Raw genomic sequence first — 1153433 nt, 5'->3', positions numbered from 1 at the left:
GTGTAGCACTTATTCTGCTTACAAGGGTAAGTGCCAGGAGGGAGATCGGTGGGAAGGGATAGGGGGGACAAATGGATAAGGGAGTCGCATAGGGAGCGATCCCTGCGGAAAGCAGAAAGGGGGGGAAGGAAAGATGTGCTTGGTGGTGGGATCCCGTTGGAGGTGGCGGAAGTACGGAGAATTATATGTTGGATCTGGAGGCTGGTGGGGTGGTAGGTGAGGACAAGGGGAACCCTATCCCTAGTGGGGTGGTGGGAGGATGGGGTGAGAGCAGATGTGCGTGAAATGGGAGAGATGCATTTGAGAGCAGAGTTGATGGTGGAGGAAGGGAAGACCCTTTCTTGAAAAAAGGAAGACATCTCCTTTGTCCTGGAATGAAAAGCCTCATCCTGAGAGCAGATGCGGCAGAGACGGAGGATCCAGGTAGCTGTGAGAGTCCGTAGGCTTATAGTATATAAGCTGTCTCCAGAGACAGAGACAGAAAGATCAAGAAAGAGGAGGGAGGTGTCAGAAATGGACCAGGTAAATTTTAGGGCAGAGTGAAAGTTGGAGGCAAAGTTAATGAAGTCAACGAGCTCAGCATGCATGCAAGAAGCAGCGCCAATGCAGTCGTCAATGTAGTGAAGGAAAAGTGACGGATACCAGTATAGGCTTGGAACATGGACCGTTCCACAAAGCCAACCAAAAGGCAGGCTTAGCTGGGACCCATACGGGTGACCATGGCTACACCTTTAGTTTGGAGGAAGTGGGAGGAGCCAAAGGAGAAATTATTAAGAGTAAGGACTAATTCCGCTAGACGGAGGAGCGTGGTGGTAGAGGGGAACTGGTTAGGTCTGGAATCCAAAAAGAAGCGTAGAGCTTTGAGACCTTCCTGGTGGGCATTGGAAGTATATAGGGACTGGACATCCATGGTGAAAATAAGGTGGTGAGGGCCATGGAACTTAAAATCATCGAAAAAATTCATAGCGTGAGAAGTGTCATGAACATAGGTGGGAAGGGATTGAACAAGGGGGGATAAAACAGTGTCGAGGTATGCAGAAATGAGTTCGGTGGGGCAGGAGCATGCCGAGACAATAGGTCTGCCAGGACAGGCAGGTTTGTGGATCTTGGGTAGGAGGTAGAAACGGGAAGTGTGCGGTGTGGGAACTATGAGGTTGGTGGCAGTGGACGGGAGATCCCCTGAGCGGATAAAGTCAGTGATGGTGTGGGAGACAATTGCCTGGTGCTCCTTAGTGAGGTCATGATCGAGGGGTAAATAAGAGGAGGTATCCGCGAGTTGTCGCTGTGCCTCGGCAAGGTAGAGGTCAGTACGCCAGACTACAACAGCCCTCCCCTTATCGGCAGGTTTAATAGTAAGGTTAGGGTTAGTGCGGAGGGAGTCTAGAGCAGAGCGTTCAGAAGGAGTGAGGTTGGAGTGGGAACAAGGTGTGGTAAAGTCGAGATGGTTGATGTCCCATTGGCAGTTAGCAATAAAGAGATCCAGAGCAGGCAGATGACCAGAGCAGGGTGTCCATGAAGAGGAGGAGGGTTGAAGACAGGAGAAGGGATCATCGGTGGGGGTGGGAGAGTCCTTGCCGAAGAAGTAGGCTCGAAGACGGAGCCGGCGGAAGAAGAGTTCAGCGTCATGGCGCACGCAGAACTCGCTGAGGTATGGGCGAAGGGGGACAAAGGTAAGGCTGGTTACTGGGGACAGAGTGCTCTGCCTCAGAGTTGAAGGTCAGAGGGGATGGTAAAGACCGGGCACAGAGGCGGGAGGGGGAGGCTGGGGGTGTCAGTGGAGAGGAGAGGGTTGGGGTGAGAGGAAGATGGAGCCTCTGAGGGCCCAGGAGTTGACAGTGGGATCTGAGGGAGACGGGGTTGCAGAATGGTGGTGGGGAAGGGGAGATGGGAGTCACAATAGCAGCACGTGAAGACCCGGCCTGAAGTCACACTCGGAGGTTGAGCAATCGCTTTGAAGGTGTCCATGGTCGTTGGAATCTGCATCAGGCTTAGGGAGTCTTGTTCTTCAAAAGATGTTGAAGTCCTGGTTATAAAGAAGGAGGCGCATAGCAGGTATAGGCAGCAAGAAGCATGAATTGGGGGGTGGGTTGGTTATGGAGGACTACGATCCACATGCAGGTTGATGGGTCTAGGCAGAATAACAGTTTGGCATGGACTAGTTGGACCAAGGGATCTGTTTCTGTGCTGTAGTTCTCCAATTCTATGACCATGTCTACTTTCACCCATCTTAGTCTGACACCATTCCCCTCCTTTTGTAAAATATTGAGATAAATAAAATAGTTTAATCCCCATTTCTATTGTAGATCTATACAAATTACACTGAAAATGGAAAGCTTAAATGTGAAAACTATAATGGTGATTTTTGACTGAAGTCAAAACTTGAGAACATGCATTTTAAAACCATGTAGCATTGAGTACTTTGACATATGTCAGCAGATGCATTTCAGTGGTGTATTGTTTTGCAAATATCACGGGGATGAATTTTTAACCAAACCAGGTGAAGCAGTATATTTTATAACATTCAGAGTTATTTAAAAATTGCCTTGGATTCTGTTTCTTTTTCCTCTTGTAGGATGTGTAACTCTGTTTTTACCTCAATACAACTTATTTCATTTTAGACATTCTAAATAGAATAAGAACCTTTTAAATGTACACTGCACTTGACATTATTTTACTTGCAGATTAGTACTAAGCATGGGATTACAATAAACAGAAAGACAATTCCGTTTGGAACTCCCAGGGTGTTTGTTGAGTCGAGGTCCCAAAAGTATTGTCTTGTAAAACTCTATAATCCTTAGCACTGTGGTCTTGACAGTTTTATAAACAGTAGTGTCCCTTTGGGATTCTAAATCTTTTTGCAAGTTCAATCAGTCACGAGTCACTCAGCTCATATATAAAAGAGGGAGGTAATCCAAATTAATTCTGGAAATTGGGTCTATATTTTTTCTCTGAAATGATTAAAAGATCTTTATTGGTAATAATTGTATGGATTTCTCAAGATTGAATACAAAAACTCACCCTGTTGTTGCTTTACAAAAAAGATATTTTCACCTAGGTTGTATAAAACTCTGTGTTGACTTTCCTTGTGCAGAAAGTAGTGGGCATTGCATTGTTAAAACTGCTAACTTTGAGGCCAAATCTGAGAAAAATGCGGCCAGATTTGGGAACAGCTTCTTTCCATCTGTGATAAGACTGCTGAACAGATCCTGACCTGGATCTGGGCTGTACCCTCCAAATATCCGGACCTGCCTCTCGGTTTTTTTTTATACTACCTTACTTTGCATTTTTCTATTTTCTATTTATGATTTATAATTTAAATTTTTAATATTTACTATTGATTTGTAATCCAGGGAGTGGGAAGTGCAGAATCAAATATCACTGTGATTGTACGTTCTAGTATCAATTGTTTGGAGACAATAAAGTATAAAGAACTATGCTATGGCATTATTTCAAAGAAGAGAGGGGAGTTTTTGCCTAGTTTCTGATAACTTTTAAATATCATTAAAACAAATTATGTTATGAGGTTATTGCCATTTATGTGACTTTGTTGCATGCTAGTTAGCATTTCCTTTATCACAACAGTATGGACACTTAAGAGTTCTTTGTAAAGTGCTTCAAGATACCCTAAATCATGAAAGGCATTATATGAATATAAATTGTTCTGTTCTTTCTTCCTGAGGCACAGCTTTCTGATACCAATCAAGAATTTAACCACAGTTCAAAATGTGGACATCTGCTGCTTAACATTTTTCTAATATTTAACAGATCTAAAGCAACCCCAATGGATTGAAGGGTATAATGACCCTAAAGGGTATTTCTTAAAACTTTGCACTTTTGTTAACTGATTTATTTCATTTTAAGTGTGAAGCCAGAAAATTTTCTCTTCAATTTACTGTTTTAACAGTGACCAGACAAGGAAGGCAGTGTGTAGAATTTATTTAAAGAGGACTAATCACGGTGAAATACAGTTTAAAAACAAAGGGAAATAGTATTCCTGAAACTTACGGAAACTTCCATAACAGCAAACAATTTGGTGTAAACAGCCAGGAAAAGAAAGGGAACTCATCATTCCTATGCAAGACGTGGGTTGGAGTCTCGGGAGATGCAACGGGAAAGGTAGGTAACATCAGTCTCCTGTTGCAGGTTATATATGACTGGGAGAATGGCTCAGGTCCCGTTCTGTTACTGATTCCGCCACAATTTAGTCCCACAGATTTCCTTTGTCATTATTGATGGCAAGTATGTATTACATATGCAGCATTAATGGACATCTCTTTAAGAGTCAGAACTCAGAGAAGGTTTAAGTGCTGAGCGCCTTACTTGAAAACAATGATTTTCTATTTGGACTGATCAGAATCTTGTTATTGTTCAATTCCAAATTTGGAAATTGTGTGCGCTTATCATAAAATGTTTACTTTCATGGAAAAGTTGTCCTCATCTTTGTAATAGTTGAAAAAAAAGATATGATGCAGAAATGCACACCTGTAACCTGACGGACAGGAATTATGTGCTGGTTGTTGTGGGTAAAATGTCACGTTATGAGGAACTGGTGCGTAAACTAGTTTTGTACTATCTTGAGTGTCAAGCATTAAGGGGCCATCCCACTGAGGTGTTTATGATGATTGAAGTATCTCATAGGGCAGATGGTGAGTAACAATTTCCTCTAGCGGTGAAATCCAGAACAAAGGAGCGTAGCTTTAATATTAATGCAGGAATGAAACAAGGAAGCATTCATTCACACAGATGATAGAAAATCTCTAACTCTCTTCGCCATAAAGCTATTGAGGCTTTGGGATCAATTCGTGAACAGTTTGGGAGCTTTTGTTGGGTAATAAATATCAAGCGATCTTAACTAAACTCAACTGGTTGAATTAAATTGAATGGACTAAGGGAGCTGGCCTTACATTTTGTTTTAAATTCTGAGGATATTATCTGATCCAAGTCGCATGAGTTCACAATACAAAGCTGACGGAATGTTGCCTATCTCATCTAAAGTGGCCATGAATGATATAAACATAATGGAAGAAATAATGCCTATTAGCACTATAAAAGTAGGGTTGTGGGTTCATCAAGGAAAAAGAACTATACATTAGGCCCACATTAAAATCTGGTCAGGTTTTATATTAATAGCCTTCAAAAGTGAAAAAATATCCACATGAACACTAATAATCTTAGTCTTTAGTATTAGACAAGGTTGTGGAAATTTGAATATCTTGCCTTTTTTTGTTCATTGTTTTTTTCTGGAATGAAACACAAGTTTCCATTTTCCAGGATGAATCATGACACTACTGAAATCCAGGCAGATGCTTTTGGCTGAGACTCATCCTTGCATGTCAGAAGCGATTCACTGATCTATTCCCAATACTGTGCTCCTTTCAGGGGGTGAACATCACTGGGCACTATAGGGAAACCTTCCACTTCACAATAGGTTGCTGGATTGGCTCCCTTGCAAAGTAACTGCAATAATTACCTTTGGACCTTGACGCCTCATGAAATTCCCAAGAGAACCAAACAATTAATTCCCCCACTTCAATCAATCTTGCTCTCTCATTCTCCAGGTCCTAATCCTCAGCCTACTGCCACTCATCTCTAACCCGAGACGCATCCTCAGTCCAGGTGCCACATGTAAGCGTATGGTAGAGTTTTACGCCCATTCAGAAGTGCCTGAAAAAAAAACCCATGACAAGATTGCTCACTGGAGAGTTGCTACTTGCCCAGTCATCAGGTATCTTGCAAATGTCAAGGCATTTTATAATCTGCATAAGAATCTTTATGCCTTTTTTTCATATTATTTCTCTTCCCCCAGTGTTTCAACCTCTGTAAAATACAAATGGAGAAAGACATTGATGTGATTGAATGTTTATTCAATGATGTTAGCTTTCAGGTAACCCATTGATCTGTGGCAGGTCTCACCATGGACTGCTGAAAGAAGCTGGAGTCAATTGGAAGTTGCAATTGCACTTCCAACAACCAAGCCATTGGCGAATGAGCTTGAAACAATAAGCTTTAAACAATTCAACACTGATTCACTTTCCCTGCTTACTTCAGAAGAATTCGTGGACCAGATGTCCTTGACTAGGCATCCAATCAGATTGTCCAGTCAGGGTCTGGCAAGTTGTGGGAAGAGTGATTGGGATTGTGACAGTAAAAAAACCTTCTTGTGTTTTTGTCTTGCCTACTATACCTTGATGGCCTGCACCTCAAGATCCAAGATTCAAGATTGTTTATTACCATTCTTCAGTACACAGATGTAAAGGAGAATGAAATGATTGTTACTTCAGATCCAAAGCACTATAAACATAAGAAACACAATAAACATCAATATAAAAAGAATCCTGTTTAAAACAAAAGTATCACACACAAAATACTGGAGGAACACAACAGGACAGGTAGCATCTATGGAAGAGAGTTTCCAGTATCTATGGAAGAGAGTTTCCAGCATCTATGGAAAAGAGTTTCCAGCATCTATGGAAAAGTTTCCAGCATCTATGGAAAAGAGTTTCCTGCATCTATGGAAAAGTTTCCAGCATCTGTGGAAAAGAGTTTCCAGCATCTATGGAAAAGAGTTTCCAGCATCTATGGAAAAGAGTTTCCAGCATCTATGGAAAAGTTTCCAGCATCTATGGAAAAGAGTTTCCAGCTTCACAGATTTTCTCATGAATGTAGAAGTAACTTGAGTGTGGCTGTACATAGATAAGATTAGTGTCTATACATAGACCTATTGTATGCACATAAAATGACACAAGGCATAAGAGTATTTGTACATAAGTTGACTTTGACAGGAAAGGATAAAGTGACAAAGAGCCTCTTGACAAGTGGAACTCTTCTATATGCATATGAAAATGCAGTAGGACAGTGACTGTGTCAGTGCAGGTGGGTAGGTGTGGCGTGTAAGCGCCAAGTTGATTTTCTCCCAACAGAAGGGAGAAAATACCTTGTATTGGAAGACCCAGACGCCTGTGGTGTTGGGATCTGGCCATGGGCCAGTGGTGATAGTGTCTTCAGCTGTCTGGACTCATGGCTGAAGCAGTCAAGCAGTATACCATTGCAACAACAGACCTTCCGAAACAAGTACGCTTCATGTAGGAACTCCTTTTCCACCTCTTTAGATTTCTCCTTTTGTCTGAATGTCTCTTATTTTGACCCAGCATAATTTCATTACATCTCCGTTTTGTGTCCGCGATGTATCTCCATTAAAACTACAATAATAAGCTTCCCTTCTTCCGATTATTATGTAAGACTTAAGGAGTTGAAATCAGAGAAAACTCAAGGAATATAAAGGAAACAGGAAATAACTTAAAGAAGGAAGTAGGAGAACTAACAGGGGCCTTGAAATGTCCTTGGCAAGTAGCATTAGGGAAAATCTCAAGGGATGTTAGATGTATTATAGGAGCAAGAAGGTAGTTCGAGAAAGGTTTGGTTCACTCAAGGGACTGCAGGAACCAGATGAAATGGACAAGGTTACGAATGAGCACTTTGCACCAGTGTTCAACAGAAGAAGACCATAAGACACAAGAGCAGAATTAGGCCATTCACTCCACTGAGAAGGAAGATTAGGGGTGGGTGTTGATATTCTACGGTATGTTGATATTAAAGAGGAGGAGATACTGTGTGTATTGAGAAGTATTAAGGTGGATAAATCCACAGGGCCTGATGGAACGTATCCCAGGTTACTGAGGGATAGAAGCAAGGAAATTGCTGTGGCAATTGTTCGGACCGCATTTGGAGTATTATGAGCAATTTTGGGCCCCTTATCTAAAAAAACTATGTATTAGCATTAGGGAGGGCCCAGAGGAGGTTCACAAGAATAATTCTGGGAGTGAAAGAATTAACATTGAGGATCGTTTGATGGCTCTGGGCCTGTACTTGCTGGAGTTTAGAAGAATGGGGGTGGGGATGGGGAATCTCATTGTAACCTGTCGAATATTGAAGGACCTAGATAGAGTGGATGTAGAGAGGATGTTTCCAGTAGTGGGAGAGTCTAGGACCAGAGGGCACAGCTTCAGAAAACAAGAAAGTCCCTTTAGAACAGAGATGAGGAGGAATTTCTTTCATCAGATGGTGGAATTTGTTGCCACAGATGGCTGTAGACGCCAAGTGATTGGTTTATTTAAAGTGGAGTTTGGTATGTTCTTGATTAGTAAGGGCGTCAGCGGTTATGGGGAGAAGGTAGGAGAATGGGATGAGAGGGATAATGAATCAGCCATGATCAAATGCTTGCAGCAGACTTGATGGCCTAATTCTGCTCCTATGTCTTATGGTCTTATAGTGGTCTTTACAAAGATCTTTTTATCCTGTTTAGTCCCAGGTGAGGTCCCAAAATACTGGAGAATAGCGAATGTATTCCCCTTGTTTGAGAAGGGTAGCAGAGAGAAACCAGGATATTTTAGGCAGATCAGTTCTAGGGAAATGATTGGAGAATATTATTAGGGAGATGATTTAATTGTATTCAGAAAAGCATGGACTTATGAAGACTATCCCTAATTAGTCTCATAAATTTGTCTGAGTTTGTTGAGGTGGTGATGAAGATGATTGATGAGGGTAAGGCACTGGATGCTGTCTAATGTACTTTAGTACAGCCCTTAACAAGATCTTTCGTGATAGGCTGGTCCAGAACACTAGGTCACAGGGTGATTCTCAGTCAGTTGGTAAGCTGGGTATAACATTGGCCTGGTCATAAAAGACAAAGGGAAGTGGTACAGGGGTGTTCCTCTGACTGGAGGTTTGTGATGAGTGCTGGGGTTTCCATTGTCTGTGATATATAAATGAACTGACCGGATGAAAATGTAAGTGGTTTGATTAGTGAGTTTGAAGATGACACAAAAACTGGTGGAACTGTGGATAGTCAGGAAGGTTGTCAAATGATACAGCAGGATATAGACCAGTTGATACAATAAATGGCAGGATCTTTGGAAACACTGATGTACGGAGGGACCTTGGGGTGCAAGTCCCTAGGTGCCTGAAAGTGACACACAAGTAGATATAGTGTTAAAGAAGGCATGTAGCGTGCTTGTCTTCCTCAGTCCGTATAAAAATTGTGAGGTCGTGTTGTAGCTGTATAAAACTTGGGTTAGGCCACATTTATGGAATGTGCAAGGTTTTGTCACCACCCTGTAGGAAGGATGAGGTGGCTTTGGAGAGATTGCAGAAGAGGCTCGGCATGGATTGGAGTGTACTGGAGACAAGGAGAGGATTTGCATGGATTGGAGTGTACTGGAGACAAGGAGAGGATTTGCATGGATTGGAGTGTACTGGAGACAAGGAGAGGATTTGCATGGATTGGAGTGTACTGGATACAAGGAGAGTTTGGACAAACTTGGTTTGTTTTTCTCTGGAGGGTCAGAGGCTGAGGGCCAATCGCTGGAATTGTGAGAGGCATCGATAGAGTCGATGGCCAGAGTCTCTTCCCCAGAATGGAGGGGTCAATACTAGACGGGATAGGCTTCAGGAGAGAGGGGAAGTTTTAAAGAGGATGTGCGAGACATGTTTTATGACTAAATGGAGATGGTAGAAACAGATATGATAGCTACAGACAGAAGAACCAGTTGAAATATGGACCATATACAAAGTAAAAAGGAATATTATAGATTACTACCAACAGCATTGCAGACATAGTGAGCCAGAGGACCTGCCCCTATGCTTTACATTTCTATACTTTATATAATATAAAGCAAAAATGTAGAGATAAAGGTAAATAGTTCCCTTGGAATGGAATTGAAAAGAATAGCATCTCAGATTATAAACTGAGAGCATTAAAGATTTGTACAGAAACACATCCTGCAGTCCAACTTGTCCCTGTCTGTCTATGCTAATTTGTTTTGCCTGCATTAGCTTGGTACTGAACTGCTTCTTTCCTATCCGAGGTCCTGTCCAAATGCTTTTAAATATTGCAGTTGTATCTAATCTTACTTGCCTGTATTAATTCCATATCCCTTTACAGTATTTCCTGTTCATTCAGGTACCTGCCCCGATGTCTCTTAATTGTTGTTACTGTTCTTGCCTCCAATTCCTTCCCTGGAAGTCCATTCGAGATTCTAACTGCTCTTAGTGTGAAAATTTTACCCCTCCGATCCCTTTAAACATTCTCCCTCAAGAAATGCACACAGTATTCCAAGTCAGGCCTAACCAATATTCTGTAAAACTGCCATCCCAACACTTTTAATCAATGTATTGGCCAGTGAAGTCAAACATACCAAATCCTTCTCACCATCTGTGTTCCCATTTTCAGGGAACTATGTACTTGTATGCCTGAAACCTTCCCCATTCTCCTACTCTACCACTTGCTCTGGCATTTACTCACCGCCCTCTGTGTGGAAGAACTTGCCCCTCAGATTCTATCGTACTTCTCCCCTCTCACTTTAATCCAATGCCCTCTGCCCCCTCTCCAAACTCTTATACTTAATGCCCCAGCCTAGTAAAGAATGTTTGCCAAATTCCTTCTTCATTACACTGTCCATCTGTGTTGTTATTTTCATGGAGCTGCACCCGGAAGTCTCTCCGTACATCAACACCCTCGAGGTTCTACCACCTGATATGTGTCCCTTTGGCATTTGACTCCCCAGATTGCATTGTCTCACACTCATCTGGATTAAGTTCCATCTGCCACCACGTCTACAACTTTCCAACTGATTTATGTCCCTCTATATCCATAGGCAACCTTCTTCACTTCATACTACCCCACCAGTTCTGTGTCATTGACAGACTTGCCTATTAGTCCACCTGCATTCTTATCAAAGCTGTTTATATAAACGAGAAACTGCAATAGCCACAACACTGATCCCTGCAGTACACTACTGTTTGGAGATTTATGGTCAGAACAACACCCTTCAACCACTACTTTCTAATTCCTGTCAACACAACTTGGACGCCACGTGCCCTAATCTTTTGGATGAGCTTAACATCAGGACTTTGTGAAAAGCCTTGCCAAAGTTAATATGGACCAAATCTACCATGCTACCTTTATCAATTTTCTTAGTCGCCTCCTCAAAATCTCAGATTTGTGAGATAGGATTTCCTCATTTGCCCCTGATAATTAAAGATTTCCCAAAGTGCTAGAATCCACCAGAACATCATTTGATCAAGCCAATTTTTTATTAATAATTATTAGAGGAATGGATGAAAATAGATTTTGGGGGTTCCTTAGTTAACTTTGATGGTCTGTATGGTGTTTTCTTGCCCAAATGAAATGGATGGAAGTTTGTGCTGGAGTTGTTATTACCAATTTTGTTGATGGTTTGAGAAAGTTTGATGGAAGCATGCATGAAATATGGAAACAGATGAAAATGGGGACAGAGTATTGACAAGTACTTAAAATGAAGGGTATGAACATTATTATGGACCATTTGAGTTGAAGGCTAACTTCTGCTCTGTTGGTAACATTCTCTCATAGTTGCACAAAGCCTGAAATGAACAGACAACTTGTTAGTAAATCTCTATCAACTCTCTGAATAAATATTGATTACAATGATTAGTCAATGATTACAATGATCATAAGATTATTCAATAGTAAAGAGACTGGAGAGACCTTGGTGTTTTTTATCTTGCAATTTCTGTTCAATCATCAATTCCTTCTGCTTACCTTGTCTCTATTTATTATAACATGCACTATATTTGATTGAGATCCTCTTCAAAAGCCTATTCACTTGTTCTTATTTTTATTTTGCTTAAAACACCTAATTCACCCCCATTATACTTTGTCAGATTTTTATTCATTTGCTAAACAAAATAATCATGTTTTGATATCTGTCATCGTAAAAAATGTCACAGACAATTTCAGTGTGATCCAGAAATTTACAAGAAGGAGACCTATAGCATATTAATATCATTGGAGGGTATTGAGAAACTTTAATGCGATAATGCACTCTAGATGTGCAAGCACTCATTTGGGTGTACTGACAGACAATTGTACAATGATTGGGCCTCATGATTAGGACTGCAGTTTTCATCTGGGCTGGCATTGCAGTATATTGATCAAGTAATTAAGAAGACACTACATAGAGCTGGAGACCCCTGCTGAATTACTCCCACTGGATCATCTGGCTAACACACTGCACTGTTGAAATGAACCAAAGTCCTGGATTTGAACTCCAGTCTATGTGGGAAGGAGAGGTGGGAAGCTTAGCTAGTGATCTAATAGCATCAGCCATTTCACAAAAATGAGGGTTTGTGGAGTCAGGTAAGGACTTCGCTGTGATGTTCCACAGATGAACAATCATTGCGTTCCCACATGAATAACTAAGTGAAATATCCAGTGGGCATTTAATGCCATTAAAATGTTTCCTGGGTATTATTTTCAGGGAGGGTGAAATTAATTAAAATAACATTTTCTCAGTTTAGAATTATAAATAAAAAAGAAGAATTTGCATTTCCATAGAATTTTTATGACTAAAGTTCAAAATTCAATGTAAGTTTATTATCAAAGTACATATACAACTCTGAGAATCATTTGCTTGTGGACATACTCAGTAAATCTATAGAATAATAGGCATTACAATATCGATGGAAGACCACACCAACTTGGGTGTTCCACCAGTGTGCAAAAGACAACAAACTGCAAATACATAAAGAGAGAAATAATAATAATAAATAAATAATCAGCAACTATCAAGAACATGAGATGAAGTGGCAGACTTGAAAGTGAGTCCATTGGTTGTGGGATCGTACTTCCTTGGTTACCAGACCTGAATGCCTCTGACCTGGTTCCCAGCAGATTGCCGATCTCGTGGTTCATCCGTGGCTTCTGATAGTGAAATACACAGAATATTCATTGAAAACTGATGAAATGTAGACATTCTTCAAACACAAGAGACTCTGCAGATGCTGGAAATCCAGTGCAACACCAGCAAATTGTTGGAAGAATTCTGTTTTTGTATTGTAGTAAATATTGCAACCAATGTGAGGTTTAATAAAAATATCCCGATAATAATCTGAAAGGCTGTTTTATTAATGTTGGTTTAAATATTGACCATGATACAACACTGAGTTTCAGTGCTCATCGTTAAATGGAATGTTACCTCTACCTGACAGGAACTCATTTTTTTACGTTTCGTCTGAGAGATAGCACTGGTAATACTGCATACTCTTTCAGTACTGCACTGGAGCATGGGCTGCAACTGCATGCCCAAATATCTGAAGTGAAATCTGAACCATATCCTTCCAGTGAAAGGTGAGAGTACTACACAACCAAGGCTGATCCATTCATTCTGTTATCTTTATAAGCAAGGGTTAATACATGTTACTTTTGTAGCCTGTGAAGCATTGAGCAAGGTTAATTGAAGAGAAAATATATGGCCAACTAATTGTCTGATAAGTGCTCAAGCAACATTATTCCACAAAACCCTTCAGTATGACAGCACCAGGCGACTCTAATTAATTAGCAGAATACTATTAGCACATCGCAGGTGTACAGTACCTTCTGCACGACAAGTCAATAAATCTAGCAGAGTTCACACTTTCAGTTTATTCAGGGGATGTATTTGGCGAATGCTATTAATCAAGGCCTTTGCAGTATGTTATGTTTAAATTCCCCATCCATCTGCAGGATATTAACCATAACACGTCTATAAACTGCAACGACAGTATGACAGGTGGGGCCAAGTTATCCTGTAAAGCATTTGTTCAGCCGATAATAACACAAGGTGTTGAATGCCCTTGAGTGTAGGAAAGGGTTGCTTCAGCTGTCCGGGGAGAGGGCCAGATACAATTTACTGTGTTTACTTAATATAAGGAAACTCGCTTCTATATGTATGTATAGGAGAGGAGAAGATGGCGGCGCGACGCAGCGCAGGCGGCCTCTCCAGTGATGAATATCTGTTATTTGTCAAGTAGGATGCCGTGCACAATTCTGATTTGATGGAGGCAGACGTGAGAGCACGGAGGAACATCTGGTGAAACTTCTGAAATGCCTGTTTCGCTGCCGCTGCTACTGTGTGATCTGAAATCTCTGGAGGGGAAGGCCCTGAGCCCTTGGCTTTGCTTGTTGCTCGGTGGCCAGGGTCAAAACGCCGGCAGAGATGGTGCTCGGTGTCAGAGGGCTGGTCGGAGGCTCAAAGTTTTCAGACGGACTCAGAGTCGGCTGTGGTCAGGTGCTTCCAGGATGCTGCATCGGCAAGTTTGCTGCACTGGAGGCTCATGGCAGGGAGAGTTTCTCCCTTCTACCGTCTGCGTGAGATGTTGGGGCTATTGGGACTTTGAGACTTTTTTTTGACTGTACCCATGGTCTACTCTTTATCAAATTACTGTATTGCTTTGCGCTGTTGTAACTATATGTTATAATTATGTGGTTTTTGTCAGTTTTAGTTTTGGTCTGTTCTGTGTTTCTGTGATATCATACTGGAGGAACATTGTATCATTTCTTAATGCATGCATTTCTAAATGACAATAAATGTGTCCTCATAATCTAATCTAATTTAACATGTAACCTCAGGGTATCCCAGAGCACTTTACACCCAAAATAATTCTGAATTTCTAGTCATTGTTATCATCAACAAGACTTAAAATACTGGGCAAAATGATGAGATGGACAGAATAGACAAAGGCATTATATCAGAGAAATAAGTTATAAACTTTTATACAGCCTGAAGAGAGTAGGGACAAGTTTAATAGTAACTTTTGAAAAGGAATTGGATAATTACTTAGTAAAAGAGAAGTGGATTAGCTTTATTTGTCACATGTACATCAATACATACAGTGAAATCTGTCATTTGTATCAAATCAAATCAGCAGTGATTGTGCTAGGGGCAGCCTGCAAGTATTACCATGCTTCTGGTACCAACATAGCCTACCCACAACTCACTCATTCTAACCCTAACGTCTTTGGAATGTGCAAGAAAGCAGAGGGCCCAGAGGAAACCTACAGGGCTGGAGGGAGAACGTACAAACTCCTGACAGACAGTGGCTGGAATCAAATCCTGATTGGTTACAGACTCCTTACAGACGGTGGCTGGAATCAAATCCTGATTGGTTACAGACTCCTTACAGACGGTGGCTGGAATCAAATCCTGATTGGTTCTCGCTGGCACTGCAGGAGCCGCCAAGAAATCTCTCAGGAAGTCACCTTGCAACCAAAAACAGCGCAGATCAGATGTGCCTGGTCGTGCACAGCATTATTCTACGATGGAGACACAAGAAACTGCAGATACTGGAATCTGGAGCAACAAGCAATCTGCTGGAGGAGATCAGTGCCCAAGCAGTATCTTTGGGTAGAAAGCAATTGTTGGCACTTAAGGTCAAACCCCTGCGTCATATGGTCCTGATACATGGCTTCGACCTACTGATGCTGTGCTTGTAGTCATTCTGCAACTGGAGTGCTTTCCAAAGTATCACAAGGGAGCAGATTGTTCTTGGGTTTGTTGAATTATGTTGAGATCCACTTGATGACTGAAAAAGTTTTATCAATGGCAAATCATTTTTCTGAAATAAACTGTGCTTGGTTTTGTGGAAGGAATAGATTTGATGAAGACTGAATGGCATTTTACTGATATTCGTAAATATAAACTTTAGACAAACAATTGGAAAAGCATCTTGGCTTTTTCAAGTAATGGGGGTGAGGTTTTCCTTGAATAGATCTGATGGAAAGGATGTGTGTTGAGGAAATGGTGTCAGCAGACTTGGGTGGGAGACTTGTAAGCACAACTAAGAAATTCAGATCTGGCAGTGACCGTCAGGGATGACCAAAGATTACTGGATAAGAAGAAGAAAACCAAGTAGCTGTCTGCAGCAAATCATGATCATAACCTAGAGGAATGGAGAACATCAAACTTGGTAACCTGTTACGACAATGCTTTTGATCACTCTGAGCAGAGATAAATCCTTATTAATGTCCTGCAATGCTGTTTGTCATCAAGTTTGGTGAAAATCACAAGAATGGGCATAAATATCCATGACCCCATGGCCTCAGTGACATAATTACAGATAGATTAATGGATGATTTAGTGTTTGGTTATGGATGGGTTAGTGTTTGGTTAATGGATGGGTTAGTGTTTGGTTACGGGTGAGTTAGTGCTTGGTTATGGATGGGTTAGTGTTTGGTTAATGGATGGGTTAGTGTTTGGTTAATAGATGGGTTAGTGTTTGGTTACGGGTGAGTTAGTGCTTGGTTATGGATGGGTTAGTGTTTGGTTAATGGATGGGTTAGTGTTTGGTTAATGGATGGGTTAGCACTTGGTTATGGATGTGGTGCTCGCACACTCCACGGGTCCCAGCAAACAATGGGATTGATACATGCCTGAAGTTCAACAACTTCTGTCCAACACAATTTTATTTTATCTATTTTTTAGAGACACAGCGGGGAAAAGGCCTTCAGGGTCAACGAGACTTGCTGCCCAGCAACCCACCTATTTAACACTAGGCTAATCACAAGACAATTTGCAGTGACCAATTAACCTGCTAACGGTTTTTTTTTGGACTGCTGGAGGAAACTGGAGCACACAGAGGAAATCCTTACGGTTCATGGGGAGAATAGACAAACTCCTTACTGACAGCGCTGGAATTGAACCCCAAGTTCCGGAACACCCTGAGCTGTGAGAACGTCATGATAACCGCTACGCTACAGTGGCACCCTTGTATCAAAACCTCCCCCACTTAACCCCGCCCCTTAATTAATATTCATGAGGATTGGGCAATTCGCCAGAAGGAGTAATTAAAACTAATGGCAGCATTTTGCAATGGCAGAGTGACATAAAAACCAAATACTGACATAACAATCCAAGCAAAAGGGGCCACAGCTCAGAAACAGTCCCATATAAGAGCATCGAGTAAAATGACACCTACTTCAGAATGAACGGGAAAGAGGAAAATCAAATGTGTCACTGCACCTCTCAGATGGAGAATTGTTGGCTTTCATTAATGTTCAATCCCAGGACCGAATTGTACTCCCCATCCCCAAATAGCAATACGTTTTGAAAATCCAAAATTAAAATTAGCCAATAGTGGAAATAATAAATAAGGATTATTAAGAATTAAATATTAATAATTATTTATTAATAATTCAGAAAAATGGGACAAGAGTGATTAAAGGTTATTGAACATTGATCGAATCTGATATGATTTAGCCAAATCTCATTACTACACTTCAGTGCTGCTGATCACTCCTCGAAGTGTTAAACCAACATGACAGCCGAATGCCCATTCTTAGTGGAAGGTCCAGTCTGTAGATCTCTGTGAATATTCTCCGCAGACTTTACGTGGCTACCCTGCGTTAACAGAGAAAGGTCAACGTCAGGCCAACCACTCTGACATTCATTGCATTATTTATTTCCATAGTACCGTGCCTCATAACTTGCAAGGTGGCTTACAGGCCAGATGCCAATGGCACTGATCATTAATCACAATACAGGTACAATTCCTCTATCGTGGCTTCAACCATAAAACAACCAGGATTTTTAATCATTCTAACAGATATTTATGCAAAATGGTTACTGGCAGAACACAAAAAATTATATATTTTTTATTCATTAAAAATCTATTAGTGCAGGATTTATTTTAATTATTCATTAGCACACCACATCACCTTCCTATACCATTATGAATGTCTTACCTTTGAGCCTGAGCGTGAAGCTACACCCCTAGTGAACGGGTGCTTTGGCACTTTATTCAAGTGACGTCTTATCAGAGTCTACAAGTGAATGTTCAAAGTAAATTTATTATCAAGGTATATATACGTCACCATATACAACCCTGAAATCCATTTTCTTGCAGGCAAAATCAATACATCCGTAATAGAATAACAACCAGAATAGAATCAGAGTAAGACCGCACAACTGGGCATTCCAATGATAACAAACTGTGCAAATATAAGAAAGAAAGAATAAATAAATAAATGAATAGATAATAAATATTGGGAACATGAGATGAAGAGTCCTCAAAATTGAGTCCAGAGGTTGTGGGAACATTTCAATGAAGGGTGAGTGAAGTTATCGCCTTTGAAGAGCCTGATGTTTGAGGGGTAATAACTGTTCCTGAACCTAGTGGTGTGAGTCCTGAGGCTCCCCTACCTTCTTCCTGCTGGCAGCAACGTGAAGAGTGCATGACTTGGGTCGTGGAGGGTCCCTGATGATGAATGCTGCTTTCCTGCGACAATGCTCTATGTAGATGTGCTCAATGGCTGGGAGGGCTTTACCAGTGATGGACTGGGCCACATCCATTACTTTTTGTAGGATTTTCTGTTCAAGGGCAATAGTGTTTCAATACTAAGCTGATGTGTAGCAGTCAATATACTTGCCACCCCACATCTATAGAAGTTTGTCAAAGTTTTAGATGTCATGTCAAACCTTCTCAAACTCCGAAGAACTAGAGGCACTGCCGTACTTTCTTCATAATTGCACTTAAGTGCTGGGCCCAGGAGAGGTCCCCTGAAATGATAACACCGAGGAAGTTAACCTTGCTGACCCTCTCTACCTCTGATCCTCTGATGAAGACTAGCTCATGGAACTTTGATTACTTCCTCCTGAAGTCAATAATCAGCTCCTTGGTTTTGCTGACACTGAGTAAGTGGTTGCTGCCTACCTGACCATAAAGATATCAGTGTCACTTCACATCCCATCCACAATCCAATATCCAAATTGACATCTTGACTGGTTTCGGACTGCTTAGCTGCCTGCTGATTTGCTCAACACCACTCCATTTGATGTAGCTCCCCCTGTCACTGCTCGTGCCTACTTGGACAACACTCTTTATACATTTAGCAGTTAATAATGCAGCACTACTGACACATTTTGACAGATATTTGCAATCAAAATATTATACACATGTAGAACAAAGAAGATATGTAAAGAACAAAAAAAGGACCATTTGTGACGAGGTGGTATTGATTTGGTATGGAAATGAAAACTACGAGTTTGGAAGGTTAATGGAGATGTGATGGGATAGATCACCAAGGACTATTCCATGCCTTCTGATTGTTTTCCGCAGTAACTTCATGTAGTCAGACAGCTCCCAATGACCTGGTATTTTGCTGTCCCATCCTACTCACCATGCACATAACAGCTATTTGAAAGTGATGTCTAATTCTTTCCCAGTTTGCACTCCACCACCGCCAACCCCCCATGAGCCCAATCTTCTCCCCTCAGGCAGTTATCCAAATTCCTTTTTGGAAATTGGTCTACCACCCTTCCAGGCAGCATGCTTCAGATCACAGCATTACCTTTGCTTTTGATACAAGTTGGGTGTGGGACTGATTGGATTGTTCTGGGAGCTGACACAGACTCAGTGGGGCAGTCGGACTTTTTCGAAGTCATGAGAAATACGACATGTGGATAAAAATGTTTCCTCATTCCGCTCTTAGCAACTCTTGCAGAAATGTCTTAATTCTGTGTACTCTATTGGCTTACGATTCAGTTGCCACCCCCAGCATACTGGGCCAGAGCACACTGGCCAACTTGGTCTGAAAGTTTGGAATATGCTAGAGTCCCATTCCGAGCACATATGACCGGCTCGTTCTCTGGACTGACCGTTGAGTTAATGGACAATATGTAAGCTGCTCATCTGGGGAGGGGACTGGGGAGAGGACGATCAGATCTACTTCATACTTGGCCCCTCAGCTTTCCTTCAGTTATAGCTGGTACATTGGGGTATTGAGCTCTATGAGAGGTGGGGAAGGGTCACCAACCTTAACTGAAGAGCAAATTTAGGAAAGGTATTTTCCCTTATATGATTTTATGTAGCCCCCCACCCCCGCATTGGTAAGACCCATCGTAAATTGGAGGACTGTTTTGGCGAGCACCTCCGCCACAAGCAGGACCTCCCAGTGGCCAAACACTTAAATTCTGCTTCCCATTCCATTCCAATGTGCCAGTTCATGGCCGCCTCTTGTGCCAAGATAAGGTCACCCTCAGGCTGGAGGAGCAACACCTTGTATTCCATTTGGGTACCCTATAACCAGATGGCATGAATGTTGATTTCTTCTTCCAGTAAACAAATTCCACCCCCCGTTTCCTATATCCTCCACTCTGACCTTTTACTTTTTCTCACCTGCCTATCTGTTCCCCTGGGTCCCCTCCTCCTTCCCTTTCTCCTATGGTCCACTCTCCTGTCAGATTCCTTCTTCTCCAGCCCTTGACCTGGCTTCACCTATCACCTTCCAGTTAGCCCCCTCCCCTCCCCTCCCACCACCTTTTTATTCCAGCATCTTTCCCCTTCCTTCTCAGTCCAGAAGAAAGGTCTCCGCCTGTTTATTCTTTTCCACAGATGCTGCCTGACCTGCTGAGTTCCTTCAGCATTTTGTGTGTGTTGCTTTGGATTTCCAGTGTCTTCATACATCCTCATGTTTATTGTATACTTCATTTAAAATTAATTAGCAACATTTCAATGTATTTTAAACAAGACTATTTTAAAAATAATAATAATTTTCTATGTGTTCTTCGAGACATTTGGAAAAGTGCTACCGGGGACATCAAGGCCATCTCCTGACAATGTCTCAGGTTGGTCTGCCTGAGGCATTCTCAACATTTGTGACCTGCACTGTTTCGCTAAATAGGTGGAGCAGCAAAATCCAAGGTCATTGGGACCAGTGTGGCTGCAAGATGATATTCGTGGGAAACAATCCCAAGAAATAGAATGGTCCCCAGCGATCTACTCTATCACATCTCCATTCATCTTCGAACTCGGGAGTCCTTCACTGAATTTTCACTTCCATGCTAAATTAATACCACTTTGTCACAAATAGTCCCTTCTTGTTTTTTACACACTTTCTTTGGTCTACATGTGTGTAATATCTTAATAAGACCATAAGACAAAGGAGCAGAAGTCAGGCATTCAGCCCATCAAGTTTTATTTTGATTGCCAATGTCGGTCAAGGTGTGCCAATGACCTATAAAGAAAAAAAAATAGAAGTATGCAGTATATGAAAGATAAATATTTCTGGTCATTTCTTTGACCTTGAGATAATTGCACCTCTCCCCATTCAGTTGCAACGTCAGACACCAGGACCAATTAGTGTGTAAATATTTGTCTGCTTATTTACAGAACTTCAGCCTACAATCATCAGGCCAAGCTAACAGCCGTACATCACAACTGCATGGAGGAACAACAGAGGTGACTCAGCAGAGAGTCGGGATAAATGCGTCATTTTCTGTTGGCTTCAGTATCCACTGAGGTGTCACAGGGATGAGTGCTGGTGCTTCAATTATTTTGATTCCGTGTTGATGGCTTGGATGAAAGGATTGAATGTACTGAAGCCAAGTTTACAGGTGATAGATGGGGGGGGGGGGTTAGGAAGGTGTGAGGATTAGAACTAAGTTTGGCAGATGGCAGACGTGGTATAATGTGAGAAAATATGAGGTAATCCACTTTGGAAGGAGGAATGAAAAGAGAAATTATCATTTTGAATAAGATCACAAAATTCTTAGTACAAAGTGATTTGGAGGCCCTAGAACGGGAGTTCCCAACCTTTCAAATGCCATGGACCCCTACTATTAACTAAAGGATCCGTGGACACCAGGTTGGAAACCCTGCACTGGAATGTGAAACATTAAGGGTTATCATGCAGACGCAGCAAGTAATTAGGAAGGCTTAAAGAATGTGTGCCTTCTTACACTAGGGGCATAGAGTACAGACGAAGGAATGCTTTGTAGTTTTATAGAGCCTGACAAGACTGGCCCTGAATAGTTCTGGTCTCAACACACTCTGATTGATATACTTACATTAGAAACAACACAGAGAAGGTTCAATCGCAAACAAGAGGAAATCTGCAGGTGCTGGAAATCCAAGCAACACACACAAAATGCTGGAGGAACTCAGCAGGCCAGGCAGCATTTATAGGAAAAGAGTATAGTCAACGTTTCGGGCCGTGTCAGAGTTGGAGGTTGCGCAATCAGCACTTTGAGGATTCACAGAGAAGGTTCGTTAGCTTGATCCTATGATGAAGGTTTAATGTGTGAAAAGAGTTTGTGCAGCTTGGATCAAAAATCAAGGGCAACTAGAGTGATAAAAGGTGGAGAGTATACCTGAATTTTCTGAAAGTGTTTGACAGTGTCCCAGATAAAAGATTAGTGCGTAAGATTATAGTGTTTTGGGGTAATAATCAGTATGAACTGTAAATTGATTGTCATGCAGGACGTAGAGAGGCAAAATAAATGAGTCTTTGCAACATGGTCAGTAATAACTAGTGAGCACCAACAGTGGTCAGCATCGTGGCCTCAGTTATTCATATATCAATAATTTGAATGAGAGGCAGAATAATATTAGAAGTTTAATGACAGGGCTAAACTAGATAGAATTATAAATGCAAACAACAGGAATTCTGCAGATGCTGGAAATTCAAGCAACGCACATCAAAGTTGCTGGTGAATGCAGCAGGCCAGGCAGCATCTCTAGGAAGAGGTACAGTCGACGTTTCAGGCCGAGACCCTTCGTCAGGAGGGAAAAGATGTTTTGCTGAGAAATTACAGGGCCTTGGTGAGATCATACCTAAAATGTCATACTCATAGAAGAAGAACAATGAAGACTCAACAAACTGATTTATTGGGTAGAAGGACTGATGTATGAACACAAGAGCATAAGACGATAGGAGGAGCAGTAATACACAGCCCCTCGAGCCTGCCCTGCCATTCAATATCTTCACTGATGATATACACTGGCGTCAAGTCTTCTGTGCCAATTTCCTATAACACCCAGTTCATTTGCCTTTCATATGAGAAGAGAATGGGCCAACAAGGTTTGCATTCACTGGGGTCTAGAGAATGGGCAGATTCTAACTGTAATTTACACTATCCTGACAGGGATGGTCAGAGAATATGCAGTAAGGATGTTTCCCCTGGCTGAGGGCGTGGGGTCTAGAGCAAAATGTCACAGTCCTCAGGTTATTGGGTGAGATTTATAACTGAGGTGAGAATGTTCTTCACCTTAAGACAGTGATCCTGTGGAATTCACCAGCACACAGGGCTATGGAGGTCAAGTTGCTGACTGTATTTAAGAAGGAAATTCCTTTCGCTAACATATCAAAGGGTCTGGAGAGAGATCAAGAATGTGCTATTGAAATGGTTTATCCGGTATGATCATTGATGATAGATCTTCCATGGTATTGCCATTATTTCCTTATTTCTCCGCCTTATTAAGACATTTAAGATTCAGAGAGGGATTTACAGGATGGATGCTGAGAGGGCGATTCCCTGGTAGGGGCATCTAGGACCTGGGGGCATCTTTTCAGCATAAGGGGTCACCCATTTCAGAGGAGATGAGAAGGCATTTCTTCTCCCAGAGAGTCATGAACCTGTGGAATTTTCTACCCCAGTATGTTGTGGAGGCAGAATCTTTGAATAATGACAGACCATAAAATACAAGGAAGTCCAGAAGAATGGAAGTGGAATTGAGGCCAGGACCGGATCGGCGATGATCTTATTTAATGGTGGATCAGTTTTGCTGCCCCTAATCCTGCTCCTGTTTCTTGTGCTCTTGTGTTCCAAATGATTGTTGGATGTAGGGTGGTATAATGGATGGGGAGAACTGCAGTCTAGTAGGAACAATGAATGGAAAATAGATTACATGGACAAGAAGAGCTTGGAGAGGATATGAAGGATGGTGGGAGATAAAAGTGGAGAAAGATTCAGGATTAATGTCAATGAGGTTGAGTAACAAAAGCAACAAGGGAGGAAAAGGAGCAGGTGAAGTTAAACAATCTTAACAAATTCATCTGCTCCTCAGTTGTTAGTAGTGAAGAAAAGAGGCAGTAGGCAATGGGAATGACAACAAATAGTAAAAAACTTTGAAAGATCATATCATAATCTCCTTTTCAATTTTTATTTTTTTGCCTCCCAAACTCTTGTGCTTTAGCTGCTCTTGCAAAAATGTGGATCGCTTCATAACAATACCCAGCTGTCAGAGCTCATTGTAGGCAGGTTCACCTCGGGTTTTTGAGGTAACCAGCTAAGTTGAATATCAAATTCCTCTGTGATACTGCTGCCCCAGAATATAACTTATACCACTTCAAAATGCTGATGGCTTTACAATTGACTTTATCATAGAAAGACCCCAAGTTTGCGAAGGACTTCAAAATACTGCCATTCTGTTATCTACTTTTAATCCATGCATCAAAATCAATGTCAAAGTTGAGCTTATTGTCATATACACAGGTGCAATGTAAAACATCACGAACAGAAGCATCGGATAAGACCATAAGGTTTTTGACTCCCTGGTTAATCTAGAACCTATCAACCTCCTCCTTTAAATATACCTGACGACTTGGCCTGTACAGCCGACTATGGCAAAGAATTCCACAGATTCACCACCCTCCGGCTAAAGAAATTTTCCCTCATTTCTGTTCTAAATGGACGTCCCTCAGTCAGAAGCTGTGTCCTCTGGTCCTAAGACTCCCCCATTACAGGATACAGACATTCACAACTAAAACATAAACTCAACGTAAATTATACATAGTTTTACAAGGAAACACACATTTAGAATGAAAACAAACCAAATCCGTTTCAGTGGAAAGGGTTTTGCTAAACTTCAGTGTAAGGAGTTTGCTGGTTGGTTCAAGAACTGAATCACTGAAGGCAAGTAGCTGTTTTTGGACCTAGTGGTATGGGACTTCGGGCTTCTGTACCTTTTACCCGATGATAGTTATGCAAAATTGGTATAACCCAGGTGGTGGAGATCTTTGATGATGGATATTGCCCACATGAGGTAGCATCCTCTGTAGGTACTACCGGTGGTGGGAAGGAAGGTGCCTGTGATGTACTGGGCAGAATCCACTCCTTACATTCCTGCACGTTCAAATTGCCATACCAGAGCCTGATGCAGCCAGTCAGGATCCTCGCAACAGTACATCTGTAGGTGTCTGTTAGAGTGTTTTATGACAAGTTAAACCCCCGACGCAGATTGGGGGACCACTTTGTCAAGCACCTCCCAGACAGGACAGACAGACAGGATCTCCGAGTAGCCACCCACTTCAACTTTGATATGTCCATACATGGCCTCCTCTGCTGCCATGATGAGGCTAAACTCAGGTTGGAGGAGCAACACCTCATATACCGTCTAGGTAGTCTCCAGCCCCTTGGTGTGAACATAGAATTCTCCACCTTCCGCTAATTCCCTCCCCCTTCCTCTATCCCTATGTCAGTCTGCCCCCTCCCCCAGCTGTCTATCACCTCCCTCATGGTTCCACCTCCTTCCACTACCCATTGTGTTTTCCCCTATTCCTTCTTCACCTTTCCTGCCTATCCCCTCCCTGCCCTCCCCTCCCCCACCCCTTTATCTTTCCCCTTACTGGTTTTTCACCTGGAACCTACCAGCCTTTTCCTTCCCACCCTCCCCCACCTTCTTTATAGGGCCTCTGCCCCTTCCCTCTACAGTCCTGACGAAGGGTTCCGGCCCGAAACGTCGACTCATCGTTTCCACGGATGCTGCCCGACCTGCTGAGTTCCTCCAGTGCGTTGAGAGTGTTGCTTAAACCCCCTAAACCTCCTAAACCTGTTGGTGTGTTTTCCTTTTGATTGCATCTACGCGGTAAGCCAGGGCACGTCACCTGATCTGTTAGCACCCAGAAATTTAAAGCTTTCTCCTCTGCCAATCCCTCCAACGTGGACTGATGCCTGTTCGTCCTCTTTCCTCTACCTGAAGTCAACAATGAGCTCTTTAGTTTTGTTGATGTTAGCGAGAGGTTGTTGTTGCTGCACCACTTAGCCAGGTGTCATACCTCACAGTTGACTCGTGGGAGTGGGCGGTAGCGGAGAATCACACAACACCTAGACAAGCACTAGAATTGCTATGCTGGAGAAGGCTATGGACCAGGTATGGATAAAAAGGATTCATGTAGATGGGGCAATGATGTCAGCATTGCCGTGGCAACCTGGAGTGGTTGTTTCTGTGTTGTATAATACAATAACTCCATCGTAACGTTTCACAATAGCAGCTTTAGTGATGGAATTTCTGTCAAATCTGAGTTAGCACTGCCTCTTATCAATAACTAATCATCTTTTGACCACGTGAGTTTAAAGAAAAGAGAATATCTTCAAGAATGTAGAAAATACAGTTTAATTGAGATGGCTGTAGGGTTCTTGTAAGATCAATTTTGCATTAAAATAATATTTAGACATCTGGCAACATATATAAACCAGAATAGCAAACATAACCAAATTGTACAATAGTTTGAGGTTAAATGCAAGTGTCATAACATTCTTAGACTTTTGTTCAAAGGTTGAGTGTCTTTCTGGTTCCTCCTAATCTCAATTGCTGCTGATCTAAAGTCACTGCTCCTCTCTCCTTCCTTCTGCAAGTCACTACAGTGGAATTAAAAAGTAGGAGGGGTGCAAACAGGGCTGGGAACTCGCACTTGCATCGCAAGACTGTACAAAATTCAGATTATTGTGGTTGCAAAATAAAAGATACATTTACTGCTCAGAGACTGATTGAAAATCTAGAGTAACATAAACAGACCAAATAACATGATGCTCTTATTAAAGAAAATCCAAAATATTGAGGTTGTTGATAAAATGTACGAATATACCCAGCACTATTAATATTCTAAAATTGATTGACAGTATAAATGATATTATTCATAGCTGTCAGGCACAGTACATTGTCAGGCATATGTTTATGAGAAAAATGAAGGACAGCTCTTGATGCTATTTCAATATATTGAGATTTTCCATCAGCCGGATTGGAGAGGGATAAAAATAGGAGAGACTGCACTGAGCAAGGCACTTGACGGCTCTGTAATGACATCTCCAAATTTCTGTTCACCTGCTGTACAGGAATGAAACCATGCCATTCATACTTCATACTTTGTTTGATAATGACCACCATTGGAGTTCAGTTGCCACCCATCTTGCAATTCACCCTAGTAACCAGTTGCTCTGCTTCAGTGGGCTACTGGAAAATGGAGGGTAGCAGCCTTGTCTTCTCAAGTAACTACTGCGAACACTTTTAGCCAGGATCCGTAGGGAACAGTGAAAATATTGAGGAAATACCACTAATTATTTTTCTTCCTTCAATAAATCAGAAATATTATTACAAGTGTAGTGCCTATATAATTTTGATGGGTGGCAGGTGTGGAGATACGTCTCCACCAAAGGAAGTGTAAGGCGCTCCTTCCCTCCGCTAGCCTGCAGGTCACCTTTGGCCAAGGTGAGCGCCTGCATACCCTTCCCCCTACCAGATCAGGGTCACGTGAAGCCATGTGAGCAGGTGGTGGATGGTCGTATCAGTAGCTGGTGCATATCACAAGTCCTGGTTTTGCGACCACTGATTCCAAGCAGACAATTGCTGAAGAGCACTGAAAACGGCTGGGGTCACAGTCTTGTAAAGACACTGCCCAAAAGAAACCACTTCTGTAGAAGAAAATTTGCCAAGAACAATCATGATCATGAATAGACCGTGATCACTTATGACATATGACACGGCACAGAATTATGGTGATGATGACATAATTTTGGTCATCTTAAAAAACAGCAGTGTGAGTTTCTAATTCTGAATTATCAGCCTCAGTTATAATCAGGGGTTAATCTTTATTGCTTGACATTTAGCTGTATGGTATCATGAAGGGGGATTAGAACAGAGAACTCTCTCTCTAACTCATCTGAGTACAGAAATCATTGCACTTGATTCCTATTGCGAGCAAAACAATCTTACTACATCGGGGCTGGAAATTTATATAGAATGTCTGTGTGTTTGAAGGGGTGGGTGGGTGGGAAAGGAGCTTGTTTTGATGTTGTTTTATTCTGTTGTAACACGCACAAAATGCTGGAGGAACTCAGCTGGTCAGGCAGCATCTATGGAGAGGAATAAAGAGTCAACGTTTCAGGCCAAGACCCTTCATCATGATCGAAACGTTGACTCTTTATTCCTATTCCGTAGATCCTGCCTGACCTGCTGAGTTCCTCCAGCATTTTGTGTGTGGTGCTCTGGATTTCCAGCATCTGCAGAATCCCTTTTGTGTTTTGTTTTGATGTTGCTGCTGCTTGTGTTGTTGTACTCAGCAATATGGGCATGCTACGTGGCACTGGAATGTGAGGTCACACTAGCAGGGAGACCCTAACACATCCTTGGGTGTGTTCATTGTAATGCAAAGGACACATTTCACTGTATGTTTTGATGTGCATGAGATAAATTAATCTGAATCTGAATTGAAACATGTTGCCTCATAGTATAGTCAAAATAGATTCAACAGTATCTTCCAAAAAGGATATAGAAAAGAATTTAAAGGGAAAGGATGTAGGAGTGTGGGAAATGGGGAGTAGGCAACCGTTGAAGTGTTTGAAAGAGTGAGACGTATGCACAGTCTCTCTTTGCTGTTACACTTCCGTAATTTTTCAGGCCCATCGTATTCAAAGTCTAGACCTCCTGTCCTTTCCATCAGCTGCTCTGGGATAATTTTTATACAACAAACACAACACAGTGTTTAACTAACATTCATGTTATGCCTCTGCTACCTGAGCCTTATAGATGACGATAGTGTCGGAGATGCTATTAAACAAGATTTGGCAGATCATTATAGTACCCTTTCTAAATGGCTTAGGTAGCACCAAAGACACTCATGTTGGAGAGGAGAAATGCTTGGAATAAAAGAGGGGGATGCCAGTGGATGGTTTGCTTTGCTCTAGGTAATATCAAGCTTTTTTAGGATTGTTGGAATTCTAGATTTGTACCTGATGAGTGGGGGAACAGCTTTAGACTTGTGGTACGCAACGTTTTGGAACTAAGAGCCAGACTGACAGGTTGAAACTGTTACACAATTATGAACGTCTCGAACATTCATTGAGGTGCTTGCCACTGCCATTCTAACTATACTGCATTGTAGAACGGAGTCAGTGGTTCCTCTGTAGTTCCTTACCAAGCCTGCACTTGGAAGCCCAATGATCCCATTGATTTTAATGGAGATAAGGAAGGTTTGACAGAAAAGACTGAAAGATTCAGGTCAGTGATAGACTTCCTCACTCCTGTATCTCCTATATTATACACTCAGTGTTCACTTTTATTAGATGGTTCCTGTACCTAATAAAGTGGCCACTGAGTACAGAAGCGATTCACCAAGAAGTTGCATAGACAGGAGGGCTGTAGCTATAAGGAGAGATTAGATAGTCTGTATTTATTCTCATTGGAATGTAGGAAGCAAAGGGGGATAGACAAAATAGACCAGGACTTCCCAACCTTTTTTATACCATGGACCCCTACCATGTGGAGACCAGATTGGAAACCCCTGGAATAGACGGTCAGAATGATTTTCTCAGAACTAGAGGCACAGGTTTAAGATGAGAGGTGAGACATGTAATGGACATCAGAAAGGTGAGCTTATCACGTGGAAGGTGGTGAAAACTTGAAATGAACTTCCAGAGAAATTGGCAGAGGTAGATATGATGCCATCATGAAGAAGGCACACGAGTGGCTATACCTTATCAAGAGTTTGAGGAGATGCTGTAGGACACCAGTGACTGTGGTAAAATTCTACAGATGTTCTGTGGAGAGCATTCGGACTGGTCGCATCACAGCCTGGCATGGTGGTGCCAATGCGCACGACTGAAAGAGAATGCAGAGTTGCCCACTCATTGAGCTCCATAATGGACACAACCCTTCTCAACATCGAGGACATCTTCAAAAGGAGGTGCCTCAAGAAATTGGCATCCATCATTAAAGACCCTCGCCACCTGGGACATGCCCTCTTCTCATCACCACCATGAGCCTGAAGACCCACACTCAACTGACAAAAGCAATGTGGTGAACAGGATTATCTGTGGAGGCTGCAACAAGAACTACGTTGACTAGACAGGACGTAAACTCCCAAATTTTTTACGGGAACACAAATTGGTGCACAGAGACATGATCTGCTGTTGCTGATCTTGGTATATGAAAACCAAGAAGGATACCAGACAGGTTCTGGCACAGGCAAACATGAAGCATGCATAAGAATTTTTAAAAGCGTGGTCTTCTTCTGATAATTCCATAAACAAACATATTGAAATAGGCACGATCTACGAACCACTAAGAGCCATAGAAATACGAGCCACTAGAGTTCAAAAGGCCAACTGAAGGGGTATCCCAGCAGGATGAAGGCAATTGAACAAGGTAGGGGTATAAATGTGAGCACAACCAGAGAGAATCACCAACAACTGTGCACTGAGAGTGTCACCTCAACTGGTGATGAAACGTTTGCAAGCTAATTTCCAAGCTCAGTGAGCACCACAACACCAAACACTCAATGTTTCAGGAACAGCTTCTTCCCCTATGCCATCAGATCCTGAACAATCCTTGAACCCATCAATTCTAACTTATTAATATTCTTTTACACTATTTCTTCATTTTTTAAAATTGTTACTTATAGTGATTTTTTGTCTTGCCCTGTATTGCTGCCACAAAACAACAAATTTCTGATTCCGATTCTGATTCTCACTTGGGGTAGAAAGGTGAGAGAGGTATGGGTCTAATGCTGGCAGATGGGATTAGCATCACAGTCAATGTAGACAAGGTTGTTGAGAGAGTCTGTTTTTGTGCTGAATGTTTCTGTGAATCTGTAAATCTATTAAACCACATGAGAATGCCTGCAGGATTGGTCTGAACCGTTTCCCCGAAACAGCTGCACTTAGCCATGCCATGTCCCAGATTGTTCTTGCACGTCCCAAAGTGTTATTTCCTCAAAGTAATCTACCTCATTTGCATTTTAATGACTCAATAGCTGGGGCCATAAATACAAGCTGGGTTGCAATGAGTCCAGCAGGGAGAAATGGTTTAAAGCTTTTCCTCAGTGATTTTGAATGTGGAACTACTGCAGGTAGAGGCTGAGGCAAACAGATTAGATCCTCCCAAATGGAAACTCGCTGACCAGATGAGGTGGATGGAAAGTGAAAAGATCTGTGCGGAGTGTTAACACCACCACAGACTGGATAGGTTCTATTACTATTATGTAATATGTGATTCAATATTAACCGTTTTCTCCATCTTCCCAGGGAGTACGGTTAATAGATTTGCACCTGCTACCAAAAGGCAAGTCTGTAGGCTTTATTACCTCAACCCAATATGGTCTTATCGGTAGGAATGGATCACAGAAATAGAAGGGGGCCCTAAGGCCCTCTGACCTATTGACCATTTAATGATGCAACAACTGGTCTGTATTTTAACTTTTTGGATTCTTATCCTTTAATAACATTATTCAAGACGAACCTATTCATAAACATGAGAAAGTCTGCAGATGCTGGAAATCCAAAGCAACACACACAAAATGCTGGAGGAACTCAGCAGGTCAGGTAGCATTTATGGAAATGAACAAACAGTTGACCGTTTTGGGCCGAGACCTTTCTCCAGGACTGAGGATGAAGGGGGAAGATGCCAGAATTAAAAGGTGGGGGGGGGGAGGAGGCTAGCTGGAAGGTGATAGGTGAAGCCAGGTGGGTGGAAACGGTAAAGGGAAAGAAGAATCTGATAGGAGAGGAGAGTGGACCATAGGAGAAAGCGAAGGAGGAGGAAAGTGGCTCAGGTTTGAAATTTCCACTTGATCCAAGGCAGGATTTATTTTCATCAACTTACTGGTCACTTTGATTCCTTTATGAGAGCGAAGCCTAATATTACATCTTATTTAATTTTATTTAGAGATACAGCAGAGTATCAGGCCCTTCTGGCCAATGAGCTCATGTCACCCGGTTACACCCTGGTGACAAATTAACCATGATCAAGGATCAACTTTATTCACCATATGCACTTACCTGTATTAGGAATTTGCTGTGTTGTATTGGCACAACATACAACATCCAACAATTATAAGAATAAAGAATTATATAAAAATAAACTTATGGACCTACTAACCTTTTGTTACACAATAAAATACATATAAAAGAGGAAGGTGTGTACTAAGTGAATTGAGGAGCAGGCTGAGAAACAAACAGTAAACTTAACCTTAACCCTTGGATTGAAATAGAAGGCTGGGAAAAAAATGCTGCAAAATTACTGAAAATATTGTAAAATTAAGCAATGCTTGACAGAATGGATAGATAACAAATGTTTAGTGGGTAAGACTAACATATTAATCATACATCAATGGCATGATTCCTGTGCAGAAAAACTCAAGTGCTGCATGGACCACATTAGAAAAAAGTTCAAAGTAAAATTTATTATCTGAGTACATACACGCCACCACATGCAACCCTGAGATTCTTTCTCTGCAGGCGTACTTAGTACATCTATAGAATAGTAACTGTAAACAGGATCTTTTAACTGTAAACAAACTGTGCAAATGCAGATAATAACTAAATAGCAATCAATAACGCACATGAAATAACAAGATGAAAGAGTCCTTAAATGAGTGTAGTTATCCCCTTTTGTTCAAGAGCCTGTTAGTTGAGGGGTAGTAACTGTTCTTGAACCTGGTGATGTGAGTCCTGATGCTCTCAGGACCATCTCGTGGAGTGAGTGAGGGCCCTGGTCCAGGTACGATTGTCTCCTACAGTCAGTTGGCCCCCCCCCCAGTAATAATTTGCTGCCTCACATTTAAAAACAAGTGGGGATAGCTAGTGTTTGTGAAGCTGCAGCCAGGCGGCGTCCAAGTTATTGGCCGAGTAAAGAAACGCAAAGAGGAAACGAACCCAAATCATTATATCAGCAGTGGGTCTCCACCACCTTACAGAGAATTACACCGCACATACCAGGAGGAGGGAAAGTTCAGGAGAGCACAGCTGGCAGACTGCGTGCAATTTTCACCTCCTTGTTAATGACCTTGTGGAAGATTAGAGTGGCCTTGTTCATATGCCAATAGATTACACTCCCAGGCAGCTGGTATTGGTGCCTGAAACCGGGGATGTTTTCATTAGAGGCTGACATGCGTTTGCCCTGCCTGTCGTCAATTCTCCACTGTCAAGCGCTTGCGAAGGGGAAGACTTGCAGTGATTTATTGAAGGACCATCAATTTTTTGATGCTGAAAAATAAAGCGAAGGCCTGGAAAGATTATTGCAGAACTATAGCTCAATTATGTGAATGCTCAACACTCTGTCTGTCAAATCTTCATTTAAAAAATACTATTATATAGAAAAATGGGAGAAAGAGTAAACATGAGAGGAGTACAACTTGCTGCACCTCCCTCAGTTTCCAAACCCTTCCCCTTTGGAAACTGATGCTGAAAGTCACCAATTCTCTCTGGAAATTAAAGATTGCTGCAAGAAATGTATAGGAGATGATTGTGGTCGTTTTGTATCCCCACTTTGCTTCATTGCATTTCTGTGTGCTTTAAAAGCATTGAACCAAGTTGATTTGGTTAATGGCAGGATACTTGGTAGTGTGGAGGAGCAGAGGGATCTGGGGGTACATGTCCACAGATCCCTGAAAGTTGCCTCACAGGTGGATAGGGTAGTTAAGAAAGCTTATGGTGTGTTAGCTTTCATAAGTCGAGGGATAGAGTTTAAGAGTTGTGAGGTAATGATGCAGCTCTACAAAACTCTGGTTAGGCCACACTTGGAGTACTGTGTCCAGTTCTGGTCGACTCACTATAGGAAGGATGTAGAAGCATTGGAAAGGGTACAGAGGAGATTTACCAGGATGTTGCCTGGTTTAGAGAGTATGCATTATGATCAGAGATTAAGGGAGCTAGGGCTTTACTCTTTGGAGAGAAGGAGGATGAGAGGAGACATGATAGAGGTGTACAAGATATTAAGAGGAATAGATAGAGTGGACAGCCAGCGCCTCTTCCCCGGGGCACCACTGTTCAATACAAGAGGACATGGCTTTAAGGTAAGGGGTGGGAAGTTCAAGGGGGATATTACAGGAAGGTTTTTTACTCAGAGAGTGGTTGGTGCATGGAATACACTGCCTGAGTCAGTGGTGGAGGCAGATACACTAGTGAAATTTAAGAGACTACTAGACAGGTATACAGAGGAATTTAAGGTGGGGGGTTATATGGGAGGCAGGGTTTAAGGGTCGGCACAATATTGTGGGCCGAAGGGCCTGTACTGTGCTGTACTATTCTATGTTCTATGTTCTATGTTTTGAATGGGTGGGCCTTTGAGGCAGGAGGGCATTTATAAAAGTTCCAGGAACCAACCAGAGTTAGTGACTCTCGGTGGGTAACCAGTTACTTGCTGACACAAACAAATGAATGGGAAAGTCCAGATGCTCCATTTTTCCAGTCAGCAATGACAAGAGCTGATGCCTCAGATTCAAAATGATTCGGATAATCTCAGTACACAGAAACTGTGTTTCTGTGACAGAGAAAGGAGGGGGACAAAGTTTGTGTTTGTGCTTGTGCAAAGCTTGGTTGGATCTGGCTGGTCTGGTCATTTTGCAGTACACAGAGTTCAATCACAGAATGAATTGTCAACAAAAATTTATTGTGAGCAGTTTGGGTCGCCTTATCTAAGAAAGAATTGCTGCCATTGGAGAGGGTTCCAGAGGAGGTTCACGAGAATGATTCCAGCAATGAAAGGGTTAATGTATGAGGGCTGTTTGATGGCTCTGGGCCTGTACTCACTGAAGTTTAGAAGAATGAGGTGGGATCTCATATATTGAAAGGCCTAAATATAGTGGATGTGGAGAGATGTTTCTTATAATGGGATAGTCTAGGATCAGAGGGCACAGCCTCAGAATAGAGGGATATCTATTTGGAACAGAGATGAGGAGGAATTTCCTTAGCCATAGAGTAGTGAATCTGTGGAATCTAAAGCAAAGGTTGATAGTTTCTTGATTGGTAAGGGTGTCAAAGATTTCAGGGAGAAGGCAGTGTCTCTTTTGTCTCTTTATCTGAGGAAGGATGTTCTTGCCGTGAAGTGGTTGCTGGGATGGCGGGACTGATGTATGAGGACAGATTCCCCTGCCCAGGCCTCCATTCACTGAAGTTTAGAAGAGTGAGAGGAGATCTCTTCCAACAGCACCAGACAAGCTCGACACAGTGAGCATGTTCCTGATGGCTGGGGAGTCCGGAACCAAGGGTTAAAGCTTCAGGATACAGGACGTGCTATTTAGAATCATGATCAGGAGAAATGTCTTCAGCTGGAGAATGATGAACATATGGAAATTTCTCCTGGAAAAACGAATGGAGAATCAATTATTAACTGTATTCAAGGGGGTAGATACATTTCTTAACGTTAAAGCAATCCAAGGATGTGGGAAGGGATCTGTGACAGGTAGTGAAGTGGGTGAACAGCCGTGGTCAGATTGAAAGTCAAATAGCCTGATCCTGTTCTCATCTCTGTGCCAAATGTAAACGTTCTCATCTCACTTCCAGAATTCAGCTCTTTGGCCCCATGTTTGGACTAAGATCGTTGTAACTGTCTCAGGGACGTGTTTCATTGAGATGTTTATTTTATATGTTTTTGTCATAAATTCCTGATTAATTTATCACCTTAAAATATTTTATGTAAGGTTTATTTAATGTAGAGTTTAATGGGTCACATGACCAGAGTTTAATGGGTCACATGACTGTGGTATTATGGGACAGAACCAACATGGAGGCAGAGGAAGACATATGGCCCTAAAATAACCTCATTCTGCATGTGGTCCAAGAGGCGCACACGGTAATTGTTTTTCTTAATTTGTTTTATATAATGTTGTTATATGCACAGTGTGATACGTTTTAGTGATTTATTTGATTTCAGCACACTTCTGATGTGTTTGGGCCTGCTTATCGGCGGACACTAGCTTGAGGGACTTTAAAAGACTAAGAGATGTATGTTTCAAACTTTTATGTCCTTTATTTTCTTGTAGTTTTCATAATGTCTACTGAAGAAAGAAAGAGAGAAATAAAAACAAATCTTCAAGGACATCTGTATGTTGCGTGGCCATTATTTCATTGGACCGGTGCAGTTACAATCGTGATCAGCTCTGGAGCCCAGTGGTCCTGCCAAATCCAAAACTTGCTATCAGTGAGCAGATTATTGAGAAATAAATGCTGCTTGACTGCACATTCAATGGCACGTTCTATCACTCTACTGATGATTGAAAGTAGGCTAATTGAATGGCTATCAACCAGATTGAATTGGTCTTTTTTTTTATGAACAAGGCATAGCAGAGCAACGTTCCATATTGCCAGGTAGAGACAGTGTAATGACTGTACTGGAGTGGCTTTAGAGCAGAGAATAGAACAGGATTCACATCTGACCAAGGATATCATCTGTTCCCTTAGCCTCTGGTGTAGTTCAGTCTTTTCTTGATATTGGGTAGAGTGAATTGAATTGACTGAAGATCGGTTGGTACATTGGCAGAACATCAGGTGGAAGCCAACGTGTATCATTCACTTGACATGTTGGTGAATACTTCAGCTCTTTTTTGACACTCAGTTGCTGGGCTCCACTGGCTTTGATGATGGAGAATGTTCTTGGAGCTTCTGTTGGCTGTCTAGTTGTTCAATATTCATGATTAGATATAGAAGATGTTGATACATGGGCTGCGAGATTCTTCAGCTCTGCTCAATGCATGGTGTTCGAGCTGTTTAGCATGGTCATAGTCCAAAAGTTGCAACTTCACCTTTTACCACTAACCCTATGATATGTCTGGTACTCATCCTGCACTCCTCATTGAATCAGTGTTGATGATAGTGATGAAGTGACAGATTTGCATGTTGTTACGGGTTGGTGTATATTTCTGTCACTGCTCATGGATCTCTAGTTCTGAGCTGGAGGATGTGTTCTGAGCCTGTTGCACGTTGAGTGATTTTTTTGCCACACATCATCGAGTGTGCCCCCACGTGAATGTGCAGTGATCAGTTCCTCTGAAGCTGGGCAGATGCATCTGCCAAGGTAGTGGGGACATGAGAGGAAACTGGTGCCTGCAGGGAAACCCTTGCAGGCACAGAAGGAACATTAAAACTCCACACAGACAGCAAGGGGGTTAGGAGTGAGCCTGGGTCACTGGCTTTGTAAGGCAGCAGCTCTGCTACCTGGGCACTTCACCACTCCGATCTAAGCGAATGCAGGAAGGACTCCAAGAGCTAAAGAGCCTGCTTGTAACCCAGGAGTGGCAGGTCGAGTCTACACACTTCCTGTGTGGCCCTTTCAGGGATTTAAAGAAAGAACTCTAGCACAACAGGAAAAACAGTCAGCCATCCCTTGAGAGAGATGACCTAGTACAGTGGCTTTAGCCAGTGAGGGTACATAATAAGATGAGGAAAAGATGAAAGCAGGAACAAAACTAACATGCAGGAACCATTTAAAACCAAGATGGCAATAACAGCATTTGGGCAGCCCTGAGAAAGACTGCCTTGAAACCAGATATGGAAAGAAGGGTCATTCAAGAATAGTGGGTAAGCACTCTCTTCATGGAATCGGTATACTGTTTTAAAACCAATACTTGTGACGTTATTGTTTTTTAAGGGGGTAATGTCCCTGAGGTGGTAAACAAAATGAGAAATAGCTTATGTTGGTTGTTTACTGAAGGGTAAACGACTATTTGATAAGGAAAGTATCATTTGGCTTAGAAACAAGAATCCATCGAGAAAGCACATCTGTTGAGATCCAACACGAGAACTTTTAGACTTCCATGCTTTTCTCAAGTCTACAAGAGAAATCCCATGCCCTCCACTCCAGTCCCAAAGCACTGAGATTTTTTTCCTTTTCAAGTAAACATTCACTTTCCTTTTTGAACGTTCTTCCCCTCAATCTGCTTCTACAGGACTGTCAGTTAATGTGTTTCAGATTGTAATTATTCATTGTGTAAAAATGTATACCACTCTCCACTCTGAAGTTCTAAAGGCTATGCTCTCTGCTTCTTGATTCTCCAGTCAATGGAAGTTTATTTGTTCTAGTGAGACCCTTTGTAATTTTCTGCACTTAAACCTCTTCTGAAATATCCCCACTTAAAGAGAAAAAAGGATGATTATCCCTTAGCAAACCTAGAAAATGGACATTTTGCATTCAAATTGAAATCTGTGCTCTCCTTATACTTCAGATTTCTAGTATTTTCAGGTTGTTCCTGCCTCCAGTGCTGGGGAGTGCTGGGAGTGTTTGGTGACATGGGGATTTTAATATTATTTTCTTTCTTTTCCGATCCCTTTGTATGTTCAGCCATCCCTTTCTGTACAATCTCATTCCTACTGTAACCCTCTGAGATATCTACATTTATCCAATGCTGTCCCTTCTCTTCCTAAAAGAAGATAATATTGACTATTTATGTTCGAGCTTGAAGATCTGGAATCCCTTTCCTAATCTACTACTCACTTCTCTCTGCCCTAGAAGGCAATGATGAAGTAATGGCCCTCACGTCTGACCTCAAAGAGGACACTTCAGAATGATCTATGGATCTTTGGGGCACAGATTTTCCTTTTACTGACTTCTGTTGTTGGCAAGGGTCCATTGTAGTGACCCTTGGTAACAGGAAGCTGAACAGCCAATCACATTTAAAGATTCTCAGGTTGCAAATCCTAACCTGTAACTATCACAGTTTATCAAAATGAAGGCAGAGGCTGAAATTAGCATTACCAACCCTTTTTTAACATATAAATGGATTTTAATGCCTACTTTTTATTTTAAAATACCTGGTTGAGGGAATTACAATGTACTGTACACATGCATTTTTGTACCAGCAGTGGTTAAACAGGGTATGCTGAATATGTCACTTGTGCCTTATACCTTAACAGGAATGTTTTCAAGATATCTTTTGGAGAGAATAGTCCAAGAACACCTGAACTACTGGGTCAGTACACAGAATGTTTTGTGAGAACCTGCAATGCAGGGGCAGAATAAGAGATAAGAGACAACAATTTCTAGATTATCCCATTTAACTACCTACAGTGCCTGTAAAAAGTATTCACCCCCACCCCCAGAAGTTTTCATGTTTTATTGTTTTACAACATTGAATCACAGTGGATTTAATTTGGCTTTTTTGACAATGATCAACAGAAAACGACTCTTTCATGTCAAAGTGAAAACAGATCTCTACAAAGTGATCTAAATTAATTACAAATATAAAACACAAAATAATTGATGCATAAGTATTCACCCCCTTTTAATATGACACACCAAATCATCACTGGTGCAGCAAATTGGTTTTAGAAGTCACGTAATTAGATAAATGGAGATCACCTGTGTGCAGTCAAGGTGTTTCAATTGATTGTGGTAAAAATACACCTGTAGCTTGAGGGGCTAACTGCTGGCCAGTCAGTATCCTGGCAAAAACAACCCCATGAAGACAAATGAACACTCTGAGCAACTCTGCGAAAAGGTTATTGAAAAGCACAAGTCAGGAGATGGATACAAGAAAATTTCCAAGTCACTGAATATCCATTGGAGTACAGTTAAGTCAATCATCAAGAAATGGAAAGGATATGGCACAGCCGTAAATCTGCTTAGAGCAGGCCGTCCTCAAAAACTGAGTGACTGTGCAAGAAGGGGACTAGAGAGGGAGGCCACCAAGAGACCCATGATAACTCTGGAAGAGATACGAGCTTCAGAGACTGAGATGGGAGAGACTGCGCATACAACAACTGTTGCCCAGGTGCTTCACCAATTGCAGCCTTATTATGGGAGAGTGGCGAAGAGAAAGCCACTGTTGGAAAAAGAACTTGTATGAAATCTTGGATAGAGTTTGCCAGAATGTATATGGGAGACTCTGAAGTCAGCTGGAAGGAGGTTCTATAGTCTGATGAAACAAAAATAAAGCTTTTTGGCCATCAGACTAAATGCTATGTTTGACATAAATCAAACATCACATATTATCAAAAACACACCATCCCTACCATGATGAAGCATGATGGTGGCTGCATTATACTGTGGTGATGCTTCACAGCAGCAGGCCCTGGAAGGCTTGTGAAGGCAGAGGGTGAAATGAATTACAACAAAATACAGGGAAATTCTGGAGGGAAAACCTAATGCAACCTGCAAGAGAACTGTGACTTGGGAGAAATTTGTTTTCCAGCAAGACAATGACCTGAGGCATAAAGCCAAAACTACACAGGAATGGCTTAAAAACAACAAAGTTAATGCCCTGGAGTGGCCAAGTCAGAGTCCAGATCTCAATCCAACTGAGAGTTTGTGGCTGGACTTGAACAGGGCTGTTCACTCACGATCCCTGCGTAATCTGACAGAGCTTCAGCAGCTTTGTAAAGAAGAATGAGGAAAAATTGCAGTGTCAGATGTATGAAGCTGATAGAGACCTATCCACACAGACTCAAGGCTGTAATTGCTGCCAAAGGTGCATCTGCTAAATACTGACTTGAAGGGGGTGGGTAATTATGCAATGAATTATTTTGTGTTTAATAATGGTAATGAATTTAGACTAATTCATAGAAATTTGATTTTACTTTGACACAAGAGTCTCTTCTGTTCATCAATGTCAAAAAAAGCCAAATTAAATCTACTGTGATTCAAAGTTGTAAAGCAATAAAACGTGAAAACTTCCAAGGGGGGTGAATACTTCTTACAAGCTCTGTATGTCAGTTTCATGCTGTAATGATCACTGCTGCTGATTTCACCATTATTACAAACACAAGATCTGGGCCACTGTCCCTCTGTATGACTTGTTGAAGTTTCATAAGACTCCCTTGAGTGGCTTGAGAAGTTTCATTCTGTTAAAGGTGCTATATAAATGCAAGTTAGTCCCACCATTAATTCAAGTCTGGGATTAAACTTAACAAGACGGATACTGTTCAAATTCTACAGCTGTGATTGTTAAGCTTTTTTTTAGGTTAGGGATAATCCACTAATGCAATAATTAAAATATTAAAATATGCTTTTTCAAACTGTGTCAAGCCATGACCTGTTTCACCAGCTGAAGAAAGAATGACAACTTGTCATGAAGACATGAGGGGATTAGGATAATCACACTGACCTAAATAAAGAATCCTACAGGACATTGCATTTGGTTTATCAGTTTAATAAGTATTTACATGAATTTATTATAATGCCTTGGGCTTTATTTTCTGAATACATTGGTATATGTATTTTATTAATGCACTTGCTTATGTACCACAATTGCCGGTGGATCTTGTTAAGCAATCTAGCATGGTTTTAAACTGCTTGCCTGCTCTGATTGAAAGAGCACGGTTTGATTCCACTGGTGAGTTCACCGGATTGATTGTAGATTAAAGAAGTATATCAGGAGTCTAATCTGGAAGCTGAAGGCTATAATTTGCTGTGCTTTGTCCAGGGGGCAGGCTATTTGTGTATTACAGAAAAGTTATTGTTTTATAACTGGCTTACAGCTTTAAATGGGAAAATCATTTCTTTTATTTTTAATTTTATACAGTTGTACAGTTTCAGATTATCTGAGATGCCGAGGTCAGGAAAGCATGACAACAGGATTTGTGTTGTGATCTATTTGTTCCTGAACTTGAAAGCAAACCATTTAGAGATTTTTAAAATGGGAAGTCAAAAACAAAAAGAATCCGGCTGCAGTAGCAAAAATGAAATCTGGATTTTCCTGAAACACCCTTCCAACTCAATCACCCTAATACCCAATTTCCTCAGCCTGAGCCATTTGATATACCGTATAGGCCGGAGGATGTAGAGGTGGGCAGGTAAAACTCTAAAACATGAGAAAATCTGCAGATGCTGGAAATCCAAGGCAAAACACATGAAATGCTGGAGGAACTCAGCAGGTCTGGTAGCATCTGTGGAAAAGAGTAAACAGTGGACGTTTCAGGCCGAGACCCTTCATCAGGACTGGGGCGAAAAGGATGAGAAGTCAGAACAAGAAAGTGGGGGGGAGGGGAGGAAAAAGCGCAAGGTGGCAGGTGATAGGTGAAACCGGGAGAGGCGCGGGGTGAAGTAAAGGGCTCTGTGGTTGGTTGGTGAGAGATAAAGGGCTGAAGGAGAGGGAATCTGATTGGAGAGTGTAGAAGATCATGGAAGAAAGGAAAGGGCGAGGAGCACTAGAGGGATTGATGGGTAGGTAAGGGGACAGGAGAGAGAGGGGAAACTGGAATGGGAAATGGTGAAGGGGGAGCAATTACTGGAAGTTTGAGAAAATTGATGTTCATGCCATCAGATTGCAGGTGACCCAGTTTAAATGGTTTATGCCTCAATGTTAGTTAGCAACAAAAAGATCCAGAGCAGGCAGAAGACCAGAGCAGGTGTCCAGGAATAGCAGGAGGATTGAAGATAGGAGAAGGGGTCACCAGTGAGGGTTGGAGAGTCCTTGCCAAAGAAGGAGGCACGGTGACGGAGGCGGCAGAAGAAGAGCTGAGCGTCATGATGGGTGCGGAACTCACTGAGGTGCAGGCACAGGGGAACAAAGGTGAGGCCCTTACTGAGGACAGAGCGTTCTGCCTCAGAGAGGGGAAGGTCAGAAGGGATAGTGAAGCCCCTGCATGGATGAGAACTAGGATAAGAAGGGGCAAGAAGGCTGGTAGTGTCAAAACTCTCACTGATATTTGCGCTTATCTTCTTATTCATCAACCTCGTTGAGCAGATTTATATAGAGCATTGTCGCAGGGAAGCTGCATCCATCATTGGGAATCCAGACCACCCAGATCTCACTGCTGACATCAGGAAGAAGGTACAGGAGCCTCAGGACTCACATTGCCAAGCTCAGCAACAGCTATTACTCCTCAACCAGCTGGCTCATGCACCAGAGGGGATAATCTCACTTGCTCCGTCACTGAACTGTTCCCACTCCTACAGACTTACTTTCAAGGACTCTTCATCTCATATTCTTGTTATTTATTGCTTATTTTAATTTATTATTAACATTTTTTCTTTTGCATTTGCACAGATCGTGGACTTTTATTATGGTTATTAGATTTATTGAGTATGCCCACAAGAAAACAAATCTCAGGGTGACACGTGTACTTTAATAAGTTTGCTTTGAATTTTGAAGTTTTTGAACTACTTGTATTCCAGTGGGCTTAGTTGATGACCTTCTGACGATGGGAAAAGTGTTTAAATGAGGTGGGAAGGAAGTGGGAGTTCTTGCTCAGTCGTGTTGTTTCCTTATTGCTCCATTAGACTTCAAAACAACTTCACTCCAAACTCAAGTTCTCCCTGTATCACTCAAGTGGCGTAAGGCACAAGGGAGGCATCCAGCTGATGCCTTTCGAGTGGCAGTCCATTCCAGGCAGAGTTGGCAAAGCAAGGAATGTCTGCTGATGTAGGCAGAGGAACCTTCCTGGTCATCCAGGTGTTGGATATTATCCCACTGTCTACACCTGCGTTCAGTGCTCTCCTGACATCCCTTTTAAAAGCATAAACAGTGAGATCTGGGTTTGTTCCAAGAGCTGTCCTTGGACATTTCCTCCTCCCTGTGGTTGGAAGACATGCTTGCTCCTTCGACTTTAAGATCCATTTTATTGGCCATATAGATCCTGCTACAGCCAACCATGTAAGATTAGTCTGAAAATAGGAAGCATGAGATTAAATGGACTCCTTCAATTCTCCTGGATGTGAGAACCTACCCAGATACAAGTAACTTGTGATCATAGCAATTAAGTGAGGTTAATTTCTGCTTGTGCGAAAATGAGTTGGGAGTCCATTGAGTTCAACAGAAGTAAAAACATGCCCATGTTGTCAAGCGAAGGATATTTAGAAGGTGCAAATCATGACGGTGTGGTGTTTCACAGCTACCTATAGCCAAGTAAATACTTGCTGCGTTTGCCGTTGGTTATGGGAAGTCCAGCAATTTGTCTGTGCCCTTGATTGCCAACCTAGCTCAAATTCAGATACCTCAGTGCAGACCTAGGGATTAAACCTGCAACCTTTCTCATGTGCAGTTCATCATTGGCCTAAGTTAGATAGTTATTATGTGGGTCAGTGGTATGGGGATGTATGGGTTAAATCAAATGGTTAATGAGCATCTATCACAGCAAGGAATAAAATTTGTAGCAGTCCGGGAGATCCAGACTACATCAATAGAGATTAGAGAGATTAGCTTTATTTGTCACATGTGCATTGAAACATAGAGTGAAATGCATCATTTGTGCCAAATCAAATTAACAAGGATTGTCGCTACGCTTCTGGCACAAGCATAGCATGCCCACAACTCACTAACCCTAAATGTACATGTTTTGGAATGTAGGAGGGAATCCGGAGCACTTCAAGGAAATCCCTGCTGTCACGGGGTGAATGTACAAACTCCTTACTGACAGCGATGGGATTTGATCCCTGATCATACAGCTGGCCCTGTTATAGTGTTATACTATCTGCTACACTACTGTGCACCCCCATATTTGATCAAACCAATATTTGATTCTATTTACACATATACGTCCAACTATGTCTATGCAACTTTAATCATTTCACTGGACCATAGACCGAAGGAACTCGATAACTGTACTCTTGAATTTTTATTATTCCTTTTGAAGGAGGCTTGGATAGTAATTTGCAAAGTTACATTTCTTTGCTGCTTTAAGCAGTTAATACACTGTCCAGCATTTACAGAGCCTTGTAAAAGTATTCAGCCCCCAACCGTTTGTTACAATCAGGGAATTTGATCAATTTATCTGAGAGTTTTTTATTTGTTTCACATTGTTCCTTTTTTCACATTAGAACCCAAAAAAGAGGGAAACTTGTAAAGCATGACAAACTAAAAATGCAAAAACTGGTATGTCGGTAGTTCAAAACTAGTCCTCCCCCTTTGCTCAGTGCTTAGTTGAATCACTTCTTACAGTAATTACAGCTAGCAGACTTTTTGGACAATCTCTAATAGCTTGTGATGGAGCAAAATTGCTCAAGCTGTGCCAGGTTAGTTGGGGAGCGACCGTGGACAGCAATCTTGATGTCTTGCCAGAGATGTTCGATCGGTTTAAGGTCAGGACTCTGACTGGGCCACTCAAGGACTTCAATTTTCTTCCTTTAAAGCCACTCCATGGTTGCTTTGGCAGTGCGCCTTGCATTGATGTCTGTTGAAAGATGAACCTACTCCCCAATTTAAGCTTTCTGGCAGAGGCTAACAGGTTTTTATCCAGGATCTCTCTGTATTTAGCAGTATTAATCTTCCCATGGAGGTGATCTGGCATCTACACATGTAAACATGTAGGCCCAGCAGTGTGTGGACATGCCCTGGTGCTCGTGAACCAGATCCTCAGCTATGGTTAAGTAGCCCCAATGCCTTGTGGACAGCCTCGGGAGAGACGAAGGCTGCGGGAATAAACCCAGACCGCAGATCTGGAGTGGAGCCCCTTAGGCAGCTGGACATCATTGAACATCCTTCTGGCAGCTCCTGCAGCCAAGATTCATAAGTTTTGTATTGCTTCATAAGCTTTCCTTTGAACTACACTGGTGAGGCCGAGAGGGGGATCTTGACGACTGGGCATCTCAGGATCTCCATACCTTCTGCCCAGGCTTGTGATGGTTATCATCACCCATTGTCCTTCAAGACAGACAGATGCCAATAACAGCAAAATCTTCCCTTCAAATCTGACCAGATTTCCAGTCCCTACTGCTGAAAAGAATCCCCATGGCATGATGCTACCTCCACCATACTTTACAGGGGATGGTGTTTCCTGGCAAATGTGCAGTATTCGATTTACACCATATGTTACCACTTAGTGTTGAGGCCAAGAAGTTCCACTTTAGACTCATCTGACCCCAAGACCATCTTCCACATCTTTACAGTATCTTCTCAGTGACATTTTGCAAAGTCTTTATGGGCAAGGATATGCTTTTTTTTAAAGTTAGGTCTCCTTCCTTGCCACTCTTCTATAAATACCCTTTTTGTGCAAGGCCTTAGAGATTGTGGAGCCATAAGTATCATCTCCAGCTGCAGCTCAGTCAGAAAGAGGGTTGGCATCACGGTAGTCTCTCTTGCCTATGCCACTATTCTCCGGCGACCAAGTTTACAGGGGCGGTCTGACCTAGGCAGTATGGCTGTGGTTTCATATTTTTGCCTCTTTTTTATCGCAATGGACTGCACTGAACTCCGTGATATATTCAATGCCTTTGAGCTGGTCTTGTATCCTTCTCCGGTCTTGTATCCTTCTCCAGACTTGTGCTCTTCTGTTATTATTTTTCTGACTTGTCTTGAATGCTGTTTTGTCTTCATTTTGGTTTGGTCTGTTGAAAATCTACCATACTATTGAACCTTACAGAAAGAGGGGATATTTATTCAGGGGTTCCTCCAATTTTCTATATCAACAAATTGGTTGAGTTGGTAAGGTAATGTATTGCACCTGAGGAAAATTAGCTCAGTAGTTACAAAGGGGATGAATACTTTTTCACCCTCACAATTCTGGTTTTTAATTTTTGGAAAATTGTTGACAGGTTTTCGAATTTATATTTTAATTTGACATGATGCACAATGTTTTGTCGATGAGCTCAAAAACTCCTACTTCAATATATTTAAATTATTTAAAATGTGAAAATAGTTGTAAAGGCTGAATACTATTTCAAGGCACTGTATCTGCAGATTATTATTTTGTCCAAAAAGTAGATTAAGTGAATTGCAAGGTCTCTGTAAGAGGCTCACAAGAGATTTTTAGGTCAGTGAAAGAGATCCCTGTAGACCTTTCTCTCTCACCAGGATTTGACATGCAATTGAATGTTAGGAATAATAACAGATTCATAATTATTTGCATCTCGCTGAGAAATATTTTGCACCATCAAAAGAGTATTCTACATAGCTAGTTCATATATGGTTCATTGTGTCAGTGCCAAGTGTGACAGAGAGATGCTAGTCAAAAGGGAAGCAACCCCAAAGCCCTTAGCTAGGGTGAGAGAATGTGACATTGGAACTGTCCCAAGACCAGGAAGGAAGAGGTACAAGACTGTTTGAGGGACAGGGGTAGGCCACTTGCCCATGTCCCGATATAGACTGAGATCCTCCCTAAATATCTTTAATACCCTTGTCCAGAGAAATTGCATTGACCTGAATAATTATTCACTAAGTGAGCATCTACTGTGTTTGTGGGAGAGAGTTTCACACTTTCCTTTTCTCTTTTGCACTGATCTGTACTTGTTTGGGAATACCACCTCAGGATGACATCATCGCATAAAGCAGTGGAAAGGAGGAAGATGGAGACGGTGTGGGCTAATTAATCCTAGATGGAAAACTCAGACATACAGACATTGGGGACACAATGGAAATTGCAACAAAATAACATGAAAGGAAATGCTGATGAAGGGCCTCAGCCCGAAATGTCATCTGTTTATTTCCCTCCATAGATGCTGTCTGACTTGCTGAGTTCCTCCAGCTTCGTGTGTGTGTTGCTCTGGAAATGAGTGTGATCTTTAGATGATCTCTCATACCACAGCTGCCCTGTGATCTGATTGCTCAACCACCATTTGAGGCTTTGGTCCTTATGAACCATGTGTAACTGAGTTCTAACCTATAAACGTTAATTCATTATGAGCTTTCATCCTCTCTTTGAGTTGCATCCTTCTGTGAATTATGAACTCCAGATACAACATGCCATATATTCTCCCTATTCTCACTACGGAAGTGGAGACGCATCACTCCATATCAGAACATCTAAAGTTAAAGTAAGATTTATTATCATGTGCACAAATACATGTATGTATATGTGCAAGGAAAAACTTACTTAGTCATAGAGCACTACAGCTCAAAAACAGGCCCTTCAGCCCATCTAATTTGTGCCGAAATATTATTCTGTCTGGTGGCTTCACTTGCAGCACCATCACAGATACATTGCATCATATAAGCAGTGTTCACAACAAACTATTAACTTAACATAAATTATACACAATTTTTTCAAGTAAAAGAAAAAAAAATAAAAAAACTTCACCAGTATAAAGTGAAAAGAGTCTTCAGAGTGTTTCTAAACTGTAGTGGTGATTCAGGCTTTGCTGGTTAGTTCACAAATTAAATGATTCTCCACTCTTCATCTGACAATTGGCAGAATCGACTTCTGCTGCTGAAACCTTTGCAGCACCCTCGTTTCCTCTACACCCGGCCATTGAAAAGCTTTCCCGGCCAGTCTCCTTTCACTTATTAAACTTTATGCTCATCTGAAACTCTGCTGCCTGTATCTTACCCCGCCCCAAGATTTCTTCACCCATTAAGCCTGTGTTTGCTAAGTTATGCTGTCTCTTTTTCCAAGGACGCCTCAGTTTTGAAATCCTCAAGCTTGCTTTCAAACACTTCGAACCTACTCTACACCAACTGCAAAGTCTTCCAGCTCTCATTCTGAATCATGGCTGTGCTGTCAGTCATGCCTTTTAAGGACAAGATCTTAACCGGACCATCACTGATAGAAATCAGTGCATATTCCAGCAAGCCAAGCTGTAAAGAGCAAAATGGAATATTGACATCAGTTTAATGGCAAGACGAAACGAAGAAAGAATAAAGGGGAAGAAAAACATAAAAAGCCACATAACTAATTTGAATGCAGGGGCACACATACAAAGTGCTGGAGGAATTCTGCAGGAGTTTATGGAGAAGAATAAAGTAAGGGCATCCGTTAGTCTTGCGAGACCATGGATCTGCGCCTGAAAAGTCTTCACTCTCCAGGGCGCAGGCCTGGGCAAGGTTGTATGGAAGACCAGCAGTTGCCCATGCTGCAAGTCTCCCCTCTCTACGACACCAATGTTGTCCAAGGGAAGGGCATTAGGACCCATACAGCTTGGCACCAGTGTCGTCGCAGAGCAATGGGTGATTAAGTGCCTTGCTCAAGGACACAACACGTTGCCTCGACTGGGGCTCGAACTCATGACCTTCAGGTCGCTAGTCCGATGCCTTAACCACTTGGCCACGTGCCCACGGAGAAGAATAAAGAATAAATATTCAGCCCAGGATCCTTCACCAGGACTGGAAAGCAAGGGGGAACAAGCCAGAATAGAAGGTGGGGGGGGGGGGAGGAGGTTGTTCAAAAGCAGCAGAGATCACAGAAGGGGAGCAGTGAGAGAGGGTTTCACTGAACTTCTGTCGTAGAGAAGAATTAAATAGGTATGGCTAATATTTTGCAATGTCATGCCTCTGGCTCTGAAGACTGTGTTTTTACGCCACAGTTGTGACTTGTGCAGTGAATCCAAGCTACTGCTCCAAGGGAGATTAGCATAATTGGAGATGCTAGAAAGCTAATGAAATGTTATACAAGGAGGTACTATCTGCCCTTTCAGAAAGAGGCAGTAGAAACTATCTCATTCTGACGGACAGTGGGGTTTTTCCTGTGGTCCCACTAATCAACAGCACAATGATGTGCTAGCAATTTCATGATTTATCACCTTGTTTGTGCTGCCGTCCTATGCTCAAACTGACATCCGCACTTTCCTCTTCTACGTACAGAATGAAATGGTTGTACTGTGCTTTAGGACATTGTATTACTGAAAGTTTCCAGTTTACACGTTCTGCCCAAAGCAAACTAGGAAATAGGTCAATTGTTACAACATGTGAACCGATCTCACTAGTTAGGATATCCAGAGGACTAGTAATATTAGAGTTTACATTAAAACGAAGCCTGTTTGAAGGGTTAGCATTTAAATTTTCAGCTGAAATGGGGAAAAATTGAGGATAATATTTACCCATAGAAAAGAAAGCCTGTAACATTTGGAGTGTTTAGAGCCCAGGGAACACTAGAGGGCAATGGGGCTGAAGGAAATGACAAGACAGGGCCTGATGAAACAAGATGGCCAATTATCCAGAGCTCAGTCCAAAAAAAACAGCAGTTGGTCTTGGCTTTGACACCATAAAACACAGCCAAGCTATTCTGTTATCTGCTTGTATCTCCTGCCAAACAAGACAGTGATGACAACCTTGTTCTTCATCTATCACTGTCAGGTAGTACTCTAGGGGGTTCATAGTAATTCTAGGCACATTGCATATCTAATCATTTAGGCCATTGCATATCTAATCATTTAGGCCATACAACAGAAGCCAGAGTTGCTAACTTTAATTGAATCTCTTGCTGGAGTTCTTAATCATACAGCTATGGATTGAATGTTCTTATACAGTACTATAAATTTCTAGGATTCAATGGATATTATTTTTTTAAATTCTCCTGGCTAGTACCTGACAAAATTTATTAGCTCTCAAATATGAAGAACTAAGACATTAAATTGAAACTAATTATCTTTAAGCTCAAAATGATTTTCTAAGCATATTGCACAGGGCTCTTAAGTCAGTAGATACAAAGCATGCTCCCAGCAATTAATTTCAAAAACAAATGGACTTCATTGCCTATTTTGTACTTTGGCCTTTGAACTTTCCTTTCATGTTTTTTTCAGCTACAATTATTAAAATGGTTTGTGCATGTAATAAATATAATGTTAATTTACATGTCTACGTACCCAAAATTTTAATATTCCTTTGCCTATCTCCATAAAGAAATTGCATGCAAGGTCATTGAGTATGTGCAGATGCTTTTCATAAACTAATGGAATTACTGCTCCAACCTGGAGAGATTAGTCTGGGCAAAAAGTGCATCTCTGTCAGGGTAAGAGAGCAAAGTTCAAGGTTCAAACCTCATACATATTATTCATCTGCCTAATAACATGATAGCATGCATATATTACATGGCCATGACCTTGATCTTGAAGAATAAGAGACAGAACCCTATAATGACAGAGAAGACACGTTTCAGAGCAGATATTCAGTCCTGTTCTAATTTAGAATGTTTCATTAACAATAATAATAGGTAGTTAATACAAAACAATGCTGGCAGCTAGATAGAATGTGTGCTGCAATTAAATGAGCAGTCACATTCTCTCTGCTTATCTACTGATACAGAGAAATGTGTGTTTGTGTAGAAGAACGAAAGAGTTGGCATCTATAAGAGTTCAAAGGTATACAACTCTGAAATTCTTCTTCTCCAGGTTGCCATGAAACCAAGAATGAAAAGAAAAAGAAAGGCAGCACGATCCTCAACCCTCATTTCCCCCCACACACACAAAAAAAGTGAACAAAAACAGAACAAGCACATCAACCCCCCCAAATCTATCTGCCCTTGCACAAAAAAATGAGAAAGACCAAACACAATACAAAAAAGCTACTGTATATAAGAGCAGTAAAAATCTATATAGCACCCTTTTAACAGCTGTGTGGCATCCCAGAAGCTTAAAGACAATTGCAAAGGAATTGGATTGCCTGACGATGTTTTGATTTCATTGCTACGCAATCCAAATTGGTTTAACCTGGAGTATACCACATTGGCATTGTTTCAGAGTGAAAACATGCCATTTGCAAAACTGGACCAGGTACTTCTGGTCAAGTCTATGAAGTTTTATTACACACTTGTTTGGGAGCCACTTTGATAAGGGTACCACACACAATAATGGTTCAGTGCACAAAAATGGGTGAACTCAAGATACTTGGCCCAGGATTTCAGTCATTACACTACTGGTGATCACGCTGCCTCAATGCCAAATTATGGAATTTCTTCTCTAAACCTTTTTGTCTTCCTCACACTTACTTCAGATATAACTCTTTGAAGCTTTTCATTTCTTGTGCTGAATATAACTCTGATTTTAAGCACTGTTAATAGCAGTTAAAAAATTTTAAAAATGTGTCTGCTGGAAATCAAAAATAAAAGCATTAAATGCTCAGCTGGTGAGATGAGTCTGTGAAGAGATAAACAGAGTTGCTATTTCAACTCAATGTTGCATCCATCACTTCAGGAAACTGTGGAGCGATAATTCTGCTTCACAAACTTCCCTGGTTTCCTGCTGAATGGATTCCTTTCACCATGGTAACGTGAGCCAGGGGTGGGTATGGGAGGAATGGTGGGGTAACAGATGAATGGTTAGGTGGGGAAGTGTCTTATGATAGACAAGTGAATGACCGGGTCAGCCAATGATGATCAAAGTTCAAAGTAAGTTTTATTATCAAAGTATGTATGTGTCACCGTATACAGATTCATTTGCCTGTGGGCATACTCAGCAACTCTACAGAAAAGTAACTATAACAGGATCAATGAAAGATCAGCCAGAGTGCAGAAGACAACAAATTGTGCAAACACGAATATAAATAATAATAGGCATCCGTTAGTCTCATGAGACCATGGATTTGCCAGGGCGCAGGCCTGGGCAAGATTGTATGGAAGACCAGCAATTGCCCATGCTGCAAGTCTCCCCTCTCCATTGCCACCGATGTTGTCCAGGGGAAGGGCACTGGGGCCAATACAGCTTGGCACCGGTGTCGTCGCAGAGCAATGTGTGGTTAAGTGCCTTGCTCAAGGACACAACACGCTGCCTCAGATGAGGCTCGAACTAGCAACCTTCAGATCACTAGCCCAATGCCTTAACCACTTGGCCCCACGCCAGCAAATATAAATAAATGGCAATATATAATGAAGACATGAGATAACATGATAATGGGTCCTTAAAGTGAGATCATTGGTTGTGGGAACATCTCAATGGATGGGTATGTGAGTTTAATCATCTCCCTTTGTTCAGGAGCCTGCTGGTTGTGGGTAGTAACTGTTCCTGAACTTGGTGGTGTGAGTCCTGAGGCACTTGTACCTTCTACCTGATGGCAGCAGTGAGAAAAGAGCATGGCCTGGGTGGTGGTGATTTCTGAAGATGGATGCTACTTTTCTACCACAGTATTTCATGTAGGTGTGCTCAATGGTTGGGAGGGCTTTACCAATGATGTACTGTGTGAAATCCACTACCTTTTCAAGGATTTTCTGTCCAAAGGTACTGGTGTTTCCATACCAAGCTGTGATGTCGCTAGTCAATATGCTTGTTTAATAAGTGGTCAATATCATGATGTGAGGTTAGAGTGTTACATGCTCAAGGAAATCTGGTTTTTTTTTTGTGAGAATGATGTAATGGTCTTTTGGAGGTCACCTGATGTGATTTTCCCACCGATGTGAGGTCACGTGATGACATGTGCCCCGTGACTATATAAGGGTCGACCCAGGTGACGCAGTTAGATTTTGAGTTTGTAGATTTCCAGGTAGAACGTGTTGTGCCTCCGTTTCTGTTGCGTGTTTGTTTTTGTGACGCAGTTTCATTTTTAAAACGGTTGTACGTTCTGTTGAAAGATTCCATATTACTTGGACTGGAAATTTGTGGCTGGAAGTGCCAATTCACTCAATTCCGACAGTTTTGACGGCACAGTGAACAATTCATCGAAGTGAAGGATCGAGAGAAGTCGGCATCGTTTGGCAGTTTAATAAAGAATTGACCTTATTGAGTCTTCGTTGGAGAGAACCTGCATTGAGATAACTCTTGCAATAGGGCAATGAGGTCATGCAAAAAGGTGCTCTGTCTCTAAAGGAATTTAAGGTCAGTTGATTTAAACTGTTTATTTTCAGCATCGGGAATCCTGTGGACAGAACCAGCAGTAAAGGTGTGTCGGTGAAGAAATCTTTCTCCAGAGAAGTCTCTCCCAATTGAATGTGTAAAACTGTTGGACTTTCGAAGTTATCGCTTTAAGAACTATATCTGACTGTTTCGCTTTAAGAACTGTTTTCGCATTTAACATTCTAAGAACCAGAGCCGAGTGGCGAGTTGGTGAATGGCTGCGTACCTGTTAATCTCCGGTTAAAGTTTTCCTTTGTTTTTTTTTCCTTATCGTTTATACCTGTTTAATAAATGTTTGGTGGTTTTTATATAACCTGTCTCGATTAATATTCATTGTTGCCGGTTACGTAACAAAAGGAACAAGGAATCAAATTCCTGCTGCTTCAGGAAGCACAGTCCTTTTCCCCACAATTAAAATAGCAAATGTCAGAAATACCCAGAAGGTCAAGCAGCGTCTGTGGAAAAGGACACCATGCTAACATTTCAGATGACTTTTCATCAGAGCCGATCAGTAGTGTTTGTTGTGTTTACATTTTTCATGGAGCTAGTCAGCACAAAATTTCTATAGGAATGCTTTGTAGAATTAATTAATGTGTTATCTCATGTGGATTAAAATTATGAAGCAAATCAAGGATAATTCCTCTGTGGAGATGGACACACTGTTAATGTTTCAGATGACGTTTAGTCAGAGCTGATCCATAGTGCTTGTTGTGTTTACTTTGTTGATGAGGCTAAGCAAACACAAAAGTTAGAGCGAAACGTGTTGGAGGATTTATTATCAAATAGTCTAATGTGGATTAAAATAATGATAGAAATAAAGGCTAATTGTTATTTTTCTGATAAATAAAAACAGTAAAATACCTATAAAAAGTCTAATACCTATGACATCCTGATACTAAGAGAAGCAATCCCATTTAAAGAAATCAAGTGTAGTGCAGTTAGGACTGGGAAGTACAGTGAGGTAAAAAGTCTTCTATGATCTAATTGAATTGAATATGACATTTTCCTGCATCTTCATCCAATATTCTTACAAAACTTCTGCATTAAAGTAAAATGGGCATGTAACTGGTTTAATTACTTGGTGTCTCAATGGGGGTTCTTCTATAAATAGATGGTTTCATTCTCCTCATTCCCACTGCAACCTCAAACTTACTTAAGAAAAGCCAGCAAGAGAAATCTGCAGTCTACCACCACAGCTGTATGCGTACGTGTCCAGGGCAGGCAAGTGGGCAGAAACAATCGTTGCAGACATTACCCAACCTGCAAACTGTCTTTTCCAAAAGCTCACTTCTGGAAAGCGCTATAGGGCTGTTAAAACAAAAACTTCATGCCATCTCCTAGCTGGGTAATCTGATTAACCATCCTAGTTAGCCCTCGCACCTACTCTCTATCTAATAACCTCGTCACTCCACTGAAACTGTAAACATTTTAAACCAGTTTTTATAATGCTGTTTACATTGTAAATACATGTTGGGATTCGTGTACTTATGCACATTTTATTCCATATCTGTATTTAACCTTGAAGTTTATTTTATATAATTCTTTATTCTTTATAATTGTTCAATGTTAAACAGAAGAGATTCTGCAGATAAGAGAAAATCTGCAGATGCTGGAAATCGAAGCATCGCACACAAAATTGTGGAGGAACTCAGCAGGCCAGGCAGCATCTATGGAAAAGAGTTCAGTAGCTCCTGCAGAAGGGTTTCGGTCTGAAACGTCCACTGTACTCTTTTCCATAGATGCTGCCTGGCCTGCTGAGTTCCTCCGGCATTTTGTGTGAGATTCGGCAGATGGTGGAAATTCAGAGTAACACACACAAAATGCTGGAGGAACTCAGCAAGTCAGGCAGCATCATTGGAAAGGAATAAAGAGTCGACATTTCGGGCTGAGACCCTTCAGCAGTGTTGTTGCTTTTTGTTGCTTGTCACACGCTGACCAACACACCACAGCAAGTTCCTGATACATGGAAATGTATACGGTGAATAATAGTCATAGTCATACTTTATATAGTTGATCCTTGATAGGGAAAGCCTCGTAAACAGCCTCAATCTTGTGTGTTTGACTGCATTTGTGTTTCAGTGTGCCTGCTTCTGCAAGTGCACGCTAACTCATGCAGCAGAGAGTTCACACTCTCAGCTCAGCTTTCACTTCCCAGTCGCCAGTTAGCAGCAGTCCCTGTTTTTTTTTATCGTATTTATGACCACTTAATCCATGCCACCAGCCAAGGATCAAATATATCTCCAAATATTGATCAGGTTTGGCCTCTGGGAAGTTCAGACTAAAGAGGCCCTGGACTTTGACCCTTAAATAGGAAATGAATTTCAATCCAATAGACTGACAAGGAGAGACTGGCTGCCTAGGCTGTTGGCAGCACAAAAAAAATCAATGGACTGTGTTAATAATGCACAATTTATTGGGCTGTGGCCATTTTAATATTGTAATGAATGCTGGCGGTGATGGGGATGCACCATGCTGTAAGCACAGGTTGCTGCAGTATATCAAAGATGCAGCATCTGTCTCGATGTGTTCGTTTTCCATTTTAAATGATCACCTGCATGCTGTGAGGTTTATAAACCTGGGATGCGGCGGGGGGTGGGGGGTCTGTGCAACAACGCATCCTTTAGTGAGTAGAGAGAACCCTTCACCCCAAATCAACGCTTGCACACGCTCTGGCACAGCTCGTCTGCCTGAAAAGGGAAGCTGGAGGGGGTTGACCTGATCAAGCAGGTTATGAAGGGGTTTGATAAGGACAAATGTAGAGAAGACTGGGTGGAAATTAGGCCTCTGCTGCATGTATTAAATGAGTGATAGGGCAAAGTATACATGCTGAACCCTGACATTATAGTTATATGTATACTTTGACATCTTTTAGGGAGGTGAAATTCATCAACAGATTTCAACGCGAATGCATTACAATGCTGCAGAGATGGCACTGACAAGAGAGGAGACATTTCTACCTCAGAGATTCTACCTGAGGGGGAATGGGAATTACAGGCTGTAAGGGGCAGCACAGCGGTTAGCACAATGCTTTACAGTGCAAGTGATCCAGGTTCAACTCCGGCTACCGCCAATAAGGAGTTTGTATGTTCTCCCCACGGGTCTCCTCCGGGTGCTGCAGTTTGCTCCCACAGTCCAATGACATACCGGCTGATAGGTTAATTGGTCCTTGTAAATTATCCCATGATTGGGCTATGATTAAATTGGGGATTGCTGATGATGTGGCTTGAAGGGCCGCATTTCAATAAATTGTATCATTTTGATGGTTACTGATAAATCGAGCAAAGGGTTTGGGAGATGCCTGTTTTTCCATGTGGAAGAAAGGAAGGGAAGGGTTCGTTGATGAAGAGGACTGTGGAAATGTACTGTATAAGGGGTATAAACACTGGGATATACTGCAGCATCCTGTGTGCACAGCCTGGTGCATCCTCGTCACTGGGGCACCAGCAGTCACTCGAGGGGCTTCAGGCTAATAAGTTGTGCATCACTAACAGAGACCACTGTTGGGTCAAATGGTCTCATCCTGCAAGTGCTTTGCAGGTGTTTGCTGATGATGTGAATATAGAGCTGAACTGTATGCCTGCCCCAGGGTGTGGGTGTAGTAGATGCTATCTATATTTGATTAAATAAATAGCAAAGTTTATTTTTTGCAAAAATTATATCCTTTGGCATGGGGTCTGTTGGTTCAGCAGTGCAGCAGCTCACTTGTACTGTGTCTTAAATCAGTAATTGCAGGACTACAGGGAAGAGTGGGACTAATTGGGCAGCCCTAACAAAGAGCTAGCACAGGTACAATGGGTTGAATAGTCTCCTTCTGCTATAGGATTTTAGGAAAAGCACATTATTTTCTTGGACACGGCAACGATAAACTCTCAAAAGACTAATCAATAAGAATAATTGATATTGCTCAGTGGGCCTATCCGATGATGTCATTCCTTAAATTAAATTGTTCGAAACGAAAACTCTGAGCAGGGATGGCCAAAGATGGATATACCGAGGAGAAGGTTTGCAGCTCAAATCGTCTGAAATTGCACTCAAAAGACCTGTAAATATTTCAAATTTTTTATAACATTAGACCAAAAGGCTTGTATCCATGCTGTATTCCTCTGTAACGGTATTTTTTTTGGAAAACACACATGCCGCCAAAGAGGGAAATGATATAAGACATAGGAGGAGAATTAGGCCATTCAACCCATCAACTCTGCCCTGACATTCCATCATGGCTGGTTCCAGATCCCACTCAACCCCATACACCTGCCTTCTTGCCATATCCTTTGATCAGGAAATAATCACCTTCTGCCTTAAATATACTTATGGATTTAGCTTCTGCTGCAGTCTGTGGCAGAGCACTCCACATATCTACTGCTCTCTGGCTAAAACAAATTCCTCCTTACCTCTGTTCTAAAGGGTCGCCCCTCCATTTTGAGGCTGTGCCCTCTAGTTCTGGATACCCCCATCACAGGAATCATCCTCCCCACATCCACCCTATCTAGTCCTTTCAACATTTGGTAGGTTTCAATGAGAAACCTTCTAAATTTCAGTCAGCGCAGGCCCAAAACTGCCAAGCGCTCCTCATATGTTAACCCTTTCGTTCCCGGATCATCCTTGTGAACCTCCTCTGGACTTTCTCCAATGACAACAGGTCCTTTCTAAGATATGGGGCCCAAAACTGTTGACAATACTCCAAGTGCCTGATTAGTGCTGTAACATCATAGGATTCTTTCTTGTTAAGCAGCTTCATGTGTGGCACCTTATCAAAAGCCTTTTGAAAATCCAAGTAAATGACACCCACTGCCTCTCCTTTGTCCACCCTGCTTGTTACCTCCTCGAAGAACAACAGATTTGTCAGGCAAGATTTCCCTTTAAAGAAACCATGCTGACTTTGACTTATTTATCATTAGACTCCCAAGTACCTCAAAGCCTCATCCTTAATAATAGACTTCAACACTTTCCTAACCACTGATGTTAGGCTAACTGGCCTACAATTTCCTTTCTTTTGCCTTCCTCCCTTCTTAAAAGAGTGGAGTGACATTTGCAATCTTCCAGTTCTCCGGGATCATGCCAGAATCAAGTGATTCTTGAAAGAAGGCAATGCATCTGTTGTCTCTTCAGCAACCTCTCTCAGGACTCTGGGATGTAGTCCATCTGGCCCAGGTGACTTATCCACCTTAAGACCTTTGAGTTTGCCTCGCACCTTTTCCTTTGTAATAGCAATGGCACTCACTCCTGCTCCCTGACACTCATAGACCTCTGGCACACTGCTAATGTCTTCCACAGTGAAGACAGATGAAAAGTACCCACTACAACAGTACTTCAAACATGCCCTGTGCACCACTTCAGGTGTAGTTTAAGATTAGACCATAAGACATAGGAACAGAATTAGGCTGCTCAGCCCATTGAGTCTGCTCTGCCATTCTATCATGGCTGATTTATCCCAACCCCATTCTCCCTCTCCTCTGTAACCTTTGCTGACCTGAATAATCAAGAACGTATCAATCTCTTCTTTAAAAATACACAATAACCTGGCCTCCGTAGCCATCCATGGCAATGAATTCCACAGATTCAGCTCCCTCTGGCTAAAGAAATTTCTTCTCATCTCTGTTCTAAAGGGATGTCTTACTATTCTGAGGCTGTGCCCTCCGGTCCTAGACAGCTCCACAATAGGAAACATATCTCCAAGTCTACTCTATCTAAACCTTTAATTATTCAATAGGTTTCAATAAGATCCCCCCTCATTCTCCTAAACTCCAATGAGTGCAGACCAGAGCCATCAAATGCTCCTCATAAATTAACCCTTCCACTCCCGAATCTTTCTCATGAACCTCCTCTTCAATGTCAGCACAACCTTTCCTAGATAAAGGAACCAAAAGTTGGCACGTTATGAGAACTGACCTGCTTACTGGAACATTAAGCCGAGAGATTGTTCGGTCTACAAGTTAGAGAAAGAAAGCAGCGCGACAGGTTCTCCATGCCTGACCCAGGACACAAGCAGCCTCGCTGTTCCACGAAGGAGCTGATAATCAACACTGGCACAGCTCAAGCATGTGTGTTTAACCCACTGCTCTACCCTTTCTGAACCCATGACTGCGTGTCTAGGCACAGCTCAAGCACCATCTATTAGTTTGTTGATGACACCAGTGTTGGCTGAATCTCAGACAGCAACGGGGAGATGTACAGGAATGAGATACGTCAGCTGGTTGAGTGGTGTCATAACAAGAACTTTGCACCCATTGTCAGTAAGACCAAGGAATTAGTTGTGGACTTCAGAAAGAACAAACACCAGTCCTCATCGAAGAGTCAGCAGTGGAAAGAGTAAGCAGCTTCAAGTTCATGGGTGTCAGTATCTCAGAGGATCTACCCTGGGCCCAAAAACTTGATGCAATCACGAAGAAGCACACCAACAATTGTACTTCGTTAGGAGTTTGAGGAGATCTGGTATGTCTCGAGCAAATCTTTACAGATGGACTATGGAGAACATTCTGACTGATTGCTTCACCTCTCGGTGTGGCGGCTCCAGTGTACAAAATGGAAAGAGGCTGCCAGAGGGTTGTATAGTCAGGCAGCTCCATCAAGGCACAGGCACAACCCTCACCACCTGTGAGGTCAGCTTTGAAAGGCAGTGCCTAAAGGAAGCAGCATCCATCATTAAGGGCCCTCATCATTTGGGACATGCCCCTTTCTCATTGTTACTGTCGGGAAAGAGCTACAGGAGCCTGAAGGCCCACACTCAAAGTTTTAGGAACAACTTCCTCCCCACCACCATCAGGTTTCTGAATGGCCTATGAATTACGTCATAGTTCCTCTTTCCCACTATTTATTTATTTATTTTCATTTTTATTGGAGCTTATAGTATTCTTTAATACCTTGCTCTATACTGTTGCCACAATTAATACACTTCATGAACTCAAGAAATTCTGCAGATGCTGGAAGTCCAAAGCAACACACACACAATGCTGGAGGAACTCAGCAGGTCAGGCAGCATCCATGAAAGTGATGTTTTTCCTGAGACCCTCCTTCAGAACTGGAAAGTAAGGGGGAAGAAGACAACATAAAAAGGTGGGGGAGGGAAGGAGCATAGCTAGAAGGTGATAGGCGAAGCCAGGTGGGCAGGGAAGGTAAAGGGCTGGAGAGAAAGGAATCTGATATGGAGAGGAGTGGACCACAGGAGAAAGGGAAGGAGGAGGAGCACCTGGGAGAGGTGATAGGCAGGTGAGAAGAGGTAAGAGACCGAAGTGAGAAATAGATTAGGAGTTGGAGGGGGAGGGAATTATTTTTACCATAGTGAGAAATCAATATTCATGCCATCAGGTTGGGGTCTACCCAGACAGAATATAATGTGTTACTCCTCCACCCTGAGGGAGGCCTCATTGTGGCACAAGAGGAGGCCGTGGACCGACATGCCGGAACGGGAATGGGAACCGGAATTAAAATGTTGGGCCACCGGAAAGTTCCGCTTTTGGCGGATGGAGCAGAGGTGCTCGACGAAGTGGGCCTCCAACTCATGATGGGTCTCACCAATATGGAGGAGGCCGCGCCGGGAACACCGGATACGATAGTCGACCCCAGCAGATTTGCCTCACCTGGAAGTACTGATGAAATACATTGAATTCATAAATGTTATTCTGATTCAGATTAAAGGATTGCAAAGGATGGGTAAAGCCATGAGACTGCAGAATGCACCATCCAGTTAGGCAGGGATGCATCACATGTTCCTGTGAAAAAGGGAACATATTTTGATATGTTTATCAGGCAGTGAGATGCATGGAACGGAAAAGAATGATAGTGGATCCCGGCGGATAGTCCTGTCAAAGGCACTCTTGATAGTGAGCCATTCCGCCAACCTTCACGTAGACACCAGGGTGATGAGGAAGATCTTTCTGTATGATCCTTCATGCATAGCCAGAGTCCCAGCGTCTCTCCACACTGCCTGAGATGAGCCTGTCATTCATCTCCTGCAAAGAAATGTCTAGAAATAGAGGCAGTGATCAATGTCAAAGTTCTTCTGAGGGAATTCAATAACAAAGACCTTGTGGGTTGTTCCCAGAAATATTCCTGAGACAAGCATTAACTACTGCTTGGTGAGACACATACTCATCTCCTTGAAGCCTGCTGCTCTTCCGGGAAAGGAGCTGTGCACACCAAGGCCTGGCACAGTCCAAGTATTTGATGCTGAGACACAATACACCCTCTCCCAAGGTTCAAGGGCAAAAGGTCATACTCCCACTGTGCTCCATGGGGTTATAACCACTGCAAAATTAACTCTTTCACTGCTTGGACCAGAAGCCAATGAAAGGGAAATAATGTACAATGTTAGTATAAGGGGAATCTTGTTGAAATGGGGAATGAGATCCTCAGAGTAAGAAATTATCTACATCACAGAAATGTATTACAGTGTATGAACAATGTGCATGCAAATTCTATTCATACAGATACTTCATCATAAAAAGAAGAGGCTGAATCAATGCCATGGTTGGTGTATGATTGGAGGGAATGGACTTTATGGATGCTGGCTGAGAAGATAATGTTTTGCTGAGTTTTTGAAGAAGTATTTTGTCCTCCCTCCATTTTCTCCAATGATTTTTTTCTCTACTTAAAAATATGGTTTTGAAGTTGGAACAGCCCCTTAAGACATTTGTGTTCTTAACACACAGGCATTTCACAAAATGAATTTTCACAAAAGTGGAGGTAGCTTCCTTAAGTAGAAGAGGAACAAGTCCTGGTTAGATTGCCAGTGTGCCTGCTCTCCCTCACATTGTCTCACTGTGTGACTTTCACTAATTCCTGCTTGTTTGACCAATTTGCCCTCCTTTCAGGGGGAGCAGGTAATAATAGACAGTCTCCAGGTTTTAGTTCCTTCTCCCAAAACACACACTTCGGATTTGTGATCTGACCTTAATTTAACTTCAAGATGGCTAGTCAGAGTCACAAAGCTGGAAAATAAAATGTGATTAATATGTACTGGACTCTTATGCTTCTTGTTAATGAAGCTGGAGGTTTATGGGAATAATTAAGGTATGTCTGCATTACCATATAATCCAAGCTAAATGATGTTTAAAGATTATTCACTTGCTGTTTTGTTAAGAGTGCAATTACAATAATGATTTATAGGAAGCAAAGTGGGAAATTTAAATATATACTTGGAATTAGAGTTACCCAATTACCTCAGTGGTTGGCTTTATTATATTACTTAAAAATTAGTTATTTCAACAATTTTCTTTCAAATATTAATTGACTCATCTTATATTTTTGATATTTATTGCCTATTTATTTATTATGATTATTTCTTTCTTTTTGTACCTGCACAGTTTGTTGTCTTTGGCACACTGGTTGAATGCCCTATCTTTCATTGATTCTTTTATACTTTTAATTCTATAGATTTACTGAGTGTGCTCACAAGAAAATGAATCTCAGGGTTGTATGTGATGAACTGTATGTTCTTTGATAATAAATTTACTTTGAACTTTGAACTTATTTTAACTAATGTTGATTGATATGATGGACTTGTAACCATGAGTGACATAGAAATGAAGGTCATCTTTTTATGGTTTCTGAGAACTTTTCAGAATACAAGTGACAGGAGACTGCAGATGCTGGGGTTTGACACAGCCAACGGTCTGCTGGAGGGTCGAGCAGCATCTGTAAGGGGCTGGGGGAAGGGGAAGGAATTCTGCAGGGCTTGCTGAATTCCTGCTGGAGATTGTTTATTGGACAGTGGTTCTGGGTTGCCCCTCAGTGTCCAGTGCTCTGCTACACATACATCTCTGATGCATCAGACATGATACATCTCTGCAAGTTAACAAGCTTCATGTCAAACGGAGGCGATATTAACTTGATTCTGATGGGACGCCGCCAGTCACGATTTCACAAGGCATGAATTTGTACAACTCATTCTAACCCCAGGTTAATTCAGAATTGTCTTTCAGTCTTCAGTGTTTAACACTCTATTTGTTATCATGATCCGTTGGGCTAACATTGGCCAGTGAAAGAAATGGAAAAGTATTTGACAGATGTACTAATAAAATGCTGGAGGAACTCAGCAGGCCAGAAAAGAGTAACCAGTCAACATTTCGGGTGAGACCCTTCATCAGGTACCGAAACGTCGACTGTTTACTCTTTTCCATAGGTGCTGTCTGGAAATCAGACACTGATTCTGATTCTTTCTGATTCTGATTCTGATTGTGATGTGTTGGTGTTTTTTTTAAGATGGGAGTCTCTACTTTGGTGTGTTCCATAGCTCATATCAGCCAAGGCCAGTGTTCCTAATCTCAAAGCCTTTCCATCATTACCAGTCCAAGGAGCAGGCACACAATAACAGAAGACAAAGCAAAAATTCTGGTTCTCCTAAATAGAGTGGAAGGCACTGCATTAATTCTTTGATGAGATCATTACATGGTCTTGGAGAAAATAATCTAAAGAACACTGCAAATGATGATGTAAAGAAAAGTTAACTCTTTCAATAATTTGCTTATAAAATCTATAAAATGCTTGATAGCTTTCCCACAGTCGATGGGATAAAAAGGACCCTCAGCTTCTCAATAAGAGACCGTCCATTACAATGGGTTGTATTGTGAGAATTAAATATCAGATTCCTATTGAACCGCTTACACAAACGAAAGATTCACAAGGGATTGCTCATAACATATTCAGCAAAAAGCAGGAGCATCCTTGTTTTTGGAATAGACATTCAAATACTAATTCATGAACTGAGAAAGAACTGTGCAATCAAGTATTGTGTATTTAATATTTCAGATATATTTAAGTAAGCTTGAGTATGTGTATGTGTATATAATATATCATTCTTGTTGTTTAAATAATTCATTACTGGTTATACATATAAATACATGAATTACGTATGTCATCACATGATACATACACACCTTGCTTAAAGTAAACTCAGAGTTAGACCCACATTCCCAGACTCTCGTGTCTTGCTTTCAATTAGTTTAATGTTTTGAAGTTACAAAACATAAAACCAACTATGTTGTTTTAGTTTGAGATATTAATCCAAGGTTATGTACATCCTTTCCAATGAATGTACACAAAATATTACTGAAGGAGAACATGTAACTTTGTTCCAATATCCTGGCCTACATTCCTCCTGCAACTAAGATTATTTGATTACCAATCGGGCACCGTTCGCAGGATCACAGAGGCACAGCCAGTAGAGCTGCTGTCTACCCATGCTAGAGTAACGGGTTCAATTCTATGATGCAGGCTTGTGTGGAGTTCGCACGTTCTCCCTGTGAATGTATGTGTTTCCACTGGGTGCTCTGGTCTCTTTCCACATCCTAAAGACATGCGCCAGTGGGTTAACTAGCAGCAGCAAACTGCCACCCCGCCCCCCATGTGAAGAGAAGTGGTAGAACCTGGGGATGTTGATGGAGAATAAGCAAAAATGGGATTGGTGCAGGCTTAGTGCAGTGACCGGTCAATGGTCAGTGTGGATTTGGTGGGACAGAGGGCCTGACTCTGGGCCACTTCACTCTATGACCAAGTATTACAATTCAGGAATACTTAGAAGGGTGGGAAGAGCTTTAGTACCTCCTGGGATCAGAATCAGAATAAGGTTTATTACCCTTGATATATGTATGTCATGAAATGTGTTGTTTTGCCGTAGCAGTACAATGCAATACACAAATCATGACTATAAGGTAATATAAATAAATATATAGTGCAAAAAGAGAGGGAAATAGTGAGGTAGTGTTCATGAGTTCATAGACTGTTCATAAATCTGATGGAAGATGGTCCTAAGTTGTTGAGTGTGCGTCTTCAGGCCCTCATACCTCCTCCCTGATGGTAGAAATGAGAAAAGGACATGTCCTGGATTCTGAAGGTCCTTAATGATGGATGCAGCCTTCTCAAGCAATTGCCTTTTGAAGGTGTCCTCGATGGTGGGGAGATCTGTGACCATGATGGAGGTGGATAAGTCTACAACCCTCAGCGGACTTCTTTTGATCCCGTGCATTGGAGCCTCTATACCAGGTGGTGCTGCAACCAGTCAGAATACTCTCCACCGTACATCTGTAGAAATCTGAAAGAGCCTTTGGTAACATGCTGAATCTCCTCAAGCTCATGCTAGGATATATTGCTAGAGGAATGGAATATAAAAGTAAGGAGGTTACTATTCTCATCAAATAGTCTATTTGCTGAGGCCACTTCTGGAGGAGTGCGTCCTCCAGTGATCTTCAAATTTAGAGGGTTGGAACTCATCTCTGGAATGGGCACATTATCCTATGAAGAAAGGACTTGCTGGGTTTCTATACACTGGAGGTTAGATGAAGGAGAGGTGACTTGATTGATTCCTGAGGGGTGTGGGCAATCTTGATGTGGAGAGGATGTTTCTTGTGAGAAGTAGGTGTCAATGTTCAAGATAAACTGTTGCCCATTTAAGACACAGAAGAAGCAAAATCCTTTTTTTTGGACATGAGCCTTTGGGACTTCTTCCCTCAAAGAGTGATGGAAGCAGCTTCTTTGACTAGTTTCAAGTAGATAGATATTTGAAAAGTAAAGGGTAAAAGTTTATTGTGTTGGACTAGAATGCAGAGAAGAGGTTTGTAGTCCGATCAGCCATTGTTTTTTTTAAACAGCAAAGCAGGTTTAAAGAGCTTGATGGCGTACTCCTGATCCTAACTTGTAAGTTTGCATCCCTATGCTCACATGAAAGGTATGTTTCAAACAAAAGTCAGTCTTTTTAATGCCAAGGGAATTTGACTTGATATACAATGTGGCAATCTTAATGTGAATTCATTGCTTGACTTGGCTTAAAAGTCAAATAAAGCCCCAATTTCAATTATTTATATACAGTTTATTCCAGCCTCTCTGACACAAATATCCAGCAACCAGAGAATATGGGTGTCAGGTGAGAACACGTCTTATTCATGGACAATGGACCTGTCCACACCGATCTATGAAATTAAGTCCAGCTGATTATGTATGTAGAATACTGTTTCAGTCTTGTGGGTTTTCAGTCTACAAAATGGAGAGCAAACAATTTTAGTACTTTGACTTAGTATAGACACTAGAATAAGTGCAGAGGGAATTCACTACCTCACTACTTTTTTTTCTTTTTGCACTGCTTATTTAATTGAACTTTTACACTGTAATTTGCGGTTTTTACATTGTAATATACTGCTGCCGCATAACAACAAATTTCACAACATATGCCAGTGAAAGTAAACCTGACTCTGATTCTGTTATGTCGAAGATGGAAGGCTTCAATGTTGAGGAAAGACCACAGGAGCCTGGCTGCATTTGACAAGCAATCAACGATGATAAGACCTGACAGGACTGCCCAAACTGTTCCTTCAGAGAACTTACACCACTCCCCTCCGCATTTCCATCAATGTAACAGCAAGTTGCAATGTTGTAAAAAATTAGACAAGGTAAACTGGAGATGTTGTAAATTCTACCCCACCTCCTAGTATATCTTCTACAACTTGTCTTTTTCTCTATTGTAATCTTAACTTGCAAACGTAAATGTGCCCACGCATTGCATTTAGTCTGATCATCAAGAGTATAAGTAGAAGCATGAGGTAGCCAAGTAATACGATCATGACTGATCTTTCACCTTGGTGTCATGTTCCTGTGCTAATCTCATTTCCTTCAATCCCCGCAATATGTAAAAATCTATCAGCCTCTGTCTTAAAAATACTCAGTGATTAAATCTTTACAACCATCACGCTTGAGGAAATTCAAAGCTCCACTATGCTCGAGCTGAAGATATTTCATCTTGTCTCTGCTCTGAAAGATGGTCCTGCAGTTTGAGACTCTGGCCAATGGTTTGAGATGCCAAGCAGCAACATTCCTGTCAGGGGAGGTTGGTATTGGCAGTAGCTGGATTTTGTCATTGAACCTGCAGACTGGCTTTGGGAGATTTGTACTATACAGGCCTAGATGATTAAAAACATCTACAAATGGTTCACAACAGGAATTCTGCAGATGCTGGAAATTAAAGCAACACACATCAAAGTTGCTGGTGAACGCAGCAAGCCAGGCAGCATCTCTAGGAAGAGGTGCAGTCGACGTTTCAGGCCAAGACCCTTCGTCAGGACTAACTGAAGGAAGAGTGAGTAAGGGATTTGAAAGTTGGAGGGGGAGGGGGAGATCCAAAATGAGAGGAGAAGACAGAAGGGGGAGGGATGGAGCCAAGAGCTGGACAGGTGATTGGCAAAAGGGATACGAGAGGATCAGGGGACAGGAGGTCCGGGAAGAAAGACAAGGGGGGGGACCCAGAAGATGGGCAAGGGGTATATTCAGAGGGACAGAGGGAGAAAAAGAGTGAGAGAAAGAATGTGTGTATAAAAATAAGTAACAGATGGGGTACGAGGGGGAGGTGGGGCCTTAGCGGAAGTTAGAGAAGTCGATGTTCATGCCATCAGGTTGGAGGCTACCCAGACGGAATATAAGGTGTTGTTCCTCCAACCTGAGTGTGGCTTCATCTTTACAGTAGAGGAGGCTGTGGATAGACATGTCGGAATGGGATGTGGAATTAAAATGTGTGGCCACTGGGAGATCCTGCTTTCTCTGGCGGACAGAGCTTAGGTGTTCAGCAAAGCAGTCTCCCAGTCTGCGTCGGGTCTCGCCAATATATAAAAGGCCACATCGGGAGCACCGGACGCAGTATATCACCCCAGTCGACTCACAGGTGAAGTGTTGCCTCACCTGGAAGGACTGTTTGGGGCCCTGAATGGTGGTAAGGGAGGAAGTGTAAGGGCCTGTGTAGCACTTGTTCCGCTTACATGGATAAGTGCCAGGAGGGAGATCAGTGGGGAGGGATGGGGGTTCAAATGGTTTCATTTTAATATCAGTTACAGTATACAACCTGAAAATCTTACTCTTTGCAGACATCCATGAAAAACTGAAGAGAACTCTAAAGAACGTAACATGTCTGTGTAGAGCGCCTGTGGCGTTCAGAATGTTCTCAGTTACAACAAGTAGGGGTTGAATTAAAATTTGACTGAACTTTTTAAATTCAGTTGTTTTCTATCTCCATCCCCACAGATCAAACACAGATATCAAGGGATTTGTGATGAGTTGTAATCCCTCTGGTTATATGAAACAGTAGGTTAAATAAGATCACAAACACAAGAAAATCTTCAGATGCTGGAAATCCAAGCAACGCGCACAAAATGCTGGGGAGAGCTCAGCAGGCTAGGCAGCATCTATGGAAAAGAGTAAACAGTCAGTGTTTTGGACTGAGACCCTTCAGGCGGACCAGTGAAGAATCTCCTGATGACGGGTCTCAGTCCAAAACGTCGACTGTTTACTCTTTTCCATAGATTCTGTCCGGCCTGCTGAGTTCCTCCAGCATTTTGCGGGTAAAATAAGATGATAGGCAAGGAAGTGTCAGGTAACGACAGCACAGGGATTCAGGTTGCATCCAGTCTGCTGGGGGCTCTGGCCCCAGTGGGCCGTGTGACTTTCTCAAACACTTTACTGGCTGAAGCAGTACCAAGAAAAATCCCATCAGACTTTCATCATAAAAAAAGTCACTTGGAAGAGTTGATCCCCTTTTTTCTCTCTTCCCCCACACCACCTGCATGTGAAACACTCTGAAACCAGGCCTGAGTTGCTGCCTTGTACATTACTGCAATGCCCATAAGAATGAAAGTAATCAAATATGTCAGAAGGGGAGACTCGTAAAACTGCTGAGCCTTCCGCACGCACATTTTTAAAATGTCACCGGCATCTTTGACTTTTATTTAGTGCATTTCGCCATTTAAAACCATAAACATAAGAGAGGTGGCTTAAAGCCCATAACTAGTCTCTTTATGTAATGGACTGAATGGAACTCTCATGTTATCATATGCAACCGAGAGTTATGGCAGAACATTGTGTGCATTTAACATAAAATTCAGATTGCAGGCTGATGCTTGCATATTTACATTTCCAAATGTATTAAAGAAATGAAGGGCATGCTTCAAAGGTCGCTGAGCCCATGCAGTCAATTTACATTCTGCAAGGCTGTAAATTTTATTGCCCAGTGATTTGTTACACTTCAACGTCTATAAATTCAAGACTTCTTGATAAAAAGGGTGGTCGTGGAATCAATCTTTGGATAGGTCAGGCTAACATGGAGAGACGTGCAGTCCAGCTTGTGGGTGGGGACTGGTTATGCAGATTACACACAGATTTAAATGAAGGGTTTGAGACAATGAAGGATAGGAACCACTTCCAGTAGGAGGGTGTGTAGAATTAACATAATTGTCTAAGGGGAGAGAATTACCTTATTTTCAGTTAGTGAGTTATTGTGATCTGGATTTCAATCACTGAAAACGTGGCAGGACTGGGCACTGGTGCAATTTTAATAAGAGAATTGATAAATACCTGGAGAAAATTAAAAATATTGGAGGGTTATGGGAAAAGGCAGAAGACTCGGTGTAAAGGGCTAGGGAGACATGTTGGGCTGAATAGCCCCCCACACACTGCAGAACATTCTGATTCTAAGAAACATAAGTGCTAATCCTGGAGTTTGATTGAAAATGAGAATTGTTTTGGGGGGGTCTTCCTCTTGTGTTCACACTAAAGACCTACGGGGTACGTCACCCCATTGCAGGCAGCCCCACTCTGTGCTAACTCCAAAATTTATTCTGAATGGAGGGAGATCATTCAACTTCCATGCTGAGGCTGCAGTGCGAATACATTCCATATTGCTCAAAGTAGAATTCAACTTATAAACGGAGGCACCAATTATAATCACAGATGTATCCCGTGCGGCAGTGATAACAGGAGTGTGGGAGAGCAGATCAGACTGATCCCTGCTCCTACATTGTTTGTGAGTTTCTTCTCCAGATTAAAGAGTTTCCATTCACGTCTATCACACTCAGAGGCCACTTTATTAGGTACCTCCTATACTGAACGAAGAGTCTCTGAGTATATGTTCATGCTCATCTGTTGCTGTTTCCCATCCACTTCAAGGCTTGGCGTGTTGTGTGTTCAGAGATGCTCTTCCGCACACATGTGGTTATTTGAGCTACTGCCACTTTCCTGTCAGCCTGAACCATTCTGACCATTCTCCTCTGACCTCTCTCATTAACAAGGCATTTTCGCCCATGGAACTGCCACTCTCACTGGATGTTTTTCATTCTTGCACCATTCTCTGTAAACACTGGAGACTGTTGTGTGTGAATATCCCAGGAGAGCTTCTGAGATACTCAAATCACCCCATCTGACACCAACAGTCATTTCATAGTCAAAGTCACTTTCAGACCATTTCTTCCCCATTCCCCATTCCGCTGTTCGGTCTGAGCAACAACTGAACTTCATGACCATGTCTGTATGATTTTGTGCTTTTGAGTTGCCGCTACATGATTGGCTAATTAGATATTTGCATAACGAGCAAGCGTACCTAATAGAGTGGTCACTGAGCGTATGTGACCTTATGGGAATATCACTGGGATCCTGGTATAGATCACTTCACTATTCAGTAAAGGATTGACGATGTGCTTTAAACTATGCACAGACCAAGCCAGCCAGAATTTTAAATTGGAACTGAAAACTAGTGGTCCAAGAATGGAGAAGTGAATGGAATCAGATCATTAGAATAGTTAAAAGATAAGTTTCAAGCAAATATTTGTTCTTTTAATCCTCCTCTAGCACTTTTTGCCTCTCTGATATTAATTGTGGTAATGTCAGGGATAGTTCATTTTGGTTTGCTATAGTTATTAATGACCAGGAAACATGTCAAGTGCTTGGGGGATTGAGATAAATAATCTCCACCATCAGTGTCTGATCTTGGACTTTAAACATAGGGCAAGAACCCTCTGTAAATGGATTCTATTGCAGGCTGAGTTCATTTGCAATGTACTTAATAATCTTCATATATCCACCAGCTAAGCAAATTATTTATTACTGATGCCTTCTGGAATGTACTTTGCAGAAGAATAGGAATTATTACAAGGTATCTATGTGATGCATTAATTTAACTCCAAGTGCAGAAATGGATGAGATAGAACCCACCTGCTGACCAAGGACCAGAATCGTGCAAATTAAAAGGGAGGTTATTCTACACACTGGCTGTGGTGTCCTTAAAACTGACTTTGCCATTTGGCCTGCTATTTTGCCACTACATATCTAATTTGTTTTCAAATAATCTCAGGGTGACATATACGTACTTTGATAATTAATTTACTTTGAACTTTGAAATGTGGTCACAATGTCCAATGCTGCCAAGGCATTCTATATTTAGATGCCCGCTTTAGCGGTGTGGATGGGACTGGGAAGGGTGGCGTTTGTCACCCGCCCCTAAATGATGCAGGCAAGTGGCAGTAGGCCTCCGTGAACTGCTATAGGATGCAGGTTAAAGCTGCTCCTAGCCACGCTCCAGCAGCGACGTTTCCAGTTTTCCTGGGATAGCAGCTAACCAGGTCCCAGGCTGTAACCTCTGATTCAAGCTGTTGTACAAGTTGAATGTTATCAGACATTGAGAAACCTGGCAGATGAACAGAGTACAGGGAAGTACATTTTGTTAGGTAAAGCAGAGGTTCTCAATAGTTGGTCTTGTGCCTCTTTTCAGAGAGATTTTCTTCTCTCAATTCACCAAACTAATTGTAACAGTTGAATTAAAGGCACTTGTTTTTATAATTACTCCACCCCATCACAGGGGGCCTAACCCCACATTTGAAAATCCAGGGTCAAAGCAGAAGTCATTCTTTCCAAGCTCCCAAATTCCCCCAGTATCCAATGCCCTGTTGCATTCCTGTCCATTGAAAAGTCCAAGTGTAGGGGATGGTTATTTAGCCCCTCCGCTCAATATTCCGGCTCCCTCTTGGCATCAGATTCATTCTTGGGAATTGGACACCTTCCATTGGGGCCAGGGTTTGGGCATTTTAGTCATGGGGCCATTGACAACGCCTTTGTTGGATTAGAGTGTAAAATTGTTATTTTTCTTGCAGTTTAACTTTTCTTATGCTTGCTTATAATTTTCATATAATCACCTATATGTGTGTAATTGTAGTGTAATTGTTAAGTGAATTTTCAGGAATTGTAATATGGGTGATTCTGTTATTTTCTAGAAAGTCCTCTGCAGCCCGTGTCATGTCTCTGAATTTGACTATCGCTTAGGTTACCTCTTAGCAATGGAATGTCTTGCTACCTGTCTAGCTTCTTGGTTTATTGTTCTTGTTTTTTCTGTTTTTCTTTGTTCTTTCGCTCTCTCCCTTCTTTAAGTTGGTTACCATTGTTTCTTTTTTATGAACACCTAATAAAACAGCCATAACTACAGGTACCTCATTCTTGACTTCAGAAGAACCTCTGGATCAAAACACCTCCAGATCCACCACCTTCCTGCCTGACTGGCAGCCAAGCCTCCCCGTGACTGAAGAAGCTCACTTGCAAGTAAAATGTGACTGAAAGAAAAGCGGGCTGAAATCCCTATCCAAAGCTCTGCGTCCATTCACACGACCCAATTCATATCTATGCTGTTATACTTTGGTATCCTGAGGATACCTAAAATACAAGTTTTTTAACCAGTTCAGTCTAAACCTTCCCTGCCCCATGGCCCTCCATTTTTACTTCATCCATGTGTTTATTTAAGAGCATCTTAAATGTCCCTAATGTATCTGCCTCTACCACCACCCCTGGCAAGATGTTCTATGACCCTATCACTCTCTGTGTAAAATAACAACACACATACCTCTGACATCCCCCTTATACTTTCCTCCAAAAACCTTAATATTTTGCCCTCTCATATTAACCATTTCCATACTGGGGAGAAAGAAAAAATCTCTGGCTGCCCACTCGATCTAAACTTCTTATCATCTTGTACAGCTCTATCAATATTTGGTTCGATTCCATCACCAGAACTTGGCACAGCACTCCTGCCAAAGGGAGAGCATGTTACCTAGTCACGAAGCTTAAATGGTGTGCTGCAAAGAGCCAGCCATCTGTGATAGGATGAAGGCCTTCCGCTCTCTACCTTTCCTAGAACTAGGAGACATAGCCTCAAGATTCAGGGGCGGTGATTTAGGATGGAGATGAGGAGAAGCTATTTTTCCCAGAGAGCGGTGAATCTGTGGAATTCTCTGCAGTGGAGGCTACCTCAGTAAATATACTTAAGACAAGGTTGGATGGATTTTTGCATCGTAGAGGAATTAGGGGTTATGGGGAAAAGGCTGGTAGGTGGAGATGAGTCCATGGCCAGATCAGCCATGGTCTTATTGAATGGTGGAGCAGGCTCGACGGGCCAGATGGCCTACTCCTGCTCCTATTTCTTATGTTCTTATATACCCCACTGAACAACACACGCAAAATGCTGGAGGAACTCAGCAAGTCAGGCAGCATCTATTGAAAAGAGTAAACAGACGATGTTTCGGGCCGAGATCCTTCATCCAGTCTCTTCCAGGGATGCCTACCATGAAGAATTTCAAATCTTGCCTTTATGAAGTCTCTACCCCACTGATATGGTTTTACTCTGGTAATAAGACCTTATATACAATGGTATTAAATTAAATTACACAGTTCAGCAGAAATGAATAGCCATGTGGAGCAACTAAACACAACAATGAAATGGCTGTCCTTTTTTTTTCCCCTTTGCCACCTGGAATTGTGAGGATTTTAGCAGGTGACACAAGAGGTTTAACGTCCAATAATTTCACTGTTCTACTGACTTTGAAACAATGTGTCTGTATTAACCTTTCTACTGATTTACACAGAGGGATTTCCAAACTCATTACATTGGGATTAGTCGCGTTGCGTTGCTTATCTTCTGTAAGTGAATTCACTGCAAAAAAATTTGCAGACGTTCAAAGGTGAACTCAGTGCTGTGTAAGCCAGTGACTTTATTCTGTGGGTGAAAGTGCACAATGGAAAACTTAACAAATTGGCCTTCTGTTTACTCGTTAAGGTGAAAGTCATTCCATTCATTCCATTATGAATTAGATGCCACACAGTGAGCACGAAACTTGCACCCCTCATTATGCGTATCTGATCTTGGAAACTTATCGCCTTACTGTCTAGCTGCTTTCTTCGTCTACGTGGCCCTCCTCTTGATTGTACTCTGGCAGCTGAAGCCTTCATACCAGCCCTGAAAATCGGCAAAATCGGGTTTCCCGGACTCAAAGCATAATTAAGTAAAGTTGGCATTGTCTGACACTCAATTAAACACCATCTCTGAGAGGAAGCTTGACAATGCGTTGTGTTCAAGCTCGGGTCCCAGCAGAGGTGGGAAAAGACTTAGAAGTAAAAGGAGGGATTAACCACTATTGTTCCTTTGGAACCCATATTTAAGCAAAACAGAAAACACAGGATTGTTTTTTAAATCAGGTGCTTAGAATCAGAGTCAGGTTTAAAATCTCTGGCATATATTGTGGAATTTATTAACTCTGCAGCAACAGTACAATGCAATACGTAATAATAGAGAGAAAAAACTGTGAATTACAGTAAGTATATACATATTAAATAGTTAAATTCAATAAGTAGTACAAAAAATAGAAATAAAAAAGTGAGGTAATGTTCATTGGTCGGTGTCCATTCAGAAATCAGATGGCAGAGGTGAAGAAGCTCTTCCTCAATCGCTGAGTGTGTGCCTTCAAGCTTCTGTACCTCCTTCTTCCTAATGGTAGCAATGAGAAGAGGGCTCGTCCTGGGTAGTGAAGTCCTTTGTGATGGCCGCCACCTTTTTGAGGCATCGCTCCTCGAAGATGACCTGGATACTACAGAGGTTATTGCCCATGATGGAGCTGGCTAATTTTACACCTCTCTGCCGCTTGCTTCGATCCTGGGCAGTAAACCCCCCCACACCCACTCCACCATACCAGATGGTGATGCAGCCAGTGCATCTGTAGAAATCTGCGAGTGTTTTAGGATACAGATCAAATCTGTCGTGCCTTCTTTGTAGCTGCATTGATATGTTAGGTCCAGGTTTGATCCTCAGAGATATTGACGCCCAGGAACTCGAACTTGTCCTGATTACTCAGAGGATCCCTCTATGAGGACTGGTGTGGATTCCCTTGTCTTCCCCTTTCTGAAGACCGTTGGCCTTACTGACGTTGAGTGCAAGGTTGGTACTGTGCACCACACAACTTACTTACATATTACATAACAATTGCACCTTCACGGTCTAAAGACACAACTCAATGCAAAATGTATTTAACACCTTTTGTGAAATACCCAATTTGAAGTATCACAAAAGCTGTTCTATTGTACAGCAAGATGTGAGAGAACAGTACGTTACGTGTGCGCACAGGTGCTAGTAATTTTCTTCAGCCGATGGTGTGAGGTGAAAAATTCTTTCTTCACTGCTGGAAGATGTGTGCTGTTAGATTGGTACATGCTGGTCATTACTGAATAAATTTTGTGATGGTTTGTTTGGGCAATTACTGTAAATAATTGAGCTGATGACACTATTTTATAGTGAAATGATTTGACAACATTGAATTGACTTTATTTCTTACATCCTTCACGTACATGAGGAGTAAAAATCTTTACGTTATGTCTCCATCTAAATGTGCAACATGCAATTTATAGTAATTTATGATAAATAGAATGTAATAAACAGCCATTCTGGCATAGAAAGACAATTGTATCATTGTGAATTAATCAGTTTGATGACCTGGTGGAAGAAGCTGTCCCGGAGCCTGTTGGGCCTGGCTTTTATGCTGCGGTACCGTTTCCCGGATGGTAGCAGCTGGAACAGTTTGTGATTGGGGTGACTCGGGTCCCCAATGATCCTTCAGGCCCTTTTTACGCACCTGTCTCTGTAAATGTCCTGAATAGTGGGAGGTTCACATCTACAGATGCTCTGGGCTGTCCGCACCACTCTCTGCAGAGTCCTGTGATTGAGGGAAGTACAGTTCCCATATCAGGCAGTGATGCAGCCAGTCAGGATGCTCTCAATTGTGCCCCTGTAGAAAGTTCTTAGGATTTGGGGACTCATACCAAACTTCTTCAACTGTCTGAGGTGAAATACAAAATGAGTGCTATGTTTAAGCTAGATAATATATATGGTATTATATTCTAATGGTTTGTATGAATAACGTATGTGGAATTAGTGAGTTAATCTGCCTAATAGTGGAAACGTGGTATATGTTACATTGCTAGTGTCTGCTCGGGGATGTTTAACTGAATACTCAGCTTCGCATGAGAGCTGATACATGAGAACAGGTTAACCTGTGTTGATGATTTGAAGAATCAGTATTTAGTGGTGTAGAATCTCAAGAGGAACCATGTAAACAGAATAAATTGTCCTTACGTACAATCAGTCAGCTCCTGCAGTAAGTGGTCACTTTATAAGACCAGAAGTGACCACGAAGTATATTGGGTGGTGGGGTGGAGATAGGTCTCTACCGAAGGAGGTGTAAGGTGTTCCCTCCCTCCGCTGGCCTACAGGTGACCCTTGGGCAAGGTGTAGCACCTGCTTTGCCCCCCCAATCAGGGTCATGTGAAACCATGGGGGCAGGTAGTGGATGGTCATATGAGCACATAACACAAGTCCTGGCAATGGCAAGCTGCTTCTGTGGAAAAGTTTGCCCAAAGCAATCATGGTCATGGAAAGACCACGATCGCCCACACCATAAGACATGGCGCATAATGAACGGACAAACTGAGTGTATGCTTATGGTCCTCTGCTGCTGTAGCCAATCCACTTCAAAGCTTGTGCATTCAGAGATACTCCTCTGCACACTACTGTTGTAACGCGTGGTTATTTGAGTTACTGTCGCCTTCCCGTCAGCTTGAACCAGTCTGGCCATTCTCCTCTGACCTCTCTCATTAACAAGACATTTTCACCCACAGAACTGTCACTCATTGGATGTTTTATTTTGTAAATTCTCTGTAAACTCTAGAGACTGTTGTGCGCGAAAACCCCAGGAGATCAGAAGTTTCTGAGGTACTTAAACAATGCCATCTGGCACTAACAATTGTTTCCTAGTCAAAGTCACTTTGATCACATTTCTTCCCCATTTCTGGTGCTTGGTCTGAACAATAACTTAACGTCTTGACCATGCGTACATGCTATTCTGCATTGAGTTGCTGCCAAGTGTTTGGCTGATAAGGTGTTTGCATTAATAAGCGGGTGTACAGGTGTACCTAATAAAGTGACAACTGAGTGTATAAACTAATCTTGTGTATATACAACCACACTCAAACAGTTACTTGTACATTGTGTTTTATAGGATTGCGTTTATATTTATATTGTGTTTTTTATGCTCCACTGGATCTGTAGCAACAATACTTTCACTCTCCCTAACACTTGTACACTGAAAAATGCCAATAAACAATCTTGAATCTTAGAATTTTCCTCCATACAGGACTAGTCCCATTTTATGGTTCTGTTTGCAAATGCGCCTTCAGCATTGCTGTGACAGCTCTGTCTATCTTGCAAACAGTGCGCCTGATAATAGTGAACAAATTTATCTTAAAATTTGCAACTCCCAGAAAATAGCAAACTAAATAAGTGAAGATCAGAAAGAGAAGCTTAACTGTAAATAAATGAGTACACAGAAAGGGTAATCTAATGCTTGAAGGTGGTAAAACAGGTCAGGAGGCAATCAATAATACAAATGGGAAATTGGACTTTAAGAATGGGACTGTCAATTGTTTTAAAAAGAGGTTAGATGTTTTGTTAATCTATATAAACACTAGATCAACTGTATTGAAATATTGTGCTTACTTCTGGGCACTACTCTTCAGGAAGGTCTATAGGGTTTGGAATAGATATGGAAGATATTTCATTGAATAATGAAATCAGGGATGAGGGAATGGATTGATAATGATTACTGGAGAAAGCAGTATTGTCCACAGAACAGAGAAAGCCATGAGGAGGCTGAATATATGATTTGCTGCTCCACTATGAAGTAACTTCGAGGCATAGTACCCTGAAGATGTTTAAATCTTCTCTTCAACGGGAGTTCAGTGAGACCCTCTCTCACTGCTCCCCGTCAGTGATTAATACTGCCCTCTGGCTCTTCAACCATGACCTTTTCCACCTACCTGGCTTCACCAATCACCTTCTAGATATTCCTCTTCCCCTCCCACCACCTTTTTATTCTGGCGTCTTACCCCTTCCTTTCCAACCCTGGAGAAGGGTCTGAGCCCAAAACGTTGACTGTTTATTCGCCTCCATAAATGCTGCCTGACCCGCTGAGTTCCTCCAGCATTTCATGTGTGTTCCTTTGGATTTCTAGCATCTGCAGAACCTCTTGTGCTTACAATAACTAAAGATTTTGACAGTTAATCAGGAGTAATTATTTCCAATGTTTGAAGGATTGATGATCAGATTAAAAGTATATGATTGGAAAAAGAAGAGTGGCATAAAAAATTTATAGTTGAATTGGTAAATGGCTAAGACTTGGAACGTTCTGTTCTGAGAGGTGGTGGAAACAGATTTAATGTTAGTTTTCAAAAACGAGTTGCACAAATCAATAATTGGATAAAAAAAAGTGAGTGGGGGAAATGCACCAGTTAGGTTGATCTTCTAAAGAAAAGATGTAGAATCTATGGACCAGATGGGGTATTCTAAGAGTATGATCAATGCCCATTTCCAGTCAGTAATACAAACTCTCAAATGAACAATGTTTGGAAAACATCCCTGAATTTGCAGTTTGTAAATAGGGATTATGATTAAATGCTTTTTTTTCTTAGTGATATTGACGTAGATGGGGGAGAAAAGAAATTGAACACCAGGAAATCTGCGGATGCTGGAATTTCAAGCAACACATAAAAATTGCTGGTGAACGCAGCAGGACAGGCAGCATCTCTAGGCAGAGGTACAGTCGATGTTTCGGGCCGAGACCCTTCGTCAGAACTAACTGAAAGAAGAGCTAGTAAGAGATTTGAAAGTGGGAGGGGGAGGGGGAGATCCAAAATAATAGGAGAAGACAGGAGGGGGAGGGATGGAGCCAAGAGCTGGACAGGTGATTGGCAAAAGGGATATGAGAGGATCATGGGACAGGAGGCCTAGGGAGAAAGAAAGAGGGAGGGGGAAAGCTCAGAGGATGGGCAAGGAGTATAGTGAGAGGGACACTCTGTCTCCCTCTGTCCTCTCTGTCCTTTTTCTCCCTCTGTCCCTCTCACTATACTACTTGCCCATCCTCTGGGCTTCCCCCCCCCCCTTTCTTTCTCCCTAGACCTCCCGTTCCATGATCCTCTCATATCACTTTTGCCAATGAACTGTCCAGCTCTTGGCTCCATCCCTCCCCCTCCTGTCTTCTCCTATCATTTCGGATCTCCCCCTCCCCCTCCCACTTTCAAATCTCTTACTATCTCTTCTTTCAGTTAGTCCTGACGAAGGGTCTCAGCCCAAAACGTCGACTGTCCCTCTTCCTATAGATGCTGCCTGGCCTGCTGCGTTCAAAGAAATTGAACTACAGGTTATCTTAAATTTGTGTTCTTTATTTATCATCGTCTGCTAGTGGAAGCATCTTGGCCTAACCCAATCCCAACTCTTCATAATAGATCTAATCTCCTCTGTTACACTTCCTCTTAACTTACTCTGCTCTTTGGAAAATGATCCCCGCATCTCCTAGTCTTTCCACAGAACTAAAGTCCTGGTACTGTCCGGGTATTTATTTATCACAGGTACATCGAAGCAATTGCTTTTACAACCAGTGCACCCAAGAATGTGCTGAGGGAGGCTCACAAGTATCGGACAACATAGAATACTCACAATGCTCAGCAGAACAACACAAACACCACCAACAACAACAGCAAAACAAGCCCCTTTCCCACCCTACCCTCACACAGAGACAGGCCTTCAACCTCATTACAGGCTGCCTCCACACCCCCAGTCCTAGGCCCTTGACTCTCATACTCACAGATATTGAGCTTCCAACTTAGTCGATCATGGGCCTTGATCTCCAGACTCAGATGGACCTCCAACCCCAAAGACCTGGGCCCTCATGATTCCTTTCGGCCTCTACCTTCGACTTTTTTGGTCTTCAGGCTTCAGCTCCTCATCACCCTCTCCAGTACTTTGCCATCCCTATCTATAGGTGACTGAAGGAGACCACTGAACAGAAACCAACTCTACTCCCCAATTTACCCCCTTATATTATTTGTGTTTTGTATTTCATTCTGTAATTCATTGATGATATTTTAATATATACGCCTTCACTGAGATGATAACCTGTTTAGTAGATTAAACATCACTAAACCTCTCTCTCCCTGATGGTAGTAGGTACGGCATTTCTCCATTTTAAAATCTTAAGGAGGAGCTTGCTTTTTTAGATTAGATTAGATTAGATTTTCCTCTGGTTTTCAGCTCCAGTGGAAGAATATGCCCATAAATTAACATGACTTTATCTTTTGTTGTTCATTCTCCAAAAACAGACAGAGCTTGGCAAGCCACACTGTAATTTAATATTGCCTGACTCGTTGGGCCACTTCAGTTAAAGGTCAACACTATAAGATGCAGGACAGGTTCTGCGTAAGAACTGGATAAAGCAGGCAGGACGTATTCCCTTTCCAAAGAACCCATAGTGAACCAGCTAGGTTTTTATCAGAAAGGGTTGACTTTGTGATCACAGTTACTGGTACCACACTTTTGAAAGGTTTGTTTTAAAGATAAGAGGCATAGATCAAGTGGATGACCAGAGACTTTTTCCCCAGGGTTAAATAGAGGGCATGATTTTAAGATGATTGGAGGATGATATAGGGGGATGTCAGAGGTAATTTTTTTTTACACAGAGTAGTAGATGCATGATATGCCCTGCCAGGATTGTTGGTAGAATCATATATGTTAGGAATGTTTAAGAAACTATTAGATAGGCATATAGATGATAGAAAAACAGAGGGCTATGTAGAGGGGAAAGGTGAGATTGACCTTAGAGTGGGTGAAAAGTTTGGCATAACTTTGTGGCCGAAAGGCCTGTACTGTGCTGTAGTGTTCTATGTTCTAAAACATAATTGACAATACGAGACTGAGGTTTAAGCTGACATTCTGGTAGATTGTAAATCACTCCACTGCGGTATTAGACAAGTAACTTCACTCCTGTATTACCACACTCAATTTCTTTCCAAATAATGTTTGAGCTGCAGCATTTTCTAAGCATTTCTTACAGTGAAAGATTGTAGGAAGCTGACAAGTAGTTCAAATCTGTTGTCTCAAAGTGAAGATATACCTCAAAACCCAAGGTTTCTCTCCCCGAGACACCACTGCCCTCTGCTGTCAGCCTGGTAACATTGCCGTGTAGTTAAAGGCTGGGCAACAATATAAGTCCTGACTACAATTTGACAGTTCTCCAGCCTCCTCACTAAGACTATAGATGTTAGGCCAAGTCTTATTGATCAGACCATAAATTACCCATGAATACTCCATTCTCAGACCCAAACCCAGGGATTTTAAAACAGGTTCACCAAATTGTCAATTAAGTGCAAATCAATCCTTAGCCATTTATCACCAGTGTTAATCTGGCCATGCAGTCCAAGGCAAAAAATCAATAGCACTTGTCACAAGGGAGCAATTGAGGAGAGCGATCGGACCAACATCTGCTGCATAAGGGCAATGACTGAAATTTATATTTGCTGAAAATGGCACAAGGGCAACAGGGGAAAAAAACTGCAAAACTTTAAGCACCTAGATATTCAGGAAAATTAGTTTCTTTTCTTTCCTAGCATCTAAAAGGCATCGCCCCTTTATCCGATACCAAATGCTCCCTCGCCACCCCCTACCCCATGCCTCTAACCCCTCCAACTCCACAATGCAACTCAAAAGGAATATTTCAACAAAGTGTCTTTCATAGACGCCTTCGGGGAAAACAAAACACACCACAATATGTAAACAGCGTGATTGTAAAGTCAATTAACATCGTTTAAAAATGGCTCTCACCTCTAATTTTCCCTCTTTTTCCCCCTCTCTGCCACCTCAGCCTAGAAGGAGTAACTGGAGTACAAGACCTTGCATTTAGACCGTAAGACACAGGAGCAGAATTGGGCAATTCGGCGCACTGGGTCAGCTTGCCATTCCATCACGGCTGATTTATTATCCCTCTCATCCATGTTCTTCTTCCTTCTCCCGTAGTCTGATTAATTGAGAACCTATCAACCTCTACGTGGCCGGCATAGCAGCCGGTGGCAATGAGTTCCTCAAATTCACCACCCTCCAGATAAAGAAATTCCTCCTCGTCTCTGTTCTGAATGGATGTCTCTCTATTCTGAGGTTGTGCCCTCTGCTCCTAGTTTCCCCCACTACAGAAAACATCCTCTTCACATCCATTCTATCCAGGCCTCTAAATATTTGATAGGTTTCAATGAGATTCCCCCCTCATTCTTTTTAACTCCAGTTAATACAGGCCCAGAGCCATCAAATGCTCCTCATGAGTTAACTTTTACATTCCTGGAATCATTCTCATGAACCTTCTCTGGATCCTCTCCAACGCCAGCACTCCTCATCTTAGATAAGAGGCCGAAAACTGCTCACAATACTCTGGTCTGCCCAATGCCTTATAAAGCCTCAGCATCACATCCTTGCATTTGCTTTCGACCTCTTCTGCGCACACCCTGCTTCCTCAAGACTACCTGCCCCTCCACTTGTCTTCCTATCAATCATTGGCATATTACATAGAAAGAAGCGGTCCCAATACCAGCCCCTGCGGCTCAACACTAGTCACCGGTAGCCAGCCAGAAAAGACTCTTATTTATTCCCATTCTTTGACCCATGTCCCAATTTTCTATCCGTGCTTTCCGCTAAAACCATGGGCTTTTATCTTGTTAAGTGGCTTCGTCTGCGACACCTTGTCAAAGACCTTCTAAAAATCCAAGCAAACAACATCCACTAATTCTTCTTTGTCTATCCTGCCTGTATTTTCTGCAAAGAGTTCCAACAGATTTGTCAGGTAAATATTCCTCTCAAGGAAGCTATGCTGAATTTGGCCTATTTTTTTCATGTGCCTCCAAGTACCCCAAAACCTCATCCTTGATAATTGACTCCAACATCTTTCCAATCACTGAAGTCAGACTAACTGACCTATAATTTCAAGCAACATGCATAAAAGTTGCAAGCCAGGCAGCATCTCTAGGAAGAGGTACAGTCGACGTTTCGGGCCGAGACCCTTTGTCATAATTTCCTTTCTTCCCTCTGATATTTCCAATTTCCCAGTCCTGCAGAACCATTCCAAAATCGAATGATTCATGAAAGATCATTATTAATGCCTCCACAATCTCTTCAACTACACCCCGGGGTTCTGATTGATACAAAGATAGGTGGAGGGGCAGGTAGTGTTGAGGAAGTAAGGTGTGTGCAGAAGGTCCAGCTGACTCATCTATCATCAGATTTTTCAAGTTCAAGTTTAATTGATACTCATCCATACATGAATACCCATGAATACTGCATTACTCTGGGGCCAGGGTGCAAAACACAGTGCCAACAGTCAAACACAGCACAAGGCACATATAACACATAAAAGATAGCAGTAAAATACAGTCACGCACAAAAGAAATATGGTCCAAGTCCCTGAGTCCATGAATGTTGCAGCAGTCTGCAGTCAAACACAATAGAGCTTGTCCTCTGCTGAACAAACAATGGGGGGCAGCACCAACTCCAGCACAGACGCCATGCCACACTGCCTCCATCACTCCAGTGGAGTGCCCGACGCAACGCCTCCCCCTGGGCAACTGCAAACATACAACACCGCAGCTTGCAGCCTAGCCCTTGCTATGGCTGAGGTCACACAGCTCCCCCGGCTGTCTGTTCCCCCCCACCACCATTTGCAAATAATTGGACTTGCAGCATTCCACATTAACAATATCCAACAGGGTCCCGCGATCACAGGAAAAATGACTGAGATGATCACTTGCTGTTAGACTGCACACGTCCTTCACGCATCGACTCTGACACCTCTCTGTCTCAGGCAGCATCATGGTCCACACCAAGTCCAGCTCCTTCAGTTTCTCCACTGATGAACAACTCGCTGATGTACTTTAAGTTCTCAATATCCAGCAGGGTCTTGCAATCGTAAAAAAATGTTTAAAAAAAGGCAATAACACCTTTGGTTGGCCCCCTTAGAAGCTAAGTGCACCACAATCTTACCAGATACTTCTCAAGCACCTTCTCCTTCTTAGTAATAGCGATGACACTCAGAGCGTATCAGCATTCTGCTGTCTCCGAGAGGATTTCGGGAGGCAGAGGCACTGAGCGCGAACCTTGTGGCGAGAAGGTTGCGGTACAGCTGCAGGGCACGAGCCGATATTTGACTCCATTTCACCAATCAAAGCTTCTATTGTTTGCCGATTAAAGCAACGAAGGAGATTGAAACCTCAAGGCAAAAGGAGAAGGTGAGTGCTGGTGCCCTGTCTTTTGATCGCTGGTGAGATCGCTCTGCTGCCAGAGAGGGAGGGCTTGTTGCTGTGCCCGGAGAAAGTTACCCAGGCTTTCTGCATTTTGGATATGGACTTGGACTATAGACTTTTTTTCAGTCTTATAGTTTTTTATACTCTGTGTTTTTCGCCTGATCGTTCTAATTTTTTTTGTGTATGGGAGAGGGAAATTTGGGGATTGATGTGTTTATTCCATTTTTTTTGTGTGGGGAGGAGGGATTTTGGGATTTATGACATGCTGCTGTTCTTTTCTTGGTCTCATGGCTAGCAGGAAAAGAAGAATTACAGAGTTTTATACTCTGATTATAAATGAACCTTTGAACTTTTGACATTCACTTCTGTCCCTTGACACTCTCGGATTTCTGGCATTCTGCTAATGTCTTCCACAATAAAGAATGATGCAAAATACATATTAAGTTGATCCGTCATTTCTTTGTCCCCCATTACTACCTCTAGTGTCATTTCCCAGTGGTCCCATATCCACTCTCGTCTCCCTTTTACTCCTTATATATCTGAAAAAAACTTTTGTATCCTCTTTTATATTTGGTACCTTATGTTCATATTTAATCTTTTCTCTCTTAATGGTTTTAGTTGCCTGATGTTGGTTTTTAAAAGCTTCGCAATCTTCCACTTTTCCACTCCAGTTTTAGCTTCTCCTTCTCAAACTGCAGGGTGAATTCTATCATATTATGATCACTGCTTCCTAAGGGTTCCTTTACCTTAAGCTCCCTAATCAAATCTGGGTAATTACATAACACCCAATCCAGAGCTGACATTCTCCTAGTGGGCTCAACCAAAAGCTGCTCTAAAGCTATCTTATAGGCATTCTACAAATCTCCTCTCTTGGGATCCAGCAACCTGGTTTTCCCAATCTACAGGAATATTACCGTTTTTACAGACCTTTTCTATTTCATATTGTAATTTTTTGACCACATCCTGGCTACTATTCTGAGGTCTGTATAATTCCCATCAAGGTCTTTTTATCCTTGCGTTTTCTTAACTCTACCTGCAAGAATTCTGCATCCTCTGATCACGTCACCTCTTTTTAAGGATTTGATTTCATTATCTACCAACAAAGCCACCCCACCCCTCTGCCTACCTGCCTGCCCTTTTAATACAGGGTGTACCTCTGAATGCTAAGCTCCCAACTATGATCGATGATCCAATGAATGATCTGATCTATGAACTGGTAGACTGCACAGAAGCGATGTCAGCAAGTACTTTTTCACACAGGGGCAGTGTAAAATCAGAAACCTTGGGGCTTCAGGTGATAGATTTTCTTAAGAAAACAAGATTAAAGGAAATACTGTATAGAACAAAAACTAGAGGGCACAGCCTCAAAATTGAGGAGCGATCTTTTAGAACAGAGGTAAGGAAGAATTTATTTTTAGCCAGAGAGCAGTGAATCTGTGGAATGCTCTGCCACAGACTGCAGTGGAGGCCAAGTCCATGGGTATATTTAAGGTGGAAGTTGATTGTTTCCTGATCAGTCAGGGTATCAAAGGACATGGCGAGAAGACAGGTGTATGGGGTTGAGTGGGATCTGAGATCAGCCATGATGGAATGTCAGAGCAGACTCGATGGGCTGAATGGCCTAATTCTGCTCCTATGTCTTAACTCCTAAGTCTAAACTGCTGGAGGGATTTAGCAACTCAAGCAGCAGCTATAGAGACAAGAAATGATTGATGTTTCAGGACTGATTCAGGCCCTTGACTGGAAACACTAAACATTCCTTTGCCTCCACAGATGTTGCCCAACCTGTTGAGTTCTTTCAGCAGTTTATTTTTTCACTCTGAGCTCCAGCATCTGCAGTTACTCATGTCTCTTTATAGGAAATGCAACAGAAGTCAGGTATTCAGAACTTCACCTATTTGTCAGCTATCGTGGAATAGGACGGGCTGAATAGCCTACTCTTGTCCATAAATTGCCCACTTTCTTCATCTAATGACACAGCCATGCGATCTCCAGGAGTGCAAAGGAAGGCGGATGTAGTTATCATCTGAAAACCACACAGTGACACTCTGCGGCCAGATCTTATTGGCAACACTGGCGATACTTTCTCCCCTTACACAGGCAATTGTCACCCCGATCAATGACTCGACAACTCACCTTCTCGGTATTTTTTCAATATTTGCATATTTTGTCTTCTTTTGTACTTTGGATGTTTGTCAGGTCTTCATACACAGTATTGTGCAAAAGTCTTAGGTGCATATATATAGCTGAGTTTCTTACAGCACTGTAGTAATTTTATGTATTGCACTGTACTGCTGCCGCAAAAAAACCCACAAACTTCATGACATATATGAGTGATGATAAATCTGATTCTGATACAGGTCTCTCTTGTGGACTGAGAGTGGGAAGGGGGTAGGGAGAGGGCAATCATGGTTGGGAAAAGGAGGCAGGAGAGGGGAGGGAGTGGGAAGCACAGAGAGACATTCTGTAATGATCAATAAATCAGTTGTTTGGAATCAAATAACCTTGCCTGGTGTCTCGGGGCTGGGTGTGTCTGTACCTGCGCCACCCCTACCCTGGCACTCCTTACCTACCACCTGTCCCACACCCCTCCCACAGTGCTCCACCCTCGCCATTCCCAACATCCTTTGCTTCCTGCAGATATACAAACTCGCTCTCCACTCCATATTGACAAGTACAGTACTGTGCAAAATTCTTAGGCACCCCATAGATAGATACGGTACTGTATGTATAGTTTTTTTCATAAATTCTATTGCATTTCTTCATTTTCCTGTAAATGCCTGCAAGAAATGGATCTCAATGTAGTACAATATGTGATAATCGGAACATACAAATTTACTTTGATAGCACTTTCTTTCATTCCCTGGCTTAGAATGAGCAATTCAGCTAACACAATTAAAACAACAGCCTGCATTTAAAGAACCTTTAATTTTGTACCTTGAACTTTGAACTCGTGTACCAAGATTCCTCAGCAGCATCTTCAAAACAAAATTAATACATGGGTTCAATAAGAGTTGGATAAAGGGTAACTTTTTGGGAGCCTTTCAATGGTGTGGATGGGGTAAGAGTTTGCAGAGGGCTCTTACTCCTGATCCAGTCACTGGCTTCTGCAGACACTTGTAGTACTTTCCCAGCCCTTCAGGGACTATGGGGGGGACGTGATTAAGCTGGTGAGCTTGCAGAACGATTTACAAGGATCGGAAGGCTTGTGTTAAAAGGAGATTGGTTGGGCCTGTTTTCCTGGGAGTGATGCAAGGCTGAGGAGTACTCCCACAGAAGTAAATGAAATCATGGATAGTCACAGTCATTTTTCCAGCGTAGGGGAAATGTTTAAGGTGAGTGGAGAAAGATTTAAAGGGGACCTTGGGGACAAATTTTGCACACAGAGGGTGGTGGGTATATTGACCGAGCTGCCAGAGGAAGCACAATTACAGTGTTTAAAAGACGTATGGACAGGTTTGCAGATCAGAAAAACCTTTGGGGCAAACAGCCTAGCTTAGAATGTTGCTTTAGTCGGCATGGACATGTTAGGCCAGTGGCCTGTTTCCATGTTCTATGACCCTATGGCTACATGCCCTTGCCTGGAGCTGAATAATAAGGTGAAGCTGCACCTACCTGACCTTGCGCAGGGCTGCTGTCCAACTACAGAGGCTCACCGATGGCCCCACTGACCATGCCCAGAAAACAATTCTTGGGAGTCAGCACAACTGAAAACCCTGTTGAGTTTTTCCCTGCTTCACAGCAAAAAATCAGCCATCGATTTTTCTAGGAGAGAAAAAAGATGCTTATCACCCAGAGAGATCCAAAATGTGGTTTGACAGCATTACTGGAAGAAGAGGCCCAATCCTACATTTTTGGTAGCTGCCCAGGGTTCAGGGTCATTTTGTTATTAGGCACAGAGTATTCTTACAAAATATGCTCTCTTATTCCTAGATACCCCTGAAACCTATAGTCTCTGTCTGTCTATTTATTGAGATACAGCACAGAACAGGCCCTTCGAGCCGTACTAGTCAGCAACCTCCGATTTCACCGTAGCCTAATCGCAGGACAAATTACAATGGCCAATTAACCTAATATCGGGTATACTTTTGGGCTGTGGGAGTCACGGAGAGAACATACAAACTCCTTATAGGCTGTGGTGGAAATATGCCCAGGTTGCTGGTTCAGTAAAGCGCTGTGCTACCACTGTACTGCTGCACTGTAGGTATAGCAAAAAAAATCATGTTCCAGCCCAACAGACTTTATAATGATAAAACATTTATATTTTTGTTATAAGTTGTCATAGAGGGATACTGTATAGAACAGGCCCTCCTGTCACCAAATCCATACCAACTATCATATGTCCATTTATACTAATCTTAACTTCCCAAAGTTTCTCTCCCTCTCTGTCTCTCTTTGCCCCTTCTCTTCTTAATACCCAACCGTCACCTCCCGCTGATGCCCCTCCTCCTTCCCTTCCTCCCATGGTCCACATTGCTCTCCTCTCAGATTCCTCCTTCTTCAGCCCTTTTCCTCTCCCACCTATCACCTCACAGCCTCCCACTTCAGCCCTCCCCCACCCACCTACCATCCCCCTCACCTGGCTTCACCTGCCATCTTGTTCTCCTTCTCCGCCACCCACACCTTCTTACTCTGGCCTCTTCACCCTTCCTTTCCAATCCCGATGAGCGTTCCCGGCCCGAGCTATCAACTGTTTATTCCTCTCCATAGATGTTGCCTGACCTGCTGAGTCCCTCCAGCATATTGTCCATGTTGTGTTTGATGTCGAGCCAGAGCAATGGAGAATGTACTGTTCAAAGATCCCAGCTGCATCTTCTGTGTCAGCCTAACAGAGCTAGGGGCATTCCTTAATTTACTTTACATCCTAAGCTCTGTCTATCATACGTGTGTTGAATTACTTGTAAAACCCCTGCTGTTTGATGTATCTTAGAAATATGGAGTGTCATCCTTCCCTCTGAGGATACTTGCAAGGTGTTTTAAAAGAAAAAAAATCCATAAGCCCAGTTCTGTAAATCAGAACACAATCAGCTAACATCACCTTGTTTTCTGTGCACAAATCCCAGAATCTTTCAGCAAATGAGAATCTTACTCGGATACAAATAAATCTTCCTGTTTCTGACAAATCCTAAAAATGGAATCCCTTGGTGATTTCTTCTAGCTGCTGTTTATTGAAAATAGTCAGTGGGGATAAACGGCAGGGCGATCAATAATTATCTGTCCAATATAATCAGGAGGGTTTTCAAAGGGAGATTGGCCTGGGATACACCTCCAGCCTTTGCGATGCGGCAGAGATTGAGCAGTTACAGGGCCCTGATGGAATGCTAATGAGGTGGAGGGGAGAATATTCAGTATCTGACTATCTGCAGAACGACCGCTGTACAATTTAGAACTTCATCCGCCACAACGTGCAGAACAAATAAACAAAATGCCCCCATCCGATTCCATTGTTACCACTTTGATGGGCTTACAATGATGAACTTGAAATCTGAGATTTTGGCCTTGGTAAACTTCTAGTGACTTGTAGGGACTTGCCTGCAGTCTGATTACCGGACTAGTAGTAGTAATGCGCTCATGCAAGTCGAGTATGATGTTCTCCTTGGACAGGGGTTCCCAGCCTGGGCTCCATGGACCTCTTGGCTAATGGTCAGGCATAAAAAGATTGGGAGCCCCTGAACTAAGGGGTTGTCTATCTGCAGGCCCTCAGGAGGCTACACAGGCTGATCTGGGATCTGCAAATTCTGGAGTAGCGTGGGCAACAGTCAGTGTGGCTGTGGTTAATGGTTGGGTCTTTTGTAAACCAGACTAATACCAGAAAGACAGAGGCAAAAATCCAACGTTGCAGCTGAGGAATTTAAATTCATTTTAAATTAAGAGAACCTAGAAGAAGTATTTTTCCCAAGAAATGTCCATAAGCGAAGCAGCCACTGAAAACTTCACTAGTTCACTGATGCATATTCTGGATGGAAAATTGCCATCCTTCATCTGGGCGTATCCCCATGAATTGTATAAAACTCCTGCCTAGAGAGGCTAGATGTGGAGTTGGTGTTTTTACTCGCTGAAGTTCTCTTAGATTTAGATTATTTAGATATGAGGACACGCAGTCCTCTTTTATTGTCATTTAGTAATGCATGCATTAAGAAATGATACAATGTTCCTCCAGAATGATATCACAGAAACACAAGACAAACCAAGACTGAAAAACTGACAAAAACCACATAATTATAACATATAATTACAACAGTGCAAAACAATACCGTAATTTGATAAAGAACAGACCAAAGGCACGGTAAAAAAAAGTCTCAAAGGCTCTTGAAAGTCCCATCATTTCACGCAGATGGTAGAAGGAAGAAAAACTCTCCCTGCCATGATCTTCCAGCGCTGCAAACATGCAGCACCCTGGAAGCACCCGACCACAGCCGACTCTTGAAAACTTCGTCGAAAAACTTCGAGCCTCCGACCAGCCCTCTGACACCGAGCACCATCTCTGCCGAGCACTTCAACCCTGGCCCCAGCAATAGACAAAGCCGAGGATTTGGGGCCTTCCCCTCTGGAGATTCTCGATCACACAGTAGCAACGGCAGTGAAGCAGGCATTTCAGAATGTTTCTCCAGATGTTCCTCCATGCCTCTCATGTCCGTCTCCATCAAATCAGGATCGTGCACAGTACCTACTTACAAATACGATATCATTTCGGAGCAGCTGCGCGCGCTGCATCGCACCGCCATCTTCTCCTCCCCTTACAGACAGAACTCTTCGTCTTAAAGTGTGTGTGGGGTGGGGGGTGGTTGATTATTCAGGACAAGCAGAAAATTCTTCCCCCAGCGAGTGACTGTGGACGCTCAGTCACAAAGAATATTCAAAACAAAGAAAACAATAGACCTATAAGCATCAAGGAGCTCCAACGAATATGGGGTTAGTACATAGAACATAGAATAGTACAGCACAGTACAGGCCCTTCGACCCACAATGTTGTGCTGACCCTCAAACCCTGCCTCCCATATAAACCCCCACCTTAATAAAACAAAATAGAACATGAAATTATTAAATAGCAACGCAGCAAAGGGGACCTACTCTTATTTCCTGTGCCTCAAAAGTTCAAAGTAAATTTATTATCAAAGTGCATAAGTTCTCTTTTACATTTTTTCACAGGCATTCACAGTAGAACAAAGAAACACAACAGAATCAATGGAAAACTACACGCAAAGACTGACAAACAACCGATGTGAAAAGAAAGACAAACTGCACAAATACAATAAATAAATAATTAATACTATGAACATAAGTTGTTGAGTCCCTTGAAACTGAGTCCTTAGGTTGTGGAATCAGTTCATTCTCAAGGTGAGTGAAGTTACTGGTTCAGGATCCTGATGGTTGAAGGATAATTTTGGTTGGGAGGAGAGAAAGCAGCGCACCCTCCGGTGAAAAATGATATCATATCTGTTAAATAGGGGCCGTGGACAATTCTGATTTGATGGAGGCGGACACGAAAGCGCAGAGGAACATCTGGAAAAGTTTCTGAAACGCTCGTTCGCTGCTGTCGTTACTGCGTGGTTGGGAATCTTTCGGAGGGTAGGCCTCAAAATCCTCGGCTTTGCCTGCTGCTGGCGACCGAGATGGAGGTCGCATGGCTCGGATAGAGATGGCGCTCGGTACTCGGTGTCGGAGAGCTGATCGGACCTTGAAGTTTTCGGATGATTCAGGGTTAGACCATGGTCGGGTATGGCAGGGAGAGTTTTTCTTCCTTCTCCCGTCTGCGTGAGATGTGGGACATTAGAGAGACCTTGAACTTTTACTGTGCTCATGGACTTCTTCATCAAGTTATGGTATTGTTGCACTGTTGTAACTATATGTTATAATTATGTAGTTTTGTTAGTTTTTTTTCAGTCTTGGTCTCTCTTGTGTTTTGTAATATCACACTGGAGGAAATATTCTATCATTTCTTAATGCATGCATTACTAAATGACAATAAAAGAGGACTACGTGTCTTCATAATCTAATAACCATTCCTGAACTCACTGGCATGAGACCGCAGGCTCCTGTACCTCCTTCCTGATGGCAGCAGCGAGAAGAGAGCATGGCCTGAAAGTGACTCCAGCCACATCACAATAAGGTTGATGGTTAACTGTCATGTGTTGTGAAACACTTCAGTTTACCAAAACCAACTCCTAACCAATTCAGGGTGAATACTCTGTGCTACTCTTGCCAGACATTCCCACGTGCCAGGACTGAAAAGGGCCACTGTAGTCCCAACGGGGGTAACTCACCACTTGAATGGCCGGTGTACATCGTTTACGGGTAACAGTTCTACGTGCACGCTCTCCTGTTTAAACAGCAGCTGGTCAAGAATGGGTGCTTCAGAGTTCCCCCTCTGAGGATCATCACCTTGTTGTGGTGGAGAGACTTGTCAGTTCCAGAGATCCCAAGAGCAAAGCTGTCTGGAGCTTAGCTCCTGGTAGGGTCACCCATGGCAGTAAGGTCAAGGGGGAGAGGTTCCAGACAAAAGAGTGATCCAACCAGGACCTCAGAGGAAGATGATGACACATCACAATGGCAGTAAGGATGGAGGAAGGCAGCAGCAGTGGCGGGTCCCCAGTTGTCTTGAATGCCAAGCCATTGGACTCTGACCCCGATCTGTCAAGGACCGTGTGGTGGCTGCCCAGGCTTCAGCCTCCCCGTGTTATACAAAGTCACGCACCGGTGTTCTCCACGAAGGGAATAACCCCTTGGGAGAACATCATACCCGACTCAAGTGACTGCATGACTTCAGAATTCAGAGAAGATGGAGCATTCACCTGTGGATAAGGAGGATATCTTCCTGAACACTGTCTATTCCTGGATCAGCATTTCAGAATGTGTACGTGATTCTAACCTATTGCCATGTGGTCACTGTTACAGTGTAGGGAAGTGAAGCAGACAAAAGTGCCTCATAAACAACAGCAACTGATCAGGTAATCTGTTAAAAAGGAATTAGGACAAAATGTTGGACAGGATGTGAAGGAGAACTTCCATGTTCTTCAAGTACTTCTAAAATACATTGAAAATCTATCTGATATGACATATAAGATCTTAGTTTAAAGTTTAATTTGTAAAGTATCACTAATATCTTTGCTAGGACTGACAGCCCAGCTAATGCGCTCAGATCTTTAGGGTGAAGCTTAGCCGCTGGCCTTGTGACCCCCAAGATGAACGGGGAACAGGTCACCTACTGAGCCAACACAGTAGGTGATGCAACAAGCATTTCAGTCCATTCCTGCCATCACTGTGCAAGGAGCACAAGCACGTTAATTGCCACAAGGTATGAAATTGTACAGAGAAGGAGACAACATGGCTGCTGCAGTTTGGTTTGATGACTGTTTTTGTCAGCCAGAGATAACTACAATCTACAAATCAGTGAACAGGAATGAGGCAAGGGTGGTGGAAACAGATAAAACAGAAGTCTTTGTTTCTTGCTGTGTGGTGGCAGGAATGGAGGCAACTATTCTGTGAGACTGTCCTTGCAGCCACCATTTTGTGAATTGTTAGGTGAACTCCAGGACAACTAATCAGAGCAGTTAACCGTAGACAGGAGGAGCTTCTGCTAATGATCTGCTAAACCTGAGACCATTCTCAGGCAAGGAGCTGTATGTAATTTTAAAAGTCAGTTTGCAGAAGGAACAGCCTTTGATCTGGTCATTTGGGTCCAGTGTTTGACTGACCTGGTTAGATAGGCTTGAACCAGTCTGAGTTGGACAGAAGAAAAGACATCACCTAGGTCAAGAGGCTGAAGGGAGAGCCGTAAAGCAATACTGCTTGTAGCTTTGGGCAACATCAAGTGAGAAACTGGCACAGCTCAGTCAGACAACATTGCTCCAATGAAACTGAAACACCATAGGTTGATCTGATAAGGAAAAGAGTGAGAATTGAGAACTTTAGCAGCATAGGCAGTGACAACTCTGTGAAGATCAACCATCACAGAAATGAATGACTCCATGTCAGAGAGGTGGGGATTACATCCGGATCACAAAGAACGCCTAGCCAGTATAGACTCCTTTTCCTGGGTATTACCTTTCCTCTTCTTTGACTGTTCATGGGAGGGTCAGGAAACGCTGTAGATGTGCCCACAGGTATTCAGTTGTGTTCATTCACATGCTTGTGAACTGAGCCAAGGAAGGTACTTGTCAGTAATTCTCCCCGGGCCTAACTGATCATTATTATTGAGTGTTATATCCTTGTAACACTTTAAAAATAATTCAATCCATTACAAAAGCAAGACCTTGCAGATAATGGAAATCTAAAATAAGAACTGCAGAAACAAAACCGTGCCTTACACCACACAAGCAGGCTGTTCGGCCCATCACTCTGCACCAACCATGAAGCACTAATAAGAGCATGAAAGCATTAGAAATAGGGGCAGGAGTCAGTCATATGACCTGTCAAGCCTCTCGCCATTCAGTAAGTTATGACTGATCTGGCCATGGACTCAACTCCACCTACCTGCCTTTTCCTCATTACGCTTAATTCCCCAAATATTTCCTTTACTATTGTAAGGGGGTTTCATCTCTTATGTTACTGCGTAGGCTGATTAAAATGGCTTCTTTGTTATGTTAAATGCTGAGAAAGTCTCTAGCTGGACATTTGCTTGGGTTAATACAGATTGCAGGGTGCTATTAGCCAATGGGTATTAATGTTATCCTTTTTTTGGGTGATAATGCTGTCTCATATGACTGGGAACGGGGTTCTGGGGGGGAGTCAGAGGAGAGACGGGGAGGACTGTGGATGGGGTTTTTGGCGGGGAGTCGGAGGAGAGACGGGGAGTCAGAGGAGAGACGGGGAGTCGGAGGAGAGACGGGGAGGACGGCGGGCCTGCGAAAAGGCTCCGGTCGATCACTCCGGGTGGTCCTGAGCCCTGAGTCGACAGGATCCGGGTGGTCATCAGGAATTTACTGAGCTCCAATGGTTGTGCACGAAGAACTTGGACTTTGATAAGTCTGGCGCCTTTTTTTCCATTACTTCCTTTTCTGTGTCGAATTTATATTAATGTCATAGATTTAGTAATATCTATAAAGTGTACTTGGTAAAACGCACTGGGTGTGCTGGCTGATGATTGATGTTTGGGATTGATTCGGACGGCAGGGGTGCAGCCACCGACTCCGTGGGAAGCGTTCAGGCAGGTGCTGGGCGGGATTTCCCCCAGACATATACCAGCCAATATAACTGAGCGTTACACTATTTTAATTCCATTTCATTCTTCTTTCTTTCCCACAGATGAGATGCCACCACTCATCCACACGCTCGGGGTAAGTTGCAGTGGCCAGTTAGTCTACCAACTGGCAAGTCATCACAATTGAGGGAAAAAATTGGAGAAGCTGAAGGAACATCATGACAGGGAGGACATGCGAGCTCTGTACAGAGAGCACTCGGGATCAGTGTTGAACCTGGATCCCTGGAGCTGTGTCACTGTGTTACCAACAGATATAAAAATACTCAGCAGGTCTGTCAGCAAAGGCAGGGAAAGAAACAGCGTCAATGCTATGAGCCTAAGACCCTTCATCTGATTTCTCTGGTTAGATGATGGCTGCTTTGAGATCGTCGTGAGCAACGCACACAGAATGCAGGAGGAACACAGCAGGTCAGGCAGCGTCTATAGAGGAGAATAACCAGTTGGCTTTACAGGCCAAGACCCTTCATCAGGTCTGGAAAGGAAGGGAGCAGAAGTCAGAATAAGAACACGGGAGAGGAGGAGGAGGAGTACAAACTGGCAGGCGACAGGTGAGAGCAGGTGAGGGGGAAGGTGGTTCGGTGGATGGTGGATGCTGAAGATGAAGCTGAGAGGGGTAGGTGGAAGAAGTAAAGGTTGAGGAAGAAGGAATTTGATAGGAGAGGGCAGTGGAAGGAAAGAAGGGAGGTGAGATCCTCCAGAACTTTGTGTATGTGTGTTGCCCAAATTTCCAGCCAATCACAGAATCTCATGTGTGTCTGCGTTTCAGATCATCCCTCTCAGTTGGTTTTGCTTTGTAGCTGAGGTTTGCCACATCTAAAGATGCAATAGATAGCCCTGAGCATTGCTCTATCTGAGAATTAATCTGATTTTATCATCTGTAATAACTAACCAACTGGCTGCATTGTCCAGAAATGCACGCTCTTCTGTCAAAAGCATTCTGTTTGGATAGTTTATCTCATTCTGCAAATGGTGGAAAGCTCACAGTGTACTCTAGGGGTCACTTTGACTGAAAGATGTACTATAACACTCTATAGAAATGAATGCCATGTTAAAATGAGCTAGAATAATTCCACACTTCGCTCAGTGTCCACTTTAACGGGTAGACCTGTACATGAGCTCATTAATGCAAATATCTAATCAGCCAATCATGTGGCAGCAGCTCAATGCATAGAAGCAGGCAGACGTAGTCAAGATGTTCAGTTGTTGTTTAGACCAAACAGAAGAATAAGGAAGAAATGTGATCTAAGTGACTTTGACTGTGGAATGATTGTTGGTGCCAGATGGGGATGGTATGAGTATTTCAGAAGCTGCTGATCTCCTGGGACTTTCACACTCAACAGTCTCTAGATTTTACAGAGAATGGTGCAGAAAGCATCAGTGAGTGGCAGTTCCGTGGGTGCAATGCCTTGTTAATGAGAGAGGTCAGGGGAGAATGGCCAGACTGATTCGAGCCGACAGGAAATTGACAGTAACTCAAATAACCATGTGTTACAACAGTGGTGTGAGGCCCCATGTGCTGCCTAGGCACTAAGGGTTCAGACGACGACAACGACAACAGTGGTGTGCGGAAGGGCATCGAACCTTGAAGTGGATGGGCTACAGCAAAGACAGCCATGAACATAAACTCAGTGGCTGCTTTATTAGGTACAGGAGGTACCTAATAGGGTGACCAACGAGTGTATGTAACCAAGTTTGAGGAATAGGCAAATTGTATGCAGTAAAGACAGTGAGCCATGTAAAGCACTTGCCATATGAAGAATGCCTCTTAACCTTGCCTCTAGTTGCTACCTTAAGTTTCTAATGTGATTAATCATTGCTTTGTACCACATTCCTTTTTATTCTTTATTTTAGACTTCCCTAGTATTGGATCGGCAACACAGGAAGGACATGCTGGAGATACAAGATCAGCCATGCAGCATCTATGCAGAGAGAAATGGTTAACACACTGATGAGGGTCAGCAACCAGCAGAGTTAACCCAGTTTCCCTCGCCACGTTCAAAATAGGAGAAAATAATCTATGATCTGAAAAAGGAGCTGAGGCTTTATAAAAGGAAGAGAAGGAAACAATTTTTTAAAAAAATCAAATGAAAACTCAATATTACCAGTTTGAGACAAAACATTTTAAAATACTTTATATAACCTAGAATGGAGGTTTTATTTTGCTGCCTAGTGTACATCTTGTTCTTCCCAATGTGAATCACCCTTCGTGAAAGGAAAATTGGTTTCACTCTTCGGCCAATCTGTCTGGAAGGGGAGGTGTGTTAGTGATCAGGATCAGTACAGATCATTCTGTCCAGTCGGAATAACGGGAATAATCGCAGAACAAGTAATGATACCATTCCAGCATAATTTCTATTATTGTGTCACTGAGCTGTATTGCCTTTCTTCAACTCTCACATCTTCTATCTCTTTAGTCATGCACCATATGGATCTATTTTACCTTTCCTCCAATCCCCTCTCTCCATCCGCCTCCACCTTAGTGAACACCCCATGAGGATGCGCTGTGCTAGGGTTAAAGGAATCATGCTGGAACCAGCAATCCTAATTCACAGTAATCAAAGGGTTAAACTCACAGAAAGCCTCAAGGATTCTAATTTTCAAAACCTGAAGTGGGAAATGTTTAAGGGACCTCCTTTGAAACGTGGGGCAAATAGTGGGGGTGTGGGAAGACCTTGCTCCTTTCTTTAAAAACAAATGAAGAGAAATTTTTTAAAAAAAGCTTTTGAGCAATGAAAAATAAATTATTCCTCTAGAGTGCAGAGGCATGTAGATATTGAGCATTTTTCACTAGCGAACAAAAACATTTTCTACCAGATCAATTTAGTCTGCCGTAGTCTACTCATTCTAACCAACAATCCATCATATTTTACAATCTGCAATTTCCCCAAGTCTTTCCATGTTAAGTGGCTCATGAATTGTCTTTCTTTCTTTTAGTTCTTCTTATAAAGTGAAAAGCCTTTTCCTCCTCATAATGAGGGAATTGCCGTTCTGCCCTTTCTGGTCAGAATCCATTAGATTCTTCGGTGAGGTAATCCACCCCTTGATGCCCCCATATTGGCAGGCACCTTAGCAGCTCATCTGTCAAACGGATCCAGTAATCAATCACCGAGACGATCAATATGCAGCATAGGCATTCATCATGAGTTTAAAAGGACTATTAGGATGCAGTTGTCAGTAAAATGGAACAGAAAGGGGAAAAGAAAAGCAAAGCAAAGCCAGCTGATGGAGACTGTATGCTGTTTGTATTCAAAAATAACTCCCACGTTTGCAGAGATTTACTCAAAAGCACAAAACACGCTCTTGCAGTGAATCATTGCTCACAACTCTTAAGGTTTTATAAAATTTTGGCCCCTAGTGATTGGGTTGTCACAATGATTTGTGTTCACAGGTACCTGAGAAAATGGAAAAGCAGAAGGTTATGGATTGCAGCAAAGGCCAAGAACACTTCACCAAGCAGTGGAGAACTGTGGCGTATTTATTCTGTGTGTGTTTATATATGCGTTTGTTATGTCCCATCACAGCTACTGAAGTCAATGCACGGCCAACGGAGACTCATTAGTAACTCTGGAACTTCTGTCTCACAACTCTGGCTACTGAGGGGACTTGTACTGACAATATAAAGTGGGGATTATTGAATTAGCCACCATGCCTAAATGTCCTTTCTAATCATGTGAATGGATGGGGAAACACAGCTGGGTATGAAATGGACCACCAATAAAATATTGGGCCACCAATTAAATATCAGCCTACGGTTAGAATCACTTCACTCCTCACAGTATGGGGGGTTATTTAAACAGGGCAAAGTTAACTGTTAAGCCTCTTTGCCAACATGAAAATTCACACCTCCCTTTCTATCCTTCTTCATTTTGTTGATTTTTTTCGAAGTTCTCACCTATTACCAACTTGTATGCACATTTCCCCTCACTTTAGCTGGTTAAGGAGCTAATGACATGGGTTCATGAAGAGGAAGGTGATGATAACATCGTGCATTCAGAAGGTGTGTTTAATGAAGCAAAACGTTGCAAAGGATCTTCATGTCACCAAAGATGAGGGAGAGTGAGGAATCTGAGTTTTCATCCCTCACATCTTTCTTCCCACACTCACCTATGGAACAGCCAGTAGTTTGTTCAGTGGACTTTGTAGAGAGCTGAGCACAAAATTTTAGCTTTATGTTCTGGCGTAGTCCTGAGTGTAGTCTCACCGTGAGATGTTAAATGATCCCCCTCATGTGTATCCCCTGAACATTGGCCTGTTTCTATCCCCCATTACTAAAACAAGTAACCTTGTCACTATCACAACTGTTGTTTATGGGAGCTTGCTGTGCGCAAATTGGTTGATGCATTTTCCAAGGAACGGAATGGAAAAGCCTACAAAGAGTGATGGACACAGCTCGGTCCACCTTAGGCAAAGCCCTCCCCCACTATTGAGCACGTCAACAACGAACGCTGCCATGTGAAAGCAGCAGCCATCATCGAGGACCCCCACCCTCCAGGAGATGCCCTCTTCTCACTGCTGCCATTAGGAAGGAGGTACAGGAGCCTTGGGTACAACAGCACCAGGTTCAACAACAGTTGAACCATCGGTCTCATTCATCTCAGCACCGAAGTGATTCCACAACCTATGGACTCACTTTCCAGGAGCCTACGTCTCCTGCCCTCTATATTGTTTATTTATTCACTTCAACACTATGTCTTCTTTTGCTCATTGGTTTTTCGTCATTCTTTGTGCGTAGTTTTTCATCCATTCTATTGTATTTCTCCGTTTCACTGTGAAAGCCTCGAGCTCATTGATGTAAATAATTTGGAACGTACGTGGCATGATTAGCAAGTTTGATGACGCTAACTTAGGAGGTCTTGTTGATCGTGAGGCAGGTTACAGTGAATTGCAAAGAGATCTTGATCAGTTCGAATGGCAGATAGATTTTAACATGGGTAAGTGTGAGGCGATGCATTTTGAACATTCAGACAGTGAATGGCAGGGCACTGATTAGCGTTGTGGAACAGAGAGAGCTGGGAGAATGAGTGCACAGTTCACTGAAAGTGGCCGCGCGGGTAGATAAGGTGTGAAGGAGGTGTTTTGCCGGCCTTTGTCGTCAGGGCATTGGGTCTAGCAGCAGGGTCATTATGTTGTAATGTTGAATAGGTTGAGTGAACTTGGCCTTTTCTCCTTGGAAAGCGATGGAGAATGAGAGGTGACCTGATAGAGGTGTATAAGATGATAAGAGGCATTGATCGTGTGGATAGCCAGAGGCTTTGTCCCAGGGCTGAAATGGCTAACATGAGAAGGCATAGTTTTAAGGTGCGTGGAAGTAGGTACAAGGGGGATGTCAGGGGTAAGTTTTTCACACAGAGAGTGGTGGGTGTGTGGAATGCACTGCCAGCGATGGTGGTAGAGGCAGATACAATAGGGTAGAAACATGGAAACATAGAAAACCTATAGCACAATACAGGCCCTTCGGCCCACAAAGCTGTGCTGAACATGTCCTTACCTTAGAAATTACCTAGGGTTACCCATAGCCCTCTATTTTTCTAAGTCTTTTAAGAGACTCTTAGATAGGTGCATGGAGCTTAAAAAAAAAACAGGGCTAAGTGTTAGGGAAATTCTAGGCAGTTTCTAGAGTAGGTTACATGGTCGGCACGACATTGTGGTCTGTAATGTGCTGTAGGTTTCTATGTTCTATGTTTCTATGTTATATAAGGCATTAGCGAGCACACACGGTGCAGTTTTGGGCATCCTGTTAAAGAAAAGGCATTGTCAAGTTAGAGAGATGAGGGGAGGAGATTTGTTGGGATGCTGCTTGGACTAGAGGGCCTGAGTTATAGGGAGAGCTTGGTCTTGCTGGATCTTTATCAGTGTAGGGGAGTGAAGTGTGACTCATAAAATCATGAGGGATATGGATAAGGTGGACAGTCATTGTCTTTTTCCCAGAGTTAGAGAGTCTGAAACTAGAAGGAACAGATACAAGATAAGAGGGTAGAGATTTAAGAGGGACGTGAGAGGTAGCTTCTATACAGAGTTGTCAGAGCAAGTGGTCGAGGCAGGTACAATTACAACATTTAGGAGGCACTTGGATAGGTACATGGAGGTGAGGGGCTTGGTGTGTTATAGGCCAAATGTGGACCACTGGGATTAGCAGGGAGGATGACGTAATTGGGCCGAAGGACCTTTTCCATGCTGTATTACTCATTGACTCTATGACCACCTTATATGGCAAAAGGAAATATATGAACATAATTCTCAATCCTTGACAATCCAGCCACAAGCACAGCTCATACATAAAGCCATTGGCCTTTAAGGCTCTTTCAGGATAATCCATGGGACTTTGCAAGTTGATTTGCTGTACATGATGAAGATTTTAAATACCAGGATGAAAGAGTTTAAAAATGAGGAGTAAAAGGGAAATTTAAGTGGAGCTGTTTCAGCCAAGTGATGCTAGTGTGGAGGAAGCCTCCGGGGAAGGAGATTGAAGAGAGGAGCGTAAATGGGCTCGAACCACAATGAGATTTGTCTGGAGAGAACAGCAATTGAGGGATGTGATGAGCCAATGGGATTGAGATGAATTGTAAAGGCTTGTCAGCTTAATGACTAGTTTCTCGTTGCCAGGTCTGTGTTTGGAGGCTTATCTTTTCCCATTCCTAATATTAGCCTCAAAGCCACAAATAAGTGATGGCATTAGGGAAATGTACACTATAAACTCGCAGCTAACACGAGGAAGGTTGAGTGAAATATTTTAATGTCAATACTGGCTAGTCTCAAATCACAATTCATTCCAGTAAGGTCCCATTATGTCCACCAAAGTGACTTTCTCCCCCATTGTTTCATCACGTCTTTCCATTCTGCTTCCTTTTGCTCTTGGGGAAACCTGGGATGAATCTGTTGGTGGCAGAAATGATGAGGCCTCTCCCTCTGAAGATTGTGTTTCAGCTGCAAGTCTCTGGCTGTTCTAGAGTTGGGGGGATGTCAAAGTAATTTTTTTATCCAAGTACATAAACAGAATGTCAACATATCCTACTTTGAGATTCATTTTCTTGCAGGCATTCACAGGAAAATAAAGAAATACAACAGAACCAATGGAAAACTATACATAAACAAAGACTGACAACCAATGTGCAAAAGAAGAAAAAAACTATGCATAAATTGATTAAATAGATAAATAGAAAGACAGGTAGGTAATGTAGAGAGTATAACTTGTAGAGTCCTTAAAAGTGAGCCCATAGGTTGTGGAATCGGTTCAGAGTTGAGGTGAGTGAAGTTATCCGCGCTGGTTTAGAAGCCTGATGGTTATAGGGTAATAACTGTTCCCGAGCCTGGTGGTGTGGAATTTAAAGCTCCTGTACCTCCTTCCAGATGGTGAGAGCGAGAAGTGGGGAAGGCTTTGCCTGTGACGGACTGGGCCATCATGTTGAGGGATCACCCTTAGTTTCTTCAAACCACCACCACCACGGCTTTAGCTGCCAACACCAGTAGAGCGGTGGAATAAACAGCATATTTACTGCCTGATTGAATGGATTAAGGGCAAGCACATCAGCAGGTGAGGTGGATGGCAATTAATCAATTTCCTGAGTTTGAGGTGCAGCGTGCAGAGCGAGATTATCCAGCATCAGTAATCTATCAATATTCAAAGGGTTAACTCTAGGATCTTTGTCTCTCTGGAGTGCGCACCCTCTTAAATAACTAGCTCATGTAACAACCACCAGTGCCATCTGTTAGGCAGACTCTAGTCCCTATGCATTATTCAGCAGTGAAGCCTCTTCAGCTTCTGGGTGATTATTCATGAAGAAGTTTCCTTGGAGGCACAGATCAGGTGTTGAGTAATTTGACACTTCTGCATAGGTTGCAATATTTTCTCTACATTTCCGACACCCGAGCAAACCCCACCCCTCACGCCCAATCCTCCAACTCTCCGATATTACAAAGACGAGGAAATCTGCAGATGCTGAAAATCCAAAGAAACACGCGCAAAATGTTGGAGGAATTCAGCGGGTCAGGCAGCATCTATTGAAAAGAGTAAACAGTCGACGTTTCGAGCTGAGACCCTTCATCAGGACTGGAAAAAAAGCTGAGAAGTTAGAGTAAGAAGGTGGGGAGAGGGGAGTAAGTACAAGGTAGTGGGTGATAGGTGAAACCGGGAGGGGGGAGAGGTGGGAATGGGAAGTAGAATTGAAGTGGGTGGCCATTGGGAGATCCCGCTCAGTGAAGCGGTCTCCCAATCTACATTGGGTCTCCTGGTGTGGCCTCCTCTATATCGGTGAGACCCGACGTGGATTGGGAGACCGCTTCGCTGAGCACCCACTCTCCATCCACCTGAAAAACCGAGATCTCCCGGTGGCCACCCACTTCAATTCTACTTCGCATTCCCATTCCAACACGGCCTCCTCTTCTGCTGCGATGAGGCCACACTCAGGTTGGAAGAGCAGCACCTTATATTCTGTCCGGGTAGCCTCCAACCTGATGGCATGAACATCAATTTCTCAAACTTCCAGTAAGTCCCCCCTCTCCCTTCACCATTCCCATTTCCGTTTCCCTCTCTCACCCTGTCTCCTTACCTGCCCATCAGCTCCCTCTGGTGCTCCTCCCCCTCTGCTTTCTTCCATGGTCTTCTACCCTCTCCTATCAGACTCCCCCTTCTCCAGCCCTGTATCTCTTGCAGCTATCAGCTTCCCAGCTCTTTACTTCACTCTCCCCCTCTCCTGGTTTCACCTATCACCTATCACCCTGACCTTCTTCCTCCCCTCCCCCCACCTTCTTGCTCTAACTTCTTATCTTTTTTTCCTAGTCCTAATGAAGGGCCTTGGTCTGAAATGGCAACTGTTCACTCTCTTCCATAGATGCTGCCTGATCTGCTGAGTTCCTCCAGCATTTTATATGTGTAACTCTCCAAAATTGTTTTATTACTGACACCTTCAACCATTACAACATTTCCCACTTCATTCAACCTCCCCCTTCCACGTTCTTTCTTCTCCCTGTCCTTCCCCTCCTCAAACCCCACTTTACCCTTCTCAGAATCAGGTTTATCATCACTGACATATGTTGCAAAATTTGTTGTTTTGCAACAGCATTACAGTGCAATATATAAAAATTACCCTCATTAAAAAAATATGGTAAAATAAATAAATAATGGAACTTGAGAGTGAAATAGTGAGATACTGTTCGTGGATTGTTCAGAAATCTGATGGTGGAGGGGAAGAAGGCGTTCCCTAAAACGTTTGTAGCGACTATGCCCCACTTAACTCCCGTTCGTCTAGGGTGAACTGGCGTTGACCCCACCAACTCTGTAATCGCGTTGGTGTGGATACTGTGTGATTGCACCCCGGTACACGCCCATGACGTAAAATATCAGACAATACAGAATAGGCAAGTAAATGATTGCACTTTATAATTATTGGTGATGGGTTAGTAGAAACAAGTAAAATAAAAGTGCCAAATCAGTAAATTTATCAGTTCTGTGCACAAATAACTCGTTGGAGCTCACGAAATCCGGTATCTGTTCCTCCCCTCAATCTCCTCCAAACTCCGTCAATCTCCTCCGAACTCCCGGTGATCTACCAGAGTGCTCGACTCACGTCCGACCTCTTCTCTTCTCCTCCACCAAAAGCCTGCGCTTCTCCTCCGGTTCCTGCACATACAGATAGAATAACATGACTTCCATTGGCTTGCAAATGAATACAAGTCCCGTTATCACTAATTATAACCCAAACACGCTGCTACGGAGAACCCCTTATTCAGCAGTTAACGTTGCAGAGAAGCCATTTTGTCAGCCTTAACAACTAACCTTACAATTAGTATTACTGAGAACCCTACACGTTGAAATTGTGTCTTCATTCTTCTGTACTTCCTTCCTGATGGTAGTAATGAGAAGAGGGCATATCCTGGATCCTTAATGATGGATGCTGCCCTTCTTCAAAAGGTGGTGCCTCAAGATGTCTTTGATGGAGAGGAGGCTAGATCCCGTATTGGAGATGGCTGAGTCTATAACCCTGCAGTATTCTCCACTATGTACAGCTCTCCCTCCTCTCTGTTATCACCATGCTCTCCTCCATCCCCAGTACTCTTTCTCCCATATTCACATGAACACCAGAAAGTAGGAGCAGGAGTTGGCCACCAGTCCTTCAGGCCTGTCCCAACATTCAATATGATCACGACTGATACACAGGTTCCACAACTCCACAAATGTACAAGTTCCCTAATGCCCACAGTTCCTTGATCTTTCAACAACTTACCCAGCTCCGCTGTAAATAACCCAGTCTACACGACTCGCTGGGGTAAAGAATTCCAGAGTTTCCCCACTCCCTCTGAAAAGAAACTCCTATGCACATGTTTTAAGTAACCAACCCAACCCCTTATAACCATGTTGCCTTGGTCAACATTATCCATGAGTACTCAGTATCTACCCAGACATGCTCCCTTGGGAGCATACTGTGTATATATATATATATACTGTATATGTCTTAGTAAGTTCATTTAATTCCTCAATATTGGCCCCAAACTCTCACGTTCTTCATCCTTCCCCACAGAGCTAACCACCACCAAAATATAATTTTGTCTGCCCCAATTACTCATCCTACACTTCCTAGATCCGAGTGCGTTGTTCCATTGTTGGCCTTTTGTTCATCCCAGGCTTCATCAATAGCTTCAGTCCTTGACTTCCAAGATTTGGAATATCTTCCCATAACCCTCTGAATCCCCTCCCCGCTCCCACTTTTGATACTGCTTAAAACCAACCTCTTTGACTCAAGTATTAGTTACAGAGTCATGGGGAAACAGAGCAAGGAAACAGGCCATTCAGCCCATCAAGAACATCAACTACCCACTTACACTAATTGTTGTAAAAAGTAAATGTAGTCACAGTGCAGAGAGGGTGAAAAGTGCTATAAGATGTTCAGCAGGAAATGGTCAGGAACTACAGTCCAAATTTCTCCTTCGATAAAATGTGCTATAATGTGATTCACCTTTCTCTCTTACATCTCTGTGGTTTATTTGTTCTTACCTATTAAACTGAACAACTTCAGAAATCACCTGGCTGCCTTGAGATCAAAAGGGAATAAAAGGTGTTGTTCCTCCAACCTAAGTGTGGCCTCATCACAACAGTGGAGGAGGCCATGGATGAACATATGGGAAGTGGAATTAAAATGAGTGGCCACTGGGAGATCCCACTTGTTCTGGTGGACGGAGTGTAGGTGCCTGTCTAAGCAGTCTCGCAATCTACGTCAGGTCCTTGTATTCCATTTGGGTAGCCTCCAACCTGATGGCATGAACATCGATTTTCTCTTGTTTGGAAGTGAAGAGGCAGTGGCCTTATCTCCATTAAGAGTCTCCCTGCCATTTTAGGACCACTCAGAGGACTTTGGGGCAAACTCGTGGAATGTTCTAAAAGGAAGACAGTGCTGAAAAGCCCACAGCTATTTAAAAAAAATTCTGATCGTCTTTTAGAACATGTTAAATGTTGGTTGGCAGCTGTCTATCTTGAAGGACAATGGGTGATGATCATCATCACAAGCCTGGGCAGGATATGGAGATCCTGAGATGCCCAGTCGTCAAGATCCCCCTCCCAGCCTCACCATCGTAGTCCAAATGAAAGTTTATGAAGCAATACGTTTGGCACCAGCTTGGCTGCAGGAGCTGCCGGGAGGATGTTCAATGACGTCCAGCTGCCTCAGGGGGCTCCCCTCCGGATTTGCTGTCTGCGTTTACTCCCGTAGCCATCATCTCTCCCGAGGCTGCCCACAAGGCAGTGGGGCTATTTACCCGTGGCTGGGGATCTGGTTCACGAGCACCAGGGTGTGTCCACAGGCCGGTGGGCCAGCGTGCTACCTGTGCAGGGGCCAGACCTCCTCCTCAACCTCTGTAGTTCAGCCTGAGTCCACAAGGAGTTCAGTTTCCGTGTGTCGCCCGCGAGGAAGCACTACATGAGGCTTGCGGTGGGAGAGGCAGGGAGAGACTTACACACTCAGCTCTCCTTTTCGCAATACTGCTAGCTAGCAGTGGGAGCTGAAAGTGAGAGTGACAAGCACTACCCACTACACTACCACACTAGACACATCACAACAAATAAATAGATAAATAAATAAATGTTTTTGAAAGACAGCAAATTACTGAGACCGTGTTCAAGCGTTTCTGGACCATTCAGAAAAATGATGGCAGAGGGGAAAAAGCTGTTCCTAAAACATTGAGTGTGCGTCCCCAGACTCCCGTAGCTCCTCCCCGATTGTAGTGATAAGAAATGGGCACTCCTGGATGGTGAGGGTCTTTAATGATGGATGCTGCCTGTTGAGGCATCACTTTCTGAAAATACCCTCCAAAAATGTGTCAACATGATGAAGCTGAAGCAGAGGCATTTGCCTTTGACTTTAACAATGACAGTAGACCAAGCTGAGTGATCTCCCAACAACAGACCATGTCAAAGCTCTGGAGGCCAAAGCTGTCCAGTCATGAACGATGAATGATTAAACAACGAGTGAAGAAGAAGAAGAAAAGTCCAAGAGCGTCAATGATAGAGGGTCCCTGTTTATGTTTGACACAATGCTGGAGCAGTCAGAGTCTTTATCCCTCAGCTCCAGGAGCCTGGGTTCAATGCTGACCTCTGCCATTGTCTGGGTATACTTTGCACGTTTCCTCTTCCTGAGCATATGGGTTTCCTCCCACATCCCAAAAGTGTGCTGGGACATTACAGGCTATAATAAACAAGCCCATGCGAGAGGGATCAAGTTGCAGGGGGACGGGGAATGGACTGGTGGGATTGCTCGACTGGGAGCAGGTGTGGGCCAAGCGGCCTCCTGCGTTGAGGTGAATAAGGACGAGGCTGAAACATCGACAGCCAAGTATCACTGAGTGAGTGAAACATCCTGAGATCCCTGCCAGCACACACCACAGCTTCCAGGTAACTTGATTCACTCCACATTGTCTCAAGAAACCGATGAGCATTTGTAAATAAATAAAATGAAGTAAGTACTGCCCTTCAAAATTTTTCTGTGTTTTGCTTACAGCTGTACTCTGGAGGCAACCTGCAATTTGTGTGTTTGCTGCTCAGACCAAGCAGTTTGGCGACTTTAAGCTTTGGATCCTCAATGAATACTTAGCATCAGAATGATGCAATATTTACTTTGCATAATGCTAAGCAATAGTTAAATACCTTGCAAGTGTGTGGACCTCAGACAAGGACTCCTTCTCTGATATAATAATTCATGGACACTCAGTGATCTTAGCTCACAACCAAAGAATGGGATCCCAAGCAAGGTGTCAGTCCTGTGGAATCTTACACCAAATCGGTCACGCCCGTGGGTGCAAAAATGAAGCAACACATATTCCACAACCTCTACGTAGGAAGATTCTCTGAAAAAAAAGACCATAGATGCGTGAAGCAGACAAAAAATAATTAATCAGAATCAAGTTTATTATCACTGACGTATGTTGTGAAGTTTCTTGTTCTGCGGCAGCAGTACAGTGCAATACATTACAAAAAAATATAAATTGTAGTCACAACGGAGAGGTAGGGAGGCAGAGATGCTTTTGAAGGGAATTTCAGGATTTTAAGCTAAGCAGCTGAAGACACATCCACCAGTAGCTAACCAATTAAAAACAGGGATGTTCAAGTCCCGAGTCAGCACAGTACAGATACTGGAACAGATGAAGTGCAGGAAGAGATTAAGAAAATAGGAGGATCAGCAAATCCATGAAGGGATTTGAAAGCAAGGATGAATTTTTTAAAAAAATCTTGGTGTTACCTTACTGGGAGTCAACATGAGACAGAGATGGTGGATGAATGGTTTCAGGTCATGACCAAGCAGTTGGATTTAGGATGAGATTGTTTACAAAAAGTAAGGCCAGGCAGCCAGCCAGGAGTGTGTTGGAACAGTCAAGTCTGGAAGTCCCAAAATTGCAGATGAGGATTTCACAGCTGAGCACGTTCGAAGGGAGTGGAAGCTAAAAGTGTTAAATACAATTGTGTCATGTTTTAACAAGGAAAAAGTTGTTTCTAAGTATTTGGGCAACTTGTAGATTATAAATACTCCCTCACATAGACAATGCTTAAGTGAAATTATTTTTGTTCATAGGGAACTAATCTCATTCTGTGTTTTCCCGTCTTTGCCTTAATATTTATGGAAAGAGAAAGCTCAGAATATAATATCCTTCAAACACTTATTCCATTTTACTTCCTGACAATCTGGGTCTGAAATCTTCTCATCCTTTTTCTTCACTAACTCAGTGGCAGAAGTTCCTGCTGTTGTTAGAGCACAATGAAAAATGTATTCATTCAGACCAATTGCCTGGATCCAGTTCTCCAACTGGATTTGGATCACACTGCAACTGGAAGGGAGTTCCCTCTCTAGTGACGTGCCTTTGTCCCAGGAGCGCATGGCCTGGTAGGTTGGGGGTGTCTCCTGAAGTGGGAATGTTACAGACAACTTGCATTGCATTGTAAAAAAACAGCACAGAAAAAGGCCACTAGGCCCATCTGATACATGTCAGTGCTAGTGCACCGCTTTCATCTCCTTCCAGCCCTCTCACTGAACCCCATCAGAATGCCCTCTATTCCCTCGCTATCTCATTACTATAACCCAAAAATACATCGTTGTTGCTCTCCTCAGCTTGTCCTGCTCCAGTTCCAGCAGGGACCATGTTCCATTTAACATTTATACAGCAGCTTTTGTATTAAAACATCCTAAAATCCTGCCCGACTGCTTAACTGGAAACAAATCTGTCATCCAGCCATTGTGTGGGCAGGTGATAGGTTTGAAAAGGCATCTTAAAGGAGGGGAAAGATAGAAAGTGGAAAGGTTCAGAGTGGAAATTTCATGCTTGGGGGCCAAGGCGACCTGAGGCACAGTTGCAACCAAATTGGGAATGAGTCGGAGGAGCACAGAGATCCCCAAGGATTCGAGGGACAGAGGGTGCATGGGGCATTTGGAAACAATGAGGAGAGTTTTAAAATCAAGGGACTGCAGAGCATTTCCGACTCTGAGTAAATGTGATTATTCTGAAATAGTTCTCTCTGCCAGGATATTGCTGTAGTATTATGCACATACACAAGAGATTCTGCAGATGCTGGAAATCTTGAGCAAAACTCACAAAATTGCTGGAAGAACTCAGCAAGATAGGCGGCATCTCTGGAGGGGAGTCAACAGCCAATGGTTTAGGCCAAGTCCTGCTGAAGGGCTTCAGCCCAAAACGTCGATTTGTTTATTCCCCTCTGTAGATGCGCCTGACTGTCGAGTTTCTTCAGCATTTTGTGTGTGTGTGCTGAAGTATTGTGTGTTTTTCTTTGTCAGATTTCTAGTATTTGTGGTTTTAATGACAAACAATAGTTTTAGTGTAATCCATTACTTTAATGACAGGAGGAATATCAGGTTGATAAGAGAAACCAGTAGCACTGTCAGAGATTTAGTTCTTTACTCCGACACTGACCGCTGCTGGGGCATTTGTGTTTGGTATGAGCGGGGGACGGGCCAGACCTGCGCCAAGTACAGCAGCCCTGAGAGCACCTCACACCTGATGACCAGGTTCTTGCCCGTTATCGACAGGGAGCGCCCTCCCCACAGTCCCAGTTTCTGTTTCACCTTGGCAGTCCGCTCCTGCCAGTTCTTGTTGCACGCCTCAGCCCCTCCGAACCAGATCCCCAACACTTTCACGTGGTCAGACCTGATGGTGAAGGAGACGCTGGATCGGTCGGGCCAGTTGCCGAAGAGCATGGCTTCGCTCTTCGTGCGGTTGACCCTGGCCCCCGACGCTAGCTCGAACTGTTCGCAGGTGCCAATCAACCTGCGAACTGACCTCGGATCAGAGCAGAAGACGGTGACGTCGTCCATGTACAGGGAGGTTTTCACTTGGGTCCCTCCACTGCCTGGCAGCGTCACCCCTCTTATGCCCTCATCCCTCCTGATGGCTTCCGCAAAGGGTTCTATGCAGCAGACAAACAAGACAGGGGGGAGGGGACAGCCCTGCCTGATTCCAGACCTGATGGGGAAGCTGTCTGTTTCCCACCCGTTGACCTGCACTGCACTACGGATGTCTGTGTAGAGCAGTCTAATCCAATTCCGGATTCCCTCCCCAAATCCCATTTTGGAAAGCACGTCCGCCATGTACGTGTGCGATATCCTGTCGAAGGCTTTCTCCTGGTCCAAGCTGACCAGGCAGGCGTCCACCCCCCTGCCCTGCACGTAGGCGATGGTGTTCCTCAGCAGCGCGAGGCTGGCTGAGATCTTCCTGCCCGGTACAGCACAGGTTTGGTCCGGGTGGATCACCTGTCCCAGAGCAGACTTGACCCTGTTGGTGATAGCCTTGGACAGGATCTTGTAGTCCACATTCAGGAAAGAGATGGGTCTCCAATTTCTAATGTCCTCCCTTTCCCCCTTCTGCTTGTAGATGAGGGTGATGATGCCCTTCCTCATGGACTCAGACATACTGCCGGCCAGAAGCATAGCGTTGTACACTTGCAGCAGGTCTGGGCCCATCCAGTTCCACAGAGCCGAGTACAACTCAGCCGGTAAGCCGTCGCTTCCGGGAGTCTTACCCGACCCAAAGGAACGGATGGAGCCTGTCAGCTCCCGGGCTGTCTTCAGATTCGTCTGGGGATCCAAGATGGAGCGGGTGAGACGGACCGTCATGCACAAGTCCCTGGACAACGGGGGCAAGAACGTCCCCAATGTCGCCCTCACCCTGATGGCCAGCTTCGTGTGTGGCTGCATCAGGTTGTGTGTAGTGCCCAGGTATGTGGGCAAGGATGTGATGGACACAGTGGGGTGGTTCCCTGAGCAGACTGTCCAGTTCATCTGGCAAAATGCCTCATCGCCAGATCTCACCAACAGGCACCAAGACCTCGCCTGGCTGGCGGTGAGAGGGGCCCTCCCAGTCAGAGCCCTCCTGTACGCCCGGAATGTCGTCTCCGCACCCCACTGCCCACGGGAGGACTGCAGTGAGGAGGAGTCTGTGACCCACCTCTTTGCACACTGCCAGTTCGCAAAGAGGGTGTGGAGGAGGATGGACGGGCTAGTGTCACGTTTTATCCCCAGCAGCTGCGAAACAGAGGACTCTCTGATCTACGGGCTGTTCCCGGGGATGCACACGGAGACCAACATCCGGCGCTGCTGGCAGATCATCAACTTGGTGAAAGACACTCTTTGGTCAGCCCGAAACTTGATGATCTACCAGCACATGGAGATGTCCGTGGGAGAATGCTGCCGACTGGCACATTCTCGGCTGCAGGAGTACGTGCTGAGCGACACACTGAAACTCGGTGCAGCCACCGCAAGGGCCCGGTGGGGAAGGACCACAGTGTAGGTTTCTCCACCCGTGGGAGCGGGAGGGGTGGGGGGGCGGGGAGTATACCCCTCAACAATGATATGCTAAGCTGAACTACTGGAGTGCCACGTGGGTGGCTATAAATACGGATATTTACTGAGTATAATGGAAACGTATGTAAAGGATGAAAAGTTATTGAATGGTTTATTGTATATATTTATTTTTGAATAAAGTATATTTTGAAATAAAAAAATAAAATTTGTGTTTGGTATGCTGAAACTGAGACGTTGGCTCCTTGGCATCCATTTTTAGGCACTGTTTATGCAGGGGTAGATATAATGAAATAGAGTTTGAGGTCTGGCAAGTCATCCATATCAGGAAGAATACAGAACTGCAATCCCTTCACTCGAATGGAGCAAGTGCAACTCCTTTCCATTTCAAATGCGTCTTACTTATATTGACAGCAACTTGCATAACCAAATGTCCCAAAGCACTTCACCGGAACCTACTCAGACAAGTGGAGCTCGAGAAGAAAGATAATTGAGCCAGTGGCCAAGCTATTCATCAGAAGTAGGGTTTGAAAGCTCTTTTAGAATGGTTTTGGTGGAGAAGTGAGAAGCAATGGGAATAGACAGAAACATAGGTCTTGAGATGAGAAGTTCTGAGTTCAGGGTCCACGTGGTTGAAAACTCATTGGCCAAAGCTGGGGTGAAGAAACTTTGTGACACTAAGAGACAAAGGCAGGACTCTCAGAAGACCGTGGGTTGGATGGGCTGGGGCAGGCTGCAACTTAAGGATAGGGTGAGGCCATGGAGGGGGTGGCAAACCAACAGTAAATGAGCTGTACAGGGCATTGGTGAGACCACAAACATGAGGAAGTCTGCAGATGCTGGAAATCCAAGGCTAACACACACGAAGTGCTGGAGGTACTCAGCCAGTCAGCAGCATCTGCGGAAAAGATCAACAGTCGACATTTCGGGCCAAGACCCTTCTTCAGGACTGAGGAGGAAGGGGGAAGGTGCCTGATTAAAAAGGTGGGAGAGGTGGTGATTGGGTAAAAGGCTAGCTGGAAGGTGATAGGTGAAGCCAGCTGGGTGGGAAAGGTCAAGGGCTGGAGGAGAAAGATTGGAGAGGAGTGTGGACCATAGGAGAAAGGGAAGGAGGAGGGGACCCAGAGGGAAGTAATAGGCAGATGAGAAGAAGTAAAAGGGGGAATAGAGGAAGGGAGAGAGGGAATATGTTCACCAGAAGGAGAAATCAATATTCGTGCTATCAGGTTGGAGGTTACCCATATGGAATATGAGGTGTTGATTCTCCACCATGAAGGTGGCCTTATTTTGGCACAAGAGGAGGCCACGGATCAACATGCTGGAACGAGGATGAGAATTGGAGTTAAAATGTTTGGCCAGCAGGAAGTCCCACTTGTGGTGGATGGTGCGGAGGTGCTTGGCGAAGTGGTCTGCCAACTTACGTCAGGTTTCGCCAATGTAGAGGAGGCCACATCGGGAGCACTGGTGAGACTGCACTTGGAATATTGTGTGCACTTCTGGTTGCCTGGACATAGGAATGATCTCACTGAGCTGAAAAGAGTGGGGAAAAAATACATTAGGATGTTACCAGGATTGGAAGCCTTGAGTTGTATGGGTGGGGCCTCCATTAGTCAGGGTTGACCATGTCTAGTTATGCAACCCCGGGCAGTTCGATATGGAGAGCAATCTGTTGCCCATGTAGCAAGCTCCCCCTCTCCACGCATCTGATGAACCCAAAGGAACAGCAGAGACCGATACAGTTCGGTACCAGCCACGTAACAGGAGTTGCCAGTCAGTGTTGAACTCAACATCAGACTGCCTTAGGGACTCCAGCTCCAGATTTTCTCCTTGGGGTTTACCCCCGAAGCCTTTCCCGTGAGCGGGTGTAGCCTCAAGGCAGCGGAGGTTTGAGATCAGAGTTTTCCTTCTCCTAGCTGAGCTGCCAGCCACAGCTGACGAGCCCCACTTTCCCAAAGCGACTGGTTTTAAGGCACCAGTAACCCGCCTTTGCCCTTTCTCCTGTCAGTAACCCTAGTAGCTCAGCCACACCTGAAGGCCAGGACCTGGACTTGGTTGTCAGAGGCTACTTGAGGCACATGCTTGTCCCCATTACCAACCCCAGCTATATACCAACCCTAAGGAACCATGAGGGGAGTAGATAAGGTGAACGGTCACAGTCTTTTTCTCGGGGTACAGGAATCTAAAACTGGAGGACTTGGGTTTAAGCCCTGTGGGCATGTGGCCAAGTGGTTAAGGCATTAGACTAGCTACCTGTAGGTCGTGAGTTTGAACCCCAGCCGAGGGAACGTGTTGTGTCCTTGAGCAAGACATTTAATCACACATTGCTCTGCGATGACACTGATGCCAAGCCAAATGGGTCCTAATGCCCTTCCCTTGGACAACATCGGTGTCGTGGAGAGGGGAGACTTTCAGCATGGGCAACTGCTGGTCTTCCATACAACCTTGCCCAGGCCTTTGCCCTGGAGAGTGAAGACTTTCCAGGCACAGATCCATGGCCTCGCAAGACTAATGGATGCCTTCTAGCTTTAAGCCAATAGGGGAAAGATTTAAAGGGAACCTGAGAAGCAAATTTCAGACACCGAGGGTGACGGATATATGGAATGAACTGCCAGATGAAGCTGTAGCGGCAGGTGCATTTGCAGTGTTTAAAAGACATTTAGACAGGTACGTACACTGGATAGGACAGGTTTAGAAGAATATGGGCCAAATGTGGGGAAACCAGACTTGCTCAAGTAGAAACGTTGGTTGCCTTGGGCATGTTGGGCTTCCATGCTCTGAAGGTCAATGGTTTTAAGGAGTTCAACACATCTTGTGCAATTTTCAGTAGCATTTCCGCAAAATCACTGTTCCTGCTACTTGGGTGCAGCTATAAGACTTCAAGTTAAGGCTGATTTATACTTGTGCGTACCAGCTTATGCCGTATACGCCGTTGTGAGCATTTATACTTGTGCATTGGTGTGTCTGTGCCGCTCTGCAATTCGCGCACGTCACGCATGCGCGCACACCTGCCCGCGCAAGGCTTTATGGTCATGGTAGTCATTCTCGAAGTAAACAAGTTTAAAGCGAGCGCCTTTTCTCGTAAAAGCGAAATGTGTCCTCCATAATTTCGGAGGTCTGTAAAGCTTTATGGAAAGCATTGCAGCCAGAGTTCCTTCCCTGCCCTTCAGTCGCCCAATGGAAAGCTATTGCAGCGTAGGAGGAAATGTGATGCTACCAAGCAGCTCAATCACAGTTGTTCGGTCTGCGTTGCCGCGACGTGTAGTTACATTTTGGCGGAGGTGCGCGTCAGGCTACGGCATATGGATCCACGTAGGCACTGCATAGGGTTCGCGGCTATGCTGCACCTACGGCGTTGATTTGTGCACATGTATAAATCAGCCTTTAGTCTCAACACCTCTAAATGAATGGGAGTTAAAACCAATCAGCTTGCCTGAACTTAACTTCTGATACCTGTTGTTTAAGAACAGGGTCAGCATATTTGAAACACAAAAATTCTACAGGTGCTGAACATCCAGAGCAACACACACACACAATGCTGGAGGAACTCAACAGGTCAGACAGCATCGTTGGAAATGAGTAAACGGTCGACACTTCGGGCTCAGACCCTACAGCAGGACTCCTGATGAAAGATCTCAGCCTGAAATGTTGACTGTTTATTCAGCAGATCCTATGTTATCTCTTGTCATTAAGTAGCTTTGTGGTTGATATTCCTGAGTGAGGAGAATTGAGGTAGGATAGGGAGTAGACAGTAGTTTAAGAGCGTTAGGGAAAGGTTGCTTTTGGAAAGTGCAGATGGACAAGGCCGGAGTCGGCCAAGGAATGATTTCACCTGACCTTTGCCCTTTCCCGTACTAATTACTACTTTATGAAGCAATTCTTCTTTTGATGTCAAAAGTAGCCTGGAAAGGGCAGGGGGTTAATTAACCAATATCCCAATGTTAGTAATGATTAACTAATTAAAAGATACTGTAATCATTGAAGCCGATTGCCATGGAGTTTGAGGAGGTATCTAATTAACAAGCCAAGGCCAAATTATAAATTGCAGGAAGAGAAACTGGTCTCTTGGTAATTTATCTGCCAGAGACCCTGCTCAACATGAAGCCGTTTTCCTACAACAGTGTCCAGTTTAGAGCTTCAATTTTTCCTCTACTGATGGAGGAAGTATTGAAGTTCCAAAATGGGCACTAATTAGAATTTGCAAAATGATCCCAATGTCCCACTTAATAGCCAGTTGTTCAGCTCCTCTGAACTCCCTGCAAAAGCCACAGTGAGGGAAACAGGTGACCCTAATCCCCCCCCGCCCCCCCCACACACACACACATACACACACACACACACACACACACACACACACACATACACACGCACACACACACACACACACACACACACACACAGAAATTCTGCCTTCTGTCCTCAGTGTTAGCATCACACTTCAGACATCTTCTTGGTCTCAATCCATGGACCTGCTTCATCCATGGATACTGCAGGGGGTTATTTCACAGCAAAGCCCCAGACTTTAATCATTCTACCACTGGTGGCCATACTCCAGCATCATGGGTCTTAAGCTTTGGAATCTTCTCCCTGAACTCCTCCCCCGTGCTCTCCTTGTCTCCTCAGTTAAGGTAGTCCCGAATACCTACCTGTTCAACCATGTTGCTGGTCACCTGCCTTAACATTTCTTGATGCAGCTTCACAGGAGAGCTTTGGGTCTTTTCACAGTTAAATGTGCTCTATTAAAAATGCTGTTGCATGATGAAGAGGCGAGGTATATTACAACTTAACACTGTCATGAGCTGATATATAATGGAACTTATAACTGAGAGCTTGAATTGAGATTTGGTGTTCAGTAGCCTGGCCAAGTTGTTGGCAAGGTTAAGTGTAATACATCCTTAACAAGGGCCTGTGGAAGGTTACCCAGGACCAACAGTGACCCTGACACTTTTTCAATAAAAGGGAGTTCTCCTTGCTCCTTTATGTGCCTGCCGTCCTCTTTTACCTTACTTGGTTATCTCACCATGTGCTGACTTGTGAAATCTGCATGGATTTGTCAGGTTAGTGTGGGGATGACAGAGGCACATTTTTTACAGAGACTGGTGAGTGCCCGGAACGCTCCGCCCGATGTGGTGGTAGAGGCAGGTACATTAATGGCTTTTAAGAAACTCTTAGATGGACCCCGCGTATGATAGAAAAATGGAGGGCTATGTAGGAGGGAAAGGTTACATTGATCTTTGAGTAGGTTAAAAGGTCAGTGTAATGTGACAGGCTGAAGGATCTGCACCATGCTGGAGTGTTCTATGTGCTCTGTCCAATGTTCTCTCCGGTGGGAGAGCAAGACATCGCTATAAAAAAAAATGCTGCAAATACCCAAAAGGACAGTTTGTGGAGAGAGGGAGAAACCCAGTTAATGTTTCTGGTCATTTCTGACTTCTCAGCAAAGCTGCAAAGCAAATGTTAAGTTGCAGAGTACGTGGGGAGGATTGGAGAGAATGAAAGGGAGGATTTATGTAATTACCGTAAAGATTGAGCTTTAGAACTATTAGCAGCTCAGAAGCTGCCATTGCAGTCAATGGTAATCACTCACGTTTCTGTATTAACTCTGAGAAAAAAATCATGTGATTTCACAGTTTTCCTCAACTCGAACACCTAAGGAATCTTCTAACAGCCTTTGCCTGTGTATTTGACATTGTGCTTTCCAAGTACTTTTATTTTGTAACTAATAAGAAGCATATTAGATCTGAGAAATGGATATGCTGGAGAGGGAAGGACACTGTGAGCAATGCACACAAAACGCTGGAGGAACTCAGCAGCTCAGGCAGCATCTACGAATGGCAATAAGCAGAAGATGCTTTGGGCCGCGTCCCTCCATCAGGACTGGAAAGGAAGGGGGAAGAAGCCAGAATGAGAAGGTGGGGGAGGGGGAGCAGTTCAAGCTGGCAGGTGATAGGTGAGACGAGGTGAGGGGGAAGATGGGTGGGAAGGGGAAGGAGGATGAAGTAAGGAGCTGGTAGGGGATAGGTGAAAAAGGTAAAGGGGTGAAGAAGAAGAAATCTCACAGGAGAGGACAGTGGATCAAGGAAGAAAAGTAAGGAGGAGGGTGTAACGAACAGGATGGATAAAGGGGAAACAGTAAACGTAGCATATTAGCATTTTTAGATGGTAATTGATTAGGTGCCACATTAAAAAGTTGCGACATAGAGGGGTGGGCAGCATGGTAGCATAGTGGTTGGTGCAAGGATTTACAGTGCCAGCTTTAAGGTCAAGGTTCAACTCCCACTGTGGTTGGTAAGGAATTTGTGCGTTCTCCCCGTGACCACATGTGTTTCCTCTGGGTGCCACAGTCTCCTCCCACAGTCCAAAGATGGATGGTTAGGTGATGCCACTGGACAAGTGGAGATCCTAGTGGAATGCTCCTTTCCTCTGCTAGCCTGTAAGTCACCCTAGGGCACCTGCTTAGACCCCCCTCCCGCCACATTCCCCCCCCCCAGTGAAGCCATGGGAGCATGGCGGATGGTCATATGAGCATCTGGTGCATATCACAATTCCTGCTTATGCGACCACTGACGCCAGGCAGACTGTCTCTGAAGAGTACTGATAATGGCTGGGGGTCACCCGTCTTGCAACAACTCTTCCCAGAAGAGGGCAATGGCAAACCACTTCTGCGGAAAAGCTTACCAAGGGCAATCGTGGTCAAGGAAAGACCACGGTCACCCATGTCATATGACATGGCGCATAATGAACAGGTCTACTTTGGAAGGAACAATGAAACGGCAAACAGTAAGACTGCAAAATGTTAGAGTACAAAGGGGGTCCTTGTGCATGAAACACAAAGGGTTGGCATTCAGGTAAATCAAGTAATTAAGAAGGCCAATGAAATCTTGGCATTTATTAGAATGGGCAATATAACATCTGAATATTAATATTCTGTGTCCCAGACAACAAGGGTAAGTATACCATATCCCTTCTTCACCAATCTACTGTGTGGCCACGTTTAGGGAACTATTGATTTGAACCCCAAGTTCCCTCTGTTCATCAACATTCCTTAGCACTCTGCATTTACTATATATGTCCTGTTCTTTCTAGATTTCCCAAATTGCATCACCTTACACTGCCAAGACTAAATTCCATCTGCCGTTGCTCTGTCCAACTTTCATTGGATCTTTAAGCTATTATAGCATTAGACAGCCTCATAGAGTCACGCGCTGAAGTCAGTGGAGGAATTTCCCTTCCCTGAAAATTGTGAATCTTTGGAACTCTCTACTGTAGGCAGTTACATAGAATATAGAACAGTACAGCACAGAAAGGCCCTTCAGCCCACAATGTTGTGCTAACCTTTTAACCTATGCTAAGATCAACCTAACCCTTCCCTCCCACATAGCCACAAACAAGAGAAAATCTGCAGATGCTGGAAGTCCCAGCAACGCACACACAGTGCAGGAGGAACTCAGCAGGCCAGGCAGCATCTATGGAAAAACGTACAGTCGACGTTTCGGGCCGAAACCCTTCAGCAGGACTGGAGAAAATAAGCTGAGGAGTAGATTTGAAAGATGGGGGGAGGGAATGAAACCGGGAGGGGGAGGGATGAAGTAAAGAGCTGGGAAGTTGATTGGTGAGATGAGGTGAGAGAGGGAAAATCTCTCACATCGCCCTCCAGTTTCCTTTCATCCACGTGCCTTTTTAAGAGTCTCTTAGATGCCCCAGTGAATCCACCCTTATCACCATCCCGAGCTGTGGGTTCCATGTACTCACCACTCTCTGAGCAAAAAAACCTACCTCTGGCATCTCCTCCCAAACTTTCCTCCAGTTGCCTTAAAATTATGCCCTCTTGAATTAGTTATTTCCGCCCTAGATTAGATTAGATTATGAGGACACGTAGTCCTCTTTTATTGTCATTTAGTAATGCATGCATTAAGAAATGATACAATGTTTTTCCAGAATATCACAGAAACACATGACAAACCGACTTAAAAACTAACAAAAACCACATAATTATATCACATAGCTACAACAGTGCAAAGCAATACCGTAATTTGATAAGAACAGACCATGGTCATGGTAAAAGTCTCAAAGTCTCTCAAAAGTCCCATCATCTCACGCAGACGGTGAACCTCCAGCGCCGCCAACTTGCCGATGCAGCATCCTGGAAGCACCCGACCACAGTCCAACTCCGAGTCTGTCCGAAAACTCTGAGCCTCCGACCAGCTCTCCGACACTGAGCACTGAGCACCATCTCTGCTGAGCGCTTCGATCCCGGCCCCGGTAACAGGCAATAGGCAAAGCCGAGGATTTGGGGCCTTCCCCTCCGGAGATTCTCGATCGCACAGTAGCAGCGGCAGCAAAGCGGGCATTTCAGAAGTTTCTCCAGATGTTCCTCTGTGCTTCTCAAGTCTGCCTTCATCAAATCCGGATTGTGCACGGCATCCTACTTCACAAATACGATATTCATTCAGAACGGCTGTGCGCGCTGCGTCGCGCCGCCATCTTCTCCTCCTCTAGGAAAAAGTCTCTGTTTATCCACTCTTGTCGATGCCTCTTATCATCTTGTCACTCTCACCCTGGTTACGGAGGAGAAGTATATTGACAATTATTGATAGGAAATAAAGGGGTGTATGGAGAGAGCAGGTAAGTGGCGACAAGGCCACGATCTTACTGAATGGAAGAGTAGGTACAGAGGCTTGTTCAGTCTAGGATTGTTCCAGGTTCTTCTATCTCACATCCTGCTCCCAGTCCTCTTACAATTCCTCAGATATTCAAGACAGTGTTAAGGCAGCTGGTGACGTAGTGGTGTCTGCACCGGACTTCAAAGGGAGTGGTCCTGGATTCAATTCTGGCTGGCTTTCACGCTTTCCATTTTTTCTGGGTTGAGCTTTGAGCTAGCAACTTGAGAAAAGATGGGTGTGCTTTAATCTTGAGGACAAAAAGGTTTCCCCCTTGTCTCTGTCATGCGATGTGGAGAAAAATATAAGGTTTTTCTCAGATTCTATACCAGGAGTTCCCAACATGGATTCCATGGTCCCCTCGGTTAATGGTAAGGTTCCATGGCATAAAGAAATTTGGGAACCCCTGCCCTAGACTTTGACAGTGAGTTTGTCAGGGCAATAAGTGTTGGACATCTGTGGTCCTTCAACCAGCGATGAGCAATGCTCACAGGATTAAGTTTAACAATGGTATTGAGTATTGATACTGGACAAGCTAGAGTCCGGTCTGTAAGACCCCGGATTTGTGGTCTCGAGGATGGCATTGCAGGCTTTCAGAGTCAGACGGCAAAGTTGCAGTGTGAACTGCGAACTTAGGCTCCAGCAGCTCTTGGCTTTCGAGCTGAAGAGTAGAAACTCCTGTCAGTGCTGACTGCTGGATTCCCGGTGCACTGCCAGTGTCGAGAGCCTAAAGCAACTCGTAAACAATTGGACAGGGAGGCCAAGGGTTCACTTCAGGAAAGAAATAACAGACTTCACAGTTTCTGACTTAAAAACAGGGCCCTGACGAGGGTGACCCTTGTAAATCTTTATCCGTTTAAGTAAATATTGGCAGTCCTCATCAGCCCAGAATTTGCAGTCCCCAGGGGAGCGATGATTTCACAGTCAGGGCCGCTCAAAAATCCCTCAGCCCCAGACCCAGTCCATTCCTGAAGATGAAAATTGACATTTCAGCTTGAACTTAGCAACCCCCAGCAATCACACTAATAGCCACAGCTTAAAGGTTCTACATGGATCCTGAAGGTCTCTATATTCTATACTAACTGCCTGTGTCATGACTGGGCATTGTGATACAGTGAAAGCAATCCAAGGTCCTGGACTAACTGGAAACCTCCCCCCCACGGCAGCGCAGCGTTAGGAGTCTCAATCCTTTTGTGAAGCTGTAAAAAACTTGAACAGTCGCGTAGACCATTGTGATTAACACATCTGGCCTCAGCCTTTGGGCTTCACGCTTCCGCCTGCTCCCACCGGGTGGAATGGGACATAATTATGCAGAGCGTAGTGAAGTCACGGTCATGTTCTTCAATGCACAGACAGTGAATTCCACTACAGTGATTAGATCGTAGAAAGTGTCACATGGAATAGCTGAGCCTATTTTAGGAAGGCACTTGATCATGGAGAAAGGGATTAGAAGAAACTGTTGGTAGAGAAAACTCACATGAGCACAGACCTGCTCAGCTGAAACTTTTGTTTCTGTGCATTGTGGTAGACGGAATCCGAATCTTTTAGAAATATTGGATTGCTGTAAAAGCCCAATGGGCTGGCTTGTATCCTTTAGGGAAGGAAATCTGCCACTTTCACGCATCTGACTCTGTAAGGCTTTTCCAAAGGGAGTGCATTCCGGAACACGATTGTCCCTCGTTTTGAGCACTCTCCTCATTGTTAAATGCAATTCCTCTTTGACCTGCTGTCAGAAGCTGAACATGTAAGGTCACATGCTGCCAAATCAAGATGGCTGCCTCGTCAGGGTGACCTGGCTAAAGTCCAGCCTCATTCCAACGTGTTACTGTCAATAGGAAGTTAGTCTGTCTGACCATAATTGTTACTGTCAGCCAAATGATCGGCTTGTTTCTTGACCTCTCCAAGGTCTTGTTCTCTCTGTCACTGTGAGCACTCCAGGTCTGTAGGATTCCTTTGCCTCCCAATTCCAACACAACCATTGGAAGGTCATCTAGACTGGTGGTTATACATCCAGCCAGCTACCTGGGTCCTAAGCTCTGCAATCTCTCTCAACACCTCTTGACCTCTATTAATACAATTTAAAACTGATCTATTCAATCAAGTATCTCTTGAGGAGGTTTGAAGTCAATTTCTGTTTGCCATCTGCACCTGTGAAGCAGCTGGTGATGTTCTTCTAAATTTCAACTTCTTGATGTTGGTTTGGCGGTTGAGGTCAGTCCTGATGAAGGGTCTCAGCTCGAAACTTCGACTGTTTGATCTTCTCCAAGCTTGGCTTCCTGAGGTCTTCCAGCAGTTTGTGTGCGTTGCTCAAGACTTCCATCATCTGCAGAATCTCCTGTGCTTAATGTCAGCACTTATGTCCTAAATTGAACTTATGTATAATTGAAAGGAATACATAGTTTGGAAATTGTCATGACCGTTGAGGAAGATGGAGGACACTTGCCCCATACCACAAGATGGTGTCAGAATGGCACACTGGGTGGAGCTGCCTCCTTGTAACTTCAGCAACGTAGATCCAATCCAGACCTCCATGGAGTCTGCACGTTCTCCCTGTGACCACATGGGCTTTCCCTGGATGCTCCCGTTTCTTGCTGTGCCTCCCAATGACATGCAGGTTAACTGACCACTGCAAGTTGTCCCTAATGTAATTAGGGGGCAGCTAATAATGATAGACTACAGGGAAAATCAGTGTGAAACTGGGACTACTCTAAGAACGAGCATTCAATTGATTGGTCAAATGGTTCCATTCTGTGAAATACGGCAAATACTATTATCTATTCAGAAAGAAGGAGAATGCCTGTGTCATACAATTCAGCAATACTTTCCCTGACCAAAGAATTTTGATGGTGCCATTCCAAGCAGCCATCGGTGTGATGCCCTGCCTGTAGTAAGATCAGAATCAGGTTTAATATCACCGGCATATGTTGTGAAATCTGTTAACTTTGCAGCATCAGTACAATGCAATACATGATAAATATAGAAAAATAGCAAATTACAGTAAGTATATACATGTATATTTAAAAAGTTCAGTCAAAATAAGCAGAGCAAAAATAGAAATAAAAAAGCAGTGAGGTAGTGTTCGTGGGTTCAATGTCCATTTCGAAAATGGATGACAGAGGGGAGGAAGCTGTTCCTGAATCATTGGGTATGTGCCTTCAGGCTCCTGTACCTCCTTCCTGATGGTAACAATGAGAAGAGGGCATGTCCTGGGTGGTGGGGATCCTTAATGACAGACACCACCTTCCTAAGGCACCGCTCCCTGAAGATTTCTGAGATACTAGGGAGGCTATCACCCATGATGGAGCTGACTAATTTTATAATTTTCTGCAACTTACATGATCCTTTGCAGTAGCACCCCCACCCCAATACCAGACGATGATGCAGCCAGTCAGAATGCTCTCCACGGTACGTCTGTAGAAGTTTGAGTGTTTTAGGTGACAAACCAAATCTCCTCAAACTCCTAATGAAATATAGCTGCTGTTTTGCCTTTATAGCTGCATCAATGTGTTGTGACCAGGTAAAGTTATGAGCTCATTCTGCTCGTTGGTGGCTAGGAACAGAGTTTCAATACGTCCAGGGTGTGAGAATAGTGCTTAGTGTTGGCTACACTTCTCTAAGGCTGGTGCCAACAAATGGAAATACTTTGTGCATCCGATTCAGCAAGCCAACCATTCACCCCAAACACAGACCGAGAATTTGTCTGCTCCTTCCTCCTCTTGTTTGTTTGTTTGTCTCCTCCTTCTCCGACTGAAAATGGACAAACAAGGTGCCTCCACGTTGTCAAACAGTGGTAATGAAACGTGTGTCAAAAGTCAGGCAATTCTTTTCCCCTTAAACTCAGCCAGAGCAGTGTGTGCAGCTGGTGTGTTGAGGCTTGCAGAATTGACCAGTTCATAACGTCTCATATTGCCAGTGATTAATTCCGTCTTTGTAAATTACGCCAAAGAGTCACGAGCCCCCTGGGTAAACTGCAGCATGTCATCATATAAAGCTGGCTTAGTTTTAATTAAATTTCTTTTAATTAAAGTCCTTGGAAGTCTTATTAGACAGAGTAATTGATTCCACCTGAGTTTGCAGTTAGACACATGCTGAGCTATTTTGGCTGTTTTCTGCTTTGGGAGGTTGGAGTGATGGGGAGAGATGAGAGTGTTTCCTGAGGGAAGGTTCCCCGGTCTGTGGTCTGTAGTTGAGAGGACAAGTCAATGTGGCAAAGAAACAGCAAATTGGCTGTTTTCTGTGCTCAAATTTGCCAGGTCAGGATGCGGAAAGGGCTACCAGATTTACAACCAGTTATGGTACTCCATGGTCACGCTCCATATCTTGTCATCGTATCCCTGATGTTTCACTCGGGACAAAAGTCTTAGAGACCACTCTCTAGGAAACTGCACTCCAGGCACCTGTTAACAAATGCCATGCACAGGAATTCGCACAGCAATATCGTGCATCAGGTGATGCATTTCTGATGTCACTCTACAAATCCAACTCCCGCATGTGATCCTCCAGATGTCAGTCAGGAGACACATCCAGATGTCATGGTCCAAAGTCACAACTGAGATACCACATAAAATGTTTAAAGATTTCAGCTATAACAGAAGGTGAGCATGGAAAAACTGGAGGAGATCGTCTAATCTTTTAAGAGATGAATGAACCACAGGAACTTAATCTCAGGTTTATTGTTCAAAATTGGCATTCTTGGCAAACTTTCAGATTTCCAGTAAACTGGATCTGTCTGTAGACATTGGAAGAATCAGGTTCATATTCAGGTTTGGAAGAGTGAGAGAAAAACTCACTGTAACTTAAGGCATCATGGTGGAATTGGACGGACTAGATGTTTCCGGTGGTGGGGAAGTCCAGAAACAAGGATTCAGAACCTAAGGATCAGGAAATTAATAACTGAAATGAGAAGGAATATCTTCCGCCAGCAAGTGGAAAACCCATGGAATTTGCTACAGTTGAAGTCAAAGCATTGAATAAACTGTATTCCAGAAGGAGTTAGGTGCAGAGCTAAAGGAGAAAGTTAGAACAGGCACTGAATACTTTTGAAAAGCAGAACATCTTGAAAGGCTTGGCTTCTCCTTATTTTTGCCTTTTGATAACAGTGTTAACAATTGACACAGCAACCTTCTTTGATCTTTTGTGTGTAGAAATGACGCTGACATTCAATGGTTAATGATGAGGTTCCTGAAGAAAAGGCAGAGAAGTAATGAGGTGTGTGTTTTAGAAGGAGGTTCAAAAGGACAGGAAGACATGTAAAGACAAAAGAGAATGCAAATGTTGCTATCTAGAGCAGGAACAGAATTGAGCAGGTTACCCAGCAACTGTGAGACAAAAGCTGGAAGTGGACATTTTGGGTTCACACTTTGCATGAGGACTGAGATGGAAGAAGAAGGATTGCCAATATGTAGCAGTGTGGTGGGGAGGGTGGTGGAAGAGAGGTTGGTAGGTGAGAAGAGGAACTAGATGGACAAATGGATTATTGTGGACCAGGGTGATGCCCAGGGGAAAGCTTTGGAATCAAGCGCTCCATTGGAATGCTGGAGGATGTGTGGCATGGTGTCCCTGTTGGAGTCAGTGCTGCCTCCTAGTGTTCATTTGTCAGAAGACAATCTATATTGTGTTCAATGCAGACTGCTGCAACATTCATGGCCACAGGAACTTGGACTGTATATTTTTTGTGTGACGGTATTTTACTGCTATCTTATATGTGCTATACTTGCCTTGTTCTGTGTTTGACTGTTGGTATAGTGTTTTGCACCCTGGCCTCGGAGTAACGCTGTTACACTTGGTGGTATTCCTGGGTATTGATGCATGGTTGAATGACAATTAAACTTGAACTTGAACCAGCTGGTGGGAAGGAGGATAATGGGAATAAGGATCAAAGAGAGAATGAAACAAGGTAGACAGGTGAGTGTGTGAGGGTGAAGATCTCCAAGCGTGCAGCTTACTTAAAAATGGAAAACTTGATGTTCCCACCATTCCGTTGTAATCTACCCAAATGGAATGTGAGAAGTTCTTACTCCAATCTGTATATGAAGAAGGCTGAGGGCACACAGATCAATGTGGGAGTGGGGAGAAGAGTTAAAATGACATGCAACTCAAAGCTCCAGCTGGCCATGGTTGACAGAATATAGACCCTCTGAGAAACAGTAACTGGTTCACCATTCTGAGTATGGAATTCAATAGACCAGGTTGGAAGAGGTGAACCTCTGTCTCACCTGGCAGAGCTGTTTGTATCCCTGGGATAATTGGTGATGGGGAAGGTGAAGAGTCAGGTGATACCTCTCCTAGAGTCGGAGGGGTAGATGGGGAGGGATTAATAGACCAGAAGAGAGTATCCCTGCAGGAAGCAGAATGTGGGGGAGAGGAGAAGATGTTCCTGGTGGTGGTGGGATCATGCTGCAACTGGCTTAAACAGTAAAGGATGACATGTTGCATGCAGAGGACGGTGGGGTGAAAGGTGACAGTTTTATCTGAGGAACGACTTGAGAATAAGCGTACACGAAATGGTGGAAATCAGTGTGGGGGCTCCATCTACAATGACAGAGTGAAAGCCACATCTCGGGAAGGAGGAGGACATGTCAGAAGCCCTGTTGCAGGGGGGCGGATGCAGCGGAGACAGAGAAAATGAGAAGAGTAGGATGGCATCCTCACAGGTGTAGAGAAAATGTCGGCGGCAAGTCAGTGTCCTGAGATGGAAGCTGACAGATCCAGGAAAGGAAGAGGGGAGCCAGCGACGGTCCAGGTGAACCTGAGGACAGGGACGTTGGTGGCAAGGTGATGAAATTGATGAGTGCAGGAGGCACTGTGTACCAATGCAGTCATCAATGCAATGGAGGAAGGATTGGGTGGATGGAAGAGGAGAGAAGAGGGAATGTCCAGGGAGTGTTGGGGCCTTTGATTATGCTGGCTGCTTTACTGAGGCAGCGAGAAGTATAGATTATGGAGGGGAAGCTGGTTTCCGTGATCTGAGCTGTGTCCACAACTGTCTGCAGTTTCTTGCAGTCACTTGCAGAGCAATTGCCGTACCAAGCCATTGTTGCAATATGAAACACAGCAGCAGCGTCCACAGGTTTTATAAAGTTGTTATGATGCGCGTTGCGGTACCCACCTGTTGGAGGGTGCTAGCACAATGTGAACTGAGGTCGGGGCAGTTCACCCACTCCATCTGCATTCACTGGTCATGACATAAATTCCGGCAGAAGTTCATTGCTGCAGATTCCAGCTTCTGCTGTCTCTTGTGCCTCCATTGTATATTTCAGGCAGTTCATCACTAAAAGAGCTTGGAGAATATTTTCAACAAGAATGCCCTGACACTGAGAAACATTCACCAGCAGTCAAAGTTTGAGATCTGCAGTTCTTGCTCTGCCGCTTCAGTTGTGGCTTTTCAGTGCCCCCTGCTGACATTCAGCTGTCATTGAACACTTACAATCCATTCCCCCATTGACTGTCAAAAGGCAAAAACGGCAGATTGGTGTGTAAGAAAAAATCTAGATGCTAAAAATCTAAAATCAGAACAAAAATTAGTGGGAATCTTCTTCAGGTCAGTGTGCATTTCTGGAGTTAAGATGCTGATAAAATATAATCGACCTGAAACATTAGCACTGCCTCTTTCTCGGCAGCGACTGCCTGACCCATTGAATATCAACAACATTTTTCATTTTTATTTCTTTCATCTCTTATGGTCTGTTTGTTGAGAGATTTTAATATACCAGTTTGCCAGTTTTCTTCTAGCTTCCCAATGCCATGACTGATTTATCCCCAAGAAAGAATGCATTTCACCAAGGAAGGCATTCTTTGTATGTTAACATCACATATATGAACGTAAGAAAATAAGAGCAGGAGAAGGCCACTCAGTCCCCTAGACAGGGCCTGCCATTCAATAAGGTCGTGGTTGATCTGCCCTTTCTGTGCCAAATTAACAGCAAACAAATCTCTTCCTCTTCTCAGCAAGACAGAGTGAGGCACACACTGGCAGTTAAATCTCCCTCCCAGCAAATACACACACACACACACACACACACACACACACACACACACACAAACTCACACACACACACACACACACACACACTCACACACAAACTCTCACACACACACACTCACACACACAAACTCTCTCACACACACTCACACACACAAACACTCTCTCTCACACACACACACAAACTCTCTCACACACACACTCACATACACACAAACACTCTCACACACACACTCTCTCTCTCACACACACACACACACACACACACTCACACACACAAACTCTCTCACACACACTCACACACACAAACACTCTCTCTCACACACACACACAAACTCTCTCACACACACACTCACATACACACAAACACTCTCTCTCTCTCTCTCACACACACACACACACACACACACACACACACACACCCTGACAAATACAGTACTGTGCAAAGGTCTAAGGCAAATATATATATAGCTCGGGTGCCTAATAATTTTGATTAGTACTGTATGTCTTAACGTGGAGTGGACAGCGAGTTTGTAAATCTGTCAGGAACAAAGGATGTTGGGAATGGCGAGGGTGGGGCACCATGGGAGGGTTGTGTGATAGGTGGCAGAGAAGGAGTGCCGGGTGGGAGGTGGCGTAGGTGCAGACACACCCAGTCCTGAGACACCAGGTAAGGTCATCTGATTCTAAACAATTGGAATTCCACATCCCATTCCCATTCTGACATGTCTATCTACGGCCTCCTCTACTGTAAAGATGAAGCCACACTCAGGTTGGAGGAACACCACCTTATATTCCGTCTGGGTAGCCTCCAACCTGATGGCATGAACATCGACTTCTCTAACTTCCGCTAATGCCCCACCTCCCCCTCGTACCCCATCCGTTATTTATTTATATACACACATTCTTTCTCTCACTCTCCTTTTTCTCCCTCTGTCCTTCTGACTATACCCCTTGCCCATCCTCTGGGTTCCCCCCCTCCCCCTTTTTCTTCTCCCTGGGCCTCCTGTCCCATGATCCTCTCATATCCCTTTTGCCAATCACCTGTCCAGCTCTTGGCTCCATCCCTCCCCCTCCTGTCTTCCCCTATCATTTTGGATCTCCCCCTCCTCCTCCCACTTTCAAATCTCTTACTCACTCTTCCTTCAGTTAGTCCTGACGAAGGGTCTCGGCCTGAAATGTCGACTGTACCTCTTCCTAGAGATGCTGCCTGGCCTGCTGCGTTCACCAGCAACTTTGATGCGTGTTGCTTGAATTTCCAGCATCTGCAGAATTCCTTGTGTTTGGTTTATTGATCATTGCAGAATGTCTCTCTGGTGCTTCCTGCTCCCTCCCCTTTTCCCATGATTCCTCTCTCTGCCTCCTTCCCACTCTCAGTGCACAATACAGGCCCATTTTACAATCAGATTTATCAGCACTCACATATATCATGAATTTGTTTTGTTTTTTGGCAGTACAGTGCAAACTCACAGACATACGCACTCAAAATTGTACACGCACACATGTACACACCCATGCATTACACATATACATTCTTACAAATATACCCATGAACACAAACACACACACAATCCTGATTCATACAGGACTGTTTATCCTGCTTGAGTTCCTCCATTTACATTTTGACCCAATACAGTAATACTTTTTCCCAGGGGAGGGGAGGAGAAGATGGCGACGCGACGCAGCATGCACGGCCGCTCCAAAATGATATCGTATTTGTTAAGTAGGTACCATGCATAATCCTGATTTGATGGATACAGACATGAGAAGCACAGAGGAACATCTGGAGAAACTTCTGAAATGCCTGCTTTGCTGCCGCTGCTACTGTGCGATCGAGAATCTCCGGAGGGGAAGGCCCCAAATCCTCAGCTTTGCCTATTGCCTATTGCCATGGCTGGGGTCAAAGCGCTCGGCAGAGATGGTACTCGGTGCTCGGTGTCGGAGGGCTGGTCACAGGCTCGAAGTTTTCGGACGGACTCAAGATTCGGCTGTGGTCAGGTGTTTCCAGGATGCTGCACCGGCAAGTTTGCGCCGCTGGAAGCTCATGGCAGGGAGAGTTTTTCTTCCTTCTACCGTCTGCATGAAATGATGGGACTTTTGAGAGACTTTGAGACTTCTGTTTACCACGCCCATGGTCTGTTCTTTATCAAATTACTGTATTGCTTTGCACTGTTGTAACTATATGTTATAATTATGTGGTTTTTGTCAGTTTTTTTAGCCTTGGTCTGTCTTGTGTTTCTGTGATATCACACTGGAGGAATATTGTATTATTTCTTAATGCATGCATTACTAAATGACAATAAAAGAGGACTGCATGTCCTCATAATCTAATCTAATCTAATCTAATCTAATGAGACAACTGTTATCAACGTCACTCCTGACTTTCGATGTGATGTGATATGCCTGTTGTCTTTGCCGTGACACATTTTCCCCTCCACCTTCAGATTTCTGAATGCACAATAAACCAACCCACGAACATTACCTCACTGTTTTTGCTCTCTTATTTACATTACTTTTCAAATTGTATGTATTATTGTAATTTGTAGGATTTTTATGTATTGAACTCTACCGCTGACGCAAAACAACAAATTCAACGACATACCGTTTGTACATCAGTGATAATAAACCTGATTCTGTTTCCCATCTATGTTGCATATCATCTTCCCACAGCACATTTCCATTTTCATCATTCAGTCCTGCCTCACCGCTAACTCTCTTGACCCGCCCCCCCCCCATGCTGTTTGTCTCAATCTACTTGTGCAGCATTTCATGTTAAAAAGACAGAACTTTTGGGGAGACATAAATTGCTTTTTCTGTCACCACTGCTTCCATTTCTTTAGCCACTAACTCCATCCATCCCTCTATCTGGAAGCCACTGACCACAAGATGGACTTCAGATTAATGTCTTCATTAACATAGAAAGCATACAGCACAACACAGGCCCTTCGGCCCGCAAAGCTGTGCCGAACATGTCGAAAGGTTGAATATTATTTATTTCTGTTACCATTTGATCACCTCTCTCCACCCCTGCTTCAGCTCATTCTCACCTTTGCTTTATTTACCTATTTTTTTTTACCTATTTCAGCCCAATTCTCCCTTCATCCATAAACCTAAAGCTACCCAAAGCCTAGTGTCTAACCTATACTGCCCTTGCTCTGATTACTTGTTGCCAGCTAAGAACACCCAACTTTAACATTCTCACCATTGCTTTCAAACCAGCCATTGTCTCTCTCCATTTCTCCTCCATCCCTCTGATCTGACAATGCTGCTCTCCTCCATTCTGTTGGGGGCTCATGATTTTAATCATTCCATGATTGGCTGCCAAACCGTCATTCCTGAGCTCAGGAATGAATTCCCAAAATCCATCCAGCTCCTTGTTCTTTCCAGCCTCCCTCAAGTTACTCCATAAAACTTGTGCCTGATCCAGAAATGCTTTCGGTTGTTCTGACCTATTCTCTCCTGCTCTGCCACACACACAAAATGTTAGAACCTCTGATCCGAACAGCCACACCATTTTGGTAACTGCATCAGTTTTGCCCAGTGGTGTTGCTGTGAAGACTTTTAAGTCATGTTGCTCCACTCGTAGAATGTATATATAGATAAAACTTGTTCTTAGACAAATTGATGGTTTCAGTTCTTAAATTCACATTCCCAGCTGTCAGAACACAATGTCCTTCCTTTAGTTTCTAGCACGGCTCATAGTGAAAATGACTCCAGAATGACAAGGCGTGTCAGTTGCCACAATTATATTCAATAACCTACAATTTGACAGAGCCTTTAATGAAGAAATGCATTCCAAGGTTCTTCAAAGGAGTGTTGTACATGAAAGAGACACCTTACTCCATAATATGACACAAGGCCCTTCAGGTTATCAATGACCTGACTTGCATATTCACCCTTGTATTTTTCAAGCTGGTAATAACAATAATAGCATGCTTCATGAGATTCATTAATGACCGGATATTATCATTAATCCCCTCCCGCCACCTTCTTACTCTGACTTCCTATCTTTTTTCTCCAGCCCGAAACGTCGACTGTTTACTCTTTTCCATAGACGCTGCCTGACCTGCTGAGTTTCTCCAGCATTTTGTGTGTGTTGCTGAGAATCTAACCTTTTAATATTAATGTTAATATTACAGTTTCATTGCCTCATGATTGGCATCATTTTACCTTCACTGCACAGGAACGGGGCAAGAAAGGTGTCCATGGTAATAAGTTAGGGTATTATGTTTACATGTTTGAGGTACTTTATCCAAATATTTTTTTGCACCAGCCAGTGGAGGGCAATAGTCCATTGTGTGATTTCAGTTTATTTATTTTATTTTATTTACAGACTGTAACTGTGGAGATTCAAGTTAAAGTTTCAGGTGGATGAACTTTCATCAGAACTGGTTGGCCTGCTGAGTATTTCCAGCATTTGCTGCTCTTATTAAAGAGGCAGGGATTTTCGCAGGCTTTAGCACTGGCAGGCTCATGGGAATCAGTCATATGTAACCCTGTGGAAAAGGAGGTGTGCAGAGATCAGAGTTGTTGGGCTGGAAATGTCAGGGAGACAAAACAACGGAGAGCTCTGAAAATAAAAAAAAGAAATGAGAATTTAACCTACTTCCTTGTACTTCTTCCTCCTCTCCCGCCACTTTCTTACTCTGACTTCCTATCTTTTTTCTCCAGCCCGAAACGTCGACTGTTTACTCTTTTCCATAGACGCTGCCTGACCTACTGAGTTTCTCCAGCATTTTGTGTGTGTTGCTGAGAATCTAACCTTTTAATATTAATGTTAATATTACAGTTTCATTGCCTCATGATTGGCATCATTTTACCTTCACTGCACAGGAACGGGGCAAGAAAGGTGTCCATGGTAATAAGTTAGGGTATTATGTTTACATGTTTGAGGTACTTTATCCAAATATTTTTTTGCACCAGCCAGTGGAGGGCAATACTGAGCACAGAGCCTCAACAATCTCTTGTCCATTTTAAAAAGGTCTGTTTGCCATATACATTTACAGGTATTGGGAATTCTCTGTCGTGTGTTGCTGCTACATGTAGCAAAAACAAGAACATTCAACAATTATATAGAATGGAGAATTATATAAAGTTCAAAGTACAGATGGAATAAGACGTGCATGAATGCACAAATACCAGAATGTATTTACAGTGTAAACAACATTCTAAGAAGTCTTTTAAAGTGTTTACAGTGCAGTAAAGGATTGACGTAATGGGGGGGGGGTGGGGTTGGTGGTCACGGAGGGGTATAACTAGAAGGGTTGATCAGATTAACTGCCTGGGGGAAGAAACTTTTAAGATGACGTGAAGTGTTTGTTTTAAGAGCCTAAAATATCAGAATTACAGTACTTAATTTATCTTCCTCTCTGCATCCCTCTGGTGCTGCTCATACACTTCATGTCCCACAGACAAGGTAATACTCATATTTCATAGGGCCATGTTGGTTAGATCTTGGAATGCCAGGTCCTGCAGGCTTAGTCACTCAACAGATTGAAGAAAACCGTGGCTCGCCCTCAGCTTCGCAGAAGGAACAGGGATGAGCAAAAAATGATGGCCTCGCTGGACAGGTTCACTTCAATCAGTAGAGAAAAAAATAAACTGAGAGTCTTGCAGAGTGACTTCTATGACCTGCACAGAAATGACAGACAAAATCATTTAATCTCCAACCACACACTCTGCTGTGCACAAGTTAGGTGTTTCTGCATTTAGTGCCACACCTATTCATCTCTGTCAAATTGCCTTCCTTTCCTTCTATGCATTTTTCAGGATAACTATTGTTCCCACTCAGTTAAAGACAGACCTTGGTGTGATACCTTCTCAGACGCAACAACAAGGTTACTATGTGATTTAGGACAAGGCGTAAATTCACAAAGCTGTGCGTCAGAGCTGACAGTGACACGGCAGAGCTAGGCTTTTGTACCGCCTACGCAAACAGTACTTCAACATAGCTGTATGGATATGCTCAGAGGAGCCAGCTTTCAGAAGAGACAATGAAACAAGGACTTGCCTATCTTCAGATGCACTTATAAAATGCCATGTCAATATTGTGAACCAGAGAGAAATTCCAATGTTTTAACCAATATTTAACCCTCAGACAGTATCACCAAAGCAGATACGAGGAAATCTGCAGATGCTGGAAATTCAAGCAACACACACAAAACATGCTGGTGAACGCAGCAGGCCAGGCAGCACCTATAGGAAGAGGTACAGTCACCGTTTCGGGCCGGGACCCTTCGTCAGGTCCTGAAGGGTCTCAGTCCAAAACGTCGATTGTACCTCTTCCTATAGGTGCTGCCTGGCCTGCTGCGTTCACCAGCATTTTTTGTGTGTGTCACCAAAGCAGATGATTTGGATAGATGTTGTTAGGATTGCTGTTCACATAATGGCTCCAGAAATTTGCTTATTAGACCGTAGAATACACATAAAACATTTTCCATCCACTATAGGCTGTTTTGGGACACTCTGCCAATGAAGGAAATGCAAGTCTTTCTTCATAATTTTCTTTTTATTTTCCCTTCCCCTTCTTTATCTCTCCCCAAACTCATCTGGCTAGTTTCCTGTTCTATTGAATGATTGCATTTGGCTGGATGTTGTCCCAGGGTTTGTGCAGTCTCTCAAGCTGAGATAAATCATCAGCAGATCACATACTGAGTCTCAAGCAACCTTGTTCCACTCCTTGCATCAGCACAGTCTTACAACGGCTCTGAGTCTGCCGTATCTGCCATCTATCATCACACAGTCCCGGAATTATTCCAGTATAGATTAAATTAGTAGGAGCAATCACAATCTCAAGCAAGTTAATTGAGAAGATGTATTTAGGCTTTGACGTTTTAACACATGCTTGATTAAGTGTTATAAGGTTTGTTTTTGATTTTGCATAATTTAACTTTAAATCCTGTTGGTAGAGCCAATCAGGGCATTTAACGACAGGCGTAAACCCTTTTAATATGCACACACATCTGATTTATTCTGTCGTGTAATGTCCTTTTATTTTTTTATATTCCTTTTTTTATTAGTATTTGCGTTTCTGCCAGTGACAAATTTGCTCACAGCAATATTTCGTGCTCTTGCAATCATTTCATAAATCTTTCAAAGTGGTTATAACTCATTTAAATTGTAAAAACAAGCAACAATTGACCATCTACATCGCAAGCTGAGAAACAATGGCTATTCCTTATTTTCTCCGCAGTCTTTACTAAACACCAGTAGGTGTTTCTGAATGAAGACTCAATGCGGTGAAGTTGGCAGATGAGTTTAGACAAACATCATAGATAACCAATAGTTAAAATATACTGGTAACAAATTTTAAAGCCCCTAAAACACATTAGATTTGGAATTAAATGTTTTCCCAGAGAAATGGAATATGATCAGACTTGCAGAGAAGAACATGTGATGAGTCACATCTTGGGACTCTCAAATCTCTGAACAATGAACTGTGATCGATGTGAGCACGTGGGAAGGTGTTTGTTGATCTGTGATCAGCTACACGATCAGAAGAAGACATATATTATGTCTGCACATAATAGATGGATAAAGCTAGTTGGTTAGTTACTTCCTGTTACCTTGCTAGCGTTAAGGGCAGTAATCTCTGTCTGTCCTTGGCCATCTTCTCTATTGTGCCCCACGCGTGATTCAGGGTCCTCATTTCTGCCTCGACGGTATGGCGCCAAGTTGTCTTTGGTCTCCCACATTTCCTCTGCCCTTCAGGGGTCCCATGAAGTGCTGTCTTGATGATGGAGTTGGCCTCTTTTCTCATCATATGCCCAGTCCATCTCCAACCTTTCCTCGTGATGTTTGTGGCCATTTCCTCCTGGTGACACTGAAGGATTAGGACATGGTTGGAGATCTTTCTTGGCCAGAAAATACAGAGGATTTCCCGGAGGTTACAGCAAAGCTAATCGTCAGGCTTGCTATTTTCAGCCGAGGAAGGTATTGCTCACAGTTTCTACATGAGAAACTATTTCTAGTTTAATGAATGGAGAAAGAAGGCAACAATTTCTGTGCAAACATGCCTTTCGCAACTCAGGTCTTCCTGAGCCAGTTTTAGCCGAAGAAGCACTTCAGAAGCATTGTCAGCTTTGGGAAGTGGACATTACTGCGGTGCCTAGTGCACAGCAAGATCCCGCAAAAGACACTGCAGGTGCGGTCGTTTGGAGTGGTAAGAAAACAAACAGCTGGAGGAATTCAGTGTGTCGAGCAGCATCTGTGGAGGCAGAAGGGTGGTCGGTGATTCGGGTAGTGACCCTGCATCCGGACTGAGAGCACAGATGGAAGATGGCCACCAGTGTAAAGAGTTGAGAGGGAGGGGTGAGGAAGGGGCTGATGGGCGATAGGTGGAACCCAGTGAGGAGAGGGATGGTGGGCAGATGGAGACAGACAGGGGGAGGGGAGGCTGAGAGGCAGAGATTGGCGGGCGGTCAGTAGGGAAATGGAGATGGAAAGAGAAGGCCACCATTCCTCCCAGTCCCCCGTCACTTTCCCTCAGGAGGAGTTCCCTGCACCTCCAGCCTCACCATCACTGTGGGACCTAAAGGTCTCTCCAAGTCAGACAAAGTTTCACCTGCACCTCCTTCAGCCTTGGCTATTATATACCGTGCTCTCAATGTGACCTCCTGCACTTTAGCAAGACCAAGCATAGACTCAGCAACCTGCACATTGTCTGCATTTTCCTTCCTGCACTCCTGGTTGCAAGCCGTTTCACCTCCCCTTCCCATTCCCACACCCACTTGACTGCCCTCGGCCTTTCCCCACTGCCAGGGTGACACCAGATGCAAGCTGAACTAGTGTAATGAATGATACTTCATTTTCTGCCTGGATGGCATACAACTCAATGGTATGAGCTTTGGATTCCCCAACGGCAGGTCACCTGCTCTCCCTAAGACAGGTCTCGTACCACCAGTTTCAGGAACAGTTATTACCCTTCAACAACTAGGCTCCTGAACCAATGTGGATAACTTCACTCACCTCAACTCTGAACTGAGTCCACAACCTTGAATCTTGGTCTAACGGGTGGAAGCATGGGGACACTGAGAAAAGCAACGGGTGTTTTTGAGCGCAAACAACAGGAATTCTGCAGATGCTGGAAATTCAAGCAACACACATCAAAGTTGCTGGTGAACGCAGCAGGCCAGGCAGCATCTGTAGGAAGAGGTGCAGTCGACGTTTCAGGCCAATCTCGGCCTGAAACGTCGACTGCACCTCTTCCTACAGATGCTGCCTGGCCTGCTACGTTCACCAGCAACTTTGATGTGTGTTGGGTGTTTTTGAGACCTTGTCTGAATTCCACCACATTTTAGAGTTTAAAACCACTAGGAATTAGAGATAACTCAGTAGAATTTGTTACTTTACACCATGCGTCCCTTTAAATGGCTCTCATTCTTGAAAATGTGTGTGTATTTATTTTTACAAGGGGATAATAAGACAAGGGTATATCAAAGTGGCTTTTGTGTGAGTATCTATAAGCCTTTTGACAACAAAAAGATACTGTAAAGCTGAGCAAGGGCTGTGCTACTGGAGATGTTGTCATTCAGTTTACTCTTTAAGTCAGGGGTTCCCAATATTTATTATGCCATGGACCCCCGCATTAACCGAAGGGTGTGTTGGTCCCAGGTTTGGAACCCCTGCTCTAAGAGAAGGGAAAGAGATCTCATGTCAGTATTTTTGAAGAACAGCAGGGGAATTTTCCTTTGTCTCTTGTTGAGATTTAATCTCTCAGTCTACATTATAGAAACTGATTATTTTAAGTTGCAATTTGTGGGATCTGTGGAAGCAAAGGGATGGGTGACATTTCAGGTCAAGACGTGGCATCAGGAGCGCGGAGGGGAGATGGCCAGCATAAAGCAGTGTAGGGGGGGAGGCTGTGGAGGGAATTAGATGAGGAGGGGGGTTGATAGGAAGATAGAGCCAGGTGGGGAGGTGGGGAGGGAAGGGTGGGGTTGGGGGATAGCAGTTGGCAGGTGATAAGTCGAAACAGGTAACGAGAGAGAGAGAGAGAGAAAAGATGGAGTTGGGTAGGGGGAGTGGAGGGTGCAGGTAGAGACAGAGGCTGGAAGATGATGGGATCTGATGAGAAAGGAAGGTGATGAGTGAAGCCAGATAAGGAAAGGCTGACCCACTTGTAAGAACAGGTAGTTGATCCAACAGGTGGCGTCTGAAAATGAGACAAAGTGGTGGAGTGGAGACCTACATAACCCAGAAGGAAAGAGAAGGAACTTGAGGAGTTCAAAGCTCAAAATAAATTAGTTATCACAATATGTCTGATGGTCTGCATCCCAGGGTGCTTAAGGAAGTAGCCCAAGAAATAGTGGATGCATTAATGATAATTTTTCAAAACTCGTTCGATTCTGGACTCGTTCCTGAGGATTGGAGGGTGGCTAATGTAACTCCACTTTTTAAAAAAGGAGGGAGAGAGAAACCGGGGAATTATAGACCGGTTAGCCTAACGTCGGTGGTGGGGAAACTGCTGGAGTCAGTTATCAAGGATGTGATAACAGCACATTTGGAAAGTGGTGAAATGATCGGACAAAGTCAGCATGGATTTGTGAAAGGAAAATCATGTCTGACGAATCTCATAGAATTTTTTGAGGATGTAACTAGTAGAGTGGATAGGGGAGAACCAGTGGATGTGGTATATTTGGATTTTCAGAAGGCTTTTGACAAGGTCCCACACAGGAGATTAGTGTGCAAACTTAAAGCACACGGTATTGGGGGTAAGGTATTGGTGTGGGTGGAGAGTTGGATAGCAGACAGGAAGCAAAGAGTGGGAATAAACGGGACCTTTTCAGAATGGCAGGCGGTGACTAGTGGGGTACCGCAAGGCTCAGTGCTGGGACCCCAGTTGTTTACAATATATATTAATGACTTGGATGAGGGAATTAAATGCAGCATCTCCAAGTTTGCGGATGACACGAAGCTGGGTGGCAGTGTTAGCTGTGAGGAGGATGCTAAGAGGATGCAGGGTGACTTGGATAGGTTGGGTGAGTGGGCAAATTCATGGCAGATGCAATTTAATGTGGATAAATGTGAAGTTATCCACTTTGGTGGCAAAAATAGGAAAACAGATTATTATCTGAATGGTGGCCGATTAGGAAAAGGGGAGGTGCAACGTGACCTGGGTGTCATTATACACCAGTCATTGAAAGTGGGCATGCAGGTACAGCAGGCGGTGAAAAAGGCAAATGGTATGCTGGCATTTATAGCGAGAGGATTTGAGTACAGGAGCAGGGAGGTACTACTACAGTTGTACAAGGCCTTGGTGAGACCGCACCTGGAGTATTGTGTGCAGTTTTGGTCCCCTAATCTGAGGAAAGACATCCTTGCCATAGAGGGAGTACAGAGAAGGTTCACCAGATTGATTCCTGGGATGGCAGGACTTTCATATGAAGAAAGAATGGAAGAACTGGGCTTGTACTCATTGGAATTTAGAAGATTGAGGGGGGATCCTAAAGGGATTGGACAGGCTAGATGCAGGAAGATTGTTCCCGATGTTGGGGAAGTCCAGAACGAGGGGTCACAGTTTTAGGACTGAGATTAGGAAAAACTTCTTCACACAGTGAGTGGTGAATCTGTGGAATTCTCTGCCACAGGAAACAGTTGAGGCCAGTTCATTGGCTATATTTAAGAGGGAGTTAGATATGGCCCTTGTGGCTATGGGGGTCAGGGGGTATGGAGGGAAGGCTGGGGCGGTGGTCTGAGTTGGATGATCAGCCATGATCATAATAAATGGCGGTGCAGGCTCGAAGGGCCGAATGGCCTACTCCTGCACCTATTTTCTATGTTTCTATGTTTCTATGTCATGGTCCGGTCCTTGAAGTCTGCATTCCAGTTCACGGTCTGGTCCATGGACTCCAGACTCTGGGTCTTCCGGCTGTCCCTTGTTTCAGTTGGGCTTAATCATAGGCACCTGATGCTTGTCTTGGGGCTGGGAATATAAGCGGCCCTGGGATCGAGTGTGGGTGCTGGTTTGTCTTGTCAGTATCCCCTTGGAGTAACCCGCCGGTGGAAAGCTAGAGCAGCCATTCGTGACCTCTAGGCCTGGTTGGAGGACCACTGCTTCATGGAGCCTTGTTGTCTCTCGTTGGAGCAGTCATCGTGGTATGGATCCGGCCGTTTCCATGGCCAGCTGAGTGGCCGTCTGCTACTCCGAGCTAGATACGGGTTCGGCTGTTTCTGTGGCCAGCAAAGGTTGCTGGCCGCCCCGAGACTGGGAGCCACCCCGGATTGAGCTCCCTTCCTGTCCTTGCCTCTGTGGAGTAAGTCAGGCCGTCCTTGCTGTTACCCTGAGGTTGGACTGTTCCCTTCTTCTCTCCATCTGAATCCCTGACAGTTTCCTCGGTGGTTTACCTTGGCACTTGGGTCCATCTTCAGCGCCCACCGTATGACAAAATATGTATATGCCACCATATACTGTCTTGAGGTTCATTTTCTTGCCAGGCATTTACAGGAAAATAAAGAAATGTAACGGAATTTATGAAAAATTATACGTAAAGTCTGACAACTAACCAATGTGCAAAAGAAGACAAATTGTGCAAATAAATGAATAATACTAAGAATGTGAGTTGCAGAATGCTTGAGCATGAGTCTATAGGTTGTGGATCTGTTCAAGTAAGACATTGCCATGTGCAATTGGTAGTTACTATTTATAAATTATTGAAGATGAAGCTTTAAGATTAGCTTTATTTGGCAGATCTACATCGAAATATACAGTGAAACATGTTGTTTTGTGTCAACATCCGACACAGTCTGAGAGACAAGTGTCGGCATGCTTCCAGCGCCAACGTAGCTTACTAACGTTAACACATCTATTTTTCGAATGTGGGAGGAAACCAGAGCACCCAGAGGAAATCCACAGGGTCACGGACAAACTCTGTACAGACACAGATGGGAATTGAACCCTGATCTTTCAACTGGCACTGTAAAGCATTATGCTAACCACTATGCTATCGTGCTATCTCGCACTAAGTTATTAGCTGCAAGGTGTTCTGTGAAAGATGCTACTTAAAATTAAGTCTGTATGGTTCCTTTGAAAGAGTTCCAACTTAAATGATAAAAAATATTGCCTTCTAAGTAGTTTGTATGCAATAACGTGAACAACAAACTGGAGCAAAACTAGCTATGAACTCATTCCATTTAAGACCTTTACGATCACAAACTGGTTTACAATGTATTGATCAATGACTTGCCTTTGCCTCAGCTGATATCAGGCAACAGAAAAAGCATTGTCGACAGGTTTAGCGATATAGTGGGACTTAGGTCAGTGACTCCGTGGAGCACTTGCCATCGATAGATGATGCAACATTAGTTCCCAATTGCCAAGATGTGATGTTACTTTTACTTCTTGACAACAGTCAATACCAAGGCCAGACCTCAGACACTCAAAGTTGCAAATGGCCCTAAATGTGATAAGTGTTGGTTTGTTGGCACACATCACGAAATCTTTTATTGATGTGTGTATGTTAGTATTGTTCTTGCTTTACTGCTGCACATAAACAACCTGGACAGGTGCAAGATGTCGGAAGAGTTCTTGATGACATTCTGTTGACCTTATGTAAATCGAACACCCTGAATACTGACTTGAGATATGCCTCTAAAAGACTACTATTTACAACATGGAATTAGATTGGTCTTCCACGACCTTATTATGGGCATTATCCCATGCTCTGAATCTCCTGAAGGGAATTTATTTATAAGTAATTATTTCTTTGTCTAACGTATCTCCAAAAATATACATTTTCCTCAGACTTTTAAACCCTAGTAACATTGGTTCTGGAGACAAATCTTTTTTAGGATTTGCCCTTCTGCCAACATCTGAACCAAGGAGTACTTAGTTATTCCTTGGCTTGCTGAGTTCCAGCATTTTGTGTGGGTGTTGCTCAGATTTCCAGCATCTGCTGATTTTTCTCTTGTTTGTAATTATTTCACACATTCCCCACATGAAGCAGTTCCATAGCTGATTCCCATCCCTGCAAAAATCATGGATGATGGAAATATGAAATGAGAGCTGAGGATGCCAATGAGAGTTATCAGCTCCTCATTGTATGGTAATTATTTAAGAGATTGGAATGCGCAGGGGAGTTTTTTTTAAGCATCGCGCCCATTCCATAGAAGTTGCGCGACCGCAGAAGAATGTTAAGTATTTCAAACAAAAACATTCTCTTCTTTTGCAGAGTGAAGGCATGTGCTGCTTTCTCCAGTGACGTCATCAAGGAGTGTTCCAGAGTGACCCTGTCAGAAACTGATAGGTTCCACAAGCTTTAGTGTGGGAATCTAAGGCCAATGTTTCTGGACAACAAAAAGTAGTTTAGACAAACTTTCCTTGCCTTTTAAGGTACCTCTTTATATTCTAATGCAGAACTAAATAAGGCTATAAAGATTAATTCTAATCCCTTCTTGAATATGCAACTACTGTGATTAGTCGTAGATTATACCTGATACTGTATTGGCATTGGAGAAATCTTTGCACTTTCCTGGTTCAGTCCTGAGATTGCTTGAATCTCTTGACTTTAATTTAACCTCTGCATCAATATAATCAGTAACTTGGAAGTATGACATAGTACTATAACTACTGAAACTAATGTATAGAACTATAAATCCCCAGGATCTATATAATGACCAATAATAAGGGAGGAGAAGATGGTGGCACGACGCCTCTCCGGTGAAATGATATCGTATTTGTTAAATAGGAGCCGTGCACAATCCTGATTTGATGGAGACGGATGTGAGAAGCACGGAGGAACATCTGGTGAAACTTCCGAACGCCCGGTTCGCTGCCACTGCTACTGTGCGATTGAGAATCTCCGGAGGGGAAGGCCCCAAATCCTCGGCTTTGCCTGTTGCTGGCGGCTGGGGCCGGGGTCGAAGCGCTCGGCAGAGATGGTGCTCAGTGCTCTGTATCGGAGGGCTGGTCGGAGGCTCGAAGTTTTCAGATGGACTGAGGGTAGAACTGTGGTCGGGTGCTTCCAGGATGCTGCATCGGCAAGTTTGCGGCGCTGGAAGCTCATGGCAGGGAGAGTTTTCTTCCTTCTACCATCTGCATGAGATGTTGGGACTTTCGAGAGACTTTGAGACTTTTTTTTTACCATACCCATGGTCTGTTCTTCCATCAAATTATGGTATTGCTTGCACTGTTGTAATTATATGTTATAATTATGTGGTTTTTGTTAGTTTTTCAGTCTTGGTCTGTCTTGTGTTTCCGTGATATCACACTGGAGGAACATTGTATCATTTCTTAATGCATGCATTACTAAATGACAATAAAAGAAGACTGCGTGTCCTCATAATCTAATCTAATAGTTCACTACATCTGCCGCACTCAAAGTGGAACAGAATAAAAATCAGAAGGTCCATTAACTGCAAGGTGTTTATTACAAAAATATAAAATAATTGACAGCTTATTCAATGAAGAGATTTGCTCTCCCTAAGGATATGCTGATATTGAGTAAGCTACTAAAAATCGCCTTCAGTACATTGCGGAATGCAGTTATGTGCTGTTCTAATATTACATGAGCCTAAAACTCAAGTGTTGAATTTTTCTAACCCAGTTTGTCATGAGCATGTGAAATTGTATCCAGTTATTGACCAGAGAGACACAAGGGTGTGTCTTCCCGTCTACTCCTAAGGATGGCCGCGGCAATCACGTCAGATGCGTCCACCTTTACCCCAAAAGGCCCGGAAGGGTTCGGATGGCAGAGAATGGGAGTGGTGGCGAAGCGTCTCTCAAGCTCCTCGAAATCATAGTCGTAGCAGGCCAAGTTATCCGTGAGGCAGGTGATTTGGTGAGGGAGGTGAGAGGAGTGGCAATTTGGCTGTAGTTTCTGATGAAACGGTGGTAAAAGTTGGAGACACAGAAGAAGCGCTGTCGCTGTTTGAGGGAGCGGGGTCAGGGCCATTCAATGACGGCGCGCACTTTCTTCGACCATGGCCCTGGCCTTCTGGTGAAAGGACGTAACCCAAGAAAGAAATGACTGGGTGGAGCCGGCATTTTTCTAAATTGCGGTACATTTGGTTTCTGATGAGACGCCGGAGGACTGAACGGACGTGGCAGGTGTGCTCTTGAGGTTTAATTTTGGATAAGATGAGGCTATCTCCGAGGCAGATGAACTTACCTGCATAGCATATCTCAGAGGAACTCGTTAATAAAGGCTTGGGAAACAGCTGGACTGTTTGAAAGACCGAAAGACATCACCAAGTATTCGCAGTGGCCAGTGAGTGTTAAGAATGTCGTCTTCCACTCATCCCCCTGGCAGATGCAGATCCAGATGTTCGCACTCCGTAGATCCATTTTGGTGAAGATCCGGGTCCCGCAGAGTGTTTCAAATGCGCTATCCATTAAGGGGAGAGGGTTGCGGTTCTTAATGCTGTTTCTGTTGAATCCACAGTAGTCAATGCAGAGGCAAAGACTCCATCTTGTTTACAAAGAAGAATTCTGATGAAGCCGTGCTGTAGTGCTTTGGTGATGTAGTCATTAGTGGCTTGGGTCTCTCTCAGAAGGCGATTGTTTATATTCCTGTGGGAGTTTGGTGAGGTCGAGTCTCCTCCGTCTCCCCAGATTTGCAGAGTGAAGTCGACTGAGTTTGCTGGGAAGTGCCCCCAACCAAACAGTGCATTGGGTGACCGGGTGAAGTGAGGGCCGTGAGTGGAGAGCCAGGAGCAGCGTAGGATGGGAGGAGTGTTGGGTGAGTCGATCAGGAGGAATTGGTGTTCTCTGACGCTCAGGCGCATGGGCTGTGTGAGCGCTCTGACAAGCCCAGAGCCCAACGACTATGACGTTGAAAGAGTGGGAGATGGGTTCGGTAGGAATTCCAAGCAGCACACACAGAGTCTAATCCGAATACTTGTCTGCTTTGTCTAAATTCACCAGAGCCTCCTTTGCATGTAGAGCCGACGGAGTGTAGGGGAGGAGAGTGAAACGGCCTATGGTGCTGGAACGGGGGTCCGGAGAGAGCTTGTCAGATAGGAGGCCCCTGGTATCTACCCAGAGGTGCCGTTTCCCCGAACGCCATGGGCATTTGATGCGTCAGTGGCCGCACAAGTTGTTTCTCCACTGACACTTCTGCTTTTGCAGGGTTAAGGAAACTCTCCCTAACTGCATGGGTTGGTGATGGGGGATCTGCAGCCTGAAGTTGTTGTGGGAACGGAACTGACATCTGGCTGATGTTCTGGAAGGTCATTCCATAGATGCTTGTCAATACAGAGCCAACGTGGTGGAGCTTGAGAGGTTCGTGGACATCTTCTAGGTAGACAGCTCCTCCTTGAAGTGCTCCCAGAGGCTGTGATGGTAATGGGCCAGCAGAACTTCCACATTCCACTGCGAGGGTCCTGAATTCCACTGTGTAAGCTGTTAGGGAGCATGATGCAGGCAAGGTATTGGACTCACCGCCTACCTTCCTCTTCCGGGATGGTCGAAAGCCTGGCACCTCTCAGTGGTGAAATCCTCATATTTGTTGCAAATAGGGGTTTGCAGTTAGCGGTGTGGCCCAGGTCAGAGCTCGCCCAGTCGAGAGAGAGAGATGAGGAAGGTAATCTTGGCCCATGAGCTGGCGCCCAGTTGCTGCACCAAGATGGAGAGTTGGGAGAGAGTAGCAGGCAGATGGTCAGCGGGTTCCTGCTGTGTCTGGATCCTGCACTCATGTTGCCGATGGACTTCCTTCAGGTGAGCATACTCTTCTGGGTCAATTGGTTGTTCACTCACCCTGTCAGGAATTGTAAAGGAGACTTGACCCAGGTCAGCAGAGATGATTTGGTGATGAACGATAACTTTAATAATAGACAGCAAAATAACAAGACAGGAAGGGCCACAAAACAAGAGAACAGAAACAAAACACTACAGGCAACAAGGTAAACATCAGGCAGGGAAAGAGGAAACTAGGAGTGACTGGTTGAGGCTGGCTGGTTGAATGAACAATGACTGTGGATGAGAGCTGGGTTTAAATAGGCTGCAGGCGATGAGTTTGGAAGTAGCAGCAGGTGCCTCCTGTTAGCTGGGTGGAGACTGAAAGGTGCCTGGATGTGTAGGCCTGGCATCAGCAAGCCCTGGTAGGCAAAGGAAATGTTTCAAAGATAACATCAAAATCAGCCTGAAGAAATTCAACATTACATCTAAAAATTGGGAAGAATTTGCACTTAATAGATACACCTGGAGGAAATCTGCTCAAGAGGGAGAGTGACCTCCTGAGCGACAGAACAAGCAGCTGCTGTAAAAGGAGAGACTATGACTAGAAGACTCAACCACAAACCACAGCCACCGTTTAATCTTACCCACCCTACTCCAGAATATGTGGACCCCAGATCATGGTGACGATGTTCAACTTTAAGTTTATTGTCATCAGACTACATATATATACGACCAAACTAAACAATGCTCCCCCAGACATGGGGTGGCCACAAACCAAATGTCACACACAGCACAGAAAACAAAATATTACCACAAATAATCTTTGAAGTTCGAAGTAACTTTATTATCAAAGTACATGTATGTCACCATATATAACCCTGAGATTCACTTTCTTGTGGGCACAATCAATAAATCCATAATGTACCAAATTGGTCATTCAAACAGTGTGCAAAAGAAACAAAACTGTGCAAATACGAAAAGAAATATCAATAATAAATAAATAAGCAATAAATATCAAGAACATGAGTTGAAGAGTCCCTGAAAGTTGTGGAAACATTTCAGTAGTGAAGTGAAGTTGAGTGACGTTATCCCATTTGATTCAAGAGTCTGATGGTTGAGGGGTAATAACTGTTCCTGAACCTGGTGGTGTGAGTTCTGAGGCTCCTATACCTTCTACCTGATGGCAGCAGTGAGAAGAGAGCATGTCCTGCTGGAGGGGCGTTCTTGATGATGGATGCTGCTTTCCTGCAACAACATTTTACTGTATGTGGATGTGCTCAGTGGTGAGGAGGGCTTTCCCTCTGATGGACTGAGCCATATCCACTACTTCTTTTGTCAGATTTTCCATTGGAGCTAGTCAATATACTCTGCACCACACATCCATTGAAGTTTATCAAAGTTTTGGATGTCATGCAAAATCTTCGCAAGCTCCTAAGGAAACAGAGGTGCTTCTGGGCTTTCTTTGTATTTACATGCTGGGCTCAGGTCAGGTCCTCTGAAATAACACAGAGGAATTTAATGCTGCTGACCCACTCCACCTCTGATCCTCTGAGGACTAACTCATGGACCTCTGGTTTCCTCCTCCTGAAGTCAATAGTCATTTCATAAGTTTTGCTGACATTGAGTGAGCGGTTGTTGTTATGGCGCCACTCATCCGGATTTTCAATTTCCCTCCCATTTGCTAGTTCATCACCACCTTTGATTTGACCTACAACTGTGGTGTCATCAGCAAACTTGGCATTTGAGCTGTGTATAGCCACACGGTCACAAGTGTAAAGCGAGTAGAACAGGGGGCTAAGCACATAGACCATGGTGGAGATGTTGTTGCTGCCAATCTCAACTGACTGGGGTCTGCAAGTGAGGAAATTAAGGATCCAAATGCACAAAGAGGTATTGAGGCCAATGTCTTGAAGCTTATTCGTTAGTTTTGAGGGGATGATGGTATTAAATACGAATCTGTAGTCAGAAAGGCAGCATTTTGCGGTCTAGTTGCTCCAGTGTTGAGTGAAGAGCCAGTGAAATGTCTCCTGCTGTGGATCTGTATGTCTGGTAGGCAAATTGGAGCAGAAGTTGATATGTTCCATCACAAACCTCTCAAAACACTTTATCACTTTAGACGTAAGTGCGACCGGATGATAGTCATTGAGGCAGGTTACCATGTTCTTAGGCACTGGTATAATTGAAGCCTGCTTGAAGTAGGTGGGGGAGGTAAATGATCTCAGTGAACACTCCAGCCAGTCTATTAGCATAGGCCTTTAGTACTTGGCCAGGTGTCCCATCTGGGCCGGATGCTTTTTGTGGTTTCACCCTCCTGCAGGCTGCTCACACATCGGCCTCAGAGACTGAAATTACAGGATCATCGGGGGCTGTGAGAGTTGACAGTTCCTCCATATTTTGATGGTCAAAGCGTGCATAGAAGGCATCAAGCACATCTGGAAGCAAAGCCCTGTTTTCGCCCACGTCACTTGATTTAACTTTATAGTGTTCAAGCCCTGCCACACCTGTCGAGCATCCTTCATTGATTCAAGTTTAGTCCGGAATTGCCACCTTGGCCATATATAACCATATAATCATATAACAATTACAGCACGGAAATAGGCCATCTCGGCCCTTCTAGTCTGTGCCGAACTCTTACCCTATCCTAGTCCCACCAACCTGCACTCAGCCCACAAACCTCCATTCCTTTCCTGTCCATATATCTATCCAATTTAACTTTAAACAACAACATAGAACCTGCCTCAACTACTTCTGCTGGAAGCTCATTCCACACAGCTACAACTCTCTGAGTAAAGAAGTTCCCCCTCATGTTACCCCTAAACTTTTGTCCTCTAATTCTCAACCCATGTCCTCTTGTTTGAATCTTCCCCACTCTCAATGGACAAAGTCTAACCACGTCAACTCTATCAATCCCCCTCATAATTTTAAACACCTCTATCAAATCCCCCCTCAACCTTCTATGCTCCAAAGAATAAAGACCTAACTTGTTCAACCTTTCTCTGTAACTTAGGAGATAAAACCCATGCAACATTTTAGTAAACTTCCTCTGTAGTCTCTCAATTTTATTGACATGAGGTGGCTTTCTGGAGATCGCACCTGGAGCTCTTTGTTAACTTTCAAGTCACCAGATTTGAATGCCTCTGATCTGGCCCTCAGCAGATTGCAGATCTCATAGTTCATGCAGAGCTTCTGGCTGGGGAAGACTGAATGATTTTTGTGGGGCGCACTCATCTACAACTGTTTTAATGAAGTCCATGACAACCATTCAGATCCACCGAGGAGTCCTTCAACGTGGCCCAGTCCACCAACTCGAAGCCACTTCTCTGCCTCCCATGACCACCTCTTTGTTGTCCTAATCTCTGGAGCCTTGTTCTTTAGTGTCCACCCATATGCTGATAGGAAAAAGAGAGCCAAGATACCCGATTTACTGAAATACTGTCTGAGCATAGAATGGTAGGCATTCCTTAACTTAGTATAACAGTGGTCTAGTGTGTTGGGACCTCTGGTGCTACAGATTATACGCTGATAGTAACCGGTTCAGGGTTTTCTTCAAACAAACCCAGTTGAAGTCCCAGATTGTGATTTGAAGTTTGTCAGGATGGACTGTTTCTTGTTTGGAGACGGTATCATGCAGTATCTCAAGCACTTGATTATAGTCGGCCGCTGATGGTACATAATCTTCAGACAGGATTATGGAGGAGAGCTACACACATAAAAGTTGCTGGTGAACGCAGCAGGCCAGGCAGCATCGCTAGGAAGAGGTGCAGTCGACGTTTCAGGCCGAGGCCCTTCGTCAAGTCTAAATGAAGGAAGAGTGAGTAAGGGATTTGAAAGTTGGAGGGGGAGGGGGAGATCCAAACTGATAGGAGAAGACAGGAGGGGGAGGGATGGAGCCAAGAGCTGGACAGGTGATTGGCAAAAGGGATACGAGAGGGTCATGGGACAGGAGGTCCGGGAAGAAAGACAAGGAGGCGGGGGGGGGGGAACCCAGAGGATGGACAAGGGGTATATTCAGAGGGACAGAGGGAGGAAAAGGAGAGTGAGAGAAAGAATGTGTGTATAAAAATAAGTAACAGATGGGGTACGAGGGGGAGGTGGGGCATTAGCGGAAGTTAGAGAAGTCGATGTTCATGCCATCAGGTTGGAGGCTACCCAGACAGAAAATAAGGTGTTGTTCCTCCAACCTGAGTGTGGCTTCATCTTTACAGTAGAGGAGGCCGTGGATAGACATGTCAGAATGGGAATGGGATGTGGAATTAAAATGTGTGGCCACTGGGAGATCCTGCTTTCTCTGGCGGACAGAGCGTAGGTGTTCAGCAAAGCGGTCTCCCAGTCTCTCAGTTTTCGCAGACTGGGAGACCGCTTTGCTGAACACCTACGCTCTGTCCGCCAGAGAAAGCAGGATCTCCCAGTGGCCACACATTTTAATTCCACATCCCATTCCCATTCTGACATGTCTATCCACGGCCTCCTCTACTGTAAAGATGAAGCCACACTCAGGTTGGAGGAACAACACCTTATTTTCTGTCTGGGTAGCCTCCAACCTGATGGCATGTACATCGACTTCTCTAACTTCCGCTAATGCCCCACCTCCCCCTCGTACCCCATCTGTTACTTATTTTTATACACACATTCTTTCTCTCACTCTCCTTTTCCTCCCTCTGTCCCTCTGAATATACCCCTTGTCCATCCTCTGGGTTTCCCCCCCCCCCCCCCGCCTCCTTGTCTTTCTTCCCGGACCTCCTGTCCCATGATCCTCTCGTATCCCTTTTGCCTATCACCTGTCCAGCTCTTGGCTCCATCCCTCCCCCTCCTGTCTTCTCCTATCATTTTGGATCTCCCCCTCCCCCTCCAACTTTCAAATCCCTTACTCACTGTTACATACCCCGTAACTGGGTTGCCAAACCAGCAGAAATGGATCACTCAGTTGGATTAATAGAACTAAGAAAGTTTTATTAAAGTAACAAGCAACACAGTACTCTAATCAAAAGGATAATAAATGCAACAGTTCAGCAATGATAAACACACATGTACACAGAATTAGGATAACAGGATCAATCAAGCTCATTCGTCGTCTAGGGGTAAATGACCAGTTTCAAAGTGACGCAAAGTTCAGTTCAATTGAATTCAGTTCAGTTCGCAGTATTCACTGCCGTGGGAGATGGACGGTGGGGGGAAGGAGAGAGAGAGCAAAACGAATGAATATTCAAACGGCTTCCACACAGACCTTCGATATTCTTCGCAGTCAGCTTTCGGGCGAGCCCTTTGTGATGTCTTCTGAGGTCACCGACCGTGACCCCTCCGTTTCCAGACACGATCATTTCTCTGCGGTGAACCTGGCACCCAGGCAAGGGCGGACACACACACCAGGTTCCCGCCGATCGTGCCTTTCCACCCTGTGCGTCTATGGCTTGGTCCCACGATCAGCCCTCCAAAACTTCCCACCGACTTATGGGAGGCGCACTGCTTCCAGGGTCTCGTTACCTCGTGGTGTCATGTGTGTCTTGCCTTAGCGAACCTGTCCCTTTTTATCCCCCTGCTGGGGTATCGCCTATCCATCACTTCAAACAGTTCAGGGTTCAAAGGGGGAGCCGATCTTGACAGCTCTCCTTCCGTTAAACTCTCCCGTCCCTTCATTAACATCTCCAAATGCTGCTACATTGTTTTCCTTATCTCTCTTTCTCCTGAAGACAGGTGGCAGACCAACTGCTGATCCCACTGGTGCCAGCACAGGACAGCTAATATCTTAATCTATGTGTATTCTCGTCACATCACTCTTCCTTCAGTTAGTCCTGACGAAGGGTCTCGGCCTGAAACGTCGACTGCACCTCTTCCTAGTGATGCTGCCTGGCCTGCTGCGTTCACCAGCAACTTTTATGTGTGTTGCTTGAATTTCCAGCATCTGCAGAATTCCTGTTGTTTATGGAGGAGAGCTCCCTAGGTAAATAGAACGGATGGCATTTGACCATTAGTGGTCAAGGTCGAGGGACCACAAGTTTGACTGAACCGCCACATTGGAGCACAACTGAAGATTTCTCATGAAATACACACTTCCACCTTTTGCTTTTCCCGAGTCAGCAGTTCAATCCGTTCTGTAAAGTGAGAAGCCTTCTGGTCTGATCACTGTATCTGGCGTGCTGGGCAGAAAGCCAAGTCTCACTCAGACATTGAACACAACACAAATAAGTTAATAAATATAATTCAAAATGTATGCAGTGCACATCACAGGTAAACAATAAGCAGTACAGTTAATAGTAAACAGCTTGCTATCCTAGTGACAGGACCTCAGTTATGGCAAGGTATTCACTAGTCTCACCGCCTGAGGGTAGAAGTTGTTACCCAGTCTGGTAATCCTAGTCAGGGTGCTCCTGTACCTTCTTTATGATGATAGTGGGTCAAAGGGATTGTGGAATGGGTGGTAGGGATCCTCAACAATGCTTCAGGTCCTTCGTACACACTGCTCTCAGTAAATGTCACAAATACAGGTGAGGGAGACCCTGGTGATTCTTTCAGTGGTTTTCACTACCCTTTGTAGGATCTTGTGGTCCGATGCCTTGTCGTTTCCATACCACACAATGGTGCAGCCAGGCAGGACCCTCTCAATGGTGCTCCTATAGAAAGTTGTTAGAATAGGGGCGGGGAGCCTTGCAGGCCTCAATCTCCTCAGAAAGTGTAGACATTGCCATGCTTTCTTGATTGATGAGGAGGTGTTGTCAGTCCAGGTTAGATTGTCCGTTATGTGCACATCAAGGAACTTTGTGGTCTTCACTCTCTCCATGGCAGAGCGATTGATGTGCAGCGGAAAGTGGTGGATCTGCACCTTCATGAAGTTGACAATCATTCCTTTTGACTTGTCCACGTTGAGACTCAGGTCATTGTTCTCACACCATTTGACAAGCCTCTCCTCCTCCTCTCTGTATGCTGATTCATCATTGCTGCTGACAAGGCAGAACATTGTATCAGCAGTGAACTTGACGATGCAGTTTGGGCTGGATCTGGTATGAGTCAGCAGTGAGGACAGCAGTGGACTGAGCACACAGCCCTAGGGGCATCAGTGATGGAGTGATGGAGTTTGAGATGTTGCTGACAACTCGGACTGACTGGGTTCTTTCTATCAAAAAGTCCAATTATCCAGTTACAGAAAGGGGTGTCGAGTGACAACAAGGACAGTGTACCCACCAGCCTCTGAGGGATGATTGTGTTAAATGCTGAGCTAAAGTCAATGAATAATGTCCTGGCATATGAGGCATTGTTTTCTAGTTGGGAAAGGACAGAGTGGAGAACCGAGATTATGGCATCAGTGGATCAGTTTGTACGGTAGGCGAACTAGAAAAGGTCCAATGTGGGATCTTATACGATGCATTACCAGATGCTTAAAGCACTTCATGATTGCTGAAGTCAGTGCCACTGGACAGTAATCATTTAGGTCAGTTACCGTCGTTCTCTTGGCTACCGGAATGATGGTGGCTGACTTGAAGCCTGCAGGGACAGAGGACTGCTGCAAAGAGATATTAAAGGTGACTGTAAAATCCTTTGTTAGCTGGGCCACACAATCCCTCACTCAGCACCTGACCCCCAGGTATGTTGTCCAGCCTCACTGATGGCCCACCAATAGCCAAACCCTTCAGAGAACATCGTACTTGAATCTGCTAATTTGAACCACAGTCCTCCTGCAAGGTTAATGGTCACGGTCCTGCAAATGTGTATCCCATCTAATTTCTACAGGCCCCAAAGCCTCAGAAATTTAAAGCTCTCTCTCTCCTGCGCCTTCTCTACCCCACACATTCATCCACTTTATCAGGATGGCACTGGGAGTAATCCTGAGGTCCTGCTTGCTAACCTCTTTCATCGTTACCTAAACTCTGTCTCAAGGACCTCATCCCTTTAGTTACCCAGTAGTTCTAATATGAACTAGGACTTTTGACATTTCATCTAATCATTTCAAGATGCTTTGCAGGCATTCTCTGGCATCCTTGGCCTGGCAAGAGAGGGGAGGACATACAATCTTGGAGTCACGATCACAGCCACAGAAATATCTCTGTATCCCTCTAACTGTTGGATTCCCGATCACAATTGCTCTTTCACTCTGCCTGCCCCTCTATGGAGCTGAGCCATCTGTAGTGCTATACCCCTAACTCTCACTGCATTTCCATAAGGAATCATCACTCCCAACTGTACTCAGAAAGGAAAATCTGTTCACAAGTGAGACCAACTCAGAAGGCTCTTGGACTATCTATCTGCTCTCTCAAGTCTGACAGGTAGTCACCATGGCCTCTTTCCTGGCTAGAAGTTGCAGTGAAGCACATTTTTGATGTTTCATTTTATTCTTGATAAATCAGCAAATTTGTAAAAGCACTAGGTTTATAAACAATACACACTCTAAGTCTAGCAAAACATAATTTTGATGAAACTTCACAAAATGCTTACTTCAGTATTCAAACTTTAAACCTGTTTCCCAGATCATGAAGTTTTGTTTGGTGAACGGAGACAAAACAAAGTATTTTCAAGGGGGGAGAAAAGATAATACAGGGTATAGCCAACAGATCAGGCAGCATTAATGGTGAGTCAAAGGTACCCTTTCTTGTATCAGACCTTTGGATCTAGTGCTTTCTCGGTGTCTATGATGAATAAGCTCTTCTCGGGCTTCCAGCCGGGTATGAGTATTGACCTTAACCAATGTTTCAATGACTACCTCTGCCATCTTCGTCAGGGAAACATCGGGTAAAGTCGATAACTGTACCCAGCTGGAAGCCCGAGAAAAGTTTATTCGTTAGACCTTTGGCTTTTTCTCATTAAGTTCCCATCTGACATGATGAGTATTTCCAACATTTACTGGTTTCATTCAACATCTGCAGTGCTTTGCTTTTGTAATAAAAGCTTGATATATTAATTTTTTAAAAACAAAAACATTTCTGAGATTTGCTTTAATAAATCAAGGTTGTGCAAATCGTGATGACAAAAGAATGGAATTGTTGATTGTCATAGTGACCACCTTAGGAGTTAAGGAGGTTTAAACAACAAAATTTGTCAAGAATCCTTTACCAAAAAACTGAATGTTGAATGTTTCTCTGCTGTGGTTTTATTTATTTATTTATTGAGGTACAGAGCAGAACAGGCCCTTCCAGCCCTTCAAGCCATGCTGCCCAGCATCCCCTGATTTAACCCTAGCCTAGCCACAGGGGGGTGCATGGGGTGTCTAGGGAGGGGTAGCACCTCTGGTGGGGGGCCTGCCGTGCCCTTTTCAGGGCTGTCCACCTTTGGTCCCCACCTGGCACTTAGGTCTCACCTGTGGCTCCAAGTAGCTGTAGCATGAGCAGTGGCCACACCCCGGTAAACCGTCTCGGCAGATGGGCCAAACCAGATGAGGGTAGCCAACAGGTATTCGAACCTCGGTGAGGTTGGGGATTTGTCTATCCCAGCATGTGAAGTCTGACCCTGGCAGATGGAGCAGAGGAGACTGATTAATGGTCCAGCGGTCGAGAAGGCAGGCCAGCAGGCATTGGTGGAGTGCTAAGAGCACGGAAACGCACTTAGATGTCCTGGTCATCCATCGCAAGAGGTGGTGACCTCTTTAAACTCACCCGGCAGTAGGCAAAGGCAAACCACCTGCTGTAACTTGCCAGTACATGATTTCCCAGTATGTCAGAGTAGCGTGGAGGGAAATTATCCGCCAACTGGAATTTCCAGATGCGACCTAAAGCGAGCTAATCACAGGACAATTTACAATGACCAATTAACCTACTAACCAGTAGCTCTTTGGACTGTGGGCGGAAACCAGAACTCCTGGAGGAAACCCACATGGTCATGGGGAGAACTACAAACTCCTTACAGAAAGCATTGGGAACTGAACCTGGGTCACCTGAACTTTAAAGCATTGTGCCAACCCCTACGCTACTGGACCGCCCAATTTTATGTTAGGCTGGAGGAACACAACTAGATTAAATATTATTCCAGCCTCGCTAATCCACAGTGTCATGAGGGCATTGCCTTATTTCAAGTTGCTCTCATTAAAATCGCATGATGAAATGTCTATGAGTTCTGTTTGTCTCCACCAAGAAGGAGAAGCTGCATAAAGCACCTTCGAAGCAGAGATGCAGGGCCTTTTGCATACTTCACTCATTGTCATTTGACAAATTATTTCTTTGGACTTATCTTGAAACATTTCCTTCTCATGCAGTGTTCGCTGATAAAAGTAGAATCAGTCTTCTTTCCAGTATTGAAGTTACCATGGCAACTAATTTATAAGGCCATATTGTATACATTGAGCATCTGAGCCTGCATTTGAGAAGAAGACAGCATTGCTTCCAATTTAGATATCTGGATGTAAATCCTTATTTTTGTTTTGTTACTTATCCATTGATGTTTAAACTTCAAACGCATAAGGTTCTGTTAAAATGGCTTAGAACCTTTTTTTTTGGTTTCTGAGTAATTTGGGACTCCATATTTTCAGACTGACAGGAGAAACAGCAATAGAGGTTTGAAAGGAAAATGTCAGAAGAAGGGACAACTGTGAGGGAAGATGGGAAAAGAAAAGTCCAAGGGCAGACTCTCTAAAGGTATTAATAGATTTAGTAGGGTGGAAATAGGGAAAGGTTTTCTTTTAAACGTAGATCATAAATACAAAGATTAACATGACAAATATAATGTTAACTCTAAAATCTGTTGTTAGTCTGCCTCTTTACGTTTTTTTCTGTATCCTCTGGGGAATAGATCTTCACAGATTATTCAAATAAAAGATATGTGTGCTAGCAGTCTGAAACAAAACTTTCTAGTAATCTCGGAAACACTTAGCAGATCAAATTGCACTTATGCAGATGATAAACAAATACAACATTTAAAAATTTTGCTCTTTTGGAGGTATTTTTATGACCTAGCCTGGTGGAAACGAACAGTGGGGTCTACAGCCACTTCCAAGCAAAGAGTACATTAAAAGAAAACAGTGGAAGCATGTGTCTAAGTCAGGTAGGTTCTTTAGCTCAATATGTGGTAACCTTTCAGTCTGATATGAACCTGAGGTTAATTGGAGAGCCCAACAGCCCATGAAGTCCAATATTAAAGTTTCAGACAGCAAAATCAGCCAGCATAGTAGTGGAAGCCACACAGACAGAGGAGATTCAAGGTTGAAGTGCAACATACTGTTCAAGTTTATTGTCATTCAGCCATATCCAGGTATACGAAACAACGTTCCTCTGGACCAAGACATCAGTAATATCACCACAAATAAACTACAAATAATAGAATATATTCCAGAAGATTGACATTTAGGCATAAGGTACAGTTATGACATATTAAAAAGTGAACTGCATCATACTACTCCAATATCTTAGATTCCGTCTGGCGTGAACATTGATTTCTCAAACTTCCAGTAAAGCCCCCCTTCACTATTCCCCATTCCACTGCCCTCTCTCAGCTCATCTATTTACCTGCCCATCACCTCCCTCTGGTGCTCCTCCCCCTTCCCTTTCTTCCATGGCCTTTCGTCCACTCCTATCACATTTCCCTTCTCCAGCCCTGTATCTCTTTAACTAATCAAATTCCCAGCTCTTTATTTCACCAGTCCCCCCCCCAACTCCCAGTTTCACCTATTACCTTGTGTTTCTTCCTCCCCTCCCTGCACCTTCTGACAATGACTCCTCATCTTTCTTTTTCTCCAGTCCCGATGAAGGGTCTTGGCCTGAAACATCAACTGTACTCTTTTCCATAGATGCTGCCTGGCCTGCTGAGTTTCTCCAGCACTTTGTGTGTGTGTGTGTGTGTGTGTGTGTGTGTGTTGCTTGGATTTCCAGCATCTGCAGATTTTCTCTTGTTTGTGAGTGTGTAACACTACTGGTGCTCCACGTGTGATGAGACCTGGGTGTGGCAGGGAGTTCAATACTCACAGCCTGGGGGAAGAAGCTATTTCCCATCCTAACAGTTCTTGTCCTAATGCTATGGTACCTCCTGCCTGATGAGAGGAGTCAAAAAGATTGTTGGATGGATGGGAGGGATCCTTGACAAAGCTAAACACTCTGCTTATGCAGCTCTCCTGATAAATATCTCAGACAGGTGGGAGAGAGACCCCAATGATCCTGTCAGCGTTCCTTGCAATCTTTTGTAGGGTCTTGCGGTCAGATGCCTTGCAATTCCCGTATTCGATGGCGATGCAGGACACTCTCGATGGTGCTCCTGTAAAAACTGGTTAGAATGGGGGCGGGGGGACTCGTTGACCTTTATCTCCTCAAGAAGTGTAGGCATTTCCCCAGTGATTCCTGGGCACCTTTGTTCAAGGCTGCTGAAAATGGAGAAGGAGCATCCATTGAAAATCTCAAGGCCAAGCGTTGTTAACATACTGAAGGTCTGTGTAGATGGTGGAGGATGCATGCCACTCGCAGATTACCCACCTGCCTACACCATCGGCCATCTTTGACATGGCAGAGCCAAGGGTATAGAAAGGTTCTTTCAACCTGGCCATCTTACCATTTATATACAGTATTTTTTTCTGTATATTATGCAGTTAGCTGACACTGGGGTCTACCAATTGGCAAAATCCAGCCTCCAGTCTTCATTTTTCCTCAGATTTAGTCATGACATTGGCACAAATGGGCAAAATTTGGGTGGAATTGTGTCTTCTATCTGTCAATGAATCAGAGTTGCCATTTATCTGAACTTTTACACATACGTTGCTATAACCAGATTGCTTTCAGCTCTGAGGGGGTTAGCCTAGGAGGAGAGATTGACCTGGGATTATACTAACTAGAATTCCAAAGAATGAGAAGGGATCTTATAGAAACATTTAAATTTATGAAAGAGACAGATTAGAGGCAGGAAAATTCTTTCCACTTGTAGGTGAGACGAGAACGAGTGGGCCTTGCCTCAGGATTTGGGGGAGTAGATTTAAGATGAGGAGAAATTGCTTTTCCCAGAGAGAAGTGAATCTGTGGAATTCTCTGCCCAAGGAAACAGTGCAGGCTACCTCATGAAATATATTTAAGACACAGTTAGATATATAGATTTACATAGCAGAAGAATTAAGAGTTATGGGGAAAAGGCAGGTGGGTGTAGCTGAGTCCATTGGCCAGATCAGCTACGATCATATTGAATGGCGGAGCAGTCTCAACAAGCCAGATGGCCTACCCCTCATCCTTTGCTTATGTTCTTGTGTATTCAGTCAAAGAGTCATACAACTCAGAAATATGCCCTATGGCACACCGTGCCTATATTGATCCTTAACGTACTAATTTCATTTCCCAGCAGTTGGTCAGTACGTACTATTCTTTGGTGACTTAAGTACTTGATGTCCTGATTTAGTCCTGATGAAGGGTCTCGGCCCAAAACTTCAACTGTTCACTCTTTTCCATAGATGCTGCCTGACCTGCTGAGTTCCTCCAGCATTTTGTGTGTTTTGCTTTGGACTTCCAGCATCTGCAGATTTCCCTCATGTTTGTGACTTAAGTGCTTGTCTTAATGCTTCTTAGATGTGAGAGCACCAATGTGTCTACCATCTTCTCAAGGAATGGTTTTCAGCAACTCCCCAACCAATCATCTCTAATACATAGAAGCACAAGGACGGCAGGTCCACGCGAGTATTATCCATTCATGTTGCTCCCTTTCAAGGTTCTCTTGAAGAGCCTGACCTGGAGTTACTCTGAATTTGGTTCTTTGCAGGAATGGGACCCGCTCTCGGGGCCCCATGACCGGCCACTTTTTGATATGCCAAGGCTGCAGCCTGGAAAACTAGCGCACCTTCAAGGTGCTGGAGTTTCATGGCTCTGGAGACGGGCTGATTCAGGGCTGGTGCCCCCGACTAAGGCATTGCAGGAGAACATGGAAGATCAGAAGCAGTGGGCTAGCTGCCGTGGGCTGTGTTTCCAGAGAACTGAGTCTTTGGGCACAGAGCTCGGGAGAAGTGACACAACAGATTTTTAACACCATAAACCAGCGAGCTGTCTGTTAGGTCTTCCCTCTCGCTGTGAAACGGGGACATCTCTTTTTCCCTTATTAGGGAGAGAGAGAGCCTGTGGTTTGTCGAATTACCGGGTGAACAAACAGTCTTTGCAAGTGCAAGTCTGTATCTTTATTGATGCTTTGCTGCACACTTGAGTGCTCATTGGAGAGTGCCGATGCTTTTTTGCTGGTGGTGGGGTGGAGAACCGTTAGGGTTCTAACGTTTAACTGTCATTCATTCTTTGGGGCACTCCTTTGTTTTCGTGGATGTTTGCAAAGAAAAACGAATTCCGGTATGTATATTGTATATATTTCTCTGGCATTAAGTGTACCCAGGCTTTGAAACCTCCTCATTATCCTGGTTTGGAAATATATTGACATTTTTTCATGGTCATTGGGACAATCCTGGAACTCCCTCCTCAGTGACTTGATGGGAACATCTTCAGCAGATGGACTGAGGTTCAAAGAGGAGGGGCTCAGCTTCCAAAGGACTTTTACAGATGGACAATAAATGCTAATTTTGCTGATATTGCCCATGGTCCCCAAAATACACATTACTCATACGTGCATGAAAACATACTTACAGGTGTGTGAAAATGAATAGATGCAAATGTCTGCGTTTATATATCCGGACATATGAATGTCATCGTCCGTACATTTATATATAAAATACTCATATGCAATACATAAACTGAATGACACTTCGCAATTGGGGTTGCATGGATCTGTCGGGCTGCCGCCGCTGCTTGGCGACAATGCCGTAAAATGTGAGCGGTCGCTGAGGAGACGGGAAGAAGCCTCTTCTTCCGCGGTGCGGATGTTCTCAGTTATTGAGCGCAACATGTAAGTAAAAACGGGCCGTGGTAGCTGGTTTCTTTTCGTCATCCTCCCTCCGTCCTTTCTCACAGGGCGTGAAAACTGCGTAGTAATTGGCAGGCGGAATTCGGAGCGGGATGGGGGAGGTGGAAGAGCGGCCCGGCCCGGGTGGGCCCAGGGCTCCGCCAACCCTAGTCATTCCTTGGCTCCAGTTAGAATTATCCTTGCAAAATATCCTCATCTTCGGAGAAAGGCATCCCTTGTTTACGCGGTTGATTAGATTTAATTTTAGTTCTTTATTTAGAAGCAGCTTAATAATATATTTGATGTGAAGGCTGCTAGTCTTTGCCCTTTGAACATGCCTTTGAGGGCTGGCTCCCCCAGATAACAGGACAAATGTGAATTTTGTTTTTAAAGTAACACTTGTATGCGGTTTCTTCACCCCTCTCCCCCCACTGCCCTTGATGGCCTAATTGTATTTTGTGTCTGTGATGAGCTTGTGTTTTTGTATTAATGATTTTTTAAAATATTTCTTTGTATGATAGTGTTTTGTGAAGAATAAGAGATGTTAAAGAAATATTGTTAAAATTGTAAAATTTCAAGTGGAATGAAGAAGCCAAACCAGTGATGCTACTAGCAGATATGCCTGGCTATTAGGAAATGCAGGTACATATTTGGCTGACAAGTGTCATGTCACCCAAAGTGATCAAATTTGACTTCTGGTGCTATCTGTATGTTAACATGTTCTCCCTGTTAATGCTTGGACTTCTTCCCTCATCCCAAAAATCTGGTTGTTGTTAATTGACATGTTTAAGTTGCTTGTAGTATGATTGGGTGGTACAGGATTTGGGGATCTATATGTCCAAGAGAAAGGGTTACAAGGAGAATATGATTACTCTGAAAATTCAGTGGGCCAGATGGTCCTCAAAGCTGTTAGAAAATATAAGGGTAAAACTTAAGGTTGATTGCAAGAGCCGAGGAAAACAGAAAAATAATTGTCCATAAGAGATACCTTTCTCTGTTCCGGCCACCTCTTCTTAAGCTCCTGTCTTCTGGTCTCTCCACCTTTGCCTTCAGTGATGGGGACAAGAAGTTAGCAGACAGGAAGATTGAGCCATAAATTCAGCTGAGTCTGCTGCATTGCTGCTAAATATTTTTTCACCCCTCCAGCAAGCACAGGATAAACTGGAATCTTTCCTTCCCCCAATGTAACTTTGTGTACAGTATATCGGGGATAAGCTCAGAATTTTGCAAGGTGAAAGATGAAGTGGATTTTCAGGGAGGAGACACAAGAGACTGCAGATGCTGGAATTGGGAGCAATAGACAAAGTGCTGGAGGAACTCAGCAAGTCAGGTAGAATCTATGATGAGGAGTGGACCGTTGTGTTTGAGTCTAGACCCTTAATCTGGACTGGTTGTTCAAATAATGTTTCTCATGGCTTGGGGCATTTTTCAGTGTTCAAATTCAGGTTATCGTAGGAGATGATTGGATGTTCATACAATTCTGTAATCGGATTAACACTGTGTGGGAAATTGTCCTAAAAAGCAAACGATCTTCATTCAAACCAGCAGCAAATTTTCTGAGGTTTTTTATTTCACTGATACCACTCATCAATCCCAAATAATACAAACTTGATGGACCTATTATGTTTTGATATTTTTGTCTTTGTCCTTATCTAAATCATCATCATCAAGTGCCATGCCCAGTTTGAGCCTTGACTGCCATGGCCCACACACTCCTGTTTTGAGTCAAGTGGATCAATTCATTGGTATTCATTTCCAGTTCTCTGGCTGCTGTCTCCATCATCATTTGTCTTTGTCTTCTTGCTTCCTTCCCTTCAATCTTTCCCATAATTTTCTAAATACAGTTCATTATATGCAACATAAAACTGTTGTGATTGCAATTTCACAATATACTTTCTCTTGTCCTTTTTCATCTGGAAAGGGAGAACAAAGCAGCTAATGTAGAAGTGGGGGGTCAGGAAATTGCCTATTTAAATCATTTTCAAAATATACAGTAGGTTTAGAAATGTTGCTAAAAGCTAAGTTGGGCTGCAGTTTTATTTATGTTTATCCACAATTTTGTTTGTGCATTAACACAAATTATTATTTGAGTCTTGGCATACATTAGGAAAGCATTCTATATGATAATAGAGGTTCCTGTGGAGGACAGTTGGCTTCATCAGCATGGTTTTGGTTTAGACTTACATTCAAAACAATGTTGAAATATGCTTGAAATAATTGAGGTTTATTCTCTTGAGCATAATACCTAATATTTGATTCACTTAAGATTGGCCGGCTAGATAACAGAGAAGCTCACATCTAGAGCTCTGTTCAAGTGGAGTAAGTTAGTTCATTGCTCTCAGCATATCTTGAACCTGCTGTTCTCAAATGTATAAATGGATGTAGTTGTGGCTTATGTCCCACTTTTGTCTCCAAGTGCACTGCTGCCCCTGTCCCTTGTTAATAATATCAAGAATCAAGGGAAAGTGGAGGTTAGATAGTACAGGAAAAAAAAGTACTTGCAGTTAGGGCCTTGGTTTGATATGCAGGTACTGTACTTGCAAGGCAAATCCTATTGAAATTAGAGGTCTTTTTCTACTGTAGGTAGATTCTTGATATTGTTCCACACCAGGTGGCAACCTTGCCGTTTCTTTAGCATTTGTCTGTTTTTTACGAGGCCGAGTTGCCAGCTCAACGCTCAACCGAGCACAGATGGAAAGTGTGCAAGGAGCCGGCCAGATTCAAACCCAGGACCACTCACCTCAAAGTTTGATGCGGATGCCACTACTCTATCAGCCAACAATAGACCCTTGAAATATAGACTGTTATTCCAGACACGTTGAAGATACTGGAGATCCTCATTCATTGTGTACAGAGATTACACTGCCAGATTAGCTTCCATGTGTTTAGTTAGTTTTTTTTTGCAGCTTTTCATGAAATTCAGCACTTCCTATACTGTACAGATGCTAGAAATCCAAAGCAACACACACAAATTGCTGGTGGAACTCAGCAGGCCAGGCAGCATCTATGGAAAAGAGTAAACAGTTGATGTTTCGGACTGTGACCCTTTATCAGGACTGGAAAAAAGATGAGAAGTGAGAGCAAGATCGTGGAGGAATGGGAGGAAGAAGTACAAGGTGGTAGATGATAGGTGAAACCGGGGGGGGAGGGGGTGAACTAAAGAGGTGGGAAGCTGATAGGTAAAAAAGGTAAAGGACTAGGGAAGGGGGAATCAGATAGGAGAGGGTAGAAGACTTTTGGGGAAAAAGGGAAGGGGAAGGTGCATCAGAGGAAGGTGATGGGCAGGTAAGAAGATAAGGTGAGAGATGGAATAGAAGTCTGTTAGGAACAAAAGTGACATTTTTAAACAATTTTTAAATAAATCTAGAATAGAGCAAATAAAATCGTTGTTGCTATCACATTAAAATATTCAGAAACTGTTAATCTGGCTACAAGGATAACTTTACTTTCACGTTCTGCATATTGAAAATGCTCATTGAAGAAAATGGCCTGGAGAAGGATTGGAGAAGTATTTTTTTTAGAAGTATCTTTTCTTCTCTCCCTGTGCTCCTGTCCTCACCTAAGCACATTACTGAGGAATCCCAATTAGATCAGACAACGCAACTGTATCTAATCCAGTGATGGACACAGTAGCTATCATTCCGCAAGTTTTATCTTCAGAGATGCTGCCCGACCTACTGAAAATGTTTAGTATTTTTTATTGTTATTACTGCTTGTGGTTCCGTAGTGGTTGCCAATTTGTTACCACATTTTCCAGTGCAGAATGAAGATTAATGCATTTCAGAAATCTGGCTCAATACACAAAATGCTGGAAAAACTCGGCAGGTCAACAAGCATCAATAGGAAATAGAGTTGAGTCCTGATGAAGGATCTCAGCCTGGAGTGTTGACTGTTTATTCCTTTCCATGGATGATTCCTGACTTGCTGATTTCCTCCAGCATTTTGTGTCTGTTGTTGTGGATTTCCAGCATCTGCAGAGTCAGGCTCTTTCATTTTATTAACACATATTTACTTACCTTTAATAAAATAATAACTTTAGTGAGAAGTTATTTGTTAGAAACATGGAAAAACATACAGGCCCTTTGGCCCACAAAGCTCTGCCGAATATGTCCCTACCTTAGAACTACCTAGGCTTTACCCATAGCCTTCTATTTTCCAAAGCTCCATCCTGGAGTCTCTTAAAAGACCCTATCGTTTCCGCCTCCACCACTCACCACTCTCTGCATTAAAAAAAACTTGCCCCTGCCATCTCCTCTGTACCTACTTCCAAGCACCTTAAAACTATGCCCTCTCGTGCTAGCCAATTCAGCCTGGGGCAAAGCCTCTGACTATCCACACGATCAATGCCTCTCATTATCTTGTACCAAGTCACCTCTCATCCTCCGTTGCTCCAAAGAGAAAAGGCCGAGTTCACTCAACCTATTCTTATAAGGCGTGCTCCCCAGTCCAGGCAGCATCCTTGTAAATCTTCTCTGCACCCTTTCTATGGTTTCCACGTCCTTCCTGTAGTGAGGCAACCAGAACTGAGCACAGTACTCCAAGTGGGGTCTGACCAGGGTCCTGTATAGCTGTAACATTACCTCTCGGCTCTTAAACTCAATCCCACAATTGATGAAGGCCAATGCACCGTATGCCTTCTTAACCACAGAGTCAACCTGCGTAGCAGCTTTGAGAGTCCTATGGACTCGGACCCCAAGATCCCTCTGATCCTCTACACTGCCAAAAGTCTTACCATTAATACTATATTCTGCCATCATATTTGACCTACCAAAATGAACCACCTCACAGTTATCTGGGTTGAACTCCATCTGCCACTTCTCAGCTCAGTTTTGCATCCTATCAAGGTTCTGTTGTAACCTCTGACAGCTGTCCACACTATCCACAACACACCCAACCTTTGTGTCATCAGCAAATTTACTAACCCAACCCTTCACTTCCTCATCCAGGTCATTTATAAAAATCACAAAGAGCAGGGGTCCCAGAACAGATCCCTGAGGCACACAGTTGATAGATTCTGGCATGGTTCCGGAGGACTGGAAGATTGCAAATGTCACCCTGCTATTTAAGAAGGGGACAAGGAAGCAAAAAGGAAATTATAGACCTGTTAGCTTGACATCTGTGGTTGGGAAATTGTTGGAGTCGATTGTCAAGGATGAGGTTACAGAGTACCTGGAGGCATATGACAGGATAGGCAGAACTCAGCATGGATTCCTTAAAGGAAAATCCTGCCTGACAAACCTATTACAATTTTTTGAGGAAATTACCAGTAGGCTAGACAAGGGAGATGCAGTGGATGTTGTATATTTGGATTTTCAGAAGGCCTTTGACAAGGTGCCACACATAAGGCTACTTAACAAGATAAGAGCCCATGGAATTACGGGAAAGTTACATACGTGGATAGAGCATTGGCTGATTGGCAGGAAACAGAGAGTGGGAATAAAGGGATCCTATTCTGGTTGGCTGCCGGTTACCAGTGGTGTTCTGCAGGAAACAGTGTTGGGGCTGCTTCTTTTACATTGTACATCAACGATTTACATTATGGAATAGATGGCTTTGTGGCTAAATTTGCTGACGATACGAAGATAGGTGGAGGAGCCGGTAGTGCTGAGGAAACGGAGAGTCTGCAGAGAGACTTGGATAGATTGGAAGAATGGGCAGAGAAGTGGCAAATGAAGTACAATGTTGGAAAGTGTATGGTTATGCACTTTGGCAGAAAAAATAAACGGGCAGACTATTATTTAAATGGGGAAAGAATTCAAAGTTCTGAGATGCAACGGGACTTGGGAGTCCTCGTACAGGATACCCTTAAAGTTAACCTCCAGGTTGAGTCAGTAGTGAAGAAGGCGAATGCAATGTTGGCATTCATTTCTAGAGGAATAGAGTATAGGAGCAGGGATGTGATGTTGAGGCTCTATAAGGCGCTGGTGAGACCTCACTTGGGGTACTGTGGGCAGTTTTGGTCTCCTTATTTAAGAAAGGATGTGCTGACGTTGGAGAGGGTACAGAGAAGATTCACTAGAATGATTCCGGGAATGAGAGGGTTAACATATGAGGAACGTTTGTCCGCTCTTGGACTGTATTCCTTTGGAGTTTAGAAGAATGAGGGGAGACCTCATAGAAACATTTCAAATGTTAAAAGGCATGGACAGAGTGGATGTGGCAAAGTTGTTTCCCATGATGGGGGAGTCTAGTTCAAGAGGGCATGACTTAAGGATTGAAGGGTGTCCTTTCAGAACAGAAATGCGAAGAAATTTTTTTAGTCAGAGGGTGGTGGATCTATGGAATTTGTTGCCACGGGCAGCAGTGGAGGCCAAGTCATTGGGTGTATTTAAGGCAGAGATTGATAGGTATCTGAGTAGCCAGGGCATCAAAGGTTATGGTGAGAAGGCAGGGGAGTGGGACTAAATAGGAGAAAATGGATCAGCTCATGATAAAATGGCGGAGCAGACTCGATGGGCCGAATGGCCTACTTCTGCTCCTTTGTCTTATGGTCTTATGGATATATCCCAGAAGAAGTATTCTAAAGGGAGGATGACTTGACTGTGGCTAACTAGGGGATTCAAAGACTGAATAAAAGTGAAGGGGGGGGCATATAATATAACAAAAATTTGTGGGAAGTTAGAGGATTGGGAACTTTTTTAAAAAAAACCAGCTGAAGGCAACTAAATTGCCACAAGGAGAGAAAAGGTATGCTAGCCAATAATATAAAAGGTACTGCACGTGACATGCAGGATTGACAAAGGACGTCGTATACTTGGATTTACGAAAGGCCTTTGACAAGGTGCCATGCTGAGGTGCTTAACAAGCTAAGAGCCCATGGTCTTACAGGAAAGATGCTAGCATGGATAGAGGTTGGCTTACTGGCAGAAGGCAAAGAGTGGGGACAGATGGGGCTTTTTCTGGTTGGCTGCTGGTGACTAGTGGTGTTCTGCAGGGTCAATGTTGGGACCGCTTCTTTACACGTTATATGTGTATAATTCGGATGATGGAATTGACAGCTTTGTGACCAACTTTGCAGAACGATCCAAAGATAAATGGAGAGGCAAGTGGTGTTGAGGAAGCAGTGAGTCTGCGGAAGGACTTGGACAGATTGGGAAAATGGGCAAAAAAGTGGGAGATGGAATATAGTATACGAAGTATGTGCTCGTGCACATTGGTCGCAGGAAAGAGGGCATAGATTATTTTCTGAGCAGGAAATAAATCTTTAAAAATCAGAGCTGCAAAAGGACTTGGAAATCCTTGTGTAAGATTCCCTAACAGTTAATTTGCAAATTCATTTGGTGGTATGGAAAGCAAATGTAATGTTAGCATTTGTTTGAAGTGAACTAGAATACAGGTTTCCCAGCCATCCGAAGGTAGAGCGTTCCTATGAAAAGGTTCGTAAGCTGGAATGTCATAAAGCGAAGAAGCAATTACCATTTATTTATATGGGAAAATTTTGTGAGCATTCGCAGACCCAAAAATAACCTACCAAATCATGCCAAGTAACACATAAAACCTAAAATAACAGTAACATATAGTAAAAGCAGGAATGATATGATAAATACACAGCTTATATAAAGTAGAAATACTTTTCCACAATCATTGCCTGAACTGTTCTCCGTAGCGAAAATCTCACGCAAGCGCCATCAGCAAAAACAAGTACAAACGCTTTCCAGTAACCTTTAAGATATGAAGCTGCCAAATCATACCAAATAACACGTAAAAATACACAGCCGATATAAAGTAGAAATAATGTATGTACAGTGTAGTATCACTTACCGGAATTGGGAAAGCGCAGAGCACACTGATGATGGTGTGTTAGACTGAGTCGTCGGAGTTTGGGTGCTGCAGTGGTCCCCACCCTCCGGGCAGCGAACCGATACTGATCCGCGAAGCATGCAGTGGTAGCCGGGAGGCACACAGCACATCTTTAAGAAAAAAGCTGGAATAAACATGCTAATTAATTAGGTGCCGCCTGGCACGTAATTGTCGGCCCAGATCAGTGCTGATTGCCAATTGCATCATCTCTGATCTGGGCCGACGATTACGTGTCGGGCGGCGCCTAATTAATTAGCATGTTTATTCCAGCTTTTTTCTTAAAGATGTGCTGTGTGTCTCCCGGCTACTGCTGCATTCTCCGCGAATTGGTATCTGTCCGTGGCCTGGGTGTTGGGGTGGTGGGACACTGGGGTGGCATCTTGTCGTCTGTTTCCATTAGAGCAGGCAGCTCATCTCCTATGACTGCCTGCCTCGATGTCGAAGGTCGAGATTCATCGTCTGCTGTGGCTGATGTAGAAGGCTTGCTTGACTGCTGAGCCTCGTGCATTTTTCTATCACACAGTTCTTTGTAAGCACTCAAACCATCCTGCAAATATCCCCTAAACCGACGTACCCTTTCAAAATTAAAGTCGTACTTTATCATTACTCATTCGGTTTCGATTGTTATCCTTTCCTCTTCCAATTGCATCAGCTCTTCATCTATCAGTTCTTGGTCATGGGATACCAAAACTTGTTCAACATCAGCTTCCACAAGCCAAACTCACTTAGTCCTTACTTCGTTCACCACGATCAAAATGCTTAATTATGTCTAGTTTTACGCTAAGTGTAACATCCTTACAAGCTCTTTCAGGCTTTTCCGATACCTTAGAACTCATCTTGCAAACGGCTGTTCACAGGCACGTGTTTAAGCAATGCCGGCAAGAATGCAGTTCCAAATCCAGGGGAGAGCGGCTGCTTGGGGTGCGCGCTGCCTTTTATCGCGCGCTGATTTTTTTTGCGTGCTGCTTTTTTCGTAACAGTGAAAACGCCTTCTGTTAGTGAAAACAGGGTACTAATGTAGGTAACACACATCAAAGTTGCTGGTGAACGCAGCAGGCCAGGCAGCATCTCTTGAAGAGGTACAATTGACGTTTCAGGCCGAGACCCTTCGTCAGGACTAAGGGTCTCGGCCTGAAATGTCGACTGTACCTCTTTCTAGAGATGCTGCCTGGCCTGCTGCGTTCACCAGCAACTTTGTGTGTCGCTTGAATTTCCAGCATCTGCAGAATTCCTGTTGTTTACTAACGTAGGTCTTTCATAACAGTGAGGTTTTGTAAAGCGAACGTTCGAAAAGCCGGGGACACCTGTTCAAGACCAAGGATGTAATGCTGAAGCATTATAAGGCAATGGTCAGACCACACTTGGAGTATTGTCAGCAGTTTTGGACCCCTTTAAGAAAAAATGTGCTGACATTGGATAGGCCAAGAGGAGATTCACAAGATCGATTCCGGAAAGGAAAGGGTTAGTGTATAAAGAGTATTTGCTGGCTCTGGGCCTGTACTAACTGGAGTTTAAAGGAATGGATGGTGGGGTGGGGGAGAGGATCTTACTGAAAGGCATAAATCGAGTGGCTATAGAAAGGATGTTTCCTATAGTGGGGGCGTCCAGGACCAGACGGCACAGTTTTAGAATAGAGGGACATCAATTTAGAACAGAGGCGAGAAGGAATTTCTTTAACCAGAGGATGGTGAATCTGTGGAATTCATTGCCCCAGGCAGCTGTGGAAGCAGAGGTTGATAATTTATTGACTAGCCAGATTACAAGGAGAAGGCAGGAGAATAAGGTTGAGAGGGACAATAAGTCAGCCGTGAAGGAAACACTGAGCAGACCTGATGGGTGAATGACATAATTCTGTCTTTAGTCTTATGGAGAGGTGATAGTGAATTAGCAACTTTGCTTTATTAGCTATGACTTGAGATAAACATAGTGGTGAACTGGGATGCTCTACCTAAACTTGTGCTTGAAATTAAGATCCTAAAGGTGCATGCAGTTTGCTCCAGGTGCTAGGTAATTAAATATGAATAAAGGGTACAACAAAAATTACAGAAACAGATAACTTCCTTGCAATATTACTAGAAGCATGCACTCAATGGCGACTTTATTAGGTAGACTTGTACACCTGCTCGTTAATGCAAATATCTAATCAGCCAATCATGTGGCTGCCATTCAATGCATATAAACATGCAGACATGGTCAAAAGGTTCAGTTGTTGTTTAGACCAAATATCAGAATGGTGAAGAAATGTGATCTAAGTGACTTTGACCATGGAATGATAATTGGTGCCAGACATTGCTGTATCTCAGAAACTGCTGATCTGTGATTTTCACATACAATAATCTTTAGAGTTTACAGAGAATGGTGCGAAAAACAAAACATAAAATCAGTGAGTGGTAGTTCTGTAGGCAAAAACACCTTGTTAATGAGCAAGGTCAGAGGAGAATGGCCAGAGTGGTTCAAGCTGACAGGAAGCCAACAGTAACTCAGAAAGCCATGGGTTACAACAGTGGTGTGCAGAAGAGCATCTCCAAAATGCACAACACATTGAACTTTGAAATGGATGTCAACAGCAGCAGAAGTCCACACAGTGTTCCTTTCCTGTGGCCACTCTATTAGGTACACTCGTACAACTAATAAAATGGCCACTGAATGTATGCTCCAGTCATATTATTAACTGCCTTGTTCCAATATGATAACAACACTGGCGTGTATTCAATAAATATGGAAACATCATCAAAGTGATGAAAAGTGTGGCCCATCTCTTACTAATCCTGGAATTTCTTAGCTCCGAACTCATCAAAGAATTGAGTTTCAGAGGTCAGTTGAGATGAATCTGCCTGCCCTGTCAGCAAAGCATTATTTGACTGCATGAGGTAGCATCAAGGGTGTGGTGGCATCAGGGAGGCTCATTAAAACTGAAATCAGTGGGCATTAAAGAAAAGGTGATTGGAATCGTAACCACTGTCACTTAACGGTCTTTCCAAATGGAGCTTTAATCAATGTTCTGGTAATATTTTGTAATTTAATATGGCATGTTTTCTGCACTTCCTCCAAACTCTACTATGCAGTTCTCAGCACTGGTGAGCCTCTAATCTTAACTGTTATTAGGAGAGAATCAAAGTGAATGGCTAAGAACATGAGTTAGAAAGCGAGCATAACTGAGGATCAAATTCAGATAATTACACTTAATGTTTTAAAAAATGTAAAATCAAAATTATATGGTATCATGCAATAATTTGTGGTAGGTAAGAAAGAAATGGGCCAAAATATTATTAAAGTAGTACTGATGCTCTCACTGGCATCTGCAGACAAAACAGACTGCATCATGCTTCTTCCCCTCATCTCCTTCCTACCCATTTTAGACAATGTGTGATGTTTGAGTTTAACCTTAAAACTGAAATAAATCCAGACTGTTAATTTCAGGGGATGAGTGCATTCCCCTTTTCTGCCACCTTCATCACAATTAACAAATCTAATTGTTCACATTTTAATAAAAACAATGTAGCAATATGTGAGTAAACCATAAAATAAAATTATAAAACTTGTATTATGCAATCCAAGTTGTAGTAACCAAAAGGAGGTTATTCTTGATTGCAAACAGGAAGTTCAACAGATACTGGAAATCCAGAGCAACACACACACACAATGCTTGAGGAACTCAGTAAGTCAGACAGTGTCTATGGATATGAATAAACATTCAACGTTTTGGGCTGAAACCTTTCTCTCAGCCTGAAGCATTGACTATTTATTCATTTTAATAAATGTTGCTTGACACTACTGAGTGCGTCCGGCAATGTGTGTGTGTTATTCAGCCTGTTGAGTCTTTCATTTGTTCCTTGCACACTGATCCTTTCAGAGCCATTCTTCCACACTTCCCCAAAGCCCTGCAAATTAATCTGTCAAATCCCCTTTTGGAAGATCTGATTCTCTTTCCATTAGCCTTTTGGGTAATGACTTTCAGATCATAACTGCTTTTTATGTAATTTTTTTAAAAAATCACTTTTTATATCTTTTTTCAAAATTTTAAGCATGTGCCCCAGGTCCTTGTACTGAAACATTTTGTTCTTTCCCATATACTATTATCAAATCTTCTATCTCAACCTCCTTTGATTCAATGATAACCAGTCCAGTTCTCTAGTCGAACCATAGAGCCAAAGTAAGCATTGGTTTATGATAATGTCAACAGAAGTACTAAATTTCACATTATTGCACCAATGATTGAGAAACAAGTGAGCCATGTACAGAGATAATATAGCTCTGATTTATTTATAGTTATCAGTTTCATTTGTGAAGTAAAGTAAGATTTTTTGCAGATTTTTCTTTCCTTTTATGATATTAGAGACTCACTCCTGACGCGATGCATTTTTATAAGACTGGCAGAAGGAAAGATGGGTTATGGTGGATGAGTGGTGTACAAAAACAATCTCATCTTGATTTGAGAATATTGCAATTGTGAACAGTAATTTCCCTTGCTGAAATTTCTTTTTTTTTCCCTCATGTCCCAGCATAAACCAGAAAGATCAGGAAAAGAATAGAAATGATTGGAAATTAAGCTGTTACTTGTTTTGATGCATTTTAATTTTTTTACCTCTTCTTTTGCAGACCTTTGAACAGGAAACAGTGGGGAGCTGTTGACCATTAACAGACGATGATTTGTTTGTTGTTTGCGAAGCCACATTTTCTCGGACTCCTGTCACTGAGAGAACATTGCCGCAACCTGCCTTGATGCCTATATTCCCAATCCCCCGTCGGGTGCGTTCCTTCCATGGCCCCCATTCTACATGTCTACATTCGGCATGTGGCCCAGTTCGGACAACGCACCTCGTCCGGACCAAATACAGTAGCTTCGACCTTTACTTGAAATCACGGTGGCTGTTTTGTTTCATCCGCTTCCTGTTGTACTTCAGCTGCAGCCTCTTTACGTCCATACTCTGGGTGGCACTGTCCATCCTCTTCTGTATCCAGTACTTCTTCATACGTGTGTCCCTGCGCTTTCAATACAAGCTTTCCATAGTGCTTCTGTTGCTGGGGCGTAGGCGTGTTGACTTTAACACAATGAATGAACTCTTTATCTATGGAATCCATGTGACAATGCTGCTAGTTGGAGGACTGGGCTGGTGTTTTATGGTGTTTGTTGATATGTAAATAAGAGTGCATGTGAGAAATGGTTTTGTGCATTATAGTGTAAAATATATTGTTTACAATCATGCAAAAAGATTATTTGATTTTTATTGAAAACAAAATCTTGCTATGTTAAAATATATGAATCATCAATCATTGCTTTGTTTCTTTTCCCGCCTCTCACTCACTTTCTCCTCCCCGTCCATGGTATGTCTGCATCATTTTGATGAAGCAATACACAAGCCAACAGTAAAATTACAGGAGTAAAGAAGTCTTACTGCAGTTATACACATCCAAAGCACCATACATGTTTTGGAAATGGTGGAGCAGAAGTTCATTAATTAATTGGATTAATATATAATAGAGGGAGTTGCCAAGTGAATGAAGTCAGAATAAAATAGCCTATGTTGTTCAGAGGTTTGAAGAAAGAGAGGTAATTGTATCCCACAAGGTTCTGATCAGGCACGATGAGGTGGATACTGACAGCCAGTTTACTCTGGTGGGGAGTCTAAACTGGGGAATTTAGTCTAGGAGCAACAGGGTTGAGTATCTGAAACATACTTTCATCCAGAATTGTGAACATTTTGTATGTTAGGTGTCTACAGATGGTATATCAGGCTAGGTTGAAGGTTACAGAATTTTGGATTCTTGGAGAATCAGGGAATATAGGGTTTGTGCAGGAAAATGGAGTTGAAGTCATGGATTAGCTGTGACTATTGAACATTGGGCAACTTGAGGAAGCCAGGTAGTTGATTCCTATTTCTGTTTTTGTTTGGGTTGAAAACCCATCACTCTGTCTGGAGTTGAGCTCCATTGACGTAGGTGACACTTGTATCCTTAGCTCAAATTAAATGATCTGATCTTAAAGCCTGGGAGACCAGACAGCTCCAAATGCCCTTGATAATCTATGATTCAACAAAGAGAAGACGTAATGAATCAAAGCCTCCCAATCTAAATGCATTTCAGTAAATGACTGTGCATCGAGTGAAAATGGGAGGGATACTCTTCTAATTCAGATAGTCTTTTTAGCAGCCGTAGGCTAGGCCTGGTAAGGAAAGAAAGGCTATTTAGCAACGAGTTGTTATGAACACTGGAAGAAAAATATCTCCTTAGAAGTAATTGCTATAAATGCTATTTAGATTATAAGAGCTAAACTCTTAAAGGGATTGTGAAAATGAAAGTGGAATAAACCAGCTCCAAGTGAGAAGGATTCAAAGTAATATGTGATTTAGAGAAATGGGAAAATTTGAGGATGTAGAAAGGACTCCGGCAGAAGATTAAGTACTGTTACCAGAGTTTGCATTGGATGCATTTTAAAAATATTAAAGATGCTAGAAGGCACAGTCGGGAATATTTTGAAATGATAATATAGAAGTGCGAAACATGAATACAATTGTCTTATGGTTATGTTGTGACACTGGCATCAATGACAGCATTAATGACTGAGGAAAATATCAGTAAGTTGCTTGTTGGATTTTCTAACTGGTTATTGGTGCCTTTAGAGGAATCTGCTACTTTGGGGATTTTTTGGTACATTTGTCTTCTGGAGTCACAGATTCAATGGTTACTTTCAAATCAAAATTTAAATACTTGAAGCTAAATATGAACTATTGTGCTGATGGCCAATTGAATAGATTCTAGGGAAGTGTATGATCATGCACTTTGTTAGAAAGAATAAAGGCATAGACTATTTTCTAAAAGTCCAGTGAATTCAGAAATTTCAAGTGGAAAGGGACTTGGGAGTTCTTGTGCAGAATTCCCTGAAGGTTAAGTTGGTAGTAAAGAAAGCAAATGCATTTTGAGAGAATTAGAATATAAAAGCAAGGATGTAATGCTGAGGCTTTAGAAGGCATTGGTCAGACCATATTTAGATTATTGTGAACAGGTTTAGGCCCCATGCCTAAGAAAGAATATGCTGGCATAGGGCAGAGTCTAGAGGAGTCGAATAAGAATGATCCCAGCAATGAAAGGGTTGGTGTATGTGGAACATTTGATGGCACATGGCCTGTACTCAACTGTAGTTTAGAAGAATGTGGAGGATTTCATTGAAACTACCAAATATTGAAAGGCCTTGACGGAGTGAACAGGGAAGAGATGTTTCGAACAGTGGGAGAATGTAGGACATGAGGACACAGTCTCAGAATAAAAGAACATCCCTTTAACAAAGATGAGGAATTTGTTTAGCCAGAGTGTGGTGGATCAGTGGAATTTATTGCCCCAGACAGCTTTGGAGGCCAAACCATTTTGGTATATTTAAAGCAGAGTTTGATCGTTTCTTGATCAGTAGAATGTCAAAGGCTACGGAGCAAAGGTAGGCAAATGGCGTTGAGAGGGAAATAAATAAATCAGCCATGATTGAATGAGAGAATAACCTTGATGGGCCAATTAGTCTAATTCTGCTGCAATGTCTAATGGTCTCATAAAGTTTGCAAGAATTATGGTGAAAGTGTATGTCAGTGAAATTCATTGAAAATACTTTTTAAAAAGTTGTAAATGCATATGACTTATGTTGTATGATTTTTTTTACTAGTCCATTCATCTGTTAACTTTAGGCATCGCAAGACATTTTAAACAAACACTGGAAAACTCTCCAGTGCTACATTCTCTTGGAATGAAAACAAATATGATTGCTCTAGGTTAATCTATTTGCTGGTATTTTCTATACTGACCATATTCAAAAGGGTAACAATTATACCAATGTCCAAGAAGAGTAGTGTGAGCTACTTTAATGACTACTCCAGTAGCACTCACACCTACGGTGATGAAATGCTTTGAAAGGTTGGCGATGGCTGGAATCAACTCCCGCCTCAGCAAGGACCTGGACCCACTGCAATTTGCCTATTGCCACAATAGGTCTACGGCAGACACAAGCTCAATGGGGCTTCACGCAGCCTTTGATCATCTGGACAAAACAAGCACCTATGTCAGGATACTGTTCGTTGACTATAGCTCAGCGTTTAACACCATAATTCCTACAGTCCTGATCAAAAAGCTACAGAAAATGGGCCTCTGTATCTCCCTGTGCAATTAGATCATTGACTTCCTAACTGGAAGATCACAATCTGTGTGGATTGGTAATAACATTTTCTCCACGCTGACTATTAACACTGGTGTACCTCAGGGATGTGTGCTTAGCCCACTGCTCTGCTATCTATATACCCATGTCTGTGTGGCTAGGCATTGCTCAAACACCATCTCTTAATTTGCTGATGATACAACCATTGTTGGCAGAATCTCAGATGGAGACAAAAGGGCGTACTAGTTGAGTGGTGTTGCAGCAACAATTTTACACGGAACATAAGTAAGACCAAAGAGCTGATTGTGGACTTCAGAAAGGGTAGAATGAGGGAATACGAACCAATCCTCATAGAGGGATCAGAAGTGGAGAAACTTCAGGTTCCTGGGTGTCAATATTTCTGAAACTCTAACTGAGTCCAAATACAGATACAGCTATAAAGAAGGCAAAACAACAACTATATTTCATTATCAGTTTGAGGAGGTTTGATTTGCCACCTAAAACATTTGAAAACTTCTACAGATGTACCATGGAGAGCATTCTGACAGGCTGCATCAATGTCTGGTATGATGGGTGGGGTGGGGGGGGCAACTACATAGGATTGAAAGAAGCTATGGAAAGTTGTGAAATTACCTAGCCAGCCAGCTCCCTCATGGGTACTAGATATCCAAGACATCTTAAAGGGCAGTGCCTTAGAAAGGCTGTGTCCATTTTTAATGACACCCATCACCCAGGGCATGCCCTCTTTTCATTGTTACAGTCTGGAAGGAGGTACAGAAGTAATTCAGAAACAACTTCTTCCTCTCGGCCATCTGATTTCTAAATGGACATTGAACTCATGAACACTACTTCACTTTTTATGTCATTTGTTTTTTGCACTATTTTTAATTTAACTATTAGACATACAGTATAGACTTAATGAAATTCATTTATTCATTTTTTATATTTCTCATGTATTGTACTGCTGCCGCTATGTTAACAAATTTTGTGACATATGCTGGTGACATTAATTCTGATTCTGATTCAACCAATTTCTGAATGCATCATTGAGATAGTCATCAACTAAAGTCTTTCTTTTAATTTCATGCATGTACATTCAATTGCCTCACAGCTGAGTTTAAATACAAAATCAGAATCAGGTTTATTATCACTAATACTGTATATTGTGGAAATTGTTATTCTGCAGCAGCAGTAGAGTGTAATACATAAAATATACTACAAATTACAATAAGAGATATACGAGGGCTGGTGATAAGTTCGTGGCCTAAGGTAGAAGGAGTCAGTTTTAGAAAACCTAGCACATTTATTTTTCAACATAGTCCCCTCCTACATTTACACACTTAGTCCAGTGGTCGTGGAGCATACAGATCCCTTCTTTGTAGAAGTCGGCGTCTTGAACCTCCAGAAAGTGGTCCACAGCAGGAGTGATTGATATGTTTGTGGCCTAAGGTAGATGAAGATGAATTATACAGCTCTCGTTACATGCACATGCAGTTCAACTCCTTGAGTGATTATGCAGAAAGTTTGAAGTTAATAACTCATCTCCTACTACCTTAGGTCACGAACTTATCAATCACTCCTGCTGTGGACCACTTCTTAGTGATGGATGTCTCCATTTTGAGGCATCCCACTTTGAAGATGCCCACAAGAGTGAGGAGGCTAGCGTCCATGATGGAGCTGACTGAGTTTACAACCTTCTGCAGCTTTTTCCAATCCGGTATAGTGCTGGAATTCTGAATATATATATATAATTTTTTTTAAATAGTGATCAGCACTGGCATACATTAGGAATGCAGATATTTCATGCTAGCTCACCTTTTGTTAAATGAAAGTAATTTGAATGAATTCACATTGATATTAAGTGCTCATATTCAGGTAGTGTTGTCACTCAAATTGTCATTTCAGTGAACTCAACGTTTGCAGAATTTTTGGCGGAAAATTATAGGAAGTATCTAATAAAGTGGCCATCAAGAGTATGTAATTGAGTTTGAAATAAAAAGCTAATGTCACAATGATGTAAGGTTGATGTAACAATTTTGCCTAGTTTAATGAAGTTATTCAGTGAAGAAAGACTACCATCTTTAATCAGGTCTAACCTACAAATACCTCCAGTCACACCAATGTGATTCACCCTTAACTGTCCTGTGGAATAGCCTATAAAGTTACTCAGTTTAGGAGACAGGAAGGCATTGACGTTGCTACCAACCCAACAACAAAATGCTTCAAAAGCTGTAAATCTGAAAAAAAAATGCTGGAAATATTCTGGATCCCCATACAATAATCTTTCGTTAAACTCTTATAATATTCAGGCTGAAGTAAACTCCTGTTTCTCTTCACAGATGTTCTCTCACCTGCAGACAATGTGCAGCATTTTTCATGTTACACTGTCCTTGGCAGTGACATCAGCATGAAGGAATAATTAAAAAAATGTTTACAGTGTGGTGTGATCTATGTCACAGTTGATAGCTCTTTAATTTCTAAGTCAGAAGGATGTGGAACAGGCCCTTCAGTCCACGATGTTGAGCCAAACTACTTAAATTAGTAATCAAAATGCTCAAGTAAACAAATCCCTTTTTCCTACACAATCATCACATCCTTCAATTTCCTGCACATTCATGTGTACTTGCACCACCTCAGGCAGTGTACTCCAAGCACCCACCACTCTTGGGGGAAGAAACACTTGCCATGCACATCTCTTTTGAACATACCCCTTTTCATATGAAATGCATGCCCTCTGGTATTAGACATTTCACTCTGGGGAAAAGATACTAACTTTACTCTTTCTATGCCCCACATAATCTTATAAACTCTTATCAGATCTCCCCTCAACTTCTGCTACTCCAGAGAAACCAACCCAAGTTTGTCCAGCTTCTCCGAACACATGTCCTCTAATCCAGGTAAACTTCTAAAACATCCTCTCCAAAGCCTCAGCATCCTTCCTATAGGGGGGCAACCAGAACTGAACGCAATACTCCAGATGCGGCCTAACTAGATTTTTATATAATCGCATTGAGTATATAGTTAAATGGAACCATTGGAACCATTTGATTTGAATATTAGCTCTTAATTCTTGAACTCAGTTGCTCGACTATTAAAAGCAAGCATGTCATGTGCCTCCTCTACCCCCGTCTAGTTGCGTAGCCATTTTCAAGTTTGGGTTGTTCACTGCTAACCTCAAATTGTGAGCCACCAAACCAACAATCTGCTTAGAGGAGCATGAAAGCTTCCGTAGTGGTATTCTAGAAAAGTGCAGACAAGCCATCAATAAGGTTGAAAGACTACAAAGTTGTAGTCTTTTCAAGATTGAATAAATTAGGGCTTTATTCCCTGCAAAGTAGGGGATTGAGGGTAGAATTTATAGTGGTATACAAAATCATGAGGGGTACAGATGGGGTTAATGCAAGCAGGCTTTTTCCACTGAGGTTGGGTGAGACTAGATGTAGAGGTCATAGGCTGATGGTGAAAGGTGAAATATTTAAGGGGGAACTTCACTCAGAGAGTGGTGCAAATGTGGATCGAGCTGCCAGCAGAAGTAGTGGATACAAATTCAATTGCAACATTTAAGAGAAGCTTGGATAGAGTACGTGGATGAGAGGGGTATGGAGGGCTATGGCCCAGGTGTTGGTTGATAGGCAGAATAACATTTCAGCATGGACCAAAGTTGAGCACTTTCTGTGCTGTAGTGCTCTAGGACTCTTAAATTATACCTGGCATGCTCAACACCACCAAATTATCTGAACATCATCAAATTCCTGACTGTTGCTTTGTAGAAATTAGCAGTATAACAACCCACACGTTAAAACAATGACTGTATTCCGGAAGTACTTCACTGGTTGTAAAATACTTGACATATCTTGAAAGGAATGTGCACATTACTGTACAAGTCTAAGTGTTTTTAACTTATTGTTCTCCCCTTTCTAGTCACTAGTCAAATTTCTCATGGTTTTTTTCTTTCTGGAGCACCAAGAATGTCTCCTTTCCTCTCATCTTCCCATCAACTTCACCTTGATTTTACAACCAACTACCCAGCTTAAGGGTAATTTAAATTAACTCTACTACTCGGCGTGTCTTTGGAACTACATGGGGGAAATCTGGATGATCACAGGGAGAACGTGCAAACTCCACCCAGATATCAGGATTGAACCTGGGTCCCCAGAGCTGTGTGGCAGCAGCATTAACTGCAGTGCCACTTCACTGACCCCCTTTCTTATTCCCTTCGACATGGGAGGAGGCTATTGACCTCAGCAAGTCCAATGCTCTTAGAGGAACCTCCATCTGTGCTCATGCTTATGAACAGATAAAACATACCTCCATGTATGACCTTGACCTGAACTCTGAACTGATCCACACCTATGGGCTCACCTTTTAAGGACTTTACAACTCATTTTCTCAGTAATTTTCTTGTTTGTTTATTCGTTTTGCACTTTTGTCCTCTGCACATTGGTTGTCTATCTTTGTACGTAGTTTTTCATTTATTCGATTGTATTTCTTTCTTCCACTGTGAATTGCTGTTCCTCTCCACACCTTTTGGCATGTCGGTTGGCAACCCTGCTGTTTCTTTAGCATTTGTCTGTTTTTACAAGGCCGAGTTGCTAGCTCAAAGCTCGACCCAGCACAGATAACCCGGGACCACTTGCCTCAAGGTCAGGTGCGGATGCCATTCGCTATTGGCTGGCGTCTACTGTGAGTGCCTGCAAGAAACTGAGTCTTAGGGTAGTATATGGTGACATATACAGTACATTGATAATTCATCTACTTACTTCAAAATACTGATTATGCTTAACTTCTCTCACCTATGCTTTGTAGTTTTGCTGGCACAGTGCAGAATTTTATTGGCTTAGCTGCCATGCAATGTCCGGACCTGTTGAGTGCTGAATTTACTAATGTAAGGTTTCCTTTCATTCCAATAACAGCAACAACAGTTTTGTGATTTTGCAGGCCCTCATTCAGAACTCACAACATAAATATCAGCAAAATATCTTGTTATCGTAGAATACAGTGACAATAGATTGCAGACGCTGGAAATCTGGCAGCAGTCCAGATGAAGGGTCCCGACCTGAAACGTCGACTTTCCTTTTCCCTCCACAGATACTGAATGACCTGCTAGTTCCTCCAGTACTTTACGTATCATTCACAAACATGTTCTTTAGCCTGTCTGTGATTGGGACCTTTCAGTCAAACTAATTTTTAATTAATTATAGGAGATTTTAGGTTTCTATCATAACTAGTATTTTATGATCATCTTTCACTGGCCTTCTTGAAATCCTTTAAAGTTCAAGCATATTCAGTCTAGACATCCCTTCTCTGAATGCTGAATATTTGCTCTCATTAAACTTTATGGCAAGTTATGTTTATTTACTGCTCTTTAATCCTCTGAGGACCTTTCTAATATGTTGTGAATGTACCCCAGTGTAGCTCTCTCCAACAAGCAACCTTTGCCTTCATGGTTTCTATTGGTAATCTGCCGTTTCATTGCTTCTTTGTACATGATAAAAACAAGTATTACTCATGGGCATATAACTCCACCGCTAAGTGTTTAGGTGATTTCTTCCTCCCAGTCATGGTTCTGTTACATGTGATAGTTATACCATATGAAGTAATTGACTCTTGAGCAATTTGACTGGAGGGGTGGAAGGTACCTTTTCAACATGGCACAAAGTAACAGTTCATCAAGATGAATGCCAGATACTGTGTCCCACTAACTTTAATCTATGTGCAGTTGCCCTGTTCTATAAAAAAAACTGCAGATTCATAACTCATTGATATTGTTTGACGTGCTTCTTTGAATGCAATCTCTTTTCCTTCTTAGTGTATCTGTTTTGCTCAGCTCTCCTTAAAGTTCCTTCAGAAGGTGTGTGAGATGACCAGCTGCATTGCATTCATTTGCCTTTCTGCCTTCTTTATCTGACCTCAACTCAATCTTTTTCCTCTTAGGAGATCCCTTGGGATCAAAGATGGCTTGAATGATTTTCAGCAAAATTTCATTCCTTACTATAGTGTAACATAATACAACAATATGTGATTGATGATCTCAAGTGCAATTGTGGCTCACAATGTTTCGATCTGTACTGAGTCGAACCCTTGTAATTCATGGGTTGTAATCTTTTGTGTCTGTTCCATATATTGATGATCCAATCCAAAACCACTTTGTGTGCATAACACTGCATACCAAAATATACAATGTATGTGTGTAGTATTTGAATCATCTACAGACAGCTGATTTTAGCTGTTTGCTTTATGCATGTGGAGTCTACTTGGGTAGTGCAAGTTGATTTATGGCCCATTAGACTAATCTAATCTCATTGTTCAATATCAGTAGAGCTAATGATTGACTCCTTGATTGGTGACATTATTACTTAAAACAAGATTGTCTTACAATGTTTTAATGGCTTGAGACTGTATTTCATAAAATGGTGGTCCTATCCAGCTTCAAATGTTATATTTTATGATTTGTCTTTTAAACAGACATACATAGACAAGATGCAATATGTCATAATGAAGAGAAAAGAATGCACAAAATTTGAAATAAAAATGAAAATTTCTCTAAATATGCAGCAGATCAGGCAACATGCCTGGACAAAGGACAGGATTATACTATGTAAGGATACATTCTACCTGAAATACTTGCAAACTCAGTTGTTATTTTTATTTATTCAGTGATACAGCACGATGATAGGGTGATCTGGCCAACCTAGCCCACACCACCCAACCATGTGATCAATTATCCAACCAACAGGTACATCTTTGGAACGTGGGAGGAAGCTGGAGCACCCAAAGGAAACGTACTCAGGCACAGGGAGTAAATGCAAACTCCTTTCAAACAGCAGCAGGAATCGAACTCAGGTCACTGGCACTGTGACAGTGTTATGTTAACTGCTACTCTACCATGTTTATCATCTTTTTGCTAAACATATAATTTAGAGGTTTTATCTTTATAAGATGTGGAGTGAAAAGTTAGAAGGTTTTCCTTAGGGTAGATGTGATTGGGAATTGCCGGTAATAACTAATGGATTGTTACACAAAGTGTGAGATTAAGCATTAAGTGTATAATCAGTAGACATCGCAAATAGAATTCAGAGTACTTTTACCAGTTGTTGATTATGTCCCTCCTATTCATTAATGACACACCTAACCTTCTGCCAGATGTGATTAGAGGTGTTTTTTAAAAAAATATTTATTCACTAAGCACCTCACATTTCTAATTTTGTAACAGACACCCTTCTCAAGAAAATGGCAACCTTTTGTTGTTTGCCAAGTGTCATTCTGTCTTCTGCTTCACCTCATTTCAGAGGATCTCAAATGTGTCATAATCTGCAAAATTCATGTTACCTTATCCCTTTCTAAATCTCTATTTCTTAACCTTCTCAGCACCAAAGTTACTCTTTCACAGAGAACAGACGTATTGACATTGCAGAACTTGTCCTCCTCATTCAGACTCCTGTATCCTCCTGTACCTAATAATAGATATTTTGATTTTTGTTTTTCACATCATTCTCTGTAAACTCTAGAGACTGACATATGTGAAAATCCCACAAGATCAGCAGTTTCTGAAATACTCAAACCGCCCCTTCTGGCACCAACAATCATTCCATGGTCAAAGTCATTAAATCACATTTCTTCCCTGTTCTAATGTTTGGTCTGAAGAACAACTGAACCTCTTGAACATGTCTGCATGCTTTTATGCATTGAGTTGCTGCCACGTGATTGGCTGATTAGATATTTACCTTAACTAGCAGGTGTACAAGTATACTTAATAAAGTGGCCAGGATACGCTGGATCTCTAACGAACCTCCTCATTCACACTTAGTTCTTCTTTAAACTTAGTTTCCCTTCTTATTCCTCTTCGATCCTCCAAAAGCTGGGTTGAACCAAGTGGGTGTTGCTATTGTGTTCTAGTTTACCTCGGTTTTAACTTAAGCTGATGCCTCCTTAGCTCACTTAGCACCATGAATAGTAATTACTCTACTTTGCCAAATTTTGGAATAATGTGTCGAAAGGCACAACTGCCAATGAGCAAGTGATGAAAATCAAGAGTGTGTAAGTTGCCAAATCCGTTTTTGGGGCCACATAGAACAGTAACTACAGGAGAGCTTTCACGATGCAACCCGTCATTTTTTCTGTGTGTGTACCATACTCTGCCAGAGCCTCGGCGACCACTTTTCAAGTGGTTGTCTTGGAGGAAAGATTCTGTGAGTGGTCCCCCACGTCCTTCTCACAGCGCAGTTTTTTTTTACGAGGCCGAGTTGTGAGCTCGATGCTCAACCCGGCAGGGATGGAAAGCATACCCAGGAGCAGCTCCACTGGGTTCGAACTCGGGAACCTTCGCTCCGGAGTCTGGCGCTGATGTCACTGCACCACCAGCCGGACCCCTCATTATTTCCTCTTAATCTTTCATTTTGGGAAACGACATTTGCAAGGGAGAAAAAATTGTAATAATTATTCTTACTTGGATTAATTTCTTTATCATGTGTACATAAAAATATACAGTGAACTGTGTCATTTACAAATGCAACCCAAGGATGTGCTGAGAGCAGCCCAAAAAAGTCGCCCCACATATCGGCGCCAATATTTCGAGGGGTGATTGATAAGTTTGTGGCCTAAAGTAGAAGGAGTCAATTTTAGAAAACTTAGCATATTTTATTTTCCCTCATTTACACACTTAGTCCAGCGGTTGTGGGGCATACGGATCCCTTCTTTGTAGAAGTCGGCGTCTCGGACCTCCAGGAAGTGGTCCACAGCAGAAGTGATTGATAAGTTCGTGGCCTAAGGTAGAAGGAGATGAGTTATTAACTTCAAACCTTCTGCATTTTCACTCAAAGAGTTGAACTGCATGTGCATGTAACAAGAGCTGTATAACTCGTCTCCTTCTACCTAAGGCCACGAACTTATCAATCATCCTTGCTGTGGACCACCTGGAGGTCCAAGACGCTCTCGTTACATGCACGTGCAGTTCAACTCTTTGAGTGATAATGTAGAAAGCTTGAAGTTAATAACTCATCTCCTTCTACCTCAGGCCACAAACTTATCAATCACCCCTGCTGTAGACCACTTCTACCAAGAAGGGATCCGTTTGCTCCACGACCGCTGGACTAAGTGTGTACATGTAGAAGGGGACTATGTTGAGAAATAAATGTGCTCAGTTTTCTAAAATTGACTCCTTCTGCCTTAGGCCACAAACTTATCAATCACTCCTCGTATCATGCTTGGCAGAGCAACAGCAACAAAACAACAGTAAAGCAAGCCCCTTTCCTCCCTCCCTCGCACACAACCACCCACTCTCACAACAGATACTCCTCCAACCCCAGTGTAGGCCACCTCCAGCCTCCAGCCTCCAGCCTCCATTAGACTCGTAGACTTATAGATGTTGGGCCTCTGATTTTCCCCAGTGGACTCGCAGACTCACAGATCCAGGGGTTTAGCCATCAGACCTTGACATATGGACTTGTGTGTTATGTTGAGGTTATATTGAGACAGATTAATACCTTGGCCATTGAGCTAAAATCTGTTGAATTGCCTTCAACATTCTTAGAATCATTGAAACTTAAAAGTTGTCTTCAGTTTAGAAAGAATGCTAAAGGCAGAAAGGAGAAAGTATTTTTCTGCACAATGTCTTAAAAATAGAAAAACCTAAGTATTACTTGTATTTTTTTGTCTAATTCATGCAAAACTCATGGCAGGAATGTCCATTGTAATTGTACTTTCTGCATAGATTATACACATAGAAAAAAACCCTTGCTTTGCCAATATAGTTAAATCACACTTTCTGTCATAGGGAAATGGAACCTTAAATGTGTGTTGATAGGTGATGAATTCAAAGTAAATTTATTGTCAAAATATGATTAGGTCACCATATACTAACTACCTTGAGATTCATTGGAAAGAGCTTTACATTGGCTGAATGACTTGAGGTTTAAGGAATGATTAGTAATGTCTTTGGAGAGTCAGTGCCATGGTCCTAGACTTGAGTTCAGCAACAAAGTGATGGCAGCCATGTAGATCTTTAAGACAGCTGCCCACAATAAACTGGCGATGTCCTTGGCAAGGATTTCCAAGGATGTCAATTTTGTCCTGGCATCAGCAAAGAGGAGTTCCCATCATCCAGCAACAGTGATGTCATGTAGTAGAATGAGGGGCCAATCACATTAAAGAATTCCCACGTATCGCTAACCTGAAAATGAATTCCAGTCTTCAACAAACATTCTGCAGAAAGTGAGTTGTGAAGGTGAATATGAGATCAAGTAGAAAAACAAGTATATGAAGTATGAATAAATCAATGAATTTGGAAATAATTATTTTGAGGGAATAATGGTGCATTCGTAGTTGATTATTTTAAGGTCAGAAAACTTGTTCAACAGTAATTAGTATGTCAATTAATCTCATTTACATCTTGTACAATAACCTTACTGCCCATTACGCTACTGGTGTTTAGGGCAGCAATGAAGGACCTCCGTCCCTACTGATGTTCAGGACTTCCTCCATCATATCAGAAGCTTCCTCTCAGTCATGCAAGTCCCGGGTGGAGACTCAGGAATACCATCACGCTCAGATGTAGAAGGATTTTTCATTGATGTCTCCATAACAACTTTGCTTTACCAGTCAGTGTTGTTAGCCCTGAGCTGAACCCTGGAACCTGGAGGATCACTTGTAGCCTGTCCTCTACCCTTTGACCTGTTTGGCCTGGGTGACCCAACCAAGAGCCTTGACTCCACCCAACATAGCTCTCTGGGTCATTGCAGCACGCAAGCCTCCAAACCAAATGGCAAGGTTGTGGTCCTCTTGGAGGAGTCTGACAAAGCATGCCATTTTAACTAGCATTCTCGTTTAGCAGGAATAGTTCTGAAGTATTTGAAATATTTGCCTAACCAGTGAAATCCAAATTATTCCCTGTTGTGGTAGAGCAAGATATCACTGACAGCAGCTTCTGGGCTTTGTGGTTAACTGTGCATGCGCTGTTGCCAGAAATTACTGTCAGTTTCACAGAATATTAACAGCAATGTATGGTGGTTTTGTGATATTGCAGCCACAACTATAGGCTAATGTTCTTGATAAATGAGCTATTGTTTATTAAACACTGACTACATTTAGAAGTTGGTAATATGTCACTTTCATATTTCCCCCTGTATTGGTATTAAAATTAAAAATTAGTCCCTTGAAAGAATGGGGGGCTAAATCTGATCACGGCACCTATCAATCTGACTGAGCTGGCTATCATGGTGCAGAATTCTCTCTGCAAATCATGAAGGGGAAACGATTCTAAAACAATGGACTACAGTTAACTGGGACATTGGTTAATTGGTGCAGGTGCTTATTTGGGACTACACTTAAAGAACAAAAACTAATTGAGAAAGTAGCTGGGATCCCTTTTGTTTATTTGGGACACTATGCTTCTTAATTGGGACAGGAGACTGTTGCCAACTATTTTCTAATTAGTGTCAGTCACCTGCACTTGTGTGGTCGATAGACTCCACACCATGCTTAAAGAGACCAGTTTTTAAAGGGTGCCATTTGCATGTGTTTGTGATTTTTGTCACTTACACAGTAGTTACAAGAAATAATTAGTAGGACAATTCAGAACTGTTTTGCTCACAGCACTTTCAAATATTCAGGCTTGGTGATACCAAGAAATGGCTGGGAATGAAAATGTAATGATTTCACCTCTTCAACAAGTTAGAAACTATGAAGAACTTGAAGGTACTGACAATCATTTTGAATGTTACAATGAAAATGGAAATTTGGAGAATACAATCATCCAAAGTATTGTATGAAGGCAGTCTATTATCTGCAATAGATGTCTGCACTGATTTTGTTCACTTACAGTCAATCAATGAACACAGCAGTATACACTGGGTAAACTCCTCCATTGGAAGTAATACAATGTAGGTTTTACAGGATTGTGGTAGTAATGTTAGTGCTCTAATTTGTTCTGAATTTCTTTCAAGTACATAATTTATTACTCATTTAAATGGTAGTTGGTCTTTTTATATATGTTTTAAACTTTTCCATGAAACTTCGGCTAACCTGGACAGCTGCTTAATTGGGCCCAAAATGTACTGCCCCTGACATGTCCCAATTAATCAGAATCCACTGTATTTTAAACAATTCGCAGATTAAGACACATTTGTTGATCTTTCCATAAATGAACAGTGTTGGTGCTTTGGAATGCACAACATTGGGGATAGGATGTGACAGATACTACCTGGGGCATCTATAAAAAGTTCCAAACCAGGATGAAGAGACTTTCCCAATAACCACCAAGTAAATATGTAAATATGGTTATTTGCTTTAAAAAAAAGAGAACACTGGAAGAACTCAGCAGGAAAACAGCATCCGTGGAGGCAGAAGATGTATGTCCTCATTTTGGGTTGAGACCTTGCATCATGGCTGAATGGGAGGAGGAAATACTGCTAGTGTACAGCAGTAAGGAGAGAAAACTAGGTGTGTGGGAGAATAATCAGGAGTTTGGGTTATCTGAAAACGGAAAAAATTCAGCCTTCATACCATTGTGAAGTAAGGTATTCAAGTGGAATATGAACTGTTGTTCAGCTAGCTTGATTTGACTCAGCCTCATGAACCCTTCCCAATATTCACGTGAGCGTGCTTTATTCCTGAGCTGCTCAAGACAACTAAACCTGCCAGCAAGATGATTGTTTTATCACCATCCTCACTCTGAAAATTTATCGTGTTTCTCATCTTACTGATTTCATGTTGCTGTAGCTCACGTTCCTGAGACGGACCCTCCAACTAATAATGTGGTCAAAAGAACGGAAGCTTGGGGATAGATTGAAGCTTTTGCCATATCCATTTCATCTAATTACATTTCATAACACTCAGTGAGGAAAATGTGGGGAATTACATTTCTGATTCCATGAATAATGAATGGCACCTTTAACCAGTACTGACAAATCTGCACATTTACGGTATATATTAATGAAATTTCAAGATCTTCCTTTTGCATTTTGGAACAGAAATACAAAAATACTCACCATTCCAAATTGATATTTCATTGATTCTGTTATGGTTATTATACTATAGATTTATTGAGTATGCCCACAAGAAAATGAATCTCAGGGTTGTGTATGATGATATATATGTACTTTGATAATAAATTTACTTTGAACTTTGTTTAGATTTCAGTTAGTTCACATATAGGTTGAGGTAGAGGAGCCCATAGTGTGTAAGAAGCAGTTATGGAGAGGGTTCAAAGGAGGTTCACAAAAATGATCCTGAGATTGAACAGCTTGTCATATGAAGGGTGTTTGATGGCTTTGGATCTGTATCCACTAGAATTCAGAAGAATGAGGGCTGAACTTATTGAACCTATCAAATGGTGAAAGGCCTTGATAGAGTGGATGTGTAGAGAATGTTTCCTATAGTGGGAAAATTTAAGACCGGAGGACACAGCCTCAGAATAGAAGAGTGTCCTTTTAGAAAGGAGTTAAGGAGGAATTTCTTTAGCCAGAAAGTAGTGAACCTGTGAAATTCGTTGCCACGGGCAGTAGTGGAGGCCAAGCCGTTATGTATATATAGGGCAGAGGTTGATAGATTCTTGATTGGTCAGGGCATGAAGAGATATGGGGGGAAGGCAAGAGACCGGGGTTGAGAGGAAAAATAGATCAGTGGCGATGAAATGGCAGAGTAGACTCGATGGGCCAAATGGGCTAATTCTGCTCCTATATCTCATGGTCTAATGGTTATCTGCAGGATGGTGAAAACGTTTAGGTCAATAGTCATGCAGTTAGTTGAGTAATTGGACAAGTTCAGTCCAGATCTCAGATGCCGTTTGTATGGAACTTGCACATACTTGATCATATGGATTTCCTCTGGCACTCTGGTTTCTCCCACATCCTAAAATTCTGTAGGTTAGTAGATTAATTGGCCATTGTAAATTGCCCCTTCTATGTCGTTGAATGTTAACATCTTGGCGGGAGGAATGCGTGGTGAATAAACTAGGTTATGGTAGGATTGGTGTACAAGTGAGTGCTTGGTGGCCAGCATGAACTCATGGGCCAAACGGCCTGTTTCCCTACAGTATCTCTCCGTGACTCCAAGAGTCTTTTGATCTGCGAATCATGGGGCTGAAGTACGTGGGTTTAGCACTGAAAACTCTGAACTGGTCTGGCTCAAACTGCAGTTATGCTGCCCTCAGTAAAAGATTAAAACCTTAAAAGAAGGTTTTTTTGGAGATTTTCCAGGCATATTATGTGCTTAATGTCTTAAATATACAGTCCAAAGTGTTTTCTCTTGAAACTGAAACAAATAGCACGAGTTGGAATTCCAGTGTTTGCCAAACTGTCGTGGAAATAGATGATTTGGTTTACATAACCCCATCTGCACTTACACACCAGAACATTTATTGATCCCAATTAATAATAATTTGCTACATATAGACATAAAAAATAATTTCTAGAAACAATTTTTTAATCATGTATTGAGGTTGAAAATCCAACTAGTTAAGTTTAATTGAACTGTGTATCCTACGGTAATAATTTGTTCATAATCTATTACACTGATAATATTTTAATGCAGACTGCCTTGCTCTGGAGCCATGTTGTGGTTCAGCATGTTGGAGTTACCGAAAACCTCACAATTCAATTGCAGGATATGCTTGTGAATCTGTGTAGGGCATGTTCCTGATTCCATTTGGATCACTGTAACAGTGTGTGGAGTGAAGGGAAGCTGCTTTCTATAAGCGAAAGGGAAGAAAGTCAGAGGAAGCCACCCTATTCCGAATGGCCACACCAGCACAATAGTGAAGTCAGCCTTGGCATTGAGCACCAATGCTGAGAAGTTAAGATTCAAGATTCAAGGTTTACTGTCCTTCTTCAGTGCTCAAGTGTAAAGGAGGACAAAATGATTGTTACTCCAGATCTGGTGCTGCATAAAAAGAAACACAATATGTTCAAAGAACATAAAAATATAAATAATAAATGCAAGATACTGTACAAATGCTGGAAATCCAGAGCAACAAACACAAAATGCTGGAGGAATTCAGCAGGTCAGGCAGCATCTATGGAAATGAATAAACGGTCGATGTTTTGGACCAAGACACTCTGTCAGGGCTCATTTAAATATAAATATAGATACATAAGATTGACATGTACATAGAGTGAAAGTGATGTTAGGTACAGGAATATCTGTACATCAGGTAACTGACAGGGGATGAAAAGGGAGTGGTGGTGGGGTGGAGTAATGGGTGGAGGAGATGATCAGCCCGATGGCTCAGGGAAGTAACTATTTTTGAATCTGGTAGTTCTGGTGGGACCACTTCCCTGATGGGAATGGGACAAACAGTCCATGAGCAAGGTGGATAGGATCACTTATGATGTTGCTGACAACTTTCTGTATAGATGTCCTTGTTGGTGGATAGGTTGATTCCCTACAAGGGAAGGAATTTGCTATCTTGCCTGTTTTAAAAGAAAATCCATTTTTTCATACATACATTGTTGAAGGAAGTTCACTGAATCCTATTAATTCAAAGATCTAGATAAGTAACCACAATTGGAACATGAACATGACTACAATGATTTGAGTTAAATGAAAAGTTAACTTGACTCTGTTGCTTCACACTCCCCTAAGCCACAGAATATGCAGGAGGCTGACCATCTCCTTGTGTCCTTAGCCTCAATGTTACATTGAGTGGGAAAGGGGCTTGTCTTGCTGTTTTTGTTGTTGTTTGTGTTGTTCCGTTGAACATTTTGGGCATGCCATGTTGGCACCTGAATAGGTGATGACACTTGCACAGACTGCCCCAGCACATCCTTGGGTGTGTTGCTTGTAAACACAAATGATGCATTTCACTCTATGTTTCACTGTACATGTGATAAATAAATATGAATCCGAGTGCCAAATGCAGAATTGCTCTTTAATATCAAAGGAGAATATTTTACTTTTTTATATATGGGATGTACAAATTTCTTTCCCAAGGAAAGTATTGCGAATGATAGAAATTTGAGAATAAAAGTAGAAATACTGAGCTGGTTAAGCAACATCAGTGGAAAAAGAAACATTTAATAATTCAGATTGCTGAATTCCCATCAAAACTAGCTTAGCCTTCTGTTCCTGCTCATGAGCTCTCTGGAGCAGTTTCTTGATATCTCATTAAGAAAATTCGGCTGTGGCTTGTTTACACTGAACTGCTGCTGTTGAAAAAGTTTAAGGCATAAAATAAGACTGCTGAAGATATTGTATCAGTACTTGTGTTTTGTCTTATAACATGAGTGATTGCAAAAAATATACTTGTCTTTAATGATCACATCTGTACAAAAAGCTCCAGAGAAAATAAAGGTCTGATCTTCATTGGTGTGACAAATAGAATCAGAATCAGGTTAAATATCACTGGCATACTGTTAAGTATGTTGTGAGATTGTTGTTTTGCAGCAGCAGTACAGAGCAATACATAAAAAGCTATAAAAAGCAATAAAAATACTGTATATAAAAACAAATTAAATTATATAAACAGTGCAAAACTTACTTACTACCTGTTACATCTGCTGGCAGCAATGAAGGTCTTCTCTATCTGTCTGGTCTTGATCTTGGTAGGGTTCAGGGCATCCTTCATCGTGCCAGTAGCTTCCTCAGTTTTCACTACTGTCAACCATGCAAGACCAGGGTGGAGACTGTGGAATATTGTTGCACACAGATGTAGATGGATTCTACATTTTTGTTTCCATAAAAGTTTTGTTTGACCATTCAGGGTTGTTAGCTCTGAACTGAACCCTCCGAACCTGGAGGACCAGTGGACCACTCTTAGTCTGGCTTCTACCCTTTAATCTGTTTGGCATGGCTGATCTCACCAAAATCCAAAGCATGAAGACTTGATTCCAGCCAGCATGGCTCTGCAGGTCATTGAGGTACACCAGCCTCCAAACTACAACAAGGTTGAGGCCCTCTTGGAGGAATTAATGCAAAAAGAGAGCAAAAAACAATGAGGTAGTGTTCATGAGTTGGTTCATTGTCCACTCAGAAATATGATGGCAGATGGGAAGAAGCTGTTCCTAAAACATTGTGTGTGTGTGTCTTCAGACTCCTATACCTCCTCTTTGATGGTAGCAATGAGAAGGTGGCAATGTCCTGGGAGATGGGGCGTTTAATGATGAATGCTGCCTTTTTGAGGCATCACCTTTTAAAGATGTCCTCGATCCTGGGGAGGCTAGTGCCCACGATGGAGCTGGCCAAGCTTGCAACCTTCTGAGGCTTTCACCGATCCTGTGCAGGGACCTCTTCATAACAGATGGTGATGCAACCAGTTGAAATGCTCCACGTGGTACGTCTGTAGAAATTTTCTAGAGTCATTGGTAACCATCAGTTAGCATCATTTGATTTCTGTAGATGTGATACAGTACATGCTTGTTCAAAGTATATTTATTATCAAAGTATGTACACTATGTACAGCCTTGAAATTTGTCTCCTTACAGGCAGCCATAAAACAAAGGAAACCAATAGATCCCATTAAGAAAAGACTATTATACACCCAACGTGCAGATAAAAATTGGGCAAACAATGAAAGGAAGCAAACATCATTCAGAACTAAAGTTCATGAAAATGAGTTCACAGCCACAAAGCCAGTCACAGTTGATCCAGGAGTCAGTTACTTGCAGGCCACAGCCTCACTTCTGCACAGAGATGAGTAAACTTTGTGGAGTGGCAAGCTGAAGATGGGCCCATCCCTCACCTGTGACCCTGACACCATGACCTTTTCAATCTGGTCCAGCATCTAAATTGGTTAAACAATGGATCGTCCCTCACTCTCAGACCCAGACCCTGCTGCTTCGATATGCTCTCGGGCCCTTAACCTGTGGCTTGATTCGGCCCATACCTGACCTTTCCAATCTGGTCCAGTGCTCAAGTCAGTCAAAAATTGGCCCAATTCAATTCTCAGGCCTGGGCCCTGCCACTTGATTCAGCACATACGCACAACGCTGCAAAGGTCCTGCACCTTCTAGACTTCCAGTTCACACTGCAAAAATGCCAAGTCATACAAGCAGTTCAAAACCTCAACTCTGAATGGGAAGTTACAGGCAGTGATCATTTTTGAGAAAAAATGTGATTAGTAAAGTAATTCGTAGTTTTGTATGCTACCAGCAAGTCATTTCTGTGCTTCAGCAGCACCATCTTAAACTGGAGGATTTCATTAAAATAAAAACCAAGGGTAAATGTTCCAAGGCACTGCTGTCTGCTACATAACCAAACTGCCACCACATGAGTAATCATTAATTTTTTAAAAAAGTTATCATTATTTGAGCACGTCATTTATGCTCTTATTTACACATTGTATGAAGGTAAACATGAATCTCCTTCCCTATTTGTTGAAGTGGTAAGATATAAAGTGTTTTAAAAATGTCAGTATTTTGATTATTCTAGATCCAATTTTTGGTGGTGAATGTAATGTTTATAAGTTATTCGTTAACTTACATCATTTGGTGGTTGAAATAATACTTTATACTTATATAGGTGCACGTTGAGACAGCAATGCTTCTGGTTTGTTAACAATTTCTATTGGCTAACATTACTCTAAAAATAAAATGCCATCAGTATACAGAAGTAAATATAATTCACTTGCATATACGGTGCACTTTTAGCTGGACACAGAGTTCATTGATTCATACAGCACAGAAATGGGCGTTTCAGCCCACCATGCCCATGCTCGGAACTCAAGCTCTCACTTACATGAATCCTGTTTTAGCCCCACATTCCCATCAGCTTTGTCCAGATTCTACCACTCACTTGCTACACTAGGGGCAATTAACCCACCAATCTGCATGTTTTTGGGATGTGGGAAGAAAGCAGAGTGTCCAAAGAAAACCCGTACGATTACGGGGAGAACATACAAACACTCCAGGAGGTTAGGGTCACCGGTGCAGCTGTACAATCTACACCACTCTCTACTCTAACTCTGCAACTAGCTTAGAAGATAAATGAAATAGTTTTACAATCATAAACAAAAGAAAATCTGCAGATATTGGAAATCCAAGCAACACACACACAAAATGCTGGAGGAACTCAGCAGGCCAGGTAGCATCTATGGAAAAGAGTTCAGTCGACATTTCGGGCTGAGATGTTGCCTGGCCTGCCGAGTTCCTCCAGCTTTTTGTTTGTGTTGCTCAGTTTTACAATCATGACTTTTATCTGCTAGATTTTATAAAAACATTGTTGATTAAAGTGTAACAAATGTCCTCAAGTTATATTAGTGTGGCAAAACATGTCTCTTGATCTTAAGATCAGAGTACTGCTCTGATTGAAATTGCTAGTGATTGCATTGATGTAAGTTACATTAGCTTTCCTGAGTGTCTGATTAACTAATGGTGTTTCTATTGCGAATACTTAGAAATATATTTATCAACTAAAGACGACCAGCTAAAAAAGATATTTTATGCTTATTAAATGGAGGTAGTGTGAGCATGTGGCCAAGTGATAATGGCATCGGACTAGCTACCCCTGAAGGTTGTGAGTTCGAGCCCCAGCCGAGGGAACGTGTTGTGTCCTTGAGCAAGGAACTTAATCACATATTGCTCTGCGACGACACTGGTGCCAAGCTGTATGGGTCCTAATGCCCTTCTGTTGGACAACATCGGTATCATGGAGAGGGGAGATTTGCAGCATGGGCAACTGCTGGTCTTCCATACAACCTTGCCCAGGCCTGCGCCCTGGAGAGTGAAGACTTTCCAGGCGCAGATCCATGGTCTCGCAAGACTAACGGATGCCTTATATAGTGTGTTCAAGAAGTCAAATTGTTGTTGCAGCTTTTAAAAGTGCATAATCATAGAATTATCTCAGTACAGAAGGGGATCATACAGCTAATTAGGTCCATGCTGCATCCAAGATTAAAAATGTCATCTGTCTTATTCTCCTACTTACCTTCTCATTATCCTGAATAAGATGTACACTCAGTAGTCACTTTATGAGGTAAACCGGTACACCTGCTCGTTAATGCAAATATCTTATCAGCCAATCATGTGGCAGCAGCTTAATGCCTAAAAGCATGCAGACGTGGTCAAGGTATTCAGTTATTGTTCAGACCAAACATCAGAATGGGGAAGAAATGTGATTTAAGTGACTTTGACTGTGGAATGATTGATTGTGCCAGGTGGGATGGTTTATCTCAGAAACTACTGATCTCCTGGGATTTTCACACAGAGCTGTCTTTGGAGTTTACAGAGAATAGTGCAAAATGCAACGAAAAATAAAGCCCAGTGAGTGGCAGTCCTGTGGGTGCAAATGTCTTGCTAATGAGAGAGGTCAGAGGAGAATGGCCAGACTGGTTCAAGCTGAGAGGAAGGCAACAAATAACCATGTGTTACAACAGTGGTGTGCAGAAGAATATCTCTGAATGCACAACACGTTAAACCTTGAAGTAAATGTGCTACAGATGCAGAAGACCACTCCTGTACCTAATAAAGTAGCCTCTGAGTGTATTCTTAAACTGACTGGGAATTTCACTTAAGTGGTTGCTTGAAAACACCACGGAGGAAAAATATTGAAATTCTACTTATTTCAGACCTTGGAAGTTGACTTTTAACTGGTTGCTCGGTTAAAAAACCATTTACTTTATGTTAAAAATGATGGTGTTAGAAAGAGGCAAATCTTTTGGATCAGTTTCTTTGGCAACCAGTGATTTTTATGAAGTCCAAGAGTTTAATTCTGCTGATGCATTCTGACATGTAGCAAGTAATCCATTAGGGGTTTCTGAATTGTGTTTATATAGTGTCCATTATTACTTTGCTGAAGGATTTCTATTTGTGGCATTTAAAATACATTTTATTTAATGTAGTCCATCAGCCCATCAGAGATCATTTTAACCTTTGCCATTACAGAGCAGGTATGATAGTATAATACAAGGCACTTAATTCATTAAGTAGATTACTCTGTGTAAGTATTTGTGTATTCCTTGAGGAATGCAGTTTTGCAGTTTTCCTGATTAGATAAATATTTCTTTCTGCGATTCTAATGGAAGCAAGATTAGTTTTGTAAAATCAGAATTTTTCAAGGTTGGACCTGCATTTCAATCCTTCACCCTCTGAAATAAAAGGTTTCAAAGGTTTCAAAGATTTCAAAGGTACATTTAATGTCATAGAAATGTATACAATATACATCCTGAAATGCTTTTTCTTTGCAACCATCCACGAAAACAGAGGAGTGCCCCCAAACAATGAATGACAGTTAAATGTTAGAATCCTAAAGCCCCCCCAGCTCCCTCCCTCCGTGCGTAAGCAGCAGCATAGCAATGGCTCCCCCTCCCCCACCAGCAAAGAAAAAGCATCAGCACCCACCACCGAGCACCCAAGCGTTCAGCAAAGCAACAGCAAAGACACAGACTTGCAGTACCCCAAAGACTGCTCGTTCACCCGGTATTTGACATACCACAGGCTCTCTCTCTCTCCCTCCCTAATAAGGGAGAAAGAGGAGTCTCCGTTTCTCATTAAAATAATGGATCGACTGAGAGTACAGCAGCTAAATTAACAATCTCAATCTTAGGGCTCTGAAACAGCATTTGCCGCTAACATGTAGGGAATACATTTTATTTATTCAATCATTCGAGCTATCAGAATATCTAATAACTGCTAATTTATTCAGGAAATTGGATTTCTGTGTGGGAAACCATTGTTCAGAATCAGAATCAGGTTTATTAACACTGACTTGTGTTGCGAAATTTGTTGTTTTGTGGCAGCAGTACAGTGCAACACATTAAAATTACTCTTAAGTTTCAATAAGAAGTGTATTAAAAATAAATAGAAGTGCAAAAAGTGAACGAAATAGAGAGGTTCATGGACAGTTAAGAAATCTGATGGTGGAGGGGAAGAAGCGTTTTCTTAAAACATTGAGTGTGTTTCTTTAGGCTCCTGTACCTCCTCTTCGGTGGTAAGAAGGAACGTCGTGGATGTTGAAGGTCCTTAAAGACGGATGCTGCTTTGTTGAGTCATCATCTTTTGAAGATGTCCTCGACGGTGGGGAGACTAGTGTCCAGGATGTAGCTGGCGGAGTCTACAGCCCTCTGCAACTTTCATCAATCCCGTGCATTGGACCTCCACACCTGGTGGTGATGCAACCAGTCGGAATGCTCTCCAAGGTACATTTGTAGAAATTTGCTGGAGTCTTTTGTGACACACCAAATCACTTCAAATGACCATGAAATATAGCTACTGACGTGCCCTCTTTGAAATTGTATCAATATGTTAGGCCCAGGATAAATCCTCTGAGGTGCTCATGCCCAAGAATTTGAAGCTTCTCACCTTTTCCACTACAGACCCCTCAGTGAGGTATTATTTCATGATGCCATTTAGGATTTGAAGGCGTCTTCTGCCACAGGGGATCTTCTATATCTATATCCCCCTTGGTTGAGTGTAATTCCTATGATTAACAATGATGATGTCTGAAAATTACAGTGATCATACGCAAGGGTAGAGATATTATTTCACAAAGACAACTAAAGTATTTGTTACAATTTAATATCGGGTCCACTGTTGTTTGCCAGCTATATTGATGATTTAGATGACTAATTTGTTAACAAGATTGGTAAGTTCATAGATGACTCCAAAATTGATGGTGTAGTTGTAGTAAACCATGTATATAGGTTGTAACTGGGTTACCTGTCTGGACACGCCCCTCTGCTGACTGCTCCTGTGGCTCCTCCTGCAGACCCCTGAATAAAGGTGATTGTGTCACTGCTCCTCCCTCAGTCCAGGACAGATACTCAGCATGGATGTTGGTCCATTTACTGTTAATAAAAGCCTTTCAGTATTTACTCTACTTCCAGTCTTTTGGAGTAATTGATAGTGCATCAGTAGTGAACAGTGAAAAAGGTTATTTGGCTTCTAGCCAGATCTGGATGAACTGGGGAATTGAGCCAGGCAATGGTAGATGGAATTTCACTTGGACAATTATGAGCTTTTGTATTTTGTTGAGTTAAAACAGGGTAGGGCTTGAAGAGTAAGTGGTAGGGCTTGATGAGTGTGGCAGAGCAGAAAGACCTAGGACTTAGAGGTATCTGATTTCCTGAAAGTGGAGACACAGGTAGACAGGTTGGTGAAGAATGCATTGGCCAGCACTACCTTCATCAGTCAAGGCACTGAGTATGGGAGTTGGGACATCAGTACAAGTTGCTAGTGAGACAACGTGGAGTATTGTGTGCAGTTCTGGCTGCCAAGCTGTAGGGAGGATACAGTTAAGCTGGGAAAGCTGCAGAAAAGGTTCACAAGGAAGTTACTTGGAATGGAAAGCTTGTGTTATAAGGAGAGGCTGGATAGGCCAGGTCTTTTCTTTTACCTAGATCATAGGAGGTTGAGAAGTGACTTTACAGTGGTATATAAAAGCATGAGGGGCATATAAGGTGGAAGTATATAGTCTTTTTCCCATAGTAGAGGAGTCTAAAACTAGATTTGAGATGACAGGAGAAAGATTTAAAAGAAACCTGGCTGACAACTTTTTCATGCAGAGGAAGCTATGGAGGGATGTACAATCACAATGTCTAAGAGACCTCTGGTGCATAGATTGAAATGGCCAAGATGGACAGGGGCCAAATGCAGGCAAGTGGGATGAGCTCAGATGGATATCTTGGTCAGCACATTTATATCCTGTGAAACTCAATGTCTAAAAACACCATCAATCTGAACTTACAACCAATAAAAATTCTATAATTGGTCCATTCTATAATGGACCAATTGCTTTTCATTGATTCTGAAGAAATGTAAAAAATATTTTCAATTATTCATTCAAAGATGTCATTATTTCTGTGCAGCAAGTCAATAGATTTAATTATTTCACATCACTTTCAATTTCAATGTACATTCTTTCTGTGCACACAATTTTATTCAGGCAAACAGAGAGAAATTGTCCCCATAGGCAGGAGCATCAGCTTTAAGGTCCTTGCCAGAAGAACCACAAGGGAGATAAGAAGATGTATTTTTGTGCAATGATCTGACATGTAGTAGCTGAAAGGGTTGTGGAATTAGACATATACATGAAGGGAAAAGCTGCAAGGCAATGGGAAAAGAGCAAAGGAATGTAGAATTAATTGGATTGCTTTTAGATGAATTGGCACAAGTCTGAAGGATCAAATAGCCACCTCCAATACTGTATGATTTCATGAAACTAACTCGGAGGAAAAAATAAAGTACTCAGCTGAATCTACTACAAAAGAATGCCTGAACTGTCTGGTAGATTTCAATAAATAGAGATCCAATCACATTTTTATAAGACTGCTCATCAGAAAAGTCAATGAAATCACTTTTATCTTTGATTCGGAAGATATTGCTCCTACTTTAATTAGAAATGGAGTGAATAATGAAACTTTGTGTTTATGAAGCTTTTGGTTTACTAAGCATGTCAGTTAATGGGAATGCTCTGAAAACAGTGATGTCTACATCATCGTTATTCATCTGAATTAATATGTATTCTCATATCCTGCAAAGTCAAGCTACAGTATTTGCATAATTATTGACCGTAATTTAGATACATCAGTGTATGGGGTAAATTCAAACCTGTTAGAGTAGAGTAAAATCATTGACTTACATCTAATGGCTTTGGAATGCTTGTTTGATTTTGGAGTTAAGCAATTTTAAAAAAAAAATTAGGTAAAGGCATTGCAGAGGGTTGCAATCCTAGGAAACAGCCTTTATTGCATAAAATGAAGTGCATCATTTGCATACATGCCAAGATATGTGAGTTTAAAAAACGCTGTGTTTATTTATTTAGTTTTTATTTAACAGAAATTCCATGAGAGTGATTTTTTTCTGATTACGTTTTTTGGTTGTGATTTGTGAATTTTGAAAGAGTGAATTTCCATAACCCTAACAGCTGTAATGCGGGGATCAATGATTCTTGAAAGTATCTGTACTATCATACTTTAAATCATCATTTTAATATTAAAGTCCTAATCTGAACCAAGGTCTGTTCAGTCAATCTGTGTTTAATAATCTAATTCAATGATCTAAAAATTGTCATCCTTGTTTTAGAATTCCTCCATGATCCACTGTTTATTGTAACTTCCTCTGGGTTCTACGCACCTCAACCATCCTGATTTGACTCACACCTCTTTTGTTCATCAAGCCAACATTCACCTGGACTTAAGTTCCATCTCCAAATTTTTTCCACTGTCGACTTCTCTTTCTTTCTTTAAAATCATTACTAATTCTCCCTCTACCAAATATCTCTTTATCCATTACACAGAGACACAAGCTATTGGTTAACAATTCAGTGAAGATTTTGGGGCATCTCTGATTTTGTACACATTATTGTCTTGCTTACTGGAAAAGTTCAACAGAGATCCATAGCAGGTGCCCTCTACTTAAGGAATTCGATATTTGCACTGTAACTTTCACAATTATATTTGAAAGATGGATGCGGTCAAGTGTAATGTGTACCTATATATACTGATGATAATTATCATGTAAATTAGTAAACAGACATATTGTGTGATTAATTTGTACCTGCATTTATAGTGAAGACAGCAGATAACTTTCCGAGGAAGCTAAAATTGAATTGGGGATGTGGACTTGCCAATATTAACATAAACAAAATAACAACAATGAAGAAAAATATTGCCAGAAAACAGTGATAGTTGCCTTGGAGCAGGTGGTGTCCTTTCCAGCTTTTAAAGGAAGTAGGTTAAAACAATGGATGTGTTGCAACTATAATCTTCAAAACATTTTCTTGATTTGGAATGAGGCATTTCAGATTGGAAAAATGCACGTGATACTCCACAAATATGAAAGCGGAGGGAAACCCAGGACATTTATAGCCTACATCTTTTGCTAGGTAGTTACCCTCAGTGGCCACTTTATTAAGTACATCTGTACACCTGATCATTAACGTAACTGTCTAATCAGCCAATCACGTGGCAGCAGCTCAGTGCATAAAAGCATGCAGACATGGCCAAAAGGTTCAGTTGTTGTTCAGACCAAACATCAGAATGATGTTTGATCTAAATACTGTAATTTGACCATGGAATGATTGTTGGTCCCAGACAGAATCTCAGAAACTGCTGAACACCTGGCATTTTCATGTACAACAGTCTTACTGTTTACAGAGAATGAGCAGCTGCATCACTGCCTGGTTCGGAAATTGCACTGTCTCGGATCGCAAGACCCTGCAGCGGGTAGTGAGGTCAGCTGAGAAGATCATCGGAGTCTCTCTTCCCGCCATTACAGACATTTACACCACACGCTGCACCCGTAAAGCCAACAGCATTGTGAAGGATCCCACGCTCCCCTCATACAAACTCTCCTCCCTCCTGCCATCTGACAATAGGTACTGAAGCATTCGGGCTCTCACAACCAGACTGTGCAATTGTTTCTTCCCCCAAGCCATCAGACTCCTTAATACCCAGAGAATAGACTGACATCTACATCATTTATTATTATATTGTAATTTGTCCTCTACTGTGCCTGTTGTCTTGTTTATTAATTATTGTACTGCCCTGCACTGTTTTGTGCACTTTATGTAGTCCTGTGTAGGTCTGTAGTCTAGTTTAGTTTTGTGTTGTCTTACGTACTCTATTGCAGCCTTGTGTTGTCTCACTTAGTCTAGTGTAGTTATGTGTTGTTTCATGTAGCACCAGGGTCCTGGAGGAACATTGTTTTGTTTTTACTGTGTACTGTACCAGCAGTTTATGGTCGAAATGACAATAAAAAGCGACTTGACTTGACTTGGAACAAAAAACTAAAAGCAGCATCCACTGAATGGTAGTTCTGTGGGTGAAAGCACCTTGTTGATATGAGAGGTCAGAGGAGAATGGCTAGACAAGTTCAAGCTGATGGGAAGGCAACAGTAACTCAAATAACTACATATTACAGCAGTGGTGTGCAGAAGAGCATCTCTGAAAGCACAAAACGTCAAACCTTGAAGTGGATGGACTACAGCAGCAGAAGACCACAAACATACACTCAGTGGCCACTTTATTAGGTGCAGGAGGTAGCTAATAAAGTGGCCACGGAGTGTATTTGATGCATAATGAGGGATACTATAGCTAAACACCTTGAATATTTTTAGTTGAGTAAGAAGGAGCTACATCAGATCTTTAACCTAAACTTGATTGATTATTTTCAGCAGAGTTAATTAGGATCGTTCACATGGACTATCAAAAGCACTTGATGAAATACTACACAGAAGGCTTGTAGTTAAAGTTTAAACTTGTGGAATTGAAGACCAATTATTGGTCTGGTTATGAAATGTTCCCTCTGAGCATAGGGAGAAATGAACAGGTACTCAAACTGACAAGACATTTCACTTATATTGTCACTACTACCATTTTAAATAGGGCCTACATTACTCCTGGCCAATGTCTTCCTGAGAATAAAATTATGTAAGTACAATGCTCAACTCTTCGCCATCTGTTTTAAAGACTGTGATTAAGGGATAGATATCCAAATGTACAAGTTTTAAAATAATGCAGATAAGTGACATTTTGATATTTCTAGCTGGATTTTTTTAAAAAATGGAAATACTGAAAGAATACATAAGGTGACAAATGTAAAGGCATTAAATTTCAACACTAAAAATAGAATTGATGATAGTCTAAATATTGGTGTTGCATAGGGACCTAGTGGGGCCATGTACTTCGATCATTAATATTTGAAGGGTTGTGAGTGAGGGACCGTTCATTGCTACTTCTTCATTTGTCCCCTCCTTACTTTTACATAGTAAGCTCCACCTATGATTTAATCCCCTGATCATTTCAAAGCTTCCCGTGCCCTGCCCACGATTGAGACCACTCCTTGTCTGGACTTACTAAGCCCTTCATGTTTTCACTTATATCTATCTGAATCCTGTAACCTTCCCTCCACCAAATCTCTCTACCTTCAATCTTCTCCTTTCTGTTATCACCCTCATCCCATCAGTACCACTCTCTGATGCTCAGTTTTCTTCCATCAAAGTTCAAAGTGCATTTATTATCTAAGTATGCATACATTATACAACCTTGGGATTCATCTCCTAACAGGTAGCTGCAGAACAAAACCCCAAAAAAACCATAAAAAGACTGTCAAACATCCAACGTGCAGAGAAAATTAACTGAATCACGCAAACAATAAACGCGAGCAAAAAGCATTCCAAACTGGTCCAAAAAGACAGTCCTGCCCATAGAACCTTAGTTCAGTGCAGAGTGGAGCAGCGAACTGAAATGGCCTGTCCCTCACCATGAGCCTGAACACCCTGACCTTTTCAATTTGACTCGATGCTTAAATTGTGCAAACAATCATACTGCCTGCTAACCTTCACTTTCTCTGACAGTATCCTCCTTTCCTTTCTTGAACTCTCTAATGCTCCCATTCTCTGACACACCACTCTATGATTTTCCAACCTCTTCTGTTAAACTCCTCATTGCACTCAATTTCTTCTCTTCTCCTAGCATTCTCTTTGATCAACCCATAATCTTCCTGATCATCAATCCTCAAGTCAATAATGATTAGCTTCTGTCCCAGAGAGACAGGATTGATTTGATGAGAATGACTTGCTTATTAAGGAGCACCTCAAGGAAGTCCTCAATCAAGGATCTGCTCTAGATATTGGTATTTAAGCCACAACTAACGATTCATTCCAGTCTGACCAAAAGGCTAGACCCATGAGGTTTACAAGGCCTTACATTGAATGTAAAACAGGATTACGGGTGCACAGGGGTTCCCTAGAAGTTACAAAACTTGACATACTGGAACTTCTGATGCAAATTCACAGCCCTCCTCTGCCTTATGTAGGAAGAGGCAATATTCCAGGGGGTCTCAAAGAAATCATAACTGTAGCCATCTTCAAATAGAGAATCATTTGATTGCAATCACAGGGAGTTCTCCTGGGGAAGTCATATTAAGGGTCCTCTGTGTAGTCAAAGAGCTACATCCTGCCCCTAATCAATTCTATCCATAACATGATCTTCACACTGTGCATATTTAGAGCCACAGTTGTCTGATTACTGGATACAAGTACAGACCTTGCACAATACAGCTGCAAAGCAAGGTCCCCTGGCAACTGACTCCCACTGTGTAATATCACCTCCATAATCAGTATTCAGAATGAGAGCCAGCTCTCTGCAAATGAGATGCACCACAGTCTATAATGTGGCAACATTGTCTTTGTATGACTAAAGGAAAGGGTGTTTGAAGATCAAGGCCTCAGACTTGGCACAAAGGTCCTCGTATAGACAATAGACAATAGGTGCAGGAGTAGACCATTCAGACTTTTGAGCCAGCACCGCCATTCACTGTGATCATGGCTGATCATCATGGTATATTAGACAGTAGTGGCCTGGCTTCCGAAATGGGGTGCCACGGTGGTGTAGTGGTTAGCACAGTTGCTTTACACCACCAGGAATCACTGATCAGGGTCTGCCACTGCCTGTAAGAAACCTTTACATTCTCCCAGCAACTGTAAGGGACTCCTCTGAGTGCTCCAGATTCCTCCCACATTCCAAACACGTACAGTTATGGTTAGGATTAGTAAGTTGTTGGCACTGGAAGCGTGGCGACACTTGTGGGCTGCCCCCAGAACAATCCTCACTGATTTGATTTGACGCAAGTGACGGATTTCACTGCGTTCTGATGTTTCAATGTACATGTAACAAATAAAGCTCGTCCTTACCTGTAAAATCTTGAAACATGGACTACTCACAGTAGGCAGCAGAGAGGTAACTGAACAGTGTCCCTGTAAAGCCCTTCATATCCTCACGCAAAGCAACTCTGGATACCACATCTCTTGTGCATGAACCTTCTATATACTTGTGATTATGTACCATGAAAGCAGAATTCTCCTGAAGGTCAAAGTCAAAGTTGAGTTTATTGTTTTCCGTACAAGTACAAATGCAATGAAAAACTTGCTCGCAGCAACATCACAGGCATATATATCATATAAGCAGCATTCGAAAGAAAAAAGCATGAATTATACACAAACCTTACAAGAAAGAAATACAATTAGAACGAAAGAAGCTTGCTTGGAGCATCACAGGCATAAATATCATATAAGTAGCATTCACAAGAAAAAAACATAAATTATGCACAAACTTTACAAGAAAAAATACAGTTGGAACAAAAGAAAACTAAGTCCATTTTAGTGTAAAATAATCAGAGTGGTCATAGCCTACATAAACTGTAGTGATGATTAAGCTTTGGGCGGCTGGTTCAAGAACTGAAGAGTTGAAGAACAGGAGCTGTTCTTGAACCTGGTGATATGAGCCTCATGGCATGGCCTGGATAGTGGGGATCTTTGATGATGGACGTTGCCTTCTTGAGGTGCTGTCTGCTTTTAATTCTACCGTTGGTTGGGAAGAACGTGCATGTCTAGTATTGGGCAGAGTCCACTGCCCTTTGCAGCTTCTTGTGCTCCTGCACATCAAAATTGCTATACCAGACCGTGATGCAACTGGTCAGAATACTTTCAAAGGTACATCTGTGGATGTTTGTTAGAGTGTTCGATGACAAGCTTGAGCCTGCCTTAACCTCCTAAGGTGCCAACTCTGTCCACCATCGATTCTCCAACATAGACTGGGACGTCCTATCAGAAAGGAAGGAAGGAAGGAATGAACGTCGATTCAGACCATGAGAGGCCTGCGTCGGGCATTTTCATGCCTTACAAGGCGCAGATTGGAAGTCTGTGTGGGGCGCCACTTCTTGCACAGACATCTGAGCAATGTGTGACTAAGTGCCTTGCTCAAGGACACAAACATGCTGCCACAGCTGAGGCTCGAACTAGCGACCTTGAGATCACTAGACCACGTGCCACGTGCCTTAACCACGTGCCACGTGCCCACTATCAGAAAGAAAGGTTAAAACAATGCTTAAAACAGGCTAGTTGATCTTACGGGGAACATTTTCCATTTTGACATTATAGTAGGTGAGTTAGAATGCATTGTACAATCAATATTGAAACATTTCCGAACCGAGCAACCCATTTCTCATTAATACAGTGGTTGGATAAAAAAGGCCTTGTCTAGTGATTATCTTCTTTGGTGATTTCCGCTCTGTTGAATTTCATTTTAATTGCTTTTCTCTAAATTAAGAAAACCTGTTTTCAAACACGAATTATAAATAAATTCCCACTTCCCACTTGTAATTTCCTCAAGAATGTGTGAAAAAGTGATGTTCTGACAGTGGCTGATCACAAATACAAATTCTCTGCTCTTACTCAATTAACTGGCTTAAAATGGATGTGGCACTTAAAAGATGAATTCATGTGAAACTGTTTTGTGAGTTCATCATATGACTGTTCTTTGAGTTGTCAGTCCTCATAGATACTGAGCTCTATGGTGCAAAGTTGGAGAATGAAACATTTATATTGCACAAAGCAGCTCTGAAGTGACATGTTTTCCAATAGCTGCTATTTCTAAGGTTGCTAATAAGCACAGCAGTTTGCTCCCTGATTCTTTTTGTGTAATTAATATTAAGCAACTTATTAGCATGGCAGCTATTTTAAGATTGCTGGAGGTAAATACCAAGCAATGGGAGCAGTTCTGTTTCTAACAGGAACAAATGACTATCCCTTTACTTTTGTACATGAACTATGTATTGGCTGAAATAATGCCAACAGTGATGAAAGACAGTTGCAGCTTTATACAGACCTTTGACCAACTCCATACCAATAAAACCCAAGTGTTTTATGTACACATCCTTTTATGACCAGGGAAGGTAAATGTCTCCGTTTACAATTAAAGTCACTTCCTGGATAATTAAGATTTTAAAACCAGGAGAGGAAATGTCAGGGGTAAGGTTTTTACGCAGAGAGTGGTGAGTGTGTGGAATGGACTGCCGGTGACAGTGGTAGAGGCGGAAACAATAGGGTCTTTTAAGAGACTCCTGGACAGGTACATGGAGCTCAGAAAAATATAGGGCTATGGGTAACCCTGGGTAATTTCTCAGGTAAGGACATGTTCGGCACAACTTTGTGGGCCGAAGGGCCTGTATTATGCTGTAGGTTTTCTATGTTTCTATGTTTCATATATATAATAATTTGAAGATCAGTATTATATCCCCCTTCCCATTCATTCAATGGGCTAGTATATGATAGGAATGTCATGCATATGGAGAAAATCTTCAAATTGTATAAGGAGGGAAAAAATATTTTGATTCAAATTACGTAAAAGGAGTTTATCTTGCTCATAGTGAGGGTAGTGTCTGATGATAGGTTCCAAACAGTACTTTCCTTGATTTTTTTTTGGAGTGTTTTTTTTGCAACGTCAGGTGTATACCTTCCTCAGAAACAATGCACCTGGAGGCAGGTACAGCAGTTTGATTGCCATGATATTATATCTCAGTGGTAATTCTGAGAACTTGTATTTCATGAAATCTGTAAATATGAGAGCTGGTGTCACTAAAGGGCGGTAGAGTGGCCTTGAGTAAGGTGTAGCATCTGCTTAGCCCTCTGAACAGGGTCATGTAGCCATGGGAGCTGATGGTGCATGTCATAAGTCCTGGTTATCTGACCACTGACGCCAGGCAGGCAATCTCTGAAGAGTACTGATTATGGCTGAGCGTCACCCATCTTGTGAGGACCCTGCCCAGAAGAAGGCAATGGCAAGCCACTTCTGGAGAAAAATCTGCTGAGAACAATCATGGTCAAGACCACGATCACTCATGTCATACGACACTGCACACAATGATGATAATTGCTATCACTAAAAAGTAGACACGAAGCTGTCAGTTCACTCGTAAAAGCCCTAAGATCCACTAATGTCTTTGGAAATGAATATCTGCTATTCTTACCCGAGATGGGTTATGTGTCACTCTGGTCTCAAATCAGAATGTGTTCATAAAAAGCAAAGCGGTCTTTGGAGATGGACAATAACTGACAACCTTGGCAACAATGAATATTATTTTAACCATGTATAAATGCATGTAATGTTATTTATAAATACAGTGAATTACTGCATCTTAAACATGCATCCTTTGGCCTACTGCAGATCAAATGCATGGCAATTTGATTATCTGCCTATTATACATACTCTCTGCATCCTGCTGCTCAGCCAATTTTGCAGCTAAGTTGATACTTTTCCTTCAGTTCCATTAGTTTCAAGTGCAGTAAATATTCCTTAACAAGGTGCTTTATCAAATATCTGCTGGAAGTTCATATAAACAATGTTTACAAATATTACCCTGTTCAGTCAGTGAGGTTATTCATCTCTTCAGAAAAAATCACTTTGGTTTGTCACACGTGATCTGACCATTAAAAACTGGTTCATATTCTCCACGATTCACTCTAAATGTACCTGATGGTTGGTCTCCCTGTTATTAATAGTATAGCCTAATAAATTACTAAGGGTAAGCATTAAGCTAAGTTTTATATATTCCCTTGGTTTCTATCTCTCACTTTTCTTAATAAGTGGCGTGCAATGCAGTTTCACAATTTAGAAGAATATTTCTCAAATTGAAGGAACTTCAGAAAATTAGTTCCAACATTAGCAGTTTATTCATCTACTTTCTTTAAATCTTTGTTTGGAAATCATTGTCCAGATGTTTCTCTGTTTGTATTTTAGTCCAATGATTTCATTCTTTGGCCGATGAGGTGGTGGCATCCACACCAGCCTTCAAAGCAAATGGTCCCGGTTTCAAATCCGGCCAGCTCCTTGCATGCTTTCCATCCGTGCTGGGTTGAGGGTCGAGCTAGCAACTCGGCCTCGCAAAAAACAGACAAACGCTAAAGAAACGGCAAGGTTGGCGCCTGATACGGCACAAAGCATGAAGAGGAACAAAAACTTTATTCTTTATTTGTCTTGATTTGTTAATTGTGATGTGCAAATATTTCCTCTACTTTAATGCTAAGGTGTTCTGGACTCTCTTCTCTTCCTTTTCTTTTTAAGTACTGACACAAAGCAAGCCTTCAACAAGCCACCTATTTTCTTATTTGTATTTACAATATTCATTTTCGCATTAAGCTGACCACATTCTTTTTGATCAAATTTATTGTGTTGATTTTCATACCTTTAAAAATGTTTTTCATGTTTCTTCCCTGTAGCCCTGTCATGTTGTCACCTTTGTTGTTCCTTGTAGCCTTCTCATTCTTGCAGTCATCGAGGTTGCCTCTATCTTTAGCCATTGTGTACTGTATGCTTTCACTTCCTTGTTGGATCTTACCTTTTTAAAATTTGTTCTTTGGCCCTTGGACTATAAACAATTCAGCATCACAAATTTCTTTCAATTTTTACTATTAGGGCATTTGACAATTTCCTATTGAAAACCCTTGACACATCAGAAACCAAAATATTTTTGATAACTAGAATTTGAGGTGTTAAAAGAGACTTCCCTTTTGTTACACTTGATTTCTTCACTAATAATATTAAATATCTCGTTATCAATAACCTCTACCTTCTTTTGGCAGTGGAAGTCTTTGGCCTGGAAATGAATATCTGCTATTCTTACCCGAGATGGGTTATATGTCACTCTGGTCTCAAATCAGAATGTGTTCATAAAAAGCAAAGCAGTCTTTGGAGATGGACAATAACTGACGACCTTGGCAACAATGAATATTATTTTAACCATATATAAATGCATGTAATGTTATTTATAAATACAGTGAATCAATGCATCCTCTCTTTTTCTTCTCAGTCCAACATATCTTCTGTTTTCACCTATCTGAAGTCATTCATCCTTGGTTGCTTTATAGTAAATTTCTTTTTGTAAAGGGTGACATTCATAAATCTTAAGATGAAGCAAATTAAACCAAATCATAATTGCACAAACAAGAGAGAATCTGCAGATGCTGGAAATCCAAGCAACACACACAAAATGCTAGAGGAACTCAGCAGGCCAGGCTGCATCTGTCTACTCAGGCCTGCTGAAGGGTCTTGGCCCGAAATGTCGACTGTACTTCTTTCCATAGATGCTACCTGGCCTGCTGAGTTCCTCCGGCATTTTGTGTGTGTTGCTCATAATTGTACACCAGCTTTTGGCGAATGGAGAAGAGGTGCTCAACAAAGCAGTCCCCCAATCTACGTAAGGAATCACTAGAGAGGAGGAGGCCACATCGGGAGCACCGGATATAGTAGACGGCCCCAGCAGATTCACAGGTGAAGTGTTGCCTCACCTGGAAGGACTGTTTGTGGCCCTAAATGGAGGTGAAGGAAGAGGTGAATGAACCAGCGTGGCACTTCTGTTGCTTGCTGGGATAGGTGCCAGGATGGAGATTAGTGGGGAGGGACAAAATGGACAAGGAAATCACTGAGGGAGTGATCCCGGCAGAAAGCAGTGAGTGGGGCAGACGTAAAGATGTGTTTGGTGATTTGGTCCCACTGAAGATGGTGGAGGATGCAAACAATGGTGTAGGATGCAGAGCTTCGTGGGGTGGAAGGTGAATACAAGAGGAAATCCATCCCTGTTAAGGCGATGGGAAGATGGGGTGAGCATGAATATCAGGGAAATGGAGATGATGCAGGTGAAGGCAACATCAATGCAGGAGGAAAGGAAACCTTGCACTTTGAAGAAAGAGGACATCTCTGATGTCCTGGAGAGGAAAGCCTCAAACTGGGAACATATGTGGCAGAGACAGAGAAAAGAGAACAGCATTTTTACAGGAGAGTGTGGAAATAGGTATAGTCAAGGTAGCTGTGGGAATTGGTAGCTTTATAAAAGATATTGTACAGGAACGTACAGGAGCAAGATATATCAGCTAGTTGAGTGGTGCCACAGCAAGAACCATGCATTCAACATCACTAAGACCAAAGAATTGATTGTGGACTTCAGAAAGGGTAAGATGAGCGAACTCGCACCAGTCCTCATAGAGGGATCAGATGTGAAAAGGGTGAGCAATTTCAAGTTCCTGGGTGTCAACATCTCTGAGCATTTAGCCTCAGCCCAACATATCGATGCAGTTGCAAAGAAGGCACAACAGCAGCTATATTTCATTAGGAGTTTGAGGAGATTTGGTACGTCACCAACGACACTGGTAAATTTCTACAGATGTACCATGGAGAGCAGTGTAAGTAGTTGTATTACCACCTTGTACGGGATGGGGCACCGTGCAGTATCAAAATCAGCTGCAGAGAGTTGTAAACTCAGTCAACTCCATCATGGGCACTAGCCTCAGTAGTATCCAGGATATCATCAAGGAGCAATGCCTCAAAAAGGCAGCATCCATCATTAAGGTACCTCTTCACCCAGGTCTTGCCTTGTTCTCATTGCTACCATCAGGAAGGAGGTACAGGAGCTGAAGGCACACACTCAATGATTCAGGAACTGCTTCTTCCCCTCTGCCATCAGATCTCTGAATGGGCATTGAACCCATGAAAACTACCTCACCACACTTTTTCCTCTCTTTTTGCACTAATTATTTCATTTAAATTTTTAATATGCATATATATATATTTACTATAATTCAGTTTTTATTACTATATATTACAACATACTGTTGCTGCATAACGAGTTTCATGACATATGCCCGTGATACTAAAGCTGATTTTTGATTCAGATACCGGTAGACATTTTATCTCCAAGATGAAGACAGGGAGGTTGAGAAGGAGTGGGGGAGAGGTGTCAGAAATGAACCAAGTGAGTTTAAGGGCAGGATGGAAGTTGGAGGGACAGGTGATAAAAATTGATGAGTGCACAAAGCAGCATGAATGCAGTCGTCAAAGTAGTGCAGGAATGCACCGCCGTTTCATCTGCAAAAAGGGGGATTTTCCAGTAGCCAACCATTTTAATTACTATTCCCACTCCCCTTCTGACATGTTGGTCCATGACCTCCTCTTCTGCCATGAGGAGGCCACTCTCAGGCTGGAGGATTAACACCTCATATTCTGTCTTGGTAGCCTCCAACCAGATAGCATGAAGATTGATTTCTCCAACTTCCTCCTCCACTTTTTTTCCTCTTCTTTAATTCCCAACTTTGGCCAATCCTCACCTGCCTATCACTTCCTCCCCTCTTTCCCTTTCTCCCTTGGTCCACTGTCCTCTCCTGTCAGATTCCTACTTCGCCAGCCCTTTAACTTTTCCATCTATTACCTTCCAGCTTCTTACTTCATCACTCCCCTACCCACCTTGACTCACCTACCACTTCTCCTCCCCTTCTTTTTTATTCTGCGTTCTTCCCCCTTCCATTCCAGTCCCGATGAAAGGTCTCGCCTGAAGAGTTGACTATTTATTTCCGCAGATGCTGCCTGACCTGCTGAGATCCTCCAGCATTTTGTGTACATTGTTCTAGATTTCCAACATCCGTAAAATCTCTTGTGTTATGACTTACTCTGGCATCCTGTCATACACATTTGAAAACTCTTTAGAAACAAAGTTACTCCTCAGACAGTGAATTGTTATGCTGTGAAACCCATCAGCCAATCTATTCCAAACTTGACCTACAATTAGAGTCACATTTATAATTACTGACTTATTGACGTGTAATTTGTTGTTAAAGTAGTAGAGTACAAAGTCATAAATTTGCTATAAATGCCTGCTTCGCTGCCGCTGCTACTGTGCGATCGAGAATCTCCAGAGACAAAGGCCCCAAATCCTCGGCTTTGCCTATTGCCTGTTGCCAGGGCTGGGGTCGGGGCCGGGGTCGAAGTGCTCGGCAGAGATGGTGCTCGGTGCTTGGTGTCGAAGAGCTGGTCAGAGGCTTGGAGTTTTTCGGACGGACTCGGAGTCGGACTGTGGTCGGATGCTTCCACAATGCTGCATCGGCAAGTTGGCGGCGCTGGAGGTTTATCGTCTGCGTGGGATGATGGGACTTTCGAGAGACTTTTACTGTGCCATGGTCTGTTCTTATCAAATTACGGTATTGCTTTGCACTGTTGTAACTATATGTTATAATTATGTGGTTTTTGTTAGTTTTTAAGTCAGTTTGTCATGTGTTTCTGTGATATCATTCTGGAAAAACATTGTATCATTTCTTAATGCATGCATTAACAAATGACAATAAAAGAGGACTGTGTGTCATCATAATCATAATAATTACAAAATAAATATGCAAAAAGGGAATAATGAAGTAGTGCTCATGGGTTCATGGACTGTTTAGAAATTTGGTTCTTCAGCTAATTATGGACAGAGGTAAACAGTTCAAAGTGCTCAAGATGGTGCATAATAATTTCTATGTCCTTTAAGGTATTAACGTGGTTTTTAAATGTCCATAGATGATTGATGGAAAGCAAATGGAAATCTTTGACATAGACAACATTTATCATCCACAAAGATGCTTGTGATGGCCAGAAAGAACTACAATCTACAAATCTGTGAATTCAAATGAGTTGGGAACAGTGGAAGTTGACAACAAATTGTCTTTGTGCTTATCATGAGGTTGAAGAATTAAAGGCAGCCATTTGTGAAGCTGTTCTGTAACCTCAGTTTTGTGAGTTGTCTTGTGGACTGGTTTTGCTCAGGAATAGCTGTATTGAAGTACTTTAAAGTAGATGCAATGATGTTCCTGATAATCTGTTGGATCAGAGATCATTTATACTTTATACTTTATTGTCACCAAACAATTGATACTAGAACGTACAATCATCACAGCGATATTTGATTCTGCGCTTCCCGCTCCCTGGAGTACAAATCGATAGTAAATTTTAAAAATTTAAATTATAAATCATAAATAGAAAGTAGAAAATGGAAAGTAAGGTAGTGCTAAAAAACTGAGAGGCAGGTCCGGATATTTGGAGGGTACGGCCCAGATCCGGGTCAGGATCCGTTCAGCAGCCTTATCACAGTTGGAAAGAAGCTGTTCCCAAATCTGGCCGTACGGGTTTGTGGGCGTGGCCAGGGATAATCGGGATGTGCCTAGGGTTTGTGGGGGTGTGTGCCCCTTTGGACATTAGGATTAGGTTTGAGTGTTGGGTTGGTGGATGTATATGTGTGAGTGGGAGAGGTAAGGCTGCGGAGTTTTGAGTGGTGAGGTATGAGGTGCTACGGCAGATAGGCGAGTCTTCAAGCTCCTGAGCCTTCTCCCGGAGGGAAGAGGGAGGAAAGGTGTGTTGGCTGGGTGGGTCATGTCCTTGATTATCCTGGCAGCACTGCTCCGACAATTCTTATTTCCAAATAAGAAGTTACTTGTGAGGTGCTCTTTGGTACAATAGAGCACGCAGGTGTATGAATGGGAGGGTTTGTGACTGACCTGCGTAACTCAAGCCTAGCACCTGGCTGGTTTGCTCTGATCAGAACAAAGAGACATTAATTACCAGTTATCATTTGCCAGATAGGGCAATAAATTGGTGTTGGCTTGGACCCCAGCCAATGGGAAACTGACGCATGCTAGCCAGATAGGGCAGAGCCAACAAGATTGAAACACAACATTTGAGCTGATAAGGAGAACAAAAGTGAGTAGCTTCAACTCTCAACAAAGCAGTGACAGCTCTCTGAAGACCAACCAACGCAGATATGGTGGACCTCACACGGGAGGAGGAATTCCTGGCTAGTGTCGGCTCTTTTTCCCTGGTCCCTTTGACTGTACTGGAGGGGCAGGGAAAACTGTTGTGTGTGCACACAGGTGTTCAATTGTGCAATTTCAAGTGTTTGTGAACTGAGCTAATAAAGGAATTTGTCAGTAAATTGAGATTCTCTCTGTGCCTCACCACCTTTACTTAAATCTTACATCCGTCCCACAACGCAGAGGAATAAAAATGTTTGCGTTATGTCTCCGTTGCAATGTACAGACATGTGAATTTAAGAGTCTAATGGCTTGTAGAAAGAGGCTGTCCCGTAGCCTGTTGACCCTGACTTTTACACTGCGGTACCGTTTGCCAGACAGGAGCAGCTGGAACAGTTTGTGGTTGGGGTGAATGGTGTCCCCGACGATCTTCCAGGCTGCCTTTCTGCACCTGCTGCTGTAAACGTCCTCAACGGAGGGACATTCACATCCACAGATGTGCTGGTCAGTCCGTACCACTCTCTGCAGTGCCCAGCGATCAAGGTTGGTGCTGTTCCCCTACCAGGTGGTTCTACAGCCAGTCAGGATGCTCTCAATGTTGCCCCTGTAGAAGGTCTTGAGGTTTTGGGGGCTCATGCTGAACGTCTTCAGTCGCCCGAGGTGGACGAGACGCTGCTGTGCATTGTTTTTTTGCCACACAGCCGGTGTGCACAGTCCAGGTGAGATCTCCGGTGACGTGTATACCCAGGAACTTGAAACCACTCACCCTCTCAAATACAGACCCACTGATCTGGGCGAGCCTGTCTCTGTTCCTCTTGTAATCCACAATCAGCTTTTGGACGTTACGGGAGAAGTTGTTATCCTGGCACCGCTGTGTCAGGGTGTTAACCTCTCCTCTCTAGGCTGTCTCATCACTGCTAAAAATAATGTTGTGTCACCTGCGAATTTGATCAGCAGATTGGAGCTGTGTGTCGCAGCACAGTGGTGGGTGTAAAGGGAGTAGAGGAGGGGACTCGGGACACCACCCTGGGGGGGGGGGCGCCTGAGTTGAGGGTCAAAGGGGCAGAAAAGCATTACAAGGGTAATCCTTGTTACACTTGCCTTGATCATCTAGTTTATTATAAGAGATTTTACAATTCAGTTTCAGAAATTTCCTTTTGTTTTATTATAATAACTCTTTGTTCTTTTATCGGCTTTGCCTATTAATAGAAAGGTATATGTAAATTTGTCTCCTTGGCCTTGGACATGTTTCTGGAATTAAAAAAAAATCTCTGTAAAGTAGGGAAAGGTTATAATGTTTTACATTGGTACTTGGTCATCTTTTAGCTTTCAGTGTCAAGAGGAATGTAGTAATATAGAGGTAGTTTACTTGACCTTGAGCTGTTTCTCCCATTTGACGACGACCTGCATTTGACTGTTCTAAAATCTAAAAAAAACACAAATGCTGGAGATCTGAAATAAATGTAGAAAATGTAGGAAATCGTTAGCAGGTCAGGTATCATCCATGGAAAGAGAAGAATTGATGATTCAGGTTGAAATCCTGCTGTCAGAACTGGGTAAGAGAGAAATAAGCGTAGTTTTAAGCTGCAAAGAGGCTGAGTAGGAGTGGAGAGGACAAGAGGAACATCTCTGATAGGGTGAAGTTAAATTATAGAGCCATATTGGATTAAAAGTGACAGATAGAGAATGAGAATACAAAGTAGTGTGAAGTGTAGAATATGGAATGTATGTGGTATAGATTTCTAGATCAGTATTTTGAGGAAATGACAAAACAACAACTTGAGTACACAAGTAAAGATGTCTTTCTTTCTACAATTATATTGGGCTTTAGTGAGACAAGACCTGAGCATTTTGTAAAACTTTGGTCTGATTGTGTTGAGGAAACTTGCTACTGGGGGAATTCACTGAAGGTTCACTTGATTGGGTCCCTGGATGGCAGGTCTGTTGAAGAAATTGAGTAGGGTAGGTCACTCATGATTAGAATAAGGTAAATTTATTGAGGCATACAGGGTATATGTGGAAGGGACGTTTCCCGTGGCGAAGATTCTAGAAAAAAAATGGTTTCATTTATGATTGAAATGAAGAGAAATTTCTTTGCTGAACTGGTGGTGAATCTCATAATTCATGACCATGGATTGTAGTGATGGCCCAACCACTGAACACATTCCAACTAGAGACACAAGAGATTGCAGGCACTGGAATCTGGAATAATGCACAAAATGGTGGAGGAACTCAGTGATTCAGGCTGACTGATCTGCTGAATTCCTCTAGCATTTCAAAGTTAAGTTTATGGTCATATGCACAAGAACATACTGTATATACATAGGTATAATGAAAAAAACACTTGCCCCAGCAACAAAGGTACCTAGCATATTATACAAGTTAAGAAAAAGAATGAAAAAAGCATAAACCATTTACATTTTTACAGATATTCTGTGTATTGCTCCGCATTCCAGCCAGTTTGTTAAATTTAGGAGAAAAGTAGGGGCCTGGAAAACGGTAATGTGGTGAAAAATCGGCCATAATCAATCATACTACTGCCCCTATTTCTCATATTCTTGCGATACATTGACACCTCTTCCTCCCCTTTCCGACACCTCCCGTCCGCACCTGGCTGGAGATAATAACGAAGCAACGCAGAACACGTTCAGGTCTTTGTTTACCAATGGGCGGGGCCTGTTGCTGGGATACTCGCAGCACCCGCCGGTGGTGGTGACATCACGTCCGTTGTTAAGCGCATTGGTTTCCGGTGCGGTGCTAGCTGCGCTTGTTTCTCTAGCGCCCGGGCAGACAGTGAGAGGGAAGGAGGAAGGGCAAGAGGGACGGGCAGCGGCACTTTACGGGCGCAGAGAAGGTAAAGGAGGGTTCATGACTTGGCGGCGCTGGCCGCGGGGTGCTGGTCGAGGAGGAGGAGGTGAAGGGGTTGATGCTGTAGGCCGGGGGAGTTGCCGGGCAGTCACCTAGCGACGTGCAGACGGGACTTTTCTCCACCGATCGGACGCGCTCGGGTGTGGGCATTGCCACAACGAGCGAGCGCACCGTCCGACCAACAATTGGCGAACCCTGAAGTTTGTAATATGATGAACTTCAACAAAAGTTTTCTCCATAAATGCGCCCAACCTCCTGTTTTACAGACCCCGTTAGGGCTGCTGTAAATATTTCCGAATGCTGTAAATATTTCTGCTGTTGATCGAACTCTTCTCTCTTGCTATCACCTCCCACCCTGCCCTCGCTTCAGAAGTTACCCAAGTGCTTCCTGCTCTCTGAAGCGCACTTGTTCAAGATCTGGGCATTTGTACGTTCCTGAGCAATACTAATTTTGAGGCAAAATATTTATTATTGTCAGCTTTTAAAGTCCTTTATCTCGGGCTTCTTAAAAGTGGCAGTAATATTTGGCTTATGGATCGAGGTATTAATGATTTTTCATCGTGAAGGACCAACCATCATAACGCACGCTTACGGCGCCATACGGAGGAACTATTATTTCTTGTAATTATTATGATGGAGAAGATTTTAATTTTGTATCAAGCTCGAAAAGAATGCGCACGTTCCAGTGCACGTACTTTAGCCATTGAACCACGTTTTTCTGTAGTATCTGGTAAGGTCTCTTTTATAAATGACACTGATTTGATTTGTGCTAATGAAATACAGAGGAAAACTGACATCATTAACGTAAAAATGTTGGAATTTCCTTTTACCATTATACGGTATACCGTGGTGATCTGTTCATTCCTTTGTTGCTGACATTTAATTATCACTTTTGCGTTACGTTCCATTTGCTTAAAGTAAATTCATCAAGGTACTACTGTTGTAACATCATTTTAATTTGAGTTCTTTCTGTAATACCACCAGTAAATCACATGATGAGTGGGCCATGACGTTCTGCACTTCAAAGTCCAGACAACTTGGCTTTAGCTTCACTTAGATTTTCTGGCTTCTTCTGGTTTCCTTTAAATCACTTAAAACCAAAATGTGAGCACTAAGCTGGTTGTTACTCCCTGCCATCGCTTTCATTGTGTTTACTTTAACTAACCAATAAAAAGATAAACCTTGGGACATCTTTGCTATAAACTGGTATCAAAATTCGCTTGTGAATCATTCCTTTCAGTTTACTGATATTATCTCTTCAGTTTTGTACGTAATGCTGCTGTGGGCAGGTTGCCATAGAATTGGGTTCAATACTTCTAGTGGATCTAAAAGGTGCAACTGGAGGTCACAGTGAATTTCCTTGGCAGAATGGTAACTGAGCTGTCAATTTTTACAAAATAGTTTTGCAGTTCAGTTTTGATACTGCGGCTGCAGTTTTTTTTCCTGGAAAGGAAGGAAGTTGCATTGACTAGACAGATTGGTACCAAGACTATAAAACTGTTTAAAAGCATATGCCTTGGAGATACTGAATGGGACTGCCTGAAAGATGATAGTACCTTGAGTTATTATCAAATCTCAAGAATATAAGAAATCTTAAAGATAGTAAAAGGGCAGGTTTTAGCTCAAACTCCAGAGTTTTAATTGCAGTTTGAATAGCATTGGTATGCGAGTTATCTACATGTTGACATTTCTACGTTTTGAACATTTTAAAAGTCTCAGGTGTTAGCTGAGTATTTTAAATGAATTTTCTCTTCCGTGGATTAGTGACTTAAGAATTTGTACAATAACATTTTTATTAATAAGGAAGCTGCAGTTCCAAAAGCTGCTGATCGCAGGTGTTTCTGACTAAACAGTCTACACTAGAGATGGCTTTCCAATTTAAATATTTCTGCATGTGTTATAGCCGAGAATTGAAAATTAAAATCCTCCAAACTGTATTAACACAGTGCTTAGATATGATGGGAACTGTGGGTCTTCATTCTAGAATTCATGAAGCTCTTGAAGCCTTAAAATGAATTTATTTTAGGAATCATTAAAACATGCAAAAGACAGTATAATGTTAGAATTCAGTTCCTGGTGGAGGTGGTGTAGTTGGAAATGTGAAGTTTTAAAAATAATTTAATTTATTCAGTTAGTATTTTAACAGTGGGGAACATTGTTTTTCTAATATAAAAATTTGCATAAACTGCTGGCACCAACTTCAAGGCTTCTAGTTGAAAGTGTGTGCCTAAATATTTCCAAAAAAAAATTAGTATTCTTTTCGGCATTCCATTTATTTCCTCTATCAGGCTCTCTTTCAAATGTTACCATAGTTTTAAGTCTTTGTATTTGGGGTCATTCTTGCTGCTGTTTTTCCAATCAACGCACACTTTTTTAAGGTGTAGCAAGTATGTCTTGACATTTCCATCTGTGTACCACCAACTATTATTTTGCTGTTTTAATCACATCCCCATAGTTTTATGTTTAGCACTTCCAAGATTGTCTCCGTCTGTGAATAATTTGTCTTGCAGTTGTCTAGTTTACTGATCTTTAAGTCCTTCTGTAAGGGGTTATCTATATGCTGGAACCCTTCAGATTAAGCTATTCCTGATGTGTTGGGTTGAAATTTTGCAGGCACACTACATGTAAAACAGGTTACATTTCACAGAGCAATGTTACTTTCCTGCTCTTGTCAGGACTTCAAAGAAAAAACAGTGCAAATTATGTTGAACTCTTGACCTTATGAAAATTGATATGTAAATAATTTGAATGATATGAAATTTATCTTATTTCCTTATTAAATCCCACAAGTTCCCTGAAGTTTTTCAGAATTAATAGCAAGTTGTATTACATGAGATGATCCAAGTATTTTCTGTATTGTTTTCCACTTGGAAGTATAATATTTTTCATAAAATTTTGGCATGCATTTCAGTAAAATAGTTGTTTCAGCAGATCAGCTGCAGAAATTTAGTCATAATACTCCTATATTTAGAGAGCAAAGTGCTGATACAATGATCTACAGCTAATTCTGTTGCAAAGACTTTTTTTAATGTTTGAATCCTACAAAACATCTCTGAATGTTATGATAGATGGAACCCATTATCAGTAGGAAGAGTGGTTAACTGCACTATGTTCATGTGGCTGTGTCGCTGTATGGTTGCTGTACTCTGTACTAAGAGAGAAATTGCTGCACAATTCCAGAAACCAAGTTTAGTCAAATGTGTAACTGGCAAAAGCAAACACTCCAAAAGTGTCAAGTTTTGAGAAATGCTTCTTTCATTTTTCTCATTCATCTGCTTTCTGACCTAAGCTGTTAGAAATGCTGATGATTGGAGTTGTTTATTTTACATACAATATTTCATGTTAGTACAGAATTAGCATAGTTTAACTATAAAGAGCAGGTGTTGGGATGTTCTAAAGATTTTTATTGTCCTCTGCCTATACATGCTGCATAATTCTGGTGAACTTCTTGCATCAAGAAAAATTCAAGTGAAAAACTCTTTGAAAGGTGTTTGACCGTATAAAATATAATTCTGAGTGGTTACTTTGTAAGACTTGGGCCATACAGGAGAGGGAAGGAGAGCTGAAGTCTTGTTTGCTCGGGTTGGTAGAATGGGCTTTGTAAAACTTGATTTTAGATAAAAAGAGAAATCTACGTTTCAGGTTGTCTGGTGAAGTTTTATCTTTAAAGTACCAACTTTTTAGAAGAAAATTATTCTTTTACGGGATGTGGGCGTTGCCAGCTAAGCTAGCATTTACAGTATTGTCCACCCCTAGTTGCCCTTGATAAGGCGGTGATGAGCTGCATTCTTGAACCACTGCAGTCCCTGAGGTGTAGGTACACCCACAGTGCTGTTGGGGAGAGAATTCCATGATATGTGTATACTTAAGGCAGAGGGTGATAGATTCGTGATTGGTCAGGGCAGGAAAGGATACGTGGAGAAGGCAGGAGTTTGGAGCTGAAAGGAAAATTGGATCAGCCATGATGAAATGGCAGAGCAGACTTAATGGGCCAAATGGCCTAATTCTGCTTCTATATCTTATGGTCTTATTTTGACCCAGTGACAATGAAGGAACAGCGATCATGTTTCCATGTCGGGATGGTGGGTGACTTGGGATTTCCAAGGACTGGTGTTCCCAGATATCTGCTGTTCTTGTCCTTCTAAATGGTAGTGGTTGTGGGTCTAGAAGATGCTGCCTTAGGAACCTTCCAACTGTTGTTGCAGTGCATCTTGTTGATAGTACACACTGCTGCAACTGTTTGACGTTGATGGAGAATTGGATACTTGTGGAAGGGATACCAATCAAGTGTCTGCCTTGTACTGGATGGTGTCAAGCTTCTTGAGTGTTGATGGAGCTGCACTCATCCAGCCGTGAAAGTACTTGAATTCAGGGACAGATAAATTGTTTAGTTATCCAAATGTTGCTGCAGACTAAGGTTAGGGAAGGGTAGTCAAGTCATGCCTCATTTGATCATCAAACTATGACTCATGGGTGATTATGAAGCTTCAGCTTGTAGCCGAGAGGATAGAAAGAAAGGGAAACACAAGAAACAGCAGGTTTATGCCATCTAGGCTTCTGCATTCTCTGCCATTCAGTAAGAACAAAGCTGATCCATCCTTGCCCTCAATACCACTTAATGTGTGCCTACTTTGTATGTTCAGTATGTATCGATCTCAGCCTTAAATGTATTAATGACTCACTCCACAGCTCTCTGGAGTGAAGAATTCTAACAAATCATGAGCCTTTAAAATTGCCCTTCCTCCATCTGAAATGGGTAACTCCTATTTCTGAAACTTTGCCTATCTATTTTTAGATGGCCCATCTGGAGGAAGCATCCCCTCATTATCTATTATAAGTTCCCCTCTGAATCTTTGTCTAAACAATCACGTTCTCCTAAACACAAATGAACTTGGGCCTAATGTATTCAACCTCCTTTTGAATGTCAACCCTTAATCTGAGGAATCAGTTTACTGAAACTTCTCTCCATTGCCTTGAGTAGAAATATCTTTTCTGTGGAGTTTAATCTTTCTTTACTCCATACACATTGCAATAGAGGCCAGCATACTATTAGCCTTATAACTTGATACAGGAGCCTGTTAACTTTTTTGTTTGTGGTAAGGCCACCACATTCCTTTGTATAACAAGGTTCTGTGGTCTCACTCAGGGTAAATAATAACTGTATCCAAAGTGGATAACTTCATATTCTGCTGTCACTGCTTTGACGCTCGCTATATCTCTATTCCTTTTCACCTTTACATCCTCTTCACAGGATGCTAAACATCTATTTTGTTTCAGCAGCAAATTTGACAACGGGCAACTCTACATTATGTGGGTGAGGTGATATATTCCTAAGAAAATGCTTATTGTGATTATTGTCCATCCCCCCCCCCCCCCACCCCACCACCACCCGTGTGAAGCAGAGTTGTTTGAGCAAGTCTGGCTTAACCCGGTGTGTTTCTGTGAATTTTATTCTGAACTTAAAATGTGTCAAACTGTTGGGTACAGTAAGGTCAAATTTAGGTCGGGGATTTCCCAGTACCCCACATTAGTTACTAGATTTGATTTTGGTTTCAATGTTGGAATTCTATCAATCTTTTAATAATCTATGCATTGAATGGTATTTATTGTCAGCTGTTATATAAGGTTATGTAATCCAAAGTCTCAAGTAAAGGTATTTCATCATAAATTTAGGAATATTTGCCTTTAACAAAAATGTCCTATTCAGGAGCTGTAAAGTAGCCAGAAATTCTACTGTCCAGCAGTAGTCTTTGATGAATAAGCTGTATGTATTCTTCATTCTGCTGGCTTCTGGTAGAGATTTAAGATCCAATGTATTCAATGGGCAATTGTTGATTCTGTTGCGTCCTGGCTTGTACTCACAGCAATCATTAACAGTCCTCATGAAAGTGTATTTTTGTATCATATGCAGAAACAACACAATGCACTCTGGAAAGTATTTTTGTGATATATTTTGAATTAGCCTCTGATAGCCTGTGATAAGTTTATAAAGTCTTAAATTACCATAGAGTAAAAGAATGCTTTAGTGATTGTGGATCTTTATTAAAGAAGTACAAATCTTCCCTGATCCTGGTGTGTGAGAATGTTAGGCAGTATTGATTTAATGTGTATATTTTTAGTAGAGCCAGGTCTAATGTTTTTATGTGAGATTGAGCTTGATAGTATGGCAGTTTCTATTTCCTTATACTGGTTGTGTCCTTGTGAAAAAAGATTAGTTTAGGTAATGGGGATTATTCTGGCTACTTGGTTGCAATATCAGGTATTTGGTGGTTGTCTTTCATATTCTCAGGCAATTACTGGGTGACTTGCTTGGTTACCTCTCTGCATTGGCATTTCAGCACTGCATTGCACACCTTTTAGAAGAGCTGTTAGTGTGACCTCTTATGTGGATATAATAAGTCCTTTGCCATTTTTTTGAAGAAAAGTTGTCTTCCTAGTGACAAGGCTAATATTCATCCTCTGACATACTAAACATGATTTCTTTTGTTTGCGTGGACAGTCAGAAATGTAGGAGTCTTAGAATAATGTACACATTGACATCAGAGCACTGCCATAATTGGATGTGCAGGTTGTGATTTTGTTAAACCATTATAATTCAAAATTTATTAAAAATTTATGCCCTACTTCAGCTGATTTAGATATGAGCATACAGATTAAGATCCAGGTTTTAGCAAGAAGTTGCTTTCAAGTTTTATAGAGAAATTAAAATGACGGAATTCCAAGAAAATCAGCTGAGGTAAATCTCTTTAAAGTTCAAAGTAAAATTTGTTATTAGAATACATACATACAACCCTGAGATTTTTTTCCCTGCAGGCATACTCAGCAAATCTATAGAACAGTAGCTGTAAACAGGATCAATGAACAACAAATTGTGCAAATACAATTATAAGTAAATAGCATGAAATAACAAGATAACGTGTCCTTAAAATGAGGTCATTGGTTCAAACACCAGAAATAGTGTAGTTATCCTCTTGTTCAAGAGCCTGATGGTTGAGGAGTAGTGACTGTTCTTGAACCTGGTGATGTGAGTCCTGAGCCTCTTGGACTTTAAAAGAGCATGGTCTGGGTGGTGAGGATCTTTGATAGATGCTGAACAGGGTGTTTGGGAAGGCTTTTCTAGTGATATACTGGGCTGAATCCACTACCTTTTGTAAGATTTTTCCACTCAAAGGCATTGGTGTTCCCATACCAGGCCGTAATGCACACTGTTGTCCACACAACTGTAGAAGTTTGTGAATTTGTCAAGGTTATTGATGACGTGCCGAATCTCTGCAGACTCTGAAGAAGAGGCTTTACATCATTGTAATCACAGGCTAATTGGAATGAATGGCTTTAAATTTAATGTTATCACTAGAAGGTTACTTTATAGTCAGAGTTAGAGAAGCTAAAAATGGCATGTTTTTCTTGTGTGACTGTTCTATTTGGTCTTGTCTATAAATTGCTGTTCATTCTGAACAGTATGGGAATCATCTGAATCTCTTGAAGTGACAGTCTGTTTTGCTGCAGATTAAACGTGCAGTCTTTTATTTGACTTCCCTGGAATAAAAGGTTAAGTAAAATCTATAGATCCAGGAAGCTACCACAATTGGCGAGGATAATTTAAAAAGACGACAATGTCTGCCCTCCTGAATCGGTTTGCAACTTCTCAAATCAATGAAAAGTAACAGGATGGTTTTAGTTTGAGCTGAAAATATCTTGTGCTGCTGGTTCTGTTATTTTTTTAAAAGCACACTGTGATCTGTTTAGATCTTTTGTAAGCACTTCCAACTTCCATCATGCAGCATAGCAAAAGTAGGGTTCATTGTTGACTATTAATTAACAGGAATTTGTATTTAAGATGCACACAAACTGATAGAGGGACTTAAGAGGTCAGGCAGCATCTGTGGAGGAAAATGAACAGTCAATGTTTTGAGTCGTATTTGACATGTCCTTTTCATAAATAGTCCTTTCAAAACAAAAATTGCATCTCTTTTAACTTCTTGTCATTACTTGTTTCAATTCATGTTGATTATTGGACATATGCTGCCCAAAAATCTTAATGTTTTTGAAGAAGAGGTAATAAAGCAGTCACGGTGTACAAGATCATCCATGGGTGATGGTCTAGGAATATGTTTTTCAACTGAGATGCTGATCAGTACCATGTTGAAATAGTGTGTGGGAAAGAACAGCCAGTAAAGCAACTCTCAGCAGTTTTAAAATTTTTATTTAGAGATACAGTATGGTACAGGTCCTTCCAGCTCAAGGAGCCGCAAGGCCAAGCACCCACCTATTTAACCTTGGCCTAAACAGACCTGTTAGCCTACTAACTGGTATGTCTTTGGACTGTGGGAGGAAATCGGAGCACCCGAGGAATCCCATGTACACACGGGAAGGATGTATACTGCAGTAATGAAAGTATCTATTTAGTAAAATGGCTGAAGAGCCATGATGTGGATTTTATATATGAAGATGTTTCCAGGTAATCAGTTTTCCAGAGAATATGCAGCACAGTATTTGACCATTCTGCCTAGTTGGTCCATGCCAGAGTTTATGTTCCACACAAGCACCCCCCCCACTACTTTATCTGCTGCTTCTTTCAGCATATCTGTGTAACCCAGTTTCTTTTGAATGTTAAATTAACAGCCCTTAATTGCATCTGTTTTTCAGCATGTCCATTCTGGAAGTTAAGTGCTATTTTAAAAAAATTTCCTTCAACATTTAAAAAAATTTCGTAAGTATCCTCTTGCTGGCAATTTATTTTATCCATCCAAGTTTCAGATGTTCATTTATTATCAAAGCACTACTCTGACACCATGAAAGTCATCCAGAAAGAAACATCAACTCTCCCCCCCCGCACTAAAAAGAACGGCATCTCAATTATCAACTTCCAAAATTCCCCTCCCCCTGCAAAAATGGAACAGAAAACATCAACCCAAAAAACAACTCCTCCCCCACACAAAGAATCTAATGGAACACAACAAAACACCAACTAACAAACAGCCTCCCCTCATGCAACAAAACAGAAAAGGAATGGGTGATTTAAAAAAAACACAATATTAAAACCGTAAGTCTGAAAAATTCCACAGTCCATAAACTCAGTCGTCCAATCCATAAACACAGAACTGCAGTATTCATCGAAAGAGAGATACCACACGAGGCAGTGAGCCACATGGCGATTGGCTGCTAGCAGACTCATTCTCTAGCAGTGCTCAAAAGGAAGACAGTCGTCTCGATGTCTCAATCTTCCTTGATGCTTTAATCAGTGTTTATTGGATGCTTTTAATTGGCAAAATGGAGTCGAACATTGGGTTGCACCCTGTTTCAAAGTCTCTTCGCACTGAGGGTAGTCCGAATTTCACACTGGTTTCCAGAGACGACAAGGCGCTGGATGGCTCAGTCAATCTCTAAATTGTAAATCACAGGCTTTACCAGTCTCAGAAACACATTTAAGGTGAAAACAAATGTAAAAGAAGTTTTTAAAAAAAGATATTTTTTGTGGGCTATCTGGAAGATGTCAACTGAGGGAGCGTTGTTCACTAGTGCTATCTTGACCGGAAGTTCCCCAGTTGTCTTCCCCATAAAATCCCCTGTAATTATTAAGGACTTCAGTAGTATCATCCTTTAACTAAAAGATCAAAGCAAATTTATTAGCTACATATCTATATGTCACCATATACTACCCTGAAATTCATTTTATTGCAAGTATTCACAGTAGAACAAAGTAATACAATAGAATCAGTGAAAAACTGCACACAAAGACTGACACGCAAGCTGTGTGCAAAAGAAGATAAACTCAAATTACAAAAGAAATAATATTACAGAGAGCATGAGTTATATAGTTCTTGAATGTAAGTCTGTAGGTTGTGAAATCAATTCATTGTTGAGGTGAGTGAAGTTATCCACACTGGTTCAGCAGCCTGATGGTTGAAGTTTGTTTTTAAGAGACGTCTTGACCTATCCAATTTTCTGATGATCTTAAAGTTCTGACATCTTTTTGAATGTTGTTGCATTTCCTATGTTTCTGTATCACTTTTACAGTTTAATAACTAGTATTAAGCTCAGTACTCCAGGCATTGCCTAAACACATGATGTGTGCTCCCCTTTCAAGATGGCACCAGTGATCAATGGCAGTGTGTTGCAGAAAGCTCACGAACCACTAAATACTGTATTTCTAGATATACTTCTGATCTGCAATTGATTGCAGCCTGTAATTACCCTTTTAAGAATGTACTTTTGATCCAACTAAAAGATCTGGTGCTTTTGTGATCTCCAGGGGGATTTGGTGAGCTCGAATCTCAGGAGTGCAAGTACAGACGGCGGGGGGTATATGCTGTATTGATGCCCGATGGTTGAACACGGATCCATGGTTGGCTCCATTACTCCATGGCGATTAAAGTGTTGAGCACAATTAAAATAGTCAAGGATGAGAGCAAAAACGAATGTGTTCAATGCCGTCTGCCTGTGTTTACCGGTCTCCCTCTTTTCTGTCTACTGCTATCTGGTAGAAAGTGCAGAAGTCTTGGATCCCACACTACCAGGTTTGGCAGTAGGTGTTGCCCTGTCACCATTAGGCTCCCGGGTAGGCCTCACTCGCCTCAGCACTGAATGGGCTCCGCAGCTGTGGGCTCACTTTCGGAGATTCTGCAGTTCACATTCTGTGCGTTTTTGTTATTTTTTAACTATTTGCATGATTTGATCAAGGTGAATGGACTCTGCAACTATCGGCACTTACTTCAGTGCTGACCTGTCTCCTGGACTAGCTTCACTTGCCTTAACACTGAACTAGCTCTGTGGCTGCCAACTCACTTTTGAGGACTCTGCAGTTAATGTTCTGTGTTATTTGTTTACGTACTGTTTGCACAATTTGCTTTTTTCCCCCCCACACATTTGATGGTTGACGGTCTTTGTGCTATTTTTGAAAATGGGTTCTGTTGTGTTTTTTTTTGTTGCTGTGTTCAAGAAGACACATCTCAAAGACGAATATATACTTGATAATGTACTTTGAACTTTTCAGTTCTAGTTAGTAATTTTCTGGCTCTTGCCACCAACTTCCAATAAATATTCATGCAAAATCAGTTCATATTTTCCTTGGGTTTTAATTTTTGAAAATTTGTGTTACAAAATAACCCTCCAGGACGTTTGTGAAAAGGATCCTGTAATGTGATGAAACCAGTCAAGTTTGCTCTTCCCAGTACCTGTTATGGAAAATGCATCCAATTGCTCTAATTTATACTTAAATCTAGAACAGTTAATGCCAAAGTAAAACTTTCACAGGCCATCTTGGCCATCCTTTTATCTGGGATATTTTTTCACCAACCTGTTCCCACCCTAATCTTATCTCTACTTCTTTACAATGCTGTAGTTTCGGTTTTATATATTTTTAAAAAATGGCTATTCTGCAAAGATTACCACTGGCCTCACTGACAGGTAATTACTGCAGCATGAATACTTTCATAAGTTAACTATATATTTATACTCACCCCATCACACAATTAATATCAATATAATCTGTATATATGAGATTCCCACAACATAGAAAAGTTCTTGCACAGTTCAGAGCTAAATTAGGAGAAATTGTCATGGCTACATGAATTCTAGCTTCCATTCAGTATTCTGCCTCAGAAGCACTTTCTTAATGTTAATCAGTGTTCTTTGACTGAGGTAAAATCAACTTAATATCCATACATTTTCTCATTGCCTCAATTATTTGAATGCTTGGAGCAAGGAGAAGGCACCTGCTATATTTTTTGGGAATCTTCAATCCATTCACTCAACTGTTTTGCCTAAAACAAGTTTTTTAAAAAAATGCAGGGAAGTTAATAAATAGGGAACATTTTGTTATTTGCTGGAAGTATTAGAGTTGAGTGCAAAAGAAAAGATACCACCCAGAAGACTACCTGACATTTGTTGCCTGGAGGAGTAGTGATGATAGAGACCTTCCTTATAGTTTAAGGTATCCGTTCAAGTACCTTTTAGGGACTACAAACCAAGATGAGTAAGTGAAATTAACCTAGAGTAGTCCACGTTTTAAAAAAAAACTGAATTGAGACTGGACAGACTGGCTTCTGATAGAGGATACCATGTTTTCGATTTAGCAACTGAAATTTAGTTTTAATGGATTGTCAAAAACGGGTCCTAGAATCATTGGATTATTAAGATGATTTAAAGAACTCACAGAAATAAAGGCTTTTGCAGATGATCAAATTAGAATAGACTGCTTTCAAGCCAAAAGTGTGAAATTTAAAACATTTGAGCCAATTTAAATTGAGATGAAAATGAGCTGTTGTGTACATGTTGTTGACTTTTAAAGCCCTCAAAATGGACACTAAATTCTTGGAGTGAAGAGTCATACAGTATAGAAACAGACCTTTTGGCCCGCCATGACCATGCTGCCCATATGGGTCAACAAAATCTGTGAAATTTTATTCCTGCTCTTCCAAGAAAGGAATTTGTTTTTCTATTATTAAAGCAAATGCTCAGTGAGCAACTTCCAACAATAATTCTAGCTTCCATCCAGTATTCTGCCTAAGGGACATTTTCTTAAGTCTATTCAGTGTTGTATGACTGAGGCATGGTCCTGGCAGTCTTCTCTTATGAATTTTCAATCTTTTGGTTATAGGCTATATATTTTAAAAACCTTTCTGCATGAGATCCACTGCAGCTTTAGTTTAAAATATTGCATGGCTCATAAAATCTGTGCTACTTGTTGACCCGTTCTTTTTTCCCCTACACAGTGTTCTCTTTTAAGATAAAATTTATAATCTTAGTTTACACTGGGGAAATATATGATATTAAAAATGGAGCTTAGTTACAGGTATTTGACATGTACACGGTGAGCAAGAGGGTTTTTTAGCTATACGTATATCTCCAAAACTAAATTTTCAAATATATTAGATGTAACGATTCCATTTCTCAATTTAGAAGTGATAAAAGTTGTAAACTTCAAATGTGGTTCTTTTTGGTCTAGAAATGCTGCTTTATGTGTGGGGATGTGGCAGTGGTAAGACTGTCCTGAATAATACTCTTAAAGATAATGCTCTGCTAAAAGATAATGTCTGAAGAGTTAATGTTAATCACGTGATTAAGCCACTGCCTCGTATAATTTTAAGACTTCTCATGTTAAGCAGTAATTTGGCTTATGGCTATCACAGTAAGTACTTTAAATTACATTTTCTGTCAAGATTGAGCAGGAAATGACATTTTCTATAATCTTGAGAAACCTGCATTGTTCTTTTTACGCGATTTTGTAATTTATATGCTGTACACTTCACGTGGGGTGAAAGTGTGGTGAATGTCTGTCTCAGTAAGTTCTTTGGCACCAGTGTTTATGACGAGGGGCTTTTGCTTCTGCTTTTTTTTCCAGTAAATGTCAAAAAGTTTCAAAGTTTTGCTTTTATTTGCAAAGCATCATTCTAATTCTGATTCATTGCTGAAATTAATTGCTCCACCATTGATAAACTTGCCATCAGCTGCAAGGTTTTAAGTGTTGGAATTCCCTTTCTAAACTTCTCCACCTTTTTCTTGTCTAGTAATTTTTAAAAGTAACCTTTTTGATCAAGCTTTTGGTGATCTGCCGTAGTATTTCCCTGTATGATTCGGCATCCTTGGGTTTGGGATGCACTGCTGTAAATTGCTGTCTGGGTTTTGCTATCTTGAAGTTGTATTTAAAATTTTTGTTAATGTTTTGCTCTGGTATTCAAATGTAACACTTAGTTGGAGCAATGTTTTCCCCTTGTTAAGCTGGAGGTGTAGTTTCAGAGAATAGTTTGTGTTTTTAAGAAAAGATCAGCCCTTCCTCAAGGGTTTAAGTATCTTTCCAGTTGTCCAACCAATTCAAGGCCGAGACTTTTGTCCCATAGTGTAGTTGAGGGTTATGCAAAATGGTAGGAAAGTAGAATTGAGGTCCAAGTCAGACTGCATACTAAGAAGTAGAACAAGCTTCAGGGGTTGTGCAACTACTGCTTCCATTTATTTTGTAGAATGGGGAATTTGACACTGAAATAACTATTAATCTGTGAATGAAATAACATTGGAAATTTCATACCTGTACTAAAGTTTTAAAATCCTTAATGTTCTACTCCTGTACTATCTTTGCCTCAATCCCAACCCTCACCAAGCAATTGATTCTTATTGTTAGGTGGCCACTTAAGTTCAGGAGTGTTTCAGTATCTTGATATGCACACACACACAAAATATAACATGCCTACAGATTCCGTAAATTAGCGTATTGCTTTACAGTGCCAGTGATCACCGGCATGTTCTTGTCATGAGTTTCCTCCCACATTCCAAAAGACCTTCTGAAAGGGGTAGTGGGTTATGAGCCTGTTTATGTTGATTGTGGAAGGGTGTTGGCACTAGCAGGCTGTCCTGCACAATCCTCACTGATTTGATTGGATGCAAATGCTGCATTTCACTATGTTTTGACGTAGATGTGACACATAAAGCTAATCTTTAATATAAACACCTTTTCTGGTTATTTTTCTGGTATTTCTATCAAAGAATACAGTAAAATTAAGGAGTTCTACAGTATTTTTTTCTCCACAATGAACCTACAAACATGTCATATCAATTTTAAATTACAAATCTATATGAGTTGTTCAATGGCTCTGTATCCCAAGTTTAGAATATGTGGTAAATTGGAAGGAACTTTCCTATTGGATCCTGCATTTCCCTTGATTATGAGAATAAAATTGTGCCATAATTTTGTTGCTCTGTTTACCCTCTTACAAATTAAACACACTCAGTGACCACTTTATTAAGTACACCTCATTAATGCAAATATCTAATCAGCCAATCATGTGGCAGCAACTCAATGCATAAAAGCCTGCAGACAGAATCAACGGGTTCAGTTGTTTTTCAGACCAAACATCAGAATGGGGAAGAAATGTGATCTAAATGACTTTGACCGTGAAATAATTTATTGTGTCAGGTGGGGTGGTTTGAGTGTCTCAGAAACCGCTGACTGTTGGGATTTTCATGCACAGCAGTCTCTAGAGTTTGCCGAGAACAACAAGAAGAACATCCAGTGAGTGGCAGTTCTGTGGGTGAAAAAGTCTTGTTAATGAGGGAGATCAGAGAATGTCCAGACTGGTTCAAGCTGACAGGAGACAACAGTAACTCAACCATACTTTACAACATAATGTATGCATGTGGTCTGCAGAAGAGCGTCTCTGAACACACAACACATTGAACTTTTGAAGCCGATGGGCTACAACAGCAGGTGACCACATTAGGTTCTACTCCATAACCTAATAAAATGTCTATTGAATGTACAATAGCCTTTTTTGATTCACACTCTTCAGAACATGAACCATATGGGTTGTACAAACTGCTTTCTAATTAATTAGGAAGCTAGTTGTTTGTTGTGCAGTGTTACTTTCACCACAAGTGATGAGGGAATCTAGTTCTAATGACCTTTGAATGTGTATAACATTTACAGAATAAAAGACATTAGTTTGCAGAACCTCTGAAGGAATAGTATGATTCCATTTGATAGTATTTAATCCAACATAACCTTGTGTCGCTAAAAACTCTGGCAACTCCTCCATAACATACTTTTAGGCAATGCCTAAATAACTAATTTGAAATTGCCATAGAATGGAACTATTCATTTACCAGCCTCTAAGAAATCTGATTTAGTCGTTACACTTTAAAATTTGATTTCACATTGATAATTATGAAAAATTTAACTATTGTTAGTAGGACACAATTTCTAACTCCCCTATTTCCTTCCTAAAGCAGCCTGCACATTTAAAACTTCATCTCTATGTCACCAAAGCTCTGTGCTTTGATTTATTTCCTCAACTCCTTTTAGTTGTGGTGTTTTGGATCTTTGCCCAAGTTTATAATTTAGAAAAAATGCCCAGTTCATGAATAATTCTGTGACTTGAGAATTTTTTTCTTGCCTGCATTGAATGCTGGTTGAGAAGGGAATCTGATGGCATGGTGTCAACTGCTCTATCCATTCTATTGCAGGAAAAAACTGCATACTATATATCTGATTTTTTTTTTAGTAATCAAAACATTTACAAAATGTATGCATGTAGGCTATTACATCTAATGTATGTTGCACATTTTTCTCAATTTCTGTTTGCAGCTATAAAACACTTAAATTATGTTGACATGTATCTTGGTCTGACTGTATTGGTAGAGCATAACATTCATTTAGGAGTATCTCCGTATGCATTAGTGTTTTCTGAATAAAGTCAGTTCCCTTCACACTGTAGATGGGCTGGAAAACTGCAATCTGTGCCAGGAACCCCGTAAAATCGATTTGCCTAATTCAACAATAAAAGCGTAACCAATCAAATACTGCAGTATCGCCGCCATTAAACTTGCTTTCAGCCATTTGACTATCCTTATAAACTAAACCAGTTTGAGATTAATCTTTACCAATTTTTAAAAGACTGCATTTTTAAGTTCCTGAACTTTGCATGGCTTATTTCTCTACCTATGATTTAGTTGTTAAGTTCCCTTCTCACAAATGCTTTGTTGCACTTTATTAAATTTTCTCCCTCACTTGGAGTTTGACGACTAGCTATTCTATTACTGTGACTTTTTAAAAATTGTAGTCTATTTTCATTTGCACTGTACTTTTGACAGTATTTGCATTCCTTAAGAGCTTTTAGTTTGACAGGCTGATTTTGTGACTACGACCTGAATTATAATTTTTTTGATTTTTTTTGTTAACATTTGAAATTGCATAGTTCAGTGATTGTGCTATTGGACTTGGGTTTGGTATTCATTCACAAACACAAACTAGAGATTTTTAACTAATGGAATTATATGGAGTGTATTTTTTAAAATCATTTTTGACCCTGGAGGAGGAAATACAAGTTTATTTATCATTGGAAGATAACATATGCAATGTCACTATTTAAGAAAGGACAGAGAGCAAAGTGGGTATTACTGACCAGTTATTAGTAGTAGGAAACACTAGAATCTGCTATTCAGTATACAGTAATAGGTACATAAAGGATTGTGCAATGGTAGCAGGGATTTACAAAGGGAAATCTTTGAGCAATTTATAATTTTTAAAGATTGTGAATGAAAGCATAGTTCTCTGGCTAAATTGGAAACAAAAAACAAAGCAGTTTGTTTAAATGCTTAGAGATTGAAGAGTTGGTGTCTACGTGTTTTGTGAGTATTAACATGCTGTGGAGCAAGCAAATAAGCAGCCAAAAACTGAAAGTGCAGACTCTTCAATTGTAGTGAAATAGTTTCCTGTTCTTTCAGCACCCTGGGACATGCTTGATTTTTAGCCATCTTTGGGATCAATTCCATGTGGTTTGGAAAACCCTGTGCATTGTACGTTTGTATATCTGAGACAATATTTTTGCAGTGGACATGGTGGCATTATTTAATAACTAATAAATGTCTTGCTCTTTCTCTTATTTTAACTATCATGGTATATTGTAAGAGAATTTAAGAACAGGGATAAATTACTTTAGGCCTTTGCAAGATTGTACCTGGAATATTGCATTACATATCTACCTCAGCAAGGACCTGGACCCACTGCAATTTGCCTATTGCCACAATAGGTCAATGGCAGACGCAATCTCACCACAGTTCTGATTGATAAGTTACAGAGCCTCTGTACCTTTCTCTGCAATTGGATCCTCAACTTCCTGACCAGAAGAGCACAATCTGTGCAGATTGGTGATAATATCTCCACCTTGCTTACGACCAACACTGGTGCACCTTGGGTGTGTGCTTAGCTCACTGCTCTGCTCTCTCTATAACTACGCCTGTGTGGCTAGGTATAGCTCAAATGCCATCTATGAATTTGGTGATGATGCAAGCATTGGGGGTAGAATCTCAGAAGGAGATGAGAGGGCGTACAGGAGAGAGATGTACCAGCTAGTCAAGTGGTATCGCAGCAACAACCTTGCACTCAGTAAGACAAAAGAGCTGATTGTGGACTTGAGGATGGATAAGACAAGCGAACACAAACCAGTCCTTATAGAGGAATCAGAAGTGGAGAGAGTGAGCAATTTCAAGTTTCTTGGTGTCAAGAGCTCCTCTTGGTGGGCCATCTCATCATTGATGATGAGCCCCACCACTATGGTGTCATCGGCAAACTTGACAATGTGAGTACTTGTGTTTGGTTGTGCAGTCATGTGTGAGGAGAGTGTACAGCAATGGGCTTAGTACACAGCCCTGGGGAGCACCCATGTTGAAAGTGTTGGGGAGGGAGGAGCAGTTGTACTAAATATCTGAAGTCTGTTGGTTAGGAAGTTCAGCACCCAGTTGCACAGTGGTGTATTTAGACCAATGAGTAGGAATTGGTTCACCAAAGTCCATGGGGCAATAGTGTTAAATGCTGAATTGAAATCCAGGAACAGCATCCTGATACAAGTGTCCTTGTCTTTGAAATGTATCAGGGTCAGCTGCATGACAGATACTATGTCATCTTCTGTTGTAGAGCAATTCTGTCGGTAAGCAGAATGGTAAGTGTGCATTGTGGCAGGAATGGAGTTTTTGGTATGTGCGTTACCAGCGCTTACAGCACTTGATTGGCGACAGTACCACCTGGCATTGGTTGTTTAGTTCTTTGGTACAGAGATGATGGTGGCTGATTTGAAGTATGTGTGGTCAGCAGCCTGGATAAGTAAAGTGTTGAAGTTGTCCGAAAAGACGTCAGTAAACTGGTGTGCATACTTCCTGAATGCTCAGTCTAGGATTGTTATCTAGCCCAGCTGCCTTATGGGGGTGTTTCTGCAGAGTCTGTTGCTCTTTGGGATGGGTGGGGGGGAGGGGGTTAGCTCTCATAGCCACAGTTTGATGGGGCCCCGGTTGGACTTCCTCGTCATCCAGAATAAGTTTTTTTTTTAGGAAATATAATACCAGGTGAAGTTTCCTTGATCTATTTTTTTTCTATCCCATTAACATTAGAAATTTCTTTTGATCTCCATGTGACTTTAGAAGTCAATGCTGTTACTTCACAACTCCAGTGTCTCAGATTCAGTCCAGACCTTGGCAGCTCTTCGTAGTTTCCTCTGTTTTCCTCCAGTATCCTAAATAGTTGTTTGTAGTTCAGTTGGCCTTTGTAAGTTAACATTGGATGTTGGTAAGTGATGAGATGAATCAAGGAGTCGTTGATGACAAAATAAAAGGGCGGAGGGAGGGTGGAATAGGAGTTGATTGCTGTCCTGGGAGCCAACACAGACCTTTGTCTTCCTGTGTCATTTGTAAACATGAAAAATAAGAGCATTTTCACTTCTGTTCAAAATTTATCTCAATGTACAATGAGAATTGGTCATTTTGAAAAAGACTAAAAGTACAAGGTTTATAGAATAGTGAAGTTTTTGCTTGGTAAGTAGTTTGAATTTAGGAATCTAAATATTTCTCGATGGCTATGGAAGAGAATCCCATTTTCCATTTGAAACACAAATATGAAAAGTACTATGTAGTTCAGAGCTTTTATAGGCTCCAATTTCAAAGCGAGATGAATGGTAATTTAAAATGGGATTTTGCTCAGTTGATCAGCAAAATGTTTGAATTTTATTAAGGTATTTCTGTTAGTCGGGTGGACTGTATGCAATTTATTTGCTGTAACCTACTTTCTCAGTTTGAGTGTTTTCGATTAAGTACAAGTTTAGATCTTAATACACTTTTTCATAAGCCTTGTGGGCTTCTTCCAAACCAGTTTCAGACAGAAGCAGAAAGCACTTGAAATACAAACAGGAGAAAATCTGCAGATGCTTAAAATCAAAGTACAGTCAGCCCTCCGTATTCGCGGGTTCCGCATCTGCGGATCGAAAATATTCAGAAAAAAAATTTCAGAAAGTTCCAAAAAGCAAAACTTGAATTTGCCGCACGCCAAGCACTTCACTGAATCCAAGCGAGTGAAGTGATGTGTAGGCATACCCTGCTGTAGCCTCCCACCATTTCACAGATCCTCAGTCTCTCTCCAGCACTTGTTTGAGCATTTTTCACCTCGCATCTCGTTTGTTTGCTACTTGTGTTGTGAGCGAGAGGAAGGAGTTTAAGGCTAGTAAAGGATGGATGGCTAGCTTTGTAAAGTGTTACAGCCTCAAGAACTTAAAGACCACGGGAGAATCGGCATCAGCTGATGCAGAGGCAGCATCAGCGTTCCCAGAGGAGCTACGATGGTTGCATCTGTACTGAACATGTACAGACTTTTTTTTCTTGTCATTATTCCCTAAACAATCCAGTATAACAACTATTTACCTAGCATTTACATTGTTTTGGGTATTATAAGAAACCTAGAGATGGTTTAAAGTATACGAGAGGATGTATGTAGGTTATATGCAAATACTACGCCATTAAATATAATAGACTCGAGCATCCGCGGATTTTGGTATCCGCGGGGGGTCCTGGAACCATCCCCCGCGGATACTGAGGGACGACTGTAATACACACAAAATGTTGGAGGAACTTAGCAGGCTAGGCAGTACCTATGGAAAAGAGTAAACAGTAGACGTTTCCGGCTGAGATCCTTCATCAGGACTGGAAAAAAGAGATGCTGGAGTTAGGTGGGAAGAGGGGAGGAAGTAGTACAACTTAGTAGGTGATAGGTGAAACCGGGAGAGGAGGAGGGGTGAAGTAAAGAGCTGGGTAGTCGATTAGTGAAAGAGATAAAGGACTAGAGAAGGGTGAATTTGATTTGGGAACACAGAAGGCCATGGAAGAAAGGGAAGGGGGAGGAGTACCAGAGGGAAGTGATGCGCAGGTAAGGAGATAAAGTGAGAGAGGGAAATGGGAATGATGGAGAGGGTGGAGCAATTACCGGAAGTTTGAGAAATTGATGTTCAGGCCAACAGGTTGGAGACTACCCAGATGGAACATAAGGTAGTTCTCCTCCAACCTGACTGTGACTTCATCGCAGCAGTACAGGAGCCCATAAGCTGACATGTCGAAATGAGATTGGGAAGTAGAATTGAAATGGATGGCCACCAGGTGATCCCACTTTTTCTGGTGCAGGTGCTCAGCGAAGTAGCCTCCCAATCTACATCGGATCTCACCGATATACAGGAAGCCACACCGGGAGCACTGGCTACAGTAGATGACGCCAGCAGACACGCAGGTGAAGTGTTGTCTCACCTGGAAGGACTCTGGGAACCTGAATTATAGTGAGGGAGGAGGTTAAGGGCAGATGCAGCACTTGTTCCACTTGCAAGGATAAGTACCAGAAGGGAGATCAGTGGGGATAGACAGATGGACAAGGGAGTCGTGTAGAGGGTGATTCATGCGGAAAGCAGACCAGCCCTTGATCTCTTTCACTTTGCAGCACTTTACTTCACCCCTCCCCCTCTCCCAGTTTCACCTATCACCCTACTACATTGTACTACTTCCTTCCCTCCCCCCCCCCCCACCTTAGTGATTTCTCATCTTTTTTCCCAGTCCTGATGAAAGGTTTTGGCCCAAAATGTTGACTGTTTACTCTTTTCCATAGATGTTGTCTGGTCTGCTGAGTTCCTCTAGCATTTTGTGTGAAGTACTTGAAATACCCCGTCCAGGCATCACATGTAGACAATGTTGATGGATCACTTGAGAACGTCAAAAGAAGAGATGAGGAATTGAAGTGTGCATCATGCAGGAATTAGCAAAAATAATAGAAAATCATCTACCATTTTGGAGGCAGTGATTCAAGGTAGACACTGAGGCAAAACTGGGCAGCGTAGGCATCCACTACAGAGAAATCCTTAGCTGTGGGGGAAAGAGAATGTGGATTTGAAATAGGAAAGGAAAACGGGTTGTCAAGTCTAGTTTATTGTGATTTCACTCTATACACACACACATATATATATACACACACACACACCATTAAACATGACAATGTTTCTCCAAACTAAGGTGTAAAGCAGAGAAGTACACAGAGCACACAATAACTTATGAAATTAAGGATAAATCTACAAATGAATCTCACATAAATAACAAACCAAAGTGCATAAATTAAATACTATAGAGTACAAAACAGATTGACCATGGCATTTCTAATGCAATGCAGCAGGGAGTTTTGAAGCCGAATGGCCTGTTCTTGTTTTTATGCATTGGAGCCTCCTGTCTGATGGTAAAAAATCAGAGGATGCTGGCTGGATGGATAGGATCCTGAATAATACTAAGGGCGTTGCATACACAACTTTCCTGATAAGTGTCCCTGATGGATGTTAGGGAGACTCCTATGATCCCCTCAGCCATTCTCACAGGCCTTTTTAGGGACTTCTGATCCGATGCTTGGCTGCTCCTAAACCAGTTGGAAGTGCAACTTGTCAGGACGCTTTCAAAAGTGCTCCTGCAAAACACAGTGCAGGTGGGTGGTGGGGCTCACTTGCCTCAGTCACCTCAGGAAGTGCGGTGCTGCTCTGCCTTGTACAGGGAGGTGATATTAAAGGACCAGGTGAGGTCATTGAGATGTGAACTCCCGGAAACTCGGTGCACTTATCTCTCTACAGAGGAGCCATGTATTTGCAGAGGGGGTGGTTCATCTGCACTTCCCTGGAGTCCATGATGATTTCCTCATCTTCTCCACGTTCAGACTTGTGTTGTTCTTTCTTCTCAGACCAATTTGCCATCCACTCCACTTCCTCACTGTACTCTGTCTCATCATCGTTGTTGATGAGGTCAACCACTATTGTGTCATCCGCAAACTTAATGACAGGGTTTGAGATGAATCCTGCGACACAGTCATGCGTCAGCAGTGTGAACAGCAGCGGGCTGAGCACGTGGCACTAGGGAGCTCCAGTGCTCCGCGTAATGGAACTAGAGACGTTGCTGGCCACATAGACTGACTGTAGCATATCTGTTAAGTCCAGTATTCAGTTGCAGATGGAGGTGTTGAGACCCAGCGAAGACCATTTCCCCCCCAGTTTCTGGGGTATGATGGTGTTGCACACCACAGGAGTCTAGAAACAGCACACTGTCATATGAGACTGCATTTTCCAGGTGGGACAGGACAGATTGGAGGAAATATAGATCTGTAGCCTTGCATCCAGGTTCACTAAAACACAGCTGTGTTCCTGGTGCTTGTCTTGGTTTCTCTGTGGAGAAGAATGGGTCAAGCTTATCAGGCCATCCTAGCTTGAGAGGGTTTTGGTCTGCATTAAAAAGTTGGAAAAGTCCATTTTGGAAGGTCAGTTAATTTTGGAGCTGAATGTCATTGCAGATGGTTGACTTTTTAGGTGCTCCATGATTTGCATAGTGACTTTGCTTAAAATTGCTTCTGGCAGCTTATTAAAGTGTCATTTCCAACAGAAAACAAGGTAAAGGTGTCAGTGTTGCTGTTCCACTTAACTCATTGGCATGTACAAGTATACACTAATTGGTTTCTCTCTTTCCTCCCCTTTCCTGCTTTCCTCTGCATTCAGAAGCATGCCTTTTATTTGTTTAGGTGGCTAGACCGGTAAAGTTGCAAATGAGATAGTTGATACTGGGGACAATTTATTCTGCTGCATTTAACTAGTATTAATTTTAAATTAAGTTTAGAAGTATGGAGCTCCTCATTTGTTTTGGCTTAGCATTGAATATGTTTCAGCCTGCTCTTTCCTTTCTTATTGACTTGCTGCAATTCGCAGCTTCTGGGATTTCTGTTGGAATACCTCAAATTTTTAACAAATTCAGCATCTTATCCTGGTTAACAATATGATCTATGATTAGTAATTACTAGGTCCAGCTAATCTTTCTTTTTAAACATGTCCTAAAGCCTTGTAGAGTTTCCTTAATAGATTAAAGCCTAGGTTGGATCGGACCTGAGTGATGCTGTGTGATCTTTGTGAGATTTACCCTAACATAATTGTTGCAAAATCCAAGTTATTATAAAGACTGCTTTGTGGTCTTGTGTGATGAATTGCAAGATATTTTTTCCAACATGTTATGATGGAAGCTGGTTTATTATTGTTACATATATCAAGATACAGTGAGCTTGTTTTGCATACTGTTCATAAAGCTCAAATCATTTCCACAAGACCTACTGTGGAGCAGAATTAGGCCATTTGGCCCTTTGAGTCTGCTCTGCCTTGTGATCATGACTAATTTATTTTACCTCTCAATCCCATTCTCTCTCTCTCTTACTAAATGATGATCTTACTAATTAAATATTTTCCAACCTCCACTTTAAATATACTGTGACTTGGTTTTCATAGCTGTCCGTCGCAGTGAATTCCACAGATTCACCACCCTCTGGCTAAAGAAATTCCTTGTCATCTATCCTAAAGAGGACATCCTTTTATTGAGGCTGTGCCCTCTGGTCCTAGACTCTCCCGCTATTGGAAACATCCTCTGCATGACTACACTATCTAGTGGACCTTTCTGTATTTGGTAGGTTTCAGTGAAATCATCTTTCATTCTTCTAAACTTCAGTGAGTACAAGCCCAGAGCCATCAAGCACTTCAAATATGTTATCCTTTTCATTCCTGGGATCATTCTTGTAAACCTCTGGGTGCACTTCAGTGCCAACAGATTCATTCTTAAATATGGGGTCTAAAACTGCTCACAATACTCCAAATTTGGTCTGATTAATTCCTTATGAAGTTCAGAATTACATCCTTTTATATTCTAGTCCTCTCAAAATGAATGCTAACATTGCATTTGCCTTTCTTACTACCAACTCAACTTGTCAGTTAACCTCCAGGGAAGCGTGCAATAGGACTCCCAAGTTCCTTTACACTTTTGGTTTCAGAATTTGCCCCCTGCTTAGAAAATAGTCTACACTTTTATTCCTTTTACCTTACTCTTTCCTACACTGTATTTCATCTGTCAATGCACCCATTCTCTTAACCTGTCCAAGTGCTTCTGCAAACTTGCTGCTTCCTTAGTTCTACCTGTCATTGCATTATCTGGAGGCTTGGCCACAAATGCATCAATTTTGTCATCCAGATCATTAACATATAATATGAAAAGTAGTGGCCCCACACTGATCCCTGTGGAGTACCAATAGATACCAGTAACCAATCAGAAAAGACTCCCTTTATTCCCACTCATTGCTTGCTGCCGGTCAACCAATCTTCTGTCCATTCCCATTCTGATATGTCTATCCATGGCTTCCTCTACCGTCAAGATGAAGCCACACTCAGTTTGGAGGAGCAACACCTTATATTCCTTCTGGGTAGCCTCCAACCTGATGGCATGAACATTGACTTCTCTAACTTCCGTTAATGCCCCTCCTCCTGTTCTTACCCAATCCTTATTTATTATTTTTTATTTTTTCCTTTTTTTCTCTCTCTTTTCCCTCTCTCTCCCTCTCACAATTACTCCTTGCCTGCTCTCCATCTTCCTCTGGTGCTCCCCTCCCCCTTTCTTTCTCCCTAGGCCACTCATCCCATGATCCTCTCGCTTCTCCAGCCTTGTATCCCTTTTGCCAATCAACTTTCCAGCTCTTAGCTCTATCCCTCCCCTTCCTGTTTTCTCCTATCATTTTGGATCTCCCCCTCTCCCTCCCATTTTCAAATCTCTTACTATTCCTTCTTTCAGTTAGTCCTGACGAAGGGTCTCGGCCTGAAACGTTGACTGTGCTTCTTCCTGTGGATGCTGTCTGGCCTGCTGTGTTCTACCAGCATTTTGTGTGTGTTGCTTCTGTCCATTCTAATCTTTCTTAGTAGCTTCTTGTGTGGCACCGTGACAAAGGTCTTCTGAAAATTCAAGTAATAACATCTTTTGTCTATCCTGCCTGTTGTTTCCTTAATGAACTCCAATAGATTTGACAGGCAAGATTTCCCATTAGACCTGACTGACTTTGGCCTATTTTTATCATGTGCCTCCACTGAGCTCAAGCTAACTGACCTATAATTTCATGTCTTTTGCCACCTGCCCTTCTTAGAGTGGAGTGAAATTCTAGTCCTCCAGAAACATTCCAGAATCTTATAATTTTTGAAAGATAACTGCTAATGTCTCCACAGTCTCTTCAACTACAAATTTCAGAATCCTGAGATATAGTCCATCTGATCCAGGTGACTTACCTACCTTCAGATCTTTCAACTTCACAAAGCACCTTCTCTTCACTGCATTGAGGTCGTGCAAAGTAAAGTAATAACAGAATGCAGAATAAAGTTTTAACAGCTGCAGAGAAAGTGCAGTGCTGGTAAACTCATAATTTCAATCATCCTTAACAATTAAGAGAATATTTCATTAACAGCTGCTAAAATCTAATTTCTCAGGACTTTAGGTAAATTTATACCTTTTTGTTTCTGGCATTAATGTTTTGATGCAATTTGAGTTTTTATAAGCCCCATGTATTGCTATAAGGCTATGTATTGTATTAAATTTTGTAAAGCATTGGATGAATAAATAATTTAACTCTTTCTGAACCCCTAGCGTGTGGGTCTGTTGGTGAATAATGTTTGCAGAATGTCTGGACAAGGTAAACACTTAATGTCTGTAGAATGTTTGCTGTTAGCAGCTGGATTCTTTCTTGGTCTCGTACCATTAACACGAGGATATCTATTAATGACTATATGTCTGGTCGGTTTGAAACTAGGTTGATAGATTCTTTCTTGGTGTCAGTCAAGTTGGCTTGATGGATTCTTTTTTGGATTCAGGCTTATTGTTTATGTAACATCCTTTTGTGAGTCTGAGGAATGTTGTGTCTAAAACATTGGACTTGTGGATGAGGAGTGATCATTAAAGTGTCTAATTGATTTATAAGGGAATGTGGAACACTGTGATTGACGTGTTTGAATGAAATAAACCAGGCTGAGTTAATGGTATGAGCACAGAAGATCAAATTGTCTGTTTCTGGGTCTCTCTGCTTTGTGACGCTTATAAATATGTTGAGCTGCCTTTCCTAGTTTATTGGGCTTTGCATGGACCAGGGATCGCAATCAATGCCTGGGACCCATGTGTGGTTTCATGAGTGAGTCGGAATTTGAAGTTCTCAATTAAGTGGTGACTAAAAAATCATGAGCCCGGAAATCTTTTTGGCTTGCTACGTAGTATTTAGTGTAGTTTATTTGTGCTCTCTATTTTATGATAAATTAGGTTTAAGTTACTTATTACCACATCTCCATCTTGGGCACTCACCTCCATGACATCTTCAAGGAGCGGTGCCTCAGAAAGTTGATGTCCATTATTAAGGACCCCATCACCCAGGATGTGCCCTTTTCTTATTGTGCCTTCAGGAAGAAGGTACAGAAGCCTGAAGGTGCACACTGAGCAATTCAGGGACATCATCTTCCTTTCTGTCATCTGAATCCTAAGTGGACATTGAACCCATGAACACTACCTCACTTTGTTTGTTTTTTATATTATTTCTGTTTTGCACTATTTTTAATCTATTCTCTATATTGATATAGATTTATTTGTTTATTTAGATATTATCATGTATTGCATTGAACTACTGCTGCAAAGTTAACAAATTTCATGGCACATGTTGGTGATGATAAACCTGATTTTGATTTTCTGGACACTCAAGTAGCTTGGGTCTGATCAACCCAACCCATTACAGGCTAATGAAGATTATAATGCATTGCATTCAATTGGATTTCTTGCAACATTTGTAGAATACCGTAGGTCGTCTGATATTCATGAAAGCTGCTGCCTAAAATTCCTCAGCGCATTTGGCCATATTGCCAACGAATTTTTTCATCAATAAGTGTCCAGTTCCCTTTGAAAGTACTTATCAATTTTACCCTCCCCCCCCCCCCAGGAAAGTGCATTCCAGATAATAGCTTGCCTTTGCCCTCTGATTCTTCAGTTATTTGGAAAGCTTTTTCTGTTAAACCTGCAGTAGAAAACATAGAATCTTGATCTACTTAATTTCTTAATATTTTTCTTGGCAAGACTTTATTCACCATGTACTTACTTGTTCCCTGCTATGCATTTCTTCAAACAAATTTATCCCTCGTGTTTCACTATAAAAGTATTAGTGTACCCTGATGTGATGGTTGTAACTCTGGACTAGCAATTATTGTAATCCTGGTAATTTATGATTTAACCAAGTTGCCAGATAACCAGAGTCATAAACCCAATTGATTCACTCTTATTCCTCCACCCAGTTCATACCCAGTTTGTACAATGTTTAAATCTTACTGCCCTTGGCAAGACTGCTGTTTGCATTTTGAGAATAAGTGTCTTTAAAAAAAATCAATAGATACTATGAGTAGAATATTCAATGAAAAGGAAAAAAAATCAACCATTGTGAAGACAAGTGGATGCAGAAATAAAGTACGTTACTTCTTCCCTTTCAAAAGATTAAAGACCTTGCTAAACCTACAAGACTGCAAAATTCACATCAGATAAACAACGTATAAATTGAGTAAAATAGAAAAATGATTGGCTTGACATCAACTCTGAAATATTTGCTTACCTAGCATTCTTAAAATTTGGAGAGGGTTTCCTGTAGCTTCTACAGAATATTCCTAGAAACACCATAATGATTTGTCTGGAAAAATCCAAAGTTAGTTGAAGGACATTGGATAGCTTTTGAGCATTGATGTCGGCTTGTTCTTTTGGGAAAGAGTTGCTCATCCATGTAACTTGCCCTTGTTTGAAAGGTGCTGTTGCAGAGGTCTGGATTTGTGGTAAAAGTGGCCATCAACAACAAACCTAATATACTGCTTCACTGGAAGCCTATAGCTGAACAACCTTGCTTATGTTGACTTGAAGTAGTGGTTCAAGAAATGTATTGGCATGAATGTGCTTCCCTGCCCCAACCTTCTTACTCTGACTCCTCACTTTTTTTCTACAGTCCTGATGAACTGTCTCAGCCTGAAATGTCAACTGTACTCTTCCATAGATGCAGCCTGCCCTGCTAAGTTCTCCAACATTTTGTGTATGTTGCTTGGCATGAATGTATTGAATTATTGTCATATGTTTTTCTGTTAACCAGGTTAATATACTCAGTTTCAAAGTAAATGTTCCTCTTGTTTATGTAATCCTGAGGTTTACAAAATGACTATCACATTTTGGCAGCCAAAATTAAGGGCCTTCATAGAGGATCTTAGTCTTGTTGAGTGCAAGACCTATCATCTTGTACTTTAACAAATCAAAGATGTCTTGGAGCTCTCCACTCAAGTATGCACAATTATCTGCATTTTGAGTGCTGAGGTTGGAATTGCCTTCGTTCTGGTGGTAGGTTGTGCAGCTTCCTCTTCGTCCTGAAGAATTCTTTCCACTTGGGTGGAAAGTTTGTGGAGACAAGATTGATAAAGCATTTTAAAAATGTATTAAGATAATTGGATTGTGTGGATGGTCAGAGGCCTTTTCCCAGGGCTGAAATGGCAAGCATGAGAGGGCACAGTTTTAAGATGCTTAGAAGTAGGTACAGAGGAGATGTCAGGAGTAAGTTTTTTATGCAGTGTGTGGTGAGTGCGTGAAATGGGCTGACGGCAATGGAGGTGGAGGCGGATATGATAGGGTCTTTTAAGAGTCTCCTGGATAGGAACATGGAGCTTAGAAGAATAGAGGGCTATGGGTAACCCTAGGTAATTTCTAAGGTTAAGGACATGTTCAGCACAGCTTTGTGGGCTGAAGGGCCTTTATTGTGCTGTAGGTTTTCTATCTTTCTACAATGATGCCGCTTTATTGGTCTTCATAAAGATTTTGATGCATTACTGACCCATTGGTTAGTATTATGGCTTGCCTTCTGTTGTGGAAAAATGCAAAGTGGAGGCAAATTTCTGTGGACAACCTATTTTAGGTTGTCCAGTTCTTCCCACCCCCTACCCCTCTCTTGTCCAATGAAATCAAAGACTTCAGTGAGGTTAGGGGAAGTAATGCATAATGGGTTATGAAATATCATTTAGTGAAATTTATTCCAGATAAATCATCTAGCAGAAGTAGTCATCTGCTGGTGGTGATGAGTTTAGAAAAGGGCTCTGCCATAAACCCACCAAGTAGTATTCTCAAAATAGTTTTGTTTAGGATCTGCTCAGGATATGGAACTTGTTGTGACCATCTTTTATCAATGGGATCTGTTTCAACTGGATGCTGTTATGGCACTGCTCAGGAATCACTAGATGGAGTTATATGAAAATCATCTCCTTTTAGGTCTTTTAAAAGTTGCCCATTCTTTTATCCCTGCGTATTTTTACTGAGTTACACAAGTCTTTTTTCACAAGTCTTTAGAATGGAACTTAAAGTTGTTGAGCTATGATTTAAATTGTGATTGTTATGGACCAATTCAGCTTTCATTGTCAGGATACATCCAGCAATCTAGGTTGGATTAAAGCAGAATTATCAAATTATAAGCATGTGGCTGCTGAACAGGGCACACGTTTTAACTAAATTTGGGTTTGCATTGTAGTGCTGCTGATCACTGTTTATTACTTGGATGTTAAAGATATTCTTTGACAGCCAGTGAAGTTAGTTCTCCCCCCCCCCCCACACTGAATTGAGACTTTCCCTTGTAAGAAATACAGAGCACTTAAAAGAGGAGGATTATTCAGCTTGATTTCATCCTTGTCTTAAAAACACCCAAATGTGACGATGTGCTGAGCAAATGGAAATACGCCTGTTAAATATCCTGCACATAATTAACAGTCTTTGTGCTTCATGAATGACTCTCATTTTTCTTTTATGAATCAACAATAATTACAGTACATCTCTTGATGTTGCAATGAATGTCAGAGGAAATTCTGGTTTTGTGGTTGAATGTGTTACCATGTGTGTTGCATTTGATTTGCAGAATGGTTGAATATGGAAACTTTTTTCCCTCTTTGCACTATTGGGTTTCCTAGTACAAACAAGTGGTTTAGTTAAACCTCATTGATGCCTTGAAGCAGACACATTTTAGCCCTTGTTAAGAGCGTGAGTGTCTTCAGGTTTCTGCAGCAGCTCCATGACTGGAACATTGATTAAGGTGTGATGCTTTAATTGACGAATAGATTTTAAAGTATTATAGTAACTCGATATCACTGGAGTAGCTTAGTTAATTTTCCTCCCCATATTGAAGTGTTTTGCAAGAGTTCTGTCAAAATCATTCCGAAACCACAGGTACACAATGCCTGAGCTTGTCTTCATCGCCCTGGTTAGCTGTAACATTATAATCTAAGATGAAGCATTACTTATCAAAGTTCTTTTGTGTCTAGCTGCTTTGTTTGCTTCCTGCCCGGACAATGGTTTACTTTATTTTTTTAGTGATCTTCCCGTGTGAGCTGGAAAAATATTAATTTCAAGTCGACAAGGATACTGCTATTGACACAAGACGACTGAATTAGCTGGTAAGGGGTGGGGGAGGGGGGGAAACTGTACTGTGTGAAGTTGTACATTGCTGAGCCAGTCCGATTGGAACACAGACTTCACTAAAGGAAGCCCAGTAATGATCAAAATGACAGTTAATCCTGTTGTCATCCTATGATTTTTCATGCCAGATTTGTCTGTGGTGGTGCAAATTCAGCATGAAAATGGCTGAATTGCATTCTAACTCAGCTGCACATCTTTTAAAAAGACCCACTGAATAGGCACTTGCATTAGTGGAGTATTGAGTATAGAGTCGACAGGAATCATCCATTGACAAAAATCATTTTGGGCTGTGATGGACTGTAATGTTGCTGCTTTAAGACTATTTATCATTATCTAGTCTTTCCTCTGAGTAAACCTTATTATTATCTTATTTGGGTTGCAATTTTGCTATTTTCAATGTCTTTTAAAAATTCAAATTTATAGTACTTACTCAAGCTACATCAATGTCCTTGTTAATGTGCTTTTTGGAATAGTGACCAGTTCAGGTAAGTACAACAGCTACGAATTGAGAATTAGTGGAATACCTACAAAAAAAAACAAAGTGTTTATTGGATTTTGGTGACCTTGATATTTTATTAGCAGGTAGATCTACCTTAACATACTTTAAAAATGAAGTAGAATTCAACTTTTAAGTGTTGATTTTGGTTGCGCCTTTCTTGAATATAACAGTTGGGATTCAAAACTATTTTTAGTTCATTATTTTACACAAGATAGGTGTAGCAAAAGAAAAGAGGACTGAATGCTGATATGTTGTACTAGTAAAACTCCATTGTAGTGTAAAACATTAAGAATGAAGTGTGAGCTTTTTGCTTTATGGCATATACTTTCCCCAGAAATGTCTCCAACTCCTGAATGATTGAATAGAAGGCAACACCATACAATTTTATTTCATTTGTAGATGCTTTCATTTCATGTAGATCATACTTGGCTGAAGTTTCTGCTTGCCCGCAATTACTGATCCAGACCAAGTTGTGCCAAAATGATGCTGGTATTTTTGACTCCCACGCCTCCCTCCCCATTTTTATGCTCATTTATTTTCAGATTGACAGGTATAAATTCAAATACACTGTGCAACAAATAGACAGTGTATTATTACATTGAGTTTTTTTTAAAACTTCTGTACGTGGTATGGGTTTCCCCCGCCAACCGAAGGTAGAGCGTTCCAATGAGACGGTTCGTAAGCCGGAATGTCGTAAAGTGAAGAAGCAATTACCATTTATTTATATGGGGAAAATTTGTGAACGTTCGCAGACCCAAAAAATAACCTACCAAATCATGCCAAATAACACACAAAACCTAAAATAATAGTAGCATATAGTAAAAGCAGGAACGATATGATAAGTACACTGCCTGTATAAAGTAGAAATACTTTTCCACAATCATTGCCTGCACTGTCCATCATAGCAAAAATCTCACGCAAGCGCTCTGGGCAGAAACATGGCGCAAGTGCTCTCGGCAGAAACACTGTCTCCAGTAACCTTTAAGCTATGAAGCTGCCAAATCATAACAAATAACACATAAAAATACACTGCCTATATTAAGTAGAAATAGTGTATGTACAGTGTAGTATCACTTACCGGAATCGGGAAGACAGCGCCAAGCACGCTGATGATGGTATGTTAGGCTGAGTTGTTGGAGGTTGGGGTGGTGCAGTGGTCCCCAACCTCCAGGCCGCCGATTGATACCGATGCGCGAAGAATGCAGCGGTAGCCAGGACGCACCCAACACATCTTTAAGAAAAAAGCCGAAATAAGCAAGCTAATTAATTACGTGCCAGACGGCACCTAATTGATTAGCTTGTTTATTTCGGCTTTTTTCTTAAAGATGTGCTGGGTGCGTCCCGGTTACCGCTGCATTCTTCGCGGATCGGTATCTGTCCGGGGGTTGGGGTTGTGGGACACTGGGGTGTCATCTCATCATTGTCTGTTTCCATCAGGGCAGGCAGGTCATCATCTTCTATATCTGCCTGCCTTGATGTCGAAGGTTGAGGTTCGTGGTCTGCTATGGTTGATGAAAAACAACAGTATGCTTGACTGCTTAGCCTTGCACATTTTTCTATCATACAGTTCTTTGTAAGCACTCAAACCATCCTGCAAATATGCCCTAAACCTACATACCCTTTCAAAATTAAAATCGTACTTTTCTGCAATCATTGCAGTGAAAATCTCACGCAGTTGCTTCACGTTCAGTTCCTGGACGACTTCACTTTTGGTCTGTTCACTACTGCATTCGGTTTTGATTGTTATCCTTTCCTCTTCCAATTGCATCAGCTCTTCATCTGTCAGTTCTTGGTCATGGGATGCGAAAACCTCTTCAACATCTTCATCAACTTCCACAAGCCAAACTCACTTTGTCCTTACTTCGTTCACCATGATCGAAACGCTTAATTATGTCTAGTCTTACGCTAAGTGTAACACCCTTACAAGCTCTTTTAGGCTTTTCTGATACCTTAGAACTCATCTTGCTAACAGGTGCTCAAAATAAATGGAGATAAAGCACAGATGCTCACAGGCGCGTGTTTAAGCAGTGCTGGCTAGAATACAGTTCCGGGGGGAGGAGCTTGGGTGCTCGGGGCGCGCGCTGCCTGCTTTTGTAACAGTGAAAAGACCTTCTGTTAGCGAAAACAGGTAACTAATGTAGGTCTTACATAACAGCGAGGTTTCGTAAAGCGAACGTTCGAAAAGCGGGGAACACCTGTACATGTTACAGCAGTACATGTAGCTGAAATGGGTTTATTGTCAAAAGCATTTTAAATGGTGGCAAGTTCGCCATCTTCATGTAATGCAATTTTAGTATAGGATCCTTGTAGGAGGCTTTTAAAAGTGAGATGGGGAGAATTCAAGACCAATATGTTCCTGGCGTTGTGAAGTGTAAGGCTGGCTGGATTAGAGAACCCTAGTTCATGAGGGATATTGAGGCTCTGGAGAAAAAAAATTCAGTTATATGCTAGATATATGCAGCTGGGATTGGCAAATCCCATGAGTAAAAGGGTTCTAGGACTACAGGAGGGAAATGAAGTGGATAAAATGAGGACACGATAGCTATGGCAGATAAGGTAAAGGAGAATCCCAAAAGATTCTGTAAATGTATTAATAGCAAAAGGCTAACTAGGGAGAGATCAATATGAAGCTGTGTGCAGGGTGATGTCTTAAATGTCTATTTACCGTGGAGAATGTCATAGAACCTTGGGTATTCAGGGAGGTGAATTGTGATTGGCTTTTTGTCCAGTGTGGGTAGTACATTTCAGAATTTGCCTGGAATATTTATTGGGATGCCTCAGAAAATCAGCAAAACATGAAAGCTATTCCTCACCTGGCCCTTGCTCCTTTGCTGTCACTGCTGTCAGCTACCAAGAATCTGCCAATATGCCAAAACCTTAATGAAAATCTTCCATTATATCATCTTTCACAACCCATTCTGCATTATTGGCTATTAGTGTGAACTAGCTCCTTTATCACCCCTCACAGAACTACTACAGGATGTTCAAAAAGTTCAAAGTAAATGTATTATCATAGTACGTATATGTCACCATATTTACTCAAAGTTTCATTTTCTTGCAGGCATTCTCAGTAAAACAAGGAAGCTTGCTGTTTTTGAAGTCAAGTAATTGCCTTCAAAAAGACCAAAACATACAAGGAGGATTTAAGAATTGAAATGTTTTGTGATTGGATGGTGCAGGAGCTTTAACAAATGTTTGTGCTGAGTATATAAGACAGGGGTTCTCAGCCTGCGGCTAGCGGTAGGGGTACACAGCATTAAAAAAAGGTTGGGATCCCCCTGATATAAGGAAATAATAGAGCAGTTGACCAGAGGTTTCAGAGTCAGGTTTGTTATCACTGGCATGTGACGTGAAATTTGTTAACTTAGCAGCAGCAGTTCAATGCAATACATGATATAGAAGAGAAAAAAATACATAAAATAATAAATAAGCAAATCAATTACTGTATACGTATATAGAATAGATTAAAAATGAAAAAACAGAAATAGTATATATTTTAAAAAAGTGAGGTAGTGTCCAAGGGTTCAATGTCCGTTTAGGAATCAGGTGGCAAAGGGGAAGAAACTGTTCCTGAATCATTGAGTGTGTGCCTTCAGGCTTCTCCTACCTGATGGTAACAGTGGAAAAAAGGGCATGCCCTGGGTGCTGGAGGTCCTTAATAATGGACGATGCCTTTCTGAGACACCGCTCCCTGAAGATGTCCTGAGTACTTTGCAGCTTTCTTCGGGCCTGTGTGGTAGCTTCCCCATACCAGACAGTAATGCACCCTGTCAGAATGCTCTCCACGGTACATCTGTAGAAGTTTTTGAGTTTCCTCAACTTGCAGCAGGGGATGAAAATATTATATTCCATTACTTTAGATCAGTATCTTCAACATCCCATTAATGAAAAAGTTATCCATTTGGTAATATATAATTTAGGTTGCTCTTCTAAAGCTATCTTTTAATATTGAACTTGATGTTAGATTTCATGCCCTCTGTTTTCTGTACTTCATTTGATTTGGAACAGTTTCAATAAAGTGCCCTGAACTGCTCACTTGGGTAATTGCAAGCTAATTTAGCATCATAAAGACACTGCTCTTGCTGGTTTTAGGTTATGAAATGTTATTGTTCAACTGGTAGAAATTGTTTTTCATTCACAGATTCAGTAGAATTTACCTCTACCCAAGTACAATTTTTGATGTTACTTACCCAGAACTCAGTCGTATCAGTTGATCACCCTCCCCCAGTTACTTTAAGGAACTCAACGTTCTAACTATATGTGCTGCTAGATAGGATAACTATTATGAATTACTTGAAGAATTTAAGCTCACAAAATGAATGACATTCGCTAAATCCTGATTGTAAGTTTCTGCCTGACTATAAATTTCTCTGTGAGTGTAATATAATTTGGACAACTGGAAAACTCATAAATGTCTTAATACAGCATAATGAAGTTTTTTTTAGGCTGCTTTGTATTCTTATTGTTAATTACAACTTAACCTTAGTTCGGAGAGCTCGTTCCCAGCATTGCTGACCACTGCATAGTTTGAGAAAAGAAAAGGCATTGAAGGGGAAATGTTTTTTGCAACATGTCTTGAGTAGTAATTGTGCAAACTGGCAGATAAAAACGATCTGCAATGGAGCACAAAGGGGGAAATGTGTACATGGCACATGTCCCAGCCAAGCTCTGTTTTCACAACATTCAATGCAGGATAAATGGGTACTCTGTCCTGATGTTCTCATGTCCAGTAATGCTGACTCAGGCTGATTTGCTTATAAAGTACCAGGCTGTGTTGCCATAAATGGTAATGAAGCAATGAAAGTGACAAAATCTGATTCACTGATACTAGTTGCTCATTGACTCATTTTAAAGCTAAGTTTAAGAAATCAGTCTCCTGAGTAATACAAGATGTACTGTATTAAGTTGAGGAAGCATTGATTTTTTTTAAACCGATGGACTAGTGATTTTTTTCACTAGTCTGTACCACATGATTGGATTGAATACGTTAATGGGTTGGAGAGTTTTCAAAAATGTAAAACACTGAGCAAGGGAAGGTGTATGAACAACTTATTCATTGGTTTTTAAAGTTGACTGAGAGTTGGCTTTAGTTGCTATATGTATGATGTATTACAATAATTTTCCCATCTGGAAATATTAATATAACTAGATGAAAATTAAACAGACAATACATGATTTCCAGTCCTCAAAATTGTATGAAGTCACTCAATCCATTGTTTATCAGGACTTTTGCATAATATAGGCAGAAATCATGAAGAAATTAGGCCAAAATAATCGCTGATGCTTCAAATCTATTTCTTTCCAGGCTACACATGAATCTGAAGCCTTACATATGGCTTTATTTCCATTTATTGATTCATTATGTTGATAAGTAGCATGGGTTTCCACCTAACTTTTTTAAAAAAGCTAATATAGAGCTGCTTTACTATTAAGATTAGATTGCCTACTTGCTCTAAATCATTCTATTTAAAAGTAAAGCTAAACTGATCTCTATATTGCAGAGCAGTTGTGCAATATCTAACAGACAATTACAATAACTAATCACTTTCATCAGTTTTGGACTTGGAATGCAAGAGGTCATAGATAATTAGGAAAATAAATCAAAATTTAATTTTGAGTACTGAAAGGAAAAATTACTACATTCAACTAAATATTTTTGAAAGGTAGTGTATCCTCCAAGATTCTTGCTTCAGTTTCAACACTTACTTTGCAGTTGGATACCAAAAGCATGTAACCTATGTCTTATTTATTTACTGAAGGTTTTGTGATCTAACACAGTGCTGGTGAATTAACTTTTTCTTCTATTTACAGTGTGTTTTTGCCCCCTTTTTAAAGATGAAGTGAAGGTATTTGTTTTCTCATTTCAGCCCTCTGTCTTCATAGTCATACTTTATTGATCCCGGGGGAAATTGGTTTTCGTTACAGTTGCACCATAAATAATAGATAGTAATAGAAATACTACTATTAGTAAATAGTAATAGTCATGGAAATAATAAATAGTAATGGAATAGTAATTTTTATGGTCATATAAACAAAACTCTTTCCATATCTACAGTTATTTAATCAAGAATTTTAAAAATTGCCCTTGTATACAGCTAATGTTAAGTTTCCTCTATTAAATTAGTTTGGAGAAATAGTGTAACAGTGGTGGTTAGATTTACATTGAAAGGAATGCTGGTTTGAAACCTCCATCTTCAGAATCAGATTTATTTACAGCCTTTGTAGATTTGGAGAACCAAAGAAACCTGTACTGTACATCAAGTAGAAGAAAACCTTTCTATACCACACAGCAGTTGGCTCCAGAGTATAGATTAATAGAAGTTGATCATTATTTTGGACAGAAGACCAGAATGCAACGTAATATGTGATTAAACAAATCGTAATGGAGACAAATCTATTTCTAACCTCCTGCAAAGTATTTGGCTATTCACAAGATCATTTCATGACTGCCAAGTATTAGAAGCCTCTCTCCATGAAGAAGATCAAAATACATTAAGCCATATTTAAGTTTTCAGTAAAATTGCAAAACTTCTAAATGTAGTGTCATGGCATGTTCCCAGAAGCTGCAGACATAATGTAATCTCCTATCTTCAGATGACAAAACAATCTAACTTGCCAGAGTTTAGAAAGCTACCCTTGGATGCCTTGCTGTTGTCTGAAGCAGCTACTCTAATGCAGCACCATAACATGGAAATGATGTTGTGTGGAAGAGGCATTTTTGGATGAAGCATTACTGTACTATTATTTCTATTTTCCCCATGAGCCTTTCTGTGTAATAATTTTTGAAAATACTTTTCATTAGTGCTTGATACTAGGTTAATGCCATCCGAACTACATTCAGCTTTCACAAACCAGGAGTTGTTCTGTAAATAATTCTCCAGTGCATCTCATGTTCAGTAAATATAGTAGAATCATTAAATGTTATAGCTCAGTACCAATTTATTCAATATAGTGGATTCCAATTGATCCCTCGGTTAATTGGGGCAGCTGCTTATTTGGGCCAACTCTTAAGAACAGAAACTAATCAAGAAAATAGCTGGATTCCCTTCATTTACTTGGGATGCAATGCCACTTAATTTTGGCAGCTTCTAACTAGTGTCAGTTGCATGCACTTGTGTGATACTACGCAGTGCTTAGAGTGAACAGTTGTTAAATAGCGTCGGTTGTGTGTGTTTGTATTCAAAAAGCGCTGATTTTTGTCGCTGATGGTTGCTGAGAAATGAGCAGTATGATAATTCTGAACTGTTTTGCTCACAGCGTTTTCACGCATTCAGGCATAGAGACGCCAGAAACAGCTGGGAGTGAAAATGAAACCATTTCACTGCTAAAAGTTGGAAACCAAGAAGAATTTGAAGGTATTAACAATCATCTTGAATGTTAAGTGAAAATCAAGATTTGGAGGATATAGTCATTGAAAGAGGTCAATCCAAAGAAGACGGCAGCATACACTGGATTAAACACTAATAGTTTTATAGTACTCTAGTAATATTGATAGTGCTGTTATTTGTTCTATTTGTCATTTAAATACATACTTTATTACTCAGTAAAGTGGTAGTTTCTCTTTTTTGTACCTTTTTTATGTTTTAAGTTTCCATTAAACTTTGGCTAATTGGGCCAAAATGTACTGGTCCTGATATGTCCCAATTAACCAGAATCCACTGTATTCCAAATTTGTGCAACCATCCAGTCTAGCCACACTCTTTAGTACATTTGTCCATGTCAAACTAGGGTGGCCTACTTTCTAGGAAGCGGTTTTTGCTGTGCTATTTGTTTAAAGAAGAGTTCCTACTTCTAATTGTACTCTTGTGTAAAATTCTCTTTCACTTTTATTAAATCTTTTTGCTCTATTAATATGCCTTTTCAACTGACAAAGTCCATCACTATTTATTACCCTTCATCCTTTTTCTTAAACTTCTCTATCTCATCCCTCAACATTTTATTCTCTACTGAAAAACATCTTTAACTTCTAAGGTCTCTCTTTGACCTTTTATGCTTCAAGTTTCCATTGAGCTTGTACCATTTTGCAGTGGGCCACACAGTATTTCCTATGTGTTCTTGCTAAAACCTTATACCATTTCAAGATTGTCCTGATTTTTATATTCAGTGTTGCTATTTTTAAAATCTAAACCATACAACATGGCAATTCATATTTCCTTCAACTGTCTTTGATAAATTTCAAAAAGGGGATTCCTTGAAGGTGCCATCCCTCACCAAAGACCCTCTCCACCCAGAACATACCATCGTATTACTACCATTGAGGAGGTAGTACAGGAACCAGAACACCTGCACTTAATGATTCAGAAACAACTTTTTCCCTTCCACCAACAGATTTTTGAGAGGTCCATGAATACTATCTCATTTATCCACCTTTTAGCACTATTTATTTAGGGGTGTTTATAATTTTTGTCTTTGCACTGTACTGTTGCCACAGAACAAGCTTTGTCATTTAACTAACTGGTAATCTAATTCTGATCTGCACAAAAAGTGTGCATTCAATTTAAAATCTTTCTTTGGATAATTTAGGAAGTATTGGACCAATTTCAAGTTTTCACATTTTTCACTAATCATACATATAGAAACATAGAAACCTACAGCACAATACAGGCCATTTGGCCCACAAAGCTGTGCCGAACATTTCCTTGCCTTAGAACTACCTAGGCTTACCCACAGCCCTCTGAGGCATTATTGGATCTGAGTTAGAGACATAAGCTTTCATTTATGGTTGATTTATTATTTCACTCAACCCCATTCTCCTTCCTTTTCCCTATAACCTTTGACGCCCTTACTAATCAAGAACCCATCAAGCACTGCTTTAAATATATCCAATGACTTAGCCTGTACAGTCATCTGTGACAATGAATTCTCAGCATTGCCACCGTCTGGCTAAAGAAATTCCTAATCTGTTTTAAAGGGAAGTCCTTGTATTCTGAGACTGTACCCTCTGTAGGTGGTTTTCTGATGGCATAAGAAGACATACAGCTTATCAGGTCCGTGCCAGCGCTCAAATCAGCCCCATTTATTGCACCCTCAATTTTTAATTCTTCTTTGCCATCAATTTGACCCTGAAATTTTCCTGCCACCTACCTACTTAGAGGCAAATCTCAGAAGCCAATTAAGCTAACAGTTAACCCCTTTGAGATCTGAGAGGAAACTGGACAAGCTTGGGACAACTTGCACAATCATCTGAAAGAAGTGAAAACTACATGCAGCACAGAATTGGGATCAAATCTGGGTCACTGGAGTTGTAAAGCAACTTCACTAGCTGTTCAGACATGAGGAAATCTGCAGATGCTGGAAATCTTGTGTGCGTTCACTAACTGTTGATCTGTTTGCTTTTGGATACTCTGTCTCTGCAATTATCCTAACCATGAAAGTTACTATTTAAATGCAGAAAGCAAAGTGCTGGAAGTACACTGCATTTCGTGAGGTGAGAAGTTGTCGTTTTGGGTCAGTGATCCGTATCTAGAACAAGAGAAATGAGGGGCGCAGATAAGTGTTTTAAATTGCAGACGTGGAAAGTACAAAGGGAATGATTGTGATTGGATAGAGATCAAGTTTGTCCCATACCTTTAGCGCTATCCAGTTGATTAGTGAAAGCAAAGAAAGAATTAAAGTAATAACCAAGAATATGCTGGAATTGAGAGGCAGGGCACTGCAGTTGCTGGAAATGCCCAGCAGATCTGGCAGCATCTACAGTGAGTGCATGACCAACTTTAGTCAAACAGCAAAAGCTAGTTATCTGAAATACTGTAATTACACACACAAAATGCTGAGGAATAGTTGCAGAAAATTGTGAAATTATTCAGCTCCATCATGGGCATCAGCCTCTGTAGTATCCAAGGCATCTTCAAGGAGTAGTGCCTCAAAAAGGTGACATCCATAATCAAGGTCCTCCACCACCGAGATACTGCTGCCAGACATAAAACAAATTTCACAACATATGCTGGTGATATTAAGCCTGATTCTGAATTCACTGTTAACCTCTGATCTTCAATGTGAATGAATGGAAGAGGGTCTTTGGCTAGAAAGTGTTGGAGCCCAAAAGTGCAAGAATGACAGTGGGATAGAGTATTAATGACAGGTGATTGACACCCCTTGCAGACTGAACAGAATTACTCTGCAAAACAGACAGTCTGCTTGATTTTTTTAAAGAAAAGACCACATGATCACATGCCATATACTAGATTAAAAATGATGCAATCACTGACATAATCCAATCTGAATTTGAAATTACTTCCGTATTTGACTCGACCCGGTGGATTTTGTAAAGTAGAGAAATAACTTGCAATGCTGTACCAATGTTGGTCTTCACAAATATTGGGGCACCTTCAATGCCCTGATAGGACCCAGTCAGGCCAGCAAGATCCAAGCTGGCCCAATCCCTAAATGTTATTGTAAAAAGTACATGGAGCTTAGAAAACAAGAAAAAAAATTAGGAAAATAGAGGGCTATGGGTAACCCTAGTAATTTCTAAGGTAAGGACATGTTTGGCACAACTTTGTGGGCCGAAGAGCCTGTATGGTGTGTAGGTTTTCTATTTTATGGCAGAATGTACACTCAAAGTTGTAAAATTGGTCGTCTCCATCTTGGGTACTAGCCTCAAGTAGTATCCAAGATATCTTCAAGGAACAGTACCTCAGAAAGGTGGTGTCCATTATTAAGGACCCCCCCCTGCCCCCAAATCACCCAGGGCATGCCTCTTCTCACTGTTACCATTGGGAAGGAGGTGCAGAAGCCTGAAGGCACATACTCAACAGTTCAGGAACAACTTCTTCCTCTCTGCCAAATGGTTCATAAATGGACATTGAACTTGTGAACTCTGTCTCACTATTTTTAATATATTATTTCTGTTTTGCACTATTTTTGATCTAAGTATTTAATATACATGTTTATACTTAAATTGATTTACTTATTTTTTCTTTATATTATGTATTGCGCTGTACTGCCTCTGCTATGTTAACAAATTTCACAACACGTGCTGTTGATAATAAACCTGATTCTGTTTCTGATTCAGCCCAAACCAGGCAATCGTTGTCAAGTCCAAATAAGCTAGCCATTGAATTTGCACCGCATTGTCTGTATTTTATAGTTGTTTGTTTCTCCCAGTAATGTACTGTGTATTAGAATCAAGTTAATTATCACTGACATGTGTTGTGAAATTTGTTGTTTTGTGGCAGCGATAGAGTGCAAGACATAAAAAAAATTTACGACATTTCAAAAAAATAAATAGTGCCAAACAGTAGTGAGGTAGTGTTTGAAGTGTTGAGGAATCTGATGGCTGAGGGGAGGAAGCTGTTCCTAACAGAATGTGGGTCTTCGGGCTCCTGTACCTCTTCCCTGATGGTGGTAATGAAAGAGACATGCCCCAGGTGGTGTGGGTCTGCAATGATAGATGCCACCTTTTGAAGATCTCCATTGTGGGTACATTAGTGCTCGTGATGGATCCGACTGAATCTAGAGCCCTCTGCAGCCTGTGCATTGGAACCCCCATACTTGGTGGTGGTGACGCAGCCAGTCTGAATGTTTTCCGTTGTACATTTGTAGAAATTTGTTAGTTTTCGTGACATACCAAATCTCTTCAAACTCCAAAATTAATTTGTGACAACTTAATCATAGTGAACTATTTCAGAATAATTCACTGTATTTAGTTTTATTGCATATCAATCTTGATTGTAATGAGATGATGCTGATATCTGTCCTTTGGTCCATTTCAATTTAATGATGTGGTGATACATGCAAATTAAAACAGTGTGATATGTTAAAGCTATCTTTCTTTTTAAGAAAATTGAGAGGTATTGAACTTCCAAAGTTATACATTCTGATAAAGTGAATGCAGTGAAAATGTTTGTGCACCAGCAAACAGTTTAACATAAATGACAAAAATAAGAAGAGCAATGAGAATTTTAATGGTAAAACCTATCTTGAATATTTTTCAAAAGCATGCTGGAGCATATTAAAAACTTACTTGGATATATACTTGGAAAAGAGGGGCAGGGGAGAGAAGTGTGATTGGATATCTTTACAAGAACTGCTGAGTTAAAGTTCCTAATACTGTGAATTATTTGAGATAAAGCTAACATCTCAAAATTCCTATACTGCCTTTTCAACAATTGCAATACAGTTTAAATTATTCATTAATGTTATTGTACTGCATAGTTATTGAATAATTTGAATTATTGCTGCATTTCTTTGACAGCTTGCTGTCCGGCAAGACATGTGATACCTGTAGACATGCATGTGTTTAGATATTTAGCTAGGTCACCTACTGTCTGTTAATACCAAAAAAGTTCAGTAAGTAATCTTTGATTCATCTATAGATGAATTGCTGAATTATTGTTAGTTGTCGTTCTGTTAGCAGTTACATTTAATGCTATTAAAGATAAAAAGCCTGTTGGTCTAATATTTATCAATATATTGGAAAAAAATTGTGAATGGCTCTGTTGACCGTACTGTGGTGGAAGCGCTAGGATGCACGCATAATTCAAAGCTATCTCTTTCTAGGCATGGTATACTGTGCCTATTGCCATCCATTGCAATGAGTCATCAGACTACAGCTTGTACCAATGCAAAACTTCACATCCGCAACAAGTTAACAGTACTGTGATTAGAAGACTCATTTCTAATCTGGTTGGCATTTAGCTGCATCAGTCAAAAGGTTCATTCATTCAAGTGTACAGCCTGAATGTTAATAGCTATCCTGCTCATTTGTATTCGGTGCACAGCAGTACAGGGTCTTGACTTGTATAGATTGAGCTGGCTAAGAAGGGACTTTATCTGTTTTAAATAAAATTATAGGTAATTTGTGGTGTCAAGTTTTAAAATATTGAAACAACTATGCAAGATTTTGAAATTTTTGCTTTTCTGTCTTAAATTGTGGTGTAGTGTCAGCACTGACCTGTTGGTTTTCTTTCTTCCTTTGCCACTTTCTCTTTCCCCACCCTGTCTTCCCAACTCTTTTATTTGCAGTTTTGTTTTGATGCTGTCGTTGTGAGTCTTGCAAGGACCAGAACTTCACCTTTACCATGGCTCAGATCCTCCATCTTGAAATTCCAAATTTTGGGAACAATGTTCTGGGATGCCTGAATGAGCAGCGGTTAATGGGGTTATTTTGTGACGTCTCCATTGTGGTCAAAGGTCAAGCCTTCAAGGCACACAGAGCTGTGCTGGCTGCAAACAGCCTCTATTTTCGGGACTTGTTCAGTGGCAACAGTAAAAATGCATTTGAGCTACCTGCCACTGTGCCGCCTGCCTGCTTTCAGCAGATCCTTTCCTTCTGTTACACCGGCAAACTTACCATGGCAGCCAGTGAGCAGCTGGTGGTGATGTACACAGCTGGTTTCTTGCAAATACAGCGTATTGTTGAGAAAGGGACCGAGCTGATGTTCAAAGTGAGCTCCCCACATTGTGACTCTCAGACAGCCTCCACTGAAGATACTGGCTCTGAGCCGCAAAGCCCTTGCCCCCTCCAGCCGCCTGCTACCTTAACCGTTGTGTCCCCGGCTTTACCCATTCCACTGCTTTCCCGGGTGAAGAGCGAGCACTGTGAGCCAGATCTGATGGCACCTGGTATTCATGCTCTCTCAACAAAACGTTCACTGGAGACTAGCCAGCGTGAGAGTTCCAGTAACCAAAACTGTGCCACTCCTTTGAAGTTACCCAGAGTTTCCTATCCTGGAACATGGGGTGCTACAACTTTTGTACAACCAGTAAACTATGCTCCAGCAGAGCGCACAAGCCCAGGTGGAAGCAGTAATCAGACAACAGATAGTCCAACCTCTTACCATAATGAAGAAGAGGATGAAGAGGATGAAGCATATGATACGATGGCAGAAGATCAGTATGGACAGATGTACATCAAGGCATCAACAGCATACCATGGTAAGAAACGCTGTCTGGAACTAACTACGTTTGTTGCTAATTTGTTCATTTAAACTTTCTAGTGCTTTCCCGTATTTAGCAATTTCCTAATATTGCTGGGCTAAGAATGGAGTACTAGGCACATATCTGAGGAATACAAATAAGAAACAAAATGAAGAACATTTTTCAGTAAAAAGATTGTTATATGTGGAGTATAGAATATTAGTTTTCTGTAGAATATGAAACATTTTTCCTGCTTTCAAGCATTCAAAATTATTTGTGAATGACAGGATGTGACTCAATGGAACATAAAGTTGAATGCCATCATCAAACTGAGAACAGCTTATACCTAATCATTAATCTCAAATGGATTTAACTACAAATTTTCATTAAGATTTCTTCAAGAATATCTTTTTTCCAGTTTGTTTAACATTCTTGTATTTCAAGGTGATTGAAAAATAAACTTAAATATGCTCCTGCATCCATTCCACTTGTGGAACAAATTGAATGTCCTATCTGCTTTATTATCATGTATTGTAGTTTTAACCCTGCAGCTTATTTCTATTTCTTTTAGCGCAAGAGAAAGTTGGGCAGTTAACAAACCACATGACGGTAGAAAATCGCTCTTGTGTGCTTGTTCGTCGTGATTTAGTTGCACTTCCTGCTAGCCTCATCAGTCAGATTGGTTACAGATGTCACCCAAAGCTTTACTCAGAGGGTGACCCTGGTGAGAAATTAGAACTCGTCTCAGGTAAGAATGTAAAACTTTGATTGGTCAATTGTGAAGAAGGTACAGGGCTCAGTAAATTATTGAAAAATAAGCTATCATTAGACTGCTAATTAAGTTTTGGGAAGTTTGTTTATGCTATAGCCATTTCTGTAATCAGTTAGCTTTATCAAATGAGCCCTTTTTTTTTTGTTTTTGTTCCTAACTGCTATAAACTTATGTGAGTTCCAAATGAGGAAGAGATCCAAGAAATGGAACTGCTGAGAATGGTGATTGCAAGGTCCACATTGATCAGAAATTTATCCTAGATTTATTTTTCCCTTAACGTGAATGCAGTGATTTTCAATCCAATCCAGAGTTGAGTTGGTCATTTATGTGGCCTAAACTAGAGCTTGGTTCAACATCTCAGTCCTACTTGCAGTTCTCTTTGGCTGCAGAAGGCTGATTTCATTCCATTTGAATCCACACAGGTCTCCATTGCCCATCAAAGTCTTTCCCTAAAAGAGCACAATGATTCTAAATTCTCGTTACTCTTTCAACTTTGTCCTTTGTTCTTTTTCTTCAATTTACTTTGACAACCATGCCTTCTGTTGCCAAAAAGTGTGGTTCAAAAATGCTTTAGAACTCTCTTCAGAAATCTACTTATTTTTCTGCCTGCCCTGCATAAGCTGCACCTAGCTTGACCTGAATTTCAATTGCCCATACTTAGTCTCCTAACGGCGTAGGGTCTAAATCTGAGTTTCCATAGGATAATCTTTTCCATATCAAAAATATGATATGAATGCAAGTTATTCTTTCAAGCCTTTTATCCAGACTCATGAGGCTGTTTCTGAATATTTTGTGGAGTTTCTCCTGCAAATTTTATCATTGTAGTTTCAGCACAAGGTTCCTAGAACTAAAAATAACTATTTTGTGTTTACACAAAGAATATAAAGTTCTAATAATCCTGGGCAACTCTTTGACTTTTGTATACTGGGTGGTTAACTTTTTTTTATTCATAACTTTCTTTTACCAATGATTATTTCAAGGGACAGGTGTTTCTACCAAGTGGAGATGAGAATCCTAGTCTGTATTCCACTCAAGATAAGAGGAATTAAGAAATTATCATTTATGTGCAATACAAGTATAGGTCTGCATCACCCTAGTGTGATATTTGTGCTATTCTTTTCTGGTTTCAGTGGATTAAATTATGATCCATCAGAGGTTAAAAAAGCAAATGAAAATGTACTTGACTTTGTTTTGAGTTTAAAAGGTTCCAAGAGCAAAGTGAACATTTGAAAGCTGGAATAATTGCTATTATTATCTTTTCATACTAATTAGCAAGCACCTGCAAGTTCATGGGCGATATCTTTAGGCCGTGTTTGTCTAGATCTCTTGTACCTCTTGATTCCAGGCAAGCTTAGTGCATCAAAACACTTCAGACTAGAGTGTGTTGTACGAAAATCATTTTCATAATTATTTTTAAACATGTTGTAGAAGTTTGTTGGAATAATTATTTTTAATTATTATACGGTAATCTGATTTTGTCATTTAAATCAGTTGCTTGAGCACAGAGTACAGTAAGTTTTAAATCCCCTTGTATTTTAGCTAGTTGTAAGGTGCAACAGACATCACATTGTTAGATTTTAAAAAGTGCTAAATACTGAGCATCTCTACTGAATAGATGTAGTAGATGTTTATTAAATATCCAGTTGATGAGATTTTACTTAATTCAAGGAATTTCTGGGGTAGCACACTTACAATTGCCTGCAAATCTTTCACCTTACTCCTCGTAACTTTTTTCTTGCTTTTCTTGCATGGATATAGATTTCAATAGTGAAATTTCTAACCTTAAAGGAGGCTTTACATTTGTTTTCTCTGTTGGCTCCCTCAACAGTAATGGAATTTATGACCTGGTGGATGTTAAACATTCCACATAAAGGAAAAATACTACAAAGCATACATACCAAGCCATAAAAACTAATTTAAAAAAATGCTTTTCTGACACATGAAGTTGAGGAACACTTCTTGAAATATTGCAATTTTAAACAAAGTTTTTTTTGGGGGGGGGAAGAAAATGTGCAGTGAATAGGTTATTAATTTAATCTAAATTGCAATGTTGTGTTATCTTGTTTACATTTTTAAATGGTTGTAAAGCCTGTTAGCATATTTTAAATTAACAAACCAAGTCACACCAATACATTTTTACATTTGCATATAAATAACAAATATGTCAACTCATGATTCAACTGACCCACCCACCAGTACCATGTAAAGGACTCACTAAATGGAATGTTTTCTAGTTGTCGCGACTGTGCAATTGCATCCATTCTCTTTCATTTATTCCAGGTCTCAACATTTCTCTTGATTGAAAGATAATTTAAGGCGTTCACATTGAAGGAAGCCAATTGACTCTCACTGATGTGGTGTATATTATATGCAGAATGTAATGGTTGCTTTGATAACTTACCAAACCACACCCCACCCATAAGAAGGGAAAAGTTAGTGAGAGCATGGGAGCACCAACTTCTAAAAGTCACAAATAATCTCAATTTTAAATGCTGACTCCAATTGCTTCGTAGTTATTGATTCACAAATCTTCAACACTTCTTGCTAAGAGCACTTTTGGAATTCCTTTAAAGGAACGCCATTGTTACTTGAGCAGTGGTGTGCAGTGAATGTCTTCAAGTCCTCAGGAAAAGGTGATAGGTCCTAGAGCAGAGTAAGCCATTTGACGTAATGCTTCACTGAGACAAACACCAAATCTATTTGGCCTTCCCTGCCTGGTCCCTCATACATGCTGAATTCTCATTACTGCAATCTGGTCTTAAGGTGGAAGGAAATGTTGCAAATGAGACCATCCACCTTTTTCTGGAATATACATTTGCTAAGTTATTCAGGAAACATGTACAATAGTCTCTGTCAAGATTCATCCTGAGCAGATGTTTAACACTGGGCCCTTGCTGCTGTAGATTTTTCAAGGTGAAATCCCATCCAATTACTGACTAGGTCTTTGTCTACTCAAATGAATACCTACAGGGAACATAATGAGAACACTTGAATCATGGCTCCTGACCTTTAAAATCTACTCCTCAGCTTTTTTTCTCTAGTCCTGCCAAAGGGTTTCGACCCGAAACACCGATTGTACTCTTTTCCATAGATGCAGTCTGGCCTGTTGAGTTCCTCCAGCATTTTCTGTGTGTTTCTTGGATTTCCAGCATCCGCAGAATATTTCTTGTTTATTGATAACCTTTACTTATTTATACCTTGTCTTTCTAAAATCAAATAGTAACAGGTTTAGAATGACTCCTATTGTAATTATTTGTAGTTAATGTCTGAGCCACATTTAAGTGATCTCTTGGGTTAAGGTGAACAATATTGCATCAAAAGCACTGGCAGTCAGCTTCTGTGCCAACCCTGCTGATTCTCCTGTGTCTGCTCCCTGTTGTCTCTAGTTCCCAGTGTTGGCTCTGCAAACCTTCGTGAGACCCTGTTCATGATGAAAAGGATTGGAGGGTGAGAGAAATGTGTTCCTGCAGAAGGGACTAGTTTCCATGTGCCATACCTCCTATAACGGGAGGTTATTTATCTTGTGTGGCACATCCCTGCTTGTTTCTGGAGAACAGCCTGTTAATGTGCAGCATCTGTTTGCTCCAAGACAACCACAAGTTACTCTTGTGACATCCACATTTCCATTTAGTTATGACTGGCATTGAACTGCTATCTTATGACATATTGCTGTTACTTCAAAGCTTTAAACCTTTCCCTTGCAGATTAGGCAGATATCCAGCTGTGTTAGAGCAAGAATGCACAGAAACAAAGATTTGATATGGCCTCTGAGCCAGTAAGTGCTGAGTGAAGGGAATGACACTCGCTGGTCCCTACCACAATATGTATCGCATCCAGAACGGAGCTCTGTGTCCTTGCTCAGCATACCAACTGCCAGAGCTTGGATACCGTCCAAATGGATGTGTGTTTTTTGACGCCAGCCTTAACAATGAACTATCTTGTGCATTCCTATCTGCTTTTTTTTTTAACAAGTGCATCCAAATTGTGGCCCTTATTTGAGTCTGGTCCACAACAGATATTTGCATCTTGCATTCTCCCCCTTTCTTCTAACACCAAGACCAGTCCCCATCCCAGCTTCCTGATGCCAGTCTGCCAGCTATTTTGCTCATTACTTGTTATGTTAGTCTGTGGGGTGTTGGATGTGGTGCTGCATTGTACTTTTCTTCAGTTGTTTCTTACACCTCCATTCTCTTCTTTATCCCTTGCTACTCCACCCCCTCTGTATTTTATGGGGAGAGAAATAGTTGAGCTATCCTTTAAGAATGAACTAAGAGTTAGTTCAAAGTTAAAAGTAAAATTTTTATCAGAGCACCACATACAACCCTGAGATTCTTTTTTCCTGCAGGCATACTTATCAAATTTATAAAACAAGATCAATGAACAACAAACAGTGCAAATGCAAATATAAATAAATAGCAATAAATACTGAGACAATGAAATAAGATAAAATGTCCTTAAAGTGAGATCATTGGTTGTGGGAATGAGTATAGTTTTCCTCTTTTGGTCAAGGGCCTGATGGTTGAGGGGTAGTGATTGTTCTTGAGCCTGGTGGTGAGAGTCCTGAGGCATCTATACCTTCTACCTAATGGCAGCAGCGATAAAAGAGCATGGCCTGGGTGGTGAGGATCTTTGAAGCAAGCTGCTTTTCATGTAGATGTGCATAATGGTTTGGAGGACTTTTTAATTATATAATTATAGTGATGCAAGTTCAGATAGTAATAAGGGGCACTTGCTGTTGATTTTAAGTTAGCGAGGTAGCAATCACAATGAAACATTATTAATGACTGTATTTCATAGATTACGGGTGACTGGCCTTCAGTAATCATTGGGTGCAGGATATTGATTTGGATGGTTGTGGTATTCATGAGGCGCTCCCGACTCCTGCCTCCTTGCCTCCTATGTAGCTAACTTTACCTGAGGCAAGTAATGATGGATATTGGGTAAACTTATCATTATCTATTTTGAGGCTTGACCTCATAGAGCAGATTCTGAAGGGGATTAAATTCAAGGTTGGATGAAGGTGGAGCGTATTCTGCCTTATTACTTTGGGAATACCACTCCTAGCTCTCATTATCCCAGTTATTGTATTTCAAGGGAATTGTATGGTGTGTTATCTGACTGTGTACAACTTAGAGGTGCCTAAGTGAGTTTTTTTGCTCTTTTTAAAGAAAACGAGAAATTTTAGTTCATTTGAGGTAATTAGTTCTCCTATAGAATACCATGAAACATCCTGATAATCTTTCATTTCAGTAGAATATTATCTGTGTCAGTTGTTTCTGGAACAATTCAACCACAAGTAAAGCTATGGACTACAGTGATTTAATGCATTTCTGCTTTGGCAGGTTCTGGAGTTTATATCACCCGAGGTCAACTGATGAACTGTCACCTGTGTGCTGGGGTCAAACACAAGGTTCTCCTCCGCCGCCTACTTGCTTCATTCTTTGATCGGTGAGTAACAGATTCCTGACCACACCATCTGGTTTAACCTTTCCATGTTTGCTTAGCCAGCAAACTTTAGGTTTTCTAAGGGTAATCAGTTGGTTTTGATTATTTTGCAGCAACACACTGGCAAATAGCTGTGGGACTGGAATTCGCTCCTCCACTAGTGACCCCAGTAGAAAGCCTTTGGATAGCAGGGTCTTGAATGCAGTAAAATGTAAGTAGCAGTCAATAAATTATTCTTAAAATGAAATGAATATTCTTAAAAATGAAGGCAGGAAATGTACTCAAAGCTGTAGGGTTTTATTTATATATTTACATGATATATTTACATTTTAATATAATATGTATTTACAATATTTACATTAATATTGACTTAAAGAACGAGAATTAGATAATTTTGTTGTACATGCTTCAATTTCCCCACCCCATGTTCTTTTACTACTACTTGTAAGGTCTGTAGGTTTGACTATAGTAACACGAGGACTCCCATGTCTCTTTGCACCTCTGATTTCTAAATTTTCTCCGCATTTAGAAAATAGTCTTCACCTTTATTCCTGCCATCAAAGTGTGTGACAATATACTCCGACACTGTATCCTTTGCTAGTTCTCCCAGTCTGACGAAGTTCTCTGCAGACTCCCTGCTTCCTCAACACTACCTGACCTTCCACGTTGTCTCATCCACAAACTGTCACACAGCCATCGATTCCACCATCCAGGTCATTGACATGTGAAAAGTGGTAGCCCCAATGTCAATCCCAGAACATCAGCAGCCAACCAAAAAAGGCCCCCTTTATTCACACTCTGTGTTTTTTGCCAGTCAGTCAATCTTCTATCTATGCTAATACCGTTCCTGCAAAACCACGATCTCCCGTCTATTTTAGTAGCTTCATATGTGGCAACCTTGTCAGAGGCCTTATGAAAATCCAAGTAAACTACATCCACTGACTCCTTTGTTTACCTTGCCTGTTATTTTCTCAAATAATTCAGACAGATTTGTCAGCCAAGACCTCCCCTTAAGGAAATGATATAACTTCTGCCTACTTTATCGTGTGGCTCCACGTACCACAAAACTTCATCCTTAATAATGGACTTTAAAATCTTACCAATCACTGAAGTCTGGCTAACCAGCTTACAGTTCCTGTATTTCGCCTTCCTTAAAGAGTGGATACTTTTCTATCTATGGAATGCCTGTCGAATGATACTATTAAGTTTGTGGATAAGATGCAGTCTAATGAGCTGAGTAAACGTGATTTTTATGCACCAGAAAGCCATCTTTTGACTTGGAACCCATTAGCAAGCATTAAGGAGTGTCCTTCATGTTATAGTATGGGTTCAGAGTTCGCAAACAAATGAATTCTGTATTTAAAACAATTTTTATTTTTCTAGTGCTAAATTGTTTCCTTAATCATACCTTTTAAATCCTGTAAGTTTTGGTATTTCATGTTAAACTAAACTGCTGATTCTCTGCAGACAGAATGTTTTTAGTGAATAATATTTTGCATTTTTATTCACTATTTCTTTACTATTTTAACAGTATACTGTCAGAATTTTGCTCCCAATTTCAAAGAAAGCGAGATGAATGTGATTGCTGCCGATATGTGCACTAATGCTCGAAGAGTTCGCAAGCGCTGGTTGCCCAAGATTAAATCGATGCTGCCTGATGGGATGGAAGTGTACCGCACCGTTATTGGAGATGCTGGTGGCGGAGACAGCTTGGACCCAGAGCTGTATGGAACTGGACTGGCATTTGAGCAAAGTAGTCAAGCTGAAAAACGTAGTGATCCTGGGACTGGACTCAGTGAAAGAACAAACCCTGTAAGCATAGATGTGGAGTCCCCCAGCTCGAACCAGTCCTGTGAACAGACTGAAATGGCGGAGTCAGTAATAAGAGAAGCCACTGGCACTAATAATTTGGCCTCTGACACACCCAACACAGGTTCCACTTTCGATGAAGATGAAGCTTCTTCTAATAATAGATCTGAAACAGCAATGCGAAAACTGGATGGAGCATACGCAGGGACCGTGTGATGTTTTCACTGTCAAAAGAAAGCGCATCATGTTAATTGAAATGGCTTGCATGCATACTAACCCTCTCAACATTTGGCAGTGTTATTAAGCCACTGACCTGTACCTGTTGCCTGAACACATGACTTTTACCTTACCTGTATACAAGTTGCCATGAAGGAATGAAGACACCTTTTTAACAGTGAAATGGATGTTTCTAATTCAACTCGTCGGGGTGACACGAGTATGTAATCTCTCCCCACTGAAGACCATAATTATGGAACAGCAGGGTGGTTTGAAAATTACCCTTATTGCTGATATATATATCTGATCCTGATTGTTTTAGCACTGTTAGTCCATTAACAAACTCTTACATGGAACTGACCTCCTAAAAACACACTAACTTTGATGGGATTGAAAAGTAGAATTTGAAAGAAAATAATGTTGTCATCCATGTATCAATATCTGCTCTTTCAAAACGATGATGGCCAAGGTTACTACCACAGTGTGCACTAGCTTAGCTAGCTGGAGTTCAAATATTTAGTATAATCTGACTGATTATATTTTTTTCAGACACACACACACATATATATAATATTGCTGTAAGAAGAGTGACTGAATGACATTTGGCTCTGAATGAATCTTGAAGATTCCACTGATTGCTGGTAATGTTATGGTCATTTTTACCCTCTCAGAGGGCAGCTGTTTCAGGAACACGGGTTGGGCTTTAATCCTTCACTCATTCCTTGAAGTCAGGAGGTACTTGCTTTTGGGGTTGATTGTGGGAGATGGGGAAGAAGGCCAAACAGAACCTTAAAAAGAGCATACGAATACGTATTGCATAGGGTGTTTGCATGATGTGATAAGACTGAACATTGATCATGCTTAAGACATAGATTGTCATAAAATGTTACTTAGATTGTAAACATGTGGAACCATGTGCCTTAGACATTTGATTTACTTTTTCTCCCAAGAAAGAATGATCTCATCATATTTTGCTGATTGTTTTGTTAATTGTAAAAGAGCACCCATAGTATTTAAGTGACTTAACAGTATTTACGTATAAATACAGATTTGTTCACCAATGTGTGAATTTTCCAAATAGCTCCTCACTTTGTTTAAGTAGCACTGGCATGAACAATGCCGTTAATATGACTGTTGGCTAAATGCACTTAGTGGAAAATATTTTTGTTTTTCTTTTGATGAAATTGATCATTCCCCGAACAAAAGATTGCAGAAGTGCCATTTGAAAGTTTGGCTACATAACCCTTACAGCTTGAATACTGTATGTTGGGTTACACTGTTTTGATGCACTTTATTGTACATGGTAAATTATCAAAAGTTCTCATCAATCCAATATCTTCTTAAAATAGTAATATTTCATAGCCTGTCTACTTTTACTTCTGAAAAGCAAGTTGATTAATTCATAGCTTTTGTTTGCATTACTAAAACAAGACTTTGTCATTTGTCCATAAGGGGATAGCAATGATATCACTGCTTGAGGTCTCTTCCGAATACAGGTTTTCTTGCTTGTGGTTCATTGACATGTAATAAGATCTTTCTCCCTCCAGGTTCATGTTGTTAGATCACTCAAAGTCATGGGGCAGGCCAGTACATTTTCTTCACTTCTCTGCTCCTTTCCTGTAAAATACTTAAAATCACTGCATATGATCATCTGTTACTTTAAAAGCTGTTGCCCTTTTCAGTGTCATTCAGCCTATCTTATTGAGCACTTCCAGTCAGTTGCTGCTACAACACTGCTCCAAAAATGTCATACTTTTAATGCCACTGTTTTTGAGAGGAAAGACTGAGATAGGGTTTCATCCTTCCATTTTGAACTGTCAGAATCTGCTACAGCCTCCACTTCTTCTCTTCTCCCTTCTCTTTTGCCCCACCACACCCCTCCCCCACCCTTAGGAGTAGAGATTGAAGAAGGGACGTATATCTTCCTGCTCTTGTCATTTCAATTGCTTGGAGTGATTAAGCTATCCAGTCCTCTGTTCTGGTGTTCATCTTTCAAAATGACACTATTTCTACTTGGGATAGCGCCATGAATGCACTGTTGATTCGGTGATTGTGAATGTACAGTAAGTCTGAATTAAATGAGCTGCTGAGAAGCCCTGAAGGTTCCATTTGGAAAGTCTGTGGGTAAACAATTCAACTATACACCCTTCTATTTGAATAGGATAAGCACACAAGCTTGGAATTGAGAGATTTTTTTCCAGCCAAGTTGAATTTAATAGTCAAGTAGCAAATTGCTTTTGGAATAAACCATTTGCATATTTTTTTAAAAGTCTCAAAAGAGAGGAACTTGCACTCAGCAGTGTGGAACTTTTCCTTTGAGCTTGTTGGAATTGTCCGTTATCCACTTCACTTCAGCTTCCTCCCATCAATACAGTGGTTTAACAATCGCGGTTCCTTTTATAAGATGTTGATAACTCTAAAGCTGATGTAACTCATTTCTTTAAATTCTCCCCTTTCTCCTTGCCAACTGCAAACATCACCATAATCCCAGCATGAAAAATACATGTTTCAGACTAAATTGCTGATGTTGACCTTGAGCTGAATTGCCCAGCGCAATAACAAAATCTTAATCTCTGGAGATAAAATTTGTGGAACTTGCCATTTAAAAAAAAATGGGTAAATGATGAAACAGCATTGTCAGAAATATCACCAAGTATAGACACTGAAAATTTCAAAGTAAATGTTATGCCTTAATCCTTTGTGCTTGCATTCAGTTCAATGGAAAAGGAAGAGCTGTTTCATCTGGAGGAACAAGTTGTCTCCAAACTATAAAGTACGTGCTTTCCAGTTTCAAATTTGCACAGTGCCTGTGTTCAACCATTAGGATCAACAAGGCACCTTCACATTTCCAAAGGATAATTTGTTGGAATTGTTATTGCTTTGACTTTTGTTTTGACAATCTTGAACTTTTCTGTAATACTGAATAGCAATGAGATAATAGAAATCAAATCATAAAAGATGTATATCTGAAAAATACATGAACTGCTGAAGACAGTTAGTTTGTCATTTCTGGCTACACTGTTCAGGAAGGTGATTTGGCCCCATACTTTATCCTTTCGGGCTTAATAATCACATGTTCACTGGGGATTTTTTCAGAGAAGTGTGTTTTTCAAAGAAATTATTTTGTTATAAATGTGCCTCCTTTTACTGGCCTGAGGCAAGCAGTCTTGTATTACATTTTGAAAAGGGAGAGTGTCCTGGTTTGGATAGAGCTTTTATGTAGCTCGGTGGTTTACAAGCACCTTGTCTCCAAGAAATTCCTGTTGTCAAAAGTTTTGAATTTAAATGGTGCCTCACTATGTTGGGCCTGAATGGATATGATAATTTGATCCATAAACAGCAAGTAATTTGAAATATTAATTTAAAATGTCAAAACAAGTGCCACTTGGTAATCATGAATTGTGGTGCAGGTGGTTTAAAAATGTATCAGTATCACAATACATTTGATAGCGCTGAAGTATTTTGGTGGTTATGCTGAAATGTTTTAGAAAGACGTTAACTTACAGTCATTTCTTAAAGTTGATTATTGGGAATAGTATTAGCCTGATGATAAAAAGCAACAGTTGAAGTGGAATTAATGCAGCTCTAAATTTAGTGACCTGAGCTTTGACATGAGGGTTTTTGTATCCTTGAATCCCAAGTGTAAGAAAACTGATTTTTAACAAGAATTTTTCAGTTAACTGCAGAGAAACAATGAAATTACACTAATTAAACTACAGTAATCATGGATGAAAATTAAAACTGAACAGCTTCAAATTTCTGGCATTAAATACTAAGGATAAAATTTTGGAAGGAATGGAGGCAGAAGTGACATGGCAGATGAAGAATGAAGAAGCAAGGAGCATTCTGTGAACTTCAAAAAAATAACAAAAATTAGGAGAAAGTTTATTGTGAATCACCTGAACTAGCATTTTCTAACTGTCCTACTACTGACTAATGCTGCTGTCAGTACTCTGTTGAAAGACTTCTTTGATTCTGACATTTACAGGATCTAAAAATTGTCCCACTTAGTTTTCTGAATTCACCACTCAAATTTCACAAGTCTGATTCAGAAGAGAAGTATTTTCACGTGCTGTGAAAAAGGGTGCTTTTTTCTGCATGCACTTGTGAAGCATGTGAACCAACTAATATCTTTAAAGTTTATCAAATTTCACATGCTGGTTTGTCAGGAAGGTGAAAATGTTGTGCAGTTTTAGGCTTCTCTTTTTGCTCCACAATTTTTTTAAAAAGTAAAAATCATAGATGACATTTATGAAATTAAATGCATGTGTTAGATGATAACCCATGTATATACTGTATCTAAGGACTTTGTCTTCCAGGAATCTTTAACTTTAGTAGGATAGCAATTTTGCCTATATTAATTATCAAGCCTAGGTCTGTTTCCATCATTTGTCAGTAATTTCCATTAAGGAACCATTATATTCCTACAAGCAGTTGGGAACTTCTAGCCTTTTGAGAATATGTATGCATGATAGCATTTCATTCGGCATCAAGAAGCACTACTCACAAAGACTTTTTTAAATATTTTGAAACTACCTTTCATATTTTTGACAGCCCTAATGGGACCTTAAACTGGTCCAATTCCTTAACTGCTGGAACTCTGTACTGGGTGTTAGCAGGCATCAGACTGCAGTTAGCTTTCATTCACATCACGAATGTGTGAAACACAAACTTTTTAGTGATTCTTCTATCATTTCAAAAGTACAAGGTGCAGATGCTTTTGACTTAAGACTCTCAAATATTACTGATTTGAAAGTTTTAAATGTACTATAGATGTAAGGAAAAAAATGGTGTCCCAAGGAGTTGAATGGTCAGGATATGAAAGCTTGAAATTGTGACCGTAAATCTGTTCAATGTGGCTTTCAAATGCATTGGAACAGGGAAACTTCCAAGATGACAGACTTAAGATATCTCTAGATCTGCTGAATAAGAAGGACTTAAGAGAAGATATGCTGTGAAATCTAATCATTTAGATTAGTTTGCTGTTGAATTATTTGACAATTTTTTCTCCCTTTTGACCCTCTCTGGGCAGCTAGCATCTTCTCGCATGGCCAATATCCATGTGCAGAGTTGAATATCAAAAGCTTCAGGTGCATCCTTGTTACCACTTGACATCAATTCTCTGCTGAAGTGAGTTCAGCAGGAATCCTCACTAATCATTAACCTTGTTCCTCCCTGTCATGTGGACACAAGGCAAGCCTACTGTCATGGCTGAGTGAGCAATTGAACGCAGTCCATTAGCAAACATGCATCTCATTCCATGTTCCACAAAGAATAATTCGAAAAACTGCCCTATCATTAATATGAACAGGTTTAAGGAATAATTCAGGAAAGTAATGATCTCCAAGATCTTTAAAGTGCATGGGGTAGAGAAGTAGCCTGCGGGCTATTTTTATTTAATACTAAGCTTGTGTTTATACTGAGGCGCCTGTCACCACACCTCCAACCAAACCAGTTCTTTTATTTAATAACTGCCTCTTGTGAACTGAGTAATACTTTGTCCTTGTGCTGCAGTCAGTCCCTCTAATCAAAGTAAGTTTGATTTGAAAACTTGCCTTTTTCTTTTATTTAAATGACCCTAATAATACACCTGTATAAAAATGTGTCAGTATGAAAATGTTCATCATATCAGCAAAAATATAATTAACTTTTCTATTTGGGAGTCAATCATAAACCCTTCATGGTCTCAGAGCATGTCTTCTATAGGTATGTTTCAACAGACTGGTCCAAAACCTCTTCCCTGCCCATAGTGCAATATCTGACTGAGCAATGCCACGAGAGAGCAGTCAAACAAATACTTAAAAGACTGAGTGGTAACAAGATTATCGTCTGTTGTAACCTTCTGACACTCCAGTGCAATACTAAAGGACTATCAGAAGTACTGTTTTGCAGAAAAGGCTTTAAAACAAACCTTTGTTTAATGTAATATTCTGAAATTTTATTTCTATTTTGTGCTACTGTTTGGAAGAGGATTCAATTTTTATGGAACATTTCCCATGTCTTGAAAAACTTTCAAAAGCACTCATGCAAATCTGTTTTCATTTTGCTCACCCTGCCTCGAAGTTGTGAAGCAGATCTATCCAAATAGGAAATGCAGCTTTAATAGAAAGGTAATTAGAGAAACCCTGTTGCACCAAAGCAAACAATAAAGGCTTCAAGCTTGTGTTAACAAGCTTATCACGATGAAAGAAATGTTTTGTTTCTGTACACTCCTCTGGTTAAAGATGGGAAAGGTATTCATTGTGCACAAATGCAATTTGCCTGACCGGGTTTGTGAAAAATAGTTATTTTTAAATTACACTGTAAAATGTCTGAGCCATTTCAACACATTTGCACCTTTGAGTTCTAGGAAAGATTGTCTAGGTAGAGCTGCCTTACTGAAAATGGCACTGTTGGGACTGTTACTCCAGCAAGATGACTGTTAAATTCTGGGGCTGTTTCTAGATTTGGCCAAGATTTAACGTGTTCAATAAAAGTAACACACTTGAAAACTGTTTTTGTCACTGTCATACTTTTGGGCTGTTTGTTTTTATCTATATAGATTCAGCATGAGATTTCATTTTCAATTGCATGGATTTCAAAGGGGAAGAAGTCTTTGCAGTTTCATTGTGCTTTTGTAAATCTTTTTAAAATTGGAGGTGCTTTATTTCCACAAACTGCCTATAATTTTAGAACTGACTTGTGTTGACCTTGGATCAGTGGTAACACCATCCATGAATCAAAAAGTGCATGCCAGAGACATGGGTAGAATTCAGAATAATGTTCCACTGCACTATTAAGCACTGAACTGTTGTAAATTGAATGAGACTTCAGGCTAAATCCCTACTTCCAGGGAAGTTGAAGAGGAAAGCGCTACGAATCTTTGAACAAATATTTATTCTGTGATTTATTTATTTTGTGTTTATGCATATTTGCCACAACATTTTTCTACAATTCTTCACACAGCAACTTGTTATAATTTTGATTTTAGTGTGGTGAAGTATCCCAAAATGTATCATTGCAATATAACCAGAGGAAAATTAACCCCCAAGCCACATTTAGATATTCAGACAGATAATATTTCAGGGACACAGATTATGAAAGAAAATACTCTGCCTAAGTTCCTCTTCTGTTTCTGATAAAGTGTCAAGAGCTTGTCATTTTTAGAACTTCTATTTATGACTTATGATTTGTAGTCTCTACACTTAGAGTACTTTTTAAACTTCAAATTTATGAATAGTATACTGACTAGTCTGTTGAACACCCAATCTATACACCACACCATGATCAAGATGTAAACTCTTTCCCTCAATAGGTGTGGCACCTTCCCAGCATTTCATTCTCGATTGCCAGAATCCACCACTTTTTTTAAATGAAAAGCTGTATTTGGTCAGAAGAAGAGTGGGCATGCCTGTCAATCAGTCTTAATTATACTGTTCAGTGACTGCTCTTTAAATGGACTGCTATCAAAATAAATTTACTGGTTGCTGCATGTTACACACCCTGCCCCATCTCCAGTTTATGGCCTAGCATATGGAAAGAGGTACTCTCCCATGTTGGTTAAATGAAACTCGAAAGTGGCAACTCAGTAAGATGTGAAAGTGCCAGATTATATTTACAAAGATTAAAGGTTTTTAAAAAATATGAACAGTTCTTAAGGGATGCTGAGATTAGTACATGTTTTTATATGTAACTACAGGAGTTTTTGTGAATCAGGAGGCACCAGAGAAGTTCAGACCCAAGCCTGAACAAAAAATGCACATAACTGAAGAGCAATTGGGAGTGAGAGCTCTGACTGATCCTCGAACACTGAGAACAGTCTCGTTATGATTCTGCTGTTCTTTTAACAGGCCTTAAAGTTAGTTGTATTGCATGGACACAGCTCCTTCAGCTCAATTCATCCATGCCAAGTTGTCTGCCTGGGCTACTCCTGTTCGCCAATATCCCTCCAAGCATTTTCCATCCACATACCTGTCCAAATGTTTTTCAAACATTGTAATTGTACCCATCTCATGCCCGCTACACAGACCCCTTAAATCTTTCCCCAACCTTAAACCTGTCTCCTCTTTAGTCTCTCCTATCCTTGGGAAAAGAATGATTATTCACCTTAGCTATGCTACTCGTGATTTTGTATACTTGTGGTGGTTCTTGACCTGTTATCATTGCCTTTCACGTTGCACTATCATCCTGTTTGTCTCCTTTCATCTTTTGTCGCATTGTAAGTGTTTCTGTTTATTCTTTCCTCAGCCCCTTCCTCGTCTGAAATGTGTCTTATTTGTCATTTATTGTTCTGCTGAAAGGTTATTGACCTATAAAATTCATTAGTTTCTGTCTTCGCTGATGCTGCCTGACTTGCTGGATATTTTCACCATCAGATGTCTGTCACCTGCAGCATGTTGCTATTATATGGTTTATAAATATCTCTGCACCTGATAGCTATGCAAATCTTGTGTATAATGCAAATCAAGTGAGAGCTGTATGTGATGGGTTGTTTCAGTGATACAGACTGGCAAGTGTCCAGGTCACAGCACGAAGGAACAATGGTATGGCAGATTTAACATTAAAATTAGTTGAGTTCCAAGCCTACTTTTGCATTCAGTATCACCTTTCATGGTAGTTTAATCTCCTTTTCAATTGCTTTAGGAGTAAAGATTGTATATCAGATGGTTGGATTTGATCAGAGCAAGATCGTTATTTAAATAAAGCCCCAAAATTATAACTTCACTAAGTCAGTCTGTCAGGTCTGTACTTAAGGCACATTTGAGGGATATCTATTTGGATCTCCTCCTCTGCTTTGTAGTTAAAAGTGCTTTATCAGCGATGTGAAACCGCACTGCAGTGTTCGAGATGGATGTAATCTGCAAGTAAAATTCCCAGAGTAATAGAGCTGAAATGGTGTCAGCAATATTCAAAGAGTAAATCAGACCATAGTTTGAAATGAAGCTATGGAAATGAAGTTCTGCCCATGCTGAATTCTTAACCTGTTAATTAGTTTATATCAGTTAATGGAGTAGGAACTGTTAAACCTGCTTTCCAATAGGTGACTGCACTGGGGAGGGCAGGCTTTCAGAATCAGGTTAATTATCACAGACATGTCATGAAATTCATTGTTTTGTAGCAGCAGTGCAATACATAAAAATACAACAAGAAATGTGAAAAGTAGTGTCAAAGCAGAGCAAAATTGTGAGCAGCACACAATGCTGGAGGAACTCAGGCTAGGCAGAATTGTGATTTGGTGTTCGTGGATTCATGTAGAATGTTCAGAAATCTGATGGAGGAGTAGGAGCTGTTACTAAAAGGTTGAGTGTGTCAGGCTCCTGTACCACCACCTGAAGAGAACATATCCTAGATGGGGAGGGTCCTTAACGATGGATGCTGCCTTCCTGAGGCACTGCCTTTTGAAGATGTCCTCTATGATGGGGAGGTTAGTGCCCATGATGGAGGTGACTAAGTCCACAACCCTCCGTTTTATCTGATCCTATGCATTGGAGCCTCTGTCAGAATGCTCTCCACAGTACATCTGTAGAAATTTGGTAATGTATCAAATCTCCTCAAGCTCCTAATGAGTATAGCAGCTTTATCAATTTAAAAAAATGTGTACAGGATCTCCCAGTTGTTGCATGGGTTTACGAAATATTGGCCAGGATTTCGTCATCTGAATACACAATGACGTTGAATGGAAAATTGACGTGTGAATGTGGAGAAGTAGGGGTGGGGGCAAAATATCATTCCCCTGCGATATTACCATCTCCCATTATGTGATCTTGCTGACTTCAATTGTCCATGTTCTAAAGAATTCAGAGATAATAAATGCTGTTAGTGTAACTCAACACCTTAAAAATATAGTAAAACAAACTTTTTAAAGTGATGAAAGATGTGACATGTTATTTAAGTTTATAAGGGAAATAAATTATAGTCAAACCATTCAAAGCCACACAGCAATGCATTTCTTAAATAGATGCTTTTTATTAAAAGATGTGTTTTAACTGTTCATTGCAGGGATGCTTTAGCTCACAGCACAGATCGGTTGTTTGCACACACAGTGGCCACTTTAGTAGATATCTCCTGTGCCAAATAAAGTGGCCATTGAGTGTTTGTTCATGGTCTTCTGCAGCTGTAACCCATCCACTTCAAAGTTCAATGTGTTGTGCATTCAAAAATTCTCTTCTGCACACCATAAAACTGTAAGACCTGGGAGCAGAATTAGGCCACTTGGCCCTTGAGTTGCTCCACCATTCTATCATGGCTGATTTATTATCCCTCTCAATCTCATTCTCCTGCCTTTTCCCCTGTAACCTTTGACACCCTGGCTAAGCAAGAACCTATTCATCTCTGCTTTAAATATACTCAATGACCTGACCTCCACGGCTGTCCAAGGCAGTGAGTTCCACAGGTTCACATGTGCTAGCTAAAGAAATTCCTTCTGAAGTCTGATCTAAATGGACATCCCCATACTCTGAGGCTGTACCCTCTGGTCCTAGGCTCACCCACTATAGGAAACATCCTCTCCATGTCCACTCCATTGAGGCCTTTCAGTATTTGGCAATGAGCTCCCCTCTCATTCTTCTAAATTCCAATCAGTACAGGCCCAGAGGCATCAAACACTCCTCGCCCTTTTGTTCCTGGAATCATTCTAATGAACCTCTGGGCCCTCTCTAATGGCAGCACATCTTTTCATAGATAAGGGGCCCAAAGCTGCTCACAATACTCAAGTGTGGTCTGACCTAGGCTTTATAAAGCCTTGGCATCACATTCTTGCTCTTACTTTGTAGTCCTCTCAAAATGAATGCTAACACTGTATTTGCCGTCTTTATCACAAACTCAACTTGCAAGTTAACCTTTAGGGAAGCCTGCAAAAAGAGTCACAAGTCTCTTTGCTCCTCATTTTTGAATTTTCCTTCAGTATAGTAAACAGTATATGCCTTAATTCCACTTTCTACCAAAATGCATGACCAGATACTCCCCTACACTATATTTCATCTGCCATTTCTTGCCCGGGTTCCCAGTCTGGCCAAGTCCTCTGTTGACTGCCTGCTTCCTCAACACTATCTACCCCTCCTCTTATCTTCATATTGTCCACAAACTTCACCACAAAACCATCAATTCCTTCATCCAAATCATTGGCATTTAACATGAAAAGAAGTGGTCCCAATACTGATATCTGTGGCACACCACTAGACACCAGCAGCCAACCAGAATAGGGCTCCTTTATTCCAACTCTTTGCCTCCTGCTAGCCAATCTTCTATCCATGCAAGTATCTTTCCTGTAATACTATATGCTCTTATGATGTTTAGCAGCTTCATATGCAGCACCTTGTCAAAGGCCTTCTGAAAATCCAAGTAAACAACCTCCATTAACTCTGTCTATTCTGCCTATTATTTCTTCAAAGAATTCCAAGATTCCAAAGATCTGTCAGGGTAGATTTTCCCTTGTGAAAACCATGATGACTTTGGACTAGTTTATAATGTGCCTCCAAGTACCCCAAGACTGTATCCTTACCCACATCCTCCCAAGCACTGAAGTCAGGCTAACTGGCCTATAATTTCCATTGTTCTGCATCCCTCCCTTAAAGAATGGAGTAACATTTGCAATTTTCCACTCTTCTGGAGCCATTCTAGAAGCTCATGATTCTTGAAAGATCATTACTAATGCTTCCATGATCTCTTCAGCTACCTCTTTCAGACCCCTGGGGTGCAGTCCAACTAGTCCAAGTGATTTATCTACCGTAACTTCAGACCTTTCAGCTTCCTGTGGATCACCTCCTTAGTATTAGCAGCTACACTCATTTCTGCCTCTGGACGCTCACATTTCAGGTATCTTGCTGGTGTCTTCCACAGAGAAGACTGACACAAAGTTCATATGATATTTCTTTATCCCCATTACTACCTCTCCAGAGTCACTTTATAGTGGTCCAATGTCCACTCGTGCCTCTCTTTATTTTGTATGTCTGAAAAAGCTTTTGCTATCCTCTTGATATTATTAGCTAGCTTACCTTCATATTTCATCTTGTTTTTTTTTGTTCCCTCTGTTGATTTTTAAAAGCTTTCCAATCATCTAACCTGCCACTAATTTTTTGCTCTTATGCTGTCTTTGACTTCCTTTGTCAGCCACAGCTGCATCACCCTCCATTTAGAGTACTTCGTCATTTTTGGGATGTATCTTTACAACACCACCCAAATTGCCCCCAGAAACTTCGGCCTTTTCTGTTCTGCCGCCATCCCTGCTAATATCCCCTTCCAATCAACTTTGGCTAGTTCCTCTTTCATGCCTCTGTGAATCCCTTTAATTCACTGTAATACCGATACAACTGATTTTATCTTCTCCCTCTCAAACTGCAGGGTGATTTCCATTTTATTAGGATCACTGTCTCCCAAAGGTTCCTATGCCTTAAGCTCCCTAATCAAATCTGGTTCATTATACAATACCTAATCCAAAACACACAACCACAAGCTGCTCTAAAAAGCTATCTTGTAGGTATTCTACAATATCCCTATCTTGGGATCCAACACCAATCTGATTTTCCTAATCTACCCGCATTTTGAAATCTCTGTGACTATCATAACATTCCCCTTTATCACATCCCTTTTCTCTCTCCCATTGAAATTTATATCCCACATTCTGGCCAGTGTTCGGGGGTGGGGGGGGGGGGGTGGCTGTCCTGTATATAACTCCCAGGAGAATCCTATTTACCTTTGCAGTTTCTCAACCCTACCCACAAGGAACCTAAATCTTGTGATCCTATGTCACTTCATTTGATTTCATGTTTTTACCAACAGAGCCACCCCACCTCATCTACCAACTGCCTGCCCTTTCAATACAAGGTGTAGCCTTAGATGTTAAGCTCCCAGCTATGATCTTTTTTTCATTCATGACTCAGTGATGCCCACGATGTCATACCCGCCAATCTCAAACTGCACTACAAGGTCATCTACCTTATCCTGTACACTGTGAACATTCAGATATAACACCTTCAGTTCTGTTTTCATCACACTTTTTTGATTTTGTCCTCATGTTATACCACTGACAGCGCCCTATCATCTGGCTGTCTTTCTCCACAGTCTAACTAGACTCCACCCCTACTTATACCAACTGCCCACTCCTCAGCCCTAACAGTCTGTAACCACCACCAGTGTAACGCGCTGTTATGAGAGTTACTGTCATCTTCCTTACAGCTTCTCCCCTGACTTTTCTCGCTAGCGAGGTATTTCAACCACCGAACCACTGCTCATAGGATGTTTTGTTTTGTTTTTCACACCATACTCTGTAAACTCTGAAACTGTGTGGAAGTCCCAGGAGATCAGCAACATCTGAGATATTCAAACCACCGTATCTGGCACTAGTAATCATTCCACTCTGAAGTTACTTGGATCCCATTTCTTCCCCATTCTAAAGTTTGGTCTGAACAACAACTGAACCTCTTGACCATGCCTGCATGCTTTTATGTTGCTGCCATATGATTTGTTGATTAAATGTTTGCATTAATAAGCAGGTCTATGTGTATATCTAATAAAGTGGCCATTAGTGTATATATTCATCAGCAAGCCAGAGAATGACAGTGGTTTGACACCCTGACAGGCACCTTTCAGTACCATAGATCTCCACTCTCCATCAAGCTCCTTGACTTCATTGCAATGAGAATTTTGCTCATTTGGGCAAATGCTCGTTTGTGATATATCCACTTTGCTTCTTGGTCTATGAAAGTTTTCTTTTAACATAGTTAGTAATTTGATCAGAGATTTTGCCCTGAGGCCTGAAGGTATCAGTTCCTAGCTGATCGGGGAACAGGCGGAAGGCGGTTTGTAAATTACTGACGCCAGTATTGCCTGTTGGTGTAGTCAAGACAGCTTCAGACTCAGTCCAGAGAAAGAAGTAAACTGCTCAGTAGGTATGACTGGTGGAAAAAGACTTATTTCCAAAACAAAAGCATTTCTCTTGATCTGCAGCTGTCTGTGATTTATATCCGTTGTAGTGTTTTAACACTCAAAATGCTGGAGGAACTCAGCAGGTGAACCAACACCAATGGAAGGAAATGGACAGTTGATATTTCTGGTTGATTGTCCATTTCACTCCACAGACACTGCCTGGCCCTCTGACTCCTCCAGTACGTTGTGTTGCTTTGGACTCCAGCACCTGCAGTCTCTTGTGTCTCCAAGTAATTTTTAATTGGCGAAGCAAGACTGTCAGATCATGAGGTAATGACTCTGTGGTATTTTCAGCTAATGGATAAATTTTGGCCAAAACAGGATTGCTCCCCTCTTACTCATAATCTGTGGAGTTGGGATTTTATCTTCATTTGAGAGGAACCAAGACCTAGACGATGGAACTATTGCACTCTCATGTCAGCCACAGTGAAATCTGCCTTGAATCCACGACCTTCAGACAAGTGAGAATGCTTTTCACAGAGCAATGAGGACAGAAATTATCCAATGCACAGCTAGATCACTTTCTTATCATTGATCTCAATTAGGTGACCAGATGTGTGCTTGGTAAAGGTCTGTGAGAGGGGATGCTTTTGTTTCTTATGCAGTCAATTATCATGTTCCTTTACTGCGGAATTCTCACCAGCTCTGTGTCAACAACAGCTATTTTTATCAATTGTGCTTTGCAGAGAAGTGCTGTCTTTTGCTGACAGGATTAGTGTGTGGTGAATGGCATGTTCTGTTTCTGTGAATGCCCTCATTTCAGATCTGCACCTAATATTTTGCTTCTAATTTTTAAAAAGTTGCTTTTTCAAGCCGAGCGTTTACCTTTTTGGTCTAATAGCTTTGTTTCTTGCTGCTTGTAAAAGTGCCTCTGTTTTTATAGTTCTGCCTGAGATATGTGTGGTGTCACCTTTTTCAATTTTCATGCTGTTGCCCTTCTGTGGGGCACCGTCACACATGTCGCATGCGAGTCTTCCTTTGACCTCTCAGTGCAGTGTTAATCATGACCGTTGGAAACTGAATCGAGAGAGGCCTGCACGCCAACAAAATGATTGCGCTGGTCAATAGACCAAGGAGATTAACCTATGGGCTGACTTCGAGAAAAGACAGACTTCCTCTCTGCTTGTCACAGCTTAAGAACAGAAGTAAAGCAGGAGTGGACCATCTTTCTCTTGTCTCCCCTGCCAATTGATCTGTTTATAGCTCATCTTTTATCTCAGCGTCTTTTGTACACTAACTGCTTAGCCATTGATTAACTAAGTCTGTAATTATCTGGAATATATTGAGCTACTGAACCCCCTCTCACCATTCTTTTAGATCTCAAGTTCATTGATCCAAAGGTTCATTGCTTCCTGCTTGGAAATGTCATGTTTTGGAATTGACCCCCTGGTTCTTGGCTCCTCAGCCTCGGGATCCCTTCTGTATTTATCCCATTAAGCCACTATGATTTTGAACTTTTGAATGAGATCATTTTGAGGATATTTCAAAAAGAAAATCTTTGCAACCTATGAGATATTTGTGAAATTTGAGGACACTTGTATGTATGTAGGGATGTTGGCAGCTAATTTTCTCACAGCAGCCCTCTATGATATTATTGACCAGTTAATGCGCTTGTTTAGTGATGTAGAAACTGCTTGGATGTTGCGCTCAAAGCTCCAGATGGAGGTTTGAAACTGCAACTTTCTTATTTTTTTAAAAAAAGGTCACAATTCTAACAATTGGGCCAAGTCTGAGTGAGCTCCAAAGCAAGTAACAAGAACCATGGGAAAGAAAGTCCTATTTACTGGAAAGATGGAGGAACAACACCTTATATTCCGTCTGGGTAGCCTCCAACCTGATGGCATGAACATTGACTTCTCTAACTTCCGCTAATGCCCCACCTCCCCCTCGTACCCCATTCATTATTTATTTATATACACACATTCTTTCTCTCACTCTCCTTTTTCTCCCTCTGTCCCTCTGACTATACCCCTTGCCCATCCTCTGGGTTCCCCCCCTCCCCCTTTTCCTTCTCCCTGGGTCTCCTGTCCCATGATCCTCTCATATCCCTTTTGCCAATCACCCGTCCAGCTCTTGGCTCCATCCCTCCCCCTCCTGTCTTCTCCTATCATTTTGGATCTCCCCCTCCCCCTCCCACTTTCAAATCTCTTACTAGCTCTTTCTTCAGTTAGTCCTGACGAAGGGTCTTGGACTGAAACGTCGACTGTACCTCTTCCCAGAGATGCTGCCTGGCCTGTTGTGTTCACCAGCAACTTTGATGTGTGTTGCTTGAATTTCCAGCATCTGCAGAATTCCTCGTGTTTCCTATTTTTCTTTCCTCTGGCATTAATCTTTCATTATGTTTCCTCATTCGCAATGTAATGCTTCACCCTTATTTTTCCTTGATCTTTTAACCCTTCCCCAAGGATGGACCCCATGGACACAAGGCCTTCAGCCCACTGTCCATGCCAGACATTATGTATCTACCTGAACTGATCCATTCTTTTCAGCTCTTGGCCCTTGGGCTTCCAAGCCAGTGTTTCAGGTACTTGCGTGTTGTGACGGTATCTGCTTCCACAACACCCCCTCAACCAATGCATTCCAACTAACCCATGTGAAAAATATTCTTCCTCAAATCCGCCACCACCACCTCCTTCCCCTTGCCTTAGAGCTCAGCGCTTCTATTATGGCAGCCATTTTGTACAGCTCCCTCCATAGGATGAATTGCTTAATGAGATCACACATGCCCAATTGCCCTTATTTGTGTCATCATCAGATCTCGCCTGCATGTGGACCTTGGTGAGCTGAATGGGTCTAACAAGTGCTGGTGTAAGCTGACCTCTTCAGCAAAATCCCCTACACGGTCATGACGGCAGGTAGCAGTGCTATCGTGTACTTCCTGCACAGAATAATCACTACTGCACACTCATCATTTTTATTTTTAAAGAATTTACTATTACCCTTAGCAATCCATAAGAGAAAACGAGGCACAATATGTACAAGAAACAAAAACTGGAGAGTTCTTTAATCTATTACAAAATAGAGCTCACTGGGAAGGTTATGTACACGATTAAACTTCAAAAATATTTTGAATATATACACGCAAATTATTTACATATTCCACTGCCTCCTAGCATTTTGTCTTCATCTGTGTTGGTGGGCATGGATTCCTCCTCAAACTGGGCAGCACTGCGGCCACGTTCCATTGATTCTCATCGTGTACTTTCCCTCTCATGGTTTTGTCTCTGAAGAATGCGGACAATCTCAATGTGCACTGCCTCCAGGGGCCACCTTGCAGAAGCTAAAAGTTACTGGTCCATCCCATGTCTCCCTTTAGCTTGGGATGGATGCATAGCTCACAAAATAGAGTGGATTGCTCTGGCTTAACAAACTGCCTATTACAAATACATTAAAGTAACTGATTCTATGTAACATCACAGTACCCAGAGACTTACCTATTGAATTAAAACATAAATGAGGAGTTATTTTGTTACTGCCCACACACAGCTAACACATATATATATTTTTTAAAAAAGCTCCTCTTTAGTCAAGATGTTGGACTGTAAAACAATGAGACCAAGACCAAACCACATTTTACAGCATTGATCTCAAACTGGAACTTGAACCAGTTTTTCCCTGCGTTTGAGACTCCAGACTAGAGCAGAATCTGTTAATTCAAACATCCAAGTAAACAATTGTAAATGTTCCAGGTCAGTTATTTTCCTTCTACGTGTGTTAGATTCTCTCTTCCTGCAAAAGCTATAGCAATCCAAGTTTAAACTGTCCATCTGCTTTCAATGTGTCTGTGTGTGTGTATATACACACACGTTGACTATTTCTGGCTGCAATTTTTTTAGCATTCCGCTGTCTAAATTAAGATTTAAGTTTGTTATGAAATCTGATTAGCTCTTTAGGTTTTGGACCCTTTCTTCCATTTGACATTGATTATCCAGAGAAGCAGCTTGCGAAAACCACAACTGATGTCGCACGGATGTAGATAGGTGAGGATACACAACCACAATTCCACATGCAGGATCCTGATATTATCTGTGCCATCGAAAGAGGGGAATAAAATGGGATGGGTGGGAAATAGAGAGGAAAATCTGTAATACTGAGTAGAGGACAGTTCTTCGCCAGGAGAGGAAGATAGCTGCTGAGTTAGCCAGACAGGAGTCAGAAGATTGGAACATGAGAAGGTCTCTGAAGTGCGAGTCTTGGAGCAGAACTTTGTCAAGGAGACCAAAAGAATAAGAAAGCTCTCTACCAGTAGAGTATTTTATTTTTTTTAAAAAGGGCTACTACTTTTTTACTATAGTATTTTGCTTTACAAAAGTGTGAAATTTCTTTGTCTGTGGCTTCGGCCTTTTTTTACTTCAATGAACAGTTCAGTTCACCCAGATGAGTGTATGGAGCATTCAGGACAGCCCCATGCCTTTGCTCAGCGGTTCAAGGGAACTTTGTTCGTCCGTGTCACATCACTCCGTTTCCTCAATGTGTACTTTCGTTTCCCAGCTTTTGACTCTGAAGAACAGACACACAACAGTTAGTGGAAGGAAATGCACTTGTTCTGAGCAAAACCCTGCATTTCTCGCATTTCTAAGGGGTAAGTAATGCATGAACATTGAATTTCTCATGAGCACAGTGACTGTTTTGTGACATATCTGGGCTGTAGTTTTGTGCACAGTGGCTCTTGGACAGGGATAATATGAATGGACATTACACTGTGAGAGTTTCGCCTTTGTCCCTTGAACAGTCAGGCATGCAAATTCTCTCCACGCTGTGGAAAATAGTGTAACCCTTCCAGAATGTTAATGTCACAGCCGCCTTGGATACTGGTCAAAATCCTGGATCTCAAACAAGCGAAGACCTGGAGATGCTGGAGATCCAAGCAACCACACACAAAATGCTGGAGGAACTCAGCAGGACAGGCAGCATCTATAGAAAATGGAAAAGAGTAAACAGTTGGTGTTTCGAGCAGAGACCCTTCATCAGGACTGGAGAAAAAAGATGAGTCAGAGTAAGAAGGTGGGGGAGGGAGACGGGGAAGAAAAATATACAAGGTGGCAGGTGATAGGAGGAGGTGTGAAGTAAAGAGCTGGGAAGTTGATTGATGAAAGAGATAAAGGGCTGGAGAAGTGGGAATCTGATAGGAGAGGACAGAAGACCAAGGAAGAAAGGGAAGTGGGAGGCAAGGAGATAAGGTGAGAGAGGGAAATGGGAAGAGAAATGGTGAGGGGGAGAGAGGGCCACTGCAAGAAGTTCGAAAAATCGCTATACATGCCAACGGGTTGGAGGGTACCCAAACGGAATATAAGGTGTTCCTCCTCCAACCTGAGCATGGCCTCATTGCGGCAGTAGAGTATACCATGGGCTGACATGTCAGAATGGGAATGGGAAGTAAATTTAAAATGGGTGGCCACTGGGCACCTATGCAGAAAAAGCAGGATCTCCCTGTGGCCATCCATTTCAATTCCACTTCCCATTCCCACTCTGACATGTCAGTCCATGGCTTCCTCTACTGTTGTGATGAGGCCACACTTAGGTTGGAGGAGCAAAACCTTATATTTTGTGTGTGTTGCTTCAAAATCCTGGATCTCCTCCCTAAGAGCATTGGTGGAGTGGTTTCACTGCACTCACTGCCTGTTCATGAAGACAGTTCATCACCAGCTTCTCAAATAGGACCTGGGAAACACAAATTTCAAAATTGCCTGCAACATCCACATGAATAATAAATATACCCTGAATGAAATCTGGAAGGAATTCAGTGAAATGCACTGATCTAATTGGCTCTCATCAAAATTTTATTGCAGATCGTGGAAATTGAAGAACAAACTAATAAAGAAATAACAAATCTAGAGCTCTTATACTTGTGGTGTGGTCCTGTAAATTTTATCTTGTTTCTTCTGTTTTAGTGGCAGGCCCACAAGGCAATGCCTGCCACCCAATAATTGACAGCATTCTTGCAGGGATGACAATCAGAAGTATCACTCGGGGCCACAGGGAATGATGAATTCTGACTCTGTTCCAATGTTGTCACCCAACATCCTAAGGCTTTCTTGTAACTGCACTAGGAAACCTGGATGCCCAGTGGGTGCTGGAACATCTTCAGTAGGACAACCCACTTTAATAGACAGTAACAGCTTTGTGTAGGATGTGGGGAGGGGCAAGTTTTAGATCTTTAATTTTCAAATCTGTAAGATGTAGGAGCAAAAATAGGCCATTTGGCCCATCAGGTCTTCCCTGCCATTTGATTATGGCTGATTTATTTTCCCTCCCAACCTAATTCTCAAGCCTATAACCTTTGACAACCTTACTAATGAAATACCCGTCAACCCCTGCTTTAAACATACCCAAAGACGTTTAAACTTGGTCTCCACAGCCATCAATGGCAATGAATTCCACAGATTCAGCACCCTCTGGCTAAAGAAATTCCTCCTCATCTCTGTTGTAAAGCGATGCCCTTCTGGTCTGCGGCTGTGCCCTCTGGTCCTAGACTCTTCCACTATTGGAAATATCCTCTATACATCCACTCTATCTTGGCCTTTCAGTATTAGGTGGGTTTTAATGAGATCTCCCCTCACTCTTTCTAAACTCCAGCCAAGCACAGACCCAAAGACATCAAATGTTCCTCATATGTTAACCCTTCCATTTCTGGGATCATTCTCGTAAATCTCCTCTTAACCCTACCTAATGCCATCACATCCTTCCTTAGATGTAGGGTCCAAAATTGCACACACAACTCTAAATGCGATCGGCCCATGTTGAATAAAGTCTCAGAATGACATCCTGCTTTTATATTCTAGTCCATTTGAGTCCACAAATATAGTTAATTGCCTTCTATTCTTTTCATAACTTCAAACTCAATCTTTACATTTTGGTTTGTATGGTTAATTTTCAAGTATTTTGAACACTTGCAAATGCCAGTAATGTTGACAGAGTTAATGTTCTGAAGGCTTGTTTAACCTAGGATCATCTCTTAAGCACGTGGCGAAGTTGCATTGGACCAACATCGAGGGTCAGGTGGTGAATCAGAGTTCTTGTCCATCATCATTGTCTTCGTTTTTTGTCATCCCTGATGGAACCTCATCCATATGTTGGCTATTGAGATAGTTTGCTGTTACAGAGGTGGGCCAGGTGGCTTTATGCGTTGGACCAAAATCAGTCCGGAGGTCATATGTTCTGCACCACCGTCCTTTTAGAGAGGGAAGCCAAGGCTGGCAGAGCCCATGAGGGCAGCACAGATGCCACTTTACAGCTGTCACAAAGGACAGTGGTGCCAACTACTGACCACATTTGGATCCCACAGCTTGGGTCTGGAAACACCTGGATAATCTTCCTCCTAACACTACACTGAGTTTGCTCCTTTTGAAGATGATGAACTAATCCAGGAAGAAACCATTTGTAAGAAGCAGTGAGAGGGGACAATGGAAAGAATATCGATGACAACTGGATGAGCATAAAAGCTCAAAAGCACGTGGGATTCTGCAGATGCTGGAAATCTTGAGCAACACACAAAATGTTGAAGGAAATCAGCAGGTCAGGCAGCATCTATGGAAGGGAATAAACAGTCAACATTTAAGAGGCTTGGCCCAAGATGTCAACTGTTTCTTCCCCTTCAATGATGCTACCTGACCTGTTGAGTTCCTCCAGCATTTAGTGGGAGTGAAAGCTCTTCTGCTCTTCCCAACTGGTCATGGACTAGTTTTGTAGTCCTCTTTCTTCTCGGCTCCCACCCCTTTCCCCTTATCTTCAAATCTTCTTAGCCTTGACATTTTGTAGGTTCTAATATAAGTCATTGACCCAAAATATTAATTTCCTCGCTGTCGGACAGCTTCTGTTGAAGGAGAAATGGCTAACATTTTGGGTCAAAAACCTAACATTAGAACAGGAAAAGGTGAGTAACCAAGTTGGGTTTATGTTGCTGGGAGAGAGATGTGAGAGACCAACATTGCTGACAACTGAGATCTATGGCAAATAGATCAACGGTAGTTCGAGAGAAGGAACTGAAGCACCTTCAATTACTCCAAAAGACTGAGGTTGGGTAAAATACTGAAAGGCTTTTATTCGCTGTACAATACGACCTCCACAGTGAGTGTCTGCCCCCGGACTGAGGGGGAGGGGCAAGGCGAACACCTTTATACAGGACTCTGTGGGAGGAGCCACAGGGGCAGTCAGCAGAGGGGTGTGTCCAGACAGGTAACCGAGTTACAACATATATACATGGTTTACCACATTCACCCCTCCTTTTTTTTAAAAAGAGTCCCGCGGGGTGAAGTGACTGACAATATTTACAAGAAGTATATTTACAGGTTAAGTCTATCAGGCAGTTGGGTCCGTCACTGTGATCTACGTAGTACCGGCGATGGCGGTTGTGCTGGCTCCGGCCTGACTTCAGGTGCCAGCACGTTAGGCGTCGGTAATCCCTCGTGCGTGTGCGTCGCGCCCGGTATGGGAGTGTCGTGTGGTGTCTGTATAGGGTTTGGGGTGCACGGTGTCTCGTAGGTACATACATTGGTGGGTATGGGGTCAATAGTCACCACGGAGTGTTCAGGGTAGAGGCCCAGAGCTCCTGCGGGCGCCAGGTCACGGATGGAGACCGTGTCCTCCAGCCCATCAGGTAAAACCACGTAGGCATACTGGGGGTTCGCATGAAGTAAGTGAACCCTCTCGACTATCGGGGAGTATTTATTGCTCCTCGCATGTTTCCGAAGCAGCACTGGCCCCGGGGACGTCAGTCAAGTTGGTAGGGTGGTTCCAGTGGTCGATTTTCTGGGAAACGAAAAGAGCCGCTCATGAGGGGTGGCATTGGTGGCCGTGCATAACAGGGAGCGGATGGAGTGGAGTGCCTCGGGAAGGACCTCCTGCCAGCGGGAGGCCGGGAGGCCGGCAGTCCCTTTGACCTGAGGGCTAAGAGTGTGGCTTTCCACACTGTGCCATTCTCCTTCTCTACCTGTCCATTCCCCCGGGGATTATAGCTCATGGTCCTACTGGTTGCAATTTCCCCTAGCCAGTAGATATTGGCGCAGCTCGTCACTCATAAACGAGGACCCTCTGTCACTGTGGATATAGCATGGGTATCCGAACAGAGTGAAGAGCTTGCGCAGGGCTTTTATAACTGACGTGGTAGTGGTGTCGGGGCAGGGGATGGCGAAGGGGAACTGCGAGTCCTCGTCAATTACGTTAAGAAAGTACACATTGCGGTCGGTGGAGGGAAGGGGGCCCTTAAAGTCAACACTCAGTCGCTCAAAGGGGTGGGTGGCCTTGATGAGTGGTGCCTTTTTGGGTCAGTAGAAGTGCGGTTTGCACTCTGCGCAGACTTGGCAGTCCCTGGTCATCATCCTGATCTCCTCAAGGGAGTAAGGCAGGTTCCAGGCTTTCACGAAGTGGAAAAGCCGGGTGACTCCCGGGTGGCAAAGGTCTACATGTAGGGCGTATAGCTGGTCGATCTGCGCGCTGGCACATGTTCCCCGGGATAGGGCATCGGAGGGCTCGTTGAGCTTCCCAGGCCTGTACATGATGTCATAGTTGTAGGTGGAGAGTTCGATTCTCCACCTCAGAATTTTATCATTTTTGATTTTGCTCCGCTGCTGATTATTAAACATGAACGTGACTGCGCGCTGGTCAGTTAACAGGGTGAACCTTTTGCCGGCAAGATAGTGCCTCTAGTGCCTTATAGCTTCCACTATGGCCTGGGTCTCTTTCTCTACCGCAGAGTGCCGAATTTCAGGGCCTTGAAGGGTACGGGAGAAGAACGCCGCTGGTCTTCCTGCCTGGTTGAGAGTAGCAGCCAGCGCAAAGTCGGAGGCATCACTCTCTACTTGGAAGGGAATGGCCTCATCCACCGCATGCATTGCTGCTTTGGCAATGTCCCCTTTTATGCGGTTGAAGGCCGTGTGGGCCTCGGCAGAGAGGGGGAATGTGGTGGACTTGACCAGGGGGCGGGCCTTGTCTGCATAGTTAGAGACCCATTGGGCATAATATGAAAAGAAGCCCAGGCACCTTTTGAGGGCTCTGAGGGTATTGGGAAGAGGGAGTTCCAACAAGGGGCGCATACGGTTGGGGTCAGGGCCAATGACTCCATTCTCCACGACACACCCAAGGATAGCAAGTCGGGTGGTCCCAAATACACACTTGTCCTTGTTATAGGTGAGGTTGAAAGATTTGGCCACTTGGAGAAATTTTTGGAGGTTGTTGTCGTGATCCTGCTGGTCGTGACCACAGATGGTGATGTTATCCAGATATGGGAACGTGGCCTTCAGTTGGCACTGGTCCACCATCTGGTCCATTGCCCTCTGGAAGACAGATACACCATTCATGACACCGAAGGGGACACGCAGGAATTGATAAAGCCTGCCGTCCGCCTCGAAGGCAGTGTAAGGGCGGTCCTCCCGGCGGATGGGGAGCTGATGGTAAGCGGATTTTAGGTCTATGGTCGAGTACGCCTTGTACTGTGCTATCTGATTGACCATATCCGCGATGCGGGGTAGAGGCTACGCGTCGAGCTGCGTGAACCTATTGATGGTCTGGCCGTCCTATTCTTCTCCTCGTTCTGAACAATGACCACCTGCGCCCTCCAAGGACTTGTGCTTGCCTCAATGATCCTCTCCCTGAGCAGCCGCTGCACCTCCGACTTAATGGAAGCTCTGTCCCCCGCGCTGTACCTTCTGCTTTTAGTTGCCACAGGTTTACAGTCGGGGTCAGGTTGGCAAACAGCGGTGGGGGAGGGATCTTGAGGGTGGAGAGGCCGCAAGTGGTGTCGGTAGTGTGGCAGTTGGCATGATGTTGGGTGGGATGCGCAGGTCGGTGTGTGTGTGTGGTCAGTAGCGGGGTACGTGACATATCTCTACAAAACAGGGGATTTATGACAGTAATTGGCGGGAGGGGCCCATCATACTTCATTGTCACGCTTTTCAGGTGGCTCTGGAAGTCCAACACCAACAGCACAGGGGCACACAGTTGAGGCAAGACCAGTAACTTAAAGTCCCGATATTCTGTGCCCTGCACCACTAGCGTCGCTACACAACCCCCCCGGATGTCTGTTGTATGCGACCCGGAGGCCATGGTGACCCTCCGACTTACCGGCCCTATCATGAGTCCACAATGCTGCACCGTGGCCGGGTGGATAAAACTCTCTGTGCTGCCTGTGTCAAACAGGCAGCTTGTCTTGTGCCCCTCCACCAGGATGTCCATCATTGACCTTGTGAGCTGGTGGGGAGCACTTTGGTCGAGGGTCACGGAAGCCAGGGTGGGGTCGTTGTCTTGGTCCGGCGCGGTGGGGTGGCCCGTGATCACCCGTTGGTCGTAGGCGGTGGGAGGTGGCGCCGACCAAGATGGCCGCCCCCATGTCTCGCACGTGGTGGCGGCGTGCAGGGAAGATGGCGGCCCCCATGTCTCGCACGTGGTGGCAGTGTGCAGGGAAGATGGTGACCCCCACGTCTCGCACGCGGCGCTGCTCGATCCCGCTCGCGGTTTTGACTTACAGACCTTGGCGAAGTGGCCCTTCTTTCCGCAGCTGGAACAGGTAGCTTGTCGGGCCGCGCAACGTTTCCAGAGGTACTTCTCCAGTCCGCAGAAGTAGCACTTCGCGGACTCACGACTGGCTGCAGCCGAGGTCGACTCGCCGGCAGGTTGCGGGGTCTGCGGCGACCACGAGGCCATCGGGGGATCGCGTGCCTGGAGAGCCTCGGAGTTATGCAGAGCGGCCTCCAACGTATCAGCCAGCTCGATTGCCGAACTTAGGGTAAGATCGGCTTTTTCCAGCAGCCGCTGGTGCACGTACACTGACCTGGTCCCCGTAACGAAGGCGTCTCTCACTAGGAGTTCTGCATGCTGCGCCGCCGTCAGCTCCTGGCAATTGCAGACCCGCACGAGTGTCTGTAGGGCCCGGACAAACTCAGCACTCGATTCCCCGGACCGTTGTTGCCGTGTCGCTAAGCGATGCCGAGCATAGACGCTGTTTATCGGCCGCAGGTATTGTCTTTTGAGTGCGTTCATCACGCCGTCGTAGTTCGGCTGGTCTCTGATCAGCGAATAAACCCGTGGACTGACCCTGGAGAGTAGAACTCTGTGCTTCGCTACGGGGTCGGTCCCTTTAATCTCCTCTAGATACGCTTCGAAGCAGACCAGCCAGAGTTCGAAAGCGTTTCCAGCGTCAGGCATTTGCGGATCGAGGTCTAATTTGTCTGGTTTCAGGGACTGTTCCATGTTTTAAAATGTACAGTGAATAAAATTGAAGCACCTTCAATTACTTCAAAAGACTGAGGTTTGGTAAAATACTGAAAGGCTTTTATTCGCTGTACAATACGACCTCCACAGTGAGTGTCTGCCCCCGGACTGAGGGGAAGGGGCAAGGTGAACACCTTTATACAGGACTCTGTGGGAGGAGCCACAGGGGCAGTCAGCAGAGGGGTGTGTCCAGACAGGTAACCGAGTTACAACATATATACATGGTTTACCACAGGCACACACACAAAGGAAAGACTTTTTTTTTAAAAAAAGCCTTCTGAAATGCAGGTCGAAACTGTGGCTGAGATGTGAAATTGGAAAGAGAATGCCAAGATTATCCAGGACATCAGGGTATGCCCAAAGAGAGAGAGATAAATATTCCAGATAGCCATCCTTGGAGCAGAATTGGCCAACTCTGATACAAGCCAAAGAAACAAATTAGCTGAGATTGGTGTAGAGTTCTGAAGGCTGCAATTTGGCCCAGATGGAAGATGAAGTGTTGCCCTCTAGGCTGATATTGGGTCTTGTTGGAACAGTGTAGAGGACCACAGGCATTTGGGTCAAATTCAGAATTCTCTAATACAGAGGTGACCTCATTATAATCAGGGATACAATGCACTGGAACGGAAATGGTGCATTGAATTGCTCTTCACTGTAAGGAATGTTTTGTATCTCTCGGTGATGAGCAAAAGAGAAAGTGTTGTAAGTCCTGTGATTGATCGGAGAGGTGCCATACGAAGGAGAGTGCTTGATGGAGATGGAACAGTGAACACTGGGGTTACGAAGGAAAAAAAAAACACTTGGAATATTAGGAGAGGAGGGGAGGAGGAAGATCAGGGATTGACCCAATGAAGTTGAGAGGAGGATGAGAATCTGCGAAGGTGAGAGGCTGGCAAAACTGAGTTTTTCAATGTGATGATGGCAGTCAGTGTTGAATAGATCTGGAAGGGGTAAATGGCCAGATAAAAAGTTCTGGGGTGGGGGGGTGTCAGGAATTCTGACGGTAGGAGAGAGGGGCCACAGATAGGAGCGGGCAGGGAGCGGGTGGGGGGGTGGCAAGACCTCACCAAAGAAGTGGGTACAGGAGGCAGGGGAACAGCTCAATGTCACAACTGGCTTGGATTTCATTCGGGGGGGGGTGTTGCTGCTGAGAACCAGTGATGCAGGTCGGAGAGCATGAGATCGGAAGGGAAGGTGGAAGGGGGCAGAGCTGGCAATGTGGTGGGTGACATGAGCTCAGGGGAAAGTGAGGGAAGATCTGGACTGGAGAAGTGTTGAAATCATTGAGCTGAAGGGAAGGAAGTATTCTGTTGCAATAATGTGTGATCTACGGGATAAGGGGGGAACTGCCCAGTACGACTGTGAGTCAGTGTAATCACAGAGATGGGTGAGCCAATATGTGGCGTTAATAATAGATCTCAGTGTGCTGAAATCAGAAGCCTTAACTCCTTCTCTCCCCATAGACGCTGCCTGATCTGGAGAGCATTTCCAGCATTTCCCACTTCTATTTCAGATTCCAGCATCAGCAGTTTTTCTTTTTCATGTCTTGGTTGTTCTGCTCATGGACAAATTTGGGTACAGAGTAATTGGTGCACGACTGCAATGTGAGGGGGGTGCTGTTCATCATGCTCTCCTTGTCCAATGTCCTTACACCAGTCTTTGCAGAAGGCTTTACTGGACAGTGATTTGGATCAGGGACTTGAGCTGATTTTCCCGTGTTTCATTAACCAGAGGAATTTGAAGCCCTGTCTCATAAGAAGCAAACAGGGTGGCATTTAAAAATGTGCGGACCAACCTGTCCTAAAAGACCAAGTGACAGAACACAAACATTTAAAATGGAATATTCCTCTCGCAGCATTTCAAAATTGCTTCTGCAACTTTAAATACGATAACTATTTCAGTGTTGCCTGAGAGTGTGGGGAGTCCGACCATCTGAGAGACGGTCGGAGATGAGGATTCTTTTTTGCCAGAGGGAGGTGAATCTGTGCAATGCATTGCCACAGACATCTGTGGAGGCCAAGTCATTGGGTATATTTAAATCAGAGTTTGATAATGAGTTAATAAGGGAGTCAAAGTTTATGAGGAGAAGTCAGGAGAGTGGAGTTGAGAAGGAAAATGAATCAGTTGTGATCAAATGGCAGTGCAGACTCAATAGACTGAATGGGGAATGGCCTAATTCTGCTTCTATGTCTTATGATCATTGGCGAAGAAGGCCTTATCTAATTAACATAACTTACTTCCCCATGCATAATAATCAAGACCAAGTGGTTCCCTGGGCTTGTGTTGCCAGAAGTCTCATATTGAAACATTCCTTGCACAGCTTAACTTCCTGTCTCCCCTGTCGTTGCCTCTGCCACCACTTGACATCCTGGGTGAGGTCATAGACAATAAAAATAGAGGTCAACAGTGAGACTGAGATTGGTTGGGGGGGAGGTGTCAGGGGGGTGGAGGGGACTTGATCTCCGGGAAATTCTCTCCTGGCTTTGGTGATTGAAGGTGATCCCGGATGAAGCTGTGAACAGGACCTAACAGAGACAATCCAGCCCTTCTCAGTGGATCTGGTCTTCTGCCAGAATTAGTTTTGCTGTGTCTATTTTTCTTTCTGACTTCCAGATGTGACTATTCCAACATGCATTTTCTGGCAAGGCTCCTCCTTTATAAACAGCGTTTATTGCAGAATCCTACTGCATCCTCTTCACCCTTGTCCCTATATTTAGTCTAAATTGGCTTTATAGGGAGCAATGTCTTGATTTAAATCTCCTCACAGTGGCTTCCAAACCTTGCTTGCTCACTCTCCCTTTTCGACCCGTTCCTCCCAGTTATTACCCCAAGCCATCAGACTCCTGAGCCAGTGTGAGCAACTTCACTCGTCCCAACTCTGAACTGTCTCCACAACCTACGCACTCACTTTCATGTCCTCAGTATTGCTTAGTTGTTTGTGTTTGCAGAGTTTGCTGCCTTTTGCACTTCAGTTGTTTGTCAGATTTTGTGTGTAATTTTTCACTGATTCTTTCGTATTTCCATGTGAATGCCTGCAAGAAAGTAAATTTCAAGGTAGTACGTGGTGACACATGTACAATTTGATAATAAATTTACTTTGCGATGACTGCACTCCTCCCGTGCCGGTCATGTCCGGCGCTCTGTTACCGCCGGCCGTGCTGTAACCTTCTGGATCTCTACCTCAGCGACTTTCCTTCTCAGCCTCCACTGTCTCCCTTCCCTCAGCTTCCCGTCATCAGCAAGTCCGGCTTTCGAGGCCTGGAGTGCAGGGTGCTCGATCGTCCACATCGGCGATTCCTGGGTCACTCGATACCAAGGGCTGATCGAAAGTCCGGATTGAAGCCCGACGGTCAGTCGAGAGTCCAGAAGTCCAGGCCCGATGGTCAGAACCTCAGGTCTGTGAGTCCATGAGTCGGCTGGAGACTGGAGGCCAAAGAAGCCAGGCTATCCTGGGGTTAGAGAACTGTGTATATGGGTGGGTCGGCTTGTTTAACTTCTGTTCTGTAACTTGTTATACTCTGCCGAGCACACTAAATTTGCTCCAGAATGTGTGGTGACACTTGTAGGCTGCCCCAGCACATCCTTGGGTGTGTTGGCTTTTAGCACAAATGATGTATTTCACTGAGATGTACCTGTGAAAATTAAATCTGACTCTGAAGTCTACTTTTGCGGGGTGGGTGGAAGTTTGATTTGCTTACACTCTGCACACTAAGGATCAGTCTATGATCCATACCTTGCAAGTCACCTTTGTTTCACAACTGACCTGGATCTTTTAAAAGGGAAGTTGGTTTTCCGCTTGCTGCCTTTGACCTTTCCGCGATTTCTGACACCTTCCTGATCGTCCATCAGCAGCAGCAGAGTCGCCTGGTTGTCTCCGGTCAAGGGGATAATGGAAATGTCTCGGACCGCCCGGAACTGGCCGCAGTTGTTCAAATGTTCGTTTTCAAGCCGAAAGAAATTCCAGATGAAGCGTCTGTGGGGGGAAGTGAATAAATTTAGAAATCAGCAACTGCGTTAAACTTAAGCAAAACCAAACATATGCAAATGAGCTGCAGTGAAGGCGTTCTGGAATAAAAGTTTGTACTTCAAGTTAAAGCGCGAGCTCGATTTCAACATTTAAGCTGAGTTTGGATGGGTACATGAATAGTTGGGGTATGGAGGGCTTTGGTCCCAGTGCAGGTCAATTGGAGCAGGCAGTTTACGTGGTTTGGCACGGATGAGATGGGCCAAATGGCCTGTTTTGGTGCTGTACTTCACTATGACTCCGTGACTCTTAAATCTCACTCCCACCTCAACCACTCTGCATGTTATCACTAGCTCTCGATAAAAGTGCTGTTGATCAAAACAGAGATGAATGGAGTACTCTTCACACCTTTGAAACCTTGCTATGAAATAATGGGTCGGATTTGTACTAACTAACCGTCATTCTTTTGCTCTGATTCTTTGAAAGATAAACTGTAATAATTGGGAGATGAGGTTGTAGATTTGTCTTATTGTCTAAAGACTGATAGTCAATTTAAAACAGATCTGTAGTGCTGTGTCACAAACCCTTGGAAATATGCACACTGGGCAGAGGGAAGACGGTTTGAAACTCACACCTGACTCTTGCATCATTACAATAAGAGGTTCCTCACTTCCCTTTCCCTTCACTAGCCCAATCCCAATATTATCTCATCAATATTTCTAGGTTGTTCGTGTTTCATAACACACACAAAATGCTGAAGGAACTCAGCAGGTCAGGCAACATCTACGGAGAGGAATATACAGTCAACGATTCAGCTGAGACCCTTCCTCAGGACTGGAAGGGGAAGGGGGACAAAATCAGAATAAGGTGGGGGGAGGGGAAGGAGTACATCATTGCAGGTTGTAGGTGAAGGGGAAGGTAGGTGGGTGGGGAGAGGCGGAAGAGGTAAAGGATAAATTTCTCATTGCTACCATCAAGGAGGAGGTACAAGAGGCTGAAGACACATACTCAACGTTTCAGGAACAGCTTCTTCCCCTCCGCCATCTGATTTCCGAAAGAACAATGAACCCATGAGCAATACAACACTACCTCAGTATGTTTTTTCATCTCTTTTTTGCACTAATTTAATTTAGTTTTCTTTTTATGTTGTGTACATACATCTATTGATACTTCTGGACACATCTTCAATGATGTTCCTGGAATCATCGGGTGTTTCGGGTCTTTCAACGTCATACAACCTCCTCCAGGTGACCCAGCCGGGGCTGATCAGACCCCAGCTTGTGTCCAGATGGCTAGCTACTTATGACTCCATGGCTCCCCTCTTTTGAGCCACAGCCATCTTGAGGCCCTCTCTGCCGCATCGGTGGTACTGCGGATGGCTCTCCTCTTCCTTTCTCCCTCAATGCCCAAAATGCTGAAGGCTCTAACTAAAGAACGGGCCACGAATCCCCTACAACCAACCTCCACTGGGAGACACCTCGCTCTCCATCCAGCCTGCTGACAGTTGCTGACCAGTCCTGCGTACTTGGAGAGCTTTATGTAAATTCCTTAATGTAACTTACGGTTTTATTATTATGTAGTGGAATGTACTGCTGCCACAAAACACCGAATTTCAGAACATACTGTTTGCCAGTGACACTAAATCTGGTTCTGATTCTAATACTGAAATTGATGGTCATGCCATCCGGTTGGAGGCTACCTGGATGGAATATGAGGTTTTGTTCCTCCAGACTGAGAGTGCCCTCGAGGTGGCAGTCGAGGAGACCACTCACAGACATGTTGGAATGGGAATGGGGAGTGGAATTAAAATGGTTGGCCACCGGGAAATCCTGCCTCTTGCAGATAGAATCTTGCCACCCCTCAGTGCTGGTGACGTTTCCATAGCCCGCTGCGGTTGCCTCCTACGCAGTAAACACTGCGGGTCAGAGGGGCTGTCAAAAGATCCTGAAGGTGCAGTGTATTTTCTAGACACTGCAGCCATGATGTCTGAGCACGGGAGGGAGAGATGACTGAGGTGTTAATCAAGCAGGCCAGACCGGGCTGACATTTGAGTGTGTTGTTGGAGCTGAACTCAGCCAGTCACACAGAGAATACTTCAGCAAAACCCCTCACATTCCTGACATGCCTCGTAGCCGATGGAAAGGCTTTTGAGAGTGGGGAGCTTGGTCGTCGCCCACAGAATATACAGTCTCTGACTGCCTTCAACCACAGTGTTTGTAGAATTCCTGGTCAGCAGCAAAGCCTGGCGGGTCAGCAATGGAAGGTTCTGCAATGGAAATGCCATTCGACATTGAGAGTAGGTGGTGAGACTTGCACTTATCGGTAAAGGTCATTATCTGGTACTAATGTAAAACAATTATTATTTCCAACATCAGCCATACCAGAAGCTCGTCCGGCCTTGCTGTGTGCAAGTTTGGACTGCTATGAGACCTGAGGGGTTGTGAATGCAGCCATTTGGCGGTAAAGCACGAGATTCTGCAAACCCTAGACACCTCGAGCACCACGATCAAAATGCAGGAGGTGCTACAGAGGGAAAACAAGCAGCCAACATTCTGGGCCAAGTTGAGTTTCGGCCCAACGTTTTAACTGTTCGTTTCTTCCCAGAGTTGCTGCCTGACCTGCTGAGTTCCTCCAACATTTTGTGGGCATTTGTCAGTGAATATTGCCACAACTCACCTACTAGTTGACAGAAGGGCTTGGACAAAGATTTAGAAAACAGTTAGGCCTGAATGTCAGCGTAGGGTGGTGGCAGGGCACTGATGGCTCTGGGGACTGGGTATACTCCAGGTCAGGATGAAGGGATAGAGCAGCTACAACCACCTTTCCTGAGCCGCCAGGTTCCCGTATCCCTGTCTGAACTGTACGGCCTCTTACCTGAAGACCTCCAGTGAAGCCAGGGTGGTCGAGATGATTTCCGCCACCTCGGACTGCTTGGTCTGCGTGAACAGGATGTTCAGGGCCCAAGCAACGCGAAGCACCACGTCCTGAACTATGCCACAGTAGTAGTAAGCCTATGGAGCAGAGGGAGTTTGAGTTAGAATCCATGCCCGGAGAGGACGAGGCTCACCTGGGCTACACTGCGTACTGAGGCTGCACGGAAGCCTTTGGCCTAACTGGCCCTGTCAGTGATGGTTTACGCTCCACTCAGACCACCGCCAAATTCATCTAACGCTTTCTCCGGCTCTTTAGTATTAAGTGTTTTATTTATTGTAAAATAAACTTTATTCACAATAAATTACACAAATAAACACTTTCATTCTTACATTCACAGTCAATGCCATTAGTATTGTTACACTGCATTCCCTAACACCGATGGGGCTGTTGCCACTCACGTGCCCGCCCCCCCCCCGGGTGGTACACTATCACAATCAGCCGCCCCCTTGGATGCATCTAAGCTGGCGGTGTGCAACGCCCTTGCTTGAGAGCCACCTGGGCCACTGGCATCTTTTCTGAGGTCATTCCAGATGGGGCCTGCTGATTCCCAGTAATGCTGCGGGGAAGTCTACTCAAAACGTTAGCTCTATTTGTCATGTGCACATCGAGACGTCAGAGTAGACGGTGAAATGCGTCAGTCTGCATCGACGTCCAACACAGTCCGATAGCCGTGCTGGGGGACAGCCCTCAGGTGTCACCGTGCATCCAGTTCCAAGGTCGCGCGCCCGCAGCTCGCTGACCCTAACCGCATGTCGTTTGGAATGTGGGAGGAAACCGTAGCACCCAGAGGAAATCATGTGGTCGCAGAGAGGGCATTATAACCTTCCAGACAGTGACAGGAGCCGGAACACAACTGGCGATTGCTGGCGCAGTTAATAGTTTGAGCTAACTGCCGCGCTGCCATAACATGCTTCGGTCGAGTAGGACATGTCACTGGAAAGGAGACAAATTTCCATCTTTGAAATAATTGTTTGCTTAAATTTACTCAATTATTATGTAAATTTTCAAGTGTTCCAAGTGTTTTAATCATTTGAAATAAAGTACTTTTCAAAAACTCCCAGCTTTTAATCTTGTATTTTAAGACAAAGGAGTAGAATGATGCCATTCAGCCCATCGAGTCTGCTCCATCATTCCACCATGGCTGACTTATTTTCCCTCTCAACTCTATTCTTCTGTCTTTCCTCCATAACCTTTGACCCCTTACTAATGAAGGAAGCTATTAACCTTGACTTTATATCAAATCACTTTGTCTCCACAGCTGTCTGTGCAATGAATTCCACAGACTCACCGCCCTCTGGCTAAAGAAAATTCCTCCTTATCTCTGCTCTAAAGCGAAGTCCTTCTATTCTGAGTCTGTGCCCTCTGGTCTGAGACTCTCCCACTATAGGAAACATCCTCTCCACGTCCACTCTGTCTGGGCCTTTCAATATCTGGTAGCTTTCAGTGAGGTCCCCCTTCATACTTCTGAACTCCAGCAACGGACGAGCAAACGCATTCAGTTTTAATGGTGAGATGAAAAGCTTCTGAATAGATTTTTCAATATCTGAATGTCAGATAGTCAATGTTATTCCATAGCTGTGACACAGTAAGGCTGAGGCTGGGACTGCAGTTTAAGCAGCTATCAGAACAGTTGTGTAGATGGGGCTTGTCATTTTCCAAAGCTCTCATTCCTCACTTTGATGTGTGTTTCTTTGATGTACTTACTTACTGTCTGTTGTTTCTGAAACTCTGTGGAACTGAACACTTTGGGGCTGTTTGGAGCTGTTCCTTGGCTCCCCATGCTGAGGCTGGTTTATGGTTTGAAAATCAAACTGAAATTGGTTTGCAACTGTTACTAACGGGTATAAAGAAAATGAATGCATGGATTCAACATATTAATTTAAAAGGAAAAATGTATTTATGTGTTAAATATTTGAATCACAAAAGGTTAAATACCTTCCTGCTTCTTGGAAAAATTAGGAATTTGTGGCCTCTGGAATTTCTGGCAGTGAAAGTAGGCAGGGACGGGATATCACATGACAAAGTGCTCTCACTTCTGAATGAGGCCGGACGGGATGTGCAGCCCAACTGAGCTGCTCCTCACAGCACCCAGATCCATTCTCACCACCCTCTCAGTGAAGGGCTACCTGCCAGCTTCACCCAGACAAGAAAGCAGGAACTGAGTCCCAGGTCTGCCAGTCTTTTCAAACACACCATAAAGTAAGCTGAAACAACTAACATCAGTGGCCCTTGATGTTGCACACACAGAGATAAAACAGGAGTCTTTGTACATAAAACATAGAACACTACAGCACACTACTGTCCCTTCATGAGATATTAGATATAGGAGCAGAATTAGGCCATTTGGCCCATTGAGTCTGCTCCATCCATAGTGGTGCCTACCTTTTAAGCTACTCTAAGATCAATCTATCCCTTTCCTCCGTTTTTCTATCACCCATGTGCTCACCAAGGGACACAGTTTCTTAACTGCCCCTAATATATCTGCCTCCACCACCACCTCCAGCAGGGCACTCTATGCACCCACCACTCTCTGTGTAAAGAACTTACCTCTGACATCCCATCCATACCTTCCTCCAATCGCCTTAAAATTATGTCTCCTGGTATTAGCCATTTTTGCCTTGGGGGAAAAGTTTCTAGCTATCCACTCATCTATGCATCTTATCATTTTGCGCACCTCTATTTAGTCACCCCTCTTCGATTTATGTAGGTTTGGCAGCAAATATTATAAATAAATTTTAATTATTTTAGCCATGTGCATTGTGATCTGATACGTTAATATTGCAGATAGACATTAGGTGAAGACAATGTCCCATCTTCAATGCTTTCGACGAACTGAACCAAACGTGAGGTTGCAGCGCCCCCTGCTGGCAGAAAGGTGTTTATGTTGCTCATCCACCTCCTCATCCATACCTCGGCAGCGTCTGCTTGGCGATACTACAGCCCTGGGCTCAATCTGACCTCAAGTGTTGTCTGTGTGGAGCCTGCATGTTCTCCCTGTGACTGCATGGGTTTCCTCCCCATCCCAGTGCTTTGGTTAATCAGCCACTGTAAACTGTCAGTAGCACGTAAGTGAGAGGTGGAATGATTGGGGAGTTGATGGAAATGCAGGAAGAATGGAAAGTGGGATGAATATGTCCTGGGTGTTAACATCCCTGAAGATCTATTCTGGGTCGAACATATTGATGCAGTTACAAAGAAGGCAGACAGCAGCTGTATTTCATGAGGAGTTTGAGGAGGCTTGGTGAGTTTTCACAAATATCTACAGATGCACTGTGGAGAGCATTGCAACTGGTTGCATCACCATCTGGTATGGAGGGCGACTGCACAGGATCAGAAAAAGCTGCAGGAAGTTGTGAGCACAGCCGGCTGAGGCACGTGGACAGGGGCATTAGCCTCTCCAGCATCACAGACACCTTCAAAAAGGTGTCATCTATCATTGTGAATCCCCATCACCCAGGACATGCCCTCTTCTACCATCAAGGAGGAGGTACAGGAGTTTGAATCAACACACACTCAAATTTTTAGGAACAGCTTCTTCCCCTCCGCCATCAGATTTCTGAATGAACAGTGAACCCATGTATATTACCTCGAATTTTTACACTACTTATTTCAGCTCTTTAAATATATTTTATTGTAATTTATAGTTTTTTAAAATTATTCTGTTTTGCAATGCACTGCAGCACCCAAAACAACTAATTTCTCAACAAGTGCCATTGATATTCGATCTGATTCTGAGTGAATGTATGTAGGTGCTTAAGAGTCAGCATATGCCCAGCGGGCGGAAGGGTCTACGTCCATGCCCATCTCTACGACTCTAGGTGTAACTGCTAAAAATCTGGACTACTTTACTGACTGAGATGAGCCCAGCTAGTACAGCAGAATATTGCAAAATACTTCTAAAATCCTACTTTTTAAATTTGGTCTACTTATAGGATTGCTTAATGCCTGTGGGTGCTGATTATGTAATTTGTTATATTCAATTGCATTTTATCCTATATGTTTGTCTTTACTTTTGATTTTTAATTTTGTCTCATATTTTTATGACCATACTGATTTACCTTTAAAATCTATGTAAAGTACTTTGAGCCAGCATCTTAATGTTTGAAAGGTGTTATATAAATAAAGTTGTTGTTATTATTATTATTACTACTAATCCAGACCAACCTATTTGATCATTCGATGCTGGTACTTTCACAAAAAAGGAAGGATTTGGAAGAGAAGAATTCAATTTCAGCAGCGTTTAGCCAATTTCTCTGGTTGGAGAGAACGTACACATCTGAGGTTAGGTGTACACTTACTTTATATTGGTATACTGTCTCCTCTCGCAGAAACTTGTTCTCTTTAGTTTTCTTCTCTAACAGTCCCCAGTCCATCTTCAGGTCCCAGCCGATGGTGAAGATGGTGCTGACGCAGGTCGTCACGGCCCACAGGTAGAAGTAAACCTTCACACCGATCGTCAGCTGAGAGCGTTCTGATTGAGAGCGGGTTGCAGGAAGGAGCGTGTGAGAATTATGCTCAGCTTCACATCAGAATAATGCGGTGAGCTAAACTTGTGGGGGATTGGTAGTGACCTTTTTAATATTCAGTGGCATGCTACGGTAAGGCATGTAACCATGGCAACAGGAGGAAATTGTGGCAAATCGTCTAAGTTTTCTCCTGAATAAGGTAGCTCCCGCACGCAACACACTTTCAATTCTTGCACAGCCGTACGTCTGCTCCCTGGTTCTGACTAATTACTGTGAGAAGCACTTTGACCGGTAACATAAGCAACACACATCAAAGTTGCTGGTGAACGCAGCAGGCCAGGCAGCATCTATAGGAAGAGGTACAGACGATGTTTTGGGCCGAGACCCTTCGTCAGGACTAACTGAAGGAAGAGCTAGTAAGAGATTTGAAAGTGGGAAGGGGAGGGGGAGATCTGAAATGATAGAAGAAGACAGGAGGGGGAGGGATGGAGCCAAGAGCTGGACAGGTGATTGGCAAAAGGGATATGAGAGGATCATGGGACAGGAGGTCCTGGGAGAAGGAAAAGGGGGGAGGGGAAAAATCCAGAGGATGGGCAAGGGGTATAGTGAGAGGGACAGAGAGAGAAAAAGGAGAGAGAGAAAAAGAATGTGTGTATATAAATAAATAAATAACGGTTGGGGTATGAGGGGGATGTGGGGCATTAACGGAAGTTAGAGAAGTCGATGTTCATGCCATATGGTTGGAGGCTACCCAGACAGAATATAAGGTGTTGTTCCTCCAAATTGAGTGTGGTTTCATCTTTACAGTAGAGGAGGCCATGGATAGACATATCAGAATGGGAATGGGGCATGGAATTAAAATGTGTGGCCACTGGGAGATCCTGCTTTCTCTGGTGGACAGAGCGTAGACTGTACCTCTTCCTAGAGATGCTGCCTGGCCTGCTGCGTTCACCAGCAACTTTGATGTGTGTTGCTTGAATTTCCAGCATCTGCAGAATTCCTTGTGTTGGCCGGTAACATGGTGGCCCAGCACAGTGAGTGAGAATTGGACAATGAATGTGTCTGAGATACAGGGCTATCAACACTATGGTAACCACAGGGTGGGAACCACGCTGAGTGGTGGGATCCCGGTGCTCCCAATCCGACTGGATGCACTAGGAGTAACAATTATTCTGTCTTCCCTTGATACAAAATGGAGTAAAACTCCAGAGACAGTAAAGCTTTGACAATGTTGCACCCTTGGGACCTGGCCATTGTCCAGACCGATATTTATGGCCCCTCTTTGTTGATCTTCAACAACTGAAACTATCTCTGGTTACTCATATTGCTCCAAATTCTATTCTATCATCAAGCCATCCAATCTGTTCTGAATATTTAAAATTCGCCATGTGCCAAGTTGTATCTTTTTGAATCAGTGTAATACTAACCATATTAACCATATCCTAACTACATACAACTGGTGCTCCAACATGGAGCTCCCAACTATAATTTTAATAAGATTTTGGATAAATTCACAGTGGTATAATAAATGTTCCAGTGAACCTGGTGAGTTTAGACAGCTAAGGGAATATACAAACACTCAAGGCCTTGCTCCAATTGCAAGCCTTCCCACGTTCCTGAACCCTGGTGTTCCAGATCCCATCCCCGACCTTGGCTAGACTGATCGCAGACTGGACTCGCACCCCAGCTCACATTCCAGGTTAGGAGTGAGCCAGATGCTGGGTACCTGGATTTCCGAACAATCGGACACTGGATTACTGCAACCGGGCTTTACGAGGATAGTAGCAGATTAATTACACTTGCCTTTCTCGGTTGAGTACAGAGCTGCAAAGGTTACCATGATGAAAACTGTGGAGTACTTCCCAGCATTTGCTAAATGCGGGAACGCGTCCCTGCTGTCCCTGTATCGACGGAGGCACTGGGTGAACCGGATCCAGGGTGGAAGGCACTGAATGAAGCAGGTCACTCCGTAAGAGTTACCGTTGGTTATGAACTTATCTGTGCAGAGAAAAGGAAAGATGTGAGGTAAAAAAAAAATAGTTAAATAACATCTGGAGGACACGGATCATGAACGCCCATGGACAGCTGGTCTTTCTTTCAGACTCTGACCGAAGGTCATCGACCTGCAATGTGAACTCTCTGAGTATCTCCAGCATTCTGTTGGTTCAGAAGGCTCTTGTGTTCTGGGATTGGTGACATCTTGTCTGTCGTAACATTTATACCAACAGCTGCTAGTTACCTGCGATGGAAAAGTCTAGGACCAGAGGACACAGCCTCAGAATGGAGGCTGAGGAGACAGAGATGAGGAGGAATTTCTTCAATCTGGAACTTGTTGCCAAAGCAGCTGTCGAAGTTGAGTCTTTATGTATATTTAAGGGAGAGGTTGATAGATTCTTGATTGGTCAGGACATGAAGGGATATGGGCGGGGGAGAGGGCAGGAGATTGGGTCTAAAGGAAAATTGGATCAGCCATGATGAAGTGGCAGAGCAGACACGATGGGCCAAATGGCCTAATTCTGTTCCTATATCTTATGACCTAAAGACTACATTCAACAAGAAATCGTAAACACAAAATAATCTGCAGAAACTGGGATCAAAGCAAAACTTACAGTACGCTGGAGGAACTCAGCAGGTCGGGCAGCATCAGTGGAAACGATGAGTCGATATAACATAACTCAGGTTGGAGGAGCAACACCTCATATACCGTCTAGGTAGTCTCCAGCCCCTTGGTATGAACATAGAATTCTCCAACTTCTGGTAATTCCCTCCCCCTCCCTTCCCCTATCCCTATTTCATTCTGCCCCCTCCCCCAGCTGCTTATCACCTCCCTCATGGTTCCGCCTCCTCCTTCTACTACCCATTGTTTTCCTGCCAATGACGTCGATGCTTCCCCTCCCCCACCCCTTTGACTTTCTAATTACTGGTCTTTCAACTGAACCTACAAGCATTCTTCAAATCCTTCCCCCCCTTCATTCTTCAGTCCTGACAAAGGGTTCCGGCCCGAAACGTCGACTCATCGTTTCCACTGATGCTGCCCGACCTGCTGAGTTCCTCCAGCGTACTGAAAGTGTTACATTCAACAAGAAAAAACCCAGCTGCTTCCATCCTGACCTGCACGCACTGTGTATCCATCATTAATGTCTTGGGTCATTACTGGGATCATGAGGTTCTTAACTGGAAAAGCCACGTTAACCCCATGGGAACAGTATTAACGCAAGTCAAGGTATATAAACTTATGAGGGGTATAGAGAGGTTAAATGCAAACTGGTTCTTTCCGCTGAGGTTGGGCAAGACTAGAACTAGAGGCTATGGTCAAGGATAAAAGTTGAAATGTTTTTAAGGGGAACATGAGGGGGAGCTTCTTCACTCAGAGGGTGGTGAGAGTGTGGATTGAACTGCCTTTGGAAGTGGAGGATGCGGGTCTCATTTCAACATTTCAGAGAAGTTTGGATGACTACATAGATGGGAGAGTTATGGAGGACTATGGTCCAGGTGCAGGTTGATGGGACTAGGCAGATTAATAGTTCAGCATGGACTAGATGGGCTAAATGGCCTGTTTCTATGACTACAAGACTCTAAATGTCCCTGTATAAGGCTGAAGTTGGAAGAGCAATGGAGTGGAATACTCAGAATTCCTCTGGATGGTAGGAGCCACAGCTCTAGGCTTGGATCTGTTCTCCTGCCATCAGACCCCAACATCAGTTTCCGATCTACCATATTGCAATGTACACTATCTGCAGGATTCCCTGGAGCAGTAAGTGAGCTCTTCCCTTGTACTTCCTAGGAGCTAGATAATCTAATTGCCTAGATCATCCACGCTTCCTGAGTTCCTTTGCATTTCACACAATATGCCAAGTTGGACCTGTTTTAGCAAACCACCCCCTGCCCCGACTTTCCCTTGGTCATAATGGAGGATCTTACTAACATGCCATACTGTGATAACTTTGAAACCAAGAACACTGATGGTTCAGGGAAATGGGTGAAAAATACTGGTGTTTGTCCGAGAGCTCCATGTATTTTCGGCACTCTGTACTTCACAGCTACCTTACTGTTGTAACGCGTGGTGCTGCGGACTGACTATATCGGTTTTTGGCGTGGCTTCTCACCTGCAGGTGGGCTCAGGAGGCCCTGGTTACTCTCCCAGTTCATGTCAAACATGTAGAAGCAGATCAGGGACCAGAGGTCCAGGAAAACGGGCCCCATGCTGTTGAGTTGATCCGCCAGCCAGAAATCAGCAAAGCCAACTTTATGGAAGGGGGCTGTTATTACCCTGGACTGTTCGCAAAGAAACAAAGAAGAGAAAGGTCAAGTCTGAGGCATGGATCCAGTCACGGGAAACCAGCCCCTCTGTCCCCTTCACCCTAACAATCCAGAACCCTTTACCACAGGAAGTGCCCAATCAGTCTCAGTAAGAATAGCGGTTGGACCCACTCTCTACCGGCTGCTCAGGGTCGGTACATAAATGGGTGGTCCTTGACGGAAGGAGTCAGCCCTTTCTCTCATGGAGCAGAGTATTGACCTCAAGAGGATTGAGCGTTCTCTCACCCATACCTGCTCCTCCACCCAAATGGCGCTCCAGCTTCCTCAAGTCCACCTTGCCACCCTCCAATATCATCCTTGCTTCTAGACGCAACAGGAAAGCTGTCAGAGATGGGAATGGGAGCAGGATATTCAGTCTGCTCCACCATTTAGCAGGACTGTGGAAGATCAGTTCCACCCTCCCCCATGACCCATAACCCCATTACAGGTGAGAAAATTGACCTCTGCTTCAAAGATCCCACACCCGGCAGTTTCAAAGGCTCACAACCTATTAGAAGAGTTTCTTCCTCATCCAAGTGTGAAACTGCATCAAGAACCAGAGGACAGGGTCACTGCATAAAAGAGATGCCTATTTAAGACAAAAATAGAGGAGGAATTTCTTCTCTCGAGTTGGGAATGCTTGGAATTCCTTGCCTCAGATTGTTATTGAGGCTAAATATTGGAATATATCAAAGAATTAGATAATTAGACTTTTACTGATTGACGGAACCAAGGATTATATGGGGAGGGTGGAGAAAGTGGACTTGAGGATTAGAGACCATCCCTTTTGGTTCCGAATTCCCCCATCTACACATCCTAGCCCATTAAAATTGTATGTTTCAATAAAATTGCCTGTTGTTTTCCTAAAATCCAAAAAAGCTAAGCCTCAACCTAAGTGTTTTCATTAGGACAATCTCTCCATACACAGGACCATTTTACTGAACTCTCTCTGAACTGCCTCCAATATTTTCCATAAGTCGGGGGACCAAACCTGTCTGTAGTCGTCAAGAAGCTCTCATAGTCAGTTGGTATACTTTTTGCTAGTTTGCCCTCTGATTTACTTTCCTCTTGATTACTTTTACTCTTCTCCTGCAAGTTTCCAAATCTGTCTCAACTTCTGGGCCTATCATTAATTTTTACCACCATGATTTCTTCTTCAATGGAATGCACTCCTTCGTTAGCCAGGGCTTACACTACCCCCCCCCCCCCATCACCCTCACCTTGGGAGGCATTGTTCCTCATTTCAATATTTTTTGTTGGATAGATTTGACTTTCTCTTTAAATATCTACAGTATTTTCCCATTGCTTTACTTGCCTGGTCAACGTTATCCACCCCTACGCTCATTCATTGGTCATTGCCTTCTTAGTTTAAGGTGGTCATTTCAGACCAAAGTTACTCATTCTCTTGTTAAATTCAACCCGGCTGTGATTGCTACTTCCTGGGTGATGTTTCATTCTCGTTGCCACTGTAGCATGGTGACTAGTGCGCTGCTTTAAAGCTCAAGGCGTCAGAGTTCTGAGTTCAATTCCGGCATCCTCCGTAAGGAGTTTGTACGTTCTCCCCTCGGAACGCGGGGCATTCATCCGGGTGCTCCGGTTTCCTTCCCCCAGTCCAAAGACAAACCAGTTAGTAGGTTAATTGATCATTGTAAATTGTCCTGTGATTAGGCTAGGGTTAAATTTGGGGTTGCTAATGGTTCGGTTCAAAGGACTGGAAGGACCTGTATCTCTAAATAAAATAACATAATTTATGTAATCAGATTTTTTTTGGATTCAGATTTATTTATTTATCGATTACAAATGCAGTGAAGTAGGTTGTTAGTGTTGAGGCAGCCAACACAGCCTCAGGATGTGCTGGGGGCAGCCCTTAAGTGTCACCACACGGTGTGCCCACTATGTTCGGCACAGCAACACAACAACAACAGTAAAAACAAGCCTTTTTCCTCTCCCACCCACTCACCCACCCACATAGTCTCCAACCCCAGTACAGGCCTCTGAGCCTCCAGCGTCCGCTTTACCGGATCTAGCGTCACGGGCAGCACAGCACTGTACAGTACAGGTAACACGGGTTGACTTCCCACCGCGGCTCATGAGGAGTTTGTACATTCTCCCCGTGACCGCGTGGGTCTCCCCTGCGTGCTCCAGTTTCCCCTCACAGTCCAAAAGACAAACCGGTTAGTAGGTTAATTGGTCATTGTAAATTGTCCCATGATTAGGTTAGCATTAAATCGGGGCAGTGCAGCTCAAAGGGACAGAAGAGCCTATTCCACGTCGTATCTCAATAGATAAATAAACTGTTGTACACCACTTGCATCACAACGATTGTGTAGGCCTAAAGGTGGCATTCTTGTTCAAAGATCAAGGTATCGGAGGGAAGAGGATTGTTTTTATTCAGGGAGAATCTCAGCTGGATAATGGGACCCTGGACAGAGACTGAACAGACTGGGTCATATTCTCTGGAAGGAAGAGGCTGGGATGTCTTTAAGATTCCCAAGTCTGAAAGGAATGTTTCAGAGGAGACAGCCCCTCTTTGTGGATATCAAAAATTAGATGCTTAGACAAAAGCAATATGTCCAGCCCAGGAGATATTTCTTTACTAAGAGGATAGTCCAGGTCTTGAATCTCAGCAACAGTAAATCCCATGGATACTCTATGGGAAAGTCAGACGCACACGAGAAAGGCTTGAGAGGAACTATGGCAGGCTGATCTTTGTTGACCGGATAACTTCAGAAGTATTTCAGTGGCTGGAAAGGGCACTGGGTTGGTTTGAGGCTGTTTAAAGTAAGATACAATTAAATGCATATCATTCCTAGACCAGGCATCTCTGCTGATGTACTCACCAGGACCTTTAACAACCAGATACGGGACTTATAGTAGAAGGTCTTGGTTGGGTTCAGGAGAAGAAGCACCATGAACCCGTACAGGACCAGTGGACTGATTGACATCGGAGTGTGGATGTAAGCACTGAAAAGGCAGGCGAGTACACTCAGGCACCAGAGGACTCCCAGGAAACCAGCCAGCTGAAAGAGAGGGGGTGAGGAGCTGTTAGTGTTAGGGCCTACACTGGGCAGGACACACTGACAGAATTAGAGTGTCACCCAAGGCAATATATCCCCGAGGAAAATGTACTTTCAGATCTTTCTGTGGCAGGTAGTTTTCCCTCTTCTTAACTCCTCAGTGGATGCAAATCATCAGTTTGCTGGGTAACTTCAGAGTAGTTAATGGACACCTCACTGCTGTGGAACTGGAGTCATGTTAACTCCAGACCAGTTACCAAGACTAAGTTTCCCTCCCTTAATGAAAATCCATCAAATCTATGTTTCCTTTCACTGAATCTTGATGGCTGGGTTGAGCTGTTCTCTAATCTTGGCAATTTACTTGCAAACATGTTGTCACCATACGAGGAGACATCACCAGTGTGCTGTTATTCTTGACAAGTTTTCTAAATAATGAACTACTGTTCTCAAGCTGGCTCAGGGGCTTTAACCTTGCATCTTGGACAGACAGATTATCCCTAATGGTGTACTATTTTCTTACTGTTTCTCTGGCTAACTTGTCGGGTAATATAACCAGGTACACACCTGCAAAGAGAATAATGCAGCGCCTGTCACTCTGAGGTTTCCTTGTGGAGTAGCATTGGGCAGGTTTTTAAAGCAGTTTACGACCTGACCTTAACTTTGAGTTCTCATCAACTTTTATCTTCCCCTTCCAGCTGCAGCTAACTTGACTCCTTCCACTCCACCCTGTCTCAGACCCTCTCTAGGCCTTGAACTTGGTCAGGCTGTTACGTTCACTGACGTGTAGGAGCAAGGTTCCATCAGGCTCACCTCAAAAATTTCCTGATGGGAGAGGTGGTTCCTGGGATCAAGTTCAAAGATCAGACAATGGTTCACTCCTGCCTTCCTCCAGCCATAGACATTAATTCCCAGCAGGAAGACAAACTCAATAAAAATGAAGCCCGCTCTGTAAGCCCTCAGGAGGGGCCACACACTGGCTTCCCGAGATACGTAGATACCTAGAAAAAAAATATAATACCATAAGGCATAGGAGCAGAATTAGGCCATTCAGCCCATCGAGTCAGTCCCACTGGCCTATATCACTTTAGCCAGGTGGTTGTGGCAATAGGGCTATCATTTCCCTGAAGGCATGTAATGGTAATCATAGATACTGATTAAACAGAACTATCCGGAGCAGATCTAGTCTGCATATTAGAAAAAAGGCTGTAAAAGTTGCAGAGAAAGTGTAAAAAGATAGACAGGGGCTTTAGCAAAACTGTTCAGCTATATCTATTGGGCAAGACTGAACAAGCTGGGTGATATTCACTGGAAAGAGGTGGTTGAGTTATCTCTTAAAATTCCCAGGTTAGAAAGGAGTGGTTTAGAGTAGGGGTTCCCAACCTTCTTTAAGCCATGAACCCCTATCATTAGCCGATGAGTCTGCGGACCCCAGGTTGGGAACCCCTGGTTTAGACGGAAAGACAGTCAAATAGATCATAAACCCAAGCCGTTGTTAATTCTGCCTGATTCCATGCTATAAATTCTACATAAACCTGTCCCTCTCTATGGGCGTTGAAGCCAGATTCTGGTGCAATGATTTGTGCCACAATAACCGCTGTGGTATTATGTTATTTGGAAGCCAGTGTTGGTTTTTTTTAAATAACCGAAAACAGAAAATTCTAGAAACATTCAGCAGGTCAGACAGCATCTGTGAAGAGAGAAGCATTTAATGTTTCAGGTCTGACCTGAGCAATTCCAGCACCTTCTGTATTAACTCTTATTTCCAGCATCTGCAGTATTTTGTTTTGACTAAGATGCCTGGGTAAAATTCTAATTGTTGATAATGTATGCTTGCCAACTGATAGAGGCTGGTCACATGACATCAGCCACCTTGCCCAGTTAAGCAGCCTTTTGTCTTCCAACTCCAACATTTTTCCAACAAATAAAGATATGATCAAAGAAAATCACTCAGTGTTTTAAAAAAAATCTGTCTTTTTCCTCCCAGAATTGGCGCAGTCCTGTCCAGGAGACCCATCTTCACTTCCTGAAGGCTATATGTCAGTGATGGAGAGCTGACCACCCCATGCACCAACGTCCACATGAAATGGCCAATAGGCACCAGCTCACCCATATGATGGACCTATTCTCTTTCTGATTGGCTGGGAAGGGGCCTAGTCAGCAGTGGCCTATATGGGCACAATGACCAACCAATCGGGTTGTACCATCGCCGACCTCCTTTGGTGAAACAATCAGGGACCCTTCCACCCCTACTGGCAAGCTTCGAAAAAGACCATGATAGGTCTATGCTTCTTCAGTTACTGCCCCAAGCAAGCGACAAGGAAGAACATCTGGAAGATTTGTGTCTCCTTTGGTATAAAATATTTGATTGGCAGTATCTCTGCAGAGAGAGCTAAGAACTGAACTTCCAAACTGCTGCTTGAGATCGAATGTATACCATTCATTATCTGCCATTCTGGGGAAAGCGGGGTTACTCTGTTAAAATGTGGGCCTGCGAACATCTCGTTCTTCATTACACTTGGCAGTCGGAGTTATGCTGACCTGTGTCACCAGAGCCTCCCGTCTGTTCTGGGCATTTGATCCGTATACACTGTTGAATGATTCATGTCAGCCTGTCAGCAGTGTTGTTTACAAATACCTCCGGAATACGCAATGAGCCTGAGCTTTTTTCCCGTTGGCTGGCGCTGGGCGCTTACCTTTGATGATTATCAGCACGGAGAGTGCCATAATGAGTCCACACTGCACGCCCACACGGAAGGTTGTCCACACTGGGGGAGTCTGAGGGGACACAATGCAAAGCTTTATAGCCATTCATGAGATCTTCCCACAACACACGTGCTCTCTCTGACTAACACATACACAATAACATACTCAGGCACTGATTTCATCTTCTTCTGAGGCAGTTTCTCAGGATGAAGGATGACTTCTCTCACTCAGCTGTGGTGGTCTTTGACATGCTTTAGGATGCCAGTGAGGGGCTTTCATCTGCAGCGGGGAGGGTGGGGTGGGGAATGTCCAGGTGGGTAGTCTTTGAGATGTTGCAACACTTCCACTGTTTACGAAGAGCTTCTGTGTGCTCCTGATGCATGGTGCTGAGGTTCTCAGTGCAATCCCAACTCCCCTCCATTTCAAGTAGACATGGGCCAAGGGTTCTGAAAGTCAACGGGTAAGCTTTAAGCACATGTTGAATCTGTTGCCATGACAGAACCTTGAGCAGAATGTCTGCTTTAGGAGTGTGTTGCTGAATGTGTGAATGGATTGGCCTGCCCAATATCATCAACCTCTGCACAGGAGATGATGGCCCAGGAGAGGAGACATATTGTTTTGTTCATCTTTCCAACAAATCTGGAGATCTTACCAATTCTGGACTGGTGGTATCTTCCAGTGCCTTGAGGTGCCTGCAGTCAGATCTCAGAAGTATATCAGGCAGGAATCAAAACTGATCAGTAGACCCTGAGTGTTGTGCATGTCTGCAGTCCTGATCTTCAAATACCTTCCTCCTCAGTCAACTAAAGGCTTTGCTGGAACACTGGTGGTGATGTCTGCCTTTGCCCAGAGTTTCTCCTGAGATATGAAATGCGGTGAACGGTTTTGCTGTGAATCCCTGTTACTTGAACATAGTAGAGATAGGTTGGCAGAGGACCTATTGTCGTTTTGATGTTGAATGTAGACCCTTCTTCTCATAAACTTCCCATGACCACGATGCTTCTTGGCAACTTTTTCTGCAGAAGTGGTTTGCCATTGCTGCCTACTGGGCAGTGCCTTTACAAGATGGGTGACCCCAGGCATTATCAATATTCTTCAGAAATTGTCTGCCTGGTGTCAGTGGTCGCATAACCAGGACTTGTGAGATGCCCCAGCTGCTCATACGACCATCCACCACCTGCTCCCTTGGCTTCACGTAAATCTGATTGGGGGGCTAAATAGGTGCTGCACCTTGCCCAAGGGTGACCTGCAGTCTAGTGGAGGGAAGGAGTGCCTTAAACATCCTTTGGTAGAGATATATCTCCACCCCACCATCCCATGGATAAAGGAGTCAGTCGGACTCTTTTTCCCAGGGAAGGAATGTCAGGCATTAGAGGTGAGAGCAAAGAGGTTTCAGGGAGATGTGAGGGCACAGAGGGTGATAGATGCCTGGAGCAGACTGCTGGGAGGAGTGGTGGAAGCAGGTACAATAGTGGCATTTAAAAGGAGGGAATGAAAGGGTTAACATATGAGGGGTATTTGATGGCTCTGGGCCTGTATTCACTGGAGTTTAGAAGAATGAGGGGTGATCCCATTGAAACCTATGGAATATTGAAAGGCTGGACACGAAGAGGACGTCTCCAATAGTGGAGAAGTCTGGGACTTCAGAGCATTACCTCAGAATTGAAGAAGTCCACTTAGAACAGAGATGTGGAGGAATTTCTTTAGCCAGAGGGTGGTGAATCTGTGGAATTGCTGTGGAGGCTGTCATTGGGTATATTTAAAGCGGAGGCTGATAGGTTCTCGACTGGTAAGGACATCAAAGCTCATGGGGAGAAGGGAAAAGGACAGGGTTGAGAAGGATAATAAATCTACCATGATGGGATGGCAGAATAGACACGATGGGCCGAATGACCTAATTCTCCTCCTATGTCTTATGAATATATAGTTAGTGGGGGGGATATGGATCACATTTAGGCAGAAGAGAATAGGTTTAATTCACGATTGTGGTTGGTGTAGGCACTGTGGCAAAAGGGACTATATCTGTGTTCTCTGTTCAACGTTTTCATGTTAGATTTCCATTAGGTCTGAAAATGAGCTCTACCGCCAAGGGAGTGATGGAGGTGAGATGCAACATTGCAGTGAGATGGATTCAGAAAAGCAATGACACGGCCTTGTTGGACACCGGTCTCCACTCAGGTCTGCTCTGTTGTAGATCCAATACATAGTGTCACGGCTTGTAGACATGGAGTAATAACCTGGACACAGACTTGAGGAGGGTGTTCACTGTCCCTGCTGACTGATCATAGCAAAGGCTTGAGTAAAGTCAGAATAACCCATGTACAGTTTGTGGTGTTGGCCCTGTATTTTGTTGGTGTGGTCACACAGGGAAGATGATACCCACTGTGCCTCTGAAAGGACAGAGCCTACACTACAGTGCAGGAAGCAGCTTGTGTTCGTAACTCTAATATACCTGCTCTGACTGTACTACCCCTCGAGTGTGTAAACACACACACGCGCAAGCCCATACACAAGCGCAGACACAAAAATACACAAACACAGGCACACGGGTGCACACATACAGTCGACAGCACACCTACATATAAGATATACAAATTTCATTCACCAAACCTTCAACAAGCAACACAGACCGACACTGCTCTGTCTGTAATACACATCTACATTTACCATGGTTGAATTACGCGCACAAGTACACCCACTCTCTCACTCTCGTGTGGACGCAATTGCTCAAGCACCTCACTGAACTGTAAGTGACAGACCTGTGCTGTTCCTAGCGGTGGAACTCGAAGCCTCTTCATTGCCCGGGCTCTGTCTCCTCCTGCCAGCTGATTGGTGTAGAGTGACTGTGGGGGCACAATTTTGCATCTTTAAGTTTAATGAAATTCTTTGCTTTAGTTGCAAGTGTTGTCATTACCACCAGTATGAGTGTGTGCTTTTTGCGGGGGTTTCCACACTGGAACTCTTTCTGGACAGATAAGCACCCTGCTCTTCATTGCTACACTTCGTGGAGCATTCAGGGTGGGGTGCACGAAGAATTCTCAGAACTGGTGTGTCATTTGCCAGTATCCCTGTCTATAGTCAGTTCAGGGCAGGTTTCTCGTGCTCCTCATGTGTAGCTCTCTCTTGGTTTCTAACAGCTATAAAATTACAGAGGTTTGATGTTCGTGATTAAGAGGAATTGGCCTTTGCATAACGTTTACCAGATTATCCATGAATATCCTTCTCCTCTGCTCCACTGCACGTTCTGTAAATAGCCTCCATCCACATGTGCATTGTAGTGTCCATAACTACCCCTCTCCCTCTGCACTCTATAAACACCCCCTTTGCATTCTGCAAACACTCTGTTGTATTCACCTGTACCCTGTAATTTTGTTAAGTTCCCTTCTGCCTCTGCTTGTATGCTGCACTCTGCAACCATCTCTACGCCTCTGAGTGCCATGGTCTCTGTAAGTATTTCATTGCGTCCACCTGTGATAGCTTTCCTCTCACTGAAAGTTTTCGTATAGTCGTGTGATGCTGGATAAACACCCCTTGTTCAAGCTGTCTCTGAGCACCTCAATGTGTCTGCCTATGTTTGGAAGTCTCAATAAATGCCCCTGTCTGTCTCTGTAAACACCTCGTATTCTCTCCCTGTACACTGCAGACTCTAACTACTCACTCTCTGGTAGATTGCAGTCCAGGTAAGTATCTTTTGCCCCAGTAAGTAGCCTTGTCTCTCTTCCTTTTTGCTGCAGTTTCTCTAAGTACCCAGTCCGCCTGTATGCAGTAGTTTGTAAAGATCTGACTGTATCTGCCGCTACTCTCGCTCCCAGGATATGCCTTGCAGCTTTTGTAAGAACCTTCCCACTCTGCCTTCTCAGTCCTGTACCAATGGATGACAAGGCACTTATTCTGACAGGTTCCTCGATGTGCCTTATTAGCTATGTCCCACTGTCTGGCTCTACCCCACAACCTCTGTCAATATCACTGTGACACAGCTTGTTTACTGTGTTCTGTCTACACTCTGCATCCCCTGCAAATACATTCCACGTTTGCACTTTTTATTGATTTTGTAACTTGATGCCATTTTTATGTCTGCACTGTACTGCTGCAGCGACTTTCACAACGAATGTCCGTGAAAATAAACCCGATTCTGAAATTCTCCCGTCTGTATGTTGCAATCTCTGTAAATACCCTCTCAGTCTGTGTGAATGCCCCTCTCACTCTGCAGTCTCTACAAACACCTCTCATCTTCCGTCTATATGCTTCTCTACGCCTGTCTGCCAATACTCAACCTCTGCCTGTGATGATTATCAGTCATTGTAAAGATTTCGCCACTTTTTATTTTGTTCCCCTGTTTAAGACAATAAGACCATAAGACATAGAGCAGAATTAGGCCATTCAGCCCTTTGACTCTGCTCAGCCTGTCCATCATGGCTGATTTATTATCTCTCTCAACCCCATTCTCCTGCCTTTTCCCCGTAACTTTTGACATCCTTACTAATCATGAGCCTACCAGCCTCCACTTAAAGCACTACCCGTTCCAGCTAACAGGAGGTAAGTTCTGAGCAAACACCCAACACCCGGACATCCACACGTACAAGGTCGATTTTTAGCAAGTCTCATCCTGTAATGTACAGTGGAGCCCATCATATATCCCAGTGATGTAACCACATGTGTGGAATGGCTACTCCTGTAAAATCCTACAAGCCCAGCCTGTTGTGCAACCGTGAATTTATTTCCCAAAGCCCTGGAGAGCGAAGGCAAAGGCAGAGCTCAGATCACAACAGGGGTCTCTTGGCGGCTCCTGAACGAGTGAGAAGGAGCCCGATTCGGTCTCTCCCACACTCACCTCCACCTCGCTGATCAGCTGGTCCACCTTTTGGCTGGTGTACACTGCTGAGCTCTCCACCTGAGCTTCCTGCCACCCTGCGCCTTTCGACGTGTTGAACATTTTGTCGTATTTCTTCATGATTTTGGAAAGCCCAGTGAGGTTGAGATTCTGGAATGGAAGAACAGAGTTCTCTTGACATGATGGATGGGTGGGGGAGGTGGAAGGAATACAATCTTTCAGAACTTTTTAAAAGAACAGAACCTGGACTCAACATATTGATGCAGCTATAAAGAAGGCAAGACAGTAGCTATATTTCATTTGGAGTTTAAGGAGATCTTGGTTTGTCAACTAAAACACTCAAAAACTTCTACAAACGTACCGTGGCCAGCATTCAGTCTGGTATGGGAGGGGACGGGACTACTGCACAAGATCGAAGTAAGTTGCAGAAATTTGTAAAATTAGTCAGCCTCAACATGGGTACTAGCCTCTGCAGAGGATATCTTCAAGGAGCAGTGGCTTAGGAAGGCAGCATCCATCATTAAAGATCCCCACCACCCAGGACATGCCATCTTCTCATTGTTACCATTGGGAAGGAGGTACAGAAGCCTGAAGGCACACACTCATCAATTCAAGAATAGTTCTTCCCTACTGCCATCTGATTTCTGAATGGACATTAAACCCATGAACACTACCTCACTACTTCCTTGTTTTCGTTTTTCTTCTGCACTACTTGTTTTACCTTAACTATTTTATTTATATATATATATGTGTGTGTATATACTTAATGTAAACCAGTTTTTTCTCTATATTTATTTATCATGTGTTTCATTGAACTGCTGTAGTAAAGTTAACACATTTCATGACATATGCTGGTGATATTAAACCTGATTCTGATTCAGAATCCATGTTTTGTGTTCCTTATAGACAAATAGGCAAAGGTAAAGGTTGGTGGTGTTGTTAATAGCGTAGTCGGTTGTCGTAGGGTTGCAATGGGACAGAGACAGGATGCAGAGCTGGGCTGAGAAGAGGCAGATGCAGTTCAACCCGGAAAAGTGAGAGGTGATTCACTTTAGATGGTTGAATTTGATGGCAAAATACAAGGTTAACAGTAGGATTCTTAGCACTGTGGAGGAACTGAGGGATCTTGGAGTCCATGTCCATAGTTCCTTCAAAGCTGCCATGCAAGTTGATAAGTTTATTAAGAAGGTGTATGTTGTGTTGGCCTTCATTAGTCGAGGGACTGAGTTTAAGAGCCGCAAAGTAATGTTGCAGCCCCATATAACTCTGAATAGATCACACTTGGAACATAGTGTTCAGTTCTGGCCATCTCATTATAGGAAGGATGTGGAAGTTGAAGTTTTAGAGTGGGTGCAGAGGAGATTTATCAAGATGCTGCCTGATTGGAGAGCACATCTTATGAGCAAGCTAGGGCTCTTTTCTCTGGAGCAAAGGAGGATAAGAGATGACCCGATCGAGGTGTACAAGATGATAAGAGGCATAGATTGAATGAATAGCCAGAGACTAATATGAGAAGAATAATTTTAAGGTGCTTGGAGGGAAATATGAGTGGGGGGGGGGAGTTGCTGTCAGAGTTAAGTTTTTTTACACAGTGACTGGTGAGTGTGTAGAACACCCTGCCAGGGTGGTGGTGAAGGCAAGCACATTAGGGGCATTTAAGAAACTCTTAGATGGGCACATGGATGATAGAAAAATGGAGGGCCATGCAGAAGGGAAGGGTTAGATTGATCTTAGAGCAGGTTCATTGATTGGCACAACATCAGGAGCCAAAGGGTCTGTACCGTGCTGTAATGTTCTATGTAAATTGTCCAATGATTTTTAAGGGTTATAAAAGACACCATGTGGGTCACATATCACTAGGATAAGTGGTGTCCCATCTCCCACTCTCTGGACTATCATTAAAAATGTGTGTGTTAATTAACCGTTAAACTCCCTACAGGAAGTTTTGGCTGTTGATGAGCTGCTGGTTAACAAATACTCTGCTTAATTTATGGCCACTAATTTAATAGAGGCCAAGTGGTTAAGGCGTTCGTCTAGTGATCTGAAGGTCGCTAGTTCGAGCCTTGGCTGAGGCAGCGTGTGTGTCCTTCAGCAAGGCACTTAACCACACATTGCTCTGCGACGTCACCGGTGCCAAGCTGTATGGGTCCTAGTGCCCTTCTCTTGGACAACACTGGTGTCGTGGAGAGGGGAGACTTGCAGCATAGGCAACTGCTGGTCTTCCATACAACCTTGCCCAGGCCTGTGGCCCGAGGCACAAATCCATGGTCTCGTGAGACTAACGGATGCCTGTATATTATTATTAATTTAATAGATAAACACTGGTTGATAAGGGAATGAGGTGGAGCAGAAAAGGACGTTGAGGTGGTGTACAGATGACGGGGGCAATCTGGCAAGAACTGATGGGAATATGGCGAGAATAAACTGGGACTGAGTAGATTAATTCACACAGGTGGGTGGTTGATGGTCAGTTTGCACCCAACAGGCTGAAGGGCCGGTTTTGGTGCTGTATGACTCCATGACTATGTGTGTGGTCTTCACCAGGCAATATGGGGATCTGAAATGTCCCCAGAACTATCTTTATTTTATTACATGTATAAATCAGTCAAAGTCTACATTTCATTAACGGTGTTTCTGTCCCCACCCTCTCCCCTTTCCTATTTCTCTCCACTAAAGGTTGATGGAGGATAGGGCACATTGTTGCATTAAGTCAACCGTCATGGCATGACGCTGGTAATTAAAAGATAGATCAATGTAAAGACAAGCTCTAAGCTGCTTCAGTAAAAAAGTAGCTCTGAACCGCGGAGTCTCCGACTCCAGCTCTACCTGTTGTACCTTCTCTTGATTTTGGGGAGAGTAGCTACAGCAGAACTTAGACCTCACTGTTCCTCCTTTGTTTGATGTTCCCTGGTGAACTCCATTTGCTCTGCAGGGAGCACTACTCTCTGAGGGAGCGGGTGCTTTAGTGAGAGAGGAGTTGCGTTCATCCTCAGTGCAGACCAAACCATCCCACAAAGTCAACTTTTAAAGAATGGCCACTCCAGCCAGGGAGGAAAATGCAGCAGCCATTTTGTACACATCCCGTGATCGTCAATGAGGCGTGAATAGCTGTTGTAAGGCTAGGGAGGCCTGGCCCCTGCACGTGTAGCACGCAGGACATGCCCTGATGCTCGATCCCCAGCTATGGGTAAGTAGCCCCACTGCCTTGTGGGCAGCCTCGGGAGAGATGGAGGCTACAGGAGTAAATCCAGACAGAAAATCCGGAGTGGAGCCTCTAAGGGGGTTGGACGTCACTGAGCACCTTTCCAGCAGCTAAGCTGGTGCCAAACATATTGCTTCACTTTCCTTTGGACTACACTGGTGAGGCTGAGAGGGGGGTCCTTGACAACTCGGCATCCCAGGATCTCCATACCCTCTGCCCAGGTTTGTGCCCTGGAGAGGTCACTCCATTCACACATTGCCCTTCGAGACAGACGGATACCATCATCAGCAAGTAGATCGGGATATATTTAGTACCCTGTCCGACATCCAGCATCTCCAAGAGTGTTGCCTTCTTCCAATACCACACTGAAGATGTTTATGCACACAACTCTATTGAATGACCTTGACCCCACAACCTCCTGCCTCAGAGGTAGGAGTGGCTCTCTCCTTGACCCATGGTTAACACAGTGGATTAGAGACTGACAATGCATTCTGTTTCACAATTCTACTTAGATCATCAGCCAATGTTAGTAATGGCAGTGAAATCATTAAAATCACCACGTTTGGTCTGAAAGCTTCAATTAAGGGGCATTTTAAACACGAGATTCTGCAGATGCTGGAAATCTTGAGCAACACACACAAAATGCTGAAGGCACTCAGCTAGTCTCACTGCATCGATGGAACGGAATAAGCAATCGAGGTTTTAGGCCAAGACGTTTATTCCCCTCCAAGGTGCTGCCCGACTTTCTGAGATCCCAGGGATATTTTATTTCTTTTCTGCCGGACCTTGTCATCTTGTCGGGCTGAAGTGACCACCCACGTACCTGGTAATTCTGCAGTAGAACTAGATTAAGGTAAAGTTCACTGAAGGCCAGCTTCAGGTCGCACATCTTCTTGTGCCGTGCTTGGTGCCTGTGTGGTTTGAGAAGGATGCTCTTCCATTGTGCCATTGATCTTGTATCACTCCCTCTTTGGGCACTGAGAACTGCTTCCAGTTCCATCTGCAATGTCGCCAACCTTCTTTGGGCTTCTGCAATTTTCTCTGAAAACATGGGGGTAAGGTAGAAAGACATCTGTGTTTAATTAAGGGGAAATGTGAAATGATGACTGCCTCATCTGGATTCACATGATCAAATTGTTCTCATTCACTAGCCTTGTACTTCGCTATAGCAACATGAGTCAGAGAGTTAAAGATATAAAGGATCCACCACAAGGAAATGGAGTCAACAGGAAATTAGAGCACATTTGTATACAAGATGATAAGAGGCAAAGATTTAGTAGATAATGCAAATGAAATACAATGTTGTAAGGTGTATGGTCATGCACTTTGGTGGAAGAAATAAACGGGCAGACTATTACTTAGATAGGGAGAGAATTCAAAACGCAGAGATGCAAAGGGACTTGGGAGTCCTTGTGCAGGATACCCTAAAGGTTAACCTCCAAGTTGAGTCGGTGGCGAAGAAGGCGAATGCAATGTTGGCGTTCATTTCTAGAGATACAGAATATAAGAGCAGGGATGTGATGTTGGCACTCTATAAGGCACTTGTGAGACCACACGGAGTATTGTGTGCAGTTTTGGGCTCCCTATTTTAGAAAGGATATACTGATATTGGAGAGGGTTCAGAGAAGATTCACGAGAATGATTCCAGGAATGAAAGGGTTACCGTATGAGGAACGTCTGGCACCTCTTGGGCTGTATTCCCTGGTGCTCAGGAGAATGAGGGGGGGATCTCATAGAAACATTCCAAATGTTAAAAGGTTTGAACAGATTAGATATGGCAAAGTTATTTCCCATGGTAGGGGAGTCCAGGACAAGAGGGCACAACTTCAGGATTGAAGGACGCCCATTTAGAACAGAGATGCGGAGAAATTACTTTAGTCAGAGGGTGGAAAATCTGTGGAATTTGTTGCCACAAGCGGCTATGGAGGCCAAGTCATTGGGAGCATTCAAGACAGAGATAGATAGGTTCTTGATTAACCAGGGCATCAAAGGGTATGGGGAGAAGACAGGGAAGTGGGGATAACTGGAAAAATTGGATCGGCCATGATTGAATGACGGAACAGACTCAATGGGCCAAATGGCCTACTTCTGCTCCTATATCTTATGGTCTTATAACCAGAGACCTTTTCCCCAGGGTGGAAATGACTAATAAGAGAGGGCATAATTTTAAGGTGATTGAAGGAAAGTATAGTGGAGACGTCTGATGTGAGTTTTTTTACACAGAAAGTGGTGGTGCTTCGAACACCCCATCAGTAGAAGCAGGGATATTAAGAACATTTAAGAAACTCTTTAAGAAACACATGGATGACAGGAAATTGGAGGATCATGTAGGAGGGAAGCATTAGAATGATCTTAGAGTCAATTAAAAGGTCATAACAACATCATGGACCAAAGGGCCTGTACTCTACCGTTGTGTTCCATGGTCTATATTCTATAATTAATGACTTAACTTACAGGATTGCTTATTGCTAAACAAAACACTTCATTGTACTCATACCATGTCATCTAATTCTGTCTATTAAACAAGCTGTTGGGTAATTGATCATTACATTTGGCATCTGTTACTGTAGCAGGAAGCAGAGCATGGAATTCCTTTCCACCTGCCGTTCAAGGATGGCCCATGTATGATTTTTAAACATTGTCAAATCTGACTCATATTTTGCATCATGCCTTTCATTGTTGGTGACAGGCATGGGGAGAGGTGAATGCATGAAAGCTCTGGATGCCATTTGGTGGAACAACATTGTCGTCAGATTATGGCGAGCCGGTGTCCATTTTCACTGCAAGTGGATTATTACACCCTATTACACCCGTGTAACCAATCAGCCCACAGCTCGCGGTCTTTGGAATGCAGGAGGAAACCAGAGCACTGAGAGGAAACCCACGCGGTCATGGGGAGAATGCAAAAACTCCTTTCAGACTGTAGCAGAATTAAACCCGGGTGACTGGCGCTGTAATAGTACAATAGCATGACGATAACCACTGTGCTACCATGCTCTCAACACTGGCGATCTTTGTGCAAGACTTTGTATTGTTTAGACTGTTGCAAACATTGGCTCTGGACACTCCCCATAGCTATAGGAACACAAGGAAAAGAAGCAGAGGTACGTCTTACATTCCCTTGAACTTGTTCTGCCATTCAGTGAGATCATGGCTGACATGATTTCAGGAATGAAGGTGTTTGGCAGCTTTGGACCTGCGCTCACTGGAATTTAAGAATGCGGGGCGTGGGGGAGGTTCTCATAGAAACCTAACCAAATGTTGAATGGACTATATAGGAGGATGTGGAGAGGATGTTTCCTATGTTAAGGGTATCCAGAACTAGAGGGCACAGCCTCAAAATTAAGGAGCGACCCTTTAGTAAAGAGGTAAGAACCATAGAACCATAGAACACTGCAGCACAGAAAACAGGCCATTCGGCCCTTCTAGTCTGTGCCAAAACATTATTCCGCTAGTCCCATTGACCTGCACCCAGTCCATAACCCTCCAGACCTCTCCCATCCATGTACCTATCCAATTTATTCTTAAAACTTAAGAGTGAGCCCACATTTACCACGTCAGATGGCAGCTCATTCCACACTCCCACCACTCTCTGAGTGAAGAAGTTCCCCGTAATGTTCCCCCTAAATCTTTCCCCTTTCACCCTAAAGCCATGTCCTCTCGTATTTATCTCTCCTAATCTAAGTGGAAAGACCCTACTCACACTTACCCTGTCTATACCCCTCATAATTTTGTAAACCTCTATCAATCAAATCTCCCCTCATTCTTCTACGCTCCAAGGAATAAGGTCCTAACCTGTTCAATCTTTCCCTGTAACTCAACTCCTGAAGACCCAGCAACATCCCAGTAAATCTTCTCTGCATTCTTTCAATCTTACTGATATCCTTCCTATAGTTAGGTGACCAGAACTGCACACAATACTCCAAATTTGGCCTCACCAATGTCTTATACAGCCTCACCTTAACATCTCAACCCCTATACTTAATACTTTGATTTATGAATGCCAGGATGCCAAAAGCCTTCTTTACAAACCTGTCTACCTGTGATGCTACTCTCAGGGAATTATGTATCTGAACTCCCAGATCTCTTTGTTCCTCCACACTCCTCAGTGCCCTACCATTTACTGTTTATGTCCTACCTTGATTTGGCCTTCCAAAATGCAACACCTCACACTTCTCTGCATTAAATTCCATCTGCCATTTTCTGACCCATTTTTCCAGTTGGTCCAGAACCCTCTGCAAGCTTTGAAAGTCTTTCTCGCTGTCCACAACACCTCCAAACTTAGTGTCATCAGCAAACTTGCTGATCCAATTTATCACATTATCATCTAGATCATTGATATAGACCACAAACAACAATGGTCTCAGCACAGATCCCTGAGGCACACCACTAGTCACAAGCCTCCAGTCTGATAAGCAATCATCCACCACCACTCTCTGTCTTCTCCCACACAGCCAAATTCGAAACCAGTTTACAACCACTCCATGGATACCTAGAGTCTGAACCTTCTGAACTAACCTCCCATGTGGAACCTTGTCAAAGGCCTTACTAAAGTCCATGTAGACAACATCCACAGTCTTTCCTTCATCTACTTTCTTGGTAACCTCCTCGAAAAACTCTACAAGATTCGTTAAACACGATCTGCCATGCACAAAGCCATGCTGACTATCCTTAATCAGTCCTTGGCTGTCCAAATACTTGTATATCCAATCTTTCTTAGCCAGAGAGTAGGGGATCCGTGGAATGCTCTGCCACAGACTGCAGTGGAGGCCAAGTCCGTGGGTATACTTAAGGCGGAAGTTGATAGTTTCCTGATTGGTCAGGACACCAAAGGATATGGTGACAAGGCAGATGTATGAGGTTGAGTGAGATCTGGGATCAGCTATGATGGAATGGCAGAGCAGACTCGATGGGCTGAATGGCCTATTTCTGCCCCTAAGACCATAAGACATAGAAGCAGAATTAGGCCATTTGGCCCATCGAGCCTGCTCGCCATTCAATCATGGCTGATCCATTTTCCTCCTCCTCAACCCTATTCCCCCAGCCTTCTCCTCGTAACCTTTGATGCCACATCCAATTAAGAACTTATCAATCTCTGCCTTAAATATACCCAACAACCTGGCCTCTTACAGCTGCCTGTGGCAACAAATTCCACAAATTCAACACCCTCGGGCTAAAGAAATTCCTCCGCATATCTGTTTTAAATGGACACCCCTCTATCCTGAGGCTGTGCCCCCTTGTCCTACACTTCCCCACCATGGGAAACATCCTTTCCACATCTACTCTGTCTCGGCCTTTCAGCGTTGGAAAGGTTTCAATGAGATCCACCACCCTCAATCCCCCCCAGCCATCCCTGTCCTCTGTCTTATGGTCTTAAGAGCTTGGCCTCATCTTCACTTCACTCCCTGTTCCCTCTAACACTTCAGTCTCCAGTGCCTGGGAAGCATTCTATTTCTACCTCGAAACTACTTTATTGCTCAATTTTCTCATCCCTCTGGGATGGAATTGTTCTGAGATGATGAACTCCTTCTCTCCTCCGCTTTAATTAAACAATCCCTTATTCTGAAACGATGCCCCAAGTCCTAGATTTCTCATCAGGAGAAACACCCTCTCAGCAACCACATCGGAATACCAGTGAGTACAGAACCAACCAGCTCTGTTTTTCTTCCTCAGCTGATTTCAGTTCATAAATTAATAGGAGCTGCTTTCCAAGTCATTTTATTTTTAAATAGCTGGAAGCCTTAAAACAAACGTTTGTTCTTTCTGGTAAATTTTAGCAACAGGTTACTTCAAGGAAATTTTATGTTACCACATTCAGAGGGAGTGAAAGGTCAGGGAGCCCATTACCAATCTCAGTCTTTGAGCAGTCTCCCTGCAAGATTATCTTGGTGTTCCATCATATCAGCCTTGATTACATTAGTACCAATCTGTTGCTAAGCAGAGCTGTCCCTCTGAGAACTGCTTCATTTCATAACACAGAAGGCAAAGACTATAACTCTTTTTTTTTAAAAAAAAGAATCTTGAGTTTACCTGCATAAAATATATTTATTTTGGTTAGCTCTTTCTCACTTATCTGAAAAAATCTTTCTTCCAGTGATGCATTATATCGTTGGATAACTGCAGGTTCTGAAACTGCAGAGACAAAGATAAAACATTCAGCAAAAGAACTTGGGTAAAATCATCATGATTAAAGCATTTTAGAACCTTTATATTGAGAATTTTACATATGCCCATTGTCTATGACATCACTCACCTTGACTGAAAGGGTAAAATGGGACACATTTGTCAGAACTGACCTGAGATATTATCTCTGTCTCTTTCTCCACAGTTGCTGTCTGGCCGGTTGAGTATTTTCAGCATTTCGAGTCTTTTGAATATTTTCAGCATTTTGAGTTTTAATTCAGATTTCCTGTATCTGCTTATTTTTACTTCCTTCCTTCTTCATAATGGAGTTAATTGTATACACTATCTGTTGTGGACACTTACTGCATTCTAACTTCATCAGTCTCGATGAAAGGCCTCACCCCGAAGCATCAACTGTTTGTTCCTCTCCATAGATGCTGCCTGACCTGCTGAGTTCCCCCAGCATTTTGTGTGTGTAACTCTCTAATTCCAGCATCTGCAAGATCTCTTGTTTATGATTAACTGCACTCTAACTTTGGGCATATTTGGCAGCTCACCTAGGAGAAGGAAAACTCTTATCACAAACCTCCACTGCTTTGCGGTTCTACCCACTCATGGGGAAGGCTTCAGGAGCAAACTCTGAGGGGAAAACTTTGGAGCTGGAGTCCCTAAGGCAGTCACTGACTAGAAACTCCTGCGATGCTGCTGGTGCCAAACTATATTGGTCTCTGCGTTCCTTTGGGTTTATTGGATGCATAGAGAGGGAGCAGCTTACTACATGGGCAACAGCTTGCTCTCCATATTTTACCCCCCAGGCTAGCATATCTAGACAGCTAGCATGTGACATCCATGGTTAACCCTGACTGACAGAAGCCTCACTCTAACTTGGTTTTCTGGAAGAGGTTAATGTGGAAATATTTTATTTACTAGAAAGCTATGGATCCCTTGTTATCTTACTATATTGTGAAAGATACGTATCATTCTATACACCTCTGCCTCGTACAGTACAATGCAAAAGTCTTAAATATATATATATATATATATAATGTAAATCTGCCAGGAGCAAAGGATGTTGGGAATGCAAGGGCAGTACGCCACAGGACAGGTGGCAGACGAGTGCCTGAGGTGTGGCTGCAGACACGCCCAGTCCTGAGACACCAGGCAAGGTCACTTGATTCCAAACACTTGGTTTATTGATCACTACAGAATGTCTCTCTGGTGCTTCCCACTCCCTCCCTTCTCCCTTCCCCTCTTCCCAACCATGATTCCCTCTCCCCGCCCCTTTCCCACTTATGGTCCACAGTAGAGACTCAGATCAGAAGCAGGATTATCATCACTTACACATTCTCAGGAAATTTGTTCTTCTTTTAGCAGCAGCAGCTCAGCGCAATACATAAAATTACTACAGTACTGTGCAAAAGTCTTAGGCACCCTAGCTATACAGTATGTACTGTATGTGCCTAGGACTTTTGCACAACACTGTATCCTGTTTCCTCGATCAGTCAGAAAAGATTCCAAGTTGCATAACTAGATTCAGAGTTCCTGTAAGTGGAGTGATGTTGCCCGACTATTCAAACCCATTTAAAGGCCTTTTCCTTAATCTAGCATAAGTGATAGCAAACTACCTGTATGGAAAGGACTGATATTTCCTGTGTACTTCTATATTTAATTCCTAGGTTAACTTATTGCCTTAATGTTAGTTAAAGTCTGCTTTGAATACCCGTGGTCAGTCAATGACCCGCTTCTTAGTAATCTTGTAGTCAGATTGTTTTTAATTTCTGATTTTTATCCATGAAAATACTACATACAGCTTATTATATGAAATTTAAGTCAATTTTGATAGCTTGATAAGTCATAATTAATGTTTAATAATGTCACAAGCTCCAAAATACTATTTTAGTATACAGCAAAACAAATCTGCTAGAGGAACTCAGTTTGTCAGGTGCTATCTGTAGAAGGAAATAAACAATAAATGCTTCACATTGAAACTGTTCGTCTAGGCAATACTTTTCTACATTTGCAATGCAATTCTTTTAGTTAAGTTAATCACAGTCCTATCAAATCAATTCTACTTTCACTTATAAAATAGTTTGCTTATAACATTCATCTCTTTCCTTAATTTCATTTGTCTAGATGCCCGATGAAATTTCTTTGTGGACAAATCAACCAAGAAGTAAAGGTTTGCCTGCAAGGAGAGATCAGGGTGAACCCTCTGGCACCTGAAGTTAACTACAGCGTTGTTGGGACAGATTTCCTACAGTAGAGAACGGAGGATGAAAGTGTCATAGGGGATCATGTCCCATGTGAAAGCAGACAAGCACATATCGCGAAGAACACAAACAACAGCAGTGTAACTCTGTGGTAGACTTGAATTAACACCAATGATCCAGGTAATTAGTGGACAGCCATTAGAAAACTTGCTGTTAAAGCTGTTAACTTATTATGCCATTCAAACTTCTGAGTAAGAGGATCCACCATCTGTAAGTGGTTAGCCATGGCTCAATGGATGGTATCTGACTTCTGAAACAGGAAGTTTTGGATCCAGTTCCCTTTCATTGACCCTTACATAATATAGACTGACTCTTTCCAATGGGAAATGAGGAAGAACTGTTTTGTTGGACGTGCTGTGTTAAACCAAACCTGGTAGATGTGTTTTGCCAGATGGATGTCAATTATCAATGACTGTGTTAGCACTGCCTCTTACAGTTGTGCTGAACCCAAGAATTTCATCACCTTAATCAACAGCTTCCACCCTGCCCTCAAATTCACCTGGACCATCTCTGACTCATCTCTTCCTTTTCTGGATCTCTCTCTCAGGCAGGCTTGCCACTGACATTTTTTATGGACCAACTAACTCCCACAGCCACCTCAACCTTGCCTCCTCCCACCCTCCTTCCTGTGAGGATGCCATCCCTTTTTCTCAGTTTCTCCATCTCTACTGTGTCTGTTCTCAGGATGATGCTTTCTGAAGTCGGGCTTCTGAAATCTCCTCCTCTTGAGAATATTTATGTTTATTTAAGACTTGATGAAGACTGGCTTGATTAATTATTCCTAATTTCTCATTACCTGCCAAGGAATTGTACTCTGCAGTAAAACCAATTGTTATACACCGGAACAAAATATCAGTGTAGAAAGCAGAAGCTGATGCTTGATTTTCGTTCATAGATTGTTTCCCACTGATTTATTAGCATGAATTTACCACTTTCAGAAATACACAGGCTGTTGAAACTACAAGATAGACAAAAAAGGGGCAGGTGAGTTGAGAAGACAGCAATTTTCATGAAATGAGCTGCACAGACAAGTGGCTGTGTTTACTTTATAGATTATGATTCAACAACTAATGATATTAATTAGTGGATAAATATAGGGTAGGAAGTAATTTATTTTCTGGATATGTTTTTATGGGGATTTGAACTCCCCTTTCTCTGCCCGTCCTACGTTGAGAACTCATTTTATTCACCTAAGCTGCAGGTATTTTGTGAAAGTCCTCCTGCCACTGAAACAACCAGCGAGCTGGCCTTTAAACCTCCCCCGAGAGTGAGTGAGAGGTAGGAAATTGCTGTTTTCTGCATCTTTTGGAACTATCTTATTTTTGTCCCAAGTTGTATTCTGCCCACAGCTGAGAAAAGCCAACTTCTCACGGCCTAGTTTATGTGAGTCCTGAACACCGTCCACATTGAACCACTACTTTTCTTAAAATTTTGGCTCCAAACATGATAGCGTTCTGTATAACCCTGTCAAAAACTCTTTAGTTGTGACTACTTCCATCCTCTTCCTCTGCTAATCACACTCGTTGATTCTTTTCTCAGACTGGGCAGCACAACAACAAAAGTTTGTTTCATGCAGCCCCTTTAACACGGCTAAAATTCCAAAATGCTTTACAGGACAATTATCAAATAAACTTTGACACTGGGCCATGCCACGATATATTGAAGCAGAACAAAAGCTGCGTCAAAGAGGTAGGTTTTAAACAGCAACTCAGTGCAACCTACTGTGACGCGGACAATGGTGAAGAAACCGTCTATGGTTGAGGGTAGAATTAAAGGAAAATAGTTATCACAGTAGATTGTAGGTCTGGAGGATGTTGGGTTGCTCTGGTGTTCTAGGTGCTCCTGTGCTGAGTTTTAAACCTCAGGTCCTGTCTTTCCAACCTTCACATCACCTGACTTTCCACTTGCACCTTTGGTCTCCACAAGCAGAAACATCATCATCATCCTTTGCCCATTACACCTCTGACATTTAGGGCAGCAATGAAGGTCCTCCATCTCCAACTTCCTTCATCGTGTCAGTAGCTTCCTTGCGGTTTTCACTACTGCCAAACATGTAAGTACTGGGTGGAAACTCAGGAATACCGTCACACTCAGATGTAGAAGGATTCTTCATTGCAGCTTCTGTAACAGTTTTGTTTTGCCAGTCAGTGTTGTTGGCCCTGAGCTGAACCCTCGAATCTGGAGGACTGGTCGCCTCTGACCTCTACCCTTTGACCTGTTTGGCATGGGTGACCCTAGCAAGAGTCAAAGCATAAAGCCCTGACTCCAGCCAACATAGATCTCCGGGTTATTGAAGCACACAAGCCTCCAAGCCATGAAAAGGTTGTGGTCTTCTTGAAGGCCACAAATAAAATCGGAATTATAACAACTGACATACATTGTGAAAGTTGTGGTTTTGCGGCAGCAGTACAGTGCAATGTATAAAAAGACTATAAACTACATTAAGAAATATACATTCCTTGACAGCTAACTTCTCAAGTGCAAAAAGAGAGCAAAATGTTTAGTGTGTCTTCAGGCTCCTGTACCTCTTCCATGAGAAGAGGGCAATATTTGGGTCCATAATTATGGGTGCCTTTTGAAGATGTCCTCCTGCTGGGGAGGTTACTGCCTATGATGGGGCTGGCTGGGTTCTTGATGAGGCTAGCTGGGTTCCTGATGGAGCTGGTTGAGTTCCTGATGGAGCTGGCTGAGTTCCTGATGGAGCTGGCTGAGTTCCTGTTGGAGCTGGCTGGGTTCCTGATAGAGGTGGCTGAGTTCCTGATGGGGCTGGCTGTTTTTGATGGAGGTGGCTGAGTTCCTGATGGGGCTGGCTGAGTTTTGATGGAGCTGGATGAGTTCCTGATGGGGCTGGCTGAGTTTTTGATGGAGCTGGATGAGTCCTGGTCCCTGCTATAATTCCACTTAAATCTCATTTGTAACTTCCATAGCTGTAAGGTTCTTCTTAATGTGTGAAGCTCAGTATTGACAGTGTAAGTCACTGGTTATGCTTCATAATGTTTTAACCTCCTTGCCCATCTTTAGTTTCCTGTTCCTTATCTGAAGCACCTCCATCCAACTATTCTTTACCCAAATCATTCATCTCAGTTCCTGCTTCTTAAATATCTAGGGCTCAATAGATTTTCTTTAAACTGACAACACCAGGGGACTCATCAGTGGCCATTGGGCTACTAACATAATCACCTCCCAGTGCGCATTAACCACACTGAGTACCAGTTTAGGAATGCATCCTTGTCAAAACTATCTTGGTCCATCCCTCTGTGACCTTGCATCTTGTACCTTCTCCAGCCCCACTGTTTGTGCTCCTCTTGATCAGGTCTCATCCATGTCCCTTCTCATAGTTGTCCATTCAGCATTCTAGCCCCTCGGCTCTGTATTCCTTCCCTAAAATCGTTGTCCTCTTTAATCCTTAAATCTCTCTTAACAGCTTTCGTTGGACTTTTGGCCACCCACTCAAGTCCATCTTCTGTAGCTTACTGTCAAATGGAATCTAACTTAATAAGGGTTTTGTGGAGCATTTTCCCATGTTAAAGGCACTGTACAATTAAAAGTTGTGGTGCTTATAATCGTCCTGTTTCCCTCATTTAAGGTCTGTTACTCTCTGGGGAAAGTGAAGATGGTGACTAGGATTGCAAAGGCAGGTGTTCAGCAGCAGATTCTTTGTTCCAACCCCTAAAGTGGAGCATTGTCTTTAACTAGACAACTATTTGTTTCATGATAAATAAATACTGACAGCACAAATAAAACCGTGCCCCTTGTTAATAATATAAAAGGAAATCGATCCCTACACAGGCATCAATGCTTCAGTCAGTGTTTGAGGTTAAACGCGGCTGCTAATTCCGGTTAGCTCAATGCTCGGGAAAGGCAAGTGAACAATGGAAAGTGACCTCTTGTTGCTCGGGATCCCGGCACCACAATACGGGGCAGAGGGTGAGGTGGCAATGGGCTGGCATTGTTCTGCAGGACAGTCAAACAGCTGGAGCTTACAGCCTGCTGCAGCGGTCTCCATGGAAACACTCGTGTCCTGTAGCAGCTGCGTGCTATCATGTTTACAGTGGTGAAAGGAGTCAGAAGGAGAAGGATTAGTCTGGTGTTCGATAGATACAGTGCTTTAGGTCACCCTGAAGTGATAAATACTAAAAAAAAGTGGTTAGCGCACCACAGGTTCTCCCAAACACTATTTGATGTACACTCAGTGGCCACTTTATTAGGAATCTATATTCTTTCTTATAGCCTCCAACCTGATGGCATGAACCCGCGACTGCGCTGCAACACACAGCTCGAACCACATCATTAAGTTCGCCTATGACACGACCGTGGTGGGTCTCATCGGCAAGAACGATGAGTCAGTATACAGAGAGGAGGTGCAGCGGCTAACGGACTGGTGCAGAGCCAACAACCTGTCTGAATGTGAACAAAACAAAAGAGATGGTTGTTGACTTCAGGAGGACACGGAAGGACCTCTCTCCGCTGAACATCGACGACTCTTCATAGAGATCGTTAAGAGCACCAAATTTCTTGGTGTTCACCTGGCGGAGAATCTCACTTGGTCCCTCAACACCAGCTCCATAGCAAAGAAAGCCCAGCAGCATCTCTACTTTCAGCAAAGGCTGAGAAAAGTCCATCTCCCACCCCCCATCCTCACCACATTCTACAGAGGTTGTATTGAGAGCAACCTGAGCAGCTGCATCACGGCCTGGTTCGGAAATTGCACCGTCTCGGATCGCAAGACCCTGCAGCGGATAGTGAGGTCAGCTGAAAAGATCATATGGGTTTCTCTTCCCGCTATCACAGACATTTACACCACACGCTACATCCGTAAAGCAAACAGCATTACGAAGGGCCCCACACACCCCTCATACAAACTCTTCTCCCTCCTACCATTTGGCAAAAGTATCCAAAGCATTCGGGTTCTCACAACCAGACTATGTAACAGTTTCTTCCCCCAAGCCATCAGACTCCTCAATACCCAGAGCCTGGACTGACACCAACCTACTGCCCTCTACTGTGCCTATTGTCTTGTTTATTATTTATTGTAATGCCTGCACTGTTTTGGGCACTTTATGCCATCTCTCGGAAGAGGTGCTGCCTGGCCTGCTGTGTTCACCAGCATTTTTTGAGTGTGTTGCTTGAATTTCCAGCATCTGTAGATTTCCTCATGTTTGCTGTAGTCTAGTGTAGTTTTTGTTTTGTTTTACGTAGTTCAGTGTAGTTTTGTATTGTCTTATGTAGCACCATGATCCTGAAAAACGTTGACTTGTTTTTACTGTGTACTGTACTAGCAGTTATGGTCGAAATGAAAATAAAAAGTGACTTGAGTTGACTTGACTTGATTTCTCAAACTTCCAGTAATGCCTCCCCCTCTCCTTCACCATTCCAATTCCCATTTCTTTCTCACCAAATCTCCTTGCCTGTCCACCACCTCCCTCTGGTGCTCTTCCCCCCTTTTCTTTCTTCCACGGCCTTCTGTCCTCTCCTATCAGATTCCCCCATATCCAGCCTTGTATCTCTTACACCAGACAACTTCCCAGCTCTTTACTTCACCCCTACCCCCTGATTTCACCAATCACCTTGTGATCCTTCCTCCCCTCCTCCCACTTTCTTACTCTGATCCCTCATCTTTTTTCCCCAGTCCTGCCGAAGGGTATCAGCCCGAAGCTTTGACTGTACTCTTTTTCATAGATGCCTCCTGGCTTGCTGAGTTCCTCCAGGCATTTGTGTCTGGTTGCTTGGATTTCCAGCATCTGCAGATTTTCTCTTATTAGGTATCACCTGTGGTGACTGTGGTCATGGTCTTCTGCTGCTACAGCCCATCCCTTCAAGGTTCAACATGTTGTGCATTCAGAGGTGCTCTTCTGCACACCACTGTTGTAAAGTGCAGTTATTTGAGTTACTGTCAGCTTGAACCGGTCTGGTCATTCTCGTCTGACCTCTCTCATTAACAAGGCATTTTTGCCCACACAACCGCCACTCTTTGGATGTTTTGTTGTTTTTCATGCCATTCTCTGTAAACTCTTGAGACTGTTGTTCGTGAAAATCCAAGAAGACTAGCAGTTTCTGAACTACTCAGATCACCCCATCTGGCACCAACAATCATTCCATGGTCAAGGTCACTTAGATCACATTTGCTCCCCATTCTGATGTTTAGTTTGAGCAACAACTGAACCTCTTGACCATGTCTGCATGCTTTTATGCGTTGAGTTGCTGTCACATGATTGGCTGATTAGATATTTGCATTAACCAGCAGGTACATAGGTGTAAACACAAGGAAATCTGCAGATGCTGGAATTTCAAGCAACACACATAAAAAGTGCTGGTGAATGCAGCAGGTCAGGCAGCATCTATAGGAAGAGGTACAGTCGACGTTTCAGGCCGAGACGTCGACTGTACCTCTTCCTATAGATGCTGCCCAGCCTACTGCGTTCACCAGCATTTTTTTTTGGTGTATAGGCATGCCTAATAAAGTGATCACCAAGTGAAGATCAGATAAATATTGAATTGGGGATAAACATTGACCAGGACTCTGGGGGAGTAATTCCTCTGGACTTCTGTGAAATAATATCAGAGCAGGTCGGTTTAACAACACACCCAAATTGTGGCACCTCAGAGAGTACTGCTCTTCCTCAGCATTTAAATGGGGCGTCTATGCCAATATCTCGAAGGAGTCCCTAAAGCCAGACTTAACTCCTCAGCCGCCACATCCAAATCCCTGTTGACATGCTGGCTGGAATCAGAAACAGAGGATGTGGCCCAAACATGGTACAGGCCCGATGGGCTTTGGGAGCAGCCTTGTCGGGCACTGTGGAAAGGATGTTACTTTTAGCAACCGGCATTCCACAGGACCACGTCCACATTTACACAAAGGTTGACCTGTCAACAGGTGAACAGGAGGATGGACTTTTCTGCGAAACTGCACCTAATGATGGGGTTTAGATATTTTTAAGAGAATGAAATAGCAAGGATTTTAGACCAGCAGGATAACTTCACAATGAACTAGGGAGGTGATGGTGCAAACAGCCTCAAGCTTCGACTGATTGAGCTGGAGAGGAGGATTAGCCCAGGGGTTAGGGAGAAGAACAGGAAGTGGGACTGATAGCTTGAAAAGTTAACTGATGAGGGTAGGATGGTGGTTGAAGAGGACTGGTAAATAGGTATTGGGGGGTGTGGAGGGGGAGAAAAGGTTCTGAGGACAAGAGAGAACAGCAGCAGAAAATTATGAAGAATGGCTGTAGATTCCAAGGAAATGTGCATATCAAAGAAAAGTGACAGAGAGAGAGGCAGTTTGTAGTCTTCAGACATCAGAAGGCTATGTGGCAACTTTTTCTTGGAATGCTGTCCATAAATTGCTATGATTCTATCAAAGAGTGTTATTAAATGATTAGTTTTACTCCCGCTAACTCAGAACCAGAATCGGGTTTAATATCACCGGCATGTGGTGTGAAATTTGTTAACAGTTCAATGCAATACATGAAAATACAGAAAATAAATAAGTCAATTACATTAAGTACATATATATGTATATTAAATAGTTAAATTAAAAATAGTGCAAAACAAAAATAATATATATATAAAAGGGAGGTAGTGTTCATGGGTTCAATGTCAATTTAGGAATCATATGGTAGAAGGGAAGAAACTGTTCCTGAGTCACTGAGTGTGTGCCTTCAGGCTTCTGCACCTCCTTCCTGATGGTAACAATGAGAAGAGGGCATGCTCTGGGTGATGGGGATCCTTAATAATGGGCGCCACCTTTCTGAGGCACCACTCCTTGAAAATGTCTTGGATACCACAGAGGATAGTGCCCAAGATGGAGAGATGGAGATGACTATTTTTATAACTTTCTGTAGCTTCTTTCGATCCTGAACTTGTCCGTTACTGGACCAAAGGGAACTCCAAAGCAGGAAAATTATTCACTTTTCCTGCCTGTCTTTGTGACAACTTAAGCATTGGAAAGCACCATGCCAGCTATTCAATATTTCATAATGTTTAAAAAAAGAATATTGCAGCATGCAGATTATGTACATTAATTGCAAATAATGTGTAAATTGGCCTGGATACATATTCGTTCCTGATTACGGAAATACAGAAATCAGGTGTACAATGGCAGATTTCAAGAGTACACAGACTAATAAAGTGGAAAGTTCCAAGTTCAAAGTAAATTTATTATCAAAGTACATATCAAAATTCAAAAGTTCAACGTAAAATTCATTATCAATGTACATACGTGTCATCACTTAGAACCCTGAGATTCTTTTTCTGTGGGTATACTTAGCAAATTTACAGAGCAGTAGCTGCAAACAGGATCTGTAAATAGTAAACATTAGGAACTGTGAACTAAACAAACTGTGCAGATACAGATCATAAACAAATAGCAATAAATAACCAGCATGAAATAAGAAGATAAAAGAGAGCCTAAATGAGTGTAGTTAGCTCCTTTTGTTCAAGATGGTAGTAACTCTCTTGAATCTGGTGGTGTGAGTTCTGAAACACCAGTACCTTCTACCTGATGGCAGCAGTGAGAAAAGAGCATGGCCTGGATGATGAGGATCTTTGAATATGATTGCTGCTTTTCTACAGCAAGGTTTCACATAGATGTGCTCAATGGTTGGAAGGTTTTTACCCGTGATGTACTGGATCGAATCCACCACCTTCTGTAAGATTTTCCACTCAAAGGTGTTGCTACTCCCATACCAAGCCATAATGCAGCCATATACAACCCTGATACATACGTCACCATATACAACCCTGGTCACCATATACAACCCTGAGATTCATTTTCTTTCAGGCATTCACAGTAAATACAAGAGACACAATAGAATCAATGACAGTGATTTATTTATTTCAACAACATGGATAAAATGATACAATTTTTAAAACTTGCAGAACAGGTAATCTTTTTGGTGTTTTTTTGCAAATCCTTGAAGGCTCAAAGACGGAATTGGATTAAAAATAAATATGTTGCTCTAAACTGTATCAATCTGAGCAATGTAATGATGGACAATCTAGGATGGACAAGCAACACACATAAAAGCCAGCAACTTTTATGTGTGTTGCTTGAAATTCCAGCATATGCAGATTTCCTTGTGTTTGCAAATCTAGGATGGAGTCCTTTTTCAGGAATTTAGATCTCCTAGGCATTTCTTCTGAACAAGAGTCCCTCCTCAATGCTCCGTTATCTATACATGAGATACAGGAAGCTGTGAGACAGCTCCAAAGTGGGAAGGCCCCTGGTCCTGATGGACTCACAAGTGAATTCTGTAAAGAGTTCACAGGGTTATTATCAGAGCCTATGCTAAACATGTTCAATCATGCATTTAATTGTGGTCTCCTCCCACCATTATTGAGAGAAGCTAATATCTCCCTAATTCTTAAGAAAGGAAAGAGCCCTGAAGATTGTGCCTCCTACAGGCCTATTTCATTGTTAAATGTTGACTTCAAAATCTTAGCATTGCGATTAGAACCTTTTATCATAAAAGAGGATCAAATGGGTTTTGTAAAAGGCCGTAGATCATCTAACAATATCAGAAGATTACTTATTGTGATTCAGGCATGTCAGCAACAGGCAGAGGACGGCTTCGTGGTTTCCTTAGATGCAGAAAAGGTCTTTGATCGTGCCGAATGGCCGTATCTTTTTTTCACTTTAGAATGATTTGGTTTGGCAATAATTTTATTAAGTGGGTGAAGGTTCTTTATAATGACCCTCTGGCTGTGATTCTTACTAATGGTATTAGGTGGGATAATTTTAGTATTCTGAGGGGCAGCCAGCAGGGCTGCCCTTTATCACCACTACTTTTCACACTAGTGATCCAGCCATTGGCTGAGGCTATTCGGCAAGACCCCAAAATATCTGCTCCAGACATAGGACTAAAGTCACATCAAATTACTTTGTATGCGGATGATGTTCTAATTTTCTTATCAAACCCTGCTATATCAGTGCACCACCTTCTACAATGCAACAATTCATTTAGCGCCTTTTCAGGTTATAAAATCAACTTTACTAAATCAGAGGCTATGCCTCTAGGGAATCTGCAGCAGGTACCTAACACTCGGGGTGTTTTCCCCTTTAAATGGTCGCAGACAGGTTTTGTTTACTTCGGCATATTCATCACACCTACATTTGATCAATTGTTCCAATCTAATTTTACACAGTTATTTGACAAAATCAAACGGGATCTTGAGCGATGGAGCACTCTTCCCATTTCTTGACTTGGCCGAATAACCTTGCTCAAAATGAACATTCTTCCTCGTCTGCTCTACCCAATACGAATGATTCCAGTCATTTTTACCCAACAAATACTTTTAAAAAAATGGCTGGTTTATTTCTTTCAACTGGAACAAAAAAAGACCCTGTATTAAAATGTCTAAGTTACATCTTCCCAGTAGTCTAGGGGGTCTGGATTTTCCAGACATCAAAAAATATCAATTAAGTTCCTTTTTATCTTGTGTGGTTGACTGGGTTTGCAGGGACCCCTCCCCAATTTGGCTAGACATTGAAGCTTCACAAGCAAAATGCCCTCTTATTAATTTGCTTTTCCTCAATAAGATGAAACTAGTTAAGGAATATTGTCGCAATCCAATAACAATTAATACAGTCAGGGCTTGGAGGGTGGTGCAACAAATTGAGGGCAACGCAGCGAAAACATCACCCTTCACTCCAATAACCGGCAGTCCAGATTTTCAGCCTGGCATAATGGATTATGGATTTAAACTTTGGATTTCTAAGGGTATTTTCCATCTAGAAGATTTTTTTGATGAAGGAAGGATGCTGTCTTTTAGTCAAATAGTACAGATATTTAACATACCCAACAAGGATCTTTTTCGTTTCTTTCAGATAAGAGATTATATACAGAAAAAAAACATCATTGTTAACTGATTTCTATAGTTCTGACATAGAAAAGAGGATGTTTCGTTCTAAGGGTGAAGTCTCTTAGTACTTTTTACAGCATCCTGAGGGAATGTTCTTGTGGAGAGGCTGAGCAGCTGGGAAGGGTCTGGGAGGAAGAGCTGGGAGTAGAAATTACAGCTGAAACATGGGAAGGCATCTGTGATAATGCAAAGAAGATTTCAGTTTGTAATAGAACTAAAGCATTGCAACTCAAAATTCCTCATAGAGCCCATCTGACTCCAGATCATCTCTCGAAATTTAAGACAGGGGTTTCTCCAATGTGTTCTAAACGTAAAGTAAATACTGGAACTTTCACCCACTGTTTTTGGACTTGTCCCAAACTTCAGGTATACTGGAATGATATTTTGGGTGAAATGGAAAAGATTCTGAAAATGGAGCTTGAACTGGACCCAGTGTCTTTTCTCTTAGGCTTACCCAGCAGTCGTATTATTAATGCACATCAGAAAAAACTTCTTAGCATCCTGACTTTTTGTGTGAGGAAGAACATTTAACTTTGTTGGGTATCCTGGACTTTTTGCTTAGCGTAAATTAATCATAGAATACATTCCTTTAGACTTTTTGACATGTATGGTACACTCAAAAACAAATAGTTTTCATAAAACATGGCAACCTTTTCTGCAGTATGTAGATGTAAACCTGTCTGCTATACTAATAAGGATGTGGTGATGTCTATACTTTGATGGAAGTGTTCTGATACCTGATATCTGTGAGGGGAAGAAATGTAAATGTAAGTGTATCTGGAAATTGAAGGTTTTGTTATGCTGAGCAAAATAAAAACTCAAAAATTATTTTAAAAAAATAATAAATATGTTGCTAAAGAGTACAACCACCAATAAAGTTGTGCTATGTCTTTAATAAGTCCAAGGGACCAGAGAAAATTAGATGGGACACAAATTTAAAAACTGCTGATGCAGGAGAGTGGCATTGTTGAGATCACAGAATAGATTCAATAGAATGATTGGAATCAGATTTGCAAGTTGAATCTAAATGACAGCTTAATGCTCCTGGACTATTGGTTCGTTCAACTGGATTATTAACAGGGAGGTGTGATTTCAAGTGCTGGCTCAAATTCAAGTTTATTGGCATTCAACCATACACATGTATACAGCAAAATGAAACATCATTCCTCTGAGGCCGAGGTGCAAACTCCAGTGTGTATAGTCACACAGAGCACATATAGTTACGATCCAGCACATGCTGTCACCAAACAATATTAGCACATGGCCCGAAGGTTGAAAAGTTGACGTAAAGTTTGAGGTGCATGTTTACGTAAGACTGTATAATGTTACCGGCACTATTACAATAAAACAAGCAGTTGTATAAATATGTGAAAAGCAGCAATAAAAGATGAAAAGTGACCGGTGCAGGATGAGAGTGTGTCTGTGAAATGGGGGCAGCAGGGCATTCAGACAAGGTGTACATGTATAGGTGTACCAGTGTAATCCATTACAAAAGTATGGGTATTAGAAATCAGTTAATTTAATAAAGTGGTTGCAAATGGTGGTAATTTTTGTAAGGCCCATTCAGTTCTCACTGTTTTGTGACTGCAGTAACCCAATTGGCACTAACTCTCCTCTGACGTAACTCTGTAATCAATGCACATCCCTTACAGTTGCTCATCTTCACCTTCCCAACTATAACTTAGGATGTACAATAAACACTGGCCTTGACAGCTGCATTCACTTCCCATAAATGAATAGAAAATAAATCGACAGGGGGAAAAGTTAAAGCAACCGTAGATGCTGGAAATCTGCGGGAAAATTTGAAATATTCAACAGGCCAGGCACTTTATATAAAATGATTATTTCAGGCCATTGACATTGCTGAGTGTTCCAGTTTTTCATATCTCTATTTTTTCATAATGTTACAGAACATTATACAGAGAAGGGTAAGAAAGGTATTTTTCATAGAAGTATGCAAAAGTTGTCCAGATAGCTTAAAGAGAGGAATGAGGAACAGTAAGAGGAGACAGGTTTATCCAAAAAAATCTGAGATGACATCAGGAGCTACTGCAATAAGAATGCATCTGCAAAATAAGAGAAAATCTGCAGATGCTGGAAATCTGCAATCAGTGATGCTAAATATGCTATAGGACAGCAGTAGCTTGTACATACTGCCTCAGTTCACTTGACTCTAAAACATGGCTGTAGCACCTACTGCACTGTGTGAATCCCTCTGTCATCCTCTAAAACCCCCATGCATGCCCTGTTCCTTCCTTTGATGACCATAGAATTGTACAGCATGCAAACAGGCAATTGGCCCAACTCATCCACAATGACTAATGGGCATTCATTCATTCATTATGTGGCAGGTCAAATGACGTGGACAATCATGGTCTATGGACCATGATTGTTCTTGGCAGATCTTTCTACAGAAGTGGTTTGCCATTGCCTTCTTCTGGGCAGTGTCTTTACAAGGCAGGTGACCCCAGCCATTATCAGTACTCTTCAGAGAATGTCTGCCTGGCATCAGTGGTCGCGTAACCTGGACTTGTGACGTGCACCGGCTGCTCCTATGGCTTCACATGACCCTGATCGAGGGCAGGTGCTACACCTTGCCCAAGGGTGACCTGCAGGCTAGTAGAGGGAAGGAGCACCTTACACCTCCTTTGGTAGGGACATTACTCCACCCCACCACCCAATGGGCTCATGGGCACCCTTCTGCATTAACCCCATGAATCAGAAATCTAGTCATCTACTTTTTCAAAATGAGTGAAATTTATACAATCTACACACCTTTAACTCCAGAGCAATTACCTACTAAATCCTTATTCATCCATTAAAGGTTATCAAAAACATTTGTCTGTGTCCACTGTGCACACCACCCCATTCATCCTCAGAAGCAGTCCATAGCCTTTTGTGCCTACGCAATTCAAGGGTCCATCTCCACATTTAAACACTTTACAGATCTTGCTGCAACCCTGCCGTCAGGAAGTGCTTTCAGGTACATACCGTTCTCCGTGTGAAGAAGTTCCCCTCATATCCCCACTCAATCTCCTCCCCTTTATCCTAAATCCAAGTCCTCTAGTTTTACCTACTTTTGATATGAAGAAAGGTTTCCTGCAGTGCACTCTGTCTATACCTCACATAGTTATATATACCTCAGTCATGTCCCTCTTAATCTTCTCCTCTCAGGGGAGAATAGACTTTGGTTCTCTTTGTAACTGATCTGCTTCATCCCAGACAGCATCCTGGTGACTCCTTTCTGCACTCTCTCCAGTGCTGTCACATCCTGAGTGACCAGAACTGCAGGCAGTACTTCAGCTGAGGGCTGACTCAACTCTTTCGAATTTGGAGCGTCATCTCACTACTCTGTGTTTAATGTCACCATATTATAGAATTCCTGGCAGCCTTGCACTTTCCACGCTACACAAGCATTTGTTCATCCAAAGCATTACCACAAGTATCTCATTTCTCATCCCATCTTGTGAACCACGTTGGCTTCTGCAACATCTCAGTTTTAAAATTCAGAAGCAGGTTTAATATCACCGGCCAATGTCATGAAATTTGTTGACTTTATGGTGGTACTACAATGCAATACATAATAAAGGAAAAAAACTGCAAATTACAGTAAATACACACACACACACACACACACACACACACACATATATATATGTATAAGTATATATAACAGTTAAATTAAATTAGTAGTGCAAAAGTAGAAAAGTAGTGTGGTAGTGTTCATGGGTACAATGTCCATTCAGAAATCAGAGGCGGGGGAAAAAGCTGTTCCTGGATCATTGAGTGTGTGCCTTCAGACTTCTGTACCTCTTTCTTGATGGTCCCATCCTTTTCCTCAAATCTTTCTGTAGTCTTGCCTTTGTCTCTGCAGCCTCTTTCAGCACTACAACCCTTAATTACAACCATTTTTAATGCTCCTCTATTTTTGACCACTTCCACATCCCCAGTTTTTAAGTCACCCCACAGTCAGAGGTCCTGCTAAAGGTCTTAAATTCTCTCCCTAAACCTTTCTGCATCTTATCACATTACTTAAACCATAAATGGTTATCATAAATTGAATCATTTCTTAATGCATGCATTACTAAATGACAATAAAAGAGGACTGCGTGTCCTCATAATCTAATCTAAAAAAATCTGATCTATATTATTGATTCTAAGATCTCAGCAATGATTCCTTGATGTTGCAAGGCTTTACTATCTTTAAAGAGGTAAACATAATCCCAATGGGCCAAATGACCTCCTTATTTAAGTTATATGAATGCAAATTGCTTTGTGATGAATGTCAATATCATTGCAAAGCAGCTCTCCTTTTATTTTTATATATTTGAGTCAACGTCACTGTGCCACACCAGAACCCATCTGTCAAGGGTAGGTGAGTTACGCTGGCAGATGTGATCAATTTATCGTTAGTCACTAGTGTTAAACCTATAGTTGAGTAACAGTCACTCGGACTTGGCTCTTAAGGTTCCTTAAGCTTGTTACAGCCAGGGTGGTAATGGGGACAAGCTCCCACTACATATTAAATGCTCCCAATGGTGTGCGCCTCAAATAGCTTCTGACAACTAAGTCCAGCTCCTGGCCTTCATGTGCTGCTTAGCTACTAAGCCCAGAGGAACCCTTTCTACTAACAGGAAAAGGGGCAAAGGCGGGTTACTGGTGCCTTAAAACCAGTCGCTTCGGGCAGTTGGGAGCTGGTTAGCTCATCTAGCAGAAGGAAAACTCTGATCTCAAACCTCCGCTGCCTTGTGGCTGTACCCACTCATGGGGGAGGCTTCAGGAGTAAACCCATGGAGGAAAATCTGGAGCTGGAGTCCCTAAGGCAGTCCTACATTGTATTCAATACTGACTAGCAACTCTTGCAACGCTTCTGGTACCAAACTGTATCGGTCACTGCCATTCCTTTGGGTTCATCAGATGTGTGGAGAGAGGGCATGGGCAACAGCTAGGACCCAACGTCCATGGTCAACTCTGGCTGACGGAGGCCAACAACAACAACAACTTGTCTCTGCACATTCAGTAAGTGGTATACAGGGAAGTACAAATGTCAGTCAATACTCTCACACAGTATTTAGCATCAGCAGTGGTTGTCAACCTTGTACAGTGTCATGTCCCTGGGCACATATCAGCTTCTCCATTTGTGCTTTTTAGGGAAAGTCGGCATGTAATATTACATCTCATCTGTTTCCCTGCGTATCCATCATGGTGAACAATGATAAGATATTATACAACACAATGTGCAAGTTAGCGCTCCAAGAACTCAGACTGAAGACTACTGAATGAAATGCTGAAAATATGATGCAAAAAATTACATTAGAATGGTTAATGGTAAATCATGCACAGAAATTAAGAGGAAAATAGATGGGATGAAAAGGGAGAGAAAAGGGTCTGTTAAATGTTTCTTTAAAAACTATTTAATTTATATACATATATATATACTTTTAAGAGAAGTTTGGGAAAGTACTTGGATGTGAGGGATATGGAGGGCTATGGTCCAGGAACAAGTCGATGGGACTAGGCATTCACTAACCATTAAGCACATCTATATGAAAAATTGCCATAGAAAAGCAGCATCCTTCATCAAAGATACTCACCACCCAGGCCATGCTCTTTTCTTGCTGCTGCCATCAGGTAGAAGGTACAAGTTTCTCAGGACTTGCATGACCAGGTTCAAGAACAGTTATTACTCCTCAACCATCAGGCTCTTGAAAAAAAGGGAATAACTACACCCATTTTACTTCTGGTGTTCCCACACCCGATGGTCTCACTTTAAGGACTTTGTATCCTGTTACTTCAAGCACATCATTTATTGTCGTTTATTTACATTTGCATTTGCACAGTCTGTTGTCCATTGATCCTGTTTACAATTACTGTCCTATAGATTTGCTTAGTATGCCCACAGAAGAAGAATCTCAGGGTTGTATGTGGTGACATGTATATACTCAGTTAATAAATATTACTTTGAACTTTGAACAATAGTTTGGCACAGACTCTTTGAGCCTGTTTCTCTGCCGTAGTGCTCCATGACTCTAAACATCTACAAATTCTGAAGTAATGAGGTACCACATGTGAAAGTTGGCTCCAATGCCAAGGGGGTTGTTTGGAGTAATTAATACTTACCGTGGCTTTAACCATTTACTGGTATTGAAACAGGTGAGGCCTAATGAGTGGATGTGAGCGACTTCATGCCTCACTGTGCCCTTTGATGCTGAATCAGTGGGCAGGGTTCTGGAGTAGTGAAGCTTGTGTAGGATAGGGAATTCCATTGGCAATTTCCTGATGATTATGCTTAACCTCAGAGTAAAGGCACCAGAAGGTGCTGCCCAATTTACTGTGAGAGCTCTCCAATGTTTGTGCTGTAGGTCTGGGCTAAACCACACATCGGAGGCGTTTATGCACCAACATTTGTCAACAGTTATAAGCAGATCTGCAGCGGTAATCTAGTGTTTCATGCTAACATTTATCAAAGTGCGTAAATGAAAAGTGTTATAGGTAACAGTGTAACAGAAAAACATTCACCGTAAGCTTACTTAGTAGCTCTGAGGGGTTCAAATGTGCTTGATAAACTGATTTATTTGTCATATCATGTATGTAATAATGATGTTGATGGACACCACTGACATTGATCATTCTGCTTTTATTAATTTAGCGATGTAGTACGAAGTGGGCCCTGCCACCCCAGCAACCCCACAACCATGATTAGCCCAAACCTAATCACGGGACAGTTTACAATGACCAATTAACCTAGCCAGTATGTCTATGGACTGTGGGAAGAAACTGGAGCACCTGGGGAAAACCCAAGCATTTCATGGGAAGGATGTACACAGACTCCTTACAGGGGACGTCAGGACTGAACTCCAAATACGACACCCTGAGGTGTAATTGCGTCACGCTAACCGCAGCTCCACTGTGGCCTCCCGTTCTGTTCATAAGGAAAGGATTAGTAGCAGGATCAGGTCTTACACAGATGACCATTTGTCAACATTAATAGTAACACTGATTCAAAAGAGCACAGAGATCTCAACTGACTGTTAACTTGGAGGATACAGAGTTAAGATGGAGCAAGTCCGTGGAGTGATTTGGAAACAAGGATAAGAACTTCAAAGTTGCAGGCACTGCAGGACGAAGAGCCAATGTAAATCAAGCAGTCGCATGCATTATGCATGATTTGTTGCAAGGCATAATCATATCAGTCATCCTAGACATTAGTTATCATGATAAATGTCTGCTTGTTGGCTTGCTGCAAGATCTGACCCTGAGAAAAGCTTCTGGCCCCACATTAGGCCCATCAGCATTTTGGGTGAATTTGTTTACACTGGATGGATGTGTGAAGACAGCCAGTGGGTACAGTGGTAGTTAGATTCCAAGGTAGCAATGGTGTGAAGAGGACTTCAATGGAGCTGAGGCAGAAAAGAGTTCAAATAATAAAGTTAGAACTTGGTGATCTTACGAAAAGTCATATGTTGATATTTATCACTTGACTGACACCATTGGTCAGTGTACAGTATAAATAAGAATTTCTGATTTGTACCATTATTAACTGTAACGTGGAGTATATTCTGCATACTGTGCGCAGATGCAGAAAAGATTCATAAGGATGTTACCTGGATTGGAAGCTTGAGATACTAAGAGAGTTTGCAAAGGCTGGGTCTTTTTTCCCTGGAGCGAGGGAGATTGACAGGTGTTGTGAATGACATTTATAAATTTATGAAAGGCCTAGATAAGATATATAGTCAATGTTTTTGTTTAGGTGTGTCTAAAACGTATAGCTCATAGGTTTAGGGTGAGAGGGAGAAGGTTTAAGGGAGATATGACTTTTCGCACAGATTAAATTTTCCACACACAGCGGTATCTGGAATGAGCTGCCACAAGAATCACCCCACAGTCAGATGGTACAGAGGTTATCACAATGCTTTACAGTACCAGCGACGCAGGTTCAATTCCCACCGCTGTAAGAAGTTTGTACGTCCTCCCCGTGACCACATGGGTTTCCTCCGGGTGCTCTGGTTTCCTCTCACAGTCCAAAGATGTACCGATTGATAGGTTATTTGGTCATTGTAAATTGTCCCATAATTAGGCTCAGCTTAAACTGGGGGAGGGGGTGCTGGGCAGTGTGAGTTGAAGGGCTAGAGGGGCCTATTCTGCATTGTATCTCAAAAACTAAATAGAAGAGGCATCTTCACAGATATTTAAATAAGCAGGACATAGAAGATATGGAATTAATGCAGGTGTGGGATCTGTATACATGGGAAGGATAATAACTTATAGAATGGGAAACTAATAAATGCGGTGGGCTGAAGGACCTTTTTCTGTGCTGTACGACCTCCTCTGACACTAGAATAACAAACTGGCATTTATCATTCTTGATCAACAAGACAAGTAACTGATACCAGTATTACTGATTGACTCACTGTGTGAATAGGAAAGTAGATGCAAGAGAGTTTCCTAAATTGGCATTTATCATGTTGTCTGACTAGAATACAGGATTTGTACTGCTGCTTGTATTAGTGACAATAAACTCAACATAAGCATACAGAATTTTTCCACATTAAGTCATTCTGGGATGGTTCTGAGAAAGTTTTACCCAAAACCATCGAAGCAGATATTAAGACAGGTAACCAAACGACTGAAGAAACGGGGAGGAAGAACATTTCTATAGGAGGCAGGAGGGAGCAAGGGGAAGCCAGTCAGGTTTAGGGTGAGCATTTTAGACTTTAAGCCCAGCAAAGGCACAGCTGCTAGTGCAGTTTTCACTGGACAGCAGGAGAATGAAGGATGATCTTATAGAGGTGTAGAAAATTATGAGCAGCATTGATAAGTGGAAATCAAGACTAGAGAGCATAGGTTGAAGGTGAGAGGGGAGAGATTTAATGGTAAACTGAGGGGCAACCTTTTCACCGGAGAGTGGTTACTATATGGGATGAGCTGCCCGAGGAAGTGGTTGAAGCTGGTACTTTAACAACATTTGCAAGGTGATTGGACAGGTACCTGGATAGCAAAAGTTTAGATCGGGGTTCCCAACCTGGGGTCCACAAACTCATCAGTTAAGGGTGAGGGTCCAAGGCAAAAAAAGGTCGTAAACCCCTGGTTTAGAGGGACATGGGCCAAATATGTGAAAATGGGGCTAGCATAGATAGGAATCTTTGTCAGCAAGGACCAATTGAGCCAAAGCGGCTTTGTGTGCGAGTTTTTCATTGAGTCTATTGTATTTCTTTGCTCTGCTGTGAAAACCTGCAAGAATCTGAATCTCACAGTAGTATATAGTATATGATGTACCTATACTATCAGCACACATTCTTTGATTGTAAATTTACTTTGAGGTTAATTTCTGTGCTGTTTGACTCCGTGATTCTATGATTCTGTGAGCAACAGTCAGAATTGGAGATGCAGAGTAGTCCAGAATAGAAAAAAAGCAGAGACAGGGGATTTCCCTTATTGTTGGATTTGAGGAAGAGACCGCGAGGCAAATCCAGCGAGGGCTATGGAAATTAAGAGTATTGTTAACTTGTGATTTTGCAAGATGGGAGACAATGTAGGCCAGCGAGCACAGGCGTGATGGACAGTGGGTAAGATAATGGGTAAACTTATGTGGGAAGAAGGGAAGGGGCACCAGAGAGAATTGGAACTGCTTAAAGTGAAGACAATAAATGCATGGATGAAAGCTTGAGCAGCAGGGGAGGAGGGCTAGATAATGATGTGTGCTGCTAAAGGAGCTGGACACGTGTCAAGAGCTCAGCCCAGAGACACCAAAAGCATCAACTTTACAAACCAACTTTTATCACATTGCATCCAGTACACACTGATTTCCAATGCTCTGCGTAAATAGGAAATCTGATTTATCTCTGTGTTACAAACTGATTAGGATCACATTGTAGGTGTAGCAGTGCAGGAAACTGGCATTCAACATGCTATAAATAACTGTTGTCTTATAATATTAGCCAACCACATTCATCAAACTGATTCTATTAGCCGATTGATTGTGCCAGTTGTATTCACCTCAGTGAAAAATCAGAAAAACTGCAGGTGCTGGAAATTTGTAATAAATCAGAAAATGCAGGAAATACTCAGCAGGGCAGGCAGCATCTCAGTTTCTTTTTGAACTTTCTCCTCATTGTTCCTGTACAAGTTCAAAGGTACCAATGATACCCACTAATGTCTTTCAGATTAGACAAATAAGAGAGCTTGTATAGGCACTAATTTGCTGGCTCCAAATAGAACAACTAATGGTTTATCTGACATACAGATTTATCATATTGAAGGTATAGGACTTCTGCAGGCATCAGTTTTATAATAATGTTCATTATTCTTTGTAAGTAGGAGTCATTAATCACACGGTGCGAATAGAAGAGCTAATGGTTATTATTCCCAACGTTCTGGCATTATGCTTGCCCCATAACTAGGAGAGCTAATGGGTACCAAAGTCACATACTGACATAAATCATGCTTTAAAGAAGGGAAGCTGAAGGAATCAGTACTGTGTCGAAATTAATCACTGTATGAAGTGAAGGACCGAAAGATACTGGCGAAGTATTTTAAATTTTTTGATTAGCACTCTTTTGTCCTTGCTGGTGATGAGGATTTTCTGGAGGCAGGGAATACCTGCCTGCAGTCAAACCTGGTCAGTTCCCAACCTGGTATCTGCGCAGAAGAAAGGCCTGGCAGTCTACTTAGACCAGGGGTCCCCAACCTTTTTTACACCGCGGACCGGTTTAATATTGACAATATTCTTGCCGACCGGCCAACGGGGTTAGGGGTGGGGTTGTTCAAGTAAGGTTGCCAACTTTCTCACTCCCGGATAAGGGACAAAAGTAGCAGTCAAATACGGACACTAGTGCTTATCCTGAGAAAGACTACCATGACCATGAAGCCTTGCGCGGGCACCTGTGTGCGCATGCGTGACGTGTGCACACATGACATGCGCATGCATGTACGTGCTGATTTTTTTCTACGAATTGTTTTTGGGTAAATCTTCCCGATTCTGTTAAGTGAAACTACACTGTACATACATTATTTCTACTTTATATGGGCTGTGTATTTTTCATATCATTCCTGCTTTTACTATATGTTAGTGTTATTTTAGGTTTTATGTGTTATTTGGTATGATTTGGTAGGTTATTTCAGGTTCAACAGTGCGTGACAGGGAATGAGGAAAGGTGCAGCTGACTCATATCGTTTCATATCGCCAAATCATATCGTTTCCTCGCGGCCCGGTAGCATATGCTTTGCTGCCCGGTGGTTGGGGACCACTGACTTAGAGTATCATGCCACAAAAACCTTATGGTCAACTACAAACTCAACATCAACAAAATTTGCTAAGGGGAGGGACAAGCAGTCAGAGGAATCGCAACCTGGTATTGGTACTGGATTAGAAAACCTGAAAAGGGAGATGAGATTGCAGCAATTCAGGAGGAGTATTGAATCCTTCAAACAGGGGTAGTTAATGTCAAGCATCTGTATCGGAAGCTTTAATCAGACTGTCTTGTGGCCTGTTGATGTTATTGTGTTATTGATTTCTCTCTTTCCTCTAGTAATAGAAACATTTAGTTTTCGCCAGTTGGTGAGGGAATTAAAAACATCCCTGAACAACAAACGGGTGAATTAGGCATGATCTTAAAGCAATGTGGGTTGCTTTAGTAAAGCTCATTAAAAAAAAACATAGAAATGGATTTATAGATTGGTACAAAGTGGCACATGATGAAAGATGAATTTATTATTAAAAGTCCTATTTTGTTATGGGGGTACAGTAGTAATGTCAATTACATAATAACTTTAGTAAGATGTCCAGATAAACATAAATAGTTAAAATTAAATGTATTACTAAGGGACAGGCCCATTGAAATTTCCTATTCATGGGTTACATTTATCAAAGCAAAAATATTTGATCTGTCACTTAAAAGGGACAATAGAAGTATTCACAATTTGTGCGCTTTGATTTGCTAAGATACTGGATTACAGACTAAAATGCTTGTAATATGTGCAGTTATATTTCCCTTTAAATTGGTTTTGTGCATAGCACATACTGTATGCTCATTAATTCTGCAATGCATGATATTTAGTATCTTTACAGTTTAAAAACACTGCATTTTCAGTCCACTAAGATGGGAAGAGTAACTTGAATGCACAAAGCAAGACATCCATATTTTTGAGGAATGTGAGAGATGCGAATAGGTAAAGGCAGCTTTGTACTAAGTCAATAAAGAAAAAGAATGGGATGCAAAATTGAGCAGAAACAACAGTGGAACATCAGCTTAATTCAATGTTATAAAGCTGTTAGTAACTGCTGGAGAATGAAATCCAGAAACTTAAAGGTAAGGTCATTGAACAACAAATAGTCGGAATGGTTGGCTCAGGATCTCCACTTTGTCTGTCGAAAGGGCATCTCAGATTGAAAATAAGATGCTGAAACATCAAGTGACTAAGACATGAAGCATGAGAGATGTAAACATTGCTGAAAGGCATGTGAGATAAGAACTGCACAGGAGGGCTAACAGGACCAAGGCCAGGCATCTCAGCTGGTTCAGACAGCCCCTCCTCTACAAATTGCACCCACTTCCTCCACCAGAGTTGTGCAGGGGGAGAGACAGTAATATCTGTCCTTCCACAGCAGACAGATGCTGTAAACAAATTTTGAAAACATTCCTTGGTTAGACAGCACAACCATAATGAAGCCGTTAGAAAGATGAAGGAGAGATTGGGAATGCACAAATCCATTGTCCAGGCCCTTACTCCACCACCCCTGGATGTTGGAACTGGAGATGGCACTGTCTTCAGAATCAAGAATGAGGCACAAATCTTGTGGTTACAGCTGTTTCATTGGATGTTCAGTAGAGCACTGTGAGCAGTGTGAACACAGCAACAGGTTCTGCATTGTATACATTCTCTGATATTAAGTGGAACCACTGAACCATCGGAACAGGTAATGAACTCTAACAAAGAACCTGCCTCGTGCTCTGTCTTTATATTGCAAAAGGGTTCAAGCAGGACAGAAAGAATCTCTTCTGATGAGAACACCCTGTGAGACAACAAGGACAGTCTTGACCTATGTTGCCATGAGAGCTCAGGCTTACTGACAAAACAACTATTGAAGTACAGAACCAGTTATCCTACAAATTACTGAAAAACCACACAACAATTACCGAGAAGCAAGTGATTGTATAGACATACAAGCAAGTACAAAGAAAATTAAGACCCAGGAACAATAACAATTTCGATCCTAATCCAACGTAGATGATGAGACAGACTGTCAACTTGAACAGAGCTATGAGGCAAGCATCAAGAATTGAAAGCAGATATCATAGAACATTTATAAGAGTAAAAACTCCATGAGGTGCTTTTCTTTTTCAGTGTGCCGTTTCCTTAGTGAGTGTGAATGTACAATTCTTCAGTGCTTGGTGGTGCACATTATAGTTAGTCCTCGTGCATTCACCCTGTAATGTTTCTTTTGGCTAACATTGAAAATGTTGTGAAGATACCAATCCTTTTTAAAGCGAATATTGACATTGCATAGTCAATATACAAAAAAATTGATAATATTGAATATATATTAACCATAGCTAGTTATTCAGAACAGAATATGCAAAGCAAATAAAAACAAAAGGAAGATAGCCTACTGTATATTTTGAACATAGACTCACTGGTCACTTTATTAGCTAGCTCCTGTACCCAATAAAGTGGCCACTGGGTGAATGTTTGTAGTCTTCTACTGCTGTAGCTCATCCACTTCAAGATCCAACATGTTATGCATTCAGAGATGCTCTTCTGCACAACACTGTTGTAATGCATGGTTACCTGAGTTACTATTGCCTTCTTGTCAGCTTGAACCAGTCAGGCCTTGTTCCCTGGCCTCTCTCATTAACAAGGCATTTTCACCCACAGAACTGCTACTCACTGGACATTTTTTTTTTGTTTTTTGCACTATTCTCTGTAAACTCTAGAGACTGTTGTATGTGAAAATCCCAGATGATCAGCAATTTCTGAACTCAAACCACCCCATCTAGCACCAACAAAAACTCCATGGTCAAAGTCACTTAGATCGCATTTCTTCTCCGTTCTGATACCTGGCCTGAACAACAACTAATCCTCTTGACCATGTCTGTATGATTTTTTTCGATGAGTTGCTGCCACATGATTAGCTGATTAGATATTTGCATATCTAATCAGATATGTACCTAATAAAATAGCCACTGACTGTATGAGCTGTTCTGTAATTTAATTGTAATTTGAGCCTCTCAGATTTATAATCTGAACACAGGAGGTTCTGGTCAAAATTAATCTGAGTTTACTGAATGAGTTTCTGAACAAAGCATTAAACCGCTATATTGTAAAACTAACTGCACCTCATTGGAGGCTGCAGCACATCTTGATGACATAAGAAATACAGCTTTTAATTTTATTAGTCATCAATTGTAATTATGCTTAAATAATTATAGGCACAGTATCTGGCTCAGACATTGGGATTGACATTTCTGACTTTATCACCTGCAGCATGAAATCAATAATTTATGATTCACCTGGAGTTAATGTTGAGATAAATTAATGTTACTGGAGTCGCCATATTAAACATTGGTAAATGTGAGTGCACTTAATATCAAAAGAAGTTATGTAAAATGTGAAGCATTAACAATCATCCTATCTCCGGGGCAATTTGAGGCAGTGTTGTTTTGTCTCATTTGTTTAATCTCTTTTAAAATATTCAAAATAATTCAACCTAAATTGATCCATATTAAGTGGTAGCTCTCAAGTGTCCCTGCCCCTCTTTTGTTTCTCTGATCTTGATTGGAGTTATCAAAGTCACCACTGATGTTGGCACTGTCAGTGTCATTCCTGGCTTGAAATTTGATGGCAGACTCCTCAGCCTCCACGGCTTCAAATGCAGAAGGAAATCCCAACCATGTGGAATAATTAATCTCCTATAGGATGATAGCACAATGTTTGCTGCCCTTTTTTCAAACCTGCAGAGCTTACTGAATTTCTTTGCCCATTACTTCCCTTTGTGCACTTTGTACTTCTGTAAAAAAGAAGATCAAGTGATTTATAAATCATCCCTGGCAGAAAGAAAACCATTTCTGCGAAAATTCAGCTGCTTTGGCTGCCTGAAAAAAGAATATTTGTGGGTGTTGTTAACAAAAAGTAGCTGTAAAATTCAAAATTATTAATCTCCTGTATTGATTGGTGAAACACAAAAGCATTTGATAAAGTGAAACACAATAAGTTATTTGAAATATTACAGAAAACTCTAGATCTAGATTCGAAAGACCTCCGCCTAATCAGAAATCTGTACTGGGAACAAACTGCCGCTGTAAGAATAGATGGAGAAGTGAGTCAGTTTACGAAAATCAAGAGAGGCTTTAGACAAGGGTGTGTTTTCTCCCCTGATTTATTTAATGTGTACAGTGAAACAATATTATAAAAAATAAGAGACATCTTGGGAATCAAAGTTGGCAGTGAAAACATCAATAATTTCAGATATGCAGATGACTCTGTGTTAATTGCAAGTACGGAGGAAGAACTACAAAACTTAATTGATATAGTTGTTGAAGAAAGAGCAAAAATGGGTCTATCTAGAACGTATGGTGATATCCAAAAAGAAGGAGAATCCTATCTGCAGGCTGAGAACAAATGGGGAAGACATAAAGCAAGTACAGAACTTTTGCTAATTAGGAAGCTGGGTGACATCAGGGAGTGACATGGACATCAAAAGAAGTATAGGGATGGCAAAAGACACCTTTACAAGAATGAAGAATATACTGACCAACACTAAGCTAGGCATAACAACCTGCCTCAGAGTACTGAAATGTTACGGTTATCCAGTTATGTTATATGGCTTGGAATGTTGGACGATATCTAGTAACATGAGGAAATGAATTGAAGCAGCAGAGATGTGGTTTTTGAGGAGGATGCAAAGAATATCATGGATGAAATAAATATCTAACGAGGATGTCATGAACAGAGCAAACACAAAAAGAGAAATAATGTATGAGATCATGAAAAGGCAACGTAACTTCTTTGGACATGTGATTAGGAAAGAGGAGTTAGAATGCACAGTAATTATGGGAAAGATTGAAGGGAAGAAAGCAAAAGGAAGACAAAGACAAATGATGATGGAGACAGCAGTCAGAGAACTGGAAATGAATACCAATGAATTGATCCACTTGACCCGAAACAGGAGTGTGTGGGCCATGACAGTCAAAGCTCAAACCGGGCACAGCACCTGATGATGATGATTAATTGGTGACCTGTCTCTTTTATCAACAATATGCTGAGAACCCTAAACAATTGTACCTTTACAGTATAATGGTCTAAAAACATCAACAATGACAAAAATCTTCAACAAGCAGCTGTAGCAAGTGCAGAAACCATTCTAATGACTATGGCCCTCTATTTCATAGGTATGAACAGCAATCGACTGCCTAAGAAATCTATAAAGACTTATAGGAAGGTTGGCCATCCCAAACTTCACTACAAGTACAGCACAGATGGCACTTGCAGATATCATTGCCAATTACATGCACTCTGAAAACTCACACTTGTCCCTCTATCACATTTTATTTACTTGTGCACAAGGAGAATGGCGTGCATCCTGTCACCAAACTGTTTGGAAGTCTGAACAGAGAAATGCCAATTTTTATACACCTGTTACCACTATTGACCAATTGGTAACCTTGGGTATGTTCAAGTTCCTTATTTGCAAGATCAATTACCATTCACAATACAGGTGTTAAAGGTCAACAGACACTACAAGCTGACAACCAATGACACTTTGACATTAGTAATTATCCTTCATTTGGTGAGTGTGTACCTCGACTCCTTCTGTTACATTCTTCTCTCATCTTCATAAGCCAAAGTGGCCTGATTCCCCACTGTGCAAAGGGAAGCGACACGCTTCAAAAACTTTTCTTGCCTGGGCTGCTTGCACTCAATCTGCAATCTATCCTTGATTGGACATTCTGTTAACCCTTGTCTTACCAGAACTTCCACATAGGCACCACGCTGGGTGGACCCACAAACTGAGTGGATTTGGCAAGTTTGGCATTCCTCTTTCAAGGAAGAAGAATGAGCAACAGAAGTATTTTCCTAATGATGAGCGCACAATGTAGAAAACAATTCGTTCAGTCTCATCCTGCAACTGGAATTTGAACAATGAGAACAGTGCTTAAAACTTATCTACTTCCTAAAACATTGGGAACCATGCAGCAGAAGTTATGAGTAACGGTTTCTAACTTTACTTTAGCAAAGTCATTAATCTTTGCAATAAGTAACCTTTAACTGATGTTGTATGCATTAGGATCTGAAGATCACCTCTGTTTGTGCAGGTGTAGTAGGTTGTGTGGAATGCTCGATGAAGGTGGTCTGAAGATTGGATCTTAGACTTGTCACATTGACAACATTATTGCATTACAGAGTACATTTCAGAATACTGAGAGCATGCACTATATGACCAATAATTTATTTTTTCTTTTAATTGGACAGAACAACTCAATTTTTATATACAAGATTATTTCCAAGCATAAAAGAAAACCTCCGGGGGAATATCGCAATTTGTAATTCCAGTCTCAGTGATCTGCTTCCTAGTTGGATACCACTCACTTCATTGCAAAATAATTATACTTCCAATTTAATTCAATAACAGTAAAAGGATTTACGAGGGGTGATTGATAAGGTAGAAGGAAGATGAATTATACAGCTCTCGTTACATGCACGTGCAGTTCAACTCTTTGAGTGATCATGCAGAAAGTTTGAAGTTAATAACTCACCTCCTTCTACCTTAGGCCACAAACCTATCAATCACCCCTGCTGTGGACTACTTTCTGGAGGTCCAAGATGCCGACTTCTACAAAGAAGGGATCTGTATGCTTCACCACTGCTGGACGAAGTGTGTAAATGTAGGAAAAATAGATGTGCTAGGTTTTCTAAAATTGACTCCTTCTACCTTAGGCCATGAACTTATTAATCACCCCTCGTAATGTCCTGAAGTCGAGCTTTGAATGCAAGACTTTTTCTTATATTGTGATATGTAATAATGATGTATTGAAACTACACTACAACTAAACCTCTGGTTATGTTAACTAGAACAGAAAGTGAAGCAGGTGAATATGGCATGCCAGTGGTGCATGCTTACATTCAACCCACTTCATGAATGAAATAAGTGAAATAAATCATAGAACTATAGAAACAGGAGAAGGTCCACAGCTTCTCAAAGTTGCCCTGCCTTTCAACTAAATTATGCAAAAAAATCTGTATTTTAATTTAATTTATTTGCCTCTATAATCCTTAATAACTTACATACTATAATAAAAATCAATTAATATTGGTTCTGAAAAATTCAATTGACTCTGACTTTACAGGGTCTGGAAAGCATGATTCTAGATTTCCACATTTTGTGATACATTCATCAAATCTGTTAATCAGTCAGCTGATGGGTTACGCAGTGTCATTTAGCTATATGAGACTAGCTCGTTTGATGGCATTCTCATCTAAATCACAATGTTCAAGCTCCACTCCAAGATCCTGAATACAAAATACAGGCCGTCTGTCGAGTGTAGATCTGAGGAGCTGGTGAAGACAATAAACAATTTAGTAGAATTAACAGGGAAATTCCCATGTCGCTGTCTGTCTATACATTTTCCCTGTAATGGCATGGGTTTCCTCCGGGTGCTTCGGTTTCCTCCCACAGTCTAAAGATGTGCCAGTTGGTCGGTTAATTGATCATTGCAAGTTGGCCCATGATCAGGCTCAGGTCAAATCAGGGGTTGCTGGGCGTGCAGCTCAAAGGGCCAGAAGGACCTATTCTGCTTTATATCTCAATAAATAAATAAATCGTACCCTAAGCCAGATCACTAAATTACCCTTTCTCTTCTGCTCACTTGCCCATCGCCTCCTTCCCTTTCTTCCATAATCCTCTCTGATCAGATTCCTTCTTCTTCACCTATGATCTGTCAGTATCTTACTTCATCCCCCCCCCCCATCCCACCTACCAAACTTCCCACTCACCAAGCTTCACCTATCACCTGCCAGCTTGTACTCCTTCCCCTCCCCCCATCCTTTTATTCTGGTTTCTTCCCCCTTTCTTTCCCACCCTGATGAAGAGTCTCGGCCTATTTATTCTTCTTCATGGATGCTGCCTGGCCTGCTGAGTTCCTCCAGCATGTTGTGTGTGTTTCACTAAATAAAATGCCTGATTAGCTAATTGCTGTTTGTGTGGTCTGACTTTGCACAAATTGGCTGCTGTATTTGCTACTTTACTGCAGCGATTACCTCTCAGAAATATTTCATTAGCTGTAAAAGCACTTTCCATCTCCGTCTCTTTCTTTCTTTGCTTTTCTTTCTTTTTAACTTGTCAAGTCTGGATCAGTTAGAACTTCGTTCAGTACCATTTAATAAATTAAAGCAGATAGGAATACAAGAGTTTGAGGGCAAAATTTCACCCTTGAGAACTGTTGGATTAGTTTGATTGGCAACTCTACTTACCCTTACTGCAGCTGAGGACTATCCTGGAATGGGAAATGAGATATTGAAAGCTCAAGTAACAGGGGTCATGAAGAGTAAAATGTGGACAAGCCCAATTTTGTTCAGAAATTGACATATTTGTAATTCATAGTGAGTATTACTGATGGTGACAATGTGATCAATCAGCTAATGGTTTCTGGTTATCTTAACAAATTTACATTTATTAAGGATGCTAATTTATCAAACTTTGAAGCCCTTCTGTTTATCTGGTTCTACAATATACCTGGGGTACTGTTACTTTCAGTTACCCTGTTAACGATTGGGAAAGTCTTTGTGCCTTGAGAAACACACTATTGGAAAATGGTTCCATACTTTAAGAATGTTTCTTGGATGCATTCAAGATCACTTATTTGGATGAAGTCAAATGAATTTATTGAGAATCCCAATTTAAGACTTTAATTGTTCTGTGGCATTAGTCCTAGTTTATAAATGTACATGAAGCATTGTAATCCCGAATTACAAGGGATTTAAAGTACAGAAGTAGCTTCCAGCCCAATCTGTCTGTGTCAGTATTTAGGATGAACATGAGCTTCCTTCCACCCTACTTCATTTAATTTCACCGGCATATCCTTTTCCTTTCACTCATTTGCACTAAACTAATTTCACACTAAATCTGTCTTTGTCTCTTTTGCCTCATGAGGTCCATGTTGATCACTGAAAAGCAAAAATGAAAGGAGTTCAGTGAACTACATCCTATCTTCCATCTATATGGTTTCAGGACAAAATTAATTGTCTTATTTTCAGATCAAATCTGATATTTTGGACTGAAACCGATTTTACTTCAGTAAGCTTCATTGTCTTGAAGTCAACCAGTAATATTCCATATTGAATTTCACTTTATATTCTAGTAATATTAAGTCTTTAGACTCTGCCTACTATGTGGAGATGTTTTCCCATTTAGATGCAATAACCACAGAACTGTGGAAATGAAGCCTATTCTATAATCGATTGTGTGGCGTGGCCAAGTGGTTAGGGCGTTGGATCTAGCGATCTGAAGGTCATGGGTTCGAGCCCTGGCCAAGGCATCGTGAGTGTCCTTGAGCAAAGCACTTAACCACACAATGCTCCAGTTACACAGCTGAGAATGGGTACCGGCAAAAATGCTGGGGGTTAACCTCACGATAGACTGGCGTCCTATCCGAGGGGGAGTTTTTGTACTCTCAGTCGCTTCACACCACAGAAACTGGCATAAGCACTGGCCTGATAGGTCACAAGGCTCGTGACAGACTTTAATCTAATCTATAATCAACTGGTGTGCCAAAATTTGGGAGGTTAGAAAACATCTATTTTTTTAATCTTGAGAGGGAAATAGTTAGCACTTTCATCAGCACATTTTCTGTCTTTCTTTCCAGTTTCCAGCAACTGCAACGTAAGGGTCAAGGAGTTATAGAAAAATGCAGCTTCTCAAGGAAAGCTTCATTCAGTAAATGTAGTAATTGTATGTAACTAGGAGCACCAGACAAGCCAACAGGTACCAGTCTTAAATATTTTTACCCCTCCTCAGGGGTTCCCCAACCTTTTTTATGCCATGGACCCCTACCATTAACTGAGGAGTCCATGGACCCCAGGTTGGGAACCCCTGCTCTATATGAATGGAAAACATGTCAATTACAAATGACGCCAGTCAGACTCAGATGAGTAGGTGGCTCCAGTGTCCGATGCTTTTCTCACTGCATCACTTAGAGAGTTGATGGTCAATGGTCACATCTAGTTATGAATGCAAGAGCAGATACAGTAGGTACTTGCTACATGAGCATTTCTTATTCACACTGCACTTCTTGATAGCTTGTGTCATTGTAACCCAAAAGCAGCAATGATCCTGATCCTATACAGCAGGGGTCCCCAACATGGGCTCCACGGACCCCTTGTTTAATGCCATTGGTTTATGTCACAAAAAAAAGTTTGGGAACCCCTGCTATGTTAGGTAAGTCATGAAGCTATTTCTTATGCTGTATGCAGAAGGCAGAAAATTACAAATGTACCAAATGAATAATTCACAAATAATTATTTAAAAAATGATTAATTAAGAAAATGAAGAAAGGATTTCCTATCTACATCCCATTTGTTTAAATCCTGCTGATAGTTCAGATATCCTCCTTAATATTGCCAGTCAAACCAGCAACCTGATGTTCATGCTGCCTGATCATTCTTCATTCTCCTCTTCCCAATTCCATTTTTCTTCCCAATGCATACACTACTGTGTCTTCTATGCTTCCAGTCATTTGGACATTCTAGCTTCCAGCTCCATCCACCACCTCGCTTTAAATATGCAGCTACTTCAAGCAGTCCTGGTCTACAATACAGTTTCTGCTCTCCTAAGCCTTCCAAATTCTCTTGGCCCCTTCTCTCCAAACCTGGCTGTTTTGTGGTGACAGAAGTCATTTGCATCTAGTCAAATGACCACTGTCACCTTGCTGGATAGTTGCCACACACTGTAAAGCTTTATTTCAAACAAATTATTTATGTGCTCACTCTCTCTTTGTGCTATAATAGCTCTATAAACTTTACAATGATTCTTATATGTTTTGAAATGATATTATAAGAAGTTTCCAAAAACACGTACACAAAGAGCCCAGTCAGTAAACTTCAGTCCCCTAAATGCAATGCACATCCAACTTTCGTAATGCCTTTATTTCCTTTGTAATATGTGGTAGGAAAATTTTAGGCAGTTTCTAGAGTAGGTTATGTGGTCAGCACACAATGTGGACCAAAGGGCTTAAAATGTGCTGTAGATTTCTTGTGAAGTCCGGATTCCAGTTCACAGTCCGGTCCATCACTCCTTATTCCAGGTTTTCTGGTTTCCCTTTTTCTGTTGGGTGCTCTAATTGAGGCAGCTGATTCACATTTTGGGCTGGCTACATAAATATCTCCTTGGTTCAGCTTTAGTTGCTCTCTCCCCACCAAAGTGATTTTTGTAAAGGAAGAACTACAGTAGATTCAATACTTAGCTTGGAATCTGAAATTAGGAAGGCTCAAACAAATAAAGAAATGGTCCTGGTGTTATTTTTTGACATAGAAAAGGCATATGATATGCTCTGGAAAGAGGGAGTGTTAATTAAATTGAAAGAACTAGGGGTGGAAGGAGAATTATATAATTGGGTTCTACACTTTCTTTATGGTTGAACAATTCAAGTCAAGGTGGAAACAGAGTACTCCATGACATATTTGGTTGAAAATGGAACACCACAAGGTAGTGTCTGCAGACCATTACTATTTTCCATAGTAATAAATGACATAATTGCACAAGTTGAACATAGTGTGGGGAAATTCTTATATGCAGATAACGTTATGGGTGAGGGGAAGAAATTTAATTTATATACAAAGGAAAATGCAAGATGCAATAAATAAAGTGGAGGAGCGAGCAAATAAATGGGGTTTCAAATTGTCTACAAGTAAGTCACAAGTGATATGTTTCTCAAGAAGTCACAAACCAGTTTCTGTGAAATTATATGAACAAAAATTAGAGCCGGTAAAGGTAATTTGGTTCCTTGGTTTGTTATTTGATGAGAAACTTACATGGAAAAAGCAAATCGAGAAAATTACAAACAAATGTAAAAAAAAAATAACCTATTGAAGGGTCTTGTCAGACAGGACTGGGGTGCGAGCAGGATATCGCTATTAAATATTTATCAAGCTTTAATGAGGGCTACATTGGAATATGGAAATGTAGCTTACATGTCAGCTGCAGAAAGTAATTTAAAAATGTTGGATGTTGAGCAAGCTCAGGCCCTCAGGATATGTAGTGGTGCTTTCAGAACATCACCTATATCAGCTCTTCAAGTCAAAATGGGGGAAGTGCCATTAAGACTTAGAAGAATAAAGCTAATGCTAATTTACTGGGTTAACACCATGGGACATAACTACTCACATCCAGCTAAAGCTATATTAAAAGACTGCTGGGAACATAGTAAGTCAAGTTATAACAGCTTTGGATGGATCAGGGATGCTCAGCACTAAAATTTGGTCTACATGAAATGGAATATAGCCCTACAGTTCCAATATTTGATGTTCCTCCATGGCTCTTTACAATGCATACAGTAGATAAAAACTTGCAACAACTTTTAAAAAAGAAGTCGAACTATAGAATCAAACATAGTGCAAGAATCGCATTATAGAAATGTAATTTTTTTACGGATGGATCAAAAGACCCTAGGTCTGGCCACACAGGTATTGCAGTCTACATTCCTCAGTGCAAAACTAGTATCAGGAAAAGAACATCAAACCATTTATCAGAGTATACAACAGAATTAATGGCAATATTGAGTGCATTATCTTGGATAGAAGAAAATAATATCAAAAAGGCTGTAATCTGTTCAGATAGTTTACCTGCATTAACCTCGATCAAATCAAGAAAATCAGAAAGTAGGCAGGATATTTTATTGGCGGTTTTATGCAAGTTATATACACTGACCAAAAATGGGGTAGCTTTCTTTGGGTTCCTGTTCATTGTGGAATGGAGGGTAATGAAAAGGTGGATAGTATAGCTAAACAATCACTCAAGTTGTCTATAATAGAGGCCCAGATCCCTCTTAGCAAAGCGGAAGTCAAAAGCATTATTAAAACACGTATTGAGGAGACATGGCAGAAGCATTGGGATGAGAGTGAAACGGAGACAACTGTACAAAATACAGAGGCAAGTCAGATACAAAAGATTGTCAAGTGCATATAGAAGGACAGAAGTGATCATCAGTCATTTGAGAATTGGACACACTAATCTTAATTACACATTACACAAAATAGGGAAACCTCCAACTGGGTTGTGTGAATACTGTAATCAACCAGAAACTGTTGAACATGTATTGATAAAGTGTAAGAAGTATCAAAAAGAAAGAGTGAAGAGGATAGGAGCGCGTAAGATAAACAAAAAAACTGACGTGGGTATAGAAGACATTTTAAGTGGGAATTCAAGAGAAATACAGATCCGTATCATGAAGTATCTGAAAGACTCAGGTTTATTATATAGAATATAGGGAATGCAATTCTTTTCCCTTCTCCTGTTTATCCAATGATCCACAATCCAGTCTAGCAGGTGGCGGTAATGCACCTTAAAGCTGGTTTGCCAACCGCCATAAAACAACACAAGAAGAAGAAGAAGTTTCAGTTGCTCGATTTTTCCTGTCCAAACCCTCTGTCTAAATTCCTTCTCTGTCCCTTCCTCCTGAGGTCTTGCCCTGCAACCAGTCTCTGAAGCCTTGCCTCGCCTGGAGCCTTGCCTCACCTGTAACCCTTGCCTGCAACCTTCGCCTGCACTGCTGTCAAGTTCAACTGCTGGAGCAAGATAAGGAACTCTCTATCGTTGTTTTGAACTGTCTCTGTGTCCACGCCTTCGCTAGGTAGGTCCGGCTGTTTGCCGCTACCTAGTGCTGGGAATCATCTCGTCATGTTCGGCATTCTGTGTATGAGTCCCGGCCCTAAGTCCTGTTCCCAAGAAGGGGTCCCAGCTCCGTGTTCCATGTCCCTGTGTTCCTGTCTCTCCCTCAACCAAGTCAAGGCTTCCGGCTTTGTGTTCCGAGGTTCCTGTTTCCCAAGACCACGTCATGTCCTCGCCTCGAGGAACCCAAGCCTCGTCATGTCCTCACCTTGAGGAACCCAACCCTCGTCATGTCCTCGCCATCAGGAACCCAAACCATGTCCAGTCCTGTAGCCACGTCATGTCCTCGCCTAGTTCCAGGGTCCAAGCCCGAGTCAAGACCCAGGTTCTGGGTCCTTGTCCAGTCTCTGGCTCGGAGTCCAAGCCCAGTCTCCTAGTTCCCAGTTCCTAGTCCTGGTCCCACTTGCCTAGCCAATGTCCTAGACCAAGTCTGTGTTCTTGTCCCAACTCCTAGTCTGCATCCAGTCACATCCCTAACCCTAGTCTCTAGTCCTGTCCTGTTCCTAGTACTTCAGTGTCTGTGTCTTGCATTTGGGTTTGCTCCCAGTCGCTCCCATATGACATTTCTATGTTCTATGTTCAACATGTTAATTGCTATAGCAGAACAACCACATTAAATCTCTGGTCACTTATGGATTGAAAAGGCAACAAAAAAAGTGAGATAGATCCTGGAAAAACATCTTCATGATATTGAAATTTGTTGAAAGGTATCTCTCAAGAAGCTTACTGCTGCTTCTGAAGGACCACAAAACGATCAGCTAAACAATGTTGAGCAGAGTAGAATAAGGGAAAAATATTAGTGGAAATGATCATATGTCATTTTATCAATTCACCTCTTTGCAATGTCTAGCATACCGTCAAACACAATAAGATTTCTATAAAGCAGTTCTTCCCATTCAGTTATTTTGCAGCATTTACTCCTAGCAGTTCTTTACAGAATGTGCATCCAAGCTCAAGAAATATAGTGAATGTTAGTAATTCAGTTTTATTTCAATAAATGTTGCTTATACAAACTCCCTCATTGGTGTGTTGTACTGAACAATCACAATATACTGATAAGTAGCTTCTCTGTGCAGAGCTCTCGTTGAAAGTGTAAGCACAAACAGTGGAACAACATTTTGCCCTATTAAATTATTGATGAGCGAGAATGATTTCATATTTCAAGCAGTGTACAACGTGATTATTAATTAAATCCTTTGGCATCACCATTGCTTGATAGGAACACATTCAGAATGTTAATTATTCATCACTGACCTGTATTTTATCAACACAATTGAAAGTCAAGTTAAGAACAAGACAGCTAACATTATATAGCACCTTTAACATTGTAAAATATCCCAGTCCCTCTCACAAGAACAGAATTCAACCAAGTTTTCAAAGCACCAAGGCAGGTTTGAAGGTGAATCTTAAAAGGGCAGTGAGATACAGAGGTTTAGAGAAAGAATTCAGGAATACTTGAAGTGTGTAATGTCCTGTTCAACAAACCTTCTATAACAAATCTTGGAATAATATTGACCACTATTTCACTGTTGGAACAATATTGAAGCTAATGCCTCTTTCATTATATATAAATTAAATCATATTCCAGCATTAAATATTAATCTGCTGGATACTGGCTAAATTTGGCATAATTCCAAGTGCAAGTCATGATATTCTATTCAGAAGCAACATCTGTTATGGGAGATACTGCAGGGCCATCTCATAGCAAGGCCACTCACACCTTACCTTCTGTCTTTGGGGTTTGGTGCTGGGCCATATGCAGCATCTTCTTCAAAGCCTGATCAACAGGGAAAATAAAAAGTGTTAGAAAACACCCACATGCTGTTATTCCAAACTATGGGATAAGTGAGGTGGAACAGGAGGCGCATGAGGCTAAACCAGTTCTATCAACAGTACAGGAGACATAAGAGACTGCAGATGTTGGAATCTGGAGCAGCACATAGATGAAAGGTTTCATCCTAAAGTGTCAGCTATCCATTTCCCTCATAGATGCTGCTGAGTTCCTCCAGCGTTTTGTGTGTTGCTATCAGCTATATTGGTGGTTAATACTGCTCATGTCTCACAAGATGGAAAAACATGAATACAGCTGTACTAAATTAGCTATGCATGCTTGTGTTACTATTTGTGGTTCACTTCTCATAGACTCAGAGCACAATGGATTGTGTAAACATGTCAATGAAATCAATATCGTGGAATTTCCCAAAAAAAATCCTATCATATTTGTATCATCTAATAACACCTGAACCTGCAGAACTGCCAACAGTCTCAACGTTAGTCACTGGGTCTGGATTAGTGAACAGTCAACTGGTCGCCATGCAGAAAATCTAGTATCATCACAAATCATCTCAGATTTTCTGCATGATGATGAAATAACTATTGGACCTGATGAAGATCCAACTTTCTTTCCTCTTGCTTAAAATGATAGGCTGTATTTAGGCTGCATGTGATTGTAAAAAAAAATCTATAAAGATTTTGAGAACACAAATTTGGAAGCTATTATTTAGGGATCGTATTTGTCATTGATGTAACTCTAAATAACAGTTTGGGCTCTTTTTGAGAAAGAAGTGAAAGATAGAGATGATGCAGCTGAGAGTATAGGGCAAAACTTGAAGCCTTGAACCATAAAAAATGGCCACTACTTCCCAATAGGGAATTCACAAAAAAAAAGTCTTTCTTTATCCAGAGAGTGGGTAAACACTCAATGTCAGGGGAAGTGTTTGAGGTGAACATCATAATTGTCCCTTAAACCACATTATTTACATGAGAGAGGAAGAAATGTAGCTGCATTGACAGGATAAGTCAGGGTGAGGAGAGGCTCACGTGGAGCATATATGCTTCCACTTAGCAAACCATAATTTGCTTCTTTAATGTTCCGGGTAACTGCATGAGCAGGATGTGAGGCTCCTATTACCATAAAGAGTACAAAGGACTTGTTTTGCCGTTAAAGACCTTTCAGTTCAATTAGTGCAGAACTCTCGATATACACTGATTGCAATTTGACCGTTTCTGTTGCTAGCCAAGGAGGAAATGCACAGAACCAGAAGACTCCTTGGTGGAAAGAAAAGAATGAGTAGGCCTGTACACATGGCACCTCCTGCACATTTCTCCTTGCAATCGTCATACATTGCCTCACTCTAGAGAGATATCTCTGAGTTGCAATCAACAGGAAAAACTCAAACCCAGACAGGTCATGTCACCATTGTACATTGATCAAGTTCCAACTCTAAATGAGACCTTATGGATCGGATCACAAGCCTCATCTGCTGCACAAAAGTGTAAAGCTTTCAATGAATGTTTATGTGCAATGTCATGTAGCCAACAGCTCATCGTTCATTCTCTGTAAACTTGAACTGATATAAAATTTTGCTACTTATGCCTTTACTCGTACGGCCAGATTGGGAACAGCTTCTTTCCAACTGTGATAAGACTGCTGAACGAATCCTGACCCGGATCTGGGCCGTACCCTCCAAATATCCAGACCTGCCTCTCGGTTTTTTTGCACTACCTTACTTTCCATTTTTCTATTTTCTATTTATGATTTATAAATTAAATTTTTAATATTTACTATTGATTTGTAATCCAGGGAGCGGGAAGCACAAAATCAAATATCGCTGTGATGATTGTATGTTCTAGTATCAATTGTTTGGCAACAGTAAAGTATAAAGTACAGTATAAAGTACTTGCATGGTTCTATTCTTTCATCATCCTTATCCACAGTGATAGAAAATTCAATGTAATTTTACATAATAAAACTAAAATGCTGTGGCTTTAATAATAAAATGAAATGGGGATTTGTTGAAGGTGTATGTTAAACAGATCCATCAGCTTCTGCTAAGAGTAAAACTGGAAGTTTTTGCCTAAAGACTGCTCTAATCAATTTGAGAGTTTGTGAATTGCTATGTGCACATTTGAGAGAATACTTCAGAAATCAATACTTGGTAATATGCTGTTTCAAGGGAACAAGATTAGTTCATAGTTACACCGTGCTTTTGAAAAAGAAAAAGCAACATTCTGAGGTGCTTTATGTGAATTGGGTTTGGCAAATTTGGCAGTATAATCAGAGATTTGAACAAAATATTATGTTTTAAGGAGCATCTTAAGGGGAAAGAACTAGAAATACAAGAGGTTTAGGGAGGGATTTCCAAAGTTTATCATGTAGCTAGATTGTTAGGTGCTGACTGATTAAAATTGGGAGGTGTCAGATGTTACATATTGTAGACAGATTGGTATTCAAACCACCTGAAAGCCTCAGACAGCTTAACATGGTCCAAATAATTCTCATAATTGATGAAAGTGGAAACAGCGTTGACAGTGCTTATTCCTCAACATAAATGGCTGGTGATGGGGGTCTGTTCAACTAAAGCCATTGAATACGTGACTGTAAAGCCCCCCAACAGAACACACCTGCATTATCGTGGGTCAAGCTTTACGTATTTAATTTGTGCTTTGTGTTTGTTATTATGTGTTCTTTTAGTAATGTGGACTTCTATTCTTTGAAATGCAGGCGTGTCTATTTCAGGCTCAAGGTGCAGTGTGTGGACACAGCCCATCTTTGGAGAAGACTGGCATCTATCCATCTACCAGTTCCCTCCTTCCTCCCAACAGCTGCCTTTCTACAGGCAAGCATGGAAACCATTTTGCACATATCAGAATGCCTCACAGCCACACTGGATGGTCAGTTTAGCTATTTCCAGTGGAATTGATTGAAGGAGAAACGTTTGAGGAGTTGACCCCGGTCTGCTTTGCTTAATCAAAGTCTACTGTCATTGAGTAACATATAGAAAGTGCTGGAGGAACTCAGCAGTTCCGTCAGCATCTCTGGCAAGGAATAACCAGTGGACATTTTGGGCCGACACTCTTCATCAGGACTATGATGAGCTTCTCTGTCTCTGTGGTGCTGCGCCTCATACCATGCAGGAAACTAATCGGACAACGTGCTGAACACCCCGAATGGGGACAATAGTGGGAGATATAATCAGATTCTCACATCTTCGCTTTGGAACCCCTCAACAACTACCCCCAACTCAGTTCTATCTTTTTGCTCTATTCGCCTTAACACGCAGATTTATACCAATAATAATAGACTTGACAGACTGGTAAACATTGTCAACAAATCATTCTCCGACAAACCCATAGATGCTGCTGAGAGTTACCGATGATAATTTAACAAAGGTCCTGATAATAAATTTATTTTGAGTTTGAAGGGGACATTTGCAGGTCGCCAGCGCCCACTAACATTTTGGCACCCAACTTGAGCTAGATTCTCGCACGGGGGGTACCTTTCATCAGAATTTCGCCGCCCCCGCAATACCCCGTTAACGAAAATAGTTTTCGTTCCGATGTGAGACTAGTGTTAACCATAGTTCTCACCTCGTATTCGATGTACTGCTTCCTCCATTCTGGCGTTAGATGCGCCGACAGATGTTCCGCAAACTTCATTGCTGTCAAAAACTCCGAGCTTGAGGATGGTCCAGGGAAACATAACAGGAGCGAAAGAAAAAGAAGAAGCAACCGAACTCGCCCACTGCCTTAAGACTGCTTCGTGCTTAACCCGGCGACAGATACGGCAATAAAAGTTAACATGTACATTTTTTTGCACAACGCTTAATTATGGTGAAGTACGAGCAGATCCCTAACACCTTTCTCTGGCTTCAGGCGTCTCGATAACAGAAACTGTATCACTACCTATCAATAAATAATTGAGCGCTCCACTAACAGGAAGGGAGGGCGGTAGGGGTGAGATCGCAAATACAGCACTGTCAAAAAAAAACAACACGCTGTTTCAAAGTAACTTTCGCTTCTTTTAGTAAACTGCTATAGACAAGTGGGTTGTGCGTAATGATTTTGGTGCGTTGTCTGCCAGGGTTTTAGAGGGTTGATTTATGAGGCGAGGTGGGATTGATTTGGTTTTCATTCCATTCAGAAGATGAAGGCGAGAAATCCCTCTCACCAGCACACTACAAATGAGGCCACGACTGTTAAGGCGCACAGCTCTGATGACAATGGAGCTAAACGTACAACAGACAGCGCACACACCTCCAGAGTTGACAACCAATGTTGAGTATCTTCCCCTGGCTCTAAGGAGAACGGGTCTGATTTGATCTTGATGATCTTAATCTGGAGAACAGTTTCCTTTTCAGTTTTGACGAAAGGTCCCGGAACTGAAAGCCCCTGTCTCTCTTTACAACATTCTCTGTTCCTGTCCTAGTTTGGTGTAGGAATGTGGAAAAGGGGGATATTATCCTAAGATTAGAACAAGGGGCAATGAAATGTGTAGTATAAACCTACAATTCTCTTATGATGCATCTACAGTTGGAAACCTGTGTGATGGGAGCTGCTCTAAATGGGCTCACTATGGTGTCAGCCAATCTTCTACCAAAATTAAAGCGGGATCAAATTTCCAGCAGAAATCTGATTCCATTGTCTCCATGGGGACTAACTCCCCCGCCAGATATATTAATTCTTCTGTAATGGGAGAACCACTGGTGCTCCCCAGGACTACCAATAAATTAATTATCTAAGAAAAAGGTATAAGCATTTAGTTGTTAATCTTAGTACAGAAATAATATTGTTATTATTTACAATAAATATGGAAAATATTGCAAGATTCACAGACAAAACTAACAATACATTACAGTATACCCAGAAACATTGACTGTCCATAGATTCTGCCTAACCCGCAGAATCCCTCCAACATTAAGTCATTAGCCTTTTTTTGTTGTCTTTCTTGGGAACCTCTAGAAATTTCAGGTCAATCAAAAACTCCACCAGGCTGTTAACGTTGTCGACATGATGATGGTTATGCAGGTCAACATCAGAGATAGCTGGTTAGGTTTCTCTTGTCCACTGTTATTTTCTGTCCAGTATGTGGCATAGATGCGACTTGGTAGCTCACATCCCAAGCCTTAATGTTGTCCAAGTGTTGCTGCTTGCAGGCATTAGTCATCTCCTTTCTGGAGAAGTTACAAACAGAATATTTTGAAATCATTGGCAAAGATCCCCATTTTAACAGTCAGTGGGTTTGTCACAACTATTACAAACAAAACAATCCATGGCTGCAGGCAAGAACAGGAAGGAGTGGAGACAAATATGTTGTTCAGAGGGCTGTGAGCAACAACCAACCAAGTGGCCACCTGTCCTGCATGAATTTTTAGTTCATAATGACATGGTAATACAACAGTAAGTCAGAGACTGGCTGTCTTGTGGCAATCGACTCTCTACTTAATTCTCCAAAACATTTTCACTACAATTGTTGAGCATGTTGGAGTAGTCTCTCACCTACCCGGATAACTGGAGCTCCAAAACACTCAAAAGAAAATGCCATCGAGGCCAAGCTACTTGACGTGGAATCAATACTGGCCTTGCCAGATCTCGTAATTAAAAAAAAACTGTAGTGGATTTTCTCCCTTTTTCTTACAACAGAGGTGCTGACGATGATGATGTTGGAATCTAGAGAAAAACAATAAAATGCGAGAGGATCTCTGTGGGTCCTTTATCTGGACTGGAGAAGGCTGTTGACCCAAAGCATCAACTATCAATTTTCCTCTACAGATGCTGCCTGACCCATTGAAGTCTTCCAGCATCTTGGTCTTTGATGATGGTGAAGGTGATGTTGGGGCTGGGAAGACCTTCGGTAGCACAAGGTGAATTTTGGAAAGAGAGGCTGAGGCAAATTTTTGCACCTCATTTAACATGATTACAAGGCTGTACCCTGTCTTTTTACCTTTTGCAGTGCCACTTGTATAAGTATCACTATTTTCATGAAGCATCTCAGTAATGCTGTATAAACAGTTCTTGTCTCCTTTAGTCAGTTGATTCCAGACAGTTTAATTGTTGGTAGACCCATAATTTCTTAACACAGCTGAAGTTTGGATAGATACATGGATGAGAGGGATATAAGATATAGGAGCAGAATTAGGCCATTTGGCCCATCGAGTCTGCTCCACAACTTCACCATGGCTGATCCATTTCCCTCTCAGCCCCAGTCTCCTGCCTTCTCACCATATCCCTTCATACCCTGAATAATCAAGAATCTATCAACCCCTGCTTAAATATACCCAATGACTTTGCCTCCACAGCCACCTGTGACAATAAATTCCACAGATTCACTGCTCTCTGTCCAAAGAAATTCCATAGAAACCATAACCATAGAAACTACAGCACAGAAACAGGCCCTTTGGCCCTTCTTGGCTGTGCCAAACCATTTTCTGCCTAGTCCCACTGACCTGCACACGGACCATATCCCTCCATACACCTCCCATCCATGTATCTGTCCAATTTATTCTTAAATGTTAAAAAGGAACCCACATTTGCCACCTCGTCTGGCAGCTCATTCCATACTCCCACCACTCTCTGTGTGAAGAAGCCTCCCCTAATATTCCCTTTAAACTTTTCCCCCCTCACCCTTAACCCATATCCTCTGGTTTTTTTCTCCCCTTGCCTCAGTGGAAAAAGCCTGCTTGCATTCACTCTATCTATACCCATCATAATTTTATATACCTCTATCAAATCTCCCCTCATTCTCCTACGCTCCAGGGAATAAAGTCCTAACCTATTCAACCTTTCTCTGTAACTGAGTTTCTCAAGTTCCGGCAACATCCTTGTAAACCTTCTCTGCACTCTTTCAACCTTATTTATATCCTTCCTGTAATTTGGTGACCAAAACTGAACACAATACTCCAAATTCCTCCTCATCTTCGTTCTAAATGGAGATCCCTCAATTCTGAGGGCTTGTCCTGAGAATACAAAGCATTGACAGTTTTGTAGAATTTATAGGTGTGCTTAAATAAAGTTGATGTTAACATATGTTTGTCCTCATGATGTGCTGTGCAGCAGCTGCTGCAAGCGTTAAGTTTAATGGTATACACTTAATTTTAATTTTAATAGTATACACTGTGTACCTATGCCTATGACAACAATATACCTGACCCTGAATTCCTACAAAATTCTCCCACCCTATAGAATGCAAGTGGATGGAACTAGGCAGAAGATCAAGTTGGCATGGACTAGATGGGCCAAAGGGCCTGTTTCTGTGTTTTAGTGCTCTGTGACTGTATGACTCTAACATCGCTGTTATTGTCTCACCCTCTAACCCTTTCTTAATAGTTGTATCTTTATTCCTGCCCAATGTCTCCACCTTTGACTCTCCTTCCTCTTTTAATGTTTCCTTTGGCAATTGTGCTGCAAAGTGATTTGGCAAGCTACTCCATCTCACTGTCACCAGCATACATGAATTGCCCCATCATATCTTTGATGTACTTCTTAACTGAAAAAGAAAGCTCATTCTTGTGAGATTAGAGTAACATGTATCTTAAACCCAGCAGAATTCATTCTTAAATAACATTAATGAAACTCTTGGGATCTTACAAATCCAGAAACCTTCAGGATCGTCTATAATTTTTGGTTTTATCTTATAAATTACCAAGAAAATAAAAATAAAAGACTTGTATCCCACAGCACTATTCAAGTCATGAGAGAATCCTAGAACAGGTTATGTCAATTTCAAGTCTGGCTACAATTGTAACACCACTTTCTGTGCACACACAGAATTGACTCACAAGCCGCAATGAGACAATAATACATGGAGACACAGGCGGATGCTGGAGTGTGGAGCAACAAATGCGTGAACAGCATCTATGTTGATAATTCTGGTTGAAATCCTGCATCAGGACATTCTATGATGATAAACCTTGGTCAGGAAATCATGGAAGAATCCATTGTTGTTCCTTTGGATCATTCATGCCCACCTACGTGAGCTGATGAGTGAACTGGCTTACTGTTTTTATTAAATGAGAGCAGTGCATCAGTATACCAACCTACATCTAAACTCCTCTCTTGACTCTGGAGGCATAAGTTCAGATTTGAATTTATGGTGTACTCCAGTACCATAGTAATCAGATTACTGTAACTCGATCACACAAAATGTATTGCTCATGCAGCTCTACTTGTGCCTGGTATCAATATTCCTTCTGCACGCAGAATAATCAACACTGCCCGCTCTTCTTACTGCCATCAAGTAGAAGGCACAGGAGCTTCAGGACTCACAGCACCAGCTTCAGGAACAGTTATTACCCCTCAATCATCAGGCTCTTGAACCAGAGGGGATAACTCTACTCAACTTCACTTGCCCCATCATTGAAATGTTCCCACAACCTATGGACTCACTTTCAAGGACTCTTCATCTCATGTTCTCAATATTTATTCTTTAGTTATTTATTATTATTATTTCTTCCTTTTTTTATTTGCACAGTTTTTTGGCTTTGCACACTGCATGAATGCCCAAGTTAGTGCAGTCTTTCATTGATTCTATTATGGTTATTGTTCTATTATGGATTCATTGAGTACACCTGCAAGACAACGAATCTCACAGTTGTATATGGCAACATACATGTACTTTGATGATAAATTTACTTTGAAAGGGATCCCAACACAAATGTTTCTGCAGAGTGAACGGGATGGACTCCATTTTGTTTTCTTTGTTGTCAGGAGAATTTTGATGAATCCCTGAATTACGAAACACATCCTAAATTTGTTTTGCCCTTTCTCAGTTGAGGAGCTGCACTGACAACTTGGGCACTTATTCTCCTTGAGGAAGTGGCAGTGAATCACCTTCTTTTGAAGTGTTACAGTCCATCTCACATCGCTGTTGGCTGGGCTTCCAGGATCTCAAATCAAGAAACTATGGAAGAATAAAGGAATTTTTCCAGGCTGGGATGAAGTGTAATTTGGTGGGAAACTTAATGAGATTGTCTTTCCATGCACAGAACTGACTTTCTATCTTCTAGTGGAGGATGCTACAGGTTTGTGGAGAAGCTGTAGTGTATTTTAGTAGATAGAGGGCCAATATCATGCAATGGTTTATGAGAAATTTCGTTTCACATTCTTTTCTTCAAGTGCCTGCTCAGTTTCTACTTCAGCAGTACTATTTTTGTATTAGATATCGATTATGTTGCCTTGTGCAAATCTCGCTGGGAAGGTAAAACAAAAACAAAGATTTGTGTTGGTGCTGGTAGCCTGAGTAAAGATTGCTCTCTGCTGGCCTGGAAGACACTTGCATCAGGAGATATCTCGAAACCAGCCTTCCAATTACCTAAAATTGCACTTTTACATTGTCAGTTTCAGTGTTTGTCAAACTCACGCAGATGAGAAGCATGCACATATTCCTTTCACGAGCTCTGGAAATTTTAACTCTCTACGGTAGAACCCTCCACCTGATAATCGCTTGCCACAATGTAGCTTGAAAAAAGTCTGGTTTGGGAGCCTGGTGTTAGAAATAGAGAGGACATGTCCTGCCCATTGGAACCAAACAACTGCAGTTGGGGCCTCAGGGCTGGGGATGTTGGCCTGGGAGAGGATGCTGCAACTGAAGAGCCCATCCTGCCAGTTGAATCAGGGGATTTTTTGGACTAGATTGCCCAGTACTTTGAGGTGCCACTGAGGGTAGTCCATGCTTCAACAGCACAGGGGAGCCAGGGATTATTGTAGCTCAGCAGTATGAGATTTGTGTCATTTCTGAAGGCTGTATTGCCCTTATCCTAATGACTAGCTTAGTGTGTGGCTACATCAAGCTGTAGAACTGAAGTACTCAGGTGATCCTACCTGTTCTCAGTGTTGTGACGGGTAGACCTGGACTCTTTGCTTCACAATATTCCATACAGTTGGACGTTGCCACACCACCTATCATTGCAGTATTGTGGATTCTGAGTTGTTTTGATAGAGAAATGATAAACCGTTTCCTGTGGCATGCACAGATTTCAGGTGATTTAAAAAACACAAGAAAATTACAAGAGATGGTCGGGATGAAGGATCCATAGATTTCCCTCACTGGTGCAGCCTAATCATCTGAGTTCCTCCAACACTTTTTGTGTTGCTTTGGATAGGCATGCATTGGCTAGATGGTAGTTAGATGGAATTTGAACAAATATTTGCAGGGGAAATATTCAGGAGTCTAAGGAAAATGCTTCCTCTATATGTGCCAATCATAAGCTAATACAATTTAAAGTAGTGCATAGGGCCCATATGTCTAAAGATAAACTAGCTCGTTTTATTCCCATATAAACCCTATCTGTGACAGATGTCACTCTGAGGTGGCTTCCTTGACTCATATGTTTTGGTCCTGCCCTCTCTTGGAAAAATTCTGGAAAGATATTTTTGATATTATTTCAACAGTTTTGTGTTTTGACTTACAACCCATTCCTATTACGGCAATTTTTGGATTGCCAATGGTAGAACATAGATTTTTATCCTCTTCAGCCTGTCGGATGATCGCATTTGTTACTTTAATGGCCAGAAGATCCATTTTATTGAACTGGAAGGAGATCAACCCTCCTACCACATTTCAATGGTTTTCCCAAACTATTAAATTGAGAAAAAATTAGAAGTGACATTTTTGATCCTTCGGTTAAATTTGAAGAGACTTGGAAACCATTTATTCAACATTTTCATATGATGTAATTTGACCTTTTCCAAATCCTTCTTATTAACTTAAAATATATGAATAGAGGAACGGAGTTGACGACATTATTGAATGTTTTCGATTTAAGATATTGGTCTAGCCTTGTTTTTTTTCCGTTTGCTTTCTTTTTGGATTTAGTATTTAGTTTTTTTTGGGGGGTGGGTTTCTTTGCATTATTTTTTTTCTTGTTATTTCTTTTTTTCTCTATGATTAACTATATTAAGAGTTTGGAAGTCTATTACACCTGTATTATTTGAAGTCTTTTTTATACATGTTTATCGACAATAAGATTATTCCAATCTCTCTGTATCAATACTGTTATTCTGTTTAAAATTTTGGACAATTAATAAAAAGATTTAAAAAGAAAGAAAGGAAAATGTTGGAGAGTGGAAGTAAGTGGGAGCGGAGGCAAGCACTAGAAATGAAATGCCCAGTAAGCGTGGAGAGCACTCTGACTGTTTGTTTCACAGCCTGGTATGGAGGCTCCAAAGTGCAGGCTACAGAGGGTGTAGGCTTATCCAGCTCTGTCAAGGGTACTAGCCTTCCCACCACTGAGGATAACTGAGGATGTCTCAAGAAGGCAGCATTGATCATTAAAGACACTCATCATTTGAGACATGCCCTCTTTTCAATACTTCCACTGGGGGTAAGTTCAGGAGCCAAAAGGCCCACACTGAGCATATTGGGAACAGCTTCTTCCTCCTTGCCATCAGATGTTTGAATAGTACATGAATCATTGAATACCATCTTGCTAGGCCTCTTTTGCATTTATTTTTGGTAACTTAAAGTAAACTTTATGTCTGGCACTGTACTGAGGCAAAACAACACATTTCATGGCATATGTCAGTGATAACAAACTTCATTCTGATTCAGTTTCTCCACACTGGAGAGCATTCAGCTAGACTGCATATGGGTCGGGGCGGGGGGGTGGGGTTGCTACTGCACAGAACCAGAAAAAGCTACAGAAAGTTGTAAGGTTATTCAACTCCATCTGGGGCACTAGCTTCTGTAGTATCCAATACATCTTCAAGGAGCGGTGCCTCAGAAAGGTGGCGCCCATTGTTAAGGACCCCCATCACCCAGGACATGCCCTCTTCTCATTGCTACCATCAGGAAGGAGGTGCAGAAGCCTGATGGCACACACACACACACACACACACACACACACAGCAATTCAGGAAGAACTTCTTCCTCTCTGCCAAACAATTCCTGAATGGACTTTGAATCCATGAACACCATCTTACTTTTTTTAATACATTATTTCTGTTTTGCACTGCTTTTACTTTAACTATATAATATACATATATGTTTACTTATTGTAATTACTTTAATTATTTATTTTTTCTTTCTATATTATCATGTATTGCATTGTACTGCTGCTGCTGTTAACAGGTGATAATAAACCTGATTCTGTTTCTCCTCGAATTTTAAGCTATTCAATATACATATACTGTAATAGATTTTTTCCTTCTTCTTCTATATTATGTATTGTATTGAATGCTGCTGCTAAGTTAACAAATTTCACGACACATGCCGTGATAATAAACCTGATTCTGATTCTGAATAGTTCTACTGTATCACCAAATAAAGGGAACTACAGTAACCACAATCCATTGCATGACGTGCGTCTGCGCACTAGGTGAAGACAAAGAGACCGGCCTCTCTCCCCCCGGGAGCGGGTGAGAGGTGAAAGGTCGCACTGGTCTCTGAGCCTGTGGGCGGAGGGACGGTGAGGAGGTCGGGCGTGGCGTGGAGGTGCCGGACGACTTTGAAAGGCCGTTTGGATAAAGTCGGCGGTAGCGGCCGGGCCCATGTTTGTGCAAGAGGAGAAGATCTTTGCGGGGAAGGTGGTGCGGCTCCACATCTGCACCATGGAGGGGGCCGAGTGGGTGGAGGAGGTGACCGAGGACACAGGGATCGAGAAGCTCAAGGAGCGCTGCCTGAAACAAGTAAGCCAGCCTGGGGATTGTTCTGCCCCGCGGGCCCAGGGGGTGGGGGCAAGGCACGGCACGGCTGCCCTGTACTGGGAGAGGGATGATCTGCCCTGGTGGGAAGTCGGTGCCATGCGGTGTGTTGGTGGTGGGGGCGGCGATTCCTGCCCAGAGCGTTTGGGGGTAATGGGGGGTGGGGAGTTGATCTCTGTCTGGTCAGAGCGTTTTTTGGGGGTGGGACTGGAAGATGCTCCTTGCCCAGAGCGTTTGGGGGAGTCAATACCTGCTCTCAGCGTTTAGGAGGTGGGGGAGGTGAACCCTACCTAAAGCGTTTTGTGGGTGGGGGTGGTTCCTTTCCAGAACGTCTGGGGGAGGGGTGATCCCTGTCAGGGTGTTTGGGGTGGAGGGAGGGAGATGAATCCTGCTGGGATGTTTGGGAAATGGGAACTATTGCCCTCGTGGTTTCAGTGGTTATATCACTGGCTGCCTTTCGCAGGTCGGGGCCCTTGTCCTGCCCTTTCATCCGCCTCCTTCTAGAATACAATTTTGTTCCGTTGTTAAATCACTGAGGCTTTACTATCAGCATTTCATCTTCAATGCTCCCAGTGAACCTTGCTTAGGACGTTGGCATCTTTGCAACTTGGGAAGTGTGATTTGTTTCATGTGTCCTTTGGCAAAGACTGCATTCCATAAATAAATGTACTAAGCCATCTGAATTCTATCTGTACTGCGTACATGGTGTAACTTTTAAAGTAGTTTCCCCATTTACCCACCAATTTAACCCCTTGCTAATCTCAGGACAATTTACCATGACCAGTTAACCTACTGACCGGTACATCTTTGGACTGCGGGAAGAAACCTGGAGCACTGGAAGGAATCTACAAACTTGCTTCAGAGGGCGCTGGAATTAAACGCCAAACTCCGTTGCCCCGAGCTGTATTAGCGTCACGCTATTGATTCAGGAAACGTTCCTGAACAGATTTCACAAATTCCATCCTATCCAGGCCCTTGTCACTTGAGTTTTTTTTACCCTTGAACTCTCCCTTTTTGATTCTATTACAGTTGAAGTTTTATAAGTTTTCAATGTTGTGTAGTTCAAAGCAGGCTTATTTCTAGTCCTGACGTTTAGGAACTTTTGTGTACATGATGCTGTAAGTGGACTGCCTTTTCTGCTCCTCAACTGGATTGTAATCTGTGCACAGTCTGCTTTTTAATGGTAAATAGGCTTTTTCATTGGCTTTTTAAGGATCTAAGTGTTGGTTTTGGCCTGTCGCTAGCCTCAAGATTGTGGATTCATGTCCTACTCCGGATATGTGACTACTTAATCTTCATTAGTAGTTATTTCAGTGCAGAATTTGAAGTGCCTTGATGTTGGAACTGCTCTCTTTAAAGTGCCCCATCTGTTAAAGGTTTGCTTGGCACGAGACCTGGCCAATCACTGTCCCCCAGCTAGCTAAAAATAAGTTCTGGAAATCATTCTCATTTCAATCTGTGGGACTTCACTATGCCTGAGCTAGCTGCAGAGTTTTCTTGCATAATAATAGTGAACACAATTTCCCTTTTCTTTGTCAGGCAGGTGTGTTTTGGAGCTGCAGCGATGGCCTGTGTTTTACAAATGCAAGCATTTTCTATTAATTTAAGTACATAGAAAACACGCAACTTACAATTTATTATGGATTTATTTGACAGGGTCATAAATTTATTAGCACATATTTGCTTGAGCTGTTTCAAAGCCCCATCATCATCTAGGTGGTCATTGCAAACTAGACTAATTATGTAGAAGATGATGCTCAAAAAACTGGTGCCTAGGTCTGAAGGAGTTGATGTCAGTCCTTAAAGCTATGATCTTTGTTGAAAATTATTTTCAGCTAGTTTGCATTATTAAATTATGAAGTGTTTCTTATCAGCAGTTTTTGGATTTTGGTTCCAGTGAATTCTTGATTTGGATTAATAGTTTGTCTTTTGCTCAGTTTTTTTAAAGTTTGGGCTCCTTCTTTCACTTGTGCCCTGGCAATTACTAACTGCCAAAAATAGATGAACTCAGAGTGCAGTGTTCAGCTGTTGGAAATACTCTGCACTAGCAGCTTAATGCAAAGTTAGATCACTTTATGTTAAAATCATAATGATTAGTTCTTGTCGCTAGTGAAGTGAAATATTTTAAAATCTTGATTTTGATGATTCCTTTTATTTAGTTTGCTGCATATCTTTTTTTTCCATCTCACTGTTTATTATGGAAGTGGTCTTTTCAGATTTAACGTTGTGATTATGAAGACCGATCATCACAGACTTGATGCGCTGATTGTCCTCTTTGGCTGTTAATTTTCCAAGCAAAGGGAATTTTTCTATTCTATACAGTGTAGCTGATCTTGCAGCCCAGAAGAAGGGGAATTTGCATTGCAAAGGAGATCTATATCCATTTGTGCACCTTGTAATTTCCACAATATGCTTCTATAAAAATGTGTATACCAGTGTTACCTAGTTATGACAACTTCCCAACTTTAAGTAAATAGTAGGACAAAGATTCTTGGGTTTGATCTAATTGACTGTGAAGAATTAAGTTGATGAGTAATTCCTGCATCCTGGCTTTGAACGAAGATATTTGTCTGATCACTTGCGCACTTCCGAGACCTCGGGTTTGATGTTTGCAAGAAAGAGTGTGTGAAAGTATGATCATGCTAGATTGGATGTCAGGTTACTTGCCAACATTATGCACAAATGAATCTTAAATTTGTATTTATTCTGCAGCCTTTTGAATTAGTGCATCCTTTATTTAAAAAAAATCCAGGTCACCATCAGGCACAATAACTTGGTTGCTAACTGCAAGCCAGGGTAGTTAATAATCACCCAGACTTGTGCACAGAAACATGTTACTCACACAAAATGCTGGAGGAACTTAGCAAGCCAGGCAGCATCATTGGATTTCCAACATCTGCAGATTTTCTCGTGTTTGAGACAAGAACATGTTAGTTTAGTTTTCATTTGGAAGAACAGCTGAATGGGAGAAAACCCACAAATTAAGATGGAACCATTTGTTTTATATTGTTAGAAAGTGTGTGTGAATTATTTACCAATGTTGGAAGGAAGAATGATATCCCAATGTTAAAGTTTGGAAAAGGTGGAATGTTTTATAGTTAAGTAGATCACCGTCACTGTGAAAGCAATGGTGTTTGTGTGAAAATGAGTTCTCTGGCTTTCACTTTCCCATGGTGTCAGAAAGAAATTGGAAGTACATACTTGAATGAAGATGTGTCTGGGCCATTTTGTAGTTGCAACCTTGTCCGCTAAGTTTGCACCTTCAATTTCTATCTGAGTAAGTTGGATCATCTAAAGGAACAAGGCCTAGAAAAACGCAAAAGACATGGATTATCATTTTTGGAAGAGAACTTTCTATCAATATGTCCAGAAAAGTGCCTGGGATCAAACAGCATGCAACGATTCTTTATTCTGGCTGATCTGCTAGAGTCATTGATCAGAATCCAGTTAGATGCAGACAGTGAAAGAAATGCTCAGTTTTCTTTTAATAAATTGGTTCCTTTTTTTAAAAATACTGTTTCTCTTTCTGTCTTTGCAGATTTGTATATTTTTTTCTCTTTCAGTGTTGTACCTAAGTTTTGAGGTTTTTGGCAATGACATTTTTGTTGAGGATAGCGCAAGAGTATTTGAGTTTGGCTCTTGGTATAGTTGTTTGAGTACCTTCAGGCTTCACGAAATAAATAGATGTCCAATTTGCTCCAGAACTTGTTTTCCATTTTACTCGTATCTTACTGTCCAATTCAATATGTTAACTCTTTGGTAATGTACATGCCATTGACACAGCCAGAAGCTGAGTTTAGCCCACAGGAATGGTATGCACATTGTTCCTGTCTCTGGCTATAGCTAGTTATTCTTGGCCAGACAAAATTTTTGATTCTGGTTCAAACGTGTTGATTTCACCATCATTAATGTGCTGCCAGCCAGAGCATGTTATTTTTAAACTTGGGAAAGCTGTGTAAGATATTTGATGGATGAAATCTACTGCTGTGTTGGCCAGTTGGTAGTTATATTCCAGAAGACTGTTTTAAAAGATGAACTGAAAACAAACTTATCAAGACCAAATTTGTTGTGTTTGTATGTGAAAGTCTTGATTATTACTTTTATCTCCTTCCTTTACCCACTTTTTACTTGAAGCTATTTTGCCTGTATCTTTACCTGCATGTTATTGATTTCATTTGTTGTTGCTGGTTTCAAATTTTCTCTTTTTGTACTTCCAATCCTCTTCTCTAATTTCATAACCAAACAGTTGTCATTCTGCTACCTACTGAAACATTTGTATAAGCCCCACAAGGAAATTGAAATCTGACTCCCATTCCAAATACATTGTGCATTCCAAGATACCAGATTCAAATTTTGTTTATTCATTGTATATCGAAATGTGCTATTTGCATTAACAACCAACACATCTGAGAGTGTGCTGGGGGCAGCCGGCAGTGATGCCAGACATTCCAGTGTCAACATAGTATAGCCACAATGCTTGGCAGAACAATACAGAACATAACAAACAACAAAACAACAAAGCAAGACCCATTCCAGCCTCCCTTTCACCCACTCGCAGACATTGGGCTTTGACTTCCCCACTGTACTCGCAGAGATTCGCAGACTCTCGGGACTCCAGCTAATGAACCTCAATTTTCGGACTTCTGATTTGACCCTTGGGCCTCGATTCTTGGCATTGACACTGAGGAATTGCTGATCACCGAGCGCTAGGCTTTGAACTCTGGACTTGGAATGGCAAGACCCTGAACACTAGGCCTGAAACTCGGGTCACACCAGTTGGTGAGCCCAGGGGGTGAATGGGACTCTTTCTTCCTACCCACATGGTATCCCAACTTGCTGACTTGAGGGGTGCTCATCGACACTGGTCTGCCAGCTCAACATCCTGGTCTGGTCTGTGAATGTCCCCTGTCTACGTTGCTGGCCTTCCAGCACATGGTGGAGACTTTGACTCCAGCCTGACCTCTAATTCCCCCATATCCCTGTCGCTAAACCCCAACCTGACCCCTAACACTCCTGTCCCTAAAACAATCTCTACGAACCTAATGAAAATCTTTTTAAAAAAACATTAAATCTGAGCTGCAACTCAATGGAAGTCACAGTTTAGCACCATTAAAATAAATACACTAACTAAAACTAATTTTCTTATCATTGCTGTTGGTGATGCCTGTCCCTGTACTGCATCTTTCCCATCTGGTCATATTTTTCACTACCAAAGACTTACTAGCTTTTGTGGAAGTGATCTAATCCTTATTACTGAAATCAATTATTGTCACTGGTTCAAAATCCTGGAGATTCCTATAGTGAGAGCTGGTATTTCCAGCAATTCCCATGAATTTATTTAAAGATACAAGAAAGATATTTGGAGTATTGTGAGTAGTTTCAGGCCCCATATCTAAGAAAGGATGTGCTGGCATTGGAGAGGGTCCAGAGGAGAGTTGAGAATGATCTTGGGAATGAAAGGGTTAATGGATGAGGAGGAGTGTTTGATAGCGCTTGGCCTGTATTCGCTGGAGTTTAAAAGAATGAGGGTCAATCTCATTGAAGCCTTTTGAATATTGAAAGTCTTGGGTGGAGTGGACGTGAAGAAAATGTTTCCAGTAAAGGGAGAGCCTAGGACCAGAGGGCACAACCTCAGAGAAGAACAGAGATTAGGAGGAATTCATTGCCATGTGTGGCTTTGGGTATATTTAAAGCAGAGGCAATTAATTAGTAAAGGCATCGAATGTTATGGGGAGAATGCAGGAGTAGGTCCACTGCTCCACTCTTTCTACACCCCTTGACTATGTGGCTAGGCACAGCTCAAATTCCATCTATAAATTTTCTGATGACACAATTATTGTCGGCAGAATTTCAGGTGGTGATGAGAGGGCGTACAGGAATAAGATATATCAGCTATTTGAGTAGTACCACAGCAACAACCTTACACTCAATGTCAGTAAGATCAAAGAACTGATTGTAGACTTTCAGGAATGGCAAGATGAGGGAATACACACACACCAGTCTTCGTGGAGAGATCAGAAATGGAGAGAGTGAGCAATTTCAAATTCCCAGGTGTCAGTATCTCTGAGGATCCATCCTGGGCCCAACATATCGATGCAGCTACACAGAAGGCATGACAGTGGCTATATTTCATTAGGCGTTTGAGGAGGTTTGGTAAGTCACCAAAGACACTTGCAAATTTCTACTGTTTACTACGGAATTGAATTGAATTTATTTCTTATGTCTTTCATGTACATGAGGAGTAAAAATCTTTATGTTGCGTCTCCGTCTAAATGTGCAATATGCAATCATAGCAATTTATAATAATTTATAAAAATAGAACAGTTAATGTAATGTAGAGTACACTCAAATCAGTCTGATGGCCTGGTGGAGGAAGCTGTCCTGGAGCCTGTTGGTCCTGGCTTTTATGCTGCGGTACTGTTTCCCGGACGGTAGCAGCTGGAATAGATTGTGGTTGGGGTGACTCAGATCCCCAATGATCCTATGGGCCCTTTTTACACAACTGTCCTTGTAAATGTCCTGAATCATGGGAAGGTCACAACTACAGATGCGCTGGGCTGTCTGCACCACTCTCTGCAGAGTCCTGCAATTAAGGGAGGTACAGCTCCCATACCAGGCAGTGATGCAGCCAGTCAGGATGCTCTCAATTGTGCCCCTGTAGAAAGTTCTTAGGATTTGGGGGCCTATACCAAACTTACTCAACCGTCTGAGGTGAAAGAGGTGCTGTTGTGCCTTTGTCACCACACAGCTGATGTGCACAGACCACGTGAGGTCCTCAGTGATGCGGATGCTGAGAAACTTGAAGTTGTTTACCCTCTCAACTCCAGATCCATTGATGTCAATAGGGGTTAGCCCGTCTCCATTCCTCCTGTAATCCACAACCAGCGCCTTTGTTTTTGCGATATTGAGGGAGAGGTTGTTTTCTTGACACCACTGTGTCAGAGAGATGCCTTCTTCCCTGTAGGCCACCGCGTTATTGTTTGAGATAAGGCCAATCAATGTAGTGTCATCGACAAATTTAATTAGCAGATTAGAGCTACGTGTGGCGACGCAGTCATGGGTATACAGGGAGTAAAGGAGGGGACTCAGTTCAGAGCCCTGAGGGGCTCCTGTATTGAGAGTCAGAGGGGTGGAGGTGAGGGAGCCCACTCTTACCACCTGCTGGCAATCTGACAGGAAGTCCCGAATCCAGCTGCACAAAGTAGGGTCAAGTCCGAGGTCTCTGAGCTTCTTGTCAAGCCTGGTTGGAACTATGGTGTTGAATGTTGAACTGTAGTCCAAGAACAGCATTCTCACATAAGCATCCTTCTTCTCCTAATGTGCATTCTAACTGGCTGCATCACCATTTGGTATGGGGGGGGGCTACTGCACAGGATCAAAATAAGCTGCAGAAAATTATATAAACTTAGCTAGCTTCATCATGGGGATTAGTCTCTGTAGTATACAAGATGCCTTCAAGGAATGGTGCTTCAAAGGTGGCATCCATCATTAAGGATCCCCATCACCCAGGACATGCCTTGTTCTCATTGTTTACCATCAGGAAGGAGGTACAGGAGCTGAAGGCACACGCTGGATTCAGGAACAGCTTCTTCCCCTCTACTGTCAGATTCCTGAATGGACATTGAACCCACTACTTTTTTTAAATTTTGGACTAATTTAATTTAATTATATAAAAACATGATGTAGAAATTCATGTTTTTTCTCTATTATTATGTATTATACTGCTGCCACAAAGACAACAAATGACACCAGACGTACTGGTGATATTAATTCTGATTCTGAATGGGGTTGAGAGGGAAAATAAATCAGCCACAATGGAACAGTAGAGCAGATTCAATAGATCAAATAACCTAGTTCTGCTCCTATACCTTATGGTCTAATGTACCCTAAACTGGTTTACCCATTTGCTATCTGACTTGACTGAGATCTCTTAAGTGCATTGGGGCCCTGCTCCTTGCCTAAGCTACTTCAGTACTATCTGATAAATCAAGTAGCATTTTAAAATTTGCTTATGAAGCAATGTCACATCTGGAAGTTAATCTCAAGGTGTTTTGCCACTTGGAATCAATAAACATGGTTAGAACATTAACTATCCACAGAAAAATAATCATCAGCCCTTCCATATCATTCCTGCAAACTGTTCTATGTGTTGTAGCCAAGATATCACACAAGGAATAATTCCTTGATTAATTCCTTGTGTGACATCCAGACTAGAGTAAACATAAATATTAATTCCTTGTGTGACATCCAGACTAGAGTAAATATAAAAAAATATATTTGGCTCAGAATGCTTTTAAAAAGCTTTCCAGTATCATTATTGGTAATTTCTTAATTGATTAAAACTTTGTATTGAGCGTTTGCTTGTCTTTTCCATTAATGTTCTTCAAGTCCATTATGTAATAGGTGTTAAGTGTTTACAAGTTAAATTTCTACATCTTATTTTCAAGCTGCAGGGCTTTTAAAATTTGTATTTTAATTGTTATTTGGAGAAACGACATATTTTGGTTATGCTATTGGTGTGAGAAGTGTTAGCTGAGATGCAGTAGATATTTTGGCCCTCAATCTCATGTCTTGATTAAATTGGTACCGTAGTTTTGAATTGTCAATTATTTTTGGTGTAGTTGTGCTTTTACTAGGTGTTCTTTATTAATAGATTGAGGCCACAGACCTTCCAGTAAGTAATGCTCGGAACTTTTGAGATCTGTATTGTGTAGGGCCCTCAATCTCGTGACTTGGTTAATTTGGTATTTTTACATTCTTAGTTACTCTTAGACTGGTTGTGCTTTTACTGAGTGTACCTAGAATTCAGTGTTGAAGGAATTTATTCTTGGCTTGGAGTGGTTGGAAAATGGTTCTGGTGAAAGATGGTAAGGTTGTTGGTTTTGGGCCTTTGAGTTCTCTACAAATAGGTTATATTCCACTTTATAATAGATTGAAACAATGGACCTTTTATTAAGTCAAATTTAGTGCAGGGCCTTCTTCTCAATGTCTTGATTAAGTTGGCATTTTATTTTTGCATTGCTAATTATTTTATTATGAGATTCGCTAAAGGGAAAACTAGTTTTCACCTTCTAAATGATTGATTCTTGAGGCAAGAGTACCAGGAAGATCAGACATCCATTGATATCATCTTTTTGCAACAGCTTCCTTGATGCATTTAACTGTCATAGTGTGGTGACTTCATAAATAAGTGTGATACTACCTTGCTGGCTCTATGCACATGCACTTCCACTAGGGGATGCTGGAAACTGATTTACTAAGGCAAGGAAATCCAAGTAGCATCTAATAATAGCATCTTACTACTTATCTATTAACTGTGCAGCACAATATTTACTTCCTGCTATCTGGGACACGGGTGCTATTTTCCAACACTAATCTGAAAAATACTCTTGTGAAGTTATGATTTATCATAATGTAAAATGCCATAATAGAATTATTATTTAATTCCAATAACACTAAGCGGAAAAATCTTTCCAAATTTGTGAGTTTCCTACCTTTTAGTAAAAGTGGTATGTTTGTAGAATAAGAAGTTGGAGTTTGCAGTTTTGTTGAAATGTGCTGGACGGCTTCATAGAGTTTTGATCTGCAGTATAAAGTCCTTAAGCTTGTATAAAGTTTACTGCTCTGGAAAATGGTAGTTCACATCAGTGTCATGATATTGTTAGGCTTTGGAAATTTGTGTGAAAAAGTGATATTCCGTTCACAAAGTAGCTGTTACACATGGCTTGAACTGATTGACCAGAACACATTCCTGCATTGTCTTTAAGTTAGAAAAATATTCCATACCATTGACAAATAAAATATGACACCAAGCCACAAAAGATGTTGGGACAGATCAAAAGCTTAATTGACGAGGTGGTTTTAAGACCATAAGATATAGAAGCAAAATTAGGTCATTTGGTTCATCGAGTGTGCTCTGCCATTTCATCATGGCTGATCCATTTTTCCCCTCAGCCCCAATCACCTGCCTTCTCCCCATATCCCTTCATGACCAGAACAGTCAAGAATCTATCAACCTCTGCCTTAAATATACATAAAGACTTGGCCTCCACAGCTGTCTGTGGTAAAGAACTCCACAGATTCACCACTCTCTGGCTAATAAAATATCTTCTCATCTCCATTCTAAAAGGATGCCCCTCTATTCTGAGGTTGTGCCTGCTAGTCTTAGACTCTCCCATCATAGGAAACCTCCTCTCCACATCCACTCATCAAGACCTTTCACCATTCGATAGGTTTCAATGAGGTCACCATTCTTCGGAAATCTAGTGAATATAGTCCCAGAGCCATCAAATGCCCTTCATATGACAAGCCATTCAATCCTGGAATTATTTTCATGAACCTCCTTTGAACCCTCTCTAGTTTCAGCACATCCTTTATAAAATAAGTGGCCCAAAACTGCTCACAATATTCCAAGTGAGGCATCACCAGTGCTTTATAAATATCAATATTACATCCTTGTTTTTATATTTTAGTCCTCTTGAAATGAATGTTAGCATCGCATTTGCCTTCCTCACCACGGACTGAACCTGCAAATGAACCTTCAGGGAATCCTGCACAAGGACTCCCAAGTCCCTTTGTGCCTCAGTTTTTTGTATTTTATTTCCATTTTAAAAAATTGTCAACCCTGTCATTTCTTCCACAAAATTGCATGACCATACACTTCCCAACACTGTATTCCACTTGCCATTTCTTTGTCCTTTCTCCTAATCTAAGTCCTTCTGTAGTTTCTCTACTTCCTCAGAACTATCTGCTCCTCCACCTATCTTCATATCACGTGCAAACTTTGCATCAAAGCCAACAATTCCATCATCCAAATCATTGACATATAACATAAAAAGAATCAGTCCCAACACTGACCCATTCGTTGCCTCCTGCCAATCAGCCACTGCTTTATCCAGGTTAGAACCTTTCCTGTAATACCATGGGATCGTAGCATGTTAAGCAGTTTGAGGTGTGGCACCTCATCAAAGGCCTTCTGAAAATCCAAGTACACAGCATCGACCAATTTATTTATTTATTTCATTTCTCTATCCTGCTTCTTATTTCTTCAAAGAATTCCAAAAGATCTGTCAGGCGAGATTTTCCCTTGAGGAAACCATTCAGACTACAGCCTCCAAGTACCCTGAGACCTTATCCTTAGTAATCGACTCTCAACATCTTCCCAAAAACTGAGGTCAGACTAACTGGCCTATAGTTTCCTTTCTTCTGCCTCTCTCCCTTCTTGAGGACTGGAATGACATTTGCAATTTTCCAATCTTCTGGAAACATTCCAAAATCTAGTAAGTCTTGAAAGATCATTTTTACTGATCCCTCCATAATCTTTGCAGCCACCTCTTTCAGAACCTTGGGGAGTACACAGTGCAGGTGACATATCTACCTTCAGACCTTTCAGATTCCCAAGAACCTTCTCCCTAGTAATGGTAATTTCACACACTTGATAACCCTTGACACCTGGAATTTCCACCATCCTGCTAGTGTCTTCCACAGTTAAGAGGCACAGCTGATTTTTTTTTTTTATTGGTGATCATATATAAGGTACTACATTGCATAGAGAAATGAAATCTGAAGCACTACTTAAGGAGAAGGTGAAGAGCATTAGTCATGAAGAAATGCAAGGATGATATTAGAGGCTCCTCTCAGAGTAGAATGCGTGAAGGTGTGATGAAGGTAATGATGCTATAGGCACTTGTAAGTGAATGAACTAAAAAAGACTTTCCTTACGTATGTCATCTAGTTTAAAAACTTGTTAATATTAATGGGGGTCTGTTGGCTGCACCCCCTCCTTTCTTCTTGGTCATCATCAAATTAAAATTTACCAGAATATTGCAGCTAGCCTTCATGAATCATGTTTCGGGAAGGCATTCAAGAGTCGAGAGAGAAGAGAAACATATTAGTAATTGGGGGTAGTATAGTCGGGAGTAGACACAATTTTCTTTTGCAAGGTTCAAGAGTCGCAAAGGCTGTGCTGTCTGCCTGGTGCACAAGTTCAAGACATGTCATCTGACCTGCAGAGGAAAAGGGAAAGATCCAATTATCATGGTCCATTTGGGTACCAATGACATAGGAAGAACAAGGGAAGAGCTTCTGCTGAGGGAACTTGAAAAGTTCAGGACTAAACTAAAACACTGAACTAAAAAGGTAATAATCTCCAAATTGTTACCTGAGCCATGTACAAGTTGACACAGGGTTAGTGAGAACAGAGAATTAAATATGTTGTTCAAGGATTGGCATGGGAGAAATAGGTTTGATTTTGTAGGGCATTGGCACCAGTATTAGAAAGGAGGGAGGAGCTGTTCTGATGGGACAGGCTCCATCTGGGGCCAGAGTCTTGGCGAAATGCTTAACTAGGGCTCTGCACAGAATCTAGGTAAAGGGCCGGAGAGGAAGGAATCTGATATGAGATGAGAATGGACCATAGGAGAAAGGGAAGGAGGAGGGAACCCAGGGTGAGGCAGTTAAGAAGAGGTAAATGGTTAGAGTGGTGAACAGAAGAAGGGGGCATTTTTTTTACCAGATGGAGAAATCAATGTGCATGCCAGCAAGTTGGAGGCCAGCCAGATGGAATAAAGGTGTTGCTCCTCTATCCTGAGGGTGGCCTCATCGTAGCCAATTCTTCTGTTCAATTCTCTCAGTAACTTTGTCCATTCCATTGTCTTTGCCCATAACTAGCATTACATCTTAACATTCAATCCTTCACCTTGATGAATGGTCATAGATTGTGAAGAACCTGTTACATACGTAGATGCCCGGGATAATGGAGTCAGCAACTAGGGAATGGCCAAAAGCTATGGTGATGTCTTTGACCTTGCTGATAGTCAACTGGAGGAAATTTCCAGTTATTGAAGACTATGTTTGATGCACAGCCTAATAGTTTACATAATGTGTCAAGCAGAATGGCGCTGTTTATAATCAATATATGTACAAAAACTATTGCCATAGGAGAGCTTATAAATGAGAAATGGAAGGGGGTGGGGGATAATTTCTTGGCAGAGTCTGGTGGCGTGTGAACAGAAACTGTTGCAATTGATTTTGGTCTGACTGGATCAATAAGAAAGCGACCAAGTAAAGTGCATTGCTGCCAAATGGATAATTGCAGAGGGGCAGGTGGAAGAAAGTTCACCACTGGTAAAGCGGCCCCCACCATTGAGCACATTTACATGAAATATTGTTGCGGGAAAGCAGCATCCATTGTCTGAGACCCCCACCACCCAGGACAAGCTCGCTTCTCACTGTTGCCATCAGGAGCCTCAAACTCGCACCACAAGGTACAGGAACAGTTATCACTCCTGGCTCTTGAACCAGGGCATAACTTAGCTCAACTTCACTTGCCCTATCATTGAAATGCTCCCACAACCTACGGACTCATTTTTCAAGGACTCTTTCTCTCATGTTCTCAATATTTATTGCTTATTTATTTATTCTTGTTGTTTATTTTTGTATTTGCACAGTTTGCCTTTTGCACACTGGTTGAAAACCTAAGCTGGTGCAGTCTTTCGTTGATTCCATTATGGTTATTATTCTATTAAGAATTTATAGAGTGTGGCCACAATAAAAGAAAATGAATCTCAGGGTTATATATGGTGACATGTATGTACTTTGATAATAAATTTACTTTGAACTTTGAAGGTTAGTTTATCAGAATGTCAAAATCTTTTGTAACTTTGCTTGTGTGAGACTTTGGTTAGAAGGATTCAAACTTGTTTCCAGGAAAGAAGATCACAGGTTTGGCAGCCGATGGGACTTTGAAGAAACAGTATTGGAAATGGGATGGTCATTGGCAAAAAGACGAGTGCTTTGATTTTATTTTGGGGAGAGTTTGTTGATGGTAGATAACAAAGGGCTAGTTAAGAAGGGAAGAACAGTGATCAATATTAGCTGTTTACTGTTTTAAGGTTATGTTATCTAAACGTTTGGTGTATAGTACTTGCATTTCTTTGAAGGGGTGGGGAATCAGTCTCAGAAGAGAAACTGGAGCATGAATATTTTTATACACTGACTTTATCTTTAAAAAAATGACTATCCCATTATTGTAACTGGATTAGAACTTTGTCTTCAATGGAAAAATGAAAACTATGCTTGCTTCTTGAACTGTGCTTAAAGTTTGCCTAATGCTTGCAATGTCATAGTCATTACCATTGTCAGTTGTTTTGGAATCTGATAACTGGTGTTTGGTAATACTACTCCACTTATGGTATAGTCATAGTCATACTTTATTGATCCCGGGGGAAATTGGATCAATAAAGTATGACTATGACTCCAAAGGAGTCTGCTACTTTGGACTTGGCTACTCCAAAGACACTCCAAAGGTGGTGTTAGACATAGAATTTTGGTATACTAAAGTAGCAGTACATGTTAAAAATTGGATATTGATATTTGGAGGCCAGCTAGAGAGTGGAGTCCCATCATTACAGACTTTTGATATTTTGATGAGAACATTTGTTATCTGGATGATTTTATCTAATGTGTGCATATAGACTGTTCGCAACTGAGGAATAGCGAGTATGTGAAATTTTCATTTGTGACAACTATGGAGAAAGCATCAGAACACAATTGTCAAATTTAGATTTCTTTTTTCCTGGTAAATTATTTGAGAGTTATGTAACGCTGCAGTAATATGCCGCATTGGCACTGCCTAGCCACTGCAGAGCACGGTGGTAATGTGAGATAATGTCTTAAGAACATAAGACGTGGTGTGAGATGAATATGAACAGCTGAGTGGTTAATGTCAGTTGGGCTTGCCTGAGACATTCTTAGCACTCAGTCCGAGCAGAGAAAATACAGAACAAGCCCTTATATCCATGGGAGGTCCACTGCATGACATGTATTCCTTTCAATTGTGGATAGGACACTTCCTGGGCATCTCTTGCAGCAGGTTCCCTCTGCCCACAGGTCTTTTGCTAAAGAGCCAATTGATTGAGGAGTAAGAGAAAACAGGCAAAATTTATAAATACGTTAATGCAGCATTGGTTTAGCTGGTTTTTTAAAATTTTCTTTCTTTTATCCTGTTACCAGTGCTCTAAGCCTAATAAGAGTGCCAGATAGTGCTCCGGCATTAAAAGATGCAATTCAGGCCTGTATTGTAATGTTTACTGTGGTGTATCTTTAAGAGTTAAGATCACTTTTTTTTTCATTTATTGGCATATCCTGCAGTGTGTACAGGGAGGATTGGAGGATCCAAAGACAGTTACACACCACAAACTCATTCATGCTTCTTCAGAGAGGGTCCTGTCGGACACAAAGACTGTGGCTGAAGAAAACCTCCAGGATAAAGGTGAGTTTCAGCGCAACTATGTGAATGGAAAAGATCTTTGGAGTCAATTTCTTTAGGTAGCAATTCATCATTTTTAAAGGTCAAATACTGATAAAGGAAGCTTGCTTGGGAGTTCACTCTGAGTTCTAATCCTACTGTTATAACTTCCAGAAAAATGGGTATCTAGAGGTGGGATGCATGGAAAGTACGAAGACTTGATGGTGACTGTACTTCAATGACTTGGGTCTGCTGAGTAACTCAGTTGCCCAAACATGAAAAATGTTCAAAGTTCATTGTAAAACAGTTGTCAAAGTACCCACGTTACTTTATACTACCTTGAGATTCATGTTCTTGCAGGCATTAACAGGAAAAGAGTAGTACAATAGAATTTTATGGATAAACTATTCATAGACAAAGACTGACAAAAAGCCAATGTGCAAGAGAAGACAAACTATGGAAATAAAAATAATACTGAAAACATGAGTTGTAAGGAGTCCTTGAAAGTGAGTTTAAAATCAGTTCAGAGTAGTGGTGATTGAAGTTATCTATACTGGTCCAGGGGTCTGCAAGGTAATAACTGTTCTAGACCCTGGTTGTGTTGGAGCAAAGGCTTCTGTACTTTGTACTTGATGGTATTAGTATGAAGAGAGCATGACTTGAATGGTGGGGGTCTTTGAAGGATGCTGCTTTCTTGTAGCAGCACACCATGCATCTCCAGAATTTTCTGTTATTATTTTAGATTTGCAACATCTGCAAATCTTTTGCTCATCAAACCTAAGTCTATGGTGAACCACTGAGTGTCCAGGTAAAATTAATGGCCTAATAAACATTATAGTTTCAACTGCTTTAGGTAATTCCTGTGGTTTAAATGGATAATGATATTTATGCTCACCCTGCTTTGTTTGTTGTAGTCTGGTGAGATGACTGAGTAGTGTGTTCAGATAATCTACTATCAATTGTTCTCTCATCTACATATTCATTTTCACCTTTGGTTTTCATTCTAGATGTTTTATTGTTAATTAAAAAGCGGGCCCCTGCTGCTCCACCCAAAATGGCTGATGTTTCTGCTGAAGAAAAGGTAAACCACTTGTTTGAGATGATGTACGATGCCTTTAGGGTAAAGTTCCACAATATATGAAAGCAATGGTCCAATTCACTGGTTGTTTCATATCACTAAGGATTGCTTGTCATGTCACACAAAGAATTTGCTGTCATCTTGTCGCACTTAATTTTTGGGTTCATCTTGAACTGGAGAGTACTGAATGTGAACTAGAGGCTTTTACATAGTTCTTCATATTTCCTGTGGAAAATAATGATTTATTTATGGAGTGATAAATGAGTACTTCTGACTTTGCCCAGACTGGTTGATTCAGTTTGACTTCACAAGGTGTTAGATATTGCATTAGTAGTTTATAGTCTGCATTACACTCTCAAATGGTAGTCAGATATAATGAGATTTCCCTTCTCTTTCAGAAAAAACAAGAGCAAAAGGCACCAGATAAGGAGGCCATCATGAAAGTGACAGCTCAACTTGCTGCTCGACAGGCTGATCGCATGGTCACTCAGCACAACTTGCGAGATGTACGATACTTTTAATTACATTTTCTCTGCACAATTCTGATCTACTTTGGTCAGGACAAATTCCTATCCATCCCAACAGCTGGCAAGAGGATACAGTTGATGAGCTTATGTAGGCTGTTTCCAAAGTACTTGTTTCTCTATGTGAATTTGAAGAGCACATACAGTTAATAAGATAATGCGTTACCATTGTTAAGTTGAGTTTGTTTTGGATGTTGAAAATGATAAAGCCCAGTTTTAAAGCTCCTGAAAAATGCCACCTGCATTCTGGATGACTTTTAACTGCTGAAGCATGAATGTATTTTCCAACTCAGATTTAATAAGCAACAGATGGTGACAAAGAATTACTTGTAGCAGGATCATCTGGGTTATTGGAATGGTTCCTAAGCCACAGAAAGAGGGTTTCTTGCACGGAAGCCTGTAGCTATCCTGCAGCATCCAGAGGGAAAGTTCTGCTCAGTTGTGCCATACAGATTTTCTTTAAGAAATTACTTGTCTCTTGAAGCCCAGATTTACTTAATATTTGACCATAAAACTCTTGTGACTATGAACCCTAAGTCATCTGAGAGATACTGAAGCTGGTGATAATAGAAGTCTTTATTCATCATCATAGACATTTTTCTGGAGCCGCTATTGGTAGTCTCTCAAACTCAAAAGTACATTACATTTTTATACCCTTAAAATCAAAGGTAACAGTAGGTGATGCAATACCATTTCAGTAGTTACAATGACATTATTTACTTCAATACTTTGGGTTGACAAATGGTTCTTTTGATTTGCATATTTATAATTGATAATTGATGAAGTGTAATTGATAAGACTCATCTGAAGGTTCAAACAGCTTTGCTGGGAGAAAGTAATTAACACAGATTTTCTAAAACTTTCTGACTACAGAGAGCCCAATGATTGATAAGAACTAAGTGATGGTATCATTCTTATCTGCAGGCTTCCTTGAACTTGATTACAATGACACAAATGATCTAAACCCATAGGATTGATGCAGGCCAATTAACACAACTCCATTGTCTTAACGTTTGGCTGATGCATATGCAAAAGTTTCAGTGTCATCATTTAGTAAACCATATCTCTTAGTCTTTGCTCCACAGACAGTTATTTATTTGCAAGGTGTGCTTTTAACTTCAATCTACTGCTTGCGATTTACATCAAGAATTGAAGATTGATTCTTGCTTGAATTAATATCTGCCGTATTCACATAACTCCAGAATACTTCTCAACAAGACCATATCAGACCCTTTGACCCATTGAGTTCTACTCTACCATTCTATCATGGCTGATTTATTATCCCTCTCAACCTCATTTTCCTGCTTTCTCCCTGTAATCTTTGATATCCTCACTAATCAAGAACCTATCAACCTCCATTTTAAATGTGCACAACAATTTGGCCTCCACAGCCATCTGTTGCAATAAATTCCATAGATTCACCATGTCCTGGCTAAAGAAGTTATTCCTGAGCTCTGTTCTAAAGGGACATCCTTCTATTCTGAATTTATGCCCTCTAGTCCTAGACAGCATCACTGTAGGAAATATCATCTCCATGCCCACTCTATCTAGGCCTTTCAATATTTGATAGGTTTCAGTGAGATCCTCTCTCATTGTTCTAAACTCCAGCAAATACAGGCCCAGAGCCATCTAATGCTCCTTGTATTTTAACCCTTTCATTCCTGGAAGCATTCTCATGAACCTTCTCTGGACCCTTTCCAATACCAGCACATCTCTACTTGGATAAGGAGCCCAAAACTGCTCACAATACTCCCAAGTGCGATCTGACTAATGCCTTATATGCCTTGTTTTTATATTCTAGTCCTCTTGAAGTGAATGCTCTTATTTCATTTGCCTTCTTTACCATCAATAAAACCAGCAAGTTAATCTTCACGGAATCCGGCATGAGGACTCACAAGACCCCTTGCATCTCTGATTTCTAAATTTTCTCCATGATTTTCATTAGGCAGGAAAACTAAGGCAACTTCCCTTATAAGGATATTTAACATTGGTTTCCAGTGTTTATGACAGAGCCAAGCTTGCCTATTGGGAGACCTTGCTGCCAAGGCCTACAAAATTGTAGACTGGGAAAGGACTGTCTCCCATCTGATGTTAATTAACTGTCTTATCATATTATTTCCACCTGATGAGCAATATTGAACTCAGCCCTACAGAATAATGATGATCAATTGCAGGAGGTGTTAAGGGAGAGGGTAGAGCTAATGGTGCTTGAATTATAATCACAGAGGGGCTAAATAATGGGAGAAGCAAAACCAAAATATGACCATGTCTACTTTCTAACACTAATTATTGAATAGGCAGTCATGTTGCCTTGTTGCAAGCAATGCAATTTTAGAAGAGTCATTTTGTGCAAAGATGTGGAATTTAAAGAGGGACTAAGTAGAAGCAGATGAACTGGTATAGATATTTACCTGAGTACTAGAGCTTGTGATGTGAAATGACTAGATAAATAACAGCAGGATGTGATTGAGCATTACTGGAAAATATACCAGATGTGCATTGAAAATGTGTCTTTTTTGAACTTTTGTTCAGCCAGACAATGATATTTAACTGAAAATATGTCATAAACCAGTGTGCATTTCTAGTTTCAGACAGAACTCAGGAAAATCCTTGTTTCGCTAATAGAAGTGGCACAGAAGCTGCTAGCGCTAAATCCAGATGCTGTTGAACTATTCAAGAAGGCAAATGGTAAGGTTATCAATTGTTTAAGGAGAGGTAATGGTCTGCTCTCTGGCGATGATTTTGTTTTCTAACCACAAAAATGTACTTTCTAAGGTTATTCCCTAGTACAGATTAGGAGCAACTGAAATTTTAAAGACAAAATTTTTTTTTTTTTTTGAAGACAATTGAACTGAATTATCAGAAGTAATGGCATTTGTAATTGCGGTATTTGGTGCTTTCTGATATTCATTATCCTGTTTTTTCTTTTAAAGATTGTGAGGTGAGACACAATATTATTGAGGACAGAGAATATCATAGTAATGTGACAAGGGACTCTTTCTTTAAAAAAAAAATAAATTATAGAAAGACCTTGTAAAAAGTTTGTGGAAATAACAGACTTTCTGAAAATATTACATTTCTTCACTTCAAAGTTTAAAGTAAATTCGTATTATCAAAGTACATATGTCACCATATACAACCCTGAGTTTCATTTTCTTGTGGACATCTTTACAAATCTATAAAATAATAACTGTAATAGATTCAATCAAAGACCATCCAACTAGGTGTACTTGGCTAGCAAGCCAAAGGGTGGAGCTATATTAAAGTGAACTGAAACCATTTCCTGCATTAATGGCATCCTCAGAGCAGTCTGGGAGTCAGGTTTGTGTCCCAATGAGCTTATGTGTTACAGGATGTAAGAAGGTGTTTATATTTTGCAGTTTTTCATGGAAGTAAATTGGTAACATTGTATCAGTGCCAGATGTGTTTTATTAAATGAAACTACTGCCTTGAATTCTTTGATCAATGTCATTTTGGAGTATGAGACACATACTTTTCCTCAGATTGTCTGAAATATAAATTTTCAAAAGAAAACTAATTAGCAGCTTGGGGAGCTCAGGAAATCACAGGATTCAAATTAATTTTTGATTAATACCAGCTTAAGATTGTGCTGCAGACCAGCGAGAGACATGTAAGAACAGACATTACAGTTCTAAATGTGAGAGTAAAATGTTCATTCTGTTGATTACATTGTATGGCTGAGTGCATGTGCGTTTTTGGAATGTTACGTAGCAAGTAAGGATGTACTGGACTATTTTAAGAAATGAAGTTACTTATTTTCCAAATATAATGAGCATGGTGTTTGAGACCTTATGCGCTGAAGGAAATGATTGTGGAAATCAAAGAAATCAAGGAATTTGACAATTTCTAGTTTATAAAGGGCTATTTAAAGTCCTCCTGTTGAAGCAATGTAACATGCATTTCTATAACTACTTTAAAATGTAAAGCATTCTGAGAAATAGGTGAGCAAAAGTGGGTTTAAAGTAATACTCTGCCTTATTTGTGGAGATTGCTAAATTCTTCCTCCTAAATCTTTGCCAGATCTGGAGGAAGGGATGCTTTAATGAGGTGATAAAACTTGATTGATCATAGAATCATGAATATTTTTTATCAACTCGGTTGTTGGAAATATTATTCACAAATTAGTCTTGATTTGTTTTTGATGTGGTATATGAAACTCTAAGCTGCTATAAAAACAAAAACCGATGGAGATAATCGGCAGGGCAGGTAGCATCGGTGGAGTGGGACAGAGTTTACATTTCCATTTGATGGCATTTCTTCAGAACCGAAAATGAAACTGTTTCTCCAATGCAAGCTCATTAAGCCTTTTCGCTATATTGAATGGCTTGGTCAAATCATTTTGGAGATTAAGCTACTGATTTAGTAAAAACTGTGCAGAGAAGATATTTATTCCATGTTTAAATTTTCAAATATTTTTAATAGCTGTGTCATGTGTGAGATGGCTAATATTCTGTTGTTCAAAGGTAGCAAGGATAGGCCAGTGAACCTCAGGCGTGTGAGCCTTACTTCCACTGGAGGGAATTCTGGGGAAGAAGATCTAACATCTCTTGGATTGTCAAGGCCGAAGGCCTCAAGAAAAGTTGTCATGTTTTGTCTGAGTGAGGTCATATCTGACGAAGCTTTTCAAAGTGGTAACTAAACTGGATGAAGATAGGGCAATGGATGTTGTCTTTATGGACTTTAGTAAGGTCTTTGATAAGGTCTTGTCTATTTTGACTAAAATAAGTCAAAGACAGCATTGTTTCTGTAAAGAGAAATCTTGCATGACATATCTGCTAGAGTTCTTCGAGGAGGTAACAAGCAGTGTGGATAAAGGAGACACAGTGGATGTCATTTACTTGGATTTTCAGAAGGCATTTGAAAAGGTGCCAGACATAAGGCTGCTTAACAAGATAAAATCCCATGGCGTTACAGGAAAGATACTGCCATAGATAGAGGAATGGCTGACAGGCAGGAGGTGGTGAGTGGGAATAAAAGCAGTCTTTTCTGGTTGGCTGCCGATGACTAGTTGTGTTCCTGAGGGGTCAGTATTGGGACTGCTACTTTTCACATTATTTGTCAGTGATCTGGATAATGAAATTGATGGCTTTGTGGCAAAGTTTGCAGAAGATACAAAAATACGCGGAGGGGTGGGTTGTGCTGAGGAAGCAATGCGACTACAGCAGGACTCAGACAAATTGGAAGAATGGACAAAAAGTGGCAATTGGAATACAGTGAGAAATGTATGATGCATTTTGGCAGAAGGAACATAGTGCAAGACTTTCTAAATGGAGAGAAGGTTCAAAGATCAGAGGGACGTAGGAGTCCCTGTGCAAGACCCCCAGAAGGTTAATTTACAGGTACAGTCAGTGGTAAAGAAGGCAAATGCAATGTTGGCATTTATTTCAAGGGGAATAGAATATAAAAGCAAGGAGGTGATGCTGAGGCTTTATAAGACGCTAGTCAGGCCACACTTGTCAACAGTTTTGGGCCCCGTATCTCAAAGGATCTGTTGTCCTTGGAGAGAGTCCAGAGGAGGTTCATGAGGATGATTGCAGGAATGAAGAGTGAACTTATGAGGAGCGTTTAACAGCTTTAGGCCTGTACTGACTGTAATTTAGAGGGGTGACCTTGGAGGAATTTTTTCAGCCAGAGAGTAGTGAATCTGTGGAATGCTCTGAAAAACTGGATTATTGTGATCATTGCTAGCATATTCTTCCTTTCCGTAGCCATGCTGGATGAGGATGAGGAAGAACGGGTGGATGAGGCAGCTTTACGTCAACTGACGGAAATGGGCTTCCCCGAGAGCCGAGCAGTTAAAGCATTGCGGCTGAATCAGTGAGTGTGTTTATAAGAAAGGATGGAATTGTGGACATAGTTCTGCCCATTTCTCCTAATACTATATATGTGCACTAAAGGCTGTCAGGGCTAGAGTCCTCTGTGGAATATGTTGTATCTTAAGCAGAGAACCTTATAAATAGTATTTACGTAAATGGGGCACTATTTCATTTTCAAACGACTTGCTTTTTCTAAACATCTCTTTGTTACAATAGCTCAGCTATTGGAAATGCTGATATTTTTTAAATGCCCCGATCTGGGACCTTGGAATACTCAAAGTGATTTTGTTTTGTGTTAAGTAGTACATTGTTATTTTGATGCTCCTTAAACAGAGCAGAAACAGTGTATTCTCAAATCTAGCTGTTCTTTAAACATCTGGCTAATGCCAATTATATTATCAATTGGGGAGTGGTATGTCAAAATAGTGTGTTAGGTACCCTAAGACATTTTGTTTTGAGTGCAATGATCAATCATTAGCCAATTTTAAGTTTTTATTGTATTTCAATTTCAAGTATAACTGTATAATTTAGATTTATTTAGCTTATGGATGTAGTGAGGAGTCTTAATTCTGCAGTCCCCATTCTGGGGTTTGAATATCTGTAGTATCGTTGTATCCAGCAGTACCAATAATTGCAGGGTTTCCCTTCGACCTCCAGTATGTCTGTAACACAGGCCATGGAGTGGCTGATTGAACATGCAGAAGACCCAGCAATTGATGCACCATTACCTGTTCCTGGAACATCTGGAGGAAGGAGAGCAGCTGCAGAAGAGGCAAAGCCGGAAGCAGTTAGTGAAACTTCCAAACAAGATGACCTGACTGACATCTTCAAGAGAATTAGGAGGAAACGGGAATTTCGACCAGAACCCAGAGTGAGTAGAATAAATTTTCCCCCAATGCTGATGTCATAGGGTTTGAATGTTGAATTTTCCTTGTGCATAATATAATTTATATTAGTAGGAGTGCTCACTGATGTGTAGATGTGCCACAAATGAGTTACAGGTAGTCATTTTTCCCTCAATCAGTTGTAGGTTTTGAAAAACTGCCTATTGAATGCTCTGCCTTCCAACTCTTTGATGTTTTAGCTGGCAAAATGAGGAAGATGGGGCTGCAGATTGCTGTGTTATTGGCCAAAGATGTGTAATGAGTCTGAGTACTTGGTCAGTGTTTGGAATCAGCTGCTTTAATTAATCCTACTCTTAATCCTCTGATCACTGCCCTATGACTGTTCATTACACAGGCTTTGAAGCCTTACAGATTTGTGGGAAATAGAAAGGGAAAGTCAAAAATAAAATTGAATCATGTTGCCAAACAGAGTTGATGGAGGCCATATGTAGTGATATTTCACAACTGTTTTTAAGATTCCTTTTCTGAATGCTGCTAAGCAACAGTAAGTATTAATCCTAAACAGACTGTGAAAGGATTTAAGTAATGTGCTTTTTTGGAAATTATCAATTTAAGTATGTAATGTCAAAGTAAGTGAAATGCATGTTGTGGAACAGTTGCCACTCAATTTGTATCTCCTTTGATAGGCAATGATTGCTCTCATGGAAATGGGATTTGATGAAAAAGAAGTAATAGATGCATTGAGAGTGAATAACAACCAACAAGATGCTGCTGTAAGTACCAGTGGGGCAGATAATTAAATGAAATAAAATACTGTCCTATAAATGCAGAGTGGTTGATATTTGGAATGTGCTGCCAGAGGAGGTGGTGGAATTGGATATGCCTACTATGTTTAAGATGCATTTAGACAGACACTTGACTAGCAAGGTATGAAAGGACACAGTCCTGATGCAGAAAAATGGGATTAGTGCACATCGGTCAGCAAACATGGTGAGCTAAAGGCCTGTTTCTGTGCTGTATAACAATGACTCCAAATACTTGTATCTAATTATATTCATTTTCATGGGATTCATAATTGCTTCACTGATTTCATCTAAACCGTGAACAGATTGTTTCACTTAAGGGGGGGAAGTATGATGTTTGCAAAATGAGTCACTGATAATTCAAGCAAAGGTGATATGCTTGTCTTTGTGAGTCAGCATGAAGCATGATACTGTATCCCTCTGAAGAGTAGTGCATTCACTTGCCATGATATTTTTCTCCATTCTGAGATTGTGAATAAAGTTTTATTTACAGCTGTTCCCTTTTGAATTTCTTAGTAATATCAACTGAAATAGAATAAAATTTAGTTAGTGGTTACAGCTTGGCTGCTGAGAGTTGGTTTGCTGTCTCAGAAGAAAATTGAAGCTCTCACTAGTGTAATGGTTAGCAATAATGGTCAATATGGTAAGTCCTGTTGCAAACCAAAATGTAGCAAATGGCTGGAGCTAGTGGAATATTGATAATGATGAAATTTTGGGTGGGTAAATTTTGTTAAATTATTCAGACTACTGAGAATCATGTTCTTAAAACATTTCAGCCCTTTGCTCCCAAAGGAAATATTTGTGCGAATTTGTTGGTTTTTGTCCTGTTATTTAAGCTAAGATGCTGTAATTTTTCTTTTTCTTCCTCATCCACTTCTCCCTCTGCATGCTGTCCACCCTGAGCTTACAATAGTGCTTTAAATATTTTAAGTGAGATTATAGCTTGACCAAAGAGGCATTAACAAAGCCTATGAAATTTAGTAAATCTCATGAATTATTAAGTGTAATAGTTTTACTTAAACGCTGAACCTCCCAGTTTTACATGAAGAGAGTGGTTGCTGAAGTAGTAGTTTGAAGAAGAGAGGCAGCTGTGTGAGTCAGATCAGCTAGAACTTTTAAAATTTATTTATTCAGAGATACAGCACGGAACAGGTCTTTTCATCTTAACAAGCCACACCACCCAGCAGACCACTTATTTAACCCAGCCTAATCACAGGACAATTTACAATGACCAATTAACCTGCTAACTGGTACATCTTTGGAATGCGGGAGGAAACCAGAGCATCCCGGGGAAAACCACATGTTCACAGGGAGAACGTTGAGCAGATCCACAACTGCAGCTCCCCTGGCTGGAATGAGGAGAATGTATCTGGGAATTTCTGAGACACCATAATTGTGATCATCTTTTAAAAAGGGAAAAAATAGGGATGAAACGGTTTGTAATATTTAGATCTTTTCCTGCTGTCTGACTTGGGAGTCACTGAAGAGATTCAAGATTAAAGATGACCTTTATCTGTCGCATATACATTGAAACACAATGAAATGTGTTGTTTTACATCAATAACCAACACGGTCAGAGGATTGTGCTGCAGGCAGCTCACAAGTGTCAACACGTTCCATCAAGCATTGTGACACCACATCTATATAAACTACTCTATTCCAATTTGTTATGGCAAGATATTACAAGATAAATGTAGAAAAGAATGTGAGGATATTTTGAAAGTTTTCTCAAAGTATAATAATCTCACTGATTCCTGAGGATCCTTAGACAATGACTTCTTGAAATACAATCACTTATACTATAAAGCACCTTCTGCCCCACCTGTGGCAGATTCTGTGAGTCTCACAGTAGCTATATCAGCAACCTTTAAAATCTGCACAACTGGGCTTGGATCTTTGACCTGGAGGACTACCAAAGAGGAAGAAAAGATGCTATAAATAAATTTTCTTCCAACTAAAACATGCCTGGAATATGATTTGACTGTGGATGCCAGCTGGATGTGTCTAAACCCATTGATGCTGCTAATGCCTAGTATGCTATCCATTTCCCAATTCACACCAGTACTTTTTACCTATCACCCTAGAACTTGATCACCTATGTTAGCTTGAGGATATATGATGCTTTAGTTTAAAACTCGTTTCCACTGCTTGGCCCTTTGCTGACTACAGCCTCTCAGCAAACAATCCTTATGCATATCCCCAGTTTTAATTGCCCAATGCTGATCAGACATTCCTTCACTCTGTAAGGACCAATGTCTGAAATTTCCTCACTGAACCCCTTATTATTTCCTGCTTTAAAATTGCTCCTTAAATCACCTATTAGAGCAAAAGTTTTGTTGTTGACCGTGAATTTGTTGTGGCAAAAATTTGTATAACCTTTCAAATAATCTGAGTCATTTTATAATATTAAAAGTGTAAAGTCTTGTAATTGAAAGATTCTGAATCTGCAAAATTGAATGGTTACCATACCAATTGATCTGCAAAGAATAAATTTGTAACTGATCAATAATAAGCAATTTTCATCAAACAGTGTGAGTGGCTGCTGGGTGATCGAAAGCCTTCCCCGGAGGAATTGGATAATGGCATTGATGTGGAAAGTCCATTATTTCAAGCCATTTTGGACAACCCTGTAGTACAGCTGGGACTGATTAATCCTAAAACACTGCTTGGTAAGTTTTCTTATAAAGCTTTGCTCTCATGATAAAGTAGAATTTCAAACTGTTACTTTTATTTTGACTCCTTGTATCTTTTGCAAACAGTTTTTCCTCTCTGTTTGCCCTTGCTGTTTCTCCCGGGGATGTTAACTACATCCAAGTGTTTATTTCCATATTTTCCTTGGGGTCTTATGAGTCTGATTAGGTTCAAGAGTTGGCCATTTGATCCTGAGATCTGTTCTCTTGTTCACAAAGATTGTGGCTGATTGACTTAGAGTTGAACACATCACCACACATCAAAGGTAATTTCACTCCCTCATTTATATTTAAAAAATCTTTCTATCCCTGCCTGAAATACTCAAAACAAGATTTCCAAAGCCTTCTGTGAAAAGTTTCAAAGGCATAAGGCCCACTGACATAGAAAATTTTGACCTCTTCTTCTTTAAATAGGCAATTCCTTGTTTTAAACAATGATTTCTAGTTCTAGATTCTCCCACAAAAGGGGACATTCTTTCTTTGTTTAATCTGTCAAGACCCCACAGGATTTTGCTTTATCCCCCCACCCCCTCGTCACCTTGCTCTTTTGATTTACAGAACAGAAAGGCCAAGCCTGTCCAATCTATCCCATAAGATAATCAATCCATTCCAGATATCAGTCTGGTATAATGTTCTCTGAACTGTTTTCAATGTGTTTAACACATTCCTTAAGTAAGGAGACCAACACATAGTACTCAGCAATACCAGTACTCACTCATAATGTGCAAAGGTATCCTGATCTATCTGCATCTTAGAACTCTAATCTCTAACCAACTTTCCCACCCAAATTGGAGAACTTTATACTTTTCTATGTTCTGCTCTTCAGATCGTTTCCCATATATATCCTATGAATCCTTCTGTGTCCTCTTCACTGTTTGCTTTCCTACCAATCCTCTGTGGCATTTGCAGATTTAGGAATCATTACTTTGGTTCCTTCGTCCAATTAATTTATGTAAAAAGTTGAGGTTCCACTCTCCTTGTGACACACCACTAGTTAAAATCTGGCCAACCAGAAGAAGACAGTTTGTAAGGTTTAACTAGTTTAGTTTCTGCTTTTCACATGCAAGATGTAATGAGCCACCCTCCCTTGTGAGCATGTACATTCACATAAGAGGCTAAATATTAGTTTGCAGCAGGAACTTTGCCTGGGATGTCTCTTGTCAGTAGGTTTCACTTCCATAGCCAATTTAACATTTGCATGACAACCTTTAAATAATATTTGAAAATAATTAAATAGGACGCAGTTGACAACTACAACTTCAGTTTGCTGAGATCAGTGACTCAGATTGGAACTCAGTGACTCAGATTGGAACTCAGTGACTCAGGGATTTATAAACTGTTTAGTGAGCAGTCCTTTGTAATTGTTACTATAGTATTGATGCCTTGCTTTGCAACAAAGCGTGACATTGATATAGTCAGATGTTCTCGGCACACTTTGGGAAGTTTAAATGTTCCTCAAATCATGCAGATTTGAATATTATACTTCTAAAAATGTTGCAGCTATCCGTGGATGTTCAGTGAGCAAGCTGACTGTGTGACTGTGTTACTGTAATGGTGTGGTTACCCTTGAGCAAACAGTGATCTTTATAAGCAAGAACGAAAACCTCAGTGCAAAGCTGCATAACAATTTATCTGTACAAAAATAACTTTCCCTCTGGACTTCTTTCGCAGTAGGACAATAGCGATGTTAGAACTATCAATTGCCCATGGCAGCTGTTATTATTGACTGGTTCTTTCAGAGCAGCCTAACTTGTTTTTGCTTTTGTTAGGTAGATGAGGAAAATATACTAAAGAACTCTCACAATGTGTGAGGTATATCTCCTTTTCTTAGAAATATCTTTTAATTCATTATATTTTATTTGCACTGTCTTGATCTGGGCAGTAGGATTATCAGGCCTGTGGACTTTCCAAGTATGATCAAAACTCTTGTACTTTTCTTGCATGGTTACCTCCAAGAATCCTATATAATTGTCTAACCAAGAGGTGGAGAAGTCTGTCATCTATTATTGTTTGTTCAATCCTGGCTTCAAAGGAAGGTGAAATTAATTTCTTAAACAGTTCCTCTGTTGCTTGGAAAATAATTTTGACAGTAGTCTCTCATTCAGTGTTATTAATTTCTGTAAAAAAAAAACTCCTCACAGACTCCTTGCAATACACTTTACCTGTAATTCACATAGCATTTGATTCTTCTTTGAAAAGATTCTGACAATGTGCGGACTCGTGAGGGGATTGGTCTGAGTGAATTGTGTCTTGCTTGTACTTTTACATCTTGAGTTTGCAAACAACCTTGGCTTTTTAGCAGGATTGGCAGAATTGCTGCTTGTTAGTTTTAGGCTACTGAGGGATATCAATATTTTTGTGAAATGGACTGAAAAATGGCATATGGAGTTTAATCCATAATGTGGGGTTATGAATTTTGAGAGCACGATTTAGGCAAGGACAAACACTGTGAATGGTAGGGTCGCGGGAAAAATTGAGGAACAGGGACTTCAGAGTACACGTCTAGAACTACTTGAAGGTAGTAATGCAAGTGGACATTGTGATTAGAAAGGCATACAAGATATTGGATTTTGGTAGTAAGGGCAGTGTATACAGAACTAGGGAGGTTCTGCTCCAACTTGAGAGAACCCTTGGCCAGACCTCAACTGTAGTACTGCATGCGGTTCTGGTCACCAAGGTATAGGAAGGATGTGATAGTGCTGCAGAGAATTCAAAGATTAGCCTAGATATATCCTGGAATGGAGTATTCCAGTTACGATGAGAGAATGGAAAAGCAAGACCTTTACTCCTTGGAATGAAGAAGGTTAAGAGGAGACATGATTGAGATATATGATAGGTATAGATGGAACAGTCACCAGAAAACTTTGCTCAATATCAGAGGTAATTAAAACAAAAGGATACAAGTTTAGAGTAATGGAGAAGAGATTTGAAGGGGTTATGTGGGGGACCACCTTTACCCAGAGAGAGTGGGAAGTACTGGAATCCCTGTCCAACAGTGTGGTTCACCATTCAAATATCGTGATGAACTCTTGAATGCTTTAGGTATAGAGGGCTGTGGACTGGATGATGGGGTAAATACAGAATGTTGCCCACTAGTCACCATGGACAAGTTGAGCCAAATGGCTTGTTTGAATTGTATATGATTATGATAAAACTGGTGAAACTAGCATGATCTTTTAAGTTCCTTAGAAGTTACTTGTTTGTCTTATTTTATTCACTTAATACTGAGCAATAGGAACTTTAAATCATAAAGGAATGTACTTCACTAATTGAAATTTTAATTTTTAAAATATGCATTGTAAAAATTAATATACCACAAGTGATTATTTTTTCAAATATGTAAAATATATTTAACAGCAAGGACAGTTTTAATCAAATTTCTTGAGATTTTTCAAAGTAATCTTTACTATACCATTGTCCAGAGTTTTGTGTTGTACTGCAATTCATTTCTCCTTTTTCTCTTCTTCCTCTAAACTCCCCCCCCCCACTCCCTATTCCATCCCCTGTCCCTCTTGCCCTGCTTTGCAGCTTTTGAAGATATGCTGGAAAATCCACTGAACAGTACTCAGTGGATGAACGATCCTGAGACGGGGCCTGTGATGCTACAGATTTCTAGAATTTTCCAGACATTGAATCGTACGTAGGACTTTCCCATTTTCTCCCCTGACACAGGTGCTTCCAGCTACACACCTGCAGCGATGGGTATTATTTCCTGAGAAGAGCAATTATGGATTGTTCACTGGTGGAACCTGTTTGTACTTAAAACGTGAGAAGCTTGCAGCTACATCCACTTAACTACTGTTGCCTTTGGATCTAATGTTTAAGAACTTGATCTGAGGTATTTTAATTTAAAAGAATAGTTGTTAGTAATTGCACAGAATTTGAGACATAAGAGAACACTTATAAAAACAAAATTTACAATGGTAATCCCACTTTGGGAAAAGGGCAACAATTGTGTTGTTTGGCATTTGGACGTTTGTGAACAGCCAAAGAACAAAGGGTAAAAAGCTTGGGATACACTAAACAGATGTTTACTATTATTTGAATTGCCTTGGTTTTTGAACTCTATACCTCTTCAAAAGGGAGCGAGCGACTTTGATAACAGGCGAACTGTACTGTTCCTTCAGAAATGCACCAAAGCAAATGTGGAATGACCTTAATGAGAGGTTTGAAGATCTTGATTATCGAGGTTGTCAGTCCTCTGTGAGAACCTCAAAATTTGCAGCAACGCACCATAAAGGAGACAATCCTGGAGACAGTAATGATTGCAATATTGAAAATGTAATCATTGTAACTGAATAAGTTTTTCTTATCACATCTTTTACTAATATGTAGGTTTGGCATTTCCATGCACCCTGTAACATTAGAGGTCCATCATTCAAAATGCTCACAGTGCCAAATAAGTCGATTTTAGAGTAAGTAATACTTCTCCCACTGTTTTTATTTTAAAAGAAAAATTCATACCGTAATGAAAATAAATGGTTCCTTTGTAGCTTTGGAAGTTCTCTTTCACTATAAGGTACTGAATTGCTTATTACTGCTGTGTATAAGAAATCTTTAAATGCTGATTTTTATAGATCTCTCTATTTGGAGAACTTTTACAGTTGAGTCTTACTTGTGATATCCCCAGGTTTTCCATGCACCAGCTGGTAACATCTCTGGGGGACAAGGGGAAAAACTAAAATCCATACTTATTGTGACATACAATGATGAAGCCATCCAATGAAATTGATGATTACCATGAACGAATGAAATTGTTTTGCTTTTAAGCTAGTTTTTCCAGTGGTGAGATACTAAAATTGGTGTTGGGGTTGAATGCTGGAGTAGTCATCTGTGTATGAAAAGGAAATGCTTTGGCTGCTAGGGTTTAACTTTACACTAGAACGTCTGTAAGTAGTAAAATTTGATACACTATCAAAACAGAGACCAAGCATAAGAAGTGCTTTGGTCCCCATAGAGCAAAATCTGCTTTTGCTCTGAAAAATACTTACAAAATCACTAAACATGAAGGCACAAGCAGTTCTTCCTGTTGTGCTTGGTTGTGTTTTATAAGTGTTCTCCTTGCTTTAAAACGTGTACTGAAACTATCAGGAGGTACTGATTCACAAACAATGTTAATTTGTAGTTTGGAGTGTGAGACTACCAGTGCTTTTTTAAAAATAGAATGAGCAGAGTGAAAGGTCTTTTCTGCATTTATACTGGGTGAAAAGATTATCGAAAGATTTTCATTAAAATGGGGAACTGTCTGGGTGCTGCTTTTTTTTTGGAATTTAGTTGAGTTTCAATTTTCTACTGTTTCATTTGAGGTGATCTTCTCATCCTCAAGTAACCTGTCTTTATTGATATGGAATAGATTGGGTTGTCCGGGAAATAGTTTTTACTGCGTGAAGTGCAGATTTAAGGTGGTGTGGAGAATAATTGCAACGCAGAAACTTCTAGCTATTAACTAGAGGAACTGAAGTGCTTTAATTGCATAAATTGGGTTAATTTCTACCTTACTTCCGAATGTTCCAGGAATTCTGCTTAACGACTGCCCGGCCCTTCTACCCCACCATGCTTGATTCATTGCTTTAGGTACAAATTCATGGTTCCTAGCATTTTTGTATGCCCTGCTGAAAATGACAAAAAGTGTAAGCCCAATGAATAGTTTCAGTAGGTATTTTTGGTTCTTGGAGCAGAAGAATGAGAGGTGATATCACTGCATAGCACTTGTGTGTAATTAATTTCTCAATTGTAGAAATGTATGGCTTTATGATATTAAACTGATCCATACCATGCCAACCAAATGAGCAATTAAGAATAATCGCACTTGCCAGGTCTTATCGGCTGCCTTGTGGTTTTCTACATATTGAATGCTCATCTTAGAAATTCTCATATGGAGAGGGTCATTTTATCTCCACACCCTGTCAGGTTGAATGCTCAAGAACTGGATGAAAGAGATTACCCATCCTTCAGTACACCAGCGCAAACCTAATTACTGTTTAATCTTCACCATGACCTTTTAATATTTGCTGTTGCCAGCAGTGGAAAATATTCCACTTATCATCATCACTTTATTGCTTAGATAAGCTGTCTTTTGGGATCCACCAACAAAATTGCCCTACCTGGTATCTTACCATTCTTTGGGTATTTTCCCACTTTGTTTGCACTCCTCCAAAGGTACTATCTTGTACTTCTTCAGATTGAATTCCTCTTCGCAATTTGTTAGCAATTTTTCATTTGTGAAGGAACAAAAATTCTCTGGAGAATGACCTCATTTACCACATGATCTGCTTACTGAGCAATTGCTATTTGTACTCTGTCTGTGATAGTGTATGTTCGCTACTGAGGGAAACAAGTAATTCAGGTTATGAATGCTTGCTTCAATTCTCAGTTTATGCTTATCTACCATATGCCTCAATACATACACTGAGAGATCCTTTGTGATATATGTGTGTGAAAGAATCTCTCAAGTACTTTGTTGAAAATGGGGCAATATAGTCTTTTCACTTGTGAATGTGCCATTCATTCATTCCCAATTCTAGAACAGAAAATCAGATGATCACCCCTACCTTAATCACCCTGCATTAAATGATTATAAATAGTAAACTTCTCCTAAAGGCCCATGCAAAATTATAGAAATTTGAAATTGGGTCTCTTATCAAGTCCAAATTTTTTGCTCATCTCTTTGATCTGGTACCATCTTTTTGTTACATGTAAGTTTAAAAAAAATAGCTCCTCTAAACTTTGCCTTCCAAAAGAAGTGTTTTAAGCATGTCATCACCAAATGATTAATTTGCATAAGGACTTTGAAATATTGTACCTTTTTTTGTTGTTGCTAGCACTCCATTTTATACAATTACTCTCCCATTACTGCCATTTGGATCATGAAATTTCACCCTTACAAGCTTCACAAATAACTATCCAAGAAGTTTGAGATTCAGAATAAAATTCAATCGCAGAATTTGTGTTTGAAAGCAAAGTAAATGCCTTTTTCCCCTTCTTGCGTTTCTTGATACATGTGTAGATGATGTGGCTCTGTGGTATGGAAAATTGTGATGCAGCCTGTTTATTTCTGGGATTGCAACTACCACTGGGTATGTTGGGTTGTCTGACCTTGAGTATGTATTGTTTAGATAAAGGTAGAGCTGAGTAAGGAAATTCAAGGCATTTCTGGGGACAAATCAAAAAAACTGATTTCACTACTGTGAAGACGAGGTAACCTCCCAAAAATTGTAATGGCTCTGTTTCCCTCCTGTCAAGTGATATGTCATAGAAAATTTTCAATGGATATTGATATGTAGGTTCTTATTTCCGAGTTATATGCTCCTTTTAAAATGTAAGTGAGTCACACTTTCTGATCTGTCCTCATCTCGGCATTTACCATTACACAGTGCAGATTTCAAGCTATTGGGAATTGCTGCCAAGAGCTAATTGCAGCATCCATTTGCAGAAACAAACATTTTTAAAATTGACTAATGAAATCAGAAGGAAAGGAAAATGTTACTAATCCACAGTGCATCTGCAAGCTTGTGAAAAGCAGATTAACTTAAAAGAGCCTATTTTCACTTTTAGATGCTGACACCTTGATAGCATGTTTTCCAGTCCTTATTTCATTATTCTAATATTCATTATTTATATTCTACCATTTTAAAGAAGTGATTCCATTTTAGGATTCTTAGCAAGTGGTAATTTATTTGTTATTAAAATCAGCTGCATGACAGATGGAGGGATTTTTTGAATTAGGAAAAGTTATTTTTAAATGCATCTTACCTGTTTTTAATAATTCAAATTTGAATGAGAGTTTAATGGCAAATAACCATATGCAATTTTCTAAATGTAGACCTTCAGTCTACAGATTTGTGGGTTATGTTAATTATGTTAGTAATACAATGTAATGTCTGTATTGAGATCATTATGTAATGTCTGCATTGAGGCCTAATGGAAATGGAGTGACCTTTAGCGGAATTGGGCACTTAACTTGGTTAATGTGATATCAATGTACAGAAGTGCGTACTAGTGGCAGAGAGTGGGTGGTTTGACTGTAGCACCAAGAGGCGGAAAAATAAAGGATGTGGGATGGTGAGAATCGGTGTAGGTTGATTTATACAGTGGCAAAAAGATGTGATTTAGTGAAGCTCAAATAGTAACTGATCACTGAGCATGCCATGCTGGAGTCTTTTCATGCATTTTTTTTTACTCAGTTCTTTTCCAAACATACTGTACTTAAGCATAACAAGGCCGTGTTCATTCTGTTGGTCTTTCACTACTATTCTTGTCTGCTTTCTAATTTGGAAACTGTTACAACCAGCAATAATGTAATTTTCCTCATACCTTTAAGGCTCCAAGTAAATGCAGTCTTTCAAACTTGCATTCGCCCCTATCACTGCAGATATGCCAGCTCCCTATGTGATTCTCCCTATGTTTTATTTTACCAGATCTTCAAGAGTCGCAATATGGGCTTGATACTACCACTTGTTGATATCTAGTGCTTGTTAAGTTGTCTAATCTTTTCTTGATTCAATCTGTAGTTTGGGCCTTTGTCTTTTTGATAGGATTCACATTTATGATGTGTAACGTAGATGACCCTCTCTTCCCTGCATTAATTTAAATATTTGTTTTTCTTGTGCCCTTTTGGAGAATGCCCAGAAACTGCACCAGAATTTGGCCCTTGTGATCACCTTACAGAAATATTACTTCATAAGAATGGAAATTAATTAAATATAATTCCAAAGGCAAATTCTGTTAGAATAGTAAAGGGTTAACTTTAGCTAGAGTCATAGAGTATCTTCCACCAATTGAGCTTGTTTTATTTCTGGTTTGGATGAAATGCTTTAGCCAATATCCCTGCCAGTATTTATCTTTTAATCAATATATATTAAAAAGTTGATTATTTGGTCATTTCAGTTTGCTGTGGGAGCTTGGTATTTCACATGATAAGATAGTGACTAGTCCTAAAAAGTACTTGCATTGTGAAAAGCACCATACGGTATATTTGCTGGGTCATTTTGTTGCTATCATTGTGCCGGGCCTGAGCTGTGGGGAATACACTGAATTGCTGCGAGTCAGTTATTGTTTTGAAAGGTGACTAATAAAAACCATCCAAACTGTAATGTTCTCCTGAAATAGATGAGAGTAAATATCTTCATATTGATAAATTGCTTAACATTTCTTTCAAGTGATCTATTTAAATTCTTTACAATTAGTTACAGGTCACAAAATATTTCTTTCTGACTACCACTGTTCCCATTAAGCTGCACAGGTGAATGGCTGTGCAGTAACTGAAATGCTCCTCTGCAGATAGACCTTGTTGCAGTGTGGCTGGAATTTTCTTATGTATACAGTGCCTTGTAGAAGTATTCAGCCCCCAACCCTTTGTTCACATTGATGAGTATTACAATATAACTGAGTATTTTTATTTGTGAGTTATATGTTTGTTCCTTTTTTCACAGTACAGCCCAAAAAACAGGAACTTGTAAAGCATGAAAAACTAAAAATTCGAAGCTGAAATGTCAGCAGTTTAAAAGTATTCATCCCCCTTTGCTCAGTACTTAGTTGAACCATCCCTTGCAGCTAGTACAGCCTGTAGATTTTTTGGATAAGTCTCTATTAGTTTTACACAATGTGGTAGAGCAAGAGTTGCCCATTCCATTTTGCAAAATTACTCAAGCTGTGCCAGGTTAGTTGGGGAGCAGCGGTGGACAGCAATCATGAGGTCTTGCTAGAGATGTTCAATTGGGTTGAAGTCAGGTCTCTGACTCGGCCTCTCAAGGACATCAATTTTCTTCATTTGAAGCCACTCCATGGTTGCTCTGGCAGTGTGCTTTGGGTCATTGCCCCACTGAAAGACTAACTTTCTCCCCAGTTTAAGTTTTCTGGCAGAGGCTAGCAGGTTTTATCCAGGATCTCTCAGTATTTAGCAGCATTCATCTTCCTGACCAGATTAACAGTCCCTGCTGCTGAAAAAGCATTCCCATATCATGACAGTACCTCCACCATACTTTGCTATAAGGATGGTTTTCCTGGCTGATGCACATTTTATTAGATTTATGTCATACATACCACTTAGTGTTGAGACCAAAAATTTCAACATAAATCTCATCCAACCGCAAGACCTTTTCCCACATCTTTACGGTATCGACTAATTGATGCTTTGCAAAGTTCTTACAGGTAAAGGTATGCTCTTTTTTTTTAAGCCAAGGCTGCTTTCTTGCCACTATTCCATAAATACCCTTTTGACACAAGGCCTTAGCGATTTTGGAACCATGAACTTCATCTCCAGCTGCAGCCACTGACTTCTGCAGCTTACTCAGAGTGACTGTTGGCGTCAAAGTAGCTTCTCTGACAAGTGCCATTCTTCTCTGGCAACTAAGCTTAGAGGGATGGCCTAACCTAGGCAGTGTGGTTGTGGTTTCATTTTTTTTCCTCTCGTTTCTCGATGGACGGAGCTCTGAGGAATGTTCACTGTCTTTGAGATGGTCTTGTACCCAGCCCCAGATTTGTGCTTCTCTATTATCATTTCCTTTCTTTGTTTTGAAAGCTCTTTTGTCTTCATTTTCGTTTAGTCTGTTGAAAATCTGGTATACTGCTGAACCCTACAGATTCATGAAAAAAACAAATTAATTGAAAAGCAGATGATCCTCCAATTTTCTACATCAACTAATTGGGTGTATTGGTAAGGTGATGTGTAGTGTTGCATCTGAAGAAAGTTAGCATAGTAATTACAAAGGGGTGAATACTTTTTTTAGCCTCAAATTTGGTTTTTAATTTTTAGTAAATTGTTGACAGGTATTGGAATCTTTCTTTTGATTCAACATGATGCTGATTAGCTCAAAATAAATCCAATATATTTTAAGTTTAGGAAATGAGACAGTAAAATGTGAGAATAGTTGTTGAATACTTTCAAGGCACTGTAATGTTAAAAATTGAAATCTGTGTTAATATCATTGTGAAATGCCCTGTAATTGATAATTAATATATCCATAAATTTTCTAAATAATAGACTTAACGCAACCTTTACTTTGAAACATTTTAGAGCACCAACGTATTTACATTTTCAGTGTTTCAAGTTACAAGACTGTTGAAACTTGAAACACTGAAACTGTAGCAATAAACACAGAATAGAAATGAGTACCTCATTGTTAATAAGCCACCAGCCTGCCAAATACTACCTTCTATTCAAAACATTTAAATTTTGCATTGTGCCTATCAGTTGTTTTGATTGTTTGACATCATTACTTGTGTTCAGGAAACATTCAAAGTGCTGTGCAGTTTTCAGGCTGTTTATTTTTTTTTTGGGGGGGGGAATAATCCTGCTCAGAGCTATGCTTGGTCCACACAGCTGTTTAAAAAAAAAAATAGGAAATTAGAGGGAATGTTGCTGATTACCATATCCTGCTCCTGAAATGAAATGATACGATTGGTTAATATACTCTGATATCTTCATTATTAACATTTAAATTTTCCACAAGAATTCCAAACTTTGAATTATTTATACTTGGAATTATTGAATTGTACCAAATAGCAGATGATGGTGTACAGTCTGGAGATGTATTTGCTATTAGTGATGTCTGTCACCTTGAGCTTTCTATTTCCATCCCTTCTCAAAGGAATTTGGGCAACTTGCTGAGTTTGCTTTGAGACATCCTATTTGAACATTCAAAAATTGTGCTTTCTGATATCCCTATGTGAAAGTTTCTAGGAGATTTAAGCTTGTCCACAACCCTGGAGGAGGAAATGAAAATTATCTAGTGGGATTCCCTCTAATATTCGCAATCTGTTAAAACTGATTCAAGCTTGTGTTGTGAGCTCTGTAGCAGTTATTGCTGTGATTCTTTCTAAGCCAAATGACTGTGCTATCACCTTGCAGCAAGTTACACTGCTGTCATTATGTAGCCTCAAAATTGGTCCTCTTGCCAATTGTTTCTAGTAATTTGTCTGATTCATACAGAAATTAAAAGTCAAGGAGGCATCCATTTCTCACCTGAATATTATCCACTGACTGCTGCTGCTGTGATGCAGAACATTAGAAACTGAATTCTCTGCAGTGTTACTGCTTTCTTTATGTCTAAACCAAACTCAGTGAATCATTTAGAATAGCTACCTTGGATATTTATATATTTCTATCAGTGATATACATGCATTATGAGAATCTGAAATGATACCTGTGAAAATGCTACATCAATTTATTGTAAAACTGTCAGTTGAAAACCATTGCAGTTCTGTGAATAGTCTTTTTGAATTAGAATGTGTGGCTGGGACTCCCCTTGCTCTCTCAGATCAGGTAAATTTCTCGAGAAGTTAAACTTAATCATAACCTTACCATTTTCATTCTTACAATTAAAGAATATCGAGCCAGAATGATTTTTCCTTCTAAGATGGATACCCAGTCTCATGCAGAGACACTTAGTTTGTAGAAGTCTATATAGATTTAGATTTTTTTCTTACTGAGAATGTGATATATCTGTGAAAATATAAGACTATATTTTCATTTCTAGATCAATTTATTTTCGAAGTGAAGTCTCTATCTGTAAAGCAAGGAGTTCACAGGGTCTTGCATTGAAAGCAGGATACTCTCATATGTGTGAATTCCATCACTGACTCTAGTTTTTCACTTTCTGGCCCAGTATATGGCATCTGCAGTTTCTGGACTTGCATTGAGAAGAGAGACTTGCATTGAGAAGAGAGACTTGCTAAACTTGTAACCTTCACCAGTTTCTGGTTAATAACTACCATCACAGCAACCTTCTCTGCATTCGTACTGGTCACTTTGTATGTGGTACATGCAACTGTGTTGATCAGATACATAGCTCTATTACTTGGTACACTTATCGATGGTACAATAGGGAAATAGAATTCAGACTCGTATTAGCTATAGGGGTTGGTTCCTCATTTGTCTTAAGTCAACCAAAAATCAAAAAGATAGTTGTATGTTCCATAATGTACTGTACATTGCTATCATCTCATTCCTGCAGCAGTATTTGCCACTTTCTGCCACTCATCTCAAACCTTTAGTTATTTTACAAACTATCCCATGGATGTTAGAAGCACTATTGTTTGTTTCATTTGATTTAAAAAAATTTTTTTTTATATAAGCAAAAAAAACCCCAAAAGAAAAAAAGAAAAAAAAACCCCAAGAAAAAAAAACAAAACAGGGCGAGACCAACAGCTTATATCGGACATGTTCAATAATGTCGTTAACTCCGCTCCTCTCATCATATAATTTAAATTTAGAAAAAAGATTTGGAAAGGTCAGATTACATCATATGAAAATGTTGCATAAAAGGTTTCCAAGTTTCTTCAAATTTAACCGAATGTTTCATTTGATTTACAGCAATGTCCTTGCCTGCAAAAGATGCAGATGGGACAAATACATTTGATCATCTCTGTGTCAGGCAATGTGTAGTGTTGTTTTGACTTTGGGTTTAAGTTGATCTCATGATTTGAATTGAAGAATTATTTAATTTTCTTGCCAGTCTAATTGTGCTGCTTTTGTTTTATTTCTGAAAAATACCAGCTCTTCATAATGTCCTCCTCTGCTGTTTGAGAGAAACATCCTCAGATAGTGACCCAGAATATATATCAGCAGTGTATGATATAATTCCACTGATGTATTAAATGGTTAAAGGTCAAATGCAGCCACTCTATTTCAAATCTTCAGCATTCTCAAGTTAATCTATTGTTTGTAATGGACGTAATTGATGTGACAATTTGATGTGGGAGGGATTGAGATGATGGACAAAGTGTGGGTGAGAGAACATAAGGGCTTGGATTAGGGTGCAGTACAAACATGCTATATTCAACCAAATGCTTTGGCTGGTGCTATATCTATTGAATTGGATTATGTCCCCTTTCACTTTTTATCAGGATTGTGGTCTATGATGTGCAACTTCTTAGTTCAGGGTAAAACTGCGATCATACAGCCTGTCAGAGTTTTGCCTTTTACTGCGATACAAAACTTTAGTGAGAAGCAGAACTGAGCATTCATTTTAATGTAAATGTAAACTTACCATGACTTTTATTGTCTATATTCATTGTCATTGACACATCAACAATCAAACAAAAAGAATTTAGTGGCAGTTACGGAATCTGATCATTAATTGTGCCATTGATTTGGCTGGTCAGGTTTCTTAACTCTGTCAGTAAACTCTTCAGCTGTACTGCAACTTTGATCTCTGGTTACACACCTGTTTTTCAAAATCTAGAACATTAGTTCTCAACTATACAGCTGTTAAGAGCCATGTCATCAGCATATAATGTTGGAGTGTTATCAGTTAAGGCTAGTCTTGTAGGGCTTTTGGGTGTTTACAAGAGCATCATCTAAATTCACCTGCCCAATATCTTCATGATTGTCAGCTATTGGAGAAGGAAAGCGAATTCCGATCTTGCATCCTTATGAGAATTATCTATTGACAGCAGAAGTAGCATCCAGAATGTACTCTGCTATATACCTCAATGTTGATGGTTTGTTTTGTGGATATGGCCAAGTTCCCTGCAAACTAGAAAATGAAAGATGCTTTTTTTCAAAAAAAGTGTTGTGTTATTATTGTCTGACTGCTTTAGGCTGACCTGAATCAACTTTTAGGAAGATAGACATATTGAACCTCATCACCAGTTTTATAATCTTGTACTTTTGTAAGATTGGAAGCTGGTTCAAGATAGAGGCCTGGTCAATGTATTCTTTTTCATTTTCATTGTTGTCCCATGGAGAAGAGTACAGAGCTTTGGGTCAGGTGTGGCTAAACGAGACTAATTGAATTACATTTTCAAAGAGTTCGATACGTTAAATGGTATTGCAAGAATACACAATTTTCAGAATCTAGCCCTGCAAGATACAACAAAAATGAGTTAACAGAAGGAAGAGAAGCTTGAGCCAGGAAGAGAAAGAGAGATGAGAGCTGGCATTGATTTCTTTAGCCCAGCCCACTTACAGGGTCTTTGTAATGAAAACAGCAAAAGATATAAATCTGCTATCATTCGGTCTGAGCAAATTAAGTTCATGGTCTACATTAATACGACAGATTTTAATACTGCATATGAGGATTTAATATAAGAATCATTTTGAGGCGAGGCAATCTCAAATAAATTCCTGTCTTCATTTATTAACTGCAGTTCTGCTGCAATTCTGGTTGTATCTGGTGGACAAGGGAAAAGTGTGCATTAAAGCATTCCTGTTGTTCCCCAGTTTTTAATAGAGTATTACTACACAGGGTTTCTACAGACCAATGCAGCTCTTCGTGAAAATACATTGCAATTCTGTGTTGCATCTCTCTTTTCTGTGTTCTGATTAATTGCAATTGCTTGTAAAACAGCCCTCAATTGTCAAAAGTTGTTCTTTCCCAAGTTAGGATTGGCACAATTTCTCCCCATTTCCTGTACCTATTTGGAGTGACTGTGAACTGGTTTTGTGGATTGTGAAGTGCACAGTTCTGATACTAATGTGAACTGATTTCAGGTTGTTTGACAAAATGTTTGGAATTTATTTATTTGCAATAAAAGATTTAAGAGTCTGATTGTATTTATATAATGTACTTTCAAAACACACTACAAAAATGAGTTAAATTATAGCATTTCTCCATATGAATGAGCTTGTTTGAAATGTGAATATATCAACTATATTCAACGATTCAAAGTACATTTATTATCTAAGTATATATGCAGTATACACCCCTGAGATTTGTCTTCCACACAGACAACCAGGAGACAAAGAAAACCATGGAATCTGTTCCAAAAAAAAAAGCATTGAACCTTGCCCTGCGCAAAAAGAATTAAATTGTGCTAACGGCAGCAAAAAAAAATGGAAAACACAATATGAAAGACAAAATTGAAAGAATCCAGGCCGCTCGGTCAAAATCACCCAAAATACCAACAAAGAAAGGAGCAATCAAAGCAGAAATGCATCATAACGTGAAATAGAGTCCAATTCACAAATGGCAAGCTACTGCTGGATATGCTGACAATATTGTAACCAAAATGTACAAGAGCAATAGACAGAAGCTATAAGGTTGCAGAAGCCTGAGGGGTGCAGACTCATTTTCTCCAACATTCCTGGAGATACATATGTATAAGATCACACACAAACAGTTTCATAATGGGTGCTGCCAATGGCCCTTAAGCATTTAGCAAGGTTGTTTAATGAGTAAGCAGTTTAAGTATAGATCAGTTTACCAGCCTAGTAAAGATAAATTGGTTTATTGGGGAAAGCAGAGGCCAATTTAAATTACAAGCCAACCAGTTGAATTTCCAGCATTTTGTTTTCAGATTTGCGGCATCTACAGCAATGTTCCCTATTTTTTTTTAAACTGTTGTTCTGAGCTGGAAAGTTTTACACGGCCTGAAATCTGTGCAGCATTTTAATTTTTTTTTGTAATTTGCATACTATGAATGTTTAGAATGAAACTTTTAAAATTGCATACTTTTTTATTAATTGAAGGGTATAATGAAATACACTACAAAATATTTCACATTTCATAAAATTTTTTCATCTGTCTTTATTCCAGCTGCGCAGCAACAAATGCTGTGTGCATGGGAGCATTTCAGTTATATGTGGCTGCACAGTTGCGCCGGTGAGAGGGAGCGGTAATCTACAGGTTTTTTTTACGTTCAACCTCAGTGTTGATTTTGGTGCAGAATGTGGGTGTGGGAAATGAATAGAACGAGTACGCACAGATAATTCACTGCTTGCTTGGCTATTGCTACTCTCAAAATCAAATGTGATTACCGGATGAGCAAGAACATTAAACTATTGAATGCATACAATTGTATTAAGAACCTGGTCTCAGATCTTGGTGGTCCCACCATGCTAAATAGACGTCAGAATCAGGTTTAATATCACTGGCATACAATACTGTGCAAAAGTCTTGGCACCCTAGATTTTTTATATAAATTGTATTTTAGATTTTATTTTTGTCTTATACGTTAATGTGTCAGTAGAAAAGAGCAAAATTTTAGATTTACAAATATTCATTTTCCAAAAAATGAAATGTTGTATTTCATTAAAGTAATATTAAATAATAGACCACTTTTCAAATATGAACTGGATAACTTTGTAGGTATTTATGTACCTCAGTGCATCTTTAAACAAAGATAACAAACGGGATGCTACTGATCAATGACATAATGAGCTGAATTAACGAAACTGATCAACTGAAACAGAAACAAGTGCTTGAGTCTAACTGGGCAAAGGACAACCAAACTACAAGGTGAGGATGTGGCAGATGTCAGTGTTTGACCTTCAAATCATCAATTCTCACACCATGGCAAGAGTGAGCATAGCAACAAGACAAAACGTAGTCATACCTCATCAGCAAGGTCCTCGTCAACCCAGAAATTTTGCAGCAGTCTTGACTTTCAAGATAAGCTGTCCAAGCTCTTCTGACGAAGTACAGAGAAACGGGCAAGGTTGAGGACCAGAAACGCAGAGGTCAGCCGTGCAAGCAGTGCACAAATGAGAGAGACATCAAACTGACGTCCCTTCTAAAATCAGAAGTCCGGCACTGCTAACAGCTCTATCATTTTCGTATGATATTTTCTTGTATCATTGCTATGAACTCTCAGGAATCCAAGCACACCCCTCTACAGTACGGACAAGTCTTGTTAGAACTGGTCTTCACGGAATAGTTGCTGCCAAAAAGCCATTCCGCCGATGTGGAAACAAAGCCAAGAGACCCGCCTGTGCACAAAAATACAAGGGCTGTGGTGCTGAACAATGACTTGCCTGTGCACAAAACTACAGGGGCTGTGGTGCTGAACAATGGCAGCAAGTGCTCCGGATTGACAAGTCAAAATTTGAAATTTTTGGCTCATACGGGAAGCAGTTTGTCCATAGAAGAGCTGGAGAGTGCTACATGGATGGATGAATGTCTGCAGCCAACAGTGAAGCAAGTAGATGTTTGTGGCTGCATTTCTGCAAATGGAGTTGGTGATCTGGTCAGAATTAATGGAACCCTTAATGTAAGTATAAGCAGATTCTCATCCATCACGCGAATACCATCCAGAAAGATGTCTGATCAGTCCCAACTTCTTTCTGCAGCAGGATAATGATCCCAAGCACATGGCTAAGTTTATAAAGGACCATCTTTAGTGGAAAGAAGAGTCCTGCAGCAGATGGTATGTCCTCCACAGAACCCTGATCTCAACATCATTGATGCTATCTTGGGATTACCTGGAGAGACAGAAGCAAGCAAGCCAGCCAAGTCTGCAGAAGGACTGGCAAGTTCTCAAAGATGCTTGGAACAACCTACCATCTGAATTTCTAATAAAACTGCTCAACAGTGTATCTAAGAGAATTGATGCAGTTTTAAAGGCAAAGGGTGATCACACCAAATATTTGATGTAATTTCTTGCTGTTTACTGCTCTTTATAGTATTTTTTGATAATTAAAATTTTTCATTTCATTATTTTTAAAAGCATCTTCTCTTTACAGAATTTTTTTTACAATGCCTAAGACTTTTGCACAGTACTGCCCTGAAATGTGTTGTTTTGCAGCTGCAATACCTAATAATTAAAAATATAAAAAATCAGGTCATGCAAAAAGAGGGGGAAATACTGAGATAGTGTTCATGGGTTCATTGTCCATTCAGCAATCTGCTGGCAGAGGTGATGTGCTGTTCCTCATGTTGAATGTGTCTTCAGCTCCTGTGCCACCTCCTTGATAGAGGCAACGAGAAGAGGGCGTGTCCAGGGTGATGGGGATCCTTAATGATGGATGCTGCATTTTTTGAGGCACAACCTTTTGAAGGTGGCCTGGATGCTGGGGCAGCATGATAAAGCTGGGTCTTTTTGCACCTTTTCTGATCCTGTGGAACGGCCCCTCCACACCAGATGGTGGTGCAACCAGTTAGAATACTGTCCATGGAACACCTGTAGAAATCTGCGAGAGTATTTGGTGATGTGCCAATTCTCCTCAAACACCTAATGAAATATACCATTGTTGTGCTTTCCTTGTAATTCTGTCAATATGTTGGACCCAGGGACTTGAAACTGCTCACCTTTTCCACTTCTGATTCCTTGATGTGTGGTCCCTCAGCTTCCCCTTCCTGGAGTCCACAACCAATTCCTTGGTCTTAATGACATTGAGTGCAAGGTTGTTGCTGTGGCACCACTCAACTAATCTAGCTTGCTCCTGTGTGTTTCTTTGTTGCCATCTGAAATTCTGCTAACAATAGTTCTGTCATTGACAAATTTCTAGATGCTTTTGAGCAGAGAATCATGGGTGTAAAGAGAATAGAGCAGGGAGCTAAGCATACATCCTTGAGGTGTGCCAGTGTTGATTGTTAGCGAGGAGGAGATGTTTCCGATTCACACAGACTAGTCTCCCATTGAGGAAGTCAATGATCCAGTTGTAGAGGGAGGTTCAGAGGCCAAGGTTAGATTAGAACTGTTTTGATTAGAACTTGGTATGATTGTGTTGAACGCTGAGTTGTAGTTAATAGCCTGGCATACAGTACTGTGTGGAAGTAAGACTCTGCGGAGAACTGTAATAATTCTACGAATTGCACTACGCTACCACACAAAAAAAGACAAATTTCATGACATGGGTAATGATAAACCTGATTCTGATTTGGGTCTCTATTGTGGACTTGAGAGTAGGAAGGGGATGGGGAGAGGAGAATCGTGGTTAAGGAAAGGGGAAGGGTGAGGGGAGGGAGTGGGAAGCACCAGAGGCATTCTGTAATGATCAATAAACCAAAAATTTGGAATCAAATTACCTTGCCTCGTGTCTCAGGGCTGTCTATGTCTGCACCTGTGTCAAACCCTACCCGCAGCACCCACCGGTCCCACACCCCTCCGTGTCACCCACCTTCACCATTCCTAACAAGTACAGTACTGTGCAAAAGTCTTAGTCGCCTGAGTGACATATATGTGCCAAAGACTTTTTACAAGTATTACTATTTTCGAGGTGATTGAAGGCAGAGTTGGGGAGCCAGTGAAGTTGCACCTGCTGTTGACCTGTTGCTGTGATAGGCAAATTGCAGCGGGTTCAGATCCTTGCTTGGGCAGGAGTTGATTCTAGCCAGGACCAACTTCTCAAAGCACTTCATCACAGTAGGTAGGTGTTAATTACACTGGGTAATAATCATTGAGGCAGATCACCCTGTTCTTGGCACTGATCTGATTGTTGTCCTTTTGAAGCAGGTGGGTACCTCCAACTGCAGCAGTGAGAGATTGAAGATGTTCTTGAACATTCACACCGGTTGACTGGCACAGGTTTTCAGAGCCCTACCAGGTACACCATCAGAGTTCCCACCCTCTTGAAAGATGTTCTCAAGTCAGCCTCCAAGACAGAGATCACGGTCACCAGATGCTGCAGGGATTTGTATGGATATAATTTTGTTATCCCCTTTAGAAGTGTGCATAAAAGGTGTTCAGCTCATATGGGAGTGAAGCATCATAAAGACTAATGTTTTACTTTGTAGGAAATAATGGCCTGCAAACCCTGCCAGAGCGGACATGCAACTGATTCCATCTCTAACCTCAATCGGAATTGCTTTTTCACCCTTAAAATAGCCTTCTGTAGGTCACACCTGGAATGTCTGTATAGTTCTGGATCCACCCGTCTTGAATGCCACAGAACTAGCCCTCAGCAGATAACGAATCTCCTGGTTCACACACACACACAGGTTTTGATGAAGTCAATTACGACTGTGGCATATTCATTCAGACTGGAAGATGAATATTGTCCAATCCACTGACTCAAAGCAGTCCTGTAAGCGCTCCTCTCCCTGCCTTGACCATACCTTCTTGGTCCACACCACTGGTGCAGTCTTTAGTCTCTGCCCAGACACTGGGAGTAGAAATACAGCCAGGTTATAGAACTTTCCAAAGTGTGGGTGTGGGATGGTAAGTGTTCTTGATGGTTGTGTAACAGTGGACAAGTATGTTGACTCATCTGGTTCCACAAGTGATATATAGATGGTAGTTGTTCCATGACTACTTCACACTGGTCTGGTTGAGATATCCCAAATGATAGGGAAGGCATCAGGATGCACAGTTTTGTTCCTGTTGATTACGTTGCTCAGATCCTGCAGTGCCTGCCTGACATTGGCCTGAGGTGGAATGTACAGCGTTACCAGGATGATGATGGAAAGCTCCCTTGGCAGATAAAAGGGACGACATTTGATCACTAATATTCCAGATCAGGTGAGTGGGACTGAGACAGAACCACCACGTTTGTGAACCACAGTGTTACTCCACCTTCTTTGCCTTTTAAAAGATAGCTGTCCTGTCTTTGCGGAGAATGGTGAAACCATCGAGCTGCAATGCTGTGAAATGTTACTCTGTCAGGAGAACACTCTTTCAGAAGATGTTAAATCCATGACCCATCTGTCGTGAATGGACAAGAAAGAGCACAACACTATTTCACAGAATAACAAAGCCATCTTTAGTGTCCTAGCCAACGTATTTACTGAACTAATCATAGATAGCAAATTATTTAGTGTTTTATATAAATGTTATTGTAGAACTATGTGCATGAAGGTGCTTCTGTTTTCTCTGAATTACAACAGTAACCTCTTTACACTCATTTACAGGATGTAGCAATAACAGCATTTATTATCCAGCGCTGCCTCTGACGGTGGTGGAAAGCTGCCCTGTATTACTGCAGTCCTTGTTATTTTGTGCTGTGGGTAGAGAATTTCTGTAGGACAAGACTGCAAATGCCTCGTGAATTTTTGGGGAGATCTTGAATGATGTTAGTAAGTACAAATAATTCCTCTAATTCCAATCTTGCACTCTTAATAGGAAGTGTTCAGAGTCTAGAAAAGGCCAGTTGTTAACAGATAATCATATAGTCAAAATATCTTTTACTTGATTGTATTGAGGGATGTGTGATGTGTAAATCTGGGCAGTATCTCCTTTTTTCCCCCTACCCAAGTGTTAACATGAAATCTGGTTTTGGCTTCTAGAATAACTAATAAACTGCAAAGAGTTCAATATACCAATACAGCTACATCATACCTACACCTTTACAATCATTTTTTTCTTGCACTTTATTTTACTGAAACCCAGCATTGAAAAAATAATTCAAAATAGAAAAGTTTTGTAAAATCTGAGTGTCCAACTAATTGTGTAAAATTAAAATCACCCAAGAAGAGATTAAAATGAAGATCTCCCTTTTAATGTAGCACCTTTATGACTTCAGACATATCAAAATAACAGAATAATAGGTCACTGGTGTAGTGTAATAAATATGCTGGGTAGTTTCTGCACAAGAGGCTTCAAAAAAAAGGAACCATGATGAAAATCATCTACTTGGCTGTTGGTTGAGGGACTGGTACTTAGTGGGACAAGTGGCTCCTTTTCAAATTAGAGCTATAGTTAGATACTCTATAGCTGCTTGAGAAACGTTTACTGTTAAAATCATTTGTGTTTTTTGTACAATTCTGTCCAACTATCAGTGATAGCAAGAGATTCCTTGTGAGCTTTTGGAAGTGATGAATCTGGTGGATTTTGTGGGTACCCATTAGATGATATGTCCTTGTAGATGCCTACTGGATAATACAAGAGGGTGATAATTACTGCTACTTATTAAAATGCACACACAAATTGCTGGAGGAACTCAGCAGACTGGGCTGCATAAATGAAAAGAGTAAACAGTTGATGTTTCGGCAGAGACCCTTCATCAGGATCTGAGAACAGAGATTAAAATTAAGATCTCCCTTTAATACAACACCCGTATGAAGGGTCTCAGCCTGAAACATCAGCTGTTTACTCTTTTCCATAAATGACCTGCTGAGTTCCTCCAGCTTTGTTTGCGCATGTTGCTTGGATTTCCAGCATCTGCAGATTTTCTCATGTTAAAATACACTCTTGGTTTCATAATTGAAGTCTTCAAGCAGTCTTCATTCAGCCAAAGATTATGCTGATATGCTGGAGGAACAAATTTCATCATTGTTATTTATTTAAAAGGTGGTTCATTCAAATGGAACGTGGCCGACATTTTTCAGGATCTCACATTGTTTCTCAATAATACAATGTGTGGTCGGACCCGTTTTCATAGAGAACCTTTTAAATTCCTAATATTTAGTGTAAATCCCATGTTCTTGTAGGCTTTGGTGTGGGGGAGTTTGACGTGCTTGGCCTCTGAAAGTGCCCGGAAGCCAACAGAGCCTGTGGTTGTAAACCAATGAATGACTTTAAGGTAAATGGTGAGACTGGCATTCTACTGTCAACATCTATCAAGCCACTATGTCCATCTCTTGCCACTCACAGACATTTCTGATGTGTGGTCCACATTCTTGCTGATTGTGGGTCTGCATTCTTGACACCATACTCCCTTTAAAACAAAAAAGAAAGCGCTCCTTTCTGAGGTCTGTCAAGAGTACAAAGAAAACACTCAAAAGGTTGCTCTGGTTCCCCTTGCAAACAAGTGTAATGTCCTCACCAACCAATGGGGAAGTCACTGGCCTTGTAGCTACTTGAAGGAGCACCTAGGAAACTCTGATGCTATGGAAGGCCATGTGTAAACAGCAGGAATGCACAACCGACCAATTGGCCTTCCCAACCACCCATCAAGCACCACCTTCCCCAGCTGTGGTTTTGTTTATGACTTGTTAAGTACCTTTAGAAGCTGCAAAATTGGAGCAGAAGTGATGATCTTCAATCCCATGTGGTTTGGTTTTATATTTTAAAAAATCCTCTTGCAGACAGTTGCTTAATTCAATTTGCATAACTGCTCTGGAAATGGGGCTATGCCTTTCAATTCTAGTCCACAAGCTGATTTATGGTTACTGTTCATCTGACCAAGAAGAGCATTATATTAATAAGTGTTTTGTGCCTTGGTGCTGCTTGGCTGACAAAAATGTGCCAAAGTGCTGAATCACTCTTTAGCCTGGCCTCAGATCTTAAATTAGGCTATTTATATTTTGGAGAGTTGGGAATGAAGTAATTTTAGAAATGTGATGATTGTGATACAGTGCTAGTTACATATCTGTGTGTTCGTATCTGTGAATTGTTTGGCACTGTAGCTTAAATTCTAGCTGTGTACATTGGAGTTTATATTTTGACCTGGTTTCATTATTTTTCAACTACTGAATGACAAATGCTGAAAATCTGAATAAAAAAGCTTAGCTGGCCTTATTAGCAGGTGCTGTATAACTGCTAGTTAAACATGGATAGCTTAAAACCTATTGATAATGGGATTGAACCAACAAACAAAGTAGCTTTTCTTTTTATCTCCCGACGAAGGGCCTCAGTGCAAAACGTTAACTGTTTATTTTCCTCAGGTGCTGCCTGACCTGCTAAATTCCTCCAGCATTTTGAGCATGTTGCTCATGGTTTCCAGCATCTGCAGAATTTCTTGTCTTTGCCTTTCCTTTAACATTTGCACCGATTACAAATAGTTAGACAGGTTTAACATTGGCCTGTGTGGGTAAAGGGAAGAAACATGCTTCAGCAGGAAGATGGAGACCTTCTTTAGGCTTGGATGTTAGCAACGAGCAGAGGAGGCTTCACTAGTAGTCAGCTCTATTGTCCTCAGTTTAAATAGACGGTGGACACTGAAGAAATCACATGGATAGACAGAGGTAGACTGACCAAAGTGCTCTCCTCACCTTCTTGGGTTCAATTTTCCTTTCAGGGCACCAAGGTTGACAAAGGTTAATTCCCTAGCAAAGACAACATTGTGTTATTAGAAAAACCTTAAAATTTATTTTAAAGCTCTTTCAATTTTATTTTAAAGTAGCAAGTGGCAGCTGGTAAATGAGCAACACGCATAAAAGTTGCTGGTGAACGCAGCAGGCCAGACAGCATCTCTAGGAAGAGGTACAGTTGACGTTTTGGGCCGAGACCCTTCGTCAGGACTAACTGAAAGAAGAGATAGTAAGAGATTTGAAAGTGGGAGGGGGAGGGGGAGATCCAAAATGTTAGGAGAAGACAGGAGGGGGAGGGATGGAGTCAAGAGCTGGACAGGTGATTGGCAAAAGGGATATGAGGGGATCATGGGACAGGAGGCCCAGGGAGAAAGAAAAGGGGGAGGGGGAAGCCCAGAGGATGGGCAAGGGGTATAGTGAGAGGGACAGAGGGAGAAAAAGGAGAGAGAGGAAAAAAAGAATGTGTGTATATAAATAAATAACGGATGGGGTATGAGGGGGAGGTGAGGCATTAGCAGCAGTTTGGCAAGTCAATTTTCATGCCATCAGGTTGGAGGCTACCCAGACGGAATATAAGGTGTTGTTCCTCCAACCTGAGTGTGGCTTCACCTTTACAGTAGAGGAGGCGGTGGATAGACATATCAGAATGGGAATGGGACGTGGAATTAAAATGTGTGGCCACTGGGAGATCCTGCTTTCTCTGACGGACAGAACGTAGGTGTTCAGCGAAACGATCTCCCAGTCTGCGTCAGGTCTTGCCAATATATAGAAGGCCGCATCGGGAGCACTGGACACAGTATATCACCCCAGCCGACTCACAGGTGAAGTGTCACCTCACCTGGAAGGACTGTCTGGGGCCCTGAATGGTAGTGAGGGAGGAAGTGTAAGGTCATGTGTAGCACTTGTTCCGCTTACAAGGATAAGTGCCAGGAGGGAGATCGGTGGGGAGGGATGGGGGGGGACGAATGGACAAGGGAGTCGCGTAGGGAGCGATCCCTGTGGAAAGCAGAGAGAGTGGGGAGGGAAAGATTTTCTTAGTGGTGGGATTCCATTGGAGGTGGCGGAAGTTACGGAGAATTATATGTTGGATCCGGAGGCTGGTGAGGTGGTAGGTGAAGACAAGGGGAACCATATTCCTAGTGGGGTGGCAGGAGGATGGAGTGAGAGCAGATGTGCATGAAATGGGGGAGATGCGTTTGAGAGCAGAGTTGATGGTGGAGGAAGGGAAGCCCCTTTCTTGAGAAAAGGAGGACATCTCCTTTGTCCTGGAATGAAAAGCCTCATCCTGAGAGCAGATGTGGTGGAGACGGAGGAATTGCGAGAAGGGGATAGCATTTTTGCAAGAGATGGTGAGAAGAGGAATAGTCCAGATATCTGTGAGAGTCAGTAGGCTTATAATAGACATCAGTGGATAAGCTGTCTCCAGAGATAGAGACAGAAAGATCTAGAAAGGGGATGGAGGTGTCAGGAATGGACCAGGTAAACTTGAGGGCAGGGTGAAAGTTGGAGGCAAAGTTAATGAAGTCAACGAGCTCAGCATGCGTGCAGGAAGCAGCGCCAATGCAGTCGTCAATGTAGCGAAGGAAAAGTCGGGGACAGATACCAGAATAGGTTTGGAACATAGATTTTTCCACAGAGCCAACAAAAAGGCAGGCATAGCTAGGACCCATACGGGTGCCCGTGGCTACACCTTTAGTTTGGAGGAAGTGGGAGGAGCCAAAGGAGAAATTATTAAGAGTAAGGACTAATTCCACTAGACAGAGAAGAGCGGTGGTAGAGGGGAACTGGTTAAGTCTGGAATCCAAAAAGAAGCGGAGAGTTTTGAAACCTTCCTGATGGGGGATGGAAATATAAGGGACTGGACATCCATGGTGAAAATAAAGCATTGGGGGCCAGGGAACTTAAAATCATTGAAAAGTTTCAGAGCTGGTAAGTGAGTTGGGGAAGACATTTAGTAGTATCAACTTTGAGGAGACTAGCACAACAGAGATATTAGGCCTACTTCAAGTATGAAAAAGATTAAGATTCCTTGCCATTGCAAGAGTTGAGAAGAATTTGTATTAAGTTTCCATCACTGTCTTCAATTACTGAGCTGTTGAAATGTTTTCCGGTCCCTATATTTTGCAGTATGCTTGCTCTTTGTTCACGAGTCACTGGACCATCAGAAAGCTCCCAATAGGTCATCTTTGTGATCAGTGTCAAGATCCAAATGTTGCTGGATTAGCAGACCAAAGATGTAGGAGTTCAAATACCATTGCTGACAGAGTATGACAGTGAATAGAATAAATCTAATCATTTATAATAATAACTTGCATTTCATACTGGGATTTGTAGAGCAAAATAGCAAGGTGCTTTTTAAAGATGTTATCAAACTGAATGTGATATTGGATTATATAGGAGTCAGAGTTTTTAAGGACCCTACATTCAGATTCCTTCAGTGTTCATATTAAACAAAACAGACAGATTAGCTGGTATCTTTCATTGTAAATAATCAATGTCTCACATTCGGCAGTTGTGGAATTTCTTCCCCAATCCTTTTGGAATTTCTCTCCTTTCAATCTGCTAAAACCCCAAAGTGAACTGCTAGTAATTTTAATTTTAGGCTCCAACAGCAACATTGGTGTTTTTTTTTCAATCAGCTCACATTTTTTGCTATAATTTTCTTCTGGCATAAACCATGACACAGTGAAATGGTACTTAGCACTTTAAACTCAGAGTTGTTATACCTATAATGCCTTTTACAAGCTCGAAGGTTTGTGTATCTCTGTTCAAGTCCATACAACAAAGACTGGTTCTCTGTTTGTCCTGGGTCTCATTGCTGCTGGAACAAGAACTTCCTCAGCTGAGACCCGCTTGGCCATAGTGTGCATTGGCTGCCTCACATTAAATAGTAGCACACACAAGTTTATTCCACTTGACTAAGTAAGGTTCAAAGTCAGGAAAAACAATATCCTCAATAGCAACCCTATTGGTAATGTACCTGAGTACTTGAGAAATTCAATGTAGATTTTACTGTCCTGCATGAGATATGATAAGCAGACAAAGACCAGGTCACTGAATGAGAGTACATGTTTGGGAAAGAAAGACTGAAGGAGGAATTCCCCATGTGGTTTGGCTCTTACCATTAGCATTTCCTATTTGGGTACTTCTGCAATTGCCCTTCAAACCCCCTCCACTGTAAGAAAGGCAATCACCTCATCAGTCTCCAGCTTACTCTTAAGTCGAACCAACATACTGCAGCCATTGACATATAGATATGTCAATGCAAGCAGTAGATGAAGGAAAGGGTTAATGTTACCGTTACTTTGAGCAGTCCTTGGCAAGTGTCCCAGCTGTAGAGCAACTAGTAACTTTTGGGGCTAGAGGAGGTAAAGGCATAAACCTCTAAAATGTGATTAGGAAAGAGAAGAGGAGCTCCTCCCAAGTCTCTGAGCAAAATGCTTCAAAATTCCAGTCACAGAGACAAGTACAAGATTTCATCACCTGCTCAATTCTGTCTTGAGTGTTTGACTGCATGGTTGGTGCAACTTCTGTGCCATGACAGGTGTCAGTGACTGGCAGGGTGAGCACCTGACCCAGTCTGTCATCTCCATTAACCTGGCCTCATGGTGAATACAACAGCAGGCTCAGTACAGAAACATTAATACTAAAGAACTCGATGGGTGTTCAATACTGGTGGCACTCAAGAGGCAAAAGTACTTGTGTTTCCTGCTGAAGTAGAACATACAAAGTGACCTTTGCCTTCTCTGTTAGAAAACACCAGTGTCTGATTTATTGAGAGCAACTTGAAGTTGCCTGAATTAATGAATCATAGGCACGAGGTTTTCTTGCACTGGAAACAGAATCGTATCTCATGAACAAAAAAGGCAGATCCACAGCCATCAAAGGTTGAGGACCAACAAAAAAAGCCCTGTCACCCAAGGAGGCAAATAATCCCTTGAAGAGGATGCAGAGATCCAGGTAATGCCTGATACCCACAGTTATTATGAGGGTGTATATGCTTCAGCACTATTTAAAATATTTGTGATCCGAAACCCATGGACCCCCTCAGCTGAAAGCCAAGAATGGGAGAGAGGTTGTCTAGAACTGAAAAGCAGTCAACCTCTGCTGGAAGGAGCACTTTGAGGATCATTTCAATTGAAATTGCCCTTTGATTGTTCCTGCATTGAGGTGGTGTGGAATTAATAGGTCAAATGGACCGCAGTGCTGTCACCATTCTGTGATTTTTGTTTCTTTGATACCCTTTCATGACAAAGTATCCTAAACTGCCCATTCAGCAGCTCCAGTTGCACAGAACTAGCTCCTCAGCTCTAGAACCCACAGAACTGGAGTGGATGCAGATCAACTCCAACCTGAGGGTCTGCCAAGAACAAGAATGCCTTTCACAACACAGAAACTCCAACACAGCCGTAATACATTTTGTTACCATTGTGATGTAGAAAAACTGCCATACATGGTCCCAAGCCCAGCTGTCAAAGGAGGATTGGGTATGGGGTTAGCAATCCCATACCCTGAAAACCCAGTACTACAGATGTGCCAACAGAAGCTCCCTGGGCTACACCTGGGGACAACTTGAAAGACTAGCCCAGGGTAGAGGACTCTTTCCAGCTGCTGTCGGTGATCAGTGTGGGTGATAGGCTTAAATAAGTGATGTAGGAAACAGGCAATTTATGTCTATATAGAAAATGGTTGAAGTATTTCTGCTACATCCACCTGAGGGAGCAGGCATCCAGCTTTATAAAGCTGAGGTGCAATCATCATTTGGTCTCTGGCCAAACTGTGAAAGGTGCACTGTGCACACTCTTAAAACTACTTTGTTCGTTCTATTACATTGGTTGCTATTAGTGTTCATCTGAATGTAAATGGAATTGCCAACATTCTTTGTCTTAGATTAAAGAATCGCTTAAATTCTCTTACCAGTAATGGGGAATAATTTATTACCAGTCAGTTTCCAATAGCAACGGTGCATTCCTGACACTATCCGTGGTGCAGCAGGCTGGATATGTTCAGCATGGTCGGCAACGTGACTATGTTAGTTCCCAGAGATGGTGTTATCTGAAAGTTCACTGTAATCAGAAAGTTTAAATTTGGCAGAGAACGAATGCAGATGCTGGAAATCTGAAGCTATAAGGGTACTACAGGGGCTCAATGAGACAGGCAGCGTGCATGGAGGAAAAAAATTAAAATCAGCTGAAGGGTTTGACCCAGCATATCCTCGGACTGTGGTTGTTGATGCAAATGACACACTTCATTATGTTTTGATGTACATGCTAATCTTAGAAGTCAGATTGTTGAATCTTGAAAATGGACTGGCATCGGCATTATGAGCATTGCCTGCCGGCATTCTTTCCACACACACTTACCCATCCGCCAAGGTTTCTTCTCCCTTTGTTCATCTTATCCACCTCTTCATCCCTCTCCTGTTTGAATCCATCTGCCCATTGTTCCCTCCCCTCACCTCTCCTCTGGTTCCACCCATCACCCACCAGCCTCGGCTCTGCCCTTTCACTTCTATATGCAGGACAGCTTCCCTCTGCCCTCTGTTCTGGCACAGAGTCTCAACCCAAAATGTCGACTGTCCCTTTGCCTTTATGGATGCTGCTTGACCTGCTGATTTGTCCCAGCAGTTTGTATTTTGCTCCAGATTTCAATCTCTTGTATTGCCTGCAGTAATCTCTGGCTTCCTCGTATAACTCAGATATGGACTCCCTACGGTAGTCTCTTCAGTGTTCTGCAAAAATCTCACCAAAGCAGCCTCAACAAAATCCTCCAAATCCGTTGGGGGGATAAGTCAACTAATTTCGGCCCTCTCTCCCAACCAACATCTCAACCTGGCGGATCTTAATTGCACCTTCAGCTCTGACACCAGACCTCTGAAACAGACATTCAGTTCCTTCCACAGTGAAGGATTTCAGGTGGACAGAGAATCACCTCATTCTCTATCACTGATGTGAAATTTGTTGTTTTGCAGCAGCAGTACTGTGCAATACATATGTAAAGAATGCTATAAATTACAAGAAGGTGTGTGTGTATATTTATACAGTATTGTATATCTTATTGTCCATTCAGAAATCTAATGGCAGAGGGGAAGGAGCTATAACTAAAACAGTGTATGTTTTCATAGTCCTGTGCCCCTCTCTGGTAGTGATAAAGAAAAGACCACTCAGGTGATGGAGTTTCTTAATGATGGATGGCACCTTTTTGAGGTTTTTTCAAAAACCTTTTGAAGTTATCTTTGATACTGGGGATGGACGGGTTAGTGATCACGGTGGAGCTGGCTGAGTATACAATCTTCTGTAGCCTTTTCCAATCCTGAAGAACTTAAGAACTGAAGGAAGTGTTCAAAGCATTCTTGTTTTTAAGAAAAAAATGCCCACACCAGATCTGGAGACTCCCTGGTTCGTGACTGCTCAAAGTAAAGAAAATGCCTTACTAGAAAATTTCTCAACCCAAAAATATATATCTTTAAAGAAACTGTTGCTAGCCATTTTCGGCTGTTGTGCCGTCAATTTGATGCTTTCAAACCTTAAAGCCAGCTACAGAAAGAATGGCATCAAATCAGTAGAAAGATGTGACATAGGATCAGAAGATGTTGAATCCTTGTGGGTTGAGTTGAGAAACTGCAAGGATAAAAGGACCCTGATGGCAATTATATACAGGCCTCCCAACAATGGTTGGGATGTGGACCATGGATGACAACAGGAAATGGAAAAGGAGTGTCAAAAAGGCAATTTTATGATGGTCATGGGAGACTTTAACATGCAAGTCTAATGGGAAAATCAGGTTGGTAATAGATCTTGAGAGTGAGTTTGTTGAATGCATATGAGATGGCTTTTTGGAGCAGTTTGTCATTGAGCCTACTAGGGGATGAGCTGTACTTGATTGGGTGTTATGTAATGAATCGGAGGCAATTAGGGACATAAGGTAAAAGAATAATATGATTGAGTTCAACTTGAAACTTGATAGGGAAAAAGTAAATCTCTGACATAGCAGTATTTCAGTGAAGTAAAGGAAATTACAGTGGTATGAAAGAGGAGTTGGACAAAAAATTGGAAGGAGCTGCTGGCAGGGATGACAGTAGATCAGAAATGGCGTGCATTTCTTGGAAAAATGAAGGAGCTGGAAATGGCAAAATACTACAACTGTGGCTGATGAGGGAAGCCAAAGCTAATACAAAAACAAAGGAGAGGGCATACAAGAAAGCAAAAGTTAGTGGGAAGATAGAGGATTGCGAAGCTTTTAAAAACCTACAGAGAGCAACTAAAAGAATCACTAGAAGGGAAAAGATAAAATATGAAAGCAAGCTAACAAACAATGTCAAAGTGGACAGTAAAAACTTTTTTGCCTTAAATGAAAGATGAGAGTGGATATAGGACCACTAGAAAATGAGGGCGGAGAAAAAATAATGGGGGACACGGAGATGGCAGATGATCTAAATGAGTATTTTGCATCAGTCATCACTGGAAGATACTAGCAGTGTGCCAGATGTAGTGTATGAGTGCAGATATTACAAGGAAGAAGCTACTCAAAAAGCTGAAAGACTGAAGGGTATTTAAGTCACCCAGACCAGATGAACTCCACCCTAGGGTTCTGAAAGAGTTGACGTTAGAGATTGGAAGCATTAGCAATGATCTTTCAAAAATAATTGGACTCTGGCATGGTGTCAGAGGACTGGAAAATTACAATTGTCACTCTACTCTTTAAGAAAGAAGGAAGGTAGCAGAAAGGAAATTATAGACCAGTTAGCCTGACCTCAATGATTAGGAAGGTGTTGGAGTCAATTGTTAAGGATGAGGTTATGGAGTACTTGGTGACACAGGGCAAGATAGGGCAAAGTCAGCATGGTTTCTTTAAGGGAAAATCTTGCCTGACAACCCTGTTGGAATTCTTTGAGGAGATTACAAGTAGGATAGATAAAGGGAATGCAGTGTATGTTGTATATTTGGACTTCCAGAAGGTCTTTGACAAGGTGCCACACATGAGACTGCTTACCAAGTTAAGAGCCCATGGTATTACAGGAAAGTTACTAACATGGTTAGAGCATTGGCTGATTGGTAAGAGGCAGCGAGTTGGCTGCCAGTGACTAGTGGTGTTCCACAGGGATCGATGTTAGGACCGCTTTTTATGCTGTATATAAATGATTTAGATGATGGAATAGATGGCTTTGTTGCCAAGTTTGCAGATGATATGAAGGTTGGTGGAGGAGCAGGTAGCGTTGAGGAAACAGGCTGCAGAAGGACTTACATAGATTAGAATAGCCAAGAAAGTGGCAAATGAAATACAATGTTGGAAAATGCTTTGTTAGAAGAAATAAATATGCACACTATTTTCTAAATGGGGAGAAAATCCAAAAATCTGAGATGCAGAGGGACTTGGGAGTCCTTGTGCAGAACATCCTGAAGGTTAACTTGCAGGTTGAGCCGGTGGTGAGGAAGACAAAAGCAATGTTAGCATTCATTTCAAGAGGTCTTCAAGGAGAGGCCTCACCTTGAGTATTATGAACAGTTTTGGGCTCTTCATCTAAGAAAAGATGTGCTGGCATTGGAGAGGGTTCAGAGGAGGTTCACGAGGATGATTCCAGGGATTAAAGTGTTATCATATGAGGTACATTTGATGGCTCTGGGATCTGTACTTGCTGGACTTCAGAAGGATGAGAGGGGGATCTCTGAAACCTTTCAAGTGTTGAAAAGCCTAGACAAGGTAGATGTGGAAAGGATGTTTCCCATGGTGGGTAAGTCTAGGACAAGAGGGCACTGCCTCAGGATAGAGGGTCTGCATTTAAGACAGATGCACAGAAATTTCTTTAGCCAGAGGGTAGTAGTGAATTTGGTATCTGTTACCACATGCAGCTGTGGAGGCCAGGTCATTGGGTGTATTCAAGGCAGAGATTGATAGGTTCTTGATTGGACATGGGATCAAAGGTTATAGGGAGAAGGCCGGGGAATGAGGTTGAGGTTGGGGGGAGAAAAGAATCAGCCATGATTGAATGGCAGAGCAGACGTTATGGGCCAAGTGGCCTAACTCTGCTCCTCTGTCTCAGGGTCTATAATCTTTAGGTTACTGCATACCAATCTCAACTAAGAATGAACATTGAAAATGTAATTATCATAGTGGCAGACCTAAAGTGTTGATATAATCAGCCAGCACTTGATGGGCTGTTTATGAAAAGCTATTTATAATTGAGGACAGAACCACTGGTGGCCAGCTGTTAGTGACCTGTTGTTTACTGAGATTTAGATGCCACAATAAAGTGCAGAATTTTGGATTATGTAAGACTAGAAGTATGCCATTTCTTCTATCTCATTTCACCTTCCAAAAAGAAAGCCCTGTTTGGATTCAAATGAGACCAACTGTATGATTTGTGGAACTTTATTCACTGCTTGGAGATCAGGAAGGTAGAACCAGTTTGGGTGGAGCTGAGTAATTAGGGACAGGAGTGGCAAATGGGGAACAACATGGCTTTAGAAATTAGTCATCTGTAATAAGGGTAATACAAAAACTTTACATATAGATGGCAAACCGTATTAACAGTAATAATGTGGATGATGAAATCACAGAGTATACAAGAGTTAGCTGCATCAATATGTCCAGGATCAAATGAGGGAACAAGCTATCTTAGATATTGTTTTGTACAATGTGTAAGGGAGGAGTGATCAGAACACAATGGAATTGTACATAAAGGTTAAAATTAATTTAGTACAATCTGAAGCAGCACTTTAATCCAAAGAATGTGTGAAAAATAGATTGGCTGTGTTAGTTTGGGAGATTATATTAAAAGATGGTGATACTAACCAACATGTAAACACTTAATCCATAAAGGGAATATACAGTATAAACCTTTTAATCCACAAAAAGTGATCAAGCTATAACTACTTAAATATTAAAGATAACATTAGAGTAAAGGAGAAGACTTCCAAAAAAAAAATTACGCCTGAGAATTAGAAAAAAAATTGATTTCTGGAAAGTGGGACTGAGAAATTGATAAAGGAGACAAGAATAAAACACTGAAAATATAAAAATGCGCATTAATTTTTTTTAGGTCTGCAAGACAAATGATACCAAAATTTATTATAGATCTTTTATGAACTGAGACCGAATAAGTTACATTAACAACAGGAAACAGCAGATAAACAAACGTTCTGCGTCTCGTCACAAAATGTGTAAAGGACTCCTGGAAGTCATGAAGAACAACTGATCAGAAGTGAATGAGAAACTAACAAGTTGACATGAGTAAAAACAAAATGGTTATATTAACGGGGCTGAAAGCCGATTAAATCCACAAAATGCAACAAAACCCTTCAAAATCTTGAAAGACGCAGTGATTGAGATGGTGGATGGGAGTAGTTGTCGAAAATGTTATATGTTCTAGAAAGAATCCCATGACTGGAAGGTAACAAATGTAATTCCACTATTTCAGAAAGAATAATGAAAATAAGGAACTACAAACCCATTAAATTGACATCACTCTTTGGGCAAATATTAAAATCTATTATTAAGGAAATGGTAGCAGGTCGGTTGAAAATTAACTGAAGGATTTTGTAGAAGAGGTGTGACTTAATGAAACGAAAATCACATTTGGCAAATCTATTAGCATGCTTTAAGGTTATATCTAACAAAATGAATACAATATATTTGGACTTTCAGAAGCCTTCAAAAGCTTGTCATTAAAACGTAATACATTGATGCTTATAATCTGACATTAGCTAATGGATAGAAAACATAGCAGGAATGAAGGGCATTTTGACTTGAGAGGCTGTGACTACAAGGATGCCTCATGATTGGTGCTACGACCCCAGCTATTTACAATGTAATCAACGTTTGAATGAAATAACTATGTGTAATCAGCTCAATATTTTGATGATACTGGGTTTGAATAGCTCATGTCCAAGGTATAATCAAAAACATCTAAATGGATCATCTCATCACATCAGCACATCAAGGTAGTACAAGAGAAAAGCAATAAGAGTATTCAGAATAGTGTTACAGTTACAGAGAAAGTCCAGAGTAGACAGACAATGAAGTTGCAAGGCCAGAAGAAGATGGGTTATAGGTTAAAAGTCCACCTTATTACAAAAAGGTCCTTTTTAATAGTGTTATAACAGTGGGATAGAAGCTGTCCTGAGCCTTGTGGTACATGCTTTTGGCTTGTATATCTTCTGCCTGATGGGAAGGAAGATTGCAGTGGAAGGGGTCAAGATAGCAAGAAGGTAACCATTATACAAGGCAATCTAAATACAACAGATGTCTTTCTACAACTACATAGGGCCCTTGAGATAGCACATGAAATATTCTGTACAGGTCTGGTCTTTCTATTGAATCAATAGAATGTGCTCTCTTTGGCACATTAGTAGCTTTTTTTCAGTCAGTGGATTGTAGGATCAAGTCTCATTCTAGTGCGTTGGCATAAAACTTCTTGGCTGACACTCTCATTCAGTGCTGAGGGAGAGTGGTATGGGGTTAATTTTCAGATGAAATAATAATTGAGACCTTTATTTTGCTCTCAGGTAGATGTAAAAGATGGCATTTCAACAAAATGTAGTTATCTTGTACTGAAAATATTAATTGCTCAGCCAATGTTGCTAATTATTCAGTTGTGGCCACTTTCCTCGGAACCTTGATCTCATGCTGTTTGCTAGGTTTTTCTTATTATTCGTGTTTCTGTTCTTCAGAAGTACTTCATAAGATTTAAACATGTTTTCAGGTTATAATATCTGCAGACTTCGCTCCAATCTCTTCTTCAAGTGGTTGTTGATTTTGCAGTGTCTTGTAAATCCAGGCCACTAGGTGGCATATTTCATACAAGACAAGAATGATCTGTGAAAGACTCACTGAAAACAGGTGTGTTAAGGTATGTGACAGAAATCAGGTTGCAAAGAGGGAGTTCTTACGAAAGAGGGAAATATGAAAGCGTCTGATGTTTCCTGTGAATAAAATTCCATGGGAGGGTTAGATGTGCATCTAACTCGTGCTTTATTTTGTTGATTGCTGAACACACATTTCATCACTTTGAAGGAACACTGGAATATGAATAGATTGTTCAGCCCAGTCAAACCTGTAAGGTGACTCTAATACTTTTTAGACTTCAGGCCAGAGGCTGCACAAGCCACTTGTGCTAACTTGACATTGGGCTCACATCGACCATTTGGAACCTATGCATTATCAGCTGAAATTCTGAGCTTTGGTCTTGATGCTCCCAGAGTCCTAGTAATTTCCACAGGTTAAACATTGACTCCAATATGGAACATTCCCAGATTAACACGAGACTATTTCATGATTTGGTCTGACCCTATCAGACCTGTAAGGTATCTGTAAATTGGTATATTGATTTATTATTGTCACATGTGCTGAGGTATTTTTGTTTTAAACTTGTCTTGCATACTCTCCATACAGGCCAATTTATTGCAGTTGTATATTCAGTTACCACAGAATAACTGAATATCACAATGCACAAGAAACATTCAGGAAAGGTAAGATGAGGGAACCATCTTCAGGAAGGGCAAGTTGAGGGAACACACACCAATCTTCACAGAGGGATCAGAAGTGGAGAGAGTGAGTAATTTCAAGTTCCTGGGTGTCAGTATCTCTGAGGGTCAGTCCTGGACCCAACATATCGATGCAGCAACAAAGAAGGCACAACAGTGTGTCTTGGAGAGCATTCTGACTGACTGCATCATTGTCTGATATGGGGGTGGGGGGAGGAGTTGCTATTGCACAGGATCAAAGTAAGCCGCAGAGAACTGTAAAATTAGTCAACTCCATCAAGAGCACTCGTTTCCATAGTATCCAAGACATCTTCAAGGAGCGGTGCCACAAAAGGGTAGCATCCTTCATTAAAGACTCCCATCACCCAGGACATGCCCTCTTCTCTTTGTTACCGACAAGGAGGTACAGAAGCCTGAAAGCACAAACCCAATGATTCAGGAACAGCTTCTTCCCCTCTGCCGTCCAATTTCTGAGTGGTCATTGAACCCACAAACACTACCTCACTACCTTTTGATTTCTGTTTTTGCACTACTTAATTTAACTATTTAATATAAATATATACTATAATTCAGTTTTTTTCTGTATTGTATTGCATAAGCCGCTGATATTAAATCTGATTCTAATTCAATAGTGTTACAATACAGATAAGGGCAGACAAGTTGCAGGGTCACAACAAGGAAGATTATAAGTTCAAGAGTCCATCTTATTGTACTGGGGAAACATTCAATAGTCTTTTAACAGTGGGCTAGAGCTCTCTTTCAGTGTGGTTCTGCATGCTTTCAGGCTCTTGTACGAGGGGTGATTGATAAGTTCGTGGCCGAAGGTAGAAGGAGATGAGCAACTCTCTGCAGTTTCTTACGGTGATGGACAGAGCAGATTGCGATGCATCTGGGCTATAATTTATATAGTGCACAATAAAAAAAATGGTAAGGGTCAAAGAAGACTTACCAAGTTTCTTTACCCTCCTAAGGAAGTAGAGGTGCTGGTGAACTTTCTTGACCATAGCATCCATGTGGTTGGACTAGGACAAACTACTGATGATGTTCACTCCTAGGAACATGAAACTCTTAATCATCTTGACCTCATCATTGTTGATGTAGACAAGAGCGTGTGCATCTCCCACCCCTTCCTGAAGCAAATAACCACTTTTTTTTGCTGACATTCAAGGAAAGGTTATTGTCATGACACCATGTCACTAAGGTCTCTATCTCCTTCCTGTACTCCAACTCATCATTATTTGAGTGCAGCCCACTCAATCTGCCAACTTGCTGATGGAGTTAAAGCAGAATCTTACCATGCAGTCATGAGTGTATAGGTAGTAAATTAGGGAACAGAGGGGCACCAATGTTGAGAATGGTCATGGCAGAGGTGTTGCTTCCTATCCTTACTGATTGAATTCTGTTGGTCAGGAAGTCAAGGATCCAGTTGCAAAGGGAAATGTTGAGTCCCGGGTTTAGGAGTTTGGAGATGAGTTTGCTGGAGTTACAGTATTGAAGGCAGAGCTATAGTCAAATAAACAATAATCTAGCAAAGGTTTCCAGATGCTCCAGAGGTGAATGTAGGACCAGGGGAATGGCATCAGCTGTAGACCTGATTTTGTAGTAGGTGAATTGCAATGAATGGAGTGATCTACGTCGACTTTGAAATTATTAAGGCAACATTTACTGCTATCTCCCACCTTTTATCAAATAAAGGAGATACATTTGCTCCCTTTCAATCTGCCAGCATCTTCCCTGATCTAAAGAATATGAGAAAATTAAAAACCACCTTAGTACCACGAGGATGAAACGTGGAGATTTGAGTGAGCTGCATTCACCTGAGAAAGTGTAGATATTTTTTGCTTTATGTTTGTAGGTGGTAGAGAATATTTTATATTGCATCTATTACAGCCTCAGGATATCCGAAAGTACTTAGCAGCCAAAGGATTTTGTGAAGTGCAGTCACTGTTGCCAGGATCCGAAAACAACCATATGACTGGGCTTTCATGAGTTGGCTGAGTCATAGATGTACTGTCCTAGCTTTTGATGGCTAAATTGCCTCTTGTTGATATTGGCCATCAGCTGACAGTTGCATGCTGTGCATTTTACTTGCCACTTATCCTCAATCTAAATGTTCCACAAGTTTTGTTGCATGAATGCATGGACTTCATCCATTATCTGAGAAGTTAGAAATAGAACTGAACACTTGTTTCCTTTTTCAACACAGTAACAACACAAGGTGGGGCAACCTAAAGCTTTTTTAGATTTAATTTCTAAGGAACACCCTAGTTTTTCTGGACTCGCCTACAACTAAAGCCTCTCATTACTACGATCTCTTTGATGAAGTGAAAATAGCTGGATTGCTATTATAGCTGTATTCAATGAAATAGCGAGTTACATGCTCTGCAGTGTTCTACATGGGTCATGGTTAGTTATGAAAAAAAACCACTTCAGCATGCAATCTATCACAGTGTCTCATTCCTTTCATGGGATGAGGCACAATAGGAAAAGGGCAGAGAGTTATGGCTAATAACGCCATGAGGATACAATGGGCCAAATAGCTTTCTCCTCTGTAATATTTATAATTCAAAAGTAGGATTGCAATTGACTTTTTGTTTATAATTGGCAGCTATGTCTTTAGTTGTGTAGACTATCTTTGTAGTTACCTTCTTATTCTTCTGTTAATACTCTGCTTAAAACCTATTACTTTGTTCAAACATTAACTCACTTGTCCTATTGTCTCCAAAACTGGCTCAGCTTAAGTTGTGCTTTAGTAGGTGCTACCAAAATGCATGACCATTTTAACTAGTGCCTAGGCTCACGTGGCAACTTCAATGAATGCAGCTTGCAACGACCTGGAGCAAAGGGAGACACTGGAGGGAAGACCACAGAACCCTTGCAGCTCTCCGAAGAGACTGCTTCCCAGAACAAAATGTCAAAGGACATGTGAGCTATAATTACATGAGGGCACAGTGATCTGAAGGCCAACTGAATCCCAAGCACGGGAGAATATCTTTCTCTCCAAGGCTGAGACTACGATTGATAAAATTTAAATGGACAAAGTTATTTTAGCTATAGGATTAAACTTGTTACAATGCAGTTTTGTATTAAGCTATCAAACTAAAAATAAACAGTCTGAAATTTAAGGTCTGTTAATCCTGGTGATAAAAATAAAGCACTAATTAATCAAAGTTTCTCTGGTCATTCAGTTCCCTATGGTGGCATTGTAGAAACCGAAGAATGTGATTTTCCTAGGTGTTACCATGGAGACCAGTACTCCAGACAGGCATATTTTGTTTGAGCTGTGCCCAGATGAATGCAACATGTTTGGAATGATTCACAGACTGAATTTGAGGGCTGGAGTCTGTCCTTTTCTCAGCAGCTTCAAATTCCTACTAAAGAGATTTGGCTACCAGTGTCTCCAGGAGGAGGAAGGAGATGCACCAGGGAAGCTTGGGAAGTCCCTAGTCTGTCTGTCAATCAAAACTTACTCTCCTGTCCCTCTGTGCTCCCTACTCACATTTCCCCAGGAGGCCCGATGGGTACAGTGTATGAGAAAACTGACATGCCTTCCAGCTGCTAAGCAAGTTTGCAAGATGCTGGGTTGGTTTCTAGTAGATTACATAAATTAGTCTGATTTACCATTGTTGTAATGTGAATAAAGTCACCAGAGAGACGCAGCTGATAGATGTGATGTAGTCTTTTATTCGACAAATTGAGACACAGCAAGCATCATATTGAGATCCTTTCGGAGGAAGAGGCCTGCTTGACCCAATATTATGTGACATTTTATATACTGAATATCAAAGGACAAGTTTATATTTACAATGTATCTACAATGCTTCCTTTGAATTATATATAACTTTCACACCTGCCAATCAAAATGAATTCACATACAAAATGCTAGAGGAATTTAGCAGACCAGGCAACATCTATGAGGGAAAAAAGTACAGTCAACTGTACCATTCAATTTGCTGTTCCTCTTATAATAAAGCAGTCTGTTCTCAAATCCAGGAAAGTGTGATCAATATCTAATCTTAGAGAGATAAATGTTATATTAGGTACTGAGGTAATAGGTTTTGGCAGTGTGCAACAGAAGGGAATCTAATCACCTCCCTTTGATAATCAAAAGCATTACCATCACTAAGTCTTCCATCAATGTCCTGAGGTAGTATAAATTGCATTTAACTATACCTGCTACAATGATGTCACATGAGCAGGTCAATTACTAGGCATTTTATAAAAGAGCCTTGCCTTTTTTATACTTTCTGCTCAGAGTATATTGGAAACTCTCCACTTACTTTGATGTATGCAGCACAAATAAATCTCAAGAGGCTTGATACCACCCAGGACAAAGCAGTGTTGCATCAAGGTGTTTTACATACAGTAGCTCCCAAAATGAATTATAGGAGTACCTTCAGCACATGAACTGCAACAGTTCAAGCTGCATTAAAAAAGGCAATAGGCCCTGAACAGAAAGGTGGCAGTTCATGGTCAAAGTCTTTCACAACAGTGAAAGTAACAATTAACTACTCTTTACAGAATCATAGAAATTATACAACATAGGACTCGATTCTCCTTCTACAGCAATCTATTTCCTAACAGCAGCTGATCTTTCCTCAAAGTCCTGTGTTCTGAGTGAACGTTAAAGCTGTTCTCTTTGGGGGGGGGGGAACGTAAATAAAAACTCTGAATCACATTTTGTTTTTAAAGTTGTTCTCTGTTGACCTGAGACCATTGAGGAATGTTGGGGCACTAATTATAGGATGATTCAGAACCATCCTCTGACACTCTTCTCAGATGCCAAATAGAGAACATTGACAGAGGAAGAGGGAATGAACTTTCTGGTTAGGTAATGCTGCGTTTGTTGAAAAGAAGCACATGGGAGAAGTAAAAGAGAATTATAAGAGATGATTCAGATGTTCATCCTCAGTTACTTGCACTAAATGTACAATATAGAAGTATATGTATATTGAATTCTTTATCCAAAATTCAGTTCATTGCTTTCAATGCAGCCTGATGTCAAGACAGAATACATTCCTCAGAGATGACTACTTCTCACTTATCTGGGAAATGAAGGTAGGAAAAAGCTCCATCTTCCAGAGATTTCTTGAGGCAATGAGATAGATTGATGTGCCAGAGGCTTCCTCTCAGCCGGTGGTGTAGTGGCATCCGCAGCAGACTCTGAGGCAAATGGTCCCAGTTCGAACCCGGCTGCCTCCTTGCACACTTTCCATCTGCTGGGTTGAGTGTCGAGTTAGCAGCTCAGCCTGGTAGAAAGCGGACAAATGCTAAAGATATGGCAAGATTGCTGCCCGATGCACCACAAGACACAGAAAGGAACAACAAAGGCTTCCTTTTTGGGAAAAGACAGTAGTCATTCTATATATAACATTATGACACAAACAACAATGGGATAAAATACTCACAATATTGATTTGAGGAAGGAATGTTGGCCAGGTCACTATAAGAACTCCTTATATTCTTTCAAATTGCATTTATTCTCTAATAGCAAGTCAAGCTGCTGAAAGGAGTAGAAAGGGTTCTGGTTTTCTGAATCCCCTGAAAGTTCACACACCAACCATATAATGTTTTTTCAAAGTACAGTACGTATATACAAAATCACCAAGAAAAGAGTTCTGTTCTATCAGTTAGAATTGACTTTAGGACACTAAGGGCTATGAGCTCATTCAGAGATGTAATTTCATTTGAGCAAAATATTGGAGCAAATTATCAAACAGAACTGGACTTATTAGAGATACAGTACGGTAACAGGCCCTTCTGGCCCAACAAGTCCACTCTGCCTAATTACACACATGTGACCAATTAACCCAGTAACTTGTACATCTTTGGAGTGTAAGAGGAAACCAGAATACTCAAAGGAAACCCATGTGGTCAAAGGGAAGGATGTACAATCTCCTTACAGACAGCAGAGGAATTGAACTCTGGTCATTGGCACTGTAATGGCGTTAACACTAATTCCCATTTTACCATGCAGTCACTTAGATGTGATGCCATATTGTTATAAAACACTGAATTTTAGGGGGTGGAGTGATGCTAATATAATTTCCTGAATTATATTGTGTGCTTAACTTTCCATGTCATTGCCAGTATACATAACTGTTTCTCTTATGTCACTGCCTGTGTTACATCCAACAGACTCTGAAAATGACTGTGCCATATGTTATCCATTTCCATGGCAACTAGAAAAGTCACAGATTAGTTCTTTGGCACTAATTAGTCAAAAACAATTGCAAAAATGAGGTCATTTCCTCATCAGGATTGAGATATCTCTTTTCAAAGGAGATATATCAATCCTGATTAAATGACATATTGATCAAGGCAATTTACATCAATGGGATAAATTAAAACTGTTTGATAAATTCAAAACTGCAATTTATTTAACGTGTAGACTATTAGGGGGCTCTAATTACTATCATTGCCATTTCGATTTTGCAAATATAATTTTATTTTACAATATTTTGCACAAAATTAGCAAAATCAAGAACTTCATTCTGAACAATCTGGAAACCAGGGGAGAAGATTTCCCATCTACATTTTATCTGTGCATACAATATTAACACCACATTTGAAGTTCATTCCTAATTGTTTTTGTGAGAGGGTGGCGAACGACAATAGAACCTCTGCAAAGCCCCAAAAATACATTTTTAAAATCCCAATTTTGTTTATTACACATTGTTATCGTTGTGTTAAAGTGACTTAGTGCATCCCACCTGCTCCCAGGTGGAGAATTGGCTAACTCTGTACAGACAGAATTGAAAATCAGGTCTGCATAACTCATTACCTAACCAACTGATTTGTGTAACTGAGTGTTTGGGGAAAGTAACAATGACTCATTGATGAAAATCACACATTATTTGTTCAGCAGCCACTTGTGTTGTGATTTAAAGATAACATAAAGGAAATCATTAACTGGAAAATATTTATCAATTTTGGAAATGAAAGATACAGTGATGATAAAAGGCAAATGGGATATACAGAGAGGTGCTTCTTAAATCCAGGAGCACCATGAATCAACAGCATTAACTGTTGTTTCAGAGACCAAAAAAAATTCTGCTACCAGCTTTCATCATAATTTAGGAATTCATGTATGGAAATGCTGATCAACTAATGTAGGTGCATTAGCCGCAAATATTTTTGTTGTTATTGTTCCTCCCCGTGCCTTGTGGCGCATCAGACAGCAATCTCGCTGTTACTTTAGCATTTGTCTGTTTTTTTTAAGTGAGGCTGAGTCGCTAGCTCGACACTCAACCCAGCATGGATGGAAAGCATGTAAGGGACCAGCCGGATTCAAGCCCAGGACCACTCACCTCAAGGTCCGGTGCAGATACCACTATACCATTGGCTGGCACTCCAAATATTGTTAAAAAATTTACAAATTTCACAATCGTGCCTCAAATGCAAAATATTTGTTCACAAAACTGGTCTTTTAAGGCTTGTACAAGGCATTGTGCAGATTGGCATATATCAAATTATTTGTTCAGGATTATTTTAAATCTGTAATAACTGATTCAAGATTCAAATGTATAGATCACATATACAGTACATTAAAACATACAGTAAAATATGGAGTTTGCATTATCAAACAACTTGCCTGCGAGTGTGCTGGGGTCAGCCTGCAAGTGTCACCATATATTCCAGAGCCATATTAATTTCAATTATAACCTGTGTTTATAATATATCCATATTTTGAGAGGTAGATTACAGATTTCCTCTACTGTTGGGTGTAGTAATATAGTCTCATTCTTCCTGAACAATTTTACAATCATATTACAACAGGCGCAGGGTAAAACTGCACCCTTTGTGCTATCTAAGTGCTTGTTTTCAAAATTTACACAAACCTCTTTACAAATCCTCTCTAATCTGCAGATTTAATCTCTCCAATCATAGTTTCTCAAATTGTCTACATCTGCTGCAAGCTGGTAACCAGATCACATCAATAAAATAGTTCTACCCCTGTTATTTGCTTTGGGTTGTCAGCCAGTGGATGGCTGATATTTACCATATGACTGAAAGCTTAATCAAATCCAAGAATTGCATTGGTCTCAAGTGTTCTTGGTTTGGATGGATATAATGCATGTTTGATATTAAAATCAAAGTTGATAGCGTTAACATTCCTCAATTCAATGAAACGTAACTTCCACAAAGGTCAAAAATCAATTAGACACAATTAACAGTGCAGGAACTCAGCCCAACTTCATATAATTCTCAATATATTCTTCTATTCCCTTCTCTCTCAGGTAGTTGTCTAAATTGCCCTAAAGTGTATAAATTGTAATCAATTCTTTAATCACATGTGGCAACAAGTTGATCCTACTAATCTCCCTCCAGGTAAAGAAACTTCTCCTGAATTATCTACCGGATTAATTAGGACTATCGTATGTTGATGATATTCTAACAGAAAATGCTAACAGTACTCAGCAGAACAGGCAGCATCTCCGGAGGGAGAAATACAATTAAAATTTTTGGTATAATCATCTTCCATTAAAACTTAGAACATTTCGATGGAATATAGTTTTAAGCTATGGGAAAAGGGAAGGTTTATAATGAGTTGGAGGGCACATGGAAACTAACTGCAGCTTAAAGCGGGTTTGATTTTGGAATTTTCTCAGTTCTGATGAAAAGTTATTGACCTGAGATGCCAGCTGTTTCTCTCCTCACAGTTGTTATCTAACCTGATGTATACCTTCAACGTTTCATATTTCCAGCATTTTTACAGTATTTTCTTTCTGGGTGTGACACTGAGTCTTGGGCATCTTCCGAATGGGAAAAAAACTTCTTTTATAAATGCACAAATAAACTCATTCAGAATTTTAAACATGTTTAACAGATGCATTTGGATGTTTTCATGTGTGAATCGCTTAAAGTTCACAAGCAAGTACAGAAGACAAGTGGAATGTTGATTTTTACAGCAAAAGGATTTAACTATGGGATGGAGACTCATTTGGGCCCAACCTACACCATCCTTTTCTTTGGCTACGTGATGCAGTCCTTGGCCCAAACTTACCCTGGCACCGCTCCACAACTCTTTCCCTGCTAATTGATGACTGCATTAGTGCCAACTCCTACACCAGTGAAGAACTCATCAATTTTGTCAGCTTCACTGCTAACTTCCCACATTCACCTTTAAAATTCACTTGGATGATTTCTGATCACTTCCCTTTCAAAATCTCTCTGTCTCCATCTCAGGAGGTACATCTGTTCACCACCTCTTCTTGAGAAGTTCTTTATGCCAGCACAACTGAAATGTCTTCCTTTTTCAGAAACATAGCTTCCTCTCTGCTGTTTTAATCTCAATCTCAATTGTCTACCTTATCCCAGACAGAACAGAGATGGAGTTCTCTTAATTCTTACTTTTGATCCCGCTGGCCTGTGCATCCAGCATGTAATTCTTTGTCAATGTGTCAAATACAATGCAATCTCATCACCAGTCATATCTTCCCCTCCACACTCGTTTCTGCTTTCCACTGAGACCACTCTCTCTGTGACTCCCTGGAACTGCTCATCCTGTCCCACCATTTGCCTGCTCCCTCTCTCCATGCACTTCTCCCTGCAACCATACAAGGTGAAACATGCATCCCTATACTTTCCCTATTACCATCATCCATGGACCTAAACAGCCCTTCCAAATAAGGCAGGTTCACATTCACCACCTCCAACCACATGTATTTCATTCTTGATAAGGCCTTCTCTACACTGGTGAGACCAGGTGTGGTGGTGTTGCCTGACATATCTGAGGATGAAAGGAAAACCATGCTGGAGTGTTTTTAAAGTGGAAAAACTGTTGCACTGAGGCAGTTCCACTCTCTCAACCTCAGATATCCAGGCCCAGTGGTACAAGTGGTCATTACAACTGTGGTCTTCCTTGGTTGCAGTGGATAACCATGACTACTCGGTGCCTTATCATGCCCTTTGCTCTCTACGGAGAGGTGAGGAACCACCTTCCTGGCCATGGATCTCATTGTAGATCTTGTTCACTGGAGCCGACTTTGATGCCTAGGACAGGCATGCCCCTACCTCACAGGGGTATAAGGCGCATTGGCTACCCTCTGCTGGTTTAGCCCACCTGTCAAAGCAGTATTCTGGGGTGTGGCCACTGTTGCATGCAAAGAGCTACCTGGCACCACAGGTGAGAGCTGATTGTCCAATGGGGACCAAAGGTGAATGAACTGCCCCAGATAAGACATGGCAAACCCCTTCACCAGAGATGTTATCCCTCCCTGGACACCCCATGCACCTCAAGACCAATCACAGAATAGGTAACCATTTTGAGATCTAGTTTGCAAGCCACAAGGCTATAAGACATTGGAGCAGAATTAAGCCATTTTGCCCATCGAGTCTGCTTTGCCTCTTGATCATGGCTGATCCACATCCCTCTCAACCCTATTCTCTTGCTTTCTCACTGTAACCTTTCATGCCGCGACACCAATCAACCTTTGCCTTAAATACTGTCAATGACCTGACCTCTACAGCCACGTGGCAACGAATTCCACAGATTCACCACCTTCTGGCTAAAGAAATTCCTCTTTATCTCCATTCTGAATGGATGCCTCTCTTCTGAGATTGTGCACTCTGGTGACCCTAGACTCCCCCATTATAGGAAACATCCTCTCCACATCCACTCTATCTAGGCCTTTCAATAGGTTTTAATTAGGTCCCCCAGAGCCATCTAACGCTCCTCACATTGGTAAGCCTTTCAATCCTGGAATCATTGTTGTGCACGTCCTTTGAACCCTCTCCAATGACAGTACATCCTTTCTCAGATGAGAGGACCCTGAACTACTCCAATTCTCCAAGTGAGGCCTCACCAGTGTCTTATAAAGCCCCAACATTACATCCTTGCTTTCATATTTTAGTCTTATCTTAAAGCAATTTTAACTGGCATTCATATGCTGATTGTTTGTCCTTGGCCTTCTCCATTGTCGGGGTGAGGCCAGGCACAAACTAGAGGAACAGTAATTTATAATCTGCCTGGGTCATCAACAACACAACAGCATAATCATTAAATTCTCCAATTTCAAGTAAACTTACAACCCCTTCTCTCTGTTCCTTTCTCTCTCCTCCCGCACACCCTTTTCTTTCCAAACCCAACACGCACCCCCCATCTCCTGTTACCCAGTTTAAGTTCATCTGTCTATCACACATATTGTTAACCCACTGGATTCCTTACTCTTTACCCACTCCCCCTACTGTTCTAATCTGTCTACCTCCCTTATCTGGTTACCTCATTGGTTATCAGATTGTATAGTATGCAGCCCTTTGTTCCCTATACTTATCAACACCCAACCATTGTCTCCAACCTTCCACTAATACCTCCCCCACTTGATTCTATATGCCCAACGTCTCTTCATCTGGAGCCACCAATTACTTTCCAGTCTTCTCTCCACAATTCACCCCCCCCCCACCGCCACCATTTTATATTCCTTTATACTCTCAGTCCTAATGGATGGTCTCAACCCAAAGTGTCAACTACCCTTTTGCCACCATGGATGCTGCCTGTCACACTGAGTTCCTCCATCAGTCTGTTTATTTTTGCTCCAAATTCCAGCATCTGCAGTCTTCATAAGAATAGAGATGTCTTGGTCCAATTATGTAGTGCTGCTGTGAGACCACATTTGGAATATTGTGCTCAGATCTGACCTCCCTTCCTAATGAAGGGTATACATTGATAGAAGTACTGCATTGAAGCTATCAAGGTTCATGTTTAAAGATAGATTAAACAGATTGGGCCCATGCCCAAGTATATTGGAATAGGAAATGATTTCATTCTGATTGAAACATACAACGTTCTTATGTGCCTTGACAGCGTAGATGTGAGGATTATTTTTCCATTGGCTGGGGTGTACAGGATTCACCCTCTCAAAATAAGAGGCTGCCCATTCAGGATAAACTTTAGAGAAAATTTCTTCACCACGCTGTTAATTAATCTTAGGAATTTCTTTTCTGTGGAGACTCTATAGGTGGGGGTATTCAGGAAAGAGATTGATAGAATTTTATTATTGAGGGAATCAATTGAAATTGGGTTCGTTCAGGAAAGTGGCATTTTTGTAAAGGATCAACAATGGTCTTATTATTTGGTAAAAAGCATATGAAGGGCAAATGGAATACTCTTTCTACTTCCAGTGTTCTTAAGTAATCTCTTCAGCTTTTGTTTTAAAAAGAATAAAGCTTCAGTCTGTTGGGTCTTTCCCAATAATTAAAACTGTCTGTTCTGCCATCTTCCATGTAAAATTTTTATTGAACTTTATGTCTTCATGTGTTTTGTGATGTAGAGAACAGAAAATAGCAATGTACCTCATACATTGTCTAACTAAAGTCTATGAAAGCCTATAAAGTCTATGAGTCTCTCAAAAGCAGAGGTGGAGGAGTATGCCTCATGATAAGCTCTTCTTGGTGCACAAATATATCAGTGCTGTCCCAATTCTGCTCACCAGACCTGAAATATCCAGCAGTTAAGTGCCATCCTTTATGCCTACCACAAGAGTTCTCTGGGTCATCTTGGTAGCAGTTTACCTTCCACCTCCGGCCAATGTCAAGCTGTCTTTAGATGATCTGAGCCATGGGATCAACATGCACGAAACAGTGCACCCTAACGCCTTCACCATCGTTTTGGGAGATTTTAACCAGGCCAGTCTGAAAAAAATCACTAAGCAACTACCACCAACAGATCACTTGCAATACCAGAGGAAACAACACACTGGACCATTGTTACACCACCATCAAGAATGCCTACCGTGCTATTCCACGCCCTCACTTCGGGAAGTCTGATCACCTGGCTGTACTTCTACTCCCTGAGTATGGGCAGAGACTGAAGACTGCAGCACCAGTAGTGAGGACCAAGAAGGTTTGGACAAGGGAAACACAGGAGCGCCTACAGGACTGATTTGAATCGGTGGACTGGACTGTATTCAGGGATTCATTTTCAGACCTGGATGAGTATGCTGCAATTGTTACTGACTTTGTTAAATCCTGTGAGGATGAGTGTGTGCCTACAAAGACTTACTGTACATTCCCAAACCAAAAGCCGTGGATAAACCAGGAGGTATGTCGTCTGCTGAAGGCTAGATCTGTGGCATTCAAGTCTGGTGACCCAGGCCCCTACCCAAAAACCAGGTATGATTTGTGGAGGGCTATTTCAAGGGCGAAGAGACGATTTTGAACAAAGTTGGAGGTGCCATCAGATGCACAGCAACTCTGGCAGGGTTTGCAAGACATTACTTCCTACAAAGCGAAACCCAATAGCATGAATGGCAGTGATGCTTCACTACCAGATGAACTCAACGCCTTGTATGCACGCTTTAAAAGGGAGAACACAACTACAGCTGTGAAGATCCCTGCTGCACCAGATGACCCTGTGATCTCTGTCTCAGAGGCCGATGTTAGGCTGTCTTTAAAGAGAGTGAACCTTCACAAGGCAGAAGGTTCTGATGGAGTACCTGGTAAGGCTCTAAAAACCTGTGCCAACCAACTAGTGGGAATATGCAAGAACATTTTCAACCTCTCACTGCTACGGGCGGAAGTTCCCACTTGCTTCAAAAAGGCAACAATTATATCAGTGCCTAAGAAGAATAATGTGGGCTGCTTTAATGACTATCGCCTAGTAGCACTCACATTGATAGTGATGAAATGCATTGAGAGGTTGGTCATGACTAGACTGAACTCCTGCCATTGCAATTTGCCTATCGCTGCAATAGGTCAACGGCAGATGTAATCTCAATGGCTTTCCATACGGCTTTAGACCACCTGGACAACATAAACACCTATGTCAGGATGCTGTTCATTGACTATAGCTCAGCATTTAATACCATCATTCCCACAACCTTGACTGAGAAGTTGCAGAACCTGGGCCTCTGTACCTCCCTTTGCAATTGGATACTCGACTTCCTAACCGGAAGACCACAATCTGTGTGGATTGCTAATAACATACCCTCCTCGCTGACAATCAACACTGGTGCACCTCAGGGATGTGTGTTTAGCCCATTGCTGTACTCTCTATAGACACGTCTGTGTGGCTAGGCATTAAGCTTAAGATAAACTCCCCAGTGTTTATTTGTATTTTTTGGCCTTTGAGTAGTTTGTTAATTTGTACCCCTAGGTATAATTTTGATTATTTTCTAATTAATTTCTCTCCTTAGTTCTTTATATAAAATTGCTGGTGAAGGCAGCAGGCCAGGCAGCATCTATTGGAAGAGGTACAGTTGACGTTTTGGCCCAAGACCCTTCGTCAGGACTAACTGAAAGAAGAGATAGTAAGAGATTTGAAAGTGAGAGGGGGAGGGGGAGATCTGAAATGATAGGAGAAGACAGGAGAGGGAGAGATGAAGCTAAGAGCTGGAAAGTTGATTGGCAAAAGGGATATGAAAGGATCATGGCACGGCAGACCTGGGGAGAAAGAAAGGGGGAGGGGGGAATCCCAGAGGACGGGCAAGGAGTATGATGAGAGGGACAGAGGAAGAAAGAGAGAGAAAAAAATATATAATATAAATAAATAAATAACGGATGAGGTACGAAGGGGAGGTTGGGCATTAACGGAAGTTGGAGAAGTCGATGTTCATGCCATCAGGTTGGAGGCTACCCAGACGGAATATAAGGTGTTGTTCCTCCGACCTGAGTGTGGCTTCATCTTGACAGTAGAGGATAGACATATCAGAATGGGAATGGGACGTGGAATTAACATGTGTGGCCACTGGGATATTACCATCTACAGTCTTTTGTGTCTCCATAAATTTCAAGACGTTCTTTTATAGAAAAAAAAGAGCTTTTTCAATTATTGCAAGCGAAACTTATGCGTAAAGAGAGTTTAGAAAGTTAAAAGCGGAAGATGGGCCGATTCGAATCTCCCTCCACTGCAGCCATTGGCAGAGCGTTTCCTTAGTGAAGCGTGGCGTGCGCTCGAACCCCTCGTGGGTCGCGGGTCAGTGGGAGCGCGGACGCGCCCTTCGCGTGGCGCACGCGCAGTCGGGGCGATGGTGAGGAGCGCGTCCCCGTTCTGCACATGCGCGGTGGCGGTTGCGGACCGGTTGAGGGAGGGAGGTGGGTGTCTCCAACGGCCGCGGCGGTGCCGCCTGTCAGTGCGAACGCGAGCTCGCCGGGGCGACCGGAGCAGGGGTGGGCGGCCGGCCGGCCGAGCGAGCGAGCGAGCGAGCACACAAAGGACGGCCACCGCCGGTGTCGGCTGAGCCACCATGACTCGCATTTTATGACACAGTCGACTGGACTTTCGCGGGCTCAGCCTGCCATTTTATTTTGTTTTTTAAAATAAACTCCCATTCATTGGAGTATCACATTCATAGGCCGCGTCCTTAGGAAGGCGGTCATTGAGGTGAATTAATGCGTCGATTCTGCTGAGCAACGGAGGGGAGAAGAGAAAAATATACTGGATAATTATTTGGTAATTGGAGGATAATCATTCTTATCTGTTTGGCGATGGTGGATGTGGATTTCGCTGGCTGCGGTGCATCTGGCGATGGTAGCGGTCGCAACAGCCGGAAGATGCTGGAGCTGCCCGACTCTGACTGTGCTGAGGTTGTACCGCTGGAGCTGTACGATTCCTCCAGGGCTAAAATAGCCGCTAATCTGGCCTGGATCTTTTCCAAAGCATACGGAATAGGTAACTCGAAATTTGCGCTTTTTTTTGCTGATGTAAATATTTTTGGGGAGGGGTGCGCTCAAATAATTTTGTCCGATCCGAATTATGGTTGCAAGTATTCATCACCCACGAATGATTTATTTATGTGTGTGTGGGGGGGGGGGTGGAAAAAGCAAGTTCGTGGGCTGCCAAGGTACGAATAATTAACATATTTGCTGATGTCTTTGTTCAAATTTGCCCCACGATGCTTAAATAAATTGTAATGTAATTTTGGACAAAAAATGAAGTGCACTGTAAATAGTTCTTTGCAAAGAAGTAGGAGATGTGAATGGATCTTTTTTCAGATTTATTGCGATAGTAACATTTGGGGATCAGTTTCGGGGCTAGTGGTGTCCATAAGAACAGTGGTTAGGTTTTTGACTGAAGAGAAACTTCTCATTTTTGAGTTCCTGAAGCATGTATTTTTAACAATGTCTATTTAGTGGAGTTCTGTTTCTGATTTCATCTTGAAATGATTTTTTTTTACAATATGACTTTGAATTCGTAAGTAAGAAAATAAAGCGGTTACCAAAACCACTTTCCGTGCGTCCTTTGATTTGGACAGGAGGAATGTATGAAAAATGTGAAATATTTAGATGCTGTGAGGCACTAGCCTGTAGGGAAAGTATAACTATTGTGGTGACAACTGGTCTGGTTTTCTCATTGGAGAACATGCATCTTAACCCTTGCAGAGATTTTTATTTTTATGAAGCGGAGAAATGAGGGTAGAAGTCCTCATGATTATGGATTTACAAGTTTTACACTATAGTAAATTGCATAAGATTTGAATAATAAAAACGGATGCCCTGTTTACATTCCACCTGTCGTTATCTAACTCAAAACAATGCAGTGCCGTGTAAAAGTCTAAGGCATATATACTGTGTAAAAGTATTGGGCAGTACCATAGAATTTTATGTATTGTATTGCACTGCTTCCACAAAGGAAAAAAAGACAAATTTCATGATGTGTGTGATGAGTTTGATTTTGATATGGGTCTCTATTGTGGACTCAGAGTGGGAAGAGGGCAGGGAGAGGGGAATCATGTTTGGGAAAAGGAGAAGGGAGAGGGAAATACCAGAGAAACGTTCTGTAGTGATCAATAAGTCAATTGTTTGGAATCAAATGACCTTGCCTGGGTGTGTCTGCACCTGCGCCAACCCCTGCCCCTGGCACTCCTTCTGTCACCTGTCCCACACTCCTGCCATGGTGCTCTGACATAATTTGCTCCCACCAGATTTACAAACTCACTCTCTGCTTTCAAAGTCTGAGTTAGTCCTGACGAAGGGTCTCGGCCTGAAACGTCGACTGCACCTCTTCCTAGAGATGCTGCCTGGCCTGCTGCGTTCACCAGCAACTTTTATGTGTGTTGCTTGAATTTCCAGCATCTGCAGAATTCCTTTTCCCTGCTTTCAAATACAGCACTGCAAAAGTCATAGGCACCAAGCTACATAATAGATATCTAAGACTTGGTACTGTATATCCATCTGTTCATTTTTCTTTCGCACTTATTCACCTTCTCAATTTCATTAAATGCATCAATGCAATTCTCAAAGCTATGGCTATTTATGTAATACATTTAACATTAAAAGACTTCCTAAAATTTGATATTGAGCCAAGTGCAGCATTAGTTGGACAGCAAGGTTGGTTTTAATGAGTGTCTTCTGGGAAAGAAAAGAGATACATCAGCATTGATCTTTGACACAAGGATAGGAGTTCCTGAGCCTTGGTCTAGGGCTGCTGAAGGAGTTCTGAACGTTAGTGGGATGATCAAAATTGGAAGTGACCAAGAGGCTAGAAATGGAAGTCGCAGAGATCTGAGAGTTGCACTATTGGAATAAGTTTACAGAAGGTGAGGTATGGTCTTGGAGCAATTTGAAAACCCTGTATTTTAATCAAGTTTTTACTTTAGTGTGAAGGGTGAATGTGTTTGATATGAATTAAGGTAAAACATTAACAGGTTTAAATCAAATAATTAGCAATTTTTCATGGTCTTTCTTCTCTTTAGGTTAAGTATCTTTTGATTTCTGTTGATTTATTGGTGTTAATATTGATTTTGGGCTTTAAACTACATCTACCCTATTGGAGCCCTTCAAATTCAAAATATAAAGATATTGTCCCACTTCTAATGGATTTGGTTCAGATTGTTTAGTCTGTGATAGTCTAGATACATTGCTTCTGGTATAACATGCAAATATATTTTTGCACCTTCCCTAATGTGTCTAGTAGTTTTATACAAACAGGTTTTGATAGCATAGAGTCTGAGCTATTAATCAGAGAGTCAATTGATCTAGGGACCTGAATTTTAAGCCTTTCACTTAACTGAATAAATGAAGGATTCTTGTAGTAACCTTGTCATTTGTTGTCATTTAGGGAAGGATATTTGCTGTCTTTGCCCTGACTGAACACTGTGTGATCACGTTGATCTGCTGAGTTCCTCCAGCATTTTGTGTGTTACTGTGTTATTTCAGATCTACAGCATTGGGGATGACTTTTTAAAAATGGTCTCAGCAGATAGTTGATAAAAAAAATAATTAATTACCTTAGGGTAATTACCACTGATGTCCACATCTCATGAAAGTTTTTTTAAAGAAATTGCATGGTAACTATGGGTATGATCTAATCATTTTTATGTTTCAAATTGAATTTAACCTCGACGTTTGACTTCTGTTTCTCTTTAAATTAGCTTCATTGCCTTCATTTCCTGGCAGTTTTATGGCCTTATTAATTGATGGTGATGCTTTTCCATTCTTTATTTGTTCTGAGCTACCATTCACCTCATGAGGTCTGTGGCACCTCATGGAACAATCTAATTCCCTCAGTAATTTTCACCATGATCTGGGGACAATTAAAGTGACTGATTAACCTACCGACCTACACCTCCTTTGTGGGAGCATATTGGAGCACCAGGAGGAAGCACATCTGATCACGAGGAGAATGGTGTATTGGGGCCCAAGATGCTGCTTGTGTTCCTCTAGATTACTCATGTTCCTTCCCAATGAGAATATACCTCCTTATTTTTGTCAAAGTCTACTACTCCAAATTGAAATTCATTTTCCAGTTTAATAATATCTTGCATTTTATCATAGTGTTCCTTGGCCCAATGTCTAGTAATGAAATTTAGCTCCATTGTTTTCCATATCTCTTTAATACTGCAGCAGTTATTTTTGAATTCATGCTCGTTTAACACTACATACAACTCTTGGCATTATGAATAATTACCTTTAACCCAAAACTTTTGTAACAAGCTTGCTGTACATTCTGGTGTATATCCCTGATTCTATCTGCTATAACTGTAATCATGACTCTACTGTCAAGCTTATCAAAAGACCTTTTGAAACTTCTGACATGCAAACATATGAAAGTAATGAAAAGGTATTCCACAGAACTGAATTTGTAGACTGACATTAGGAAAAATAAAATCATTGAACAACTTTGATAGGATCCAATCGGATGGATATCCTTCAGGGATGAAATCTGACAGAGTTTGACTATGTTACCATATTCTCATACTCTTGACTCTGTACGCCTCAAGAGTAATCTTGTAGTAATTATTAGGATGGTGTCATATACATCTGATTAAAATATCTCCTACTATTAGCTCCCTAGATCACTTAAAAAAACATGGAGTCATTTTACCCAGTGCAAAGTCCACTCATTTCTAATGCTGGGTATTATTTTGTTGCAATGTTCTTTGGAGAATAGAATGACATTTTGGAGAATACTTGGTGCTGATTGCCTTTGAAAGATTTGTGAAACAAACTTGGTACATGTGACTTAGATCTTAAGTTTAGCTCTAAAACACTGATTAGTTCTGGTCACTGTGTAAAATGTGCATCAAAAAGGGATTATGGTATAAATATGTTAGATTATGCTTTTAAACTTCTGTCTTTTTATTGCAATCAAATTTTAAATATTAAAACTCAGTGTTTGGGTTATGAATCAGAGTTACCAATTATAATTTAAGATGGGTGGAAAATGGAATTTAACAAAACCAATGTCACTGATTATGCTTGTCTTTTACTCTTTAATAATGACCTTGCATCATAACTGAGAGACCAGTGATTGATTATGCAACAATTAATACTGCAACTTCAAGTTTAATTGTGTAACGGACATGAAAGATAGTAGCAGCACTGGAGAGCTGCCCAGTTTTGTGTAGGCATGCCCTGCATTATGAAGGTTGAGGGGGGAGGGTGTGGTGGGGTTATATTCCTTTAAAGTGGTCCACATCATGAATTTCTGTAATGCAAAGCTGCATTATCAGCGCATGCATCAAGACCAGAAGTAGGAACATGAAATAAATGAATATGGCTGGAGAAATGATGCAGGAGGGAAATTTTCAGATATCTGAGACTTAGAAACAGTATCTGGGTCAGATGGACCCCATAATAGTTAGATGGTTTACACCAGACCAGAGCGGTATGATTGAGGAGGCACTTCTTAAGATGTTTGAGGATGAATTTGATGGGGTGGGAGGTGATGTTAGCTGAGGAATGGAAACCCAAGATGGAGTGTGCAGAGAGGGAAACTGAGCTGGAAGTGAAAGTTGGAAGTGTAAAAAGAGTAAGTATTGTGAACAAAAGCAAGTAGCAAATGGGTTCACAGTACCAAATGTTTAAAGGTGCTATATCTGAATGCAAACTGCATTCACATTAAGGTAGATTAATGACACAGAAGAGATGAAGCACAGTTAAGTAAAGTCATTAATATAGTAGTACAAAGTATCTATTTCTGAGAAAGTAACTATAACATGGCAATAATTTGCATTAACTTTGAAAGTAATGTATTTGAAACTATGTGGTTCATTTACATAGACATTATGGTCAAGAAAGCACATCAGAGCCACTACTACTTCAAAGGGCAAGAAAAATTAGCATATCCCCTTTGATTCTCACCAATTTTTATTGACGTACATAGAAACCATCCTGTCCGTATACATCACAGCTCGATGTGACACTACTTTGCCCAAGACTGCTGGAAATTGCAGAGTTCTGGACATAGTTGAGTTCATCAAGCAAACCAGCTTCCCTTATCGACCATCTATACATCTTAACTGCCTCGGAAAAACATCTAATGTAGTCAAAGACCCCACTTACCCCAAAGAGACATTCTCTTTAACTCCCTCCCAAAAAAATCGGGCAGAAGATTCAAAAGCTTGAAAACATACCACCAGGTTCAAACACCCCCTAACTCCCAGCAACTATGCTGATGTTATAAGACTATTGAACTGACCTCTTTTACGGTAAAGATGAACTCTTGACCTCACAATTTACCTTGTCATAGCCCTTGCACCTATTTCTCTGCATGTACTCTACTTTCTCTGTAACTATACCACTATATTCTGCCTTCTGTTGCTTTTCCCTTGTGCTACCTCAATGTGCTTGTTTTTTGAAATGATTTGTAGGCAAAACAATGTTTTTCACTGATTCTTGGCACATGTAACAATAATAATTACCTACAGCATTTTTACATTTAAGGCACAAAGGTGCAACAGGAAAAATGGTTCGGTGTGGGTAACAGTGGATATTGTGATGTGGATGTAAAGTGGCTTCAGGAGGATATAAACAAGCTGAATAAGGGAGCATGGATAAGAACATAGACCACACAATTAAGTGTACCATTAGTGCTATAATTACTCCAACTTTGTGCTTGAGTGCAGGCAGGTAACAGGGTCAATCCACTTTTTAATGACTGGGTCTCATTAATATTTGTGATCCTCATTCACGTTCACAAGGCCTTGAACGACGTAAGTAAAAATGTGGATGACATATAGTGCTTGTGGCTCCAGTTTAATTTCAAAGAACACTTTTCATCTCTTGAGAAGTTCCCTGGAATGATTTTTCTCTTGTGTCTTGCCTCTCTCTGCCCATGTCTTAGAATGTCCCCAGGGGATATGTCAAGCCCATCATCAGTAGAAACCTTGTATTTGCAGTGATGCCGTTAATATATTTTCCATCTTAAATGTTTTCATACTATTGGAAGAAATGGATCACAGACAATCTGTATAATTTATACGAAGTTCATACTGGCTATAAAAGGAACGGGTTGGTGTGTTTCCATTTTTGTTCTTTTGTAACTGGTAGGTTGCTACACTCCAAACATATTACAGATTAAGCACCCTTTATCCAAAATGCTTGGGGCTTGAAGTATTTCAGATTTAGGATTCGGGAATATATAATGATATAGCTTGGGGTTGCCATCATTTCCAACTCTAAATTTTTGTGCTACCAGTAAGCATTCTTTGTCTTACACGTGTTCATCACACATATGTACTGATATCTGTTTTTCATGTTAGATTTTCATCAGCAATGACCTTGGCAAACTCATCAACGAATTGCTGCGTAATGATCAGCAGGCGTGCTATCACCACAAATCTTTAAAAATTTCACGCCATACCTTTTCTTAACTTTCTGCAACCAGCCTTCTGATTATTCACAATTCCCTTCAATTTTCAGTTTGTTGTGCTAGATGCTTGCTTGTTTCATGATCAGCATGTTAAGCGGCATATGTTCACTCCGATGCTGACTAATGTACTCTTTAAATACATGATCTAGGTCTTAATTTTTCTCTTTATGCAGTGTTTTTCTATTTTTCATGAATTTCTGTTTATTACAGCTCACTTCTCAGAACTGTGTGGTGCGCAGAGACCTCTGCATCATGGGGACCTAGTATCTTGAGGAATTTTCCATTTGTGACATCATGTCAATGCTCAAAAAAAATTGTATTTTGGAGTTTTTCAAATTTCGGATAAGGGCTACTCAACCTGTATTACTATCAGTCTAAGTTTAAACACCAAATCATCATTAATCTGATGAAATATATTGTATGCAAGATTTCTGTTCCAGTTATACAACACTGCCTTTAATGACCGTAACATAAAACGGGTCAAAATTTTTATCGTCTGTTCCTCGAGAAAGACTGCACATTGATAGTATTTAGGATACTGCATATTTATAAGATTACACCTTATTCTTCTGCTCTCTAGTGGACAAGGTCTCCATACTGTTCAGTCTACTCCATGACTAAGTCCCTTGTTAAATGAATGACAGATCTCCTTTGCACTCTTTCCAGCTTAATGTCACATTTCCTACTGAGGGGGTGACCAAAAGTGAACGTAATATTCTGACATCTTATACAGCGGTGACATAACATCCCAGTTTTATAGGTGCCTTGACTGATGAAGGCCAGCGTGCCAAAAACTTGATTCGGCCATATTTCCTTACGATCTGAGGCCTTTCTGCTCTTTATATTTCTGCTAGTTCTCAGAGCATTGTCATCAATCCTATTCTACCACTAAGTTTCCTGAAAGTATGCTTTCTATCATGCCAATCATTTCCCCCCCGAATCTCTTGACTTTCACCTAAGCTATGGGCAATATTCAGTAGCTGACCAAATAAGACATCATTTAGATGTGGGAGGTAATCTAAGCAGTTGGGCAATCCCACATTCACGGGTAGAATGTGCAATCTCTGCATAGACAGCACTGGATCCAACTGGGCCACTAGAACTCAGAGCCAACAGAACTGCCTAATGTGCCGCTTTGCCAGCTATATAATGTAAAAATTCAGAAACTATTTCTGGTGTGCCATGTAATATCCAGTATTATGCATAATCTTTCAACGATTTTGTTTTAAGTTCCACTGGTATACACTGAAGGATTGTACCAAAAGAGAAAGTGTATCAATCAGAAATTATCCACCCCAACTGATAGCCATCTCACTAAGTGGACCTGCATTCCCAAGCTAATGCTTCTGCAAATATGTTGTTGATTTCTATTCTATGCATCTGACTGAAGGTATATGTTGTTCTAATCCTTCCCTTTTCAGTACTGCACAGCAAACATAAAATCTAGAAAACCTGAGATAGTTCTGCCATGGGGGGGCGGGGGGGAAGGAAGATACATTACAATATTTTAATACCTTACATTACAAAGGGATTGCATGCCAATAAAGCTTCGATTATATATTATCTATTATATTATAGATAATTATATAATGCCAAGATATTTGTTACCAAAATATGGGGCAATGATTTGCAGTGGAAGAGAGGGAAGATAGCTCTAGAATCAGTTCTTTAAAATTACTTTTCATAATATGGAATATTATAATTTAAGAATGTGACCTTTAAATGTCACAGTTTCTGCCTCAGTCATTCAAAGAGAAAGTTAGTTCCTAACAAGTGGCATCTATTTGGGTGAAATCTTGTCTTCATTTTCTGTCTGCTTTCTTCATGTACTTTAAATCTACATCAGGTGATTATTGATATTCTATTGAAGAGAGTTGTTTTTTCCAATCTGCAAGCTTCTGATTCCTCATTGTTTTATGCAACTCAATTGAATGGTGCCTTTATTTCAAAGAAAACAACCACATTTTATCTAGCATTTTCCCATAACTAAAATTCTCTAGTCTTAATAACATTTGTGTATATCTCTACTCTCTCTAGTTTGAAGTGAAATTCCTGTGATAGGAAAGATGAACAATACAGTCTCACCATGGATATAACTTCCTGTGTGTTGAGAAGTGTATTTTTTATTTTGATTTACTTAATAGCTCCAACCTTTAAACTTAATCATTAAATTTGTAATTTAACTTTAAATTAAATGTGTAAATTAAGACTTAAGTAAAAATTAATTTGTCTATTGACTTAATTATAGCATAATGCCATTTTTAGCATCAATGTCTTTATTCAAAGCCTCTGCTAACAACTACTCATGCATTGTTTTTGGAAAAGGCAATCAGCAGAGGGAAATGGGCATTTAAGAAATAAATTTTATAAACTTAACATTCTAGAAACAGAATTAAATTGATTACACCCTCACATCTACTCTTCCATTCAATAAAATTCATTTTTTGTGATAGGCATCATTATAAGGACAGCTTGTATTGTCCATCTATGACTCACTTTGAGAAGATGACGTTGAGGCCACCATCTTGAACAGCTTACCGCTGAATTGCTTCTGGTAAATTATTTGCGCAATACTATTGGGGAAGGAGTTCCAGGAGTTACTAGGTGACAGTAAAGGAATAGCAATATGTTTCCCAGCTGGTGTGATGTGTTTCTCGGAGGGAAATGTGCAGATGGTAGTATTTTAAGCCTTTTTCCTTTTTTGGTAGATGTTCCAGGTTTGGCAAGTATTGTTGGAGTAGACTGGCCAATTAACTACACTGCATGTTATAGATGGTACATACTGCAACCACATAGCAATATTTTAGGGTGGTGGATGAAGTATAAATCACATGGGCAGCTTTATCCTGCATAGTATTAAACTTTTTGAAAGTTGCTGAAGCTGTACTGATCCAGGTAAATGGAGAGTATTCCCTCAAACTCCTGATCTGTGGCTTGTACGTGGAAGAAAATCTTTGGGGTGTTGTGAGATGAGCCACTTACTTTTGACCTGCAGTACTTATGTGGGAGGTATAGTTTTGGTCTTTTGGTCAGTGGTTACTCTCAGTTGGTTGAAGATGGGAAAGTGAATGTAGTGCTGTTGAATTTTAAGGAGTTGTGCTAATCTAACAATGATGTCCAGATCTCAAATATCAATTTAAGAAAAAGTAACATGATTATTTTTGAATGGCACATGTTAGACTATCCCTTATTGGAGATAATTACTGCTCACCCCTTTTGTAACAGGTTTCTAAATAGTCTATGTCTGAATGTTGTCTTCTGTGTTTTGGCGTGGACTGCTTCATCTACTGAGAATTTATTTGTTCATGAAAGTGACTAGTGCAGTCATCAGTGAACATTCACTCTTCAGACCTTTGAGAGGCAGGTTATTTGTAGAGTTGCTAAAGACAGTTGCTTTCAGAGCACTGCTCTGAGAAGCATTTGCAGTGACATACTGGGGGAGGGATGACTACTGACGGTGACAACATCTTGCTTTGTGCAAGATGTGACACCAACCATTGGAGCATCATCTTCTGAATGACAATTGAATTGTGTTCGACCCGGGCTTTTTGCTGCTGCACTCTACCAAAATGCTGATAATGTTTCATGAATGACAAATTCTTATTGTTGGTACTCTTTTCTCGCCTCAGAATTCAGTTTTGGTCTGTTTGGACTAAGGCTAGGATGGAGTCTGGAGCTGAGTGGTGCTGATGAACAATAAACTTGGCATTTGGTGAGCACTGTGATGTCTTGTTTCTACCTTCCTCTCTTCAATGATTAAAACTAGGTTGACTGGGTAGTAATAAGCTGAATTGGATATATTCTGCTTTTTGTGAACAGCATATCTATAATTTTCGGTATTGTCAAGTAGATGCTGGTGTTTAAATATACTAAAACAGTATGGCTAGATGTCTTCGTAACTCTGGGCACTGTTCTTCAGAATGAGAGCTGGATGTTTTCTGGTCCCTTAGGCTTTGTATCTAGTTGTCAGTTGTTTCTTAATGTCACATGGAGTGAACTGCATTGACTACTGATTACTTTGTTGGATCCTCGGAGTTATCTAAGTTGGATCATCCACTTGCCATATCTGGCTTAACGTGCTTACAAATACTTCATCCTTGTCTTTGCACTCATTTACTGGTCTACATGATTATAAATGATGGGAATATTCCTGGAGCAACCATTTGTTGGCTGTTTAATTGAGTACCATTATTCATGACTAGAGGCAGGTCTGCAAAGTTCTGATTTGATCCTTTGGTTATGACCGTGTAGGTTTCCTCTGGGTGCTCTGATTTCCTCCCGCAGTCCAAAGATGTACTGATTAGTAGGTTAATGGTCCTGTAATTAGTTTAGGGTTAAATTGGAGATTGCTGGGCAGTGCAGCTCTAAGGGCCGGAAGGGCCTATTTTGCACTGTATCTTTGAATAAACAAATATTTTCAGGTCATAATTTATTATCAGAATCAATGACTCGAGTATGGGAATGTAGTGGTTAGTGCAGTGCTATTTCAGCTTGGGTCATCGGAGTTGAATTCTAGTGTCCTCTGTACGTCCTTCCTGTGAAATGTGCGGGTTTTCTCCAGGTGTTCTGGTTCTCTTCCACAGTCCAAAGAAGTGCAGGGTAAGTGAATTGGTCAGTGTAAATTGTCCCCTGATTACGTTTGGGTTAAATCAGGCTGTCAGGGGTTGCTGGAGCAGCGCAACTGTAAGGGCCTATTCTGGGTATATCTCTAAATAAAATAAAAGCAAAGATACATCAATAACTAAAAATGGGACTGTTTGGTGATGGAGAGAAAGGGTTAATAAAGTAGATGCTATAACAGGTGTGGCTCTAAATTAATATTACTGATAATTCTGTTCAATTTTTAGGATGTGCCATTAGTACTTGCCATATATTAGCATATAGGGTTTTACTGAGAGAACTTGGCCAATTAAACAGAAATTAGAATATTGAAACAGATTACATCATTCAATTTGAAAAACAGGATTTCTACAAAGATGACCAATATTGGGCTGAAAATCACCTTTCAGACACGTGCAAAGCAATGTAGACAGTCCACTGTTCTATTAATGACCTCTGTTTATCTGCAAGGAACACCTACACTCCACAAAATACCATTCCGTGTAGGCACATTTTAAGAAATACAAATGGGACATGTATCCCATTGCGGCTTAATGCATTGCATAAAGCTAAAAACAGCAGTTTTATAGAACTATTATTTAGTTTGCTTTTATAATTGACATTCACAGGACTTGTAGTTGCAGTTTTTATACTGACAGTTATTTTCAGAGCATTTTCACTCTCAGTAAAACCCTAGATACTAATAAATGACAAGTATTAATGGCACATCCCAAAAACATGCATTGAATAAAAGCTGATGTGTAATGTGCCATAACAATATTTAATAATACAAGTCTTGAAAGGTAAATTCCTGATTAAATTCTCAAAAAATAATGACTGTTATGCAAACAAATTAATCTGTAATAGTGCTTAATTATATTTAAATGCTTGTGTTCACATATAAATGTCTTCCAAAATTAGTTTCCCATCTCCTGGTGTTATCAGAGCACTGGTAACATCTTTCCAAATGAATTTTAATGATACTCAGTCTATCTTTATTATCCCTTTCCCTCCGTCAGCAACCTGTCTGGTTTTTAGTCATCGAGTTATCTTTGCTTGACTCACTGATGATGAATTATGATCCCTTGTTGATTTTTAACAGCTGAAACAATGTCTGGTTGCTTTAAGTTCAATTATTATTGTCAAGCCATTCAGTCTGTTCTGAAGAAACAGGGACCAATTTAAAAAAAAAATTTGCCTTGTGCCAAGTTGTATCCTTTTGAATCTGTGTTGAACAAACAATATTGATTTAATATTCTAACCATAAGCTAGAGCTCTAACATAGTGATCCCACCTAGTTTTGTTAAGACCACTAATTGCATAGTAAATTCTATATATATCGCCAAACATAGATTATATTATAGCTTTTTCTTCATTCTCATCAATGTTAACATTAAAAACCTGCAATTTTTATGCACCAGTATATAAAATACTCAGCATGCTGACCAAGAGCTGCATCACAAGGACTAAATATTTTTTAAGGAAGAAGAAAGGCAGAAATTCATGTTCATTTAAGGTGATGCTTTAACTGCCTGGAGAACTTCACAGACCTGCTCATTTTTCCATTCTCCAGAAATCCTTAAGCTTTCTCATTACCTAGTTTACCATCATACAGCATATTACTTGTATTTAATTGCATTCCATCTGTCAACTTTTTTATTGCAATGTCACCCTAATCCTCAGAAGCACTTCTCCTCCTTTTCCAGCTTTTTTTGCCGATTTTCAGTAGGTGCTACTGCTTCTTACCTCACAGGCACACCAATGGTATGCATAATGAATAGGATCAGTCTCAGAAAGAATCTGATAGAATGCTATATATTAAATGCTTCTGAGAAAATACCACTTAATTTCATCTGATATATATTTCAATCCAATTTACTGTCTTTCTGGTTCTCTTTCCCCTTGGTCAACATTTTTAAAAAAATTGTCCATCGTGTAATTGACAAAAATGTATGCATGCACGAAATGTGAAATAAAACAGAAAAACAGATAGGTACTCTTGGGTCAGCCAGCACCTGTGGAAAGAGAAAGAGTTTATCATCATCATCTCCCACTTTAATTTATACATGCAATCAAACGAGAATGGTGATAATACCCATGTTTTCTTTATGGAGAAAGAAAAACTTAATAGTGCAGGTGGTTAATCTTATAGCAGAGCTGGTCTCCCAATCTACTGGATATTTCCAGCGTTCTCTTCCCTAACTTTTCTCATTTGGTCAGACAACTCCATAAACATTGGGGATCAACTGGCCAATTCTGGCATCATGTATCAGAGAGATCATCTTTATCTATCCATCCCTCCTCCCATCCTTTTTGGAGCTTAAAACTAATTTGTGTTATTCACTTTATAAATGTTGTGTCAATGTTCTTGCATTTGTACTGTGGTGTGTAAGATAAATAAAACCGCAGAAAGCCTACAATTAAAGTGATGCAGTGAATAATAGCAATTATTTCTTGTTTACTGTTTTAGTGGTGAATCAAAATTACTTGTGACTTGAAATGCTAGTTTGAAAATGACCTAAAATAAAAGCATAGCCTTATATGGTGTGTCTATTTCCATAAAAGATTCAGTTTACTATGTAATCACATTAGATCCAAAATAGAATAAATTGTATCTTTGCGTACCACCTCATTTGGACACTTCCAGTATAAATTGGAATGTTTTGAAGCTGTGAGGAAAACTGACCAGTTGTTCAATTTATCTTGATAGTTCAGTAATAAGAATGTAGATGTATAGAACACGTGACGAACTGCTAGGATTTATTCAGTAGCACCATTTTAGCCTTTAATGTCATTATAAATACACATTTAAAGCAACTTAATAAGCAAAATACCTGTATCTGAAAGTTTAGGCAAAGTAGGACTGTTATAAAATGTCTGATTAAAATAATTTACTTTAATTTCCCATTTGTTTGCTTCCATTTGACGTTCAAAATACCAAGTTGCAAGTGTTTCTTTTTGAGAGAGGTTACATAGACCAGTCTATACATTTGAAATCAGGTCAAAAGCTTTAAGTTCCTCGGGGTCAATATCACAAATGACCTGACTTGGTCCAACCAAGCAGAGTCCACTGCCAAGAAGGCCCACCAGCGCCTTTACTTCCTGAGAAAGCTAAAGAAATTTGGCCTGTCCCCTGAAACCCTCACTAATTTTTATAGCTGCACCGTAGAAAGCATTCTTCTAGGGTGCATCACAACTTGGTATGGAAGTTGTCCTGTCCAAGACCGGAAGAAGCTGCAGAAGATCGTGAACATAGCCCAGCACATCACACAAACCAATCTTCCATCCTTGGACTCACTTTACATCGCACGCTGTCGGAGCAGTGCTGCCAGGATAATCATGATCACGACCCACCCAGCCAACACACTTTTTGTCCCGCTTCCCTCCGGGAGAAGGCTCAGGAGCTTGAAGACTCGTACGGCCAGATTTGGGAACAGCTTCTTTCCAACTGTGATAAGACTGCTGAACGGATCCTGACCCAGATCTGGGCTGTACCCTCCAAATATCCGGACCTCCCTCTCCTTTTTTTTTTGCACTACCTTACTTTCCCTTTTCTATTTTCTTTCCCTTTTCTATTTTCTATTTATGTTTTATAATTTAAATTTTTATTATATTTACTGTCGATTTGTACTCCAGGGAGCACGAAGTGCAGAATCAAATATTGATGTGATGATTGTACGCTCTAGTATCAATTGTTTGATGACAATAAGGTAATAATAATTTGCCAAGTTCTGTAATATAAGAAAGAGAAAATAAATCCAAATCCATTAGTAGTAATGTGATCACTTGAGTTGAGTAAGATGTTCTCCTAATGGGTTGTCTGTTGGTTGGTTCTTGGGTGACTGTAGAGGCCGATCTGGGATCCATATTCTGGTGCAGTGTGGACACAGTACTTGGTAGCTGTGGTTAGAGATTGGATGGTTTGGTTGGCCATTTTCTCTTTTTACAGCTGCCGCTTGTTCTCTGTGGCACAGTGGAGGTTGCTCTCATGTAGTGCAGCTCCCTCTCAAACAGCTATCCTCCAAATGCATCTGTTGAGTGCAATATCTCCCCAATTTTTAGATGTAATGTTGAATTTTTTAAGGATTTTGATGTCTTTGAAGCATTTCCTTTACCCGGCAGAGCTCACTGACCTTCAATTGGGAGTAAAGAATCTGTTTGGAGAAATGTGAGTTGGGCATTCAAATAACATGACCTATCCATTGGAGTTGGTGTTGCTTTGTTGTAGTGGAAATGTTCATGTTGGCCTCCTCCAGCTTGCTGGTGTTAGTGAATCTGTCCTTTAAGCTGATCTTCAAAATCTTTCATAAGGTTCTTCAGTGATATTGTTCCAGAGCTTTCAGATGCCTACTGTAAGTGGTCCATGAGTCAGCTGCATAAGGTAATGCAGGAAGGATGATTGCCCTATAGACCAAAAGTTTTGCTTGCACATGTAGGTTGCAATATTCAAAGACTCTTTTCCTAAATCTTAGGCTCCAGTAGCACTACTCAGACAGTGGTTGATGTATAAGCTGTCTGTTTTTGAGGAGAGAATGATGCCAAGGTAGGGAAAGCAGTCTACATTTTCAAGGACAATATCTTTAACTTCTATGGAAGGGCTGGATTAATGGCTGGTTGGGCGATGGCTGCCAAAGTACCTGTCCTTAATATATTCAAAATGACTCAGGGCTCTATATGCCTTGGCAAAGGCATTCAGGATACATTGGAGGTCGTCTTTAGAGTGTGCTGTGATGGCATTGTCATCCACATACTGAAGCTCCCATGGTATGGTGGTGCTGACTTTGTACTTGGCCTTGAACCTGTTGATGTTGAAAAGCCTAGTGTTCATTCTATACACAGGTGGGATTCCCTGTGGCAGGTCTTGGCCAATGAGGTGAAGGATAGCCACAATAAGAATGGCAAATAGAGTGGGTGCAATGATGCAGCCCTGTTTGACTCCTGTCTTGACAGTGAAGGGTTCTGATTCAGCGCCACTATTGCTGAGTACTGTGGCTGACATGCCATCATGCAGTAGCCTCGGTATTTGTAAGAACTTGTCAAGACAGTCATGTCTTGATAGTATACACCAGGGAGCTTAGTGGTCTACTGTATCAGATGCCTTTGTCAAAGCTATGAAAACCAAGTACAAAGGTTGCCTTTGTTCATGTTATTTTTCCTGTAATTGGTGTGCTGTGAAAATCATAGCTGCGATACCTCTGGTTGGGTGAAAACCACACTGTGATTCAGGGAGTACTATTTCAGATAGTGGAAGGAGTCCATTGACAAGGATGCAAGCACATTGTCTGTTGTTGACAGGAGGAAGACGCCTCTGCAATTGTCACAAACTGTCTTGCCTCCCTTTTTGAATATGGTCACTATTAGAGCATCCCGAGCTCAGAGGGCATTTGTTCCTTCAGGAGTAAAGAATGTATGTAGTGCAGGAGTGCTGGTCCACCTTCCTTAAAGATCTGTGCTGGGATCCTGTTAGAGCTAGTGGTTTTGTTCCTTTTCAGGCTCCTGATGGCTCAATGGACATTCTTCATACTGGGAAGTACTCCCTTATTTTCTCTCAAGGTCTCTGGAGGATTTGTTTAGTAACCTCTGTTTCAGCAGCATGTTTATGAATGTCTTGAAAGTGTCCTGTCCATGATCGTTGATAACCTTCCGATCCTTTAGTAAGTTCTTCCTATCCTTTGAGTGCAGTGGTGGCATTGAAGAAGGTTCTAGTGTCACCAGAGTCTTCCAGTCTTTGGATTAACAATGCTTTCTCAGTCCACCAAGAATGCTTTAGCTCCCTCACCCTGTACAGGACACTTGCCTTTGTTCTGGAGTAAGCTTCTCTTTTGGCCTTGTCTTTTCTTGGAGGTAAGTTGTTCCATCTCCATATCACTATCATCAAGCCAATCCTGATGTTTTCTGGACTTGTACCCAAGATGTTTTTGCAGGTATTGAGAGTGGTGGATTTAAGCAGGCCCCAATGTTCTTCAATATCGTCTGGATGTTCTTGTTGGAGGTTTCCCCAAATGAAGCTTGAAGGTTCTGTGCTGTTGAGTGGCAGTGTCAAGCAGGCTCTTAAAGTTTAGTCTTTGCTTGGTCGGCTTGTGAACCTTCCTATTTTTCATGAGCCTGATGAACCCATCATACTCGTGAACTCATTACAACTCCATGTGAAAGAGGTTTCCTGAATTTATTTTATAATTTTGCATGCAATATCCCATTATTATGTTTATTATCTTCCTTCTATATTATGTATTGCATTGAACTGCTGCTGTGAAGTTAACAGATTTTATGACACATGCTGGTGATAATAAACCTGATTCTGATATCATGGAAATAAATCCAAAATTGTGGGTCTCACCTCAGTCATGCTGTTGTTGGACTCTTTCTCAAACCTCTGTTCTATTCTGCTAGAAATATTATTGCTTACCTATGATCCAGGATTAAAAATGCACAACATCCTGGAGACATGATAATGTTTATGGTATATCTGAAACTGCAGATATGATGCACAGCTTGTAGAGCTACTGCTGTACAATGCTAGAGACCAGGGTTCAAAGCTGATTTGTCTGTGTGGAGTCTACATATTCTCTTTGGTAACTATTGAGATTTCCCAGTAGTGGTTCAGTTTCCTCCGTCCAGAAGACGTAAAGTTTGGTGGGTTAATTGACCTCTGTAAATTACTCTTGGTGTGTAGGTGATTGGAAGAATCTGGGAGGACTTGATGAGAGTATGTGGATAATACAAAAATGGAATTAATGTAGGTTTAGCTCAAATAGCAGTTAGTTGGTGGTTGGCATAGAGTTGGAAGGCTGGAGGGCTCTCTGATTCTGCATTATGAGAGGCATGTTAAATTGAGACTGCATGATTACCGCATTCAGAAAGAACGTAGGAGAAGTTAAGTGATGAAATAAGTGATGCTCTCCATTAGTGAAATCTTTTGATCACTAAAAATTGAAAGCAATCTTCTAAAAATTAATTCCTATCAATTCAAAACTAATAGTTGCAATTGGCATTAGCTGACATTTAAGATACCTTCCACCAATAGATCAGGGGATCTTTGTGTACAAAATTCTTCAGCCCCTTAAGTACCATAATTTTTTCATAATAGCCCCTGCAAATTTTGAACTAGAAACAGTTTATCATTTAATAACATTTACTCACCATGCTCTGATATTTCCTCAACCATTCCTCTTCATTTATACAGTCTTAACACTTTGCTTCAACTACTTTTTGTTCTTGATGGGGCAGCAATTACAGGTTTCCCCCGCCATTCGAAGGTAGAGCGTTCCTATGAAATGGTTCGTAAACCAGAATGTCGTAAAGCGAAGAAGCAATTACCATTAATTTATATGGGAAAAATTTGTGAGCGTTCGCAGACCCAAAAATAACCTACCAAGTCATGCCAAATAACACACAAAACCTAAAATAACAGTAACATATAGTAAAAGCAGGAATGATATGATAAATACACAGCCTATATAAAGTAGAAATACTTCTCTACAATGATTGCCTGCACTGTTCTCCGTAGCGAAAATCTCACGCAAGCGCTCTCGGCAGAAACATGGCGCAAGCGCTCTCGGCAGAAACACGGCGCAAGCGCTCTCGGCAGAAACACGGCGCAAGCGCTGTTGGCAAAAACACGGCGCAAGCGCTGTTGGCAGAAACACGGCGCAGGCGCGGTTGGCACAAACACGGCGCAAGCACTCTCGGCAGAACACTGTCTCCAGTAACCTTTAAGCTATGAAGCTGCCAAATCATACCAAATAACACGTAAAAATACACAGCCGATATAAAGTAGAAATAATGTATGTACAGTGTAGTATCACTTACGGGAATCAGGAAGACAGCGCCGAGCACACTGATGGTGTGTTAGGCTGTTGTCGGAGGTTGGGGTGGTGCAGTGGCCCCCGCCCTCTGGGCCGCCGACCGATACCGATCCGCGAAGCATGCAGTGGTAGCTGGGAGGCATCCAGCACATCTTTAAGAAAAAAAGCCAAAATAAACAAGCTAATTAATTAGGTGCTGCCCGGCACGTAAATGTCGGCCCAGGTCAGAGGCTGGGTGCGTCCCGGCTACCGCTGCATTCTTCGCGGATCAGTATCTGTCTGTGACCCGGAGGTTGGGGTGGTGGGACACTGCGGTGTCATCTCATCGTCGATCAGGGAGGCAGGTCATCTTCTTCTATGTCTGCCTGCCTCGATGTCGAAGGTCGAGGTTCATCGTCTGCTGTGGCTGATGTGGAAGGCTTGCTTGACTGCTTAGCCTCGCGCATTTTTAGATCATACAGTTCTTTGGAAGGACTCCAACCATCTTGCAAATATGCCCTAAACCTACGTACCCTTTCAAAATTAAAGTTGTACTTTATCATTGCAGCGAAAATCTCACGCAGTTGCTTCATGTTCAGTTCTTGGACGACTTCACTTTTGGTCCGTTCGCTACTGCATTCGGTTTCGATTGTTATCCATTCCTCTCCCAATTGCATCAGCTCTTCATCTATCAGTTCTTGGTCATGGGATGCCAAAACCTCTTCAACATCATCTTCATCAGCTTCCACAAGCCAAATTCACTTTGTTGTTACTTCGTTCACCACGATCAAAACAGTTAATTATATCTAGTCTTACGCTAAGTGTAACACCCTTACGAGCTCTTTTAGGCTTTTCCGATACCTTAGAACTCATCTTGCTAACGGGTGCTCACAGGCACGTGTTTAAGCAATGCCGGTTAGAATGCCGTTCCGAATCCAGGGGAGGAGTGGCTGCTCGGGGCGCGCCCTGCTTTTTTTTCACGCGCTGCCTTTTTTCGTAACAGTGAAAACACCTTCTTAGCGAAAACAGGTAACTAATGTGGGTCTTTCGTAACAGTGAGGTTTCGTAAAGCGAACGTTCGAAAAGTGGGGGACACCTGTATTGACTGTCCCCAAGGTCATGTTTAAGGCTCTGGTTGTATGTTGGCAAAACCAGATTAGCTGATTACCTGCTTGTGGAGCATTAATGATTTACATGGGTCTTTGGGACTAAAATGCAGTTTTTAAGACATTTTTTTGGTTACTAGTTACCAAAATCAGTTTGGGACTTACCTCAATCAGCTTTTAGTAATTCAGAAATAGTAATTGTTAGTTAGTTTCTGATATATCGAATAGCATTGCCACATCTTCTCTACCTGCTGCTCACAGGCTACTCTAATTCATACAAGATTAATTTTCAATGCCAGTTTTTTTTATATAGCAGCACCACCACAGGTATTACATGTGACCACCTCAGAACTGTAGGTGTGGTTGAAACAGATATAGTACAGCACAGTAGTATAGTGGTTAGCACAATGCTTTACAATGCTTTATAGTACAGGTAACCGGAGTTAAATTCTCAACACTGCCTTGTAAGGAGTTTGTACGTTCTCCCCGTGACCGTGTGGTTTTCCTCCGGGTGCAGTTTCCTCCCACTTTTCAAAGATGCAAGGGTTGTTAGGTTAATTGTAAATTGTCCCACAGTTAGGCTAAGGCTAAATCAGGGGATTGCTGGGCCGGGAGAACCTACTCCGTGCTGTATTTCAACAAATAAATAAATACATAGATTAAAGGAAGTATTTTTGGAATGACTTTGATTTCTGCTTATTTGCCTTTCCAAAGAGAATGCAAATTTGCTGCAGACAAATGTCTAGTGGTGATGATTTGGGCCACATGAAAGTAGGAACAGATAGCCAGATCTGCTATCTTTTTCTACCCATTTTCATAAATTTAATGCCAAAAATCTTATCGTGCACTAAAACTAATTTCTAGAGAGAAATTAAATGGGATTCTCTAGTAAATACAACTGTTGGTTTGTAGAATTACAAAAGAATTAGTACATACCTCTCTAGTTGCCTTGTTTTATTTTATAAAATGCATTAGAGGTTTGTTTAATTTAAAGATTATAAAGTAAAAAATTTGTCTCTGGTCATTGTGTGAAATAATGTGAATATATGTAGACATTCCTTGGAGGTCTTGCTTTTTTGTCTATTTTGTGCTTTATCTTATTGTGAATTTTTTTTTGTTCAGAAGAACATTTTGATTAATACAACAGGATGATGAATATATTTCGTTAAGGTTGACTTGAAACACTTAGAAATCATGTAATTGCAATGGCCTTACATTTGAGCAGCTTCAGTGCCTTTCAAGCCAGACCTGATTTATCTCTGAGCTTCAAAAATTGAGAGGAATAAAATCAGCTTGAGAGTGTGAAAGGTTGTTGAAAAAAGGAAGATGGTGTTAGTTTTAGTGAGGCATCAAAGGAACAGCATCAGTGGATGATGAGATTTAAGTTTTTTTGTATGAATGTTTGTAATGTAAGGTTTATAAAGCATGCTGGTGTTTAATGAACTCCTGCCTGAGATGTATTGGACGTCAGAGTTAGAAAAACCAAAATAGTAAAGGTGAATGCAATAATGTAGGCAGACCAAGTCATAAAGAACTTGAAAATTTCAAATTAAGTTTCTTTTAATTCGAGGGATAAACCTGTTATAAACCATGATTAGATTACTGTTAGGATTCTTATTTATTTTCTGTAAGTAGTCTTTGTATAAGATTCGTAATCCTCATGTAAACAAGGCATTTTGTTTGCGGAATGAGTAGGGCTGATATGAATACTTCCAAAATGTTATTGAATCAGTTGAAATTATTTTTCCAATTCTGGTGAAGTGGTAATTCTGTTTTTCCTATTCATTAAATTTGGTCTTATCTCAGCATTTTCTGTTTTCTTGTTAAATTTCCAGCGGACTGTTACTGTTTGAATGGTACCCTTATTAATTGTCTACAATTTTTGTCACAAATACTTCCTTGAGCAATGTGATTCTTTGAATATTTCAACTCTTCCTGTATCTCTTAATCAATGTTCTGCCCTTTCATTCTTCAAGAACCATACTTTAAATCTACCAGGAACATGCATATAATGTACTTGTTCTGTCCCAGGCTGATTGTGTCCTTACAATATTATACCTTACTTCCACGTTCTGTCACAGTGATTCTCTTTCAGCACATTCTTTGCAATTAGCATTATTTTTGACAATTTGACATTATATTTTCCTCCTTAATTTTTCAGTATTTTAGTACCGTTAATGTATACTATATTTGCTTTCATGATCTTTACAGCATTATATCTTCTTTTTAAAAAACCCGTTGATGTTCCTTTTTCGCTCAAACATTGTAATAAAAATGTAACACACAAAACAAACCAACTCCAATTGCGCAACAGTTTTGCCATCCTACTGCTAAAAATCTGAGAAATTTTAGCATTTGCATTGCAACTACCAGCTGCCAAGTCAGCAAAATCTGAAAAGTCTTTGTTCAGAACACCTACTCCCCAAGAGCAAATGCTCCCATGCAGATGAATGTAATTTGGCAACCTTGACATATTCCTGGTTTCATAATCGTGGCCGAGGTGGGTGCGTACTAGGTGGTGGAGGACCTGTCTTTCTTGGCGGCATTCCATTGGTGCTCCTTGGCCAGGAGGCATTCCATTGGTGCTCCTTGGCCAGGAGGCATTCCATAGGTACTCCTTGGCTAGAAGGCATTCCCATAGGTGGTTTTATAGGCAGCCTCATACCAGGTGGTGGGTCCATCATAACTTGTGGGGGTGCTCCTCGGCCCATTGATGGTGGGCCTCCATGTCCTGGTGCATATTGGTGAGTTGCTGCCGTGATACTGGATGTAACCGCAGCTACTGCAACTGTTCCATGTGCTTGGGGTGTCACACTTGCTGGGGAGGACTTCCTACTCCTCAGACAGTCCCTGCCAATCCAGCTGGAACCTGTGACACTGTTGCTGCAGCAGGGACACCACAACCAATACCAGGACCTCTGCACCAGCAAAAGGCACATGAGCATTTCTAGTGTCTTGGAGGAGGTCCTTCCACTGTCAAGGAAACCACTGTTTCACCACGTAGCAACATTAGTCCAAGAACCTAGTTTCCCTTCTGCTTAGGTTGCTTGGTGTTCTTTGGCTTGATCTTCTTGAACTCATCACACTTAATGTGCCTGTCCTGAAGGATGCACCTCATTCTGTAGTCAATATGCTGAAGCATCTTGCTGCTCTCTTTACTCACCATCATGGTTGCAGGCGGGATGGGCACAACCCAAGTGATTGCAGAGCAAGAGCAGGGGAGCAAAACGTTACTGTGAAACACAGCATCAGAGCACTTTAAACAAACTTAAATCAAAGTTCAAATTAAATTTATTATGAAAGTACATATGCAACTCTGAGATTCATTTTCATTACATGCAACCACAGTAAATACAAGAAGCACAGGTGAGATTATAAACCACAGGTGAGTGGAGTACTGTGAGCAGTTTTGGGTCCTTTATCTTAGAAAAGAAGTGCTGAAACTGGAGAGATTTGAAAGGAGGTTCACAAAAATAATTCCAGGATTGAATGGTTTATCACATGAAGAGCATTTGATGGCTCTGGGCCTGTACTTTCTAGAATTCAGAAGAATGATGGATGTCCTCATTGAAACCTATTGAATGGTGAAAGGCCTTGAAAAAGTGGATGTGGAGAGGATGTTTCCTATGATGGGAGAATCTAAGACCAGAGGTCACAGCCTTTTAAAACAGAGATGAGGAGGAATTTCTTTAGCCAGAGAGTGGTGAATCTATGGAATTCTTTGTCACAGGCAGCTGTGGAGGTCAAGTTTTTGTGTATATTTAAGGCAGAGGTTGATAGTTTGATTGGTCAGGGCATGATGGAAAGAAAGCAGGAGATTGGGGCTGATGAAATGGCAGAGCAGACTTAATGGACCAAATGGCCTAACTCTGCTCCTATATCTTGTGGTCTAAAATGCTAGAGAGCGCCAGCTGTTTGACCTTCTGAGTTCCTCCAGCATTTTGTGCGTTATTAATTTTGGTAATTTATTTGCAGTGCCCTGCAAAAATCTTGGAAGCTAAGGCAATATAAAACAGTCAAACAAATTTTAGAAATGCAACTTTTATAAACAATCAAATATAAAGTAGATGCGAGAAATATGGAATGAAATAGAAAATCCTGGAAGCACCTATTAGGTTAGGCAGTTTCTATGGGAAGAAAAACAGTTGATGCTTGAGTTCTAAAGTATATTTTGAACTAAATTGAATAAGATTGGAAAAATTTGGACTTTTGTATCTGTAACTGCTTTATGGACCCAGGTCCCAGTCTGGATTTTAAAGGGCAAAATGTACATTCTTTAAGTGCAAGTCAAGATGGATGTTGTTTGCAGATCAATAAATAAGACCATAAGGCATAGGAGCAGAATTAATCCATTCGACTTATTGCGTCTGCTCCACCATTCCATCATGGCTGATTTTATTACTCCAACCCCATTCTCCTTCCTTCTTGCTGTAACCTTAGAGTATATTTAAAGCAGAGGTTGAAAAGTTCTTGATTTGTCAGGGCATCAATGATATGGCCTCCACTGCTGTCTGTGGCAATGAATTCCATGGATTCACTACCTTCCTGCTAAACAAATTCTCATTTCTGTTCTAAGTGGACGCCTCTCTATTCTGAGACTGTGTCCCTGGTCCTAGACTTGTCCACAATAGGAAGCACCCTGTCCTCATCTATTCTATCAAGGTCTTTCAATATTTGATAGATTTCAATGAGATCCCTCTTCTTTCTTTTAAACTCCAGTGAGTTCAGGCCCAGCACCATCAAATGTTTCTCATATGTTCATGCTTTCATTCCTAGAATTATTCTTGGGAGCCTCCTTTGGATCCTCTCTATTGCCAGCACATCCATTGCCTAAAACTGCTCACAATACTCCAAATGTGGCCTGACCAATGCCGTATGAAGTCTCAGCATTACATCCTTGCTCTTATATACTAGTCCTCCCAGAAAGAATAGATTTTCCTTCCTTACCACCAAGACAACCTGCAAGTTAATCTTTAGGGAATCCTACACAAGGACTCCCAACTCTCTTTGCACTTCTGATTTTTGAATTTTCTCACTGTTTAGAAAATAGGCTGCACCTTTATTCCTTCTACTAAAGTACATGACCATACACTTCCCAACACTATATTCAATCTGTCACTGCCCATTCTTCCAATCTGTCTTGCCTCCTGCGGACTTGCTGCTTTCTCAACGCTACCAGTTCCACCATCTATCTTTGTATTGTTTGCAAACTTGACTGCAAAGCAGTCAATTGACATATAATGTGAGAGGAAGCAGTCCCAACACCGACCCCTGCGGAACGGTGCAAGTTTCTGTACATTGTGCAATTGTGTAACTGTACTGATATGTTAGATATGTTGACATTGAAATTATTCTGTTCACAACATTGCACCTTAGTTACTGTTTCTATTTCTCTTTCTAACTGCACAGGCAAACAGACCTTGAATCAGTTAATTGTTTTATGTTTTACGTTAAGAATGCAACTAAGGTTTCGCCCGAACTCTTTCCCAATTTACATACCAAAGCCTGGTTTATTAACAGCTTACTAGCTTGTTCTGTACATCTATAACTAATCCAAATCTCTCCTTACATATCTATTTTCATATTAAGTTCTCAAGACTATTTTGAAAATTGTTAGGTTCTGTTACTCCAATGTAAAAGCTTCAAAGTTCTCCTCCACTGTTGTCTTGTATATTGAATCACAGGTTTATGCTTTCTGATCTATGTCAGTTTTGATACTGTCCAGAATTTCCAATCCACATTTGCCCTGGTGTCTAATCTTATTTAAGAGTTTTAACTGTTTTATTACATGAAAACTGTTAGTTAAATTAATATTTCAAAAATAATGTGATTATGTGTCACCTGGAAGAGATTTCTTTGGGTCTATTAAGTTCAGTAATGAGTTAAAAATGCATAGAGATATAAATGTTGTAACCTCCATTGTCATTTAAGAATATAATCATTGATAACATGTGGAAGATTGTATGATATATTTATGACTAAGTGCAGCTCTAATGCCATATTTACGTTTGCTGGTGACACCACTGTGGTGGGCGAATCTGTGGAATTCATTGCCACAGGTGGCTATGGAGACCAAGTTATTGGGTGTATTTAAGGCAGAGGTAGATTCTTGCTTAGTCGGGGCATGAGGGGATTTAGGGAGAAGGCAGGAGATTGGGGCTGAGGGGGAAAATGTATAAGCCACGATGGGCCCAGATAGCCTAATTCTGCTCCTATATCTTGTGGTGTTGCAGAATCAAAGATGGTGACAAATCAGCATATAGAAGGGAGATTGAGACTCTGGCTGAATAGTGCCACAACAACAACCTCTCACTCAATGAGCAAAACCAAAGAGCTGTTTATTGACTATGGGGGAGGGTGGAACTGGAGGTCCATCCTCCATCAGGGTATCAGGAGGAGAGAGTCCGCAACTTTTAACTTGCTTGCTGTTATCACCTCAGAGGATCTGTTCTGGGTCCAGCACATAACTGCTGTTACAAAGAAGCCACAGCAGCGCCTCTACTTTCTTAGCAGTTTGTGCAGATTAGGCATGTTATCTTAAACTTTGACAAGTTTCTATAGATGGATGATGAAGCGTATACTGGCTGGTTACATCACGGCCTGATTAGGAACACTTAATGCCATTGAACAGAAAAATAATTACAAAAAGTGGGTAGAGCGCAGTCCATCACAGGTAAAGCCTGCCCCACCATTGAGCACTACAACAAGGAATTCTGTTGCAGGAAAATAGCATGTATCATCAAGAACCTGCATCATCCAGGCCATGCTACCATCATGAAAGAGAAACAGGAGCCTCCAGTCCCACACCACCAGGTTTATGAACAGTTATTAGTCCTCAACATTCACACTCTTGAACTTCACTCGCCTCAATACTGAACAGATTCCAAAACTTATGGACTCATATTTTAAAGACTCTACAACTCATGTTCTTGATTTTGTTGTTTGGTTTTTTTTATCTGCGTTTGCGCAGCTTGTTGTCTTTTGCACATTGGTTGTTTGTCCCTTTTTATCGTGTGCAGTTTTTCATGGTTTCTGTTTGTCTATTTACTATGAATGCCTACAAGAAAATGAATATATGTTGACATATATTTACTTTGAACTTTTCAACTTTGTAAACGTGATTTTGTAGCTGCAAATTTATATATTCTCCTAATTCCTTCTGTGGTTCATTGCAGATAATATTCCTGAGGATTTAAGGGATGCTTTCTACACAGACCAATATGAACAGGAACATATTAAGCCACCAGTGATCAAGCTGTTGCTGTCCAGTGAACTCTATTGTCGTGTGTGCAGCCTAATTTTAAAAGGGGATCAGGTGGCTGCATTGCAGGGTCACCAACCTGTCATTCAAGCATTGTCACGCAAAGGCATTTATGTTATGGAGAGTGATGATATGCCGGTTTCGGAATCGGACCTCACACAGTCTCCAGTCAAAATGGTGAGTGAGAGATTCTACTTGAGATTTATTTTAATTTTTTCTAGTGACTTTCTAGTATTCCAGGGCAGATTTATTTATCTTTTCATGGTGAGCTTGCCATCTGGAGTGTGTGGCAAAACACAATTGTGCAGTACAAGGCTCCCTTCCTGCTTTCTAGCACTGCTGACCTCTCTGGTTTGAAAGTTGTTAATGTGCACATGTGCTAATGTAAAACCCGTAGACATTATCACTTACCCTGTGTGAGAAGTTGAGCCATTTGTAAGGTGCCTTCACACATCACTGAGCTTGTGCTTGTAATACCATTTTCTTCTTTCTTGGTGTGTATCCTGCTTCAGATTTTTTTTGCACCAACATTATGCTTTCCTTGGATTTTGATTGTTAAATTGGTTAAAGTAGTTTTGAAGATGAAAGACTAATAATTGAGTGTGTTTAATCCTTGTGTAGTATTGGGATTGATTCACTCTATACATATCCAAAATCTGAGGTATTGAAATTTTACCTACACAATGTACCAATGTGGTTCCTTTTATCATTATGATATTGCTCGAGGTTGGAGACAACATCAGATGCGCAACAACTCTGGCAGGGCTTGCAAGACATTACTTCCTACAAAGTGAAACCCAATAGCATGAATGGCAACAATGCTTCACTACCAGATGAACTCAACACCTTCCTTGCCTGCTTTGAAAGGGAGAACACAACTACAGCTGTGAAGGTCCCTGCTGCACCTGATGACCCTGTGATCTCTGTCCCAGAGGCCAATTTTAGGCTGTCTTTAAAGAGAGTGAACCCTCGCAAGGCAGAAGGTCCCGATGGAGTACCTGGTAAGGTTTTGAAAACCTGCGCCAACCAACTGGCGGGGAGTATTCAAGGACATTTTTCAACTTTTCACTGCTATGGGTGGAAGTTCCCACTTGCTTCAAAAAGGCAACAATTATACCAGTGCCCAAGAAGAATAATGTGAGCTGCCTTAATGACTATCACCCAGTAGCACTCACATCTACAGTGATGAATTGCTTTGAGAGATTGATCATGACTAGACTGATCTTCTGCCTCAGCAAGGACCTGGACCCATTGCATTTTGCCTATCACCATAATAGGTCAAGGGCAGATGCAATCTCAAAGGCTCTCCATGTGGCTTTAGACTACCTGGGCAACACAAACACCTATGTCAGGATGCTGTTCATTGACTATAGCTCAGCACTTAATAACATCGTTCCCACAATCCTGATTGAGAAGTTGCAGACCCGGGCCTCTGTACCTCCCTCTGCAGTTGAATCCTCGGCTTCCTAACTGGAAGACCACAATCTGTGCGGATTGGTGATAATATATCTTTCTTACTGCCGATTGACACTGGCACACCTTAGGAATATGTGCTTAGCCCACTGCTCTACTCTTTATATGCACGTGACTGTATGGCTAGGCATAGCTCAAATACCATCTATAAATTTGCTGATGATATAACCATTGTTGGTAGAATCAGAGGTGGTGACGAGAGGGCATACAGGAGTGAGATATGCCAACTAGTGGAGTGGTGCTGCAGCAGCTACCTGGCACTCAACTTCAGTAGGACGAAAGGGCTGATTATGGACTTCAGGAAGGGTAAGACAAAGAAACACGTACCAATCTTCACAGAGGGATCAGATGTGGAGAGAGTGAGCAGCTTCAAGTTCTTGGATGTCAAGATCTCTGAGGATCTAACCTGGTCCCAACATATTGATGCAGTTATAAAGAAGGCAAGACAGCAACTATACTGTATTAGGAATTTGAAGAGATTTGGTATTTCAACAAATACTTTCAAAAACTTCTATAGGTGTACTAACAGGCTGCATCACTGTCTGGTATGGGGGGGCTACTGCACAGGACAGAAAGAAGCTGCTGAAGGTTGTAAATCTAGTCAGCTCCATCTTGAGTACTAGCCTACAAAGTACCCAGGATATCTTCAAAAAGCAGTGTCTTAGAAAGGCAGCGTCCATTATTAAGGACCTCCAGCACTCAGGGCATGCCTTTTTCTCACTGTTACCATCAGGTAGGAGGTACAGAAGCCTGAAAACACACGCTTAGCTATTCAGGAACAGCTTCTTCCCCTCTGCCATCCAACTCCTCAATGGACATTGAACTCTTGGACACTACCTCACTTTTTAAAAAATATATACTATTTCTGTTTTTTGCATGAATTTTGATCTATTCAATATATGTATGCTGTACAAAGTATACTGAATAAGATTTATTATTATTTTTTTCTTCTGTTATGTATTGCATTGAACTGCTGCTACTAAGCTAACAAATTTCACGCCACATGCCAGTGATAATAAACCTGATTCTGATTGCTCAAAATAATATAACAAATGGTTCAGCCATTGAAACCATTTTTTATTTCTGCCTCTTTTGCTAAAAGACATTAAGAAGAAAAGGATTCTCATGGATCCTAAATATGTCTTAGATCTGAAATGCTACCGACTTCAAGCATGTCTAGAACAAATTTTCTTTTTCCATCTCTGACATCTTTTACAAACCCTATTGACTTTCAGTTATCAAATTGCTATCCCCTTCTCTCAGTTCCTCCATCTCCACCACACCTGTTCTCAGAATGAGGTTTTCCATTCTGGAGCATCTGAGATGTCCCTTTCTTTAAAAAAAAAGACCAGTGTTTCCCTTCCATCACCATTGATTCTGTCCTCACTCGCACCTCCTACATTTCCTAGACATTTGCCCTCACTTCATCCTCCTGCCATTATGACAGGGACAGTGTTCCCCTTGGCCTTTTTTTACCATTCCATGAGCCTCTGTACCTAGCATATATTTCTGCCTATATCCAATAGGATTTTGCTGCTAGCACATCTTTCCTCCCCTTCCACTCCTTTGTCCATTCGTCCCTTCTCACTGATGTCTCATGGCACATCCCTGCAGCATGATGAGTGGCACACCTGCTCCTACAATTCCTTCCTCACCAACATTCAGGGCCCAAAGCAGTCCTTCCAGGTGTTGCCTCACCTGTTGGGATCTACTGTATCTAGCTAGGTCTTCCAATGCAGTCTCCTAATGCAACTCAAATTGGGGAATTGCTTTGTTCGGCACATTTGTTCTGTCCACCACCAAATACATGATCTCCTGGTGGCCACTAATTTCAATTTGATTTCCCATTCTCATACTAGTATATCTGCCCATATGACCTTCTCTACTGTCACGATGAAACCAAACTCAGGTTGGAGATTTGATGGCATGAACTGAATTCTCTAACTTCAGTTTGTTTTTCCTCTCTTCCCTCCCCCTTCTTTTCTTCATGCTTCATTTTGGTTATCCTCTACCTTTTCCTTTTCCTACCTGCATGTCTGGTTCCCCTCCTCCTTCCCATTCTTCCATGGTCCACTGTCCTCTCCTATTAGATTTCTTCTTCAGCACTTTACCTATTACCTCACCCTCTTCCCCCACCCAGCCTTCCCATCTTCCTCCTCGTGGGGTTTTACTTATCACTTGCTAGCTTGCACTCCTTAATTTGGCTTCTGAGCCCTTCTGTTCCAGTTCTGTTGAAGGGTCTCTGGTCAAAACGTTATTTGTTTATTCCTCTCCAAGGGGCTGCTGACCTGCCGTGTTCATCCAGCATTTTTGTGTGTTGCACAGGGTTTCCAGTATCTGCAAAATCTCTTGTGTTTACAACTGTTTCTTGGTTTTGTTTCCTTCTCAATCCAGCCTCCTCTTTGATGGCCATTTCCAACCTATTGATTAGAATGCTTGATCAGAAACACAGGATTTAAAAATATTTACTCTTTTCACTCTATCTGCACATTCTCATCATCTTGGTTCCTCAGGGTAGATCTAAAGGAAGGTGGATAACACTTCCCTATACAATCTTGCTAGTGTAATTCAAATATCTACTCTCAATTTTGTGGCAGCAAGGTCATTGACACTCAGTGTTACGTATGGAACAGTTCAGTTGGATTCTAACAGTAAACAGTTTATACAATCCATCAAGGTCATATCTTTTTCTAGTTTACTTACAATTACCATGGTCTTTGCACTGTTTTAGCTTTAATATACCGAGGCCTTGCTTTGTTTTCAGATGAACTGCTGACTCTTCATAGCACAGTAACGTCAAACAAATTGTGTCAGAATGCAGTTCATATTGTGCGCTGCCATGGTGATAGCATTCTTTATCAATTTACTCTCTTAATTTTAGTAGCTTCTCTAAATGCTATTAGAAATTTTATGCCTGTTTGAATCTCCTTTGTTTGAACAAAAATTAAATTTCTGTATAACATTTGATTTTTTACTGATCAACTTTGAATCTGCACATATGGATTACACCAGGATCTATTCTGCAAATTGATCTAGAACATAGAGTAGTACAGCACAGTACAGGCCCTTTGGCCCACAATGTTGTGCCGACCCTTAAACCCTGCCTCCCATATAACCCCCCCACCTTCTTTGCATCATTCTTGTAGTGTTCAGCAATCTGTCTGCAGTCTGCTACAAAGATTACAGTTGATTCATCTGAGGGTTAGTTCCAGCTATTAAGCTGATCCACCAGGTTCAGGAACATTTATTACCCCTCAACTATCAGGCTCTTGAACTAGAGGGGATAACTTCAGACAACCTTACTTGCTCCATCACTGAACTGTTTCCACAATCTATAGACTCACTTTCAAAAACTCATCTCATGTTCTTGATATTTACTCATTTATTTGTTACTATTTTTTATCTTTTGTATTTGCTCATTTTATTGTCCTTGCACATTGGTTGGTTGTCCTGTTGGATGTGGTCTTTCATTGATTCTATTGTGTTTCTTGGATTTATTGTGCATGCCCGCAAGAAAACAAATCCCAGGATTGTATATGGTGACATATATGTACTTTAATAATACATTTACTTTGAACTTTTAACTTTGGGACCACCATGCAACTAATTTAACTAAGTCTTCAAATATTTTGTCCTCTGTTTGGGTAGAGCCAGCATTGTTTTACTCAATCATCTTGCAGCACCTACAGATGAGAGTGAAATGATTTCTTTCCTTCTACTTAGGCATCCGTTAGTTTCGTGAGACCATGGACTTACGCCTTGGAAGGTTTCCAGGACGCAGGCCTGGGCAAGGTTGTATGGAAGACCGGCAGTTGCCCATGCTGCAAGTCTCCCCTGTCCATGCCACCGGTGTTGTCCAAGGGAAGGGCACTAGGGCCAATACAGCTTGGCACCGGTGTCGTCACAGAGCAATGTGTGGCTAAGTGCCTTGCTCAAGGACACAACACACTGCCTCATTTTGTTGTCCTTGCACATTGGTTGTTTGTCCTGTTAGATGTGGTATTTCATTAATTCTATTGTGTTTCTTGGATTTATTGTGCATGCCTGCAAGAAAACCTCTATAAGTACGTACCTATTCCATTCATGACTTGACTACCATAGTACAACTGATTACAAGCATAGAATAAATCAATTTTTGGATCAATTTGTTGATCCAAAAAAAAACTAACCTCTCAAAATCCAATCCATATCTAATCCTAAAGTGCCCTGGTTACTCTGTTCATTCTCCTTGTCATAACGGCACTAATCATTGTCAGCTATCATAACGGCACTAATCATTGTAATCAAAAATTGAGGAAAGCCACATGACTCATTGTAATCAAAAATTGAGGAAAGCCACATGACTCTCAGCAATTTAAATCAATAATATAGCTGTTTCATTTTTGTCACTCATTGCTACAGGGGACTGCAATACAACTATAACAAGGCTCCTGAATGAGTCCTAACATCTGTCTCAGTTTTCACATCAATATAGTACAGTAGAGTCAGACAGGGTAGAAACAGATCCTTTGCTGCACCATGTTCATATGAGCATCGAGTGCTATCGCAATTGAGTCTATAGCCTTCCTTCTTTTGTCAAATGCTCATCCAGCTGCTGTTTAAATGTTGTGAGAATACCTGTCTCCTTCATCTTCTCAGGCAGGATATTCTAGATTGCATCCACCCTCTGGGTGAAAAAATCTTCCTCAGATGTCCTCTGAACCTCACCTTAAAATCTATGCCCTCTAAAGTTTGACACCTCTGATGTGGGGAAAAGTTTTTCACCATCTACCTTCTTGAAAATTTGTAGACCTTTTTCAGATTTACACAGAGTCCTCTGCTTCAAGAAAAACAAGCCCAGTCTATCCAACTCCCTCTTTGGAGCTGAAACATTCTGGTGAATTTTGTCTGCAGCCTCTCAACTGTAGTTAGCCCTTTGCGACAATCAGAACTGCACACATTATTCCAAATGTAGCCTAACCTGTGTTTTATAAAGGCGCGTGCTTGGATCTTATGCCTTAGATAATGAGGACAAGCGTCCCATCTGCTTCCTTTACCGCCTCATGTATCTGTGCTATGATTTTCAGGAATCTTTGTACTTGCTCGCCAAGGTCCCTTGGCTCCTCAATAGTCCAGACTACTTAAATCCTGCCATTGACCATTTGGGTGCTACTCTCATTTATCCTTTCTTTCCCCCTCCCCCAAAAATTTTCAGGATTAAATGCCATTGTCACTGCTCTGCCCAATTTGCCATCTGATTGATATCATTCTTTGGTGCAAGCCTGCTTCCTGTCAACAATACTGCTAATTTTTGTGTCATCTGCAAACTTGTCATTCGTACTTTCTAAATTGGTATCTTAGTGTTAACATATATAACACATTCTCTGTACCAATTTGCTGGTCAAAGGGTTCCAATCACAAATGTGATCTTTCACCATCTCTGTCTCCTACTACCAGACCATTTTAGTCCTGCGAAGGGTTTCAGATTCTACTCTTCTGCGAGATGCTGCCTGGCCTGCTGAGTTCCTCCAGCATTTAGTGTGTATTGCTCGAACTTCCAACATCTACAGATTTTTCTCTTATTTGCAATTTTAGATCCAATATAGCAACTTGCTTTTGATCTGTGGTTCTAACCTTTTTAACAAATCCTCCATATGGGACCTTGTCAAAGGCCTTGCTGAAGTCCATGTAAACCACATCAATTTTACTGCTATTATCAGTATATTTCAAAGTTCAAAGTACATGTCACCATATACTACTGTGGGATTTTCTTATGGACATTTAATGCAAATACAATAGAACCAATGGAAAAACCGCAAACAGCAAAGACAGTCAAACAACCAATGTGCAAATACAAAAAATAAATAAATATCAAGAACATGAGTTGTAGAATCCTTGGAAGTGAGTCCATGGGTTGTGGAATCAATTCATTGTTGGGATGAGTGCAGTTATCCCCTTTGTTTCAAGAGCCTGATGGTTGTTCCTGAACCGAGTGGTGTGAGACCTGAGGCTTTTTGCCTCCTTCCTTAATGACAGCAGCAAGAAGAGATTATGGCTTGGATGGTGGAGATCCTTGATGATGCTGCTTTCCGGCAGCAGCACACCCTGCAGATGGGCTCAGTGGTGGGACGGGTTTTACCCAAGTTCGCTCTTCAAAGATAACTCGCTGAAATTAGTCTGATTGGATCTCCCAACACAAATTTGCACCAACATCCCTGTCAAACTCAACTGTTGCAAATTTAGATAATTCTTGTCCCATAGATTTTTTTCCCACTAATTTCCCTCCCACTATAGTTTTGATAAGAGTGAAAGTATTTCCTATCACAGTCCTAAATGTCTTGCTCTATATCCTTGGTTGTAACCTGAGTTAAGGGGAATGTCCTTTCATAGAGTGTAGAAAAACTACAGCACAGTACAGGCCTTTCGGCCCACAATGCTGTGCCGAACGTGTACTTACTTTAGAAATTACTTACAGTTTGTAGTTACCCATAATAATAATAATAATAATAATGGCTCCGTCTGTCTAAGTGGACAATGGATGCGCCCGGTTCCGGGGCGCAGACCTGGAGATCCTGGGCTGCCCAGACATCAAGATCCCTCTCTTGGCCCGCGGATGTGGTCCAAAGGAACGCGAAGCGGTACATTTGGCATCAGCTTCGCTGCAGAAGCTGCTGGGAGGTGACGTGATATGTTATCCAACCGCCTTAGGGGCTCCACTCCAGATTTGTGTAGGGTTTACTCTTTAGCCTTCTCTTCTCCCAGAGATACCCACAAGGCAGTGGGACCTGTAACCCTGGATAGGGGCCCATACCGGGTACTGTCAGCCAGAACCAGCTGAGCCCGGGACTCGTGTAAGGCAGGGTTGTCACGCCCTGTAGTAGTGACATATGGAGCCACTACCCACTACCTTACTAGTTACCCATAGCCCTCTATTTCTCTAAGCTTCTCATCATCTCATACACCTCTATCAGGTCACCTCTCATTCTCTGTAGCACCAAGGAGAAAAGGCCATGTTCACTCAACCTATTCTTATAAGCATGCTCCCCAATCCAGGCAACATCCTTGTAAATCTCCTCTGCACCCCTTCTGTGGTTTCCACATCCTTCTTGTAGTGAGGTGACCGGAACTGAGCACAGTACTCCAAGTGTTGATGAAGGCCAGTGCCCCAGGTGCTACCTTAATCACAGAGTCAACCTGCGTAGCAGCTTTGAGTGTCCTATGGACTCAGACCCCAAGATCCCTCTGATTCTTCACACTGCCAAGAGTCCTACCATTAATACTATATTCTGCCATCTTATTTGACCTACCAGAATGAACCACCTCTCACTTATCTGGGTTGTCTCCATCTGCCACTTCTCAGCCCAGTTTTGCATCCTATCGACATCCTGCTGTAACCTCTGACAGCCCTCCACACTATCCACAACACCCTCAAACTTTGTGTCATCAGCAAATTTACTAACCCATCCTTCCACTTCCTTATCCAGGTCATTTATAAAAATCACGAAGAGAAGGGGGTCCCAGAACAGATCCCTGAGGCACACCACTGGTCACTGACCTCCATGCAGAATATGACCTGTCTACAACCACTCTTTGCCTTCTGTGGGCAAGCCAATTCTGGATCCACAAAACAAGGTCCCCTTGGATGCTTCCTTACTTTCTCAATAAGGGTACCTTATCAAATGCCTTGCTGAAATACATATACACTACACCTACTGCTCTACCTTCATCAACGTGTTTAGTCACATCCTCAAAAAATTCAATTAGGCTCATAAGGCAAGACCTGCCTTTGACAAAGCCATGCTGACTATTCCTAATCATATTATGCCTCTTCAAATGTTCATAAATCCTGCCTCTCAGGATCTTTTCCATCAACTTACCAACCACTGAAGTAAGACTCACTAGTCTATAATTTCCTGGGCTATCTCTGTTCCCTTTCAGTGCAGCGTAGGTTCACAAGGTTAATTCCCAGGATGGTGGGACTGTCATATATTGAAAGATTAGAGCGACTGGGCTTGTATACGCTGGAATTTAGAAGGATGAGAGGGGATCTGATTGAAACATAGAAGATCATTAAGGGATTGGACACACTGGAGGCAGGAAGCATGTTCCCACTGATGGGTGAGTCCAGAGCCAGAGGCCACAGTTTAAGAATAAGGGGTAGGCCATTTAGAATGGAGTTGAGGAAAAACTTCTTCACCCAGAGAGTGGTGGATATGTGGAATGCTGTGCCCCAGAAGGCCGTGGAGGCCAAGTCTCTGGATGCTATCAAGAAAGAGATGGATAGAGCTCTTAAAGATAGCGGAGTCAAAGGTTATGGGGATAAGGCAGGAACTGGATACTGATTGTGGATGATCAGCCATGATCACAGTGAATGGCGGTGCTGGCTCGAAGGGCCGAATGGCCTACTCCTGCACCTATTGTCTATTATCTGCAACCCTTCAATCCTCCGGAACCTCCCCTGTCCCCTTTGATGATGCGAAGATCATTGCCAGAGGCTCAGCAATCTCTTCCCTTGCCTCCCACAGTAGCCTGGGTTACATCTCACCCAGTCCCAGAGACTTATTCAACTTGATGCTTTCCAAAAGCTCCAGCGTATCGTCTTTCTTAATGTCTATATGCTCAAGCTTTTCAATCTACTGTAAGTCATCCCTACAATCGCCAAGATCCTTTTCCGTAATGAATACTGAAGCAAAATATTCATTAAGTACCTCAGCTATCTCCTCTGGTTACATATACACTTTTCCACTGTCATACTTGATTGGTCCTATTCTCTCACGTCTTATCCTCTTGTTCTTCACATACTGTACTTATAGAATGCCTTGGGGTTTTCTTTAATCCTGCTCGCCAAGGCCTTCTCATGGCCCCTTCTGGCTCTCCTAATTTCATTCTTAAGCTCCTTCCCGCTAGCCTTATAATCTTCTAAATCTCCATCAGTACCTAGTTCTTTGAACCTTTTGTAAGCTTTTCTTTACTTCTTGACTAGATTTTAAACAGCCTTTGTACACCACGGTTCCTGTACCCTACCATCCTTTCCCTGTCTCATTGGAACGTACCTATGCAAAACGCCACACAAATATCCCCTGAATATTTGCCATATTTCTGCTGTACATTTTCCTGAGAACATCTGTTCTCAATTTATGCTTCCAAATTCCTGCCTGATAGCTTCATATTTATCCTTACAACAATTAAACGCTTTCCTAACTTGTCTGTTCCTATCCCTCTCCAGTGCTATGGTAAACGAGATAGAATTATGATCACTATCTCCAAAATGCTCTCCAACAGAGAGACCTGACCAGGTTCATTTCCCAATACCAGATCAAGTACAGCCTCTCCTCTTGTAGGCTTATCTAGATATTGTGTCAGGAAACCTTCCTGAACACACCTAACAAACTCCACGCCATCCAAGCACCCTGCTCTAGGGAGATGCCAATCAATATTTGGGAAACTAAAATCTCCCACCATGACAACCCCGTTATTATTGCATCTTTCCAGAATCTGTCTCCCTATCTGCTCCTTGATGTCCCTGTTACTATTGGGTGATCTATTAAAGAACACCTAGTAGCATTATTGACCCCTTCCTGTTTCTAACTTCCACCCACAGAGACTCAATAGACAATCCCTCCATGACTTCCTCCTTTTCTGCAGCTGTGTCACTATCTCTGATCAGCAGTGCCATGCCCCCACCTCTTGCCTCCCTCCCTCCCTGTCCTTTCTGAAACATCTAAAGCCTGGCACTGTAAGTAACCATTCCTGCCCCTGAGCTATCCAAGTCTCTGTAATGGCCGCAACATCATAGCTCCAAGTACTGATCCACGCTCTAAGCTCATCTGCTTTGTCCATGATGCTGCTTGCATTAAAATAGACGCATCTCAGACCATTGGTCTGATGGTACCCCTTCTCTATCACCTGCTTATCCTCCCTCTTGCACTGTCTCCAAGCCTTCTCTATATGTGAGCCAACTGCCCCTTCCTCCATCTCTTTAGTTCGGTTCCCACTCCCCAGTAATTCTAGTTTAAACTCTCCCCAATAGCCTTAGCAAACCTCCCTGCCAGGATATTGGTTCCCCTTAGATTCAAGTGCAACCCGTCCTTTTTGTACAGGTCACACCTGCTGCAAAAGAGGTCCCAATCCAGAAATCTGAATCCCCGCCCCCGCTCCAATCCTTTCTACATCCGGAGTATCAATTTTTGAAGCACAATCACGGTGACATGGAAATATATTAGAGATTATCATGGAAATTCTTGTGTCTTATGCAAAACAATATATGTATGCTCTTCACCCCAACAAGTAGCGGCAGAATTTTATATACTTCAATGAAGTCTCCTTTTATTCTTCTAAACTCTACTACATATTGGTCTCGTTGACCCAGTTTTGCCTGGCAGGGCTATCCTATAGATTCAGGCTAGAAAACCTTAATTGCACTCTGCTGTGGTAGGTACATCTTGGATAAGAAGACCAAACCAAAGCTGCATACACTTGTCCAGGTGTGATCTCACTGAAGTGCTTCAATAAGATTATTTCATGTTTTTTTTAAAGCAAATGAGTATAAAACCCTGATAATCACCATCTGCTTATTTGGAAATCCCAATAAATTGTTACTTAGCTTTCAACTTAATGTTTGTCATGCTCTCATTCCACTCCCAGGGTCCTATTTCCCATGCTCCCTTAACCAGGGCCCCTGTTCTGTGTTCTGGCTTGACTGAAGTTCTGAGTGCTAAGTTACTGTATCTTGCAATATTGTTAATACACTAAACCGGTTTAGTCAGTTTATAGAGGGTCTGGAATTAAATTAGTAACTAATTTCACTGAAGTTCTGTTAGGATTATTTTATAATTGTTTATGGTTTACATTCTTTACTCCTTACATGTTGTCATTCTTGTAAAATTTCAATAATGTTTTAATTTCCTCAATTTTTTCATGTCACTTATTACTAGCGTTCCATTATTGCATTGCATTTGCATGCCATTAATGTCCTGGCCCTGAAAATAATCATAGCTTGTGCTGAGTGGGGCCATCTGTCTCCAGTCCCCACCCAGATTCCCCACGGCACAGCATTGGTTTGGATCTGGAAGGCCAAGAATGTGATAGGCCTGCATTGTACTGGAAATTTCCACCTTATTTTCAGGTCACGTGAGCAGACCAGTACAACTCCATCTATAAAACTTTGGGAAATCTTTTAGTGGATGACAGAGCTGAGCTTTAGCATCTTTGCAGTCAGGACTTGTCTGGATGCTGTTAATATTGCCATAGGTATTGATTTTCTTACTTGTAACTATAAAGCTTTTGAAGCAAATGGGCTTATGGATTCTGGTTCAGATTGAAACTATGAGCAAAATTTCCAGTGTATGTTCTTACAGATCTCCATTTCTATAGTTATACTCCATACTCCAGCATTGCAGCATACTGATAGATTTGTGAGATGAAATGCCTCATTTATTTCAGGGTTCCACATTTCACTGCAGTGTTGGAGTTCAGACTTGAGTCTTGCATTAATTTGATTAAACGATGGCTGTTATGTAAATACTGACTAGATTCAGCCCATTAGCAAAAAAATTCTGAAAGCTCTTTCTTTATCTCTGTCCATCTGCATGCTAGTTTGAAGATACTTGGCTAAAGGAGAAGCTATTCTACTCCAGTCTGAAATGATGATTTATGTATTATGGATTAAAGAAATGATTGTATCAAGGGTGGGCCTCTTTCCAACTTCAGCATTTGCTGTAAATAATCTAATTCAGGAAGCTCTGCAAAATTTGCACAATTAAGAAAACCTTGTATTGATGCTGTTAGTTTCCTTGCAGTTCGTCAATAAAGTGAGTTGGAATTAGAGAAAAGCAGAGTGATGAATAAGCCTTTCACATATTCCATTTAACTGTGATCAGCATTTCCTTTGGGTGTGTTAATATTGGAAAAAGCTAATGCAGAGTTTTGGTGGTGCATTACATTTGGCACATACCTGGAATTTGACATTGCTAATAAGGTAATTTAACAGATTTACTTTCTCATCTGGCATTCAGTTCATCATAGTTTATGTAAAATGTTTTTGGTGATAATACTTTCAAATTGTTATGAACTATATCTGAATTAAAAAAAAAACAATTTTTGCTCGATGTCTTCTAGATATGTTGGATGCAAAGAAGCACACCACACAAACCTTTGCTGTCCTCCGAAACCACTAATCAGGGACCCAAGAACACTTAATTCTACTGCGTCACATTTATTGCACTGCATTTACAGCCAATGATTTCTATTCACAATCTGACCAATTGAAAGATGTGACATCAAGGAAAGCCCCCTTTTCCTGAGAAACAGGCACCCTGTTTGGCCGCAGCTGAGTTGAGGCAGTGCCTGGCCAGGGCAAACCCATGCAAGGCTGCAAAGCCGAACAGCATAACCTGTTCAGGTGTTAAGTTACTCTGTGGCCCAATTAACAGGGTTCTTAATAGACATCTTTAATATCTCTCAGGCAATCCAGTGCCCCTTCAGGCTTCAAGGCAGCCACCATCATTCCAGTGCCTTAGGCCCTCCGTTGGTTTGGTTCGTAGTTGTGTACATGATATTCAAGCTGGGCAGTATGATGTGGAATGACAGAGACTGATACATTTTGGCACCAGTGGGTCACAGGAGTTGCCAGACAGCAACACACAAGAAAATCTGCAGATGCTGGAAATCTAAGCAAAACACACAAAATGTGTATTTGTGTGTGTTGCCAGTCAGCGTTGAACTTAATGTAGGTCTGCCTTAGGGACTCTAGCTCTGGAATTTTCCTCATGGGTTTACTCCCAAAGCCTTCCCCGTGAAAGCAGTGAAGATTTGAGATCAGAGTTTTCCTCCTCCTAGATGATCTTCCAACCACAGCACACGAGCCCCTGCCTGAAGCGACTGGTTTTAAGAAGCCAATAACTTTTTCCTTTCTATTAGTGAAAGCTGTTCCACCAGGCTTAGAAGCTAAGCCATACGTGAAGGCCAGGAGCTGGACTTAGTTGTCAGAAGTTATTTGAGATGCATGCTATTGGCAGCATTTGATAGGTAAAGGGAGCTCATCCCCTCTACCACCCCCAGCAATACAACCTTAAGGAACCTGGGTGCCCAAGAGAATACAATAACAGGCTTGAAATGACTACTATTCAGTGACACTGACTTCAACAGTCATGAAGTGCTCTGAGTGGCTGGTAATGTATCGTGAAAAATCCCATCCTCCAGCTGCATTGGACCCTTTCCAGTTCACATACCACTGAAACTAATCCACAAGTGATGCCATAGCCTTGGTGCTCGACTCTATCCTGTCCTACCTAGAAAATGATAGCTCATACTCCAGGATGTTGTTCGTTGACTTCTGCTCAATGTTTAACACGATCATCCCCCAGAAGCTGATGGGTAAACTGTCCTCAGTATTCAACACCCCTCTCTGTAACTAGATTTTGGACGTCAGTCAGAGTTGGCAGCAACATTTTGAGCTTCATCAAGCTGAGCAGTGGTGCCTCTCAGGGCTGTGCACTCATTCTGCCATTCACGTTGGTGACTCATGATTACACTGGCAGATTCAGCTCAATCTGCATCAAGTTCACTGATAATACTATAGTGGTTGGCCTCAACAACAACAATAATGAGCTGGTATACAGAGAGGAGGTAGGGAGGTATGTCAAGTGGTGCGAGAACAACCACCTGAGTCTCAACGCGGACCAGTCAAAAGATGATTGTGGACTTCAGGAAGATACAGATCGACCACTCTCCATTGCACATCAAGCGCTCTGTCATGGAGAGAATGAAGAGCACAAATTTGCTCAGTATGCACATAATGAATGATCTAATGTGGACCCAGAACACCTCAGTAGTCAAGAAGGCACAGCAGTGTTTACATTTCTGTGGAAATTGAGACGTGCCCCCATTCTAATAACTTTCTACAGGAGCACCATAGAGTGTCCTGTCTGGCTGATCATTGTGTATGGAAGCTGCAAGGTATCTGACGACAAGGCCCTACAGAGGACAGTAAAAACCACTGAGCAGATTATTAGGGTCTCCCTACCACTCTTTTGTGACATTTACCTGAAGTGTTAGGATCCCTACCACTCAAACCATAATCTTTTTTTGACCCACTATCATCAGGAAGGAGGTACAGAAACTTTAGGACTGCCAGACTGGGTAACAGCTTCTTCCCTCAGGCCGGGAGATTTATGAATACCCTGATATCTGTGAGCGCTTGGCACTAAGACAGCGAGCTGATTACTGTTTACTCGTGCTGCACTTCACACATGCGTTTTTGAATTTTATTTTATCAAATTGTGTAATATTTTGTTTGTGCTGTGTGTGATGTATGTTGTGTCGGTGCAATATGGTTTGGAGGAACGTTGTTTAGTTTGGCTGTATATATGTACAATTGGAATACAATGAACTTGATGTGGTCTAGTTTACACTAGGAAAACCAAATGCAGATCGGGTGACCTCTTTGTGGGAAAACCTTTAAGTCAGTAAGGGTGATGCATATAGTTTTGAGTTGTTCATCACTTTAATCTTCAATCTTCCATCTGGATCTCACTCTGACCTTTAATATTGCTTTGCTTAAATGTTCCAACAAGTCTCAGCACGAACTTGAATACTTGATTTGAATTCAAAAAATTTGAGGTCATTGGCTATTTCAGTTTTGGTACCCATAGTTCCAAAATTCTTTAGCTCTCATGATGTTCCAGAATTCATAATTCTGTTGTATTTGCATATCCTCCAGACATATCATTACCATTTCTTTTCGCAGGGATTGCCAACATCTATGCCATGCATTCTTTCCTAATTGCCCCCCTATCACAGATCTCTTTACTGCACCCCTTACTGCTTCTCTGGAATGTTACACACACGCTATCTCTAATTCTTCCTAGATCTATTGAAAGATCATAGCCTGAATAGATAAACACTGTTTTGCAATCCTTGGGAAACAGGCCTGCTGAATTTTTTTTCTCAGTATTTTGTTTTTAATAAGAAAAACTGCACCAAATTCAAAACAAAAATAGAAGTTAATGGAAATGCACAGGAGGTTTTATTTTTGAGAAGAGAAGCAAGTTAATGTCATAGCGAATCGAGTGAATTGTGGGCAGCGGGTGGACAAATAACAGACACTGTATTTTGAGAGTTGAGCTATCTGCTTAAAGGAAAGCAAAATGTAGTTGATAAAGTTCATTGAGAATGAATGGGCAGTAAAACATTTTTTATAAATATCTAGGACAGTGCTTTTGTCATCACAGTTCTCTTAATACAGCAAATAGCAAATCTCAAGTTCATTAGCATGTCTTTTATCTCTGTGAGGAGCTACTACTGTATATTTTCTGTACTTTCGATCTATATCGAACTTCTAAGTCTGCTTTTTCTTGTAGTTTATGTAGCTACTGTTGTAAACAATTCATTGTCTATGAATAATGTTATGATCAATACAACCTAGTAAAGTTCGGATGTCCAAATAAGGAAACTGGCAATATTGATACTGGCCCTATACAGCAGATATGTTTAATTACAGCAACAATCATTTCAAGTATCAGAAGTTGTCTTTTAAAATTTAAAGTAATGTACATTAGTTTGAAGTACAGATTATTCTATTTCTGTTTGCAGAGAATACCAGTTTTATTAGCGACTGAAAACTAATGTTTTCTAATTCTTTAATCATATACTAATGTATTTCTGACATTACAGAACGCTCACATGGCTTTGATTGATGCTCTGATGATGGCCTACACAGTTGAGATGATCAGCATTGAAAAGGTAGTGGCATCTATAAAGCGTTTTTCCACGTTTAGTGCCTCAAAGGAATTACCATATGATCTGGAAGATGCCATGGTGTTCTGGATAAATAAGGTAAATGTAAAATCTGAGCTGCTTTATTTCCATGTTCTGTATGAAGTTGGTTTATTATTGTTACATGTACCCCAAAGAGACAGTGAAAACCTTGTTTTACATACTGTTGCTATAGGTCAAGCATTGAAGTAGAAAGAGGTAAAACAGTAACAGAATACAAAATAAAGTGTAACAGCTACAGAGAGTGCAGTGCAGGTAAACAATAAAGTGTAAAATCCTAACACGGTGGATTGTGAAGTCAAGAGCTCATCTTATCTCAACTGGTCAACAGAGCCTTGACTCAGTGGCAGTACTTCCTCCTCTGACAGAATGTGACTCAAGTATTGCTTACGAAATATGTGTAAAATCTATTTCCATTTCTTATCCAGTCAAAGAAAGTGCTAATTTTCCTTATGGTACTAATTTTCTGTCTGCTAAAAGCAGCTGTCTCTTATACATCCCAGCTTTTGCATTCTAAGCTTCCGATGTGGAACACTATCAAGTACTTCCTGGATGATCATGAATATTGAGTCTATTGCAAATTCCTTGTCACTTTTTTTTCTGTTAAATTTTCAATAATTCAACAACGTTGACTTACCTTTTTTTTCTTGGATAGTTCCTCTTATTCTTCCTCTTAGAGGTTTTTGAGGAAGTTACCAGGAAAGTTGATGAAGGCAAGGTAGTGGATGCTGTCTTCATGGACTTTAACAAGGCATTTGACAAGGTCCCTCATGAGAGGTTCAAGAAGGTTCAGTTGCTCGGCATTCAAGATGAGGTAGTAAATTGGATAAGACATTGGCTTTGTGGGAGAAGATAGAGCGGTAGTAGATGGTTGCCTTTCTGACTGGAGGCCTGTGACTAGTGGAGCGCTGTAGGAATCAGTGCTGGGTCTGTTGTTGTTTGTCATCTATATCAATGATCTGGATGATGTGTTTAACTGGATCAGCAAATTTGCGGATGACAACCAAGATTGCGGGGGTGTAGTGGACTGCAAAGAAGACAATCAGATCGCATTGGGTTTAGGACCAGCTGGAAGAATGGGCTGTGAAATCGCAGATGGAATTTAATGCAGACACGAGCAAGGTATTACACTTCTGTAGGACCAACTAGGGTAGGTCTTACACAGTGAATGGTAAGGCACTGAAGAGTGCGGTAAAGCCAAAGGATCTTGTGATTACAGGTCCATAATTCATTGAAAATCGCGGCACAGGTAGATCAGGTTGTGAAGAAAGCTTTTGATATGTAGTCCTTCATAAATCAAAGTATTGAGTGCAGGAGGTGGAATGTTACGTTGAATTGTATAAGATGTTGGTGAGGCTCAATTTCAAAGTTCAAAAGTACATTTATTATCAAGGTATACAACCTTGAGATTCATCTGCTTACAGGCAGCCACAAAGCAAGCAACCTGAAAGAACCCAACTTAAAAAAGCAACACCTAATGTGCTGAGAAAGAGGGGAGGAAAAACACAAATCATGCAAACAATAGAAGCAAACATCAGCATTCTTAACCAAATTGAGTCCATAGACCTGGAGCCAGAGTATGCTCATAGTCTCCGTCTCAAGTTCATCAAACAGCAGGACAAGTTACCGCAAAGCTTCAGACATGAAGCCTCAGCGCTATGGAGAGAGAAATGAACTGGGAAAGAGCAAGCGGAATCTGCCGGACCTTCATTTTTCCTCCATTCTCAATACCCTGCCTTTTTAGTCTATTTAGGCTGATGTTTAAAGTGTCCAAACACCAGGTCATGCCTCACATTAGGACCCAGGCCTCACCGCAGTGATATGCTCTGGGCCAAGACCTCGCCGCCCAGCCTGAAACAGTTCTCGACCTTTTCAGATTGGCTCAGTGCTGAAAGTGATCCAACCTTCTGATTTTGGTGGACAGGCACCAAAACTCCTCCTCCATGTCCCCTCTACAAATCACTCACTCCAACTCTATCCCTGCATCTTTTTCTAATTAACACACTGTCCCTATGTTTTATTATTAAAGCTGGTAATGTAGCATTGGACTAACAACTAGGCATGCTTTTCTTTGTCTTTTTTAGTCTTGTGTCTGTTATATTTTCTGTTTCTCAAATTCTCTCTTATGGTATTTGATCTTCACTCTCATCTCTTCCTGGGAAAATGGGTGTTTGTATAGAATCTTGTCTGGAAGCTTCTCATCCAGATATCTTTCTACAGAATTAGTTATTCAATCCAGTTGAATCGGCCTGCTTTGGAGTTCGTATTCAATAAACTGGAAAAAACAATTTCCCATATCAAGCTTTTGGTGACACATTTTTATTTGGTTTTGTAATGTTAGCATTGCCTGCCATTTTAGTAGTAATTTGCAGGAGGTTTGGATTGTAATTGGAAAGAAACCCAATTGTGCTGTTCAACTTTAATTTACTTAGTATTCCCATTATTCATTGTTAATAGTTCTATACTACTTACTCCAGAAGAAGATGACTATTAGAAGAAAAAAAACAAAACAAAATCATAATTTGCTATAAACTGCCACTTTCATTCTTCTATTTATATCCAAAACATTTTTTAATCTTCCAGATCTTCCACATGTTTGGAGTTCTTTTAATGACTTAACTCTTGCAATTTTTCTGTTTGTCTTCCACTGTATCATACTTTAGTAAGGCTGTTAGATTGGCATGCCTGGGACTTCGTGCCATACTGGTAGATTTTGCTGGACATTTGGATGTTACTCCTATAATTCACAAACACATTTTACTTTCTTTTTCAATCTTTTTATTAATTTCAAAATATAGAAACAAAACATAGCAATAATACAGATAATATGAGATGTATTGTTACATTTAAAAAAAAGAGTAATTGCAAAACCAAATAGTGGAAATTACCAAAACTCCCATACATGTAAAACTGATCACGGATAATATAAAGCAAAAAAAAGGAAAAAGACAAAAAAAAAGAAAAAAAAACCCATCCCAAAAGAAAAAAAAAACTAAACTAAACTAAACTAAAAGACTTGGGCAAAACTAACAACTTAAAAATGGAAGAGAAGAAAACCTCAGCGTCGATGCCTCCACTCCCCTCCAACAACAGTACAGAGAAATAAAACCAGTTTGGAAATGATCAAATTACATCAAATGAAAATGCTGAATGCACAAACACATTTTAATTCATATTTTTTAAGCTGCAACACAGAATTCCTGCAATTTTACTATTTTTGGATTTCCGTGGACTCATTACTCATCACACTTCTTGTTATTTATCTTCTGCAATTTTCCATCTTGTATAAATTTTGTATCTGTGTACTATCATAGAGTAAAAGTTGAGTTTGTTGTCATGTGCACAAGTACATTTATCAGACATCCCACCTCTCCCGAAAGTTCCGGGAGTCTCCCGCATATGAATAGTGGCTCCCTGATGCCCGCAAGTTATATACAATATCACAGAAATCAATTTTTTGAGAGCGAGCGAGAGAAAGCAAGAGAGAGTGCGAGCGAGAGAGAGAGAGCACGAGAGAGCAAGAGAGAAAGCAAGCGAGAGCACGAGCGAGAGAGAAAGCAAACGAGAGCGCACCATGGCAGAGTGTTCCAAAAAAAATATAAAACGTACGTCACCCAGACTACACTAAAGTGTAGTCTGCCTAATAGGGGTCAAAATAATGACAGTGTTGCTCGCTGCACTGTTTGCAACAGTGACTTTTCTATTGCCCGTGGTGGGTTAAGACTGCAAAAGACGTGTTGAGGTGAGTTTAACAGGTGTCATTCGTTCATTAGCATAGTTAACGTTATTTAAACTAGCTGGCCAGCTGCTAAGGAGCTACTCTATTGCAGACATCCCACCTCTCCTGGAAGTCTCCCGCAAATTGATGGTGCTACCTCCCTGAAACCAGTTTTTGCAGGGTGGGATGTCTGATTTATGCACAGTTGAAATAAAGTACTTGGAGGAGCATTGCAGGCACATAGCATCATCCAAGCAGCATTTACAAAAAAAAATGTAAACTAAGCATAAATTGTACATGGCTTTTACAATTTAAAAAAAGTTAGAACAAGAAGTCAATTTTAGTGCAAAATGTCAGAATAGTCAATGTGTTGCTAAATTGTAGTGGTGATTATGGTTTTGCTGGTTGGGAGGTCTGGGATTTCAGGCTTCTGTACCCCTTGCCTGTTGGTATTTGTGAAAAGATAGCATGGCCCGGATGATGGGAATCTTTGGATACTACTACCAGCTGTAGATACTACCAATGGTGGGGAGAGGTGTGCCTGTGATGTACTGGGTAGAGTTCACTACTCTGCAGCTTCTTATGATCCTGCACAGACCATGATGCAACCTATCAGAATACTTTCAACAGTTCACCTGTAGAAGTTTGCTAATGTTTGGTGACAAACCGAAACTCAACATCCTAAGAAAATAAAGACACTGGTGTGCTTTTCTTATGTGGTAGGCCCAAGACAGGTCATCTGATATATTAATGCTCTAGGATTTAAAGTTGCTAACTCTCTCTACCATTGATTTTCCCCCATTTAGATTGGTGCATGTTTGTCTTTTTTTTTCCCCTTCCTTCCTTGAAGTCAGCAATCAGCTCTTCAGTTTTGCTGATGTTAAGTGAAAGGTTGTTGCTGTGGCACCACTCAAACAGGTATCCTATATGACAGTCAGGGAATCCATTAAGAGACGCAGCATAGCTACAAACCCACTGAGTCCATGCTGACCATGAATCACCCACTCACACAAATCCAATCTTATTCTCCCTGCCCTCCCGTTGACTCCCACTCCCCAAATTCTACTCCATACACAATTTACAGTACGTTGACCTATCCACCCCCATATCTTTGGGAAGTGAGAGAAAACTCGAGTACCTGGCATAACCCACACAATCACAGGGAGAGCTTGCAAACTCCATACACATCACCCTGAAGGTCATTATTCAAGTTTAGGTTTAATGATCATTTCACCATATGTGAATACATATGAATGCAGCCACATGAAACAGCGTGCCTCCAAGACCAAGGTGCAAAACACAATACCAACAGTAATACACAGTGTAAGGCACATATTAGATAGCAGTAAACATAGTCACACAGAAATACAATATAGCCCAAGTCCCTGAGTGACATGTCCTGAAATCAGTGGTGCATGAATGATTATCAGGAAGAACAACCCAAACCCTCAGCAGTCTGCAAAAAAATGCATGCACACAATCCGTCTTGTCTTCCACTGAGCGAATAAGCACTTGAGGATAGCACCAATGGGAGGAGCTGCCCCCAATCCAGCATGGATGCCATCCCACAGCGCCTCTGGCGTCTCCTCTCCTGGGCAGCTGCAACAGATGAGCCTACGGCAAGAGACCTAGTCCGACTACAACTGAGACCACGCAGCCCTCCGCCGTCCGTCTCGCCAATAAACCAGTGAACCAGACTTGCTGTATTCTACATACCAATGTCCCGCAGGGTATCACAAGAAAAATGTCCAAGACAATCTCTCACCGTAAGACTGCTATACTGCCTTTGCGCACTGACTCCGATACCTTTCTGTAACAGGCAGCAACACTGCCAGCTGTGCCACTGTGTCGTCGCTGTTCAGAGGAAGAGCTCAACATCGACAGTGTTATTTCAATAGCATTTTTCCCTCTGTATATTTTTGTTTTCTGTTCTACTAAAGTAATATTTATCTACTTTTTTCTTAAACCATGGGGTTCCTGCTGTTTGTATTTTTTTACAATAATGATTAAATTTCAGTGTTGGCTACTTAGTGACTGAAGCCACAACATGCCCAGAAAATAGAAGTCAGTCTGTTTATCTAAAGATGTAACAAAAAGGTCAGTTGTCATCAATCTGAATTAAAAACAAGAGTAATGAAAATGCTAAAGGCACTATAAAACTGAACTCACACCAAGCCGTAGAATAAAAAGAAAAAATTATCAAATTGTTTTGTATCCTCATCATAACACTCGCTGTAGATGTCGCCACCAAGATTAGTGAGATATAGAAGGACTGGGGACAGTATCAATATTTCTGTTAAATCTGTGAAAAATTATGCATGAATATCATTAAATTTCTATATTAGACTTGGCCTTTTGTCACACCTTAATTTGTCGTTATTCTTGTATAGCAGGGTTATGTAAAGATGTCATTACTCACACATTTACTTAGCAACATAGGAGAGCCATGTGTTGCTTTGCTTAGCAACCAATAATAACAGGATGACAGGTCCAATAAGCTTTCAGCCAGCATTCAGATTGGCTGAAGGCCAGTTTCTTAGTCAGTTAACTATATAAAATTGCTCTGATTTAAAAAAAATGGCTTAAATGGATCAGAAGAACATGAAACACTTGTCCTGAAAGTTGTGTATATTCCTCATTTAGTCACTGTTGCTTTTCTGTTTACAAAACCTTCTGTGAAACTTAACATTAATTTTGATTTATTTATTAATCTGGTTGTTTGCCAGGATTGTGTGAAATGATATTTGTTCTCTCTCACAAAATTGATAAGTATATTAGCAAGTGCAGAAAGTACAATATTTTGTAATTTTCAGTGTCCTTGTCTATTTCATGATGTTGAATTAGTAAAACCTTCTGCTGGGGAAATAACTGGTGACTGTTTGATGTGTTAATCTGTTCTCAGCTGTTCATGCTGTTTGTTTTGATGGGGTGAATATTATATGAACCTCAATTTCATGATCTGTTACTAAAACTAGAAGAAATAAAACAACTAAAGTATTATAATTTATTTTGTGTTAATTAAGTTATTGCCATTAATTTTGAAGTTGCAGTTATGAAACTATAAATTGAAGACAGTATTGAATTACTGCAATTTATTGGATTCATACAAAGTGTACCTGATAACTATTGTAATTGAATTGAAGTTGAGGATAATCTTTTTATTCCTTCTTTTTTGAATGTCATAGTGCTTGGTTTTTGTTTGTCCTATTTCCAGGCATCTTGTTGGTGGTTCTATTTTAATCCCCTTTTTATTGACTGGTGGTCACACTAAACATATTTCACTTGGACCACTTGCAGCTCCTTTGTCAAAAATACGATTATTATTTTAAATATCTGCAAAGAAAAAGAGAGTACTGCCTTTTTGGATTTCTACTTGTATCCCCATTTTTATTTGAAAGACCAATTGCAATGGGAGAATCTTTAGATAGAAATATACATAGAACATTATAGCACAGTACAGGCCCTTCAGCCCACAATGTTGTGCTGGCCTTTTAACCTAGTCTAAAACCTGTCTAATCATTCCCTCTTACATAACCCATTTTTCTATCATCCATTTGCCTATCTAAAAATGTCTTAAAAGTTTCTTAAAATAGAGGACAAATTTAAGTTATAATATTATTTTCTTGTGCTGCTTATCATAGTTGTTGCTTGAAAGAACTGCCAATTGTAAAGTAATAGCAAACAAAATATTTTCCTCAATTTCACAATTTTGCTCCATTGAAATTAGGTGTCTTGATTACTTGGCAATACTTAAGAGCATGAGGTCCCCCATCATTTCTGGCCTGCTTTCATGTAAGATCAATTTCAAATGATTCAAATGTTTCCATTGATTATCAGAGAATGTGTACAATATACAACCTGAAATACTGGTCTTCACAGATACCCACAAGAAACAGAAAAAGACCAAAACAATGAATGATAAAAAATGTCAGAAACCCAAAACTCCCCTCTCCCCTCCCTATGCAAGCAGCAGCAAGCATCAACACATCAACTCCCCCGCCTGCTTCAGCAAAAAGCGTCAGTGCCCACCGTCCACCAAGTAATAGCAAAGCACCCAAAGAGAAACCATGAATTGCAATGAACAAAAATAGTTACTTGCCCAAAAAGTTGACATGTCACAGGCCCCCCCTCCCCCGGACAGGGAGATATCACTCATTTTCACAGTCAAAGGGGAGACTGACGGTCGCAGTTACAATATTACACTGTACTGTGTTGCTTTTTATTCCGAGATTCTCCGACTCGAGAATCGGCAGCAAACTCTTCTGCCATCGAGAGACAGTGACCACTCGACTACAGAGACCTCTGTCCATACATTCGCTGCAGCAAAATCCTGGTGTTCCATCTTCCATGACGCCTCAGGCGACAACACTGGCCTCGAATTGATCATCCACGGGGCCGCGCCCTGGAGGTGCCATCGTCTAAACAGTGCCTGGAGAATGTCGGAAAATGGTCAGCCAGCGAGCTCCAGGAATGGGAATTCATCCACTGTTTGAAAAAAAAAAATACAGTTTGAGTGCCACTTGCAGATCAGGACTTCGATAGAACCCCAACCATCTAAAAAGGAAAACCAGAGATGTTAAAGAGAGGAATTTAAGCTGTTTCCTCAGATGCACTTGAAGAGTCAGCCATTTGGTCCCTCCTTAACTCTGCCCTTTTAATTCAATCCTTTTGTTGTTGTCCCATTTTTTTCCAACTCTCACTTAGATTTTTTTGATACTTGTGACATTAACATGTGTTGAACTCCTTCCAATCAATGCTTCTTTGCTCTGCCCTTCGCACTCTTTGTTCCTCTTTCCATCTCTTCCTTTCCACTCCAGCAGTGTTAGACCAGTGGACAACAACTTTTTCAACTATTCCAAAATTTCCAGATGTCCTTGTCTCCCTAAATTATTATGTATTTCAGCTTTTTTTTAGTCTTGTTTACTAGTTTGTTTCTACATTCCTGGTTCCACCCCACTTTTCTGTAGAGAACAGAAGGCTAAAAGAAATTTGATAAAGTATCGAAGATAATGACAGGTCTGGATAGAGTTGGATACTAAGAAGCTGTTCCCTTTAACAAAGGGGTCAGGGGTTAGCAGACACAAGTATGAAATAAACAACGAGAATTAACAGTGACATGAACAGTCTATATGGACAAAAAAGACTGCAGATGCTGGTGTATGGAATAAAAACAATGCTGAAAGAACTCAGTGGGTCAGGCAGCACCTGTGGCAGCAAAAGATACAAGTCAACATTTCCCATTGAAACCCTTTATCTGATTCTTACAGGTTCATTATTCAAAAAGTCAGCCTAAATTTTTGCCACCTCAGATGCTGCTTGATTTGGTGAGTTCTTCTAGTGTTGTGATGTTGTACCTTTCTACGCAGCGAGTGTTAAAGTTTGGAATGGACTGCCTGTAGCTAAGGTGGATACAGGTTGCTTTGTTGCCTTCAAACTGGAATTAGATTATTGTTGTGAGGAAACATTTGTAAGGCTACACAGTTGGTGCCAGTGGAAGGAACTAGAGTTAAAACTAATAGAGAGCTGGGGGGTGGGGTGGGGGGGGGTTGTGGAAACACAATAGACCAAAAAGCTTTCCTGTACTGTAACTACTCTGATTCCTGATCCTGACAAAAGCAGTCTTTCTCCTTATGGCAGTATTTTCTGGCCTGTCTTTCCACCTATTTTGTAGTACTTCATACCATTTTTCACCACCAGTATCTGAAACCTAGTATGTATCACCCTTTCTCTTCTGAGTATACCAGCCTTTTTTTAACAAAACATTTTTAATGTGTTCATGTACTCATGAAAACAGATGTTTTTATGTAGTAGCCTTGCAACAATTCAAGGTACAGAAAGAAAGGGATGGAGACTCGTGTTGCAAGAGTGGAGGAAGTGGGCACTCCAAAAAGAAATTCAGAGCTATGTCTAATGTGATCACAGTTTATATTATCTAAAAATATCCAAGTATGTAACTGAAATTTTTACTTAGCTTAGCCTTTGATAGTTTTTATTCCAATGCAGTATTTTATGATTATCCAGCATACTTTGACTGGGTCGTCTGAGTTTTGACAGGTAAAAACTTTTCAGAATGTACTACAATCAGGCTGCAGTTACTTGATTAAAATAAAAATATTTACTTTTGTATATTTACATGCAATGCTCACCTGTTACTTCATGCTGGAATTAAAGACAGTGTTGAAAAGAAAAATTTCAACTCCTTGTTTCAGCTCTGGATTTGTATTTTAGAAGCTATATTTTCGCTGACCATTTGTCCCAGTTGTTTTTATTAACATGTTTCTGTTTCTATTTTGAGATTAAAATATCTTTGTTGTCTTTTGCCTTTACAGGTGAATTTAAAAATGAGAGAGATTACAGAAAAGGAATTTAAACTGAAACAACAAGTTATAGAAAGTCCAAGTCACCAAAAGGTAATTTTTTTAGGCTTATCAAGTTCTTCTAGATCATTATATAGTATATTGACTGACTATTAAGTGCACTTTTCTTCTAGTTTATATAAGAAAATGTTTGTCAAGCAATCAGTCATTATATTTCATTCTTGATGCAATATTTAGTATTTAATGAAAGCAAGATACTTAGATGTACTCTTATCAAACCTTTTGTTTGCAAGGTTCATTGGTGAATTCTTCAGCAAATTACATTTTTACCTTGAACATCCACATTTAGCAGGTTTGATAAGTTTTTGTAGTTACTGTTAATTTCCTGCAATATTAAAACTTTGCAGTTCTGTTAACTTGGTGTTATATAAATTAACTATATGCTGTTTGTGCCAACATCTCAATTTGTAAATAAAGGTTGTGAGTAAGTCAAACTTTTCATCACTTGTCAATTAAAATATACTTGCAAACACATGAAATTCTGCAGAAGCTGGAAATCCAAAGCAAAATACACGAAATGCTGGAGGAACTCAGCAGGTCAGGCATTATCTATGGAAATGAGCAAACTGTCGATGAGACCCTTATACTTGTGACTTAAAGGTTAATAGTGTATATTTTAAATGAGCAAATGCACACTTGTCTTGCTGGACGTAGGGCTGTAATTAATAATTATGCACTAGAAGATGCCTTGTTACAAATTGTACTTTTGATTTTTGATGGTGTATACTTGCTTAGTGAAAGATACCTGTTTCTTATTTCTTCATCAAAGCTGACTTATTATTCTTACAGAAACAGATTTGGTCCGAATGCTATATTGATTCTGAACAGATTTTAACAGTCTTTGAAACCAGTGATGAAGTTTACACTATGGAAGCTTGAATGCCTTTGGACATGTGATTTAAAGATCTGTTTCATCCCAGAAGACTAAACTGAATAATCACTCAGTACTTCGAGAAACAATCAGCAATGGTTATTTTAGATCTTAAGACATGGGAGCAGAATTAGGCCATCTGGCCGTCGAGTCTGCTCCACCATTCAATCATGGCTGATCCTTTTATCTTCTCCTCAACCCCAGTTCCCGGCCTTCTTCCCATAAACTTTGATGCCGTGTCCAAGCAAGAGCCTATCAATCTCTGCCTTAAATACACCCAACGATCTGGCTTCCACAGCTGCATGTGGTAATGAATTCCACAAATTCACCGCTCTCTGGCTAAAGATATTTCTCTGCATCTCTATTCTGAAAGGGTGCCTCTCTATCTTTAGGCTGTGCCCTCTTGTCCTGGACTCTTCCACCATGGGGAATGTCCTTTCCCATCTACTCTGTCTCAGCCTTACAACATTCAAAAGGATTCAATGAGATCGCCCCCTCATCCTTCTGAATTCTAGCAAGTACAGACCCAGAGCCATCAAATTTTCCTCGTATGATAATACTTTTGAATGGGTTACCTCTCCAATATTGTTGAAATTGCCTGCATGCCTTCGTCAAGAGCAGATCCTCTAACAATTAGATTAAATATTTTGACGGGGTAATAAAGTTTATTGATGAGGAGTAGAGGTGGATTTCATTGACTACAAGTAAAGCGTTTGACAAGGTCTCACATGGGAGACCGGTCCAAAATTAGAGCAAGTTGGTAAATTGGATATAGAATTACTTTGCAATAGAACATGAAGGGTGATAGAAACAGGCTGATTTTGTGATTGGAAGCCTGTGCCTGGTGGTATTCCACATGGATCAATACTGGGACCCTTGCAGTTGGTAATAGACACAAATCATATGGATGTGTCTGTAGGGGATACAGTCATTGAATTAGCAGATGACATGAAGGTTAGTGCAGTTTTTCATGGTGTAAAGGAAGGGTAGTCTTGGACAACAATAATATCAACGTGTTGGTGAAATGGACTGAGAAATGGTAGGAGTTTAATCCAGGTCACCGCAAGATGATGCATTTTGTGATTTCGCATTGCAGGGTCTAAAGTTGTATTGAGGAACAGAGGACCTTGATGTAAAAGTTCAAAGTTCCTTGAAGATAACTGCACAGGTAGATATTGTGGTTATGAAGGCATGTGGGATATTGGCTTTCATTAGTCAGGGCATTGAATTGAAGAGCAGTGAGTTTGTGCTCCAATTTTATAAATCATTAATCAGACCTCAGATGAAATACTGCATGCAGTTCTAACCACCACTCTAGGAAGGATGTGATGGTGCCGGAAAGGGTGCAGAGGAGATTCATCAGGATGTTGCCTGGGATGGAGTGTTTCAGTTATTAGGAGAGACTGGGTGAGGCTACCTCTTTTTTGCCGAAATGCAGAGGAAGTTTGAGGTACATAAAATTGAAGGATATAGATAAGGTAACTGCAGCTAGCTTTTCCCCATACCGGAGGTAGATAAAACTAGAGGATATAGATTTAGGGAAAGCACAAGAGATTTAGAGGGAATCTGAGGAAGACCTTTCTCAATCAGAGTGGTGATTACTTGATATACACTGCCAGAGAAAGTGATGGAAGCAGAGTTTGTGTTGGTGTGAGTATCTGAATAGTTTGGGCATAGAAGGTTATGAGCCAAGAGCTGGAAGATGTGATTAATACAGATGGATGTGTACTGTTCAATTGAAGTCAAAAGTAGAGTTTATTGTCATATGTTCCAGTACGAGTCTGCGCAGGTCCAAGTTCACTAGTATACACATTTTAAAGTTATTATACAAGGAAGAGACTAAGGAGTAGCTTTAGTACTTTGAGATTGAGGTTTGAGATTTATAAAGGTTTATTTGGTTGCAGTATTAAGTAAAAATGTACAGTACTGTGATTTTTCAAGTTGTGGTATAACTGCATAATTATACAACCAGGTGATGGTTGTGCTCATTAGGAACAGTGTTACAAACCAAGAGCTTTGAGATTAAGTGTACTTTGTATCATTTGGCACAGCTGGACAGGACAAAATATTGGTTTGTTATAGTAGCCAAAGTACTGACGAAATAGCTTGAAGGTTTTTAATTGAAAGGATTGATATTTTGTACATTTTCCATTATTCTCTACTGTTCTTAATGTTTAATAATGCACTGTTGTTGGCCGAATCAAAGATGGGGACAAATTAGCATATAGGAGGGACATTGAAATTCTAGCTGAATGGTGCCACAGCAACAACCTCTCACACATCAGCAAAACCAAAGAGTTGGTTATTTACTACAGGAGGAGGAAACCGAAGGCCCATGAGCCAGTCCTTATCAGGGGATCAGAGGTGGAGAGGGTCAGGAGATATCAATTCCTCAGCATTATTATTTCAGAGGATCTGTCCTGGGTCCAGCACGTAAGTGCCTTTACAAAGAAGGCACAGCAGCACCTCTAGTTTATTAGAAGTTCACAAAGATTTGGCATATCATCTAAAACTGACAAACTTCTGACTGGTTGCATCATGGCCTGGAAACATCAATGCCCGTGAATGTAGCCCAGTCCATCACAGGTAAAATCCTCCCACTGCTGATCACGTCCACAAGGAGCATTGCCACAGGAAAGCTGCACCATCATCAAGGTCCTCCACCATCCAGGCCATGCTGTCTTCTCACTGCTGCCATCAGGAAGTAGATACAGGAACTTCAGGTCCCACACCACCAAGTTCATGAACATTTATTACCCAAATACCAAACTCTTGAATCAGAGGGGATAACTTCCCTTACCTCAACACTGAACTGATACCACAACCTATGGACTCACTTTCAAGGATTCTACAACTCATGTTCTCAATATCTTTATTTATTTATTATTTTCTCTTTTGTATTTGGACTATTTATTGTCTTGTGCACATTGGTTGTCCATTTCTGTTCTATGCAGTTTTTCATTGATTTTATTGTGCATCTTTGTATTTACTGTGAATGTTGATAAGAAAATAAATCTCAGGGTAGGATATTGTGACATACATATGTGTACTTGTATTAAATTTATTTTGAACTTTGAACTTTAATAGTGCACTGGGTCTGAAGGCTCAATTAACAACTGAAGAAGTGAGAATTTAAATTCAAACTTTTAAGAGACAGACATTTAAAGTCTTAATGCAAAGAAGAGAAGGCAGTAAACTCAAGTACAACCAAATGCGCTGATGTGGGAAAAATAAAGTCTATAAAGTTTAAACAGACTAGTGTTGGTATCCAGCAGGGAACAAGCGAGACTCAAGCTACAGATGGTGGACAGACTCTAAGCACCAGCAACAATGGAGACAATAAAAGATGGCAGCAATTTAATTTTATCGGCGGAACAAAAATATCAATTTTTAGACAGTGATCTGGAAAAAGATTGTACAACTAGTAAAATTAGGTAGACTATAATGTTTAATAAGTCTGGAGAAAGATAAAGAACAAAAATAGGTGGCAATGATACTTGTGTGACTAATTTTGACCAGAGAAGAGATCAGTTAAAGTGCATAAATGACGTAATTTTCATTCCTTTTTCTGCGGCACCGAACTGATCTGGCTTCTGTGTGCTTCTGCCCTGCTGGTGTGGAAGCTGGGGACCAAGGCTTGGCTTGGGCCAACTCCAGGTACTCTGGAAGTGGATCTGGGACTCATAGTGGTTTGGAGTGCTGTTGGCGTGCTTCTATTATTTGCAAGATGTGTTTTTTTTCTTTCTCTCTCTCTTTTCTTTCTTTCTCTCTTGCTCTCTCTCGCTCTCTGCAGTGGTTTTTGGTCTTTTTTTTAAATTGGGTAGTTTGAGTTTCTTGCTTTGTGGCTGCCACAGGCAGACAAATTTCAAAGTGTATAATTTATATATTCTTTGATGATAAATGTGCTTTAAATCCTGTATCTTGAATTATTTGAACTACATGGAGAAACTTTCAGACAAATTCAAATATCCATGGGTAAGGATTTAGAGTGGCTGGAAGGGTGAGCAGGTATTATGCTGCCACCTAGTGGTAAAGGTCGAAAAATGACTGGCTGGTGGCTTTCTACAGGGAAACGCCATTAGGAATGTTTCTGGGGAAACTTCAGCCTATGGCAACTAAACTCAAAACCAAGGTTACATGAATCTTGGTTGTGGAACTGCAATCTGCAGATGATGCATGCAGTTACTTACACTAAGGCTGAGCTTCAAGATTATCCACTCTCCTACTGAAGAAATTGAGAGGAAGGACATTACATTTAGCATCTTGAAGAACAAAATCCACCATCTTTCTCTCTTTGCTGTACCACAGTCCTTTCTGATAATGATTCATGATGAGATCCTGGAAAACACAAAGCACTTCCCATATTTCAGGAGCCATTCGTTAGAAGATGTAGACGATGATGAAATTTGACATAGCCTTCAAATGCTCCCTGGCAGTCTTTGGTTGAAAGAGTATCTGATTTTCGACTTAAGACTTAGTGCAAATCTCATGATGTAAGCTTTCTTGACTACTACACATTACACGCAGAACATTCCCACTTACTATTGGTAATCGCTCAAAGTGCTTAAGGAGAAGACTGGATGGTATTGAGCATGTCAAAACTGTATTGTGATCACACAGAAGCTCTGAGTAAGCAGAAGTGCACTATATCACAAACTACCCACCTACTGCTCCATTTGTATGAAGGTCTGCAGTTCCCTTGTCAGCTCCATCAGCATCTCAGAATCTATAAAGCCTGTATTGCACCAGGCTGGCAATACTTTGGAACCAGTGTCATCTTTTTGTTAAAAAACAACTTGGAAAACTAAAAATGTTTAAGGAAAATGTAGGAAATAAATTTGGCCAAGCAGAGTCAGCAAAAGAAGTGGCAAATTATAGTGTGTGAAACTAGAACTAGAGATTATGGGCCAAGACTCAAAGATGAACTGTTTAAGGAAACATGAGGGGCAGCTACTTCATTGAGGGTGGGGAGTGGAATGAAATGCCAACAGAAGAGGTGGATGTTGGTTCAATTTCAACATTTAAGAGAAATTTCGATACGTACATGGATGAGATGTGTCCAGATAGATGTGACTAGGTAGATTAATGGTTCAGCATGGACTACATGGTCTGAATGGCCTTTATCTGTGATGTAGTGTTCTCTGAGTAAGTTATGACAATTTTGTTGTGTAAGCTTTGACAGTCCTGAATTTTTTTTATAACGTTATTTCTATTTCTTGTGGACTACCTGATGTACACAACTGTGTACTTCATTTGTTTTAAACAAATAGCTTTCTTCTTGAGCAATTGCAACATTCTAGGAGAGGTGAAATGCAGCATCACCTGAGTCAGTTTTTAGACAAACATTTGCCATTCGTCTATATTCTTCTCCACTTTTTCTTATGTTTTTTGTAAGGAGAATTTTGCTTTCAGTTGTAGACCGTGTTGTGCGCTTGTGAAAAAGCAATATTTTATTAGAAGAAAAAGTATATTAGCAAATGACATTTATTCCATTGTCATGTTCTGGTGTATGTATATGCTATATATTTAACGGATGGAAAGAATATGAACTGACAAGCCTGTGAAATTGAGAGGAGAATTGGCATTCTCTTTCTGTTGCTAACTTTTCTGGTGAAAATTCCTTAAATAGATTGTTTTTTGCACTTCCTCTGACTTTACCATTCATCCTCATGGAGCAACTCTTAGCACTGTTTACTTTCTCTCTGTAACATAAGAAACAAGAAGCTTATGTAGATCAGCGGTCCCCAATCACTGGGCCGTGGACCGGTGCAGGACCGCAAAGCATGTGCTACCGGGCCGCAAGGAAACGATATGATTTGGCGATATGAGTCAGCTGCACCTTTCCTCATTCCCTGTCATGCACTGTTGAGCTTGAACGCATGCGAGGTCATTACCCACGCGTCATCCATGTCAGCGCGGGAAGGAGATCAACTCCTCGAGCTTGTAAATGACGGTGGGCTGAAAAGTATGTTTGACATAACATCCCTGCTGGCACTCTGGATCAAAGTCAAGGTTAAATATCCTGAGACAGCCACGAAAGCACTGAAAACGTTGCTTCCATTTCCAATATATCTCTGCAATGAATGTAATGAAAACTAAATTGAGGAATAGACTGGACATAAGGAACCCCCTTCGAGTATCGTTGTCTCCCATCACCCCTCGTTAGGACCGTCTTGTTGCAGGGAAACAAGCCCAGGGCTCCCACTGATTCAGCGATATTGGTGTGTTGCAATGATTTTATATGTTCATACGGGGAACATTTATGCTCTGTGTTTAATATCCAGACGTTACTTAAAATGTTATGCTTTTGACTTCTAAGTGACTTATATAACCATATAACAATTACAACACAGAAACAGGCCATCTCTGCCCTTCTAGTCCGTGCGGAATGCTACTCTCACCTAGTCCCACCGACCTGCACTCAGCCCATAACCCTCCATTCCTTTCCTGTCCGTATACCTATCCAATTTTTCTTTAAATGATAATATTGAACCTGTCTCTACCACTTCTACTGAAGTTCATTCAACACTTACTTCAAGCTCCCCTGTCCTCCCCTGATAATTAACTTACCACTATATTCATGCAAGGAAAATATGCGCTGTGCGTTTAATATTAAATTCGATAGATAAACCCTTTTAGAAACGAAATTGAGTGTATTAGCCACTTATCACCTATATTCCAGTTATGATTAATACTGCCCCCCCAAACAGAATCGCCAAAAATGATTTGTGGAAAAAAAAAATCGGCATGTACACGCACGCGCACTGGTGCCTGCGCAAGGCTTCATGGTCATTGTAGTCTTTCTCGGGGTAAACACAACGTATTTGACTGCTACTCTTGTCCATTGGCAACCCTACCCCCCTGCCCTGGGTCGGCTGGTCCGCAGTGCAAAAAAGGTTGGGAACCCTTGATGTAGATGATGGAGGAGATGATTCTGGCCTATTTTTACTTTGATTAGCCTTTATATCTTTTGATATTTAGGTATAATTGTAAACAGTGCTATGTTTGCTTAGAATGAAAATGGTACAGCTTGGATAAATGTAATTGTGCTGCCACTTTTGGGAACTTTCTCTATTTGCTGCACCTGCATGAGTATTTGCTTTTAATTGAGTTAATGTGATAACAATAATCAAAAAGGAAATAGTTACCAGTAAACATCACTTTGGAAATTTTGTTAAACTGTTCTTTTCTATGTTAATGTAAATTGGATACAGGACATGTATCAAATGCTATTCTAAACATTTTCCAAAATGTTATTATTTCATTTAAGAATTCTGGTCTAATTTAGTTGTTGTAAGCGTTTTGCATTGTCTTTATTTAAAACAGTTAGTACATACTGTGCGTACTAATGATATATATACAAAGTCAAATCAGAAATATGAACCTTGCCTTTATCTTTTTTAGTTATTCCACCATCCCAGTACATCACAATTGTAAATATTCTCTATAAAAATTAAGTCACTGATGCAATAAACTTTGTAATACTTGTTGATAATGTTTGCTAGTCAATAGGATTAGCCATCTACAAACGTTTGTAATTTGGAGTGTTTTATATTGGTCTGTGTGTGTTCTAACAAGCTTTGCTCCTTGCCTTTTGCTGTCCTTGAATTCTAACTCCTTTCCCTGCTTTTTGGGCAGTCTCCTTCAAAATGGTATTGGAAACTGGTGCCTGTAAGTGAGCCATTACATTTCTATTTATATTTCAGTTAAAATTAATTCCTCCTTTTAACAGCAGCAATAAACAACAAACATTTTCTGGTATACTGAATGTTGGAGAGCCTTATCAAATTTCTGTTTAAAAGCTACCTATGGTTATGTATGCTTGAGTTTTGTATCAGTTTTTGATTAAGAAAAAAATTGGACCTATTGTGAACTATTGGTAGGCATTGATTAAGAACTGAATGAAACAACCTCTGATTTATTTTCATCTAACATTGATACTTCAAAAAAAATTCATTTGGAGATTTTAATCATTTAGAAACATTGAAATAAAGTGAATCAGACTTTAAGTAGCCTGCTAGCCTGACACTCTGTGTAATGCTGAGGGAGTGCTGCACTGTTAGAAATGCTATCTCAGTCCAAGGTTCCGTCTGCATCAGGTGAGTTAAATGATCTCTCATTATTTCAATAATGGTCTACACGATTATCCCTGATGATCAAATTAATTGATCATGACCACATGACTCTTTGTGGGAGCAGTTGTGAATAAAGAGGCTGCTGTAGTTCCTCCTTAAAGCAGATTGCACAATTTAATTTAGTCAGTAGATATCCCATGGCTCAGATAAGTGCTCCTGACTGCACAAAGAATGTTAGTTTTGAATTCAATATCAAATGAGTTGCGATTTGAGAAATAATAAAGGAAGGGCAATTATATTTAAAAAGCAAGAGGTCTTTATTTTCATATTTTGAAAATATGCAGGAAGAATGGCTAAAGTGACATTGCACACTTGTAAAAGCTAATTTTTGGCACTAGAAAAGCTGACAATAGTGATTTACCATACTGGTAAAGTGGATAGTTGAAATGGAAGGAAAGGCCTGCATTTTGTGTTTTTAATACCTTTCACTTTCATTTCAGGACATTACAAAATACTGTACAGTCAATGATGTATCTTTTTTAACAAGTATAATTGTAGTTGTCATGTAGAAAGCTGTGCCCAACTTTCCACAAGCAGCCATGTAATAATGACTAGTTAATTTGATTATCAGAGATAAGCCTTTCTACTCTTGAAATAATGCCAGGACTAATTTCACTTCTAAAGTGCACCAGACCCTAAAGTATTTGTGCTGAAGTTTCTATTGCTCTTATCTCTGGAGTGGGAGAAGCCACTACAATTTGTCAAGTCAGACCACTTTTAACCTTTCGACTGCTAGCATGCAAGTTGTTGGAAAATTCCTTTCTCTGGTTCTCAGTGAGTTCAAATATTTTAGCAACTTCATACCATTTACTGTGTTAAGTGATGTTTCAGTTAACAAGATAACGTTTTCTGCTTCTGAAGGAGCAAGGTGTCTTGCACACCACTTTTTCCCTTTCCATGTTTTACTACATCCATCTGGTCACTGGAAGTTGCTGAATAATTTTAAATGAACACCATTACCCTCGATGTTATTTCTGTCACAGAATCCAAGCCAATATTTCAGTATGAGTTTCATGATGCATTACTCAGATTTATTGTTTTGGTTGGAAGATGGTTTGTTGTTTATTGCTGAAATGCTCTATTCCAGAGAACATCACTGGGTTTTAAAAAGTGATTATTTGAAAAATACAATGTTCCTCTCAAAAAAAAAATTAAGGTTTAATGCTTTGAATATGGTTTATTAAATTAGTAGTCTGATATAAATTTTCAAACTAATTGTTGAGAACATTGGATTTACAAATGAGGCATTGGGAATTTGAGGATATTCAGTAGATTCCTTGTCAAGTATGTTTTCTCATGCAGGCACTGAATGCTACTGATTTCATTGTCAAATATGTGTGCACTGGAATCCTCTTATTCAACCATGTCCTTTTCGTCAGTTTTGTAGATGTCGAAACTATTTCAGCAAGACACTCCAAGGGACTGTCAACAACCCTCAAAGATATTCCAAACCACACCATCAGACCAGACTTTTACTAAAAGTTGTTCAATTTGGTTGCTTTCTTCAAATAGTAATTTACCTGTAATTTGCTGTGGTTTTTGACTGCAGTTCCTGGGTTATCTTTTCAAATAAAGGCACTTGATGCAAAGTTCCAAATGGAAAGTACTGTATATCTGGTGAATATACTGCATTTATGAATGATGTCAGTCATTTGTGTGCCTGAAGTTAGAGAATCAACGTTAATGTCCAAGACCACTCCTCCATTCTTCCTAACTGGTCTTCACCCTTCTCTAGCTATCAGCCATTGCTAATTTACTTTAAAATTGCACCCAAGGCCCACTTCTCAATTTATCAACCAAATGCGAGTAAGAATGAGGATAAGTCTGAGTAAGAATGAGGATTTTTGACAATTCCTGTCCTTAAACAAGGGTACTATTTTCTGCGTGCCTTGCATCTTTCAACATCCTGTCTGCTTTGTGTTGGTCTGTTTTGATGCATGCCATACCTCATTGTGTATTGGAACCAGAAGAATATGCTCAAGGTATTACAGTGTACTTTATATTTTCAAACGAAGCTTCTGGCTTTATTTTTACTGAAAGTTTACAGTTTTTGCATTCATTAATATAGAGTACTGGTAAATATATAACCAGAATGAACGCTTTATTAAACAGTCAGATGAATGCGTTTTCGTACAATTTCTGAAAAAATAATTGTGGAGCTGGGTTAATGCAGTTGTTTCTGAACTGCTATTTCATTAATTCCAATTAGAGTTTTGTAAATTCTAAATTCATTAAACCAGCTCACTATTACAGTCAACGAAGCTGTAATTTGTCACAGCAGGTTTGAAATAATAAATGTAGGTTTCATTGACAACCAATTGTTTTACATCAGAGAAGCAAAACAAACTGGGGAAAATGTTATATAGCACTTTAAAACTTATTTTTATCATTTGTACATGTAAGTAATTAAGTAATTTATTTATCTGTAAAGTCTTGTACAGCTCATCATGCATAAGGATCTGTTTACATGAATATTTTCAGAAGCTGTGGTGTTATAGTAAAATGTCTACATATGTTTTCAGAGACAGAATTTTCAAGCCACTTTACTGAGCTTGATATCCAGTTGATTCACATGGTTTATACATGTACTCTAATAAGTTGACAATGGCATCAGCAGCATTAATCACATCTGATTGCTGTATTTAATTATAGAATCAGTTATGACTACATGTGACCATAGACTAAATTTCATGTTACTACATAAAAATGCTGCACAGTATGTTAACATTAATGGGCTCTTAAAATTCTTAGCTCATGTATTTTTCTTTAAAGTATGGGTGTAAAGCAGATTGGTACTGATGAGTATCCAGAGATCCATCGAGCCAGGATAGATTAATATTTAAAATAACTCATTAAGTGAAATAGACTAAATTCATATCAGATTGATAGTAATCTTCCACAATTCTATTGCTTCAGGCTAATGATATTGCTAAAATAAAATTTCAACAAAAGGCATAACATCAATCTGCTCTGGGTTAAAGAACAAACAATTTAAAAATAATAATTAACAATTTTCATGGCAGACAGGTATCTGAAGAATGTACAACACGATACTTTGCCTTTTGTTAGGGAACCTTGGTATGTCTGCCTCACTGTAACACTGAATTATATGCTTAAGTAATGTCCAAAATTTAGTGAGACTTGCAGCCAAATCTTTTTTTGAATCTGAAGCTATTGAAAGAACAATGCTATTTTTTTCTCACACTTTGGTGTTCTTTGTGGTTGATTTCACATTCCGTTATTTTTTTTAAAAAGGGAATTTTAAATGCGTGCCAAGTGCAGAATGGTTAGCACATCTTTGGGAGCTTGAATACATCATGTCTGGACTAACAAGTACCCAATTTAGGTTGTAAAAGAAGACTTGATTTGCTAGTTCCAATTTAATATAAATTAATTTTAATCTGTAGAAGGAACTTTTCATTAAATTTATTAAAATTACAAGTAAAATTAACACAAACAAACTCTGCAACTTCAAGAAAAGAGGTGTTTGCAAAATGTACTTCTAATTTTAAAATGCATCAGCAAATAAACTGGTCTACTGTATTTTGTGGGAACAAAGCTGAGGAAAAGGTCTCAGGTGACCAACCATTCTAGGGTCATGATGGTGCATCAGGGAAGACAGTGGCAGAGACCTGAGCTCAATCCTGATTCCAGGTGCTGACTGTGTAGAGTTTGCAGATCCCCCCTGTACCTATGCAAGGTCCCCCAGTGCTTTGATTTCATGCAGATTGGTAGGTTAATTGGCTACTAAATTGCCCTTCATGTGTAGGTGAGTGGTAGTATCTGGAGCAGTTGCTGAATATATAGGAAGAATAAAATAAGGATTAATATAGGATTAGTGTAAAGTGATTGATCATCAAATAGGAAATGGTGGATTGAAAAGGCTTTTATTGTGCTATATCTCTCCATAACTTGTGACTCATATCCTTGGTGATGAAGTCATGAAGAAAATAGCATTTACCAACTGTTTTGGGGTTGAGCAATGTCGAAAACTTCAAAATATAAATTGCAATTGTTTCTTTCTTGCATGTACACACAGAAAACCCTTAAATCTTTGTTTTCTTATGTTAGGTTCGTTATCGACGGGATCACCCCTTGAGCAAGCAGTTACCATTTTTCCCTTTAATGGAGGATTTAATGAGGGATGCTTGTGATGGCTGCTCACTTCTTGCCGTTATTCACTATTACTGCCCAGAGCTCATGAAATTAGAAGGTATTCGTACCTAAAATTATGCACTATATTTATCTTTTCCTGTTGTTCCAGTGTAACAATTAGATGTGTTTTTACATACAAGTTTATATCAAATGTTTATTTTAAGCAATACATTATATGCAATATTTTTTCAACAATAATTTAAATTCTTCAATACCATTAGCTATTTCAAACTGATACTTTTAGAAATATAATGTAACAAATATAGAAAAACATCAAGTGAAAGAACTATGCATAAAAATGAAGAACTGTTTCAGGTCATCTAATCCTTGAACAAGTAATTCACTTCATTCATCTTTTATCTATTCAACACCACAGGCTCCCTAAAATACTGACTTAATCCTGGAGATCCCCTTTCCACATTTCAAAAAAAGATCATTAGTAAATATACAGGTGGCATTGTATTAGTATTTAATAAAATTAAAAATTTCAGAAATGGGGGAGGAGTGGCAAGAGGCAGAGGAGGGTAATGTTAGAACAGATCACAGTGGAATCTGAAATTCTGTGTACCTCATAACAGATGAGAGCTCCTAGTTTCAAAATAAATGACTTAAAGCTGTGTTGTTTATTTACTCTCAGCAAGGGTTTGTTGAAAAATACATCATGTACGGGGAAAATTAATTGGTTATTGACAGTTGAAAACAGTACAATTCAAAAACGCTGTGTTTAAAGTTTGTATTCATTCCTTTAAAGACTGGTTTATTTGAACATTAATTTAAATGGGATTCTTTTTGTCATTTCCTTTTCTTTGCAGATATTTGCCTGAAGGAAGTGACTTCAATTGCAGACAGCTTGTACAATATTCAGCTCCTGATAGATTTCTCAAATCATTACCTGAACAGAAGTTTCTATCTTACTCTTGAAGATATGCTATATGGCCCTACAGTGCTGAAGGTAAGGTCTAGTTGAGAATCCCTATTTAATAAGGCATTCCTTAAAGAGTCATTGTACATCTGGAGATGAAGGGTGTAAGTTCATGACTCAGTGAGGGAAGTTGTTTCTCCTCGTAACCATCTCAAATAGGTAAACACATAAAATGCTGGAGGAACTCAGCAGGCCAGGCAGCATCTTTGGAAAAGAGTACAGTTGATATTTTGGGCCAAGACCCTTCATCGGGTCTTGATGAAGGGTCTCAGCCCGAAACGTTGACTGTTCACTCTTTTCCGTAGACAATGCCTGGCCTGCTGAGTTCCTCCAGCACTTTGTGCGTGTTGCTTAGCTTTCCAGCATCTGCAGATTTTCTCTTGTTTGTTAAATGTGTAAATCCTTATTTTAAAATTGTAGCCTCTAGTTCTATATTATTCTTTACACTCATCAGTAAGATTAACATCCATTTTTTTTATATTCCAAAATTCGGTACAGTTGTAGCAAAACCACCGTAGTTTATACCAGAAGTCCAACATTTCATTGGCCACTTCCATTACGAGCTGCACCTCTCCAGTAATTTTGCTTCTCATTCAGGAATACCCAATCCTGTCTTTACAATTGTATTCTTAAGTTTCTCTCCCTTTAAATAACAATCTAGCTTTCTATTTTTTCTGCCAAAGAAAATGTTTTCACTTTTTCCCCAAACTATATTCCAATATGAAAAGCAAATAGCTGGCATAACATGGGCATCATCTGTGGAGGCAAAGGAATAGTTAACATTTAGTTCAAAGCCCTGCATCAGTGCAGAGTGAGTTTTATTTGCCATTATTAGGCAGTGTGTAAATGAAATTTCCAGGTTCTTTTTCACATGGTCATGAACCATTTGTTACAAAGAGAAATGAGTGCAGGCACCCCCCCCCCCCACCCCACTGTTGGCATCCATTTGAATTACTGAAATCAACCCTTACAGAATTCACAACTCAATATCTAAAAATATGAGAAATGGATTGAATTTCATACTTGGAATTTATATTGAGGGAACAACTAAATAAATGCATCAAAAAACTGCTAATTGAAAATAAAAATTCTTATTTTGAAAACGTAAACACGAGGAATTCTGCAAATGCTGGAAGTTCAAGCAAAACACATCAAAGTTGCTGGTGAACACAGCAGGTCAGGCAGCATCTCTAGGAAGAAGTACAGTCAACGTTTCGGGCCGAGACCCTTTGTTGCTGTTCCTTCAGTTAGTCCTGATGAAGGGTCTCGGCCCGAAATGTCGACTGTACCTCTTACTAGAGATGCTGCCTGACCTGCTGCGTTCACCAGCAACTTTGATGTGTGTTGCTTTATTATTTTGACACAGCTTCATTTTATGGAAAATTCCAATATGCCCTTTCCTGGTAATAGAATTCCCCTCCACTACATTAATGTGGTGGTGGCGGGGCGGGGGGATGGGGGAAGGTCGGGGTCACCTATAGCTTACAGATCATTTCTAGCCTTTTTGATGAATGGAATATAATTGATGAAACATTGATGGTTGGGGTCCAAGACATAATTATGTAAAATCTTTGGGTTGAGTTGATTGCCCTCTGAGAACCACAACCTTTGTGGTGGTTTTGTCTATAACTGCTGGAGATTTTACCCTGCCATCTTTAATGGGAGGTCTGGATATTGTGTCCTGCAGAGGCTGCTAATCAGACGTACTGAATGTCATGTAGCTTCCTGCGTTACAGCTGCCTTAGATGAGGAGTCAGGTGTGAGCTGTTTAAATCAGCTTATCTTATGCTTGGTCAAGTTCTTTTCATCTGTATTATAATAAACAGATGTGTGCTTAACATGAGTTTTTTCTTTATAGCCTAATGTTATGGTGTTCATTGCTGAGTTGTTCTGGTGGTTCGAAGTTGTGAAACCTGACTTTGTACAGCCAAGGGAAGTTCAAGAAATCAAAGATGGTATGTTGTTTTGAATGAATCTAAATTATCAATGTGATGTGACTGTTCGTCTTAACATTTTCTAGAGTTGCTTGATAATTTGACCATCAAAATTTGGGGCCAAGCCACAATTTTCTTGCAACTGTTTGTTCTGGATAAAAATGTTTAAAAGATATTACCTCTTGAAAGTCTAAACACACTACATAATATCAGTACCTCTCCATGATAATTACACTTTAATTACAAAGGAAAACATTCTCAACTAAGTAATATGTAATATCTACTTTCTTTTAGCTAAAACCCTCTTACAACAAAAGAACTTGCGTCCACCTCTTCCAATTTCCAATGCAACAAAAAGGAGCTTTATGGTCAGCCCAGCAAATGGTGATGTGACAGCAACTCCACCACAGAGTAGCCAAGATATTGGAACCAGGTATTGCCTGCATCCTGAAGAGTTTGTGTAAGTTTGTCTCTGTCCTCTATCTTGGCATGTCCTGAAGCAGCTTGTTTTCCAACACGGGTACAGTGTTAACTAAAAGCATATGAGTGATGGCTGCTTCTGTTAAATTTAATGGTGTGTTTGTATTTAAAGTTTTATTATATATTGTATTGGAAGTAAAATTTTGTAATACTAATCAAGTGTATGGAAAAGTTAAGCATCTAAATTATCTCATCAAATCAGGCTTTTTGTATCTTTTATCAAATAAAGCTAAGGATGTTTTTCATTTCCCTTTACATGCAGCAAAGGAAGCCCTGCCTTCAGTCCATCCCACCCACTATTGCCTTTAAGACAGAGGCAACACAAGTCTTCTTTGCCTTATGAAGATAGTCAAGGTAAGACTGTTGCAGTGCATTCAAACTGGAAAATGTCCTAGTGAATATTTAGAAGAATTTTAGAAATGCAAGAGATTGGGTATGATAGTGGTGTAGCAATGATAAGAAATCATTAATAATGCAATGGGAGCATCTTGGTGACCTAGTGGATTATTTAATGTGGTATCAGCTTGTTAATCATGTAGTTGTTTTAAATAGTTGCTTCAAATAGTTACTTTAAATCCCAACTGATTATTGCTTAACTGCCCTTCCTTTTATATTGCTCTTTGGAGCTGAAAAACAAACAAAAAAAATCTAATGACGTTATAAAACAACTTTGTGATATAATGAGTTGTCAGCTACTTTGATCATTTCTTAGTTATTGGTTATTTATATTGCTAGAATAGCGATATTTCTTTATAAGGTGAAATTCTATATCCCTGAGAACAGTAGAAACTGAACCATTAAATGTGTTGAAAGCTGAGATGGGTTGTTGGGGCTATAGGTGATTAAGGATTGTGAGCAATGACAGGAACGAGGAATTGTGGTCCAGGTTAGATTAGCTAAAAGATGTATTTAAAAAAAAGTACTCCCAGCACACAAGTTATTAATTTCCTCTCCTAAAATTATTTTAAAGAACATAGTAAAACATGATCAAATGTAAAATTAACTAATTTTTAGATTTAATTTAACCAGTTATAATTTGACATTTTATATAGAATTTGATTTAGATATCCAGATTGTCAAATGATTGTGTTTGGTTTTATTTTCAATTTTACTTTTCATTCGTTTTTACCCAGTGTTCTTGTCGATTTTTGCCAGGTATGCTCTAGAATGACCAGTCATCCTCCAATACATTGTGCAGGTGGCAATTAATTAAGCATGAACCTTGAATAAACTATTCAAATATGAGCATCAACCCACGTGGTCCTCTTGAGTATCTTGACACTGGGAAATATCATCCCTCACCAAGAATCTTGAAACCTATGAGGCCTTTTCTGCTTTCATCTAGACTGAGATGTGAGCAGAGTTGGGGTCAAGTCTGCCAGCTCCATGACTTGTATGCCAACCTGCTCCTGAATAAAGCTTTTTTTTAAATTGTCCTGAATATAGGTATGAGATCATAAACAAACACCAAATAGTGACACTAAATCTTTGTGGAGCTGTTAAAATTATCTATAATGAAAATAACTAATCCTGTTTATACTGTTTGCCAAGTTTAAATCATATTAACATCATTGCCTTTGTCATTGCAAATTATAATGTTGTGACATCAGACTCTGATATGAGACCATAAGACTATAAAGAATAGGAACAGAATATGGCTCTTTAGCCCATCGAGTCTGCGCTGTCTTTCCATCATGGCTGATTAATTATCCCTCTAAACCCCATTCTCCTGCTGCTTCCTGTAACCTTTGATAGATTCTTAATTAGCCGTGGCATCAAACTCCGCTTTAAATATACTCAAATATACTCAGTTCTAAATAGATCCACTTTATTCTGAGGCTGTGGCCTCTGGTCTTAAATTCACCTGTTAAAGGAAACATTCACTCTATCTAGGCCTTTCAATATTTGATAGGTTTCAAGGAGATTCCCCCTCATTTTTATAAACTCCAGTGAATATAGGCCCAGAGTCATCAAACACTCCTCATATGTTAAACCTTTCATTCCTGGAATAATTCTTGTGAACCTTCTCTGAACCATCTCCAATCTTTCTTGGAAAAGGGGTCAAAAGTGTGGTCTGCCCAATGCCTATATAAAGCCTCAGCAATACATCCTTGCTCTTATATTTTAGTTCTGTCAAAATGAATGCTAACATTGCATTTGTCTTCCTTATCACTGACTCAACCTGCAAGTTGACCTTTAGGGAAGCCTGCACAAGGACTCCCAGAGTCCCTTTGCAACACCGTTTTAAACTTTCTCCCCATTTAGAAAATAGTCTATCAAAGTGCATGACCATGCACCTTCCTACATTATATTCCATCTGCCGCTTCTTTGCCCATTCTCCCAATCCGTCCAAGTCCGCTGCAGACTTCCTGCTTCCTCAACACTACCTGCCCCTCCACCTATCTTTGTATTGTTTGCAAGCTTGGCCACAAAGACATCATTTCCATGATCCAAATCATTGATATATCATCTGAATATTGATATAAGACTTACTGTACATTCCTAAACCAAAAGCCGCAGATGAATCAGGTGGTACGTCATCTGCTGAAGGCTTGGTCTGTGGCATTCAAGTCTGGTGATCCAGGTCTGTACCAGAAAACCAGGTATGATTTGTGGAGGGCTATTTCAAGGGCGAAGAGACAATTTTGAATGAGATTGGAGGTGACATCGGATGTATGACAATTCTGGCTGGGTTTGCAAGACATTAATTCCTACAAAGTGAAACCCATTATCATGAATGGCAGTGATGCTTCACTACCAGATGAACTCAACACCTTCTATGCCAGCTTTGAAAGGGAGAATACAACTAAAACTGTGAAGATTCCTGCTGTACCTGATGACCCTGTGATGTCTGTCTCAGAGGCCGATGTTAGGCTATCTTTAAAGAGGGTGAACCCTCACAAGGCGGAAGGTCCCAATGGAGTACCTGGTAAGGCTCTAAAAACTTCTGCCAACCAACTGGCAGGAGTATTGAGCCTCTCACTGCTATGGGTGGAAGTTCCACTTGCTTCAAAAAGGCAACAATTATACCAGTACCCAAGAAGAATAATATGTGCTGCCTTAATGACTATCACCCGGTAGCATTCACATCCACAGTGATGAAACGCTTTGAGAGGTTGGTCACTGCTTAGCCCACTGCTCTACTCTCTCTATACCCACGACTGTGTGGCTAGTCATAGCTCAAATGCCATCAATAAATTTGCTTATGATACAACCATTATTGGTAGAATCTTGGAGATGAGAGGACATACAGGAGTGAGCCAACCAGTGGAATGGTGCTGCAGCAACAACCTTGCACTCAACGTCAGTAAGATGAAAGAACTGATTGTGGACTTCAGGAAGGGTAAGCCGAAGGAACACATACCAATCCTCAGAGGGATCAGAAGTGGAGAGAGTGAGTAGTTTCAAGTTCCTGGGTGTCAAGATCTCTGAGGATCTAACCTGGACCCAACATATCGATGCAGTTGTAAAGAAAGCGAGACAGCTGCTATACTTCATTAGGAGTTTGAAGAGATTTGGCATGTCAACAAATACACTTAAAAACTTCTATAGTTGTACCGTGGAGAGCATTCTTGCAGGCTGCATCACTGTCTGGTATGGAGGGGCTACTGCACAGGACCAAAAGAAGCTGCAGAGAGTTGTAAATTTAGTCAGCTTCATTTTTGGGTACTAGCCTACAAAGTACCCAGGACATTTCAAGGAGCGGTGTCTCAGAAAGGCAGTGGCCATTATTAAGGACCTCCAGCACCCAGAGCATGCCCTTTTCTCACTTTTTTTTTCTTTTTTTTAAAAATTTTATTTTTATTTGGATAAGGAATTCACAAGTATCATGTACTTTTTTCTCACGTATAACCTTTTCCATTTTTTTATATGTATAAAACTATAATTATGTATACATTCTTAAGTACCCATTGAGATGATATAAAAGGAAATTAGACACTTAAATAATTATGTACAGTGGTAATTCTAATCTATTAGGCTAAGTAATGGTATTAGTTGTTAAGAAAAATAGTAATAATAGTTTCCATATATCTCTTCTGGATCATTTCTACTGGTCCAAAATGTTGTATGTAAGCCTATGTAACAACCATTGTAGGTGTTTATATCCTAACTTGTTCATGCTTACTCCTGCCCCCAGACATAATTATCCAATCCCTATGTACTTATTTACTTAATTTTATCATTTTTTATCCCGTTCCCAAATCTTTTCCTTTACTTGTATTAATTCTCTGTTTTCCAAAAGAAAACAAAAAACAGTAAACATTTAGACTAGGGGTGCTTACGTTAGCAATATTACTGTGTTGATGAGAAGAGCAGTATAGATCATTAGGAGAGTCATCTAAAGTCTGCTCGCATTGGGGTTATTTATTCCAGATTTGATAAAATTTTTCTTTTTGAATTCTCAGAGAGTAAGTCAACTTTTCCATTTTAAATATTTCCAAGATAATTTCGTGCCAATCTTCTAATGTAGGTGGTATTGGATTTAGCCACTTTCTAGTGATTGATTTCTTACTTGCCGCTAAGAGGGCCTGCAGCAACTTTATATCTTCCTTCTGTTCAAGAAACAATACATGCCCCAAATAGAGTGTCTCAAAGTTCAGAGGTATCTGGGACCTAAGTACCTTAACTAATGTTCTATGAATACCTTCCCAAAATAGACTTAATTTAGGGCAATCCCAGAAAATATGAAAATGATTTGCCTCCTTGGAGCCACGCCTTCTCCAACACGTCACATTTGTATCTTTATATTTTTCCTGATATGGGGTCTTGAAGTATCTTATAATATTTTTCCAACAATGTTCTCTCCAAGTCAAAGGATTAGTCGAGGACCACTGAAAGCTGCATATCTTCCCCCAAGCCTCCTCTGAAAGTACCAACCCCGCTTCTTTCTCCCACTTCTGTTTAATATACAATATCTTTACATTTTTAGCATGGGAGAGTGCATTATATAATCGAGAAACTGATTTACTATGTATTGAACTGCAAGCCGAATTCAGAATCTTGAAAAATTCTAATTCTACTGTTGATAGTTCTGTATATCTACAACTCTGGTTAACATAGTTTCGTACTTGAAGGTACCTAAAAAAAAGTCATTGTGTTCTAGGCCATGTTTGTCCTGCAGGATTTGGAAACTTTGTAATACTCTTTAATCTATAAATGAGAGGTAGGTTGTAAGACCTTTCTTTATCCATAGTTCAAATCTTTTATCTCCTCTGTTGGGAAGGAATTCGGTATCATATGCACACCATCTGAAGAGTTTTAACATGTTATTAATTCCACATGAATTAACCACCTTCTGCCATACTTTTAATGTAAGATTTATCCAACTGTTTTTAAATTTTTCCAATTGGGCCATCAATCCTTTGTCAGCTATTGAGGCCTGTAGAGGAAAACTGTCAACTAATCCAAATTCTATTTCCTTCCATCTAGCCTTATATTCCCTATTACACCAATATAACAGAGGGGTTATCTGTGAGGCATAAAAATAATTTCTCAGGCAAGGAAGAACCATACCCCCTCCTTCCTTCCCTAACTGTAAGGTGTTACATCGAATTCTAGGTTTCTTTCCTTGCCAAATGAAGCGGGAAATCCATTTGTCCCATTCCTTGAATTGATTATCATCCACCTCCACAGGTAAAGTACGGAAAAGATACAGTAACTGAGGAAGAATATTCATTTTTATAGTATTTATCCTTGAATTTTAACTTAAAAAGGGGATAAGATTCCATCTATGCATATCTGCTTTTATCTCTGAGTGACAGCATTGAAAGATCCTTCGGCAGGGTTATTTCTAAATATTTTAATGATTTAGCTTCCCACTTAAGATCGTATGTATTCTGCAATTTTTTGGATGGTGTATAATTTAGGGACATAACCTGTGTTTTCTTTACATTTATTTTATAACCTGATATTTTCCCAAAGTCATCCAACAGTGTAAACAATCCTATAAATGATTTTTCTGGTTCACTCAGATAGACCAAAACATCATCTGCGAATAACGCCACTTTCTGTTCAATCCCTGCCACCTTGATACCTTTTACGATTTCACTCTGTCTTATTAGTTGGGCAAGCGGTTCAATATATAGTGCAAAAAGGAGAGGAGAAATTGGGCATCCCTGTCTAGTGCCTCTCTCTAAGATGAAGGAGTCAGAGAGGTCCCCATTTATCTTAATTCGGGCTGTAGGGCTGTCATATGGAGTCTGAATTACTTTAATAAACTTTTCTTGAAAGTCGAATCTTCCTAACACTCTGTATAGGAATGCCCAACTAACCGAATCAAAAGCTTTCTCAGCGTCCAATCCTACTACCATTGTCTCTTTCTCGTTCTTATTAACCTGTTCTAATATGTGTAGAGTTTGCCCTTTTCTCACTGTTACCTTCAGGTACGAGGTATAGAAGCCTGAAGCACACACACAGCTATTCAGGAATAGCTTCTTCCCCTCTGCCATCCGATTCCTAAATGGACATTGAACACTACCTCACTTTTTAAATACATATTATTTGTTTTTGCATGATTTTTAATCTAGTCAATATACATATACTGTAACTGATTTTATTATAATTTTTTTCCTATATTATGTATTGCATTGAACTGCTGCTGCTAAGTTAGCAAATATGATGTCTCATGCCGGTGATAATAAACCTGATTCTGAAAAGAAGCAGTCCCAATAACTAACCTCTGCAGAACACCACTTGTCACCGGCAGCTAAGCAGAATAGGCCACTTTTATTCCAACCCTTTGCCTCCTGCCTTTCTTCTATCCGTGCTAGTATCTTTTGTGTCATACTATTGGATTTGTTAAACAACCCCATGTGTAGCACTTTGTTAAAGACCTTCTGAAAATCCAAGTAAACAAATCCACTAACTCTCCTTTGTCTTTCCTGTCTATTGTTTCCTTAAAGAATTCTAGCAGATTTGTCAGGTTCAACCATGCTGACGTTGGCCTCCTTTATCATGGGCCTCCATCATGTAACTTCATCCTTAATAATGGACTCCAACATCTTCCCAATCACTGATTAACTGGCGTATAATTTCCTTTCTTCTGCTTCCCTCTCTTCTTAGAGTGAAGTGACATTTGCAATTTTCCAATCCTCCGGAACCATCTGAGGATCTAGTGATTCTTGTTACTAATGCCTCCACAGTCTGACTTATTTTCTCCCTCTCAAACTGCAAGGTGAACTCTATCATATTATGATCACTGTCTCCTAAGGTTCCCTTAGCTTAAGCTCCCAAATCAAATCTGGTTCATTACACAACACCCAGTCCAGAATTGCCTTTCCTCTATTGGGCTCAACCACAAGCTGCTCTTAAAAAGGTACCTCATAGGCATTCTACAAATTCCCTTGGTTGGGATCCAGCACCAACCTGATTTTACCAATCTACCTGCATGACTATTGTAACATAACCCTTATTACATGCCTTTTCTAGCTCCCATTGTAATTTAAATCCTATATCCTAGCTACTGTTCGAAGACCTGTATATAACTCGTTTCAGGGTCTTTTTACCCTATTATGTACCCCGTAACTGGGTTGCCAAACCAGCAGAAATGGACCACATGTTGGAGTCTGGTTTAACAGAAACTAATAAAGTTTTATTAAAGAAATAAGTAACACAGTACTCTAATCGTAAGGATAGAAATGCAACAGGTTAGCAATGATGAAACACACATGTACACAGAACTAGGGTAATAGGAATCAACCAAGCTCTATCGCAGTCTAGGGGTAAAATGATCAGTCTCAAGTGACGCAGAGTTCAGTTCAGCTTAGTACAGTTCGCAGTAATCGCTGTTGTGCTGTTGGAGAGAGAGAGAGAGAATGCAAATTTTGATTCAGACAGACCTTTGATGTTCTTCGCAGTTGGCTTTTGGGTGGACCCTTTTTTATGTCTTCTGTGGTTACCGACTGTGACCCCTCCGTTCCGGATACGACCGTTCTTCTGCGGTGAACCCGGCACCCAGGCAAGGGCAAATACACACATCGGGTTCCCACCGATCGTACCCTTTCACCCTGTGCGTCAATGGTCGGTTCCCGCGACCAGACCTCCAAACTCCCACCAACTTGTGGGGGCACACCGCTCTTCCAGGGTCTCGTGATCTCGTGGTGTGTGTCATGCCTTAGCCAACCTGTTCTTTTTATCCCCCTGCTGGGGTATCGCCTGTCCATCAAACTTCAAACAGTTCAGGTTCAAAGCAACCAGTCTGTCAATACTTGGAACTGTGTCCCTCTTTGTTATGTCTCTTCTCTCTCATCAGCATCAATCTTCTGATAACTTGGTTTTTCATCACAACCCTTCCAATTTCTTAACTCTAACCACAGGTTTTCTACACCTCCTGATCATATGTCACCCTTTCTTAGGAATTAATTTTACTCCCTGTCGGTCTGCTAGTCCTTTTCATGCAATGTGTAGTCTTAAATATTAAGCTCCCAGCTATGATCTTCTTTCAGTCACAACTCAGTGATGCCCTCAACACAAATTGATCTTGTGAATTGATTTTGCAGCTGCTGTTTTAAATTGTTCTGACCCTTTTAAAATCAGCACTATTACTGTTTGTGTCATGAGGTAGTGGCTGGGAACGGACCCAAGTGCAAGACACAGACACTGAAGTACTAGGGACAGGACTAGGTTACAGGGTGAGGGCTAGGACATGGACACGGAAACTGGGAACCCAGAACAGGACTGGACCAGAGAGCTGGGAGTCCGGGCTTGGACTCCGAGTCAGAGACTGGACAAGGATCCAGTACCTGGGTCTTGCCTCTGGCTCGGACCCCAGAACTAGGCAAGGATGAGACTTGGCTGGCAGGCAGGACAAGGCTGGAGTCTTCAGGCTTGAGACTAGAGACCTGGGGCGAGGCTTGAGGCTTAGGGACTTGAGGCGAGGCTTGAGGCTTAGGGACCTGAGGTGAGGCTTGAGGCTTCGGGACCTGAGGCGAGGCTTGAGGCTTAGGGACTTGAGGCGAGGCTTGAGGCTTAGGGACCTGAGGCGAGGCTTGAGGCTGAGGGACTTGAGGCGAGGCTTGAGGCTTAGGGACTTGAGGCGAGGCTTGAGGCTTAGGGTCTTGAGGCGAGGCTGGAGACCAGAGACTTGAGGCTTGGGGTCTTGAAGCTTGGCTTGGGGTGAGACTTGGCTAGAGGCTTGGGGCCTTGAAGCTCCTCCTGGGCAGGGTGCGGATCTCCACCCGATGGAGGCAAGGGACAGGAAGGGACAGAACCAACCACAGGGTAACGGCAATACGGCCTGGCTTACCCGACAGAGGCAAGGGACAGGAAGGGACAGAACCAACCGCAGGGTAACGGCAATACAGCCTGGCTTACCTGACGGAGGCAAGGGACAGGAAGGGACAGAACCAACTGCAAGGTAATAGCAAGGGACAGGAAGGGAGCTAGGTACAGGGTGGCTCCAAGACAAGACTTCAGGCAAGACGAGGCGAGGCTTCAGGCAATGCAAGGTGAGACAAGAACTTCAGGTGAGGCGAGAGTTACCGGCAAGACAAGGCGAGGAAACAGAAAGCAGGGGTAGGGATACAAGGAGTAAGGACAAGAACAATCCAGCAGCCACGCCCTGGTCTCTGGAGGTATTTATGCAGCCAGTCCCAATGAGAATCAGCTGCCTCAATTAGTGCTCAACAGGAACAGAAACAGGGTAGACTGGAAAACCTGGAGCAAGGGTCGATGGACCAGACCATGAACCGGAATGCAGACTTCACGGACCGGACCATGACAGTTTGTTTGAAATGCAAATTAATCAATGCTTAACAACTATCACAAAATGTGCTTTTATGTGTTCTCTGACACATCTTAGCGTTGATAATGCATCCATACTGGGTGTGTGAGATGTGTTTTTTTTTCAAATGTAATGTCTAAGGTACTCCGTTTACAAATTAGCTACAATAAACAACATTTTATCATGTAGACACTCTTGACTGAATATATACAATTAATGTGGGTGCTTTCATCTATTCCAGAGATGGAGTTTTTTTTATGAAAAATTTAATTTGGGTACTTGTTTGAGTTTATAGGAATGAAACATACAGAATTTGGAGAGGATCTGGCAGAATAGATGCTGACATTATGTTTCTTTTCAAAATGACATCTTGAACTGGAGAGTCCCTTGGAATTCTCTGTCCAGTGAGTTGTTGAAGCCAAGTCACTGAATATGTTCAACACTGAGATAGACAAATCTTTGGACTGGTGAGTGAGATGCAGGCATGAAAAAGGAGTTGTGAACGTTAGATGAGCCATGATCATAAAAATTTGAAGAGCAGGGTTACAGTGTTGGATTAACTGCTCCTGCCGATGTTTCTTTGGTCATCATGCATTGTTAACATTAATTTTATTTTTGTTTAGATACTCGGCATCGTTCGAATTCCCTTACTCGAGTTGACGGGCAGCCAAGAGGCTCAGTGTTGGCTTGGCAAGAAAAAAAACCAAGGTAGATAGAGAAATACCTTAAAGTTATTAGTTTACTTTTGCTTGGAAGGGACATTCTACCAAGTGGTACTTTAGTGATATTAAAATATGATTTTAAAGTTATTGCAGAAATGTCAATTATTGGTAATCTAAGCTTTTTTCTGTGAAAGATTCTGCCAGTCCGCAATCTTTGTTCCATTCTGTCTTAACTAAGCCTTATTTGAATTAGCTCATTCATGATCTACAGATATGCTCCTTCACATATAACTAAAGATTTAAGAGAAATTTTTGATTACTCTTAATAGTAAAAATGTAATATTGTAAGTTATTCACTACTGAATACTATAGTTATTTATAGTTTATAATTAATATTAGAAAACTGAAAATGTATAGACTGAAGGGGAGTTGCTTTTTAGAATAATATAAGAAGTCAAACGGGTGGGATGGGGAATTAAAGTGATGGGCAACTGGAAGCACTGTGGCACAGTACTTCATCTTCTTGCTTGTAGCTCTTGAGGCTCAAAATTTAATTATTTTAGATAACTGGCTATTTTGATATAAAGTGAACCACCTGCAAGTTTAACTCCAGTTTTCTCTATCATTAGATGCTACCTAGTTCTGCTGAGTATTCCACACATTCTACTATTATAAGACCATAAGATTAAGGAGCAGAAGTAGGCCATTTGGCCCATTGAATCTGCTCCGCCATTCAATCATGGGCTGATCTGCTTCATCCAGTCATCCCCACTCCCCTGCTTTGATTCCCTGGCTAACCAAGAGCCTATCTCTTTCTTAAATACATCCAATGACTCGGCCTTCACAGCTGCTCATGGCAACAAATTCCACAGATTTACCACCCTCTGACTAAAGTAATTTATTGGCATCTCAGTTCTAAAAGGATGTCCTTCAGTCCTGAAGTCGTGCCCTCTTGTCCTAGAATCCCCTACCATGGGAAATAACTTTGCCATATCTAATCTGTTCAGGCCTTTTAACATTTGGAATGTTTCTATGAGATCCCCCCCTCATTCTCCTGAACTCCAGGGAATACAACCCCAGAGCTGCCAGATGTTCCTCAAACGGTAACCCTCTCATTCCTGGAATCATTCTCGTGAATCTTCTTTGAACCCTCTCCAATGTCAGTATATCCTTTCTAAAATAAGGAACCCAAAACTGCACACAGTACTCTCAGTGTGGTCTCATGAGTGCCTTATAGAGCCTCAACATCACATCCCTGCTCTTATATTCTATTCCTCTAGAAATGAATGCCAACTCTGTATTCGCCTTCTTCACAACCGACTTAACCTGCAGGTTAACCTTTAGGATATCTTGCACAAGGACTCCCAAGTCCCTTTGCATCCCTGCATTTTGAATTCTCTCCCCATCTAAATAATAGTCTGCCTGATTATTTCTTCTACCAAAGTGCATGACCACACACTTTTCATCATTGTATTTCATTTGCCACTTCTTTGCCCACTCCCCTAAACTATCTAAGTCTCTCTGCAGACTCTCTGTTTCCTCAACACTACCCGCTCCTCCACCTATCTTTGTATCATTGGCAAATTTAGCCACAAATCCCTTAATATTGTAGTCCAAATCATTGACATACAGCATACAAAGTAACGGTCCCAACACAGATCCCCTGTGGAACTCCACTGGTAACTGACAGCCAGCCAGAATAGGATCCCTTTATTCCCACTCTCTGTTTTCTGCCGACCAGCCAATGCTCCACCCACGCTAGTAACTTTCCCTGTAATTCCATGGGCTCTTACCTTGCTTAGCAGCCTCATGTGCGGCACCTTGTCAAAGGCCTTCTGAAAATCCAAGTACTCCACATCTACTGCATCTCCTTTGTCTACCCTGCTTGTAATTTCCTCAAAGAATTGCAGTAGGTTTGTCAGGCAGGATCTTCCTTTCAGGAAACCATGCTGGCTTTGGCCTATCTTGTCATGTGCCTCTACGTATGCTGTAATCTCATCCCTAACAATCTATTCCAACAACTTTCCAACCACTGATGTCAGGCTAACAGCTCTACAGTTTCCTTTCTGCTGTCTCCCACCCTTCTTAGATAGCGGAGTAACATTTGCAATTTTCCAGTCGTCTGGTACAATGCCAGAATCTATCGATTCTTGAAAGATCATCGTTAATGCCTCTGCAGTCTCTCCAGCTACTTCCTTCAGAACCTGAGGATGCATTCCATCAGGTCCGGGAGATTTATCCACCCTCAGACCATTAAGCTTCCTGAGCACCTTCTGAGTCGTAATTTTCACTGCATAAGCCTTACTCCCCTGACACTCTTGAATGTCCGGTATACTGTAGACATCTTCAGCTGTGAAGACTGATGCAAAGTAAGCATTCAGTTCCTCTGCAATCTCTGCGTCTCTCATTACAATGTCTCCAGCGTCGTTTTGTATTGGTCCTATATCTACCCTCGACTCTCTTTTACCCTTTATATACTTAAAAAAAAGCTTTTAGTATCTTCTTTGATTTTAGTCGCCAGCTTCCTCTCATGATTCATCTTTTCCTTCTGAATGACCTTAGTTTCCTTCTGCAAGTTTTTAAAAGCTCCCCAATCTATCTTCCCACTGCCTCTGTCTTCCTTGTATGCCCTCTCTTTTGCTTTTACTTTGGCTCTGACTTCAGTTGTCAGCCACGGTAGTGTCCTTCTTCCCTTTGAAAATTTCTTCTTATTTGGAATATATCTGTCTTGCATTTCCCTCATTTTTCGCACAAACTCCAACCATTGCTGCTCTGCTGTCCTTCCTGCAAATGTCCCTTTCCAGTCAATTTTGGCCACTTTCCCTCTCATGCCATTGTAATTTCCTTTATTCCACTGAAATACGGATACATTAGATTTTATTTTTTCCCTCTCAAATTTCAAAGTGAACTCAATTATGTTGTGATCACTGTTCCCTAAGGGTTCCTTAACCTTAAGCACTCTTATCACCTCCGGATTATTGCACTGCACCCAATCCAGCACAGACAATCCCCTCGTGGGTTCAACAACAAGCTGTTCTAAACAGCCAACCCTTAAGACATTCTACGAGTTCTCTCTCTTGTGGTCTAGTACTAGCCTGGTTTTCCCAATCCACTTTCATGTTAAAATCCCCAACGATTATCATGACATTGCCTTTCTGATATGCCTTTTCTATCTCCTACTGTAATTTTTAATCCACGTCCCGGCTACTGTTTGGAGTCCTATGTACAACTGCCATTAGGGTCGGGTCCTTTTACCCTTGCCATTTCTTAACTCAACCCATAGAGACTCCACACCTTCTAATCCTATGTCATCTCTTTCCAATGATTTAATATTATTTCTTATACACAGAACCACACCACCCCCTCTGCCAACTAACCTATCTTCCCAATACACCGTATATCCTTGGACGTTCAACTCCCAATGGCAGCCATCCTTTGGCCAAGTTTCAGAGATGGCCACAACGCCATACTTGCCAATCTGTAGCTGAATTTCAAGATCGTCCATTTTATTTCTTATGCTATGTGCATTTAAATAAGACTCTCTCAGTCCAGTATTTGTTGCTTTCTGTTTTAACTGCACCATGTCTGTATTGCCCTGTAACTCATGCCACTGGCTTTGATTAAGCCTCATCTCCTGTCTGTTGCACGCTATCTTTGATTTATTTCTGTTTTCTCCTTCCCCAGCCCTACCTCTCCGGTTCCCACCCCCACCCCCCTGCCAAATTAGTTTAAACCCTCCCTAACAGCTCTATTAAATGTGCCCACTTGGATATTGAACCCCTTTGGGTTCAGGTGTGACCTGTCCATTTTGTACAGGTCGTACCTCCCCCAGAAGAAGCCCCAGTGATCTCATGGTTTCTTTCTGCTATCCTCATGTATTTTCCTTCATTGACATTTTTGCAGTTAAATCAACTGTAATTAGCAGCACTGCTTTCTTAAAAGGGACCAAATCAACCGTGTCACTTCAAACACAATGTTCCCTCAATTTTTGGATTCTGAATTTTTTTTGAAAGGTCATTGTGCTGAAACATTAACTTCCAAAGTTCAAAGTAAAATTTGTTATTAGAGTGCATGTATGTCACCACATACAACCTTGAGATTCTTTTCCCTGAGGTAATACTTAGCAGATTTATAGAACAGTAACTGTAAATACTGTGCAAATACTGAACAACATACTGTGCAAATGCACATATACTTAAATAGCAATAAATATTGAAAGCATGGAATAACAAGATGGAGTCCTTAAAGTGAGGCCATCGGTTGTGGGAACACTAGAAATAGAATGAGTATACTTATCCCGTTTTGTTCAAGAGCCTGATGGTTGAGGGGTAGTAACCTTTCTTGAACCTGATGGTGTGATCCCTGAGGCTGTTGTACCTTCTAACTGATGGCAGCAATGTTTTCCTCTCCACAGATGCTGTCTGATATCCTAAGTATCTCATGCAGAATATGTGAAGTCTATCAGCAAACGTGTATTATGTACACTCTTTAATCTCCTGTCTGATATTTTGTATTTTTTTCCCCCAGACCTTTGTCTCAGCCAACGCCATTTGCCCTTCACTATGCAACTGACAGTGATATAGATGTTGCTTCTGGTGATAGTATCAGCCTGGCCAGATCTATTAGCAAAGACAGTCTTGCATCCAATATAGTCAATGTAACTCCTAAGCATCAATCTCAGTTGTTTTCTCCAACTGCAGAAAGCAGTGGAAAAAGTTTGCTCAGAAATGTGGACATTGAAGATGAGGATGATGAAGAGCTAATGGCCATAATTAAGTCAAACGAAGGAATGGTTAATAATTGTAATCTTGAGTTACAAAGTGTTTCATCGAAAGCCCCAAATCAGTTTTTGCTCTCAAAATCCCCAAGGAAGCAAAATGACATTGAAGCAGGAGACCAAACTGGCGGCTTTTTCTTAGAACCTTTAATGCCTGCTGTTTTAAAACCAGCCAAGGAAAATCTCTTCATTGTTAATAAACATGAAGAATATGGAGAACGTAAATACAGATCTCCATCAGCAAAGAAAATAACTGATGGACATCTGCCTTCAACGCGCAAAAAAGCAGTGAACGCCAATGGCGAAGCAGATATTAACAGGACTTTCACTCCCATAACCAGCTCTGACTTCATGGTAGTCACTGATCCAATCACTACAGAATCTTTAAGGCACATTGAAGCACCAGGAGTTTCCATGAGTAACTTTAGGCCTTTGGCAAGCAGTAGTGTTGAAGGTTCTATGCAAGAAGAATCTGGAGGTTTCTTTCTTCATACTGGTGATGCTGAAGAAGGATTCAATGACATATCAGTGAATAATACGATTACTATGGACAGTAGTAAACCCCGTGACACAACAACATGGACTGTGAACATCCAGGATTCTGATTCAGAGGTGCTGGATATGGAAGAGGCTGTACAAGATCTAGTTGCTGACGAGGAGGACCAACGTGTAAGAAGCTGTTATAGTGGAGAAGAGGAATCTCGAAAATTACATCATGATATGAAGGTAAAAGAACATGAGGACAAAGATGATGCCAGTGGACGTTCCAGCCCTTGTTTGAGTTCAATCTCTCAGGCTAGCAGTACGTCCATGACCAGTACCAGTATTAGAATGACCAGCTTTGCGGAACGTAAATTACAAAGGCTTAACAGTACTGAGGCAAAATCTAGTGCAAGTAGTTCTCAAAAGACTACACCTGATGGGTCAGAATGTTGCCCTCTACCCATGATGACATGGAGGCAGAAACGAGAACAGAGTCCTGGTAGACAGATCAAAGATAGTGCTCAGATACTGGCCTCTGAACTAGTTCAACTTCACATGCAACTTGAGGAGAAAAGAAGGATAATTGAAGCTCAGAAGAAGAAAATGGAGGCTCTCTCTGCTAGACAGCGTCTAAAGCTTGGCAAAGCTGCTTTTTTGCATATTGTTAAGAAGGGGAAGAATGAAGGGATTCCTCAACCACTCAAGCCTGAACATTTCACAAAAGGAGCAGAATGTCCAAGTCGTGAGGAAACTGTTGCTCATGTAGCTCGACCGCTGAAAGCTGATGAAGATTTTCCAAGCCAAGAAGCCAAAGAAGATTACTTAAAACAAGCAGATGAATTAGGGACAAGAGATTTACAGGAGAAAATAACTGAGGATGATATTCAAGAGAGCATTGCTGCTGTTCGACAACGATGGTTTAGGGAACCCTCACAAGTTGGCCCTGATGTTGATAAGAACAAGATGAATTCTAATGGCGGCTGTGAGGATGTTATGGCAGATCTCGATGTGAATGAGTACAATCGTTCAATTGAAAAACTTAATGAAACTTTGAGCAATCTTCAGTTTGAGATGCATAAGCTTTCACAGCAGCAGGAACTCTTGATGAAGCTTAAGGACCAAGTACCAACAACACCTGTAACAAATACCAGTCGTACCCTGCTGGATCAGAAGAACAAGCAAGCAGTGCAGATTGTGGAACCATTATCACCCACAGGTGGTAGTCCATCACAAGCTATACGCAAGCAGCCACGCAGTATGTCGTTGAAAAGCCCCCGGGCAGGAAGGCCAACAGAGCTGAAAGTCTCTAGGGATACTAAAACGCAAGCATCTTTTCGTATTATTACACCAACACACAGTGTAGAAACTCTGCCCCACTTGCGACCTTCCCCAGGTAGTAAACCACTTAAATCTGACACTGAGGATATTGCTGTTCCTGCCACAGTTACTGCTGGGTCTTTTGATGGCAGGTCTTCTAAAGACTCTGCTGATCCCACTTCTGAAAGGACGAAGGATACTGATGGTGCCAAGCAATGTGAACAAAATAACCAGCGAACATTGATGCTCTCTGGATTTCAGAAAGACAATTATAGTTATTTCAATGATCAAATCAACACTGAGGCAGTAATTAGTACTCCAAACAAGCTTGAACACTCATCACTTAACTCTTCAGATAGTTCAGGGAAGGAGAACATTCCTATTGAGGAACAATCCAAAAACAAAGCCAACCTTATTGAAGTAGATCTCTCTGAACTAAGGGCACCAGCAGAAGGTGAAGAATGTGAAAGCCAAGGCATTTCCACCAGCCAAGTGATTTGTGAATCAGATCAGAAGTCTGGATTGGGCTTTTTTTTCAAGGTTAGTCAAACTTAATCTAGTTTTTAGGAAACTTGATTTTCACATGATGCACATCACTGGGATGATTTTTTTTCTAATAGATTCTCTTTCAAGCCTCCTTGCAGAATGTATGAAGCACAACATAAATATAGTGTATATGTACCTGCATAGTTATGAAAGTGTTGCACCAGCTGCAAGTCTGAGGGTTTTGTTGATGTAGTCCCAAGCAGTATATCAGCTTGTGGTGCATCATATTAGATTTAGATGTGTCTCATATGTCATTGGCTGATTTTTGTGCTAATTCAGTGAGAAATTACATAGTATGGTACAAGAGTGTAAAATTTGAATCGTCCAAAACACCTTGAATAGAGTATTCTAGTGTACTTCAAAGTAAATCAACTGAGGTAGTTTACTTATGCCCCTTTTGCTGTTGTTTGTCCTGAGTTGCTTTTTTTTTTAAAAAAAAAGACATTTACTGGATGATGTATGTTATCACTTGAACAGACAGGGAATTGATGAATTTCATTGTATTCTCTTCTATGTCATTAACCTTTAAATTGCTGTATTCCCACATTAAGACTACAAGGGATGTATGTACTGCTACAGTACTGTGACTTGTTTTCCATGATGCTTGCATTTTTTTTCAGGCAGGTGACAGTAATCTACGTTTTTGCTGCCTAGCCTTGCAGGACTACCTAGCTTGATTCCACTGAATTTGATGTAGCTGACTTGTATTTTTGCTCACTGTTTTTGTCTGGATCCAAATCCCTCTATACACTGCCAATCTAGAGAAAGACATTCAGTTGGCTGCATGGTCAGCTCCTAATTTGACCTCTTCACTTGACAAACTGACTAGAATTTCATTTTCATGTTTTGTTTTCCATCCAATTCACTTCATCATTCACAGTCGTCCATTGCCTCTCTATTGTGCTGCTTGATGAGCCACACTTCTTCCAAGATTGAAGTTTTTGCTGTCAGTTCCTGCCAAAATCTTTGATGCATGAAACTGGCTTTATCTTCTGTGGTGATTTATCAAGCAATTTAAAATTACTAGGACGTGGCATATAAATGGATTTCAAGATAGTTTACTTGAAGAGTGAAACCGCCTCAAAAGGTTGAATATCATTTCCCTCTGAATTTCTTTTAGGGCTGAATCAACATATTCAAACCTCTTTTCCATTTCATCCTGCATAGAGTTTCTGACTTTGCATTGCCCACTCCCAGCTAGGTGCCTGCATAGATTTCTTATCTATGTCTTTATCACACTCTTCAAATGTATACCTGATTATCTTCTAAGTTTCCATCCAATGGTGTAATAAGACATTGAAGAGAGAGAAAGAGAGAAAGGAAAGGAGAGTGTGAAGTATTTGAGGGATCTTAGGGTCTGTGTCGATAAGACACTCAAAGCTGCTGCGCAGGTTGACAGTGTAGTTAAGAAATATAGTGTGCTGGCATTATTCAACCATGGGATTGAGTTCAAGAGCCGTGAGGTAATGTTACAGCTATACAAGACCTTGATCAGACCCCACTTGGAGTACTGTGTTCAGTTCGAGTCACCTCACTACAGGAAAGATCTGGATACCAAGGAGGGAGTGCAGAGGAGAGTGGATTGGAAGGCGTACCTTATGAGAACAGGTTGAGTGAACTTGGCCTTTTCTCCTTGGAGCAATGGAGGTTGAGATGTGACCTGATAGAGGTGTATAAGATGATGAGGGGCATTGATTGTGTGGATAGCCAGAGGCTTTTTCCCAGGGCTGAAATGACTTAACACAAGGGGGCATGGTTTTAAGGTGCTTGGAAGCAGGTACCGAGGGGATGTCAGGGGTACGTTTTTCACACAGAGAGTGGTGGGTGCGTGGAGTGCACTGCTGGTGGTAGTGATGGAAGCAGATGCAGTAGGGTCTTTTAAGAGTCACTTAAATAGGTACATGGATCTTAGAAAAATAAAGGTTATAGAAACATAGAAAACCTACAGCACAATACAGGCCCTTCATGTACTTTAGAAATTACCTAGGGTTACCCATAGCCCTCTATTTTTCTCGGACCCCAAGATCCCTCTGATCCTCCATGCTGCCAAGAGTCTTACCATTAATACTATATTCTGCTATCATATTTGACCTACCAAAATGAACCACCTCACACTTATTGGTTGAACTCCATCTGCCACTTCTCAGCCCAGTTTTGCATCCTATCAATGTCCCACTATAACCCCTGACAGCCTTCCACAGTATCCACAACACCCCCAACCTTTGTGTCATTGGCAGATTTACAAACCATCACTCCACTTCCTCATCCAGGTCATTTATAAAAATCACAAAGAGAAGGGGTCCCTGCAACCCTCCAATCCTCTGGAACTTCTCCGGTCCCTGTTGATGATGCAAAGATCATTGCCAGAAGCTCAGCAATCTCCTCCCTCATCTCCCACAGTAGCCTGGGTATATCTTGTCTGGTCCTGGTGACTAATCCAAACTTGATGCTTTCCAAAAGCTCCAGCCCATTTTCTTTCTTAATGTCTGTGCACTCAAGCTTTTCAGTCGGCTGTGAGTCATCCCTACAATCGCCAAGGTCCTTTTCCATAGTGAATACTGAAGCAAAGTATTCATTAAGAACCTCCGCTATCTCCTCTGGTTGCATACACACTTTTCACTGTCAGACTTGATTGGTCCTATTCTCTTACGTCTTATCCTCTTGCTCTTCACATACTTGTAGAATGCCATGGGGTTTTCTTTAATCCTGATCGCCAAGGCCTTCTCATGGCCCCTTCTGGCTCTCCTAATTTCATTCTTAAGCTCCTTCCTGCTAGCCTTATAGTCTTCAAGATCTCTATCATTACCTAATTTTTTGAACCTTTTGTAAGCTTTTCTTCTTCTTGATTAGATTTTCAACAGCCTTTGTACACCATGGTTCTTGTACCCTACCATCCTTTCCGTCTCATTGGAATGTACCTATGCAGAACGCCACACAAATATCCCCTGAACATTTGCTGCATTTCTGCCATATATTTCCGAGAACATTTGTTCCCATTTTATGCTTCCAAGTTCCTGCCTGATAGCTTCATATTTCCCCTTACTCCAATTAAACACTTCCCCTAATTTGTCTGTTCCTATCCCTCTCCAATGCTATGGTAAAGGAGATAGAATTGTTATCACTATCTCCAAAATGCTCTCCCACTGAGAGACCTGACATCTGACCAGGTTAATTTCCGGATACCAGATCAAGTACAGCCTCTCCCCTTGTAGGCTTATCTACATATTCCTTCCTGAACACTCCTAACAAACTCCGTCCCATCTAAACCCCTTGCTCTAGGGAGATGCCAATCAATATTGGGGAAATTAAAATCTCCCATCACGACAACCCTGTTATTATTGCACCATTCCAGAATCTGTCTCCCTATCTGCTTCTCGATGTCCCTGTTACTGTTGGGTGGTCTATATATATATATCTATATATATAAAAAAACACCCAGGAGAGTTATTGTCCCCTTCCTGTTTCTAACTTCCACCCACAGAGACTCAGTAGACAATCCCTCCATGAATCCTCCTTTTCTGCAGCCGTGACACTGTATCTAATCAGCAGTGCCATGCCCCCACCTCTTTTGCCTCCCTCCCTCTCTGTCCTTTCTAAAACATCTAAAGTCTGGCACTCTAAGTAACCATTCCTGCCCCTGAGCCATCCAAGTCTCTGTAATGGCCACAACATCATAGCTCCAAGTAAGATCCACGCTCTAAGCTCATCCACTCTGTTCATGATACTTTTTGCATTAAAATAGACACATCTCAAACCATCAGTCTGAGGCATCCCTTCTCTATCACTTGCCTGTCCTCCCTCTCACACTCTACAAGCTTTCTGGATTTATGAGCCAACCACCCCTTCCTCCGCATCTTCAGTTTGGTTCCCAACTCCCAGCAATTCTAGTTTAAACTCTCCCCAGTAGCCTTAGCAAATCTCCCTGCCAGGATATTGGTCCCCCTCAGATTCAAGTCAACCCGTCCTTTTTGTACAGGTCACACCTGCCCCAAAAGAGGTCGCAATGATCCAGAAATCTGAATCCCTGCCCCCTGCTCCAATTCCTCAGCTACGCATTTATCTTTCACCTCACTCTATTCCTATACTCACTGTTGCATGGCACAGGCAGTAATCCTGAGATTACTACTTTTGAGGTCCTGTTTCTCAGCTTCCTTCCTAACTCCCTGTAGTCTGTTTTCAGGACTTCCTCCCTTTTCCTTCCTATGTCATTGGTACCAATATGTACCATGACCTCTGGCTGTTCGTCTTCCCACTTAACGATATCGTGGACGCGATCAGAAACATCCCAGACCCTGGCACCTGGGAGGCAAAGTACCATCCATGTTCCTTTCCTGCATCCACAGAATTGCCCGTCTGACCCCCTAACTATAGAATCCCCTATCACAGTTGCCATCCCCTTCCTTTCCCTACCCTCTGAGCCACAGGGCCAGACTCTGTGCCAGAGGTGCGGCCACTGTTGCTTCCCCCAGGTTGGTCATCCACCCCAACAGTACTCAAACCATGCACTAGGGAAATTCCAGGCAGTCTCTAGATTAGGTTACATGGTCGGTACAACATTGTGGGCCGAAGGGCCTGTAATGTGCTGTAAATTTCTATGTTCTATGAGAGCAAAAAGTAATTTGATAGAGTGGCAGGCAGGAGAAACGAAAAAGTGATTGAGCTGGGCTGAAGGAGAGTAACGAAGGCCAAACCAAAACAAAGAAGTATGCCTATTAGAGGTGTGAATCAGAAAAGACAAATAAAGATAGAAATTATGAGAAGGGACTTAGAACTGAATGCTCCTACTGTGAAGTGGGCTGGAATAGCTGACTACCTGAAATTCAGATGTAACAGAAATCTTGCTTTGCAGCAGCAGCACAGGCATGCAGCCTGAGATAAGGAGCATTAACAAAAAAGAAATTAAACATAGATTCTACATAACTTTTGCAAGAAGTAACAGAAATAGAAACAATAATGTCCATTTTACTGCAAAGTGATCTAGGTGGTCATGGTGTTGCTATACTGTAGTGCCATTTGGTTCGATAGTCAAATGCATGAAGGGAAGCAACTTGCTGAAACTGGTTGTGTGGGATTTAGTGGAGTTCTTTGGATGTTGACTTTTGGAGGCCGTGCCTCATATAGGTACTACCTATGTAGGGAAAATGTGCTCGTTATATACTGAGCTGAGTCAGTATTTCAGCTTTTTCATTCCTGTGTATTTGAATTGCCATACCAGATAGCTAGTCAGGGTACTTGTTTGCTGGCATTTGCTGACAAGTCAAACATCCTTAAAATCCAAAGGAAGTAAAGATCCTGGTGTGTCTTCCTTATGATTGTATCTGTGTGCTGGACCCAGGCAGGTCATCCCATATGTTAATACTCAGGAGCTCAAAACTATTGACTCTCCACTTCTGATCCACCAATATAGACTAGCACATGTTCATCCTCCTTCTCCTTTCAGCTGTCAACAATCAGTTCTTTAGTTTTACTGATGAGCAAGGGATTGTTGCATCATTGCTCAATCAGTTATCCTATTTTACTGACTTATTGTCACCTGTTATTTGTCTAACAGCAGTGAGGTCAACAGAAGGCGGTTATAATCCTGGTTTGAAGATTGGGTGTTCCTTATGTTTGTGATAGGATTCTGATATGGAGGCAAAAATCAAAGAGCTGGGGCAATAAAGAATTAAAACAGCAAATAACTGGTACTTAAGAGTTATGATTGCAATCTGGTTTGGTTTCCTCAAGTGTATAGGTGAACACATCATAAGCAGATTATTTTTGTTTCCTGAAGCAAAACGCTACAATCTTTTTGTACATTGTATACAACTAAAATCTCAATATTTAATGTTTTGTATTACTTGGTTTCGGCTCTCTGGTAACACAATGCTTTGTTTCTGTACTAACGCCACCAAGTGGAAATGTAAAGAATTGTATTTCAATGTGTTTAATTTTTAAATTAAACTCCTACACATCCTGGTGTCAAAAATGGGATAATACAACAGGTAAAATATTTACAATCAGCCCTTCTTATCTGCGAGTTCCACATGCACGAATTCAACCAACCGTGAATCGAGAAAAACCGTAAATGCTCTTCCAGCACTTGTTGTTCAAGCGTGTACAGACTTTTTTTCTTGTCATTATTCCCTAAACAATGCAGTATAACAATTATTTACATAGCATTTACATTGTATTAGGTATTATAAGTAATCTAGAGATGATTTAAAGTATACGAGAGGATGTGCGTAGGCTATCGTGGATCGGGATCGGAAAAAAAACAAGTTTTCTTATAAGTAAGTTGGAACAGGTACATCTGGCATTATTTAGCATCAGTTAGTCAAACATTTTTCTTAATATATAGCATATATTTTACCTTTCTGTGCATATAAAACACTTAAGAAACATATGTATTTCAATAATTAAACCACTGCGTTGCGTAGTAATAATTGTAGCTTTCATTGGGGCAGGGCCTTTCTCACTTTATCCCTTAAAATTGTTCCGATATTTGACCGACTGTAGCCTAAAGCTTTTCCAATGACGGATGGCATTTCACCTCTTTCCGATCGCTTTTATTATTTCCACTTTATTTTCAATCGTGATCGTGATTATTTTCGTGAACAGAAACACTGCGAATTCAGAGCTCTGCTGCCGGGTCCTAATGTCCACTGCACTGAGACAGGTTGAACAAGGTCGGGGGTTCCGCTGGGTCCTAAGGTCCACTGCATTGAGACAGGTTGAATAAGGGACTTGAGCATCCGTGTTTTTTGGTATCCGCGGGGGGTCCCGGAACCAATCCCTCGCAGAATAGGAGGGCCGACTGTATTGTTCCTGTAGTGATGATGAAAAAATGTTGAAATATTAATAGTTTGTGTAATAAAGATGATTTTTATAATCAAATAATCTAAAATGGGAAGAAAGCAAGTCATATACAGTTTTTTTTATTAGACAGCTCATTGTTTCTGAGCATATTCCAGTTTGCAAATTTCCTTTAGTAATCAATTAAATTTTAAACAACCGAAATTAGTTTAATTATAGCATTCAATGTTGTGCCTTGAAAACTAAGTCCATTTAAATACCTTTGCTCAGTAATAAGATACTCCATTTTCTATTATGCAGTATAATACTGTTGGTATCATAAAATAACCATTTTATCTAATAGCAAAAAAAAATGTGATTAGATGGAAATTATTTTGCAACCGTGTCTCGGTTGTCTTAAAAATCAAGAACAAAAGGGTTACTTAAGGGCTGAATCAGTCATTGTGCTATGCTTTGATTTGATGACAGGATGATCAGAAAGCAGAAGATGAGTTGGCAAAAAAGCGAGCTGCATTCCTGCTCAAGCAGCAGCGCAAAGCAGAAGAAGCTCGTTTACGAAGACAGCAGCTGGATGCTGAGATAGAACAGAAACGTGATGAAGCAAGGTGAGATAATAGGTTTTTAAAAAGGGATAGCAAACAAGTTTTGGATGCAGTTTTAGGTATGGTCCAATGATTTTTGTGCTGTGAACTAGAAAGTAAAGCCTTTAAGAAGCTGCTGTTTTTGTTTTTTGTAGCATCTTGCAGTTTTGCCTCGTTTCAACTTGACTGCAGAGAGGTTGTCAAAGAATGCATGAAAGAAATTGAAATGAGGCATCCACAACAATCATTGTTGTTGACTTCATCCAGAAAATGTTTGTGTTTTATGTGTCTGGGTAGAAATTCTGTATGCAGTGCAAAAATATAGACTAGTCTGTGACAGGTGAGAAATAGGAAAGGCACATCATATAATATTTACATTGTCCAAAGATTGGAAGATACAAAGGAATTTCTTGAATATATAATAGGAAAGGTACGTCGCGTTTGGCGTTTCTCTGGTTAGCGGACGATTTCCCTCCACGCCTCTCTGACGTCATGGGGAACCGCGTACGAGGCAAGTTACAGCAGTGGTTTGCCATTGCCTTCCGCCGGGTGAGTTTCCAAAGAGATCACCAGCTCGTAACCCAGCGCGGATGAAAAGCGTGCAGGGGAGCTGGTTGGATTCGAACTCGGAACCTTTCGTCCCAAAGTCCACTACGCCACAGCCTTAATGAACTTCATAGTATTAAAGCTAATACCATACATTCTCCTAGTCTTTGGATAGTATGGGTGGGGAAATGTTGAATGAAAGTATTGTTTTTGATCTGTTGCAGATTACATCAAGTTTAGTGTGCCCTTTCTTCTCCCTCTTTAATTATTGGCATGTCTTTGAGCCACTATGCTTTAATTTTTCCTTGCAGCTTTGATACCCCTTCTCGAGAGTTGCTCTTCCCTGATGGTGCCTTGATCTAACTTCTTTTCACTTCCTGGTATTTTCTTCAATCCTCTTGTGAAGCTGTTGGAACAGATTGCTATATAAGAAATGAATGGGAGTGTTCGTCAAGTAATATGACAAAATATGTGACAGTAGAGCTTGACAAAATTTTTATGTTTGCTTGTGCTTATGTTTTTAACTTTCATTAGGTGATTTTGAATTAAGGTGACCAATGTAATTTCACTTACTCTGCAACATAGAACTGTGTCAAATGGGAGGATTCTGTGATGGACTTTGTTATCTAGGAATGTTGAAATATCTTATTGAGACTCAGCTGCATCTTCTGCACAAGTTTAAACTGTTTAAAAATCTAGGTTATGTACTTAATCATAGATTTGCACAACAAATGTCCATGCTGATCTTTTTCCCTATTTGCACTAATCCCATTTGCCTGCACAAGTTCCATATCCTTCTTGGCCTTGACTATTTAATACCTGTCTGCTCCTAAGTGTAGTTATTGCATTTCACTTCACCACCACCTTTGGCAGGAAGTTAACAGTCATTAATCATTCTCAGTGTGAGAAAAATCTCCGTAAAACTCATCTTAAACTCTTGTTTTAATATCCCTACAGTGGAAAAAAAAAGTCTTAGTAGGTACTCTCTTTGGTTATAATTTTATATACCACAGTTAGTGAGTTGCCCCTCAGCCTCCTATGCTACAAGTAAAATAAACCCAGCCTATCCAATCTCTCCTCATAACTAAAATTTTCCAGTCTAGGCATCTCCTCAGTATCAAATCTTTCCTATAGTTTGGTGACCAAAACTCTAGATAGGGCTCATACTAAAAAATTTTTTAAAGTGCACAGTGTATCTGGGTCTTGCTCAGTTTCTTTCTGAGATGCCACCTACACAAGATAATTATTTTCTTTCCCTGCAGGCGTAAAGCTGAAGAGGATCGGATTCGCAAAGAGGAGGAGAAAGCACGAAGAGAGTTAATCAAACAGGAATATCTAAGACGTAAACAGCAGCAAATACTGGAAGAGCAAGGTCTTGGTAAACCGAAACCTAAAGTTAAGAAGCAACGTCCAAAATCAGTTCATCGGGAAGAATCCTACAGTGAACCACCATCAAGATATCCTTCTACTCGTAAGTCGCGATAAAGGATGAACTTAGCTCTTACGTGGTTTGTCATTTAATATGATGTAACTATATCACTGCTAGTGCATTAATGAAAAGCTGGTTTGGTTATATTTTGAGGCTTAAAACATCAGGCTGCACATGTCATTTTTGTTTGATTCCCAAGTTACTGCATCCGAGTGCTATGAGCCTCATTTCCAGAAGGCCATCATTCTACTTTTTCAGAAATCCATAAATTTTATAGTGAGATTCGGCAGTATTTGAACAATTTTGAAGTGTAACAGAAAAGTTAGGGGAAAAATCATGGTCTGCTGTATAACAAACTGTATGAAAAGAACCAAAGGATATTGGACACTCAGCTCAAACAATGTAAGTGCCATAATGAATGGCTTGAAATTCATGCCTGGCTAGTTTGTACTAGAATGATCTTCAAAATACTAGAGGGTTATTAAAATATTAGTTTTAAGGCAAAAATTGAAGTGAAAACTAGTTTTTCATTTTATTTCATAAACTTGGATATTTATTTATTTCATGAACTATATTATTTTCCAATAAAATGCTGAAATTTCTATGAAGTCATCAGTTTGTGATATAAATGCAGTTTTGTTTCATTAATAATGATGTTTGAATTGTGCTTTTTGTTTTATTTCATCTAGCTGATAATCTCAGCAGTGCTCAGTCTGGGTCCAGTCTGTCACTGGCCTCCGCGGCTACCACTGAAGCAGAAAGTGTGAATTCTGGTGGTGGCAGTGGTAGTGGTGGCTTTTCACAAAGGTAAGCATAGCATGGGTATCCCTGAATGGTGGAGGATTAAATAATTTTACATTCCTATAAATAACTACAATAATTTGCGAAAGACGGAGTATCTTATTGTTTTCATCTTACTTCCATTGACTGTACTTCACGATCTCAAAAAATTACATATAATCAAAAACAGGCAGTCACAGTCTATGCAGTTATTCTTGCCCTCGTTCCTCTTGCTTAACTGTTCATGTTGCTCCCTCCTTATCTTCCTGTTCTGTTTTTTTTTACTCAATGGATGTACAATTGTGTAAAATACAATTTTGAGTAATGCTCAACTTTTCCCTACTAAATAAGCATATCAGTATGTTCATGTGCATTACAACTATTGGTTGCTAAATGATCAGCTATTTAATTTGCTAAATATACAGGACAGACTCCATGGAGACCTTCTCAGTGTTGAGCCGAAATCAGAGTAGGAACACAGAACGAGACTGGGAGAATGCATCCACAGCCTCATCGATTGCATCTGTGGCTGAGTACACAGGTGATGTCAAAACTCTTAAGATATGTTTGAAGTTTGTCCTCGCATTGATCAAAAGTCCAGTGTTTTGTTTTTAACTGTGTGATTATCTTACAGGTCCAAAGTTATTCAAGGAGCCAAGCTCAAAATCAAATAAGTCAATAATTCATAATGCTATCACACATTGCTGTCTTGCGGGAAAAGTAAATGAGCCACAGAAAAATTCAATACTTGAGGTCAGTAACAGGAAAAAAAACATTACAAATGTGTTAAACACTCAGATCAAATAATTGTATGGTTAAAAGCTGCTGCTTCAAAGCACAAGCCATTCCTAAGCACATTGAATAGATGAGTCTTTTAAAGTAGTTTGTTTCACTTCACCTCCCTCCATTATACAGTTTCCTTTTAAATTCTTTGTTTTAATATTTCTAAAATATGTAACTAACTCAAATACTCAATTTTAAACATGATTTTGAAAAAAATACTTCAATTCAATTGAATATATCAGATTGTACAACAGAAAATTGTATTATTATCAATGTGAGAATAACTTAACTTTTGCTGGTAACATTAGGTGCACATGGCTTATACCAGATAGAAATAAATTTATTATTCCCATGGCAGAGAAGATGCTAAAGCTTGCTCTCCTTACTTGGAGTGAGACCTTTGTCTTTGTTAAAATACTTTTCCTCTATTTTTATTTCAATGGCTTCCTTCACCAGGCAGTCTCAAAAGCCATTGGCACGGCACAGTAGTTTCGTGCCGTCGAAATCAATCCTATGGCCATTACTAATGCAATGTTCTGCTTCTGCCGAATTCTCCGGGTAACCCAAGCAGATACATCTCCTGTGCTCTTTGATGCAGGTTTCTACTGTGCATCCCGTCTGGCAGATATATGCTGCTCTGCATTCACAGGGATTCCTGAGTCCCAGGTCGTCTTTGATCTGCATAAGCTGTGATTTGATCTTCCTAGCCAGTTGTGGATGGTATTAATCTAGTAATTCTTCAGGATACTGGCAATCCTTCCAGAAACTATGGAAATATCCTAATAACGAGGAGGAACCTGTTGGTACTGTCTTTCATCTCTATATTTCCAGTTTCTGGAAGGATTGCCAGGATCCTGAAGAAATTCTGTGCCGCACTAATTGCATTTGGGACTGCCTGTTGATGGAAGCTGTTGAAATAAAATTAGAGGAAAATAATTTTAAAGACAAAGTTAAGAACTGGAATTTGATTTAAAGCAAGGGAGAGCAGAAACTTGATTGGATGAGAACTAACCAATCAGTAGGGACAGACGACAGGTGTATGTATACCACTGGACTAGATATACCCAGGCATTATCTCTGATGAAGACAGCAGAGTTTGTCATTGAAACGGCAGTTGAAATCGATACCTGTACCTGGCTGGAAGCCCAAGAAGTTTATTCGTCCTATACATTGGGAAAGCTCTAGATCCTTTTTCAGTAGAATTTTGATTGATGGCTGTCCATTTCGCAAATAAAAATGTTATTGCAGCTAAACATCAAGAGGTGGGGTTGTGAATACTGCTCTAGATTCCAAAAAAATACTGCAACCTTAGATTTTGTTTGTACACAAAATCTTTGCCTCAGTTTGTCCCACATTCGATGAAGTTGGATGTGAAAATAACTCATTTCCTGGCCTAGCAACTGCTGTTACTCTGTGACTTTACGACACCAGGCACATAATACCTGAACAGCAAAATGGTTTCCAGGCAAAATAAATACTGGGAAATATGGCAAAACTACTTTTGACTTTGTCCCAGTTTAGATAGACAGCCAGTTTTACTACACACTGTATCTAAGATCTGAGAGGGAAGAAGTACAAGATTTATGTTTGTAATCAATGAAATTGTTGCATTTACAATTTAAAACTTGTTAGAACATTGTTTCTCATTTATCTTCCTAGGAGCTTGAAAAATGCGAAGCTAACCATTATATCATCTTGTTTCGTGATGCGGGCTGTCAGTTCCGAGCACTTTATGCCTATTCTCCAGACTCTGAGGAGATCCAGAAGTTAACTGGCACAGGGCCTAAAAACATTACAAAGAAGATGATCGATAAGCTTTACAAGTACAGTTCGGACAGAAAGCTGTTTAGCCTAATACCTACTAAGACCATGTCAGTCAGTGTGGACGCAATCACAATTCACAACCATTTGTGGCAAGCCAAGCGATCTGCAGTGCCAAAGAAGCAAGCAACAGGAAAATGAAAAGAATTTTTTTGCTGGTTCATTTTAAAGTTCTCCAGCAATCTAATGTTTCTCCCATTTCCTCATAGTAGATTGTGTTGAAATTGGCATTTTTTCATTTGATTTGGTGGCTATTTAGTTTTGGGAGACAGCGGATCTCTCCAGATTCTGTTGCAGATTACAGAATGGAATCTTTTATTGAATGTTTGCACAGACAGTGAAATGTTACCTATTCCACTAACAACAAAATAAGTAGTTGGTATTTTTCTGATGGATCGTCAGTCTCTAAGTGCCAACATTTGGCGGTACGTGACAGAATTCTGGCTTTGTATTCTATGCTGGTTACTCTGGCTTGTAACTGTCTTTTCTTTGCATGTGGCAAGTTTTCTAGCCAGTGGATTCTTAAAGTATTTGTGGACTGTGATTGTGAGAAGATTCCTCTGCTTTTTCTTTTCCTTCAATTCCTTTTTGGAATGGCATCACCATGGGGATTGAGGCAATGTCACAACTGGATTTGGCTTGAGGTAAACTTGTAATGAAAGGTTTTCTAACATCATTCCTGCCAATGGAAGGCCATCTTCCTATATTGGTTCAGATAGTTCTGTCCTGACTTTGGTTTATCAGGGTCTATGTGCAACAATCAGAGCAATCAGAGCAACTGCCAAGAAACTTGACAACAACTGACCTTCAGTTCTGGATGCTGCTTACCTTTCTCCATGTACTCTTACCGTGAACGGTAATGCATTGTGATATGTACATTTTGACACAGCAGTGTGACCGATGTATCAGTAGTCATTCTACTGCTGGAATGGCAATCATGCAAAGCACGTGAACAAATCTGCACAGACTGGCAGGATGACGGCGTATGCTGAGAATTGCCTCTTGGGAAATCCAATTTATTAAACACTTGAATTTGACACATTTTATACATGCCATCATTTTAGAGAGAGTCTGTGTTCTGCAGTAATGGTTGGGTGTTCTTTGTCCAGTAAGGAAGATTGTTGTAGAAGTAGTGTATTACCACACAGAGCACAGTATTGCTGTATGGAGGCACACTGAAAGGTCACAGTCAAAATTTAATGCTTTTTATTGCATTGTGCATTCTGAAAATCTTCCATCATATTTTCCAATACTGTATGAGCAGCATGCTCTTGTAAGAATGTATATTCTGTTGAACACAGCCTATTTTCTTTTGAGTGAGCAATATTTATTATATTTCATAACTAGTTATCCTGCCATTCTTGGCTAATGTCTGCAAATTGGGCATTCTCCCACCAGATGTTTATGAAACTTTTTTTTTCCTTGTTCTGGAGTTTTTAAATAACCTGTCCGGAGCTGTGTGTGTTCTGTTTAAAATAAACAAAATCTTAATATTAAGCGGTACAGTGGAAAATAATTTGAACATTCTTGAATGTGTGATCACAATGATCCTTGAAGCTGGATTCTTTCTCCCATTACATGGCAGTTTGTGCAATCACTGTAGTAAACTTAGATAAAGGTAAAGCTGCTTACAAGACACTTTTTAATTTTAACAGTGCTATCTTGTGCATGTTCATAGTCTAAACACTAACAATATGTAAACATCCTAAGCAGAAGGATTTTTCTTTTAAGAAAGCAATTTTATTTGCTACTGGCTGTGGTCAATTTTTTAATATACAAAATAAAGGACTCCAGATTTGAGCAGTGAGTTTGCAGTTATGACCATTTGCAGCAGTCCAAAGTGTGTGTGTGTGTGTGTGTGTGACCACTTAAAATGGGACATTTTGACCTGAGAAATGAAGACAGCTTTGTCTTTCGAGCAGGTCAATTTCTTTAACAAAGAACTTGTGGTTTATTGATGTAGTTCTTAGTTTTTTATATGTTTTATAGGAAAATTGTTAGATGATTTTGCTTATGCTGTCTCATCACTTTTTTTCTGAAAAAGGATTTTGTAGAAATGCAGAAATTAGCAGTTTGAGCTGTGTATTTTTAGAAGTTTTCAGTTAGAATTGGTGAGATAATCATGGAAATCTTGCATGCAAAAATGTAATTACCAGTAATGGTTTGTAAGAATCTTAACTGCAGATGAATATATTTTAATTTTTTTTGTTTTATTATTAGGGCAAAGTTACAATCCATTTTTCACTTTGGTACAGGTTAGTACACTCATTTATCCTGGCTGGTAAAATAATCAGCAAACGTTTAATTTTGCTGATTTTTTTAATGATGAGTGCATCATGCAGGGATTGAGCATTTTGATAGTTGTTTTGTGTTAATGTTTAATGCTTATTCAGTAAGGTCAGAGAGGAAATAATTAGAAATGTAACAAATTAAAGCTTTTCATCTAAGTAATTTTCGCAATGAATTGTGTTGTGTTAATATAGGCCAACACTGAGCTGTTTACAAACCAGTTTGAGATCTGTAGTAGGGGAGATTGTAATTATGCAACATTTGAGATTAATAGCCGTTGTACTAATGCCTGTGATATGTTGGACCCATATGAGATCCGGCAACTTGTGTGTGATGACTTTCTTTCTTAGCCCATGAATATCTTCAGGGGGCAGTTTAACATTCTGTTAAAGCACTTTTTAAATACATATAAAGGATAATAATAGATGTAAATATTCATTGTGCATTATTTGGTAAATTGACTTTGAAATATTTGGAACCTGGCAGTTTCAGGATGTTGAATGTACTCCAATTTTAAGAATTTGTATTTAAATTCTGCTCAGGTTGAGTAAATGCTGGTTAGAAAGCCCCAGGTGAAGTGAATTGTGTTCTAGCTTTTGTTAGCAGTGGATTACTCTTGTATTTTTATTGTTTTATAAAATGCTACATGCTTTGCCAATTTTTATTTTGGATAATACCTTTATATCAGTGCTTTATTTAACTCTCCACAAAGCTTTGCTATCTTGAAAACCTCTGAAGATCGATGAAGGTGAAAATGTAGCTATCTTCAGTCCCACAATCATAATTTAAATTTTTAAAAGCTGTATCTCCATTTCTAGTTTTGTGCCAATTAAAACTAAATTTTTCATTGTTGACAAGAAACTTTTGACAGCTTTGCTGCTGTTATTTTCAATTTAGTTCGCTTGCAACCAAAATATGTTACAGTTGTTACATCACTTAAACACTAATATACCTCCTAGTCAGAAGAGAAACTGTTTACTTTATGATCTTTGAAAATGTTAGCATAATCAGCTGTGTAAAACCACTTGGAGACTGCTTGCCAACTAGACTACTAAAGTGTAGATATTCATTCGATGGCTTCAACACCATTTGGGTATGACCAAAAGGAATTGCTATATTGGGACATCAACACTTGAAGAATTTTTACTTTTGTGATTCTCTCCAATTACAATTTGCTTATTCACAGATGCCACCTGTTGCCTGTGTGCAGGCGCTGGTTCATGTGTGCGCTCTTTGGGAAGTGAGTTAACCATCATTAATGAATAACTCCTGTGGCAGGCACAAAAGATGCATGGATATAAGGGAGAACTAGGTATGGTGGAGGGAGTGAGGGGACGAAGGGTGGGGGGGGCAGTTATGAAACTAGAAGAGAAATCCAGAACGTGTAAAGGATAATTTGCCATAGATAGGTAATGGTGTGCCCAACACTGCAGAAGAGCCCATCTAGGCACCCATGCTTAAATCTTTATTGGGCAACCTGTCCACAAAAGGGCAACAATTAAAAGTCAATGTTCAACAGACAAAATAAAATCAATGTCACAACGTCAATCCTTTAATGTTTTAATTGACTTTCTGTATGATGTACAACACTTTTATTGTGTATTAACAATGAAGAAATTTTGATTCAGTTTCTATTGGAAATACTTACCATGCTCATTGATGACATCATCAGATGCATGAATACGAAAGGGGAATGTTGTGTAAATACTGGTAGAGAGTACTGGTTACCATAGACCTTTCCATTGGTAGTGGATACAGACACTTCAAAATATGCACAGATCAATTTTGTGTGTATTATTCATGCAAAGAAAGAAAAGTTTTCTTTTAAATGCATTTTCTGGGCTTAAGTCTCCATTTGTTTGCAGTTGGGTTCTGATAACCTGAGTGGTAATTGTGTTCACATATTGTGACAGTCCTTTAAACCAATTTGCCCTTTGCTGTCCATAATTGGTAACATGAGCAGGATGGCAAGTGGAAAGAGAACTTTGCTGTATTGTGATATTTACAAGCAAAGGTCAAGATCTCCAATTTTATATACAATACCGGTAAATAGGAATTAAACTCTGCTGATGTGACCAGTTTTGATGTGAGCCAAAATGTGTATGTGTTAACACAGGATATTGGTAAATGGTATTCTTTGTAAATGAGTGACTAGCGTTGCATCACAATAGCATGTTGTATGGCTTTGTCCATCATAATATTTTAACTAGCAAAATATGCTAGAAAACTTGAGCTGAGCAAACATTGTACATCTTGCTAATGGTATGTAAATGTGTGCATTCCAAATTATGTGTTGAATTTAGGACAACAAAATGGATTGCAGAGATTTTCCTCATCGGATTATCACAACCTCCATCAGTGAACTGTAATATAGATTTTAAAGTAATTTTCATTTTTGTGGTAATTTTTTTAAAGTACGTAAATATAGAAGGACACCATGTGCTTCGGGCCATACGTTCAATTCATTGAGTTAGTTGATACATTAGCTATTTCTCTTGTTGCTTGTTACTCTAAATTTGGCTAAATTTTATTTTGGAAGCTGAGAATTTTCTATAGCTGACCAGTGCAGATAAAAGGGAGTGAAAATACTGTTGTCAATTACTATTTTACTCAGGTATTTTTGTTTTTTTAAATAATGAAAGAATGTCCATGTTCTTTGCAAATAAGATAATTTTGTAAACCATGAACAATTTTTCTGTCTTTCTATAAGTGGAGGAATAAAATTCTCTATGGTTACCCACTGTGCATAAACTGTAGAAATAAAGGCATTTGCAGTCAGAGTTAAACTTTTACCTATCCTTAATACCGTTTTGAAAATGTTCAGAGCTAAGTGAACAAATAATATCCTTGAATTTTAATACTTTTTGGACAGTTACCTTATTTAAAAGAAGTGCAATTATCCTTTATGTTGTTTTGAAACTGAGATCTTTAACAGCAAGCTGTCAGGGGCCATTGTTGTAATGTGCAAATTACCGTTTATATTGGAGTGAGCCACATACAGCGAAATTGGCTTGCACTGTTGCATTTGGTAATGTGAGTTAGGGTTGACAGTGAATTCTTGAGCTAACATACAAGTTTGTCTTCCACTCCATTTTTATTTTGTTCTCATGGTTTTGAAACAAGTGTGACAGTGAGAGTTTGTGATAAGTCATAGCATTTTGTAAATTACTGTATGGGTAGCTGATTGGAATTGTAAATATCCAAAAATACCAGAAGTTACTTTTTAGAAGGTTTTGGGTATTACCAAACAAGTAACATTAAGCAATGACATTTTTGTAATGTTATCGTGCTTATTATCATCATCACCTAAATGTTGCATACTTTTATGTTGAGTACATAAAGCCTATTTATTTTGGAAAAGCACTGAAAATTTAATAAAGAGCAGTGAACTGTACTGATCACGTCATTTGTATATTTTAATTCCCATCATTTTTTATTTGACACACTTTTGCAACATTTTTTCATGTTTGAGTTATTAAAGATGCATTACTTCATTAATTAGAGAAAAGATTGGTTTACAAACAGTATTCACCCACAAAATATAGCTGATGCAAACAATATGTGAGATCTGGGAAGCTGATGCATTTTTAGTCTCCATTCAGCATTTGAGGATGATTTCAGTAAGTGCTACATTTGGGTAAGTGTCAAGGAATGATTCAGGATACAGTCACCGCCAGTTCTATGCAAGTCAAGTACTTGATTCTGAATAAAGAAGGTAGGTGTAATTTCTCCCAGATGAAGATGAGGGGATTCAAAAGTACAAAAGACAGTATTAAGTATTTTTCTTGCTTACATGCTGCTGTAAGCTTTAGATCCTTATTGCTGCCTTTGAAAGATCACACTGGAAGTTGTGTGTGTGATTGTTCCTGCATTTATTGTTCGGATATATAACTTGATTTCTACCTACCCACCCCATAATCATCCTTAGATGTAAACTTAATTAACCTGTAACTCTGTGGAACATTTTGCATAATGTGGATTTATACTGGCTGTTTTAGTTTATTTGGTAACCCTACCTGAATCAGAAATTTATGGGTTCGAGACCCAGTCCATTGCTAGAGCATAAAAATCTCGTTAGATAGATACTTTATTGATCCCAAAGAAAATTACAGTGTCACAGTAACATTACAGATATACAAATATTAGAGCAGAAGTAAGAAAGACTATGTAAAAATAAGTTACCTCAAACAGTCTAACAGGATTTCCCCAGCTATAGGTTGACTCATTATGGAGCCTAATGGCCGAGGGTAAAAATGTCTTCATATTGTTGTTGTTTTTTTTTGGACTAGTGCAGTTGTCTTAGTTTATTACTAAAAGTTGCTCCTCTGTTCAGCCAGGGTTCAGCCATTGTCCAGAATTGCCAGGATTTTCCATAGGGTCTTTTGTTCTACCACAGCCTCCAGTGTGTCCAGTTTGACTCCTGTAACAGAGCCAGCCTTTCTAATTAGTTTATTGAGCCTGTTGGCATTACCTGTGTTGATGCTATTGCCCCAGCACACCACTACATACAAGATTGTACTGGCGACAACAGACTGGTAGAACATGGGAAGGGGAAGCCTGCATACTTGAAAGGACCTCAGTCTCCTCAGGAAGTAGAGATGACTCTAGCCCTTGTACACATCCTCTGTGTTGGTGCTTCATTCAAATCTGTCATCCAGGTGCACCCCCAGCTACTTGTAGGTCCTCTATCAACAGTAACAGGAGCAGTGCAGGCTTAGTCTTCCTAAAGTCCATCAGCATCTCCTTTGTGTTACTGATGTTGAGCTGCAGATGATTCAGCTTGCACCATTTGCAAAGTCCTCCACCAGGGCCCTATATTCATCCTCCCATCCTCCCTTTATACACCCAACTATTGCGGAGTCATCAGAGAAGTTTTACTGATGACATGACTCATTGTTATATCTAAAGTCCGAGGTATACAGGGTAAACAGAAGGGAGCCGATACAGTCCCATGTGGGGCCTCGGTGCTGCTTATAGCCATGTCTGGCACACAGCTCTGAAACTGCACAAACTGTGGTCTCCCAGTCAGGTAGTCAGTTATCCAGGATACAATGAAAGTGCCCACCTGCATTGAATGCAGCTTTTCCCCCAGCAATGAGGGCTGTATGGTATTGAAGACACTTGAGAAACCACAACATAAACCTCAGTGCTGCCTTGCTTATCCAAATGGGAGTAAGCTTTGTTCAGCAGGTGGGTGACAGCATCATCGACTCCAATGTGCTCCTGGTCGGCAAACTGCAGAGGATCGAGAACTGTTCTGACCAAGCGTTGGAGGTGAGCCAGGAGCAGCCTCTCTAGGGTCTTCATGATGAGTGAGGTTAGGGCCACTGGACGGTAATCATTCAAGGTTTTTTGGTTGGCCCTTTTTAGGTACTGGGGACAACACATAATGTTTTCCAATAGTCGGGGCCCTTTCCGGGCTGAGACTCAAATTGAGAAAGCGCTGGAGAACTGCACGCAGTGGCTCAGCACACTTTGTCAGGACCTTTGGTGCTGAGGTAGCGAAGCAGTTAGCATGACACTGTTACAGCTTGGGCATTAGAGTCTGGAGTTCAATTCTAGTGCCGTCTGTAACAGTATCTGTATGTCTTCCCCATGGAATGTGTGGGTTTTGCCCAGGTGCTCCAGTTTTCTCCCACAGTCCAAAGATATACCAGGTAGGTTAATTGGTCATTGTAAATGGTCCCATGATTTGGTTAGGGTCAAATTGGAGTTGTCAGGGTTTGCTGAGGGTGGCACGGATCAAAGGGCTGCGAGGGCCTACTCTACACTTGTATTGAATAAAATTGACTGAGGGATTGTGACACTGTTGGTGTCTTGGATGAGATATCGAAACCAAAGCTCTTCTTACTTCCCTAGTCTTGAAAATTCCATGCAATTCATTGGGGGGGGGGGCGGGGGGACAACTAATCCACTCAGTTTACATGGCCATTTTTAAAAAATCTGTCAAAATTTCTATTGTCTATTTTTCTGTGATTGCCATGTTACTGTCAATGTGACCTTACTGAATATAAAACGACTGCACAGTTCCTGCTTTACTGATATTACTCCTCATAAATAATTCATTCACTGCTGGCATTTTGCAAGAAATCTTTATCAATAATTTTTCCATTATGAAATGAAGAATGGGCTGTTGGCTAATTACTGCACAGTAGGTTCCAGAAGCATCATCTAACATCATGCCAGCCAAGAGTAAAACCTTTGCTTAGATTGAACTACCACTAGGATAGCAATATTAGTGATTTAATAGCAGATATACAGTAAATAAAGTTCAGCCTTGAAAATGGCACTGTTGGTTGAATTCTCTATGAATACAAAGGAAAAGGAGTAAACTATTTAGCCCCTTAAGTGCGTTAGAACACGGGGCAGTCTAGCACAGGAAGAGGCCCTTCAGGCCGCGATGCCTCTACTGACTGTCATGCCAGTCTATTAATGTTACCTGCCTGCACATCTGTTCCTATCTGCCTGTTCATGTGTAAACATTGTTATGGTATGAGTGCCATGGTAGTGTTGAAGTTTATGTGACTCTTATTACCGCTTGCGGCGTCTGAGTTTGGAGGAGTTTAATTCCAGCATCCTAGAACAAGGAACATAGAATAGTATAGTACAGCACAGTACAGGCCCTTCGGCCCACAATGTTGTGCCAACCCTCAAACCCTGCTTCCCATATAAGCCCCCACCTTAACCCCTATCCTCTCTAAGAAAATTCATACGTTCCTCCTGTGAGCATGTGGGTTTCCTCTGAGTGCTCTGGTTTCCTCCCACAGTCCAAAGATATGCTGGTTAGTAGGTTACTTGGTCATTATAAATAGTCTTGTGATTAGGCAAGGGTTAAATAGGTGGATTGCTGGATGGTGTGGCTGTTTGGGCTGCAAGGACCTGTTCTGCACTGTATCACTAAATAAAATAAAATTCTGCTTCTACCACCTATGCTAGCAGCACATTCCAGGCACCTATCACTCTGTAATAAAAAAAATTCTCACCCATCTCCTTTAAACTTACCCCTCTCACCTTTAACATCACCAACCTGTTTTTTAAAAAACTACCATATTTGGCCCCTCATAATTTTATGTACTTATTTCTGGTTTCCCCTTAGCCTCCAGTCCTCCAGAGTTCCACCAGGGACCTGATTTATGATCCGGCTCCTTGCATTTGCCTGGAAATCTGAAATAAAAATTGCTCAAACCTATGAGTCAGACACCATCTGTGGAAAGTGAAACAGGTGAAAGACCTTTCATCAGAACTGAGAAAAGTTATGATAAAAGCTCTTCAACCTGTAAAGTTAACTCAGTTTCTCTTTCCATGGAGTGTTCAGATGCAAGATATTTGATCTGAAAAATTAACTCTTGTTTTCCTTTCCACTGGTGCTCTCTGACCTGCTGAATAATCCCAGTATTTTCTGCATGTTCCCTGATTTCATTCATGAAAATTTTGGCTTTACATTTTAGACTGTATACCCAAGTCCTAGATTTCTCCAACTAGTAGAAATAGTTTTTCTTTCTCTGTTCTATCGATTTCAATTCATCTTTGAAATGTTCAATGAAATTTCATCTTAATATTTTCAATTGCAGAAATTCAGCACTTGTTCAAGCTCTCAATTTACTGCACACCCTCAAAGGCAAGTATATCCTTCCTAATGTCTGTAGTTTTGGCACATGTTTTACTACTGATTTTTCTAGGTCCTTCAGATATAAAGGACAGCATTCCATTGGATATATTGATTTTCTACATCTATCTGTGCACATATCTGTCTGCTTCTATTCTGTTATCACCATTTAGAAAGTTCAATTTTATTCCTTTTAGTACAAAATAGATTTCAGTTTGCAAATAACACACACAAAAAAATGCTGGTGAATGCACCATGCCAGGCAGCATCTATAGGAAGAGGTACAGTTAACGTTTCGGGCCGAGACCCTTCATCAGGGCTAACTGAAAGAAGAGATAGTAAGAGATTTGGAAGTGGGAGGGGGAGATCCGAAATGATAGGAGAAGACAGGAGGGGGAGGGATGGAGCTAAGAGCTGGAAAGTAGATTGGCAAAAGGGATATGAGGGCCTCCTCCACTGTCAAGATGAAGCTATGCTCGGGTTGGAGGAACAATACCTTATATTCCGTCTGGGTAGCCTCCAACCTGGTGGCATGAACATTGACTTCTCTAACCTCCGTTAATGCCCCACCTCTCCTTCATACCCCATCCTTTATTTATTATTATTTCTCCCCCCCCCCCATTTTTTCTCTTTTTTTCTCCCTCTGTCCCTCTCACTATAACTCCTTGCCCATCCTCTGGGCTCCCCTCCCCCTTTCTTTCTCCCAAGGCCTCCCATCCCATGATCCTCTCCCTTCTCCAGCCTCATATCCCTTTTGCCAATCTACTTTCCAGCTCTTTGCTCCATCCTTCCTCCTCCTCCTGTCTTCTCCTATCATTTCAGATCTCCCCCTCCCTCGCCCACTTTCAAATCTCTTACTATCTCTTTTTTCAGTTAGTCCTGATGAACGGTCTTGACTGGAAACGTCGACCACCTCTTCCTATAGATGCTGCCTGGCCTGCTGCATTCACCAGCAATTTTTGTGTGTGTTGCTTGAATTTCCAGCATCTGCAGATTTCATCGTGTTTCAGTTTACAAATGGTATTTTGTTTCCTAGTAGAGCTATTAGGACTTTATGTTTCAATCCCTATGGTAAGTTGGCACTCTCGATGTTGGCAGTGGGTTTGGAGTGGTGACAAGGAGGGAGGGTAGGTACGTCATCGGGGTCATCAGGTGGGCACGCTCCTTCTTTGACGTTTCATTGATAAACCCACGATGCCTCCAGAGGGCTCAACGGTGCTACCTGGCATCCCAGATACACCCATCTCAGTTCCATACCCTCCTGTCTTCATCTTGCAGCCCAGTTGTTGTCTTTCCTTTTAATCCAAATCCAATTGCTGCTTTCTTCTGCTGCATTTAACAAGGACTTGATTGCTTGTTGGAGGGAGTGACCCCTCACCCCCATCTTCTTCAATAGACTGGTCGTAGATGTAGCAACAAATCCCCTGCATCCCACTTCTACAGGGAAAATCTTGGTCTTCCGGCCATTCTGGGCAGCTTCAGTTGCCAGTTCAGAGTACTTGGTCCTTTTTCCTCTCATAAGCTTTTTCGACACTATTTTCTCATGGTACTGTCAATTCCACAATATATGCCAGCTTGGCTGTTGTGGACCACAGGACCATGTCTGGCCGGAATGTTGTAGCTGCAATGTCTGGGAGATAGGCAAGCTTTTTTTCCAAGTCCACGTCCATTTTCCAATCCTGAGCAACCTGCAAAATGCTTACATCTTTTGATGTTATATGGTGCTCTGGAGGTTGGCCTGCTGGTACAAATCGTGTGATGTGGACATTTCCTGCTGATGATTGTGGGAGAGCACTTGTGGTGATCCGCCTCTGTTCCAAGATTGATGCCAGCTGTCTGAGAACTTGGCTATGCCGCCAAGTGTACCGCCCCTGCATGAGGCTCGTGGTGCATCCTGTTAAAATGTGCCTTCGGTGCTTGACAAAGAAAGAAAGTAAGAAGATTTAATTCCAGCATTATTAAATTTGATTTTCTACCTTCAACCAGTTTGCTTGCAAGATCATAAATTGCCTTGAGTTTCAACTTTAGCTGATAGTCTGTATGATTATATCAGATGTTTTCTGGAAGTCTGTACAAATAAATGTTGCCAATTTTTACTTTAGTTATCAATCTTAAAAATTGGTTAGCTTCATGACATAATGACATACCTTTAGGATTCTGCTAATTGCAATCAATAATTTAATAGGACCAGAGGATCAATTTGCACGGAAATAGAAAATCGAATTTCAAAATGTAATTTATAATTTTTAACTGAAGGAACTTGTTTGCAGCCATAATAAGCTATTAGATATTGAAAATTAGTTATGGGCATAGTAGATTTATTAAGTTGCACCCAATACAAGGAAGCAGTAGTCTTAAAAAATGATAGTCTCGGTTTGTTTCTCAGAACTGTAGAGGTCTGTGTCATCATTGTGGTCTGCTAACTCATCTAGGTTGTGTGTACTTCCCCTTGATCTCTCCTTGTACTTGATTTTTGCCTCTGGTCTTGTATGCTCCTAAAAGATCTTGCCTTCAAATCTTACGAGCCATAGAACATAATTTTATGCAATATCGACCCTACTAATTCCTTCTCAGAATTAGTCGCCCCAGGTGTAGGCATTCCATAAATTCAGACTTTGCCACAAATGCCCTTGCTGCAGTTTTTAATTTTTCTGTTGTTCTCTGATACTGAATTAATTTATCTTGAAAACCATCCTTGACTATCAGAGCATACAAGTTGTGCGTATTCTTGCTTTGGTCTTTTTCTACATTTAGCATTACTTGGTTTCATGTTCAAAGTGGTATATTTGTAACACAGTATGAGATTTGTAATTATGTACTGGATTAATATATTCCAGTTGAGTAATACAATAGTTTTAACTGAAAATTTTAATGATTAAAACACCTTTGTATGTCAGAAACACTTCAAAAAATTACACTATTGGTTCAGGCTATCTCTTCAAAAAACCTTGCTGGCTCTGACCAACTGAAACGTACGTGCAGTTGTGGAATATACAAATCTCTCGCAGTTGCGTGTTTCTTGGATCCAGTAGAAACTGATTTTATAGATGGGAGATTGAACCGTTCATTTTGCAGATGACATCCTCATGTTGTTCCCTCTTCCCCCCACCCGACCCTCACAATAGCCATATATGCTGACATGTATGTATTTTGATAATAAATCTACTTTGAACTTTGAAATTCCATTATATCTTTTATTACAATGCTTCAAGAGTCTTCCATTCTGGGAACAGACTCATTACCTTACTAGTATGTACATTCCTTTGGGAGTCTTCTCGGAACAGCCATTATCTCTTTCTTGCTAACTTAGCTATTCCAAATAATTTATCTTTTGAAACAACAGACATACACTTATGACTCCGTAATATTATTCATCCCTACCCTTCATACTTGATGATATCGTCCCACTTTAGTATTCAGCCACTCCATCATTAATTGAAGGCATGTTTAGCAAACTGGTCACAATTCCCTAGTTTCCTTCTCACCTTCTTTAAAGGAGAATTATATGAAATTTTTCTAATCGACAGATGTGAGCCAGTGCTGACCAGAACTTTAAATGAACTAACCATATAAACGTGGCTTCATGAAACATGTATAGAGAAGTGATAAAACACATTTATGAAGAAAATTGAATCAAGCGTCCATCCTAAGAACTCAAAAGCACTCATCACTTCTATTAAATTCAATTTAAATTTTCTGTAAGAGTCTATAATATAGCAAAATTTGGTAATTAGTTACACTGAACAATTTATTGCTTTATCCATTCTAGGTATCAGAACTGCAATAGCCCATCCTCAAATTCATATGAAAATGAAGCAAACTTGTAATTGAGTTAAAATTATATTAAGGGTAAATTATATCCTGAAACATCAAAGGTTCACTCCTCACCATAGACACTGACCTGCTGATTTCCTCCAGCATTTTTGTTATTGGAGGTAAATGCTGTAAAATGAACATCAATAATGAAGCTACTTGCAATAATTAATATATACATTTTGCTTCAAAGGTTAAGTAAGATACTTTTTCATCTAGGCAATATTTGTATTTGGGAGTATAAAGCAAACTCGTCTTCTGCTGGCCTGGTTCTGGATTTTAATTTAGAGCCAAAGTTAATCTTATTTGTTGAAAAAAATGTACAATTGTACAACACGGTTACGTATAATGTTTGTTTCTGTTAGAAATAAAGCAAACAGCATTATGTATAGAAGCAACACACATAAAAGTTGCTTAAAATTCCAGCATCTGCAGATTTCCTCGTGGTTATGTATAGAAGGTGGTTAAAATGATCACACAACACTGTCAAAGTTGACTTTGTCTCCTTATTTTCCATGCTTTTAGTGTAACTTTGTTCGTAAGTCTCTGATACTGAGCCAGCTTTTTGCTCCCTCTTTAGCTCCTTCCCTCCTTGCCTTTCTCCCAAACTGTTCATTACAGTTCATTCAATCACACTTAGATGTATTTAACCCTGAAGGTCAGTTTTATCAATCAGCGTTCTTTTTTGCCTCCTTAAAATGCTTTACTCAGTACAGTCAACTGTCCTTGAGGTGCGGGCATTTTAATTCCATCTACTGAGCACACCATGCCAAACGGAAGTTTAAAATGAACACTGCCTTGGTGTAAATTCAACCACTGTGCTTTTGGTAATTGTGTCAGCTGTCTGAATCTGGCAACATCTGAGTAATGCATTTTTGGCAAGAGTTTATGACGAGGTTGGCATCTCATATACTGTTCTCGATGGACACGGAACTTAGTGACTCCAGGTGAGTGATACATAGTGTGAGGAAAATGCTCGAACTTGTTGTTAAGTAACAGAGCACCTTGGAAATAACAGACACAAGAGACTGCAAGTGCTAGAACCTGCAGCAACAATCTGCTGGAGGAACTCAGCAGGTTAAGCAGCATCTGTTGGAGGAAAGGAACTGTCAATATTTTGTTTTAATACAGGGTTTCAATCTGAGCCTACTGTTTCTCACAAAGGTGCTGCTTACCCACCAATTTCCCCCAGCATTTTTTATTCCTGGCAGACAACGGATTTGGGCAGTCAACGAGGATTGCTGAAAGGGAAGGCACCCTTAATGAATCTTTAAAAATTATTATGAGTTGCAACTAGCAGAATAAATAAGGGTCAACCCGATGATGTATATTTGGGCTATCTGAAGCCTTTCAGAAGATGCCAAACAAAATTAGGGTGAATGGTATTGCTAGTACACTACATAGGTTGAGGAAAAGAAAACAAGTAGTCTGTGAGGCTAGGGTTAGTAAACTGGTACAGGGATCACTTCTGGGACCTCAGTTGTGCAAGATCTGTACCTATGATTTAGATGAAGGATCAGGTGTAATAACATATCCAGGTTGGAAACTAATGAAAGACTTGCTCCCATCACAGGGCCCAGACGTGAATGTGTTTGGAATATTGTGTACTAGTCTATTTTCACCATCTAAAAGATGGCTATACATGTGGAGTGCAACTGAATTGATTCCAGAAATTGTGTATTTTCCAGGTTAAGCAGACTAGGCTAGTATTCTCTAGAGCAGGGGTTCCTCACTTGGGGTCCACGGACCCCTTAGTTAATGGTATGGGTCTGTAGCATTTTTAAAAAAGGTTGGGAATCCTTGCTCTAGGCTTAAGAACGAGCAGTGACCTTGTTGAAACATAACATCCTTAAGGGGCTAAGCATGTTTTATTGTGAAATTTGTTGTCCCTGACAAGAATGTCTAGAACCAGGAAATCATTTAGGATGGAGCAGATGTAAAAGACTGGCCATATGAATGGGAGAGCAGACACGACTGAGAGGTGGGATAACGTGGCATATTCTTGTACTTATTAGGTTCATCTAATCCTACATCTGTCTTCATTTTGTTTCCAGTACAATTATTTAAATGTAACTTGTAATTCCTTTGATTTTTGCCTTGTAAGATTCCATATGGTAATTCTGTTTTTCCTTGAAATGCCATAGATGTCCAGTAGAGGGCATTGATTTCAAATTTTGATGCTGAAGGTTTAAAGAAACGTCCATTGAGAACCCGCTGAAATCTGACCAACAGAAACCAAAGTGAGCAGCAACAGTGATCCACCAAGGCTTTTAAATTTAGTATTATAATCACTGTTATTGTTATTATTTTGTTTTAGAAAAGATTTCAAGGTGCTTTGCATTTTTCTGCTGTTTTTTTGCTACAGTTATTTCTTAGGAATAAAATAAATTAATGTCGATAGTCATGAGGCCCCACTCTTGTTGATTATAATTTACTATTCATCCACCCACTTTACATGTTTAGTTATGTCTTCCTTTTGTGCTCTACAGTACATTAGCTATGCTCCAAAAGGGTAATATGCAAATTTCAAAACTGCATCTCCAATTTTGCAGTCCAAATGATCAGCGGATGGAGATGGTGAACAGCAATGTCCACTCTTGGCCTGTCTTGAATATAGTATCCTTTCACCTGTTTCCTCTGCTGTAGTTTCCCTTTAACTCACTCTAATTCTATCTGCTGTTACGTGCGCGCACACACTCACCTTTATCACAAACAGGCATATCAGTTAGGAGCAAGATTAGGCACTTGAGTTGTCAATAAAATCATGGTTGAGCTTATTGTAACCTTAGGTCCATATTGCTGCTTGTTTCTAGTCATCTATTTATCCATCTACCTTTGTTTTAAAAAGAGTTTGCTTTTACTGCCCTATAAGGAAGAATTCCAAAGACCCAATACACTCTGAAGGAGAAAATCCTTATTGTAGTCTTAAATTAGCAACTGTAGCGGTGTGCTACACACAGCGCTAGAATAACCACACGGAGTCGGTGAGTTGGAGTTGCGATAAAGAGATTTATTCAAACTTTGCGGCCTGCTTTAAAGCCTTCCAGTTCGCACCCTCCCTGGGGCGGGACTGCTGTGGGGAATGCGTATTCCCAGACCCTCTCTGCGTGTGGGATTTTCCCCCTGCTGGTGAAGATGGCCTGGCGCCCTTTTTGGGGCCGGCCCTCTGCCTGTGTGCGTTGTTTTGTGAGCCGATTCGTGTGTGCTAGCAAGTGGGTCGCCACATACCCCTCCCCCCAGAACCAGCGATACCTCCCCCAATGTCCACAGTCTGGATCGGCCTCTGTTTGGGAGGTCTGCCCCTGCGCCGCGGTGCCTGAGCCTGGACCGGCTGCGCCAAGTCCACATGGGCTGGTTTGAGTCAGTCCACCGTGAAAACCTCCTCTCTCCTCCCTGGTTCCACAACACATCTGCTCGGGCCGCCACATCCCGGAGGTCGCTGAAATCTGTGTCGAACAGCAGGCAGGCGTATGTCCTCAGGCAGTTGCTCTAGGAACGCCTGCTCAAACATGAGGCAGGGTTTGTGTCCTTCAGCCAGGGCCAGCATTTCGTTCATTAATGCCGATGGCGGCCTGTCTCCCAAACCAGCCAGGTGCATTAAGCGGCGTGCTCGTTCGTGCTGTGAGAGTCCAAAAGTCCTTATGAGCAGGGCTTTGAATGCTGTGTATTTGCCATTCTCCGGGGGCGACTGTATAAACTCCATGTCTGGGCATGGCTGCCGTGAGCTGTGGTGTCAGTACTGATGGGAAATCGGCCAGGACCCTGGTGAATTCATCGTTGGACAGCGTGCTTGTGGTAAACCATGTATATATGTTGTAACTCGGTTACCTGTCTGGACACACCCCTCTGCTGACTGCCCCTGTGGCTCCTCCCACAGAGTCCTGTATAAAGGTGTTCACCTTGCCCCTCCCCCTCAGTCCGGGGGCAGACACTTACTGTGGAGGTCGTATTGTACAGCGAATAAAAGCCTTTCAGTATTTTACCAAACCTCAGTCTTTTGGAGTAATTGAAGGTGCTTCAATTTTATTCGCTGTACGTTTTAAGACATGGAACAGGCCCTGAGACCAGAAAAATTAGACCCCGATCTGCAAATGCCTGACGCTGGAAACGCTTTTGAACTCTGGCTGGCCTGCTTCGAAGCGTATCTAGAGGAGATTAAAGCGACCGACCCCGTAGCGAAGCGCAGAGTTCTACTCTCCAGGGTCAGTCCACGGGTTTATTCGCTGATCAGAGACCAGCCGAACTACGACGGCGGGATGAACGCACTCAAAAGACAATACCTGCGGCCGATAAACAGCGTCTATGCTCGGCATCGCTTAGCGACGCGGCAACAACGCCCCGGGGAATCGAGTGCTGAGTTTGTCCGGGCCCTACAGACACTCGTGCGGGCCTGCAATTGCCAGGAGCTGCCGGCGGCGCAGCATGCAGAACTCCTAATGAGAGACGCCTTCGTCACGGGGACCAGGTCAGTGTACGTGCGCCAGCGGCTGCTGGAAAAAGCCGATCTTACCCTAAGTTCGACGATTGAGCTGGCTGATACGTTGGAGGCCGCTCTGCATAACTCCGAGGCTCTCCAGGCACGCGAGAGCCTCATGGGCGCCGCAGACCCCGCAACCTGCCGGCGAGTCGACCTCGGCTGCCGCCAGTCGTGAGTCCGCGAAGTGCTACTTCTGCAGACTGGAGAAGCACCCCTGAAACGCTGCACGACCCGACAAGCCACCTGCTCCAGCTGCGGAAAGAAGGGCCACTTCGCCAAGGTCTGTAAGTCAAAACCACGAGCGGGATCGAGCAGCGCCGCGTGCGAGACATGGGGGTCGCCATCTTCCCTGCACACTGCCACCACGTGCGAGACATGGGGGCCGCCATCTTCCCTGCACGCCGCCACCATGTGCGAGACATGGGGGCGGCCATCTTGGTCGGCCCCACCGCCTACGACCAACGGGTGCTCACGGGCCACCCCACCGCGCCGGACCAAGACAGCGACCCCACCCTGGCTTCCGTGACCCTCAACCAAAGCGCTCCCCACCAGCTCGCAAGGTCAATGATGGACATCCTGGTGGAGGGGCACAGGACAAGCTGCCTGTTTGACACAGGCAGCACGGAGAGTTTTATCCACCCGGCCACGGTGCAGCATTGTGGACTCATGATACGGCCAGTAAGTCAGAGGGTCACCATGGCCTCCGGGTCGCATACAACAGACATCGGGGGGGGGGGGGGGGGCTGTACAGCGACGCTAGTGGTGCAGGGCACAGAATATCGGGACTTTAAGTTACTGGTCTTGCCTCAACTGCTTGCCCCTGTGCTGTTGGGGTTGGACTTCCAGAGCCACCTGAAAAGCGTGACAATGAAGTACGATGGGCCCCTCCCGCCAATTACTGTCATAAATCCCCTGTTTTGTAGAGATATGTCACGTACCCCGCTGCTGACCACACACACACACTGACCCGTGCATCCCACCCAACATCATGCCAACTGCCACACTACCGACACCTTTGCGGCCTCTCCACCCTCAGGATCCCTCCCCCACCGCTGTTTGCCAACCTGACCCCCGACTGTAAACCTGTGGCAACTAAAAGCAGGAGGTACAGCGCGGGGGACAGAGCTTTCATTAAGTCAGAGGTGCAGCGGCTGCTCAGGGAGGGGGTCATTGAGGCAAGCACAAGTCCTTGGAGGGCGCAGGCGGTGGTTGTTCAGAACGGGGAGAAGAATAGGACGGTCGTGGACTATAGCCAGACCATCAATAGGTTTACGCAGCTCGACGCGTACCCTCTACCCCGCATCGCGGATATGGTCAATCAGATAGCACAGTACAAGGTGTACTCGACCATAGGTCTAAAATCCGCTTACCATCAGCTCCCCATCCGCCGGGAGGACCGCCCTTACACTGCCTTCGAGGCGGTCGGCAGGCTTTATCAATTCCTGGGCGTCCCCTTTGGTGTCACAAATGGTGTATCTGTCTTCCAGAGGGCAATGGACCAGATGGTGGACCAGTGCCAACTGAAGGCCACGTTCCCATATCTGGATAACATCACCATCTGCGGTCACGACCAGCAGGATCACGACAACAACCTCCAAAAATTTCTCCAAGTGGCCAAATCTTTCAACCTCACCTATAACAAGTGTGTATTTGGGACCACCCGACTTGCTATCCTTGGGTATGTCGTGGAGAACGGAGTCATTGGCCCTGACCCCGACCGTATGCGCCCCCTGTTGGAACTCGCTCTTCCCAATACCCTCAGAGCCCTTAAAAGGTGCCTGGACTTCTTTTCATATTACGCCCAATGGGTCTCTAACTATGCAGACAAGGCCCACCCCCTGGTCAAGTCCACCACATTCCCCCTCTCTGCCGAGGCCCACACGGCCTTCAACCGCATAAAAGGGGACATTGCCAAAGCAGCAATGCATGCGGTGGATGAGGCCATTCCCTTCCAAGTAGAGAGTGATGCCTCCGACTTTGCGCTGGCTGCTACCCTCAACCAGGCAGGAAGACCAGTGGCGTTCTTCTCTCGTACCCTTCAAGGCCCTGAAATTCGGCACTCTGCGGTAGAGAAAGAGGCCCAGGCCATAGTGGAAGCTATAAGGCACTGGAGGCACTATCTTGCCGGCAAAAGGTTCACCCTGCTAATTGACCAGCACTCAATCGTACTCATGTTTAATAATCAGCAGTGGAGCAAAATCAAAAATGATAAAATTCTGAGGTGGAGAATCGAACTCTCCACCTACAACTATGACATCATGTACAGGCCTGGGAAGCTCAACGAGCCCTCCGATGCCCTATCCCGGGGAACATGCGCCAGTGCGCAGATCGACCGGCTATACGCCCTACATGTAGACCTTGGCCATCCGGGAGTCACCCGGCTTTTCCACTTGGTCAAAGCCCGGAACCTGCCTTACTCCCTTGAGGAGATCAGGATGATGACCAGGGACTGCCAAGTCTGCGCAGAGTGCAAACCGCACTTCTACCGACCCGAAAAGGCACCACTCATCAAGGCCACCCGCCCCTTTGAGCGACTGAGTGTTGACTTTAAGGGCCCCCTTCCCTCCACCGACTGCAATGTGTACTTTCTTAACGTAACTGACGAGTACTCGCGGTTCCCCTTCGCCATCCCCTGCCCCGACACCACTACCACGTAAGTTATAAAAGCCCTGCGCAAGCTCTTCACTCTGTTCGGATACCCATGCTATATCCACAGTGACAGAGGGTCCTCGTTTATGAGTGACGAGCTGCGCCAATATCTACTGGCTAGGGGAATTGCAACCAGTAGGACCATGAGCTATAATCCCCGGGGGAATGGACAGGTAGAGAAGGAGAATGGCACAGTGTGGAAAGCCACACTCTTAGCCCTCAGGTCAAAGGGACTGCCGGTCTCCCGCTGGCAGGAGGTCCTTCCTGAGGCACTCCACTCCATCCGCTCCCTGTTATGCACGTCCACCAATGCCACCCCTCATGAGCGGCTCTTTTCTTTTCCCAGAAAATCGACCACTGGAACCACCCTACCAACTTGACTGACGTCCCCGGGGCCAGTGCTGCTCTGGAAACATGCGACGAGCAATAAATACTCCCCGATAGTCGAGAGGGTTCACTTACTTCATGCGAACCCCCAGTATGCCTACGTGGTTTTACCTGATGGGCGGGAGGACACGGTCTCCATCCGCGACCTGGCGCCCGCAGGAGCTCTGGGCCTCTACCCTGAACACTCCGTGGTGACTATTGACCCTGTACCCACCAATGTATGTACCTACGAGACACCGTGCACCCCAAACTATACAGACACCACACGACACTCCCATACCGGGCGCGACGCACACGCACGAGGGATTACCGACGCCTAACATGCTGGCACCTGAAGTCAGGCCGGAGCCAGCACAACCGCCATCGCCGGTACTACGTAGATCACAGCGACGGACCCAACTGCCTGATAGACTTAACCTGTAAATATACTTCTTGTAAATATTGTCAGTCACTTCACCCCACGGGACTCTTTTTTAAAAAAAGGAGGGGTGAATGTGGTAAACCATGTATATATGTTGTAACTCGGTTACCTGTCTGGACACACCCCTCTGCTGACTGCTCTTGTGGCTCCTCCCACAATGTCCCGTATAAAGGTGTTCGCCTTGCCCCTCCCCCTCAGTCCGGGGGCAGACACTCACTGTGGAGGTCGTATTGTACAGCGAATAAAAGCCTTTCAGTATTTTACCCAACCTCAGTCTTTTGGAGTAATTGAAGGTGCTTCAGTGATGGAGTCCAGGTGTGGGGCTGGCAACTTCGCTTCACCCAGGGAAAACGTTTGAGAAGTCTTGGCGTGGACTAGTCGCTTCCCTTGCAGGTCGACCAGCAGGCTGTGGGCTCGCAGAAAATCCGCCCCAGGAGTGGTTGGGACACGGCGGCCAGTGTGAAGTCCCACGTGAACCGGCTGGAGCTGAACTGTAGCCGCACCGTGCGGGTGCCGTAGGTTCGTATTGTGCTGCCATTTGCGGCCCTCAGGGTGGGTCCTGGTTCTCTGTTGTGGGTGTCGTAACTCGTTGGAGGTAAAACGCTGATCTCTGCTGCGGTGTCGACCAAAAATCGGCGTCCCGACTGCTTGTCCCAGACATACAGGAGGCTGTCCTGATGGCCAGCTGCCGTAACAATCGGCGGCAGCTGGGCCTTGGCGTTTCCTGGGAATTTGCAGGGTGGTCTACAGCAGCGGGCCTCTGTGCCCCACCGCTGGTGGTAGAAGCACCATTGTTCGTTGGGCTCCTCACTCCCGTCGCCGGGTTTTGTAGGCTCTGCTGCCGGGCCTGGTCTGGTCTGTCGTTGGGCACGCGGCTTGGTGATCTGTGTGACGGATGCCCCTGGCCATCTGGTGAACTGGTTTACGATAGGAGGTACCGCGCTCCTCGCGACACTGGCAGGGGCCCCACGATATCCACATGGATGTGGTTGAACCTCCGGCGGGTGGGTTCGAACCGCTGCGGCGGAGCCTTGGTGTGCCACTGCACCTTGGCCGTTTGGCACTGCATGCACGTTTTGGCCCATTCACTGACCTGTTTATGAAGCCCATGCCACACGAACCTGTTGGCGACCAGCCGGACGGTTGTCCTGATGGAGGGGTGCGCTAAGTTGTGAATGGACTCAAAAACCCGCCGGCGCCAGGCCGCCGGGACAGGGTTGGCCGGTAGCTACGTCACAAAGTAGGGTCCTCTCACCTGGGCCTACGGGGAGGTCTTGGAGCTGCAAACCGGAGACTGCAGTCCTGTAACTGGGGATCTCAGCGTCTGCCTGCTGTGCCTCTGCCAGCGCTGCATAGTCCACCCCCTGGGACAGGGCCTGTATGGTCGGTCTGGAAAGTCCGTCCGCCACGACGTTGCCCTTTCCAGAGACATGCCGGATGCCCGTCGTGTACTCAGAGATGTAGGACAGATGTTGCCGCTGGCGGGACGACCAGGGGTCGGACATCTTCGTGAATGCAAAGGTAAGCGGTTTGTGGTCTGTGAACACGGTAAAGGGCCTACCTTCTAAGAGGTACCTGAAATGTCGGATTGCCAGGTATAGTGCCAATAGCTCCCGGTCGAAAGCACTGTATTTGAGTTCGGGTGGTCGTAGGTGTTTGCTGAAGAATGCCAGGGGTTGCCAGCGACCCTCGAAGAGTTGTTCCAGCACCCCACCAACTGCTGTGTTGGATGCATCCACCGTGAGGGCAGTAGGAACGTCCATTCTGGGGTGCACTAGCATCGTGGCGTTTGCCAAGGCTTCTTTGGTTTTAACGAAAGCGGCTGCGGCCTCTTCGTCCCAGGTAATGTCCTTGCCCTTACCCAACATCAGGGTGAACAGGGGGTGCATGGTTCGGGCTGCTGAGGGGAGGAAACGGTGGTAGAAATTCACCATACCCACGAATTCCTGCAGGCCTTTGATTGTGTTGGGTCGGGGGAAGTGGCGGACTGCGTCTACCTTGGCGGGCAGAGGGGTTGCCCCGTCTTTAGTAATCCTGTGGCCCAGGAAGTCGATGGTGTCAAGTCCGAACTGGCATTTGGCCTGGTTGATTGTAAGGCCAAATTCACTCAGGCGGGAGTAGAGCTGGCGGAGGTGGGACAGATGCTCCCGACGACTACTGCTGGCTATGAGGATGTCGTCCAAATAGATGAATGCAAAGTCCAGGTCACGTCCCACCGCGTCCATTAGCCGCTGGAACGTCTGTGCAGCATCCTTTAGACCAAACGGCATTCGGAGGAATTCGAAAAGTCCAAATGGGGTGATGAGTGCTGTTTTGTGGATGTCGTCTGGATGTACTGGGATTTGATGGTATCCCCGGACGAGGTCTACCTTGGAAAAGATCCTTGCGCCGTGTAGGTTTGCTGCAAAGTCTTGAATGTGCGGCACAGGGTAGCGGTCTGGTGTTGTAGCCTCGTTCAGTCTGCGGTAGTCACCGTATGGTCTCCAGCCTCCCGTTGCCTTGGGGCAGGGGGGGAGGCCATTGGGCTGTCGGACCGTCGTATGATTCCCAATTCCTCCATCTTCTTGAACTCCTCCTTCACCAGTCGGAGCTTGTCCGGGGGAAGCCTTCAAGCACGGGCGTGGAGAGGTGGTCCCTGGGTCGGGATGTGGTGCTGTACTCCGAGGTTATCTGCCGAATGTGGAATTGTGCTTCTGCCTGTTCGAACCACAGATGGGGTCTCAGCGGCCAAAAGCTTGGCAGTTGTAACGAAACTGCGTGAACAGATGCGGCGTCGGTCATCTCTGACCCAAATATCATTTGGGCCGTCGGGGTCACCAAATGTAGCGGTGTGCTACACACAGCGCTAGAATAACCACACGGAGTCGGTGAGTTGGAGTTGTGATAAAGCGACTTATTCAAACTTCGCAGCCTGCTTTAAAGCCTTCCCGTTCGCGCCCTCCCTGGGGCGGGACTGCTGTGGGGAATGCATATTCCCAGACCCTTTCCATGCGCGGGATTTTCCCCCTGCTAGTGAGGATGGCCTGGCATCCTTTCTGGGGCCAGCCCTCTGCCTCCACGTGCTGTTTCGTGGGCCAGTTAGTGTGTGCTAGAAGGTAGGTCGCCACACAACCTTTATTTTAGACCCTTGGTTTGGAAGAAAGTTGCAAGTATCCATGTTGCATTAGGAAGATGGCATATATTGCAACTGCAGTGTCATGAGGAGAGGGAGTGAACACTAATCAGTAGATAGTGGGGCGACATCTTAGAATGGAGATGAGCGATTTCTTTAGCCAGAGAGTGGAGAATTTGTGGAATTTCTTACCACATCTGGCTGTGGAGGCCAAGTCATTGGGTATATTTAAGGCAGAGGTTGATAGATTCTTGATTAGTCTGGGCATGCAGGCTTACAGGGAGAAGGTTGAGATGGAAAATGAATCAGCTATGATGAAGTGTTGGAGCAGATTTGATGGGCCGAATGGCCCAATTCTGCTCCTATATTTTATGGTCTTGTATGGTACTTTTGCCTTGTTGATAATCTCAAATAAGTTGTAAGTTGAATCATTTCAGCCTCTAACATATATTTTTGCAAAAATATTTACATGGCTGGTCCAATTAAACTTGTTGGTGGGAGCCCACAGTGTGTCATTGGTGGGAATTCATTTCAGACTCGGGTAGTTCATAATTTTTTGGGGGGGTGGATTTGGGTGTAACTGGAGAAGCCAGCATTTATTGCCCATTCCTAATTGACCTCGATATGATGTTGGTTTTGAAACACTCAATCTTTTAGAGAAGGTACTTCGTCATTACTGTCAGCCCAAGGTACAGCAGGCAGATGAAATGATGATGATGAAGTTCCTTCTGCGGATTGCTGTTACCCAATCTTTGCACCGCAGTTGTTGCATGGTATTTACTTGACTGGTCCAGTTGAGCTGCCAATCAATAGTGATTTCCTTGATGAGGAATTTAGTGGTATTAGCACCCTTTAATGCATGAGCCGTTTGGATTCTTGCTTGTTAAGATGGTCATTGCTGGTAGTTTTATGATACAGGTGTTAGCATTCATCAGTTAATGCCTCAGTTTTGTCTAGGTCTTGTTGCATGCAGACATTGTGCGCTTCAGTAGCTGAAGAGGAGTTGCAGATGGAATTGAATACTGTGCAATCATTCCCACTCTGGCCTCATGATGGAAAAAAGGTTATTGTTGAAGCAGCTGTGATGGTTTAATGACATTTGATCCACAGTACAGAACTAAGGACCAAGCGGATCTGATTTTGTAACTTGGTTTGAGGTAGGAGAGTACACATCAGTTAACTATGCAAAAGGTAATATAGAAGTATCTCTCACTTGTGAATCTCAGTAATTAACACAGACCCTCTCTAAAAGTGTTTACTGATAACATTGAAGGTGATTTAAAAGGAACCATGAACTAAAGTATTCTGAATGGCAGGAAATACTGAGAATTTTCTGGTGTTTCTAACAAAGACTGTTAGCTGATTGGTATGGGATGATTCTCTGGGGATATACTGATTAGAGGTCCAGCCCACAGAGCTAACAGGATTTCACTCCTGAAGGCAAATCAACACCTGGAGGTGCTTGAAACCTGAAGTGAAAGAAGAAAGTGATGGAAAAACGTAGATCAGGAAGCACTTGTGAAAACAGTGTCCTCTCCCAAATGTTAACCAGAATTTTGTAATTTCAACACAGGACCATCTTTTTTGAAATTTGTATAAATGCACTGGATAATTTCCCCCTTTTAAAAAAAAGGTTAGAAATGATCCCAAACTCCCTCCCGTTTAACATGGGGGCTCTCAGCTCAGCAGGGTACTGAAAAAATGTTCATTACCATGACTGCATGTGTTTTGAAATTGCAATCACAAGTCGCCATGGTAACTTGGCAAGAGAACAGCGTAGTGTGTCAACCAAGTGACCCATGGGAAAGCAGGGAGAGGGGGGTGGTCAACATCAGATTAATGATCTGTGTTTTCACCCAAGTGGTCCCTGTGCAGTTAACACAGAGAATGTCATTAATCCTCAGTAGGTTCATGTGTTTACAAGATTGATCTTTTGGCTGAAAATTGAGGAGTTACCATAGAACCAAATCATCACACAGAAGGAAGAGAAATGAAGAATGTTTGCAATTAACCAATGCAGCAGTGCCATGTATATTCCCAGAGTTGACAAGGTATGATAAAACTGTTGTCAAACTGGAAATAATGTAATCAGGAAGCAAACAGATCTTTTGAAGTTATATATAAGGTAATAAAGTAGGACCAGTGCTTCTGTGCTGCTTGAATCTATGACCAAACTTGTTCTCATCAGAAAATGTGATGATGATGGGCTATAGTTTAATGAACCTGTTTTTATTGACTACACCAAGGGACCAGAAAGTTACTAAGAATTCATTTATATCTTTTCTCAATGATACACAACTACTGTACAAGCAAAACAACAAAGGTCTAATAAAATGCTGACATGATCCTGGATACAATAAGGAATGTCTAAATGACTCAAAAATACTCAAGAAATGAGTCCTATGTTTGTATATTTAAATCTGGATGGGTTTTGGAATATGATCTAAACATTGGTCAGGAGCATGTGTGATGCCAAATTTTAATAAGCAAAAAATCAAAACTGTCAATATATTAGTCTGTCAGTGAACTTCAATCATGCCCAAAGGAATCAATGGAAATACATTTGTAAGCAAGTCAAGAGTAGATGAGTCACTAAAGAAGGATTTGCATTTACAGTATATCCATGGGATGCTTTAAAGCAATTTTACAACAATGTTTCAGTCTAGTCACTAATAAGGATACCTGGAAATTATATTTCCTGAGATGTCGATGTGATAATGGCCAGGTAATCTGGCTTCGGTGATATTGATTGAAGAACAAATATTAATCTGGACAATATTCCCTCTGCTAAAGAAAATGCCATGAAGTCCACTAATGAAGGGAGATGAGGCAATCTCTCAACACTGATCTGAAGGGTTAGTGTGGAATTTCATGCTTGGGTTTCTACGGTAAGGTTTCATTGTTTGAACTTTAATTCAAGTGTGTTGCCAATTGAATGCTGAGTGAAAGTTTTGGAGTTGGTTGGTGGCTGTAGGTTGCCTTGGCAAAACTTGTAAAAGTTTTGACTAAATGCCAAACAATAGACTATTCAATAAGTCTTTGTAACCATAGTAGGCAGATTCTGGATGGATTTAAGTAATTAGTTGCATGCTACTCATCAAATATTTTTTTATTGATCATAATGTTTAGGAGTAACCATCAATGTTCTTGTCACCACTGTAAATCAGCATTGATGGAGCTTACCATAGGCTCATGGATGATACAAAGATTGTGCTAATAGAACAGGTGGAACATGAATTAACACGGAAATTAATGAATGAAATATTAACCTTTATCGAAAATAAGAACTAGATGAATAACTGGTACTGTTTTGATAAACTTTTAAATTTATTTTTGGAATCATTATGATCTAACAATAATATTATACACATTGTATCAAAAGGACAGACAGGTAGGCAGAGAGGGTGGGGTGGTTCTGTTGGTAAAAAATGAAATCAAATCTTCAGAAAGAGGTGACAAAGGAGCAAAGGTCTGGATGGCGTGTTGTGCAATGAAGTGGAATTAATCAGAGAGCTTAAGTGGGTAGTGACATAACATGATAGAGTTCATCCTGCAATTTGAGAAAGAGAAGCTAAAGTCAGGTGTTTCAATTTTACACTAGAGTAAAAGGAATTAGAGGCATGAGAGAGGAGTTGGCCAAAATTAATTGGAAGGGGATATTAGCAGGGATGATGGCAGAGCAGCAATGGCTGGAATTTCTGTGAGCAATTCAGAAGACACAGGATAGATACACTCTACAAACCAAAGAAGTAGTAGTAAACTAAAGGCAAAATAATACATCTGTGACTGACAAAAGCAGTCAAAGCCAACATAAAAGCCAAATAGAGGGCATATAATAGAGCAAAAATTAGTGGGAAGTTAGAAGGCTGGAAGCTTTTAAAAACCAACAGAAGGCAACTAAATAAAGTAATAAAGAAGGAAAAGATGGAATATGAAGGTACACTAGCCAATAATAAAGAAGATACCAAAAGTTTCTTCAGATATAAAGTGTAAAAAGAGAGGCGAGTGTAGATATCGGACTGCTGGAAAACTACGGATGCTTCTGCAACTGAAATGTCTGAAGGCAGATAAGTCACCTGGACCAGTTGGTCTACACCCAAGTGTTCTGAAAGAGGTGGCTGAAGAGATTGTGGAAGCATTAGTTTTGGTCTTTCAAGAATCAATGAATTCTGACATGATTCCAGAGGACTGGAAAATTACAAATGTCACTTCACTCTTCAAGAACGGAGAGGGACAGAAGAAATGAAATTATCTGCTTAACAAGTTAAGGGCCCATGGTATCACAAGAAAGATTCTATCATGTATAGAGCATTGGCTGATTGGCAGGAGACAAAGAGTGGGAATAAAGAGCCTTTTCTGATTGGCTGCCAGTGACTAGTGGTGTTCCACAAGGTTCTGTGTTGGGACCACTTCTTTTTACATTATATGTCAATGATTTTGATGATGGAATTGATGGCTCTGTAGCCAAGTTTGCGGATGATATGAGGAAGGGTGGGGGGGCAGGTGTGAAGGAAATACAAAGGCTGCAGCAGGACTTAAATAGGTTAGGAGAATGGACAAAGAAGTGACAGATGGAACACAGTGTCAAGAAGTGTATGGTCATGCACTTTGGCAGAAGAAATAAAAGAGTAGATTATATTCTAAATAGAGAGAAAATTCAAACATCTGAGGAGCAAAGGGACTTGGGAGTCCTCATGTAGGATTCCCTGAAGGTTGATTTGCAGGTTGAGTTGGTGGTGTGGATGGCAAATGCAATGTTAGCATTGATTTTGAGAGAACTAGAACAGAAAAGCAAAGATGTAATGTTGAGGCTTTCTAAGGCACTTGTGAGGCCTCACTTGGTGTAGTTTCGGGCCCCTTACCAAAGAAAGGATGTGCAAACATTGGAGTGGGTTCAAAGGAGGTTCACAAAAATGATTTTGGGATTGAAAGTCTTGCCATATGAAGAGTGTTTGATGGCTCTGGGCCTGTACTCACTGGAATTCAAAAGAATGAGGGGGATTTCATTGAAATCTGTCAAATGTTGAAAAGCCTCAATAGAGTAGACGTAGAGAGGATGTTTCCTATGGTGGTGGAGTCTAAGACCAGAGGACGCAGCCTCAGAATAGAGGAACGTCCTTTTAGAAAGGAGATGAGGAAGAATTTCTTTAGCCAGAGAATCTGTGAAATTCATTGCCACAGACAGCTGTGGAGACAGGTCGTTGGGTATATTCATGGCTGAGGTTGATCAATTCTTGATTAGTCAGGGCATGTAGGAATACGGGAGAGAAGGCAAGAGATTGGGGCCCCAAGGGAAATGGATCAGCCATGATGAAATGGTGGAGCAGACTCAATGGGCCAAATGACCTAATTCTGCTCCTATAGCTTATGATTTTAGAAACACTGAAAGCCTACAGCATAATACAGAACCTTCGGCCCACGAAGCTATGCCGAACATATCCTTACCTAAGAAATTACCTAGGGTAACCTATAGCCCTCTATTTTTCTGAGCTCCATATACCTGTCAGGAGGCTCTTAAAAGACCCCATCGTATCCACCACCACCACCATCGCCGGCAGCCCATTCCACGCATTCATCACTCTGTGTTTTAAAAAAAAATCTTATCCCTGATATTTCCTCTGGACCTACTTCCAAGCACCTTAAAACTGTGTCCTCTCATGTTAGCCATTTCAGCCCTGGGAAAAAGCCTCTGACTATCCACACAATCAATGCCTCTCATCATCTTGTACATCTCTATCAGGTCACCTCTCATCCTCCGTTGCTCCAAGGAGAAAAGGCAGAGTTCACTCAACCTATTCTCATAAGGCATGCTCCCCAATCCAGGCAACATCCTTGTAAATCTCCTCTGCACCCTTTCTATGGTTTCCACATCCTTCCTGTAGTGAGGTGACCAGAACTGAGCACAGTACTCCAACTGGGGTTTGACCAGGGTCCTATATAGCTGTAACATTACCTCTTGGCTCTTAAACTCAATCCTACAGTTGAAGAAGACCAATGCACCGTATGCCTTCTTAACCACAGAGTCAAATTGCGCAACAGCTTTGAGTGTCTTATGGACTTGGACCCCAAGATCCCTCTGATCCTCCACACTGCCAAAAGTCTTGCCATTAATATTATCATCATATTTGACTTACCAAAATGAACCACCTCACACTTATCTGGGTTGAACTCCATCTGCCATTTCTCAGCCCATTTTTGCATCCTATCAATGTCCCACTGTAACCTTTGTCAACCCTCCACATTACCCACAACACCTCCAACCTTTGTGTCATCAGCAAATTTACTAACCCATCCCTCCACTTCTTCATGCAGGTCATTTATAAAAATTCCTGAGGCACAGCACTGGTGATCGACCTCCATGCAGAATATAACCCGTCTACAGCCACTCTTGCCTTCTGTGGGCAAACCATTTCTAGATCCACAAAGCAATTTCCCCTTGGATCCCATGCTTCCTTACTTTCTCAATAAGCCTTGCATGGGGTACCTTGTCAAATGCCTTACTGAAATCCATATACACTACATCTACTGCTCTACCATCATCAATGTGTTTAGACACATCCTCAAAAAATTCAATCAGGCTCATAAGGCACGACCTGCCTTTCACAAAGCCATGCTGACTATTCCTGATCATATGACGCCTCTCCAAATGTTCATAAATCCTGCTTCTCAGGGTCTTCTCCATCAACTTACCAACCACTGAAGACTCACTGGTCTTTAATACCCTGGGCTATCTCTACTCCCTTTCTCGAATAAAGGAACAACATCCGCAACCCTCCAATCCTCCGGAACCTCTCACGTCCGCACTGATGATGCAAAGATCATCGCCAGAGGCTCAGCAATCTCCTCCCTCGCCTCCCACAGTAGCCTGGGGTACATCTCATCTGGTCCCAGTGACTTGATCCAACCTGATGCTTTCCAAAAGCTTCAGCATATCCTCTTTCTTAATATCTACACGCTCAAGCTTTTCAGTCTTATATGCTCTTGAAGATGGGTACTGTACCCTTCTTGGATGTTTGGTAGAGCATGAAGTCAATTTGCCCCACTGAGTTATTTGAACACACCAAATCAGTTGCTAACTCTTTGACCATGTCATTCCAACATCCAAGAAGCCCAATGCGACTGTATTGCTCAACTCCATTACGATTTGCCTTTTGTCTTCTGATTGCAGAGACATTTTGTAGTAGTCACATTTTTTTCAATTTAAGCCATAAATTCCTGTCGATGATTTGCATAGATAGATTAGCCCTGGGAGGGAGTTGCAACTTGATTTCTCAACCAAAGCCGTGCATAAAAAACCAGCACTTTTAAAAAAGTAACAGGGCATGGTAAGCTTCGTCATCTCTGTGTGTGGGTTTTTAGTGGCAAGTGATACTGTCCCAGGTCCCCTGCAGATCAAGGACACACACCACTGCTCATGTAAGTCAAGTAAGCGTGCATGAGTTGAAACAAGTCTTCCAACTAGGTAGACTCGCCGTTCTTCAGAATCTGCAGGGAGCTGCAGTTGCTGGTTGTTTGTGCCACGTGTGAATACAGCATAACCCAACTTTCTCCAGATGTTTTGGTTCCTGCGGACAGCGATTCAGACGCGGAACATAAACTGTAAGTGCTTGGTTTAAACAGATCACATTTTAGTATATGTTGTTTAAAATCATACTAGGGTCAACTGACAGTGGTATGATGGGTTCCAAATTGTTGGAGGTTGTACCTGATCACACTTGTCTTCAAAAGTGCCTGCACTCATACGGAAATCCTTGGCTGAAATATACGGAATCTGAATTGGAGTTCCGTGCAGCTCATCTCCATGTAGCTGGACAGTAATGCTCTTGTCACTGAATCTGCGTATAAGTTCAACGGGAGAATTCGTACGTCACCAGAGACAGATGAATCGAAACAACACAACAAAGAGCTTAATGGTTTTCTGGAAAAGGTAAAGGGTACCAGCATCGATGCTCTCAGATGGTTCCTTTTCAAGAATTAATATTGGCAGAACTGCAGATGATTTACCACAGTATCTTTCCCAATGTATTTTATCCTATTATTTAGTTAATGTTCCTTTTTTTCCACCCCCTCCTCCCAACCAATTTGACCTAAAGGTGAAAGGACGTGGGATTGATTAACCAATTCCTCTGGTAACTAAGCTGTCTATGATGATTCTTTCCTTCCTCTTCATCTCTGTCCCTGCCTCCTGCTCTTCCCCATATCTCCCACCAGCTAAAATATTTTTGGTCTCTAATTGAAGAGAGAAGTGCTTCAATATATCAACGAGGTTCAGAGTATGTTATTTGTTAAGGTACAAAGGAGGGGAAAGTTAGATTACATTGTTGGTGAAGTGAGATTTATTTTCCTGAAACCAGGAAAGATTATAGTTTGTATTCCTGACGGGATAAGCTCCTGATTCAGTGTAAGATCTTGTCCCTTGGTCTTTCAGGAAGCAAAATGCTGCTCTTCTCCTTTCAAGTTTCAGCCATCCTGTTATTTGTGGTTTTTGTTTGTATCACTGGGTTGTTTCACTTTTTTGGCAGTGTTTTCAATCAATTTTCACTTGACCACTTCCAGAGCAGCAGTTTAGTTGGAAAAATTGGAAACTTAAATCACTTTTATAAATCTCTGCAGTCGTCAGCCTTGTTTCCCATTGCTGTGACATTAGGGACAAACTACCAGCTTAAGTCTACTGAAGCATCCTTCCTCACATCCTGAGTGGGAATAAACAACAGTACCTGCCCAACCTGTAAACTCTTCTCAGGAAGCATTGAATGGCATGAAGCAACAAAAGATTGTCAGTTTTCATAATTGTTACTGACGCAACTGGAATTAAGAATAGGCCTACGTAGAGAGGATACAGAGAGAATGTTTCTTATAGTGGGGGAGTCTAGGACCAGAGGGCACCACCTCAGACTAGAGATGAGGAGGAACTTCTTAAGCCAAAGGGTGGTGAATCTGCGGAATTCATGACCACAAATGGCTAGGGAGGTTGTCTTGATCACCGGGCCGCGGACCGGTACCGGGCCGTAAGGCATGCACTACTGGGCCGCGAGGAAACGATATGGTTTGGCGATAGGAGTCAGCTGCACCTTTCCTCGTTCCTTGCCACGCCCACTACTGAGCCATTACGCACATGTCATCCATGTCAGCGCGGGAAGAAGATCAACTCCTCGAGCTTGCAAATGACGGCGGGCTGAAAAATAAGTTTGACATAACATCTCTGCCGGCATTCAGGGTCAAAGTCAAGGCTAAATATCCTGAGATAGCCAGGAAAGCACTGAAAACGTTGCTTCTATTTCCAACATATCTCTGCAATGAATGCAACGAAAACCAAATTGCGGAATAGACTGGACGTTAGGAACCCCCTTCGAGTATCGCTGTCTCCTGTCACCCCTTGATAGGACCGTTTTGTTGCAGGAAAACAAGCCCAGGAAAGCAAGCCCAGGGCTCCCACTGATTCAGTGATATTGGTGCGTTGCAATGATTTTATATGTTCATACGGGGAAAATATGTGCTGTGTGTTTAATATCTAAATGTTACTTAAAATGTTATGATGCTATTGACTTACTTATATAACCATATAACAATTACAGCACGGAAACAGGCCATCTCTGCCCTTCCAGTCTGTGCCGAACGCTACTCTCACCTAGTCCCACCGACCTGCACTCAGCCCATAACCCTCCATTCCTTTCCTGTCCATATACCTATCCAGTTTTTCTTTAAATGATAATATCAAACCTGCCTCTACCACTTCTACTGGAAGTTCATTCAACACTTACTTCAAGCTCTCCTGTCCTCCCCTGATAATTGACATATCACTATATTCATGCGAGGAAAATATGCGCTGTGTGTTTAATATTAAATTCGTTAGAGAAACCCTTTTAGAAACGAAATTGAGTGTATCAGCCACTTATCACATATATTCCGGTCGTGATTAACACCCGCCCCCCACAGAATCACCAAAAATGATTTGTAGAAAAAAGAGGCACGGACATGCCCACGCAAGGCTTCATGGTCATTGTAGTCTCTCAGGGTAAACAACGTATTTGACTGCTACACTTGTCCGTTGGCAACCCTACCCCACCAACCCCCGGGTCGGCCGGTCCGCAAGAATATTGTCAATATGAAACCGGTCCGCAGTTCAAAAAAGGTTGGGGACCCCTGGTCTTGATTAGCAAGGGTGTCACAAGTTACAGGGAGAAGGCAGAGGAAAGGAGTTGAGAGGGATAATAAATCAGTCATGGTGGAATGGCAGACTAAACTTAATGGGCTGAATAACCTAATTCTACTCCTGTGTCTTTTGGACTTATGATCTGGTAAATGTGTCTCTTCAACCCCAACCATTCACCGCTCTGCAGAGTGGTGCTGGAGTACTGAGTCGTTCCCTTAGTTGTGTCTGTTGGTTACAAGAGCTTCATTCAGGTAGATGTTATGTTTTGTAACTCCAAAACACAAAACTACTCAAAATAAAAACATGGAGCCAGGAACAGTGTGTGTAACTTGGTCTCACTTTCAGTGAAGTACGTGCATTTGATGTAGTGGTGTAATGATGGATGCCATTCATATAATTCTACATATAACCCATAACAAATTAAGCAAAAAAGAATGATTAATCAAACAATATATTTACAATTGTACACAAATATTATTGATATATTAAAAACACTACACTCCTCCCTGCATAGCTATAGACTCCAACCCAACATAGAATGCACCTCAACTCTACACACACTATACTATATAATACATTTAATATACAGACATCCACAGCATAGTAATTTTTTAATTGTCCATTAAGGCCAGTTTCAGTTTGGATGTTGCAATTTTTCTCACAAGGAATTTCATTCCTGACTGCAATTAAATTGTGCCTCTGTCTGCCTTTTCCATTGATACAGCAACTTCAACTACTCTCTTACATAGAAACATAGAAAATAGGTGCAGGAGTAGGCCATTTGCCCCTTCGAGCCTGCACCGCCATTCAGTATGATCATGGCTGATCATCCAACTCAGAACCCTGCACCAGCCTTCCCTCCATACCCCCTGATCCCTTTAGCCACAAGACCCATATCTAACTCCCTCTTAAATATAGCCAATGAACTGGCCTCAACTGTTTCCTGTGGCAGAGAATTCCACAGATTCACCATTCTCTTTGTGAAGAAGTTTTTCCTATTCTCGGTCCTGAAAGGCTTCCCCTTTATCCTCAAACTGTGACCCCTCATTCTGGACTTCCCTAACATCGGGAACAATCTGCCTGCATTTAGCTTGTCCAATCCCTTTGGGATTTTATACGTTTCAATCAGATCCCCCCCTCAATCTTCTAAATTCCAACGAGTATAAGCCTAGTTCATCCAGTCTTTCATCATATGAAAGTCCTGCCATCCCAGGAATCAATCTGGTGAGCCTTCTGTGTACTCCCTCTATGGCAAGGATGTCTTTCCTCAGATTAGGGGACCAAAACTGCACACAATACTCCAGATGTGGTCTCACCAAGGTCTTGTACAACTGTAGTAGTACCTCCCTGCTCCTGTACTCGAATCCTCTTGCTATAAATACCAGCATACCATTCGCCTTTTTCACCGCCTGCTGTACCTGCATGCCCACTTTCAATGACTGGTGTATAATGACACCCAGGTCTCGTTGCACCTCCCCTTTTCCTAATCGGCCACCATTCAGATAATAATCTGTTTTCCTGTTTTTGCCACCAAAGTGGATAACTTCATATTTATCCACATTAAATTGCATCTGCTATGAATTTGCCCACTCACCTAACCTAAACAAGTCACCCTGCATCCTCTTAGCATCCTCCTCACAGCTAACACTGCCGCCCAGCTTCGTGTCATCCGCAAACTTGGAGATGCTGCATTTAATTCCCTCATCCAAGTCATTAATATATATTGTAAACAACTGGGGTCCCAGCACTGAGCCTTGCGGTACCCCACTAATCACTGCCTGCCATTCTGAAAAGGTCCCGTTTATTCCCACTCTTTGCTTCCTGTCTGCCAACCAACTCTCTATCCACATCAATACCTTACCCCCAATACCGTGTGCTTTAAGTTTGCGCACTAATCTCTTGTGTGGGACCTTGTCAAAAGCCTTTTGAAAATCCAAATATACCACATCCACCGGTTCTCCCCTATCCACTCTACTAGTTACATCCTCAAAAAATTCTATGAGATTCGTCAGACATGATTTTCCTTTCACAAATCCATGCTGACTTTGTCCAATGATATCACCGCTTTCCAAATGTGCTGTTATCACATCTTTGATAACTGACTCTAGCAGTTTCCCCACCACCGATGTTAGGTTAACTGGTCTATAATTCCCTGGTTTCTCTCTCCCTCTTTTTTTAAAAAGTGGGGTTACATTAGCCACCCTCCAATCCTCAGGAACTAGTCCAGAATCTAAAGAGTTTTGAAAAATTATCACTAATGCATCCACTATTTCTTGGGCTACTTCCTTAAGCACTCTGGGATGCAGACCATCTGGCCCTGGGGATTTATCTGCCTTTAATCCCTTCAATTTACCTAACACCACTTCCCTACTAACATGTATTTCCCTCAGTTCCTCTATCTCACTGGACCCTCTGTCCCCTACTATTTCCGGAAGATTATTTATGTCCTCCATAGTGAAGACAGAACCAAAGTAATTATTCAATTGGTCTGCCATGTCCTTGCTCCCCATAATCAATTCACCTGTTTCTGTCTGTAGGGGATCTACATTTGTCTTAACCAATCTTTTTCTTTTCACATATCTATAAAAGCTTTTACAGTCAGTTTTTATGTTCCCTGCCAGTTTTCTCTCATAATCTTTTTTCCCTTTCCTAATTAAGCCCAATTACATGTGAGTTGTGCCATTCTATCAGGTCACCTCTCATCCTTCGTTGCTCCAAGGAGAAATTTAGGAGCCATTTTTGAATGCATTCTTGTAAGATTCCACAAACTAAATGATCTCTCAGTGCATCATTAAGCCCATCACTGAACTGACAATACTCAAAGAACTTCAATTCAACCACGTATGCTGACATGGACTCCCCCTTCCTTTTGATTTGACTTCTGAAACCTGAAGCTTTCTGCAATCAACAATGGTTTCAATTCTTAATGTTCCTGTATTAATCTCATGATACCAGCAAATCACATTTTGGCTGGTTTGCTTGAAGCAGTTAAATTGCTAAACAAACTATGCTCTTCCACCCAATGCACACTGCAAACCTGGCACTGCTCAATTTGCTCCTTATACAACAGCCAGTTATCTCTGATGCAATTTAATGCATCTATCTTTCCAATGTAGCCAGCCATTTCTGTTCTTCTCTTTTTATTTATGATTATTATCACCTGGTTCTTATGAACACGTGAATTCTATCATTTTCTTTGTTTTTAATAGTGTCTTTCTCCTCTTGTGAAGAAAAAAACATGCTGTGTTTTTTTAAACTCAACCATTTCATGCTGTGCTTCAACAGGCAGGTAGTCATGTTGGGTGTTTCTTTAAAACTCCCTCATCGCCACTGTTATGTTTTGACACTCCAAAACAAAACTAATTGAATTAAAAACATGGAACCAGGAATAGTGTCCCACACGTCAAAGTTGCTGGTGAACGCAGCAGGCCAGGCAGCATCTCTAGGAAGAGGTACAGTCGACGTTTCGGGCCGAGACCCTTCATCAGGACTAACTGAAAGAAGAGCTAGTAAGAGATTTGAAAGTGGGAGGGGAAGGGGGAGATCCAAAATGATAGGAGAAGACAGGAGGGGGAGGGATGGAGCCAAGAGCTGGACAGTTGATTGGCAAAAGGGATATGAGAGGGTCATGGGACAGGAGGCCTAGGGAGAAAGAAAGGGGGAGGGGGGGAAAAATCCAGAGGATGGGCAAGGGGTATATTCAGAGGGACAGAGGGAGAAAAAGGGGAGAGAGAAAAAGAATGTGTGTATATAAATAAATAACGGATGGGGTACGAGGGGGAGGTGGGGCATTAGCGGAAGTTTGAGAAGTTAATGTTCATGCCATCAGGTTGGAGGCTACCCAGACGGAATATAAGGTGTTGTTCCTCCAAGTTGAGTGTGGCTTCATCCTTACAGTAGAGGAGGCTGTGGATAGACATATCAGAATGGGAATGGGACGTGGAATTAAAATGTGTGGCCGGGAATAGTGTGTCTGACTTCACTTTTACTTTCAGTGAGATGTTCGCAAATGACATGGTTGCATAATGACTTAAACTATCGATGTACTTCTTACATACAACCCATAATGAATTATACAAACAATGGATGCATAATCAAACAGTATTTACAATATTACTGATATATTAAATACACAACAGTAGATGGCGCCAGTGTGTACACTCGGCATGAGTTTATGTAGCTGTAATGTTCTATAAGTTCACCCTTCCCTCATTGCTCCTCAAACCTTCCCATCAAACTCGCATGCTCCATTCTGTTCCATGTCCACCGTGTTGTTGATTGATTTTGTGCTATTTTTTTTCCCAGCGTTGCTGTCAGTGTTTTGTGTTTGGAATCTGTTGTATTCAACATGTGAAACTAGTGATCCATGTGTACAAGCAGAACACAATAAGTACTTCTGCACCTTAATACCGCATGGTAAGTACATTTATGACTGAATTATTTTTTGCAGACAACTGTAAGTAACTGTATAAAGCTCTCAATCTCTCCAATCATTTTTTGCACAAAACCTCACAAAGCAGTGATGGTAATCCTGGGCCAGAGGTGATGAAACCTTTTGTGAGTGTGTGCCCAAACTAGTGATAATCTTAAAAAAAAATCATGTGCCATGGGAATTTTGAAATTATCATTGATTAATATATTAGTAACAAAAATTATGAAGTTTTTAAGAAAGAAAATAGTTGTCCTGTTATGTGTATTAATTTTAGAAAACCTGTTCAAAAGTTAATATTGATCTTTGCAAAAGACAATTTGAAGTAAATCTAATGTCTGTACAGTATTTATTGTACCTGATATTGAACTACAAAAAAAATCTGAATGTGAAGTTTATGAGCTTTTGTGCATATCCATAATAGATCAAGGGAAGTAAAATTAACACTGTACTCTAAATGACACTTTTGCTGCACCAACAATGACAAATAATTTGTATCTGGCTAAAAACTTGGTTGTTTTGAGTGCTGTGCACGAAGTTCCGGTTTTATCAGTAAGTCCACTCCTATAATTCGACCTGACCTAGTTCACCACTGAAAATGATAACTCACATGAAGTCATGGAAGTGCTAAACTACATACAGTATTTACTGTTGTTATCACTAGATAGTCAGTGTTCACTCACAAAAAACAGAAGGAAAAAAAATGTAAGCAGAGCAAACCCATTGTCAACTGGCCCTTCTGTTTACTTTCCAAATACTGATGGGTTTATCAAGTATGTGAAGATTTCAAAACTTATCTAAAATCACATGTTTTTGCAACATATGCCACCTAATGGTATACTGATCATGAAACAAGCAAAGATCTGTCACAATGAATTGAAAATTGTTGCAGCTATGTAAGACCCTGAGTCAGACCCCACTTGGAGTACTGTGCTCAGTTCTGGTCGCCTCACTACAGGATGGATGTGGAAACAATAGAAAGGGTGCAGAGGAGATTTATAAGGATGTTGCCTGGATTGGGGAGTATGCCTTATGAGAATAGGTTGAGTGAACTCGGCCTTTTCTCCTTGGAGCGACGAAGGATGAGAGGTGACCTGATAGAGGTGTACAAGATAATGAGAGGCATTGATCGTGTGGATAGTCAGAGGCTTTTCCCCAGGGCTGAAATGGCTAGCACAAGAGGGCACAGGTTTAAGGTGCCTGGAAGTAGGTACAGAGGAGATGTCGGGGAAAGTTTTTTTACGCAGAGAGTGGTGAGTGCATGGAATGTGCTGCTGGTGGTGGTGGAGGCGGAAACGATAAGGTCTTTTAAGAGACTCCTGAATGGCTACATGGAGCTTAGAAAAAGAGGGCTATGGGTAAAGCCTAGGTAGTTCTAAGGTAGGGACATGTTTGGCACAGTCTTTGTGGGCCGAAGGGCCTGTATTGTGCTGTAGGTTTTCTATGCTTCTATCTGTCTAGCTAGCGTGACACATTTCCTGTGAAAGCATCTAACTGCTTTCCGGTTATAAAAAAATCAACCACTGCTTCATTTGACAGCTAAGATGATCATTATGTATCATGTTGTTATGGGTGGGGTTTAAAGAATCAAGGGGTAGCGTCGCATGCCAACCAAATTTTTGTGTACCATCTTGGGCATGCATGCCAATGCTACACCACCTCATCGGAGGCAGTGTGGATACTGATGGAGAAGATGAGCCAATTAATGTTGATAACCACCTTGCCAATTATAATTGTGGCTGATTTTATATGCATAAAATAGGTGGCACAGAAGCCCAGCCACTGGAGCTTGACTTGCTGTTGCAGTGCTCTGGGTAGTGTACTAATGTCCAGCACGGTGTGCTTAGAGTTTCACCCTCTCACTGTGTCGGTTTCCTTTTATTGATTTGGTTTCCTCTGACATTCCAAAAATAAGAAATGGGTTGTATTAAGTGCCTCAGCTATATCAAAAGATCTGGGAAGCAGTTGATCGATTGTGAGAAATCAAAATGGGATTAGTTTAGGTGGGGGCTGGCTGGTTAGCCTGGCCTTGATGGGGATGAATGTCCTATTTCCATGCTATATGACTCCAATTTAAATGTAATTCTGTTCCATTCTCTAATTTTTTTTCACATTTTTTCCACTTTCATTGGGAGATGACTCTGCAGTCGCTTCAAAATTTTGTTTTGTTCTTTATACTGTGAACTCTTCCTAAGTAAATTTACTTTGGAATGGAAGAAATACTCGTCCAGTTCCTCGAGTGGCAGCTCTGTCATGTGAAGCAAATGAATTCTCTGTCTCATTTGTTCAGTTTAGAAAAATGACAAGTGACCTTACTGGAACTGTTATTTATAGAGGACTGAAAGGATGTTTGCTCCACCACAAGGGAATAATTGTCTCAAAGTAAGAGTAGACCATTTTGGAATGAAACGAGGTAGTTCTTCACTCAGATTAGTATTTTTTTTGGGATTTTCTATGTAAGGGAATGTGAAATTTTGCACATAAATGTGTTTCTGGAAATTTAAGGTATCAAAGCATATGGAGATGAGGCAAGAAAATGATATTGAGATAAAAGACCAGCCATATTCTTACTGAATGGTGCAGCAGGCCAAACAGCTCTCATCTGCATCTATTTTTTGCATGTTGTTGTTTTTGTTATGAGACATGGGCATCACTGGCAAAGCCATTGTAAGTTCTCAGTTATTACTCATCCATAACATCAGACAATTGCAATGGCCATTGGTATGGCTTTACCCATTGTTTGAAATAATATTGTCAATGACTGTTCTGTACAAAATCAATTGGTTTATGAATATTCTGTGTACTCATTCCAGTCTTAGAATTTTTGGTTTTTGTTTTGTAAAGCTCACACCATCAACATTAGCTTCTGTTTTACAATAGCTAAACACTTGTCACTTTCAAAACCATTTGTTTTTCAGCTTCATGGTATCCATCAAATATAAAACTCCTTTTGTTCAAAGTGGAGAGTGGGATTGGGTCTATCAATTACACCACGTTCAACAGTTCAAGACTTACTTCTGTCTCCAACCTAACAATCACCGACAGTGGCGTTACAAGTATTGCTCAAGGAGCTTTGAGTTCTTTCCGTAGACTCGTTGTGTTGATTCTAAACAATAATAAATTATCTACCATCAGTGCCTCCTGGTTTGCCAGCCCTGCAAGCCTGGTCAAACTTTCCTTGTTCAGGAACAGGATTCAAACAATTGATGTCACCAGTCTATCCAACCTTTCCAATCTGGTTGAACTCAATCTTTCCCAAAATGCAATAAATGATATAGCAGACCAAGGTTTTAGGAGTAACTTGAAGCTGTCCATCCTTGATCTTTCCACCAATAACCTGACTTTTCTGAGGACAGAGACTTTTGCAGGCCTTCATCTCAAGAAGTTTGGCCTTCAGGACAATCCTTGGATCTGCTCCTGTGAACTTGCAGATTTTGCAAACTTCCTAGGAGGTAATTTGTTTTCTGATTCTTGCTGACCCCTGCTAACTCGATAGTATTGAGAATTGAAGTGCAAAGTATTGTAGGCATCGGAAATATTTAACAAAGTTGTTGAAGTTAAAAGTGACTTTGTCCATGTCAGGCATCCTTTTGATCTTAATTGTTATTGTACTTTGGCATAAATAATGGCCATTTGAATGTCTGACTGGGTCATTTCAAGTCAAACTTTGCAAAGAATATTTGTCATATTACCCTATCTGGCATCTTTGATCCAGTCCAGATAAGAAAGAATGATTTTCTTCATTAAGGGACACTATTGGATCAGCTCGTATTTCTGACTGGTTTTTGGTCATGGTATTGATTTTTGCCAGTAGCATTATCATTATACTACTAGTGTCCCATATGAGCAGGTTAGGAATGTGTTATCTTTCCAAATATTGAAAATATTCAAGGTTCAATTCAATAAGTAGTTGAATGCTGAGGGAACCAAGAAATAGGGATATTAGTGAGGAAAATGGAGTTGAGACAAAGAATCTCATTGAGTGCTAGATAAGGACCAAAGGATAAATGCAGACATTGGAATGTAGCTATAAATGTATATGGATTCCAAATACTGAGTGAAAAGAATTGGAAATTCAAATGCATAATCTTGGGTGTACTAGAATAAACAAGCCAGATAGTATCTATGAAAGATGTATGTATCAGTGTAAAGTCGTAATTCCATGTCTGTGCCAATGCCTGTTAAGTTTTTGTTTATAATGTACTTTATAGTGTTTTGATACTGCACTCTGAATAATTCTGCAATGAATATTTCCAGATCTGGTTAACAAGTCTGTTGTCGATGGGTATTCAATCACTTGCCATGATCCTCCCAACTTGCAAGGCAGCCCTGTCTGGAATGTATCCGATTTTGGCTGCAAGATCAGTGCATATACAACCTGGCCCAGTCAACATGTAGCTTCTGAGAATCTGTTCCCAAAATTACTTTGGCTGCTAGGTATGTTTTGCCTTTTTTTTTATTGTGCACAAGTTTTTTGAAGCATTTCCCTTAAACTAATTTGGTTATAAGGGAAAGGTGAACTTGATCATAGCAAGCTGAATTTTCCATGAGTTGTTTCAATATCCTTGTCAATATTATACATCTTGGTGGTTCGCTGTTTGTTGGTGTTTTGTTATCTGATTTGGACCAACGATATGGTTACAATTGATGTCAATGTTCCTGCACTAGGAACACAAGGAATTAAGTCTTTCTGAAATTAATGGTATCGGGGGGAAAACACTAGCGATTAAACTTGTACCACGTACAGAGGCAAATGTTTGAGGGTGTTGGATGTCTCTGATCCCAGCCCAGGTCATCACTACAAGAGTACGAGGCCTAACCACTTCCAGCTGCTTCATCAATGACTTCCACCAGAAGGTCAGAACTGAGGATATTCATTGATAATTGCATAACACTCAATTTCATTTGAAATTCAACGGCGAATGAAGCAGGCCGTGCCTGCATGCAGCAGAGCAAGATGCCTTTTGGGCAAGTGCTAATAAGCTCTAAGTAACATCTTTACCTCAGACCACCAATGGTAATGTCCAATGAGGGAGTCTAAACTAAATGGCATTAGCGCCGTCGAGCTTTTCATCAGTATTCTGAGGGTTGCAATGGACCAGATACTCAACTGGTCTGGCAACATAAATATCTTGGCTACAAGAGCAGGGCAGAAATGAATACCCTTTGGTGATTGACTTACCTGACCTGACTCCTAAAGTTCTTTCTACCAATCACAACGTGCAAGTCATAAGCACGATGAAATACTTTACAATCACCTGGATGAGTATCTCTCAAACAACTGTGAAGAAAATTGATTTCAACCAGGACAAAGTAGCATGTGCCAAAGGCACCAATTACACTAAGTATTCATTCCCTCCATCCATTATGGACAGTCCCTATAGTGTATACCATCTACTCCGACTGCACTTTTGTAACCTGTGACCTCTACCACCATGAAAGACAAGGAATGAAGACACATGAGCATACCATGACCTGTGTGTTATTCTCCAAGTCCTACATCGACCGACTTGGAAACGCATAGCTGTGTCTTTTTTACTGGGTATATAACCTAGAACTCCTTCCCCAACACCACAGTGGAAGCACTTTCATCAGAAGGGCTGTCATAATTCAGGAAGGAGATTCACCATCTTCTCAAGAACATTTTTGGATGAACAAGCAAAGCTGGCCTTGGTAGTCATGCCTAGATATTAGAGAGTGAGAAAACACACTCCTGAGCAATGCTTGTTGAACCTTCTTGAAAGTTGTCTCTAAACAGATGAAGGATGTAGATGCGATCAGGTTTGTTACCACTGTTTACCTTCACTGGTCCACTGTGTAGGGCTCACACTTTGGTGGGGCAACCATAAAGCTAGACATACGTCATCAGCTTCAGGAAGGCTAACAGAGAAACTTTCATCACCCAACATTGATGCTGAGTATTTTCAAACCTAATACAATGTAGAACATAGAAAACTTACAGCACAATACAGGACCTTCAGCTCACAATACTGTGCTGAACATGTACTTACTTCAAAAATTACCTGGGGTTACCCATAGCCCTCTATTTTTATAAGCTCCATATACCTATCCAGGAGTCTCTTAAAAGACCCTGTTGTATCCCGCTTCCATCACTGTTGCTGGCAGCCCATTCCACACACTTGCCTCTCTCTGCATAAAAAAAAAACAACTTAGCCCTGACATCTCCTCTGTACCTACTTCTAAGCACCTTAAAACTGTGTCCTCTCATGTTAGCCATTTCAGCCCTGGGAAAAAGCCACTGACGATCCACACGATCAATGCCTCTCATCAACTTATACACCTCTATCAGGTCACCTCTCATCCTCCGTTGCTCCAAGGAGAAAAGGCAGAGTTCACTCAACCTATTCTCATAAGGCATGCTCCCCAATCCAGGCAACATCCTTGTAAATCTCCTCTGCACCTTTTCCACATCCACATCCTTCCTGTAGTGAGGTGACCAGAACTGAGCGCAGTACTCCAAGTGGGGTCTGACCAGGATCCTATATAGCTGCAACATTACCTCTCAGCTCTTAAACTCAATCCCATGGTTGATGAAGGCCAATGCGCTGTATGCCTTCTTAACCACAGAGTCAACCTGCGTAGCAGCTTTGAGTGTCCTATGGTCTCGGACCCCAAGATCCCTCTGATCCTCCACATTGCCAAGAGTCTGACCATTAATACTATATTCTGCCATCATATTTGACTTACCAAAATGAACCACCTCACACTTACCTGTGTTGAAGTCCATCTGCCACTTCTCAGCCCATTTTTGCATCCTATCAATGTCCTGCTGTAACCCCTGACAACCGCCCCCCCACATTATCTACAACACCCTCAACCTTTGTCATCAGCAAATTAATAACCCATCCCTCCACTTCCTCATCTGGGTCATTTATAAAAATCATGAAGAGAAGGAGTCCCAGAACAGATCCCTGAGGCACACCACTGGTCACCGACCTCCATGCAGAATATGACCCATCTACAACCACTCTTTGCCTTCTGTGAGCAAGCCAATTCTGGATTCACAAAGCAATTTCCCCTTGGATCTCATGCCTCCTTTCTCATCAAGCCTTGCATGGGGTACCTTATCAAATGCCTTGCTAAAGTCCATATACACTACATCTACAGCTCTACCTTCATCAATGTGTTAAGTTACATCCTCAAAAAATTCAATCCGGCTTGTAAGGCATGACCTGCCTTTGACAAAGCCATGCTGACTATTCCTAATCATATTATGCCTCTCCAAATGTACATAAATCCTGCCTCTCGGATCTTTTCCATCAACTTACCAATCGCTGAACTAAAAACAGGTAAGAACTCCTAAACTTTCCTAAGGTCTTGAAAGCCTCCACTTTCTCGAGCAAAGATCTGACCAGCTCCCTTCCACTAATACTCCCATCCATCCGAAGAACTTGTTTTTTGAATGACAACTTCTGATTCCTCTCACTTTCTACAAGAAAGACCCTTCTGGGGTACAGATGTTACTTTCAACTAAGCCTGCCTTCCTGACAATTGCCAAGTTTCAGTTTTCATTTTGGGTGAAAATCAAATTTTGCAATGTTTTCACTTGGGGCTGTCCAGAACAATGAGTGCGGGTTTGGGCAAAGGTGCGCAGCATAGAAGTGTCTCTGCTTCTCCTTCCTGCATTCACCCTACCTGACGGCACCAATGTCAAAGGGGGAAGGAAAGAAGTTTTCTTTGTTCCGTCCATTTTACGCCCACATGCTAGAGGAGAAAGAGAAGTGTGAAAATCTTTCCTTACTCTTTGAAAATTTTCATTTTTGCATACTGTGGTTCCCTTTTCTCTTGAGTGTGTTAGAAGGGCCTTTTAAAACTCATGTATTCTCACTTTGCCTCAATGTTCTTCTTTCCAGGGCTGCTTTTCATTCTCCTTCTGTTAGTTATTCCACTATTGAAAAGGAAACAGGAAAAGAAGCAGACAATACCAGAAAGGCAAACAGATAATAAACAGGAGAATGGCCTTCAAATGGAGGATCCTACTGGAAAATCTAATTTTGAAATGCAAGCAGTCAATTCATTGACAGGAGTGGAAGTGAACAAGATACACAAATCATCGCAAATAACGGGGGTTCAACTGGCAAATGAAATTCCTCCCAAGGATCTGCCGGAATTACCATGGCGTGATCAAGAGATCTCAGACATTCGTGCATCAACATCTCAGTTGTTCACTGAGAACTCGGAGCGTATAAAAAATGAGCGTGGCACAAGTAAGCAGGAAAAGGCAACATGTAATGACGATTCATCCCTTGAAAATCAGTCAGCAGGAGTCCTTGATTACGGAACAGTGAGCGGTTCAAAATCATTGTCCATGTCACCCTTCCAGAACCAGGGAGGGCTTGATTTAACCCAGAGGAAAAAGAAGGGAAGTGGCAAACCTGTAGGAATGATCATACCGTTATCCAAAATGACTACAGGCAATACTGTGAATCCTGATGAGAACCTGGCTCTCACTACCTCCGTGGTGAGTGGTAAGCAGACTGTAGTGACAAGTTCACTGAAAGGAGACAAATTAATTAAAGGTGATGCTGGTGAGATATATGATTCAAGACGTTTAATGAACAGTGTAAAGCAACATGGCAAGGGAAGTGAGATGCCTGAGAAAAATGAAAGCCAAGGAAATATTGCACAGATTGAAACAAGAGCTTTGGGTGGCAGAAGTAAGGAATCAAGCCTGAGGAATGATGAGAATATTCTGAAGTACTCCTCTGGAGCTGGCAGCCCTACTTCATTGAGAAGCGGGGGCATATCAACAACCGAAAGTGTGAGGCGAGGCCAGCTCAGCTGTGAGGTTGTCATCCTTCCAGGCTCAGTATGTGCTCCAGCCACACCAGACAATGAGGCGGTGGCTGATGCAGGCTCATCAACCAAAGATAATCCTTGGGGCAGTGACTATGGATACGCTAACCTTTTACATGAAATTGTGGAAAATCAAGGACGTCGTACCAGAGAGCGTTGGAAGCAAAGCCATCGGTTCAAAATAGCACATCAAGTCTAATACTTTCCGGTGCTTGGTTAGTAGATTAGGTTGCAAACTGAATTGAGTCTCAAAGCATTTGAAGTGAGAGATTGGACATGCATAGACAATCATGCAATGATTAATCTTGAATTATCCTGATAGTCCTTTGGGATAGTGCGAGTTAGGATAGGGCTGCACTATATTGAGTGTGTACTAACATATATGGAGGATGTACATACGAATATGTAACTGCACACACAAACAAGAGAAAATCTGCAGATGCTGGAAATCCGAGAAACACACACACAATGCTAGAGGAACTCAGCAGGCCAGGCAGCATCTATAGAAAAAAAGTACAGCTGAAGTTTCGGGCCGAAACTCTTTGGCAGGACCTTTTTCCATAGATGCTGCCTGGCCTGTTGAGTTCCTCCAGTATTTTATGTAACTGTACACATTAGCAGCATGATTAGATCAGTCAGCCTCTCAAGCCTACACTGTCATTTAATAAAACCATGGCCAACCTGATTTCACCTCAAGTTTGCATTCCTTTTTACCCATGGGAACCATTCACTTCTTGATTATCAAGCATCACACAATGCCTTCAAAATATCTAAAGGCTGTATTCTCTGTGAGGAAGATTTACAAAGGCAGTTGACCATCTGAGCAGGGATAAATGTTGCTTCCTGTCAGTCTTAAGTGGGTTCTTTTTATACTCAATGACCCCTGTTTTAGGTTCTCGTAGTGAAAATTCTCTCTATGTTCACCCTTATCCCTTCAGGATCTTGTGAATTCCACTCAAAGAGGTGACATTTGGCCAGAGTACATTGGGTTTCCATTGGGTTTCCTACCACATCCCAAAGACAATGCTGATGGGTTAGTTAGATTCTGTAAATTATCTCTAGTGCAGTTAAACGGCAAAAGGATCAAACAGGGAGTTGATGGGCACGAGAGAGAATAAGAATGTAGGATTATAGGAAGGAATGGATTAACAAAATGGCTACCTTGGATTTTATAACAAAGTAACTTCAAACATTGTGGTGGTTCTTTTAAATCTGATTTTTTATTCCGGCAACATAAACTTGTTACTTCAAAGTGTTAGACACTAATGTGAAGTTTTGAGCATGAACCAAAATCATCAATATATTTGAAATTAGATGGCTTCTCTCAATTCTTAGATAAAAGTTTGGTTTTTAGAGTAATCCCATCAATTTTGGCAGCTGTTGAGTCAAACCCAAAGTAGACCTTTTCCCACACTGCATAGGTATGTTAATCAACAGATTGGATGCTTTAGCTCTTCACTTTTCAACATATGGTGAGTGGTTCATTATTTTTTTCACTTATGACCCGGTGCCATTGAGCTACACATAGGTCACTTAGCTGTTTTAAAGAGCTGCTGTTGGGGCACACGTTGTTGTGAAGCTGAGGTTGCAAGTCTTCCAAACCAGTAAGGACAGCAGATTCACTTTTCTGATGGCCAAGAGATGGGTTTTTATAATTCAGTAATTACATGATCATTCTCAACCTTCTGAGATTGCCTTATCTCTGGCTTAAAATGGGCTACCCTTTATGTTTTAAACAGTGACCCCTGCTTCGATATCTTCCCACAAGTAAAAATTCTGTTTTATTCTTGATTGATATGATTAAACTTTAATTTCCCCACCTTCCAAGTGAAATTTGAATGAGTGCCTCCAATTAATTCGAACTTGCAGGTCAGTGAGAAAACTATTATCCCACTTGAATTTAAACAATTTCTCACTTGAGAGCTCTCAGCAATCAAATCTAGACTACCTGTCAACTGAGGCAGTATGTTACATTAATAGATTGTTGGGCAAGGGTTGGTGAACTGAATTTTTGTCACATTTATAGTCGAAAATGGTTAATTCTGAAAATGATTTGTTACTGATTAGATTTGTATAAAATATTAGAAATATGCTGGTATTTTAGTTAAATTGAGCACATTTGCTTAATTTGCAACTAGAAAGAATTGGAACTGATTTCATTTGTGATTTCTTCCTTTTTTGTATTAACTTTGTTTATTTCTGAATAAATAAATGGGTGAGACAACAAATTTCTTGAAACATGTTTACTCAGCATTTTTTTGTTTATTGTAGACTGCTTGAAGCTGAACACAAATATAATTTCAGACTACTTGTATCACGCAGGAATTTAGAGAAACAAGGAATGAACTTTTATTGAATATAATGCATTTAATTGCATCACAGTGCTGATGCTCTGCAAGAGTTCAACAAAGCCAAAAATGTTTTGTTGGTGATTTTCATTTGTACTCAGTGTCCTAGGCTTCTCATTGAACTGTGCAACAATAATCAGCCAGCATTGATGGATTCCAGTTGCCCTGATACCATTTCTCCATGACAGCAATGTCCCGGTGAAACCTTGCACCATGCTTCTCACCGAGAGCACCAAGATTTGCAGGGAAGAAGTCCAAATGGGATTGCAGGAAAGTAATCTTTAGTAACATGATGCAGTTCATGGTTTTGTATGCTTGAAGTATGTTGTTAACAACTGTACATAGTTTGGTGCTCTGTAGTTGCTGAGAAATTTTCAACGACATCCTTGAATGCCTTCCTTGCAATTTTCTTCAGTCCCACTAGAAGTTCTTTGAATTGCCTGTCATTGATAACCTGTCTGATTTTTGTACCAACAAAAATACCTTCCTTAATCTTGGCATCAGTTATTCTGACTTGATTTATAAATTGTAATAATAAATATAGGCAAATTCAAAAGAATGGTGCACGATGAGGAAATGTCATGGTGATTTTCATGATCAGCAGCCCACAATCCATGAGATACACCCAAAAGTATTCAGGAAGACAACATCATTGTTGTACAGTGTTACTTGCTGTAGTAGAAATGAGCTGTACCTTTGTTGGTGTGACCGGTGTTTCCCCTTCATTTTTGTCGTGACTGGCTTCAGTGCAAGGTGACTGAAAACATCTGGAGAACATGCTTCACAATGATTTTTAGCATATGGTAGAACCTAGACCATACTTCTCAGGAACATTTCATCTCTCTCTGCTGATTGCACAGAACCTTAGCAACATTGATTGAGAAAAGTAAGCTCAGAGACCATCCAGAACAAAAAAAATTAATGAGCTAGCTGGGCTGTTCAGAAGCTACCGTGAGTATGTGTGGAGGGGGGGGGGGTGTGAAGGTAGTTTACGGCAGTGCCATAGAGGGTAACCGTTCCTCAGGTGAAGGATCAAATACATGGCTAGCCCTTACAGAAGGAGCTCCACAAAGCTTGTACTATACTGTGCTTGAAGTGAATATTGCTCTCTGGGGACTGCCATAAGAGTGGAAAATCCACTGCAGATTTGAACACCATATTTAACTAAAGCCACCATTTACTTCCCATCATCCTCACATCAGAAAAAAATCTCTGACTTGTTTTGTGTGGTAGTTTTTAAAGTCTTCGATCGAGCAGCATCAGCTTGGTATTGTCAATTAAATAAAACAGATCACTGATATTACTTAAAATCACCTTGGTGTTTCCTGTAAAATTGTATTACCTGTGTATAACTAATTGTATTACAGGCTTTTATAATAAAACTTTCATAAAGCCTATGGTGCGTTAGTTATGAGTTCCACTGATAGCTTCTGAGTATATCTGATTGCTGAGCCTCGAAAGCTAGAGGTTCTTGGTTCAGTCTGTGATCTTTATCTGCTTTGTCTCAATCCTGTTACTCTGACTTGGAAGACTGAGGGATTGAGCTGTAAAATGTGATGTTAAAACCAATTCCTTGAGTGCTACCTCTGTGGAGGTGAAATTCACTCCAGTACTGCTCAAATGGTAGAGGAATTTTTTCAACATCTAACAAAATGATTATCCCTCAGTTGACATCACAGTGGAAATACAGTTCTTTCATTTCTGTTTTTGAATTTATAAATACCATGGCTGTACTTTAAGCATAATTTTGACATTGGATGTTAAGAAAATAAGCTGCAATTCCTGTGATCATTTGTCTATATACAATATATGGGGAAGGATATAATTGGATTGGGCTAAAATGTACCTTCCAGTTGTAATTGCTTGCTAACACTTGTGTTTATAGTTTGTAAAATGATAAAAAAGGCCACGGGTTTAGCATTGATAATTTCCCAGGAATCAATATTACTCCAAAGCAAACTCCAGAAAAATAATAATTCCCACATGACTTTAATTGAATATGCTGACCACTCAGCATCACCTTCTCTCCCGCCAACTTCCTCTCCCCATCTCCATCCAATCCAGTCCTCCAGCTAAGCAATGGGTGTTAAGCCCAATACAGCACAACCTACGTAAGACCAATACAGAGAACAATAGTACAAAGTGAGGCCATTTGTTTGTGCTTACTCTTTTTAAAGAACAAATGTGTTAGTCCCACACCTCCCTCTATCTACACACCCTGCCATTTTGTCCTTCAAGTACTTAAATCAATTCCTCTTTTAATATTACCAGTGATTCTAATATCCACTAGCTCAGTCTTAATCACTGGTTACTTGCCATGTTCACCATATCATCAAAGTGCTTCATAAGTTTTTGTATAGCCTCAAGGCATTAAGGTCTAGAACTGCTGAGAAATGTGGCAGAGATGCAAATGATTTGGTTGTGGTTTAGGGGTTTAAAACAATGACAGATGAACAAGCCAGTTGAAGAACTTTTTTTTCCCCTCGGGAGGGGAATTTGAACTACATTGCTGAAAAGTAAATCGAGCAAAATAAAAACATGTAGGTCTGGCTGCAAAGTAAATTGATATTATCGGACAGGAGAAACTTTTTCTAGTTGAAGGGATATGGAGGAAAGGCAAAAAAAACAGGCATTAAAAGGTAGAGCTTATTGATTAGTTATTTATCTTGGATCTCTGTATGGAGTAGTTATGTTTTCATCTTAAATGGACGGTTCACTTCAGCAGCTGAACAACATAATTGTAATGAAATTAGACATTGCTCTGGAAGAGCTATATGCTTATAAAATTTTCAGAAGTTTCCTTGTGGTTTAATCAGTTATTGAACTCATTAACTAAAGCAGTTAAAAATATTAGGGCATGTCCTGATGCATATACTTGCCCATCTCCCTGGAGCTGTGGAGACTTGTCAGCTCAGTTAATGTTTATACTTTTCTAACATGGCTCATTAATATCCGCACTGAACCAGAACCTGCTTGAGAATAAATTCTGCAGTTACTGAAATTCCCAGGGACCTACCCTCAAACAACAGTCAACGGGATGAGCAGCCTCAAGTGGGAACGGACCTGAAATGGTCTTGGAGGTGCTGATGGGACTCCATTTTCTAAATTGGCTTGCTACACTGAGAACAATGAAAAGTAAGTGTAATGTATCTTCATAATCAATGCCATATATTTCTACTATTTATGCTTTCCTAAGATTTTGTCCTTTATTTAAGGTTGCTCTTATACAGTGATTATAGAATCTGTTATCAAAGTATTCCTTTTGTACAGCTTTCTGACAACCTCCCTAACCAGGTGCAGTAAAATTCCACTAACTTTAGTGGTGGACTAGCAGATATTTTTGACCTTTAATACAATTTTTCACATGTAACATGGTCATATAATAATCCTTCCACTGAACCCAGTGAGGTTAACCATACAATCACTCTGGTCCTGGTTCTGGCTGAAAAGCTATACGTATTCCTGATCCCAACTTCAGCCCTCGCTGATGCTCTGCATCTGGCCCAGCATCCTACTTGCTCTCTGGATCCCTGAATTAATGTGCAGTTTAGATTATGGATAGTCAGGTTTTCTAAACAACTGGATGCCAAACTATCAAAGTTTTACTAAGAGCTTACCTGCTCTGTCACAGATTTTTAATGATGTGCAGGATGGTTTCATTTGCTGGTGTTCAAGATTGTTAGAGTCTTAGTTACTTTTTGTGGAAGGATTTGCTGCGGTTTTCAATTATTCTTGGGTATCTGAAAAGTAATGCAAGGAACTTTCGCACCTGATGGTAATAATTTTAGACTAAATAGCAGTTTGGTCTCCAATTTAGCTGTTTGTTTTTGTGATCTTCTTCTTTATCAATGATTGGCTCTACAGAAATTTCCACAGTAACTAAGAAAATTGTTGAAGGCAGAGAGGAAGATGTAGCTTCCATGGCATTAATAACATTTTTGACAAGGTCCCACTTAGTATATATAGTCATGTTGTAGTTATAGACCTGGAAACCACAGTTAGTGTTATGGTGTTATCCAGTGCTGTAGATTTAACCAGAGAATAGACAGTCTGGACTTATTCTTCTTGGAAAGTAGGAGGCTCATGGGTGACCTTGTAGCTGTCTGTAAAATTGAGGGTATAGACTGGATAGATGAGCTATTTTTGCCCTGGGAAAAAGGCACCGGCTGCCCACTCTGTCCTCTTACCATCTTGTATACCTCTATCAATTCGCCTCATCCTCTTCACTCCAAAGAGAAAAGTTTAACCTATCCTAATAAGACATGCTGTCTAATCCAGGCAGCATCCTCGTAAATATCGTCTGCACTTCCCTATAATGACACGACTGGAACTAAACACAAAACTCCCAAGATAAAAGTTAGCTTTATTTGTCACACATAATCAAAAAATACAGTGAAATGCATCGTTTGGGTCAAATCAACCCGCAAGTTTCACTACACTTCCAGCGCCAACAATTCACTAACCCTAGCCACCTTTGGAAGGTGAGAGTAAACTGGAGCACCTGGAAGAAACCCACACATGGTCACAGGAGAATATACAAACTCCTTACAGACAGTGGTGGGAATTGAACACTGATCTTACAGCTGGCTCTGTAATGGGATTGCACTAACCACCTTGCTACTGTGCTACCAGAATTTTATAGAGCTTCAACATTACCTTGCGGCTTTTGAGTTAGTGTTTGGGTAAAGGATAGATGGAAAATTGAAATTGCTGGACCTTTGTTGGGCAAAGCATATTAAATAATCTTGGGAATGTTATGGGTAAATTATTTTGGTTGAAGGTTTCCTTCCCTCATCCCAAAAAAAAAATCAGCTCAATCTCTCAACAGGTAACTTGTTCTTTCTGTGTCTCGCCCTTATGCTGTTGCGTGCTGCCGCACAGTCCTGTCCCAGCTACTGCAGCTGTGGTGACGATCTGGCTAACTGTAAGTCTGTGCCTTCACTACAGGCAGGTAAGTGAGATTTCCACTGCACTTAAGAGTTTACTAGACAAGTTCATGGGGGTGGGGGAGAGAGTGATTTAAATGGACATTTTGATAACTGAAATAGGGTGGAGGAACATAAATATTAGTAGCGGCCTGTGGGACTAAATGACTACTGTAAATTCAATGTATTTGTTTATTCTGCTGTCTCTTGCTATAAGTATTTTCAGATTTACCGACGTCCATGGCCATGATTCTGCTTCAGGGGGGATCAATCACAACAATTGAACCAAGGGCTTTCCAGAACTTCTCCAAACTGCGCTACCTGTCCGTCACTGATTTCAGACTCTCAATTTCCAGCCATGCCTTTGCTCCACCAGTGGGCAACCACAGCAGACTACAGACACTGGATCTCTCCAGAAATAGGCTACTCAGTTGTGACATCGATAGCTCAGGCTTTGCAGGCCTCTTAAATCTGACGGAGCTCAATCTGTTCCAAAATGTGCTTGATGTGCTCAATACTCTGTGGTTCTCAGAGCTGCCTTCACTCCAAAGATTAAATATTCAGCTCAATAACATTTCCTATCTCCCACCACGTGTATTTCAAACACTGAGTCTGCTGAACAAACTCAATGCATCCTCAAATCTCATCCAATACCTATCCACAGACACATTCTTTGGCCTGAATGCCCTCTCCAGCTTGGATTTATCCAACAATAAGCTCCTTTTCATTTCCAAGGATGCGTTTAAACCATTGCAAAGGCTGAACCACCTCTTTATAAATGACAATCAGCTGGTGGCATTGGCCGAGGTGCCTGCATCATTGCAGAAGATACAACTGCAAGGCAACCCCTGGGACTGCAGCTGCCAGTTGGAGATGTTGCTCATTTCATGGAGGGATGCTGTGCAGGATCCAGGAAGCCTGGTCTGTGGGAGCCCAGAGTCAGTGAAAGGAAAACTCATCCTGAATCCAGGTTACAGTTATTGCTCATCCACGTCCCCGGTACTGGAAACCCCAGCCTTGCACATCATTCCTGTCCTTAATGCTCAAGCTGCGGTTTATGGATTTATTGGTGAGATTATTATATTTTCTATTTCTTTTAAAGATATAATTCTGCAGCCCCAAGTCCCAAGGGTGGTTGGTTAATTGGCTCCTGCAAGGTAGCGTAGTGGTTAGCACAATGCCAGTACTAGTGACCCGGGTTCAATTCGTGCCGCTGCCTATAGAGTTTATATGTTCTCCCTGTGACCACGTGGGTTTGCTCTGGGTGCTCCGTTTTCCTCCCACAGTCCACAGACCTACTGGTTGGTAGGTTAATTGGTCATTGTAAGTTGTCCCTTGATTAGGCTAGAATTAAATTGATGGATTGCTGGGTGATGTGGCTTTAAGGGCTGGAATGGCCTATTCCACACTGTATATCAATAAAATTTAAAAAAAAAACGAAAATGAAATTGCGCTTCAGGCAACTTCTCAACTTGGGTCTCAAACAATTGTTTTTGTTTTGGAAGACTGCATTATCCTTTTCCGCTTAAAATGTTCCAGACAGAAATAATAATTCTACATTTTGAAGTCCAAAATTTGGACATAAATAGAGACTGTCTTGAAGGGATTTTACTGGGCCAGGGTTTGGATTATTTTCTGCAGATCAATTTGCCACTGATTGGGCCACAGATGAAGTATTTTCTACAGTTCAAGATGAAATGTTTTCATTTCAAAATAATCCTGGATTTTGTAATCTTTCCTTTTCAGGGGGGGTTTTACTGGTGGGTGCCATCTGTCTAGCTGCCTGCCTGGGTAGAAGATCCTGGCGAACGGGAACCATGAGGAGTCTCAAGATTCACAACAATGAGGCAGAAGGGAAATTAGAAACAAGAAGATCAAATGAAGCACTGATAGAATTGGATGCCAGCAAGCTGAAGGGTGTTTCCATGATTACTTCACATCAGACTATCAATGTGTTGCAAAACACTAAGGATAACCAAGTAGAACAAAGGGATGAACTCTTAAAGACTTCTACAGAATCATGGACTGCCAGGAAGAGGGAAAATAACATAGAGAAGAGCAAGAGAATGCAACCTTGTAAAACAACACCCAGTTCTCTTCATGCAGCTAATATTGCACACACAAAAAATGAAAGGACTGCAAGTCTAAACAGTGAGGTCATCAATGAAGGAAAAACAGGGAGCCAGGAAAGCACTGAAAGAGGTTTGAAATTTTGAAGGATTTTCTAACTTGTTAGACTTGCAGGTGGACTTTGATAACTGATTTTTCATCAGCTTTGCAAGAGTCATCCTTATAATGTCTGAATGTTTATCCTTTATAGAGCTTTTCAATAATATCAAACCCAAGATCAGAATTTACTACACTTCCACTTCTCATTGTCTTCTCTGTTATTTCGCAGAAGTCTAGATATCAGTTTGCTCTTTGTCAGTCAGATGGGTGGTATGGTAGTGTAGTGGTTAGCACAATGCTATTACGGCTCAAGGTATCCAAGTTTAATACCACTATCCTCTGTAAGGAGTTTGTATGTCCTCCAACTGGAATGCAGTGATTTTCTCCAGGTCCTCCATTTTCCTCCCACAGTCCAAAGACATACCACGTAGGTTAATTGGGCACTGTAAATTGTCCCGTGACAAAATTGGGGGATTGCTGGGTGGTGTGGCTGGAAGGGTCTCTTCCACGCTGTATCTCTAAATAAAATCAGGTTACCTACATTAATGCTTCTTTTTCTACTTCTGCAGAGAAAAAATCAATATGTTCAGCCACCAGCAGCTCATTTCACAACCTGCAGTTAACAAAAAAAGACGAACTGATCTCTTTAAGAACCCTTCAATCACTGAATGTTAAGACAGCACCTAATACCATCTCAGCATCTGTGCAAGATTTGCCCAGCATGTGCAAGGAAATGTCTAATGTGGCAGTTCCACATTTGCTGCCTGGGGATATTCAAACTCACATGAAATTACAAACTTTTTTGCAAAGTAACTCTAAATGCAAACCTCAAGAGAAATTACAGGATGATATTCCATGCAAAACTAATGTGTCAGAGGAAGAGGGAACGACTTTTCAAGCATCCAAGTCTTCAAATGAACCTAAAATTGATACCTTGCAGTTATTGGAGATGGATGGAAAACTCAAAGATAAACTGCCTGACCATCGAGAGATATTATCCAGAAACATTCAGAATGTTCCAAACATTAGTCTGCAGCCTCCCACCTGTCTAACAGCCAATTATCATGCATTTTCTGAAACTTCACATCAGCAGGCTAGTCATCATTATGATCAACTAAGATCAAACGCCTCTCAAAATCCCAGTTTACACGATCATAGTGAAAGCTCTCGGTTCACAAATCAACCCAAGCCAGTACCTGATGCAGACTTCAGTGAATCTGCTAAAATGGCAAAGAATAATATATCATTTATGATCGCAGCAAATGCCACCCCACTCGATGAGCAAGAGCTTACAAGACACCATTCTCCTTGCAAGCAAAAGTTTGCAATAAATATGTCAGAACATAAGTTTAATGAAATAGAAACACTTTGCAGAGACGATCCAGCTTTCAGTGGTACCAGTCAGTTGTTTGATGGAGACAGACTTGAGTTAAATAATAACCTCCCAAAAGAATCTATATTATTAGGAGGTAGTTCTGCTGGAATGGTATATAATGATATAGCAGCCAGCAATGTTATAGAAGATAAAGTGAGCCAATCTGGATCAGCTAGTACATCTTTCAGCAGGTTATTTGCATGGAGTGTACAAAGTCAACAGAATTGGAGTCAAAGTACCACAACAGTTGATTCAGCTTCAGAACATTCTGAAATAAACCACTCACAAAAGTTCACTTCAAACACCAGTACACCTAAACAATCAAGCACCAGAATAACAGACAAGGAGAATAATCTGGCTGTGGAGAAATGGACTAATAGATCTGTGACATCCTTGCAAAAAAAAAGATTTTCCAGAAACATAGCCTCAATAGATGGGAAATCCAACTTGGAGCTAGAGGGATACATTCAATATCCAGTCATTAGACATTCACAGAAATTATTGAATAAAAATGATGCAAGAGAAAGGACGGACTCTGATCGTTATAAAGAACATTTTGGCAATACAAACCATTCCAAGAAAATATACAAATCAGTTTTTAAATTAATCGATGAAACACAATTTCCACCTTCATTAGCAAAAGTTCAGAATAAAGCATTGCAAGAGGAACCACTTTTTGACATGGAGGTGAGCAGGGGTAAGCCTCATCTCCACAATGTTTTGTTTCCACTCACCACAGTCAAAAATATTAAATCTGTACAGCAATCTGAATCTTCTGGTCCCGCACTTGAATTGACTCACTTAAGTTCATTGTATAGTCGGTGGTATTATAAAAGAGAATTTGGATATAAACTTGGGAAACAAATTCAAACTGTTGTACCTGAAGGACTTGATTTAAACCCAATACCACATTTTCACCGTGAAATGAGCTTTAGCAGACCAGCTGACAATCAGACATGCACTGAGCATGAGGAAGTCACTGATATCAGAGACTGGAAGGATGTCCATTCACCCAAGCTTCATCCACCCATGCAAAAAGAGCTTTTAGCTGATGATGAATTAACAGTTATTAACTTATTTCATAATCTCAAGCAAACAGCATTTTTTTGAATAAAAGTCACAAATTCACCAGTAAATTAACAAACTTAATTTGGTAAGATTATTCATAAACTTTGCATGTTTTAATGCTCAATTATGGACTGTATAAAGATGAGTGCACTCTTCCCGTCCAAGGAAACCTTTCATTCAATTATCTTTGTGAGATTTCCATCAGTAGAGAAGTGTAACCAATGAAGTAATTTCATGAATGTATCAAACAACAACTGACATTCTCTCAGAATCAGGATAGTTTGTCTTCTATCATCATCCACTAATTGAACAAACCTGCTCAAGGTGGTTACATGCTAAGGTACAGTCAGAAAGCAGTGACCCTAGGGGTCCTCAACATTGATCCCATTAACTCTTATTTGAATGAATCATAAGAAAATCACCTGCAAGTTATAGCTCCTGTCATATCACAGCTGACACATCAGTAATCTCAGAGGAACACCATTTGGAAGAACCTTTGAATATGCTTTGGATAAGAAACTGCAATGCCAACCGTGGGATGCTGCCATCAGTAGCTTTGTTGACTACATCTAGAAGAACATAATTAGAAAGAGAACAAATGGGAAAATCAACTTGACTTCATTCTCATGGATCTACCCATCTATCAGTGACACATCTGTCCCCAAAAAGAGTTGAAAGTGTGAAAATTGCAGAGTGTGCTTGGAAACAAAATTGTTCCTCTCTTATAACTGTTCATGGTGGTGTGTGGAATTACAACCCTGTCTATTCATAATAGCTCTTGCAGCTCAAAACTGGGCATTTGTGAGATAATGATCAGTAATAGCAGCACAATACTGTGTGTATTTCACCACAGTCCACTACCCTTACATATATCCAAACATACCAAAAATCATGGCCAACCCTTATATACGAAGTGTAGAAGAGCAGTGTTTCAGCAGTACCAGATGCATGAAGTGCCAATCTCATGCTATCACAAGACAGCAAAGGCATCACACACTAGATAGAGCAAGTGATTTCATTATCCAATGAATTAGAACGAAATTAATGAATTATAGCACAGGCCCTCTGACCCACGATATTGTATGGACCTATATAAACTTACACCACGATCAACCTAACCCTTCCCTCCTACACACCCCATAACCCTCCATTTTTCTTATATCTGTATGTCTATCTAAGAGTTTATTTACTGTGCCTATTGTATCAGATTCTACCACCAACCTGGCTGTGAATTCCAGGCACCTACTACTCTCTCTGAAAGAAAAATCTGCCTCTGATGGCTCCCCTATGATTTTGTCCAATCACCTTAAAAGGATGTCATCTGGTATTGCCTGTTGTCACCGTTGCTAAAATAAACTGGTTATCCACACTCTCTGTGCCTCTCATTATATTCAACACCTCTATCCTCATTCTCCTTCACCCCAAAGAAGAAAGACCAAGCTGGCTCACCTTTTCCTCATGAGACATGTTATCTAATCCAGGGAAATCTCCTCTACGTCTTCTTTAGCTTCCATATCTTTCCTATGAGGTGACCAGAAATGAACATAATACTCAAAGTGTAGTCTAGAAAGAGTTTTATAGAGCTGTTACATTACTTCATGGCTCTTGAACTCAGCCACCCTACTAATGGAGGTCAACATACCAATTACTATCAGACCATAAGATATAAGAGCAGAATTAGGCCATTTGGCCCATCGAGTCTGGTCTGGTCCACAATTTCATCATGGCTGATCCATTATCCCTCTCAGCCCCAATCTCCTGCCTTCTCTCCATATCCTTTAATGCCATGACTAATCAATCTATCAACCTCTGCCTTAAATATACCCAACGACAGCTGCCACAGCCGCTCATGGCAACAAGTTCCATAGATTCACCACTCTGGCTAAAGAAGTTCTTCCTCATCTCCATTCAAAAGGACACGCCTCTATTCTGAGGTTGTGTCCTCTGGTCTTAGACACCTCACCATAGGAAACATCCTCTCCAAATCCACTCTATTGAGGCCTTTCAACATTTGCTAGGTTTCATTGAGATCATCCCTCATTCTTCTGAATTCCAGTGAGCAGAGGGCCAGAGCCATCAAAAGTTCCTTATGTGACAAGCCTTTCAATCCTGTAATAATTTTTGTGAACCTCCTTTGAACCCTCTCCAATGTTAGCGCATCCATTGAGATAAGGGGCCCCAAACTGTTCACAATACTCCCAAAGTGAGACCTCACCAGTGCTTTATAAAGTTTCAACATTACATCCCTGCTTTTATATTCTAGTCCTCTCAAAACGAATGCTAACTTCCTCATCACCAACTCAACCTACAAGTTGACCTTTAGGGAATCCTGTGCAAGGACTCACAAGTCCCTTTGCACTTCAGATTTTTGAATTTTCTCTCCTAAAAGGAAATAGTCTATGCTTTTATTTCTTCTATTGAAGCCTATTTCCTCAAAACTACCAAAAAAACGTCTTTGCAACTTTGATGGATATCTGGACTTAAACCTTAAGACCCTCTGTTTCTCCACAATGCTATAAATCCTTCCTTCAAATTCAATCTCTCACAGTATATCACTTCACACTTTTTTGGACTGAACATCTGTCATGTTCAGATGTTTGCTGTGGTGTCATCTGCAGATGACACAAAGCTGGGAGGCAGTGTGAAATATGCGGAGGATGTTGTGATAATGCAGGATGACTTGGACAGGTTGGGTGAATGGGTAGATGCAGTTTAATGTGGATAAATGTAAGGTTATCCACTTTGGTGGCAAGAACAGGAAGGCAGTTTACTATTTGAATAGTGTCAAGTTAGGAAAAAGGGACGTACAACGAGATCTAGGTGCCCTTCATCATCATTCACTGAAAGTAAGCATGCAAGTACAGCAGGCAGTGAAGAAAGCTAATGGCATGTTGGTCTTCATAACAAGGAAAATTGAGTATAGGAGCAAAGAGGTCCTTCTGCAGTTGTACAGGGCCCTGGTGAGACCACACCTGGAGTACTGTGTACAGTTTTGGTCTCCAAATTTGAGGAAGGATATTCTTACTATTGAGGGAGTGCAGCAGAGGTTCACGAGGTTAATTCCTGGGATGGTGGGACTGTCATATGTTGAAAGACTGGAGTAACTGGGCTTGTATACACTGGAATTTAGAAGGATGAGAGGGGATCTGATTGAAACATGTAAGATTATTAAGGGATTGGACACGCTAGAGTCAGGAAACATGTTCCCGATGTTGGGGGAGTTCAGGACCAGAGGCCACAATTTGAGAATAAGGGGTAGGCCATTTAGAACAGAGTTGAGGAAAAACTTTTTCACCCAGAGCGTTGTGGATCTGTGGAATGCTCTGCCTCAGAAGCTTTGGATGCTTTCAAGAAAGAGTTAGATAGAGCTCTTAATGATAGCAGAGTCTAGGGATATGGGAAGAAGGCAGGAACGGGGTACTGATTGTGGATGATCAGCCATGATCACAGTGAATGGAGGTGCTGGCTCAAAGGGCCGAATGGCCTACTCCTGCACCTATTGTCTATTTCTCTGCCCAGCAGTGCATCTCGTCTATATCACGTGACCTATGCTAAACTTCTCCACTACCCACAACACCGCCAACCTTCGTATCATCTGCAAACTTACTAACCCATCCTTCCACTTCCTCATCCAAGTCATTTATACAAATCATAAAGAGTTGGGGTCCCAGGCAGATCCTTGCAGAACACCACTGGTGACTGACCTCCTGGAAAAATACACTCCATATATTACCACTCTCTGCCTTTTGTGGGCAAACCAATTCTGAATCCACGTAGCCTTGTTTCCATGAATCCCATGCTTCATGACTTTCTGGATGAGCCTACCATGGGGAACACTGTCAAATACCTTATAAAATTCATAAACACCACATACAATTATCTACTATCATCAATTTGTTTTTTCACCTCCCTATAATACTCATCAGGTCATGAAGGCATAACCTGCTCCTCATAAAGCCATGCTGACTCTCTCTAATAAGACTGTGCTTCTCCAAATGCTTGTAAATCTGTCTCCAAGAATTCTTTCCATTAGTTTGTCAACCACTGGCATAAAACTCATGGGTCTATAATTCTCAGGACTGAACCCATTACCTTTCTTGAACAACATTTGTCACCCTCCAATCCTACTCCTGTGACCTGGGAGTACCTAAAGATCATTGTCCATGCTGAAACAATTTCTTTGCTCATTTTCCAGCTATCTGGGTATGTCCCATCTGGCCTCAGGGATTTATTTATCTTAATGTTTTTCGGAAGCTCCCTCACTGCCTCTTTCTGATCCTCAACATGCTCCAACACATTCGTCTGTTCTATGCTGACCTCACATTCATCAAAGTCCCTCTCCCTGTTAAGCACTGAAACAAAGTATTCATTAAAGACTTCTAGGCGTGTTTTCCCTTTTATCCCCCAGAAGTTCTACCTCCCCTGAGTCACCGCCCTATTTTTTATGCATGTACCGAACACCTTAGTTTTCCTTTATCTTGCTCACCAACGCCATCTCACATCTCCTTTTAGCTCTCTTAAGTCTCATCCCAAACTCCGTCTTGGTTTATGATAATGATCTGTAATCCTGACACATCCACCCATAAATACATCAGACGGTTAAACAAGTGGGAAGGTTCACTGAATATCCCCATCCTCAGTGATGGTGAAGAGAGCAGAGGTATTGCTGAAGCATAGCAATCGGGTTCAGTGTGGAGAACTGCAAGGCATGCCAGATCATTCGTTTTAGTTATCGAAGTTGTCATTAATCATGTTATCAAGAAACGCACCTTCAGATACTGATGGCCACTTTGGGTTCTCCCAGGACTATTATCAGTTCAGTCCAAACAGTTTAACCAAAGAGCCAAGTATCACAGGTAACAGTAACCATCACAAGACCAATAAAACTGAAGTGAAAGAATTAGAAGCAAAATACACTCCACTAGATAGAGGCATATCTAATGCAAAACCAGGCACTTGTAATTATTTGAAGCCAATTATTTTAGCCCAAGAACAACACTATAGCACTTCCTCAGGGCTGCATCTTATGTTCAACCATTGTCAGCTGTTTGAATGAAAGATTACACATGATGTTAACCTCATCTCAGTCACCACATTTACCACCAGGCTTGCTGTACATTTTGTTTGTATTTTGCTTTCTGGCATATCCATTATTTTTAATTTTTCCATAAAGATCACAGTTATTGAAAGTCAATTATTGGCTGCATGCAGCAATTTATTTTAAATGATCACATTCATGGACAATTCATTAAACAGTATAAAATTGTGACACTTCTCGTTCAAAACAATATATTACAGTAGAGAGGTACAAGAAAAAAGTCAAAAGAATTCTTTATTATCATATTAGTCGCAACTGTGGAAAAATGGGAAGTGTACTGGAAGATCACAGGCAAGGGGTATCAAATTCCATCGTACTGTCAAAATACATGGCCAAAAAGACACAGTTAGCTTATAATAACACCTGTTTTAAATGGCATGCCATATACATATGCATTTAAAAAGAACTTTTATCCCCTTCCCCCCAAGATGACATGTTGTCAGTCCAAATGTGAGGATCGAGGTGAATGGGTGAATGCAACCAAACAATCTACTTTATTAGATTTACTGTAATACATGCAAGAACATCAATCAAGTGCATCTGTTGCAACATATTCATTCAGCAGAAAGGCCAGGCTTCAGGCTTAGGAGGTGCGGTTATGTAGTTGTCAGGGGAGGAGGATGACTTTAGACACTGGATCAGAATGAGGTCTAGGCGCATCTACAATGACTTGCTGTACTGAGTTGTGAAACAAAGTGATTGGTGTCATTTTTGGTAAGTCATAATTGCTGATGCCCACATACTAAACGCATGCAGGTTTTTAAATTGGTGTCTTAAGTTGGTTTGTATATATGTAGACTGGCACTTTTCAGAGTGAATACATACTATACTAGGTTAGAATTTGGCAGTGTTTTGTTCTAAATTCTTACACTGAATCTTCATTTCTACTCTGCATCATCTCAATTCTGTTTACTAGTTTGAGTAAACTAGTTGATGTAATGCAATGCCAAAGCACCACTGATCAAGTGGGCACAAAAAATTATCAAAAAACTCACACAAGAATTATTTTCTGGTCTCTGCAAAAGCGCTTTGCTATTTTTTGAAAATATACCTTCATAGTTGTTGCCATGGTTGGTTTAAGACATGATCAGATGCAGCTTGTTTGCAAGCACCCCTTTGGTACACTGTTTAATATTCATACTGTGGCTGGGGCAGATACGCCCAGGTTGTAAAGTTGTTTCAATGTCCTCAGAAACTTGAAAGTTCCACAGCTTATGTGCAACTTGTAACTAAACAGACCTGCATCTGGAGTACCATGGGATGTGGCCTGGAGTTTTGATGGAGGGTGAGTGTGAAGACCAGGTGTCATAATTATGACAAACAAGGAGGTATTGTGGACCACATCTTCCTTGCCTTGCAATCCCGAGACACGTGAGGGACAATTGATAAACTTGTTGCAGAATTTGGAGGTTTGATATGTTTCAGTAACTGGATGTACCATACTATCTGTTCAATAAGGCAAAAAACCCCCCCACCAAATTAGCTTATTGACTACACAATAAACTAGTGTAGTTTCCATCAATCGTCCAAATCCAGCATTCTTGACTTTGGATATGGTGAGAAGAAACTATGCATGTTATTGTGAAGTTTCAGAGCCAACATCTATTACAGTATCAAGATACAGCATTATTGTCTTCTATTGCAGGGTTTTCTTTTTTTTTGTTTAAATGTTCACTACCTCCGGGTTTTCCTCTACACAAAGAGCAATGTGCAGATATCTTTAAAACTTTGTACAGCTGGAGACCAATACTTGTATCTTTGCCACTCTTTTGTAATTTGATAATGACATGTGATAATCTTAGAACAAAATAAATAAAATTCAGGTGAACTGTAACTATCACAACAGTTTGCAATACAAACATGAAAATGCCCACCCTCCATTACAACCCCATCTGTTAAAATTATTAATAATACAAATAGTTCCAGATGAATATCGGCTGATGATATCTGGACTGATTTTCTCCAGTGCATTTGTCCTGATATTCTTTTCCACATTTTTATCCATGGGGTATTATTTCTTGTTGGCAAGTAAATGATTGGCTAGTTCCATGCTCAGTTGGATTGAAGGTACCACTTTCCACTCAAGCCAGCGATGAGAAATTGCTAACTACACAAAATGTAGCTGAGGTCAAATTCCTCCTGAATACAGCATATAACAACTGTCCAAGCTGATACGAGTAGAAAAAGATCTTTAAAGCATTTGTCCCTTTGGCACCAAAGGATCCTTTTGAATTAACTCGACACAGCAACTTCGGCAACTGGACAATGGAAAATTCATGCCAAACCTGTGTACGCATTTGATTCATAGATATTATTTGGTAGAAAGTACCAACGAAGTCTGCACACTCATAATTGATATGCGACCACTTGTCCCAAGTAGGTTGAATGTAAATAAATAAACAGCATGTCCCATTATACATGGTACAAAAATATACAAAATTAGTCCACTGTCTAGACCTGAAGCTATGCATAATATATCAAGTAAACTTTCTCGTCATATGTTGCTTTAGCTTGAGTCAATGCTGATATTCAACTGGCACAGTTCCATTAAACCTGGTTGTGTTTCAGGGTCTGATGAGAGTAACATTAGTGATGTATTTCAATTTGTAAACTGGCTTGTGTCTGATAATGCAAAACTTCCGATTCCTTAAGACAAACAGAGCAGTTATGTTTCAAGGTATCAGTGTGATCATCTTCTGTGCCTAAACAGTATGTTGTCACTTTTGTAAAAATCAAAGTAGAGTCTTATAAATTGGAGTTGCTGGGGATCCACCATTCATAGTTCTGTTTCATTCCTTGCCTTCTCATTGGAAGGGAACAACCTACACGATTTGCTTTTCAGGCTGTTGGAACCAGGCTGAACATTGGCCAGTGGATCTGGGCGTATCAGGTACCTAGTCAAATGTATAATAGTCCAGTTAGCAACAGCAAAATGCTTTAATACAAGGTATTGAGACCTTCCGTCTCAAGATTAGTTTAGAAAAGCTAATAAACCATCTTTTTCAATGTGATTAACCAATAGACCTGTAGCATTTATTAAGTTATTTAGATGTGTCAGAACTACATGTTTCTTAACACAAACTCAGTGGAACTACTTTCCCAAATTGTTGGACTATCTGTTTACCACAGTTGCAGATAGTTGTCTCAGGCAGAAATGATCCTTAAACCCTTAGAAGTAAAAACAGAAAATGATGGAGATTCTCAGCAGATCAGGCAACATCTCCAGGCAGAAACAGAGTTAATATTTCAAGTCCTTGACCTTTCATTAGAACTGGGAAAAGTTAGGATGGAAGTGTGTTTACACTAACAGAAAAGGAGCACGGAATAGAAAAAAAACAATGAATGTAAACAAAAGTTCCGGTACTGGAAACTACTGGGGTAGTTTTATTCTTTTCCACAGATATTACTTGCTCTGTTGGGTTCTACCAATAATCTTACTTCAAGTTATCAGTAACTGCTATTTCTGTTATTTCAAAGTTCTATCAGGTTTCTTTTCTCTCCTGTTCTCCCTCTGCTTATCTGAACAATGCATTTATCATTAACAATTCTTCTGTACCCTCTCCTAGTCAATACCAATCTGTGCCATCAGTCTCCTCCCAATCTCCACCACATCACAGACATTCTCTTTGGTTCTCCTCATCCTTCCCCTATTTCCATCTGTTTTACTAACCTGAAACATTAACCCAATCTCCTGAGTATTTCCAATATGGTTTTATTTTTTTAAATTTATGAATATTTGTAAAACTTTAGAACTGTCATATTCACAGTACTGAGCTAGCCAAAGCTTTTGATGAAACTGTCCATTTTTGATATTTTTCTCTTTTGTCTAGCTAAACGTATTTTAAACCTTTAAAAGTTTTTAAATTGAATTTTTAAAATATTTGCTTGAATAATCTTCATTTCTAACATCCCATTAAATAATTATCTATGTGAATAAATTTGAGTTTCTATCTTATTTCTAAAGTCTTCATTTTGAATTGTCTGCTTCAGATTTGATTCCATTACCAGGGTAAAGAATTAATGGAGCAGCTATCTTCTGACTAAGTTTATTGCAATTTAATAGTGATTTTGCATACAAGCTCCATTTCACCAACTAAGCTTTTAGTCTATTCAGTATTGAGGGTGTTCTGCATTATTGAAGGTTGCCCTTGTTTGGGATACACAATCTATCACATATCCATTCAGGCGAATCTAAGACATTTTCTAGCATTATTCAAACGGCTATCCTGGACAACACTCATCTTTCCACTAATATCTACAGTATAGGTGGTCACTATTGTTTCTGGGCCTATTATAATTTTGCTGTTACATTTATCTATTAAGTGTCACAAAATTTCCAAACATTTTCAAGACTTATGAAAACCATATAAATGGAAAATTTGATTACAACTGAACAATTTTCCCAAACAAAATACTGCCAATATTTTTAAAACACTGCTAATTTTGTTTTTACTTAATAATATATCCAGTCAGGCCTTATAATGTTCTTCCACTTCAGGGTGGCCAGAATAATCAGTGCTAAAGCAAAGATCAGACTAATTAACTAAGCAGTGGCAATTAAATGCACATGCCTCTAAATGAGAAACTTGTTGACTGAAAGTCATTCTTCAGGGACAAGCACAAAAACTTAGGATGACAATTCTGTATTGTCAGTGCTGCTGTCTTTGGGGCAAGGTGTTGCGTGTTCCTTCAATGCAGATTTAAAATCTCACTGGACTTTTTCCAAAGAAGACAAGGGCTGTTCTGGCCAACATTTATCCTTCAGCCAACATCTCTACAACAGATAACCTGCCCCAGCTATGCCTGCTCTTTGTTGGCTACATAGAATAGTCCATGTTCCAAGCCTTCCCTGGTAATACCTCTCAACTCTTCCTCTGTTACACTATCGACTGCATTGGCACTGCATCATGCATCCATGCTGAGCTCATCAATTTCATCAACTTTGCTTCTAGCTGCCAACCTGTCCTTAAATTCACTTGGTTCATTTCTGACACCTCCCTCCCCTTTCTCCATTTCCGGAGACAAACTGTCAACCGATATCTTTTACAAACCTACCGATTTCCAGAGTTATCTTGTCTATACCTCTTCCCATGCTGTCTCCTGTAAAAATGCTATTCCCTTTTCTCAGTTCCTTCACCTCCACCACAATTGTTCCCTAGATGCAGCTTTCCTTTCCAGGACATCTGAGACATCCTCCTTCCTCAATGAATGGTGTTTCCCTCCCCCCACTACTGATGCTGCCCTTACCCGCATCTCCTCCATTTCCCTAATATCCATGCTCACCCCATCTTCCCGCTGTCTTAATAGTGATAGAGTTACTCTTGTCTTTACTTACCACCCCATGAGGCTCTGCATCCAACATATTACCCAATGCAACTTGTGGCATCTCCAAAGGGATCCTACCACTAAATAAATCTTTACCTCCCTCCTCCCCCCGGACATTCCGCAGGGATTGCTCCCTTCCCACTAATCACCGTCCCGGCACTTATCCCTGCAAGCAGCCCAAGTGCTACACCCTCCTATTCACCTCCTCCCTCACCTCCATTCAGGGCCCCAGACAGGCGAGGCAACACTTCACCTGTGAATCTTCTGGGGTTGTCTATGGTGTCCAGTGCTTCTGATGCAGCCTCCTCTACACTGGTGAGACCCATCGTAAATTGGGGACTGCCTCGTCCAGCACCTCCGCTCCATCCGCCACAAGTGGACCTTCCCTGCTGCCAAACATTTGAATTCTGATTCCCATTTCCTCAGGTTGGAGGACCAACACTTTATATTCCTTCTATATAGCCTCCAACCTGATGGCATGAATATCAATTTCTCCTTCTGGAAAAAAAGGAGTCTTCCCTCCCCCTCCACTCTATTCCCCACTTTGGCCTTTTACCTCTCCTCTCCTGCCTATCACATCCTCCTGGGTCCTCTCCTCCTTCCCTTTCCCCTACAGTCCTCTCTCCTCTCCCATCAGATTTCTTCTTCTCCAACCTTTTACCTTTCCTATCCATCTGGCTTCACCTATCACCTTCCAGCAAGCCTCCTTCCCCACCGCCCCCACCTTTTTATTCTGGCATCTTCTCCCTTCTTTTCCAATCCTGATGAAAAGTCTCGGCCCAAAACATCAACTGTTTATTCATTTCCATAGATGCTGCCTGACCTGCTGAGATCCCCCAGCATTTTGAGTGTGCTGCAACAGATAACCTTTGCAACCTTTCAACAGTCTGCCATTAGCTATAAAATACATGAAAGAAATAAGAGAGATGCAATATTAATGCAAGTACTTTTCCAAGAATCTTAAAACAAACTGAAATTAAGAAATTCTACTGTTATGGCATGAACAGTTAACTGCCCATTGGGAACTTATTGGAGTTATGCAGAAAAATCATTTTCCTTATTAACCAGCTCCATTGTTAATAACACCACCCGCACCATCTGATAAAATGGTCACAATATCGAGGTACATACACAATATCGTTCAGCTCCAGTCGAGTGTCAGGTGGAGGGTTAATCAGAACATACGATAATGTATTCTGATGATCATTCATCTCATCTGAAGAAAAAAATTAGAATCAGATAAAAATATTTGATAATTGAAGACAGAAAGTCCTTTCAACAAAAATTAGATTGTGTCCAGAATATCCTGAGAATCCACTCCCAAGGCTATGCTCATGATTTTCTATTTGTAGAACCATTACTCAACTATTACCAACAGCTGCCACCATGTGGCTGGCTATCAACCTCTTTCCGCGTTGAGATTTTGGAGACCCATCTCCCAGCTGCTCCACATTGCACATGAATGCCCAATAGCCAATGCACACTTAATCCACCCAGCGCAGCACAGAATAAAAGCCTCTCCCAAGGTTTGAGATGAAAAAAATTGTAAATTGCAAAATGTGAGATGAAAAATAATTGGTTTTGATTTAATAAAAAGCATTACATACAAATTAAACCTGGGAGGATACTTTTTACAAAAACTAAATGGCCGTAATAATATCAGGTTTTACTCACCTCCATACATTTGGTGCCAATGACATTATTGGAAACAGATTGTGGGAGGGTTATACAAACAAACAGCACTTAGAACTGGCAAGAGACAAGCCATTCCTTGCTGAAGTATTTTTTTCTGCAGTCTGTGGATGCTACTCAGGTTTTTTGACTCAGAGTTTAAGACAACAAGAATGAGAACAGTGGAGAAATCAAGGTACAAATGCTTCCACACAACTGATGTGCACCAAGCAACTGGATAATGAGTTCTTACTCCACTATACACTGTTATCCACAGTTATTTAATGACAGCAAAAATGATCTTGCACTGTGATTGGCCAAAATCTTGTGCCCTTTAGTTAGAAGTTTCCCACTCAAACAACTCTCTGAACAAGGACCCCTGAATCATGATTGAAAATAGCATTCCTCAATATATCAAAACAGAAGACAATTCACAAACATCTACAAAACTTGTAAAATTTGTTTAGTAAGTGTTATCCATCAACTTTAAATACAACAAAAGGACTACAGTTGACTCCTGGTAAAATCATACTTGACCCATGCACTAATTGTTCCCCACTCACTACCATCACACAAATGTTAATCACAACATATTTACCTCTAAAGCACTGTCAATCCATCAGTGTATGTAACCATATAGCTGGTACGCTTTGATAACTTTCCCCTACCCAATTAACCTGCATTGCATTGGCAAGAAAATTAGCTGCTGAAATCAGCCATGGAGCTCATACAAATCCTGAAGTGCAAATGGGCAATAGTTATGTTTTATAAGGACTCAACTGCAGTACAAGATGCATTTTGTTATAATACATATTAAATGAACATCTCAAAGAGATTAACATGAATACATTTGTGAACAGAAATTTATAACACACCTCCTGTGCTCACATTTTCCCTCCATTGATAAAAGACTCAAATGCATGGCAAACTTCATAATACTTATTTGAATAATTCCAGATCTTTTTGGACTTGTATGTCCCATTTATTGATTGAGAATCATTCACTACTTTAGAATTAAAACAGAAGATAAATAGAATTTTCAGGTGTGTTATAAAAAGTTATCACACAATGAAATCACTTTGGAACTATGCTGCCGACACCAAAGTTATGAATTGTGCAATAGCATGACGTGAACATTAAGAAATTAATTTCACTTAGACTGACCCTCACAGTTCATGGTGGTCACTCATGCAGACAGATAAGAAGCCATTAGATTTTATGCTTTTCAGTGTTCTGTATGGAGGGATGGAAATTGTGTTCATTTTCTCTGAAACTGGTGGAAATTAGATGGGTATCACAGAAGGGACTTGCCATTTCTCTGATGCATAAAAGCATAAAAAGGCCAAATTATTAGTTTACTTCACAAAAATAAGTTGTATACCCTCCAGCTGTACAGAGATGAATTTGACTGCAGCACATCAGGAGGCTAGATTTCCACATACTAACCAAGTGTAAGAACATCTAAACATCCCTCCTGAGTAAAACTAACTGCGTGCTGCCAGTCAAAATTACATTCTCAAGTGAAATCTGTGTGTCTGCTTGTATGTGTTTTATATTATTGTTTCAGCAAGTGCCACATATTCGCCGACCTAGATTTGTATCAGTGATCTGTTCTGACATTTGAACTACGTAATGAACTATGCTGTTTTAATGAGAACAAGAACTTGTAAAATTAGATGACAAATGATTGCAAAGCCACAGAATATCCCTACCTGCAAAGAATTTTGCTATTTCCCAGTTTGTTTCTTTTCCATTGGGAACATGTGCATGGAAGTGTTATGGACAAAATTTATTCTATTATCTTTTTCTGACAGCATGCTGAACATACTGTCTTCAATGGAAAATAACAAAAACATTGGCATTTAAAGACTTTTCAAAACAGCATTACTTTAGACTATGCAGAAAATTTCCCTTGGGCTACTACATCCACCTATAATTACATTTATTTATATATTGTATTTTTACTATTATTAATAAATCCTGTAACATAAATAATTCATGAATTAATTTAAAATATAAGCACAGAATTTTTATGCTCTGCTTTCACATTCACTATGTGATTAATCATAAAAATCAAAATATCCTAAGGATACATGGACAGGACAAGGGTCTTTTAGCAAGTAATCTAAAAAGTAAATGCAATTTATCAAGCTCTTTCATCATGTAAAAGGATTGTGAGAGGGGCATTATTTATTTATTAGCTTACTTAAACAGTAATTGCTTATGAAAACCAAAGGCAAAACATGTAAACAAATCATCTTAAATGTCAGATTAATAAGAATATTGTAGCCTTTATTAAAAATATGGAGTTCAAATATTGAGGTTTATTTTACATTCTACTGTGTTAATAATTCTTATTCTCTTCTAGAGCACTAGCACTGTAGGTCTCCAGTTTTCAAAAGATGGGGTTCAAGATCCAGGCTTTTCTGGCAAGTACTTTATTTTAGAAATAACTTAATTTACAACGGTACTTTCAAATTGTTTTGAATTATTCTGAAGCTATTAGTTAAGTATTACATAAAGAATGCTCTTTATTAGTGAATTCAACATTGGATTGAACTTCACACAGCAGACAATCTAGACTAATTTTAGAAACTGTAGTGCTGTTGAGCATCTGATTTAAATAATTATATTTTGGGCTGGAGGTTTTGTCAGTAACTCTGATGTAAAATTGGTCATTGGCGCAAAGAAAGATATCCTGGATGGCCTTTTGTAGAACTCTTATGAGAATTATGGAAGGAAGAAATGCAGCATTGAAATGCAATTCTTTACTCATGCATTTGTACTTGGCAGTTGATTGAATAAAGATAGGTAAATACTTCTGTTCATCATTCAATTTTTAAAATATTTTTTGCACAGTACTGTATATTATGTCTTTCCAGTTACCAAATAGCAATACTGAGCTAATACAAAGCTAAGTACTCTTATTTCTGTTTCCCAAGCACCTTCCTATTAAATGTATAGTTGCCCAATAGAATTTGGCCTGCTTCAACTGTCCACCGAAGTGTGCTACCTTGCCAGGGACCAAGTGGTATCGAAACCACGTTTCCTTCCTTGTGGCTCTACTCTTTATCTGCCCAGCTGATTGTGAAAGCAGCAAATGGAAAGTGAAAAGGGGCAGAAATAGCCACTTGCATTCCTGCACTCAAGCCAGATAATGTTTGACGACCATGTAGAGGTTGCAGTATTATTACGGCTGCCCGTTAACACATCTACCAATTTTCACTTTCACTGAAAGCAAGGAAATTTAGAGGGGGAGAGGGAAGGTGCCAAAATCAACCCCGCCATTATTTCAGTATACTGCAGTACATTTCCAGTGTTTGCTTCACTCAGAATACAAATTTAATATCAAATAATTAACAACACAAGGAATGTGTCAAAAAAGAGAAATGGAAGTGTCACTTGCTGAGCATCCCACAGCCTCCACCAGCACAGATAGACGCACAATACCACTGGATTACTGAAATATGAATGAGGTCCAGTGGTTCATGCACACAACCCCGCTCCATGGAAGAAGCCCAATCCCCTGGCAAGTACAGTGAAGGGCAACACTACCACAATCCCAGTGTGTGGCCTTGAGATATAAGGGAGCAGAAAAAATAATGTTCAAGAAGACAAAATCAATATTCAAATTGGGGCAATTTGAGATTCCTGCTCTACCACACATCCCAAGTATGTCCTATTTTTTAAAAATATTTGGCAATTATAGCAGTAATTGGTTTTAGCAGCAAAGGAAGAATTGCAAGCTATTTTGTCCTTGTATAAGAGGTACCTTGGAACAAGTTGTTTCATATGTACCAGGAGCCACCAGACGAATATCTGAAGGTCTGCTTTATCCAGTGCTGAGCCTTGCTTTAGCATAACCCAGGGTAGCTCTTTTGCAAAAAAAAATCTATGTAATATCATTGAGTACATGTATTCACAACTTGTTGATGATTGTCTAGGTCATGATCTTGAACCGTTTAAAAGATCTAATTTAATTAGATTTTTACTTGCTCAGCCAATTGAGTCTCAGTTAAGTATCCCTACTCAAGGTAGACTACCTTTTGTCCCTAGGATGGCTTTTTGACAGTCTCTTCCATAATGCACAGCCTGCTGGTCAGAGGCCGTTTCAAACAGTTGAAATTCAGTTTCATATGAATAGATAACATTAAGTTTGCAGTCAATGCAATAAAAAATGATAATCGATCATTGCATGACTACTTAAAGTGCATGTGTAAAGATCTTCTCTCTGCTATTTTAATAGTTGATAAAATGAAATGTACAAAAAATCTATTAAAACAAAGCAGCACCATTCACAATGGTGATTTCCACCCAAATATATCATTACAAATGGATTTACTTATAAACTATTTCAACTCTGTTGTTTCTTCAAATGTAAATAATAGATTGCTGACTTGGTTTCATCTTGCTATATCAAAGACACTCCTGTTTATAAACATGAAAGCTCACCTTCCCCTGAGAAGCAAATTGCAAGTTGTTTGTTGTGTATTCTTGATTATCTATCAAACCCATTGTAAAGTTATACATAATCTATATACAGTATTCCTTCATATCTTGCTGGACAATGGCATAACTTGGGATGTGTGGTAGGTATATATGCATTTCAATGTGATATTAGTAGGGTTAAACTTCCATGAAACCTTATTTGGAGCTTGTCAAACAACAAATAAAGCACACTGTATGAAAGAGATGCCAACAATTATAACAGATAACCCACAATGTTTTTCAGGTCGTCAGAGCAGGGTTAAAGAGAGAGAAGAGTTTCTAATCAGGATGGACAAGTCAATTAGAGAAGTTTGAAGTCACTCTGCCCTATATTTCAATCAATGATCTGTACTTGATCCAAGTATCAAGTAATACTGTGTACTAAGTTTGCTAGTGGTTGTGTACATCTAAACATATAGCTGTGTGGTGTATGTACATACACTGTAGCGTTTAGGCAGCAAAGTAATGATGTTTTGAAACTCATTGGTCTAGGTTCTTAACTTGCCATGTGTCACCTGCTGCAAGTTGTGCCATGTTTATAACAAGCTGCCACTTGGCAACATCCCTGGGCAGCAATCTACCTGACACCTGCAGGGAGAGCTATGAAAGATATAAACCATTCTGAAGTATTAAACAAATTATAAATCAGAGGCTGAAATGTCTTTTCTTAAAATGCCGTTTCTTTTCAACTGCCAGTCTCAGATATTTAATCCTAGTACGTAGATATACCAAATTAGATCCCTTAGAGAATACAGATCACTCAACTTGCTACTAAAGTGCTAACATTATGTTGAACCTCTTATAATAAAATAAGACAGATGTGATAGGTCTGGATCAGCTGTGGGAAGTGAGAATATCCTGGGATGTCAAATGCCTAAAAGAATGATTCTCTGGCCACAAATATTCCTTAACACATTGAGAAATATACAGTGGGCACTTCAACATGGTAAGCTGCTATGAAAGTTGGCATTTCCCATATTATACAGTGTCTGTGGAGGGTCACTGTGTTACCAGGGAGAGAATTTACCTTGCAAATATCCAAGGTTTACACGATTCATCACATCACTGGCTGTTAAATTTGCTACATCCTCTACAGAACACACACACACATATAGAAAGAGAGAACGAGATTGTAATAGTGTTCAAGATGAAGATTAGTTTATATGCTATTGATAGAGAGAAACAAAGAAAGAAGAACCTACTATGGAAAATGTAGTACATTTCCCAAGTTATCTTTTTCTTTATTTTCCTTTAACTAAAAATACCATTTTGTTCAGATTATACATCAATAATTCAACTATGTGATGATTCTTGGTACAATTAAAACATAATAATAGCTAACTCTACTTATATTATTCTGTTTGTCCAGATTATTTCACACTGATAATACATTTATCTTGAATAACACAGCAATTCTATGAACACTCTCGAAAGAAGGTTGATGAACCGTAGATACAATTACATCTAGTGGTGATAACTCTGTACCAACTGTACCACCTCTAAATTTTAAAAATAAAGTGTCAGGGCATTGGGTTTAAGTGGGTTAGTCTCAAAGCTGGAACAATAAGGTTGAATTGAATGGGTTTCTTCATGTAGTGATATTCAATATTCAGCCAACATTTCCAAATATTCATTGACTATTATCAGACAAGCAACAATGATGAGAAATGCTTTATTAATTTTCTACTGGACAGGCATGTCATCAGTGGAAAAATTTTAACTTACTTTCAGACAAATAGTGTCAGATTTTGACTGATAGTTGAAATATAAATGGTATAGTCAATAGATCTACTCAAGAATATACACTCAGTGGCTGCTTTATTAGGTACACCTGTGTGTTAATGTAAATATCTACTGTAATCAGCCAGTCACCTGGAAGCAACTAAGTGCGTAAAAGCATGCAGGTGTGGTCAAAAGACTCAGTTGTTGTTCAGACCAAACATCAGAATGGGGAAGAAATTTAATCTAAGTGACTGTGACCATGGTATGAATGTTGGTGCCAGATGAACTGGTTAGAGCATCTCAGAAACTGCTGATCTCCTGGGATTTTCATGCACAACAGTCTCTACTGTTTGCAGAAGATGATGTGTGGGTGAAAACACCTTGTTAATGAGAGAGATCAGAGGAAAATGGCCAAACTGGTTTAAGATGTCAGGAAGGTAACAGTAACTCAAATAACCATGCATTACAACAGCAGTGTGCAGAAGAACATCCCTGAATGCATAACACGTTGAACCTTGAAGGGAATAGGCTACAGCAGCAGAAGGTCACAAACATATACTCAAAGGCCACTTTATTAGGAACAGGTGATACCTAATAAAGTGGCCACTGAGTGTTACCTCCTAGTATTTTAAGTCAGGTGGATCTGGAAGATCTCAGTGCTTGAGGTAAACAGATTTTCCAATGTGTGGCTGGAACATTATTACTGTGCCAACAGCAGAAAATGATCTGTGCTCACTAATGCCTGGCAGGCATTGGCAGCTAGTTATACACCCGTCCTAACATATGGATTCATTTGCATTCAGTTGTATGCAAGGAGATGAATACCATCAGAGGCTGATACTTTTAAAGCATTCAGCACCAGGGGCTGAATTGCTCCACGTACTTTTCTCAGTCAGTGGACAAGATCATTGGCCTTGCTCAAGATGGAGGAGGAATATTGACGATGATAGTAGGGTGATAAAAAGAGGAGGGAAGGATCCATACTTCACATGGCTTCCTTAATAATTGCTCTAACTACGACTCTCTGAGAAAGGCAAAGGAATTATACAGCATTGGAACAGGTCCTTCAGATCAACGAGGGCACACCCTCCAATAAACACCCATTTTACATTAAACACATTTTATTCTCCCCAAATTTCCATCACCACCCCTGAGATTCTGCACCCTGCACCCTAGTAGTTATTTATAGCCAATTAACCTATCAATCCTCATGCCTTTGGGACGTGAGAGGAAACGGGGTATCTGAAGGAAACCACATGCAGTCAGTGGGAGAACATGTAAACTACATGTAGTCAGCACTGGAAGTCAGAATTGAACATGGTTGCTAAAGCTGTGAAGCACAAGCTCTACCAAGTATACCATTGTGCCGTCTACTTATGTATGAAAGAGTCTTTTGACAAGAGACAATTTTATCAAAACAGTTGGTAAAAAGTTCAGCAAAATTTCTCAATTGCTTTCTTAGCAAACGAGGCTTTTGATCAGGAGCTCACATTGATAATAATGACTCTTAGGCTAGTGCTAGCAGTGTTAATCTGCATTCAATTGCTGAGCATCACACTTTAAATTAATAACTATAAATTAGGTTTCAATGTGAAATAATGAAAGGCTATACTTAAATATCTCTGAATTTTTCATCATAAAATTTTAACAATTTTATAATACAGCAACATTTTCCAAAGCAGTTCTTCAAAGAAGAGAATAAGATAGAAACTACTGATTTCAATTACTGGCTAGAAAGTATTTGATTGCTCCTAAGCAGACATCATTCTCCTGTGTAAAGACAGTTTTAGAAAGAATAATTAAATTTACCATTTAGAGGATTGATAAGAATAGCGATTTTTGACCTTACCAGAGATGAGAACTTTTTACTTTGATTATTTTAACTCCCGTTAGCGATTTGCTCTATGTATTTTGCTTATCCAAACTAAACTGCAAATTTATCCCAATCTACTATCATTTGCCAAATAATCAGTCAAGACACCGGGCTGTTTTTTTTAATATTAGAAAGGAAGACAACACCCACCGTATCCCGTTGTGGGTAAACCCAAGTGCTTCATTCTGTTTTTCACCAGTTCTGACAACTCTTGTCTTTCTGATCGATGATACAGGCTCTGTCTCTGTTGGTTGATCTTTTCATCCGCTTTACTGGTGTGCTTGGTTCCTTTTCTGCTCAATTTTCGGGCCCACTGCATGCTTTTGCGCCTCAGTAATGGGTGCTCTGATTGGTCACTAGACGTTGAGTTCCGATGGCTCTTCGCCACCCAGTGGTCTTTCGCATCTTTTGTCTCCTCACACTCATCAACATTGATTGAGATCTGAGACTGAGAAAGAGAGGGAAAGTATTGACAGTGCAAAACAAAGATCATTACCTAATCTGCTGCATAATTAGAGAAGTATCAGGGGTGATGGATAAGTTTGTGGCCTAAGGTAGAAGGAGATGAGTCATTAACTTCAAACTTTCTGCTTAATCACTGAAAGAGCTGAACTGCATGTGCATGTAACGACAGCTGTATAACTCATCGTCTACCTTAGGCCACGAACTTATCAATCACCCCTGCTGTGGACACTTTCTGGAGGTCCAAGATTCGTATGCTCCACGACCGCTGGACTAAGTGTGTAAATGTAGGATGGGACTATGTTGAAAAATAAACGTGCTAGGCTTTCTAAAATTGACTCCTTCTACCTTAGGCCACAAACTTATTAATCACCCCTCGTATGCTGGCACCAGAAGTGTGGTGACACTCCTCACTGACTTGATTTGATGCAAACGATGCGTTTCACTCTATGTTTTGATGTACGTGGAGCTAATCAATAATCTTTAACTCTTTGGCAATTAGGTAACATGAAATATTCACATTATGACGACAGAGTTGCTGAGTAGATTGGACAGTCACTGCCAATCAGCATTGACTGGTCAGATGCAGATCCAAGTCTGAAGGCCGGGCGAAGTCAAGTGGCGCTAAACGGCCACTCCTTTGCTTGCCTCTTCGGAAACAACTTTACTTCTATCTTTGATATCTCTTTTTTTCCTTTTCAGGGTGTGTGTGTGTGTGAGGGGATTCTTTTGAAGACCCTAACCTGGAGTTACACTATGACTTTGGTTCTTTGCGGGAATGGGACCCACTCTCAGGGCCTCACAACTGGCTGCTTTTTGAGGATGCATCCTGGAAGACAAGTGCTCCTTCAGGGTTCTGGAATTTCGTGGCTCTGGGGACATGCTGATTCCAGGCCAGTGCCTCCGAGTGAAGTGTCGCAGGAGAACACAGAACATCAGGAGCAGCGGGTTAGCTGCCGGGGGTTGTGTGTCCGGAGGGCTGCGCCTTTTTGGTGCCGACTCTCCGGCCACAGAGCTTGGAAAAAGCGACGCAACAGACTTTTAAAATCGTATATCAGTGAGTTGTTTGTTATGTCTCCCCTGTCACTGTGAAACAGGGACAGCTCTTTTTCCTTTATTAGGGACAGAGAGAGCCTGTGGTATGTTGAATTACTAGTTGAACGAATAGTTTTTGGGTTACTGCAAGTCTGTGTCTTTACTGATGCTTTGCTGCACGCTTGAGTGCTTGTTGGAGGGTACTGATGCTTTTTTGCTGGTGGGGGTGGGGGGTGTGTTGTTGCCTTGCTACTACTTGTGTGTGGGAGCGGGGAACTGGGGGGGCTTTGGGGTTCTAACGTTTTAACTGTTACTCATTTTTTAGGGTACTCCTCTGTTTTCGTAGATGTCTGCGAAGAAAAAAAATTTCAAGATGTATATTGTATACATTTCTCTGACATTAAATGTACCTATTGAAACTAGTTGAAGTCTGTAGTCACTCGCATTTTGAATTTCCAGTCAGAGGTGTTGTCTCAGTCAGGGCTGTCCATCATTAGCCAATATCCCCACAGTTGTCGTCAGGAAGAATTGGAACATTGGTCACACTGTGCAACCTTTTAAAGGCTTGTTACAGAGGATAATTCAGGTATAACTGGGCCACATTGCCAGACCATTCAATCAGTCTATGAAGAGGTGTTAAGCAAAGAAAAGGAGGAAAGACTTGCACTACAGAGTCCTTTTTGTAGCTTCAGGGCATTCGAAACACAGTCAATGATGTGCTTTTAAATAAAGTTACTTGGAAATTGGACCATTTACATCTATTAGATTTCATTAACAGTCATTAACATCAATCAAAAAATTATCCTCTCACACACCCCTCTCTTATCTACTATTTTCCCTCTCCACTCTCATACCTGTTTCAACCCAAAATGTTGACAAACCCTTCCCTCCACAGAAGCCGCTTGACCTGCTGAGTTTCTCAGGTAGATTATTGCTATTAAAGCAACAGTCTTCTCTGAACATATTTGGTCACAATGCACCTGATTTTATGTTTGCCTAGTAGCTGACATGAACCTGACAACACCTGGAGAGCAATGGCCACCTCTGCATCTACCAACTGCTGTTGAAGGGGTGATCTGCAACATGCACTTATAATGCAGAGAAAAAGATATAAAAACAAGCAGGTGTGGGTTAAATATTACAAATATTGGATTGAAGATTTGGTCTTTATACCTTGCAGCCTCAATTTTTAATTGCTCATTGTTGTTGGCTGTTGTAATCCATGTTTATGCATAATGCACAGCAGAGATACAGGCTGGAATTTTTGCCAGTGCGATGAGCCTACAACTTGCAGGGCTGTCATGGAGAGAAGTTCTTTAAGGCTTCATCGATTATCAAGGCTTATCACAGTGAAGGCAGACATGGGGATGTCTGCTGATGATTGCATGATGTTCGAATCTATTTGAAACACCTCAGCAAGCACACCATTTCTGCAGACATCAAGATCTAGACAACATTCAAGCATGGGAGGATAAGTAGGTAATAACATTCATGCCATTCACACGTCCGCCTCCAGCTGTAAAAGGAATGAAGAGCAAAAAGACATAGTAAAGCAGCTCCTCACTTCAGATGTAGAAAACAGGTGCAATTCTGTTCTGTAAATCCCAACTGGAATTTCAGCACTGGAAGAACAGAGTTTCTGAAAGAGCCTTCCATATGTCCGAATCCACAAGTCATCTTCCGTAATTTTCATCTAAAAAGCAAAAACAAATGATTTAGTAGTAACACACACAAAGAGGCAAGATGTCCAGTCCTGATGAAGAGTCCTGGCCTGAAATGTTGACTCTTTATTCTTTTCCATAGATGCTGCTCGACATGCTGAGTTCCTCCAGCATCTGCAGAATCTCTTGTATTATCACTCAGTAAATTGGGTGGGGCAATATAGCTATAAAGCTTCAAAATCATGGATGAAAGCTCAGGGAACTTGGAGATCGTTTGTGTTTATAGATTCAAAGTTACACATTAAATGCCATTCATTCAGTTGGGCAGATAGATATTTAAAACAAGGATTACATTGGAGAATTTGGCAGCACGAGAGCATAGCAGCTAGCATAATGCTTTCTAGCACCAGCAAACCAGGTTCAATTCCCGCCTCTGCCTGTAAGGAGTTTGTGCATTCCCCACATGACTTTGTGGGTTTCCTCCGGATGCTCTGGTTTCCTCCTACAGCCCAAAGAATTACTGGTTAGTAGGCTAATTGGTCACATGGATGTAATTGGGTGGCACTGTTTCGTTACCGCACTGTACCTAAGACAGTAGAATACTAGATTTTTATTTATTTAGGAAACCTCTGAAGTATTCAAACTAAGTTGTTAGCTGCACTACAGAACTCGACAGCTGGTGGATCATATCAAGGGGCTCAGAAGGCAGTTGGAGAGACCAGAAATTGTTCTCATGTGGTGAGGAAAATTTTAATTATAACAGAGTAACTGCAGTTGTCAATGGTTTCTGGAAAAGTGTGGTTTATATATTCAAAATGTTCCATGCAGCCAAAGTATAATTATCTGTAATAAAACATATTCAATGTCTCTTAATATATTAATTCTGAAGACCTAAGCCATCATTTATTGTCCATCTCGAAACATCCTTCAACTTTTTTGTTTTACTGTTCAATTATTTTTTTCAAAAGTGCTGCAATCAGTTTTTGCTTTGCCCCATTTTTGATATCTTTCCAGATTCTTTTTCCCTATCAGAGTATTTATGGGATGCAATTGAGGTTCACCATCTGACAGTTACACTGTAACCTGTTTGTCATGTTAGCATCCTCACAGTTTCAAATCAGTGATTCAGTGAAGCAATCTTAGCCCCATCACACATTTGCAACTCACTGCTCTCTATAACAACATCATCATTGTTTGCAACGACAAGGTGTCAATGTGCGTAGGAGAATCTAACTTGAAATGTTCCTTTAGGGGCACAATTGAGAAGCTCAGAAGGGATAGGCTGTTCAATGATAAATTCGAGGCTAATTCTTTTGTACTTTTAACATTATAAATTCATTGGAGAGAGATTTCAAAATGAGCAGTGGCAAATGGGTTCCAAAAACAGTGTCCTTCTGCAGGAAGATAAAAAGGTCAAAAAAATAAATTAAGAAATGAATTAATGGGAATTAATGTGAATTAATAGTTTGACTTTATTGTCAAAAATCCAGATTATGTAAAGCAAAAACTAGTAGCAAGATGTGGAATAGAAAAAGAGATGGATGAGACTGGGCAAAATGAGAGTATTGCAAGTTTTTGACTAGACGATTACTAAAATTAAGTCTGCAAGCCAGCACATTTGCAAACAATAAACTACATTTATTACTGGATTTTTGAAATTTATGGATTAATAAAACAAGATGTTTCAATAGATCACCAGCAGACTTTTAAAATAATTCAACCATTTAAAGTACTTACAGCACAAAGGTATCCAGAGCCAGGGGTAGTATCAAGTCCAAGTAACAACCGTGCAATTGGAATCATGTAATCTTTAACAAAAGACTGGCAAGGAATGTAGAAAGATTGAAACAATTAGTATGTTATAAAGTTAGTTTTATATTTTACATTATTTGCATACTATCTTTATTTCTTTTTCAGTTTGCTTGTTGCTACTTACAGGAACAAAGACCTTTTTAAGTCATGAAATAGAACAAAAGCAGCTGAAATGCTTTGCAACAATAACTTGCATTTATAGACCATGTTTAATTCAATAAAATGTTCACAGAAACATAATCAAACTAAGACATGTCAAGGGTCTGTTATTAAAGTTGATTAGAAGTTTGGTCATGGGGCAGTGTCTTAAAGGAGACAAAAAAAGCATAGGATTAAAGACAGACACTTCCCGAATACAAAAATGCTTTACTGTTCAATTAATTTTGCCAAAATATTGCACCCTGCTTTTGTTTTGCCCTATTTATTATCCTTAAACACAGGTGACTCTGCAGTTGCTGGAAATCCTGAGCAACACACACAAAATGCTGGAGGAACTCAGCAGGTCAGGCAGCATCCGTGGAAATAAATAAAACAATTGACGTTTTAGGCCAAAAGGGCTGGAAAGGAAGTAGGAAAGGCAACAGAATAAAAGGAGGACTAGCTAGGTGATAGGTGAAGCCAGATGGGTGGGAATGATAAAGTGCCGGAGAAGGAGGAGGGGTACCGGTGGGAATTATTTTTCCTCCCTTTCCCTCTCCTTCTATTCTCCACTCTGACTTCTTACCTCTTTTTTCACCTATCTATCACCTCCCCCTACTGTCCCTCCTCTTCACTTTCTCCCATGGTTCACTCTCTTCTCCCATCAGATTCCTTTACCCTTTACCTTCCCACCCACCTGGCATCACCTTTCACCTTCTAGCTAGTCCTCCTTCCCTCCCCTCGACACCTTTTTATTCTCCTGTCTTCCCACAACATTTCCAGTCCTGAAGAAGGGCCTTGGCTCGAAACGTCGACTGTTCCCTCATTTCCATAGATGCTGCCTGACCTGCTGAGTTCCTCCAGTGTTTTGTATGTGTTGCTCTGTTTATTATTATTCAAGATTCCTTTTTTCCATTGGAACATTTATTTTGCATCTGAGAAGTGCAAGGATTGTTACATTTAAAAAAAACCTTTCTGATGCTTAAAATGCGCTGCCATCTTCTCCTCCCGCCTGAATTATCTTCATCTACTTCAAGTATTTGCTTGTTTCCCTTAGATGATGAAATGATCTCTTGTTCACCCACTTTGTGTGGCAAACTACTCAACACCATGAAAAGAAATCTGCAACAAGAAATTTCTTGTGTTTCTCACTCAGTACAAAAACAGTAACAGAAGTGGTAAGAAGGGAGGGAGCCTTACTTTTCAATTAGCATTGTTAAACCCAATCTAGAACGAGTTGATTCTGTTCAATGGTCACTTAAAATAGCAAAATGCTTAATCTTACAACAGTGATCTCCTTCAGAGAAGGATGACAAGAATGAAACAAATGGGGAAAGATTGTGCTACATTAAGACCACCAAAAAGTCTGTGCCAATGACTTAGCATTGCTCAATAATTGACCAAAGCAATCAAAAAAAACTTCAAGCATGGAAGTGTTTATTCAATGTAATAATTCTAGCACTTTAGAAATTTTGTTTTGAAAAAAACTATGAGCACACAAATGATATGAACATGCTTGAGACTAAAAACAAAACAAAATGTAGCCAGATTGACTCATATCGTAAATAAAACCAGATACTAAGGTTGAGGAACTCAGTGAAGAGAGCAACTATTTGTATTTACTTTAATATCTAAAAGCCAAGTGGAAATACTTAGGGCAATTTTCACTTGTCTATTTCTGATAACTTTTTTCTTTTGACCCATAACATTTTTTCTCCTCTTGGTGTTGCTGAAAACACCATTCCTCATAACTGTCTCCCCAAAAACACCAGCAGTTCAGACCCCTTTCAATACTCCATACTTAAAGGAAAAATATTCAGTCCCATTCCAAAGAGAAATTGCTGGATCTCTTTCATCTCTTGTCCTTATCCACTCTTCCCACCCTCGCACCAATTATGTAAGTGACTTGTCAGCATACAATGAGCCATCTCATGTGAATTCTAAACATGACAATGATTTCAGTCTCCTGGTGGTGCTCTGAGGCAGATGGAGAGAGGCTGGCTGGTGCAGACACACTGGGATTACTTGTCTAATATGCTCAACATCAACATAATTAATTTTTAAAACTTCCTTTTTCTGTCAATGGTATGCTACTAAAGAAATGTCTTAAGATCTAAAACTCATTATCAAGTCATAGCAGACATCATGTTGCTGTAGTCTCTTAGAAAGAACTATCTAATTATTTCCACTGCCCCCCCCAATTATTCCCTTTTCATGTGTGCATGCAATGTCCTTTTGAATCTCTCTTTCAATCACCCGTGGCACCTTGTATGGGTTGTACTGGGGTCAGGTTTACATGCTCATGAACCATTGGGTTTGGGTCAGACATAGCATTAACCTGTAGCACAGAGATATGGATACATGGAAGAGACAATGAAAGAAAGAGATAATTATCTTAATGTGTGCGAGAGAGGGAAGCGAGGTGGAGGGGGAGCAAGAACAAGAAAGAGGGGGAGAATACAGTGGCATGCAAAAGTTTGGGCACCCCGGTCAAAATTTCTGTTATGTGAATAGCTAAGTGAGTAAAAGATGACCTGATTTCCAAAAGGCATAAAGTTAAAATGACACATTTCTTTAATATTTTAAGCAAGATTACTTTTTTTATTTCCATCTTTTACAGTTTCAAAGTAACAAAAAAGGAAAAGGGCCCAAAGCAAAAATTTGGGCACCCTGCATGGTCAGTACTTAGTAGCACCCCCTTTGACAAGTATCACAGTTTGTAAACGCTTTCTGTAGCCAGCCAAGAGCCTTTCAATTCTTGTTTGGGGGATTTTCGCCCATTCTTCCTTGCAAAGGGCTTCTAGTTCTGTGAGATTCTTGAGCCGTCTTGCATGCACTGCTCTTTTGAGGTCTATCCACAGATTTTCGACGATGTTTAGGTCGGCAGACTGTGAGGGCCATGGCAAAACCTTCAGCTTGCGCCTCTTGAGGTAGCCCATTGTGGATTTTGAGGTGTGTTTAGGATCATTATCCTGTTGAAGAAGCCATCCTCTTTTCATCTTCAGCTTTTTTACAGACCGTGTGATATTTGCTTCCAGAATTTGGTGGTATTTAATTGAATTCATTCTTCCCTCTACCAGTGAAATGTTTCCCGTGCCACTGGCTGCAACACAAGCCCAAAGCATGATCGATCCACCCCTGTGCTTAACTGTTGGAGAGGTGTTCTTTTCATGAAATTCTGCACCCTTTTTTCCTCCAAACATACCTTTGCTCTTTGCGGCCAGAAAGTTCTATTTTAACTGCATCAGTCCACAGGACTTGTTTCCAAAATGCATCAGGCTTGTTTAGATGTTCCTTTGCAAATTTTTGACACTGAATTTTGTGGTGAGGACGCAGGAAAGGTTTTCTTCTGATGACTCTTCCATGAAGGTCATATTTGTGCAGGTGTCGCTGCACAGTAGAACAGTGCACCACCACTCCAGAGTCTGCTAAATTTTCCTGAAGGTCTTTTGCAGTCAAACAGGGGTTTCGATTTGCCTTTCTAGCAATCCTACGAGCAGTTCTCTTGGAAAGTTTTCTTGGTCTTCACCGTTCCTGTAAACTGCCATTTCTTAATTACATTACAAACTGAGGAAACGGCTACCTGAAAATGCTTTGTTATCTTCTTATAGCCTTCTCCTGCTTTGTGGGCATCATTTATTTTAATTTTCAGAGTGCTCAGCAGCTGCTTAGAGGAGCCCATGGCTTCTGATTGTTGGGACAAGGTTTGGGGAGTCAATGCATTTATAAAGCTTTGAAATTTGCATCACCTGACCTTTCCTAACGATGACTGTGAACAAGCCATAGCCCTAACAAGCTAATTAAGGTCTGAGACTTGGTAAAAGTTATCTGAGAGCACAAATCTCTTGGGGTGCCCAAACTTTTGCATGGTGCTCCTTTCCTTTTTTCCACTCTAAAATTGTACAAAACAAAAATAATACACTAATCTTGCTTAAGATGTTAAAAAGAATGTTTCATCTGTAACTTTATGACTTTTGGAGATCAGTTCATCTTCTACTCACTTAACTATTCACAGTAACTATCTAAAAACGTGAACTTTACAAAGATTATATTTAATAGATAGTTGATCAAATGAGGAAAGAATATCTCCAGCAAACAGATCCTGAAAACATTTAATACCTAGTCTATTCCACTCTTTAAAAATTAGAGACTTCTTGCGTTCTCAACTTTATACATTGCCTAGATGTCCAGATAATAATTTAATTGATACATAATGGATCTATATCTAATATTTATAATATGTTGTTGGCATTGAGAAACATCCCGTTAGACAAAATTAAAAACCTCTGGGAACATGACTTACAGATTTCAATTGATGAGGATACTTGGAATGAAATTTTTAAACTTGTTCACACCTCTTGTTATGTGCTTGTCACTCTCTGTTACAATTTAAGGTGGTTCATAGAGCCTATATGACTAAAGATAAGCTCTCTCGTTTTTACTCAGATTTTTCTCCATACTGTTATAGGTGTAAATTTGAAGAGGCCTCTCTAATTCATATGCCTTGGTCCTGCCCACGGCTTGATAAATTTTGGAAAGAAGTATTTCAAACTTTCTCGGAGCTTTTTTAAAGTAAAATTTAAACCCAACCCTCTGACTGCCTTGTTTGGCATTGTTGGAGGAAATGATTTTACTCTTAAGCCAAATGATTTGTATATTTTGGCTTTTATCTCTCTTTTAGCCAGAAGAGTTTTGTTGCTTAAATGGAAAGATACTGCTCTGCCTACTCATGCCCATTGGGTGATTGATGTTATGTCATGTTTAAATCTAGAGAAGATTAGTGTTCTATTTCTATACCTAGACAAGATTTTTTCACATTATGGGGACTTTTTTGGAACTATTTTCACAATTTTCAATTTGGTCAGCAATGATGATGGCTATTATATGTTCGAATTTACGATTATATGTCAGAGATTATTTTTTCTTTTCTTTTAACCAAATATTGTTTGGTTTTTTTTTCTCTCTCTTTTTTTTCTATTTTGTTATGGGGTTTTGATTTTGCTTTAGATTAAAATAAAATATACCTTTTCAATATTATGGTTAATTTACAATACATAGTTATGGGGAAATTCAATCTTGTTTCTGTTTCCATACTACCATAATGTATTTTGTATTCATCTATGCAAGTAATTAATAAAAATATTGAAAAAGAACGAACTATTCACAGTAACAGAAATTTTGACCAAGGGTGCCCAAACTTTTGCATGCCATGGTATATGCAAGAAAGAGTTTGGAAGGAGGCTGGCAAATTCTATAGTTAAATGGGCCTCCAATTTGATATCTGAGCAAACTCCTACTCCAGCTCAGACCAAAAACATCCCTTTTATTGTTCAGTCAATCATTTTGCCACCGTCCTCTGGTTAATGTGATTCATGTCTGGAACCTGGGAAAAATATTATGCCATCCATTCCAATCCTTATCAATATTCAGTTCAACACAGAGAATTCAACATTCACAAAGCATAGCTCCAATTGGTTATCATACAGAAATTACTTTTACAGGGCAGCAATAATAAAGTCTTGCTGCAGCACAAATTGAAACATGGTTGTGCATTTCTGATTGAACTGATAATCTGCTTGCTAAAAAAAAAATGCAAAGAGTTCATGAATGGTGTGCACTGTGGTACAGACCTGATAGAGTAGTGTGTCCAACATACTGATACTGAACACCCTTCCAGCAGCAAATGGGAGACGGAACATGAAAGCCAAATTTGATCCCTTTTCACGTTCTTTCTGTCAGGTGACAAGAGGGGAAAATAAATGTAGTTGACTGTATTTTAGTCAGTTCAAGTAATGTCAAATCATCATCTAGAAAATCTATTGGGGTAGCATCTGAAACTTCAATTTCAAGTGGTACTATGTATGAGAATAGGGTCTATCATTGTTGGTTGCTATCAGCAGGCAGACATCCATCATAAATCAACATGCATAAACCTTACGTTTTACTGAAACCATTACAAGCAAAACTGTGGATTGTGTGGAGGTTTAACACTCTGGTTTTGGGTATTTCTGAAGGTTTCATCAGCTGACCCCCACCCAACACACTGGAGGCACTTGCTTTCCCTATGGCATCCACGCATTGTTATCTGATTGAATTCATCAAACCTAACTGTGAAACAAGCCTTCCTCATCTGTCACCTGCATTCTGTATGTATATGCAATCTATAGAATTATTGCTAAAGTGGTAAATGTTTATTTTGTAAAGTGTGTTCAGGCATATATCTGTGACTAAGTGTAGAATTTATGGGTCTGATTCCTTATCCAGAGATTTGAGCTCAAAACCTGAATTAACTCTCCAGTCCAACCCAGGACGAGTCCTTGGTGCTAGAGTTCAAAGTAAAACTTATTGCCAGTGTGCATGCATATCACCACATACAACCCTGAGATTCTTCTTCTGTGGGTATACTTAGCAAATTAGAAAGAGGCATCTTTCACACTCAGTGGTTACAGTAAGCCGCTCACTGTCTTCACTAGTGAGCACAGATTTATAACATGTTTTCATACAAAGGTAAAACACAGGTTTCCCCAGTATCCTAGGCAACAACTTCATTAAAACACAAAACAGAAAATGTTGCAAACACTCAGAAGGCCATACAGCATCCATGAAAAGAGAAATAGAGTTAAGTTTCTGGATAAAGAACCTTTGACAGAATTAGAAAACAGAAGGAGACATGAGAGACAGCAAATGCTGGACCTGGAGTGATACACACGATCCTGGGACTCAGTGGATCAGGCAGCATCTATGGGGGGGCAGAACAACAGTCGATGATTCATCTGGACTGGACCCATAATGTTGACTGTCCATTTCCCTCCAGAGATGCTGCTTGACCCTCTGAGTTCTTCAACCAACTCATGAGTTGTGAAAGGAGAAAACCAGATGGTTTTAATTTGCAGAGAGTGTGGGGAAGAGATAGACAGGACAAAGGAGATTTCTCTGATATGTGATATGAGGGTTGCATAGAGGTATCTGGCCACTGGGCTAATGGGTTACCAGAGAGTGAAAATTCAAAGCAATATAAAACCTATGAGAAGAGTGGAAGTAGTGAGAAAGAACAGGAATAAAGAAACAAAAGTTGTGAATAAAAGAGCTATAAATAATGTCATCAGCTGTGCCAATGGACAGAAAAATCTCTGCCAGTATCACTGACGGACAGAGAAAATGAGCCACTTAAAGTTGTAGAATTTGATATTAACTCTAGAAGGCTGTGACATGCTCAGACTCAATACTGAATTGTTGAGATGCCACAGTGCAGCTGTACAAAACTTTGGTTAGGCTATATTTCAAGTATTAAATGAAGTTGTGGCTGCCGGACTGTAGAAAGGATGTGACTCACCTGGACAGGGTGCAGGAAAGGTTTACAAAAATATTACCTGGATTGGAGGGGTTGAGTTATCAGGAGAGATTGGATAGGCCAGGTGAAGGAGGCTGAGAGGTGACATGACAAATTATATATAATTATGAGAAGCAGAGACAGAGTAGATAGTTAGTGTCTGCATCCCATGATAGGGGCATAGGCTTAAGGACAGAGTGTAGAGGGGATCTGAGACGCAATTCTTTCACATGAGGAGTAGTTGGTATCAGTGGAGCTACCAGAGGAGGTGGTACAGGCAGGAACAGTAACATTTAGGAAGCTTCTTAACAGGTACATGAACGAGCAGGGCACATAGGGAAACAGAATTAATGTAAGCAAATGGGGATTACTAAAGATAGGTATGATATCATAGATGAGATGGGCCGAAGGGACAGTTGCTATGCTGTACAACTATATGACTCTATGAATTCTTGACAAAGAATTTTGTGTTCCTTTCTTAGCAACAAAGAGGTGAACAAAAGTCTCACACAAACACTTCCACACAGAGTATTATCAATTTTCCCACAAGGCTTGTAGATTTAGACAAAAATCTCTTGATCCTGAGTAAAAATAGTTGTGCAGCATTGGCCTAAGGCCAATTCTATTTATAACCACTGGCTTAGCTCAATTACATCTCCCACCAAGGTTATGTCTCAGGAGAGAAGCATCTATGGCAACCAGGCACCAATTACAAACTAAATATGCTTGTAACTCCCACCCAAGGTGAACATTTAGAAACAAATAATTAATAGAAAATTCAATCAAAATATAAACGAGGAGTTACCTTTTCCAACTTGGAGAGTGCAAGTGAGTAACAGTCTTTGGCTCGAAACTGCATGAACCTCATGTTTGAGGGGTGAGTCAGTTCTGTGATGATACTGAGACTGGGGAACAACCTGGAACATGAAACACAGCAAACGACATTTGAATCCTGGCAGATGGGGATGAAGAATTGTCCATCTGTGGTCTACAGATGTATTGACTATTTATGAACCCAAAGTTAGCAATCCAACCAGTTTAGATGACACACTGTATTTTACCATGACTAGAGGTATGAGGGATAAAGTGCATCACAAAACCATGAAATAATGAAACTTTCAGAGACGTTGAGGTCTTATGGATAAAATAGCATTTTGTTAGATAAAGATTCACTTTATTTGTCACAAAAACAGAGACACATTGGGACTAGTACATTTTGGCCCAATTAAACAGTTGTCCCAATTAGCTGAAGTTTGATGGAAATAGTTAAAAAGGTATAAACAAAAAGTCAAACTGGGTGCAATTTCTTTAAAGAGAAAGAGAAGTTAAGAAGAGGAGCAGGTAAAATCCCAATTACCTTGCAATCTGACTGCAGGCAATTAACTAACCATACAAGTCAAATAATACGTCAATTACCTCATTTTAAGGCACCAGAATCTCCATTGTAGGATCATAACTTTAGGTATGGAATGCAATCAGCCTAATCTGAGGATTCCTCATATCTTCCCTAAGTCGTTAAAAGGTAGTTGATGGTCAAATTAAAACCCCATAAAACGATTTTGGGCTAAAGTGCTTTAACTATTTTCCTCCAAGTCCAAACACCATTTGAGTGATGTGTTCCTTAATCAGACAGAACACTGTGAGTAGCCACTATATTGAAATAATATCTTTACACTTCTTTCCACCAAGGTAATTTTGTGAAATACCTGTGGCACAAAAGGAAACCATTTTCCACCTGCTGGTCTACATAAATGTTTATTCTCTCCTCTCAACCCTTCATATTGCTGTGAATTTTACAATCTAACTACCTGCTAAAATGATTTCTGATTTACTTCTTAGGTGGTTCAGCACAACACTGTGTGCCCGGAGGGCCTGTTCCTATGCTGCATTCTATGTTCTATGATAGTGCCAGCTGCACAGGGATCTCCGGTGGAAAGGGGCAAAATGAGAAGGAGAAGGCCATCCAAGCCCCTCAGATTTTCTTTTGCATTGAACTAGATAATGAGGCACCTACACCTCAACCCTACTGACTATCCTTTGCCTTACATTCCTTGATAACCTGACCCAATGCTTTACTTAATGAACTGCTGGCTGGTGCTGCCAACATCAAAGGATCATGAACAATAGAAATGACCATAAAATTCCATCTCTATGAATATCATCAGTCACATTATTACATAATTAATGCATTTGAGTGCATTACATAATTAAAATCCATAAATTTTAAAATGTTTATTTCTCTCCAAATATTTGCACTGCTTGGATTTCACCATCCTGAATTACTGGCATTGTAATTTGAGTCTACAATAACACCCAAGAAAAGATCAGCCCATCAGCGCACAAGATCTCTTCTTTAGAACCAGGACCAAAGACCATTTACTTCTTTATTATGGGTGCCTATTGACTTGGAGTTTTTCATGACTTTACTTTGAACTGCCAACACTTTCGAAATTTTGTCTTTTTATTTGCCCTCATAAAATTAAGGTCCCCCAGTTCAGAAAGTATGAATATTGCTGTCCTATGAAAAATTGTATCAATTTGTGTTTCTCTAGCTCTCACCCTCTTTACAGAGCTCTACCAACGGAAAAAGATAACCTTAGTTCCTAAACACACCAAGAACAACCTTGAACTGGCCAAGTTCCTGTAACAATTCTGTTTTATTTTTGATTCCAGCAAGTGTAGTTTTGCTTGTTTTCCAAGGGTGGCCCATGTTCTTCGGGCAACAACAGTAGCAAGTCTGATCTTGCACTAAACAGTACAGTTTATTATCAGGAATCGGCAGTGAGGAAACCATGGCCAAAATGTATTTCAATGAGAAATAAGTGGAAGTGCAAGTAAAGCCAGTTTTCTTGAGAGACAGCCTGTAGGGCAGGGGTTCCCAATCTGGAGTCCACAGATCCCTTATTTAATGGTATTAGTCCGCGGCATTATAAAGGTTTGGAACTCCTGCTATAGAGTCATACAACATGGAAACAGGTCGTTCAGCTCAACTCATCCATGCTTACCATGATGCCCACTAAACTAGTTCAATTTACTTGCATTTGGTCCAATTCTCCCTAAACCCCTCCTTTCAATGTACTTATCCAAATATCTTTTGAATGTTGTTACTGTACTTGCCTCAACCACTTTCTCTCGCAGATCGTTCCACACATGCAGCACCCTCTGCCTAAAGAAGTTGCCCCTCCGTTCCCATAAGAGTAACACAGTTCACTTTCCCTCTGTTCCCAGAAATGTAACTCAGTTATGCATGTGACTGCTTTGCAAAAATGTTCTTACCGGAACATTGTTTGAACGTTGACGATGGTCTTAGCATCAGCCATGTAATCTTCCTCGGCACTCATCGTACTCTCTTTGTCCACCACTACCAGGTTATCAGCATAAATAATCCCACACTGTAGTAGATTATCTAGGCTGCGGAATATGTCCCAGAAAACAAAATCAAGAGTTCAAATGGGTGAAACACATCCCCTGCAGAAGCAGCAAAAGGGATCCATTGAATTCTTTTCATCAAATCCTCTACAGGTTTTTTTTTGTGTTTAATCATCTTAAAAATGGGAAGGGAAGATTTTCAGAAAATTGTAAAATTTTATGAAAAGAAGAATTATGCAAGAGGCCTTTAGTTAACTTCATACATATTACATTTAACTTCATATAGATTACAGACAAGCTCCCAATATCAATACTGTGTGTGTTTTTTCCCCACTTACCCCTGTAACTCTGCCCAGGTATTGCTTATTTATTCCTAATACATCAGTAAGGGTCTTTTATTGCTTGCAAAATGCCCCACTGTAATTGAATTTTTTGCCTGATTAGTGAACTTCCTGGCTCATTTCATACGGCCCCCACTGGCAGTAAAAGAAGGAATCTTCCATGTCACTGATGTGGGCACACACTCAGATTACAGAGTATGACACAATGACTCAGCCCTAATTTATTGATGGATTCCTTCAAAAGAAAAACCAAATGGTCACTTCACATGTCAACTGTAGCTAGAACAAAGAAGGGAAAAACTAAGATGAGCTCTCAATGAATTCCCTCTTTTTCATTATTCCATGGAAGTCTCAATAAAGATGGAGAAATAATCATGCATTTGCAGAAATTCACCAAAATAATTCTGAAACCTGATGGGAGGAGTCCACATAAGAAACTCTTGAGATCACTTGCCAGACCACCAATTGAAAAAAAACTGATTTGGGTTTAATTCCTCCACCAACTAATGTCCAAGTACAACATGACAGTGCAGTTGGGGAATCGACTCTGCAGCCTTCCAACAGTGTAATTACTGAAAGGAAATTGGTTTTAGAATGGTACAGTGCATGGATACTTACTTATCAATGCTTCCTGCCATGAAATAAACCATGGGGAAACAGCAGATGGCTTCCAAAAAGTGATTATCTGGCCTGAAAAACATATCATGACATAAAAATCAAAGTCAATTTACTGAAGTAAATTAATTATCAAAGTACGTATATAAGACCATAAGACCATAAAACCATAGGATATAAGAGCAGAATTAGGCCATTTGATCCATGGAGTCTGCTCCACCATTTTGTCATGGCTGATCCATTCCCCTCTCAGCCCCAGTCTCCTGTCTTCTCCCTGTATCCCCTCATGCCCTGACTAATCAAGAATATATCACCCTCTGCCGTAAATATGCCCAATGACTTGGCCTCCACAGCAGCCTGTGGTAACAAATTCTACAGATTCACCATGCTCTGGATAATGAAATTCCACCTCATCTTAGTTCTAAATGGACATCCCTCCATTCTGAGGCTGCATCCTCTGTTCTTAGGCTCCCCACCATAGGAAACATCTGCATATCTACTCTATTGAGGCCTTCCAAAATTCGATAGGTTTTAGTGAGATCTCCCCTCATTCTTCTGAATTCCAATGAACACAGGCCTACAGCCATTAAACACTCCTCATATGATAAGCCATTCAATACCGGTAACCACATAGGATTCATTTTCTTGCAGAAATTTACAGCAAAATAAAGAAATGTAACAGAATTTATGAAACAAAGACTGAAAACCATAAAACAATTTTATCTATTTAGTAAAAGCAGTTTTAATATACTAAACTTACACAATTGTAATTCTGTAACATGATTTCAATTGATGTTTTGTTTTGGTAAATTTGATGATGAAAGAAAAGAAGATTAAATATAACTACCACCAATAATGACATACTCTATACCTGTCAGGAAGTTGGCCATGAACTGCAGCAACATTGCTCCCTCATATATTATTGCTAATGGTGTCAGGTAGAGAAGAAATAGTAATGAGAATGTTTGCATTGTCATTATTTCAATCAGGTTTGCACCCCAAATCTCAAACGTGGAACAGAAGTACTGTAGTGAGATTTCATTCTGTGATGTACAATTTCCTAATAGCAACAGAATATTGTTTTATTCTTTACTATTCAATGAAGATAGGAGAGATATTGTGAGAGTGTTGTTAAAATAATTATTAGAATTTTGTTTGTTAAACAGTCCAGGAGTTTATCAGTAATTCTACAAATACAAGTAATTCTATTGTATTTTCATATTTTCCTGTAAGTGTTTGCAAGAAATTGAATCTCAAGGTACTATACGGTGACATACACGTACTTTGATAACAAATTTACTTTGAACTTTGAGGAGCAGTTTCTTCCCAACAAATACCACTGACAGCACATCAGCTACTAAACATTACATTTAAGAAGATGGGAAGCAAGACCGGCTGAGGAGGGAAAACTAAAGTACAACAGTCAACAGAGTATGGAGAGACGTAAAGATCTAATCTGAAATACTTACTCGTTTCATGTTTCTAAATATATGAATCCTTGCAAGAGGGATAACGGGGGCTTATGATGCCTCTATTTTCAGAAAGAAGTATACATTTTCAGCAGCCCATTTTATTTACATTAATAATCTGAGTTTTACAAGCTCTATGATGACAGAGGTGATACATGCTGGAAGGCAATTCCTCCTCCCACTCAGTGTTTGTAGTGTAATGATGCTTCCTTCAGTTATGCATGACTGACAGTATATCTTTTCCTAAGCTTTAAAAACTATGACAAGCAAACTTCTAAGCAAAAATAAGCCCTTCAAAACACACTGAGTCTCTCATCCAAGAAAAAGGAATGTAATTAATAAGAGAATGAGTGATTATTATGATACTAGTTACATCTAGTTCATAATTATTAAAACAAATATAGTGTTTTGTTTGTTATGTAATGTTATTAGTTTTATTTAGGATATATTCTGGTAGAGTAACATCATCCACTGATGGTTCACCTATGACAGACTAGCTACAACTGCTTTTAATGTGCTTTTGATTCTGGATTGTGCTTAGACAAGAAGTGTTTCATTTTACATAAGAGGATTCTTCTGTAAGTTAGTTTGATATTAGATACAGTGATGTATTAGGATGATGAAATTTGACTAAAATTATTTTGTTTTTAAATCACACGGTTTCCTCCAAATAAATCTTATTTATCAAGATAGTTGGCAGGATCAGATCTAATTGCACTGTTAACAAACATGATTTACCCTGCAATTTCTTGTGATGTACCATTGTTGCTAGCCATTGTTCAATGAGTTATTGTATCACAGAAAACTGTGTTGTCTTACCTGTGGGCTGAAGAGCCTGTATTGTGTTGTAGGTCTTTCTATGTTTCTTTGTTTCTAGATTCCCCCCTCATTCTTTTAAACTCCAGTGAGTACAGGTATTCTGCTCATACTCTAACCCTTTTATTTCCAGAATCATTCTCGTGAACCTCTTCAGAACCTTCTATATGACAAAAGCTAAATGGATTTCATTTTTTCAGATGTTCTGGGTTGAAAGTAAATAAACAAAAATGCACTCACGGGTTGTCCAGCAGCAACACAATAGGATTCAGCTCTTTCCTGGGCCTGTAGTATGCTCGGAGTGGAACAATGAAATTGTATAGGCCATTGCCTGCAGTCTCTGCAGACACGATGATCAGTTTGTTCTTGAACCCATAGGCTTTTGCATCTTCAAAGCTGTTGTGTCGACAGCCCTTAACAGAACAAAAGAATAAACTTCAAGTAAGGACAGATAGGTGATATGATTACCTTGGGATTCTAAAGAAGTCCCTAAGAACTGCACAGTATTTCAGAACCGATTGTGTGTGTGTGTGTATATATATATATATTTCTTAACTTTGCATTCTGAGCATTCTTATTATGGGTATGCTGGCCCAGGATTTTGTGATGGGAGGGGGAGGGGGAGAGGGGAGAGGGGGGAGGGGGAGAGGGGAGAGGGGGGAGGGAGAGAGGGGAGAGGGGGGAAGAGGAGGGGAGAGGGGGGAAGAGGAGGGGAGAGGGGAGAGGGGGAGAGGGGGAGAGGAGGGGGAGGGGAGGGGGGAGGGGGGAGGGGGGAGGGGGGAGGGGAGTGGGGGAAGAGAGGGGGAAGGGGAGGGGAGAGGGGGAAGGGGAGAGGGGGAAGGGGAGAGGGGGAAGGGGAGGGGAGAGGGGGAAGGGGAGGGGAGAGGGGAAGGGGAGGGGAGAGGGGGAAGGGGAGAGGGGGAAGGGGAGGGGATATGGGAGTGGGAAGGAGAGAAATGCTCTCCTATCTACACCTTACAGATAGTGGAAAGGTTCATCAAATCAAGAAGCAATTGATTGCTGGAAGGTACTTAGCCTCTGGCCTATTTTTTGCAGCTATGATGCTTGTGAGACTAAGTTAGTTAAATTTCTGATCAATGGTGACTCCCAGGGGATGCTGAAGATGGGATTTGGCAATCGATTTATTATCAGAACTGTTACTTGTTAATACTTATTGATGCCATGGCGTCATCTGCAAACACAATAACATTTGCCCAATTTCTTGCTAAAAAATTACTCGTAAGAGTACCTTTAGCTCTTGGGGTTTGAAAAACTTTTTTGCCACATTCTTAAAATGACTTACAAGGAAATTTCATTGCAAACCTATGTGGGTTGCATTGCTGGCTAAAATACTCTTTCAGTTTTCACATTAGCTGTATCACTGATTGAAATGCAACCTATAGTAGACTGACAATAACTTTTATCCTTTTAACAGGTAAAAGCAATGTGGAAAAATGAAAATGCACATTTTCATTCAATCGTGTTTGATCCTTTAATCTCAGGCTCCAATATCTATTTATTTGCTGCTGGAAGTTTACCAAAGAGAAGTGAAACACCAAGAAATGAAAGGTGTAATTTCATACACATCTTGTAATCAAAATGCTATCTTACAGAAATCCTGGGTGGCCATTTACCAGTACTATGTTGACATCACAATTCCCAGGAAGCAAGTGATTGATTGAGGTGGAAACATTTGGCAAAGGTTGGACTGAAAGTGTTGTCTCAACACAATGTAAATTGCTTTAAGCAAAAGCTTAAACGACTATAAAACTAAAGTATACCAGACGGTGAGAAGGTGTAGGAAGACTTCAAGACTTGTGCCCACTAATTCTCGGCTTGTTTGCTTCTTCTCCTGTTTGTATGCCTCGGGGAGTGCAGGATTTACTCAACCTGACCTGCCACTATCTTTAACTTGCTCTGTATTTTACAACTTCTACATTCCTTTGTTTACATTCTCACTTTCTAGCTGCTCCCGGTCACTCAGTGATAAAATAATTTACATTATCCCCATTGTCACTCTGGTTTTACACTACCAGAGACAGCCCGCACCCCTCCCACTTTCCCATCCACCTTACAGCTAAACAAATTTCTTTTGCCTCCTTCTCATTTCTGAAGAAGGGTCTTTGACTTGAAATATTGACATCCCAAGATGCAATCTAACCTCCTGAGAACTGTAAATATTTTCTGCTTTTAATTTCTAGCACTTGCAGTTGTTTTGAATTTTTGATTTTCATAGACACTTATTGACTGAGGCAGAGAATACAAGAACAGGAAGCTTACGCAAGAACTGTAATCACAATTATATCAAATCATAAGAACTGCTTACTATCATGTTGTCTCTCACATTGTTCAATACAAACACATCTCTTCTGCAAAGAGCAGAAGAGGTTTATGGGGATGTTGCCAGTACTGGTAAATTTTGGCTGTGAGGGAAAACTAGACAGGCTAGGGGAGTGTTCTTCAGAGCAGAGAACCGAGGGGAAAATTAATTGAAGTGAATACAAGTATGAAAGACCTAGACAGAATAAATAGAAGGGTTCTGATTTCTTTGGCGAGTAAGTCAAAATCCAACAGGCAGGGAATTAAAGTAACTTGTAGAAGGATTATGGAGGAGGTGAAGATTTAGCGTGCAGTAAGAGATCTGGAAATCATTGACCAAAAAGGGTTCCTGAGGTAGAAACCTCAACACATTTAGAAAGAACTTTAAGTTCTTTAAAAGGGTGTCAGACTAAGGGCCTGAAGTTGAATTTTGGCTGGGTGGGCTTTTTCCACAAGTCCGGACAAGATGGGCTCAGCGGCCGAATTTTTCTCATAGGTTTTCTGTGATAATCTTTTCCTGATTAACATTACAAGTAATTTACCCACACCGGTTTAATTAACTCCATCTTCATTTCCATCATTCTGATTTCACTGTAATACTTAATTTATATTTGAAAAATTATAAGCACTCACATTTGCTAACACCAACTTAATGTTAGTATAATTTTTTGCTTATTTTAATTGAATATGCAAAATTATATTTAATACGGCCCAGCTAAGACACACATTCATTTTTACCTTCCAGCTATTTGTTCAATGTCTTTGAAAGTATTTAAAAGAAACAGACATAGAGATACACAATATAGAAACAGACACTTCAACCCACCAAGTCTGAGCTATCCATCACCCACTTCCATTACCTCTACATTAATCCCATTTAAAATAATCCCTACATTCCCTTCAACCCTAAACACTAGGGGCAATTTATAGTGATGAATTAACCTACCAATCCACATGTCTCTGATATGTGGAAGGAAAGCGGAGTACCCAAAGTAAATCCATGTGGTCATCTGGAGAATGAACAAACTCCTCGCATACAGCACCGGAGATCAGGATTGTGCTGGGTCTCTGGCACCGTGAGGCAGCCCTCTACTAACTGCACCACATTTCTGGGGACATGAAGAAGAACGGTATGCTGAAAGGGGGTGATAAACTATTGTGAGATGAGGCATGTGGGGAGTATGAATACCAAATCAAACTAGTTGGCCGACATCAGTGCTGTAAGTTCATGTAATATCCAACTAATGTTCATTATCATGGTTATGTCCGTTCAGAATCTACAGATGGTGAGATCCATTACTTTTGACTAAATACCAATATTTCAGTACAAGAGGTTATATAATTATATGATTGTCCTTGATCAATAGATAGAAAACACAACAAAACTAAGTATCAGCAGAACCTTGGATTTGAAATATTTTAAAAGATCTTCATAAAGCCTATACAAAAAAAACTGATGCACTTTTTTCACCTCTTCAGCAATTGATCCTCTGCAAGTATCAGAATTAGATTTATTATCATTAACATATGTCATGAAATTCATTGTTTTGTTGCAGTACAGTACAATACATAAAATTACTATAAGTTACAGTAAAAATTCTATTAAACAAATAGTGCAAATCAGTGAGATGGTGTTCACGGAACAAACATTCTGCTTAGTCAACCAGGCACATTTTGATGATCTTACCTTATCTAATCTCAAACAGCAGAATGAAGCCTTGACAGGTAGAAGATGACAGAGAGTTGGAGAACTTCCAATGTAAGGTGAATTGGGAGGATATCCTTTCACATATCTGGATGCGAACAGAAGAAACAGGGGCTATGATTTTAATACACAATTAGAATTTGTCAGCAATATGCCCTAAACTGTTTTTCATGGAATTATTAAATATGGTAAGGTGTGATGGTGAGCATGGGCATAAAGGCTGGAAACCATGATATCAGCATTGGTTTATTATTGTCATATGTACCAACAAGATACAGTGAAAAACTTGTGTTGCATACTATTTATACAGATCAAGCCATTGCATAAAGCATTGAGCTAGAATAAGGTAAACAATAACAATGCTGTACTACCTACCAAAAGAGAGCAGTAAAGGTAAATAATACATTGTAAGATCATAATGAGATAAGATTGTGAGGCTATAATCCCATAATATACCCATAAAGGGAAATATAGCTCATTGCAGAATGCGTGGCTAATTCACTACTAATTTATGGAGTTTAAAGTTCCACTCCTGCTTTACCAAAACATTCTTAGAACTTCTTAAAATGATCACACAAAGTGATAATACACAAATGTGACAGCTGATGCTTATCAGTCAATTTTTGGATATAAAGCAAGAAAACAAAATCTTGAGGGGTTGACAGGGTGAATGTAAGGAGTATTTTTTTCTTGTGGGGGAATATAGAACAGAATTATTTTAAAATAGGAATCATCTATTTAAGATAGATGCAATATTCCAAGAAATAGTGGATGCATTAGTGATAATTTTTCAAAACTCGTTAGATTCTGGACTAGTTCCTGAGGATTGGAGGGTGGCTAATGTAATCCCACTTTTTAAAAAAGGAGGGAGAGAGAAACTGGGGAATTATAGACCAGTTAGCCTAACGTCGGTGGTGGGGAAACTGCTGGAGTCAGTTATCAAAGATGTGATAACAGCACATTTGGAAAGCGGTGAAATCATCGGATAAAGTCAGCATAGGTTTGTGAAAGGAAAATCATGTCTGACGAATCTCATAGAATTTTTTGAGGATGTAACTAGTAGAGTGGATAGGGGAGAACCAGTGGATGTGGTATATTTGGATTTTCAAAAGGCTTTTGACAAGGTCTCACACAGGAGATTAGTGTGCAAACTTAAAGCACACGGTATTGGGGGTAAGGTATTGATGTGGATGGAGAATTGGTTAGCAGACAGGAAGCAAAGAGTGGGAATAAATGGGACCTTTTCAGAATGGCAGGCGGTGACTAGTGGGGTACCGCAAGGCTCAGTGCTGGGACCCCAGTTGTTTACAATATATATTAATGACTTGGATGAGGGAATTAAATGCAGCATCTCCAAGTTTGCAGATGACACGAAGCTGGGTGGCAGTGTTAGCTGTGAGGAGGATGCTAAGAGGATGCAGAGTGAATTGGATTGGTTGGGTGAGTGGGCAAATTCATGGCAGATGCAATTTAATGTGGATAAATGTGAAGTTATCCACTTTGGTGGCAAAAATAGGAAAACAGATGAATGGTGGCCGATTAGGAAAAGGGGAGGTGCAACGAGACCTGGGTGTCATTATACACCAGTCATTGAAAGTGGGCATGCAGGTACAGCAGGCGGTGAAAAAGGCAAATGGTATGCTGGCATTTATAGCAAGAGGATTCGAGTACAGGAGCAGGGAGGTACTACTGCAGTTGTACGGGGCCTTGGTGAGACCACACCTGGAGTATTGTGTGCAGTTTTGGTCCCCTAATCTGAGGAAAGACATCCTTGCCATAGAGGGAGTACAGAGAAGGTTCACCAGATTGATTCCTGGGATGGCAGGACTTTCATATGAAGAAAGACTGGATGAACTGGGCTTGTACTCGTTGGAATTTGGAGGATTGAGGGGGGATCTGATTGAAACGTATAAAATCCTAAAGGGATTGGACAGGCTAGATGCAGGAAGATTGTTCCTGATGTTGGGGAAGTCCGGAACGAGGGGTCACAGTTTGAGGATAAAGGGGAAGCCTTTTAGGACTGAGATTAGGAAAAACTTCTTCACACAGAGAGTGGTGAATCTGTGGAATTCTCTGCCACAGGAAACAGTTGAGGCCAGTTCATTGGCTGTATTTAAGAGGGAGTTAGATATGGCCCTTGTGGCTACGGGGATCAGGGGGTATGGAGGGAAGGCTGGGGCGGGGTTCTGAATTGGATGATCAGCCATGATCATAATAAATGGCGGTGCAGGCTCGAAGGGCCGAATGGCCTACTCCTGCACCTATTTTCTATGTTTCTCTCAGTGAGTTGCAAGTCTTAGGAACTCGATTCCTCAAGCGGCAATGAAAACTGATTTTTTTTTAAGTCAATTGCAGAAAGATTTTTGACTAATAAGGGAGTGAAAGGTTATAGTAGGAAGGTGGAGCATAGAAAAGCTTCCACTCAACTCAGTCTTTGCTAAATTGGCTCAACGGACTGACAGACCAGTTTCTGCATGAGAAACAAATTATTAAACCAACATGCATTACAAGACCTGACTGTGTACAAACTAAGCACTGTGTTTTCTGTCTCACAATAGCCATTACATGTCAAAATAATTTATTGGCTATTAACTATCTTGTAACACCTTTATAATTTTAAACTAAAAAATATTTTTCTTGAAAAAATTCTACATGACCACAAGGTGGTGCTATTGGATCAATCATACGTTGGGATTTGGCTACGTTATTTTTTGAGGTTCAAATAATAACACTTATAAGAAAAATATGCTTTGGATCCAATGACTTTAACTCAGTCATAAAGTGAAAAAGATGTACCACCTCATTACATCTCAGAATGAAAGACAATTACCTACAGCACAATGATCAATATATTATAGCCAAGCTTGAACTGGGAAAAAAAGGAAAGTTGTTTAGCTTTTGGGCTTTGACCCAGTTGCTAGAATGGGTTGTGCTGTTTATGAGAACCTACATTAGAGGTTCCCAAACTTTCTTATGCCATAGACCAATACCATGAAGCAAGGAGTCCATGGACCCCAGGTTGGGAGTCCTTGATCAAGTTTAATAAGTAATTCTTAAGTTAGTTAAGTTACAGTTCAACACTATAAGGATAGCCTTCAGATTTTAATAGCTGTTCATTCAGGTATTGTGACCAAACAAAATCTACTCTTTTTCCATCATCTTATTCTGGCTTCTTCACCCTTCCTTTCCAGAACTGATGAAGAGTCTCGGCTCAAAACATCAACTTTCTATTCCTCTCCAGAACAGAGTATCTCCAGCATTTTGTGTGTGTTACTCTGCGTTGCTGTTTAGATAAGATGCCTAAGTAATTGTCCTCAAATAGGGGTTTGCATCCAGAAAAACTGAAATTTTCTATTTTTTCTTTGATCTTCCTCCTCATTTTCTTGTTGTTATCTTTTTCTTTGATATACCTCCCAACATTAACCTTGGGCTTCAAAATTCCAATTGATGTCACCTCCAAAGAATTCAGAGGTACAGTGCTCTGGCTTTTCACAAGCCTTTGTGTAAAGGTTTTGTATGAATATATCTCAGTAACCAGGCTCTAATTGAGAAACCTTGCTTTTCTATTCTGTTTTCCTTTACCGCTAAAAAGTACCGAAAACGATGAGTCACCCAGTAAATGGCTGAATGAAGCTCTTCTGTGAGTGTGTGGATTTTGAAATGAAATAGATTTGAGAATTCTCAACTTTATTTATCGTGAGCCAATCTTACAGCAAAAGCAAAACGGTTCATTACATGCAGTCACGAGGAAATCTGCAGATGCTGGAATTTCAAGCAACACACATAAAAGTTGCTGGTGAACGCAGCAGGCCAGGCGGCATCTCTAGGAAGAGGTACAGTGGCCTGTTGCGTTCACTAGCAACTTTTATGTGTGTTGCATTACATGCAGTCATTAGCTTCGCTCAAAAGGCAGGATGCCTTGACTGAAGGACAAATCTCACAGTGAGATAACAGTGGCACTTACGCTATTGAAAATTATTGAGTGCTTTGCAAGGTTGCTAAGTTGGAAACCTCATTCTGTCTCTATCCTGAATTGATAGTGTTAATTTTACGACATCATTACTCCTCATTGATCCTCAACATAGAAAACAATTTACCCAAGTCTGTCACGACCACAATAAACTGCAGAGAGTTGTGGACATAGCTCAGCACAACACAGAAACCAGTCTCCATTCCACTGTCAGTGCACAATTCATGCCATCTCAGTAAATCTGCATAATTAAAGCCCCCTCCCAACCTGGACATACTCTCGTCTCCAGTTGCATGCCTCTCCTTCACAATCAGGCAGATGATATAAAATCCAGAAAGACTGTACAAGCAGGCTGAAGGACAGCTTCTACCCTGCTATTAAACTACGACAAGACAGTCTCTTGTTATGATAAGATGAACTCTTCATCTCACAATCTACCTCGTCATGCCTTTGCACCTTATTGTCTGCCCGCACTGCACTTCCTCTGTAACACAATAGTCTGCACTCTGTTATTGCTTTTCCTTTGTAATCAATTTAAATACTTAAATTCCTCATTTCACTGAGAGAAGTATTTATCAAGAAGAGAAATCCACTTTTTCCTATTCAGTCAAATGAGGAAATTCCCATAATTGGGGAAAGAGTAAGCCGAGTTCTAATGAGCTGCTGAGCAATGATATCCCACGGGCTGTCCATCATTTCATTATTTTAGATGGAGATGGACTGTTGAAGTTGACATTTCCCTCATGCACTGATACATCTCTGCAGCCTTCTCCAGTGCAGAGCTCTTCCCAGCAACAGTCCATGACTTTGACCTTGTCTTTCATGCATACCTCCTTCCTCTGCTAATCATCAGACCTCTATCAATTCAGCCTCTACACAGAATTCCTTTGTTTAATCCCTTCTCTTGCATTATTTTCACTTGAATCACATGTCTAACATCTCCTTCTTTATCTTGGTGTCCATTATTTGCTTTCTACCAATGCAAAGCATGCAAAGGAAGAGAAGATGGCGGCGCGACACAGCTCGCAGCGGCCACTCCGGTGGTGATGTCTGTTATTTGTCAAGTAGGGTGCCGTGCACAATTCTGATTTGATGGAGACGGACATGAGAGCACGGACGAACATCTGGAGAAACTTCTGAAATGCCTGCTTCGCTGCTGCTGTGTGGTCCGGAATCTCCAGAGGAGAAGGCCCTGACTCCTCGGCTTTGCTTGTTGTTCGGCGGCCGGGGCGGGGTCAAGGCACTTGGCAGAGGATGGTGCTCGGAGAGGCTGTATCAGAGGGGCTGGTCAGAGGCTTGAAGCTTTTGGACGGACTCAGAGTTGGCTGCGGTCGGGTGCTTCCGGTGCATCGGCAGGTTGCCGGTGCTTGGAGGTTCATAGCAGAGAGAGTTTCTCCCTTCTGTCGCCTGCGTTAGATGATGGGTCGATCAGGACTTTGAGACTTTTTTTTACTGTGCTCATGGTCTGCTCTTTATCAAGTTATGGTATTGCTTTGCATTGTTGTAACTATGTGTTATAATTATGTGGTTTTGTCAGTTTTAGTCTTGGTTTGTCCTTTTTTTTTGGCAATATCGTTCTGGAGGAACATTGTATCATTTTTTAATGCATGCATTTCTAAATGACAGTAAACGAAGACTGAGTGCCCTCATAATCTAATCCTGGGTGAACAATAAATCTTCATTACCTGTGTCAATTATTAACATTTTTAAAGCAGTTGTGTGCTTAATATTGCATAAAGAGCAAGATATTTTGTGACACAAACTATGTTCCCTCTAAGCTGTGCGCATGAGCGCGCGCGCACACGTTTCCAACCGGCGCACAAAGGAAATTAATGTGCGCACAAAAGGTTAGTTACCTAAATAATATAGTAATTAATAATTATACTTATTGAAAATAATCATTTAGCTAAATGCTTCTGTTAACTAGTCAGTCGGTTTTTCAAATACCACAATGCACGTCACTAATTTACATCACCTCACCTTTCCTGTTCTGGTTTGTACAGCTGCATCACGGCGGCAGCCATTTTTGGCAGACAGTGTTCATATCGTAAAGTTTACAAAGATCTGTTTCAAATCCTGTAGATAGCTTACTAAGTTTTTATTGAAAAAGATCAGTCAAATGACCCTGTGGCTAAATACTGTCACAAGAAATTGATAAACATCACATACAAAGTAGCTTTACAGGTTTTAAGTGATGTCTTTGATGAACTGGCTCCACTGTGCAAGATTCTGCCAAAGAGTGGCCTGACACCGATTGATTCACTTCATTTTGCACGAGGCAAAATTGACAAGATAAGAAAGCAGTATCTGGGAGACAATGTTTCGTGGAGTGACAAAATTTAAAGTTTTGTTAAGCCAACAACGCGAAGAAAACGTCACAGTAGATACAAGTTCACTGTTGACTTTTATAAATAATCTTTGTGTTAATTTAGAAGAAAGGTTTCCTGAAGATGAGGTACAAGAATGGTCAGCTTTTGATTTCTCTGCAATTGCAGATTGTGACTTCACACTTGGCAATGAATTTGGCAACACTGAGCATCATAGGAAGTCATTCTTGCCTTTGGCCATCAAACTTTACAACTCCTCCCTTGGAGGGTCAGACACCCTGAGCCAATAGGCTGGTCCTGGGCTTATTTCCTGGCATAATTTACATATTACTATTTAATTATTTATGGCAACTGTAACAAAAACCAATTTCCCTCGGGATCAATAAAGTATGATTATGACAATGAATAAATTAATGCCTTATGTCTAAAATATCATGATTTTCTAGCTGAAAATACTATAATAGTTAGACAGCTAAATAATTTCAAATTTTCCGTGCAAGAAAAAATTAAATCCAAACTCATTTCAAACTTTGCTCAAATGGTGGCATTTGTGTAGATCATCGACTCGGTGAAAGACGCTCTTTGGTCGGCCCGAAACTTGATGATCTACCAGCACATGGAGATGTCCGTGAGAGAATGCTGCTGACTGGCACATTCTCAGCTGCAGGAGTACGTGCTGAGGGACGCACTGAAACTCAGTGCAGCCACCGCAAGGGCCCGGTGGGGAAGGACCACAGTATAGGTTTCTCCACCCGTGGGAGCGGGAGGGGTGGGGGGGGGGCGGGGAGTATACCCCTCAACAATGATATGCTGAGCTGAACTACTGGTGTGCCACGTGGGTGGCTATAAATACAGATATGTACTGACTATAATGGAAATGTATGTAAAGGATGGAAAGTTATTGAATGGTTTATTGTAAATATTTATTTTTGAATAAAGTATATTTTGAAATTTAAAAAAAATTTGTACTTCAAAATGAACAGTTTTGCGACCTTGCAAAGTTGATGGACATTGGGGGAACCTTTCTTGCGTCTAGTGCGGACTGTGAGCAAGGTTTTAGCCTAATGAATCAACTCAAAAACAAGCTGAGAAACCATTTAGGTGAATGTCATTTGGATATGTTAATGAGAATCAAAATCTATCAATTGAATGGAAGTTCTATTAGTCTAGATAGAGTTTACAAAGAATGGGTAAATGCCAAAGACAGGAGAGAGAAAAAAATAACTGAGTGACTTAAATATGTATGTTATTTTGTTGTTATTCTGCGCAGTTTTATGTCAAATATTTTGTAAACCTACATAAACTGTGCCATGTGTGCATTCAGTGAGCACATACTTTTGTCACAGGAAAAAAATTTGTACAACATAAGATTTTTGCACACAGACTAATAAAAATTAGAGGGAACATTGGTCATAAAGGAGAAAAAAATATTTGCGTGATATTAGAATCCCATTTGAGCATATATTAAGTGACAACTATTATTTATTACTAAACGTTATTATTCAGGAAAAACATTGAATCATAAGTTAGATGGTGCTTAACAAATAAAATAAATGAGCTAATATTGTAAGTCACAGAAAGAAGCTTGAATTCGAGTTTATAAATACTGTTTAGATACTAGGTTTTAACATGGTTTCAAATTAACTTTGTGCACAATAGTTGCCTTCATGCTTAGATTGCTGCCATATTATGACAAATTCGTATAATTACTCTATTACAGAACAAATGACACACCTATTTCCTCGCAAATCAAGACACATTTTTGGCTTTTACAGTGACTGATAATAGAACACTGTCCAACAGTTCGTCTAGTATACTCTCCTCACCTTCTATAAGAGTTACATTAGAACAGGGATTCCCAACCCTTTTTTATGCCATGGAGCCTTACCATTAACCGAGGAGTCTGCAGACCCCAGATTGGGAACCCCTGCATTTGAACATAGAACATTACAGCACAGTACAGATTCTTTGACCCACGATGTTGTGCTGATATCTTAACCTACTCTAAGATCAATCTAACTCTTCCCATAAGACATAGGAGCGAAAGTCAGCCATTCAGCCCACTGAGTCTGCTCTGACATATAATCATGGCTGATTTATTATCCTTCTCAACCCCATTCTAATGCTTTCTCCCCATAACCTTTGATACTCTTACTAATCAAGAACATCTGCTTTAAATATAGTTGGTGACTTCCTACACAGCACTAATTTTTTTTCAAACATCCATTTGCCTATCTAATGGTTTCTTAAATGTTCCTAATGTATCTGCCTGTACCACCACCACTGGCAGCGTGTTCCACATACCTACCACTCTCTGTATAAGAAACTTACCTCTGACATCCTTCCTAAACTTTCCTTCAGTCACTTTAAAATTATGCCCCCTTGTAGCAGCCATATCCACCTTGGGAGAAAAAAAGTTTCTGGCTATCCACACGATCTATGCCTCTTAACATGCCCCTTAAGGGAGCTAGGGCTTTACTCTTTGGAGAGAAGGAGGATGAGAGGAGACATGATAGAGGTGTACAAGATAATAGGAGGAATAGATAGAGTGGATAGCCAGCGCCTCTTCCCCAGGGCACCACTGCTCAATACAAGAGGACATGGCTTTAAGGTAAGGGGTGGAAAGTTCAAGGGGGATATTAGAAGAAGGTTTTTTACTCAGCGAGTGGTTAGTGTGTGGAATACACTGCCTGAGTCAGTGGTGGAGGCAGATACACTAGTGAAGTTTAAGAGACTACTAGACAGGTATATGGAGGAATTTAAGGTGGGGGCTTATATGGGAGGCAGGGTTTGAGGGTCGGCACAACATTGTGGGCCGAACGGCCTGTACTGTGCTGTACTATTCTACGTTTTAACATCTTGTACATCTCTATTATGTCATCTGTCATCCTCCTTTGCATACCTCTTTAAATCTGCTAATCCATCCCTTACAACCAAAGTTCCCAGAAAAGATATCGACAGTTCAGCCATCAAAGAGCTGGGTGACCTTCTGCAGCATGGAATGATCATCTATCCTCTAACCAAATCACTTCATGATTTCTGGCATCAGATAGAGTCCCTGCTTAACTCTTTCTGCTCCATGGGACAATCTATAGAGCAAGGAGAAAGGGGTTGGATTACCTGAGTGGCCCCTCCTTGGTACAGGCGTGATGGTTCTTCTCGCTATTTTGAGATCCTATGATGTCCTTTGTTTAATTTTAGCACTTGTGGCATTTCACGAATACTAACATTATGAATACCAGTGCACATAGCATTTTCAAAGTAAAAGGGCAATGATGTAAAAATATTTAATAAAATGCAATCTACAGACAAGAATATATTAACTGAAAGGGTGGTAGAACCAGATTTGGTAGTGATTTTACAAAAGAGATTTCCAAATTACTGAACATATAATGGTGTAAAATGAGGGAAGTATTTGACCCATTCATGCCAATGCTGGCTCTCCGAAAGAGCTATGAATTAGTCCCACTTTCCCACTCCTTCTGCAATCTTTTTCTTTTCAAGCATTTACCCAAGTTGTTTTTGGAAGTTATTATTAAATTTGCTTCCACCAAATGCAACTATTCCATTCTAACTAAAAGAATTTACAATCTAAAAATAACTTATTATCATTGCATGAAAGTGGAAACATTAATACTTCTGATTCTGGAGCCTTTATCAGGACTTGAAATGTTATCTGTTTCTCTTCCCATAGATACTGACTGACCTGCATTTTCTGTTTTATTTCAGATTTTCAGCATTTTTGATTTTCATCGTTTCTTTTCTTTATTTTTAAAGCATTGTTTCCTTTAAATACTAACATTCTGATAACACTCAGCTTCACTTACTTAATATCAAAATCCTTTCCAATTTTCCACACCTTCACAACCCATCTCTGCTGCTCTAAGGTGTAATTTGGAGAGCAGTGTGAACAAAAGACCTAACAGTTAGCTGAACTAACTCAATAGCTCTATCTAATGTCCATTTCTGAAATTCAGCAATGCCTCTGAAAATGGGTTTCCATTCACCCAATTGCTATAAAACACAAAGTTTAATAGCATTTTCCAGACTCATGACCTCCACCAGCTAGAAAGACCTGGGCAGCACAGGAATATCATTCCTTGTAAAATCACACCCAAGTCACACTCTGTTCTTTTTTCAAAATATGTTGTCATTCCTTCATCAGTTCTGGATCCATCTTCACCTTATCAACTGTATCAGTTCAGGAAAGTGATTCACCACAATCTTTGCAGAGGGCAATTAGAAAAGAGCAAAATCCATCAGCATTACCAGCACTACATACGAACAATGAAAGAATAACCGTACACCTCCCAGAACATAGTTGAGAAGGTAAGACCATAATATTCTCATCATATATATTGAACAAACACAGTTGTGCACATGCGTTTTAACTACTTTAATTTTATCAAAGGCAAAATGGCAGCTTTGCAGTATGAAAGCAGAAGTCAACAAAGGCAAATCTTTCACTAAAACATGGACAGTAATCACATCATTTGTGTTTGATTTGCAGAGTCAAGTAAAACATACAGGTGAACTAACTGCACATGATCTAATTTGTTGCTGTTGAACTAGGAATTCAAAATTACAGTTTATCACCTTAAGGAATTGCCTTCCTGCATTGTTTGCAAATACACAATTACTGTGCCGGCTCAGCACTGAAATAAGCAAATGCCGAGTTGTCCTTCAGGGTTCCCACTCAATTGCAACACAAGAACAAGAAAGGAGAACTTCAACAACACACGGATTGCTGAATGCAATTTATTGTTAGAATTTAATATCAATGACTTGACAATTTCTGTTTTTGAGTTTGACGAGGTAATAAGTGTATGGACAATCTCTACAACACTGTGCTCTAAACCCAGCTGCCGACTTATCCAAGGTAAAATATAGTCATAGAAACTATGATACAATAAAAACCAATGAGCAGCAGCGTGGGGTCCATCAGCATACCCAGGCAAAGAAAGGTTTCAAAGAACTGTAACCTTGAGATGGCACGCATCTCAACGACTCTGCTAGTTTAGCTGCTTGCAAAATGCATTGCCTCTGATAACAGGAGATGCACATTAAAAAGCCATCTTCAGAAACACCGTTACAGGCTCAGAATATTACACAAGAGCTTATCACCATTATGCTTAATAAAGGGAGCATCATAGCTGTTCACACTTCAGTTCACAACAAATACTACACAACAGAGCTCATGAGAAACTGAAGCTAAATATAGCATCCCTTCACTAAAGTTTTGGAAATTTGCTCAGTAAGCCTAGGGTGGAGATTGAAAATGGAACATGATTCAGTGCCAATTCTTTCAATGGCAGAACCACAGGAACAAAATATTCCTCAACAGTGTAAAAAAATGTCTGCCAAAAATGAGAACTACCATAATTAGTGCTTTCATTGTAACTTCAAACAATAAACATTTTAGGTGTTTTCACTTTTAATTAAAAGGAGCATCGTTTTAAACTGTTTCCATGATAGTATGGGGAGCAGAGTAGCAGAAGTAACACACATCAAAGTTGCTGGTGAACGCAGCAGGCCAGGCAGCATCTACAGATGCTGCCTGGCCTGCTGCGTTCACCAGCAACTTTGATGTGTGTTGCTTGAATTTCCAGCATCTGCAGAATTCCTGTTGTTTGAGAGTAGCAGAAGTATTTCTTTTTACACAGAGAGTGGTGAGAGCTGCAGGAGTTGTGGTAGAGGCAGATACATTAGGAACATTCAAAAACTCTTAGATAGGCATATGGATGGTAGAAAAATGGAGGGATATATAGCAAGGAAGGGTTAGATTGATCTTAGAGTAGGTTAAAAGGATATCACAACATCATGGACTGAAAGGCCTGTACTGTGCCGTAATGTTCTATTTTCAATGTAATTCTGTATTTATATATTTCTAAACTCAGAATATTCTTTTCCAATAGAGTATTGGATCTCTGCTTAAAATAATTAAATATTTTTAAGAGCATGGATACTCTGCAAGGAGTGAAACTAATTGGACTTTTGGTGACTTGGAGGATGGAATAATATACTCAGTGGCCACCTTATTACATTCATAATTTAAAAGGCAGATTAGATGTGTATTGTGTAATTAGTTGTAAGTGGAAACTAGGGACAAATTGTTGCACAACTGAAACAATGAACAAAGGCTGCTCTAAGCAATGCCTGTTGCTGATGACCACAAATACCAGCTTGTATTTGGAAATAGCATAGACATATTTAAAGAAAAATTTGTATGAGACAGACAGAAAGGAATGGAAAGATATGTCAACAGAATGATGTGAAGTGAATTAAAGAGGGACCAGGGTCATCTGAAGCATGAACACCAAAACCATACTGCTTTGAGCTATAAATTCAATCCAATTCCTTGTACAGTAATTGAAAATTTCCCTTATTTCCTTGGGTATCCCATAAAACAGCTAAATCAATAAGTGGTCACAGTTGTTTTATGAACATATTACTAAGCCAAGCAATCATCAGAAAATGAGCCAAACTTCGGCAGGCAAGAAAAATAGTTATGTAGTCAGTTAACCAAAATGTAAATCTAGAGCAGGGGTTCCCAACCCCCTTGGTTAATGGTAAGGATCCATGGCATAAAAAGGTTGGGAATCCCTGATCTAGACTAATGCAGAAAGAAAGATTAGAGATAGAGATAAAGGTAGAGATAAAGATAGAGGTAGAGACAGAGAGTATACTACCAGTTCTACCATGCCATCATGGGTATGGCCCTGCCCACCATCGAGGACATCTACAAGAAGCAATGTCTCAGGAAAGTTACATCAATCAGTAGGGATTACCACTATCTGGGCCACGTCCTCTTTTTGATGCAGTGTCAGGTAGGAGGTACAGGATCCTGTAAACACACACTGGTGTTGCTGTTCAACAACAGCTTCTTACCTACTGCCTTCAGGTTTTGAACTGGCTTGACAAACCCCAATAATACCTCAGACTATATTTTCTCTCTCTCTCTCTCTCTCTCTCAACTTGCATTAGTGTTATCTGTGGCCACTTTATTAGATACAGGAGTGGAACCTGGTCTGATCTTCTGCTGCTGTAGCCCATCCACTTTAAGGTTCAATGTGTTGTACGTTCAGAGATGCCCTTCTGCTCACCACTGTTGTAATGCATGGTTATTTGAATTACTATTGCCTTCCTGTCAGCTTGAACCAGTCCAGCCATTCTCCTCCGACATCTCTCATTAACAAGGCTTTTTCGCACACAGAACTGCTACTCACTGGACATTTTTTTCTTGTTTTTCACACCATTCTCTGTAAACTCTAGAGACTATTGTGCATAAAAATCTCAGGAGATTAGCAGTTTCTAAGATACTCAAACCACCCTGTCTGGTACCAACAATCATTCCACGGTCAAAGTTACTTAGGTCATATTTTGTTTCCACTCTGATGTTTGGTCTGAACAACTGAATCTCTGGACCATGTCAGCATGCTTTGTGCATTAAGTTTTGTGATTGGTTGGTTAGATATTTGTATTAATGAACAGGTGCACCTAATAAAGTGGCCATTGAGTTTATGCTTTAAGCCAATTAAAGATTGTTAACTTCTGTCAGTAATACACCGTGCTGCAAAATTTTCTTTCTGAACATGCTTCAAGTAGATCCAGTCAGCAAATTGGATGTTACTTTGGTTAGTAGGAACTCTGCTGCAGTCTGTTCCCAGGGACACACAAGTCAAGTCAAGTCAAGTCAAGTCTATTGTCATTTCAACCACAAACTGCTGGTACAGTACACAGTAAAAACAAAACAACGTTCCTCCAGGACCCTGGTGCTACATGAAACAACACAAAACTACACTAGACTATGTGAGACAGCACAAGGCTACACTAGACTATGTAAAACAACATAAAAACTGCAATAGACTGCAGACCTGCACAGGACTACATAAAGTGCACAAAACAGTGCAGGGCAGTACAATAATTAAAAACAAGACAATAGGCACAGTAGAGGACAAATTACAATATAATAATAAATGATGTAGATGTCAGTCTAGACTCTGAGTATTGAGGAGTCTGATGGCTTGGGGGAAGAAACTGCTGCACAGTCTGGTCGTGAGAGCTCGAATGCTTCGGTACCTTTTGCCAGATGGCAGGAGGGAGAAGAGTTTGTGTGAGGGGTGCGTGGGGTCCTTCACTATATGGTTAGCTCTGCGGGTGCAGCGTGTGGTGTAAACGTCTGTAATAGTGGGAAGAAAGACCTCGATGATCTTCTCAGCTGACCTCACTTTCCGCTGCAGGGTCTTGCGATCTGAGACGGTGCAATTCCCGAACCAGGCAGTGATGCAGCTGCTCAGGATGCTCTCGATACATCCTCTGTAGAATGTGGTGAGGATGGGGGGCGGGGAGGGTGGGAGATGGACTTTTCTCAGTCTTCGCAGAAAGTAGAGACGCTGCTGGGCTTTCTTGGCTATGGAGCTGGTGTTGAGGGACCAGGCAAGATTCTCCGCCAGGTGAACATCAAGAAATTTGGTGCTCTTAATGATCTCAACGGAGCAGCCGTCAATGTTCAGCAGAGAGTGGTCGCTCCAGGCTCTCCTGAAGTCAACAACCATCTCTTTTGTAATGACAGAAACAGTGATTCTGTATTAATTTCTGATTTCATCCACAGTCTAAAGAAAACCTAATCAAGGTCATCATCTTGAAATTAACATGGACATCTTAGACAAAGTTGTTTCATACGACACTCAATATCAAATGTTACTTTTGTTGTGTGATTGGTAATGATTACATGCCCGGTAAATAAGGTCAGGAGATACAGTACCATGCAAAATTCTTAAGAACGTATATAGAGCTAAGATGCCTAAGACTTTTGCACAATACTGTAGTAATTTTATGTATTGCATTGTACTGCTGCCATGAAAAAAAAAGACAATATTCATGACATATGTGAGTAACGATAAATCTGATTTTGATATGGGTCTCTATTATGGACTGAGAGTGGGAATGGAGCAGGGTCAGGGGAGTCATGGTTGGGAAAAAGAAGAGAGAGCGGGAAGCATCAGAGACATTCTGTAATGACCAATAAACCAAATGTTTGGTGTTCCAGTGCTGGGTGTGTCTGCATCCTTGCCACACCCCACCCCTGGCATTCCTTCTCTGCCACCTGTCCCACAGACCTCCTGCGGCACTCCTCCCTCACTATTCCCAACTTCCTTTGCTCCTGCCAGACTTACAAACTTGCCCTCACTCCAGATTGGCAACACAGTACTGCACAAAAGTCATAGGCACCGTAGCTGTATGTATGTGTCTAAGACTTTTGCACAGTATGGTAGTTTGAAAACTAACTTTCTACATGTGAAATTGATTATATGTACAGCTGTAATTCATAATTTGTGCTTGGGCAATTGTTACAAAATTTTTGTTGTGTGAACGTGATATTGGGGCATAGATTGGGATCTGCAGTTCACATCAAATTAGGGCACTGGGAAGGGTGAAGTTGGAGAAATTTGTATTCAGGTAGTGCAATATAGAAACATAGAGAACCTACAGCACAATACAGGCCCTTCGGCCCGCAAAGCTGTGCCGAACATGTCCTTACCTTAGAAATTACCTAGCGTTACCCATAGCCCTCTATTTTTCTAAGCTCCATGTACCTATCCAGCAGCCTATTGTATTCGCCTCTACCACCGTCGCCAGCAGCCCATTTCACGCACTCATTGCTCTCTGCATAAAAAACTTACTCCTGACATCTCCTCTGTACCTACTTCCAAGCACCTTAAAACTGTGCCCTCTCATGCTAGCCATTTCTGCCCTAGGAAAATTCCACACCATCAATTCCTCTCATCAGGTCACCTCTCATCCTCCATCGCTCCAAGGAGAAAAGGCTGAGTTCACCTAACCTATTCTCATAAGGCATGCTCCCCAATCCAGGCAACATCCTTGTAAATCTCCTCTGCACCCTTTCTATGGTTTCCACATCCTTCCTGTAGTGAGGCGACCAGAACTGAGCACAGTACTCCAAGTGGGGTCTGACCAGGGTCCTATATAGCTGGAACATTACCTCTCAATTCCTGAACTCAATCTCACCGTATGCATTCTTAACCACAGAGTCAATCTGCGCAGCAGCTTTGAGTGTCCTATGGACTCTGACCCCAAGATCCACACTCCCAAGAGTCTTACCATTAATACGACATTCTGCCATCATATTTGACCTACCAAAATTAACCACCTCACATTTATCTGGGTTGAACTCCATCTGCCACTTCTCAGCCCAGTTTTGCATCCTATTAATGTCCCACTGTGACCTCTGACAGGCCTCTACACTATCCACAACACCCCCAACCTTTGTGTCATTAGTAAATTTACTAACCCATCCCTCCACTTCCTCATCCAAGTCACTTATAAAAATCATGAAGAGTAGGGGTCCCAGAACAGATCCCTGAGGCACACCACTGGTGACCGACCTCCATGCAGACAATGACCCGTCTACAACCACTCTTTGCCTTCTGTGGGCAAGCCAGCTCTAGATCCACAAAACAGTGTCCCCTTAGATCCCATGACTCCTTACTTTCTCAATAAGCCTAGCATGGGGTACCTGATCAAATGCCTTGCTGAAATCCATATACACTACATTTACTCCATTACCTTCATCAATGTGTTTAGTCACATCCTCAAAAAACTTAATCAGGCTCATAAGGCACGACCTGCCTTTGACAAAGCCATGCTGACTATTCCTAATCATATTATGCCTCTCTAAATGTTCATAAATGCTGCCTCTCAAGATCTTTTCCATCAACCTACAAACCACTGACTCACTGGTCTATAATTTTCTGGGCTATCTCTACTCCCTTTCTTGAATAAGGGAACAACATCCGCAACCCTCCAATCCTCTGGAGCCTCTCCCGTCCCCATTGATGATGCAAAGATCATCACCAGAGGCTCAGCAATCTCCTTCCTCGCCTCCCACAGTAGACTGGGGCACATCTCGTCTGGTCCCGGAGACTTATCCAACTTGATACTTTCCAAAAGCTCCACCACATCCTCTTCCTTAATATCTACATGCTCAAGCTTTTCAGTCCATTGTAAGTCATTCCTACAATCACCAAGATCCTTTTCTGTAGTGAATACTGAAGCAAAGTATTCATTAAGTACCTCTGCTATTTCCTCCGGATCCATATACACTTTTCCACTGTCACACTTGATTGGTCCTATTCTCTCACGTCTTATCCTCTTGTTCTTCACATACTTATAGAATGCCTTGGGGTTTTCCTGAATTCTGTCCGCCAAGGCCTTCTCATGGCCCCTTCTGGCTCTCCTAATTTCACTCTTAAGCTCCTTCCTGCTAGCTTTATAATCTTCTAGATCTCTAATATTACCTAGTTTTTTGAACCTTTCATAAGCTCTTTTCTTGATTAGATTTACAACAGCCTTCGTACACAATGGTTCCTGTACCCTACCATCCTTTCCCTGTCTTACTAGAACACACCTATGCAGAACTCCACGCAAATATCCCCTGAACATTTGCCACATTTCTTCTGTACATTTCCCTGAGAAAATCTGTTTCCAATTTATGCTTCTAAGTTCCTGCCTGATAGCCTCATATTTCCCCTTACTCCAATTAAACACTTTCCTAACTTGTCTGTTCCTATCCCTCTCCAAAGCTATGGTAAAGGAGATAGAATTGTGATCACTATCTCCAAAATGCTCTCCCACTGAGAGATCTGACACCTTGGCAATCTGTGACCTACTGTTCATGGGCATGAATAGAATTTATAGTGAGGGGCCACTAGGTAACTTAAAGGAATACTACCTGCAGCAGATACCATTAGCACAGAAGAACTGAAAGTGTATGTATTGCTTGGAACTACACAGTCACAGTTTTATGATAAAATTCTGTTGTTGCATTTCGTAGAAGAAGTGCTGGGCAAATGCATCTCTCTGCACTATATCTAATAACTACTTTTAATACTACAACAGCTTACCTACAGCTCAGCAACGGGTGGCAGTCACAGTACTGAAGGTACAGTCTGATCAGAATACTAAAATTGGAACGTGTTCTTTACCATTGTGTACCCCACTGCCAGACTATTATTCAATGCAAAGGGAAGACTGAGCTCTTTCTGTGTCTGTTCATAGTGTTAGTGGGAGAGAACCAACATGAATACAAACCTTTTCATTTCTTCCTGGGATATGAATATAAACCATGTCACTCCTGATTAGTGAGTTTGGTAAGAACTATGGAGTTGGATACTTCAGAATTCTAAACTTACTGTATAGTCTCAGCTTCACAAAATTACTATGTATAAATTTTCATCAGCCAAGTCTTTAGCTCATAATGTGCTGCCATGAAGACTTGCGTTGCAGCAGATTTAAATTTATTTTAACAAATAATAAACGATTAAGTCAGTAAATCAGTTTTGAACAACACTGTTGTACAACAACAAACCATTGACTAGTTAGACTCAGTATGTAGGAGAAGTGCACTAGAACAGTCTTGACCTGCAAAATGCTTTATGACAAAATTGAATATAATCACTTTGTAATTGACAAAGAAATAAATGATTACTGCACAAGTACAGTCAGTTCCAACAAACATCTCTCCAAGATTTCTGAAGAATTTCTACATATTTCATTGCTGAACTTGGATACCTGAAGGCAAATCAAATTAATGTTTATTTGGAACAAGTGCATAAGTTAATTAAAAAAAATAAAACAGAGAGAGAAAAAAAAGTTCAAAGAGTCTTAATTGCAGAAGATGCAAAAAATTCCAAAGGAACTGGTACTAATTATTCAATGGATCATCTATTTTCCAGTCTCAATTTTCCATAATAGTTGATATTCTTCACTTTTCAAAACAACATCTCTAAGTCTAGATTTTTAGGTGAATTGACGTCATTTTTAATTAAAATTAACTGAAAATCAAGATTTACTGTTTAATAATGATGGCTTGAGATAATGAATGTACTAATAATCCTCTCAAGAAAACAAAAACATCCATCTTCCTTTGTCATTCCCTTCATAAAGTTACTTCATCTTTTATTGATCATCCAGCCAGTGGAACAAATCTTTCATTACTAACAGCATTGAAAATTTTCTCCTTTGAATCCTCTTTAATCAGTTTGAGAGAAAAGGCCCACAAGTTCCCATTCCTGATATAATGTCAGTGAGTTTTAACTGTATTCTTTCCTCACCTCCAATATCCTCATTATGCCAGATTTACCTGGGTTACTTTTACTTTTGACTTAATCAAAGTTTCATTTTATTACTTCCAATACCTATATTTAACATTGAACAGTACAGCACAGTACAGGTCCTTTGGCCCATGATGTTGAGAGAAATTTCTAACCTACTCCAAGATCAATCTAACCCTTCCCTCCCACATAGTCCTCCATTTTTATTTTATCCATGTGCCTATCTAAGAGACCCTTAAATGTCCCAAATGTACCTGCCTTACCACGCAGAAGTGGATTCCATACACTTATCAGTCAGTGTTTAAAAAACCTACCTGCAGGTGTCAAAGGTTATGAGAAGGAGGCAGAGGATGGGTTTGAGAGGAATAATAAATCAGCCAAGAGTGAATGATGGAGCAGGCTGAATGTCCTAATCCAGCCTCTAAGTCTTACGGTCTGAAATTTCCCCTCCCGATATTTTTCTCCAGTCACCTTAAAATTACGTCTTCTCATATTAGCCAGTACTGCCCTAGGGAAAAGGCACTGGCTGTCCACTCTTGTTTATGACTCTTATCGTCTTATACACTTCTATCAAGTCACCCCTCATCCCTCTTCACTCCAAACAGAAAAGGCCTAGCTTGCTCAACTTTTCCTCATAAAACCTGTTCTCCAATCTATGCAACCTCCTGGAAAATCTCCTCTGCATCCTCTCTAATGCTTCCACATCCTTCCTATAATAAGGCCACCAGAAATGAATATAATACTCTTAGAGTGGTCTAACAAGAGCTGCAATATTTCCTCGCACCTTGAACTCAATCCCCCAACTAATGAAACTCAACATATCAACTTAACCACCCTATCAACTTATGTGGCAAATTTGAGGGATCTATGGACATGGACTTCAAAATCCTTTGGTTCCTCAACACTGCTAAGAATCCTGCCATTAACCTTGCTCTCTGCTTTAAAGTTCGACCTTCTAACGTGTATCACCTTATATTTTTCCAGATTGAGCTCCATCTACCATTTCTCAGTCCAGTTCTGCATCCTGCCAATGTCTCATTGTAACCTACACAACCTTCTACACTATCCATAACACCACATGGGGCAGTTTGCATACAAAGTAGATGCAGTCTGCAGTGAGACTGTGAGGAAGGACAGGCAGATGATAGGGCAAAATTGCAGTCAGGGGGATGAGTTGAAGTGTAACATGATGGCAAAATCGAAAAGGATAATGAATAAAGGACTGAATGTGTTACTGTCTATTTAAATGCATACAGTATACAGAATAAGGTAGATGATTTTGTAGCACAGTTAGAAACTGGCAGATATAATATTGTGGGCATCATTGAGATGTGACTGAAAGAAGGTCATAGTTGGGAACTTAGCATCCGAGGATACACATTGTTTCGAAAGGACAGGCAGAAGAGGTGGGGTGGCTCTCTTGTTAAAAAAACAAAATCAAATCCTTAGAGCGAGGTCACATAGGTTCAGAAGATGTTAAATCCTTGTGGGTAGAGTTAAGAAATTGCAAGGGTAAAAAAAAGACACTTTTTTTTACATACAGGCCTTTGAACAATAGCCAGGATCTGGGGTACAAATTACAATGCGATATAGAAAAGGCATGCTAAAAGGACAAGTAACGGTAGTCATGGGAGATTTCAATATGCAGGTAGATTGGGAAAATCAGGTCGTGCTGGATCATGAGAGAGGGAATTTGCAGAATGCCTACAAGGCACCTTTTTAGAGCAGCTGGTGGGTTGAGCACACTAGGGGAAAGGCAATTTAGGATTGAGTGTCGTGTAATGCAACAAATTTGATTGGCTAGCTTAAGGTAAAGGAACTCTAAATGAGACAGTGAAAATAATATGATAAGATTTGCCCTGCAGTTTGAGAAGTGGAGTAAAGGGAAATACAGCGACATGACAGAGGAGCTGGACAAAGTTGATTGGAAAAGGACATTAGCAAGGATGCTGGTAGAATAGCAATGGCTGGAGTTTCTGAGAGCAATTCAGAAGGCGCAGGATAGATATATCCCAAAGATAAAGAAGTATCCTAAGGGGAGGATGACACAACAGTGCTGACAAGGGCAGTCAAAGACAGAATAAAAGCAAAAGAGAGGGCATATAATATAGCAAAATTCAGTGGGAGGTTAGAGGATTGGGAAGCTTTTAAAAACCAACAGACAGCAACCAAAGAGCCATAACAAAAGAAAAGCTAGCCAAAAATATCAAAATGGATACCAGAATTTTTTCCAGATATATAAAGAGTAAAAGAGAGGTGAGGGTAGATATTAGACTGCTGTAAAATGATGCTAGAAACGTAGGAATGGGGGACAAAGAAATGGCAGATCAACTTGTTAAGTATTTTGTGTTAGCCTTCACTGTGGAAGACAATAGCAGTATGCCAGAAATACAAGTGTTGAGGGGCAGAGGTGAGTGTAATTGTTATCAATAAGAAGGTGCTTGGGAAGCTGAAAGGTCTGAAGGTAGACAAGTCACCTGGACCAGATAAACTACACACCAAGGTTATGAAAGAGGTAGCTGAAGAGATTGTGGAGACATTAGTAATGATTTTTTCCGAATCAGTAGATCCTGGAATATTTCCAGAGGACTGGAAAATTGCAAATGTCACTCCACTCTTTAAGAAAGGAGGGAAGCAGAAGAAAGGATATTGTAGGCTAGCTAGCCTGACTTCAGTGGTTGAGAAGATGTTGGAGTCCTTTACTGAGGATGAGGTTTCAGCATACCTGGAGGCATATGATAAAATAGGCCAAAGTCAGCATGGTTTCCTTAAGGGGAAATCTTGCCTGACAAATCTGTTGGAATTCTTTGAGGAAATAAGAGGCAGGATAGACAAAGGAGGGTCAGTGGATTTAAAAACGCAAACACGAGGAAATCTGCAGATGCTGGAATTTCAAGTAACACACATAAAAGTTGCTTGTGAACGCAGCAGGCCAGGCCGCATCTCTAGGAAGAGGTACAGTCGACGTTTCGGGCCGAGACCCTTTGTCAGGACTAACTGAAAGAAGAGCTAGTAAGAGATTTGAAAGTGGGAGGGGGAGGGGGAGATCTGAAATGATAGGAGAAGACAAGAGGGAAAGGGTTGGAGCCAAGAGCTGGACAGTTGATTGGCAAAAGGGGTATGAGAGGATCATGGGACAGGAGGCCCAGGGAGAAAGAAAAGTGGGGGGAAGCCCAGAGGATGGGCATGGGGTATAGTAAGAGGGACAGAGGGAGAAAAAGGAGAGAGAGAAAAAAAGAGTGTGTGTATATAAATAAATGACAGATGGGGTACCAGGGGGAGGTGGGGCATTAGCGGAGTTTGAGAAGTCAATGTTCATGCCATCAGGTTGGAGACTACCCAGATGGAATATAAGGTGTTGTTCCTCCAACCTGAGTGTGGCTTCACTTTTACAGTAGAGGAGGCCGCGGATAGACATATCAGAATGGGAATGGGATGTGGAATTAAAATGTGTGGCCACTGGAAGATCCTGCTTTCTCTGGCGGACAGACCATAGGTGTTCAGCGGAACTATCTCCCAGTCTGCGTCAGGTCTTGTCGATGTATAGAAGGCCACATTGGGAGCACCGGACGCAGTATATCACCCCAGCCAACTCACAAGCGAAGTGTCGCCTCACCTGGAAGGACTGTTTGGGGCCCTGAATGCTGGTGAGGATGCTGGTGAGGAAGGAAGTGCAAGGGCATGTGTAGCACTTGTTCCGCTTACAAGGATAAGTTCCAGGAGGGAGATCGGTGGGGAGGGATGGGGGGGGACGAATGGACAAGGAAGTCGCGTAGGGAGCAATCCCTGCGGAAAGCGGGGGGGGGGAGTGGAGGGAAAGATGTGCTTAGTGGTGGGATCCCGTTGGAGGTGGCGGAAGTTACGGAGATTTATAATGTTGGACCCGGAGGCTGGTGGGGTGGTAGGTGAGGACGAGGGGAACCCTATTTTTAGTGGGGTGGCGGGAGGATGGAGTGAGAGCATATGTGCGTGAAATGGGGGAGATGCGTTTGAGAGCAGAGTTGATGGTGGAGGAAGGGAAGCCCCTTTCTTTAAAAAAAGAACATCTCCCTCGTCCTGGCATGAAAAGCCTCATCCTGAGAGCAGATGCAGCGGAGGCGGAGGAATTGCGAGAAGGGGATGGCATTTTTGCAAGAGACAGGGTGAGAAGAGGAATAGTCCAGACAGCTGTGAGAGTCAGTAGGCTTATAGTAGACATCAGTAGAGAAGCTGTCTCCAGAGATAGAGACAGAAAGATCTAGAAAGGGGAGGGAGGTGTTGGAAATGGACCAGGTAAACTTGAGGGCAGGGTGAAAGTTGGAGGCAAAGTTAATATAGTCAACCAGCTCAGCAAGTGTGCAGGAAGCAGCACCAATGCAGTTGTCGATGTAGCAAAGGAAAAGTTGGGGACAGATACCAGAATAGGTTTGGAACATAGATTGTTCCACAAAGCCAACAAAAAGACAGGCATAGCTAGGGCCCATATGGGTGCCCATGGATACACCTTTACTTTGGAGGAAGTGGGAGGAGCCAAAGGAGAAATTATGGAGAGTGAGGACTAATTCCACTAAACGGAGCAGAGTGGTGGTAGAGGGGAACTGGTTAGGTCTGGAATCCAAAAAGAAGCGGAGAGCTTTGAGACCTTCCTGATGGGGGATGGAAGTAAATAGGGACTGGACATCCATGGTGAAAATAAAGTAGTGGGGGCCAGGGAACTTAAAATCATCGAAAGTTTCAGAGCGTGAGAAGTGTCACGAACATAGGTAGGAAGGGATTGAATAAGGGGGGGATAAAACCATGTCGAGGTATGCAGAAATGAGTTCGGTGGGGCAGGAGCAAGCTGAGACAATAGGTCTGCCAGGACAGGCAGGTTTGTGGATCCTGGGTCGGAGGTAGAAATGGGAAGTGCGGGGTGTGGGTGCAGGGTGTGTTGGTAGCAGTGGATGGGAGATCCCCTGAGCGGATAAAGTTGGTGATGGTGTGGGAGACAATGGCCTGGTGCTCCTTAGGGGGGTCACGATCGAGGTGTAAATAAGAGGGTCAGTGGATGTTGTTTGCTTGGATTTTCAGAATACTATTGACAAGGTACCATACAAAAGGCTGCTCAACAAGGTAAGAGTCCACAGGAAAGATAATATTATGGATAAAAGATCGGCTGACTGGCAGGAGGCAAAGAGTGGGAATAAAGGGGGCATTTTCTGATTGGCTGCTGGGGTCTAGTGGTGTTCCGTAGGAGTTCGTATTGGGACCGCTTGTTTTCATATGATATGTCAAATGATTTGAATGATAGAGTTGATCGAGTTGTGGCCAAGTTGTGAATAATGCAAAGGTAGGTGGAGGGGTGAGAACTGCTGTGGAAACAGAGCCTGCAAAATGACTTGGACAGATTGGGAGAATGAGTAATGAAGTGGGCGATGGAATATAGTATAGGGAAGTGTATTGACCATGCACTTGGAGGTGTAAAGGGACTTGGGTGCCCCTGCGCAGGTTCCCTAAAGGTGGTAAAGGTGGTAAATAAAATGTTAGAATTTATTTTGAGAGGACTAGAATATAAAAGCAAGGATGTAATGCTGAGGCTTTATAAGGCATTGGTCAGACTGCACTTGAAGTATTGTGGACAGTTTTGGGCCCCTTATCTAAGAAAAGAGTGTGCTGGCATTGGAGAGGGTCCAGAGAGCTTCACAAGATTGATTCTGGGAATGAAAGGATTAATATACGAGGAGTGTTTGATGACTCTGGGCCTGTACTTCCTGTAGTTTAGAAAAATGAAGGGAGATCACTTTGAAACCTATCAAATATTGAAGCATATCAAATATTGAAAGGCCTAGATAGGGTGGATGTGGTGAGGATGTTTCCCATAATAGTGGAGTCCAGAACCAGAAGGCACAATCTGAGAATAGAGGGACATCCACTTAGAATAGAGATGAGAAGGAATTTCTTTAGCCAGTGAGTGGTAAATCTGTGGAAATCATTGCCACAGATGGCTGTGGAGGCCAAGTCATTGGATAGGTTTAAAGCAGAGGTTGTTAAGTTCTTGATTAGTCACAGTGTTAAGTGTTAGTGGCAGAAGGCTGGAGAATGGAGTTGAGAACGATAATAACTCAACCATGATGGAATGGCTTAACAAACTTGATTGGCCCAATGGCCTAATTCAGCTCCTATGATCTTACTACCAGCCTTCAAATCATCTGCAAACTTACTAACCCACCTATCAACTTCCTCATCCAGGTCACTGACAAAAATCACAAAGAGCAGGAGTCCCAGACAGATCCCTACAGAACCCCACTAGTCACCGAGCTCGAGGCAGAATATGCTCCATCTACGACAACAGGCTGCCTTGTGTGGGCAAGCTAATTCCGAATCCATGCAGCCAGGTTTCCCTGGATCCTATGCCTTCTGATTTTCTGAATGAGCCTGCCATGCAGAACCTTATCAAATGCCTTGCTATAAAACCATTTGGCTATAAGATTTAGAAGCAGAATTAGGCCATTTGGCTCATCAAGTCTTCTCCACCATTTCATCATGGCTGATCCAATTTTCTTCTCAGCCCCAGTCTCTTGCCTTTTCCCCATATCTCTTCATTCCATGACGAATCAAGAATCTATTAATCTCTGCCTTAAATATACATAAAGAATGAAATTAGGAGAGCCAGAAAGGGCCATGAGAAGGACTTGGTTGGACAGGATTAAGGAAAACCCCAAGGCATTCTACAAGCATGTGAAGAACAAGAGGATAAGACGTGAAAGAATAGGACCAATCAAGTATGACAGTGGAAAAGTGTGTAGGGAACCAGAGGAGATAGTAGAGGTGCTTAATGAATACTTTGCTTCAGTATTCACTATGGAAAAGGATCTTGGCGATTTCAGAGATAACTTACAGTGGACTGAAAAGCTTGAGCATGTAGATATTAAGGAAGAGGATGTGGTGGAGCTTTTGTAAAGCATCAAGTTAGGTAAGTCACCGGGACCAGACAAGATGTACCCAAGGGTACTGTGGGAGGTGAGGGAGGAGATTACTGAGCCTCTGGCAATGATCTTTGTATCATCAATGGGGACGTGAGAGGTTCCAGAGGATTGGAGGGTTGTGAATGTTGTTCCCTTTTCAAGAAAGGGAGTAGAGATAGCCCAGAAAATTATAGACCAGTGAGTCTTTCTTCAGTGGTTGGTAAGTTAGAACATAGAACATAGAATAGTACAGCACATTACAGGTCCTTCAGCCCACAATGCTGTGCCAATCCTCAAACCCTGCCTCCCATATAAACCCCCACCTTAAATTCCTCCATATACCTGTCTAGTAGTCTCTTAAACTTCACTAGTGTATCTGCCTCTACCACTGACTCAGGCAGTGCATTCCACACACCAACCACTGTCTGAGTAAAAAACCTTCCTCTAATATCCCCCTTGAACTTTGCACCCCTTATCTTAAAGACATGTCCTCTTGTATTGAGCAGTGGTGCCCTGGGGAACAGGCACTGGCTATCCACTCTATCTAGTCCTCTTAATATCTTGTACACCTCTATCATGTCTCCTCTCATCCTCCTTCTCTCCAAAGAGTAAAGCCCTAGCTCCCTTAATCTCTGATCATAATCCATATTCTCTAAACCAGGCAGCATCCTGGTAAATCTCCTCTGTACCCTTTCCAATGCTTCCACATCCTTTCTATAGTGAGGCGACCAGAACTGGACACAGTACAGTACTCCAAGTGTGGCCTAACCAGAGTTATATAGAGCTGCATCATTACATCATGACTCTTAAACTCTATCCCTTGACTTATGAAAGCTAACAGCCCATAAGCTTTCTTAACTACCCTATCTACCTGTGAGGCAACTTTCAGTGATCTGTGGATATGTACCCCGAGATCCCTCTGCTCCTCCACACTACCAAGTATCCTGCCATTTACTTTGTACTCTGCCTTGGAGTTTGTCCTTCCAAAGTGTACCGCCTCACACTTCTCTGGGTTGAACTCCATCTGCCACTTCTCAGCCCACTCCTGCATCCTATTAATGTCTCTCTGCAATCTTCGACAATCCTCTACACTATCTAAAACACCACCAACCTTTGTGTTGTCTGCAAACTTGCCAACCCACCTTCCTACCCCCACATCCAGGTCGTTAATAAAAATCACAAAGAGTAGAGGTCCCAGAACAGATCCTTGTGGGACACTACTAACACTACTAGTCACATCCCTCCAATCTGAATGTACTCCCTCCACCATGACCCTCTGCCTTCTGCAGGCAAGCCAATTCTGAATCCACCCGGCCAAACTTCCCTGGATCCCATGCCTTCTGACTTTCTGAATAAGCCTATCATGTGGAACCTTGTCGAATGCCTTACTAAAATCCATGTAGATCACATCCACTGTACTACCCTCATCTATATGCCTGGTCACTTCCTCAAAGAACTCTATCAGGCTTGTTAGACACGATCTACCCTTCACAAAGCCATGTTGACTGCCCCTGATCAGACCATGATTCTCTAAATGCCCATAGATCCTATCTCCAAGAATCTTTTCCAGCAGCTTTCCCATCACAGACGTAAGGCTCACTGGTCTATAATTACCCAGACTATCCCTACTACTCTTTTTGAACAAGGGGACAACATTCGCCTCCCTCCAATCTTCCAGTACCATTCCCATGGACAACGAGGACATAAAGATCCTAGCCAGAGGTTCAGCAATCTCTTCCCTCGCCTCGTGGAGCAGCCTGGGGAATATTTCGTCAGGCCCCGGGGTCTTATCCGTCCTAATGTATTTTAACAACTCCAACACCTCCTCAGAAGTTGATGGAGGAGATCCTGAAAGGCAGGATTTATGAACATTTGGAGAGGCATAATATGATTAGGAATAGTCAGCATGGCCTTGTCAAAGGCAGGTTGTGCCTTTAGAGCCTGACTGAATTTTTTGAGGATGTGACTAAACACATTAATGAAGGTAGAGCAGTAGCTGTAGTATATATGGATTTCAGCAAGACATTTGATAAGGTACCCATGCAAGGCTTATTGAGAAAGTAAGGAGGCATGGAATCCAAGGGGCTATTGCTTTGTGGATCCAGAAATGGCTTGCCTACAGAAGGCAAAGTGTGATTGTAGATGCGCCATATTCTGCTTGGAGGTTGGTCACCAGTGGTGTCATTCAGGGTTCTGTTCTGGGACCCCTACTCTTCCTGATTTTTATAAATGACCAAGATGAGGAAGTGGAGGGATGGGTTAGTAAATTTGTTGATGACACAAAGGTTGGGGGTGTTGTGGATAGTGTGGAGGGCTGTCAGAGGTTATAGTGGGACATTGATAGGATGCAAAACTGGGCTGAGAAGTGGCAGATGGAGTTCAGCCCAGATAAGTGTGAGGTGGTTCATTTTGGTAAGTCAAATATGATGGCAGAATATAATATGAATAGTAAGACTTTTGGCAGTGTGGAGATTCAGATGGATCTTAGGGTCCGAGTCCATAGAACACTCAAAGCTGCTGTGCAGGTTGACTCGTGGTTAAGAAGGCATACAATGCACTGACCTTCATCAATCATGAGATTGAGTTTAAGAGCCGAGAGGTAATGTTGCAGCTATACAGGACCCTGGTCAGTACCCACTTGGAGTACTGTGCTCAGTTCTGGTCGCCTCACTACAGGAAGGATTTAGAAACCATAGAAAGGGTGCGGAGGAGATTTACAAGGATGTTGCCTGGATTGGGGAGCATGCCTTATGAGAATAGGTTGAGTGAACTCGACCTTTTCTCCTTGGAGCGACGGAGGATGAAAGGTGACCTGATAGAGGTGTACAAGATGATGAGAGGCATTGACTGCATCAGAGGCTTTTTCTCCAAGGCTGAAATGGCTAGCATGATCAGGCACAGTTTTAAGGTGCTTGGAAGTAGGTACAGAGGAGATGTCAGGGGTAAGTTTTTTTACGCAGAGAGTGGTGAGTGCATGGAATGGGCTGCCAGCGACGGTTGTGGAGGCAGATACGATAGGATTTTTTAAGAGACTCCTGGATAGGTACATGGAGCTTAGAAAAATAACGGGCTTTGACAACCCTTGGTAATTTCTAAGGTAAGGACATATTTGGCACAGCTTTGTGGGCTGAAGGGCCTGTATTGTGCTGTTAGTTTTCTATGATCGATGTTCTATAAAGACTTGGCCTCCACAGCTGCCGTTGCAAAGAATTCCACAGATTCACCACTCTCTGGCTTAAGACATTCCTCCTATTCTCCATTCTAAAAAAGACGCCCCTCTATTCTGAGGCTATGTCCTCTGGTCTTATGATTCTCCCACCACAGGAAACATCCTTTCTACATCCACTCTATAAAGGCCTTTCACCCTTTGATAGGTTTTAATGAGGTCACCCCTCATTCTTCTGAATTCTAGTGAAAATGTGCCCAGAGCTATCAAACACTCTTCATATGACAAGCCATTCAATCCCGGAATCATTTTCACCACATCTACCGCTCCACCTTCATTAAGTTGTTCTGTTATTTCCTTGAAGAAATCTATCAGGCTGATGAGGCATGACCTGCCCCTCACAAAGCCATGCAGATTATCCCTAATCAGACCATGCTTCTCCACATGCCTGTAATTCCTGTCTATAAGAATCTTCTCCAATAATTTACCACCAATGAAATAAGACTTACTGCTCTATAATTCCCAGGATTATCGCTATTATCTTTTTTGAGAAAGGAATAACATTTGCTGCCCTCAATTCTTCCAATATCATTCTGTGGCCAGGAAGATCATCATCACAGGTGCAGCAACACCTTCCCTTATTTCTCACAGTAACCTGAGTTATATCCCATCTGGCCCCAGGGACTTATAGATCCTACTGTTTTATAAAAGTTGCAGCATATCCTCTTTCTTAATGTTGACACATTCCAGCATTACTATTCTATGTTGTTCTTTGCTGGCATCAGATTCATCAAGGTCCCCCTCACTGGTGAATACTGAAGCAAGGTATTTATTTGGGAACCTACTCCAACTCCAGATACGTTACCTTTTTTATCCCTAATTGGTTCTACCCTCACTCTAGTCATCTTCTTATTCTTTATGTACATGCAGAATGCCTTGCAGTTTTCCTTAATCCTACTTACCAAGATCTTCTCATGTCCCCATCTAGCTTTGCTGAGTCCCTTCTTAAGGTCTTTCCTGGCTATCTTATAACTCACAAGAGCCATGTATGATTCTTGCTTCCTACCAACCTTATCCTGCCTCAATGGGAAGAAAAACCTATCTGGAACTCCATGCAAGTGCTTCCTAAACAATCTGAGCATTTCCATTGTACATTTCCTTGAGTACATCTGTTCCCAATTTACACTCCTAAGTTCCTACCTAATAGCAGCATAATTTTCCCTACCTTAATTAAATACTTTCCTATACCATCTGTTCCTATCCCTGTCCAAAGCTATGGTAAAGGTCAGCGAATTGTGGCCACTGTCTTCAAAATGCTCACCAACTGAGAGATTTGTCACCTCACCAGATTGCTGCCTTGTACTATATCCAGTATGGTCTCTCCTCTAGTCAATCAGTCTACATTGTATCAGCAATCCTTCCTGGACACACAGAACAAGTTCTTCCCCATCCAAAGCTTTTGCACTAAGGAGGAGGTACCAAACAATACTAGGAAAGTTGAAGTCACCCATGACAACAACCTGCTATTTTTGGAACTTTCCACAATCTGCCTTCTAGACTGCTCCTCAGTGTCTCTGTTGTTATTGGCTGGAGGCAAGGGGATCCATAGTCATTAGAATATTCCTAGTAGAGTGATTGTTCCATTCAATATGTGAAATTAATATTTGATTTCTCCAAGTACATGTCCTAAAATCATCCAGGGCAGGTTTATGAATTGGTTCATTTATATTCCAATCTCAATGATCGTTACACTGAGGATCAGTCTGTTCCTCCATCTGCACAAATCTTTTTTTGGGACATGTCCTTTCATGTTGCGTTCCTCCCACACTTACAATTTTGCATTTCTCTGCACAGGAATTTGCCACACAAACCTTGCTGGAGAAGTCTTGCTGGAGATTTCAACAAAATTGCAAATTCATACTCATGTTTCTGTTCCTTTCCTGCTTTGTGTGATCTCTTTCCCTGTGCACATTGTTTTTTAAGATGCATAGTTGTTTTTTTTGTTTTTGTTTTTTATGACTGAGTTGTCCTTTACATCATTCATCAAAGCTAACGGCCCAGATCCTACTGAACAGCAGCTGGTGGTTCCCTTGAGAAGCACAGCCGTGCAGCATTGGACGGATCAGTAGGTTCCCAGCTTTCATGCCAATGCATTGCAATAAGCCGGAGATCAGACGCTGATACATTTTTCCTCCATATTCATCCTTCCTATTACACCATCACTGGACTCGCCACTATGTGTAGCTGCTGAGGTCTATCAAGCTAAACTCTCATTTCCAGCCCTTGCCTTTATGTCAGTCATAGGTGGCAATGTGGAATGACTCCATGGATTAGGAAGGTAAGTGCAGATGGATTTTTTTTCGGTCTTACACAATATTTATGTTTTAATTAAATTCAGATTGGTTGTGTTAACCCATCATTAACCCAACCCACCATTACATCCACATCAGCCCCTCAGCACCCTTCATCTCCACCCCATGCACTACCACTTTACACATACTTGCGCACTATGTTTTATAGGATTGCTTTTATACTTAGTGTGTTTTTATGCTTATTGGATAAAAATATATTTAATTCTGTTGATAACTATCAGAAGTATTTGGAGGCATTTGAAAAGGTCTGTGGTAGAGCCACAGGATCTATCAGTAATGACCCAGTGCTGCTTGGGGTCTGCTCCACTTCAGGTAAGGCCTGCAGGGTCAAGGCGTGAAGTTGTATTTGATTCACAGGAATGTAATAAACTTATTGTGGCAGTGGAAGTTGCAGACTTTCAGGCTGGGGATTGAGTAGTAGCTGTTAGTGCAAATTCAAGCAAGACTTGAACTTGACAAATTAAATTAAAACCAGGGAGAAACAGAGCAAATTAACAGATGTTAAAATCTGAAATGTGAGCTTCACGCCCCTTCCACTAACAATTCTATCTCTGCAATTTCTTGCATTCTTCTTCACAGTCTGTTGATCTGTTAATTGGTAAAATTAACAAACTTCAAAGTCATTGCTTTTGTACGCAGTCCAAATCATTTAAATAAACAAAAACTTACGAGCCAGTGACATCAATCTCTGAGATTCATAATACTCCCAACAAAGTTTTGTTTCTTTGCCCTATTCATGGCATGGATATTAATGCACATTTCAATTTCCTTATGTGGCACCTTATTAGGGTGCCTCTGATAAATCTGACATCCCATGTCTTTGTCCTTGTGTGTTTCTGGGCTCGCCACTATAAGTATAAATGGGTTTTAATAAATCAATAAATCAGGAGTCCATGGATTATTACTTTCCTTTGAAACAGATGTGTAGGACTGCAAATCATCTATCAAGATGTCAATTGCATCCCTCCTTTTCCCTTTAACTCTCCTAAATTTCCACTATATTCTCCTATCATTCAGTTTCCTTTTGTATTTCCCACTTCATTCATCAAGAGTATTTTTCAAAATGCTCTATTCTCTCCTTTTAATCATACCGTTGTTGCACTTCTTATATACAATCCAGAATATTTTATGACTACATTATGAATCACATACTTAAAGTGCCATGAATATCAATTTCTATAATTACTACACCCTCCCCCCCCCATTTTTCATTCCCCATTCTGGTTACTCTCTCATCTCTTCTCCTCACCAATGCATCATGCCCATTTCCCCTCCTCCTTCCCTTTACTGTATGATCCACTGTCCTCTCCTATCAGACTCCTTCTTCAGCCCTTTACCTCTTCCACCTATCACCTCTTAGCATCTTACTTCATTTCCCTCCCCCACCACCACACCCACCTTTCCCCTGAGCTGGTCTAATATGTCATCTGCCAACTTGTTCGCTTCTCCCTCTCCCCCCCCCCCATCTTCTTATTCTGGTTTCTGTCCCTTTACTTTCCAATATTAATGAACAGTCTCAGCCTGAAATGTCAGCTGTTTATTCCCCTCCATTGATGCTGCCTGACTTGTTGAGTTCGTCCATCATTTTGTGGTCATTGCCCTTTATGAGGGTGTCCTTTGATATGACGTTTCTTCTGACCAGCCAACCTGACCAGTAGGATTGCTATTCATCCAGTTGGAATTAACTGACATGCTGCCCAGGAAGTTATCTTAGTAACACATACAAAATGCTGGAGGAATTCAGCAAGACTCGGCAGGATTCGGCCTGAAATGTCAACTGTACTTTTCTCCATAGATGCTACCTGGTCAGCTGAGTACCTCCAGCATTTTGTGTGTGTTGCTTGGATTTCCAGCATCTGCAGATTCCCTTTTGTATGTTGTCTTAGTCTCTGCTTTCTCCATCTCCAAACTGATGTGAATTTAATCAAGTTATTATCACAGCTTCTCAAAAGATCTCTTGCGTTGACATCAGCTGACATGTTCCCTACTTCTGACCAAATTCAACAATACTTTGCATTTAAACAAAACAAAACACCTTAATGTGTGTTACAGGAGTGTTGCTGGAAATTGGTATTGACACAGAGCTACACATACAGAACTCATCATTTTTCTTTGCTGGATACACAGTACATTTCTAGTTATATCCTAAGAAGCTCTATCCATTCCAATAAATATTTACCTGAACCTAGTCCACCTGGGAATATTAAAGCTAATGCATAGAAACCTTAATCTTGGTTTGTTCCCTACTACACAGTGAACTATTCACAGTAATCATTTACTATTTCTCAGGCTCTATGCTTCCTAAATACACAGACTACATTTCCACAGCCAGTGAAGTGCCAAAAGTTTTTGAAATCCTGAACATGGGAGAAGGCATTAATACGAAATAGTGAAGCATTTATCTTCATGAGTTATCTTCACTATTCAATATGATTACCTTTCACCCCGAAACAATAAACCCCCTCTCCTGCACTATCGTGATTTCAGACTCAGATTTACTTATCACATGTACAGTACTCTGCAGAAATCTTAGGCACATTAGGGTGTCAAATACAGTGCTCTATTTCTCAATGTGGAGTGGAGAGCAAGTTTGTAAATCTGGCAGGAGCAAAGGACACTAGGAATGGCGAGAGTGGAGTGCCGCAGGTGGGGTGTGAGATAGGTGGCAAGGCAAGGAAACAGGAGCAGGGGGGTGGCGCAGTGCAGACACATCAAGTCCTGAGACACCAGGCAAGGTAATTTGCTTCCGAAAAATTGGTTTATTGATCATTATAGAATGCCTCTCTGATGCTTCCCTTTTCCTCCCCTCTTTTTCCCCTTTTTCTCAACCATGATTCCCCTCTACCTGCCCCCTTCCCAATCTTGTTCACAATACAGACTCAAATCAGAATCAGGTTTATCAACAGGTTCCATGAAATTTGTTTTTTTTGCATCTGCAGTGCAGTGTAATACACAATTACTACAGTACAGTGCAAAATTCTTGGGCACCCAAGCTGAAATACATATCCATTCACTTCAGAGAGGCCAAGTTTGGGAGGTGGTGTATAATGCACAGCAACTAATGTCTATTGAGGGGAAACAACCAGAATTGGCTCTCTATTCCAAAGATGTTTAGTTCTGGTCTATCCAGAACGCACTGCATTTCTTATCAGCATGTACTTCCCACTCTTCTCCAGCAAAACTGGCTCTATTCCAAAGAATCTTAGTTCTGACCTATCTAGAAATAACCGTACTTCTCAGCATCTACTTCCCACTCTCTCTAGCATTTTATCCATTTAAACAAGTTCATTGCTCTTGTAAGCTCCAAAGAAACCAAGTCCATTCAGTTGAATCTTTTGATTGAGCAACCATCCATTCTCTGAAATCAATCTAGTTGGAATGGAAAGGAAATGAATTATACCCAAAAAAGACAATTGTTTAGGGATGAGTAACTTAACTATCTAAAAAAATTGGTTATCCACGCAGAAACTAAGCATCAAAAATACTTTCTGATCATATACACAGTTCTTTAAACCTTTTCACACCAGTATAAAACCACTGACCTCTTGGTTGAAGCTGTCACTTAAAACACTGATGGACACCACAGTCACAATACAAGAGGATTGTTATTCTGGAAAGATGAAATCAAACAGACCTAAGGGATATTTTCATCAGTCTAATCGTGGCTCAGAGGTCAGTAGGAGGTTGTAAAGAAATACTGAGGGAAATGAATTGTTATGCAGCAGTGTAAGGAAGAAAGAAAAACATTCCAGTCTCAGGGGTCAGAAGAGAATCTCAACCAGTCAAAGGTTCATGTTACTGGAATGCTTCTGTGACTGAATGTTTTTAGGGATTTACAAAACCCCTCACCTACCCTCCTGGATATCAAATAGGCTACACCAAACCCAAACACAAGAAAAAAATCTGAAAAATCTTATAGCACACATTTCACAAGTATTACTTCCAAATTTATCATTAAGGTAGTTAACTCACTCTGGCGTAGGTAAGCTCTCATCATCAGACGGATTTGCCTCATCCTCTGATTGGTCACTTAAGAGATCACATGGCAAAATGGCAGCAGTGTCAGCAATTTCGAGGACAGGTGCGATGCTGGGCCTTCTACTTCCTGCTCCATTTTCTGTAGGGAGAGTCAAAGTGGTACCACTGGATGGGTGGCACTCTGTATTCTGTAGATCCATAGCAACTGTACCTTAAAAAAAACAAATAACAATAGGTTCAAAATATTAGGCAGCCAAATGCAATGAGGTTCAGCAAGCCAAGAATAGTAATAAACATGGCATGGGATAGACTCCCATCTTCAATCCAAGGCAGAGGTGAAGAGAAATGTGCCACCTCCCTTTCCCTGGATGGAGCTGCCACATAATGGGGAAAGACTACAAAAAGGAAAACAGAAGTTAGCGCATAACCTTCGAATGAATCAGTTTATTCAGTCATGTGTTCATATACCCAGTGGGTATATGAAGAGACTACAGTAATAATCACTAATGAATGTTTTGATCATGGACATACTCCTGCAAAGCTCAGCAAGTGCTACTGAACAGCCATTGTCCAATTTTGCCAATGTAAAAGTGATGCCTCGGAGCAAGGTTTGTTGAAGTAGGGTACTAGGTGAGTAGCCAGAGTGAGTCAAGGAAAGGGTATGGATATCATGCAAGTGGCTGGGAAAGATTCAGGCTGAAATTCAGGGTACCCTGTGGAGATTAGTGCATCCCTTTTGATCGGGGACTGAGAATCAGAGTAGGAATTCAGAATGATCATTGGGCTGAGGTGGGGAGAGTCAGAGAGACACAGTTGGGAAGAAGATTGTGGTAGGTGAGGAGAGCGAGGTATAAATAAGGTATAAAGAATTAACCTTATATTTTAAGGTAAATTCTTACCTACTTAAATGGAACCTCAGTCCAGCACTTGAATACTTAGTTGTCAAGCATGCAACCATGGTCACTTCTGGGAAAATTTAGTCTAATTTTCCCCGCTAGACTTCAAAAGCAGAGTCACAGAGGGAACCATGTAACAGATGTGTTTGAAAGAATTAACACCATGCATGCAAACATAACTTACATTGTTTTCAGTGGGGCCTTGATGCAGATAAATATCTATTCTAAGAAATATCTATTACAATTATTTTAATAAAATGCATTAAAGGCTGATGAGAAAGTAACTCAATTGAGAGTAGGAATGATGAAGTGCTTACTGACTGCTCTGCTTGCTTCTACCCTCTCAGACAATGAGAGCAGGTACTAGTTCCCCTTGTACCCTGAGTTCACTCATTTATCCCTTCACTACCCCACCTTTTGGCTTGGATTATCATTCGTTTTGTCATCTAATTACAATTACTAACTTTCTTATTACATACTTGTACCTAGAAATTGGAGCTGAAAAAATACTGCGCCTGCTTTTAATATGTAAATCTCACATAAAACATAAAATTCACCTTTCAAAGTGGTTTGTGATCATTTCTGGTAAAAGTCCATCAGGAATTTGAAGCTAGAGCTTCCCATTATGAGTCACTCCAAATTTCCATTGTATTCTGTGCACTTAATAATTCATCAATGCGCATGAAACTTATTGAAACATTTTGAAAGAAAGTGGATTAAAATTTTGTGTTCTTCGACTCACGATAAAATAAGGAGCAAAGCACACCATGTTAGAAATCAGATATGCCGGCATATGGTTTCACCAATGGTCGTTTTGAAGTGGTGTTGGGCCACATCATACATCTTGTGCAGGGGCATCGCTTGGGAGAGCAGAGTGATGCTTCACCTGTTTACCTCCCCTCTCCCAAAGCACACTGTCAGTGATCCACCAGTTTTAAAAGGCAGAAATGCACGACAATACTCCCTTAAAGTGGAGATGTCCCAATTTCTCTTTTTTTAATGGTGATCCTTGTCTTGCAAATGTAGATCAAAGGGAAACGAATTTCAAGCATGATCACTTCATCCACTTCTTTCTCAACCCTGCCTAAGATCTAATTCTTCCAGAAATGATGAAAGGAGTTTTACTAGAAACATTAACTCTGTTTTTATCTCCATAGACGCTGCCTTACCTGCTAAACATTTTCCAGTATTTTCTATTTTAATTAGTAATAAACCTTTGGAACCAATATCAGCAAGAAATTCCTTACAAGATATTGGTAGTTAGAAAACATGTGACATGCTTTGAACATGACACGTTTTTGAACATATCTGGATAGCTAGGAAATCTATTGGTCTAGGAGAGCCAAAATTATATGCAGTCTTTAGCAAGAGCTTCGGTATTTTGAAGAAACGTAGAGCTAAATTTTGAATATGTTTTGAGTTTCCTGTTTGTTAAACTCCTATTTACTCTATCTGATGAGGCAGTAACAATGAAAGGACAGGTAGGTAATCAGTTACTCTATCCTCCCTTGCACTCTATCACAGAATCACTCTTTACATAAGCCTCGCTGCCAACTTTTTCTTTCCCTTATGCTTTCCTTAATAGGTCATATCTGTCACCATTTCAAATTCTTATGACAGCTCAATTTCTTGAAACACTACTTCTTCCTGCACTGGTGCTGCCTGATCTGCTGAACATTACTTGCAATTTCTGTTCACTTTTCAGATTTCCAGTATGTGCCATATTTTGCCTTTGAAGTAGCTATTAGCCAGCCACTCCGTGGCTCCCTTAGTGCACTGAGTATTTAAAAGCCCCTTTTGTGCAATTTCGGTGTAAGGGAGCAGGAATACAAGACGCTGAAGGTTATATTACACAAGAGCCCTGTTTAGACGCCATTTAGACACTGCACTAAGTCCGGGCACTTCACCTCTGGAACAACAAATATACTTTGGTGGGAGTACTTATGCAATACTAGTACTCAACTATTAGCACATAAAATGTGTCTGTCACATAGGAAGACTGGATGTGACCAGAAACTTGGTGGTAGACTGGGTTTTAAGGATTGTCTCAAAATATCACAAAAAGAGATTTTGAGCTATTTTGAAATGTGGTGACTGCATTCATGTAGGGAAGAAGCTCCTACAGTAAAATGCCTGGCAATGGACTCCAAGAACTGAATGCAAAAATTCCCTGCAAAGGCTCTGTTGCATCGACAGTTGATGTTCTCTGGGAATGTTGTTTCATAATGCAAAACTAAAATACATCATTCTCCACAACCTCTTGTGTGATCTCTCTCAATCTCACCACGGGCTATGTGTGAGGACAAAAACAAAAGCATGAGTGACTGGAAACTGAGAAATTAACAAATCACTGTTAATGGCATAATTAATTAATCGGAAAATACAAGCGAATGTTGCTGGATTGACTCAGCAGGTCAGGTGTAATATGTAGGAAGAGGATCATAGTTGAAATATTGTATCATTGGTCTTTTATTACAATTATCTCATAAATAATTAAAATTCTGGGCAGTAGAATATGTAAGTATTCTGAGTATGAAAATTCAACCAAATGACGTGAAACAAAATTTTGTATTAAAAGTAATAGCTCCATATGGAAATAAAATGCTTTGTAGAAATAAGTGCAGGGGGCTAATGGTGTGGTGAATGGAAAGCAAGGTCTTGAATAATTGGCACAAGAGCCAGTAGAATATGACTGAGAGTCAGAGTCACACAGCAGGGGAACGGGCTGTTGCCAACCACTATGCACTTATTTTAATCTAATTCCATTTTATCCTTTCCATATCTTATTATCTCCCCGAATTCTACCACTCACCCCTACACACTGAGGGCAACTTACACTGATCAATTAACCTACCAACCCATACATCTTTGGATTGGGGAAGAAAACCAGACCACTCAGGGAAAAAGGGAAAAGATGCCATCTCTATAGAGACAGCGCTGCAAGTGGAGATTGAATCTTGGCTGCCGGAATGCTAAAAGGTGCGCAATTATGCTGCCAAAAAATGCCCTGCAAATGACCTAAACTTAGTCTTCTCTGATATTCATCAGTGTTTTATGGCTGAATAGTGCCAGTGCATTTCTTCACAAGTGTTTAGCCTTGTGGTCATTCTGTCTTTTAAGACATGAAAAAGCCCAGACACATAAAAACTTCATTAAGATCAACAATGCAGCCTTGATGATGCTGATTGACGTTCCCCAGCTTCAGACACCAAGGAAGGTTCAAAGCCAGTAACTTATTTGCAACTGCACATTTGCCATCAGAACTTTGAATCTGATCTTAAATATGAAGACCAACAGCTTCAATTTCCAAGAGAAATGATCTCAGGTTAGAGGTGTGAGAAGTTATTTCCTACAGGCAACCTTCACCTTTGCAGATCAAAAGTCATTTTGTGAAGTATATTAGTCAAAATGTCAGCCTATTTTATTGTCCCTATATCAGCAAGGTAGATTTCACACAAATGTAAATATCTAAGATGCAGAGTATCAAAGGACATTGCTTCGATATCCTTTGGGGGAGGGGATGTGACTCAGTTATCAGGACAGCAGTGGAGAATGAAAGTCCAGGCAGTTAAGCCTTTGCAAGTGATTCTGAGAGAAACTTTTAAGGGGAACATAAGGAAAGAAGTAGGCTTGAGATATGAATGGAGAGGGATGCAAGGATGTGAGAAGAGAAGCCTTGTCTATAACAGAGACGATGTAAGATGGCAAGGTTGAGCAGGTCAAGAAACTAAGCAGGGTAAGAATCAAGGAACTTTTATCAATCTTGTAATCAAGTAATGATTGTCAAATGACACACAAGCTAATTGCAATATTAAGACTGTTCCTTGCACAAGTTTCTTTACTGTGGCAAAAGTTACACCTATCCTGCTCTCTAAAAGATAAATTTAGTAAAATTCAAGGAGGACTGAATTTTAAAGGGTTGATTTCTGAGTCTAAGTACCACCATACATTCTTTCACTGTACTTGTTAAAACCTGGAGGTTCATTTCTAAACTGACCCTCTGACAGGATGACAAAATAGCAATAAAAAGTCGATGACCTGTAAACTAAATAATGCAATAGAAAATGTTTGCACACAATACCAATCTACTTCACTCAAAGTTTTTTAAAAATCATGAATTTATTGTGCACTCCATTTTAACTTCCTTTAACTGGCAAAGCTGAGGAGACTGGTCACACATGATGGAGTTCAATTGTATATAATATATTCTTCTGCGATTTTGGCCCATTTTATGCCCACCAACTCAATAACGTCAAACCTCACCCACAACTTCCAATTGGACCCAATCCCACTGATTTCCACCCATATCCTGCTCTTCCTGACACGATCCTCCTAACCACCAAATGGAAATTGTCAGGTACAAATTTCCGGTTTAATAAGCCTCTACACTACAGTGGTGGTTCCTGGTCATGTAGCCTATTAAATGTACGATCATAAAACTACTAGATAATTAAACAGAACTAGGCCATTCAACATTGCTTCGCCATTCAATTGTGGCTATTCTTTTTTTCTTTCCTCATTCCCATCCTCCTGCCTTCTTCCCTGTAAACATTCAACCCTTACCAATTCATCCAGGGAGACCTGGTTTGACACATTCTACAAGGCCAAAAGCGGCTATCCATTCCTTGAATGGAACTTTCCCGAACAGCATCCAATGCGGTAGAAATCATGCATTCCAACAATATGAAAGATACACTCATCTCAGGTTTCCATGATAGCTTTTTATCTGGAATGGTATGATAGTGTGGAAGGGGGGAACCATGCTCATAGCATTCCTGCAGAAAAACTTGGCAAGTTGTAGTACAGACAATACAACGAGTGTTGTAAGCAATACACCTGGCAACTTTTTCAGTAGCAGAGCTTTATTTTCAGACTATTGGAGAACACAGTGCTATCAGAACTTCCATATTACAGCACTTCTGCAGCTTCTTTAAAAGAAATTAATAATAAAAATGTTTATTAATGGATATGCAAATACCAAGCTGGGCCAGGAACTGCACTGACAAGCTCTAGTGATTGTGTCAAATTGTTTATAAAGATTCTCTGCTTCTGACAAGGTTGTCTTCATTCTAGAGCTGCAAGTCGGACTGGGTTGTTATTGCAAATGATTCATTCAATGTATGGAAATGCACGCATATGTGTTACAAAGACAATGGATTAAAATGTAATGTTTTGAAAAACAATAGTGATAAATATACCTGGCTATTTTCTTTTGTCATAAAGACAAAGGGAAACTACTCTATGATTTTGCAGAAGTGATGATAATAAATAAAAACAATATTTCTGACCACAACAATTTTAAACTATGACAAGGGTCTATTATTCTTTAACATCTGCCTTATCTGGACATTTCAGAGCCTAATTTCACAGGAAGGAACTAAAACATTACAGTACACTTTAAAGAATGTGGTGTCTACACAATTACAGCTGTTCACAGCTGATAAATTGTCTGATCCAGAATCAGACTGAGCTGGGTTCCTTGAAGGCTACTCAAATTTGTGATGTTACCTCTGGTCTAAATAGAAACTGAGCAGATGATGGGTGTATGGCATACACTGCAGTGCATCCAGAGGGAATGTTAAGAGCAATAACTTCCCAGCAGAGGAAAGGAAAGTGGAAGTGAGCGTTGATTTATGCACTTGAGGAAGGAAATGAGAAGCAACGTGAAAAAAAAATTTATTATTTTTTTTTGGACTTGTGATAGTTAACAATACACATTTGGTGTGGCATTTAGAAATGGATATAATATTCTGTCCTGAATAGTATGCAGACCAAGCAACATTTTGAATCAGTCCGCAAGATCTGACAAGGAGAAACATGAAGAAGTTACTTATTGAATTTATCAGTACCAGGGCACATCATGTGGGATCACTGAAATTAGTTTATATTATAGTGCTTTAGCTGAGGATTTTAATAAGGTAACTTCTTTTTTTGCTAAATTTATGGCAGTTGTCAATGTATAGATGTAAGTTTGTCTGTAAATGCTTAGTTAAATGTTAAAATTTTACACCATCTACAAATAGTTAATGGATAGAATCATTGACATATTACATAAATATCTAATGTCATCATGGCTTGTTAATAGATTTTTAAGGACACTTTGCACCATGCAGTTTAACTTCTGTTACACTGTTTTATCAGTCATTGCTGTCAGATGAGTGTTTACAGAATTAATAAAAGAAGTCTGATTAGAAGTTCTATCCTTGTTATTAAACAGCAATGGCAAAGAAGCTATGGAAGCTTCCCATACATAGGTGGTTAACACAAGCTCAGAACTGTGAACAGTGAAGTACCACAATAAATGGCATAATTAAACCTTTTATTTTAATTATTACTCTTTATATCTATATCATGTCAGAAAAACAAAATTAATGACTGAAAATAAAAATTGCCTTATTCTGTCTACTTACACATTGAAGAGATACACATATATCAATATGTGGCTATTTGCTCTGGGCTCCATTATCAAACCATTTCCCTGCTCCTCTACAAAAAGGACCAGGGCAGAATAAACCAGTTTCCATGAAAGTAACATTTTGAGCACTTCTGGCAACAAATGCTGCCACTGAACCTAATCATCTATCATTACTCTAAATTCCTAATTTAAATTTACTTCACAACCGGATCTATTTAGCCTGAGGTTAATGAACCAAAATCCAGGCTAATCTCATTTCTCAAACTTGTTCCAATGTCCTGTAGGTTACATATTTAGATGTACACCCAACCATCTGCTAAATATGTTCACAGTTTCTGCTTTTTTTCCATTCGTACTCATAATAGCAGACTTATGTCTCCCTCAGTATTTGCCTGCCTGACGACTAGCATTTTACATTGCACCTTACCTCTGACCAACCTAGTGTTTATCTACAAGCTCAACGTGACCCACCTGCCCTAAAACCTTACACCAATAAACAAAATCACCCTGTATGTCCTTCCTAACCATCTTGACTCTACATTGTTTCCATCAGGGTTTTTGGAAACACACTCCTAGACCTTGCCATCTTTGTACACTTCTCTACATTCTAAAATGTAGTGCATTCCCTTGCCTTTTTTGTCTTTCCCAAATGCATTACTTACTTTCCCGGCCACCTGACTAGTTCATTTATATTTCCCTGTAATCCAGAGCTTGATTCCACATTACAAGTTGCATGGCCAAGTTTTATATAATTGGAAAACTTTTTAATCATGGTTCCAATATCCAATCTAACCCAGTTTTAATTTATAAAGTCACCAAGCACTACAGCACAGAAACAGGCCTCTCTGCTCACCTAGTCCTTGCCAAACTGTTATTTGCTAGTCAAGCAAATGGTCAATACACTATCTACACCTTTCCAGTTACCAAAACACCTCTGAGCTATTATCCTTTCCTATCTGTCTCTGAGCCAATCCAAGTTAAAAGTCACTTTCTCTTCCGAGGATTTCTGCTCTTTTTGCTTTAACTGACAGGCCCAGCAACAGAGACAGCACACTCACTTGCTATCCTACGTTCCTGGTGGTGTTTGGTGCTTGCTTGCTCCCCTCTCAATCCATGCTGCTATCCTCTTGCTGCTGAGCTTACTTGACACTAGTCTGCTCAACACACGAAAATATCATATCAGATCTCAAACTGCAGATCTGCAGCAGGCATTGCATGCAGATAAAGTATCGTAAAATGGAAGAAGTTCACCACCTTTACCCAGTTAACTTTAGCAGCATTACAACAGATACACTCAGTAAATGATTTAATAGTCCAGATTCTCATCAACTAAACTGAATTTCAGTCCAAACAATTATATTCTAGATGAAATTATTGCTCTTGATTTACCTCTAATCATACTTAAATACCTTAAATTGATGGCTCAAGTTAATGACAATCTAATAGTAATCAGAATTACACATACTTCTCATCCTGTGGCATAAGTTGTTTAATGCAGCATGACTCTACTGTTATTATTTACTGTTACCTTTTATGCCTCGCTAAGGTCCCTATTTCCCTCTACACTTCAGCTGCAGTTTAGTGCGTATTCTCTTGCCTTGTTTACCCTTTCCAAAACCTCAAACTGTTCCACATTAAATACCATTTGCCACTGACCAACCAACTTGGACCATAAGGCTTAAGACACAGGAGCAGAATGAAGCCATTCAGCCCATCAAATCTGTTCTGCCAATTCTACTTTCTACCTTCCTGCAATTTACGACCATCCCTGGTTTGGATATATTGGATGGTGACCTCTCATTTCCATTAATTTAGTCAGATCTTACCATTCTCTAACATCTTTAAGCCAATTAACAAAATAATATTTTTTAAAATGCTCCCATGACTTCTTTTTTTCTGTAGATGATTTCACTGTGCTCAGTATCTTCAATTTCTGAACACATCAAAAAATCCAGGAGGGATAGAAATCTACTGAGCCAAGTGCTAGATGGAAATAAGCTAGGCACTAGATCAGATAAAAAAGGCTGGTCTTTCTGTAGCTGTATTAACATACGGAAAACAGCTATCTCTACAACCTAGTCACTATGGTTGTTTCTATATTGGTTTACAACAATGAAGGCTCTTACACAAAACTTAGTGAAATTAATTCAGGAGATGAAGGGGAAAAGCAACTGAAGATATATACTTAATGCAAATGGATAATAGTGTTCTCACACAAAGGAGGAAAGCAAATGTTGGAAATCTGAAATAAAGCAAAAAAACATGCAAAAGGCCAGTCAGCATCTGATTTGAAAAGTTCTGATGACAGTGCTCAAGTGCTAGCCTATCTTTTCCTTAAGGTGCTGCACATTTCCAACATTTGCTTTTTGTATTTAAAGATTACTGTTATTAGATTATGCTTCTAAACTAATTATCTGGCATTTTATGAGATATAGAGTATTTACTGAATAATGCACATCCATCCAATAACATTACATGCAATGCAATTGGAACTGCATAATCCAAACAATAATCCTAATTATGGCTAAAGCAGGACAAATTCAAATTGCAATGAAGTTTACAAAAAAAAAAAATCAGACAGGACTCAAAACCCTTTCAGGTGAGTTGATGTTAGGTAGTGGGAAGTACATGCATTACTTACCATAGGTTGTGGACTGGTTAACTTCACGTCACACATACAAAGGAGAAGAAAGAAGTAACAGAAAGGGAACAGTCAACGCAAACTCCATCAACAAGGTAACACCTCAAAGGAGAAGTCCTGTCTTACTTTTGCAATTGGAAAATTACATTAAAAATAGATTTAGTCATGTCAGTGGAATGACCATGTCAACTTTCAAACTTCAGAGCCTTGACTTGTTTGATAATCACCAATTGTTTGGCACCTATTCAGAGACCAATTATGATTAACTTTCATCTCAAAAATGGAAAGGAGAGTATTGGATATACAAAGTTTAGTGAATGTGCTCAACATTTTATTTTAAATTAAAAGTAAAGTTATGGAAACAGCACTGTGTTACATCTGTTGAACAAAAGCAATAGGTAAAACAGGAACAAAATTGAAGAGGGAATGTAGAGAATGAGGGGAAAAAGAAGAAAAATAGCAAAGTGATTAAATGCTTTCTATTAATCTGCAGAACTCTTAATCAATGTTAAGTGGGAGTACAACTAAGCTATTCTATGAGCAGCTCTTTACAGCTTCAGTGAATTGGAAATTTGCTGAAAGTGCTAAAACTTAAATTAAAAGTCAGACAAAACAGAGTAAAGAAATTAATCAATATTATTATAATATTATAAATGCTTTTAGAACAGTGTACTATAGTCCTTATCGTGATAACAATATTTTATTGCCAGAAATATAAAACCAGTATCCATAACCAGAAAATACAATGTAAGTTTTAATCATACTTCATTAATTTCATTATTAAATTTATTAATTAAAATCCAGTCTTCTATTCCAAATGATATTATGCCATTCAACAGGATGTGACTTTTGAATTAGTTATGACCCTTAATCTTTCTGTTATTTGTTAATTCTTCATCATAACCCGTTTTCATGTGTCTATTGTCAAATATCACTCCAGCAAACATGCATTTAACTTATTATACCAATGAAAAATGTTATTTTTCACTAAGTTGAGGTTGACTAAAAAGACAAAGATAATCCAAGTTAAGACAACCTCAAGACAACTTCTGCAACTTAACATGAAATAACTTCACACCAATTGTGAATGCACCACTTGTCATTCTCCCATCAATATTAAAGTGACTTACAGTCATAATTGAGGGAAATGCTCGATGATAAACAATTAGGGTATATTCACTATGTACAAAACGTCTCCACCTAGCAAAACAGTGCAGCAGAAATTGAAACAGAATTAAGTTAGTTCCATTTCAGATGGTGATGGCCTAGATTTCGCAGGTATATTGACAAGGAAATTTTCAAGTTCCTGAAAATGTTTGTTTCTGCAAACTTGAAATAACTTCTCAAGCTAACAAATAGGTATTTAAATACAGAAAGCCAGCTCTCAGTGATACCTGCATTTCCATGGAATGTACCATCAAAATCCTCAATTTATTTCTTTTTGCAGATCACTGAACTGATGACAATTCCAACTTGTTGTACATCACCATCTCTATAAAATCATAACAAAATTAAATTTCACCTAATAAGGGTCAGAATGAATCACCTTATAGAAACCAATGAGTTTTTGATTACGCAATTACTGTTGAAAACCTCCCAGGTTCTGAAAAATTAATTTTATATAGATTCTTATTTCTTTAGGATACTTATAAGACATATAACATAAGACATGTTATTCAGAACAATTAACAATATTTTTTTTAATGAGATTACAGTTTCTATCTTAATCTCATATAAATATTCCAATCTGTACACTGTAAATTGTTTAAAAAGTTAGCTAAAATTTATGGATGTTTTCTTTCCTGGTTTGACGCCCATTCTTCAATGCAGATGTGTGCATTAATATAGGAGCATGCAGGTCAGATACAGCTTTATATAAAATGGAAGGGAAAGCTACAACTGAAGTATTGTCTCTAGTTCCCAGTGCCACACTAGAAAAGATATGATTGCACTGGAGAGAGCACAGTGGAGATTCACTAGGAATGTAATACTAATTATGATGAAAGACCAGATAGGTTGTTTTTCTTGGAGTGAAGAGGGCTAGGGAGGGGGCTGTTAGTGGTGTAAAAAATTATGAGCGGCATAGATTGGGTGGAAACTAAGAAACTTTTCCTCATAATAAAAATCTAAAACCAGATGGCATATGGCATATTACCTACAATGAATGCACTGATACCCACGAAACATTGAAAAGTATCTTGAAATAAGCAAGGCACAGCAGTGTTAGTAAATAGGAATAGAATAGATGGATATTTATTATTAGTTTGGATGGACATAGTAGGATGAAAAGTAGTTTTCTGTGCTATATGATCCTATGACTCTATAATTGGACAAGCACACATAAACATCTGTTCCTGTTTCAAACAAATAGATAAGAATATCAATCATCTGTAATGCTGCTTGTAGAAATTTAGGGCCAAGTACTGGGGTCAGCTAAGCAAAATCAGAACGCTTCTTACCTTTGGATTAGGATCCACTTTGAAGTCACTTATCTGCCATTATTTTATATTTACTTCTGATATTATTATTTACAATTAAACACCAAAACTTTAAGCAATGAGAACATGGCAGCCCTCACATTTGAAATCCTTTACAGCATAGCCTATTTTGGGATTAAAACTTGTTCAATATTTGATCTTCATTCTTCCATTGTTCACCAGATTGATTCCTGGGATGGCAGGACTTTCATATGATGAAAGACTGGATCGGCTAGGCTTATACTCGTTGGAATTTAGAAGATTGAGGGGGGATGTTATTGATAAAATCCTAAAGGGATTGGACAGGCTAGATGCAGGAAGATTGTTCCCGATGTTGGGGAAATCCAGAACGAGGGGTCACAGTTTGAGGACAAAGGGGAAGCCTGGACCGAGGTGAGGAAAAACTTCTTCACACAGAGCGTGGTGAATCTGTGGAATTCTCTGCCACAGGAAACAGTTGAGGCCAGTTCATTGGCTATATTTAAGAGGGAGTTAGACCTGGCCCTTGTGGCTAAAGGGATCAGGGAGTATGGAGAGAAGGCAGGTACAGGGTTCTGAGTTGAATGATCAGCCATGATCGTACTGAATGGCGGTGCAGGCTCAAAGGGCCGAATGGCCTACTCCTGCACCTGTTTTCTGTGTTTCTGTGTGTTTCCACTCCAGATCAACTTAGTCTCTTGATAAGCATTACCCTAGAATAACTGATCTTCAAAATAATATTCCAGAGTGAAAAAACAAAAATACATTTTTTAACTTCAAGCATGTTCACTGAATATAATTCATTCAAAGTAAATTTATTATCAAAGTACATACATGTCACTTTATACAACACTGAGACTCATTTTCTTATGGCCATTCATAGTAAAAACAAGAAGCACAATAGAATCAATAGACCGCTCAAATCGGACAACTAATCAACGTGCAAAAGACAGCAAAATGTGCAAATACAGAAAGAAAAAAAGGAAATAATAATATTAATAACAAATAAATAAGCAATAAATATCGAGAACATGACAGGAAGAGTCCTTGAAAGTGAGTCCATTGGTTGAGGAAATATTTCAATGATGGGACGGGTGAATTTGAGTTAAATTATCCACTCTGGTTCAACAGCCTGATGGTTGAGGGTCGTAACTGTTCCTGAATCCGGTGATATGGGTCCCAAGGCCCCTGCACTCTTTTCCTGATGGCAGCAGCAAGAAGAAAGCATGCCCTGGAAGACTGGGGTCCTTGATGATGGATGCTGCTTTCATGCGACAGTGCTCCATGTAGATGTTCTCATTGGTGGGGAGGGCTATACCCATGATGGACTGGGCTATATCTACTACTTTTTGTGAGCTTTTCCATTCAAGACCATTGGTGTTTCCATACCAGATCATGAAGCAACCAGATAATATACAGTACTCTCACTACACATCTATAGAAGTTTGTCAAAGTTTTAGATAACATGCCCAAAGTTCACAAACTTTTAAGAAAACAGAGATGCTGCTGTGCTTTCTTCATAATGGCACCTACGCGCTGGATGCAGGCCAGATCCTCTGAAATGATAATACTGAGGAAATTAAAGCTGCTAACCCTTTATACCTCTGATTCCCCAATGAGAAATGGCTCATGGACCTCTGGTTTCCTCCTCCTGAGGTCAATAATCAGCACTTTGGTCTTGCTGACACTGAGTGCAAGTCTGTTGTTGCGAGTGAAAATCTATCACCACTCAGCCAAATTTTCAGTCTCCCTCCTATATGCTGATTCCTCACCACCTTTGATTCAGCCAGCGACATGGTATCGTCAGTAAATTTTAATATGGCTTTGGAGCTGTGCTTAGCCTCACAGTCATAAGTGTAAAGTAAGTAGAGCAGGGGGCTAAGCACACAGCTTTATGGTGTACCTGTCCTAATGGCGATTGTGAAGGAGATGTTTTTGCCAATCCAAGCTGACTGAGATCTGCAAGTGAGGAAATCGAGGATCCAGTTGCACAAGGAGGTATCCAGGTCAAGGTCTTGTAGCTTATTGATTAGTTTTATGGGGATTATAGTATTGAATGCTGAGCTGTAATCAATGAAGAACTATTTTCACTGTCCAGATGTTCCAGGGTTGAGTGACAGCCAATAAAATGGCATCTACTGTCATGACAGTCAGCAAATTGGAGCAGTTCCAAGTCACTTCTCAGGCAGAGTTGATATGTTTCATCAGTGGGTGTAAATGCTACTATATGATCGTCAATGACGCAAGTTACTATGTTCTTCTTAGGCACCGATATAATTGAAGCCTGCTTGAAGCAGATGGGTATTTCAGACTGCCTAAGTGAGAGATTAAAGATATCGCTGAACACTCTAACCAGCTGATCACCACAGGCCTTCGGTACTTGGTCATATACCCCATCTGGGCCAAATGCTTTCCATGGGTTCATCCTCCTGAAGGATGTTCTCATATTGGCCTCAGAGACTGAAATCGCAAGGTCATCAGAGGCTGTGGGAGATCGTGAAGGTGCCCCCATGTTTTGATGGTCAAAGCAAGCTTTAGAGCTCATCTGGGAGCAAAGCCTTGATGTCACCTATGTCGCTTGGTTTCACTTTGTAGGTGATAGCATTCAAGCCCTGCCACAATTGTCGAGCATCCTTTCGTGTTGCAAGTTTCGTCCAGAATTGCCAATTCACACGTGAGATGGCTTTGTGAAGATCGTACCTAGACCTCTTGTATTTAACTTGGTCGCCAGAAGTGAATGCCACTGATCTGGCTCTTAACAAATTGCAGATCTCATGGTTCACCCAGGCCTTCTGGTTGAGGAAGCCTCTGAATGATTTTGTGGGGACACACTCGTCTATAACTATTATTATAAAGTTTGTGACAACTGTGGTGCATTGGTTTGGATACTCTAATATGTCCTTGAACATGGTCTATTTCACTGCCTCCCACAACCAACTTTTTGTTGTTCTTACCTCTGGAGCCCTGCTCTTTAGCCTCTGATGGTATGCAGATAGGAGGAGGGCAGCTAAGTGATTCCTGAAATGCGGTCTAGGAATGGAACGGTCAGCATTCCAAACCATAGTGTAAAAGTGGTTGAGTGTGTTGGGACCGCTGGTGCTGCAGGTGATACATTGATGATAAACGGGTGGAGATTTTTTTTCAAATAAGCCAGACTGACGTCCCTGACAACGATTTGAAAAATGCCAGGGTAGGGTGTTTCTTGTTTGTTGTTTACTTAATTCATTGATTGCCTGCTTAACATCAGCCTCTGGCAGTAGGTAAACTGTAGTCAGAAATACGGAGGCGAACTCTCTTGATAAGTAGAATGGTTGGCATTCAGGGGAACAAGAGTGCGACAGGACCACTGCATCTGAACACCACAAAGGGTTGATCATTAAACACTAACTCCCAGCTTTTGCCTTCTCTGAATCAGCAGTCCATTCCATCCTGTGTATCGAGAAGCCCTCCGGTCTTACCGATACATCCAGCAAGTCCGGAGTGAGCCATGTCTCTGAGAAACAAAGAATGACGCATTCTTGCTGTGGGTTACCTACAATAGCTTGGTGAAACTGTGGGTAAGATCCTCTTGTGCATCGGTTTCACAACTTTCAGGAATTGTAGAACAATTTCTCAGGTTTGTTTTTCTGAACTAGACCAGAAATATCTTAAAATTAAAAAATCCTTTGCCTGTCTTTACCACAAAATTGACCTTTAAGCCTTTTTGATGTGTTAATACCAAATTGGAAGTTACAATAATAATAATATTATTATTTAAAAGTATTTAATATTAATATTATTTAAAATTAATTTTAACATATAATTATTACCATAAAAAGTTTAAAATGCAAAAATACTCACATACAGCCCCATGGGAAATGCACTGCATTGTTAAAGGGAAAACAGGTGTAAATGGGTTTCTATTTCAAGGCATGAAAACCACAGAATGAGGAGAAGGGGCCTCCAAGGAGAGATTTGCTGGTGGCAGGGCAAATTAGAACACAGGAATCTATTTTATAACATATATCAATGATTAATTTATTTTAATAAAACAACAATCTCCCTTTAACTCATGCTAGATTGATCATTTTCAGTGTAATGTACTTCTTGTTTTATTCAAAAATAATGATGGGATGAAGTCAGGACCAACCATTTATTTTTATTTAGTGATACAGCGCAGTGTAGGCCAGGGGTTTCCAACCCTTTTTATGCCATAGACTCATGTCATTAACCAAGGGCGTCTGTAGACCCCAGGCTGGAAAACCCTGGTGGAGACCCTTCTGGCCTCTCAAGCCTTGCCACCCCAGCAGCCTCTGACAAACCCGACTAACCCGAACCTAATTACGGGACAACTAACAATGACCAGTTCACCTAGCCGGTACGTCTTTGGACTGTGGGAGGAAACCAGAGCACCTGGGGAAAACTCACCATTCCACAGGGAGGACGTAGAGACTCCTCACAGATGGCACTAGAATTGAACAAATTCTGGAATGCCCCGAGCTGTAACAGCGCCACACTAATTGCCACGCTATCGTGCACCTGAAGCACTTGAAATGAGCTCATTCTTTGATAATTTTGTGACTTGCAGGAAATATCACGGCAAGTAAAGCACGAGTTGAGGGGTATCATGAAAAGAAATGTGTAGGGTAATTTTTCAATGCGCGTAATAGCCAAAAACAGGTAGATGTGAAGACAGATAAATGAAGAGACTATAAGACCGTAAAAGATAGGAGCAAAATTAAGCCATTTGGCCCATCTGCTCCACCATTTCATTATGGCTGACCCAATTTCCCTCTCAACACCATTTTCCTGTCTGTTCTAGGTAGCCTTTCATGCCCTGACTAATCAAGAACCTATCAACTTCCACCATAAATACATCCAATGACCTGGCCTCCACAGTCAATTGTGATAATGAATTCTACAGATTCACCACCCACTGGCTAAAGAAATTCCTCCTCACCTCCATTCTAAATAGACGTGCTTCTGTTCTGAGGCTGTGCCCTCTGGTCCTAAACTCACTCACTATAGGAAACATGCTCTCCACATCCACTTTAGGCCTTTCAACACTTGATAGGTTTCAATGAGATGCCACTTGTTCTTCTTAATTCCAGCAAGTAAAGACCCAGAGCCATCAATTGCTTCTCATTTGATAAGTCATTCATTCGCATGAATCTCCTCAGGATCCTCTCCAACGTCAGCACAAACTTACTTAGATAAGAGACCCATAATTGCTCACAATACTCCAAGTGAGGCCTTGCCACTGCCTTATAAACCTTCAGCATTACCTCCTTGCTTTTTTTTTTATTCTAGTTCTCTCGAAATGAACGCTAACATTGCATTTGCCTTCTGTACCACCAACTCAACCTGCAAGTTAACCTTTAGGGAATCCTGCAGGAGGACTCCCAAATCCCTTTGCACCTCCAAGTTTTGAATTTTCTACCTGTTTAGAAAATAGTTTACACTTTTGTTCTGTATACCAAAATGTATGACTATATTTATTTCAACTGCCACTTCTTTGCCCATTCTAAGTCATTCTGCATTATCCCTGTGACCTCCCTCCACTTATCTTCATATTGTCCACAAAGCCATCAATTCCATCATCCAAATTACTGACATATAACTTAAAAAGTGGTCCCAACACAGCCCCTGTGGGACACCACTCGTCACTGGCAGCCAACCAGAAAAGGCTCCTGTAATCCCACTCTTAGCCTCCTGCCAATCAGCCAATGTTCTATCCATGCTAGAATCTTTCCTGTAATACCATGGGCTCTAACCTTGTTAAGCAGCCTCATGTGTGGCACCTTGTCAAAGACTTCCTACAAATTCAAGTAGACAATATCCGCTGATGCTCCTTTGTCTACCCAGCTTGTTATTTCCTCAAAGAATTCCAACAGATTTGTCAGGGAAGATTTCCCCTTAAGGAAACCATAATGAATTTGGCCTATTTTGTCATGTGCCTCCAAGTACCTGGAGACCTCATCCTTAACAAGTGAGTCTAATATCTTCCCAACCACTGTGTACAGGTTAACTGCCCTAAAATTTCCTTTCTTCTGCCTCCCTCCCTTTTTGAAGAGTGAAGTGACATTTGCAGTTTTCCAGTCCTCCAGAACCATGCTAAAATCTAGTGATTTCTGAAAGATCATTACCAATGTCTTCACAATCTCTTCAGCTACCTCCTTCAGAACCCTGGGATTCAGTCCATCTGGTCTGTGTGACTTATCTACCTTCAGACATTTCATCTTCCGAAGCACCTTCTCCGTAGTAACAGCAACTGCACGTGCAACTGCCCCCTGACTCTCTCGATCTTCTAGCATACTGCTAGTGTCTTCCACATTATCATTTCAATGTGCAATTCACAGATGAAAAACAGATGGACATTCAAGGCTAACATGTCTAAAAGTGTGACAGTTCTGAGTTCAGAATGCTTACTGTCTGTCTTTTGATACATTGGTGACAAATAATTTTTGTCATATAATCAACAAACTGATTGATTACATTAGAAGTGCCCAGTGTACTTTGTTCACACTGAAAATCAAACTGTGAAGAGCATAATTACAAGCTTGTTACCAATTTTAAAATATCCTTTTCATTCCATCCTACAACCCAAAATGCAAACATTAGGGACATGGAGCAATTATCACCATATGAGGTTTGTATTGCCATTTGTAACACTATGCATATGATGTTATCACCGGCCCCAGTACTGAAGAATTAATCTTACATCAACATCTCAGTTTTATGTAGGAATTTAAGCAGATAACGATCTCTAATTGCAAACCAAATAGAAAACAAAAGAAGAAGAGGTATTAGGAACAATGAGCAACTGGTTGGTCAACAAGGTTAATCTTAGGGAAGAGAAGGTAGTGAAGGAGTTTACAGAGGTCATTTATTTTGGTCCAGGTATCACTCTCTCATGTCACAAGGTTAAAGTGAGAAAGTGACACATAAAAAGGAGGCAGCACCAATGCAATTGCAATGTAACAAATAATTTTGCCTCCTGAGAAAGAGGCAGAGAATTCCAGAAGCAGACAGCTTGTCTCTTGAGATAAATGAAATGGAATGTGAGGAAAGACCTGGGTTATGGTGCCTTAAATGAACTGACAATAAAGTGGCTGAGAAATGGGGATTAGCCAAAGGGACACGGAAACAGTCAAATATGGAAACATTAAGAGAGACTGGGAGAAAGACAAAAGAGATGGTGGCAGAAAGAGATTGAGATGGATAATGTACAGATGGCATGTGAAGCAAAATGACAGTAACAGAAGTGAGAGCATTTCAAGAAAACAAAGCGATCAAGAGAGCAATACAACAGGACAAGGTGAGACTTACAATTACACAGTCACAGCATGGAATACAGACATCAATGCCGTTTATTGCTCGAGCTGAGCGAGTACCCGGACTAAACATCTTGTAGGCCACTTTAATTATAACATCAAATATAAACCAGACTGAGCAAAGATTAAGGTAAATCTTCAATAAGATGGAATGAAGAAAGGTGGAGAATATTAGACCATAAACTCGGCAGCTGAATGCATACATATCAATAGTGAGGTGTTTAAAATAAAGGATGATCAAATACTGCAAATTAATGTACAGACACTTCCTGGCAGGTTAAGCGTTTGAAAGTATTTGAAACATTGGTGAATTTTTTCAAAAATTGAGTCTTTGCTTAACTGGAAGCCACGGTAAGTCAGTAAACACACAAGAGTAATGAACAGGATAAAGCAAATTAAGAACTGTGTAGCAGAGTTTAGACAATCTCAATATTAAAGAAGGAAGAAAGATGTAAACATCTTAGGAGTTCATTGGAGTTACTCAGAGTTAACAAAGAACCGATGATGATTGCAGCAATCAAAACTAATAAGTGCCAGACAGATAATATGTTTTAAAGTTATCTCTGGGCCAAATATGACAATTTAATAAATATATCAATTCCATACATTTGCAAAGGAGAGAGAGGGAGTCAGTGGCTAAGGTATGTAAGAGTGTGTCAGAGGGACTGAAGACAATGCACTTTGCCCTTTTCAATATTTAGCTGTAGGAAAGTTTTTCTCACCCAGTACTTGATAAAAAACAGAGAATGAATTTAGAAATAGCAGAGGAGATCAAGAAGTGGGGAAGCAAAGGTGGGTATCATTGGTACATGAAAAACAATGCTGTAATTTATCTTGCCATTTATTTATTTGTAAAACACCAGTTTCCTTATGTTTTCCACATTGCCAGTATTCTGCCACACCTTCCAAAATTTATTTTTGCAATTCCTTTAATTCCTGTAACCTCCCCTTTACCCCGCAATCTGATTAAATTAAAGGTAATGTTGTATTCTACATGAAGTGGCATCTCAAAGATAACTCATAGAACTTAATGTAGATGTTTTTTAACAAAATGTTAGAATAATGGAAGGAATGGTTAGTAACGGATAGCAAAGAACATGAATGATGGATGTTTTTATGCTGATAGATTGTGGATAGAGAAGTGCAGCAGGGACTCTTAATCTTCAATTTATATGAACAATTTGAAGATGGACAGAAGATGACTAATTAAAGTTTTTAGGTATTATCAAATTATCATTGGGAATATAAAAGATTACAGACAAAAACAGGTTTTTCAGTAGAGAACAACAGTCTTATGATGGAGATCAACACAAACAAATATCAAACAGTAGGTTTGCGAAACAACTTAGATTTGAGCCCCAAATTCTTCTCCTTTTTGCCTTATATAGTATGATTATTTCTTTGTTTTGTCATTCCTTTTGTTCTTTCCTCCCTTCTCTCTGATCCACCTCTATATCTTTAAAGACCAAGAATAGTTACTACCTCACAACCATCAGGCTCTTGAACAAAAGGGGATAACTACACTCACTTGCCCATCCATTGAGATGTTCCCACAACTAATAATTTCACTTTAAGGACTCTTTATCTTGTTACCTCATGTTCTCATTATTTATTGTTATTAATTTATATTTGTATTTGCACTGTTTGTTGTCTTCTGCACTCGGGTTGATCTTTCTTTGATCCTGTATAGTTACTATTCTATAGATTTGCTGAGTATGCCCAAAGGAAAATGAATCTCAGGTTGTATTTGGTGACATATATGTACTTTGTTAATAAAATTTACTTTGAACTTAAACTTTTTGAATTTTGAAGATCTGCAACAAGGCCATGGACCTAAACCATGTCTTGTATCTTTCTCTACAGATCCTACTTGTCTGAGTAATTCAAAGTTTTTTTGGTTGTATTTCAAATGATCACTTTTCTGAAATATTTAATTTCTGTTTTATTTTTAGTTTTCAAATTGTCTTAAATGTATTTATTTTATGAAAAATCTATATATGATTTTTAACAGCTCCGTGATATGCACCCATAAGATCATCTTACACTTGCCATCTTGTCTCATGCATTCAATCCTGATACACCCCCTCTGTTATCCTCCTTGACCCAGACATAAGATTTGCAATATAGAACACTGAATGTTGAGGATCAAGGTACATATTGAGTTTAAATCACTCACCCATACTTGCAATGATGCTGTGGACTGGTAACCTGGAAGGTCCACTGAAGATCCCCCCTGAAGTCAGGGACTGTCTCTTCTGCTTCTCTTCTTCTTTGAATATGAATGCTGAGTTCTCTTCTTTAGTGATATTAATGTAGAAGCAGATGTCTGAACTAATCATTATGTACCGAGGCCCGGGGTTGAGTAAGATGCTTTTGTTGTCCTCTCTCTTTGCACCTATCAGGCAGACACCATATCTGCAGAACAGAAGGAAACCAGGAAACACTCAGCAATTTGGATGTTAACCTACTGAGCCTGCAGTTCCAGCTCCTCAACTCACTAATTCTTCCCCATATAGATTCTCGCTTGTATTGGAAGTTCACTATGATCTCCAAAATAAGATGATTAATAGATGAACAACATTTTGGCTGTAAACATCTCTCAAAATAGTTCTGATAGCATGCATTCAAGTAAATGCTGAATTTTCAATTTGATTTAATTTCCATCACTACAGACCTCTTTCAAACCATATTAATAATTGCAGCTTAATTGCACAAAGGCATTGAGTTCATAAAAAATTTAATTTCTTTCAAAATAAAAGCAAGAAAATTATATTAAACTTTAAAGATGAGTATGACATTAATCTTCATAGCGTGGTTCAGTTAGCCTCCAGATCCCAACAAGAGATAACCTTTAAGGCAAGATTAGCTTTATTTGCCACTTGTACATCAAAACACACAGTGAAATATGTCACTTGTATAAATAATCAACACAATCCGACTATGTGTTGGGGTAGTCCTCAAGTGTTGCCATGCTTCCATTGTCAACATAGCATGCCCATAATGTACTAACCTTAATCTGTACATTTTAGGAATGTAGGAGGAAACTAGAGCACCTGGAGAAAACCTAGGTGGTCACGGGGAGAACATACAAACTCCGTACAGAGAATGGTGGGAATTGAACCCTGATTGTTGATCCATGTGCTGTCATAGCGTTACGCTAACTTCTATACTGGTTTGGCACCTCCAAAACTAGGTATCATTATATAAAGCCCAAACACCAGGAAAGCTGCAGATGCTGGAATTTCAAGCAACACACATAAAAGTTGCTGGTGAACGCAGCGGGCCAGGCAGCATCTCTAGGAAGAGGTACAGCCGATGTTTCGGGCCAAGACCCTTCGTCAGGACTAACTGAAAAAAGAGCTAGAAAGAGATTTGAAAGTACATTGTCTACTTCCCAGTATTTATGCCTTTAATCTCTACCTCTGAAAGCCTCCAATTGTTATTCATCCTGCTGAAGGGTCTCGGCCTGAAACGTCGACTGCACTCTTTTCCATAGATGCTGCCTGGCCTGCTGAGTTCCTCAGCATTTTATGTGCTGATTGCTATTCATTGCTCTTAGTGAAGATGACATTAAAGGACAATTTACTGTTCACATAACATGAATATTAAATTACATCTTATCTGTTCTGAATGCCTTTTTCTCATCCTCATTGTTATTTTTATTGCTGTACATGCAACTGTACAGAACACTGCTTCTGTTAAATACAAGAAGCTTGAAGCAGGGCTGGTAATAGAAATTGATGTCCATAAGCAGAGCCTGTAATGCTAATGATAAAATCCTGTTAATGCACAAGTAATTTGGGAAGTCCTTCTAGTGAAGAGGCTACTACTCTGCAGTGTAGAGTTTGAATACATAAAACTTAAAACATCCATTTAAATACATTAGAATTTAGATGCCACACTGCAGAATCCAAAGGTCAATCTTTAAACACATACTGAAAACAAGCATCAGCAATATTCATCGTACTGCAGCACACAGTTACAAGGTATCAAAAACTCAAGAGATTCCCAACTGATCAACTATTGCGGTGCTGAAATCCTGACACATCATTTAATGTTTACACTGGCAACAGCTTATTATGAAATGAGACAGTTTTCTTTGATTTGCACCCAGTCAGGACACTCAACATAGAACATAAGGCACTTCTTTGGCTACTCTAAGATCAATCTAACCCTTTTCTCCTACACAGCCCTCCATTTTTCTTTCATCCATCTGCCTATCTGAGAGTCTCCTAAATGCCCTTGATATTTCTGGCTCTCCCATGACCTCTGGCAGCAAGTTTAACGCATCTACTACTCACTGTATAAAAAATTTTAAGTCTGACACCATCCCCCCCCCAACTTTCCACTCATTACCTTAAAATTATAAAATCATGAACACCAAGGTTTCATATGCCCTGACCTGATTCATTCCTATTTCTATTCCACTCTGTCATTTCCCACAACATAACAGAGGTATTTCTACATACTGTCACTCCATTCCTGAATCACGTGGTTATTTGTTAAACTGTTATAAGAAGAGAGCTGATATCATCAATCAGGAAATAGCAGTTGGAATTTCTGGGACGTGTACCGAAGAAAGAGAAGCTTGAACAGCTTGCAGTGATGGGAAAAACTGATGGAAAAAATTGACGGTCGACAGCACATAACATTCATGAGCTACATCAAGGGATGGAGAGTCAAAAGTTTTGAAGAGCTTATTAGAACTTCAGATTAAAGACAGATGGAAGACCAGAATTACGCATGTCACAAGACATGGCACATAATGAACGATAGGTTAAATTACGGGTTGTCCTGTTTTGCACTCTGAGGAGCCATGCTCACTAGAACAGGTAATAAGTATCTGCAGGAAGGATATTTACAAACTAGTGCCTGTTTGTTTGTAGAGCAGCTTTTGATCACATTCGAATAAAATTATCATCATGTTGTGACTCTCACTGATAGTCTAGCTTTTAATACATTTTTTCAGTTGCCCTGAACTTGTAAATAAACTTGGCCCCATGTTGTCGGCCAGAATTCATTCAGCATGGGAAGCTAAAGTAGAGAATGTTAGAAGTGAACAGCAGGTCAGACAGTGACATTTTGGATTAAAGTCACTTAACCACGTCCAACAAAGGAGTAGCATTGTGTCCAAACAGGAGAAATATAAAGTGGACAGAAAAGTAGCAAGACTGAGGATTGTGAACAGTTTAAAATTCATCAAAAATGAACAAAGACACAGATTTAGAGAGACCATAAAAATCCCCATAAAACCATTAGATATAGGAGCAGAAAAGGTCATTCAGCCCATCAAGTCTGCTCCACCATTCAATCATGGGCTGATCCAATCCTTCCAGTCATCCTCACTCCCCTGCCTTCTCCCCATAACCTTTGATGTCCTGGCTAATCAAGAACCTATCTATCTCTGCCTTAAATGCACCCAATGACTTGGCCTCCACAGCAACAAATTCCACAGATTTACCACCCTCTGACTAAAGCAGGGGTGGCCAACCTTTTACATTCCATGCGTCAATTTTTTCATACATGAGTTCAGATGTGCCATACAACTCTCGTACCCCCATTCAATTCTTGTAAAAATGTTATAGACATATTTAGCATTTTTACATGATATATTGATTTAATATAAAAACAAGATAAACATTATTTACCTTAGTGAGACTCTTAACAAATGTATTTTGTCTTCTTTTGATTTCTTCCTTTTTCTTAATCACATATTCTTTCCGACCCAAGCACTAGCTTCAGTTTTCCTTCTATTTCAGTCTGATGTTGTGTTTTATAGAGTCTATTAAGATCATGTTTTCTATTATAGTCATAGTCATACTTTATTGATCCCAGGGGAAATTGGTTTTCGTTACAGTTGCACCATAAATAATAAATAGTAATAGAACCATAAATAGTTAAATAGTACTATGTAAATTATTATGTGAGAAAGTGTTTTCACAAACAATGCACAACCATTTTACTGATTGACCCGCCGTAAATAAGAACTCATTTTCCCACTGTTCATTGAATTCATGCTTACTATCACTTTCTGCTTTTCTTTTGCTCATTTTCTTTTGCACTGTGATGGGCAACTGAATGTAAAAACAAGGCTTAATTTTTGAAAAGGTACAAAACTGCAAATGTTCACAAAGGACAAACAAAGCACAACTCAGTGGCGCACGAGTGTCAATTGTAAACTGACTGGCAAAAACCCGCGACGCACCGCTGTTGCAGACGTCCGGCGCCTCAGGCTCAAACAAGTACCAAACGTGTGTTGAACAATTATGGAACGACTGCAGAACAAAAGTCCTTCTTTCCTAGTTTGACTCATTGAATATTTTTTAAAATTGAAAATGGATTAATGTGAAAGAGGATAACATTCGCCAAAAGATGCGCACGAAATAATAAAATCGCTAAAAATAACTGCTAAGTTTTAGACTTATTCTTAGTAAAACTCATTTTTAGCTCTAAGCTACTTGAATTCCTGTTACAGATTTTTTTTCTACAAATTGGTTTTTGGTTAATACTTTTTGCATGAGTAGGCTTACTTTTTTATTGTCATCACTGGGGTACAATGCACCACTTCAAATCATCCAATGCACCACTTTTGCCACATGTGCCATAGGTTGGCCATCCCTGGACTAGAGTAATTTCTCCACACCTCTGTTCTAAATGGATGTCCTTCAATCTTAAAGTCGTGCCCTCTTGACCGGGACTCCCCTACCATGGGAAATAACTTTGCCACATAAAATCTGTTCAGGCCCTTTAACATTCGAAATGTTTCTATGAGATCCCCCGTCATTCTCCTGAACTCCAGGGAATACAGCCCAAGAGCTGCCAGACGTTCCTCATATGGTAACCCTTTCATTCCTGAAATCATTCTCATGAATCGTCTCTGAACCCTCTCCAATGTCAGTATACACTTTCTAAAATAAGGAGCCCAAAACTGCACACAATACTCCAAGTGTGGTCTCATGAGTGCCTTATAGACCCTCAACATCACATCCCTGCTCTTATATTCTATACCTCCAGAAATGAATGCCAGCATTGCATTTGCCTTCTTCACCACCAACTCAACCTGGAGGTTAACCATTAGGGTATCTTGCACAAGGACTCCCAAGTCCCTTTGCATCTCTGCATTTTGAATCCTCTCCCCACCTAAATAATAGTCTACCCATTTATTTCTTCCAGCAAAATGCATGACTATACACCTTCCCACATTGTATTTCATTTGCCACTTCTTTGGCCATTACCCTAAATTATCTAAATCTCGCTACAGACTCTCTGTTTCCTCAACACTACCCACTCCTCCACCTATCTTTGTATCATTGGCAAATTTAGCCATAAATCCATTAATCCCATAGTCCAAATCACTGACATACATCGTAAAAAGCAGCAGTCCCAACACCGGCCCCTGTGGAACTCCATTGGTAACCGGCAGCCAGCCAGAATAAGATCCCTTTATTCCCACTCTCTCTTTTCTGCCAATCAGCCAATGCCCCATCCATGTTAGTAACTTCCCTGTAATTCCATGGGCTCTTATCTTGCTAAGCAGCCTCATGTGCGGCACTTTGTCAAAGGCCTTCTGAAAATCCAAGTACACCACATCAATTGCATCTCCTTTGTCTACCCCGCTTGTAATTTCCTCAAAAAACTGCAGTAGGTTAGTCATGCAGGATTTTCCTTTCAGGAAACCATGCTGGCTTTGGCCTATCTTGTCTTGGCTTTATAATAAGAACCTTTGTTAGTTTATACAGTATGCCCTTATATTGACTGCATGCAACTACATTTGTTTTCACTAACATTAGTCTTTTTAATGGAAGCTTTGCTAATCTACTTCGGTTAATTGCTTTGCCATTCTATTGCGCATAATAAGGCACAATGGAATGGTAATGCAATTAACCATATTGCTCTGAGGATACAAATGATTTCTCATTAATACTAGGGAACCAAAAGTCCAATGAAGAAAAATAAAAGGAATGAACATTAGTAAGGAAAAAGTGCTGTAGGAATTTACAAGGATTTGATGATTTGAGATCTAGGGAGAGTCTGAATAGGTTAGTATTTTATTCCCTGCAATGTAGGAAGGGAGGTTTAACATAGAGGTATGCAAAATTATGAGGGGTATAGGTAGGGTAAATGCAAGCAGGCTTTTTCCACTGAGGTTGGTGAGAGTAGAACTAGAGATCATGGATTAAGGCTGAAAAATTAAATGTTCAAAGGGAACTTGAGGGGGAGCTTCTTCACTCAGTGGATAGTAAGAGCGTGGAACGAGCTACCAGAGGAAGTGGTGGATGCAGGTTCGATTTCAAACTTTAAGAGAAATTTGGATAAATACATTGGTGGGAGGGCTATGGAGTGCTATAGTTCAGGTGCAGGTTGATGTGACTGGGCAGATTAGTATTCTGGCAAGGGCTGAAGGGCATTCTATATTGTAGTTCTATGGCTCTAACAGGACGGCAAGTTTAAAAATTCTTAGGTCCTGATAATCTATGTACATCCTTTGGAATGTTGGGGGGGGGGGGGGTGGTGGTTGTATCTGGTGATGGAATCCCCACTGAGGTGACAAAATTATGATGGATTTAATGTGGAATCTGGTGGAATGGAGAGGAGAAGGGGAATCCTATGCTTGCACTGGATGAGAGTCGAAGGCTGGGAATAGACGAGACACTGTTGTGTTTAAAACCCAGCAGTTGGAACAAAATTATAAATAAATACTTTGAAACAACAAACTAAAAGTGAAAAACCGAGTAGCTTACCCAAATTCCTTAATGTCAACATTATGTCCTGAGCATTACCATCAGCTTTTCTTTGTATTTACTCTGCGCAACCTTGGAGCTACAGTATGTAGGTGTAAGACAGAGAGTTTGCAGTGCAAGTAGGATGAAGAATTAAAATTACACACAAATGGAAGCTCAGAGTCACCACTGCAGACTAAACGGAGTGGATTGGCAAATAAGTCACCTGTACCGCATTAGTTTTCTTCAGTCCAGAGGACAGCACATTGTGAGCATTGAACTGAACTGAAAGAATGGCATTTGAATTATGAATAAGGTTCTTCAGTTGCAGGAAGTCTGAAGGGATACAGCATCAAAGTCAATTTGAATGCATACAGCATCAAGGTCATTCACAAAGATAGTCACTTTTAAAGAAAATCTAGTTTTCCATCACCAGCAGAATCGAATGGTGAGATCATGTTTTCTGGATTAGTCCAGTAACAAAAACATCACGCAATCTGGGGTCAGCAGTGAAAGCCTCATGTTTAAAATCCAAGGTTCCATCTAGTCCCAAAAAGAATTGTTAATCTGAACATGAACTTCACTTACTTCTTGTGAGCATGAAATGAGGCATAGGTGAAACTCTTCCCTTCGTATTCTCCAAAAAACTTGCTGTCACTGAGCTTGATATGATAGACTTCATTCCCTGAGCACCGACCATACATCCTCTGCCACTGTTCTGGGGACTGTTGTCCTTCCCTGTAACCATGAAGATGCAATCTTTAATGGGTTTCAGTTTTTCGTGAAGCATCAGTAGGCCTCGTGAGGTCTATACAAACTGAACAAGGTGAAACTCAAGGACAAGATGGCTTAGCAATTTCTATTCTCTAACTACAAGAGAATTTAAGATTGGTATTAAGCATTTCTCAGTGATACTGCATTGCTATACACTATGAAGTTTGGCAATACAAAATATACAGCAACTTGTACAACATTTGTATATTCTTTGTTCATGCTTGCATGGAATGAATGATGGGAATGGAATAGAGCCCGAAAAGCAAATTTATTGAGAGCTATGTTTCAAGGATTCAATTATAGATACTATATTTGTACACCTCAATGAACAAAATTCTCTACTGCTAGCAAAATTATTTTGCTGCATCTGCTGTATTAAATGCCAAATGGCACTTCAATTTCCTGACAATGTAATAACTAGCAACATCATCATGGATCAGTCTTTTGTGAATAACACACTAACATGTGGATGGGTTGATTCTCCATATCCTGAGCTGTTCTACCATGTTGTACGAGGGTGTTGCTGATTAGAGCAAAATTTGGCCACGTGGCCCACTGAGTCTGCTCTGCCATTCCATCAAGGCTGATTTATTATCCCTCTCAACCCCATTCTCCTGACTTCTCCGTGTAACCTTTGACACATTGACTAATCAAAACCATATCAATCTCTGTTTTCCACAGCTGTCTGCGGCAATGAATTCCATAGATTCACCACCACTTGGTTAAAGAAATTCCTCTTCATCTCTGTTTTAAATGGACGTCTCTCTGTTTTGAGGATCTGCGATCTGGTCCTACACTCACCCCCTATAGGAAACATCCTCCCCACATCTACTCTACCTAGGTTTCCATGAGAACCCCCACCTCAGTCTCCTAACTCCAGTGAGTACAGACCCAAAGCTATCAAACGCTCCTCATACATTAACCCTTTCCTTCCCTGGATCATTCTTGTGAACTTCCTCTGGACCCTCTCCAATGTCAGTACATCTTTTCTGAGATAAAGGACCCCAATGACTCACGATACTCCAAGTGTGGTCTGACCAATGCTTTACAAAACCTCAGCATTACATCCTTGCTCTTATATTATAGTCATCATTAAATTAATGCTAACATTGCATTTGCCTTCCTGACCACTAACTTCCTGACCACACAAGGACTCCCAGGTCCCTTTGCACCTCTGATTTTTTAATTTTCTCCCCATTTAGAAAATATTCCTCCTCTTTACTCCTTCTACCAAAGTGCATGACTATAAACTTCCCTACACTATATTCGATCTGCCACTTCTTTACTCATTCTCCCAATCTGTCTGCTCTTCTGCAGATTCCCTGCTTCCTCAACACTACCTTCCCCTTCACCTCTCTTTGTGTCGCCTGTAAACTTGGTCACAAAGCCATCAATTCCATCATCTAAATCACTGACATATAACATGGAAAGAAGCAGTCCTAACACCGATCCTTGTGAAACACCACTGGTCACCGAGAGCCAACCAAGACCTTTATTCCCACTCTTTGCCTCCTGCCAGTCAACCAATCTTCTATCCATCCTAATATCCTTCCTGTAATAGCATGGGCATTTATCTTGTTAAGCAACCTCCTGTGCAGCATCTTGTCAAAGGCCTTCTAAAAATGCAAGTAAATAACATCCATTATCTCTCCTTTATCCATCCTGCCTTTTATTTCCTCAAAGAATTCCAAAATATTTGTGAAGCACAATTTCCCCCTAAGGAAACCATACTGACTTTGGCCTACTTTATCATGCACCTCCAAGTACCCCAAAACCTCATGCTTAATTATGGACTCCAACATCTTACAACGATGGAAGTCAGGCAAAATGGCATATAATTTCCTCCGTCTCCGCCGCATCTGCTCTCAGGATGAGGCTTTTCATTCTAGGACGAGGGAGATGTCTTCTTTTTTTAAAGAAAGGGGCTTCTCTTCCTCCACTATCAACTCTGCTCTTAAACGCATCTCCCCCATTTCACGTACATCTGCTCTCACCATCCTCCCGCCACCCCACTAGGAATAGGGTTCCCCTGGTCCTCACCTACCACCCCACCAGCCTCCGGGTCCAACATATTATTCTCCGTAACTTCCGCCACCTCCAACGGGATCCCACCACTAAGCACATCTTTCCCTCCCCCCCCTCTCTGCATTCCGCAGGGATCACTCCCTACGCAACTCCCTTGTCCATTCGTCTCCCCCATCCCTCCCCACTGATCTCCCTCCTGGCACTTATCCGTGTAAGCGGAACAAGTGCTACACATGCCCTTACACTTCCTCCCTTACCACCATTCAGGGCCCCAAACAGTCCTTCCAGGTGAGGCAACACTTCACCTGTGAGTCGGCTGGGGTGATATACTGCGTCCGGTGCTCCCGATGTGGCCTTTTATATATTGGCGAGACCCGACGCAGACTGGGAGACCGCTTTGCTGAACACCTACGCTCTGTCTGCCAGAGAAAGCAGGATCTCCCAGTGGCCACACATTTTAATTCCACATCCCATTCCCATTCTGACATGTCTATCCACGGCCTCCTCTACTGTAAAGATGAAGCCACACTCAGGTTGGAGGAACAACACCTTATATTCCGTCTGGGTAGCCTCCAACCTGATGGCATGAACATCGACTTCTCTAACTTCCGCTAATGCCCCACCTCCCCCTCGTACCCCATCTGTTACTTATTTTTATACACACATTCTTTCTCTCACTCTCCTTTTTCTCCCTCTGTCCCTCTGAATATACCCCTTGCCCATCCTCTGGGTTCCCCCCCCCGCCCTCCTTGTCTTTCTTCCCGGACCTCCTGTCCCATGATCCTCTCGTATCCCTTCTGCCTATCACCTGTCCAGCTCTTGGCTCCATGCCTCCCCCTCCTGTCTTCTCCTATCATTTTGGATCTCCCCCTCCCCCTCCAACTTTCAAATCCCTTACTCACTCTTCCTTCAGTTAGTCCTGATGAAGGGTCTCGGCCTGAAACGTCGACTGCACCTCTTCCTAGAGATGCTGCCTGGCTGCTGCAGCAACTTTTATGTGTGTTGCTTGAATTTCCAGCATCTGCAGAATTCCTGTTGGTTATAATTTCCTTTCTCCTGCTTCCCACCCTTCTTAAAGAGTGGCATGACATTTGAAACTTTCCAATCTTCTGAAAACATAATAGAATCCAATGATTCTTGAAAGGTCATTACAATCTCTTCACGTACCTTTTTCAGAACCCTAGGGTGTATTCCATTTGGTCCAGATAACCTTTCTACCTTCAGACCTTTCAGCTTCCTAAGCACGTTCTCCTTAGTAATAGCAACTACACTCTGCTCCCTAACATGCTTGAATTTCTGGCATACTGCTAGCGTAATTTACAGTGAAAACTGACTCAAACTACTACTTAAGTTGGCCCACCAGTTTCTGTACCCCACTGCTGCCTCTCCAGTGTCATTTTCAGTGATCTGATATCCACTTATGCATCTCTTTTACTCTTTATAAAAAGTTTTGGTATCCTTTTTTTATATTGTTCGCTAGCTTACCTTCATAGTCATCTTTTTTCTCCTTATGTCTTCTTTTAGTTGTCTTCTGTTGGCTTTTAAAAGCTTCCCAATCTTCTAACCTCCCACTATTTTTTTTCTATATGTTCCCCCTTTTGCGTTGATGCTGTCTTTGACTTCCCTTGTCACCTATGGTTGCTTCCTCCCTTTAGAATACTTCATCATCTTTGGGATGTATTATCCTGCCCCCAGAAATTCCAGCCATTGTTGTTCTGCCATCAGCCCTGAAATAGTGTCCCCTTCCAATCAACTTTGGCAAGCTCCTCTCTCATGTCTCTGTAATTCCCTTTACTTCATTGTAATACTGATACATCTGACTGTATTTTCTCCCTCTCGAACTGCAGGGTAAATTCTATCATTTATGATCACTGACTCTTGAGGGTTCCTTTACCTTAAGCTTCCTAATTAGATTTGGTTTATTACACAACACCAAATCCAGAATTTACTTTCCCCTATTGAACTTAATCACATGTTGCTTTAAAAAGCCATATTGTGGGCATTCTACAAAGTCTCTCTCATGGGATCCAGCACCAACCCAATTTTCCCAATCTACCTGTGTATTGAAATCCCCCATGACTATCATGACATTGCCTTTTTACAATCCTGTTGTAATTTGTTTCTAACATTCTGGCTACTGTTTGGAGGATTATATATAACTCCTATCAAAATCCTTTTACTCTTGCGGTTTCTTAACTCTTCTCACAAGGATTTTACATCTTTTAATGTCACTTCTGCCTAAGGATTTGATTTCATTATTTACCAATACAGCCATGCCACTCCCTCTACCTCCCTGCCTGTCCTTTTAATACAATATGTATCCTTGGATGTTAAGCTCCAAATCATAAACTTCTTTCAGCCACAACCCAGTGATGCCCACAACATCATACTTGCCAATCTCTAACCACAAGATTATCTTCCTTATTCCATATACTGTGTTCCTTCAAATATAACACCTTCAATCCTGTATTCATTACATTTTTCAACTTTGCCCCATGCTACACTTCAACTCATCCCATAGACTGCAATGTTGCTCTTTCTCACAGTCTCACTACACAATGCACCTACATGTATACCTACTGCCCCACACTCAGCCTTTTCACTCTATTTCCTATCCCCAACAGCTCCAGGAAACCTGCCCACAAGAATATTAGTCCCCCTCAGGTTCAGGTGTAACCTGTCCCTTTTGTATTGGTCATGCCTCTCTCAGAAGAGATCCCAATGATCCAGAATTCTAAAAATCCTGTCTCCTGCAACAATTCCTCAGCCACGCATTCATCTGCCAAATCATTCTATTCTTACTCTCACTGGCACATGGCACAGGCATCAGTTCAGAAGTTACTACCCTAGAAGTTCCGCTTTTCAGTTTTCTACCTACCTACCTACATTCTCTCTTCAGGACCTGCTCCCATTTTTTACTTATGTCACTGGTACTAATATGCACCCAAACTTCAGACTGCTCACAATTCCCCTTTAGAATGCTGTGGACCAGATCCGAGACATCCCTGCCCCTGGCACCTGGGATGTAAAATACCATACAGGTGTCTCTTTGACATCCAGAGAATCACCTGTCTGCACCTCAAACTATCCCCTATTACTGCTCTTCTCCAACCCCTCTTCCTTCTGAGCCACAGAACCAGACTCAGTGCCAGAGATCCAATGGCCGTGGCTTCCCCTATTAGGCGGATCACTCCACACCCCCAACCGCATCCAAAGCAGTATACTTATTATCGAGGGGAACAGCCACAGGCATACTCTGCACTGGCTGCCTATTTCCTTTCCCTCTCCTGACATGCACCCAGGTACCTGCTTCCTGCAACTTAGGGGTGACTACCTCCCTGTAGTTCTTATCTATCACCTCCTTATTCTCCTGTTTAAGCCAAAGGTCATCGATCTACAGTTCTATTTCCTTAACACCATCTCTAATGAGCTGCAGCTCGGTGCACTTTGTACAGACATAGTTATCAGGAAGATTGGAGTTCTCTCAGAGTTTCAATATCTCACACAAAGAACACTATTGCTGGACCCATTCTCACTGGACTAGCTATATACTTCTGCCTGTGCTTGCCCAAACCTGTTCTCGTCGAAGCCTATTGAACCAAACCCTCCCACTACTTACACATCCCTTCTTTTTATTGGCTCACTCCTGATGAGAATTGTTCTTTTCAAATGGCTCCGACCCTGCAACAATGTCTCTCTCTCACTCACTACTTCAAATTTTCTTTGAATGAGTGACATTTAATTCCAGACACTGTCGTGGAATGAATAAAAAAACTCTATGTGTTGCAGCTTAGATAAAAAAGCATCACCTTAAAAAATTTGCAACCCCCTTACAATCATTTTACATTGAATTTCACAACATACCATACCATGACTTAATGTTCTCCAAAAGCTCCAACACTGTATTAAAAATACTAAATTAAGTCAATTAAATGCAGACAAGCTATATTATAATAAACATGGGTGCTAGGTTGTTAATGATAGAGAGCTCCATACAGGCAATATATAATTTAAATAGGAAAACTTGGTTCAAAAATATGTACAAACTACATGGTAGGATGAACTTCCATAGAATCAGCAAATCAGATGGAGAAAGGGTCCACAGAAATGGGGGCAGAAGTTTTAAATCATTTTTCAATTAACTACTGTCAACAGAAGGCAGCACTTAGATCTAGGTGACCATTAATTCAATATGAATCCATGCGCAAATCAGTGTAAACAGATTAAAACATATTTATTGACAATCTGGGCAGATTAAAATTTTCTAATGGAAGATGTGCAAAATTTTGACTTACTGTCCCCTGGATGTATGAACCAATAGCGTGATGAGAGTAGAGGTGGAAGGGCATATGCAGTTCAAGGCTAACATGGCATATTTAAACTCCTCTTCACAAACTACATGATCTACAAAAAAAAAACAAATATGAAAAATGATGTGGATACAGAAAAGCCGATTTTGTATTTGTATTTTTAATATGAGGAAATCCAGCTGTTAAATGTTTGAATCAGATACTGTATACTATCAGATTTAAACTGAAAACAGAAAAAATCCCAAAGTTTTCAGCAGATCAGAGAGCATCAATAGGAAAAGAGAATTGAAGTTTAATCTTAATGACACTTGATCAGGACTGGTTACTGATGTGCGGCATGCTAAGTATTTCCAGCATTTTCACTGCCTATTTGAGGTTTCTAGCATCTGCAGTTTCTGTGGTCAGTTTCAACAGAAATGTCAATCAAAGAAAATATCTATCCCACTAATACTTCAATGAACCTCTTATAGAGAAAGATGGACTCTTGGCCTCACACTCTACCTCGTTATGAGCATGCATTTTATCATTTACCTGCACTGCACTTTTTAGGCAATTTTAATTCTTTACTCTGCATTATAACTGTTTTATCTTATTCTTGCTCAATGTGCCATGTATTGATTTGATCTGTATGAACAGAATGCAAGACTTTTCACTGTATCTTGGTACATGTGATAATAATAAATCAATATTTGTGATATATTTACTAAATTGGTAACACTCTGGATTGGAGCAATACAAATGAAAGAAACAGTGCAATGCCATACTGGGAGTTAGGAAGCCAAGACTGCATATTGGCCACATCATAGACCAGGTGTTCCCAACCCCTTTTTATGTCATGGACCCCTACCATTAAGAGGGGTCTATGGACCCCAGGCTGGGAACCGCTGTCATCGATCAAAGCCTTCCCATTGTTATATGCTATTCAAAACCCAGAATTGGAATTAGAGAAGGGTGGATTAAAAGTACCTGAGTTAATCATATGATTGCATAGTCAGGCAACAGCAAAGTTTTCAGAGTAAACTATTACTTTACATTGCAGCATTGCAGTTGGCATCATTCAAAAGGTTAACCTACAATCCCTCTAAGTCAGCAAGCCTATATCATAACCCTACATTTCACATATATTATTGATTTTCAGTAATTTTTCATTTTTGAGTTATAAACCTTGCAAAAAGTGTAATGGACGGATGAGTGATGTCTGGTAGTATTTTGTACCAACTAGGAGCTTGGGAAAATACAGAAAATGAAAATTCCACTCACCTGCAAACTTGACATGAAACTTATTTTCAGGTTTCAGTATCTGAACATAAAGGGGGCAATTTGGGGCAAAATCCTTCACAGCCCAGGCTCTCAAGATCGTCTGATGATCCTTTAAAGTGCATAAATACCTAGTATTAGTTAGAGGTACAACAATATATTGATGATAAAAATACACTCCCCCGTGATAAGCTATTGTGATGAGCAAAGCTTCTCTTTGTTGACTCTAATGAATTCTGACAAAATATTGGGTATTTTGTTGTTTTGGTTTTCTATCACGTTGCACCACATTCCCCAAACTTAGTGGGTTTTCCTTGTAACACTCCTGTTCTTAAATTCCAACAGGATTTTAAAACCCAAAGTTGAGTTATTTTATGACTTGCATGATTGTCCTTGTAATCTTCTAAATGGTTCTTCTGATTTTCCCCGGTTCCTTAACAGAGCAGAAAAAAATTGCATTGGCCAAATTAAGGATTGTAGAGTTAGTGCAGTACCTGAGACCAGTACAGGTGGGATTTTCAACTTTACATTTACCCCTTTGGCATGGCTCAAGGCAACGCCAGAATAGAAACGTTAAATTAAGTGCTAGTATCAGTGCTAACACACTAATGGTATCAGACAGATACTCCAGATGATATTATCACTCACATTCTTTCTATGTTATCTCCGATGCAAAATGGTGCTTTCTGTATTGAGCATCAAGCCACACTTTGTAAATTGTTCTACAAGTACACTTCCTCTTCTGCTTACATGGATGCCTGATGCATCTCTTTCTCTGCCTCTCTAAACTAATAAAACACAGCTTTAATAATCTAATTAAAATGCCATCAAAATGCTCTCATGAAATGAGATTACCATAGAACTGAACCATAATGTACCTAGTCCTTCATTCAAGTGTGTGTTGTTCTATTTTGTACGGTATTAGCTTGTAACGTTGCATTCTGTCTGGATGCATGATGGTTTGGTATGGCAACTGCTATGCATACGACCACAAGAAACTGCAGAGTTGTGGACGTAGCTCAGCACATCACAGGAACCAGCCTCCCCTCACTGGACTCTGCCTATACTTCTCACTTCCTCAGTAAAGCAGCCAACATATCAAAGACCCCACCTCCCTCAGACATTCTCTCTTCTCCCCTCTCCCATCAGGCAGAAGATATAAAAGCCTGAAAGCACATACTACCAGACTCAAGGCCAGCTTCTATCCGACAGTTTCAGACACATGAACTGACCTCTTTTATGATAAGATGAACTCGTGGCTTCACAATCTAACTCGTTATGATTTTACACTCAGTCGTTTACCTGCACTGCACTTTTTCAGTAATCCTTACACTTTATTCTGCACTGTTACTATTTTACATAATCTAGCTGAATCCACTGTGTAATGATTTGATCTGTATGAATGGTATGCACGACAAGCTTTTCACGGTACCTTGGTAGATGACAATAATAAACCAGTGCCAACATCAAGCAACGCACACAAAATGTTGGAGGAAATCAACAGGCCAGGCAGCATCTACGGAAAAGAGTACAGTCGACTGTATTCTTTTCCATTGATGCTGCCTGGCCTGCTGAGTTCCTCCAGCATTTTGTGTGTGTTGCTTGAATTTCCAGCATCTGCAGATTTTCTCTTGTTTACGACAGTAACAATATCACCCTTCTACCACCAGAGGCCCTCAGAGAACTATGTAGACAATACTGCTGTAAAACTTGAAGTTGACAGAATCACGAAGATTTTATACCCATGGTTTCATTTGGAAACACACTGAAACATGGAATCAATTTAAAAGACCATATCTGGCACTTTGCTTCACGACTGGATTGGATTATCTAGTGACGGCCCAGATTGGCTGGTATACCTCAGTGTTCTGTGGATTCATCCCACCGATTCTGTGCCAGGTCAGACCCGCTGCAGGATTTAAGTACCCACTGATTTCATTGGGGATCATGGGGCATAGGTTCAGGGTTTAGTAGACAGTAGGTTACGTATTTTTCGCTAAGTAAAGTATTTTTTGCTTTGATTTGTTGTGCTTCTGCGTGTAATTTTTTTTTAACAACTTCAAGTTTAATTGCTTTAAGGTCCCCAAAAATCATGCACATTTAAAAAATGTTAAAATTGATTGAAATTTTACAGCTGGCAAAGGCTGTGGAGTCATTCTGAGGGTAGAGCTTCTGCAAAAGACTGCTAAATTCCCTGTAATTCTCCAGACAGTCCTTCCGGACTCTGCAGGGTCAGCCAGCCCAGTAACTGCTTACATCTGTTCCTGACAAGTGCAAACTGAGGGCATTCAGCACTGAATGAGGACTGTACTAGTAGGATCCAGGACATTATTTCAATTCATTCTACAGACCCAAAGTACTACAACAGGTAACTCCTGCAAGCTGTGGATATCATGGATGAGATAGAACACAGAATAGTCCAACAATGTCATGATGAACTAATTAAACTAGTAATCAAATGTCCAACTAAACTATTATCTTCTGCCTACATATCCTTCCATTTCTGGACTTTCACATGCCTATCTAAGTGCATCTTGAATGGTCCTGTCATATTTGCCTCTACCATCACTTCTGCATCTTGCAGATCGGCAGAATACTAAGGTCATGTGGATCAGACTCAATGAGTCAATTGTGCAGCAGACTCCATGGGCCATTTGGCCTAATTCTGCTCCTTTATCTTATGGTGTTGTGGAAAACCTTTGTTCCAGTTTAGCTGGGAACAACTTGTTTCCATACTAGGATAATTAAAATCTACTCCAATGATCACCCCACATTGAGATACAAAAATGTAATCATGATTTCAATGCCCAAAGCAAGAGTCAGCTAATCACTACCAAATGGGAAAACAAAAATACAATGAATAGAGTACCTGGATGTAATAGTTTTCTTAAGGCTGCCAATCATGCAGGATTGATGTAGACTTTGCAGGAATTAAAAATTAATTATCCAGGCACAATACTGTGCAATCAGAAGTATCATGCAGACATCAAGAGATCACTCTGCTTTTTTTTGCCACGTTACTTATGCCACGTGTTTGGGCAAGGTTTAATTGACACACTTTGTGGATTGGACTCTATAGTTCATGTTATGATGTGTTTCTAGTTTCTGGTTATTTCTTCTTTTATTGCTATTTGGTGCAATTTTGATTGGGCGGACTGTCTCCGTGGCCTGCAGTCAATGAATGGTACAGTGTCAAATTGAAATGAACTGAACTAAAGTGAGCATTCCTCGACTGTTTTAATGACTCTGTGGTTTGATGTTTAGTATTCTGTGATTCTCTCTCGTTTTTTGGCATTTGCATGATTTGTTCTTATTTTGCAGGTTGAGTGTTTGACATTTTCTTTGAATGGGTTTTGTAGCGGTCTGTGGGAAGATTAACCTTAGGATTGAAATGAATGATCTTTATTGTCATTATACATAGGTACAATGAAACTCTGTTTGGCTTCCTCTCAGGCAATTAAATAAAACGGTAGATTAAAAACAAGGCAGTAATAGAAAAACTATTAAATAGATAAGTAGCAGAAAATAAGTTGCAGCAGCACCAGAATATCACAGTAATGCACAAAGTGCCGTTAGTGCAAGTGTTTGAGTCCTTGTGTGTGCTCACAGTTTCAGTCATTGTTCTGTGGGAGTGGTGTGATGGAGGCCACAGCTCTGTATACAGTATATGTATTTTGATAATAAATGTATTTTGAACTTTGAATTTGATAATTATTAAAATATTAGACATGCAAAACAAGTGTGTTATGGAGTTAAAGTCAGCGTATGAGCTCTCACATGCAACCAGAGTTAGCAAATCTATTCTACACTTGTGTTAGAGACCATATGATGAAATATAAGCTTGATCCCAGAACATTTGCACATATGGTTGATTTTTCCTTTTACATAAAGATCCATAGCATAAAGTCTCCTAGCCCCACCCCCAACCCCCTCTTCACTTTCAGATTTACTGTACCGCTGCTGTACGGTCCACTTCATTTCGGCTGCTGAGAATGAAACAGGCTTCTGCGTCATCCATCCTGTCACAAGGGAAGACACACAGCATGTTGGCTTCATAATTATCCATAACCCTTCAATACACTTGTGAATCAATTCTCAGACTTTGTGACCCATACTTACCATGAAATGATGTCATAGCAATTGCTGAATCATTAAACCAGCCTCCTCAATTTCCTGAGCAGGGGTACAGCAGCTTTTACCTGTACAAGCTTTATCATGCTATTTTTGCATGATTTCTATTTATCAACTCTATTTCCCACATGTTGTATAAATTTAATTCCCTGGTGTATTGGATAAGATTTAAAACACAATTTTGTACAATGGATAGAATCTTGTATGGAAACACCAATTCCCTTGAGTGGAAAATCCTACAAAAATTCGTGGATACGGCCCAGTCCATCACAGGTACAGCCCTCCCCACCACTGAGTACATCCACACGGAGCACTGTTGCAGGAAAGCAGCTTCCATCATCAAGGACTCCCACCACCCAGGCTATGCTCTCTTCTTGCTGCTGCCATTAAGAAGGTACAGGAGCCTCAGGACCCACACCACCAAGTTCAGGAACAGTAATTACCCCTCAACCCCTTGAACCAGAGGGGGTAACTTTACTCAACTTCACTTGTCCCATCACTAAACTGTTCCCACAACTTATGGACTCACTTTGAAAGATTCTTCATCTCCAGTTCTCAATAGTTATGTTAATTTATTTAATATTATTCTTTCTGTATTTGCACAGTTTGTTGTCTTTTGCACACTGGTTATCCACCCTATTGTTGCAATTTTTCATTAATTCTATTATGGTTGTTGGATTTAATGAGTATGCCAGTAAGAAACTGTATTTCAGGGTTGTATATGGTGACATATATGTACCTTGACAGTAGGTTTACTTTTAACTTTGATGGGAAGAAAAACAAGAGAGCAAAGGAACATAATTTTCATATTAGAATCACGTTGTCTGTAAAATAAATTATGAACTTAAAATCAAGACGAGTGGAAATCTTTCACTTACTTATGAAACTCTGGCGTCTGGGATAAGTGGAGCTTTCAACTGATAAGGAGTATTTGATTATCTATCAAGGAATATGAAAATGAGGGAGAAAACTGACTTGATCTCCAGGTTAGCCAATGACTTGATTGAATTGTAGATCAGACTGAAGGTGCCGGATGCTTTCCCCCTTCCTTTTACTTTTTCTTTTGATTCAATATGCACCTCTCATCTGTTTTATTGTAAATGAGGGCTAATACTGCAGGTTAATACTTTCCTGTATCTTCTTACAACATTGAAGGAGGCCCTTTGGCTAAATGCCAGCTCACAGGGCATTCTCACGTTGAACTTTGTGAAGTTCCTTTTCTGATGTTCACACACTCCAAATCTTACTGCAAAGTCTTTGATGTGTTTCACGAAATTGTTAATTCCAAAGTCTTTTACATGATCCACCAAAATCCAGTCAGTCAGTTATCATCACTCACTCTTCTCATGTTTCAACTGGGTATCAGATCAGAAAGTGATTTCCATCTGATTGAGTCAGTTAATTTGAAAATCCAAATGCACCACCTTTTCAAGAGATGTGCAATAAACACTGACCAGAAACCAATGCCCGCCAAAACACAAAGCTCACCAAGTAACGAATCAGGGTTGTGTGTTATAGGGTGAATATTGTGGCTACAGAGCAGAGATGGTGAGGTAATTCACCTGTTAAAGGAAGACTAGTGTCTACACTGCTGTAAAACTGTGATTATTTTATGCCCATAATGTATTTATAACTATCATCTGATCACTGCATTCATCCGGAGAAATTACCCTCCTTTATTGCGAGAGTTGTGTATTTTCAGTCTTCACTTCAGTTTCCCATGCACTTTAGAAATTGGGCTTTTTTTCCATTGGGTAAATAGGGTTTAATGCACAAAGACTAAAGAGAGATTAGCTTCATTTGTCATATGTACATTGAAACATATAGTGAAATGCATCATTTTGTGTCAAAGACCATCACAGTTCAAGAATTGTGCTGGGGCCGGCCTGCAAGTGCTTCCGCTCTTCTGGCACCAATATAGCATGCCCACTACTCTCTAATCCTTGGAACGTGGGAGGAAACCGGAGTACCCGCAGGAAACCAACATGGTCACGAGGAGAGTGTACAAACTCCTTACAGTGGGAATTAAACACTGATAGGTGATCACTGGTGCTGTAAAGCGATTGCACTAACCATTATGCTACCATGCTGCCCCAATAAACTGTTAGCTCTGAATCCATCACACCACCAACTCACTGACTGGCACAGTAGATGAAGCAAGCATTCTGAATGTAGAGCTGGTCTGGCTTCTAGAGGGACAGTTCATTTTGTTTGAACATCACCTCCTATACGCAAGAAGTTTTTTGTATCTTTGCCTGCACAGTTGATATTTTATTCTGATTTGAAGCACAGTGTGGAAAGACATTTATCTCCATCCTCCCTTTATTTGCCCTTTGACAGCGATATCTGAGAGTCTTAAGATTTTGATAATATTGGTAAACACTCAGTGGATATATTTTTGAAGAAAAGTATTATGCTGAGGCTGATCTTTGTGCCACGTATTTACACTGTATAGATATGGAGTGTTACATATGTGTACTACCTTGGTTAACATCTGTTGCGAGAATAATCAGCAGCATTAGTATATTCAGGCATGTATTGAATTTAATATGGATTCTCAATATTCCTGGATTTCAGTGCTTTAAAAGGGATAGAGAGGGCGGAAAAAGGGGAGGAGGGGTGGCATTACTGGTCAGGGATACTATTACAGCTACAGAAAGGGTGGGTAATGTAGCAGGATCCTCTTTTGAGTCAATACGGGTGGAAGTCAGGAACAGGAAGGGAGCAGTTACTCTACTGGGGGTATTCTATAGGCCCCTGGTAGCAGCAGAGATACAGAGGAGCAGATTGGGAGGCAGATTTTGGAAAGGTGCAAAAATAACAGGGTTGTTATCATGGGTGACTTTAACTTCCCTAATATTGATTGGCACCTGATTAGTTCCAAGGGTTTAGATGGGGCAGAATTTGTTAAATGTGTCCAGGACAGATTCCTGTCACAGTATGTGGACAGGCCGACCAGGGGGAATGCCATACTAGATCTAGTACTAGGTAATGAACCGGGTCAGGTCACAGATCTCTCAGTGGGTGAGCATCTGGGGGACAGTGACCACCGCTCCCTGGCCTTTAGCATTATCATGGAAAAGGATAGAATCAGAGAGGACAGGAAAATTTTTAATTAGGGAAAGGCGAATTATGAGGCTATAAGGCTATAACTTGCGGGTGTGAATTGGGATGATGTTTTTGCAGGGAAATGTACTATGGACATGTGGTCGATGTTTAGAGATCTCTTGTGGGATGTTAGGGATAAATTTGTCCCAGTGAGGAAGATAAAGAATGGTAGGGTGAAGGAATCATGGGTGACAAGTGAGGTGGAAAATCTAGTCAGGTGGAAGAAGGCAGCATACATGAGGTTTAGGAAGCAAGGATTAGATGGGTCTATTGAGGAATATAGGGAAGCAAGAAAGGAGTTTAAGAAGGGGCTGAGAAGAGCAAGAAGGGGGCATGAGAAGGCCTTGGCGAGCAGGGTAAAGGAAAACCCCAGGGCATTCTTCAATTATGTGAAGAAAAAAAGGATGACAGGAGTGAAGGTAGGACTGATTAGAGATAAAGGTGGGAAGATGTGCCTGGAGGCTGTGGAAGTGAGCGAGGTCCTCAATGAATACTTCTCTTCGGTATTCACCAATGAGAGGGAACTTGATGATGGTGAGGACAATATGAGTGAGGTTGATGTTCTGGAGCATGTTGATATTAAGGGAGAGGAGATGTTGGAGTTGTTAAAATACATTAGGACAGTTAAGTCCCCAGGGCTTGATGGAATATTCCCCAGGCTGCTCCACGAGGCAAGAGAAGAGATTGCTGAGCCTCTGGTTAGGATCTTTATGTCCTCATTGTCCACGGGAATGGTACCGGAGGATTGGAGGGAGGTGAATGTTGTCCCCTTGTTCAAAAAAGGTAGTAGGGATAGTCCGGGTAATTATAGACCAGTGAGTCTTACGTCTGTGGTGGGAAAGCTGTTGGAAAAGATTCTTCGAGATAGGATCTATAGGCATTTAGAGAATCATGGTCTGATCAGGGACAGTCAGCATGGCTTTGTGAAGGGCAGATCGTGTCTAACAAGCCGGATAGAGTTCTTTGAGGAGGTGACCAGGCATATAGATGAGGGTAGTGCAGTGGATGTGATACTAAAGGCATTTGACAAGGTTCCACACGGTAGGCTTATTCAGAACGTTAGAAGGCATGGGATCCAGGGAAGTTTGGCCAGGTGGATTCAGAATTGGCTTGCCTGCAGAAGGTAGAGGGTGGTGGTGGAGGGAGTACATTCAGATTGGAGGATTGTGACTAGTGGTGTCCCACAAGGATCTGTTCTGGGACCTCTACTTTTCGTGATTTTTATTAACGACCTGCAGGTGGGGGTAGAAGGGTGGGTTGGCAAGTTTGCAAATGACACAAAGGTTAGTGGTGTTGTAGATAGCGTAGAGGATTGTCAAAGATTGCAGAGAGACATTGATAGGATGCAGAAGTGGGCTGAGAAGTGGCAGATGGAGTTCAACCCGGAGAAGTGTGAGGTGGTACACTTTGGAAGGACAAACTCCAAGGCAGAGTACAAAGTAAATGGCAGGATACTTGGTAGTGTGGAGAAGCAGAGGGATCTCGGGGTACATATCCACAGATCCCTGAAAGTTGCCTCACAGGTGGATAGGGTAGTTAAGAAAGCTTATGGGGTGTTAGCTTTCATAAATCGAGGGATAGAGTTTAAGAGTCGCGATGTAATGATGCAGCTCTATAAAACTCTGGTTAGGCCACACTTGGAGTACTGTGTCCAGTTCTGGTCACCTCACTATAGGAAGGATGTGGAAGCATTGGAAAGAGTACAGAGGAGATTTACCAGGATGCTGCCTGGTTTAGAAAGTATGCATTATGATCAGAGATTAAGGGAGCTAGGGCTTTACTCTTTGGAGAGAAGGAGGATGAGAGGAGACATGATAGAGGTGTACAAGATAATAAGAGGAATAGATAGAGTGGATAGACAGCACCTCTTCCCCAGGGCACCACTGCTCAATACAAGAGGACATGGCTTTAAGGTAAGGGGTGGGAAGTTCAAGGGGGATATTAGAGGAAGGTTTTTTACTCAGAGAGTGGTTGGTGCGTGGAATGCACTGCCTGAGACAGTGGTGGAGACAGATACACTAGTGAAGTTTAAGAGACTACTGGACAGGTATATGGAGGAATTTAAGGTGGGGGCTTATATGGGAGGCAGGGTTTGAGGGTCGGCACAACATTGTGGGCTGAAGGCCTATACTGTGCTGTACTATTCTATGTTTACTTGACTCTCCACAGTTTCACAAAAAAAAAGAGATCTCATTAAAACCTTTGAAGAAAGCTTCTGTTTTGGGTGATTTTTGATAAGTAGTTTAGGTCACTGCATTGTTGTGAGCAGACGCACAATGAGGGCAGTAGAACTGTCACCAAGTTAATATTCCCTAGAGATCACACAGGGTCTCTCTCCCTTTTGTTTCAGGGACAAATAGATGCTGCATTGATATGGCAACTCAGCTTACTTGGCTCTCATGAGATCTTGATCTTTCAAAGCAGATCCCTGCAGGTAAATGACCCGCTGGGACCAGAGAGGAATCTGTAACACTCGGCGCACCTGCAGGTCCATCTCAGTTGGGCAGAGGATGACAACATAGTAATCCTGCAACATAAAGGAGATAAACTACAGAATATGCTAAAACAGGATTAAATGAGCACAGATTAACATTGCAATTAGATCGGATATAACATAACTTTAAACAATAATCTTCCATTATTACTCATTTAAATATAAAATCTATTAACTATATTTACAGAGGTGGGCATCACAAAAGTGCCCCAAGTGACGGTTACCCCATTGCATCACGGAGGCAGTTCAAAACAGATTCACTCATCTAATTCCTGAGAAGGGAGGTTTGTCCTATCATGAACAGCCAAAGGAATAATGTCTCTATATTTTGAAGTTCAGAAGAATGAAGGTGATCATACCAAATGAAACACACAAGTAGGAGTGGCTGGGTAGATGTTGAGATGTTTCCAATGGAGTATCTCAAATTGTGGCAGAAAGTGGTGAATCTCTGAAATTCTGTACCCGAGAGTCAAAGTCAAAGTTGAAATTAATATTGTATGCATAGATGCAATGAAAAACTTACTTGCAGCAGCATCACAGGCACATAGCAGCATATAAGCAGCATTCACAAGAAAAAAAAATTAAACATAAATTATACACTATTTTTACAATAAAGAACACAATCAGAACATAATAAAACAAGTTCAATTTTGTGCAAAATGATCAGTGTTACTATACTGAGGTAGTTATTAGGATTGTGTCAGCTGGTTTAAGAACTGGATGGTTGAAGAAGGTAGCTGTTTTTGAACCTGGTGATGTAGGACTTTAGGTTTCTGTACCTCCGGTACAATTGGAGCTGCAGGATGGCGTACCCTGAATGGTGTGGATCTCTGATGACGGATTTTGCCTCCTGTACACAATACCTAATGAGTTGTGGAGGTTAGATCATTAGCGATATTTAAAGTAGATTAATATTTGAAAGATTAGGGAATTAAGGACCACAGGGGTACTGACGCAGAAAATAATTTGAGGCTTGCCACAGATCAGCATGATTGTATTGAAAGACAGGGCAGGCTGAGAGGCCGAGTCTAGCTCCTGTTTTCTCTTTAAGTGCAGTCTTGTTCTCTGTTGCAGCTAGAAGCAACTTTGAATAAATTAAAGAGCAATTTACTCATTTAAAGCTGTGCATTGCCTCCATGCTCAGAGACCTCCACTTCCCAGAATTACAACATGTTCATCCTTGTTATCAAATTCACCATGACATCTGCCACTTATGCATCTCCACCTCTATAACCTCTGTTGGCTCAACAACCTTTTAAGGTTACCGTAAATCAACAATCTTTAATTTTCATCATTCCACCTGTGAAGTTACTCCTTAAATGTCTATGCCCCTTCAACCTTCATTAAACTGTAGTTTACAATTTGCACCTTTGACCAAACACATTTGCTTATTGTCCCAATTTTAGTTCTGTGTATCAAATCGTATTTGATATCGCTCTTGTAAATTAACTTGGGATTTACTTCATTCAACAATGTATTTACATGCAAATTGCTCTCGTTAACATCCCTGAACAGAAATGCTATACAATTAAGAAGGAAATAGTCACATTAGAAGGCAGCAAAACACAAGGAAGCTGAACGTTTTCTGTGGTGCCTCAGCATGAGCCTCGAGGATAAAGGCTGAGTTTTGCTTTATATCTAATTTCATACGGAGATCACAGCTTGTTTTCTATCACTAGAGGACTCTGGACTACTCTCAAAATTAAACTGGGAGTTTCACTCTCAATAACCATTTCAAAAATCAAACACTTAAAATTATCTGAAAATCCAATTGTTAGGTTTTTCATCTATTTATGTAAAGGTCCTTTCTCTTGGGAGATATTTGTTAACTTCAATCTTTTTCCTCTCTTGCTGCTTTTGTGGTTCTCTGCTGCTGTACTCAGCCTTTTGACAAATCCAGTTCTGAAAATGGTTAAGGAAGAAAATGTAGAATCATCTGAAAATAAACCTACGTCATTGAAATCTATTTCTGGAACAAATGCTGAAGCTGGAATTGTTCTGTTAAAAGGAAAACAAATTTTCAGTAGTAAATGTTGCATAAAAATCAGCTCATAAAGGAAGAAAGGCTTGAACTCATACAATAACTTTCATGTCTTTATTAAGAAATCTCAAAGTGCTTTACCTCATATTTACAGTGAGAGTGAACAAGGCTATTGGCTATTGGATCCTTACCAACTCACAGTGGAGCAAACCTATTAAGTCCCATTTCCTTCTCCTTAATTCCCTATACACTTGCAACTTATTTTCTCTTTAAAATGCAGATCAGCTCTCCTTTCCTTTGCCCATAACGTACAGATGTCATCCACAGGTCATGAATGCCTGACTTGTATAGAGTCCATACATTTGAAGGAGCATTAGGAAGATCAACGGGATGGATTTTGTCAGCTACTGTGGGGTTGCAGGCATCTTCACTCACCTAGGATCTCATTTTGTGGCTGCATTTTTTATCTGTAAATTGGTCAATTTATGAACAGTTCACAGGAATGGAAGCCTGCTGAAATCTGGGGACAACCCGTAACAGGGATAAATTACAACTAGCATTTAACTTTCCAGATTCATCTTTGGGATGTGTGAGGAAAGCAGAAAGATTGTTTTTTTTCTAATTAAGTTTTTATGTATTTTTAAATGAATAATTTTTACTGCTTTCAATAATTCTTAATATATTTTGTCAGTCAGTTAAGCTGGGGAGCATGTTGAAGCCAGCGGTCAAGGATTTTTCAGCAGCTTTGTAGCTGTAGCTTGCTCAGGTACCACACAGGATGTTGTTTATATTGCAGAATCTTCTGCTACCCCAATGGATGCTCAGACACTTACTGTAAGTAATTTCACCTCAGCAGAACTGCACAAAGCAATTGTGTTCTATTGGACACCGATGCAAGCCCAGGTGATTCAGCTCCAATGATAAATCCTGGGCTACACAGTTGCAGTGAAAGCCATTGCCTATTTTTACCTGAAGCCTAGGATGAGCATAAAATTCATTGAGGAAATCCATCAGCAGGTCGATTTTTAAGGAGCTGACACAGAGGACAACATGTTTCTCTGTCTGCGCTCGATGCCGACTGTAATTCCCACCAGACTTCTGCCTTTCCATCCACAAGTAAACAAGCTCTTCAAACTGTGAAGAGAAAAATACTCCAAGTGACTAAGTTAGTCCTTCACTAAGCTTATCAGTGACATGAATTAGATGAAGCAATGCATTGTCTAAACAGTCACCAAACATATTAGCATTTCCCTGTACAGTAATGTCACCTTTGATTCACTTTCATGTAGGATTTTATAAGATTTGCTTATGTTGATAAAAAAAAGCTTGAGGGAAATGCAAGGAATTGACAATTTAAGAAGCCAGCTGCAGCTACTTTAAGTGAAAGAACATAAAGCAGTATAACACAGTAACAGGCCCTTTGGCTCATAATGTTATTCCAGACCAATTAAATTAGTAATCAAATGGACAACTAAACTAATCTCTTCTGCCTACACAATGTCCACTTTCTCCCATTTTCCTCACATTCATGTGCCTATCTAAACATCTCTTAAGAATCCCTGATGTATCTGCCTCTGTCACCACTCCAGGCAGCACATTAGGCACCCACCACTCTCCGTGTAAAAAAAAAGTTGCCTGTCACATCTCCTTTGAAATGACCCTCCTCACCTTAAATACATGCCCTCTGGTATTAGATATTTCAACTGTGGAAAAAAGATGCTGTCTGTCTACTCTGTCTATGCCTCTCATAACCTTCTATCAGATCTCCCCTCAGTTTCCACCACTACAGAGAAAACAACCCAAGTTTGTCCAACCTCTCATTTTAGCACATGCCCTCTAATCCAGGTAGCATCCTGGTAAATCTCCTCTGCACTCTCTCCAAGGCCCCGGCATCATTCCAATAATGGAACAGCCAGAACTGTATGCAATATCCAGATGGGGCTTTACTAGAGTTTAATAAAGCTGCAACATAACCTCTTGAACTCAATGTCTTGACTAATAAAGGCAAGTATGTCATATGCCTTCTTAAACACCCTATCAACATGTCATTAACCTATGACAGAATTTAGTTTTATCTATTCAAAGAAATCAGATGAATGCAAGCAAAAATTTGATTTCAAAAACTGGCTTGACGTCACTAAAAAAATCTATCTCTTCATATTAATATTTGTCGTTTGCATAGAGAATTGCAGATTTAAGTTGGTGATGTGAGAATATCCCATACCAGTATTAACCAGCTTTAAAGGATTTTATAATTTCTATGTTCTCCAGATTTTGTCTTCACTTTCCTAATTTCTCCGTGACATTTGATTTCAAAGCTTCAATTGATTGCTTCAATCGGGTTTCATAGTTCTGGGTACTGATGATCAAAATATGATCTGTAAAATGAAACTCTCTTTATGAATTGCAAGAGGAAGTTCCTTTCAAGATCTGGATCTATTTCTCTGACCTTCATTTAATCAGGCATTTAACTTGTGATTCAATGATTTGACTAAAAATTTTTTAAATCAATACCGTCAATGAAATCCACTGCAAATCTATAGATTATGTAAAAGTCAACATCCTCCAGGCAAAAATGAAATATATTACACTAGACCAATGTAAACCTTCTGTTTTCTGTAGTAATGGCTTTGGGTTAATGCCACATTAACTCCAGGTACAGATTTAATGGGAATTCACCAGTGATTACTTAGAAATTGCATCCTGAGCACAGGATTATTGCATTAAATATATATCGTAATTCCTTAAGAATACAGGTCTGTTTTTTATAGAATTTGATACAAATATAAATATCTAGATATTCTAAGACACACTCCGGTCCAGAAGGTGGCAGTAATGCACCTTAAAGCTGTTTGCCAGCTGCCATAAAACCTCAGAAGAAGAAATTGCAACCTAGTAGACCAACCCCTGTGCAGTAAGCAGATATGAAACATTTCCAATATTTGTCCACTTACATGAAACAAGAGCTATAGAAGCTTTCTTTGTAACCTAAGGCAGCCTACCAATGATAAGAATCTGAGATTGATACCAATGGAAAAGGTTGGGCAAGGTATGAGGAGATAATAGAAAGTGGGATGATTGACAAAGAAACAATAGGGAGCTGGCAATCTCCTTGATCACTGTGGTAAAGTTGCCAGGTGCACTCAGCCAGCCACCAGCGACCCTTTTAAGTCATAAAATTTAAAAGTTAACTCCTAAATAGTTCTGAGGCACAAGAGATTCTGCAGATGCTGGAAACCTTGAACAGCACACCATTATTGCTGGAGAAATTCAGCAAGTCAGGCAGCATCTATGAGGGAAGTAAGTTGTTAAGGTTTTGGGCTAAGACCTTTCATCAGGACTAGGGACCTTTGCAAGAGTTACTGATTAGGCAAGATGGAGACCATATTCATGACGTGTGTGTTATTTTCAAGGAAGTCTGAAGTGATTTTCTAACAGGCAACCAGATCATTGCCATGTGTAAATCTCAACACTGTTATCTTTGTCTTTGCTAAACAATTCTTAGTGTGTAGTGCACACAACTGAATGCACTGGCACCCTTTCCAAAGTGTCAGTGGAATTCTGGGTAATTGAGATCCTCACCAAGAACGTACAGTGCCTTGTAAAAGCATTCGTTCCCAACCATTTGTTCACATAAATGAGTACTTCAATCAAGGATATTGATCAATTTAACTGAGAATTTTTACTTAGGAATCACATGCTTGTTTTTTCCACAGTAAAGCCCCAAAAAACAGGGAAAATTGTAAAGTATGATCAACTAAAAATTCAAAAACTGAAATGCCAGCAGTTCAAAAGCACTCATCCCTCTTTGCTCAGCACTTAGCTGAACCGCCTCTCATAGCTGTTACAGCCAGTGGTCTTTTGGGATAAGTCTCTACGAGCTTTACACAACATGATGGAGCAAGATTTACCCATTCCTCCTTGGAAACTTGCTCAAGCTAAAGGCTGATTTATACTTGTGCATACTAGCTTGCGCCGTAGCCTACGTAAGTGGGCTACACCGTTGTCAGCATTTATACTTGTGCGTTGGTGTGTTTGCGTCGCTCTGCAATTCGGGCACATACACGCATGTGCACGCACCTGCCCATGCATGGCTTCATGGTCATGGTAGTCTTTCTGGGGTAAACAAGCTTAAAGCGAGCATCTTTTTTCGTAAAAGCAAAATGTGCCCTTCATAATTTCGGAGGTCTGTAAAGCTTTATGGAAAGCATTGCAGCCAGAGTTCCTTCCCTGCCCTTCAGTCGCCCAATGGGAAGCTATTGCAGCATAGGAGGAAATGCAATGCTACCAAGCGGACCAATCACAGTTGTTGCGGTCTGCGTTGCCGCGACGTGTAGTTACATTTTGGGAGAGGTGCGCGTCAGGCTATGGTGTAGATTTGACGTACAAGTATAAATCAGCCTTAAGTCAGGTGAGTTAGGGAGCAGCAGTGGACAGCAATATTTATGTCTTGCCAGAGATGTTCGATCTGAGTGGGCCACTCAAAGAACATTAATTTTCTACATTTGAAACCACTTGGTGGTTGCTCTGGCAGTGTGCTTTGGGACATTGCCCTACTAAAAGACAAACTTCCTGCACAGTTTGATCTTCTGGTAGAGGCTTGCAGGTTTTTATCCAAGATCTTTATGTATTTAGCAGCATTCATCTTCCCATCAATCCTGACCAGATTTCCAGTCCCTGTTGCTGAAAAGCATCCCCATAGAATGATGCTACTTCCACCATACTTTACAGTACGGATAGTGTTACCTGGGTGATGCACAGTATTAGATTTATCCCACATGTACTGCTTAATGTTGAGGCCAAAAAGTTCTACTTTAGTCTCATCTGACCACAAGACCTTCTTCCGTGTCTTTACAGTATCTTCTAAGTGACACTTTGCCAAGTCTTTACAGGCAAGGAAATATTCTTTCACCCATACTTTTACAAGGCACTGTATTCTCACCAATTCTCTACACATCATGTTCCCAATCTAACTTACTTATTTTTGGGAACTTCCTGCTGAGATATTGAAGTTGACTGGGAACTCATTCTCAGCAGGAGAAAAATACAATATTGAGATTGCCATTAATGAAACTAGGATGGAACACTGCCTCACTTTTCTTAAATGATGCCTGAAAGGCTGTTTTCATGAAAGTAGCTTGCTGCTCATCCTGTAGAAAACACTCAACTGAAACATTGATATGATCAGTAAAATAGACAATAGCAAACACATAAACAATCAAGTAGTTACAACTAGCAACATACCTGGAGAGGCAATACTACCAAAGCCACACATATCATTATGACAACAAGGAGCTGTGAAGGCCAAATATGAGGTGTCACATCACCAAATCCAACTGTAGAGAAGGTGACAATGCAGAAGTAAAGGGAATTGAAGAATGAGAGATTGTCTCCTGCTCTCTCCAAATGCTGGATTCCGCACGCTCTGGAATATCAATGGAATCGTTACAGGTTAGCATCTTGACTATACAACATCTTAATTTTCTGATGAGAATAACAGCAAAGCTTAAATGAAGGAAAGTTTACAATCTCTGAAATAGTCATGTACAAATAAAATTGTAAAACTGGAAGCTGTTATAAGACTCGAGCGATTTTCCAGATGCTGGAAACCCAGAATAACACTTACAAAATGCTGGCAGAATTTAGCAAGTCAAACAGCAGCTATGGAAAGGAATAAACACTCAACGTATCAGGCTGAGACCCTTCAATGAGACTGGAAAGGAAGGGGCAAGAAGCCTCTATTGCCACAATGAGGCCACCCTCAGGTTAGAGGAACAACACCTCATATTCCGTCTGGGTAGCCTCCAACCTGATGGCATGAACATCAATTCTAGATTATTCCTTTTCTTTTCCTTACCTGCCTATCACCCACCCCGATGCCCCTCCTCTTTCCCTTTCTCCCTTCTATCAGATTCCTTCTCCTTCAGTGTTTTACCTTTTCTACCCATCACCTCCCAGCTTCTCACTTTATCCTGTCCCCACCCACCTGGATTCACCTATCACCTTGTTTCTTTTCCTTCCCCTCTACCCATCTTCTTATTCTGGTTTCTTTCCCCCTTCCTTTCCAGCTGCTACAAGGAATGTCCTATACCATTACAGGTAGTACAACTGAGTTTTCACTCTCAGACCCTGCAATGAATTCACTGCATGCTTTAAACCTAATGTACAGATGTTCCCCGATTTACAAAATTTTGCTACAATATCAGTAACTCTATAGCTCTGATATCCTTGATTTATGATTCTATTTTTTATCATAAATTGTGTGGCACTGACTGTTTACCGTATCAAAACACCCATGGTTTACTCCATCTTTGTGAAAAATGAAAGCTTGCTTAATGTTATATTTTTCACAAATGCTTGCCTATTGTAAAACGAGGTATAATTGTACTTGCCTTCTTGGTTCACACATAAAACTGTTATTAAGGTCTATTTGTACTTTTAGGAGCTTGTAAACATTTGATAGTGTGATGATTGACACGCTCCCCTGCCTTGAAAAATTATTTTTATACCCATGGTGTACAGACTCTCACAAAAAGTTGGAGAAATTGATTTTCAAACATTGTTCCCATTTTCTTTTAACTGACTCCATTAATCCAGGCATGTTTCCAAATCCATATGTTACTAGTTGTATGCCATTTAAATACTTTATATACTTACTGTTTTATACTTTCTCATTTGGGCTCTGCGTCTCAGTGAGACCACTGCAATTTTATTTCCCTACTGAGGCTTTCTGTTCAGATACCATAGATTCCCTGCAGAGAGCACTGCACTGAAAAAGACACCAGTTTAAAGGAAATCTCTTCTGACAAACCCATAAAGCTCTGTGGGTAGCTGTCAGCAAGTTAAATGCCAAATGCCATTTCTTTACTGCTGAGTGCAAAATTTGGGACAATTTTATTGTTACTGCTTAGTGAAATGACTTTTGAGTCATTTCTTTTCTACTCCTTTGATGAGTGCAGTTACACTCATGTCCATAGGTCACCACGCTGGCTATTCTGATGCACAAGACAGGGGCCTAGAAATAGGTTTACATGAAGCTCAAAAACAAACAGTATTGCAAAGATTTTACATCAATAAAATAAGCAAGACCAACAACACCCTGGCAAAGCTACTGATCCAGCTAGAGACCACCGCGCCAGAACTGCTTCTTAAACTCCGGACCGCACCTGGACCCGACCAGCGAGGCCCACCACGTTCCCGAAGACTGCGGTCTGCTACCGTGCTGGAGTGCTTGGAGGCACGGCCCATTCCGACCAGCACCTCTCCGCAGCAGACGACCACACAAAAGTGACGGCGAAGACCTCAAGGTGCCCCAGACGCTTCCCTGGAGCGACCACCGTAAAGCCCTGTTGGTGGCCATCCACAGCTGCCGGAAGTGAGGCCTCCGCCGCCGACCTTGGAAATCGAGCCTGAGGCTCGGCTGGAGAGGAAGCCTCTGCAACAGTGACTCCGCTCCGGGACCTGACCCAATCGACAGCCCAGGCCCCCGGCAGCTGGAAGTGGCAGTGGCGCCTCCCCCATTACTCGGCCCGACCCAAAGCGTCTGACGACACGACCCACCTATCGATCCCTGCGGGATGCGTCCACCAACCTCAAAGAGCTGACAACACACTGCATCAATGGAAACCTGGAAAGATGCACTATTTACCGAGGAAGCATGGGAAAAGAGCTGGGCTGCTGGTCAGATTGAAGCTGAGGGGCTTCAGGGTCCCTATGCCCACCATCCTACTAGCTAACGTGCAAGCCATAGAGAACAAGGTGGATGATCTTAAAGGGAGACTCACCTACTGCAGGGAGATGCAAAACTGCTGTGTATTCTGTTTCACCGAGACCTGGCTCTCCCCGCCAACCCCGACTGTGCCAGCTGACCAGAGAGATTTTCAATCCATCCAATGGCCCGCACGGCATCTTTGGGTAAGACGAGGGGAGGTGGTGTCTGCCTACTGATCAACATTGCGTGGTGCTCGGACACAGTGGCACTGACAAGCTCCTGCAGCCCGGACCTGGAACACCTGTCGGTGAAGTGTTGTCCCTACTATCTGCCACGGGAATTCACCTCGGTCATACTGACAGCGGTCTACATTCCCCCCAGGCGGACGTGGAGGGTGCTCTGAACATACTGTATGCCAACATCAGTGAACTTGAGACCAGGTATCCAGAGGCTTTGCTCATTACATCCGGGGACTTTAACCAGGCCAACCTCAGAAAGTTATACCAACATGTCTCTTACCCCACTAGAGGTCCGAGTATACTTGACCATTGCTACACAGCAGTCAAGGATGCCTACCATTCCGTCCCACGACCTCACTTTGGAAAATTGGACCATCAGGCCGTACTCCTCCTCCCGGCTTACAAACAGAAACTGAAGCAGGAGGTCACAGTGTCAAAAGTAGTGTCACGTTGGACGGAGGAAACTGATGAGGTCCTCTGTGACTGCTTTGAATCGGTGGACTGGTTAGTATTCAAGGACTCGGCAGCTAACTTCGATGAGTATGCCTCAGCTGTCACGGACTTTATTTGGAATTGCACGGATGACTGTGTGTCTCACAAGACAATCCAGGTATTCCCTAACCAGAAACCTTGGATGAATTATGAGGTCAAGTCCCTTTTAAAGGCTAGAGCTGCGGCTTTTAGGTCCGGGGATACCAGTCGCTACACGGAATCCAAGCGTGAACTTCGGAAAGCCATTAAGGGCGCCAAGAGGCAATATTGAGCCAAGTTGGAAGCCCAGGCTAACCAGAGGGATGCCAGTAGACTATGGCAGGGTCTACATGTGATCACTGGGCGCAAAGGCTGGGAATATCAATAACTGTGGCGCTTCTCTTCCTGACGAACTAAACATATTCTACGCAAGATTCAAACAGAAGATGAGCGTCCCGCTCCCTCCGGATGAACCGGACCTGGTGGCATCGAGATTCATCGCCACCAAGGAGGACATTAGAAGGGCCTTCCTGAAGATAAATCCAAGGAAGGCGACGGGCCCAGATGGCGTCCCAGGACGGGTTCTCCAGACCTGTGCAAGCGAGCTAGCTGGAGTGTTTGCTGACATCTTCAACTGCTCCTTGCTTCAGTCTAAGATCCCCTCGTGTTTTAAGAAGGCAACGATAATCCCAGTGCCGAAGAAGAGCAAGGTGGCATGCCTGAATGACTATTGACCTGTGGCTCTGACATCAATTGCTATGAAGTGCTTCGAGAGATTGGTTATGACACACATCAACCACAGCCTACCGGTCAACCTCGATGCTTTACAATTCGCCTACCGGAGTAACAGGTCAATGGCGATGCCATCTCTCTGGCCCTACATTTCTCCTTAGAACACCTGGAGAATAAAGACGCATATGTAAGGCTCCTTTTCATTGACTACAGCTCTGCCTTTAATACCACCATTCCAAATAAGTTGATTCCTAAACTCCGGAACCTGGGCCTCAGCACTCAGATCTGCAGCTGGATCTTCAACTTCCTCACAGACAGGACCCAGGCTGTAAAAATAGGGGACAAGCTCTCCTCTACAATCACTCTGAGCACCAGTGCCCCACAAGGCTGTGTACTCAGCCCCTTGCTGTACTCACTGTACACCCATGATTGTGTAGCCAAGTTTCCATCAAACTCAATATATAAGTTTGCTGATGACACAACAATTGTAGGCCGTATCTTGGGTAATGATGAGTTTGAGTACAGAGAGGAAATTAAGAACCTGGTGGCATGGTGTGAAGACAATAACCTATCCCTCAACGTCAGCAAGACGAAGGAATTGGTTGTTGACTTCAAAAGGAGTAGCGGACCGCACGACCCAATTTACATCGGTGGTGCGCAAGTGGAACAGGTCAAAAGCTTTAAATTCCTCGGGGTCAATATCACAAATGACCTGACTTGGTCCAACCAAGCAGAGTTCACTGCCAAGAAGGCCCACCAGTGCCTTTACTTCCTGAGAAAACTAAAGAAATTTGGCCTGTCCCCTAAAACCCTCACTAGTTTTTATAGCTGCACCGTAGAAAGCATTCTTCTAGGGTGCATCACAACCTGGTATGGAAGTTGTCCTGTCCAAGACCGAAAGAAGCTGTTGAAGATCGTGAACACGGCACAGCACATCACACAAACCAATCTTCCGTCCTTGGACTCACTTTACACCGCACGCTGTCGGAGCAGTGCTGCCAGGATAATCAAGGACACGACCCACCCAGCCAACATGCTTTTTGTCCCTCTTCCCTCTGGGAGAAGGCTCAGGAGCTTGAAGACTCGTACGGCCAGATTTGGGAACAGCTTCTTTCCAACTGTGATAAGATTGATGAACGGATCCTGACCCAAATCTGGCCCGTACCCACCAAATATCCGGACCTGCCTCTTGGTGTTTTTGCACTACCTTACTTTCCATTTTTCTATTTTCTATTTATGATTTATAATTTAAATTTTTAATATTTACTAATTTTAACTATTTTTAATATTTAATATTTGTAATCCAGGGAGCGGGATGCGCAGAATCAAATATCGCTGTGATGATTGTACATTCTAGTATCAATTGTTTGGCGACAATAAAGTATAAAGTATAAAGTAAACTGAAGAAAGTAAACTGACAGAAGACTTGACACTGAAAGAAATCTATAAGGACAGGAATGCACACTGTCAATGGCAGCACTGCAGACAAATGACTCTCCTAGAAGTCAATACAGAAGTTATGGCGGTGGGGCAGCACGGAAACTTTTGAACCACTGAGCCAGCTCCAGCCTTCAGACTGCATCCATTTTCAAAGATTCAAAGTACATTTATTATCAAAGTTATGTAAGCAGTAAATAACCCTGAGATTCGTCTTCCCACAGACAACCACGAAACAAAGAAAACCATGGAAGCCGTTTAAAGAAAAGCATCAAACCCCCAATGCACAAAAAAAGAACAAATCATGTAAACTGCAAAATAAAGTGAAAAACACTGAATATAAAGCACTGTAACGTTGAATCAGCTTTGTGGGTTTAGCGAGTGAGACAGAAAAACTTACCGTGAATAAGTATATTAATCATTTATTTACAAATAGTAAAAATTCAACCAAACATTCATGTTCCCCAAGATACAGAAACTATAAAGCTGAATATTCGACAAACATACTCAGCTAAAAGCAAACATCCCATCCTGCAGAAACTCATTTCAGGGAGGTAGCACCCCCGCCCCCACAACCCCATATCACCCCCCCCACCCCCCCACCCCCCCCCCCCCGGTCGACTTCCAAGGGTTGATGTAATATTTTGTTTATTGATTTTGTCTAATCTGTAAACCAAGTTGAGGATATGCAGAAAATGTGACATTAAAATATGTACTTATATTTTATGATCATGTTTATTCTATTACAACTTTAAGCAAGTCTACAGAGAGTTTGGTCTCATCACGTAGGACATCAATAGAGTAGCTCCTCAGCAGCTAGCCAGCTAGTTTAAATAACGTTAGCTACACTAATGAATGAATGACACCTGTTAAACTCACCTTTTACAGTCATTTAACCCATCATGGGCAATAGAAAAGTCACTGTTGCAAACAGTGCAGCGAGCAACACTGTCATTATTTTTGAGGTCGACTGTAAAGCCCGCTTACAGAGAAAACTGATAGGTCTACTTAGCACAAAGAGAGACCAATCAGGATGCTCACTCTTGTTCTCCCTCTCAAAAAAAATCAATTTCCGGGATATTGTATAAAATTTCCGGGCATCAGGGAGCCACTATCAATATGCGGGAGACTCCCGGAACTTCCAGGAGAGGTGGGATGTCTGGCTAAAAGTGCGTGCAGAGCATAACTTTCCAATGGTTACTGTATGTGTACCAGTTGCCTTAAACAAAGGAAGAGAGAGCAAGCCCCTTTCATGTGCTGTTTTATACCTGGGATATTTGAAACTGGACACCAGGTGGCTAACCAATGGGAAAAGCAACTGCAGTTTCTAAACTAAACAATCATGATGGAAGTGACTTTTGACAGGCCGAACAAGGCCCGCTCCCACAGGACAAACACTAATCCACTAAGTCATTGAAAGAGTCCAAGCATTTTCAGTCTAGTTCAGTCAGTCCAACCCAGCGCTGTCACTCATTATCTTCAGACTGCAGATAATGATTATTTTTATAATAATCCTACCCTAACTCATTTTATTTTCTCCACACCCATCAACGTTTCCCTAGATCAGGGGCTCACAATCTTTTTTATGCCATGGAATAATACAATTAAGCAAAGGGTCTGTGGACTCTAGGTTAGGAACCACTGCCCTAGATTATATCACTCACAATTGGGGCAAATTATTGCGGCCGAACAATATACCAACCAGCATATTTTGGGATGTGGACATGAAAGGAAACCAGAGTAGATGCAGTCACTGGAGGGACGTGCAAACTCCATACAAGCAGCACTGGAGTTCAGGTTTAAATCTGGTGGGTACCTCTGTAACACCTACAAATGGAAAGTCCCTTCCCTATCTGCTTGAGCCATTCTTGACTTCTGCAATGCAGCAGTGACCAAAGTGTTGTGCAGGACACAGCAAGAGCCAGCCTGCAAGGATCGTAAGGCAAGGTTTTTGTATGAGACAGTGTCCCTGACTTCGACAGCTTTGCAGACACTTCTGTGTGGTTGTGACTTCAGGTCTGCTGTACAAGTATAATAAGCTGGGAATCAAACCCAGTGCTTACTCAACTACATTGTAAGGATACTGTATTAAGCCGCCAAATTAACAGCTCAAATTGACATATATTAGAATCATACGCAGGTTTAATATCACTGATAGATGTGAAATTTGTAGTTTAGTGATAGCAGTACAGTACAATACCTAAAATATACAATAACATATTAAGAAATTATATATAACAAAATAAATATGTTATATAAATATAATATAAATACATAATAATATATAAAATAAATGAAATATGTACTGAAAAAAGAGAACAAAAATAGTGAGGTGGTGTTCATGGGTTGGTTCACTGTCTGTTCAGAATTCTGATGGCGGAGGGGAAGAAGAAGGTTAACTGCAACAGCATTGTCATACTTGAGTAACATTGGTCTAACCAAACAGAAGGCTATGTTAAAAGTAACAGCATCACCAAAGATAAAAAGGCTCTGCTAGGACTTACTGAGGATCTCAATGAATACTCAAATACACTTCATATTTATAGCTACATAGAAAAAATGGTAGGGCATTTTGTTCTCCTCATTTGGTTAATTGCAAACGAGTTACTTCCTTGAAGAAAAGTTGTTATAAATCAACTGATTATACAAAAAAATTGAAACTTATCAGCTCACTTTGTAACATAAATTATATCACTTCCATCAACAATCTTTTTTTCTCTCAAGCAAGCTAAATCTTTACACTGCTCTTATTTTTTTATATCAACTGTTACATTATGATACTTAACCTGCAATAATTATACAGATTCTACAGTTTATCAAAAACTACAGTACAGCTTTGTTAAAGAGCTGATTATCGACTACAAGAGGAAGAAGCTGTTACCAGTCTCAGGGAATCAGAGGTGGAGTTACCATAGCAGTGGCATTATCATATCAGAGGATCTGTCCTGAGATAGTGCATAAGTGCCCTCACAAAGGCAGCATAGAAGAGCCTCTACTTTCTTAGAATTTTGCACAGGTTTGGCATGTCATCAGAAACTTTGACAAACTTCTACAGATGCACAGCAGAGAACATCCTAACTGGTTGCATCACAGCTTGGTATGGAAACACCAATGCCCAGGAATGGAAATGACAACAGAAAGTGGTGGATATGTTCAGTCCATCGAAGGTCTTCCTACCATTCAGCACATTTACATGGAGTGCTGCCGCAAGAAAGCAGTATCAATTGTCAAATCCCCTTACCATCTAGGCCATGCCCTCTTCTTGCTTCTACCATCGGACACAAGGTGCAGAAGCTACAGGTCCCTCACTACCAGGTTCAGTAATAGTTATTACACTACAACCATCAGGCTCCTGAACTGGGATGTATAATTTCACTGACCACAACTCTGAAATGATTGTGCAACATCGAGACCCTCTTTCAAGGACTCATTACAACTCACGTTCTCAGTATTACTGCTTTAAAATTTGCACAATTTGTCTTTTCACATTTGTTGTTTGCTAGTCTTTGTTTATATATAATTTTTTTAGTAAATTTTATTGGGTTTTTTTGATTCATCTGTAAATACCTACAAGAAAATTAATTTTAAGGTAGAAAATGGTAACATATACATACTTTGATAATAACATTTACTTTGAACTGTTAAAGTTGGGACTTGGCTAAAACTGGGCTAGTGGGCTTGCTGGACTCATTTAATTATTTCAACTGATACTCTGTCACACTTTTAATTCACTTTCTTTAAAAGAAAGATATTTCATAGTGGTATCCAAGGGCACCAGAGTGTTGAGTGGAGTGTGGGAATCCCAGGGCTCTCGGTTTTGATGGAATGTGGGGATACCAGGGCCCCCAGGTATTGAGGGTGATGTAGCAATTCCAGAGACTCCGGATGTGAGGGGAATGTGGGAATCCCAGAGCCCCTAGGTGTTGAGGAGAATGTGGCAATCCCACAGCCCCTGGATGTGAAGTAGGTGTGGGAATTTCAGGGTCCTGGGGTGCTGAGGGAAGTATGCAAGTTCCAGGCTCCCCATGAACTGAGGGGAATGTGGTACCCCAGGACCCTGAATTGTTGAGTGAAACACAGGGATCAACACCTGCTGAGTCAGATACCAAACCATCTGTATTTCTGAACCATTATTTAGTTTGTTATTAGTATTTCACGTCTCATCGAAAAACTATCACTGTCACCTTTAAATAAGAATTTAATATAAAAACAAATTATTGAGAGGATTCAATAACAATCTTTGAGAAATGTTATTTGGATTTATCTGAAACAATCCATACCGTCTCATAGAAATGTCAAAATTGCAAACCCAATTATGGGCCATTTGAATCTGTGTAATGACAATTAGAAGAACCTACAGCCAAGACAAATCATTTAAAAGGATAGAAAATTATATTAATCACTCTGAAATGGGTAGTAACTATACAATTACCACCACCTCGCTATTTCCTGTGATGTTAGTGCACTGTAATAAAAAACATCACCAGTAATATCACAGTAATTAACAGTGTCTGTTCTACAAAAGCTTTCTCAGAAGCTGAAATGACGCACATTACTTTAAAAACTGACAGAAGGATATATTCAGATACATCTACTGTATCTGCCCGTACTTATATTGTACCACAAACTTTTTTGTCAAAATGTTTGCATGGCTCCAGGAAACTGTGAAGTGACCTTTGCCATGCTATTGCCAAAGCAGTTGTTCTGCATTGGTCCTCTCACAGCAATAAGACTATTCGTCTCAAGTTTGATGATACTGATTGAGTGAATATTAGTCCAGCACTACACTCAAAATGCCAGAGGAACTCAGCAGGCCAGGCAGCATCTATGGAAAAGAGTACAGTCGATGTTTCGGGCTGAGACCCTTCATCAGGACACAGTCCAGGTCTCGGCCTGAAGCATTGCCTGTACTCTTTTCCATAGCTGCTGCATGATCTGCTGAGTTCCTCCAGCATTTTGTGTGTGTTGTTTGGATTTCCAGCATCTGCAGATTTTCTCTTGTTTGTGATTGGTCCAGCACTATTTGGATGCATTGTGCATCTTTAATAAATTAAGTATAATAGATAAATAAGATAGGGACTTATCTTGTATGACTTAACAAGTCATCCAAAAGTTGGCAGATACCAAAACCATGTTAACCTGAATCACTAATTCTTTTTTTTTTATTTCAGTTTTTTTGCATTACTATTTTTAATTTAACTATATATATATAGTAATTCATTTTTTTTCTATATTTATCATGTATTGGATTGTACTGCTGACACTTACTTAACAATTTTCACGACATATGCTGGTGATAATAAACCTGATTCTGATATAAGGGACTTGTAGCCAAAAATCTATTGATCTAACGGAGGAGAGTGTTACCAGATGAAATGCAAATGTCTTTTATGTACTGAGAAGCTAATTCCAAAATATAATTAGCTGCTGCTAATGGTAAAATATGATTACGCAGGAAACAACAGAAGAGGCATTAACACGACTAACGTAATTTTTGTGAATTATGGGAGGAAGGAAAGCTGTGGGAAGCAAGCAGCTTAACAAGTATCAACCATGGTTTACTAATTACACACTTTGCTTCAGAGTCAGATTTCTCAGCTTAATGTAAACATTTGGATTTGCTACGACTCACAGCCACCAAGAATGAATGATATACGAAGAGAGCTTTGACCAGCAACCAATCCAGACATCGGAAGTTTAAGAGGAGCGGATTTCATTCAGCTACAACGTTGAAGTAGATAAAGGCAGCAGCAGGTGGCGGCATTGTAATAGAGCTTTGACCAGTGACCAATCCGAACATCAGAATTTTGAGAGGAGGGGATTTCACTCAGGTCCACTGCCGGAGTAGAAAAAGGCAGCAGTAGGTCAGGGTAGCATAATAGAGCTTTGACCAGTGTCCAGTCTACATTTGAGATTGATTAGCAAGAGCAAATTAAAGGAAGGCAGGGGCAAGCGCAGTGGCCATCATCTGAGTGGACAGAGTCAGAATGGTGATCGTGAGTCATTAGCTCTTCGAGGTTTCAATCAGGGAAACCAAAGAAACGCTCTAGGTTAAGTTTTTTTTCCTTCCCTTCTTTATATATCCTCAGCTAGGACAGCAGAGATGCCAGTAAGGATAGATGAATGCTCCTCTTGTGGGATGTAGGAAGGCAAGGAGATCCCAAGTGTCCCTGACGACTACAACTGCGATTAAGTAAATCCAGCTGCAGCTTCTAACAATCTGCATTAAGGAGTTGGAGCTGGAACTGGATAAACTCTAGTTCATTCGAGAGGCTGAAGGGGTGATAGATAGGGCACACAGAGAGGTAGTTACACGGACAGTGCAGGACACAGGAAAGTGGGTGACAGTCAGGAAGGGGAAAGGGGTTAAGGAGCCAGTGCAGAGTACCCCTGTGGCCATCCCCCTCATCAACAGGTATATCATTTTGGATACTGTTGGGGGGTGAGGGTTGACCTAATAGAGGGAAGTCACAGTAGTTGAGTCTCTGGCACTGAGTCCGGCTCTGTGACTCAGAAGGGAAGTGGGGAGAAGAGGCATGCTGTGCTGATAGGGTATTCATTAGCTAGGGGAACAGGCAGGTTGTGTGGGCAAGAACAAGATTTACGGGGTACCAGGGCCCACGACATCTCAGATCAAGTCCTCAGCATTCTTAAGTGGGAGGGTGAACAGTCAGAGGTCATGGTCCACATAGCTACCAATGACACGGGCAGGACGAGTGATGAAGTTCTGCAGAGGGAGTTCAGGGAGTTAGGTGCTAAACTAAGGGGCAGCGTGCTAGTGAGGCCAGAACTAGGAAGATTATACAGTTTAACACGTGGCTAAGGGGTTGTCATAGGAGGGAGGACATAAGATTTTTGGATCTTTGGGCTCTTTTACAGGGAAGGTAGGACCTGTACAGAAAGGATAGTTTGCACTTGAACTGGAAGGGGACTAATATCCTAGTGGGAAGGTTTATTAATGCTGTATGGTGGGGTTTAAATTAGAGTTGCATAGGGATGGGAACCAGAGTGCCAGGACAGTAAGTGGAGAGGTTGTGGAGACAGATGTTGGTAAGACCTCAGACAAAGTCAGGAATCAAAAGGTTGAGCATGGTACGACTAACATCCTGAGCTAGGTATATTTCAATGCAAGAAGTACCATAGGAATGGCGGATGAGCTCAGGGCATGGATCAACAACTGGAATTATAATGTTGTAATCATAAGTGGGACTTGGTTGCAGGAGGGGTAGGACTGTTAGCTCAATATTCCAGAGTGCCGTTGTTTTAGAGTTGACAGAGAGGGAAGGATTAAAGGAGGAGGGTTGACATTACTAGTCAGGAAAAATGTCATGGCAGTACTCTATCAGGACAGACTGGAGAACTCAACTAGCAAGGCGTTATGGATGGAACTGAGAAATAAGAAAGGGGCTATAATGAGAAATAATAATGGGGCTATATTACAGACCACCCAATAATCCTAGGGATTTAGAAGAACAAATTTCTAAAGAGATCACAGACAGCTGCAAGAAACGTAAGGTTGTTATAGCAGGTGATTTTAACTTTCCACATATTGACATATTTCACATATACTGGAAAAGGACTGGATGGTATAGAGTTTGTCCTATGTGTTCAGGAAAGTTTTCTTTAATCGGTACATAGAATTCCAAACAAGAGAGCATGTGATACTGGATCTGCTATCAGGGAATGAGACAGGGTAGGTGACAGAAGTTTTTATGGGGAACACTTTACATCCAGTGAACACCATGCCATTAGTTTCAAAATAAATATGCAAAAGAGATAGGTTTGGTCAGTAGGTTGAGATTCTAAATTGGGGAAAGGGCAATTTTGATTATGAGACCATAAGACAAAGGAGCAGAAGTCGGCCATTCAGCCCATTAAGTCTGCTCCGCCATTTTATCATGAGCTGATCCATTCTCCCATTTAGTCCCACTCCCCCGCGTTCCCACCATAATCTTTGATGCCCTGGCTACTCAGATACCTATCAATCTCTGCCTTAAATACACCCAATGACTTGGCCTCCACTGCTGCCCGTGGCAACAAATTCTATAGATTCACCACCCTCTGACTAAAAAAATTTCTTCGCATTTCTGTTCTGAATGGGCGCCCTTCAATCCTTAAGTTATGCTCTCTCATACTAGACTCCCCCATCATGGGAAACAATTTTGCCACATCCACTCTGTCCATTATATCAGAAATGAACTGGAAATTGTGGATTGGGACAAGCTGGTTTCTATCAAAGTTGTACTTGGAAAGTAGGAGGCCTTCAAAAATGAATTTTTGAGAGCACAAAGTTTGTATGTGCCTGTCAGAATAAAAGGTAAACATTACTAGTGTAGGGACCCTTGGTTTTCAAGAGATATTGAGGCCCTGGTTAAGAGAAAAAAGGAGGTGCATAGCAGGTATAGGCAAGTAGGAACAAATAAGGTGCCTGTGGAGTACAAGAAATGCAAGAGAACACTTAAGAAAGAAATCAGGAAGGTTGAAAGAAGGCATGAAGTTGCTCTAGCAGACATGCTGAAGAAGAATCCTCAGGGATTCTACAGGTATGTTAAGAGCAAAAGGATTGCTAAGGACAAAATTTGGTCCTTTTGGGAGACCAAAATGGTGATCCATCGGTGGAGCCAAAACAGATGGGGTAGATCTTAAATGCATTCTTTGCATCTATATTTACTCAAACACAAACATACATACAGAGTCTATAGAAGTGAGGCAAAGCGGCATCGACCCTGTACAGATTACAGAGGAGGGAAATCAGGGTGGATAAATCCCTAGGGCCTGACAAGGTGATCCCTTGGACCCTATGGGAGGCAAGTGCAGAAATTGCTGGGGCTCTAGCAGAGATATTTAAAACATCCTCTCCTCAGTGATAGGAGAGGCACCAGAGGATTGGAGGATAGTCAATGTTGTTCCACTGTTAACAAAAAGGCTCTAAACAGAAAACAGGAAACTATAGGCCAGTGAGCCTGATATGTTGTGGGAAAGTTATTGGAAGGTATTGTAAAGGATTGGATATATAAGTATTTGGATAGACACGGACTGATTAAGAATAGCTAGCATGGCTTTGTGCATGGTAGGTCATGTCTAACCAATTTTATAGAGTTCTTTGAGGAAGTTACCAGGAAATTGGATGACGGCAAGGCAGTGGATGTTGTCTACATAGACCTTAGTAAGGCATTTGACAAGGTCCCGCATGGGAGGCTGGTCAAGAAGGTTCGGTTGCTTGGCATTCAGGATGAGGTATTAAATTGGATTAGACATCGGCTTATGGTGGAGGATTACAAAGAGCTGGGGATACGAATTGACAATAAACTGGACTGGTCAAAGAACACTGAGGCTGTCTACAAAAAGGGTCAGAGCCGCCTCTATTTCCTGAGGAGACTGAAGTCCTTTAACATCTGCCGGACGATGCTGAGGATGTTCTACGAGTCTGTGGTGGCCATTGCTATCATGTTTGCTGTTGTGTGCTGGGGCAGCAGGCTGAGGGTAGCAGACACCAACAGAATCAACAAGCTCATTTGTAAGGCCAGTGACGTTGTAGGGATGGAACTGGACTCTCTCACGGTGGTGTCTGAAAAGAGGATGCTGTCTAAGTTGCATGCCATCTTGGTCAATGTCTTCCATCCACTACATAATGTACTGGGTGGGCACAGGAGTACATTCAGCCAGAGACTCATTCCTCCAAGATGCAGCACAGAGCATCATAGGAAATCATTCCTGCCTGCGGCCATCAAACTTTACAACCCCTCCTTTGGAGGGTCAGACACCCTGTGTCGATAGGCTGGTCCTGGACTTATTTCATAATTTACTGACATAATTTACGTATTACTATTTTACTATTTATGGTTCTATTACTATTTATTATTTATGGTGCAACTGTAACAAAAACCAATTTCCCCCTGGGATCAATAAAGTATGACTATGACTATTTATGGGAGAAGCCAGGGCGTGGTTTTAGAGGGCTGCCGCTCTGACTGGAAGCCAGTGACTAGTGGTGTGCCGCAGGGATCGATGCTGGGTCCTTTGTTGTTTGTCATCTACATCAATGATCTGGATGATAGTGTGGTTATCTGGATCAGCAAATTTGCAGATGACACAAAATTGGAAGTGTAATGGACAGTGAGAAAGTTGTCATGGCTTGCAGAGGAATGATCATCAGCAAGAAAACTGGGCTAAAAATGGCAGATGGAACTTAATGCAGACAAGTGTGAGATTTTGCACTTTGCTAGGACTAACCAGGGTAGGTCTTACAAAGTGAACAGTAGGGCACTGAAGAGTGTGGTAGAACGAAGGGATCTGGGTATACAGGCGCATAATTCATCAAAAATGGTGTCACAGGTAGATAGGGTCATAAAGAAAGCTTTTGGCCTATTGGCCTTCATAAACCAATGTATTAACTACAGGCGATGGGATGCTATGTTGAAGTTGTATAAGATGTTGGTGGGGCCTAATTTGGAGCATTGTGTGCAGCTTTGGTTATCTACCTGGAGGAAAGATGCAAACAAGTTTGAAAAGTATAGAGGAAATTTACAAGGATGTTGCTGGGTCTGGAAGACCTGAATTATAAGGAAAGATTGATTAGGTTATGACTGCATTCTCTAGAACGTAGAAGGTTGAGAGGAGATTTGATAGAGGTATACAAAATTATGAGGGGTACAGATAAGGTAAATGCAAGCAGGCTTTTTCCACTGAGGCTGGGTGGGACTAAAACCAGTGGACATGGCTTAAGGGTGAAAGGTGAGAAGTTTAAGGGGAACATGAGGGAAAACTTTTTCATTTAGAGGTTTGTGAGTGTGTGGAATGAACTGCCAGCACAAGTGGTCCATGCAAGCCCAATTTAAAGATTTAAGAGAAGTACATGGGGCTAGCAGGGATATAGTCCGGGTGCAGGCCATTTGGAGTAGGCAATTTAAATGGTTTTGGCATGGACTAGACAGGCCGAAGGGCCTGTTTCTGTGTTGTACTTCTCTAATGGCTAGTTTGGGGACTGGGGTTGGATTGGTGGCTTTCCAACTGTTAGGATGATTGGCAGTGAAAGTGAGAACTTTACAATTTAATTACAAAATATAGATGTGTATACAGTAGATTTCATTTGCTAAGTATTTTCTGCTATCAGAGAGCCTCACCAACTTAGGAGCACATATTGGGTAGAGGTACACCTTCCATTTATTATACTCACAGCTCCCAAATGGTGTGGAAGGAAGGTTTCTTTTCAGCAGTAAACTCATCCCACAAAACTATGGAATGTTTAACAAGAAGTCCATTAATACCTTGATATCTTATTGTGTTGATGAGAATGTGGAGTGGTGGAGGTGAATAGCAAAATTACACGGGTTAATTTAAGGGAAAGCTAAATAAATATGAGAGAGAAACAAGAGAAATAATAGGCTGAGGTTAAGAGTAGGAGGAGGATAAGACAGACCCATGACCTCACACCTACCAATAATATGATCTTGCAGTTTACACTTCCTCTGTAGTTACACTTTATTTTGTATTTTTCTGCCTTGTTCTACCTTAATGATGTTTTGATCTATATGAACAGTATGCACAACAAGCTTTTCATTGTATTTTAGTATTATGTGACAATAATAAACCAATTCCAATAAAGCAACACATACAATCATTTGGACCAAATAGTCTATTTCTGCTCTTTATGTAACTGATGTTGAAACTTACACACCTTCAAAACTAGGAGGAATTTATTTTTGAAATATCTGAGTATTACTTATACAATTGGCTTAATGACCAGTATCCAATGATCTAGAATATTCTGCTGAAAGTGCTGTCCATTATATACCAGAATTCTACTTTCAGGTTGTTTAACAGATATAACAAAATGATGAGGTTGGACTGTGGATTCACACAGTGTGATGACTGTGTATTCATCCACATAGTATAAAAAGTCATAGAACACAAATATTATTATGTACAATGTAGCATGATGCTTTGTGTTTCGGGTTATAGAAGCCAGGAAGACAATTTGAATGGAAACTTATAACAATGATTCTCAACTAACATTAGCCTATCTACTGCTAAAACACTCTACCACATCTTTCCCTGTTTCATATTTTACTATTCTAAAAATATCCCGAGTAGTCACTCAAATTCCACTAACTTCAGCTCCTCTAAAGTTCACTCAGTGACACACAACCTTGCATCATACCTTGTTTCAGTGCACCACAGCTTGCTTTACTGAGGGCATTGGCTCCTGCTCACCAATAATTTCAGACTTAAAGTGCTCATGCATGTTTTTTTGGATCCCTTCACAGGTTCAGTTTACTCTGATCTCTTAAACCCAACTCCAACCCAAAATAATTCTCTACTACTCCTATTTTTGTTTCCTGGACCCTCTCCCCAACTCAATTATCAAAAATGCCTCCAGGTATTTCAGCTGAACATCTTCCCTGTCAACTACTCCAGCTCTCAGTCTCTCTCTGCTACCTCAGATATCACCGTAAACACAGTATCCTGTCTAAGTTTGGTCAACTTTATTTAATTAAGCCTCCTTCCTCTCCAAAGGTGGAGGACAACTACCAGAGCATTCTTCTGTTCTTTGCCGCCTCTCCAGTGGTCTTTTATAAAGCCACAGATTTTTCAGATGTTGTTTGAAGCCTCAGCCAAGCTGTTCTAATTTTGACGTCAGTATTTTGTATGTTTTTTATGTCTCAAAGTCTCCCTGAACCCTTCACCTTTTGTAGTGTTGTTATTTGTGCTAGTTCTTTTGTCTTGTGTATAAATTATCAGCTCCTTTAATTGTCAATGCTGTCAGCATCTTTTGGAAATCCTTAATCACATCCCATTCTGTATTTGTCTGTCTATCTTTAATTTTATCATGTGTTTTACATCTCAAACACAGCAACTAAACAGAGACTGGAATTTCATCTGATGTTGTAACCATATCAATTCATTTCAGCTCACCATAATAAAGCAATCATACTAAAAATAAGGCAAGCCTCAACCCAAAATTCTCAAGACAATGCACATAGAAAAACTAATTAAACAATACTTTATAAAAGTTTGTATTTATCTGACATACATTGCATCCTCTGGACACTCCAATGTATGTTGCAACCACTGAAGTAGTTCTGAATTTTAATCACCACTGAATGCAACAAATTCTGCAGCCAATTAACACTGATGTCAATTCAATTCAATTCAAATAAAGTTAATTCAATTCAATGTGTCTGCAACCAGAAATTCCCAATTTAGTCTGGTTTAGAGCAGGGGGTGAGCCGGGGGAATTAATATTTTTTTGTTGACTGCTAACATCTAAGAATGTTAATTTCTCTATTACGCTTAAGTACGCTTAAATACGCTAAGATCGCTAACACTTATTTCGTTATATCACTGGCTTTAGTTTCATTAGTTTTTTTATCATTACAAAACTGTTCATCTTTGCTGGTTTCTTAAAGGATCGACGTACATTTTTCGACTTAGAACTTCATTATTGTGGACTGCATTATACAGTGTCAACCCCCATGCTGAGTATCTGAGCAGTTTTGGTTCGTTTTCAAGTAACCACTACATTGTTTTTACTCTTAATGATGCATTTTAACCGAAACTGCTGTTTCATAATCTCAAATTACAAAGAGGACCTCTAATTAGGGATTCCATTGATGTCATTGATAATAGATTATTATTGAATGGCCAATGATTGATACTTCGGGCAACTGAATCCATTGCACTTTACAATAGAAAATGTTGAATCTGTGGTTTCATTCTCTCATGTGAATTTTTGGAGTTTTTGACAAAGCTTAGAACTTTTTTCTGCAGTAAACTTTAAGCAATGGGAGGAGTTTAGATTTCAGCAGAGGACAAAGAAGTTGTTTGAGACAGCAAAAGTAAACAAGAGCATATGCTAAACACAAGAAATTCTGCAGATGCTGGAAATCCAAAGCAACACACAAAATGCTGGAAGAACACAGCAGGTCAGGCAGCATCTCTAGAAATGAATAAACAGTCACCGTTTCGGGCCAAGGTCCTTCTTCAAGACTGGAAAGGAAGGGAAAGATACAAGAATTAAAAGCTAGAAGGTGATAGGTGAAGCTAAGTGGGTAAGAAAGTTTGAAGAGGAAGGAATCTGATAGGAGAAGAGACTAGATCATAGGAGAAAGCAAAGGAGGATGGAACCCAGGGGGAGATGATAGGCAGGTGAGAAGAGGTAAGATGTCAGAGTGGGGAAAACAGAACAAGAGTGGAAGGGGAGGGGAATTTTTTTTAACTGGAAGGAGAAATTGATAAGCATGCCATTAGGTTGGAGGCTATGTTATTGGGAACATAAATGTAGACTGTTAAAATTTCTACAAATATGTAAAAAAAATTAAAGAATTATATAGATTATGGAATAGTTCCACAGAATGGAGGGTGGCCAATGTAACCCAACTGTTTAACAGAGAGGGAGAAAGAAAAAAAATAAACTATAGGTAAGTTACATCAATAGTGGGGAAAGAGCTAGCGGCTATTATGAAGTTTAACATGTTACTTGGAAAATATCAAATAGACTAGACAAAGTTAACAAAGGGAAATTATGTTTGACAAACATACTGGAGTCATTTGATATGTGTAACCGATGGAATCGATCTAAGGTTGTTTGATGTCATTTCCAGTACATGAGTGTAAAGGAAACTGAAATGATTGTTACTCAAGATCTGATGCAACACACAAAAAAAACAAGATAAAGAACACAATAATAATAAAAAATGCAATAAATATAAGTACATAAGGTAGCTTATATATATTGATTGATTGTATGTCCATAAAGTAACTCTAGGCACAGGAGTGTCTGTATATAAGGTGATTGACAAGAAAGGAGAAAGTAGGGGTGCAGAGGGGTGGGTTAGTGTATGGAGGTGTTAATTAGCATTACTGCATGGGGTAAGTAACTGTTTCTGAGACGGGTGGTCTTGGCATGGATGCTAATAGCAGTAGGACAGACAGTCCATAAGCAGGATGGGTGGGATCCTTAATGTTACTGGCCCTTTTTTGGCACCTTTCCATATACATCCTTGATGCCAAGTAGGCTGATGCTGGTGATGCATGATTACCTGTTGTGGAGCCTTCCTGTCCACCACAGTGCAGTTTCCGCACCATGCAGTGATGCAGCTCTCTGCTGCACATCTGTAGAATGATGTGAGTATGATCCTCAGAAAGAGAATGATGTTCCTCAGAAAGTGGCGGTGTTGCTGAATTTTCCTGATTGTGCAGAATGTGTTCTAGGGCCATGGATGTTCCAGAACACAGTTGAAAACTAGTAGATGTTATTGCTTGGATTTTCATTCTTTCTTTTTCAATCTTTTTATTAATTTCAAAATATAGAAACAAAACATAGCAATAATACAAATAATATGAGATGTATTGTTACATTTAAAAAAAGAGTAATTGCAAAACCAAATAGTGGAAATTACCAAAACTCCCATACATGTAGAACTGATCACGGATAATATAAAGCAAAAAAAAAAGGAAAAAGACAAAAAAAAGAAAAAAAAAACCATCCCAAAAGAAAAAAAAACTAAACTAAAACTAAAAGACTTGGGCAAAACTAACAACTTAAAAATGGAAAAGAAGAAAACCTCAGCGTCGACGCCTCCACTCCCCTCCAACAACAGTACAGAGAAATAAAACCAGTTTGGAAATGATCAAATTACATCAAATGAAAATGCTGAATAAATGGCCTCCAAATTTTTTCAAACTTAATAGAAGGGTCATAAACTGCACTTCTAATTTTCTCCAAATTCAGACACACCATAGTTTGTGAAAACCAATGAAATACTGTAGGAGGGTTGATCTCTTTCCAATTCAACAAGATGGACCTTCTAGCTATTAAAGTAAGAAATGCAATCATCCTTCGTGATGAAGAGGTTAAATTATTTGAGTCTATCATTGGTAATCCAAAGATAGCAGTAATTGGATGAGGTTGTAAGTCTAGATTTAGGACCGTTGAAATAATATCAAAAATATCTTTCCAATATTTCTCCAATAAGGGACATGACCAAAACATGTGAGTTAAAGAAGCAATCTCAGACTGGCATCTGTCACATATTGGATTAATATAAGAGTAATAACGAGATAGTTTATCTTTGGACATATGAGCCCTGTGAACTACTTTAAACTGTATCAACCTATGCTTAGCACATACAGAGGATGAATTCACCAACTGAAGAATTTTTTCCCATTTTTCAGTCGGTATATTAATCTCAAGTTCTCTTTCCCAGTCAGCTTTAATTTTATTAGAGGCATCAGGACATAAATTCATAATTATATTATATACAATTGCTATTACACCTTTCTGAGAAAGATTTAAGTCTAAGATTTTTTCCAAAGTGTCCATTGGATATGGGTGTGGAAAATTAGGAGAGGCAGTAATTAAAAAGTTTCTAATCTGTAAATATCTAAAAAAGTGAGATCTGGGTAAGTTATATTTATTAGAAAATTGATCAAAAGACATAAAACAGTTATCCAAAAATAAATCGCGAAAAGATATTATACCTTTGGTTTTCCAATCAAAGTAAGCTTGATCCATCATGGAAGGTTGAAAAAGAAAATTTGATATAATGGGACTTGCTAGAATGAATTGATTAAACCCAAAAAATCTTCGGAATTGAAACCATATACGTAAAGTATGTTTAACTATTGGGTTATTCATTTGTTTATATGATTTAAAAGAAGTAAAAGGAAGTAAAGTTCCTAAAACCGAACCCAAGGAAAACCCTTGTAATGAATTAGATTCAAGATTTACCCAATGAGGGTTTAAAGATGCGTCCAAATCTTGTAGCCAAAATTTTAAATATCGAATATTAATTGCCCAATAATAGAATCTAAAATTTGGGAGGGCAAGTCCCCCCTCCTTCTTGGATTTCTGTAAATATCTTTTACCTAACCTAGGATTTTTATTCTGCCAAATATATGAGGAAATTTTTGAATCCACGTTATCAAAAAAAGATTTTGGGATAAAAATTGAACCGATTGAAATATATACAAAAATTTAGGCAAAATGATCATCTTAATACCGTTAATCCGACCAATCAAAGACAAAGAGATTGGGGACCATTTGGTAAATAAAAGTTTAATCTGATCAATTAAAGGTAAAAAATTAGCTTTAAATAAATCTTTATATTTTTTGGTAATTGTTATCCCTAAGTATATAAGTGAATCAGTAACCAATTTAAATGGTAAACGTCCATAAATAGGTACATGCTTATTTAAAGGGAATAATTCACTCTTACTAAGATTCAATTTGTAACCAGAAAAGTTACTAAATTGAGCTAACAGATCTAAGATAGCAGGAATTGACTTCTCCGGGTTAGAGATATATAACAACAAATCATCTGCATATAATGATAGTTTATGTATTTCATTTCCACGGGTAATACCAACAATATTTGGCGAGTCACGGATAGCAATTGCTAAAGGTTCAAGAGCAATATTAAATAGTAAAGGACTAAGAGGGCAACCTTGCCTAGTACCACGAAAAAGACGAAAAAAAGGAGATCTATAATTATTTGTACAGACCGAGGCTACCGGGGAGTAATATAACAATTTAATCCAAGATATAAATGTCAAATTAAAATTAAATTTCTCAAGAACATTAAATAAATAAGGCCATTCAACTCTGTCAAAGGCTTTCTCAGCATCTAATCAGATAATACATTCCGGGGTAGTAAGTGAGGGGGTATAAACAATATTCATTAACCTCCTAATATTAAAAGATGAATAGCAATTTTTGATGAATCCGGTTTGAACCATGGAAATAATTTGAGGTAACACCTTCTCCAGTCTAGTAGCTAGAATTTTTGAAAAAATTTTTGAATCTACATTCAGAAGAGAAATCGGTCTATAGGATGCACAATCCGTAGGATCTTTATTCTTTTTAAGAATTAAGGAAATAGAGGCTTCATAAAACGATTGTGGTAATTTACCTAAACTAATTGCTTCCTTAAATATTCTAGACAACTTACAAGAAAGAATGGAGGAAAAAAATTTTAAAAATTCCACTGTAAACCCATCGGGACCGGGTGCTTTACCGGAATTTAATGATGAGATTGCAGTTATTATTTCTTCCTCTGAAATGGAAGTTTCTAATGATAGGCAATCTTCGGGAGATAGTTTCGGAAAACTCAATTTACTTAAAAAATCATGCATGAAATTAGAATCATGAGGAAAATCAGAATGATATAAAGAGGTATAAAATTCTTGAAAGATTTGGTTTATCCCAACATGATCAACTGTGAAAGTATCATCCTGTTTGCGGATCTTAGTAATTTGACGTTTAACCGAATCAAATTTCAATTGGAATCAAGTTTCCAACGGAACTGTTTGGGACGCCTTTAAAGCTTATATCCGTGGTCAGATTATTTCCTATTCGGCCGGTTTGAAAAGACGTATTAACAATGAAATACTTCTACTGGTTGATAAAATTAAAGAAGTTGATAAAAAATATGCTATTTCTCCTAGCAAGGAGCTGTACAAACACAGAGTTGAACTCCAATTGGAACATAGCTTATTATTAACATCCTTGATCGAAAATCAATTAATGAGAACTAGAAGTGATTTTTATATTCATAGTGATAAATCGGGTAAATTACTGCTTGGATTTTCAGAAGGTCTTTGACAAAAAAAAGGTTCAATTATTAGAGTGTCTCTTGAATGTGCATGGTATTGGAGCTAACTTATTGCATGGATTTAATAATGGTGAAGAAATCATTGGCCCTTTTTGATGTGCAGGCGGCACCAAAGGGATCAGTGCATGGGCTTCACAATGCAAAGTATACATCATGATTTGGCAGAGAAAACAGAATGTGATATTCTGAAGCCTGCTGAAGGAACTGAGTAGGATTGTGCAGTGTGAGAATTAGGTAAAGAAGCTTCAAGGCAACATAGATTGAGTGGATAAGCAAACGTACTTTGGTAGTAAATATGTTCTGGTTTCTTCCACAGTCCACAGATGTACCGGTAGTTAATTGGTCATTGTAAATTATTCTGTGGTTAGGCTAGAGTTAAAATCAGTGAGTTGCTAGGTGGCACAGCTCAGTGGGCCAGAAGGCTTGTTCTGTACTATATCTCTAAATAAATACAGAAAGACAACGTAGAGTTAAATTGGGATGTGTTCATTTACTTAAGAGACTTGGGTTTTCTTATGTACCAGTCAATTATAGCACATGTGTAAGTGCAGGACATAGTTGAGAAAGCAACTGGTATGCTGCCTTTCAAATCAAAAGAATGGGTACAGGAATAAGGGTGCCTTGCTACAATTTTACAAGGTGTGGTGAAAGAACACCAGGAGTATCATGTTCATTTTTGATCTCGTTATCCAAGCAAGGAATGCAAACTGATTCTGGCATGGTGGAACAATTAAATGAGAAGTTAGTTTAGAAGAACAAGAGGAAATTTCATTGAAACACGCAAAAGTCTAGACAGACTGGCTATCAGAGGATGTTTCTCCGAAGTGAAGTATCTAGAATGAACAGTAACCATGGGACAAGTGGTTTAGGAGTGAGATGAGGTGAAATTTCTTCACTCAGAGGGTCCTGAAAATGTGAAATTCTCAGGCTAACCCCTATTGACATCAATGGATCTGGGGTTGAGAGGGTGAACAGCTTTAAGTTCCTTGGCATACACATCACCGAGGATCTCACGTGGTCTGCACATACCAGCCGTGTGGTGAAAAAGGCACAACAGCACCACTTTCACCTCAGATGGTTGAAGAAGTTTGGTGTGGGCCCCCAAATCCTAAGAACTTTCTACAGGGGTACAATTGAGAGCATCCTGACTGACTACATCACTGCCTGATATGGGAACTGTACCTCCCTCAATTGCAGGACTCTGCAGAGAGTGGTGCAGACAGCCCAGCGCATCTGTAGATGTGAACTTCTCACTATTCAGGACATTTATAGAGACAGGTGCGTAAAAAGGACCCAAAGGATCATTGGGGATCTGCGTCACCCCAACCACAAACTGTTCCAGCTGCTGCCATCCGGGAAATGGTACCACAGCATAAAAGCCAGGACCAACAGGCTCCGGGACAGCTTCTTCCACCAGGCCATCAGACTCATTAATTCATGCTGATACAATTATATTTCTGTTATATTGACTGTCCTGTTGTACATACTATTAATGCTAATTACTATAAATTGCACATTGCACATTTAGACGGAGAGATAATGTAAAGATTTTTACTCCTCTTATATGTGAAGGATGTAAGTAAAATCAATTCAATTCAATTTTGAGAGCAGTAGATGCACAGTCATTAAAATTTGAGGAGATATATTTCAAGAAAGAAAAGGCAACAAACAGTGGAAATATAGCATTGAGATGGATGACAAATTCAGATTATTTTGAATGGCAAAGCAGGCTTGAGAGACCAAATGGTTTACTACTCAATTCTATTCTCCACGTTGTTATGTGTTGCCCAGATATGAAATTTTATTATTGCTTCCCAGCAACAAATGCAATGTTTATCATTAAAAGGCATCTGCAATTGAGAAAATCTCATTTTGAATAAAATCAGTTTCCTTAAAACATACAATGTAATTTTGTTTAATTTAGTGATATAACACGGAGTAAACCCTTCCAGCACTTGGAGCTATGCCACCCAGCAACCCCAACAAACCGAATTAACCCTAACCTAATCATAGGAGAATTTACAATGACCAATTTATTTACCCAGTATCTTTGGATTGTGGGAGGAAACCAGAGGACCCGGGGAAAACCCATGCATTTCATGCGGATGACGTACAGAGACTCCTTAGAGAACAGTGACAGAAATGAACTCTAAACTCTGGAATGGCCCGAGCTGTAATAGTGTCACGCTCCAACCGCTATGCTACTGTGGTGCCAATGTAGCTACTCAATTTAAAATCATTCAAGAATTATTTATGATTTATGAGATTTTCTGAGACCCTTATCAGTCTTATGATTCACAGCATGGATATTATCCAGTTGTGACATCTTTCCAATATTGTTTAACATTTTATCAAATACACATAAAAACAGAAAATGGACAAGTAAATTGTGTGCAGTGAGATTCAGAAGTAGCACAGACAAAATGACAAAAAGAGTAGGATTTTTAAATAGCGTTTTGCTATGAAAATATTATTTATGCTCAAATTAACTTCCAGAGAGATATGCTGTGAATTGTTCATCTGCACTAGAATCTGAATTAATTACATCCCTCATTCCTATTATAACTTACAGTAATATGTTATGCCTGCATTGTACCACTGCTATAAAACAACAAATTTCACAGCTGTCAGTGATAATAAACCTGTTTCTGATTTTCATGCAATTATGAATGTGTACAATAGTCATCCACTAAACTTGGTCCAGAAAATTAAATTTATTAATTAACATCATAATTATTCTATGACTAACACTACTACTAATCAATCACTTCTGCCCAGAAAGTGAAAAATCAAAATGATGTTCATTCCGTCAGCTTCAATGTTTTGAAGATGTTAAAAAAATAGAATAAGTATTATTTTCTATCCTATATTATTTATTCACTCTCTTAATCCCGCATGTATGTTTCTGTGCTGAATCCATTCGTTCCCTCCTTCCTAGTCTTTTCCTTACTTTTTAAACCTTTAACCTATTGTCTCAGGAAACACTGTTTGTCTTGACATTCAGCAAGATCCCAGTGCCCCGATGTCCTTGAACCATTTCAGCAATTGTCTGAGCAAAAAAGTACAGAGGTAACATAACTAAAACCCTCATTCATATCCAACAAAATCTGATGCATTCTTATAATGCAAGAATTTTCAATATGAATGCTAGTGACAATCACCAAGTGATGTAACCACATGTAAATGATACTACACATCGCATCTTGAACTGATTATTGTTTATTTGCTAGCTGCTCTATACAGCACAGCATATATACATACATATATACACACATAGCGGATTCTAGTTAACTGGGACAACTCTTGAAGAACAAACACCAATTGAGAAAATAGTCAGGATTCCCTTCATTTATGCCACTTAACTGGGGCAGCAGACTTGATCAGTTTTTAACCAGTGTTAGTCGTGTGTATTTGTGCAGCCGTTAAACACTACATTGCGCTTCTAGCAAACTTTTTAAATAGTGTCAGTTGTGTGTTTTTGTGTTCAAAATGCAGTGATTTTTGTTACTGATAGTTGGTGAGAAATAAGCAGTAAGACAATTCAAAACTGTTTAGCTCACTGCAGTTTCAAGCATTCAGGCTTGGAGATGCCAGGAACAACTGAGAGTGAAAATAAAATGATTCTGCTACTTTCAAAGTTAGGAACTACAAAGAATTTGAAGGTATCGCCAATTATCTTGAATGTTACAATGAAAATGAACATTTGGAATAGGCAACTGTCAAATAACACAATAAAGTTTCCCTAAATTCCAGAGTTTAAGAGTTCAATTCTGGCACCATTCTGTAAGATATGCATGGGTTTTCCCCGGGTCCTCCAGTTTCCTCCCACAGTTCGAAGACATACCAGGTAAGTTAACTGGTTATTGTAAATTCTCCTGTGGTTAGGTTAGGGTTAATCAGGTTTGTCAGGGGTTGCTAGGGTGGCATGGCTTGAAGGGCTGGAAGGGTCTATTCCATGCTGCATTACTTAAATAAAACAAAATTACATCGTATGTTTTAAGGGAACTGATTTTATTCAGAATGAGATTTTCTCAACTGCAGATGTCTTTTAATGATGGGCTAACAAAGGATAAACACTGCATTTGTTGCTGGGAAGCAAAAATAAAATTTCGTATCTAGGCAACAGACAACAACATAGAGAATAGAAGTGAGAGCAAACTATATATATAGTTAACTGGAACACATCAGGACTAGTACATTATGGCCCAATTAAATGGCTGCCCCAATTAGCTGAAGTTCCATGGAAATATTTAAAAAGGTATAAAAAACAGAGTAACAAATTTCTTACTTAAATGAAAAGTAAAACAAATTAGAACACTACCAGTACCACTACAGTACCATAAAACTGGGTATTAGTTCTTAATAGTTATCAATGGAGGAATTCTCTGCGCCGTGTTTTTTCAATAAACTGTATGCAAGAAAGTCAATGCAGACATCTAGTCCACACAATGGATTTCTTTCATTACAATGCTTTTGATGTAGCATAGCGGTTAGCCTGACACTATTGCAGCTTGGGCCATTCCAGAGTTTGAAAGAACATGGCAGAGTTTACTGAATGAACACGACAGTGAATAATTAGTTCCACTGATAATTAGTTCCTCCATTAGTTTCGTAGTACTGTAGTGGTATAGGTATGTTCTAATTTGTTCTGTATTTTATTTAAATACATAATTTGTTACTCTGTTTTTTCATACCTTTGAAAATATTTCCATGAATCTTAGGCTAATTTGGGCAGCCATTTAATTGGGCCAAAATGTACTAGTCCCAAAGTGTCCCAATTAACTGGGTGGGTGGGTGGGTGCGTGGATATATATACACACACACACACATAAAATTTACATGTGGTATGTACCTATGCATAATGTACATATTTGCTTCATTTCAATAATAAAGTGCTTCAGGATACATCAAATTTCTCTCTTTTGAATTTGGTGTAATCATGTACATTTTCATCAACTACAGGAAATACACTGTTTCAAGATCAAGGCCAACAACTTTTAGTGACAATTCTTATGCCTTATTAAAGCTCATGGGAAAGCTAGGTTGAACAAGGAACTGAACATGCTTGAATTGAAAAGATAGATCAAATAGTATCTGAGAGATGAAGACATTTCCGCAACAGCATTGCAAACCATTTATTGTATCCTCAATTGCGTGTCAGCAATTTCTGAGCTGATAACCTTGTACCATTATTGTAGTAGTACTAGTGAATCCACATTAAAATATTCAACTGTTTAAAAATTCAGCATGAAAATTAACAGACCAAAGTCCATCTCACTGTCAACAGATTTGTATGTACAGGTTGCCTGGGAAACTTTGAAAGAAGATCTTTACTGATAGAATGCACTGCAAAAAATTGGTACTAAATATGCTCTTTCATGTAACAAATGGTAATTCAAATAGTGTTGATGGACTTTTGGGAAAACAGCTTGCATTTGATCATGAAGTGATGTAACAATTCGGCCCAGATTAACTTCCCTATTTCTTAAAATGATTAACTTCAAAATAAACTTTATTACAGATGGATTACTTGTCAAATGTGCTCACATATTGATCTTCAAGTGTAACGATTGAATATTTTACTAACTAGACAATGCTTTAGAGCCTGGCTGGTGGTGTAGTGGCATCTGCTTCCGGGTTCTCTGCTTGCACGCTTTCCATCCACACTGTGGGAAGCCTCGAGCTAGAAACTCGGCCTCGTAAAAAACAGATAAACTGCTAAAGAAACAGCATGGTTTCCGCTCGATGTGCCTCAAAGCAAGACTCATCACTATCAACATCTAGACAATGCACAGAAGCAATAAGGAAGGCTAATAGAATGTTGGGCTATATAATGCATTTAGCGGAGTTCAAGTCAAGAGACATTCTTCTTAAGCTGTATAATGTGCTTGTGAGGTCACACCCTGAATAATGTGTAAATTTTGGTCTCCATATTGTGTGAGGGATGTGAAGGCATTGTAAAGAGCCCAGAGAAGGGCAACTAGACTCACCTCAGGTGCGCAGGGTATGAGCTATGAAGAAAAATTGAAAGAATTAAATCTTTTTAGCCTAAAACTTTAGAAGAAATTGTGGTACACCTGAAATCCCCCTCCAGTACCTTTGACATTTTACCTACAACCATTTTTTAAAAATGTTTTCAGTTGCATGGCGCCAGACATTCTGCAAGTAATCAACACCTCTTCTATCAGGTTGCTTCCCAAAAGCCCTGAAAACTGCAGTTACTAAGCCTTTTTAAAAAACAGCAACCTAGATGTCTCAGTAATTAATAACTACAGGCCTATATCAAACTTGCCATGCTTAAGTAAAATCATTGAAAAGGTTGTTTATCAGCAACTTAATAGCTTTTTGGTACTATGCAACTGTATGGATGTTTTCCATTCTGGATTTTGGCAACACCACAGCACTGAGACTGCTCTGGTCAAAGTTTTAAATGACATCTGCTCAAACCACGATGACGATAAATTTCAGTTTTGGTTTTACTGGATCTTAGAGCTGCTTTTGACACAGTTGACCATGGCATACTACTGGACAGACTGGAAAACTGGGTGGGACTTTCTAGTACAGTCCTAAAGTGGTTTAAATTGTATTTACAGGACAGGCACTATTTTCTATTGATTGGTAGCTGCATATCTGACTGATGTGGGCATGTGGCCAAGTGGTTAAGGCATTAGACTAGCTACTGAAGGTCGTGAGTTCGAGCCCCAGCCAAGGGAACGTGTTATGTCCTTGAGCAAGGCACTTAATCACATATTGCTCTGCGATGACACTGGTGCCAAGCTGTATGGGTCCTAATGCCCTTCCCTTGGACAACATTGGTATCGTGGAGAGGGGAGACTTGCAGCACGGGCAACTGCTGGCCTTCCATACAACCTTGCCCAGGCCTGCGCCCTGAAGAGTGAAGACTTTCCAGGTGCAGATCCATGGTCTTGCAAGACTAATAGATGCCTCCCCATCTGACTGAACTAAAATGAATTGCAAGTGCCTCAAAGGTCCATTCTAGGGCCTCTTTGGTTTAACATATACATGCTCCCTCTAGCTCAAATCATGGTAAGCCACAAAATATCTTACCTTAATAATGCAGATGACACTCAGATTTATATAACAGTGTCATCAAGTGACCGTGGTCACAAACGATCACAAAAAAATCTGTATTGAACAAATCACTGATTGGATAAGCCAGAATTTCCTCCAGTTAAACCAAGAGAAAACAAAAATAATTGTTCTTGGTGCCCAAAAAGAATGATTAGAAGTCAGTGCTCACTTAGAATCCCTGTCGTTAGACCACAAACCAAGCCAGAAACCTTGGTGTTGTGATGAACTTCAGCTTAAATTTTAACTGCCACATTAAGACAATTACAAAGTCAGCCTACTTCCATCTTAAAAATATAGTGAGAGTTAAAGGGCTTATGGCTCAGCAAGATCTAGAAAAACTTGTCCATGCATTTATTTTTAATAGACTTGACTACTGTGATGGTGTTCTCACAGGTCTCTGTAAAAAATCTCTCAAGACAGCTGCAACTCATTCAGAACACTGCTGCTAGAGCCCTTACCAAGACCAGGAAAGTAGAACATATCACTCCAGTTCTCAGATCACTACACTGGCTTCCTGTCCATCAGAGGATTGACTTTAAAATATTACTACTGGTTTATAAAGCACAGAATGGCCTAGGGCCAAAATACATCTCCAATCTCTTGCTGCATTATGAACCTTCCTGAGCTCGCAGGTCATCTGGGGCGGGTCTGCTTACCGTCCCCAGGGTCAAAACTAAACATGGTGAAGTGGCTTTTAGTTATGTTTAGATATACTCCACATATCTGGAATAACCATCCAGAGGATTTGAAGTCTGCCCCAACTTTAAGCTCTTTTAAATCAAGGCTTAAAACTTCTCTCAAACAAGAGAAAGTCTGCTGATGCTGGAAATCTGAGCAATACACACAAAATGCTGGAGGAACTCAGCAGGCCAGGTAGCATCTATGGAAAAAAGTACAGTCAACGTTTCAGGCCAAAACCCTTCGGCAGGACTGGAGAAAAAAGGCTGAGGGATAGATTTGAAAGGTGGAGGGAGGGGAGAGAGAAATGCCAGGTGATAGGTGAAGCTTGGAGGGGGAGGGAAGAAGCAAAGAGCTAGGAAGTTGATTGGTGAAACAGACAGAAGGCCATGGAAGAAAGAAGAATGGTGGGGGGGAGAGAAGCACCAGAGGGAGGCGATGGGGCAGGCAAGGAGATAACATGAGAGAGGGACAAGGGAGTGGGAAATGGTGAAGTGGGGGGGGCAAGGAGTGGAGGCATTACTGGAAGTTTGAGAAATCGATGTTCATGCCAACAGGTTGGAAGCTACCCAAACAGAATATAAGGTGCTGTTTCTCCAACCTACATGTGGCCTTATTTCTTAAAACTTTTCTTTTCACTGCTGTGTTTAATTAAAATCTCCTGCACTGTAACATTTTTGTTAGATTTTATTCTCTTATATATTGTCTGAAATTTGATGTTTGATTTTTATATCTTGTTCTATGTAAAGCACTTTGAACTGCCTTGTATTTGAAAAGTGCTCTACATCTTGTATTTGAAAAGTGCTCTACATGATCGAAGTGTTCAAAATCATTAAGGGTATAAGTAGACGCCAGCTACTCCAGCATCAAGGATAAGGGGCCATAGGTGAAGACTGGTTAAGGAGAGATTTCAGAGTAACATCAGGAAACATTTCTTTACACAGCGAGTTGCGGACATATGGAACAAACTACCTAGTTGTGTAGTTGAGAGTAGTACCTTACAGACTTTCAAATCTAAACTCAATAGTTATTTCAACACACCAAGTGAATAGGAATGTGGCAAGCTTTGTTGGGCCAAATGGCCTGTTCCTGTCAAACACTTTCTAATGTTCTAGCCCCTGTAGAAACTCGGTGCACAACTTTTCAGGTTCTCTTTGTGGTTCAGGCAGACCAAAAGTGCTACCTGAAATAAACCTGAAAAACAGTCATCAATTTTGAACGGGGAAAATTTAAATCAGGCTCCCTTTATGCTATGGAGGGCCTCCTGTGGGGCATCTTAGTAAAAAACTATGAGTAGTTCCTTACACTATCCTTACACTAAACATAACATACATGCAAAATTTCAGATATCTAGTTTATTTTTATACTGACCAGTGCAGGAAATGAATATTCTATTTTATTATACAGTATATTATCAACATTATACAAATTAGAAAATTTCATCTGCATATATTTTTAGAATCATCTATTATTTATCAACAACACTCCTTCCCTAATGTGCAATGTCATTGAAGGCAATTGCTACTGTCAAAATCTGATTTTCTAGTACGGAATTTTCCATCACTTCAACTTTACCTCTCATAACACCAGGAAGAATTACTTTATATCAATGGCAGCAATTAACATTAAGTCACAAACCAAATTCCTACCTCTAGAGGTAAAACCTGACAATAGCTACCTATAGCATGTGAAGAGTTGGGAAGGTTGATAAGATAATAAGCTTCCTGACCAAGATTGTGTTTCATCTTCGATATACATAGGCATTTTTTCCTTTTATATTCACCAGAATGTCCACATCAGCATACAGTGAATCACAAGATATAAAACTATTCAATGCACATATATACTTAATCACTTAATAAGGATCATTGGTATTAGGAGGAATTGATTCCACTAATCTCCGCATTATTTTTGATGTGATGATTAAGCCATGCATGAAAAAATCACTATTGCTTTGCTGACTCAATGGAGCAGAAATATAAACAGACTGCATATTATTGTGTAAATGGTCAGTGTTGACTATAATTCCTGTTATATTCCTGCGCAATATTTGGTTTCAATGATTTTAATACAACTGAATATTAGGCTACAAAAACACTTCCCTTTTAGTGCTGTCTTTCTGCAGTTCCCAGCCAATTCATATCCTAACAAATACCAGCAGATGCTTCGTGTTTCAGTAAACGTGTGAAACAACACTCCCAGGACACTATGCTGATGAGAAATTAAACTTCATGGTATAAAGATACCTCTTTTAAAAAAAAACTTTCACTTGCATAGCACCTATAATATAACAAAATTCCCCTAAGGTGTTTCAAGGATCCAGCTTCAATCAGTTAAAAGGTTAGACTGGAGAAGATATGTGATTCTCCACTGGTGAGCAAAAAGTTGAGAGGAGATCCATCGTGACTTTATTTGTTCCCTGAGCGAGAACCTGTTCCCATTAATAGGGAGCTGAAAGATCAGGGGGCACAGATCTGAAATTTTGAGCAAAAGATAAAAGGCAGATCGAGGCAATTTTTAAAAATATATAAATGCTGAGATTCCTTATGATCTGGAATGTAGTGCATATAGGATGGTGTAAACAGAATCAACCAGGGCGTTTAAAAAAACTAGCAAAGTATAAGAGAGAAAACAACTTTAGAGAAGCTAACAATGGCTCAGTGGGCTAAATCGCTTCTTTCTAATGCTATAACAATTCTATGACTACAAAAATTGTAACTTGGGCTTAGAGGGAAAAGTCATGACAAATAACAAAAGCTAGGTCAGTGGAAGTTATACGTACACATCAAAGAGGAACAATTGATTCTGTAAGGAAAATATATCCTCTTTCAGCATAATACCAATCGCAAATTTACTTTTGTTTGTACCGTGGCAGAACGAGAAGCAACCTTATGTGACCAGAAAATTACTCATCTCAAAAGTTTCTAATACACTAACAATCTGAGGGTGAACAAAGCATCCCGCCTTACAAGATCAATTGAAGTATAAAAGAATTGAGGCACCATCACTAACAAGGCAATTGCACTGTAAGATCTGTTTCAGCCTTGAAGTTGGAATGGCATGATTACATTGCAAGAGCTTTGGGAATACACCAAATTGAGCACACCACATTTGATTGATTGTTTTTGTTTTCAGTTGATCATTGGTTTCCCAATGTCTTCTTTTGTCATGAGAACTTAAACTACTCTGCAGTTATTTTCAGCATTAAGGTTTAAATGACCAGATTATAAATACTTACTTTCTGATCATTGAATGTTAGTGTGAGCTGTCTTAGCTTTTAATTATTTAGGCTCAACATGAACTGATAGTATATGGGAATATATTAAGCTAAGTGACCCATCCGAACACTGGGCTGTAAAACCCACATTTGATTATAGCTTAAAACTAAGCAAATAATTATATTTATAATTAAACACAGAAATACAACTAAAGGGTTACCTATATTCACAAACAAGTCACTTCATAATGTTAAGATACTTCACACTAAATTTTTAAATTAGAGCTCCTGGAAGTTTTAATCTTTTGGCAGCAGTTTTATTGGATCAGAATTGCAAATGTAACCAGCTTTTAAAACTTTCATTTATTTAGATATACAGGACAGAACAGGCCCTACTGAGCTGCACCGCCCAGCAACCCATGAGTTAACTCTAGTCTAATCACAGGACAACTTACAATGACCAATTAACCTACCAACTGGTATGTCTTTGGACTGTGGGAGGAAATACGCACAAACTTTCTTACAGATAACTACAGAATTGAACTGAGCTTTTAAACCCTAGTTTCTGCTTAGCAACTACAGTACCTTCATTAGGTACACCTACTAGTTAATGCAAATATTTAATCAGCCAATTATGTGGCAGCAACTTAATGCGTAAAAGCATGCAGACATGGTCAAGAGGTCCAGTTGCTGTTCAGACTGAACATCAGAATGGGTAAGAAATGTGATCTAAATGACTTTAACCATGGAATAACTGTTGGCACCAGATGGTGAGGTTTGAGTATCTCAGAAACTGCTGATCTCCTGGGATTTTCACGCACCACAGTCTCTAAAGTTTACAGAAAATGGTGTGAAAAACAAAAAAAAAATCCAGTGAGCGGCAGATCTGTGGCGAAAATGATTTGTTAATGACAGGAACACGAGGAATTCTGCAGATGCTGGAAATTCAAGCAACACACATCAAAGTTGCTGGTGAACGCAGCAGGCCAGGCAGCATCTCTAGGAAGAAGTACAGTCGACGTTTCAGGCCGAGACCCTTCGTCAGGACTAACTGAAGAAAGAGCTAGTAAGAGGACTAGCTCTTACTAGCTCTTTCTTCAGTTAGTCCTGACGAAGGGTCTCGGTTTGAAACGTCGACTGTACCTCTTCCTAGAGATGCTGCCTGGCCTGCTGCGTTCACCAGCAACTTTGATGTGTGCTGCTTGTTAATGACAGAGATCAGAGGAGAATGGTCAGAATGGCTTAAGTTTACAGGAAGGTGACAGTAACCCAAATAACCACACATAACAACGGGGATGTGTAGAACAGCATCTCTGAACACATCACACGTTGAACCTTAAAGTGGATGGACTACGGCAGCAGAAGACCACATTGGGGTCCACTGCTGTACCTGCTAAAGTGGACACTGAGTGTATATGGCTCGAAAACGGCTAATTCAATTCCTATGAATTGAATTCTTTAATATAATAATCTCAAAACAAAAGGGATTTTAAAATAAATCAAATATCTTAAATGAAACTTCGTATAATGTTCATAAAGTTTATTTAAAATTGAGCATATTATTTACATCCTGTGAGAATTCTTTATTTTGATAGGCAACTCATTTCTTTCACACAGTCCCTTGTGATTGAGGATGACCGCTGCTACTGGTTTTGTAGAAACTGCGGACTTCTCCACAGATGGGGTAGGTTGATGAGGTGGTTGGATGTTGATTGTCACCAAGATGGTGCACTCCTCCTGCCACTTATGCAGTGATTCTGTGTGTCCTGAGTGCATGGCCAACACCATCCTGAATCCTCCACTTTTAGTATCATGCATCCGTGGTTCCCAAGGAATACCGAAGCGATGTTGCACATTTTCAAGAAAGCTTTCAGCGATTTCCTGAACCTTTTTTTGTTGCCTAGGTGATCTCTTCCCAGCACAGCACAGCTTGAAATATAATGCAACCAATTTCAAGACACCACAGCTGGGATCTCTGAACTAACACCTGGCACGTGGGGGTTTCTGAAATGAGCATTCTTCAAGTTTGGCTATAAACACGGTTACTTTGTGCCAGGTTCAAATTATATTGTATATGTTAGTTTGAGGTCAGTAAAACCTGTATTTGCAGAATACAATCAATGAATGATACCCTCACATTAATTAAAGACAAATTGGTCGCTTTGATCTTTATCCTGCAGCATATTGATTCTGTCTACACTTCCCAATGCTTTGAGAAAGCAGCTAACTTCATCAAGGTCCTTTCCCACCCTGGTCACTCTTTGTTCTCCCTTTTCCAGGTGGGCAGAAGATAAAAAATTGTGACAGCGACCAGACTGAAGGACAGCTTCTAGAACACTGTTATCAGACTCTTGAACAGATCTCCCAAATACTAAATGATGAACTCTTGATCTTCCAATTAATGTCATTGTGACCCTTTCACTTATTTGTCATACAATTACGCAGCATGGAACCAGGCCCTTCCTAACTCATCCATGCTGACAGTGTTGCCCAGTTACTTCATCTCATCCGCCTCCATTTGGCCCACAGCCCACTAAACCCTTCCTATCCAGGTACTTAACTAGATAGCTTTTAAATGTTGCTAATGTATTTCAACCACTAATTCTGACAACTTATTCCAAATACATATTACTCTATATGAAAAAGCAGCCCCTGACGCCCCTTTCAAATCTATTACTACTGATTTTTAAACCTAAGCCTTCTCGCTTGTAACACCTCCTCCCTGGTAAAAAGATGATGCACTTTCACCCTGCCTATGCCCATCATGACCTTCAATATCTCTATCATCCCTTAATCTCCTACGTTCCAGGGAATAATAATCAGGCAATCTGTCCTTGTAACTTAGGCTCCCACTAGCAACCTGCACTGCTCTTTCTCCGTAACTGCGACACTATACGCTGCATTCTGTTTTCTTTTTACTGCTTCACTGTAATTATGTATGGAATGATCTGTCCGGATGGCATGCAAAATTAAATCTTTTCACTGTATCTCGGTACATGTAACAATAGCAAACCAATAAAGATTACTGGTAGGAATCAATATAACTCGTGCCAAAGTATCATCTTTGGTGGGCATACTGCATTGTAGGAGTTATTGTATTGCATATTAAGAGTGACAAATTCTAGATACTACCAAACATCAAAATGTTATTACACCACAGCAGCATGTTTGATAGCCTGGAAAACTCAAGAATTAACATAATCAATGGTGCACAAAATATTTTCCCACTTACCCAGTGAACACAAGGCAGAGTAGAGTACAAATCAATATTGATACTTGGTTAAACATAGCAGACTGCGTTCTCTGAATGGCTCTGTGCAAATCGTTCTGCAGGGGTAGACAATATTTTTAGGAAATTCAGAGGATACAAATACAGATGAGAAAATGCTGCATATTTATCGAAAACAACTGATATTTTTCAAACTTTAAGGACTATTTCCATTTCTTTCATAATATCAGACCCCTCTGTTTATTGATTTATAACTGTAGGCTATGAAACTGAAACAATGCTAATTTCCAAGTCGTTCCTGCATCAAAATCAGCAACGGTAATAACTATACATAGTAGAGTAGTAGAACTACTAAGACTTGATGTTTCAATCCCTATGGTAAGTCAGCATTCTCAATGTTGGCAGCGGGCTCGGAGTGGTGACAAGGAGGGTAGGTACATCATCGGGGTCATCAGGTGGGCACGCTCCTTCTTTGACGTTTCGTTGATAAACCCACGATGCCTCCAGAGGGCTCAACGGTGCTACCTGGCATCCCAGATACACCCATCTCAGTTCCATACCCTCCTGTCTTCATCTTGCAGCCCAGTTGTTGTCTTTTCTTTTAATCCATATCCAATTGCTGCTTTCTTCTGCTGCATTTGACAAGGACTTGATTGATTGTTGGAGGGAGTGACCCCTCACCCCCATCTTCTTCAATAGACCGGTCGTAGATGTAGCAACGAATCCCCTGCATCCCACTTCTACAGGGAAAATCTTGGTCTTCCGGCCGTATTAGTATTTTAGGGACCAGAAGTGCCACAAAATATTTAACTAATATGGAGCATTTATTACAAGGAGATAATTCTATTTTTTACATCCATCAACTGGTGAGGTGAAGGAGAAGACACAGAAACAATGAGCTGGGAAGATGGTTGGGTTTCTAGTAATGGAGGTGGTTACAGTAGTAGTTATCTGCTGTGATTCAAAAGGAGCATTTTCACTTAATCAGAAACTAATGTACTGAAATATACTTCAAAGGTATAAGCAATAGTTCAAACATCAGTGCTCTGCTGAGAAGAGATGTTAAATGAAGGACCTAGCAGCCACCTACAATAGATACAAACAAAAATTTTTGTATTATTTAAGATTATTCTTCAGATATTCTGACCATGGCCTGAAATCCCCTTTGCCTCCCATTGAATATATGATCCTTCAACTGAGGCCTGATACAATTTTGTGAGAGTGATATCTACTCTATAGTAGAAAGTTTGCAAGACAGAACAGAATTTCTAGCCCAACACCTCTTGCAGTGTGCCAGCCACAATGCTACTGAAGTGTCAGGTTGGATTTGTCCTTTGAACGTAAAACTTCCTAACTGAGAATTATAGAAAAGCCCAATCCTATAATTTAATCAGGGCACAATTTGAAAAAAAAATGGGGGAAAAAAGTTACAACTTTGATCACTGACATACTTCATTGATTCAGAAATTAACAGATACCTTACGAAGAAGGATGTAATGCTGAGGCTTTATAAATCTTTGGTGAGGCCTCACTTGAAGTATTGTGAGCAGTTCTGGGCCCATTATCTAAGAAAGGATGTAGTAACATTGGAGAAGGTTCAAAGGAGGTTCACGGAAATTATTCCGGGATTGAAAGGCTTGTTATATGAGGAGCATGTGATAGCTCTGGACCTCTACTCACTGGAATTCAGAAGAATCACGAGTGACGTCATTGAAACTATCGAATGTTGAAAGGCCTCGACAGAATGAATGTGGAGAGGATGTTTCCTATGGTGGGGAATTTTAAGACCAGAGGACACAGCCTCAGAATAGAGGGGCATTCTTTTAGAATGGAGATGAGAATAATTTCTTTAGCTAGAGAGTGGTGAAACTGTGGAATTCATTGCCACAGGCAGCTGTGGAAGCCAACTCATTGGATATATTTAAGGCAGAGGTTGATAGATTCTTGATTAGTCAGGGTATGAAGGGATGCAGGGAGAAGGCTGGAGATTGGGGCTGAGAGGCTGAGAGGGAGCCACGACGAAATGGTGGAGGAGACTTGAGGGCCAAATGGCTTAATTCTGTTCCTATATCTTTATGACCTTATAAGTCTGCTTATAAAGTCGTTTTCACTACAGCCAAACAGTTCATCAAAATAACAGATAACAACTAATGAACAGAATCAATTAGCAATCTGTATGATTTGTTTATCTTTCCCCTAACTAAATAGCTAAGAGTGTATGTTGCCTAGTTACTGCACTATATGTATTCCCTCTATATTAATCTGCAAATGCATGGCTAGTTTTGCTAAATGTACTTCACTTTCAAAATATATACAGTGTGACAGATGTAATAAATCAGCACTCCCTGATCTGTATACGTTCCTGGTTCACTCACGCAAATCTTCACCACAACAATCTCATTTCAATCTTTTAATAATATTTGAAATGATTTCTTTCCAATATCTAATTAAATAATGAAAAGCAAAATTGCAAATGCTTCTACAAAAACGGTTTCTTTTCAAATGTCTGTTTCCAAACTGTTAACCAGTCCCCCTTCTTTTTGGATAGAGCAAACCTATCACTTTTTGTATTTCCATTTTCTCTAAGTGTTCAACTAGTCAGTTTGATGATTAATGGCTGATAATCCAGTCACACGGTTGTTCATGAACCAAATTAGTTTCCAAAATTAAATTTCATTTTGGCTTTTGGTTTCAAAGATATACTTGTGGCTGTTGGTGACTACAGAAGGTAGGATAGAATTGATTAATGATTACTTACAATCATGTTCTCCAGTGCATGCTTGGCCAGCCAGCAGTTTAAAAATACTGGGATGAAGAGGTTTCTTAAGGGTGCCCAGAAAATCTGCAAAGACAGGAAAAAGGCAAACTCACACACAAATGAAACACATATCAAAAATTCCCATATAATATATAGATATAAGTCAGCAAATCAAGATGCTTTGTATGGAAACAGATGCTAGACTATATAGAGATGTGGAAGACTTTGCTCTGATATTTTTTCTTTTGTAAAAGAGGAGGGAGAAGTGCAGAGATGGAACTATTCAGTGACAGTTTCCAAAGGGTTCGTCCAAGGCAGCTAAAGTTCCTGCCACCAAATTAGGCATGAAAAAAGATGTAAAACAGTGACCAGAATTATAATTATTAAATCATAATTCAAAAATACAAATTATTTCTTTTGTATTTGTCTGTTCTAGAACAAACCTTAAGTTTTAAAATTTCAGATCTTTGCCAAGTTATCAATGTACCGGATGAGGTAAATATTCTGTACACAAGTATCATTTTCTACAGAAATATCTTTATGATTCATTCTATTAAGAAACTAAAATTATGAATGCATACTGTAAGATAGTATAACATTTAGCTTATTTTGACAGCACTATATTTTTAAGGATGTTAGCTTTGGTAATGGAAAGAAATTAGTTTAGATTTGACAAGGTAATTTCAACTGGAGGTAGATGTTTAGAAATTTGGGCGTTTTATGTTCAAAGCTAGACAAATATTAACATCAGGGCTCACACATATAGAAACCTTGTCCGTGATGAACTGTGATCATGTCCAGTGAAAACTGGGAAAGTGATATCTTCCCAAGAGAACAGAAAGGGGAGCTGCTAGAGAACAAGGTAACTGAGAACTGCATAAGTAGTTTTATTTTATATTCCCATCACGAGAGGTGGAAATGGGTGAGTCTGGCCAACAGGGCTCTGGTGAGGCTGTATAGGCCAATCCCTGTACAGTGGATACAATGGACTGCAGAAATATTGATAACTCCAACCATACCATTGAATTTTGGGCGATGGAGATAGGATGTTATCAGTGGCCTATGCTCCACTGGGAGCTAAGGGCCCATGAAGAAGAAGAAAAAGTATTACTACATAATTGTTCTGTGGCTGCCAATCACCTTCTCAGGTCATGTTTATAGTTTCAGTGACTTCATCCTATCAATGACATACATTAGATATGATAAGAACTGCAGCCAATATTTTATAGGGAACTTATTTAGAGATTTAGCACGGAGTAGCCCTTCAAGCCGCACCACTCCTTACAAAGGATGCTGAGATTTAACTCCAAGGCCCTGAGCCCTATTAGTGTCATACTAACCACCACGCTACAGTGGTGCCTATGGATATAAGCTGACATTCCCAGAGAATGGAAAGTGTGCTGATTATGAACTTTCTCTCTGAGTTGGACATTGTATCTAATGAGAAAAATTATACCTAACTGTACTTCAACGAGTTTTTAAATGAACTTAACATTTTGCACTTGATAGTTTTACAAATAGTAGAGTGATGACCAAGCCGGCTGGTGACGTAGTGGCATCAGCGCCGGACTTCGGAGTGAAGGCTCCCAATTTCAAACCCAGCTGGCTCCCCAGGCACACTTTCAATCCATGCTGGGTTGAGCGTTGAGCTAGCAAATCGACCTCGTAAAAAGAGAAATTGCCTGCTACAGAAACATCAACAGAAAAAAGTTGATGGCCTATGCTCTCTCGCGAGTTTAAAAGGCAATTTCCTTTTTACAGTGATGACCAAATAGATCCTTGTTAAATGAATTTCAATTACCTGCCAATTAGAACAATGGTAAATTTATATTTCACTCTGGGGAGGAACACACTGACAACATGACACATTTCAACAACTGATAATATAAAACTCTCAAACTGGACTGCAATAAATCTTACCTTGACATAAAATATTTAAGAATTTGACCTTTGAAGTGATTGCTTGGACATAAAAAGCTGCAAATTATAATAGAGATTCAGCTTATGGATGATGCTTAGAGTGGAATAATGAAAAGCTTGACCAAGACCGCCCAACTGTGTACCTGATTGGGTTCTGAAAACCCATGCCAGTCAACCGGCTGGAGTGTTCCAGGACATCCTCCATCTCTCACTGCTGCAGTCTGAGGTTCCCACCTCCTTCAAAGGGGAAGCAATCATACCGGCGACCAAGAGCAGGGTGAGCTACTTCGACTATCATCCAATTGCACTTACGTGTACTGTGATAAAGTGCTTCAATAGATTGGTTATGGATAGCATTAACTCCTGCCTAGGCAACGTCATGGACCCATTGCAATTTGCCTACCACCACATAATGTCCACAGTGGACACAATCTTACTGGCTCTCCACTCAGCTTTAGAGCACCTAGACAACAGCAAAACTTACATCAGGCTACTGTTTATTGATTACAGCTTCACATTTAACATTATAGTCCCTTTAGTATTAATCAACAAGCTTCAAAACCTGGGCCCCTGTACCTCCCTCTACAACTGGATCGATTTCCTTATCAGGAAACCAGTCAGTGCCGATTGGTAATAACATCTCCACCTCACTGACAATCAGCACAGGTGCATCTCAAGCATATGTGCCTAGCCCACCGCTCTACTTCGTCTAAATACAGCCCAAAACACCACTGGTGTTGGTAGAATCTCAGATGGTGATGATGAGGTATGAAGGAGTTTGGCTGGTTGGCTGTTTGAGTGGTGTTACAGAAACAACCTCGTACTCAATGTCAGCAACCCAAAGACTTAATTGAGGACTTCAGGAAGAAGACGTTGGTAGAACATGCACCAGCCCTCATCGAGCAGTCAGTAGTGCAAAGAGTGAGCAGCTTCAAGTTCCTGGGTGTCAACATTTCAGAGGATCAACCCTGGGGCCTACATATTGGTGCAATCACATAGAACTCCTTCATGAGGAGATTGAGAAGATTTCTTACATTGCCAAAGAGTCTTGCAAATTTCTATAGATGTACAGTGGAGAGCATTCTGACCGGTTGCATCTCAGTTTGGTATAGAGGATTCAGAGCACATGATCGTGAGAGGTTATACAGGTTTATGAATTCTGCCAGCTCCACCATGAGCACAACCCTCCCTACCATTGAGGACACTGTCAGGAGGCAGTGCTTCTAAAAGATAGGATTCATTACGAAGGACAGTCACCATTTCTTGCACTGTATTGCTGGCATAAATCAAAAAAATTCACAAGATATATCAGTGATAATAGACCTGATTCCAATTCTGCAACAGAGGTTCATATATGAAGTGTCAAAGTTGGACTCCTCAACTACACATTATAACAGACACACCAATGGAGTTGTTGCCATGGTTAGAAACTGCTTTTCAAAACATTTCACTGCCTTTACACAGACTCTGTAATGATTCTATTGAGGTCTTATCAAACACAGACTCTGTAATGATTCTATTGAGGTCTTATCAAATCCAGTATCCTTAAAAGCTTAGAGAAATAAGGAAATTAAATTGCAGAAAATTAATTTAATAGAGATGGCATCTCCTTCAGAAATAGTTGCTGCCGGAAACTAATAGAGCAGAGATTTTCAAAAATTTATAAAGTGTCTTCTTTATATTAAGAGATCTATACTTAGCAAGGATAGATCCCACAAGAATTAATCCCACTGGCAGTTTGATTAGCTCTGTACTACAGAAAGATCTGATAACAAAATGCAGTGACTGAAAGACTGGGTATGTCACGAAAAACCATTTTGTTTTTTGTAATATAAAATCAGAAAATTGGACAATACAGCACAGTACAAGCCCTTCAGCCCACAACATTGTGCCGACCTGTATAAAACTATTCCACGATCCATCTAACCTTTCCCTCCAGCACAGCCCATAACCCTCCCTATCCTTTTTGAAACATCTAAACCCTGGATCATTCAGCAGCCGTTCCTGTCTTTGTGACTGCCAAGTCTCAGCAATGGCCACAGCATTGTAATTCCATTTACCGCTCTGTGCTCTCAGTTCACCACCGTTATTCTTAACTTCTCACATTAAACACATTTCAACCCTTCTAATTGACTGCATTTATACCCTATCCACTGCCCCTAACTTTCCTCAATCTCTCTACACATTGTAACTACCTTTATACCAACTGCTCCATGCCAACTTACTTTAAGCCCTCCCCAAAAGTTCCAGAAAACTTGCCCGCAAGAATATCGGTCCCTCATGGGTTCAGGTGTAACCTTTGGCATAGATGACACATTTCCCTGAAGAGATCCCAATCTGAAATAAATCTGCCTCCTGCACCAATTCTTCAGCCACACCTTAGCCTGCTGTACCTTCCTATCCTTATCCTCACTGGTGTGTGGCACAGGAGAGCAATCCAGAGATGACAAAGATTGAGGTCCTGCTTTTGAAGACTATATTCAGTCTTCAAGACCTCATCCCTTTTCTTAGCTATGTCATCGTTAACAATGCATTCCACAACATCTGGCTGACATGTACCACAGCCAGTTCAGAGTCTCGTTCATGTCCACAGGTGCCCAAGTGATTTGTGACAATTTTATACAAATTTAAAATTCAAAATTCAAAATGTTAGAAACACTTGGCAGATCAAGTGGCATTTGTGGAGAGAAAAAAAGCTAACGTTTCAGGCCTAAAACTTTTCATCAGTAAAGTCTGGATGAAATATTATTTACGTCAAATGTTATGGAATATTGAAGTGGAAAAGAAATAAAGAACTGGAAGAGAGACCTCGGTAATATGGCAAAGCCCCATTTTAGCTGTTAATAGGTCATATTAAACCTTATGTATTATTAAGTGCATATGCAGTTACATTCAAGAACACAGGAAATATCAATTATACTTTGCATATGCTTAAACAACATGTGAATACTGTTTGTAAGTCTATTACTTTCAAAAAAAACAACAGTTCCTGGAACTAAGTGTAGTTAGAAATGCTCTTATGTGAAGTCTGGATTGCATCAGGGAGGGAAGTAAACAAATGCAATCTTGCATTTAGGATACAATTATTTATTTAGAGATTTAGAGTGAATGTTTTACTTTAATATGAAATTAATTGTACACAAAATTATATCTGATGTGATTCCAAATATTTAACAAAACAACTTTTTTGAAATTGACCACATTAACCACCAAAAACTTGTGCCATGAGTTGTGGGTAGCTAAAACATTTTCTATTGAGTGCCTAGGTCAAGCATGGCATTATCACATGCAGAATAAACATACAACTCCATCCCAGCAATAAGCAACTTCTGTTCCGGGGTACAACACCCTTGCTGTGTGTTACCCATGATTTTTCTAAGACAGATTCTCAAGTGTGTTCTCGTACTGCCTGCATTTGTTCACCAAAATAGTTCCAATGACTCCAGTGCATTGAAGGATGTGTCACTACAAAGGAGAGAATTACAAACAAAACAAGTTTTCCTTCTAACTTCAAACAGAACCGTTCTGATGATTCAAAAGTTGGTGGAGTTGCAGACAGTAAAGGTGGTCATCAAAGGATACAACAACATATAGATCAGTTACAGATATAGTCATAGTAGTCATAGTCATACTTTATTGATCCCGGGGGAAATTGGTTATCATTACAGTTGCACCATAAATAATTAAATAGTAATAAAACCATAAATAGTTAAATAGTAATATGTAAATTATGCCAGGATATAAGTCCTGGACCAGCCTATTGGCTCAGGGTGTCTGACCCTCCAAGGGAGGAGTTGTAAAGTTTGATGGCCACAGGCAGAAATGACTTCCTATGACGCTCTGTGTTGCATCTCGGTGAAATGAGTCTCTGGCTGAATGTACTCCTGTGCCCAACCAGTACATTATGTAGTGGATGGGAGACATGTCCAAGATGGTATACGACTTGGACAATATAGGTGGGGAAGTGTCAGGTGGAGTTTAATCTGGGCAAGTGTGAAGTATTGCACTTTGGGAGGTTAAATGTAAGGGGAAAGCAGACAGTTAATGGCAGAATTAAGATACAAAAGGATCATGCGGGTCCACACCTATACTGCCCTGCAAGTGGCAATGCCAATATAAAGAGGTAAAGGTGGCATATGTCTCTCTTGCCTTCATTGCTAAGGCATAGAGTCCAAGAGTCAGTAGTCATGTTGCAGTTCAATAAAACTTTACTCAGGCCGCATTTGGAGTATTGTGTTCAGTTCTGGTTGTCCCATTATAGGAAGGATATAGGAACTTTGCAAATGGTTCAGAAGAGCTTTACCGGGATGCTGCCTGGATTGACAGGTATTAGCTACACAGAGAGGTTGGACAAAGTTGGATCGTTTCCTCTGGAGCATCAGAGGCTGAAGAGAGCCTAAATAAAGTTATGAAAGGCACAGATAGCATAGACAATCAGAATAATTTTCTCAGGATAAAGATGGTGACTTGAGAAGGCATAATTTTAAGGCAAGAGGTTTAAACAGGGTGTGCGATGCAAGTTTTAGAGTGGTTAGTGCCCGGGCATGTTATGCATATTGGTGGAACTAGATACAATAGTGCTGTTTAAGAAGCACTTAGTTAAGCAAATGAACACACAGGGAATGGAGGGATATGGATCAGATACATGCAGAAGGAATTAGTTTAATTTGCCATCCTGCTCAGCATAGACATCGTGCTATACTATGAATGATCACTGACCTGAATGTTAACTCTTTCTCTCCTGTCTGCTGAATATTTCAGTACTTAGTTTATAGGTTCACCAGCAGCTGGATTAGGATTGTTAAAATTTTATTTCACATGAATCTCTGACATCTTTTTAAGCTTTTCTAATAGTAGCTACATAACTATATTAAAGTAGCTGAGCCAATTGGTGGCTTGAAAAATCAGAAGAGCATATTTTACATTTACTTACTGTGACGATGAAAGGAACAGTGTTGATCATTTCAAGGATAAAAGGAACTCGGAAAATCTGTTCCCATATATTTCCCTGCATAAAGCAAAATGCAGTCAATTAATATTACATTATTTCTTGACATGGGTTCAACTGCTACCAACTTTGAAACTCACTAGACCACTCCATGAAGTGGCTACAAAATGCTGCAGTGCTATCTCACTAATACAATGCCTCATCAAACACTGAGAGCATGGAATCAATGACTTTATTTATTGGTCAATTTGCTTTGTTGTTCTCTGGTCTACTAATTTTATTACCGGGAAATGCAAGCACTCTGAACCAAACTTCCACATTATCTCAATGAAACCGATATTGAGATGATTTAAAGATACATTTAAATTGTTAGATTCCAGTTAATTTCAAGGTGTGTAACCACATAAGCAAGGATAACAAGGAAAAATCACTTCCAGCACATGACAAAAATCACAATTTAATCCCAGTGCATTGACTCAATTGTGATAACTGTAATAGTTTGATTACTATAACAAGTTAATTAATTTGATATTTTGTCCTGTGAAGCAGAATCTCTTCAGCATTTTATATCTTTTAGAAATTATTCACAATACGGCAACTCTGGTAACTTAAAATGTTAGAACTGACCATCCAAGGTAGGTTTGAAATTTAGTATCCATTTGCCCTTATTTTTACCTTTATTCTAATAAACAGTAATCTATCTTTAAACTGTGCTTCAATTCAAGACCTCTGATTAATAACACAAGAATGCCAAGATTATTAAAAGACTGTATAGCACATGTACTACATGGAAAAACTGCACTTATTCTACTATAGTTCTCTTTTGTGCTGTGAATGGCTGTAGGAAAAATGAATCTCAGTATTTTGTATGTCCTTTAGAGAACTGTTAAGTATGACTAATGACCACTCTGATTTTACTGATAACATCTAAGATTGCTTGGCTGAATCTACAGAGCCTGATTCCCTTCTTTCCTCAACTGACAGTCTGCAAAAATTCTTATTTGTTGAATATTGAAGAGACCATAAAACCATATGTGGGTTACACAGCAGAAAATTTTTTTAGTGGACCTTTCTAAGTGCGCATACTCAGGTTCCTCTAAAAATCAGAGATGCTACACTCAAAAATCAGGATGAATAAATTTATTGAACACTGCCAGAAAAAAATATTTGCATGAGTATTCAGTTATATTTTAGGGCACTGGCAATATTCCCATGGAGTCCCAATTAATGCAGTTGGTAAAGTATCAATAGGAATATCTCCCAACGAAAATTGTATTTGTGCATATTAACCAGTAGATAGATTAGAAGAGAATAACGTAAGAAGCAGAATGCAGTTCCCATCTTAACAGCGAAAGGAAATGAGAAGGAAAAGTTGATGCACCCTCATTGGACATGTCTTACAGGTGAGTTGATTATGGGGAGCAAGGACATGGCAGACCAATTGAATAATTACTTTGGTTCTCTCTTCACTAAGGAGGAAATAAATAATCTTCCAGAAATAGTAGGGGACAGAGGGTCCAGTGAGATGGAGGAACTGAGCGAAATACATGTTAGTAGGGAAGTGGTGTTAGGTAAATTGAAGGGATTGAAGGCAGATAAATCCCCAGGGCCAGATGGTCTGCATCCCAGGGTGCTTAAGGAAGTAGCCCAAGAAATAGTGGATGCATTAGTGATAATTTTTCAAAACTCGTTAGATTCTGGACTAGTTCCTGAGGATTGGAGGGTGGCTAATGTAACTCCACTTTTTAAAAAAGGAGGGAGAGAGAAACCGGGGAATTATAGACCGGTTAGCCTAACGTCAGTGGTGGGGAAACTGCTGGAGTCAGTTATCAAGGATGTGATAACAGCACATTTGGAAAGTGGTGAAATGATCGGACAAAGTCAGCATGGATTTGTGAAAGGAAAATCATGTCTGACGAATCTCATAGAATTTTTTGAGGATGTAACTAGTAGAGTGGATAGGGGAGAACCAGTGGATGTGGTATATTTGGATTTTCAGAAGGCTTTTGACAAGGTCCCACACAGGAGATTAGTGTGCAAACTTAAAGCACATGGTATTGGGGGTAAGGTATTGCTGTGGGTGGAGAGTTGGTTAGCAGACAGGAAGCAAAGAGTGGGAATAAACGGGACCTTTTCAGAATGGCAGGCGGTGACTAGTGGGGTACCGCAAGGCTCAGTGCTGGGACCCCAGATGTTTACAATATATATTATTGACTTGGATGAGGGAATTAAATGCAGCATCTCCAAGTTTGCGGATGACACGAAGCTGGGTGGCAGTGTTAGCTGTGAGGAGGATGCTAAGAGGATGCAGGGTGACTTGGATAGGTTGGGTGAGTGGGCAAATTCAAGGCAGATGCAATTTAATGTGGATAAATGTGAAGTTATCCACTTTGGTGTCAAAAATAGGAAAACAGATTATTATCTGAATGGTGGCCGATTAGGAAAAGGGGAGGTGCAACGTGACCTGGGTGTCATTATACACCAGTCATTGAAAGTGGGCATGCAGGTACAGCAGGCGGTGAAAAAGGCGAATGGTATGCTGGCATTTATAGAGAGAGGATTTGAGTACAGGAGCAGGGAGGTACTACTGCAGTTGTACAAGGCCTTGGTGAGACCGCACCTGGAGTATTGTGTGCAGTTTTGGTCCCCTAATCTGAGGAAAGACATCCTTGCCATAGAGGGAGTACAGAGAAGGTTCACCAGATTGATTCCTGGGATGGCAGGACTTTCATATGAAGAAAGAATGGATGAACTGGGCTTGTACTCGTTGGAATTTAGAAGATTGAGGGGGGAGCTGATTGAAACGTATAAGATCCTAAAGGGATTGGACAGGCTAGATGCAGGAAGATTGTTCCCGATGTTGGGGAAGTCCAGAACGAGGGGTCACAGTTTGAGGATAGAAGGGAAGCCTTTTAGGACTGAGATTAGGAAAAACTTCTTCACACAGAGAGTGGTGAATCTGTAGAATTCTCTGCCACAGGAAACTGTTGAGGCCAGTTCATTGGCTATATTTAAGAGGGAGTTAGATATGGCCCTTGTGGCTACGGGGGTCAGGGGGTATGGAGGGAAGGCTGGGTCGGTGTTCTGAGTTGGATGATCAGCCATGATCATAATAAATGGTGGTGCAGGCTCGAAGGGCCGAATGGCCTACTCCTGCACCTATTTTCTATGTTTCTATGTTTCTATATACTTTGATGCTTCCAAGGTACTGACCTTGCTGATACATTGAGACGTGGTAAGGAAGGTGCACAGGCTTAAACCATTGGGTATAAAAGAAGGCAGAAGTCAGTAAAGTTAAAAGTGGATATATGTGAATAAGGAAGAAAAATAATCAGGATGAGTGGAGGGGAAGATAAATATTTAGAGGTAAACTTGGAAGGTAGAGATAGGGTAAGTAAATTTTATGGGGTTGTTGCCAGGACCAGACAGCCTGAGTAATAGGGAGAGGCTGGCCAGGCTAGGTCTTTGATCCTTGGAATGATGAAGGTTAAGCAGAAACCTTAACAAAGTGTTTAAAGTTATGAGATGCTTAGTTAAGGTGGACAGGGAATGGTCCTTTCCCCAGAATACGGGGGTCCAGATCAAGGGGGTATATGTTTATGGTAAGAGGGGTAAGATTTAAAAGGGATCTGGAGGCAACCTTTTCACACAGAGGGTGATGAGGCACGGAATGAGCCGCCAGAGAAAGTGCAAAGCTAAGAGCAGAGATTCCCAACCTGGGTTCTGTGGAGCCCTTGGTTAATGATAGGAGTCAATGGCATTAAAAGAAAAGGCCAGGAACCCTTGGCTTAGAGGAATATATGGGAAAATTGGGATTAGCTAGGAGGGCATCATGGTTGGCATAGACTGGCTGGGTCGTTGGGCCAGTATTGACACTGTATTCCACTATTACTGAATTTTACTACATATTATTTGTACGAGGGGGGAGAGAGGGGGGAGAGAGGGGGGAGAGAGAGAGGAGAGAGAGAGACACACCACACAGCTGGTTCAAAACTGATAGATCGTTAGGATTATTTTGCCTGGGGTAAATAAAAGAGTGAAACACATTTGTGCAGTAGCAACAATTCTTTAATGCACGTAATTCTCATCTAAATGAATAAAAATCCCTTTCAAATGTTAGAACTGTTATGTGAACAGCTGTGAGTTATGGTAAGTCTGTTCATATGTGAGGCCTCATAAATTCACCCGATGGTTCTGTTCCAAAAGCTCTTCAGGATGCTTTACTTATGCTTTCAATTATCACATATTGCCTCCTTGTCAGATTTATTCACATCAACAATTTCTCTTCCATTCAGCAGTCATGGACTGCTGCATTGACCTTCTTCTGTATGTTTACCAAAGGTTCTCTTAAAAATAATTAAGAAATCTGATCAACAGACAAAATACTATAAATTTCAATTATTTATTGGAACTCCATTTATTCACCACTAGGATCTCATTTCAAATTCTGTCAGGGCAGCAGCCTGTGCTGTACTGTTCTATATTCAAAAGTTCTATAACAAATAAAATAAATAGCACCTCCCTAAATATTGGTAAAGATAGTTTCTATAAGTGCCATCCACAGTGTGCAGTCTATCTGAACGACCACCATCTTCATCAGCTTTATGAGGAAATTATGAGCATTATGAGCATTCAATATAATACAAAGGGGGATCATAACTCTGGAAACTACAGCAAAAGGGACTGTCAGATACCTCTAACAATTTTTATTAAGGTTACGTCAACTGTGTGGTACTGATGTCTGGCTTTTCCAGAGTGCAGAAGAATGGGTTATGAAACACTAAGTCCACCAACAAATGTGAACAAACATTCCAATAAACCCAATGGAAACAAAAGAATATTAAAAGATTGAGAATATATGGCCATCAGTTCTTGCATCAGAATTTGGTTTAATATTTTTTAAGCTATTTACCTTTTAAAGATGGCCTAATTTTTTTTGTTCATTAGTTACACAAATTCTTACCTTGTAACTCAGATATGTGAGAAGCATGGTCTCCAGGAAACTAATTAAAGCCACTGTAACCTGTGGGATAGATAAATGTCATGATTATGAATTAATTTGCTCTCTTGTTTGAATAAAGTTAAATGAAAATGCTCTATTTCTCCTTAAACATAATAAGAAAAATCAGTCTGCAGCATTCTAATATAGAATGTGTCAGTTATAATTACTGCTACGTGATCAGTTAAACTTGCTGCCAAACCAACACCTGATCTTAAAATTTTAATTTTATATATATAGATTCTCATTTCTTCTGAATTTAATCACAGTTAGGAGATTTTAAAAAAATCTAAAAATATTTTGCACTTATTTTCTGTTGTATCTCTGCATTCTTGCTCTTAATTCCAGGTTAACAACAAGAACGGTGGCGAAGTAGTGGCATGGTAGCTCAATGCTACTACTGCGAGAGCAACCTGAGCTGCCGTATGGAGTTTGCCTGCTCTCCATCAACATGTGGGTTTCTTCTGGATGCTCCAGCTTCAAACCACATTCCAATGATCTACAGGTTAGTAAGTTTATTTATTTATTTAGAGATACAGTGCACAACAGGCCCTTCTGGCCCAGCAACCTACCTATTTAACCCCTTCCTAATCACAGGACAATTTACAATTAACCAACTAAGTGATACATCTCTGGATAGTGGGAGGAAACTAGAGTACCTGCTCACAGGAAGGACATACAAACTTTCTTACAGACAGCGCTGGGATTGAACTCCAGGGTCCGACGCCCTGAGATGCATTAGGATTGCACTAACCGCTGCACTACCGAGGTGCCTCAGGTTAATTGGTCACATAAGTATAATTAGATGGTGCAAGCTCATTGGGATGGAAGGCCACATTATTGTGCTATTGCTCCAAATAAAAACTATAAAATAAACCATTCCCACTGTCTCTTTCTGTGGCTCAATTAAAATTAATGTAACCATTTTGATTTGGAATTTGCATATCTTAGTGAGGATGTTTCAAGACTATTATTGAAACCTTCATTGCTTTTCCTAATCTCACATACTGTAGATGCCCTGCAGAGGTGCCCTTGCTGATCAAATGCCAGACAAGAGGAACTCTGCCCTGTGGTCAGCAAGTTAAAAGCAGGTGATATCACTGAATGGAAAGTCTAAGCAGTATTTACATTAGCAATTTATCACTTTTACATCTTTGTCAACAAAAGGAAACTCACTTGATTAACTCCTGAGCCATCACTACTGTTGCCTCGATTTGAATGTGATCCATATTAACTGGATTTTCTACATCACTTCTATGTATTCATGTTCCTCCGAGAGGACCACAACATTATCGTAGGGTTTAGAGGTTTGCGTGCCTCACTGACCCAGAGAGCTATATTGGCTGGAGATAGGGCCTTGTGCTTTGGCCCTTGGTAGGTCACCATGCCAAACAGGTCAAAGGGTAGAGGCCAGACTAAAAGTGGTCTACCAGTCCTCCAGGTTCAGGGGTTCAGCTCAGGGCTAACAACCCTGTCTGGTCAAAAAAACTATTGCTACGGAAACAGCATAAAATATCATTAACAGACAGAAACGCCAGCCCTAAACACCAAGTAAGTTCTACATATTTTAATCCTGGGCATGCTTGAAGAAAGAATTTATGAACTGTCCTTAATTAGTGCAAAAGACAGACAGACTTTCCATAATTCTCCCAGTTTTCCAAGTAACATTAAGTGAAAACCAAAAAACAGCAAAATGCTGGAAATAAAATAATAAAATGTTTGAAACACTCAGCAAGTCAGGCAACATCTGTAAAAGAGAAACAGCTAACGTTTCAGGTCTGACGCCTTTCACATTACGTCTGGACCAGCTTGGTAACTAGTACAATGAAGGTTTGGTGCTTTGAGTTCTAATGAAAGGTCACAGCCCGAAAAGCCAACTCTTTGTTCCTCTCCAAAGATGCTGCCCAACTTATTGAGTTCCTTCAGCATTTTGTATGTGCTACTTTGGTATTTTGAAACTGGATAAAGCACATTTTTAGAGCAAACAACAGCAGGTTTCCCACTTCACTTGAATCATATGCACTATTATTCCAATTCTGTCTATATTTTAAAAATAATTATGTAAAACAGTGATCCATTTCCAACACATGTTTGGGGAAGATACTTGTGCACACTTTAATTTTATTCCAGGAATAAAAGCATGATAGTTACTGTGAATTGTCTGTTGGGTTGAGCTTTGCACATGAAGAAAATCCTAGTGACGCACTGGCGAGAAATGTAGGTAGAAGGAAAGTATTGTTGGTTCAGTGTTTTCCTACAACCAGAATAACTGTATGTTTGAGTGATTAAATAATAGCATGTTCAGAAATTTATCAACAAAGGAGAAGGGGGGGGGTGAAGTATGAAGCTGGGAGGGAATAGGTGGAAGAGGTAAATGGCTGAAAAAAGAGTCGGTTATTGAGGATAGTGGACCATAGAAGAAACAGAAAGAGGGGAACCAGAAGAAGGTGATGGGCAGGTGAGAAGAAGGGGTGAGAGAGTAACCAGAATAGGGAATGGGTAAGGTGGGGGGAGGGAAAAGGGGGGGGGGGAATTACGGAAGTTCGAGAAATCAATTTTCATGCCATCAGGTTGGAGGCTACCAGACGGAGTATGAGGTGTTGCTCCTCCAACCTGAGTCTGTCCTCATCATGCAATAGACGAGTCCCACATGGACAGACATTTCAGAATGGGAATGGGAAGTTGAAATGAAATGGGAGCCACAGGGAGATTCTGCCTTTTGCGGTAAATAGAGCCAGGATGCTCGACAAAGCGGGCCTTCAGTCAGGTCCCCAAATGAAGCAGTGCATTATTTTCTGATCTTTCTTAGCTAGGAGACAGTCTTGCCCCTGGAAAGCATGGCTTATAGCTAAATGTGATGCACAGTAGTATAGTAGCATGTGATTCACTGAAGTGAAGTAGTACATTTATAACCACTGAAACTGTAAATGAAGTGCAGAATTGAACATCATCCCATCTCTCAAATCAATTTTCCTAATCATACGTACATACCAAAGAATGTCAATGAGCTCTTCATGATAGATGTAGAATTTGTTATGTTGCCTATTTCGAAGATATACTCAATCCAATAAACTTTCCAACAGAACGAAAATATTCAAACATATCTGCTTGAACCAATTTTATAAAAACCCAGTTGTACTTTTGTACAAATAGAGAATGGAGTTAATCTTTCCTGCTATTAAAGTCAGATTTTATTTCTTCACCCACCTGAATCCCCCAAAGTGACAGACTTCTGTTTACCCAAAGTATAGGTGCCCTGTAAGTATAAAAAAAGAGCAAAAATTGAAATCAAGTTGACCTTTTAAATGTTAGTCTTAACCGATGAGACATACTGCAACTGTATTTCACTTCTCTATGACATTGGAATCTTGCCAGTTCTGTGGAAACTATACAAATCTAAGGTCATGGAGTCAGAATTTTAAAAAAGCAAAGAAACTGGATCATCATCCCAGCACATCCAGAGCTTTTTGCCCATCTAAACTAATCCCATTTTCCTCTATGAGGTAGTTATCTTTCTATGCCTTGCCTTTTAACTACTATATCTACATGTCTGTTAAATGTAGCAGTTGCACCTAAATCCACCACCTCTCTGTCAGCAAGTTCCAGTTATCTATCAATCAGCGTAAAAACTTTCCCTTCAAAGCTTCTTAATTTCCGTCAAATCTATGCCCTCTTAAGAGTCATAGATCACTATATTCCCTTCAGCCCAGACAGTCCATGCCAGCTATGGTGTCTACCCAGCTAGTCCCAATTTCCTGTGTTTGGCCCACATCTCTCTCTAAGGTACTCATCCAAGTACTCTTTAAATGATAATATTGTACCTGCCTCAACCACTTCCTTGGACAGCTCATTCCATACATTTACCACCTTCTGCATGAAAATATTACCCCTCAGTCCCTTTTAAACCTTTCCAATTTCACCTTAAACCTATGTCCCTAGTGTTGGACTCCCCTACCCTGGGGAAAAGACTGCTAATGTCTACCTTATCTATGTCTCTCATAATTGTAAACACTTCTATAAGGTTGCCCCTCATCCTCCTACATTCCAAGGAATAAAGACCTAGCCTGGCTAACCTTTCCTTAAAACTCAGGTCCTCTAGTCCTGACAACATCCTCCTAAGTAACACACACAAAATGCGGGAGGAACTCAGCAGATCAGGCTGAATATGGAAATGAATAACCAGTTAATATTTCAGGCCGAGACCTTTCTTCAGAACTAGAAAGGAAGAGGGGAGGGTGCCAGAATAAAAAGGTGAGGGGGAGGGGAAAAGGAAGATAGCTAGAAGGTGATAGGTGAAGCCAAATGGGTAGGAAAGGTAAAAGGCTGGAGAGAAAGGAATCTGATAGGACAGAAGATCATCCTCCTAAATCTTTTTTGCACCATTTCCAGTTTCACCACATCTTTCCTATAACAGTGACCAAAACTGTGCACGGTATTCAAAGTGCAGTCTTACCAACAACTTTTGCAATTTCATGGGGGATTCGGCAAACTAGACTAATGAGAGTACCAGTATAGCCATTGCTAGGGGCGGACGCTGTGTCAAGGCCTGACAGCGGAAGATAAACCCATGCTCAGTTCCATTACTCCCTGCCAATTAAAGTGTCAAACAAGGTTAAAACCGAGGCTGAGAGCGGAAAACAAATAGGTGTTGAGCACCATCTGCCTGCGTTTGATCCGTCTCCCTCTCTTCTCGCTACTACTGTTGGGGAGAAGGTGCAAGAATCTTGGGTCCCATGCCACCAGGTTCAGAAGCAGTTGTTGCTCTATGGCTAACAGGCTCCTACACAGGCCTCAGTGCTAAACTGACTCCACAGCTGTGTACCCACTTTCAGGAACTCTGCAGTTCATGTTCCATATGTTACTTGTTTACTCTTTTATCCCCACTATTTGTGCAATTTGTCCTCTTTTGCATATTGGATATGTGGTGATCTTTGTTGTGTGTCTTTTTTTGTGAATTCCATTGTGTTTCTTTGTTTTGTGAGTACCTGTAAGAAGATAAATTTCAAGGTTGCATATGGTATACATACTTTGATAATAAACTTGAACTTTGAACACCTCCTAATTTTGCATCATCCGTAAAACTTACTGATCCAGCCTTGTACAATCACGTTCAAATTAACGGCACTAATCCTGCAGCATATCACTACACACCAGCCAGGAAACAACTTTCAACAACCATCCTCTGCGCCAATTTTAAATTCATCTAATTAATTGTCTCTGGATTCCATGGGGGTCTAACCTTCTAGACCAGCCTATTATACAGGACCTTGTTGAAGTCTAAAAAGACAACATCCAATGCCCTTCCCTCATCTGTCTTTCTGGTTATCTCTTCAAAAAAAAAACTCTTTACCAAACATGATTCCTCTTAATCAGACTTTGTCTATCCACATACTCTTGTTTATAGTATGGGATTTTTACAAAAATCATGATCATCTATTCTATTTACACATCTTATAGTTTCATATACCTCTGTCAGATCACCCCTCAGCCTCAATCGCTGCAGGGAAAACCAACACTACTTACAGGAAGAGAATGGATAGGCACAGTCCTCCACTCCAAGAAGCACCCTACTGAATCTCTTCTTTACTCTCTCAGCACAACCATATCCTTCCTATTGTATGGTGATCCTCAAGATCTCTCCGTTCATCAGTAGTAAGATTTGAGCTGAACACCCTCACTCACATCAGTATCCATCAAAAAACACTTAAGTTTCTGTCAAACTGACTGTATATGTTTCCCAACATAAATGTGATGTCAGCACTAAGAAATGGGCAATGCAAATAGCAATTACTCCGACTGTTTCTGTGCTGGCATTAGAGTTATTTCACTAACATACATTCTAAAATTCAGTTCAAGATGATCAATTTGGGCAGTGTACCATAACAGTAATCTGTGAGTTTCTGCTTGTGGGCACACCAGTTCTTATCGATGGGTTACAAGTGGAAATAGTGAGCAGTTTCAAGTTCCTGAGCCCAGCATATTGATACACCAGCAGCTATATTTCATTAAGAGTTTGAGGAGATTTGTTATACTGTATCACCAAAAACTACAACAAATTTACAGAGATACACCGTGGATAACACTGTCACTGGTTGTATCACCATCTGGTATGGGGGGGCTACTACACAGGATCGGAAAAGGCTGTAGAGGGTTGTAAACTCAGCCAGCTCCATCATGGGCACTAGCCTCCCCATCATCGAAGACATCTTCAAAAGACAATGCCTCAATCCATCATTTAGAACCTCCACCACCTCGGCATGTCCTCTTCTCATTGTTACCATCACAGAGGTAGGTACAGGAGCCTCAAGACACACACTCAATATTTTAGGGACAGCTTCTTCCCCTCCACCATCAGATTTCTGAACAGTGTATGAACCCATGAACACTGCTTTGTTATTTTTTCCTCCTTCTTTGCAATCTTATTTAATGGTAATGGAGACTAAAAAAATAACCAGGCAGGGTATAAAACCAATAACTCTTTTCTTTGTCGCTTTTGATTTCCAGATAGATTAAAATTAGTTCTAAAAAAATAAAATTCACATCTTATTCATTCAGAAGGGAGATATCCCATTACATTGAAGATATCACATCGCCACTTTAAGCTGTTCATTTTCAATAAAATGCCATAATTTGGCTTAACAAGGCATTATTGATAATTAATTAATACTTTAAATGAAAAATTACCTTTTCTCCTTATAAGATACTGTGTTGCACAGGTAACAGGAAGTTCTCTTTACAATCCAATGGTTGTGAGCTCATGCCCTAATAGTGACTGAACTTTAATCAGATCAGACATTGACTTCAATGTATGACTGGAAATGCACACCATTGATAGATCTAACCTAACATGTTTCTTTATTAAATTGTTTTAAATATAATGTTCCTTCCTTTTTGGTAATCATACTTTTTTGGTTGCTTAAAAAGTACCAAATGAAACAAAATCAGTAGGTGGGGAAAACAAAACATTGGGATTAAAACCGCATCAATAAAAATTAAAATTCTATACATTAACCTAACCGGCTTTTCAATATCTTCTTTTCAGAAGTCTAGTTCAAGCAATTGCATTGCTAAGCATTACTTACCAGCTAATTACAATATTAGATGTTGGACGTGAAGTGTAATTCTGCTTTGAACATCCCCAACTAAGAAAAAAGTCAATAAAGAAGCAGAGAGATTAAAATACTTGTACAAAACATTATACAAAGCCAACTGTCCCAAGATACCATACAATAACTAGAATTAAAAGAAATTAAAGGGAAATAACTGGAGGTTTAAATAGGAAGGCTGCTTATGGGAAGTTACTGCAGGATTTGGATAAAAACCATTGAGAGAGGGATATTTTGTAGAATGAAATTCCACACGATACAGCAGCTCTGCATACTTCATCTGCTGTTTGTAGGAGCTGCCCAGAGTTCTAAACTTTCCACAATGCCCAGTTCCTGACAAATTATAGCTGATTCCATCATCTTTTCGGATCCTGCAATGTAGATCATAATAACAAATAAAAAGGAAATTCCCTTCACCTACTTCATTTTAGAACTTTCTTATTCTGCACCCTTTGATTTCTCCAATCTACAAATGAAAGAAGTTGGCAGCATCAACTATGGTCATTTGGGACTATACACACCTTTGAGTCAAAAGTCACATCCCATTACAAAGACAACAGCACAAAAAAAATTAGCCAGTATTCCTGTGTAGTACTGAGAAGTACAGTGCTTCTGAAGAGCAACCTTGAAGCAAAGGTTCCTTCTCCTACAACACTATTTGGAAGTTAAGTAAGGGAGGTAAACCTGATATACTGGGCCATGTTTATCTCTCAGTCAAGGACATCAAGGAACAGATTGTTATATAATCATTTCTGAGGGAGCTTGTTTAATCCAAACCAACTGCATTTCCAACTGCCAAAGTAACTATACTTCAATAGTAATCCATTGGTAATAACACACCTTTTGGACACAAGTTGATGGTATATAAATCTTTCTTTTTTGACTTTATCAAAACTGCTCATGAACTTGAATACTTTTATTAAATCTCCTCTTAAACTCTGTTCCACTTATCTCTCATGAAATCTGCCCATCATATGCACAAACGGGTAGTGTATTTGGAGAAACCTATGAAACATAATTGTAAAGCTGGAGAAAATGACATTAAATAAACTCAAGGAGTCTTATAGCATCTGTGAACTCTTTATTGAAGTCTAACTTTAGGCACAAGCATGCTCTGTACTCTCAAATTCACTGACATCCTCCTGTTAGCAAGGTACCCAGAATTTTAAACAAGTTTCTAGCTGTGGCCTAACAAGTTACTTTTACAAAGAGCCTTTAGAACACAGAAGATTGAAAAGTGCAGAAAACAATGAAGGTATTGAAGTATTCAAGAGAAGGTAAAAAAAAAGACATGAAATTCATGTGCTGGGGAAATGGGAGTTGATAAAAGTCAGAAAGCACCATGTACAGAATTATTATCAGATAAGAAAGGTGAGTACTTTCCTTAGAATGGAGGATATTAAGCTAAAAAGCAGAGTAAAGGATCAATCAAAATGCAAGGCAACAATGCTCTTCAATATCTCTAGCAGAGATTATTCTAATTACAATATATAAGTCATAATTGCAGAAGCAGCAATGGTACAACATGAAAATTATGCAATTCTTTTCTATTTTTCTGAGACTAATACTTTCATAGCAAAATTGAAATTTTATAATAAACTTTTTATAATAAAATAAATTATTTTTTAATAAAAAAATAAACTGGACTGGTCAAAGAACACTGAGGCTGTCTACAAGAAGGGTCAGAGCCGTCTCTATTTCCTGAGGACCTTTAACATCTGTCGGATGATACAGAGGATGTTCTATGAGTCTGTGGTGGCCAGTACTATCATGTTTGCTGTGGTGTGCTGGGGCAGCAGGCACCAACAGAATCAACAAACTCATTCGTAAGGCCAGCGATGTTGTGGGGATGGAACTGGACTCTCTGATGGTGGTGTCTGAAAAGAGGATGCTGTCCAAGTTGCATGCCATTGGACAATGTCTCCCATCCACTACATAATGTACTGGCTGGGCACAGGAGTACATTCAGCTAGAGACTCAGTCCACCGAGATGCTACACAGAGTGTCATAAGAAGTCATTCCTGACTGTGGTCATCAAACTTTACAACTCCTGCCTTGGACAGTCAGACACCCTGAGCCAATAGGCTAGTCCTGGACTTATTTAATAGAGTAGTACAGCACTGTACAGGCCCTTCAGCCCACAATGTTGTGCCAAACCTCAAACCCTGCTTCCCATATAAGCCCCCACCTTAAATTCCTCCATATACCTGTCTAGTAGTCTCTTAAACTTCACTAGTGTATCTGCCTCCACCACTGACTCAGGCAGTGCATTCCACGCACCAACCACTCTCTGAGTGAAAAACCTTCCTCTAATATCCCCCTTGAACTACCCACCCCTTACCTTAAAGCCATGTCCTCTTGTATTGAGCAGTGGTGCCCTGGGAAAGAGGCACTGGCTATCCACTCTATCTATTCCTCTTATTATCTTGTACACCTCTATCATGTCTCCTCTCATCCTCCTTCTCTCCAAAGAGTAAAGCCCTAGCTCCCTTAATCTCTGATCATAATGCATACTTTCTAAACCAGGCAGCATCCTGGTAAATCTCCTCTGTACCCTTTCCAATGCTTCCACATCCTTCCTATAGTGAGGTGACCAGAACTGGACACAGTACTCCAAGTGTGGCCTAACCAGAGTTTTATAGAGCTGCATCATTACATCGCGACTCTTAAACTCTATCCCTCGACTTACGAAAGCTAACACCCCATAAGCTTTCTTAACTACCCTATCCACCTGTGAGACAACTTTCAGGGATCTGTGGACATGTACCCCGAGATCCCTCTGCTCCTCCACACTACCAAGTAACCTGCCATTTACTTTGTACTCTGCCTTGGAGTTTGTCCTTCCAAAGTGTACCACCTCACACTTCTCCGGGTTGAACTCCATCTGCCACTTCTCAGCCCACTTCTGCATCCTATCAATGTCTCTCTGAAATCTTTGACAATCCTCTACACTATCTACAACACCACCAACCTTTGTGTCATCTGCAAACTTGCCAACCCACCCTTCTACCCCCACATCCAGGTCATTAATAAAAATCACGAAAAGTAGAGGTCCCAGGACAGATCCTTGTGGGACACCACTAGTCACAATCCTCCAATCTGAATGTACTCCCTCCACCACCACCCTCTGCCTTCTGCAGGCAAGCCAATTCTGAATCCACCTGGCCAAACTTCCCTGGATCCCATGCCTTCTAACGTTCTGAATAAGCCTACCGTGTGGAACCTTGTCAAATGCCTTACTAAAATCCATATAGATCACATCCACTTCACTACCCTCATCTATATGCCTGGTCACCTCCTCAAAGAACTCTATCAGGCTTGTTAGACACCATCTGCCCTTCACAAAGCCATGCTGACGGTCCCTGATCAGACCATGATTCTCTAAATGCCTATAGATCCTATCTCGAAGAATCTTTTCCAACAGCTTTCCCACCACAGACGTAAGGCTCACTGGTCTATAATTACCCAGACTATCCCTACTACCTTTTTTCAACAAGGGGACAACATTCACCTCCCTCCAATCCTCCGGTACCATTCCCGTGGACAACGAGGACAGAGGACAGATCCTAGCCAGAGGCTCAGCAATCTCTTCTCTCACCTCGTGGAGCAGCCTGGGGAATATTCCGTCAGGCCCCAGGGACTTATCTGTCCGAATGTATTTTAACAACTCCAACACCTCCTCTCATGCTCCAGAACATCAACCTTACTCATATTGTCCTCACCATCATCAAGTTCCCTCTCATTGGTGAATACGGAAGAGAAGTATTCATTGAGGACCTCGCTCATTTCCACAGCCTCCAGGCACATCTTCCCAACTTTATCTCTAATCGGTCCTACCTTCACTCCTGTCATCCTTTTTTTCTTCACATAATTGAAGAATGCCCTGGGGTTTTCCTTTACCCTACTCACCAAGGCCGTCTCATGCCCCCTTCTTGCTCTTCTCAGCCCCTTCTTAAGCTCCTTTCTTGCTTCCCTATATTCCTCAATAGACCCATCTGATCCTTGCTTCCTAAACCTCATGTATGCTGCCTTCTCCACCTGACTAGATTTTCCACCTCACTTGTCACCCATGGTTCCTTCACCCTACCATTCTTTATCTTCCTCACCGGGACAAATTTATCCCTAACATCCCGCAAGAGATCTCTAAACATCGATCACATGTCCATAGTACATTTCCCTGAAAAAACATCATCCCAATTCACACCCACAAATTCCAGCCTTATAGCCTCATAATTTGCCTTTCCCCAATTAAAACTTCTCCTGTCCTCTCTGATTCTATCCTTTTCCATGATAATGCTAAAGGCCAGGGAACGGTGGTCACTGTCCCTCAAATCCTCACCCACTGAGAGATCTGTGACCTGACCCGGTTCATTACCTAGTACTAGATCTAGTATGGCATTCCCCCCGGTCGGCCTGTCCACATACTGTGACAGGAATCCATCCTGGACACACTTAACAAACTCTGCCCCATCTAAACCCTTGGAACTAATCAGATGCCAATCAATATTAGGGAAGTTAAAGTCACCCATGATAACAACCCTGTTATTTTTGCACCTTTCCAAAATCTGCCTCCCAATCTGCTCCTCTGTATCTCTGCTGCTACCAGGGGACCTATAGAATACCCCCAATAGAGTAACTGTTCCCTTCCTGTTCCTGATTTCCACCCATATTGACTCAAAAGAGGATCCTGCTACATTACCTACCCTTTCTGTAGCTGTAATAGTATCCCTGACCAGTAATGCCACCCCTCATCCCCTTTTTCCGCCCTCTCTATCCCTTTTAAAGCACTGAAATCCAGGAATATTGAGAATCCATTCCTGCCCTGGTGCCAGCCAAGTCTCTGTAATGGCCACTACATCATAATTCCATGTATGTATCCAAGCTCTCAGTTCATCACCTTTGTTCCTGATGCTTCTTGCATTGAGGTACACACATTTCAGCCCTTCTACCTTACTGTCTTTACACCGTTTATTATGCTTCTCTTTCCTCAAAGCCTCTCTATATGTTAGATCTGGCTTTACTCCATGCACTTCTTTCACTGCTCTATCGATCTGGGTCCCATCCCCCTTGCAAATTAGTTTAAACCCTCCCGAACCATGCCAGTGAACCTACCTGCAAGGATATTGCTCCCCCTCGAGTTCAGGTGCAACCCATCCAATCTGTACAGGTCCCACCTTCCCCAGAAGAGATCCCAATGATCTAAAAATCTAAAACTCTGCTCCCTGCACCAACTCCTCAGCCACGCATTCAACTGCCATCTCCTCCATTTCTTACCATCACTGTCACGTAGCACTGCCAGCAATCCTGAGAATGCCACCCTTGAGGTCCTGTTCTTCAGCCTTCTGACTAGTTCCCAAAACTCACACTTCAGGACCTCATCCCTCTTCCTGCCTATGTCGTTGGTCCCAACATGTATCATGACTTCTGGTTGCTTTCCCTCTCGTACTAGGATGTCGTGCACCCGGTCAGAGACATCTCGGACCCTGGCACCCGGGAGGCAACAAACCATGCGGGTGTCCTTCTCACGTCCACAAAATCTCCTGTCAGCTCCCCGACTATAGAGTCTCCAATGACGCCAGCTCTCCTCTTCTCCGTCCCACCCTTCTGCACCACAGGGTCAGACTCAGTGCCGGAGGCCCTGCCACCATGGCTCACACCTGTTGGTCGTCCCCGCCAACAGTATCCAGGATGGTAAACTTATTATGCAGGGGAATGGCTACAGGGGTGCTCTGCACTACCTGTCTGCTCACCTTCGCTTCCCCCCTCTGACTGTCACCTAACGACCTGCTTCCAACAGCCTAGGTGTGACTACCTCCCTGTAGCTCTCATCTATGACTGCCTCATCCTCCCTTATGAGTCAAAGGTCATCCAGCTGCTGCTCCAGATTCCTTACACGGTCTTCCAGATTGCCCAGCCGTATGCACTTCTGGCAGATGTGACTCTGCGGGAGAAGGGAGTTCCCCCAAGACTGCCACATCTCACATGAGAGGCACATCACCATCTCAGGAGACATTGTAAAAACTAACTGCAAGCTAGCTTGTCCTCCGCCTCTTCTCGTCGAAGCCTCTCGAGTCAAAGCCTCAAAGCTCCACTCCTTCACTGGCCCACTCACTCACTGGCCACTTTCCACTGTCATAATTCCTGGCATAATTTACATATTACTATTTAACTATTTATGGTTTTATTACTATTTATTATTATGGTGCAACCAATTTCCCCCAGGATCAATAAAGTTTGACTATGACTATGACTAATTATGAACCAGTCCCACCGATCAGAATAGATCCACTAGAGGTGATGGCATACTGATGCACAAGTAGAGTGGTGTAGCCTTTACAGAACGTGGAATTGACTCTAGATCCCTCAATTAACTGAAATATAGGAAAGGAAACCTTCTGATTACCACCTACCATCTTCCCTCAACCGATGAATCACTATCACCTCACATTGAACAACATAGCAGAAATGCTAGAAGGAGCAAAGACACAGAATGCATGGTCATTGTCCATCAACAAGGGTGCTTGGTAGCACCAGCACTGACTGAGCTGGCTGATTGCTGAATGGCCACGTCACAGTACTTGTGGGTGCACATGGAGAAGACCCCACCATCATGCAGTGCAGCACTGCTATTATATTAAAATGGGGCAGACTCGGGGCAGAGCTATTGGCTTAAAACAGGGCATCCTTAAAGCACTGTGGGTAATCAGCAGAACTGCATACCACCACCCTCATGGCCCGCCATATCCCTCACTCTACTGTTACTATCAAGCCAGGGATTATCTTCAGTCAAAAAGGTAAACAATAGGGCATGTTGGAAGCAACAATAACATATAGAAAAAAACAAAGAAGTTCCAGCCAAGTGAAACTGCAATGCGGACTACACAGTATTTGTATTAAACAGTTAAACAGGGAATTCCAACCTGGGGTCCATGGACCCCTTACTTAATGGCATTGCTCCATGGCATTAAAAGAAGGTTGGAAGCCCCTGAGTTAAAACAACATGCAGTAGAGACAGTCCATGTCTGTGCGCTGCAAGACCAAGTTAACATTCAAGCATGGGTTGATATAAATTGACAAGTAAAATTTGGATCACAAAATTCCCAGGTAATGACCATCTCCAAATGAAATCTACCTTCTTACTCTTGAGTACCACTGCTAAGTTCCTCACCTTCAGCCATTTGAAGGGGTTACAACTGATCTCAAGCAGATCAGCCGCATTAAATGACTGCAATATCTTGCAGAATGGCTCAACTACTAATATTCTGAAAACTTCCCACCACCTCCAACATACATGAAAGAAACGCAAAGATTGAATATTCTCCACTTGTCTGGAGCTCAAATTCATTCAGGATGTAACATCCCTCTCACAAGGCAAACAAGTCAATCAACCTAAACATCCATTGCCTTCACCATCAACAGAGAACAGCTGCACAGTTACTACACACAAATTGCACTGCAATTACAAAGCTCAATTACTCCATCAGCCCAGCCAAGACCTGTCACTTCTACCACCAAGAAGGTAGCAGGCACATGGGAAATCCAACACTTTGCAGGTTAGTGTGCAAGTCACAAGTTACCTCATCACCCAGGCCAAGCCCTGTTCTCATTGCCACTGTCAAGGAGGTGATACAGCAGCCTTAACACAAACACAACTCAATGGTTCAGGAACAGCTTCTTCTCCTCTGCTATAAGATTTCTGAATGGACAATGAATCCATGAACACTACCTCAGTATTTTCCCTCTTTTTGCATTACTTAATTAAATGTTCTTTTATATATATATGTCTTATTGTAATTTATAGCTTTTATTATGTACTGCATTGTACTACAGCTGCAAAAAAAACTATGACATTTCCCAGTGATATTAAACCCGATTCTGATTCTGAATCTTATCTGAAAACATATTGCCATTCCTTCATCACTGATGGGTCCAATAGTTGAAACTCGCTCTTCAGCACCTCTGTGGGAGAACCATCAACATAATGACTACTGTGATTCCATAAGGCAGCTTGCCACTACCTTTTCATGGCCAGTGAGGGATGACAGTAAACTCTAGCCTCATTAACGATGCCCAAATACTGAAACATAAACAAGAAAAATACCTACATTTCAAGCAAATCAGTGGTTATAAATTGCCTTGCAACTTAAGCGCCTGATAATCAAGATGGGTAAAGGCTCCATTTTTTTACATCACCTATGACCTCCAGATTATATGGAACTGCCATCTTAGCATTAAAACAGTCCTGAAAAGTAATATTGTATATAATTTTATGTTTGTGTTTTTCTCGTGAACACTGCTTATATGGTGCTGTGTGCCTGTGATGTTGCTGCAAGCAAGCTTTTCATTGCACTTGTACATATAACAGTACATTTGACTTTGACCTGAGAAAGTCATAGAAAACTACAGCACAGAAACATGCCATTCAGCCCATCTAATTCTTGCCACACTATTTAAACTGCCGAGTCCCATCGATCTGCACCTGGACCATAACCCTCCATCCATACCCATATAACCATATAACAATTACAGCACGGAAACAGGCCATCTCGGCTCTCCTAGTCTGTGTTGAACTCTTACTCTCACCTGGTCCCACTGACCTGCACTCAGCCCATAACCCTCCATTCCTTTCCTGTCCATATATCTATTCAATTTAACTTTAAACGACAACATCAAACCTGCCTCAACCACTTCTGCTGGAAGCTTGTTCCACACAGCTACCACTCTCTGAGTAAAGAACTTCCCCCTCATATTACACCTAAACTTTTGCCCTTTAACTCTCAACTCATGTCCTCTTCTTTGAATCTCCCCCATTCTCAATGGAAAAAGCCTATCCACGTCAACTCTATCAATCCCCCTCATAATTTTAAACACCTCTATAAAGTTCCCCCTCAACCTTCTATGCTCCAAAGAATAAAGATCTAACTTGTTCAACCTTTCTCTGTAACTTAGATGAAACCTAGGCAACATTTTAGTAAACCTCCTCTGTACTCTCTCAATTTTATTGACATCTTTCCTATAATTCGGTGACCAGAACTGTACACAATACTCCAAATTTGGCCTTACCAATGCCTTACACAATTTCAACATAACATCCCAACTCCTATACTCAATGCTCTGATTAATAAAGGCCAGCATACAAAAAGCTTTCTTCACCACCCTATCCACATGAGGTTCCGCCTTCAAGGAACTATGCACCATTATTCCTAGATCCCTCTGTTCTACAGCATTCTTCAAGGCCCTACCATTTACCATGTATGTCCTATTTTGATTAGTCCTACCAAAATGTAGCGCCTCACATTTTTCAGCATTAAACTCCATCTGCCATCTTTCAGCCCACTCTTCTAACTGGGCTAAATCTCTCTGCAAGCTTTGAAAACCTATTTCATTATCCACAATTCCACCTATCTTAGTATCATCTGCATACTTACTAATCCAATTTACCACCCCATCATCCAGATCATTAATATATATGACAAACAACATTGGACCCAGTACAAATCCCTGAGGCACACTGCTACACACCGTCCTCCAATCTGACACATAGTTATCCACCACTACTCTCTGGCGTCACCCATCCAGCCACTGCTGAATCCATCTTACTACTTCGATATTAATGCCTAACGATTGAACCTTCCTAACCAACCTTCCATGTGGAACCTTGTCAAAGGCCTTACTAAAGTCCATATAGACAACATCCACCGCTTTACCCTCGTCAACTTTCCTAGTAACCTCATCAAAACATTCAATAAGATTTGTCAAACATGACCTTCCACGCACAAATCCATGTTGACAGTTCCTAATCAGACCCTGTCTATCCAGATAATTATATATACCATCTCTAAGAATACTTTCCATCAATTTACCCACCACTGACATCAAACTCACAGGCCGATAATTGCTAGGTTTACTCTTAGAACCCTTTTTAAACAATGGAACCACATGAGCAATACACCAATCCTCTGGTACCATCCCCGTTTATACCTGTTCCCATACATATACCTGTTCAAACTGTACCTGTCCATGCACGTAGCTATCCAAACTTCTCAAGTGTTGAAATTAAAATTGCATCCACAACTTGCACTGGCAGCTTGTTACGTTTGTCAAACCTCTCATAAAACCCTCTAATCCAGACAGCATTCTGGTAAGCCACACACATCAAAGTTGCTGGTGAACGCAGCAGGCCAGGCAGCATCTCTAGGAAGAGGTACAGTCGACGTTTTGGGCCGAGACCCTTCGTCAGGACTAACTGAAGGAAGAGCTAGTAAGAGATTTGAAAGTGGGAGGGAAAGGGGGAGATCCAAAATGATAGGAGAAGACAGGAGGGGGAGGGATGGAGCCGAGAGCTGGACAGTTGATTGGCAAAAGGGATATGAGAGGATCATGGGACAGGAGGCCCAGGGAGAAAGAAAAGGGGGAGGGGAGGAAAAAACCCCAGAGGATGGGCAAGGGGTATAGTGAGAAAGACAGAGGGAGAAAAAGGAGAGAGAGGAAAAGAACATGTGTATATAAATAAATAATGGATGGGGTACGAGGGGGAGGTGGGGCATTAGCGGAAGTTTGAGAAATCAATGTTCATGCCATCAGGTTGGAGGCTACCCAGATAGAATATAAGGTGTTGTTCCTCCAATCTGAGTGTGGCTTCTTCTTTACAGTAGAGGAGGCCGTGGATAGGCATATCAGAATGGGAATGGGACATAGAATTAAAATGTGTGGCCACTGGGAGATCCTGCTTTCTCTGGCAGACAGAGTGTAGGTGTTCAGTGAAATGATCTCCCAGTCTGCGTCGGGTCTCACCAATATACAGAAGGCCACATCGGGAGCACTGGACACAGTACATCACCCCAGCCAACTCATAGGTGAAGTGTCGCCTCACTTGGAAGGACTATCTGGGGCCCTGAATGGTGGTAAGGGAGGAAGTGTAAGGGCATGTGTAGCACTTATTCCGCTTACAAGGATAAGTGCCAGGAGGGAGATCAGTGGGGAGGGATGGGGGGGATGAATGGACAAGGGAGTCACGTAGGGAGCGATGCCTGCGGAAGGAAGGGAAAGATGTGCTTAGTGGTGGGATCCCGTTGGAGGTGGCGGAAGTTACGGAGAATAATATGTTGGACCCGGAGGCCGGTGGGGTGGTAGGTGAGGACGAGGGGAACCATATTCCTGGTGGGGTGGCGGGAGGATGGAGTGAGAGCATATGTGCGTGAAATGGGGGAGATGCGTTTGAGAACAGAGTTGGTGGTGGAGGAAGGGAAGCCCCTTTCTTTAAAAAAGGAGGACATCTCCCTCGTCCTGGAATGAAAAGCCTCATCCTGAGAGCAGATGCGGCAGAGACGGAGGAATTGCGAGAAGGGGATGGCATTTTTGCAAGAGACAGGGTGAGAAGAGGAATAGTCCAGATAGCTATGAGAGTCCATAGGCTTATAGTAGACATCAGTAGATAAGCTGTCTCCAGCGACAGAGACAGAAAGATCTAGAAAGGGAAGGGAGGTGTCGGAAATGGACCAGGTAAACTTGAGGGCAGGGTGAAAGTTGGAGGCAAAGTTAATGAAGTCAAGGAACTCAGCATGTGTGCAGGAAGCAGGACCAATGCAGTCGTCGATGTAGCAAAGGAAAAGTGGGGGACGGATACTAGTATAGGCTTGGAACATGGACTGTTCTGCAAAGTCAACAAAAAGGCAGGCATAGCTAGGACCCATACGGGTGCCCACAGCTACACCTTTAGTTTGGAGGAAGTGGGAGGAGCCAAAAGAGAGATCATTAAGAGTAAGGACTAATTCCGCTAGACGGAACAGAGTGGTGGTAGAAGGGAACTGGTTAGGTCTGGAATCCAAAAAGAAGTGGACAACTTTGAGGCCTTCCTGATGGGGGATGCAAGTATATAGGGACTGGACATCCATGGTGAAAATAAAGTGGTGGGGGCCAGGGAACTTAAAATCATCGAAAAGTTTAAGAGCATGAGAAGTGTCACGAACATAGGTGGGAAGGGATTGAACAAGGGGGGATAAAACAGTGTCGAGATATTCAGAAATGAGTTCGGTGGGGCAGGAGCAAGCTGAGACAATAGGTCTACCAGGACAGGCAGCTTTGTGGATCTTGGGTAGGAGGTAGAAATGGGAAGTGCGTGGTGTGGGAACTATAAGGTTGGTAGCAGTGGATGGGAGATCCCCTGAGCGGATAAGGTTGGTGATGGTGTGGGAGACAATGGCCTGGTGATCCTTAGTAGGGTCACAATCGAGGGGTAAATAAGAGGAGGTATCCGCAAGTTGTTGCTGTGCCTCGGCAAGGTAGAGGTCAGTACGCCAGACTACAACAGCACCCCACCTTATCGGCTGGTTTTATAGTAAGGTTAGGATTAGTGCGGAGGGAGTGGAGAGCAGAGCGTTCGGAAGGAGTGAGGTTGGAATGGCAACAAGGTGTGGTGAAGTCGAGACGGTTGATGTCCTGTCGGCAGTTAGCAATAAAGAGATCCAGAGCAGGCAGAAGACCAGAGCGGGGTGTCCATGAAGAGGAGGAGGATTGAAGACCGGAGAAGGCGTCATTGGTGATGGTGGGAGAGTCCTTGCTGAAGAAGTAGGCTCGGAGACGTAGCCAGCGGAAGAAGAGTTCCGCGTCATGGCGAATGTGGAACTCACTGAGATGTGGGCAAAGGTAAGGCCCTTACTGAGGACAGAGTGTTCTGCCTCAGACAGTTGAAGGTCAGGAGGGGTGGTAAAGACCCGGCACGGATGAGAGCTGAGATCGGGGGGAGGGGGGAGGCTGGGGGTGTCAGTGGAGAGGGGAGGGTTGGGGTGAGAGGAAGATGGAGCCTCTGAGGATCCAGGAGTTGACAGTGGGATCTGAGGGAGACAGGGTTGCAGAGTGGTGGTGGGTGAAGGGGAGACGGGAGTCACAATAGCAGCACATAAAGACCCGGCCTGGAGTTCAAGGCTGGAGTCGCAGTTGGTGGTTGCGCAATTGCTTTGAAGGTGTCCATGGTCGTTGCTGGAGTTCAGGTTTTGAATCTGCCCTGAGGTGTTGGAGCCGGCGAGATCAATGGCAGGAGCCGCAATCTGAAGTTCATGCCTGCTAGCATCAGAGCCAGCAGGCTCTGGCGTTTGCAGATGTAAGATCTTGCGATCCTTGCCTAACATGCCTCTTCCGCACCCTCTCCAAAACCTTGATATCCTTTCTATAATGGGGTGAAAATTTCTGGGGTGAAATGACCCACAAAAAAGGCTTGAGTACTCCAGAAGTCTTTCTCTGCTTGATGATTATGCATTTGCATTTAGACTATTCACTTCTTGTTGCAGATAATTATTCGTTGAAGTGTAAACATACTCATGGATGATGAAATTTAACTCTTAATAATCAAGATTGAATGTGGTTTCTTGCTTTATAGACAAGATTAAATAAACATGCATCACAATTACACTTGTGATTTACTATTTAACTGTTGGCCGTTGAACCTTTTTCATTTTCTCATGTTGTGGCACAGATTGAACAGTAACCTGGATTCAACAATTTTTAGTTCTAAAAAAAGTCAGAACATACATCTTTAGCCTGGTAAGTTACCATGCACATCCTCCAGTCATTCCACTGGAATCTCTTCCTCTATGCCTTCAGGGAAGCATTAACCCATTTTAAAATTATTTATTTGATGTCACCATGGAGACAGCAGGGTGAAAAAAAATTCATGATAGGTATCATAAAAGGTCAATCACTCCTTTGGTCATTCCTGAAGGTGAATGGCCTGTAGAGGGAGTATACGACAGGAAACTGTGGCTATGTGGTTATTAGTTTTCCAAGCATTCATTTTGAGCACAACAAAAAGCAACTTTTAAGTACTGGCATCACTTTGAGAATCACAGGACAAATGTAGATAGACACCAATGCCTTCTGAAGCTAGAAGGTATCCTCCTGATCCTCATCTGCACAGAATGCAATAACAGCAATATCTTTTGGCAAGGTCTTGACCCAAAACATCAACTTCAACCTTCTGCCCCCATAGATACGGTCTGACCTTAAGTTCTTCCAGTCTTCTGCGTTCCAGATCCTAGCATCTGCAATCTCTTTTGTTTCCAAACTGTTTAACTTTGCTGCAATTCCCTAATTACCCTTTGAAAGAACTCTAGTGCAGCCCTTGAGAAATTGTTAGAGGTGGTGAAGGATGCATGGCAAGACTTTGATCCACCTCATGACCATTTAGTAACTAATTTCAGACTGTTTTAATCACTGGTTCGTTCTGCTGCTGATAGGATTCCAGTCTGCAGATTCAGGGATCCAGATGTACACATTACAATGTTACTAGCTACTGCAACCAATGTTCCCTCTAAAGGCTGATTTATACTTCTGCGTCAACTGGATGCTGTAACCTACGCAAGTGACCTACGCGCGTTATGAACATTTATACTTGTGCGTTGGTGTGTCTGCGTCGCTCTGCAATTCGCACACGTCACGCATGCGCACATACCTGCCCGTGCAAGGCTTCATGGTCATGGTAGTCTTTCTTGGGGTAACCAAGTTTAAAGCGAGTGTCTTTTTTTTGTAAAAGCAAAATGTGTCCTCCATAATTTCGGAGGTCTGTAGAGCTTTATGGAAAGCATTGCAGACAGAGTTCTTACCCTGCCCTTCAGTCACTCAATGGGAAGCTACTGCAGCGTACAAGGAAAAGCGATGCCACCAAGCAGACCAATCACAGCTGTTGCGGTCTGCATTGCCGCGACGCGTAGTTACATTTTGGGAGAGGTGCGCGTCGGGCTACGACGTTGGGATCCGCGTAGACACTGCATAGGCTTCGCGGCTACGCCGTACCTACGGTGTCAAGTTGACGCAGAAGTATAAATCAGCCTTAAGGTGCACATGCACACATCATCCTTTGCTACTAGCACACAAAGGAATTTAAAATGTGCACAAAAGGACCTCGTTAGCATGTTAAGTATATTTCACGATTGTACACAATCACATTTCCTTTTCTGGTTTCTGATGTGGGTGGTGTTGACAACATGGAGTTTGTGATGATTTGTTTAAGGATTTTTAGAACTGACTTAATTATACTGTTTTTTTGGAAGAAATTATTGAATCAATAACTCAGTGCGCACACGTTGTTGCACTGGGCAAAAAGTTGTACAGCACAAGATTTTTGCGCACACTGGTCATTACAAGTTAGAGGGAATATTGCAAGCAATTTGAAATCACAGCACTTCGATTTTGGTCTGAAAGATGTAAACCTGAAACTAATCTTTCAGAGTCTTAACCGGCAGGAGTGGGAGGGGCCGGGTGGCAGGGAGTATACCCCTCAACAAAGGTGTGGTAAGGTGAACTGGAGTGCCACGTGGGTGGCCAAAAATATGGATATGTACAGACTATAATGGAAACGTATGGAAAGGATGGAAAGTTATTGAATGGTTTATTGTATATATTTATTTTTGAATAAAGTATATTTTGAAATAAAAAAAACCAAAACATGAGCTGCAGCCCCATCCAATTTTGAAGAAAATTACTTGCATAAAGTTTTGCATTTCTTTGTAAGTAATTTTGCAAGCTCCTGCGGAGAAACACTTTTGAAAATTTGAAGTACAGTGAACTCTCATTTATCCATTTAGAAATCTTATGCCATCAGCAAAATTTCTAAGCTTACCAATGAGCTCAAATAGTGACTTTTATATCAATGTTATACCAAATAAATCTGGAAAAAATTTAGTTTCTTTATATTAATATTTTGAAGTTGTGCAATTGGAGCCTGTTTAGCTGCTGCATCCTCTTTGAATATTAGGCTCTTCATGTGATAGTAAACAACGAGGAATTCTGCAGATGCTGGAAATTCAAGCAACACACATCAAAGATGCTAGTGAACACAGCAGGCCAGGCAGCATCTCTAGGAAGAGGTACAGTCGACGTTTCAGGCTGAGACCCTTCGTCAGGACTAACTGAAGGAAGAGTTAGTAAGAGATTTGAAAGTGGGAGGGGTTTGGCGAGATCCAATATGATAGGAGAAGACAGGAGGGGGAGGGATGGAGCCAAGAGCTAGACAGGTGATTGGCAAAAGGGATATGAGAGGATCGTGGGACAGGAGGCCCAGGGAGAAGGAAAAGGGGGAGGGGGAGAAAAAACCCAGAGGATGGGCAAGGGGTATAGTCAGAGGGACAGAGGGAGAAAAAGGAGAGTGAGAGAAAGAATGTGTGTATATAAATAAATAATGGATGGGGTACGAGGGGGAGGTGGGACATTAGCAGAAGTTCCTCTGACTATACCCCTTGCCCATCCTCCGGGTTTTTTCTCTCCCCTCCCCTTTTCCTTCCCCTGGGCCTCCTGTCCCATGGTCCTCTCATATCCCTTTTGCCAATCACCTGTCCAACTCTTGGCTCCATCCCTCCCCCTCCTCCTATCATTTTGGATCTCCCCCTCCCACTTTCAAATCTCTTACTAACTCTTCCTTCAGTTAGTCCTGACGAAGGGTCTCGGCCCGAAACGTCGACTGTACCTCTTCCTAGAGATGCTGCCTGGCCTGCTGCGCTCACCAGCAACTTGGATGTGTGTTGTCATATGATAGTAAGTACACGTTTTCAATTTATTTGCACTATATTTTAAATTAATACTGCTCAGCCTTAAAATACAGAAGTGTAAAGCATTATTAGAAGTGCAAAGCTAGTTCAAAGATTTATTTAAATATTTATACTTAGAATATTAGTTATTGATCTATTGTCAATTTTTGCAGCAATCCTCAGGCAACTAGCAAGCCACCAACCCTCCAACAATGCCACATGAATGCTAAATGGTTGAAACTAGACAATACTCAATAAAAACATAAAGTGCCAGAAACACACATAAAAGTTGCTGGTGAACGCAGCAGGCCAGAAGACTGGATGCAACTGTACATTTGAGAAAACATGATCAAAGGACTCTTTCAACTATAAAGCTCACTTCACCTTGAGACTATCCAACCACGTACATAACTGATCTTCTCCCCCACCCCCCACCCCCAAGTCATTCTCCTAGGAGAGGGAAAAATAAAACTGAAGCTAAATCAGGAACTTTTATATTAATGAGCATCTGCTCTTATTTTAATTCTGACCTTTCAATCAGATTTCAAAAGATCTGAAATGAGAAGTTACTCTATTCTTCTCCGTCAGACATACTACTCACATTCAGCAATCGTTCACTCAAGCAGCAATCAATGTTTGCAATATTATTCCATGTGCATGTTACTTTGTAATGAACATTGCACAAGGAAAAAACGTTTTGTTTCAAGTCGTCAGTTTTCATTGTGTATTCAAGTCCCTATATAGACCTTGAGCAGACTGGTAGGCACTTAGGTGTTCATTATTTGTTCATTTGTTATGTGCCGTTTTGCATGACGTAGGCAATCATGATCTTTCGATGACCATGGTTGTTCTCGGCAAATTTTTGTACAGAAATATTTACCATCTGGACAGTGTCTTTATAAGATGGGTCACTCCAGCCATTATCAATACTCTTCAGAGTACTGCCTGGTGCCTATGGTTGCATAACCAGGATGTGATATGCACCAGCTTCTCATACGACCAACCAATACCTGTTCCCATAGCTTTGTGTGACCATGATCGGTGGGGGGGGGGGGGGTGAGCCAAAGCAGGTGCTACACCTTGCCTAAGGGTAACTTGCAGATGAGCAGAGGGAAGGAGTGCCTTATAAATCCCTTGGTAGAGACATACCTTCACTCTGTCACCCTGCTCATTATTGGAAAACTTAATTATTGATTATCAACTCCATAGTCAACCAGGGCCTATTAATCTGTTCCAATTGACATAAATGTCTAGAAAATGGATTTCTCCCATGTTATGGAGCACTAGGTGGACATAGTGACCTAACACCAAATCTTACGTTCGCAAAAAAAGTAAAACAGCAAAGTAGTTGGATCCTCCCTTTAAGATGCATCAAAACCCAATCTCACAATTAAATAGGCAGCTGCCACATTACTTATGCATTGACTCAAAAGCAAATTGATGCTTTTCCACAGGATTTCCCATGGCAGGAAATGGGGAGGTATATCTCCAGCTGTAACCCTGATGTTTGCTCCAAGTCACAAGGACAGTAGCAGTGTTTGGAATTCTTGTAATTAATCTACTTAGCAATTCATCTAAAGATGTGTGACCTGAAGCCCTCGGCAAATGTGCACTTTGGCCTGTGCTCAGAACTGCTAACAATGAGGCTTCTCATACTAGGAACATTAATAAAATGTGATGTCGCTGAAAATATAACATTATGTATGAATAATCCCTTCAAATGAGATGTATTCTTTATTTTTACTGGGAGTTGAGTATGACGGTCATCAGGCAGAACCCTTTGAGCTGATTTCTACAAACAATTATTGCACTATGCTTGTTAATAAAATCATTGTCTGGAAAATATGATGGGGAGATGACACCTGTGTTGGGATAAATCATAACTGCTGACCCAATTTCTAATGGACATGGCCAACAGAAAACAAGCATCAACACTTTATAAGGTGTCAAAGGATTTACGCTATTTCCAAAGAAAACATGAGCAATAACTCCAATTTATACCCACCAGTGTTAAAAAGAGTTGCGGCAAATTCGGAATTTCATCTAACAGAATGGTGAAGATTACCCACCATGTAAACATGTGGGAGGTAGAAAATGACACATTCAACTTACACTGATTTTCTATTGATCTGTACATTAGGAATCACTTTAAAAAGTACAGACTTCTGGAAAGATTTGGGCCAGGAAGTGTAGCTACTATTTAGTCCTTTCTTTTGAAATTACACATTCTATACTGCTGTGATTTTATTTTATCATTAATGAAACTGGAAGCTGAGAGGGAAAGTGCAAGGAACAATGCCATTGTCCTTGGGTGGTAGGGGTAAAATTTTAAACACGTACTTTCAATTATAAATACAGACAATGGAAATATTGACAGTAGTAAGCTGATGTTTCAAAGAAAGGAATTTAAATGCACTTCAGACTTACATTTTCAATTTAGTGAGTTGAAGCGAAGCAAGGAAAGTGGAGGCTCATCTGGGGGTTAGGTGTGGGGTCACTGACTGAATGGCCTTTTCGTGTGCTGTAACTTCTAGGTTATTTTATGTAACATAATTTTAACTGTTATATTTATCTAATATCATTGTTTTAAATTTAGTGATCACTTAATTCAGGGGTTCCCAACCTGGGGTCCGAAGACCCTTCAGTTAATGGTATGAATCTATGGCATAAAAAAGGTTGCGAATTCCTGGACATAATTGATGCATGATGGAAATTCACTAGCTCTGGATTACAAAGCAGAGTTGCACCACACAGAGCCTAAAGGATATTCCAAGCGAACATACACACATTATTCAGCATATTACAACTATGACTTAGGCATAAAAACCAAAAATATTTGATAGTCTGTTTCTTTCATTAGTATCACAGTATTAACTTTGATTGAACATCTTAGTATGATCACCAACAAAGATGGAGGCGCACCAAGAAAAGTAAAATCCCTGGTGCAATGAGTCACTGCCAGTATTGTACGAGACATTTAACTAAGGATATGCATGAATTGTGATCCTAGCTGCTTTAATAAGAAGTAATATCTCACCATCCAATTCCTTCTTCAGGGTGATCCAGCAAAACTCGTACAATGTACAAAACACACGTAAGCACCTTCAAGGAGAAGTTAAAGAGGCGTATTCTTAAACCTGCAGAGAAAGAGAAAGCACCCTTTACTTTGGACTCTTTTTCAATTACTGACCTAATTAATATAGGTTGAGAAATTTATACATGCAGCTTTTTTTTAAATCAATTCTGATTAAAATGTAATTTCCAGGTCAAACTGAATCAAACTGGGAACTTGTTCAGGCCCTTTCACTTGTGATTCACATCAGCTCCAAAGCATTTCTGAGGAAATGAGATCACACTCTGTTGAAGTCTCCAGTTGGACAATCTTTGAACAATCTTTGAACAAACAGCACTAAATGGAGTAGATCCCAGCTTTTGGCTGGAAACTTCAAAAGGCCGGTTAATCCCCCTCCTTAGCCACCAATCAACTGGGGAACCCATTCCCACCCATCAGTATCATCCACAAACTTCAAAACCAATTACAACTACAACCCCGAACCCAACCAACTTCCTGATTAACCCCTAATTCATGATCATCCCAGATTTCCCAATCACACTGTCACCCTTCAATTGCTTCAATTTCCCTGACAGCTGCTGACCTAGAACCAAACTCCCTATTTGCTCCCTGCTCTTCAGCTCTCCAAACTAGCTTACTGCCCATGCAGAAAGCCACTTTGACCACAGGCTCAACTCTAAACTAAGCCAGAGCCCAAATGAACCTCTAAGCTCTGAGTATTAGAGATCTCTTCCCCATTAACCATGAATTTTGACCTCAGTCCTGGATTATTGTGATACAACCTCTAAAGGGGCAAGAATGAAGAAAAGTGCTTGAGGCCCATTGGGTATTGTTCAATACTTGGGCTTTATACACTGCTAAAATTTGGATACCAGCAATCAGAATGCTTTTGACCAAAATGCAATGACCCTTTAGTAGATCTTCACTGAATTTCTAAACCAGTGCATCAAACTGGCTCTGAACCATAATGTTATTGAGGTACTGAGTAAATAATACGTTGTCAATGGAGTTAAATCTGAACAGGAGGAATGTAATACACTATTTTTTTCTTTGATGCAGACAAAGATTCCTTTCTTAAAGAACAATTTATGGTTCTGTAAGATAACTTTTGAATCTCACTCAGAAGAATCATGAATTTGTGAAATTAGGTATTACTGATGATGAATAAAAATTTTGCACAGAGTCATATACAAGAAATATACTGAATGAGAAGTATATCATTAGTCCTCCTGAAAAGTCCGCAGAGAAGTACAAATAATTTGTTATCAGTTACAATCAGAAAGGACATTACATTACCCGAGAGGTTTTACTGATTTAGGCAATTCAAACTGCCGATATATCTAACTATGACAATATTGAAAAGAATGGTCAAGGCACAATTCTACCTTGAAATTGAGAAAACCTCACATTATCTCGTGTCAAATGGATCAGATTCAGAATCGATCCAGCAGTTCAAACCTGGTAACCTCATGGCACAGATATCATCAGCCAGCAATTTAATCCACCACATTAAGCAACCTCACAACAAAGTATATCACTCTAACATCCACATCAAATCAGGAAATCAATTTTTATTTGATTAGAGGAGTGCAAGTACAGAGTCAGACCTTGGTGTCATGTTTAATTCCAAATAAGACATCTAAAATACATCTCTTCCCAATACCTTTAACTTTCGTTTGAGTGAACATATCATGACATCTGTTTTACAGGTATACATAAAACACTTAAAACCTGTAAGAGAGCTTTCATTTTTATGCAACACACATCAAAGTTGCTGGTGAACGCAGCAGGCCAGGCAGCATCTCTAGGAAGAGGTATTTTTATTTTCATTTTTATGCTTCATTGCAGCAAAATGCTCCAAACCACTCCAAAGGAAAAATTGTGAAATGAAGTCTGAAACCAAGACAGAAAGCAAATTGGAAACCAGAAAACTGGCCAGATGATAGGTTTTAAGGAGTATCTTAAAAGAGAAGAGAAAGGTAGGGGGACCTCGAGATTTGATGAGAAGCTTCCAACACTTGCACCCAGCCAAATGAAGTTATGGTCACCAGCAGGAAATGATTAAAACTGAGAACACACTGAAGGCTGGAAGTAGAGGGAACTAAATCTTGAAGTATGCTTGGAATTTTCAAAGATTAATGGAGTGAGAAATATTTGAAAACAAAGAAATGATGTATAAAGGCCATGGTGTGAGCCAGGAAATTCTGTTGTAGCTTTATAAAACTATTGTTAAGCCACATCTGGAGTATTGTCAACAATTTTGGTCACCCTATTATAGGAAGGATGACGAGGCTTTGGAGGGGGTACAGAAGAGGTTTACCAGGGTGCCGCCTGGATTAGACAGCATGTGCCGTAACAAGAGGTTGGATAAACTTGGGTTGTTTTCTCTGGAGTCACGGTGGCTGAAGTGAGATCTGATAGAGGTTTATAAGAATACGAGAGGCATTGATAGAGTAGACAGCCAGTATCATTTTCAGATCTCAGAATCAAGCTAGATATCACTAGCATATGTCATGAAATTTGCTGTTTTGGGGCAGCAGTACATCGCAATACATATTAATAAAAACTATACATTACAAAAATAAATTATACATAGTAAATAATAACCACAAGAAATTATGCAGATGCTGGAAATCCAAAACAACGCACACAAAGTGCTAGAGGAACTCAGCAGGACTGGTAGCATCTAAAAAAATGAATAAATTAAATAAGTAGTGCAAAATGAGAGCAAAAAAAGAAAAAAGAAGAAAAGTAGTGATGTACTGTCCATTCAGAAATCTGATGGTAGAGGGGAAGAAGCTATTCCTGAAATGTTGAATGTGTGTCTTCAGGACCCTATACCTCCTCCTTAAAGACAGCAATGAAAGGAGGACATATTTGGGTGATGGGTGTCCTTAATGATGGATGCTTCTGTTTTGAGACATTGCCTTCTGAAGGTATCCTCAATGCTGGGGAGGCTAGTGCCAATGATGGAGCTGGCTGAGTTTACAACATTCTGTAGTTTTTCCCAATCCTGTGCAGTACTCCCTCCGTATCAGATGTTGATGTAACCAATTAAAATGCCTTCCACTGTACATCTGTAGAAATTTATGAGTTGGTGACATACCAAATCTCCTGAAACTCCCAATGAAATATAGCCACTGTCTTTGTAATTCAGTCAATTTGTTGGGCCCAGGTTTGAACTTCAGAGATATTGACACCCAGGAATTTGAAACTGCTCACCCTTTCCACTGCTGATCTCTCAATGAAGACTGGCATGTGTTCCCTCAACTTCCTCTTCTTGAAGTCCACAATCAACTCCTTGATCTTACTGATGTTGAGTGCAAGGTTGGTGATGCACCTCACTCTTATACACCCTCTTGCCACCATGTGAGATTCTGCCAACAATAATTGTGTGTTTGGCAAATCCATAGATGCTATTGAGCTGTGCCGACACACACAGTCATGGGTGTAGAGAGAGTGGAGCAGTAGGCTAAGCACTCACCCTGAGGAGTGTCAGTGTTGGCTGTCAGCGAGGACAAGATGTTATTTCCGATCTGACTGACTGATCCCAGGGTTGAAATGCCTAATACCAGAAGGCATACATTTGATGTGAGAGAAGGTAAGTTCAAAGGAGATATGAGGTGCAAGTTTTTTTTTAAATAGAGAGTAGTGGGTGCCTGGGGAGGTGGTAGAGGTGGATGCATTAGGTATTTTTTAAGATACACTTAGATAGGCATATGTATGTTAGGAAATGGAAGGATATAGACATTGTGTAGGCAGAGGGGATTAATTTAATTGTCCATTTGATTATTAATTTAATTGGCTCAGCACAACATTGTGGGCTGAAGGGCCTGTTCCTGTGTTCTATTGTTTGATGTTCTATTTCAAAAGAATCACCAATGGTATCCACCTTGGCCAGATGCTTCCATTTATCCCTAGGAGGCTCAGATTTTTTCAGATGTTGCTAAACAAGTAGTACAGGTTCCTTCAGACTGGAGTAAAGAATATGTGGCCTCTGGCCAAGTGGTGCAAATCCTATAATTGGAGAGGTATTATCTCAGTTTTAGATCTTCAGTCATGAATTTAAAAAAAGAATCACAAAGAGTCTTGCTGAAGGGTCTCGACCTAAAGTGTCGACTGTACTCTCTTCCGTAGATGCTGCCTGGCCTGCAGAGTTCTTCCAGCATTTTGTGTGTGTTGCTTGGATTTCCAGCATCTACAGATTTTCTCTTGTTCAGAAGAAATACCTACCAGTATTGCTGATTTTCAATATTGGTCTTCATTTGGCTGCTAAGATGCTAACTTCTGAGTCAGAAGGCTGTCGGTTTAAGATGCACTGTGAGATTTGAGCATCTTATGGAACTTGATGGGTAAATGAAAATCAAGGAAACTTCAGATGATGGAAATCTAAAATAATCTCTCCCACCTCCCTCAACAGCTTAACAAGCTACCTTTCTCTCATTCCCACTTCAGAATCAGGTTTAGTATCACTGGCATGTGTTGTGAAATTTGTTGTTATGCGCAGGTAGTACATTGCAAAAAGGAAAGGTACATCGCATCTGGAGTTTCTCTGGTTAGCGGACAATTTCCCTCCACGCCTCTCTGACGTAGTGGGGAACCACGTACAAGGCAAGTTACGGCAGCGGTTTGCCATTGCCTTCTGCTGGGTGAGTTTCCAAAGAGATTACCAGCTTGTAACCCAGCACCGATGGAAAGCGAGCAGGGGAGCCGGCTGGCTAGATTCGAACCCGGGACCTTTCGTCCCGAAGTCCGATGCTGATGCCACTACACCACCAGCCGGGTTACAGTACATTGCAATACACAATAATTAAAACATATATATATTTTTAAAAAGTTAAATTAAATAAGTAGGGCAAAAAGAGAAAAAAAAGTAGTGAGGTAGTGTTCATGTGTTCAATGTCCATTCAGAAACCTAATGCCAGAGGGGAAGAAGCTATTCCTGAATTGTTGAACATGTACCTTGGGGCTCCTGTACCTCCTCCCTGATGGTAACAATTCTGCCAAAGGACCTTCAACTTATAACATCAACTCTTGTTTTTCCTTGTGGTCTCATTTTCTGCTTCAAAGAAAGTGCTTCTATTTCAGGAGTGCAATTGCTGACTCTCTATATTAAATGTTTAATGATACATAAAGGATTCCATAACAATATATGAAACATTACGTTGCACATAAGCACATTTCCCCCCTCTTTTAAGTGGACACAGTAAACACAATGAATAACTACAATAAACCAACATCATGAGACTATTATTCGTAAAGGCTGCACTTTCTTCTTTTCACTTCTGAATCTCATTTCTGTCTGTGTAATCTTTTCTAATATTTTTATTAATTTATATAAGAATACAAAGCACAGGAAAAAAATATATATATCAATACATTATACTAAATCACATATAAAGATTCCTTACCCTATATTCATATAGGTTAATTAATTCGTAGCATTGAAATATAGTAATTTTATATTAAAAAAATCTAACCCACTACCAAGACCGAAGCTGATTAGTAAAGAAAAAAAGGAAAAAAAATTAGTCATCATCTGTGCTTTAACAACAAATCAAAGGTTTTGAAAGTAATTCAGAAAAGGTCCCCACAACGTTTGAAAGTCTTGGCTCGATTCAGAGATTGAGCATCGAATCTTCTCTAAATTTAAACATGACATCACATCACGTAGCCAATGGGCATGAATAGGAGAGGCCACATCTTTCCATTTAAGCAAGAGCGTCCTTCTGGCCATAAGAGAAATAAAAGCCAAAATGTGCAAGTCAGATGACTCCAAAATAATATCCTTTCCTCCAACAATACCAAATAAAGTGGTCAAAGGATTAGGCTTAAAGTTTACTTTGAAAAGTATCGAGAAAATTTGAAATATTTCTTTCCAACATTTTCCAAGACATGTCCAAAACATATGAATGAGTGAAACTTCTCCATTATTACATTTATCACAATACGGAGATATATCTAAATAAAAACAAGACAACTTATCCTTGGTCATATGGGCCTATGTAATCTTGTTCTGTGCAATATCATCATTATGTACGATGTCGTAGGACGTCGGCAATCATGGTCACTGTGATTGTTCTTGGCAAAAATTTGCCATTGCCTTCTTCTGAGCAGTGTCTTTACAAGGCGGGAGACCCCAACCATTATCAATTCTCTTCAGAGATTGTCTGCTTGGTGTCAGTGGTTGCATAACCAGGACTTGTGATAAGCACCAGCTGCCATATGTCCACTCACTATCTGACTCTTGGCTTCACATGACCCTGATTGGAGAGTGGTGGGGGTGGGGGAGGGCTAGGCAGGTGTTACATCTTGCTCAAGGGTGACCTGCAGGCTAGCAGAGAGAAGGAGCACCTTACACCTCCTTTGGTAGAAACGTATCTCCATCCCGCCACCCTCTGTGCAATATAGTTGAGGTATTTTTCAGTTACTCTTATAAAATAACTCTAAGTGAAATAATTCAAAATGCTTCTATGTGATGTGTTAAGACACTGTATTTATGAGTATTTTTGTAAAAATTCTGTTTGGCAACACTACTTGTTACAAATACAAGTTGGGTCAGTTTCATTCAGCATCAATCCTGGTCATGTCACTTACTTGATCTTTGGTTTTTGATGAAGAAGAGCTTGAGTCGTTCTTTGAAGGTATTCTCGTTCACGTAGAATTCCACCTGAACCCTTGGGAAACAGAAAATCGATGGTGTAACTATGCTCATGATATATGTTTTATAGTTATTTGCTCATAATAGCGATTTTACAGTTACTCAAATTTCAAAGTAAATTTCTTATCAAAGTACATACATGTCACCATATACAGTACAACCCCGAGATCTATTTCCTTGTGGGCATTCTCAATAAGTCTATAGAATAATAATCATAAAAGAAACAATAAAAGACCAATTTGATATTAAACCAGAATGCAGAAAACAACTGTGCAAATACAAAAAGAAAGAAATAATAATAAAAAAGCAATAAATATCAAGAATATGAGATGAAGGGTCCTTGAAAGTGTGTCCATTGGTTGTGGGAACACTTCAATGATGGGGCAAGTGAAATTGAGTGAAGTTGTCCCCTTTGGATCAAGATTCCAATGGTTGAAGGGTAGTAACTGTTCCTGAACCTGGTGGTGCAAGTCCTGAAGCTCCTCTACATTCTTCCTGATGGTAGCAACAAGAAGAGAGCATAACCTAGTTGGTGGGGCTCCCTGATGATGGATGCTGCTTTCCTGCAACAACACTGTGTAGATGTGCTCAACGGTGGGGAGGGCTTAATCTATGATGGATTGGACCGTATTCACCACTTTTTGTAGGATTTTTCGTTCAAGGGCATTGGTGTTTCCATACCAGGCTGTGTTGCAGCCAGCCAACATACTCTCCACTATATGTCTATAGAAGTTTCTCAAAGCTTTAGATGTCGTGCTGAATCTCTGCAAGCTCCTAAGGAAGAAGGGGCACTGCCATGCTTTCTTCATTAATTGCACATGTGCTGGGCCCAGGACAGGTCTTCCGAAATAACAACACCAAGAAATTTAAAGTTATTATCCTTCTCCACCTCTGATCCTCTGATGAGAACTGATTCAAGGATCTCTGGTTTCCTTCTTTTGATGTCTATAATCAGCTCCTTGGTCGTGCTGACATTAAGTGAGAGGTTGTTTTTATGTCACCACTCAGGCAGATTTTCAATCTCCCTCCTATGTGCTGAATTGTCACCACCTACAACAGTGATGTCATCAGCAAACTTGAAAATGGCATTGGAGCTGTGCTTAGCCACACAGTCGTAAGTGTAAAGTGAGTAGAGCAAGGGGCTAAGCTCAAAGCCTTGCGGTGCACCTGTGCTGATGGAGATCGTGGAGATTTTGTTGCCAATCTGAACTGACCGCGGTCTGCAAGTGAGAAAATCAAGGATCCAATTGCACAAGGCAGTATTAAAGCCAAGGTCTTAGAGCTTATTGGTTAGTTTTGAGGGGACGGTGGTATTGAATGTGGAGCTGTAGTCATACAGAGCATCTTGATGTATGCACCTTTGCTGTCTAGATGTTCCAGGGTTTAGTGAAGAGTCAATGAAAGTCAATGAGACGTGCTGCAAATAGGAGCACATCTAGGTTACCTCTCAGGATAAAGTTGATATGTTTCATCACTAACTTCTTAAAACACTTCATCACAGTGGATATAAGTGCTACTGGATGATACTCATAGAGGCAGGTTATCATGCTCTTCTTGGGCACTGACATTACTTGGGTACCACACACCTCCAAAGCCAGAGGTTAAAGATCTCAGAGAATGCTCCAGTCAGTTGATCAGCACAGGTGTTTAGTACTTGGCCAAGTACTCTATCTGGGCTGGACGCTTTTCATGGATTCATCCTCTTGAAGCCTGCTCTCACATCATTCACTGTATTCACAACAGTAATGACAGCACTAATTGGAGTGCATGGATCTAAGGTAATTGGTGGATAGAGTAAAAGGGAAGCAGAATATTTTTTTCTCTCCGCTCATCCTGAACCCTTCTAACCTACCCTTCCAGAGTTTATTGTGGTCTGATACCTACTACCTAAGGCTGTGGAGGAAACGTGTTATATTTTAAAATGCTTCAAGCACTGGATGTGCTTTAACTATATGACAACCAGCAAAACAGTGAAGTTGGGATTTGACTGAACGTGGGTTTTCTGGCTAGCATGAAATTAATGGGTGGATTAGTTTCTCACTTAACAATAAATTTCTGCAATTCCACTTATCAAGGAGACACCTTTAACACATCCACTTACAATTTACAATGGACTATTTGAAATGTGATGGAAAACTCTTTACTGAAACTTCCAAAAGGGAATTAAATGAGTACAGGTTTCCCCTGCCATCCGAAGGTAGAGCGTTCCTATGAAACGGTTCGTAAGCCGAAATGTCGTAAAGCGAAGAAGCAATTACCATTTATTTATATGGGAAAATTTTGTGAGCGTTCGCAGACCCAAAAATAACCTACCAAATCATGCCAAATAACACATAAACCCTAAAATAACAGTAACATATAGTAAAAGCAGGAATGATATGATAAATACACAGCCTATATAAAGTAGAAATACTTTTCCACAATCATTACTGAACTGTTCTCTGTAGCGAAAATCTCACACAAGCGCCGTTGGCAAAAACAGGTACAAGCGCTTTCCAGTAACTTTTAAGCTATGAAGCTGCCAAATCATACCAAATAACACATAAAAATACACAGCCAATATGAAGTAGAAATAATGTATGTACAGTGTACTATCACTTACTGGAATTGGGAAGACAGCGCACAGCACACTGATGATGGTGTGTTAGACTGAGTCAGGAGTTTGGGTGGTGCAGTGGCCCCCACCCTCCAGGCACCGACTGATTCCGATCCACGAAGCATGCAGGGGTCCAGCAGTAGCCAGGAGGCACACAGCACATCTTTAAGAAAAAAGCTGAAATAAACATGCTAATTAATTAGGTGCAGCCTGACACGTAATTGTCGGCCCAGATCAGTGCCGATTTCCGATTGCGTCGTCTGTGAACTGGGCAGACAATTACTTGTCGGGCAGCACCTAATTAATTAGCATGTTTATTTTGACTTTTTTCTTAAAGATGTGCTGTGTCCATCCCAGCTACTGCTGCGTTCTCCACGAATCGGTACAGTATCTGTCCGCGGCCTGGGTGGGGTGGTGGGACACTGGGGTGTCATCTCGTCCTCTGTTTCTATTAGAGCAGTCAGCTCATCTTCTCCTATGACTGGCCGCCTCGATGGTGAAGGTCAAGGTTCGTCGTCTGCTGTGGCTGATGTGGAAGGCTTGCTTGACTGCTGAGCCTCCCACATTTTTCTATCATATAGTTCTTTGTAAGGACTCAACCCATCTTGCAAGTATCCCCTAAACCTACGTACCCTTTCAAAATTAAAGTCTTATTTTATCATTGCAGCGAAAATCTCACGCAGTTGCTTCACGTTCATTTCGCTAATGAATTCGGTTTCGATTGTTATCTTTTCTTCTTCCAATTGCATCAGCTCTTCATCTATCAGTTGTTGGTCGTGGGATGCCAAAACCTCTTCAACATCATCTTCGTCAACTTCCACAAGCCAAACTCACTTTGTCCTTGCTTCGTTCACCACGATCGAAACGCTTAATTATGTCTAGTTTTACGCTAAGTAAAACATGCATTATTTCTATTTACGAGCTCTTTTAGGCTTTTCCGACACCGTAGAACTCATCTTGCAAACGACTGCTCACGGGCATGTGTTTAAGCAATGCCGTTCCGAATTCGGGGGAGGAGCGGCTGCTCGGGGTGCGCGCTGCCTTTTATCGTGCGCTGAACTTTTTATAGCGCGCTGCTTTTTCTCGTAACATTGAAAACACCTTCTGAAAGCGAAAACAGGGTACTAATGTAGGTCTTTCGTAACAGTGAGGTTTCGTAAAGCAAACGTTCGAAAAGTGGGGTACACCTGTACTTGAAATATAGTATGGGAAAAGAGCCAGGGAGAAATAATAATTTAATATTTTAGCTCTCCAAAGGACAAACCAAGCTAACGGACAAAATATGTCTATCATTCTATTATTCCAGCAGACTCTAAGGTCAGATCAAATACTTCAGATTACAGTGCCAAATTCAAAAAGAAAATTAATCCAAGTGTCTGCCTTTGCGAAGAGGATGTTTGACAGTTAATCATTGAAAGTGGAATAGCGTTGGCAAAAACAACCCTGAAGATACAAGAGTAAAAGTACTCTACAGGTTTGGAAGGAATTCTGAGGAATCAAAATACCTGCAGCTAATCTGATCAACATCATGTGCAGACAGGAATATAAAGTAACATCTTAGAAAACTGAAATGAACATTGCCAGGGATAATTGATTGAATTTCTATTTCAATATGCATACAATAGTTTATCTTCCATTGAATTTCCATTAATCCCCTGTCGGCTTCTTGGCACATAACAGTGACAAGCGTAAGCCGTTGGTTCAATGGAAGTGTGAACTGCAACAGTGGATTTTAATAGTAACCTGCAGAAAAACTTGTATCATGTATCTAAGCCCAGACAACCAAAGAAAATGGATTGTTACACCAATGTGCTTCCAAACAGACACCACAACGATAGTGTCATTTACCATAGATCAGCGGTCGCCAACCACTGGGCCACAAAGCATGTGCTACCGAGCCATGTGGAAATGATATCAGTCAGCTGTACCTTTCCTCATTCCCTGTCACGCACTGTTGAACTTGAACATAGGGTTGCCAACTGTCCCGTATTTGCCGGGACATCCCGTATTTTGGGCTAAATTGGCTTGTCCTATATTTCCCCCGCTAAGGCAGAGCGTTTCTATGAAACCTTTCGTGTCGAAATGGCATAAAGCGAAGAAGCAATTGCCATTAATTTATGTGGGAAAAATTCTTGAGCGTTCCCAGACCCAAAAAAAACCTACCAAATCATACCAAATAACACATAAAACCGAAAATAATGCTAACATATAGTAAAAGCAGGAATAATATGATAAATACACAGCCTATATAAAGTAGAAATAATGCATGTACAGTATAGTCGGGAAGATGAAGGAAAAAGCGATTTGTGGGGAGAAAAAATTGGCATGTACGTGCATGCGCACATCACACATGCGCACACATGTGCCCACGCAAGGCTTCATGGTCATGGTAGTCTTTCCTGGGGTAAAGTGTCCCAGGATTTGACGGCTACTTTTGTCCCTTATTTGGGAGTTAGAAAGTTGGCAACCCCAACTGTAAAAGACATGTTGAGGTGAGTTTAACCCTACTTGAACACCCCCCCCCCACCCCACCGGTCAGCCGGTCCGCAAGAATATTGTCAATATTAAACCAGTCCACAGTGCATAAAAGGTTGGGGACCCCTGCCATTGATTATACACAATTAAAAAATCTCCTTTCTGTATATGATTCTACCTGATTGATGCATACAAGTCTATAGAAAATGATGGCTAGGTCAGACTCAGTATTTATTGCAAATGATAGTAAAAGAAAAAAATATTCAATTTTACACAAAATATTAACCTGCAGGACAGATGAGTTCAGACAGTTCTACTTTCTTCCTCCCAACGCTGGGAGGTCTCTTATTAACTTCAGAAAATAAGATGCTTATAAATGTATTGTTGAGTCTTCACATCTATCATTTCAAGACTGCAAAGTATTTCAAATGCTTTATGCTTAGAATGCTTCACAGGAGTTGCTATTTTGTTTTGTCATTGAAATCAAGTACACATTGTAATAGCAGCAGAAATTGTTGGTCAATGGGTATCCAGGTATAATGTTATGGTCTGAAGAGTATAGGGCAGTCCAACCAGAATGGAGTTTCCAAAGTTAATTCTGTTCTTTCCCTCCTGTTTACCTTTTGCTATAACCCTCACAGCTGCTGGATGGGGACCTTTATGCCCTCCAATTTGCAAGATGCAGTGGCATAATACAGGCCACAATATTAAAATATAAAACACAGTGCTGTGTACATTTCCTATTCACATGTGGACCTTGCAAAGTGCCATGAGTGACAATCAATAACACCATGCATCATGGAAAACCATGCCATATTAAGCCATGTACTCCCTAGTAACAGAAAGCAATATACTGTATTTAGCACTGAAGAACAGAGCATGCCCATCAGTTACCACATAGAACAGCAAACACGAGAAAATCTGCAGATGCTGGAAATCCAAAGCAACACACACAAAATACTGGAGGAATTCAGCAGGCCAGGCAGCATCTATGGCAAAGAGAAAATAGTTGACATTTTGGGTCAAGACCCTTCATCAGGACTAGTCCTTATGAAGGGTCTCGGCCCAAAACATCGACTGTTTACTCTTTTCCATAGATGCTGCCTGGTGTGCTGAGTTCCTCCAGCATTTTGTGTGTGTTACATAGAATAGCACACAGGGAACTACAGTATGTTATAATATCTCCAACTCCAGCAAAGAATAACTTCATGTCCCAGCTTTTTGTCCTGTTCTGTGGTTTAATTGTGGCAGGAACATGTGACATAACTCAACATGGGCATCCTACTGAATCGCAGATGCTCACCAATTAAGTACACATGGAAGAATCGTTCCTCTTCTTGGTGCACCTTTCTGTTCATTGTCCTACCCTCCTGTATCTTCCAGTAGGATGTTCTCTGTATCGATTCACACTGTCATACTGCAGTCCATGAGCAACGACCACTTAGGTATCTATTCTGAGAGCAAATGCCATTGCAAAAGCCTCAAAATCATGGTAAGCAGTCAACCACTGGCACTCTGTGCAGTCTTTACAAGCTCTCATGACATCCAGAAGATCCAAACACAAATCGACCTACATGCAAAAACAATTGATCTTTGTTCCTCCAAGTAAACTAAAAATGCAGTCTATTGAATTCTGGTTAACTGGGCCATCAGTTGATCAAGGGAGCTGCTCATCTGGAACAGCTCTTAAAAAAAAACTATTTGAGAAAATTGATGAGATTCCTTTCGTTTTTTTTGGGACATCATGCTGCTTAATTGGGGCAGGAGACTGTTAAGAACAGGTTCTAACTAGCATTAGTCATACACACTTGTGTGTCGTTAGATTTTATTCCATGCTTAAAGCAAGTGATTTTTAAAGAGCATAAGTTGCACGTGTTTGCGTTCAAAAAGCAGTGATTTCTGTCACTGGTAGTTGACAAGAAATAAGCAATAAGACAATTCTGAACTGTTTGCTCACTGTTTCAAGCATTCAGGCTTGGAGATGCCAGAAGCAGCCAGGAGTTAAAATGAAATCATTTCTCTACTTCAATAAATGAGGGACTACAAAGAATTTGAAAGTATTGACAATCGTCTTGAATGTTACAATGAAAATAAAGATTTGGAGGATACAATCATTGATAGCATTGTATGAAGCCAGTTCATTATCTGCATTAGGTGTTCACTGATTTTGTTCATTGCATACACTTCCTCCATACAATTCCTCCATGGATACTATTAAGAACTAATACACAGTTTTACAGTACAGGTTTCCCCCGCCATCTGAAGGTAGAGCGTTCCTATGAAATAGTTCGTAAGCCGAAATGTCGTAAAGCGAAGAAGCAATTACCATTTATTTATATGGGAAAATTTTGTGAGCGTTTGCAGACCCAAAAATAACCTACCAAATCATGCCAAATAACACATAAAACCTAAAATAACAGTAACACACAGTAAAAGCAGGAATGATATGATAAATACACAGCCTATATAAAGTAGAAATACTTTTCCACAATCATTACTGAACTGTTCTCCGTAGCGAAAATCTCAACGCAAGCGCCGTCGCCAGAAAATCTCATGCAAGCGCTCTACAGTAACCTTTAAGCTATGAAGCTGCCAAATCATACCAAATAACACGCAAAAATACACAGCTGATATAAAGTAGAAATAATGTACGTACAGTATAGTACAGTATCACTTACTCGAATTGGGAAGACAGCGCAGAGCCCACTGATGATGGTGTGTTAGACTGAGTTGTTGCAGGTTGGCTGGTGCAGTGGCCCCCACCCTCCAGGCCGCCGACCGATACATTGCCGCGAGGCACGCAGGGGTCCAGCGGTAGCCAGGAGGCATCCAGCACATCTTTAAGAAAAAAGCTGAAATAAACATGCTTATTAATTAGGTGCAGCCCGGCACGTAATTGTCAGCCCAGATGAGTGCCGATTGCCGATTGCGTCACCTCTGATCTGGGCCGACATTTACGTGTGGGGCGGCACCTAATTAATTAGCATGTTTATTTCGGCTTTTTTCTTAAAGGTGTGCTGCGTGCCTTCCGGCTACTGCTGCGTTCTCTGCGTATCGGTACAGTATCTGTCCGCGGCCTGGGTGTTGGGGTGGTGGGACACTGGGGTGTCATCTCTTCGTCTGTTTCTATTAGAGCAGGCAGGTCACCTTCTCCTATAACTGCCCGCCTCAATGTCGAAGGTTGAGGTTCGTCGTCTGCTGTGGCTGACGTGGAAGGCTTGCTTGACTGCTGAGCCTCGCACATTTTTCTATCATACAGTTCTTTGTACGCACTCAAACCATCCTGCAAATATCCCCTAAACCTACGTACCCTTTCAAAATTAAAGTCGTACTTTATCATTCCAGCGAAAATCTCACGCAGTGGCTTCACGTTCATTTTGCTACAGCATTCGGTTTCGATTGTTATCCTTTCCTCTTCCAACTGCATCAGCTCTTCATCTATCAGCTCTTGGTCAAAGAGGATGCCAAAACCTCTTCAACATCATGTTCGTCAGCTTCCACAAGCCAAAATCACTTTGTCCTTATTTCGTTCACCACGATCGAAACGCTTAATTATGTCTAGTTTTACGCTAAGTGTAACACCCTTACGAGCTCTTTCAGGGTTTTTCGACACCTTAGAACTCATCTTGCAAGCAGCTGCTCACAGGCACGTATTAAAGCAATGCCGTTCCGAATCCGGGGGAGACCAGCTGCTCGGGGCGCGCGCTGTCTCTTATCGCGCGCTGATTTTTTATCTCGCGCTGCTTTTTTTCGTAACAGTGAAAACACCTTCTGGAAGCGAAAACAGGGTACTAATGTAGGTCTTTCGTAACAGTGAGGTTTCATAAAGCGAACGTTCGAAAAGCGGGAGACACCTGTATAAGGGCCTGTTTCAGTGTGTGGCTCTTTTACACCATTGGACTGGAAGACTTTTGGAGTTCAGTGCCTCGCCATAACAGAGAAAACATAGAATCAGATTCAAGTTTATTATCACGGACAAATGTCACGAAATGTGTTCTTTTGTTTCAGCAGTACAGTGCTGGACACAAAACAAAAGCCTGAAGGCACACACTCAGCAATTCAGAAATAGCTTCTTCCCCTCTGCCATCTAATTTCTAAATGCACATTGAACCCTTAAAAACTAACTCACTATTTTTTTTATTTGTCTTTTTGCACTATTTATTTTAACTTAACTATATAATAGACATATATATATATATATATATATATATATATATAGTTAACGTAACTCAGGTTATAGAGGAATTTATTTATTTATCATGTATTGCTGTTGTAAAAGTAACAAATTTCACTGTACATGCCAGTGATATTAAACCTATTTCTGATTTTGCATCTGTGCATGTTGCAGTATAACTGAATAAATAAGTAGTGCAAAAGAGGAACAGCAAGGCTTAGTTTGTGGACTGCTCAGAAATCTGATTGCAAAGGGGAAGAAGCTGTTCCTAAAACTTTTGGAGTGTGGGTCTTCAGGCTCCACACTCTGTGGCATGCCAGCACAGCAGTTAGCATTATCACTTTACTGTGCCCGCTGTAAGATCAGGGTTCCATACCGGTTGCTGTCTGTGAGGAGTTTGTACGTTCTCCCTGTGACCGCATGGGTTTCCTCCAAATGCTCCAGTTTTCTCCCATATTCTAAAGATTTACGGAATAGGATTACTGAGATGGGGATGCTAGAGGCACTACCTTTTGAAGATGTCCTCAGTGGTACAGAAAGTGCCCTTGATGGAGCTAAGTCTACAATCTTCTCCAGCCTTTTTCAATCCTGCGCATTGGAACTCTATGCTAGGTGGTAACACAACCAGTCAGAATGCTCTCCATGATACATCTGTAGAAATTTGCTAGAGTCTTTGGTGTCGTAGTAGACCTTGAAACTGCTAATAAAGGATAGCTGCTGGCATGCAGTTCTCCCTGATTGCATCACTGTGTTGGGCCCAAGAAACATATGAGTGCTCACTCCTGGGAACTTAAAGCTGCTCACCCTTTTCACCACTGACCCCCTCAATGAGGACTGGTACGTGTTCTCCCAACTTCCCCATTCTGATCATTCCCCTTCCATGCTTATTTGGCTTGGTGATACACCCACCTGAGAACCCTTACTTCAGAAAAGATATGCTGGCTTTGGAAGCAATACAGAGAGGGTACACCACTTTAATTCTGGAGATGAAAGAGTTGGCCTATAAAGAGAGATTGAGTCACCTGGGACTATATTTACTGGAATTCAGAAGAATAAGTGGAGATTTTATAAGGAAACATTTAAAATGATGAAAGGGATATACAAGATAGAAGCAGGAAAGTTGTTTCTACTGGTGAGTGAGACTAGAACTAGGGGACAGAGCCTCAAGTTTCGGGGGGATAGATTTGGAATCAGGAGAAACTGCTTCTTCCAGAGAGCAGTGAATCTGTGGAGTTCTCTGACCAGGGTACCTCACTAAATATATTGAAGACACAGTTGGATAGATTTTTGAATATCAGGAAAACTAAGAGTTATAGGGAAAAGTCAGATTGGTGGAGGTGAGTCCATAGCCAGGTCATCTACGTCAGTGGTCCCCAACCTCCGGTCCGTGGCCCGGAGGGTGGGGACCACTGATCTACGTTCATGTTGAATGGCAAAGCAGGCTCGACGGGCCAGAAGACCAAACCCTGCTCCTATTTCTTATGTTCTAATACATAACTACATGCTCACCTCTGAGTATGAATTTAGCGGGCTACACACCTGAATCAGAAATTTTAACAGTATTGCACTATGGCGATGTACTGAGAGGGACTGAGTTGGAAAGGCCACCAATGGAATAAACATTAAACCAAGTGCCTACCTGCCTTCTATGATATATAAAAAAATAAGTTACTCACAGTTATACCATGAAGGAGGAGAACAACAACAGGTTTACCCCAAAGATCTAATAGTTCTTCATCAATCAGGATAACAAGAAGTAAATTATCTGACTATTATCACACCATTGCTTATGGGCTTTGCTCTGTGCAAACTGTATTCCCTACATAACAACATGAAGTACATCTTTAAAATTATTTAATTGGTTGTACAGGACTTTGGAAAATCCAGAGGCGATGAAAAGTACATACATTATCTGCCATCTGTAGTTGCAGCACAGAGCTATGAAGATTAAAAATCTTCAACGGTTCAAAGGTACAATTTAATGTCATAGAAATGTATACAATATATATCCTTAAATGCTTTTTCATCGCAACCATCCATGAAAACAGAAGAGTACCCCAAAGAATGAATGACAGTTAAATGCTAGAACCCCAAAGTCCCTCCCCCCACAGCCCCCTCCCTTCATGCATAAGCGGCAGCAAGCAACCATTCCCTTCCCCCCACCAGCAAAAATAAAGCGCACCCGCTACCAGCACTCAAGTGTGAGCAAAGCAATAGCAAAGACACAGACTTGCAGTTACCCCAAAGACTACATTGTTCACCCAATAATTCAACATGCTGCAGGCTCTCTCTCTCCTAATAAGGGAGAAGGAGGTGACTTCATTTTCCAACAAGCGGGAGAGATAACAAACAACTCGCTGGTTTACGATGTTAAAAGTCCGTTACGTTGCTTTTTTCAAGTTCTGTGCCTGAAGATTGAAAAAATCCCAGGTCCCCAGGCAAACAGCAGATGTTTTGACTCCCCTAACGACACATGGATCTCCTGTGGCGACACCGACCTTGATTCGCCCGTCTCCAGTTACTCAAGATCCCAAGCTTCTAAATCCGTGCTGAAATATTAGGCCGAAACTTTGGCATGCCGAATAGCGGCCGATTACGGCACCCCGAGAGCGGGTCCCATTCCCGCAAAAAACGTAGTCAGGGTCTTCAAAAGAACCCTGAAAGGAATTTTAAAGATGGAAATAGAACTGTTTTCGAAGATGCAAGCAAAGGAGTCGTCATTGGGCGCCATAACTACATGGCTAAATCTTAGTGATTTAGCTGCAGATTTAATGGCTGCTACATAAACTGGATTCTAGGCAAGTGAAGAAGAGCCAAGAAAATTATAGGAATATCACTTTTGTGTGACTGCTAGAAGAGAACAGATTTGGGTTCAGCCAAAATTACCCGCTGATACTTCATTTTCTGGGTCTCCAGAATATTACCTGTGGGACAAGGATCTGCATAACTTAATAGGGTGGTGTGATAGCATAATGGTTAGCACACTGCTTTACAGTACAGGCAACCAAAATTCAGCTCCTGCCACTGCCTTAAAGGAGTTTGCATGTTTGCCCCTTGATCACGTGGGTTTCCTCCGGGTGTTCCAGTTTCCTCCCACAGTACAAAGACGTAGCAGTTGGTAGGTTAATTGGTCATTGTAAATTGTAAACTTAGGCTCAGATTAAATCGGGGATTGCTGGACACGCATGGCTTGAAGGGCCACAAGGGCCTATTCCACATTGTTACATATTTATTTAATTATTGGGATACAATAAGGTACAGTGCTTTCCAAAACAGTTTTCAGTCTAAGTAACTCTAAAAAGCTAATGTACAATCTAGATAATTGAAATTTACCTGCACATATCATCCATCCTGAATATTAAAAAAGTCATGAGATTCTCTTACCCCAGGAGTTGGCAATCCTGTAATTTATTAACCTGCAATTTAATTACGAATATGATGAAAGAAAAGCCAAATGTAAACAACTTCTCCTCAAAGTGGTTTCACAGTTACTTGAATAGAATTTTTTTTCTCATAAAAAGCAGTGAGACAATAATCAGATTTTTGGTTTAGGCATTGGTCAAGACACGAGGATAAACTAACTCATCCGCTCCTTTATAAAATAAAATCATGATATCATTTATTTATAAAGGACAGACAGCCCAGATTTTCAGCTCAATACTCCGGAGTACCATTAAAACCACAAGCTTCTGACTCAGGCAAGAACACCGTCAATGATTTACAGCTGACACAATATTGTGTCACATAGAGCTGATAAAAGAATTAGCTATCAGTAACTGAATTCTTTCTATTCAGCATTAGTTTACGGTAGTAGAATATGCCAATTTAAGGATAAGCTGACAACTCCAGAATCAAACATCATGCTAATGAAACTTAAGACCACTTTGTCTGAAAACCTAAATGGTATTTAGTGTGCAAGGAGTGTACTTCTGAATTTCTCCTCCAGATCCTCTGTGCGTATGATGCACAAATGGACAGAAGATTCCAGGCTTCCGTTATGATATCAAAATTATATTTCAATATCACTTGTGCATCAAGGTCTTTGACAAATGGGCCATGCACACTGAGCTTACTTCACTTTGGTTGATGGGTTCTCTAACTAAACTGAGTTCCTGGTAGGAAGCCTACGATACATTAGGTATGATTTCTTTTAAGTACTTACTGTGAAGTTCGTTCTTACTCATGAACCCCACCCCCTACATTTTTATATTCTTCACAATTGCCTCTCCAAACAACCTCAGGCTTGCCATTGGACCAGTGTTCCCTTTAGTTAACCCATAAACCATGTGATCTCAGCTTCAATCTATCACGATTCCCCTTGACCCTGTTGCTTGGTTTTCTAACTTGCTTCGTCTTTCCCTCTGGAGCTTATATCTAACTAATCCCAATATCTAAATATTTTCTTGAAATTTTCTGAAAACATCGGTTTCGCGTAATAACGATAGGCGTCCACACCAGGCGTTTTTGAAAATACCTCCATCCATAGTAAAACAGGTATTTGGGCGAATCTCCTCCTACTGGGCACGCGTAGGACACACCTACAGAAAACAAGCGAACAGGAAGCGGTATACAGTGCGTGTTTGTCCAGTTACAGACTAGAAAAATTTTAAAGGAAATTGCCAAACGACGGACAATTGTTGGCTCTTGCGCAGGAGGACTTAAAACTAAAAAAACAAATACTGGAACGTATGAAGGCAACCGACAGGGAGTTCACGGACAGTATGACTCGGCTGACGAGGAACATTGAAAAACTGACCAACTCTGTTGCAAAGGGATTTGCAATGATGAGGAATATGATGGCTCCCCCCCCCCCCCCCGGTACTTTTCACTGCCACAATACCAGCCACATAGCCACTACAATAACTACACATACGGACACACAGACCCCTGGAAACATTTCCTACAGCCACAGTCTCTTCACCGATGAAAGGGACAACAGCTACAACTAAATACAATAAGGCTTATTACTGGGCAAAAATGAAATATGCTGTTACCCCATTTGTTTGCCTTTACTTTTACCATGTCTTTCAGTATTATTTTGCTGTATTTAACATGTGCAATAAAAGGAGTTACTTGGCAAAAGTGATTTTATTTTTACCTGAGTAAAAGTGAAACTTACAATTTTCATTTTTTGGCCTTAACATTTTCACGTCTATGCTAAGCATAAGCTGCTATTTAAAAATGACATTTTGGAAGTAGTGACAATTGCACCTATTGAATGTTTGCACAAGCAATACATTAATAAAGCACCTTGTTAAATGTATAAAACATGTCTGCATCAGTGTTATCTTGTATTTCCATACAATGTTACATTAGGCTGTTACACATCTATTGTCAGATATTGTTGTTGTGGTGTTGGAGGTTGCGTTCAAGAAAAGAATGAAATGCCATGCTCCCGCCACCATCTGTTCTGGCATGTTATGACAGCGTTTTTAAAAAGCTCCGGTTATCCCGTACACACACACCGCCCAACCAGCATTTTCAGATATAAACACTCTGGGGAGCGTTTTAGAAAAGATCTATTTTTGGGGGAGGAAAACACTGTTTCAGTGTGGACAGAGGGTAAAAACGAAGAGAAAAAGCTTCGGTTATGGATTTATCTGGTCTAGTGTGGACGTAGTCTCAGTTGCTGTTCCTTTGACTGAGCTTGCAAGGTACGACAAAGATTTTTGGACCAAATTGTTAACTCGCTTGCTCCGACAACATTGTGAGGTAGAAGCAGAACAGTGGGATCTGAGAGTACAGATCCACAATTCCTTGAAAGTGGCACCACAAGCAGATCGGTTTGTAAAGAGAGCTTTTGGCACATTGGCCTTGATAAGTCAAAGTACTGAGTACAGGAGTTATATTGTATTATTGTTGTTATATTGTGTAAGATGTTGATGAGACCAAATTTGGAATGTTGTGTGCAGTTCTGATCATCTACCTACAAGAAAGATATCAATAAGATTGAAGGAGTATAGAAAAAAATTACAAGGGTGTTGCCAGGACTTGAGGATCTGAGTTATAGGAAAAAGTTTAATAGTTTCAGACTTTATTCCCTACAGTGTAGGAGAATGAGGGGAGATTTGATGGAGGTATTCAAAATGAGGGGTACAGATAGGGTTAGTGCAAGGTGGCTTTTTCCAATGAGGTTGATTTTTTTTTAATTGACTTTATTACTTACATCCTTCATATACCTGAGGCGTAAAAATCTTTACATCTTCTGTCTAAAATGTGCAATGTGAAATTTATAGTAATTTATAATAAACAGTATGTACAACAGGATACTCAGTATAACATAGAAATACAGCTGCATCAGCATGAGTTAAGCAGTCTGATGGCCTGGTGGAAGAAGCTGTCCCAAAGCCTGTTGGTCCTGGCTTTTATGCTGCGATACCATTTCCCAGATGGTAGCGGCTAGAACAGTTTGTGGCTGGGGTGACTCAGGTCCCCAGTGATCTTTCGGGCCCTTTTTTTTCACACCTGTCTTTGTAAATGTCCTGAATAGTGGGAAGTTCACATCTACAGATGCACTGGGCTGTCGCACCACTCTCTAGAACTAGAGTTCACAGGTTAATAGTGAAAGGTGAAATGCTTAAGGGTAATCTGACAGGGGACTTTTTCACTCAGTGGGTGGTGCAAGTGTTGATCAAGCTGCCAGTGGTGAATGTGGGTTTGATTTCAACTTTTTGAGAAGTTTGGATAAGTAGATAGATGGGAAGGGTATGGAGGGGTGTGGTCAAAGTCCTGGTCAACTGGACTAGGTAGAACAACAGTTCAGTATGGACTAGATGGGCCAAAAGGCCTGTTTCTGAGCTGTAGTCATTCTATGACTCTAAGTGTGAACTTGAGGAGCTTACATATGTCCACAGAATCAATAAATCTTGGACTTATAAATATATTTGTTATTATTTAAGTGGAATATAGCTCTATTTAATATTTTTAAAATGATTTTCTTTATTATAAGAGATTTTAACAGTAAATACATAATGTTAGGAATAAAAGTACAAGACTATTCAATTCTCATGTCTGCTTCAATGATCACAGTTCTTTTAACTGTGTATCACATTCCTACACTGACTGTTGTCACCAATACAAACTTCTATGCAGTGGTGTGCTGGGGCAATAGCATCAATAAATGGGTGATGCCAACAGGCTCAATAAACTGATTAGAAAGGCTGGCTCTGTTATAGGAGTCAAACTAGACACACTGGAGGCTGTCATAGAACAAAGGATCTACTGAAAATTCCAGCAATTCTGGACAATGTTTCTCACGCTCTGCATGCCATCTTGGCTGAACAGAGGAACACTTTTTGTAATAAGCTAAGACAACCGTGCTGCACCAAAGAGCACTATGAGGTCATTCTCAGCCTCGGCCATTAGGCTTTCTAATGAAGCGATCACTCCCACCTGTTAGACTGTTTGAGGTAACTTACTTTCTATTCTTTCTTACTTCTCTTCTAATATTTTATATCTGTGCACTTGTAAGGCTGCTGTGACACTGTAATTTTCTTTGGGATCATTAAAGTATCTATCTATCTAACTTCATATCTCTCAATTCCTTTAATACTTATCCACATGGATTGAGTATTCTTAGTGATAGACCCTTCACAGTGTTCTTCCTAAAGAATTCAAAACATTTACTACCCTGTGATGAAGGAATTTCTTCTCAACTCTGTGCTTTATGGTATTAATTTTATTTTGAGAGTGTGATTCCTGGTTCTCGACAACCAGATATGGGAAACAGAGATACAAGCAACTGCAGATGTTGACATCTGAAGTAAAAACGCAAACTGCTGGAGGAACTCAGAGGGAGAAGCAACATTTGTAGAGGCAGAGAACAGTTAACACTTCAGGTCGAGACCCTGGATCAGAACCAAGAACGTGAAGGGAAGATGGCCAGTACAAACAGGTGAGAGGGAGTTGTGACAGTGATGCTGGCTGGTGATTAATAGATGGATAGAGAGAGATGATGAGCAGATAGTGCTAGATGAGGTAGCTAAGTGGACTTAGGAGACATTGGTTCATGGGTGATAGGGTAGAGATGGATAAGAAGAGAGAAGAAAACGAGGCAGATGGAACCAGGTGCAGACTGGGGAGTGTGGAAGTAGAGACAGAGGCCAGGAGGTAGATAATTAGAGACATAAAAGGCTGTGGATGCTGAAATCTGATGAAGAAGGGAGATGATAAGTGAATTCAGAGAAGTTGGGAGGGGGGTGGGTGGGAATGATGGGCAGATGAAACCAAGTGCCAAAGCCAATAGTTTCTAGCTCATGATTGAGAGTGAAACACACCATTTCACATTTTTGAGGATGCCTGGCCCCTGTACACACTCCACAAATCTAAGAGGCAAGTGGAGGTTCTATACATTGACAAAACTCAGTGCTAACAAGACTATAAGAACTCATTTCATTTGGTACCAGAACATTTCTGTAGGGGTTCTGGTGAACTCCAATTTAATTCTGTGCCTGAAGGCTCTCCGAACTAAGAAAATTCCCCAACCAACCGATTTCTGTAAACTTACATTAAGAATTGTAACAGTACATTTCCTCTTCGAACTTAAGAGGATAAGTTTCATTTGTTTTAAGGCTGAACAGAAGCGCTGTGGATACATGTTCTTTAAACAAAAAGTAATAAAGACTATGATTGCACCTGCAGATAGGATGGATGAGATAAAAGCCCTCATTCTGTTCTCCAATACTAGTTATTTACTCAATATCCAATGTGTTGCCCTTAAGGCATTTATTTGACTTTGTTGGGTCTACACTTTAAATGATTTGTTGGTAACTATGTTCTAGTTAAAGTTAAAGGTTGATAATTAAGTTACAGTATAACAAAGGTAAATTCATTGTCTATGGTATATCGCAGCATGTGATGACGTCACCTACAGTTTCACCGCGTCTTATGTGTAACCTCCGGTTCGGAGAAGGTGTAAAGGTGGCTGCCATGCATGCAGCATGATCGTGAAGAGCTCTGTGTCTACCCACAAAGAAACAATATAGAAGCAACTGCGTAAGTTCCTATGAAAGTATTTAAAGTAAAAATATCAACGCGGTTTCTGTTAAGGATGCGGCGGTTGGAGCGGCGCGCATGTCGGCTTTTCAATTTCAAACACGGGGTGGGCTCGGGCCCAGCGGCGGTTTGACGGGACCCCCTCGCCTGCCACTCGGGGCGACTGGAGACACTCGCTAAAAGAAGAGCGCGGGTGGTCTCCAGAATGAAACAGACGCTGTGCATGTTTGTATTTTTTTTATCAACAGTTTTCACCATACGATGTTAATGTGGAAGAGTGAACAGTAGATGGTTAACCTTACTACGACTCTGTCTTCATTGGCTCCGGTTTAACTTGGTGTTTAGTCAGAGTTTCAACAGACTACATGAGAACATTATATTCAATTTAAATTATTTCATCAAGTGACCAAGCCTTCAATGGTTTCCCTCCAGCAAGAAAATTCTAGACATTAAACGACTTCACATTATTGAAAATTCCTAAAAACGCACAAGCCTTTGGCAATTTGTTTTTCTATGGCCCACTTCCACATCTTTCATAACTGTTCTGCAAAAGATCTAGGGATGTTTTTATCCTGTAAAGAAATCATATCAATGCAAGTAGCTACTTCTTTCCAAAATACATAATAAACAAAATTTCATTTGAGGATGTAAAGATACAGGGAAGGTCTTATAGTAGGGGTTCATAATCCCTTGGCTTAATGACATTGGTCCATGGCATAAAAAAAGGTTGGGAACCCCTGTCGTAGAAGCTCATATAGTGTGGGGAACAAAGGGCCTTTGGCCGATCAATCAGCATCAATAGTCAGTCATTTACACTAACCCTGTATTGATCCCATTGTATTGTACTCACAATGCCATCAATTCTTCTCAGATCCTACCAATTACCTAGACACTAGTGGGTGATTTACCTACCAACCCACACATCTTTGGACACCACGCTTAGAGGCCAGTGACAGAGTGAGTGATGAAGTACATCCATGGACGTTGGGCTGTCCCAAGTCAGTGGGTCCCAGGATTGTATGTCCATGTGAACAGGTGGCACATGGGGCAGTGAGTCAGCGAACCCAGAGTTCGAGATCTGGAGTTTGAGGTCCCATCATTGGCTAGTCTGGGGATCAATACTGAAGATTGAAGCTCCAAAGATCAATCAGAAGTCGAAGCCTGATGGCCAAAGCCTGGAGACTGGAAGCCTGGTGGCCTGTCTTAAGATTTGGAGGATTGTCTGTGTGGATGGGTAGAGATGTGTGGAGAGAGGAAAAGGGCTTGTTATAGTGTTGCTGTTTTGTTGCTTGTTGTAGTCCATGTTGTGTTCTCCGTTGTTCTGTTGAGCATTGTGGGCATGCTATGTTGGCACCAGAATGTGCGGATACATTTGCAGGCTACCCCAAGCATATCCTTAGGTTGTTTTGGTTGTTAACGCAAAGAGCGCATTTCACTGTATGTTTTGATATGCCTGTGTTAAATGAATAAATCTGAATCTAATATATATTAATAACGTGGACTTGGGCATTTAAGGCATAATTTCTAGGCCAAGACAAAACTTAGACAAACTTAAAACACAGTAAACTGTGAGGAAGATAGTCACCCAGTGAAACATCAACATAGGGTATAAGCCAGGTTAAACAAGTATTCAAATAAGAATAAAGGCTCCATGCTTTATAAATAAAAGCATAGAGAACAAGAGGAAGGAGCCTTGATGAACCTTAATTAAACATTAGTTCACCTCATATTAGACATTGGCTTTGTGGGAGAAGCCAGAGACTGGTAGTAGAGGGTTGTTTCTCCACTAGAGGTCTGCAACTAGTGTTGTGCCACAGGAATCGGTGCTGGGTCCTTTGTTGTTTGTCAAGTATATCAATGATCTAGGTAATAAAGTGGTTAACTGGATCAGCAAAGTTGCAGATGACACTAAGATTGAGGAAGTGAGGCAGTGAGGAAGGCTATCAAGGCTTGCAGAAGGATTATCATCAACTGAAAAATGGCAGATGGAACTTAATGCAGACAAGTGCAAAATTTTGCACTTCTTTCGGATCAACCAGTATAGGTCTTAAACAGTGAATGGTAGGGCATTGAGGAGCATGGTAAAACAAAGGGATCTGGAAATACAGGTAACACACATCAAAGTTGCTGGTGAACGCAGCAGGCCAGGCAGCATCTGTAGGAAGAGGTGCAGTCGACGTTTCAGGCCGAGACCCTTCGTCAGGACTAACTGCTCACTCTTCCTTCAGTTAGTCCTGACAAAGGGTCTCGGCCTGAAACGTCGACTGCACCTCTTCCTACAGATGCTGCCTGGCCTGCTGCGTTCACCAGCAACTTTGATGTGTGTTGCTTGAATTTCCAGCATCTGCAGAATTCCTGTTGTTTGCGTGGAAATACAGGTACATAATTTGTTGAAAGTTGTGTCAGAGGTAGATAGGGTTGTTAAGAAAGCTTTTGGCATATTGGCCTTCATAAATCAAAGTGTTGAGTAGAGAAGATGGGACATTATGTCGAAATTGTACAAGATGTTGGTGAGGCCTAATTTGGAGTATCACATGCAGTGTTGGTCACCTACCTACAGGAAATTGTAAACAAGGTTGAAAGAGTAAAGAGAAGATATACAATGATGTAAATATGAAGGGAAACTTCTTCACTCAGAGGACCGTGAGAGTGTGGAATGAGCTGCCAGCACAAGTGGTGCATGCAAGCTTGATATTAATGTTTAAGAGCAGTTTGGATAGGTGCATGAATAGTAGGGATATGGAGGGCTATGGTCCCAGTGCAGGTTGATGGGAATAGGCAGCTTAAATGGTTTTGGCATGGACTAGATGGACCAAAGGGCCAGTTTCTGTACTGTACTTCTCTATGACTCTACAGTTGCACTATAGTGTCCATTTATGGGTGACACACTTTACTAAGGATATGAAGGCTTTGGCAAGGATGCAGAAGAGATTTCTAAAGGTGGTTCCAGAAATGAAGTACTTTTGTTATGTGGATTTTTGTTTCCAAATACAGCACGTTATCAGGCCCTTCTGGCCCAAAGAGTCCTCACTGCCCAGTTACAATCATGTGACCAATTAACCTACTAACCTGTACACCTTTGGAATGTGGGAAGAAACCGAAGCATCCAGAGGAAATCCATTATGATCACAGAGAAATCATATAAACTCCTTACAGATAACGATAAAATTGAACCGGGGTCGCTGTCGCTGTGATAGCATTGCGCTAACTACTACAGTGACGTGCCACTCCATTCTCTTTAGAATAGAGACGGTTGCAAGATCTGATTTAGATATTTAGCAAATAGAGTAGCTAGACTGCAAGAGTTTGCACTGCCAGTTGGGTAAAGAACTGGAGACACTGGATTATAATGATTGGCAAAAGAGCAAAAGGTGACATGAAGACTTCATTTACACAAATATTGAGGGGCTGGAATGCAGGGTCAAGTGGAGGTAGATCTATTTGTAGTACTCACAAGGCAGCTAGATAAGTACCCTGAAAGATACAATTGGTAGGACTATTGTGATAAGATGGGTAACGAGTAGGAGTAAGTCTATCTCGAATGATCTTGCATAGAGTCAGCGTAGGCTTGATCTGCCAAACAAAGACTTTCCTGGATGTAAACATTCTGTGGTATCTGTCTTAATACAAGACTCAATAACAGAATCTACTGCCATTGTAGTGTAGAATATTGACTGCTGGCAACTAAAAGACCAGAACTAACCTTGAGCAGATCTGTTATGACAGCATGGTACCACTTCAACACAGAAAATGTTATAGACCTAGAGTTAACATAGGGATTGATTTGCCTCCATTCACTAAGTTGGCCAAAACGTCGGTGAACATATAACAAAGTTCAAGAGTTCAAAGTTCAAAGTAAATTTATTATCAAAGTACATTATGTCACCATATACAACACTGAGTCATTTTCTTGCGGCCATTCACAGTAAATACAAGGAAACACATTAGAATCAATGAAAGACTGCCCCAACGAGATGGGCAAATATCAACATACAAAGCTGTACAAAACAAGTTGTACAAAAAGAGAAAAATATCAATAATAATAATAAAAACAAGTAATTAAAATTGAGAACATGAGATGAAGAGGTATTGAAAGTGAGTCCATAGTTTGTGGGAACAGTTCCGTGACAGGGTGAGTGAAGTTATCCCCTCTGGTTCAAGAGCGTGATGCTGAGGGTTAATAACTTCCTGGTGTGGGTCTTGAGGCTCCTGTACCTCCTTCCTAATGGCAGCAACGGGAAGTGAGCATTGCCTGGATAGTGGGGGCACTTGACGATAGATGCTGCTTTCCTGCGACAGTGCTCCATGCAGATGTGTTCAATGGTGGGGAGGACTTTAACATGATGGACTAGGCTGTATCCACTACATTTTGCAGGCTTTTCCTCATGGGCATTAGAGTTTCTATACCAGGCTGTGATGCAACCAGTCAATATACTCTCCACTGCACATCTATAGAAGTTTGTCAAAGTTTTAGATGACATACCAAATCTTCACAAACTTCTCAGGAAGCAGAGGCATTGCCATGCTTTCTTTGTAATAGCACTTATGTGCAGGACCCAGGACAGATCCACTGAAATGATAACACCAAGGAATTTATATTTCTGAACATCACCACCTCTGATCTCATGGACCTCTGGTTCCTTCTCCTGTACTCAATAATCAACTCTTTGGTCTTGCTGACATTGAGTGAGAGGTTGTTGTTGTGGCATCACTGGACCAGATTTTCTATCTCTCTTCCTTCCCCCCCCCACCACCGCCACAACACATCCCAAAATGGCCAATTCTTCATCACCTTTGATTCAGCCAATGACAACCTCGGGCATGCTTGCACCTGATTTTTATTTTACTTAAAATACACCGTGAATTGATTGTTTAATGTCCACTTGATCTATAAATCAGCGAAGAGACAATTTACCGAGTGGAAGACTCACATATCATCATGAAGAAATGACACGAAACATATTAAAATATATATTAAATGTACATATAACATAGAACAGGAACAGGAACGTTGAGCCACGATGTCCACACTGAACATAATGCTGAATTAAATTAAATCTCTTACACCTACACATGATCCATTTCTCTCCATATTCAATGTCTACATAACAGTCTCTTCAACACCACTATCATATCTGTTTCCTCCACTACATCTGGAACCCTGTTCCAGCTACCTGCCTCTCTTTATGCAACAAACTTGTCCTACGGATCTTCTTTAAGCTTCCTCTCTCTCATCTTAGATGTACGCCCTTCAAGTATCTGACATTTCTACCCCGGGACGAAGATTCAGTCTATTATGCTTCTCATGAAGGTGCAACCTAACTTAAAGATTTAGAAGCAAACAACAGGAATTCTGCAGATGCTGGAAATTCAAGCAACACACATCAAAGTTGCTGGTGAACGCCGCAGGCCAGGCAGCATCTCTAGGAAGAGGTGCAGTCAACGTTTCAGGCCGAGCCCCTTCGTCAGGACTAACTGAAGGAAGAGTGAGTAAGGGATTTGAAAGTTGGAGGGGGAGGGCGAGATCCAAAATGATAGGAGAAGACAGGAGGGGGAGGGATGGAGCCAAGAGCTGGACAGGTGATTGGCAAAAGGGGATACAAGAGGATCATGGGACAGGAGGTCCGGGAAGAAAGACAAGGGGGGGGGGGACCCAGAGGATGGGCAAGAGGTATATTGAGAGGGACAAAAAGGAGAGTGAGAGAAAGAATGTGTGCATAAAAATAAGTAACAGATGGGGTACGAGGGGGAGGTGGGGCCTAGCGGAAGTTAGAGAAGTCGATGTTCATGCCATCAGGTTGGAGGCTACCCAGACGGAATATAAGGTGTTGTTCCTCCAACCTGAGTGTGGCTTCATCTTTACAGTAGAGGAGGCCGTGGATAGACATGTCAGAATGGGAATGGGATGTGGAATTAAAATGTGTGGCCACTGGGAGATCCTGCTTTCTCTGGCGGACAGAGCGTAGATGTTCAGCAAAGCGGTCTCCCAGTCTGCATCGGGTCTCGCTAATATATAAAAGGCCACATCGGGAGCACCGGACGCGGTATATCACCCCAGTCGACTCACAGGTGAAGTGTTGCCTCACCTGGAAGGACTGTTTGGGGCCCTGAATGGTGGTAAGGGAGGAAGTGTAAGGGCATGTGTAGCACTTGTTCCGCTTACACGGATAAGTGCCAGGAGGGAGATCAGTGAGGAGGGATGGGGGGGACGAATGGACAAGGGAGTTGTGTAGGGAGCGATCCCTGCGGAATGCAGAGAGAAGGGGGGAGGGAAAGATGTGCTTAGTGGTGGGATCCCGTTGGAGGTGGCGGAAGTTACGGAGAATAATATGTTGGACCCGGAGGCTGGTGGGGTGGTAGGTGAGGACCAGGGGAACCCTATTCCTCGTGGGGTGTCGGGAGGATGGAGTGAGAGCAGATGTACGTGAAATGGGGGAGATGCGTTTAAGAGCAGAGTTGATAGTGGAGGAAGGGAAGCCCCTTTCTTTAAAAAATGAAGACATCTCCCTCATCCTAGAATGAAAAGCCTCATCCTGAGAGCAGATGCGGCGGAGATGGAGGAATTGCGAGAAGGGGATGGCGTTTTTGCAAGAGACAGGGTGAGAAGAGGAATAGTCCAGATAGCTGTGAGAGTCAGTAGGCTTATAGCAGACATCAGTGGATACAGTTAGTCCTGACGAAGGGTCTCGGCCTGAAACGTCGACTGCACCTCTTCCTAGAGATGCTGCCTGGCCTGCTGCGTTCACCAGCAACCTTGATGTGTGTTGCTTAAAGATTTAGAAGTTTGGTTGATCGCCAAGCTTGGCAAAATGTTTGCAGATGTTTCAGCTCCAATTGAGAAGATGTCATCAGTGCACAGTTGAGGATGCTGTCTCCTCAGAATGCCAGCTTATATACTCCTCCAGGGCCTGAATGGATATTGATTAGAGGTCGTGATCTGGTTGGCTGGTTCAAAACACTGAACAGTTTAGCAGTAGAAGATTCTGACTGGCTACCTTTGAGAGAGGTCTGTTGGAAGTGTTTACTTCATTGTCCAGATCCTGAGATTACTGGCAATACGTTAATTCATTGACATTGTTGTCATAAACCAACTGCAACTCCGACGAGGAACCAATCAAAGCTCAAAGCGCAACGAAATGTGACTGATGGAACAAATGTTGTGTACAAAATCCAGTGTAGTGACTGCAAAAAGTACTACGCTGGTCAAACAGGAAGAAAACTATCAACCAGGCCACACGAGCATCAGCTAGCGAGCACAAGGCATGACCCACTCTTGTAGGTATCAGCTCATGAAGATGAAGAAGGACACCATTCCAATTGGATGGCAGCCAGAGTCTTGACTCAAGCAAAAACAAGAAAAGGAGAATTCCTTGAAGTGTGGTCCTCTACAGAAGGATCCATCAATAAGCACACCAACATAGAACCCTTATGGAAAAAAGGGAAACAACGTCAACAATCAATAAACCGCCAGTAATTTCAAGATCTGGAGAGTGAAGCAAACACTTCCAATGGACTTCCCTTGAAACTAGCCAATCAGAATCTTCCGCTGCTAAACTGTTCACAGTGTTTTGAATCAGTCAGCCAAATCACGAAGTTTGATCAATATTCATTCAGATCCTAGAGGAGTATGCCAAGCTTAGCGATCAATCAAGCTTCCAAATAACCAACTTGAGCTACTTATATTCTGCAATCTTTCATAACATGAAGATATTTACAACGTTAACTGAATTTATTATCCTGTGATGGAAAAAAACAGAGTAACACAAATACATTTAATTAGATTTACAGAAATTAAATATTCTAGTTCCAATTATCTGCAGTACCACAAGATACCCATGGATGGCACTGTGATGTAGCAGTACCACAACAGGCACCGTCTGTTTTGACATGAGCCTACTGCACGTTGCCTTCTGATTTACTTCGTTGACTGCTGCAGAAAGGTCATCCATGAGCCTCTACAAACCTCTTGTATATTTCACTCAAGACACCAGATTCCATGACAGTTCCTGAATGATTAATACTCTCAAGCTATTCAATAACAGCTGAAGTGTAATGTGCACCATTCCTCATCTGAGATTCAGTAGGATTATGGAGTGTAAAATCAGAACCAAACTCATCTTCCTTCCCTTGCCTATCTTGGAATATTTCATACAAACTGTCACCATTTCCTTCCTCCCATCTCAACTGATATTCAGTAACTCAGTGAAACTCAATAATTACATGTAGGAAGCTCCTGACATTAAGACGCAAAACAGACAGCAGATGCTAGAAATCTGGATCAAAAGCACAAAACGCTAGAGGAACTCAGTGGGTCAGGCAGTATCTTTGAAGGGACATGAACTATTTTTGGGCAGAGATTCTTCATCAGGACTGGGCCAAAATGTCAAACGTTCACTTCTATCCATGGATGATGTCTTGACCTGCTGAGTTTCTCCAGAGTTTTGTGTGTGTTGATGTTCATGACATTCTTGTCTGCACATGCACTCACTGAACTATTTGGGAGCCTCTAAATTTCTGCTTATATTTTGTTTCTTAACTTATCACAGTCTTATTCATCAAACATGGGGTGAAAGTAGTACAGGAAAACAGAAATGTTTTCAAATTAATTTCTTTTAAAAATGTTTTGTGGTTACTTCCCAAATGGTGCATATTTGCATATTTGCAACTCAAGTTGATTGCATTAGCAAAGCCAGAGGATGAAAGCTGGAAGTGTACAGTACACTTTGCCACTTCATTCCATTGTTGCTAGCAGATTGATAGACAGCTACCACAAGAACATTTATGTTTGTGACAAGACAATCCTATCTGTAACAGACATAGAGCAAACGGTAAATTTCATCCACAATCTTGGGTAGGATAATATACAGAAAACCTGTACATTGATATAATGCAGTGAAAATATTGCTTTTAATCAGATCCCCACTGAGATTATTTTGCTGACATATACTCCAGGGTACAATAAAATTCCTTGCTCACACAGTAGCGTAGTGTTTAGCACAACACTTTTCAGTACCAGCGACATGGGTTCAATTCTCACCACTGCCTCTAAAAAGTCTGTACATTTCTCCCGTGACTGAATGGGTTTCCTCCAGGTGCTCCGGTTTCCTTCCACAGTCCAAAGACCTACTGGTGGGTAGGTTAATTGGTCATTGCAAATTAGCTGGTGATTATGCTAGGATTAAATCAGGGGATTGCTGGTTGGTGCGGCTCAAAGGGTCGGAAGGGACTATTCCATGCTGCACCCCAATAAATAAATAAGTGAATCAAAGAGTAAATGGCACACTTGGTAATAACAAATACCATAAACATGGTGATGAATACAAAGCAACAAAATGAGCTGTGGGCAACTATGTGGGCCAGCAATGCAATTACAGGAATGAGCATTTTCAAAAGACAAGGTCAGATCAAGATGTTTTCCTACCAGCATATGGTGGCTGAAATAGCACAGACAGAATGAAGTGACTTTGTCCATGCCCTTGGGCAGTTGCTCCACATGCAAATGGCAGCCAGTACACTTGAGTGACTGATGGTGTAAATAAAACACATCATGATGTGTACTGTCTCACTATATCAAGCCTATCTCTTTGCCCTATACACAATGCAAGTGCTTGTAGACAAAATTACTACTTTCCTATTCTCTGAAAATAGCTCAGAAGAAATCACATCAGCTAGCCAATACAACCCACCTAAAGGGTAATTGCAAAAAGAGAAGCAAATCCAGAATAGGTAGGAAAACATCAGAATTGGAACCTTTGTAAGGAATTTAACCAAAACTTTGAAGTCTGGATAATTGTCATGGATGTACCCTGCAATGGATACCATAAGACAATAAGATATAGGAGCAGAAATAGGCCATTTGGCTCATCAAGTCTGCTCCGCCATTTCATCACAGCTGATCCATTTCCCTTTCAGCCCCAATCTTCTGCCTTCTCCCAGTATTCCTTCAAGCCCTGACTAATCAAGAATCTATCAACCTCTGCCTCAAATGTACCCGATAACTTGGCCTCCACAGCCACCTGTGGCAACAAATTCCACTGATTCACCAACTTCTCGCTATAGAAATTCCCCTCATCTCCGTTCTGAATGGATGTCTCTCCATACCTTGCACATGCGTTGCTTTGGACTGGTGCAAGCATGATAATAATTCTATACACTTCACAGATGACTGCTTTTAAACCAAATTTAGTTTGAAATAAAAATCAAAAGTGTTGGAAGCACTAAACTGGTCAAGCAGCATAGATTGTGACTGATGTTAACTGACCAGCTGGGTATTTTCAGCACTTTCTACAATTTTGTATTTTTACTTCAGTTAAACTTCCATGAGCAGACCTGATTCAAGTTCTGTTAATCCTAAAAGCATGCAAGTAAACTAAACAGATGACTATATTTATCACATTCCTAAATCTTTCTTACTCAGCATCCTCGTCATCACCAGCATTAAGCTGCATCTCATTTTTCAATGCGTTGACGTCAAATCCCTCCCCAACTTTTTTAAACAAATCTTTTCATGACCTCCACCATCCGATTACTATAACCTTCTATGGTTGTTGCATTCAGATTTGTCCCGTGACATTTTCCATCTGCTGTCTCCCATCCATCCTGTTGGGAGTTAGGAAATAAATTCAGTATTAGGACTCGAAGGATATTCAATGTAAAATAAATTTATTGTATATATATGTCATCATATTCTACACTGAGATTCATTTACATGTAGGCATTCACAGAAGAACAAAGAAATACAATCGCATCGATGAAAAACTACAAACAAAAATGGACAACAATTTGCAAAAGAAGGCAAATGTGCAGACAGTTAGATGGATAGATACTGAGAACAAGAGTTAGAGTATTGAAAGTGAGAAATCAGTTCTAGAATCAGTTCAGTGTTGAGAAGAGTGAAGATGTCCACACTGTTTCAAGAACCTAATGATTCAAGGGTAATAACTCTTCCTGAACCTGGGGTGTGGGACCCAAGACTCTTGTACCTCCTTTCCAAAGCCAACAGCAAGAAGAGAGCATGACCTGGATGGTGGTGGTTCTTGATAATGGATGCTGCTTTTTTGTAGCAGCACTCTTTGTACATGTGCACAATGCTGAGGAAGGACTGTGATGGACTGGGTGGCATCCACCACTTTTTGTGGGCTTTTCTGTTATTAGGCATTGGTGTTACCATACCAAGCCATGATGCAACCAATCAGGGTACTTTCCACTGTGCATCAATAGAAGTTTGTCAAAGTTTTAGATAACTTGCAGAATCTGCACAAACTAAAACTGTAGAGGCACTGCCATACCTTCTTTATAATGACATTTACATCTTGATCCCAGGATAGATCCTCCGAAATGATAATGCCAAGGAATTTAAAATTACTCTGGGTTACTTTCAGTACTAAGCACTAGTGAGAACCGGAATAGAAATATAGGCCCGGTAAATGTGTGGCTAAGGCTGGTTCAGGGGACACGGATTCAGTTTCTTGGATCATTGGGATCTTTTCTGAGACAGGGTTGACCTGTGGAAGAGGGACAGGTTGCTTCGGAATTATAGAGGATCAATATCCTGGTAGGGAGACTTGCCAGTGCTATTCAGGAGGGTTTAAAGTAGATTGGCAGGAATGGGACCTTAAACAGTAGACAGACCAATGAGAAGCTGGGCATAAAGAGTGCAGCCAATGAAGCAAGTTTAGTAGCCAGGTTAGCCAAAAGCAAAGTAAAGGGAGAGGAATGACTTCTGGTTTAAACCTCTTGCATTGAAATAAATTAAGTTTAATGAGTAAGGTGAATGAACTCAGTGTAGATTGGCTTTGGGGACTGGGATATTATTGCCTTAACAGGAACATGGATGAGAGAAGTACAGGACTGGCAGCCCAATGTTCCAGAATAAAGATGCTTAGGGTGTGACAGAGGTACAGGTAGGAGAGGAGGGGTTCACAAGAGATTATGCAGATACTGAAAATCTTAAGAATTACACACACAAAATGCTGAAGGAACTCAGTAGGTCAGGCAGTATCCATCAAGGAACATTATCGATTAGTTAACTCGAGACCCTTTGTCAGAACTGGAAAGGAAGGGGGCAGAAACCAGAATAAGAAGGTGGGAGGAGGGGGAGGAGTACAAGCTGACAGATGATGGGTGTGACCAGGTGAGGGGAAAGGAAGGTAGGTGGAGAAATGGAATGATATGTGAGAAACTAGGTTGAAGAGGTAAAGGGCTGAAGAAGGAATCTGGTATGAGGACAATAGAGCATTGAATAAAAGGGAAGGTGGTGGGGAACCAGGGAGAAATTATGGGCAGGTCATAAGAGCAGGGGAGGACGAAGAAGGGGTGACAGGCCACTAGAATGGAGGGAAAACACACAAAAATAAATATTTAGATGGGCAAGGGAAACAGAAGGGAGCGGTTACTAGAAGAAATTGATGTTCATGCCATTATGTTGGAGACTCTCCAAATGAAATACGAGGTGTTGCTCCTCCGACTTGAGTTTGGCCTCATCATGGCATTACGGCAAACCATGAGCAGGTATGTCGCTGTGGGAATGGGAAGTCAAATTGACACAAGCTATGGCTGAACGAAATACGAAATACCCCTAGAGTATCCTGAGAGGTGGGGTGGGGGAGGGGAAGATGATAGAGGGAGGATGGACATAATGGCAATGGCCAGGACTGGAAATACAATAATGAAGAGTCTCAAGCAAACAATACTAACCAGAGAGGCATTCATTGCGAAGTACCATTGCAGCAAAATCTGCAAAAATGCCTAAGGCCTCAAGATACATCAAAGCAGGTCCAACTGTAAAACAAAGGCGACTCAAATGCTGGACAGGGACTCAACATCCGGTAAGATGATGCAGAACTCCAGCCTGGAGGCAGCCCACAGAGGTGCTCCAGTACCAAAGAAGAGACCAGTGAGTGCCACCTCTGACACCATAATCCATTCATCAAGGAAAGAGTGGATCAGATGGACTAGATTATTAGACAATGCATCTTGGAAGCAGTTCAATCACAACCTGGATTGCATCTTGGAAACTACACTGGCAGGAGCTGTCTACAGAAAAATAGACTCCCTCACAGACATTGCGTTCAACTTTGCTAAAGAGCAATTTGGCCCAAGGGAGAAGAAAGGGGATCTTAAACCATCATGGCAGCCAAACAAGAGGAAAAGGAAGATTCATCACCTGAAGCGCAAGATAAAGACCCTGAACAAACAATTCAAAAAAAGTTCACCTGACGAAAAAGAAGGTGTCAAAGATCTAACCAGCAAACTGTGGGAATAGCTGCACAAGCTCAGGAGGACGGAGCAGCTGCAAAAGCAAAGAAGGGAGAAAGAGAAAAGGAGAGCGCAGTTTGTTAAAAAACCATTCAGGTTCACCAGGGCTCTTCTCAGTCAGCAAAATTCTGGCAACCTAACCAGCTCAAAGCAGAAGATAGAAGAATTACTGTGGGAATCATACAGCGATCCCCATAGGAATCAGGGACTATAATTCAATCACCCAACCAAGAACCCCAGCAACTGAGCTGAAAGCGGCAGAGCCCACAAGGCAGTAGGTCCAGGACATCATCAAGACAGCAAAGTCATCTGTTGCCACAGGACCAAGTGGTATATCCTGTGAGGTTTATAAGAAATGCCCCAAACTCCTCCAGAGGTTGTGGAAGATAATGAGGAAGATTGGGACCAAAGACTCTATCCCATCAAACTGGAAAAAGGCTGAAGAATACTTTGTTCCCAAGGAAGAAGATTCCTCCACAATCAACCAGTTTAGGACAATCTCCCACCTTAGCGTGGAGTACAAGATATTCTTCTCGGTGTTTGTGAAAAGGCTGACCTTTTACTTAATGCAGAACCACTACATCAACACATCCATCCGGAAAGGCGGCATCCCAGGTTTTTCTGGGTGCCTTGAACACATTTCAATAATCAGTCAACTGATCCGCGAGGCTAGGCAGAAGAAAGGCGACCTAACAGTCATCTGGTTAAACCTAGCTAATGCCTACAGATCAATTCCACACATCCTCATCTAGGTTGGCCTGGATCACTACCATATCCTGCCAGTAACATGAGACATGATCACCAGCTACCAAAGAGGATTCAAGCTGCACTTCACTTCATCCCAATTTACAGCCAGGTGGTAAGACCTCCAAAAAGGGATTCCAAGCAGCTGTACCATCTCCTCCATCTTGTTTGTCATTGATATGAACCTCCTCATATCAGCAGCAGCAGACGTAACCCAATATTGGAGCTCAGTATCCGAGAACCTACAATACAGGGGTTCAGGGATGACATCACAGTAGCCACTGTAACTTGTGTCCGAGTAAGATGGGTATTAGAAACCCTGGACAATGTAGCTACGTGGGCTAGGATGACCATCAGGGCCAGAATGTCCAGATGCATGGTGGTCAAAAAGGGCAAGGTTACGAGCAAGTTCAGTCTTCAAGTACAGGGAGAAGTCATTCCATCCATAGAGGACAACCTAGTAAAGTGTCTTGGAAAGTGATTTAATGCAGCAATGATGGACAGCGCCAACATCACTGACACTGTAAAGTAGACTGAAGCGTGGCTGAAGAAAATTGAGAAAACTGGACTCCCGGGTAAATTTAAGACAGGACTGTACCAACGTGGTCTTCTAACAAGGCTTTTCATGGTGTACAAGTTCCCCATGACCACTGTAGAAAGTATCAAGAGGAAAGTCGATAGCTACCTGCAGAGGTGGCTGGGGATACTCCCAAGTTTTTCTTCAGCGGGGCTCTACATAAGATCAGACCAGCTACAGCTCCCATTGTCATCAGCAGTGGAGGAGTTCAAGGTGGCAAAGTGCAGAGTTGTGTTAACTCTGAGGGGCTCCGATGACAAGCTATTAAACTTGAGCAGCAGACGCAACAAGATAGGAGTGAAAGTGGGCTGTCAACTTGGCCACAGATCAGGCAGTGAGCTCCTTGCAATTGAGAGACATCATCGGTAACCAGTGCCTGGGATGGCAAGGCCTTGACTCTGCACACTTCCAATGATGGGGGAGTGCAAGTGCAAGGGATAGGTGTGACATGGTCCAGGCAGGGGTACGGAACTGCGAAGACAAAAGGCAGTAGAGTTGGGGTCACAGGGCACCTGCACAAAATGGGATCTTCCCAAGCGCAAGATGACTTGGGCAGAGCTTTGGAGACTGGAGCCCTTCCACATTTCCTTCCTCGTGACATCTGTGTATGATACTTTCCCTGCACCATCACAGCTGCACACGAGGGCCAAGTGAGGACACTAAATGCAAGCTTTAAACAAGCTTTATTTTCATCAGGTTCAGCTGCACACATACTGTCAGGATGTAAAACAGCTTTAACACAAGGACAGTACAGGTGGCGCCACAACAAGGTCCTGTTGTCCCTTGCTGACACACTGGAGCAGGAGAGATGTAAAAAAAGACCAGCTAGCAGAAAGGTAAACAGGGCAGCCACTTTCATCGAGGAGAGGGCTGCACCAGCCATATTAAAGAGGCCTAAATCCAATCTGCTGCAAACTGCCAAATCATGCGAGATGAGGATCGATGTGGAGAGGAAGCTGCAGTTCTCAGAAGTGGTGCAAACCACTCTTCAACCAGACATTGTACTGTGGTCCACCAAAGACAAAGAAATCATCATGGTGGTGCTCAAAGTACCTGGGAGGAAGGATGCAAGGAGGCTCATGAGAGGAAGGCCCTGAAGTATCAGTCCTTAGTCCAGGAGTGCAGGAACAAAGGATGGCAGATGTGGGTATTCCTGGCAATGGAGGTTGCTGTCTTCACTGGGTCTTGATGAAGAGAACAAGAACCGAGCACTTGAAGGATGGGGGAGGAAGCAGAAAGAGCCACTTGCTGGATATGAGACAGGAAAGAGGAGTTGAGTTGGAAGTCAGGAGCAGATGGGCAGTGATTTGGCCACCACTGCTGACTCGCCAACTGTAGAGTGTAGTGATTAAGGATCAAAACACTCTAGGAAGGTTGGACACCACCTTACCAAAGGCGACAGTTACCTCATCAGGTCACTGAAGAGAACACCCCAGTGCATCGTGCAAGCAAGTTACAGTCACTTTCCCGTCAGCCTAAACCAGTCTATCCAGTCTCTTTTGACCTCTCTCATTAACAAGGTATTTTTGCCCAAAGAACTGCCACTAACTGATTGTTTCTTGCACGATTTTCTGCAAACTCTAGATACCATCGTGCATGAAAATCCCAGGAGATCAGCAGTTTCTGAGATACTCAAACCACCCCATCTGGCACCAGCAATCATTCTCAGTCACTGATATCACATTTCTTCTCCATTCTGATATTTCATCTGAACACCTGAACCACTTGACCATGTTTGCATGCTTTTATACATTGAGTTGCTGCCACTCAACTGGCTGATCAGACACTTGCGATAATGAGATGTACAGGTGTACCTAATAAAGTGGCCATTGAGTGTAATTCATTGAAAACAACATCACAGGCAGATAGGATAGTGAAGAAGATATCTGGCACACAAGCTTCAGTCAGGATATTGAGAACAGAAGTTGGAACATTATGTTGCTGTTGTCTTAAATGTTGGTGAGACTACACTTGGAGTACTGTGTACAGTTTTGGTCTCCCTCTTACATCAAAGGTATTAAACTGGAAAAAGTGCAGAAATGATTTAAAAGGATGCTGAAGGCCTGGATTATATGGAGAAGTTGGTCAGGCTGAGTCCTCATTCCTTGGAATGTAGGACATAAATGTGTGACCTTACAAAGGTGCATAAAATCACAAGCAGTATGGATAGGGAGAACACACACAGTCTTTTCCCAAGGTAGGGGCACTAAAGACTAAAGGGAATAGGTTTAAGGTGAAAGGCAAAAGATTTAAATGGGACCAGAGGGGCAACTTCTTCATGCATAGGGTTGTACAAATAAGGAATAAGTTGTCAGAGCAAGTGGTCAAGGTAATAACAACAATTAAAAGAAAGTTGGAAAATGTGACAGAGAGCTCTCGGTAAATGCACTCCTTACACATGCACATTCACACAGAGACAAACATCACCTTGTCATCCTGCTGTCATTGCACTGTGTATGTACTTCTGTGTCTTCCCCAGAATATTTTAGTAATGGGTCCAAAGCCGATTTGATGCACTCGGGTTGGTTTTATGGTGCCCTTCCTGCCATACACAGCGGAATATTCCAATTCTTTAGTAATGGGGATGTGTACATTTTATTTGTATACTGCATTTAAGCTAGATAATTCTGTTTATTTTGTAATATGTTCGAAACTACATTGTGGGGTGCATCATATTCTAATTCATGACTAGTCTTCAGTTAACTTTGTTGGTAAAGTTGCCAAATAAACAGGAACTCATCTCCTCAGTGTGAAAAATAGGGGCTGCCAGGAGTTCACACTGGAGAAGTGTAAGTACAGAGCTATCTTTGTGTTTTCTGGTAGATATCTTTTTGTAAATATTGGCAATTTTGTTTTCTCTATTTTCACTGATTTCTCTAAGTTTGATTTTTGATGCACCTAATAAACCCCATTGCACTAAGGTGCTAAGTGACTCTAAGCCATTTTTCCTTTGGGCATAACCCATATATCTAACAGATAGTTACATGGATAAGGCGTGTGGGCCAAATGGGACTTGACCAACGACCACCATGGTCGGCATGTATGAGTTGGGCTGAAACACCTGCTTCCATGAAGTATTACACTATGTCTTTATTATGCAATGACTAACTTAACTAATTTCAAAAATCTTTTCCAAACCTGTTGACCTGTTTCTCAATAGTTCATTACATACTTCTTTTCCTATTTAACAAACTAGCTTATTTTGCTTTATTCCCCTGTAAAAGGTGCCAAATAAAAACAAGCTATTGCTGTGACAATAGGTGCAAACCCAATAGTGTAAAAAATTCACTCATTAATTATGCAGCTGTGTGAACAAATTTACTGGAAGAAAGCAGCAATGGGAAATATTATTTGTATAAAGTAGGTTGCTGGAAATATACAGCAAAAGTAATTTGACCTTGCCTTGTTTAATGTTTAAATACAAAATTGAAATTATTGCAAACTGTTTATTCCTGCTATAAAACACAATGGTTTCTGCTCTCTGACAAACTTCAAATATTTTCCAGCAAAGTCTCTAAGTGACTCCAAAAAGGGCACACAAAATTTGATAAGAATAGGATTTAGGAAATCAGTAGTGTGAGAAAAATGTGAAGTGACGAAGTAAATATATTTAAGTCAGAATCATAATCAGGTTTAATATCATTGGCGTATGTCGTGAAATTTGTTGACTTTGCAACAGCAATATAATGCAATACATAATAATAGAGAAGAAAATTGGAATTTTATACACACACACACACTAGTTATTTTTATTAAATAAGTAGTACAAAAGTAGAAATAAAGTAGTGAGGTAGTGTTCATGGGTTCAATGTCCATTCAGAAATCAGATGGCAGAGGGGAAAAAGCTGTTCTTGAATTGTTGAGTGTGTGCCTTCAAGCTCCTGTACCTCTTTCCAATGAGAACAAGGCATGACCTGGGTGATGGGGGTCCTTAATGATGGATGGCGCCCTTTGGGGCATCACCCCTTGAAGATGTCCTGGATACTTCTACTCGACATGAGGCCTCATTGAGTAAATAAATGCCTTGTAGTGACTGGATCCCAACATGCATTAAAATAAGTCAAGGATGCTTAAATTATTTAAGTGCTGCTTGAGAATAAGTGGCTGAGTTGAATAAGATGAAGTCAGAATAATAGCCTAATTTCATTTCGGATCTAGAAAGCACTGCCTTAAAGAGTGGTGCAATTTGATTCAATAGTAACTTTGAAAAGAGAACAAGGAAATTTATACTTTAAAAAAAAGGAAAAACAATGAACAGTAGTAAGGAAAGAGGTTCCCCCCCTCCCCCCACCAAAAGACAGATTGAGCACACTGATCTGAAATGCTTGCAGCTGGAAGTGTTTCAGATTTTGGATTTTGAAATATTTGCATCTATATAATGTGATACCTTGGTGATGGGACACAACTCTAAACACAAAATCCATTTAGATTACATATACAGCTTATACATATATCCTGAAGGTAGTTTTATAAGTAGTTATATATAGTTTTACCCTGAAAGTATTCTAATAATTTTGAGCATGAAACAATGTATATATTGAACCATTAGAAAGGTAAGCTATCACTACCTCAGCTGCCAATCTGCATGTTAAATTTTCATCTGCAATGATCTTGGCAAATTCATCAATGAATTTCTCTGCTGTTTCATGATCAGCAGATGGTTTATCACAACAAAGCTTTAAAAATATAATGTTGTGACTTTACTTAAATTTCTGCAACCAGCTTACTGAATATTCAAATTACCTTCAATTTTCAGTTCATCATGAAAGATCTTTGCTTGTTTCATGATCAGCATATGTACACCACCAGGCTGATGAATCCACTCTTTCAACACAATCGAGATCACTTTATTTTTCATTAACTTTTATTCATTACATATGTCGGGAGGAGAAGATGGTGGCGCAACGCAGCTTGCAGTGACCACTCCGATGGTGATGTCTGTTATTTGTCAAGAAAGGTACCGTGCACAATCCTGATTTGATGGAGATGGATGTGAGAGCACGGAGGAATATCTAGTGAAACTTCTGAAATGCCTACTTCGCTGCTGCTGCTATTGTGTGGTTCAGAATCTCCGGAGAAGGGCCCGAGTCCTCAGCTTTCCCTGCTGCTCGGCAGCCGGGGCGGGGTCCAAGCGCTCAGCAGAGGATGGTGCTTGGAGAGGCTGTGTCGGAGGGGCTGGTCGGAGGCTCGAAGTTTTCAGACGGACTCAGAGTCCGCTGCAGATGGGTGTTTCCAATGGTGCTGCATCGGCAAGTTGGTGGCACTTGGAGGTTCATGGCAGGGTGAGTTTCTCCCTTCCGCCGCCTGCGTGAGATGATGAGCCTATCGGGACTTTGAGACTTTTTTTTAAAACCGTGCCCATGGTCTGCTCTTTATCAAATTATGGTATTGCTTTGCACTGTTGTAACTATACGTTATAATTATGTGGTTTTGTCAGTTTTAGTCTTGGTTTGTCCTGTGTTTTCTTGTGATATCATTCTGGAGGAATGTTGTATCATTTTTTAATGCATGCATTTCTAAATTACAATAAACAAGGACTGAGTGTCCTCATAATCTAATCTAATCTAATGTGAGATCACCTCAAAACTGTCTGCCATGCACAGAGACCTGCGCATCACCTGGGAACCTTCCTAGCGCTTTGTGGAATTTTCTATTTGTGACGTTATGTCAGAGCTCAAAATAAATTGGATTTTGGAGGTTTTCTGATTTTGAAATTTTGGATAAGGAGTGCTCAACCTGTACCACTACAGATGTGATGGATCAAAGGACTATCAGTACCATTATATGCTGGGAGTAATGCCAAATTGGATCTGGATTTCTTTACATGCAATATTTCAAGACCAGAACACTGACAGTTCAGATGCAGATGTGGATGAATGGATCTAGGAAGTGGTCCATGGTGGTTATCGGGCATGGACTTCCTAAATAGGACTCTGTGGTTAAAATACCTAGTACCCCAAACTTAGGTAAGTAAACTTTTTCTGCACTCAGTTGGACCATCTGCTTTGAAGTAGGGTGGTAGGGTGGAGATACATCTCTACCAAAGGAGGTGTAGGGCGCTCTTTCCTTGCGTTAGCCTGTGGGCTAGGTGTTGGTACTGCTTAGGATCAGGATCACATGAAGCCACAGGAGCAGATAGTGGATGGTCGTATGAGCAGCTGGTGGATATCACAAGTCCTGGATATGTGACTACTGATGCCAGGCAGAAAATCTCTGAAGGGTATTGATAATAGCTGGCAACACACACACAAAATATTGGAGGAACTGAACAGGCCAGGCAGCATCTATGGAAAAGAGTACAGTTCAACATTTTGGGCCAAGATCCCCTCAGCATGACCCTTCAGCCTCAGCCAAAACATTGACCGTACAATTTTCCATAGATGCTGCCTGGCCTGCCAAGTTCCTCTATCATTTTATGTGTGTTGCTTGGATTTCTAGCATCTGCAGATTTTCTTTTGTTTGTGAGTGATAATAGCTGGGGTTATCTGCCTTGAAAAGACACTGCCCAGAAGAAAGCAAAGGCAAATGACTTCTGTACAAAAATTTGCCAAAAACGATCATGGTCATGGGACCATGAGTACCTATGACATACGATACAGGTGATGGCTCAAAGATGATGACTTAGAAGTAAAAATTATTCCATTATTGTTTGATATTATAGGGAAGCTAAATCAATACAAAACCTGGGCGCTATTCTCCAACACCGGAAGACCCTGGACTTTGGTAAAATCATGGTTCAGTTTTAGTATTTACTTTTAAGTGTCACAAAATACAAGTTCAGACAACAATACACAAAAAAAAACTAAACTGGCACTTCAATAAATTCTACATGGCCACAGGTGGAAAACGTTCAGATGAGAGGTTAAACCAAGATCCTATTTGCGCATTCAATTGAAAGCAAAAAATCCTAAAATTTTTAAAATAACATCCAGAGTTCTGGCCAATATTTATGTTTCAATTAACATTATTATGATTATCTGATCCATTTCACACTGTAAATTTGTTACTGGGCTCTTTAACTTACAAACTGCAAGTACACTTAAATGGCTACAAGGGATATCCGGAGGTTATTAATGGTGCTCTACAAATGCAAGTCTTTGTAACATCCTGGAAGTAAACTGAGATTAAAGTGAGTGCAATGCCTCAGAATGGGTAAAAATACATGTAGTTATTTTACCAAATGATATATTATGACCAGAGAAAGTGAGGAACCAGCAAATATTACAAACATTTTTTTTGATTAGGAAAGAACTACCATGTTATGATATTATAATGGTATTATTGGATACAATCCAGTAAAATACTACTCCTATATTTTTCAGTAACCTAAACAAATGATAATCACAGAGGCATGTGCAAGAGTAGTTGGGGGAAAATAATGACGGAGGCTCCTCTAATAGCCAACTATACAAAAGAGTATAATATGAGATTATGGATGTGTATTAGCATAATATTAGAATAACAAAACATTTTTAAAAGTTATGGTACCTCAGCATCCAAAAAGGTATATCTCAATCCTTTCATATATAAATCCGTAAATTGTTTTCAAACATAATTAAAGATAAATGCTTTTTACTTTGGGTGTGCAGTCTGAGAAACCTTCATTGCGACCGGCTCCTCAGATAACTTGATGACACCATGCACCCAGATGCCAACTTTCTGCTACAGCTTACAGTAGAGTAAAATAAACAGTGGCAGAGAAAATATACGGCACAGAAATCCCTATTCTTAGTCATCAAATTCCTTTGACATTTGTAGCAAGACTCGAATTCTTTAGATATCTGTGCTAAGATATCATAGAAGCTGGCATAGTGAATCTCTTTTTGATTGCCTCCAATGCTACCACATGCTTTAAAGGGACTCCCAGTAGCACAGGAAGGTGGAAAGGCAATTTTACTCTCCATATAATCTTTTGTGATCATTAGGAGAGGCAGAATAAATGCACTTGTAATTCTTCAAATTCATTCATATATATTCATATTATGGTATATAAATTACAGTACATATGCCTTGAAGAGGTTTACCAGGATGCTGCCTGGTTTAGAGGGCATCACTATCAATAGAGGCTGGATAAACTTGGGATGTTTTCTCTGGAGGGGCGGAGGCTGAGGGGAGATCTGATAGAGGTTTATAAGATTATGAGAGGCAAACAGAGTAGACTGGGAGTATCTGTTTCCCAGGGTTGAAATGTCTAATACCAGAGGGCATGCATTGAAGGTGAGAGGGGGTAAGTTCAAAGGAATGTGACAACATGACAACAATCATTGTCATCATCGCAGCTGAATGGTTCCCAGTGAAGGTTGGTTGTAGGGGATTCGCAGCCCGTTCCTTAGCTAGAGCCTTCAGCATTTTGGGGATCGAGGGAGAGAGGAAGAGGAGAGCCATCCGCAGTACCACCGATGCGGCAGAGAGGGCCTCAAGATGGCTGTGGCTAAAAAGAGGGGAGCCATGGAGTCATAAGTAGCAAGCCACCTGGACACAAGCTGGGGTCTGATCAGCCCCAGCTGGGTCATCTGGAGGAGGGTGTATGATGTTGAAGGACCCGAAACACCCAATGATTCCAGGAACATCACTGAAGATGTGTCCAGAGGCATCAGTAGATATATGTACACAGTGAGGGATAAGTTTTTTCACTCAGAGACTGGTGGATGCCTGGAATGCACTGCCTGGTATGGTGCTAGAGACAAATATATTAGAGGTTCTTAAGTGACATTTAGATAGGCACAAGAATATGAGGAACATGGAGGAAGATGTGCATTGTGTCGGATGCAGAAATATGGGCATTGTGTAAGTAGGAGGAATTAGTGTTTGGGTGTTTTTGATGTGCTTTTTAGCTGGTTCAGCACAACGTTGAAGACTGAAGGGCCTGTACCTATATTGTACTGTTCTATGTTTAAATGTTTTATGAAATAAGCAGTATTTTACATTTCATACAAAACCATACTCAAGCGACTAGACTCAAGCTTATTAACCCCCGGTGAAGATACTAGTCTTAATTCCTTGTCAGACAAAAGAGTAAACAGAAAAGCCAGCTGCAGGTAAATTTAATTTAAAAAGATAAACATAAAAGTCATCTGCTCACTGCTGATATGCAACAGAAAATTTGAGACTTCTACAATATTGGAAATCTACACACTTTAACATGCGTAATGATTTATTTTCTAATTCTGCCATATTAATTCTGATAAGGATTTATATTTATGATAATAATATAACTGTGGGATATCCCAAAATGCTTCACAGCCTGTGAATCCATGATGACGTTTACTCACTGCTGTTTTCTAAACCATATGGCAATTATTTCACACACTACAAGGATTCACAATTAACAAGAGGCATAGACAAGTGTTTCGTGTGCAAACACACACAAAGAAACAGACACACATTGCCTTTTTAATTTTATCCAGATATTTTGTATAATCTATACAAGGTCCACCTCCATAAAGAGCTCTTTCCTTGCAGACCAGAGAAAGGAATTAGCTCATCCACCACTCTCTTCTATTGGCTTTTGGTCAGGGATGCCTCAATTCCATCCTTCTTCTCATGCCCCCCTATGGCCTATCATTGGAACCTGAGAGGCAGGCTAAAGGTTCAGTTTGAATTGCGGGTCTGCTGCATCAACAATCATTAATGCCTAACCTCTAACGTGTTCAGTGCTAATATAGGGCCCTTTCAAACTTAGGTTGCAGTCAGGTGTGGAAAAGGGAAATTGTGCCCTAAATCTGTTTGGATCATTTCAAGGGTTGGAGATCTAGCAAACAGAGATTAGGGGTCAATTTGGCACCTCAGTCTGAGATTGGGGTACTCTTGGAACCTTGTTCAGAGATCAGGAATCAGATTAGAACTTCAGCTAGGAATTGAGCTAAATCGGAATTGACTGAGAAGCTAGTTGAAATCTTGAGTGGAAGAGAAGGAAATAAGAGAAAGTAATCATGTAGGGTGAAAAAGACACAGGAATAGGAACCCTTCACAGTTCAATTCCCAATTACGGAGAAATCAGAGAAAAACTACACTACAGGAGGAGGTTATTTGGTCCATCAAGTCTGTACTGGCTCTATGCAATCCTATCTTGTTCCACTTTCCCACCTTCTCTTCACTGCTCTGCAAATTCTTTCCTTTCTTTCATTTAATCAACTCACTTTTCATCACCACCAGTAAATCCTCATCCACTTACAACCCTGACAGTTTGTTCCAGACTTTAGCCACTTTTGAATAAAAAGGTCCCTTCTCATATCAGTTTTGGGTCTATAACCAATGCCCTTTGTTCAAGGTCCTCAGGTTCCCGAGCCTTCTACCAATCGGAACATATTCTCTCTATCTACTCTGTATAGACATTCCATAACTTTAAATATTTCTTTCAGGTCCATTCCAAGGAGCACAACCACAGCTTTTCCAGTTTATCTATCTAATTGAACCTGATTCTCCCTGAAGTCATTCTGTATCTACAAATACCTTCACATATTTCCTACAGTGGTGTCCAAAACCCTTCATAATTCTCCAAAGTTTTACAAAAGGTAATTCTGAATTCCTTGTTTTAATACTTTATGTTTCAGTTTATGAAGTCCCAGATTGTGTATAGTTTCTAACCACTTTTACTTCTCAATGCATATATAATACACAGATTTCACTATTCTTGGACCTCTTTAGAACTCAGTTCTCTGGTTTCTCCTGCTTCTTCCCGTTCTTGCAACTGAAGATTAGCAGATTGATTTTTCAAGTTACATTTCATCTGTCACATGTCCACACATTCCACCAACATATGTATGTGTTTCTGAAGTCAATCACCATCTCCTTCATAGTTCACTATGCTTCCAAACTTTGTGCCATATGAAATTTTGGAACTAGCACTTTATACTACAAGCCAATGTCATTAATATATATTAGGATAAAAGCAATTTTAGTGCCAATTCCTGGGGAACTTCAGAACACATTTCCTTCCAGTCTGCAGAAAGACACTTTTCCTGAAACTTAGGTAATTGTCTATCCAGGTTGTCACTACTCCATTTATTTGTGAGCTTTCATTCAGTTAATCTAATAATTAAATTCCACTCTCCCTGGAATTTCTCCCGTCAATCTTTTCTGTATCTATAAAAACCTTCCTACATCTCCTACAGTTTGGTGCCCAAAATTGAAAATTAAAAATGTTCAGCATCCTGGACAGCACCTGTAGAGTGAAGGAAGGGGCATAATATTTCAGATTGATGATGTTTCATCAGAAGTGAAAAAGCTAAAAATCAAACATGTTTTATGGTTGCAAATAATGGAAGAGGCAGAGAGAACAAAGAGAAAGCCTGTTATAAGTTGGATATAAAGAGAAAGGAAAGACACCAAAGGTGGTTATGCCAGTTGGGATTTGGTGGTTAAGGCTTGTTAACCTCATCTAATTTGTTGAGTGGGAGGTAATGCAGACAGAGAAAAAAACTGTGCTGGAACCATGAGATATAAAACACCATAATTGCTGGAAATTTGAAAAAAAAATTGGAAATAATTTTGGAAACAATTCACAGAAACAGAGCTCTGTCATAATCCAGTGGAGACCAGCAGAATCTATTTTATCCAATCACTGAAACAGCAACCCTGGTCACATATCAGATTATAGAACCCAACTCCCACTTTTAATAGGATGAAAGGATTTCCAAGGACTTATATTCTCTTGCTGATTACTATTTCATGTAGCATCTTTTCAAAAATTTAGTACCAACTTTGTTATGAATTGATACATTCACTTCTACATGTGGTATTGAGACCAAACGTTCAGATCTGAAATATCATGCTGTCATTTAACCTCCAGTAAATTTGCTGTGCAGAACAATTTGGCAGGTGAATGCAATAGCCATAATAACTGTCAACCACAAAGAAGTGGAAATTCTTATGCCAATTGCTGTTAGATGATCTCAGCCAGAATGAGAACACTTCAACAAGCTTCAGCAATGAAACAGAAAAATAGAATTTAAAAAAATCTGCCAGGCTTCTTCTGCCTTGAATTTTGCTTGGTGATTTCCTATTATGGCTGCGGAGTAGGAGAAGGATTACTTGGAATTGCCATCCTCTCCTTTTGCTGACTACGCCTGAAGCGTATCATATTTGTCTAATCCAATTCTAATTCCACACTCACAAATAATATAAATTCATTGGGATCATCCCAAAATCTAAATACCATGAAAGCAAGAAATCACTTCAGAAAAGGAAGGAAAAATAAACTGGGGAGATGGTGTGGGAGATGCTTCCTCCGAACAGGATAGTCTTGCTTTCTGGGATGGCTGACCAGGTCAGCGCATATAAATGAAGAGGGTGGGGCAACAAGCACAAATGGCTAGACCTGATGCAAAAAGAAAGATGCAGTTAACTGAATTTGGAAAATTCTATATTAAGTCCTGCCAGATGAAAAATGAGGCATCGTTCCTTCTGTTTACTTTGAGTCTTTTAACAGCGTAAAAGGCCATACACTACAAATGTTAATTCCTGAATTGCTTTATTCCTTTTAAAGGTCATTTTGATGAAAGAACTGCAGACATTTCAACTACTTCGTTAAGTCAAATATCATTTCATTTCCCATCAATTATTTAAAAGTGCCAAGATACAATGGAACTTTAGTTATCCACATTTTGGAGGATTACAGTAATTGGGCAATCAAATGTCGATACATTCATTTATTGACTTTGATTCTTGCCATACATTTCCTGTTGATGCAGTTCTTCCAACCATTATAGCAATTGAAAACATTGCCTAGTGTGGCAGGATGTGGTTTTTACACCAAGACTAAACCAGATGCTTATTATAAGCTAAAGCCTCCTCCATCATCTGAGGGAACATTTATCAGCATGATAGCAGTCCCAGCACTCACTTACATTGGCCACATCATGCCTAGTAAAAAATGCAGATCTTTAGCTGTGCATGTTAATGAGCAAAATAAGTACCTGCCCAAAAACAAATACGATAAATATGAAGACCCTCAATAGAAACTACATTACCTGTTCAACAATGTAACAGATCATTAGTTTGTAGCAAATTGTTATTGTCCATCATTAATGCAACAATTTGGTTTATCCCTGGTGTGAACAGAACAATAGAAATTGAGACCAAATCATCTTTGCAAAAAGCCTCATTTATAAAAGTGAACTGCTGGGCTCTAACTCTGTTCTTCACATACTTTGTTTTTGTGATGAGTAAAAGGGGACATGAGTGTAATTTCAGTAGTTGCTTATTCCAGCTAAAATGGCACAAGGTGTTGGAGTAAAGCTTATTTTAGATAGAATGAGTATGTGGATCAATTTTTCCATGAAGGATTTTGGTTGTAGAAAAATATACCAATTAAAATATGAAATAGAAGTAACATTGCTATATTGTTAAAATATAGGTTACATGACACATTACTGGTTGAGCACCCCTTATCTGAAATTCCAAAATCCAAAAACTTCGGAAATCCAAAAGTCTTTTTGAGCACTGACATGACATCACAAATGGAAAATTCCACAAGGTGCTGGGAAGGTTCCCAGGCGATGTGCACATCTATGCGCAGTAGACTGTTCTGAGAAGTGACTTCAGGTACATAATGAACAGAAGATAATGATTTTTTTTAAAAACACTGCATAAAGTGAAAAATGAAGATCTCATTCATGTATTGAAAGAGTGGATTCGTCAGAGTCAGAGTGAACGTATGCTGCCTATCAGTGTGCTGAGCATGACAAAGAACTGTAATGATGAATAGAAAATTGAAAGTAATTGTGAATATTCAGCAGACTGGTTGGAGAAATTTAAAAGTCACGACATTAAGTTTTTAAAGATTTGTTGTGATGAAGCATCAGCTTGATCACAAAACAGCAGAGAAGTTCATTGTTGAGTTTGCCAATATTGTCACTGATGAAAATCTAACATGCTGAATGGCTGCATCTGCCGTGTGATGAGCGAGTGTGAGACAAAGACTGGTTAACAGTAGCACATAAATTCAGAGTCAGGAATGATGGCGATACTATACAGCCACTGACCGTCCACCTGGGCAGCTGAGGTAGTGATAGCCTACCTTTATGATGGCTCAATGTATACATTATTGATTTGTGCACAAAATTACTAAAATATCATATAAAATTGTCTTCAGGATATATATACAAGCTGTACATGTAATGTAAATGGATTTCATGTTTAGAATTGTGCTCCATCCCAAAGTTATCTCATTATGTAGATCTAAATATTTCAAGATCCAAAATCTGAAACACTTCTGGCCCAAGCGATTCAGATAAGGGATGCTCAACCTATACCGAATTATACGAAGATCCAGGCTCTATTGGATGTTGATTCTTTGGCAAAATCACTTCCACCTACACGGAAGAGGACTACAGCAACAGGGATGAGAATGGGTTCTTCATGGCTTAACTATATGATGTAAATGATTAAATAAACTAATATTCAAATGACAAGTTTACCTCAAGAACAATAAAAATAGCAGCTGACTATTTGGAATTAGACCTTTACTTCTAGAATCTTAGCCATTACAAATGTTCTCTTCATATTTTCCTTTCAAGGCCATGTATGAATTTTATAAGTTTCAATGTGATCATCTTCTTTTTCTAAACCAAGGGTTCCGAACCTTTTTTATGCCATGGACCAATACCATTCAGTAAAGGGTCCGGGTGTAGGCCCCGTTTGGGAACCACTGCTCTAAACTCAACAGGATTAATTTCACCAGGTACAACAATCCTTCAATTCCAGGAATCAATCTTGTAAACCTTCCCAAAAGTTCCTCCATCACAAACGTGTCCTTCCAGATTTGTACACAATATTGCAGATACCCTACAGAATAGTCTCCACCATTATCCTTAAATCCTCTTATAATAAAGTCCAAAAATACTCTTTGCTTTCCTAATGGCTTGCTTTATCTGTAATTTTTCAATGATCAATGGGTAGGTCATCCAGGTCCTCCGAAACTAAACACCAGCACTTTTTATCGCTATTTCAGCTTTCTCTTTTTTTTCCCAGGAATGAAAATGAAACAATTTCACTATTTGAGCAAGTTAGGAACTACATAGAATTTGAATGTATCAACAATCATCTTGAATATTACAATGAAAATGAAGATTTGAAGGTTGCAAGCGTTTCTAACTGGCATCAGGCCCGTGCACTTGTGTGGCTATTAGACACTTCACCAGGCTTAGAGCAAGCAGTTTTTAAATAGCGTACATGTTTGTGCTATGTTACTCACTTGGGCCAACTGACACCAAATTAAAAAACAGTGATTTTTGACACTACTTCATGCAGGAAGGCAGTGAAGGCAGTCCATTATCTGACTAGGTGTCTGCGCTGATTTTGTTCATTTACAGTCAAAAGAACATGGCACCGTATACTGAATGAATTCCTCCATCGATAACTATGTGGAACTAATACACAGTTTTATAGTATTGTAGTAATATTGGTAGTGTTCTAATTTGTTCTGTATTTCTAGATACATAATTTGTTACTCAGTTAAACAGCAGTTTGTCTTTTATAAACTATTTCAATGAAACTTTGGCTAATTGGGGCAGCCACTTAATTGGGCCAAAATGTACTGGTCCCTACGTATCCCAGTTAATCAGAATGCACTGTACTTTTTTTTACTAATTCTAATTCTTTTGGATTCTTTATTCACATTGGACCTATGGATCCCTATACTTTCTTGAAGGGATTCTGTCTTCATCCATGAAGACAGGCATGAAATATTTGTTTAATTTCTCTACCAGTTCGTTATTCCTAAATATTGTCCCCCCCACCCAATATAGCTTCTCCTGTTTTAGCATGTCAGACCCACATTAATCTTTTACTTTTACATATTCAGAAGTGCTTTCAGTCTGTTTTTATACCTCTCATTTGCCTAAAACACTGAATCATTATCAGCAAATTGGGTTCATTTACTCAAATTAATGTGCAAAATAGATGAAAGACAAATGCACTCTTTGAGGGCTCTGTTACTATATCTTCTGCACAAAGCAAAGAAAAAAAAATCATATGGCATATCAATGGTTTATGAACAATTTTTCGTAAATAGGGCAGCAAAAGGGACAGCATATGAACAACACTTAACAACAAGAACTTGAATTATCATAGCACCCCTTAAGATAGGAGAGCACATGACAGATGGAAATTCACAAACCAAGTGGAGATTACAAAGAAAAATCATCCAGGTTCCTGTTCCAGTTCTTTTTCAAGTGCTGTAAAGCATATAAAGAAACAGTAACAACCAATGCACGCAGCTGTAATAGGTTCACTACATGTTCAAATTCAACCACAGATTTTATACTAAACTCATAGTCAGTAGTTTTTGAGTAAATGACCACCAATTTACAAGAAAGGGGGTCAGAAATAAGCTACCAGGAGATTTTCAATTCCCATGGAATGTATCGGAGAAAGATTCAGTATCTTCAGGTCTTAGCTCAATTGGTTCTGCTCCAACCACGTCAGCAGATGTGGATTCAAGTCCCATTCCAGAGTCTTGAGCACATAATCTGGAATGCTGCTCTGCACTCTATCCAAAGCCTCCTTCTTATATGTAGTGACCAGACTGCACACAAGCCTTTAAATACAGCCTTGGCAAAGTTTTATACATCTGCAACATGACTAACTTTTGTACTCAATGACATAATCATTGATGGCAAATGTGCTGTACGTCTTCTTTATTAGCTTCATAAATACAAGAGATTCTGCAGATGCTAGAAACCTAGAGCAACATACACAAAATGCTGGAGGAACTCAGCAAGTCATTCTGAACGAGGTAACAACTCTCTCTCACTGCTCCCCCACAGTGATCTCTGTTGCCCTTTAACTCTTCTACCATGTGTTCACCTAGACTCGCTACCACAGCCACATATCCTTCCTGGGAACTTGCCATTGCTGCTATCTCGATCCACATGGAGTACATGCCAGTCCATGGCCTCCTCTTCTGCTATGATGACGCCACTCTCAGGTTGAAGCAGCAGCACCTTATGTTCTGTCTCAGCAGTCTGCAACCTGATGGCATGAACATTGATTTCTCTGACTTCTGGGCATTTTTCCCCTCCTTCCTTTCTCCACTCTAGTCTACCTTCCCACACCTCTTCTCCTCAGCTGCCTATCACCACCCCCGGTGCCCCCACCCTGTCCTTTCTCCTTCTGTCTCCTCCTATTGATTCTTTCTTCTCCAACCCTTTGCCTTTTCCACCTATCAACCCCCAGCATTCAACTTCCTTTGCCCCTCCCCCTCCCCCATCCACCTGGCTTCACCTATCGCCTTCTAGTTTGTATTCCTTCCCTTCCCTCCACCTTCTTATTCCGGGATCTTCTCCCTTCCATTCCAGACCTGATGAAGGGTCTCAGTCCGAAACATAGACTGTGTATTTGTCTCTGTAGATGCTGTCTGACTTGTTGAGTTCTTCCAGCATCTTGTGTGTTCTTTATCTTCTTTAATCACCCTATTGACTTACTCTGTTACTTTTAAAGAGGTACGGATTTGCACCCCAAGATCCTTCTGTACATCATTGCTCTTAAGAGACCTTCCATTTACTATACATTTCCTCTTGCAGTTGACCTCCCAAAATGCATCACCTCACATTTGTCTAGATCAAACACTTCTCCACCCAAATTTCCAACTGATCGATATTTTGGTGCAATGTGTTGTGAGTGCGACCAAGTCACTGGAGAAAATGGAGAATTAGTGGATACGAAAGTTGATATTTATCAAGACCAACAGATATTCTTTTGGAGGCACTCTTGGTAGAGTCCCACAAACTCAAAGTACTGTATATCACATTCTTATACCCTTAAGATCAAATGTAACATAGTAGATTCATTACAATTTCAATATTTACAATGACATTGTTTACTTCAATGTTTTGGATTGACAATGCTTCCTTTGAATTGCATATCAAGACTAGGAGACACTTCTGAATATTCAAATACCTTTGGTGAGACAAATTAATTGTAACCTTGTTGAACTTGTTTACAATGGTGCAAGCTACTTAAACCCATTACCCAAACCCTGGACTGACGCAGGCCAATTAACACAACCCTATTGTCTTAATATTTGACTGATACATATGCAAAAGTTTCGTGGTCACTATTTGGAGTCATAGAGTCATAGAAAACTACAGCATGTAAACAAGCCTTTGGTCCATGTAGTTCATGCAGAACCATTTAAACTGCCTCGTCCCATTGACAATTAAACTTGAACTTCAGTTTGGGTTTGTATGCTTCTTTGCCTTTCCTATTCAAGTGCCTGTGTAAATGTCTTAAGCACAATAATTGTGTCTGCTTCCACCACCTCCTCTCAAAAGTGTGCTCTACATATTAATCACTTAGTGTTTAACAAAACTTTCACCTCTGATCCCTTTTAAAAATCTTTCCTCTCACCTTAAACCAATATCCTCTTGTTTTTGATACTCCAACATGAGAAAATTATTCTAATTATCAAAGAAATAGAATAATTTCCTGATAAACATAAAGGCTTCTTGATGCAGGGTCTTTGCCTGAAATGTCAGCCATTTATTTATTTCCTAGATAGATGCCTGACCTGCTGAGTTTCTCCAGCATTTTGTGTGCATTGCAAGACACTCACTTAATCTTCCCTTTGCTGATTGCCAACTGGATTTATATATGTTGCAAATCGGTTATCGACAAGTTGACAGGAACAAGCTGTTTCTCTTTAAAAAGCAAAGATAAGAAAAATTAAGAAGCTACTGGTTTAAACTGTGATATCTGGAGGCCCTGCAATATTTGGAATGATTTTATTCATCATGAACTTTGTATTCTAATCTCTCTCTCATAGAGTCAGGCAATTACAACAATGCTTTTAGAGAAGATGTATGCACATCAAGCTTCCACAGTGGATTCAGTTGAATCTATTTTTATCTAATATGACAGGAATATGGCTAGCCTGTGTGCAAAGATGATTTCATATTCCACCAAATGTTATTTCTTATTGAAGTTACCTGCAATTCATCCGATTTCAATAGTTTCTGCAGCTAAAGCAATGGAGGCTAAATATCTTTGACATTTTTACCGATTAATTAAACCGTTAGCCAAAATGATGAGTGTTACACTGATGTCAAAAGTTTCTTTTATTTTTGAACAGTGCTTGTTAATCAACATCTTGCAGTATTTCAATGGCATTTTATTAAGCTTTTTTGGACATGCAGCCCATTGCAGGCACAAATATGAAAAGGCTAGTCAGCACCGCCACTCATGCGGTGTTACTAATCTTGTTGTCTATTTACCCCTCAGATGTGTCTGGGGTAATTAAAGAGAAACACTGTTCATTGAAAGTAGAGCAGAACATTATAATTTCTGTTCATCTCGATTATCTAAATCAATTGATTATGGAGTGAAAGCCAGTTGTCTGTCAAATCTCTTTGTGTGCCAATGGTAAGTGACCAAACAGAATAGGGCAATGTATTTCAATACAAATAATGAAGCAGAAGAAGTAAAAGGGCTACTGTAACCACTGGGCATCATGAAATTCAAGGTAGGAATGGAAGAGTGCATATCCTTTCAGAGCCATACAGCACGGAAACAGGTGCTTCGTCCATGCCGAGCACAATAGCTCATCCAAACTAGTCTCATTTGCCACTGTTTGGCTCATAAACTTCAAAACCTTTCCAATCCATGTACCAGTCCAACTGCCTTTTATAAGTCACTAGCGAATCTGCCTCAACAACTTCCCCTAGCAGATGATTCCACATTCTGTAGACCACCCTTTGGGTAAAAAAAATTGCCAAAGTTCTTCTTAAATCTTTCCCCTTTCACCTATGCTCTCTGGTTATCGATATCACAACTGCAGAAAAAAGACTGAGTGCATTCACCCTATTTCCCCCTTATTTTATATGTACACCTCCAAGGTCACCTCTCCACATCTACGCTCTAAGGAATAAATTCCAAACCTGTCCAACCTCTCCCTATAATTCAGTCCTTCAAGGTCAGCATTCTTATGATTTTTTTCTGCACTCCTTCCAGTCCAATAACATCCTTCCTACAGCAAGGCAACCAAAACTAAAAGCAATACTCCAAGTACGGCCTCACCAGCACACTATACAATCACACCATGAGCTCCCATGGTGTCCTGACTTATGAAGGACAGTGTGCCAAAAGCCTACTTTACCAGACTATCTACCTTTGACTCCACTTGCAGTGAATGCTGTTGTTGCACTCTAAGGTCCTTCTGTTCCAGGACCCTGCCTTTAACTGTGAAAGTCCTACCCAGATTTGACTTACCAAATTTAAAACCTCATGCTTATCAGAATTAAACTCCATTTATAATTCCTCAGCACATTTACTCAGCTGATCAGGATGACCACATAATTTTTCATAACCCTTCTTCATTGCCCATTCAACACCTATTTAGTGTCATCTGCAAACTTAACAACTATGCTTTGTACATTCTTATCTAAGCTGCTGATACAGATAACGACAATGGGATCGGCACCAAATTGGTGAGGTTTTACTTGGTTTATTGCACTATAAGACCACAAAGTTTAGGCCATGTGGTCCATCGAGTCTACCCCACTATTTCATCATGGCTGATCCATTTCCCCCTCAACCCCAATTTCTTGCCTTCTCCCTATTACCCTTCATCCCCTGACTAATCAAGAACCTAGAAACCTTTATCTTAAATATACCCAATGTCTTAGCCTCCACAACTGCTTGTAGCAACGAATTCCACAGATGCACTACTCTCTGGCTAAAGAAATCCCTCTTCATCTCTGGTCTAAATGGGCTTCCCTCTATTCTGAGGCTGGTCTTCTGGTCTTATGCTCCCACACCATAGGAAACATCCTCTTCACATCCACTCTATCGAGGTCCGTCAACAGTTGATAGGTTTCAATGAGGTCCCTCTCTCATTCTTCTGAATTCCAGTGAGTACAGGTGCAGAGCCATCAAATACTCCTCATATCAATCCCCGAATAATTTTCGTAAGCCTCCTTTGAACCTTATCCAATGTCAACACAAAAATAGTAAAAAATATTCCAAAGGTAAATTAGATTAGATTAGATTATGAGGACACGCAGTCCTCTTTTATTGTCATTTAGTAATGTATGCATTAATAAATGATACAATATCCCTCCGGTGTGATATCACAGAAACACAGGACAGACCAAGACTGAAAAACTGACAAAAACCACATAATTATAACATATAGTTACAACAGTGCAAGCAATACCGTAACTTGATGAAGAAGAGGCCATGAGCACGGTAAAAAAGTTCAAAGTCTCTCGAAAGTCCCACATCTCACGCAGATGGGAGAAGGAAGAAAACTCTCCCTGCCATACCCGTCCACAGTCCAACTCTGAGTCGTCCGAAAACTTCGAGCTCCGACCAGCCCTCTGATGCCGAGCACCATCTCTGCCGAACGCTTCGACCCCATCCCCGGTCGCCAGTAGCAGGCAAAGCCGAGGATCTTGGGACCTTCTCTCCAGAGATTCTCCATCGCACAGTAGCAGCGGCAGCGAACCAGGCATTTCAGAAGTTACTCCAGATGTTCCTCTGTGCTCTCACGGCTGTCTCCATCAAATCAGAATTGTGCACGGCCCCTATTTAACAAATACGATATCATTTCACCGGAGAGGCTACGCAATAAAAAGTGAATTACAAAGAACATTAGCGTTCGTAAATGAAGCATTTTGGGCATTTAATATCCATTTTCAGGACAAATCTAGCAAATTTAGAAATGTCACTAACTCTAGATCATTTAGATCTGGACATGAAAACTGACTCTGTTTGATACATGACTGTGGCAATTTGCACATCACATCCCAGAGGAGCTTCACCATGCAAATGTTTCACAGCAGGCCAAATAAGGAAATACTAGGACAATGACCAAAAACTTCCATAAGGAAGATAGAAAGCCTTATGGAGGGAATTCCTTATGAAGCAATTAAAATTAGGGTGCAAGAGAAACCAGAATTTGAACAGCACCCAAACCTCAAATTCAAGCCCAAGGAGACGATTGAAAAGGGAGAGCAATGGTGGAATTTGGTAGTATATTTAAGAATTTAAATACAAAAAGTAACATGGATTCTAACATTTAAAATAAAGGACAGAAAATGATGGTTTTGTTCAATCAGATAAACAATGTCTATGAACAAAGGAACAATTAACATTTCAGGTCAAGTACCCGTCAGAAATGAATGAGTTTAGATATAAAACTTTTTTTTGTGCAAACAAAGAGAGAAAGGAACACAAAAGGTCTGTGGTAGGGTGGGTGAGATGCAGGAGAAAATAACTGACAAAAGCAATGACGGTCAAAGGCAAAAATAATGGAACAAGTAAAGAAACAAAATTACTGGCTGTGGTAATGGCATTAAAAAATTCAGTAACTTTATCTAATGCTGAATTCAGTGCAATAACAATGCCCTACTATTCAATCTTAAAGTTGAACATTATCAGAACAAAGTAAAGGGTAAGGGGCAAGAATGAAGCACTGAAGTAATGAGAAACTGTTGGCTTACTTCAGAGCTGTAATAATAGCATCAAAAGAGGGTAGAAATTATAAGTATGAAACCTCAAAAGTAAGGTCTATAATGGAGTCAAGGAAAAAAGCAGAGAAATAGAGGTGATGGTCTCAGATCCAAACTAAAATTCAAAAGATGCTTACGTGGATTCAGGGAAATGCATATAACTCCAGCATTATAGACAAGCAAGAAGTGTCCTAGTAACAATGGCAAATGGGGCTATAGGCTGAACAAATCTAAGAGCTAATGAATGATTAGATATCTGGAAGAATCACTATTACAGATGCTTTTATAGAACTGAGAAACCAGACTTCAATCCATGGACTTCTGCACACCTTTTGATAAACCAAAATACTAGTATTTAACATGGGACAAGTCCAAGGTTCAAAAGTCACTTTTTGAAAACATACAATTCTCAATATTCTGACTAAAGACATCCGTTAGTCTTGCGAGACCATGGATCTGCACCTGGAAAGTCTTCACTCTCCAGGGAGTAGGCCTAGGCAAGGTTGTATGGAAGACCAGCAGTTGCCCATGCTGCAAGTCTTCCCTCTCCACGACACCAACATTGTCCAAGGGAAGGGCATTAGGACCCATACAGTTTGGCACCAGTGTCGTCGCAGAGCAATATGTGATTAAGTGCCTTGCTCAAGGACACAACACGTTCCCTCGGCTCGGGCTCGAACTCACGACCTTCGGGTAGCTAGTCCAATGCCTTAACCACTTGGCCACGTGTCCATATATTCTGACTAAAATCTATTATATCAAAAGAAATCTGACTCATCTCCTATTGATGACTTTTTAAACATGATAATATTTACAAAATGATTGATTGCTGTGTGTAATTCGATATCCAAGGATTTGAGAGTTGCTATATAACTACAAGATTTTAAACACACTGTGAACAATGATTCCCATATCTAACACCAATATATCTCCTCACCAAAACCAATCACAATCCCCTGGATCTATACCAACCCAGCCTCCAAGACCCCAGCCAGGTACCAAACGACTCCAAAGTCTGCCTACAATTTTCTATCAACACAAAAGATTCTACAGATGCTGGAAACCCAGAACAACACAAAAAATGCTGGAGGAACTCAGCTAGTCAGACAGTATCTATACTTACTGCCCATTATGCCACTGGCATTTAGGGCAGCAATGAAGATCCTCCATCTCTTCAAGGCTTCCTTCTGTCAGTAGCTCCCTCGGTTTTCACTACTATGTCATGCAAGTCCTGAGTGGAGACTCAGGAATACCACTGGACTCAGACGTAGAAGGATTTTTCGTTGCTATTTCCGTAACAATTTTGTTTTACCAGTCAGGGTTGTTAGCCCTGAGCTGAAGACTCAGACCTGGAGGACCAGTGAACTGCTCTTAGCCTGTCCCCTACCCTTTGCCATACCTGTTCGGCATGGGTGACCCAAGATCCAAAGCATAAAGCCCTGACTCCAGCCAGCATAACTCACTGAGGCACACAAACCTCCAAGCCACAACAAGGTTGTGGTTCTCTTGGAGGAGGCAGCATCTATGGAAACGAGTAAACAGTTGTTATTTTGGGCCAAGACCTCTCATCCTTTATCTATGTCAACTCGTCTGTAACACCCTCCACACGTCATTGTCCTTACCCTAACACATTTCCTGTCACTTATGAACTAAGCATACTAACCCACTTCCTTCTCTTTGCAAGCTCCACAAGAACCGAAGAAATACTTTTCACATATTAATTTCACATATTTTCACAGGAGGAAGGAGAAGATGGCGGCGCGACGCAGCATGCACGGCCGTTCCAAATTGATATCGTATCTGTGAAGTAGGACGCCGTGCACAATCCTGATTTGATAGAGAAAGACGTGAAGAAGTACAGAGGAACATCTGGAGTAACTTCTGAAATGTTTGCTTCACTGCCGCTGCTACTGCGCGATCGAGAATCTCCGGAGGGAAGGCCCCAAATCCTCGGCCTTGTGTATCCCGTTGCCAGGGCTGGGGTGGAAAAGCTCGGCAGAGATGGTGCTCGGTGCATCGGTGTTAGGGAGCTGGTCGGAGGCTCGGAGTTTTTGGGCGGACTCGGAGTCGGACTGTGGACGGATGCTTCCAGGATGCTGCATCGGCAAGTTTGCGGCGCTGGAGGTTTACCGTCTGCGTAAGATGATGGGACTTTCGAGAGACTCTGTGATTTTACTGTGCCCATGGTCTGTTCTTATCAAATTACGGTATTGCTTTGCACTGTTGTAACTATATGTTATAATTATGTGGTTTTTGTCAGTTTTTCAGTCTTGGTTTGTCATGTGTCTCTGTGATATCATTCTGGAAAAACATTGTATAATTTCTTAATGCATGCATTACTAAATGACAATAAAGGAGGACTGCGTGTCCTCATAATCTAATCTAATCTTGATTTTAATAGTGCAAGGCCTTCCTGCGCTGCAGCTTCACATGAGAAAATCTTGATTGCTTGCAAATGGCATTACATTAACGGACCTTTCATGGTAGCAAAGAATTTCTAAACTATCGTTCTTTGCAAGGTTCTCAAAAATTGGACTGTTGTTCAGTTTTTCCTAACTTCTATCTTTAAAATCTACTTGACATTACTTCATCACCTTTATTATTACTTCATCTCTATCCTCGGCAGTGTCTTGCACAATGACCTTGGCTTGTCATCATGTTTCTTACTGAAATTAGGCATACTAAATTTGCTAAGAAAAAGGTTCAATACCCACTGTGACATTGAATGAAACAGAATTATGACTTTTTCCACTTAAAAAATTAAGAACGGATAGAAATTGCAACCACTGCATCTTCATTTTACAATATGTATTTATGATGTCCGTGTTACTCTGGCATAGAAAAATTGAAAAGAAAAATTCATGTAACTATATGAAAATTAAATAACATAATAATATTGCTTATAATACATCAGTAGGATGTAAACAAGAATCAGCAACATGAACTATCTGAAACTAAGGTGCCAAGTTGACTCTTTCCAACTCACAATTCAGGTTACCACATACAATTCCTCACTTCCAAAACAAAACATTGACTCCACTTTACAGTATCAAGCTATCCATTGAGATACTTAATTTCCTTGAGGTATTTCAGTCGATCTTCAAAGACAGCAGAAAGTTATGACATAGTAAGCCAGGCTCTATGCAAGTTCCTGATCACAACTTAAGGCTTACTGTGTGATAGAGCATTCAATGAAAGGAAGTGACAGCAGTGATATTGTAAACATCACCTGTACAACCCCAGGAGAACACAATCTTACATTCTGGCATAGATCATCAAAAGGAAGTGAAGGACCAAGTTTAACGATGAATAAGAATGTTAAATTCACAGTCATTTGTTTTTATCCTACAAATTCTATTGGAGCATATATTAAGAATGTTGTAACATGGCTGTGTCAAACTTTTATTAAAATGATTTCGACCACATAACAATACAATGTGGAAGTAGAAATTGCTCAGGAATACCTCCCTTTCCCCAACCACATAATTTTTGAAACAACCATGTAAACTAAAAATCAACATGAAAGTTGGAATGTCAAAAACATATCCAACGATTACTCTGGACATACACAGCTATAATGACAATATTGAATTAACAAGTGGCTATCTAGCTGCAGTGAACACGTGCAACATGCAGATTACCAGTGAAACACGATATTCTCTATTGCTCAAATTTATCAAAAGCTAATGTCACCGAAAGCACCCATGGCTATCTGCCGAACCCAATATTCAATTGGAAAGCAGTATTATCAATGTATAAGATCTGTAAAAATAAATCAATAGTTGCTTACTATCAAACTGCTTACTGATCTTTTATTCAACGTACGAAATACATCAGGAATAGGAGCCCTGTTCTTAAACACTCCCTGCCTCTCTCGTCTTCTCAAAACCACTGAAAGCACCACATTGTCATTTAAACTAGTTTCATGCACTGGGTTTTCAACCCGTCCATTGCAGAGCTCTTGGTGAATATCTCTAAACAGAAATTGCAGTACCTTGGTCCGTAGTCACTCCCTAAAGATCCCATTCTCCGGGGAGGTTTGGGAGAAGAGTTTACATTTACATTCTTGGCGTTCTGTGTGGTTGCTTTCATCACTGCCTCTGGCTCTGAAGAAGAAGGTTTCAGTTTTGTTCCTGCCATCTTTCAGACTGCATAGAGTTCTCTCCAATTAATTTTGCACATTGACATCCACAGCAGTTATTGCTCTGCATAAAACACTGCAGGCAGCTACCACCTGGCCTTAAATCCACACGCTTCTCCCTCCGCTTGAAAGTGGAATCGTCCTAATCACCAGATTTTTTTTCCGTCGGTCTTCACGATGTAAGGAATAAAAAGGAATGCAAAATCTTGGTGTTGCTAGTCATTATGACAACAGCAGCCAGCAACTGGGAAGGAAGTACAGTATTCGACAAACACGACGGGCGAAGAGCACGTGAAATGCTACGGAACCCTGTTTCTATTGTCCACGGGCTGTAAGTGTAGGTGGAGAATTTTGCCTCATCGATACAATTAAAAGGAAAGTTACAAAAGCAATGTGCGTGCAAAAAAAAACAAAAGCATGTAGCAATGTGTGCCCTTTTCAGTTACATCATATACATAACATAAATTGTCGCTGTAAGCACAAGCACCTTCAAGCCAGTGGGGAGACAAAACCGTTACCAGACCCATTTCCGTTCACGTAACTAAAAATGTTACCGACTAGTTTATGATACTGGGTCATCCCAAATCACTTTACAGTCATCAAATACTGATTATAATTTATAAAACTCTGCTGAAGAACAGGTCGCCATAAAAAGCAGCGTGATTATGACCAATGATCTGTTCTAGCCATGTTAGTTTTGGGCTCACGTTGGCCAGAAAACTTGGGGGAAAAAAACCTTACTATCGCACTGGAGTGTCATCCTAGATGTTGTAATCATGTTCCTGACAGAGGCAAATGGACATGCAATAAGACTCAAAATATACTGTCCACACATTACCCACATTGAGAAAAATAAAACATCCCATGGTTAAAAGCCACTGAGCAATAATAGTTCAACAGCATAAATTAAAATGTTAAAAATTTATTATGATATATATTATTCAAATCTTACTTAAATTGTACTGGTTTATCGTATATGTACATCAAGTATTTAGGGATTGAATTCATTAGATCAAATGCCAAGTTTATTTTTTCTATATAGAGATACAGCACAGTAACAACCATTCTGGCCCAACGAGCACATGGCGGCCAAATTACATCCATGTGACTAATTAACTTTATCCCACAATTCTTTTGAATGTGGGAGGAAACTGGAGTACCCGGAGGAAACCCACATGGTTACAGAGTTAACGTACGAAATTCTTACATGCAGCAGCGGGTATTGAACCTAGGTCACTGCCATCGAATATAGTGTTACACTAATGCCATGCTATTGTGCCTACCCCGCCCCCACTCCAAACTTTATGTTTTTGAATGTTTGGCTCTGCAGTAAATAATCCAAAAAAGGTGTTCAATTCTGGTTATATCCTCCCCATCAGGAATGGAAGGGAAAACATCAAACACATTGCTCATTTTATTAGGTTATTACAAGAGTAGATATTCAGAGATTTATCTCTTCAGATTGCAACAAAAATAGAATTTATTCAGAATATTGTAAAACTGCAGAAATATATTTGTGAGAAATACATTGGAAACCCAAGTCAGGCATCACTACTCCAAGGATAAAATCAGAGCAACACTGTATTACAGCATAAAGATATCATCAAGTCTGATGAATCAGCCTGAAAAAGTGCTGGCTCTACTTCTTAACTTGTGTTCAGTTCTTGTCATCACATTTTAAGATGCAAGGCCTCGTATGGAACACCGTTCTATAACATTCCTCTACAGCTGCGCAAACCAGGAAATGTTCAGGAAATTTTTACACGGCCTGAAAAATGCAGGGCACATTAATAAAATTTTATGTAAAAGAAAATTCCAGCTGCATGGCAACAAAGGCTACGTGTGTGGGAGCATTTCAGTTACTGCGCAGCCGTGCACCTGTGCAGTTTGGAGGGAACAGTGTCATTCTAGTTAATTTGTCTTCTTCATTTATGACAATGTATTTGCAATAAAGGATTTCAGCAAGATGAAACACTGGATTTATTTCCCTTTGAGCCGAGAAGATTAAGGGGAAATTTGATGAACGTACTTAAATCTCAAATAGTTCCTGCAGAATAGATAAGGAAAATCAAAATGTTTATTGTGGCAGAGTGCCTGGCAGAAGTGGACAGGGATTTAGCATTATTAGAAAAGAAAGATGAAGCAACATTAGGGATGTTAAGATACTTGGGGGGTTTTCATGATCTGAACATGTTGCTTTAAAAGTTACTGGAAGCAGATTCCACAGGAAATTGGATAAACTTCTGATCACAAAAGAATTACAGACTTATGGGAAAGAGTTTGAAGTTGAACCTATTTTTTGGTTCATTTAAAGGGACTGGCAAAGGTAAAATGGTGCATGTTGCAAAATGGACCAAATGGTTTGTTCATAGCAACACACAAAAATTGCTGGAGGAACTCAGCCGCCCAGGCAGCGTCTATGGAGAAGAGTACAGTTGACGTTTCAAGCTGAGACCCTTCATTAGGGCTAGAGAAATCTGCATCTGCAAATTTTCTCTTGTTTGGGCTTGTTCATAATCTATGATTCTATCAAATATGTACAGAATAAAAGAGTTCAGGGCATCAGCATGATACAAAGTAAACAAATAACTGCATTGAAGTTAGACATAGTAAATGAGGCTCTTCATGTAATCCATTAATGTTCTCTGAGCAAGACTGGCAACAGGAACCAGGAAACATAAAAATATAATTGTTCTGATGTCAGAGAATTGTAGGCTAGAGACTGCTCTGGTTCTTTACATGCACATTATTTGCATTATGTGAATATTGTATACTTAATGCATTTTAACCAATAAGCAATGCACTGTTCCTGCAGCTTATGTCAATAAATATTGGATATTTTTAGTTAAAACTACAAGTTTTGCCCAATTTGCAGTGCTAAACTGGAACCAATCAGAATTCACTTCCTTTGAAAAACATGCAACACATTGCATCTACAAGCCATCATTACCAAATTGCATCCTCTGAAATGCATATAGCTGAGATCAGGTGAGAAACTGATCAGAGTGATAAAGATACCATTAACCCCTTTGTGATTCAACACTCCATTGATGGTGTCTATATTCACACATGGAGAATGTTCTGGTGAATTTGTCAAGCATCCCTTCACTCCAGCATGATCTCAAAAGGAAGAAAGCTGATAGCTTCAGAAATTTAGAATATCCTAAACTGTTTTTCAACCAATTTCATAACTTCAAAGTTAGCTGCTCTGTGATCAATCTATATACTGTATCTTAAAAGTAATCACATAATTTTTTAGTGATGTTAGTTGAGGAATAATTACTAACCAGGACAGAGACAGTCCTACTGCTTTTATTATATATATATATATATATATATTACTATGGGATGTAGATCTCAGAGAGCTGGGCTTAAGTTTATTCAAAAGTTGGCACCTCCAATATGTAAAACTTGGTCGACATGGAGCTTCCTGGCTAGATTTGATTCTCAGTATTATCTGTGGGAGGAAATTAACTGTTGATGTTCTGGGTCAAAACCCTGCACAACTGAGCCTACGTCCACACTAGACTGGATAAATCCATAACTGAAGCTTTTTCTCTTCGTTTTGACCCTCTGTCCACATTGAAACGGCATTTTCCTCCCCTGAAAACGGAGCTTTTCAGAAACGCTCTCCAGAGTGAATAAATCTGAAAACGCCTAATATCCGGCGTAGTGCGTACGGGGTAACCAGCTATTTTTAAACCGCTGACATGTCGTGCCGGAACAAATGGTGGCGGCAGCACGACATTTCATTGTTTTCTTGAACGCAACCTCCAACACTACAACAACAATATCTGACAATAGATGTGTAACAGCCTAATGTAACATTGTATGGAAATACAACACTGATGCAGACATGTTTTATACATTTAACAAGGTGCTTTATTAATGTATTGTTTGTACAAACATTCAACAGATCCAATTGTCACTTTTGCCCAGTAACTCGTTTTATTGCACATGTTAAATACAGCAATATAATACAGAAAGACATGGCAAAAGTAAAGGCAAACAAATGAGGTAACAGCAAATTTCATTTTTGCCCAGTAACAAGCCTTATTGCATTTAGTTGTAGCTGTCGTCCCTTTCATCGGTGAAAAGACTATGGCTGTAGGAAATGTTTCTGGACAAACGCACAATAAGACTTTCATTTGGCAATTTCCTTTTAAGTTTTTCTAGTCTGTAACTGGACAAACGTGCACCAAGTATACCGTTTCCTCTTTGCTTGTTTTCTGTGTGTCCTGCGCATGCCCAGTAGGAGGAGATTCGCCCAAATATCTGTTTTAATGTGGACAGAGGTATTTTGAAAAACGACTGGTGTGGATGCCTATCGGTTCTACACGAAACCAGCGTTTACAAAATTATCCGGTCTAGTGTGGACGTAGCCTAAGAGTGAAGAGGGCAGAAGATATAAAAGCTTGAAAATACATTCCGTTAGATTCAAGGACAGCTTCTACTCCGCTGTCATCAGACTCCTGAACAGACCTTTCATATGAAAATGTTATTGATAACTATAAAAAGTATATTGTTTATCCTTCAAAATGCATCAAATGAATAATATTCATAAAATGATATGCATAAAAATCATTATTTGTATTGGTTTATTATTGTCACATCTCCTCTCTCCACTTTTAAGTGCAGATGCAGGATCTTAACCCATTCTTCCTTCTCAACACCCCACACACAAAAATGCTGCTTGACCCACTAAGTTCCTCATGGACTGTTGCGCTAAATTCTATAATCTGGAGCTTTGTGTGACTAGTTTTGATTCTCTTTCTTGCCGCCTAACAGGAAAGAGAAGAGGCAAAAATAAGTATTTTTTTTAATGCAGCATAAGACATGACAGAAGAATCAGTGCTGGAGCCTCAACATATAACAATTTATGTAAAAAAAAATGGATGAAATTCCCAAAGGTGTGGTTGCTAAATTTTCAGAAGATGTAAAGTTTGGTAAGAAAATATGCAAGAGAAAGATTGTAAAGATGCTCCAAAGGAATATGGATAAGCTAAGTGAATAGGTAAAGATCTAGCCGATGTGTTATAATACGGGAAAATATTAAATTGCCCCATTTTCAAAAGAAGAATGAGAGACTGCAGAGAGCTGAGCTATAGAGGACTCCAAGCCTTCTAGTGCCTAACCTGCAAAGGCAGGTACAGCTGGTAATGAGCAATGCAAATATAATGTGTTTTATTTTAATACAAGCAGAGCTTCTACTTCAGTTACATAAATTGGTGTAAACCACATATAGAATTAGTCTATTTAAGGAAGGATGTTAATGCATTGGGAGCAGTTCAAAAGTATTTACTCAGTAATAACTGGAATTAGCAGACTGTCATGAGAAAACGTTTGAAAGTCCAGACATGTGTCTCTTGAGTTAACATTGAGAGGTGACTTCAGTGAAATATACAAGATCTAAGGGGATCGAGTATTAGAAAACATGCATCCTTTAGTTTTAGCTTCTTGTGAAAGCTGTTAAAGCTAGAAATCACAATATAATAATGAGAGGTTGCCTACTTACAATGGAGATGAAATAAAATACTTACTGTCTGGGAAATGAGAATCTGCAACACACACAAAATGCTGGAGAAACTCAGCAGGCCAGGTAGCATCTATGGAAATAAGTATAGTCAACATTTCGGGCCAAGACCCTTCAGCAGGACTGGAGAAAAAAAGCTGAGGAGTAGATTTAAAAGGTGGGGGAGGGGAGAGAGAACCCAGGTGATAAGTGGAACCTGGAGGGGGAGAGATGAAGTAAAGAGCTGGGAAGTTGATTGGTGAGATGAGGTGAGAGAGGGATAAGGGGATGGGAAATGGTGGGGGGGGGCGGTGTTGGGGGGTATTATTGGAAATTTGAGAAATCGATGTTCATGCCATCAGGTTGGAGGCTACCCAAATGGAATATAAGGTGTTGTTCCTCCAACCTAAGTGTGGCCTCATCACGATAGAGGTGAGCATATCGGAATGGGATTGAGAAGTGGAATTAAGATGGGAGATCCCACTTATTCTGACGGAGCGTAGATGCTCGGTGATGCGGTCTCCCAATCAGAGGATTTCTGATAAATTTTTCCCCAAAGAGGAGCGGAAGCAAGTTCTTTTTGGAAAAAAAACAGAAGTAGATATTTACTTGATAGAGAATAAAAGATAACCCTGACTAGACGACAATACAGAATTAAAGTTACAATTAAATCAGTCTTGATCTTTGCAAACAATGAAGTCATTGGCTCCCAATTCGAATTCTTTAGTTACCTGACCAGATTTGAACCTAGAACCTTTTGACTCAGAGGTGAATGTGCTACCAGTTGAACAATTAGAAGACATGGAAGCAATAAAAAAGTATGTTCAAGTCATGACAATGATTCCAAAAAAAAAGAGTAAAATTCTGTGAAAGTTGAAGATGTGAAATAGAAATACCAAAGGCTAGGCAAAAGATGTTGCTGGAGAACTTTTGATTAGGAAAATGTAATACACTGTACATTTAAAAGCTCCAAATAGGGCCAAATACACCCTATTAACTATTTGCCTGTAAAACAAAAGTAAACTTATCACATTTGAAATTGATGAATATTTAGCTAGACTCCTGCCTCTTGAATATGTATTGGAGGGCAGCATCAACATTCCTGCTGAATGTTTATAATCACATCTGTAAATTTTCATCTCTGCTGTCATTAGCCCACTCTTTTCCACCCATTAGTAAAAAAAAACACAAGATCTTCAGCTTGTATCTCAATTAATTAGAATCTGCAACACTGAGTTTTTCACTGTACTCATTTTCCTTTGTAGAAGTGGGGGGCGGGTGTGTGTGTGAGTGAGTGAGTGAGTGAGTGAGAGAGAGAGAGAGAGAGAGAGAGAAAGAGAGAGAGAGAGAGAGAGAGAGAGAGAAAGAGAGAGAGAGAGAGAGAGAGAGAGAGAGAGAGAGAGAGAGAGATCCTTCAGTGCAATGTGACACATGTACTAGGAGATTTTATTCTGTTTTACTCGATGCAGAAAGGAGGATGATGCACCCTGAGAGAGATTACAGAGATTATATATATCATGAAGGTGTTTGATTGTCAAGAAATAGAGATGTTTCCACTTAAGAGGGCAGTCAGAGTTAGGGCTCATATATACGAGGCAGTCACTAATACAGTGTATGGCGAAATAACCAGATTTTGTCTAAAAGGGGATTAGAATGCGGAATGGCTGACGCAATTGGTATAGGTATAGTTCAGGATAAGTACATGACAGAATACAATGTTGAAATATGTTGATGGAACCAAACCAAAGGAGGTTTATCTGAATTATTTACTGACATAGAACTGTTCCCTGTGGTCTAAACTCTAATTAGAGAATCAAACAAATCTGTAAATTATGGAATACTTGCTCTTCTTCTTTTCATCAAAGGCAGTGTCATAATTAGTTACAGAGCTAAGGTAATCACCTGTTTTTATTCTTTTATCTCACTAAAAGTAATCAGTACAATTTAAGCAGATTGTTTAATAAATATAATTTGGAATTGTTCAGGATAACAACAAACTATGAGCAATGGATAATAAAGAACAGGAAAATGATAAAGGAATTAATTTCCCAGCACTTATGATTGTACTATTAGAACTTAGAGTACTTGGATGATATCAGGGGAAAATAGAAAGGAGACATGGAGATGAATATTTTTTAGATTTGCATGAGTGGTTTTAGGAGATAGTTCATTTAGACAAATTAATACTTGTGATGACATCGCTGTTGTTGGCTAATCAAAGGTGCTGACGAATCAGTGAATAGGAAGGAGATTGAAAATCTGGCTGAATGGTTCTGCATTAACAACCTCTCACTCAGTGCCATCCAAACCAAGGAGCTGATTATTGACTGTGGCAGAAGGGAACTGGAGATCCATGAGCCACTCCTAATTTATAATCAGGTCTAATATCACTGGTACATGTCATGAAATTTGTTGTTTTGTGGTAGCAGTACAATACAGAATATTTAAAACTATAATTTACAATAAGAAATATATATATAAATAACAAATTAAGTAAGTAGTGCAAAAAGTGAGCAAAAAATACTGAGGTAGTGTTCACTCTCCTTTCAGATATCTGATGGTGGAGGGGAAGAAGCTTTTCCTGAAACCTTCCATGTCTCCCCTCAGGTTCCTGTACCTCCTCCTGATGGTAGCAATGAGAAGAGTGCAAGACCTGGGTGATGAGGGTTCATGATGATAGATGTCACCTTCTTGAGGCATCACCTTTTGCAGGTGTCCTTGATGCTGGGGAGCTTAGTGCCCATGATGGAAATGGCTGAGATTACAACTTTCTGCAACTTTTTCTGATCCTGTGCAGTCACCTCTCCATACCAGAAGCTGATGCAAGAATTAGAATGTTCTCCATGGTACACCTGTAGAAATTTGCAGGAGTCTTTGGTGACATACCAAGTCTCCTCAAACTCAATGAAATATAGCTGCTTTGTGCCTTAATTCCATCAATATGTTGGACCCAGGATAGACCTTCAGAGATGCTGACTTCCAGGAACTTGAAAATGCTCACCCTTTCTACTGCTGATCCCTCAATGAGGGCTGGTATGTCTTCTCTTGACTTCCCCTTCCTGAAGACCATAATCAACTCCTGGTCTTACTGATGTTGAGTGCAAGGTTGGTTTGTGACACCACTCAACCAGCTGATCTAACTTGCTCTTGTACACCTCCTAATCACCAACTGAAGTTCTGCAACAATAGTTATGTCATCAGGAAATTTATAGTTGGTATTTGAGCTGTGCTAGTTGAGTGTAGAGAGAGTAGAGCAAAGGACTAAACACACATCCCAAAGGTGTGCCAGTGTCCATTGTCACCGAGGAGATGTCATTTACAATCCACACAAACTGTAATCTCCTGGTGAGGAAGTCAAGGACCTAGTTGCAATGGGAAGAATAGTGGCCCAGTTTTGGATCAGAGGCAGAGAGAGGCAACAACTTTAAATTCCTTGCCTTTAACAGTTTTAGAGGATCTGTCCTGGGTCATCACCTAACTGCCATTACAAAGAAGGTAAGCCAGTTTTTCTACTTTCTTAGAAGTTTGCAAAGATTCAGCATATAATCTAATTCTATAGATGTGTGGTGGAGAGTATACTGTCTGGTTGCATCTCAGCCTGGTATGGGAACACCAATGTCCTTGAATAGAAAATCCTACAAAAAGCTGTGGATGTAGCCCAGTCCATCATGGGTAAAGCCCTTGTCACTGTTGAGAACATCTACAAGGAGAGCTGCTGCAGCAAAGCAGCTTCCTTCATCAAGGAACCCCAGCATCCAGGTCATGCTCTCTTCTCACTGCTACAATCAAGGAGGAGATACATAAGCCTTATGTGCCACACCACCAGCTTCAGGAACAATTACTTCCCCTTAAACATCAGTCTCGAACCACAGGGGATAACTTCACTCACCCCAACACTGCACTGGTTCCACCACATATAAACTCACTTTCAAGGACTCTTCAACTCATAGCATTGATATTTATGGCTTATTTGTTTATTTATTATTATATTTTTCTGTTTATGGATTCGTTTTGCACATTTGTTGTTTATCCATCTTTGTTGAGTACGGTTTTTCATTGATTCTATTGTGTTTCTTTGTACTTACTATGAATGCCCACATGATACAGGTTGAGCACCTATCATCCGAAATTCCAAAATCCAAAATCCTTTGAAATCTGGAATATTTTTTGAGCAATGACATGATGTCACAAATGGAAAACTCCATAAGGTGCAGGGAAGGTCTCTGCGCAACACAAACAGCTCTGAGAAGTGATCTCACATACGTGTTGAACAGAAGTTAAAGAAAAATAGAAAAACTGCATAAAGTGAAAAATGAAGATCTCAATCGTGTATTGAATAAGTGGATGCGTCAGCGTCAGAGTGAACATATACACCGCTTAATGGTATGCTGATCATGACCAACTGAAAATTGAAGCTAATTGTGAATGTTCATAGGCTGGTTGCAGAAATTTAAGAAAAGGCATGGCATTACATTTTTAAAGATTTGTGATGATAAAGCATCTGCAGATCATGAAACAGCAGAGAAACTCATTGATGAGTTTGCAAAGATCGCTGCTGATAATAATCTATCATGTGGAATGGCTGCATCAGTACACATGTGTGATGAACGAGTGTAAGACAAAGACTTCTTACCAAAAGCACATAGATTCAGAGTTGGGAATGATGGCAATATCAAACAGCCACTGACTGTTCAACCGGGCAACTGAGGTAGCGATAGCTTACTTTTCTGGTGGTTCAATGTGTACATTATTATTTCATACACAAATATATCAAAATATTATTTAAAAAACTACCTTCAAGGAATATGCACAAGCTGTATATATAATGTAAGTGGATTTTCTGTTTAAACCTGGGTCTCATCCCCAAGGGATCTCATTATATAGATGCAAATACTCCAAAACCCCCAAAAAAATTCCAAAATAAATTTACTTTGAATTTTGAAAACTCTTCATCAAGACAAAAGAGGAGGTATAAAAAAATGTTGGAGTAAGAGTTGGCAGGTGATAGGTGGATCCAGCAAAGGGGGCAAATGGCAGATAAGGATACTGATTTACCAGTCCTTTTTGCTCTCTTTGAAGTATTGATGAAGATCTCATTCTGAAAGGTTAACTATGCAATTCCTTCAATTGATGCTGCCTAACCCATTAAGTTCCTCCAGTTCCTTGTGTGTCGCTCCCAATTACCAGTATCTGTAGTCTCTTGTATCTCTTTATTTTCAATCAGTGCTTGCTTTGTTCTGTTTTTAATGATTTGGGCCCTTAGTAATGGATTCATTATCACTGAATTGAAGGGACAGAACTTGATTTTATGATGTTGTTAAGGACGAGAAGGGTTTATGCTACCCTGATTTAATGGCAGTGCAGGAAAATGTCAGAGGCGTGGATTGGTGCTCTGAGCAGTGCCTGCCCCTCCTTTTTTTCTTACCTCAATGAAACTGGAAAAGAAAAAAAGGAGCATATTATTGTCTCTGTAATTACTGCTTTAAGAAAAATAGTGCTAGTGCTCCATAATTTACAGACTCAAGTGAATTAATAGATCTCTTAAGGCTGGTTTAAATCATCCTTTCTGTTAAGGATTGAGGCAAAAGCAGGAACAGATTACCGTAACATGGTTAAACTACTGCAAATATTGATTTGTAGTCTTTTTACTATTTGCCATTTCTTTACCCTGAAGAAAACACTGGTGGAACAGTACCACAACATGAGTTACTGTTTTCATCGAAGTGGAGTAAGAAGAGAAATCTGGAAACAAAAAATGCTGAAATTGCAAATTAAATAAATTAATGTGTAGGGAATACATTCATTTAGTTTATATGTTCAAGCAAGAGAGTAAATCTGGCTGTTATCATGGAAGACAAGGAAGCTTATTATTCTCCAAGATTGGATTCTCAGAACAGAAAGAAAATGTTTTTAAAGTAACAGATGGTCTGATGATTCAGGGCTCTGCTGGATGCATTAGCCAACCCTCCAAAAAGAGAATTTTCTTTGTACATTTAACTCAAGGCATTAAGAGTGCCAAATTACTGCTGTATGTAACCGATGTTATGTTTATTTAGTTTACTTTGAAGATATTTAGCCCTGTAGTATAAACTCTTTATTTATACCCCAGGTACTTCTTTAATATAAATTTTCCACTATCAACCATGCTTCTGTGAGTACTGAGCTGTCACTGAAGTCAGAAAGTTCAGGCCTCTTCAAGGCTAAAATCTAGTTTGACACTCTATAAAAGTACAGTAGTGGAGTACTGATTGGGGCGCTGCACCATTAAAGTTCACAGTTCAGATTTAATCTGAAAGTACATGTATGTCACCATGTACAACCCTGAGATTCATTGTCTTGTGAGCATACTCAATAAATCCATAATAGAATAATAACCATAATAGAAACAACGAAAGACTTACCAACATTGGCATTCAACAGTGTGCAAAAGACAACAAAATGTGCAAATACAAAAAGAATGAAATAATAATAAATAAATAAACAAATAAGCAATAAATCTCATGATCATGAGATGAAGAGTCCTTGAAACTGAGTCCATGGGTTGTGGGAACATTTCAATGATGAGGCAAGTGAAGTTGAGTGAAGTTATCCTTCTTAGTTCAAGAGCCTGGTGGCTGAAGGGTAATAACTGTTCCTGAGCCTGGTGGTGTGAGTCCTGAGGCTCCTGTAACTTCTTCCTGATGACAGCAGCTAGAAGAAGGCATGACCTGGGTGGTGCGGTCCCTGATGATGGATGCTGATTTCCTGCGACAAAGCTCCGTGTAGATGTACTCAGTGGTGGGTAAGGCTTCTCCCATGATAGACTGGGCTGTATCCACTACTTTCTGTAAGGTTTTCTGTTCAACGGCATTGGTGTTTCCAAACCAGGCTGTGATGAAGCCCATTAATATACCTTCCACCGCACATCTATAGATGTCAGTCAAAGTTATAGGTGTCATGCCGAATCTTTACAAACTCTTAAGGAAGTAGAGGTGCTGCAGTGCTTTCTTCATAATTGCACTTGCATGCAGCGCCCAGGACAAGTCTTCCAAAATAACACTGAGGAATTTAAAGTTGCTGACCCTCTCCACCTCTGATCCTCCAAAAAAGACTAGTTCATAGAACCCTGGTTTCCTTATCCTGAAGTCAATTATCAGCTCCTTGGTCTTGCTGATATTGAGTAAGAGGTTGTTGTTAAGACACCACTCAGCCAGACTTTCAATCTACCTCCTATACACTGATTCATCACCACCTTCGATGCGCCTACGACAGTGGTGTCATCAGCAAACTTAAGCATGGCAGTGGAGCTGTGTTTAGCCACGCAGTCATAAGGATCACGTTCATAAGTGTAAAGTGAGTAGAGCAGAGGGCTAAGCACATAGCCTTGTGATGCACCTGTGCTGATGGAGATTGTGGAGGAGATGTTGTTGCCAATCTGAACTGCAGTCTACAAGTGAGGAAATCGAGGATCCAACTGCACAAGGAGGTATTGAGGTCAAGGTCTTGAAGTTAATTGATTAGTTTTAGGTTGCAATTTACCTGGACTTTCATCCTATTGAAATTGGCCTACTTCTAATTAATTTTGCTTTTGATTACTCTGTCTTTACTGTAGCTAACACAGAAATTATGATATTCTGACTACTTTCTCCTAATTTTTTCCCTCTGTAAACTTGGGTGTTCTCCACCCACTTCATTCCCTAGAATCAGATGTGGCAACATCTCCTTCCTTGTTAAACTGTTTGAGATAATTTTCTCAAACAGTTTAACATGGAAGGACATATGTAACATATTATACATATGGACCTATACATACCTGGACATATGGACACATTTCAGAAACTCTTCAACCTCTTTGCACTTAATACTCTTACTGTCCTAGATTGTACTAGAATAATATTAGTTCCCCACATCACAATTCCATAGTTTTTATGCCTCTTTATAATCTCCCATATTTGTTCCCATTTAATGACTCATGCTAGAAATTGTACATCTAGGAGCATTAGGTGATGAACCTTTTCTGAAAGAGTTTCATTTAAACAAGGTGCTGCATAAGAAGCAGAAGGATGAGCACTGTCTGTATGCAAGTTGTACCTCTCAATCTACCCTACAGTGGATACTAAATCATGGATGCTACACTTCAGAAAAAGAATTATAGTGACAAAGTATTTAAGGATAGCTCGAGGTCATTATAGTCGTCGTCGTCGTCTTCTTCGGTCGTCCATCGAAATCCGATGACAACATCCACTCCTTTAACGGTGAGATCTTTGATGACTATACAGTCCTATCCTGGACCCACAAGCTCTATTGCAGATGGGACATGTATATGTAGTAGTGGTGGTGGTAGTAGTGGTGGCAACCATGGCTGCGTTTCTCCTGGCTCTCTTCTACTGTCTTCTGATTGTTCTTTCCATCTCCAGAATATGAACCCCATCCCTACACAGTTGTCACCAAGTGGTACAGTCAGCAGCAACATCCTCCAGATCCCCGGGTCTGACCTTGCACTTCCTTAAAGAATTCTTCATCTGATCCTTATAGCACTTCTTCAGCCCTCCAGCTGAGCATCGACCATGATGTAGCTGGCCGTATAACACTCTACGGGGTAGCCGACATGGGGGCATCCTTATCACATGCCCCAGCCACTGCAGCTGACACTGGGTGATCATGGCCTCAATGATCCTGTAGTTGGTCTTTATAAGTATTTCAGTGAGAGGCACCCGCTCACTCCAAGTAATTCCCAGGATGTGCTGAAGGCAGCTTATGTGGAAGTGCTCTAAGGACTTGATGTGATGGCTGTAGGTTACCCAAGCTTCATAGCTATAAGGGAGGGTGGTGACACAGACCACTTGATGTACAGTGACCTTTGTGGAGGGACGAAGGCTCCTGTTCTGAAAGACTCTACGCCGAAGTCTCCCAAATGCAGCTGATGCCTGTTTAATGCGGCTTTGGATGTTGTTGTCAATGCCGCTATCCTCAGAGAGATGCTCCCCAGATATATGAAAGATGGCACTACTGACAGCTTTTCATCACCAACAGTGAAGGCAGGTAGAGTTGGTGGGACACTGGTACTCCATTGGCAAACCACTTCTGTCTTGGTGGCATTGACAGTCAGACCCATCCTGCTGTACGCTCTCACCACCACAGCAAGGACAATCTGAAGATCCTCCGGAGTATGGGCCACAAGAGCACAGTTGTCTGCATACTGCAGCTCCAGGACCTGCTCTCCACAGAGTTTGGTGGTTGTGTGGAGCCGCCTTATGTCAGGGGTTGCCATCTAATCTGACAACCACTGCCACACCGCTGCTGTATCTTCAATCTTGTTGTGGAGAAGCTCGGTAACACACAAGAGGAAGATGTTAAAGAGCACTGGTGCTAGCACACACCCCTGCCTCACCCCTTTGCATACAAGGAAGGGCTCAGACTCTTGTCCCCCTATGGTCACCCGAGCAGTCGTCCCATCGTGGAACTGGCGGAGGATGTTAACAAATTTATTGGGACAGCCAAACCTGAGGAGGACATCCCATAAGAGCTCTCTTTGCACAGTGTCGAAAGCTTTGGAGAGGTCAACAAAGGCCATAAAAAGGTCCTGATGTTGCTCCCGGCACTTTTCTTGAAACTGCTGGGCTGTAAAGATCATGTCAATCGTGTTCCTGTTCTTCCTAAATCCACACTGCAATTCAGGCAGCATTGACTTGGTGATGGATCAGATAAATATCTTCTGATATTCTAAAAGTTCATTCCAACAAGATACTATTTTATTTCAGAGGCTATTGATTTCCAAGTGACATCTGCCACCCAAGGATCATCGCAGCTTCACTGCCCATGTCTGGCTTATACCTTGCTGCTCAAAGCTCAGATTCTCTATTACCCAGCACTTGCCTGGCTGGAATTTGAAAACGCAATTTAATTGACAAAGTATCCTAAATTTGATAAATGAGAGCAAATCGAACTTATTTCCACAAAACTCTGGAGAAAATGTTTGACAAACATAGCTGCCACCTTGAGCTTCATTCTTTGAACTCTATCAAATACACCATGCACATGTATTCACCATATGAAGCAGACTGACTTAAAAGGGCAGCTCATCACTGTCTTCTCTAGTTCAATTAAGGCCAGGTCTTGCCAATGTCATCAAACCCCTTGAGTCAGTAAATGGACAAGAAGGTAATAGCTGTGTCAGTACTGCTAAAGGGAAAGCTGATACAATCACGGTTAATATAAAAGATTGGATGAGTCTTAAGATTAGACCGCAATTATTATTGAATTCTCCTCCACAACCTGGATAAACACGTTGATATCCTGTGGAGTCTTACGTGCTTCAGGGGTTCCATCAGGCGATGCCAGCTCAGGGCCACCCATGTTGCAATAGCTATGGACGAGATGCCAGACGAAGTTTGATCCAACCCCGGCTCCCAAACGGACAGACTAACATCAGCCCCTTCCAGACCATGCCATACAAAGCAACCTTATTGAATTCTAATGTGTAAAACTGGAAATAATCCAGTCTGCCCAAGTTACAAAGGGAAATAAATGTTCTAAAATACATTAATTTAATTCCCCAAACTAACAGTGGGAATCATCTGAGAAATGTCAATTTTCAGAACCAAGAAGCAAAACAAAGAGAATATTGCATAGCAATTTGTAATCTACAATACACAGTCCACAAAAATGGAGGAGCAGATCCAGCGATAACTTCCAAAGGGAAAAGAGAAAAGTACTTGCAGTCTTACTGAGTGAAGGAGAAAAGCACCAAGTGGATAGCTGTTACGAAGACCTGACATCAATTAAGTGCCAGCCATTGTGCATTTTCATTCTACATGTTTATAATCAGTAGTCTCTAAGATGGCAGACTCTTGCTTGACAACTTAGCTAAATAACAAATTAAGTATTAGTATAAGTTGAAAACAGCCAAGAATACATTTATTACCTAGAGACATGTTGAATCATTTGGCTGACAAATTAAGTGGGAAAATCGTGACTTGTATTAAAGCACCAGGGATTAGCAATGAGAACAAATTAAATTAACATGATCTGATGTAAAGGGCTGGAGAAATTATAACTTGATGTTAGTGTTTTTACACATCTTCATGAAAATACTCACTGCTGCAACACAAGAGCAACATCAGAATCTGCCTAGCTAGTCACATCATACTTTGCTAACATTTTAATTATCTCTCTGCGTCCATTCCGGAATAATAACTCACTGCAACATTCATTAAGCAGCAGTCTACAACAAAATCATTATTACGCCAGTTCACAAGAACAGAAATGCAGTCCAGCAGACTGGGAAATATTATTTCAAAGCAGCAAACTTCAAGGAAACTGTGAATCCAAGCTGTTACAAAGCTTGCACTCATTGTCAGCAAGACCAAGGAATTCACTGCGAACTCCAGGAAGGAGAAGTCAGGAGACCACATACCAATCATAAGGAATTTGGGGAGACTTGGCATGTCACCAAAGACTCTAGCAAATTTCTATGGATGTACAGTGGAGAGCATTCCGACTGGTTGCATCACAACCTGGTATAGAGGCTCCAACGTACAGGATTGAAAGAGGCTCCAGAGAACTGGAGACTCAGCCAACTCCAACATGGGCCCAAGCCTCCCCACCTTCAAGGAAATTTTCAAAAACGGTGCCTCAAGAAGGTGGCATCCAGCATTAAGGACCTTCATCATCTGGGGCTCTTCTTATTACTACCACTAGGGAGGAGGTACAAGAGCCTGAAGACCAACACTCAACATTTTAGGATCAGCTTCTTTTTATCTACCATCAGATTTCAGAATGATCCATAACACTTCCTTGCTCTTCCTCTTTTGCACCATTTATGATTTATTGTAACGTAAATTTTGAAATATTGTAACATAGTGATTTCTTTATGTTTTGCACCGTACTACTGCCACAAAACAACTAATTTCATGACATGTCAATGATAACAAACCTGATCCTGAATCTGAGCTTCTCATGGATACAAAGGCATCAGAAAGGCAGGACCCTGCACACAATGTATTGCATTCCTGTGTTAAAGATACCAAACAACATCCTGGGAACAAAAAAAGTAAATAGAGTAGATATTAAAAAAATACAAACCAAACTGGGGAGGGAAAAAAATATTGAAGAAATTCCTCAACATCTCATATGGACGGAGCTTTGATGGTGCTAGAGAGGAATTTCTTTAAGATCATCTGCAGAAACAGCTTAATTTCTACATTTAACATCTCTCTTTTTCCTTTTCAAGATGGAAGAGGTTCTGACGAAGACCCTGACCTACAGCTGCACTCAAACTTTGGTTCTTTATGGTGATGGTTCCTGCTCCCAGGGCTCACCAACCAGCCATTTTTTGACCCAAGGATGCGGTCTAGAAGATGATATCTCCCTCTCTCATTGTTGCTTCTCGAGTCTGAGAATTCGTGGGGGAAAAAACGGACTTTAACAATATCAGTGAGGAGTGCTTTTTGCCTTGTTAGTCTCCCCTCTCACTGTGTGATATCTCTCTGCTCCTTTATTGGGGGGGAGGAAAGGAGGAGAGGGGGGGAGAGGGAGGGGGAGAGGGAGGGGGAGAGGGAGGGGGAGAGGGAGGGGGAGAGGGAGGGGGAGAGGGAGGGGGAGAGGGAGGGGGAGAGGGAGGGGGAGAGGGAGGGGGAGAGGGAGGGGGAGAGGGAGGGGGGAGAGACACTGTGGTATGTCGAATTGTCAGGTGAACAATTCGTTTTGTTGTACTGCAGATCATGGTCTTTCTTGGGGGCTTTGCTATTGCTTGCTTGGTGGGTGGAGGGTGTTGATGCTTTTTGCTGAGGTAAATGGAGGATGGAGAGCGGTCGATGCTTTGCTGCTGTTTGTGCGTGGAGGGGCTTTGGGGTTCTAACATTTCTACTGTCACTCATCCTTCTGTTTTTGCAAATGTCTGTTAAGAACAAGAACTTCAGATTGTATATTGTATACATTCTCTGCTATTAAGTGGAACTACTGAATGATATAGATGATCAATTTACCAGGAATTCACTCCAAATTTATCACCTTCAGCAAAAAGAGATATTTGTCACAAACAGCATTTTATGTATTCATGCAACACACATCAAAGTTGCAGGTGAACTAGTCCTGACGAAGGGTCTCGGCCTGAAACGTCGACTGTACCTCTTCCTAGAGATGCTGCCTGGCCTGCTGCGTTCACCAGCAACTTTGATGTATGTTGCTTGAATTTCCAGCATCTGCAGAATTCCTCTTGTTCGTGTTTTATGTATTCATGTACATTTTGACCCATGTGATTGCTGCTAAACTTCCCTGTGTATTGCATTCTGAACATAATGTGGGGACATTCTGGGTAGATGACTTTCAAGCGAAATGAATACATTTGTTCCTCACTCCTTCAATCTCTCGTGTGTTATTCATGGCCACCTGACTTACCTGTACCACAAACATAACAGGGCAGGTCTAACTCAAACATAACAGGGCAGGTCTAACTCAAACATAAGGTTGACTAATATGTTGTAGTCAGTATCTTGGCTGTTAAGGTTAAGGTGGTAGTGGTGTTAACAGTTGGAGTGTGAAGAAGCTCACATAACCTGCAATTGGTCTAAGATTTATCACAATACTTATGGAAAGTGTCTCTCTGTAAAGGAGACTCTTAGATTCTAGGGAGTATCCCGGTATAACATCAATAGATTCATCTCCCCATTGAGGGAAGGAGAGAAAAGAAGGAAGAATGGAAATATTATGTAAAGACAATTCAGCACTTGCTTGTGGGGAAAACCTTACATAAGGAACCATGAAAGTCAACTTCCTGCAGTACCATTCTAACTGCAGTGGTTGGAAAGACATCAATGAGTGAGGAAGAATAGAAGCTCATAGCAGAATAATTTTAGAGCCAATGACGTACAGAATAACCCGTCAATGAGAGCAACCCTATCTCAAGTTTAAGGATTCAGCACAGAATACTTGCTGATTTTGTAAAGTATAACTTTGAACAGGACAACAGTTAGATTGAGCACTGAAGACTAGAATTAATTAGCAAATTGAATCTGTTATGTTAACTGCATAAATACTGTATATTGGGTATATTTTGCAACAATTGTTTTATAGAGCAAACTCTCCATACTTTATCATTAGCAGCCAAACAAAGGCATATCGTATGATTGAAACACAATCCCCAAGCTCATACATGCAGATAAAGTAACTTGTTCTTGTGCTTTGATATTTTCAATACTCCTAGTTAAGTCACAACCTTGTTAATCAATACTGTTAAGTATATCTCCAGTATAGAATGCATCAGGGAAATACAATACAGAGTCTACAAACTACACACCAAATATTTTGCATTAAAGTTTAACACCAATGAAGAATGCTGTACCTTTATATAACCCTAGATATCACAGATCATAATCAATGGAAAACAAACACAACTCTAATTAAGGGAAGCGAGATCTACCAATGCTCTAGCCAAACTAAACAGACTACACACCTACCATCACAGGAACCACAGAACAGGGAGATATTTCCTCAGATGCCTATTGGTTGTTAATGAACTTAAGTGCCCTGAGATCATGGCAACTAAGCTTTAAGTCCATATATGATAAAATGCTGCATCATTCAATTTAAAATGCAAATAAATAGAAGAAATGCTTTGAGTTGGCATTGAATGCTACAAATGCAGTTTTGAAATTGCTATTTGCTCATAAACAAATGAAAATTTCCCAAGTCACATGGGGTGAATAAAAATTTAACGATCACTGCCCCAGTGGCCCATCATTTTAATTCCATTTTCCATTCCCATTCCAACATGGCCTCCTCTTGTGCCACGATGAGTCCACCCTCAGGGAACTTTTTATTCCCTACTCTGCCCTCTTACCTCTTCCCACCTGATTATCACCTTCCCCTGGTACTCCTCCTCCTTCCCAATGGCCAACTCTCTTCTCCTATCAGATTACTTCACCTCGAGCCCTGTACCTTTCCCACCCAAATGGCTTCACCTATCACCTTCTAGCTATCCTCCTTCCCCTCCATACATCTTTTTATTCTGGCATCTTCCACCTTCCTTTCCGGTCCCAAAGAAGGGTCTCGGCCTGAAATGTTGACTGTTTATTCATTTCCATGGATGTTGCCTGACCTGCTGACTTCTTCCAGCACTTTGTGTGTGCTGCGTTGGGTTTCCAGCATCCGCAGAATTTCTTGTATTTATAAAACAGCCCTACTTCATGCTTTCAATGTTTCAATTGAGTGTGGGAGGGGGGAAGTAATGAATAGCTCTCTTACATTCTTTCTTTTAATTGGAGTGTCTGTGGGTTGAACCAGAGCCTTCCTTATAACACAAGTAGACCAGAACTTCAGAACCCGGAAATTTCAGCATCTGTACAGGAAATCTTCATTTATACCAGAAATACTTCTCAATTCCAGCCTGCTCAAGTTTATCTACTTCATTCCCCAGAAACATATCCTTTTATTCTCTCACCACCATACCAATATCTTCTCGGGTGAACATTAATCTAAACACATAGACTCATGCCCATCCCATTTTTTGGGATATAGGATGAGTGCAGAAAAGTGGTGCTGAGGTACAAGACCAGCTATAATCTTATTGAATAGTGAAAAGGACAGGAGAGACCAAATGGATTATGCCAACTTCTGGTATTCTTCTGCTAACTCGGTTTTGAAATAGAGTGGCATAATGCAGAAAAGTGACATTTGCTTATCATTATGGAGTAATGTAGTTCTTTGATGGCAAATACCCACATAATTCTACATTTAGACAAAATAATTACTCTGTCATTGAAACTGCAGCAGATACGAGAGATTTAAAAAATAAAAAAAGCAAATACAGTAAATTGCTGACATTGCAAATAGGTAGTGGTTGTATTCACAGTTTCAGACATAGAGTAACTCATAATGGTCTCATTGCACGGACTCCCACACCAAGTTTTCTTGCCCATAATGCAAAGGTCACGAATGAATATTAGTTTGGGATGTGTCAGTTGTGAATTACACATGAGAAATTAACACAGACACATTAACATAAAATATGAAATGATTCAAAGCATTAGCAAACCTTGGCAAGTATGAATGCATAAAACAAATTACAGTTGGAACATCAGAAGGCCCCTCGACAGCAGAAGTAAACAAGTTAACAGATCCTTAGTGTACTGTTATGGGGAGAAAATAAGATTCAGCAGCAGGACAGGAACTGTGGCAGTCCATATTTAAGTAGGTTTAATTTCCTTTAATTCTGATACAATATTGTTTGGAGACAAAATGCAAACACACATCCAAGAACATTTTGCAGAACATGGTTTAAAAATTACGATGAAAAACTGCTAAATATGTCACAATGATACACTGCACTGGATGCAGTGAAATACAACTCATTCCTGCCTCAAGCTGTGCAGAAAATGTCAGTGGCGAACATTTTGAAGAAGACCATAGGTACAGCTGTAGAGCTCAGCAGTCCATCTTTAATTTTATTGAACTAGATCTTTGAACGTTCCTAAAAGTTGCATTGAGGTCTATGTCCAATTAAGCAAAAATGACAATAGTTTTAATATACTGGAACTTTTGAAATATCTGTGCTTCATTTATTAATTATTTTATTTATCACTAGGTTGAGTAATAAGTAGAAGGTTAGATCCGCACACAATAATTTCTTTTGGGAAGCTTTTTAATAGAGTTGAAGGCAATTGTGTTTTTCACACAGCAGTTTAAATATAAATTCACTGTGTAATGTAACAAACTATTAATGATTCATCAGGATCATTTTCTTACAATAATTACCTTTGCGAATAGGAAAGAAATGAACCTGCATCAAATGCCCACCAAAAAACTCTAATTCACTTTGTCACTGCCGAATGTACTCTCAATCACAAGGAAAATGGAGTGTGTTGGTGGTAGTGTTGTCAAGTGGAATTTACTCATGAAAATCTGCCCAGACAGCTACTGAAATACTATTGTTTGAGAACAAGGAAGGAGAAAACAGTGAACAATAATTCAGTTAGTTTGTCAGAATAGACAAAATGCTATAAGATATTATTAAAGAGGCTGGCTGGTGTTGTAATGGCATTAGCACTGGACTTTGAGCTGAGTGGTCCTGGGTTCGAATCTGGCCGGCTGCTTGCACGCTTCCTATCCATGCTGGGTTGAGCTTCAAGCTAGCAACTCAGCCTTGTCAAAAAAGTAGACAAAATTCTAAAGAAGCAGCAAGGTTGCCGCCCGATGCGCCACAAGGCAACTGGTTGAATAGTATATTATTAAAGAATTAGTGATAGGGTAGTTAGGAAATGCTAACGGTATTCAGCAGAATAATGAATTTATGTAGGGGAAATCATGTTTGATAAATCATTTTTAAAATACCAAATGATGCATCAGACTACTCATACACTTTTCCAAGACATGCCACTGCTGGTTAAGCAATGCCTCAGTTTTAATAATTCAGCCTTGATGTCAATTCCCTCCATGACCTTGCTCCAGTGTATAACCTCCTACAGCCATATAACCTTGAGATATATTCTTTGAGCTTTCATCTTTTGAATATGCCCACTTTACTCACTCCACTATTGATGGACAGGCACAAATTTCCTGAAGTTTCTGAGTCCAACCCTCACCACCTGACTACCCACCCTCCCCTCACTCCCTGCTTCCTCTATCACCCACAAATCCTTATGTCTAGTCTACCTCTTTATTCTTTTAAGATGTTTTTTTAAAACCTACCTCTTGACTGAGATTTGGTAATCTGTGATAGACCTTCATTAAGTGGTTCAATGGCAACATTTGTTCAATAATATCCTTGCAAAATGCCTTAGAATGTTTAATTACATTAAAGTTGCCATATAACGACTGTAAGATGTTTTCTTTCTTCAGTGTATCATGATTTGCAAAAAAATATACTCAATCAACATCTCATTCTTAAGAGCTGGATTCCATTAACAGTTTAACTTGCTCAGATTCCTGGAGCCATCCTCATTAGCAAATTATGTGTTAAGAAACAGCATTAAAACCAAACAAAAGTGCTCTCTGTCAATCAGCTAATAGCATATTAAACTTGAAATGTACACATCCTGTTTTCTCTCGAAACATTAACAATGGTTTCACTAATGTTGTTTGTCAGTGTTTAAAGACTGTAAATTAATCTAGATCAAGACCAATTTCACTTCTTAAAATGGCTTTTGTTTTGAGTGCAAAGGATTGTAGGCCATTTAAGGCAGAACTACAAAGTGCGGATGGAAAGTTGGTGCAAGATGGCAGAAGCAGAGTAGGAGAAGCGGTGGATTGAAGGCAAAGGAAAAAGAAAGGAATTTGAAAAAGATTGGGCCAAGGGAAAGAAGAGGAATATGGAGGGGTAATAGACAAAAAGACAAGCTATACAAATAGAAACACAGTAAAAGGGGACTTCCTACTGTCCGTTCCACCACTGGTGTTAGGGCAGCAATGAAGGTCCTCCATCTTTGGTGGTGTTCAGGGTGTTCACCGTGTCAGTACCATCAGTCATGCAAGTCCTAGGTGGTGACTCAGGAATACCATCACGCTCAAATGCAGAAGGGTTCTTGATAGTTGTTTCTGTAAAAAGTTTTGTTTTACTAGTTAGGATTGTTTGCCTTGCACTGATGCCCTGAACTTGGAGGACCAAGAAACTACTCTTAGTCTGGCCTTGACCTTTTGACCTGTTTGGCATGGGTGACCCTACCAAGAGCCAGGACATAAAGCCATGACTCCAGCCAACTTAGCTCTCTGAGTCATTGAGGCACGCAAATGTCTAAACCCTATGGCAAGATTGAGGTCCTCTTGGAGGAAAAAAGGAGCAAATCATACAAATAACTTACAGTTTGATTTATCAGGGTATTCTAAAATGTAAAGATTAAGGATACTTTATACTTTATTGTCATTAAACAATTGGTACTAGAACATACAATCATCACAGCGATATTTGATTCTGCGCTTCACACTCCCTGGATTACAAATATTAAATATTAAAAATAGTTAAAATTAGTAAATATTAAAAATTTAAATTATAAATCATGAATAGAAAATAGAAAAATGGGAAGTAAGGTAGTGCAAAAAAACCAAGAGGCAGGTCCGGATATTTGGAGGGTATGGCCCAGATCCGGGTCAGGATCCATTCAGCAGTCTTATCACAGTTAGAAAGAAGTTGTTTCCAAATCTGGCCGTACGAGTCTTCAAACCCCTGAACCTTCTCCCGGAGGGAAGAGGAACGAGCTTTACTTGTTACATTTACATTGAAACAGAGTGAAATGTACCATTTGCGTCAATGACGAACACTATCTGAGATGTGCTTAGGGCAACCCACAGGTGAAGCTATCCACCATCCACTTCCAGTGTCAACATAGTATGCCCACAACTTACTAATTCGTATGTCTTTGGAACGTGGGGGAAACCAGAGCACCTGGAGGAAACACATGCAGTTATGAGTACAACCTCCATACAGACAGCGGCATAAATGAACCCCACATGCTGCTGCTTTAAAGCATCACACTAACCGCTACACTATGGTACCGCTGATTCAGAATGACTGGATTACTTTAAAATTATTTTCATTAGGTCCTGATGAAGAGTCTCGTCTGGAAATGTCAACTCTTTATTCCTCTCCATGGATACTGCCTGACCCACCAGGTTCCTCCAGCACGGACTCTGTGGAATATTGCAGGTACCAAAATCTGAAAAAAAATCTATTCTTTGGTGGAAGGTAGAGGCTCAACAACTTAAGAGTTGAGATGTTGTAAAGATTAGTGAACAGAGAAAGATAGAGATTAGCTTTGTCTGTGAGATGTACATTGAAACATCAAAACACAGTGAAATACGCTGTTTGCATCAATGACCAACACAGTCTGAGGACGTGCTGGGGACAGCCCATGGTGTCACCATGCTTCCAGTGCCAACATAGAATACCCACAATTTTCTAACCCATACATCTTTGGAATGTGGGAGGAAACCAGAGAGGAAACCCATGCACTTATGGGGAGAAGGTACAAACTCCATGCAGGTAACAGCAGGATTTGAACCCCGATTGCTGGTGCTGTAAAGCACTACGCTAGCTGCTACATTACCTTGCCACCATACCATTTTGAAATGAATGGATCATTTTTAATTTACATTCACTTGTCAAATGAAGTAAAAGGGAGGCCTATTTGTACACGTCAGGTGCCACTACTGTAAATGCAAACTAATGAATGAACATCTACTTTTATGGTGTTGGTTAGTCGAGGATCTTCACAAGACACTGAGAAAATTTCCTACCCCTCCTGCGCTCTCCCCCCCCCCCCCACCCCCGTACCATAGTTCACATCTACCTCAACAGAAAAACCAGGCTTATTTGATTTTTATCAGAAATATAGCATCATTGATAAAGCTGAAAACAGAAAAACACTGGGAAAGCTCGGCAGCATTAGTGGAAAGAAAAACAGCTCCCTTTGCCAAAACTGGGAAAAAGATAAGCAAATTTGTTTGCAAAGGAAAAGAAATGGGAGAGAGTTGTGCAGAACAAAAAGGAACATCATATTTAGGATGAATCAAAGTGACTCAACGATGACAGTTATCAAACATTAAATTTTTGGATTTGTGCAGTGTGTTTTTATAGGAAAGGTGGTGTGACTTGTCCGGCAAAACCAGACTTGTGCATATAGTACAAAAAGAAGAAACAGAAAATGGAAGATATTAGAAAAAGCTAAACAGGTCAGGAAGCATCTGTGGAAGAGAAATAGTTACTGTTTGAGATAAACGAAGATTGAGGTAATCACCTCAGTTCTGTACTGAAATCTCAGACTAAATGATGCTGCAGTAGGCTTTTCATTGCAGCTGTGCTTCCTGAAACGGAAACACCAATGCCCAGGAACCAAAAAGCCTATAAAAAGTGGTGGATATACCCTAGTCCATCACCGGCAAAGCATTACCATCATTGACCACATTGACAAAGACTGCTGCCTTGTAAGCAGTCTCCATCATCAAGGACCGCCAATATCCAAGGCCATGCTCTCTTCTCGCTGCTATCATCGAACACGAGCCATAGGAGCCTTGGGTCCTACAGTACCAGGTTCAGCAACTGTTATTATCCCATTGGGCTCCTGAAAGAGCATGGATAACTTCACTGGGCTCCTGAATGGGCATGGATAACTTCACTCACCTCGATTCTGAATTGATCATAAGACCATCAGATATAGGAGCAGAATTATGCCATTTGGCCCATCAAGTCTGCTCCGCATTTCATCATGGCTGATCCAATTTTCCTCTCAGCCCCAATCTCCTGCCTCCTAGTCCTTCATGCCCTGATCAAACAACACTTTAATTTCTTCTACCATAGTGAATGACCATACATTTCCTGACATAGCGTTCCATCTGCTACTTCTTTGCCCATTCTTTTCATCTGTCCAAGTCCTTATGTAGCCTCTCTACTTCCTTATAACTATGTGCCCCTCCACATATCTTCATATCATCTGTAAATTTTGAAACAAAGCTATCAATCCCATCATCCAAATCATTGTCATATAACACAAGAAAAATCAGCCTCAACGCAGACCCCTGTAGAACGCCAATAGTCACTGGCAAGCAACTAGAAATGGCTCCCTTTATTCCCACACTTTGCCTCCTGCCAATCAACCATTACTTTATCCATGCTAGAATCTTTCCTGTAATAGCATGGGCTCATAGCTTGTTAAGCAGCCTCATCTATTGCACCTCGTCAAAGGCCTTCTGAAAATCCAAGCACAAAACATCAACTGATTCTCCTTTGTCACTTTTTGCTTGTTATTTCTTCAAAGAATTCTAACAGATATGTCAGGCAAGATTTTCCCTTGAGGAAACCATGCTGACTACAGCCTATTTTATCATGCTTCTCCAAATACCCTGCGACCTCATCCTAAACAGTGACTCCAACATCTTCCCAACCATTGACATCAGACTAACTGGCCTATAATTGCCTCTCTTCTGCCTCTCTCACTTCCTGAAGAGTGAAGTGACATTTGCAATTTTCCAGTCTTCCAGAACCATTCAAGAACATGGTGATTCTTGAAAGATCATTACTAAAGCCTCCACAATCTCTTCAGCCACCCCTTTCAGAACCTTGGGGTGTACACCATCTGGTCCAGGTGAATTACCTACCTTCAGACCTTTCAGTTTCCCAAGTACCTTCTCTCTTGTAATAATAATTTCACACACCTCATGACTCCTTACACCTGGAACTTCCATCATACTGCTAGTGTCTTCCACAGTGAAGACTGATGCAAAATACTTATCCAGTTCGTCTGTCATTTCCTCTCTTGTACATTTTATGAATCTGAAGAAACTTTTGATATCCTCCTTAATATTAATTGCTAGCTTATTTTCATATTCTATCTTTTCCTTCTTAATGACTTTTTCAGTTGCATTCTGTTGGTTTTTAAAAGTTTCTCAGTCCTATAACTTCCCTCTAATTTTTGCTCTATTATATGTCCGCTCTTTGGCTTTTATGTTAGCTTTGACTTTTCTTACTAGCCACGGTTGTGTCATCTTTCCTTTAGAATACTTCTTCCTTCATGAGATGTATAGGTCCTGTGCCTTCCGATTTGCTTCCAGAAATTCCAGCCATTGTTACCCTGCCGTCATTCCTGCCAGTGTTCTTTTCCAATCAATTCTGGCCAACTCCTCTCTCATGCCTCTGTAACTTCCTTTACTCTGTTATAATACTGATACATCTGACTTCAGGTTCCCCTTCTCAAATTTCAGGGTGAATTCAATCATATTATGATCACTTGCCCCTGTGAGTCATTTTACCTTAAGCTCTCTACTCAATTCCAGTTCATTGCACAACACCCAATCAAGAATAGCTGATCCCCAAGTGGGCTCAACCATGAACTGCTCTAAAAAGCCATCTCCAAAAAGCACTCTAGAAATTCCCCCTCTTGGAATCCGGCACCAACCTGATTATCCCAACCTACCTGCATATTGAGTTCCCCCATGACTATTGTAACATTGCCCTTTTGGCACGCCTTTTCTATCTCCTATTGTAATTTGTAGGCCACATCCTTACTACTATTTTGGGTCTGTATACAACTCCACTCAGGGTCTTTTTTTCCCTTGTAGTTTCTTAGATTTATCTATAATGATTCAACACCTTCTGACCCAATGTCACCTCTTTCTAATGATTTGATTTAATTTTTTACCAACAGAGCAACACCGCCTCCTCTGCCTGTCCTTTCGATTCAATGTGTTTCCTTGGACATTAAGCTCCCAGCTATAATCTTTTTTCAGCCATGATTCAGTGAAGCCTACAACATCATACATGCCAATCTGTAACTGTGCTTCAAGTTCATCTATATTATTCCAATACTGCACACATTCAAACATAACATCTACAGTCTTATATTCGCCCTTTTCGATTTTGTCCGCCTTTTACATTGCAACTCATCCTGTTGACTGTGATTTTACCCAATCAACAGCCTCTCCTCATTACACATTGCCTCTGTTTGTCAACCAATTACCTCATCTTCAGCACTACAGTTCCCATACCCTGCCAAATTAGCTTAAACCCTCCTGAACAGCCAACCTGCCCTCAAGGATAATGCCACCCTCTGATTCAGGTGTAACCCTTCCCTTTTGTATGGATCATACCTTCTCCAAAAGAGATCCCAATGATCCATAAATATGAAACCCTGGCCCCTGCACCAGTTCTCAGCCACACATTCACCTGCCAAATTATTCTATTCCTACCCTAACTGGCACCTGGCACAGGCAGCAATCCAGAGATTACTACCCTGGAGGATCTGATTCTCAGCTTTCTACCTAGCTCCCTAAAATCTCTCTTCAGAATCAGAACTAGGTTTATTATCACCAGCATGTGTCATGAAATTCATTAACTAAGCTGCTGCAGTTCAATGCAATACATAATATAGAAGAAAAAATAATCATAAATAAGTAAATCAATTACAGTATACACATAATGAATAAATTAAAAACTGTGAATAAAACAGAAACAATATATATTAAAGAAAGTGAGGTAGTGTTCACGGGTTCAATGTCTATTTTGGAATTGGACAGCAGAGGAGAAGAAGCTGTTCCTGAATCACTGAGTGTGTGCCTTCAGGCTTCTGCACCTCCTACCTGATGGCAACGGTGAGAAAAGAGCATGCCCCGGGTGCTGGGGCTCCTTAGTAATGGACGCTGCCTTTCTGAGACACCGCTCCTTGAAGATATCCTGGGTACTTCATAGGCTAGTACCCAAGATGGAGCCAACTAAATTTACGACCCGCTGCAGCTTCTTTTGGTCCTGTGCAGTAGCCCCACCATACTAGACAGTGATGCAGCCTGTCAGAATGCTCTCCACAGTACATCTATAGAAGTTGATATTTGGTATTTCTGTTGATATACCAAGGCTCTTCAAACTCTGAGCAAAGTATAGTCACTATCTTACCTTCTTTATAGCTGCGTCAATATGTTGGGAACAGGTTAGGTCCTCAGAGATCTTGACACCCAAGAAATGAAACTGCTCCTCTCTCTCCATTTCTGATCCCTCTATGAAGATTGGTATGTGTTCCTTCGTCTTACCCTTCCTGAAGTCCATAATCAGCTCTTTCGTCTTACTGACATTGAATGCAAGGTTGTTGCTGCGACACCACTCCACTGGTTGGCATATTTCAATCCTGTACGCCCTCTCATCTCCATCTGAGATTCTACCAACAACGGTTGCATCTCTCTTCAGGACCTCTTCACCTTGTCTAGCTATGGTATTGGTGCCAATATGCGCCAAGAATTGTGGCTACTCACCCTTGCCCATGCTGAGAATGCCAGGGACCCAATCAGAGACATTCCTGAACTTGGCACCAGGGAGGAAATACACCATCCGATATTTCTATCATGCCCCCAGAACCTCACCTTTGTTCCTCTGACTAAGTACTCTCCTATCAACACTGCAGTCTTCCACCTTTCTGCTCTTCTGAGCCACATCATCAGACTCAGTGACAGAGATCCTGTCACTGTGGCTCCCCCCCAGTAGGTCATTCCCTTTAATAGCATCTAAAGTTCAGTAATAAGTATACTGAGGAGAATGGCCACAGGTGTACTATGCACTGGCTGTGCATTTCCCCTCCTTCTCCTGACAGTCACCCCAGTTATGTGCCTCCTGCATTCTAGGTGTGACTACCTTTCTGTAGCTACCATCTATCACCTCCTCATTTTCCTATATGAGTCAAACATCATCGAGCTACAGTTCCTTAATACATTCTCTCAGGAGCTGCAGCTCAGTGCACCTGGTGCAGATGTGTGTATCTGGGAGGTGGAGGTCTCCCAGACTTCCCATATCCAACACAGTAAAAAACACCGCCCCTGGTGCCATTTTCACTAAACTACAATGTCCTAACAGATGAAGAATTAACAAATAAGAACAGAAAGAGAGAAACTTACCAAATACTTAATCTCACTCCAGCTTGATTGCACCCAAGTGTAATGAGCCAAAGCCACTCTAAACACTAGCACACTCAAATGAATGGCCACTCCACTTGCACCTGTGCTACTTTTATTGGCTCTCAAATTGATTCCACAAGCTACAGAATCACTTTCAAGGACAATACCATTTGTGTTCCTGGCATTTATTTATTTTATTATTTGCACAAATTGCCCTCTTCTGCACATTGGATGTTTGCTAGTCTTTAAGTATAGTCCTTTCATAAATACTATTGCAAGTTTTTATTCTCCTGTAAATGCCTGCAAGAAAATGAATCTCAATATGTGGCTACTTTATTAGGTACCCCCTATATCTAATAAAGTAGCTACTGGGTATATGTTTTTGGTCACATTTTGTGCATTCGGAGATGCCCTTCTGCCCACCACTGTCGTAACAGATGGTTATGAGTTACTGTTGCTGCCCTGTCAGCTTGAACCAGTCTGACATCTCTGATTAACAGGGTATTTTTACCCTCACCCACTCAATTGATTTTTTTTTGTTTATTGCACCATTCTCTGTAAACTCTAGAGACTGTAATGCGTGAAAATCCCAAAATATCAACTGTTTCTAAGATGTGCAAACCAACCCATATGGCACCAACAATCATTTAATGGTCAAATTTACTTAGATCACATTTCTTCCCCATTCTGATGTTTGGTCTAAACAACAATTGAACCTCAAGACCATGTCTGCATGCTTTAATCCATTAAGTTGCTGCCACATGATTGGCTGACTAAATAGTTGCATTAACAAGCAGGTGGATAGGTTTATCTGATAAAGTGGCCACTAAGTGTATATGTATTTTGACAATAAATTTACTTTGAACTTTTTGTGTTTATACCAATAAACTCAACTTGTTATAAGGCAGTAAACTTCTGCAGTATGCATAGATTTTACAGCATAGATTACACAAACTTAGCCACAGTAACTCATCACAAAAATTTAAGCACAAATTACATCCAATCCAATGAATTTTGTGATTCATTGAGCTATTTTAAAGAAAATATATTAGATATGAGAGCTTTAAACACAAAATTCTTTTTGTAATTTGTTTTTTATTGAAGTTCATCATCAAACAGACAGTTCCATAAGATGTATTTCAGACATTGTACATTTACATCATATAGTTATATATGCCACAAATCTCCACATAATATTTATGTTATGTTATGGAGGGAGGAGGAGAAGATGGTGGCGCGACGCAGCGCGCGTAGCCTCTCCTGTGAAATGATATTGTACATCTGGAGTAACTTCTGAAATACCCAGTTTGCTGCCGCTGCTACTGTGCAATCGAGAATCTCCAGAGGGAAGGCCCCAAAATCCTCAGCTTTGCCTGCTGCTGGCCACCGGGGCTGAGGTCGAAGCATTCAGCAGAGATGGTGCTCGGTGCTTGGTGTCGGAGGGCTGGTAGGAGCTCGAAGTTTTCGGACGACTCAGAGTCGGACTGTGGTCGGGTATGGCAGGGAGAGTTTTCTTCCTTCTCCTGTCTGCGTGAGATGTGGGACTTTCGAGAGACTTTGAACTTTTTACCATGCTCATGGCCTCATCAAGTTACTGTATTGCTTGCACTGTTGTAACTATATGTTATAATTATGTGGTTTTTGTCAGTTTTTCAGACTTGGTCTGTCCTGTGTTTCTGTGATATCACACTGGAGGTATATGGTATCATTTCTTAATGCATGCATTACTAAATGGCAATAAAAGGGGACTGCATGTCCTCATAATCTAATCTAATCTAATCTGAGGTATACACTTATAGAAAAGAGAGGAAAGAAAGAACAAGCAAAAGAAGAAAACTATGTACAAGTAGGGAGTGATTTTTTTTACAACATATTCATTGATTTATGAGAATAAAATCAGGTCTATGAGGTGTTATGTAGTTAAACCATTTTTCCCAGTATGAATCAAATTGTTCCAATTTATGATTAACAGATGCTGTTATCTTCTCCATTTTGTAAATGTCCATTGTAATTTCCATTCATGCATTTAAAGTTGGGATCTCCTGTGATAACCATTTCCTGGTAAGAGTCTTTTTACCAGCCACCGGCAGTATATTCTTTAAATATTTATCTTTTTTTCAACCATTCTTGAGGTATATACCCAAGATATATGGTCTTACTTTCTAAGGGTATTTCACATTTAAAAATGTCTTGTAGGGCATTGTGTATCCCACTCCAATAGTCTTTGATAACAGGGCATTCACAGAAAATATGATAATAGTTTGCATTTTGATTTCCACAATTTCTCCAGCAAACAGGGAGGTTACTATCATAATGGGATTTCTGAGAGGGTGTAATAAAATATCTTATCAAGTTTTTCCATCCGAACTTCCCCCATTTCTGTGAACTGGTACACTTCCATTGATACCTCTACATTATTGTCCATTCTTCCTCAGATATTATTATCCCTTCTTCCTTCTCCCATTTTGTTTTAATGTATGAAGTTGAATGTGTTTTAAGATTTGACAAGCCCTTATACATGCTTGAAATGATTCTACTACCGTTATCTGAATTATATGCTTTTCTAAATAGCTCTATCAAACATGTACTTGCCTCGGTTACATTTTTAACCGTCCTATTAACATACTGTCGTATCTGCAAATACCGATAAAAATCTTGTTTTTATAATAGGGGGTTCTTTTTAAGCATTTCAAAACTGAACAGTGTTCCTTCTTTCATTATATTGCGAAAAACCGTTACTCCTTTAGCTGTCCAGTCCTTAAATCTAGCATCCAGTTTATTTGGCGTAAAATCTGAGTTAAACACAAAATTCTGGAGGAACTCAGCAGGTCAAGCAGCATTTATTGAGGGGAATTAGCAGTTAATATTTCAGACCAAGACCCTTCATCAGAACGAGTAACTGTCCCAGAAGGTCCAATGTTTCTATGAACAGACCCGACAGGCCCAGTGTTACTGCGTACTCCTGTCCCAATGAACTTGTATCAGCATAACTTGACTCTATTTTGTCCCCCTTAATTCATTCCCTTCCTACCTACAATATATCCGTGACACTTCACATGCTCTCCATCAGTTCAATCACTTTCATTTCCCTGACCTCGAAATCCTATTTTCACTATGGTGCCCAGTCTCTATGCACTTCCAGCCCCCATAAGGAACTCCTTAAAGCTCTCCACTTATTTCTGAACAACAAATGTAAGCATTTCTCCTTCACCACCACCACCCTCCGCTTGGCAATACTGATTTTCACCATCAACAATTTCTCTTTTGGCTCCTCCCACGTTTTTCCTTGACCAGTCCGGATAAAGGGTTGCAGCACAAAATGTTAACTGTTTATTCCCCTCTATCAGTGCTGTTGACTTGTTGAGTTCCTCCTGTATTTTGAGCACGTTGCTTAAGACTGCCAGCATCTGCAGAACCTCTTCTGTTTATCAGGAGCTTTAAAACCTGGACGTCAAGGCTACAGAACAGCTTCTTCCCTTCTGCTTTCAGACTTCTGAACCAACCACCTTTATAACATCCCTTTCTATTGGTGCTGCTATGTTCTAGTACTCTTAATTCTACCTCAAAGTTATTTGATTATTCTCATCTCAGTATTTCTTTTCGCAACATTTCAAATTCTGCCATGTTGCTCTTGTCATTGTATTTATTGTTATGTGTACTGTTTACTAGTTTCATGTGAACAAAGAATTTCATGGCACCCTGGTGCATCTGGTAACAAACAAATCTGAAGTGCCGAGATCCCACTGTGCAGAAAACAGAAATGAGAAAACAATTATAAGACATGTTGAGTTTGCAAAACGGCTTCAAGGGGTTACAGACAAACACAGTGGGCAACACCGTGATAGGTGGAATTTAGTATTTAAAACTGCAAGGTAATCCACTTTAGTAAAACAAAACACAGAAATGCTGAGTGTTTTTTTTAAATAAGGCAGATTGGGAAATGTTGATATCAAAGGGACCTCGGTATCCTTGTATTCAGGTCACTGAAAAGTAATATGCAGGTGCAGTAGGCAAACAGGCCTACTGCACATTGGCCTTTATTATGAGAGGAGTACAAGAGCGAAGTGTCTTATCGTGTTTTTGTAGGGCCTATGCGAAACTACACCTGGAAAACCGGGTACACACTTTGGTGTTGGTGCACAAACTTGCAGTAGAGGAAATGCAATGAATATTCACCAGAGTAGTTGCAGGGATGCAAGCAGAGATTAAGCAGACAAATCTTCTTTGCTCTAGAGCACAGAAGAATGAGAGGTTATTTTATTGAAATATACAAATTCTTCAGGGTCTCGATAATTCTCCTAGCTAAGGTCTCTAGTACTATGATGTCACTATCTAAATTAAGAGGTAGGATAACAATGAAAAGAAATGTCTTTACTTTGTACATGATGAACGTTCATTTTTTTTACCTTGGAAGTCTCTGAAGGCTGAGTCATTAATTGTATCGACAACTATGATCAATAGTGCTCTGTAGATTGAAGGAAATGGGATTGGACAGGCAACTAGTATTGTGGTAGAAGATCAGCCTGTATATAAAGCAGTTCTGGAGATCACTCAGTTGATGGAGGAAGTTACAAAAAGTCAAAGTTCAAAATTAATTTATTATGAAAACACATACATGTCACCATATACAACCCTGAGATTTGTTTTCTTACAGTAAATACAAAGACGCACAATGGTATCAATTAAAAAACACATAAATGTGCAAAAAAAAGCAACCGTGAAGATACAGAAAAAAATACAAAATAACAGGTAGATAGATAGACAAACAAACAAGCAATAAGTATCGAGAACATGAGGTGAAGGGTCCTTGAAAGTGAGTCCACAGGTTGTGGGAACAGTTCAGATCACCCTGTGCTTTAAACATTTTTATCATAGCCTTGAATTAAGAGCATAGTTGCCTGTTTGTACTTGGAAGCAACTTTCTACTGCTAGGTTAGGCCTTGGATCACTTGGACAATACAGATACCTATGTCAGGATGATGTTTATTGACTATAGCTTAGCATTTAACACAATCATTCCTACAGCTTGATTTAAAAACTCCAAAACCTGGGCCTCTGTACCTCCCGCTTCAACTGGATCCTCGACTTCCTAACCGGTAGACCACAATTTGTGCAGATCAGAAACAACATCTCCACCTCACTGACAATCAATGCTGTCGCACCTCAGGGCTGTGTGCTTAGCCCACTGCTCTACTCTCTCTACACCCATGACTGTGTGTCTAGGCGCAGCTCAACTGCCATCCATAAATTTGCTGATGATACAACCATTGTTGGCAGAATTTCAGATGGTGATGAGAAGGCACACAGGAGTAAGCTATATCAGCTAGTTGAGTGGTGTCATAGCAACAACCTGATTGTGTTGGCCAAAGAACTGATTGTAGACTTCAGTAAGTGTAAGATGAGGGAACATACACCACTCCTCATCAAGGTATCAGAAGTGGAAATAGAAACATAGAAAATCTACAGCACAATACAGGCCCTTCAGCCCATAATGCTGTGTGAACATGTCCTTGCTCTAGAAATTACCTAGGGTTACCCATAGCCCTCAGTTTTTCTAAGTTCCATGTACCTATACAGGAGTCTCTTAAAAAGACCCTATCATATCCACCTCCACCACCGTCGCTAGCAGCCTATTCCACGCACTCACCACTCTCTGCGTAAAAAACTTACCCCTGACATCTCCTCTGTACCTGCTTCCAAGCACCTTAAGACTATGCCGTCTCGTGTTAGCCATTTCAGCCCTGGGAGAAAGCCTCTGACTATCCACAACATCAATGTCTCTCATCATAATATACTCATCTATAAGGTCACCTCATCCTCTGCCGCTCCAAGGAGAAAGAGCCAAGTTCACTCAACCTATTCTCATAAGGAATGTTCCCCAATACAGGCAACATCCTTGTAAATCTCCTCTGCATCCTTTCTATAGTTTCCACATCCTTCCTGCAGTAAGGTGACCAAAACTGAGCACAGTGCTCCAAGTGAGGTCTGACCAGGGTCCTATATAGCTGCAACATTACCTCTCGGCTCTTAAACTTAATCCCACTTTGATGAAGGCCAATGCACTGTATGCCTTCTTAATTACAGAGTAAACCTGTGCAGCAGCTTTGAGTATCCAATGGACTTGGACCCCAAGATCCCTCTGATCCTCCATACCGCCAAGAGTCTTACCATTAAAACTATATTCTGCCATCATATTTGACATACCAAAATGAATCACCTCACACCTACCTGGGTTGAACGCCATCTGCCACCTCTCAGCCCAGTTTTGCATCCTATCAAGGTCCCGTTGTAACCTCTGCCAGCCCTCCACACTATCCACAACACCCCCAACTTTTGTGTCATTAGCATATTTACTAACCCATCCCTCCACTTCCTCATCTAGGTCATTTATAAAAATCATGAAGCGAAGTGGGTCCCAGAACAGATCCCTGAGGCACACCACTGGTCACCGACCTCCATGCAGAATATGATCCATCTACAACCGCTCTTTGCCTTCTGTGGGCAAGCCAGTTCTGGATTCACAAAACAAGGTCCCCCATGGATCCCATGCCTCCTTACTTTCTCAATAAGCCTTGCGTGGGGTACCTTATCAAATGCCTTGCTGAAATCCATATACACTACATCTACTGCTCTACCTTCATCAATGTGTTTAGTCACATCCTCAAAAAATTCAATCAGGCTTGTAAGGCACAACCTGCCTTTGACAAAGCCATGCTGACTATTCCTAATCATATTATGCCTCTCCAAATGTTCATAAATCCTGCCTCTCAGGATCTTCTCCATAAACTTACCAAGCATTGAAGTAAGACTCACTGGTCTATAATTTCCTGGGCTATCTCTACTCCCTTTCTTGAATAAGGGAACAACATCTGCAACCTTTCCCCCTCTCATTGGAACCATCTACCATCCTTTCCCCCTCTCACTGGAACGTACCTAAGCAGAACACCACTCCAATATCCCCTGAACATTTGCCATATCTCTGCCATACATTTCCCTGAGAACATCTGTTCGCAATTTATACTTCCAAGTTCCTGCCTGATAGCTTCAAATTTCCCCTTACTCCAATCAAGTGCTTTCTTAACTTGTCTGTTCCTATCCCTCTCCAATGCTATGGTGAAGGAGATAGAATTCTGATCACTATCTCCAAAATGTTCTCCCACTGAGAGACCTGACACCTGACCAGGCTCATTTCCCAAAACCAGATAAAGTACAGCCTCTCCTCTTGTAGGCTTATCCAGATATTGTGTTAGGAAACCTTCCTGAACACACCTAACAAACTCCACTCCATCTAAACCCCTTGCTCTAGGGAGATGCCAATTAATAGTTGGGAAATTAAAATCTCCCACTACGACAACTCTGTTATTATTACACCTTTCCAGACTCTATCACCTATCAGCTCTTGATGTCCCTGTTACTATTGGGTGGTCTTTAAAAAGTTATTGACCCCTCCTGTTTCTAACTTCCACCCACAGAGACTCAGTAGACAATCCCTCCATGACTTCCTCCTTTTCTGCAGCCGTGACACTATCTCTGATCAGCAGTGCCACACCCCCACCTCTTTTGCCTCCCTCCCTGTCCTTTCGGAAATATCTAAAGCTTGGCACTCCTTCCTTCATAATTAGTCTTTAACAAACTGGTTGTTAAGCTCAGGAATTCTGGCAACTTTCAACTTGACTTCCATTTTATTTCCCATTTGAAACACTCCTTAGTTCCTGCCCCCATGACTAAACTGATCATTTGTTCCAACTTTTATCCGCAAGTGGTTCAGTATCAAATTTAATTTGATGTTTAATTTTGTGATGTAAATACCAATTATTTCCTTCCTAATGACCCATTTTCTGCAATTCAGATTCAGATCGAAACATACAGTGAAATGTGTGATTTGCATAAACAACCAACACACACACAAAGATGTGCTGGGGGCAGCCTACAAGTGTCACCACACATTCTGATGCCAACGCAGCATGCCCATCACATTCGGCAGAACAACACAGAACACAACAAAACAATATACCAGGCGGCAAAGCAACAACGGCAAAACAAAAGCCCATTCCTCCCTACCACCCATCCCCACGCATATACAACTCATTTTCCATCTGCCTGCTTCAGACTTGTGCAACTTTAAATATAAATCATCAAACTTCTACATGGCACAAGAACATTTGTGATGTTAAAATTCAAGTGAGTCAAATCTAAGCTCAGTTTGAGCAAACACCTCTAAACTTGCAAGGATTTGAATTTGGAAAGATATTTTTCCTGTAACTTTGTCACATTCAGCAATCTGTTAATTGATGAGCTCAAATTCTTTTGGTTTTCAGTATTTCATTTTGATCAATAAAGTTAAAACTCCAAAGACGTTTCTGTTAGATTAGATTAGATTATGAGGACACGCAGTCCTCTTTTATTGTCATTTAGTAATGTATGCATTAAGAAATGATACAATATTCCTCCGATGTGATATCACAGAAACACAGGACAGACCAACACTGAAAAACTAAACAAAAACCACATAATTATAACATATAGTTACAACAGTGCAACAATACCATAACTTGATGAAGAACAGGCCATGGCACAGTAAAAAAGTTCAAGGTCTCTCGAAAGTCCCACATCTCACGCAGACAGGAGAAGGAAGAAAACCCTCCCTGCCATACCCGTCCACAGTCCAACTCTGAGTCATCCGAAAACTTCGAGCTCCAATCAGCCCTCTAACACTGAGTATCGAGCACCATCTGTGCCGAACGCTTCACCCTCAGCCTCGGTCGCCAGCAGCAGGCAAAGCTGGGGATTTTGGGGCCTTCCTTCCGGAGATTTTCGATCGCACAGTAGCAGCGGCAGCGAACCGGGCATTTCAGAAATTTCTCCAGATGTTCCTCTGTGCCTTCTCACGTCTGTCTCCATCAAATCAGAATTGTGCACGGCATCCTATTTACAAATACGATATCATTTCACCGGAGAGCTGTGTGCACTGTGCCGCGCTGCCACCTTCTCCTCCCGCCCAAATTCATTAGCATTCATTTGTCTAAATGAATTTCACAGGAAACCTTGTCTGCACAAATGTCAAGTGGTATTTCAAGGTACAACAAAGGCATGTAGCTAAGATTAAATTCTCTTTGTCTTCTCACTCACAGAAAAAAAAGTCTATCAGCGGTCAGCAATTTTGTTTCACTGTGCTGATGCATACCATGCTTTGAACTATAGGCACAAGAGATTGCAGATCAGAATTTGGATCAAATAAAGAAGCTGCTGGAGGAACTCAGGAACAGGGATCATCTGTGGAGGTGAACAGATGGTTGACATTTGGGGTTGAGAGCATGCATCAGGACTAAGAGTGTAAAAAGAGGTAGCATAAAAAGATGAGGGTAGGGGCTGAGGCAGAAGCTGGCAAGCAATAGATGTAACAAACGAGGATGGGTTGATGGTCAGATGGAGCAGGTGGTGGTGGGAAGGGTGGAGATAATAATAGAGGCTGCTGGTGATTAGTGGAGACAGCAAAGGGCTGCAGATTACAGAATCTGCTAAACAAGGATGGTAATGACTGGAACTAGAAAAGAGAAGGATGGTTTTTATATGGTAGGGGAAAGGGATTGGGGACCAGCATATTGAATGTGTAGATAATAAGCAGATGGAAACAGGTGGGGAAAGGAAAAGAAACTGGGAAATATGGATGAAAGAATACAAGGGTGGATCCGAAAGGAACAGAGGGATTAAGGATTACCTGATATTAGTGAATTAATTATTCGTGTATTGGACTGTAGACTACCCAGGAAGAAGGTGCTTTTTCTCCAGCGAAATTTGTGGATCTTGTGTGTAACACGTGACTGACAAGCAGTTTCATGGCTGACAACATGAGTGTGAAGAGAACAGGAGTTGTCAAACTAATTCAGAAAAGAATGTGTGGGCATTAGTAATGAACATGAAATAGAAGCAAATTAACTGCTTCTAAGCATTTTTGACAAACATTATGATCATAAAACCAAGTTAAAATAAAAAAGCAAATTAACAGCATAAAAACTGGAGCAATAAAAGGTCCAGTTTCCCTTTTTCAAATGAAAAAAGATTTCAATCCATTTTCTATGGATTAAACATTCAACACAAGACTAGAAAAGCTAAACTTTAACATATGTTTGCAAATTTTTTATGAAGGTATTCAGATTTCTGTTGGTAATCAGTGTTGCTTGCCAATAGGTTGCTTATAGTAGGAAAGAAAATGAATATACTTTTTAGTTCAAATAGCAAGATTTAAATTGAAATTCATGTGGGCTTGGTGTAGAAATACGAAAGATATTGAAATCTGTTGGAGGAGCAACAGCTTCTATTTCGTCTAAGTAACTTCCAACCTGATGGCATGAACCTTGATTTCATGAACTTCCAGTAATTGCATTCCTCCCTTTCCTTCACCATTCCTGTTGTCTTCTCTCACCTTACCCCCTTACCTGCCCATCAACTCTCTCTGGTGTTCCTCCTCCTTCCCTTTCTTCCATGGTTTTCTGTCCTCTCCTATCAGATTTCCCCTTCTCCAGCCCTCTATCTCCTTCACCAATGAACTCCCTAGCTCTTTCCCCTCCCTTTCTCCTGGTTTCACCTATCACCTGCTACCTTTCCTTTCCAGTTCTGAAGAAGGGCCTTGCTCAAAATGTTGACCGTTTATTGTTATCCATAGTGCTGCCTGACCTGCTGAATTCCTCCAGAATTTTGTGTGTGTTGCTTTGGATTTCCAGCATCGACAGATTTTTTTTGTGTTTGAAAAAAGAGATCTCTAGAAATGAATGTCACTTGAAATTTCTACAATTTAGAACCTTTTGTGAAACACAAGTAATGCAATGCAGAGGAAAAACTATCAAGTTAGAAATGCAAAGTGTGTCTTAATTGCCTTCATGAAATATTAGAACCAATTTTAAGGAGTGCAGGAAAAAAATACTTTGTAAATTATGACTAGGAAGTCTTGTGATTTGACAGCATGATCCAGGCTGACACACCAGTTCAATGGATAAGGAATTGCAAGAGTATTCAAATCCAACTTTACACTGGGCAAAAAAATAAAATATCATCAATAATTCAGAGTAGTCTATAACCGAAACATACTTCCCAAATGATTTCAATTTCTGTTCCAGATAGAGAAAATAATTACTATTCATAATTACTACTTGCAACTAACAAATAATTAACCAATTAACTCTATAGTACATACTCATCCTCAGGGCACTTTTAAAAAGACTGCAACCAAAGAGATTGCATTTGAAGCATAATCACTACTAATGTGCTAAGTGTAGCAACCATCTTCTTCACAGCAGTAATCCCACAGCTGGATTGGATCATGTCGAGCATCACAAAACAGACACTAGAGGAATTAATGGAGGGAAATGGACAGTCAATGACATAACAACATAGTGGTTAGCGCAATGCTTTACAACAGCAACTGTAAGATTGGGTTTCAACTCGTACCACCCTCCCTGTGGCCACGTGGGTTACCCCTGGGTGCTCCAGTTTCCTCTCATATTCCAAAGATGTTCGGTTAGGGTTAGTGAGCTGTGGGATTGCTATGTTGCTGCCGAAAGTGTGTGGCACCTCAGGATTGTCAAGCACAATCCTCACTGATATGATTCAATTTCTCTAAAATTTAATAGCATTTTGACGGTGTCCAAAATTACCTTCTCTCATCCTGAGAAAATTAACTATTGATTCCTGTGGGATTATTTGCTGAGCTGCTCTGAAAATACCATTTCCTAATGGTACGATGGATTCCAAACGACGATTTTTAACATTTTTTTGCCTCCTCCATACTCTATTAGAATTGCCTATTAACTCTCATCTCCGGTGGAAGTTTGCGAGCTTCTTTGTCAAAAAATACAATATATCAAATGCCAGCTTGAACTCCTTCCCCACATCCCACTCCACCCTACTGTCTCCATCTTCATATTCTGACTTCTTCCACCTTTTTTTCCAGTTCAGATGAAGGGTTTCAGCCTGAAACGTCCACTGCTTATTTTTCTCCATAGGTACAGTTTGACCTGCTGAGTTCCTCTAGCATTTTGTATGTGTTGTTCTGGGTTTCCAGCAATTGCAGAATCTCTTGCATTTATGACTACATCTTGATCACAACAGCCTGCTACAAGATCATAGCGAAAGCTTCACGTATCAATGGTCAGAAAATAGTTTTGGCTGATGGAGCAATTCTCTCATAAAAGTTCAAAGTTGAAAATACATTTATTATGAAATAAACATTACTTCATGAATCAGTGGATTAGCAATTATTTTAAAATCAAAGAAGTAGTTCTGACCATCTGCCTGGCTTGCTCTGCTGAAACAAATAAAGTTAAATTAAACTACTTCATTCACCTATAAATTTTAAAATAGTTCTACAGTATTTATATTAGCCACATATATTATTACTTCACATTTTTTGAAAGCTTACGCACTATTTGATTCTTTGCACACATTCTTTACAACAGAAGTCCATTGATGTAGAAATCAGCAGGAAGCTTTTAAAAGTTCATTGTTGTTGAAACATAGATTCTTTTTCCTTAGCCTGATATAGGGTTGCTTATTCAGCTTTTGTTTTATTGATTTTTAAGAGACACATTGCTCCACACAGAAATACTGAAACATGTCTTTAAATAGCAAGTCTGATTCTGATGTTTTGTAAAATGTCACACTCAAAATTTTGTGGATAGTCCAGCAAACATTTTTCACCTTTACTGTAAATATATCTAATAGCCAAGAAAATGTACAGTAGATTTTATTTTATTTAGAGATAAAGCACAATAATAGGCCCTTCCGACCCAATGGCACCCATGTGACTAATTAACCTACTAACCCATACGTATTTGTGATGTGGGAGGAAACTGGAGCATTCAGAGGAAACCCATGCAGTCACGGGGAGAACATACAAACACCTTGCAGGCAGCAGCAGGAATTGAACCTAGGTCACTGGTACTGTAAAGCCTTGTGCTTACCATTATGCTACTGTACCACTCCAATCTTAATTGGATATTGGTATTTATTTCAAGCAACACTACATATCTACAGTGTTGCATCTTGGATATGTAGAATTTTTATTTAGTTTGTCTTTGGCCTCTCATTTCATTTCCTTGATATTGGGAACCAAAATTAACATCTGACTATGCTAAAGTTTAAGATTTCCTTGAATTATTGAGTATTCTTCACTATTTGGTATCGTGCCCCAAAAAGCAGCTTCATACAATTTTATCCTGAGAAGGATCTTTTTGGTGGCATTGGCTCTTCAAATGAACACAAATACCTGGATATATTGGAACTTTTCCACATTCATAACAGGTCTCTTGGTCCCCCATTGTCTTCTTGGTATTCTTTACATGTGCTTGGGGACATACTTTAACTGTTGTGTTTATATCCTGCTTTTTCAACAGACTGATTTGTAGTCTCCTGGCTAGTCACCTCTGCCCCTCATGATTTTATACTACTCTAGTGATCATTACATGCAGTGCTTTAAAACTCTTACTTCACCTCACTTGATCAACGTTAACTCCAGGACCTGCTGAAATCTCTCCGCCTTTCATCATAGTCCACAACAGATTTCTCAGTTATTTCATCATTTATAATACCTAATGCTAAATATTGTTTTTTTTTACAAGTCAGCTGCGCATCGTAGGACTCCCTTGGAGTCAAAGAGTCGCAAAAACAGTCTCTGGTCAATGCCAGCCAAGATGCCCATCAGAACTCAACCCATTTGCCCATTTTTGGCTCATATCACTCTACAGCTTTCCTATCCAAGCACCTGCATCCATAAAAGCAAACTGAGACAAATGTCGAATGCTGCTGGAAGATTATAACAGTAAAATATTGCCTTTGACCTGCCCAAAACTCATTGGTCATCCAGTGCAAGGAGATGTCTGTAAATGAATGCTGCAGAAAGGCACAGTCTAAGCTGCAGAAGGTCATGTTGAGGGATGCAAATGAAGCACAGGGCTGCCAAAAAGTCTTTCTGGGAATAGGTCATGGTACAGGGTCATCCCTCTCAAAAGTATTGTAAATATTCTAAGTAAATGCAATGATATTCTTGGTGGAGTGAATGAAGGCAATGCACTGCCATGTATTATTAAGAATACTTCAAAACCTACTTTGTTGACTGATTTTTGCTCTGCTTACATGGCTCAATTACAGTTTTTGTTTAATAAAACCTTGGTGATTTTTAACATGATAAACTGCAAGTCTCTGTTGATTAGGATAATTCAGGAGTCCAGCATTTGCTTCAGGGGAATGATGTGGTTATTTGAAAGTAGTGGAATCTCTGCTCTTTTAGGAGAGATCACATTGATTGAGTGTGCCTGGAAATGGAACCACAATATTTCTCCATTTCAGTAAATTCATAACATCTGAAGATATCTTCCAATTTTTAAAAAGAAGCTTTGTGACTTATTATTTCAGGAACACAGAGTTTCAATCCAATGACAAGATCAGTTAGCTTCACAGCTGATAAGGTGCTGAAAATTGATGTGACAAATTCGCACTGTGGCAATATCATGAGCTTTAACAGTGAAAGAACCATGAAGCATTATAAGCTTGATTGTCTTTATGCAAGATTTTTCATTTCTTAGTACTGAAGTGCTTATAGGAACATAGAAAATAGGTGCAGGAGTAGGCCTTTCGGCCCTTCAAACCTGCACCACCATTCAGTACGATCATGGCTGATCATCTAACTCAGAAACCTATACCTGCCTTCTCTCCATACCCCCGATCCCTCTAGCTACAAGGGCCATATCTAACCCCCTCTTAAATATAGCCAATGAACTGGCCTCAACTGTTTCCTGTGGCAGAGAATTCCACAGATTCACCACTCTCTGTGTGAAGAAGTTTTTCCTCATCTCAGTCCTAAAAGGCTTCCCCTTTATCCTCAAACTGTGAACCCTCATTCTGGACTTCCCCAACATCGGGAACAATTTTCCTGCATCTAGCCTGTCCAATCCCTTTAGAATTTTATATGTTTCAATTTTATAGGCTGAAATTTACTGCTATAAATGCAAATTCCTTCCATTCTTAACAGTATATTGTGTGAATAAATTGTTAAGTGTGGCAGCTGGTTTATCGATAAGAAGGATAGAAATGGAAGTATGCAATCATTAAACTATACTGGACCATAAAGAGTCTGCTTCCTGAATACTTTTGGGTGTATCTTATGGATTTTGGTCTGTTGATCATGAAAAACACAATGAAATTTCCTTATCATGCACTATTTTATTGAAATTGGCTATATTTTTACTTCAATTCATAATTTGTCAATTGAAATGTTGCCCACAATGTAAGCTAAAAAGTTTTCTACCTTGTCCATGCATGCTTAGGCCTGGTGATGCTGCATGGCAGGACAGGTCTTCAAAAGGCTATAAACTTCTATGATGGGTTTGGATATTTGAGACAGATGTTTCCCAGAATAACTGATGCCAAGGTTAAGGAAGGCATTTTTGTTGGTCATCAATGACAGGCAATTCAAAGAACTTCCAGTTGGACTGGAGAAAATTGCATGAAAGGCATTCAGGGATGTTGTTTTTTTTTTTGGCAACTACAGAGCACCAACTACATGCAGCTACTTGCAACTCACTTCAAGCATACAAAACTATGATGTGCAGCATGTTACTGAAAATTAATTTTCTATATTTCCATTAAGACTTCTTCCCTGTAAATCTCAGCACAGTCAGTGAGGAGCATGGTGAAGGGTTTCACCAGGACATTGCAGTTATGGTGAAATGGTATCAGGGCATCTGGAATTCATCAATGCTGGCTGATTATTGTTGGACACTTAGGCAAGAAGCTTTTGACACTGAGTACAAATGCAGATCATCAACTAAACACTTTCAGGTTAGTTGAATTATTGCAAGGTGTCAGCACTATTATGCAATTAAACACATTATATTCAATAAAATTAATTTCCTGTTTCTCCAGATTCTTACTTGATACAAGTAGTCTGAAATTATACTTGTGTTCAACTTCAAGAGGACTATCATAAACAAAAAAAAAATTCTGAAGCAAGATTTTTGAGAAAAATATTGTTAAGTGTTATCAAAGCAACAGAAAGTGCTTCACAGGATTTAATTCTCATTGAAATAAAGTGATCATTATTTGTAGCTGTATCTATTGATGATCAAAGAAAATGGGTTAAATTTTTCAGGACAATGGTGAATAATATTTGGGGATTAAAATATCAAGTTTTAAATTATTTAATAATTAATTAAAATGATTTTTCTTAGAAGTTCAGCAGCATCAATAGGTAGTAAAGAGTAAGTTAGTGACAAAGAAAAGTCATTGAATTGCAATATTATTTCCCTTGCCCATTTAGGATTCTATCCAATCTGCCAAATGGTTCTAGCACCTTGTTTCCAAGAAGTTCAACACAGAAATTAATTTATTTTAACATAAAGGGACAAAATTACTTCAAATACTTATTGAAAAGCATACTGTGGTCAGGAAATTGCATAGCAGAGTGATGCTTACATGCACGATGAAATACAATTTCAATTTTTAAAACTGAATAAAAGGAAAATCGAGTATTTTCTCCAAGTTTAGGAGCTTAGGTGGGATGATGGCACCTAATGGCAACTCCTTTGCTTGCACCTTCAGAAACAGCTCTATTTCTACCTTTAATATCTTTATTTTTCCCTTTCCGGGTTCTTTTTGAAGACCCTGACTTGGAGTTACACGCAAGCTTTGGTTCTTTGCGGGAATGGGACCTGTTCTTGGGGTTCTGTGACTGGCTGCTATTCAACATGCCAAGGGTTTGGCCTGAGAATCTTGGGGCTCTGGAGACAGGCAGATTGAGGGTTGGTGTCACGGCTGGAAACTCGTGTGTCTTCGAGGAGGCTGGAAATACTTTTGCTGTGGGCCCGAAGACCTGAGGTCTTTGTGATCTTTGGACACAGAGCTCGAAAAAAGCGATGAAACGGACTTTTGAGATCATAAACCAGTGGGTTGTTGTTATGTCTTCCGCTCGCTGTGAAAATGGGGGACACCTCCCTCTCCTTTGCCAGGGAGAGCGAGAACCTGTGGTTTGTCGAATTTCGGATGAAATGTAAAGCTTTTGGGTTACTTTGGTCTGTGTCTTTACTATTGCTTAGCACACGCTTGGGCTCGGTGATAGTAGCAATGCGCTTTTTTTTGGCTGGTGGGGGGGTTGTTGCTCGCTGCCGCTTACACACGGTAGGGGGGAGCTGGGGGGGACTTTGGGGTTCTCAGTCGCTCATTCTTTGGGGCACTTCTCTGTTTTTGTGGATGTTTGCGAAGAAAAAGCATTTCAGGATGTACAAAGTATATTGTATGCATTCCTCTGACATTAAATTTGATCTTTGAAACTTAGAAGTACTGGTCTGTAATTGCTCTTCTGCATTCTCTGCGTAATGGAAGGAGGGGTTAATGGCATGATATTGAGTTTGACAAGAGGAATTCATTCAGCTCAACTCCACACAAGCTCTTTACAGAGAAATCTATTCAGTAACATTGCCCCAAATATTCATCTTCAAATATTTTGTTCTCACAACACTCCCCATTCCTTTACCAGTCACTGCTATCCTTGTCCCTCCATTAATGGCAACATCTATGATAGTGATTGATACATGTTTGATCCTCAGTAGTGCAGATCTCTCATGTTTGAGGCCTGTTTTAACAACAGTTGAAGAGGACCTACCTAAACATACCCCAAGCTGGTGCTTTGAGCTCATCATGATGACTCACGCACTATTCCTTCAATTGCAACCTTCTTGCCCCTCAACACTTTCTTCTCTTGAGTGATTTCCCTATTCCAATAAAGAGCCAACCTTTCCCTACTTCCAATCTCAAGAGTGATACTCAAGATCTCCTGATCTTAAAATTAATCCTTGCCATCTACTCTACTCTCCCCACCTACTTTACTCTCCCATTACTGTCCAAACTTTGCCAAACAATCCTTAAGCCAATTCGCTATCATACCTCCCGAACTGACAAAATGCTACTGTCCAAACCATCCCCATATCTACTTTTATCTCCACCATTCACAGACCAACCAATATCACAACATCCTACAACCCTTACCAAGCCCCAATAGCTTACTATACCCTATGTCCCAACTTGCCCACTGTCACAATAGCTGACATGCCAACTTCAATTCCTCCCACTGTGTGTCAAGGATTCATGACTTAGTTCTCCTTTGCTATTCCACCATTGTCTCAAAACACCAAGAAATAAATTGCATATGCTATATCCTTAGTTAAGTCACATTCTTCAAAGGGCAACAACCATATCAGTGCCCAAGAAGAGCAGAGTGAACTGCCTCAATAACTTTTGCCCAGCTGCACTTACTTCTACTGTAATGAAGTGCTTGGAGAGGTTGATCATGGCCAGGATCAACTTCTGCCTAAGCAAGAACCTAGACCCACTGCAATTTGCATATTGTCACTAGTAAGAAATAACTTTCACAAGATCACAAGACAAAGGAGCAGAAGTAGGCTGTTCGGCCCATCGAGTCTGCTCCACAACTTTGCTCTTGTAGCCTTCAGTATTTTTAAATGAAACTCAGTAAGTATTTGATCATGTCCTTGCTAAAGTATCATCCATTCATTCTGGCTAAAGTGTCAAAGAACTTTCACATTTTGGTCTGCAATTAACTAAGAGTAAAAGGTAAATATTTGGACAAGTAACTCATCAAACTTGCCTCATGTTAGTAAGATTAAGTTTTATAAAGATATTGAATACTAAATTCCATTCATTCAATAACAAAAAGGAGGCACTGACAAACGTTTCAATACGAATTTGGCATCTGCATTCAAAAACATTACTGGTCAATAAGGAAGGAATTGCAACCAACATTCATATGACCCCCCCCCCCCCCGATAACCTCAGGCATGAGAACATACATCCTGCTGCTGTCTGTACAGTGTTTGTACATTCTCCTCATAACTGATGACCGCATTGGTTTCCTCCAGGTGCTCCAGTTCCCTCCCACAGATAAAAGACCTACTGGTTCATAGAGTAATTGGTCATTGTAAATTGTCCCATGATTAGGCTAGAATTAAATCGGGGGATTGCTGGGCAGCTTGGCTCGAAGAACTTGAAAGGCCTATTCCACATTGTATCTCCATAAATAAATAAATAACACATGAATTAAGAGTTGAAGTTAGCCATGTGGATCTTTAAGCCTTCACCCCAATTCAATAAATTCACAGGCATAATCTCAACTCCATATTCCCGCATTTTCTCCCCTTGCTTATTAAGAGTATGTAAAACTCTGCATTAAAACATTCAGAGACTGTTAAGATCTCCAAAGGCAACTTTCTGTTCGAAAGAAAATCCCTGAACTCTGCCTTACCTAGGCAACCCCACAACAGGTAGCTGTGAAGGCCAACGTACATAGAACATGGAAAATCTACAGCACATTACAGGCCCTTCTGTCCACAATGTTGTGCTAACCATGTAACCCACTCTAGAAACTGAATAGAATTTCCCTGGTGCATAGCCTGCTATTTTTCTAAGCTCCGTGTACCTATCTAAGAGGCTCTTAAAAGACCCTACTGTATCCACATATTGTATACCCAAGTTATTGGGTATATTTAAAGTGGAGGTTGATAGGTTGAATGGTGGACCAACTCAATGGGCTGAATGGCTTATTTATGCTCCTATATCTTATGGTCTTATTTATAAACAGTGTCCCCCCAACCTAAGTCAAGATTCTCTTACAGGAGGAAACATCCATTCCCCATATCTCAGGATCTTATATTTACCTAATGGCAATAAACTGCTGTCATAATGCTAATCTGAAAGGAACAGTGGTTAATTTTCTGAAGCAGAACAAAAGCAATGGCAATGAGATTAACGAGCAGTTAAGCAATTTTAATGGCTGGCTTTAAGCACTGCTCTGGAAGAAGGTTACTCCGGCATTGCACCATTTATTCATTAAGGTACTGGATTATTGAATGAGTTCAGTTTTCAAGTCTGAAAACATCAGTGAAAATGCTTGCTTTTAAAAAGTGATTTCATTCGAAATTCATTTATACACATCATAATCACCATTCAGTTTTCCCTTTGCTTGTTTTAGCAACTGAAATTGAAATCATTAAATAATTAAACATGTTATCACCCATATTCTATTAAAGCCTTTCCTTTCCCAGTTAATAGCTACAGAAATTAAAGTACTGTATAATTTTTCTACCAATGATATTAATCATTTTATCTTCAAAAATGCCAGTCTTAAAATTATTCAACCAAATTCTCTTTATGTCTAGGGATGGACTATTATTTTTGATAGATTGAAATTTGAATCAGACTTGAGAGCATAAATCACTATTCCTCTAACTCCACTGAGACATGGTCACAATTATCTAATACATACCAGGTATGAATTGGAGATCAATAAAGACTTCACCAATCAACTATGCAGATAGGAACTCCCTGTTGGGGAAACCCAAACAAAGTGGACTCTGTGTGCACATCAACAAAGGTTGGTGCATAAACTCTTCTGTAGTTACTGTACTGGTCACCGTTGTGTGACAATTGAACATCTTACAATTAAAAGCCAGCCATATTACATGCCCTTTGAGCGTTAACATTAAGGAAGCACTGAGAGAGCCTGAGAGTATCTACAAAATAAGGATTTTGTAGATGTTCTCCTTATAATTCACTCAGTTACTTGTATATTGTGTTTTACAGGATTGGTTTATATTTATATTGTGTTTTTAATTGAACTCTGTATACTTATTGTGCTTTTATATGTTGCATCGGAGCTGGAGTAACAATCAATTTATTCTGTTTTCACTTGGGTTTATAAACAATCTCGAATCTTTAATCTTGAATGATGGTTAAACATATTAAAAGTTTTCATGAACTTCTCTAGTTTTGACAACTTCTTGACAGCTCACAGCGGAACAGTTTCAAACAGAATTTTCCTCCAGATGTAGACAGGGGCATCCGCACATTTTTTGCTCAAATTTTATTTACCCAGTTACACTGATATTTTTATTGTGGTTATCTCAGAAGGCAGCATAACAGCAATGCAGAGCCATCTAGTGGTAGATTAGAAAACATGTTTTAAAAATCAGTCTGCAATTCTTCTACAGGACAATGGTGAGTTTTTTAAAAAAATAGTTGGTTTACAAAAATACTGAACCATGTCCCAAGATTTCTGAAACAGATTTTCAACCTTGTACAACTGCTGAGGAAAATATCAGAGATTATCCATGCCAATTACACAAATGATGGTAATACACTTGAGTCAAATTATAAACAATGAAAACATATATCAATGAGTGATTTTAAAAGTTAACAAACAATATGAGTTAAGTACATTCTGATTTGCTCTCTGTGAGAATTTTTCAATGTGTTTGACTGCTGCAGAGAGCCCCTAAATCAAATACCTCACAGTAGCTAACATTGGCAAAGGGGAAATCCACAACCCAGAGGTTGCACATCTTTAGGTAGGTTTGTATTAAGTCAGCAGCAAGTACTATTGATTTGTCCCCTCAACCTTTTCAAGAAAGCCTTGATAAATGGGATGTAACTGATGTTTCAATGACAAGCATGACTATAAATAATGCTTAAAGCATCTTATTTCCTATGAAAATAACTTCATGATCCAAACAGCAACAAACACTGCAAACAGGCAAATCCATGACAAAGTTAAATTTTGTTTTAGGAACCAAGACTTGTTAAGAATTATAATCTATTTTGCTATTAAAAACCCAGTTACATCCCAATCACTAGGTCAGAAAGGTTTTTTTTAAAAAAGGCTGAGATAGTTCATTAATCATTGTAATTTCTTCAGCTCACCAATTTCTATTGGTCTGGCCACGTTGTGTGCATCTGACCACAGACTCCCAAAACAGACAACATTATTCCAAGGCTTTTCATGTTAGCAAGTGGGGAGAGGCAAAGATTCAAGGACATGCTCAAGGATTTCTTTAAAATAATGCACAAATGAAAAATGCAACATCCTATTTGTCTCGTGGGAAACTCTAGCTCACAACAGTTTAAAGTGGAGGAGTAGCACTTATAACAAAACAGAAACTTGTGTGGAGGACACAGAAGCCCAGTATAATGGTGGAACATGGGAAAGATGAAAGATAGGGTAGTGGGGTGAGTACAGTCTGCATTCCCACACTGGCCTCCTCATTAGCTATCTCAAAACATCAAAACTTGAGTGAAAGCACATCATCCTTGATCCTGAGGGACCACTTTAAATAAGATGTCTTTTTTTAAAATGATTATGCACTGCAGTACTATCTGATGGGGAAGCAGTGAAACTAGTCATTAACTTCTGGATTTAACTGCAATCCAGACGTTGCTGTCAGACTTCATTATAACAGCGGGTGTTGATAGTCTTGGTGAGAATCATTATTGTTTTCACAAATTCCAGATCCACAATTTTTATAATCAAAAAGATCACAAACTGGACAAACATTCATTTTGTTCAGCAATCCTGGACAGGATATATTGGGGTGATACCAAATAGGATCTACAAAAGAGGGAATCATAAAATTGCCTCACTTGCTCCACCTCATTATGATTATTTCAAATATACTACCTACTCCCACTACCTACACTCCCAACCACCCCAGTGAATTTTATGTTCATTATAGTAATGACAATTCTGAGAAATAATGCATTTTATATTTTTAGGAACACAAGACTCATACACAAGTATGAATTATGGATCAATTAGGCATGCATTAAATTCACAGCCTGTGCCAAAAATGAAACATCCCCTCTTACTATTGGCTGCATCAGAGCACTATTAAGAGATACTGCATGGAAACAGGCCCTTTAACAGATCAAGCCCAAGCTGACACTCTGAGCATTAGTCTTTACACCACATTATCAATTTTATTCTCCCCACTTTGCTCCCACCACTCCCACTGCTTTTACCAGACTTGTATTGACGTCAGTGGCAAGTACTATTGATTCATCCCTCGACTTTTTAAAGACAGCCTTGATAACTAGGATGTAGCTGAGATCTTAATGATATACATGACTATAATTATTATTTAACAGTCTTTTGGTTCCTATGAATATAACTTTATAATCCAGGCAGCAACAAATGCTTAAAAGAGGTAATCCCCTACAAATTTATATTTAGTTTTAGGAACAAAGAATTTTGAGAAATATAACCCATTTTACCAGGGAACATTGATTTACTATCATTACAGAATTAACAGAGAAATCAGAATAAGAATTCTCCCAGATGGAGGGAGGCTGCAGCTCATTATCTAAAAGGTCACTAGAGGTAGGAGCCCTCATCGCATTTTAAAAGCAAAGGAATATGCACTTGAAGAAAAGTAACTTGCAGGGCTACAGAGTAAATGCTGAAAGGTGGGGGGGGGGGCAATGTTTTAGGCAAAAAATCCTGTAGTTATCGCCTTTTAATCCCTTCTTGGACACAAGGTCAACTTTAATTATTCTCATAAAGCCTTCCCAAAGCCTCCGTGAAAAAGGCAAGTATTATAAATCACAAGAGCCTCTCTTTGGAATGCATTTTTAGTCGGGGATATGTTGTTCTCAGTCTGTTTGTGTGAAAACATTGGACATGTGGTGTATCTGCTTTTCCAAAGCATAACAATCACAACTCGTTTTCATAAACTGCTTAATGTGGAAATCTGCATAAAAAAAAGGAAAACAGATTCTAGAAAGCTTAAATAAATTAGAAAACAAAGGGGACACTCAGCAGGTAGGTAATGTGTGTTGAAAGGGAAAGAATTCATTTACAAGAACACAAGCGGAGACACGATCCACTGTTGCTGATCTCGGTACATGAAGACCGAGGACACCACTTTAACAGGGACACTGCAGAGGTTGTGGCACAGCCAACCACAAAGCAGGTATGAGAATTTTTGGAAGCATATCAATGTTGATGCCATCTACAAAACCATAAGAGTCAAAGAAACACAAGCCAATAGAATTCAAAGATCAACTGAAGGGGTAGCAAATCAAGACTGAGGCACGCAAACGGAGGCCTATATAAACTTGAGTGATCCCAGAGAGAAGCACAAACTGTGCACTGAGGATGTCACCTCAACTGGTGATGAAACATCTGCAAGCTAATTGCCAAACTTGGTGAATATCGAAACAGCAAAGAAAAATAAAAACAACACTTGACACCATAAACTAAAAAAAGACTAAATAAGCTCATCAAAAAGGTTGGATCTGTCCTGGGCCACAACCTGGACTCTTTTGAGTTATTGGTGGAGAGGAGGTTACTAAATAAACTGTTATCCATTATGGACAATCTGACACATCCTCTCCATGATCAATTGAGAAAGCAGCAGGGCACCCTTTCGAACAGACTCATTCAGCTCCGCTGTCACAAGGATTTTACAGAAATTCTTTCCTACCAAATGCAATAAGCTTACACAACAAGAGAAAATCTGCTGATGCTAGAAATTCCAAGCAACACACACAAAATTCTGGAGGAACTCAGCAGGCCTGGCAGCATCTATAGAAAAGCGTATAATCGACGTTTCGGGCCGAGACCCTTCAGCAGGCAGTTCATCTCTGTGCAACAGGAGAACACACATCATTGTACAATAGCCTCTGTTTTATTATTTCATACATTATTATTTCACATTATTGCATTGGTGCATTATTATTGTGTATATTATTATTCTGTACTTTATTATTAGTTAAGCCTGCATACTGCTAAGTGTGTTTTTAAATGTTACCGCTGTAACGAAAGAATTTCCCACTTGGGATCAATAAGGTACTTATTATTATTAATAATGGATCTCAGTTCTGACACATACAGAAAATATCGAGTTATCTGAAATCATTGATTTCATATCGAGTGCCAATTACTTTAACAAAGCTTTAAGAATACCACCTCAACCGTCTTACAGTGAAGGAGGCCACATTCATATATGTCAGGGTTGAAATGAGATGGAAAATTAAAATGATAGGCAACTGGAAGTTCAGGATCTCCCTTAATGAAAATGATCTACAATGCAGAGACCCAATCAACAATTGATTTCTCCAACAGAGAAACCACATCATGAATATCGAATGTACTGCACTAGAATGGAAGAAATGCAAATAATTTGTTGCTTCACCTGGAAGAACTGTACGGGTTCCTACATGCTAACAGGAGATTAGGTAAAAGAGCAGGTCAGGTCATTTGATCGGACTCTGTCCACCTTCTTTGCAACTTAAAACTAACTTGTTTTCTCCCCTCCACAGATCTGATGAAGGTTCTTTGACCTGAGACAAATATATATCTCTTTCCAAAAATGCTGCCTGACAGACTGAGTTTTTCCAGCATCTTCTGCTTTTATACAGTACTGTCCAAAAGTCTTAGGCACATATTATACAGCTAGGGTGCTTAAGACTTTTGCACAGTACTGTATTTGTCAACATGGAGCAGGAAATAAGTTTGTAAATGAGGCGGGAGGAAAGAATGTTGGGAATGGTGAGGGTGGAGTGCCACGGGAGATTTTGGGACAGGTTATAGAGAAGAAGTGTCGGGGCAGGAGATAGCGTGGGTGCAGCAGACACACCCACCCTAAGATACCAGGCAAAGTTATTTGATTCCAAACAGCTGGTTTGATTGGTAATTTCAGAATGTTTCTCTGGTACTTCCTGCTCCCTTCCATTTTACACCAACCATGATTCCCCTCTCCTTGCCCCCATCCCACTTTCAGTCCACAATAGAGACCCATATCATAATCGGGTTTATCGTCACTCACATATGTCATGAAATCTGTTTTATTTTATGGCAGAAGTACAGCACAATACTAAAATTAGAACGTAAAATGTCTTCTTCATGAAGACATTACAAATAGACAATATGGATGTTGCTGGTTTTCTTCACACTCATTGGAGAACGCTGAGTTTGAAGCATCAAAATTGATTATGAGAATTTCTGGCAACATGACACACTGACAGTTCTGCAAAAGGTGCTCTATTAAAAGATACTGTACAGAAAATAGAAGATTAGATTTTTCTTGTTAGATATAGCTGAAAGCTACATGTCTGGGACAAGGAACCAGATACTCAGTGACAGTACATACATTGCTCCAACAAACAATTTATCCTACCACTTAACTTCAGTCAGTTCTTGAATGATGCATTACATGATGCACCCTCTTGTAACATCTACAAATACAATCAAGATTGCTGTACCTTTGATATTCCAACTGATGAGTAAAATAGCTACATTAATGAAATGGCATCAAAGAATGCAACAGAAACTTCTGTTAAAGGTGCGGTCCACAGTCAGAGAGTAGCAGATGAAGTCCATGTATTATGTGTACTGATAAGATCAGATTGGTCGATTGCAATGGCCATTAGCTATCAAAGTTCAAAGGAAGTTTATTATCAAAGAACACATACGTCACCCTGAGATTCACTTTCTAGTGGACACGCTCAATAAATCCAATAACCATAATACAATCAACGAAAGACTGCACCAACAGGGCAGACAACCAGTGTGCAAACACAAAAAGAAAGAAAACAAAGCAATAAAGTAATAAATATCAAGACCATGAGATGAAGAGTCCTTGAAAGTGAGTCTACAGGTTGAGGAATCAGTTCAGTGATGGACAAGTGAAGTTTAGGGAAGTTATTCCCTCTGGTCCAGGAGACTGATGGTTGAGGGGTAATAACTGCTCCTGAACCTAGTGGTGTGAGCCGAGGCTCCTGTATCTTCTTTCTGATGGCAGCAGTGAGAAGAGACCATGACCTGGATGGTGGAGGTCCCTGATGATGGATGCTACTTTCCTGCGACAATGTTTCATGTAGATGTGGTCAATGTTGGGGAGAGCTTTGCCCATGATGGACTTGGCTGTATCCACTACTTTGTATAGGGTTTTCTGTTCAATGGCATTGATTTTTCCATACCAGGCAGTGATGCAGACAGTCAATATTCTCACCACTACACACCTAGAGAAGTTTCTCAGAGTTTTAGATATAATGTCAAATCTTCACAAACTCCTAAGGAAGTTGAGGTGCTGCCATGGTTTCTTTATAATCATACTTACATGCTGGGCCGAGGACAGGTTCTCTGAAATGATAACACTGAGGAATTTAAAGTTGCTGACCCTCTCCACCTCTGATCCCCCGATGAGGACTGGCTCATCAATCTCTTCTCCTCCTAAAGTCAATAATCATCTCCATGGTCTTGTTGACATTGAGCGAGAGGTTGCTGTTGTGGCACCACTCAGCCAGACTTTCAATCTCTCTCCTATATGCTGATTTGTCACCACCTTTGATTCGGCCAACAACAGTGATGTCATCAGAAAACTTAAATATGGCATTGGGACTGTGCTTGGACACACAGTCATAAGTGTAAAGCAAGTAGACCAGGAGCTAAACACACAGCCTTGTGGTGCACCTGTGCTGATGGAAATTGTAGATTCTTCTCAGTTTGAAACTGCCAAGAAGTTTAGTTATTAAAAAAAGTCTCATTTTAACAAACTCAGTGGTAATTCAAGTGAACAATAGGAAGTTTGGCAATTCATTTGACAACAGAGGAACAGGGTTTGTTCAGTATCTGTGTCGCCAACATTAATGGCATCAAACAAACAGATTTGCAAATAAAGTTGCTGACTGACAAGTAGCACATTGACAAGTGAATGGATTCTGCCACAGACTGTTCAGCAATGAGTCAAGCCACTTATTCTTGTAAATTCAGCCAGAGCGCATTGTCTCATTAAAAACATTCGCTGCTGAGAGTTGAGTCACTGGAGCAAATATGGTGCAATTAGTACATAACATATAGTGTGTCTGTCTTCCCGTCAGTGGAGCATACCATAGTAGCAGGACAACTTTAATAGGAAAAAACTGGCTGAGACAACTCAAGCTAAAATGACAGATTTTGCTCAGTGTTACCTGTTCATTGATGAAATGGTGTAAAAAGAATGTTGTGAGGCAGCTATACTGGTAGAACTGATGCAAAGATAGTCTGTTGCCAGTCCAGAACAGAAATAGGATAGACTAGAACAAAATTATATTCTTGTGAAAAGTGACCAGAGTGAGTGCGCAACATCAACAGAGCTGTAGCTGTGTGAAAACTATTGAAACGCCATGAATCTAGCCATTAGTGTCAAACAATTTTCACCACGTTTTCACAAGACATCAATTCAGAATTATAGTATGTAGATTAAAGGCTTTCATATAATTGAATCTCTCCTATATCTCGCATATGTAAAATTGAGTGCTAGCAAAGATAATCAGTAGTATTTGACCATCAACACATGTAAGAGGCTCTGTTCATATACGTCAAATGGTGTGGCAGACTCAATGGGCTAAATGGTGTAATTCTGCTCCTATGTCTTATGGTCTTAATTTTGGCCATTTTCTTAGTTTACAGAACAATTCCACTAGATATCCACCTGCAGAAATCTTGATGAGGAGAAGATTGAGAATATCCTCCTTTTTCAACTACAAAGTACATTTGACTCCTGGAGTTTAAGCAGAAGAAAATGAGTCAAAAATATCTTGTTATACTAATAAGAAACAAGACAGTTTCAAGTAAGAAAGGGTTGTGCACTTAGCCTCAACTTGGCATTGCAGGAGGCTGAGGACAGACATGTTGGACTGGGAACCAAAATGGCTGGCAACCAGGAGCTCTAGACAGACACAGTGGAGTGAAGGTGTCTAGCAAAATAGTCACCCAGTTTGATCTGCTGTTACCATTCTAGTGGAAGTCACATAGAAAGCAGTAGATGCAATAAATAATGCCAGAGGATTTACATGTTAAATACTGCCCTAGATGATCATGAGTGAGGTGATGTTGGAATAGGTGTTCTACCTCTTACAGTTAAAGGGGTTATGGAGGGTACCCACATATTTCACCTTAACTTTCTCTCCAGGTTTCATATCTTTAGAAACTGAACATAGGACAGGAGTTGCAGACTGCAATGTTGATTGCTATACTTTCACTTCCTCTGTCAACTGCTGAATTAGATTATGCTTCAGGTAGTTACCAGGCACGAAAGAAACAAAGATCCTGGCATTATAAAACCAGTTTGGAAAACAGAGTTTAAACAAACATTTGATTGTAATAAAGAGAGTCAGGAAATTAAACAGTTCTTTTTATATGTACTTATATCATGTGCCAATTAGGAAGAAAGGAAATTTTCCATGTTTCAGACAATTATGGGTGCAGGTGCTATCACCACCTAGATTGAACTCTGATAGAGGTTGAACTCTACTTTGGAACTTCAGGAACAGTTATGTCATTGCGGTCTACAAAATGGAGTGTTTTCATGGACAGCACATTTCAGCTCAAGTGAGTGCTGCCAGACTGGGAATAGAAGATTGCCAGGCAGAGAGGAAAAAAAAAACAGACATGTAGTTCAGAAGACTCTTGCGAGCATCTTACTTTTCAACCAGTTCCGAATATTGATGGTTGAAAGGTTTCCCTTGGAGTCTGCAGCTGGAGGCCAACATTACAGCACCACGGACAGCTCCTTTATACAGGAAAAGATTGAGAGAACATCAGTCAAAGGGGATTTTGTAGTCAAGGGAGCAGATAAACGTGCTTGTGGTTGGAGAAGTGTTTCCAAGTGCTGTGTTGCCTTTTTGGCACTGTATAGAGGATATAACTGAGAAAATGTAGAAAATAGTGAAGAGAGAGGGTGAACAACAAAAATGTATAGTTCACATCAGTAGCAATGACATTGGTAGAGAACTAGATGCACTCTTTCAGGCAATTTTATTGGGAATAGCATTAAGCAGGATGTCAAATAACAGTGAGATGATTGAGATAAATCCAGGGGGAGATGGTGCAATGGGGATGACCTTATATTCCCGAGCAGTTAGCACCTGTGCGTGTCAGAATGATAAACCTCAAAAGATCACGGCCAATTACTTTGCAGGAAGGTTGAATGATGTTGTGGGGGTAATTGTAAATGAATTTAATAGTGCTGGGCACAAGCAAGTGTAAATAAAAAGGAGAAAAAAAAGATGCAAGAAAGATTGGAAGAGATAAATTCTATTTTCTATCTGTTTTCAAATACGTACAATGGTTGCATGTACAATATCTCTACCAATTCCTCTTGTGATTAGTGCCATATACCTTCCACACTCTGTCAGAAAAAAATCACCCTCAGGACCCTTTGAATCTCTTCCCTCTCTCCCTATAACAGTGTACCTTCTGTTTGAGACGACTCCCCTACCCTAGCAGGTAAATCTTAGAAAAGCTGCATTAATCACTGCTTCAGAGAGAGATGGAGTACTTTGTTTGGTTCTAGGTACCATATTTTAACATATGAACCTGTTAGAGAGGGTGAAGAAGGTAATTGGAAAAGAGGCTTTAGATAGTTCTGAATAGTAGCAATCAGTATTTCTTAATACATTTGACAGTTGGTTATAACAGAACCATGTTTAGTAATCTATCAAAGTTCTTTTTCACCAATTTTTAAGCCTTACAAATCTTCAATGAAGAAAGTTTTTAAAAAATAATTTCAACAAATCCATTTTCAACTGCTACCAAAATGTCTTCCTGAGACTGCAGTGAGCAATAAATTGCTGAATTGCAACTATTCTATTAAAAGCCAAGAAATATTCCTCGGACACTGAGGGTCTCCAACATTTAAAGCAAAGTGATTAATTATTTACTTATGATACTATCATTTTCCATCATATTACAAATGAAGTTAGTTATTATTCGGTATTTTAATGAAGAAAGGCCTCATATGAAAGTAGTTCTAAAGAGAGGAATTGATAAACCTTGACAGTTAATTGTTGTGGCAAATCTAATGTGAATTTACCACAAAAAAAACTTCAGTTCAATTTCTAACATAATATGACAGAGTTGTGGGATTAGAATTGAAGGCAATGCTTCTTTCTGTTAAGAATACATTCACATTTATGTAGTAAATGCAGTGGCAAAAGTCTTTAAATGAGTACAGAAATGATGAATTGTTTCAAAATATTCTCCTAACCAAAATATGAAAAATTAACTTGATTACTCAAAAAATATATAGTCAGTGGTCATTTTATTAGGTACCCCCTGTTCCTAACAGAGTGGCCATTGAGTGTATGTGCGTGGTCTTCTGATGCCATAGCCCATCAACTCCTTGAAAATCCCAGGGGATCAGCAGCTTGAGATACTCAAACCACCATGCATGGTGCCAACAATCAGTCCATGGTCAGAGTTACTTAAATCACATTTTCCCCAACTGTGAAGTTTGATCTCAACACCAAATTAACCTCTTGACCATGTTTGCATGCTTTTATACATTGAGTTGCTGCAACATGTTTGGCTGATTAGATATTTGCATTAACAAGCAGGTGCAGATATGTATCTAATAAAGTGGCTACTGAGTGTGTCTAGTTTAAAAATTTCATATTCCAATCTTCGGTCAGCTGTTGCAACAACGGAGTGGAAATAGACTGTAACTTCTCCAAACTCAAAGGAAGCTCAAAGGGGAAATAAGGAGATACAGTGGGACTCCCCTCCAAGTTGCTTTTCACCCTATATACTTCCTTCCAAAATGTCAGGAAGGAAAGTGACCATCCACCACCTATGACCATTCATAGGTGATCTAACAGAGCAACAAATTTCAACAGCACAGGCATTTAAATAGCAAGTTCAAAGTAAGTTTATTATTAAAAGGAGGCAGGGTGAAGTTAAGATGGTGCTAAACAGCAACTCTTACATCTTTATAAACAGCTTTATTTCTATCTTTGATATCTCTCTTTTTCCTTTTCAAGGTGTGGGGGGTTCTTTTGAAGATCCTGACCTGGAGTTACACTCTGACTTCGGTTCTTTGCAGGAATGGGACCCCACTCAGGGCCTCACGACCGGCTGCTTTTTGATGTCCAAGGACGCAGCCTGGAAGACGAGTGCACCTTCAGGGCTCCGGGATTTTGTGGCTCTGGGGACGTGCTGCTTCTAGGCCAGTGCCCCTGACTGAAGTGTCGTGGGAGAACATGGAACATTGGGTGCAGTGGGTTAGCTGTCGGGGGTTGTGTGTCCGGAGAGCTGTGCCTTTTTGGTGCCGGCTCTCCGGGCACAGAGCTCGGAAAAAGCAACGCAACAGACTTTTAACATTGTAAATCAGTGAGTTGTTTGTTATGTCTCTCCTCTCACTGTGAAATAGGGAAGTCTTTTTCCCTTATTGGAGGGGGAGAGAGAGCCTGTGGTATACTGAATTGTTGGGTGAACAAATAATTTTTCGGGTACTGCAAGTCTGTGTCTTTATTGATGTTTTGCTGCATTCTTGAATGCCCGGTGGAGGGTGATGATGCATTTTTGTTGGTGGGGTGGAGGGGTCACTGCTGTCCTGTTGCTTGTGTGTGGGAGGGGGAGTTGGTGGGGGCTTTGGGGTTCTAACGTTTTAACTGTCATTCATTCTTTGGGGCACTCCTCTGTTTTCGTAGAATATCTGCAAAGAAAAAGAATTTCAGGATGTATATTGTATACATTTCTCTGACATTAAATGCACCTTTTGAAACCTATTGAAAATACATACACATTACCTTGGGTAGCAGAGTAGGGGTACATTGTTATCAATAGAGGTGTAAGCTGCTCCTTCCCTCCACTAGCCTGCACCTTCAGCAAGGTGTACACCTGCTTAGCCCACACAACCCCCCCAACTAAGCTCACGTAAAGCCAAGGGTGCAAGTGGTGGATGGTCATATGGTGCATATCAGAAGTCCTGGTTATGCAACCATTGATGTTAGGCAGACAGTCTCTGAAGAATATTTACAATGGCTGGGGTCACCCATCTTGTAAAGTCACTGTTCAGAGGAAGTCAATAGCAAACCACTTCTGAAGAAAAAATTGTCATGAACAATCATGGTCAGGATCGCCTATGTCATATGACATGGCACATAATAATGCTGATGATGTGACCATTTACTACCCTGAGATTCATTTTCTTGTAGGCATTCATAGAACGTAAGAAAGTGTAACATAGAATTGTAACAGAAAGCAAGTGTAACTTATCAATATTAAGTGTTCCAGTGTAACTCACAGTAGAAGAACAGTGCAAAGTTTAACACTGAAGAAAACGAGATTATCCAAGCATTTTTCTAGCCCAAGCAAGCTATTAGTTTTCATTCAAAACTAGCTGTGAACTTGCAAACATACAAACATAAATATGATCTACAAGGCAGGTTTTCTACATACTAGAAATATATTTAATAAAATTGCAGCAGTAATGCTCAGTTTTGCAAAATAATATAACCCTTCAAGTCAGATCTTAGGAGATGTAATGCCCAAAGCTATAATTAGCTGTTTCACTCTTATGAAGACCTCAGAAATAATTACTTTAATTAACACTTCCATATTGCAGCCACTGTGATGTAGGAATTAAAGCTATCCGGACATAAACCATGTCCTTCACTGAAATGTAAACAGAGATAGCTCTTTACAATACACAATGGATGCAGCAGTGTGCCTCAACCCCATTTTGCCACAAAATGAGATATCAATCATGAAATATCTGCTGGATTCACATTGAGAAACACAAATCTGGTTGACTGACATGTTTCACAGAAGGAGATCTGCCTTACCAAACAGGGTTCATCTCAGTGAAAATGGACCCACAGTAAAGTGATCAGCTCATAAGTGTCAAACAAACCACCACCTTGGCAAGAAAGGCTGTTGGCAATGAATAAATTCAAAATTCTCAATAACTCAATTTTTGAGATAAATGTTCACTGTTTAATGAAAAATTGTGCAAAGGCACCATTAATTTGTCACATTTGTCAGGTCAGTAATAAACTTCTCTACCATTGCTTGGATGAGTGCATTCTAATAAAACTCAAAAAGCACAACATCATTCTGGACAAAACAGCCCACTGAATTAGCATTCCATCCACCAACTAAAACATAATTTCCCCAATCACCAATCCACCATGGCTGTATTTTACTTCATTTTAAAAAAATCACACTGTTATTGCGCTTACTGACAACGCCTCCCAACCCAGCAAGTTTTGCCACTGAGGAAATACCACCAGGCATGTGTGACCAGCAACATCCTGATCTGGAAAAGTTTTGCCTTGCTTTTGTTATCATGCCTACTCAATGGCATCTTGAGCAAAAGGACTGCTGAGGTTCCAAAAGAGGTTCATCATCATTGCACCAAGGAAAATTTAGAATAGATAACAAATGGTGCCCATGCCACCAATACTCACATTCAAGAAAAAGGAATTTCAAAATTTGGAACACATGATGCCATATAATTTGGGATAGATCGAATTTTTTCAATGTATTAACATCTGACAAAGGGTACTGAGCTCTAGAGTTCTGGAGCTCTAAGTAAACTGAATTCCATTTACAATTATATCAAAATCTGTGGGGAACAAAAGAGGAATTCTATTTATTTATTTATCTAGATTGAGATACAGCACAAAAGCAACCCTTGAGGGTCTTTGAGCCATGTCACCCTGCGACTCACCTTTTGAACGCTAACCTAATCACGGGATAATTTACAACGGCCAACTAACCTACTAACTGGTACGTTTTTGGACTGTGGGAGGAAACCGAAGCACCCAGAAGCCCACACGATCATGGGGAGAATGTTCAAATTCCTTACAGACGGAACTGAACTCTCATCTCTGATTTAGCATTCCACTAACTGCTATGCTACCATGGCACCCAAACATTTTCAAGTTTGAGAAAACTCGAAATTAGATGCTGTATCATAAAGTCATCGTGTCTGATTTCTGCATTGTAAAGATCCGCCAGAATTGACTGTTATGTGGATGTGAAAAAATTGATGTACAAACAATACATCTGATATAAAAATGATAAATGTTGGAAACTCTCAGAGGTCAAGCAATATCCTGGGGAAGAGAAACAGAGTTACTCTCTTGGATATAAGTTGCTGCTTTAAAGGTCTGAAATCTGAATCTTCACTGTGATTCAATATATTGCTGTAACAGGTTTGCTTTCACTTACAATGTGTCAGACCAATCTTCTGTTTCACAAATGTGGGTACTGGAAATTTGCAATGTAGATTTAGCAAAATCAAAGCACTGAAGCATGAACATATGAACTTCATATTGCACAGATTTATGAGACAGTGACATGCACTATTGTCAGATGTAATAGTATCACAACAATATTATTAGTGAAGGACTTTGAAAGATGCCTCATTAATAAAGAGAGGAAACAAGAAACTTTAAAACAGTTTTCAAACCAGATCACTCCATGAAGTGATAAAGATTTAATAATCCACTTATCACAATTGAAACCTTCGACTAATTCAAAAATTATTGTTGCATTGACCATCTTGAACATTTAATTCAAGAACAATCCAAAAGGCATAAAATTTCCCATTTTTAAAGCCACAATTATTCATCAAATAAGTTCTGACATGAAGTAACTGTGCATAAATTCCTTTTTTTTTGTCCCTTTATCCAGATTAGTCAGAAACCACCCAGGATGTAAATTCGCCTCCAAGCATTAATGCTTGCTGCCAGGGAGCCTTTTACAATGTAAATTTCACATTACAGCAGAAGATGTGGTAAACTCAGATGCTGCAGCCTCTCTGGTTCCAAACAATGGTGTAAGTGTTCATCCTTTATGACTTCTCACGATCCCAAGGCACTACTGGTTATAGAAACATAGAAAACCTACACAACACAGGCCCTTCGGCCCACAAAGCTGTGCCGAACATGTCCTTACCTTAGAAATTAACCGAGGGTTACCCATAGCCCTCTATTTTTCTAAGCTCCATGTTCCTATCCAGGAGTCCCTTAACAGACTCTATCATATCCGCCTCCACCACCGTCACCAGCAGCCCATTCCACACACTCACCCCTCTCTGTGTAAAAAACTTTCCCCTGACATCTCCTCTGTACTGACTTCCAAGCACCTTAAAACTGTACCCGATCATGATACCCATTTCAGCCCTGGGAAAAAGCCTCTGACTATCCACATGATCAATGCCTCTCATCATCTTATACACCTCTATCAGAACATCTCTCATCCTCTGTCGCTCCAAGAAGAAAAGGCTGAGTTCACTCAACCTATTCTCATAAGCCATGCTCCCCAATCCAAGCAACACCCTTGTAAATCTCCTCTGCACCCTTTCAATGGTTTCCACATCCTTCCTGTAGTGATGCAACCAGAACTGAGCACAGGACTCCAAGTGGGGTCTGACCAGGGTCCTATATAGCTGCAACATTACCTCTCGGCTCTTAAACTCAATCCCACAATTGATGAAGGCCAATGCACCGTAGGCTTTTTTAACCACACAGTCAACCTGCGCAGCAGCTTTGAGCATCCTATGGATTCAGACCCCAAGATCCCTCTAATCCTCCACACTGCCAAGAGTCTGACCATTAATACTATATTCTGCCATCATATTTGACCAATCAAAATGAACCACTTCACACTTATCTGGGTTGAACTCCAGCTGCCACTTCTCAGCCCAGTTTTGCATCACATCAAGGTCTCGCTGTAACCTCTGTCAACCCTCCACACTATCCACAATGCCTCCATCCTTTGTGTCATCAGTAAATTTATTAACCCATCCCTCCACTTCCTCATTCAGGTCATTAATAAAAAATCACAAAGAGTAGGATTCCCAGAACAGATCCCTGAGGTACACCACTGGTCACCAGCCTCCATGCAGAATATGACCTGTCTACAACCACTCTTTGCCTTCTGTGGGCAAGGCAGTTCTGGATCCACAAAGCAATATCCCTTTGGATCCCATGCCTCCTTACTTTCTCAATAAGCCTTGCATGGAGTATCTTATCAAATGCTTTGCTGAAATCCATATACACTACATCTACTGCTCTACCTTCATCAATGTGTTTCGTCACATCAGGCTCATAAGGCACAACCTGCCTTTGACAAAGCAATGTTCATAAATCCTGCCTCTCAGGATCTTCTCCATCAACTTACCAACCACTGAAGTAAGACTCACTGGTCTATAATTTTCTGGGTTATCTCTACTCCCTTTCTTGAATAAGGGAACAACACCCACAAACCACCAATCCTCCGGAACCTCTCCCATCCCCACTGATGATGCAAAGATCATCACCAGAGGCTCAGCAATCTCCTCCCTCGCCTCCCACAGTAGCCTGGGGTACATCTCATCCGGTCCCAGGGATTTATCCAACTTGATGTTTTCCAAAAGCTCCACCACATCCTCTTCCTTAATATCTACATGCTCAAGCTTTTCAGTCTGCTGTAAATCATCCCTACAATCGCCAAGATCCTTTTCCGTAGTGAATACTGAAGCAAAGTATTCATTAAGTACCTCTGCTGTCTCCGCCAGTTCCATACACACTTTTCCACTGTCACACTTGATTGGTCCTATTCTCTCATGTCTTATCCTCTTGCTCCTCACATACTTGTAGAATGCCTTGGGGTTTTCCTTAATCCTGTCCGCCAAGGCCTTCTCATGGCCCCTTCTGGCTCTCCGAATTTTATTCTTAGGCTCTTTCCTACACTACGGTTCCTGTACCCTACCATCCTTTCCCTGTCTCATTGGAAAGCACCTATGCAGAACTTCAGCAAATATCTCCTGAACAATTGCCACATTTCTTCCGTACGTTTCCCTGAGGACATCTGTTTCCAATATATGCTTCCACGTTCCTGCCTGATAGCCTCATATTTCTCCTTACTCCAATTAAATGCTTTCCTAACTTGTCTGTTCCTGTCCCTCTCCAAAGCTATGGTAAAGGAGATAGAATGCGATCACTATCTCCAAAATGCTCTCCCACTGAGAGATCTGACACCTGACTAGGTTCATTTCCCAATACCAGATCATGTACAGCCTCCCCTCTTGTAGGCTTATCTACATACTGTGTCAAGAAACTGTACTAAGAACACCAAGTACTGCAGGTCTATCCCACCAGCGAGTTGCTCAATTGCGGTAGAGCTGAGCTGGACTTGTTGTGTGCTGTGTTATGGATGGTGTGCCTGATTGTCTTAGGTATTTTTGTTGTGATTGCAAGACCTTGCTGCACACTGGCAACATAGAATACAGCAAGTCCAATTCACTGGTTCGTTGGTGGGAACGCCAGCGGGGGAGCTGTGTTGCCCTGATTGTTGCGTGAACAAGGCCCTCATGTCTCGAGGTTGCCTGTTGCAGCCAACAGGAGACACCAGATCTGACTGTGAGCTGTTGGATTCTGCACCAGGTTGGGTGCTGCCCTCCGGTGTTTGCTCGGTGGAAGACAAGTTGGATTGCGTTCAAAGCAGCTTTTCTTGGACAAGCTGAGGAACTGCTGGGGCTTGCAGAAACAAATTACTGGCATATGATTGGCTGATCAGATATTTGCATTAATGAGGTGTATAGTTGAACCTAATAAAGTGGCCACTGAGTGAAGAGCCCTGTAGAGCATTACTCACTAGATATTTTCATCTCATGCCCAACTGTTTGGTAATGGAAGTATAATCAGAATCAGGTTTATAATCACTAGCATACGTTAGAACATAGAACAGGCCCTTTGGCCCACAATGTTGTGCCATGTAACTTACTCTGAAGCTGCCTAGAATTTCCCTTGCGCATAGCCCTCTATTTTTCTAAGCTCCATGTACCTATCTAAGAGTCTCTTAAAAGACCCTATTGTATCCACCTCTATCACCTTCACTGGCAGTGCATTTCACGGACCCACCACTCTCAGTGTGAAAAACTTACCTCTGACATCTCCCTTGTACCTACTTCCAAGCACCTTAAAACTATGCCCCCTCATGTTAGCTATTTCAGTCCTGGGGAAAAGCCTCTGACTATCCACACAATCAATGCCTCTCATCATCTTATACACCTCTATCAGGCCACCCCTTATCCTCCATCACTCCAAAGAGAAAAGGCCAAGTTCACTCAACCTATTCTCATAAGATACGCTCTCCAATTCATGCAACATCCTTGTAAATCTCCTCTGTACTCTCTCCGTAGCATCCATATACTTCCTGTAATGAGGTGACCAGAACCGAAAACAGTACTCCAAGTGGAGTCTAACCAAGGTCTTAAATAGCTGTAATATTACCTCACGGCTCCTGAACTCAATCCCTTGGTTGATGAAGGCTAACACACCATACGCCTTCTTAACAAACTGTCAACCTGCACAGCGGCTTTGAGTGTACTATGGACACGGACACCAAGATCCCTCTGATCCTCCACACTGCCAAGCATCTTGCCATCAATATTATATTCTGTCTTCAAACTTGACCTACCAAGATTAACCACTTCACACTTACCTGGGCTGAACTCCATCTGCCACTTCTCACCCCAGTTCTGCATCCTATCGATATCCCACTGTAACCTCTGACAACCATCTAGACTATCCACAACACCCCCAACTTTTCTATCATCAGCAAACTTACTAACCCACCCTTCCACTTCCTCATCCAAATCATTTTTAAAAATCACAAAGAGAAGGGATTCCAAAGCAGATCCCTGAGGCACACCACTGGTCACACTGTCATAGTTCCCTCTAAGCTGTGCGCGTGTGAGCGCGCGCACACGTTTTTCAACCAGCGCACAAAGGAAATTAATGTGCGCACAAAAGGTTAGTTACCTAAAATAATGTAGTAATTAATAATTATACTTATTGAAAATAATCTTTTTGCTGTTTCTGTTAACTAGTTAGTAGTCGGTTTTTCAAATGCACGTCACTAATTTACGTCACCTCACCTTTCCTGTTCTGGTTTGTACAGCTGCATCACAGCGGCAGCAATGTTTGACGGACAGTGTTCATATCGTAAAGTTTACCAAGATCTGTTTCAAATCCTGTAGATAGCTTACTAAGTTTTTATTGGAAAAAATATTGATTCACTATGTCGAATTCAAAAGAAGCGAAGGGCGTGAACCACAAAAGAAGTGCAAATTTGTTTAAAGTTGAATGGCTTAACAAAATTGTAGAAACTGTTACACCGAAAGCTCATGAGGTCATGAATGTTCAGATATGAGAAATATTTATGTATGATTCGGGAACTAGAGTTATCTATTTGTATTGTCGTGATGTGAAAGTTGCTGGAAGATTTGCTAATGGAAAGAAGTGGGATGATATTTGGAAATCTGACTTTTTGAAGCGTCATTTGGCAAGTAAATCACATTTGAACAGTGTACAAAAGCTCAGGCAACAGAACCCATCATTACCTGTTACAGGAGTGCTATGCATGTTACGGTTGAGTGCAGATGAGCGAGAGCAAAAACGATCAAACCCAGAGGAGATCAAAGTTGAGGTACAAGAATGGTCAGCTTTTGATCTCTCCGCAATTGCAGATTGTGACTTCACATTTGGCGATGAACAAGTTAATGTCTGAAATATCATGATTTTCTAGCTGAAAATATTGTAATAGTTAGACAGTTTAATGATTTCAAATTTTCCGTGCAAGAAAAAATTAAATCCAAACCGATTTCAAACTTTGCTCAAATGGTGGCATTTGTACTTCAAAATGAACAGTTTTGTGACCTTGCACAGTTGATGGACATTGGGGAACCTTTCTTGCGTCTAGTGCGGTCTGTGAGCGAGGTTTTAGCCTAATGAATCAACTCAAAAACAAGCTGAGAAACCGTTTTAGGTGAATGTCATTTCGATATGTTAATGAGAATCAAAAGCAATCAATTGGATGGAAGTTCCTTTAGTCTAGATAGAGTTTACAAAGAATGGGTAAATGCCAAAGACAGGAGAGAGAAAAAATAACTGAGTGACTTAAATATGTATGTTATTTTGTTGTTATTCTGTGCAGTTTTATGTCAAGTATTTTGTAAGCCTACATAAACTGTGCCATGTGTACATTCAGTGCGCACATACTTTTGTCACAGGAAAAAAATTTGCACAACATAATATTTTTGCGCACACTGACTACTAAAAATTAGAGGGAACATTGGTCACTGTCCTCCATGCAGAACCCACAACCAGCCTTTGCCTTCTGTGGTCAAGCCAATTCTGGATCCACAAAGCAAGATCTCCTTGGATCCCATGCCTCATTATTTTTTGAATGAGCTTCGCATGGGGAACATTATCAAATGCCTTACTGAAATGCATATACACTACATCCACTGCTCTACCTTCATCAATGTGTTTTGTTACATTCCCAAAGAATTCAGTGAGGTTTGTAAACCATGACCTGCCTTTGACAAAGCATGCTGACTATCCCTATGTTGTGAATGTTTTTTTCTTTTGTGCAATATATAAAATATATCATAAATAACAATAAGAAATATATATTTTTTAAAAATTTAAAATGCAGTGCAAACAGAGAGAGCAAAAATAGCGAGCTAGTGTTCTTTGGTTCATTGTCCATTCAGAAATCTAATGGCGGAGGGAAAGACGCTGTTCTTAAAGTGTTGAATATGTGTCTTCAGGCTCTTGAGAAGAGGGCATACCCTGGGTGATGGGAACCCTGAAAGATGGACACTGCTAGTTTGACGAGTCACCTTTAGAAGATGTCCTTGAAGGTAGGGTAGCAAGTCTTCTGCAGCTTTTTCCAATCCTGCACAGTGGCCCCTCCTTAGAAAATGGTGATGCAAACAGTCAAAATGGTCTCCATAATACATTTGTAAAATCACCCGTGCATTTAAGCTGATCCACACCCCACAATTTTGAATTTTAAGCACGTCTAGAAGACACCAAACACGAGTGCAAGAAACGGCTATTAAGCTTCAGCATTCCAACAATAAATTAAAGAATGGGTCCAAATGCCAGTCCACAAACCCAGGCAACAAAGATACACTAGTTCTTTTTTAAATTTAAAAAATATTCTATGAAAAAAATCAAAATTGCATACAAGAGAAAACAAAGACAAAAATGTATAATGAGCTCATGATCACTGATGGCCATGTTATAAACTGAACTGTGCACAACTGCTAGCAAAATATATCTTTCTGAACAGAAAGAGCTTCCAACGTATTTGTAGCATAACTAATACAATCTCCATACAAATATTCCGCCCTCCTTATCCGTGAGGAATTGGTCCCAAGATCCCCCGCAGACGGCAAAAAACGCGGATGCTCAAATCCCTTATTTAACCTTTCTAAGTGCGGGTGGACTTTAGGACCCAGGGCAGCACGGGACCCGCCACCCTCAGTGTTTCTGTTCCGTTGACTTATAGTACCTGATACAATGTAAATGCTAAATAGTTGTTGTACTGTATTGTTTAGGGAATAATGACAAGAAAAAAAGTGTGCACGTTCAGTACAGATGCAACCATCGTAGCTCCTCTGGGAACGCTGATGCTGCCTCAGCATCAGCTGATGCTGATTCTCCCGTGGTCTTTAAGTTCTTGAGGCTGTAGCGCTTTACATAGCTAGCCAGCCATCCCTAGCACTAACACTTCCACGAATTTCAGCTTCTTTCTGCTTTATTGTACGAATGCTCGATTCGTTCTTACTGACTTTACAGCTCACTTCAGAATGCGACATGCCACTTTTCAAAAGATCTAATATTTCTAATTTCTCGGCGAGAGAGAGCACTTTATGCTCCCTCTTAGCCTTTGAGGAATTGCTTTGACCATGTAATTGCTCTTTAGGAGCCATTTTTTCACAGGAACAAAGTAGCGAACAATGCTCAAACAACGAGTGCTGGAGAGAGAACTTCTGGGTTTTCCCGATTCGCAGTTGGTTGAATTCGCGCATGCAGAACTCGCGGATAAGGAGGGCCGACTGTGATGTCCCTTCCTTAAGTTGCTTTTACATCAACTTGAGGTACAACAAATCACATGCAGAATCTTCACTGCCAAAAACTTGCATGGCAAGTTGAAAATGGAATTTCATTTAATTAACTTGCAGAAATGACACATCAGAATAATTTGGTTCTCACTGCCAAGTCTTAACGAAGTGCTAAGGAAGAATGAACAAAGAGTAATCACTTGAAATATTAAAAAAACACTTTTCATACATTAAGAGCATTTAATAATGCCTTATTGAAGTTTGCTGATGACACCACTGTCACTGGCCGAATCAAAGGTGGTGACAAATCAGCATAAAGGAAGGAGATTGAAAATCTGGCTGACTGGTGCCACAACTACAACACCTCACTCAGTGTCAGCAACACCAAGGAGCAGATTATTGACTTCAGTAGAAGGAAACTGGAGGTCAGTGAGTCAGTTCTCATTGGGGGATCAAAGGTGGAGAGGATCAGCATCTTTAAATTCCTCAGTGTTATCATATGTACAATTACAAAGAAAGCATGGCAACATCTTCCTTTGAAGTTTGTGAAGATTCAACATGACATCAAAAGCTTTGACAGACTGCTATTGTTGTCTGGTGGAGAGAATATTGACTGGTTGCCTCATGGCATGGTAGGGAAACACCAATGCCCTTAAATGGAAAATCCTACTAAAAGTAGTGGATATGGCCCAGTCCATCAAGGGTAAAGCCCTCCCCACCATTGAGCGCATCTACACAGAACACTCACAAGAAAGTAGCATCTTCCCTTCAATCTTTCCCATAACTATCGTGCATTCTAACTCCTCTTTCCTAATCACATGTCCAATGAAGTTACTTCACCTTTCATGATCTCATACATTATTTCTCTTTTTGTGCTTGCTCTGTTCATGACATCCTCGTTAGATATTCGTTTCTTCCATGATATTCTTTGCATCCTCCTCAAAAACCACATCTCTGCTGCTTCAATTTGTTTCCTCATGTTAATAGATATTGTCCAACATTCTGATCCATGTAACATAACTGGATAAATGTAACATTTCAGTACTCTGAGGCGGATTGTCATGCCTAGTTTAGTATTGGTCAGCATACTCTTCATTCTCGTAAAGGTGTCTTTTGCCATCCCTATTCTTCTTTTGATGTCCATGTTGCACCTGCCATCTGATGTCACCCAGCTTCCTAAGTAGCAAAAGTTCTGTACTTGTTTTATGTCTTTAATTAAAAAGATCACAGCCTTGAAGATAATATTGAAATACATACACTCAAGATGGTGGAGGAACTCAACAGGTCAGGCAGCACCAATGGAGAAAAATAATGAGCTGATATTTCAGGCCGAGATAATGAGCTGATATTTCAGGCCGAGACCCTTTATCAATTCTGATGAAAAGACTCAGTCCAAAACATCAGCTCCTTATTCCTCTGCATAGATACTGCCTGACCTGCTGAGTTTCTCCAGCATTTTGTGTGTGTTACTTGGGATTTCCAGCGTCTGCAGAATCTTTTGTGAAGCTGAAATACATACTGAGCATATACTCTGACAGAGCTATAGATTCAATTAACATCCATGAAAATAGTGGAGGACAGAATTCCAGTCATGAGTACTGAAAAATTACAAATATTATAGCATTCTTCAGAAATAATGTAGGTATGAACACAGGAATGAAATGTTCAGCTTATATACACTCCAACTATGTTCCACGCATCAATCTGCTTTCAGTTCATCAAAATAAATAGGGAAAGATCGAGAAATAATCTTCAGGGATAGAATTAGGACTCACTTGAAAAATAGTGAATTGATCAGAAAAAGCCAGCATGGATTTATTAAAGAGAAATCTGGCCCAATAGAGTATTTTGAGGAAGTACAAGAGAGGATCAGTGAGTGGAATGCACTTGGATTGTATATAAATGTCCAAAAACATTCGATAATGTTACACATATTTGACTCGTCATCAAAGCAAAAGGGTATGGATTAAAGATAGCACAGCAACATGGGTAGGAAACTGGCCAACTAACAGGAAGTTAGTGCTGAGAAGTTGTTTATCAGACTGGAGGGAAGTGCACAATTGAATTCCACGAAGGTCATTACTAGAACCATTCTGATTTTTAACATACATTAATGACTTGGATTGGATACACAGGGCACAATTTGCACACAGTTACAGTTATCTCAACAATCTTAGGGAAACACATTGTACAGTGAGTAAAATACTAATTCAGGAAGATGAGGAAAGGCTGGTGGATTGGGCAGATAAGATAGCACATGAAATTTTATGCTGAGGAATGTGAAATGTTATATTTGGGTAGGAGGATTAACGAGAGGCAATGTAAGCTAGATGGCATTATTCTTAAAGGAGTAACACAATGGATATCTCGGGCTGTGTGAACAGTGTTCATTGAATATGGCTTCAGCTCAAGGTTCCTATCTGTTCCACCACAATTCTTGACTCCCTTACAGGTCAAAAATTGCATCTCAGTTTTGAATAAATTCAATGATTCATCTTCCACAAGCCTCCAAGGTAAAGAATTCAACAGATTAGTTACCCTCAAGAAAGAAATTCCTCCTTCTCTCCATCTTAAATTGGTGATGACTCCCTAACCTGAAACTATGCTCCTAGTTCCAAAATTCCTCCATGATGGGAAATATCCTCTCAGCTTCCACCTTGGGAGTGATGGAGGATGAGAGGTGACCTGATAGAGGTGTATAAGATGATGAGAGGCATTGATCGTGTGGATAGTCAGAGGCTTTTTCCCAGGGCTGAAATGGTTGCCTCAAGAGGACACAGGTTTAAGGTGCTGGGGAGTAGGTACAGAGGAGATGTCAGGAGTAGGTTTTTTACTCAGAGAGTGGTAAGTGTATGGAATGGGCTGCCAGCAACGGTGGTGGAGGCAGATATGATAGTCTTTTAAGAGACTTTTGGATAGGTACATGGAGCTTAGAAAAATAGAGGGCTATATGTAAGCCTAGTAATTTCTAATCTAGGGACATGTTCAGCACAACTTTGTGGGCTGAAGGGCCTGTATTGTGCTACAGGTTTTCTATGTTTCTAACTAGCTTTCATTGTAAAGATGGACATTTTTTGTGTCCATTGTTGCACTAGTGCAGTGAAATGACTCAGAAGATTTTAACCTTATCAGAATTGTCCATAGGCCTAGGCCTAGAATCCTCCTCTTCCATCTCACACCTCCTCTTCAAAAAACACCACACTGGACCATCTTTAGATTGAAAATTTCTCTCCAATTTTCTACTACACTGGTAGTTTGTTCGCTCCCATAAGTCAGTCAGTGGTGCGCAATGTGAAGTTGGGGGGAGGTAATTCGGGAGGGAGAGGCTAACATCACACCCAAGTTGGGCGAATCCATTCATTGCTCTGAATAGGCACTTCACGCTCAACAGCCTACTCTCCTCCCCTCCATGCAATACGGCGTTCACCGATTATCAACAGCCTCCCCTATCTTGCATCAAAAACTGAGAAAGGACTCAATCAAATAAACACAGTCCGATAGCACACTGCCATATTGGGCTGAGATGCTAACGGGGTTGCTTGGTCACTGCAAGCGCCAGCATTGCGTGAAGTTCAAAAAACTATGATTGTTTTAAAATCGCAATCTCTCATGGAACCCCTAGTGACCTCTCATGGAACCCCAGTTAAGGAACCCTGTAACAGAGGGACAATATGTGGAGAATGATAATTTAAAGTTCTTTAGAATATTAGAAGGAATTAGATATATTAATGCTTAATATTTATAAAGAAGAAAATGAAATTGCTCATTCAGTATAGGTCATTTCAGCTTGCCTACAACATATAATAATACTAAAGCTCTGCACTGCTCTGTGATTTGGTGTAGCAGTCATTTAGCATTTGGCTTTGAGTGACATCCCAGCTGTCCCCGAAATACTGCAATCCTCTGGTCTCATTTCTTATTTCAAAATTAGTTTAGGGAAGAGATCTTTGTACAGGCAGTGCAGAGGTGGTTATCAAAAGTATATTAAGTTTGTGACTAGGAAAGGTCTATATTGTCTAGGTGTGCATCGGATTTTCTGGTGACTTGATAGAGGTGTATAAGATGTTAAGAAGTATAGACAGAGTGGACAGCCAGAGAGTATACCCCAGAGCTGAAATAGCTAATGCTGGAGGCCATAACTTAAGGTGATTAAAGGAAGCTATAGGGAATGCTAGAAGCAAGTTTTTTTTTACACAGTAACGCACTGCCAACAGATGGTAGTAGAGGCAGATACATTAGGGACATTTAAAAGGCTCTTAAATGGGCCGGCAGGTAGTGTAGTGGCACCAGCACCGGACTTTGAGGCGGATGGTCAAGTCTGGCTGGGTCCCAAACCAGGCAGCAGCAGTATCTGTGTGGGAAGAAAGGCAAGATAATCCCGTATCTTGCCACAAAATCCCATGGATACCTACACTATCCATGCCATGAACCGACAGTGACTTGACGGCATTTAACAACACCCTCAACAAAAAGAGGCACATGGTTGAAAGAAAAATTGATTCTTATGCGTAAGGGAAGGGCTAGATTGATCCACACTACGCCCACACTAGACCAGATAAATCCGTAACCGAAGCTTTTTCTCTTCCTTTTGAACTGAAATGGCGTTTTCCTCCCCCAAAAACGGAGCTTTTCTCAAACACCCTTCAGTGTGTGTAAATTTGAAAACGCCGATTATGCAGAGCAGTGTGGACGGGGTAACCAGAGATTTCTAAAAACGCTATCATGACGTGCCGGAACAGATGGTGGCAACAGCGCAGCATCTCATTGTTTTCTTGAGTGCAACTCTCCACAATTTCAGAACAGATGACAACGAGACTGAAGCCAGAAGAGTTAGAAATGTACTCACCAAGTACTTTGACCCATAACTTACTGAATAAGTAAGTATACTCACTTTGCCCTGTTTTCTGTCCTCGCTTGTATGAAGGTGGTTTACCTATTTATGCAAGTACTTCTCTGACAATAGATGTGTAACAGCCTAATGTAACATTGTATGGAAATACAAGATAACACTGATGCAGAAATGATTTATACATTTAACAAGGTGCTTTATTAATGCAACAGAGTTAGTCAGTGTTTCAATGCTCGTCGTCAGCCGGGTCATACAGTCCGTGAACTCCCTGCCAGTTGCCTCCATACGCTCCAGTATTTGTTTTTTTTAGTTTTAAGTCCTCCTGTGCAAGAGTCAACAGCTGTCCCTCGTTTGGCAATTTCCTTTTAAGTTTTTCTAGTCTGTAACTGCACAAACACGCACTTTCACAGTGAGATTCGACACCAAACATGTTGCTTGTTTTCTGTAGATGTGTCCTGCGCATGCCCAGTAGGAGCAGATTCGCCCAAATACCCGTTTTAATGTGGACGGAGGTATTTTCAAAAACGCTTGGTGTGGACTCCTATCGTTTTTACATGAAACCGGCGTTTTCAAAATTATCCAGTCTAGTGTGGACATTGTAGGCCAAATGGCTGAGCTGTACTGTTTTATGTTCTAATTATTTACACTTATTTCTGACTCAGAGAATTGCAGTACTGCTGTCAAGCACTGTTTTAAATGATCACTTGAAGAGAGTAATACAGTTCCATTGTGTTCCCATATCCATTCACAAATATTAATTTTATTGCTGGCCATTGGATCTAGAAACATAATCTAATATACATTCATTAGCCATTTTATTAGGTACAGGAGGTACCTAATAAAGTGGCCACTGAATAATTTATAGAGGAAAAGAAATCTGGAAGACCACTCATATAGATTTGCAAATGTATTTTAAATGTCGCAGTTGTACCTACCTTTATCACTTCCTCTGGCAGCTTGTTCTACATACTCACCTCCCTCTGTGGAAAATGTTACCTCAGGTCTGTTTTATAACTTTCTCCTCTCACCTTAAACTTACGCCCACTAGTTATAGACTCCTTTACCTGGGGAAAAAGACTGTGTTGATCTATCCTCTCTGTGCTCCTCATGATTTTATATGCCTCTATAAGGTCACCCTCTAGGGAAAACAGACCCAGTCTACCTAATCTTTACTGATAACCCAAGTCCTCCAGTCCATGCAACATTACTGTAATCTCTTGGTACCCTTTCTAGCTTAATGGCACCCTTCCTAGAACATGGTGACCTAAATTGCCCACAAAACACAAAGTGCAATGTAATCAACATACTGTCAGTATTAAATCACATCAGCCGTTTCCATGCCAACTTTCCCAGTTGATCGAGATATTGTTGTGGCCTTAGACAACCTTCTTCAGTGACCACTATACCACTATTTTTGATGTCATCTGCCTGTTTACCAATCATGCCACCTACAATCCATTTCAAATCATTAATGTGCATGATGGAGAATAAGGAACCAGGCATCAATCCCTGAGGCACACCATTAGTTACAGGTCTCCCCGTCTGAAAAGCAACCCTCCACTCTTGTGCTCTGCCTAACACCAAGCCAAGAGTGTACTAAACTGACCTTGCTCTTGTACGGTACCACACTTCAAGCTGGATCTTGCTGAAGCAGGCTAACCAACACTTCATATTAGACTTTCCTCTGCAGATTCAAGGTCATCGAAGACGATGAATTAAAGAAAAATCAAAGATTGAAATAAAACAAGAAAGGAAATACAATCCTTTTTTCTTGTACCTTTCTTGCGTAATTGATAAAATTTGGATATCAAAGCATATCAAGATCACAATAAAACAAGTGCATGCAAAAGTTAGGGGAATATTTATAAGATGAGATAGATGACAAATCTGAAACAAAGTATCAAAACCCACAGAAGTTAAACAAAATCTTCCACATACCCACATACTTGGTTAGTAGATGGATTAGCAGTTAGTGCTGCTGCCTCAAACTCCAGGGACCCAGGTCTGAGCCCGTCTTTGGTAACTGCCTGAGTGTAATTTGTATTTTTCTCTGGAGCTGCATGGGTTTCTTCCAAAACATGTTGGTAAGTTATCTGAGTACTGCAAGTTAGTGTAGGTAAGTGACAAAAGATTCAAAGGGGAATAAGGAGGGAACATGGAACTGTTCTCCTGGAAGTTAGCATGGATCTGATTAGGTCAATAGCCTCCTACTATGTCATAATGAGTATATGAACACTAAAAGCATTCCCATGGAAGAATCCAAGAAATCTAGAGTGGAAAATGTAAAATCAATAAGATCTTAACCCTGAAAAGAATACAATTCCTTAAATACTAACAGTATTGTCAACTGATTATCTAGACCTTTTTTCTCCATTTGCAAAAATATTAGATGTTCCTGTACTACAGGACATATTTGTTCTAAAAGTACTTAATGGTACAACCTTGATCGATATTTTTACTATATGAGAAATACTTCTACAAGCAAGATTTGTGACCAAAAGCAAATCTAAACTTTTGGTAAAGCTGCTCCTCCAGATTTTTTCTACCTTAAATATTTGAAGTCAGACAAACTTGATTACAAAATACAGTGAATTCCGGTTAATTAGGCCATCAGTTAATAAAGGAAGCCGCTTATTTGGGACAGCTCTTAAAGAACAAAAACTAATCGTGAAAATTGCTGGGATTGCCTTTGTTTATTTTGGACTCTATGCCGCTTAATTGGGGTAGGACACTTACTTAACAGGTTCTACCTAGCATCAGTCGTGTGCACTTGTGTGGCCATTAGATACCACACTGTGCTTAGAGGGAACAGTTTTTAAATAGCAACACTTGCACGTGTTTGTGTTCAAAAAGCAGTGATTTTTGTCATTCATAGATGGCGAGAAATAAGCAGTAAGGCAATTCAGAACTGTCTTGTTCACTGCAGATTCAAGCATTCAGACTTGGTAATGCCAGAAACCGCTGGGAATAAAAATGAAACAATTTCACTACTTCAATAAGTTAGGAAAGTCGAAGAATTAAAGTATCAACAATTAATTTGAATGTTACCGTTGGTCCCTACCAGACACTCAGCTCTCACCCGTGGCTCCAAGTTGCTGCTTGTATGTGGCCACACCCTGGTATCCTGGTACACCGTTTCAACAGGTGGGTTAAGCCAGGTGAGGGTAGCCGTCAGGTCTCATATCTCAGTGAGATAGCAAAACGCCTTTCCTAGCATGCGAAATCAGCTCCAGCGGACTGGGCGGATGAGATCTGCCATGAGATCCAATGGCAAGGAAGGTGATTCGGAAACGCTCCATGGAGAGCAAAGAGCATGACAAGACCCAGAAAAAGTCATAGTCATCCACTGTAACCAGGAAAGACCCTAGTTTGTGACGACTACCCATCCTACTGGACCTGGACTTCCAAGGTGGAGAGAGTTGAATTGCTCCAGTGCAACAGCTTTTCCACTTTAAAAACTCTCCGGCACAGTTTTCCTATCATCATCGGATATGATGGCAACCACCAGTAGTATTGGTAGTGTTCTAATTTGTTCTGTATTTCATTTAAATACATAATTTGTTACTCAGTTAAATGGTAGTTTGTGTTTTTTTTTATACCTTTTTAACTATTTCTTTGCAACTGACTATTTGGGGTAGCTGCTTAATTGGACCAAAGTGTACTGGTCATGATGTGTCCCAGTTTACAGGAATCCACTGCACTTCCACTCACCGCAAAAAAGTAATTTAAATGAGTAGTCCAAAAAGCGTCTTGACCCATAACATCAACTGTTTATCCCCTTCTATAGGTGTTGCCTGGCCTGCTGAGTTCCTCATGCATTTTGTGTCTGCTGTTCTGAAATTTCAGCATCTGGAAAATCTCTTGTGTTTAAAGCCAAGGAGAAATTTCAGAGTACAAAGCAGTGAAATAGTGAATGAAAGAAAATATATCAAATATTGAAAGGTGAAATTTTGCAAGGACAGCAACTTTCTAAGGGTTTATTTTCAAGGAGGGGTAATTAATTAACTGTAATGTCCGCTATCAAGGACAGTAGTCAGTAATTTACTGGAATATGATAAAATGAGCAAGAAGTTTCATGATTGAGGTAAAATCAAAGTGGATGTGAGTGGTCTAATTAGAGAAATAGAAAGAGACATGGTGTCAGGAATAAGGGGACACAAACTTAGTGGCCACTTTGTTAGGTACACCTTCTCATTAATGCAAATATCCAATCAGCGGGCAGCAACTCAATGCATGAAAGCACGCAGACGTTGTCAAGAAGTTCTGTTGTTGTTCAGACCAAACATCAGAACGGGATAAAACTATGATCTAAGTGACTTTGACCATGGAATGATTGTTTGTGCCAGAAAGTGTGGTTTGAGTATCTCAGAAACTGCTGACCTCCTGGGATTTTGATGCACAATTGTCTCTAGAGCTGACAAAGAATGGGTCCAAAAACACCATTAGAGGAGAATGGTCAGGAACTCAGCAGGCCAGGCAGCATCTATGGAAAAGAGTACAGTCGCCAATCCGGGCCGAGACCCTTCAGCAGGACCGGAGCAAAAAAGATGAGAAGCAGAGTTAAAAGGTGGGGGGAGGGGATGGAGGTGATAGGTGAAACAAGTAGGGGGAGGTGTGAAGTAAAGAGCTGAGAAGTTGATTGGTGAAAGAGATACAGAGCTGGAGAAGGGGGAATCTTATAGGAGAGGACAGAAGGCTATAGAAGAAAGAAAAGGGGGAGGAGCACGAGGGATGCAAAGGACAGGCAAGGAGATAAGGTGTAAAGGGAAAAGGCGATGGGGAATGGTGAAGGGGGTGGGGGCATTACCGGAAGTTTGAGAAATTGGCATTCACGCCATCAGGCTGGAGGCTACCCAGACAGAATATAAGGTGTTGTTCCTCCAACCTGAGTGTGGCCACACCGCGACAGTACAGGAGGCCATGGATAGACATATTGAAATGGGAATGGGAAATGGAATTAAAATGGGATCTCCCAGTGGCCATCCATTTTAATTCCACTTCCCATTCCAATTGTAGGGAGGGTTGGGTAGGGGTTGAGCCAGGGTGATTGTGAAGTTATCTGGGCAATGAGAAAAGGGAGGCGCACTTGAAGGGTGACAGTGTGGCAAAAAGAACAAAGACAAACACTATAGGACTTGTAAAATGCAGAGCAGGTAGACAAGAAGAGCATAGTAGCATAGTGGTTAGCACAATACTTTACAGCATCAGCGACCTGGGTTCCATTCCCTCTGTAGCCGGTAAGGAGTTTGCACGTTCTCCCAGTGACCTTGTGGGTTTCCTCCACCAGTCCAAAAACATACCGGTTGCTAGATTAATTAGTCCTTGCAAATTGCCCTATGATTAGGCTAGGGTTAAATCAGAGGTTGCTGGGTGACATGGCTCAAAGGGCCAAAAGGGCCTACTCCGTGCTGCATCTCAATAAAATAAAAAAAAATAAAGGGAAAAGCAACAAATAAATCACAGAAGAATGATTAATAAAGACAGAAATCAAGTTAGCCGAAATTATAGAATTCAATGTTCACTCCAGGAGGCTGCACGAAAGACAAGGTACTCATTGTCAAGTTTGCATTGGGCTTCACTGTAATAGTACAGAAGGTCACATACCAATAGATCAGAGTAGGAACAGCTTGGAGAATTAAAGTGGCAAACTCAGAGTCACCACAAAGTGATCATTCAGTCCACATTTGGATTCTCCAATGTAGAAAAATTCTGAATGCTGTATCCAGTATTGGATGAAATGCAAATGAATTGTTGATTCATTTGGAAACACTGGTTTCCTGGATGGTGGGAAGGGAAAAGGTAAAAGGACAAGTCTTTCATTGTCTGTTACGTAAGGGCAACTGGAGTGAGAAGGGAAAGTGTGGACCAGAGAGCCATAAAGGGAATGGCCCCTGTGAAATGCTGAATTGGGAAGAGACAGGAAGTACTATCTGGTGATAGGATCTCCTCAAAGGCGGGGAAACTGCAGAGAATAATCTGTCGAATACGGAGGCTGGAAGGTGAGGACCAGGGGAATTTTATTTTCTGCTCTGACCCAGAAGAGAGGGAATGAGATTAAAGGTATAGAAAATGGAGGGCTAAGGGCTTTGTTAATAGCTGTAAAAGGGAAACCTGCAGATGCAACCTAACCTGAGTCAGTGAAGATGCTGCACTTCAAGGAAGATTTGTGCACATCTTTGATTCTTTTCATTTTCCACCTTGTCATCTCCTCCCACAGCAGACCTTAGAAAAGGGTTGCTGTTCTAGGAATCTGATGCCTGACAGGGTCTACCCAATAAAGGCTGCTGATAATGCTAGGGATGTTGGTTACTTAATACCCCAATTTCACTGAAAGGATAAGGTTAGGTTACTATTTTGAAGAACTTTTGAATCTCCCAATGTTCTCCTCACAACTAACTGAAATAGCAACAAATTTAGCATTCATAATCCAGATTATGTGTGCCTTCATCCAGGTTATTTGTACAAACTGTAAATAACAAGTTCTTACATAAAATGTTGTGGCACACCACTTGTTATAACTCGTCAATCAGAATAGTCACCCATTTATACTTAATCTCAGTTTCCTGTTAATCTTCTATCCATACTAATACCTTCTACATGATGGTCTTTTAATTTTTTGAAGTTCAAAGTAACATTTATTATCAGAGTACATACATATCACCACATACAACCCTGAGATTCTTTTTTTGAGGACATACTCAGCATATGTATAGAATAATAACTATAAACAGAATCAATGAAAGCAAGTAGAACATAGAAGACAACAAATGGGCAAATGAAAAATAAATACCATTGCCATAGCATAAAGAGCTCCAGTAAATTGGTGAAACATGCTATAATCTTCAAAACAAAACTGCCCAATTTATCCTGTTTCCCACTAATGAATAACTTTTGAAATGAAATATTTGTAATGCAGTAAATGATGATAATGTGGGGGGGGGAACTCACTATTTCAAATTGTCCATTTGACCTGAAGCAAACCTAACCATTAGCAGTGGACCCCATCCACCCAGACATTTAGAAAATGAAGAGGGCCAAGTGAGCCAACCCTCCACACCTGTGAAGAAGCCTGCTTGAAGGACAGGCCCCAAGGAGTAACTTGACCTTGCAGACATTTAGAAGTTATTGAAATAGATATAGTTTAAAAAAAAACTACAAAATAAGTATGCATTAAAATATAAATAATTAAAATAAAGTAAAATATTTCATGCATTTATTTTTACCATAGGGCCAGCAATCCTTTTCAATATACTGAAGTCATCTTTTCTTCAAAATTCATCCAAGATCTCTATTTGGCACATCAATGCTCGCACAGTAGATTCATTATACACAAACCTGACATGTGCTAGATTTGGGATGGCTGATAGCCAGCAGCTCCAGAGGGAACAGCTAGCTTACAGGTAGCACAAATCAGGCCACTGATAAAACCAAATCACACAGTGAACACAGAACAGCCAGTTTAGTCAATTATTTCATACTATCAGTTTCACCTTAACAAAAAAATTCTCATTAATCTATCACAGATGGATTTGAAATCAGTAACACATTTTACCCACAATATTACTTTGCACAATTTTCATTTAAATAATTAAAATCTCAGTCAAATCAATATTTATTCACATCTTATAGCTGTCCTGAAGGGAGCATTTAAACATTTTATTGATATTAGCCTCGGTTTATTATTGTCACATGTACTAAGATACAGAGAAAAGCTTGTCTTGCATACTGTTTCTACAGATCAAGCCATTCTACAGTGCATTAAGGTAATGCAAGAACAATGCAGAATTAAATGTAAAAGCCACAGAGAAAGTGCAATGCAGATAAACAATAATGTGCAAGATCATAATGACATAGACTCTGAATTCAACAGTCCATCATAGATAGTGAGGTCATCAGTCCATCTTATCATACAATAGGTCTGTTCAAGAGTCTAATATCTTTCAGTTTGAAGCTGTCCTCAAGTTTAGTGATTTATGCTTTCAGGCTTGTGTATCTTCTGGCTGATGGGAAAAGGGAGAAGAGAGAATTCCAGGGTGGGTGGGGTCTTTGACTATGCTGGCTGCTTCACTGAGACCGTGAGAAGTCTAGACAGAGTCCATTAAGGGGAGGCTGGTTCCTGTGATGTGCTGAGCTGATTCCACAACTTTGCAGTTTTTTGCAGTCATGTGCAGAGCAGGTACCAGGCCAAGCCATTATGCATTAGACTGAATGCTTTCTATGGTGCCCCTATAAAAATATTGGCAAGGACAGATGGGGACATGCAAAATTTCATTAGCTTTCTGAGGAAGTAGAAGCATCTGAATTAGGGAGTGAAATTCAGTACAACACCATGAAATTTTAAATGCATATAAATGCAATACTTCATTGAAATGTATACAACATTTTAAAATGTTTTTAAAACAAGTCTATTTCAGTTCTCTTTTTGCTGTCATGGAAATACAGTGCCTATGAAAAGTATTCACCCACCCACCCGGGGCAGTTTTCATGTTCTATTGTTTTACACTATTGAATCACAGTGGATTTTATTTGCCATTTTTGACACTGATCAACTGAAAAGACTCTTCCGTGTCAAAGTGAAAACAAATTTCTGTAAATTGATCCAAATTTACAATTATTAAATACAAAATACAGTAATTGATTGCATAATTACTCATGCCCTTCAAATCAGTATTTAGCAGATGCAACTTTGGCAGCAATTACAACCTTGAGTCTATGTGGATAGATCTTTATCAGGACACTGCAATTTTTCCCCATTCTACTGCTCAAGCTCTGTCAGATTACATGGGGATTGTGTGTCCCTTTTCAACTCCAGCCAAAAATTCTCAATTGGATTGAGGTCTGGACTCTGACTTGGCAACTCTAGAACATTAACTTTGTTGTTTTTAAGACACTGTTTTGTAGCTTTAGTTTTATGCCTGGGGTCATTGCCTTGCTGGAAGGTCACAGTTTGCTCTCCAAAGTCACAGTTCTCTTTCAGACTACATCAAGTTTTCCTCCAGGATTTCCCTACATTTTGCTGCATTCATTTTATCCTCTACCTTCACAAGCCTTCCAGGCCTGCTGCAGTGAAACGTCCCCACAGCATAACGCAACCACCACCATGCTTCATGGTAGGGATGGTGTGTTTTTAATGATGTGCAATGTTTGTCTTACATCAAGCATAGCCACAAAGCTCAATTTTGGTTTCATCAGACCATCAAACCTTCTTCCCACTGATTTCAAAGTCTCCCACATGCCTTCTGGCAAACTCTAGCTGAGATTTCCTGTGAGTTTTTTTTTCCAAAACTGGCTTTCTCTTTGCTACTCTCCCATAAAACTGCGACTGGTAAAACACCCAGGCAACAGTTGTTGTAGGCACTGTCTCTCCTAGCTCAGCCATTGAAGCTTGTAACTCCTCCAGAGTTGTCACAGGTCTTTTGGTGGCCCCTATCACTACTCCCCTTCTTGCACAGTCACTCACATGAGGACAGCCTGCTCTAGGCAGATTTACAGCGGTGCCATACTCTTTCCATTTCTTGATAATTAGCTTAACTGTACTCCAAGGGATATTCAGTGACTTGGAAATTTTCTTATATCCATCGCCTGATTTGTGCTTTTCAATAACCTTTTCATGGAGTTGTTGGGAGCGTTCTTTTGTCTGCATGGTGTCATTTTTGCCAGGATACTAACTTACTAGCAGTTGGACCTTCCAGATACAGGTGTATTTTTACTACAATCTATTGAAACAACTTGACTGCACACAGGTGATCTCCATTTAACTAGTTTTGTGACTTCTAAAACCAATTGGCTATACTGGTGATGATTTGGTGTGTCATATTAAAATCGGTGAATACATATGCAATCAAGTATTTTGTGTTTCATATTTGCAATTAATTTTGATCACTTTGTAGAGATCCGTTTTCACTTTGATACAAATGAGCCCCTTTCTGTCGATCAGTGTCAAAAAAGCCAAATTAAATCCACTGTGATTCAATGTTGTAAAACAATAATACATGAAAACTTCCAAGGGAGGTGAATGCTTTTTATAGGCACTGTATATCTACAGGGAGCTTTAAGAATAACTAACATTTAATTGTTCTTTATATATAACCATTTTAGATTAATTTCTCCCCCTAGGACTGCTAGCACTATAGCCTCAAAAAATAGTCCAAATTATCTGTGTAGTTCAATATCACAACACAGCTCCTGGCCCCAAATTACACTTGGGGCTTCAGTTTGTATTTGGTACTTATTAAAACACCATACTTATTAGTAAGACTAATAACCTACTGCTTATTATAACTGCTCCAACACTGAGCAATTATAAGCATCTGGAGATTTTTCATTTTCTATTAATGAACATGTAGTCAGCGATTTTTTTTTTAATGCTTAAAAGTAGCCAATTAAATGGTATGATATTATGGTAAATTGGTACATTGGTTTATTATTGTCACCTATATTAAGGCAGAGTGAAAAGAAGATCTTGCATACCATTCATACATATCAATTCATTACGATAGTGCAACGGTAAAATAATAATAGCAAGCAGAATAAAAAGTGTTCTAGGTGCCGAGAAAGTGCAGTGCAGGTTAACAATAAGGTGCAATGTCATAACAAAGTCCCTCACAATATTGGAAAAAGCTGCAGAAACTTGCAAACTCAGCTAGTTTCATCATGGGCACTAGCCTCCCCAGCATTGAGCACACCTTCAAAAGGTGATGCCTCAAAAAGCCGTACACTCAACTTTTTAGGAATAGCCTCTTACCCTCTGCCATCAGATTTTTGAACATACAATGAATCCATGTACACTACCTCTCCGAGTTTTTCTGCTTCTCTTTTTGCACTACTCATTTAATATATACATTTTTATTAACATTTAATTTTTTTAAAATTATGTACAGTATTGCACTGACTTGCTGCTACAAAACAACAAATTTCATGACACATGCCAATCATATTAAACCTGATTCTGATTCTGAGGTAGATTGTGAGGTCAAGATCCACCTTTTCATACTAGAAGACTGTTCAATAGTCTTAAACAGCAGGATAGAAACTGTCCATGAACCTGGTGGTATGTGCTATCATGCTTTTGCATTTTCTGGCTGATGGAAGGGTGAGCTGAAGGGAAAGAAGAGAGCATGTCTGGAGTGGATGGGGTCTTTGATTATGTTGACTGCTTTACCAAAGCAATAAAAAGGGTAAGCAGAGTCCGAGGAGAGTGTCTAGTTGCTTGCAGTCACAGGCACAGCAGTTGCCATTAGACATGCCTATATTATGTAGGATGACCATATAAAAACAGTACTTGGCTGTTGAGACAATTAAATATATTAAATAGAAGAATGAAGAATACAAGCAAATGTTCCATTGATAAGAGCCTGAATCAGCTTCCAAGCTGTCAACTTGGTCACCTATAATATCAAAATTAATAAAACGAACACCTTTCCCTAAAGGCTGCCCTTCATTAAGAAAATATTAAAATGACTGAGCAGTTCTCAAACATCAGGTTCCTTTAAATCTTCTCCATCTCACACTTTATATCAATGCCCTCTAGTTTTAGACTCTCCCACCCTTAAAAACAATGTGACCTTTTTAAATACTTTTAAACTTTCGATGCTAAGCTTCCCATGCTGCAAGCAAAAATGCCCATCCAGTCTCTCCTTGTAATTCAGGCTCTTCAATCTTGCTAACATCCTTTTGATTCTTTTCTGCACCATTTCTATGAGGCTAATACATCCTTTCTACTTGACGTATCTGGCAAGGCAACCAGAAAGTGTGATCTCATCAGCACCTTGTAGAGATGTAACATAATGTCCCAGCTCTTGTACTCATTGCCTTGACCAATGAAGGAAAGCTTGTCAAGCATTCTTTACATCATCTTTTCTATCTGTATCACCATGTTCAGGGAACTATAAACATAACCTTTAGGTCTTTCTGCTCTACTGCATTCCATAGCGCCCTGCCATTTATTATGTACAAATTGGCCTAGTTTAACTTAACAAGATCCATTTGTCCTAGTTAATTTCCAGCTGCCATTGTTTGGCTCACTTTCCCAGTTGTTCTAGATCCTGTTGAAGACACAGAAACCATTCTTCACTTCTCAGTATACTACCAATTTTGATGTCATTCTCAAATTTACCAACTATGACAAAAATGATCTCATTCAATTTGTTAATGTAGATAGCCAACAACAGTGGACCCAGCACTGGTCACAGACCTCCAATCTTAAAAAAAAAGCAAATCTCCACTATGATTTTCTGACTGCTTTCATCATGTCAATTTTGTATCCAATTGGCTTAGCTCAACCTGGATCCCATGTAATCTTACCTTCCAGACCAGCATGCCACATGGAACCTTGTCAACAATTCCTTTTATCCCACAGATGTACTTGAACCACTGAGTTTCTCCAGCAGATTGTTTGTTGTTGCAGATTCCAGTATCTATCATCATGTCTCAATGTAAATAATGTCCACCATCCTGCCTCATCAATCTTCTTGGTCACCTCTTCAAAAATCTCAGTCAATTTCTAAAGACGCTACTTCACACACACAAAGCCATATTGGCTATCTTTAATCAGTTGTTGCCTTTCCAAATGCAGGCAGATCCTGTCTCTCGGAATCTCCTCCAGTAACTTTCCCAACACTGATATTAAGCTCAGCTGTTTGCAGATCCATGGCTTAAGTTCCCTTATTGATTCCCTACATTTCAACTTACTTTTATTAATTCCTTCAGAGTTACTTCACTACTTTGCAGTTGCTTCATTTTGACTTTGCTTTTAGTCAGTGAACTAAAGTGCACAATTCTGATTTGATGGAGACGGACGTGAGAGTACGGAGGAAGATCTGGAAAACTGAAATGCCCACTCTGCTGCCGCTGCTACTGTGCGGTAACCGGAATCTCCAGAGCAGAAGGCCCCAAATCCTCGGCTTTGCTTGTTTCAGCAGCCGGGGCTAGGTCGAAGGCGCTCAGCAGAGGATGGCACTCGGGAGGCTGTATCGGAGGGGCTGGTCGGAGGCTCGAAGTTTTCGGACGGACGGACTCAGTGTCGGCTGTGGTCAGCTGCTTCTAAGGCATCGGCAAATTGACGGTGCCTGGAGGATTATGGCAGGGAGTTTCTCCCCTTTGCTGCCTACTATCGGGGACTTTTTTTTTACCGTGCCCATGGTTTGTTCTTCATCAAATTATGGTATTGCTTTGCACTGCTGTAACCATATGTTATAATTATGTGGTTCTGTCAGTGTTAGTCTTTGGTTTGTCCTGTTTTCTGTGATATCAATGTATCATTTCTTAATGCATGTATGCATTTCTAAATGACAATAAAAGAGGACTGAGTGTTCTCATAATCTAAGTTATTTTTGTTGTTCATCGTCATATTTGGTAAGTAATTTTCCTCTGTGCCTTATACAGACACAAATCTTGTTGAGGAGTTCTATAACGTACCAATTATATAGGAGAAAACTCATGTGTTTGGACAACTAGAATTCTTGCACTCGGATTGTCTTTGCATTGATTCTCCGTGGTGATTAAACCACAATATGTCATTTAAAATACCCTCACACGTATTCAAACCTCTTCCATCTCACTCAACTGGGGTGTATGGGGTGTCAGGGAGGGGTAGCACCTCTGGTGGGGGAACATGTCGCGATCTTTTCAAGGCGGCTAGTCCATCTTTGGTCCCCACCTGGCACTCAGCTCTCACCTGTGGCTCCTTGTAGCTGTTTGCATGCGACAGCAGCCACACCCCTGGCAACGGCTTCCACAAGCCAGCTAAACCAGGTGAGGGTTGCCGACAGATCTCAAACCCTTGGTGAGATAGGGCAATGTCTATCCCAGCATGTGAAGACAGACTCCGGCAGATTGAGCAGACGAGACCAATGGAAGGTCCAATGTTCAAGAAGGCGGTCTCTGCAAGCGTCGTGGAACATGTAGAGCACGAGACACAGAAGATGTCCTGGTCATCCACTGCACCTAGTCCCATCTCCAGTCGTCTCAACTCTTGTCTTGCCACCGGATCCAGATGGGAATTGGGAAGAGAGAGTAAGGCTGACGCTGTGCAACTCTCCCTCACCTAAATCCAAATCAAGTGCTTGTCTCGACACCAAAAGCCGGCTGGTGGCGCAGTGACATCAGCGCCAGACTCCGGAGCGAAGGTTCCCAAGTTCAAATTCAGTCCGGCCGCTTCCAGGCACACTTTCTATCCGTGCCGGGTTGAGTGTCAAGCTAGCAACTCAACCTTGTAAAAAGCACTTAATGGTGTCAAGGTCTTCATCGATGACAATGGACAAACCTTATCTCACTCAACACTCCCATAATCTTCTCCATCTTTCAAACTTTTCATGAAGCTCCAATTGTTGAAGTTCCTTCATTTCCTTTGCTCCACTGTTGGTGACTTACACTTCATCTACTTTGGTATGAAACTCCTGAACTCCTTTCTCAAATGTCTGTACATTGCTATCTGTCCCTCCATTAAAATGATTAAATTATTGGTTTTAATGTCACTTCATACCATTGGTAATACCCTCCCTGGAATATTGAAAGGACCATATCAATACAAGTTATCAATTATGTTACTTGACGTATTTTATTCCTATTTTCTTCTCATTACATGCAGCATTCTATGCCATGGCATTGCTCTCACAAGACTATTGCAAAATATGGGAGCAGAATTAGACCACGTGGCCCATCAATTCTGCCACACCATTCAATCATGGCTTATTTCTCTTTCTCTCAACACCATTCTCCAGCTTCTCTGTGTGACTATTAAAACTCTTATTAAACAAGAACATATTACTATCTGCCTTAAATACACCCAATGATGACCTCCACAGCCCTCTGTGACTACAAATTCCACAGGATTTGTAGATGAATAACCTCTAGCTGAATAAATTCCTGCTCATCTCAGTTCTGAAGAGACATGCCTTTATTGTGAGGTTGTGCCCTCAGATCGTATACTCACCTTGTAACAGAAACATCCTCGCATGTTCACTCTGTCCATGCTCTTTGGTATTCAGTAGGTTTCAATCAGATCTTCCTTCATCCTTCTAAACTCCATCAAGTACAGGCTAAAGCAGGGGTTCCCAAACTTATTTTATGTCATGGACCATACCATTAAGCTAGCAGTCCATGGACCCCAGTGTGGGAACCCAAGTAGAGCCATCAAACTCTCCTCATATGTTAAGGCTTTCATTCCCTACATTATTCCTGTGAACACTGTCTGGATTCTCACCAGACCCAGCACATCTTAACTTAGATAAAGGACCCAAAACTGCTCACAAGATCATGCCAATCATCCATAAACAGGGCAAGTAAATTAAATAATTTCATGGTAAATGGATGAATTAGACATATTGAGGGTAAAGCTCCTATTTCCCTTCAAGATATATTAGAAAATAATTTCCTTTATCTCTTGATATCCAGACCAAATCTACTGTAATTTAGTTATTTTTGACAAATATAAACAGAGACTTGAGAATTCATATACTTGCAGCAGAGATCAAAATAGAAAATGCTTATGTACTGTAATATTATATCTGACCTAGTGGACCCAATAGTGCAACAATCAGCTAGTCTCACTTCTGGTTCCTGTACATCGGCAGGACAGAATTTCTCTCAACATCTTGGTGCCACATAAATGAATTTGGGAAAAAGTGTTAACAAACTAATATTCAGTATTCATTAAATCCATCAAGTATGCAATCCACCCAGAACTGCCACAACACAAATTGCACATTTCCTTCTATATTTGTCATTCACCTTTGTTCTCCACATGCAGAATCTATGAAGGTGCACAGCATTGAATCATGGCCTGCATGGAATTCTGAATTAATATGAATCAGTGGACACATCAGAAACATTTAGAACATCTTAGTTACAGAGCTATCTAAATACAGGAAAACAGACAGCATCAAAAAAATTTGCTCATTTTCGTTACAAGTTCAGAAAGATTACAATTGCAAAATATAACTAAATATAGATTTAAAACATTAAAACATAGCCACAATGTCTCCAGCTTTACATCAATCCATTTATATAAATTTGTATTATGAATTATGGTAAACTAAATCACACATGCTGTAACAATCTGCAAAAAAAAAACTAAGTGACATTTATTATGATAATCTTTTGTGGAAATATACATTCCTCTGATACAATATATTATTTTTCTTACCCTTCCATATTATGAGAGTTGACGGTTGTCTCCTATTTGCAAGTAAATCATTTGAATAACTAAATGGGAGCCAACTAGCCTGTTATATTTTTCCTCTACAGATAGAAGAAACTGTGTTCATATACATCTTCCTTGTGACCAGAGATCAAAAAATCATGTGGGTAAATGCAGGTGCAAATTATCCAACCAATTTGTGATACAGTTCCATTAGGCTGCATGTGACCTTGATGTATTCTAATACCACAGCAAAATAAAAAAGACATACACAATCTACCAATGAGACTTCAAATAATTATTCCAATTATATTCCACTGTTTGCAAAAACAATTTCATAATTAAAATTACCACTGCAAATTAATGCAAGCCTTCACTCAGCACTTGGGTGCAGGTTTTCTGCAAGGAAGCTAAACTTACTTGTTCCATAGTTCTACAGTTTTGAGTAAGAAACTATGGTCTGTTTACATGCCTGCCTGCCACACACGTATAATTAAAACATAAAGAACGTAAGAAATAAGAGCAGGAGAAGGCCATCTGGCTCGTCGAGATGCCTTTCAATAAGATCATGGCTGATCTGGCCATGGACTCATCTCCACCCACCTGTCTTTTCCCCATAACACTTAATTCCTCTACTATGCAAAAATCTATCCAACCTTGTCTTAAATATACTTACTGAGGTAGCCTCCACTGATTCATTGGGCAGAGAATGCCACAGATTCACCACTTTCTGGGAAAAGCAGTTCCTCCTCATCTCCATCCTAAATCTACTCTACCGAATCTTGAGGCTATATTCCCTAGTTCCTACCAGTGGAACCAACTTTCCTGCCTCTATCTTATCTATCTGTTTCATAATTTTATATGTTTCTACAAGATCTCTCATTCTTCTGAATTCCAGTAAGTGCAGTCCCAGGCAACTCAATCTCTCCTCATAAACTAACCCCCTCATCTCTGGAATCAACCCGGCGAACCTCATCTGTACCGCCTCCAAAGCCAGTGCATCCTTCCTCAAGTAAGGAGACCAGAACAGCACACAGTTCTCCAGGTACGGTCTCACGAGTAACCTGTACAGTTGCAGCACAACCTGCTCTTAAATTCAATCCCTCTAGCAATGAAGGCCAACATTCCATTTGCCTTCTTGATGGCCTGCTGCACCTGCAAACCAACCTTTTGTGATTCATGTATAGGCAACATAAAAGCTACATAAATTCTTCATAATAAATACACAAACATTTGCTCTCCATGAAAGGGCTACACAAGGCATAGTAAAGTTGCAGCATTCTATTGAGTTCACTGGCTTACTTCATGATCAATCCCTCAGTCTGCACACTCGCACCTGAATTCCAGTGGAGGGTAATGAATGCTTGGTTAAGCGAGGCAAAGTGGAATGTCCAACTTTGTAAAGAAGATTAAATATGTTTTCAATATAATGGAAAATAGTTGATTTTGTACAATCAGTGAAACCTACAGAGCTGCACTTAGCACAAGTTATTATTTGTACAATATCTATATAAAGATGTCAAAGTATTCACACATATCATTTTAAAATACATTCTTGAGATATATATGTGCAGTTATTACCAGAATGTTTTAAAATAATACTCAATTCATGATGAGGTTTCCTTCTCTGGAAGTAATCATTCGTTAACTGGCAATAGGTGGTTTATTTTTATGCAAATATTTCAGATGATGTAGTTTTTAATCGGATCAATGGTGTTTTCAAGTAAAATATACTAGAGCTTAGAAATGTTAATAGTTTCTGTATTTGGTTGTTCAAGTTTGATAATTATCTTTCTAGGTAAAAGTTTCTGAATATCAAAAAGTGAACAATAATTACAATATGCTATCTGCTCAGAAGGTACAGATCAAAAAAACACACCTTCAAACTGAAGATATCTCAGTGTTCAAATACGTGCAAGGTTGAGATTCTGTACAAAGTATTTATATTACCAATTCAAGATGTGTGGTATCTCTAAAGGTTTTAATAATTTACCAGTTTTATAAATTACAGTGGGATTACATCATTTCACCCTTCAACCTATTCTAAGCCAGATCATGTATGATTGAACCAAACTCCAATGCAGCCTCTTCTACATTCATGAAACCTGACGTATATTGGGGGACCACTTTGTTGAGCACCTTTGCTCCATCCACAAGAAGCAGGATTTCCCAGTGGCAGACCAATTTTAATTCCAATCTCTGTTCCCATTCCAACATGTCCATGGCCTCATCTACTGCCATAATGAAGACACCCTCAGGTTGGAAGACCAAGACTTCACATTCTGTTGGGGTAGCCTTCAACCTGATGACATGAATATAAATATCTCAAACTTCCAGTAATTATTCCCTGTCCTCCTTTCCTCTTCTACCATTCCCCACTCTGGCTTCCCTCTTACTCATCTCCTCATCTGTCTATCACTTCTCCCTGGTGCCCCTCCTCCCATGGTCTACTCTCCTCTGCTGTCAGATTCCTCCTTCTTCAGCCTTTAACTTTTCCATCTATCACCTCCCAGCTTCTCACTTCAAACCCCTCCCCTCCCCTTCCCCACTTACCTGGCTGCACCTATCACCTTCCAGCTTGTACTCCTTCTCCCACCACCACCTTATTCTGGTTTCTCCCCCCCCCCCCCCCACTTCCCAAGTGTTGACTGTTTATTCCTTTCCACAGATGCTACCTGGCCTGTTGAATTCCTCAGGATGTATTTTATATGTTGCTCCAATTGTCTACCATTGCTTCATAATTATTTGTTCAACATGAACCTATTGATCTACAGAAAATACCAACTGATTGCATCCACTGTCCTGATGCATGATAATATTCCAGATTTACACATGCTTTTATGCAAAAAGACCTTTCGCATTTTTCACTCACAAAATGCACACCTATAAACTTAATTTGGCTCTCTTGCTCTGCATCAGTCAAGAGGGTCTCACGACAATTTGGAAAATGTTCCTGAATTTAAGATAGGTGGAATCAAAATTTTACGTATACCATCTACAGTGTGTCAAAATGTAAATTATATATTAATAAATTGTGCATAGTTTCATTAACATATTTTAAAGCTCTACAAATTAAATATGATTATGACAACAGGCAATATAGTAAGAGCCAAAAATACTTGAACTACAATAATTTGATTTAAAATGATTGCCTCATTTCAGTAGTGTCTTAGTTTCTTAAATATATTCAATCCAAAATTCTGAGCCAATCTTAATTTATATCCATTATTTAGATTAAGTTCACAATCCAGCAATTCATTCTGTAACAATGTAGTTTCCTTCCGTTGTGAAAATTACAAAAATAACATGCTATCTTTAAAAAGATCTATAATACCATATTAAGTGTCTTCAACAGACTTCAAAACTGTAAAAAAGCACTACATGCCTATTGCAGGACATAACTACCAATAAGAGATTGCAATTGCAAATTTAATCAACATTACAATCTACAGTCAGCAAATCATAACAACTTCTTGACAAGCAGACTAATAAATGATTTCTATTTTCTGCTATATATGTGGCATAAACCAAACCAAATTTGGACAGAAATTTAAAAAGTTAGCTCTGGTGCCTTAACTATTCCAAATCCCGCTTCCCAATGTCCCACTCCCAGCACCCACATTTTTCTTCAGATTATTCCATAAACATTTTGCACTGTAAAAAGATAACCTTCCCAATGCAATTTGGCTCCAGTATTCTATATTAAACTTTGGAGTTCTACACACAAATTAAAACTTCAAAAAAAAAACAAAAGTCCAACGTCGAAAGAAGACATACAGTACAGGCACTAAAACAAGGGGTGTGAACTCCCATCCAGTCTCACAGTCATCTTCATCAATCAACGCAGAATATAATTTTAGTTGAAATGTATTGTGCATAGGTGTCAGCTTCCTTACCTGTCGTCGTTCTGAAAGGACTGGTCACCCAGCAGCAAATCCCTGAACCGGTACCTGGGCGGCAGAGGTGGGACGTCGGTCTCCAGCTCGTTCATCTTCAAGGAGGAGATGTCCAAGATGACCCCGTCGCTGCTCCGGCTCTGCCCGCCACCGACGGCCGAGGGTCTGCGGAGAGAGCAGGGCGAGCGGTGAGCACGCGTCGAGGGGCAGCGCGAGCTCAGCTCCCAGACCACGGCGCGCGACGCTACCGCCGGATCCATCTCAGGGGCCCGCGGAGCGCGCTCGCCCAGTCGCGCGGCCCCGTCCCCGGCCGCGCGCACGGTCCCTGGCACCGCTGCCCCGGGCATTGCGGTGCAGAGTGGCCGCAGCCGGAGGGAGCACATCGGTGCCGGCGGGAGCGGGGAACGTTGTCCGCGAGTCGCGGGAAAGGAGGCGCAGAGTCTCCGAGTGGTGCGGGAGGGGAGTGATCCAAATGCGGCTCGTGGTGGTGCAGCGAGCGACTGACGGAGATTGATGGCGGGAGAGTCGAGGGATGCGGGTGAAGGGGGGGGGGAGAATGCAAGATGGAGAGAGACGGGTAGAGGAGGTGGTGGTGGTGGTGGTGGAGTGAGACGAGGTGGGAGATGGAGAGTTGGTGGCGTTGAGTTAGGGAGGGAGAGAGAGACGGTGTGAGTGAAGAGGGAAGGGATGGGGATTAGGGAGAAAGGCGTGCTGCGGGTTGAAGAGAGGGGGAATTGGGGTTGGAGGGCATTGAGTGAGAGAGATAGGTTGGAATGGAGCAAGACTAGTTGGGAAGAGAGGGACAGGGTGGCATGAGGGTTAGAGAGAGGCTGGGTGAGGGGAAAGCAGAAGAGATGGGATGGAGAGGAAAGGTGAGAATTTGTAGCCAGTCTGAAAGTCAGGGTGGGGGGGGGGTAATAAGGTGGGAGAACTTTGACTTGTGGGGAGTGTGTAGTGAAGAAATAGGAGCAAAGAGTGGTTGAATAATGGGGGTATGGGGGTAAAGAGGTGGTTGGTAACTTTGGAAGGAGTGAAGAGGAGGTAGAATGTGGGTAGTGGGGCAGGGCAGAAAGCATTGGGATGCAGAGAAGACTGGTATATGGAGGATGAGGTGAGAAATGTAAGGGGTATATGTGAGGCATGGGGGATTTAGCAGAGGGTGAGCCAGAGGTGCTGGGAGTGAAGAGGAAGAAGGAGTGCAGGTGACACAGGGGATCAAATGATAAAGAGGCCATTGGGGAGTTGCATGATGATTAGTGTGTGCATCAATGGCTGTGATGGGGAGGGGTCTATGGGTGGAACAGAATGAGAAGATGGTGTGGGGTGGAAGAGCAAGGAATGGAGAGGAGATGAGGAAGAGGGTGTGAGAGAGTTTTAGAGTAGTAATAGGGGAATGGGAAAGAACCACAGGAAGTAGATAAAGGGCAAATGGAAGGGAGCAGGGTTATGGAGAAGAATGAAGAGTGAGGATAGTGGGTAAGTGAAGGAGGGTTGATATCGACAAATGATGAGTAGGAAGAAGTGAGGGTGACAATTGGAAAGTACAAGCAGGAATGGTTATGATTGTTATGATGGGAAAGGGTGGAGAGATGAAGATCAAAGTGATTGCAGAGTAGCAGAGGAGTCACTGGGGTGAGTTAGATTGATGGATGAAACTGTGATATGGAGAGAAAGCAAGAGAGGGAATGGAAGACACATAAGCTGGCAACACGATGGTGTTTCTGATTGATTAGATCTCTTCCTCTACAACTGCCCATCCAGGCTGCTTTAGAATTTAATACCAATTTCTGCCTCTTTTACCAACTTTCCAGGGTGTAAATGCCACACTCTCTTCTTCAATCCTATGATCATTAACTTTAAATATATGCTCCCTTGCTCAAGTCATTCTGGCTGAGGGTTCTCATACACCTCAGTGTCCCTTCCACATCTCAGTTCGGCCAGTCTTCCTTCATAGATAATCTTTGAAATTCAAAGTAAGTTTATTATCAAAGTTTAAACTTCATCTCTGTAGCTCTTATAGAACCTTTCTAACACAATTTATCCCATAATGTTGTGACCAGAACTGAAGGCAGTACTCAAGCTGTGTCCCAATTAGCGTTGTCTTCACTCATTCTGTCTATGTAATGGCCTGGAGGATGCTTCTATTTGCAGGCACAAATCACAACATTTTGAAATGTGTTTTTATAAAACAATTGAAGCTTACAACTTTTTACCCTGCAGGTATCTAAATTGTCCAATAATAATACCATGAGCAATAAAAACTCATCTATTCCAATAAAAGTCACATTATTTGTAACCAGAAATTATTACTGATTGAAGTATTTTAGCGCAGAGCTATATTACCCAAACAGTAGGAGTTTCACAAGGTAAGAAAAATGTTTTTTTGTTTAGGGCTGAATGACTTTCATAAGAGTTCTTTGATTTGTTTTTACTTAAATGACAGAAGCAAGAGGCAATTCAAATGTTGAAGTGGCATAAGATTAGAAAAAAAAATTGACCAATCTTACAATATATATTGACTATGCTTTAATGTAGATTTAAACAGGAATGGGTCATTTGAAAGTGGGTCATTCATTCTCACCACTGGGAAATATCATTCATATCCTTCTTGGAGTGACTTGTTTTTTTTTCCTCTCTTTTTGCTATACATTAGTTCAGAATCATTACGCAGAAAGAGGAGATTTATTCCAGTGTTCTTAGGCTAGGTCATTGAAAGAGCTATCCAAATTGTTCTTTCACCATTGACCCACAGTTTTATTCTTTACAAATAATTAACCAAATCCATTTTGAAATTTATGATTGAATATGCCTTAACATCTTCTCAGACACTGCATTCCAGTGAAAAAACTTACTGTTTATTTTTTAAATATAATTGCCAGCTCCAAGTTTTTTATCAATCAGATTTGACTGATTTATTATTTTTCATGATTTTTCATCTTAGTATTTTCAGCAAATGGCTTTCAGTATCCACACAATAGTGAAGAAAATTAAACTGCTTTCTTTCATTTGAACGCCCCAGCATTCATGAGTTTCATCATTAAATCTTATTGATAGATTTGAACTAATAGCTAATGTCTATTAGTTATAACACAACATAAATTTCACTACCAAATCAAGTTTTGTAAAATCTCTTCAGTGCTCAGAATTCTCGCCAAGTATTGAGGTTGGGCTGTTCAGACAGGAAAATAACAGTTTAATCATTAGTCTATTGTGTTAGCTGCTTGCAGCAGGAGTACAAATACGAGTGTGATATACCCCTTTTCTAAAGGCAGCAGGTGCTCACAGTGGGTGGCAGCAACTCACTCCAAAAAAGTGTCACTCCTGCATGAAATTGAACAGCATCTTAGCTACTTTAAATGGGGCATTGCAGCCAGGCTGAATTCATTCTCATCCATGGTCCAGATAGAGGAGATGAAGTTGTGGACCAATATTCCCCTCCAGTGTTCAGAGATCACTATTGCAAACAATTGGTGATCAAACTTATTACTCCCCTGTCTGAATGGTTTGTCTGGGACATTAAATATTGAGCGCTAGAAGAGATTTCTCTGTGATTTTAATGTTTAGGAACATGTCTTGGAGTTAGGAAAGAACATTGCAAAATACAGAGGAAATGTGTCAAGCTTATCTATGTATCCAGGCTACCAATCCACTGATGTGGCAGACCTTAACTGAAATGATCCAGTAATTACCTCAGTTCAGGGCCAATTAGGAATGCACAATAAATTTGGTTTTCATTAACAACAGCTATGTGCCATGAGTAAATAAAGAATTAAATGTAACAAAGATGCAGCATAATACCAGGATATGTTACAAGGGAGTTTTTTTTTCCTGCTCCTAGCATTGATGCAGTGAGGCAGTAGCAGAATAATTGGGCATTGCTGTGCATAGTTCCAAGATTATTTTTGGAAAAAAAAACATGATAATTCACTTAATGGCAAGTTAAAATGGGAAGATAAGAACTCCAAGAGCAAAGCAGGGACTCAGTAACCTATAGCGACACACCTAAAGTATTCCCTCCACCTGCAAGACAGCCAGGAGTGTGATGGAAGACCAAAGCAACACATACAAGATGCTGGAGGAACTCAGAAGGTCAGGCAGCATCAATGGAAATGAATAAACAGTCAACGTTTCGAGACTGACATGTGGGGGATAGAGAGAGACAGGTGGGAAGGAGAGGGAATTTGGGGGATGGAGGGGATTGACTGAGATAGAGAGACAATTTAACTGAGAAGGAAGGGGGAAGATGCCAGAATAAAAAGGTCGAGAAAGGGGAAAGATGTTAGCTGGAAGGTGATTGGTGAAGCAGGTGGGTGGGAAAGATTAAGTGCTGGAGAAGAAAGAACCTGATAGGAGAGAAAAGTGGACCATAGGAGAAAGGGAAGGAAGAGGGGATCAGGGGGAGTAATAGTCAGGTGAGAAGAAGTATTTCTCACCTGCCTATTACCACCCCCCCCCCCCCCCACCGTTTATTCACTTCCATAGATGCTGCCTGACCTGCTGAGTTCATCCAGAATTTTGTATGTGTTGCTTTGGATTTCCAGCATCTGCAGACTTTCTTGTGTATGTGATGGAAGACGTTCACTCTCCTGGATGAATACACCTCCAACAATGCTCAGGGAACTTGATGCCATCGAGGGCAAGATATCCCATCCGCAAGCCTAAGCATTCATTCTAAGCCTAAATATTGTGCCATCTACAAAAATACTCTGTAGTTACAATCTTAGCACATTCTAAATCCACAATCTCTGCGTCAAGGTGAACCTGATCTTGGAAAAAATAACCTGCCAATGTCCATTGTACGGCTTCCACATAAAAGACAACCTTAACTCAATTGCAGCGAAAAAGGACATTGTATTGCTTAAAGGTGAAGGATCACCTTGATGTTACTGAATAACCATACAGGGTCAAGAGACTAAATAGCCTATACCTTTAACATCTGTGTCATTATGCATTCCCGATCCAACTTTATGGACGCCACCTCCCCCCAATTGCTGATGCTTCTGGTTAGGTGCATCAATCAACCTGGTCACTAAATGTAATAATGCACAAAGTCAGGAGAGCAGGAGACAATTTCCCTTAATCTGTGTATACCTCAAAGGGAATGGTTTAGAGGAGAGATTTGAAGTAATTAATGCACTCAAGAACTAACTGCACCTCCAGCCAAATTGTTCACATACAGTTAATATACTGTAATGGAGAAAATTGCCTAGGTATATTCAGTTCACACGAAGTAGAACAAATTATATCCAGCTAATTACAGTCCAACTCTCAATCATCAATAGTGTTATTATAGGAGTCATTCACTGAACAATTAAGCAGCACCCACTCTCTAAGCACCTGTCCCCAATGCCCAGCTTGTATTTTGCCAGGGCCATTGAGCTGAATTCCAGACCTGACATCAAGGCAGCATATCACCGCGTGGTACCAAAACAAAACAGAAAAGTAGATGTCAATGCATTTCAAGGCGGGTTTAACCTGTGATTAAAGTAATAACTTGCACAAAGAAAGATGACTGTAATCAATTACTTCGGCCCCAGAACATAATTGAAGAAGTATCTATGGTCAGTATGCTACACCCAGCCATTTTCTGCTACTTCCTCAAGAACCCTCCTTCATAAGTTATTTATTTATTCAGATACAGCACAGAGTAGTCCCTTCCAGCCCTTTGAACCGCAATCTCCTGATTTAACTTCATGAGTCAATTTATAATGACGAATTAACCTAAAAACCAGTACACCTTTGGACTGTTGGAGGAAACCCACCTGGTCACAGGGAAAACATACAAACTCCTTACAGGCTGCACCAGGACTTGAGCCCAGTTTATCTGTGCTGTAAAGCATTGTCCTAACCACTACACTCTGTGCTGCCCTTCATGATATCAGAAGCAGAAGTGTCCGCTGATGTGTAAGAATATTCATTTCCATTGGCAGCTGATCAAAGATTTGATTGATGCATCAGAAATGAAGTTGTTGTTGATGTCTGCAAACTGTAGGAGCTTGACAAATTCAGATATGAGCTGTTAAGTGGCAAATAACATTCTTGCCACCAAACTATCTTCAACAAGAGAGGGTTTATACACCTCATGATATTAGAACATAGAATAGTACAGGCCCCTCAGCCCACAACCTTGTGCCAAACTTTTAACCTACTCTGACATCAACCTAACCCTTCCCTCCACTTGTCTTTCATTCATGTGTCTATCTAAGAATCTCTTAAGTGTCCCTAATGTATCTGCCTCTGCCAGCGTTCCATGCACCTATTGCTCAGTAAAAAAACTGAACTCTGATATCCCGTTATATTTTCCTCCAAACATCTTAAAGTTATTCCCCCTTGTATTAACCATTTCTGCCCTGGGAAAAGTCTCTGGCTGTCCACTCTGTCTATGCCTCATTTTGTACACCTCTGCTAGGTCACCTTGCATCCTCCTTCACTCCAAAGAGAAAAACCCTAACTCACTCAACCTATCCTCATGAGACATGCTCTCTATTCCAAGTAGCACTCTGGAAAATCTCCTCTGCGCCCTCTCTTAAACTTTCACATCCTTCCTAGAATCAGGTGACCAGAACTGAATGCAATACTCCAAGTGTGGTCTAACCAGAGTTTTGTAGAGCTGCAACTTTAACTTGCACTCTTGAACTCAATCTCCCCCAACTACTGAAGGCCCTCTTAATGATCCTATCAACTTGTGCTGTAACTCTGAGAGATCTACTACCACATCCTCCATCTACTAGCACATCCATTGCTTTGGTTCATCAGTTTGGTTTGTCTCAAAGAATATTGTTCAATAATATTATCAAGATCGTTACTTTCCACATCTGGAAGTCACCATTGACCAGAAATTCAACTGGACTAGCCATATTAAAAGCAGCTCAGAGGCTAGGTACTCGACAGTTAGTGACACATCTCTCAGTGCCCCTAGAATCTTTTGACTATCTACAAATAATAAATTAAACATATGATGATGTGCTTTCCACAGATCCAACAACACTCACGTTGAGTCCTGATGAAGGGTCTCAGCGCAAATCAATGACTGTTTATTCCTCTCCTGAGATGCTGCCTGACCAGTGTTTCTCCAGCATTCCACATGTATTACTTTGTATTTCAAGCACCTGAAGAAATACTCAAGAAGTGCCATTCAGGATAAAACTACATGTTTGAGTAGGACCCAATGCATCACTGCACATATTCCCTCTTTTCAGCACGGACTCACTATGGCTAATTTGAAAACACTTTCCGGATTTCTGATCTCTACTTCTAAGTACAAAACCAGCAATTACATGGGAACACCACCACCTTCAGGTCACACACCATCCTGGAAATACACTCGGTGGCCATTTCATTAGGCACACCTGTACACCTGTTCATTCATACAAATATCTAATCAGCCAATCATGTGGCAGCAGCTCAATGCTTAAAAGCATGCAGATATGGTTCAGGTGTTGTTCAGACCAATTATCAGAATGGGGAAGAATATGATCTAAGTGACTTTGACTATGGAATGATTATTGGTGCCAGATGGCGTCATCTGAGTATCTCAGAAGCTGCTGATGAAAATGCTTTGTTAATGACAGAGGTTATAGGAGAATGGCCAGACTGGTTCAAGCTGACAGGAAGGTAAAACTAACTCAAATAACCACGCATTACAACAGTGGTGAGCAGAAGTGTATCTCTGAACACACAACACATTGAACCTTGAAGTAGATGGGCTACAGCAGTAGAAGACCACACCAGGTTCCACTCCTATGCCCAACAAAGTGGCGACTGAGTGTAGATTCATAGTTACACATCATTAAACATGCCCTTTGACCGGATTCATCCATACCAACTAGGTATCTAAGCTTATCAAGTTTTTACAGCATTTCGCCCAAATCCCTCTTAAACATTCCTATTGATGTATCTTTGCAAATGTCTTTTAAATGTTGTAGTTGAACTTACCTTTATCACCTCGCCTGGCAGCTTGTTCCACATACCCACCTCCCTCAGTGGAAAAGGTTACCCTCAGGTCCACTTTATATCTTTCCCATCTCACCCTAAAACCTATGCGCACTAGTTTTAGATTCCCTTACCTGTGGAAAAAGACTGTAGATCTACCTTCTCTGTGTTCCTCATGATGTTATATGCATCTAAAAGGTCACCCCTCAGCCTTCGCTACATTGACAACTACATTGGTGCTGCTTCCTGCACCCATGCTGAGCTCGTCAATTTCATCAACTTTACTTCAAACTTCCACCCAGCCCTCAAATTCACTTGGTCTATCTCGGACACTTCTCTCCCTTTCTCGATCTCTCAGTCTCCATCCCTGGAGACAGACTGTCCACTGACATCTTCTATAAGCCCATTGACTCTCATAACTACCTCGACTATACTTCTTCCCACCCTGCCACATGCAAAAATGCCATTCCCTATTCCCAGTTCCTCCATCTCCACCTCATCTGCTCCCAGGATGAGGCTTTCCGTTTTAGGACACCTCAAATGTCCTCTTTCTTTAAGGATCATGGTTTTCCTTCTGCTGTCATCAATGATGCCCTCACCTGCATCCCCTCCGTTTCCTGCACTTCGGCCCTCACCCCATCCTCCCGCCACCACAACAGGGACAGAATTCCCCCTGTCCTCACCTACCACCCCACCAGCCTCCGGATCCAGCACATTATCCTCCGCAACTTCCGCCACCTTCAACAGGACCCCACCACTAAGTACATCTTTCCCTCTCCACTCCTCACCGCTTTCCACAGGAATCATTCCCTCTGCGACTCCCTGGTCCACACGTTCCTTCCCACAGATCTCCCACCTGGCACTTATCCCTGTAAGCGTAAGTGCTACACCTGTCCCTACACCTTCTCTCCTGCCACCATTCAGGGCCCCAAACAGTCCTTCCAGGTGAGGTAACACTTCACTTGTAAGTCTGTTGGGTTTATTTATTGCATCCGGTGCTCCCGGTGTGGCCTCCTCTACATCAGTGAAACCCGACACAGATTGGGGGACCACTTCGTCAAGCACCTCCGCTCCGCCTGCCACAACAGACAGGATCTGCCGGTTGCCACCCACTTCAACTGTGCTTCCCATTCCCATTTGGCTATGTCTATACATGGCCTCCTCTACTGCCAGGATGAGGCTAAACTCAGGTTGGAGGAGCAACACCTCATATACCGTCTGGGTAGTCTCCAGCCCCTTGATACGAACATTGAATTCTCCAACTTCCGATAATTCCCTCCCCCTCCTTTCCCCTATCCCAGTTTCATTCTGCCCCCTCCCCCATCCCAGTTTCACTCTGCTCCCTCCCCCAGCTGCCTACTACCTCCCTTATGGTTCCACCTCCTTCTACTACCCACTGTGCTTTCCCCTATTCCTTCTTCACCTTTCCTGCCTATCCCCTCTCTGCTTCCGCTCCCCCACCCCTTTACCTTTCCCCTTACTGGTTTTTCACCTGGAACCTTCCAGCCTTCTCCTTCCCACCCTCCCCCCGCCTTGTTTATAGGGCCTCTGCCCCTTCCTTCTTCAGTCCTGATGAAGGGTTCTGGCCTGAAACATTGGCTGATTGTTTCCTTGGATGCTGCCCAACCTGCTGAGTTCCTTCAGCATGTTGTGAATGTTGCTTTCACCCCTCAGCATTCTTTGGTCTAGGAAAACAGACACAATCCATCTAATCTTTCCTGGTAGCTCAAGCCCTCCAGTCCATGTAATATTCCTGAAATATCTTTTGTATCCCCTCCAGCTTAATCTCATCCTTCCTATAACATGGTGACCTAAATTGTACACAATACTTGAAGTTTGATGTAGTCAACACACTGTCAGTGTTAAATCCCATCAGCCATTCCCTCGCCAACTTTTCCAATTGATCAAGACCCTGTTATATCTTTAGATAACCTTCTTCAGTGACTAATATACCACTAATTTTGGTGTGATCTGCCTGTTTACTAATCATGCTACCTACAATCTATTTCAAATCAGTAATTTGCATGACGAACAATAAAGAACCTGGCATCAATCCTACGGCAAACCACTAGTTACAGGTCTCTCCATCTGAAAAGCAACACTCCACTATTGTCTTCTGCCTCCTAACATCAAGCCAATTTTGTAACAAATTGACCTTGCTTTTGTACAGTACCACACTTCAAGCTGGATCTTGCTGAAGCAGGACAACCAACATTTCATATGAGACTTCCTTCTGCAGCCTTCAGCGCCTCCTAACTCATGAGATCCAAGGAGATGATGAATTAATGACAAATCAAAGATTGAAATAAAACAGTTCCAAGAATGGTGCAAAAAATTTTTAAAAAACACATTCAGTGAATGACAGTTCTGTGGGTGAAAATGCTTTGTTTGTCAGAAAGGTCAGAGGGGAATGACCAGACTGGTTCAAGCTAACAGGAAAGTGACAGTAACTCAAGTAACCACATGTTACCAAAGTGGTCTGCAGAAGAACATCTCTGATTGCACAACATGTCGAACCTTGAAGTGGTTGGGCAGTAGAAAACCATGAATGTACAGGAGGTACCTAATGGAGTGAGCACTGGGTGTGTATTACCATTCCTTCATAGTCATTGGGTCTAAATCCTGGCTCTCTCCATCCAACAATATTTTGAGGAAATCCTTATCAAAGAATTGCAATGGTTCAAGTAGGCTGTCCATGAATATCTTCCCAAGAGTGATTAGGAATAGACAACAAATGCTAGCCTTGCCAATGATGTTAACAATCCAAAACCTGAACGGATTTTCAATAAATCTCTCACTGACTGTCTGGATGGTTATTCTTATCTGTTAAATGAAGCTGAGTAGGGCTAAGCAAATTACAGAAAGGAAATAGGTATCAACATAATGTCACAAAAGATGGAATCTTTGACAGATTATATGGCACTGAAGTGACAGTTTGAGGATATTAAATAGGCAAGTTAAACTTGTACAGAAGTAGTTTGTAAAGAAAATAAGACTCTTTAATAGGAAACAGGATAATAGAAAAAGAATCAGTCTCAAATTGCTTTAAATAACTGTGAATGAATGCAATCACTTAAACCTTTCAAATTATGCAGAAAAGTGAGATAAATAATTCTGATTCAAGATTCAAAACATGGATTCTGGGAAATACAAATTAATGATATAAATATTGTATCAAAACTAAAGTATTTTAATTTAACACAACAATATATTTATATATTTGTGTAAATTCAGAACTACACCAAAATTTGGCAACATTGTTGTCACAATGTGTGCCGGCCATATCCGAACCCAAGTGCGGATCAAAGACAGACTCCAATGTAGAGTCAGTAACCAGAGTTTATTCATAAGGATTCCAACAGAACATCAGTGGTTCAACTGAGTGACACCACGAGATGTAACATTCTCAAAACTATGACCCCGCAATTACTGATGATCGGGCATCTGCTTAAATTATACTTGTATCACGGAATCCCCGAGCCCAACAAAATCTTAACAAGTTTAAACAGAAAGCACCAGGAGACTGCATTATAAAGAGTGAGTCACTCAAGATTAAAGCACAAAAAATGATTAACAGCTCTCATTAAACAGCAATTAACCAACTCAGATGGTCTAAGAACTTCAGAGCCCGACATGCACCGGCCCGAAGTGCCCATTATAAGTTGTATTCTTCTCTTTTTCATTTTGTATTTGTAATTTTTCTCATTTGTATTTTTTTCATTTATGAAACTTTCACCAATAAAAACACAAAATGCAGAATTTTTAACACTAAAATGCTTGGGAATTCACCAATATGAATTAGGTAAAGCAAGGAAAAAGTTTGGCTTCTAAACTTATCAACTATTATATCAACTTTCCTCCATGCCTTACACTTCCCTTTCCATTAAAACAATAAACTACTTCATGTCTGAGAGTCTCATTTAAGTTAAAGCTAAAACAACTAGGGTGAAAGAAACAAAGGTCAGATTTTTCCACACTATTAAGCCAACTGTAATAGGTGTCTTCATAGTATTTGTTTGAGAACCACTCAGAAAGAAATGATCCAAAACACAAACACAATAGTCAGATACAGAAGGGCTGTGAACTGTGTCGCAACTGAATTGATAAAATATATATACTGCTGGCCATCTGAGACAAACAGTAAAACCTGCAAATTTGTTTAGCTTCCTGGAGGGAAGTACTCAACAAGTATTTTTCAAAAAAAAATACAGCACAAAAACATTAGAAGAGAAAAGGTACAGTGCAGAAACAGATCATTCAGCTCAATCAGTGTTTAAGCTCCCTTTGAACCTCTGCTATCCTTCCCAGTCTCACTATCATCATAATCCTTTGACATCATCTCTCTCAGATACTGTATAACAAAACTTTCCCTTAGTACATCTGTCAGTGTTGAAAGAGAGCATCTTTTTGACATAAAACTTAATTAGACTTTGCAGCTTTATCTCCCCCTTTCTACATCATGTTAATTAAAAACCTTCTGTTGTTGTAGATTGTGTAGCACAATTTCTATATTAGACGTGAAGAGACTTAGATTTTTGCACGACTGAAGTAGGTATAATCTAACAATTCATAAGAAAGTTGCAATAACATAATTTATATGAAATTGAAATAACAACACACAACACTATCTATATGCAATTCCTATCTTTCTACATCCCTATACTATCTTAATAGTTATCAACCCTTTTAATTAGGAATGTTACAAGAATATAATAAATTAATGAGTATTAATGGGTGACAAAAACAAAGCATGATTTCAACTCACAAGAGGCAGAGACAATGGCACTGTTTCACACAGTGCCTTGCAGATATTAGTAATAAGGGAAGAACAGTGAGATTAACTTATAAATGTATTTATTTTATTTATTTATTGAGATAGAGCACAGAACAGACCCTTCCGGCCCTTCAAGCCATACCACACAGCAAACCCTCAATTTAACACTACCCTAATCACAGGATAACTTACAATGACCAATTAACCTACCAACTGGTACATTATTGGAATTTGGAAGGAAGCCAGAGCACCCAGAAGAAACCCACGTGGTCATGGGGTGATCATACAAATTCCTTACAGGCAGTGCAGGGAATTGAACCTGAGTTGCTGGTACTGTAAAGCATCGTGCTAATGAGAGGGCATCAAAATACCGGAAGGGTGAAATAATTTCCTTGTTTCAAAAACAAAGATTTCTGATCTGCATAAAATATTGACTAGTCCTGCCAAAGGGTTTTGGCCCAAAGGGGTGACTGTACTCTTTTCCTAGATGCTGCCTGGCCTGCTGAGTTCCTCCGGCATTTTGTGTGTGTTGCTCGGACTTCCAGCATCTGCAGATTTCCTCTCATTTGTAATCAAATATTGCTCTTATTTTCAGTGTGCTTTTGTAGTTAAATTATTAATTAGTATCTTTTTGGACAGATCACACCCAATGAATCACTTAAGTAAACAGTATCCTGAGGGAAAACATCCAATAAGTGCCTCTATTCACAGAAGAAATCAGCTGAATAGTTTGCTGTTTTCAATTTCTTTGAATTAATTGCCTCTGCAGAATACTGCACATTTTTACAATGAAAGAGAGAAAACTAACCGGAAATAAATTGTGTATCAGCATAGCCCAAGAACCCAAAGTTTTCTCAGTACCTTCTGCCTCCAATACAATTATTGCTGTTGTAAATCTAATACCTTTCCCTATGTTTAAGAACTAACATGATCCCTAACAAACCTTGGAAAGGTAATGATGAGCCACTTCCTTGAACATGAAAACACCCTCACAGTGTCTTTGGTTAGAGTTTCAGTGCTTAAGCACTGACAATGAAGAAACTATTGTATATTTCCAAGTCAAAATGGTATATACCTGGAAGAGAAATTATAGTTAGCAGTGTTTCCTGAATGATACTGTCCATTGTACTGATCTTCAACATCTGTCAGTAGCACCAATAATGACCAAGCTGGCTGAGCTGTGAAGAACATTTCTGCCAGACTAGGTCTATGGCCGAGGATGACAGAATGGATACAACAGAGATACCTATTTGCCCTCAAGATTATCTATTGTAGATTCTTCATCTGCATGTTTCAAAGCCAGAGGTCCTTTCTGGCCTCATCCAAAACTTCTAGGGTTGGGGCATATATTCTAGTACATTGGTCCATGATAGCAGCAGCAGAAGAATCATAGGGGGTTCATTAATTCTTTGGGTGGAGCTGCTGAGACTCTAAACTAGCTTATTCTTTATGACAAAACTCAGTCTGCAAAGACTGCATTCCTCTTTGGGTTTTCCCCTCCAGTTGGATCCCTGCTTTCCTTTATGATTCTGAGGTGCTTGATCAACCTGCTCCAAGATTCTCGAGGCAGTGGAAGAATAGCAGTAGTGATGTCCCCATGAAATCCTTCAAGTTCAATGAATGGTTAAGTGAACAAACATCAGTTCCTCTCCCAAGCCATCGCCAGCATTAAAGCCCCAGTCACACTCAGATTTCCACACAGGGTAGGTGAACTCAAATCATTTTAATTCTGACACCAGAGTCTTAAATTCTACTCTAAGCTCTTTCATGGGAAAGGATTACAAGGTGGAGAGAGGATAAGATTCAAAAATGTGCTCAAATCCTTCTTGAAATGTGTGGGTTTCCTCAGGGTGCACCAGTTTCTTCACACATTCCAAAGACATAGTAGTTAGTAGGTTAATTGGTCATTGTAAATCAGTCTGTGATTAGATGTGAGTTACTGGGCGTATGGCTCATTGGGTCAGAAGGCCCTTTTCCGCACTGTATCTCTAAATAAAAATTATATAACATCCCCAATGACTCATAGGAATCTCTGGCTCAGAACACTCAAAAACAAAAGACGTAGACAGTTAGCAGTGATCAGTGACCACAAACAAAAACAATGACCTGGGCTTTCCAGCATGTAACTAGTGGACATTTCTGCAGGATATCAGACAAGGAGTGTAATACAGTAAATTAGAAACCTTGAGTAGCAAAATAAATAGGGAATTGTGGGATTAATGGAAACATCAACAGGATAATCAGGTATATAAGCAAGTCTTGTTACATCATAGAGATAGCAAACTATCAAATAACAGTTGAATACTCATCTCTATATAAAAAAAAACAGCTTGAGTCTAGATGTCCTACCACAGGACAAAACACTGAGCAAGTAATATCTGGAACATTGTTTGAATTGCAGGAATTTTAACTTCAAGAATGAAGTAGCTACACTAAAAGAAAAGTTCCAGGTAAGATACTGTATATGATAACAAAAACAAAACACAAAGGGATTTATTTCTCATTATAGAAGATAAGACTTGGGGGCTTCTCCAGTCAATAATTTGTGGAAGGATATACAACTATTCAGTTGGCAGAGGACTGCAGAAGGGGAGATAAGATTCCACATAATTTAAAGGTTACAGCCTTTTCAAATGTGCAGTAAAGGAGAGCAAAAAAAAATTGAAACCGATCTGATCAGGATAGATTTGGACAAGTGTTTTAATGAAAAAAAAATATAATTGATCACAATTCTAGATTAGTAAGGAGGTAGACCAGTGGTTCTTCTAGCCTAGATATGTTTTCTTTCCTTGGCTTCCCCCTGCTATGTCTTCCATAATCAGACTCCCAGCCACAGCTTTGCAACAAATAATTGGCGGTATAGAATTGGCAGATGATTATTGATTGAAAGAGAATTAATACATTGTGTTAGCATTTTCTTTTGATGACTCATATCGGAACCAATAGTTAGATGTTCTTCCCTTTTGCTGATGATTATTCTGCAAGCATCTCCAGTAATTTCAATTTTTATTGCAGGTTAACAGTATTTACATTTTTTTAGTTTATATATTACTCCTTATATGCAGACCAGCATGTTGGTTACTTTGTAATCCAGAGGTTTGGAAAGGGTATTTTAAATCCCATTATGTAGCTATGATATTTTACTTCAGTTAATTAAGTAAATCTGGAAATGGGAGAACTGGTACCTTTGACGATATCCCTGAAATCATTACTGCTCCCTGAAGAAGAAAATCCCCTGTCTTCACATCATCTGATTTATTAGTAACTAAAATGTCAGTTGCCCTCTGAAAAACCCTAGAAATCATTTTAGTTGGAACAATAAGAGATACACATTGTATGCAAGGACACACATATCCTATGATTAAATAAATTAAACAATACATTCTAGTGACATCAGAAAAAAAATTTAAATCAGTGTCATCAGAAAAAAATAACATTGTAGAAAAGTACATCAGAATCTCGAGACTGACAATACACTGCAAATGTTCAGAATTAAAACAAAATCATGATGATTGCATTGTTATATCAAGGTGATTTGTACTGTTTTTAAATGGAATAATTATTCTACCCCAATACTCATTCGTAAGAACAATTTATGGCACTATACTCATTAAAAGAGAAAGGTTACAACATTCAGAAAAGACTGAAATTGAAACGCTCTTCTGCTCAGATGATGAGGAAAAGGAGATTGCTACAAAAACTAGGAAAGACAGGTTCAGAGTAAGCAGGAAGGGGAAAAAATTTTTTCACACAAGGGTGGTTGGAATCTGGAACATACTTCCTAAGTGGATGGTGAAATAGAGTCCTCTTACAACATTAAGAAGCATCCAGAGAATCACTTGAATTGCGAAGACACATTAAAGCTATGGACCAAAGGCTGGTAAATGGGATTAGTGAAGATGGGTAATTGATGGTTGGCATGGACATAGTGTTCTGCATGTTTCTATTATTAAAAATTACAAAGCAACTTTATGTCTTCAATGTACAGATGATAGTACTTATGATGGAAGCCACAATATAATAAATCTACTGGGAAATTTGTGGAAATTGTTTTCCTGGAAAACTGTTAAAGTTTGAATGTGCTATCATATAGAGTGGTAGAGAGCAGAGAATGAGTACATTTAAAGCCGCTGATGTAACCACAGGCTGTGGGGGAGTTAAAAGGACATACAAACAGATTTGAGTGAAGTTGGATGGGGTGATAGTGAGATGTGCACAAGGAACACAAAGACTGGTAAATACCTATTTGGCTGTATGTATAGTTTCTCTGCTTCAATTTCAATGCATTTCAATGTGGATTACATCTCCCAATTAAGAATGAATGTTCTATTTCAATTTCTGGCTGATTATAGATAACCTGATCTAATTAAATTACTTACTGCCCATTACACTAGCTGGTGTTTAGGGCAGCAATGAAGATCCTCCATCTCTGTATGTCCTGAGCCACTCAGATGTCAAGGGATTCTTTGTTGCTGTTTCTGTAACAATTTTGTTTGATCAGTCAGAGTTGTTAGCCCTGAGCTGAACCCCTGACCCTGGAGGACCAGTGGACCACCCTTTGACCTGTTTGGCATGGGTGACCATACCAAGAGCCAAAGCATAAAACACTCCAGCTGGGTCATTGAGGCACACAAACCTCCAAACCACAACAAGGTTGTAGACCTCTTCGAGGGATTTAATTAAAATGAATTACAATTTCCATGTGAAGAATCCTGTAATCGTAATGACCAAGGGGAAAGAAGTAGATTGTTTAATATTAGTATTCCTAAATCCTATGAGAGAAATGTAGATTTATATAGCTATTTACATATGTTCAGTATTCTTATTTGAAACAATAATTATGATTGTACAATGACATGGATACGCAACTGTGCTGAAAAGTAATTCTCTTCTATTGTTTTGTTGTGACGATATCATTTCCTTCCACCTCACCCAGCCAAGAAGTGTGAATCTGGGAATCAATAATCTTAATAACCTTGCAGTTTTAATGCCATCCTGTGATGTAACTCTCAAGTCCAATTTCCTAGGTTGATAAATAGCACATATTTTTGTTCTGGCACAGCCTTGTTTAAACAAGAGGACATTTCCCTTTCAGGAAACAATCTGCTCCAAATCACAATGTAACTACCTGTTTTACAATAAACTATTCATATTAATCATCAGGTTTGGAAAAAGAAATATGCTCCATGTTATTTTTCCCTTTCTTTCCCATGTTGTTTTCTGGTCTTTGGCCATAAAGTTATGTTTTCAGTTCCTAAGAAACATTTCAGTTAAATTTCTACTGTGCCATTTACATCACCCAGTTTCATCACATCTACAACCAGTTCTTTCTGATTTCTCCTTTCACACAATTTCACCCCCCCCTCCATTTTATAAAAATTATTGTGGATATTCTTCTGACACTCCAGGCTAACTTCGCATGCATTTCCTTCCACATGCATGTCTTAGAGGACAGGTTGAGTGAGCTAGGGCTTTTTCTTCGGAATGAAGGAGGACGAGTGGTAACTTGATAGAAGTGTACAAGATGATAAGAGACTTTTTTCCCCTAGGGCTGAAATAGCTAATATGAGGAGCATAATTTTAAGATGATCAGAGGCAAGTAATTTTACACAGAGAATGGCGAGTGTGTGGAACACGCTGCCAGGGTTGGTGGTAGAGATAGATACTTTAGAGACATTTAAGAGACACATAGATAAGCACATGGATACAGTAATACAAAAATGGAAGGCTATGTAGGAGGGAAGGGTTAGATTGATCCTGGGGTAGGTTAAATGTTGGCAAAACATTGTGGGCAGGAGGGCCTGTATTGTAAAGTTCTCTATTCTATGAACAGGACAGGTGCCCTGCACTTCCCATGATGCAAAAACCTGAACTTATTTCATTATCCTTTATTCAAGTTTAATTGCTTCGGAAAGCGCATCTACTGTGCAGATCCTGACCGCTATTGCTCGCTTATTTGCTTATTTTTTTTAAAAAAAAAAGTTGGCATCGTAAAACCACTACACTCATACAGAGCAGGACTACATTCTTGCTCATTGCAACTTTGCTGACTCCCACGGTATTGTTTTTGGCATTCCAACAAGGCCACTTCATCCCATTGACTTGTTTATGTTCGTGATTCTCACAAGTGATTCTGAAGAAGGAACATGATGAAAGAATCGAAGAACAAACCAACCAATCAGTCGTGACAAATTAGAGCTTTCTGTAGCACTATTGTTGTTATTTTAATTTATTCAATCATGGGAACATTAAAGAAAAATACAGGAGCGGGAATAAACCGCTTGGCTCTCCGTTTCGCTCCACCATTCTCCCAGATTACGGCCATCTTCCACCCCAGCGCCGATTCCCTGCACACTCGCCACATCCTCCAAGTCCCTTAATGTCCAAAAACCTCCCACGGATTCAATGACTGACTCTCCACAGATCTCCAGATCAGAGAAGAGTTTTCTCCTAATTCTGAATTCTCATCCACTCTGCACCAGCCAGATGGTCCCTGTAAGAAGCTGCGATAAAATCTCTTCTCATTTTTCCAGAGAACAGAATCCTAATCTCTCTTTATGCGACAACCCCAGCATGCCCAGAAACAGGGATGCTCGCTACTTTGGGAGGAATATCCTTCTTAGAGAAGGAGACCAAAACTGAACCCAATTCTCCAGGCGCAGTCACAATAAGACGCTGTTTAACTGCAGTGAGATATTTTTTTATCAAATTAAGTCAAGACAAGTTTATTGTAACTTAATTACACACATGTATGCCATCAAACAAGATGTTTCTCTGAACCAGGGTGTTAAATACAGTAGTACACATAACACACAATAACTTATGAAGGTAAAGATAAAATCCTCAGATGAATTAATTAAACAAACTGAAGTGCATAGATTAAATATTGTAGGGTACAGAACAGATTAACCAGTGACACTTCGAATGCGATGCGGCAGGGAGTTCAGAAGCCTAATGGCGTGAGGGAATAATCTTTTTTTTCTCACCCTGACGGTTCTTGTCTTCATGCATCGAAGTCTCCTGCCTGACGGTAGAAAGTCAAAGAGGATGCCGGATGGACGACCAGGATCCTTAATAATACTAAGGGCCCACGCAGCACTCTTGATAAATTTCCCCGATGGATGGTAGCGAGACCCTTATGATCCTCTCAGACGTCCTCACGCCCTTTTGAAGGACTTCCCGTCCGATGCTCGGCTGTTCCCATAACTGAACTCAAAACTTTTCAGAATAAAATACTATTTTATCCACTCGCCTTCCTAATAATTTGTTACACTTGAGTATTAGCTCTCAGTAACATGTACCGTAACATTTGCTTAAAGAAACCATTCAATGGACTAAGAAATAACTTAGTAGTAACTTAGAATTAACTAAGAAGTATCAATATTATAGTTTAATAGATAAAATGATTATTTCGTCGAACAGAAATTATAGTGTGTCTCAGACCTTGATGACTATTCAAAGAACAGCTAATCACCTGTTGGAACTTATGACGCTTAAAAATGCAGAAATAGTCTTGTCAATCTCGACACAATGGGTTGACATCTTCGGTCAATACTTGACTAATAGCGTCTTTCAGGTTTATCGGGACGGAGACTTTGATGCGGCAGTTAAACGCGTACAAGAGGAAATCTTATCACTGTTAAGGCGGCGGGAAACGGGGTGAGCGCAGTTGTTCGGGAAATGGAGGAGAAGCGGGTGAGGGCAACATCAACAGTGGAGTGAGGGAACCCCCGTTTTTCGAGTCAGGTCAATAAAGCTCGTTCAGGTTTATTGACCGGTTACGGTCACGGGCCACGTTATCAACATTACGAAAACTGAATCAATTGTTGTTCCGCTGCGATGAATAAACAACAAAAAAAAACTCGATGCAAGAAATGCTGTTTATTATTTAAGGACAAAATATGTTTCACTAGTCACGGTAGATTAATAGGGATTCCCTTTGCATTGAGCAGCTCCAAAAGCGCCAAAGTTGATGTACAAATCTGACGACGAATCGTCGATCTGATTTATTATTCAGTCCTAAAGTGTCTACCTGACCGGCGACGTATTCACACCACTCCCGTTTTGAACGGATTTAGATTACTTAATCTCTTCTTGCTGTCACACTATAGAACTGTCTCTGTTCCAGCTCTCTGATCGCACTTTCCGGTTAATTTCACTCCCCCACACTCTGCTCTTAACCCCGAAATATTCCCCATGGAGTTTCGTCAGTGATTTTGTCATCAGTAAATCTACCTATGCAAATTTATGTTAGCGTGGGGATGTCCTGGACTACAATCCCCTTAGAAAACTTGGCTTTCAAAAAGCCCCCTGTACCGTCCAGCCTCAACGAACACGGCGTGCTTTCTAAAATAAAAATGTTGGGTTCAGTTTTCAGTTTCATTAGCTCTCCACGTACGTTAAACCGTTCTCTTCCAAGAGTCCTTCTGCGGAATCCACGCCTGCCGGAATAGCGTGAACAGTAAGGAGAGAACGGCACCAAGAGGACCTGTACTTCATCCCCGAAATTTACTGCTTTCGGTAAAAGCGGTAGCTAGCTATGGAAACACTGTCGAGAAATGCCTGCAAGCACAGAGAGATTAAACATAACCAAAAGCGTGGGCACACGCGTGGACACAGAGAGTGGGAGACACACACGCACACAAAACAGAAGCACAGAGATAGACACAGAGAGAGATAGGGATGGGGTGGAGAGGGGGAAAGAGAGGTAGAGAGAGGGGAGGGAGAGAGGGAGGCAGAGAGGGAGAGAGAGAAAGAGAGAGAGAGAGAGAGAATGAATAAATACAGAGACAGACATATGCAGTCTAATGAAGGGTCTCGGCCCGAAACATCGACTGTTTACTCATTTCAATAGATGCTGCATGACCTGCTGAGTTCCTCCAGCAATTTGTGTGTGTCACATGCAGAACTATACGGAGAAAGAGACACACAAACAACACACGAACAGGGATAAAGAAATATACAGAAAAACAGTGATACACATGCGTATATACACAAAAACAGACAGAAAGATACAAATACGCACAGAGTTTGAGATATTTTAGAGAGATACACAGCGATACACACAGAAATATGCATACACACATTCTTTCTCTCTCTCTCTCTCTCTCTCTCTCTCTCTCTCACACACACACACACACACACACACACACACACACAAATAGAGCATTTACACACATCAGCGAGAACGATTTGGATCAGCGCTGTTCCCGAAAGCGCGACCTGGAACAATAGGGAATAAACCGGCGTTTACTTAAGGGAAATACTTCAAATATAATTTAGTCCCGAGTAGAGGGCAAAATTTACAAGTCCTGTAAAGATGGATTTGCCAATTAATGGAATGGGTGAGCAGTTTCCATGGAGAAGTGAGAAGAGAGAGAGCAGATACCATGGACATAAAACCACACTCGAAGCTTGAAATGAGAGGGGTGTCCTCTGGGCGGTAGTGATTTACCTGGAGGTGTGTTTATTCGACGTCCCATCATCGAAGACAAAGGACCGGTTGGTGTAACACTCGCTGCACATCTTCCCTACCGCTGCCCTGGCGTCGTGCTTTCTGCTTTCTGCCGTCGGAGTGGCCGCGAGAGTGACAGCGAGCGAGCTCAGGGCATCAGAGGAAACGACCCAGGGGAACTGAGTCACGGTGCTCGTCGACTGAGCGAGCGGCTGACTGTCCCGGGTCCGACACAACCTTCATTGCTGCCAAGCCTTCACACATAAAGCAGAGACTTGAGGGGAGAAGGAGGCGGAGGATCTCAGTGGGGATCTGGATGGTGGTGAAGTTCCTTAAGTTTCCCACGTTGAGTGTTTCCGTAAAACGGTCACAGATTCGCACCCTCCCACTGAACAGCTCCCCGACTCCGGTTACATATTCCTTTCTCGGCTGTGAAATCTGCAGGCCCTTCGCGATGAAGGGAAGAGGTTTCCTGGGGTTGAAATGTCAGTCTCAATCCCTGCACCCCACTCACTTCGAGTGCTTTAGAACTGCTTCTGTGAGTTACCCGCGCATGTCACCTGTTGAAGGGGCGGGTGCTGGCTGCAGATAATATTAATGAAAGGTGTCTCTGGCTCCAAGCGAATGCAACCGGAGGTCCCAGCTGCATACTGAGAACAATACTAATACCCAACACGCTTCTGAACGGCTAACAAAACTTAGATTGTAGAAACATCCATAAAGTATTGGAATAATGCCTGCCTGTAAATGTACGCCCGGTAGTGAGGTCTTATTTTGTTGCTTTAATTAGATGTAGTTATGTGCCCCAGATATCTAATGGAGAGGAAACCATCGGGTAGAGGAGGGTTTAAATTGCATAGTTTGCTCAGCGCGGCGGGATAATCTGGTGTTACCGAGCGATATGAGCTGTAATCCTGGCACACAGCTGAGGGTCCAAGTCCTGGAAATGAAACCAAGAAATAAATGGGTAACTGCTTCCAGATTCGATCACTTCATGGCTAGATTTAAACGCCAGCGATTATAGACTAATGGATATCCCATAACGTTCGTTCAAGGCGAACCGGAGGACTGGATACAGCAGAACTACAGTGGCCCCTCGTGGCTGTAGTTTACAATTACAAAACCATCACACTTTTTTAAATCAGTTGTCGGAGTATATCAGTTTATACTCAGTAAAGTGATGAACATTAAACGTGAGAGTGGGAAATTAAATTACGTGGAGGAAACAGCTAGCCACACATAAAGACAAGAGATCCTGCAGGGACTGAAAATCCTGAGCAACACACAAAATGCTGGAGGAACTCAGTGGGTCAGGCAGCATCTATGGAGGGGAATAAATTCTCCTTTTTCTCTCCTTCTCTCTTTTTCCTTCATTCTCTCCCTTAACATTCCACGTTCTGATTACCCGCTCACTCTTTCTTTTCCTCACATCTGCCCATCATCCTTCTTTGCTTCCCCTTCTCTTACCCTTTCTTCCACGGTACACTATCACCTCCTATTAGGTCTTTTCTTCTTCTTCTTCTTCAGCCCTTTACTTCTTCCATCCCCTCTCCCCACAACCCCCCCCCACCCACCCACCTTCCCCCTCACCTGGTCTCACCAATCATCTTCCAGCTTGTACTCAGTGCTCTCTCCCCAATTTCTTACTCTGGCTTCTTTCCCCTTCCTTTCCAGCCCTGATGAAGCATCTCAACCCGAAGTGTTGACTGGTTATATTTCCCTCTATAGATGCTGCCTGACTTGTTGAGTTCCTCCAGCACTTTGAGTGCTTTGATCCATACATATATATTTTAAAATAATTCTTTGATATTTCTTACAGCATAACTGAAAGAACATCATAGTAGCATGACTCACTCCTTTGCAACTTTTGGTGACGAAACCACCAATAGAAAATTGAGGTTCTTTTCATCTCTCATGGATACTGATTAGGAAGATCAATATCTCAACAGTGGGTAGTTTTGGTGAGTTCAACCTGCGGAGTAGGTACCTCAGATCCCTCTATTCCTTTTGTAATTTTGTGTACCAACCCCATGTCTCTTTCCCTGTGAACATACTCCACAAACACAGATAATTAATACAAACGTCCGAGTGCATAGAACATCCTCTATTGAAGATGCTCATTGCAAACACCACCATATTTTAACTTATTTTCACTTCCTTTGCTTGCTAATGCCATATTGTACTTCTTAGTCACTAATTAAAGTAGATCAGAAATCTGGAGTCCAACCTGCCCTTCCAAATCATTTGCCTCAGTTGTGGACTTTTTGCTGAAGCCTTAATGAATGCTAAACAGGATTTGGTGTGAATGTCTGAAGTAAAACTGGGATTAAGGTAGAATTAATACTGAATACTGTAATCGGCATGGATTTAGTGTGCGGAAGGACCTGTCTCCATTCTGTACACCCCTATCAATCTAATATAAACTGGCCATATAAGGAGATGCATCATTGTGGAGAGAAGTTTTAACCATACTCACAGGTTTGTTTAATGCAGATCATGATAGCTACACCCTGTGGTGACAAACATTTTTCCTCACTGGCTGCCAGGCGCTTAAATTCTGCTACAGTTTATTGCATAAAATGTCTGCTGCTGAAATATTCTTTCTTTGTCAACCAAACATACTCAGTTTTCCAGAGCAAAGTTGAAAGTACATTTATTATCAAAGTACACGTATGTTACCATGTACAACCCTGAGATTTGTTTTCTTGCGGGCAATCACAGTGAATACAAGAAACACAACAGAAATACTGATAGACGCAAACACGAGGAAATCTGCAGATGCTGGAAATTCAAGCAACACACATCAAAGTTGCTGGTGAATGCAGCAGACCAGGCACCATCTCTAGGAAGAAGTACAGTCGATGTTTCGGGCCGAGACCCTTTATCAGGACTAACTGAAGGAAGAGTTAGTAAGAGATTTGAAGGTGGGAGGGGGAGGGGAGATCCAAAATGATAGGAGAAGACAGGAGGGGAAGGGATGGAGCCAAAAGCTGGACAGGTGATTGGCAAAAGGGATATGAGAGGATCATGGAACAGGAGGCCCAGGGAGAAAGAAAAGGGTGGGGGGGGAACCCAGAGGATGGGCAAGGGGTATAGTGAGAGGGACAGAGGGAGAAAAAGGAGAGAGAGAGAGAAAGAATTTGTGTATGTAAATAAATAACGGATGGGGTACGAGGGGGAGGTGGGGCATTAGCGGAAGTTAGAGAAGTCAATGTTCATGCCATCAGGTTGGAGGCTACCCAGACGGAATATAAGGTTCCTCCAACCTGAGTGTGGCTTCATCTTTGTAGTAGAGGAGGCCGTGGATAGACATATCAGAATGGGACGTGGAATTAAAATGTGTGGCCACTGGGAGATCCTGCTTTCTCTGGCGGACAGAGCATAGGTGTTCAGCGAAACGATCTCCCGGTCTGCGTCGGGTTGTTTTCCACACCCAACAGGATGGAAAACAACCAATGTGCCAAAAGGACAAAAAACTGTGCAAATACAAAAAGAAAGAAAGAAAAATAAATAAATAAATAAATAAATAGATAGATAAATAAATAAATAGTTAAGGGATAGATATCAAGAACATGACATGAAGAGTCCTTGAAAATGAGTCCATAGGCTGTGGTTGAATGATGGGGTAAGTGAAGCTAGTATAGTTATCCTTTTTTGGTTCAAGAGCTTGATGGCTGAGGGGTAATAACTGTTCCTGAATCCAGTGGTACAAGTTCTGAAGGACGTGTACCTTCTTTCAGATGCAGCAGTGAGAAGAGAGCATGACTGGATGGTGGGGTGGGGGGGTGGGGGGGTGAGTTCTTGATAATGGATGGTGTTTTCCTGCAACAGTGCTCTGTGTGGATGTGCTCAGTAGTGGGGAGGCCTTTCCCTGTGATGGACTGGGCTGGGCTGTATCCACTACTTTTTACAGTTTTTTCCGTACAAGGACATTGATGTTTCATACCTGGCCATGATGCAACCAGTCAATTTATTCTCACCTCACATCTATAGAAATTTGTCAATGTTTTATATGACATGCCAAATCTTCACAAAGCTCAAAAGGGTAGAGACACTGTCACATTTTCTGTTTGCATTAATCTTCAATGAGCCCAACTTTTCCTTTTCATTGAGCTTTCATTTGATCTACAAATTACACTCAGTGGCCACTTTATTGGGTACATGAGGTGACCTTCTGCTGCAGTAGCCCATCCGCTTCAAAGTTCAACGTGTTATGCATTCTGAGATGCTCTTCTGCACACCGCTGTTGTAATGCATGGTTATTTGAGTTACTGTCACCTTCCTGTCAACTTGAACTAGTCTGGCCATTCTCCTCTGAGCGCTCATTAACAAGGCACTTTCACCCACAGAACTGCCACTCACTGGATCTTTTTCTGTAAACTCTAAATAATGTTGTGCATAAAAATCTCAGGAGGATAGCAGTTTCTGAGATACTCAAACTACCCTGCTTGGTACCAATGATCATTCCCACAGTCCAATTCACTAAGATCACATTTCTTCCCCATTCTGTTGCTTGGTCTGAACAACAACTGAACCTCTTGACCATGTCTGCGTGCTTTTATGCATTGAGTTGCTGCCACATGAGTAGATGATTAGATTTTTGCATTAACGAGCAGGTACACAGCTGGACCGAATAAAGTGATCACTGTGTGGATCTTGTGTATGTTTCCAATAATGGAATAATGATTTCTCAATAGGGACTATCTGTGTGGATTCAACATCGTAACCCTCACACTCAAAGCTTTAGTGGCATTGTGTCAATGTCCACACAGCTGGGTGCCATTTGTGCATATTTCGTATCATTATTTGTTCCAGTTGCATACTGATGACAAAAGGGAAAATTTTGTGTTTCTCAAAGATATAGTGACACATTTGATCACTCCGCTGTAATGAAGGACATGTACACCTCTTAGCATTAGAGTGGCATTTACGATATGTGAGAGCGTCACACATTTAAACACTTTGGAGCCATGTTGTGTTGCATAAGTGGTCAATTGAATGAGTCACCTTTTAAGCCAAATAAGTGACATTTGGCAGGTCTACTAACAATGTTGCAACGATTCTGACTTTGGGCATGATAGTGGACATATGAACAGTATGCTACAAGACTGAGTGTGAGGGATTTGCACGCTGTGCCTGTGAAATAGGATCTGGGTTTGCACACCACGCCTGCTGTATGGAAGCTTCTCTGGGTCAATGCTTGTATTCAGTTTTATTAACCCACAGTGAGAACGGGAAAAATCAGAGGTAAGAGGCCTGGCTGGTGGAAAATGAAGAGAAAATAATCAGTTTTGTTTTTACTTCTCCCTAACTCTGGGTTGTACAGTAATCACTTGGGACATTTAAGACTTCCCGCACAGATCTAAAATTGAGTCTCACCAAACTACCCCCAACTTGCAATCATGGAGTCTCATCATCTCCAATCTGCTGCTCTCCCTGCTTTCGACTTCTCAAATTCATCTTGTGACTTATTTGATATCTTGGCACCACAATATGAGACCCAAAACCAGAGACATGAAGCCAGGTGTCAACACAAGTACACATCGTATTGCAGGAGTCTATACATCCAAATGTAACGTAATATTGTTAACTTACATAACATCACCTAGAACAGGAAAGCCATCATAACCTTTAAAAAAGAATTATGTATTTATTCCTTCTCCTCTGCCTGGTCCCAATCACTCCCTATTCAACTATTGATCCACTTTGGTTTTGAATATTTAAATTCAATTTTATTTTTTCAGATGTACTTCAAAAATACAGTGAAGTGTGAAGTTTGTGTTAACAACAAACACACCAAAGGATGTTCTGGGGCATCCTGCAAGTGTCGCCACACATTCCAGCGCCAACATATTATACCCACAATGTTCAGCAGAACAACACAAGCAACAACAACAGTACAAATCAACACACCAACAGCAAAATAAACGCCTTTCCTACCCATACACTCCTCAAAGACAGACACCTCTGCAGCCCCTAGACAGGCCGCCTCCAGGTCCCCAGTCCTTGACCTCTGACCCTGGTTACCTGGGCCCTGATGACTCAAAATTACAAACCATATGTTTACCTCATAATTACAAGCTATGTGTTTACCTGTGTTTCTCTCTTCCCATGGTAATCCTTTCAGAAATATATATGTCTAAGGAGCCAAAACATTTATCTAGTTAATAGAACAAAATTATAGCGATCAACAAAAGATCAAAGGAATGTGTATTTCCCTGGCTGACTTATGTTTTAAGCATAGATGCGCAAATAGTTAAACTTGCAAAGAATATTGCTGATGAATCTACATCAATTGCGCTTTCTGGCAAACATTTTAGATCATCACAATTCACTATAAAATATGTCTTCTCCTCTTTTTCAGTTGCTTTATCCCACAGTAAATAGAGAATGGAACACAGAGCCCTCTGTGCCAGACTCAATCTTTTGTATTTTCAGCAACAAACAATCAGCAGGTCAAGTGGCATCTGTGGGAGCGAAGGAATTGTCAATCTTTTGGGTCAAAATCCTGGCCTTGACTCTAAAAGTCAATAATTCCTTTCCTCTCACAGATGCTGCTTGATGTGCTGAGTACCCCCAGCATATTGTCTGCTGCTCTGTTTCCAGCATCTGCAGTCTCTTGGGTCTGCGTTGTATTTTCAGATGGTCACTCAAACAGCAAAACAATCACAATATCAGACTGGAGAATACATTATTGAACTTGTTATTTAAATTTTAATACCCTTCTCTTTGGAAGGGTGGAGATTGATTGAGTTTAGATAACACTAACATGGCATTGTTATAAATTACATTGTAGGATCGTCTGAAATTATAAATGATACTCATAATAATGATAGCTCATTCCGCTATAACATGAACATTTTAAACCCAGAAGGTATATAGATGCAAACACGAGGAATTCTGCAGATGCTGGAAATTCAAGCAACACACATCAAAGTTGCTGGTGAACGCAGCAGGCCAGGCAGCATCTCTAGGAAGAGGTACAGTAAGTTGGTTAAGATTGTCCTTTGTAATGTGTTTATACAATGATTAAATTAAATCAGTGTACCAGTTCAACCCAGTACTTGGCTAGCTAATTCTGTTAGGATTATGATAATAGATCCTAAACCCCCACTAGAAAATCAACTAAACCTGTGCTATGCTATACCTCTTACCAAAGTACAAATGTATGTCAATGGAGACTGATGTTCAATACTGGGCAGTCAATAACATTTCTAGTACAACAATGTTTAAACATTGGTACACTGAAGAAGGGGAAGTTAATAGTACAGGAATGTTTTATAAGGATGAAGATTTTGGGAGGAAATCTGCTCCATTCCTTATTATCATCAGAAGTGCATCACACAGAATTCAGCGAAGGGAGTTTAAAGGATATGCAGCTTTGCCCTGTGCACTGTATCTCCCTGCCACAAGTTTCAGAGGTCTGCATTCAGACAGATAATTCCCTGCAGTTACACTTCACCGACCACAACATCCTTTTGTGCAGTCAGTTACGACCTGTGTGCAGTCATTACTGGCCTGCTGACAGCCAGCAGCTTGTAATGGCCCAAGCACACTGGAGTAGAGACCTGACACAGGAAAAATTTCTAAATGTTAAAACGGGTGAACAATTTTTTCACCCACTTTTTTGAACAGTTGTGTTTTATTTTTGCAGTTTACCACAGTGGGCTCAGTACCATACAAGGTAAACTCCAAATTGTAGGCAATGGTATTTTCACCTGCAGGGAGGAGCAAAATTAGAAGCCATTAATGTAAGATTGTCACTGTGGAACCAAATGGTGATTTCAGATGAAAATACTTTATCCTCTTAGTGGTGAGAATGTGAAGCTCCTCAGGACTGGGGGTAACTGTGGCAAATGATATAATGTGTACATGAAGGAAGTGAACTAAACAGATGAGAGTGAAGAGAATTTATGTGACGCTGACAGAGTTGGCAAGGAACAAAATGCGAGCTAGAAAGACTAGAAAAGTAGAGTACACTTACAATGGTGAAAGATTGAGAACTGTTAGTGATAGTACTCAAAGGAACCTCCATGTCAGTTTACATGGATCACTGAAAGTTAACATGCAGATCAGCACGCAAGTAGGCTTGTAAACATTATATTGGTCTTCACCACAAATTGAAAAAGTAAAATTGTCTTGAAGCAATTATATGGGACCAGAGGAGATTGCTCCAAGAACATTATGTGCTGACCTGGTCTCATTAGATCAGCACGGTAGTGTAGCAGTTAGCACAACACTTTGCAGCACCGTCTGTGAGATTGGGATTTGATTCCCACTGCTGTCTGCAAGGAGTCTGTACGTTCTCCCAGTGATTCTGTGGATTTCCTCCAGGTGCTAGAATTTTCTCCCACACTCTAAACATAGAAACATAGAAAATAGGTGCAGGAGTAGGCCATTCGGCCCTTCGAGCCTGCACCACCATTCAGTACGATCATGGCTGATCATCCAACTCAGAACCCTGTACCTGCCTTCTCTCCATACCCCCTGGTCCCTTTAGCCACAAGGGCCATATCTAACTCCCTCTTAAATATAGCCAATGAACTGGCCTCAACTGTTTCCTGTGGCAGAGAATTCCACAGATTCACCACTCTCTGTGTGAAGAAGTTCTTCCTCATCTCGGTCCTAAAAGGCTTCCCCTTTATCCTCAAACTGTGACCCCTCGTTCTGGACTTCCCCAACATCGGGAACAATCTTCCTGCATCTAGCCTGTCCAAATCCTTTAGAATTTTATACGTTTCAATCAGATCCCCCCTCAATCTTTTAAATTCCAGAGGAGTATAAGCCTAGTCAATCCAGTCTTTCATCATATGAAAGTCCTGCCATCCCAGGAATCAATCTGGTGAACCTTCTTTGTACTCCCTCTATGGCAAGAATGTCTTTCCTCAGATTAGGGGACTAAAAATGCTCACAATACTCTAGGTGTGGTCTCACCAAAGCCTTGTACAACTGCAGCAGCACCTCCCTGCTCCTGTGCTCGAATCCTCTTGCTATGAATGCCAGCATACCATTCGCCTTTTTCACCGCCTGCTGTACCTGCATGCCCACTTTCAATGACTGGTGTACAATGACACCCAGGTCTCGTTTCACCTCCCCTTTTCCTAAAGATGTACAGTTAGGGTTAATGAGTTGTGGGCATGCTATTTTGGCACGACCAGTGTGCCAGATGTTGAAGGGTGTGAGGGAAGAGAAGTGAGAGTAGTTACTATTACAACGGAGAAGGTGCTCAAAAAGCTGAAAAAAACCTAAGAGTACTTAAGTCACCCAGACCAGATGAACTGCACCCTAGGATTCCGAAAGAGGTAGTGGTAGAGATTGTAGAGGATTAGAAATGAACTTTCAAAAATCATTGGACTCTGGCATGGTGCCTGAGGACTGAAAAATTGCAGATGTCACTCCATTCTTTAAGAAAGGAGGAAGGTAGCAGAAAGGAAATTATAGACCAGTTAGCCTGACCTCAGTGGTTGGGAAGATGTTGGAGACAATTGTTAAGGATGAGGTTATGGAGTACTTGGTGACACAAGACAAGATAGGACAAAGTCAGCATGGTTTCCTTAAGGGAAAATCTTGCCTGACAAACCTGTTGGAATTCTTTGAGGAGATTACAAGTAGGATAGAAAAAGGGATGCAGTGGATGTTGCATGTTTGGACTTTCAGAAATCCTTTGACAAGGCGTCACACTGGAGGCCGCCTACCAAGTTAAGAGCTCATGGTCCCACAAGAAAGTTACTGGCATGATTAGAGCATTGGTTGATTGGTAGGAGACAATGAGTGGGAATAAAAGGATCCTTTTCTGGTTGACTGCCAGTGACTAGTGGTGTTCCGCAGGGGTTGGTGTTGGGACCACTTCTTTTTATGTTGTATATCATTGATTTAGATGATGGAAGAGATGTCTTTGTTGCCATGTTTGCAGATGATGTGAAGATTGGTGGCAGGGCAGGTACTGTTGAGGAAACAGGTCGGCTGTAGAAGAACTTAGACAGATTAAGAGAATGGGCAAGAAAGTGGCAAATGAAATACAATGTTAGAAAATGCATGGTCATGCACTTTGGTAGTAGAAATAAATGTGCAGGCTATTTTCTAAATGGGGAGAAAATCCAAAAATCTGAGACGCAAAGGGATTTGGGAGTCCATGTTCAAAACACCCTAAAGGCTAACTTGCAAGTTGAGTCAGTGGTAAAGAAGGCAAATGCAATGTTAGCATTCATTTCAAGAGGACTAAAATACAAGAGCAGGGATGTGATGCTGAGGCTTTATAAGGCACTGGTGAGGCCTCACCTTGGGTATTGTGAACAGTTTTGGGCTCCTTATCTAAGAAAAGATGTGCTGGCATTGGAGAGGATTCAGATGAGGTACACAAGGATGAATCCGGGAGTGAAAGGGTTATCATACAAGGAGGGTTTGATGCCTCTGGGTCTGTACTTGCTGGAATTTAGAAGGATGGGGGCGATCCCATTGAAACTTTTCGAATTTTGAAAGGCCTAGACAGAGAAGATGTGGAAAGGATGTTTCCCATGGTGGGAGAGTCTAGGACAAGAGGGCACAGCTTCAGGATAGAGGGACATCCATTGAAAACAGAGATGCGGAGAAATTTCTTTAGCCAGAGGATGGTGAATTTGTGGAATTTGTTACCACAGGCACCTGTGGAGGCCAGGTCATTGGATGTATTTAAGGCAGAGCTTGATACGTTCTTAATTGGACACGCCATCAAAGGTTACGCAGAGAAGGCCAGGGAGTGGGGCTGAGGTGGGAAAAAGAGGATCAGCCATGATTGAATGGTGGACCAGGCTCAATGGGCCAAATGGCTTACTTCTGCTCCTATGTCTTATGAAAGTGTGGTGACACTTGTGGGCTGCCCAGTTCAATTGTCCCTGATTTGATTTGATGCAAATGATGCATTTCACTGTATGTTTCCATGTACATGTGACAAATAAAGCTTATCTTTAGATCTTTAGGCTATACCTGCAATGGAAGGAGTGCAACTAAGGTTCACCAAATTAATCTGTGGGATGGGGGAGAGATTAAGTTGAATCGGCTTTTGCTCTTGAGTTAAAAATGAAAGGTGATCTCGTTGAAAAGTACAGAATCCTTATAGGGTGCTGCAGGATAGGTCCAAGGATAATGTTTCCCCTAGCTGGGTTCTTTCGGGCTAGGATTCACAGGGCCAGCAATTCAGGACTGAGATGACAAGAAGTGTTACTTTTTTATTTTTTGTTTTTTTGTATTTGCTCAGTTTGTCTTCTTTTACACATTAGTTATTTGCCAGCCTTTATTTGCAGGTAATTTTTCAGTGATGTTTTTGTACTCCTTTGTCCTACTGTGAATGCCCGCGAGAAAATGAATCTCAGGGTGGTGTATGGTGATATCCACGTACTTTGATAATAAATTTACTTTGAACTCCCAGAAGGCAGTGAACATTTGGAATTTTCCAGTGAAGAAGGCTGCAGAGGTTCAGACACTGATTACGTTCAAATTGGAAATTAATAGATTTTCAGATGCTGAAGGAAATAGGATTAGCAGAGGAAAGTGACACTGAGGCAAAAGATAAGTCATGATCTTATTGAGTTGTACAGAAGATCGAGGGGCTGAAAGGCTCACTATATTGAGCCTTTTCGACATAGTGAGATCTCTACTCAGGATGCGGGTCTAGGATGGAATTCTCTTTGTGACATCTTTTTTCCCCTATTTAAGATTGCTTCATGATGTATTTGAGATTCGTTATTGTATTTGAGAATGTTCCATGTTCATAAAGTCACTGAAGAGGGGTTGGGCAGAAAAAAGTAAAGGACACCTCCTCCATATAATCCTGCCTTAAAAGTACAGTAGTACGTTGACTCATTCAGTATCACTGTGTGTCCGACAGAGTGATCAGCAGCACTGGGGCTCCACAGGGGACTGTCTTGTCTCCTTTTCTCTTCACCATTTACACTTCGGACTTCAACTACTGCACAGAGTCTTGTTATCTTCAGAAGTTTTCTGATGACTCTGCCATAGTTGGATGCATCAGCAAGGGGGATGAGACTGAGTACAGGGCTACGGTAGGAAACATTGTCACATGGTGTGAGCAGAATTATCTGCAGCTTAATGTGAAAAAGACTAAGGAGCTGGTGGTAGACCTGAGGAGAGCTAAGGTACCGGTGACCCCTGTTTCCATCCAGGGGGTCAGTGTGGACATGGTGGAGGATTACAAATACCTGGGGATACGAATTGACAATAAACTGGACTGGTCAAAGAACACTGAGGCTGTCTACAAGAAGGGTCAGAGCCATCTCTATCTCCTCAGGAGACTGAGGTCCTTTAACATCTGCCGGACAATGCTGAGGATGTTCTACGAGTCTGTAGTGGCCAGTGCTATCATGTTTGCTGTTGTGTGCTGGGGCAGCAGGCTGAGGGTAGCAGACACCAACAGAATCAACAAACTCATTCGTAAGGCTAGTGATGTTGTGGGGATGGAACTGGACTCTCTGACGGTGGTGTCTGAAAAGAGGATGCTGTCCAAGTTGCATGCCATCTTGGACAATGTCTCCCATCCACTACATAATGTACTGGGTGGGTACAGGAGTACATTCAGCCAGAGATTCATTCCACCGAGATGCAACACAGAGCGTCATAGGAAGTCATTCCTGCCTGTGGCCATCAAACTTTACAACTCCTCCCTTGGAGGGTCAGACACCCTGAGCCAATAGGCTGGTCCTGGACTTATTTCCTGGCATAATTTAAATATTACTATTTAATTATTTATGGTTTTATTACTATTTATTATTTATGGTGCAACTGTAACGAAAACCAATTTTGCCCAGGATCAATAAAGTATGACTATTTATTGCTGTACACATTATGGTAAATTATTTTTCGGAAACCTTGCATTCTTGCCTGTGCACCGAATGAGAGCAGCTTGATGAGCCTTCTTAGTATAGTAATAGCTCAACCCAGAATGGGGGTCTGGTTCACCTGTTTGTTTTTGGAGGGGCGGGGGGAATATATGATAATGGAGAATTAAGTCTTAAACCTGTGTAAAATATAGCAAAAAATCACAAATGTACACAGGTTTAGGTGTAACACTCTTCTATTTAAGATTCTCCCGCCATCTCCACTGGCTTGCTGATGTGACTAGAACAAAAATTGAAGACTATCAGAGATCTGCGTACCACTAAACAATCTCTCATCCTGGCTTATCAGCCTGTTTTGTTCTTTGGTAGTGGATGTGCAGCTGTTGTGTTTTTTTAGCACTCACTGCATGTCACAGCATAGCCGTGTGAGATATTTCAGCCTGTAAATCTCTCTGTGGGCCACGGATGAAGCAGTTGTCTAAACGTTGCACCCAGTGCCACAGCATTAGCTCACAAAACAGACACGAGCAAGTAAAAACATCAGCAGTCTGACTAAACTAGGGGAATTCTGTATTCATCAGAACATAAAATAGCACTGAAGTAGAATTTCCAACTGCCAAATCAACCGTCCATTATGTTGTTGACATCATCAAACAGTGGTTGAAAGACCAGACAAAAGGGAGAAAAAAAATGACATGATATATGAGCAGCACCTGGTGGAGCTCTGTATCAGATGGATGTTTCAGCCTTGTTTGAATCATTAATGTAACTTATTTTTTTGACAATAATGTTTTAATACTCAGAAATGAACTGTTGATGACTAGACACAATTTATTATTAACATAAGAGATTCTGTAGATGCTTGAAATCCACACACACAGACAGAGACAGAGACACACACACAATACTGGAAGAACTCAACAGATCAGGCAGTATCTATGGAAGGGAATAAACAGACAACATTTCAGGCTGAGACCCTTTATCAGGACGGTAAGGGTCTCGGACCAAAACATCATTGACTATTCACCCTTTTCCATAGATGTGACCTGACCTGCTGAGCTCCTTCAGCATTTTGTGTGTGTTGCTCACAATTTATTATTGTCACCTGCTGTATAAGCTGTGAAAAATAAAACACATTCAAGCCTGTGGTTGGTTGGCTTTTTTATGTTATTGCTAAAAAGCTATAGACTATAATAGAAGTTATTAGGTGCACAAATTGCAGTGAACTACCTGTCTGAAAAATTGATGGCAGTCATCTACCCAGACATTAAACTTTGGTCATTCATTCGGATCATGTCACCTGAATTTAATTTATTTAAAGCTACAGCTTGGAACAGGTTCTTCCAGCCCAGTGAGCCACAACACCCAGCAACCCTATTCAACACTAGCCTAATGACAGGATAATTTACGATGAACAATTGATCTATTAACTGGTACATCTTTAGACTGTGGGAGCTCTCGGAGGAAACCCACGTGGTCATGGGGAGAAGGTACAAACTCCTTATAGCCGGCGCCAGAATTGAACTCTGAACGCCCTGAGCTGTGCTGCGCTAACAACTGCGCTACTGTGAATCTGACTCAGGTAGTAAGGTAGAGTGTGGGGATGTCTTTCCAGAGGTAGGACAATCCTGATGATCTTAATGCAGTTCATCAGTGTATCTACACTCCATAAGCATCAGCTTACCGGACACATGGCTGCCATTAAACGCCTCAGCTCAGTAGAAACAATGGACCGAAATAAATCCACTCCACTGTAATCCACTTTCTAATATCTCGAATACTTTACTAACCTGTTGGCTTGTTTGCTCATCTCTTACTGGTGATGCATGCCCTATCCTGATGTTCTGGCTCTTTCCACTCCTAAAATATACCCACACCAGCGTCATTTAAAGATTACTTTTACCTGTCACAAGTCCGTACTTTGAAACACACAGTGTCATTTTGCACCAACAACCAAGGATTGCGCTGGGCCAGCCCACAGGTGTCGCCATGCTTCCAGCACCAACATAGCATACCCACAACTCACTAACCCCAAATGTACATCTTTAGAATGTGGGAGGAAATGCACGCGGTCATGTGGAGAACATACAAACTCCTTACATGCAGCGGTGGGAATTGAACCCTGATCGATGACCGCTGGTGCTGTAAAGCAATTGTGCTAACTGCTAGGCTACCATCCTGCCACCTCTGCACTTAACCATTCATCGAATCTATCTGTATCTTCAGCAACCTCCATTTACATGATGTCTTTGTCATAGCTAAAGAAAGACCCTAGAGATCTGATGGAGCCATGAGAAGAGATGAAGGAAAGCCACGCAGAGAGGGAAGAAGCATTCTATAACTGACGTATCCTGAATTTACTGGGAAGGAGTCTCATTTCAGAGTAAAGCCTTCCTGATACATTTTGCTGGGATGTCAGTTGGAGATGGTGTGGCCACCCACAACGCTCCTTATGAATTTGCCAAAAGTAATTTTCTCAATGTAATGGACATTTTTAAAAATAACTTTCTCATGGGGGAGCGTCGACTCAGACCATGAGTCTGCCACGAGAGGCCTGCGTCAGGCATTTTCATGCCCTACAAGGCACAGATTGGAAGTCTGTGTGGACCCCCTCCCCCCCTCAACATTCCCTCCCTTGTTATACCCACAACCTTTAGAGTTCAGTGATTCTGAGACCTGCCTGGCTTGCATCCACAGATGTCTGTTCAGAGCTTCTTTTCAGAGGCTCTTGAAAATAATCTCACCGGATTATTTTCATCTGTTCACATTGACCTCATGTGAGGTTGGAACAGTCAGACCCTGAATGCAGCTGTCTATGAAATTGTCATGGGGAAATATAAGAAATAAGCTGATAGTTATGTGGCGAAATGTTTTTGCAAACCTATAAGCTCAGAAATTAGTTTGGGACTCTTGTTTTCTACTAACCTTGCTGCAGCCAGATCCATCCCAGAACCCAGAGTGATTTGGTACATTAACACAAGAGATTCTGCAGATGCTGGAAATCCAGAGTAAAACACGCAAAATGCTGGAGGAACTCAGCATATCATGGAGAGGAATAAAGAAGCAATGTTTTGGGCTGAGACCAGTCTTGATGAAGGGTCTTGACCCAAAACATCAACTTTTTATTCCTCTCCATAATTGCTGCCTGACCTACTGAGTTGCTCCAGCATTTAGTAAGTGTTACTTTGGCACATTAAGTTGAGGTTCATTACCTGTAGAACATCCTGCATGCAACCAGCTGAATACAGGGTCGGAAACTTGGATCATCATTCCAACACAATAATCTACCCTAGTGAGTTCAGAAAAGTCTCCTGTGAACATCATTGCTGTCCGGAAGCATTAATAGTGAGAATGGGGGTTAAATAACACAGAGTATGGATCTATGGTAGCACTAGGTCTTTGAGCTCCACGTACTTCAGAAGTAGAGGTCTGGCACATCAGGACAGACATTCCTTAATGACAATGCTGACTTTGGTAGTAGGTACCAGTGTATAATTGCTGGAAGGTCCATCCCATTGCACTGGTTCAAAGTGGCAGTCATATTCATACCACAGAGCTGTGCCTCGGTAGCGGCTAGCGTTAATAGAATCGGTTGGCTATTACAGCGCCAACCAATCCTCGATCGGGGGTTCCATTCCCGCCGCTGCCCGCAAGGAGTCCCCCCCCCAATGACCTCCGGGTTTCTTTGCTCATTCCGAAGAGCTGCGATAGGGTTACAATCAGTGAGCTGGGGGCACGTTGTGGTGGCACCAGAAGCGGGCTCCCCCAGCTTATGTATTTGACACAAAACGACGCATTTCACTGCGTATTTCAATGTTCACGTGACAAAGAAAGCTAACCTAATCTATCTAAAATATGCAATAAGACGTTTTATAAAGATAAAATGTGAGTTGCGATTACTTTATTGACTTCACTTTGGAACGTGACAATGAGACATTGCAGATGCGTGTTCCGATGCTGATGCTGCACGCAGTATGGGAGGTTATTTTCAAACAGCAGGGTGACCTCAAGGCGACACGGCGGACGTCGCCGTGTTTTCCGATAGTTTGCATTAATGTGTCCAATAAATCCCTCTGCCTTGCTTCGATCAGAAACCTGCAGGTGTACTTTTTAATTTTTTTATTACTCCCGTTCGTTACGTGCCGTGTCGTATGAATGGGAGATCATGGTCTTTCCACCACCATGATTGTTGTTGGCACGTTTTTGCTCAGAAGTGGTTTGCCATTGCCTTCTTCTGGGCAGCGCCTTTACAAGGCGGGTTACCCCAAGAAATATCAGTGCTCTTCAGAGATTGTCTGCCTGGTGTCAGTGGTCGTATAACCAGAACTTGAGATATGCACCAGCTGCTCATACAACCATCTACCATCTGCTCCCTTGACTTCACGTGTCCCTGATTGGGAGGCTAGGCAGGTGCTACACCTTGCCCAAGGGTGACCTGCAGGCTAGCGGAGGGAAGGAGCCGTTTACACCTCCTTTGGTAGAGCCGTATCTCGACCCCGCCACCCACACTACTCTACCAGTGGGCGGGGGAGGAGGCCACCACTGCTCTCAAAGCTTTTGCCCATCCGTTGAGCTGAGGCTGGAGTGGGAAACAGACGGGGTAACCAACCAGAACCGGTCCGAGCTGCCTCCGAGACCCGATTTTAGTGGAACAACAGCAGCTGCCCGATCCTGGGAAAACAAAGGCGGCGGGTAATGGGAACCTCCCACACCCCACCCAAACACAGCTGGCAGCTGTCACTCTGTTTGCAAGTTCTGTTGATGAGTTCGGACCACCGCTTACAAAATGAAACCGGTTGGAAGCAAAGGCCGCTGTTGATTCTGGCGCCGGGCTTTGCCCCCGCCCTGTCTCTCCGACCTCCAGATCCCCCCGGTTCTAGGGCTGCGGAGATACCTGCCTCTCCCGTTCCATACTGGGCGCCTGGGGCTTGCGAGGAGAAGCGAAGGCGTCGGCACTGGTCCCGGAGATGGTGGTGGAGGAAAACGTGAACAGACAGAATGGCGTGGGAGCGGGAAGGAGAACGACAATGATAGGTGAGGGAAACCTCGAGAAGGACGTTGTGGACAGAGGGCAGGAGCTGTTCAAAACAGTCACTTCGTCCTCACAGCTGTGGCGGGGGGGGGGGGGGTCACATCGAAGAAACCTAATGCTGCCTGCCAGGTTGGAAGAGGTGCCTCACCCAGAGGGGTGTCTAGGATAGTGGATGTGGGAGAAAGGAACTACACCTTCTCAAGCTGCAGGGGAAAGTGTCAGAGGATGGAGAGTGATGGACCAGGGGAATCACAAACAGCGTGGTTCCTGTGGAAAGTGGAGAATATGGGGAAAGGGGAGAGTGTGACTGGTAGTGGGATGACATTGTAGCTGGCAGAAACAGCACGGCAGAAAATGGTGGGGTGAAAGGCAGGACCAAGGGAATCTGTCCTGTCTGGGCAAGGGGTGGGGGGGGGGGCGGGGCGAAGAGACTGCAGGGAATGTATGTGGGCACCTCATCAACTTTGGCAGAGAGAAAGCCACATTTCTGGAAGGAGGAGCCTCAACTCAAGATGTGGAGATTCAACTCAATGGCATTGATATTCGATTTTTCAATTTCATGTAACCTTAGTGTTCTCCTCCCCCCACACGTCCACTCATCCACCTAGTTTCCTTTGTCTTCATCTCTTCCTTCCTCCTCTCCCTCCTGGTTTCAATAGACAATAGGTGCAGGAGTAGGCCATTCGGCCCTTCGAGCCAGCACCGCCATTCACTGTGAGCATGGCTGATCATCCACTATCAGTATCCAGTTCCTGCCTTATCCCCATAACCTTTGATCCCACTATCTTTAAGAGCTCTATCCATCTCTTTTTTGAAAGCATCCAGAGACTTGGCCTCCACAGCCTTCTGGGGCAGAGCATTCCATATATCCACCACTCTCTGGGTGAAAAAGTTTTTCCTCAACTCCGTTCTAAATGGCCTACCCTTAATTCTTAAACTGTGGCCTCTGATTCTGGACTCACCCATCAGCGGGAACATGCTTCCTGCCTGCAGTGTGTCCAATCCCTTAATAATCTTATATGTTTCAATAAGATCCCCTCTCAGCCTTCTAAATTCCAGAGTATACAAGCCCAGTCGCTCCAATCTTTCGACATATGACAGTCCCGCCATCCCGGGCATTAACCTTGTGAACCTACGCCGCACTCCCTCAATAGCAAGAATGTCCTTCCTCAAATTTGGAAACAAAATTGCACATAGTACTCCAGGTGTGGTCTCACCAGGGCCCTGTACAGCTGCAGAAGGACCTCTTTGCTCTTATACTCAATTCCCCTTGTTATGAAGGCCAGCATGCCATTAGCTTTCTTCACTCCCTGCTGTACTTGCGTGCCTGCTTTCAGTGACTGATGTACAAGAACACTTAGATCTCGTTGTGCTTCCCCTTTTCCTAACTTGACTCCATTTAGATAATACTCTGCCTTCCCGTTCTTACCAACAAAGTGGATAACCTCACATTTATCCACATTAAACTGCATCTGCCCACTCACCCAGCCTGTCCAAGTCACCCTGCATTCTCATAACATCCTCCTCACATTTCACACTGCCTCCCAGCTTTGTGTCATCGACAAATTTGCTAATGTTACTTTTAATTCCCTCATCTAAATCATTAATATATATTGTAAACAGCTGCGGTCCCAGCACTGAACCCTGCGGTACCCCACTGGTCACCGCCTGCCATTCCGAAAGGGACCCGTTAATCGCTACTCTTTGTTTTCCGTCAGCCAGCCAATTTTCAATCCATGTCAGTACTCTGCCCCCAATACCTTGTGCCCTAATTTTGCCCACTAATCTCCAATATGGGACTTTATCAAAGGCTTTCTGAAAGTCCAGGTACACTACATCCACTGGCTCTCCCTTGTCCACTTTCATAGTTACATCCTCAAAAAATTCCAGATTAGTCAAGCACGATTTCCCCTTCATAAATCCATGCTGACTGGGACCAATCCTGTTACTACTATCCAGATGTGTCGTAATTTCATCTTTTATAATTGACTCCAACATCTTTCCCACCACTGACGTCAGGCTAACTGGTCTATAATTCTCTGTTTTCTCTCTTCCTCCCTTCTTGAAGAGAGGGACAACATTAGCCACCCTCCAATCCACAGGAACTGATACTGAATCTATAGAACATTGGAAAATGATTACCAATGCGTCCACGATTTCTCAAGCCACCTGCTTAAGTACCCAGGGATGCAGACCATCAGGTCCCAGGGACTTATCAGCCTTCAGACCCAACAGCCTATCCAACGCCATTTCCTGCCTAATATAAATTTCTTTCAATTCATCCATTACCCTAGGTCTTTTGGCCACTATTACATCTGGGAGATTGTTTGTGTCTTCCCTAGTGAAAACAGATCCAAAGTACCTGTTCAACTCGTCTGCCATTTCCTTGTTCCCCATAATAAATTCACACGCTTCTGTCTTCAAGGGCCCAATTTTGGTCTTAACTATTTTTTCCTTTTCACATACCTAAAGAAGCTTTTACTATCCTCCTTTATATTCTTGGCTAGTTTACCTTCGTACCTCATTTTTTCTCCATGTATTGCTTTTTTAGTTACCTTCTGTTGCTCTTTAAAAGTTTCTCAGTCCTCTGGCTTCCCACTCGTCTTTGCTATGTTATACTTCTCTTTTATTTTTATACTGTCCATTACTTCCCTTGTCAGCCACGGCCTCCCCTTACTCCCCTTAGGATCTTTCTTCCTCTTTGGAATGAACTGATCCTGCACCTTCCGCATTATTCCCAGAAACACTTGCCATTGCTGTTCCACTGTCATCCTGCTAAGGTATTGTTCCATTGAACTATGTCCAGCTCCTCCCTCATAGCACCAAAGTTCCCTTTGTTCAACTGTAATACTGACACTTCCGAGTTTCCCTTCTGCCTCTCAAATTGTAGATTAAAACTTATCATATTATGGTCACTACCTCCTAATGGCTCCCTTACCTCTTTTCATCTATCATCCCCTCCCATCTTGGATCCACCCATCACCTACTATCTTCTATCCCCTCCCTGACTGTGCAATCTTTCCTGTTCCATCAGCCCTGATACAGGGTTTCTACCTGAAACATCAACTTACAACTTTTGCCTCTGCAGATGCTGCTCAACCCACTGAGACTTTCTGGCTATTGGTTCTATTTTGTTCCAGATTGCAGGACCTGCCATCTCTCTTATCTTGGAAGGTTAGGTAGTCTTGATATTGGTGTTTAACACTCATAGTTACAATGACCTCCTACTATCCACTAGCACTTCATCTCTACTCTGTAGCCATTACTACAACACCCTGGGGAGCAGAGAACTGGACTTGTCCAAAGTTCAGAAACACTTCTGCTGCCCTCTCACTCTCCATCAAGAGGATACTTCCATCAGATCTTTTGGGAACTGGAACTGGAAGATGTTAAGATGTTATTCCTTCACTATGTGTGCCCACGACTATAGCCACCAAAACTTTGCCTGCTGCCTAAAATCATTTGTAGAAAGAGCTTGAGGTGAGGTCATAGTTGTTTTTTTTTACTGTGACTTACACAGAATGTCTTACCTGCAAAGTGACATCCAGAGGCGTTCTGCCCAGAGGTATTTGTTGCGTAGCCTGTGGTTGAATTGGCTGGTCCAGGTCAGGTTAAAGTTGTCTTCATTTGACTGGCTTTAACAGTCAAAGCTTGGGGCTGGGGATGGGAGAAACTTGTCCTTGGCTAGGTCTCCATTCTTTCGTTCCACTAATGCAAGTGTCACTCACTGGCACGGGCACCTCTGCACTTCGTACCAACCTCAAATCAAAACTTGCATGCAGTGCAGCTGAGGTGATAACAGCACCATTGTACTCAGGGGCTGCTGGAGGTGGATTGTCCACATGCAATGTTAGTGAAACAGTAAGACAGCTAATGACAAAGACTACAATGTAGCGCAGTTGCGGAAGCCAAGTGAAAAATGCGGGCTCAACCAGAAATATTGAAAGGCCTGCTAATGTCTCCCCAGGGATGGAACAGAATCAGATTCAGATTTATTTATCAAATGTACATCGAAGTATACAGTGAAAGGCAATGTTTGTATTAGCAAACAACACGCCCAAGGATGTGCTGGGGGCAGCCCGCAAGTGTTGCCACACGTTCTAGCGTTAACATAGCATGCCCACCATGATTGGCAGAGCACAGAACACAGCAAAACAGAACATACAGAGCAACAAAACAGCAACGATGAAACAAGCGCCGTTCCTCCCTCCCACTCACCCACCCACATTCATAGTCCTCTAACCACAGGACAGGTCATCTTCTCCCGCCTCCAGCAGTCTCGTGGATTTGCATACACTGGGACTTTGACTTCACCCAGCGGACTCGAAGAAATTCACAGGCTAAGGGCTTCGTCACTGCTCTGCATACCAGAGGTATAATGGGAGCTGAAATGAGAAGGTGATTGAGAACCACCTTCTTGCCAACTGAGTGGCCGACAAGGCTCCTCCAGAAGGGCACTGTAGTATATCTGGAGTAAAAATATAGCCAGACCAATAAGAACGAGAGGCAAGGCTTCCCAAATTACTGATAGAGGTCTTATTTATAGACTCTTTAATGAAACAAATCTAAGTGCACTAGATGCTGTGCTGGGATTTGACCTCCTGCTTCCAGATCATTACTCAGACTTCTATCATTAGTCCAGTAACTTAAACACAATCCCATCTTGTTCACAGTCTGGACATCTGTTGCTGATCACTACACTGGAAGATAAGATTGATGCCTCAGCTGGGAAAATGTAAGGCTGAGGGCTTAGACACCTGAACCCTCTGTAACCCAAAGTAGCAATGCAGGCAGCAGTGTCATTTGACTAGATCAGAGCCAAGAGCAAAGGGCTGCAGGAGACAGAAATAGCACCACTGGACAAACAATATAGCCTTGCATCTTGATTGGAAAGATCATGTTGGCCCAATTGCAAGTTCTTAGTACATATTCATCAAAAAGGCCAAGAGATAGTGTTAGGTAACTGATCATTTCTATGTCTCGCTAAAATTAACAAAAATCATAAAATAATCTTGTTTAGGATTAACTCACCGATACAGTTAGCCAGTCGCTCGCCTTACATTTACGACTCACGTCTGAAAGTCTGGTTAATCCTGTTGGGGTATCAAGTGTGAGTTTCACAAGTGTTGTATTATTCCAATTTTAACTTTCATCTCTCTCTCCCCGACACACGCAGAGTAGTTTTCTCTATGTCAGTGCACTGCTCTGTATCTCAGACTGGTGCTCTCTCTCTCTCTCTCTCTCTCTCTCTCTCTCCACTGCACTGCACGAGCTGGTGCTCCGCCCTCTCACACACAGACTGTGCTAAGATGGGCTTTTAGATATCTAATATGTTTTTGCTGGGCACTTTGCATTTGTTGTCCTTGTTTTTTTTGTAAAACACCTGCTACATCTGGGTGCAATTAAACCGTTGCCGTATATTTATAAAACAAGCTATTGTGAATCAGTCACTAAGATTCAGTACCAATCAAGCAAGATATCCTTTGAGTTGAATTTCCACTCAGCTGCCTTTACCCAAAGCAATTCAATAATTTTCAGCAACAAACAGCAAAGATCAGCTGCAGCTGTTTCTGTTATTTTGATTGTTTTCGGCCTGTAATTCACTAGTAAATCTATTATCCATTGATATGGGAAACTTCATAATTTGCATTTATCAAGTGTCTTTAAAGGAGTACATAAAATAATTCAAAACTCATCTTGCTCAGTCGTTAAGTCAAGTCTGACTCTTCGTGACCTTGTGGACCGGAGAGGGTACAGAGGGTTTTCATGGCAAGATACGGAAGTAGATTGCCAGGTCTTTCTCCCACGCAGATACTGTTGCTGCCCAGGTTGGGACCCGGCTGGGTTTGAACTCAGGACCTTCTGCCTTGAAGTCTAGTGCTGATGCCACTACACCACCAGCCAGCCCACAAAGCTCATCCCAGGTAGAATGTTTTCAAAGGGATTGTGATGCATGAACTCAGGATTACAAAGAGTGACGGCCATAGCTATGGTCAAAGGTTGAGGTGTAGTCCGTACATTTCTTATGGAGCGTGTTGTATGATATGGGCAACAATGGTCTTTCCATGACCACGATTGTTCTTGACAAAATTTTTCTACAGAAGTAGCTTGCCATTGCCTTCTTCTATGCAGTGTCTTTACAAGATGGGTGACCCTGCCATTCAGAGATTGTCTGCTTGGTGTCAGTGGCTGCGTAACCAAAACTTGTGTTATGTAACAACTGCTTATGTGATCACCTACCCCCATGGCTTCACATGACTCTGATCAGGGCCTAAGCAGGTGCTGCACCTTGCCCAAGGGTGACCTGCAGGTTAGCGTTGGAAAGGAGCACCTTATACCTCCTAGGGTAGAGATGTGTCTCCATCCTGTCACCCAATTGATCACTATAGGAGACCCAAATCCCAGTATTAAAGGCTAGAGTTGATGGCTCCAGATGAAAAAGAGCACTTTACATCTTCTTTGGTAGAGACGTACTTCCACCACACCACTGAGATTTAGGGGCATCTTAAAAAGGAGGGAGGCAGGGAGAATTGGAGATTTAAGGAGGGTATTTTCTTATAAGGTGGTTTACCCAGTGGTGGAGCAATCAAACGTAATGGTGCACAAATTTTCTGATTTGGCATATCGTAGAAGGTGCAGGGGTTGTAGGGGCTAGCAGACATTACATAGCTGTTGGAGGTCAAAGAGAATGGGAGGAATTGAAACAATTATTTTGAAACCGAGATCCATTATAGATCAGCAAATACAGATCCAGTGGGTGAACAGGATGGTAGGAGGGAAAGTAACGTGGGTTACTCTCCTCCTCCAATCTGCTGACTCAAAGTTCAAAGTAAATTTATTATCAAAGTACATATATGTTACTTGAGATAATTTCTTGCAGGCATTTACAGAAAAAAACTATAGAATTAACAAAAAAACTATACATAAACAAAGACCGACAAACAACCAACGTGCAAAAGAAAATAATCCTGAGAACATGAACCATAGGGAGCCCTTGACAGTGAGCTTGTCTGCTGTAGAATCAGTTCACAGTCGTATGATCAAAGTTATCCCCGCTGGTTCAGGAGCCTGATGATTGAGGGGTAATAAATGTTCCTGAACCTGGTGGTGTGGGATCCAAGGCTTCTGGACCGTCTGCCCAGTGGTAATAGTGAGAAAAGGGCATGGACTGAACGGTGGGAGTTTTGGATGACGGGTGCTGCTTTCTTGTGGCAGTGCTCCATCTAGATGTATTCAATGGTGGGGAGGGCTTTATCTGTGATGGACTGGGCTGTATCCATCATTTTCTGTAGCCTTTTCCATTCCTGGACATTGGTAGTTCAATACCAGGCCGTGATGCAAAGAACGAAGCTACTCTCCACTGTGCATCTATAGAAGTTTATCAGAGTGGTGACATGCCAAATCCCTCACTCACTCATCCCTCCCCACTGATCTCTCTCCTGCAAGTTGACCACCTGCCCTACACCACCATCCAGAAACCCCAAACAGTCCTTCCAGTTGAGATAACACTTCACCTGCGTGTCTTTTGGTGTCATCTTTTGTACCGGTTGCTACAGGTGGGGCCTCCTCCACGTTGGTGAGACCTGACATAGACTGGGGGAAGCACTTCACCGAGTACCTTCATTCTCCACGGTAGAAAGCAGGATCTCCTAGTGGCTACTCACTTCAATTCAAACTTCCCATTATAACATATCTAACCCTTGCCTCTAGTGACATGATGAGGTCAAACTCAGGTTGGAGAAGCAACACCTCATTTTCCATTTGGGTAGCTTCCAATCTGATGGCATGAGCATCAAATTCTTGAACTTCTAGTAATTATTCCACTACCCCCCTGCCTTTTTCCATTCCCAATTCTGGTTACCCTCTCACTCCTTCTCTTCTGCCATCACCTCTCTCTGGTGCCCCTCCTCCTTCTCTTTATTCTGTGGTCCACTGTCCTCCTCCATTAGATTCCTTCTTCTTCAGTTATTTAACTCTTCTACCTGTCATGTCCCAGCTTCTCCTTTCATCCTTCCTCCCTCATCCACGTACCTACCCTCTCCCTCACTGGACTCGTCTATCCCCTGTCAGTTTACCCTTCTTCCCCTTCTCTCCAGTCCTGTTGAAGGGATTCAGCCTGAAACGTCAATGGTTGATTCCCTCCATAGACACTGCCTGACCTGTTGAGCTCCAGAATTGTGTATTGCTCCAATTTCTTCCACCTTTCACTCCTCCTGTCTCAACTTTGTCTTCCCTCATCATCACTTCTGAATTTAATCCCCCTTACCTATCCCTCACCCACCACACTATTGCTTCTAGTCATGGATATGCTAAATCACTGCTGCAAAATTGAACTCTACAACAAAGAGACTGAAGATAATTTGCTCTTTAATGAGCAATAGATTCACCTACACATGAAGAGCACGAAAAAGATGGGAGGAGATCTCACTGAAGCTTACAAAACTCTTAATGGGTTTGACATCCAGGGAGGATGTTTCCTCTGACAGAGTCTACAACCATGGGGCACACTTTGATAGTAAGAGATCGGCCACGTAGGACTGAGAGGAGACATTTTTTTTGCTGAGCTTAATGAACTTTTGCAATTTTCTATCCTGAACTAAAACCCAGTGTTCTTGGGTATTAAATATCAAAGGATATGAGGTAGTGCTGGAAAATAATAATGAGGCAGAAGATCTTAATGAATGGCGGAGGAAGTTTGGTGGGTCATATAGCTTACTCCTGCTCTGACTAAAGTGCCATGCATGCATATTACAATTGTATTAGTTGGAATCAAATTTCATTTTGCATTAGTTGGAAACTAACTCCTCTTTCAGTTTTAATTAAAAGCAAAGAATCTGCTTGTTAATGGATTTCCAACTTACTGCATCCAAAAGAAATTATTTTTGCATAATGAATTTTGTCTGTAGCTCCAAGCTACACAAACAGATGAATAAGAAACTAGAGAAGCTAATTAAATAACTCTTAGCACCAGGAAATGTTTGTCAGGATTGTCAGTGGTAAGCAGCAGGCTGGCGGCATAATACTTGTGGTTGAGTAAGAGACAAGAGTCAAAATACAAAGATAAAAGAATTATAAATCTCTGAATCCTTGAGCGTGGATGGCTTTGCCAAGTTGAAATAGGAAAACTTCAAATTCTCTGCTAATATCACAACTTCCACCTTCCCGTGCCATCATCCTGCACCACTACCCTGTTCTTGAAATATTTTTTCCTGGGTGAATTTAGATCTATTCCCCTTTAAAACGCTTTCTCCACTTGACTATATTGCCCATTCCTTTCAACCTTACAAGACCATAAGACATAGGAGCACAATTAGGACATTCGGTCCATTGAGTATGCTCTGCCATTTCATCACTGCTGATCCATTTCCCCCTCAGCCCCAATCTCCTGCCTTCTCCCGTAACCTTTCATGTCCTGACTAATCAATAACTTATCAAACCTCCACCTTAAATAATCAAATGAACTGATCTCCACAGCCATCTATGGCAACGAATTCCACAGATTCAATACCCTCTGGTAAAAGAAATTCCTCCTCATCTCAATTCCAAATGGACGTCCCTCTATTCTGAGTTTGTGCCCTTTGGTCCTAGACACTCCCACCATAGGAAACATCCTCTCTTCATTCACTCTGTCTAGGTCTTTCAACATTTGATAGGTTTCAATGAGATCCCACCTCATTCTTCTAAATTCCAATCAGAAAAGGCCCAGAACCACCAATCGCACCTCATATGATAACCCTTTCATTCCCGGAATCATTCATTCATTCATGTTGATTGCTAACACCACTGATATAAAACACACAGGAGGTCAGGCAGCATTAACACAAGGCCCGATGAAGGCTCTCAGCCTGAAATGTTGACTGTTTATTCCCCTCCACAGACGCTGCCTGAATTGCTGACATCCTCCATCATTTTGTGTGTTGCTCAAACTCTGACGGAGGGTATCTGATCTTTAATGTGAACTTCACCTCTCTTTGCACAGAAGCTGCCCATTGGAAGAATTTTAAAACGTAAACACAAGGAATTCTGCAGATGCTGGAAATTCAAGCAACACACATCAAAGTTGCTGGTGAACGCAGCAGGCCAGGCAGCATCTCTAGGAAGAGGTACAGTCGACGTTTCGGGCCGAGACCCTTTGTCAGGACTAACTGAAGGAAGGAAGAGCTAGTAAGAGATTTGAAAGTGGGAGGGTGCGGGGGAGATCCAAAATGAGAGGAGAAGACAGGAGGGGGAGCTCTGTCCCTCTGACTATACCCCTTGCCCATTCTCTGGGTTTTCCCCCCCTCCCCCTTTTCCTTCTCCCTGGGGCTCCTGTCCCATGATCCTCTCATATCCCTTTTGCCAATCACCTATCCAGCTCTTGGCTCTATCCCTCCCCCTCCTGTCTTCTCCTATCATTTTGGATCTCCCCCTCCCCCTCCCACTTTCAAATCTCTTACTAGCTCTTCCTTCAGTTAGTCCTGACGAAGGGTCTCGGCCCAAAACGTCGACTGTACCTCTTCCTAGAGATGCTGCCTGGCCTGCTGCGTTCACCAGCAACTTTGATGTGTGTTGCATTGGAGGAATTTGTGTCTTTAACCTGCAGCCTGAATCTGTCATTTACTTGGGGCCTAGCCTGTCCCCTTGGTTACAGCTCAGATCAGGACAGCACATAAAGATAATCTCTTGTACAGAAGTGGTGAACTCTCAAAAAAGTTGGGTTTTTTTCCCCAGGCCTTTTACAGAGCGCATTTCGAGTGAGAGCTCAAGGATATTCCACTGATGCAAGACCTCCAGCAAATTATAATATTTGTGTTACAACAGTTACAAGCAGATTTGAATAACCCACACTTTGTGCAATTTTACCCATTTTCCCTGCAACTGGCTACTCTCATTACGGTCTTGCCCTCTGTCCTGGCTCATCTTATCTCAGCATCAGTTCCAAGCAAATTTATTATCAAAGTATGTGGTCAGTATGTCACATATAAGCCCTGAAATGCATTTCCTTTTGGGCATACACAGTAAATCCAAGACACACAATAGAATGAATGAACGACCACACCCAACAGGACAGGCAAACAACCAATATGCAAAGGATGACCAACTGTGCAAATACAAAAGAGAAATAAATAGATAAATATTGATCACATGAGATGAAAGGAACCTGAAAGTGAGCCCATAGCTTGTAGGAACAATTCAGTGATGGGGTGAGTGAAGTTGGATGAAGTTATCTACACTAGTTTAAGAGCCTGATAGTTGAGGGACAGAAACTGTTTCTGAACCTGGTGGTACAAGTCCTGGAGTGCCTGTATTTTCTTCTGGATGGCAGCAATGAGAGGAGATCATGTCCTGGATGGAAGGGTTCCCTGATGATGGATGCCACTTTCCTGCAACAGTGCTCCTTGTAGATGTGCTCAATGGTGGAGAGGGCTTTACCCGTGATGGACTGGGCCATATCCACTACTTTTTGTGAGCTTTTCCATTCAAGGACATTGGTGTTTCCGTAACAGACCGAGATGCAACTGATCAATATACTCTCCACCACACATCTATAGAACTTCATCAACCTTGCTGAATCTTTGCAAACTCCGAATTAGAGGCACTGCTGTGCTTTCTTTGTAATGGCACTTGCATGCTGGGCCCAGGACAGATCATCTGAAATGGTAACACTGAAGAATTTAAAGTTGCTGACACTCTCCACCTCTGATCTTCCGATGAGAACTGGCTCTTGGACCTCTGGTTTCCTCCTCCTGAAGGCAATAATGAGCTTCTTGGTCTTGCAGACATTGAGTAAAAGGTTGTTGTTGTGACACAACTCAGCTAGATTTTCAATCTCCCTCCTATATGCTAATTCGTCACCACCCTTGTTTCGGCCAATGACAGTAGTGTTGTCAATAAAGTTAAATATGGCTTTGGAGCTGTGCTTAGCCTCACAGCCATACGTACAAAGCAAGCAGAGCAGGGGGCTAAGCACACAGCTTTGTGGTGCACCTATACTAATTGTGAATGTGGAGGAGATGTTGCCAATCCAGACTGACCAGAGTCTGCAAGTGGGAAATCAAGGATCCAGTTGCACAAGGAGGTATTGAAACCAAGGCCTTGATGTTTATTGATTAGTCTTGTGGGAATGATTGAATGCTGAGTTGTAGTGCATTAGGAGCATCCTGATGTGTGCATGCTCACTGTCCAGATGTTCCGGGGTTGAGTGAAAAGTCAATGAGATGGCACCTACTGTGGACCTGTTGTGACAGTAGACAAATTGGAGTGGATCCAAGTCGCTTCTCAAGCAGGAGTTGATGTTCCATCACTAACCTCTCAAGGCACTTCATCACAGTGGATGCAAGTGCTATTGGATGATAGTCATTGAGGCAGGATACCACGTTCTTCTCAGGCACCTGCTTAATTAAAGCTTGCCTGAAGCAAGTGGATACCACTGACTGCCAAAGTGAGGGTTTAAAGATATTAGTGAGCACTCCAGCCAGTTGATCATCACAGGTCTTCAGTACTCGGCCATGTACCCTATCTAGACTGGCTGCTTTTGGTGGGTTCACCCTCCTGGAGGATGCTCTCAGGGACTGAACTCACAGGGCATTAAAGACTGTGGGAGGTTTGTGAATGTTCCTCTATGATTTAATGGTCAAAGCGACCATAGAAGGTATTGATCTCATCTGGGAGCAAAGCCCTGATGCTGCCAACAATATGTTGCTTGGTTTCACCTTGTAAGAGGTAATAATATGTAAACTCTGTCACAGCTATCGAGTATCCTTCAGTGTTTCATGTTTGCTCTGTAACTTGCCACTTTGCAAATGAGATGGCTTTCCCGGATCATACCCAGACCTCCTGTAACTTACTTGGTCATTGAACCTGAATGCCACTGATTTGACCCTCAGCACATTGTGGCTGTCCTGCACTTAAGTCATATTCTAACCTCCATTTGGTTATCTCTGCTGTAGCCAGCTATGTCCTGTAATCTAAACACCTCACTGCTCTCAGTTATGACTATTAAGCCACTTCCACTACTGCCTATTTTCCCATCTTCCATTTCTAATTCATATGACACTTCAGTTAAACACATTTCAAACTTTCCCAGTTCTTAAGATTCATTCTTCTCTGCCTGATTCGCAGTGCCTGCAGTTTTCTAGATTTTCATTTACCGGTACCAGTGATAGTGTTCCTGCAATACCCGCTGCCAGCAGTAGATGGCACATCTGCCCCAAACAACAAGAATTCTGCAGATGCTGGAATTTCAAGCAACACACATCAAAGTTGCTGGTGAACGCAGCAGGCCAGGCAGCATCTCTAGGAAGAGGTACAGTCGACGTTTCAGGCCGAGACCCTTCGTCAGGACTAACGGAAGGAAGAGTTAGTAAGAGATTTGAAAGTGGGAGGGGGAGGGGGAGATCTGAAATGATAGGAGAAGACAGGAGGGGGAGGGATGGAGCCAAGAGCTGGACAGGTGATTGGCAAAAGGGATATGAGAGGATCATGGGACAGGAGGTCCTGGGAGAAAGACGGGGGGCGGGGGGGGGGAACCCAGAGGATGGGCAAGGAGTATAGTCAGAGGGAGAGAGGGAGAAAAAGGAGAGTGAGAGAAAGAATGTGTGTATAAAAATAAATAACAGATGGGGTACAAGGGGGAGGTGGGGTATTACCGGAAGTTAGAGAAGTCGATGTTCATGCCATCAGGTTGGAGGCTACCCAGACAGAATATAAGGTGTTGTTCCTCCAACCTGAGTGTGGTTTCATCTTTACAGTAGAGGAGGCCGTGGATAGACATGTCTGAATGGGAATGGGATGTGGAATTAAAATGTGTGGCCACTGGGAGATCCTGCTTTCTCTGGCGGACAGAGCGTAGGTGTTCAGTAAAGCGGTCTCCCAGTCTGCGTCGGGTCTCACCAATATATAGAAGGCCACATCGGGAGCACCGGATGCGGTATATCACCCCAGCTGACTCACAGTTGAAGTGTCGCCTCACCTGGGAGGACTGTTTGGGGCCCTGAATGGTAGTAAAGGAGGAAGTGTAAGGGCTTCCCTTCCTCCACTATCAACTCTGCTCTCAAACACATCTCCCCCATTTCACGTACATCTGCTCTCACTCCATCCTCCCGCCACCCCACTAGGAATAGGGTTCCCCTGGTCCTCACCTACAACCCCACCAGCCTCCAGGTCCAACATATTATTCTCCGTAACTTCCGCCACCTCCAACGGGATCCCACCACTAAGCACATCTTTCCCTCCCCCCACCTCTGCTTTCCGCAGGGATCGCTCCCTACGCAACTCCCTTGTCCATTCGTCCCCCCCATCCCTCCCCACTGATCGCCCTCCTGGCACTTATCCTTGTAAGCGGAACAAGTGCTACACATGCCCTTACACTTCCTCCCTTACCACCATTCAGGGCCAAACAGTCCTTCCAGGTGAGGCAACACTTCACCTGTGAGTCGGCTGGGGTGATATGCTGTGTCCGGTGCTCCCAATGTGGCCTTCTATATATCGGCGAGACCTGATGCAGACTGGGAGACCGCTTTACTGAACACCTACGCTCTGTCCGCCAGAGAAAGCAGGATCTCCCAGTGGCCACACATTTTAATTCCACATCCCATTCCCATTCTGACATGTCTATCCACGGCCTCCTCTACTGTAAAGATGAAGCCACACTCAGGTTGGAGGAACAACACCTTATATTCCGTCTGGGTAGCCTCCAACCTGATGGCATGAACATCGACTTCTCTAACTTCTGCTAATACCCCACCTCCCCCTCGTACCCCATCTATTATTTATTTTTATACACACATTCTTTCTCTCACTCTCCTTTTTCTCCCTCTGTCCCTCTGACTCTACCCCTTGCCCATCCTCTGGGTTCCCCCCCCACCGTCTTTCTCCCCGGACCTCCTGTCCCATGATCCTCTCATATCCCCTTTGCCAATCTCCTGTCCAGCTCTTGGCTCCATCCCTCCCCCTCCTGTCTTCTCCTATCATTTTGGATCTCCCCCTCCCCCTCTCAAATCTCTTACTAACTCTTCTTTCAGTTAGTCCTGACGAAGGGTCTCGGCCTGAAACGTTGACTCTACCTCTTCCTAGAGATGCTGCCTGGCCTGCTGCGTTCACCAGCAACTTTGACATCTGCCCCAGCTGGGTTTGCTCTGCATACCACCATCTGTTGGCCAAGAATGGTTAAACGCGAGTAAATTTTGAATTACATCGCAGGCTGCCTTTTCAGAAGAACTTCAAAGTTCAGCGTAAACTTTATGATCAAGGTACATATATGTCACCATATACTATTGAGATTCATTTTCTTGCCAAATTCTTACAGTGAATACAAAGAAATACAATAGAGAAGAACAAAAGATAAATGGTGCAAAAATACAAGAAGAAATAATAAATAAATAAATAGATAAGCAATACATGTCAACAACTCGAGTTGTAAAAGTCCTAAAAAATGAGTCCATAAGTTGTGGAATCAGTTCAGAATTGGGGTGAGGGGAGTTATCCACTTTGCTTCGGTTTGCGGGGTGGACGGGTGAGGTGTGTGAGATCCATGAAAAGAATTTCAAAGCATATGATCTGGATATACAACCACCAGTGATGAGCAAAACAAATACTGTTTAAAATGTTTGTTTATTATACGCAAACATTTGCATATTGTTCTAGTCAGTAGACAATGCAGAATTTGAATATCAATCTGTGCTTAAGATGTTATCTGTAATAATTCATGGAAAAACTAGCCCATTGAAGTAACTTGACCAATTACGACAGAGTAGGGACAATCAAGATGTCAAAACATTAAAATACGTTATAAAAGTATAGAGCACCTGCAGTACACATCTCAAAAGAAGATTGGCAAATTTTCTCAGGCTCTGAAGGCCAAATTGTGAACTGCACTCAGTTCTGGTCACCTCACTACAGGAAGGATGTGGAAACCATAGAATGGATGCAGAGGAGATTTACAAGGATGTTGTCTGGATTGGGGAGCCTTATGAAAACAGGTTGAGTGAACGCAGCCTTTTCTCCTTGGAGTGACGGAGGATGAGAGGTGACCTGATAGAAGTGTACAAGATGATGACAGGCATTGATTGTGTGGATAGTCAGAGGCTTTTTCCCAGCACTGAAATGATTGCCACAAGAGGACACAGGTTTAAAGTGCTGTGGAGTAGATACAGAGATGTCAGGGCCAAGTTTTTTTTTCTTCGCAGAGAGTGGTGAGTGTGTGGAATAGGCTGCTGGCAATGATAGTGGAGGCAGATACAATTGGTAAAGGTGCTGAGGAAGAGGATTTCTTGGAATGTATGCGGGATGGTTTTTTGAACCAACATGTCGAGGAACCAACTAGAGAGCAGGCTATTCTAGACTGGGTTTTGAGCAATGAGGAAGGGTTAATTAGCAATCTTGTCATGAGAGGCCCCTTGGGTAAGAGTGACCATAATATGGTGGAATTCTTCATTAAGATGGAGAGTGACATAGTTAATTCAGAAACAAAGGTTCTGAACTTAAAGAGGGGTAACTTTGAAGGTATGAGTCGTGAATTAGCTAAGATAGACTGGCAAATGACACTTAAAGGATTGATGGTGGATATGCAATGGCAAACATTTAAAGATTGCATGGATGAACTACAACAATTGTTCATCCCAGTTTGGCAAAAGAATAAATCAAGGAAGGTAGTGCACCCGTGGCTGACAAGAGAAATTAGGGATAGTATCAATTCCAAAGAAGAAGCATACAAATTAGCCAGAAAAAGTGGCTCACCTGAGGACTGGGAGAAATTCAGAGTTCAGCAGAGGAGGACAAAGGGCTTAATTAGGAAGGGGAAAAAAGATTGAGAGAAAACTGGCAGGGAACATAAAAACTGACTGTAAAAGCTTTTATAGATATGTAAAAAGGAAAAGACTGGTAAAGACAAATGTAGGTTCCCTACAGACAGAAACAGGTGAATTGATTATGGGGAGCAAGGACATGGCAGACCAATTGAATAATTACTTTGGTTCTGTCTTCACTAAGGAGGACATAAATAATCTTCCAGAAATAGTAGGGGACAGAGGGTCCAGTGAGATGGAGGAACTGAGGGAAATACATGTTAGTAGGGAAGTGGTGTTAGGTAAATTGAAGGGATTAAAGGCAGATAAATCCCCAGGGCCAGATGGTCTGCATCCTAGAGTGCTTAAGGATGTAGCCCAAGAAATAGTGGATGCATTAGTGATAATTTTTCAAAGCTCGTTAGATTCTGGACTAGTTCCTGAGGATTGGAGGGTGGCTAATGTAACCCCACTTTTTAAAAAAGGGAGAGAGAAACCGGGGAATTATAGACTGGTTAGCCTAACGTCGGTGGTGGGGAAACTGCTGGAGTCAGTTATCAAAGATGTGATAACAGCACATCTGGAAAGCGGGGAAATCATCGGACAAAGTCAGCATGGATTTGTGAAAGGAAAGTCATGGTCTGAGGAATCTCATAGAATTTTTTGAGGATGTAACTACTAGAGTGGTTAGGGGAGAACCAGTGGATGTGGTATATTTGGATTTTCAAAAGGTTTTTGACAAGGTCCCACACAGGAGATTAGTGTGCAAACTTAAAGCACACGGTATTGGGGGTAAGGTATTGATGTGGATAGAGAATTGGTTGGCAGACAGGAAGCAAAGAGTGGGAATAAATGGGACCTTTTCAGAATGGCAGGCAGTGACTAGTGGGGTACTGCGAGGCTCAGTGCTGGGACCCCAGTTGTTTACAATATAGATTAATGACTTGGATGAGGGAATTAAATGCAGCATCTCCAAGTTTGCGGATGACATGAAGCTGGGCGGCAGTGTTAGCTGTGAGGAGGATGCTAAGAGGATGCAGGGTGACTTGAATAGGTTGGGTGAGTGGGCAAATTCATGGCAGATGCAATTTAATGTGGATAAATGTGAAGTTATCCACTTTGGTGGCAAAAATAGGAAAACAGATTATTATCTGAATGGTGGCCAATTAGGAAAAGGGGAGGTGCAACGAGATCTGGGTGTCATTATACACCAGTCATTGAAAGTGGGCATGCAGGTACAGCAGGCGGTGAAAAAAAGCGAATGGTATGCTGGCATTTATAGCGAGAGGATTCGAGTACAGGAGCAGGGAGGTACTACTGCAGTTGTACAAGGCCTTGGTGAGACCACACCTGGAGTATTGTGTGCAGTTTTGGTCCCCTAATCTGAGGAAAGACATCCTTGCCATAGAGGGAGTACAAAGAAGGTTCACCAGATTGATTCCTGGGATGGCAGGACTTTCATATGAAGAAAGACTGGATGAACTAGGCTTGTACTCATTGGAATTTAGAAGATTGAGGGGGGATCTGATTGAAACGTATAAAATCCTAAAGGGATTGGACAGGCTAGATGCAGGAAGATTGTTCCCGATGTTGGGGAAGTCCAGAACGAGGGGTCACAGTTTGAGGATAAAGGGGAAGCCTTTTAGGACTGAGATTACGAAAAACTTCTTCACACAGAGAGTGGTGAATCTGTGGAATTCTCTGCCACAGGAAACAGTTGAGGCCGGTTCGTTGGCTATATTTAAGAGGTTAGATATGGCCCTTGTGGCTACAGGGATCAGGGGGTATGGAGAGAAGGCTGGTGCAGGGTTCTGAGTTGGATGATCAGCCATGATCATAATAAATGGCGGTGCAGACTGGAAGGGCCGAATGGCCTACTCCTGCACCTATTTTCTATGTTTCTAATAGGGTCTTTTAAGAGACTTTTGGTTAGGTACATGGAGCTTAGAAAAATAGAGGGCTATGGGTAAAAGCCTAGTAATTTCTAAGGTAGGGACATGTTTGGCACAACTTTGTGGGCCGAAGGGCCTTTATTGTGCTGTAGGTTTTCTATGTTTCTAAATTTAAAATGTGCCAGAGAAACACTGTTCCCTACAAGTTGCACTGGTGTAACTGAAATGCTCCCACACACATAGCCCTTGTTGCCACACAGCCGAATTGTTTTTATATGTTTATATAATTTTGAAATTTATGTTAATACAATTTTGAAACACCATTTTATTGTTAATATAATCCATAATTTTTCTAAATAAATATGCAACCTTTACTTTGAAATATTTGAGAGCTTCAACGTATTTACATTATCAGTATCTCAAGTTACAACACTGTTACAAATTGTAACTATAAACACAGAATGGAAGTTGGTAGCTCATTGACAATAAATTGTCAGCCCACTGAATGCCAATGCCATCTGGTCAAAACATTTTACTTTAACCATTGTGCCTGTCAGTGATTTTGACTGACTGACGTAGCTTATTTGTGTTGTGAGTTGTGGTTTGTGTTTGTCTGATGTGGATATTACCAAAAAAAAAGTATTTAATGGCTGTGCAGTTTTTAGTCCATGTAAAAAATATTTCTGCTCAAAGCAATAGTTGTCTTGCACAGCAATAATAAAAAATTAGAGGGAACATTGCAATCAACTTTTACTGCAGCTGAATGCATGCTCCTTCTCCCAGTGTCTTACCTGCAGTTTATGTCAATTGCTCGCCCATTGCTTCTAACCACTGAACTGGTTATAATCTGTGACTCCAGACACATCCATGTGGTGTAGTCTTAACCTGTCCCTTAATTCAGGGACAATGGTCAGCACTGCCAATGACTTCCATATCCCATTACAGATAAATGAACAAAATTCAGCAAACCTTGAAGACTTTCTTGTCTTGCTCCAAAGGAATTACTGCTTCCCACATGGAGTTTGTTCTATTGTAAAGTTTCTTTCCACTTACATCTCTGACACCTCCAATTCCTTCTGCCACTTCAAAGGTTTCCAGCTCTTATCATCTCCCAGGGCACTGATACTTCCATCCCTCAGCAGGATACTGAGTGCTTTTCAAACAGGAGATGCCAAACCCCCTTCACTACCTCCCTGTTGCAGCTGGAGAAAGAGGTTCCTTATGTAGGGTTTCACCCCAAAATGACAATCCCTTCTTTCCCAAAGATGCTGTTCGACATGCTGAGTTCCACCAGTAGATTGTTTGTTACACAGTGATCAACCTTTCCTTTATCTTTACTCCCTTGACCTCAAACCTTCCTCTTTACCCAACATGCCCAGTATTTCCAGCTTTTTCCTGTTTGTATAACATTACAATAGATTGTTCAAATGTAACTTCCAAATGAAAAATCCCACAATTACCAACTCTCATTTAAAAAGTAAAGCAGGAAACAGAATACAAAGTGGTCAAATGTAAAAACATTTTAATACAGACACAATCATTCCTTTGATGGAGTCTTGCCAGAGCTGTTCATTTATTCCAGTTCCAATCATTTTGTGTGCTTTGATAAACTTCAGAATAAACACACCAAGTTTGTGTTTGTTGCATCTTCCACTAGTTCAATGTCCTGATTATGCACAAATCTGTGTGCTACAAGTTGCAAAATATTGAAAGCTGCTTCTAGATTTTATGCTCCTTCCATCCTTATGCATGTGTTGAAAAGATTTAAATATCAAAGGTAGTAGTTACAGGGAGTGTATCAGAGGATTTCTAGCTTGGCTTCCCAAATCAAGCAACTGCATTCCTCAGAAAACGGTCAGTCATTCTTTTCTTTTCCAATATTTTTACTAATTTCTTACATAAAATACAGAGTACATTAGAATATATATTGATTATAATATAATGAAATCACAGATAAGGTGTAATTACCCCATAGCCATATAAAATTAAAGCATCATATTGAAAAGCAATAATTATATTATTACAAAAAAAACCTAAACCCACTACCAGAAAAAACAGCTGTTAGGTTAAAAAAAAAAGGAAAAGATCCTTAACATATAGTAGAACATATTATTTGCCAACATCTGTGCTTAATAGCAAATCAAAGATTATGAAAATAATTCAAAAAAGGTCCCCACAATGTTAAAAAAAAAATCTTGTCTAGGTTCGGAAATTGAAACATGCATTTCTCTAAATTTAAGCAAGACATAATATCATTTAACCAATGAGTACGAGTAGGCGGAATGGCATCCTTCCACTTAAGCAACAATGGCCTCCTGGCTATAAGAGACATAAAGGCCAAAATATGTAGATCCTGTTTCTCCAAAATAATATAATTTCCTCCAACAATACCAAATAAGGCCGTCAAGGGATTAGGTTTAAAATTTACTTTAAAAAGCACCGAAAAAATTTGAAATACTTCCTTCCAATATTTTTCAAGACTCTGACAAGTCCAAGACATATGGATTAGTGAAGCTTTTCCATTATTATATCTATCACAATAGGGAGATATATCCAAATAAAAACCAGACAGCTTATCTTTAGACATATGGGCCCTATGAACCACTTTAAATTGTAGAAGGGAATGACAGGCACATAACGAAGTAGTATTAACCAATTTTAAAATTTCATTCCAAATGTCCTTGGAAATTGAAATCTGTAAATCTTGTTCCCAAAGATTTTTAATTTTATCTAAAGGAATGTTTCTCATTCCCGATAACATACCATAAATATTAGAAATAGATGCAATTTGGAAGGGTTTCAAATTAAATATTATATCATGTAAATTTTTATCTGGACTTTTAGGAAATGTATGAACTTGAGAACGCAAAGAAGTCTCTAATTTGTAAATAACGAAAAAAGTGAGTTCTCGGTAGGCTATACTTAACTGACAGCTGTTCAAATGAAGAGAGAGTATCTTCAACAAATCATAATAACATTTAATACCCAATCTATTCCACTCTTTAAAAACTACATCAGACATAGACGGATTTTTAAAAAAGTTAGAAAAAATGGGTCTGGAAAGTGAAAAACTCAATAAACCAAAATATTTTCTAAATTGTATCCAAATCCTCAAAGTGTGCTTAACTACAAAATTATCAGTTAAATTACTTAAAGATAAATGAATTGCGGATCTGAGAAGAGAAATAATAGAGAATTTATTAACAGAATTAGCTTCTAAAGAAACCCAGATCCAACAGTCCTCTCGATTAATATAATATAACCAAAACATCAGATTTCGTATATTGACTGCCCAGTAATAAAACCTGAAATTGGGTAAGGCTAAACCTCCCTTCTTTTTAGCTTTTTGAAGATGAACTTTATTTAATTGAGAAATTTTATTCTTCCATATACAAGAAGATATAATAGAATCCAAAGAATCAAAAAAGGATTTAGGAATAAAAACAGGTATGGCCTGAAATAAATATAAAAATTTAGGCAAAATATTCAACTTAATAGAATTAATTCGACCAATCAACGATAGAGAGAGAGGTGACCAATTTGAAAGTGCCTCCTTAACATAATTCAGAAGTGTAAAAAAAATTTTCCTTAATAAGGAATTTATAATTCCTAGTAATTGTTACACCCAAATAAGTAAATTGATTTCTTACAATTTTAAAAGGAAGATTAGTATTAACTAATACCAAATTATTCAAAAGAAAAAGTTCACTCTTATGAAAGCTAAGTTTATATCCAGAGAACTGACTAAAGCAGGAAAGTAAAGAAAGTAGAGGAGGTAAAGAAGACTCCACATTAGAAATGTACAGCAAAAGGTCGTCAGCATAAAGCAAAACTTTATGGGTAATACCCCTCCTTAAAATACCAGTGATATCATTAGATTCCCAGAAAACAATAGCTAAAGGTTCTAAGACCAAATCAAAAAGCAAAGGACTCAAGGGACAACTCTGACTAGTTCCGCATAAAGTTTGAATGGTTTAGAGTACTGAGCACTAGTAAGAACCTGAGCAGAAGGAGATAAATAAAGTAATTTAATCCATTGAATAAAATCGGGCCCAAAGTTAAAATTTTCTGAAGTTTTAAATAAATAATTCCATTCAACCCGATCAAAGGCTTTCTCAGCATCTAAGGATATCACACATTCCGAAATCTCTTTAGAAGGGGAATAAATAACATTCAATAAATGACGAATATTAAAGTGGGAGTATCGATTTTTGATAAATCCAGTCTGATCATCAGAGATAATAGATGGCAAAATATTTTCAATCCTACGAGCCAAAAGTTTAGATAAAATTTTACTATCAACATTAAGTAAGGAAATAGGCCTATAAGAAGAACGTTCAATTGGGTCCTTATTCTTTTTAAGAATAAGTGAATTAGAGGCTTCATAAAAAAATTGTGGCAACTTACCTAATTTAAAAGAGTCAGAAAGGACAGAATAAAAATGAGCTATAAGCAAAGAGGAAACAGCCTTACAAAGCTCTCCAGAAAATCCATCAGGACCCGGAGCCTTCCCCAAGTGCAAAGAATGAACAACCTCAGCAATTTCCTCATAGGAAATAGGTTGATCCAACAATTTTCGAATATCATCAGAAAGTGTAGGAATGTTTAATCGATCTAAGAAATTATTCATTAGAGTGTTATCTTTAGGAGGATCAGAACTGTAAAGTTTAGAGTAGAACTCGCTAAAAGCATCATTTATTTCTAAATGATCAGATATTTTATCACCATTAGCTTTACAAATTCCGGTAATTTGACGTTTAACTATAAAAGTTCTTTAACTGGTTAGCTAATAGCTTACCCGTTTTATCTCCATGAACATAAAATTAACTTTTATCTTTTAAAAGTTGCATTTCAATTGGATAAGTTAAGAGCAGATCATATTTAGTTTTAATTTCAACACGTCTTTTGTATAAAACAGGATCTGGAGCCAAAGCACATTTTTGGTCTAATTGTTTCAACTGATTGGCTAACTCAATTCTCTCCTTATTAGCTTTTTTTCCTAACACTAGCGGTAAAAGAAATAATTTGACCACTAATATAAGCCTTAAAAGCATCCCATAAAATAAGACTAGCAGTCTCTTCTAGCGTATTCTCTTCAAAAAAGAGAATAATGTGTCTCTCCAAAAATTTTTTAAATCTTTATCTGATAACAGAGTTGAATTAAAATGCCAGAATCTATTTATTTGGGAGATACCCGGAAGATTTAAAGACAAAAACACAGAAGCATGATCTGAAACAGCAATTTCTTTATATTCACAGGATTGAACTAATGGAATCAATTGGCTATCAACAAAAAAAAAATCAATCGTGGAATATGTACGATCAACTTGAGAAAAAATGAGTACTCTTTATCTGTTAGATGTAGAAAATGTCAAACATCAACAATATCACATTTCATTAGAAAAGATTGGATAAAGGAGGCAGATCTACTACAATTGTTTAGAAGAAGAACGATCTAAAACAGGATCTAAACAGTTGAAGTCTCCTCCTAAAATCAAAGAATATAAACTTAAATCTGGTAAAAACCAAAAAAAAGTTCAAAAAAGCCTGGATCATCTATATTTGGGGCATACAAATTAGCAAAAACTATTAATTTATTATCTAATTACCCTGAAACTATAACAAAACTCCCGTTGGTATCAGACACTACATCATGTTGAACGAAAGAAACTGAATTGTCTATAAAAATCTAAACTCCTCTTGCCTTATCCTTCCAACGTCTGAAACAACATAAATTATCACATTTACGAACATGTGTTTCTTGTAAAAAAAATAAATGAGACATTCAATTTCTTAATACAATTAAATATGTTATTACATTTCACAGGATGGTTTAATCCTTTCACGTTAAAACTAAGTAAATTAGAAATATGATCCATTTTAAATATTGCTTAAAGGAGATGTTTAAATAAAAACTGCTGGAATATATATTAAATCCAAACAATTAGCTTTTAAAAAAGTAACCAAGCAACAAATGAAGCTAAGAGAACCAAACAGCTGATAGAAAAAAAAAGAAAATCGCCCCCACCCCCTGCCCAAAGAGAGAAAATTGACCAAAGGGCAGTCGACAACTAAACCTATCATGCCTCCCACAACAATCTACTGGCTGAGCTCCAAAAAAGATATCAAGGCAAAACTGCTTCCAACAAGACATAACAAAAAAGAGCAAAATTAAACATATTAAACAAAACCTCAGAATTATAGTATAAAAATATTAGAAAGAAATATGAAAGCTCAAAACATTTTAACTTAGAAAGTATTAACACAAAGAAAACTTACTAATATCAAATCCTTTATTTTCTAAACAAGGGGATAAAAATACAAAAACAAATTAGATAAGAAGGTATGCCAAGAGTAAAAAGCATAATTGTTCATAAAAGAAAGTGACGAGCAGTTAAACTGCTGATTTTAAAAAAAGGATCCATCAGGCAGACACAACATAAATTTGTGTAAAGAGTTGTTGAACAGTTAAACTTCTGAAATCAATTCGGCACTCAAGAAATCCTGCACTTCTTCGGTCAAACGAATCCATCTGTGAGAGCCATTTTCCAAAATGATTCTAAGACGAGCAGGGTATTGAAGAGAGGGTTTAAAACCTTTATTATACAGCTCAGACATGACTTTTTAAAGTTTGAAGCGTTCATTCAACACCTCAGGTGAAAAATCTTCCACAATTCTGAACTTGTGGTCTTCATAATCAATCATACCTTTCCAACGAGATTCATGAATTAAAAGTTCCTTTGTTTGAAAGTAGTGAAGACAAATTATCATTGAATGAAGGTGTCCTCCCGGAGGTGGTCGTCATAAAGGCGACCTGTGAGCTCAGTCTATCTTAGGTGGAGATTTAAAAATATTCGGAAATAATTTAGCCAAAAGGTTTGCAAAAATTTCCGAAGGCTGATTACCTTCCAGTGTCTCTTTAAAACCCAGAATACACAGATTATTTCTTCTGTTCCTATTTTCTAAGTCGACAATCTTCTGTCTAAATGTTTCATTAAACTTTAACTGTTTATCACAGATCTGTTCCAGGTCGTCAATCTTCGCATCGAACATCGTCAGAGTTCTCTTTTATCCGTTTATCATGTTCAATTAAAGTTTTTTGAATAGAATCCAATTTTTCATCCATCCGTTTAAATTCAGCACTGAGTTGTTGGAACTCCTCCAAAAGTTCATTTTTATGCTTCCGAAGTGTTACCATAATCGATTCCAAAGTTACAGGAGGGTCCTCTGCTTTTTTAGTAACTTTAGCATGACTCATCATAAAGCAATATTGTGTTTAAAAGTAAGTTTTTAAAACAGGTTTGAAGCAGCAAATTTAAAAGAGTAGGAGCACCTATAAAAGCACTGCTACTCCATCAACAGCCAGTAGAGAAGTGAAATATTCTCTTCTTAGAAAATAGTCTTGCCGATAGGCATCTATGCAAGGTACAAAATGTCATGAAACAGTTAATACATGAAATCCCATCTTTGTATGTTTCACTTTCCCTTTTTTTTGTGTCTTGCTACCCAAAATCATCTCTTGCTACAACGACAAAATAAATTACTTGGTTAAAAATTGACAGAAATAAAATGTAATCTAGCTTTGGTAGGCAAGAATAGGCAGAAAGGTACCTGGAACAAAGCACATAGGATCACACAGCATGGGAAATGCAGTCCTTCTGGGACCAACTGAAAGCTCTCACAGGCCAACTCAGTCGGCTAGAGAATCCTTTGTTATCTGTGTTTGGGCATGAAGCCACTTCCAGCAAGGTAGCACATACTGAATGTGAGCAATACTGGGCACAAGCCCATTGAAATGCGCTCATGGCAGGATGTGTCCATAGATAAAACTGTACAGTGATTTGTGACCGGCAGTGTCAGACAGAAAGAGAGAGGATGAATACTGATCTAATTGTCCCAATGGTACAGTAGAGGATGCTCTTTGCAGCTTGGATTAAGGCACACTATTTAGGGAGAATACAGGAAGTTTTCTATACATACAGCCCAAAGTACAACTGGAACACCACTAAAACGCTGGAGGAACTCGGCAGGTCAGGCAGCATTAATGGAGGAGAATGGACAGTCGATACTTAGAGTCAAGGCCCCAGATGAAGAGACTTGCTGATACTTCAAGTCAAGACTCCAGATGAAAGGTCAGGCAGCATTAATGACAGGAAGTGGACAGTCAAAGAGACCCTTCATCTGGAGTCTTGACTCAAAATATCGACTGTCCATTTTCCTACACAGATGCTGCCTGACCCACTGAGTTCCTCCAGCTTTTTGTGTGTGGCTCCAGATTCTAGTATCTGTAGTTCTTTATGTCTACTGTACAAATGACCAGGTGTATCTTTAAATAAAATTTTTTAAAAAACAGATAAAGGCCATAAGACATGGAAGCAGAATTAGGCCATTCAGCCCATCGAGTCTGCTCTGCCATTCTATCATGGCTGATCCCATACATCTGCCATCTTGTCACATTCTTTGATCCGACTGATCAGGAAACAATCAACTTCTGCCTTAAATATACCCACTGACTTAGCCTCCACCATAGTCTGTGGCACAACATTCCACAGATTCACTACTCTCTGGGTAATAAAATTCCTCCTTATCTCTGTTCTAAAAGGACACCCCTAAATTTTGAGGCTGTGCCCTCTAGTTTTGGATATTCCCAGCATAAGGAAACATCTTCTCCACATCCACCCTATCTAGTCCTTTCAATATTCAGTAGGTTTCAATAAAATTTTCCCACATTCTTCTAACTTGCAGTGAGTACAAGCCCAAAGCTGCCAAATGCTCCTCATATGTTAACCACTTCATTCCTGGAATCATTCTCATAAACCCCCTCTGGACTATCTCCAATGACAACACATCCTTTCTGAGACATGGGACCCAAAACTATTGACAACACACCAAGTGCAGCCTGACTAGTGCCTTAAAGGGTCAGCAGCATCTCTTTGCTTTGATATTCTACTCCCCTTAAAATAAATGCCAACATTGCATTGCCTTCTTTACCACACTCAACCTGTAAATTAAGCTTCTGGGAGTTTTGCATGAGGATTCCCAAGTCCCTCTGCACTTCTGATGTTTGAACCTTCTCCAACTTTAGATAATAGTCCACACTATTATTCCTTTTACCAAAATGCAGTATCATACATTTCTCAACATTGCATTTCATCTGCCACTTTTTGGCCCATTCATCCAATTTGTCCAAGACCAATAAAAGGAGAGAAGTAGATGCAAAATAAAAATGGTACTACAATGACAAAATAAAATCATTACATATCCAAGTAGTAAGAGCAAAAAACAAAAAGACCAACGTTTATATCAGAAAGGAAACATTTTACAGGATAGCCAGAATTTAATAAAACTCAAGCAGGCAACATGAGGTCAGTATGGGGCTTCGACCATACTCAAAATTGGGCAAGGCTTTTGAAACAAAAGGGCACGTAGTAATGTAAATGCTATGGAGTTTGTTGAAGATAATAAATTAATTCTTTAAGTTTCCTTTTCTGACTTAAAGGACTGATCTGTGCTCTGTCCAATTGAATGTGTATCAAGCAATTCAGGGCTCGTTCAAATCCCAAAATGAAAGAAACCTCTTGAGGTAGGAGAATGGGTTTGGAAGGGATAATAGATAAATCAGCCATGATGACAATGGACTGAATGGCTTAATTCTGCTCCTATGTTTTATGGTCTTTATTATTACAAAACCAACAAGTGGACATTATTTTCAACATAAGGACCTCATCAAAACATAAGTAGGAATGGGAAAGGTCAGCACAGATAACAACATTTTGAACCCAGTGGCCTGGCTTAATGTAAGACGTCCATTTGTAACGGAAAACCATCCAGAATAATGAGATCAAAATTCTGCTTTTTAAATATATTGCATCTGACTTCCATTTGGATAATGTCATCAGTAGTATTTATTAGATTTAATCTGGTCAGTTGAAATTTATTTTCTCACTAGTCATATGGAGAGTAGACTTCCCACATTGAATATTAGAGAAAACTAAAACACAAACATAAAACAAAGATAAAGTTGCATCATGTAACTTAGCCCTGAATCTCTGTAGAATCTCCAAAGTCATTTCTCAATTTACTACAACCCAAAACCAAAACCCACAGAATATTTGAACGTTATGATACAACTCAGTGTCTCTTGTACAGAGATCCTTTCCAAATGAAATCTTCAACACCACTGAAGAACAGATCAATTACTTAGGAAACCTTATTAGGAATGCAGAATTGCAGGATAAAGCAGCACGACACAAGCCTTGCCTGAAAGTCCATTCACCATTCTGCAGATTCATTATGTGGCTCCAAGCTAACAGAGGTGTCATTGGAATGAAGCAGGTGTTTGAATTGCATTCTGCAGGTTAGGTCACAGACTAGATAGGGACTGATGCTATCGAACTGATATGTAGAAGCAGGTCATACAGCACTGCAGGTCAAACATCATGACTTCACCCCTTCAGCTGTGCCAGCTCTCCTTACAAGCCTTCCACAACAATACTTATGATCCTGTGACCTACCATTCCCTCCAAACATGGCCAGCACAGGTTATAGGCTCCAGTTTGCATCGATCCTAGAGCAACTGTGCTTCTAAGCTATGTATACAGAGTTCAGGAAACGCAGGTGTGACAGAGTACCAGGTACAGGTCACCAGCTGGGATGTGAGAAGACGATGTTATACAGCTTCGCCCACTGAGCAAACACATCCTTCTCAGTGATGAAGCGATGGTGATTCCCCCTCTTGGCTTTTTCATTCCCAATGTATGTCATGCATTCATCTGGACCTTTCGGCTCATAATAATGATAGGGTATTCGCTTGTGTTGAGGCTTTCTGTTTTAAAAAGAAATCGCATTAGTTTTATCAATAGGTAAAACATTTAACTGAGTATGGCAATAGAAACAGGAGCCAATAACATTTTCAACTGTTAGGGCATATGGCAAATATTAACTTCAGCAACCTGAACTTTAGACCTGAACATGGATTGTAGATTAAATTTAAAATGCAGTCCTGGAGCTGTGGACAGCAGGTAACTGAGAAACCAGACAATGCTGATTAATATTAATTTTTGGGTAGCTGGAGTGTGGGTGCAAAGAAGATGGTGTGAAAATTATATGTAACTCAAAGGAAGCATTGTAGATGCATTGTAAATATAGAATTTTCCACTCCCTAAGCACAGCAGCTTCAGACCCTTCACTTCTTCAGCTGAGAATACCAACAAACGCAGACTGAAGAAAGAACCTAGTCTATCTTACTGGACACTTCTTCTCTCCCAGTACAAGATATAGGTTGGAAGCTTATCTAAAACACAACAGTAATCCTGGGTTAGGTCATCACAAGGGCATTTTCACACTGCCATTTTCACTCACATTTTCAAACTTTGTGAGGCAAAGTTTGTGTTGTTGCTTCCTGAATTTGGTGCTCGTATTGCAGTACCCAAAGCTCAAGTTCAGCCAAAAAAACTGAATATGTTGGAAAAACTCAGCAAACTAAGCAGCATCTGTGGAAAGAGAAACTGAGAGCAATACATATTTCATCGCTTCTCTTTCCACAGATGCTGCTGATCCCATTAAATATTTCCAACATTTCCATTTTTATTTCATATTTCCAGCTTTTGCTGTTTTTTAAAAAAATTCTCAAGTCCCATTAGCTTTAGTTGTCACATGTACATCAAAACATAGTAAAGTTGCTTAGTTTGCATCAAATGAAATCAGCGAGAATTGTGCTGGGGGTAGCCCATAAGTACAGCCAATATAGCAAGCCCACAATTTACGAACTCCAGAATGATTACTATTGACAATTCAGGCATCACACTGTAGGAATGATGACAAGATTTTGGAGAAGATGCCCAGAAGATTTGCTTGACTGACAACGGATGAGGTACCTCAGCTATGTAGTGAGTTTGGAGAAACCAGGCCTGATCAGATAGGGGTGTTAAAAATCTTAAGATTTTCAGTGGAGTAAATAAGGATCATTCCCCTCCATCTCCATCCAGTGACCAGAAATTCATAGGGTATTTACCAAAGCAAGTGGTAACATTAGTTAAAAAAAATGATTACATTGTAAGTTACAATTGGAAGTGCACCAACTGATTAAATTAGCTTCCATACCCTATGACATACAAGCAGGAAAGAATTCTTGGTGGCAAAACAAAATTACTGGGCTGTGGGCAATGAATGACGGAAGTGGGATTAACTGGAAAAGGTTAGTAGTTGACGTAAAATGGGCCAAATGACAAGGATGCATTATTTCTAACTCTTGATTCTAGCTACAACATTTAAATGTATTAGTTCAATTCTTAACTGCATAAAACATGCCCTTTGTCATCATCTCAGAGCAACAAGTAATGCAACTGGAGAATAAGGATTTGTGATCAATTAGAGGGATAATATCTGAGGAATCACTTAACAGAAAGCATTACTGCAGGGGAGAAATGCCAGATATGGCACTTAGTATTTTTATGCAATTATACATGTCATGTCACTAGGCTACTATTCCACATAAGAACAACATATTGCCTGAAAATGGATGGGGTTATTGGAGGAGAACAACATGGGAGGATTTTGATTTAAAATGAATAGGGAAGAAACAGGTTGGTAAATATTTGAAAGAAAATGTTAGTCTCCAACATTCACAGCTTCAAAAGAACAAGTGTTAAGGACACTTTTCACAATATTGAATCTCAGTCCCTCTCCTACCCAATGGGTTAGAAGGTACAGCAGTAGCTGTTGTGATACTAGTCCCACTTGCTTGCTCCACCCTGGCATGAAGCTGGTGTAGCAGCTCTGAAGATGAGCACGTACCTGCAGTGACTGGGAGGAACCATTCCATACACATGGACACTGTCGCAGAGCTCAATAGCAATCACCATGGTGAACCAGCCTGTGCTCAGCCAGGAATGCGATTTCTTTCTTCAAAGTCAAATAAGAAAGAAAATCAAATCCCATTAATAATGGGATCCACAGAACAGAACAGAACAGGCCATGCAGCTCAAAGTCTACGCAAGTGCTTACATTCCACACTGACCCAGCTCAGCAACTCAAACCCATATTCACTGATGAAGCGGTACAAACTTTAGTTACCCAGATCAAGACTCGCAAGAGATATGTGGTAAAGATCCACACAAAGTGTTCCTTAATAAGCCCAATGCCACAGGGATTCAGGGTTACACTCAGAAAGAAACAAGAAAATGATTTAAAAGAAAATAATGGAAGAAAATGATAATGACCACATGCACAGGGTGCTTTGTTAGGGTAATGGCACACCACATGTTGCCATGCATGTAATGTTAAACGAAATGCTATTGTGGCTGCGTATAGTGAACACACAAACTCCTGTCCGATAAGAAAGATGATGACTGGTTAATTCTCCCTTCTAGCGTGCCCTCACACTACTTGGTTACACAATGGAACATCTTACACACAATTTAACTCCTCCCCACTCACTATTTTGCAGATGATAAATCTTCCCTTTGTCACAAAATGTTATGTTGCTTCAGCAGTATTGTTTGGCAAGTCAGCTTGCTTCTGTAAATACAAAGCCACCTTATCACTAAACCACCGGGTGATACAGTGACCCTAGGTGGCCGACAGTGGTGTTAATGCCAATTTATAATTTATATCATGCAGCCAATGTAAGGTAGTTGCCACTGTAAAAGCAAAACAACTTCTAGAGCATGCAGATCACATTTAATGAATTTCATAACATATGCCAGTGATATTAAACCTGATTCTGAGTTGGCAAAACACACATGTAGGAAGAACACCAGTTGCTGAGACACAATACACATTAGAAAATGTGTGTGTTCGACAATGAGTAATATATGTACCATGAATTGAGACAGAGTTGGATGAAATTAAAAGAAAGTGCAGGGCAGTTTTGGGAGGGAGGAATCAATGGTTGTACAAATTTACAACCACAATCAAATGCCCTGTTGGAACACGGTCATTAGGCAGCAGAGGTTGTCCACACAAACACAGAGAATGGCCACAGGCACAGCGAAACTAGGAACAGAGCATGAGACCTGTAATTGAAAGATGTAATGAAGGTGTAAAAATTTACAAGAGAAAGATTCATTTCAAAGGGCTGCATATACATTGTCATAATACCTGTCTCTCCCAGTTTCCCTCTGAAATAAATCATCGAACTGCTGCATCCTCTTGGGAGCAATGATGTACGTGGAGACATTTGGGAACAACGAGCCCACTTGGTGAATGAGTCTGTAGATGCCGCCTTTTCTGTTCTGCATTTTCTGCGGAGGCCCCCAGAAGATAAAGACCATTTCTTGGCTTCTGTTAAGGAACTCCTGGGGTTTCCTCATCACCCGGAAAACACTGGAGTGCGCGACAACCCGCAGCGTTGTTTTATTCCCCACATCCTTCTCGTATCCAGAGGTAGGTGCATCATTCATACGAATGATGCACTCAGTCTCGTCAATCTCTGACCCAACCTCACTGCCAAGCAAGTGGCTGGAGCTGGTGACAAGTGCGCACGACCCACAGTGGAGCTTCATCGTCTGAAACAGAGCGACAGGGCGTTACTGGCGTCAAAGTGTCAGTCATTAATCAGGTGTCAAAGTGACTATCACTAATGCGGTTGCCTCTCAAGATGATATCGTGGAGAGGGAAGGTGGATTAACATTTCAGTGGGGTGGGGGGGGCAGAAGAGAGAGAAGAAAATGACTTTATTTTAAATTTTCCAATTAAGGGGCTTGGGCCATTTGCTCTGTACTTCTGCCTTTTCCTGGAGATCACATAGCCAATAAAATAGTGGAGAGGTGGGGGAAGTGGGCAAGAGCGGCTCAGAAAGGAAAACGTGTTTAACTATGAAGCTTCAGTGTCAGATGTAGGGACTAAGTTTGATGAACTGGAGATCACTGTAAGTTGTCACAGAGAGTCACCTGAAAGAATTCATGCAACACACACAAATGCTGGAGGAACTCAGCAGGCCAGGCAGCATCTATGGGAAAAGAGTACAGTCAACATTATTCCTTCCCATAGAAGCTGCCTGGCCTGCTGAGTTCTTGTGTGTGTTGCTTGGATTTCCAGCATCTGCAGGTTTCCTCTTGTTTGTGAAAGAATTCACCTCCTGTTCCAGCCTGTACTCAGCTAGTTAGCTTTAACATCCTACAGAACAGCTTCTTCAGTGCACCATATCCAACTATCAGCACTATTCCTTTGCTTCACCTTCACCTCCTCCACCAACTCTTTCCCCCTGCACGTATCCACCTAACTCCCTTTTGAAGGTTACCTATAGGCCTGCTTTCACCAGGTCAACAAGGAACATTTTTCAGAATCACAAGTTGCAAATTTATCTTTGCATCCTCCAATGAATTCAAGTCCCTTGGCACATTGACCATTGTAAATAGTGTTAATTGATGCATGACAAAGATTAGTCAACCCTTGGGATTTTCTCAATAAAATCATTAAGGCCTAAGAGCAGAATTAGGCCTTATGACCCACCGTCTGATCCAACACTCCACAACCTTTGACACCCTTACTAGTCAAGAAACTGTCAACCTCCGTTTTAAATATAGCCAATGAATTGTCTCCACAGCCATCTGTGGTAATGAACTCCACAAAATCACCTTTTTCTGGCTGAAGAAATTCCTCCACTCTACACCGAGTCGGTGCCCTCTGGTCCTAGAATCCCACTATTTGAAACATCCACCCCATCTTGGCCTTTCAATATTGGGTAGGTTTCAATGACATCCTGCCTCATTTTTCTAAATTTCAGTGAGTACTAGTCCAGAACCATCAAAATTTCCCCATAAATGAACTCTTTCTTTCCCGCAATCATTTTTGTAAATTTCCCCTGGATCCTCTCTGTTGTCAGTCAATCCTTTCTTAGATACGGGGCCCAAAACTGCTCACAATACAAGGGTCACATGGTTAGAAAATACCCATTAAGGCAAAGACAAGATGAGGTCTCATTGTCACAGGCTGACTGGTGAATTCCAGGTACTTTACTCCAGGTACTGACACCCTGCATGGTCAGTACTTAGTAACACCCCCCTTAGCAAGTATCACAGCTTGTAAACACTTTCTGTAGCCAGTTAAGAGTCTTTCAATTCTTGCTTGGGATTTTTTTTGCGCATTCTTCCTTGCAAAAGGCTTCTAGTTCTGTGAGATTCTTGGGCTGTCTTGCATGCACAGCTCTTTTGAGGTCTATCCACAGATTCTCGATGATGTTTAGGTCGGGGGACTGTGAGGCCCATGGCAAAACCTTCAGCTTGCGCCTCTTGAGGTAGTCCATTGTGGATTTTGAGGTGTGTTTAGGATCATTATCCTGTTGTAGAAGTCATCCTCTTTTCACCTTCAGCATTTTTACAGACAGTGTGATGTTTGCTTCCAGAATTTGCTGGTACTGAATTCATTCTTCCCTCTACCAGTAAATGTTCCCTGTGCCACTGGCTGCAACACAAGCCCAAAGCATGATCGATCCACCCCCATGCTTGACAGTTGGAGAGGTGTTCTTCTCATGAAATTCTGCACCCTTTTTTCTCCAAACATACCTTGGCTCTTTGCGGCCAAAAAGTACTATTTTAACTGCATCAGTCCACAGGACTTGTTTCCAAAATGCATCAGGCTTGTTTAGATGTTTCTAAGGTTACTTAGGTCCCAGATACCTCTGAACTTTGAGACGCTCTATTTGGGGCATGTATTGTTTCTTGAACAGAAGAAAGATATAAAGTTGCTGCAGGCCCTCTTAACGGCAAGTAAGAAATCAATCACTAGAAAATGGCTAAATCCAATACCACCTACATTAGAAGATTGGTACGAAATTATCTTGGAAATATTTAAAATGGAAAAGTTGACTTGCTCCCTGAGAACTCAAAAAGAAAAATTTTATCAAATCTGGAATAAATGGATTGAATATATAACCCCAATGCGAGCAGACTTTAGATGACTCTCCTAATGATTTATACTGCTCTTCTCATCAACACAGTAATATTGCTAACGTAAGCACCCCTAGTCTAAATGTTTGTTTTTTTTGTTTTCTTTTGGAAAATAGAGAATTAACACAAGTAAAGGGAAAGATTTGATAAAAAAATGAAAAAATTAAGTAAATAAGTACATAGGGATTGGATAATTATGTCTGCGGGCAGGAGCAAGCATGAACAAATTAGGATATAAACACCTACAATGGTTGATACATAGGCATTAATACATACATACAACATTTTGGACCAGTGGAAATGGTCCAGAAGGGTTATATGGAAACTATTATTACCATTTTTCTTAACAACTAACTCCATTACTTAGCCTAATAGGTTAGATTTACCACAGTACATAATTATCTATTTAAATGTTTATTTTCCTTTTATATCATCTCAATGTGTACTTAAGAATGTATAAATAATTGTAGTTTTATACATATAAAAAAATGGAAAAGGTTATATCTGTGAAAAAAGTACATGATATTTGTGAATTCCTTATCCAAATAAAAATAAAATTTAAAAAAAAATGTTCCTTTGCAAACTTCTGACACTGAATTTTGTGGTGAGGACGCAGGAAAGGTTTTCTTCTGATGTCTCTTCCATAAGGGTTACATTTGTGCAGGTGTCGCTGCACAGTAGAACAGTGCACCACCACTCCAGAGTCTGCTAAATCTTCCTGAATGTCTTTTACATTCAAACGGGGGTTTTGATTTGCCTTTCTAGCAATCCTACGAGCAGTTCTCTCGGAAAGTTTTCTTGGTCTTCCAGACCTCAACTTGACCTCCACCACTCCTGTTAACTGCCATTTCTAAATTAAATTATGAACTGAGGAAACGGCTACCTGAAAATGCTTTGCTATCTTCTTATAGCCTTCTCCTGCTTTGTGGGCATCATTTATTTTAATTTTCAGAGTGCTAGGCAGCTGCTTAGAGGAGCCCACGGCTGCTGATTGTTGGGACCAGGTTTGAGGAGTTAGGGTATTTATAAAGCTTTGAAATTTGCATAATTTGGCCTTTCCTAACAATGATTGTGAACAAGCCATAGCCCTAACAAGCTAATTAAGGTCTGAGACCTTGGTAAAAGTTATCTGAGAGCTCAAATCTCTTGGCGTGCCCAAACTTTTGCATGGTACTCCTTTCCTTTTTTTCTCCCACTCTAAAATTGTACAAAACAAAAATAATACACTAATCTTGCTTAAAATGTTGAAAAGAATGTTTCATCTTTAATTTTATGAGTTTTGGAGATCAGTTCATCTTCTACTCACTTAACTATTCACAGTAACGGAAATTTTGACCAGGAGTGCCCAAACTTTTGCATGCCACTGTATACTAAATGTTCTTGCACTACCTCATTATTACTTTATTTTGAATATTTTGCCATTTATAGTAAATTTATCATTTCATAGTAGTAGTCATAGTCATACTTTATGGATCCCGGGGAAAATTGGTTTTCTTTACAGTTGCACCATAAATAATAAATTGTAATAAAACCATAAATAGTAATATGCAAATTATGCCAGGAAATAAGTCCAGGACCAGCCTATTGGCTCAGGGTGTCTGACCCTCCAAGGGAGGAGTTGTAAAGTTTTATGGCCACAGGCAGGAATGACTTCCTATGACGCTCTGTGTTGCATCTTGGTGGAATGAGTCTCTGGCTGAATGTACTCCTGTGCCCAGCCAGTACATTATGTAGTGGATGGGAGACATTGTCCAAGATGGCATGCAACTTGGACAGCATCACTGTATACTGCTGCACAGGAACTGATTTCATGTTATCTAACAATGATAATAAATCTGATTCTGATTAACCTCTGCCTTTGTGGAAGGTTTGCACTATATCAATCACAAAAGTTTAACTAACTGGCCTGCAATTACTTTATATATCCCTTTTTTTTTAAGGCACAATATTAGCAGGTTTTCCATCCACTCATTCTGGTCATGTGACCAGAAAGACAGTCAAAGCTTTTGCTATCCTAACAAAAGATGTTCTACAATTCTGATGAAGGCTTTCCTGTAGGCTGTCAGTTTGGGAGAACATATTTCAGAGTCCCATGTTTATACGTCGGCAGATTTCACAGAAATCAAAGAGTGGAGACATTTCCTCACCTTGTTTCCTGAAACTGGAAGATAACCATCTTTTGTAACCCATTTCTTTAAACTTGATGGTGCATGACTCAAAACATCATAGACAAAATGTCCTTTATAATTTATGGAGTTGTTGCCACTGCTGGAATTATAGATGATCAGGAGAGTGGCCAATATGAAGATCACTACAGCAATTGCAAATCTCTCAGGCTGCAATGAAATCACAAGGAAGAATGAGTTTGCAAGATGTACAGGATTCTGGCAACAGACAACAGCTATTCAAATAATGATCTGCCACATTTATTTTTGAGAAAATAAGGATGGTGCCTGCACCAGTTTCAAATTGCCTAATTTTTTCTTCTCACCATCCTGAGAAATTACAGGTTAGCAATTGTTACGGGACACAAAGGTTTGGACCTAAATAACAACCTTAGCTCTTTCAGTATCGTATTTTCATTTCAAGAGATCCACATAACAGAGAGTCATACATCTATAACACTGCAAATTACTGCAATGTGCAGACAGCATTTATAATCTACATTTACGTAGTGCCCCTTGATGCCCCTAGAGCACTGAACAGTACCCGACATTTACCCTCAAAGGAAATTAGTTATTTTATTAGTGGAGAGGTTTTACGAACATTTTAATGCAGCAGAGAAGACGACTAAAATTGCTGAAGGAAAGATGACTGCCAGTGGTGAGTTTAAAAATTGGGTACATTCAGTTATACAGAATTGGTGTAGCACAGAGATCTCAGAGGGCACTTTGGCTACCGGAGTTACATAGATGAAAATGAGAGGGGGAAAAGTGATGTATGGACATACTTGCAAACTAGGAAGAGGAAATGCAAAGCAATGATTGTCCAGGAGCCAACATAGATCATTGAGGACATGGATAATGGATATGTTCACATGAATAAATGAAGAGGAATGTGAAACAACATTTTGTTGGCAAGAGAAACCTTGCAATGTTGTTGCTAAAAACTGCAGAGAATACAGGAAGGTTAAGAACAGTATATCAAGAATATAACTAACATCCGCATTACAGGCCTTTCGGCCCACAATGTTGTGCCAACCACGTAACCTACAAATTCCAAATAATTATAGTAATTCCATATCAAGGGAATTTTGTGGAATCTACTTAAAACACTAAGTCAACATCAGGTGAATCATTGAGGCCAATTCCAGATACCAAAATATTGCAGGTCATGAAAGTAACAGATATAGTTTAAGAGTTGTCCTGGTCTTGGGGATGGTTTTTATTCATTATTTATCAACATACAGCCCTTCAATCTCCTTCAAATTACATGACAATTTACAATGTCCAATTAACATACCAAATGGTATACCTTTTGGACTGTAGGAGGAAACCAGGGCACCCGGAGGAAACCCATGCGGTCAGGGTGAGAACGTACAAACTCCTCACAGGCAGTGGTGGGAATTGAACCCCGGTCACCTGTCCTGTAAACCATTGTGCCCCCTAATCACAACATTGCCGCGTCGGATGGTGTGATACGGTTACATGGTTAGAGCACAGAACCAGGAGTTTTACTCTTGAAACAAGAGCAGCTAAATTAGAAACACAAGAGATTCTGCAGATACTGGAAATTTAGAGCAACACACACAAGATGCTGGAGGAACTCAGCAAGTCAGACAGCATTGATGGATGGCGATAAACAGTCGACGTTTCAGGCTGAGACTTTATCCCCCTCCCAAGCTCCTCCAGCACTTTGTGTGAGTAGCTAAACTATAACTTGTTAGGTGTTTAAAATCATGAAACGTTTAAACAGAGTAAATAAATATAAAAAGTGTTCCCATGAGTTAGGGATTAACTGCAAGCAGATAAAGAGAAGACAGTCAAATGAGCAAAATATTAGAATTTCTTCCTTAAAAATGTAATGACTGATTAAGAATTGGAATGCACTGTATGATATTAAAATTAATAGTAGTCCTTTCCAAAGGAAAGCAGGATAATAGTAGAAAGTGTGTGGATAACTAGGCTACTCTTCTGAAAGACCTCGTGCAGATTCAATAGCCAAAATGTCACTGTTTTGTGCTATATATTACAATTCCATACTAGCTAAAAGAATGGATTGTGCCTGGTTTAAAAAAAAGTTGCTTTAATTATATGCTCAATAAATACCAAAAGACATGACAAAAAGAATGTTTCAGAAATTGAGAAGCAAGGAGCCTTGGAAATACAGACTAACATTTGTAAAGTAGATTGAAGGTCCTGAAAACAAAGCTCTTGCTGAGTTTTTAAAAGCAATTGCTGTTATGGAGACAGTAAACACCTCACCGTATTTTTCATGTCGTTTGAGGCCATTAGCAGCAGCACTACACCTGTGAACGTTGCATCCTCACCTCAAACGTGCCTGGAATGAAAGAAAACAAGGTCTAAACTTGCACAATAGAAACTGAAAAAAACATTTCTGCCCAACCTTGACTGACTCAAATAATTAGAAACACAAGAATTAAAAGTGCTAGAAACACTCAGCAGGCCACGTAGCATCTAGAAAAAAAGAGAAAGGGTTAAAATTTTGAGTTTAATATCCTTCTTCAGAATTGGAAAATAGAAACCAGGTTGAGCTTAAGTTGTGGCAAGGGTGGGGGAAAAGAGACCAATCAGACAATGGGACAGGGTGAGGCCAGGCTGCTGTGGGAGAGGCTGTAAACAATGTCATACAGTCAAAGGGTAAATGGTGGAGAGTGAGGGAGAGAAAACCTGGACAAAGGAGTTGTTAGATCTGGGGATAATGTTATCTAGAAAGTTCCTCAGAAGTCAATGAGGTGCAAATCATAAGGTTAAAGCCATTTTATTAGCTTTCAAAAAGTACAGAGAATGCAGACATTCAAAAGCTATTAAGAGCTCTTCTCTTACTGCTGGCATTTAGGGTAGCAATGAAAGTCCTCCATCTCTGGCGATGCTCAGGACCTCCTTCATGATGTCAGTAGCTTCCCCTCAGTTTTCACTACTGTCAGTCATGCAAGCCCCAGCTGGAGACTCAGGAATACCATCACACTCAGATGTAAAAGGGTTCTTCTCATTGCTGTTTCTGCACAATTTTGTTTGACCAGTCAGGGTTGTTAGCTCTGAGCTGAACCCCCGAACCTGGAGGACCCGGGTTAGTTTGTCTTCTACCTTTTCATCTGTTTGGCATAGGTGACCTTACCAAAAGCCAAAGCACAAGGCCCTGAATCCAGCCAACGTAACGTAGCTCTCCGGGTCATTGAGGCTCGCAAGCCTCCAAACCACGACAAGGTTGTGGTCCTCTTGAAGAATTAAGAGCTAACCATACCATTTAAAATCTAAACATTTAAATTCATGTCTTTACTTTTAAAATTGCATTCTGCTTACAGCCACTCCGTTCTGTTGAAGTGAATGGAGTTACATGAACCTTGCCACAGCGTGAACCTGGAGCAGACTTCCCCAGAGTAACTGCTTGGAATCTATAGGAAGCTGGCACTGACACTGGACTCTGTTAGAATTCCGACATCCAGGCACAGCCGCCAAACCATGCTTACAAGGAAATCCTAAACCTTTTCTCCATGCAACTCTTCAGTTACTAGAATTTTTCAGAAAATCCTGTGTGAATATATTTTAAAATGTACTCATTAAAGATTAGTACCAAACTATAAAGCACTAATGCCCAAGTTACACTGAGGCTAACTTGCTGTGTTATTCAATTAAGATACTGAGCAAGAGTGAGATCTTCCCTAAACCCATCTAGGCTAATCTTAAACAAAGGAATACAGGGAGTGCCGGAAATACTTAGCATGTCAGGCAGCTTTTATGGAGAAAGCTACCCAACCAGTATTCAAGACAATGACCATTTGTCTTAAGACAATCCTGAAGTAAACCATGCATTTGGTGGCCAAAAGACAAATACCTGGTTTCTGGTTTAAAAAAAAGACTGAACAACAAAACAAACCAAAGAAGAATGGACTTCTTGAAAAAGGAGAAACTGAATGGAGATGGGAAAAATATCTAGTCCGAATTGAAATATTTTTAAGACAGGCCTAAGTTCACAAATGGCACTCACCTTGCTGTAAAATATCTTTTCCTTCTAAAACTGCTTACAAATGATATTATTCATTTACCGTTTGTGATGCAAAATTTTATATTCTGCAAAATACTTTCAAGCCTTAAAAGAGGGAAGATTTTATAATCATTTAGTTCTATCAAGCGACACAGTTAAGCTATTTTCCAAGCTCTCAAATTCTTTATTATTTCACCATCATGCTAACCTTAACCTGTGAAAATCTTAAGGATGTCCAGAAGGCCATTGTTCGACTTCAAGTATGACAGTATCCAGCCACAGCCTTTCTCCTTAGTGACCCATTATTCTTGGTAGTGTCCTGGCCTACCTTTAGTCAAGAAGAAAAGAAAGCTTACCTAGTCAAGAAGAAAAGAAAAGCTTACAAAAGGTTCAGAGAGCTAGGTAGTGTTAGAGGTTTAGAAGATTATAATGCTAACAGGAAGGAGTTTAAGAAGGAAATTAGGAGAGCCAGAAGGGGCCATGAGAAGGCCTTGGTGAGCAGGATTAAGGAAAATCCCAAGGCATTCTACAGTATGTGAAGAGCAAGTGAAAGAATAGGACCTATCAAGTGTGACAGTGGGAAAGTGTGTATGGAACCGGAGGAAATAGCAGAGGTACTTAATGAATACTTTACTTCAGTATTCACTATGGAAAAGGATCTTGGTGATTGTAGTGATGACTTGCACTGGACTGAAAAGCTTGAGCATGTAGATATTAAGAAAGAGAATGTGTTGGAGCTTTCGGAAAGCATCAATTTGGATAAGTCACTGGGACCAGATGAGATGTACCCCAGGCTACTGTGGGAAGCGAGGGAGGAGATTGCTGAGCCTCTGGCGATAATCTTTGCATCATCAATGGGGACGGGAGAGGTTCCGGAGGATTGGAGGTTGTGGATGTTGTTCCTTTATTCAAGAAAGTGAGTAGAGATAGCCCAGAAAATTATAGACCTGTGAGTCTTACTTTAGTGGTTGGTAAGTTGATGGAGAAGATCCTGAGAGGCAGGATTTATGAACATTTGGAGAGGTATGATTAGGAACAGTCAACATGGCTTTGTCAAGGGCAGTTCGTGCCTTATGAGCCTGATTAAATCTTTTGAGGATGTGACTAAACACATTGATGAAGGAAGAGTAGTAGATGTAGTGTATATGGATTTCAGCAAAGCATTTGATAAGGTACTCCATGCAAGACTTATTGAGAAAGTAAGGAGGCATGGGATCCAAGGGGACATTGCTTTGTGGATCCAGAACTGGCTTGCCCACAGAAGGCAAAGAATGGTTGTAGACGGGTCATATTCTGCATGGAGGTCGGTGACCAGTGGTGTGCTCAGGGATCTGTTCTGGGACCCTTACTCTTCGTAATTTTTATAAATGACCTAGATGAGGAAGTGGAGGGATGGGTTAGTAAGTTTGCTGATGACACAAAGGTTGGAGGTGTTGTGGATAGTGTGGAGGGCTGTCAGAGGTTACAGCGGGACACTGATAGGATGCAAAACTGGGCTGAGAAGTGGCAGATGGAGTTCAACCCAGACAAGTGTGAAGCGGTTCATTTTGGTAGGTCAAATATGATGGCAGAATATAGTATTAATGGTCAGACTCTTGACAGTGTGGAGGATCAGAGGGATCTTGGGGTCCGAGTCCATAGGACGCTCAAAGCTGCTGCGCAGGTTGGCTCTGTGGTTAAGAAAGCATACAGTGTATTGCCTTCATCAATTGTGGGATTGAGTTTAAGAGCTGAGAGGTAATGTTGCAGCTATATAGGACCCTGGTCAGACCCCACTTGAAGTACTGTGCTCAGTTCCCGTCGCCCCACTACAGGAAGGATGTGGAAACCATAGAAAGGGTGCAAAGGAGATTTACAAGGATGTTGCCTGGATTGGGGAGCATGCCTTATGAGAATAGGTTGAGTGAACTCGGCCTTTTCTCTTTGGAGCGACGGAGGATGAGAGGTGACTTGATAGAGATGTATAAGATGATGAGAGGCATTGATCATGTGGATAGTCAGAGGCTTTTTCCCCGGGGATGAAATGGTTGCCACAAGAGGACACAGGTTTTAAGGTGCTGGGGAGTAGGTACAGAGGAGATGTCAGGGGTAAGTTTTTTTTTTACGCAAAGAGTGGTGAGTGCGTGGAATTGGCTGCCAGCAACGGTGGTGGAGGCGGATACGATAGGGTCTTTTAAGAGACTTTTGGATAGGTACATGGAGATTAGAAATATAGAGGGCTATGGGTAAGCCTAGTAATTTCCAAGGTAAGGACATGTTCGGCACAACTTTGTGGGCCAAAGGGCCTGTTTTCTATGTTTCTGTATTATTTTATTTCACTGTGTTGTACTATACTGTGTGCAGATTTATTTTCCAGGATAGCCTGCTCAAGTTCATGCTTTAAACTGTTGGGGCAGACTGATCGTAACAACAAGCATGCTCACACACAAGTGCATGCACACCATTCCTTTAACACAAGTACAACAAAACCAACAGCAGCACACCAGTATACATCTCTAATGTACAAAAACTAAAAATCCAGCTTCTTAGCCAGCTCAAAGTAGGTTCCGTTTCTTTGTCAGACTACCCGAATGTTTTATCACACACTCTGAAACCTGTACTGAATCCAACTAAGGCACAACTGTCCTGACCAGTAGTTCAGCATCGCCAGTAGGTTAATTTACATGATTATCTTGGATCTGATCAGTTAAATTCAAGCAACTGTCTCTTGTTATGCAAACTTCTATCTTGGTTTCCAAACTCTCAGAATGAGATCACTTTGCAAAGTTAGCTAAGAACATGATATTACTCATTTTGTTTGAAAACTTGTTCCTTCTCTGGTGTTAAGAGTGACATTTTGACCTAGTTCTATGATTATGCCAAACTTTGTTGACAACATGCTTGAGTCTTTTCAGTCTTCATTATGAGTTCTGCGGACATGTGCTCTCTGGAGTTATGTGATGTTATTTAGAAATACAAATAGTTGGTCAAGTAAACAAAAAAAAGGCCAGTGAGCGGCAGTTCTGAAGGTGAAAACGCCTTGTTAATGAGAGAGGTCAGAGGAGAATGGCCAGACTGGCTCAAGCTGACAGGAAGTGAACAGTAACTGAAATAACCACCCACTACAACAGTGGTGCAAACAAAAGAGCATCTCTGAATATATAGTACGATGAACCTTTAAGTGGATGTGCTACAAAAGCAGAAGACCACAGACGTACACTCAATAGCCACTTTATCACGTACGGAAGATACCGAATAAAGCCTGTCCAATCAGGGTAAGAATATGAACCCACATATACAGAGGAGAAAAGAATGTTCATGCTTAACATGAACTACAGGTACATGGTGGAAGTTGCATTTCACCAGCCTTAAACAAACAGCTACAGCGAGAAGCTCACGGGGATGGTATCAAAATAAACAACCAAGTGAAAAATCACATACCTGCTGCCCAAGCATTGTTGCAAAAGCCCCAGTGACACTTCTGGACCCATGCAGAGACATGCTGTCCTTGCATGCATGTACTGAAAGCATACATCCTTTATCAAGAACCCCCGCCATCCAGGCCATGCCCTCTTCTCACTGCTGCCATTGGGAAGGAGGTACAGAATCCCTCAGTCCTACAACACCAGGTTCAAGAACAGTTATGACCCTTCAACCATCAGGTTCATAAACCAGTGTGGAAACTTCACTCACAACACTGCACTGATCACTGAATGCAATCTTGGGACTCACTTTTAATAACTCTACAACTCCTGTTCTCATTTTGATTTACTTATTTTATTTATTAATATTACTTTTTTAATGTTTGTCTTCTTTTGCACATTGGTTGTCAGTGTGTTTAGGTTTTGATTGTATTTCGCTGTTCTGTGAATACCTGCAAGGGTATGAATCTCAGGGTGGTATACGGTGACATATATGTATTTTGATAATAAATTCACTTCTGAGACCACAAACATTCTCAATTGTTCAAATACACTTTCACTTTTGCAAAGCTGTGATTAATACACCTTCACATTCACAGTGACCAATGACAAGCAGATGTTTCTGAATAACTATTAAAGTTCAATCTGATTAATTAATTAATTGACATACAGCACGGATTAAGCCCTTCTGTCCCTGTGAGCCACACCACCAAGTAACCCCCAATTTAACCCTAGCCTAGTCACGGGACAATTTACGATGTTCAATTAACCTTCCAACCGGTACATCTTTGGACTGTGGGAGGAAACTAGGGGTTCACAAGGCGAATTTACAAACTCTTCCAGGCAGCTGCAGGAATTGAACCTGGCTCGCTGGAATAGTAAAGCGTTGTGCTAACCACTACGCCCAATAGGAATACTCACTCTTGGTAAACAATATCCAACCTGCAGCAACAACATGGAGTCAGTCTTAGGTGGATAACAATTCACATCCAGGTATAGAATTCCACTAGTCACGAGGGAAGGTTGACAGTGGAAAACTATGAAAAGTTACCATGGGTACTGGGATACTCAGCACAACACTGAACAAGTATTACTTATAATGTTGTATCTGCCTTACCCCACCCACATGCCCACCTTGCCCCAGTTTACCAACCTCCAAGTCATTAGGTATATTTAAAATGGAGATTGATAGATTCTTGATCAGGAAGGGCATCAAAGGTTACAGGGAGAAAGCAGGAGAATGGGGTTCCGAAGGCTAATAAATCAGCCATGATGGAATGGTGGAGCAGACCCAAAGTGTCGAATGGCCTAATTCTGCTCCTGTGTCTCATGGTCCTCGCCTACAAATATAAGCTAAAGCAGCGCGCGCAGCTCTACACTGAAATGATATTGTTTCTGTTAAATAGGGGCTGTGGACAATTCTGATTTGATGAAGACAGACGTGAGAAGCAGAGGAACGTCTGGAGAAATTTCTGAAATGCCCGGTTCACTGCTGTTCTTACTGTGTGATCGAGAATCTCTGGAGGGTAGGCCCCAAAATCCCTGGCTTTGCCTGCTGCTGGCGACCGAGGCGGAGGTCGAAGCATTCGGATAGAGGTGGTGCTCGGTACTTGGTGTCGGAGGGCTGATCAGAGCTCGAAGTTTTCGGACGACTCAGAGTCGGACTGTGGTCAGGCATAGCAGGGAGAGTTTTCTTCCGTCTGTGTGAGATGTGGGACTTTCGAGAAACTTTGAACTTTTTTACTGTGCCATTGACTGTTCTTCATCAAGTTATGGTATTGTTGCACTGTTGTAACTATATGTTATAATTATGTGGTTTTGTTAGTTTTTCAGTCTTGGTCTGTCCTGTGTTTTTGTGCTATCACACCGGAGGAATTTTGTATCATTTCTTAACGCATGCATTACTAAATGACAATAAAAGAGGACTACGTGTCCTCATAATCTAAACTCTGACGAGGCAAATATATTTTGTTCACAGGGAAATGTGGTCACAGGCATGCAACATTGCCAACAAAAATAACAGTGCCACATGCTGGACGTTCTTATCCTTTGCAATTTAAAGAATCCAATCTGTTGGAATGGCCACTGACATGGGTGCCATTTGTCTAAATCCCACCTCTACACGACCTTGGAATAAAACAAACTGGTGACATACAAAAAGACAATTTGATTTTTTTTAAAAGCTGAAGTCTGCTTTGTCATCAGATTTGGCCATGCTGCATTTGGGCTCTGGCTGTAGGATCTTAGGAGCTGTGATCCACTCCTTTGCAAAGTCAGGAGAGCAGAATTACTACTTCTGTCAAGTAAAGTCTTCCATTGGAATAGATCTGCCCATAAATGGGCAATTCCTGAGCACCAGTTTTCTCTATTGAGAGCTGACCGAGAGAGATGGGGATCTTAATGTTCTTTCTGTACAATTGTTTAAAATAGTTTTCAAAACAGTTCAGAAGTGATTTTATTTGCATGTAAAAAGTTAACTTAAACAGAAATTGTGACACCCGATAGCCCTAGTGTGGTGCTTCTGTTTGTTGGTACACCCAACTACAAGCTAAAACACTGCCTTGTCTGGTATCTTGTATCAAAGTGGTTGTCGTTATATGTTTTGTGTGGTAGTGTAGTGGGCAGTGCTTGTCGCTCTCATTTTCAGCTTCCACCACTGGCTGGCAGTCTTGTAAAACGGCGAGTTGAACGTGTAAGTCTCTCCCTGCCTCTCCAACCGCAAGCCTCACGTAGTGCTTCCTTGGTGGCACCACGCGGAAACTGAACCCCTTGTGGACCCAGGCTGAACTACAGAGGATGGGGAGGAGGTCTGGCCCCTGCACATGTAGCACACAGGTCCACCGGCATGTGGACACACCCTGGTGCTTGTGAACCACATCCCCAGCTATGGATAAATAGCCCCACTGCCTTGTGGGCAGCCTCGGGAGAGATGAAGGCTACAGGAGTAAACGCAGACAGCAAATCCGGAGTGGAGCCCCTAAGGCAGCTGGACGTCATTGAACATCCTCCTGGCAGCTCCTGCAGCCAAGCTGGTGCCGAGCGTATCGCTTCACAAGCTTTCCTTTGGACTACACCAATGAGGCTGGGAGGGGGATCTTGACGACTGGGCATCTCAGGATCTCCATACCTTCTGCCCAGGCTTGTGATGATCATCACCCATTGTCCTTTGAGACAGACGGATACCAACCAACCAGGTACAACACTTCCTGGCACAACTGCATGGCTTGAAAGAATGCGGAAAAGAGAGAGAAGAAAAAAATCAGCAAACTATGCAGTAACAAAACTGCCATACAGCTCAGGAGAAAGCCCCATTTCTTTATAGCACTGTCCTCAATATCTATGTTGGCTCACAGAGCAATTCTATTCCATCACCGTGCTCTTTGTGATATATTCCCAATCCCGCCTCCAGATTCTACCACTCATTTACAGTACACTAGGAATAATTTACAGTGATCAATTTACCTGTCAATCTATAGGTTCTCTTTGATGTCGGAGCTCCTCAAGGGAAACCATGAGGCTATGGCAGAATGTACCAACTCCACTCACAGTCGGCGGTAGTGGTCGTGATGGAGCCCAGGTCACTGGAACCGAGAGGCCGCAGATCTGCTAAGTGCGCCTCTGTATCGTCTGTATAAGGATTGAAGACTGTGCATCGTCCTTTACTTCAAGTTTTAAACTAGTCACAAAATCACACGCACAGCAGGCTGAACCAGAATCTGAGCCACAATCTCTTACAATCCTGTACTTAACTCCCACTTCCACCCCTCCCCCATCTTCCTTGCAATTTCCTTTTGAAAGTTTTTATTCAATCTTTTTTATACTAGTGGCTGCCAGCCTGGGGCCCAAAGACCCTTCGGTTAATGGTCCATGGCATAGCTGGGAACACAACAAAGCCTGCAGATGCTGGAGATCCAAAGCAATACACACAAAATGCTGGAGGAACTCAGCAGGTCAGGCAGCATCTGTGGCAAAAGGGTGAATAGTCGACACTTCGGGTCGAGACCCTTCATCAGGGCTCACAAAGGGTCGACAGTTTACTTTTTTCCACAGATGCTGCCTGACCCGCAGAGTTCTTCCAACATTTTGAGAAAGTTGGGAACCCCCATTTTAGACCATGTGTACCAGGCCATACTAAATTGCTCTGCAAAATAAATTTTTATTGTCACTCCAGCAATGCTCTTAAACCTGATCTCCGATTATTAGCAACAATTATTCACTCCAACAAAAATCCTCACAATATAATTTAATTCCCATGCAGTAGGCTTCAACATTTCTAGACTAAAAATATGAAGACTACCAAGGTAAAGAAGAGCCTGGAAAAATAACAAAATTATTTATGTAGCATAAAGTATCAGGTCCTGTGGAGAGAGTCACTCACAGTCTATGACTTTACTACAGCAACATTACCCCATTAACAAATCTGCAAATTACTCCCTGGAACCCAGCACCCCTTCAGATGTTGCTCCCAACACAGCAGTTCTGCATCGAGCATTTATGATCTGTCCCATTCTCAGAGTCAGCTACAGAACTGAATAAAGGCTAGAAAAGACAAACAAAATGCCAGTAAATAAATAAAAGGAGCACCTACAAAAGTAAACAGAGGCATCCGCAAATAGAGTCATAGTCAGAGAAAACTACAGCACAGAAACAGGCCCTTCGTTCCATCTAGTCCATGCCGGAACCATGTAAACTGCCTAGTCCCATCGACCTGCAACGGGACCATACCCCTACCATACATGCATCTATCCAAACTTCGCTTAAACGTTAAAATCGAATCAAGCTCGCATGCACGACTTGCGCTGGCAACTCATCTCAAACTTTCACGACCCTCTAAATGAAGTTTCTCCTTATATTCCCCTGAAAAATTTCACTTTTCACCCTTAACCCATGACCTTTGGTTGTAGTCCCACCTACCCTCAGTGGAAAAAGCCTGCTTACAGTTACCCTAGCTATACCCCTCCATTTTATATACACTATCAAATCTCCTCTCAGTCTTCCAGGTTACAAGGAATACAGTCCTAACCTATTCAATCCTCCCTTACAACTCAGGTCCTCCAGACCCGGCAACATCCTTGTAAATTTTCTCTGTAATCTTTCAACCTTACTTATATCTTTCCTGCAGGTAGGTGACCAAAACTCGACAAATGTGTGAGCATGAAGTTGATAAATATATACAGCTCTTCCATTCCTGAGTATGGAAATGGACTGTTATCTAATGGCAAAGAAAGGCCACAGATACACTTAGGGCAGCAATCAATATCCTAAATTAGTCATTTCCAGTTCAATGCATTCTCTTTTGCAGAAGTGTACGAAAATGAACCAGACTATTCACAGCCTCAACATTACAAAGAATTCTGAGAATAGTCTCAGACCACATAATGGAGCCATTAGCATGATTGCCCAACTTCAACTGCATCATGGTACCCATTTCCGCCTCTGCCTCGGTTCACTTCTTGCTAAAGCTCTGATGCACACGATTGTTTTCTGTAGGTGTTACTCTCATCTGCAACAGGCAGCCTTTGTTTTACCCTCCAACAGCTTACAATTTTGCCGGCCACCTCCTATCCTGGACCGGTTTCCAATGAACCATCATGTCAACCTTCACAAACTCTAAGGAAAGCAATGCTTAGTTTGAAACTTCCAAACCTGCCACCTTTGTTTCTAAGGAACTCACCCCCCAGTACCTCCAACCTCCTTCAAGACACCTGGTTCCCTCCATTTTTTTTTTAGCTCAATCAAAAATAAATTGCCTCACCGTTGGTGGCTATGCCGTCAGCTGCTAAAGCTGGAAGTTCTGGAATGTCCTCATTAAATCTACTCATCCTTTGCCATCTCAAGGTAAGCCTGCCTTTTTGACCAGCATTTTGAATTACCTATCCTGTTTGGGTGGCAGGGTGGAGAGAGGCCTCTGCCAAAGAAGGTGTAAGGTGCTCCTCCCCTCCGCTAACCTGCAGGTCATCCTTGGGCAAGATGTAGCGCCTGCTCAACCCCCCGACCAGGGTCACGTAAAGCCATGGGAGCAGGTGGTGGATGGTCATATGAGCAGCTGGTGCATATCACAATTACTGGTTATGCATTCACCCCACCAAAGCAAAGCAATCTCTGAAGTGTATTCATAATGGCTGGGGGTCACCCGTCTTGTAAAGACACTGCACAGAAGATGGCAATGGTAAACTGCTTCAGTAGAAAAATTTGCCAAGAACAATCATGGTCAAAGACTGTGATTGCCCATGTCATATGACATGCACATAATAATGACAATTCTGCTTTATATGTGAGGGGGTATTAAATCTTTGTTTGGTTACTCTCCTATGAATTACTTTGAGGAGGCTTACAGAAGGCAGGGTGGGATACATAGAAGATTCTTGGTTTTAGTCATACTCAGGCCCCATCCCTCAACTACATTTCCGGTATATTGACAACTGAATTGGTGGTACTTCCTGCACTCATACAAAACTTTAAAATGTTCCACCCTGCTCTCACCTTCACATGGTCTATTTTTGACTCTTTCATTCCCTGGATCACTCGTCTCCATTACAGGGGGTATGGTAGCCACAAACATCCATTGCAAGCCAACATATTCCAAGGGTTTTGGCCCGAAGCGTCGACTGTACTCTTCCATCGATGCTGCCTGGCCCGTTGAGTTCCTCCAGCATTTTGTGTCTGTTGAACATACTCCAGTTATTTTGACAATATTTATCTCCCACCCTGCTTCCTGCAAAGACTGCACTGCATTCTTGCCGACCTTTTCTTGTTGAACTTGTTCCAATGACCAGGTGGCTCTGAGCAGCTTTCTTTTTCCCTGAATAGTGATTTCCCCTCTCCCATAGGTGACAAAGCTGTTAAGCACATATCATTGATTTCCTGCACTTCCACTCTCAACGCCTCTTTCTGAGCAGAACAAATAAAGTGTTCCCTTGGCCCCTCACCTTCTATCCCAGTGGCAAAAACGTGCAGGGCTGGATGGCTAATTTCTGTGCTACACAGCTCCAGTTCTCAAAACCCTCCGAGACATGGGGGAAAAAAAAACAATCGCGTCTTAAATGGGCAACCCCTGATTTTTAATGAGTGATCCTCTGTTCAAATTTTCTCAAAAGAGACCCTCCCCTCACTCATCCTAGCACGACAGCTCAGGATCTTGTATGTCCAGTCAAGGTACCGCTTACTCTTCCACATCCAGCAGATACAAGCCTAGGCGATCCAACAGTTCCTTATGAGACAATCCACCCATTCCAGGTTATCAGTTGGGCAATCTCACAGCTTTCAATGCATATACATCCTTTCTTAAGTACTGAAACCAATACAATACAATACAAAGGAATCCCAATGTTGACTCAACAATGCCCTTTATAACTGCAGCATAACCTCATGATTTACTCTCACGTCTAATTTCACTGAAAATAAACAATAATCTGTTATCTTTTCTATTTGTTTTAGCTATATCATCCTTTTGCAACTACAGCTTTACTATCTCTCACCATTTATATAGTATGCTTCTCTTATTTTCCTTCTGCTATAATGGCAAAATTCCTACATTATACTCTGCTTTCCAGATCTTTGTTCACTCACCATATTCCTTTGTAGTCAACTTAATTCTATTTCACAACATACTTTCCTACCCAGGTTTGCATCATCAGCATACATGGCAATCATAACTTCAGTCCTTTCATCCAGGTCATTTATATAAAGCAGTGATTCCCAAAATGGGTGATATCAATTTATATTGCTTCAGTATTCACTACAGAAAGGGATCTTGGCGGTTGTAGGGATGACCTACAGCTGATTGAAAAGCTTGAGCATATAGACATGAAGAAAGAGGATGTGGTGGAGCTTTTGGAAAGCGTCAAGTAGGATAAGTCTCCGAGACAGAACGAGATGTACCCCAAGCTACTGTGGGAGGCGAGGGAGGAGATTGCTAAGCCTCTGGCAATGATCTTTGCATCATCAGTGGGGACGGAAGAGGTTCTGGAGGATTGGAGGGTTGCAGATGTTGTTTCCTTATTCAAGAAAGAGAGTAGAGATAGCCCAGAAAATTATAGACCAGTGAGTCTTACTTCAGTGGTTGGTAAGTTGATGGAAAAGATCTTGAGGGGCAGGATTTATGAACATTTGGAGAGGCATAAAATTATTAGGGATAGCCAGCATGGCTTTGTCAAAGGCAGGTCGTGCTTTACGAGCCTGATTGAATTTTTTGAGGATGTGACTAAACATCTTGATGAAGGTAGAGCAGTAGACATAGTGTATATGGATTTCAGCAAGGCATTTGATAAGGTACCCCATGCAAGGCTTATTGAGAAACTAAGGAGGCATGGGATCCAAAGAGGACATTGCTTTGGTGATCCAGAATTGGCTTGCCCACAGAAGGCAAAGAGTGGTTGTAGATGGGTCGTATTCTGCATGGTGGTCAGTGACCAGTGGTGTGCCTCAGGGATCTGTTCTTGGACCTTTTCTCTTTGTGATTTTTATAAATGACCTGGATGAGGAAGTGGAGGGATGGGTTAGTAAATTTATTGATGACGAAGGTTGGGAGTGTTGTGGATAGACTGGAGGAATGTCAGAGGTTACAGCAGGACATCGATGAGAAGTGGCAGATAGAATCATACCAGATAAATGTGAGGCTGTTAATCTTGGTAAGTCAATTATGATGACAGAATAGAGTATTAATGGCAAGATTCTTGGCAGTGTGGAGGTATAAAGGGATCTTGGGGTCAGAGTCCATAGGACACTCAAAGCTGCTGCGCAGGTTGACTCTGTGGTTAAGTAGGCATATGGTGCATTGGCCTTCATCAACCATGGGATTGAGTTTAAGAGCTGAGGGGTAATGTTGCAGCTATATAGGACCCTGGTCAGACCCCACTTGGAGTATTGTGCTCAGTTCTGGTCACCTCACTACAGGAAGGATGTGGAGACTATAGAAAGGGTGCAGAGGAGATTGACAAGGATGTTGCCTGGATTGGGGAGCATGCCTTATGAAAACAGGTTGAGTGAACTTGGCCTTTTCTCCTTGGAGCATCAGAGGATGAGAGGTGACCTGATAAAGGTGTATATCTACGCTGATTTTTTTGGTTCCAAGGCTCTTAAAGTGACTGATGTGAAAGCTGTAGATATTTCTTCAAATGGGACAGGAAGTGAATTGTTGAGGTGGTATTATCAGCTGGTCTCACAGGGCCTTCATGTGCTTCTGATTGATGGTTCTGAGATTCTCAATACAACCATAACACTTAGGAGTAGAATTAGGCTATTTGGCCCACCAAGTTTGCTCCACTATTCTGTAACCTTTGATGCCCTTTTGAGCAGTTTTGGGCTCCTATACCTAAAAAACAATGTACTGGCAATAAAGAGAATCCCAAGGAAGTTCATGAAAATGATCACGGGAAAGGAAGTGTTAATTTATGAGGAAATTTCGATGGCTTTGGAACAGTACTCACTGGAATTTAGAAGAACAAGGGTAGGGGTGGATCTCATTGAAACCTACTGAATATTGAAAGGCCTAGTTGATGTGGAGAGGATGTTTCTAATACTGGGAAGAGTCTAGGACCAGAGAGCACAGACTCAGAATAGAAGCACGTTTCTTTAAAACAGAGATTAGGAGAAATTTCTTTAGCCAGAAAATGGTGAATCAGTGGAATTCATTGCCACAGATGACTGCAGAGGCGAAGTCATTGGAGGTTGATAGTTCCTTGATTAGTAAGGGGTCTCTTCTAGAGAAGGTTACAGCGAGAAGGCAGGAGAATGAAGTTGAGAGGGAAAATAAATCAGCTATAATCAAATGGTGGAGCAGACTCAATGGGCCAAATAACCTAATTCTGCTTCTGTGTCTTATTGTCTTTAGAGCAAAACTTCACCTGTGAATCCACAGCAAGTTTAGAATCACCAGATCTTGCTGTTTCCCTTGCCATTACAGGTTCTGCTGATTTTAATTGGCATCAAAACCTACACATAGTCTAAACTACAAAGTATGACAGAAGTCACTGTAACCTGCCAGGTTTCTGCACACCTTTTCAAATTCAAGAGGCACATAGCGCAGAGCACAACCAGGGAGATGAGCACTCTGCCTCTACTAGCACAGCTCAGGTATGGGCAGAGCCCAAGTCAGAGCTAATTATCTAATAAACATCTGACTGCACTGCAGATGGTTAGTCTAATAGCGGTGTTATATTTCTTTTACACTACACAGAGTGCCAAACCATGAATATTTGGATAGTGCACAAGTGTAGTTCTCAGTTACAAGATCCCTTTTCATCCTGCTTTGATGGATATATTTGAATTCTGTCCAGATTAAGGCCTAGTACCTTCTATGATTATCTCTGCAAGTCTGCTGGGATAGTTGAAGGCCCAATGTCTGCGTGTTGGATGCAGGGCAAAGAATATAGTCTGTCTTGGGGTTAGAGCGTTCTGTACGAGTGTGGGTGGGAGGAACAGGGACTTGCTTTGCTGAACATTGTGGGCATGCAATGTGGCACTGGAATGTGTGGGTGTGTTGGTTGTTAATGCAAGCATCACATTTAATTGTATGTTTCAATGTACGTGTGATAAATAAACTTGAATCTTCACTCTCGAGTTGATTTATTGCCAAGACAGTGCAGCCAAGGTAGGGGGTTGGCTAAGAATAAACAATCTATATAATACTAAAACTCTATGATATGTCTGACTGTCTGATTGTGACTCTAATTAGCGCAAATGGTGCATTACAGCGGCACTTTTTTTGGCTAAATCGAATTAAAATGCGCTAACTTACAGAATGCAGGCAAAGTTCAGGGTTATATATTCGTATAAAATTGCTCATTCGCAAAAATCAACAGGCTTCCTTTTAACCCGAGAGGCGATCCGCCACCATAGAAATTGGGACGCGACAGCCGCACGCATGCGCATGACCAGCCTCAGCAGTGACACCTACCAGAGCAAAAAGGCAGGGCAGCTCTATTTCGAGTGGTTACATTCTGCTAATCACCATCAGCATGTGCAGGATTGGGACAGATCTAACTGCCACCCATCAATAAGAGATAATTAAATCTTACTGTAATGACATACTTCGAGACACCCATAAAACCCTTTGCTGCAGTCAAAGGACAGCGATGACTATATCACGTCCATTTAGGAGAGCACCAACCATATCATCAACAATAATCAGCATCCTTTGGTGTCACTGCTTCATATCTTCTATCCAGCGTTAGGGTAAAAAAAAATGGTCAGCCTAATTATGCCGCATGGTCAAGAGATGACACCAAACGTCGTCGGGAAGCGGCAAGGAAAGGGAGAGAACAAGAATCGGCTGAGGCCAGGGCTGCAGGATCAAAGAGTCAGGACAAAAAAAGATGAGAGAAGAAGAGACAGAGGAGGAGAGGCATGCACATCTCCAGGATCAGAGACAAACAACAAACAGCAGAAGAGATGAAGAGACGGGGGATGAAAGGACTGTACGTCTCCAGAAGGGTGGCAGATAAACCAGAAATGATGCCATCACAAGTGTCCTTCATTAAATGAGGAGCAGCTATATTTGCTTTGCTATGTGTCGTTCTTCTTTAATAAACTGAGGTTTTCTACTTCAGTTTCCAAAGCAAAGTGATACCAATAGCATTCAGGAAAATTTAATGTTCATTCTGGTCACATCAGACTGCACTACCCTTCTCTCAAAGGGTGCCCCAACGGGTCACCCCATTGTCTAGTTATTTACTAAAATACAAACTTACAAGGAAACTATTGCTTTCAGTGCTTGAAAAACTCAGGTTCCTGATGCTTTTATCTTAATGAAAAGTTTTTCTGTACTATTACACTGAAGGTCCGTCCTGAGTTTGTATTTATTCATATAAAAGACACCTTTCGTTGCCATGCTTTGAGTAGACTATTTGGCACATCAACTTCAGCAATGCAGACACAAGAGAGACTGCAGATGCTGGAGATCTTGAACAACATACACAAAATGCTGGAGGAACTCCGATGGTCAGGCAACATCTACTTTGCTGAGTTCCTCCAGCATTTTGTATGTCTTGCTCATGAACGCAGAGCTTTCCTATTTCTCACTTCTTCACCCGCAATCCTAAATCAGGTAGAAGATAAAATCATTCTGACGCATCCCAAGAGTCCTGATGCATTCCCCAATCCCAGCCACGGAATGATTCAATTTCATCTGCTTCTCCTTGGATACAGAAACCTCAAAGCTCTCAGCTTACTGGCTGAGAGTGAGAGAGATGGTTCTATCTGTTTATCAAGACACTGCTTAGAGCTTTTAAATTCTTTGGATACCAGATGAATTCTGCAAATTTAATTATCAAGCACGCCTTCAGTTCTGGCATCCATGCTTTGGACAAATTAGATTGGATCAAGTTAGAATTTGGTTAGACTATCTGCAACAATCTCCATCACCAATTCCATATCAGTGCCATAACCCACTTTTTGAATAAAGAAATTACTTCAGAAAATTGTACAAAATTAGTCGAACTTGCCTTATCACAGGTAGGATCAAAATATGGCATTTAATTTAAAAGTTAAAAGCAATTGTGACAAACAGATTAAAAATCGACATATTTTGTGCTGTAGCACACCGCTACTTCTACAATGCGCCTTCACTCCTCTCCAGGTTCGTTTGGTAACAACACCCTCCTGCACTGTTGCCTTTGCAGATGGAACTAGACTGCTCTTGCAGGGAGAATGAGCACGTTGGGTCAAATTGCTTCCATCCACACAGCATGGATTCAACATTTGCCACAAGGTAGCACGGCTTAATTTTGTTTAATCAGAAATATACAATTATGTCCCATAAATGTTGCTTTGATTCACCCCAAAACCCGAAGTCAGATCACAATATGCACTTCCGAACCTATGGCCCTCCACTGGTGATGCTGACCCTCACCTGCTAATCCAGTAGCTGAACATTCACCAGACAATCCTTGCCCCTCAACCCCAATCATCACCCAAAAACACACACTCCAACACGTGCAGCCCCATCTCAACCCTGACCTTGACCCCCATGCACACCCCGCCTCCCAATTCCCAGAAAGTTATCACACACAATTGGTCCTGCCTTACCATTCAGCACTACTGAACCACTTTTACTTACTTAATGCCCGCCATGCCTGGGCAGCGATGAAGGTCCTCCATCCTTGGCACTGCTCAGGGCTTCCTTCATCATGCCAGTAACTCCCTTTCAGTTTTCTCTACTGTCAGCCATGCAAGTCCCAGATGGAGACTCAGGAATACCGTAGAAGGAATTCTTCACTGCTGTTTCCTTAACAGTTCTGTTTGACCAGTCAGGGTTGTTAGCCTTCTGAACCTGAAGAACCAGAGGATCACTCTTTATCTGGCCTCTACCCTTTGATCTGTTTGACATGGGTGACCCTACCAAGAGCCAAAGCATAAAGCCCTGACTCCAGCCAGCATAGCTCTCCAGGTCCAGGTCATGCAAGCCTCCAAACCATGCTAAGGTCATGGTCCCCTTGGAGGACTGAATCACTTTGAAGTACTTAAAATTGAAGGCAGTAAATCCACCCTCACATCAAGGAACAACTGGCAATGGAAATTGAGTGCATCCATTATCCTGACCAGATCAATGGGAAGGCAATCAAACAGAAACAAGACCAGGAATTAACATTGTCTTGGCTTCAGAGAGATGACGTTGTATGAAATTCAATAAATCGGGTAAGTGGATGAGTGAAAAAACGAGAGTTATCCTAGTGCCCTGCCAACTGCAGCCTGCATTTTTATCTAGCAGCTTCAACACAACTTTTAACTTTAAGATTGCTCCACATGTACAATAATCCAACAAAAATTTGACGTATAGCCAGCCACAAAGGAAAATACAGGACAAATGATCAAACGCTTGATCACAGAGTAATTTTTCTACCTTGAGTGTTCTTGGAGTCTGTGATATGCTATCCAAAGAGGTGATGGAGGCAAAAACTCTCACAACATTTAAGCATCTAGAATCACACGTTACCGTCGGTAAAATCCTACAAAAAGGTGTTGGATTCAGCCCAGTACGTCATGGGTAAGGCTCTCCCAGCCATTGAGCACATCTACATGAAACACTGGTGTAGGAGAGCAGTGGCCATCAAAGATTCTCACCACCCAGGCCTTGTTCTTTTCTCACTGCTGCCATCAGGTAGAAGGAACAAGAGCCTCAGGACTCGCACCACCAGGTTCAAGAACAGTTACTACCCCTCAACCATCAGGCCCTTGAACAAAATGGGATAACTACACTCACTTGCCCATCATTGAGATGTTCCCACAACCAATGATCTCACTTTAAGGACTCTTATCTTGTTATCTCATGTTCTCATTATTTTTTGCTACTTATTTATATTTGCATTTGCACAGTTTGTTGTCTTCTGCACTCTACTTGACCTTTCATTGAATCTTGTTACAGATTTGCTGCATATGCCTCTAGAAAAAGAACCTCAGGGTTGTATGTGTATGTACTCCGATAACGAAATTTACTTTGAACTTTAAATAGGATTAGTGTAGATAAGTGACATGGACATGGTGGGTCAGAGGGAATCATCACATGACTAAATTCTGGAAGATTGCAACCAGTGCATCCACCATCTCTGTAGACACTTTATTAATTCAAGATTCAAGGTTGTTTAACATCATTTCCAGTACACAAGTATAAAGGAGAACAAAATTATTGTTCAATTGCAGCACAATAAAAGATAAAGAACACAATAAATAAAAAACAATAAATATAAATGCATAAGATAGATTGAATGCATGTTCACAAAGTGATGCTAGGTGATGCTAAATCAGGATGCCTGTACAGAAGGTGACTCTGACAGGAAATGATAAAGTAGTGGTGGTGGGGGGTGTGGACATGTTGATCAGTCTTACTGCTTGGGGAAAGTCGTGGCTTTTGAGTAATACACTGGGACTTAGGGAATCAGGTCCCAGGTACTCCTCAGCATTGTTTGCCCAAAGACGATTATTAAGGAATTTGAAAACAAGGATGAGTATTTTGAAATCATGGTATTGCTGGATCAAAGTCACCTTTAAGGCAACAAACAGGGGCCAGGCATAAATCAGGATTTCCTGTGCATAAAGATAAAGGTTGCATTTTTCTGGGTGACCCTTTCCCTAGGAGTCATCAGCAAAAACAGAATTGGTCCTTTAAGGGCTGTTGCACCAATGAGTACACATCAACACAAAGTCACGGAATCAGAGTAATACAGCATTAGAAACAGGTCCCTCAGCCCTGCAGGTCCATGTGGACCACAGCATCCTCCTCGTCAGTCCCAGTTACCTGTGTTCAGTCCATGACCCAAGGTCTTCCCCTCCAGGTACCTACTCAAATGCCTCTTAAATGTTGCAAGTGTATCCACCTCGATCACTACCTCAGGCAGCTCACTCAAGGGACTCAGCTCTCTGTGGAAAAAGTTACCCCTCAGGTCTATTAAATCTCCCCCTTCTTATATTGTATCTGTGCTCTCTCTTTTTGGAATCCCCAAATGTGACCATCCAACTCAAAACTTTATAAACTTCTTTGAGGTCCCTCTCTTGCTCTATGCTCCAAGGAATAAAGATCCAGCATGGGCAACCTCACCATTAAACTCAGGCCCTCTATTCCAGGCAGCATCCTTGTAAACCTCTTCCGCACCCTCTCCTACTTGACAGCCTCTTTCCTATAACAGGGTGATCAATACTGTACGCAGTACTCCAAGTCTCACCAACGGCTTACATAACTGCAACATACTGTCACTATTCATAGACTCAATGCCCTGACTGATGAAGGCCAGCATTTCTACACCACCTTATCTACTTGTGCGGCAACCTTCAGCGAACTGAGCACTCATACTCCCAAGGTCCCTCTGTTCCACAACCCTGCCACTCACTCAATACGTCCTACTCTTGTTTGAATGTCAAAATACATTAACCTATGCTTACTTAAGTTGAAATCCACCTGCCATTCCTCAGCTCATCTCCCTAACTATTCACAATTGAGAGAGGGGGAAGACCTACCAGGGGAAGCTGTAGTGACCGGGTCCCTGGCTCTGTGGCTCAGAAGGCAAGTGGGGGAGAAGAAGAGTGCAGCAGTGATAGGGGATTCTATAATTAGAGCAGAAAACAGATTCTGTTATCGTTTAAGAGATACCCGAATGGTATGTTGCCTCCCACATGCCAGAGTCAGGAATATCTTGGATCAGGTCCACAGCATTCTAAAGGCAGCCGGAAATTGCAGTACATGTTGTTACCAATGACATGGGTAGGAAAAGGGAGGAGGCTGAAGAGAGAATATCATGAGTTAGGCAGAAAGCGAAAAACAGGATCTCCAGTGTAGTAATCTAAATTGCTGCCTGTGCCACATGCCAGCCAGGGTAAGAATAGGATGAATACACAGCTGAAGAACTGGTGCAGTGGGCAGGTTAATTTCTGGATCATTGGGATCTCTTCTGGGGAAGGTACGACCTGTACAAAAACGACAGGTTACGCCTGAACCCAAAGGGACCAATATCCTTGCAGGCAGGTTTGCCAGAGCTGTCGGAGAGGGTTTAAACTAATTTGGCAGGGGGATGGGAACCAAAGTGACAGAGCTGAGGATGGGCAGTGGGTATACAAGTAGATGCAGTGTGTAGTGAGACTGTGAGGAAGAACAGACAGATGATAGGGCAAAACTGCAGTCAGTGGAATGAGTTAAAAGTGTAACAGGGGGCCAAAAGCAAAAACGGTGATGAATACACAACTGGTGTTATATTTGAATGTACACAGTATTTATAAAGTAGATGATCTTGTCACGCAGTTGGGGGTTGCCAAGTATGATGTTGTGGGCATCACTGAGTCAGGACTGAAATTAGGTCATAGTTAGATCATGGGAGCTTAGCAGTCATGGAAACAAATTGTATTGAAAATACAGCCAGCTAGACAAAATGGGTGGGGTGCCTCTATTGGTTTAAAAAAGATAAATCAAATTCTTAGAAACAGGTGACAATGGGCCAGCTGGTGGTGCAATGACATTGGTGCTGGACCCGGTAGCGGAGGTTCCCGGGTTCGAAATCAGTCGGGTCCACTCCCGAGTACGCTTTCTATCCGTGCCAGGTTGAATGTCGAGATCGCAACTCGACCTCGTAAAATAAAGGGAAAAATACTGCGAAAATGTCTGTGTGAGGAGTGGCGTGCCCCACAGTCTCTCTCTCTCACTCTGCGCCTTGTAAAAAAAAGCCATGAAAAAGACATCATCAAGGACGCACGCACACGCAGACACACACACACACAGACGCGCACGCACGCAGGAAGGCACACACCAAAAAAGAAAAGAAAGAAAGAAAGAATCAGGTGACAAAGGATCAGAAGATGTAGAATCCTCGTGGGGAGGGTAAAAATACTGCAAGGGTAAAAAGACCCTGATGGGAGTTATATACAGACCTCCAAAGTAGCCAACATTGGACTACAAATTACAACAGGAGATAGAAAATGTACAGAAAAAGGGCAATGCTGCAATAATCTTGGGGGAATTCAATATGTAGGTACTTTGGGAAAATCTGGTTGGTGCTTGATCCCAAAAGAGGGAATTTGTAGCATGCCTATGAGATAGCTTTTTAGAGCAGTTTATGGGCGAGCCCACCAGGGAATGGCAATTCTGGATTGGGAATTATGTATTGATTTGGATTTGATTAGGAAGCTTAAGATAAAGGAAGCTGTAAGAGACAGTAATATAATGAATTCACCCTGCAGTTGAGGAGAAGCTAAAATCAGTTTAGTCAGTATTATAGTGGAGTAAAGGGAATTACAGAGGCATGAGAGAGGAGCTGGCCGAAGTTAATTGGAATTGGACATCAGCAGGGAGGACTGCTGAAAAGCAATGACTGGTGTTTCTGGGGGAAAATTGGAAGGGACAGGTTAGATACATTCCAAAGATTAAGTATTCTAAATGGAGAATAAGGCAACTGTGGCTGACAAAGTCAGTCAGAGACAGCATAAAACCAAAAGAGAGAGCATATAAAAGAGCAAAAATCAGTGGGAAAGTAGAGGATTGCGAAGCTTTTAAAAACCCACAGAAAGCCATAAAGAGAAAAGTTTAAATATGGAGGTATCAAATAATATAAAAGATAAAAAAACATTTTTCAGATATATGAAGTGTAAAAGAGAGACGAGTAGATATTAGACAGCTGAAAATGACACTGGAGGGGTAGTAATGGGGACAAAGAAATGGTGGATGAACTGATTAAATATTATGCATCAGTTTTCACTGTGGAAGACACTAGCAAAATGCCAGAAACGTGAGTGTCAAGGGGTAGAAATGAGTGTTACTAAAATTACTAAGAAGGTATAGTGCTTGGGAAGCTGAAAGATCTGTGGGCAGGCAAGTGACCTGAACTGACCAGATGGACTATGTCTCAAGGTTCCAAAAGGGGGCACTTAAGCGATCATGAAGGCATTAGTAATGATCTTTCAAAATTAATAGGTTCTGGAATGGTTCCTGAGGACTGGAAAATTACAAACATTATTCAACTCTTTAAAAAGGGAGGGAGGCAGTAGATAATTATAGGTCAGCAACACACATAAAAGTTGCTGGTGACATCTCTAGGAAGAGGTATAGTCTACGCTTCAGGCCGAGACCCTTCATCAAGATCTGCAGATTTCTTCATGTTTGCATAATTATAGGTCAGTTAGCTTGACTTCAGTGGTTGGAAAGATTTGGGAATCTATTATTAAGAATGAGCTTTCAGGGTCCTTGCAGGCACATGTAAAATAGGCCAAAGTCAGTATGGCGTTCCAAAGGGGAAATCTTGCCTGACAAATCTGTTGGAATTCTTTGTGGAAGTAACAAACAGGATAGACAAAGGAAAGTCAGTGGATGTTGTTTATTTGGATTTTCAGAAGGCCTTTGCCAAGCTACCACACATGAGGCTGCTTAGAAAATGAAGAGCCTATGGTATTAAGCGAAATATACCAGAATGGATAGAAGATTAGATGACTGGCAAGAGGCAAAGAGTGGGAATAAAGGGACCTTTTCTGATGGGTGCCAGCGACTAGTGGTGTGCTACAGGGCTCAGTATTGGGACTGCTTTACACGATGTATGTCAATGATTTGGATGAAGGAATGGATGGCTTTGTGGCCAAGTTTGCAGAGGGTAAGTGGAAGGGCAAGTTGCTTTGAGGAAACAGACTGGGAGAATGGGTAAAAAAAAAAGTGGCAGACGGGATATAATGTAGTGAAGAGCATGCACATGTACTTCGGCAGAAGGAATAAACGTGTGGACTGTTTTGTAAATGGGGAGAAAATTTTTAAAAATTGAGGAGCAGAGGGCTTGGGAGTCCTCATGAAGGATTCCCTAAAGTTTCATTTGCAGGTTGAGTCGGTAGTAAGGAAGGCAAATGCACTGTTGGCATTCATTTCAAGAGGACTAAAATACAAAAGCAAGGATGTAATGCTGAGGGTTTATAATGCATTTGTCAGATCGCACTTGGAGTATTGTGAACAGTTTGGGCCCCCTATCTAAGAAAAGGCCTGTTGACATTGGAGATAGTCCAGAGGAGATTCACGAGATTGATACCAGGAATGAAAAGGTTAACATACGAGAAGCATTTGATGGCTGGGAGGAGGGGATCTCACTGAAATCTACTGAATATTGAAAGGGCTGGCTAAAGTGGACGTAGAGAGGATGTTTCCTTTCATAGGGGAGTCTAGGACCAGAGGGCACAGTCTCAGAATTGAGAGATGTCCACTTAGAATGGAGATGAGGAAAATTTCCTTTAGCCAGAGGGTGACAAATCTGTGGAATTCTTTGCCACACACAGTCGTGCAGGCCAAGTTCTTGATGGGACACAGCATGTAAGTTTACAGGGAGAGGGGCTGGGGAGGGGGAAGAAAGGATCGGCCACGATTGAATGGAGGAGCAGACTTGACGGGCCAAATGGCCTAATTCTGCTCCTATGTTTTATGGTCTACAAGAACCTCTCCAATTTCTTCCCTGGCCTCACAGGTCTGGAACCGCATTTGGTCAGGCCCTAGGAATTTGTCTGCTTTAATTTGTATTCTGTGATATGCATATGGTCCAAGACCTCACTACCTGTTGCCCTCATTGCTTTGGCTTTCATGATATTCTCATTAGTAAACACTGAGGAGAACTAGACATTAAAATTCTTGGCCATTTCCTATTGCTCTACAAATAGGTGACCTTAATGCCCTTCAAGGGGATCCAGTCTCGGCCAAGTCATCTTTTTACTATTAACATAACTAGGGATTAACTTTAACCTAGACTGCCAAATCCATCTAATAGCCTCTTTTTTTCCCCCTCCAGATTTCCCTCTTACATCGGTTCTTAAACTCTATGTTTGTCGAGGGACTCACTCATACCCAATTGCCTAAATGTGATGGACGCTTCCTTCTTGTTCCTGACCACAGCCTCGATAGCAGTGACTAGTGGGGTACCGCAAGGCTCAGTGCTGGGACCCCAGTTGTTTACAATATATATTAATGACTTGGATGAGGGAATTAAATGCAGCATCTCCAAGTTTGCAGATGACACGAAGCTGGGCGGCAGTGTTAGCTGTGAGGGGGATGCTAAGAGGATGCAGGGTGACTTGGATAGGTTGGGTGAGTGGGCAAATTCATGGCAGATGCAATTTAATGTGGATAAATGTGAAGTTATCCACTTTGGTGGCAAAAACAGGAAAACAGATTATTATCTGAATGGTGGCCGATTAGGAAAAGGGGAGGTGCAACGAGACCTGGGTGTCATTATACACCAGTCATTGAAAGTGGGCATGCAGGTACAGCAGGCGGTGAAAAAGGCGAATGGTATGCTGGCATTTATAGCAAGAGGATTCGAGTACAGGAGCAGGGAGGTACTACTGCAGTTGTACAAGGCCTTGGTGAGACCACACCTGGAGTATTGTGTGCAGATTTGGTCCCTAATCTGAGGAAAGACATCCTTGCCATAGAGGGAGTACAAAGAAGGTTCACCAGATTGATTCCTGGGATGGCAGGACTTTCATATGAAGAAAGACTGGATGAACTAGGCTTGTACTCGTTGGAATTTAGAAGATTGAGGGGGGATCTGATTGAAACGTATAAAATCCTAAAGGGATTGGACAGGCTAGATGCAGGAAGATTGTTCCCGATGTTGGGGAAGTCCAGAATGAGGGGTCACAGTTTGAGGATAAGGGGGAAGCCTTTTAGGACTGAGATTAGGAAAAACTTCTTCACACAGAGAGTGGTGAATCTGTAGAATTCTCTGCCACAGGAAACTGTTGAGGCCAGTTCATTGGCTAAATTTAAGAGGAAGTTAGATATGGCCCTTGTGGCTACGGGGATCAGGGGGTATGGAGGGAAGGCTGGTGCAGGGTTCTGAGTTGGATGATCAGCCATGATCATAATAAATGGCGGTGCAGGCTCGAAGGGCCGAATGGCCTACTCCTGCACCTATTTTCTATGTTTCTATCTCTCATACGCCAAGGTTTCCTGAGCTACCTTTCACCCAAATGGAACATGAACACCCTGGATTCTTGATATGACTCTTTCAAAAGCTTCCCATGTACCAATTGTTCCTTTGCCTTTAAAGAGTCACCCAGCCAGCTCCAGCTAGATCCTGCCTAATGCCCTCAAAGTTGGCCCTGCTCCAGTTTAACTTTAGTACTTTAAAGCAGTGAACCTGTTCTGCTTTTTACCGTATTTATTTTAAAGACAACAGAATTGTGGTCACTGAATCCAGCTGCCTCTTCAGCATGGCTCATAAATAAGAATACAAAGAGAGTAGGCCACTTGATCTTGCCTCACCGTTCAATAAAATTGTGGCCTCACTGTAAGGTTTCTTATTGCAAGGTGGTTTGAGAGATTTTAAAGCATGAAGGGGTGCATTCTCAATGCAAAATTTCATAGAATGACAAATGGCTTGAATATTTGAATAGAAATCTTTATCTTTCACCAACTAACAAACATGTTTGTGAACAAGTGAAATTGAGGGGGGGGGCATGATGCCAAGGTTTGCTGTTCAGAAATTGATGCCCACGGGAGAATTACATTTTACAAGCACAAACCATTTATTATGGGCTGAATGTGAAAGTTCTTCCTCCCCCTCAATGTTCACACTTTAACTCTTTCTTCCCCAAAATCTTAAAAAATGTTGAACTCATGCTCAAATTGAAAAAAAAAACTGTTGGTAATAGATACCTGAAATGAAATCAGAAAATACTGGAAATATTCAGCAAGTCAGGTAGCAGCGTTGGAGAGAAAAAGTGAAATAAACCCCTCCGGGATGAAAATCCTGAAACAGCAGAAGCCAAAATTCTGAGATAAAGTTCTGATGAAAGGGTCTTTAAACTGAAAGGATAACTATTTCTCTTTCCCCGATACTTCCTGCTTTGCTGAGTGTATCCAGTAATTTGATTTTAAATTAGAAAACAAGGATAAATCAGGGCTGAGGGTGGGGAAGACAAACAAAAACTGTCAGTGACTAGATAGAGAACAAGGGAGACTAAATGAAGCAAATGGTGGCACCAACCTCACCAGCATTTTCTTTGGAAGCAAGGATTCAGGACCAAGTTAATAACATTGGGAAATAAAAATAGGATGAACAAGTAAACCAAAACCAATACCAATTTCACACCACAACTTAGTCCATATTAACCCCTGAGGGCAAGGACTACAGTTATTTTCCTTTGCCAACTCGGCTCCCGTTTGAGAACATCGAAAACCCAACTCAGGGCTTGCCCTCCCTTCCAAGCACCACGCAGCATGCCAAAACCGTCCAAGCTGCCGTCTAAACCGCCCGCATCGGCTGCTCACCATGGCGAGCGGATCACCTGCGCAGCGCTCCCTCAGCCGCAGCCGAGCTGCCTTCTCGCCAGTCCCCGAAACCGCTTGGTGACGGCACATACCCCTTTCACCAGTGTCCCACTCCGCTTCCCCCAGCCAGTGACTCACGGAGATTCCCCCAACCCCGGCCGCAGAAGGCGAGTCACTACGCCGCACAGCCGCATTTCTCCCCCGTTCCCGTGACCGCGCTTCGGCCGGCTACCCGGGCGCGCGCCCGCCTTCGTGCACGGCCATGATCCTGCCTGTCGCGGCACCGCAACGGGTTCTCCACAAATTTCACATCGGCCGTCACTAGCAGAGATGGAATGTGATTTGAAATGTAAGAAAAATGTTTATTGAGAGGCGGCAAGGAAACCATAAGGATTCCAAAACGTAAGTCCTGGCACCTTAAAATTAAATGAGCATGAGAACTCTCAGCCTGTCAGGCAACAGCTGGCGGGGAGAGAAGGAAGCAACACACATAAAAGTTCCTGGTGAACGCAGCAGGCCAGGCAGCATCTCTAGGAAGAGGTGCAGTCGACGTTTCAGGCCGATACCCTTTGTCAGGACTAACTGAAGGAAGAGTGAGTAAGGGATTTGAAAGTGGGAAGGGGAGGGGGAGATCCAAAATGATAGGGGAAGACAGGAGGGTGAGGGATGGAGCCAAGAGCTGGACAGGTGATAGGCAAAAGGGATAAGAGAGGGTCATGGGACAGGAGACCTAGGGAGAAAGAAAAGGGGGAGGGGGGAAAAACCCAGAGGATGGGCAAGGGGTACAGTCAGAGGGACAGAGGGAGAAAAAGGAGACAGAGAAAAAGAATGTGTATATAAATAAATAACGGATGGGGTATGAAGGGGAGGTGGGCCATTAGCAGAAGTTTGAGAAGTCAATGTTCATGCCATCAGGTTGGAGGCCTCCGGGTCCAACATATTATTCTCTGTAACTTCCGCCACCTCCAGTGGGATCCCACCACTAAGCACATCTTTCCCTCCCCCCCTCTGTTTTGCGCAGGGATCGCTCCCTATGCTGCCTGGCCTGCTGTGTTCACCAGCAACTTTGATGTGTTGCTTGAATTTCCAGCATCTGCAGAGTTCCTCATGTTTACGACAGAAGGAGGTTACCGTTTTAGGCCAGTGACCCATCTGTTTATTTTCAGATCCCCAGGATCTGCACTTCATTTCATTTCAACCTCAACATCGGCAAAATCAAAGAGCTAATTATTGACTATAGTAGTCCTCAATAAGGGGATCGGAGGTGGAGAGAGTCGGTGACTCTAAATTCCTTGGCATTATCACATCAGAGGATCTGTCCTGGAACCATAAAGAAGGCATGACAGCACCTCTACTTTCTCAGAAGTTTGCATAGATTTGGCATGGCATCAAAAACTTTGACCGACTTTTATAGATGCAGAGTGGAGAGTATCCTGACTGGTTGCTTCATGGCCTTCAAGAAGTGGTGGACACAGCTTAGACCATCACAGGCAAAACCCTCCCCTCCATTGAGCACACCTACAGGGAGCGCTGCCACAAGAAAGCATCATCCATCATCAAGGACCCCTGCCTTGCCCCAATCATCCAGGCCATGCTTTCTTCTCACTGCTGCCATCGGGAAGGAGATGCAGGAGCCTTAGGTTTAGATCATAAGATCAGATCATAAGATACAGTAACAGAAGTAGGCCATTCAGCCCATCGAGTCTGCTGTGCCATTCAATCATGGGCTGATCCAATTCTTCCAGTCATCCCCACTCCCCTACTTTCACCCCATACCCATTGATGCCCTGGCGAATCAAGAAACTATCTATCTCTGCCTTAAACACAACCAGTGATTTGGACTCCACAGTCGCTCATGGTAAAACATTCCACAGATCTACCACCTTCTGACTGAAGTAATTTCTCTAATCTGTATGTCCTTTTGTAACCTCTCAATTTCCTCAAAACGTCCTGTCCCTCCAACTGACTTGGTATCATCCGCATCTTTGCAACAAAGCCATCAATTCTGTCATCAAAGTCATTGCCATATAACATAAAAGAATCGGTCCCAACACAGATCCCTGTGGAACACCATTAGTCACCAGCAGCCAATCAGAAAAAGTTCGCTTTATTACTATTCTTTACCTCCTGCCAATCAGCCACTACTTTTTCCATACAAGAATCTTTCCTGCAATATCATGGGCTCATAGCTTGATAAATAGCCTCATGTGTGGCACCTTGTCAAGAACCTTCTGAAACTTAAGGTGCACATCATCAACCGATTCTCCTTTGTCCATCTTGCTTGTTACTTCTTCAATGAATTCAAAGACTTTCAACGTACTTGTCAGGCAAGATTTTCTCTTGAGGAAACCATGCTGAAAATGACCGAAAATACCCTGAAAACACATCCTCAACATCCGACTCCAATATCTTCCCAAAGAGTGATACAGTTATTACCCTATAACCATCATACTCCTGAACCAGTGTGAATACCTTCAGTCATCTCAACTCTGATTTGATTCCATAACCAATGGACTCACTTTGAAAGACTCTACAGTTATAGAATTATAGACCAGGGGTCCCCAACCTTTTTTACAATGCGGACCGGTTTCATGTTGACAATATTCTTGCAGACCGGCCGACGGGGCGGGGGGGGGGGGGTGGCGCGGGATGGTTGCCAATGGACAAGAGTAGCAGTCAAAACGTTGTGTTTGCCCAGAGAAAGACTACAATGACCATGAAGCCCTGCGCGGGCACCAGCGCGTATGCGTGACTTGCGCATGTATGCACGTGCCCATTATTTTTCTACAGATCGTTTTTGGCGATTCTGTTCGGAGGGGGGTGTTAATCACGACCGGAATATTGGTGATAAGTGGCTAATACACTCAATTTTGTTTCTAAAAGGGTTTATCTAACCAATTTAATATTAAACACACAGCGCATATTTTCCTCGCATGAATATAGCGATAAGTCAATTATCAGGAGAGGACAGGGTAGCTTGAAGTAAGTATTGAACGAACTTCCAGTAGAAGTGTCAGAAGCAGGTTCGATATTATCATTTAAAGTTAAATTGGATAGGTATATGGACAGGAAAGGAATGAAGGGTTATGGGCTGAGTGCCGGTCGGTGGGACTAGATGAGAGTAGCGTTCGGCACGGACTAGAAGGGCAGAGATGGCCTGTTTCAGTGCTGTAATTGTTATATGGTTATATAAGTCAATAGCATCATAACATTTTAAGTAACGTTTGGATATTAAACACAGCGCATATTTTCCCCGTATGAACATATAAAATCATTGCAACACACCAATATCGCTGAATCAGTGGGAGCCCTGGGCTTGTTTCCCTGCAACAACACGGTCCTATGGAGGGGTGATGGGAGACAGCAATACTCGAATGGGGTTCCTTATGTCCAATCTATTCCGCAATTTAGTTTTCGTTACATTCATTGCAGAGATATGTTGGAAATGGAAGCAACGTTTTCGGTGCTTCCGTGGCTATCTCAGGATATTTAGCCTTGACTTTGATCCAGAATGCCGGCAGAGATGTTATGTCAAACATACTTTTCAGCCCGCTGTCATTTGCAAGCTCGAAGAGTTGATCTCCTTCCCGTGCTGACATGGATGACGCGCACGTAATGACGTCGCGTGCGTAATGGCTCAACAGTGCGTGACAGGGAATGAGGAAAGGTGCAGCTGACTCCTATCGCCAAATCATATCGTTCCCTCACGGCCCGGTAGCGCATGCTCTGCAGCCCGATATCGGTCCGCGGCCCGGTGGTTAGGGACCGCTGGTCTAAACCCTGCCACAACTGTTGAGCATTCTTCGTTGATTCAAATTTGGTCCAGAATTGCCACTTCTCGTTGTAGTGATAGGGGATTCGTCAGTTAGGGGAACAGACAGGACATCCTGTTGGCGAGTGCGAGGGTCCCGGATGGTATTTTGCTTCTCAGATGCCAGGGTCTGGGACATATTTACACCGCACGCTGTCGGAGCAGTGCTGCCTGGATAATCAAGGACACGACCCACCCAGCCAACACACTTTTCCTCCCTCTTCCCTCCGGGAGAAGACTCAGGAGCTTGAAGACTGGTATAGCCAGATTTAGGAACAGCTTCTTTCCAACTGTGATAAGACTGCTGAACGGATCCTGACCCGGATCTGGGCCGTACCCTCCAAATATCCGGACCTGCATCTCGGTTTTTTTGCACTACCTTACTTTCCATTTTCCTATTTTCTATTTATGATTTATAATTTTAAATTTTTAATATTTTCTATCGATTTGTAATCCAGGGAGCGGGAAGCGCAGAATCAAATATCGCTGTGATGATTGTACGTTCTAGTATCAGTTGTTTGGCGACAATAAAGTATAAAGTATAAAAGTTTCTCAGGTCAAGTCCTCAGCATTCTTAAGTGGAGGGTGAACAGCCAGAGGTTGTGGTCCATGTAGATACCAATAACATGGGTAGGATGAGTGACGAGGTTCTGCATAGGGAGTTCAAGGAGTTAAGTGCTAAGTTAAAGGGCAGGACCTTCAGGGTTGTGACCTCTGCATTGCTACTTATGCCACATGATAATGAGGCCAGAACTAGGAAGATTGTACAGTTTAATACGTGGCTAAGGAGTTGGTGTAGGAGGGAGGGCAAAATAATTTTGGATCATAGGGCTCTCTTCCAGGGAAGGTGGGACCTGAACAGAAGCGATGGTTTGCACCCCGAACTGGAGGGGGACTAATCTCCTAGCGGGAAGGTTTGTTAATGCTGCAAGGTGGGGTTTAAACTAGAGCTGCAGGGGGATGGGAACCAGAGTGCCAGAACAGTTAGTGGAGATATTAGTGAAGCCAGATATTAGTAGGACCTCAGACAAAGTTAGGAATCAAAAGATTGAACAAGATGTGACTAGTGTCCTGAGCTGCATATATTTCAAGGCAAGAATTTTTTGTAGGAAAGATGAATGAAGGTGAGGTAGTTGGTTTACAAACAGAGGCAATATGCAGTGAGGAGGGGCTGTTGATAGGGCAAAATTGCAGTCAACAGGATGAGTTGCAATGTAAAAGGTAGACACAATCAAAAAGGTTGAATACAAGACTGAAGGTGTTATATTTGAATGTATGCAGTATGTGGAATAAGGTAGATGAATTTGTAGCAGTTGCAGATTGGCATGTATGATGTTAAAGGCATCACTGAATTATTGCTGAAAGAAGATTGTAGCTGGGAGCTTAATGTCCAAGGATACTCATAGTATCGAAAGTTCAGGCAGGAAGACAGAGGGGATGACATTACTCTGTTGGTAAAAAATGAAATCATATCATGAGAAAGAAGTGACATAGGGTCAGAAGGTGTTGAATCATTGTGGATAGATTAAGGAACTGCAAGGGTAAAAGACCCTGATGGCAGTTGTATACAGATCCCAAACAGTAGCAAGGATGTGGTCTACAAATTACAATGGGAGATTGAAAATGCATGCCAAAAGGTCAATGTTACCTGCATTTCAATATGCAGGTAGATTGGGAAAATCAGGCTGGTGCTGGATTCCAGGAGGGGAAATTTCAGGAATGCCTATGAGATGGCTTTTTAGAGCAGCTCGTGGTTGAGCCCAGTTGGGGGTCAGGTGGTCTGGATTGGGTGCTGTGCAATAAACTGGAATTGATCAGAGAGTTTAAGGTAAAAGAACCCTTTGGGAATGGTGATCATAATATGATCGAATTTGAGAAGGAGAAGCTAAACTCAGACGTATCAGTATTACAGTGGAGTAAAGGGAATTGCAGAGGCATGAGAGAGGAGCTGGCCAGATTGATTGAAAAAGAACACTGGCAGGAATAATGGCAGAGCAGCAATGGCTGGAATTTCTAGAAGCAATTTGAAAGCGACAGGATATATAAATCCTAAAGAGGAAGAAATATTCTAAAGGCAAGATGACACAACTGTGGCTAGCAAGAGAAGTCAAAACCAACATAAAAGCATATAAGAGAGGGCATATAAGAGAACAAAAATTAGTGGGAAAGTTGAGGATTGGGAAGCTTTTAAAAACTAATAGAAGGCGACTAAAAAAGTCATTAAAAAGGTAAAGATGGAATATGAAAGTAAACTAGGCAGTAATATTATAGAGGGTACTGAAAGTTTCTTCAGATACATAAAGTGTAAAAGAGAAGCAAGAGTGGATATCAGACCACTGGAAAACGATGCTGGAGAGGTAGTAGTGAGGGATGAGGAAATGGTAGACAAACTGAATAAGTATTTTGCTTCAGTCTTCACTGCAGGAGACATTAGCTGTATGGTGGAAGTTCCAGGTGTCAGGAGTCATGAATTGTGTGAAGTTCCATTGCTAGAGAGAAGGTTCTTGGGAAACTGAAATATTTGAAGGTAGATAAGACATCGGGACCAGATGGTGTACACCCCAGGATTCTGAAAGAGGTGGCTGAGGAGATTGTGGAGGCATTTGTAATGATCTTTCAAGAATCATTAGATTCCGAAGTGATTCCTGAAGACTGGAAAATTGTTAATGTCACTCCACTCTTCAAGATGGGAGAGAGGCAGAAGAAAGGAAACTATAGACTAGTCTGACCTCAGTGGTTGGGAAGATGTTGGAGTCAATTGTTAAGGATGAGGTCTCAGGGTACTTGGAGTCATATGATAAAGGAAAAACTTTTCCTCAAGGAAAAATCCTGCCTGACAAATCTGTGGAATCTTTGAAGAAATAACAAGCAGAATTGACAAAGGGGAAATTAGTTGATGTTATGTACTTAGATTTTCAGAAGGCATTTGACAAGGTGCCACACATGAAGCTGCTTAACAAACTGCAAGCCCATATTATTACAGGAAAAATTCTAGCATGGATAAAGCAATGGCTGATTAGCAGGAGGCAAAGAGTGGGAATAAAGGGAGCCCTTTCTGGTTGGCTGCTGGTGATAAGTGGTGTTCCACAGAGACCTGTGTTGGGACCAATCATTTTAACTTTATATGTCAGTGAATTGGATGACGGAATTGATGGCCTCATTGCAAAATTTGCAGATGATATGAAGGTAGTTGGAGAGGCAAATAATTTTAAGGAAGTGGAGAGGCAGATAATTTTAAGGAAGTAGAGAGGCTACAGAAGGACTTAGATTAGCAGAATGGGTGAAGAAGTGGTAGATGGAATACAGTGTTGGGAAGTGTATGGTCATGCACTTTGGTGGAAGAAATGAAAGGGTTGATTATTTTCTAAATGGAGAGAAAATACAATAAACTGAGATGTAAAGAGACTTGAGAGTCCTTGTGCACGATTCCCTAAAGGTTAATTTGCAGGTTGAGGAAGGCAAATGCGATGTTAGCATCCATTTCAAGAGGACTAGAATATGAAAATAAGGGTGTAATGTTGAGACTTAATAAAGCACAGGGGGAAGCTTCACTTGGAGTATTGTGAGCAGGTTTGGGCCTCTTATCTTAGAAAGGATGTGGTGAAACTGGAGAGGGTTCAAAGGAGGTTCACGAAAATGATTCCAGGTGTGAACGGCTTGTCATATGAAGAGTGTTTGATGGCTCTGGGCTTGTATTCACTAGAAATCAGATGAATGAGGGATGACCTCATTGAAACCTATTGAATGGTGAAAGGCCTTGATAGAGTGGATGTGGAGAGGTGCAGTTGTGAAGCCAATTAGCTTCAACACATTAAGTTTCATTTCTGACATCATTTTCAACAAAGCTTCAAAAATATCTGCTCCAGTAACCATGTCCTTCATAGGAATTAATTGAATAAACTCTTCAAAAATTTGAAAAGTTGAGGTCACTCCTCGCACAAACACTGCAAGTTGAGCAGTGTCTCTCAAGTCTGTACTCTCATCAAATGCAATTGAAAAAAAATGCTATTCATTGCAGGCATCCCTTAAACAACTTTTAACATCTGCTGACATTTCTTCAACTCGCTGTGTGATCGTTCTTGCTGACAGGCTGCAAATAAAGATTTCTTTTCAGGACAAACAATATCCACCACTGCCAGTAAACATTCTTTGACAAACTCTCCATTTGTAAAAGGCTTCATCTTTTCTGCAATACGTTTTGAGACTTTGTAGTGTCATGTACACCGTGACGGGTTAAAGAACCAGCAAAAATAGAAAACACTTTGGAGTCTGGTATTGCTATTCACTAATACTATTTATTAGTAACTATGCAATACAGTCATATAAGTTCAAATATATTAAACAGGTTAGCAAAGATTATATGTATATAAGTGTGGAAATATAGAAACCAAGCTTCTTCAAGCCCAGGGGTAAATGGATACAGTCTTACGGTGATGAGTAAAGTTCAGTTCAGTTCGTGGTATTGAGTTGAGTAGTGATGGAGAGAGAGAGGTGTTGTGGTGGTTCGAGAAAGCCAATGCCATCGATTCTTCCCGTTGTCCTCCGAAATCCTTTAGAAGTCACCGAATGTGACCGCAACAAGGGGACCGTTCTTCTGTGGTGGAATTATCAACCCAGGCAAGGGTTGGAAACACTTAATAACTCCCCACCAGTCACACCTTTCCCACACTGTGAGAGCCACTGATCGATTCTCCAAAAACCCACCTTTCTGTGGGCACAACAAAGCTCATGCAGTGTCCAAAATCATGTGTCTGTCTTTCTACCAGCTGACCTATTTATCTCACCATGCTGAACACCAGCTATCCATCAAGTCGCTCCTCCCTTCTCTCTCTGTAGGAACACAGAAGCTGGCAGTGTCCTTGCAAAAGTGTAAACATGCTGCAGAGAAACCATAACACCATCTCCAAGCAGGCTTCGTCCCTCTCTTAATAACAAGGTGTTTCTGTTGTACAGCTCCCTCTCTCTTTTTAAAGGCACAGTCCATAGAAAATATGAACCCTAGGGGTACATAGCAGTAGCTGGCACAGGTATTTCCTTCATTTTCACTGCTTTTTCAGCACTCAGTGTCTACCTTCCTGTGTTTTGCATTCATTGCCATTGGAATTTTTTTCTTTGATTTTATTTCGAAACGCGAGTTATTGAACAAGTATCGTATCACATGTAAATATCTGGATATTTAGCGTGGATTTCTCGTTAAAACACAGTGACGCTGTTTCTGTTTACAAATTTGAACATCCCATCTGAAAACCTGCATGTGCACGGAGAGTATCTAATACATATTAATAGGGTAGTCTGCCTTCCCGTCATTTGTATATACCAGTGTTCGGTTTGGAACAAAACGGAACCTGGGGCCAGTGTAACAAGACGCCATACATGTCCATCAGTGTGGTGGCATGAAACACTCAGAATAAGGAAAAATCGCTCGCGGGCCAGATAAGCATAGTATCCCAATATTTGCTCGTGGGCCATAGATTGCCTACCCCTGCCTTATCCTAATATAACAGTGGCCTAGTGTGCTGGGACCTCTAGTGCTGTGGGTTATATGCTGATGGCAATTGGGCAGGCTTTTCTTCAAACAAGCCTGGTTGAAATCCCCGACTGTGATTTGAAGTGCGTTGGGATAGACTGTTTGTTGTTTAGAGACGGCATCATGCGGTATCTCAAGCGCTTGAATATAGTCTGTCACTAGTGGTATGTTACCTGCAGCCAGGATTATGGAGAAGAACTCCCTAGCTAACAAGAACGGATGACGTTTGACCATTAGGTGTTCAGGTTTGTGGGAACATGAGTTCGACAAAACTGGTTACATCGGAGCACCACTGAGAGTTTATCAGGAAACATACACCTCCACCTTGTGCATTTTCTGAATCAGCGGATCGGTCAGTCCAGTGAGTCAAGAAGCCTTCCGGTCTGCTGTAAGCCACATTTCAGTCAAACATGGAACGCAACAATCTTTCATTTCCATCCGATACAGCAATTTCACTTTCAGGTCCTCATTGTTGTTCTCCAGCAACCGCACATTTGCCAACAAGATGCTGGGTAGAGGAGGTCTCATCCCTCTGTGTTTCAGCCTGGCTTGGAGTCTCCCCCACCCCCCACCCTTCTGCCTCACTTCTGGCCATGGCGATGAACCTGTTTACTTGAGAGTTACGTCTGCTGAGTCCTTTCTAAGATTGTGAAATCTGTAGATCATTAAGTTGATTTAAAAGTACATTGCTTAAAAGGAAATCACGTGCTGCAGATTGCAGTGGGAGAAATTCAAAGGAGGTATGTTGAGAAGTATTGTATGTTGCCTGCAGAAGTCACTGGTTCTTGGGCTGAAGAAGTAGCATGCTTTTTTTTAAAGAGTCCTTAAAATATGCATAGGTAACATCTAGCTTTCTTCTTTTCCGAAATTATGTTTGTTTGTAGAGTAGGAATATAGTTTTAATCATAAAGCCCTATAATAATAATAATAATAATAATAATAATAATAATATTCTCCTATGCTTCACTGATGCATCTGCTGGCAATCTTGCCATTTCTTTAGTGCTTATGTTTTACGAGGCTGAGTTGCTAACTCGATGCCCAACCCAGCACGGATGGAAATCAAGCAAGAAACCAGCCAGATTAAAGCCCCTAGAATCTTACAGATTACTAACTGACTCTTTGAACCATTTCATCTATGCCAACCATCAAGTACTGCCTATACTAATTCCTTTTTGCTTGCACTTAGTCTATAGCCTTCTCACATGCTTAGTTCTCAAATGCTGTGAAACTTTTTTTTTGCCTTGGACTCCTACCATTCACCAAGGCGTCTGTGGACCCCAGCTTGGGAAACCCTGCCCTAAATATGATCTCTGGTTCTAGTCTCACCCAACATGAGGGGAAAATGCCTGCTTGTATTCACTCTATCTACACCCCTCATAATTCTGTCTATCACTATAAGACCTCCCTCATTCTCCTGTGCTTCAGGGAATGAACTCCTCGTCTATTCAACCTTTCCCTGTAACTCAGTTCCTCAAATCCTGGCCACATCCGTGAATGTTTCCTTGCACACCTTCAAGATTATCGATACAAAAATATGCCACTGTTGTGGAATACTTTGGGGTAATCTGGGTTTGCAAAAGGGGATGCACCTGTACCACTGTTTTTCCTTTTTTATGTATTTGCTTACCAAGTGAACAGGTAAAATCCGGCAAGTGTTTGGTCTTGTGAAACGATGATTGTTGAGATGGGTTCTTGCAATACTTCCTTGGCAACGTGCCTAATGATTTGTGAAGTAGCAACAGAGAAATCCTCTTAATGTATTTTTGACCTAATTACTCATAGATCAGGCTCACTCCACTCCACCCTTCCTGATTGGAATAATTTTTATCACAAAAAGCATCATTCTATGATGTAGCTTTTGTTCCACAGCAATAATACCCCTTGCCTTCTTCAGTAATCAACCTAAAGATGCATTCAAAATTTTATGAGCTTGAGATATGCAGTAAAGTCACGCAGACACCAACAACTTGCAGGATCACATAATACCTTCAAGATTACTTTGAGGAATAAATGTATGCCAGACCACTCGTCTTCAAAGATTGTCCCGGGTACTTAGCCATTTGCATGCAGTAGCCTCAGCATCACAACCTAAAGACCAAAACTTCAGCGTGATGTTGAGGGACATTACCTGGTCATACACAACAGCCTGGTGGCCCTCACTATCACACTGAGGATTTAGGCTGGGTCACAGACTACGTGGGTTTGAGGTTGAACTCATGACCTTGTGACTGTGGTAAACCATGTATATAGGTTGTAACTGGGTTACCTGTCTGGACACGCCCCTCTGCTGACTGCTCCTGTGGCTCCTCCCACAGACCCCTGAATAAAGGCGATTGTGTCACTGCTCCTCCCTCAGTCCAGGACCGACATACAGCATGGACGTGGATCCATTTTACTGTTAATAAAAGCCTTTCAGTATTTACTCTACTTCCAGTCTTTTGGAGTAATTGATAGTGCATCAGTGACCCACTAAGGCGCAGCATGAAAATAAATATCTCACCAGTACAATTGTATCACTAACAGTGCCAACTTAATCCACACTTTCCCTACCCCCCCCACTTTCCGCAGGGATCGCTCCCTACATGACTTCCTTGTCCTTTCATCCCCCCCATCCCTCTCCACTGATCTCCCTCCTGGCACTTATCCTTGTAAACGGAACAAGTGCTACACATGCCCTTACACTTCTTCCCTTAGCACCATTCAGGGCCCCAGACAGACCTTCCAGGTGAGGCGACACTCTACCTGTGAGTCGGCTGGGGTGATATACTGCGTCCGGTGCTCCCGATGTGGCCTCCTATATATTGGCGAGACCCGACGCAGACTGGGAGATCGTTTTCCTGAACACCTACGCTCTGTCCGCCAGAGAAAGCAGGATCTCCCAATGGCCACACATTTTAATTCCACATCCCATTCCCATTCTGATATGTCTATCCACGGCCTCCCCTACTGTAAAGAAGAAGCCACACTCAGGTTGGAGGAACAACACCTTATATTCCGTCTGGGTAGCATCCAACCTGATGGCATGAACATTGACTTCTCTAACTTCCACTAATGCCCCACCTCCCCCTCATACCCCATCCATTATTTATTTATATACACACATTCTTTTTCTCTCTCTCCTTTTTCTCCCTCTGTCCCTCTGACTATACCCCTTGCCCATCCTCTGGGTTTTTCCCCCCTCCCCCTTTTCCTTCTCCCTGGGCCTCCTGTCCCATGATCCTCTCATATCCCTTTTGCCAATCAACTGTCCAGTTCTTGGCTCCATCCCTCCCCCTCCTGTCTTCTCCTACCATTTTGGATCTCCCCCTCCCCCTCCCACTTTCAAATCTCTTACTAGCTCTTCCTTCAGTTAGTCCTGACGAAGGGTCTTGGCCTGAAATGTCGACTGTACCTCTTCCTAGAGATGCTGCCTGGCCTGCTGCGTTCACCAGCAACTTTGATGTGTGTTGCTTTAATCCACACTACATAGGCCATTTTCTTACTGCTTTATCATACAGGTCCATAGTAGCTGAGTTCCATCTCCATAATGAGGTGAGAGTGTTATCCATTGAACTGGAGATAACATGAAATTCCAGCATACATTCAAATGACTGAAACCAAGAATACTACCTTTCTTTTTGCATTACTTTCTAATTTTTATATACATATTGTAATTTATAGTTTTTAAAATTATTATGATTGCAATGTACTGCTGCTGCAAAACAACACATTTCACAACATGCTGTATGCTAGTGATATTAAACCTGATTCCGATGGAAACTCTGAAATCTAATGTTATTAAAAATATAATATTAGAGTCCTCTTGAGGCAGTGGCCATGTTGCAGTGCTTTATTTGTAGTTAAAATTACTTTCTGGTTTACGAGATAGTAGTTTTTTTTTATACGTTGCACCAGCTTAGTTGAACAAATTCATTAATTGTTCTGAGTTTTGTAGGCTGACATTATTTCTGCTGTGAATTCTGAAATGTTATGTAAAAGATTGTGGTGAGTATTATTTATATTACCTACATTTCAGTTTATACTCTTTTCAAAACTGCATCTTGAACTCTTGCTGACCATGTTCAAGTACATGCCAGGAACACTCATCACTCCTGGGGCTATGCACAAAAATAAAATCCTGGAGGAACTGAGCAAGTCAGGCAGCATATGTGGAGGGGGAGGGGACCCAGAGGATGGGCAAGGGGTATATTCAGAGGGACAGAGGGAGAAAAAGGAGAGTGAGAGAAAGAATGTGTGTATAAAAATAAGTAACAGATGGGGTATGAGGGGGAGGTGGGGCATTAGTGGAAGTTAGAGAAGTCAATGTTCATGCCATCAGGTTGGAGGCTACCCAGACGGAATATAAGGTGTTGTTCCTCCAACCTGAGTGTGGCTTCTTCTTTACAGTAGAGGAGGCCGTGGATAGACATATCAGAATGGGAATGGGATGTGGAATTAAAATGTGTGGCCACTGGGAGATCCTGCTTTCTCTGGCGGACAGAGCGTAGGTGTTCAGGAAAACGATCTCCCAGTCTGCGTCGGGTCTCGCCAATATATAGGAGGCCACATCGGGAGCACCGGACGCAGTATATCACCCCAGCCGGCTCACAGGTAGAGTTCATGTTTTCCTTGTTTGTGTGCTTTACAGCATCTGTAGTTCTTTTGGTGTACGCATCACTCTTTGTGCTGTTCATTTACATTGTTATGTAGATTTTCTGGTTTCCTTCACTTCTGCCTCTTGAGCATTCCAAAGGTAACTTCTCCATTGTAACCAAGTCTTCAGCCATTGAAACCCAATGGTGCAAGCTCCCTTCCTAAACCCTGGTCTCTTTGCCTTTCTTTCCTCCTGCAGAAAAGTGGAGGGTATATGTAACAACTTGTCAAAGGAGGAAGTAGAGACAGCTGCAGCACAATATTGAAAAGAAACATTTGGGCAGATACATGGAGAGGAAAGGTTTAGAGCCGGGGTTCACAACTTCTTTATGCCATGGACCAGTACCATTAAGCAAGGGGTCTGTGAACCCCAGGTCGGGAAACGCCTGGTTTAGAGGGATATGGGTTAAACACAGCCATTTGGGATCAGCATGGATAGGCATCTTGCTTGACATGGATAAACTTGCTGTAGGGTCCTGTTTCTGTATCACTGTGTACTTTGGCATCTATGAAATTGTTCCCAGAATTCAGCTGCAGCTTTAAAAATGGACCTCATCTTTGCATGCTTGCACTAAAGTGTTTATGGAGTGTTTTTGATTTTGTTTGCCTGTTTTGAGAAGGAGGAAGTTTCAAGAGGAAGGAAGCAAGATAAGTTGAAGTTTCAGAGAAGGCTCCTGTCAAGCAGAGACAGCAGCAAGGAGCCATTCCCCATGGTCTACGCACAATTTGATCTGATTGTGGAGGTAAACCCATAGGGAGCAGGAAAGAGAGACAGCTCTGAATAGCAGATAGGATTAAAGATCTTGTTAAGGTTACCTATTTGTATTTGCTTGAATGAACAGCGCATCAGGATGCTCAGTTTGCAGCTTCAAAGACGTGCCTTCTCCACATATTTCAAATCACTACACGATGAACTGCACAGCATCCTGTCGGTACAACCACAATGTTTAACAGTCTGAGGGAAAAAACGATTGTACAGGAGCAGGGCATCTCCAGGTATGCTTTGCAACTTTTGCGTTCAACATTACTGCAAGCTGATTGACATGTATTAGGGCCGTTAGAGCATCTGGGATCTTGGCTAATGAGCGGGGCCCAATGTATTTCTGTAATCACTGAAAGAATTGAAAAAGAAAGAATTGAAAAATAAACAGAGGAAAGGAGTAAAAGCTGCATGTGAATTCAATGCCAACTGAGGTCAATCTGACTGCCAATAGAGTGGTTCTGCATTGCAAATGAAGAGGAAGCCCAGTGTTGTCCCTCTGACCCGTCACACCATTTACTGGTGCCAACTTGCTCAGATCGGGAGGAAAAAAAACGCAACATGCCCCCCAACCCCTCTTCCTACCAGAAGACCTCACCCTTTCCTTCCAAACTTGTTTCTCTGATGCCTGGTCTATTCCTCCATGTGAATAATTTGTCAAAAATTAAATTTCCTTCATAATGTGGGACAGGTAGGTCTGTCTCCAATTTTTACATAATCCACCCCAATGATTTAAACCATCAAAAATAATTTTCTGCTATTTGCTGTTTCAGGTTTCCTTAATATTTTGAAAACTTCAGTCAAATCTCACTTTACTCTGCTAAGTTTCATAGCATATTTATACCCGGGAACTTTCTGTGTTTGACTTAGAGGTCCTGGTATTTTACAGGACCTTTTGATGGGAGATGCATGTGAGATCTTTCAGATCATAAGCTGCAGGAAACAATTGTGATATGCACTGCTGCACAACGTCAGCAACACACACATCAACGGAACCCTGTGGTCTCTAGACCAGAAAGGTGCTGATCCAGGGATGTGCTGTCGGGGGTAGTGACAGAAGCAGACATGATAGGAGCATTTAAGGGGCTTTTAGATAGGTACATGAATATGTAAGGCAATGGAGGTATAGGGGTCATGAGCAGGCAGAAGAGATTTGTTCGCACATACATCATAGGCTGAAGAGAACTGCTCTGTGTACTGTGTTCAAAGTGCAGGTTGTCAGGAAACCTTGGGTTTTTTTCTGGGAATCTGGAACCTGCATAATTTTAATAGATTACTGGAAACTCTAGATAAAACCCAGAGATTTCCCTGGTGTACTGGGGGATAACACTCCGTCTCAGACCCACCCAAGTGCACAAACACCCGGACATCTCAGTCCACATGCTCTAATTGGCATGAAGTGATGAAAGGCTGCACATGCGCCAGCAGGAACCTGGTCAATTCTCCAAAAATCTTTAATCATCAGAGATATTGCATAACAGTATGCACTTAATATTGATTTCCAATGTAATACTTAACTCACTAGTGACAAGGTTACCCAAAGCTTGTCCTTTTCCAAAGAAGTCCAATCCTTTCCTCCTGACACAGTTCATTCTAAAATATTCGATGTTTCATGAGGTGACGGTTTACCTTTGTCTTATTTAGACCATAAAGACCATAAACCATAAGATATAGGAGTAGAATTAGGCCATTTAGCTTATCAAGTCTGCTCTGCCATTCGATCATGGCTGATTTATTTGTCCCCTTAACTCCATTTTCCTGCCCTCTCCCCACAACCTTTGATGCCCTTTCTAATCAAGAACCTATCTGTTTTAAATATAATCTATGACTTGGCCTCCACAGCCATCTGAGGTGACAAGACCCACGGATTCACCATTATCTGGCGAAAGAAATTCCCCCTCATCTCTGCATTAAGGGGGCATCCCTCTATTCTGAGACTGTACACTCTGGTCCTAGGATCTTCCACTATTGGAAACATCCTCTGCACATCTTGGTTTCTTAATATTCGGTAGCTTTCAATGAGGTCCTCCCTCATTTTTCTAAACTCCAGTGAGTAAAAGCCTGGAGCCCATCAAACACTCCTCATACATTAACCCTTTCATTCCCAGGATCATTCTCATGAGCCTCCTCTGAACCCTCTCCAATGCCAGCACATCCCTTCTTAGATATGGGGCCCAAAACTGCTCACAGTTCTCCAAATGTGGTCTGACCAATGCTTTATAAAGCCTCAACATTACATCCCTCCACTTCTGGCTGGAGGCTGTTTGCAGCATCTCACCTTCAGCAGGTGTCCCAGGTGAGCCCAACTGAGACATATGAACTGCAGGTTTTGTCAAAGTCCTACCTTTAACTCACATCCAAACTAACAAACAAACTGTCCAGCAAGAGTAAATGAGTGAGGAACAGGAAAGCAACACACGTTAGTTAATTCCCTGATAGATTGCTGGCTCCTGCCAATCCCTTGGCTACAATTTTACCAAAGGTGTGAGCTGTGGAAAGAAATCTCTCCTTATGACCATGAGCAACTAAGTAGATCTTTAAGCGGCAATATACCTTCAGGAAAATCTACCTTTGAATGTTTAGAACATTTAAACCCTTATTAGTTTCCAGCCTGTAACTCCTGAGTATCGATCACGGTTGTGGGAGAAGCACACTAGCATCTTTTGTCGGTAAAAATGAGTCTGTTGCTTCAGCAACCATCTCATCCCACTCAGTCAAAAGCAATTAAAATTTACCTTCATTTCACAAACTGTGCTACACAATGTGATATTTCGCATGATATTCCAGCGCTGTAGAGTCATACAGTCGTACCGTATTACAGCACAGAACTGGCCCCTTCAGTACAGGAGCCTTAAGTCCCACACCACCCAGCTCAGGAACACTTACTACCCTACAACCAACAATCTCCTGAACCAGCGTGGAAGTAACCTTCACTTACCTCAACTCTGGTCTGATTCCACAGCCTACAGACTCACTTTGAAAAACTCTACAACTCATGTTCTCAATATTATTTATTTATTTGCATAATTTGCCTTATTTTGCTTATTGACTGACTGTCAGTCTGTTTATGAATAATTATTCATAAATTCTATTGTATTTATTTTCTGTAAATGCAAGCAAGAAAATTCATGTCGGGATAGTATATGGAGGAATTTAAGGTGGGGGTTATATGGGAGGCAGGGTTTGAGGGTTGGCACAACATTGTGGGCCGAAGGGGCCTGTACTGTGCTATACTATTCTATGTTCTATAGTATCTGGTGACATAGAGGTAGTTTGATAAGGGTGTTCACTTTGACTTTGGCCCAACCACGCTGATCAAAACATCTTCCCTGCTGGAAACAATTGTTTGCACTTGGCCCATAATCTTCCAAGTCCTTGCTGTCAACTGTATGCATAGCAACGCACACAGAATGCTGGAGGAACTCAGCAGGCCAGGCAGCTTCTATGGAAAAGGGTAAACTGTCAACGTTTCAGGCCGAGACCCTTCATCAGGAAGTCAGAATAAGAAGGTGGAGGAAGGGGAGGAAGAAGTACAAGGTGGCAGGTGATCAGTGAAACCTGGAGAGGGGCAGGAGGTGAAGTAAAGAGCCGGCAAGTTGATTGGTGAAAGAGATAAATGGCTGGAGAAGGGGGAACTGTTAGGAGAGGACAGAAGACTATGGAAGAAAGGGAAGAGGACGTGCATCAGAGGAAGATAAGGTGAGAGAGGGAAGCAGGAATGGGGAATGGTGAAGGGTGGGGCAAATTACCAGAAGTTTGACAAATCAATGGTCGTGCCACCAGGTTGCAGGCTACTCAGACAGAATATAAGGTGTTGCTCCTCCAACCTGAGGGTGGCCTCATCGTGGCAGTAGAGGAGGCCATGGCCCGACATGTCGGAATGGGAATGGGAAGAAGAATGGGTGCTGTATGTACTGTACCTATCCAAATACCTCTTAAGTGGTGCAATTGCACCCACCTGGACAACTTCCTCTGGCAACTCACTACCCTACTAATTGTGCTGGTTGAGTGCTCACTACCCTACTGACTCCATTGTGAAATCGAGGATCTCGGCACTGGGAGGGTTTAGGCTTTCATATTCCATCTGTTCAGTCTGCAAGAGATTAAAAATTCCACGGTGAACCTTTCATGACTGTTCTAAAACTACCGCTGCAATTCTTCAAACAGATGGTCTCCTGTTTATATTTGGCCTGCTTTTCCAAGCAGTTCTAAAGCAGCCACAATCTGTCTGTATTTCAGCATTTCCTTACACCGGTTCATTTCAAGGTTTGAAGAGATTCTTTTCACCACATCACAGGAATGTCTATAGTGTATTAGACAATTCTAACTAAATTTGTTATATTCATAAAGGTTCAGTTACAGGAGTGAGGTGGTTGTTCTCTTAACCAGAATGTTCTCTTGATTTGTATGACAAATTAAACATTGTAGAGCATTAGTGCATCTGTCTATTGAGTCTCTTTTTTGGTCTTATAGTGATGAAGAGTCATTGACTTGAAATGTTAACTCTGTTTCTTTCACCCCATATGCTGCCTGACCTGACCAGTAAAACCAGCATTTACTTGTTTTAGAACATAGAATATAGAACAGAACTACTATTTCTATGTTATATTGACTATCCTGATGTACATACTGTTTATTATAAATTACTATAAATTGCACATTGCACATTTAGATGGAGATGTAATGTAAAGATTGTTACTCCTCATGTATATGAAGGATGTAAGTAATAAAGTCAATTCAATTCAACAGCAGAGTACTGGCTTTTTGGCCCACAGTGTTGTACTGACATCTTAACCTACTCATAATCTAATCCTTCCCTCGTTCACAGTCCACAACCCTCCATTTTTCTTTCATCCATGCCCCCCACCCCCAGTGTATCTACAACCTCTCAAGGCTGTGCATTCCAGGCACCACCACTCTCTGTGTAATAAAACTACCACTCACCTTAAAAGAATATCATTGTCATTGCTGCCTTGGGAGAAAGGCACTGGCTGTCCACTTTATCTCTACTTATTATAATCTCATAAACCTCTAACAAATGTCTTCTCATCCTCATTCATTCCAGAGGGAGAAACCCTGGTTTGGCAAACTTCTCTCATAGGCATGTCTCTAATCTGGGCGACATCCTGATAAATCTCCTTCTCTAAGGCTTCCATATCCTTCCTATAATGAGGTGAACAGAATGGAACACAATACCGCAAGTGTAGTCTAACCAGAGTTTTATTCAATATTCAAGATTGCTTAATGTCATTTCCAATACAGAAATGTAGTGGAGAACGATACAATTGTTACTCTGGATCTGATACGGCACAAAAAGTACACAATAAGATAAAGAACACAATAATGTTTCTAATGTTTCAGAAAGGACAGGGAGGGAGGCAAAAGAGGCGGGGGCATGGCACTGCTGATCAGAGATAGGGTCACGGCTGCAGAGAAGGAGGAAGTCATGGAGGGATTTTCTACTGAGTCTCTGTGGGTGGAAGTTAGGAACAGGAAGGGGTCAATAACTCCACTGGGTGTTTTTTTATTGACCACCCAATAGTAACAGGGACATTGAGGAGCAGATAGGGAGACAGATTCTGGAAAGGTGCAAGAATAACAGGATTGTCATGGTGGGAGATTTTAATTTCCCAAATATTGATTGGCATCTCCCTAGAGCAAGGGGTTTAGATGGAGTGGAGTTTGCTAGGTGTGTTCAGGAAGGTTTCCTGACACAATATGTAGATAAGCCTACAAGAGGAGAGGCTGTACTTGATCTGGTATTGGGAAATGAACCTGGTCAGGTGTCAGATCTCTCAGTGGGAGTGCATTTTGGAGATAGTGATCACAATTCTATCTCCTTTACCATAGCATTGGAGAGGGATAGGAACAGACAAGTTAAGAAAGCGTTTAATTGGAGTAAGGAGAAATTTGAAACTATCAGGCAGGAACCTGGAAGCATAAATTGGGAACAGATATTCTCAGGTAAATGTACGGTAGAAATGTGGCAAATGTTCAGGGGATATTTGAGTGGCGTTCTGCATAGGTACATTCCAATGAGAGAGGGAAAGGATGGTAGGGTACAGGAACCATGGTGTACAAAGGCTGTTGTAAATCTAGTCAAGAAGAACTGGTGAAAATCTAGTCAAGAAAAAAGAAAGGCTTATGAAAGGTTAAAAAAACTAGGAAATGATAGAGATCTAGAAAATTGTACGGCTAGCAGGAAGGAGCTTAAGAATGAAATTAGGAGAGCCAGAAGGTACAATGAGAAGGCCTTGGCGAGGTGGATTAAGGAAAACCCCAAGGCATTCTACAAGTTTGTGAAGAGCAAGAGGATGAGACGTGAGAGAATAGGACCAATCAAGTGTGACAGTGGAAAAGAGTGTATGGAACCGGAGGAGATAGTGGAGGTACTTAATGAATACCTTGCTTCAGTATTCACTATGGAAAAGGACCTTGGCGATTGTAGGGATGACTTACAATGCACTGAAAAGCTTGAGCATATCGACATTAAGAAAGAGGATGTGCTGGAGCTTTTGGAAAGCATCAAGTTGAATAAGTCACTGGGACCGGACAAGATATATCCCAGGCTACTGTGGGAGGTGAGGGAGGAGATTACTGAGCCTCTGGCAATGATCTTTACTTCATCAATGGGGACGGGAAAGGTTCCAAAGGACTGGAGGGTTGCAGATATTGTTCCCTTATTCAAGAAAGGGAGTAGAGATAGCCCAGGGAATTATAGACCAGTGACCAGTGGTTGGTAAGTTGATGGAGGAGATCCTGAGAGGCAGGATTTGTGAACATTTGGAGAGGCATAATATGATTAGGAATAGTCAGCATAGCTTTGTCAAAGGCAGGTCGTGCCTTATGAGCCTGAATTTTTTGAGGATGTGACTAAACACATTGATGAAGGTAGAGTAGTAGATGTAGTGTATATGGATTTCAGCAAGGCATTTGATAAGGTACTCCATGCAAGGCTTATTGAGAAAGTGAGGAGGCATGGGATCGAAAGGGACCTTGCTTTGGTGATCCAGAATTGGCTTGCCCACAGAAGACAGAGAGTGGTTGTAGATGGGTCATATTCTGCATGGAGTTCGGTGACCAGTGATGTGGCTCAGGGATCTGTTTTGGGACCCCTTCTCTTTGTGATTTTTTTATAAATGACCTGGATGAGGAAGTGGAGGGATGGGTTATTAAATTTACTGATGACACAAAGGTTGGAGGTGTTGTAGATAGTGTGGAGGGCTGTCAGAGGTTACAGCGGGACCTTGATAGGATGCAAAACTGGGCTGAGAAGTTGCAGATGGCGTTCAACCCAGATAAGTGTGAGGTGGTTCACTTTGGTAGATCAAATATGATAGCAGAATATAGTATTAATGGTAAGACTCTTGGCAGTGTGGAGGACCAGAGGGATCTTGGGGTCCGAGTCCATAGACACTCAAAGCTGCTGCGCAGGTTGACTCTGTGGTTAAGAAGGCATATGGTGCATTGATCTTCATCAACTGTGGAATTGAGTTTAAGAGCCGAGAGGTAATGTTATAGCTATATAGGACCCTAGTCAGACCCCACTTGGAGTACTGTGCTCAGTTCTGATCACCTCACTACAGGAAGGATGTGGAAACTATAGACAGGCTGCAGAGGAGATTTACAAGGATGTTGCCTGGATTGGGGAGCATGCCTTATGAGAATAGGTTGAGTGAACTTTGCCTTGGAGCAACGGAGGATGAGAGGTGACCTGATAGAGGTGTATAAGATGATGAGAGGCATTGATGGTGCAGATAGTCAGAGGTTTTTTCCCAGCGCTGAAACTGCTAACACGAGAGGACACAGTTTTAAGGTGCTTGAAAGTAGACACAGAGGAGATTTCCAAGTTTTTTTTACGCAGAAGGTGGTGAGTGCGTGGAATGGGCTGCGGGCGACAGTGGTGGAGGTGGATACAATAGGGTCTTTTAAGAGTCTCCTGGATAGGTACATGGAGCTTAGAAATATAGAGGGCTATGAGTAACCCTAGGTAATTTCTACAGTAAGTACATGTTCGGCACAGCATTGTGCGGCAAAGGGCCTGCATTGCGCTGCAGGTTTTCTATGCTTCTGTAATCAAAAAACAATAAATATAAATACTGTATATGAGATAGTATGTATATATATATATATATATATATATATACACACACAAATATATATATAGATTGAACATATGTCCATAAAGTGACACTAAGCATAGGAGTGTCTGAACATAAGGTGACTCTGACAACTGTGCTCCGTAGAAGGACATGAGTATCGGTGTTCACAGTACAGCTCTCTTCAGCCTCTTCAGAATGTTAGAAGCATTGGTGAGCTTTCCTCATTGTGTAGGATTTTTTTTCGGACCTTGAGAGTTGCAAGATGTGTACTTCTTGGAGTTTGAAACTGCTCACAGTTTCCATTGCTGTGCTGCCGATGTCAAGAGCAACAACTTTACCTTGGGGTTCTTGAACTCAATTCCCCAACTCATGAAGCCTGTCCTTTACCCTCACCTCCTGAGGTCCCCCTCAAAGCACTAAGTCCCAACCTGGACCTTTGCTTCAATCTATTCCCAATAGTGTCTCTCACTCCCATATGTGCTGCAGCACATTCCACATGGCACTGTACCTTATATGGGACACTACAGCTTGCTCACTCTCTGACTGTACACACAAAAGCTGAATTCAGAGTGGTCAAGCGTTCAGGTCTGGCAGAAACATCAGGATCAACTGGTCGCTCAGTAACCAGGACAATAATCTTGTTAGAAACACAACAGACTTTGGATGCTGGATTCAGCATGCTTGAACTACTGGATTAGTAGTCAGAGGCCTGCATGAATGATCCAGAGGTTCAAGTCTAAATCCCACCACGGCAGACGGAGGACTGAAATTCTGGTAATATAAAAAGCTATCAGTAATGTTGACTATGATACCACTCGATCCCTCAGAAACAACTCAGGGTCCACTTGTAAGATACATGATTAGACAGCATTGTCATCACCAGAGGCCTAGCAAGAATAAACATAGGAGATTCTGCGGATGCTGGAAATCCAGTGTAACACACACAGAATGCTGGAGGAACTCAGCAGGTCAGGCAGTACCTATGGAGAGGAATAAAGAATCAACATTTTGGGCTGAGATCCTTCATCATTTCCAGGTTGGTACAGGAAATTAGTTTCCTTTATCCACTTCCACACATGCTAGGTTACAACCAGAATGTGCCTAGTTTATCATCATTAATATGTTACTGTGTAAATTCAAGGTAAATATTTAAATTACAAGGGAGTCAAAAGGTACCGTAAGAGACCAGGAAAGTGGTGTTGAGACTAGGAGTGGATCAGTCATGATCCTGTTGAACTGTGAAACAGGCGCTGATTGGCCAAATCCTGCTTCTGATGTTTCTGTTCTTGTGGAAGCCGCAGTATAAACTCCTCACGGAAGTCATCAACGAAGCAGTTTAGGCCTGAAAGGAATGAGGATGGCATGGCTTGGGTCCTCTTATTTAACTAATTGCCCTTCAGAAATTAGCTATCTACCTAAATAACTAGACCTTCCTCCACGTCCCCCCAATCCCTTCACAGATGTTTGTCAACCAATTTTGTTACTCCAGCAGATGGATAGAGTGGACAGCCAGTGCCTTTTTCCAACGGCAGAAATGGCTAATATAAGAGTTCATAATTTTATGATGATTTGAGGAAAGTAGAGAGAGGATATCAGAGGTAGTTTTTCACACAGAGAGAGGAACCATGCCAAGGGTAGTGATAGAAGTGTATACATTAGGGAGATTTAAGATAAGCATATGGATGAAAGAAAAATGGAGGGCTATGTGGGAGGGAAGAGTTAGATTGATCCTGGAGGAGGTTGACAGGTTGACCCCACGTCATGGTAGTGTTATACTGTTTGATGTTCTCCTACATTTTTGCTCCAGACAGCAGTATCTGCCGTCTCCTGTGTCTCCGACACAAGCAGAGCTTACTGGGCTAATCGGTCCATCCTGCTCCTTGTCAGCACAAGAGACTGCAGATGCTGGAATCAGGAGCAACACACAAACTCTTCGGTTCAGGCAGCATCTGTGAAGGGAAAGGGACAGTCGATATTTCGAGTCAAGACCCTTCATCCTGTTTACGCTGGTCCTTTTTTAAAACTGCCTAAGTGACCAGTGCCACCAAATGAGTGATGGAAGGGGGTTCCTGCCCCTGAGTGGGCAGCACAGAGCAGAGTCAGGCAGAGTCATCTAACTCATTGAGTTGGAATGCTAGCCTTAGCTTAACATCATAGTAGTGTGATCACTTGAGTCGAGTGTGATGTTCTCCTTAGGGGTTGTCTATTGGTAGGTCCTCAGTGTTTGCTTTGTATCTCCAAAAAACTAATTGAAAGAAAAACATGGGAATTTTACTTTAGTGAGACACTCAAATATGATGTGTGTCATTCACATGCTTCATACACATAACCCATAATGAATTATGTACACAAAGAATGTTTAATCAAAACAATATATTTACAATATATTACTGAAATATAAAATACACTACACTCCTACCTGCTTAGCTATAAATTCTAACTCAATATAGAATGCAGCTCAACTATATATTCACAGCAGAGTATATAATGCATCTACTGTATACAGACATTCACAGCATAGTAAACTTTAAATTGTCCCATTCAAACTGATAGATTTAGTCACTGTGGAAGATTTCTTACTCTTGTGGGACATCGTCTTTCCTGACAAGGGAGGTTACTCTGCTTGGTAAGTGAGATTTTTGGCTGTGAAACTATCTCAGGTTTTGTTGCCTCTTCCGTGGTGGTTGCAGGAGTTGCTTCTGGGACTGCAGGAATTGGTTCCGACAACACTGGCCATCTTTCTTATCTAACAATTGACTCTGCCAGGGCAATGCAGGCCATGCTCAGGAATGGAGAGGCACTGGTCTTGGCATCTTCTGGATGTATTGGCATCCCGAACAGGGTGTGGCAAGCTGCTCAACCTACCGATCTCTCCCAGGCTACCAAACAAGCTTCAAGCCAACACATTCATTTTAACCACTCCTAGATGACCGGGGTGTATACCATAAGACAAAGGAGCAGAAGTCAGCTATTCGGCCCATCGAGTCTGCTCCGCTATTTTATCATGAGCTGATTCATTCTCCCATTTAGTCCCACTCCCCTGCCTTCTCGCCATAACCTTTGATGCCCTGGCTACTCAGATACCTATCAATCTCTGCCTTAAATACACCCAATGACTTGGCCTCCACTGCCGCCTGTGGCAACAAATTCCATAGATTCACCACCCTCGGGCTAAAAAAATTTCTTCGCATTTCTGTTCTGAATGTGCGCCCTTCAATCCTTAAGTCATGCCCTCTCGTACTAGACTCCCCCATCATGGGAAACAACTTTGCCACATCCACTCTGTCCATGCCTTTCAACATTCGAAATGTTTCTATGAGGTCTCCCCTCATTCTTCTAAACTCCAAGGAATACAGTCCAAGAGTGGACAAACGTTCCTCATATGTTAACCCTCTCATTCCCGGAATCATTCTATTGAATCTTCTCTGTACCCTCTCCAATGTCAGCACATCCTTACATATGTAGCTCTTTACATACTTCAGCTCTCACCTTGGATGGTACAACAATTTTCACACCCCACATAAGGCAACCTCTGTCAAGGGCAAGTTCATCCCAATGCTGGTAAGAATGGGGAAACTGGAATTTCTGCTGCACATTCTAACCATTTTGGGTTGTCATGGAGACCTGAGACAGTGTGGTGTCTTTTATGGTTTCCCTTTGGATCATTTCTGCCAGAATAAGGAGACTTTTGATTTGTATTAGGGAGAATCTGTCAAGAGGAGCATCCTCTTGTGTAAATTTTTCAGGTATTTCCCTTTCCAAGGGTAAACGGGGAAATCCATCAGCATTTCGATGATTAGTTGTCCGCTTAAATTTGATCTTGTAATTGTGTCCTCTGAGAAACAGAGCCCATCTCTGCATTTGTGCTGCTGCTGTTAGTGGAACAGCCTTCGGTGGATTGAAAATGGACACTAGTGATTGATAGCCAGTAATGAGGGTAAACTCTCTCCCATATAGGTACTGGTTGAAAAGTTTTACATACCAAACCAGACTCAAAGCCTCTGTTAATCTGCATGTGCTTTTTCTCTGCAGCGGTAAGGGAACATGACACAAAGGATATAGTGTGTTCTCTTCCATCACTCATAACCTGTGACATGACCGCACATATACCATAAGGCAAGGCATTGCAGGCAAGCTTCACTGGACGATATGGATCATAATGTGTGAATACAGTGTTTGGCGTCACCATTTCCTTTGCCTTTTTGAAAGCCACCTCACACTGCTTTGTCCATTGCCATTTCTTCCTGATCTGTAGTAATGATTTCAAGTGGCGGAGCAAAGTAGCCAGGTTTGGCAGGAACTTGTTATAGTAGTTAACAAATTCTGAAAAAGGACTGCAACTGTGACATGTCCTTTGGCATTAGGGCATCCACCACTGCTTGAATTTTCTCAGAACACTTGTGTAAATCTTGTAAATCAATAGTGTGTCCTCAATAAGGGATGGTTGGTTGAAAGAATTCACACTTGTCATGGCGTGCTCTAAGCCCATAATATTTTAATCTTTTTAACATTATCTTGAGATTTTGGAGATGTTTGTTGTCCTCCTCACTGGTAACAATGATGCCCTCCAGGCAACAATGAGTTCCTGGGCAGCCCTGCAGCTGTTGGTCCATATCTTTCTGCCAGAGTGCAGATGCTACTCCAACAATAAGCCTATTATAGTGATCAAGCCCTTTGTGAGTGTTTATGGTGAGAAACACTTTGGACCCTTCTTCTATCTCCAACTGTAGGTTGTAAGTGTTTTCCTCCAGAATGGTTTGCAAAGATATTCTCTATCCTGGACAGAGGATATTGATCTATTTTCAGGACTGGGTTGATGGTGATCCTAAAATCAGCGAAGATCCTAACTGACCCATTCTTCCTGGCTATTGGGATGAGTAGCATTGCCCAGAGGCTCCAAACAAGCTTGGAAAAAAATTCCTTCATGTGAATTAGTTCACAAACTACTTTGTCACGGATAGTATAATGAACCAGACAGGCTTTGTAAAACTTGGGTGTGGAATTTCAATCTTATAGGCATCTGTTAGTCTCATGAGACCATGGATTTGCGCCTTGGAAAGTTTCCAGGGCACAGGCCTGGGCAAGGTTGTATGGAAGACCAGCAGTTGCCCATGCTGCAAGTCTCCCCTCTCCACGCCACAGATGTTGTCCAAGGGAAGGGCATTAGGACCCATACAGCCTGACACAATGTGTGGTTAAGTGCCTTACTCAAGGATACACACGCTTCCTCAGCCAAGGCTCCAACTAGCGACCTTCAAATCACTAGATGAATGCCTTAACCACTTGGGCACATGCCAACACAATCTAACACCATTTTATCCTTGATATGTTTGAGATTTCCAATGCCATCCTTGAATATTGCTGTGCCATCATCCAGTATCTTTCTTAATTCGCTTTCAATTGACTGTCATAAATTGGTTGATAGATTCTTGATTGGTCAGGGCATGAAGGGATACAGGGTGAAGGCAAGAGACTGGGGCTGAGAGGAAAAATGGATCAGCCATGATGATTTGGTGGAGCAGAATCGATGGATCAAATGACCTAATTCTGCTCCTACAGCTTATGGTCTTGCAGCACCCCCCCCCCCCCCCAGCCACCCTCAGGGTCGCTCGGCTCACTGTCATCTAGGGAAATGGCCCTCGGCCCCGCCAAACTGGGTAATTAGTTTGTGTGGATGCTGTATGATGTACCCCACCCCGCACAAATAACAGACAATACACCAGATATGATTAAACAGTTTATAGATATTACTGGAACTATATATTTAATAGAGAATAAAATATAGAAGGAAAATAAAAGGCACCACACTTATCAAAGTTCAATCTCTTCGTGCACAAACAGTTGGAGCTCAGGACCCTTCTTCTTCACCCTGCGACCCCTCGGACCACCTCGACCAGCCGCCTGGGACCAACAACGGTGGTCGACCAGACGCTCCACATGAGTCTGTCTCCGTCTCCCCTCCTCACCGAACGCCCTCCTCAGGGTCCGACTCCATTAGCGGACTCACAGCACCTGGTCCATTCTCTGTCTCTCTCTCTCTCTCCTGCCTTCTGCCCCAAAACCCTGTGCATACAATATCTTCAGACATACCAAAAACATAACAACTATTGCAATTGGTTCACTCGTCCTCATATCAATAGATAATACAAAACAAACTGCGAGCGGGAAGGACTTTCTCAGCATTTAACATAACAAAGAAGCATTCCCAAGTATAACATAACAAAGAAGTCATTTTAATTAGCCTACACAGTAACATAAGAGACGAAACCCCCTTACAGTCTTATGGACTCTATTGCAGGGAATGTGGCAAGCAAATGGTGAATGGATCTCTAATCAAGCTGCAGTCGTCTCAGCCAATCACAGCCCCACATGCTGGGCCTCCTATTTTGACCACATACAAGCCCAATGTGGCTTGTTGGTTGTTGTATTTCATTTTTGATGAATGTCATTCCACAGGAGTTATCTTTTCTCCAGTATAAGTTCTTAGTTGGATCTCTGCGGGATTCAGTTCAGTATCTTTGAAATGCCATTTAAAACTCATTTTGTGGAATGACTGAAACAGCTGAGCCAGTGCCCAATTCAATTTTAATAAATTTGCCATTCACTTCTCGTGTAAGCCATACTGCTTGTCGCTTGTCAGTTTTCACATTTAGGTCTCAAGGCTATCCCGTCCTGTTGTCACTCTCATCATCATCAAATTTTTCATCAACAACATGTAGATTAGTGCTCTTCTTGAAACTGCAGTTTAACTTTTTCTCCTTTTTCTCTTCAGTGTGCTGTCCACTAATCTTTGCCTGCCCGACATACTCTTTGTATGTGCCCAACTTTGTGGCATTTTCTGCGTTTCGCCTTTAAACTTGCATTAGTCTAGTGAATGTGAGCCTCTGCCACAACAGTGACTCAATTTGTTTGGTCTGGCAGGTTTCTGTTTAGACATTGCAATTTTTGTCATACACACTTTCATTCCTGACTGCAGCTCAATTGTGTCTTTGTCTGCTATTTTCATTGATACAATAATTTCAGCTGCTCTATTAAATGTGAGTTGTGCTTCAGTTAGGAGCTGCTTTTGAATGCTTTCTTTTAAGATTCCACAAACCAAACAATCTCTCAGTGCATCATTAAGCCCATTACTGGACTGATAATGCTCGTACAATTTTTTCAGTTCAGCCACATAAGCTGAAATGGATTCCCTTTCTTTATGATTCTGCTTATGAAATCTAAAGCATTCTAGGTCAATAATGGTTTCAGTTCTAAATATCACTCCATTATATTCACTATATCAGCAAAGCTCATTCTGACTGATTTTGTTGGAGCAGTTAAACTTCTAACAAACTGTATGCTTTTCAACTTGTTACAATCAGCAACGCTGGCACTTCTTTCTTATTGGCAATTCCATTTGCTTTAAAACACTGCTCAATTTGTTCACTATACATTACACAGTTATCTGTTGTGCAATCAAACCCATCTATCTTTCCAATACAGCCAGCCATTTCTTTTTTATTATTACCAGGTACTCACTGTTTATGAACCCATGAATCTTGTCCATTTTTTTGCCTTTTTTAAAATCTTGACTATCTCTGTCCCTTGCGAAGAAACACATGTTGTGCTATTTCTAAAACTCGACCATGTCTCTCTGCTCTTGCAAAGAAAAAAACATGCTGTGCTTCAACTGCTAGGTAGTCATCTTGGGCTTGTTTTAAACCTTCCTCATCACCACTGTTATGTTTTGTATATCCGAAAATGGATCAAAAGTAAAACACAGGAGCCAGGGATGACGTGTCTATTTTGTTTTACTTTATTGAGCTGCTCAAACGTGATGTGGTGGTATAATGATGTATGCCATTCACGTGCTTCTGGCATATAACCCATAATGAATATGTAAAGAAAGAATGCATAATCAAACAATATATATTTACAATATTGCTCAAATATTACTGAAATATTAAATACACTACACTGAGATGACTGTAGAGGCCATCCTGGGATCCACACATTCTGGTGCAGTATAGGCAAGAGTAAATGGTGGCTTAGTGGTTGGGTCTTGCAACAGCCAGATGGTGATGTCATCATCTGCCAGCTCCACCACTGAGGTCTTGGTTGCAGAGACACCACCCCACCCGACCATACTGCCATGGGTAACCCTACCAGGCCAGATGGAATTGCTGTTGGAATCTCAGGAACTCTCCACGATGACAAGGTGACAATCCTTAGAGAATAGCTTAGCGCATGACTACACTGTTGCTTGCTTTCCTAACTAACCTGAACAGCACCAGTATGGGTTCCGTGTTTGCCCTACATGAGTATGTTTCATAACTTTTAAGTGGGGCCGTCATTTATTTATGAACATACACTCTAGTTCTAAATGCTCTGGGGAATATAACGGGGAAGGGTTAAAACCCTACACTTTTAACTGCTCCATCAGCTGAACAACAGCTTCTGGAGCCAGACAATCATCAGAAATTTTTGAGAAACACACACACACAAAATGCTGGAGGAACAGGCAGCATCTATGGAAGGAAATAAACAATTGACATTTCAGGCCAAAACCCTTCATCAGGAATGGAAAGGAAGGCAGAAGATGCCAGAATAAGAAGGTGGGGGAGGGCAAGGAGTGCAATCCAGAAGGGGAAAGGTGAAAACAGGTGCGAGGAACGTGTGTGGGTGGGGAAGGGGGATGAAGTAAGAAGCTGGAAGGTGTGAGGTGGAATAAGTGAAGGGCTGAGAAGAAGGAATCTGTAAGAGAGGACAGTGGATGATGGAAGAAAAGTGAAGAGAATGGGAACCAGTGATGAGCAGGTGAGAAGTTGTTCTTGTTCTCATCAGGTGAGGGTCGCCATGTCTCCACAAAGGTGCTTATTTGATGAAACATTTAGTTGCCTGCCCAGCTTGTCTCTCTCATGCTCAGCATCAATTATTGCTTGCCAACTCTTCTGTGAAATGTGAAATTCTTAACATGTTAAAGGCACAGCTAATAAAAATAGTTGCTTAAAAAACAGTACAGATTTATAGTTCACACCCGGAGTGAGAATGCCTCTACTGGACACATTAACTTATCTGAACCCTGCATCAGTGGTTGCTAATCTGTACCAGTTATGCTTCATATGCATTTGTTAACAAGAGGCACCAGAGTACAGGCTGTGGGTTCCCTGAGATATAACTCCGAGGAATTTGATAACTACTGGCGTGAGTTTCCTGCCGGTGATCCAGTTTCCTCCCACAGTCCAAAGACATACCGGTTTGTAGGTTCACTGGTCATTGTAAACTGTTCCGTGATTAGAGCAGGATTAAATCGGGGGATTGCTGGGCGGCACGGCTCAAAGGGCCAGAAGGGCCTATTCTGCACTGTAGCTCAATAAACAAAAAAAAAAATCCTTTACTTTTAAACCATGGCTTCATCATTCCACATCAAACAATCTTAGGCCTCAGCTTCAGCCACAAGAGGAAATAAAAAGTCAGGCATAGATCAATAGCCTCCACAAAGATACAGCTTTATTTAAATAAAGGAGACTTTGATTACACAGATATGTCATTTTTGTATATGCCACAGGTCACTTTCAAAGCATAAATACACCTTTAGCATCAGATTTAATTCATTTCACCATGGATATACCCAGATTTCAAATCATATGCCTGTATACCAGATATTTACTTTATTAATATACACCATCACAGTTTCATTTAAACTAAAACTCTACACAAAAGCATGACAGGTTCATTTTGTTTTCTCCCTGAAACACACGTGAACACACTGAGGATAGGCATTTGTAACACCTTAACAAAATGGTTCTTACAGAGTGCAAGAGATAGTCAAGGAATTATACAACAGGAACTCTATTTCCCAGATATGTGCAACAGCAAAAATATGCAGACATCAGCGTACGTAATATATATATTTATATTGTTTCATTTCAGAATAGACAGAATGCTGAAGAGAGTTGATGCACAGCAAGCTAAAACAGATTAGAGTTTCAAGGAGGGGCACTGGGTTCCTATGCCTCGGGGGCTGCCACTTAGTTTGCCTAAAAATATGAGAAAGAGAGAAGAAACAGAGAGAGAGAGAGAGAGAGAGAGAGAGAAAGGAAAATAATGAGGCCAGTCACATCTGGTTATGTCAATACAAGGCAAAATGGAAAATAAAAGAGTAAGGTATCTTTCACAGGATTGTGAAGGTAATGCAGACATTCTGACAGTTTCACGATTCTTAAAGATTATTTTAGAAAGATTTTAACACCCAGGTGGAGGTGAAATTTCTCCACCTTATAATTTTGTGAAACGCCAGTTGACAGCTTTCCTTTCCTGTGATGATCCTCTCTGGGGTGTCAGTTCTGTCATTAAACAGAAGTTTATAATTACCCTGTATGCAGCCACAAGAAAAGATATTGCATCCCCAACATACCTCCCCAGCCACTCTGCCTGAGCCCAGCCGCTCACCCAACCTCCCATCCAATGACCCAAGTAGGCCACCTTCCAATGGGAACACCATTAGAGTGCTCCCCATTATCAGATGACCAGTTAGATTTACTGTAAATTTAGTAGCTGTGTTTCGTGACAACACAGAAGAGGAACTGAGCTGAGCTTTTCCGACCTTTTATGTTTAAAAATAAAATCTATTTTGGGAAAAATCACAGAGTCCATTTACTTAAATCAGTTAAAAACATCGAAAAGCAAAATTATAATTAGCCACAAACATGAGAAAATCTGCAGATGCTAGAAATCCTGCTGAGTTCCTCCAGCATTTTGTGTGTGTTGCTTATAATTAGCTATTAAATAACCATGTACCACAAAATAAGATTTCGCAAAAACAGCAGTGTATTTTTTTGTTGCTGGCCTATATACAAAAATGGAATATTAGAAGATTTAGACGCACACTTAAAGAGCACTTGTGACTTCAATCTAAAATGATTCAAAAGGATGCTTAGAGTATTCCTTAGGAGATGGGGGCTCTTAAACATTTAATCTTCCATCAGTTGCTGCACACAGATTATCACTGCCCAGGGGCATAAACTCAAGGAGGTATAAACTATAATGAAAGAAATTGTCTCTTTTAACAAGAGCTTTACCACTTGCTTAGTGCAGGTAAATGGCACAAGAAGCAAAGGGAAACTTATGGGCAATATAAGAGGGAATAAGCTGTAGGGAAATATGAAAATCCAGATGGGATTGCTCCCTGCTATGTGCCACCAATCCTTAATGGGCTGAATAGCCTCCTCCTCAATCATAAGAAGCAAGTAATTTAACATCTATGAAATAATGTTAAATCACCCAGCTGGAATACCCTGTCCCATTCTGGACACACACTTCTGAATCGTGCACAGATTTATCAGAATCATAGCAGGTTAGATGAGTTCAATGAGTAATCTAGACCGTAATTGGGTGGCCGGGTGGAGACACGCCTCTAGCAAAGGAGGTGTGAGGTGCTCCTACCCTCTGTTAGCCTGCAGGTCACCCTTAGGCAAGGTGTAGCACCTGCTTAGCCCCCGATCAGGGTCACGTGAAGCCAAGGGAGCAGGTGGTGGATGGTCGTAAGAGCAGCTGGTGCATATCATAGGTCCTGGTTATGCGACCCCTGGTGCCAGGCAGACAATCTCTGTAGAGTTTTGATAAAGACACTGCCCAGAAGAAGGCAATGGCAAACCACTTCAATAGAAAAATTTGCCGAGAACAATCATGATCACGGAAAGACTGTGATCGCCTACGTCACACAACACAGCACATAACGGACGAATGAGACCAATACAGTAAAGTAGGCTTAGGGAGAGGTGCTCAAAATGTGGAGGTTTTAACAAAAAGGAATTGTTGCCACCGGCAGGGAATCAGCGAACATTCACCAAAGTATCATCAATAAACTAGGATGTTCTTTTAGCCTGCAAACCAGGCCAAGAATGCAGTAAGTACTGACAGGGTGGTTGAAGCAGACAACCTACCAAAGGGAACTGGACACAATAATTGATGGGAACATATGTCAGGGCAATGGGTAAAGAGATTGGGCAAATTAAAGGATGACGACAGCCGTGGTGGCCCAAATGGCATTTTAAATGCTATTTTTTAAACATCCACAATTAGAGCAGGAACACAGGAACTCTGGTCCCATCACAAGTTAGGGGTTGCTTCTAAATTTCCTACCAGCTCCTGAAATTTCCTCTCTCCCAAACCTGGGATATTCTCTAAAGAGATCTAAAAACATTTAAAAACACAACAAGAACAATGAAGTTTTTTTTTAAACAGTCTCAGGTATCTTGCAAACAAATTCAGAAAATTGGAAAAATTGAATTAACAAAGTTTGTAAGGTTACAAGAAGTTTACTGAGCAAACCATTTCAGAGCAGAGGCGTAGAGGCTTGGAGTTATGTTGACACTTCAATCTAAAGGAGGGCTTTCTCGCACATTAACAGCACCATTATATGATCCAGAGTTTATATCACTAGCCTGTAAACTTCAGCAGTGACTTGACCATAAAGAAAGGGATTGTGGCACTTGATAAGACTTTGATTGCAGTGCCCAGATTCTGTACTGTGAACTGTGTGGAAGAGCAGAAGAGAGAGCGAGAGGCCAGGGCGATGAGGATTGTGCAGGTTTCTGAATGACTAGTTTAGAACAAAGATGAAGCACTGCATCTGTATGCGGGCCCCACACTTCGATAAACAAATAGAGCATCGATGAGGGTGCAAGAGAAAACTACCAGAATGAAACGAGGTATGAGAAGTTTAGGGATTGGAATTGCTCTCCTCAGAGCGAGAATGTGCGCAAGATGACCATGAGTAACAAAGCATTGCTTCCACACACAGGAGGAATGGTAGTCAGAGGACGCGAACTATCAGAGCATGTATGCCAGTATGATGTGGAAGGTGCCTTTTTATGTAGGCCCACCTCAGGCTGATATAAATCTTGCTGAACTTGTTTAAAATGACTTTGTTTATTGTAACGGTTATCAAAAGAGCGCTCTTTTCATGGGAAGGAGGCTGGTTCAGAGGAGATAGAGGGGATTACTTGAAGGAGACAAACCCAGAGGGCCTTAGCCATATTAATCATGGCAGCAACGTACACTGGATGAGGTGTATTTAAAACCAACTCCGCTTTAACAAGCACACTTTGATCTTTCTTTCAGCAAAGCATTGCCACACATTTTAAAATAAGAAATGAATAAACAAAATTACCTACAGACTTGCATAGCCAGAGTGAATAAAAAACAAATTGAACTTATTTAGCTAAATGGGACTTCAGATCTTGGGAGAGTCAGCAGAAAGAAAATGTGGCTTCTTTCATTAAATCTGTGATGTATATTCTTTGACATTGTATGTGCTTTCCGTAACAGTTACAAATCGACAGAATACATGACTAGCTGAGGAATCACATTATAAGCAGACTCTATATCTAAGCCACATAGAAACATAAGGTGTGAGGGGCTCAGCTGAAGCACACTGCAGGCCCTCGGCCTGGTCTGAAGTCTAAGAGGCTTGGCTGAATCAGTCGGACAGTGGCAGGTCAGGTAAGCTAGGTGGGAGATCTCCTGTTGCAAAAAGAAAGCACCACAAGAGGAAATAAAGACACCTATTATCAGTCAACCACCACAGCACAGTAAGATTCAGCCAGCATCGCACTGCAACGTGAGATTCTCCTGCGGTGGATCATGGAGATCATTAAAAGTGAAATGCTGAAGTGCCTTAGCTAAGTAACTTGCACATTCAACCTCCATCAGTTCATTACCCTTCATAATAAAGAGTCCTCTCTGCTCAAAGTACTTCAGCCTGGGTGATTGTTTCAAAATGTAAGAAAAGGTGAGAGAGGATTCGTAATGCATCGTCATCTACCACAGCCATGTTGACAATCTCTGGACCATTGATTTTAGCAGAAGCTTGGCAACAAAGGAAGAAATGGTGATCACTGCACATCAAATTGGATTGCAATAAAATGCAATAATTTCAGTTATTAACTGGGAGAGGTCACAGGTTATTGTCCCACACGCAGTTAGTTTTCCCACTCGAGCATCTCAGAATATCCCATATTCTGGGCACAAGAGGGAGGATGGCACAGGGTCGGACTGACCCACTTTTAGACTCTGATTATGATGAATTGAACTCACTGATGAAACAGAGAGGGCAGGTTAAAGAAGCTGAGGCTTGGATTGATGGGCCAAGACAGGCCATGTGTTGGTTGGCTGAGAGGAGCGAACAACAGGCAATTGGTTCTCCTTGACTATAAAGTTTTATCTGTTAGGGAAGATTCTGTAGGTGTCAGCAACCCTCTTCCAATGGCGCTTGGCCAATCTGCTGAGTTTGCAAACAAGTCTGAGAATATGTTCCAATATCAAACACACCTCATTAAGGGCAAAAAAAGCAGCATGTACCCAGCATATAGATACAATATTCCTTTGGGGTGCTACTGCTTAGTTTAATTGATAGCCTCCATTTCCATGTCTCGAGTAAAATTTCAGTAACAATGAGACTTGTGCCCAAAACCAGACCGAGATTTCAGATAATTTCTTTTCAACGTGATCCCAATCAGAGAGGCTGGTAGGCTGATCAATTTTAGTAAGGACCATTCCTGAAATCGCAGCCAAATCCTCTTGTGCAGACTTTGATCCAGGATCTTTAGACCTTAATAACAAATCCTTTTTAATAATGATTTACACAGTCTGAAATGAAGATAAAGTTAATACAGCTGCAAAGGAGGAGGTACTACAGTGCACGCAGAGGTAGAATCACGGATCGAAATGACATGCAATCATTCCGATGGCCCAAGGAAGGAGATCATTGAGGATCCTTCACCTTGCAAGTCTTAATGTCGACTCGCACAGCCACAGTTCAATGCACTGTGTAACGAACAGCGTGCAAGAAAAGCTTTTCACTGGATCTCGGTACATGCAGCAATAATAAACCAGTTCCAGTTCTGCAGGTGAGAAACAACGTGTTTTGTTCACAACTTCACGTAGCCTGCCATCGTCAGTGTTGGAAAAATTATCCTAATGACCAGTCACTTGGCTGCTAGGAAATGTCCACCACGGATCCTAGCTCACAGGAGCTCCATTGATCTTGGAGAAGTTGACAGAGACTCACACAGATTCACTAAACTCAGGCAAAAACAACAGGAATTGCTTCACAAAGGCTGGAGAACAAACCTCCATCAACTAAAGTTGGGTCAAGCAAGTGGAGTTCTTAAAAAAAGATGTGGGGGCAAGGAGTCAGGGGTCATTGAAGACCTGCAGGGTGTGGTTGGTAGTCACGGGGAGAGGGTGTAAGGCATCAGAGGAACAAGGATCTAGACCCAGAGGACATTAGAAAGACAGTGAGAAGCAAGTCCACAAAACATATCAGAGGTGTTAGAGGAGGAAGAATTGTAGAGTTAGCAGGAACAGGGGTGAAGGGTAAGCATTTCTTTGGTGGGCAGCTGATGTCATGGGGGCTGCCAAAGGCAGGGCAGACATTAGAGTAACTGCGGAAGCAAGTAATCCTCTGTTACAAGTTCCCCAATGGATGCTGCAGTTAGGTTCTGCCGTGGGAGGCAAAGGAATCTGGAGTGCAAAGCACTCCCACACCCACAGGGTACATTTAGCATGTACCCTATGGGCTCAGGAGGTGACAAGGACACCAGTCCTGGTGCAGGGTCTCGGCCCAAAATACTGACAACTCCTTTCCTCCAACAAATGCTGCTCGAACCCCTGAGTTCCTCCAGCCGATTGTATGATGGCAGGGACACCGTTGCAAGTTATAGCAGCAGATGGAAAGAGGCAAAGTGCCAGGTAAGAGATATCACAGGGTGGAAGTTGCCAGGGTCTATGGCAGAGTCCTGTCAGCAGGACACTCAGCCTCCCATGATGGTAATCATGGCAAGACTATATTGTTACCCACTTATGTCCAACCAAACATGATCTAGAGCTGGACATCAGGCAAGCAGTAAGAATGCACCAGAGATGGAGAAAGAGTAAAGAGAGGTAGAGATGGTTGTGTTCAGCACGTGTAAAGAAGTTCACCCTATGTCCACAGACGATCTTATTAAGAATCAGAATTCCTGTACTTCTATACCCCTGGATAGCCCTCCTGTTCGTTTTAGCACAAACAAGTCTCTGAAACACAAACACAGGTCACTAGTTACACCATAAGGAACAGGAGCAGAATTGGGCTACGTGACCCATTGAGCCTGATCCGCAGGATAGTTCACGTATTGCTCACTCCCTCTCCCGGAATGCGTCTGTATTTCAGGGAAGAGAATGGAGCAATATCAGTATTGTTTTGAAATGACAAATCTTCACTACAGATTTGTCATGGTGACCTTTAAAGTTAGTGTGATCTATGGATTCAGGCTTATTTGCATACTATACTTTTCCCACATGTTTTTCAGGTGTATGGCAGCTTTTCAGAGAAGGTATTAAAAAAAGCAGAGCATGACAGCATGAACAATTTAGTTTGGGAAATTCTGAATTTGTTTTTAAATGACCCATTAACAGTCACCTTTGGAGCCGCAACATAAAATGGTTTAACTCGCACAATAGCTACTTTCAAATTTGTCATTTCCACCAGGACGTGCAAAGTGCTGTGTGGAAACTTGTAGCAGAACCACCCCCTGCCCCAGACCCAGTTTAGATAGACACCATGGGCAGGCTGACTGTGCATAATGATTTTAGTTCGGGAGCATGAACTTCATGTCCAGTCATCCACTCAGCAATATGTTGAGCGAGAGCCAGATTATAACACGACACGCAAAATACACGCATGCATCGTACAGTGGGGGTGAGGGGGGTGGGCACACCGCTGATGGGAAATGCAATCAACACAACACAACAACAGTCAAGAAATTTTCCACTGACGTTCTCTTTTGTGTTCTATCGTCAAAATTGAAAGGTGGTCTGAGAAAGTGCTTTCGCTCTGCGTCATTCACTGGATACTGTGTTAGGTGATGGCTCCTTTATCATTTTGTTAGACTTGTTTGGACTTTACAAGCTCCTTGTCTTTCCCCTGAATCTGGAATCTCTTTGTGATACTGAGCCAGTGCTTGGAAACTGCTTCCTGAACCAAGTGGAGCCTTCACAGCCAACTGGCTCTTTGCATGTGTCACTCTGGCTGGAGGTGGGAGACTGGTTTTGGTGCTGGCAGTGTGTTTGGCCACGTTGGGTGATGACTGTGCAAATGTTGTAACATGGTCAATACGCTGCCTAGGTGCGACCCGTTGTTTGTTCAACCCCACCGTGAATTCAGAGGTACAACAACCCAGCTGGTAGAGCTGCTGCCTGACAAATCCAGCGGCCTGGGCTCAGTACTGACCTCTGGTGTGAAATTTGTACACTCGCCCTATGACTGTCTGGGTTTCCTGTGGTTTGTGGGTTGGTAGTTAACTGGCCCAGAACCAGATTCCTGATAGTAAGCTGGGTATCAAATTAGGCCATAGAACGTTACAGCACAGTACAGGTCCTTCAGCCCATGATGTTGTACCGGCCTTATAACCTACTCTAAGATCAATCTAACCCTTCCCTTTACATAACCTTCCATTTTTCTAAGAGTTTCTTAAATGCCCCCAGTGTTTCTGCCTCCACCACCACCAATTGGCGGGGAACGTGGTGAGACAAAGGTTACAGGGAATACTACTGGAGGAACGAGGTTG

At 41.1% G+C, this 1153433-nt stretch overlaps 10 protein-coding genes and 1 pseudogene across 22 annotated transcripts; 7 read left to right on the top strand and 4 right to left on the bottom strand.

The window, feature by feature from the left end:
• The first annotated feature begins 161602 nt into the window (after positions 1 to 161602).
• On the top strand, positions 161603 to 177025 carry LOC140186065 (transmembrane protein 250). The gene is made up of 2 exons (XM_072239906.1): positions 161603 to 161683; positions 174080 to 177025. Exon 2 carries the CDS (start codon positions 174203 to 174205, stop codon positions 174620 to 174622), a length of 420 nt encoding a protein of 139 aa, XP_072096007.1. The 5' UTR covers positions 161603 to 161683; positions 174080 to 174202; the 3' UTR covers positions 174623 to 177025.
• A 42586-nt stretch (positions 177026 to 219611) lies between these two features.
• LOC140186246 (nucleus accumbens-associated protein 2-like) lies at positions 219612 to 279939 on the top strand. Of its 6 annotated transcripts, XM_072240275.1 has the most exons (9): positions 219612 to 219717; positions 250743 to 250825; positions 257158 to 257192; positions 258604 to 258701; positions 264313 to 265224; positions 265778 to 265954; positions 271321 to 271426; positions 271537 to 271634; positions 272955 to 279939. In XM_072240275.1, the coding sequence occupies exons 5-9, from the start codon at positions 264369 to 264371 to the stop codon at positions 273446 to 273448; spliced, it is 1731 nt and encodes a 576-aa protein (XP_072096376.1). In that variant the 5' UTR covers positions 219612 to 219717; positions 250743 to 250825; positions 257158 to 257192; positions 258604 to 258701; positions 264313 to 264368; the 3' UTR covers positions 273449 to 279939. The 6 variants fall into 6 exon arrangements, with proteins under 6 accessions (XP_072096376.1, XP_072096378.1, XP_072096375.1 ...); XM_072240277.1 differs by lacking the exon at positions 250743 to 250825; XM_072240274.1 differs by lacking the exon at positions 257158 to 257192.
• An 11294-nt stretch (positions 279940 to 291233) lies between these two features.
• Positions 291234 to 378539, bottom strand: LOC140186057 (xenotropic and polytropic retrovirus receptor 1 homolog). Its single transcript, XM_072239891.1, has 15 exons — positions 378471 to 378539; positions 374826 to 374877; positions 335001 to 335102; positions 329794 to 330011; positions 325769 to 325918; positions 323697 to 323780; positions 320928 to 321009; positions 319045 to 319232; positions 318058 to 318237; positions 315025 to 315193; positions 312722 to 312916; positions 310751 to 310923; positions 306393 to 306529; positions 303318 to 303527; positions 291234 to 291850 (listed from the first exon to the last, which is right to left on the bottom strand). The coding sequence occupies exons 1-15, from the start codon at positions 378537 to 378539 to the stop codon at positions 291805 to 291807; spliced, it is 2055 nt and encodes a 684-aa protein (XP_072095992.1). The 3' UTR covers positions 291234 to 291804.
• Positions 378540 to 387232: 8693 nt separating this feature from the next.
• On the top strand, positions 387233 to 430030 carry ubac1 (UBA domain containing 1). Its single transcript, XM_072240273.1, has 10 exons — positions 387233 to 387503; positions 402669 to 402789; positions 403773 to 403846; positions 404242 to 404349; positions 406953 to 407055; positions 410097 to 410205; positions 410862 to 411075; positions 411736 to 411822; positions 414383 to 414521; positions 418071 to 430030. Exons 1-10 carry the CDS (start codon positions 387366 to 387368, stop codon positions 418184 to 418186), a joined length of 1209 nt encoding a protein of 402 aa, XP_072096374.1. The 5' UTR covers positions 387233 to 387365; the 3' UTR covers positions 418187 to 430030.
• A 36591-nt stretch (positions 430031 to 466621) lies between these two features.
• Positions 466622 to 570235, top strand: camsap1b (calmodulin regulated spectrin-associated protein 1b). Of its 2 annotated transcripts, none has more exons than XM_072240271.1 (17): positions 466622 to 467203; positions 494291 to 494553; positions 511501 to 511662; positions 521650 to 521730; positions 534775 to 534916; positions 535671 to 535810; positions 537639 to 537735; positions 538009 to 538147; positions 538457 to 538548; positions 548539 to 548623; positions 553105 to 555694; positions 562964 to 563100; positions 564885 to 565093; positions 565741 to 565858; positions 566257 to 566372; positions 566466 to 566584; positions 568274 to 570235. In XM_072240271.1, the coding sequence occupies exons 1-17, from the start codon at positions 467020 to 467022 to the stop codon at positions 568574 to 568576; spliced, it is 4977 nt and encodes a 1658-aa protein (XP_072096372.1). In that variant the 5' UTR covers positions 466622 to 467019; the 3' UTR covers positions 568577 to 570235. The 2 variants fall into 2 exon arrangements, with proteins under 2 accessions (XP_072096372.1, XP_072096371.1); XM_072240270.1 differs by having other exon boundaries at positions 538009 to 538174.
• Positions 489599 to 490281, bottom strand: LOC140186185 (small nuclear ribonucleoprotein-associated protein B' pseudogene; annotated as a pseudogene).
• Positions 570236 to 586076: 15841 nt separating the features above from the next.
• On the top strand, positions 586077 to 590501 carry LOC140186055 (uncharacterized). Its single transcript, XM_072239890.1, has 2 exons — positions 586077 to 587298; positions 589616 to 590501. The coding sequence occupies exon 1, from the start codon at positions 586190 to 586192 to the stop codon at positions 586793 to 586795; it is 606 nt and encodes a 201-aa protein (XP_072095991.1). The 5' UTR covers positions 586077 to 586189; the 3' UTR covers positions 586796 to 587298; positions 589616 to 590501.
• A 1006-nt stretch (positions 590502 to 591507) lies between these two features.
• On the top strand, positions 591508 to 619903 carry LOC140186414 (uncharacterized). The gene is made up of 5 exons (XM_072240680.1): positions 591508 to 591598; positions 607648 to 607758; positions 610690 to 611223; positions 612029 to 612208; positions 615646 to 619903. Exons 1-5 carry the CDS (start codon positions 591508 to 591510, stop codon positions 616785 to 616787), a joined length of 2058 nt encoding a protein of 685 aa, XP_072096781.1. The 3' UTR covers positions 616788 to 619903.
• Positions 619904 to 621957: 2054 nt separating this feature from the next.
• LOC140186241 (uncharacterized) lies at positions 621958 to 633685 on the top strand. The gene is made up of 5 exons (XM_072240266.1): positions 621958 to 622071; positions 623765 to 623887; positions 624079 to 624930; positions 625608 to 626063; positions 626600 to 633685. Exons 1-5 carry the CDS (start codon positions 622005 to 622007, stop codon positions 628513 to 628515), a joined length of 3414 nt encoding a protein of 1137 aa, XP_072096367.1. The 5' UTR covers positions 621958 to 622004; the 3' UTR covers positions 628516 to 633685.
• On the bottom strand, positions 633672 to 1050378 carry kcnt1b (potassium sodium-activated channel subfamily T member 1b). Of its 5 annotated transcripts, none has more exons than XM_072240265.1 (31): positions 1050216 to 1050378; positions 1005163 to 1005327; positions 847451 to 847530; positions 840818 to 840917; positions 821240 to 821299; positions 817365 to 817413; positions 814122 to 814181; positions 809144 to 809218; positions 802291 to 802374; positions 799536 to 799630; positions 761357 to 761537; positions 757082 to 757246; positions 754028 to 754164; positions 748354 to 748417; positions 744402 to 744510; positions 743127 to 743235; positions 736621 to 736770; positions 729489 to 729727; positions 707586 to 707802; positions 671705 to 671810; positions 667939 to 668111; positions 665417 to 665488; positions 664365 to 664499; positions 661894 to 662005; positions 659389 to 659490; positions 653546 to 653629; positions 651712 to 651840; positions 648801 to 649098; positions 646083 to 646145; positions 640028 to 640112; positions 633672 to 636465 (listed from the first exon to the last, which is right to left on the bottom strand). In XM_072240265.1, the coding sequence occupies exons 2-31, from the start codon at positions 1005255 to 1005257 to the stop codon at positions 636348 to 636350; spliced, it is 3546 nt and encodes a 1181-aa protein (XP_072096366.1). In that variant the 5' UTR covers positions 1005258 to 1005327; positions 1050216 to 1050378; the 3' UTR covers positions 633672 to 636347. The 5 variants fall into 5 exon arrangements, with proteins under 5 accessions (XP_072096366.1, XP_072096362.1, XP_072096363.1 ...); XM_072240261.1 differs by lacking the exon at positions 1050216 to 1050378 and adding an exon at positions 1027323 to 1027806; XM_072240262.1 differs by lacking the exon at positions 1050216 to 1050378 and adding an exon at positions 1027323 to 1027806 and having other exon boundaries at positions 707586 to 707796.
• An 18762-nt stretch (positions 1050379 to 1069140) lies between these two features.
• On the bottom strand, positions 1069141 to 1113151 carry st6galnac6 (ST6 (alpha-N-acetyl-neuraminyl-2,3-beta-galactosyl-1,3)-N-acetylgalactosaminide alpha-2,6-sialyltransferase 6). Of its 3 annotated transcripts, XM_072240268.1 has the most exons (7): positions 1113009 to 1113151; positions 1103352 to 1103564; positions 1085153 to 1085228; positions 1082876 to 1083064; positions 1077940 to 1078346; positions 1076635 to 1076742; positions 1069141 to 1074664 (listed from the first exon to the last, which is right to left on the bottom strand). In XM_072240268.1, the coding sequence occupies exons 3-7, from the start codon at positions 1085177 to 1085179 to the stop codon at positions 1074481 to 1074483; spliced, it is 915 nt and encodes a 304-aa protein (XP_072096369.1). In that variant the 5' UTR covers positions 1085180 to 1085228; positions 1103352 to 1103564; positions 1113009 to 1113151; the 3' UTR covers positions 1069141 to 1074480. The 3 variants fall into 3 exon arrangements, with proteins under 3 accessions (XP_072096369.1, XP_072096368.1, XP_072096370.1); XM_072240267.1 differs by lacking the exon at positions 1103352 to 1103564; XM_072240269.1 differs by lacking the exons at positions 1103352 to 1103564; positions 1113009 to 1113151 and adding an exon at positions 1096778 to 1096821.
• Positions 1113152 to 1153433: the final 40282 nt, after the last annotated feature.

This window comes from Mobula birostris, chromosome 22, assembly GCF_030028105.1.
Source record: "Mobula birostris isolate sMobBir1 chromosome 22, sMobBir1.hap1, whole genome shotgun sequence".
Lineage (NCBI taxonomy): Eukaryota > Metazoa > Chordata > Chondrichthyes > Myliobatiformes > Myliobatidae > Mobula > Mobula birostris.
The sequence above is the reverse complement of the archived record's forward strand: the minus strand, read 5'-3'. Positions and strand labels throughout refer to the sequence as shown.

Bases quoted from the DNA above. Each gene is read 5' to 3' on its own strand.
- LOC140186055 (XM_072239890.1), top strand. From the start codon at position 586,190: ATGGAACAGGCCCTGAGACCAGAAAAATTAGACCCCGATCTGCAAATG.
- camsap1b (XM_072240270.1), top strand. From the start codon at position 467,020: ATGGTGGATGTGGATTTCGCTGGCTGCGGTGCATCTGGCGATGGTAGC. The intron at 494,554-511,500 runs GTGAGTGAGAGA...CTGACATTACAG, and splicing joins CACAGTCTCCAGTCAAAATG to AACGCTCACATGGCTTTGAT. The intron at 538,175-538,456 runs GTAAGTTTGTCT...CTTTACATGCAG, and splicing joins CTGCATCCTGAAGAGTTTGT to CAAAGGAAGCCCTGCCTTCA.
- LOC140186065 (XM_072239906.1), top strand. From the start codon at position 174,203: ATGCCTATATTCCCAATCCCCCGTCGGGTGCGTTCCTTCCATGGCCCC.
- st6galnac6 (XM_072240268.1), bottom strand. From the start codon at position 1,085,179: ATGGCCTCAAACGACATGAAAAATACG. The intron at 1,083,065-1,085,152 runs GTGAGGTGTTTA...ATTTCATTGCAG, and splicing joins CAAACGACATGAAAAATACG to CCTGAGAGATTTGCAATTGC. The intron at 1,078,347-1,082,875 runs GTGAGGAAATGT...GCTCTGTTTCAG, and splicing joins TTCCAGTTTCAGGAAACAAG to ACGATGAAGCTCCACTGTGG.
- kcnt1b (XM_072240261.1), bottom strand. From the start codon at position 1,027,393: ATGTGCAGCGAGTGTTACACCAACCGGTCCTTTGTCTTCGATGATGGG. The intron at 664,500-665,416 runs GTAAGTATCCAT...CATATTCCGCAG, and splicing joins ATGGCAGGAAGCATTGATAA to CCTAGATAATCTACTACAGT. The intron at 659,491-661,893 runs GTAACTCCTCGT...GTCACCTGACAG, and splicing joins CACTCTCCAAGTTGGAAAAG to AAAGAACGTGAAAAGGGATC.
- LOC140186414 (XM_072240680.1), top strand. From the start codon at position 591,508: ATGCCGGATGCCCGTCGTGTACTCAGAGATGTAGGACAGATGTTGCCG. The intron at 607,759-610,689 runs GTAAGTACATTT...TTTGTTTTTCAG, and splicing joins CTGCACCTTAATACCGCATG to CTTCATGGTATCCATCAAAT. The intron at 612,209-615,645 runs GTATGTTTTGCC...TCTTCTTTCCAG, and splicing joins AAAATTACTTTGGCTGCTAG to GGCTGCTTTTCATTCTCCTT.
- LOC140186246 (XM_072240279.1), top strand. From the start codon at position 264,369: ATGGCTCAGATCCTCCATCTTGAAATTCCAAATTTTGGGAACAATGTT. The intron at 265,225-265,777 runs GTAAGAAACGCT...TATTTCTTTTAG, and splicing joins GGCATCAACAGCATACCATG to CGCAAGAGAAAGTTGGGCAG. The intron at 265,955-271,320 runs GTAAGAATGTAA...CTGCTTTGGCAG, and splicing joins GAAATTAGAACTCGTCTCAG to GTTCTGGAGTTTATATCACC.
- LOC140186057 (XM_072239891.1), bottom strand. From the start codon at position 378,539: ATGAAGTTTGCGGAACATCTGTCGGCGCATCTAACGCCAGAATGGAGG. The intron at 323,781-325,768 runs GTGAGTGTGGGA...GTGCCCCCACAG, and splicing joins AGCTGATCAGCGAGGTGGAG to TCACTCTACACCAATCAGCT. The intron at 291,851-303,317 runs GTCAGTTGTGAA...TCTGTTCTTCAG, and splicing joins TTCCCTTTTAAAAGATCCAG to AGTCAAAAGCTGGGAAACGA.
- LOC140186241 (XM_072240266.1), top strand. From the start codon at position 622,005: ATGGTCTTGGAGGTGCTGATGGGACTCCATTTTCTAAATTGGCTTGCT. The intron at 622,072-623,764 runs GTAAGTGTAATG...ATCTCTCAACAG, and splicing joins TACACTGAGAACAATGAAAA to GTAACTTGTTCTTTCTGTGT. The intron at 623,888-624,078 runs GTAAGTGAGATT...TCTTGCTATAAG, and splicing joins TGTGCCTTCACTACAGGCAG to TATTTTCAGATTTACCGACG.
- ubac1 (XM_072240273.1), top strand. From the start codon at position 387,366: ATGTTTGTGCAAGAGGAGAAGATCTTTGCGGGGAAGGTGGTGCGGCTC. The intron at 404,350-406,952 runs GTACGATACTTT...GTGCATTTCTAG, and splicing joins CTCAGCACAACTTGCGAGAT to TTTCAGACAGAACTCAGGAA. The intron at 407,056-410,096 runs GTAAGGTTATCA...TCCTTTCCGTAG, and splicing joins ACTATTCAAGAAGGCAAATG to CCATGCTGGATGAGGATGAG.